The 1,153,433-nt window shown below is 38.5% G+C and overlaps 6 protein-coding genes and 4 long non-coding RNA genes across 17 annotated transcripts; 4 read left to right on the top strand and 6 right to left on the bottom strand.

Annotated features, from left to right (window-relative positions):
* Positions 1-115,120: 115,120 nt before the first annotated feature.
* On the bottom strand, positions 115,121-121,092 carry LOC141942684 (uncharacterized). Its single transcript, XR_012628707.1, has 3 exons — positions 120,880-121,092; positions 120,360-120,452; positions 115,121-115,260 (listed from the first exon to the last, which is right to left on the bottom strand). It is a non-coding gene; the product is annotated as an uncharacterized LOC141942684 (long non-coding RNA).
* Positions 121,093-121,874: 782 nt separating this feature from the next.
* On the top strand, positions 121,875-139,788 carry HAND2 (heart and neural crest derivatives expressed 2). Of its 3 annotated transcripts, none has more exons than XM_074866457.1 (5): positions 121,875-122,461; positions 123,517-124,707; positions 125,322-125,404; positions 138,993-139,234; positions 139,654-139,788. In XM_074866457.1, the coding sequence occupies exons 1-2, from the start codon at positions 121,907-121,909 to the stop codon at positions 123,613-123,615; spliced, it is 654 nt and encodes a 217-aa protein (XP_074722558.1). In that variant the 5' UTR covers positions 121,875-121,906; the 3' UTR covers positions 123,616-124,707; positions 125,322-125,404; positions 138,993-139,234; positions 139,654-139,788. The 3 variants fall into 3 exon arrangements, 2 of the variants coding, with proteins under 2 accessions (XP_074722558.1, XP_074722557.1); XM_074866456.1 differs by having other exon boundaries at positions 125,322-125,400; XR_012628706.1 differs by lacking the exons at positions 121,875-122,461; positions 123,517-124,707; positions 125,322-125,404 and adding an exon at positions 130,448-130,902.
* An 11,972-nt stretch (positions 139,789-151,760) lies between these two features.
* LOC141942685 (uncharacterized) lies at positions 151,761-169,939 on the bottom strand. The gene is made up of 4 exons (XR_012628708.1): positions 169,404-169,939; positions 168,747-168,951; positions 154,170-154,354; positions 151,761-153,579 (listed from the first exon to the last, which is right to left on the bottom strand). It is a non-coding gene; the product is annotated as an uncharacterized LOC141942685 (long non-coding RNA).
* LOC141942686 (uncharacterized) lies at positions 157,502-168,726 on the top strand. Of its 2 annotated transcripts, none has more exons than XR_012628709.1 (3): positions 157,502-157,666; positions 158,669-160,788; positions 168,021-168,726. It is a non-coding gene; the product is annotated as an uncharacterized LOC141942686 (long non-coding RNA). The 2 variants fall into 2 exon arrangements; XR_012628710.1 differs by lacking the exon at positions 168,021-168,726 and having other exon boundaries at positions 158,669-158,922; positions 159,383-162,878.
* A 37,485-nt stretch (positions 169,940-207,424) lies between the features above and the next one.
* Positions 207,425-214,573, top strand: SCRG1 (stimulator of chondrogenesis 1). Of its 2 annotated transcripts, none has more exons than XM_074866460.1 (3): positions 207,425-207,602; positions 212,198-212,460; positions 213,996-214,573. In XM_074866460.1, exons 2-3 carry the CDS (start codon positions 212,225-212,227, stop codon positions 214,048-214,050), a joined length of 291 nt encoding a protein of 96 aa, XP_074722561.1. In that variant the 5' UTR covers positions 207,425-207,602; positions 212,198-212,224; the 3' UTR covers positions 214,051-214,573. The 2 variants fall into 2 exon arrangements, with proteins under 2 accessions (XP_074722561.1, XP_074722562.1); XM_074866461.1 differs by lacking the exon at positions 207,425-207,602 and adding an exon at positions 211,688-211,940.
* A 2,915-nt stretch (positions 214,574-217,488) lies between these two features.
* On the bottom strand, positions 217,489-224,736 carry SAP30 (Sin3A associated protein 30). The gene is made up of 4 exons (XM_074866458.1): positions 224,085-224,736; positions 222,473-222,595; positions 219,750-219,848; positions 217,489-217,820 (listed from the first exon to the last, which is right to left on the bottom strand). Exons 1-4 carry the CDS (start codon positions 224,388-224,390, stop codon positions 217,698-217,700), a joined length of 651 nt encoding a protein of 216 aa, XP_074722559.1. The 5' UTR covers positions 224,391-224,736; the 3' UTR covers positions 217,489-217,697.
* Positions 224,737-239,139: 14,403 nt separating this feature from the next.
* On the top strand, positions 239,140-241,562 carry HMGB2 (high mobility group box 2). The gene is made up of 5 exons (XM_074865080.1): positions 239,140-239,284; positions 239,803-239,973; positions 240,146-240,291; positions 240,371-240,545; positions 241,028-241,562. Exons 2-5 carry the CDS (start codon positions 239,824-239,826, stop codon positions 241,178-241,180), a joined length of 624 nt encoding a protein of 207 aa, XP_074721181.1. The 5' UTR covers positions 239,140-239,284; positions 239,803-239,823; the 3' UTR covers positions 241,181-241,562.
* Positions 241,563-250,814: 9,252 nt separating this feature from the next.
* GALNT7 (polypeptide N-acetylgalactosaminyltransferase 7) lies at positions 250,815-325,924 on the bottom strand. Of its 2 annotated transcripts, none has more exons than XM_074866462.1 (12): positions 325,265-325,924; positions 292,042-292,499; positions 275,525-275,691; positions 269,736-269,866; positions 269,361-269,440; positions 266,979-267,161; positions 263,857-263,974; positions 261,835-261,957; positions 259,547-259,765; positions 257,290-257,388; positions 255,853-255,981; positions 250,815-253,163 (listed from the first exon to the last, which is right to left on the bottom strand). In XM_074866462.1, exons 1-12 carry the CDS (start codon positions 325,388-325,390, stop codon positions 253,026-253,028), a joined length of 1,971 nt encoding a protein of 656 aa, XP_074722563.1. In that variant the 5' UTR covers positions 325,391-325,924; the 3' UTR covers positions 250,815-253,025. The 2 variants fall into 2 exon arrangements, with proteins under 2 accessions (XP_074722563.1, XP_074722564.1); XM_074866463.1 differs by lacking the exon at positions 266,979-267,161 and adding an exon at positions 267,323-267,505.
* A 29,534-nt stretch (positions 325,925-355,458) lies between these two features.
* Positions 355,459-864,082, bottom strand: GALNTL6 (polypeptide N-acetylgalactosaminyltransferase like 6). Of its 3 annotated transcripts, none has more exons than XM_074866464.1 (12): positions 863,845-864,082; positions 681,981-682,089; positions 655,124-655,262; positions 632,915-633,081; positions 439,177-439,362; positions 433,397-433,580; positions 399,768-399,885; positions 388,767-388,874; positions 378,222-378,443; positions 369,869-369,985; positions 361,924-362,073; positions 355,459-355,945 (listed from the first exon to the last, which is right to left on the bottom strand). In XM_074866464.1, the coding sequence occupies exons 1-12, from the start codon at positions 863,980-863,982 to the stop codon at positions 355,778-355,780; spliced, it is 1,806 nt and encodes a 601-aa protein (XP_074722565.1). In that variant the 5' UTR covers positions 863,983-864,082; the 3' UTR covers positions 355,459-355,777. The 3 variants fall into 3 exon arrangements, with proteins under 3 accessions (XP_074722565.1, XP_074722567.1, XP_074722566.1); XM_074866465.1 differs by lacking the exon at positions 355,459-355,945 and adding an exon at positions 360,866-361,211; XM_074866466.1 differs by lacking the exon at positions 439,177-439,362.
* A 14,706-nt stretch (positions 864,083-878,788) lies between these two features.
* On the bottom strand, positions 878,789-883,444 carry LOC141942691 (uncharacterized). Its single transcript, XR_012628711.1, has 3 exons — positions 883,426-883,444; positions 880,668-880,728; positions 878,789-878,858 (listed from the first exon to the last, which is right to left on the bottom strand). It is a non-coding gene; the product is annotated as an uncharacterized LOC141942691 (long non-coding RNA).
* Positions 883,445-1,153,433: the final 269,989 nt, after the last annotated feature.

Raw genomic sequence — 1,153,433 nt, forward strand, 5'->3', positions numbered from 1 at the left:
TGTAACACAAGAAATTACAAGCTGGAGTTCAACTGTGAAGAGTTGTGTTTCATAAATTAATAAGCATGATGAAAAATATATCATATTTGGGTAATAATCATATTTCACTGGTGATAAATCCCATATTATATTTCTTAATAGACTGGTAACAGCTCCAAGTTAACCACATGTTTTTAAAGCCATTTCTTAAGAAAAAACAATTGTTGATCTGCCTCCTGCAGAGCTGCTCATGGATAAGATAATACATAACACCAAATATTTTTAGAAACATAGCTAATGGATAACCCAAATCCTTGCCCTCAAAACAGTGTGATAGTCTTGACAAAGTGTTGAGTACTTACATACTAGAAATCAGGTTTCACTGATAATTATGTTTTTCCCTTATAATTTCTTTTTTGAAATTTTAGAATGGTGGAGGTAAAATAAGTGTGGTATCTATGAGCTAAGACTACCAGTCTCCCCTTTAATTCAAGGGTTCAAATGTTGATATGCCAATAACAATCTACAGAAGCCAGAATCGCAAGCAATTATCTGATTTATTAAATACTTGCCTTACAGTTTATTATGTTACTGTGCACATCTGTATATTGACTGCTACAAGTACAGATTTTCCATAGTTCTCCTTGCAAGTAAAATTGGCAGATCTGCCAGAATTTCATGATATCCCTAGTAACACATTACTCTAGGATTTAGCTTGAAGTCACGTACAATATCTTCAATTTCTGCTATTGAGTGCAGGCATAAATGTTTAAGAGTCCCCAAGGATGGTGAAAGACACTGGAAGGAAACATAATCCCTATGAAGATGAAGAAAATATTGAAGATCAGCCAACATAGATAATAAATAACATAAAAGAAAGACCCTGTTCTCTAATGTTCCCTGAGAGCTATTCTAAGCACTACTTATGTCAGCCATTTGGCTGGATAGTGGAAAGGGGATTCACATCATCTGGATGAAGCAAGTAAATAAAGATTTTCATCCAAGATGACTATCACTTCATTGTAGTACTTGGTGGAGAAATTCTGTAACACTCTGATCTCCTCACATTTGTTTTCATTACATTCACAAGCGTAAATTTACCATCTTTTTCCCACTTTCCCTGAAAGCTGCTCTAGAGAATGGGGTACAGGTGGATCTAGCATCTTCAGCTTTAAGAGTTCTCTGGTTAGTCCACGGCAGGAGATTGGAAAGCCCTTAGACACAGGCTGTGGTCATGCCCGGTGACAGGCAGCTGAGGTTCCAGGCTCCTCTCACCATATTACACAGGCCAGGATTCAGGCAGAGGAGCAGGAAGGAAGTCAAGTAACTTTCAAAACTCGCTAGGGATTTATCAGAATTCTTTCAACTCAAGCAAACTGTAGCAAAATATTTCTCTTTCAATCAATTAACAAATTGTTACTGAAACAACACTTTAGCATCAGCTTTACTGATTTGCAACTTTCCTGACTTCTGTCTTTTTATTACAGTGTATGGAAAGACTTCCATTGTCAAAATGAAGGAGTATGGAAATAAAAAATAAAATTAAACAAAAATTTAAAAAACCACTACTTTTAAATAAGTCCACTACTTCTGGAAAGTGCTTTGGAAGTGTTCCAATGTTAATAAAATTAGGATATCCAAATTCAAGTTTTTGCTTACAAACTTAACTTCCTTACAGTGCAAAACTGTGAAAAAAATATATTTTGATAGTCTAAGTAACAGAATCATCCGACATTTATTTAACTGAATTTTTCACCAGGTCTCTTTAATGAACAAATTAAAACTTTACTTTCCTCAGTGAGCTTACTTTATTTCAGGTACCTTAAGGAGCTACACTTAGTTTCATATGATTAGATTTAAAGATAAAAGTCTTGTTTTTTTTCTTTGACTAGTTGACATGGTTCAGCCTGAAACAATCTTATCTCCAGTAGGACTTTAATGTGGGTTAATCAGCATAGGTTATCTTAGTCTGGGTTAAGACAATCTTTTCTTCCTCTTCGGAAGTTGCAGTTTATGGGTTTCTGACTGAGAAAGGAAGCTGAGAAATGCTCACACCAGGATGCTGCTTTGGAATAAGTCTGCCCATCAGCGAACAGAAGAACTTTAATCGTCTCTCAGCAGACAGGCAATAGATGATCATTAGCGTTTGATTAAATGGTATAATACAAATCAGAGGAGAAACTGAACCCTTGCTACTTTGAGAGGCTGTAGTACAAACTGGTGATGAACTGGAGTCCCCGATTTTGAGAGCAGAAACATACTGGATAGAAGCTATTTATCTCAAAATTCTTGCACTCTGAAAATCTCTTAATACTGACTTTTAGGTTGACTTGAATTCACAACTGCAAAACCTTCTTTTTGAAGGGACAGTTTTACTCTCTGAATCTCTGCATAAATGTATAGATGTGACCCTAAGAGATGGTTTATGGTATTGGGGTCTCAATGTCAGCTGTTGCTCAGTGTCATACAATAAATCACAAAAAGATAAAGTGCATACAGTCTCTACAGAGGTGGTAGGAGTCAGTGCTGCAGAGGCTGGAAGCCCTCTGATTTGAATTGGAAACAGAATCTGTTAGCTTCCTAAAAGGAAATAGTGTATGTAGACTCACCCATTGAATGACTTCACTAAAATACTAAGCTAATATAATCAGAAACATTTAGCTATAATTTTTGCAGAGCTCATTGATAGTACAGGCTTCCCAGCTCTAAATGTGTTTTGCATTTGTTTAAGGTTTGAAATAATTGGGCCTGGTCTTAATTGTGCCAGTGCAAGGACTCAGACTTGGTTTACTGCCTTAAAGAACTTTTAAAGAAATTTAATTGTCTGATTGAGTTACTGTATGTTCTTTAAACATAAAGAGGGAGACAAAATAATCAAATTATTTTCTTATAAATAATGGGAAAAACTTGTTCATGGCCATGGAGAGGCCTTACCCATAGAAACTTTGTGATTGTTCTGGAGGAGCTTTTGTGGAGGTGCTGAGGATTCACATTTGTTGTGCACCAACCTGCTCTCCTACTGCTGAACACCAGATGGGGAAAGAGCAGGTCTTCTGCATTTGCTGATACCTACAGCTCAAATCCGAACCTTTCAGAATTGAAGTCACCAAAAAGACACCCATTGGTGTCAGTTCTGTGTTTGTTTCTGATCTTCATAACTCAAGAAGGATGCATTATAATTAAAGATGTTAGAGAGAAGGGCAACAAAATGGCTAAGAAGATGGGATCCTTAAGAGGTAAGATTTTCAAAAGACTAGGAATCTCCACTGCAGAGGAAAAAAGCCTGAAGGCGAATATGATTTGGGTTCACAAAGTCATGAATTTCTTGTAAGTTAAGCAGAGAACTGTTATACAGCTGGTCTCTCTGGGTAAGAATAAGGGCACTCCATGAAACTAGTATAAGGCTGATTTAAAACAGGTATAAAGTACTTATTTTCTCAGCAGGTAGGGAAATTTTGGAACATATTGTCAAAGAAGCTTGTGGAGGCAGACAGTGGAAGGATGTTCAATAAATTCATTAGAGGAAAACAGGTCCATAAATGGATTCTAAAATGACTGGGAAGGATTTTCTCTCTAATATCCCAAATACATCCATCATGGATACTGGGAAAGCACAAGAGAAAAGGATTACATGAAGTGGCCAGCCTTGCATTCTCTTTGTAAATACCCCATATTGTCACTTTTTGAGACAGAATACAAGGCTTGGTGGACACTTAACCTAACACAGTATGGCACTTCTTACATTCAGTGGTCTTTGGACATGATTGAAAGGGGACAACTGGTGTGATGAGTATATTAAAATATAGCTGAAAGAAAAAATTAGTCCAGTTTTATAAATAACAGTAAGGTCATTACTCCCAGAAATGCCAATTGACCTGTTTTCTGGAACTGCTTGCCCCATAGTCACATCTCTAGCTAAGCTTGAGGTTCTTGGGGTGATCAGCTTGTCACTTACCTGTCAGTTGTGCCTCTTCTGGGAGACAGGTTCTTGTCTGAACACACTGTCATGATCTGTATTTAGAGAGATGAGCATGTAAATCCTACATAAGATGTCCAGAAACAGAGGAGGAAAATGTCACCAACTGCATAATAAATAGCCTGTTGGTTAGAGAGCTTATAGCTGCAAACCTGTAATCAAAGGTGTGTGCAACTGAACTTGCTCCTCTGTTGCAGGCAGATTGGATTTTCTCCTATTGAAACAGAGCCATAGTGGAACTGAGCATGAAGGAGATGTGTAAGGCCAGATGAAAAGCAGAAAAGCAGCAAAGAGACCTAAGGTTCTGGTCTCTGCTTCCAGCATGTGTTTGAATTTTGTCTACTTTGTATCAAATGGATGTTCCTTTCAAAAGTGTGGATGAGTGTCTTTCTCAGAATGGAGTGGCCATCATAGCCTATTGTCTCCAATGTACAGCTCTTTGCCCTCTCAATTTAGACAGTCATCTAAACTCATGTAAAACTCCAGGGAGAGGAAAATGATATAACAATGCTCCTACTCACCTTTTACACAGTATTAGTAGTGAGAAGGAGAGATGAAAATTTTTAGTCAGACTAGACTAGATCTCCGCTCATCTTCATAGCAAATGACATCTCTCTATGGGGAAATTTAGGTGAAATGGGTTGGGTTTTCTCCTGTCAATGGCCAGGCACATAAAATTCTTGTGAGGCAATGTTAAAAATAACTGTTTAAAATCTGGATCTTACCTGCTATTAAGAAATAATGAAAAAATCTGTGGTGTTGATAAGTATGTATTACATGATATTTCATTTTCATTCTTGAACATCAGCTAATTATAGTGCTTGGTTTTAAGTTTCAATAGAGATATTTTTAAATTTCACATGACAGGATTATTTTCCTCTTTTATTCTCTTTTTAAAAAAAATTTTAAAAGTTATTCAGGCATTTTTTTACCTCTTCTCCTGAAACATGATAATTTCACAGCATCAGCAAAATATCTGTTCTCATTGGACCTATACTAGGTATGTGGAAAAATCTTTTTCTAAGAGAGTTTCAGAAAAATCTAGTGCTTAAAAGAGAACATTCTCAAGTCTAAAAAGTACATATTTCTCTGTCTTGAAGTAGAATTGTTTTTAAAAGAGACTTGTGAGAAGAAGAGGCAAAATCTATTTGAAAATTAATAATTCTTCTTATGTCAATTACAAAAAAATGAAAGAGATAAAGACAATGGAATATGGGGGTATCAAAATTCCTGTATTCAGAGGAACAGTGACTGAAACCTGTGTTGATTATGTAGCACAGCTTGATCAGAGAACTCTTGTCTTTAGGTAGACATTCCTTCAAAAAAGTTGATATAGTTGATAGTTTCATTGATTATGCACTAAATCTGTTACTTGCCAAGTTTGGTATAATTTTTAGACATGCCCATCTTCAAAGAATGGATCAAACTTCCAAGAAAAATGTACTAATTCCTCTAAATAATGTTTTAGTAGTTTCAAAAGAAGAACTTCTTGATAGACAGAGGTAAGAGGCAGCAGTAAAGAAGCAAGGCTAGGCAATTTGACTTGTTACCTTCCAAATCTACTCCACCACCAGAAGTTATTCTCCTATGCCCATAGTTAGTGCTCTAGATGATAAATTAGCCTTTCTTTGAAGTGGTCAGTGGTACCTGATGTCTTGGAAGTGAGACCCATTTCTGAGACCTAAGTATGGGCTTTGCAGCCTGAGGATTTTTTTAAAAAAACCCACCTTGTGATCTGGTGATGGCATATTGTCAGTGGAGGAGGCTTAAGGTTGGTCAGATCTGCATTTTCAGCCCAGTTCTGGACCAATTTCAGCTTGCAACTTTAGTAATTCACAGAAAACTCCTTGAGACTGAATGATACATGGAAAAAAATATTTGTCCATTAAAGTAGTCTTTTCAAAGAGCTATCTAAGCATAAAATGATAAAGCTTGTCTTTAGGTAGGATTAGGCTGAAGGACTTTCTAGCTCCTGGACCCACATCCATTTCACAAATCTGTGTGTATGGTTTGATATAACAGAGAGCAAAAAGCAGTTTGCTCCTCCAGTGTACTCATGTGGTAAAAATAGTGGACAAACATTTCAACCCCTTTTAAGCTTTAAATATGTCTGTTTCCTAGATAAGCAACACAATGTTCTCAAGTTGCATAAGACTTTCCAGGCTGGGGACCTCATGGTTGGAGCAGACCTGGATCTTTCTGGGAAGCATGGTTGTGGTGGGCCTGGAGCTGCTCCGAGGCCAGGTGGACACTTTGCTCGCCCTAAGTATGAAACACAGAAACCAACTGTACCTCGGAAGTTCCGGCTGGACCTGGGCCTGGATGCCAGAACACACCTGCCACTCAGGTCTGTGATATGGTGGCAGAGACACCAGCAATAGAAATTGCGTATAGTGAATGGGCTTATGTCATGAGCATGGACAAATTTGCAGCACTTCTTAGTCCCTTTAATAATGCCACTCTTCCTGGAAATAGGGTCATATCCTGCCCAAATTCTATCACTCTAATTTCTCTGACTCTGAGCTTTTCCCACAAAACACTTATTGAAATGCTAATGGTTCCACAGGATTCCTTGTTTTTCTGTTTTACATCCATTGTAACATCAGTCAATTTAAGAAATGTAGATAATGGGTCCTTTATCACCAATTCAAAATTCCCTTTCCATTCTCTTCTGTGGAACCATTTAGCCTGTGTCTTTGGTATTGTTTCTCTCTGTTCAGCCAGCTTATCCAATCTTGGCCATTTCCTCTGCTATAATCTTCCATGTTTGTGACTCTTGGGGGACCCGCCTTTCATTTTTATTGCCCCACCTACTGGAAAATTCTTTGCTCGTTATTTTATTTTAAAGCTTTCCAATTTTCAATAGTCTGACTTATTTCCTCTCTGCCTATGAAGTGTTGTGAATGCAAAAAAAGAGAAATGTATGAAAGTAATGGTAGTGTATTTGTACTGATACTCATGAATTTAAGTCTGTGTGGCAAATGGATCTGAGCTCCAAAATGTAACAAATAAAGATGTATGGAAAAAATATTCCACTCCTCTCTCATCATGGAAATACCAAGTCACTGTACATTCACAGTGGGTTTTACTTCAAAGATGCATGTCGTGCAAATGAATGAGTTGTTAGCTATGACATTTAAGAAAAGGATTACTGTGAACTTATTTTAAAAGGTAATCTTATTTCTCTTACTCATGGTGACTCATTGGTTATGACATTTGAGTTAGAAACATACCATATAGAGATAACTGCTCAGAGTGTTATTCGTAATCAGTGTCTGACAAATACTGAGTAGCAGGAAACCAAGACAACAGACGTTGTCTGCTATGCTCAGTTTGAGGGCACAGAAGGAGGGTGCTCAGTTTTAATCTTTGACCTTTCAGTAGAGGATTTTGAAATAGGCAACCAGATAAATATTTTCCTGGAACAAACAAACTGAACAAAAAAATGAGGTTTGGTTTTCCATTAGTAAAGAAATATTTATATTTAAACCTATGTGTAAATTATAGGTTTGTGTAATTTCACAGCAGCAGAAATGAGACTTACAACTTCATGCAAGATTATCAGGGACATGGTATCTAGAAGTAGAAAGAAGACCTTTTTTATTAATATTGTCAACTTCTAAAATAAATATGGAGGAAGAAAGGAGTGGACAACAGATGAAGATGAATGTTGTAGGATAGCATTTGGGGGAAAAGATCAGTACATCACTACATAAAAATGCAATGGCTACTAAATGTAAAGTGTGGGCTTATGAGTTGTCTAGGGACATTGTCCTGGGAGCATAATGTGATGGATCCTGCATGCAGCTGCAGCAGTGGTGTGAAACAGCTAAGGAACACAGTCATAACAGTAATGGCCTGTCAATCTTTTTTTAATTAATGGGTGCATACTGTTGTACCATAAATATTTTAGCAAAATTTGTGAGGCTGATAAAATCTGGTCTGACTAGGTAGACCTTTCTGTGGCTTCTTATGAATTCAGTGAGAAGCACTGAGATAGGTTGGTTGATCGATCTATCTATGTTTTTAATGAAGAGGTGTATGTGTAGTTAGTATATCTCTGCATTAGGAGAACTTTTCCTGCAGTGTGACATATCAAGACTAAAAAAGACCTTCTCCATGAGAAAGTACTAGGTTCTGCTCAACTTTCCAGAGATACATGATATCATTTGCCACATTTGACTTTTTTTAGACAAAATTATTTTGACTCAGAATGATCCAGCAAAGAGGATATTGTGGATAATTAAGGGGAAAAAAAGAAAAGCTCCAGGCTCTATTAAAATAAAGTAAATTTCTGAGTAAAAAATTCAGACTCAAATTTATCAGGGCAGTAAGATGGCAACAGCCTTTCTCTTGGACATCAGCTGGTAGAACAAACGCTTCTGAAACCTGCGCCACAACTGCATGGCCAAGCAACCATTTCTTCTCTTCCTTTGTCAATGCAAATTGGATAAACACCTCTCCCAATAGCTTTCTAGCATCACTGAATTAGAATATATCTAAACCAAAACTATATATTTGTATATGTAAAGAAAAAAAGGCAGTCAATATCAAAATGCTCAACAACTTACTAAACAGAGTGTAGACTATTTTTACATACTACAGTTGTGGCTTCCAACTTTTTTCCCTTTTTGGTATCTCATGGACTTATTGGGCTTATAAAACCCTGGATGCATTATATGCTGTCAGAATTTGACAAGTCAGGCTAGTGAAATTTTAAAAGGCCTTGTTTATGTGTATTGTAGTTGGAACATACATTTCATTTTTGCTGTGGATTTTCCTCTTTAAATACTTTCCTACAAAGATTAGCTAAAGCATAGGGGAACAGTATGTTCCATCCATATGTGCCTGTAACATCCACTTGAAGTAAAGTATTATTTACTTTAAGATCCATTTGCCATTGAACTGTGGAGGGAATGTGGTGCACTTTTAGATTCAGTTGTAGACTGAGGACAGGTGATAATAAACTGTTTATCATCTTTCTTCAATGTTTCAGCAGTAGTAAAAATAGAATTTGAAGATTTCTTACATGAAATGTTTCTACTAGACAGCAGGTTAGATGCTATCTGTCCATTACGGTAATATTGCTTTCTGGAATCTTCTTTCAGACAGATAGCTGCACTACTTTGGTTAAATAATTAACAAAATATTTGACTAAAACTGTTGCCTTATTTGCCAGATATTTGTTATGTTATTTAACATAATAAAGGAGAGCCAATATTTACAGTTTGTTAAGGAAAATCCTTTTAAAAACATTTTTATCAAACATGCAGACTACAGAGGGCCTAGTGGTAGCTCATGGGTTTATCCACAAAGGAGGGTAACCCAATCCTTCGAGTACCCTGAAATAAGCTTACACAACACAAAGTTTACTAAGCAATTTGCTTGAACAAGAAGAGAGGAAGAAACAGGTTTGGGGTAGCCAAGAGGAAGGTGTCTTGGCTGACCACCTGGGCAGCCAGCAAGTGCTTCTTCCTCTTGACCTGATGGTTTCGGCTAGTAGGTTGTTTATAAGTATTCAGATAACATATGTGTAGGTACATATAGGCCTTATTAGCTTGTACAGAAGCCAGTCCTGAGCCAATCCATATCTGTCATCACATTCATACTCTGCTCCGTTCCAGATAATGAGCCCTTCTGGATTTGGAGAAATAGGGAACAAACCTCTCCAGGGAGAGCAGTGGTCCAGCAGTAATAGTGCTGAGCAGGACCTGATAACCCCAAAGGACCTGACTCCACATGGTCAGTTATAGCAGTCCCCATGATGTCAAATACTGCCTCTGTTACCTACTTTTTTGCCTATATTGGACTGGGCAATGAATTGATAGTTAATTATCCTCTCATATTAGGCCAATTACCAATAGATGGTTGGGACAAAAATGGCCTGATGATAACATCATTGCTAAGTACACAAAAAATAGGTGCAATAACTTAGCAAATTTTCAGTAGAGTGTAAAACTGTGTTAAAATATGATTAAAAGGCTTCATATTGTAGAAAATCTTAACAGGAACACCTAAGCTTGTGCCACAGGAGTATTAGACAACATGCTACATGACAACTGTATTGTGGATGCAAATAAAGCGGGAACTGTAAAAAAGACTTGCATTTGTAAGATCTATCATGCTATTGACAACATATTTTCTAATTGAAATCTTCAGATTCTATCTTCAGTCTGAAGAAAAGAATTTCAAAATATGATACAGTGTTTGGGTAAATATATACATCATATATTAATGAATTCACATGGTTTTTAGGGAATTGGAAGTCCTGAAATTATTTTAACTTTAAAGTATTTTACATAAAGTATTTATTATTTATTCTTTATGAATCAGTCTAAGATGCTTAGAGACAGATAACAAATTTTGCACTTAACTGCTTCCTGTATCTCCTACAAATATAATTCTGCAGAGATTATGAATTCTGGTTGACATGTGGAAAAGCCTTTTCAGTGGAATAAGTTTAAAGAATGAATCATGTCATTTACAGAAGACAAATCAAGCGGTGCTGGCCATATGGTGGAAAATATAGGCAATCTGGCTGCATGTATTGTGTCTATTTAAAGACACAACTGGAAAATAAATGGGAAGTTTGACACTTTCATGTGCCACAAGTGAAAAGGCATAATACTGCCCTTGTACATAGAAACTGGGAGCATGATACTTAGAATGGGAGCTATGGACAGTGTTCTTTTATTCCTTGTATACATTACAGGTATCAATGGAGTTGCATCACGTAATTCAACAGATTAGCTGTTCCCTCCCTTCTTTGTGTGCTTATGAAGTTGGCATCCAGTTCATTAACATCTCTTGCATCTAAACATAACATGAGGATTCAAGTAAAATGCTTTAATGATGTGGTTGTGTTTTTTACTTAAGTAACAAAATTATGAAAGAATGAAATATTTTGTTGTTCCAGTGCTTGCACTATTCTTCACTTTCTGCTAGCTGGAAAGTTTCAATATGCTACATGTGGTACCTTTCAAAACAAAATACCAATTAAAAATAACAAAGTGGAACATTGAGAAATTCATGTTCCATGGAACAACAAATTGTTTCAAATCAGTGGTACAGAACCAAATTGGTCACATTACAGTTATTAACATTGCTTTCTCAGTTAATCAGAAGAAAACTGTTTCTGGCATCAGTAATTTCTTAGCGCTCTCTGTGTATATTTTCACTGCTTGCTTATGATACATATATACAATACAGAATATTAAATGTGTTAACATGAATATGTAGCAAAGGCGTGAAAGCATGTATTTCTTATTAACCACAGCATGTATTTTCTAAATACTAAGATTCAATGTGGTCTACAATAATTCCTCTTTTTAATTTGTATTGTAATTTGTTCTTTTATTCTTGTACTTCTAGTGTCATGATGATGTTTTTCCCTTTCTGTAAGTGGTATAGTTATGCATTGAAAACCTGCATCAGTTTCTTTCATATAAAAACATATGTGGACATTCATATGCACAAACTTGGAACAGCTTTATTTTGCAATTTTTTGTATTATTCATAACTGTTCTGAACACATGTAGACTGAAGATGTAGTGGCAATGGATACATATACATGATGTCTGACTCTAGCATACAAAACTATACTATTCTGTTACATGACAACTTAATTTGTACTTTACATGTTTCCAACTCTAACTTACGAAGTCTGCTCTAGTGATTTTTGGAAAATCTGTTCGTGTTGTGGTTTACTCATTTTGGATATGATTCCAGCATGAAGCCTTCTCTCCAAGAAGTAAAACTTGTTCTAGCTGCTCATAAAATTTTCCCCAGAAGTGTTTATAAAAGCTAGTAAAAAAGAAAGTGCTCATTATTTTTGATAAGCAGTGAAGGATTGGAAATACATATTTCAATCACAGAGCTAAAGCTATTTGGAAGTAAAGAAGAAGGGTACATATGCATTTTTAAACTGATAAGTCTTTCTTAAAACATGAATTTTCATGAGTCACTTACCTCAGAGTTTAAAACTTCACCTTTCTTTTTGCTATGGTTAAATGGAGGGAAAATACACCAAGTCTCAGCAAATGTCAAATCCAGCTTTAAAATATTGGGATTTAAAGGAGGTATAATACCAATAAGTCTAAAACTATTAGGGCTTCCTAGTGAGAATATACAGGACTGTTTTATGTAGTTTTTGACAGAGAACTTAAATTAGCCCTGCAACATGGATGGTGTAACTTTTCCTGCTGCCTGGGAAAGAAATGCTGTCAAGCTCTAAGTTGTGGTGATGGCACTTAGTTTGTATGAGTCTAATAAAAGGGCAGAGTGTATGCATGTTTCTCCGATTTTAGATTTTTTTTCTCTTGGTCAGAACTTTGAAGTCTTTTTAAAGCTTTGTTCTCTTCCTCTTTTCCAGGCTAATAAAAAGAATTATTATTACTACCACATTTGTGTCTCTTGGATTTTATTTTGGCTAATGCAAGCATTTTTACAACAAGATCTTGGACAAAGGAGCAATTAGAATTAAGGAGCCTTATCCAACAATTACAGCACTTATTGCAATTATAATAGTAACTTAGTAAGTTGATGACTTACTGAGTTACCCAAATGATACATTTTTATTTTGCTTTTAAAGTTAGCAAAAGCTTAATGCTAGAGTTTTGTAATGAGCCTGTGGTAACCAGATTTGTAGTCTGAAGCCTTCGTCTGCCACACTGTTAGCCATCAAAGGAGCCCTGTCCTACCAAGCTTTCTATTTTCACAACAGGATATCTGGTTTCTTTTATGAGGATACAGCTATGTTAATTTGGTTTAGTGGTTTGTTGGAGGTAAGCATGCTCTTCACAGCACAAACACCAAAATCCCCTTAAAGCAGTTCCTTGTTAATAGCTGGGGTCTGATTGGCAGTTTTGCATTGTAAAGTGTGATTTGGTTGGATAAATATGTTTAGTCTAGTAAGCACTTTAGTGATTGAGTGTCTGTTAATGGATAAAGGTGGATTATGGCGAAACCTCTACAGGCTGTCATTGAGCACTTAGAGTTGTGAGATGTCATGGGGGGAATGGAAAACAAACCGGCACTGTGGAAAAACTCACCAACTGTAACATATTTTAAATATTTGGTGCTATTCAGTATTTAGGTTTAAAATCATATTTCACTCGAGGAAAACAAAGCAGAGCAGACTGTGCAGCTCATAGCCTTCTCATTTGGCCTTAAAGCAAGCATACTCCTTACACGCATCTGCATGGGCGTATTCAGAGAGAGATCTTTCTCAGCACATGATAGTCGAAAAGCCTGCAGGTACCTGGAGGGTAAGTGCAGAGTAGCTATAATGTTTCTTAGGAGTGTACTGTAAATCTTTTAACTCAGGATAATATTCAATGCAATTTTCTGCAGTTTTAGAAATCGGTATGTTTGCTTGATGTTGTGCAAAGCTACTTTTTTTATATAACACCTTCTCCAAAACCAAGATTTTTGCAAAACCGCCCTTACTCCTTCTCCTTTTTCTAAACACAGAGATGAAGATCTTTCTTTCTCTTAATTTTAAGAACGGTAATGTGATCCTCCGTATAAACCACCAACAAATGTCACTTTTTTCCCTCTACTCAGGTGTATGCCTTTTTTTATGAGGTGCTAAATATCAGCTTACTTGGGGACTTGAAATGGCCTTGAGGCCAAGTGGCAGATATTCAGGCACATACGTGGAAACTCTCCAGTTTTGGTGAGTTTTAAAACCTGTGTGTCCTTATTGATGGCCATGGTTCAATGATTTGCTAAGTTTGTTTATCATACTACAGAAGTACAGCAGGTGAAGTACACACCCAGTGTATTTTGATGTGCATCTGAAATGCTTTGACAAATAGAGCTTCCATATAAAAATTTTTAAGTTGTTAAGCTAAAACATCTTTGGGTTCTTATCTCTTTTTTTGGGGGGGTGGGTGAGGTTTGTTTTCAAAGAAAACCCTGGAACTCTTCCCTCTATTCCCTTTTATTCTTTCCTTATCAAAGACATATCAGACTGACCCATGCCTTACAGTTGATAGTTAACATATGTCAGTATAGGTTCAAGCCCACAAAACTTTAAAAACTCTAGTGAAATTTTTAGAGCGGAAAACTTCCTCCCGCTTAGTTTTGGGAAACTTTTTGCAGCTTCACTGTAAACTTACATGTTTTACACTTTTTTCATCTGGTTAAAACTACCTGCACAGGAGTGTTACCTTTTGGTGAAATCCAGATTAACTGGGGGGTTGTGTCTTCTCCATTAGTTCTGGTCTTTACAGTTAGGTGCTGTTCTAAAGGATATATTAAGTCTCAAATGTATTTAATGGGTTTGAAAGGAACCTAATGGTTGAGTAGGTTCTTTCCATTATGTTACCCTAAAGAACAGTCTAGATGGCCATAAAAGTTATTTCTGGCCAAATGGTATCTTGGAGATGAAATTCTCACTAGGATCCATGCAACTATTCCCATATTGCAGTAATGTAACTGAGAGAAAACAGATTTGTAGACTTAAGCTTTTTCTTAAGCTTATCACAACTCTTCTTGCTTGAATGAAAAAAAAAAAAAACAGCATCCTAATTATTAGTTTTATATATTTGTTTCAAATCACAGAAATCTTGCTCTTAGACGTCAATTGTTAGCAATAGCAAGATATAAAAAGGGAAGGAATTCATTATAAATATATAAAGATATTATGTATTAGATATACTGGTTTTGATTTAGATACTGCTTATAGCCTATTTACAAAGAATATGTACTACCTGGCATGCTGGACCACTGGCAAATAAGAAAGAAATACACCTGAGGAAATTAAGAGAGAAAAATTTATTTACCTTTCCAAGCCTTGAACATGTTGATGTGCCTTCATATAGAAGGTTGTCTTTACTCCAAAGACGAAAAAACAATGCAGGGTTTAGATAGATTTTATTATCTAAGCAGCACTGTGGAATACTGTTCCTTGTTCTAAAATGTGCTACCCTAACTAAAAACTCTACTTTTAGAGAATTCTTCACTGATTTTACAAGTCAATTAAAAGCTAAAATGAAATTATCTAAATTCTTTGGAGAAGGGTTGACATTTGAAAAAAGGTTGAGAAAACAGCTGATGGACTGCGGACAAAAATAGAATATTTGGGGGATATGGGAAAGAATGAGATAAAATAAGATAAACTAGACTACTGGTGCAAGATTTAAGATGGATGAGGAGAATTAAACCGGGTAAAGGACCAGCAGTGTGAAAGTCCTACTGACAGTAGGACAGGAACAATTATTAATGAAACAGAAAATTTTTGAGAGAGAATAAACAGCAGGCTGGCAGGACATCAGTGACTGGAAAGGAACAGAACAGAAAAAACATGGAGAAAGAAAGAGGTAAATAATGTAAACTTGAAATTATAAACAAACTTTTGGATGTGAAAACTGCAGACAGACAAGGCAAGAATGAGCTAGATGATAGCAGAGGACTTATTTAAAGGGGAAAAAAAAGATCCAAAAGGTAAAGAAAAAAGAAAACTGTCTGAAGGAAAAAAATATAAACAAAAGATGCAGTGAGACAGCAGGAAAAGAAGCTGAGTCAAGATGTCCTGTGAGAGAAAGCAAACATTAAGTATTGATACTAAAGACAATCAAATATTCTGCAGTAAATCTTTTAGGCTTTGTATAAAGATGCTTGGAAGTAGATAGCACATTTAACTTTGGGGAGTTTTAATTCTGTGCCATGAACAAGCAATTTGCTTTAGAATTATATTTAAAAAGACAAAGAACAGAAATATTGACCATATTATAAATGTTTTGTAATGTTATTATTCTAATGAGAAATATGGATGTGATCCATGAACGCAGGAATTTTGGGGTCAGTATCTTAAAATTATGCCAGTCACTTTAAGACTAACGCATGTCTTTTTCTAGGAATTAGACAGCTGCAGACACTCAAGCTATCTTGGACCTCTTTTGCTACTGTTTTCAGTTTTACCATTGCATCTTTAATTTCTTGTAAAAGTCATAATTTTGAAATTCAGAATTTCTTTTCTCTCCTAAGTTGCTGCATAGGGCTTTTATGTTAAAGACAGGATGAAAAAACGAACTGCCTAAACAGGGGAAACAGTAAAAATTGCACATAGGAAAGTGGTCTAGGTGCATGAACTAATCAAACAAGGGAAAACAGGCATTACAGAGGAGGTAAGGAAGTCATTTTAACTGCTGTAATTTGAAATAGTAACATACTAAATAGGAGGTAAAATTTTTGAGCATAAATGATCCTTTAATATTAAATAAACACATTCATACATACACACAATACATACATGAATACCAGGTAGGATTCTTATTTGGGGTAGTGGTTTTTTGGTTTTGCTCTACAACCTTGGCAATAGCTTTCACATCTTGCTCCAATGGCCTATAGTTTTTCTACTCTGGTTAGCCTTAACCACAACACTGTACTTCTGCTCCAGAACTGCAGATGAAATATGTGCAGCTTTTGCAGCCCTTTTTCACAAATACCCAGCAGGCATCCAAACACTTTCAAGCAATAAATAAGACCCCACAAACAAAAGCAAATTAAACCTTCCACTTCTATTCATAAAAATATATATGCAGCTTCATTTAACCAATCAGATGCCTGTTTGTGACACATGAAATAACTTGGTGGTCTTAGTCCAATTCCAACTGGACAGCTGTTTGGACCATAAAACTCCCCACCATAATTGGCTTTAACCAGCATCCTTGTCAGCAAAATAGCCAAGTTTTGTAGGGGCACAGAGACTGAACAGCCTTTCTCATAGCCTAGAGGTGGTTCTTCTAGATTAAGCATGTGGGTGGCCTGCTGATAGTGGTAGAATTAAATAAAAAAAAAACCAAAACAACAACTTTATATTGCTGGAATATTTTGTATTATATCTTTTTTGATCAGGACAGAATTATACTCCTGAGTTTCTCATAAATTTTAAATTTAAAAAGTGTAATGTATATTAATGTTGAAAGGTGTTTTGGAAACCATGAAATAAATTGTCCTTTGGAAGCTTATTGCAAAATATCTTAAAGAGACCAGCATTTCATTCAGTGTTTAAAGCAATTCTCTTTTTTTTCCTTTAAAAAGAATAAAATAAAATGGGAGATTTAGAACCAGACTGTTTTGTATATTAGTGGAAAGGGCATTGCCACACTTGCCACCTGGTTAAACCCAGATTCCCAAATTTGTCCTGTGCAATAAAACTCCTCCCAACCATTTGAATGAATGGTAAAGTAGCACGAAAATATTTTAGAAAATCTGATCTCAAAATGGAAACAAATGAAGAAAAGCATGCCTCACCCAGATTGAGAAATTACTCAGAAACATCATGCCTAATGCCAGCACTGAATAAAAGGCAGCACTCTGCCTTTGCCTTGTCTGATAGGACTATCATCCATAAGGTACCTTAGAAATATCAGTTGATATAAGCCCACACAGAAAATGCCTTACAAAGCATCTGAGGTAGTCCCAAGCACTGTGAAATGAGAAGCTTGAAATGTATAAATTGTTACAAAAATAGCACCAAATTCTCTAATTCCCTGTAGCATGTGCAATACCTTGGCACCAAATATAACATAAAACCTGTCCAAAATACTAAAGATTTACACTCGCTTTGCACTGATGTAAATGCCTGTGCAGGGTGCAGGGCAGTGATATCTTGGCCCATAATGTGGAATTGTTTAAGCGCAACAAGAGAAATGTTACTATAGTACTCATTCTTGAAAGTCTGCCTACTTTTTTCTTTCCCAGTGACTGCTTTTTAAAGAAAAACCTCTATTATTTGCCTTTTATATTCTGTCTTGTGTATCAGATCTTGACAAGCTGAGGGAAAAATGTAGGTTTCATAACATGCTGTAGAAAAAAAGAGATGTGGGTTGTGTTTTTAATATTAAAAAAACAACAAAAACACTGTTAAGTCAGATGGGCACATGCTTTGTACAGCTCCCAAGGCCTATCTGAAGAGTACCGTACAAAAACAAAGCTTGGTGAAGAGGAAGCAGCTGCAAGTGTGATATAGAGCCCTTTCTTATAAACAAAGAGTACCAACAAATCTGTTTGAGCATGAATATTAGATTTGCTGACTTTTGCTGACATCACTGTGGGAGATAAACATATTACAAGGAGTGGAACAGCTTGTTGCTTGAGAGGTTGCCAGATGAGATAAGTGAATGGCAAAGTGGCAAATGAAGACAGGGTGCCCATCCTGACAGTCTCAGCTGTAGCTGAGAGTTGTGACTTGGTGAAGTGTTGTAGTGAACATAACTAGGCTGGAACAAGTGGATAAAAATGAACTATGAACCTCTTTTTTTCTAATGGCGAAGAGCTAACAGCTGCTTCCATCTGGGAACTGTGCAAAAGTGCCTTACAGCTGTACAATAATAAACAGCTAAAAACTGCACAGCCTACTGCTCCATTTACATTCTTTCCCAATCTTTTGCCTCATTAAACTGTAATCTTCCTCCTAATTATATTTCATCAATCTATTGTTTATGGAACTTTAGATTAAATGGCAAACATATTGAAACAAAAATAAACTTATAATTAGTTGTCTTCTCTTCACCCCTCCTCTTTTTGTATTAGCAAGTGCATCAGTATCAGGCCCCAGGGGTTTGGTGAGGCAATCAGTTTACATGGTGCACTTTTGGCAGCAAAGAATAAAAAAACATTTGTAGCCACATAATATGATTTACCAGCTCTAGGGCTCCAGGGTCTACACTTCCATAAATATAAGTGACAAATTATCAATAAATCATTCCCCGGTCTACCATATTGCATAATGTTTATTGAAACCCAGTTCTAATAAATATAAAAGTCACCTTTTTTATCCAAAGCATGAGAAACAAAGATGACAGTGATTACAAACAGAAATGAAAAATGGGAAATAAGCCCCTTCACAAGCAATGAACATTTTATTCCCTAGCATCCTTAGTGCCTCAGTGTTGTTGGCCTCTAAAAACTGCCTTGAAACAGATACAGTATATAATTCTCACATCACATTCCCAATCTCTGAAGAAATCAGTCCAGTGCACTTTCAGGACATTGATCAGAAACTTCATTAGAACTGGTAAAGTTATTCCAAATGAGCCTTGTTGGAGATCAGCTCAGCACACTGAAACCTGTGCTCTGAAACTGTATTGGCTTTGTTCATTGCAAGAAGTTATTTGAAAAGTGAAATAAAGAGAAAACCAGAATATTTGCACATTAATTAAGGTTTTCATTCTTAGAGTAAATTGAAAATCACAGTTCTACAGAGTTACACTTGGGGAGTTTTTTCACTCTTCTTTGTGACCACAAAAACTGGACCAAATATTGCCCTAGGATGTAAAAACCCTTACTGAAGACTAACTCAATAAAATTACTCATGAAAACTTTAGACTTTATCACATTTGCCCTGCACGTCAAAAAAAAAAAAAATATTTGATACATTTACAATTCTTGAAAAAAATTTTGGAGATATCTCACCTGTTACAGGTGCTGATTAAAACATGGGATTATCCTAACCCACCTTTTTCATGCAGTTCAGCATCTGGAAGTAATTTACAGAGTAGTCATTAGACTTCCATAACACTTTAAAAACTCAACTTAAATCTTAATTGAAATTCCCTGTTCTTTTGTATTCTGTAAGTCAAATGTCAGATACCCAGGTTAAGCTTAACTAACATCTCCTCTTCACAAATATTACATTTTCCACTTTCTTCTGGTCTTTCTTTTTTTCACGAGAAGTCATAACTATCTTTATGTCATGGAAAAGATTTCTGCTAAAATACTTCATTCGTCTTACTTAAATTTCTTTTAGTATATCCTGCTCTGTAGGGCATGTAATCTGCATGCTCAGTGACTTATTTTTGCTGATGTAAATAAATTCTGTTTAATTCAGAGAAGCATGTCCATTTAGGACAGAGAATTTTTTCCCTTGTAACTTCAGTAGTTTTGTTTGCCTGAGAATTGTAGGACCGTACCCAGGAGTTTTCTTTCCAGATTAAACTGTATTTATTGTGCAGGCTTTCTCCCACTGCATGATTTTTATCATTGCCCTTCCATGTCATGTTTTGAAAACATCATAGGCTGGTGCGGTAGTGTGGCTGTGTTTGTGGGGTATGAGTGAATATCTCTTTCTCAGAAGTTCTTACAGAGTTTCGGAGGAAATGGTTCATTTCCTATAGGTTTAATGTCCTAACTCATTGACCCACTGGAATAATCCTACCAAATTCATTTGTGCTGTTCCTGCATAGAAGTATTTCCACATCAGAACCTAGAAAAAATTTGAAAGAAGGAATGCTCCTTGCACTTGTAGAACATTAAACAAAACTCCTTTGTTTTAGAAATGGTTCCTCCTCTGGCACTAAGTCAGTGATAAATACCGGCTGGCAGCATTCAGCAGGGTGTTTATAGCCAGTGTGGCTGCTTGTTGCCTGGGCAATTCATGGCTGCCAGGAGAGCAAAACCAACATAAAATCCTCATCACCAAACTACATGGAACCTAATGAGTTCAGCCACACTCTTCTTCCCACTTAATCCATCCCTCTCAGAGGCAACATGTCCTCAAGCTCTGTTGGGAGAAGGAGAAGGGATTCAGGCACTTGGCATACCAGAGCAGCTGCAGCCTGGATCCATGGGAAGGAAGCAGCTGCAGGCCAGTCATGAGTTAGAGACTTGATGCCAGCTCAGCATCTCACATTTGGTGATGAGTGAGGAAGTGGAAGAAACTGAGACCACTGAGCCGACAGACTATTTCCATTCACTGAAACAGGATGTAATGAGAGATCTTAGAAATATGGACTTTAAAATAAAGTCAAAATATAAACTGATGTGTATATCCTGACGTAAAGAATGACATCTGTGAGAGTCTGAGCAATCTGCAGGAGGATATCAGAAGACTAACAGATGATTTTCATAGATTTGAATGCCAGAGTTATTGCTCAACATTCAGATATTTCTGATTTCACATGATATACCCAAATGAGGTCATAGCCTGGAATTAGGGGTAAAAAAACCAATATAAAACTCCAGATTGATCGTAATTCCAAACAAACCTGGCCAAAAATTAGTGTTTCCACAGGGAAAGGCAGACTTGGCTCATCTGCTATAAGAATATTGCAATAGCTTGACATAGGTATTCAGCATCTGCCTGAAAACATTGTTAAAAAGCTAAAAGACAAAAACAAAAAGATAAATCTATCTATAGGATGGTCATTTTGCTGTAAGTGAATGAATCCATAAAATGGCTGGGTGTTGCAGAGTTCTGCAGGTGATTAAATGATTGCAATAAACAACACAGTTGTTTATTTTCTTTCATGTATACCTCAGTTACATTTTCCTGAAATTTTTCGCTTTTGTTATAAGCAAAACTGAGCCATCTGCATTTGTTTTTCATTGAAAAGGTACAATAAGACCTCATACAAAATTTCCAAAGTCTTTACATGCTTAATTATGAATTGAAGACAACTCATGTCTAGCAAAGATCTAAGCTGACCTCTGTATTATTTATTATCTGTCACTTGCAGCATTTCACTGGATCCTTTTCTCTTGACTTTTTTTTATTTTTTATTCCACTACATTTAGCCCAGAATGTTTCCAGTTTGTTGTAGCAGTGGCATTATCTGATGTCTTCCTTCAGTGACCTAGGAACTTTTATGGAAGTCACCCTATAAAAATCATCTAGTTATTTATAACATGGTGCTCTTTCTCAAAAGCTGTGTGTTAGTTTTAAGTAGATACATGTTGACACTAATAGTTGTTAACTTCAGAATCAAAAAAGCAAAAGTTATCAAAAAAGATACATGAAGACTACATAACAAAAAATTCATCCTCATCTTGCAGTCTAAAGCCACCTAGAACTTTTACAAGCATTTTCAGTCTTGCTACCTGATTGCTGGCTTATAGCCCATAAAAACATATGATTCTTGTTCTTGAAGTTCAGTAATTTATCAAGGAGCTATGTGCAATTATTACATTTCTAACTATTACTTTTCTTGATTGCGCACTAAAAATCTTTCTCCTGTCAGAGCTAACAGCAGGGTGTTGTTTATCATCTAGCTGATCATACTGATATGACACATCTATTTTAATACTGACTGTATGTGTATTGATATCAAGTGCTAGACAGCCAAGAAACAATTTGGGACCCTATAGTGTAAGCACCCTAGTCCTATTAACCTCAGTAGAAGACATTTGTGTCTGAACTGAAGGAAAGACTTTGGCCCTGAATTTATCAGACAGCTGGAGTGTATTTTTATCTTATTTCTATGGTGTCAGTAGACATAACATAGCAATCTGCATGGGTTCACATAAATCCAGCTAGAAATGACCATATTATTCTCTACAAATTAATTTTTCCCATTTTTCTGGCTTTGAAAGTGTTTTGCAAAGACAGTGTTAAACTGATATAAACCAAAAAAGGTTTAAAAGTTAGTAGTAGTATACCAGGCAGATCTGTAAGCACAGGTAGGCTCAGCTTGCACACCAGGTTGCCCAGACATGACACCCAGGACAGCAGGAAGCCATAGAACTGCATAAAGCTCGTGTGCTCATCCACCCTCATGGACACCACTAATAAACTTTGATGAGGGGCAGGACTATTTGCTAGTATAAGAAAGAAATTATACCCAGTTCAAACTGGTGTAGGGACAGTAAAATCAGTGAGACCTATCCCTGTGATAAGCCATGTGAAAGCCAGCAGTCGCAATATTGCATAATGAATATTTAATGCAACACAGTTCATCCTCAAATGTGGCGTATTATCTTGTGATTGAATGCAAAGTGTAAAAAAAGCTATGTGCCCAACTTCAGCTACCAACAGGAGATTGTCCTCTTTGCCATGTTTTGTAAAAGTCCTAAATATTAACATGCTGATGCTAAAAGTGAAAGCTTGTAGGAATAGCTGTCATGGTTTCCCCCTTCCACTGGTTGGATGGCACTCACTGAGAGGTTGTGAGAAAGGGACTGCAAACAGTGCTCTCAGGGTGGAGTGCCTATTGCCAGCCCTGACGGTGAGGTAGGCAATGGAAAAGCTTTGGCAGCTTGACAATTTTTGTTGGATTTTTCTTTTCAGATTAAATTATTTTCTTTATTTATGTGCAGAATTTTTATTGGCTTCGTGTCTCCAGGATAAGACCTAATATATCATTGTATGTATTTGGTCTCAGTAATTGTTAGCAAATATTTTCTTCTCTTAACATGTTCTTCATAAATTACCACAATTTTCCATTGTAATTATTTAGTTAACTGTCTCCTTAAGAACACTAGTTGTTAGCCCAACTTATATGCTTCTCTAAAGTAAATAGATGCATATAAAAAAATAACTCTTTTTTTAATGAGTGACAAGGCAGTTACATTTTTGTTAGAAAACATGTTTTTAATCAAATCTCCCTTGAAAATAGAGCTTTTATCCGTGAGGGAAATATTTCAGAAAACTCAAGCATTCCTTATTAATTCCCAAGATATTTAACTCAATTTTTCCTCTGTTCACATAACCCCATTTTCAAGAAAATAAGACGCCTTTCAGAACATTTTATTCCTTACTTCTTATTTTATGAAATTGTCTACTTAAACATTTTTGTTAGATTCATAATATATTTTTTCTTTTCCTTATCCCACTGTAGCCTCTGCATTGAATACAGCCTGTGACAGAATAAAACACTCATTCTTTTTTCAGAAAAACAAAAATATCCTGTAACTCCTGTTTAAACTGGTTTTATACTGTTGTATGCTAACATTTCAGGAGCACTACTGAAAAAATTATTATCCCTCTATAATTCTGTTGTCCCAGAGCTCTTGAAAATACAGTATTCAAACCTATGACCAAATTGTTGCATCTTAAAAGAACTGAATCATATCACAGAAATTACATGTGTATTACTTAAACTGTGGCAAATACAAGGTAATTCTATTCCTGCTAGTACAACTATGTCTACTGTTCTTCTGCAATCATTCCATATCACCTGCAAATTGTCACACCTGTACTTGGCCACCTTCCTGACCATTTTACTAGTACGGGGATCAGTACAGATCCCTGAGGGAGAATATGACTGACATTCCTCCCAGGAAAACCTGACCACTTATTTCTACCTTTTGTTTCTTATCATTTAAACAGTTGTCACTGAGTTGTCACTACATGACAAGCCCTGCCCTCTTACTTTGTAAGGGTACAGCTTCTGTAAGAACATCTGGCAAAGGAGACTGAAAGTTCAGCTACACCATACCAGCTGGATTCACCCTTATTCACACGGTAAATCATTCTTTCAAAGAACCTTATCAGCTTTGCAAGTCATGCCTACATCTGCAAACTTGCTGACTCTTCCCCAAAGCATCGTATCTATGTATCATATTCTAATATGTTCTCCATCGATTTATCTAAGCTTACATAAAGACAGTCTAGAAATAAAATTCTGAATTAGTAACTGATGGGATATCAAAGATTTGTGTCGTATTCTCTTAATATCAAAGCCAACTTGAGCAAAAGTTAACACACCCCAATTACCAGCACAGGATTTTCTTATCTGAGTACCTTTGGCACTCCTGGAAATACCAGTTAGGCCCTGAAAAATTTTTCCTCCTTAATTTATCACTGCAGAATAAATCTCTTCTAATCATGTTTCAGTTGGAAACAGTTCTTCAGACTCTTCTCCAGTGGAGCATGATTTGAGTGTATGGTCTCTTCTGTAATGAATACCAGTGCAAGGAGTTCACTTTGCTTTGTGCAGTGATCTGGATTTTCCTTGACAGGTCCTTTTATATCAAGATCATCCAATGTTCCCAACTTTTCTTTGAAAGGCTTTTTTGTTTTGATTCAGTGGAAGGAGCTTTTTATTATTAACATTTATTCTTTCAGGCAGTTGCTCAACAATTTTTGGCCTGTCTAAATGTGGTTTTACATTTAAGACTGTGGTTTTACTTTAAAGAGATTACAGGCCAATACTTGCACATGAAGATTTTGAAACTAAACATATTCTATATCAGAAAGAGGGATTTTTGTCTCATTTAAGTACGAATTAATCCAGTTTTATAAAAGGTGGTAGAAGGTGTTAAGGGAATAATTTTTGCTTCTATAGTACATCTCTCAGAAGTGTTGGAAATTATAGAAGCATTAGTGTTTTGTTGCCTTATTCAAAAAAGGCTAAAGACGCTTGAGCTGCAGTTCTCAGAACTGACTCGGCCTTAAGTTTTAGGCTTCTGGGTATGCAGCCATTTTTCTTCTTGAACGAAGCTGCTTGAGGACTTACATTGTATATCTGTCCTCAGCCTTCCTCTGCTTGCTGTGCTTTGAGAAGCTGCACATAAATTCAACCTGTACATTGATGTCCATTTTCTTTTACTTTCCCATGCAAGACTTCTAGATAGTTCAGAACCTCAAACAAGATTCTGGATTCTGCTTTAAAACTCTACAAAGCATGTATTTTTAGGTGCTTTTGTCTTTTACTAGGTCATTTTAAGCTGCCACATTTTCTTCAAAAGTAAAAAATGTGGTGAATAGACTTTTTCTACTACCATTCTATTAAAATCACTGTAAAATTTTTCCTAGATTATTTTCTATTCTTTATAAATAAAGATTAAGCTATAGAACAATTTATTTTTTATGGATTTGTTTAATTATATAAAGAATCAGAATATCACATGCAACACCAGCTCTATTAAGCTCAACATAACTTGAATTTAAGTTTAACCTTTGCCTCCATCCTTTGTGTATATTCATATCTTTTAAAGTTCATGTTGTTAAGTAGCAGGCAGAACAATCTGTATTTTAATCACCAACAAGTATGTCTAAATTTTTTATTTATTTTAATTTATACAAACTAACTTTATTACTAAATCTGTTTTGTTCTGGAATGTTTTTATTTACAAAAGTGTATTTTATGTGATGTCTTTTAACAGTTCTCCCTCATGTTGGAGCAAGAGACATTTTACTTCAAAAAAAAAGCATCTAATTTATTGTTTGTACAGAGACTTGCAAATACTTTAGAAGAGCTGGACAGACCCAACTACCTGCACAGATATCTTTAGCTTTGATTGGTAGCAGTGGTTGTTGAGGGAAGCAGAGATCAGAAATATAGGTTATTTGGAAACAAAGAGGAGGTGATCATTTGCATAAGTAGAGAGAGTGAGCTGTGGAAAAATAAGACAGAGTCCTAAATTTTCAACAGCACTGTGTCAAAACTCAGCCTTAATTAAAAAACAGCATTATCTTGGACATATTACTTCAGTGTTAGGTACATTTTGCATTCTAATCCCCTTACTACCACTCACGACATCAATATCAGTCCAACTCAGTTTTCCAATCAAATTAAGTGATTACAATAATATTTAATAACCTCCAGATACTAAGTGTATTCAACACATTTCCTGAGCTCTTCTCAGCTGCAGCATGCTGTGAAATGAAGAATGGTTTAGCAACTAGAGGTAGCATGGCAAAGAATTATAGTTTTTGCTCTTAGAGTCTGATACATAATTGTAACCACTTTCCCAATCCTCCAACCTTTATCAGTAGAGTTATAGATGATATTTTACAGAACATTAACCACAGATAATTTACAGGTGTAAATATAGGCACATTAAACATACTACAAAAAAAAAAGAGAAGTGTTACATGGTTACCTAATGTACAAATATGAAGTCTGCTCTAAGATTCAGCCACAAAGCTCAGCTTCTCTAGACTCTTGAACTAAGCAGCCAGGTGCAGAAGATGTTTCTGACCTCTGTCAGCATCTTCTATATCATTACACAACAGCTCAATAACAGCTACTTTACCAGGAGACCTTCAGAATAAGATTTCCTTTCATGTTAATTTAGTTGCTTTCTTGGAAATCTCATAGGTGATTCACTATCCTTCAGTCATAGTGTCTAAAAGTGAATGTTATGGCTGTGTACTGTTGCAAAATCTGATTATTTTGTCATGGATGTAATAGTACATATTGTTTGTTTCAAGGAACAGCTCCTGAGATTATATGGAAAAAGAAAATCTCAGCTTTTTCTTCAGTCTCTGGAAACAAAGGCAACAATAAAAAAGCCAGTGTAACTTTTTTCCCTAGCTCGCTCCCCAATTTTAAGATCGCTCCTCAAAATGCAATCCTTAAGGTTTTCAAAAGCAGAAGTAACACAGTACTTCTTACTTGTAAAATATATTGTTTTTAAATCTTGCAATAAGGAAGGTGAGGGGAAAGCTATATCACAAGTTTTCAACAATTGGGGTTAGCAGTATCATGTAGGATTTCATCTTCTAGTCATTGAAATTCATCACAAATATTCTACCAGTTATTAATGGTGTAAGACTATGTTCAGAGAGATTCCTTTCCACCTGCCATGCTAGACAGCCCAAGTAGAACAACTCCTTTGATGTCTGATCGTGCTAGAACCACAAATCTAACTTGATTTTGTCAACAGAGGAACTGTTCACTACCATTGCTTTCTCTTCCATGTATATTTTATCATGTTTACCAAATGTTTAGCTTGCATAGTTTTTCCAGGTTGAGAGTTTACTTTCATTGCCATATTTTTTTAACCTTTCTATTCCTTTGTATTTTTTAAGGTTTTAGTTTTGGCAAGATCTTTCAGTACAACATCATCAACAAATCTATTTAATATGATCTTTATTCCCTTTTCCAAACCACTAAGATGTTAATTAAAAACAGCTCTTACACTGAGTCTTCCATTGGCTTGAACAGTTAGATATTTTGCCATTTATCATTATCCTGTTTTCTAATCTCTGTGGCCCCATTTACATAAAAGGTTGAATTATGTTTTCAAATTATGGTTCATGAGACATTACTAAGTACTTGAGCTAAGACAGTGTATGTTAGGCTACTGTATCACATTTTTTCATTAATTTGAAATTTTTCTACTAAAGAGCATAAAAATGCTTTGACAACATTGATTTTTCTTCACTCAACATTACATATTCCACATACCTCTAGGAATAATTTCTTTTTTCTTTTTCTTTCTTTTTCCCATCATAACTTAAAACTAAAACAGTATTAACAATCTTCATATAACATTAGGATGAGTATTTTTCCTGTTTTATGGCTGAGGAAAGATTCAGTGAATTGCCTGAGGATATATGTCAAGACTGTGAAGCAAAGGATAGTAGGATTCAGAGGCCCTATACTGTGTTACAGTAGTAGTGTTAGGGCCAAATTCACTATTTGTGTTGTTGTTTTTTATCATGTTTTTCATCTTTAATTATTTAACTTGGATTTGAGATTAATTGCCAGGTTTTTTCTCCTTTGCCAATCAACCAATCTAGCTTTTGTTTATTTTTATATTGACGATATATACCCTCTCATATTATTCTCTTGCTTTACTCTGAGAAATATCTGTTTATCCACATTCTTTTTGCTGGGTATTTGAGAACATCCACAATTATTGTAAAATAGGATTTTAAAAGTTTTGGGTGAGATACAAACCTGGAATTGAAAACATCAACCAACCATTGATGGTTTAGGATAAAATTTTTGTCCTGAACAGACTGGTTTTCTATGGGATTGATTTTTTTTGTACATTAGTAAGTCTTTTTGCAGCTCAAATCAGTTATTTCGTCAAAGATACAATAATTTCAGTGAGAATGCATTACTACTGAAGTCAGGTAACATGTACCAAGACATGAGAGGTGAAGAAGGAAGGAATGACAGGTTTTCTACTCACCATTTTATTTCAAAGTTCTGAGTGTCCAATTATCAGGTCACAAATGGAAAAAAAATGTTTCTGAGATGCATATACCTATAAAACAAATGTTTTGTGCCTGTAACATCAAGTTCAGTCAATACTACAAGGAGTCAACAGGCTATAAGTATCATTCCATAGGAGTTCCTTTTCAAGAACAGTCCATAATGGATACTGTGGGATTGAAGTACCAGTGATTATACTGGATGCACTCTTCAGGTTGTGGAAAAATTTGAAAAAGGAAGAGGAAGAGCAAGTGGCTGTCTCACAGGGAGCATGGCCTAAGCACAGGGAGAAGAATGAGAGTTAAAGTTTAGGAAAACTATTTTGCAGAGAAGGCACAGCAGACGAAACACCGAAGTCTGCAGACACCTGCAGACATCTCCTTACCTTAGGACAGATTCCAACAAGGGATTGAAGAAAAAGAGGAATGGAGGAAGAATTCAAAGAGAATTGTTCAACACTGTCCTTACAGAATTTGCACAAAGTAGCTCTGCTTTTCACATGTTTGCTTTCATCTTCCTTTCCAATGGACTGTGATATGAATTGAGTATGTCCTTCTTGACAGTGCTTCCATTTGGGTTTGGTTTTTTTTTCCCTTATGCAGTTGTTCTCATGGCAGAAGCTGCGCAAAGAGGTTGATACCATGCAGTCATTAGAATCTTGTGTCTGCCGGGGACCTCTTTGTGCTAGCATTGCATCAGGTCTTTGCACTACTGGCAGCAGTGGTGGACAGGGAGTTGCTTTCATTACAATTTCCGATGTTAGCACCAGAGCTAGGATATTATAAGGCAAAACTGTGTGTCTTTCTTGTAAGAGAAAAGAGTGTTTTGCAAAAAGCAAGCTTCACTAACATTAGTAGGGATTTTGTCTACTTATTGTTCTAATGCACTTCATTGAATTATTTGGAATTTTTGTAATTTTCGAAGATGTGGAATGTATTTCTTTAAATCACTTTAAAACTCTCCAGTGGAGCACATTGCATTATATGCTTTAGAAGTTAGCCAGAGCAGAAACTTTTATGTGGCTAAGTTTGCCACAGTATGTACTCAACATACTTGGATACTGGGAAAAAAACAAGCAATGTGGTTTCTTAATAGTAATGAGATTATTTAAAGGGAAAAGAGCAAATAGGAAAAGATGACAAGTCTCTATCAGAAGTAGAAAGTGGACACAGTATCTCTACTCTAAGTTTCTTACCGCAGTGGTCTTAAATACATTTTTGTATTCCAGTACGATAGCGGACAAGCAGTACAGATGACCTCCCTGCTCACAGGGAAGAGGTGAGCAAGGAGCTCATCTTTCCAGTTCCCACCAGCACTGCCAGAGGTGGATCAGAGTCAAACCCAGTAAACAGAACTGACTTCAGAAGGCCACATACAGGTAGCTGTTAGTTAGAAATAAATTTAACAACAGGGACTATTCTGAACTGGTGCATGAAAGAAACATCTACCTCTCTTTGCTGTAGATTTAAAGGCATGGAATATTTTGTTCACAAGTAATTGGGATTCATCAAGCTTCGTGACATTAAATGGCCTGTGAATTATTAAGAAAAAAGTGCTCAAACTGTGTTAAAAATATATGAAAAGAACAAGCAAAATACATTTCAAAGTGACTGCTTGAATCCTTTATTCCTTCATATGTAATATATTTCTTTTGCTCATAACCTGGAAGGCATGTATTTGCCTTCTAAGAAAAAAGGCATCATGAACAAGACGCTTAGACTAGGAAAAAAATAAGATGTATTTTTCATATGAGGCCAAAAATCTGACTCTCAAACACTGTAGTCTGAATCAAAAAATTACATGTTAAATAAGTCAGAAATTAAAGTGGGCAAGTATTTGCACATGAACTTTAATTATTGTCCTTGACTATCTCCGGATATCCTTGCAGCATCTTCATTTCAGTCAAGAGGTTTGTCTATCAATAAGCCCTTCAAGAGCCAATTAGGAAAAATATCCTGACAGCAAGTACTTCAGAATATGCTGACAAGTAAAGAAAAAGCCTCTTGTTCACTTATGGTAAAACTGACAATAGTGTAGATAGCTCTCGCAGTACCCACTTTCAGCATTGACTTTCTGCCACGTGCCATTATTTTGCTATTTTTCAGTCACCACAGTGACTGAAACCAGAATGAGAGTCTCTGAGTAGAGAGCCTTGGACTTACACTGAGAATTCGTATCCCTCTCCCATATCTTTATTTTCTAATGTAACAATCCTTTGTTCTTTCTGATCCCACTTGCCAGTACGTGTATACCTGCCTATATCTCCATAGTATGGCAGTAAAATGGAACATTTCCAAATGTGCACTTTTTTACTAGTGTACCGCTGTAGAAGCTAATGGTCATTTAATTTTCAGTAAATTCAGTGTGGTATCTTGGTTTATTTCAAGTTTTGATGTACACCTGAATCTGGATTTAAATAAATTTACCATTTAAACTGCTCGTCAGTTCTTGTTTTCTGTATACGTGTGTGGGTTTACATAAAAGATGCTATATGGGAAAAAAGATCTTGCATAGTCATAGAAAGTGACTATCTCAAGATATAGGTCTCTTTAGGAAATCATTTTATGTGGAATAATTAGGATAGATTAGTAAGAAACGCTTTCATCTTAGTTTTTTGCCTATGTTGCATTTTAAAATCATTAAGAATCCAGATTGTTTCTGTTTTTCACCTTCGTTTACTGGCACCCAGCAAAGAGGCCTACACTTTGATTTTAATCATGGCCAGACAGTATAAGACCTTGGTCTTAAAGGCAAGTGGAGCAACAAGCAGAAACCCTGCTGTGTAATTTCAAAGCAATGTACTTCATGCTGCTAACCCTACAGTATGATTTCTGTTCTGCCAATGGCTCCAATAGCAGACAACTTCCAATTTGCACCTCTTGCATTAATCCACATTATGCCAATAGGTTTAGAAGAAAACCACAAGCTGCCCAGTTCAGCAGTCAGAGGTCTGTTAACAGATCTTTAACTATGATCTATTGTGCAGGAAAGTCTGAAATTATGGATGCAGAGTTTCACTTTATAGAGCTCTCACTTGTGCTATGCAGGTTTTCTTGAGATAATTATAAGTGTTTATTTTGGCTTTTAACAAGTTTAATCACATTATTTAGCATGTTCTGATTTTGTCACTGAGGCAACCATTACTCTTGCACACAAGTTTTGCTTAATTGGCTGCGGGAGAAGAAAATGGAGTTTAAAACAACTAATTGCACTAGACCTCACAGATGCCAAGATGTAACTCTTTTAATTAAAACTTTTTACAAGATAGTTTACAAACATAAAATCACTATCTCTTGTAAGTACTTAATACAGCATCCTGCTTTCAGTTTTGCTCCCATTTTAAGTGGCTAAATATTCTAGAAGTTCAACTAAAGGACGACTGCAAAAAGTATTTCAAAGCACGGAAGACAGAGATTGGGAATATAAAAGTACAGAGTTCAGTAAGACACTTCACTTACTTATCTGAATTCCAATTTATAAATAACCTTGGCTGCCTGTAGAGGGTAATTCAGTCTGTTAATTTCAGGCCACCATTTAAGTATCATGCTGTGCCAAATTGCATTTGATGGTTTTATAATGACATGAATGCAATACACTAAAATAAGATCTATAAAGGTATCCCCTAGTGGGAATGTCAACCCAGGTCTCCAGTGGCAAAAATGACATTCATATCTAGCAGTTCTTTCCACTGCATCTTGTTATACAAAAAATACATTTTGCATCACAATTTAAAGTGCTTACAATTCCTAATTTAAATGGTTTTGTGATTTCTAACTAAAGGTTGTAATATTTTTATTTCAAAAATCAGAGTATGCTTCTTGAAACGCTTCATCCCACTTTGAATCTCTGAAGCATGGTACTACAACTCTCTATCAAAAGTGATTGAACAAGTAGCACTTGATGGATGATAATAGTTTCACCACAGGGAGTGTTATTTCTTGATCTTTGCCATGAAATACCATAGGTATATTGCAGCTAGGTAAATGCTTGCATCAGGATATTGTCTCACAAAATATTTCTTTGGCCACAGTGGCATTTTCCAGTGTGCAAGACATCTTCACCCCTCCTCCAGTGACCCAACGAAGTTGAATGCCTTTTGGAAGGTTAAGCTCTGTACGCAGGGGTCATGGGACTGGGCTGAAGCTGAAGGGTCTGTTTATTTTCTACGTGTGTTGAACTATGTTGTTCTCTGGGTGTGAACATAACTTTCTAACCTTCACAAGCAATCCCAAGGAAAAGACCTTGCTGACCAAGACTGGGTTTGTCGCTGAGCCATTCAAAAAATTCACATCTTTCCAGATGACGCATAGCAGCCAAAGAGAATACTTATTTAAACACTGAATTGTATTTTAAACTTCAGTAACCAGAAGCAATGCCTTTACTGGAGTAATGGTGTAATTACTCAGACACTTTTTCAAACACATCTTGGGGAAAAAAACACTGTGGATGTATCCCTTTAGGATCCAGTGAGCACAGCAGTCCCATAAAGAACTTCTTCTCTTAGCCTGCTATAATGCCCTGAATTATACGATGCAAAATAAAACACTGGGAATGTTTTAATAAACTTCCTGGCTCATGTCATGACTCCTACATATTGAAACAGTCACACTATGCCAAAATGCTTGAAAGCAGAGAGATTCATGGAGCACTGCTTTTGTAAAAATTGTGGCTATACAAATTTAACTATTTCTGAGTCCATGTAGGTTAAAATTATCTGCAGGTGTTAAGTAGCAGATAATGTAATTTCATATCTTCACTTACAGGAGGCAAGGGATGAAGTATCCATATCACAAAGATATTCTTACTGAGTTTCTTCTTCAGACAGTTTTGAGGACCTTGATGGTATCCTATTTTTATCTCCTTACAACTCCAAGTCTCATCACTATATCCGGTGTATGGTTTTAAAGTCTTTTTTTAAAAGTCATCTTGAAATCTACTAAACCAGGTGGTTCTAGATAGATAATTAATATTTGCACTAGGTTAGTACACCAGGTTAGTGTGCAGCTAACTATTTTTGTTAAGTGGCTCAAAAATTATCCTATGTCATATTCATTAATTTCAGCAGTGATTTTGTTTGAGATTTCTTTACTTATTTCCCTAGGGAGAAATCTTCACTTACATGTGAAACCAGAATAAACATGCTATGACTGAGACTAGATTGAGTAACTTCAGGTTTCAGGTCAGAAAATGTCTTCAGGAAGAGCGTCCATCTATTCCCACAAGTCTGACTGTGCAATATGTCTATCCTTTCTAGTAGTCATAATATTTACAATGTATTATTAATAATGAATTTCATAATAATCCCATTGCTGACCAGACAGTGAACTTCAATAACTCATTGAATGCATATTTTGATAGTTGCTGGAAAATGAGATATTGTGACATAATGGCCAGCCACATAATATTTTGTCAGATTTTTTAATGTTAGACTTGGGATGGTACTGTATGTATTTCATCGTGGATCTTGTCAAGCTCTTGATTTGTTCATGGCAGTAGACAGTCTTAATTTTTGAGTACTAACTAAAATATGTCATTAAGAGTTAAATTTAATAAAGGAAAGACGTTCAGAACTAAATTCAAAGCTAATGATTAAGATAATCTTTCAGGGCAAGATTGCACAGGTATGAAACAATTTAATACATTTGTATTAAGTAGCCTCAAAAAAATCACACACTTTATTCTGATTTTCCTTTTCTTTTCTAAGATACACACTTAAAAAAAACATTTTGGTACAAATGAACGAGTTTCAATGTAAAACATCAAATCATTTTTGCACCTACATTTCACCCAAATTGCCTAGAATTTTTATGTGTCTCACAAAACAAATGGCAATATTAATCTCTTTTCTGGCAAGTGTCAATGTCAAGTCTAACAACTGATACAGTTCTTCTATTGGAAACTGCAAAAAGACACATAAATTATGTTGATATTTCAGGTGGTAGACTTTTTCCCAGAAGGACTTGAAAGACCATAGGCATTCTAATGATGATGCCAACTTTTAGATAAGATGTCAGACTGGGGTTCAGAGTTTGTTTCCAGTTATTTGGGACCTCCTGGACATTTGGCATTTTTGTAAGAGGAAAGGCATTCATTCTACCAACCCTGCTAAGTTCAGTTATCTGGAAATCTCATTTGAATATTTCAGTTGCTTGTTCTTTTTGTGAATTGTTGCCTTTAACAATAAATTGTTTCCAAGGGTGACTGGAGCAATTATTTTGTATAGCTCACATGTCATTGGAATTGGTTCATGTAATTCAGATAGTATCTTTTGGAACAAAACTGGAACCTAAAATAAATAAAAATATTTCATTTCATTTCTCTATTGGTATATTGGAATGTGCAAGTTTTCTCATTATATGTGGACTCCTCTGCATTCCCTAGTTTTGGTCCAAAGTAATAAATTTTAAAATTCTAGCATCATTAACCGATAGAAATAAATAAGATTCTATATATTTTGAAAAAGCATTCATAGATGCATGAGTCTTATAAGACATTCAGCAATGGAGTGCACATAGCCTGACACTAAAAAAAATGGTATTACATTCTAACAACCTCTTGCAACACCTGGAATCACTGAGTCGATGCCAGGATGTGAATCATGTGTGTTAAACATTGACAAAAAAGTGAGACATCTGTCATGCCAGAAGCAGGCCATGTGTCAGAATACTCACCAACTGTCTCTCTTTTTTAAAACTAACAACAGTCTGGGTTTTTTAAGAGCTATATAGGCAGGTTTGGAAGCATAAATATGCACTACCTGAATGAGGAGAAATATCATGGCTTACGAAGCCTTTGGGAAGACATTTGAATACCATGAGCATGAGAGTGTTTTTTCTAGTCTACCTATCTATTTCACAGAGAAGGAACAGAAAAACCTATGCTGCCATTTCTACAAGTCCTGTGAGGTACTATAGGCTTTGGGTAAGTGAAATTTAATGCAGAACTGACTTTAAAAAAGAAGTAGGGATTTTTTCCAGCAAACCAAACTATTTTACTTCAAATGAAATCTACCCAAAAAAAGGTATATTTAATTTTGATTTTGCAAGTAGGAATGTTTCTAATGACACTCTAGATTTCCTTTGGAAAAACATCCATTTTGCAGAAATCCTTTTTTCCATCCAATTATTCTGACAACAATCTCCCAAACAGCTTTAAACATAAAAGGGTATCATATATGTTACAGATATTTCTCAGTGACTTCTTAAAGCTATAGCTTCTTCAAACCTCAGTCTTTACTTTCTGTTTGTTTGTTTTATTATTTCTTACTTCTGGCTTTAGCAAATAACCATTCAATTAGTTACTATATACAGAAAAGTATTGATTTTGCATGTGGAAGGGAATAATTCTCAAAGAGCAAATCTGACCTTGAGCTACTGAACACTGATGGCAGAGAAAGAAGTGTTCAGCAGTGGCTGAATGGCAGTGGTGGGGACACTTAATGCTCTGAGCAACCAGAGGCAAAAGTGGCCACAGTGTAAGCTAACTGCAAAAACTCCCAGTAATTGCAAGACTAAGTCTTAGGCGAGGCAGCAGTAATGGAAGTTCAGAAAAATTGGAGATAACATGGTATCTTGAACTGTGTCAATCTAGAGCTTGTGGAATAATGAAAAGAAACAGTGTGAAAAAACAAAAATAAACCTGCAGAAACAGAAGAAGGTAAGAAAACAATATAGACAATAGTATGTTTTTCCATTGATTAAATTATTTAGACTAACTGCCCTTATTAGAATGCAGATATTTACCTTTTTGATTTTGTATTTACAACACATAGAAAAACAGTGTAAACATGAGGAAAAGCTTCACTTGACAATTTTTGACACATCGATTGTAAAAAGTCAGAAATGAGAAGATAATGTCATTCACTAAAAGTTATCAAAACCTCCTCCTTCTTGCCAACCTCTCATATTTCTGATTGCTCCATTTTATAAAAGCAATGTGCAAACTTAAAATTTTTAATTTAGAAAATGAAAAAATCCTGAATTTTGTATCTCAGATAAGTGTTGTAAGAACTGTGAAGTTTTGGTGCAGAAAAAAGAATAGTGTCTTCACATTGTATAAAACATAGCTTATCTCCACCATTATCACCAACTGGAAGTGAGTTAATGTTTGCTTAATTTAATTATTTAAAATGTTATTGACATTCAAAATGTTTTTGACATTCAAAAGCCTGTGGTTGGATGAGTTGCTTCTTTGGGAGAGTTGGGACCTGCATTATTTGGGAGAGTTCTGCACTGAAGTTGCATTTGCAGTATAAGTTTAATAACTTATTCAAAATTATGACTGAAAGCAATAACATTGCTATCAGTAGCAAAAAAGGACAGAAAAAAAAGAAGCAGGATTAAAGCAGGATTACAAGTAATCTCTAAACTACAGCTATAAACTGAACATGTCAAGCTTTGAGGTGGCTGTTTCATTATCATCCATGTATAATGTTTTTTAGTGATTTTGTTTTTCCACAAAAGCACAGGGTATGTGAAACATGCCAAAAGGGCACCCTGACCCTTTAAGTTCTGCTATTAACCTAATAAGGATCTTGTCCTGGACAGCTGGTGATTGCACAGTGTAATTATAGAAACAGGGATAATTGCAATATACATAGGCAGTAGGGAATTTGCTACTCAACAATAAGGGCCTGAGCATGACGATCCCACTGACTTCAGCTCTTAATTGACTTCAAAGAAGGTTAAAACTGAACAACAGGTTTTAGGATAAACCTTTCAACAAGCACAGATTTGGGCAGGTGAGATGATCCAATACACTTGGCAACCAAATAATTTTGCCCCCCAGTACCCCTTTCTGATCTGATTTTTCGACTCAGCCTCTAACTGAAGTAAGCGTTATGATTATGTTATGGTTTTAACAAGCACACAAAATACAATGATTGGAACTAAATGTTGTATGAACAAATATATATGACTACGTTAAATATCCATGATCTTGAAAGAGCTTTATCCACTCTTTTTGGGACTATGTATCAAGTAATTTAAACAGACATATCTGTTCTGTGTTGGAAAAACTGGGCCAGAACAGAAAGTACTAGTTTCTGCCCAAGGTTTCAAAATGGAAAAGTGGTTATACCTTGTGTTAGAACTTTATTTGATTATAATTACATCTAAGAGTGTACAAGTGTGTAAGACAGCAAAGCACACAACATGAGAGTCTGAGGCTATGTCTTCATTAGCAACTAGCATGTCCTGATAGGAGCTGATGTGGAGAGAGGCAAAGAGCTGGCACTGAGGATGCAACATGTACAGTACATGTCACTCTGACTCATGTTAGACTGATCTTGGGGCCAAATCCCTGCTAGCTGCTGAAGGTCAACCATGCACACTCCTAGGACATGTCTTCCAGTTTCCAGTTTCAGGATCTAGTTCTGTGCACTCCCAGATCACTCCATGGTGTGAAATGAAGCCCTGTTGAGTGGGGATAAATTTGCTTCAAAAGAGCACTCCTGATCCAAACTAGGTGACAGGCGCTTTTGTATAACATGCCAAGGTTTTTCAATCCTGTTACAAGTTAAGAAAAACATAACCATCCAAGTCTTTTGAGTGGTCTTGTAAATGTTAGTTTTGTCAATTGTATGGATTTACCGATAACTTCTCTGTATAAGAATAGTAAATGTGCCCCAATAGCACTTTAAATTATTTTTTACTAGGTGTGTTCAGTATTCAGTTTTCCATGCAGTTCTGTGTTTCTATAGAGATACACTGTGTTTGGAAGAAAAGCCTTTCAGAAGTTAATCTGATTAATAATATTAAAATGATTAAAACTGGGAAAAGCTTAAGTGTGTTTTGCTGGTAAAAGTGATAAAAACTCTTTATCTCACTTGAATGTGGAATAAATAAGAGACATTCTGGCATGTGTTCGGGGGAGTCTGAGTTACAAACCTGAAGGCAGCCAGCCCTGAGGAAAGTCTAAAGATTAATTCAGTTTGTCTTATCATGATCCTTGTCGGTAAAGCCAGGCCTCAAGAGCAGCAATGTAGTCTTGGACCTTCCTTCCTTAGGATTGGGAAGGTCACTGAGGAATGCTTAAGGAACCTAAGTCTAGAAGGGACCATCCCTCACTTCACCAGGTCCTGCTCCCACATAACACATAGCAAAACGTTGTTCAGCAGTAAGAAAGAAGAAAGCCAAAAAGGAGATGGAGCAGGGAGATTAAAAGTAATGAAGACCTTGTGCAAAGCAACTGACTGCTTCTTCAGGGTTTTGCTGTGGAGAGTGATGTTGAATGTGGGAGTGAGAGCAGAACATCTGAATGTGAATGAGAACATGAAAGAAGTAAATATACAGCAGATGAACAAAAAATTCAGGGAGATCAAGTGCTGGAAACTTCGAATTATTAATTTATCAGGAAGAGGAACACCAGAGAAAGAAAATTATTTTCATGAAGGAATAAGAATAATATTTTGTGATTATTAGTCATGAATAAGTTGTGGCTTTCTGCTAAGTGGTTTGTAGTAGAAAAGGATAACTATCCACTTGGAATTAGTAGGAGCAAAAACTAAATATTTTTAGATCAAGCCTGATGAATTCATGCAAAGAAATATACCATATGTTTACCTGTGACAGTAGAGGCTGATTTTACATCACAGAAAATTCAGGCCAGTATTCCCATATTCCTAAACGTAATGAACTACTAAAACTGTCTTAAATTCCTTTAGAAGGAGCAGATCAGAACTGGTCTAAACCAAAACCAAGTCTAAACAAGTGAATTTAGTTCTGTGGTTATGTTGTGTTTCTGTATAAAATTTTGTTACTTTTTCATTTTTAAATTCAAATTACCTAATTGACTTTTATGTATGGAGCATAAGTCTTTTTCACTTTCCAGTAACTCAGAAAACTGGAACTGTTTTCTTCTCCTTCTCCTTATGTATGTATGCTAATTCTCATTACATTTTAAATTGAAAAAAAATGGGCAGCAAAAGCACTGAATACAATACATAGATATTATTGACTTTGAATAATTTTGTTGTTTTGTATAAGCTATTTTTTCCTTGCTGGGAACAGAAAATATCCCACAGGAAAAAACAGTATTTAAAGATTATTTTCCTTCAGAAAAGGAACAAAAAGTTGAAATATCACAATTTTTTCTTGGAATGAAATGTTCCAAAGTAATTCAATTTGGAAATGTCTATGTTTAGTTTTGACTTACTAAATCAAAGTGTTTCATTTTCTTGAACTGAACCCAAACACTGTGTTTCAAGTCAGTTCAACATTAATCTGCTTTGGCCTATTGTGCCTCATAGGAATTTGAGTAGTGCCCCCTGGTTCCCTTTCATATGGGCTAGGCTTCTTGGCAAACTTTTTCCTATTGCACCCTCAGCATGTGACTCTAATGATGAGCCATATGGCTTGGTCAGAGGGGAGCTTGTGATGCATAATGAGACATAAACTTTTGCAAAGAGAAACTGCATTTTTTCCTTAAAAAGCATTTTACACAATTCCCAACCCACTTTCTTCAAAAGCAATATTGCTAGAAAGGCTAGAAAAGCAGAGATTGTTTTGCAGGTATACTGTTGAAAATCTTGTGTAGATGAAAAGCCATGGAATTCCAAGAGTTAAGAAACATGACTGCTTTCATGTCTGTCATAACTCCTTTTAGATGGGGAGGAAATTGGCCCCTACATATCTTGACAACATAGTAGAGAGGACTGCAATCTACAGAAGTCAAGGGGAAAAAATGTGATAATACAGCAGATGGGGAATGTGTTCCTATGGTGACTAGATACACTATATTTTCTATTAAGATATACAAATGAAAAGCAACACAGACTGCAGTAAGGGAAGACCAAACACTAATTCTTCCTAGGTTAACTATAGTCAGGCTGCTGCTAGTAGTGACAAGCAATACTGAAACTTATGCACCCATTGCTTGTTTAATAGGTAGCATATTATGCTTATCAGAAAATTTAAACTAGATAAAAGAAAAGAAAAAAAAATTAAAGCATTTTAATTTTTTCAGTATTTTGCTTTCAGCTCTTCCGCCCCAAAAAAATCAGCAGTAAAGTTCAGAACTGTAGTGCACTCAGTTACCTGTGCAAACAGATGGTAATAGCTGGATTTAGAGACCTAGAGGGAGAGAGGATGTGTTGCGAAGAGATTCCTCATTATATTACAGGAAGATACATTGTCAAATGGATGATGAGGTTGCAGAGGCGAGGTTGCAGAGGGAAGGTTTAAGAGGAAATGTCAGCATTAAGGTTGCCTGTGGCCTTATTTTTGTCCTTTGAGATATAACTGAATGATACCGTTTTTCTTCCCTTTATGCAAAAACATCTATGCATACAAAAGGTTACAGCTGTGTCAAAAGGTTTCTGCAGCATGGTTTTTAAATCTTGTCAAATGATATCCTCCACAGAAGCATCTATTCTGACATTAACAACATCTAAAAAGCATTTGGATGAGAGCATGCTGTTTTTTCAAAAGGTCTTCAGCTACAAGTTGATGTCTCTGCTTCTCAGCTTTTATTTCAGAAGAGAGAAGTTCCTTCTTTCCTGGACAGGATGTCTGTTTCTGGCTTTGGCAGCCACATACAACACTAGCTGCACAGAAACTGGTCAGCTAATGTTCAAGGCTCTCTGAAGAACTGAGCTGCTTTTTCATGCAGATCATGTGACTAGTCTTGGCATTGTCTTAATGGCATTAGTAATGTTTTGATATATGATATGTGGCAATATACTTCCTATATAGTAGAAATAATAACGATGATATAATAAAGTGGGGAAAGATCTGTTTGGCAAGTGAAGCTAACTAAAATAATCTTACAAGCACTAAGAAGCCTCTGCAGGGTTATAGTGGAAACATGAATAAAATTAAAAGACACACTCAGTGATATTTTCCTGGATGAGTCACTGAGAATTTGTGTGAATAGTAAGGGACTGGGATTATTGGGGGATATCCAGCTATTTATTTTGCCATGAGTCTGAGACAGCTCACTCAATGCAAATGAAAGGCATATTTGCCTCTGTGATGGTCTGTTACTGGCTTGATTTGCAAAAAGAGCTATAAATTATGTTGAAGAATGCCAAATGTAGAGTTTTGTGATGTTAATGGTACATGAGGGAAAGAAGGGAAATGCAAGTCATTTAATTGCAAAAAAACCCTTTTTGTCTGGTTTTCAGTTAGGCAAATATAGATGTAGTACACTCTTAAATTCTTCTGTTCGGAAATGCAAACGTTTTTATCTGGCTGCCAAAGAAGGTTCCAATTATCAAGTCAGATTGAAAAAAAATGTCACATTTCCTATTGCACAACCTGTTATGCTTGCATTTATCCAAACCTGCCTCAGCTGCACTTGCTGGGTAGTAGTAAAGGAGCTTGTCTGTAATTACAAAGGTGTTAATTTCAGCATTGCGTGTACTTTTTCTTTTTACTAGATTGGCATGAACATTTCACACTCTAGTGTGTGCTGTAATTGGAACAAACTGCAACACCTACTACTAAAAACTGAGCTCTTTGTAGCCATTGCTTGTCCCTTCCATTTAAAATTCCCTAGCCACACTTCTGCCTCCCAAGATGCCTTTGAAGGCAGATTTATGTGTTTTAAGTACAATTCAAACATATTGCAGGCACAGCAGGAGATTGTAAACAATCAGAAACTGAATTGGGGGAGTCCTCAGCATCCCAGTGTGGTAGAACCTGAAAAACACCTGCAGCCTAACTGTTTACGTAACTTACGGATTATTCAGCATTGCTAGTAAATGTTATTAAGGAACATCAGGTAAAAAACAGAGCAGTGTAACCAGCTTACATGGATGCTCTCTGTGTACATGAATCATCGTTGTGTTGAAGACAGAGCTTGACTGGCTTTTGGAAGATTCATCTACTGCTTTATCATCATCTCTATTTTACACAGGTGATTTCACAAAAGGATATCTCAAGGCAATATGGGAAAACAAACTCCACTTTGATCTAATATTGAGTGACTACATATTTATCTTGAAGGACTTCCACTTGGTAATTCTGTGTAAAACACCTGTTAGAAAAATACTGGAGAGATATATATATAATATTGGGCTCATTTGCCTTGGTCCATCAGGTACAAAGTCATGCAACCAGAGATGGGAAAAAAAATTTCTTTTTCTCTGCTCTTTCTGTTCAAAAAGGGGTTTTTCGTCCTTTTGCATATGTCTAGGACCATGCTCCTACTGCAAGAGGAATCAATGATGCAAATTCTGGATAGGTCCTCAGTGTTAGGTGTTGACTAGACTAAACACAGTGGTCTTTGAACAACAACAGCCACATCAGCAAGCAGAGGTATTTTCCCTTCCAAAAATTGTCTCAAGAAATAACACCGTCTAAAGACAAGGACCACTGTCTGCAAGTAGCTCCCATTTCAGTAATATGCCCTAGCAGGGATGTATTTGCTCTTGGTTTTCTTTCTAACCCAGTGGCTCTTTGGCAGAACTTCTGTACCAGGGCTATACAATTTTTTAACAGTTCAGGCACTCTTTGTCCTGAAAGAAGGAATTCTGGATGTCTTGGGCTGGGTAAGGGAGCTAAAATCAAGCCTCCCACTTCCTGAGAAAGTGCTTTAATCACTAACTAGCGGTCACTAATCATGCAAACAGTGAAGGGTTACTCTTTTTTAAAATTATTTTATTTAGTGAAAGTGGCTCTGGTGCTCTGCTTTGTGCTAAACTCATTGCTGCTGACAAAGTGTTTTGGGATTCCTCTGCCAATGTGCAAGTCACCAGGCCCCCTCAAGGGACTTCCAGATGTCCGAAACTGTTTTAGCGATAGGCTCAATTTGCCTAAGGTTATGATACATGTAGACAATAAATAATAGCAAAATGTAGGATGTGTAATGATTAAGATTGTTTGGTTTGGACATGGAAGCCTAATCTCTGCCTAAATTGCATGTTAGACCCAAAAGTTTTTCATGAATTGTAAAGTCAGTGTTTGGCAAATGACTATGACCACTATTTATAGGGAAACATTGTTAAAGAAGGGCTGCTTTTCACTGGAGTAGCAGAGGGTCCTTCATTCTGGACTTCAGGCAGCTGATAAAGTCAGGGGTAAAGTTTCTAATAAGAAACTTTCACCCAAGGCAATGTTTCTGTCTAAACTCTCTGGCTTTCTTCAGCTGTTCCTCAGTCTGATCGATAGGTCATTCAGACTTAACCTAGCCTCATTTCATAGAATGTGACCCTGATTTTGTCTTTACTCTTCCAAATATATGAGCAGCTGTAATCTTCCTATCTAAAACTCTGAGCTAAAGAAGGGAATCACTATAACATGAATGCTGTTACAGCTGGGTAAGTCTGAAGAAATGAGCTTTTAAATCTCATGCAGTTTGATGAAAGTGTTAAACTCACCCTGATTTTTTAATTGTTTTTTGCCTTAAGAATCATACCAGAAATGAGACAGGTAGGTGATACCTCTGTTGGAGTCTTCTAAAAGTCAAACTGTGAAACACAATCTTCAAGTTTTTAAACAGGATTTTCAGAACTGAGCTTGTTCTGGTTATCCTTCCAAATGCGTAGTTACATCCTCTGAAATCCTTCCAGAAAGACTGCAAAGATTAAGAAATACCTGAAACCCTATTAAAACATTGTACTGTTCCACAAAACAGGGCATGCTTATCTGAGGCTGTGAACCTCAGGAAGGATATTGTAAGTGGTTGAGAATTTATAGCTTCCACAGAAGAGGAAAAGCATAATTTTTCAGTCTATCTATATCTGAGAACTGAAACATGCAGAAGACATGTGGCAGCATGGTCATTAGTTTAAAAAAAGAAAGTAAACAAATTAAATTAAATTCAAAAATAAATTAAAAGAAAACAAAAACACCTAACAGGAAACAATTGTCTTGCCCTGCAAGTAAGGCTCAAAAATATTTTTGTATTTTAAGGATGTTAGCAAAAATTTGTGAATTTTCATCAAAAGCCTCCTACCCCATTTTAACACTCTGCTCCCCAGCAAAAATCATTTACAATGTTGACATTTTCTCTTTCATCAACTCTAATTATAAAAAGTTACTGCTGGCTTAACCGTTATTTTTCTTTAGAGGTTGAAGGCTTGTGTGTCTTAATGGCAGTAAGATTTCTCTCTCTCTCCCCAGTGGTGGTGTTTTAGAAGGAGCTTTGACACCAGTATTTACATACATCACTGAATGGCAAAGGCTGTGTGCCTTGCAAATGGAAGAAGTTGCTTTATGGCTATTCATAAATGACCTATATGACTGATTCACATGACAAATATGGTAATAAGCAATAATTGACAGCATTTTAGTGTTGATATATTGTTCCTGGTTTAACTTATTTTTAATTTTTCCTCATGATTAAAATTAGATTATGTCAAGTTCACATTCATATATAAGATAAAAAGAACCAACAAGAAAAGGGTTTTGTTTTTCCTCCTTAAACCCCCTTAAATCTCATAGGTTAAGTCATGGAAACCTATAAAGCTCCTTTAGTGAAAACACATATACATTGCATGTTGCTGGATTTGTTGAGGTCATTTGATATGATCTACGTTCTGCAATGTGTGACTAGATCTCATATGGAGCTTTGAAACAGTAGACTAAAATGAGCATTTTAAACATTTTAAATGAACACTTCAAAAACAAATTAAGCACCAGAAACTTATCTCTATAGCAATATTTACCCTTCCAGTTGATATAAAGAATGGATATTTGAGAAAAAGTTAATGTGAAATACTCTGTTCAGTAAGATGACCATATATTCCACCTTTATTTTTTACCATTGTGTGGAATTTTGTCATAAAAACACAGGCAAATTCTAGTTTGCAATATATGTGAGCTAATTAAACATAAATAATATACAAAATCAGGAGGAATATTTAGTTACATGGAACTGAAAAATAGGGTGAACATGAATGCTGTTTGGTATTAAATTACCCTCATCGTTTAAAAAACACCTGGATGGGTTCAAGAAGTAAAGTAAGGCTGAGCAAAATATGAATTAATGAATAACACATTTCCGTGATAGAATGTTTTTGACTACTATATAGACCTATAAATAAAACATGCTATGTGCATAGTTGGCACCCACCAATTGACTAATGTTAATGTAAGTAGACACAGATTTCTAGAGTCTTTTTATATAAAATGTGGCTAGTTTCTGCTTTCTATGCTATGTTAATGAATGCCAGGGAGACTATCGGCTGTATTTTAACTTTTTGTTTACTTCGTCAGACTCATGCTGAGAGAGCAGTAAGTGCCATTCCCATAGCATAGGGCTTACCACATGTACTTAAAAGGTCCATACTTACACAATTAATCACATTTTAAAAATTATTTGCTTTCCCACATTGAACACAATAGGCCTTTGTTATATTTAACAGCTTACGCACAAAAGAAATGCACTAGCTACTAAAATACTATAATCGCATAGCGTTGGCTACAATAAATCGCTAAGTTTTAATATGTCTGGACTGCAACAGGCTCTTGATTATCTAAGATGGTGGAGGATAATCTCCCACTAAAAGAAGAAAGTAGGGAATTTAGCAGCTATTTTTGTGGGGAAGTAAATATATTGGAAAGCTCAGCTGAGAGGTTACAGAGAGGAAAACTAGTCACTGGCAGTGGAGGAAGCAGAATTATCCCAAATGTCTCAGTACCATCAGCAAAGAAAAACTTCCTAAAAACCAATGGGAGAACAATGACAAAAAGCAAGAAGACTGAATTAAGATGTACAATAGGTCATGTATGACAATAATATATAAATGGTAAAGGTAACTGAGTTTCTTTTTATTTTGGGCAGCAGTTAATTCAGCAGCTGAGGAGTGGAACTGGAACAGAGAATCTGAAGGAATTTCTGGGCTTGTTAGTGTTTAATAGCAAAAGATGAGGACAAACATAGGCTGAATTCTTCCCATACTGGGAAGAAAAAGGATCAAAGGATTCTACCTCTCTCAAAGGATCTCTACCTTTTTCCTGAAAAGGTAAAGAAGCAGAAGAAGACCATAGGGCTGTTTCAAGTGTAATCGAAGTGGCATAGAGGAGACAACTAGTAGCATGGTGGAAGCAGTAGCTGGCAGTGCCATATTCTGCACCTGACTGCCTTTGCTTAGAATAGCAATAGGCACAAAGGATATTCTTAGCAAAGCAGCAGCTCCCTGCGTAGCCAAGCCTGGGGAAAGGTTGTATTGGAATAAGTTGGCTTAAAAGAGTGGTAGGCTTGTGAGAAACTCTAAGTAAAATGGTACCATTAATCATAGGAAAGAACTCCATGAACCCTCAGAGAAAAAGCCAAATAAACATGACAACATGGAAATAATTCCATTTGCATTTCAGACAAAAGATCTTTGTCTTTTCAATAGTGTCCTGGAGCTCATGTTTTAGAAGTGACACAGGAGGGAAGGCATAACTTTCTGCAGTAGCTGCAGTTCCAAGTGATGCTGGAACCTACTCTCACCTTGTCAGCGGGAGCTGATACGAGTACAGCATATGAAATTGTCGGTGCAGATAGTAAAAATATTCTTAGCCGAAGTGTTAAAGGTCTAAGATATTTTAATTAGATTAGATGTGTGCATGTTCAAATGAACTATTGAGCTGTCAGCTTTAGACTGGCTACATGATTGATTGCTCATATTTGGAAAAATGCAGGAGACTGTCATTGATTACTCAAGTATGTTCTTGTAACATCTTTTTTTTGTCATAACCTGTAACAACAATGCCTCATATAATGAATCCTAGATCTTCACATGAAAAGGAATAATATAACTCCCAGGCTAACACACAAACTCTATCCAAGAGTAAAATCTTAGACATGTTTTGCTGTTAATTAAGTGTATGAAAAGCCAGTCAGATGAAACTGAGACTAGCCAATTTACCATATTTGCATAATGTCCAGAAAAAATAAATGGCAGGAATCACAGATTGATAAGTAGGATTGACAGTACTTAGTTTCCCTTACAAATAAAAAATGCTGCAACCTCTCCTCAAAACCTCTACTAGCAACAATAGATGACCTTCCATACTAGATGAGAAGGAGGGAGAATTTGAGCTTAGCTTCTGAGGAAAGAAGAAACAGTAAGGTAGAAATCAGAGGAGACTAAATGGACTACACAGAAGTGCACATACATGAAATAATATTTTTAAAGATATTTGGGACCACATCCAAAAAAACCCCTGGGGTCCCTGGGCTCTAAAGTGGAATTCTGAACCCAGAGTGATACTCAAAATGTAGGGAGAAGAATAAATCTCTTCTAAGGACAGAGGTGAGTCCTACCTCTCATGTGACTGTATGTAAATGGTTACATCTATGTGGGACTTTCACTGTACAGAAAGCTTCCCTGCAAAGAAAGAGACACTTGACAAATAGAGCAGGTCCCAGTCTTCTCTTTTAAAGCTCTAAGATATTTTACCCAATCACTAGTTAATGTGAATTGTGAGAAAAGACATTGGAAGTGATCCTCTCCATTACAGGTAACAGATCCAGTGGACACTTCCTCATATCTGCACCATTAATTTGTCTCAGGACCTGGTCATTTTACATTATTTTCTCCACAATCATGTAACACATCATCAGTTCCAACAGTGAAGAATGGTCCTGCCCACCTTACCTTGAGTCTTATAGTGAGAAAACTCTCTCAGCATGTTGGAAAAAGTGTGTTTGGATCTTCTGAGCCTCGTAAACTTGGGTTTCCCTTATTCTGACAACCTACCTTTTATATTCAAGGTAGCTATCTACCTTATCATTCTTCTGCATTTGCAACCATCTTTTGTAAGGAGCTGTTTGGTCAGTTTGTGGTTGGCATGCATCCCAAGAGGTTTGCTCAACTGATCCCCTCAGCAGGTTTAAATCTGAGTGCTCCTTCACCTTGTCAGACTGCCACAACTTGAGGCATGCTGTACTCACTGCCCAAAGACTGGTTACAGCCAGACAGGGTGCCAGTGGGTGATCTGGCACTGAAAGGGTAAAGCAGCCCTTGTGCTGGATCTGCTGAGCATTGCGGGACACCAAGAGAGTGAGAATGCACCACTAAACCCAAGAAATACTGAAGCAGACTGAATACGAGCTTCTCAACCATCTTGACAGAAAAGTTGTTTTCTTCCATCTCAAAGTGGCAAGCTGTCTATTGCATGCATTTGAAATCCTGTATAAGCAAATGTGCTCAGAATTTGGTTTTGGCTGTTTTTTCCACTCTCTATAAATGAGAGGTAAGACTGAACTGCAAAGCAATATTCTTTGAAATGTTCCCGTGAATTTTCTACAAGAACATACTCCAAAGGGTTATGAGAACTTCGGGATCCATTGCAGTACTGTTCATGGTGACCCTTTCCATTATTTTATAGAACATATGGACCTGGCTGTCAATTTTAATAGGGAAGACAACTTTGTTTAACACAGAAATGTATCTTTAATGGCCAAACCTGTAACTGTGAGCATTCTGTAAAAGTCTCAGGCAGACAGGTTTGTGGAAATGCATTTGAATTTATTTAAAGTCCTGGAAAGGACTGAATGTCAAGCAAATTTTTAAATTTATAAACTATCCATGTGTTCATGGATTATAAGATTTCCTGATACCATGGGACGTTGGAATAATACCATAACACAAATGGATTTGGCCAGTACCTATAAAGAGAGGGGTTTTTTTACTTTGTTTTACTGATTGAAGAATGGGATTAGGAGGCAGGACTTAGAGAATTCTATTCTCAGCTCTGCTGCTTGTTTATTGTGTGACTGCACAAGCAACAACCTTGTTAGAAAGTCCCGGCTTTCTCTGAATGCGTGCAGTGTAGTCCCATAGTAGCACTCTGAAAAGCTTGTGCTGCAGCTACAGTCCAGCAATCAAATGAGCAGATTCAGGCTCTGCAGCTGAGCTGGTGGCTGTTCATTCTCCATCCAGTATTCTGTGGTCACCAGGGGAAATATTGCTCTTGGAGTCACAAGAAGCTTCTGTAGCTGCAGGTCCCAAGTGGCTCATGGAGTTTATTTTCTTTTTTAATTTAGTGTGGGCTGGCAGCCATGGAGGCTACTTTCACCTGGGTCAAGCCCTTAATGATGCAGGGAGCAGTACTGGACTGATTAGAAGCCATTGCCCAGAATTCACACCCAGTTTATTGGAGGTGGTGAAGCCCTCACAGAGTAGTAAACACAAAGTCTAGTCTGCTGTTTAGGTTCCCCGCCAGCTGCATCAAATAGGCCATCAAATTAGTTTGATTTTTTCCCCATCATTTTACGGTGATTACTTCCTGGAAGGCATTATCTTCAATAGGATCCACACCAACTATTTTAGATGAGTTTTCATATTTGTTACTTACTGCTCACAAATCTATTTGCATTTAACAGTGGGCTATCAGTATGATTTATTAACAGTCCAATAACGTAGGATCAGTATTTTAGTTTACTTTGTTTGTTGTATGTTTGGTTTCTTTATTACACTTTGGTAATGCTGCAATAAAGAAAGCATCCTGGTGCTTTTTCTATTTGTTTTATTAAACCTCTTTGCTGCAGGGTATTTGGCAGTTGTCATGTAGGTTCCCTTTTAATATACCAGCTGTACTTCATGCTTATTCATTTCCTTTATCCTTAAATGTTCCTCAATAAACTAAACAAACTACTTATTAGAAGTAACTTACAATGTAAAATTTGTATGCTCCCTTCAGTGCATCATAAGCTGCTACACCTTTGTTTTCTTTCTGATGACAAAATTACAAGTTTTATAAACACTGTAAATGTGTTTTTCAAAACACTGAGATGTACATTGTTATGTATGTAAATAGTGCAGCTACATTTGCTTGTTTGGAGCAGATAGACTAAATATTTTACAGCCCTTCATTGGACTGTTCTTTCCTTATTTTCAGCATTATTTACATGCAATAAGTATCAGATATAGCTGCTACATGGATAAATATGTATGAAATAATTTTGAATAGACATGGATAAAGTAATTTTCTTCTCAAATTTATTTTCTAGCTGGTGATAGCAACTGCTGTATGCAACAATTCAGAGTCCAAATATCATTTACAATAAAACTCCATTTGTTCTGAAAAGAAGTGCAAAATTCCTCTGATGCAAATTAGTCTGGCCCTTATATTCGTAGGGAGTGTATATGTATTTCATATGGTATTTTGCACAAATGCTATTATGACATGGATAAGATACTCATGAAATTAAGGGAATAATTGTCATTATAATATTATTTCCTTAACATTTGAGTCTCATTCTATGAAAAGCATGATAATGAACCAATAGCCTGTCCTCTGCAGAAGCTGAGCTTTAGGCCACATATACACTGCTAATGGTCACCTGAGCACGTGCCTCTCCTGCTGAAGTGCCCTCAGGCCTCACCTTACAGGCCTGTGTGGCACCTTTGACCTTCCCCAAAAATACCCACATGGGCACTATGTAAAGACTCTATTTATTCTATAAGTCCTTGAAACACAGTTAAAAACACACTGTTTGGCAGGGCCATCAACCACAACCCACAGATATTTACAAGGGGCATGGCTTGTCTCAAGTTATTTTTTGCCATTACCTTCTAGCAACAGGATGAGACTTTCCAAACTCTTTGCCTAGGTCAGTCTACAACCATCCTGAAGTCACACAAAGCACTGGACAAGGTAAACTTCAAAGCTGGTCCCTGGCTCTCAAGTCTATCCAGCAGACCTCTGCAGTGCTAAAGCTCTTCAAACAAACCAGGACTGGATCTCTTTTGAAGTCACCAGCTTTGTACATGATCTGGGTTGGGAAGGTCAGAAAAGATCTATTTCTCATACCTATGTCTATACTAAATACAGGTGAGTGAAGCGTGGTTGAACACATTTCTCTCCAATCATCTTTCTCTTCTTCAAGAATTACACTCTGCAGACAGAAATTGGTGACAACTTGGCCTAGATGGGTCTAACGAGCTTCTTTCTTTGCCCTTTCCTCAGGAAATTACATGTCTTACAATGTAGTTGGGGAAGTTAAGTATGGCAGGTAATTTAAGTTTGAAATGAGGAGTTCTGTTAGTCTCGTCTGCATTACTAGATGGCAGACTTAGTTATGCCAAAGAAGGAGTGCTATTGTCTTACTATATCAGTTCTTTTATATTGGAAAATAACACCCAATGTGTAAATTAATAGAAGCTATGTTGCCTGTTTTCTTCCACATCAATAATTCTTTTTAAAAAGACAGACTGGAAGGAGCCATGTCCCTGTCCCACAGCAATATCAAGCATGTCTTGACCACACCTAAAGTCTGTTGAAGGGGTTCTTTGGCAAATCTCTATTCCATATTGAGTCTATAACTTTAGCTTCTATTATTAGTGGAGAAGAATATTTTTTTCTTAATCTCTGCAAAACTTTTATATATTGGAGTACTTTTATTCTCTGTCTTCTTTTGCCTTCACTTCATGTTTTCTGGACCATTCTCTGACCATTCTCATCATTCCTGTTTGTCCTGCCAGTACCTTTCTGTTGCTCCAAATGTTTTTATGACCACCATACCCCAGTTCAAAGTGTTAAGCAACATGTACAGTCCTTCACATGATGATATGTCTTCACAATTCTTCTTTGTATATAACTCAGTTCGACAATAACTTTTCTGACATCTCTACACCTTTTTGTTCATGTTTATATTCACCATATGGCCCACTGATCCATGTGCAGAACTGTTTACTGTGTTTTTTCCCTTCCTGCAGTGGCATAATTGATTTATTCTAGCTCCAGTGTAGTACTTTATACTGTACTTTGTGAATTACATCCCAGTTACACCAGACAACCTATCCAGTTTGTTGAGATCACCTTGAATAATAATCTGGATTCTCCAAGTTATTTGATGGCCCATACTAAGACATGTTTTCTCACTCCAAAGACCCTCAGCAACTGTAGCCCTGGACCCCAGATAGATTCCTGCAGGTGCCTGGGTGATAGGCCCTTCCAGTCTGACAGTGACTTCAGTCTATGACTATTCCTACAGATTAGTTCACACACTGTTCAATGACCTGACAACAGTCTCAGTTCCTCCATGTTTCATTGCTTTACTTCTGAGAACACCACTTGAAACTATGTCAAAAACTTTCCTATAGTCAATCTGTATCACATCTACTGCTCCTTCCTATTCACAATGCCATTAGCAGAAGGAATCTGATTAATATTGCTTGACATTATTTATACTTGACAACTCCTTATGAGTTGTTTCTTATAATATTGTGCTTTTATTTCTGCTTACAGACATTATTTAATTTGGTATTTTCAGGAAACGGAAGTCAGGTTGATTGGTCTATAACTCCATAAAGCCTCATGCTTAAAAAATGGCTAGTATGTGCTGACTTAGGACCAGCCACTGTGGTGAGCTTCACTACCCATGAAGGGTTGAGGTGGACATACAGTCCTGGAACCATAACCCACTGGTGTGATCAAACCCCAGTCTTTCCTCCTCACACTGTACCAGTCAGATGTGCAGACACTCCCTGTGCATGCCTGCTCCTTCACTTTTTGCCTTCCTCAGCCCTACTCAGGAATTACCCAAAATCTGCTTTAGAGAACACTCATGTAAGATGGTTGAAGGTGTTATAAACTCTCCATCCTCCTTAGAGGAGTTATTTATGTTTCTGTTTTGTTTCCCTTGCTTTTTAAGCTCCACCTTTTCTTTTCTTTTCTTTTCTTTTCTTTTCTTTTCTTTTCTTTTCTTTTCTTTTCTTTTCTTTTCTTTTCTTTTCTTTTCTTTTCTTTTCTTTTCTTTTCTTTTCTTTTCTTTTCTTTTCTTTTCTTTTCTTTTCTTTTCTTTTCTTTTCTTTTCTTTTCTTTTCTTTTCTTTTCTTTTCTTTTCTTTTCTTCTCTTCTCTTTTCTTCTCTTCTCTTTTCTTCTCTTTTCTTTTCTTTTCTTTTCTTTTCTTTTCTTTTCTTTTCTTTTCTTTTCTTTTCTTTTCTTTTCTTTTCTTTTCTTTTCTTTTCTTTTCTTTTCTTTTCTTTTCTTTTCTTTTCTTTTCTTTTCTTTTCTTTTCTTTTCTTTTCTTTTCTTTTCTTTTCTTCTCTTCTCTTTTCTTCTCTTCTCTTTTCTTTTCTTCTCTTTTCTTCTCTTTTCTCTTTTCTTTTCTTTTCTTTTCTTTTCTTTTCTTTTCTTTTCTTTTCTTTTCTTTTCTTTTCTTTTCTTTTCTTTTCTTTTCTTTTCTTTTCTTTTCTTTTCTTTTCTTTTCTTTTCTTTTCTTTTCTTTTCTTTTCTTTTCTTTTCTTTTCTTTTCTTTTCTTTTCTTTTCTTTTCTTTTTTCTTTCCCTTCCCTTCCCTTCCCTTCCCTTCCCTTCCCTTCCCTTCCCTTCCCTTCCCTTCCCTTCCCTTCCCTTCCCTTCCCTTCCCTTCCCTTCCCTTCCCTTCCCTTCCCTTCCCTTCCCTTCCCTTCCCTTCCCTTCCCTCTTTTTTTTCCCAACTACTTTTGCTTTGTGGAAGGCAAAAATCAAAGTAAACAGTTTCTACATGTGACCTGAAAATAACAACTCCTTGAGTTGCTCTTCCTTCCTGGAAAAATGAATTTTATTGTCTCAGGCAGTCTGCCAGAAAAGACCAAGCTCCAGTCTATTGAAAACATTACCAAGGACAGAGAAAGCTCAATTGCTGAAAATTGAGATGGAGAGCATCTAGAGGGACGCTGCAGCTTTGAGAAGCAAGGTGGCCTCTTCAGCATCTTGGATCCATTTCCTCAAGAGTCTTAAACAGAATGAAGAAGACTTTAAATACTCAGTTGTGTGCCAATGAGGAAAACTGAAAATGAGAATGATGTGTACTGTGATCTGTTTTGGTGAGTGGGAAAGAGGGAGGCATGGCATGAGTCTGCCGTTGGGCCAGTGACTGTTCATTCTATAGCTTTGTTTGGGATTTTTTTTAGGGGAAACTGTAATGTATTTGTTATAAATATTTACGATAAAGAAGTTGCAGAACAACAGCGAATATCCCTGTGCACTCATATTATAACAATCTGGTATATTTTTTGTTTAAAATAATTGCTCTTCAGTTGCTTCTTGCCAGAAACATGGAATGATGATCAATGAGTTACTTTGCCAATCATTTAATAAACATTCTCAACCTAATCTTAAATGAATAAATGACTAGTGAAATGACTGGAGCAAATGTCATCAATCAATCTCATATACTCAATATGTAAGCTGTTTCAATGGAGTAAAACATATGGTTGTAGTTTAAAAAGAAAATCCTTTGGAAAATTTCATACAACGTTGCTTAAATCGAAGCTAATCTTTGACATAATCCAATATGACGAGTGTGAGAGAGATTTGTTTCCTTCCGATGTGATTATAGACCCTAGCTTTGAATGAGTCTTTTCCAAATATTTTATAAGTCACAGTAAAGTACCTTGGTGGGAAAAAATAAAGGGGAAAAAAAGAATTAAATAACATGTAACAGTTGCTAAAGTTAATAGAGTTAGTGTGATCAAACAATTATCACCTAGGAAGCAAGAGCCCATATTATCCTCTCTCTGCAGTGTTGGGAGCCTAAGGATATCAGTTATCACTAAAGATTTAGATCATCACTTAATGTAGGGAGCAACGTAAAATTCTCCAGAGACAGCTACCTGTAGCCTTGGCTGCAGCATCACCAGGAAGGCTGGTATCAACACTTTCCATGTCCTCGCTGCCAGGACAGAAGTAGGAATGGGTGGGACTGTGAAAGATACTTCGCCATCTCTCCAAAAGTGCTTGTCACCAGAGCAGGCTGAGTGAAGTATAGCTTACTGCCTGTGACACTTACAGGAGAAGGCAAGAAAACCAGGTAGAAGAGCACAATTACAAGACCCACATTGGCTTTTGAGACAAATCTATGATTGTCTTTTTCCAGGCAGATCATTTGCTGGTCTCATGCAAAATTTCTTCATGTTAAATAAAAGCATCAGTGTGAGCCTTTCCTCAGTTGTTGAGCAACAGAAAATATTTTTCATGAGCTTCTGAACTCAATTCTGCTCTCAAACTTCGTAGCTCAGTGGAATGAAATGTGGGAAATAGTTTTAAATGTAGGTATTTCTTTTGTCCCTGTTTAGAAGTGGAAGGAGACCAAAATTAGAACTGAAATATATAAAAATGGACATGAAAACTGCAGTTGTGTGATGTATGATGTGCTCTGAAAATGACCAATATTTATATGCACTCTACTGAGAGTCATGCATCAAAATTGATACAGAAGTTTCCTTTACTATCAAAGGGAATGCCTTTTAGGATGCAATCTCATAAACTGACCCATACTTTCTTTTTAGACTGCTATTCTTATTTTTTCATAACATTTCTTGGGTATTTTCCCATCTATATATATCCTATACTGATAATCTAAACAGCAGACCGATTTAAGTAGTTTAAATAAAAACCTCAGTTATAAGAACAGAATGTAATAATGAATATGTAATTTAAGCACTTTTCTGAAAAGATTAAAGCAAAGGTATTTTCACAAAAAATTCCTATGGGGTGCTCCTGCTCCAAGTTCTCATCTTGCTGTTAACGATGCATAGCGTATTAAACAGCAAATAGAAAGTTGTCACCAGTTTTAGTTCTGCAAGAGTTAGCACTGTAGTGAAACAAACAGCAAAGCTGATTTGACTAAGAGTAAAAATCGCTTCATCATACCAGATCAGTGAAATCCTAAACAACAAATAAGGTTCTTTTTAAACTTTAAACATTATTACAGGACAAAGTTAGTTAATTTCCTGCTAAAAGTGATTTAGTTCCTACATTACTTGAAAATAAGATAGGCGCATACCTAGATCTCTTGGGCTTCATCAAAATCAATCAACAACTTTTAAATAATACTTAATTAATTTTTAATGTGGCAGTAGCTGTCTGGAAAAGTATTCTGTTCTCTCTGCCCTCAAATAGTAAGAAAAAAGTAATAGTTTTATTTTAAACAAATCAAATGTTCATCATTAGACCAAACGGATAATAAATCCTCTTGAATATAGCTATTTTTAAATGTGTAAATTTGAGAGACACAAAAACAAAAAAAATGAAAGGGAAAATGTTCTTGCACTTCTAAGCTCATACAACTGTGAAAAACAATATAATTCATGTGTTAGTTTCCAGGTTTCATTCCTGTCTCACATTATGCCAGAGACTCAAATTCTCAGTCGCTTGGGATCTCAGATTCTATCTTTTCACACAGAAATAGAATATGTATCTTTTGTTACAAACATGAATAACATGCAAGTCAGATTGTTTTAGTGGAATACAAATACTTGTGAACGTCCCAAATGCTTGAACTTCTTTAGTGAACTTTGGAAAGCTCTGGAAATCATGATTAATGTCCAGTCAGAGTCATTGTAAAAGGAAAACTGAAACCCACAGGCTATATTCAGAACCTTCTGGCGTTCCCCAGGTTGGGAATGCCATCATAATTGTTGCTTGCCTAAGTGAAGAACCTTCTCAAGAGTGTTTGGGAACAGGGCTGTCTGTCACAGCTAATAACTCACTCAGTATCTACCCCTCCAGAATCATAATGCTCCGGCCCCAGCCGCGCGCCTGCTCTGTATGACAAAGCAGCTGATGAATGGTAAGAGAGAGCAGAAATGGTAATGAGTCTTGGGATTCAGGGGGACACTACCCACCTTATGTGTTGGAAGAATTTATGAAGATAACATGACATACTAATATATTTTTACAGCCCAAACAAGATATTTTATGCCAGCTGTGGGATCCACACGTAGTTTATCAATATAACTTACAAGACCTTTCCCCTTTTTTCTCTGTGCTTACACATAGTGTTATTATCAAAGTAGGTAAAAGCAAGTTGCTAACTAGAAAACTTGTGAACATGAAGAGAAACTCCTTTTGCTTCTTTTTTTGATCTTTTTAGATTCATTTTGAACAGTAATAAAGTACAATGCCTTTCATGCATAAAATCTCTCCCTTGCAATTATACACTTCTCTTTAACCCTGATTTCTCTCCTAGTGCATTGTTGAATGCAAAATATTTTGTACATTGATGTCATTCTAAGTTTCACAGACTCCAGCGAATTTTAAAATATAGTGATTAACATCATCAAACCTGATTTTTGCTATAAAACTGGTGCAGCTGACTGAGTTGGAAATGTTATTTGCAAAACTGTAACATTGACATGAAATTCTTGTCAGTCTTCTGTAACTGCAGCTGCTACAATATACCAGCCAACTATCTGAGGGCTATGTGAAATTTAACTTATCTGATTTACTTAATGATGATCAACGAGCTTATTTTCAAGTAGCCAAATTCCTGTTTTAATGGTTAAACAGAAGTAATAATTTTAAAGAAGTAATATTTTTAGAATTCAGAAAAACTATTTGACCACTAGGCAATGAAGTACATAATAAGTAGCCTGACATTGCTATAGACTATTCTGTCTAATTCACAAAATGTAGAAGCTATCACCGTGTGACAGCAAGGAATTGCAGATTTCAGAATAATCATCCAGACAACAGCGACATAAAAATACACATCATACTTAAAATATGGGTTTATTCCAAAACCACATGCATGCTAACTTTAAAGCCTTCCTAACTGCCTCTCCCCCAACCCCTGATCATACCACACCTCTAAAACAGGCCCAAGGAAGTGGGTTAGACTGTATGGGTTAGTATTTCTTTTTGGTGTGTTTTGCAGGCTTGAACTGTGGGGGGAAGTCTGCATGTATAACTATTACCCAATCAAATAAAAAGAAAGGTTCAAAGCATAAAAAATCCCTTTTGAATCAAATTAATATACAAAATTTATTAAAATATTTCTTTCCATTTTTCTTTTCTTTTTCTTCTACTGTCTTTTCTTTTTCTGTAGAGTAGGGGCAATAATGGAAAGAAAAAAACAAAAGAGATTGCTATGTTGCTTTTCAGGTGGATGATGGTAAGTAAACACACTGGCTAGCTTTGTTTGAGTTAGATAGAAAGGACCCAAGGTTTTAAACCAAGGAAATGAGTAATTCAACATGACCAGGAAAATGGATACTTTGATACATACCTAATTTTGTTTTATGGTGCTTTATAACGCATAATCAAATTCCACAACAGTAAATGTGGATTAAGTCAATGGTGAAAACAGATTGTTAATGAAAATATAATAGGTTTATGCTCATTTCCCAGGAGATTACCCCTTCACTGTACAACAGCTTATAAATTTATAGTGATCTAAAGTGAAATTACATTTCTTGGAATTTTCAAAGCCAACAATGGTATTCAGCCCCAGATTTAAAGGAAACCATTAGTCTTGGTCTGTCATGTGCATCAAGGTTTAGAAGGCAGTACACTGTTACATCACTGAACCTCTGCCAAATATCCCAACAGGAAAGCAGAAGAGCCATACATCTGGCCTGCAACTTTGTCAGCTACACTGTCATGTCTGCGGCCTGGGCAGATATGGTAAAAGGCACACGCTGAATACCTTTGCTCGCACTGCAGAGGTGAGAATGTGATGGCAGAATTATGCTGAGGCTCCTACAAATTTCTTCTGGGAAGAATTTCAATTGTAACTGACCACGACCATGACCCAAATCCCACATCAAGGCTTCACCGGTGCTCAGGAGTGCGACTACACATTTCTTAGTGTAGGATTGGAGTCCAAATACAAATTGAAATTTGCTCTGTCTTCCTATGTATCCCGTATGTTTGAACCATATTGTCAGCATCTGCTTAAATGAATCTAGTGAGTCAGGAATTTTCCAATGAAACTGTGTTTTACTAGAAAGACGGCAGTTTATCAAAACTGAAATTTTGTGGCACCATGCCAGATTTTGTCGCAAAAGCTTTCAGGAACTTGAGAGATTTCAGGAATAGAGAGAACCTGCAGCCCTGAATATCTAGTCCAATTCACCATCCCATCTAATATGTATTCATATGTAAAGACATATCTACTATAAACTGGGCTATCATACTTTTATTCTGTGGACAAGTCCTCCTTTTCAACCTGGAAAGTTTATTTAACTGAAGAAGAGTTTGGCTGTTTGTTTATGCTTTCTGGACATCTGGTACCATGAAAAAAAGAAAAAGCTCAACTAGGCTGTTGAACATCTGGAAATTGTGAGCAAATGACCGCTATATGTGAGCAGATCAACTGCATGGCACATGAACCCATGTTTCCACCAGGGCTTTCCCATAGAAATTTGTGATGTCCAGATCCCCAGGGCAATGTCTAGTAGCCATACTCAAATGAGCTGGCTTTGGTATGTCTATATGTCATCCTATTAAACTACGTAACTCTTCCCAGAGCAGAGCAATCCCAGTTGGATGGATTGGAAACCCTACCATGTGTGGTCCTGGATGTGGACTGCATATCTGAGACTAACTTACGTGTCCCCTACCTGTGTGAATGTTTCCAACCTGCAAGGTCTGAGATGCTCTCTCCATGCAGTCTTATGAGATTGTCTGCTGCGAACACTGCCACAAGGCACGTTTGTGTATTAGCCCAAGCATACCTACAGCTTTCCTGTATTCATACCTTATTAAACCCATTAAATTCATCTTGGTCTGCTTTCAGCAATAAATACCTCCAAAATTCATGAACTTCCCTGATGTGGCAAATGTTTCAAAGAAGAAAATGTTTTCAGCTCATTCTAGTTAATTCTTTGGAGCAAGAACTGTCTCTATCCATGTTGTTCAGCGCTGCCAACAACAGTACTCTATGAATTGATAATAATAACACACATAATAAGAAAAAGAATCAGTCTTCTTTCTATAATAAACCACTTAGTAATTTAATATGAATATCTGTAAAAGTTTCACATACCTCACAGATCTTGAAGTGGTTCCTACTGTAGGATGACTATTTGAGTGAATGAAGATCAATCATTACTGTTGATCTGTGTTTGGGATTTTAGTGGTGTAATCTTATTGGAAAAGAGTTTCTCAGAAATGTAGAACAGGCTCACAGATTTGGGGTAATTTCTATCTATCTACCACTCCCTTCTAAATCTTAGACACATCCAGTCAAGTCCATGCAGGTGTATTACAATAATATTTTATTGATGAATTTCCAAAGGGGTTGGAGCCTATGCTGCCATAAGGACATAAGCAGCTTTCCTGCATTTCCCTGTCCAAAAGACAAATTCCTTAGTGCATCATCAACTTCAGAGATGTAGATAGCATCTCTCCAGCAGCCAGGAAGGAAATTAGCTGTTTCTGCTGTGCAGTGATACCATATGCAGCCTCTATTTATTTGTTTCGAAATTTTCATATTTCTTCCTACACTCACCTCTGATAAATTTGTCATCTAGATAGTTTTTAACACTCTCATGATATGTGTTCTGCTGAGACTGTGAGCATTATTCATTTTTCTAAGTTTTAAAATAATTTATGCAGTTATTAAGGAAGGAAAATGTCATTATTTTGTACAGTTTATCCAGTGTTTATATGCAGGTCTTACTGTCAAAAGTAATATAGTTTTTGATTCCATGTATTAAAGGAGAAATAAAATAGAAATACACACCTGAGCTAACAGAAGAACCTTATACAGAACACTAATTACTACATCTGACTATAAGAAATCTACCAAATTTCTTACCAATTACTTGGAAGAATATTTTCTAGATGAATGGAAAGCTTTATTTAGTTTCTGGGGACTACACTTTTATAATTGAATGTTATTGGAAGGAAATGTACATTTTTATAGTTAGTATCAATGTCAGTTCTGGGCCCATAATAACAAGATCCAAAACAGAGGCAAGGACTGATAGATATGATAAGAAATAATTTCTATACTCACCCAGAAATGTATCTGAAGATGCTACTTTTCAATTACAGCCAGAGCAGTGTTTGTTTGTGTGTATGTGTGAGCCAAGGCACTTTAAGTCTTTGCTACACTGGATGTAGCAAAAAAAGAAAAAAAATTAAGAGGATGCTATAGGATGAAAAGGCTCAGTAGAAATCAGTTGATAATTATATGAGGAACCAGAAAATACCTTACGATGATAGACAAGGTTTAGCAGTAAGGATTTATATAGAGTACTGCCAAGAATGTCAAGGTTGATTGACGTTATTTATTAAATAACAGACAGCAATGAAAAACACTGTGCTCTAACAGACAATGCAGAAGAATGACAAGGTGTGGATGTGTGATACGGATTCACAGTCATGCTAAGTAGCAATGAAGTATGGTGGAGTGTTTCTGAGTATGTCTTAGAGACAACTCAGGAGAGAAACCCCCTAGAAACACCTAGATTACAACACAGAATATTTTCAAGAATTTCATAGTGGAAGGTGTGAGCTAGTCATGTGGTTATATTAAAAACAGCAGGACTTTGACTTGTGTCAAATCTAGTTGGGTTATGCCTTTAACCTTGAGGTGAAGGAGAGCTGTGGAAGTCTATTATCATTGTCAGAGAGCACCCCAGAAGCACTGATGATTTTGTCATGTTTCTTTCATGTTGAATTGTCAAAATAACTTTTTGAGCATTTGAGACATTTCTCTGTAAGAGTTAGATTGTGTGAAACTGTTTATCTCACTGGCACTTGGTTGTTGTAGTCTAATAACACATTTTTTTGTAGTGCTGTGGCTTATTGAAGGGCAGAGTCTTTGCAGGATAGTGTTGATGCCAGGACTTTTTCAAAGGAAATAGTTATGTACGTATTGTCAATTTTCCCCAAAATTAATAATTGTCCATTCAATGAACAAATAAAACTAGATTTTTAAGATTTCCAAAACTATTAAGGTATCCCATTTATACTTCTCGGCTTAGATTTTCAAAGGTCAAGATGATAAAAAATAATTACTATCAAAATTGCATAAAAATTCTATTTTTAAATTTGAGAGGAAGAAATACAAGAAGTTTTCTGCAAAGCAACAGTTGAGATAAATACATTTCAGTTGGTGTTTTTGAAAGAAGAATCACTGATTTGTCATTGTCATCTCCCTTACCTCCTAGGTTAACAGATTAATTTAGTTCCAATAGTTGTTCCTGACATTTCCTGAATTGTCTTCCTACTGTAAGATGAGAATGATCTTTTAGGTAATTATAGCTTTCTGTCCTATACTTCTAGTCAAATTTACAAAAGGCTACTGCAGCCACATGGATCTGGGGCTCCTTTCTATAGCTGTCAAAAATTCAGTTGCCATATCATTTATTGTGGTAATTGTGTACTAGTATAATATTAATATTATATCTTCTTATGACAATAAATGATAAATTTTACTTGTATATAGCCACAATAAAGTAAAATACAAAGCACATACACAGGAAACTTTAAAGGAACTCCAAGCACAATGACACACCAAAAGACGGAAATCACCGGAATTCAACTGTCTTGTACAAATCTTTATTCTGCCTTTTTTTTGGCTTGCACATTATTAAATAACCTTTAACTATATAGTAAAAAATAAAAAGGGCTTTCTTTACAGTATCAGCTCCCAGTCCTGGCTTCTCTACCTTTGCAGTCTATTATACCCAGACTGGTTCTCCTTTTCATTTGCAGTCTATTATAACCAGATTGGTTCTACTTTTCATTGCAGTGAATTTCTTCTTTTTTTTTTACACTGCCTTAGTATGAACGGAAGGAAAACTAGTGAGCTAGTCTCTGCTTCCAGTCCACACGCTCGGCATGACATTGTCCCACAGCAGCCAGAATTTGAAGTTCCAGGGGAACCTGTCAGCCTGACAGCTCTGGCTTGGAGGACACTCAGCCCCAATGAATTACTCAGCAAATTAACACAGGGTGAGGGGTAGGGGTGCAGGGCCTGTCCCAGCAGATAGTGTTTCTTTGATGCTGTTGCTGGGGTGGAAGGTGTTCGATGTCTTTAGCTTGGCCAAGTTTAGGTATATCACTAGAGATCCCGTAAAAGGCACTTTCTGAACAGCAGATGGAATATTTTTCCTTTCCAAATTTTAAGGCTGTATGGGCTGGGTACAGGAGAGATTCTCCATAACTTTTTTCTTTTTTTTTTTTCTGATAGAGCAAATTCTCAAAAGAGAAATATTCCACCAGAGGTAAAAAATCATCAACAAAGAAGAATTCTGTGCAGTTAGTTTGGCAAAATCATACTGAAAACAGAATATTCCATGGTTCTACATTGAAAGTGGCATGAAAATGGAGTTAGAGACAGCACAGCCTGTTCTGTTGACAATATCCACAGTTAGCTAAGTTTGCTACCTAGTGAATTATAACTTTTGGAGATTTTTTTGTTGTTTAGTCTATCATGAAGAAAGTTTTAAGTTCCCTTTGGGATGGTGTACATATATGATCCCAGATGATGTATTTTCAGTCTTGAGGAATGCATAGCCTTCTCTGGTAGCTAAAAATACCTTTACAAAACCAGTTGCTTAAGATGTGACAAGATCATAAAACCCCCCAAAGCAAATAAAATTTACCTTGAAACAGTAACACTTTCTAGTTAGATGAATGCAGCAGGGTCCCTCTGAATAAAAGAGCAATCTTTTGCATCAAAAATTCAAAAGTAAAGAAATGTTCCAGGTGCTGCATGCTAAGAGCTAACCTACCTGTTGTGGAAGTGCCTACACAGGATACAAGTGTGAAAACTGGGTAAAGGAACGTTGTTCAGCACAAGTGGAGAAGGCTGCAAATATGAGAATAAATCACCCTTTCAGAGTGATGAGTTCCAGTCCCCTAACAGGAATCCTTCCAGAAGGATTTGGACTTGGATGTCTACCACAGGCTCAAGGCATCTCAGGTCCCTTCTGGATTCCTCTTCAGGGCTCTTCGTGTTCACCTGTGCAGCTGCCCTTGCAGCCACCAAGCCGGCAGACCAGTGCTCCTCCTCATTTCTGTCTCACAGAGGGGTCGACACCTGCACCACCCTCAGGGTGAGGTACCTGCTCCCAGCTGCCACTCCCCATGAAGGGAAGTAGAAATCAACTGAACTGCCTCCAAATAGCTCCCATGAAGGTTAATCAGGTTCTCTGGCTCTTTTTAGTTCTTTCTTAACAAGTATGGCGTTCATACAGACCAACTAATTTCCCAAAGGTGGGGAAACACTTCAGGCTAAAAACACACACATTGTAGCTGACAATTTTATTTTCTCTTTTTGTATGAAGCCAATGTACATCTCCACCCATCATTTTTACTACTGGCATTGCAGTCAGACCCTGCTCCTGCACATCAAAGGAATATCGTTGTACCACCAGCAGTGCTACAAACTAGAGCAAGCAGGAGCAGGCAAAGGCTCTGCCTGCTGCTGCTTAGCCATCGCAGGAGGACACAAGCTGCAGATGTACAAAACAAGAAGATGATGCTGTTTGTGAGGGTTCAACCTGTTGGTATCTGGCAGCACATGACATCCTTGTCATGATGCTCACCAGAAGATGAATGTAGTTGAAAGGATTTACTGGAAACCCATGAGAGCTGATAAACCCTGATGAAAATCCTACATGCAGTCTGAGCCCATCTGCTCTGCAACCAGTCCACCTTGCTACATCTAACCAGACAAAGGTTCAGGCTGAGAACAAAAGCCTTCCAGTGGGCTTATGCAGCAACAGGAGCAGAAGAAAAAAAAATATTCTTGCACTTGTAACAAGTGCTGATCCCTTGTTCACAATCTATAAGAATGAATCCACACTGAGACATTCAAGTGGCTTGAACTCCATCAAGGTATTTCAGTGCTTAGGGGGATTTTGCCAATATTTATACCATCTCTTGGTGGTTTTCCCTAATTTCCACCTGTTAAAATCCAGAAAACAGGTAAAGATTTCCAAAAGATAAAAATAGACATCAATTCTTTAGCATGAAATACATGCATTAAAAGTGACAGGCTCCATTCAAATCCTCTGGGAATGAGGCATGCCAAGTTTCATCTGGCACTAAACCACACTCGTCTATTTAGAAAAGTGGTCTCAGGGATTCCTAACCATGGTCTCAGGCATGGGTTTTGACACAAATCCATTTGTACCACATAAATCATGAATTCATTCGTTCAAATACCAACATCAATTCTGAAATCTTATGTTTATAACGGATCATCAATATTCACCAGCACTATCACCTTAAAAAAAAAAAAAAAGAGAAACTTTTAACAATATTACAAGTGAGTGTAATGAGAACAGAACACAAGAGATATTTTTTTTTAAGCTACAAATCTGAAGTGGAAGCGAATGTTAAATGTATGCCTCGTACTAAAACTTTATGAAAAATGAAATGTACAAAAATCTGGATCCTTGCCATGACACCCATTATGGTGAAGTCTGAGACTCTGACCCTTCGTGTTATACTTATTGTGTTTTTGACACATTTAGTCAATTAAAATGGGTGAAGTGTAATTTGTTTTTCTTAAGTTTAATACAGCATGTCAATAGAAGCTAACCAAAATTTATAGTAGGAACACTAAAACTGCCACTTGCACTTAAACAAATGAACACAATTTATCATGGTTGAAATAAAAAGAACATCATGTGCATTTGACTTTATACTTCACATGAGCATGTTGCCAAATATAGGAAAGCATGTTACAGCTGACACTTCCAATGGAAAAGACATTTTACTTCACATTAAATATTGGTGTGAAAAATTTGGACCCTGTCCAATCCTAAGAAGTGTTAACGTTGGCACTTCCACTGTATACTTTTACTGTAAATTGTTGTAACATTTATTTGACATGGAATACCCAAAGGATTGATGAGTAAAGAAAGGAAGACTTTTTATTGTGCCATGTTCCCTTTTTCAGTCATACATACTAAGCCTTTACATCTTCAGAGTTTAAACAAGTCGCCACCTGTACTCAATCGGTGAAAGTTATTTTTCATCCAACTAGAGTTTGCCTTTTTTATAAACCTATAAAAGCACACATTTTCCATTTTATTGGTCAGCAAAGCAATGGCTGATTTAACCATAAAACTTACAAATGTTGTTTCTTTATGGCAATCTATGTTTTTTTAACCCTTTATAATTCCTTGGAATATAAGTCTCCATTTCAGTTGTTGTCAGAGACTGAAAACACAAAACAAACTGCAGTATTTTTTCTTTTCATTAAAAAGGTTTACCTAACACTACTACCACTTATATTATTACCCATGGACTACTAAAGATTTAGGAGGAACAAAGTACTGCTGCGTAAAAATTTATCCGCTTCAATTAAGTACCTGCACAAGAATTCTGGTTTCGTATTATGTGAACTATAACTACGTTTATCTGCAGTAATGAAGCACTGTAAAATGTCGGAAAAGTGCTGAGGGGCACTTCATATGATTTACTGACTGATCTCTAGGTTAAGAAAGCATGCCTAAGACAAGGGAATTTTCTTTTAATCCATATTTTTTAAATTAAGGAAATCCATAGCATTTTGAATTATAAAATTAAATTTTAGAGCCACAAACATGAAAATGATTGGGGTATTTTAACAATCTTTTTTAAATACATGATCCAAGACCTTGAACTGTAATCTATTTAAGTACAGCACTTTGAGCTTTCTGTATTTGATTATAATTAAAAGAATAATGTAGACACATAAATACTGGGAAAAGGGATTTTTTTTCAAAGTAGACAAGCAACACAGCTGTCTTATACCAGGTATAAAACCCAGCAACCACATGATGTAATGAACCAGGACAATGTAGCCAGCAGAGGACATGAGGTGGTGCTTAGAGTACATTTGCTGGCACCCAGAACATCATACAGTGACACCTTCAGAACATCTCTGGAGAGAGAGATAGGCTTATTATTTAAATTTTGAAGTATTGAAGGGAATATTGCTCCAGTAAATGGAAAAAAAAAAATTATTTTCTTTGTGTAGGCTTCTGGCTAAAAACTCACAGTGTGAAACTCAAATCTAAGTTTCTGAATCCCAGTCCTGAGAGGGATTTTGAATAAGAGATCCATGTATCACAAACCTCCAAGCACACCTCCCCCTTCTCTATCTCTAAATTGCAAGTCTGATCTTCAGAAAAGACAAAGGAGAAAAGAAACACAGGAGGGTAGAAGGGGTTGGAGTAGAGATAAATTAACATTTTTGGTAGATTTCATGGTGCTTGAATGAAGGTTAACAACAACATCAAGAAAGGAGTGTCAGCAAAAGCAAATTCACCTCAATCTTTTCTCAGTCATGTATGATCAAGCCATGATGCTTCAACAGCACGGGTACAGGCAGTGCTGTACATGGTTATTCTACATGTTCTGGAGATCTCGTCAACTGTTCTCATGGTTGATGCAAAGTAGGTTGAAAGTGACTAGAAACATAAAGTCCTAACACACAGATATAAAAAGAAATAAATATGGCCCCATACAAATACATGTCCAGATCCAAATGAAAATTACAAGTAACTGTACAGGCCTCTAAAAAATCATTGTCCTTAGTCTCATAGAACCATTCATTCATAACAACCTGATCACACTGCTTAATAATAGGGAAGGCAAAGAGATTATTCTTGTCTCCTAACTCATACTTAAAAAACACTCAAAGAAACTTACTGGCCATAAGTAGTCATGTGTTTTGGAACAGGTTTCCCAAAGAGCTTGTGCAGGTTCCATCCTTGAAGGTTTTCAAGACCTAACTGGCTAAACCCAGAGTAACCTGGTCTCATCTCATGGATGACCCTACTTTCAGCCCAACATTACACTAGATACCTCATGACGTACCCTCCAAAGACTTAACCTACCATCATATGCTTAATTTCCTTATTTCAGCTGATATGAGATGACTTCGAAAATATTTTTAAACCAAAACAAGAAAGCAAACAGACAGCCATTTAACTGTTAAAGATTAATAAAAACTTCTTGTCTGTGCTGCTCCCAGCACACTGGAACCGCAGTTCCTACTAGAAAGCAGGTAGAGATACGGGTAGATATTTGTATGAAAGTTTTCCTATTTGCAACTGGTGTTGGGGAAGGAGCAAGTATTACAGGGGCTGCCTGGCTTTTTTCAGGAAAAAAAGCTATCTTTTCCTTTTGTGAGGATGTAATCTGGACAAAGGAAGGTTGTGTTTGTGTTACTCCAGTTTCTAGCTGGAGTTAATAACAAGTGTGAGGGAGGAACACTCCATTTTAAAGAAGTAGCATTACCTTTCCTCCCATGTCGTGCTATCATCTTTAATGGCAACAATAATTCACTTAAGCCAGGAAGACATTTTTTCTGTTTTATTTATAGATCATTAGGAAGGTCTGTCTGCTGCATTAATGCCTGCTAAAATGGCATGCCGCTTCCCACTTTATGGCTCTATGTCAAAACTGTCTCTGATAGCTAGTTACTCACTCCACTTCGTGTGTTTTAAACAATTCATTCCTTATTGGATGAACCACACTATCACATGTCAGTTACTTGACTTCTACAATATCCTCTATAGGTGTCAGGTCCCTGGAGGACTGTATGTCCTCAACTCCCACTGAAAACAAAGGTAGGTAGCACCTTACACATCAGATGTTGTGACTTTCTGAAGAGCTGCTTAAGCTTTCCAGTTAAAATTCTGCAGCTGTTCAAAATGTGGGCATTATTTTTAGCCATACATTGCATCTCTCCATTTGTGATAATATACTACCATGCAAAATATGTTGCTATGATATGGCTCAAGAGATAATAGCAAGGGCAAATCAGTGCAAGTATGTAAAGAACTAGGGCCAAATGCTTACGGGATACAATCCAGCTTTACTATGTTGACTCAGACTTGAGAATTTGTTTTTTATATTCTTGGAGCCTTTCTTTCCCTGCAATATAAATGATATTACAAAAGTATGGCTTATGGCATTTAGTGAATCAATTTGGCTTAATCAAATTCAGATTTTTTTTTTAAGCTTTCTGTATATATTCTGGAGGTTCTCCACCCAGAACAGTTGCATTTCAGATAAATACAGAGAAAGGTAGAAAGAAAGCGAGGTAGAAGAAGAATATAAAAAAGTAATTACAAAATTAACTGAAAATTGTTATGTGTACCAAGTAAAATGAAGAAATCTGTTTGCACAAGTACATACAAATAGCACAGATAAGGTTGCTGTGTATATAGGGTTGGAAGATAAATCATTCCTTAGTCTGTTTGGAGACCATAATATTTTACTGATTTTAAGTAACTTAATGCACCTAAAGCTTTGCACAGAAATAGAGACTTTCTATAAATTAAATCTGACATACATGTATCTATCTCCTCTTATTGGTCATCTGTGATCTATGTGAGCTAGTTTGTGCAAAAATTTGCCTTCTCTGTAGAGTAAGACTGAAAAGTCCAGTCTGCCATAGACTTCCCTCAACATATCCTTTGACCACGGGTTTTTCAAAAAAAAAAATTTTAAACCAAAATTATAAATATTTATTATGCTTCTACTATTTAACTAAGAGGCTTAGCATATGCATGGTTTATGTAAGTAGCTGACCCTGTCACACGCTCCAGTTGTGAATGTGCTACACACTGTACAAAACATAAAACAAAACACCTGATTACTACCTTAATCACTTGTGTGCATCAAGATCAATGCTAACTACATTTAGAACAACATGACTCTGAGTAAGAGACTGTGTCACTTATTTGGTACTCGAGACAGTAACTCTGGATACCATCTATGAAAGATCCTGGGCCACTTTTCCAAAGGTGGAGAAATTTTGCCCCTTTGCAAACCAAAATTTTATTTTTGCTTCTCCTGCATCAGCATCATAAAGGGTAACATTTTGCAGATTACTTGCTGCAGCGTCCTCAGGCAACGACTAGTACGTTAGCAATGTGTGATATTTTATAGATCTTTGAAATTTTAGACCTGACACAAATGAAAAATGCTGAAAAGTGCTCCAAAGCCATTCTTCAGAATCCAAACACACAAAGACTCAGGGACCTTTCACGCTGTGCACTCTATGTTGCTAAATCTTCTTGTTGTTCTTACAGTTAGCTTATGGAGCACTTTAGTCCTTATTTTAAGAAGGCAAGATAAAGCTCTGATGAAAATGTGAAGTTTACATTGAATCAGACTAAGCAAGCTCTGCCTGTTAGGCTGGAAGCACTCTGAAAATGGTTTGAGGCTTCTCTTTTCAAGCTGGAGGATAGACCGTTACCTCCCACTTTGGACAGGAATGTCTTGGCTCCATTTTGATGTTATATCTATTAGGTGCAGACTGATGAGTCTATCTTACTGCTGATTCACACAGGCTGTTCCAGCAGCAACATGTGACTGTGATTCCTCTGTGGCCCAGAGGATATTTTCCATCAGTGGTAACAGATGTTACTGACTCAGAAGGCCAAAAGAAAGAATAAAATTATATGTACATAATACATATAAACACTTCGGTATATTCTTTTGACCATAGAAACAATAAATGCAAGGGTTCAAGCAATGAATGCTGTTGCTATTGATATTGTTGGAAGACATCAATGGTCAGGAAGGAGTCCTACTGACTGAGGACAGGCAGTAAGTTAAATTGATGATGGAAAATAGAAAATTAATTGGGTGTGATCCTGCTTTTCTGAAGGCCACAATAGAAATGGATGCAAATCATCTGAAAATGTGAGGGAATGTGTTATGGTGAGATGGTGATATATTAAATCATCTTAGTTCTCGATACACATGGCAGGGGGAAATGGAAGCTTGTTCCTGAAGGCTGTGTTCCTGAAGGCTGTGCTTTAGATGCAATTCTAATAATTTGAGACGACTCATTTAATTGCAGCTAATACCTAGCCAAGTTTAGGACCAAAATGAGGACAAGTTGGCTGATATTCAACCCAAGTAAAATGGTACATTGGAGAACTTATTTAACAGAAATGGCTGGTACAAATCTCATCCCATCTCAATCTTTCCCAGTAAATGTCATTTCATGACTCATCTTACCCCATCTAAATAACCTTTTTGGCTAGACATTTACTATTGAAAATTATCTTTCTACAGTAATCATTATAATTTTTATAATCTACTTGTCCACAAATGCTAAAAGAAAGAAATACCCGTTCCTTCAGCTCTGCTTCACACCTTTTCCATAATCGGTCACCACTATGCAACCTTCTACAGCTGAACTGTGTTGTCTTTGTCCTTGGTATAAATTATTTGCTAAAAAAAATCTAGCTTAGTGCCTTTTTTCTTTTTTTTGTTTGCTTCTTTTTGGTACAGCAATGAACTTCATATAAAAATAAACTTACATTTTTGTGGATTAATCAAAGCAAAATAGTGATCCATTTAGGCATAGGCAACCAATCACCTCCAGTTCATTACTATGAACAGGGCCTTTGTAAATTGTTCAGAACAAGGATCATGTCTTATTCACCGGATAAACTTTGTCAGTATATACACCTATGTTATTTCAACAAATATGGGTTAAATAAGAAAAAAAAAGGCCATTTGGAACTCGGCCTGAAACTCACTGAAGTCAGTGAAAATATTTCCATTAGCTCCAGTATGAGCTGGAAGAGATTCAAGAAGTCCTGTGAACAAAAACATCCATGATAATATAATAAAGACTGCATCATAATGTAATGACTCAAGGGGACCAAATTAAGATCACACAGGTGACCTAAACTGTGTATTTCCTCATGCTTTTGACCACTTGATTTTGCAACCTTAACATTTTTAACATAGCTGTTTTGTCTGTGGTACTGGCAGTGTCACATTACACTGCAATGCAAATCAGCAGATGTCTAGCTTTTAAATTTTATCTTTTTTTTTTTTAAACAGGCAACAGCCTTTCCTGCAAGTCACTCTATCTGCAGAGTTACTTTTAGAGCAATAAAAGCATTATAGACACATGAAGCAAAGCTCTTCAAAGTCAGATATAATTACACTTTCTATGAGGTATTTCATGGAATATTTATTTCCCTTAATATTGGAATCTAAGTGCATTGTTTATTGACAAAATGAAAGCAATGTCAAATATAGAACTGCACTGGGGAATACATTGGAATTCTGGAAATGTTCAATCTAATTCAACATTTTTGCCATACATGTATTAGGAACAATCCCAAGTGCAAAAACTAATGTCTCTGATGTAAAACTGTCTTCCAAAAGTTTGAAAGTCTGTCATCTTTCTCCATATACTCACTTCATTAAATAGTTTACAGCTTGCAAGGGGATCACAATGTTGGAGTAACAAAATGACTGTCCTGACAGATTCAGACAATAAAACAACCAGATTGTTATATGAATGTTTTCTCAGAGACTGTTGCTGCAACACATAATAAATACAAATATTGAAACACCTGCATGATAAACATAATACTTTTAACAGATGTTAATCCCCCCTGAATGTGACCAGTGGATTTAGATCACATAAATGCAACTTGCCCCCTTCAGGTCTCCCTGGAAAATTACCAATCACATGATTGCTTTCTGACCAACTGCTGCAATCTGCATGCATGGTTTTGCTTTTCAGCCCTCCTACTACAAGCATTTTAAAAACAATCCATAAATACAGCAATATGTATGTATGACACTGAAGCTCATCTACAAGTTAGGTTACCTGTCTGCTGTCAGCGTGAATTGGTTATATCATTTTCAGAAAAGACTGTTCCAAGTAAAAAAAGAAACACCTATTTTCTCAAAATCCTGGTATTCCTCAGCCATGGCAAGTAGAGCAGAACATTTCTCTCCACTTGGTGTGACTTAGTGGTTCTGTCTCAATACCCTCTGATCATATGCAGCTTCTGTTAACTTCAGTCAATTTAATGGAGGTTCAGCATCTTTGAAAATTGGCTCTTAACCCTACCAAAACACTACTGAGGTTTTGATACCCCTAAAGAAGCAGCACACACTTGAAACCCACTGGCTTAAATTTACGCACTTGCTTATGCACTCTGTTGGAAAACAGCCTGAATTTGCATCTGTCTTTTCATCTCAAGAATGTATTTGATGTCTTTTGGTGTAACTTAAATTATACAAATAGTTCTGCACCTGTATGTCCATATCAGTGATACCAAAGATGACAGTATACATTTCCACTGTAGTGAGCAGCATTACTCAGTGTTAAGCTATCCAGTCAGTAGGGTCCAACCTACTGACATATGTATAACTGAAAATAAGCAATATTCAAAACATAAAATAAATGACAATTATTCATATAAACAGGATAGCAAAGGAAAACCTGTAGACTTGATTTTATGCCTTCAGTCAATAGCTGCATTATTTCAGAGAACAGAGTCACACAGAGAAACAGGGGCAAAACAGAGATCAGCGCAGCAGAAAATTACCAATTCATCATGGAAAGGCAAAAACTTGCTTTCAAAATTGACAGGTAAACAAAGGAAATTTAATAACCCAATTGGTATAAAAATTAACAATAGTTTGTTCCATCTCCATGCACCACCTAGGGATGTCCCAGTCGACAAAAATGTGGGATAAGCATAGTATTTCAAAGCATAGAAAGGTTCAACTGTTGAAGAATTTCCCCAGAGTAATTTGTGGATGTAGATCAGGAGAAACAGATGCAGCTGACTAAGAAGTAATAAAAGTGTTTGACAAATGGTTCCAGTGAATCTCCAGAGATTCTCTTGGTGACAAAGGAAGAAATATTTATGTCTTAGATGCATGTTGGAGAAGAATAACCATCATTATCAAAAATCAAGACTCAATTTATTCAGCTTCAGTTGTACTCTTGATGAAATAATTACAGAAAAAATTGTGCTTGGTCATAATAATCAAGAAAAACCACCAAGAAGATGTATTGCATGGGATATGACCAGCTACAGGGAGATAGCTGTTGAGCACTCTAAGATGGGGATGGACCAAGGAAACTCTCCAGAATATTATTATTCAGATATGAATAAATGGATTCACTTGCTTGAAGGCAAAGAGGAGGATTTTCTCACTACATCTAGTTAATTCTGCATTAATTGCCAAATAGTGAGGACACAGCACATAGGAAAAACTTTTCTATTAACTATGAAGTGAAAAACTCAGCTGATTCTTCTACTTTTTAGGATTATTAGTTCATCATAATTAAAATGGGAAAGGGTGGTATTGCATAATTGTTCCAGCCAAGCCAATGTGGTCAAAAGACTAAACACACTGTTCGGATGGATACCTAATGGGTTAGAAGAGAACACAGACTTTTCTAAGGTAACAGTTATCGTTATGGTATTCAGCAACTGTAATAACCTGTGCAGCAGCATTCACCACATTTTTAAAGGCTATTGAAGAATTAGAATGAGTTCATTAACAATTCTAAGTACTGCTGTTTGCAGGAAAACTCTCATATGAAGAGGAACTGGCAAGATTCTTTATGTCATTAAAAGATCATAGAAAGATGCCAATAAAAACATCCAGATTAACTGAAAAGACCTTTCGGCCTTGTGTCATATGAAATAATAACAAGAGAAGGTTCAATGAAAATGAAAAGTAGCAAATTCAAAACAGGGGAAAGGATTACTTTTTTATTTACCCCATACTTAGACTGAGGAGTGATTCTAAACTATAGAAAGACTCAAAATAATTTGGTCTCTTCTACGGTTAATAAGACTTTCAAGAATTTCTATGTATAAAACCCACCATTTTTTCAAAGAAGTTTTGCATCTTTTCCTTTTTTTTAGTTTACTCTTAATTTTTAAAACTAAAGCACCAGGCTCACAGCAGGGAGAATAAACCTGCTTTAATGCAGCTTGTTCAAAGCACTTTGAAGAGTTGATCAGATGCAGCAATTATTTTCTCTGGTCTCAAAACTAATTTTTGGCCTGCTATAATGATAGCAGACATTTTCATGCTTCTTCTGTGTGCTGTCAAAAGACTGGTGTCTTGGTCCCTGACTGGCTTCACTGCTGTTATCAAAATACAGAGAATGGAGGAGAAGTCATCTGGTGTCTGGATGCAGATATGTCTTACTTTTGCCAGGACTATATCTTCTATTCATTACAATGCCACATATTTTAGCTTTGAAATTCTGAACACATTCCAATTTATAGCTACATGAAAAGTTTTCTATAAATTAACAGAAAAATTACTCATAGTGATAAAATATTTTCTCACAACACCGCCCCAACATAAGTATTTGCTCTCCTTTCTCCTCCTGTCAGATTCCCATTAGACATTGAGCCCATCTTTCAGTCTAATCTGAGCTTGTGTTTGAGGTGCACAATCCCTTGTGAGGTAACAAGGCTTTAGCATCAAAGTCAGGGGTGGTGGAGGAGTCTTGTCGGTGCCATGCAGCTGTTTGTCCTTGCAGGAAGAGACAGGGATGGTTGCAGCAGGGATGGAGGTAGCTTTGAGGGCTTTCAAAACCAGCTCCCACACATGGAATGTCCCCAGTCCCCACAGAGCTGATCAGAGGAAGCTGAATGCAGAGCACCTGAGTATTTCACAGCCCTAAAAAATGCTGCTGCAAAGGTGTCCTGGGTCTGTTTTGAAAATAATGTCACCTTGCTTTACACACAGACTTGCTGTAGCTTCTGTTGCTGCAAATGGTGCCGTCAGTGGGTTGGGGTCTCTGCTGAGGGCTGCACATATCCCTGTGGTGTCTGGGCACACATGGTCTCAGCTGAGCTCACCTGCTTACTCCTCTCCACCTTGTAATGGCTAAAATACTTACCTGAGGAGACTGCAAGTGACTAGCAAAGGCAAAACTAAAAAGGATCAAAATTCCCGTTGCCCTCAGTGGTGGACTATACACTGCTTCGGCCTTTTTTTACTAATTTGTGCAAGCTCATGCCTAACTGGCCCTTGTGGTTCCTATTTGCCCAAGCCACTGAAGTTACTCTGAGCTTCATTAACTACCTGCATTCTAAAACTAAAGCCTTGAAACCTTCCTTGTGCAGCTCCTCACACCTGGCACAAGTTCCCTGTAAGAGTCTCCAGCTACAACATATCAGTCTTCACAATGGCGATTGAAAACTCCTCACCTCTCTGAATACAGGTGCACTGATACCAGCATGGGTCATGCTAGCAAGCATTTATCTGTTTTCTCTCATCTCATGCAATAAGTGTCAAGGCTTTCAGATGATGGTTTTGTTCTGTGTTTGCAGAGAGGAAGTGCCAGGGGATACTGCTGCATAGTGATATTCCTAGACTATGGGAATGGGGTAAACCATGGTTAAGATTATGATTAACAATAAGTAAATAGCCTTAACATGTTAAAAACAATCTTAATGGTTTTCATTCTTAAGACCTGTTTTCACATTATACTTATGCGTTAAGGTTTCGGCTGAACTTATGTTATTTAGGCATTTCTGAAAAGTCTACACTTTAATGGGTTCAAATGACTAAGTTGAAAATGAAATTTCAGTAATTAAAGTGCATGTAAGGGGAGGTGTTTCATTTAGGTTTTTGTTTGTTTGCTTTCATCTAAAGGCCTCCAGTGTTTTCGTATCTATTCTATAAACAGGATAATATAAAATCATCTAGTTACAGAAGAAATGAAAAGTTGAATGATTTGTTATATTTATATGGCCCTAAAACATGTTGCAGAATTGTATTTATTACTCAGAAAAAAACCCAAAACAATAAAACATCTTATTGAGTAGACGATTATATGGTATTACAAAAATCTGCCTTCCAGTGGAATCTTTTGGCCTGCATATGTACAACACTATAAATCTTGCTAAATATTTGTTTCAGAAATTGTCCAGAAGGATGAACAGATTGATTTTCCAGACCTAAATCATTTCAACACCAAATAGTACTCTGGAGAAAACCATGTTTCTCTTCTTGTTGTTTGCAGACACATTAAGATCACACACTGAGCTGCAGCAGTTTGGCTTTCTGGTCCTTTTGCTGGTTTGATAGTGACAAGATGGAAAAGACACAGCTTTGAGACACTACCTAAATAAAAGTAGTTGACAAAGCAATAAAAACCCCATGGCAAAATTAAGGAACTAATTAATCCATTTCATTAATCCTGAACTTAGACTGAATTTCTAGCCTGTGGATTTGCATGACTTTGAAAACTTGAAGAAAGACTAAAACAAAGGGAATCCAGGAGTTTTTCATAAAATAGCTTGTAAAGGTTTTGGTTTTTTACAAAATAAAACATTTTCCTACACTTTTTGTAAAAGTCAGCAAAACCTATATTTTTCAATTAAACTTGTCAAACTGTCAAGTCAGCATTTTGCAAAGGAAAATTTTTCAGCTATAAAAATTTTAACTTCTAAGTTGTTTATAATTTAATACCTCTGTTTAATGGTGTTCTGATTAATTTCCCCAAAGCATTTGCTGCCCTGTTCTGAGCTCACTCTTTCAATTTATATTCTATAGCTGTGATTTTAAAAATGTTATAATATGTATTTCTTCAACTGAAAAGAGTATTTTTTCCAAATGCACTGAAAGGATATCCCATGTGATATACCTTCCTATTAAAGACAATACATACTTGCAATTTAGGCACTTAATAGTATGCCTTTAATTCGCTGGTGAAAGCCTGATGCCATACTTTTCCCGTTTGTTCTGCAAGCTCCCACCCAAAGTAGCATGCTTGCCAAAGACGATATTCACAGATCTTTAACAGCAGAAAGAAAAAATCCTACATTACATCAGAGCTCATTAAAAACTGAAAAGTAAGGAGTGGTTTTTCTCACTTCTGTCATTCATAACATGCATCAAATACAATTATGTGTGTGTGCACTCAGCAGTAACGCTTTACAACTTTTTTACCAGACTTCTAAGGCCCAGAAGTACTGATTCACTTCAGACCAGTTTTATGTATGTTGATCAATTCTAACAAATCGTATTTAAAATATGGGGGCCTGATTCTGCTCCATCTTTAGCAAAGATGAGGAGTTATCTCCAGTATCATCAAGTACAAACATGTTGTACAGCTGTTATGAGACCAGACTTAGACCCGTTATCATGTTTGCTGGATTAAATTCTCCTGAAAAGCTAAATGAAAAGTTAGGGCTCAATATACATTTTCTAGAGATTTACATCCCTTCAATGCAGGCATCCAGCTAGAGCGCTATGTAAAGGACACTAATGTCTGTTTATATATGTTAACATTTAGTACAAAGTTTAGTGTAAAACATCTTTTTCTTCATGGAGGAAAAAGAAACCTATCTCTTTAGCTGGCAAGTCACTTCTTTGACTTCAAAATGTTTTGGGGTTTGGGATTTTTTCTGACAGGTTCAGGTTAAGAGAATAACAGTAATGAATGCATCAAGAGAAGTCTTCATGCAAGTGCGGTATAGAAGGGTGAAATCTACAGGAAAGGGAAAAGAGAAATTTCCCAAACACAGCCACAATCTCTATCACTTACACTCTGAGACTCTTTGGATCACAAATAAACAAATAAACCTCTTGCATTTAGTCCCTACATCTGAAAAAGACCTGTATCATTTAGAAAGACCCTAAAAGCCATGTGGAAAGGTAGATTTTATGCATCTTTAAAAAAAAAAAAAAAAGTTCAACACCTATTTGTCAAAACTCTCATTTCCTATTAAGTAAATTAAATTGAATTGTGGTGTTACATTGGTTTAGTGGGTTTCTCCTCTTCTAAATGAACACAACCTGCTGGATCCAGCAAATTCATTAAAAATGTGATTTTACAGGGTAGAAGGCTTTAGGAGCTGCACAAACCCATCAGACTTTATGAGTTTTCAGACCAGTTTCATTCACAGGGTGCGAGTGAATATCTCCCAGTTCCCAGAGAGCCTCCCTTCGCAAATAAAAACAGAGATAAATTGAGAGACATGCAAGGTAAGCATAAAATATAATTAAAACATACTCGCACTCTCAGTCTATTGCAGCTGCTAATCTTACTGATTAGCAGTTCTTACATCCATGAGTCCTCTCAGAGATCTACTCACAGGGGGTCTGAGCCTAAAATCACTCTAGTTTTCAAGGATGCCAGTGAGTAAATATTCATCTGTAACTCCACGTAGGCTGAAGACCAGTAAACCTACAGTATGAAGTGACAAAACGTGTGTCTACTTTAAACCTATGAAGTTAATGGAATCATTTACATATATGTTAAGTACATACTATATACACTCACTGGATCAATACTAGCATTCTTTTTACATACAGGAGTTTCAAAACCCAAGACAAGAAAAGAAGGCTGTTAAGCACAGGTTTCTTCCACTGGATATCTACAAGATACACTTCATGGCCAGAAAGTGAAAATAAAAAACAGGTAAATTCTGTGTTACTGCACTAATATCAGACAGCTGACCATAATTTTCCACTTACATCCCAGTTCACATAAGTGTTAAATATCAGTTCTGCTGGTGTTTTATGAACTTTACTCATAACGATTACAGATGGTACTAAAACCAAGTCCATTGTTTGGCTATTCTTTACACTCCTTTTCTTGTACATGTGGGTTATACATCTGTAGGAAAAGCATGCCAAGGTAAAAAACTCTTGGCCAAAAAAATGTAGAAAACAGGTGTTTGAATATTCAAATAAACATGGACTGAACATGTAGTACAAGATGGTCCTGAATGCTCGTGTTCCCTGCCCCCCATTTCAGTCCAACATTTCTGTACTATACAAGTCCATTGTCATACATCAACTCTTTCTATGTGCAGCAGCTCTCCAGCCAGTGCCAGGAAAGCTATTGGTGATTCACTGCCCAAAATGCCCATAACACATGATGATGGTCTTAACTGTCAACTCCTTCCACACACTTCCCCCATCACCCCAAGCTGAAGTGTCCTAGGCTCTTTTGTCTCTCTTTATGGAAACCTGTGGAATGTTGTTCCCTTCACATCCTCAGCAGGAATGCATCTGATCTAGCAAAAGTGCCTCAGTTCCTTCTAAGCATTGTGAAGGGAGGGGACAACAAGAGAGTTTCCCCCTCCAGATACATAGTTGATATTTCAGATATTCCATTGCCAAACTCTAAAGTTATTTATACACTTCTTTATGTACCAGCCTTCAAGGGCAACCACCGAAAAATGCAGTTATGTGGGAAATCTCGTACATGGGAGTTTGACTTGTAGTTGGGATTACATCCTGTTTTGACATGTTCTGTTTAGGGGCAGCAGACTCACTCTGAAAGGTTTTATGCTGGTTTGGCACTCTGCATCCTCAGCTGTCATGTATCCACCACGTCCCACCACACTGCTATCTAAGGCTGTCACTTGCACTTTTCATGCAATAACCTTCTGCTCACATGGAGATTGTTTTCCCCTGGTCCATTCCCAGCCAGAAGACTAGGACACCTCTTCAATGGTTCTGCCATCCCTGCTTTCCTAGGATGGGAGCTGGTTGCAGCTCAGGCACGCACTGATGGATCTCTGTGTCGTTTCAAGAAATTTCATCGCAAGACTTTTTCACACTGTAAGTATGTTTAAGATTTCAGGAATACTTCAGTAACTATTAAAATCAAAACCTTACAGATAAGAGAATGCACATAGCCACTAGTCGTTAAATGCCAAATGCACAAAGAGGTCCACCCAGGCATTTCTGGGTACGTGGATTTATGCCTTCATACATACCTACCAAGGAATGTTTGGCATTCCCAGTTCTGAAAACCATGCCCAGCTATTTGTTTGCATGTATGTGGTCATGGATTTTCTCAACACATAAACATTTGTATTTGCAAAATGAGCCTTGGACAGTAAAAATTTTTACAGTTCATGTCTTCTCTGTCCTGTTATTTAAGTTTTAAAAGTTCATGACTTTAGTTTCTTAATTTTTAAATACTGTATGAATTTTTTTACCACTATAACAAATATTTTAAAATTTCCAATATTTTTTCAAACACAAAACCACTAAGAAATCTTTGTATTTACTGTGCTTTGCTTTAAGACATAAATCAAAAGACAATAACAAGCCTAATGTCAAAGAAAATTTTTGACACTTCATACATTAAATAAAAGCAGCCGATAAACAGTTTAGATGAAATTATGGCTTGAAATGTAGTTCCCAAGAGGACTGTGGTTCATAAATTGTTTTTATACTGCCTCTGTCATTGTTGATTTGAGATATGCACAAGACACCCACAGTCATTACCAGTGCTACCATTACTTAACCTACCTTTGCTCTGACTGATATTTAGGCACATGGAGACTACCCACCATCTATTTCTGTGAAAAATGCGTTGTTTGGTTGTCGTCACATGTGTAGCATGTTGCCTTCTATTTGAAATCTTGACACATAATAAAAAAATTGGAAGAAAATCAGCCTTTAAGTTTTGACCATGCCTGAATCGGTATTCAAGGAGAGGGCATTTTCCCATCTTACAAAGGACACTTAGTATTTGATTGTTAATTGACCTAATTGTGTTGACTCGCAAAGGTGAACGATTTCAAGCTCATCTGTTCTTTATTGCATCACAAATCTCTTTGAAAGACATACTTACTTTTACGTTTGTTTCTTTTTCTACAGTTAAATGTTACTACACAGATCACTGCTTCAAAGATTCTGGTCTGTTTATTACGAGAATATTTATATTTACTTGGAAATTAACATGCCAGTGTTCATCTTAAATATGGGAAATGGGGAATAGTTTGTCTGGAATTAACCATTATAATCTACAGCAAGGTTTAGAGCAAAAACTTCATTTCTTGTTCAGTTCTGGTGGAGGAAAAGTGTTTTTCAAAATACCTGAGATTATGTAATACTGCACCTTTCACATTAAGGTCTTGGTGCTTCAAAATTGCCCTCTCCATGCAAACACTTTCCTCTCATTGGAACAGAACGATTCATTGAGGTTTGTTCTCTGTTATTTCACCACTGAATACTTCAAAATAGAGTTAAGAGAGAGCTATGAGTTAACTCAAGCATTCACTGTAGAAATATTCTAATAACAATGAAATATAAATAAAACATCCACAGATGAATCAGGCAAAATGATAAATTTATTAAGTGTACCACTTGGATTTTCTATAGGTCAGGGTACCCTCTCTGTACAAGTAAAGGTGGTAAGCTTCTCAAAGTGCCCTTAATCATTATACTAACTATGTGACAGCACATTTGCTGAAAGCTATACAAATGGAGCATTGTACCTGAATGGCAACTATATGCTTTCAGCACAAACAAAACTAATAGATTTTAAGAGAGACTTTATGCCTTCATGAGCAACTAGTCTTTAAAGAGTATACATCCTTAGCACAAATCCTGATGATGAAGTATGTGCAAGCAGAGCTCTTAAAAAGAGCGTATATGAAAGAGAGTCTACATGACCCAACAGATTTCCTATTTGCTGTGCTTTCAGTTCACTCTTCTAACACCTCTATGCAGAGATTTCACAGCAATACACATTCATTTGAAGAAACAAGTGGGTCTATCCAAAACAAACCATAAATACATTCCCAATCCTCTATTCATGACACTTGTTGCTATTGTTTTGTAGGGAATTGTATAGCTAGCTGATAGCACCGGGTTTTTTCCTGAAGTCAATTTTTACTAGTAGGTGCCACTGACACTGCAGAAAAACTGTGCAAGCTGGCTGGCAGCTAGCAGGCTAGATTTGTGAAGTGAGCCTTGGGTAACTGTGTGCATACAGTGCTGTGGGGCCAAACTGAGAAGTACAAATACCTATTGCACTCATACAAGTCATGAATTTTTCAACGGGGAGATTCACACCAATAAATTGGGTGCATAAGCATAACACACGCAATTAGGTTAGGAAAAATTAACCAGAAGTGGAAAACACCTAACTTGTACTATTCATCAGGGAAGGCTGACATTGCCTTTTTTGTTTGTTTGTTTTATTTCTTTATTTATTTTAAGTATAATGGAAAGGTTGCTGCTTTACTTCCAATGCCATTAAAGTATATAATTCATTCCTCTGAAACCACAGGCTTTTCCTTATTTTCGTTCTTTTTACTTTCCTTTTTTATTTCTTTTGAGAGGGTGGGTGTAAAACTAATCATCCAGTGAAGGGTTTATCCTTTTATGGTATAAGGAGTTGAGCTCACCTTTGGGCTGTGTCCAAAGAAAAAATCTACAGAGAAGAAATGTATTCCAGGAGGGCCATTTAACTTGTACTAGGCATTAACACTGATAGTATGTTGATCTAGCTTCTGTCCTCTCTACTGCCCTCATTAAAGTGACTAACTAACAACTTTTCCTTAATCAGATCCCACTTCTTTTTAGAAATCCCTGCTACCTTCAACATGTGGGACCAAACTCTTCTTCTTAAACCTTTAAGCTTCTTAGAGCTTCCTTCACTCTTCTTCCTTGAAGCCAAGTAACTCTTCTCCTCACTTTCTCCTCTTTCCTTTCTTGTTGCAAAAAGAGAAATCCACAATGAGATTCAGAGTATATCCAGAACAAAGTTGTCTTTGGTGCTCAATACAAGAGTTAGGGGGATTTTAGCTGCCTCATATCTAAGCCAGAGATTCAGAAATCCTACTCTTGATCACAGCCTAACTCTGGAGGATTCTAAATTCAGCCAGCACTAACTCTACTGTGGACTACAGAGTTTCTCCCTCAGATGTGGGTTCCCCACTTGAATGCATCTTAACTTAAGCTAATAATGGCTGTTTGCCCTCTGCCTGGCCTTCTGGACAGAGCAATCAGTGAGGGCTACTCAAGAACTAGGCATCAACCTTTCCCCCCCTCAAGAAGACACCAGCATATGTACAGGAGGGGAAGAGACATCTGAGTGAGACCCATAGCTCTGAGAAACTCTGCTCCTTCCCTTTCCAATGTCCCTGCCCTACCCTGGACCTTCAGGCTTGGTAACACTGTGGGGACTGTGCCTTTCTCCCCTGAACCCCACACGCTCACAGTAGTGACAAGGTCAATCCCCAGTCTGGCAAAGACACAGAGATTTCCTGGAGGGAGCAGAGATGAGTTTTTGTGCACCCAAAAAGAATGAAGTTGGCCAAGTTGCTAGGTGGCTGTTGGAGAGGCAATAGAGGCTGATCATGGGCAGGACTGGTGCATGGGAACAGGATTAACATGGGTGCGAGGGGACACCCCTCTCCTGGAGATTAAATGTGCACAAAAACTAAACATGTTTCATCTTTACATTCTCCCCTCTGCTTTGTCATTTTTCTTGATTATTCCATTATGTTCCCAGTTATTTGTCACCCCTGTTGTTCTTTCTTCTACATGGCTTTCTCAGACAAATCCTAGTCCAAAACTCATGTCCAATCCCTCTAGTGAGTCCAGTGACTACCATAAGCTTTCTCCAAACCTCCTGACCTCATGTCCCTTCACTCTATACAGTCCCTCAAACTGAAAATTACCATGGTTACCCTAAGTTTTTCAGACAGGTTCATCTGTATGGCATTTTCCAGGTTAGGTTTCTAGCACCAGGCAAAATATGCAGGGCATAACCCTGAACTGGAGTGGGGCTGAACCCCTGAATTTGACAACACCCTGCCATGGCTTAGAGCAGTTTCTTGACAAGAGAAAAAAGGCCTGCTAACAGCCCACCTCAGCTCTTGACTTAAAAGGTTAAGATTCAGTGTTAAGATTTTTTTCTCTGCACACTTAAGGATTAATTATTGCCAATGGCCTAAAAAAAAATATTAGCCACAGAAGAGGTATTTGAAAATGTTTTCTTTTGATGTCAGTTAATGATTTAATTTTTTCAAGGGCTTATGAGAAATGGACTGCTTATTCTGGAACAGGTATATAAAGTGACTTCTCTATATGTGGAACACACAGAAAGAAAAGACTTTTCACATAGTCTAAGTACAAACATGCCTGACCTACATTTGGTGCCTCTCTTGCTTGTTCTTCCTATGTGAGACTTAGTGTGGCATTACCTACTTTTATTTTTAAGATTTTTAAGATTTTTTTTTTTAGAAAAGCAACTGAGGAATGTAGACACATTCACAACTAAAACAACCTCTTTTTATTCTTGACTGTTTTAACCCTCTCCTCTGAGAATAGTCCCTTGAGCCAAGGTTTATAGTCAATCACCAAAAAAAAAAGTGGGGGGTCCATTACCTTCCCCTTTTAATTGTAGGGCAGGGGCCTTTAACTTTCCATGAGGCTTTAGTAAGAATTTCTTCTGGGCAGAATTTCCTTGAACCTGGTAATCAAGACCACAGGATACGTGTTAATTGTCTTTGACATGCAGAATTATCTGCATTTACCCAAGCTAATAACATCACCCCAGACATACTGGTTTTTAAACACATGGTTTAAAATCATCTATAAATTTAATTACTATTCAAATAATGCAAAGATTGACAAACACTAGAAAAGCTGAAAGAAGTGGAGTGAAATATGCAACTTTGTCCTTAATTCACCCTGTTTGAATTCTATTCCCTGCAAGACTAACACAGCTTAAGAAATCATTTCTGTTTATAGTTTCTGTTCTAGTAAGGAACAGTTACATTGATTAAACATCAGGTTGCAGTCTTAATTTTGAATAAGCTTACGTCTCTGTGCTAAAGTCAATAATCTTAATGATATATACATCATTTTAATTTCTCTGAACACATTTTTTTCTCTGTTTCTAGCTGTATAAAATGTTAGAAAGAAAAAAAATAAAAGAAACACCTTGTGGAAAAGTAAGGATAGAAATGACCTGGTATAGTGGTTCTGAATCAAAGCATCTGTAAGCATTTTTAGAGCTTTAACAATTTTTTAAGTGTTTGTATAACTTTTACTTTGAAAGATATCATAGCTGGTAAATGTTAATTAGATATGAGTAAGTAGTAGGTAAAACAATTTGACACAGTTCCATTTAATCTTCTCTTTATAATTTAACCACAAAACAAGATGAGATTGATCTAAACAATATTCATTGCTCAAAATTACTTGATTAATATTTTCTTAAAATTCATAACTTGTTTTCATTACCCATTATTAGCAGGTTTTCCACAAATACCATTTAAAAGACGAAACTGGAAGCTAGTGTGGTTAGGCACCAATTGTGTTTTCATGACAAAGATATATATTTTGATAAGAATAACATCTTTTTGTTTTCTAATTTATTCTATTTGCTAAAGATACTTATTTGTCTTTGCTCTGTCTCCTCATTCCCACACAACTCTTAAGTCTTGTCTTACACTATTCTTGTGGTGTTCAGGCATGAACATTTCATCTTTTATAGTGCAATAATGCTTCACTTAGTAGCATTACTATGTTTTATTTGTTAAGTAGTAATAATGTGTCCTGATAAGGTGATTAAGATTTTCAGAATTAGTTTATCCTGACGTAATTTTGACATTCAGATCCAAAATGTTGTGAACATTTAATAATTCTCACTTAAAAAGCTGTGGACACGGTGTAATGGGGTCTGTGTTTCCCTATAGCCACAGCTTCCATCCAGAGTTAACTGAAGGAGAATTAACAGGCTCAATATTCATTCATGCAAACATCAAAACCAATAATCATGGAAAAAAACGTTGCAATAATAGTTAAACTTTGTTAATAAATATGGTGCTGCACTGCCCTACCCAGTGTCCTTTTCCTGGTTTAAATCAGCTGGATGAAGTACAGCACACATTATGGTATCTTCCTCCTGCAGTTACTCTGTGCCTACCACACTGAGTTGTATCATTTTACTGTGAATGGTGGCAGCTGAAAGTCTAATAAATGGATACCAAATGTGTATTGAAGATGACAATATGAATATGACAGAACAGTATGAAGCTGAAGATTACAGGACAGTGAATTCAAGGAAAAAGAAAGGTTTAGAAGTGAAGTAATATTTCTGAGACCTTTTTTTATCAGCAAGTGCTGTTTATTACCAAAAAGAAATTGATTGTAAGGTAAGAATGTGAGTGTTTTTAGGCACAAAATTGGAACACAATTAGGAAAGGATGTAAACGCCTCCTAAACTACAACAGGCTCTGCTTGAGTCCTGCCCTTGGGATAACCAGCCTCACCAGGAGCTGGCTTGGCTGGAGAGCCCGAAGCCCTGGTGGGGATGGGTGCCCTGTCCTGCCCTGTGAGCTTTCCAGCTGTAGCTGCACTCTGTGCTCTGACACTTCCTCATGTTTAATTCATATCAAAAGCTGACAGAGTGCCCTGACACACCTGCCAGGGTCATTGGTAGAGCTGGCTGGGAAAGGTTGTGGCAGCACCCACCTGAGAACGAGAGGGGTAAGGGGAACAGGAATGGGCTAACACACTTTGCCCTCGGTCTTCTTCTTCCCCCAATTTTTTTCTTCCTCTCTCATGATGGAGCTGCCTGACTTGACAGCTCCTTGCTTCACAGCCTTCAGATGTCTCTAAACTTTCCTTTGAAGCTGTGAAAATCATGCCATGAATCACAAGTGCAGACAGACAGAACAAGAAGTCAGGCTGCCAATCCTGTGCAAGAAAGGGTTCTCCCAGGTCAAAGAGGTGGGTATGCTTTTCAGCAAGCTAAAACTAATGGGTGAAACCTTCAACTAAAAGCAGAGATAGCCCCCTGGATCACAATGTTTAGGTAATCATCTCTCACAGTACTGGCTCCTATGCCTTCACAATTTTAAGCTCTGGTGCCTGAAGTGACCCCAGCAGAAAAGGACACAGTCTTCCCCCCTTGCTAGAAGCCCAGGCATTCTTGCTTTTCTTTGGCCAACTTCCCATTCAGCCATAATCCTGGGGTTTTATCCTTCCTTGAATTTGGTAGATGAAAATAAGAGGTTATTTTAAAAGTGGTCCCAGATCCATTTGCATCTTGCAGGATTTGTTGTTTCAGCACACAGCCTTGAAAGGTATGGGTAGGGGGGCTCTACTTCTTTGTTTTTATGTACAGTGGTGCACGACTTTGCACTGTGGTGACTGTAGTTATAAATCAATGACTGCATATCTTGAAGACAGTGGAAGCGTTTTAGAGGCACAGTGAGCGGCACCAGGGGAACAAGTATTTGCAGAAATGATTTCTGCATATAAAGTTGTGAGAACACACTTCAAACTGTAACTTCCATTATCAATTAATTCTCTTCATTTGTATCATCACAGTTCAAGGATAAAGCAACTGGAACAAAAACAAGCAATGTTTACATTTTACCAGTGTTTTATATTCAATTAAACATCTTTGCTGCTATTTACATAGTTGAATGACACTACATTTACACCATGCAATTTCATGTTATTTCTATGTAAATATTTCTTTAAAGCCAGATGTAAGTTCAAATTAGTTGTGAAAGAAACATTAAAATAAAATAAACTTCCATTTGGGGCTGATCACAAATTACTTTAAAACTGAAGAGTAAGCTTGTTAAAATATAAAGTGAAAAGCAAACAATATTAAACCAAGCTGAATAAACGAGGAAAAATAACACACAAGGATGCCTTTAAAAAGGTTTACCTTACTGCCATAGATTCTGAGGATTACAGGTAAATTAGAATTCAATGGGAGTTTTAATTTAAACATAATGAAGTGACACACTATATATAATAAAAGCTTGTTGCACATACATACAAGCTCTGAAATTTCTGTAACGCAACTGAAAGCAGGATTTACCCCTTCTTCAATTCTAGTTAAATCGTAAACGGTAATTTCATTCTTCCATCCTGTTTCCTCCTTGAAATCTGCTGCCAAAGCACACACTCCCTCAGAACTCTGCCAAATTCTACATCATTTAAAAGTAAACTTTAAGAGAAAGAATATAAAAGCACAATCTCAAAACAACTAGCTCATAACCTTCCTTCACTCTTGTTTGTCTGACATCATGCTTCTCTCTCAGATGCAATCTTGTACCTATTTAGACTGAAAAATCCTCAGTGGTAACCATGATTTTATTCCTTTTACATTTTTTCCATTCCACAGATGATGTTAGGTACAAATAATTAGCCAGATCTTTAAATCTGTACATTTACAAGTTCCACACAAGGGTTGGGAACTGCAGGTATCGAACAAAATCTGAGCATAAAAAGATCTTCAGTTTGAGCTTTTTAGGGAATATGTTTTCGAACCACTTTATCTGGAAGATTTCATTAATCACATGGTAGCTGGATGTTCATTTTCATGTGTTGCTGACTTTCAGATTGCCAGTGGTTGGATAACGGTATCCACAGAACAGTTATCAATGGTTTGTTTTGCAAACAGAAAGGTGGATCAAGGTGGAGTTCTGAAGAGATCCGTCCAGGGACTGATTCTTGTCAATGCCTTCATGAATGATCCAAATTATAAACTATAGAATATACATTAATTTCACACATAAATTTTATACATAGAAGATGACATCAAGCTAGCAAGAACTCCATGTAGGTGAAAGGGCAAGACTGGAATTCAAAATTATCTTGATAAAATGGACAAGTGGTTACAGGAAACATAGAAAGTTATTACACTTTCTGGAGTAATCAACTGCATAATAAGATGGAGAGATTGCAGCTTGAGGTAATTTTTTAGGGAATGATTTACTGGTTATTGTGGAACACAGGCTGAACATAAACTATCAGTGTTGAATTACCATTTTAAATAACCCAAACAGCTACTAGGAGATTTTAACAGACATACAGATAAGTGTGGTAAACCTTCAATTCTACTCAATGCAGAGGTCTAGTTGCCCTGCTGCATCCAGTCTTAGCTACACAATTTCAAGCTGGATTAAAAAGCCAGCGAAGCACATTAGAATGTGGAGAAAAGATTGCTAAAGAGGAACACGTTAATCAAATATGCAGAAGTCAGCTATAAAGAAGAAAAGAATAAACCACTCTCCATGTTGACGGTAACTAGAAGACGCAACAAGCTTCAGTAGCAGTGGCAGAAGACTCAGCAAAGATTCAGGAGCAACTTTTGTCAGTAAGAAAGAAATACTGAAGTAAATTACTTGGAGAAGAAAGGAATCTTTTCTGGAAATCTGTGAAAATACAAACCTCTGCCAGGTATGCTGTTCTTGACCGATGATCACACCTTGCAACAAAAGGTGAAATATATGCCCCTTCAGACACCATCCAGCCTTTTGCTTTCTCTGGCTTCTTTTGGTCTTTACAGTGTAAACTGAGATATTGCCAAATGAACTTTAATATTGACAACCTTGGAATCTAATCTTTCTTTCTGAAAACACTTTGACTTTGTTTATTGAAAATAGAGGAGAAGGGACATTTTGTCATATCAACAGCCTAGTCAGCATACGCATACTGAAGAAAAATAAGTTAGTGGTCATGTTCTGATTATGCCACCATCCATCCAACACACTTCTTCAGCTACCCTTCAGTCCCTTTGTTAGTATGAATTTTGACCAGGCCCTCTGCACAGGGTCAGCTCCTGTTCAGATGAATGTTCTCCAGCAAGGGAAGTCACTTGATTTCATTTTATTATTAAGATGCTCTCTCCCGAAGTTGAGGGGTTAATGACACGCACCAAATTATATAGAAATTTCTTTAAGGAAGAGATTCATCTTACACCTACAGCTACAGAAAAGAACAGCAATGATTGATCTTCTCATCACTCAGCAACATCAGCAAAGCTACAAACATATATTGGTTTTACTCCTCTGGGAGTTATTTATTGAGCAAAGGGAGGGTAGATAGCACTTCCTTTGAAGTCAAACATCTTGCTTGGATAAGGAGATATGTTGCATGAAACAAAAGTAATAAAAGGACAAAATGCTTTATTAAATCTTCTTTATCACAATATTGTGTTCCAATAGCATGATCTAATTAAAGACGTATATGAACCTCTTTTCATCTGAGGATTAGTTCGGAGGCCTTCATTTATTTTGAAACAAACACACTGCTGAAAAGTTTCCAAGATTTCCAGTGATGTATTCTTTCCATTTTCTCTAATAGGTGTTGATGCTTTAACTACCTCTTCAAGTTTTGCTGTGGAGAGGAAAAAAAAGACAGCACTTTTTGAAAGGAAGAGGCAAATTATTTCTTTATCAAAGCAGCAAGAAATTTACTAGTTAGTCATTTAATATAACAAAACTTCCTAAATGGTATAGACATAACAGTGGATAGCTCTTACAAGAATCACTTGAATCTTGTCATTGCTTACAAGTAGTTCACTTCAGCTCTTTCCTTCCTATGCGAGAGGTGTAATATCATATGTCTTAAAGATACCTTGCACCAAATGTCTTTAGGAAAATTGGGTCCCTATGCATTTCCCTTAGCATTGGCATGGCTCCCTAATAAGATGGGTGGAGGGTGTTACTAATTTTCCTTAGGATGGTGCTAGAGGAAAATATTTTCTCCTAAACCACTCCACTAATTTTCCCCCAACACTTGCAGTTGGCTTAGTCCTGCAATAATATTTGCATTGAAATGATCTTGTTTTACTTACAAAATCTATTTCAACAAAGTTTGTTTCCATTTCCTGGTAAATGTGGTTCTGCCATGTTTGGTATAAAACAAACAAATAAACCTGATATATCATATTCAGTAACAGTTAATTGTATAAACACTATACATAACACTAAACGCTATATATACAACTGTTTGGTTATGTGTACTATATTTCAAGCCTCTAATAGTAAGAATTGGATGACAAATAAATCCAGCCATTGTTACCTATACCACAGAATTTTCATGCAATGGAACTGTAGAGCTTTCATGAGAAGCCTGAGTATGTAATCTGTAGTGAGAGATTTGAAGCGTTTTTGTAAAATGTTTTGTATTGCTCTATTTCATTGAATTAGACCTAGAGGAGATTGCTCCTATCTGGAAACAAACATTTAATTGAAGGGATATTTCTCTTTTTACTGAATTTCTTTTGCTCCTAAATTATTCTCCCCCATGTTGCACATATAGTTCTTTCCTCTTAATCTGTAATTACTTTTGTTTTGGTTGCTTCATTCAACAGTCATCCTTGTTTATGTGTATGAAGATTCTTCACTGAGAGCATAACTTGAGTGTAGTTTTTGTTTACTTGAGCTCATAAGTATACTCCCAATTCCCCTTGTAGCCCTTACCAACTGGCATCAATCCTGCCTTATGTCCTTTATTCTTCCTTTGTAATCATGTATGAAGTGAATGTAGTTTAAAAATTTGCCATATACAAGTACTTTTGTTCTTATTGACATTAAATACCCAAGACCTGTGTTCCTCCTGCTAAGTCCTCTCAGTGGAATCCTTATGACTGTACATTGTAGTCCTTACAGTCAAACAGAGCTCAGATTTGACAAACTTAGGACCTCATCCAAGACCATCTGTTTTATCAGGCCTTTTATCGACCCTTATTAAGCCATTATTTTAAAATAGAAAATGGGGATGCATTATTAACTTCTGTAGTCTGGAGGAAGGCAAAACCATTTTCTGCTTGAAGTGGTATAATATACTCATGTGCTAAGGCAATTGGAGCTATTACAAACAGCTTTTAAATAATACAAATTAAAGTTTACCTACAGAATATGTAGAGCAAAATAACTTTGAAGAAAAACAGATGAAATGGACTGTTGAAGTCAAAGGAGGGGATACATTTTGGGGATGAGGAGTTGCGTACTTGTATTTCAAAGTGAGGTTTTGTACTTGTAATAAAAATTTAGGCTACGTATTAAACTTTTGGGGGAAATGAACTGCAAATAATATCTACATTAGACTAAGAAAGAAGGTCATTCTAAAAAAGAATAAAAGAAATATGAGCAGAATGGGACTTCTATTGTATCTAATTTTACATAGTTCTTCTGATAACTGCAAAAACATAAAGCCCAGCAATATTTAGATTAATACTGAAATGAACTGACAGATTCAATCAATTATAGAGCAGAAAGTTACAGCAGTAACAATTCCACAGCTAACTCCTAAGCAGGTGAAATTTCAGTCTGTCACAATAAGAACTGAGAGATTACTGCTGCAAAAAGCCATCTCTGACAAACAACTGGAAGATTCAGCATATTTCTTTTAGACACAGAATCATATCTTTTATCCACATTTAAGTTAAACATTTATTTTTGATTTTTTTTCCTGTGCCCATTACTCTATGTATGTTCTTGATTTAAACATATGCTCTTGTTCTTAATAAATCTCTCAGTGGATCCTGAAGCATATACCAGGGTTCCTTTCCAAACTTGAAGGCTCCTTCCAGGTATTGCATGTTTAAATTGATTCTTGGTCATCAAGATGGATCATGTGGTCAAACATTGAAGGACACTGTACTATGTACAGCAATTCTGTCTGTGTCACTTCCTACTGAGCTGCCATGCCTTCATCCAGCTGGCCTGATGAACAGTCTAGATTTCAACAGAACTGCCTATTTATTTCTGCAAACATTTTACTGTCTTCTAATATTAAAACACTGTAAGTCTCGGTCAGTGAAATGTTAAACAATTGCTGACACAGATAAAGATTTCCCAACTGGTACTGATATCCATCAGAATGGCAGGTTCAAAGACATCGAAGGACCTCAGTACTTTTGACCTGTAATATGAGAATAGCGGTTCCAGGAAAAATCATCCCATCTCTTGCCAGTAGAACTGTTCGTCGTACATTTATTACAGCCAGTACCAAATTTATATTGCATTTCACAGATATATGAAGAAATGCAATTAATGTCCCAAAATTGTTTCAACTGTAGAGAAGTGGAGAAATATCTTTTGTTGGGGAAGAAGAAAAGAAACTGACCCAGGCCTGATGACAGCACAGTGAAAGACAAAAATAGTGGCAACAGATTCAGCAACAGATTAGCAAATACTGAGCTAAGATTAATGCTGGAAAACAGACACAGAAGAGCTTCCAGAAGACATTAAGGACCTCAGCAGCATCTACAACAAACCAGGGTAATTCAGACAGTGATTAAAGCTCAGGAAAAGAAAATAACCAATGTTTCTTGTTGTTGGTATGCTGGCATTGGATCTTCATCACTGGGTGCACAAGAGGTGAAGGAGAGGAGAGCAGTTAAGCTCATAACTAGCCTAAAAGTAAACATATACATTCATGTATGTCTTTGTGTATTCAGCTCTCAACACATACCTGGAATATATATTTACCATATATGGCAAAAATGTGAAATCTGTATAGACACAAATTCATCACATTTCTAAAAGCTGAAGGAGAGGAGGCCACCTGAAAAAGGCAACGCAGGTTCTCCAAGATCTTAAAGTATTTTGAAGGGAAGACTTCCCCTCTACAGTCTAAGAAGTATTCATTTCCCTTTCAATGAAGGGGTGGTAGGTCAAATTGCCCAGGAATAGACTAATCACATAGTAATCCCATAGATCTGGATTCCTTTTCTTCCTCCCTGGATGGTATTGTTTTTCCAGCAGAAACAAGCTGATGATTCTGGCACTACCAAGCTTTCAGATTGCCCTCCATTTTGCTTGCATGCTCCCTTCCCAAGGAACCAGTAGCCAGAGCAGCAGAAAAGCAGGGCAGCTCCACAGCTTTTAGCAAAACAAAGGGAAACCAGCCTTGAATTTCCAGCAGACTCTATTCAAAAGGCTTGGTGCACATCACCTTCTGGTTATCAGTGGCTGTTGGAGCAGGTTTACAATGCCTAAGAAACTGAGGTGAAAAGCAATGATACTCTGTATTCTTTTGTTTTGGACAAACAGAATCTTACTTCTACACAAATACAAGTCTAATTCAGAACGTCCTTTACAGAAAAAAAAATAAAAATAAAAAAGTCCTAACATTACAAATGAGGCCTCTTCCCACCTTAAAACCAGCCTTTATATTAACAAATGGGTTTTTACTTCACAGAAATTTTCCTTTTTAAATTGTTGTTTCCTGCATCATTTATTGTGTTCTTTGATCTTGGACTGTAACTTTAAATCTATGTCATCTTCCTTGGGCTGTTTAGATAAACGCAGCCTAATAACTTCGCAGTTTTATCTTTAGTAACACAGATAACTATCTCACATTCAGTTTGCTGTTCAGTTGTGAACCACCACAAGATACTATTTTTAAAACTTCATAAAAGCACTGTAAATAGCTGAAAGCACTTAAAGGATAGTACTAGTGGCTATCAACATGATTATAAAAAAGGCCTATAAACTAATGTGAGACATATTTTATGTTTTATTATTTCAAAAACATATCAAAGAAAATATCATTACTTCATAAGGTCTCAGCTATTAAATAACTCTGCATCTCTTGTGCATTCAAATCTTAGATTTTATTAGTCAGACTTTTCGTGACAAATTAGGTTCCTCCAGTATTTATATGTGCTACTTCTAAAAACATTTTGACTTGTAAATCTCTTTACAGACAGTAACAAAGATCTGAGCAGAAGAACTAATATACAGCAAGGTAATTTTAAAATAATGAAGTATTAGTCAGACTTGAATGCTTTACTTTACAGAAACCAAGTTAGAGAGGTTATGAGTAAACTACTGAGTGAAGATGAAGCATCAGTAGACTTATTACTACAGACTTCTAAAGAGGCCGGATTTCACACAGAGGAGAAGTGTTGGTGGCTTTACTACCTAAGGTTTTCTGACATTAATATACTTCATGAATGCCTAAGATTTCAAAAAGAAAGACGAATTGAAGTTTAGGTGCTAAATTATAGGTTGGAAGATTTTGGTCAGTGTGGTTTCCACAGGTTCAATGTCTTACACTAAAAATTTATATTGAATAAGCTCTTCCATATATTTTAAAAACACTCCATGGCACACAAAAAAAGTTTATTGTTTTATCAACTAGAATCTTTTGTTCTGAGCTTTTTCAAAATAGCTTCTGTGAATGAACTGATTCAGTTAGTTCTAATTAAACATGATTAAGCTCATATTTTCCCTAACATCATTAGTCATTCTTCCTGTTGCAAGGGATCAAAACTAGTCAAAGATCATATCTTCCAGTAATTCTTTGTTTTAATAGGGTCAAATATACCAATTCAGATACAGAATGTCTCAGGCAACAGTTTAGTTTGGGGAATCTACTGTGTAAAATTAAGATATGTTTATAGATTGTGAGATATGCCTACACTAACTAGACCTAGGCATCCTCTCTGCTGACACTAGTGAAGATTCAGTGGTCTCTTCTATAATATCTAATCCTCCACAAAATAGCTACCAACAAGTTGAGCTGAGAATTATTCACTGCTTCCTTTCACAGTGAAGGAAATGTTCTGATGCAATAAATTGCCTTTCTACTAGCAGTAAGGCAGGATAAAATGTGAATATATACACAACACTCCCAACACTTTGTGAGTTACTCATTTTCTTATGTTGTAAGGATTGAATCACAGAATCACAGAATTGTCTAGGTTGGAAAGACCTTGAAGGTCATCCAGTCCAACCATCAACCCAACATTAACAGTTCCCGACTACACCATATCCCTCAGCGCTATGTCGACCCGACTCTTAAACACCTCCAGGGATGGGGACTCCACCACTGCCCTGGGAAGCCCATTCCAATGCCCAACAACCTGTTCTGTAAAGAAATACTTCCTAATATCCAGTCTAAACCTTCCCTGGCACAACTTGAGGCCATTACCTCTTGTTCTATCACTTACTACTTGGTTAAAGAGACTCATCCCCAGCTCTCTGCAACCTCCTTTCAGGTAGTTGTAGAGGGCGATGAGGTCTCCCCTCAGCCTCCTCTTCTCCAGACTAAACAACCCCAGTTCCCTCAGCCATTCCTCATAAGACCTGTGCTCCAGACCCTTCACCAGCTTCGTTGCCCTTCTCCGGACACGCTCGAGTAATTCAATGTCCTTTTTGTGGTGAGGGGCCCAAAACTGAACACAGGAATCAAGGTGCGGTCTCACCAGTGCCGAGTACAGGGGTAAGATCCCTTCCCTGTCCCTGCTGGCCACGCTGTTTCTGATGCAAGCCAGGATGCCATTGGCCTTCTTGGCCACCTGGGCACACTGCTGGCTCATGTTCAGCCGGCTGTCAACCAACACCCCCAGGTCCCTCTCTGATTGGCAGCTCTCCAGCCACTCCTCCCCAAGCCTGTAGTGCTGCTGGGGGTTGTTGTGTGCAGAACCTGGCATTTGGCCTTATTGAAACTCATACAGTTGGCCTTAGCCCATCGCTCCAGCCTGTCCAGATCTCTCTGCAGAGCCTCCCTACCCTCCAGCAGATCAACACTCCCACCCAACTTGATGTCATCTGCAAACTTACTGAGGGGGCACTTGATCCCCTCGTCTAGATCATCAATAAAGATGTTAAACAGGAGTGGCCCCAAAACCGAGCCCTGGGGAACAACACTCGTGACCGGCCGCCAACTGGATTTAACTCCATTCACCACAACTCTTTGGGCCCGGCCATCCAGTCAGTTTTTTACCCAGCAAAGCGTGTGCCCATCCAAGCCAGGAGCAGCCAGTTTCGCCAGGAGAATGCTGTGGGAAACCGTGTCAAAGGCCTTACTAAAGTGAAGGTAGACAACATCCACAGCCTTTCCCTCATCCAATAAGCGGGTCACCCTGTCTTAGAGGAGATCAGGTTTGTCAAGCAGGACCTGTCTTTCATAAACCCATGCTGACTGGGCCTGATCACCTGGTTGTCCTGCACGTGTTGTATGATGGTACTCAGGATGAGCTGCTCCATCAGCTTCCCAGGCACCAAAGTCAAGCTGACAGGCCTGTAATTTCCCAGATCATCCTTTTAACCCTTCTTATAGATGGGCATCACATTGGCCAATTTCCAATCTGTCGGGACCTCCCCGGTCAGCCAGGACTGCTGGTAAATGATGGAAAGCGGCTTGGCAAGCACCCCAGCCAGCTCCTTCAGCACCCTCGGGTGTATCCCATCCGGTCCCATAGACTTGTGTATGTCTATATGATGCAGTAGGTCACTGACTACCTCCTCCTGGATTGCAGGAGGGTCATTCTCCCAGTCTCTATCTTCTGGCTGAGGAGGCTGGATTCCCTCAGTACAACTGGTCTTGCTATTAAAGACTGAGGCAAAGAAGGCATTAAGCACCTCAGCCTTTTCCTCATCACTTGTTACCATGTTTCCTCCTGTGTCTAGCAGGGGTTGGAGGCTCTCCCTGGTCTTTCTTTTGCTGCTCACATACTTATAGAAACATTTCTTATTGTCCTTGATTGGTGAAGCCAGATTAATTTCTAGCTGGGCTTTAGACCTTCTGATTTCCGCCCTGCATAGCCTCACAGCATCTTTGTAATCACTGAGTGGCTAGCCCCTTATTCCAAAAGCTCTAAACTCTCCTTTTCTCCACGAGTTGCAACCACAGCTCCCTGTTTAGCCAGGGTGGTCTTCTTTGTCGCTGGCTTCTCTTACAGCACCTGGGGACTGCCTGCTCCTGAGTCATTAAGACTTCCTTCTTAAAGAGCGCCCAGCCTTCCTGGACCCCTATACCCTTCAGGATAGTCTCCCAAGGGATCCTGTCAAGCAGGTGCCCAAACAAGACAAAGTCAGCCCTTTGGAAGTCCAGGATGTCAGTTCTGCTTCCCCCTCTCCTGGCCTCTCTAAGAATAGAGAACTCTATTATTTCATGATCGCTGTGCCCCAGTCGTCCTCCAACCGCCACATCATCCACCAGTCCTGCTCTGTTCACAAAGAGGAGATCCAGCAGGGCACTTCTTCTGGTCGGTTCACTCACCAGCTGCATCACGAAGTTATCTGCCACACATTCCAGGATTCTCCAGGACTGGTCCCGCTCTGCTGTGTTGTATTTCCAGCAGATGTCTGTGAAGTTAAAGTCTCCCACAAGAACAAGCGCAACCGATCGTGAGATTTCACCTAAATGCCCATAGAATATTTCATCCACCTCTCTGTCCTGGTTGGGTGGCCTATAGTAGACTCCTACTACGACATCTGCCCTGTTGGCCTTCCCCCTGATTCTAACACAAAGATACTCCACCCTGTCTTCACTATACTTGTCCTCAAAGAAATCATAACAGTCCTTAACATACAGTGCCATCCCACCGCCTCTCCTTCCTTGTCTTTCCCTCCTAAAGAGCTTGTAGCCATTGATTGGCGCACTCCAGTCATGGGAGACATCCCACCATGTTTCGGTAATAGCCACTACATCATAATTTTCCTGTTTCATCACAGCTTCAAGCTCCTTCTGCTTGTTACCCATGCTGTGTGCATTGGTATACATGCACTTCAGATGGGCTGATGTTTTCCCCCCTTCCCCCTTCTAATCTAGTTTAAAGTTCTGTCAATGAGTCCAGCTAACTCCTGCCCCAAGATCCTCTTCCCCCTCTGGGACAGGTGCATCCCATCTAATGCTGAAAGGTCTGGCATCCTGTATACCAATCCATGACTGAAAAATCCAAAGCCCTGACAGTAACACCAGTCTTGGAACCACAAGTTCATCTGTTGAGTTCTCCGGTGTTCTTCTTCATCCATCCCCCCAACTGAAGGGATGGAGGAGAACACAATTTGTCCCCCTGACCCCTTAATCAGTTTCCCCAAGGACCTGAAATCTCTCTTCATTACTTTAGGACTTCTCCTGGTAATGTTGTCGCTACCTATCTGGAAAACCAAGAGAGGGTAGTAGTCCTTGGGTCTCACTAGAACAGGGAGTTTTGCAGTGAGGTCCTTTACCCAGGCCCCAGGGAGGCAGCAGACTTCCCTATGAAGCGGGTCTGGTCTGCATATTGGGCCTTCGACACCCCTCAGAATGGAGTCACCCACTACAATGACTTTTCTGGGGTTCTTTTTAGAACTGGTTTTAATAACTGGTCCAGAACGACCCGGCCTTGGTGGACCTGGTCTTCCTCCTTGTTTGTCTCATTTTCTTCCTCTTTCTCTTCTTCATTCGAAAGTTCCAGGGCCCCGAATCTATTTTGAAGGGACACCATGGAGGGTGAGAGAGGTCAGGAGAGGATTTTCCTGCCTCCGTGAGCAGGAACCTGTTTCCAGCCTCCCCCATCTCTTAAGTCCCCTCCTTCTGCCTGGTAGCAAGAGGATGAGGGATTGCCTGACCCTTTCGCACTCCCTAATACTTCTTAATCTTGTGACCTCTTCTTTGAGTTCTGCCACCAGGCTGAGCAGATCATCCAGCTGATCGCAGCGCACACAGTTGTTGGCACTGCTGTCCTCCAGCAGGACTGACAGGCTCAGGCACTCCCTGCAGCCTGGGACCCGGACCACTGCATGTTTGCGTGACGGCTCCATCTAGGTCACCACATTCTTTCTGGTGGTGGTTTTGACGCGAGTGGAGACCATGGTTCGTTCTACTCGTGGAGGACAATAAGATGAAACTAGCTCAGATAAGTTCTAGACCCCGGAGATGGACTGCGCCCTGTCCGCTCACCCTGTCCGTGCGAAATGCCATGCAAACTGACACGCCACACCCTGTTTGCTGCGCTCCTGGTCACTTGATTGAAGAGTTGGTATGATGGAAATTAACATCTTTCTTTGCCTCAGTCACAATCTTCATTTGACAAACTGAATGATAATGGTGTGCCCTGGTACCCTCTAAGTTGTTACACTACAGGTTCTCAGTGAGAGTAAACTGGTTAGACCAGCAGCTGGGTAACTGGCAGAAGCACAAGGCAGGTGAAAGATACAGGAAAAAAATCTCTCAGATTAGTTTAGCCTGATTAATGTACTCAAGTTCAACTAGTGTTTCAACTATGTATTCAACTATGCATTCAACTATGCAGTGTTTCAACAATGTATTCAAGTTCAACTAGTGGTTTAGGCCCCGAGAGCAACTGAACACCATGCAGCCATTCACTCACCCCCTCCCCCCCAGCGCTGGGAAGGAGAAAAATGAAACAAAAAGGCTCAGGAATTGAGATAAGGGCAGGGAGGAGTCCCTCACCCATTTAAACGCCACAGCCAAAAGACAGACTCCATAGGGGAAGAAAACCAAGAATTTGTTCACTTTAATTCAAACACTAACAAAACCAACACTTAACAGACAGAATGGGACAATGAGAAGTGCTACCATATCTTAAAACACCTCCCCCCACCCCTCCCTTCATCCCCAGCCCAGCTTTGGTTCCTGATATCTCTACCTCCTTGCTCAGCAGTACAAGGGCAGGGGATGGGGAGTGCAGTCTGCCACTTCTTCCTCCAAGGTGGGGGGGAAACAATCCTCTGCATTCTTCCTCCTGCTCCACATGTTTTGCCTCTCACGAGACATAGTCCTCCACAAACCTCTGCCATGAGTCCTCCCCACAGGATGCATGCTTCTCGAGATGCTCTGGCATGGGTCACCTCCACGTGTTGCAGTCCTCCCAGCACAGAACTACAACAGAAGGGGCTTCTTCTTCCCACAGAGTCCCAGCCTAGTGCAGTCATCTGCTTTAGCATGGAGTCGCCCACAGGCCACAGGCAGATCTCTGATCCTCCAGTGACATCCATGGGAGGCAGAGGGGTGGCCCTGCCATCTCACCATGGGATACAGGGGGGGTTCCTGCTCCGGCGCACCTCCCCCCCTTCCTCCTTTCCACTGACCTCAGTGTTCACACAGATGTCCTTCTCGTAACTCCCCCTCAAAGTCCCTCCTTCTGTCAGGTTCCCCTTCTTAAATACGTTATCTCAGACACGCAGCCACCATTGCTAATTGGCTCAGCCTTGGCCAGAGGCAGGTCCAACCTGGAGCCAGGGGAGCTTCAAGAAGCTTTTCACAGGGGCCACCGCTGTAGCCCCCTCTCCCACTACCAAAAACCCCACCACTCAAACCCAGCACAACTAGTAAAGCTTACTGGTGATCATTTAGAAATGAATGGGAGAAAGCAGCATACAGACAGAAAGCACAGCCAGTAAACATCAGAGAGTCCAGCAGAAGGCCACCAATACTATTTCTTAAACTGAAACATGGGATGTTCTGGATATTGTGGAAAAAAGATCATATGAAGACTGTTAAGCACTGGGACACATTGTGCAAAGAGGCTGTGCAGTCTCTGCTCTTGAGAGTTTTCAGGACCCAACTGGACAAAGCCCTGAGCATCCTGTTCTGGCTCCCTAGTTCACTCTGCTTTGAGAGAGTTTGCATTGGAGACCTCCAGAAGTTTCTTCAGCCTTGATTATTCAGTGATTGCAGATGACTGCAGATAGCAGCAATCAGTGGTATCTCAGATTTAGAGTGATTGTGAAGAAATTTCAAGTTGTTTCAGAAAATTTTGAAATTAAGACTGTGGACCATTCACTTACATGGAAAGCTGAGACAGATCAGCTGTCTCACAGATTTTCCATCTCATGCCAGCAGCTTACTTATATGTGTAGGAAGAGACTATAAAGCTCTGAAAAATATCTGTCTGTCTGTTGGCTTACTATGACACATCACTACACTTTGTTTACCTTTCACACTATGGCACGACAGTGAAGTTCCCATTTTTAAACTATAAAATATAGGCTGGCTTTGTAGGAGTGTTGTTTGATTTTGAAGTGAAGAATAAGCAAGGGATGAGAGAAGACCAGTTAGCAATTCATTTTTTATTGTTGTTAACAATAAATGTTTGCTGTAAAAGGAGGTACCACATGACAAAAGAATCTCAGAGGAGGTAAAATTATTTGGATCTGTCAGTCTGTAGTAAAGTGGTTATTTCTCAGTTCTTTTAACCTCAGCTTTATGGTTGACATTGTGTCATACTATTTCTGTGTGCAAGACTACATCAAAATTATTGGTATGTTTTTCATATCAATGAGGGAGAAGTGAGTAAATAGAAATATTTCTTTAGTTAATCAATGTGGATTTTAAATTTTGCCCAACCTCCACAGAGATTAAGGAATACTGCTTGACCACCTTTTGAGGAAGATCACTTTAAAAAAATATATACAGCAATGGAAATATACCATAAGAAACACATATATGGACTGATTATTGTCCACTTGCATGTATGCATACACACACACACTTTCCATCATTCTATCATCATCTTGATTATTTCCCTGTGTCTTACTTAAGCTATGTTTATTGTGATAAAAGGTGGTATCTTCGTATGAGATATAGATAAGGCCCTCAGTTACGGCTTGCATAACACACAAAAGTAGAGTTTTCAAGAAGCCCATAGTAAATCAGAAATTTAGTCTACCCTAAGAGTCAACAGGACTTGGGTGCCTGTCACACTTAGGATCTTCTGAGAACTTCACTCTATTCATGATTAGACATGCAGAAAGGCAACAAGACTACCAGCTAAAATTACCCTCTCCTTTTAATTTTTGTTTTGTGCCCAAATCTGTACCTAGGGATTTTTACACACACACACACACACACTCTTATATGTAGAAATAAATTAAAGTATATATTTAAATAGACTCATTTGCTTCACTCACATTGAAATACCACTGTGGTCATTTGACAGCTTTCAGGAAAGCCACATATATCTGGTATCCACGTACCAATTAATATATTTGCTTTTCCTCCCAGTGTTACTGATTGTTCCTTGGGCTTAACCTTAGACAGTGACTTAGTTAAACGCTATATTGAATTTCACCATTTCCATTTGAACTACCTTTCTGGTAGTTCACTGAAGGGTTTATAGTTATCATGAGTGACCAAAGTACTTGGATGTGTGTACTTAGGTCAGTGTATAGGCTTATACATGTGGGATGGGGGTGAAATCTTTTAAAATAAAACAGCTGCAGAAGAAATGGTCAAGTCATTGAAGGCAATATGATAGCTGCTATTAAATCCCACTTTGAGAAGCTTCCTTTAGCTTTGATGATTTTTTTTCATCTCAAAAGTTGCTATCAATTTTTCGCTGACCTCAGCTCAACCTCACAAAATCAACCTAACTTCTAGTCTGCTCACATTTTCCTTGTGTGGGGACAAAAAGAGTAAAATAAAAACAGTGACTTGCATTGAAACCAAAAGTGATCAAAATTCAGGATGGTTCGGGTTTAAAAAATTCCGTGAATTTCATTTTGCTTTTGCGAAGCCAATACCCTGAGGTGGCTCACATCAGGATCTCTTTTTGTCTGAAGTTCAGGGAGGTATAAGTAGTTTGAGACCTCATCTTTAATTGTAACCAAATGTCTTCTTACAAGGGATTGAGGATTACCATAAAGGTGTTTTCAGCTTTTCAGGAGTTGTTGCTGTTCTTGGAATAAAAACAATTTACATAGTACCTACTCAATATAAAGTCTAAATGACTCAGAATCTTCATTTATGTTAATAGCATCTTTATTAGGCATCCTTGTTATTGTGAATTCATAAACTCCTATTCAGATGGGAAATGAAGGCATAGATGGAGTAATGCCACAGAGCAACACAAGCTCTACATCGCCTAGAGTTGCAACGCCTGCCTGATAATGCAACCTGGCAGCATAAATCAGGCACTGAGCATCTTTTTCTCAGTACATATGAGGCACCTTGCAACGAGGTCAGCAGAATCACCATGCCAAGCAGCAAATTCTTTGTGGCCTTCATGTCGAACACATCTTAAAATATTGCTCCTCCTCAAGACTTAAGCATTTGGCCAGTATAAAGTTCCCATATTTCAGCCTGGGAAATCTGTGCAGCGTATGTGCACTCCACCCCACATTTCAGGAAGCAACACGTCCTGCTGCACATGCAGCATTTCATTGCTCTGCATATTCACAGTAAATCTGACTTACAGAGCCTTTACTGTGCATGTTCCCAGTGACTGGGCAGCACATGGGCGGTAGGTCCGTTAGACAATCCCCAGAAGCGTAAGCCTTACTGTGCAGGCATGCAGTGACTTTGTCACATGTGCACAATAAATATGATGCTCTCTAAAAGTGTTGGCCTGACTATGAGGGTTCATGCAGTCTTGTGGTTATCACCAGGCTGTATACAACCTGCTTGTAGAGCAGCCTGGGCAGAGCATCTGACCTGCCACAGCTCCCAAACAGCTTGAAATACTAGCAAATGTATAAGTTTCTCAACAGCTGCCCAAACAATGCTTCTGGTCTGAAAAAGAGAATGTGTTCAGGAAATCCAGCTGTTTGGTAGCCTTAAGTCTACGAAGCCTATATTTACAAAGGTGTCCCTGAAGCTCACAGTCTTCTCTTGAATGTTGGCACCTTCATCTCTTTCCTCACCCTGGGGTAAGTGACCCTCTGCCTCCATCTGAATTGTCCAAACCCCACCTCAGGTAGTGAATGAGCCTGTTTCTTTCCTAGCCTGGGTGATTTTTCTGAAATATATGTGATTTTATAAAGTCAGTGGAGGGAATGGGAATCATTACATTCAAAGCAATATCTATAGCACTTGTTCAGCGTTCTGAATAATTATAAACTAAGAATGATTTCCAGGCTGATAAATACTGGCTTGAAGATTTAGGCACCTGTATTTTGCCTTGCCCAAAATGACAGAGAACCTCTGGAGCAGAACTGGAATGTCCCAAGCTACTAATTCTGTTGTTCCATCCTGTATGCAACGTGACACATGTGAATGTGACATGAAGGCAAAACAAAATGCCTAAGAGCAAGCTTTCTGATTAGCCATATTAGTTTACGAGGAACTGGCAAGCTTCCAGTGAGTGTCATTCCAATTTTTATGACAAATTTTTCACTGAAGGTTTTCAGTAGGAAGACATCTTGTATGACCACTTTTTTTTAATGACTCTGAGACCCTCCCCTCTGAGACAGCAGCAGCCATGATGCTGATTGATCCAAGGACCAGGGACCTGCACCACTGGGATTGTAAAGTGGGATCACAGAAGGATTAGCAGTGGTGTCTTTGTGATTTCATCACTGATACCAGTTTCAGGGCATCATCAAAAACCAGAAGCCACACCTCGTGTGGTTCTCAAGTTGGGAATGGTCTCTGGTGTCCACAGAGAGCAGCTATGGGACTTATTTAGCTTACAGCAAGGGCCAGCCAGACTTTGAATGGGAAATGCTGCAAAGTATCTGCCACTTGTCTGGAACACAAGTAATCATGCAGAGTGCATAGAATAGGGTCTCAGTGCCCCATGGCATGCAGGCTTGCTCTGTACACTCATACTGGACACCTCCTGCAGCAGGAGCTGTTCAAGCCTTGCCTTTCAGCTCTTCAGTCACTTCCCCTGTTTCTTCCAGTTTTTACACTATGTCCTCCTCTCATGTTCCAGATCTTTTTTTTGTCACTTCCTACAGTACTTTTACCTCTACTTTCTTCAGTTTGCTCTTCTTTCTTTGCTCTTGTCTCTATTCTTATTTGCCATTTTTTTTCTTGACTCAGTTTCTTTTGCTGACTCTATCTTCAAAGTCTGCAATCACACTCCCACTCAGTAAATCTATTTTTTTCCACTCTTTTTAAGTAACTCTTTCATTATAAATTTGGTTTTCAGCAAAATCCTTAATTTCTCTCTTTGACATCTTCAGTTCACATTTTTTTAAATTCTAAATCACCACACTCCCCAATTCCAAATGTAACCTTCTTCTCTACTCCTGTGATATCTGTCCACCTGATGCTGTCTCACCCACAACCTGCTCTGCTTCTCCATCCCCTCAGTTCTTAAAGTAAAGGAAATGACATACTGTGATAAATCCCCATAGAAAACTCCAAAGTTGCTACCCCACCCTCTGCAGTTTTCTTCTTAACACACATCAGGAAAAATATAAGTGTTGCCTACATCTTCTCACCAGCTGGTGGACAACTCTTACTGCTCAAAGAAGGATAAGATGAAGGTAATTTTGATTCTTCGAAATTATCAGGAGTCCTATCCATTTTCTATCTACAATAGAAGGCTTCTGATTATCACAGGTATTCTCCATTAGAAATTTCTTCATTCTAGAATAATCATTCTGTTGCAGTATCCACTCTAGTTATGAACAGGGAAATATCAATATTGTTCTGACCAGATTACATACATTTGGGAAAACAAAATTTTGGAGAAAAAATCTGCTTGCAAGAAATTATCTATGAACATATTCCAAGTCTGCAGCTTTTCAACTGCGTATATTTCTGCTGAGGACAAGAAAAACACCTGTTCATCCACCTAGTGTTTTGGAGTCCATCCCTCGAAGAAGTCATGTAAACTGTTGGTTCTTATACTTCAGGCTACCTGCCAGTAACAATGTGGTATGAATCCATGGAAATGTTGCAAGAACTCAAATAGCTGACCCCATCCTGATAGATTCTTGATTGCAAACCTTTTTTTTAAAAAAACATTCAGTAGATCAAATGTATTTGACAGTCTCCCACAAAACCCTTTAAGAACATGTTTTAACATGTCTTGTAAGTGAAAATTTTTTATCTACCTATATCACTTTTAACCACAAACCCTTTCTCTTTCTATGCTGCTTCTCTTCCAATCAAATAATCACCTTGGACTGCCATACATCTCCTCTACAACTAGCAATAATAATACAAATTACTCATCTTTCCTATACTTCTTGCAATCTGACAAGAAATTCTTAGATGTGAAAGGAAGCCCTTGCTCCTTGCAGAACTATCCGTTGATCTCTTTCCTGTGAGAGATCACCCCAGCAGGGTGTGATCTCTGTACTACTCTCAAATCAAAGCTTGATCAAGAATTAAAATCCAAAGTCTTTTCACAAAGAATGATGGCAATTTTGTGCATTCAGACTGCTTGTTAGAAACACAGTGAGAATCTTTGCCCAGCTAGAAGATACACCTGCTTACAGAGGGATGGGAATCTTATGTTTATTTATGCTGCCTAAAAATGTGAAGATGAGCAATGTAGCATGCATGAATGATATTTTTTTTCCACTACTGTATAGAAGGTTAAAGTGTAATTGGATGATGATTTCATAGTGACCACAGGGACGATCTAAGACAGGTTTTGTATCTACAGATGCATGTCATGAATAACTGCAGAAGTTGCCTCCAGTATGAAGATTAAGTAAATGCTAGACTATCAAGAAGGTAGTTGCCTATTTGCAGACCAAAAATTGGTCTGGAGTTACAAACAACAGTTGTCCACTTTTAAATGTCTATTTTCTCTTTCTTTTTTATGGAATAGCAGACAGATTGCATATAGGGAATAACAAGACTGTGAAATTTGGGGAAGAATGGGTAAAGGCTAGTATTAGTTTGGGATTCATACCTGGGTCTCCCATTGTTTGCTGACCAGATTTCTCAGGGCAGGTCCTTCAGCAGAGAAGAAGACTGGACTCATTGGCACAGGCTTTGTTTCCTGCTGAAGAAGCATGTACACGTGCCGTTACAGTGAGTCCACCAAACAGACTTGAGATAAATTGGTAGGGACTTTGGACTGGTAACACAGAAATGAAAGGCTCTATTCTCTATTCATGGTCTCATAAACTATTAACTCCCACTTGAATTGCTCCATTAGATTCCCACTGTAAGGTCTTCAGCTTCCTTTTGGTCTTTTTTGTTCACTTTATCCTGTTGTTTGTGCAGGATACCATTTTAGACATGGAGTATTTTAAGCTGGAAGGTCTCTTTCACTGGAAATTTAAATAGATTTGACTGCATGAAAATATCTTACGGCATGCATGTGTTGCGTGCTATAAGGGAGTATAGTTTCTGTCTGTGTCCAAGCTATTAATAATGATTTGTATGGAGACTAAGTAACAGAAAAAATATTTAGAAAAAGATTTCTTAGTTCTTGTAAGATTGATTCTTTGGTAGGCAACTTTCTTAGTTTATGAAGTAATTTAGAAAGTGCTGTGTTGTAAATTACGAAGTACAGTACATAGCACTCAGGCTAAGGGCAGTTTTGTTATTATGACTGCCTGAGATCTGATAAACTATTATATCTGCCTTTATAAACACTTTATTAAATATCACACTATCACAAACCCAAGAATGTTGTATAAAAGCAACTTGAGCAATTCAACATCCACTTTTTGTCATAAAAAAAGAAATACTCTCTTGATTAGTTTCTATGAAGCATAATATCTGTAAAATAAACAAGATAATCCTTATGTAAACAGCACAGGGTACGTGGAACACAAAAATGGATAGAGGCAGAAAAAACATTCTTGGCTCTAAAACCTGAAAGCAAATTTCCGCTTCATTTAATCTAGCTTAATAATAGTTTTAATTGCAGTATTTTTAAGTCACTGAAAAAAAACTTTTCTAACTTTTTTTTTTTTATTGTATCTATCCTTCTAGGTAGCACCCCCTGGACCGCAATGAATCTTTATGTTCATGTGTCCCTTCAGACCTATCTCTAGATTTCAACAGTGGCCTGGCAACTGTCGTTCTGTTCTTCATATATAAAGGAAACAAAATGTGCTTTGCCTGTCCTCAGAGTAAGTGTCTAACCTACAGTCCTCTGGCAATGCTTCTTACTCCATACAAGAAAAGCAACCAATGTTTCATAGCCATGACTGTAAGAAATACAGGTTTGTCTCATAATCAGCTGTTTCCCTTCTATAAGCATTTCCTTCAAGTCAGATGTAATGAATGGATTTTATTTTCTTTTACTCATTATTTTAATCCCTGGTTTTGAAGGCACGCATAGTTTACATTTCTACAGTGACCAACATCTGAAGCACTCTGTGCGGATGTTACTTAGTGAAACTCCATGTGGCCAGCTGGAATGAAGACACCTGCCTCCACAAAGACCATGATCCATGAGAATCCCGAGGAAGCAGAATCAGACATTTTTTAAGAGCTGGATAGTTCTCAAATATTACTAATCCTGCCAGATCCCAATGTTTCTTTTGAACACTGGTTAACGTGGTTAAAATGTAAATACTGAAAGGAAATGACTAAATCCTGCTTTTTTCAAATTCATATGTATATGTATATGTGCATGTGTATGTGCATGTGCGTATGTGCATTTTGCAGCTAATATAGGATATAAACAATATTAGAATTGAAAGTCATGGTTTTGTCTTTTTTATAACTTCATAGCTTCCACCCTACAACTACCAGATTTCCTGTTGACAGCAACTGTGGGAAGATGTAGTGGCAATCAGTATTTAAAATGGCCAGACTGCTGCAAGAGAACCTGTTTTCAAACTCTTTTACCTACAGTCTGGAGTAAGGACCCATTCTTCCCAATACAGAAAAGTATTTGAACATATTATACTCTTTTCTAAAAGATAGATAGGCATCAAGGTATTTTTTTTACTTAGTTTATATTCCTGCCATGTTTCATCTAAGTTTCCATTTATACATCGTTTCTGAAACCCCCAAATTTATCCAGTGGCAGATTTAGAATGAGTCAGAGTAAGAAAAGGACTTTAACTTCCATTATTTACTTCTGGGTAGAACCGTACACACTCCTATGTCACGTAATGCTTTCTTAGTCATGCACCACATCCACGTAGTTTAGGGAAATGTCCTCCCATGGATTATCTTCCATTTTTCTTTATTCCAATGTCAGCAGGATCAATACTTCTCATTTGCAATATTTTTGACAGGCAAAAGCAACAAAATTTGCCATGGACATACCACAGTATTCAGTGCAACTCCGTTTTTGATATCGATTGCACTTATCATTAGCACAGCAATCAGTGTGTTATGTGGTAGTCAATACACATAATTACTCATTCTTAAACAGGCACAGATAGCTTAGCATCAGTATAAGAGAAGCTAGCACAAGTATTAAAGTTCTTCCCAATGATTTCTAAGGGGGGCACAAAAGGGAGGAGATTTCCCTCCCCTGACTTTGCGGAGGAGTTTCTAGCCCACGGTGCCTCTAATCGGGATTAGATGATAGCATTTGAAATGCAGGCAGCTGGGACTCCATTCACCACTCTCCCCAGTTGCAAAACTGTGTCGGTGAGCTGATAACAGATGAAGAGTTAAAAGCCTATCGCAGACACAAACTCATCTCTTTGGGAGCTGTCTCAGTGAGATGAGGGTGAACCCTTGCCCATTATGCAGGGCCTGATGGTCAGAGAGCAGCACACAACAGGAATCCCATTACCTACATAGGTATTAAAAAAGTGTTTCCAGCTGAAAGCCTTTATCCAATTCCAATTGTTCATTGAACAACAACATTAAAGGCAGCATTGTTCCATTTGCTACTGTGTCAGACAATGAGATGACTGTTTAGAATCACATTTTGTTTCCCAAGTAGCTGAATTTACTGTGGGAGTAGAGAAGCATTTACATCCAGAAAATCTGCATTCCTTAAAGCAGATGTTTTTAATTTTACTAACATCAGCCTATAGAAATGAATATCTGAAATATTCTGATTGCTGTGTGCATGTTGCTGTTTAGGAGTAACACTCCATCTTGGTGGGTTTGCAGAAAAATTCGGGGGCCACCAGGAGAAATAAGCTGCTACTAACTGTGCTTCCAAGAATAACGCTGCATTCTTTTTCCTTGAAAGCCACTTAAATATTCCCCCTTTGAAGAAGAATGTCATTTTCTGCACTGTAGATATGCTGCATTATAGACCCATAGACCCATACTCAGAAAATTGCACATGTAAGTTTGTTTGCAGTGTGTGCCTTTACTTTTCCACACATGCAGCCCAGATGTGTGCATGCACATATCATACGAAACGGGCATGTACTGTTTTTACAAGCTAGGACATATCTTTATGAATAGTACACGAATGGAGTCAGGGAAAGCCCATCATGGGTTCCAGGGTATGCAGGGCAGAGCCCCTGGCCTTCAGGTAAGCAAAGGTGTATATACGCAGTACTCGCTTTTCTCACTACTCTCTCTGTACTGCAGACTGCAGCCTAGTGTAGAGGTCCTGAGGTGGTTGTAAATCAGTGCTTGCAGTGCTGTAGTGCAATAGCATAGAGCTCAGTCCAGGCTACTTTGCTCAGTGAGAAACAGAGTAAAATTAGCCTACACTGTGCTCTGCCTTGCACTATGCAAGACTGGTAATGGCATATGAGCTAGCTTGAGTATGTACAGATTGTTTCCAGTAACAGTAGGCACAGGCAAAACTTGAATTCATACAAATAGGTGCCACTCTGATGAGCAGCTGGCTCAAGCAGCACAACTTATACTGATGAGGTCTGTGTCTGTGAGTTTTTGTGATCTTTCTTTTTTCCCATGGATATATCTTGTAGGTGTTGTTCCACACAGAGATTAGGCTCGACATATCTGAACTGATCCTTCTACAACCTTTCTTAACAAAACCAGGGCCCTGGGTTCACTTGCCTGTTCTGTTCAGAAAAAGCACAGGAAAAATGTAGTGTGACTTTCATTTAGCAATATATGAGAAAGCTTTTAACTGAAAGGACTTATTTTTGAAAGAATAATTTTAACTGCATATGCTACATCTGCTTTCTGCTTTCATAGCTGCTAGACTTCCCAGTGACCAGTCACTTAAAGAGCCATGCTGCGTGCATGTGTCTGTGCTGAGATAGGAAAAGCACTGCACTGTGAGATTATATGTGAAGCAATTGTTTCAAGCTCTGCACTTCCAAATCACTGCAGCCCAGCAGCAAACACCGGACCTACCAGCTATTCTCTGCTTCTGGGTGACCTGAACCCAGATTTGGGTGCTCTGGGTAAGCAATATCAGGACTTGATAATAAGAAAGAACCAAAACAAGGCATGGAGACAGATAACAAAACATGCTTAGTAACTTAGATGCAAACATGCTTGCAGTGAATAAAACAGTTTGAGGATGTATGAATGCTGTTTTACAGTGGAACATGACTCTAAAAAAATATATGTTCCATGAGGCAGATTTTTAAAGGTGCAGAGAGCTGTGTATTTTGGTTTCCAAAAGTATCAAGGATTTAAATCCTCAAAGGGATTTATATGCTGTATCTGTACTTATTTCAAGGAGTGTTAGACCCTCTGCGACTTTGAAATCCTCCCCCTGAAATACCTATCTTTACTTTAGCATGCGAATCTCTCTAAAAAACTGTCCCTGTGAAATTAAAGCTGTAATTTAGCTCCACGGGTGGATAAAAGATCTCAAACATTGATAGTTTTGGAGTAACTAGAAAGAAAGTAGCCTAATGTGCTCATTACGAGATGGATGGTGGAGCATTATTTCTGACAAAGTTTTGTGTATCAGTAAACTATGAAAGGGTAGTGCCAGTGGCACCATAAATAATTGAAGCATATCCCTGCAGCAGTCAGATGTGAACCCTCGTGCCAGAGCTGCTCCCATGGAAGTCACAAGGGATTTTGTCATTGAACTGAGGAGGACAGAGTTGGGTCTCCCCGATCCGAGGGGGCTGGGAGGGTGAATATGGAGTATTCTTTTCTATGTAGGTATCTTTAGATGTACCTGCAAAACAGTTGAGTTGTAAAACCGTTGAATCCTTGTGTTTTGCTGCTAGAGAGAATCCATAAAAAGAGATTTATTGTCATATTTCCCTTTTGTGCTGTACTGTTCCCCTTCATCATAAAATATTCTCGTCGGTTTATAGCAAAGCAAATATAGCAGCTTAGTTCATAAACGCCAAAGTTTCCCTCTGTTACGCCCCGGCTTTCAGACATAATTGAATTAGCCCATATTTTTGTTGATACTAGCGAGCAGATTGCTGCCCCGAGCCGCAGTAACGGGGCTTCTCTAGACCTGTTGTGTGCAGAGGGGTCGTTGTGCGGGGACTGAGATGGACCCGCACCAGCCCGCAAGTCTGTAGGAACCCGTCCAAGCGGTTTTAACTTTTATTCTTCCTGCCGAAGATTTAAAGCGGCTTTGTACAACAGTCAAACAAGAATAAGCAGCTGTGGAAAATTTAACAAATCATGAGAGGTTGGGTGTTGGGTTTGTTTTTTTTTTTGGGGGGGGGGGGGGGAAGTCCGCAAAGGCAAAGCAAACCCAACCGCTTCGAGAGCCCTGCGTGGGGACAGGCGGGACGCCTGCCTGAGCCCTCACCCCGGCTTAGGAAGCAAAAGCGGGGGGCTTGGGGGAAACTTCTTGTGCTGGAAAGCTGGTGGCTTCAGGGCAGCGTTGCAAAAACCTCAGGCGGGATTTGGAAGGGCCGATTTTGCTTTTGATTTTGCTGTTTTGATTTTTGCCTGAAGATGACTTGCTAAGTGGCTCCCGCGGGCGGTCCCGCTCCCCGCCCCCCCCCCCCACCCCACCCCCCCCGGCCCCGGAAAAGGTGTCCGCGGGGCTGTGCGGGGCTGTGCGGGGGGGGAACGGCAAGGGGAGCTCGCCGCAGCGGGCAGGTAGCCACCGGCCAGGCCGTAATTACAAAGCAAACAAGGGTGAAATATTGGATCGGCCTCGTCCGTGACAAGATCTGCGCTTTTTGCCGCCAATTTGTTTGTGGAGCTCTATTTAAAGGCGCTTGATTGAGGAAACGTTGAAAATAGCAGTTAGGGTTTCCCTAATGAGACCTCTAGAGGAAAGCAGTGGCATTCAGGGGGCTCCAGGGGGAGGAGGGGCAGCGCTTAACCCCTTCCAGCCGCCCCCAGCGCGGCGGGGCTCCTCCCGGGAGCGGCGCGGCACGGCCCGCGGGGAGCCGCCGGGACCCCCGGGGGGGCCGGGGCCGCTCGCCCCGGGAGGTGCGGAGGGCAGCGGGGGCCGGCCCGCCTCCTCCCCCTCGGCCTTTAGCATTCCGGCCCCCGGCCAGGGGGAGGCGTGCCGGCGGGCCCCGCCGAGGGCAGTGCCGGGGCAGGGCTGAGCATCCCCAGCCTCTCCCGGCGGGGGCGGCCGGTGCCCCCGGGCGTGCGTCCCGGCAGCACCGCGGCGTCGGGGCTCTGCCTCCCCGCCGCCCTCTGATTTACTGAGTCGGACCGTCGGGTGGCTACAGGCTAATGCTGCGACCCAGCAGCTCAACGGCGGGCGAGGAAAAACAAAACAAAACAACCCCCGCCCCCCCCCCCTAAAAAAAAAAAAAAAAAATAACCCGGCCCTTAGAAATGCTGAGAAGACCGGGAATGTAGTGAACAAGTAGCAAGATGTGTCACATCAATATGCCCTGCGCTGGGGCCTTATGTATTCCTTGCTCCGTTCTCTCTTGCTGTGCGAGGCTGCCACGGCACTCATTCTCACAACCTCACATGCGCTTAGGTGCTCAATTAGCGCCTGTCTGAATGCCGTATTAAATACAAATGAGATCTTTGGTAAAACGCATGTTGGTAATATTTTGAAAGGTGCTAATGCCCGCAAGGGAGTGTGGATTGCAGTCCTCTTTCAGGTTTCTTCCTCGAAGCGCTAACACTTGAAGGATATTGAAACGTCCCCGCTCTCGATTTTATAAATCAACTTTAGTTCCGAAAAACGGGGCTCGCTTTCGCAAAGAACTGCCTGCAGTCTGCCGGGCCCTCGGGTCTTACCTAGGGCATGTCTGCTCTCTCCTCTCCCCGGCCACCGCACCACCTTCTGCACGCACATCACTGCCAGCCCTTCTGTTGAACGTGCGTGTGTGTGTATGTGTGTATATATATATGCATATATACCTGGACGGAGATCAAAATAATGGTTTAGGGGATACCTAATAAAAGGAAGCATTGTCTCTTCCTAGAGGGAAGAAAAAATGAAAAGCAGGAAAATAAAGCTTTGACTTAGTAAAGAATGTTCTGCACAGTGATGTAAAATATTTATTTTTGTTGTCGCATTTACACCCAACGTTTTGGCCACGGCTCCGTTTCCCTGCAGGTTTGAGAAGGTGCATGACACTCAGTTCTCCATTTTCTGGCTTCTTCAGTTACTTTCCTGAAAAGAAGAGTAAAGACTTTTTTTTTTTTTTTTTTTTTTTTTTACCGGCTAAAGCGAAGCAAATAAACATTTTGCGTATTCACGGATCGGTTGTATCATCTGTAAGAACAAATTACAGTACGGCCGCGCATTTCTAGTAAAGCCTCCTGCCTTCTGTTTATGTTATGCCATTTCTGTTTGTAATTATTTTTATTTTAATTTTATGTCAGTTTTAACAGAAGCCAGACCGTTTTCCCCTCCGTGTTTTGTACACAGTGCTCTCTTTCTCGATAAGATGTTCTTTCCTATCTTTTCGTTTTTTCTTTAAAAAATGTTTATAGTTCCCCACGAGCAATTCTCCAATATTCCTCTCTTGCATTTTAAGGACTTGTCCCTGTCTTGCTTTATTTGTTTGTGTGAAATTTAGTTTGAAAGGAGATCAGAGGGAGCAGGAGGGGTTTGTAATAAGAGAATGACCAAGTGACCTAAAGGCTGATTATATGTCATTAACTGGAGACTTGGTGTATCCAAATTACCAAAAAGACCTCACTCAGCCAGATCAATTACACCGAGATACGCATATAGGAGTTGCGGTACGGGCTGATGCTTCTAACAAGTGTGCAGCCGATATTTGCAGGAGTCAGTTGCTGAGTTTTAAGACGAGCCCGTGTGCTTCAGCCGGTCCCGGGCAAGCTGGAGCGGGGTGCGGTGCAGCAGGTACACGGCGCGGGGGGCACCAGCAGGACGACACCGACATTTTGGGGCGTGCAGTCAGGGCGAAATTGCAGTTAATTGTCACTGCTCCAGAGGGATTTTTTTTTTTTTCCCAAGCCAAGCGAGGTTACCTTTGATCTACGAACGCTGCTTAAACCCCAGCCTTGTTAAATGGAGACTTTCCATGAAGAATGACAATAGAAATGTTGATTTTTGTTAGCCTAAACCCAAAACGATGCCAGCCTAACTCCTGCTTCCTCCAACGCCTGAACATCAAGACGCTGGGGGACAAAATACTTACTAATGAAGGCAATTACATTCGCGAGCTATTTCATCAGCGCCGAGCTCAAGAGCGGCACAAGATGCTCTTTCCCAGGAATGCAAACAATATTATGGGAAAAATACTCCTGCGTGTCTGTATACATACACGTGCGTGTTTATACATGTGTATGTATAGGATACATATATGACAAATCCAATAAATAGAGACACACTGTGCGTTCACTGCAGAATTTTATAAGGTCTTTATTATTGTTCTTCTGACAGAGAAGGGGTCTTGGTTGGAGTTCGTTGTGTTTTTCTTTTCTTTCTGGGATTCCTGTCTAGGGTCTAAATGAAACTCTGGACCCTCGGTCACAAATATAAGCAATCCTCGAATAATTGCTTACACATGCAGTGGTAAAACACGTAGGGTCCGCGCTTACCGCCAATCACTGCCATTTACAAAATGGTCAGTGTCTTGTTTTTTTCTCGTCCCTGCTCTTTTTTTTTTTTTTTTTTTTTTTTGTATAGACAACGGCTGCGAGATTATCATGCCTGAAATATGTGGGCGTTCATTACCGGTAATAGTAAGTAAACCAGGGTTCCTCCACCTCCAATGGCAGCAATTAATTCAGGCCTGCTGGGCCCGATTCTGCCCTCTGCCCTGGACGTTGCAATCCAGGTTGTGTGAGTGTAAGGGAGGGTGTAAGCAGGCCCATTAGGCACGAGTCCTTTTCATTAACCCGCACTGACAGGTTTGACCTTCAAATGATATTTCTCTGGTGCCTCTACAAAAAATCCTTGTTCTTGCGGGTCTGTGTTCTTCCGCGAAGTCCTGAGCGATGGCCCAGGGATAGGATGCGTCGCATCCCTGGGACACGGGCTGCTTCGGCGTCCCCAGATCCATCCGAGAACGATACCCCTTTCTGATACGTTTGGTCCCGGGTCAATGACATCATGCACTCTATAAATTCAAACGCGTCTCGACTTTTCAAGTCGTGCACCGGGCGGTTGAGCGATGTGGTAGGCAGCCGTGCAGGAGGGGAAAGGAGAGGCACCCTGCAGCCCCTCACCGCGGCCGCGCACCCCAGGGGGGTTAGGAGCAGCCGTCGAGGGAACTGCCCGGCCAGGGCTGAGCCTAGGATACAAGGGGTGCCCTTGGGGTGCTTTTGTGGTCGGTTGGTTTGTTTGCGTTAATGGAAATTATAAAATAGAAGGGAGGACGCGGGCGCTACTGCACGAAGCAGGGACGGCGTGGGGCTGGACTCGGCTCCCCCCGCTGCCCTGCCCCGGGCGGCTCCGTGACCCCCAAAATCTCCCCACCAGTGTCGGACGCTCCTCGAAACGAAGGTGCGGAAAAGGAGCAACCGACAGAGAGGCTCAGCGCTCGGGCACCGGTCAGGCGCTCTGGTGCCCCCGGCCTGCACGGAGCCGCCCGGTCCGGCGTGCCTGCAGCGCTCCCGGCCGGCCCGAGAGTCCCCGGCGGGGGCGGGTGTCCGACCACCCAGCCTCCGACCGATTCGGAGAAACTAGCTTAATTCGCAGTTTAGACTAATTCACACAAGCCCGGGCTGGGGAGTGGAGCGGGGGTGGGAGCCCGGCTCTATTGTTTTGTTATCCCCAATCCCACCCTACCCTTGGCCCGGAGGAGAGAAGTGACCTGGCGATAAGCGGCCCGGCGGCGGCGGAGCGCCGGGGCAAGGCGGCGGGTGGCCCCGGCGGCGCGGCCGGGGCTGACTCCGCTCAACGGGCGCCCTGCCCGCCGCACCCCGCCGCCGCCCCGCTCCTCGGGCTCCGGCCTCCCGCTCCCCCGGCGCCGCGGGGCACCCACTGGGGGCCAGGGCAGCCCCTTCCTCCCGCTCAGAGCCGCGGAGGGCTGTCGGACTGGAGAGGCAGCAACCGCGGGGCAAAAGCAACGGTGCAGCCCCACGCACACCCCTCCGACAAAATAAAAGAAAAAAAAAGAAAAAAAAAAGCGGGGATCGAGGGAGGAAAGGGAAAACCAGCCTCGGCACAGTCGCCACCAAAATTTCTTAATTACGGCGAGGTAGGAAAGTCCTGTCTGGCAGCAGAGCCCAGATAAATCTCGCCGCCTAACATGCAACCATTTTGGCAGGGAAATAAGTGACATAAGACGAGAGCTTTTTTTTTTTTTTTTTTAAGCAAATGATTTGTGCACGAAAAAAAATCTAATCGAATCAATAAATGGAAGGCTGACACAACGGTGGTGCTTTTTAGCGGAGTCTAAGGCTAGTCTTGGGAAAGGTACTTTGGGCTGCAGCGGTTTCCAACGCGTTGATCAAACAGAAAAGGCTATAACCCCTGATCAGGCAGCCTGAGTAGTTAAAAGCCGAGGGAGGACACAAGAGCTGCATTTGCTCTAAAACTCGCTTTATAAAACGCAGAAACAACCCGGCTGGGGGATAGGAGGAAAAAATATATATAAGATCCTGCTGGGTGTTTTATCTAGAGACCCTCTTTCTCCAAAGCTAATTAAGCAATAATGATGCTAGCTTTGGAGACTGGTGTTCTGATCGATATCTCCTGTATCTTTTATTACTTTTTCTCTGCCTCATGTTTTCCGTTTCCTTCATCATTGGAGATGTTATCAAAGTGACCGTAGTGACTTGCCACAGAGACTGCCACAGTTGCAGTCCAGCCAGCAGTATATTGAAAAGCTCCTACACAAACAAGGAGAGCGCAAAGAAACACAGCCCTGTTTGCAAGCCAATATACCTCTCCGGCCTTGACAACGCCCGCTTCTTCTTCGCATCAAGGAAAATGTCGCAGCAAAACAGAACCGGCAAGCCGCCGCAGAAGCTGGGTGATTTCCAGGCTGCGCCCCGCAGACGCTGTATCCCGAGCGGCGGGGACACGGGGCTCCGCCGGCACCCTGTGCCCACGGCCTTGCCTACATTGACATATCCCCACCGGAGAGACATTATTTCCTTAGGATAATACAATATATATACGTGTGTGCGTGTGCGAATATAGATACAGGCATCCATCAGTCATTTAAGTTACAAGCATGTGCGTGTACGCGTAAGATGTACGTGTATATACATCAGTTCTACATCTGGACTGGTTTTTCACTTTCGTACTCAGTTTACACCCAGACGCACACGCAGATGTGTATATACTTCTATCAACGCACGTCTGCGTTCCTGCTCTCCGCGCACGTCCCCTCGCCGGGTCCAGCTCCTCACTCCTCGGCCCGCCGACACGCGGGGCCGGCGCTCAGCTTCGCCTTCGGTGTTTCCCCGCCGAGGGCAGCTCCCCGGTACCGCAGAGGGCTACTCCTTGGCGGGCGGCCTCGGCGGCGGAGGTTGCCACCTCCCCGCGGAGCTTTGCCCGCCGAGAGCCCGCAGAGCCGCCCGTGAAGCCCCCGGGCCCCGGCGAGCCCCCGTGTCCCGGCGGCACCTCCGAGAGCGAGCAGGGCGGCAGCCCTCCTCCGCGCCGGCACCGCTCGGGCTCAGCTCGTCTCCTCTCCCCGGGCGTTGAGTTGGTTTCCCGCAGAGAAGCTTTTTCGCTCTCTTTCCCGCCCGGTGTTTCCCCCCAAGGCACCCCTAGCGCCTCTGCAGCGGGGCCGGAGAGCGCACTGAGCTGCTGCAGAAATTGGACTTGCGGTTCTTGCTGCCTCCTTTCGCAGGCTCCTCCATCTCTATCTTTCTCTTTCTTTAATTTATGACCTCTCAGCTCCTGTTGACACAGTTTTCCACACTGCCTATATTGTAGGATTGCATTGTAATATACGCCGAATCAGCCCAGCCGCCAGCCAGCACACATAAGCGTGGGTATTTGATATTTCGCAGCTATTTTGTAATGCTCGGCTCCATTTGAAGATGACAACAATTCGCCTGGTCTCCAAGTTAGCCATGAATTACAGCCTGAGACCCTTTTTCCTTTTGCAATGTCTTCAAGCTTACAAAAGCAAAACACCTAAATAGCTACGGGAGATTTCCTCCTGGCCTGGCCGTTAAACAAACATTTAACTATTCCCTTTCGATAACTAAACCCGCTTTCCGCAGATGCTGGTCTTTTTTTATTGCAGAAGCAGGAATGCGGCGAAATATTTATATATTTGTTAGTAAAAGCTAGAAAATAAGCTCTGAACATGCTGTAAAAAATATTCGGTTACTTACCGATCAGACCAGTTAAACAAGCATGAAACTGATTTCAGGAGCGTAAGTCATTCGGGTGAACACTGGTCGAGGTGCGTAGGCGCAGGCAGCAAGCTGGAAAAGAATCGGTGAGAGTCGGGTTTATTGTTAGTGGCTCAAAGCAGTTCTTTCTGAAGAAAATACCGTCCCTGGCCAAACCCTGAGCTCTCCGCCCGCTCGGTAAGGCAGCGGCCGCGAAGCCGGAGCCCGCCTTTGCTAGCTTGGATGGCCAGCCGGGTGACAGACAAGGCAGAGTAACTTCGTCTCCCTCCTCACGGGAACTAGCGATCTCTTTGTGTATATTAACCAGCAATAGAAGTATAAGCCGGCGCGTTGCAGGGACATGCCTACCACAACCGGGCGATCGATTAAGTGCCCTCCGAAGCTGCTTTTATTTGTTCGTCTACTGGACCGGCACAAAGCACTTCGTAAAAGCAACCTCGGAGCGTATCAAGCTCTCACACAGATTTTTGCCAAGAAATCCCTTGGATCCATACTGTACCTGGCTTGAGATTATCCGATATTTAAGTTTTAATGAGTTTGTTGGGTTTCTGTTGTTGTATTCTTGTTGTTTTGATTTGTTTTGGGTTTTTTTTAATGCAGATTTTACAGTAAGGCATCTGCTAAACACTTGCATTAACCTCTGCCTCCATGATAATTTTTCCCCCCTTGTTTTAATTACATTATGGATGCGGAGGGGCAGCCAATCCTAAAAGAGGAGCTGGGCAATTAGCAGAGCGAACATCAAAAAGTTTTATTGCGGAGGGAGGCGGGCCCCGCCCCCGCCGCCAGCCATTGGCGGCCGTCTCTTCTGACGACATATATTAACCCGAGCGGCCCTAAACATGTAGCTGTACATGGAGATCGTGCCGGGGAGCCCTGCCAGTGTCCCGCGCCGCGCCGAGCCCTGCCGCCGCCGCGCTCGGCCGAGCGGCGCGGATGCCCCAGAGGAGCGCCGGGGCGCTGACCCCCACGGCGCGGCGGGCAGGGATGCCTGAGCCCTCCCGGCACTGACGGCCCCGCCGCCGCCGCCGCGCAGGGCAGAGGGGAGCGCCGCCCGCCCGCCCGCCCCGAGCCGGGGGCGCATGGAGGGGGGCCGCGTGTAAGTACCACCCGGCCGGGCTGCGGCGGACTTGGCGAGAGCGGAGGGAAGCAAGAGGCGAGGAAGATCCCCGGGCTGGGAAGCCAAGCCATTTTGTTTTGGTCGACTTCTCTCCATAGCTTTTTTTTTTTTTTTTCCTGTGCGCGCTTCCTCGAAGACCCGGCCCCGGGCGAGGAGGAGGAGGAGGAGGTGGAGGCACAACGCATGAGCGGCGGCGGCGGCGCCTGGGGAGGGGGGATTGCTCGGGCACCCACGGGGACTCGGCAGCAGTGCCCTATGGAGAAGCAGCGGGAAGCGGGGCAGTGCTGAGGGGTGGGCGGCGGGGAGCATCTCCCGCCGGTGCGGCGGGGGGTGGGGGGCGGGCGGGGAGGGGAAGCCTTTGTTTTGGGGCCCGGGGGGGCGGGGTGGGGTGCGCTAGAGAGCGGGGATGAGTCTAGTGGGCGGCTTCCCCCACCACCCGGTGGTGCACCATGAGGGCTACCCTTTCGCCGCCGCCGCCGCTGCCGCCGCCGCCGCCGCCACCCGCTGCGGCCACGAGGAGAACCCCTACTTCCACGGCTGGCTCATCAGCAGCCACCCGGAGATGTCCCCCCCCGACTACAGCATGGCTCTGTCCTACAGCCCCGAGTACGCCAACGGGGCGCCGGGCATGGACCACTCCCATTACGCGGGGGTGCCGCCCGGGAACGGCCCGCCCGGGCTCGGGGGGCCCCGGCCGGTGAAGCGCAGGGGCACGGCGAACCGCAAGGAGCGGCGCAGGACTCAGAGCATCAACAGCGCCTTCGCGGAGCTGCGGGAGTGCATCCCCAACGTGCCCGCCGACACCAAGCTCTCCAAGATCAAAACCCTCCGCCTGGCCACCAGCTACATCGCCTACCTCATGGACCTGCTGGCGAAGGACGACCAGAACGGGGAGGCGGAGGCCTTCAAGGCAGAGATCAAGAAGACAGACGTGAAGGAGGAAAAGAGGAAGAAAGAGCTGGTCAGTGCTCCGGGACGGGGCGGGACGGGGAGGGGGGGCGGCGGAGACGAGGCTGCCCGGCCGCCCGCCGGCGCCCCATCCCCGCGCACCCGGCGCTCGGCTGGGCCGGGTTGCCGCCGGGCGATGTCCATGGGGGACACCTCGGTCCCGCCCGCCCCTGGCCATACCTGCGGGCCGAGAGCGGGGCCGGGCACGGCCCCGGTCCCGTGCGGCCCGCGGCCCTCGCAGAGCGCCCGGATCCGGCCCGGCGGCTGCGAACGGGCGGCGGGGGGAGGAAAGCCGCCACAGGAGGGTCCCCCGGGGGGCCCGTTCCCGGGCTGGGGCTTGTCCCAGATCCCACACCGTAAACCCTCCGGAGACAAGCCTCCGCTCTCTTAAATAAAAGATCGGAGGCGCGATTACCTGCTAAGCCCAGCCCGGCTTTAAACCCTCGGCAAGTAACAGGCTCGCAGCGCGGGGCTTTCCTGCCCCTGCGCTCGGCGCTTGAACTTTTTTTGGCTCTTAACGGGAAGAGTCCGGCTGTAACGAGGCAGCGCAAACCGAATTTCGTGTAGGCCCTACGGCACGCTCGGGCGACATTCTCGCAGATTTCGGTGGCCGCAGGCCCCATCTTTTGCCACGGCACGTGCCCGTGCCTAGCTCCCGCCCGGAGCCGGGGAGGGGACGGTCGAGCGCGGGCCCTGCCGCCGTCCCCGTCGCCCCGTGGACGGCTAGCGCCGCTCGGCCTCCAGCCCGCTCCCCGTGCCCCCGGCCCCGGGGTCCCGCCGCGGTGGCGGCGCGGAGCGGGGCTCGGCCTCCGCCGGAGACCGCAGGCGGCCGCGCACAGCGGGGGGCCGCTCCCATGGGCGGCGGGACCCCGCGGAGGCCACCCCGCGTCGTCCCCCACCTCGTCCCCCGCGGCCCGGTAGGCCTCGGCGGGACCCCATGTCTCCTTGTAGTCTTCCCTCTCGGGGCAGGGCAGAGGCGACCTAGAAAGGGGAGGAATATCTCTAACCTTTTTTTCTCCTCTCCCCCTTCTGTTTCTCTCTCTCCCCCCTCGCATCCTGTCTCCCCAGAACGAAATCTTGAAAAGCACAGTTAGCAGCAACGATAAGAAAACCAAAGGGAGGACTGGCTGGCCGCAGCATGTCTGGGCTTTGGAGCTCAAGCAGTGAGCACGGCAGGACTGGAGGAGCCGTCCTCTTAGTCTCGGTAGTGAGCTCTCCTCTGCGGACTCTTTGTATTCGGAATCGTCCAGTTTATTTATGTGCAATTTCTCCCCCAACCCCCCCAAAATGTGGATATTTGAAGGAGAGGGAAAAAGCATTCCATATATGAAGAGGAAACTCCAGCGTGGTAAGGGGTGATGTCTCTAATAGTTTCGTGAATGTTATTTGCTCTGTATAAAACACACGGGGAAAACAGAACCATAGAAAAGGAAAAAGAAAAAAAAAATCCCTCCCTGGCATTAGTGTGTATGTGAAGTGTATCTTTAATACTTGGCCTTTTGGATATAAATATTCATGGGATTATAAAGTTATATTTCAACAGAAGCAGTTGCACCAATATTTCGGTTGCCTCGGTATTTAGTGTTGTAATTTTGTTGTGGTCGTTCAGTATTTGAAGATGTTTTCAACAGTTATTGGTTATGTGCACTTCCGTCCGTAAGGGAAAAAGTGGAATCTAATTAATATTGAAGGTGTAAACGTTGTAAGTACTCAATAAACCACTGTGTGTGTTTTTTACAAAACCAAAAAAAAAAAAAAAAAGAAAAAGGAAAAAAAGAAAACCCAGATCTTTTTATGTTTTATACCTCAAAATGTTTTGAATAACAGCGTTGTTTATGGCTTTTTTTCATAATATTTAAAATATTCGGAAGTAAACTAAATTATAAAGATGGCTCCTAAGTTTATTTTTAAACAAGTGACTGAGTGAAAGGAGGGGTAGAGGGAGGGATCTCTCCAGCCCCGTGAGTGTTGAACAGAAACCGGCAGCTCAGCAGAATAGCAATTCCTTGTGGTGGTGTTCTCCATGCAGGAGACCTATTGCTAACGGGAAAAGGACAAGGCTGCAAACCCCGGGCGGAGCAGGGATCGCGGAGGTGCGCGGTTTTCTTGCCGCCGGAGCCCGGGCGGCGGCGGTGCCAGGCGCTGGCGGGAGCCGACCCCGGAGCGGGGCCGGGCGGCGGCGGCGGCGGCTTCCCCGGAGGAGTGCCGGGGGCAGGCGAGGGAGGCCGGAGGGCTTTGCTCGCAGTGATTATGTAGCAGGTAATTTTACGTCAAGGAAGAAATTGCGAACAAGGCAAGGGATTTGCCGGGGGGGGGGGGGGGGGGGGCGGGGGGGGGGCAGGGGGGAAATATGTAAGATTTACAATGAGCTACGGTGAACTTAATATTAACTTTGTGGTTCCCAAAACTCTCCAGGGTTGCACGTTTCCAGTCCGCCACAGCGAGCGTTAGGGTTTTTTTAACCTTTTTTTCTGACTGCAAACCGCAGCAGCCCGTGCTCTGGCTGTTTTTCGTACGTTCATCTGCTTCTCCAGTATGATCTCTCTTCCCTTACATCTGCGCAGTTACTTCTCGCCCCGTCCGCCAACGCCTTTACAAGGGTCCCGGTGCCAGGCCGGTGGCTTTTCTGCTCCCCGGTGCCCGGGCGAGCGACAGGCATCCAGCACTGGGAAACGCGTGGCATCCCTCTGTACCTTAGGCAGGCCAAGAAAAAAATTAAAGCTTTTAACGTACAGAAGCTGCTCTAGGTATTTTTGGCAATGCCTTTGGTTAAGTGCAAGGTTCTCCACCTTTTCCCGTAATGAAATTCGGGTTCGTATTTTGAACCCTTACTGAAATCATCTCGACTTAAACCAAGCTGGCTCTCTCTCCAGGTCCAGGGCTGCATACCTGTCTGCCTTTCCCTGTCGCCGCGCCTAAGGAAGTGGCTCCCGAGGAGACCCGACACTAAGCGTAGGTAGATGTGCAATTGCCCATAAAAAGATAAGGGAGCCCTTGCGCCGTTTCGCCGCCCCTGCTGACAGTGGGGAGGTTGCGGGGTTACAACAACCAGACAAAAGTGATGTGCCCTCCCTCCCGTCGGGTCAGGCAGCCCGGCTCGGCGCTCCGGCGTGGGTCTGTGTTTACAGACACTTGCCTTTGTTTATAACACTTGGAGAGAAGAATCCCCCCCCTTGTTTGTTTTTCCTTGCCTGTTAGTTGCCCAGCTGATAAACTGGAGCATCTCGCACTCCCTCCCTTGTCCAAGCCGCTTCTTCTTTTTTTTTTTTCTTTTGTGCAGAAAAAAAAAAAAAAAAGTGGGGTCGAGGGGTGGCTGCGAGGACTGCAGGGCGGCACGTCCCGGGCAATCTCCCTGCAGACGCTGTGCCTTCCCCTGACCGAGTCGCCGGGCTGCGCTCCCCCAGGGGATGCGCGGTGGGGCCGGGAGGCGGCGGACGGCTCCGCACCTCGGCCCCGCCGCCTGGAGAATCGCCTCTCCGATACTTCCCCATCAATAATTTTCCGGGTTTGAAACGTTAATTTCTCAGAATCGGGAGCTGCTCTGGATCCGCTAAGGAGGATCTCTTCTAATTGCTCGCTAATGAGGATGTTGTCATTTTCTCAGGAGCAGTCATTCCCGCAGCTAAATCGCAAGAGCCCTAGACAGGCCGGAGCCGACAAAAATGTAGGTTTTGACGTTAAAAGCTAAATGGGGAAGCAGAAGGTAAATTGATGGTAGATGGGGATGTCAGTGCCCTGGCCCCAGCTCTCCGCTAGCCGAGGCCTGATAACAGCGGAGCACCCTGCCCGCACCCTGCCCGCACCCGGGGGCATCGCCGCCCCGGCGACCTGTCCGGTAATTCCTCGGGGCCAAAGCGTTTTTGGGAGCTTTCTCAGCGGTGAAAGGCACGTAGGAGGAGGGATGGCCGCCTGTCCCCCTTTGCAACATTTCTCTTGGCTGTGGGGATGGGGGAGGAAGAAAGAGAGGAGGGCAGTAGGGCCGGTGGAATGAAGCCGGGTCCTTGAAGCCATGTCCCCAATTTACTCGTATTTTAGCCGGTCGCGTCGTTTCGCGGCTGGGGGAGTGAGACTCTCTGCTCTGACTCAAGAGAAAATAACATTTTAATTTTTTTTTCTTCCCCTTGAAGAAGAGAAACAGCAACAAAACTCCCCCGGGCGGCGTCCCGCCTCCCCTGCCCTCCCGGGAAGCGTCCCCTCGGCTCCCCGGGCTGGGGGCCCGACTGCACGCCCCAAAGACGGCGGCCGCTCCCCCGCAGGGAGGCAAGGACCTCCCCGGTAGCGGCGTGTCCCCCGGGAGCCCGGAGGGCGCCCGGCTGAGGCAGATAGCAGCGCGGATTCTAGGGGTCGTCGGGGTTTTGGGGGAGCGGGGTGACAGCGAGCGGCCAGCCCTGTGCCCTGCCGCCAGCAGCGAGCCCAGGCAGCCGCTGGCGGTACTGGGTTTGGGGGGGGGGCTCCCTGCAACGTGCGGGACCACCAGCCCTGTGCCTGGTTTCGGGGTTGTTTTACATGCCCTCGTTGCTATCGGACGTGCGTGGCATGCCTGCATTCCTACAGGCAAGGAAGATAAACTGTGGGGAGGCTTTTTTTCTTCGTTTGGATTTGTGTTGTGGGGTTTTTTTCACCTCCTTGTTCCCAGGAGCTCTCCTCTGCGTCAAAAGATTATTGCAATAATTAGTGCTAATTTGCTATCGTTGTCAAAGAGGTGCAATGGGGCCTCTCCGGCCAAGCCGCAGACACCCCTAGAACAAGCGCCGAGACATCCGTGGGCAACTGTAAGGATATAAACACGGCCAGGGGATGCCATGGAGACAACGTGAGCTTGAAAGGTGGGCGGGGAGGGGGGGAGAAAGTTAATAATAAAACCTCTAAGCAAAATACCCTCCTTTTGCTCTTGGAAACCTAACCTTAATCCTCCTTTTTCACACGTACTCGCCCAGCGACTCACAAATACACCCAGAAGAAACCTTCAAGTAGCGATGGGAAGGAAACGAATTCCGCACGCCTGCAGACATAATCCCCTCTGCTGTAACGAGGGGCTTATCAGTGTTTTATATATTTTTAATTTGGGATTTATTTTTTTTTGCGGGCCATGAAATATGCGCCTTTGCAAACGAGCTCCGATCTTTTCTATTTCTAATTGGCCAATTACTGTTCAGCTGTTTCAGCTCATCCCGTACAATGGAGATTAAAGCAGAGCTGTTATCTGAATTATATATTCACATAAATTCTAGCAAAGCCGGGCGATGCGCGGGGCCAGAGCCTCTCTGGGAATCCCTGTGCCCCCCTCTCCCCCTTTCAAATCAGCGTGGTGTGTGTCTCCCTCTTCCCCAGCTCCCCCCCCCCCCCCCCCCCCCATTTTCCTCTAGAAATGTCGTTGCTTTGATGATCCGATTGTAGAGCATTGATTACAAATTTATTCTCAGACACTATATAAGTCTTTATATCTGCTATTAGAGACATCTGGGAATGATTAGAGCCCTGCCTCCCCCGGCTCTGCTCCCTCTATCTTGCAGCGAGGAGCTAGAGACATGTTGACGTCAGATCAGACGGCTAGGAGCCATCCTGCTCTCCACTTGGGTGTAATCACGGCGGCGCTTTCCAAGCCCCAGCCCCGGCCGCGGCCGCCAGCTGGGATGTGGGTGCAGCGGGACCGGCGCTCCCGCCCCGGGGCTCCTCGGCACAGCTCGGTTTTGAGGCTCCGGCTCTTCTGGCGTTTGCCGCCGAGGTTGTTTGTTTATTTGTCTGTTCGGGACTTTGTGAAAGCAAGAGCGGTGCATTCCGCGGGCGGTGCTATCCTCCCCACCCCCCCCCCGCCCCTCTCCCGCCCAGCGCTTGCTTTATCTCAGCCCCATTTCTCCCGGCGCATTCGCTCACAGTACTGGCTTCCAAAATAAATATCGAGCCAGGCAGATTTCCACCTTATGTCTTGGCAGGGAGAAATTAGCCAAGCAAAGTGCAACGCTTACGTGCGGGCAATCGCAGACGCGCTGACACCCCGCTATCCAAAGTGGTAGTCAGGTTTACAACCAACCGGAGAGCTGGAGCCTGCTGTAAAACAAGGCGATTCCCTACCCAAACGGCAGTGCTGCTGCCGAGGAGATGGCTTTGCACCTGCTATTAAATCCTAATGAATCGCCTCTAATTGAGAGCTGGGGCTGGCTGACGGTAACGCTGTACAGCCAGCATGGTAGCCCTAACCCAGTGGGACCCGAGATCACGTTTGCCACGCTTATTTTCACAAGCTTTCTACTTTATGATTTCGTCCGTTTCGTACCACTCTTTTTTTTTTTTTTTTATCTCCCCAAGGGGTAAAAAATAATAATTGAATAAATACAACTTGAGCCTCCGCCGGCTGTTCGCAAAGTCTTGGACGTCTGACACTTGTCCAGCTGTACGTTATAATCAGTGCTACTGCCAGGAAGGGGGGGGGGGGGGGGGGGGGAGGATGAGAAAGCAGTTGGTCTTTTCTCCAGAGGAAAGAGATAATGTTAGATTATTTGTCTGAAGGATTAAATTCGCGGGGTAAAATACACTAGCCAAAAGGGAAAAAAAAAAAAAAAAAAAAAAAGGAAGCCCCCCGTGACCCTAAAAATAAATAAAAAAGATACGCTTCCATTTCTTTGTTCCAGCAGAATAAAATAAAATAAACCCCCTAAGATACCGCAATGCTCCGCTGTGTTTATCTGTAATCTCGAAAGGAAAAGGAAAGTTTCCTTTCTGAATCAGTGCAAACGGTCTGCTGTGAGCTCGGCTTCCCACCACAGCCACCAACCCCAGGGCTCGGGCACAGGGAGGAAAAAACCAAAAAAAAAAAACAAACAAAAAAACCCCAACCAAAAACAAACAAAAAAGTGAAGGAAAAAATAAAGGAAAAGTAAAGAAAAAAAAATACCCGTGAAACAAACCCGAACCGAAAATCCCCCAGCAAATCCCACCGCCTGGCTCTACGGGAGAGCTCTGACTGGCGACGGCTGTTCTGCAGGGCTGAGACTGCCGCCCCGGCACTTCTCTCCGGGAGCCCCCGGCCCCGCGGCTGCAGCCGCCTCCCCGCCGGAGGAGGCCGCCGGGCCCCGGGAGGAGCGGCCCGACCCCCGCGGCCCGCCTGGGGAAGGCGGCGGCAGCCCCGCAGCTCTGGGGGTACGGCCGCAGCCGGGAGCGAGGTTTGGGGAACGGCGTCAGTGTATCAGCGAAACAATGGAGATCGGCGCGCCCGCCCCTCGGAGCCGGTTGTTTGCTAACCGTGAAGGCTGCTCAAAGCAGGACCCTGCGTTGCCCAAAGTACTCGGGAGAAAAATGTAAAATTATATTTTAATGTATAGCATGTACGGTGTTTTTCCCGGCCACGTATAGTGAACAAACATGTGGGGATAATAGAGGACGAGTCTCCTATAGGGGTCCCTATTTGCATGCCATATGTGGCTATAGGCTGAAACAGCTGTGTATAATGAACTTTTAAAAAAGCTAAATACGCGTGCAAACCCGTAGCAGTTTTCTAAAACTGGCCTAAAAGACAATGAAATGTCCTGCCAGAAAATACAGGAGGGGGAAGAGATTAAAAATAATAATAATACTACTAATACTATTAGCTTCCTCCCCCCGCAAGCTTCAAGCCTCCGCAGGTCCGCTGGGCGCCTTGCCCGAAGGAGGACCCCGGCGGCTGGGGGGGTGCGGGGGGCCGGGCAGCGGCGCGGGGGGGGCCGGGGCGGGCGGCAGGGCCGAGCCCGGGCGCACAGCCCGTCCTTGACTGCCTCTCTCCCAAATCTGGTTTTCATAGAGCCGCGCAGTAATTACCTAAAGCCGTAACTGTCTCCGAAATTATTCATTAAAGTCATTCTCGGGAATCTCGCGGCGCTAGCGCTTACATTTATGGCCTTTGCGCCATCCGAGCATGACATCGCCTCTCGCCCCGCTTCCTCGGCGGCCGTGTGTTTAACATTGCGGAGGGGAGGGGGGGGGGGTGGTGGATTGCGCTCTCTTGCCTTCCCCTCGGTGTGTTTGTTTGCCGGGGATTCAGGTTGCTTTCCCCCTTTTGGCGAAGGAGCGCGATGCAATCCGGCAGACACCTTGGGAGCGAGGAGGGTATTTTGGGGAGTTGCAGTGTTGTGCGGAAGATCATGTCTGTGCCCTGTGGTGCTGTCAGCGGTGACAGATCCCAGATGCAGCCGCTACTGTATGGCAGATTGAGTTTCTCAGCAGAAAACTCTCTCCCTCCCTCCCAAACGTCTTCAAAAACCTTCTCCAGATACTGCGGGTCACTTCGGCTCAAACGGGGAGAGAAAGGGGGGGGGAAAAAAGGCTTTCCCTCTCCCCCTCCCTCTCTTTTCCTCCCGCCGGATCTCTCGGGGGTGCGGGGGGGGCCATGACGGGGCCCTTCCCCACCCGGGAGGGTCCAGGCCTCCCCTCTCGCCCCCGGCAGCTGCAAGCACGCCGCCGAGCACGGGGAGCCTCGTCCAGGTAAGCGGGGGGCTGCGGCGAGCGGGGCCGAGGCTGGGGTGGTCCCCGGAGCCCGTCCCCCCTCCCTCGGTCGGGTCTCGCTGCCCGCGGGGGGGGGCGGGGGGGTGACGGGACTGCCCGGAGTTGGGCGGCGAGGGGAGTCCCCTGCCCCACACCAGACGCGGGGGGGGCCCTGGGGCCGAGGTGGGACCTCCCCACCCTGCCCTGCCGGCGGGGCAGGGGGCAGCAGCCGAGAGCCAGGTCTGCCCAAAGTCCCCGGCCCGGCGGGGCTCGGGCTCCCGGGGGCAGGTAACGGAGCGGGAGTGAATTCGGGGCTTTGAAGGAAGATCGGGAACGGGAGGGAGAGCGGATGGAGGAGGGGAAGGGGCAGCCGGCCGGCGCTGGGCACAGACCCCGCCGGGAGCGGGGAGGGTGGGCCGGCTGCGGACCCGGGGACGCCGTTTCCCTCACCGGCACCGGCAGCCGCCGCCCCGGGAAGCGGCGGAGGTCGGGAACCCCCCCGCCTTCCGCCGCCCCCCCCCCGCCCGCCCCAGCCCGGCTTTTCCTCATCCGTGCAAGTAAACTGCAAGAAGCAGGGTGTTTAACGCAGCCCCTCTTTGAGACATACCACATGTATCAACCTTCCCGCCCTTCCCCCAGTACCCCTGGAAAATATTCGCGTCCCCCAACTGCCGAAATCAGAAGTGTCCCCCCTCCCCTTCTCCCCCCTCCGCGCAAGTGGGTGATGCTTAAGGGCTTGTTGCGTGTTGTGGTACCCTCTCCTCCCCTCCTCAGAGGACGAATGCACATGTAATGTGTCTGGCACCAGCGAGGTCTCCCGCCAGCGGCTAAGCCCCCCAACCCCCCCACGGCCGCGGGGGAGGCCTGCACTCCCGACGGGAGAGTTGGCGTGACAGCCCTGGGTCGGGGTGACCCCCGTGCGCAGCGTCCGGACCTCATCCCCTGTCACTTTCCTCTGGATGGAAACAACCTGATTTTGCTCATGCCTTTTGGAAAAGGTTCCTACTAACCCCGCTCACGGTCTTTCCTTCCCCAGATGAATTGAAAGGCTTTAATTCAACCGCTCGCCCAGCCCCCTCCCTCCCTCGCTCTCTTTTCCCCTCTCTCTCTTTTTTTTTTTTTTTAAAAAAAAAAGCTCTTGCCTTTAGCAGAAGTATAATTGTGACCCTGCCTGATCCACAGAGCCTCCTGTTGGGAGCAGTTAGCTGTGGTTGCATTAGGCCAAAGGACCTCCCAAGTGGCGGTGGCCTGGGTGTCATAGGAAGGGACTCTGCACATTGTCCATTCTTTCTCATCAAAGTCCCAGGCACCGTGGAGCCAACAGTTTGCTGGGGCAGGAAAATAGTAAACAAGCCTCCCCCCTCCCTTCCCAATCCAGCAGCCCCGCGATCTTCCTGGGACGCAGAAAAGGGAACAAAGTTTTTCATAACTTCAGCTCTACGGTGTGATTTACATTTCCGGCTGCTCTGTCAGAGGGGCAGTAATTTACAGCCTGATAAAAAACACTTTTACAACACCAGAACATGTTCAAGTGGTGTCTTACTATGCGAAAAGATTTTAAAAGAGGACACACGCAAGAAAAAAAAGTTTGGTTCTCTGCTTTTTTCCACCATGGCTTTCTGAAGAGACAAATGGATTGAAACTGCAGCGTAGACAAAAGGAAAAAAAAAAAAAAAAAAAAAAGTAGGCTCAGGCTGAAGAAAACGGGGATGAAATCAATACTGGGCTTTTGTTTATATGGTGTATATTATACGTCCACGTTTCTCCTATTTCTCTAGGGCTTTCGCTTAATGGATACTTCTATTTTCGTGCTCTCGGGCCAAATCCTGCCTGTCTTGCCCCAGGGAATGCTTTCATTTGGGCATGGATCTATTGTGTTTAAACAATTTCTTTTCTTCAATAACTCATTTCTTCTCCGGAGTCTAAAATCGAGTAGGTCTGGTAGCGTTTATGAAAGGGGAAGCATCTTTTATTCAGTTCTAATTTCTCTAATCTGATATGGAAAGCTTTTCCAAATACCGGGGTAATAGCGTTATCCCTTCTTGAGGAGCATCCAGTTTGTTCCAGCCAGGCTCCTCCACCGGGGTAGGGCAGGACGGCTGGCTCTGGAATCTAATGTACAACATCCCTATCTTGGTAGGGACGGTAAAGTTTAGTAAATTACAAATACGTGAATTTGGCAAACAGTTAAGGATTAAAATGATCAAACGATTTTTGGGTTTTTTTTAAAAAAGCAATGAATAAACCACATGTAGCAGTTGCCGCTTTCATGACTTTGGTAATTATTTACACCTGAATCATAGTTTACTCCAGTCACGGTTTCAAAAGTAAACCTTTAAAGAATTTAATTATTTCCAGTTTTCGGCAATAGAGATCAAGATCAAAAAAAAAAAAAAAAAAAAAAAAAGAAGTGTAGGTTAGTGAGCAAATGCTGTCTCCTGAGCCCTCATAAAAGACTTTACGTGCATTTCCATCGCGAAGATGCAAGCAGCCCCTCCGCGTCCCCCCACCCCGCCCCGACACACATGGGCGCGCACCGTCATCTGGGCGCGCATTTACGGCCTAATGAGAGGGTGCTGAGGGATCTCACATGGGACGGTCCGCTGCATATATATGTACATATATCTCTCTATATATATATATCTACATAGACGCCTGTGTGTGTGTTCAGTCGAGGCACAACATTGAAGCCTATGTGGATGGACTCCCTGGCTCCTTCCTTTGGCTCTGTAATAGCTCTGTTATTTTTACTAAACGATCAGGATGGCTCTACGTGACCCCTCGTCATTTAAAACCATTTTCTATCATTGCACGTGTGCCGGGGGGGACGGGGGGGGGACGGGAGGCGGGGAGGAATCGACAAGTCATTGAGAATAACCGGGAAAGCCTGTGATGTATATAGCACGTTTTATCTTTATTTAGGTAACACGTCGCTCGCAGGATGGCCTGGGTTTCCATGCTCGGTAGGGGCATGAAGCACATCCATCCTCCGGGAGGGGCAGGCAGACTCGGGGAGCTCCTGCGGCTGGAGGGAGGGAAGGCAGGACAGGGGCAAGGCAACCCCTCGTTCCTCTTTTGCCATTTTCTGCGTGTGAATTCGGCACTTTCTGTAGAGGTGAAGTTAAAAAAAAAAAAAAAAAAAAAAAGCAAAAGAGCGGTTGGCCGCTGCCGGAGCTCCGCGGCCGCGCTGGCCTGGGCGTGTGCGGAGGTCGCGGGGCAGCCCCGCGGAGGCTGGGACTCCCCCGTGCCCGCCGGAGCCCCCGTTGCCGCGGGCACTGCAGCGAGCCTCAGGCTGCGAGCACTTTCAGTATTTCATTGTTCCCTCTCCTTAAATCCACGCCCAGCCGCTCGTCGGGGCTACCTTGACATCCTTCCCGCAGCCGCGCAGCATCCTCGTGTGCGCTGTGTCCCGGGGCTGGGCTGGGATGTAAAGGGCTCTGAAACAGGCAGTTCGCCTTTAGGAAACTGGCTCGGGCTTGATTTCGGGGGTGAGGGGTGTCTCCGTGAAGGGGGGGGGGGGGCGGGAAGAGAGGAGAGACAAGCCATGGTTTGGTTTGGAGCGCAGCCTCCCGCAGGTGGGGGGCTGCCCCCTCCCTGAGCACCGCAGCCGGGCTGTGGGTGCCGGCCTGCGCCCTGGCGGGAGCTCCGCGGGCGCTCCGCGCATTCCCCGGCGGGGGGAGGCGGTGACCGGGGAGTCCGGATCCGCTCGCCCTGGAGCCCCTTCCCCCTGCCCAGGCGGTGCCTGGCGCAGCGGGCGTCTGCACCGGCCGGGCGGGGGGTGCCAAAGAAAAGGGAAAAATATCCTCAGACACATTTTTAAAACTTTCTGGAGCTTCCCTAAAACAGCAAATAACCTAAAATCACTAAATATGTGAGGGTTTTACATGCCCCCCCCCCTCCATGACCCAGAGTAACACGCCGCTGGTGCGTTAGGCGCTAGCTATAGGAATATTTGGACATATGCATGTATGTGGGGGGGGGCAATGGATAAAAGAGCTTTGCATCGCCTTGGGTTAAGGGCTCAGTCCTCAGGGTTTTTTGGTCGCTGGCTCCCAGTCTGTAAAACATCTGTTAGAAATGATGTTCGCTGCCGGACAGCGAGCTCGGAGGTTTTTTATTATTTTTTTTTTTTTACCCCTTGGCTGAGGGAAGGGAATGTCACGCTGTGTACAGGGAGGCGAGGAAGCACATAAACTAACTGTAACTCATTTTCTAGAGGTAAATCACCTCAAGCATGTGCTTAGTCATACTTTTTTATTTTTGATGGCCGATCTTGGTAATAGATGCCAATACTATTATATTTATTATGTCATTTGCAATGCCATTACTCGCGCGTCTTTTTTTTTTTTTTTTTTTTTTTTGAAAACAAAGGTATTTTTGACCCGTCCAGCCCTAAGAAGACATACACTAACCTAAGATTAAAAGAGTACAGCTTATTAAAGACGGGCAGCTATAGTTCCCACTGCAGCGTCTCATTAAAAGCGACAAGAAAACAGAGATTGAAACATGATAAGGTCATATAATACGTTCTGACTGAGTCTAAGCTGTATAAGCATAGAAGGTGTTTAAAACTTTAACATTTCTCTGTTATTTCTTTTGCACACATATGGTTTAAAATAGACAAAGCGGTCATTTTATTTAATTGTGCATATATAGAGATATATACCTATATAACTCCCCCCGAAGAGAGCTCTGACACCTGTTGTAAGCTCCAAAACAGGAGATCACACTGCAAATAATTTCTGCATTTAAAGAAAAAAAAATAATTATAAACACTCTTCTCAGACAAGATAGGTACAGGAAAACTTTACTAAGTAAACGTCCTAGGAAAATATCCTCGAGGCTGAATTAATGTTCGGTTGGGACGAAAACCGTGTCGGATTCGCCCCGTGTTTCCCAAGGCGGACACCTCCAAGGAGACCTCTGGCAAACTTTCCGCAATTTTATTTAATTCTGTTGAGACTAGTGTGCTGAATTTGCTCGGGCTTATTATTACTTGCCGAGTAGCGGGACGCAGAGCGTGCTAAAATTAAAAGGGCTTGCAGGGAGAGTCAGGAAAAAATATGATTTTCTCCTTCTCCGAAGCAAAGACTGAGGGCTCTTTCCCGGGGTTATCTGCATGCAGCCCGCGGAGTATCTGCCCGCACTCCGCGCCCGTGCAGCTGGTGCCCGGTGCCCGCGGAGCCTCCGCACATCTCCAGAGCGCAGGGAGGGCGCCCCCCCCCCCCCGCCACCGGCCGGCAGCGCATAATGGAGGGGGGCCGAAGTCGCCGTAATTGTTTTCCCTGCAGATGTTGAGATGTTGTCCTGGTACTTAAAGGACTAAATCCCAACTTCCAGCTGGGGTACGTTGTATCCTATCAATTCATAACAAGAAGGCATTCTGGAAAGACTCGTAAGGATATTTATTTTAAAATGTGTGCTGAAAAGATATATGCCGGGGGGAGGCGGGACAGGGTTGGGCGTCTCGAGTTCTGTTTCTACGCCAAAATGGCACAGTTTGAGTTGTGAACAAATGGTTTCCAGAGAATAGTTCTTTTCTCTTTCTTTTCCCTGCAAAAAGTTTGTTTGAAGTTCCCGGAGTTTTAAATGTTAAGTAATATTAATACCAAAAAGAATTCTGCGGGGCTTCTTGTTTTAATTTTGAAGGGCTGGCATGAGTGGTTCTTTTTTTCTCTCTCCCTCTTTTTCTTTCTTTCTCTCTTTCTCCCCTTCTCTATTCCCCCCTCTCTTCTTTCTTTCTTTCTTTCTTTCTTTCTTTCTTTCTTTCTTTCTTTCTTTCTTTCTTTCTTTCTTTCTTTCTTTCTTTCTTTCTTTCTTTCTTTCTTTCTTTCTTTCTTTCTTTCTTTCTTTCTTTCTTTCTTTCTTTCTTTCTTCCTTTCTTCCTTTCTTCCTTTCTTCCTTTCTTCCTTTCTTTCTTTCTTTCTTTCTTCCTTTCTTTCTTCCTTCCTTCCTTCCTTTCTTCCTTTCTTCCTTTCTTCCTTTCTTCCTTCCTTTTTCCCTTTCTCCCTTTCTCCCTTTCTCTCTCTTTCTTTCTCTCTTTCTGTCTCCCTCTCCCCCTCTTCCTCTCTTTCTCGCTACATTTCTATTTCTCTCTTTCTCTCGTTCTCTCTTCCACCCCCTCTTTTTCTCTTTCTCTCTGTCCCTTTCTTGTTTTTGGAATCTCTTTCTTTCAAATGGACTGTGTTCGGGGCATTGTTGCGCGTAATATAAATAAATAACCCAATAAATAAAGCAGGCTCCTGTTATGACAAGTTCCAAGGCAGAGCAACATTTTACGAGTTTAAAAAGCCTTTGAGGAAAAAGGAAAAAAAGAAGAAGAAAAAAAAGGTTTAATAACAGAAACGCTGTCAGTCGCGGAGGTGTGGGTCAGCGGCCGCGCAGGGCGCGCCTCTCCCCCAGCCCCACCACGGCGGAGCTGCCGGTGCCCCGGGCACCCCGGGGGACGGGGCGGGCGCGGCACCCGGGAAAGAGGGTTTGCGGGATCAGCCCGCAGGGTTTATCACCGGCAAACCCTCTGCAGAGCCGGCAGCACCGGGAACGGGCAGCTCGGCAGGACGCTGCGGTTCCCTTCCCGCCGCTTATTCTTTCTTTCATCGCTGCCAGCGTGTTAAAACTATTGCGAAAACAGCGAGGGATCGCGTCAGCTTTCTGTGAAGGCTGGACACTTCCTGGCCACCTTCAACCGGGAGTGATCCCGGCTCCGGGGGATGCGCCCGGGGCTCTTGCCCGCCTGCCCCGTCGCTGCTGCCAGGGCGGGCAGCGGCGGGGGCCTGGGGCCGGTGTTTCCCGGGAGCCCTCGATACCCGGCGCCAGCATCGTGTGGCCGGCGTGCAAACAACGCCATCCCGCTGTCTCCGGGCGGACTTTTCTCCAGAAATCGGTGGGGGGGGAGGGCGGGGGGGGGGAAGGTGTTGGTAGGGGAATTGTCGACAGTCAAAGTCTGCAGATCCTGGGAGGGATTTAACTCCGGCCGCGGAGGAGCGGGGCGGGGGGGGGGCGGGAGGCGATCCCTAGCCGGGAGCGGAGGGCGCTGCCCCCGTGGGGAGGGCCGTGGGGGGCCCCGCCGCCCCACCGGGGAGCCGCGCTGGCAGCGGTCCCCCACCCGGCCGGCGGGAGCCCCCCGCTCCCCTAATCGCTTGCATGTGCCTGCGCCCCGAGCAGCCCCGCTCCGAGCCGTGGCAAATACCGTAACAACTCGTGTGTCGTAAATTATGGAGACCCCACCCTGGCAGGGAGATGCCGGGGAGGCGTCCGGTTTGTCTGCAGCTCTGGAAGGCACGGGAGGAACCGGGCTTGCTGCTTTCCTGATTTCGCTTTCCCCTGTCTCCCCCTCAGCCGCCTCCTCCACTGACGGCGATATCGCAATGACTCACTGACACGTTTCGGTGGAAGGGAGACTTTTTTTCTTCCTCCCCCCCCCCCCCCCCCCGCCCACCGCTTTTTTTTCTTTTTGTTTTTAAGTTGTTAACTCCCGTTAATGATCGAAATGTTACTCTGTGCGTTTTGTTTCGTTCTGGCTGCCATTGGTTGGCCTGGGTTTAATCAGAGGGAAAAAATGCTCGCCACAAATGTAGCTATTGTTTCACTGGAGAGACGGGGACCGGAGGAGGAAAGCAGAGAGGACGGGAGTCCGTGGGTGACAGTGACGGTGGGACCAGCCATCCCTCTCCCGGAGCCCTGGTCCTCCGCTCAGCCCTTCCCAAAACAGAGCTCCCTCTTTCCCCAACCTGCGGGCAGCGGTATGCAGGGGAGCCGGGGGCATGTTATCTCAGGAACATAATGCTAATAAATGTGCTCATATGTTGGACATTCCACTTGCCTGTTTTATAGGGTTTCGCTGGTGGTGCTTAATGGGCTGGGTCACCGGGACTGATGCTAGAGAGGTTATTAGGATTAAGTAACCTAATGAATCGTATGGCCATTAGCGGGCTTTGAAAGAAGGTAGTTTTCCCTGTAACCTGGTCTTCTGCCTCTTAACACGGGCAATTATTTTTAACTGTCCCTCAATCACAGGTCGGAGGGGGGGCTTTTTTCGTCTTATTTGTTTAAAACCTCTCTCTGATGCTCAGAAATGGATTTATTCACAGGAGGAGCCCGTCTTTTTATCTCGGGGTTCCTCGGAACCGCTGAGCGAGCCAGACACCGTGGCCGGTCCCACCCTGCCCGGCTGTTGAGAGCGCAGCGGCCGGCGGAGGAGCCGCCGCCGGTCCCTTGTCCCGCCGCTGGCCACGGTCACCGCTCGGTGCACGCTCCAGGGGTACTCGAGAAGGATTTGTACTTATTTTTCCCGGAGGAGGGTTTTTCTCTTTGCGCCTTTTGCCCAAGCCAGGTAAGCGATGCGATGCTCGGTTCCCTTTCCAGGGGCTCGCCCCGCACCGCTCCCCCGCCCCCGGGAAGCCTTGGATCCTTCTTCCTGGCGGCGGCTCCACCGCCCTGTTCTCCGGTACCGCCACCGGGCCCGGGGGCGGCGCTGGGCGGGCGGGGAGCCCGGGCCGGGGCGGGCCGGCGGCACCGGAGCCTGTGGCTTTGCCCGCTCTCCCCGGGGCAGCCGGGCTCTTGGGGAGCGCAGGTTGACAGGAGAGAGCTCTTGCGCCATCCACCGTCTCCTCTGGTGGGGAGAAATCAAACCTAATCAAACCTATTTTTAATTTTTTTTTTTTTTTGGGGGGGGGGAGGCACTGGTGTTTAAGATTACGCCGCGGATGATTTTTTTTTTTTTTTCCGAAACCTCGTTGTTTGTCCCCCCAGGGGAAGGGAGAGTCTGAATGTAGCCACAAGTTACGGAGTCGTAATAGTCACTCGAGGAGGCCGAGCCAGCGGTGTGAATCTCTGTTAGAATTAGAACAAGTGTTAACGGCTGATTAAATTTGATCAGATCTGAAATATTTGTCCCGTCTCTATTTTCCGGGCCGTTTACACTTGAAGAAAATCCAACCCCCAAATTGATGTACTGGAGACTAAAAAAAAAAAAAAAAACAACCAACCGGCAAGAGGGGAGAAGAGGAGAAGAGACCGCAGGCTTTTTGGTCGGGCCCGTCTGGGAGGTCGGCTGCCGCGGCGAGGCCGGGAGGGGGGTCCCCGGGAAGGGCGCAGGGGTGTGGGGGCCGCGGCGGCTGGAGGCAGAGCAAGGCCCAGCCTCCGCTCCCGGAGCAAAAGAAGTCGGGAAGCCCCGTCCCGGCGATGCCGGGGCCCCTTCGGCAGAGCTGTCACCGAGCGGCATCTCCCGCGCCCGCGACATGGTGCTGGCGGGGTGACAAGGGGCAGGCGGGCTGGTGGCAAAATGCGACGCCGTGTTTTCCAGCTATAAAAAAAGCTCACGGTCAAACAACGAGAGGCACCGCACCTGCCGGGCTGCCTGACCCACGGCTGCCGGGAAGGGGCTGCTCCTTCGGGGGCCCGGCGGCGGGAGCAGCGCAAGGTGTCCGCCTGCAGAGAGGAGGAAAGCTCCAGCCCGCCTGACTTGGAAAGAATCCACTTTCCCACAGCTTTTTCAATCCCCAATACTTTTCACACCCTGTTAGGAGTTAATACCGCCGAAACCGCTAAACGCTTCCATGCCTCAAGGTACGCCCCGCCGCGGGCTGCGCCTGCCGGCCCCCAGCGCCCGGGGGGAGGCCGGGCCGCGGCGGCGGGGAGCGCCGCCAGCCCCGCGGAAAGGGCTCCTTTCCCGGCTGGAAATTCCTCGGATGCTTCGCGCTTAGGCTAGCACATCGGGCCTGCTTTCTTTGCGAGGGCTTCGGAGGGCAGGGGAGGGGAAGGATTCCCGGGATACCTTTTCGGGAAGAGCTGGGGGATACTGCCAGAGCCGCTCCAGCTCCCTGGGTAATGTTTCAGATGCCAGTTCCTCGGCGTGGAGAGCCGGCTCGGGGTCAGCTATGCGGTCCGGGCTCTGCAGCCAGCACCTCCGGAAGGGAGGCAGGAAAAGCTCCCGGGGAAGAGGGGGATCAAAAGCAGGCTAGATCTTGCCTGTAGCCGGCGGATATTTTTTTTTTTTTTTTTTCCCCCCCCGGGAGTGGGGGATGTTTTCCGCGTCCGTGATTGAGCATCGCACCTTTTGGTGGCCGCAGCCGGCACCGCTCCGCCCCAGCCGGGGTCCCCGCGGCGGGCCGGGGCGAGCAGCCGCTCCACGAGGCCGGGAGCTGACCTCGCCTTTGTTGTGTCCCCAGCCTTACCACTCACCCCGCAAGGCCAAGGGCAGGGAGAGGACCGCTCTTTCCCTCAGCTCGCTGGGACGGTGCGATAACCGAACCAACGCCGCAGGAAAGAGCCGATCGGTGGAGGGTCCTTTTTTTCCCACTGAAGTAATCGCTGGGAAACTCCGGGTCACATTTCTTGCCACTCCTTTCCAAACCTGCAAACACCATTCCACAGGAAAACCGACCGACTGGGGTGTCCCCACCTCGCAGCAAGAGCACTCGTCTCCTAGAAGCACAAAATTCATCTAGAAGGCTTGATCCTGCAATGTGTGACGGCCAGGCCAGCTGCGCCCAGACTTTGAGGCAGTGGGGCTTGTAGGCTGGCATTCAGAGCCTGAAGGGTTCGGCGTGTTTGGCCCCCAAAACCAAGGGACTTGTCCGCGGCGCAAAGCGAGTGCATCTCTGGAGCTCGGCTCTGCCGCGCTCCCTTCCAGACACAGGGGAGCGTTTCCTTTTGCACCCCTCAGCTCACCAGCAGCTCTTCTTTGCAGGAACTCCGGGGGAGGCCGAAACACCAGGTCGGTGGGCACTAAGTGTGGGGGACGTACTTTAGGTACGAGGCCACCAGCCCCTGCTGAGCGCTCTTAGCGTTGTCAGCGTTGCAGCATCTCTCAGCCCCGCGTTTAGCTCTCCGTTCAAAACCCTTTAAAACCTTGCGGCGGGAAAAGGAAATCCGTCAGTAATACGCACTTGGCCGGACACTCTCTTGCCCTGATTTGGCTTTTCCCATCGCCGTCAGGAAAGGCACCGAGGGCCGGCTGCGATCTGTGCCGCACGGGGAGAAACGGCGGGTGCGGTGCCACAGGGCTCCCGAGGAGTAGGCTGTGGAGAGAGGCTGGTTCCCAGGCGGGGCACGCAGAGATGTCCCCGACTGCCCCTGCCCGAGGCACACACCGCCGTCCCGGGCAGGCCCCGGTTGGCTGCACCGTCCCGCAGTCCGTGGGGCCGGCCCGGCCCGGCCTCACCCGGGTCACATCCCGCGGGCTGTGCTCGCAAAGCGACACGGGGATCGCCGTGTATGACCGGGCAGGCGGACACTGAGGCTTTGAGTAGCCTGGTCTAGTGGAAGGCGTCCCTGCCCATGGCAGGGGGTTGGAACTAGATGATCTTTAAGGTCCCTTCTAACTGAAACCGTTCTATGAGTCAATGATTCTATGACACTTCGGTTGTGTCTGGGCACGAACGAAGGGACTTACCGACATTTATAGCTTTCCATTGAATTTGCAAGCCTTCACGTTACTTTTCCCCAGCTGGAGCATCGACCAGATAGAAAAGAAGGTCCTCTCCCCTCTACACCCACCTTCCGGAAGAAACCACCGCAGCAGAGCCAACGACCTGGTTCAAACCCTTTCTGCAGCCCGAGGGCTCCCATCCCACAGCGGCTCAGCCCTCCTCGATTTCCCTGACGGGACCGGGCGGCGGGCACCCCCCCGGGGGCAGGAGCACCGCAGGGGCCCTCCCCACCGCCCGCCTTTCTCCGGCCCCCGGCTCCTTCCCGCGCCCACCCAGCCCCCTGCGGCCGGCAGGGATCCGGGTACCCCACGCTCGGGGCTCCCGCCCAGCCCGGAGGGCGGATTCCCTTGTGGAGAGGGCACCCGCCTCTTCCCCCACCCTGCCGAGGCCTCCGCAGGACCCTAAGCTCTGTCCAAAGTGAGGGACCTGCCGTGGGGGTGCTACACAAACCGGGCAGATGTCCTCACTGCTCAGGTGTAACTACGGAGGGTCTCCTCTCCCACCCACCCTCAGGCCGGAGCCCTGAGGGTAGGTGTACACCGTACCCTGACCGACACGGGGCTCGTTTCAACTTGATGGCACCATTTATTCAAATAGCATATAGACTCTCAAGTCGAGAGCTAGGAGGATCTTCAGGGCAAGGATGCTCTCAGCAAGTGCCAGACGAGGGTGAGGAGATTGGCACCCGCTCATCAGGAGGCACCGCAACAGTGGACACCGCAGCTAGGTGGCCAAGGCGGGCCCTGGCTAACAGCTGTGACCCGCGGGGAGCTGTCACCGCGTAACATCCGCAGGCGCAGGTCCTCCGCTTTCCGCAGGGCAGGTAGCGGGCGGTACCGGGGAGATGCAGGCGCTCGCATGCCCCTGTTCCCCGGTTCCCCTCCGCACCGTCGGGCCGCCGCCGCGCCGATCAGAGCATCCCTTCCCTTCCCTTCCCTTCCCTTCCCTTCCCTTCCCTTCCCTTCCCTTCCCTTCCCTTCCCTTCCCTTCCCTTCCCTTCCCTTCCCTTCCCTTCCCTTCCCTTCCCTTCCCTTCCCTTCCCTTCCCTTCCCTTCCCTTCCCTTCCCTTCCCTTCCCTTCCCTTCCCTTCCCTTCCCTTCCCTTCCCTTCCCTTCCCTTCCCTTCCCTTCCCTTCCCTTCCCTTCCCTTCCCTTCCCTTCCCTTTTCCCAAAACTAGCAGAGAGAGAAGAATTCCAAAACCGTGGCGTGCGCAAAGCTGTTTTTAGGTGGTCTGAGGTTTTTGTTGTTGTGAGGGTTTGTTTGGGGTGTTTTTGGGTGGGAGCCGGGGTTGTGGTGTTGCCGCCCGTGCCGCCGGCGCAGGCCGGGTGGGAACCGCGCTGCCCGAGGGGATGCTCGGGTTTAAAATGGAATATCGCGCCCTCCCACAGGTCTGCTAGCAGCAGCCGTGGGAGCACCCCCCGCCCCTCCGTCCCCTTCCCAAGCCCTGCCCCAGGTGCTTCCGTGGGCGGCGCAGCGGCGCGGCTGCTCCCGCGGGTGCGCGGCGGGTCCGCGCGGGCTCAGCGCGGCGGGAGGGAGCGCGGAGCCGGGCTGGACACGGCGAAGCGCAGAGGTGCGTGTGAGTGCGTCTGCCTAAATACCTGTACGTACGTGCGTATAGACACAGGCACATGTACAATTAATGTGTGTTGAATGAATACAATCGAGTATACATTACATTATTTTAGTTACCTTATTAAATAATAGTGCGTTAGTCCCACAGTTTCATTTCATTCTGCAGCTTCGTTTGTTTCACGCGCTTGGAGATCTGCAAAAAATATAAACTGGTGAATATTTAAATATATATTTTACACATTAAAATATACAAGCATATACAAATATACTATATATAAGTAAACACACATCAACATGTAAGCATAAATGCACATGTGGATTTTACTGAAATGCTCCGGTTTGATGGTAGGGTGGGTGGGACATGTGACACCACGCGTTGCAATGTGACACAGCGTCCCTTGGGATGCGAAGCTCGCGACGGGGTCTGCCAGGATCCCCCTCCCAGGGCTGGGAGCTCTGGCACCCCCCTCCGCGCCCACACCCCCCCCCCAGATCCCCGTGGGCCGCGGCCCGGTCCGGATGCGGCCCGTGGGAAAGGCGCGCGGGTTCCCGGCCGCTGCTGCCCGGCGCCGGGGCGGGGAGGGGCAGCGAGAGGCGGGGGGGCGGTTGAGAGCGCGGTGCCATCGCCGGCGCCCCACTCCGCCAGTCCCGCTTGATTATCGGGGAGGCAAGGGGCGCCCGGAGTTACTGGCAGGTCTCCCCCCCACCCCCCAGGAAAGAAAGCAAAAAAAAGCAAAGAAGGAGATAGAAGGAGAGAGATGACGGTTGACAGTAAGAAAACGGGATGAAGGCCCTTCTCGGCGCGCTGCGTGGAGGCGAGGCTGGTTTTCATTCGCGCTTCTTTTTGCAAAGCTTTCCCAAGTGCCTCAAGTCGTGCGATGTCAGCTCAAAACTGCCGTTTGCAAACAAAATCCGGGTGGCACAAAGCAGAGCTTTCAAACGCCGCCTTAGGAAAGAACGGGCATTTCCCCGACTTGTCTTTTTTTTTTTTTTTTTCTTTTTTTTTTTTTTCCTCCTATAACTGCAGGCTGGGGGGTACAAAAAAAATGGATAAATGCATCCCTCCATCTCTCCCTTAATAATCTCCTCTAAAGTCGCTGTGTAACATTTCAGAACAGTGATTTCAAACCTGAATCCGTCCCTTAGCTGAAAGAAAAAAAGGAAAGACACACACCCCACACCCCTCCAATAACAACGGAAAGGAAAGGAAGGGAAAGGAAAGGAAAGGAAAGGAAAGGAAAGGAAAGGAAAGGAAAGGAAAGGAAAGGAAAGGAAAGGAAAGGAAAGGAAAGGAAAGGAAAGGAAAGGAAAGGAAAGGAAAGAAAAGAAAAGAAAAGAAAAGAAAAGAAAAGAAAAGAAAAGAAAAGAAAAGAAAAGAAAAGAAAAGAAAAGAAAAGAAAAGAAAAGAAAAGAAAAGAAAATACATGCCCCCACCACCCCGTTTTGATTATTAATATTTTCCTATCGTTTTTTTGCACGAAGAGCCGAGAGCGGGCACAGAGCAAAGCAGGGGAGCTGCCGAGTCCCTGAAGCCAAGGAGCTGCAAGCTCCCAGCTATGTCGGGGGTGTTAAGCAGCTCTTCCTTCCCACCGGGGGTGGGGGTGGCGTTTCAGGGCAGGTACGCGGCCAGGCAGGCGGCCGGTCGGCTCCCCGCGAGGCACGGCGGCCGGGCCCCCGCCGGGACAGACCCTGGGCTGCGCCTACCGGTGCGGCAGGGATTTCAGACCGTGCTTCAGTCGGGGAGAAAACGACCGCGTTTGCAGAGAGGAACACAGAAGCTCTTCCTCGGTTACTAGCGGGGAAAAAAAAAAAAAAAGAATAAAGAGAAAAAGAAAAAAGAAAAAATATAAAAGAAACAAGAAAGTGAGTAAAAGCTTAAGAAAAAAAAGAAAAAGGAAAAATACAAAAAAGGGGTTAAAAAGAAAAAAAATGCCTTGTGCATTTGGGGCTGCAGGAGCAGGATTGGTGATGGGGCTGGATCCTCACCCCGGGACGGACGGTGTCAGCCATTGGCGTGGCTTGGTGTGTGGGGCTGGCACCGTCCGTCCTGGGGTGAGGATCCGGCCTCACGCCTTCCCACGAACCAAACCCGACATCAAAGGGCATGTGATAGGCAATGTGGAGCGCACATGGGAGGCTCACAAAGCCTTTTCTGTCAAAACGTGTTTCCTGGCATTTTTCTGCCCTACCAGACCTAGCCCACCGGCACCCTCGCAGGACTGTGGAGAAGCAACAGGGACCTATAGACTTGTAGCGGTGGGCTGTGCATACATGCAGAATACATACAGCTTCTCAAAGTGAGCCCTGGGAGCTGCTAGCTTGCTTTCTTCCTCCATGGGATGCAGTGACTTGAGGCAAGTTAATAGCCATTGTCATCTAGGGGTGTTTTTAATTATCTTTTTGGGCCTCTGCAGATTTAACTCGTCTTCTGCCATTTTGCTGTACAAACTGGGCATCAATCCAACGTTCACTTTCAAACTTCACAATCAGTATCTCACCTGCTTCACATCTACCCCACTGGCCAACTCCTATTTCAGCCAAACACGGCAAATGTCTCCACCTCAAGTCCAAGGACTTGATGGATATCCCTCTACCCCTGCTCAGCAATTGCGTGTGGCTCCTGCCGTGATCTGCCAGGATCTGGAGGCACAGTGGGATTTGAGATGGGTTGTAATGGGATATGGAGGAGGATTTTAAGGCTCTGGACTGGTGCAGAGTGGAGAGGAGATGGGAAATTAAATGAAGACCATTCAGCTCTGCATGAGTATTCAGGGAAACAGTGTTATAAACGTTTTAAGTAGTAGCTTAAATAAAGATCTGATTTAGGAGAGAACTGGGAATTTGTAGCACATTTTAATGATGATTTGTTTCTACAGCTTTTTAAAAATTTTTGTATTCATTCACTCTGTGTTATTTTGAGAGGTTATAAAAAAGAGCAATAGGTTTGTGTGTATCAATTAACATACTGCAGTATAGTACAATAAAGGCTACATATTTATATGTGAACTCATTTCTCATTTCTGTAACAAATCTAGAGAAAAATTTAATGTTTTTGCAGAGATTCCAAGACAAAACAGTTAGAAAGAGTCACTGCAATGCTTCACACCGTCTGCACCTAGGAAGCTCCTATTACTTAATGGGGACACAAGTCCAGCTCATAAACATACCAACACTGGGGATTAGGTGGAAATCTGGTGTTTAAACGCAGACTATCTTTTTCATATCGTCGCGCCTTTACCAAGTAATTCCCCCGGCACCAGGGAAGTCTCTGAGATGCCTGAAGTTCTGCTCTGCACATGCAGCGAAGCCTTTTGGTCTTGACAGGGCTAAGTGTGTATCTTGCACCTAATCCCATCCGGATTTGCAGACAAAGCATTCCTCCTCTCCCAGGGAGCCAGCTCTGGCAGTGCACATGTAAAGCATGCTCACACAAACGGGGTCTGCACAAAACACGGTGGCACTGGAGCATGGTGAGGAAATGTCTGCAGCGAGACAGTGCAGTCAGCCCCGTTTTGCAGAGTAAGGTTGTAGTCATGGAGGACTTTAGGGAGCTAGCGGCCTCCGTCTTCTTAATTTCTCTGCTTTAGGAAATTCACAACCACATCTCCCATCACTATGGTGTATAGCTTACATAATACCAAGTGTCTGAAGGACAGGGAGAAGAAGTAGTCTTCTTTCCTTTGAAGCTGCATTAATCTGCATGGCACAATTAACGATTATGTCCCTCTTCCCTTCTGCCTTCTCCTGTGCCACCACTAGAACAGCTTCTAACCAGACATCAGTATACTGTTACAGAGGGTGGGAAGTAGAAGTTTATCATCCCTAAGGAGTTGAATGAGGACCCCAGAGTCTCATTTCTATATAAAAGCACATAGTTTTCAGTTTCTGATTGAAAAGATTAATTTTCTACCACCACAATGGAGGAAAGGACTAGATGCCATTTTGCTGGGCAGCCAGGTCCCTGACAAACCTAGACCGCTGAGCTGCTTGCAGGGAAGTGACGGGAGATTTTGTTCCCCTGGGGAAAAGGGTGGGAGGGTTTTTAAGCCTCTGATATGTCAGTTTGTCCTGAAGCAGTCAGTGAAGAGGCTTGGAAAAGGTCCAAACTGGACTGCCCTGTTTGGATTGCGTGAAGTGGCAGTGGACTTTTAGAAACTGGGTAAGGACAGTGAATAGCTGTGCCCATGTGGCTGGAAGTCAGGAAACAGATGTCCTCAAAGGCATCAGCCCAGGATGCTGTTTATGTGGGGCATCGCTGGCATGAGCTAACTGCAGCTGGAGTCCCTGGGGAATGCATGCACACCAGACGCCTGTCTTTCTTGAGGACAAATCCTGCAGGCTGTGTGCATCCACCTCCTCCACTACCCACTGATGCTGTCACTTGCAGGGGCTCCTCACCCTCCCCTAGGTTCCTTGTCTGGAGCCCACTTTACCCATAACATCTGAAAAATTAAGTCCTTGAAGTTCAGCCTGACCTCACGTACAGCCTTTGTGGAGTCAAGACAAATTCGTTACAGGTGAGGGGGCCTTTGAATGTGCATCTCTGTTGCTTAATGTAAAAGAACTCATAGGCCCAAACCCATGCACGTATTAGTTGCTGAGGCTGCTTGAATAAGGAGTAGAGCATAGGGTCCAAAAAGCACAACTTTTGAGAGAGTCAAACCAGGTCTTCCTCCTGTGCATGTCAGTACAGCCTGTCAAAGAAATTTATTTCAATAAATATTTTAAGAGCCCAGGGACAGTGCTGAAATGGAAAACTTAACCCCTTACGCTGGCAGTCACGCCGGCGTTTCCTAGAATTCATGATCAATAGGGGAGGTTTTGGGGAGGTAAAATTTCTGGTAAAGAAAGGAAGTGTGGAAGTATGGTTCATGTGCCAAAGGCCTTAATCTCCCCCTACCCCACCCCCATAAAATTAACCACATAATTTGTAATCATTCATAACAGTTGGAATTGTCTTGACTTTTAAAAGACTTTTCTCATTAGACAACCCTTTATTCCTTGTAAAGCATATTATTGATCTTAATATGCAGAAAATGCCAAAGCTAGCAACTCAGAATGTCTGTGCCATTTTTGCTAAACAATGAGAATTGATGAGGTTTGGCAGGACATTAAAATATTTAACATTATAGCTTTGAGAAGGCTTTTATGTGCCTGCACTAATAGGAAAATCTTTTAACGGGAAAAATGTTTTTCTCTGCTCCACTAAAATCTCCAGTGAGGGCTGATTCTATTTGCATTAAACCCAATGGGAGGTTTGTTACTGACTTCAAAGTTAATTCCAAAAGGAATTCCAGTTCAGAAAACCATGACTTGAAAAAAAATCTCAGCATTTTAGTCACATGACTAGTGCCATTTAAATTAACATTACATTACATGTCCTGACACTTCAGAAATCATCTGGGGCTGCAATATTTGGCATAGCACAGAGAAGTTGTACATTACCAGTCTGAGAACAGTGGAGATGCCAACTCCTACATCGTCACATCATCTGAAACATGTAAGATAGACCAGGTGCCACTCCCAGGGGAGCCACAGGTCTGTATCACATCCCTCTAAAAGAGACTACTTTTGAGACACATTTTTTTTTTTTAATTTTAACTGCCTAGATCTCTGTTATTGCTATGCAAACCTGACTTGCAGGGCTGAGCTCTGGTACCTCAGCTGATTCTCTGTCTTTACAGTGTTATGTGTAGGGTGCAGAGCTTGGAGGAAGTAGTACAGGAGGCAGCAGGGTGTTCAAAAACCAGGCCATCTCTACATAGAGCATTACAAGACCTAAACAGGTAACTGTGACAGAGAAAACATATCTGGTTCAGTTCCTTGACTCAGTAAGGAGTATTTGCCAGCTGGCTAATTTGCCACATCCTGGTCCATTGTGAGCTGCTTAAGGGCTGTGGCAGAGTCCTGACAAAATGGGGCCATCATCACCTTAGGGCTGCAAGAGCATCTCCAGGCACTCCTCCATCCCATGAGCCTGAGCCCTGCCTCTGGCTGGTGCTCGCCAGAGTTCAGCCCTGCAACATGTGTGTCCTCTGACTATGCATCTTTGCATTTAAGATGAAGAAGGAAAATTATTTAGGCTAGTTAGGCAGCCTAAAAGAAGATTGTGATGAAAAGGAGATTGTAGAGTTCATGCCTATCTTTGTCTTTCAGTCTTGATCTCGTGTGAGGGTACTCTGATCTTCTGGGCACCTGGAGCACAAAGGTCCTTCTTGCCTGCATTTCTCTTAAAAGCTCTAAGGTCAGAGCTCAGGGGCCTATTGAGGCCTCTTGGACCTTTTGTAACATTAAACAAAGGCTGGTACACTTAATTTTAGTTATGGAGCTCATCCCCAAGTTTTCCCAAGGTGGGCAATTTAATTATAAGCATCACATTATTTATGAAGATCAGATTTGCTTTATTGTTTGCAATCTTCCCTTTACCCCCAGAAGGACAGCACCTCTTATAAATGCCAGCAGGAAACGAACAAAATGTAAAAATTGGTATCCTGTAATCATATTTATTCCTGTACACAACAAGCTCAAACGCTGAGATCTTTTAATAGCTTTTTCCATATTGGACTCTTTGTTTGGATGTGGTTTTCCTGATGTATCCTAGTAACATGTTTAGTTAATTTATATTGTGTGTATGTGTAGACAGATATACACACATCCATATGTATGCACACACATAGTCCTCATTAAGTAAGTGTTAAACCTCCCACAGCAGAGTTGGGTTTGGAGGGCAATAGGGCTGAAAACTGGAAGTCTGTTCCCTTTGCAGAGGAACCACAAAGGCTGCTCCAAGGAGGCACACACAGCCCTCGGCGGGGATCTGGAGCCCCTGCGTCTCTGGTGTGAAGGTTGCTCATCCCAGGCAGGATTAGAATCCTTATTTCTCTCTGGGAGCAAAGCGCCATGCTCACAAGCCCTCTGGAGGGGGTGGGTTAGTCACACCCCCCATCCCTCCCTTGCACGTGCAGAGTCTGGAGCGCTTGGCCAGCTCCTTGGTAGCAGAGGGGTTGCTTGCATGTACATTGGTGGTGTGGGGTCTTGATTCTTAAATTGTTAGAGTATCTTGGCTGTTGCAATACAAACTTCAAACCCAGAAACATTTGGCGGATGATGAAGAAAGGAGTGATTCCACATATTGCACAGTAAACACAAAAATAACCTACTTGTCTGGTGTTAGGAGAAGGCTCTCTTGAAGGACTCAATCCTGGCCATGTCTGTCTTTATTAAAACAAATGAGAAATGGCTCCAGGGCTACAATACATACTCTTGGAAAAGCCACACACTCCTTATCCTCTTTTTTTTCCAACTCCACAAGTTGATCAAATGAGTCCTGCACTGTTGTATCTACTCTACAGCAAAACTCTCTTCGAGGAGGATTCTGCAGACCCAAGGACTGAGGAGTCAGGAATGGGAGCTAAGGAAAGGACGTGGATAATTTACTTCATAGATGGTTTAGAAAAAGCCAGCTGCTTTCTACAGTTGTGCCAAAACTAAGAGGAGACAATCTGAGGTTAAGAAACATGCGAGATAATTTTCATACCAAATGTGAAAAATGAGAAACTGCTTTAACATATAGTAACTTGCCATAAAAATGTGATGTGTTCCCTTACAGCTTTAAAAGGAGACTTTACAAACTCTTTGATTTGTTAAGGCAACTTTATATTATTTTTTTATTTCATAAGTTTGTGAGAAAACATAATGAAACCCTTGATGTTTTTATGATCTTGATTAGCACTTCATTGTATAAGTATTTTGGTTATTGAAACATACACTAAATATTACACTATTATTTCACTGTTGTGACTTATTCATTATCTTTTAGAATGAATAGAAAAAAATGACAAAATTGCAAAAATAGGATTAATTTTTATTTTATTTCACTTAATAAACAACTCAGTTACACAGTTCTTTGCTTTATTTTCTCACTTATTGTGTATATATCTGAAGAAAAATATCTGTTGCATATCATCTATCTAACCTAAAAACTGATGCAGTTATTAATAAGTTACTGAGAAAAATAAACCAGTTTGCACTTTGATTTCTGTCACTCCTGGTGAGTGAATCTTCTGGAATAAACATAGCTCTAACACATGTAAACAATGCAGGAAATTAATAACAAAATTCTTCCGATTTATTTCAGATGCCGCATACTTTTTGTAAATATACATGGCTTGCAATTTCAGTGATTTTCCAGTAAGTAATAAACTTTGCTCATTAACCTCCTCTTAAACTAAACATTTATTACTTTATAAGTGTTATTTCAACTAAATCAGGTGGATGGTTTTGGTAAATTAATACAACAGATCTGTTCAACCAGAGAAGCAGGATGGCTCCTTCTGAGTTGGGAAAGTTCTGAGTTTCTATTTAAACTTCAAGGGAATGAGATATAGGATATGTTGATTTTTAATGTGAAAAATGTTGATAATATATTTTAAAAAATAATTTAGCTTTCCCTCATAGGCTCAGAGGTACAACAAAAATCCCATCGATTGGATGAAGTTACATGTATCTGCTCCATGAACCTTGGGTTAGTAGTTTTTTCATAGGGCTGGCTTGGCTTTTTTTTTCACTACCAGCTGTGAGTAGTCAATATTTTCCTAGAGCGATGAGTGAGGTATCTTTTCTGGAAACGGAGTTCTTCTAAGTGTTCAATTTTAAGAATGTAAAGACAAAAATATTTTGCATTTTCTGTACCAACAGGAACAAATACATTTTAAGAAACATTCTGCTCTCGTAATTGTCATGATATACGTTTGACTTCTAAAAAGTTGTCAACACTGTCCTCTGTGGAGACTTAGAAAACCCACTCCCGGGGGTAGGAGTGTGCAGCTCATGATGTGGAAAAAGCCCTGACATGACATAATGGTTTGGTGTGGGACACAACAGCACCTTCGTTGCCCTTCCTTACCTGAGAAACTAAGAGCAATCAAGGGGACAGTAGGAACCAGCCTCTTTTCAGACCAAACTTCTCATGTTGGGGTCGAATTCAGAGAAGCCCACTGTGCCACTGCTGTGCACCCTCGGCTCACATGGGTGTTTGGCTGATGTTGACTTTTTTTCCACACAAGACTCAGGAGGAGGCGGGCGGTGGCATTGTGTGGGCATCTCTGCCTTTTGGGTGTTGCTAGCACACAAGGGGGCTGCTGGCTCTGAGGCCTGTGGGAGAGATTTTGTTGCTCTGACCATGTCAGATATCAGCACATGGTTTAGTATTTAACATGAGTGCTAGGCTTCTGGATTTTATCTCTTAATGAGGCACAGGCTATCCTTGGGGGACAGTGAATCATCACATTTCCCAAGTGCAAACTCACAACCAGCAACGCTTATTTAGGGATTGTGTTGGCCAGGAGTCTGCATGAGGCGACATTAGCTCTGATTATAGGAGTCAAGCACTAAAATCTATTAGCTCAGATATAAGAGTTTTCAGTTTCTTTTGTTTTTATTTTGTTTGGTTCAATTGGATTTGCTTCAGACATGACTCATTGCCACTTCCTGCATCTCCATGATGGTTCCTGCACGACCCTCAGTCACGGAGTATGGCTTGCACCCACTTCAAACATAATGCAAATTCTCATGTATACTTTTCATACTGAGGCTTCATCTAAGTTAAACGTGGCAGGCCAGAGGGTATGCAGTACACATCCTTGGTTCCCATAGTAGACTGAAAAGAGGAAAACTGCAAAGGAAAAAAAAAAGAAAAAAAAAGAGACAGAAAAAACCTCTGGCTATATAAAAGAAGTCAAATTCCAAAAGCTCACAGGAAGCCAAATTCTCCAGTCACAAGAAAAGTGACATTATCCAAACCAAACCTTAACACAGCATGGAAATGTGATGGGCTGGTGTTTTCAGTGAGATTATAGACATATATGTAAATACAATCAAATTGGGAACACATTCTAGGGATTAGAGAGATCTGTGTACCACTAGAAGAAAGAAGCAGCAGATGTAACTGCTAACAACAAAAGAAGGGATTTCTGGCAAAGTTCAAGATTTTCTTCCACCCAAACCCATTGCTGCAAATGAATCTGGACACAGTAAATAATTTGTAGTGACTTGTAGATCCAACTTCTTTTTGTTGTTGTTCATGAACTAGCTACCATTTACCAACGTGCTGACTTTTATAAATTAGTTCCTTCAGAGCCATTCAACAAACACGTAATGCAGATATGTTTCCATATAGGCAGTGTCACTGCTTTATTAAACCAAGCCACTGCAGTGGCTGTGAGATGGGCAATGGCCAAAAAACCACTAGTGGCTGAAGCTTACCAAAAAGTTCTGAGCCCTCATCAGCAGATTTCCAGAAGCAGCGTGGCACATATTCCCATGAAGCTGATCTTCAAGCTTCAAAGAGGTCCCAGACATCATGCTTCATGTAAGCCTCTCTTGGTGAAGGAGGGGAGGTACCAGATGGGGAAGATGCCTTGTTGGAGCAATGGTCTGGGAAACAAGACCTGTCAGGATAGTCCAACACTGATTTTAATTTCTTGCAGTCAGAGCTCTCTGGCCATCAAGCCATTAAAATTGGGATGCATAATTAGAAAATTTTGTCAGGTCAAGACAGGCATTAAACCAATGATAAATAAGTCACCTCAACTTCCACACATAGTTGAGAGCATGTTGAACACACGAGAATAGTGCTCAGACAAAATTAAACTGGAAATAAGACCCACCTTGACACGTCTCTTACTTTTACTGGTGACCTGAGAAATACCAACAGTACTTTCAACATTATTAATTTAACATTCCTGTCTGCATATGGTGAAGACCAGAAGCCTGACGGGTTAAGGAAGAACACAGAAATGTTGTATTTTGTGTCTAGAGAGACTTAAAAGGTCTCCACAGCAAACGTTGCAGTTTGACAACTTAAAACTAGTTAAAACCAGGAACGTCAATGCAGATGGCAGTCCTCTGTCTTAATGCCTGCAACAAGGGGGTCTGTGTCTCATGTTATTCAGTGATCCTGAAAGACAGAAAGGGCTACCATATCGTCCCAGTGGGAGAGAGAGAAACAAGTATCCTCCGTCTATCATTATTGTTAAGGGACTGGCAGTGGCAGACCTTCTAGATCTGGGAGAAAAGGTCCTATCGAGTGGTGAGAAAGTGGATTTTTTCTGGTTCCCAAGATGCTTTTCCGTGCTGATGCCATACCCAAGCAAGGCCACACGCAGGGCATGCCCTGTGCCAGGCGGTCACTCTGGCAGCCTGGCCACATGGTATGGTCCCAGCCCTAAGAGAGCACCACTGCTGGGACCCAGGTCTGCAGACCTGTGGCCGCTCTGCCAGGACTCTATTAACTGATCTGCTCTCCCTTGCTTGCTGCAAGCCAGTGTCATCTCAGACTGAGCCCAAACCACAAGCCCAAGCTCTCATCTCCTTTACACTGGAGATGGCAGTAGATTAAACAATGAAAAAGTAAGGTTATTTGTTCTATTTATTACTCAGAATGAAAGTCCCACTTTGGCACACAATACTTTTATTTTTGTAAGATCCTGTTCTGTCAAACAAAAAAGAGGCAGATAAAGGAATCAATTTTATATATAGATTTGCACCGCCCTTTTAAAGTCTTAAAGTCTACATTCAAGCTTTCCTATTAATGATCCAGGATGATAAACAATTTTTAATATCTTATTACAAAAGCTTTTCAGCCAGCTTTTAACAAAAGGAAAGACTGTTTTAATATATGAAGCCTGAAAATTTGCCAGCTATAAAAGAACATCGGTCTTTCTTTTCTTTTTTTAATTATTTGAAATGCTTCTGAATTCCCAACATAGGGATCCAAGGTTATGATCTAAGAGAAAAGATATGTTCATTTAATTAAAGTAGCCTTTTACGTTTTTTACAAAAGTTACTTTTAAAATGTTCATATTGCCGTTTATGAGCTTTGGGAGAACAAGAGGCTCTGGGGATCGCTAATGACATACAGATAGCCATATGTTCCTCTCACCTCTGCCGTTTTCCCTGGGACTGGTTCTTCACTGCTTGTGCTACGTGCAAAGTAATAATAATCTATGTCTCTTTTATGGAGCTCTTCAATCTTTGATTGCAAAGCTCCTAATGTTTATGTTGCAGATGGGAAATGGAGACACAGATGAGTTGATTTGCCCCATGGGGTTACACTGCAGATTAGTGGTAAAGCTTGTCCCCGAGCAGTACCCTCCCAAGTGATTCGTGCTAGGTGTAAAATGCTACCATCCGTAACTGTTGACTCCTCTGCAGCCCACTGCTACTTCAGGTGGTAAAGAATGGAGAAACACATCCGCTGATTTCAGTGATTTATACCTCATTGAGAAGAAAGTCAGCCCCAGAGCATTGTCAGCATGATTTAAAAAGAGCAATAAGAGATCATGATCTAACTGGTGTTTAATAAGAAATCAGTTTGGCAGTTTCATCCCAGCTTCAAAAGACAAGTATCTTCAGACCAATGCTCTGGTCACTCTTTGGAAACTGTATATTGCAGTCACAGCATGCCAGCCAGCCACCAAGCCCCATCAACACTGAGTGCTCTTACGTGGAGATCATTTTTTAACTACATTGTCAAAGTAAATGGAAAACTGAATAAAAAAAGCCAAAGCTACAAAACAACAACATGAAAAAATTCATAAAAAGGGATCTCTGGCTCTCACCAGTCAAATGGTGAAACAGTTTGATTTTCTTCTCCTCCTCAAAAGTTAAACCATGCTGACCTCCCTCAGAGCCACAGATGTACTTACGAGGTCTAGCTCCGTGCCTAATTACCAGAACGCAGTCTATGATGGAGCCTATTTTTAAATAACTTCCCTTCCATCTTTGAAATCAAAGAGAGAGTATGTGATGTAAAGAACAGCCTAGGTCCAGATAAAGTTTTAAAACTATAAGAGAGGAAGTAAAGAACAAGTAAAGGAAGAGAAGGATGATCTAGCAGCCAAGATAAGGCTCATAAATTCCCCAGGTTTAAGGGCAGAGGAGTAGTCAGAGTGTCAACCCTGCGCATATCGTGGGCCACTAAATTTCACCAAGTCACACCTGGAATGAACTCAGACTGACTACAGCATAATTGGTATTTGCACCTTCTTTATTTTGTCATAGCCTCAGTGAAAGACTAACCAAATCCTTTCCGTAATGAAAGAAAACTTTCAGGAATGGGGGTGGAAATACAGTGAAAGTAAACAAAAAAAGCTTTCGTTGAAACTGTCTGGGATGAGAAGCATGTCAGGAGCTTCTGGAGGAGCAAAGATTGTGTCTATAGTGTCTTGTTCACTAGACGCTTGAGCCAGTCTTGCTGGTGACCCACATGGTGGTGTGACCACTGAAGCAAACATATTTTCCCTACCAACACAGGGAGACTGGCTGACCTTGCCCATGGAGGCAGCACAGATGCAACTAACGCAAACCTCCCATGCAGGGGGACCAAAGTGCAGGCTGTGGGCAGCACACGCACAATCACAGGTGCTGTGCTGCCTGTTGTCCTTGCACCTGAACTGCACTACCACCCCCAGGAAGTGTCACTCCTTTAAGAAGGATGGGTTTGTTGCAGAGTAATCCTTTTTTGTCTGTGGGGCACCCCAAATGTCACTTCAAATGGCAGGAGTTCCCTTTGTGTTTCCATGCTCTGGTAACATACAGTGCTGGGGAGAAAAAGCAAACCCAAGGCAGAAGCCTCCCTAAACCCATCATTCCTCTCCTCGACTGGTACCATTGCAACAGTTCGCATGAAAGAAACAAGGAACGTATCAGATGGAGACGAAACAGCAAGAAGAGACTGCAGAATAAGACACCTCTTGACCGTAAGCAGGTTTGCTTTCTCTTGAGTGGCTTTCCTTCTATTCTAAATACAGCACCTGGTGCAAGCCTGGCGTGCAGATGGCCCTGCCGTGGTGTGTACAGCGCACAGCCCTCCCAATCTGGCAGGCAGCTGTTTCGGTTTCTTTTTGCCAGGCTGCCAGCTCAGGATTGTTTTTACTTTTCTTTCCCCTTTTCTGCTCCCTCTGTACTCAGCCTTACCCTCCACGATGTAAATTGGAAGAGCAGATGTATAATCTGGGAAATTTTCCACATCCATCTTTTAAAGAGGAAGGTGGATAAGCTAACTCAGCTCTTTAAGGCCCCAGTTCGGAAAAAGCTCTTTAAGCACATGCTTAAGTCCTGTTGATTTAGGAAAGGCAAAAAAGGCTGGTGATTTCATAGGTCTTAAACACATGCTTATGTGTCCTTCCTGAAGAGCAATATGCACCTGAACAGTGGCCCAATTATGCCAGTGCAGAAGGCACAAAAACACGAGTGTTCACTGTAAAATACACAAGCAGAGTAATGCGCCAGTTTAGCTCTTTACAATGATCACAGTTTCATTGATTTTTAAAGTGCTGACTCTAGAGTCTTGTTAGTATTGGAGCACTCAAAATCAAAACCAAATATTTAAATCCTGGTTGTCCCCGAATCCTCCAGGCTCTTCCTCTGTGAATAGAGCCCTGCAGCCCTTATCCCTCAATAAAAACGTTGACAGCATTACCTGAGCAGTCATATTTGGATTTGAGAAAGGAGAAAATAAAAACAGCTAAGGATTCCTCACTAAGGATGCCTTCCACCAGATGTTGAAATTAAATATTGTCCTTGGCTGCTGTAATCTCTGTGGTACAGCATAGGCAGTTTTGCTGGTCAGTCAACTGTCCCTGGAAATGAGCAGCAAACCAGTATGAGCTGCTCCCTGGGAGGACCAAGAGAGCTACGTGCAATGCAATGGTTGTACCTCTTACACATGGGTTTTTGCACTTTTTTTCTCTCCCTCCTAGCACCTGCAGACAGCCTTGCCCTCAACCCCCAACAAACCCTATTGTCATTGGTCCTCTGTCGAGATGGAGAACATGGAAAAGGGCGGGACCCCTTTGGGCCCCACTTCTCCAGAGGGCAGCCCCAGGATCTAGGCTGGCCTTTCTGTCCCCTGCTGTCTGTGGTCACGGCTTCTTGTCTCATCATCAATGACTATAAGCACTTTGCAGGCGGTCCTGTCTGGAAACACTTTCCAGTGCCCCAGTGTGAATGAAAGGTGGGTAAACTGCCCCAACCCAAGGAGCTGTCATCGTTGTTTGCACAGCCCTGTCGCTGACTGTTCCCTTTGGTCCTCATATTTGTTGCCACCTGAGCTCCGAGGCCCAGGTTCCCCGTGGCACAGTGTGAACTTAACATCTGCACCAGCTGCTTTGAATGACACAGGCATAAGTCTCATCTGAGTATTGCTGACGTGGTGTCCCAAAATGCCTGACAAGCAAAGCAATCAAGTGAAGCAGAGCTAGCTAACGAGCAATCATCACTGCCATCTCCAGAGTCCTCCTTCCAGGGAAGAAGACTTCCAGCCTTTATGACTGCTGTGCCACAGGTCAAAAAGTGCAGAGGCACAAATAGAGAGATTTGGCCCTTGTCAGAAGCCTGTTGGATCATGATTTCTGCCAAGAGTTTGTTGTGAAGGTCTCCATCTGACTTTGGACTTGCTTTATATTGTCTTTCAGGAAGATCTGAGGAGAGCGGATAGCTGGAGGGTTGAGGCTCACCTCCGCACTCTTGGTGCACTGAAGTTAGGTATCAACAGGCACAAGTCAGACCAAGGAAGGAAGAAGAAACCAGGCTGGAGAAATTAATAAGACAGTTTTACCTTGTCTTTTCCCTTAATCATGGTTTGTGGCAAATTAGCAGAGATCAGCTTTCATTGCAGCTGCTTATACTGTACTTGACCTATGCAGAAAGAAAGAATTTGGTCCCCAAGCCTGGAAGTCAGGCACCCTTGCCTAGCTCTGATTTCTCTTAAATAATTTTAATTAAACAAGGAGAAAAAAAAGTGAACTGACAGTTATGAATAATGAAGTGAAAATGGGCTATGAATACAATAAGAACTAATTAAACAGTGAGGGTAAGACCATGTTGATTTATTTCCCCCCCTTTTTTTTTGTGTCAGACTTTTAAATGAAATACATGTGCATTAGGCCTAAGGAGGGATTTAAATCTGCTGCACACACTTTCCTTCAGAGCACAATGCATGACAGATGTTAGTCACATCACTTAATGCACTACTGCGCTAGGCTTCAGACACTAGTGAACAGTACAGAGTAGGAACCCGTATGGGAGGGCATAGGAAATGGTGCTGGAGAAGTATGTTTTACCTTCTGTTATGGATGTGTTTGCACAACTGTACACTGAACCTGTGGCACAGCAAGTACCATAAAGCCAAATCATTTCCAAATGCTAAGATGCTTCAGCCTGTTCTAATAAAAGTATCTGTATTTCCCTAGTATGTTACTACTGAAGATGTGCAAATAACAATAGCGATATATTGCACCACAGTGAAATGAAATCACCGGCAAGGGACCATCCCACAGACCACCTGCAGATTATATATCACTTCTTTACAGAAAAGCTGGAGCAGAGGGCAAAGGGGATTATTTTATTCCACAGAAACGGATGGCAGCAAGCTGTAAATGTTACAGGCAATATTCATTCCTCGGTCCCAAAGAGAGGAGCAAGGGCCAGCTACAGAAAATTAGAAGGCTTTCCTGAAGACTTTCCTGGATTAATTTCTCCACAGGCTCCTTACTGCTGGTTTCGAGGCAAAGGACAGCAGGAGCACTGAAAAAGGTGATCCATACAGTAGCTGACCAAGTAGCCTCTGTCTCCCCTTGCCAAGCACTGTGAATCCTGTCCTTTAATTAGCACTCATAGTCTCCCACCCACATGGAAACGGGTGGCTGAGGATCCCCAAAATATTATTGAGAACTGGCTACTTGCCTCCAAGCTTGAGACTGACTTCAGACTTCCCAGGTTCTGCAAAACATCCCTCCAGTTCCCTTGCTCCACGTTCACTTCTTGCCTGCACTGCCTTTGAGTTTATCATCTCCAGCAGAAAATGTCACTGAGCTGGAAGGTCTGTTAACACCCAAACAAACCATATTTTTCCAATTGTCTTACGGAGCGGATTGTGTGGTGTGGTTGCTGTGGAGACTGTCAGAGCTGCGGCAGTATAACTGAGAATGGATCACTTAATACATTCCTTGCTTCTTACACATTTCCCTAAACAAGTGCCAGGGAGAGAGGAGGCAGAGGTAGGTGGATCTTTGACCTGAGCCACCACGGCAAGAGCAGGGAGCTACACCTGATGTTTGGGAAGCTTCTTTGAGCTTGTGCCCCAGTCTCTTTCCTCTACCCTTTGCTTAGAGGTACTTATGTCCACGTACACACCTTTCAAGGCCCTTTGATAACCTGTGTTCAGAGAGCCACAAACCAGTTTGGCCCATCTACACAAAAAATGTGTTTTTCACAGAGCTCACTTGCTCACAGAAAGTCTCATTTATGAATCTACTACATGTAGTGAAAATGTGTCCTTTTTGTGAATAAAGCCCCAACTGTCTACTAACAGTGCTAACACACTGACATCATTCTGCAAACATTTTCACGTAATACAGTCTCTGACAAGCTTTGTTTCCACTCGGGTCAAATTACTTGGAAAAATCACACTTTTCCCATTAAAGAATCATTTTCTCTTTAAGCAGTTTCCAAGGTACTCCACCCCACCAATTCCAGTTGGAGTTGGCTCACTTTGCTTGGCCAGGTCCGATGGCCAGAACACAGGCGGTCCTCAGTGCTGGGGCAGGTGGGAGCCAGGCAGATGCGTTCAGCACAAATATTAACCGAGACTTCAACAGCTTAAGTACTTTCAGCTCTGACCAGAGTCTCCAGACAAAAAAGGTTAGAAAGCTCTGCACCTCAATGAACAAGTAATTTGTGGTGATTTACAAAGCAACACTTTTACTCTCTACATTTACTCAGAGATTTAAATTCACCCGAGCCTTGCACAGGAATCATCTGAATAAGTAAAAGCTTCCTAAACTACCTAGCAAGGTCCAGGTTTGCTGATACACTCTGGATGCTTTGTATTTTCTAACAGCACAAACCCAGTTCATAGAGGTCAGTTTGTAACACAAATAAACTGAGAGGAACAATTTTGCCTAGAGAAAAAGGTGTCACAAATCTAAATGGACTAGCAGAGGAGATTTGGTAAGTGCTTTGAAGACTTGATAAGTGTTTTGAAGAAGTGAAGTAATTGATAACTATTGTCATGTTAATTATCCTTGGGAATATTTTCAGAAAGGATGAAACCTCTCTTGTGGCTATGGACTGGACTGCAGATTAGGCTGCAAGATGGAGCTACAAGAACAAACCGATTTATTTCTATATACGTCTACTTGACAGTAGTTGGAAATTCATAGCTGGAAATTAAGGCTCAATTTTCATTTTCACCAAGTCTGTGCAAATTTTGGGAAGGAAGCTAAACAAAAAGCACACCCCCCAAAAAACCCCTATGACTAAGAAATTAGTTCTTGTACATTATCTTCTCCACAGGAAAAAAAACTTGTTTTCAAGAATTTTGACTTGATTATTTTCAGTATGGGTAATGACCTTAGTGTCACTTCCTCTATGAAATTTGTACTCTGACACCTTTGTACTTGATTCACTTCCTGAATTACTGAATGACGCTAAAGTGTTTTGTAAGTGAAAAGGCAAAGTTCAAGCACCATCCACATGCAAACTTGTGGCTTTCAAAAAAGCTATAAATGTTGACTCTTCAGTCTCACTTAGATGTATGTTGCTCCTAGAAATAATTTGCTTCTATTAGCTGTTATAATCTGAAAGGTTGCTATTTTTTTTTGAAATTCCAACCAATAATCCATAATATTTTCATAGCGGATTTTTGCCAGCTTTTAAAAATGTATTTATTTTTATGATTTTTATAGAAAGCAGGCAGTTTTGTTATCCCCATTCTACAGATGGGGAAACTACAGCACAGATAGTGGTTACGCACTGGACTGATGGCGAGGCAGGGAGAGCACCTACAGCTTCAGAGGCTCAGTACAGATCTTCAACATAAACTGAACAAAGCTGTTATGCCCAACATTTTTATAGGTTTGATGACAATGAGAAAGGAATTGAGATTCCTTATAGAGTAATTTCTTTAGTCCATGCATCTTATGAAATGTGGAAGAAATGTCAGATCAATATGGATTTCTTCAAACAAGAAAAATAGCACTACAGTAATACTGTATGCAATTCAATTAAACAATTCTGTTTTTTGCTTTGTCCCCATTCCGTTCTGCACATTATGTGTTTGCATCCCTACTAGTATATTGATCATCTAAATATCCTTCTGGGAACAGGTATGTACTTTCTCTTTTTCCTTTCATTTAAAAGTGAGAATATTCACATGCTGCTCTGCCTAAATTATTATTCTAAGGTAGTTTCATTAACTACTAAACTAAAACTTGTTTCATTTTACTAAAAATTGTCTATAAAGATGGTTTCAATGGTTGCTGCATAAACACATAACATAGACATTTTGTGTCCTGCTTGGCTTAAAGAAAATCAGAAGTCACACAGAATGGATAAACGACATAGATACTGCACAGAAGCACAGCGGAAAGAACCAGAACCATTCTTTCTTTATTTGTAATGAAAAATCAAGATATTGTTTTAAATAATTTGGGTTACATACAGGCAGGCAAGTGGGAAGAGGAGAAAGGGAGGTGGGAGAACAGAAGGGAGGAAGGCGGGACAGGAGGAAAGAGGGAAGGAGGAAGGAAGGAAAAGGGAGGAAAGAAGGGAAAGAGGGAATAGTTAAAGGGTAACCCCTAAGTCTGATCAAAGGACTGGCTTTCTAGGCACTGCAGCAGAGATCTAAAGAGGCCTGAGGAATGTGAATTTGGTGTGGTATTAAATGGCTTCCAGAACTGACCCTTGTCCAGCAGCTCCAAGCACAAGCAGAGCAGGTGTGCAACTCCCTGAACATGTCTATGGAAACAGGCCCTAAAAAGTCTATGTTTGAAATTAAAACACTAGTGAAAAGTACCTTTGGGGTATCTAAGGTCTTGTTACTGATGGGCATTCAGTCTTGCATTTTCTGTCTATATGAAGCCTTGCACTGAATAATCCCAATCATTTATAGACAATCACAGATATTCACATGGAGCTTTGTTAGCACACATTGGAAAAAGTCTTCAGCTAAGGCAGTGCTGTTCAGTCTGAGCAACCGCTTCAGGCTTAAATTCCCCCAGGACTCCACACCCCTTAGAGTTATATGCATTTATGTTCAGCGCAGCAAGCCAGGAAAAGAATCATATGCAGATATAAGTTAATAAATTAAGGGTCCTTCTAAACATCTTTGGGTGCAAATCTGTGTGATCCGTTTTGTATGGGATCACTCCTTAAAGTGCTTATTTCTTTCCAATTGCTCTAAAGGGACTCTAACAGGGTAAGTCAGATTTAGAAATTTATGTCATGGATGTCTATAGCTGAATCACAGTCTTAACATAGGTACCAAAGGTTGTGTTGATAATACTTTTTCTTGACTAAGATGTGGAGATGTTAGTGTCTGGAAGGTCCTGGCTCCCTAAGCTCCTGACATCCACTGACAGCGGTGAGTTCCACTCAGAAACTGCCAGGAGTGGTCGCAGTGGTTTGCTGTTTCCTTATGTCCCTGTCAGAGTACTTGGTGTGGAACTGGGCAATGCCGTGCCTGGTCCACCTGCAGCCTGAGACCCTCTTACAAGGATACCCAAACCTAATGGGACATTCCTACCCAACTCTCATCTGAAACTTGGTTGTTCTGCAGTTAGGGACACAAAACTCCTTCCCCAAATTGACAGGAGTGTGCTGGCATCAGCAGTCTGGTGGTAACCAAGGGGAAACAGAGGAGTCCCCCTTTCTCAGTCAGGTGCCTATATAATGTAAAATGAATCCATATACACTGTCACAGGGGGAAGGGATAATTTCCCAGTCTTCCTCAACCCACAGGTGGACTGCAAAATTAAGCTCAAATTTGCTCCCCCTCTTCTCCTGATGCATTTGACATGCCTGGCTGCCCCACCTTGCTCTGGCTTCAGCTCCTTGCCCACAGGCAGGATGGATGTTTGGGCACACATCAGCAGCACTGGCTGGGACGGCTCCTTCCTCCCTGCCCACCCAAGCCCCAGCCCCCAGCACAAGCTGAGCCCCATGGGAGGGTGAGCACCAGTGTCTAAAGCAGGAGTCCTAGCCTGGGCCGGTATCTAAGCAAAAAGCAAACAAACAGAAGTAATCCCTGTGGTGTGTATTTTCATGTACTGCTGAGGTGCCAGACACCCCTGCAGGCTTTAAACTCTGGAGAGGCAGCACAGCTCCAGCAGCCAGAACCTGCCCTTTGGCTGGCCTGGGTTGGCAGCAGCCCAAAAGGGCCACACTTGCCAGTCCTGGTGCAAGTGCCTCATCCATCCCCAAGGATGTTTGGTTGGCTTAGTACCCCGGTAACCTTTGCTTCCAGAGCCAGCACCATCTTCAAGCAGTGGCATGTACAGCACCTTTTCTGCTCTCACCTGACACACACATATGGGTGCTCTTGAGTATCACACCCTTTCTTATCTGATGACCTGTGTTGTATAGGTATCAAAAACCTGCTCTTGGTCCTGAGCAAAATCTTCTGGCAGTGCTTGTGGGCAGGCTGGTGCACTCATGCCATGTGCATTTTCTTGCCTACATCACTGCAGGGCATGCCAGAGGTCTCTTGGGGTGTGTCAGGCTCAGGTGGTCCACTTCCCGTGGTGATACACCCCAAATTCACTCAGTTCAGTCAGTTCCAGATTGTGCCGTGCTCAGGAATCTGAGCCTTGCCTGAGTTTGCCCTCAGTAGACACCAGATCTTCCTTGGCAGGTAAAGGCATCTCCTCACCTCTCTACTACAATCCTTTCACTGTTTTAAAAGGAAACAGAAAACTTTTCTCAGTAAAGAGGCCTAAAAAGGTGTGCAACATGTTGTGGTCCCATGTGAGCAGGATTTCCTGCCTGACATCTGAATATTGCTCAAGAATTATTTAGCCTAATTTTCTTTCTAGCATGTAATGTGAAGTTTTCCAGTTGTTATTACTTACAAATAAGTATCATGACTAATTTGACAAATAACTCCAGACTTGAATACCTCTGTTGGAATCTTTGTTTAAAGACTACATCATTCTGGACTAGTTGTTGTGCAAAGCAAAGGAGAAACAACCTCTTTGGCAAGAGATAGAAAAAGAACTCTTAGTTCGCATTAAGGAATGAAATAGATTTCTTCTATACCTGTGGTCTCAAATTTAGTTATATACATGGATGAAATTTTATCTCCACGGAGATCAGTGGGAATTCCAGTTGCCAAGGTCAAAGGACTGAGAATTAATCCAAGGTGAAAATTACACTTTCAGGGGGGAATTCTGCATTATTAGTGGTGTAAAGCAAGCCTGAGATTTCTCTTTGAACAGAGAATTTCCTGAAGAGAATACTCTTAATTTTCATTTAACTATGCATATCAACAATGAATATGAGACTAGGAGTCTGGTCCCATAATACTGAAAAAAAATACTACCCACTGGATCATAAATCAAGTCTTTGCATAATTTGGCTATTTACAAACCAAGTCTCAGTCCAGAAACTGCTTTTTCCCAATGCAGTCATTGTAGCTAAGCGAATACTTGGAAAACACACAAGATTTCATCTATTTATCAGTTTCTTTTAAAACAGCTGTTCATATCTGTAGTAAAAAGGAAGATGCAAAATGTTCTTGGAATGTATTCAAAATATGAAAATTATCATAGTAACAGTGGGAACAACATAAAACCTCACGGAGGGGATCCAACTTCCTTTTCATTGTCTCTCAGGACATGGATGCCAATGAAACAGAGTGTCCCAGGAGGACCTTTTGATAGCACAAGGCGGGAGAAGCTTTTCTTGCTGGAGCAGCCAGCATATCTGGTTGTTCGTGCCCAGCTCTGTCCCCACATCTGAACACAGTCCTGTGAATTGGTCTCCCTTTCTGGAAAGGACCAAGTAATGTGTGCTGGCTCCCTCAAATGCTGGTTTAATGAAAGGATTTGCTGCTAGAAAAAAGTCTGTGCTCAGAGACATACACTTCTACTATTCATATTCCTGAGGCAGGCTGGCCAGTGCTTAGTCCAAAGCCAGCACCGACCTCAGCTTACTCAAGCGTACCCATCAGGGGGCAGGGGATGACTCTGGAGAGCTTTCATCTTTCCTTATACACAGCACAGCAGTTTCACCCTGCTCAGATAAATGGCTAAGGGCCAGAGCCCTCCTGAAGTTATGGAAGGACAACCCCCTGTGCCATTCAGTAGGCAGCTTGTCCCTGTGTCATGGGGAAGTCTGGCTTGAAGGTCCGAGCTTGATGCTGCTTCAGCTGAACGCTGTGTGCTGGCTCCTCTACCTACTCCACTCCACTCAAACCTGAGGTGAGTGGGAGTGTAACCCTAGACAGAGTGTTGGAGTACACAGCATTTCCACCCGTGTAAATGTCAGTGGAAGGACCAAACCAAATACTCAGCTAGCTTGGAAGCCGTGCCTCTGACCTCATTCCAAACAGATATGTAGAACCATAATATTGTATTTAGAAATAGATTTGAGTTTCCGCAGTCATTTTTAGATGCAATAAAGTAATGAGAGGCATGAAAGCTGGAATCGGCCACCATTCACATTTCCAAGACAAACATCTTAAAATACATTGTGATCAAAATAAAGCAGACAAAGTTACTAGTAGGGCTTCCAAGAGTAGGTGGCCTGTTTTGAAGTTCCATTAATGTTTTTCATTTTGTTTTGGTGCCAGCCTGTGAAGCAAAAATATTCCAAGAGATAACATAAAGGTACATACTCAAAGGAAGAATAAACCCATTATTCATCTATTGCAAGGCATTTGGCCACAATGAAGTAAGAGGGATGGAGAATGGAAAGTTGTTGACGTGTCCGGAAGATGGAGATTATTTTGTGAAATGTAGCACAAAGTTTAGCTCTATCTATGAAAAAAAGAGAAAAGATTGCTGGGTTGTGGGAGAAGGTAACCAGCTACCCAGAAGACAGAGGAAGCCCCACAGTCGCAGCAACGTCATCCTGGGTTAACCCATCTGGGTTAACCAGTGTGCAACCATGCGCTTGGGCAGGAGACACAAGATATTTGTGCAATATCTCACACCTGCAAAGTTATTTCCTTCTCTGTAACAACTGTAACACCCACAGTAAAAAAAACACTTGCAATTGTAAGATACTAGAGGAAGAGAATATTCTTAATTTTTTTATTCTGTTCACCAACAGGTAATCATCACATACAGAGCAGCCTAGGAAGTGACCCAAACCTTGCACTAACATCAGAGTCCCTGCCAATCTAACTCAGGAGGAAAACTGCTGCAAATCTAAGGCTCAAAATGAAACACATGAGCAGGTTACAGGAGTCTTATTGAGAAGCATTCAGTATCACAAGGCTCTTGGGAAAAGAGTAACTGCCAATACTTGAATAATGCTGCTACTATTTGCAATTCTTAAATCTCAGATATTTTTTTAATTTTAAGAATAAAGAATTAATCTGCTTAAACAGGAATTTAAATCCAGGATTGCTGGATTATCGACCTCCATTTTTATAAGCTTTCACAGAAATAAAGGGATAGGAATGTCTGGGTTCTTGGAGACTAATGAGGGCAAAAACATAGAAAAGGGAAAGTTCAAATTTTGTTGAATGACTATATCTTGTTTATCTTAATTTTTTATATATATAAATTTACTAAATTATATATATGTATGATTTGTCTGTAGTTAAGTCAACATATTTTATAGCAACATTTAAGAAAGGAGTTGTGTTATATTCATTCTTTCTTATATACAATTTATTGATTGTTATTAAAGGCCATGTTCAATAATTATGTCAGTCCTGCATGAATGTCTCCCTGTGAAACACACTCTACTTTTCTGGCTCTCACCTATGGTACTTAAGATACAATAACAAATGAGCTAAAAAAAATTTGTCCAAATCTGATTTTACTGTACCTGTTTTAGATACTGCTAATGTCCAACAGCAGCTCTAGCAGAATGACTTTACAGCTGAAGATCTGTAAGCGAGCACGTACTCTCAGTCTTTGCTGGGGAAGTACATCTCCAGTCCCTGCAGAGGTGTTAGCTGGCTCATGCTGCCTGCTGGGAACAGCCAGCTTGCTGAAGGAATCCCTCCACCCACAGATCCTGCAGGGAGTACCTGGGGGAAGAAAAAAGGGGGGTTCAAGAAGGGATGGGAAGCTCTGACCTTTACACTGAATTGAGTACATGTAAACTTTTCTGATGATAACAAGTCTTAAGTTTTGGTCAGCTATGACAAAGTCCTCCCTGGTTGAAGGCTTGTGCTTTTGGGGAAACAGAGCGTTCCAGTGCAGATACATCACCTCCCATGGTATGTACTGCACCACTGATCCCAACAAAGAGGCTCTCCAAAGACTTTCCTTCCCCAAAATGTTGTTCAGGAAGACCATTTTCAGCTGTGCCCTGAGAGTGATCAAGCACATATGTCTAAAACCAATGAGCATCAGGAGTTAAAAAGTCTTAATTTTTAAAATAGTTATTGATTAACTTTAACACAGTGTTGCTAAACAAAATTATTATGCTAATGCAACATTTGACCGCTATCCAATTCATTAGTTCATAACTCATCACCTGTGTCTCAGGACCGTAGGGTGGCAGCTGTGTGATCAAGCTCCAATCCATCAAATTTTCTATGGCTTTGGGGCTGCAGTGCTGGAGCCCAGAGCTGGCATCATACATATCAGCTGATGTTTTCCTGCTGAAGCCATATCAGCTGATGTTTTCCTGCTGAAGCTGTACTGTGTGAGTCATCCTACCATTCTGGGAAGCAGGTCTAAAAGGATTGTTTTACAGGCACGGTGGAAAGGACTGCAGTTGGAGCAGGGACAGCGGGACTTTCAGAGGTTGCTCTTCAGGAGCTGGGAAAGTGCATGAAAGGGTCCAAACCTGGTACTTAAGAGTTAGAGTAACCCCTCTGCCCTCCAGTGCCCTGGATGGATCAGCATTTGTTTGTCCAGAGTGCTTACCAAATGGGCATCTGAATTAGTTAACAGAAGAATTATAATAGTAATACTGATGTTAAAATGATCAGTGAAAGTTCATTTCCAAGAGTGTTTTTTGAGGTGCATCAGTTTCTGACTTCCGATGCATTGTGATATAAATCCCAGTACCTAGCTGAGTTTTGCTGATTTACACCAGTGTAACAGAGCAGAATTTGGTCTGGATATAGGCTGACGAGCAGTAATCACAACCTTCTGCTCCCAAACCACAGGCCTCTTACCACTTGAGCTAAAGGAAAATTTTCATTCATCTTCATTAATATAGGGTTCTTGTTCAGGACTAATTTAGACCATGCAAAGCTGAGAAGCTTCTAACCTGACCTTTTGAACACACCTGGGGGAGGACTTCTGGAGGGGAGTCATTTAGTTTATCTCTAGTTACCATAATTCCATAGAAATTTTGTGTCCTCTCACACACAGTTGTACAGAAAATGAAGAATTGTGAAAATGAGGTTGTGGAGGTATTTGTCCCAGAAAAATAAATCCCATACCATTTCAAGTTTTCTGCTTGAATAGCAGTGGCAGTTGGGTTTTTTGTTTTTTTTTTTGTTTTTTTTTTTTTATGACACTTAGTTTATATCTGCCATGCATTTGAGTTTTGGCAAGCAGAGAATTATGTTTCAAACCTGAACCGCAAATTTCCCCCCAGTAATTGGCAATCTTCAGTAAATCTGAATCTGAATTTCAGGCTCATTAAAAAAGCTGAACCCAGGTGGGTTTTTTTCCTGGTTTTATGTTTCATCATAAAAACATTGCACACCTTTACTCAGAAGTACTTGGTGAACCGGCCATTAGAGGGTAAGGGTTTTTCTAGTGGTCAAGGAAGTAAGGTTCTGCTCAGCAGGGATTACAGCTGCACTGTTTTCTTTCCTTTATAAAAATATTTGATCTTAAAAAATTTAAGACTACTAGTATTTATTGTCAAAAATATAGCTTTTTTCTAGTCCTAACATCTGAGGATGTGGCCTTTACTAAGCTGATACTTGGCCTACAGGTTTTCTCCATCACTTTCTAGATCACACATGCAGCTGATAGGCAGGATTTGAGTGCCTGCCTCCACTGACCTGTGTCTGGCATCTCTGGGTGGGCATGGCAGTGTCTCTGCAGCAATAGCTGCATTTTCCAAATTCTCTCAAGGTCAGGATCTTGCTGTTTGCCTCTGGCGCCCTCAGATTCTTCCTAATGAAAATTGCCAGAAATCTGCTCTGGCATGAATTAGAACATTAACACCCTCCTGAACCATGAATATTTTATTTTTCTCACTTCTGCACAAGAATTAATGTTTTTATTGTGCTTGTTTGTATTAAAAAGATTTTTTTTTCTTTGAAAGGCCAAAGAGGGAGATTTTTCAAAATATTTTAGGATGTTAAGACATAAATTTCCCTTAATTAATCCAATTCATTCAGACCGGTGAAAAGCATTGAAATCAAAGCCAAGTATTTGATGAGCTTTGAAATTGCAGTCAAAAGTGTGTCACTCTTCAGTACCAACGAGACAGTCTTTCTCATTCACAGAAGCAAGTTAGAGCAGCAAAATCTGGCTTCACATTTCAAACACACCAAAAGATATTCAGACCATACCATTGAAGAAACAGAGCCATCTATGAAGAGTAAGGCTGCATCCTGTGCCTTATATATGCCTTTATAAGGTCCTCGATAAGGGAGATGAAAAAAAAGAAACATCTTAAGCCTTCTTATCCCTGCTAATGTGCATTAGCACTGCTACAAAAGTGAAATATATATTTGACAACTGGTATAACACTGACATTTGCCTTGTGAGAATGAAGGAGAGAGATCACTAGTTCTTCTCCGAATAATTTTCCTTAAGAATGGTTACCCAAGACCGAGTTCTCTTGCAGGATTGACTTTTGCAGCACTTTCTGGGCTGTGGTATAGCTATATCTTGTCCATAGCACAAGCCAGTCCATAGTGTGGCCTGTGCTATGGCTTCTGGGCCAGAGCAGGAGGCAAAGACACCAGGACACAGAGGTGGGGGAGCAGGACTGTACATGGTCCCCATTTTACTCCATGTACTAAGGTCCACGCCATGCTGCTCAGGTGTGCAATCAGGCCTCTTGCCCTTGCATGTTTACCCTTTGGTGTCTGAAACAGTCCTAAAGCATCCCAGTTAAGTGTTCCACCCTCAAACCAGATTCACTGGTTTAGGTTGCTCTCCTCATACTTATTTCTCTCCCAGTGGGGCCAAGTGGCTTCCAGACACGTGAAATTGTGACTTGGTGTTTGGGCACAAAACTGCTGTGACTGACCCTTGTCTATATGATGCAATTACACACAGTTTGCAATAGTGTCAGATAGATGTCTCCCGTGTTCTGTAGGACCTACCTAAAACACTTTTATTTCTTCTTCTTCTTCTTATCACAAATGTTATAAAATGCAGTTAAAAGACTGAAATAACAAATTCACTCTACTTGCTTTTTTATTGCTGGAACATAGAAAATTTAGTTCTAAATAAAGGCATTATTTGGTTAACGATTTATCTGTGTGTCATTATTGGCGATGCTGTTAACCTGGCATCCTAGAAACAGAAACCGTAGTCCTGTTCAGGTTTAAAGGTGATTTACCAAAAAAGTATTTAATAAAATGTCTTATACTATGATTGTCCAACTAAAAAGTACGAGATTTAAAAACAGAAGACCGATCTACCTAGGCAACTGTTATATCTTCTGTTACTTCTGTCAATATTAATTTTCCTTCCTATTGACTTGTATCACAGTAGTGGGAATGATGAATGGGATCAAGAAGTCCCATATAAAAATGGTGGTTAAATTAGATGGACCGAGTAATCGCTCCAGCATTCGCCCACCACCTCAAATATATGCAACCCAGTTGCCATAGTGCATGCAATGGGTATCCAATGTTAGTATCTAGGCCTGAGGTCTGGGGTTGTGTAAGACAAGAAGGTAACACTATCCAACAGGTTCTTCACTCAGATTGCTGATGATACTTCCTGCTTTAACTCTCTGACTGGTAGCATACTAGCCCAGTTTTTTTAAAGAAGAAGGCTCAAGGTGCTCCAGTTTTTGCACCTGGGTTTTCTGGGCTCCCTTACACTGCCAGCTTGGGTGAGGCAGCTGAATGGTTCCACAGCTACTTCACAGGTAGCACCAAGTTGCCACCTCAGAAGGCAAGGAGAAAAAAAGGGAAATCCCACTGATATTTCAATTTCATCAGCTATTGACAGCACTGATCCTGGATAAGAAGTAAATCCATGCTTCACAGCCCTTCATAACAAGGTAACAGAAATTTCATGACCTCCTGAAAGCAGCTCATTCTCTGTGTTGTGCCTGCCCAGAGCACATGGAAATTTTGTGACAATGATAGATGAAAGAACTGAATCATCATGCTACACCTCCTTCTAAAGTCCCTATGTCTCCTAAAGCTTCCAATGTGCTAAAGTTTCATCATCTTCTAGAGGATTAAGGCAAACTTACCCTCAATTTGATTTTTAATTTCTCTCTTTTATACCATTTACCAAAGAAAATTATTTGAAACTTATGAGTCTGATATTAGTCTTTAGCTCAGGTTTGTTTGGCCATTGTCCTTGATTTCAATGTCAGACTGCTGAAATCTGGTTTGAGGGGAAGGGAAGAAAAGAGGAGACATAGCACACCAGAAAGCCTGACAGACATAAATTTTGCTTTCCAGCATGTCTGTGCTTGCAATCAGCAGCCTAAAAAGTTCTGCTATGATCATCAAGAGATGATGTCTATCAATCAGTCTTTAAACACTGCCCGTTAGGTTCTCTTGTTGAGGATGTAACTGAATCTACAAGTCCCTGAAGGCTATTTTTATTCCATTTTGCAGCCAAAGGAGAAGTAAGGGAAGTTCTTTTGCTTTCCAATACATTAAGTGGTGTGGATCAAAGGGATTAGTATCAAGGCCTAAAAAGTTATTTTTTAGAGCTATAATAGAATCTATACTGCTTTTTTTTTTTTTTTTTTTCCCATAGAATTGTTTAAGACATAAATCAAGTCGGATAGTATTGATTGTAGAATATATTTGCAGATGTCAGCCCTCAGTATAAAGAGACTTGATTTCTAAGTGTTTTATTTTCTGGTGCTGTAGGATTTTATACATTCAATAGGGTGTATGCGAAATGCATTATATTATTCTCTGAGTTTAGATTTTTTCCAGACGACAGGCGTTACTTTTATGATGCCCCGAATGGAATGACAGAGTAAATTGCCCTGATTTATACTCCATTACAACCAGTGATACTGCTGTCACGACTGCTGCTCTTTCTCATTACACAACTTCATATACTCCCTTGCCTAGCAATGAAATAAGTTGCAGCGTTCCCAAATACCAGCAACACAGGTCGATTCCCATCATGTGTCTTGCATGCTCACCCTGGGAACTTTTCCATTTTAGACCTCAGTCTACAGCTCCTCTTACGGATGGTTTCCATTCCGTTGCCTTATCTGGGGTATACATGGTATCCCATTCTTCATTTTAGATGTGCTGTTTGGAGACAAGCACCAAAACAATAAATCATGGGGCTAGGTTATTTTTAGGCCACATTTCCGAATCAACATTAAGACTATTTCTGAAGAACCTGCACAAGGAACTTATTGTGTGCATACACAAATAAATGACACAATTCAATGGTTTAATACTATCTGCCAAGTTAAACTACTGCAGAGCAGCTGTGTACATTTAAAATGATCCCTGGCACTTCTGAAGAGTTCATAAATCAGCAGCAACATACTTTCTTCCAATTAAGAGAGTTAAAGGAAAAAAAATCAGAAATTAATGTGTCTAGGACATAAATGACATCTCTATACACTTGTGAATGTGAATCTGAAAAAAAAAGAAAGCAATGTTCTTTACATTATTAGGATTATAATAATTTTTAAATGCCCATTTTTGTGTTTCAGTTGTTGTCAAAAGTATTGTTATAAGGAGGCTTGCTTGAAGCCAGCTAGTGATGTTAACCCAAATCTACTGAAGAAATGAGTCATCAACCAAACCACAATAGTACCTCATCAATGCCTCAAACCATGGCTCCCTCCACTAAGAGTAACACAAGATGTACACCCAATATGGGCAGTCACAAACCATCTTTTAGAACTCACTCTGAAAGCACTCACTAAAATACTCATTGCTCTAAGGAATCACATTGCGTAGTTCCACTATCTAAACTTTCCTGCCAATTTGCTGGCATCAACAGCAACCACCACACTATTGCTCAATGTCTGTGTACCCTTGGCTCTTGTGCTCTGCTACAGCAAACGCTAGAAATACAAAGCCCATAACAGGCATCACTGAGTCTTTACCACCTATGGCATTCTCTTCTGTTTGCGCATCTTCTCCCTTGCAACTTCGTGCCTTCTCACCATGTTCCAGTCTCCTGGATCTTTTCACAGTAGAGTTAGTTACACTCTTGCTGTAGGTGGATCTTCATCCCAACCATATTTGACATAGTTTGTCTGTGTGACTACATGCATAAAAATATATATTTTCTTCTAGTTTAGCTCTTACTAAGGGAAGCAGAAAGAACAAGTGTATTAATAAAAATATTTTAAAAATTAAAAAGAAAAAATCTCAACAAAACAACAGTTTTGTGCAGGAACCAACACCCATCTGATAATTCATCTTTCTTGCCTCTCCAGTAGACTTCTCAAGTATACTACAGAAAGCTCCATCCAGTGCAACCTTGCTTCCTCCATTTCTTCACTGAATGGTGTCTGCATCCAGCTTTCCACTGTGCTAGCGCTGCAGAACACACAGTTCTTGCACAAAAGCAATGTGAGAAACATGTAGGTTGGAAGGGACCTCAGGCAATTACCTAGAGCATCCTCCTGCTCAACGAATGTTGTTAGAGCAGGTAACCAACAGCTTGCCCAGTCAAGTTTTCAATATCTCCAAAGATGAGGACTGCATCACTGATCTGGACAATCTGCTCCAGGATCTGATGACTTCTTATACCAAGCTGGCATTTCCTGTTTTCCAGGCTGTGTCTGTTGCCCCTTGTCCTTCTGCTGTACACACCTGAGAAGATGACTTCATCTATTCTACACCTTGCCATTAGGAAGCGATTCCCAGCAGTGGGCAGCACAGAAATGAATTTCATCATTATAATTTATTTACTCAAAACCTACTATTTCAATTTGGATATTGCCTAAGATCCATAACTGGTCCTCTCCACACTCCAGAGGAGGGTATCTCCTTTCACTCTGTGCTCTGGAAGAATGGAGGACTAATGTATGCCTAATTGCCAGCGTGTCTGGAGCATGCTTGAATCTGCTTCTTGTTAACTAGACCGTCATTGCACATTTGAAACACAGAAGCTATGTTAAAGCGTGTCCTCTTGTTTTAAGCTTAGAGTAATCCAGGCCATTTTTGTGGTAAACCAAGTGTGGAATGGATAAGATTTGGAGGACTAGGAGACATGTCTGGGTCAATGCTGCTGTATATTGACATAATGAGTTTATAACATCATTTAGCTGTAGCTCTTAAACTAGTGCATAAAAGTTTCAGTATGGTATGATGTTAATTTAATTAGAAATAAAAGGCTGTCTTTCATACAGATTTGTAAAATGTTTCACAAAAATGCCGTATCACTTGATTCTTCCACAGCGTTATTTCCTGTGCCAGCTGTCTCTGGTGACGATGATCTGTTTGACAATTCAAGTGAGGACACTTTAGTCCTGGAGAACTCCAGGAACTGAACAAGGAGACATTTCCAACTAATGGCGTAACCCTTCTGGAAAGCTGACAAGGATTCGGGAGTGCTATAATGTACTTTGCAGGTTCTTCACAGCTCACATTCATTTGACAACAAAGACGAGGAGTTCCTGTTCTTCAGGTGAAAGCTGATTTATATGTACAATGTGTGGGCAAACAGGAGTTATATGGTCACACTTGAGGGGACGAGTCAGGTGAATCACACCAGCCAGCTGGAAACAGGGCTAACACACCTAGGGGCTGAGATGTGTCCCGCAGGGCTTCTGTGTGGAGTATGCTACACATTTAATGGGAAATGGTTTCCCATGACTAAGGCTCTCCCCCATCGCTGTACTCTTTGTTAATCTCTGCAGGAGCAGCCAGAGGATCTACATCTATCGTGGCTATGGAGAAAGACCAGTCATTGCCTGACCTGATAACTGATATAAAAATGATTGCCATAAGCTTTTCTTGGTTTCCCCCCAAGCCTGGAGTTAGTCAACAGATGTGAGCTGTCTGGTGACCAACACACCAAACTGGATAGTGGTGAGAAATCTAAGGTGGTTTGTAAATTCCCAGTGACAAAAATGTAGGTAGACTGAGTGTATCACTAGTACACAAATGTTGGAGAGGGCTAGGCCAGGAAATGGTCTTAGACACCCAGTCCCCACTCTTAAATACCCTTCTCAGCTGCTGCTTGCCCAGAAAGCAGGTATAATAGATTAGTACCTCCACTTGCACCTCTACAACTTACTGGTTGGTCTGGACAGCACTGAACTGCTTTGCTTCACCATGATGAGCAGCTTTTTACAAAGCTGATTCCAACCCCTGCTGAGTTCTAGCCAGAATATCACTGAAAAAGGAGGCCAGGTCAGAAAACAGCAGGAAATACAGATTTCAGGTGACACATTGCTGCTTAAGACCACAACTGTGATTCTGCAACCATTACTCAGCTGAGCTCTGCAGCATCAAACTCAACCGACTTCTTGCTTTTTTTTATTTTAACAATTCCCTGGCAGCTCACCTCTTAACCAGACAGAGAAACTAGTGACTCTACCTTGAGTGCCCAGAGGAGAGTCTGCAGGAGGCCAGACACACCTCAGCCCATTGCCAGGCTCTGATTCCTCACAAGCAGCAGTGAAAAGTGCCACGACGGTGCTTTTCAGTGCTTTCACAGTTAGGCACCAAGAGAGTGGTCTTTGGTGTCTTGAGTGGAAAAAAGACTCTTTGCCCTTCTTGTTGGAGATGTCCCTCAAATCACCCATGGATGCCATGCAGAGAGGGGCCTCCTCTATAGCCCTGCTTAGGGGACCAGATTGGAGATACCTGGTGCCCTGTACTTGACACAGAGCAGGGTAGCTCTGTGTAATTTCAGGCGCAGGGCCTTCCCCCCTGGGGCAACCTGGCTTTCTCTATGCACAGCTTGGGAAGACGGAATGCCTGGTATCTGTTCCAGAGAGCAGGCACCTAAAAACCCACTAACTGGGTCTTCTTCTGGCCCTAATGCTTAGGAATCAAATTCCCCCTTGTGAACAAAGAAAACCCAGTTTAATGTGATGAGATGTTTTATACTTTCCAGTAACTAAATTAGTAGGAAATTGAAGATTTTCCACTCTGGAAAGTTAAGGATTTGTTATTAGTAAATGCAAATAATGTTGTAGAGTTTAAGTTTCTGAGGAAGTCTGTTTATTTTAGGGAAGATAGTAGAGCTGCTCTGTTTTCTAGATTTTCATGCCCCTGATGAAGTAATATTTTGCAAATGTTGTTTACAGTTTCTGTCTTACAAATCTGTATTATGTCTATATGTATGTGTACATTATATATGTATTCCTTAACTAGACATTCTATAAGGCATCCAAACCACATGTGAAAAGTTAAAAATGCCTTTTCAGAATATACATCTTACTTTGCCTGTAAATATCTGACAGAGATAAGATATTTATATGATTATTCTTATGATTATTCTGTACTGTCACATCCAGCAGGTTTAAAAGCCAAAGTTTCAGTTAAAGCACAAAATATGTAGACTACCACCTAAAGAGTAGTATGATAAATACAAAATACTTTCAAACAAACATAATTTGCCCATTTTAAAAAAAGACGCACTTCATAGTTGTAGAGTATGTGGCTAGATGGAAAGAAAATTCCACCAAGTATTTTATCAGCTGGCTGCCATTCTCTGTATGTGAGCCAATAAAAATGGAGAATTTTATTGAGAAGCAATAATTTCCTCTATATCAACTCTTGCAAGCACTATTACATCAAATCCCAAGTGTGCTCACAGAAACAAAACACCCTTTTAAATGTTTTCCCAAGATATAATGCAGCCATTCCATCTATCATTTGGACCCCACTATTTTAACCAAACATGCTCATATTGGAGTCGTCAGAAGTTTGAGCTTTAGATAGCATAGCCATGCAAAAGGACTACAGGCTTGGTAAGGGTTTATATAATTATGTTTTTGGTTTTTCATTTTGGGGGGGCAAAATAATGGGCTATCTTGGATGTGAGGTAACACAGATCTAAAAGGTAATGGCAGGAAGATCACAATTTTATTGAACAGCTCTGGTTACACAGGGAAGGGATGTGAAAAGCGTTTTCAACACAGGAAGTCATAGTCACTCCCTTTACCAGAGGCAACACTTTAAACCAAATTAAACAGAAGTCAGGTGACTAGAAGAGCACCTGCATATTCCCAAGACTGTTCAGCTATTAGTCTTTGGGACCTGACCATCTGAACCAAAATGTAAGTCAAATAATTCTTTATGACTTTAGAAAGCATTAGCACTGTCCCTCAACCCTTTATGCCTTTACTGCAAAGCTTTGCTGATATGCTGAATTTAAATAATCTCTGATTTTTTAGCTGGCTGAGATGAGGAACAGGCCATTTCTTCAACTTCAGTCTCAGCCTGGCTACAATAAATAAATACATGCTTTGTTTATATTTTTTCATTCATACAAAACTGCACTAACTGTGTAGTCACTCAAAGCCCTAAGGAACCTTTAACAATATTTATAAGCAATCATTCTTCTGCCATCAGCATCAGTCTATGTTACTACCTTTTGCTCAGCTAGTTAGTCAGAACTGAAGGTGAGCCAAGAGATAAAAATTAGGGATAACACCTTAACAATGCCCCAAAACATTTCAGCCTTAGATAAAACTTTGGGTAATCAGAGTACATGAAACAAACTCCTTCTCCTCCGGTGACTGGCAGTAAACCGGCTCCATTAGCTCTCAGGGGCCCTGAAATAAATGTATATCCTGATATGGAGGCAGCATTTGAACTTGAAAATGAAAAGGTGGTAGCCAGGTTGGAAGTGTCATGATTTCTGGATCTCCTGCTTCTAGCTCTGAAATCCTAGTTCAGGAGTTCAGTGGAGGACAAACCTATACTGATTGAAGCTGACCAAACCCATGGAAACCATGGAACCACCCAAGTCAGTGACACACAAATGCTGAATTATCTCACCTGAAAAGCTTCATTCAGCTCTTGTTATTGCTCTAACTACAGACCACCAAACTGCCTGTCAGAAAACAACCGCAAGCCCTGACCTGGTTACTGGACTACATGTCAGAGCTCAACAGTTGAGTTGGTGGAAAGGCACGTTACATCCCAATAGGAATGCAGTTAGAAAACACTGCTTCCAGACCCAAGCATTTGCACTTGCTTTGAGTGATTTTTCCTAACCTCCAGTCAGCATTCTTTCTTGAAAGCCCATAGAGGCAAGGACACAAATGTTTTATAATGTTTGTGGCCAAATATCCATCCTCATCAGAAAAAAAAAAATCCAAAACCCAGGAAAATATGCAGCAGGAAATCATGTCCTTCTTTACCTTTTGATCAAAAGCTTTTAATCCAGCTCAGTCAAGTGCCAATAAGTGAACACTGATCCTGTCAGGAGAAAGAAAACAGCTGTTGACACCAATAGTAACAGTCCTGCTGTATCATCTCATTTAATGATTCTCTATTTTTTCACTTGATATTTACCTCCTTGAAGCTAAGTCTCATCCACCAGGGGTACATCTTCCTTTCTTCCTCTTGCAGACTCAATATACATCATAACGCTCATTAGTCAAAGCAAAACTTTCTTCCGTTTTTCTGCAGCTGGCATTCTTGCATAACCCAAAATTAAATAAATCATACAGCAGTCCCAAAATTAAGATTCTGGCAGTGAAGACATAGTTTTCTCAAGGGTATCTAGTCTGACACTGGGGACAGGGGGATGGAGCCCTATCACTGAACCTCTGATCTGTCTTTACAACAAATGTCTCCTGTCCATCCCAAAGGTGATTTCAAGAATGGTGACTCTGGTTTAACTTGGTTGAGTCTGAGGCTCTATTTCATGGTGAAATAGGTCATCATGAGCACTGCGAGCCATAGCGTTGTCTCTGCACTGATCACTGTAGATAACTGCAGGGCCACTGGCGTGGTGGAACAAACAGCAGGAGCAAGGCAAGCTGCCAACACCTTCTGCCTGAGAAGAGATGGAGGAAGAGGAGGGGATGTTCCAAACACTGGGTTTGGGTGTTGTTTTCTCTTCCCTTCACTAAGCTGAGTGAGATTTAGAAACATGGTGTTCTGAAAAAAAAAAAATAAATGAAATGGGTTTCTGCAGAAAAATATTGAAAAGAAATATTCTGACTTTTCAGATTTTTCCTTCATGTTCTTGACTGAAAATATCTCTGGGAATTTAACCTAAAGTCCCAAAGAGTTTCAGTCAATCCAAACCTGCATTTCAGGCAAGTGAGATACCTAACATATGTCAGTACAAGACTGCTGACCATTTTTCCCACCAGAATACTGGGAGCTCTCATATGTCACTGAGAGCTTAGAGTATAACAAATTTCTTTTTGTTTTAAGCAATTTCCTTTAGTGCTTAGTGAATTACCTGTCACACATTCAGCAACTCTTTTTCATATTGCTACAAGCAATTCTGCTGGATGAAATTAATGTATTAAAGTGTATTCTCAGTTTTTATTAAGCTCTCTTGGCTGAAGAAATATCAACATTTAATATGAAGATGGGGGAGGGAATGCCAGCAGACAAGTTTCTCTTTTCTGTCTAGTATCTGAAAAAAAATTAAAATATCTAATTTCATGAATGACAGACAAATTCAGCTGGCTGGCCAGATTCTGCTAAGTACCAGTTTCAGTCACAAAAATCTCGGGCCTCTGATGCTTTGAAGTCAACAGAACTGTGCACAGGCAGTACCATAAAAAGAAGAAAACAATCAGAAAGCAATGTAAAGGCCACATTTACCATTTAATTGACATGACTTTGGAGATGCCTATGTGAGCAAAGTAATTAAAGCCCAGGCAGTAGGGAGAAGAGGAAGAGAACTGAGAAGCAGTAATTAAGTAAAAATATTATGATGTTTCTCTCTGAAAATTCTGTAATTTTCACAACCTAGAAGTAATGTATTACACCTTCAGGATGCTGATCTCTGTAGAATATAGACAACTAACCCAATACACTATGTATAATAGACGAATAAAAGGAACAATTGTTTCAGCTTCAGCACGATGGTGAACTTTGATGGCATCCTAGTAAAACATATAACATTTATTGCCATGATAAACTGCTCTTGAGGGAGTGATTTCCCTGCCCTCCCAGCTGGAGCTGTCGTGCTGCAATGACAGAGTGGGTAAGGAAGGGATGGAACAATAGCGAAGTCAAGGAGCTGGAGCCTGACCTTAACAGAGTGGGTGGTATTTGCTGCAGTCCAGAAAAGCAAATAACTCACTCAAAGGTGATAGATTTTACTGGGGAGTGGAAATAACAAAGCTGAGAAATTAAGTGGAGCAAACATGGTATGAAAGCATATTAAAGTAACTGAAGGGGGGGATTTCCTTGTCAATAGACTCAGCTATTAAGGAAAGAGAGAGAGACAGAAAGGAAAAAGGAAAAGAGATGACAGAATAGAGGAGCAAGGGATGGGAAAAGAAAAAAAGAAAAGAAAAGAAGAAAAAGAAGAAAAAGAAGAAACTGAAGAAAAAGAAGAAAGAAAAAAGAAAAAAGAAAAAGAAAAAGAAAAAGAAAAAGAAAAAGAAAAAGAAAAAGAAAAAGAAAAAGAAAAAGAAAAAGAAAAAGAAAAAGAAAAAGAAAAAGAAAAAGAAAAAGAAAAAAGGAAAAGAAGAAAAGAAAAAAGGAAAAGAAAAAAGAAAAAGGGAAAAGAAAAAGCAAGTTTCATGACTGCGAGGTGTTCTTGATTAAATGCATCACTCAGTAACATGTCCAGAACACACCAACCCACTTCATGGAACACCTCGCCTGATGGTGAGGGTGTAATTGAATAGTTAGTACTGGAAAATTTGTTTTTGTTTTCTCTTTTTTGAGACTGGATGCTACAGGGACCTACAGGCAGGAGAAATGCCCTTCTTGGTCACTATCTCAGCCAAGAACATGCAGGAGAAAATTTCAGCTCTCCAAAGAATAGGGAACTTTTTCTGTGTGTAGGGCAACTACCTATACCTTTTAACCATTCTTGCCTATGCCCTATTTTCCGTAAAGCCTGAGAATGAGAAAGTCCAGAGACCTACTCATTGATCTAAAAATTAGGAGTTGCTTTGGTACCAGTGACTTTAATCCAGTTGCATTTGCTGTGTGCAGACAAAACATGACACCAGTCACAACATGCACACTGGGAGCTTGAAAAGGGTCAGTTTTCCAAAGCTGAAATAAATCAGTGGAATGACTGACTAGAAAGCAGTATTGTTCAAGAATATTTTATTTGCTTATCAAAACACCACAGATCTATAAGAAAAAAGTATTCTGGCTGAAAGGAAACACAGAAGCTGCAATAAGCCATAAATATACATATAAAATGAAAGAAAAGGAAAAAGCAAGCATCAGTGAATTCAAGTTAAAAGTTTATATGTCTCATAGCTGATTTAAAAAGTAAAGAAACTGATGAAGCATCCATTGCCATTTCTGCAGGGGCTTTTTTCCAAAACGTGTAAAAAAAAGATTCCCTCTCACTCTGAGGTACTTTTATAGCTCCTGGTCATATTGCATTAAAGTGCTTCCAAACAGTAAGGTATTTAATTTTACAGTGTACTTTGGAGAAGCAGATGACTCTTTTGCCTCCATGTTACAGAGGGGAAACAGGTACATATTATTTAGAGATATCCCTAATGTCAGTTGGAATACATGCAGTGATAGAGCAAGATGAACTTAGATCTCTGAAAATTTCTGGACAAAAGCATGAGTTGTGGGTCACCCTTTCTCCAAGAATGATGGCCACTGCCCCTTTGAGTCCTTAGGATAAAAAGAACATTATTATTATTATTATTATTATTATTATTATTATTATTATCATTATCATTATCATTATCATCATCATCATCATCATCATTATCATTATCACAACTACTACTACTACTACTATATAAAGCTGTTGCTGGGGACTACAAACATCCCAAAGAATTTACAGACTAGCAGAGAGGAAAGAGCTGATATATAGAACATCGGTAAGACAAAGTAACTTGTATAACAAGATATATTGAATTCTAAGAGGATGAGGACAGGGAAGCCGTTGCTACTCCTTGCAGACACTGTGTAGGTTTCAGTTTCTGCATGCCTTGTGGCATGGGTCAAAACTGAACTGGGAGTTGACTGGTGAACATTAGAAGTAGTTCAACTGTCAAACTGGCAACATGGCATCATCTTCAGACTGTTTGATGGAAACTGTGAGCTGTGCTGATGGCCACTGGAGGGGTCATCAGATCAGACATTTCTAAGCAGGTAAAGAAGTTTTTACTTCTTTCTATTCTAGATGGAATAGTAGGACAGGAGCATTACTCTTAAAAAGACACTAGTAAATTATAAGTGAATGGCCAGCTCTAACGTATAACAATGCCATGATTATTATTTTTCTTTTCCTTAAAGGAGCGTCTCTCAAAAAGCTGAGTGGCAACCAGCAGCTCTCTCACCCCATGTCCTGCTCCATGGCCTTCTCCTCCCCACCCAGGCCCAAGGCATGGAGGGACTGCCAGGAGCACCCCACCACCAGATTCTGCCACTGTTTGCATTTCCAGAGCCCATCTCCCCTTCCCCTCCAGTACACCTGGCTCAAATGCCTTGTCTTCACAGGAAGAAGGGTTACTGCTGTCTGGGACTGGGAGAGGGACAGAGCATTTGGGGGAACCCAGTGGGGGCCAAGGCAAGTGCACCTGAAAGATGTTGCTCCCCAGGATGCCTGGAGGCTCACCTCAGAGCTGCTTCTCACACACCCACATCTCCACTTTCCTTTTCCCTTGCTTGCCAGCTGCAAGAATTGCAGAGTATCTTCCTTTCTTTTCGATGCAATTACCCTGCAGGTCAACAGCAGGCTCCTTGTCCACCACTTGAAAATACAGCATGGTATAAACAACCTCTTATGGAGAACGAAAAAGAGGAGAGACGATTACAGAAGCACAAAGATGTAGATGGTACATTCAGCTCTTCGCATGTCTAAGAGGAGCATGATTTCCAGATGCAGTGAGCCAACATCTTCTTTGCATCTCTAGGTTATGTTACTGCAATTCATGCTGCAGAGGCTGTGCTAGAAGGCATTTGTGCAAAATGTATACAACCACCAGGCACAGAGCTCCTGGAAGATCTCTTCCCCTTTGCTCCCAGCCCCAAACAGTATGCTGTACTGCATGGTACAGCTTTGTAAACCCTTTTACTCATATCAGCACTTATCCTGCCCAACTCACTAATTTTATTCTTTTTCCTATGTTATTTAAAAATAATATGCATTTACCAGAGTATTTTTCATTAATGAAACCTTTAAGTCTTGCAACTTCTACAAAGATGATAATTTGCAAGGAAAATACTCAACAGTCAAAGCATCCCATGGAATATTTTAAAACTGATCTGCAAATCTGTGAGCATGTTAATTGTTGAGACTGAGCTTTTCTAATCTTTTCATTTGTGGCAGAACCATATGCCCAGACTGAGCTATGCCGCGTAGCTGTGACTGCTTAGGTAAGTCATACAATACCATCTTCCCCAGCAAGAAAGCACTTCCCTTTGGAAGAGAGACATAAATCTCTCCTGAGAGTGAATTTCAAACCTCTGGGCTACTGGATCACCCAGATGCTTGCTGAAAGCAGACATTAAGTAAAGGGCCTGCATTTAGAAATGGCACAGCTGGCTGCGGCACTTCCTCCTCCCCTCCCCTCCTGCTTAGCTCGCTCCAGGTATCGCTCAGACATGGACACACCATCTTGGGGAGCTTGACCCCTCTGATCCAGGTGGGCAGAGATGGCCCGGGCTGCCAGTCCTGGTGCAAGAGACCCTGGAGCAGAGGATCCCAAAGACACAGCCCCTCTTCCCCATGCAGCGAACAACCTGTCTTGCAGGGGAAGGTTAGGTATGGTGGGGTAGTTTTCCTTTCCAGGTGAAGGTACCAGGGAGGGAGATGTGGGAGTTGTATGTGTTTTCCTGTCAGAACCTCTACATTGCAGCTGGTTAATACTATTTGCATGCACATGTTCAATATGTCACAGAAACACAGAATCATCTAGGTTGGAAAGGACCTTGTCCTTGCAAGTGCCACAGTGAGACTGTGATAGAAGGTATGTATAAACCAAAATACGTAAAAATAAGTAAATTTTCATAATTCAGTATGACATCCTTCCTTTAATTTAAACCTAATCAGGGAATAAGAAACTAAAAACAGCTGTAAGCATTCACATTACATCTCTCCAGGGATATGTACATAAAGTTAGGATTTGTTTTCACCCAATGGAAATTTTGCAATTTCACACAGACACTCTTTTCGTTTAAGCTGCTTCTTTATTACATTTTCCATAACAGAATTTACAATCTCCACAAAATAAAAAGCAATTCCACTGCATTTTCCTTGGGCGGCTTTCTTGCCCTACATTCTCCTGCTCGAAACATGAAAAGATTAAACACATAAGTGTTTCTAGTAATCTGGCTATCTTGGCCATAAATTCAACAGGCAGGAAGGATTTTTTTTTTATCGGTAAAATACGCCTGGAAACTGTGTACGGCCTAGCACGATGTGCACGTTTCATTTTTTTTACCATTCATACAGCAAACAAGCTTTTAACAAACCACATCCAAAGGCCTTTTAAAGCTCTCTTCTCCGCATATATCAATCCTGGCCAACAGCGCAGAACTAAAATGCACGGTGAGCTCAGAAGCGAACGCTTCCAATGATTAAAATGTTCCACCGAGCATTCCAGTAAGGAGACGCCGGCAGAGAGCGCGAGGGAATGCAAGCCCTCGCGGCACAAAAGGACACGGCCCCTGGACCGCGGCTGTTCAGCAATACCTCAGCTATTAAAGGCAGCAGGGAGGGACCCAGGGGCAGTGCGAGACAAGCAGAAGCCTGTATCCTCAGTATCCAGCGGAAGCAAATAATCCGATTACAGCCTTCACTGTCTCTGAAAGTTGGTGGCTAATGAAAGTTTTGGGAAAAATGCTCCACTGCTGAAGCTTGCTCAAATAGAATGCACAGTATTTGCGAACAGCAATGCCTTATCAGTCCAAAGTTAATGCGAGCAATGGCCTCTTAATCTTTACTTAATAATCTTCTGGCAGAGTGAAAGGCTGACCCAAGGCAAAGTTTAATGATCAAACGGGCAGTTAGAGCTATTGGTAAAAATTCGTTTTTCTGCAAATGTGCTTTCCACAGTGGGAAGTGCAACTATTAAATTTCCAGGTATTTTTCACTATATTTTAAAAAATGTGACATTATCAACCATAAATACTACACGAGAGCATATCTGATATTAAATCCAGGAACAGTGGCAAGATCTTGCAGAGAAAAGCAAGAGATGCAGTTGTGGTATTTGGCTACAGTCACAGCCATGAGCATTTTGTTCTTCTTGTACAGGAGAAATTTAAGGAAAAAGCACTGTAAATTTTCCCTCACAGCAAAAGACTTCAAATTTGCCCTTGTAGAGGAACAAAACCACAATGCTACAAACTAGCACCACCTCTTGAGAGCCCATAGCCTTCAATGGTACTGCCTGGGTTTATCAGAGGACACACACAAGCCTTGCCAGCCTAATCCCCCGAAGTATGTAAGTACCTGCTTAACTTGAAACAAGCAGTTTCAGTGGGACTATTCACAGCACATAAACTGGTCACGCATGCTGTTCTCCAGGCATGGAAACCCAGGAGCACCACTTCCAATGCCTTCAGCACTATCGAAATTGTTCTTCCCTGAGGCAGGGGGAATTTTGAAGCCACTGACTTTCAAGGGTGCATCAAACAAGACTGGATGCTCCTCTCCATGCCTCCAGAGGTGCTGACGATTCAGGGTTGCAGCCGGATTATACCAAACCTTTCCACTTTCAACACACGCAGGGGAGAGGGTGAGGGATGGAGGAGATGTCCATTGTGTTCGATGGGGTTCACAGCAGTGCCACAAGCACCCCCTGTCCCTCTGTGTGATCACCATGAAATCCTGTAGCTCACTGGAGCAGCATCATGTACCTCTTATTATACACCTGTAATGGTAATGTTGGAAGGGGAGTGCTGACGTACTTTTTATCAGGACAAAAATGTGCTTGTTGGTTGGAGTACGAGAGAGTTGTGGGAGGGAGCGGGAAAGAGGTGGTAGAAAGAAAGCGAGAGAAAGAAGCTAGCTAAGAAAGACCTGATTTTGCCATGTTTTTAACAATTTTCCCAGCCAGTATTGTAGGTTTTAAACATGTGCATCATAAAACTGGTGAACTTTTCTTCTGGATTTTTTAAACTTCCTTATTTTTTTTTTTTTTTTTTTTTTTCCCCCCCAGCAATTACAAGTTTAATTCCAAAGGAAAAGGGAGAAATATGAAAAGTAGGCACTCTAAAGCATATTTACTCAGGTATATAGAGGAAGCAAGAATTCATAGCCTACTAAAATGCAGACTGTCATGTCTTAAAGATATAATCTATAACAATTATACTTCCAGTCAACAAAGACAAAAGCATTTAGCAAATGCAGAGAGTACAAGTGCACTTCATATATGGTAGTGCATATGCTGAAAAATACTTCTGGCCTATATAATCAAATTAAATTAATTTGGAACGTATCTAGATGTCAGACTTGTTTTTAAGAAAAATACGCACACATGTACATCTATATATACATTTCCTAAAATAACCATAATCCTGTGTATGATACACTAACATTTCTAAGACTTTTTCGATCATTATTGATAAATTGAGATAGTTTTCCTTACAAATCCTAAAATTCATATACTCCATGTAGTTCATATCAGGACAAGACAAATCAAATATTGTTCAAGAACAAATACAGGTACATGCAATTCCTTAAACTAGTTTTATCTATTATCCTGACGTTCCTTCTTGTGTGGGCGATTGTTTTGTCTGTTTGTGTTTGTGTTTTCGCTTTTTGCCTTTTTTTTTTAAGCCTGGAAACTGCCACAGAAAAGTCTGGCAGCTATAACCTCCAGCTAACTACTAGCAAATGCTAACATGCTGTAAAGTGGAACATTTATACAAGATCCATCTGGCGCATACAAGTAGGAATCCAAGATTTAAAGCCATTACACTGTGCATGTGCATTTACACCTTCACCAAAGTTGGCAAAAAGAGTAGATTTTACCCCATGACTCCAGTAGTAAAAGAAGGGGTGTGAAACGTGTGCTGACCTATGCTCCTCTGTCCAATTGTAGTTATTATATACTGCACTTTGGCATGTTACATCCCAGGCTTCATGCCAGGAGTAAATTAGTCCAGTCCTGAACTTGCCTATCAGAAATTAAATAGTACAAGAGTGAAACATGCCTATAAAGTATTAGAGTAGCTGAGCATTTTCTTTTGATCAGTCTTACAGCTTTAAAAGGGCACTCCACTGGGTCTGGTAAAACAAGCAATACTCCCATCAAAAGGATGTCTCAGCTGACTCTTTTTGCCATAACTGAATGAGAAGGACGGAAAAACGGCTTTGAGCTATTTCATTATACTTCATAAAGCTCAGGCTTGCCCAACCATATGCCTAACATTTTAATATTTTTCTGCTCTGTACATTCCCATCACCTCAGGCAGAGTACACCTGGGTTTGTCAGCAATATCTGACTTTATATATAGGAGGTATATAGGAAAATATGCAGATATGAAATGCATATATTAATGACAAGAGTAGTCATCATCATGATTAAAAAAAATTCAAGGCAAAGGGTATAACAGTATAATTTCACACTACCAGTGAAATTCAACTTTTTGTTGGGAAGCAAACCCCGATGCTTAATGCATTCATTAATGCCCTCTGCTGTCTGTCTTGGCGAATTTCAGTGAACATTGACCACCTCCCCCTAAGAGAAGCACCAGCTCAGAAAGCCGTTTAGAATAACTGAGATTTATCGTTTTGTGATCATTTCCTCACCTGCAAGATGCAGCAAAGCTGTAGCTCCAGTTTACCGCATCACACGATGATTTCTGCTTGTAACCCAAAAATACGAGCCCGTTCCTCTGCAGGCACGATTCCTTCCTCAGGCTGGTCATTTAAACACCAGGTGGCACCAAATAACAAGTTTCAATAGAGTTGTGGCCCTTTTTTTTTTATTGGGAAAAAGTTGGTGGAAAGATCTCACAGGAATGTGTAATGAGAGTGTAAAAAACCCCCAAATCAACACCCAGGCAAAAAGCCTCATCATGAATATGGGGTGAGCTCACCCAGAGCAATGCCTCCATCTAGCCAGAGATGGGGAGAGATGGCGGGGCAGTCCGGCAGCCCAGGCCCCACCTGCCTGGTCAGATGATCATCCTGTTCCAGTAACTTCCAACAAAAGCCTAGCTGAGAGGACAAGCACTTTGGGTAACTGCAACAGATCAGTATTAGCCCTTCTAATTAACTGCTACCAAGTCACCAGGTTTGAGTGGGGCTTTCCTTGCTACCAACATTGGCTAATGCTGCTCGATCTGATAGTAACACACCAACAAGAGTGAGGGCAGTACTTTGGAAGGAGGGAAATCATGCTTTTAGAGTGTGTAAGCAGAGACAGGACATGCTGGACAACCAACAGACATGATTTCTAGGCTCGCACTTTGGTCAGCCTGACAGGTCGCCCTCTTTGCAATAGCCTAACCGCCAAATTTTGTACATTCAGTGAAAAACTGGGTCATGTGTTACTGTGCTGGGATGGGGTAGAAAGGGTGGTGATTTTTCCCCTGCCAAATATTGTGCAGAAGTCCGATAGCACAAGAGGATGAACCGACTGGTTTGTTTTTATCAACATTTCCATACTCAATTATAATTTTAGAAGCATTATAACTGTACCTGGTATGAAAACATTGCACCGTAGTGTTTCACAGAATCATATTATTGAAAGGGACTTTTGGAAGTCACAGACTTCAGTCCTCCTGCTCAAAGCGGAGCTAACTTAAATTAGATCAGGTAGTTCAGCGTGTTTTCCTATGAAGTTTTAGAAACCTCTTAGGTGGAAGTCCCAGAGTATCTCTGGCCAATGTGTTCCAGTTCTCAGCCACTCCTACATGCAGTCAGAGTTTCCCTTGTTGCAACTTGCTATGCATTTATTAATACACACTCCTGGGAAGAGCCTGGCTTGCCCCATCTCCTCAGTGCTCCTTGGTACCTCTGGGGGGGGTCCCCTCAAAGCCTTCTCCTGAGGCTGAGCAAAACCAGCCTCTCCTCACACATTGCCTGCTCTAGCCTCCACACCACCCAGGCTGCTCTCCACCAGCCAGTTTGCTGCCTCCCCCGTGGACTCTCTAGCCCCAATCCAGGTATAGTACCCCAGATACAGCCTCATAAACACTAGGAGGGGAATCATCTCTTGCTCCCGTAGCTCACGAGGCCTCAGGCCTTCACCAGCATAGTGCTGGCTCACACCCACTGTGAGGCTCTCAGCAAACATCTCTTGTTTAACAAAATCAGAAAAAATTGGATTAGGAAAAACATTAAACAACCAGAACAAATGCAGAACACCATTACCTATTAGACCACCATAAATCTCTATATTGATCACAGTGAAGTTCAAACTTTTATTGATCTAACCAGTAAAGTTATCCTGGTTGGACTTTTTGTGTATGTGTGTCTGTGCAAGAAAAGCACACCTGAAGACCACCATGTAAGTGGTTGAGAAGCTGCACTACTGCTGTAAGTGAATTTCCAAAGTGAGGGAAAGGGAATCCTGATTACACAAAATTAATACAGTTATTTGAATAACCGTCTTTTACATGCCACAGGTGTTCTATCTGATGCCAATTATTTAATTCCGTTTCCTTTGTGGGATGCAAAGGGGAGCAATCAGAATTTATATACCCACATCTTGCCAACAGACAGAGGTTGCTCTTAAACTCATAAGCAGAAACTTAACCCTGAAGCTTCCTCAGGTTTTGACCGTAATTGAGAGTGTCCACCAGATGGAGAGCGGATATCCCAGCCAGAGGGTCGCTCCCCCTTGGCGGGGTGGGGGGAGATGCCACCCGTGGGTACCAGCTCTTGAAAGCTGCGCATCCCCAGAGCCTCAAGGCACAGCAACAGGCAGGCACTGATGTTCTCTGCACAGCGGGAGACAGGATGAAATACGCCATATTATCTACACAGATATGTATGTTTGTACTATACAGATGTGCTGTATGACCATTATGCTAGCAAACTAACCCTATGGACAGGTTTGCAACTATCACAATGTAATTTCTCCAGGCAACAGCAGGTTTGGGGATGTAATTAGCACAGTCAGAACAAGCAAAAAAACAGTACGAAGTCACAGATATGTCCCACCTGTCTGATCAGCTAAAAAAGTTGTGTACAAGTCGGGCTTTAACTAACAAAAATAATTTTAAAGAAGAATTCATTTTGAAAAAAGTCAAACGGCCTGTTTAAGAAATGTCAATAGGGAAAGCCAGTTCTGCACTTTAATACTTACCACTGCATTTTGCAGCTGAAGTTGTCCAAAGTTAATTATATAAACCTCACTGCTTTCTGATACAGTAACAAGGTACATTTTCTATGCAATGTGTTTCCTGTGATGCCTTCTCTTTCCTTCTGGATTTACACTTCAAATCCGAGGTGAAGACTGTGCCTGTCAGATTCTCTGTAAGATAGACATCTTCAGACCTTTAACTAGGTCATGAACATTTTAAAATGTTTTCTATCGTAACGAGCGATCAGGCAGTAGTCTTAAATTTCATGTTCTTAAATGGCAGAATTGGAGCCCTTCCTAAATTCAATAGCATGCGGGGTGCTCTCTCTCTCTCCACTGCTGAAGAGATAAAGTGCATTGCTGAGAATTCCTTCCTCTAAGTAAAGGTTCAGGAAGGATGGAAGGAGTGATGCAATTTTGCAAACTTCAGACTTAATATCTGCATGTCAGGATTACTGTTTGGGTGATGATGATGATGGGTATAAGAAACTGAATATGAGCTTCAGTAAACAATAACGTTTACATTTTCTTCTGCGGCAGTTATGTTGTTCTCCACTGGCCATTAATATCTAAAGCAAGTAATGACTTAGGTTATATTTTTACTTTTGACAGGGCAAAAAAAGTTTAAAGGATCTATTTTTAAGAATTCCTTATTAGCAAAATCTCCCATTTATCTGCTCTGAAACTGTCTGTCTTACCAACAAAGAAATTCTGTTCTTCCTACATCTACACATAGTTCCATAAAGACAAATTAAAATAAGCAAATACTACTTACATGAGTAAAAGGTTGCAAGACTGTACATCAGTTGCACAGGACAGCAGACCCCTCTGATAAAAGATCAATGGCCTATTCCTCCAAAGCATTTCTCAGTCAAGCAAGTCATATAAATAAGCTTTTTCAAAGAGCTACTCACATGAACAACATGGCAAAACCAGGTTCTTGTGTATTATGTGAACTTACATACTTTCAGAACTGTAACTCCTATGACAATGATACAGTGTTTGCTAGAATTAAAAATGATATTTTAAAACACTACTTTACATTCTGCAGAATTTTGTTATAACTTCTCATTTTTTCCTTTTAACCAAACCCCTTATTTTTCAAAAGAGCTTAACAATGTATGCATTAAACTAGCAGACTGTACACCTAAAAAAAAAAAAAAATCAGTGCTTTTGCGCCACCATTATATCATTAGAATGTAAGCTGCAAATTTAAGCAGTAACGGGCCAGAGTTACAAAATTGCTTAATTACTTTAAACTGAAACTCTGATCCAAAACTCTCTTTATCTGAAGCCTAGCGCTCCTCCCAATGGTCACTCTCAGGGCTCAGTCCAGTTGGTGTCCTCCAAACCACCAAACAAAATGCAGGCAGTGGCAAGGGGAACACCACATTTCATGCAATAGCTCATCCACAGTGACCACAGAGATCAGCCTGGGTAGAATTAGTCCTGCTTCAGTTTGGCCATCTAGAACTGAGATGTCTGATCTGCAGTTGCCAGCTCGTCTTATCTGTAATGGAGATGAGTTATTCTCTCATCTTTCCCCTCCATAAACAGAAAAGTAATTACACAAAACACAACAGCTGCCAATTATCCTACACAAACTATAACCTACTGCTTAGAGCACTCTCTTAAGTTGCAGAGAAAGGAATTGCCTCTCTTATCTTTGTAAAGTTGGCTAACCACTGAACTACTGTATGGTTCCCTTCCTAGCTCAAGGAAGGAGAGGAGCAGACTCTTGTTTTCTTTTCAAGTGAGAGAGTTCAGTCTTTTGCCTCCAAGAAATACTGGGTTATGAGGGCTCTTAAAACCTCTGGTATATTTAATCCGTAAGATCTCATATGATGGATACAGCCACAGAGTTTAGATCTTCCTGAATGGTATGGTCTTTCTCTGCTCATCTTTCTCTACCTTTTAATCTTGTGCAGGAACAGCTTCTCCATCCATCTGGCAACAACATTACCCTTTATGGACTAATCTTTCTGCACAAAACCTTTTTTTGTTAAAAATCTCATTTCCTAGGGAAAGTCGTCAAGGAAGGAAGTTCCTTACAGTTCCTACCTCCCCCTCGCATACATGTCTTTCATACTTTAATGATGATAATAGACCAAGGGCAGATGTTCCAGGGAGCTGGTACGGGGAAATATCATCCCCCTCCTCTGTTAGCCACCCTGAGCACAACCAAGTCTTGGGGTTTAAATTGAAGACAAATCCCAGGCACTGCCAAAATAACCTATAAATGACATGTACCCTCTTCAAAGCATAAACTGGGAAAATAAAAGCCTAAAACAATGTGTGATGCCTACCAAAGTGACTTTTTTTAGAAAAATTGTAACTACCTAGTGATTAAGTGTGACCGGTCAGGGGTAAGTTGTGGTCACTGGAAGACTGATTTATTCCACTTCAGAATCCACCTTTGGTATGCTGCCATGGAGTGCTCTCAATACTTTTATATTTTTATACTTTTATAATACTCTTCATACTTTTATAGTTTAAATGCTTTGGGGGCGGGGGTGGTGTTGTCTGAGCTTTACATGAGATAGGACAGTGATAGAAATGGAATAGCAAAAAAAAAAAAAAAAGAAAAAGGAGCAAAACAGCTATGCTTGTTTAGGTTTATTTTTTACATTAAATTAGGCTCATGATCAAGTAATACGAGAGCAGAAATGAATCCTTATCCAAAAGGAAGAACTTACCGAGTCATTAATTACATAAGATGTACCATGGAGAAGGGAAGCAAAGAAAAGGGCATTACAGTAAACACTGCAGGAGTATTCAAACCACGAGAGTCTTCATGCTTTTCAGCAAATCCAGCTTTATAGTATACATTTAACAATGAATTACATTCCTATTGGATAACTAAAAGCCCTCAAGAACTGGCAGAATGAAGACTAGGATTTAAGTAAGCCTTTCTGTGTTTATTCAGTTGGTGAGAAAGCAAACCTAAGATATTTAATGCAAACAGCTTTCAAGCATGAACTCCTCATGATGAATTTATAAATGGTGAATATTCACCACCTAGAAGTGAATTTGCTTCTTTGCATGCCAGTTATTTTCAAGCATATATTTGTCAAACTGTACAAACTCTTTTAGTGAGCTTATGTTTCAGGGTATAAAAATGGTCCCTGAACTGTGTATGCTAACGTGCTGGTACTGACAAAAGCAATCTGGTAAAATTGACTCAGAATTAATGAAGTTCAACAGTGAGGAACAGCATCAGCAAGAGGGGTTAAATGTAATTACAACTCAAGTAATCACTATTACTTCAGTTGTGAAACTCAGGGAGACAGTCCCATTACAGGATAACAAACCAGACAAAAATATGTTGGAAACAGGGAACTGGTTAACCTTTTGAACTGGTAAACCAGCTCTCTCCTTAAAGAGCATGCCTCAAGACATTTGAATAATGCTCACACTCACTTGGGTTGTCACCCTACCAGACACAAAGGTTCGGCTGCAATTGTTTCTGAACTATTAAAAAAGAAACTATAAACCAAAAAACCCCACAAAATATTAATCATTTAGTGGGAACTCTGCTGTAAATGTATGTCATACAGGCAATTAAACTTTTATACTGTGATATATAAACAAAAGCCCAGCTGGAATGGTTTCTATAGTTTATTGCCATAGAGCTAGCTTGCAAATATGGTGATGAAATTTTTTAAGGAGAATGATATGTCCTGATTAATTTGGTGGTGACAGGCATAGGGCAATACATAAAAAAATATGAATTTTATATAAACATTTACATAAATATACACAGCATTCTCAGGTCAAAATACTTTTGTATTTTGCATGTGTTGGGTATATCTTAATGAGTGCCAAGGTTGCTGAAGACAGCAGTAAATTCCTCCATAGCTTTTGCTTTATGCAAAACTGTCATTTTTCTTGGGCTACTTACTGTCAAAACATGTTGAACTCTACTAGGTCCAAATTGAAGAGTTGCATAATGTTTACCTAACACTTGACTGTCAGCTCTTGCTAATACAATCAAAGGTCTGTGCAAAGATTATAAAGTAATAATTCAGTTCTAGGTACTCTGAACATGAAGCTTTTAAGTCTCCATTGAAGCAGGAACAGTCTGGAAAGTATTTTTGACTATTCTTTGGATTAAGTTCTCAATCATTCCAGTGACCCAAAAAAGCCAGCACAGGTAGTTGAGGACCTATATATACACATATATTAGATATCTCACAAAAGATACCTTGTAAAGATGTATATTCTTAGCAAACCTTGGAAATCAGACATTTACTGTAAGACTTGATCGTTCTGATTTTGGCTGGGAAAGAGATAACCTTTCTTCTTAGTAGCTAGCTTAGTGCTGTGCATTGGATTCAGTATGGGATTTGGTATGAGAAGAAAGGTGATAATACACTAAAGTTTTTAGTTGCTGCTAAGAAATCAAGGACTTTTCAACCTCCCATGTTCTGCCCATGTGCAGGTGTACAAGAAGCTGGGAGGGGGCACAGCCAGAGCAACAGACCCAAACTGGCCAATGAAATATTCCATATCATACAATGTCAAGCTCAGTATATAGATGAGGGTTGGCTGGGTAGCTGGTTCTCTCTCACTTCCAGGATTGTGGTTTTGGGATCTCCTCTTCCCTGGGATCACTAGCTGGGAACAGGCTGGGCATCAGTCAGTAGGTGGTGAGCAATCGCATTGTGCATTACACATTTGTGTTTTCTATTATTACTATATTTTTAAAAAAAATTATTTTATTTTAATTATTAAATTGGTTTTATCTCAACCTATGAATCTCCTTACCTTTACCTCTCCAATTCTCTTCCCCATCCCCCACGTGGGGGAGGCTGAGCAAACTGCTGGGTGGTGTTTGGCTGCCATCTGGGTTTAAACCAGTACATTGACATACTCAATTTAAACGCAAAGTTAAAAGCACTGGAAACTGTTTACAGTGATGACAATAAACATGCAACAATGAAGTAGTCACCTAAGTACCCTTGAAGGAGTTACTGAAACTGTTCTTCATGGAAACCGAAAGTACAAATATACTCTCTATTGACTTAAGGGTCACCAGAAAAGGTGTATGAAGACATCAGTACCTGACCTGTTTTTTCAATTTAATTAGGGTCTATGAATATTGAGAAAATAACATAGTATCAGAAAAGTAATGCTCTTGACCATAGTGACCTGGGTCACTATGCGAAAGGTATTCATTGCAAGTTGTGTACCTCAGCAAGAGAATAATCATCATCCCAGCTCAGCTTCTGTTCAACAATAAAGATTGATAAGCTGAATTTCACATTTCCACAAATAACATTCCTTTGTGGATTTTTCTGGGTTACAATGATAGTAAACTACAACAGTAAATGGTCTTCTTTTGTAGTTAAAGCTGATTAAAAATGAGTTGCACTGACATACATTACAAATAAGACCATATTATTTGTCTCTGGTGAGTGTCAAGTCTAATATCCTTCAAAAAAAGGTTTCAGCTGTGATTTGTAGTTTTGCTACCCAAAAGTCTAGGGAGCAGTCTTTCTCAATGTCAGTTATGACTGCAATCTGTAGCTTGTACACATAAGACACTGATGTTTTGACTTGTTGTTTTGAGTCCAGAATAAAAATCTGGATTTAAAAGTGATTTTAGTAAAATTCCTCTTTATTCATTATGGTAGAGAAGCCCAGACATTGTTTAGCCCACGGCCTCCAGCATACTTAAGACAGCCCTTCCAGCAGTAAAGCACACTGTCTCGCTTCACATGGACAAGTCCCCATATGGGACTGTGGAACTGTTCCTCTCTTCATCTGCATCCTCTAATAGAGCCATGTCTGCTAAGAGCCAAGAATTTATCTTTTTTAGATATATTTCAGAGGGCTGTAGAATGCTGTATCTGCCAACAGCAGTTATGTTTGGGTGAAACACCTAAACGCCTTGTGTGGGGGGCTTCATTTGGAGTACATGCATAGGTGTAGCTACCAAGTCTCCAAAGTCATCAGCTCACAAGATATGAAATAATCTAAGCACACAGCTATGAACACTGTTAGCTGCATTAACACTAGCGGATTTGCTAGTCATTCTGTATTATCCCTAAAGCTGGTAACATTTGTTACCAGCAACTGATAAAGACCTGGTATGGATAGAAGCAGTTCTGCTCAGGAGCTACAACCCTTTACAGTTACAAAACCTTTGTAAATTAATTTGAAGTTACCAAAGACTGTCTTAATAGATGTTGAAGGTAACAGTTTCTTTGACGAGAGAGTCTGGATGGACAACTTTGCAAAAATAGGATGAGTACTTAAGAACCATAACCATTACTCTATGTTAGTTATTAGAAAAACAAATCCTTTCCCTCTCAACAAGCATCTAAAATTACCTCATTATTATCTATCAACAAATGAAGAGGTTCTGGTGAGACTCAAAGGCAAAAGTCCTTTCAGCTTTTATATGCCCAAAACTATTTCTAGCAGGTGAAGCAGGAGGAAGAACAGGACTGTGAGATGAACTGTGACTAAATGGATAAGGGTAATTCAGCTTCTATCGCAGTACTTTAGTTTCCAGAAGGTTTTTAGCAAAAATCCCTCATCAGAGGCTCTTAAGGAAACTAAATCATCTATTCATACTTAAAGTTCAGAAACAAAAGGTAGCATACACAGTCACTTGCCATGATGCAGGGAGGTTGCTGTTCTTGCAGAGCATCTGGGCTGTGGCCTGACAAAGAATGATAGGGACCAATAAGGAGTCTGCAAAAAAAAGATTTGCTTGAGCTCATTCACGATGGTGCACTCAGTACAGATGATTACAGTTCTGGAGCCTATGCTGAACTCCTGACTTCGATTTGAGCATGGGGCTAAAATCACAGAGTAGCTGAGGTTGGAAGGCACCTCTGAAGACCATGTAGGCCAACTCTCCTGCTCAAGCTATAGCAGGTTACCCAGGACTGTATTCAGTTGGGTTTTTAATATCTCTAAGGATATCTCCACAGCCTCTGTGGGCACTGTGACCTTCCTCGCAGGTAAAAAAGTTCCTCAGATTCTGAAATGGAATCCCCTGTGTTCCACCTGGTGCCCGTTGCCTCTTGTCCTGTCACTGGGCACCACTGAGAAGAGTTTGGTTCCATCTTCTTTACCCAATCCCCACCAGGTATTTTTAGACAGAGAGAGAAAGATCCCCTCTGGGTCTTCTCTGCTCCAGGCTGAAGAGTCCCAGCTCTCTCAGGCTCTCTTCGTACAATAGATACTCCAGTCCCTTAATCACCTTTGTGGCCCTTCACTGGACCCACTCCAGTTTGTCCACATCTCTCTCATACTAGGTCACCCAGACTTGGATCCAGCACTCCAGGTGTATCTCACCAGTGAAGAGCAGAGGGGAAGGATCACCTCCCTCAACTTGCTGGCAACACTCCTCCTGATGCAGGCCAGCATACTGTTGGCCTTCTTTGCTGCAAGAGTCCATTGCTGGTTCATGTTCAAGTTGGTGCCCACCACAACCCTCAGGTCGTGCTCTCCAAAGCTGCATTATACTCAGTTGGTCCCCAGCCTATCCTAGTGCATGGGGGCATTCTTCCCCATGTGCAGGATTTTGTATTTGGTTTTAGTGAACATCATGGTGTTACTGACAGCCTATTTCTCCAGGCCCTTTGAGTGGCAGTCTAACAATTAGGTGCACAGTTCCTTGCTTAAAGCTCTCCTTACCAGGTTGTCCAGCCTGTTGGCAAAGATGCTTTTGCCCCACACAGTCACACTGGATACTTTCCAGGTCTCAGCTGCCTTTATTGTTGGTGACCACATGGATGAGCAGCAGAGGTAAATGTCTGAGGGCTAGACAAGCCTTTACAGTCTCTCTGCAACACCCCAGAGCTGAGCACCTAGCAAGCAGCCTTGTGTAGGGTCAGAGCTACCCTGTAACAGGCAAAAGGCAGTAGTGTAGTCAAGGACTTTAAAAGTCACAGCAATATCTGTAATTTTTTTAATGGTGATGATTAAGGAAAACTAAGTCAGACCTTATAATTAACATAACTTCATTTTTTTTGTTTTGCTTTTTCATTTTCAAGGATCAAGATATTCAAGGATCACCTCCTTCAAGCTCAGGAGTGATATATCCCAACAAAGAGGAAGTCTGGAAGGACCACCAGAAGGCCTGCATGGATGAACAAATTGCTCCTGGACAAACTCAAACACAAAAAGGAAGCCTGCAGAGGGTGGAAACAAGGACTGATAGCCTGGGAGGGATACAGAGAAACTGTCCGGGTAGCCAGGGAGCAGGTCAGGAAGGCCAAAGCCCTGATAGAATTAAATCTGGCCAGGGACATCAAGGGCAACAAAAAAAGCTTTTACAGGTACATCAGTGATAAAAATAAGACTAGGAAAAATGGTGTCCATCTCTGGAAGGAAAAGGGAGACTTGGTCACCTAGGATATGGAGAAGGCTGAGGTACGCAATGATTTTTTGCCTCAGCCTTCACCAACAAGGGCTCCAGCCACACTGCCCAAGATCCAGAAGCTAAAGGTGGGGACTGGAAGAATGAACCGCCCACTGTAGAAGATCAGTTTTGAGACCATCTCAGAAACCTGAAGGTGCACAACCCCATGGGACCTGATGAGATGCATCCACATGTCCTGAGGGAACTGGCGCATGAAGTGGCTAAGCCATCATCCACCATATTTGAGAAGTTGTGGCAGTCTGGCAAAGTTCCTGCTGACTGGAAAAGGGAAGAAATAACCCCCATTTTTAAAAAGGGAAATAAAAATGACCTGGGGAACTATAGGCCAGTAAGTCTCACTTCTGTGCCCAGTAAGATCATGGAGCAGATCCTCCCGGAAATTATGCTAGGACACGTGGGCAATAAGGAGGTAATTGGTGACAGCCAGCATGGCTTCACTAAGAGCAAATTGTGCCTGACAATTACAGCATTGATGGGTAAGTGAAGAGCAGCTGATGTCATCTACCTGGACTTGTGCAAAGCTTTTGACACTGTCCTGCACAACATCCTTGTCTCTAAATTGGAGAGACATGGATTTGATGGATGGACCACTTGGTGGATAAGGAATTGGTTGGATGGTCACACTCAGTTGCAGTCAACAGTTCGATGTCCAAGTGGAGAGCAGTGACGAGTGGCATTCCTCAGGGGTCAGTATTGATACCAGTGCTGCTTAACATCTTTGTTGACAACATGGACAGCAGCATTGAGTGTACCCTCAGCAAGTTTGCTGATGACACCAGGCTGTGTGGTACGGTCGACATGCTGGAGGGAAGGGATGTGCCATCCAGAGGTACCCGGACAGGCTTGAGAGGTGGGCCTGTGAGAACTTCATGAAGTTCAACAAGGCCAAGTCCAAGGTCCTGCACATGGGTCAGGGCAATCCCAAGCACAAATACAGGCTGGGCGAGGAGTGGATTGAGAGTAGCCCTGCAGAGAAGGACTTGGGAGTGGTAGTGGATGGAAAACTGACTATGAGCCAGCAATGTGCGCTCACAGCCCAGAAAGCCAACTGTACCCTGGGCTGCATCAAGAGAAGTGTGGCCAGCAGATCCGAGGGAGGTGATTCTCCCCTCTACTCCACTCTTGTGTGACCCTGCCTGGAGTACTTTGTCCAGCTCTGGGGCCCCCAAAATAAGAAGGTGTTATGGTTTAAACTTGGCCAACAGCCAAACACCACACAGCTGCTTGCTCACTCTCCCCTGTCTGAGGGATGGAGGAAAAAATTGGAGGGTAAAGGGACACTCATAGCTTGAGATAAAAACAGTTTAATAATTGAAACAAAATAAAACAATAATAGAAAGTACAAATAGATAATGCACAATGAGATTGCTCACCACCTGTCAACAGATACCCAGCCTGTTCCCAGCTAGCAATCCTGAAAAAAACCAAGATCCCAAAACAGTGATCCAGTAAGCGAGAAACTCTCCCTTCCTGGCTGACCCTCCTTTATATACTGAGCATGACATTACATGATATGGAATATTTCATTGGCCAGTTTGGGTCTGTTGCTTTGGCTCTGCTCCTTTCTAGCTTCTTGTACACCTGCACATGGGCGGGACATGGGAAGTTGGAAAATCCTTGATTTCTTAGCAGCAACTGAAAACATCAGTGTATTATCGACATTCTTCTCATACCAAATCCCATACTGAATCCAAAGCACAGCACTATTCTGGCTACTAAGAAGAAAAATTAACTCTATCCCAAGCAAAACCAGGACAGAAGGACATAGACCTGTTGGAGCAGGTCCAGAGGAGAGCCACAAAGATGATCAGGGAGTTGGAGCACCTTTCTTACAAGGACAGGCTGAGAGAGTTGGGGTTGTTGAGCCTGGAGAAGAGAAGGCTCCAGAGAGACCTTATAGCAGCTTTCTAGTACTTAAAGGGGGCCTACAGAAAAGATGGGGAGGGACTCTTTATCAGCAGTGTAGTGGTAGGACAAGGGGTAACAATTTTAAACTGAAAGAGGGTAAATTTAGATTAGATATAAGGAAGAAATTCTTTACAGTGAGGGTGGTGAGACACTGGAACAGGTTGCCCAGAGAAGCTGTGGCTGCCCCCTCTCTGGAAGTGTTCAAGGCCAGGTTGGACGGGGCTTTGAGCAACCTGATCTAGTGGAAGGTGTCCCTGCCCATGGCAGTGGGTCTGGAACTAGATGATCTTTAAGGTCCCTTCCAACCCAAACCATTCAATGATTCTGTGATTTTTTTTTTTTCTTTAACTACAGAGAAATTAGTTCAGGTGATAGAGGCAAGGGTATCTCAGTTTTCTTTCATACTCCTGGCACCAACCAACTTCAGCAGCTGTAGAATGCTCCACACCCTCAAGGCCAGGTGATTTAAGTATTAAAAGCCAATTCCTAGCAAAGCAATAAAAAACCCCCAAACAAAACCCCATAACATTCTGAATGCACAATCAGACCAGGCATGGATTCTAGGTATCAGATAAACAATGATGGCTGGTAACTGGGAAGTTTCTCAATTTAGAGTAATTTTTCCATAATATATTTAGATTCATTTGCCAGCCTGAGACACCAGACTTTATACATACACACTTACAACACCAACTCATTTGGCCTGTCTGGAATTGACAGTTCATAGGATCAGCAGGTTCTGAATATACTGCATCCTCTCTGCCTTCCTAATAAAGCATCAGCAGCCTGACTATGCCAACAGACCACTGATCTGAGGAAATACACTAAAAGATGCCTTTGATTAGCCCAGTGCTTTGCATTGCATATTTTAACCAAGCACAGATTGCAGCCTGCAGAAAAAGTTGAGTAAACTAACAGCAAAACTAGGAAGCCAAAAATCTGAGAGAGAGGAAACACAGGGGCTCTGGGACTCCACAGAGAACAGCTGCTGGAAGTAAAGCAGCACCCAACAATAAAGGCAAGAGATAGAAGAAATGTTGCACAAACAAGAACTACCATACCCCTGATTGCTTCAGAACAAACGACAAACAGTGTTCCAGAAAACCCAGATGAATTTCCCAAGCTAATGCAGGTACAAGGTATAAAGCAAATTATGAGATGCAGGAATTGCAAAGGCAATTGTAGAGCATTTAACAGCACAGACATTTTCTAAAAATAATCATCAACAGAACAAAGGACACAAAATTAAACTTATACAAAGCACAAAAAACTGTTCGCAAATGCTTTTTCTGACTGACATTATAGATGCTGAGTGATGGAAAGCATGATGTGAGGGATGCAATGTGAGCTACATTTGTTTTACACATGTGAATATTTGCAAAATGAGCATATAAGATTTTTCATCTTTGCTTCAAAATCCATTGCACTTAAGATTGACTCCAAGGCACCCTACCCACTGTGATCCCGTAACAAATGATGACAGCAGTAAATATCTTAGCTGTGCTGGCACTGTCATTATTGCTGGCATTAAGTCTGAGGTCTTTATGCATCCCTACAATACTTACATTTCTTTATGATCTTCAAGTACAGGTTTTAGACTTCATCTGCCAAAATCAGGTTCTGAGGTTCCTTATAGAGCTCCTCACATAAACTCTACATATTAATGAGCTGGCTGACTCATAGGTTAAGTGGTATTTTTTAAAAAGATTTCATGTGAGTGAAGAAGAATTGGTATTTCTCACTGTCAGCCTGCAAAGAGCTGTGTTGATATCAAGGATACAATAAGATGCAAAGTGATTTTTGTTTACAGAGAAAAGCTAAACCTGTGTGGCTCATGTTAAAAACGCAAAGCAGATTTAGAATGCTGAGAACTTAAAAAAAATAAAATGAAAAAGTAAGATTATTTTCCCAGGGCACATTACACAAATTTAGTCCAGAGTCAGAGGCAGCCATGCTTTTGCAGCTGAAGTTCAGTGCTGCCTTTTCTTTCTTCTTTCTCACTCTACCAAGGGCCATTCTCCTTTGAAAACTACTTCTCTCCTATGGATTGCTGCTGCTACCTTGTCACCATCCCCTTCTGCCTCCATCTGCCACTGCCTCCTTATAGGCCATCACTTCCTGCTGGCTCCAATAGCTCTAGCCTAGGGCGGAGAGAAAAAAAAAAAAAAAAAAAAAAAAGAAAGCAGCTCTACTTTGCATCTTACCTCTAATATTGCCATACCTCTTCAGGCAGGAACAGGGATACGTATACATCTAAAACAGTGTCTCTAAATATAAGTTGCTGAATGCGATTCTTGATTACCATCTCTACATAGATGAAGGAGAGTGAAAAAGCAAGAATTCTTAATGGTTCTCCTTCAGCTCCCAGATGCCATGGTGAGGAACAAAAAGCCTGTGTGATATTCAATACCCCTCTGCCACGGCTGGCACCCTGCCAGCCTGCGCTAGACACCGGCTGCCGAGGCCGCTGGGGACATGGTACTAGAGCAAAAAGGCAGAAAGAAACTGAAAATAAAGGCCCACCAGGGCTGGAGACCAAGTCAGTAAACAGATATTCAGGGCAATGGGTTAGGGGCAAAGTGGAAAAGGAGAGAGGAGGCAAGATCTGAAGTACTGCTTTGCACTTTGCTTTCTCCCATTGCAGGCTCCCCTGCCCTTCAATGCATTTTCCTATAAACCACCTTGTTTTTCACACCTCTAAGGGTTGCTCCTACATCAGCCTTCTCCTACCTCCTCTTGGGTTGCATTTCCCTGCCGAAATTCCTGAAAACTTTTGCTTCCTCCAAATCCCAATTTGCTTCACAGTCTCTACTCTGAAGCAGCATCATGAGGGAGAAAATATCCTTCTGTTCCCAAATGTTTTTTCAGTGACTAAAACATCATACATGGAGCTATGGAGGGAGAGGAAAAAAAATTACCAGCAAAACACCAGCTTTGTTAGAACTGTCTTTTCTCAAAATGCAGCAGGACGTTCCCTGAAGAAAACTATCTCTCACACACTTCACTTTATAAACAAAACTATCAATTCACTGGACTGCTGTCCAAACAGGACTCTCAAAATGTGGTCTGGAAACACAGCTACTCCCTGGAAAACACAAGAGAACTTAAATAGGCAGCAAGGGAATAATCCTAATACACTTCTATTACATCTTCTGATTAAAACTTCAAATTATTAATACCAACATGTACTTGCAATTAACTAAAAAGGCATCCAAATTCAGAGCATCAGCACAATACGCTCTCATTTCCTCCTCCAAGTTTTATCCCTGCTTATAGCCAGTCCCCTGCTGATGTCCATCCACAGCAGGTTCACAGCCTCCTCCCCCAGTAAAGCACTGCCCTGGAACACTGCATACTCCCAGAGGCATTAGGCAATCTCGTTTAAGGCATGGACCACTGCGGCCAGGATCTGCACCAGAAAAGAATTTCTGTAGAAAAGCAGAGGCAGCGCTAGGCATTTTGTCACCCTGAAAAGGCAAGGATGTCCTGTTCTGACAGCAGCTGCCCACAGCTACCTCCTCCCTCCCCTTTTCAGTTGCCATGTCCATAACAGTAGCGGCAAAAAACCATCCTGCCTGACATTTAATTAGAGGCAGAGGTACAACCATGTATCCTGCTCTCTGCTGTCCCAGCTGCTCATCTCCAGTAGACAGAGGGAACACTACGAGTAGGTAGGCTCAGTTTCAAGAAGTTTGCTTCTAAGCATCTATGCCCTTTGCCTACTCTCCCTGCTGAGGCAGCAAAAGTTGGGACATGCACTTCTTACAGAGGCCCTCGTTCACTTCTGGCACATGATAAATCAAATCAAATGAGCACCAAGACATCAAATTGTAAACTGAGTCAGCTGAGCAGACACACCTTTTTGTACTCCTAACAAACATCTGTACTAGAAGCAGCCCAACAGATAGAGAAAACCAAACGCCTACAAAGCAACACAAGAATCGAAACAACACAGACTAGTAAATGTAAGAATAACAGCTCAACAGCTAAGGTGCAATCATACTTCTCTGTTCACATCACAAAATAGATACAGGATGGCCATAATAGAATGAGGGCCAAACTGCAACAGAAATATGAGGGCAGACGCTTCACCCTCAAGACTATTTTCTCATTAATACATAATACTTCAGTTCCATGTAAGAATCTTGTTATGTGTTTTTTATGGTACCAGATCATTTGATTAGCTATTTTAGTCTAAAGTAACTTCCTCTGAAATACTGTTCAATGTAATGTTTTACTTTTTGATTAAATGTTTGGTCAGCAAGGAACTCAATGCATGGCATCATTGAATATGCTGTGCTAGCAGTCTGGTTAAAGTAATTCCAGGATTTTTGTATTATTTCAGTTTCAAAAAACTGAAAGAACTACAAAGTCAGGAATTAAAGTATTGCATGAGATTGTTGCCTAGGTCTGCTCCTCTTTGCCGAATGCAAAATGAGGTGTCTGCCCAGCAACCACGTTCTTCTGTCTGTGCGATCCTGGGTCCCGGCTCCTTCCCACTGCCCCCAGCCAGCTCATGTTCCACAGCAAGACACAGGTATCCCATCCCATTGGGTGTTTCCCCTTCCCCTGTTCTGGATGTTATGCTTTGCTGAGGAGAGGCTTTCTCATTGGATCCTAGATGAACTAATCGTTTCCTGCTGGAAAGGATAAATTCATTTCCCCCACCCCCACCCCCCCCAGTCTAGGTTGGCAGTGACTGAAAGAGGTAGTTCTTGAAGCCCATCCTCTTGCCCCTTGCTGGAGAGGAGAGCACATCAGTCACAGGCAGAAGTCAAGACAAACAAAGGACTGTTTGTACAGCAACTCCCGTCAGCCCTCCCTCTTCTCATCCCTGCTAGCTCTCGCTCTCTCTGGGTACATCTAAAAAGATACAGCTGCCAAGAAAGCAGAAGGGAGTGAAGCAGAAAAGAAAGGTATGTCTTACTCCTGAAATTATCCTTGTGCACTTGTTCTGCTAATGCTAGTTATGGAGTACAGAATTAGAAATATATATGGGAACATGCAGAAGAAGATTTGGGAGAAGCAGATATATTGTAGGTAAAGGATGCTATTCAAGACATATGCACGGATATGATCCAGCTAAAGATAATTCTTTTACTATCTTGTTCTTTTTCAAAGCTGGATGCTACACATTAACATCCAAAGTCATTAAACATACTGTATTGCCTTCCAGTGGTCAATACGATTGCAAAATTGGTGAATATGGAGAGAGGTGTGTTCACAATGAATTGCTGTCTTTAAGAAAAATAAATGGGTTTTAATGAGAACTCAATTTCTGGAAAGAATCATGGTATTGATGGTAATTACAAAGCAGTAATTCACTGAATTCATCCTCAGTGGAATAGCTGCTGTCCTTACAATGCACCAACTGTTCAAGCAAATAGGTTTGAAAGATTAATTTTTTTTAATGGAAAAAACTTCTTCATCATATTATCAGTTATGCAGTTCTTGTGTAATGGTTTTAGGAATGCACTAATAATCCTAAGTATTATGCACTAAATATTAAATGCTTAGCTCAGTATTTTACAGGTGTTTCTGAAATGAAAACTTGAAAAACAATAAAAGATATTTTATTTTAAATAGATATTTTTAGCTCTTGAACTCCATGCACATTAAGAAGCAAACATATATTAAATTTGTTTCACTTTAAGTGCAACTTGTTAACCTAGCACATGCCACTGGACAGATTGGAAAAGATCACACACCAAAAGTGACCTATTACTGTATTCCTTGTTTTCAACATTAGGCAACTGGAGATGCAGCCTGCTTAACTCTGAAAGGTATATTTAATGGTTGATAGACTAAACTGTAAATATTTATCATTTCCCAAACATGCAGGATCTCCAGAGGTGCTGAAATTTTGTGCCATTTCTCAGTTTTCCCTATTTCTATCACCTGTTTCTAACACCTGAGCTCCTACTAATACCATGTGAGCTTTAAAGGGCATCATTTCTCATGAAATGTTACCCTGTTGTTCTTGGGCAAGGAGGCTGAAAGTTTGTTTTTTCTCTTTGGTCTTTTCTGCCTACCTCCGCATCTAGCGGATCCAAAGGGTATGTGGTGCTGAATTGCCTGGCAGGGTAATTCAAACATTCTCAGCTGAACAAGCAGGGTTAGCACTGATTCCTGACTCACTGTCCATATTCCCAAACCAGCTGTTTTCCTTTACACAGAACTCCAAATTATTTCAAAGCACTTGTATTTCCAGCTGCACTTGGTCTCAAACTTTACTTATACCATGTCAAAGTAACCAAAGTAATCCATTGAAAAGAACTTATGCAAATGCTAGGAGCTTGTTTTAAATATTTTTAGATAGCTTTACTCATGCTAGAATTTGAAATTATATGATCTTGATATAACAACCTGGTCAGGCTTAGCATGATATGCATTGCTACCTTTTCAGAAGGTTTTATAAAATAAAGAAATGTAAGAGGGTGCTTGATAGCAATGAGTCTTTGAGTCACCTTAGTAATTGGATTTGTTCATCATATTTCCCTGATTTGTTTTATGAGAAGAGACAGTTTCTGTGGTATGCAAAAGCAGATGAGATCTCTGACATACATTTTGAAATAAATATGCACATACTAGCTCGGTTCTTTACCTAGGCAATCAGTGACATTCCATTATCTGTGCAACTGTAACCAGGAAAAGAAGTTATAGCAGTTTGTCAGAAAAAGATGCTGCATCTGAAAGGCCTGTCGAGTTTATCAGCATCAATCCCACACAGGGAGCTGATGAAACACTTCAGGTCCTTAGCAATCTTTCATCTGCAAATATGGACCTTTCTCTCACAGGAAAGAACCTTTTGAAGAAAGGTCTTTTGGCTAAAAGTTTCCTTTTGGTTATGATCTGAAAAAAAACATTGAAAATATGTAAGCTAAATAAAATAAATATTTTTCTTCTGAATAGTAACAATGCCAAGCATTGGTAAGATGCATAACTGACTGTTAGTGAAGCTGTCTATCCGTAGCTCACCAGCATATTGACTTCACTAATACCAATTTTGGCAGTCACCCATATAAACCCTCTCGATGATGCACTACAGCAATATCCTGCTATGTTCCAAAACAAGTAGCAAGTTACCTTAAATTGTAGGTCACGATTTTTGAACCCAGCAATTTGACAGTCTACAGAAAATCTGCCCATTTTCAGGACAGAATGAGTTCCTACAAATTTTGAGCAGACAGGCAGCTGGCAGCAGATTCAAATGAGCATTCCAGCTGAACTTCAGGTAAGGAAAAATCACCCAAATTATTAGGAATAAAAAAAACCCATACACAAGAGCAAGATATCATGAATGCCTCATCCTCAGGGGAAGAATTCACAGAATAATCCAATCACAGGAAAAACGGGCATAAACCCCTGCTTCCTAAATTTCTCTTTCATGGAAATTTTCTTCCATTAAATACTTAAATAATTAAGCTCAATTATTTGAACAGAAGAATGTTAAATTGTATTTCTTGACATCGGCATTTATCAAGGTATAGTATAAATAAACTTGTTCTCTTTAAGTATTAGACTTCTCTGAGCAGAAACCTCATAACTGCAGTGTTTATACTCCTACAAAATAAAACCATTATTATAATAATACAGAGTCTTTACTCAAGTCTAAAAAAACAACATCAGGCAAAGTTAGAACAATGTTTACTTTATTTGAGAAGTAGTTTTGAGGTCTAAAACTAATAAAGACAGTATGTTATTCAATACTGCACTCTAAGGTAATTAAAAAATAGATCCCCAAGGCTCCATTATTAGCAGTTTATAGGAGTCTCCTACTCAAAAGTTCACATACAAGTTCACGGAAATTAAAAAGAATCATTCAATGAATTTTGCTTCTACAACAAAAGTTAAAAAATACACAGGAGCTTATTTTCACTTCAGTCATGTTCTTTAATATATTGGCCACTTTTCAATATTTTATTTGGCTACTGGTGTTCAAAAACAAGTTTGCACAAAATCTTATGGAAAAATATAATCTAAGAGCATCGAGGTGTAGTATTTTATCCCTAATACAAATCCCAATTCCCCAATTTTCTTATAGTCTCTAGCATGTCATTCACTGGCTGAAGAAATGGAAGATCAGCAAGATAGCTATGGTGGTGATATACCTACCCAGGAAAAATTACTAGAAAATACAGTAAATTTATACATTTAATAGCTTATTATTTGTTTTTCAATGGTGATCTCAAGAGTTTTACAAAGTAACCCAAGTGGGACGCTATTAATTGACTTCTATAGCTAGCATGCCTTTTTTTTTTTCTTATCTAGCTAATAGCTCTTGCATCTTAATGTGGCCTTTGATAGTCTTTGATCAGACAGTGCCTTATGCCTAGTTATTTTTGGTTTATTCTAGAGCACTGTATTCTGCAGCCCCACAAAAAAGACTAGGGCTAGCCCGTAACATCATAATGTCTGGGATCGACTCTGAAGTGCCAACAGGATGAAGGGCAGCAAAGTCTTCCCTGAGGCTAACACAGGTACAGGGAGGAACACTCAGGGAGAGCTCACTGGGCAGAGCTGGCCATTGCTTTAGGTTCATTTTCAGAGGAGAAATCCTATTTAAATTCAGTAAGATATCAGACTCCTTTCATTCAAGCATGAGGAAAGGTAAAAAACCCACTCTCTCGCCTAATAAAGTCTAGGTTGAAGCATTGGTCAAAATGCTAATTTAAAAGTGAATGCAAGTTCAAGGGTCTTATCCAAAGCTTTGTGGCATGGTCAGTCTCTGTAAAAAGCAGCACAGAATAGCACAGCTAGTGTTAAACAAGCTCATGCAGACAACGGAAAGCCTAGTCACCAACAGGAGTTTTGCAAGGGATAGTTTATCCTGTTGTTTAAAAAGCCAATTAAACCATAATGATGTCCTGTAGCAAGACTCAACTAAGCAGTTTGCCGTACCAAAAAAAAGATTTTAAAAAAAGAGAAAATTCTCAGTAATGCTGTATCATACCAGAGCCTGCAGTCCAGGACAGTGGCACTTGGCAGCACTGCAGAGAGTTTCAGCCTCCTATGCTGTTTAACACTTCAGTTTCTCGAGGAGTCTATGACAGAGGATTCAATCAGCAGACAGTTTTTCCACAACTTTGAGGGGAAAGATACTATTAATTTTATGTGAGTGACTTGCTTTGACAGGCAAAATGGCCAGGAAGGTAAGGAAACACACCCGGACATTTTCCCCTGGTTTGGTAGCAATCGATACATTCACTTACACCACTGAGAGAATACAGCCAGCTCAAAGCAATTTTCTCAAGGTGAGAGGCCAAAGAAACAACAAAATTGCCAGCAACGGAAGCCTCAATTCCCAATGAAAGGATTCCCAAGGTTGTACACAAAGCAATGAATATCAGTTCTGCTGCAATATTATTTACCTCCTAGGAGAAAACACTCCAACTCTCAGGCTCAAACCTCCAAAAGTTCACAGGAAAGAAAAATGCAAGCCAGAAAGCAAATTGAGGAAAGACACCTGTTCAGCATCTATACTTGTGTCACATACCTCATTTCTCTTTAGCACTCTGCTGCAGGAAGCTTCGAAAGAATGAAGATGGTCTCGGCGCTGCTTCTGCTGAGCACCCTCCTGGGTACCCCTGCGGTGCCTTCCCGGCGTCCCTCTTGTTACAAGAGGGTCCTCAAAGACCACAACTGTCACAACATCCCCGAGGGCATGGCAAACCTTCGACAAATCGTGGATGGTCTGCAAGATCACTTTTGGGAAGGGAAGGGCTGCGAGGTGATCTGTTACTGCAACTTGAATGAATTGCTCTGCTGCCCAAAGTAAGACCATGCTCATTTCATACATGCTTGCACAGTTCTACGTGACCACCCATTATATTTCCATCATTTCACAGTTTCCACTGGAGGAATAACAGATGGCTTGAAATTATATCAAGATATAGCCAATTACATGATATGCTGCCAGTTTTCAGTTTTTGTTTTTCACAGACTCACCTAGGACATGCTTCGCATATTTTGTAAATCTGCATTGTCCTATTACAGGGGACTTTAGCATGTAAATCACTCAACTTTTGACTCTTCTTTGATCTAAACTAACTGTGAGAACTACATCAAATTCTTATTCACAGCACTTTGCAATGAAGATGTTTTCAGGACCATAAACAAAACCATTTGATTTCTGTTCCACGGTAAAGAACCATATTGCTATTCCAAGGTGAATGCAGATACGTCAGCTGATTAAATGATTCTGTAAATTCAGCTGTTTAAAGTAGGAAAGCAAACAGGAGAAACAGAGGTGCACAAATGCCTGCAAGGGAGAGAAAAGATTTAGCCCAAGAACGTCAACACTTCTCTGGCTCACTGGCACTGCTGACAAAGCTGAATGCCGAAGTTCTCACTGAACAAGGGGTTTTTTGTTGTTGTTTCACAGAAAGAATGTACATCCCAACAAAATAAATATTGAGTTAATAAACACCACCAGCCCATACTGATTTAGAGTAATGAAATGTATTAAGAGTTATTATTTCGTTCAGCTTTCTAGCAACATCTTTACTTTGGGAAATACAGATTAAAAATATCAACACTTCAAAACTTACTAATCCTTCAGGGACACTAAAATGTGATGGCATTACATAGACAAACAAAAATTACTTTTTATGTGTGTTCCTCTTACCACCCAAGTTTCTCAAGTCCCCTAAAATCCAATAAAAGGCAACTTTTCAGCACTCCCATAGAGGACTAGATTTGAGCTAAGTGAGAATGACTTCTAAAGCTAGAAACCTCACATTCAAACTGAGGGCAGGGTTTAAATGAGTTTTTTATATTTCACTCTCCCTGAAACCAGATATGGTGTCCTCACCCTGAAGCACACTTTGGGTTTCCAGCTTCAAACCCTGACCTTTGAGCAGCCAAATAAAGCCCCTTACTTTGATACAAATACATAAGCAGGTCTTCTTTCAACTGTTTTGAGGCACAGAAGAACTACTTTGCAGGTCTGCTCTCGGGACGAATTGCACTAAACAGTATGCATGCACATGCCAAAGGTCTTTATTTTTATATTATATATTTGGTAAGTTTACTTTCTCAAAAGATAAAATACCAGGGTGGAGTCCTGGCACTCTGGTCAGTCAACGAAAGTTTTACCATCACTTCCAAACCAGGCCAGCAGAGGTAGAAATGGAGTATTCTTCATCCAGACCTGCAGTTGTATTTGCATTGCTGGAAGGGCATCCCACACAGTAATCCACATATATCCCACCACAAACTAAAAAAATCCACAACTGGAAATGCATGTCAAGTTAAAGTTCTGATAAACTAATAAACTAATTATTTAAATATCTGATAATATCTTTCAGGGATATTTTCTTTGGACCAAAGATATCTTTTGTGATCCCCTGCAACAGTCAGTGATGGACATCGGGTCTGCTGGTGAAGACAAGAGACATCATTCTACAAGCACATAATAATGTTTTCAAGGGGAAAAACAAAACCACTACCGACAAAAAAACTTCTTTTCTAACCACAAGACAGTGCCTCTTTTTACACTGTAGAAAAATTTCCTTTCTATAGCTATTTGGAATTTCAAATATGTAAGAAGTTCTCCTTTCAAATTCGGTAGCTGCCTTAATTTCCATAACGGGGTAGACTGTAATACATCCTAATACGCATCCCCTAGCAAAAAGCGTAACTCATGTTACTCAGCATAACATTCTCAACTAGTTTTGATGGAACTCCAAGCTTAAGCCTTCACGTGGTTAAGAACGTGACTCTTGTAGCAACCTACTGCAAGGGCAGCTTTCTATTGCTTTATTGCTATCACAGAGTTAATCTTGTTCTAAGCTGAAGCTACTCAGTACCTGGCACTTCTGCAGACAGGCTCCCACATTCTATTTAGGCATCTTAAACAAAAAGCTATGCACATATAAAAGGTAAACTTTCACCTTTCATATCTGAAAATTCCACTGGAAAAAAAAAAGAAGTCAAAACTCACATTAATAGTACTAAAGCACATTTGGGTCTTAATTATATCTAAGTGGTCACCTGCATTAACTATGCAATCTGTAAAACCTTAAATGGGTTAATCTTAACATTGAACTTTCAAACTACTAGAACAGTTACAAGTGTATATATATCTTCAGAAAGACATCTAAAAAAGAATGGGACTGATGCAAGGTCTGTTAAGGCAAGATAAAAATCCACACTTAAGCAACTTTTTAAATCCTGTTTGAAATGCAGTACCTCAGAATTAAGTTAAAGTGCTGGGTTTTTAATTTTAGGGTAGCCCTGTAGGGAAATAGCTAGGGAAGTAAACACAAAATATCTCAAAATATTAGAAGTAATCATCTTAACGTTTAAGAGATATCATGATCTAGGCTGTAGATAGACAGTCACCTCTCAACACCTGCCAATACCCATTACAGTACAAGAGAAAAACAACCAAAAATGTATGTCCCTTTATAAGTTTAAGGAAAGCCACCTGAACAAGCTAAGCTTACATGCCTTACATATAAAAACTCTTTAGTCAATTACATGGAAGGTGAGTAGTACTGAAGCAACCATTTAGTCTTTTCCACTCAAAAAGTGTACTGTTCATCTAATAATCTTACACCATTACACCACAAAAACTGCTGCCACCAGTTTACCAGACTTACTTCACATGCAGTACAAAATATCACGATGACTGTTTTCCTTCCTCTGTTCGTAAACGAGGGTTGGATAGTGGGGGAGGGGGGTGATTATACATAGCTAATAATAAATGTTTCAAGTAAATCTGTGTGTACTATTTTTGCCAAGTAATTTTTAGGCTACCGACTGTTAAACAAACAGTTTGTGTCACCAGGCTTTTTAAGTCTGGTTTGTGTAATTATTCCTGAGTCATTTGGGCTTCCTACCAAATCATCAATTAAGGGTAAAAAAAAACCCAACATAAATCTGGCAACCCACAGTCAAAATATCCAAAGTCAGTGCTCTGCTAAGAAAACATATGGTATCTGCTCTTGTGCAAAAGTCCTCTATAAGCTTCTAGCAGTAATAAGGGCACGTAACTTCTGTTGGTTGTGCCATCTAGTTTCTACATGAATCATGTTGCATATGCCTGGCATTCACAGCTTTCCAAAGCAGCAGCAGCAAAAAATTTAAGGCAGATGCAAATCTGGCCAGTAAAGTTAGTAGGTGGTTTTCAGTTACTTTCCCTCTATCACCCCTGGCTAAGGAAAATCCATCATCTGCTGGAGAAAAATGTTGCCATTTTCTACATGCAGCGGGGTAATGTCACTTAGGCTACTACTTTAAGACTGACTTCCCATAAAAACTTGCTTTTGTTTCTCTCCTCACTCCCCTTCCCTCCCAAAGCTTCTTCTATAAGCCATGCCAGGCCTGGGTGAGAACATTCTTCACCCTCATCACACACCCAGAGAAAAAGCTTTTATCCTCTGAATGTCCTACCCACAGCCCTGGCTGTTTCTTCAACTAGAACTTTGAAGATGACAAGCTGAATTTGTGCAAAGAATATTTAGCAAACAACTTTACAGTCACTGCAGTGAAATGGGCACCAAAACATCTCTTCAAAGGAATACCAATTTTAGCTTCCACTAGCTAGGTATCACTAACCATCTTGAACTTAAGCCAACACTGCAGAACTTTATTGTGGAAACACGTAAGATACTGCAAGTGAAAGAAGTCAGGCCACTGAGAGCTACTGGGAAGAGAGCCAGTTTGAGGTTAGGGTTTATCATCATTCAGTTCTATGCAAGCATCATAGGTCAAAAAAAGCAAAGTGCAGCATCTTAGCTGCAGTGATACCAGCAAAGTAGTAGTTTTCAAAAAAACTCACAGGATTAACATGGAGCTGATTAGACCACAGAAAAACTGCTTTCCTGGTTTTCCCAAATTAAGAAAAAGCTTTTAAACATCTGATCTAAAAGTTGCAACAAGTGGTAACTGAACAAGCTGAACCTGTGTCCTCCTCCGCTTTAAGATGAAAACTCTTTTCCTTCTGCCTTTTCTTCAACCTATGTGCACAGCTTAAAGCAGAAAGAAATCCTATTCCATACACCACATATTTAGACTTGGTTAAACAACACTACAAGAAGTTATTCATAATATAGCCTTCAAAATCAGACTTTACTAAGATATTCAATTAAAAGCAAAAGTATTACTGGATATTTTTCTTACAAGTTAACGTAAGTTTTGGGTTGGTTTCGGTGTTTTGGTTTTTTTAACAGGCTAACGCACACCACGAAAAAGAAATAGTATGCCATTAGAACATACCATACTGACCCAGCATAGACTCCATCTTCCATTTTCCAAGTAAGTTCTTAGCAGCAGACTATGTCGATGAATGGAATAGTCAGCAGCTAAAGGATTTCTTAACAAGTGGAAGGATTTCTCGGCACAGTAAGCTGTACTAGTCTTTCATCTGTACTTATAGCTTTGAAATTCGAGAGCTGCATTTTTTTTTTTTTTTTTTACATTTGAATATAGGAGCAGGAAGGCCTCAGTGCTTAGAAGCACATATCCCAGCAATGACAAGATGGATAAACAAATCAGAAAAGCCCCCATCAATTCCTGTTTCCAAAGAGGAAAAAGAATGTTATTCAGCCATTTCTATCCAGCTAACAACTGGAACTGTCATTTAAAGTCTTTTACCTTAGCAAAAAGAATTTACTGTCAAGTCTGCTACAGCCTTTTTTTTTTTAAGGCATTGCATCATGAGAAGTTGAAGTACATTCATAAATATATCCTTGGCACACTTTAATTGAAAAATATTTTTAATACCATTACATAATTAGTCAAAGCTTAACTATTAGGTACAAGTAACTCACTAAAGTTAGACACACCCACTCGAGCAACAGTATCAGTGATATTTATTTAAAATACTTTTGCTGAGGAAATTTGTTTTGTAAGAGATGGTTTTCAAACAAATCAGCGAGGTTATGAAAAATAAAACAGAGACAAACTCTCTGGGGAAAAAAAGTTACAAAGAAAGCTTTTGCATATCAACAAAAACCCTCAGTCTTTTGATTTGCGGCCTGAGTCTCAGTCCCAACCTTGTCCACCTAGTGAACCCCACTATCCATCTTTAGATCTGGTTTGTTCTTGTCATTCTTCACCGAGTAGATGAAATATGTTAAGGTGTCCTTTTCATTCACTGGAATTGTCCTAAAATGGCAGCCAATTATCTATAAAGGAAGAACGCAAGGAAATTAAGTAACCACTCTTATATGCAGAAACTGAAGATTCAGATTTAATTGACTATGTTAAAGATTAAAAGATTGACCGAGAATCTTAAAAACAAAAGGAAGAGCTACTTCTCTACAAAATACTTTAATAGTCATAAAGGTAAACAGGAACCACTTTATTGAGAACTATGAACTAAATATAGCAGACCGTACCCTGATTTCCAAAGTAAAAAGCCCAGAAATTTTTCAGAAAAACCAAATGAGCTCTCAAAACAAGCATGGGATTATCTTTACATCTGTGTAGTTAAAGCTTGACTATAAAGCAAGTAATGACTACAGAATATCAACAGAGTGACAGCACAGAAATGAGAGGCTACTGCTCATCACTCAGGTTGAGGGTGGTCGTGGTGTGTGTTTGTATCAAGTCACATAGAAAGCCATCTAAGACAACACAAGAATTATAATTGAACATTCAGCTCTTCAAAACAGAGCTATCCATGAAAATTTATCATGCTGTAACCACTAAAATATGACAATCTCTAAACAGTTCTTGGATCACTTTTGTGATCCTAAAAGAAGGCAGGTATAATATTTTGCATGCTTAAATCTATTCTCTGGCTGTGGGAAACATGGGACTACTCATGTAACTACCACAGGATATAAGTACAAATGTTTAGCCTAATTAGCAAGTTAAGAAGCTTTCTAAACCCCACCCCAAAAAAATTCAGAGAAGTAGTGGACTTTAAGTAACAGGTAGAGGAGTGTCTATTGTACATTAGGACAGCTTACAAGAGTCACATGTACTGTAAACTAAGGAAGTTCTGTGGCTATGGCTAACAAATACCTGCAGGTCAGTCAAACCAAGCGTGTGACAGAAGTAGTTTTGCCCACGCACACCATGCACCACAAGAATAAGCTAGTGCAAATAACTTGTGAGATGTACCTAAACCAGACCCTTAGAAACACCAGTTTTGCAGAAGAAAAACTGCTTGTGCTTTCAAATCACAATCCTGCTAATTCAAGCTAGCTGTACCTCAACTCACTTATAAGAAGATTGATTTTACATTCTTACTCGTAGTAGCAGCAGCACTATTCTTTTACAGCTCAGCTTTGAGACCTCCCACACATCTAAGAACCTTGCCTTTAATCCACACAGATTAAGGGAGAGACCAACAAAATGTCTGCACTGAGTGTATCACCACACAAAAGTGAAGAAATGGTAGCTATACCTCCCTGTTAGAAGATCACCAGTTCTCCCACGTATTTACATCAGCATGCTGTAACCGCATCTTTGCGGTGCAGAAGAATTCCTTTAAAATTACACTCACATGCAGCAAAGATGCTTACATACAGCTGTACTCACACACAGCTTCAGCACTTTTAGAAACATTGGCAAGAAAAAACCTAATTTCATAAACTTCCTTTTTTCTAATGGCAGATCCCAGTGGTTTTAATTAACAGAATAGTTATCAATAGAAGTCTGTTTTTCAGGTTTCCATCCTTTACATATACAGAAACACACATTTGCAGTAACTAGCTTTTCAAAGCAAAGCCTGAACCTTCGCTGCCACCTCTCAGCTTCTAGTTCTTTTCAGTGGGACACATCGGGTAAAGGTGTGACTGATGCACAGACTATAAATCTGTGATTCTATGATATTCAGGGACACGCAGATCATCTTACTGTTCCAACTCAACACCTCATGTTTTTAAGCAGCACACATTCCTTTCAGCAGTTAAGAGTCCCTCCTCGGGAAAGAACTTTTACTTTTGATTTACTTGGCTCAGGAGAAGGAAGCTAGATAAGCAGTTCCCTTTTGTTCTCCTAAAATCCAGATTACATATGCTCTTTATGCAAGGATCATATTGTATTGAAAACCACATGCCATAGCAAGTTGCATTTTCTATTACGGAACAAACACTCATACGTACTTCAACAAGCTGTGCTTTGTTAAGTCCTGGTCTGGTCTGTAGCTTGAAGTGTCTTTTGTACCTTCGAAGTGTGTTTACTTGTAACTGATATAAATCAACCTAGAAGAAAAGGGGGGAAGGGGGAGGAAAACAGTCTAGTGTAACTGAAAAGGATTCAGTCATTAACAGCTTGCCTCTCAAAAACATTTTGGAATTTCAGATACATAAGTGTAAACAGTCAACTCAGCAGATCTCATTTTGACAAAAAACAAACTCCACCCTACACCTTCCAGCAGAAAGGAAAACAGCCCAGCTCAGTTTAAGAGCATTTTATTGTTACTGAGCACAGCTCTGCCTCCCTTCAGCTGTGGACAATATTTGGAACTCATTATTGTACTTTTTGGTTGTTCCCCAGTTCAAGCATGATAACACAAAGCCCAGTAACAACTTTCATAAAACATATATGAAGATGCTGATTCAAAGGAGGCCCCTATATCATGATTTCAGCTATCAAATTTTACACAAGTTATGTGCAAGATATAGCACATCCGCACCACAAGATAGCACGTATTAGAATCAGGAAAAAGTCTAGAGTGCAAAGTTTTCTTGGCTTGAGGCAAGAGAAGAAAACAGCTGCTCTTGCTCTTCAAACATATCCCTGCTACATAAGCACAATGCAGGAGTTGCATGCACAGGCATAGTTGTCCAAAACTATTTTTCAGCACGAGTTGACAGTTGAGAGAATTGCACAAGGTCCGCTTAGGGATACAAACACACAACCTTAACCCAGTACTCCGTCATTTTTGAATCCCATGAACTCTGATCAGCAGTCACTTCTCCCAGCAACAGCTTACCCTCCCAGCCTCCTTGACAATGTAAGAGAGCTTAATCAGATGACTGAGTGGGAAAGCAAGCTGAGAAAGCAGGCTGAATGAGAAATTCTGCTAGATCAGTTGCAATTACAGTAGTATTCTCCAAACTCACTGCATTAGAGATTGTTTAAGCATTCACTTTTGCTTTAAATTCATTTAGCAGCCTCACTACAGAATACTTAAACAGCAGTGCTACTGCATACTTGGTAACCTGGCCAGACTTGATGTGATGCCTCCTTGCATGATAGAGGATGGGTATCCTTTGGTATTCCAAAGTTTACACGGCACAAATTCCAATTCCTGAGTCATAGTGGGGAACCCGCACCCCAGAGCATCATGCTGAGGCATAGCAGCAGCTTTCCACCAAGTCCCAGAAGCTACCAGTACTGCAGAAGCCTCTTCTCTTGTAAGAATCACTTCTAACAGATAAGGATGGTCATCACTGAGATGGAAATGGGAGGGTCTTACAAGTCTTCAGAAGAATGATTCTTTCCCCCCCCCCCCCCCCCTTTAGTAAACTGGATAGCAATTGAAAATAAAAAAGGTCAAGGGCCAATGGGCATCTAAGGCATACAGTAATCACATGGGATGACCATACTGCTGTTGTCCAAACAGCCAGCTGAAACTCCTCAGAAATACTTCCCAGGCAGCTTTTTTTCCTGCAGTAGTACCACTAAAAACCAGAGCTTGCTTGCTTGTTCTAGAGAAATCCATCAGTTGTGACATGTTTTATAATTCTTGCAAGAGAAAACAAAACAGGCTTGCAGGATGTCTGCGACTACCACTGTGCCAGAGAGCTACCTGAAGTCACACAGAGCATTAGCTTTAGACAGAGCTTTCAGAGAAGCAATCCCAGATACTTAACAGACAAACAACACAGCCCAGCATCAAACCACTCCCAATCCCCTAAAATCCTCTTAGCCAGAGACTTCAGACTGAAGCCACGTGCCTTTAGGCATGGATTCTTGTACAAAGTTTCATCACTTTATGCTGCTGACATCTGCAGATGCTGACTACAAGGATGGCATTAAATTAACACTTATGGAGCAATTTCTGAAGATTGGTTTAAAAATCCCTCTTAGAAGGGACTAGGTAGGCATGACAGCCTCTGCTCCAAACTAACAGGCGGCAGAGTACCTGCTAAACCAGGCTGCAGCAGAAATAATCCAGAGCACATGCAGGAAAGAGAGCTGTAGGTTCTATACTATGAAAAAGGTTGAAAGCTGTAGTTCACTTTAATGGGTGAGGTTTCACTGGTCTGCAGTGGAGAAAACAGGTTGGAAAAACACCATCTTTCTCCACTCCTTTTAGCACAGCTCCCCAAATCTCTCTTGCCCCAACAATGGGGTAAAACCAAAGAGCTACCATCATTAAACTTTATGTGTTTAATGTGACTAAGGCAACAGAGTAACTGCAAGAGCCATCTGCAACACATTTAGCACAGAAGGAAAGGATCAGAGGGGCAGGGCAGAGAAGCATTTATATCCCAAGCCCTATGTGCAATTCCCTTCAGGTTGTCAACTCCTGCAGAAGACAGAGTTTGCTGGTATGTGGCAAAGCACCACTCTGGAGGGGAAGCCCTAAGAAGGAGAAAGCTGAAAACAGCAGTCTTCTGAGAGAACTAGAAGACACTTAAAAATAATCTAGACATTCTTGTTCATTCTACTCTGCACAATTAATACAGAAAATACACCATAAAATTCAGTTAGATTTTGTTATATTAAGAACTCAGTGAATCAAGAGTCTTCCCTTTCCCACACGCCTCAAAGTAAGAAGAGCTGTAGGAGTGGGAAAGCGGTACCCGTGCAGACTCAGTAGTCATTAAGAATAAGCTTAACACAACAATTAGAAAAAACCCAACTATTTAGCTACCTCTGGAGTGTCGATGTCTTGCACTGGTGAGTCACCATCATCATCGCTGCCCTTCCTCTTTCTTCTATTTCTCACACTCTGAATTAAGTTTTTGTGGAAGTCACAAATATACAGATGTCTTGCCTAGAAGAGTTAATATGGCATCTTTCAATGAAATCCATGTAAGTAGGTCCCAGACTTACGATATAAATGCATGTGCAGAGACAGCCCTTCAGCAACCACAGTCACATTAACTGAGTTGTGGAAGCTTTTCTACTGGATTCTTCTTAATAAATGGTGTGCTGTGCTACGGGTCACTGCCACCGGCTTGGCCCAGAGGACGCTGAAGTGCTGCAATCGACCGATTCAGCAGTAACAGGCTGCAGAGACACACGAGTAAAACCCTCCCTCCAGCCACTCATCGCGACTCGGGGATCGGGAAGCAAACAAACAAAAAAACAAGCTTTCAGTTGTTCTCTGGGGGGCAAAAAGCCGTCTCCCATTTCACACCGGCTCTCATTTCCCATCTATATTCTCCCCTCCTTGTTTTAATTCCACTACCTAGGCGAGGTCAAGCAACACAATTTTTTCTTTCTTTTTTAGAAGTTTCCCTTTGTACGGATCTGCACGCTTTGGGAGAACTCCTAGGCGCGTACCACCCCTGAATTTCGGAGTTGGGCGCTTTCATGGCGATGGGAGCAGGGAGCCGCGTCTAGGGACCACGCTTGCGGGGCGAGGGACCCCCGGGCTGGGGTTGGAGGGTGCGGGGGGGGGCCTCGGGGCGCACGAAGCTCTGGCCGAGGCGCGGAGCAGTCACGCCGGCTGCTGCGCATTCTAAGCTGCTTTACCCCGGCGCCGGGCAACCCTCCCGCAGCACCGGGCCAGGACAAGCACCCCCCTAAATGCCCGGGCGTTTCTTTCTGCGGAAAAACGCCCGAAGGCGGCCGCCCCCTCCGCCGAGGCGGGGTGTGGGGGTCCGCTCCCCCTGGCCGGCCGTGCCGAGCCGAGCCGCGGCTGATGGCTGCCGAGCGGAAGATACAGTGGCAAGGGGAGACGTGCAACATTGCAACACGAGGCGGAGCAGCCCAGCGCTGCCCTCGCCAGGAACAGACACAAACTAGCGCGCCGGGAGCCATGCAGGCTCCGCTCCGGGGAGGAGGAGGAGCAGCAGCTCTTCCCGGCCACGCTTTTTCCCGCTCCAGCTACACAGGGGGAACGCAGCCGATGCCCCCGGCTCTTGGGGGGGGGGGGGTGGGGTCTATGAGAGGGGACCCCAGAAGCAGGCGGGGGGGGGGGGGGGGGCGAGCGCTTCCCCCCACCCTCTCCCGCAGGGGGAAAGCACTTTCAGGCCGTGTTCCTGCAGCGCCAGCCAAACTCCACCGTGCTGCGCAAAAAGAGGAGGAAGGGGGAAGCAACACTTCCCCGCCGCAAAAAAAAACGCCCGCAAACTTTATCAAACGCCCCAAAACCAACTAAGCCACGGGAGCAACCAACTGCGCGGAGCGGGGCTGGGGCCGGACCCGCCGCCGCTGCCCGGGCACGCACCGCCGGGACCCGCCGGCCGCTTTTGTCTGCCTGCCCCGCCGGCAGCGGGGGGGGGCTGCAGTCCCGCGTGTCCCCTCCCCAGACTTACGCTCTTATCCAGCTCGATCTTCACCTTCTTCTGCGAGATGCTCTTCTGGATCCGCTTGCTGAAGCTGGCGTTGCCGGCGGCGCGGCCGCACCGCTCCCCCTCCTCCCGCAGGCAGCACAGCTGCCCGGCCCCGGGGCCGCCCGCACCCCCGGCGCCCGCCGAGCCCGCGGCGGCGGCCGGACCCAGCCCTGGCGGCGCTGGCGGCGGCGGCACCTCCACGGCGGAGCCCGCGTTGCCCACCACCGCGGCGGCGGCGGCGGGGTCCGCCCCGCGCTGGGTCACCTCCTCGGGGGCGAAGCCGTTCATGCCCGGCGCCACCTCCGCAGCCGGCGGGAAGCCCAGGGGAGGCCGGCGGGATCCCGCCCCGCACCAAACTTCCCCGGCGAGACGCCGCGGCCCGGCGGGGCGCTCCCCCCGCTCCCCGCTGCCTCCTCTCAGCGGCGGCACCGGGGCGCAAGCCCGCCCTCAAGGGCAGCTGGCCCGCACGCCGCGGGAAGGACTCTCCCCGCCGGTCGCCGCTGACCCGAGCCCCGCAGCTACCAGAGCAGCGGCAGCAGCGCCCCGCGGGTCGCCCCACTTCCTCCTTCCCCCTCTGTCATGTGGAGACTCTTCAGCTGTTTCCTATGTAACAACAGCAACCTGCCCGCCGCGCCGCCCCGCCCCGCCCGGCCCGGCCCGGCCCGGCCCGGCCGCGCATGCCGGCTCCCCCGCCGCGGGGCGCCACGGGAAATGCAGTTCTTCCCCCCGCCGCCCCCTTGGCGGCCGCCGCCGCAGGAGAACTACCGCTCCCGAGGTGCAGCGCGGCGGCGGCGGCGGGAGCGCGGGCGGGCGGGGGCCCCGTGGGCCGCCTTGCAGCGCTCAGGCCGGCGATGTCGTCCCGCGGTGACGGCGGGCGGGAGCCGATATTCTTTTCCGCCGTGGCGGCGGTGGGGTGGGGTGCGCTGTGCTGCGCTGCCCTCCCCCCGCCGCCAGCAGGCCGGCAGCGGCTCAGCCCACTTTTAAAAGGCCCCGTTCCCCCCCCACCCCATCCCCCGTCTCTGCTCCCCGGCGGTGCGGCCGCTGGGATGCGAAAGGCGGTCGGGCGTCGGCGGGAAGGCGAGAACGGCGCGGGGCCGAAGCGGGGGGCCGTCCCGTCCCGTCCCGTCCCGTCCCGGACAGCCGGCGCATAAACGTGCCCCCGCCGAAACAGGTTCAGGTGCCCGCGCTTCCTCTTCCCCGTTCCCCGGCCGCGCCTCTCGCTTCGACATTGACTTCCCCCTTTTTACTTATTCTAACTCTAATGTTCCAGTCTAAGCCGCACTCCTCGGGCTGCTTGTTTAGGATTTTCTACGAGTTTTTATGTTTTGTTCTTTTTTTTCTTTTTTTTCCCCTTCTGTCTTCCGCCTCACTTCTTTCCGTCTCGGTCTTGTCCCTCTCCGCCTCGCTACCCTCTTTCTTTTCTACTCTTCTTGCCGGCCATATCTGGAGAGCGGGTCCCGCCGGTCGCCGCTGCCCCGCGGCGGGAGGCAGCTCCCCGGGAGCCGGAGCGCGGCCCCCGGCTGCGTCTCTGCGCCGAGAACAACCGAAGCTCCGTCCTTTGTTAACGCTGCTTTTAAAACGCATGTGATCAGGGGTCCGGCTTGCATTCCTCTAGTGCAGATCTTTGAAGACAAAGACGACTTGCAGTGCGAGTTTCCAGTTTTGTCATTTAAAGGGGCTTTTTGTTAATAAAGGTGACCTGAACAACAAAAAAGACTGAGAATGCAGAATTATTTTTGCAAGTGGTGAACCAAGACCTTGCTGTGCACACGACTAGCTAAAATAGATATTGTGAAAATACTTGATAAAAGTGAGTTTTGAGACTTTACAAAACTACATAAGAGATGCATTGGCATTAAACCGTTTAACAATTCAGCTGTCGACAGCAGAGCGGCAGAAGCTGTTCTGACCTACTATTTTCCTTCAAGCTCATTCAAAGCGCACGCAATGAAGGGTGAGGTTTTGCTTTCCTTTTGAACTGCCGCAAATGCTCCTTTAAATCTCAGAAACGGCATCCAAGCTGACCGTACTCAGAGCGTAATGATTTAATCACTGAAATATTTGGCCGCATGACTTGTTGTGCATTTCCAGCATGCAGAAGGAGGAGAGGAGTAGCGGAGAGGCTGGTGAATGATTCGAGGAGACACAGATCCTGCGTAAGCCAAAGTTCTGCGTGAGCCGGGGACGCGATTATAGCGCAGTTTCGGTTCGCGCTGCAGATGGCTCCTTAATCTGGTTGCATAACCTGGTATTAGAGAATAAGGGTAGGTCCCACTTCATGCTCCCCACAGCCACAGCTGAATGAAAGATACAGTAACTGAAACTAAACTGAGCATAAAGTCACAGGCAGCAGTTACCTAGAAGGCACGTTTCACGGATTAGAGAGGGGAATTGGATAAGGGTTGGAAAAAATACCGAACCCTGTTTTGTTATCAGCCGAGCTGAAGACTGCGTGGAGTGCCTGGGTTCAATTCCACGCTCTGCTGCTGTGCTATCTCAGGCAACAGATGTTTAACTCACTGAGTTTCTTGTGATTTCACACTTTCAAAAAATGTAATAATGTTAAAAAAACCCCAACCAAACAGTAACAATGATAAGGGGCCTTAAAGAAGAACACAGGAAGCACAAGCTGGGAAAAGTGGGACAAGGGTGAGCTCCAGGAATTCTTCAGTGGAAATCTGGGTCGTGAACAGCAATTTCTATACTCTTAGGCTATGTCTTTTGAGGTCCCTTTTATTTCTTCAGATGGATTTGACCTTACTGTGAGCATAAGATATGTCAGCCTGGGTTTGGCTGCTGTGATTTGGTACAACGGAAAGATCACTTGTGCACTTTAAAAACGTTTCTGATCGTCTTTGTATAGTTTGTGAGCAGTTAAAAACCTGACTATGCTACTCAGCCATGCTTGCCAGTATCTTAATTTATAGGCAGAATTTCAAGCAAAGTAGTATCATAGTTCCATGATTAGATCACAATAAGACAGCAGTGGTGCTGAGAAAGATGGTTGTGCTTCTGCCGTAAGCTGCTCATTTTCACACCTGTGCCCTGTCCTTCTTTGTGCCTGTAAAAGCATTTCTATGACTTCACAGCAAACTGGATTGGGTTACAACTCGACTAGCAACAAGAAAATCAGTTAAGTTTAATCCTGATCTGCTTTACCACTCAGCTGTGTGATGTCCCTTCACACAAGAAGGCCCCATGGAAGGGCAGGACTGTGTGACTGGTGCAGGGGGATGACCACCTCGTTTGGTATGAATGCCTGCTTACAGTAACAAAAAAATCATGTCATTTTTAATCTTGCATCGTATGTGGGATCAAAAAATACAAAGAGCTGCAGCTAGATGGGCTTATCAGGCAGTATGAAGCTTAGTACAGGATGGATTTGCAAACTTTTACAAAGCTTGGGGCCTGTGAAATAAAAAAAAACAAACCGCTCATCATAGAGGGATTCTGCTAGATTGTACGTCGTCAAAAATGATTTTATAACATAAGATCTGGTAGTGGTTAGTAGAAGTATTCAGATATAACTGAAGCATATATAGGGAGAGATTTTAAGCAAACATCAAAACATGCAGTATTGCAACAATATAGTGATTATAGTAAAACTTCAAAAATGCAATCAGTTCAAAGGCAACAGCAGCTCCAAACCAGCAGAGACTTCACTAGCACTTACGGGCCATGCACACAAGCAGAGCTGAATTGTAGAGAAGGCAGCAGTAATCCACATCCTTCATGGGTGCCAAAAACACAGCATGAATGACTTGTGAGTGACATGCGGAAGGAGCAGGAGCTACAGCATCTCAAAAAGCGTGCCTGAATTCGCAGCTCCCAGGCTTCGCAGTCAGCGGGACTCGGTGGCCCCTCCTGGCACCGAGGCAGGCCAGGCGCAGGTGGGAGCCAAGCAGCTTGTGCCTCTCTGAGATGCCATATGTCCCAGCTCCCGTTAGCTTTTGACTGATGTGTTTTGTAATTCGGGAGAGAAGAATGATAATTGGACGCATCACCTTGGATATATTGCAAGCATGCTGCAAACGTATTATTTGTAATTAATCTTGGAAAGGAAATGTGGCTTGTAACTGTGCATACATCTTCACATGATAAAGTTCAACTGAGGATGACTATTCCCTCCCCGACAGGTAGCATTAATCTGAAGTCTAAGTGTACGTCAGTCCGCTTGTGTGCAGCACCTGAAATTATTCTGTTAGCAAATGGAATAATAAGGTAAATTATTGGTATACATTTTTTCACAGCAAATATACATTTTCTTTGTTTGGGATTGTAACTATTTCAATGCAAAATAGATTCCTTTAAAACACTTTAAAAATTCTGCAAATTCCACCACATGCCCTGGTGATTTTGATAAAAGAGCAACCTACTTGATAGGCATTTGTGGGCTGTGATAAAGAACACTGACCAAATCTCTCCCTCCTTATCACAAACAAGTCCTATTCTCTTTATTGTTTTCTCTTTTTTCTGATTTTTGAATCTCCAATTTTCCCTTCCCACTTCAGTACCAACTAACCATGCTTGTTGCTCTGCCTCCAATTTATTGTCCAAATCTGTTGAAGCATAGAGCTCAAAGCACAGGAATATTGGGATTTACCTACAGACTGTATTTTTTTTTACTTCTTTATATGTTTGACACTAGGATAGTTACAATGTAACTTTGGATGGTTAATTGTATAACAAAATCTATTAGCACACATAGAGATTATTGTATATGATACAAGTAATACAGTAAGAGAAAAAAATCATACCGTTAACCAAAATAGTGATATTGGTGCAAAACTGGTATTTCCAGGTCTTTGTGTAATCCAGCTGAAGCCAGTGGTTTTTTTTTATAAGCATTATGCCTTGTACAACGGAAACTAAGAGTTTATGTAACACAGGCTTTTATTAAAAGATTTAAAGCAGTAAACAGGGTCCAAAACTAAACAATGTATTTTAAGAATAATCTAGTTGTTATGGGATTAAAACTGATAAATCTGTGTACTGTAAAAGCTGTAAAGATTTGTAATACATGCCCCTTAATGGTTTGTGCCAATTCACTTCCGCAATAAGCCATTAGTTACAGGAGGCATCAAAGGACCTTCTGTTAGAAGGCTTCGTTCTTACCTGCAAAAATACGGAAACGTTGGTACAGAAACTTTAGATGTTCTTTGTTGAATGTACGTGACAAATTGTTTGTTTGGGTACTTAAACAATGAAGTATGAGATAAGGGAGATACCTCAAACACAACAACTGCACAGAAGCAGAGGAGACAACCTCCAGCTTTGCCCTGTGGTACCCCCTAGGCTTCAGCCCTTCTCCTCCTCACAAGCCCCCATGCAGTCAAGTTAAAGGTACACATCCATCTGCTTCTCCCAGAGTCACCGATCACTTGTCCATCCAGGTTGCTTTGATTAACATTGTGTTTCATGCTGTATGAGACCTCGCAATTAGAAAGAGACCCAGTGAAATCATCGTTAGTGCTTTTCTGAAATATAATGCAACTATCTGGAATGTATAGTGGAAAAGTATAGTGGAAAGTAAAGTGGTAAACCCCCAGAGGTTTTGTGTAATAATGCAATAAAGATTTAGCTATGAGTAATAGACCAATGTAGTATATTGCCTAAGAGGTTTTTTTTAATCCCCTGAAAAGAAATAAAACACTTGCTCAGCTTTTTTTTTTTTTTTTTCCCCCCTCACCTGTAAGAGAAACTGTCATATCTTTTCAGCAAATTTTGCTGGTCTCCAATGCACTCTTTACACCACAAAAAGCACTGTATACTCTTTGCTGCAGTCTTACATTTTGTGAGCCACTGGTTTCTGCTTATAGATTTCAGATTTCACACTCTCTTTAATCACTTGCATTTTGCTTTGAATAACACATATTACACGATCTTCACAGTTTTGTCAGGGGGTCCTAGAAACTACAGTGCTCCTTTACACCATCATGTCCTCCTCTGATATGGATTAGTTTTACAGAAAGGAAAATGGGAAACTTCTGTAGCCCTGAAACCTCTTCCAGTGCCCTTGTCTTTGCAGTACAGTTACAGGCATCTCCAGGTCTGACTTAGCTCTTGTAGAAGTTAACAGCAGGTTTTAAGTGTCCCTTGGGAGCAGGTGAACACTTCCTCCACCTGAGTCCAGAATGCATCATTTAGAAGGACTTTAGGAGATATCTGGTTTCTGTCAGTAAAAACAAAATAAGTCCGATACTAATACAGTTTGTTTGGGTACTTAAAATAAAATGAGTAAAATTACATATGGGTTTGGGGTTTAAATGTTTTCCTGACCTCCCACAGAGCTCATTCTGGGTAAAAGATACAGGCTTATACTCCAACAGACTCAAGTATAAAGATAGTTTGGAACTGCAGTTGTTTTTTGCTGACGTTACTTGACAATAAACCCTTAACTGAGAAATAGTAGGGGAAAAGGATCAGATAAAATGTTTTGCAAATTTTTTTCACAAAAAATGGCCACCAGACAATGTACCAGGTTTCCTATGTTTGGATAGTACCTACTGCGACGTTCATTCAATATACAGCAGCTGATCAAAAGCATTGCTTCTTCAATAGATATTGCCATTCATCTTTAATGCTCCTCAAACCTCAATTCCCTTACTTGAAACATAACATTAGAGTCCCAGCTTTCATACTGATAAAGCTTCTAGCTGTTACAGTCACAAAGGTAAGTTTGAAATCCGATCAAGGATATATCCTAAAGCATTGAACACAAAGACACCCCCACCCTCCAGTTTCAGCATTGTGGTTTTTAAACAGATACTGTTTTAGAAGGTGTTGTTTTATTTTTTTTTTAATCCAAGTGTTTGGTTGTTAATATTTATTAACATTATAAACACCACAGATGAGACCTGATTGTGTTATTGCAGCTACCCTAAAAGATCCTTACCGCTCTCCTAAAGTGACTGCTGGAGTAAGATTTTACATGATCTTGTAAATTATTTCAGAATTAGGAAAATAATAATAGAGATCTTTTACCTCTTAAACAACTTCAGCTTCTTTGATTATCTTTGTTTCTAGTTATATCGTGAAAGTCTGTTCCAGAATGAATTATATCTTTACAAAGTAAATTTTTAACTACTGGAAAAGGAGAATGAAGGTTTTATGCTTTTAATATTTTTACATATGACAATAATTTAACCATATATAAATGCTAATTATTAGTATAAAATGTAGTGACATAAAAATTGCACAACATGATCAAGCCTATGAACTGGAGTGTATTCATCAAGATAGTTTCTCTCTTAAAGGTTTATGTTGAAGTTGAGAGTTTACAGGTTTTAAGGATTCTTTTTTTTTCAATGTTTAAAAACTGGAAGAGACATGCTTTGGACCGCACTTTAGTTTCTCCATACCTTTGATAAGCTGGCCTTTCTTTAACATGGAACAACTTCACCTGAGATTTCCTTGTTTATTTCTTCAAATGCACGACTGTGCCGCTCCCTATTTCTTTTTCATTTGTAGTAGGCGTTTATCCCTGCCAGAGCTTAGGGAGAGCTTCTACTTAACTTCACACATGGTCACACTAAATGATGAGGATTAATCATGGACCCAAGGGTTTATTATTGAACTTCCTTAAGATTTTTTTTTTTTTTTTTTTTTTCCCACAACAGCTCGGGCTGTGGAGTAGAAGCATTAGCTTTTGACTGGTACTACAGACAGACACATTTTCTAGTAGCATAAGATCTCTGAAACAACCTTCCTTGTCACTGTAAACCACTTAACTGTACAGAGCAGGGTATACAATGGGATCCTCTAGAGAAACTATACTTTTTTATCATCAGTTGCTGGAAAATCACACAGGATCCATGACTAAAAGTGAGACTGATGATTGAATCAACAATTTCAAAATTTCCTGAGCATTTTCCTTCTAGTCTCAGCAGATTACCTGTGTATCGTATGATCATTTGTGACACATATGACAGCACTATTTGCCAGAAATAATAGGAGAAATCTTTATTCTACTATGACAACATCTACATTAGCAACAGCACAGGATGTTCTTCACGCAACCAAAAGTTAAGACCCATTTAAGTTTAATGAGACCCATTGAAATTAATTTGAGTTATTCCACTACCTGGACCCAAGGCCAATGTGTTGATGAGTATCGCAGTGCTTATAAGGAACCAGGCTATTACCAGCCAAACCTGCTTCTCTATCCTGGCTGTGGGAGACAGGAGAGCATGATTCCTCCTTCCTCTTGTGGACCATGGCACACAGCCTTGTCAACTCACCCTCTTCTTTTTCTTTCCTAAAAGATTTTAGAGCTGCAATTATGTAGGAAAGAGCTTCTACTGCCAGGTTCAGCTTGTTTTTAAATTTCTAGCCCTCACAACTGTCAAAGAAAACAGTTCCTCAGAACTGACATGGTACAAGCAAAATGCTCTGGTTTGTTCTGTAGAAGTTTCAACATTTGTAAGTCACCATGGGTTGATACGTACTTCATTCTGTTAGCAGTGAGCACTAGCGGCTAGCCTCACATGGGTGCATGGACTATTTTGGAGATGGACAATGATTACAGCCTCTTTGGATCTGGTTGCTGGATGTCACACCTCCAGGGCCAGACACAGTTCAACTCTTTGTCTTACTGCTTAGAAGAAGAAAAACAATTATCCTGGAACTACGTCCTCCAATTCCCAAATGACACAACATTTTTATTAGTAATTACATTTTACTTCTTAAGAGTAAGTCGTGTATACATTTCAAGTAAAGTACCAATGTTTACCAAGGCTGGAAGAGTTTTGGGGGATGGGGACAGAAGGATAGAAACTTTTTTTTACTCATTTAAACCGATTTCATAGTGTAAATTACAGCTATCCACATTTTAAAGCCCCTCTAAACTGTCTGTGAAGCTATCTAATGGATGAACAAAGGCAAATTACTGCTTTCTTCTCATACCTGTAAAAAGGGATTAACAACATAGCAAAATATAAAGGAGGTCTATTAAGATCTCCAGGGAAAAAGTGTTACATGAGTATTGCTTTGAATGTAAATAAGTAAGTAAATTAAAGTGAAGTCTAGGAATAGAAAAGAAAAAAAATAGGCATGTTAACCCAACACAAGTGGAAAAAAGTTCTTGTCAAATTAAGACTGAAAAAGTACAGTTAACAATTATTGTGACCAGGAACAGCTGGTGTTCCTAATATTATCTGCATTAGTACCATGAGAGATTTGTTGTATTTATTTCCTATCATATGACCACTGCAGTTCAGCCTCTGCTCTGCAGCTGTCCTGGGTAGTGTCTAATGTAGGCTGTCTTTGTTTTAGTCATTTGGTACACAGCACAAAGTCAAAACAAGTTCCTGAGCTTTCAGACTAAACCAGCTTGGTGTAACATGGCTGCTGTTTGCCTACGAGCTGCTTAACTGGTTATGCAGGCTTTACAATAGCACATATAATAAAACTGTAATATTTAAAGAGTAAATATATTTCATTTTTATAAATTACATATTATTTGCATGTTACAAAACAACAGAAAAAATGGGAAAAGTTCTAATATATTATCTTGAATACAATTCTTTAAGATACTGACAGAAATACCAGTTTTGCGAACTTTTGGGCAGCTGCAGTTATATAGGTTTTTATCAGAGTACAAAGAAAGTAACTGCTTATAACTGGAACACTACAGTAAAATAAGTTTTGTCATGAATTTAGGTAAGTTGTAGCCTAGGTAGTTCTGGTTTTTGCTTTTCATCCTAAAGCTCCTACCATATATCTAGTATGACACACTCACATGAAGTAGGCCAAAAACCACAGTTGCTGTCTGTAGACTTTGTAACTCACATTAAAAAGGGATTTTTAAAGCTGTGACCTATTTAAATGCTTTTTGTGTCTTGGATTTTAACCTTTTCTAGAACAAAAAATGGCTGATTAAAGCTAAATTTGCTTTTTCTTTCAACATCTTGCATTACTATTAGTGAAGTTAGGTGAAATTAAAATTGAAAGCAGCTGTAACTCGCTTTCATTATTCATCTGGTAAACACTGACTTCTCAGGTCCATAAGAGAGACCTTTTCAGCAGTAATCAGTCAAGAATGATCACTTTCCAAAGGAGAATTTTATTGCCATGAAGGCATATTCCATACAGGAATTTGGGTAATAGCAGAGTCTCCAGGGAGAGACAGTAGAGCCTCTTCATCCAACTGACTGAATTAAAACTGACAGTGTCACCATACAATACACTTACACCAGAATGAAAGTTTGGTCAGAGTTAAGGTCATGCAATTATAGCTTGCAATTTCCTCAGCTGAACAGTATCTGTTGCAATGGATCTGCTGATGGAAACGTTGCTACTTTCTTTCCTTGCTTTGTCCACACTGACAGCAGCATCCAGAAAAGCTGTAGAAGCTGCCCACAGCAGCCAGGAGATAAACATGATGTGAAGTATTATCACTCCAATCACACATTTTTGTTGTCAATGACACACTTTGCTTTAAATCCATTTCTCAGCTCTGTAACCTGGTCTCACCCACCTGGCCTTTTCTCTTCCTTCTATCCAGCATTCCTTCTATCCAGCACTACATTGCCTATCTCTCCTCGCATGCAGTTTACTGAAGATTAAGTGAAGTTAACAATAGCGCCCAAAATTGTGACTGTGGAGCAGATTAGCAACTCAAAAGGGCTTGGAGCCAGGGAGCTATAAAACTTAACAGTCATTTCATGAGCTGAATTATTCAAGCAGAAGTAAGCTTCAAGTCCTAGAGTTTATGCTTCTTCCCCACAACTGTCATCCACATGTGGTTAATAAATTAACCATGTGGACCGACTGAAGTCAATACTGCATAGATCACTGCTTTAGAAGAGTAACAGTGACTGAATCTCTTGAGACAGAATTTGTGGTTTTGTCTGAAAAGGAACAGTGTGGTGTAATGAAAAAACAGTGACAGTTTATTGTGGAACCAGGCGCACAGGGAAGCACTTTTCCAGGCGCAGGGGTGTTGGGAGGAAGGCACGGCTTTGGGACTGACAAGTTTGTAACATCAGCATTCTTGCGTGGCGCTTTCAGCAGTGGCGCTGCTGTGGAAAGCTTCCAGTATCATGTTCAAGCGTGGAAAATTTTCAATACTGCTTTCCTTGTTGGAGGACAGACAGATGTTAAAGAGTACAACTGTTTGGTTTCTTATGCTACCCTATGTTGCATGACATTACATGACATAACCCTCTATGTATATAATTTTACAAAATCTTCCTCTTTCAGAGAAGAGAATCTAGAAAAATAATATCTTTAAAAGAACAGAGAAAGTAATTTCTTTCTTAAAACATTTGATTAAATCATTTGAAAGGCAGATCTCACTTTTTCCCATAGCAGTAATTATACTTTCTCACCCTACCTGCTTTTCCACCACCATTTTCTTCATATTCTTAGAGCAGATATGAAAACAGATGCAACAGAGAAAGCCTCACTGCAATTATATCCCATAATTTCCAAAGACTGTTCCAAAGTAATTTTTTCCATGAACTTGCTATATTATATGTTAAAAGGAAGAGTAAAAATATGTTAATGAAAAACTTACATAAGACTTTTTTTTTGTTGTTGTTCAAGAACTGACAGAGAATGGATTTGGAAGGGTAAAATGAGAAAAATTATTCTCTCCTTTCAACTGTTAAAAATAATTTCTGGTGACCATAGCCATCCCAGAACTTTTCAATGACAAACCCCACAGGTCATGACTTGCTATTTTAGAAGCACTGACATTGAGAAAACTGTTTCCTCAAAATTAGTGGACCACTTAATTATTCTTTCAACTGCATCAGTGAGGATTCAGAGGTAAAACTGTTTTTGATGGAGTTAACCTACATTTTTATATAGCTGTAAACAACAGAGAAGGTTGGTTGAATGGTGTGATATGGCGACCTCTAAGTAGGTCTGGTGAACAAAGAATGATTTTACACTGGATTGTCCTGGTTTGAGTAAGTGGTGGGGGGTTTTTTGGTAGTGAGGAAGGGGGTTATGGTGGTGGTCCCCTGTGAGAAGCTTCTCAAAGCTCCCTTGGCTCCAAGTTTTACCTGCCTTTGCACCAAGGCCAGGTCAATTAGCTGCACCTCTGCGATAACATATTTAAGCAGGGGAACCTGGGAGGAGTTGTGGGAGTTGTGAGGAGAAGTTGCGAGGAGGACATCTGTGTGAACACCGAGGTCAGTGGAAGAAAGGAGGAGAAGGGGGGGAGGTGTGCTGGAGCAGACTCCCCTGTACCCCGTGGTGAGACAGCAGGGCCACCCCCCTGCCACCCATGGGGGGTCTATGGTGGAGCAGATGCCAATTTGCAGCTTGTGGGGGGCCCCACGCTGGGACAGGTGACTGCGCCCGAAGAAGGTCGGGACCCCATGGGAAGAAGCCCCCACTGTTGTAGTTCAGCACTGGGAGGAGTGCAACACGTGGGGGTGACCCACATACCCGTGGGAGTGACTGATGTCAGAGTTGGTCCGTGGAAGACTGTCTCCTGTGAGAGGGGGACAGCGCTGGAGCAGGGGAGGAATGCCAGGAGTTCCCCCCGCCCCGAGGTGGAAGAGGCAGCAAGAATGACTGCACCCCCCATTCCCTGTCCCCTGCGCTGCTGGGGGAGAGGAGGTAGAGATATTAGGAGCAAAGCTGAGCCTGGGAAGAAGGGAGGGGTGGGGGAAGGTGTTTTCAAGATGTGGTAATGCTTCTCACTGTCCTACTCTGTCTGTTACATGTTGTTATTAGTGTCTGTATTATGTTCTTTTTTTCCTCCCCTAACAAGTCTGTCTTTTGCCTGTGCCTTAATGGATGAGATCATCCCTCCTTGTCCTTATCTCAATTTCCTGGGCCTTTTGCTTTATTTCCTCCTTCCCAGCACTGGGGGGAACAGGGGAGTAAGCAGCACCTTTGCTTTATTTTCCGCTTCTCAGCACTAGGGAGGAAGGGGGAAGTGAGTGGCTGCGTGGTGCTCGGTTGCCCTCTGAGCGCAAACCACAAGGCAGATACCAATGGCTGTACTACAGTTCATTCATTACACACTAGTTTGTAAGATTGTACGATCTGGTACAAAACTACTTTATTAACTAGAAAACACTCTGCAAGAAACTGTCATATACAGGTGGTTTACCACAAAGTGAATGAGTAACCCATCTGTCAGCTTAATTTACCAAACAAAATAGTGCTTTCCAAGTAACATGTGAACCAAAAGGATTTTTAAATCTACCTAACAAATTAAAACAACTCCTTGCAAAGTGACTAGGCCTTCACAGAATTCAGTCCCACAGAACTGAGAACATTAATTTGCTACCGGGAAGCAGTGGAATGGTTTGCAATAATAAAGAGCCAAAAACAGAACATGGAATATCCCCTCTGTAAATGTTTATTTTAGGAGATAAGTGTAAGCTTTGTTTGTAGGTTAAACACTATCAAAAGGAATATCCACAGAAGTTAGCCGATATAAGAATTTGGATAACTGGCTTTGGACAGGCTTTGATGTCTGCAAAGGGAATACATATCCCCACATTGCTCTGTCAATTTACCTTCCAATTACCCTCTCTCCAAAGATTTTGTCTTTTTCCAGTTTACATTATGTCTTTTAGTGCTGCAGATTGAGCAAACACATAAAGGTTAATATGAAATAGGGATGAAGGAGGCATTTACTACCATATTAGTGAACTGTTCGGTGTGAACGCTTTGTTGGAAAGAAAAAGCCAAACAAGCTTGAAGGACTGGACCTGATAAGTGCTTCTTATTCAATGCTCCTTTCACTGAACAGATCTGGAATGGGAGAGACTGTGGAGACCAAGACGTTGACCCATCTCACACCTGCAACCAGCCAAACATCCTCAGATATAGCTTAGGGATTGATGCTGCTGTCTTTTAAAGGCTTTTTTTTTAACCATTGAGCTAGATTAACATGACTATAAAACTCTGCTGAAGGTATGGCATCTTCAACAAGCAAAGTTACAACCTGCTTTTCACCAGTGATCTAAACTACACCTGAAAAAGCAAGAGTGTTAGAAACCACTTAGATTAGTAAAGAGTATTTACCTAAACTGATGTTAACTAGAGAATTGGATGAAAATAACCAGACAGAAAAAAACGAACGTCAGCAAAACCCATACCGTGAGGACTAGGGTCCACTCACAATAAAAAAGATTAAATGACTGTACAGAAACTTAGGTTTTATCCCCAAACCGAAAGGGCCGGATTGACCGCTGGCGGGTCACTTGAAAGCGTTAACGCAGCCCGCGGGCGTTACATCTTCAGCGGAGTTTTGCTGCCAGACCTCCCACCGCCGCGGCGTTCACTTTACCGGGCGAACAAAACACGAAGAGCGGCGACGCTTCCCCTTCCCAACGGCGGCGCTTTCAGCCGGGCGCGAGGGGAAAGCCCACCGCCCGCACAGCCCCTCCTCGCAGCCCCAGTCACAGCCCAGTTTCACAGCTGGAGGCTGCTGCCCGCCGGGCTCAGGGAGCCGGAGCCGCCGCCCCCGCCCCGAGAGGGAGGGAAGGGAAGGAGGGACAGCGGCGCTCACCAACGCGGCCCGCCCCTGGCTGCCCACCCCCGGGCAGGAAGAAGGTAGCGCCGAGGGGGCCGCACACCCTCGGGCGACCAGGCCGCGACCGGGGCAGCTGCCCGCAGCTTGTCCCGCGCCCCGCCCGCCGCAGCAACAGCCGGCAGCCGCAGCCGCCGCCCGTCCCTTTCCAGCGCTCCCCCTGTTTTGCCCGCCCGCTGTCCTTCTCGCTCTCTTTGTATTTTTAAACCACGCTACAGCATTCCGCCCCGCCCAATCAAAACGCGCGCAGGTCCCGGCGGCCAATGGCGGGGGTCCCCGCGGTTTTTTAAACTTTCCCTTTCCCCCAATCGCCGCCCAACGCTTTTAGTTCCGCCCCCTCCACTATCCTCACTCCAACCGGTTCCAACGAGTATGAGTGCTAACGACCCCCTCGCGCTCGACCTAGCCGAGGAGCTGCTCGGCCACTGACGTCGCAACAGCAGCCAGCGAATCGCCGACGGCTCCGGCCCCAGGGGGCGTGGCCACAGGCAGTTTGAACCGGCGTGGCAGCCAATCCGCTGCGGCGGAGGGCGGGCCCCTAGGAGCCGCGGGTCAAGTTGCTGTGGCGGGTAGGGCTGTGGAAAACAAGAGGCTGTAAGTGCGCCGCCGGGAAACCATTTAGCAGCAGCAGCAGAGGGAGCAGAGCCCTGCGCCGCCGCCGCCCGCTCCACCCAGCCAGGCAAGGCCCCGCGCAGCCCCCGCCGGCGGAGCCCGCCGGGCAGCGGGAGGGCGCCGAGGGGGAGCGGGACGGAGGGGGCGCCGCCGCCGCCGGCCCTGGGCGCGGAGGGAGCGCGGGGTTCCCGGGGCGGACGGGCGGGTGGCGCGCCCAGGGCTGAGCAGGGGAATTCCCCTCGGGCGGGTAGGGCCGGCCGGGCGGGGAGGACCGCTGGCGGCCCGGGAGAAGGGGAGGGAGGGCGCGCTGGGCCGCGGGCTCCGGCGCCGTGCGGGCCGCCCGCCTCGGCTGCTGCGGGGGGTGGGTGGAGGCGCCTGGCGGCGGGCGGTGCTGCGGGGCGGGCGGGAGGGGGAGAGAGAGGAGAGGGGCCGGCGGCCGCGGAGGGCGTGTTCGGGCGGGAAGGCGGTGGCGGGCGAGGGGCGGGAGCGGCCTGAGGCGCGGCCCCGCCCGGCCCGTGGCCCCGCTCCACGGCCCCGCCCTCACGCCGCCCCTTCCCGCCCCCCTCCCTCCCCTCTCCCCCGCAGGGACCCGCCGCCGACCTCATCATGGGCAAAGGCGACCCCAACAAGCCGCGGGGCAAGATGTCCTCGTACGCGTACTTCGTGCAGACCTGCCGCGAGGAGCACAAGAAGAAGCACCCGGACTCGTCCGTCAACTTCGCCGAGTTCTCGCGGAAGTGCTCGGAGCGGTGGAAGGTGAGCGGGGCCGGGCCGGGCCGGGCCGTGCTGAGCCCTGCCGGGCCGGCCCCCGCCCCTGCGGCGGGCTGCTGGGAAAAGATCCCTGGCAGCAGCTGCTGCTGCTTAGACCTTAGTGGGTCAGCAGGCACTTTATCTGATCCAGACTCTTTTCCCCTCCGTGTGTCGGCAGACAATGTCTAGCAAGGAAAAAGGAAAGTTTGAAGAAATGGCTAAAGGAGACAAAGCTCGTTATGACAGGGAGATGAAAAACTATGTTCCTCCCAAGGGCGAGAAGAAGGGAAAGAAAAAGGACCCCAATGCTCCTAAAAGACCACCGTGAGTGTTTCTATGGCCAAAAAAAAGTATTATTTCTAGTAGTCTGTCATTTAACTTCAATCATTGTCTCTCATTTTAGATCTGCGTTCTTCCTTTTCTGTTCTGAACACCGTCCAAAAATCAAAAATGATCATCCTGGCTTGTCTATTGGAGACACAGCAAAGAAATTAGGTGAAATGTGGTCTGAACAGTCGGCCAAAGATAAACAGCCATATGAACAGAAGGCTGCAAAACTAAAGGAGAAATATGAAAAGGTACAGTGAAAGTGATAAAATTATGGTTAAAGTTGTAGAGGTCGCTGTAAACGTGTGACTTTTGGTTTGCACCTAAAGCATATATGGTTCATAATTCTAAATGTCTATGTCAACCTTTGTTAGGCTTCAGAATGCATGGAAAGGTGTGGCGTGGGAGGTAGCTGGAAGCTATCCAGTGAACCTGGATGGGGTTTTTACATGTCTAGAGATTTTACCAATAAGATGCTTCCAGAAAGCAGGTCATCTACTTGGTAAAATAACACAGTCATATTCCAAAGCACTGAGGTTGTAAAATTCTTAAAACTGTCTGGATCATGCATTCTCTTGCCAAAAGGTGTAAGCATGAATGTCCCAAGGTTCAAACCCTGCTTTTCTGTACACTGTATTTGATCTGCATAGTATAGTAGTAGTAAATTGTTGAAACGGTACAAATTCGTCTTCAGAGTTACATTATCAGCAACTAAACAGCATTTTTCTTGCAGGATATTGCAGCATATCGTGCCAAGAGCAAGAGTGATGCAGGAAAAAAGGGCCCGGGTAGGCCTGCAGGATCTAAGAAGAAAGCAGAACCAGAAGAGGAGGAGGAGGAGGAGGAAGATGATGAAGAGGAGGAAGAAGATGAGGATGAGGAATAAATGAATGTCCTGCTGTAAAGATTTATGCTCAAAATCCAATATTTTGCTAAGAATGTGAACTCAAGTGCAGCTCATTGTTAGCTTCAGTATAAAAATCTGTACAGAATTGTGTATAGGTAATGTGGTTCTTTGTAGGGAGACCTCTATTTTTAATGTAAGTAGTAGCCGAGGGCTGCTACAGTTCGGGTTAAAAAAAAGAAGAAAAAGTTGTGGAATGTTCCTGCATATTTAATGGTTTTGTTGAAATTCAGTGACTGATAGCCAGGTGTTTCTTTATAGCTAAGTAAAACAAAGGAGGTAGCCTAATAGCTGATCTTATATTTTGTAGTATATTGCATTGTATTACTTTTTTAACAATTTTGTAATAAAATGTTGTACATGATTATTGTTGTATTCTTGATGTTTCTGAGAGGCTGGGTACTCCCAGAATGCTGAAGCCCTGTGCAGGATAATGCTTTGCATTGTTCCTGGGCTACTGCTGTTACCACGAAACTAGCAAGTCTCTTCAAGTGTTGACTCCTGGAGTTTATACTTTTTTTAAGCACAGTTCATATACTACTACTACACAGCATATACTACCATTAGTTGCAATTGATGTTTTCCTTATGCTAGCATTTGCTTGTATCACGTTGCGAGTAGAAAAAAAGTCTCCAAGTACTGAGGTTGCTGATAATTATTCCTGGATTGTTCTCTTTCCCCAAACTACTGAAGCCGAGGTCTTAAAAGTTTTGTCTTGGTGTACTAGCTGATAATTAGCTAATCTTGGGAACTTTCTCTCCCAGAGCTCAGGGTCACTGGACTTTTCTGCTGTCCATATCAGGACAGGAAAGTTGGCTATAAGACAGATGTGGTTAGAGGTATGTCTTCCCAGATGTTCCCTACTCCTCCTCTCTCCTAGCCCCAGTATTACCGGCTTCTCATAAAATACAGAGCTTGCAGAACAGCATGAAAAACGTTGGAATGTTATCTCTGCACATGCCAGTAGATCCCTGCAGGAAAGAGAGGAGTCATTTGTAAAGAACATGTGCTCCTGATACGTTCTTGTTCATGGTGGTAACAGTTACACTGTTTCTTGGGTTTTTTTACTCAAGCTTTAGTATATTTAAAAGTCTAAATCTAGGTATCTTAACAATATTTGCAACTGGGAAATTGGAGATCCCACAGATAACTAATAGCTTAAGTTCAATTTGTTGTGATAAATACTAGGCAGTAGCTTTTACTAGCCTTTGAAAGCCTGGCACTGAAACTTAAAGTCTAACATACCAAGTACTATAAAAGGCAGGCTTCCTACTTTTCTTTGTTTGTTTTTAAACTGTCTCCTTATTGTTCATCAACTTATGAAATAAATTAGCATACAGTCTGTACATGCATAGGATGAAAAGTGATTTCAGCACTATAACCATGGTAAATGTCACTGTGGTAGGTTAACAATAATGTAGCACTTTCTGAAACAAGAGTCTTGACAAAAACACTTTGTGTGTTCCTAAAATTATGGAAATAAGGTAACTGTAAAGGCAATTCATACATTTTTATACTAAAGGAGGTACTCATCTTTGAAAGCCTTAGAAACCCAGAGTTGTTCTTCCCTCCCCACCCTGCCCCTGGAGATAAAAGTAGCATCAGAAGGATTACCTGCATGTTGGACCTGCCAGAGATACTCAGCACAGCCAGGATCAGTGGGTCCATTTTGCAAGCTCAGATTTTGGGAAGCTGCAGGCATAAACTGGAAGTGAGAGGCAGTTGTTCTGTGTGCAGTACATCCAGTGTTCAAGAACATTTTCTCCTGTAGAGTTTGCAATCCTGGAGCACTTTTATCCTTAACTCCACAACTCTTCCAGCTAGAGGTAATTCCCTGTCATAGCGTGTAGCCGAAACTGCTGGTCTCATTTTCAGCATGTTCTGTTCAGATTTCCTCGTAGAAATGCATCATCACCTCCCCTCAGTTCTCAGACTCCCTCCCTGAACAGAACAGTGATGTTTCAAGAAGTCTTTCTGATTAGATTTAAATAATCTTTTGCAGTGGAGCAGTAGCGTCAGAGTAAATTGACTAATTTGATTATTTGAAATGTTTTTTACTTCTGCTCAAGTGCTTTTAAATTGAAACAAAATATAACCCTTCAGGTGTCCTAGAAAGCTGCATGGGTTACAGAATTTTAAATATTGTTTCAGAATAAGAGCAGATCTTGAGGTAATTCAGAATAAAGGAGCTTTTCTAATATTTTCCTCAGTGAGGTAAAATGGCTTTTGGGTTCTATTTCATTTAGCATTAATTGGCTAATTTAGCTGCAGCACAACTTAGTGCAGAACTGCCTAATGTGTCACTCTGTTGTCCCATGTCCTAACAATGCTCTATGAAAAGCCAGCTGTGGGTTACTTTTGTTTATGATCTCATTTACAAATATATCCTGACCACTGGAGAGATCTTTCTTTATTGCAAAAATAGTCTATTGCACGGCTCTACTAGCCTGACCCACATCATTACACAGATCATTCTGTGTGCGTGCTGTGTCAGCATGAGCCGCAGCAAGCCAAAGCAAAGCTCTGCATCGGGCTGATCAACTGAGAATGATGTCACAACTAAAGATAAGTAGTAATTTTTTAAAATAATATTTTGTCTTTTCGATAAGAAGAATGTTGAATATAGTTTAAAAGGCAAATGGAAAAGAGCATGTGGAAATTACTACTTGCAAATTAAGCTTTAAAACGTATGGTATGTTAGGTTAGGGGGTTCAGATAATGCCCATCTGTGAGCACTGAAAGAACTAGCGCTGGAAAGGACTAGTAAGTGATCAAAGTGTAACAGGAATGTTCAGAAAAGATAAGGCCATAGAAGAAAAGCTAAATGAGTTTTTCACATCCATGTTCAATATGGACAATCTTATGAAATGACTCACTGGAAACTTTTCACTAGAGGTGAACTGGGAGGTCTGTCTCAAATTAAAACTAAAAGGGATGCCCAAAATGGTTGCAGGCATCAGGGAGGCTGCTCCCATTGTACTAGAGGTCCAGCATAAAGGCATACCACCCAGTAAAACAGACCAAAAGACCACCAAAAGTAAGACTGAGGTGGATAAACATCAGGTATGAGAGAATAACAAAGATAGGAAAGCAATCTAAAAAGTTGAAGTTATTGCTGAACCAGTAAACCAGAAGAAACCTGCACCCCAACAGGTCAGACACAGCAACGTGGCAGGCAAAAAGAGCATCACAGCAACTTGAGAAAACAGATGGATTAAATAACAGCTTTCAAACACATCAGAAAGAGCTCTGCCAAGCTGTCCTAGGGACAATAGACGCTCAGGATATAGTAGCAATGACTAGAGAAGATTTCCGGAAAACTTCGGGTTTTTTAACCTTGTAGAGGAGCTTCAGGAAGTTTTCATGACAGAACTTTTTAATGGGAGAGGCATGGTGGAGCATCTGTCTCAAATCCAAGTGTAAAAGGTTTTGAAACAAAATGACAGGACAGATGGTATTCATCCAAGAGTTCTAAGGAAACTCAAGGATGAAATGGCTGAACTATGAACTGTACTTTATATTTTTTCACTTAAAACTGCCTTAGTGCTAGAGGAATGGAAGGTCACAAATATGACAGTAATTTTTAGAAATCATTCTGTGGAGATACAGGGAACTTCAGAGCAGTAATGCCCGAATGGCAAGTTGGTAGGAGCCACAGTACAGCCGCGAGTTGCTGGACAAATGGCTAAATAGCACTTGTAATTTCACAAGGGGAAATCCTGTCCCACAGATTCTGTAAATATTCTTTGAAGAAATCAGTGAACACGAAGGTAAAGGAGATCAGGTAGTTCTGATCTACTTGAGTTTGGTCTGGTCTACTCATAAAAGAAGTAAGTTGTCATTAAAGGCCTTGCATGAATAAATAGCTGGTTAACAATACAGAAGCAAAATAGGAATTAGTAATCAGTTTCACCAGTGGAGGAGAACCACCTATGAAAACCCATAGGTTATTTTTGGAGGTGGGGTTAAGGACTAGTGATTGTTTAATATATACATGAGTGACTTGGAAAAAAGTGGTGAATGGTGCTGCAAGAAAGGTGAGAGCTAACAGCGAAGAACTGCAAAGCCAGCCTGCAGCCTGAAGTGAAAGGGTAATAAAACCAGCAGTTGAAATATGGCATTAATACAAAGTGTATTACATGTTAGTACGTGCTCCTCCAACACATGTGAAGGGGAAAAAGCAGGCCTAACGTTTATGCCATGGGTAATATGGGTGGACAATAAACTACTTTACATTCGTCTGGAAGAGATGCTGGAGCTTTAATAGATAATTCTGTGAAGATACAATAGGTATTTGCTAGAAAAGAAAATAGCATGTTAGGCATTATTAGGTAAAGAGTTAAGAACAAAACAAGTATTTAGTATTTCCTTACCATCTTTCTAAAGGAATATAAAGTTTCCTTTTCTTAGATCAACTTAGAACAAAGCCTATTTACAAAGTTGGTGTTCTTTTTTCACAAGCAAAACCTATGGTCTGAAGAACTGTAAATATGCCTCTCTTGGTTTTGGGGTTTTTTTGGGTGTGTTTTCAAAAGGAAAACCTTGATTAGAACAGCTACACACTTGGGAATTTACTGCAGTATATACAGGCTTTAGAACTCGAATACACAAAAGAAATTGTGAACAGGTGTGTAGGGAAAATCAGAAAAAATGGAATAGTTTTATCTCTGATTAACTAATAAGATCTATTAAACTGTTTTGTAATCACCAGCATCTTACATACAACACTGGTACATAATCTTGTATTGCTCAGTGATGCATTATTTGCTGTGGTGAACCTGCTTCACTTGCCTTATCATCCTTAGCATGTATTTATTTTTCTGTTTGTTTTCTCATTTTGGCTAGTATTTCTTTCCGCATCTTGAAATATATGTGTTTTGCTAGCAACCTCTGCATTTCCAAAATTGCTGGGCCTCTCATATGAGCTGCATCACAGCCCTGTCTGCTTTTCCATGATGCCATTTGAATCCAGTGTCACGAATCCTGTAACGGAGCCCAGATGTCAAGCTCGCTGCGCATTTTCCAATGCATACAGCCCTTGAGGGATGCATTAACTCTGCTAACTGTGTGATTCAGACCCACCTGGTAAGAAAGTTGACTCCCTATGAAAATTTCTGTTCATCAATGCAATTAAGTAATTGTAACAGGCCAGCACCAACTAGTGAGTGAACCCGTACGTTGTTCCGACTCTCCTGATATCTTGAGATCAACTATCCCCCCTAGACTCAGTGTTGGAGAGACTCTTGATGTTCCAGGACTGAATATGGAGTCCTCCACCAGAAAAATCTTTATAGCCAGCAAATCTGCTGCTCCACCTATACGTTGTATGGATAGTCTCAATGTTTCCTGGCCCAAACATCTAATGGTAAAGTTTGTACACATAAATCAGTTCTCCAGCAGAGCTGAAGGGATGATGTTTATGTAGACAAGACCACATCCTTCTAAAAGGCCCTTTGAAATATGTGCTGTGATGATGCTATCGTCAGTGCTGCCACCTTGAAGCCAGCTCCTGGCTGGCTGGACTTAGCACTAACTACTCCTTTGGGAATTAAGACCTTTAACAAGCCTTCACAGTTCTCCTCTATCTCACTGATTTGTCTCAGCAGAGGAGTGAACCACAGAGCCAGCGTGCCTTTTCAGAAAGCTTGAAACATTTTACATAATCAGATGTGATGGATGACCAAAGGCTGCCTAGATTCGAACAGTGGATGGACAAATGCTGGACTATTAAATAGAAAATACTATCTCTAGCTTAGAAAGTGCTTCAGTCGTATATTGCCTGAAGTAGGGACAGTGTTAGACAAGTATCCTTGCTCTGTCCTTTCACTCTGCCCTGCATTCCTTGACCACTCTGATCCTACTGACCACTGAGTGAGACAAGCTATTCAGCTAGCTGGATTCTTGGTCTGATCTTGCATGTACTTTTTAAGTTCTTATGTTAAGCTCAGTTCTTATCCTAAGTCAAAATATTCTTCAACTTTGTCCATCAGAGACAAAGGGTTCTGATATTTCTGGAGCATCATTATCACATGGAAGATAATGGGATACCGTAACAGACAAAAAAAAAAAAAAATAAAAGCAGGCACGGTTCCTATCTCCAACTGGGAATGGCCCAGTTCAACACTACTTTATCCCCAATACCTTTAATATCACTAGTAACCACACCCCACTCTGCTATAGGGTTACAGAATTGTTTTTGTCAGCAACACCCCACACCATCTTACCTTCACTCCCAGATGGCGGGACAGGCTCCCTTCCATTGCTAGGTTGAATAGCTCTGTCTTTAGAGGTTCCTTGGCATCTTCAGGACAGGTAGGATTTCAGGGCATTCCACAATGCAACTGAAAGAGCAGTATGACTACAAGCACTTCCACAGCTTGGTGTGCTTTTTCTCCCGGTCAGCTCTTCCCAAATCTCCCTTCTTATGAATCCACAAGAATCCTCCAGAAGGCTTCTACTTTCATCCAGTTCTACTTTCGTTCATTTCTCCTACTGCCTCAGGAATAAAAATATGAAAATTGCAATTGTAACTGCCTGTTGGGCAACCCTGATGGCCTTGAGGACTCTGGCAAGAGGGTGTAGCCATCCTGCAGGCTCAGGCTAGCAAGGCATCCATTGCCGGGTAGGGCTCGGGGTCTCCTGAGCATACCACAGAATGACATGGTGCTTCCCCCGCAGTGGGACGAGATCTCTGGCTGTGTGGAAGCACAGCTTGCAGAGGGCACATTTTCACCCAACTGCCCTCAGAAATGAACGTACCAGTCTCCATGGCTCTGGCCCAGCTGTTACCTGTAAGCGCTAATGCCGTCCCTTGTGACAGGCTTAAACCAGAGAGCATGCACCCACACACAGAAGATGCAGAGGACTTCATACTCAAAGATCCACCACTGTTTAATGCCAGGGCTTGTTCAAAGATACTGGCCTACACTATTTTCCCAGCGAAATCCTTCCACAAATTTCAAGGGAAAAGGCTGTATTTTGATTCCTTTTTCCACTCTAGACCCTTCAAGTGATTCAGAAAGCCTATTCCAGCAGGACTTCTTCATTTCCATTTGAAGACTGTGCTTTAACAACTGTCTGGGCATGCTGTCTTCTTGACTGACATGTACTGCCACCAGCAGCCCTTTCCAGGAAAGTAAAATATCATCTCTCCATTTATTTCATTTTCCATTCCCCTTTCAGGACTCCTGGGATACTCAGCCGTTGTCCTGCTGTTGCCATCATGCACATCTCAGGCATTAGAGTTTGTTTTGTTTTGAATACGAGTTAATGCTATGCTGCTTCTCCCACCTTTCTACTCCTTTCTTGTGCAGGAGGCATTACTCTTGCACAAGAAACATCGCTGAGTTGTCTGAACTGGCAGCCCACTGGAGACAGTTCTGCTTTCACATTGAATGATCGCATTCATGAGACCTGCGGGTCCCACCTAGCCCTCAGCCCTGCTTGAGTTGCACTCCACTTGGGATAGGGCACAGTTCTTGTCCCTAAAGCAATTGTGTTTCTTTTCAGTAAGTATATTGGTGAGAAAAAGAAGGGATCTAACATGCAAACATAGCTTTTCATGTCAGTGTTTGAACAGCTCTAACTCCTCCTTACAGGCTTTGATCCCCGTCACCTTCATTGACCTGTTAACTGAAGGAACATGCATTTTCCATCAGTCGGTTAAGATCCACTGACCATAAGCTATGCCACTCCTTTGCTGAAGAGTCTCTATCCACACTTGTTCAGAACAGCCACAGAGCAGTGCAACGTGGAAAAACCCCTAACAGTTGTGCAGACAGCTTATTTTTTGTTTTACCAGGACCCATGCTACATGGGAATGGAGAATACTTAATTTTTTTCTCAGTGTAAAGAACAGACTATGGTTTTAAGATTTAAAAAACAAAGGTTACTAACCATTAACTGTGTTAGCGAGACATATAACCCACACAAACACCTCTTCCCACTTTTCCTGTGCTCCGTACTAGTTAACGCAGCCAAGGGTGTAATGAGTGAAGCAGCTCTCTGAAGCAGAAGCAGTGTGTGAGGGAAGATGACCAGAGGCTTCCCACAGTGAAAGGAGGGCCAAAGTTGCTTCAGTCTTCAGGGGCCACTCACAGTGTATGTAGTTTTTTTTTTTTTAAAACCCAAAGGGAGGCAAACTCACCTATGTTTTTTGATAGCCTATCACTTTTTCTACCTAGACTCATTCTACGTAAGACAGTCCTCCTATACAGTGCCAGCCAAGCTACACAACTTACTATTCCAACACTACAGGAGCTCAGAGGAGGCTTGCAGGGAAAGTAAAGTCAACTAGAGGACTAAATACTGGCAACCACTTCTGCTGTTCCCAGAAAGTAACTACCCTGGAAGATAACCACTGACACTTCTCAAGGAATACTCTCATAAATGTAAGCAAGGTAAGATTTCAGAACACAGCAAGACCTAGTATTCCCAAGCCTTTCATAGCAAGTAGAACAACCAGAAACACTGCTAATTTGTTTTTCCCTGAGTTGTTTCTTTTCACCTACTACAATTGGTGGATCTAAGCTCACCAGCAGGGAACAAACAATACATGCTTTTACAAAAAAACAGCTTGTGTTCAATGGTGTAGATAATTTCTTCTGCATGTTCTGAAATTACCCTCCTTATTCCTATGACTCCATGGATCTTGCACAATTTGATCATTTTTAACCTAAATGGAAAATTGTGCTTGATATGCAGCAAAATCTACCAAACCATCTTTTATGTTTTTATAGGCAGCGACTATGTTTTTCCTTTTCTTGTGAATGGTCCCACAGATCAGAGATAAACATAACATTTTTAATCCCTGGCATAGTGTAATAGAATTCAGGCTTCTTGGTCTAGTTTCAGAGCACTAAGTTGTTAAATTCTGGCTTTATGGACTGCAACTTGGGAGGCAGGTGGTATGGAAGAAGCAGACAGTAGTAAAGGAGATTGACTGGCATTAGGGAAACAGAATTAATTGATTCTAGGATGCTATCAGTGGGGACAGTGTCTTTGGTACTGCCTAAAGGGTGCTGTTGGTTCTCCTAGTGCTAGGATACCCGGTAGTGAAGAAAGATGTCCCCTCCTTCCCATCAGTCCCTGTTTCTGTACATAAAAGGGTATTCCCTACATGAACTGGTCGCTGCTGTACCTCCAGGGTTTTGCCAAAGGAGCCTTTTGAAATCTGAATACACAGAAGGGCACAGACAGACGTGGCTGGGAAACAAGAATCCCATCTGTAAAAAAGTACTGTACATTTCAGCATTTAGGTTTGCTCTTAGGCCAGAACCTGTGTCTTCTGTGTCACGATTTAATTGCACACTCTTTTGCTAAGAAACCTTCTCAGGAAGATGTTTGACTGAAATATGTTTGTTGGTGGAAACATAAATAGACTAAGATAAAATACACAGTCAAAACACTACCAACTACTCCTGACCTTTGGTTTTACTTTAGAAATCATTCTCAAGATCATATTCTACGAGCATATTAGATCTACCTAATTAGATCAGGGCAGGTGATACAAAAATCCAAATGTATCCACGTGGCACCTCTCAGTGGGAATTTCATTTTTCATTTCACTGGAAAAAAACACGAGTCCCCAACAAATGTGACAAAAGGTACCTAGATAAAAAGTTAAAATAAAACACTTTTAATATTTGTACGTTTGTAACATTGAAGTGGTCTAGATTTTGAGATGTGGGGTTTCTATAAAGGTAATCATCCATTTTCACTCTGTAAAAGTATAGTAAACCCAAAAATTCAAATATTTTATTTACTTCACCTAAAAAACAAGCAACCCATAAGTAAGATAATACATAAGTTTCCCAGATTTATCCCTAATAAATTTTTTAAAGATTTATACAATTTCTACAGAAACATACAGTGTATCAAAATCTGCATAAATCAAATTTATAAAATATGTAGAAATGCATAGTGATATTATCATCAACTTACAAAGCAAGAATATGGGAATTATTTTTTTCCAAGCCAGCTATAGTAGGAAAAAGTCATTACAGCAACAGCTTCTTATGATCTCATGTTTTGTAAGGTTTCAGTCTCACATACAGATTCATATTCACACACAGCATCAGCTTTCAATGAATTGCACAAAATACCCATTTAAAATGCACACCCGCACAATTTATGTGCCACCATTCTTTCTCTTATGCATAGTCATATGATTAAATTAATCTACCCAACACACAAAAATGGAGTCAGTTTTCATACACACAACAAGTACCGGCACACACCCTTATTTTCCTTTTTTTTCCAGTTTCTCCCTCCTTTATTTTCTATTTTTCATAGCTCTGAAAGGATAGATGAGAAGTCTAAAGAAACTAGAAAAGATCCCAAACTAATAGATCAGTGCAGACAGCCCTATAAAGATCAAACTCTGTCACCAAATATGATACATAACCCTTGTTACCATCAATGGAAGGTGCATGCAATGCTATTCTAGATTTCAGGGAAGTATTTAGTCATATTTAATAGTGTGACATGTTATAGGCATAACTCTTACGAAATCAGTACACTGATGTCAGCATTTAACAGTCACAAAATCTGGAATAAGGAAGTGAGGATAAGTCATTTCTCTTCCACCTCTCTGTTCATTCAGAGTCAATATTTATACTCCTAAGGGAGTTTGCATCAACTTCTTTCCAGAACATTTTTAAAAACTACTTCTTCACATTCTATTCTGTACACTATAGCACCAAGTGGTTGTATTTTGTGTTTGTAATCCCTCAGGAAAAGTTTCCAATGACAAAAATAAGAAGGAAATTAGAACGAATAAACGCAGTTTCAGGATTTCCATTTCTCTTTTCAAATCTCGATCTGGCACCCAACTAGTTGAGAGATGTCCTTGTAAAGAATTACACAGATGTGTTAAGAAGCTGGATGTTTTTTTCTAATTAAAAGCCTTAATCCACTTCTAAGTGATTTCCATTTAAAAGAACAATATAAATGAAGCATTGGATTCTTATTAAGTTTTACATAATTGTGCAGCTTTATTTCTTTTGTTTTAAAAATTATTTTTATGTAAGGCATGGTTTAAGCAAGCAAGTTAGCGCTTATAAATTCTTAACTGGAATTGTGAGGGTGCTTACTTCCATCAAAATGTACCACATCAGCACTAAACTCAACACTAAGCTCTTCCTTGCACTGTACAAAGCGTCCACTCAAAGTAGAGCAGCCAAACTGGCAATAGCAATTTGTCTTCAGTAAGACAATAATTACACGGGGTGGTACGGTTGGTCCCTACCCCTGGTGACAGATCAGAAAAATCCATTGTATAATTTCCAACAAATGCTCTTCTTGTGAAAGAGAGAAATGAAAGAGGCACTAAATATGTTGAAATTCACCTTCCAAAAAAGCAGCATGACTGTGAGAGAAGGCCACCCTGGCTAATAACCTGTGGCAGTGCTTAGTAAGATGTAAAATTAAATAAAAATATACAACAGGTTGATAATCACCAAGTTCTGTGAAAATCTGGTTACTCCAACCTTTTCAAGTGTGTGTAAAAAAACTGCCTTCAGACCCCTGAGTGTAATCCCAAAGAAGACGACAATGCTTCTAGCTATGTTCCTATGAAACATAGCTAACAGCACATTAATTTACCAACATCTTAAAACAAAAAGATGTAAACATCTACAGAGTTTAAGGTAAAGCAGTTTTGTAAACATTAACTGCGGATGATAATGTTATTGTAATAATCACAGTTCCTCTATGTCCTTCATCCAAGCCAGGAGGCTCGCAGCTGTACAAAGTTAATAATTGCAGCAGTTTTCAGGCTATTTTCAGTCCTGTACAAATTAATGTGTCAGTAGGTAGGTTTTTCTGTCTACACACTAAGGATGTTGTTCATTTCCCATTTTTGCGTTGCTTTACTGGAGTCACACTCTGAAATGAAAACTTGATGGAGGACTTCCGAGCGATCCAAGCACTTCCCTGATGGAATGTGAGTAAATCGGTGCAGATTCTGGAAAACAAAACCATCAGGAACATGTATTGTGTGGGGTTTTTTTTGTTTTGCCTTTTTTTTTTTTTTTAAACATTTTCTTCACAACTGTGATATAGCTATCTACAAAACCAGGTTTCAGGATCCCAGAACAGATCTGTTTATACTGTTTTTACTCTTTGTTAAACACAGACTTTCACAGCCTTTGTATTGTGAAATGTTTGATATGTGTAGGTCCACTTGAGACCCCTCCCGTTTCCCTCAGGCAACAAACTGCTAAGAAAATGAGCAAAACTGTGTCTAAAATGCTTCCAGCCTTTTCATCCACCCTGTAACCAAAAGTTTAACTCTTGAGGACAGCTAACTCACTGGGCAGCCCAACACCAATGTTAACCACACTAGCAAAAAACCCAGCTTTGCTGCCTATTTGACTAGTAGAAGGAAAAGAAGAGGGTATGAGAGCAAGTGTGGCCTCTGGAGCAACAGGAGGCTGCCTAAGTAACTGCAGACCTATTGTGCTGAGCACATACAGGCTGAGACTTGCATGTTTGGCTGCTTCCACAGCCCCTGTGCTGCAATGCCCGAATCTCATGCATTTGTGAAATGGCCTCAGGCTTCTCTCCCACTTGCTGACCCCCTGAGCCAGATGCAGCCCTGACTCACTGACGGGTTGCATCTAGCATGGAGAGCAATGGAGCAGAAGCAAACCTGCAACACAGCGGCTGGGCTGGCGCTCTGCAGCCCTGCCCTGTGCGCCCAGATCCCCCTGGCGTGGGGACCCTTTCCATCACCCCATCACTCCCACATGCATGTGTGTGTCCAAACGTTGGTTCAACTTGACACCTGCTCCTGCCGTGTGGCCAGACATGGGGGTCCTCTACTTGGGGAGGTAAACAGATGTCTGAACAAAAGCAGTAGGCAGGACACGGCCAGCCCTGCTCTGGATGTTTGCTTATGGGCACCAAAGCCCTGCTACTGCTCAATGCTCAAGCAGCACAGATGTTATGCTCACCAAACTGGCACAAAAATGTTAATTCCAGAAACAACCAACCAACCAACCAGATAAAAATCTCCTGGCAGCTTTCATGTACATGAGGCCACAACATTTTTCAGCAGTTCATAAGCTTTTCATTCCTTACACCCTCCTCATTAGAAGAAACGGTCATACCCTCTGTAATGCACAGCAGTGCCAAATTTCTAGTATTTGTTTGGTTACACACCCTCGGTGGTCCTTTTGCTCTCACCGCTCCCCCCCTCCTTTTTTTTTTTTTTTTTCTGGAAACCAGTCAGTGTTTTGTTCTACAGCCCAGACCGTGCCTACTGGGCTTCCTTATAACTTGCGGTAATAAGCAAACAATTACACAACTTGGTACCACTGTGGAGGAAATGGATCTTCTTGCATAAAAGAAATGCTTAGAGAAGAGCCAAGTAACATGCTGGGACACACCAGAATGGCTGGAGAGTCAACAAGTGCTAGTTCCAGTATTAAAGCAAAAGTCATCGCACCAAAACACTGCTTATTGATTTTTAAATTTCAGATTTAAAGAATTTTGTCTATATGGCACAAGAAAGCTGGGTGGAAATGGCATTACGGTGCTTGGTATTTCCTAGCTCTGTGCAAGTATCAGAAAAAGTGGAGTGGCTTAAAGGATAACTAACAGATTTTGCTGCACTCAACAATGCCTACGTCTTTCAGACAACCACAATCCAGATAACCAGCTAATGAATTAATAAATATGCAATATGCTAGACAGACTGAAGAAAAATTGACACAGAATAGTTTCTTAGACACTGAACCAAGTTATGTGTGGCTATATCCAAGGATAAGGTCACCCTTAGACTATTCAGTCTCATTTTTTAGGAGACAAACAGAAACATAGTCTTAGACATTTTTTAAAGTAACACTTTCAAAACTAGTATTAATAGAGGACTTACAGATGTAGTGGCTAAAGAGACTGTAGCAGTCCTCGCATACATATCAGCCAACGTTCCAAGTCTTTATTAAAAATTCATAGATTTTGCAATAGCATTATGATGGCGCCACACCCAGAATTCACAACAGAGCATGTTATTAGAGAATGGCTAATGAACAGGAAAAAGAAATACAGAAGGCGGCAAAGACAACACAAAATGGCAAACGGTAACACTACGTTTATGTATTCCTACGTAGGCTTAAAAAGATCTTCTGTCTTTAAACAGAGCAACACTTCAATTTGGACCTCCCAAAATCAGATCTAATATTGACCCTAGCTGCTAAATGCAATCCAGCATTTAAGTAATTTTCTCACAGCATGCATTACATAAAGTAACTCTCTTGACAGAAAGCATACAAAGCAGAGAGGGTGATGGCACTTAAAGCTTTTAGAAACTCTGTCACTGGTAGTGGACAACCTCTTTGCTTCCTCCGAGCTAAGTCCTAACTCCTAACATACCTGTGGCAGCACATGTAGCCTCATGAGATTTTCCTTAAAGATTCTGCTACAGAAGACAGCAACTAGAACCGCTAGCAAAAGCATCTTCCCCTAGAGGAAGTTTTCCTGGCAAACGGATTTCCGAGAATGTGCAATTAACAATTTACTCTACTTGGTTCAGTTAACCTTGTCGTAGATCTTTATTTTCAGATATGCATAAAATCATAAAAAAAACAGGTGCAAAAAACCAGGATGCAAATTATAGTTTCTTTTCTGCTATATATATATATGTTGCATACCTTGAAGTATTGCCAATCCTTGTATTCATTCTGATTACAGTGCGTAATCATAATTTTGGATCCATCTGGTCCTTTAGTTAAGCACTGATCGTACTGCATGAGTTGATTAGCTTCATTGATTCGGAAAAGCTAACAGAAGAAAAAGCCACCTTTTTAACAGTTGACTCAAAATAATGAGTATTTTAGAAACACTGAAAATACCAATGAAATTGTATCATTCAAAACATTCTCTGGTGTTATTACACCTGTATTTCAGGAAGGTTCTTTATTTTACATGACGTAACACGTTTTACTATCACAACACTCAATTTCATGGATAACTTTCCTGTAGAATTTAAAAGGCTAAGAAACTTACCTAGCAAGACAAAAATGATTGGATTCCCATTTGGGAGACTTCTGAAAGTGTTTGATTAAAAGCCTTTGTATGATTTGATGGCCACACAATCCACTATCTTTCTAAAGGTCTGGTAGCAAGTCCTTGGTCCTGGACAGTAACTTCATGTGAAGACAGTAAAAACTTGGGCATTTTATCCACGGAGAAAATCAAATTAATACAAAAAGATTACCCTAGCTGCTACTTATGAAATATTGTTATAGGGGTTTTGGGGGTAACATATCCAGAAGTAATAAGGAACTTTTTCATCAAATATCAAAATAAAAGAGACATTTCCAGGGGCTACTAAGAGCTAACCCAACTATGTTTTTTTAAAAGCATCATTCTGCATGTGATTTCAAGACTGCCGTGACAAAACTTGCATATTTCAAGTCTATGTCAGCGTAAGTAAGGACTTTAAATTCTGAAATGTTTTCCAACTGAAAAAGGAGATGTAAAGACAGAACAGTGTGTTCGTGGGGTAGTGTGGGCAGGTTTGTGACGATACAGGTCAAACACAATAGCAGCTTGGATTGCAACTATTAGTAATTATGTTCTGCTAGTTAATTTGTAAATGAAGCAGAGACAAATTCGTATTCTATTTCTTGTCTCCTGTGGTGGAAAACAAGTTACTTCACAAGTGTTTTATACTTTCATTAGAGCAAACCTACTTTGTGACATAACTGAGCCAAAGTGAGTACCAGGTTTGTTTCCTGAAGCATTAATTATTAAGTGAAGATAGATGATCAATGAGCAGCAATGCCAAGAGCTGCAGCTATTCTAATGCAGTGATATGGTTGCTTTAAAACACAGTTCTTGCTTCCTCATGTACCTGCTTCACTAAAGAAGAGATTACAAATTTGCCTTCAATTTTGTACCATTTGTTTGAAATTATATTTTCAGATTCCCATACTTTAGTGATGTCAGTATGCTTATGGAAAATCCCTAACTCCCATCTTTGTAGCTGGCACCTAAGTGGCTTTACATACAGGCTTAACAGAAAACTGGCCTGTTATCATCCACAACAAGTGATTCTCCTTCAGACTTGCCTCCAAGCTCCTTACCTGATTTCCTCCCATTCTGTGGCACGGCCCAAGCTCAACGAAGCCACCGTTGGTGTGCCCCATGCTATCAATGCAGTAAGCGGTTTCAAAGCCTCTAATCTGGAAAAGAGGTTTTGCACTCTAAGTTAGTCTCAAGGTAAAAATGAGCGTGAAGGAGTTCAGAAAATACCCACTTATCTTTCAAACCAGAAACAGATATCCGACAGAGAGATAGGAGACAAACCTGTTTATGGAATTTAAATACTGACGTTAACTTTTCTGGGAGATGGAGTTTCAAGCTGTCCATGCTAATTTCTAGGCTCTTATGTGAGTTAGAGTACACTGATAAGGCTGGAGTTGCAAAGCTCACTTCCAAATTAATGACTCCGAAATGCAGGACTTCCAAGTATTTTAACTTACTCAACCTCCTATCAAAGTATGTGCAGTCTCTCAGGTCTTCATAAATAAAGCAGGAGCTCAGCTAAGTTGCTCTCATCTTGTGGATGAGAGAACGGGATGCAGAGAAGTAATGCATGGCAGTTATTAACTGCAGCCAGGCACAGCCCACTGACCTGGCTGCTCAGATCTACCTTCTACAGCAGCAATTACCCAGAAAAAAGGAGATAAAATTGATGAGGGGCAGGCACAGGTATAGGGATGTCAGAAAGCATGCCTCAACTGCAGGTTATCCCATTCCCTTCTCAGAAGGGCCAAAAAACAGCTTTACAAAGCCCTTACGACATTCTTTCCAGACCTATTTTCTTTGCCAGAGCCTCTTTCTTCTTCGTGATGGTAGAAGACAGTCTGAAGGACTAAGCTTAGACCTGACTTCCAGAGAGAGTGTTAGGGAAGATGAACCTCACACTTTCATTCCCGACAGTTTGTAAATGCAATTAGTGTGGTGTTACAAATGGGGGGACAGAAATTTCTCAGATGTGGGGTAACTAGCAGCCAGTGAAGAAGTGTTGAAGAAAACTTCAGAGAAGTCTCTGAACTGCCAACTTTCCTGTTGCTTCATCAGAGCCGCTTGCTTTTATCAGGGATGATTTCCCACAAGGTGGCCATTATTGTTTTATTCTCTTCAGATACTTTCACCTCAGTGAACAGTAATATATAACATGCCTTCCTAACACTTTACATGGATTGAAGAGAGGTCTAACGCTAATGTAAGTAACTGATACTTAGAGCTAACCTTCAGGTAAGAAGGTGGCATTGTTCACCTGGTCCCTCAGATACACAACTATTTGTACTCTCTTACTCTGTGCACATGTGCTATATCACTAATTCCTCAGAGAAACTACAGATGACATTTTCTTGGCCACAGGAAACACCACAGATCTGTACTTTCTAATGCACTTTTGAAGCTACAAAACCAGGTCCATCATACGTTGGAAAAGAAGGTTGTTAAATTTGCTGGGACACAAGAGTCCTCTGCTAGCGAGATGATCTTCTGATTTTACCTCCACAATCTGTGAAAGTAAAATTAATAGGAGAGACAGGGCAAGGTTGGAACGAACTGAAAAGGGCAGAAAACCCAAAAAACATGAAAGCAGGGAAGAGACTTGCAGTAAGAGCTCCTCAAGGTGTGGGCTAAATGCCAGAACAAAACGGGTAGGCTTCAGTGAGGTGTCCTGCACTCACCTGGCAACATGCTGTCTTTCTCTGTCAGCCATGTGAAAATGCCAAATTTGTAACCACATTCTTAATTTAGCAAAGTCATACTCATATATGCTAATGCTGGAAATGACTGTTAAGGAATCATATCAAATTATTACATGCAGATGAGGGATTTACTGAGTCTGTAACTGTATGAATACATCCCAGGCTAGCAAATGTAGGCAGAATGTATTCCACCTGGATTTGATCTATTTGACCTAATATGATCTATTCTCTAGGCCTTCACAGAAAAAGACTTTCACCTATTAATCTTTGCCAACACTCCTACACACACAGGATTCGCATTTTTTCTTTCAAAAAACCTTCAATTCCAATTATGGAAAAAAGAGCTTTAGACATAACTGAAGACAGGGCTAGAGATAAAATCATCCTTCAAGGACCTATGGAGCTAATTAAAAAAAATTGCACCTCTTACAATATATACTTTTTTTTTCCCCTAGGGTTATATGTCTATAGCTGTCTGGCTAGTATTACATACTTTCCTACAGCAGTAACCAAAGAGCCTGTTCTCAGACTGATGTCAAGTAACAACTGCTTCCTTTTGAATTCCCAATTGAAAAAAAGGCTCCTAAAATAAACACAGGTTATGCGCTGTACTTACCTCTCCCCAATCCACATTTTTAGGCGGTAAGGGATAATACGAAGTTATATCATATGCTATTTCTTCCATAAACCATTTAAAACTTTTGCAGTTGTGATCTTCACGGAATTTTTTCAGCTCAGATATATCTCCATAGGGTAGTGCTTTTGTCTCCGGCCGACTGGCATAAAAGTAATCTTTGTATTCATCCCACCACACTTCTACAACTCTGACATAGTTCTGTGAAGAACAACAACATTGCTGTGACCTCAAAGCACACACAACAGGTCATATGCAACTGCATGTTAATTCCAGAAATTTAAGGATTTCTCCTCTTAAAAAGTGACAGCATGAAATTATTATATATTATAAACTAATAGTTTGCCACCTTCAGCAGATTATACAAAACACGTGCATATTCTTTTCAAATGACAGTTCAGGACTGAAGCCAGCAAAATAAAATGGATTGCTTAACGAGAGTACAAACTCTTTTTCTGTTTAAAGAATGTTTATTTGAAAATAAAGACTCTTCAGTTACGGGTGCAATAAAATGTTGCAATTACTTGCTGTGTACCAGAACTGCAATTTAAGAGTTTCTATTCACCTTCTACAGTTTTAATACAGAGAATGATAGGCGTTAGTCCACTAAGGGTGAAAAAATTAAGTCTTCAACAGGTCAGCTATGACACACCAAGGGGATTTTATCTTCTTAAGTAAAGCAGTTTATTGCTGATTGGAGAAAAGGAAAAAATGGATAGCTTGCCTGGTGAACAAGCCTTTCCCTCACACCTTTCTTCTCAGTCTATTTGATGGCTCTTATCTCTGTATTACCTGTACATGTTCTAGAGATGCACACCTTGCTTTGTACAGTTCTTCTAGCAGTAATGACCTGGTGTTAAAACAGTCTTAATAGATCTGACTAAAGGCACAAATTGTTGTGAGTTTTACTTTAATCCACATCCAACATAAATTGAAAAAAGCTGTAAAAAAGCACATTTACTATGGGGATAAGGGGGTGCCTGAAGAAGGAGAAAGCTATTCCTGCATCCTGCCTTGTACAGAGAAGCAACGTAGTATTTAAGAACACTCAGCAGTGTTTTGTTGTGTTCAGTAAGCAGACAAGCAGACTCAGGTAAGGTGTTTAGATATGCAGTAAATATTTTTTTTATCAGCTTTTCAGAAGAGTGAAATGGTTTTTATAATTTCAGACAAGGCAAACAAACATCTTGCCTGCACTGAGCAATGGAGCTATCATTTGCTATCCTGTCTCCCATTGCTCTGTCTCTACTCCCAGCTATGCCCATTTCCCCCTACTCTCCCTTGTACTGGTCAGTCCTAGTGCTTGTTTGATCAAAATGTTAATCAATTCACATTACAAATAGAGGCTTTTTAGTTTTCTACTATTAAACTAGGCTTTCTAGTTCTTTTCAACAGAACCAACTACTAGCTTGGCTCAAGCCATACTCTGTAAACCTACCAATAGGCATTGTCAAAGGTAACATCTAGGAAGATGGCTCCGGGATTGGAATTTACAAAGAACTGGGTCTTTGGGAATGGGATTTACCAATGCCAAAACACTGCACAAGAGAAAGCTTAAACTAAGCAATAAGAAACCTTAACAGGAGGGTTGTCTCTCTTCTGGTAGGTGCAAACTTATATGAAACCATTTTTCTTGAATCAAATTCTCTCTTCAGATACAGACAGCTGGCTCACTCTTTTCTTGCAGTGATGTCTACTTCTAATACCATGGCTTGAGCAACACTTCTGAACCTGCAGGGTGCTTGAAGAGTTAGCAACCTTTACGATCAAGTGCAGAGTACACCATTTTCCCAGGTGTCATTCACTGCTTCTTGATTAACAAATGCAGCCACAAAGGTCTGAGAGATGCTAGATTACAGCATTCGCTAACTCAGCCTAGGATCACACCCTATCAAGCCAAAGAGTGATTTCAAACCCATGACCATCATTCTCCAGGAGTGTCCTGTAGTTACTAGAGTTGTTTGTACTTCAGCTGGGCACAGTGCAGCAAAGGCTTGGGGTGCTGAGAGTAAGCAATAGAAAATGTGATTTATAACTCAAAGACAGGAAAGGGTGGAGCAAGAAGATGGGTTCTAGGAATCTCTACTCTTAATAACAGTGGCATTGGCACAAAGATTTCCCTCCTGTGGGGATGACCATCTTAGCTCTAGACACTAAATAACTTTCGATGAAGTGCTCTCTAAATTGCTACTGATAATTTACATACATTTATCTAAAACAGTTGTTACCTAAAATCAAAAAACACCTTCAAGGTTGCAGCACAACAGTACCTTTAATGTGGGAGAAGACCCAACATACACAGGGGGTGGATTTCCTTGCCAACCCTGCAGACGATAGATGTGTCCAACACGAGAACAGGGAACAAACAACAGTTTTCCCCCACACTGCCAGATCTACAAGTTAAAGCAAAGTTATTATTAATATATATGCACAGGAATTTAAGACAGATAATAAATTATGGAAGAAGTGTCAACTACTTTTCTTACTATACCAACTGTGTGATATAATTAAATATTTTCGCTTCAGATGTACGCATGAACATAATAGGTCTCTGAAATGATAGGCTGTATTGAGTACATCTTCAACTCAGCCATGAAATTACTCAACTAAATTACTTTTTAGAAAAGCTTTTTAAAAAAGTTTGCCATCTATTTCATTGCTATTTTAAAACAACAGTCATGAATGAGTGCACAAAATCTGGAACTGGGTAATTTTTGTTATGACAGAATTAATAGTATTTTGATTTTATTAAAGCAATGCACGTACCATCGCTAAGATGGGTTTTGGTTAGACGCCCATCACATTTAATTTTTCCTTAATAAAGACTAGTAGGAGATAAGGATGTCTTTGGTAACCCATTGTTCCAAGTACAAACAGATTTTTATTTAATTATAGTAGCTGAAAACAAAAAATGGGTAAAAAAATATTACCATTCTGAAATTCCCTCCCTCCCACACATCCTTGGATAATCTGTTTATGGGGAAAAAAACTCCATACCTAAATCTGAATTTAGTTGCTATAGCTTTGACAAGTTTGAAATGCAGCATCAAATCCAAATTCCAGCTAACTTTGGGGATGTTCCAAATCAGTCCAAATTCCAGATTATGACTTCACAGTATTAGGAAAGATGGGCAGAACAGTTTACTTTCTTCATTGCATGATATTGATTTTCTTAAGTTTCATCAAAAAACCCCTCAGATATCCAAGGCCATTATATTTGCTATCTAGGAGTCAGCATGCAAGACTGAAAAATGTTATTTAGTTCTTCTGAAGATTGGTTGTGATCTACATGAAGCCAATTTGGAGGTCTCAACATAATCAGCACTTCAATTACAAAACTACTGTATGTAATTTCAATCATGATTTAGCTCTAAGCAAGATGGAGAATTAGAAAGATAAAGACCCGCTATGTGTAACATCCTCAGTAACTACCTTTTGCATATGGATTTACAGCTGAGCAAGTGCACTCAGAGCTTTCCTCAAAATCATGAAGAACAAGAGTAGCTACAGGAGTAAAATTCAGCTACGATTTTGCAGATCACTCCTGAGGATATTAGATATCTCCACTTTTGTTTGTTAATTGGGACAGATTCCTGCTGTCTGCCACTTGTGTCATTATGAATACTGAAGTTACAAGAAGCTAATGATTATCATCTTACGTTTCCTGCTAACTGAAGAGCATGCATATGCCTAAGAGTGAAAATAAAATCTTCTGCAGTGATTATGAATTATGCAGTTAGCTTTTCAATTATGAAGACTTCTCTTGTAAAGAAGTTCTTGAAATTTTGAAAAGTATATTGAGAACATTTTTCACCCATAAAAATAGTAGGAAGAAGGAAACCAGGGCAGATTACTTTGCATCGTTATATACTTTACAGACATCTATGCATAAACTGAGTGCTACTTGTTCTCCATAATCACTTCCATTAGAAACAACATTTTTTCATACTCACCATGACAGCACTCAGTTCCCCCCCATCAAATTTGCTACTCTAGTTTCAGGTTAGATATTCAGGGGAGGGTGCAATCCCAAACCATTAACAAAATCTAGATTACTCAGCATTTGGGTCTCAGCACTAGGCCACCACTCTCAACACTTCTGCCCCAAAGCCCACAAGGAAACCCTGAGGACACGCATCTCTGCCACAACATCTCCTCACAACAAAACCTTCTGGGCTTCATGAGGCAGAGGTGGTGCAAATTGGAGACAGGTCTGTCTGAACTCCAAACAAAAGTACTTATAGAAAAAAAAGATCTACTAAACTGAATTAGTTTTCAATTTTTGGTGTTACCTTGTAAGAAATTTCAAAATTTTCACCACCCCAGATCTGAAGCCCTGGATCGTAGAGACCAAGCTCAAAGAAGAAATCACGTTCAATGGCAAACAACCCACCAGCCATTGCAGGGGACCTGAAAGAGGAAGACAGTGTAACTCCTTCTGTCAAAAGGATATGATAACACTTGGAAGAAGCATTAATTAAAGAAGCATTTAAATCACTGTTAACATATAATAAAGATTAGATAAATGGCAATACACTGAAAAATCATGAAGCTTTGTCATCCTCTTCCAGCAATTTTCTGAAGTGACATCTGTATAATTTCTAGTGAAGTCACAGCTTCTATTATGTCGGGTTTTGTATTTTTTTGTTTTGGTTTTGAATTTAATTATACAAAATTTTGTACATAATTATCTGTTCAGCCAGTAAGAATCAGTTTTTGAGATAACAGATGAGACTGCATAGCAGACTTGTTTACATTCCGAGGAGCTGCCACATTGAAACTTGTTGTCTATTAAGAAACAGTTTTTCCAGCTAAATGACACCTTTCAATCTTCTCCCTCTGGCTCTTTTTCTACCACTGCCATATGAGACACTTTTCATTGTACTCAGTGAAATTTTTAAGAGGGCCTGGATCAAGTTGTATGAGGTTTCCATTTTGTCTTTTTTTTTTTTTTTTTTTTTTTAAATGGCTTTGTAAATCCCTTCATGTATGCCAAAGTTCAATTAGCAAGTTTTAATGTGTCAAAAAGACACTGTGGTTTGGATCAGAGCATTTTTGCAGAATGGCTCTAACCAAAATTGTATTTGGTAGCTTGCTCGCACTGAAATAGAAAGTAAGGTATGTTAAGCCATTTCCAGTGCACATACCAAGCATTTTTCACCTGCAGATCAATAAATATATAAAAACCCTAATGGATACAAGCTGAAGTCCCTACTAAGTTGGCAGTTTTTTAAAAAAAAAAAACTGGTAAGGAAAAAGTGAATTCTTTCTGACTTTGATGATCTGCAGCACTGAAAGGAGGAGGATCCAAGAGTCCAGGTAACTCTGGTGAGCCAAGTAAAAAACAAGTGAAATATTCCTTCATGACCAAATTATTGATGGGTCATTTCTAGCACTATTGTCTCTTCATTCCATTAGATTTTTAACTTAGCGGTGCTCCTTTCAACAGCAACGATTACGTATTTCCCTTCTGCACATAAACGTCTGGAAGGAAACTGCTTAAGAAAAAGTATCCTGTAGGGTTAACGTACCCCCTCTGCATAGCAGGGACAGGGCAACAACAAAAACAGAGCTGCTGGGTCTACCAGCTGAGTTAAGTATAATGGTTATCAGTTTAGTTGCTCTCCAAATCACCGGATCAGGTGCTTAGTTACTCCTAAACATCCCCTTCTACTTGTCTGCCTACTGTATTTTCCTCCAACACTGATTTTGCATCACCAGGGTCCAAAGGGTGGGAAGCCAGCGAGTACAGCAGGGAGAAGCACGTTGTGTAGCACAGCCCCATGGCTTTCCTGCATTTCTGGTCTTCCTCAGCACCATGAAGACTTGACAAGTGTAGAGGCCTCAGATGCTGAAGTTTCAGTCTTGGCCTCCAACATGCTGTCAAGTGTGTTAAAGAACACAGTAAAATCCGCATAAGCTCAGTAGTTTATTTTATAGGATATGAAGAGGTAAGCATAATATTACTGAAAGAAGGATTCAGTCCTGGGGCAATTCTCACATTACAAAAAGTTTGTTTCTGCGCTTTAAGCTGTTGAGGTTTTTTGTTTGTTTGTTTGTTTTCTTTTTAAACTAAGCAATCCTGGCTATGGTTTCAGCAAGACTTTTACTTGGTCTTACTTGCCTTGGTATTGCTGCAACAAAATGCATACAGCCTGGACAAAAACAGATGCAGGCAATGTCTCTCTTTAAAAGAAGCATCGTAACTCTGAAGGTATTATTAAAAATAAAGTCATCTTTAAAACCATTCTGAGAACATGTGTTCTGTGTTTCTGGTAACAGTTTAAAGACCTGTTTGGATGGTAAACGTAGAACACAACAGTGATGTTTGAAATAGTTTATCCCCCCTAAGCGAATATTAAAGTTCCAATGTGGACAGCCTTGTCAGAAAGTGGTATTATTTATACTATATACAAACCAGATCAAAGCTTTAAAACCTTGCATGTGTTGCCATTTTAGCAGAGAACAATCATGGGTGAGGATAGGGAATTACCAACATCAGTTCTTACAATGTTTAAATCATATATACAAGCAATAGAAGACATTAGATTCTGAAGATGTGAGGACTGCTTTCAAATGCAGTAACACGGTTAGTTAAGTGTGAAGGGGAAAGTAATAAAAAACAACAGAACCACAGTCTCCCAGTCTTGAAAATCCATCCAGAAACCGTAGTTTCTAAGCTAGGGTTTCTAGCCAGTTTCTGTGAAGAAAACATACCCCCTTACAAAGCATAAGAAAAAGGCGGGACTTCTGTGAAAGTTATTGGGAGTTTTCCCAGAAAATAAAGTGGTGTTTTTTTAATACTGCATTTAATAATGCATATTAAATTAAAATCCCCAAACATACTAAGACATTAGAAAATATCTAGCCAGGATTCTTAAACACTATGCTTCTTGGTCAGATGTGATCTGTTATGAAGCAAGTGGGAGAAATATGACAAAAGGGATTTTTTTTGATGCACATGCATAATACACGAGCTGTATGCATGCATCAAACTATGACAGCAGGCTACAGATTTTATGCATTACTGGCTATTATAAATACAGCATGCTTGTTATTTCAAATCAAATGGTTAGATAAGCACTGTGGTTTCCAACACTACTTTTAAAAAACTATCATAGCTAAATAAAGTTTTCCCTGGAAACAAAATCATACAGTATTTTATTTTGCCAAACAAAACCCTGTCATTCTAATGTGCACCCTATTAACCACAGAAGAGCAGGAATGGAGAGGCAACACAAGGTAGCAAAGGTATTTTGAACAAATAGTCAGTTGTAGCAAACAGGTCTGATTAAACAAAGCAGCTGGTGTGGTTAGAAATATGAAGATTTTCAGGCTAGAGGTACATGCAAGTTTTAGTGGATCAATACTGACTTCAGAAAAAAAAGAAACGGGTAAGTGATTTAGTGATTACCGATACGGTTCAGTTTTTGTCTTTCTGCTTTCCTTCTCTCGCTTGGTCAAGGGAACCCTCTTCCATAGCATACTCCAATCCCACGCTCCTCTAGCAAACCCATCTTCGTCACCACCCCCTTGCGGCACAATCTTATAAGTGTTGCCATCTATGACATCTATAAGCGGCACAGTGCATGTGGTTCTGCAGGGTGGCGGATGGTGGCAGGGAAGATGCAGTTATGTGCAAGGACCCGCATGGCACACGTGCACCAACCGTAGGTCATGGGAAAAGAGGGGGGGAGGGAAAAACGAAAGGGTTTAGACAATTATTCATTATGATTCACAGTAAACAGCTCTCTTTACCGATAAGGCTCAGTTTTATGTTTTCGTTTGGACTTTTCCTTGTGGCTTAACGGAATTCGTTTCCATAGCAAACTCCAGTCCCAGGCCCCTCTGGCAAAACCATCTTCATCCCCACCTTGTTGTGGCTCAATGGAATAATCATTCCCATCTATGTAATCTATTAGAGGTACAGTACATGTAGTTCTGAAACATTTATAGAAGGGAAAGAAAGAGCAAAATACAATTTCAGAAGAGTAATCTGTCTAATCTGAAATTTACACCATTAATTATTAAGCTTATAGAACAGTTTATACGAAGTCACTTGTCAACATATTATTAAAAAATGAAGCCTCATTAGAAGAAGAAAGAGTCCTTTATGTTTTAAGAGGTTCTGAAAGCAGAAACGTTAGGTGTGAAATGCTAATATATCAATTTGTTTACTGGTACTCTTTTCTTTATGTGTACTTCTTGACATTGGTCTTCCAATAAAGCACTGCTAGAGGCAACAGAAGAGCCTTTAGAGGGCTAGAGTTCTCACAGTATTATTTCCCGTGATTTCTATTCATATCAGATCTTAGCTGTCAACAAGTATGATAAGCTCTTAGCTTTTTCTAGTGTAAACATGGATTTTCACTATTCTGTCCTATTCAACTGCTCTGTAAATCCAACCTCTTAGGATAAAAAAAATGTTACTGGCACTCTCCTAGAAGCAGCCTTCAATAGAATTTTTCCTGCTTGATTTGCAATATGCTCCCCACTGTGCTCTATCACATACAATGTTCACCAAGGAAAAGACATTATGTTGTTATTCTCCCCAAATTTTCCAAATGAGTTTCCCGGTGACCAAACTTGGAGCATTTCCATCTTTTTAAGTCAAATCCTATGACAGAAAAATAAGGGGGGGGCAGGGAAGAAACACTAACGCTGTGCTCTTTTTGAGGCAGAAGTGGCAGCATGCTGCATCCAGGGCACCAGGGCTTGGAAGGAGGCAGCCGAGCGCTGCCCCTCCGGCACCGCGCACCTTGGCATTGTTGGTCCTCCTGCTTCTGCGGGCGGTGCTGGAGGATGCCTCTAAAGCTGCCTGTTCTCACCAGCCTTTCTTGTGTAAAAGAGTAACGCACACTCGATGGAAGCACGCAAGTGTTTCCATCTTCTCTTTAGTATCTTGGGCCAAATATAGTCTTGAAGCTGAGTTACAGCCTTTAAAACACACAAAAAACACCTCTTCAAGGAAGTTCTGGTAGTATGACAGGTTAACAAATACTTTTTAGGATTAAGCAGTTATTTTATGGGATTAAAGAGTTTAAACAAGCACACGGTTTTCTAAACACACATACCCCCTGACCATACAAGCGAAGAGTGTGGTAGCACATAGCAACAACAACATTTCAACAGCTAGAAGAAATGAAGCCACTGGGGATCTCCCTCCTCTGTCATCTCTTGCAGATCCCACGCACACAGGACAGGCGTTTCCACCACCAACTCCTGTCAAGCGCCTGGGCTTGCAGCAGAGACAGGCTCAAGCCCTGCCTCGGTTCGCTAGAGACAACACTCCGAAGTGCTTCAGAGGAAACAAGTAAGACCATATTGCAAGACCAAAGATGAGAAAGTTATAAAACTCTTCAGATCACAGGGGCTTTAAGTCCCCATTAAATCAAAGCATTTACTGCTACTTTTCCTCTACCAAAAATCAGGTTCTTATTTAGTTATTTTGTTTAATCAGGCTCCTTATTCAGCCTGAACACATTTTTGTAACAGTCCCTCAGTTGTAACAGTTGTTGCAGAAGACAAGAGTTGTCTTATATTTAATCTATACTAAGCAAAATATTCAGTATGCCTATTAAAATAAATTATCTGGAGATTTATTCATCTGACTATTTTCCTCCCTCCTTACATAGCTTTTATGCTGGGAGATAATAAAATCATCATACAGCAAATATTTACGTAGTTTGATATATACTGATATAACACATATTGACTATAGTTTGAAAAGTGAAGATTGTTACTGTGACTTTTCTTCTTAAGAGGCCAGACACTGGAAATAAGGGGAGAACATTACCTGTCCTTAGATATAGGAGCTATAAGTGGCGCATACCAATTAATTCCCACCTCACAATGGGCATCAAGGTAAACCAAAACCTTCAAAAAAAAAAAAAAAGGTAATTTATATTTCTGCATATGAGATCATGAAGATTTAATTAATCTTATTTACACTGAAATACTTTCATATTATAAACAAAAAAATGAAGCTTAAATGAGTGAAGTTAATCTCTCTTAAAAGCAGTATCAGTAATACTGATTTACGGTAATTTCTGATTTACAGTAATACTACGTTTCTATACATTTATTTGAACATAGAACCACCACCACCTCTGACCCCAAAAAAAGTAAAAGAAAAAAAAAAAAAAAGACTTGTGTGTGAACTGGCTCCTACCTGTCCGAGTTTAGCCTTCTGAGCACCAATGCTCCTAGCCTGGATTAAACCTTCTCTCCTCTCATTTCGGAATACCTTCACAAGGCCGTTCCACTGCTTAATATACTCATCCAGCCTCTCTTTTAAGTGTGCTATCGAATAACAAAGAAAAAAAAAATATTTTGGTGATGTTTAGCAATAAAAAATTTTATGCTCTTATTAATACAACCCAAATCCAACTCTACTTAAAAATATCTACAAACATTTCAGAGAATCTTAAATTCAACTGCCTGCACTACCACTCACAAACACTAAACCTGAAGAGATCAAGACTTGCAGCTCTCTGACTTCATGGCAAAGGTCTGTCTCTGGCACACCTGAAGAAAAAGCAGCTGAAGTGGTTGGCCACACCAGAAGGCTGGACAATTCCCAGGCACTTCCACGTATCACATAGTGGCTTTCAGGTTTTTGCCTGTATTCCAACCAGGCAGAGGAGCTTCTACACTTCAACACATGGTCTTTCCTCATCAGATAATGTCACATGTACAGTTGAAGGTACCACTTTTCAGTGAAACGTTTCTCTTCACTCACTTTCTGCCTCACAAGATTTTCTGTCAGTCTATTAAATCTGGAAACCTGAAAGAGAAACTCACCATACTCAAATTATTGCCCCCCTTCATCTAGGCCTGTTCCCCCTTGGGGCTGGGGTGGTCTTATGCTAATCTTCTAATGAAATTAATAATATTGGAGGGCCAGAATTGCAGCAAATAAGCAGTGGCTCATACTGATGAGACAGTAAACCTTTAGCCAAAGGGACTTTGTCAGTAAAGGGATGAGTAACCGCATAAGAATCACGGTGGGCTATGCTTAAATGGTTACAGATTTGTATTTGCACATTGGTCTTTGCCAAACTAATCTGGAAACCACATTCCTACCACACAATTTGAGAAAAGGATCCTAGTGTTGCATAATACTTTTACACAGATGATTCTGCTGAGTAAACTCACAAAGGCAGAAGGGCTGGCAGTCAGGCGTTTGCCCTTTGAGGGTATGCAGATTTAACTACTGGTGTTCATTTAAAATCTATTTTGGTACTGAAAGGTTCAAAAGAATTGCCTACAGCTTCAGCTTCTCTCAGTTGGGAACCAAAATAAGCCACCTAAGCTATAGCTGAGGCATCTATGCACTGGTTTGCACCAGCTCCAAAGGGCTGCTAGATGCCATGCCTGTGCTGATCTAACAGGAGAGGGGACATGCAGAGGTGAAGGACGTCCCTTTCGGGAGCAACAAGCCATCAGGTTGCTTCAGCAGGAACATCTTCCGCACCCTGAATGAAAAGGATTGAAGTCGGAGCTTGCTGCAACTTATGTTTCAGTATGTTTTATATTCTTGCCACCAGTATTAAAACCACTGTAGTTTAAACAAAAGCTACATATTAATAATTGAAATGGAAATGGTGGGTTTTGGAAGTGAAGTTTCCAAACTTGAAAATTCAGCAATTCTACCAAAGAAAATCTTCTGAAACTACTATATTTTAATACCCTTATTATTAATCCTCTTCACCTTTATAAAGGAGTAAGTTTTCTCAACTACAAGTTTTACGTATCCTCTTCTCCTTTCCCACACACATTTACAATTTCTTTTGTAAATCCTCGTGTGTTAGGAAAACGTCAAGGATACATAAATATCAAACTAGAGAAAGAACAATTTTATCACATATGCTGTACAGAATAACATGCCATGTAATCTATATAGAATATATGATATGATAACTGTGATATACATTTTTATAGGATAAAATCAACAGAGTTATGAGGTCATACTGAAGTGGTACTAAGAAAAATCTTTATACCACATCATTATTTATTCTTCAAATTCCAAGTACATGTTACAGAAGGATTGTCAGGATTGTTTCAAAGACTTAAAACCTGAAGTTATTTCCAGCTCTCCTGCCTATGAAGCCAAATGTTTTAGTTATGAAATGTTCAACTATGTAAGGCTCACAGGGAGCTGTAAAAACCTGTCATATTGATTGTGTAAAGCTTTTCTACAGTACAAGTCTCAGGACTTTGCAGTCCATTACCTCAAACCACGCCAGGGTTAGCAGCAAGTGCTATTTCCCACAGGAAAACTGAATTTTCCCTCCTTCCCATACTACAAAGCCTGCATGACAGTAGTGAATAAAATCCTGATACTTCTACAGTTAGAAATACTGTCTGACCAGTGTTAAATTTTGTTCACCTAGAATGTGTATTTATGATAAATATTAACAGCCTTACAGCATTCTGGTTTTGTTTAAAAATGTTTATTTTACTTTTCAAAATATTACAACTGCCAATCTGATCTTCCCTTGTTTGGGTTCTTCCCTCATGTCTCAGTGCATGATTAAAGCATGAATCAATGCTTTTTAAAAACACATTCTTCCTCCAAAAGATCTTAGGCATTGCAGATTACAAGGGGGGAAAGAGGAAAACAGGTTTTTTTCCCCTCAACTCATGAATGTCAGTTTGAGAACCAGAAAAATGGCATCAGAAGTCCTTCCTAAAGCAGCTGCCTCTGAGTCCCCTACACTGTAATCCTACTAAGGTTGAGCTCTCAGCTCTAACACAAGCACTGATTAATGCTTCAGTGTCCCCACTGCAAGCAACGTTAAACAAGTTAATATAAATACTGTTACCTGTCTACGCTTATTACTTTCCCTTTGGTTACCTTATGGGATGCTGCGTCAGTGGGAAATATAGATAACAATAAAGAAAAATTAAGTAAATGGAAAAGGTAGACAAATCCTTTAAACGCTACTAGGAACACTGGTATTTACTTCGCAGTCACTCTTTACAGGTGTATGGCTACAGAAGTGAGCTGCACCAGCTGAGATATTGACCTCTATGCTTCAGAACGAAATAAAGCTGATACCTAAATATGTAACAAGTAGACGTTGAAGACCTATGTACACAACTGTACTTGTAGGGAGCTTCAGAAAATCTGGTGTTATTAATTCTCACTGCCCTTCCAGAACAGCTGTATCTTCCACACAGCTAGCACTCACGGCAAAATAAACTTCTGTCGAGAAACGGAAGAAAAACTGGGGGGAAAAAGCCCCATGTACAGCAGCATGGCCACACTGACACTGTGGTAGAAGCTGCTGCAACACTTCTTGGACTCCAACATGCACTAATACAGAGGTCTCAGTTGAAAATATGAGAACTACTACCATTCAATTAGCTTGGTGTCATCTTCTTGTTACCGTTCCCTTTGTGCTTTGACAAAGGAAAAAATGCCTGAGCAGAATTCTGCACATCTCTCCGCACAGTTCTCCACAGTCAAACCCTGCTGCTTGCAGAAGAGATTAAGGAAGCAAGGGAGAGTGTCATTCAGCAGAAAGACTGTTCCCAACTGACTTTATACAAAGAATTAGAAAGAAAAGAACATCTTCCAAGCATTGCAACTGTTCTTCCCTGTAAGGCACAACATATATAATCTTCTATGCAGCTGTAACTCCCTCCTGATCAAAGAGGATTTCTCATAAAGAAGGACAGGCAGGGCTCTTTACGAGCCAGCCTTTAGAAGTGTTTGCAACCGCTATGCTCCATTTTAATTTTGTACCGCTGGAGAAGGCGGCAGCTAAGAAATAAGGACGCCACACCGAGTGTAAGCAAACATCTACCCAGTGCAGCATCTGTGTCCCTCAACACTGGTCTAATTGGTGGAAAGGCAGATGTGAAGTGTGCAGTCTGAAAGCAGGTGCGGAAGGAGAAAATCCTGTATCTGTGCTGTCAGCACTCTTTTCTTGTGGCTGAAAAAGCAAAAAGCCACCAACAGCTCTGCTGCGATTAAGACTGTTTGTGTTTTGCAGCTCTCCTAACAACTGGAGATCTCTTCAGGCAGCTTGGCATGCTTTGCAGCCCATACTAGTTCATGCTTCTCTCTGGGGAGAAAGAAGCGGAGCAAGATCCTACTCTTGGCCACTTTTCATCTAGAATGCAATTTGAATTATTGAAATTAAGTTAATTATGTTTACCAAGTGATAGCCTAAAGCGGTTAAGGAATTATTATAGTGAAACAGTACAGCTGCAGCAAGGTGTTCAGAGCTATTCCAGTCCGTGCTTGTTTTCCAGTCGCTCACACATGAGAAAATTGCATCTTGAGCTACAACTCACCTGAAACCCAAGTACTGAGTCCAATCATTAGTAAAAAATCTGGTAAATTTTTCTAGAGACTATCAGTGTCATAGTTATTTTATACATCTAACTCAGTCCTTGAATAGCTCTGAAGGAAAGCTGTGATCCCAGCTGAAAAGGAAAAACACGGCACATGTCTGCTGAGTGAATTATTAAAGTTATACCCCTTAGAAGAGAATATATTTTTGTTTTATAGCGTGTGTGTATATCTAAGCCAAATTCTCAAAAGATGTAAAAGGATACAGGAGACTACAATGTAGCATTCAGTATCTTTATTAGACTAAGCCAGATGTAGTCAAGTTTACAATACAGGTACCTTTTCCTCTCCTGTAAAAACAAACAGAAAATGATACCTACCTACTTACAGGTATCATGTAAGAATTAACATACAGTAACTATTTTTAATAGTGCTTTATACTCAAGAAAGGCATCCCCAACTATGTGATGAGTTCAGTTTTAAAATTTATAGTGGGTATACCCACAGAAAACAACTCCTCCTGTGAGGCTGGAAATGGGAGAAGCCCAGATCACTTGATAAACAGGGAGTTTCAGAACAGAGTCATCTGCCTTCCATGCCACTACCCAATTCAGCTAGTATAAAAACAAAGACGAGGGTAAAGGGAAGATATCCTATGCTGCTGTCCAGTTCAAACTTGCCTGTGCTCCTAAAAGCCATCATCATCACTGCGTAGAAGACACTGTCACCCTGCACACTCAAAGTTATGTTTTTATTTATGCCTCTACTCTTTTTTTTCCCGTCAACTTCTATTCAAGAACTATGCTGCAATAGAACCTTGCAGAATGTGCAGCTTTGGTGCATTACTTTGAAATTTGTTTAAAGTTTAAAACCAGACAGATTTCCTCTGTATCAATCATCTTCTATCTCTAGCATACCACTTTCAGTTCTTCTCTGTATTCAGCCTTGATTTGCTCTAACACTGAAGATACCACCATTAAAGGAAAAAAGTCAGTATATGTTTGTAAGTATCCTATCTAAGTACATACATCCTGACTATAAACCAAGACTAGAATCTATGTTACAAAGGATGAAGAAAATCTCTGGACTTCTGAAAATGCTGATATGCAGGACTCAAAGAAAGACAGAAATTAAAATACAAAAATTCTTAAAAGCCCCCCCCCCCCCAATAAGAAACAATAAATGCCTTAATGTGATGTTAAAAAAGGTTGTTAGAAATTAAAAAGACATTGAAAATGAATCATTCACTAGCCTTAGATATATTTTTATTACAGTGGGGAAAAAAAGAAAAAAAAAGAAAGGAATCTGGATTCCTATATGGAATAAAGAAAGAAATTATTCCTAACAGGCTTAATGCAATCTCCTTCAACACTCTTAAAATGACTTGTTTTCACAAGAGCTAAGAGAGGTACTAGCTATCCCAGCTGTATTTCAAACAGCTGAATACACATAAAGGATTGTCACCTTTATGAAAGCAGTTAATTGGAAAAGAGCTTTCCCTTCACTGAAAACTGAAAGGACTGGTGAAGAAGCAACTTACTTTTCTTGCAGAGTCAACTCAGTCCATGGCAGGTAATAAATCAAAAGATGACTATTTAAAGGGAAAAAAAAAAGTTTCCTTTTCTACAAGAAGAGTATTAATATTCCAAATATACCTTTGTTGCTAAAATCATCAATCAGCACAATTTCTGCCAAGTATTTCCTTGGTGTTCTCTTAATGACACTGTGGACTGTCCTCATGAGTGTGGACCATCCTTCATTATGGAAGACAATGACAACGCTGGAGGTGAGCAGGTTATCATCATAATGCCAGTATTTGCATCTGTGAAAAGATTTGATTTTATTAATTTTCACATTCTGATTTACTGAACTGCTTAACACCATTTTTGTGCATATAAAATCTTCAGATTAAAGAGAAACAGGATATAAAAGGTAATATAGCTTAAGTGCATCACAGAGGTACAAGGCCCAAAGAGCAGCTTGCTTCCAGCCAGCGAGCCTTTTTTCTTCCTGAAAGAAGTAGGATGCAGGTTGTGAATGATGACTCCTGCCTGAACAGCTACACGCTTCCTTCTGTGTAGATGGATGGCACTGCACGGACTGGGCTGAAAGACATCCCTACCACCACCACCACCACCTTGCTGCTTGTGAGCCCAGTAGAGAACAGTGGACGAAAAGCCCCAAATTGTGGCTACCAAGATGGCGATCCTCTTCAAAACATCAGATATCACAATTTAGGGTGGTCTGTGCATTTGGCTCACCTGCTGCATAACACACAATGAAACAGCACTGGTTTTTTTCTAAGCTTCTTTAAATCAGATTTACCCAGTAGAAGGACTGTCTATAAAGTGTTTCCGTTGGCTTTATACAGGCCACACGCAGAATCTGCACAATTAGCAAAGTTACACACATTGTTGTGGCAAGGCAAAGCTCATTAATTTCTGCCCTTTCACAATAAAATAAATTTAAACATAGTACGTAAACTTGCTAGAACTACAGCAGCAGCACATGAAATGCTTATGTCAGCTGCTCTGCATAAAACTATCTCTATTTGCAAAAACTGTCAGAAAAGCATAGTTGCTTGTGGGAAAAATGTAATCCCATGGCAGACAAAACGTGACCTTTACTATTTATTATTTACGGTTAAAATTTCAGGTATAACAAACGTAGCTAAAAAAACCCCAATCTTACCAAACCCATACAGTCCTCCATTCCCCTAGTCAAAATGCAGTCACATGTTTCATCAGATGTAAGAAGGTAACAGCTTTGGCCAAATTTGTGCAATTGTACAGATTTTTTTGAAAAAATACAAATAAAAATTTTAAAAAATAGACTGTCAAGGACAAGTTTCAAACCTGGCCCAATCTCAATAGGCTCCCTCCTTGAAAGATAGGAGAAGAGGGGGAAAAAAAAGCCAAAACAAAAGAGAGGTGAGAATCCAAACAAAAATAGTGCAGAAAACTCAAAGGAATAAAGGGAGAAATTGAACACTCAAGGGCTGACAAATTTTAGAAAAAGGCCAAGAATTTATAGATCATTTGAAAATGTAATGCCTATACAGAATTTGACAATAAATGCTATCACAGTAATGAAGAACACAAATTTTCATCAAAATAAACAGTTTCTAACTCTACAAATGCATTGAATGCACATTCAAGTAACAAGTTCAATCAAGAATGTATCTGGCTACAATATACATCTTCCTAGTAGCCAACACAACAGATCACAATTGCATCAACCAAATGTGCAAGACTAACCAGTGTCAGAAAGAGTGACACAGGAAATGTAACTATTGCCTATGTTCATTCCCACTGAATTTTTCAAGTTAAACATCTGTATCAGTGGGTTCCAGCTTGGTGTACCATGAAAAGCACTTCTGTATCCATTTAAAACATGTTGCATTTCAATTTCACTGTGGACCTGGACACAGGTTTTTTTTTCCTGAGGGATTACAGATGATTTAGAAACAAGCAATATGAGTAATTCAGTCAGCATTTTTCAATATTTATTAATCACATTTATCAACAATGATTTCATTTGAAATCAAATGATTTCATTTCGGGTTGACATAGCGCTGAGGGATATGGTGTAGTTGGGAACTGTCAGTGTTAGGTTAATGGTTGGACTAGATGATCTTCAAGGTCTTTTCCAACCTTGATGATTCTGTGAAATTGTAACGTGCATTTCCCCAACTGCGTCCCTAAATCAGACTGTTCACAGTCTCCCTAATTACAGCCAGTCCAGGTATTTCCTTACCTGAAAGTTTCCCTACCTGATCACTAGCCCCTTTTCCAACTATAATAATACAATTTGTATCACCAAACCCAGAGACATAGCACTTTTGATTTCAGTGGGCAAAAGACTTCCTTTCTTCATCTTTTAGCAAGTGAAGTCTCTACTAGAGAGAATCTGGGTTTTCAAAGACAACTATCATGTATTAAGAAATTATTCTTGACAAATAGAAACTTTTAAACTTATGGATGCACAAACTTCCACAGTTATCTTTAAATACAATAAAAAGCTTAAATGCACAGAAACATACCTGTGGTTGAAAATATCTTTTCATCAGAAATTACCAGAGTTTCTGAAACTAAATTTAACTTCACGTGCAAAGAACTCACATAACAGATCTATAGGTATTCAAAAAGCATTTGTTTGGTGAAGAAGGATGTATTTCACTTATTAGCAGGGAACAGTATCAATATTATATTTCTCCCCACCAGAAAAAAAAGAAATTGGTAGAAACATACTATTAATTTTGGTCCTATGGGAAAAGAAAATTACAGAATCAAAACAGTCTATCTATAACTAAGTCTGATCTAATAAGGCATTTCTTCTCTTAGTCAGGCATGCTGTAAGCAACCTCTGAAACAGCACGATCTCTGTAAGTGTGGTTTACTGACTAAAATCCTCCAGCTCAATTGTTTTCATGCCTGAAGTAGCCACAGCTAATCATATTTATAAGATACTAATACACAAGTTCTAGACTGACTTTAAGATAAAAATAGATATGCTACCTAGGTGCATTAAGTCGGCTGTGTAAAACAAAGATTTTTCCATTGTGTGTTTAGTAACAGATTAATAACAGAACTATGTTGCTTTACACGTATATTCATCACCTGGATTAATTTTGGTGATGCAGTTATGTTAAAATGGAGGAAAACAGGGTGTTTATACATTAAAAATCAGAATGCCAGTTGTATGCCATTCAAGAGCTCGATGTAAAAGGTAGTGTAAATTAATAGCACCTTTTGCCTCAAAGGAGAAGGCAGTATCTGACGCATGTTGCACTGTGCTGCTGACCTGCACCTTCAGCAGTTTAGCTACAAAAAACTTTTTTGCTTCCCAATTAAAGACAGCTATGACATTTCAGACTGCCTTCAACAACAGAAACAAAGCAAACTGCAAAAAAACCCAAGTCTTTTGGTTGCTTATTTATGCCACTTCCTGCAGTGTAAAGTCCTGTTTAGGAACAAAATGGTGAAGAGCATAAGAATGAAAGACAGCAAGTAACTTCACGTAATTTAAAAAAGCCAAACCTATTACATAAACTTGAATTGAACAACACATCTGTGAGCTATTTATAACCATTTTTTTGATCTGTATTTAATGCATTTTTAAAACATAAAACCAGAGGTCTAGACAGGCTTTTTGCTACATATGCAACTTAATCTTCTCCACTCTGTCAGCACATCTTACTTTTTAAACTTGAAAAATAACGTGTTGCTAAATGTGGCATTTGCAAGTCATAAAAGCACTACATTTATACCTCTAGTACGATCACACTTTTATTTTTTTCCAAAGGCTTTATTTCATTTATTGCACAGTCCACAGACTGACTCAAGCTCATAAGCTCCAACAGACTGAAGTAACTCTTATGCACAATCTTGTCTCTCATCTTGCACTGAGAATTAAGAGTTTGAAACACGGTAGTTGTTTTCAATACGTGTAATTACTAAATATTTTAATCTCTGTGGCAATTTTTTTCAAGAAATGCGAATGTTGCTCAAGTATTTGAGCAACAAAAATCAGAGCCCTTCCCTCTCGTTTCCTTCACATCCACAGGGAAGGAAGTGGGGAAGAGCTTTTCTTCAGTGGAGCAGCACTGACATCCAGTGGTTGGCAAACCGAATACCAAAAAAACGTAAACGTATTTTCCTTGTGTTTGAAGCTGAATTTTACAGTATTAATTCCCCTGTAAATTTCAGACACCAGAAAAGGAAAATAAAAAGCCTGAATTTCCAGACTCATGCTTCAGTTTTAAAAGATAGGGTCAAGTAGATACAGGCATCCAGGCAAAAGCTGCAAGCTATTGAAAACTGGCATGGGCAGATTCAAAGTCTGTGACAAAGAGGATTTAAATACATTTCAACTTCTAGCTTCATCCCCTGGATGCTGTCTTGCCCACATATGATAGCACAGTGACCTTTCAGGTGTAGCCTGCAGGCCAGCTGTGGTGATATGCTGTGAACAAAATTAGTAAACAAACTCACTTAAAATTTATTTTGAATTCTTATTGGTATAGCTGAGATGATGGCACATTGCAACAGATATGCAGAAATGAGAGTGTAGCATCCTTATGCTAGTCTTGCCTCTAGACACTTCACATCACTCTTCCTGAGCCCTGTAAACAGCTATTGTATGGGGCAAGAAGGAGCAGGCGTGCACAGATCTGTGAAGGGCTGGCAACACCTTCCATGGGCAGTGCTGCACGGAAGAGCAGCTCTGCTTGCTTCCTTTCCTCAGGGAACTCATGGGTCAAAGGAAGCAAACATCTTCAGATCAGTCCATGAATAAAAACTTCCCCAAATCAACACTGGTATTGTGGAGCAAAAACATGGACTGACTCATCACTGGAGCAAGAAAAAGCCTTTTGAAAGATAGAGTAGTGCTCTATTTTCTCTATGGAGAAACAGGGTGAGTAAGGTTTCTTCTGACTATTAGCCTGCATACTTAAGATGTGAATTAGTCCTACTCCCTCTCCGCCCCTGGGAGGGAACAGCACTGTTGGAAACCACGCCACACAAATGTCCCTGACCCTTGATCACAAAGTTGTGCACCAGCCACAGCAGGAGAGGAGCCCTTTTACAAGGGACCCCCTCCACACCTAGGTGGATGCTCCTTGGTTTGAGGACATTTCTGCTTTTGCAGCTTTGTACTCTATTCATTGGCTTGCTCTTACTGATGTCCCCTGGCCCCACAAACGTGATCATGGGTACACGCTCCAAGGACTGGATGACCCTACAGCCTCCCTGTTAGCAACCACCTCAGTTGCAGATGTAGGCTCAAATTTCCTCAGGCTAATAAAAGCCCAGGGTAGAGGCTGCTTCTCCTGGAACAGTAATCCAGCCATCAAGCAAAAATGCAAGAACTGAACAAGGAGAGCACCTCAACAGTAATTTAAGGGTGAGCTCCAATCAGATAGATACTCAGAGGGCAGTTTGAGATCTTGAGTCGACAGAAGTGCTTCTCCTGCCATCCTGAGTTCCTAACTTTCCTAGCACACCAGCACCTAAGCTTGAGAGAGAAGAAAGAGGTATCATGGCTGCCAGCTACTCTCTATGCTGATACTATCTTCCTCAGGTCAACTATCTAACTAGCACCTGCACTTACCAAAGGCACATCAGTCCTCTCTCTTGATTTTAAAGCACTGTACTTGTGTGCTCAGACCAAAATGTGGCAGCACAGATTTCTCTGAGATAGCAAGCAGCTGCCATCACATTCCTGTAACTGCTCCAGCAGCCAGCTCCCTGGAGTCAGCTGTTCCAAGTTGAGAGCCCTGAATCAGTACAAAGCTGAAGGTCTCAATTTAGCATTTATCCTGAAATTGTAATTGACATTAAAAAATGGAATCTCTCTTCTCCATTAATACAAAACTGTTCACAATTTTAAATTGTATTTTAAGTTTTATTTCGTTTAAAGTGGTATGAGATTCATAGTGATAATTGCTTTATAGTTCATGCATTTTTCTCACTCTTTGAGAGGGTCTAGCACCAGCAGAGCCCAAAAATAAGTTAGAAACTCTCTTTTCATTTGCAGCTTCCTCTTCTGGTAAGCCCTGTTGTGATCTTATAAGGAGACAGTCATTCAGCAGACAGCATGCTGTTTACATACTTTAATACTGAATTCAGGGCTGATTGTTATTTTAAGTCATCAATTTATTATGACTACTGCAGTAAACTGCATCTACCCCCTAGGAAGACAGGTGAGAGTTTCTTTCACAAAACACCTTCAACAGTTTGCTCAACTGTAGAGTTGTCACCACAAATGTTCTAGTTGAGACTGACTGCTTGATGTCTGCAAATCAGAGGGATCGTTGCCTAAGTCTAGAGTAGACAGAAACAGAGTACAGAACCAGGCACTTCTCTGTTAAGATACAACCAAGTAAATCTAATGTTAATACTGGGTTTGTTACCTATGAAGCCTTATAGGGTATTTTTATGTATCATCAACATCAGTATAAGTTGATAGTAGTCAACCGACAAAACAGTGGTTCTGGAAGAGAAGCAAACAGACAAGCCAAGACGGACAGTTTGATCAGCCGAGTCATTCCCCCCTCCCCCTTCAGCAGACAGCAGCAAAACCTCTACTACACACTACCTAACAGATTAAAGCTATGCTGAAACAGTATTTCCTATTTTTACATTAGCTTTGTCTATTTTCATTCCTGAAGCAGCCTGCAAGGCTATGTGACTAAGTTTTGTGATTAATGCCCCTGGAAGCACAAGCTACATCTCCTGTACCTCTGAAAGTGCCACCATCCAACTTCAGGGCAAGGTTGTACAGAGATCCAACATTAGGGCTAATAAGAAAATTAAAGGAATAACCTTTGCATTTTTTTTAATCACAAAATTCCTGCCCATAGTATCACTTGCCCAACACTGAAAAAGTTGAAACAATACGTGCCATAAAGCAGGAGAGCTGGGGCAGCTAAAAGGCTAAAATAAATTCTCTTCCATGGGGAAAGGGAAGTCACCTCACAGAAAGATGGAGCCAAAGCTCTCTTCTTCCCTGTTTTGGTTTAAAGTGATGCAGTATCTCCTCACATGTCTCCAACCCTTCTGCAGCACAGTGACACACTGTGCACCACTGTGGGGAGGAGATGGGGCAAGCAGATCACTTGGCCCCAGCTGCGGGTGACACTGCCGCAGGTCAGTTGCACGGGAGCAGCGTATTGCGATGCTCGCCCCTCTCCCCTTTGAAGCAGCTAGTGCTGTGTCCTCAGAAAACACTGGTAAGAAACTACAACTCACTGTATATGGCAATTCTCATGATTTCTCCACTGATGCGGGCACTACTTCAGGAAGTTACAGCTTGATGCATTTACTTATGTACCGCTCAAGAGCCCTGGCTGTACATAACTATGGATTGATCAAACACTGACAGGTTTTACCTAATTTAATAAACAAGGCTAGAAAGAAGCTTGGGGCAATGGTATCAGTCCCACAGAAACACTTTTATTTCCACCATGCCTGCTCATCACTCAACCTAGAAGTTCCTGCCTATGCTCAGCTGGACTGAATTATAACTTACAGAATCACAGAATGGTTTGGGTTGGAAGGGACCTTAACCATCATCTAGTTCCAACCCCCCTGCCATGGGCAGAGACACCCACTAGACCAGGTTGCTCAAAGCCCTGTCCAACCTGGCCTTGAACACTTCCAGGGACAGGGCATCCACAACTTCTCTGGGCAACCTGTTCCAGTGTCTCACCACCCTCACAGAAAAGGATTTCTTCCTTATGTCAAATCTGAACCCACCCTCTTTCAGTTTAAAACCGTTACCCCTTGTCCTATCACTACACTCCCTGATAAAAAGTCCCTTCCCATCTTTCCTATAGGCCCCTTTTAGGTATTGAAAGGCCACTATGAGGTTTCCCAGGAGCCTTCCCTTCTCCAGGCTGAAGCACCCCAACTCTCTCAGCCTGTCCTTCTAAAGAAGGTGCTCCAGCCCCCTGATCATCTTCATGGCCTCCTCTGGACCCACTCGAGCAGGTCCATGTCCTTCTTGGGCCCCAGAGCTGGACACAGTACTGCAGGTGGGGTCTTATGAGAGCGGAGTAGAGGGGGAGAATCACTTTTATCAACCTGCTGGCCACACTGCTCTCGATGCAGCCCAGGATGTGGTTGACTTTCTGGATTGCGAGCGCACATTGCTGGCTCATAGCCAGTTTTCCATCCACTAATACCTCCAAATCCTTCTCCGCAGGGCTGCTCTCAATCCACTCCTCACTCAGCCTGTATTTGTGCTTGGGATTGCCCTGACCCATGTGCAGGACCTTGTACTTGGCTTTGTTGAACTTCATGAGGTTCTCACAGGCCCACCTCTCAAGCCTGTCCAGGTCCCTCTGGATGGCATCCCTTCCTTCCAGTGTGTCAACCTCACCACACAGCTTAGTGTCATCAGCAAACTTGCTGAGGGTGCGGCCAATCCCACTTATATCATGCAAGTTTATTTGAATGCTCTACCACAGTAAGTTCTGGTTAACAGGAACAAGACAGAGCATAAGAATTTAAGTGTTTAGTTTCACATTCAGTTTACAACTCATTTGCCTGAATGCTTCCTCCATTTGCCCCAAAACTTCTATGATGTGAGATGGCACCTGGAGGGTTACACTATCAGCTGCAGGAAACCTCTCAGATTTCTCTGCCCCCTCCCCCAAAGCCAAGGTTTAAGGCAGAATTTAGATATACTCCAGGCACCGCACTACATATTTTTGTTGAGTAAGAGGTCCTGCTCAGGGCTTGGTCCTCTCATTTCAGATGCACACAGTCAGCTAAGGAAATCCAACTACAGATAACACACCCAGTGCCTCTGTCAGCTTCTCTGTACTCTTTGGATGAACTATTTCTCTGTTGAAACTTAAAATTTGAAATGCTAGCAGCCAACACTAAAAATACACAGGATCCATCTTCACTGTAGTTTTCACTACTGGCACCTGAAACATTAACAGAAAATGTTTGGTTTTGCTTTAAGGCCAATGCCTGGAATTCAAATCTTTCCTGATCACAAGGTGATGCTCTGACAATACATGGATAATTACATTTTAAACACATCTTTTCCTCCAGGAGTCTTGCCAGCAGTAAGGCAGCTGATAACTTGCAGTGGAAAGCCAGTACTCCTGATTTAGTGTGACCACTATAATTCACCTGATTCTCAACCCCAGCTCTCACTGAGGTGCACAAAGATTTATACACATACTATAAAATTAGTTTTCTTGGTTTCAGAACAGTTGCAGTGTACTATGTGGCACTTGAATAAAAGATTTTCCCAAGGTACCATGTCAAATGAAACCAAAGTCCCTAATGCTCCATTTCCAATGACACAAGATACCAACAATAATTACTAAAATCTTTTTTTGTGTAACAGTGTCAAATACGTAATTTGCACAGTGCTATAATTAAGGAACTAATCACATTCCTGAAGAAAGCAGGCTCCACTTCAGAGCTTTTCTATTCTATCTCCTTAGATATGACAAGATTGACTGGACAGCTTACTTACTGTAAGAGAACATATGAAATTCATGTTACTTGCCCAGAGTAAAAACACCATCCATTTCTAATGAGCAGCCAAGATTCATCTGCCTTATTTCATACCCAGAGTAATTGTTTACAACTAAAGATTCTGGTATTTTTTCAACTCAAGTCCAGCACCAAAAATTTTCTACACAGTTTGATATTTTTAATAGCACCTGTACGAACCAAAGGGTCCAAGCTGTCACCATCAAACTATGATAGGTAAAAATATCTTTATTAACAGCTCTGCACATGTGTATTCTTAAATAAAGTCAGAAGTCTTTATTTTTGGGAAGAATTCTCTCCTCTGATTGCACTAAAAATAATAAAAAAATAAACCAAACACCTTTCAAAAGTACATGTACAATTTTTAAAAACAAGCCAATTCTTATTCCCTTTTGATTTGTCTTATAAAATGTTGTGAGCTGCAAAAACAGTTGTTCAAAAATATATTTCTGTACACAAGGAGCATTGTACTCCAGTAAGGGTTACTTTTTCAGGTTTTTCAACAAAAGCTTATTGTCAATTGTGCTGTTTGAAGTAAAAAGGTGACCCATGGCAACAGATCCAATTATTCAAGTACAAATTTGTATGGCCTAGGGGGCATGCCCTGAAACAACAATAACATCATTAAAAAGGAAAAGTCAAACTGCATAATCCACGGAAGAAAAAAACACTTAAAAATATTATTTTTCCATGATCAGACTGACAGATGCATGTGGGTGATGCAGCTGAAATTCTGGCTCACACTGGTGAGCAGACAGCAGTTATCTATTGTCATATTGAAAAAAAAAATCCAGTAAGAGTAATTTGTCTCATGCCTTAAACATTCACAGTCATGAAGCTTCCTCTCCCAGTCACACTATTCAGGATAAAATTCTTGCAACATTTGTCAAAAGAAGCTGTCCAAAAAAATCTAGCTTAAATAGAGTCATAAGAATAAAACCCTCTGGGTCAGTAAGAATAATTTGTGAGCAAGTCTTCCATGAGTTGGATAACAGCAACATATCAAGCCTGAGCAAAGAATGTTGAGCACTGATCCTTTCTTACAGCCAACACAGTTAATTACCCTGTCATAAAATCTGATCAACGGTATGAACATCCCTAGCTTAAGGGCTCTACCATGATGTAAGTTGGTTAATAGGACAGATAGGGAGTTTCACAGAGCATCACTTAGCATACACTTTAAGAGAATGTTTCTTGACTTAAATTTCAAACCAAAGTGCAATAAGCATGACCCAAACACAGCAAAGTATGCGAATGGAAATGGCAGACATGGATTGGAGTGTTCTACTGTGAAAGTGAACTTCATAAGGGAAAACTTGCATTGCTGCTTAGTGTTTTTGAGATAAAAGAAACTACAAAGAAGAGACTACTGCAACTAATACATTGTAGATATGTATTTTTTAGAATCACTGAATACAGATTCTTTGGAACAACTCATACTGCTTTGGTCTTGTATAACCAGGTGCAGCTCTTGAAATGAGCCATACACCAGACAGCCTCTTCTCAGAGCTCCACACTCGTAGTCATCCATGGTGTTGTCCATCATGCAGTTTTCTCTCCCTTTTTGACTCTTTCATATAGAAACCATTATTTAAATGTTTTCTAACATCTGCCATGAGAAATTCATGATTTCAGGTGCTACAACTTTGCCAAGAAGTGCCCAGAAAGGCTTCTTTGAAGACAACCTCCCCAAAACACAGGAACAGCCCATTCCCACATGCAGTAAGTCAAACGGCATGGCAGAAAGCCCAGCTGGCTGCACCGGCTCCTGAGGGAGCTCCAATGCAAAAAGGAAGAGTAGGGAAAGTAGATACATGGACTGGCTACCTAGGAGTACAGAAAAATACTGCCTGAGCACATGCAGAGAGAACTAAAGGCAAAGTTCCAGTGGAGTTGAAATCCATGAGTTGGGAAGGGCAACAAGAAGGGCCTGTAGGCAAAAGAAAGACTAAAAAAAACCATGGGTTTCCTGCTGAATGAGATGCAACTTAGTGTCAGAGGACACAGAAAAGACTGAGACACTCAACACCTGATTTCCCTCAGTCTTTACGTGCCAGGTTTGCTCCCAAGTCCCTGCGTCTAGGGGCAAAATCTGCAGAAGTGAAGGAATATCCACCATAGAGGAAGGGTGGTGGGTCAGGAACCACAACACTGGACGTATCACAGCAAATGGGATAAACACAACACAAGTCCATGGGACTGGATGGGCTGCACCAGAGGGTGCTGAGGGAGCTTGTGATGTCATCATGAGGTCATGCTCCACCATTTTTACAAGGTCCTGGTTCTTGAGCACTGGCAAAGACAAATGCCCATCCTCAAGGAGGAGGATCCAGAAAACTACAGCCAGCCAGTCTAATCTCAGCCATTGGAAAGATGACAGAGCATATGCTGCCAGAAGCCATTTCCAAGTGCACAAGGAGAAGGTGATTGGGAATATGTGGTTTTACCAAGAGTACATCCATTATCCTGACAATGAAAAAGCTTCCAACTCCAAATTAATACCTTGTTCCCCAACAAACCAGCTACTAACAACAGCCACTGGGAATAAAATGCATAAGGCTATGTCCTGCAAGGATCCATTTAGCATAACAACCTAAAAAGCAAAATGCAGATTGTCTCTGCCTTGTCAGGAGGCAGCCAACACACAATGACAACATTTAACACTGGGATTTGTATTAATATTTTTTTTAAACATACTGAGATTATTATACAACACTTTCTGCTTAGATAGTCATGCAGCAGAACTAATGTCTTCCATGAGAACGTAAGAAAGAACATTTTTCACTGATTTGACATAACAATTAACCACAGAACATGCAATTGGACTTCTAAGAGTGATAATCACTTTACTTAGATCTCTATTTTAAACCTATTGAATTGGAGGACTGAACTTGCAGTAGGTCTCTTCAGTTAGCCTAGGTGTGTATACTCAGTGACAGACCCTAAACACACACACACAAAAAAAATGTTGGAGTCAAACATGGATAGCTCTTTGAGCATTTTATCTCAGAGTTAATGAAAGCGCAAACAGCATGGTAGGAATAATAAGGAAGGAACATGAAACATTTATATAGTAGCTTGATGTAGATATGCCTGATATTCCCATATCACAGGGCAGCAGAGTAACAGAGGTACAGGACAGTATCTGGGAGGAGAGGTTAAACAAACACCATGTTCTTCAGCCTGGAAAAAGTCACGGACTCAGGATGTCATTAATTCCAAGAGTATAAATGCATTTAAAAGACAAGTCTATGCACAGAAAAAGGTCTATGAAGCATGACAATCCTGTTGCAATTTTTGGCTCAAATGTCCCAGCTCACTGGTTGCCAGGAATGAAACTTAGTCCATTCTTAAATGTTTTTTCCCAAGCATATGTTATTGGCCAGAGCTAGACACAAGACTGTCAAGGAAAATCATCTCTGGTCAGATCCAGTACAGCTGTATTTTTAAAAATTAATTTTAAAATACTCGGGACAAGTGGCTCATTATTCTGGAAAAACAAATCAGTTCTTGTTCTCCCTAGCAGCAATGCTCTTTTTTTGAGAGAACACACCTTGTTACCTAGCAGCATTCATCTGCAAACCTGTGTCCATTTTTTATTTCCCCAGCATGGTGTGCTTATCTTGAATCAAAGATCATCCAGAAACTTTATCACTCTGTTTTTACTGCAGCTCTACCTCTGTGCAGACTCCTGATCACAAAAAAAACCCCAAAAATATCCAGGGAGCAATCAAATTAATATCCTTCTTCCCTAAACGTAACATTAGTTTTATTGCAGGTCTGCTAGGAGGTAGGGACAACATGTAAAATTCAGTATAAATGACTGCTCTTAAAAGTAAAAGGCCGCCTGCCAGCTATCAGAATAATTAAAAAAGATCCAAAAATGGTAAAACCACCAAGTTTTAAGAAAAAGTTTTCTTCCAGCAACTGTACAGAGGTTTTGGACAGGGCCTGATAAGCCTGCTCTACTTTTCTGCAACTAGAAATATGGTAGAAAATGGGTACTGCCCCACTTAAACCCAGTTTATGGCTCCCCTGGCCCTCCTGCAGAGTGCAAACCTATGACTTGCTGTATGCCAACAGAAGTGCTTGGCTTCAACCTTGAAATAGATTGGTTAAAATCTGTAAGGCAAGAGTAAGCAGTACTGGCAAAATGGAAATATTCTGTTGTACCCGACAAACAACTTCAACATGCCATCCAACCTTATTCCTCTCTACAGGGTGCAGCAAGAGTTAAGGCTTTTTACTGCAGCTGAGACTGCCTACAATCACCAGCAAAGTTTCGACTGAATCAATAAAGGCAGCTGGCAAATCATCTTGGCAACGTGTCCGACTCCAAAGTCAAATCTAAACATAGCGGGATTGAATCTCCCTTTGTTGGCATTTCTTCCCTCTTGCCCCTCCAGCACAGACAAACCCTAAGGCTATGTGGCTTTTAAACTGAGAGACAGTTCTTGCAGCACTATTTCACTCCAACTAGCACTGCCTGGGAAAGCATTTGGCATACTTCACTCACCAAACCTGACTGCTTAGGGTGATGCTGAAAAATTTTGATGTTTCAAAGAGAAGGTTGAGGTGAGATCTACCTGGATTTGAATGTATATGAACGAATAATCTGGTCTTTGCCTAAAAGGTCTTCCTCAATTATCAATGCCAAGATACCATTAACCAAAAAAAAGATGATTATACCACTCTTTGGTACGATTAAACAGAATGTTGACCAGCCCTATCAATCAAAATGGCTTCTGCACTTTTTGAACAGATCAGAGGAAGGAAAATAAATGATGCAACCAACAGACAATCTGCTACCTTTTGCTGCATTTCTCACCAATATTGGTGGATGAGCAGGAAAGTATGCTTAATACCTGAAAGCATGTAGCAGTATCAGCCAATCTTACATTGCTTCTGCTCTCTTCTGCCGTTTCCAGGAGAAACATGGAAGCTATAAACCTTTAACCTAGTTAGGGCAATTGCAAGCATTCGAAGTACTCAATACATAAAATATTTGATATAAAGGGGTCTGAAAGATGCCTTTTGTCCATGTTTTTCATGCTGTTTTGTTTGCTTGCTTAGAACATTAAACAATAAAACCTAACTTTGATTTGGAATACTTATCTGCAAGTGTGGTTGGAGGAAACTAAACTTGGAGGTTTTTAAAATTCATCTTTTCTGCTCTGATTGGTCACATGGCTGTCCCTCCTATTCCTCAAAGTACGTGAAGTACTTAATTCTTCTTTGGGAACTTCTATTTATTACTCCCCTTCAGAACAGAATTAAAGACAAACTCCGAGAATATGACAAAAATACTTCAGGAAGCTATAGATGTGGAACTATTTGGCAGATGCATATGCTCTGTGATGCCGTCCACTTTGGGGAAAAATGGAGGGGAGGAAATACTTGAGCTCTGCTACCAAAGATATGGCTGCTAGCCTGGGCAGAGGCAGCCCAGTCCCACCTGCACGTGACATGCTGCCATTTCTGCTCTGCTGTCCTTGCGGAGCAGAGAGCAAGGAAGGGGAGTGTGCTTCCACCTCCTTCCCCCTCTCTCTCAGGAAGGCAGGGCCAAAGCGAGCTCTGCTCACATGAACTCCTGGCATCAGCTCCCCTCTGCTCAGTTAATCACAACACCTGACGGGTAAATGGTTTTCCTCTGTGAGTTTCCTTACTACTGCCTCCTACAAAAGGGGCCCCAGTGGCTGCAAACGCCTCAACAGAAGCAGCAGTGATAGGGAATAACCTCCTAAAAGGAAACGCTGACCTACACAGGTCACCCAGATCATTTCTTCCCCTTCAGAAAAATCTCTTTAGCACAGAGGTCCAATTGCTCACTGCAGTGCAGAAAGAAAACTTAAGTGAACCCCAGGACAGCCAATGCTTCCTCACCACTGGCAGGATGGGCACGATCCTCTCCTCTGACTGCCAGCAAGTGGAAACCTTTAGTAAGTCACCTGAGAAACACAGCACAGCTGTATTCTGTGCACTTCAATCACTTTCAATGAGTACACACCAGATAGTAAATTCAAGCAGCCATACATGCACAGGCATGAGTCAGACTCACAGCTGGCCACTTCTACCTCACAAAATGGAAAAACACCCACTATAAAAGGCCACAGCAGAGCCTCAGTAACCAGTCAGTGACCAACCAAACAGAACATACAACCCAGAGGTTGGCACCCAATCCAGGGATCATCATAGCTCCACTGCTAGGGATGAGGGGGAAGTGAAAACAGCCAAGTACCTCATTTCATATCTAAACTCGTATACCCTCCCCTACAAATGCAAAAAAAAAAAAAAACCCAAAACTGAACCCCCCCCCAAACAAACAAAAAACCCCCTATCAATCAATCAGTTTGCTCAGAGACCTGTCCTTACTTGATATTTAACAAGGAAAATTATATCAAACACAGATTAGCTGGAGAGCAAATTTGACTCCAGTTTATACTAAAGATCAGAAGAGACTGTGTAAACCTGTTAGTAAACACTGAGCAAATGTTAATAACTTCCCAGAATTTCCCCACACCAAAGTGGACACCATCTCGGCAAGTAAAAAATGTTTTATCTAAGAGTGCTTCCTTCTTTATGACAAATGCAGTGAGAAACTGTTAGAAGAGCATTCCTCCTTCAGCTCCAAACCCCAATATGGCAGATCCATACTTCTGTTAATGCAGGTAATTAAGCAGAATTATTTAAAGGGAACAATATTTCTTTGCTTCTGTTCTCTCTATTTATTTATTTATCTAGTGTTAATTTTTAAAGCATCAGGGTGAAACCAAAACTGAATAAACTAACTAGTATAGGAATTTCTAGGAAATAATAAAGAAAATTATTCCTTCTTAAAAACAAATCTTAAGAAGTTATGGATTAAAAAAAGATATGACAATGAAGACTGTGGCTGGACTTGGAACATGCAAATAGACACTAAACCAGATGACTTCAGAGATAAATCAATATAGATTAATTATTCATGAAAGGAAACATTGCAACACCATTAAGAATAATATATGGAAACAGCACTCTTGACTGTCAGAACAAGAAGCCTGAATTATTTGGCCTAATTAATAATATTTTTTAAAGCATCAATTAAGATATATGGGAAGAACATACTTAAATCCCATAAAAACAGAACTAAAAGAAAACAAAAGTTTGCTTACTCTTCTTGACGCAAGTCATTAACGCTCCGATCTAGTGAGATCATATCACTTGCCACCATATTAAACCCAAACTCTTTAATGCTGGCTTGAATGGATTCTTTGTAATCTGGTCCTAAAACATATGGCTTCGCTTCCTCTCCAGGGCCACCAACAACTCCATGAGGCTCAGGCTCTTTGGGTTCAAAATTACCAAGGACTCCAGGTCGTAGAACAGGATCTCGGTACACAAATGTCTGAGGCTTAAATGTGAGATACTGCCTCTGGATGATGTTTTGCTGTTTGTTATCACCACCACCATGATGATTTAGTTCATTTTTGGCCTTATTTTTCCTTCGAATGGATTCCAAGTCCACTTCCACACCTTCAACATGAGGCCAAGGTACCACAGGTTTGAACTTCTCATTTCCTAGTCCATGGTCTCCTTTGTTTGGCATGGGTCTGTTGGCTTCTTTGTCATCCTATATATACACACACAGAGAAACAGCAGGAGATCATATAAATTGATGACCCTTTATTTAAATCCAGTACCTTAATGCATTGAGAGTCAGCACTAAATACATGTTATGCAAGAAAGGAGAAGTTTCTGTTAAGTGGCTCAGTGAACACTTTTTACTAAAGTAGCTGGCTGCTGGAGAACATCACCAGCCATTGTCCACACTTACCTAGGTGAGTGGATCCTGGAAACAGCCTAATGCCCAAAGCATTCCCAAAGACCAAATGCCCATACAGGACATGTTAACTTGAACATACTTCAGGCTGCACACCAAACCAATGGGCAGGGAGCTCCAACAGAGCACTTTATGAAGGAGAGGGTGGTATCGAAGCAGACAATGCTGCAATGCAGAACACAGGGTCCCTGGGGCCACTCTTGGACACAGGGTGTTTCTGAGGCCACATGTACCAGCTGCTGAGACCTCTACAGTGTCTCAGTGGTTGCTAGATACAGCCTCAATGTGCTTCAGTGCTGGGGAAGAGTGCCATGACTACGTGTAATCTGGCACACACATCTGCGGCAGCCTGGAGCCACATCTAATCTTTACCCTTCACTCTCCTGACTTGCTCCCACCAAGCATTACTCCCTCTGCTGCAACAGCAGCGCTCTTTTTAGAGCTGTGAGGTAAGCTGAAGGCACTGGGGACAGCAGGCAAAAATGAGATGCAGCCCTGATCTGATCTGCTGAATGGCCACACAGACAAACCTGCCTGGGGGAGCAGTGCTGGGGCAGAAGAGAGATGCCACAGGCACTGGCACTGATTATCTCCTGCATTCTTGCTGAAAACAACTTTACCATTTTACAGCCCTCCTCCCTGCCTTCCCACCAAGAGATTTGAAGTTCTCACTGAGAAGGATTTTGAAAACTGTTCAGGATTTTCAGTCATCAGCAAGGCTGGTGGGGTTCAAACAAGGGTGGGTGATTTTGGAAGAAACTGGACAGAAAGGCTCTAAAGTGTCTGAGTATGATGTCTCCAGAGTACAACAGCCCCACCTACGAACACTCCCCAAAACATACAGTCACTGCTTTTTCCAATACTACCATCCAAGAGGACAACAGGCAAACACTGCTGAAAGTTCAGATTTCCTGCTAGAAATATCTCTTTGTAAACAGGACAGATTTGTAAACATGACAGATGTTTGATCCCACTGAATCTGCAGAGAACAACACACACATTTTAGCAATGTCTCACTATCTATTCCCAAATATCAAATCAAAGAAAAAAATTGAGATCAGAAGGATGTCACCTATTCAGACCTGCTGGAAGCAGGGATAGCTTCACAGTTAGATCAGGCTTTTCAGAGGTTCATCCAGTCACACCCCAAAAGCCTCCAGTTTCTCTGGACAACCTGTTCCAGTTGCTTGACCAGTCTCACAGTGAAGGTATTTTTCCTCATACCTCAGCAGAAGTTTCTCATGTTGCATCTTGTCATGATTGTCTCTTGTCCTTTCAGAAGATTTTATTTCCATTTCCTCTGTAACCTCACTTTGGAGGGTGAAAAGATGCAATCAAGATTTCCCATTAGATTTTTCTCCAGCCAAAACAAGTCGAGCTCCTCTACCCTTTCTGTGACTGTGTCACATGCTGCAGCCCTCTAGCCTCCTTAGCAGGTCTTTCCTAGGTCCTCTCCATTTGTTAACATCTCTCCTGTGCTGGGTAGTGCAGAAGGAGAAACCAGACACAGTGCTCCAGATGCAGTCCTGTTAATGCTATGCGTTGGGAAGCAAACCACATCCCTCTGCTTGTTGGCTAACCTCTTCCTCGTGTAATATGTTATGCAGTTTGCCTTTATTGCGGCAAGGGCGCAATGCTGACTCATGCCCATGTTTAACTAAACCACACAATACTTACTACTACATTACAGTACTTTCCTCATATAGTATTCTGCATAACAGAACTTCAGAAATTAAGAAAAATCCAGTATAAAATATGCCTAGATTAACATGATACCAATAGGAGTCAGACTGGCTCTGATTCAAAATACTAAGAGTTTATTCAAGAAACTTTCTGACCTCTCCGCTTGTTCTACTTTAAACAGGAAAAACGTACAAAAAGCAGAAGTGTTACATTATTCTGTTCTTCCATCATCATTTTTTGAGGAACTCAAAAGCCAGCGTGGAAAAAGAGAAGGATAAGGTCATATGAAAAGGCACATTTTGCAAGGAGGTAGAAGGCTGGCACGTATCTAAATAAAGCCCTGAAAAGACTTTTGAAGAGAGCATCATCTCACACTTACCCTAGAAATCAAAAGGAAGGCTTTGCCACTCAACTGTCAGAACACTGCTGAGCACTCAGCTCTTACCTACTTGCATCTAATTCCTGCTCTGATTGAGGAGGCAGTTTCAAAAGCCAACAAAATTGTGGCATCATCAGGAAAGGATCCTTAGAGAGAGCATCATTTTGACTGCATAAAATTTTGAGGCATTCATGTCTTCAGTAATATTTAGTTCTGGTCTCCACATCTCAAAAGGACTTAAAGAAGGGACAGAGTAGGCAACCAGAAAGAAAGAGAAGGTAGATAGGTGCCTCGAGATGAAAGACCAGAAAGGCTGTCCTTTCATCTTAAAACTCTGCAGTCTGGAGATGTGATGCCTGAGGGGCATACAACTGAACTTTTGACAATCATGAAGGTGCTGAATAAATTGAATGGAAACCCACTGTTTACCCGAAATACAAGAAGTAGAGGCACTTAACAAAATTGATAGGAGATCAACCAAAAAATGTTCTTTGCACAGTGATCTGGAATATACTGCACAGGATGTTGTGGAGAGAGACGGTACAAACAGTCAAATAAGGGATGAGACAACATGATGGACGACAGGTCCATAGTGGACTATATAAAGGCTGGGCAGGGAGGTACCTCCTAAAAGTTCTAATTCAACAGCTGTGAATGCTGGAAGAGTTCAAACAGAAGAGAGCATAGAAAGCAGCCAGGTTTACATGCTGCCACTCTCAGACACCATCCTGGATCACTAGTCTCAATCAGGCAGAATTTCTTATGCTCCTGGTCTGTACGAAATTAAATATCCTTTCATTCCACTTCTATCTATAGAACAGTTACAAGCTTCCACTTAGCCAGTTCTCCAGCTGAAACATTACACTTCTCAAAGTAATTTGTATATTTTGCTGTTGTCAGAACTATGACTTGTATTACATTTAGCCTCGTTATAACTGTTATGCACAATTTGCATTGTAACGCATTTATTTGCTGTTCCCTTCTAGACATGAAATATATTTAAATTTTGCAGGCCTGGGAAAATATTGCATAAAACAAGAAAATTATACACAAACACACTCATTCACCTCTTTCCTTCAATTTTTATGTACCTAGGACAAATACAATGGAAGGTATTTGTTGTGGGTTAAGTCCTGTAGACAGCTTAGAACCACACAGCTGCTCACTCCTCCCTCCCCACCCCGGTCACAAATCTAAAACAGAACATCATATGGGATGCCATGAAGAAAATTAACTCTGTCTCAGCATTTTATGAGCATTTCTTCCAAAAAAAGGGAACTAGCGGTGTTTAAGTTGGTGGGGCAGACTACAGCTCCTGGAGGTTATTTGTTTCTCCAGAGATAATTGAGACAAAGGTTTTCCAAATACTGTCTGGAAAAAAAGCGAAGTCAAGCCACAATCAAAGAACTATTTTGGTCATCATATAAGCCTCAATGCCTTAGGAAATTCTAGATCTTCTTCTCTTTTATGAATTATGACCTCCTCCCCCCCCTTTTTTATACAAATGATTTAATGACATATCAAAAAAACTGAAATAATTTTTAATCAGTGTGACTCAGTGATTAAAAGTTTGGCTCAGCTAAAAATGTAGTATCAAACTTCTAAAAGATTCATACAGTGACAAGTAAAACTGGAAGGCATGCAAAAAAAAACCACCAACCCCAAACAAATCACAACAACCTTTCTAAAGTGGAAAAACAAGTGTCTTAAAATAATTTGAAAAACTTTGGAAGAGACAAATCAATGACAATGAAGTGAAGGGAGGGTTTGGAAGAAGTGAGCATGACATACATCTGAACCCTGCACTTCTAGGTTGTCCAAAAATGAGGGGACAGAAGCAAAAAATCTATGAATTCTCTCACATCTGAAGACAAACAACAACAAAATCTCATTATATCTTTATAAAGGTACAGAGTAAGCTGTTTACATACAGTAATATAGAAAAATGTTTTTTCCACAGATCATTTTTTTCTGTAGGGCTAGATCTAGGATTTCCTGACAGGTTTTCTAGTTCCAATTCAGAGCATGCTTCTTTATTTTTTAAATGTTCTTTTCACTCCTTAGGGGATTATAAATGAGTCACTGCAATGGGTGTTTCGGAAACGGTGAGATGATATAAATACAGTCAATCCCTGACTTGTATAAAAAAAGGAGGTATTTGGTGTAAGGTTTTTTTGCAAGTTAGGTTCTTCCTTTTTGCAAAAGAGAAGAATGCAATTAAAGGTATAGGGAACATAACTGTATCCCTTTGGAAACATGTTTCTAAATTATACAAAAAGGAAAAACTGAGAGAGGTCTCCACAGGGCCAGAAGATTGGTTAACTGGTAGGAGGGCTGGAGCTGTAGCTGGCAATAAAACTACAAATGTAAGAGTTGCATAACCTGCATTTCTTCCGTCAACCAGTTCAGGACTGGCAACTCCCTAAAACTCCCTATGAAATAATGTCTGAAGTACAAATTGCTGTTAAAAAAGTGGATTTGCTTCATTTCTAAAAACGGAAGATTATCATACTGAAAAAAGTTTGCTAATTCCAAGCAACACCTATAAAAGCTCATCTAGACAAAAATCAGCGATGGACAAAAATCAAAAGGGGAATAATTAAGTAGAATCCAGTAGTATTCTCATTAGCCAAGGACGCAAAAGGAAATTAAAATAACCCCTTACACTCTCAGAATATACACGTCCATACCAAGCTGATTAAAGCCAGATACCAAGCATTGCAATATTCTGGTGTTCCTCATGAAAAAACTATAAAAAGTGATACAGTTTAATATTTTAGTAACCTAGGAGGCCAATCCCTACGTAGTTCTATTTTCTGCAGTCCATCTTTTACCTTTCTTGAATCTTGGCTGCATCTCCACCACTGCACTTACCATGAAAGGCAAATACAATGTATGTTCTTCTACGATAAGGAAGGGTTCAAGGACTTTTAACTGAGTTCTCAGAGCTCCCCTGATGCAAGTTCCTCTTCTACACAAAAAAGCAGCATTTTGAATAGAGCCTCTGAAACAGATACTCTGACAGACACCATACAGCTATCAGTTTAGCAAGAATTTCAACATATTTAAAGATATTATTTCACTTTGCCTCAACTTAATACAGTCACACTTCTAAGTTTATCCCAGCAAAAAGGCCACTTGAGAAATGACATAGAGCCTAGCATTTTCAATTATTTGAATAAATAGGAGGGGGTTGTTTTAATTTATCCACTTACCTTGTTCAAAAAAAAAAAAATAAAAGGGAAAGGACTACAAGCTGGATTGATAGATTTCCTTATTGACTAGACTTATGCTGGCAAGATACTGAAATAATGCCTGTTCTCAGCCAAGCTTCTAGCATGATTCTGCTCTACTAGCTAATAAGGGAGAAAAAAACCCAACATGTAGCCTGTTTTGGTTTGCTTTGAATCATTGTGTGTGGGTCTTACTTACCATGTTACATAGATAGAAAAAATGAAGTGCAACACTAAATTACTTAGTCCTGCAACTATTTTTGTGCCACATGATGGAAAAAGACTCCACAACACTCATTACCAAAAAAACTGGAAGACTTTTCAGTATACAGGATCAAACATGGACAAAAGGGAAAATCAACACATCCAAAAACGTATGGCTGAATAGATTTACTCTAGGTACCTACCTACTAACTTTGGAATAAATAAAACAAGCAATGATTCCCTCAACACAGTTGGCTAACTGTCAAAGGGAGCCCGTCAGATTGAACACCTTCCATTTCTACCACCCGTGGTGACCTCCATATAAGCAATCAGAAGTTATAGCTGCTGCAGAGAGGAAAGCAAAACCAAAAGCACACACAAATGGAAAAACACAGCTTCTCAAACAAGGATAAAGATCTATGGCACAACTGCCATCACTTCAAAAAAAAGAAATAAATAATTAAAAAGCCCTTTGTAATCATTATCCTTTTTTTTCACAAAAAAGTCTGTTTTAAGCTCCACATGCATGTGGGCAGAAGTTGGACCAGGAGAATTCTTTTGTCGAATATGAGCATTTAAGACACCTGACTAGAAACGGGCATTTGCTGTCACAGTGCATGGGCAAAACTTTCTTGCTCTGGGTTCTTCTCAGTGTATTTCAGAGGCACTCAGTAGCTCCTACCATGACTTTAAAAACTTGTGTAAACTTAGAACAGAGCGTTTATGGGAACTGTAGTACACAGAAACACAATTTCACACTAAATTATAGAAAAATTCTGTTTAAGAATACATGTTTGTAAAAATAACAGATTGCTAAATCACTGTAATTGCATGCTTTATGCAACCCAAGTAAAAAACCGTACTGTTGATGGTATTTGTCACCAGCATTTCCAGGAAAATATAAGTCTGTAAGTTATAAGGTATGCAACCAATGCCATCTCCCCACAGTAGATTTTTGCCCCATTAAAATACTCTAGGAGAAACAAAACCTCCTTCTTTTATACAAGTCAGGGATTGACTGTATTTGTATCATCTCACTGTTTCTGAAACAACCATTGCAGTGATTCATGTACTTGAACAAGACCTAAATCTCACCTATTAGTGCTAAAGCTGTGTAAGTTGTGTTATACCAACCTGGAATAAGTTTTGATAGACAGAACTAACTTGACTACAGTTTTGTACGACAAACACATTACTGTGATGGCACCTCCAAAGAGCAAGTAATCTTATCAGACAACGACCACATCAGTCTACTTTCTGAAACGTTCACAAGACTTGGTCAGAAGCCACTTCGGAGCTACAACGAAAACTCCAAACAATTAAAAACAACTTTGATGATCTAAACAAGCAAGGATTACATTACATGCATAATTTTCTCATATATATATGTGTGTGTATACATATATGTGTGTGTTCTATTCATTAAAAAAGTATATAACTCTGAAGTGTAACTGAGATGCAAGGGCCACAAGCAGTTTTAGAGAAATGCATGTTCAGCAGTAGTTCTATACTGCTGTGTATTGTACTTGCACCTACATGTGAAGAATGAAAAATAAAATGTTGTGGGTTGGGGTTTTTTCGAATTTAAGAAAAGCAAGGCAACTTCCCCCTTTGACAGATGCTGTGAAATCTAGGAAGCAGGTAATCTGACTGATATGTGATGCACTACTCACTGCCCTGCACCATCCTTTATCCTTTTTCTTGCCCGCTTTCTCTCAGTTCCCAAGTAGCTCCTTGAGAGGGAACCGTTTTCCCAAGGATAGATACCTGTAATAAAACAGCTAGTCAACAGCAGTGACGAAAATGCCTTCCTCCACTCATTCCTTATGTCCTATCTCATAAGGCAGAACAAGACTATCACTACTATTTACACTTCTACAGTTACAGAAGTAACTTAGTTTTCAATAGATACCAGCAGACCACAGTCATTAATATTGACTCAGCCCACTGAAAAAAAATAATTAAGTAGCAGTATCACTGAGCCCCAAAATTACCTGAGGCAAAACAACTTAGGGGAGAAAGATCAACAATTTTCTTCTATCTTAGGGTTGACATTGCTGAGGTTTGAGAGCATTGCTTATGGAAAAGCAAGTGGCTTGTTCAAAAATAAAAAGGGCACATAATAAAGGACAGGAACTGTTTGTAAAAATGTGAATTTGGCAACAGCTTGATGTTCTGCTATTATGAAAGAGTTTGACAGAATTTAGCATTCAAGTTCCGAGTGACTTGCACTGATCTATGTGAGTCTCTGTATTGCTGATTCCAAAAAATGGTAAAAACAACTTCTTGTTACATAGTAATGAGTCTAAAAACTAACAATAGTCACTAACATCTAAAGTCATCTCTGCTGGTGTTTGAACCTGTGAGTGGAAGAAAGACACTGAGGAAAATAAGACTCAGCTTCTCAACTTCATTTTTTAAATGATTGCTGTAAGATTTCCCTGGGCAAAGAAAGACACCAACTAGCTCTTCCCATCATCTTAGATTTTTGTGAAGATACTGTGTACTTTGTCACAGCTGAAGCCTTCATCTAGGACAGTGACTTCAGGCTATTGCTGCATACTGCCATGGTCTGCAGTCAACATCTCACAAGGTCATTGCATGCAAAGTTATATTAAGCTATGAAAGCCCTCAGGTAACAAATCATATGGAGACCGCCTCCACCCCATGTCCTTCCCTTATTTTTGTGGCATATCTGTAAATATAACAACTTTGATATTCAAATTTCTAACAGTGCAAGAATACTTCAGTTGAAATAATGTGATTGCCCAGCTATTTGCCTAACAGAGGGGAACACCATAAATCCTGAGTTTTACCCATTTACCTGCAGAGTACCTAGTTTAAAGATATACATCCACATTTAGAAAAGTCAGTATGATACCCATCTAAGCATCCCATTCAAATGAAATGGTTCTGTTGTGATATTATCTTGCACTTGCAAGAAGAATTCATCTGAGCTAATAATGCTTCTGTCATCCTCTTTGGCTTTGCTGTGCACGTATCACTTCAACTCCTGCAGAGCAATGCAATTCTGCCACAAGTGCTGTTTCAGCTTGTACTGCTTTACCCCCGCTCTTGCTCCTACACTCCCTTCTCTGATGTCCCTAGTTCCCCACAACCTCCTGCAGTACATGTCCCTCCTCCTGGAGGAGTCTGGATTTTCTATAAATGTAAGGGCACACTCATATGCGTCTGGTTCAGACTGAGTGACTTCGTTTACTTAGCAAGGTTCAGTTACCATCATCAAAAGCAGAGACTACCTGGAGACCTGGCCAGTGCTTCGTGCCAGACCCAGTCTCTTACTGAGGATGCCACTGGCCACCCAAAACTTGCAAACTTCCCTCTCTCACCTTAGTGAGATTTAAGAGTACAAAAAGGACAGTGAGAACACGGCCTGTACCTGACCTACCTTACATGGTGCCTCATTAGAAGAGGTGCAGTACTTCTCAAATTCCTGTGCAACAGGCAGTTTCACAATTAGACTCTGCCTGACAGAAAGCAAGTAAAAATGAAAACACTGAGTGCTTCAGAACAAACTACTGTCAAATATAGCAGTCTTTTTTTGTCTTCATTTCTACTGGCAGTCAGCGTTTGGGGAATATTGAACCAGCTGTTAAATCTTCCGACTTGCCTTCATTGTCGCCTGAGATTCAACTCTTGGCTTCTACACATCCCATCCTTCCATTCCTGGTACTGTCATAGTTTATTGTCCCATACTGCCCCTGGTCTCACCTGTAGTTCAAAAGTCATGCTGCATTAAAGAAGTCTTGCCAGAGATTCACTTCACACAAAGTCTCCACTTAAGAGGTGACCGAGAACTTTGTGGAGGTAAGCACAAGCAACGCACTTCTTGCAACTCTGGAGAACACCATGTAATCTGGGATAGTAAATAAGGACATCTAAAATAGAAAGACTCAGATAAATACCTGAATAAACAGATATTAAAGAAATCTCTAACTTCGTAACTTAAAGCTAGTTTTAAAGTAGGCAAAATAGCCTCTTATTGTTAAGATGATAATAATTTTCAAGTAACACAGATATTCTTAAACTGAATCATAAATGAAGCTGCCGTATTACCTAAGGGAAGAGACTAAAATACAACATCACATGTTCTAGAAATGGGAAGATGTTGGCACTAGTAGCCTGGGCAATAAAAAAAAACCAAACACATTTGTACCTGCTTGCTGTGATGCCTGCTAGCTGATGCCTGCAAGCAGTTGGTGCTAATTGCTGTAAGGCGCCTCAGATAAGAATGCACCCAAGGACATAATTTTTGCAACTGATGGGTACATCCTGGGGAGGGCAGAGAAACCAGACATCTGTGGTAGTCAATAAAGCTGAGAAACTTTACAGACAGAGCAATGAGCCAAGACAAGCCCATATATGAAAAAAACCTCAGAGTTCATGGAAAGGACACAAAGACACCTCTTCAACAACCACTAGGGACCACCACAGACCACTGAGAACCCCCATGGAAGTTCCTCAGAGACCCTTCCCCAAATTTTAGTACACTTGAGCAATGTATTAACTTATTCATTAGATCCTCTGGAAATAGGTGTGTGCTTTTTGGGAATTACATGATTATTCATTTCTTTCATTGTATATAATAAGTGTGCTTTTGTCTTTTGACATGCACATTAGGTGGAATAATCCCCTGTGCATCCAGCGCTGCAATAAAGAATGCCTGCCTTCTAAAACTTCAAACTAAGTCTTAGGGGGTTCTTTTGAGACCGAATTTACAGTAACAGCTGCTGAACAGAAAAGTTCTTAGAGGACCCTGGATAAGGCAGAAGTATGATCCAGAGCCTCCCAGATCCTCTCCTTACAGGCAGCACACCAAAGAGGACAGAAAGGCTTTTAAACTCAGAACAGCAAGAATTGATTACAAGTTTATTACAACTAGAATAATGAACATTTTCAGTAGAAGAAAGCCAAAGTGATCAAGTGGGACAGAACATAAATAAAAGAGCATAAAAGCAAGTATCTCCCTACACACTGTATCTTTTCAGGTGTGTTATTGCTTTTTGTTAAGTAGCTTTCCTTGTTGCATCAAAGTGCAATTTCTTTGGTCCCCAAGAAATCAGAGACCCCAAGAGACCACACGTTTTCCTGGCCTGCACTGATCCTGGCCCACTCTTCTTAATGGAAGATGACACAAATGGAGAAAAGATGAATACTGACATCATATTAAGGTAAGTCAATTTAGGTTAAGTACTTAAGACTAGTCTAATCAGCCACCAGCTGAGCCAGAGACTATGCTTCAACTCTGTCTGCCACCCACTGCTTTTCAAATGCCAATAACCTTCCTTCTTTCTTTGCACAACAGACGATTTTCTAGGTACTGCAGCCTATACTGACAATAGCATGTATTTAGCATGGTACTTCAACTGCAAACTTCTGTAGAGCATCAGCAACAATAATTCAGTCTCAAACAGAGACTGCAATGACTCAGACCTCCAAGCCAACAAAGAAGCACCTGTTTGGTATGTTTATGCTTAAATTCACCATATGGGTTGCTATGCCATAGATGAGATGCCACACAAATTTATAAATAAATAAATAAAATTTGTATGCTGGTTGACTCATTTCATGCTGAATTCATCCATTTAAAATATTTTACTGGAGTTTAGTTGTTCAGAACGCTGTTACAATAACAGCCAAGCCCCACGAGGAGGCTAAAGAGCAAGGAGAGCACCAAGCCCTGGGGCATAGTTATCATTCTGCTGTGGCACCAGGGAGAAAAACTGTCCCAGGTAAGCAGAGCCCACCAGACAGTGACCCATCTCTTTCCAAAACAAAGTCTAGTTTCTTGTCTAGCCTTGAGAGCAGAGACTCTAAGGACCCAATCGCTTTCAGTTTTCCTTCTCTTCCTGAAGCAACTCTCCACCTGAAGTCTTAGGAGATGTCAAGTTACATCTACTCACAGGAAGGACACCACTTACTGCCTAGAAAGTTAAACCTTGTTTTCTCTTAAGAAACTTAATGAAAATAATTCTTTTTCAACTTCTCAACCTGGAGGCAATCCATGAGGTACCTTGCTGTGTGAGAGGTTCAGCAAAGTGACTTGTTCCTTAAGCAAATGTGCCAGCTGCTGTAGTTATCACAGGAGGAGAACAAAGCAGAAGATGAACTCACACATTTCTAAACAAAAAGTGCAACAAATTGGCTTCTAGGGATGCAGTCAACCCCAGAAAAATGTTTAAGCAGATGAAGGCTGTGGGAAGTTGCCAAATGCTCAGAATTCTGGCTGGCTCTAATCAATATTATCATCTCTCATTTCTGTAAACATTTGTTGTTATGTATTTTGTGCAAATGCAACCTTCTGTTCTCCTTTTAATTTCTCTCAAATTTTCAGTTTTGTTTATAGTGCTTTGATTAAGATGGTGCCATTGCTTACCCTATTTTAGAGGGGCAGAAGGTGGGGGCAAAAATTTTTTCCAACTCTTTCTTCTAGACAAAAGCTGAATACCAGGAAGTCTCTTTTGAAAAGTGGATTGCATAAATGGGTGGCAGAAAAAGCAAGCTTTTTTCCATCTCCCTCCTCCAAGTGATTAGGAATACCACATTTGCACACAGCTATGTGGTTTGGAGCAATGCTACATATTCGATCAGATTTTGAAAACAATACTGAATGGCTCATATAACACATTTAGAAAACAGTAAAATTATCAACAAAAAAGAAAACATAACTCTGCCCTTCAACTTGCATACAAGAGCTTCAGAGTCAAGTATTAGATGCTTTTCTTCATCTTCCCTAAGCTTTTCCCAAGAGCCATGCATTTGAACCATGTAGTACTGAACAACTCACAACCATAAGATAGTTTTCTAATGCAGCCTGATAAACCGAAATCCATTTTTTGTTAATAGAAAAATAGACTTTCAAGTCAAGACCAGCAAACCAGAGTGAAGATAAAGGCATTTATTATCACACACTTACAATAAAATTAATCAGAAGCATACTTGGGCTATAATAAATTGCTTCATAATAATTTGAATAACCAACACCTTTGCTGGCCAGTTTTTCCCCAGGATACAAGGAAAAAGGGGAGCATACCATAATAACTGTCCACAATTTTTCTCTCTAGAGGGATTTTATAAATGCTTGACTGGAAAAATTATGAATATTAAATGGACAATTGCTTAAGACATCATCTCCATCACAGCTGCCTGCAAGATGCAAAAGGGCCTCCAGATATCAGATCTTTATCTATGACTCTTGGACAACTGCTTCCCTTCTTCAGAAAAAAAAATGCATTGATTTTTCATCAGAGCTTTACCTTCTTTCTCTGTGTTGCCAATTACAGGCTAGCAAAGTAACAGACACTCTGCTAGTAAAGTAGAAACAAGAAAGCAGGTCCTGTTTCTTTAAGTTACCTCCTTCCCTTGTAGATGACTAAGACTATTCAACTTTAACAATTAATAAAAATTAAGAGCAAATGATCCTGAATACCTGAAAATATAGTGTTGTATTGATGTCTTATCAATTTAGTACATGCTGATCCATGTAGTTTAACTATTTCTACAGCAGTATTCTACTGTTGCCACTTGCACACCCTTCCAAGTGCTTAGCAAACAATTTGCAATCAAATGGAAGACAAAGAGAAAACAACCATGAGAATGAATTACTTCACTGCAATACTGTCATCATCCAGAACACTACCATTTCTATTGCTAAGACCTTCTCTCTCGTACCTTCTCATTTCACTCCCACACTCCATGTTCTTCAGCTTCATCGCCTTGTCTTTTGTGCCCAGCAGATGGGCTTGTCCAGTCCTACACCTATACTCAAGCCATTGCTACAGTTGCTAAGATCTTTCTTCTGCAGCCCTTAATAGTTCAGCAATAACAAGCCATCTCTTTCCCATCCCAAAAAACTGTTTCAGCTTTTTTCCCCCGGGAAGTTGTGCCCTCCAAGGTGAAAGGCTTAAAACACAGCACCACTGAAGAGGTTCAGTACAAGATTTGTTCTCGTCACTACATTTCAATGTTAAATGAAGCCTGTGACCTTTCTAGGTGAGTCATTGCTCCTTCCATCTTCTGTCTCACTCCAGGAATATGTGGCAGGTGCACCTGCCCAATGAAAATAGGGCTTCTTGGCTGCTGAGGTGTAGCAGCTCCTGATTGCCTTTGTTCTCAGGGCTTCATGGTAGTTGGGGCCTTTGGCCAATGGGAGCCGCTGTTGACTACAGGTCAGATTCGGCCTGGGTATAAATGGAGTCCCCTGGGGGAGACATTTTGAGCTCGTCCCCCCCGAGCGGCATGCTGGCTGTGGTTGAGGACTCTCCCCTTGGGTCAGGACGCTGCCCAAGGAAACTCGTTGAGGTGACTTGGATCAGGACACTGCCCTGAACAGGTCCTCGAGGTTGAGAGCCCTCACTTGTTAGGTGAGTGATAGAGTGTTTTGGGTTGCGTTAAACCGTAGGGAGTGGTGCTTTGTTCTGCATTTTGGGTTGTCATTAAACCCTAGGAAGTTGTTTTGTTTTCCTCTCACAGACATTCGAACCTGTAATTTATGGAGGGCTAGTTAATTGTGTTGACAATATATTTTTAATTTTTGATGGTTGCTTGTTTATATGAGAGCCTCCGTAACAGAATATCCTTCACTTTATGCATATGTTTGAATGAGATCTTTAAAAATACAGCTCATGTTTATTCATATGGACATTAGAGATTCTTAAGGACTTCTAAGATGTCCTCTGTCCAGCTTCATTTCCTTCCATTAAGGAAGGCTTATTCTCCTTTTCCTCTGTAGTAGTGTTACACAGTGGACTATGATGGGACAAGGCTTTTCATTTTTCTAAGACCAAGCCCCTTTTAGGAATGTTCTCTGTAGACTGAAGAAAGAAATAGATAAAGATGTTTCTTTTGGACTTAAACAATCAAAACTTAAGTAATCAAATTTTAAACCATAGAGATAAGCAGGTTAAAACAAGCATATGCTTTGAATTTAAACAGTAAGAGACCAAAAAGTTACAATTTATAATCCATAGCTTTGCTATTGAAAATATCCAACTTCTATCATTTTTCCCTCCAGAGGTAAAAAGCCTCAGAAAGAAACAAAAACTACCATCAATCTTCATGTTCTAAGCAGTTGAGGACAGATTTTCTGGCCCTCCAGACATCAGCTACAAACACTGCACTGGTTAAAGCCTGCAGAGGAACTTCATCTTTGTTTCTCAATCATCTGAGACAGATGGGTATTTAAAAATCATGCATTTGTTTTATATACCTCAGTGAGTAAATGACATTTACAATACAATAAATCCATCACTGATGGACATGCTTGATCAAGGGATGCAGGTTTCTGTGCTATATCTTGTCTGCCTCAATTTTTAAAGACACATACGTCAATCTCATTCCATATTTCTTGCTATGAAGAAGCAAACTGCATGATTAGATTTTAATTTATCTTGAAATATTGTTACCATTCTCAAGCTTTAAAACAGCATATTTCTGTCTTTTTTAAATTGAATTTCACAATTTGATCAACCCTATCATTTTGAAAGCTTTTTCAAAGAAACAGACAGCTGAAGCCAAAAGCTGCGTTGTATGAAAGTTACGCATACAGTCTAAAACCCATTTCTGAAAGTTTCATCTGAACTCCCAAAAGATTTCAGGAATTCAGAGTATTTACATAATTACCTTGTGTACTGCTTGACTAGATAAGTGAGGGGAAATCACTTGTTATGATCAATTGTATTCTCTGTATCATCCTTCCCTGACCCTTCATTCCTGTGTCTTTCCTACACAGATATTAAAGAGAACCTATGTGGTATTTATCAATAAATTAGTTATACTCTACAGAATTGTTGAGGTAAGGTAAGTTCTTATCTGTCCTAAATACTTAAAAAAAAAAACAAACAACCAAAAAACCCCCTCAACAGAACACGTGCATTTAAAACATAAGAAAGAAACAAGATCTGCAACAATACCGGACTGGTAAGAACCAATTTACTGAACAGTTAAATCAGTCTTGGTAAACTGACTACTCTTTCTGTGACAAATACAGCTAGTGACATTACTTGTTTCACTGTGAAGTAAACAGAATATCTAAACCTATTTCATAGCTTTGCTTTAGAAGCCACATCATGCATGAGCACAGTCAGGTTCTTTGCATCTTTTAGACAGCCAGCAAGAATACTAAAATATAACCCGCAAACTCCATCAAATGGACTCCACTGAACCTGTCTGCTCTCCACCATGCTTCCAGCCATGCACTTAGCTCTGCACTCTCCACACAGTATCTTTTATGTCAACTATGGAAGTCACCACACTCATGTTGAAACCGCAAGACCTAGTGGAGAGGCAGACACGCTGCCCCTGGACTTCAAGAAACGGACTGCCCTGGCATTTACTTTGTTAATGCAGATGATCCATGGTGGTGCCAGCAATCTAAACTTGAAGCTGCCCAAGACTAACACTCAAAACATTACTCTCAAAGCCGACTTTGGGAACCGACATCCTACTGCCTTCTCTTAACATAGCTCCAAAGATCAGCCTCTAGCCCTGAGCATTGTCCAAGTGACCCATCTACATCTGTCAGATCCTGAAGAGAGTTTTCACATGACCTTTGTGTTTCCAGCTCAGGTACGCTCTGGCTGGCATTTCTGACCATATGTCTGGAGAAGATGCAAATGAACATCATCCTCTCATATGCAGATTCCTTTGCAACTGGACTGCAGCATATATTATTTGGTGTACAGCAAACACAAAGAAGATGCATGAAGAACCTGGCTTGCAACAAATGGAAGTCGGTGCTCTCAGCACGGGGTTTACCCACAGGATAGCCCCACCATCCAAACAGAATAGCAAGAGGCATTTCTCTGAAGCACTGTAATCTTTTCAACAAATGTTCACTTCTTGTAAACATTTCTGTTATGAAATCAGAAGTCTTGGCAATTTAGACTCCCCATGTAAATAAGAAGAATGGAATTTTGGTTAAAAATTGTTCTCAAAATGATGGCGAGCCTTTCCTCAGGTTATACTCGCCCCAGCAATGTGGTTCAGAGCTGGAGCAATTTCCACAAGCCCTAAGCATGCATGCTCCTGGTAGGCTTCAAACAGAGCTGCTAATAACCGCATTTATGAAAACTGTGCCCTTCACTTACTACATCTAACACAGAAAAGATATTATCAAAGCATACTTATGATCTATCCAGTTCATTAAATGGGTGTTTAAATCGGAACGTGGTTCGCTGAATCAAGGCCTTTACGTGCTAGCATTGCACTTTAACTTCTAACAAAGACAATTTTGTTAAAGCCTCTCAGAAAACTCATTTCAAAAGCCCTCTGCGGTCCCCGAGAAAGAGTCTGTTGTCTCTAACGGGGCAAAATCTGGCCAACAGCTGGAGAAGGGAGAGTCAATAAGGCAGTTCATACTTATGTCTGGCTGGGGAGGGACAGTGCCTCCCTAGAGGAGGAACTGAAAAAGAAGAAAGATGTCAGTATTTCAATCTTCAGTATGAAAGAGAAGCTACATGCATAAGCCATCAAATATCAGAGAAGGATGTACTGACAGATGTACCAGGACAGTAAACAATACAGACTTGTTTACTGTACATCAAAACAGAATCAACAAAAGAAACCCAAAAATCCACAGGAAAGATACTGTAATCAAAATACAAGAGAAAAAAATCCACTGTGTTTTGCTACTTCTCAATAACCCACAGAACTTAATATATTGAAAGTGGTAAGGAAAAGCAATATAGAAGAGCCTCTTCTATAAGAGACAATACACTCACATTCACACCAAGACAATATTATTGCTGTCATTAATCAGTTGCCTTTTGGGATGAGATGCTTTCTTTTTAAAAGTTCTTGCACACAAGTGACAACTGCACAATACAGAATCATAGAATGGTCTGAGTTGGAAGGGACCTTAAAGATCATCTAGTTCCAACCCCCCTGCCAAGGGCAGGGACACCTTCCACTAGACCAGGCTGCTCAAAGCCCCGTCCAACCTGTCCTGGAAACTTCCAGGGAGGGGGTATCCACAGCTTCTCTGGGCAATCTGTTCCAGTGTCTCATCACCCTCACAGTAAAGAACTTCTTCCTTATGTCTAACCTAAATCTACCCTCTTTCAGTTTAAAACCGTTACCCCTCGTCCCATCACTAGAGTCCCTGATAAAGAGTCCCTCCCCATCTTTCCTGTAGGCCCCCTTTAAGTACATAAAAGGTATATGCTCTGTTTAAAGCTCTGTCTTATGTGAGTTAATCAAATCGACATCTTCTCAATACATTATCATACAATGTAGACTTGGACAAATCTTCTAAGTTAAGATAGAGAAAACCAGATTGAGTCACTATCCCACTAAACAGTTCCAGTAAACTAAAACAAAAAAGCAAAACAAACAAAAAAAACCACAATGCCAAAACCAATGAGAAAACCAACTATTTTTTCGTAAATTACAATTAAACAGTTCTACAGTTTTAAGTTTCATGGGAAACTAAAAATATCAGGGACAGCGATGAAGAGGTGTCAGTGTGTTCTTTGGTGAAATATCCAACTGGATATAAAAAGAACTTGCACCATGAGAATGGCCAAAGAGTGGGATAAGTAAGGCAGAGGGTTTGTGCCATCTCTCTCCTTGGAGGTTTTCAAGGCCCAACTGCATAAAGCCCCAAGCAGCCTGTCTGACCCACACAGTTGATCCTGCTTTGAGCAGGAGGTTGGACTAGGGACCTCCTCAGGTCCCTTCCAGTTTGAATAATGCTATAATCTTATGCAAGAAATTTTTGATATCATTAAAACTGGAATTTTTGACTTTTCAACTCACTTCAATTAAAAAATATAAAAGCTTAAAAATAAGCTGCTATTCAGCTGCCCATTTTTAATAATGTCAACAGAACATGAACAGCAGAAAATCTGTGCATCTCTTTAGCAGAGAGCAGCTGAAAGCCACAAGCAATAAAAGTCACCTCAGAGATATTTTACCTGGAAACAGCGTATTTTCCAGTTCTATAATTCTTGACAACTGTAGGTTTGTAAAGGAAGTCAGATTTATATAAGATGTAGCAAAAAATAATTATTTGCCTACTCTTCCTACTGAGTAAAGGGACTTAAGGCTGATGTCCCTGTTCTATTTAAAAAGCAAAGTTTGGAAGACTTCTGAATGTCAATACTATGATGCATTACATTGACGTTTATCTTCCCAAGACTGCAGATATACAGTAAAACCTGATGGTGATTATTTTTCATCTCTGCTGCAAGGTGAACTGTGGAATACCAGGAATACTAATTACAAGATGCACCTAGCTCTTACAGAAAATTAATGAAAACCATATTTTTTAGCTGCTGCAGACAAGCTGCCTTTACATTTTTGTTTTCGCTAATTTGTTGTGGATTTAAACCTCTGTCCAATAGGTGCTGCATTTTTCAAGCTGATGTTCCAGAGCAGGATGGATACATTTCCACAATCAGTTTACTTCTCCTCTACACATTTTTGTCCTGTCTGTGTGCCAACACAAGCACCTTTACACCCTCACACTGAGCTGGGTCAAGGATCCCTCGCAGCCAGCTGTGAGGGCAAGCCAAATGAATTTGGCCATAAGCAAGGTGAACACCAGTGCCTAGCTAGTTCAAAACAGGAGCATGGGGACAAGAAGAAAAAAAAAAAGCTGCTGGAAGCAAGGGATAGCTGTAACACACGGAAAGTGCCCTAGTAGCAAAACACACGGAACACAGCTGCCTCCCCAGGCTGTTTAAAACCATTACTTTTGCATAAGCATACAGCAGAGAGACAAGGGCCATGTAGCCCTCCTCCCGCCGAGTGATTTCTAGCCATCCTCAGAGTCGTCCTTGGGACACTCTGCAGGGCACGGGGGAGAAGAAGTGCCTGCAGGCTGGCAGGAGAGCAGCTGCCTGGCTCAAGAGAGGGTTTGCTTCTTTAATACCTTTGAAACAAAACAACATAACACAACAAAAAAAAAACTCCAAACAGAACAAAAACCCACCCCAGAGTGCCTCTCTAAACCCTTCTTCTCCCTTGGAAGAGACCCACTTGCTGTGCTGAGGAAGCAGAGGCACAAAGGCAGGACACTTATGTCCCTACTAAATTTAGGGCCAGGCACGCATGGTGCACCAAGAGCATCATAAAAAAAAAAAAAAGCAAGCTTGCCCAGTTGTGTGGTTTTCTGAGTCACCACACCCAGACCCCATCTCAGAAATAATCCAAGTGTTCCTATGCAGGGAAGGCCTGTAACAGTAAAACAGACTGTTTCAGGTGGTCGGGGCAACGGCTGCTGTTCCACTTCCCAAGGTGCCCAGAACTGTTCTTCCAGTGTTTCCTGTGGTTAATGGTAATGCAGGAACACTCTAAACAAAAGGACATTTCTGTTAAATATTCTTAGCAGTATGAATCTCCCTTTCTTCTTCTAAACCAAAGCTACAAAAAGAAGTATTTTCCATCTTACTACAGAATTAAGGAGACAGCTGCATGCTTGTCAGTTCTGGGAGGAGAGGGAAGATGTGCATAACCAATGTTTGCCCTGCACTGGTGAAGGCACCTCTCCCTTTTCAGGAAAGCTCCAAGCCTCAAGGGAGTTCTCATTAAAAATTCATAAAAATGGTGACTTTTCACAGCATGACGACTTGAACATGCATTTCTAGATCTCCAGTACTACCCTTTCCTTAGAAAATGCACCCAAACGTCAAGCAGAACTCCCTTCCACATAAGTATTGCCTCAGTTTTGTATCCAATCTTTTCTGCCACTACAGCTAAATAGAAAGGGTGTTAGGGAATGTGCCAGTCTAGTGCTGGCCACATTTCTTCAGTCTACAGACAAAATAAATAAAAATAAGTAAAGAACTGGAACTTTAAGAGTAAAAATGTGTGAAGGGAAAGGAACATTGCAGAGGTTAACATGCAAAACCAGCACTGGTTATAAAACATTAGAGGTGCCATAAATTGTCTTTTTCATACAGTTTAAAAGTTTCAAGTCCTGTTGCCGATACAGTATAAAAACAGTTAAGCAACATTAAGGTCTGACAAAATTAACAAATCCATGCAGGGAAGAAAATGGACTTCCTACAGGGAAGTTGTTGGGATTTGGTATTAGACTATGAATAGATCTCCTAAATATACACCACTGGAAAGTTTCCATTTTTAAAGTCAAAGTGACTTACAGGAATATTTAATAGGTTCAGCTGTAAGACACTGATTCTGTATCTGAAACCTTAACTTCCTCATCAGTAAAACTGGGCTTAAAAAGAAATGCCCATGCATTTTAGTATATATGTAAAAAGTATATTGCTCTGGACTTAGGAAATCTCAAGTTTGCGAATGAAAAAAGGATGATGATAAAATACAATTATTTCTGATATGTGAAAGCATTCTCACCAATGAACATTTTAAGGCATCAGAGTCAAGATTATTCAGTTAAACTATTAAAATACATTTTTAAAGCATTGACCTAAAAAGTATAATGAATTCTGCTTGCAACATTATACCTCTGGTAACATTAAGTAGTACATTATGGTTGCTAGATAAACCAAATCAAGAAGTTCTGCCTGCTTCTTAGAATTTAACACCTGTGAACCATTCCTGAAAATTAGGATTGCTGGGATTAGACTGCAAACTGTATTTTGACAAGTTATCAGCACAGACTAAATTCTTGCAAATATCATGCAAGATAAAACCTGTTCAAAAACCTGTTCAGGCTGCCTTTCCTTTGCAGCAGCGCTAACTGGCCAAGTCTACCAGTGAAAGCTTTGGTGCTTAGCATTTAAGGCTGTGAAGACTTCTTTAATCACAGACATGAATTGTAGAGTTTAAAATGAAACAGTTTTTTTCCCCATAAAAACCTTAGCATTCTATATCCTATGACAAACCTGTTAGAAGATAGATTGCCTAAGCAACGAAGTCAAGAGAAGTAGTCTGACCATTTATCTTTCTTCCTTACTTCCAGATAGCTGTATCACTTAATATGTTATTGCAATGCAAGAAAACTCTTAAGCTGTTGAACAGTAGGTCATTAGAATAAACCTAATTAACTCTCCAAACTCCCACAAAGAATGAACGAGGAAAAAAAATTGACCAGGAAAAAAATTAAATAAATTGAGGCATTCAACCTTCAGCTGAGGATGAGATTGGAATAAGAACCTGGAATAACAAAGATCAATGCACCTTATTACACTAACATGGACTTGTGCTGGCTGCAGTCAATCAGTGATCACCACCAAGCCTCCTTGTAAGGATCCAGTCATACCCTCGTCACCTGATGCAAACATACAGGACTGTTTAAAAAAGTTAATTAAAAAAAGGTATTTTACTGTTTCCAGTAAATATAAAAATTATGTTAGGATCTAAAAAACTAGCATCTCGCATGCCTTACTGTAATACCAGCAGCCTCTCTGTTCTCAGCTTAAGAGCAAAACCATAACTAGATACCTCTGATTACCTCCAGTCCCTGCACACCTTTCACCATACACATATATGCAAGTCAGCTTGGGTTTAGAAATTATGCACCCCTGGGAAATATCGCCAAAACAAACACCTCCTGAAGAGGCACGAGGCATCTCTCAACCACAAGATCTAGGCACATAGGAATCAGAGAAAGGGGACGTAGGACAGATGAAGTGTGTTCAAGGACAGCAGATTTCAAAGAATTCTAATTATTTTTAAAGTAGGCCAACCCCCAGGACATATCCATTTCATCCAGAAAAATTAATCGAGCCTGCTCCCTGCCATTTTCTTTTCCCAAGGCCCCTCAGGCATACACAAAGATTAAAGGCTACATGAACTATCCTGGCAGTCTGCTCCCTTTTATCACAACAGCTTGACAACTCCCCTGTCATCACAAGCCTTGGTAGAAGATAATAACGGAAGCAAAACTTGTTAACTCCCCGAGAGGTGACTGACGTGACTATTCATGGAAAAAGGTAAGCCTGCTCTAATACGGAGACTCTGTATTTTACAGAGATTCCCCCCTCTGTTTCTCTACCTGAAATAATGGTGATGGTATTGACACTTTGGACACCTACTCACTGCTCTGTATATGAGCACTCAAGGGTCTCACCATACATTGCCAAAGTTGGCCAGAGTAACCATCTGCCCCAGTTTTGACATCAGTGTTTTCTCCCAGTCTTGATTCCAGTGCCATGGATAGCTGCTCTCCTTGAGAATGTTTTTTCTGCTGGTGACTCTGAAGGAGGAGCTCACACCTTGATTTGCTCAAGGAGCTTCACAGCCTCACTGTCAAGACAATACTTCTTGGCCTTCCTTAGCCCAACCTTTCTTGTACTGTTTACATAACTAAAGAATAAGTGCTCAAGACAAGTATTTTAGATTGGTATTGAAAAATGCAGAGAGGGAGAGAAGACACAAAGAGTCTTCAACTCTTAAGACACCAAGACCACACAGATGCATCCCAGAAATTAATCTGCAGTCTTACTTGGGACACACAGGGCTGAAATACCTCTACAGAGAGTACTCAAGACCACTTTACACACTCAGTAAATCTCATGCCATAGGAGTATCTTACACTGAGTGAAATATCAGTGTTTGGTGCTGAGGATCTCCGAAAAGTGATACAAGAGGCAGCAGAAGATTCTTCTCCCTCACCAGCAGGAGCTGAGGCACTGGAAACCCACACACCATCCTTCTGGACTTGAGAGCTGCTGGCTCTGAACTCTCTGATTGAATCAGGTGATACAGTTCTAGACAACCACTAAAAGCTCACATTCCATCAAAAGAATCAAACGGCAAACACCTCTGTAGATTACTGAGATACTCTTTCTAAGCTAATCACTAGTGATGGTCTTGGTTCTGTGCAGGAAGAACATACTTCATAGAGGGGATGGAAATAAGGGTAGAAAACGTGGAAGAGGTGAGAAAAAACGAACATATTTCATAGCCGCTGTTTAAAGCTTCCCAGAGGCTTTGGCATGTTATAATAGCACTGTGGGAGATGGATTGGCAGAGCCAGAGCAGGTGAAGCAGTCTAATGTGCATGATAAATGCACCATTGACACATGCGCAGCTTATAAAAGACATATATTATGAGCTTTGAAGAGCTGACTTCAAGGCCTCATTTAAGTGAGAGCATAGCAAATCTTGTTTCAAGACTAAAGCATGCAGAGAACACTTTATTTTCTCTGAAGAACACGTTATCTCAATATTGCCTTTCTTGGTCTTCCTCAATAGGAAGAGTAGAAAACTCGTGACATTGTCATCCCAGATGCTTTTAAGAGATAGCTTGGTTAACTTTTTTTTGTTTTGCTTCAAAATGTTATTACAGATGAGGCATTTTCTACAGCCAACTTAAAATCATAAATACCTCTTTGACATATGTAGAATTCCTATTAACTAGCTCAAAACAAAGACATTGCTTAAATATCTCTAATCCATAAAGACAGGAATTGAGAAATAAAATGCAGTGCTGCTATGCTTCAGCCCTATTGAAATGCTATTGGTTTTTTTTACTCATCCTTAAAAAGGAAATCTTTTACTACAGGTTAAAAATCAAAGCAAATTTGAATCCCCAAGTTGTGACAAAAATGTTCAAATATGGAAAAAACTATGTTCAATTTAATGAAAAATCTTGTATTTTTTCTAAAGCACGCTATTTAACATAATACTTTCTGCCTTATTAAAAACATCAACCATATTCACTCAAGTCAGAACAGTTCTTGCGAGCCATTTTCATTGCCAATTTTTTAAAAGACAACAAAATAAGTAAGAAACTTTGTGGGCTGAGCACCATCTGTTTATGCTTTAATTTCATTAACAGTTATATTTTGAGACCTTCAACTGTAAAGAAAGTTTTCCAAATGTAAACAGCATGTAAATCAGTATACTGTTTTTACTGTGTACCTTCCTACTATTCTCTCCTGCTGCTCAGGGGTTTACCACACATCAGTGCTATTTGCAACTGAACGTTCCACAAGGAAATAAAAGGAAAGTTAAGTGTAGCTTCGGAAAGCCAGAGCAATACTAAAAAACATTACTGGAGTCAGTGATTAGAATGAATGATTCAAGAAGACATGGTAAGAAACTTAAATACAGACCACCATAGAGCAGCAATTAGTTTATTGTAACAGAAAGGAGGAAAAAAAAAAGGCAATTTGTTTTGCAAGTTGCAAGAAAGCATGCTTATGCATGGAGAAGCATGCTTAATTTCTGCTTAATACAATCCTTTTTTAAGCATTATCTCTTTATTACAAAAAGTAGCCATTTTTGTTTTAGTAGTAATGTAGGTATGTAGCAGAGTAAATATAATATTTTTATTCCCACATGGGAAGTAAATGGGTTTTCAGAAAATAGGAATTCTGTGCTATAAAATGCATCCCTAGGAAAGCACCAACTTATTTCAAAAACTGCTCGCACCAAGCAAAGAATTTGTTTTTCCAAATTTCAGACCTATCAATTCAAATGATATTCTAATGAGTAAGCAAACATCTCAAAACTGTTCGGTCCCAAGCAGGGGGAACACAATAAGGATGTTTATTTGAAAACCAAAGGTAGACTGCAAGTATTAGGCTTCTTCTCTGTATCTTTTTACAATTAACAACAACAAAATACACCCTCTCCCAGAAAGCTCCTTCAAGGAGGAGGCTACAATTAAACTGGTAAATCTCAATCTAGATATCTGCTATAAAGCACAACCTTAACCTTTAGTTTAAGTTTACAGAAATCTACTGAGTGTTGTGTCGTCGTCCCCGTCCCCCCCCCCAAACCTGTATTAGGTGAAAGGCCAGAATATCCCCAAATCCAAGCCAGTATCACAGGTTGCAAAGACATGCATGCTGCTGGCCTATTCTGGCAACATCTTCCTTACTGAACACATTACCTCAGCATCACTGTTAGTCATGGGGGGGAAACCTCACTCACCAAAATAGTGTCTAAATCTAGAGCACTGTGGGGTGGAGGTGGACTGCTAAAGGCAGATTCAAGCAAGATAAATTCCCTTTAATTCACAAGAAGATTAAAGAAAACTGATGGAGGAGGCAGCCTTTTAAGCAGCATGTTACTATTTTTAAATTAATCATTCACAGTAGACGTTTGCCTTCCATGCTTATGGAGGAAATCTAGTAATTAAATGTAACTGTTACCAGACTTGGAATCCTTCTCTCAGATTATATGGCCTAGTTTCTGTAAAAGGCATCCCTCCTGCCCCCCCAAGGTTGAAGTCAAACCTATTAATGTAACAGCTTATCCCGCCCTATTTCCACTTGGCAGTCTCCCATAATGCTGATTTAATATCTGACAAAAATAGGACAAAGATACTGTCATTTTTCATTAAGGAACGTCAGCTCAATACAAGCAATTTTAACTCTGCTGAGCTTGGGTTAGGGAAGTGCATGCTGCTTGGCCATGGGGCGAAAAACTCATGTATATACTTCTGGATATGACATGCCTTCTCTCAAGGTTGGCATCCTGATGACCCGTCAAGCCTTTTCCAACAACAAAATTTACTAACACCAGAATTTCTACTACTTCAGCTTAGCTACTATATCTTAATTCAACACCTTTAAAATAGAGTTAACTACTACCTAGATTTTTTTTGTTCAAAAAAGGACTTCATTACATGCTATTTTTAATGCCCCATTATTTGGCCACTAACCACAAATTACCACTTATTTTATTTTATTTTTTTTTAAAAACATACGACAACCTACTGAACTTGTCATGTTGATCCTTCCTGATTTCTGTGGTCTTACTCACAGTTTCTCCATTAGGTACTGCAAGAGTGAAATAGTTTTACCTGTGCAATCCCCAGAACAGACAAAATTACTGGGTTTTGTTGCATAATGTTACTTAAGCGTGCAAAGCCACCTTTCATCCTATGCTGAGGATTCTGCCAAAGGTTCCCTGGATGCTCTAGATCCACTTCTCCTGCAATGAGATTCTTGAAAAGCAAACGCCAACCTTAAGATCTTTGATTTTTCAGCTGTTCAGTTCTTTTACTTTACAGTAACACTTGGGGCTAGAATAGGACAAAAGGAATCTTGACACACACATATAAATGGTGCAAAACTGCTCACTCTTGAGGAGTAAACATTTACATAATTAATAGTCTTGAGATAATAATGAGTTATTTACCTAACTTATTACAAGCGATCTTAATGATAAAAGAGTTTAAGAAAGTTTTAATACAATCTATGTATGTATACATAAATTGTAGGAATTATGTAGGCGCTTTTTTTTTTTCCCCTTTCTTCACATTATTCGCTTTGTGGTCATTTATTCTGCAACATGCTGGAAGCATTTGTTAAAAGATTTCACTTATTTAATATGATAGGGATTGGGGTTTTTACACTCTCCCAAGGGTGACAGATTCTTACAGCGCTCTCAAAGCTAATTTAGATGAAAGCACATATTTTTTAAAAAAATTAGCATTTAATATCTCAAAACATTTTGCCTATTACTGTCACGAGCAACACTAAAGATTACTGTAATAAAAGATGGGGAAACAAAACCGATGCATACTTCCTACAACAGCAATACTTTGGCTATAGCAAGCTCACTGCCTCCCTGAGCAGAGATTTCAAATGAAACTTGCTGAACATGAAAAATTTGCCAAGGCGTTCATTTCTGCTGAGTGTCACACAAGAAGTAGTGACTTATTACAGCTTTGATTGAGGAAGGCGGCGTGCCTAAGTCCGGCCCTGCACCTGTAGGGAGCTTTTCACACCCAGATGATGAATGACTGCACTGAACTTTCAGATAATGCCAGAGTGGCAAAACTGATGTGGCACTCGTTGTGTTAGGTCTCACCCAATTATAGAAAGGCAAATCAGTAAAAAAAAGTGACTGATGCATAGATAACTATACAAAGCAATTGGGAGAGTGATTATTTTGCTCTTTGATCACCTGTGGACCACAATCACGTTTTTACCAAACTCAAAAAACTTGAATGCCTTCACTATTGAACACCACTCTCCCTGTTACTTCAGATTTATCATCTTATTCTGATTCCTGCCTTTCCCCCAGTAATGATATCAACTTCAAACTCCTGCAACTCGGTTTCTCTTCTAAGCACATTTGCTGTTACTCCTTAAAGGAAAGTAGAGAATTTCCGCTGGGACTTCCACCACAAAGAATCTAATTTAAACCACAATAACACTTCAAGTTCAGTCTGCAATTTGTCATTAAATTCTCAGTGACAACCCAGTCAAGGCATACAGGATATTAGCGGTCCTTAAGTGGTGGAGAAGGGGTGTCATCAGAAAGCTCTGAAAATGTCCACTCAGCTTTTGTTTCTTTTTTTTTCCAACTCCTCCACCTCCACATCATAAATTCTCCACCTTCTAGTGGCCATGCGGGAATTGTAATGTTTAAACTTGGCGGTTGGTGAGGGCCCTCAGCCCCAGCTGTAAGCCCATCATTCGGTTTCCTAATGTCCATGGAGGGACATGCCAGGACCACTGCCTGCACAAGGGCCCCCAGCAGAGCCTCCCTTCCTGATCCAAGGGCAAGCACTCTTCCCTTGCTATGGCACAGCTGCCTTGACATCTGGCAGTAAGGACAGCTAACTGTCCTGCTGGGGAGATGAGGGTATAAGTGTCTAAGGGTGGGAGACTGTTACCTCAAAAGCTCCTGTTAAGTTAGAGAGCCCTGAGAGCACACCTGGTGTAGGAGATGTGCACACCTTCAGGGGTGGTAAGAGGAAGGGGACAGTTGTCCAATTACTCAGGCACAGAAAAAAAAGCCCTGGGAACCCAATCCAGAAAGTCTGAGAACTGTTGATAAACAAACTCCCTAAACAAGAGCCCATTAAGAACACGTCAGTTGCAGACACAGAAAATTAAATGCCTTCAATACGTGGCAAGGCAAGTTAACAGCAGCCCTTCGGTGGCTGAGGTGCAGTGGCTATGGACTAGCTAAAGTCGGGAAACACTGCAAATATTGTAATGCTTCAAATCTGAAGCACCAGGTTCCCAGATATGAGGCCAGGCAGCCACGCTGAGATTTCAGGAAGTTCTCCTCACTGCACACGGGAAGAGGGCAGAACAGGGAATTTTGTGGGTTTTGCAATCTCACCATCACATTTCTGACTTGTGCAAGGTCAGCCACACACTTCCAGCAAATCTTTTACTACCTTCCTATGCTCCGGAAGGGGATTAGTAACACACTGGACACTCCTTCTTACTTACTGTCCTTCATATGGACAAATGAATAAGGTCATTTCTATCAGCTTCTTGGGAGTGCTCCAGTGAAGATTAGAAGTATGAGACCACTGATCATACTACTAACACATAAGACTATGAGTGTGCAAAGTTGTACTTTAAGCTTTACCCCAGGTAAACTGAACAGATCTTTCAAATAAAAAAAATGCTCAAGCCACCAACCTTGATTATACATAACTTTTAAAGCTTCCACATACTAATTTGGTCACTTGCAACACTTTGTAATTGGTCAGATTAGGAGAGTTAAAATTGACCTATTCTGCATTTGCTCCTCCAAATACACCGTTTTCAACTTTTTAGTAATGAATCTTTCTTTACTGTTTCAGTCCGTTGGTTCTGCTTGCTGTACTACCCATGCCTTGATGACAGCAGCTTTTAAGGCTGTACCTCTGAGGCTGCTCATTAGCGACACATATCGCTGGAGACCAACAAGTACTATAGCTGGGATCCCTACAGTTATCTTCTTACGATGAATAGCTTCAATCATTTCCTGATAGCTCCAAACCCATGCTCCCTTGATCCTGAAGAGCAGAAGGTATCAGAAAATGTACAAAAGACCCCACAACATGCACATAATAATCAAATTGATGATTCTACCTAATCGTTTCTCACAGCCATAAACAAGAGCATCCCTGCCTAAATCTTCAGTACCTTTGCAATCCTTACTATCAGATAGCAAGTGTCCTTACTTACACAAAAGCAGATATGTTTTCAAAGATTCTGAGGACAGACCTTAATATCTTTTCATTGTTTCTATTTGGTTTAGATGGGAAACTAAAAGCTTTTAGGATAAGGATTATTTTATTCTGTTTGGGTATTTCTGATAATGCAGACAAATACTTAACCTCTCCCTCCAAGTCCTACAAGCATTTTTTTCTCAAATGGTGTCTTGCAGAAACAAAGTTCCACAGTTGGGTTACCTGGAGAAGAGAGCTTTGTCCCACCAACTTCTGAATATACTTTCAGTGAACATACACATCTGTGGTAGTCTTCCATCAGAAAGAAAGGTCTTATCTCCCAACTGTCTGCACTGTTATTATCTCTGTGTTCTCTCATTTCCTCCCTAAACAGCCGCTCTCCACTTCCACTTTTTCTTTTAAAATTCTCTGTACATTAATCTTGCCTCTCCAAAAGATCTCTGAAATCTTTTAAAATCAGTAGAAAAAAAGATAACACGATATTTGAAGGGAGAATATACTTTTTTTTTTTTTCCAAAAAGGTACATGGTTATAACACCACTACAAGATGTTCCGTATTACCTATTTCTGTCTGCTGTTGTAACCAGGAAAAGATTCAAGGTTATAAACATAAAAAGAACAACACAGCAGAACTTTTCACCTTTGCTTCTTTAATGCCTCAGTGCAGAGAGGGAAAGGGTACTGCCTGAGGTTAGCTATAAAAAGTTAAATTCTATTTTAAGATGGTACTGTCTGAGGAGGAATTTTACATTTGTTGGCCAGAGATCTCAGTGCAAGCAAAGGGAGGAGGGTATTGTATGGGAAGAATTATTCTGTTATCTTTAGCTTAACAAACTTTCCGGTAACTACCAACAGAGCAAACACACATTTGTATGACTGAACAAAGTGCACAGCAGTGCATTTCAGAGAAGCAGTTATGATTAAACTCCTAGTTCCCCCATGCTGAAACCGCACCAATGCAGAGTCTGTTTCCAGGTGTTGCAGGAAGTGTACTCTGAGATACACACCAATGCACAGTCCATTTCCAGGTGTTGTAGGGAGCGTACCCCAAGATGCAAGCCCATCTCCTAGGGTCAGCGTTGCCTGGCCTAGCAGGATACGCAGGCCCTAACCTCTGGGCATATTGTTGGGCTCTGCCAGCTCCCCAGAAATATGCTGAAGTACCGCTAGTTGCGAGCCTGCTTACTACTGTGTAACTAGTATTCCTCACCTGAGCAGCTTCTGAGGAGCAAGGCTGTCCAAGCCAAAACACAAATTCAGTAACAATACTGTTTCCCAGAAAATGATGAAGCAGCATGTGTTACCCACTCTCATATATATCACAACGACAAGTAAACAGCTGATCTAGCTAACGAACCAGATACTCTGTTTAGATTTCATCTTTGACAGTGTTTACTTAATATAATCATATTTGTTCCCAACAAAGACTGAATTATTTCCTGAGGCGGCTGTCATGGATATTTCCTCCTCCAGTCAAGGCACGGGTAATCAAGACTGAGTGCTGCTTTATTGGGGGCTGGACTGTTAAAACTCTTTGACTCCTTTATTGCCAAACAGACCAGCTAGAAAAGATTTCTGAACTAGACCTCACGTGCAAATGGGGGTGGATACAAGGGTTCAGCTCAAAAGTCTCCAAGCGAAAGACTTCAAGCCCATGAGAAAGGACAGTGATTCTTTACAGTACCTCAATAAACTGATACAGCACACACACTGCAGGACTGCAGTATTTCAGCTGTCACCCCAGAAAAATCATCTAAAGATGGTCACTGCCCTACACAGCAATGCAACCATAACTATTATTTTTTTTTTTTTTCAGAGGATGTCACTTTACAGGTCTGTTACCCTTTCCTAAGCAGGAAAAGTAATCTGACTGGTTTTGATGCAAAATGTTTACAGCCTGACATTTTTTTGGGAGGTATGCAAACAAAATTCCTGAAGGTTTTTCTGTACACAGAAAAGCCCACGTTGTGTGTAGAAGAGAGATTACAGAAACTTCACCACTTAATAAACTGCGCATCTCTGAAAGAACCGCTATGGCCTATTATCTCAGCAGCGACTGCCAAGATACAGCAAACTGTAACAGCTTCAGAAGACAGAGCATCTGCTGAAGGAGTCCAAAGTCATTTCCAGTTTTCGAACGCAAGAATTCTGTCAGCTCGCTTGCCTTCCACAATTATTCAAAGCAGCCCACTAGAGAGGACCAAGATCGTTAGTGAACACATCACATTTAAGATAATAACTGTAAAATTTTATGACTTGACAAAGATTATTTTAATCTTGACTAATCTTACTTCAAGCAGATCTCCTTAAATCCAGTTATGCTCAACAGCTCTAAAACACCTGGTAAAAATGGAAGCAGTACTTTGACTCCTGAGACCCTGGCGTCGAAGGGCCAGATTATTCACACCTGACTGACTAATGCAAGCCCATGGCGAGGCTGGCTCTGCAGATTTGTTTGCCTGACCTCCTGACGCATTTCTAGAGCTCACCGTCCCTTTCAGCCAAGGCGCTGCCCACCCCACGCCTCACAGGTTGCCCCACCATTTCGGGGTGGGAGATCTGCATCGCCAGCACCATCAACTCAACACCTTGCCGCTTTCTGCGCCCTGTTCTTAAATTACCTGATTGCCGTGGCGTTTGTAAAACCTTAGGAGGCCGATCCGCGGCGGCGGGGTGAGTGTGAGAGGGGTACACCTGCACCCTTTGTTGAAGCTCTGGGGCAGACCTTTGCAGGACACTGGCACGCAGCTTACACCGGCGCCGTGATTTTAGGGATGGAAAAGCTCCCGAAGGAGACACGGACCCACGCCCAGGGGGGTGCCCAGGGCACCGCCGGCGGGGAGGTCCCGGGAAAGGGCCCCGTCGGGGCACTGTCCGCACCACCACGCCGGCGGCGGACACCGGCGGCGCGCTCCCGGCCCGGCCCTGGGCGGGCTGCGGCGGCCCCGCGCCGGGTGGGGCGGCGCGGACCGGACACCCGCCGGGGCCCACCGGAGCGCGGCGCGCCCCCGGCCCCGCCGCGGCCCGGCGCGGGCGGCGCCGCCCGAGCAGGGACGCCGGATCCGGGGGAGGCTGGGGCCGGCCCCGCCGCTCCGCGCTCCCCTCTCGGGCCTGCAGGCGCCGCAGGCCGCAGCCCGGGCAGCCGCCCCCCGCCCGCCGCCGCCGGTCACATCCCGGGCGGCGGCCTCACCACCCGCTCCGTCCCGCCCGCCCCGCACTGCACACTCACCCGCGTCCGTCCCGGGGGAGCCGGCTCCTCGGTGCGGGGCGACAGCGAGGACCAGAGCAGCAGCAGCCCCAAGAAGCTGCCCGCCAGCAGCACGGCGCGCAGCAGGAAGCCCAGCTTCAGCCGCATCCTCCCGCCGCCCGCCCTCTCCCTCCCGCCACCGCGCACGCAGCGCCCGGCCCCGCGCACCGGCGGGCTTCCGCCCCCCGCCCGGCGCGGCGCGCAACGGCACGGCCCCGCTGCCTCCTCTCTCTCTCCTCCTCCTCCTCCCCCGGCCGCCGCTGCTCTCCGGCAGCCACCCGCCTACGGAGGCTGTCCTCCCGCCGCCGCTGAACGTACAAACTTTTTTTTCTTTTTTTTCCTCTTTTTTCTTTTTTTTTCCGCCCCCCAGCTCCTCCTCCTTTCTTCCCCCCCGCTCCTCCCCGGTAGGCTTTCCCGGCGGGGGCTGCCGCGGATGCCTCCCCGCTGGGCGCAGCGGCTGGGGCGATGCGGAGCAGGAAGTGGCGGCGGGAGCCGCGGTTCCACGTGGCCGCCTGGCACCGGGGCGGGGGCGCCTAGCGGCGGGGTTCACCCCCCGCTCCCCGGGCGTGGGCTGCCGCCGCACCGGCACCGCCACCTGCGCCCGCCCGAGCCGCGCCTGGCGGGAACCCCGCCAGCACCCCACCTGGGAAGCGGGAAGGAGGGGAAGAGCTGGGGTTGGGGGGGGGATTAGCTTTTCTGAGCGGGGCGGGCAACTCCTCTCGGGGCACCGACTTGTAAAAGTCAAGGTGCAAACGCTTAACTTCAGTGATTGTCATAGGGGCAGGGTAACGGAGGCCCAGTAATTACCGTATGCAGCCTGGGCAGAGTAACACTGGAAAGTCAACACATTTTTCTTGAGGATAGCAGATTAAGTACGAGATTACAGAGATGTTATCAGACCTTAGCTTGCGTGTATCTTGTTACTAATTTTCTGCACTAAAAGTTAGGCATCCTATTTCCTCCTTTGAAGGAGTCTCCCGTGCACGTGCACACACACAAGCTCAATAACATGAACTCTCCACAAAGCAAAGTGATGCAAGAACAATATTTCCAATGCAGTACTTTTGCATTTTCTGTGCATTCAGTACTATCCACTTGTTTTGGTGTTTTTCAGTTCTATTTCTTGTGTGTGCTGGCAGGATATCAGATCCAAGGATCCTGAACGCTAACTTTCAATGATAAGCACTGTAGAAATAAAACAGGATATTACATCCTGAACGGGATCACTTTGGAGGAAAAAAAAAAAGCCACACCTAAGTGACCTTTGTAGCTGGACACACCTAGACACAGAAGTCTTTGTTTATTCATCTAACTTGTGCTATACTACTGGGTGATTCCCCCCCCCCCCATTCTGTAGGATCATGGTACAAGACAGACAAACGTGATGCTTAAAGGATGGGCAACAGCCCTAATCCATACCAGCATTTACACAGCCCTGCGACTTCCACGGGTCCCCAGAGATGTTTTCCCCAAAGCCCCCTCCCTGTTTGAGGTTGCAGTAACCACACAAACATCTCGATACAAAGGTTTACGTGACTGTTTTCAGGTAGGTAACAGCACCTGCGCAGGGCTGGGAGGGATTGTTTTTTTTGCTGGGAAGGGCATAGAGTTGAGGTGCCTGGCTCTGAACAGATCCCCTGGCTCACTGACCCCAGTAGGACAAGGCAGGTTGATGCTACAAACTGTGAAGCTCTTTAGGCTGTCAAAGAGGTATGGAATTGTTCCCCCCCAATTCCTCTTTCACTGCTTTTGGAAGACCTTACTGCAGCAAAAGGTGCTCTTCCCTCCCATTGTTTTATTCTCCATTTTTGGGATCCCTTTTTACTCTCCTGTGCTGGTGCTCTGAGCACAGTCAAGAAGAGCGAAAAGCCAAAATAAGTTAGTCTTAGCACTGCAGAGAGGGTACTGTAGAACTGGCTGCAGCCATGTGATGTGATACTGCTCTGCTACTGCTCGTCGAAGCTGAGAGTGACAGGAACAGAGCCTTCTGTGTGCAAGTTCATACTGCATGAATTCACATTTGTGAGGCTGCCTGCTGAAACTTTTTTTTTTTTTTTTTTTTAAACGGAGGCTTATGTTCTGCAGAAACCCATGGGTGAACCATGCATCTGTGATTATCACGGAGACCTGCACACTGGAAGGTGACCAAGAGTTCAGTTCTGTTTGGGTTTTAGATATCAAAAGTCTCACCGTCTGTGAATTCCCCCATTAGTTGTCTGAGGACAGTGGTTTCTGTCCCAGGCATTTTAAAAAACCCTGCCTTTTCCCCCCGAAAGAGAAGTAGTTGATGCCCACTGGGAGGCAGTACGGGCCAATGGACGGGGTGTTCATGCCAGCCCCTCTCTACGATGACAGGAGATTGGAGAAGGCATCATGTTTCTGTTTTACCATTACACCTGCCTGCCCTGGTTCCTCCACAACAGGGAGCATCACCCACCTTTTTTTCTCACTCACAGGGCACACAGTCTGACTCCAGAAGTATCAGGTTAATACTGACCTTGGAAGTAGGTTTTTTTGAGTTTTATCCTCATTAAGGATGTGCTGAAGTTTCAAATTCTGCACTTACAGTTTTTCCTATGTAGTAAAGTGCCTAAAAAGACCGGCAGAACATATTTTTGCTCTTGCTGAATTTGTACCAGCTAAGACAGAAAATTCAAATTAAAGTTGGCTTTGGATTGCCTCCAGTAACATCCAAAACCACTTTTAAAAGTATTTTTTGACCTGGAGAGGGAGAGAGGGAGAGTTAAACATGAATTTTTGCCTCCCTCAGTTGCAAAACACTGTATAAACCATGATGCTTTTGCTACCCAGCTAGCACTAAAACAAGACAAAGTCCTGACGGTTATTAGGGAGTTAATCAACCTCTGTTAAACTGATATTCTGTCATTCAAACGTTTCTAACAGACTGGCAACTGTCACAATGTTTGTATCTATATGTGGACGTGTCTACTGCTCGCTGCATGGAAATCATATGTTCACTTCTCCATATGCCTCCAAATAAATATCTGATGGTGTTTAAGTCATTACAAAGCCTTGCTGCTCTTGAATCAGAGACCTACAATGACCTGGAGGTGAAGTATCCGATTACCAATCCCCTAAGCCATGCAGTTACCTTATTGCTGGGGATTTGGGGGATGGTATCTGGAGCAGGGTTACTAGCAGTTGTCAAAATCTCATCCAGTTGCTCACATTGGAGAAGCGTCAGGACCTGGATATGCCTCTTAACTCTTGGCCTGAATATCTGGCCAGAATAAAGTACTCTGCTTGTTCATTAACACAATGTTTGAAAGGAAATTCCTATAAACTTTTGTACCTATCAAGATGAAAGTCATGTAGTACAAAGTTCCATAGTACAACAAGCTGCTGTAAAGGCTTTGCTGCACATAAACCCCCCCAGTTTGGTCATCTGCAGGTTGTTTTCCGACAACACGTGGGTCTCCTTTGTAAAATCTGCAAGTCAGAGACCAACTACTGGATTTCTACTGAGTGCAGTGAGCACAAAACACAAGTGTTTTTTTTCATGTAAATAGGTTCTTTGAAATTAGCAATGGATTGTAGACCTCAAGCAATTTCACTTTCCTTAGAAGTTTCCAGATTTAACTACCAACACTTCGTTTAGTGCAGTATTTCACTACATGATATACTCTAGGCTTCATGTAACGCCAAACTTGGTCATGCTTTGATTAAAGAAGAAAGTGCTGGGAAGTGCCAGCTGGCAGACAGCAACTTGCTTTCCTAAACTGAATACCCTCCACACAAGCAACACCTCTGCGCCAGTGAAAACTTCCAGCTCCATGCAATCCCTTTTCCCATCCCTTCTGACCTTCCCTATTCCACTGCCAGCACTTCTAAGGTCATTTGCATTGAAGCAGTCATCTCTGAACAAAGGTTATGCAGTTTTTCAAATTACTACTTTGGCTCTAAGGCAAGCTGGCCATTGACACTTATGGAAGACTCGTGTGGTGTATTAGCATGACAGCAGATCTATTAGTGCTGCATATTGAAGTCCTGGGGTGTCCAGGTGGAATCCAAGACACTCCTTCACTGGTTTGCACCTGAGAAGGTAGAAACTCAACGTGAGGTTGAAGGAGCCTGGCCAGATCTGTCTTAATTTATGTTAAACTGTCTCATACTCCCTTCTGACATTGTCCCCAGCGTCGAGGGATTTGCGGTGAGATTCTGGATTAATGAGGTAGCTGCTGCTTGAATAATCCAGAAGGGCAGAGTTTCGCATACACTGCAATGGAGATAAAGCTATGCCCTAAATATTTACAATGTGTGTATATGTAACCTCAGAGTTGATAAAAAGGAACTGAAGTACAGGGTTTTAAATTCTTCTTAATTTCTGTGATTGTTTTAAAAGTACTTTAATCAACTAAGTGGCTCTCAGTAATACTTAATACATGCTTTTGCAAATTAGACTGAGATGGGCTTCATCTTCACTGTTTTGTGTTCATGATCTCTAGTCTTTAGTACCATTCTTCCTGTAATTCTCATCTATCCTTCTTTTTTTAAGCCAGAGGTTTAGCAACACATGTCCTACCAAAAATTATCCTTCAGTGTTTCAGGATTTGAATGGATGCTTTCAGCAGAATGCAGTTTGCCTCCTTTGCTTTTCCTGTCACTTTTACGAAGAACATGTTATGAAGTTCCTGTCATTACATTTAGCCCCCATACTCCTGTCATGCCTACTTTAGTCAGTTTTCCTCCTGCAATATCACCTCTAGCTCCTCTTCCCTTTTCCTACACAACAGTAAGCAAGCTCGTTATTTTGTACTGATCTGGATTCTACCTATGTCCTGAAGACTGGAATGTAAAAAATCAATTTATTTTTTTCAGCTGCCCTTTCTGGTATTGAGTACCAATCAATGTTTATGAATGACGTTGCATTATTTATACTGCCTTTGTCTAAAGAAATTTAACTTCTTCCGGATTTGCAAGCCCTCAAAATATCCACACTGTGATGAGTGTTGACAATGCTTGACAGATTTAGATCTCATTAAAATAGTGGATGGGATGGTCTGTTACGTGGGTGTTTCATTTAAGTTTGAGGAGAATTGGAATAATTCTAAGTATGGTTTTGCCATTATAAAAGTAAAAAATACATTTTAAATGGGTATTTTTAGGAACTCTCACCTGTATTTTGAGCCAGATGTAGTCATATGTCTCAGGTCCGGAAAATATCCTTTTCCAAGGTGTCATATTTCTGAGCACTTCGAACAGAAATTAACTTGCATCATTTCCTGAATCTAGGGCAGAGAAAATTGAAATAGGTTGCTGCAATTTCTGTTCTGCTGAAAAAATGAATGGTGTAAACACCCACATTTCAGATGCTGATTTACTTTCCAAAAAATCTTTTAAAGTATAGTAAATTAGTGGAGTTAATTTGATGAAATTGTCAGTCTGAACAAGATCCACAGTGCATTTGAGGTACAAAATGGAACATTTTACAACTATAAATTAATTAGATTTTCATATTTCTGCGGACTTTTACTGTTTAGTGGTAAACTGTTGATAGTCTAACAAATAACTGGCAACTTGGGTATTATCGATTCAGTATCATGTCTGTTATATCGGCTATAAATCTTCAATAAGTTTGACAGCTTTTTCTTCAGGATATATTCTGTTGTGTTGTTCAAAATTAGGCAAAACCTAACTACTGGAGATAATAAACAATTGTAAAGCACTGGATATGTTCAATAAATCCAACGTGTCAAGTTTGAACAAGATAAAGCCCTATGAAGCTTCACAGACAAATAATAAAAGACACTCAAAAGTTGTCACATAGAAAAGTGTGGACATGCAACAGTTACTAGTCCCTGAAACAAGTATCTTTTGCTGTTCCTTAACTTAGTCACAGGGTAAGTGAGCAAAGTACTATTTCAGAAAGTGTTGTCTACCTCATTTTACATAAATATGTAAAAAGTCAATTAATAATTCCTGGAAAAGTCTAGTCCAGTAGATAGGTTTATACATTAACATTGAATTAATAGAAACTGAGTAACATCACGGAGATCAGCTGGACTCTGATTTTCAAACTGGGGTCCTTGAGTGCCTGGGGAATGGGGAAGGTGTCTGCAACAGAAAACAACAGCAAGATGATTGCCATTAGTCATTTAAAGTTCGTGGTACAGAGCCTGCATCACAAACTGATAACTGGAAGTCGAGAGTCTTAGTAGCAATGAATTGTAAAAGCATTGCTAGGCATCTCCGAGCTTTCTTACTACTTTGTAGATTTCTTAAGCTGTAAGTTTGATATTACCAGTGGTTGAGAAACAACGCCAGGGTGCTGAGCAGCCACTTTTCTTACCAAGCTCCTGTTTGGAGAGAAATTCTTAAACAGTAGATTATTTCTATTATGTATCATCTGACACAAAGTTGTATTGATTAGTAATTCAATGAAATGATTCTGTTATAAAAGGCATGTTTTCTGGGAATTGCTTATGGAATTGCAGGCAGTAGCAGCTGTTGGATCATAACACTGCATGCATTCAAGTATTTTACTAAATATAATCATAATGAAATAGATTTCATAAGGGCTTTAGTACAACATGCAGATGCATCATTTTGTGGAATTTTTTCCCTTTTCTCAGGTCCAGAGTTACATATAGATATCCTTACTTGATATGAATTAAATGATTTCCAACTTGTACAGTTTTAGATCAGGTACCAATATAGATACTTCCAATTTTATTTTAATTTTTTAGTATGTTTTCAATCCTTTTCCTACTAAACAAAAAAAAAAACCCAACCCAAAACCCAACCAACTTCAGAGAAAAAAAATCCTAGACCTGTCAAAAAGACTTTGAAATAAAGGTGAAGAACTGTAATAAAGTCATCATCTTAGCAAGCTGAATTCCACTGCTTTTTAGTCACCTGTGACAAGTAGTGACAATGGCAGGATCTCATCCATCTTAAAATACTGTGGGTTTCCAGATCTCTCAATTCACTGCCATTCAGCCCCCTTTTTCTAGTGTATAAGTGCAATGACTGTTGGCTAAGTATTCCAATTAAACAAAAAATCCTCTAAAATTTCCAGGTGCATGCAATTAGCAGGAAGCAAATCTCTAGATTGTACTTTTATTTTAATACTGGCTTAACTAAATCTTTGTTCTGAGTAACTTCATCAACTTGGGGACATCCTTTAGCTTTAGAAGTTGGTTGGAGTTTACAGAGTAAGTGGGAAAAGATTAATTTAATTTTGTCCTTAAAAAAATAGTAAATCAATTTATTTCATTGGTTGCAGCTTGAAGAGTATGCTTATAGAGCAGAAGACTATTCCAATTAACATTATCTCAAATTAAACTGAAGAATAACTGATTTATTCTTATTCCCATTCACTGACCCTTTGAGTAATGAAAGCTGCTCCTGTAAACCTTAGGCCAAAGTGAAGTTTATTCCATTCCTCATTTACTATCAACAACTTTGATGTATATGTCTAAAAAATGAACACAGCATCTGTGTAATTGATAGATTTTTTTTTTTTTTCCTGAAATGGTGCTTTAGGACAAAGTAGAAGCGAGAGGAAAGCTTCATATTCTGTTAAAGCATGGTGATCCACAGCAGAGCTTTTGTAGATTCTTGGCTAACTGCTTGAAAAACCTGGTTGACTTCTTACTAACCTACAAGACACAGGAGCTAAAACATGTCTTCAATACATTTTAGATTTAAATAAGCAGACTTACATTATGAACAGAAATTAATATAACAATTTGCCTCTCTGTCAGGCTTCTATCCAAACACTCTCTTCAAACTTGCCCTGCTAAGCCTTTGGTGTAAGGGTTGATTACCAGAAAGGAGGAGATAGAGGCACTGTTCCTTGCAACATTTATGTCAGTTCTGATACTCTCTGGCATGTATCTAGGCCACGTCTAATTAATCCCAGAATATTCCATCACTGCTGGATTACCTCTGTCAGCTTTGCCCACAGAAACCTGGCAGAAAAGATTTTTACCTTAGGTGAGGAATTTCTCTTTTCTAAAGGCAAATGGGAGTGGTTTTTTCAACTACGTAATATCTATGCAACAACTTACAAAGCCCTTAGGATATAAAGTATTTAGTAGGGGTGAATACCTTCACTTGAAATTAGTGGAATGTTGCCGCTGATTAAATAGAGCCAAGATTTAACCTCTGATTGTTTTTAGGATAAAAATTTACCAGCTGTGGCCTTCTCAATTCTAAATTTGATGCTCCTATTCAAAAGAATCATATCTTTTATCTTTCTAAGCTAAATGTGAATACCAGGTGTTTAATCAAAGATCAGAAAATATAGGAGACCTGCAAAATAAGATAAGAATTCCACCTAAAATCCTCTTGCAGATCAGGAGAAGTTAAGGGGTTAGACTGTATTTGTGCACTTTAAACTGCAGTCTATAGTCTTCCATGCTCATTGCTAGAATTACATAAACAGTTTGCAAAGACACTCGTCAGCTTGGGGAGGTGCTTCAATCAGGATGAGCTGCCATGGTGGAGCAGTGGATACACAACTGGTGACCACTGGAGAATAAGCCAGCACACTTATTAAACTAAGGGTAACGCTGCATCCATGTTCTGTGTATCACAGTAGTGATGCACAGAATCATGGTACTAAAAATAGAGCATTAATTAGCAATGCTAAATTGATATGTGATTATGCAAGGTGCTGGATGACTCAAGCAGTACCGCGTTTGCATCCTGAGGGCAAAGTATTGTGACTTTTTAAATTGTTGCTGTACAAATATGCATTCATCTATTCTGCACAAAACCAGATGATTTTTTTTACACCTGATGATAAAGTACTAGATGACAAGACAACTTGCTACTTGCAGAACAAGAAATACCTGCTATTGGAGATCTATTAATATGCACTTAAAACATGGGCCAAGAACAGCACAGACATTTTTGTAGCGGGTGAGGTATGTTTTTTAACCCCACCCTCAGCTTTTCAAATTATGTCCTTACAATCTCCTTTAATTAACAAACAAAAGGATTTTCACTGCATTTGGTAGAGCACTGTTGTCAAAACCCTCATTTAAATGCTTCTACTGATACCTTCAGAATTATGTAATATTACAAATGTAAATAAGATGCAGATTTTTCACATACTTGTTTTCCTTTCCTATGTGAGTGAGTTGATTACTAAAGCAGGAAATGCTATTCATAAATGCTTGGTACCAGCAGATTAAAAAATCCATACTGAAAAACTGCTTTTTAAAAAATTTCATCTGAGAAATAGTCAAATCAGTATCAACCGTGACTTTTGCCTGAGTTAAGACTTACCTGCCCTTCAAATGTGCAGTCGTGGCTCAGCTGATACCTGCATTAACATGCCTCACATCTACATACTGTGTTTGAGAAGTCGTCTTATGCTTTAGCTCACATTAGAAGCAGGAAAGCAGATTTTCTTAGATGTAGGATGAGTGCACCTGCAGCAAAAGTACATACAGACGTATTGCATTCCATAGCCAATGCTGTGAAAGTGCCCAATCCCACTGTCTTGGGCTTAATGTTTTAGGATGAACTCACAGATAGGTAATAAAATAATGTCATTTAGACAGGTAAAAAAATGCACACAGGCTGGTGATGATATTAATAATATTCCAAGTTAGCGTAAGCCATGACAATTCACATTGCTCTTCCACCAAGGTCCCCTACTATGATACTGGACTTCACCACAGGAGAGGGACTCTCATCTTTTTTATTGTGGTCCATGTTTCTGGCTGTATCTCAGAGTCTTATGAGCACATGTGGCAACAGTGTGTGCTAAGGTAGGTAGGCTGGATTTTGGTCATAATTCAGAGATTTGGTCAGCTTAATTCAGAGATGATGGATGAACTAGATTTGTACTAGTGTTTCTGACAGTGATGGGCTTCCTGATGCATTAAGTAAGATACCAAAATAAACTTGATGGTGTGGGAGAGAGTACAGTTACTGTGAGATTATAGAACATTTGTCCTTTTGCTTTAGGGATGTTACCCGTTCCTGTGCTTCATCACTCAGTTCAAACACTGTACAAACTGTGGTTTGGTGGTGGTAGCAATATGAAGACACCAAAATGCTCTCTAACTTCGTAATTCCCTGTCATGTACAATGCTCACTAGGCTACTGAATATTCACCACTTTTTTTGTGGCCAGCCTCTCAAATTCATCAGCCACAAGGAGCTGAGCAGCTTGTAGGCTATTAGTGAAAGTTACAGTTGTTGGAGTTATCTGTAGTCTTCATGATATCAGCTTGATGAGATGGAGATAGATGGGCACTGGAGAGGGGAGTTATTTGTGTGGATTATAGAGGTCCTAAACTTGGAGTGTCATTGCCCTGTAAACAGCAGAAAAATACAAAGTTGTTATCGAAAAAGTGTAATAGTCACATTAACTTAAAAATTTCCTACATTCAGGAATCTGGATTTCGGACTCCGTTAGGCATAATTTTCCTTGTAATACCTACAGAAGTTAATTAAACAAGTAGTTACTGCTTTGCAGTCCAGACAGAGACACACTATTAACTTAGGCAGGAGTGATCAATAACTTGCACTCTCTGAAAGAGGAAGCACATATCGTACATGTAAAATGCATGCTATTATCTTAAAAAGAGCTTTTAAGTTTTTATGAGTGGCTGCACAACTAGAATTGTTGTTTAAAAATTAAAATAGTTCATTGTACACCTCCCAGAAATTGCTTCATCAGGACTCTGTGATTACAGTTTTCACCAAATCCTTCCTTTCCTGCTACCGTTCTTTTGTTAGTCTGTCATTCTTTCCTCTCCCTCAAAAAAAAAAGAAAAAAAAAGATTGTTTTATGGAGTGTAAGTTCCTCATGAGGCTCCAACCCTGATACCAGGATTTCCAGTTTCCTGGTCAATTATCTGGGTACAGTTAAATGATTCTCTGTTCAATTATCCACAATAATTTCCATTATGAGGGCAAGTGTTTCACCTTGCCCCACAGTGCAGGGAGAGGACCAGTGATAGCATCAGCATCTACACTCACTACATACACTAAGAAAAAGCCAGATCTTTTTAAAGCTTCTGCTGTTGCAGCCTTCTCCCTGCTACTTGCAGGCGTGGGAGAGGCTTCTCACAATGATCAAACAAGCCTCCAGCACCTTACGGTAATACCAGTCTGTCGCTGATGAATCCTGAGACCTGGTATAAAAGGTAAAGAATAGGAAAATGCATTCAGTAAATGGCTGGCATGGTTCAAGAACTTCTGATGAGTAAAATCCTTAACAAATACCTTGATCCTGCCCAAGTTTATGACTTTGAGGTTCCTCACCTCCGCACAACAGCACATGCCTTCATTACAACAATCCTTGTATTAAATGTGCCGACACCTGTGCTCTAAAGAAGTGGCAGAAATCAATCTGACAAATTTTCACGTAGTTGTCTGAACACACCCAACTTTCTACTAAGAATAACCTAAGGGGTTCTGGGGATGATCATCCTGAGGAGTTTTGTACTGAGGTAAAAAAGATGGTGCTTTTTTTTGTTTATTTGGACATCATAAAGATCTGGTGTCCATTGCTGATTATCCAGCTCTGAAGCACTGTCCTGTCCGCCTTTTTAAAGTTGCATAGTTAAAGAACAACATTATGTAAATCAATCTGTCCAGAAATTCTTAGCAGATGCATCTGGTTTTCTTCATTCTCTTGTGATATCATGTTTCAAATTTAATACCTTATTTTATGTATCCTGCTGACAGTGTTTATTTTTGTGACCATGAAACTCTCAGTGCTTGTCTATTCTTCCTCAATGCTGACAGTACTCTGAACATGGCACTCGCTCACTGAAGCAACAAAAATGAAATAAGAGTAATCTTATAAATGAGTCTGCTTAACATCAGGACAGAGATTCCCTTGCCTTCTGGTTTTGAAATTTCAGTACGCAAAATGATAAAGGATCCTAGGAGATCTGCAGGCTTGGCAAGGGAGCACAAAGTTTGGGTACTGTTGTGCTGACCTGGTTTGGCTCTTTATTTATCTTCCTCTGCTGTCTTTTTGCTTTGTACACTGTCTGTTGTGTATCCTTGTCCCGTGTTTGCTCAGTGCCTGGCACAGACTAGTCCAGTCTGCTACTAGAGTGCCTACAGGATGGTGCACATACTTACAGTCTATTAATACTGGAAGAAGTTGAGACCTCAAGCACTCGCACGCACACACAACCTACTTACCCAGGAGTTGCAAAATGTTTTCTATAGACACAAAAAACCTGCGGGAATTTCAAAAGGTGTATCTGCACTAATTAGAGTCAGTATTGTTTACATGCCAGAGCTTTCCTCATCACCTCCAACTGCCCCTGTCTGTCGTGTGTGTGTCTCCCGAGTTTTAACATCCATATCATCCTGCGTCTTTGAGGACACATTTGAAAATGAGTTTCAAACTCACAGTCCACCTTTAAAGCAGTAATAAATCCTGTCACAATTTTTGTTTTCAATAAACTGGCTTGTGTAGCAAGTCACAGCTTCCATTACTATTAAGTTTCTTAATTCCCTAAGACCCCTGAGGCTGAAATACCTGCAGTTGTTTGGTACCATTGACTGGGTATTTAATCTTTGAAAATATAAGTATCTTTTGTGCATCAAATACTATATATTACTTTTTCTAGTTGTATTTTTATAAGCTTTCATAACTATTTTTACCCAATCGTTCTTAAGGTCCACAGGCCAGATGCTGAGTATCTGTAAATCATGCAGATTCAAATACATCAAAGACACTACATTCACGTGTCCCAGGATTTGGCTTCCTACTTCCAGTTTTACAGACTTTTCTTCAACTAATCTTGCAAATGCCTTAACCACATCCAGTTCCTACTGTACCCCTCTCAATCCCTTTCAATTACCTCCTTCTTAACATATAACCCCTCCGTAATTCTTTCCTTTTAGATCCTTTTAAATCCTGTTTTTTCCTTCTTTTTTTTTTTTTTTTTAAATTAGCTAATTGTTAGAAGCATTTCTAACTCTTTGAAATTGTACTTCTGAATGCATTGTGGTATGTTGACTCTAAGGGCTAAAGTTTCTAAGCAGCTTTCAGAATAATGAGATTTGTGTGCATGACTCCCTCGCACTGCTTTAAAGATTTACTCTTTAGAATTAAAAGATTTTCAAAAAATCAGTTTCTTTGTGCTGCTGGCTTGTAAACACTGTGCTCAGAGCATGCATCCTTTACAGCGCAGTTACTCTTTTCTTTTCTGAGTTACTTGCTGTGCTTGAATTGCTTGGGAACATCTACCCTTAACATGTAACTTTATAACCCCAAGGGCGTGTCATCCTTAGCAGCAGCTGATACCTCTGTAGTTTTTGTCCAATTTGCCTCCAGTATGCACTTAGCATTTGTATGCATAAAATATTTGCATTCCTTTAACAGGTGACTCATTCTCTTTCTTTGCCTGACCAACATTTCCACCCGTAAGTGGCAGCAGCTTGTAGATATCTTATGTAAAGTGTAAGTGGCAGTAACTTGAGATATCTTATGTAAAGTTTCAGTCCAATCCAAAATGGTAGACTCATGTGCTACATTTTTTACTTCAGCAATGCCTAAAATGTTAATCTAAAATGCCTGGGTTTTGCAGGCTGGCTTGGTTGCCACAATTGTTCCTGACATTTCACAGTCTGTTATACTTTGTATTATTATTTCACATCAAGTTTCATGACAAGCAAGCCTATCTAGCATCTAATTATTGCCTGCAGTATGCTTGACCTAGTGATTTGGGTTGGGTTTACTGAGCCTAAGCTTGGATGCCGTTATTCACTTTTGCACTGGTGCTGTAGCACAGGTACGCCAATGTGCCACATGGCTGGCTGGCTGTGCCAAACAAGGTGAGTTGGCTTTGTTGGTTGCACTGGTTGGTCCTGGAGTATTTGCACTGTCTGAGGTAAGCCTGGCACGACTCCGTCTGCGCCTGCTGCTGTGTGTGCTCTCCCTGGGTGCTGCGGGACAGCCATCAATCTGAAACCCAAGGTTAGCACTCCCTGATGTGAACCAGGGCACAGTCATGTATTGTTGGTTTTTTTTCCTCCTTCACCTGCCTCCCCTGGCATAACTACACCACCTCTCATCCTGCTCTTTTCTTCAGAGCTAATCACAGCATGTGCTGAAGCACTTTGCATCCCAAAAAAGCATATTATTCTAATGCTTCCTGCATATACCACATTTTGAGTTCCAAGTTTTTGCCTCATTGGCAGCTTTTTGGTTAATTAGCTGATTCTGTTAATAATGAGCTATGTGAAACATAATTACAAATAATTGGAGAATAAGAATGCTGTGCAAGTCTCCTGGAAGGGAGGGAGGGAAGGAAAATAAGTTATCTGGTACGTGTATAGGTTTTCACACATGGCTGCAGTTGCCCTGCCCTTTCCTCAGGGATTATGTGATAGTGACTTTACGATGACCCTGTTATCATGAAGTTACACATATGCCTAAGTCATCATTTGATAACCAAGGTACTAAGGCTTGTGCTGGGTCTGTTCTTCACTCTGCCTGAAGCTGTGTAAATGTATTGGCTTTTCCATAATCAAGACTGCAATACCCACTGACTGGATTTAACTGTTCCCTAAAGAAAAAAAAAAACCTGTTAGCTGCAGACTTCTTAAAGACCGTGGAAAATGTTAGGATCTTTATATACAAATAACACGCATTACAGATAGACAACAGGTAATTTGAAAAGCTAAACAACAGGTAGAAAGATAAAGCATAAAAAAATGTTAATACTTGAGTATTTCCATATGTTAAGGTGTTTAGAAGGCTTAATTCTTATCAATGCTCTATTTCTTCCTTGTAACAACTATGCTTTTATAATTATTTTTTAAATCCTTAACTTCTCAGTAATACAACTTTAACACCAAGCGTTTTCTGTAGGTATTTTAAAGTCTTTTTGTTTTGAAGAAAAAGTTTCCTGCATTCAGAATCACCTACTTAGCATGCACTGGGAGTAGAGGAGGCTGCAGTATCAAGGATGCAGCTGAATCCTCAATACACATTCCCATCCAGCACCTTTTAGTTTATCCTCTTTAAATACAGAGGGATGAGGGGGGTGTATGTCTTTTTTTGCTTCATTTTGCTACCCAGTGATATTACTTGGCATAGCTGCTTTAGGAGAGGCAAAGGAAAGGAGACCAGAGTCAGGCTTTTGTTCCTTGGCTAGTGCAGCGTTTCAGGTCAGTGAGCCAGGCTGCATTTGCTGCTTTTTCATTCAGCCTCTTCCCTGTATTAACCCCAGCAGCCTTAATATACCTTTGGGAGGGGGAAACGCTTTTCTTTTCAAAATAGTTATCTTCGGACATAGTTTATACAGGTTTAAGGAAGTGCCATACAAATGCTTTAAGCATATGCAAGAGTGAACTGCAATCATATATAGCCTTAAGCATGACAGGGTGCATAAAAAATTGTAATTTTTTAAAAAGCTTTTCAAACAGAGGACGATCCTCCCTGGATCTGATAAATGGACCAAACAGTTCCCACAAATGCAGCCTGTCATAAGTGGTAGGACTAAGCTGTCTCTGATGACCCCAGATCTGGTACTGTAACCAGCATCCCCAACAGCAGCATTCTGTGTTTGACATCTGCTCTGCCAAGCTCTGGAGCAGGGGAGTGCAGAAAAGAAGCCAAGGGAAAGATATTTTTCTCTTTTTTGATGTCAGCTCTTGCAGCTCTGGGGCTTTTTCCATAAGGCCTCAGTCCTTGCAGCTTTATGATGAATAACTTCTAGGCATGACAACTAAAGAAAAATGCAGTCTTCTCATCCTTGCTCCCCAAGCCCTATCACCCTCCACTCCCCTCAGAAACCTACTGAGAGCTCAAATAGCCCTGAAGTCAATACAAACACATTAAAAATATACTTTATGAGGTAAACTGGTGAATATTGGATGCTTGCCACTGGCAAATCATTTTGTCTTTCCAGCCTCAGGCTTGTGCCTCTTCCTCTTTCTTTGAGGATAAAGCTTCCTGGGGTTTCTAAAGGTCTCTGGTGACCTTTTCTGGACTTGGCTGGCTTTTTCAGCAGGGAGCACTTCTGTTGCTATGGCAGTGGGAGCCAGGGCCCCTGCTCCAGTCAAAAGGTTTGGGGACTTTCTTCTGAGGCATCACTGCTACAAGGAAGACAGCAATTAGGTGAAGCCTTCAGGTATGACAAAAACATATATATATGCACTGCCTGGGCTATCTGACATAGGTTATCCTTGCTGCAGATAGGTAGCTATGTGGTTTATGGAGTGAATTACTTTTCTGTGAATTTGGTAACTCAAAAGGTCCATTTTGGGAGCTCTTCTATACTTAATTAACTTCACCGTGGCCTGAAAGCATGTGCTTCAGCACGGAGGGTGGTGGTGCAGCCTGCAAGGGAAGTTACAGCAGCTCCACAAGCTCCATCCAGTTGGAGGTAAGTCAAGCACCAATAGGTATTCTCCTTGTAAACTCTATTTCATTAAGAACGAGCGGACTCCTTGTCCCCACCATGTGAGGGGCTGCGGTTCACAGTCAGATTCACAAACCGTCCAGCACTACGGAGCCCAAGCACCTTTGCTGGGGTTTGGCTTTGCTTATAGGAATATCTCCATGCAAGTAAGCTCATATTTGGTCCTTGCACACAGCTGTTGCTGTTACAATCAATAAAGCTTAAAGAGAGACCTGCAATACAGCTTTGGGACCAAATGCACAATAACAACGGCAATACAAAACTCCCTTCTGCTGGTTCACTCTTCTCACACAACACAGCCTGACCAAGAGACTGTGAGTCTGCCCGAGGGCTGTGCATTAACTGGGCTCTTCCTACCCTTTCTTGCTCTCTGCCGTTTCCTCCTCTAGCTTGTCATTATCTCTACATGATCTTTGGAAAAATAAATGCTGTGGGATGCTTTTTCCTCCAGATGATCAATGAGATAATGATTTTTAATTAAAAAAAAAAATTCTTTTTTCTTTCTTTTTTTGTTTTTTTTTAAGAGCCAGAGAGAAAGAGAAGGACTAAGATGTGTTCTCAGTGAAAATGTTCCTGTTTGGTGAATGGTCTAAGACTGCTAAACTAACAAAGGCAAAGAGGTTAGGTTTTCTACCTTGCTTAAAGCAGAACACTTACGATCTTGTGTTAATCCTCTCTAGAAAAGTGAATAAAGACTATGATCTATTAAAAGAAAACAAAAAAAAAATCTAAAAAACTCCACAAGAAGCTAAACATGCCTTACATGTCACATACTATAAAACCTCAGTTCTAAATCACTACTGCTTTTGGCAGAATATAAATTCAAAGATATCAGCTGGTCAAAATCTAATCCTTTTCCTTAAAAAAAATACTTAGCACACAAATGAAAACCTTAGTTAAAAACAAAGCTGTGAGCTTTGAATGTATACACATGCTGACAAAAAAAGTCTTAAACTGCTGTTAAATTGTCTGTAAATTGCTGCTCTTCTGGGTAAATATTTTCTGATATACTGTTGTCTCTTAATCTGAAATGCAAACTGTTTATTACTGATATAACATGCTTTTTTAAAAAAATGAGCTGCAATATTTGCATATGCCAACCACTGTGCTCAGACACCAAGTAAGGAATATTGTGGCAGGCAAACAGCAGAAAAAAGTTTAGTTCACCTTGCTTCAAACATGCACTTTAAAAGGGAAATATTTTGCTCTGGATTTACTTTGATGGAAGTAAATTTTCCTCTCAGGGGAACTGAAAATGTTATAGACCTTATTCATGACTAGACTTTCCTTAATTTCATCACATATGCATTGACAAGTCTGTCCTGAGAATCACCACAGCTTCAGCCTTTTAAGAGTAAGCTAGTTGAAGATTGTCAGTAATGGGTCAGATGAAAGATTGATGCAAGAGACGGATTTTTTTCATGGAACATCAGTTCAGCAACATCCCCTATGCCAAAAGTAGCTAGCACAAAGGACACAAAATTTCTGGGTCCATGCTCTTCTAGTACTTTGCATTTATTAATGCAAAAGCTATGTCAGAAAGAGGAAAGAGGCAGGATGTTGTACTCAAAGCTTTTAACAAAGTATTAAACTCTCTTCTAATTACACCAAAAAAAATATTATGAGATATGTTAGCTAGCCTGCCACACAGCATCACCTTTCACTAGATATTCTGCCAGGTAATACATGTAGAGCTACAGGATGGAAAAAAGGTAGCTTACCTAGGCCATGCTATTAGCCTAAGAGACTGCTGGTATTGCCTATACTACCAAAAAAGTGTCTTCTCCTTACCTTAGCAGAAATGGCAACAAGCATAGCAGTGACACTAATAGCTCTGGGCGTGCTGACAGCCAGGTGGGATAGGAAACAATGCCGTTTTGCCTTTGCTTCGTAAGGCGCACATTGCACCATCATCGTTGCCAACTGGCTAGCAAGCAGATATGGCAGGCTGTAGTTTCTTGAGCTAGAGCCTTGAAAAGCAGGTTAGAGCTCCTAAAAGGTCATGGGGACAAATGTTGTAGCATGCTGTTTAGAGGAAATAAACTGAAACCAGCAAATGCAGCTTGCCATGAATTTTTATAGTCCTAGGTCTGTGGTTATTCAAGACCTGTGTGCCAGTCAGTTAGCGTCCCTTGTTGGTACCCCATTCATAAGCTCTTAATAGTAAAAGCACCTGCATTCTCAGTGGACTACATTGCAATTTTGTCTCCCCACCTTTCCCTCCCAATCCCAGCTGCTATTTCAGAAACAGATAAATAGTTCTTGCTCTCAGGTCTAAGCAACAACTGCAAATGACTTTATAAGCTCCCCCTTATGATACTGACACTTAACTTGCAAACATCAAATAGTTTAGTCACTGACCTGATTTTGGGTTGCTGTGGTCTCCTTTCAGTTGTGTATCCCAGTGCTTGGAGAGTCAGGGTCATACCTTCTAAGAGGGTGCAAATGCAGGTTTCTTAGCATGAAAATGGTGGAGCCACAGCTGGTCATTAATCAGGAGGTACAAACAGGAGCCCCTGCAGGAAAACAGCTCAAAATAAACCCCTGAGAGTGAAGCTGTAAAGGCTTAATATAACCTTTGGTGTGGTCTGTTGCTGTGTGGGATTAGTGAGGAGCTGGGAAATATGAGGTGGCTCAGGTGGCAGCAGTTCCTCCTGACTGCAACCTCCTATGCTGGTGGTGCCGCTGGTGCCAACACGGATCCTCCTGGGTCACCTGGAGTGTGTGGGGCGAGTGACCCAAGAAGGCACTTCAGGCCCACTGATGACTGGGTTCCTGCTCTCAATTTGGGTTCTGGGAGGTTGCTGAGGATAACAAAGATACAGTCCTCATCTTCTTGTCTAGTTCAGGTGGTAGCTACTGAGCTGACCTCTTTGGCAAAGGGCTGAGAGTTATTAGCTTGTAGGTACTACTGCTGGGATTACTCCCCTGGCTGTGCTTTCTCAGCTCTTCGCACTTGTCTGTCTGCCTGCCTGCCTGTTGGGAGCTACTTTCCGTCTACTTGCCAGTTTTGCTTCCCCATGCCAGAATGAAAGTTTACCCTGGCATTTCTTTAAAATAGAAGCTTACTAGTTCTAAATCAGGATACACATTTGACTAAGAGAGTGGTGAATGTCACTTAATCACTTAGGCAGAGGAAAAAAAAATTTAAAAAAGTCCTGATTTTCTCCCCCATCTCAAAAGCTAAAAAAAAGAATCTAATTAGAGTAATGCAAACACATACACCCCACCAGACACTCTTCTCTTCTGCGTCTACTCCCCAAGGCCTCCAGTTGAAAAAGTCACTACAATACCCCTTCAAAACCAAGGAGGAGACCTTGCTGCTGACCAGGAGTGCACAGATGTGTCTCCTTCCCACCCATCTGGGGCAGTTTGTTGACCAGAGCTCATAACATTGCCGGTTGTGCAGACAGGCAACACATCTTTGGTGCAGGGAATTACCCAACAGAGAATCAGGGATGTAAGTGCCACCATTGAGCTAACAGGCAGCTAATGCACAGAGCTACTGCATGAGCTGGTGGTGTTACAGGCTTTTCATGATGGAAATTCAGGCTGTGGGCAGCTGTGCTCTGTAAGTGCTTCAAATGGCTGCTGCTATCATGGCACTGTATCTGAAGGCTGAGATATTGTAGCTGCTGCTGACCTCCTCTGTCAGAGCAGTCTCCCTCCAGTGCAAGGAGCTGCCCAGCCAGGAGTATCACAAACTGCCCTCACCCTTTCCCATCCACAGGCATTGCAGAGGAGTCAGGGAGGTGAGCAGTAGGAGCCAGGCTTAGACACCCCTCTGCTTCCAGACCACCAGGAATACATGTGGCAACATCTCAGCCTTGAACTAAGAGAAGAGTCAAAGCAGAAATCTGCCCAGCCTCCTTGTTCCTCTTCCCATGCTGAAATGCAGTGTTCTGAGTTGATAGATGTGCACCAGTAACTGCTGTGTAACTCCTGTCTATCAGTCTATCACTCATCCCTGCAACCAGGGACAAGCCACTCACTTCAGAACAAGATGCAGTCCACTCTGCTTTTTTTTTTTTTTTTCCTCTCTGCTCAAGCCTTATTACCCTCCTGACATATCCTTACCTGCAAAAGCTCTTTAAAGCTTTTTCCTTAAAGGTTTGCACCTGATGTTATCAAGGGTAATTAGATAATTGATATACAATTCACACAAGGTGCTCTGGTTTCTTTATACACAGTGCTTTCCCCAGGCTGCAAACTTCAAATGATACAAATGGGAGAATCCTCTGTTGTTTTACTGTGTTTAACTTTAGGCTATGTTAAAACTAATGCCTAATCATTTTTGATGTATCTAAAGCACTTTATTGTTCTTTCAATAGTAATTTTTCTTTGTTCCTAGCTGTTCCCTTGCCAAGGGTAGTGCTTTGTTAATGACTCCAGCCTTGTTATGGACTTGATAGGAGTTTTTGTTATTCATAAAACCACCTTTACTTGTATTTTGTTTTGTTGTTAAAATCACCATTTCAGTTTATCATAATTTTGGAAAGGTATTTACCAAGGTTTATTCAGTAGAACTGCCTAAGGAATTAGTCCCTAACAGTTTAGATGGAAAGTTTAGGTAGAAAATAACAGGTTTTCTATTTTTTTCTGCAGTTGGGAATGTCTTCAGCTTGCATTTGACTACAGAACCCTTTTAAGATCTCTAAGCAAGGAACAGTCATGTATTTTCAGTGCATGCTTATAATTTTCTTATTTTTGCTACTTTTGACATTCAGAGGCAATGTTCACTTTAACTGTTCATTCAGAAAGCTGCCTGAATAAATAAAAATTAGATTGTGTCCAGTTAAATACTACCACAACTCTGCCATATGCAGTGGATCTCAGGGATGAATTTAACCCATTAATTTAATTAGAAAGATTTAGGATAGAGGTGCAGCACTGAAGAACTGAAGTGTATGGGTATGCATAAAGTTAAGTTATAGGTCTTAAAGAGATGCAAATAAAAAAAGAAAAATATTTCCTTTAAAAATAAATAAAATAATAGGTAATAAGCAGCTCTTCCTTCCCTAGTCTTTGAAGATGGTTGATTGACTTTTGCTGTTCCTATATGTGACTCCTAAACTTTTGCAGTGTGGGTACCCACTTTCAACAGACTAATCCCACTTAGGAAGATGAAGTATTTTATATCTTATGAGTTGCAGATAGAAGAAGAACCAGTGGTGCTGGGAATTTCTAGGTTTTTGTGTGTGTGTGTGTGTGGAAGGGGGACAAATAAATCTCTACTTGCACGACTTTTTACTAGAATCAAGTCCTCACTGACTTTTTCAATGCTTCCGTACTTGAGGACTATTACGTCTGTATGACTGTTTTGTCCTCACTTCTGTATTTGCCTCTTATTTAAGTGGCCATTCAAGATATGAGTTATGGTATTGCTGGAGCTAACAATGCTCTTTGTTGGAGAAGATGACTTTGGTTTCTCTTTCTGTTGATAGCAGACAGCTGGTGTGGCTGGGGGCTGTGGGAATGGCGAGCAGCCATACAGCCCTGGGCCACCCTGCAGCTGGCTGGGCTTGTCTGGTCCTTCACCCACTTGACACAGCAGGTTATTTTAGCAGCAGTAGATGTACAACAAATTGAAACATTAATACTGTAACTTCTGAGAGGTATTTATTCATTCAGATCATGGTAATTTTTTTTTTTTAAACTGTACTTCATCAATCTTTTACTTTGTAGTCCATAATGTAATACATCCAAATATAAAATAGGACAGGTGTACAATTTTTATTCCATAGTTCAACTTCTTAATTACAGTCTAGTAATTTACAGGCATGTGCTCTCTGTAAATCCTTTAAGCATGTATTGAAAACATTACTTTAATGCATCAGTAAGTTGGTCAAAGCTTCTATAGCTGTTGTTTAATAACAACTAAGCCAACTATCTCAGACTAGTCAGCACAGAAGTGTATGTTTTTCTTTTACTTATTATAATGTATATATTACTAATTGTAGTCTATGGTATAATACTTCAAATTCACACACCTGAAAATATTTTCCCTATTTTTTTAGAGAGCTATATTTCCTAAATTACAATAACCAAGAATTTGACCTTGATTCCCAGAAAATTAGACAACTCCATCTTACTTGTTGATTGAGCTCTACCAGCCACTTATCAGCCCAGCTCATCACTGGCTGCCTTGCCTAGCAGCACATTGGATAGGGATTACACAAAGTTGTCTCCAGCTCTTCTTGGATCTTTAAAAATAGTTTATAATAGTTGAATTGCCAGGGAATGTTTTGTCCTGAATGTTGTTTAAGAGCGAGTGAAGGCTGTAATTCCGGACTCTCAGAAAAGTGAGAGAAGTGGATATTTTGCAGGATACCTGCAGGAAAGGGTGTTTATTCGCAGAGATGCCTGGAAAACACTCTGACCATTGGAAAGGCTAGTTGATAAACAGAAGCATCTCAGAGGCTCAGAAGGGACCACAAATTTCTATTTTGCCACCTAATGCTTGGTAAACTGTGTGTGTGTTTATGTGGGCTGGACTGCTGTGAAATGTTAAAAGAGATGTGCAATGGACCAGATTGTCTGAAGAGTTGGTAAATGCCAATCTACTTTGGCCAACAGAGTTTGAGGTGGAAAACTGCAGGTCAGACCAAAGTCAGAAGGAATATGCCCCTTTCAGGGACAGCAACTGTGGAGAAAGACTCCCAACCCCAAAGATCAGGTCTATATAGCCGCAGTGCAGACCTGTACGGAAAACTGGCAGCAGAGCCCTGATGAAGCATCATTATCCTTTCAGGTGTAGATTACCGTGATACATTTAGATGTAAAACAGTAGCTGCAATTTGGAGGCTGATATGACAAGAATAAAGGAAAATGAACTTTAGGGGGGCTTAGTTTTTGTCTATATGAAATCCCTCTTCCTTGGCTGGCAATCCTTTTAAAAGTGCATTTGTACAGCCTTCACGCTGGTACTCTGATTTCCTAGGAACTTGTTTAGTGAAGGGAGAGGATACAACTTCTATCCATGTGTTCTGCTTACAAATAAATGACTCTGAAGGTGTATAAAAACAATAGGAAACAAATGAAAGGGTTTTCTGCTAATAGGAAAGAAAAGGTGATGTTTTACTGCCATCTCTGCAAATGCAGCTTTGATAATGAGAATCATGGGGACATCTTTTTATAGATAGTAACTTTGCTGGCATATTGGAGAATAAACTGGAGCCCTGCACAGCTGAAAGCAAAATCTGCTGCACATTGGACAATCTCTCTCTTTTTTGGGTTTTGTAAAAAAAGCCCCTCTGACCCTCTGCAGCTTGACTAGCAATTTACCTGTATCATGCATTCATCAGAGATTACACATCCATTTCACATTTGAACCAATGTCTTCAGTTAAAGCTGTTATAACCCCTTGGTGGCTTATACAAACCACATTTTAATATAATTCTAACTCAGTTTCTTGTATCTACGTTAGCTCAATAAGGATAATCACAAATAAAACCTGCTTGCCAAGGTTAAGTTCAGCTACTTCTAAACATTCGTAAGAAGTACATCCACTGAATAAGATGCTTCTGTTCTTACATATTCCCCTCTCTGGGTAGCACTGAATTTTGAAGTCGGATGGGAAGGTAGATCACCAATGCAATTTTCTCCCTCAGAGATGTTTGTCTGTCTGTGCTATGAGCTGTAACTCTTCCATGGAAAAAATCTGTAGTGAGACTGGCCCCTAAGGACAGAACAACTTCCTCCTCCTCAGGTGCCTTTCTCTTTCCCTCCCCTCTGCTAGCACAAGCTGCAGCAAGTGAAGTACCTGAGGCAGAAAGGCTTGTGGCTCTGCCAAGCCAAGATCAAAGCAGCTTTAGTCATTCTTAGCTTGAGGAAGGGATCTGCAACAGCAAAAACGCCTTCGCACAAGCCAGAAAGGAGGGAAGAGAGAGGACCAGCATTCTGGCAGAATCCTGCAGGTGGGGAGCCAGCAGAAGGGAAGAAACACCAAATAGGAAAAAGAATAAAGAAAATAACTGAAATAGATAAAAAGAGGTGAACACTGCAAGGAGTCATGAAGGCAGAGCCACACTGTTCTTTTTTTAAGAGCTGTATGTGATTTCTGAAGAGAAACACATGTTGTCTTGATCCACAAAGGGAGTAGGCAGAGCTACTTTGTACTGATCTGGGTTGACATTTCCTGGAAAATTTAGCTAAACACTTTTCCTCTTTCAAAAAAGCCTGAGATGCAGAGAAATATTAATCTGAGGTAAAACAGTGACAATAATGTTTTGCTTCTACACACTATCCACAAAGCATCCTCAGGAACGCACATACATACCTTTGGTGGAAAACTCAGCACTGTCTTGGTGCCCAGCAAAGCTTTGCTCTAGTTGCGCTCATGTATTTCATGATCAATACATTTCAGATGATGCAGTTCTCTTTATTCTAAATGTAAGTCCTTTGCAGGAGTGGGTGGAACTGATTGCCTCTCAATTCCTGAATATTTACGATGGAAATAAACAGACAAGCCCTGGTATGAAGAGGTATCTAAAATTATCAGTGGCTGACCTTTGTAGGTCATACTTCCTTCATATCCAGAATTAAACCCTATTCCTGCTTCTTACCTTTTACCACCTATTTCCTACTTCCTTTCTCAATTAAACTGCCAACTCCTAATCTCACCATTTGGCCTTTCACCTCTGAGCAAGCTCATGACTCCTGATCTTCTTAATCTAGGATCATTACCATCAATCACTCCTTTAGGCAAATGAAACCTTTTTTACACAGAGGGATGCTAGGGGCCTGCAGATCTTTCAGGCTCATAATACCTTTTTAGTTCTGGTGCCGGTTGCATTTTTTGACTAAACGGTGCCTAGTGGTGTTTTGTGCCAATTAGACACTCCAAACTGATCAACAGAAATTTGCTTGGGCTGTGATTCCTTCCAGCTTGAGTCATTTACTGGGAGAGGTGAAGGATTAACCTAATTAAATCATCTAATACTTTGACAAAGCGTTAGGGATACTGCCAAGGTTAATGAGAGCTAAGGTTAATGAGGACCAAGTTTTCCTTTCCTATGTCTTAATGTCTTTTAGATAGTACCACTTACCAGACTTGCCTCATTGCAGCTTCCCTCACATCCCTTACACTGTCCGTGATATTCACCTCAACGCCCTATTCGTCTGCTTCTCTAAAATGGATCATTGTGACTTTTTCTACATCTTCTGTTGAGTATGAGCTTTCCTGCTGGCCCGCTTTGCAAGGCTCCTTCTCATTTATATATTCTGTGAAGCTGGGCATCTACCTCAGTGGCCACACAAAAAAACCAAACTTCTCTTTGTGTATCATTAAACTGCTTGACAGTGCTGTGGATATGAAGCCTTTTAGGTAACCACAAATTCTTATTGTTTTAACCCATATCCTCTTTGTTCCCCTGTTGTCTGCGTTGTTTTCATAAGGGCCATTGAAGCACCTACTGCACTAGGATATACAAAACAGATTTGGAAGGGGGTTAAACAAATGAATTAATGAACTTTATAATACTAATACCAACTATAAAAAGTTACTTCTGAGAAGGTTTTTTTGTTTTCAAGGGTTTTGAAATGGTTTTGCTAACAACCTTGATGGATTAAAAATAAATCCATTATCATATTCTTTTTTAATTGTACATCTTGTGTTCTCTTGAAAAATGCTGGGCTAACAGCATTAAAGATTGATGCTCTTTAAACAGAAAATGGATACACCCCTGGTGGCAGCCACATTGAAAGCCTCCCAATATTGTCTTCCTAAAATGCTCCATCCCCAATCTGTCTGGGTAGGTTAAAAGTGTCCCACTCAGTTCCTTGTAGAAGTTAACAGTAAAAATGAATCCTGATTATGATGACTTTTTTTTTTTTTACACAAAGGTGACATCCACTCTTACAGAGGTGCAACCCATCAAATCAATTTGGTTAAGCTATTTATATACTTTACTTCTATGATCTTCTGTGGCATCCGATTTCAGTGAGGTCATGGAAACATTGATGCCTGGTAAATTGCCAGTAATCAAAGGTTGTTAAGTGCTTGTCAGCTTCCTTTCAAGCTTAGTCTATGTTTATCATGAGGAAGACCTAGTTCAGCATCTACAGACCATTTATTTGTAAACTGATAGCACCCAGGAAGTATGTATTATATCATTAAAATATCCACACTGTTGCAGAAACATTTGTTCTAAAGCAACCTCATTTTTCTGAAATGAGACTGTGCCCAATGAAAAGTGAAGTCTTGTCATGCCTCTGCAACAAGGCTGCTCTCCAATACATGAAATGCTTTGTTTCCCAGCTCCTCTCTTCTCTAAGCCCTCTCCCCCAAGTCTTATGTTTAGTTTAGATTCTGGAATATATGCAGGGAAACACACATGATTTTAGAGTTTTAGTTGCACTTGGTGCTAATCCCAGTTTTTCCAGTTGCTCTCTCCTGTGGTAGTAGTTTGCTGTCCACAAAAAAAGTCAGATAAGCTTACACAGAAAAAGTTTAGGGTAGGTCCTGATGAACTCTTAAGATACAAAGATCTTCTTTTCAGGCATGTTGATTAAAGCCCTCTCTGCCATAATAAAATTAATTGAAAAAAATGAAGCAAGTCATCAGTTGGGGTAGTATAGCTCCACTGAAAGGATGAGCCAACATCAGTTAACGCTACCTGTGCACTAGATTCAAGACATGTTCAGAACTATCTGGCATTTAAAAAAAAAAAACCTGTGAAGAAACTTCATAGTCTTTTGAAGAAATGCATATTAAAGCTAAATACTATTGGTGAAATATGAGAGGAAGATATACCTGTCTATTCTATCAAGTTGTTCAGATGTTTGTTGGGTGGAAAATAAATGGTTGTAGGAAGACTTAAAGCAATTCTCAGTGTTAAATTAGTCATGAAATACTGTTATCAGTGGAAAGCTTGGAGAACACCCAAGACAGAACTGAATTGAGAGGTAGGCATGATCATTTATTATTAATAAAACTTTCTGTTGAAGGAGTCCTGTGCTTAGTAAGTCATAACCGTTTGGCAAATCCATCATCCCAGACATTACAGTAGCCCAGCTCTGAAGCACTCTGTCCCTAGGGCCACCTTCTACCCATAGTAGGATGATTGCAGTTGCCTGTGGTGAAGCTGCATGCTAGCTTTTTTGCCTCTGTTTTTAAAAAAGAGTAATTTGTTTAAGTTGAAAACAGTGAGATAACGGTCTTCACTATGACTCTAATGTGTCCTATCATTTTTTTCTGCGTCGTTCTGCACAGTTTGAAAGATCAGCCCATGAAGTGAAAACAAACCTCTATCCTCCATCTACCTCTTTTCACTGGTCACATATAAATATGTGTATATATATACACACACATAGATGTGTGTGCTTGCGCATGTTTCTATGCTGCACTGTGGCAAGCTCTTATTAAACTTTTCTCAGGATATGGACTTTTATTTAACCTTTATATTTCTAGACCAATCAACAGTTGCTCACTGTTGAACCACAACAAACTCTGATATATTTTTCTTTTATTTTGCCTATAAAACCTGAAAACATGTAGATCATATTTTTTTTTCCCCCAGAACACCTGAATATTAGTTATGTGGATTGTTTTCTGACAAGGACTGCTAGAGCTTACAATTAGTGTGCAGCTACAAGTAAGTGGAAGGTTTCCTTTGGCAGTGCAAGATGCTGTGCAATATTACTCAACAAGGGTTATAAAAGGCATAGAAGTTCTCTGCCCCAACAGGAGCCTAGTTCCCATTAGACACTTCAAAATCAGACCACTGAGATGCAGACACTGAATGATATAACCCTACCAATGTGTGCATAACATAAGCTGCTTAGCTGGTTTAGCAATTCTCCTTTGCCTCTCTATTTTGGGCATACAGTGTTGCTTCCAGGACTTTGACAGTTTGAGGCCAGTTACAATCAGCAGTTCGAGGGCTGCATTTACATTTTAGGCAGCCATTTTCTTCTTTTTCCAAATCCTCTTTTTTTCCTGTTCAGGCTGCAAATAAATGATGCTGCGAGACCTGCACCTGGGAAGGCTGACAGTCTGCAGTGGCTAGTCTGGTTCTGTGTACTGATAGCTAAACAAATCTGAAGTATCCTCATACAGTAGCCTTACTGCTTCTGTTCCTGAGTGCACCATATCTTCAAATTTAATCTAAACAATACCTAAACAAGCTCACTTATTTTAAAACCATAAAATGACAAGTCTAACTCTATAGACACATTTTATTCAGCTTATTTGAAAGATCTCTTCACTAACTAGCAGCAGTTGCTCAATGTATGGATGCATTTCACAATTTTCCAAGTGCATGCATCCTGAATGCTGTAAGATCTCATTCCCCTCCTAAAAAGTTCCTATGACCTGCAATTTTGTGTCTTACAACTACAAGGTGCTGCCATAAAATAGCACATAGTCATTGGTACTAGAACCATCCTCTGGATGCAATCAATGCTCTTTGTGCATAAACACAGCTTAAGGAGCAATAAACAAAACACAGTCATCCTACTCCCTCAAAACAGGGTAGATTGCACATCAGTATTTTGGTTAGTCAGCCACCTCTCCAGCAATCAGAATAAGCAACTTAATTACATTTGATATTTTTGGAACCTGAAAGCACTGTTACAGCCACCTCTTAGAGGATGTGATCTATCTGCATTTATGGTGCTTTCATCTGTAAATTCATCTTTTGAGTAAAAGCAGGCCACGTACTTACTTACGTATAAATTTATACTTGCTCTTATCTTGAAAAATCCTAAACCTATCAGTTATGTTCCACACAATCTGTATTAACTGATTTCTGTTGAGAAGAACCATAGGCCCCCCTCAACAAGTTTTAGAGACCTCTAATGCCAACAGCTTGATATGTCAGAGGGATACCACGGGCCATAATGATCATCAATGTGGCAGAAGTCTGTCTTACCCTGAATTGTGCCTGTGCCTAAAGTACCAAAATATTGTAACATTTAACTTGTTTGCACTTCTTGTTTCCTCCATCATGAGATCTACAATACCATTCACTTGCTAACTCTAGAAAGTTCATGCGATTTCCATCACAGATTTAAAAAAGTCTGAAACCATCCAACCAGTTTCATGTCAGTTTTTCACTCCACTCCTACCTGTCAAGAGCACTGCAAGATCTCTGCAAGATCTTTTAGGCTGCACTGCAGGGAGTCAACATGCTTTTAGGTGATGGCAGTGTACCCATGTTAATTTGACTAACCTAGTTCAGCATGCAGTATGCAATTATTTCCTACTCAGCTGATTTTTTTTCTTTTCCCCAGCCTATTTTCAATTTAATTTATATTTTGGTAAGGACTCTACCTTTCAAAACGACAGCTAGTCCACAAGCCTTCCATTATGCTGCAGCTGCTGCTGTTATATTTGCCACTAAAAAATTCTCACCTTTTGTGACAATGGGAATCACAATTGCTAAATATATTATGTATAGAAATTCGATTGCTTTTTTTCCTGAAGGGAGGAAATGTGAAGGCAAAACCTTACAGTTTATTTCATGCTTCACTACAGTGTAATTCTAGACCCTAAGATTTCTACCATTCCTATTTTGGTAATGAATGGAATGTAAAAGGGAGGTATTTAAAATTAATTGCAGCAGTTCTGAGGGTTAAACCTGCTTAACCCAACCTTTTATTAAGAGAATGTCAACAGAGCATATATCTTGTCTAGGGAGTGCTGAGACATCATTATTCTTCTACCAGCATGTTTAGTTCTAAAACCTGGGATTTCTTCAGGTTCCTGTAGCCGTCATGCACACCATATACCCATCCCAAATTACAGTGTCTGTTCTGAGCTACTCACTACAGCAGGATTTGACCTGAGAAACTCTAGAGTTTTGTTTTACTTTATTAACTTGGAGTACTTTTAAACAGTTTTTAAACAAAGTTTTTCCCTCGACCAGCAAGGGAATTTTCAGCCTGAAGTTCTCAGCAGCATCCGGTGAGGCTCTTGGCCAAGTTCTCCAGATACTGTACATCCACAAGGACAGCCTGCTGGCTCTTGCTGTGGCATTTTCTTAATCCTCAGAACAGATTTCCTGGATCTAGGAAATTTAATTCCTGACTCCTTCGACCCAGATGCTGGCAAAAGTGTAGTCTGCAGTCTGTACGTAATTAGGTGTGTCCATTTTTTCCTTTTTTTTTTGTTTCTAGGAACTGGCCTTGCTGTTAAATTTTTCTAAAACAGTCATATTAATATGTTCAAAAATCCACTGTTGAGTTTCAGATAAAGGATCACATCTGTTCATGAAAATCTTCTTCTCGGCTGGGTTGCAATCTATGCAGCTGCTGCTTACCGGATGGAACAAAGTTTTGTCCTACAGGAATGAAAGAAAAAATAGAATTAAGTAGCAAATGCTAAGTCATTGGAAGTGTTCTCATTTTACAGAACATGGATTAACACAGCCCTATCTGAAATGATTTTGTGGTCTCTGTGTGCTAACCTTGTGTAATAACCACAGCTATTATTAGGAAGCTGTAGAGAATGGAGCGATTTTTTCCCTTGGGTTATCATCCTTCATGAAATTGGGGATTCAGGAAAGAATGAGGAGACATCCTCTAGTCTTTAACTAACAAACACACAATACAATGAAAAACAGAATGTCTTTTAACAATCTTTGCATATCATGTGCTTGCCTGGAGCCCATTTAAATGTCTGAACCTGAAAAGTGGTTTTCTTTTGTTTGGATTTGTTTTTGACGGTTTCTATCATGCTTCTGGGCAGGAGGATCTGTAGAAAGCTGTCTGGAAAATGGATGCTCTTCAACTTGATGAAGATGTTAAAAATGAATTATTAACTGAAGTGGTGTGATGAACAGACACAGGACTGATGATTTCAGTTCTCACCCCATGAAATGCAGACTTTGCCTATGGCCTTGATAAGACCAGCCACTGAAATATGCTCTCCCTCCTAATAAGAAGGAAATCCAACACTCTTTTAGCTCCCTGTGGAGATTTTGGGAGGATAAGCATGGTTTAATTTGCTTTAAAAAGGATATTTATGATGATTAGTTTTATTAATTTTAATTCACAAAACTTGAGTGAATTGTAAGGAAACTGGCTGTGAATCTTTTGTAAAGCAGAAACTACCCAGATGCGCAACTGGTATATGTGGGTTGGGTACTTTTAACATACTTAGTTCATGTAGGTAAGTGTTTGAGAGAGACAGATGTGGGGGTGATTAGATGGTTTGAAAGTTTCTAGGGACTCTACATTTACTGTATCTGTTGAAACAAATTTCACATTACTCTTGGTAAACCACATCCAGGCTTTGTCCCTCCATGCCAAACATGCCCTGCCAGTGTTTTAACAGTAATCCAAGATGTGCTTGCTTGGCCAAGTTTGTGAGAGGGGAAAAAAAAAGGTACTTGTCAAATTGCAATTGATTAAAAGCTCACAAAACTGCTCTGGGTGCTGAGCAACAATCATACAGAAACTTCTCTTTACCTAAAAATACCCGACAATTCAAAAAGAAGTACGGAGACAAAAATAAATATCACACAATAAACCAGTAAGAAATAGTAGCTATTTAAAAACACTTTTGAAAAAGAAAGGTTTTTTGTCTTTTAAATTTAAGAAAGATGAAATTGATTGATTCTCTTTTGAAACACTATTAAAGTACAATGTCCTTTTTTTATACTAACATATGCAACAAAGAGCAAAATCGAAGCATCTTGTGCTCTGGCTGAGTGTGATGGTGTTACATCTGCCTTTCACAAGCATTGGTTTTCACCTCCAGGATCTGCCCTTCCCCCCAAACAGTGGGTAAACATACACACACAAAAGACTCAGAGGGATGCCGTTGAAGCTGACAGGATTAAATCAAATACTCCATTTTGCTCTACAAGGTGAGCAGGTAGGATGCTTCAGCTTGCAAGAAGGGGCTAACTGTACCATGTAGGCTGTAGTGTCCCTATTAAGAGGTGGGCCTGCAAGAACTCCCAAGCACCCTGTGGGGTGGTGCAGGCACCCATTTGCACCTTGCCAGCTCCTCCTGTCCTCTGTGAGAGACTGATGGAGTGGCACTGCCCAAAATCAGGACATAGTGACTGTGTCACAGCTACCCTGCCTGATGTGGGGCCTGGGAGGAAGGTGGCATCTGGTTTTCCTTGCATTATAGCTGGGCATAAGGGTCAGCCAAGCTATTAGGAAGCCAAAGTTGGAATACTAGAAGCTGTAATAGGATAGCTGGTACAAGAAGAAACCAAACAGCTTCAGTACAAAAAGCATGTTATGAAAAACACTCCAGCCTTTCCAAAGAGAGCTGGTGGTCGTTCTTCTCACAGAAATATCCAGGGGATGCAATTTTTGAGTGAAGCATTGTTGGTGCTTTCTTTCAGAAAGTCTCATTAGGAGGAGAGGAGAGCATCTTTTAAGAACAGGGACACAGTTATCACTCTGGAAAAACTTCTGGCTGACTTAGCTATATATAAAGACCTATTAATTTATCATTGCAAGCTTATGCTGACCTACAGTCAAAGCCTGCTGCTCTTATGGGTTTCAATGGAAACAGGCTCAGGACTTTAAGGGGTAACAGTTGTGTGCATTGTAGAGAAGAACTTTCCAAGAGAAAGATATGAATTCCTCTTTACACCAATATTACAAACCCACGAGAGCTCTTGTGGAGACACTTCTAACATCTGAAAACAGCAGAGTGATTTTTTTTTTTCTTCTGCATGAAGGCAAGTCTGAAGCTTATTTTCAGAAGGAGAAACTTCTCCATAAGATAATGGGCCTCGACAGTTCAGGGGGTTGGTAATGAGACACAGAGCCTTTCATTTCTTCTAGGTCACTGCTATAACTATGGTCAAGGTCAATAACAACTGGAAATCATTATCTGGCTGCAGTAGTTTATCTGAAATTAGTTGGTAGCCCCAGCGCAGTTTCAGCAGGACAGATGTCCGTACGATAAAAGCCACTATCACAATGACATGTCTTCAGTTGTCTGAGGAAATAATCTACGTACCTACTGTGTGAAGAGTGAACTTACTCTTACAGTTTGTCCCTGAAGCTGTCAGGACAGTATGAACAAACCACACTCTCTGGGCACAGTTTTTGACGTTGTCAGTCTAGAGTCTATCATAATCACTAAACTCAGGGTAGAATTATTGTATAATGAAATTGATTTTGCACAATTGTTTCTTTTTAAAGACCTACTAAATCAGCCCTCTCTTGGATACTTGTGCTCTACAAACAGCACTAATGGGATGAGGGCACACAAATTGAATCATATTTTATCAGAACCAATGTATTACCTGTCAACCCAGAATGATGCTACATTGAAAACCAGAGGTGTATTCCTTCACTGGGAGGAATGGAAATTTGTAGGCACTGTTGATCTTTGGCACTGGCATGCTTAGGAATCTCAAATAGAGTCAAGGAAATGACTTAAGCTTGGGAAGCCACTATTCTCCCAAATCGCTAGCAATTTCAGGTTATTTACATTTCTCTATTGAATTTCTCACATTGCTCCCATCATTGATGGGAGCCCCATTATGGTGTCAACATATTTTTTTTCCTGGTATTAAACTCACTTTCTTCTATTTCCAACCCATGGCAGTGTTTACGGTATTACTTGGATTCATTCTACTCCTCTGCTTCTTACAGGGTTTTGTTAAAGGTATGCTTGGCTGTAGGCCAATATTTTGGGTTGATCCTAAAAAATTGATTACTTAATATCACAGACTTACTAGACTTTCAAATAATTGTTCAGATGTAGCTTAAGCAGTATGGGAATAGGAATAGTTTTTTGACACATGCTTATTAGTGCTAGTTTTGGTTTCATTCATCTGAAAAGAATCTAGTTTGCACACTCTGAGACTGCACTGCAATAAGAAACAAAGTGTGGGTAGTGGGGATAAGCTGAATTTTTTTTCAGAAGAGCACTCCTTAGCCAAACTAAAATATTAATGTATTCTACTTGCCACTAAAATATTTAAGCTGGTTTTATTTGCCAGTATCCAAATACAGGTTGGTAGGGTGTCTATGCTATAAGCATATGGAATTTTAAAACAGTGTCTGGCTTCAAACTGTATTTGCAGCACTTTGTAGTCACATCACAGCCCTAACTTCTTCTTACCAGTGCTCGAGGATGCAAATGATCATGAGGAGACTCATCCTTAAAAGAGTAAAAACCTCTTATCTTCTAGTTTTATAGGAACAGTATGACAGCATGACAAGAAATGCTTCATATTAATTATATTATAAGATACTTAATAGCAAGGTAATTTTTCCTAAAGCATGGGAAGAATTATTGGCAGGATCAATACGTGACCATTAGGGAACCTTTGTGTCTGTAAATGGTGCAGAGAACAGAACAGAGTTACTGACTTGCTCTCTGTTTTTTTAAAGGAGGTACTTGCTTAACAGACTACTACTCTTATTTATTTAGGATGCAATTTTAGTAGCATACCATTCTCTAGGTAAAGGGCTCTAGTACAGATGCAGTTAAACCAAATAACATCCTTTCTCTGTACAGGTTGGGTTTTTTTTGTGTGTGTGGGGGGAAACACTATAAATGCTATTGTCAAGATGCTTTCAAAACTAGATAAGGATTACATCATGAGCATTTTGGAGGTATAGCTGTACCACCAAAAATCTCTAATGTAAATCTGCCCTGCATCTGAGGAAATAGACTATGTGAAACAATAAAAAACTGCTTACTGTGTAGCCAAACTAAAACTAAGCCTAAAGAAAACAATGTATACATAATTCTATTATTTCAATGCAGTTTCTTAATTTGAAGGTTTATGCAATTAATCAGCTTGCTGTCAGGTTGGTATTACAGTTAAGACTGTCACAGTACTTCCATCATAACAAAATTTTGCGGTGTTTCTTGCTGATATGGAAATGCCTGCCTTGCACTCAGAATTTTTATATGAGCCCTGTCAGCCTTCTGGAAGTTAAAAATGAAGCTGTGCAGAGAATTTCATAGAACTCAAATGGTGTATTTTTTTCAAATGTCATTTTTTTTAGTTATCTGCTGTATTCTGTCCTCATCAAAGGTGATGAGCCTTACAGAGGGCAGCTCCAGACCTGCATTTCATCTTATGAACTGGCTACATTAAGCACCAATGAAGTGCTAAAGGTATGAAAGTTTCTTTCTTGTAGCTTGGGTAGGCAAAAAGATAAATCATAAGGGTTTTGAAGCAAGAAGGTATTATTATGGCATTATAAAGCCAGATATGCAGCAATACAGCCATGACAATTTATATCCTCTAAATATCTGGCCCATGCATTCTAACTTTATTACAGGTAATACTTCAGTTTCAAAGGGAATGCACTTCTGGAAAATCTTGCGGTGGATCTCCGACTGCAACATAAATAGGGTAGAAAGCCACAGGCTAATAAGTAGTCACTCAGAAAAAGGGTCGGGGCAAACCTATTTTTATTGATTCTGAATTAGTTTTCTACTATATATCATTTCAAACTAGAAAGCAGTATTGAGGTTTATCTGGCAAAGACCAATTCCTGGCACTTTGGCCTCAGCTTAAGCAAGGTTGTGGACAAGGCACAGTGGACAAAGAAAAGTGAAGGATGTGTGAGAGGAATCCCCAGCGCTTCAGAGAAATGTATGTCCTTATCCTGCATGGAATACAGAGTTCATTAGTGAAATATTTAATCAAGGCAATTTTCTGATTAACCATTTAAAAAACCTAACAACAACAACTTGGTAGTATTACCAGGACTTTTTGCCCTCAATGAGGCTCTGACAGTTTCTAGTTTGACCTCCTGTTTCCAGTGATTTATAAAAATGGGCTGAAACTTAGCAGATCAAAGTAGTGTCTAAGCTGCTTATCTTTAATTTATAAACTCCAGCCTTCTTTGGGCTTACAGAACTGCTTTTAATGTTGGTTTTTGGTTTTGGTTTTTTTTTTTTTTTTGAGGGAGATTTTTCTGCCACTTATAATCTTTAAAATGTAGTAAAATAATAATGTTTAGCTCATGAGCAGCATTTCTTGCTGCTGTCACATTGGATGAAAATATTTCCAACAGAGCCTCTGTTAAAATGACACAAGCATCTTGAAGTGCCAGAATGGTAAAACACCTTTCAGGGAACAGATCCAACACAGACACCCTCTGAGCTGGATCAGATCCATTTTCATTTAAATTTGACCTAAATAGCTGAACGCTCAAAAGGAACATACTCTAGAGAGATTACCACAAAATTAAATTGGAATAAGATGGGGTGGATTTTAGAACAAAACTTCTCTGATGGGAAAACACAAGCCTGCACTAAACTGAATATAGGCTCAAGACAGTCTGAACCTCTGAGATGCCCCACAGTGACTCCAACCTTCCTATAGCTCCAGTGCTGGTTTCCCTTCATCCCGTGACAGTCATACAGTGTGACTGGGCTACTGTGCGAAATGGCGTCGAAGCAGAACTTCCTGGTGTGAAGTGGCTCCCCGGGGCGGATGTCTTCTCTCCAACCAAAGGTGAAGAGCTAGAAAAACGATATATTACCAGTGAAAAACATTGAAAATCACACACAAAGCTTGATACATGTTTCCCTACTCTGTCCATCCCAGCTGCCAGTTAAATGAGATCCTGCCTGCATACAATTCAGTGATGCCAACTGCCTTAATTAAAGTGTGTCAGCAGCGATGTGGAATATACCCCAGGAAGGCACAATCCCTACGGCAGGGAAGAAAAAATCTTTGGCGACACAGTACTGTGGCGAGGAGAGGGGATAAGCTGTATTAGTTACCTCAGTTAAAGCAGCATTCATATGCACTAGGACTACAGCTACCTAGGACTCAGAAAGCCTCTGCTAGTGCTGTTTCTCTAGCTCTCATTTGGATCTGAAGAAGCTACCTAGAGAGATCTTCCTATCACAGCGTCTTTCCCATGTTTAATGAACAGTTTCCTTCTGTTTATATGGGACAATGCTAGCATATCCTCTCTCAACTGTCTTTTTCCCCCAAACAACACATGATAAATAATCATCTTTCTACTGCAAAACCTGTGAGCTACAGGCAGCTTGTTAAAGCCCTTTTCCTCGCTGCCTGAGAGGAATTGTGGTGGCTCACAGTTAATAGAGGAATCCTTCTCAATTAGACACCAGCTGTCTGAAATGATGCTGTGACACTGCAGTCCTTCAATCATCAGATGAAGGTGATGGGTCTGACAGCACCAAATTTAAAGATGCGGAGTGCATTTTCCTTTCCCATGGACCAATCCTTGCAAAAAACAGGTTGCAGGTTGTAAATGACTACCTAAAAGCTCTGCTGAGAGCTGTGAGGGTTTTTTTGTTCCCTTTTGTTTTTGGTGTCAGTGCTATTCTTCGACTTCCTGCATGACTTTTGATTTTCTGTAGTATAAACTGAAACATAACATTGAGAAAGTGAAGCTCTCTTTAAATGAGCAAACCTTCCTAGTGGAAACTGTTTAGCTGTGATAGTTCATGAGGAACTGCATGCAGGCTCATTATGCAGGGAAGCAGTTCCCCATACTTGTGCCCAGCCTGGCTCCAGCACTGCAGCTACCTCATCTCAGGGTCCTTTCGTTCCATGTCATATAAGTCTGATCCTGAACACTTCTATTGTGGTTCCCAGGTTTTAACCCCTTCATTGTGATAGCTATCTTCTTTCCTTGGTCTTCCTAAAAGATACATCTCTTAAAAATGCTGCATCTTCCATGCTGTACCATCCTCCAAATGCCACATTTGAGAGGCGTTACTGTTTATATTGGCTTGCAGGCACAAAATACAAGCATATATCTGAATATTTGCCTTTTTTTGGTGTGTCTTATTGTAAGCCCTTGTTCTCTCTGTTAGCTGCTGTCACTCCCTATTTACTCCCATATTACAAGCTTCCTAGACAGCATTTTCCTAATCTGCTCCTGTGTCCTGCTTATTTCTTCTTTCTCCCAGAGTGCATTTTACATTTATCTGCAGTAAAATGCAGTGGACAGCTTTAACTTCATTTTCAAAGCAATTTCTGCTTTTCAAAAGGTTAAGTCTTTTTTCCATTTTTCTTCATGTTTCTTGGAAGCAGCATCATGGACTCCCCACAAAGATAACTTATCATTTCACAAGCAAAGACAGAAGTAAGATTTGGTACAGAAAAAAGCTACGCTGCTGTTTCTTTAGAAAAAGAGAAGCCTGAGATAATTTTCCTTTAAGGAAAAAACAAAAAAAGCCATTTTTTTTCTCTTACCCTTTACCTTTCTACAGTCAAGTAATAAAGCTAGAGTTCAAAGTGATGAATAAGAAATACCTAGAGGAATGGTGTGGAACAGTCGTTCTGTGATATTCTCACTCTCATCACTACTACAAGAGAGGAGACTTGTGCAGGACCTTCCTCACTTTTCCCAGTGGATGACTCTCCAAATTTCTCATTCTGTGCATGACTAGTGAGCTGAGGGGCCAATTCCTGCCGCTCTCTGGACCTTGTCCGGTGGACTACTACCCCACTGAATGCATCAGTACACCTGAAAGAGCTCAAGCTAACCTTTAAATCAGATCATACTGATCCAGGGTATCCCTTTGCCCTTTCCAGTCCTATGTGGTTTCTAAAGACTGCCAAGGCTGTCTTGTTTGAAAGTCAAGACATGGTAACAGATAGCGGTTTTTTTATTCCCTTCCACTGAAAGCCAGGATCTGTGTAATACTAGATCTCAGCATTTAGACTAGCACAGATTCTTCTTCCTCTTTCTTAGCCTCCTGTTTAGTAAAACCATGTCATTTTAAAATCAAGAAGTACATCTTGTCCCTAGTAATACTATTATAAAATCAACCTTGTTAGGGGCAGGAACTCAGTTTTAGGACTGAGAAAAAAAAAAAAAAGATCAGAAAAAAGGTTATACTTGTCTATACACCCAATGAATATTAAGATCTTGTAATTACAGACAAAATTTGAAGACCTACAGTCCTTCCAATCTCATCATTCTAAACTATCCTCTATTATTCAGCAAATTTTCTCTAGTGAACACTAAACCTGGCCAATATAAAAATTAACTCTCCAATGCATAATGTGCAACAATGCTATATGTTACTAGTTGAAGTCCTGAGTACATAATGCTCTGCTTTGCCACCATCTGTCACTTTGGATTTTGTTGTTCCTTTGACCTAAGCTGTGAGGAGCCACCTGTGTTGGATTTTATGAGAAATGGGTGAACCCTTTGGCACCCCTTCATTCATTCCTGTTTGCTTGTTGATTTGAAACAAGCCTGCACCTAAATTTCCACACACATTATTAAGAAACAGCAGGCTGGTTCTTCACCTGCAGCCTGCAGGGCTGCCGTTCATTGCTCCCTGCTGGACCCAAGAAACCCTCTGTCCTGGCTCAGTGGATGCTCATTCTGCTCCTCTGCCTTCTCTCATACCACAGAGCCTACAAAACACAGCTCCATCCTCCACATTTGCAACCAAGCAACCCTCAACCCTCATGCTTTAGCTTTTCATGCAGCCTAGCCCTGTCACGCAGTAATTGGGGAAAATACAGCTTTCCAGATTCATTTGTAATTGGCACAGGGCCTGAAGAATGATTGCCTGATACAGCCATTGGCTTGGGACCATCTATAGGACAAAGGCCCTTTTGATGCCATTGATGTTTTCCAGCCTGACAACATTGCTCAATTACTCTCTGCCTGGCTGGGGTCTGTCAGCTGGCGTGGTGCTTTGACTGTGGCCTTAGGCTTTAGCGAACATGTGCCCCGCACCAAAGATGAAACGCCACAGTTCAGAACTGCGCTGTGACTTGAACTATACCTTCAAGTAGAGAAGAAAGAGCTGGGCAGGCTGCATGGCTACTTGCTGGGCCACGTTAGAGGTGATTCCTGTTGACCTACTCCCTGGCCAGGCTAGGGGACTTGAGAAGAGAGTGTGATGCCTGTCGTTTTCCTTCACTGCTGGTTATTAGTTCAGCAGAGTTCCAGTTTCCCCTGAAGCCAGAAGTTAGCTCTGGGAAGACAGAGGTGGGAGAACGCCATGCAGTGCCATTCTCCTGTCCCTTTCCTTCGCCTCTGGTTTTTAATCTTGGGGAAGTTTCCAGAAACTGCAGCAACACTCATCCCCACTTCCTACCCTTCTCCTGTTCACCAGAAAGCCTGCAAGTGCCCCACAAACCTTTCGTCTGCTGTTTGCTCGCCAGGGCTTGTACAGCCCTGGGGTGGAATGTCTCCTTCTTCTCCTGGGGGCTGCTAAAGTGCTGTTCCCCTCACCACAGCAGCTGAGACTGTCAGCTTTTAATTCCTGCCCTGGTAATGTGACATGAATCAAGCGACACAAAGGATTATATCTCTAGAGGCGGCAGCAGCGCTGACACCTGCTGCACCAGTCGCATCAAGCTACTATAGTTTGCCACTGAACAATCCGTAAATTTATACCAGAAGTTACAAGACCAGATCAGTGCCAATCCATGCTATTTGAAATATGATAATAAAATGCTTGATATTTTCAGTAATAGTGCTGGTTTCTATTGGCATATGCAGAAATCACGTAGGCAACAAACTCAGGAAGATATAAGCAACAAAGAGGAGCTCTCTGAGGGTTGGTCAGGTGTTCTGCAGTTGTTCCCAAACACTCTTTAACAAAGTTAATCTTCCTGGCTTGCTGTGGTGCAAGTGGAAAATGACATCCCTTCTCCTTGGGTGATGTTTCATTAGACTGTGGTCTTACATGCACTGCATGTAAGGTAACCCTCCTGACTGGGCAGCCTTTGGGACTGAGTATGGAAAGCTAGTTAAGAAATTTCCATGAAAATATACCAATCTAAAACACACTTTTGTGGGAATCTTTTTACTTCTATCAACTGTCACCACATTTTGCTTGCCAAACTGGATAACGAGCCAGATTTTGTTGTCACAGATTTTGCTTGCCGAACTGGAACTTGATATTTTGCCTTGCAGGTTTCTGGGGGGCTACAGGACATGGAGATGTTGGCTATGGCTGGAGTAGTGGAAGCCCCGGTGCTAACACAGTGCTCATGGTCCCTCCACTGTGAGCTGAGGGAAAATTCAGGAAAAAGGGGGAAAAGGATGCTATCTTGTCTCTGAAAAAAATCTCCCAAGCCCCGCATCACCAAAATGTTTTGGCCTTCTAAAATTAAAAATTTTCAGAATTTCTTTTCTAGAGGAAAATTGAAAGTTCTCCTCTGCGAGAAATATTTTGCACATACTGTAATTTCCTATGGGATAGATATTCTGAGTTTCAGCCGAGTCTACTACCTCGTTCGCTTCATCTTTTAGTTTATCAGATTCTGTGATTCTTTCCTTTCTTTCTGAGCTGGTATCTTTAAAATCTGTACCTTGCACAAACTTACCCTTGAAATCTATCAGCCAGATGAACATGTCTGATACCAGGAGTCTGAATACTTGAATAAAATTAGTTTGTTTCTAAATGAATCCAGAAACTAATAGGATATTACCACTACTAAAATTATGCAAATAAAAAGTTGTCCAGCAATACAGTAATGGGTATTATACCAGGTCCCTATCTGGTAAGTTAAGGTAAGACACAAAATCACCTTTCTTCTAAAATTTCTATTTTGTACTTTTAGAAAATAAAGTTCCTTTCTAGGAGGAAGTGAAAGTACATGTATTTATTATAATAAATTCAATTATACTTATATTATTTACATATATGAATAAATTATAATTTTTTATTTATTACCTTAATTATCTTCTAAAGATTCCTGAACACTTCTTGCATGATTTCTAGGATTTTGACTGACAGGTGGATAAACTATTGGTAACTGTGTTCATATCAGTGGTGTCATGTTTTTGGCTGGAATAATTTTTTTTCCTAGTGGCTGGTACAGTGCTGTGTTTTGGATTTAGGATGAGAATAATGTTGATAACACACTGATGTTTTAATTGTTGCTAAGCAGTGTTACACTAAGCCAAGGACTTTTCAGCTTCTTGTGCTGCCCTGCCAGCAAGCAGGCTGCGGGGACACAAGAAGCTGGGAGGGGACACAGCTGGGACAGCTGACCCCAACTGGCCAAAGGGATATTCCATACCACAGGACATCATGCTCAGTATATAAACTAGGGGGAAAGCTGGCCGGGGGCCGCCACCTTGGAACTGGCTGGGTATCAGTTGGCGGGTGGTGAGCAGTTGCATTGTGCATCACTTGTTTTGTACATTATTCTAATGATTTTATTACTATTATTCTTTCCCCCCTCCCCCCCCCTTCCTTTTCTGTCCAATTAAAGCGCCTTTATCTCAACCCACGAATTTGACTTTGTTCCCCCAATTCTGTCCCCCATCCCACTGCGGGGTGGGGGCAGCGAGCGAGCAGCTGTCTGGTGTTTAACTTCTGCCGTGTTAAACCACGACAAGCGGGAAGAACACCCTCTGAAAGCAGTCCTCCCTCCTGGGAAAAAAAACCCACCCCACCCCCTCCCCTCCCCATCGAATCGAAACCGAAGCAAAGGGGTTGGTTGCGCCGTGGGTTAAAGCGCCCGGAGCCGGCGGCGGGCTCCCTGCGCACTGCGGCTTGTCCGGCGCTGCCCTCTGCCGCCCGGCCGCCGCCTTGCAGGCCGCCCACAGCCCTGGCCAGGCACCGGGCTGCCGGGCAAGCCGGGTGAGGAGGCTGGGCCTGGCTGTTGGCAGGCCTCTCCCAGCGCAACCGCACGGCGCGGGTGGGGGCGGCGTTGCCTCGCGGTGTTTTCCGCGCTCCCCTGCGGCGAGCGGCTGCGCGCAGCTCCGCGCCAGCCCGGCAGAGGGAATTCGTGCTGTCCCTGCAGCGCACGTCAAGCACGGACGTGCCTGAGGCTTCCGAGTTGTGGTTCTGCGATCTGAGGAGCTGGCTGGTTGAACTACTTCCGTGCTAGTTTAACGCTATTCATTTTAATGAAGTCGTTTTTCATCATTAGTGTAGCATGAGACCTTTACATCGAGTCTGATCCCAAACATCGCAATGCACGGGATTACACTGAAACACGCATTCCCCCCATCCTTCTCCCTTTGCGTCCCTTCCCTTTCCTCACAAGAACTTACGCCTTCAAAGGATATTTCAAGTCTCCCATTTTTCTGCTTTCCCTGCTTTTTTTTTTTTTTTTTTTTCTTTCTTCTCTCACCTTTTCATCCAGTTTTCTTCCCTTCTTTCTCTCATCTCTGGCAGTCTCAGGACTCCCTCCCCTCTTGAGGAGGGTTTGGAGCTCTTCAGGTTTGCAGGTTTTAAAGCCAGAGAGCACTGTGGTGATCTAGTCTGGACCATACAACTTCCTTCACTTAATTGCTTGAAATACTAGATGTCTTTCATAAACAAAAAAGGATTATATTTATCTAGTCACTGGGCTACATCTTTGGTAGCGATGTGAAGAAGCCTTCTTTCAGCAACTTTCTTTTTCCCATGTTGGCACTTACCTAATTTGTGATCATCCTTCAGCTTCTCCGTTTCATTCACTTGCACCTCTCCCCCTGCATTTCTCACTATCCTCGAAGAATGATTTCTTGACCTTAGCACTTCAAATACCCCTCAGAAGTTCTCTGTCCTGAGCTTCTAAGCTTTTATAAAGTGCTATGTGTGACTGTCAGGTCAATTTTTCTCCTCAGTATTGGGAATTTTTTCTAATCTGGGACCTGCCCCTGTGAAAGGCACATTCACTAAAATTGCTAATAAATGGTTAGGTTGTACTTTTCATCCAGATTCTCTTTGCATACATTGGCCAGATCCACAGCTTATGGGTCATGATCCCTTTCCTATGGCACTCACAGCAACAGTAAGTACAAATTAGAGCTCTTTTCCTCTGTACTCCTGAAAGCTAATGTTTTTCTGCCTAACCAACCTAGATAAATGCTTTTTTTTTTTTGATTCTTTATCATCCCTTGTCTTTGTGAAACCTTTTCTTTCTAGCTTTTACCCCTTTTTCTTGCTTATGCCTCATATTAATTTAGAATACGACCACTTGTTGAGATGAAAGCATAGAAGCAGAAAACCACTAGAGCTTTACAAGCCTGGCTACTATATTTAAAATATTTTCAGGTAACTGAACCGAAATCAACATGTTTTCATGACACAGTGAGGGAGAATGGGGCACCAAAAAGCTCTTTGGGCATTGCAATTCCTTTTGGAAATGAAGACGAATATACAGCCCTGCTGGTGGTTGGAATGTCCAAGGTTATGTTAAAGAGTACTTTGTAAAAAGCCATTAAGGTCAGCAATCATTCACAAATTATTTCTACACCCTGCTTTGCCTTAGGAAAATGAGGAGCCCTCAGAGAAATGTTTAGAAACTGGAAAAGAGAAGCAACAATTTCAACCTGCCTTTCTCTTTCCACCATTAAAATACCTGTTCGTGTGACCACGTTCGTTCCGAGCCATCCTTCACACAGATGTCTAGCCTCAGCTCAGTCCCCGTGGCTCCGTGTTTACTGTCCACACAGAGGTTGGCTGCCACGTTTCGAATCTGCAAAACCAAGCAGCAACATTTCACATTAAACCAGGCTATGGAATAGAGCTTCCAACATCTAGGGACTTAGGTGTTTAGCTCTGGAGGGCTTGAGACTAACCATTAGTTACATAAAACTGGTGGGAATTACTTTTTACAGAGTAGAGAGCCATGTCCTGGACGGAACTACTCTTTTAGGGAGCATCTTTAGAAGCAGCAAAGTTTGAAATATTCTGCTTAACAAATGAAAGGTAGGTCTGTATGAAATATTTTCATGCAAAGAAACTAAAAGAAAAAATGTCGGAGAAGTTCAAAGCTTGGTCTGACTGCTTCTTCCCTCTTACCAGAGCAAGACTGATCAACTGTATTAAGAGGGAATGATTTCTGTATGAGTCTCTCTCAGTGTTTGGAGAAATATTTCTTAAAAAGTCAGGCACGCCCTGTTCCAATCCTTGTTCTTACTTTGACACAATAACACCGTAGTAGATAAGGTCACACACTAGTGCCCAAGGTGCATAAAATTAAAAAGTACTTAACAAATCTGTACTGAAACTATGCCTACCCATGGAGGTTCCTTGTGCTGTCTGCATGCCCTCTGCAGACACTCTGCAATGTAACTTATTCTTAAAAGGAAAATCTAATTTTTTGAGACTGAAGCAACTATTAATCTGTGACTATCAGTCATACCAGTTATGTACCAGTGCTGCCATGTGTATCTTTTTGAAAGGCTGGGTTGAAAAGGAGTAGGTTGCCCATAGCCACCAGAAAAATACCAAAGTTATTTTGCAAATACATGCACATTTCTTCTTGAGTACCTTAGTTGGGCTATTTAAAAATCCTTTAGACACCTCCAGAATGAAGAGGATTTCTTAAAAAAATGCTGTCGATGAGATACACAGAAACTGAGTAATCAAAGTGCATGTACGTGCATGGAAACATGCACCAATTATATAGGTATGATATATAGAAAGCAGATGCATATTTTGACATTCTGGCTACTACTGGGATCCTTATTTAAAAAAAAGAAAAACTAGATACTGAATGGAGATACAGTTGAGTTGACATCTGTATTTTTCCATGGAAAATATTTTAGAAGTCACTGTTGTTGCCATATTATGTTAGACAAATGTAAACATCACCATTGCATATTTCATGCACATCCAAAGGATGGAAAACTTCTCACTATAGCACAAAACATTGCAAGGAGGGACAATCCTCATGCTTGCAAGACACATGGAAGAGTACTCTGCTATTTTTCTGATTCTGGAGGACTGGAATCTAGTCTATTCACCATGATCTAAGAAATATTTAGATAGATGGGAAAGTAACAGGAAGTGGAGAAAATGTAAAAAATGTCACCTTCAGGAAAGGTTTTAGGAGCTGCATTTATTTAGCCTAGGAAAGAGCAGATTGGGCAAATGATGGGGGAGCATCAGTTTGACTGACTGGCTCCAAGAACCTTTGAGCCTTCACCAGAGCTCAGAAAAGTATTCTTTTAAAACTTGGACATGCCCAATTCTAGGGTATTTTTTTCTTTTTTCAAGACAATAAAAATTGCTATAGATGAGGTAAAACACTAGCATTTCATACACATAACCAGATGCAGAAACTCAGCACTGAGCAGTCCCACAGTACAAAGAGTCACATTAACTGAAAAAAGAGGATGAAAGGTAATTAGTTCTCAACAACCCTGCCTTCATTTTCATATCACCCAGAAAAAGAGACAGGAAAGACTAATGAGGAGAATAGATTTTAATTTTATATTTTTAAAGCTTCATGTGAAATATCTACTTCAAGTATAATTTTTTTGAGAGTGTTCAATCATTTCTCAATGCACTTAAATTCACATTGTATAAATAAAGATTACTGGCCTTATACAAAATTAAAGGATACATCAGTTCTGTTCTTAGAGCATGCAAACTAATTAAAATGGAGCTGATAACAATTGCCATTAATAATTAAGGTATATTTATGTGAATCAGAATTGTGAAATGACATGTCCAATGAATGCTTATTGGATTAAAGGGCTTTCAGAATTTTGTCTCGATGGCATCGCTCCATCCCATTCTCAGCCGTTTGGACTATGCGGTAAATGTGTTCAATGCATTTCTGAATAACGTTTGAGCTGAAGCTACATTTAGTTCCTTCACTGTTGGAATCTGTCTCCCCTGTTCTTTATTTCCTCTCCTCTTCCCTCTACTCCTGAAAGGTTTCCTCGAGTTAGTTTTTCCTGTGGTTTGTTGCAGCTTACATGTTTGCGCATTCTTTTTTTGTTGTTTTATCCTTCCTTTCAACTGCAGAGGGGTCATGGTTTGTTTTTCATTTTCTTTGTGTAATACAGGCATTTCAGGCAAGTCTGTGCTTTTGTTCTCTGGCGTTTCTGTGTGGCCTTGGCAGTTACTAGAAATTGAACGGAGCCATCATGCTGCTGCCAGAGCCACGGGGAATGTTCTGCCAAGCACCAGCACCACATGGCCTGCAAATCCCCTAAGATGCCTTTCATGGACGAAGGAAGGAAAGCAGAAGCACAGCAAGGAGAGGCTTTCTTCTCATTTATACATCAATATGCATTTGAACTGCCTTGTCTCCAGTCACACAGCACAATGGATTTCAAATTTTTGAGGTTATGAGTTACAACTATCAAAGAAATAGCTAGTGATCCTAACACACTCACATTTCCAATGTTCGTATTTGTACAATTGTAGAGACTGGGCATGAACAGGAGAAAGATTTTATCACCCATGCAGGTAGGGCATTGAGTTGCTATGTGGAAAGCTTATTTCGTCAACCTTAACTGCTATTGTTTTATTCATGCAGATAAGCATATGGGAAAAGTATGCTTTCAAGGAGTCTGTATGGACTAACAAGGATGGTTAGTGGTGATCTTAAAGGCCGTTTCAGAACTAAACACACGCTGAAAAAAGCATAGGACACTATATGTAAGTCATTACGCATATTTAGTCCTTGAAATGCCATTGTAACACATGTTGGGACATAGATACTAAGGCTACGGGCCCTGTAGAGCTTATAGAGAGCAGATGAGGCATAAAAGTACAGAGAATACAAACTCTAAGGGGTCTATTTTCTCCCTCCTCTACACTGGAGGTGTCCGAGCCAGGATGTACAGGCTTCTCAGTGCTGCACTGATGCTCAGGAAACAAAGACATGTCACCTGAGTGGGATTTCTGCTGGTGTAGTGTTTGACTTCTGTGCTTTAAATGAGGTAGCAAGCCATAAGGGGAAATCATTGGGTAAGCCTAGATACAGTAATCCTTGGGTTTTACAAAAAGCAGTGAACTTATGTTAAAACTACATCTTGCTTTCTCTAAGTTAACCAGCCTGTGTTAAAAAGACTTCTCCGGAGCAGGCCAGGCCTTGAGAAAGAAATAGCTTATGTTGCTGGCACTGTGATGGGGAAAGAGGAACGTGATGTAAAATAGGAGCTGGAACACAGGAGGACAGAAGACCTGAAAGCCTAGACCTTAGGTTTGAAGAAGACACTGTTACCTCTTGCCATCTGATGCTTCTGATTTGATGGACAAGTATTCAAGGGAAAAAAAAAAAGAAAAAGAAAACATCTTTTTGGATACCTATCAAGAAAGGAAAGAAAAATAAAATAAAAAATAAAATCAGGGGTTGCCAAACAGAGTTTACATATTGCAGAATATATGGTCTCCCCGATAACTTGACCTCTGGTTAAATTAATGTTGGAGTTTTGCAGAAAGCCAGCAGTTATATGATTTAATAAGCTCCCCATGGGAGAAGCAGATTAAGACGGTCTAGCTCTACACTCTCAAAAACATAGTATTTGTCATTAGTGCGCAAGCATGGAATGGAAACTGGAAAGCAATGGATGTGTTGATTACCATGATAATCTTCTTGTCAGAAAAGCAACAGTCTTCTGAGGAAAAGGAAGGGTTTCAGGCCATTGATACAACCTGCTAGGATTAATTTTGAGATTTTTGAACATTTTGTCAGGAGCTGTGTAATGGACACACTTGCATGCTCCATGTTAAATTGAGAAAAAACCAAGACAACCTCCCTTCACCCCTTTTACTTTAAAACAAAGTGAATTTCCCCCTTCCTCTTAAGGGAATGTATTTTAGGCTGAAAAAGAAATTACTGGGGGAAATCAAAGCTTTCCAGGGTCCAGTGGTTATATTGACCAGTATTTGATAATTCTAAAACTCTACAACTTTGTTCACAGGCAAATGAGTTCCTGAGAAATTTGCTGTTGAGGTAGTGGGTGATGTCCTGGCTCCTGCAGACTTGCCCTGCCTGCACTGGAGCCAGGCTGTCAGCCAGGGACACTTCAGCCTTCCTGGTGGCAGAGAGCAGTGAGCCAGAGAGGGAGAGGCACTCTCAGGGGTCCTGGGAGCTACCCTGCATGCTCATCATGGCATGAAACCATCTGCACCAAAAGCAAAAAGGGGGAAAGTGTAGCAATCTAAAGACAACTTTGTGTTCAGTATGGTCATCTGTTAGAATGATGAATGTGGAGATGGTGCTGGGACTATCTTTAGGGTGTCCCAATACAGCAAGAGAGGCACGTTGGTGCTATCAGTTTGTATAATACTTTCCTTACATCTGATTTAATGCCTCAAATAAGAAAGTGGCTGTAGCTCTTAGAAGACATTAGCAATGTTCATTTATGTTGTTTTTTTCATTTGAGTAGCACTTACAGCGAGTTTTAGTGCACTGCTTACGTTCTCAGATAACCCCAGGGCCATTAATATCTACAGATCAGATATGAAAAAAATGAGTCACCTTTCCTGTCAACTGATACATAGTAATTTTAAAAGTATTTATCCTTTGTGTGAGCCATAAAAAGGAAAAGTTGAAGTTAAAAGAAGTCAAGCACTGCCAAAGACCTAACTGAAGAAACAGGGGACTCTGTTATTCAGTGTGACACTGATCCCGATGAAAGAATTTGAACAGCCCAGCTGTGCAGCACTCAGTCTGCGCAAGGTGGGGAATAGCTGGTTATATTGCTTTTGTACAACAGATGTGTGACACTTGGTGGGCTGAGATTGGCTCATTAAGGGTATGAGAATGACACTTTATTAAAAAAAGAAAGTAATCAAAAGAGAAGTTAGTGAGTTCTTAGGCTTTAATCCTTTTTCAAATGTGTCACTCAGCTTCATGGGCGACATTTTCATGTCAGTGCAGTAAAACAGTTCTGTAAAATCCAGAAATTTGGGACTGAGAAAGGAGTATTTTCAGGTCCTACAGCTTAGCACTGCTGCAGTGACTGAGAGACTTGCTGTGTATTAAATCATTGAATAACAAGTTCGTGTAACAGCAGATGAAACCAAGCTTAAATATTTACCTTTTGACTGAGGAAAACAATTTTTTTTTTTCATATCACCTTGACTATAGGAGTCATGAAGTCTAAAATAAATTACAATGGCTGACATTATATGACTGATTTACTCTAAAATGTGTTTTCAAAGGTATTGTGGAAGCTGTGATATCCACACAATATATTCATGCTGGATCACAGCTTGTAGATTCATGAGTACTTCCTAAGAAAACATTTGGTGTCCAAATCTTACCTAATGCAGCTATTGTTTTAATTTCCTTCCACAGGATTTCAAATACACATTAGAAATAAATTATTCTGTCTTAGAAAGAGAATGGGATGGGCATTACTGTTTTTCAACTGGTAGCATACTTTCCGGTATATTCAAAAGGATAAGAACAAAACCTAATTGAAAACTTTCCTTTTTTCCACAGCGGAGGAGGAAAGAGTACAATTATCTCACCCAGACACAGAACTGACAGTCTCACTAACCTTAATCTGTCTGTATTTGCTGTTACATTGCTTTACTGCACGTATTTCAGATGTTACAAGGCTGAACAGAGTATTAAGGGAACGTACATCCTGCCAGCTAAAAAGGACAAAAGGCACAAACACGCAGAAGAGATAAGGCCATGACAAGTGTAGCGAAGAAGATCGTTTTTTGTTTTTCAAATTTCCTTCTTCTCCATTGTGAACAGATTTTGTCAAGAAATGTAAGAGTCGGATTTTAAATAAATGTGTTTGCAAAAAAAGAGGAGTTGTGCAGAGGCTGTTTATGAGATGTCTGCTTTCACACCACATGCTTTTACTAGCTAGATATCAAAATACTGGAGCCAAAAATTGTCTGAGTACCTCATTGTTTATTCTTTCTCAGACTGTCATAGGCAAGCAGATGTAAAGTCTTTCCAAGTGGAAGCAGAGAGGGTACTAAATGACAGTCAGTCTTGGCACAGGCTTTTGGTGTGTATAATCAGCAAGGTTTCTAGAACTGCTTGATTCATACAAAGCAATAACACACAGTCTGTTTTCCTCTTTCAGCTTCTAATTATGACAGCCATTGACCTTCAAGTTTGTTCAAGTTCCTTGCAAGTGCTAACAAATTAATTAAAACTTCACAGGAATGTGACAGTCTCAGGAAAAAATAGAGTAGTAGGGCTGAAACTTCTCTTCTTGTTATTTTAGAGAAAGTACGTTTTAGAGGAAAAAGAAAGCCCTTGGTCTTTACTTCCTTCCTAAGAACTCAGTAAGTGCTTTTAAGGTACAGATTTGATACCACTGCTATGGTCTTTGATTCACTTTTAAAAAGTCTTGCTTTTATGCAAAGAGTATATTAACATTGCTGTGAAAAGAATGAATACCCGAATCACAATCTCTTCCACTTGGACCCTCTGTTTGAGTTAAGGATTGTTCAGCTGACCAGATAAATTACACATCTCATGATCACCATCCTCCAAGGATGCACATGTAGAAGATGGTGAAGGAAGATCATAGTAGCAGTCACAGCACCCAGATCCAGCCTGACTTCTACTGATAAACCCCTTACCTCTTGGTATACATTAATTCCATAAAGTGTGGGCAGTGGCATCAAAGATAGAAGAAACTTTAACAACAGAGGTATTAATTATTGCCAAGAAGTAGCGAACAGTAAGACACATATAAATTGAAGTTCCTTTCAACATCTGTAACTGGTAGGTTACAAAGAAGAATTAAGGACTTCTACTACTACAGAAAGTTAATTTTAAAATCTCACAATGAGGCAATTTGCTTTTTAAAAAAGAAATTCTAAGAATAGTAGAGACACCTGTGTTTAGAAATCCCCTGCATGGTCCAGCCTTGACGAGTGGGGATATGCAGAGGTATGACTAATCTTACCAAATGTTTTGGTCAAAGTTTCAACTTCATCCTTTGGTTTCATATATAAAAGGTAATTGCCTGAGAGCCCCAAGAACATCTCCAGCAAAATCAGAGAAGGCCATAACTCACAGTACAAATATTCCTATGGTTTTTAAAAAAGTAGCACAATACACTGAGAGAGCAAAGCCTTCTTTAGAAATCTTTGTGAATTGAGAGGAAAAAGCCCTCCGCATGCCACCTTTCCATGGAGTGAATCCGCTGTAGTTCCTAGGGGTAAAAGGCCTCTGTAATTTTTCAGTGCAGCTATGGAAGTAATTTCCTGTCCCTGCACTCTTTGTGTTTTCATTTCTTCTGCACAAAACAAACTGTCAAAGCAAGGTGTGCTAGGGCTCTGCTCTTCAGAGAGGTCTGAATGCAGAACATCTGTGATCACGGGTGGAGAGTTCCAGCAGGCTGTTTGCTCACCTCCTGCTCTGGAGTGATGCTTGGATATAGGCTTCTCTTTGGTGGTCTCTCCCTCCCCTCATTCCCCAAACAAGAAATTGCATTTGTCTGCTACCAGTACTTGGTCATGACAGCATCTACACAATGCAGACCACAAGCTGAGTAAAACCAGTCTTTTTAAAAGAAAAGGATCCAGGCTTTGCTTATCACACCTGCATGTGTGAGCAAAACAGAGCAAACCTAACTCCACCTACATACAATTGTCCTTGTAAAAACAGGAGGAGGTATATAAATGAATATGCAAAAAAAGAAGCGTTGACTTCAGATGTCCTTTTTACTAAAATGATTTTCAGCATCTAAAATCATCTTGTGACATGTAATAATGAGCGCTACATATTCTTTTCCACATTCTTGTCCTCACTGTGCATGCAGCTTATAGCCTATACACACAAAATTGTAATAAATTATAAAAGGGACAGCGATAGTTCTAAGACACTACAGTTTCTCATTTTAATGGCTAGTTCAGGGATTGTTCCAATCACTGTGAACTCCCTTAATAACACTACTTATCATAGGAGCTAAATCTAATTTTATAATTTTAATTTCCTGCAATGTAAAATGTTAGATTCATTTAAATTTGATCTAATTCCTCACCTCCCCCCAGGCAGCAGGTGGAGGCTCCACAGGAGGGTAATATTTGGGGACATCCCAAGCTACTGCAGCCATGAACCACTTGAAATCTTTACATTTAAGGTGCTTGCGAAGTTCCTTCTGGGCAGAGATATCACCAGTTGAAAGATGTCTGTACTCAGGCCGTCGCTGGTAAATGTACTCTGCAAACTCATCCATCCATGTTTCTGCCACGCGCTTCAGGTTCTGTGCAGCAGAAAAAAGCAATCATTAATTTCTTCATGCTTGGAGTGAATAGTATTTCTAATGGGAAGAATTAAACAAAAAAAATTCAGTAGTCCAAACAACTTTTAAGCTTAGCTGGTTGAATTTCTCAGTCTTAAAACATGGAAAAATACTGGTAAATGTATGCTATCTTCATTACAGTGTTAAGCAAACACTATGGAGTATTAAATACCTTGCTTTCCTGTTCACTCTGTAAGATACAATCTTCTGTCTGTTGGACATCTTATTTTCCCTCCTATTCTTTATGCATCCTCACATGCGTTTTTGATTAATGATGGATGTTGAACAGAAATTTTATTTCAGCTGCTCACATTGGCACCTACATTTTTTCCCTGTTAGTTCATAACCTACTAATGTGCATGAAGGGCTCAAATTATTCCTTCTGATGTATTTCACTTTGCATTTGAAAGGCATCTGAATTTTCAGCTGCCATCATACTGCTTAGTCACCCAGCAATTCCTACCTAAATTTTAGAGTCAGTTCTGCATGTATGAGGACAAATAGTCATGAGCTTGATCTGCCCTATTTCACAGCTGGTTTTGCACTGCCTTTGGACTGGAGGCTTTACAGTGTTGGTGTACTAGTAAATGTACTATGCAAAAGCATAGCACATAACCCTATAACCCTGAAGTGGAGCTGACCTGAAGCAAAGCATCTCATGGGATAGGTATGGCAACTTGTGGCTTTCTGCATTCAATCCCATAGACATATCTAACCTATTTCTGTTCCATGAAAACCAGTTCTGGCTTATGTCCCACAAAGTTTATTTTTGTTGGTGTTTTACAGGAAACAGAATTGCCTATTTTGTTGCATAAGAATTTATTCAAATTATAAAATGAAAAAAAAGACTTGTAAGGAAAAATCCTGAATAGATGAGACTGAAGAGATATATTTTATTGTTATTTAACGTCATGGAGTCTAAATAGGCTGCGGGCAAATTTTCCTGTGTTTTTGCTTGTTTTTAAAATTCCTTCTGAAACTCAATCCACACAAATTTATATGCAGATGTTGTAGTGGATTACAGGCTTAGCCTATTCTGCATTTCCACAGCTGCCCAATAACCTCTTATCCCACCAACAAAGCAACATCTCACTGGATGACACTGAGATACTAGGGTGTTCTTATTGCTTTGTTTGTAAAAACAAGATCATCAAGTTTTGTAATATTCTTTTTATAGAACACTAACTGCAAAATGCTGAGATTCGCTCCGTAATAAGCTGGAGGACAATATACATCTGATTATCATCAACATAAGGTAATGTTTCTTCTCAGAACATTCTCTGCATCTAAGTAAGCCTGATTCGTACTCTTGATTTGCTTTCAAGATTCATTTGAAAATTCCTGTCCTGAATTTTATTAACCCATGCAAACTAAATGTCTCTGAACTAATAAGGCTTATCTGAATACAAAGACAGAAAGACACAGAACAAATGAAGTACTTTTAGCTGACACTGCAAGATAAGTTTCTATGTGCTTTCTCTCTGTGAAGCAAATATGTTAAAACCTGCAGGGATAAAGCAAGTTAAATTAAAGCAGTATAAGAATCCACAACACTTATATTCCTACCCAAAAATGGCTTGTGCCCCACATAAGGGCACTTTTGTTATAATTTCATGAAAACCTAAATTCCAATAATTTAGGATTCAAGAATAAAGGAACTGGGTAGGACAAAGAAAACCAGAACAATTTCAAGAACAACATCTAAATGACAATCCCACCTGTCCCATAGAAACCCTGTAACACAGAAGTCTCCTAGTAAAAATACTATGTGATGAGACTTTGTAGATGGGGCCAAAATATGATTAAGTAAATTAAACTAAGAAGCCAAAATCATGAAAATAGGTGTGACCTTTCTAGCATATCTTTCACTGTAATGCTGTACACTTCATTTACTACAATGCAAGTGCAGTTTAAGACTGTTCTAGAAAATATCAAACTATTATTTGCAATCACTTTATCTGATAGTGCTATTTCCATATTTAAAAATCATACTGCAAAAAGAACCATACAATAAAAGTATAGTAAAAAAATTCTTAGGAAAGAAAAATTCAAAGTAACTCCAGCAGTGGCTTACCCCATCAGTATTAAGAGTAGGCTCTGCTGGAGTTTTCTCTTTAGGTATTTGGCTGCACTAAACGAACTGCATTCTGCTTTAGATTATTATAAATGAATAAAACGGGAGTCCAACAGAAATCTTGATATTATACCTGGTCACTAGCTCAAAATTCTCATTCAGCAGTCAAAAGCTCTTTGTTTTTCAATAAGTCCTTCATCACTGTTTGGGGGTGTGTGGGTGTGTGTGTTTGGGGGGTGTGTGTGTGTGTATCCACCAAAACGTTGCATTAAAAAAAAATTCATTCAGTTCTTCTCACCATTCCCCAAATACCAGGTAAGACTCTTTAGACAAATCTATTTAAAACTTTGTTCCCCAGTTCTTCCAAGACCATTCTCTCCACTGTATGCTAAAAAACTTTGCAAACATTGCCAGATCCTGTAATGAACCTATATATTATCCTTAGCATGTTTATACTGTCATAAGCTGAACCCTTATGCGGCAGCCCTTTGAATTTTAATAGTTCCCTTTAAAAATATAGACTCTTGCTAGCTCTAGATCTCCAGACTGTTTATAAACATGACTGCAAGGAACTCTCTGTCCTGGAGTAGTGGGAAGCTCTTTCTAAAGTTGCCAGTTACTAGGAAGCAAGCACTCAGCATCCAAACACTTTAGTTTTGAAGAGGTTTGTTGACTTCAGTTAGCATGGGTTTCTTCTCCTTATTACCACTATGCAAGTTCAGTAATCACCATACTTCCTTTTAACATAGACGTGTACAGACTAGTAGCAAAACTTCAAATTGCAGTTAATCCCCACACTTGAATTGAATGCAGTCAGAAAGAGCTGCTGTCCTGAAAGTCTGGTGCAACCTTGCACAATAAAACAATAAAGTCAAACAGCAATTACATTCCTATTTAGAACATGCTAACTTAGCATGTTTCTGGAGCAAAAATACAGGCTGTATGATGAGATGAGTGAGCTCTCATAAACTGAAGATCCTCATTCTGTGGCTGTCTAACAGCATGAAAAGTTGCCCTACACAACCAACCTCCCAGAAATGTAACTCTCCTCTGCAAATTATGTCAGTGAGCTGCTGGTTTTTTACTCACCTTATCACAGCACAAAGGTAGAGGAGCACAACCAAAATGAGAGCGCTCATCTCTGAACACTTTAAGGCCTACCGATCAAGTGACTGACTGTAAAGTAAGATTGTGATTTCATGTCCTTTACGAGTCTCCCAGAGTTGCCCTTCCTATACAATCTGGGTGAATATATGACATGGTGGAGAGAGGAGGATGGTTGCTTCCTCCTTGCCTGAGCCTTAGGCAAGTCTAGACGCAATCTGAGCATATCAATATATTAAGCCCCACAAGTGGGAATGCTTACAAATAGCTACCAAATCTTGACAGACACTAGCTGTAAAACAGGTGCTAAGCAGTTTGACTTTGTTAGGACCATGTGTGTGTTCATACTGCGGCAGAATTTACAGCTCAAAGGAGTTTAAGAGCCCACCAGATTAGGTAGCATTTTGTGAACATTTTACAGCATCATTTAAGCACTCCAGTCTCACAGTGAAGTAAATCTACAAAGAATTTAGAACAAACAAAAAGAGAGTTAGATTTGAATCTTCTTGATTTCTGTCTCTGTTACTCTTTGCGTAACCTTCTAAAGAAAGCTCCTTTAAATGCCAGTTTCTGAAATGGCATCAAATATCTTTATCAATAAGAAGAACCAGTTTTGGGATATCTTTGTGGTAGATCACACTTGCTTGGATTCAGTCTGAACACCTCATCCAGGTGCATACAGAAAGGAAAAATGAAGAATGTTTCTACATCTGAAAACTGCTGTAGTTTAGCTTGGCTGTCAAATTCATTGCAAGGTTACAGATGTCCAGACTGGTTACCCTGGTCTTTTAACAGAAAAGAAGGAAAAATAAAAATTAAATAGGAGCAATTAAATGAAGATCAATTCAATATTAATGAGTTCCATGAATTGACACACAATGTAAGGAAGTCACAGGGACTCTAGATGGACATCTGAGGAGTCTCTCAGGACCTATCCATGACAGACCAATGATAATTTGTTCTCTCATCATTTTCAGCAAAAAAATTCTGTACAAGAATAAATAAGGCCCAATGATATTTTAGTAGATGCATATTTCTATATATAAGGTTGTGACAGCTGTCACCAAGAAGCTGTGAGATGCATACAAAAGTGATGGCAACCACACTAAGACTGACTAATCAGCTGTCATCAGTTGCCCATGCACACGTTCTTGATATAATTAAGTTCTGTGCCACTATTACAATTTTACTCTCTGGTAAATCCTTTACCATCAGGCTTACATTTACAGAAATTTTCTTTAAGTTTGTGTGAACTCACTGTGACTTTGTATTTTCACTCAGCAATAGTCTACAAGACAGTAAGTCACAATGTCACTGACACCTGGACTCAATAAAAGAGTTTAAATCAACTCGACTGGAGAAAGAAAGAGACAAATGAGGACTTCTCTACTTGAAAAAAATAAATTTTTTGTGGACCATTTTGTCCCTTTCACTTTCTTTAGTGAGTAGGGAAGATACATCTCTCTGATCAAATAACTGTCCCTTCTTTTTAAGCATGTAAGGTCATCTGTCCTTTTCAAGAGATGTGATATTACTCAAATAAACGCAGTGAGAAGAAAGTAGATGCTGGCCATGAGAATGGAAAAGTGGAGTGAGGCAGGGACACGTCAAAGGACAGATTCATAAATATTCCCTCTAAGCAAGGTTTAACTAGATTGGTCCCTAATATGGGAGGGGTAGTTCCACATTTCCTAACTGTGGCTGGTGTGCTGGATTGCAATGACAGCACCGATAAGAGAGCTACCTAGCTGTACTCTGTTCCGCGCTGTGAGACTGTGCAACTCCATCCTCTAGTTGCATCTTTTCCAGCTGACATTCTAGATGAAGCATTTAAACATATAAAAATGTAATTCCTGTTTTCAGTTTCTCCAGATGTTGTAAAGTAGATTTTTGTTATCTGGTGGCACTAAAGCAGCACAATAATTTGATTATTTGTTTCATTTCACCTGCATAACCTGTTTTTTCCACTGCCTAACACTTAATTGTGTTTAAAACTTAACTGGGTTTCATTCCAGCAATGGTTTGCACTTGTGTAAAAAAACCCCAACCAAATAAAGAGATGTCTGCAGGCATAAAAGAAATGCATCTCTATGGAAGACGGTACGCTAACTAGGTGACAAAGCTGGTGGTGTACATAAATAACTCCTGTGAGAGTTAGCACAGCTGGCAGAGAAGCAAGAGACTATTTGTTCTCAGCCTGTAGTTTGCAAATACCTAGAACTGAAATTCTACAGATGTCATCTGAAAACAGTCAGGATTTCATTCTCTCTAAAAAGGTTTGCATCTCCACTGCAAAAAATTTTAAGATCTACACATCGGAAAAAAGTGAAAAAAAGGCAAAAAACCAGGGCATTGACTAAAGGCTACATCTCTGCTCACTGGCTCACTTGAGGCTGGCCTGCTGGGCTTGGAGGGAAGGGATGGGCACGGTCCCCATGAGGATGCTGCCTGCACCCAGCTCTGTGGCTGCAGGTCTCTGCAGGCTGGCTGTAGGGGAGCTGCGGAAAGCAGAGTGACAGTGTGGCAGCATCTCCACAGATTTGTTGGCTACTGCCATGCTCGCTTTACAGACCCATACAGTGTGGGCACATATAGACCATAGTCCACCTCTGCAGCTAAACCTGGAAGAGAGTTCAGGAGTTTGATTCCAAACAGATTTCTTTAGCCATGTAACTTCAGATCCAGTGCTAGCCTATTGAAGGAATCCTGGAAAGTAGCTACCACCACTTGATGTTGTTATTGTTTAGAAACATCCAGTTCTCCATCTTCTTTATATTCCTTTCAGATAGCTAAGCTGCCAGTCCTGTTGCATTTATTATCTTAAAAGCAAAACTTCTGTTCAGATTGGAGAAAGTATAAAAAAAACCAGCATTTAAAAAAATTACTTTGACTTTCTTGTATTCAAGGATTAGGAAATATTAATTTGAAGATTTTCTTTGGTAAGTGCTCTGTTTGAGATCTTGGTTTAATTAAATTTAATGATGAATTTATTAATCTGTTAAATGAAAACATAATGGAGACTTAAAAGCTGTATTGTATAATCATCATCATTATCATATATTATAGCTGTGCTCTTGCAAGAAGGTGATTCTTGCTTGATTCCTAAATAATCTGCTTATTCTAAGCTGATGTTTCAGCTGCTTACTGTGACTGCTGAATCATAACTGACTTTATGCTACAGTCTTTTGTGCTACAGAGGTGACTGCAAAAATCCCAGCAGTGCTCCCTTAACAGCATGTCACATCTACCAGTTTGCACTCCAGTCATGAGAAAACATAGCCGTTATCTAACCAATTCTTCTGGGTTCTTTAACTTGACTGGAAACTGAAAATAAAATGTTCATGGGCTGCTTTAAGAAAACCCCAAACATTATTTGCAGCTGGAAAAAAACCCAACAAAATGGTCATAATATTAAAGGAAGCTCTGTCAAAAATGCAAATGTGGTCATAACACCAGATGGTAGAGCTACAGTAATTTTCTTTGAAGATCCCTTTCGAAGCCACACGAAAAGGCTGAGAAAATGGTTCAGGTGGGAATCTGAACCCACCTTTATCAGCTGAATTCCTGAACCCAAACTCGTGCAAGTTCCAATTCAGCGACACTGTGTAATGAGGCAAATGTCATCGTGCTTGTGCCTGCTGGGTCAGAGGATCACTGTGCTCTGGGATCCCACGTTCTGGCGTGCAGGGAGGAATTCAGCTTAAGGTTAGGATTCACCACGCTGCTGGGTTAGCATCCAAACTTGAACTTCAGTGGAATGGCCCTTCCCTTCAGAAAGACCTAATGCTCTAATGCTCTGTAGTAAATGCTAAAATGCTGTGTAAAATACCTGCAAACGAAAAAAATTTCTGTAGATATAATTTGAAACTCTCTCCCTATATAGATATATATCTATATATAGATATATTTTGAACTCAGAGTTCATCTCTGCATATCCTATGGAACAGTGAGCTTTTATTGCTAAATTTCTTATGGCTTTTATAGAATCACAAATAGAAAAAAAATCCCCCCAAATAGGAAACTAAATAAAATAAATAATAAACTGAGGTACACCTACAAGAAAATTCTAATAATATTTTAAAGTCTAATTTCATAGGTAACTAGGTAAAAGAAAATGGCTTAGCTAGTATTGTTAAAAATGAAGCAACAATCAAGAATACCACAGAGCAACTAAAACAATCCTGTAAAACAATTCAGAAGTTTTTAATAGGGCAACATCTTGCACAGGACTTTAAGATCTGGGGGTTCAGTTTCTATATATGTCTTACCTAAAACAAACAGGCAAAATTAGTTACTAGGCACGGCAGTTTTGTGCAGAGGTTGACAGATTTGGAATGAACAAATAATTATGTGGTGCTTCCACCTTATAATGTGGAATTAGTGTTGACATCTGCATACCCATTAATTTTGCTTTATGTGCAATTACCTGTAAATTGGACACTGACTGCATTTGGCAAGAAGCAACATCTTAAAATGTCTTCAGATAAAAATATTCAGCTTTTTTATTTGCATTTGGTTGTCACAGTCTGTTTTATAAACCTACTGTGCATGTTTACAGTTTGCTTTACTTTTGCTCTGTACCACCAGTTTTACTGACAGTGTTTTATATGTGGATGCTTTTCAATTTATGGGATACGTGCCAGCAAAAAATATGTGTAGGCCTTGCAGATCTTGAGTGACAGATGAGAAAGTAAGAAATATGATAAGAAGGACATAGAAAATTGATGTCACAATACATACTTACTGTTTGTGGTACACTAATGGTTAGTTAGTGATGGGGAGGTGGAACAGAGTTTTTGACAAGTCTCTCATTTAATAAAGTGTATGTGATGCTCATGCCAGGTCACAGCTCTTTAAAAAAATATTTAGATTGGTCAGGTGTTACGTAGCTGGCTGAAACTCTGTGTTGAAACTTGCCACTAAAAGATACAGAGAGGTGAAATCCCAAGGGCAGGTAAAACGCTCACTTTAAGCATTATTTGTTAAGGGCAACCATAAGCTGAAACAGCTTGAAAGGAAACCCATGGCATGATTTGGGCTATGCCTGAATTTGTCTAGAAGCTCTGTCCTCTTCCTAACTCCAGTCTCCCTTGTGCTGCTGCTGTGGGATAGGATGGGAAAATCTGTCATTCTTTAATGCAGTATCTGCAAAAGGGGAAATTCTCCCTTGATTACTGAAGGGGCTCTTGCAGTCATTTATAGAATCACAGTTGGGCTGAAGATGAATATGTCCTTATTTTTCCTTTTCCAGCTTGGATGAGGGAGAGGTAATATTTTTAGGCTTAAAATTACACACAATTTGATGGGTCAGAGACCAAGCTCTCTTCCTTGGCCAGTTATTGAGATAGTCCCAAACACCAAAACATACAGAAGACCTTGTGCTCTTGGCAGCCTTGATGCAACATATCTTAACTTCAGTGTTTTGGTTTAGAATATTGTACTGGAAAGAAGCTGGGAACCCAAGAATTCAAATTTTCTTTCAGTAATAAATATATGCCAGAAATTTACCTAAGCATCATGTTTTAGACCACCACACACAGAAGAAACTATCCATTATTTGAATGGGAAGGATAAGACTCACCCTATCAGCACACTAGATCTTTTCCCACAAGATACAGGTCAGTCAGTCTGTGCACAGGCAGAGATTTCGTTTTCGTAACTGGGAATGTTTTTTGGTAATATTTCATGAGTGATTTATTGAAATCAAGCTAAAATAAATAGTACAGGGGGGCTGAAAGCTGTGGCTACCTGATGGCTTTAAGTACTCACAGTGCCTCTGTGAACGCTAGTTAAGTGTTGAACTGTATGAGAAGCTAGTATTCCAAATAGTAGTGATTTTATTTTGCTCCTACAGGTAATGCACAAGACAGCATATTCTGTAATGACATGCTTTGTGTTGTAATAGAGAAAAACAGAGCCCAAGGTTTGGATTTCTTATTTCAAGTTGTGTGTGATTTTTGCAGGGGATACCATAACAAAGCAGTTTATTTCAGCCAGTGTAAAAATCTGGATGGGGAAACTCTGATACTACACAGAACTATACTGGGGGAAGATTTTAATCTCACAATTTAGTCAATACAGTTTTTCTCACCACCACTAACACCACCACTAATCTCATTACTGTGTCATGTGTCACACTGTCTGCACTGATGCTTTTTTAAGGCAAATCCTTCTCTTTGTCTAGCCAGCTGTCGGACAGACAGCACAGGCAGACTCTTTCCTCTGCTGCAGTTACTACAGTAAGCCTTGTCCTGGGGTGCTGAAACCAAAAATATCTCCCCCTTAAAGCAAGAAATGTATTCTTTTATTCATACCACATTTTCATTATTAAGAAAAAATATGATTCATAAAATACTACCCTATGGCAATAAGCAGACTTTAATATTAATGCCATTTTATTAAAAAAAAAGTTCCTCTAAACCAGAAAAGATTAAAACTCAACCATGAATAAATACTACTGTGTGCCTGGGAGCTACATCTGTGCCCTTTGTCTCCCATCTTTTGACATCCCGTGAACACCTCCAGAAAGTTATAGAACATTTTCTCTTAAGCAAAAAGCCCCTCATGGATATGGATGTGTTCAGTAGTCTTTGAGAAATGTCTAGAGGTTTTGTAATTTCTCACTCACGCGGCTCCAACCTGACTGTATTCCAGAACCAGGTTTTACAAAATAATTAGACAGTCACTCAAATCATTATTATGCAGTCCTATTGCCTCAGAAAACATCCCTTCTGTGAGATTGTACTTGTTCTGCTGACTGATAAGAAAGTGTGCATTCAAATTTGTCCTGCTTGTGAAAACTATGACTGACAACACTCTGCAATTCGAGAACTGTAGGCCTTAGGTTATTCCTAGGTTCTTTTGAATCAGCATGAAACAAGCTTCTGTGCTGAGACATCCAACCCCATATTTTTAAGCTTCCATTTTATTCTTGGCAATCTTATCTCTGGAAGGCAGCATAACTGCAGCAATTGCACATCTCATTTCAGAAAAATAAAGAAACACTCCTTTTCCATTTTAATGGTTTACTGGAAACTAGTTCACAGGGAATGAAGAAACTGATGATGATGAGTGAAAGTGATAAACAGCAAGACCCAATTACTCACTCGTGCTAGGCTGGTTCCAGAAGGGACTTTATATGGGACGTACTTCCTGTAGATATGCCCAACTCGAGAGCACGGAACATCAAACATGCCACCTCCGCACATCCACACCTGGAAAGAAGACAGAAAGCAAGTGAAAGAATAATGCCTGGCAACAAATGAGGCAAGAAAGGCATTTTAAGTAATGGGTATGTGAAAATGACACATCGTTCCCTACTGACCCCTCCCACAGTCATAGTGGTGGCCTTCTCAGCATGCTGATAGCTGGGATTAGGTAACATGGCAGACTCTTCTACCTGGAATCTCACTGCTCAAAAGCAGAGTATGTTCAAAATAAAATCTTAAAACATATTTAGAATATCTAACAATGGTCCTCCCTCAACACAGCCAAGATATTATTGCATCTGTTGTTTAAAACATACAGGATCAAAATTTCAAAAGAAGCCTATGTGAGTAAAACAAGCCATCAATCGGAAGTAAATTTTTTTTGCAAAACACCTGACTTATGTTTTGAATAGTGAATACAGAGCTCAAAAATTAAGATGCTCTTCATTTTGTAAAGAAAAAGGAACAAAAATCGATTTCCTTCTGATCAAATTTATGTAGGCAGAGGAAGAAGAACATGCTGCTACGTTTCATCATTAATACTTTAATACTAAACAGATGGAACCATCTGGAGTACACAGGTTTGATGCCTCAGGTCTGAGCAATCAAAACACAGTCAACACTGGTGGGAGCTGCAAGTACTTCATGGCTCTAAGAATCAAGCTGTATCCTGATGGGCAGCGAGTAAGGAATTCTTCCCAATTCTTCACCTAGCATGACTATGTTTTACCAAGTGTACATGAGAACAAGGTTTTGTGCCATGTTAGAGGAAGTTTGGCAATCATGCCAACCTATGAGCATGATTTTCTATGCTCTTGCAATGCAGAGCCACCAAACTCCAACACGGCTATTAGGTGACTTAGGTAGCATACTGGCAACATTCATAACTCTGATTTCAAAAAAAATGACCTGACTTTGCAAATCAGGGAAGCAGAAAACAACAACAAAATCACTCCCCCAAAACCCCCAAGCAGAACTCTTCAAGTATCCTAAAACCAACCGTGCAGCAAGAGTTTAAAATTAGAGTGAAAACATTAGTATTATAAAATTATTTCCTAATCCTGGCTAAACAATTTTTTGTTCCTCACAAATTTAGAACAGAATGGCTCTTATTACATGTAAGGGACACTTGTGGTCTCAGCTTTCAGCCTTTAGACTGAAAACAATAAAAACCCATTCCCCTTCCACCCAATTTAAAAGAAAACCACACCAAAGCTGAGAAAGATAGAGGGCTTGTCCCTTCCATGTCTCTTTCTGTGGACATACATAAAGATGCTTCATGAAACATCTCCATAAATCTGGAGGAGAATTTGGGTCCATGTATTACATATATGAACAAATTTTAACTGTATCTGATGCACTCTGGAGTGAAATGGCATGAAATAAGTTTGTGACTGAGGCTAAAGCAGAACAGAACATGGACAACTGAAAGATTCACTGACAATTTCCATACAAAAAGGAATTAATCCAAAAGTTGATATGCTCTGAATTAAAACAACAGTTACCAGACCCTTAAAAAAAAGGTAGCAGAAAATGTGATGTGATCGCAAATACTTGACATTCTGCATGAAGCTTGCAGAGAACAATGTGCATCTCTACACTTTTTCATCATACATTTCTTATTTAGTCTCTTTTGTCTTGTCCACCAGCTGACTAGCTACTGGATTTTTGAAATCACAGGAAAACATAATGATTAATTCCATTCATTTAAAACAATATTGAAAATGGGCAAGAGTTTGGCCTCTTTCACTGTGCTTGCCTGTTCATGTTACAGTGGGTATATCTGCTTGGTCCTGGCAGTGTGGCTGTGAGCTTGGGACTAAATTTTAGCAATCTGAACGTGCAGGTGCTAAACATTACAATATGAGATAACTTAGTGCTTGAGTGTGACTTAAAGCACTTGCTGAAGCTAGCACGCTGGAATTCAGCCTCTGAGACAGACTGTGCTATTCACACTGTGAATGGAGAAAACGGGGGTTAGAGTGAAGGCTTGAGTTGTAAAGTGATTTAGGAAGCTGCCTCTTATGGGTCATTTGTGTATTAGTCCTTACAGTCCCTTAGCTGTTAGCCATGGCATCCAGCTAATTTTCATCTGGTGACAAAAAGTTTGAGGATCTACACCTCGTTGCAGGACAAACCTAAATACACTAGTGTAGATGTTTAAGGAAGGTTTGAAACCACTGAAAGTGGGGCAAGATCATGTGCTCGGCCTTGTCCTAAAATTCCACAGACACCCTTGTGCAGTCAGGTACTGCTGAGAGCTACTCATGAAGCTGCTACTTACCACCTCCCATCACAGAGTTAACTAAGGCATCTGAGGTATGGGTAGGTGCTTCTGGTGCATGTTAGCGTTTCAGAAGAGGAGACAAATTTTGTGGGTTAGTGGCACAAGGTGGCAAAGGCAGCTGTCCCAGGCAACACTCTGCCAAATGGAAGCACGTATGTTGATGGAATCAGGAGTATTTCAGTACCTATTTCTGCAGTGAGGATATCCCATCTGGTCTCCTAGTAATCACAGTCCTTCTCAGGGAGGAAATTTACTGGTGGGTTGGAAATGGAGACCCAAATGAATGCTCTGCCTCCATGCCAAAATAGCTCATCACAGTCCAGAGCAGTCTTGCAATGCCATGCAAACATGATCATTACTTTCTTTTCAAAAACATTTTGTAAAATTTGATTCTTAAAGAAGACTTTAAAATCCTCACCCATTTAATCCCATGTCACCTAGTTCACTGGAAAACATGTTCATAAACATATTAAAAAATAATAAAAATGATAGTGTTAAAATAAGTTGGGTAATGCCATTGTTAAAAAAAATGTTATCACCTTTCTACCAATACTTCGTTTGTACATTACATCATTTGTACCTTTTTTAGTGGGAATCTCCTCTCTGTGGCTGTCTTCACACAACCCAGTGCACCGATGAAAGTGCAGACCTATATTTACTATTTGTTCTTGTTTTCTAAATTAAGATGTTTCAAAGGCTAGACAAGATATTGCAGTGAGTAATCAAGTTTTCTTAGCGTTTGCAGAGTGGACAGCATAGCAGTTTGACACAAAGGTCATACACAGAACAAATTTAAAAGACAAGAAAGCAGAAATATATATATATATAGGCCAGTATTACTTTAACTTAGACAATGAGAGCTGAAGTAGACATATATTGCATTTCCTCTAAAGTAGTAGGATATCAGTAAAAAAAATAATAAAAGGAGAAAAGAATTAGAAAAAAACCCCTGTCACATATGCTGAGGCAATAATAAGTGGGAGAAAATAACACTTTGCGTTAGGCTTATATTTGATAGATAGAAAACTTGAAAATGCTGTGCTGCACCTGAGGTGCGCTGTGCAGGGTAATTGAAATGAATCTTGGGCTGCCTTGAAGGATGTTTAGCAGCTGTTCCTGTTTATCTTTCAGCTTCGGAATGATTTTAAAAGCATTTTTTATATTTCCTTGGAAGATCAATTCTGGCAAGTTCATCTTCAAAACGTTCATTTTTATGTCACGTGTGCTAAATGCAAAAAAATTGGAGGATGACTTCTGTGTTAAATATTACAGACGTCCAGTGTACCATGAAAGGAATTCAGGTGGTGTGGGACATTTGGCAAAATTATATCACAACACTGATGCCTCTCTGTTCATCTAAGAAGCAAGCAATGAAACTCTCAAAATTGTTAATATTTCCTTCTTACAAAAGCAATAAATCTGGTCTGCAGCTGAGGTATAAAAACCAAACAATGCAATTTCAGCTTGGAAAGATCAAAAGAGTAGTTTAGGTGTCAACTGTATACTATATCACAATTTATTTTTATATAGCTCCTTCCAACAGAATGTTGCAAAACACTTTATAGGGATGGTTGAAAGCAAAAGGCAGGCATTAGCGCAAGCTTTAAAAGAGATTAAGCTGTGGTTATGTGGCTTTGTTCCTGACTGGAGCTAGATGTCACAGATGCAGTTTCTGGCTCTTTTCTACAGCTTTTGTGGGATTTTGGGTGAATCACCCTGTTTTCACATCACTTCTTTGTCTTTAAAATTGAATTGTGCTTGCTCTTGTGTTTTCTTCCCCCCTGCCTTATCTCTCTAGTTTATGAGTGATCCAGCCTGAGGACTATCTGGAAAATGTAAATACTGTGCACACCAGAATGAGACTCCAATCCATATGCTACACTGTAATCATAATTACTGCAGTAAGAGACTCATGATTTTTGAGCAGTGGAGGATGTGTTGCTGTGGAACAGGAACATAAACATACAGCAAATTATGTAAAAGATTGAGGGGGGACTGAATGGATTTTGGATCAGGCTTCAAAACTAATTGAGAAATATACTGCTGCTGAGAGTCAGTAATGAGACAGACAACAGTGAGAGACATTGAAATGGATGGAAAAAACAAACAGTAAACTGTTTGTTTGGAATAGACTACAAATAGGAGAAATGTATTACCACAATGGGGCTGAAAAAGTTGTAGAAAATAAGAACATAAAAACTTTATGGAATTTTTCAGTCACTCTTCCTGAAATATAAGCCAAGAGAACAGATTTAGCAGTTGCAGAAAAGGAGAAAGAAGAATACTTTCCTGTGAACTTTTCCATGTAGTGAGAATGCAAGAAAAAATTGAAAAAGACGATCACTGACTGCAAATCTGCAGTCAATGGGTTTTACAAACAGCAAAACCATTTATTTGTGGTGCAGTGGGATTTTGTCAGGGATATTAAAACTGTACCATGTAAACTGGGAACTGATGACTGTGGGTATTTCAACAATACTCACTGGCACCTCTAAAATGCTGAGAAAAGTGGCAGTATTACATGTTTGTCAGTTCTTCATATAGATTACAACTGCATTGACAAGTGGTAATGCTCCCCCACTCCCTTTCTTCTGCAAAGATTGCCAGCAGTGGAGGGACTTAATAATGATGATGATAACGATGATAAAGAAAGGAATTAATGAAATTGGAGATGCGTGTTGGAAAACAGGAAGGAAGAGAATCTGGAAGATGTGTTGGCATGGATGAGGATAAAACAGCTCTAGTTATAGGTGACTAGTTTCAAGGAGACTAGGGTATCACCATTAATATTTTTGTTAAGGTATGATTTATGATGCCTAAGGAACGTCCAGTATAAAGGATTGCATTGGGTTTGCATGGCAAGGTTTTGGTAGCGGTGGGCTACAGGACTGGTTTCTGTGAGAAGTCGCTAGAAGCTTCCCCTATGTCCGACAGAGCCAATGCCAGCCAGCTCCAAGATGGACCCACCACTGGCCAAGGCCAAGCCCATCAGTGACGGTGGTAGTGCCTCTGTGATAACATATTTAAGGAGGGGGGAAAAAAACTGCACAACTGGGCAACTGCAGCTAGAGAGAGGAGTGAGAATATGTGAGAGCAACAAATCTGCAGAAACTGAGGCCAGTGAAGAAGGAGGGAAGGAGGTGCTCCAGGCACCAGAGCAGAGACTCCCCTGCAGCCCGTGGTGCAGCCGATGGTGAGGCAGGCTGTGCCCCTGCACCCATGGAGGTTAACGGTGGAGCAGATACCCAACTGCAGCCCAGGGAGGACCCCACGCCAGAGCAGGTGGATGCCTGAAGGAGGCTGTGACCCCATGGAGAGCCTCTGCTGGAGCAGGCTCCTGGCAGGACCTGTGACCCTGTGGAGAGAGGAGCCCACGCTGGAGCAGGTTTGCTGGCAGGACTTGTGATCCCATGGGGGACCCACGATAGAGCAGTCCAGTTCTGGAATGAAAGACTGTGCCCTGTGGAAGGGACCCACAATGGAGCAGTTTGCAAAGAACTGCAGCCTGTGGGAAGGACTCATGTCAGAGAAGTTTGTGGAGGACTGCCTCCTGTGAGAGGGACCCCATGCTGGAGCAGAGGAAGAGCGTGAGGAGTCCTTCCCCTGAGGAGGAAGGAGCGGCAGAGACAATGTGTGATGAACTGATGGCGACCCCCATTCCGCGTCCCCCTGCACCACTCGGAGGGAGGAGGTAGAGCAAATTAGGTGTGAAGTTGTGCCTGGAAAGAAGGGGAGGGTGCAGGGAAGGTGTTTTAAGATTTGGTTTAATTTCTCATTATCCTACTCTGCTTTGATTGATAATAAATTAAATTAATTTTTCCCCAAGTCAAGTCTGTTTTGCCTGTGATGGTAATTGGTGAATGATCTCTCCCTGTCCTTATCTCGACCCACAAGCCTTTTGTTGTATTTTCTCTCCCCTGTCCAGGTGAGGAAGGGGAGTGATAGAGCGGCTTTGGTGGGCACCTGGTGTCCAGCCAGGGTCAACCCACCACAAGGATATTCAGCAAACACAGGAAGTTAGTATCTTTCACTACTCTATATTTTGGAGATAACTACATAAACTGTGCCTTTCTAACATTTAAATTTAGGATTTCCTAAATAGTGGCTTCCCTGATTATTCAGAATCAGGTCAGTTCCAGTGCTTTGCCAGCTTTCACGAGTCTAACACATGCTGAACAGTATCACCAGCAAGATATCATACATCTTTTTTAATTAAAAAATGATCCCAAGATTATGCTGCCAAAAATTTAAAATGCTGCATATTATTTCTTATGTAAAAATTAATCTAAGAGACTATTTAATGAAGAGGTCATATTTTGAGACACAGGTTGTGGCTGCCTCACCATCCATTGAATGTGCATGCGTGTGCTCTGATTTGGAAACAGCAGTTAATCAGCATGGCACCCAGTGCTATATGCTTGCTGCTGTACTCTGCAGCAATGTTAGCAAGCATGAAAAGAACAAAAGAGAAATACATTGTTTTTTGTAGTCAAGGAAATAAAGGTCAAGCAAATTTTCAAGCAGCAGCTGTTTTTTTAACCTGTCTCTCTGTGTTCCTGACAGCTCAGCACCCGGGGTAGTCATGCCTGAAATTTGAGGAAGTTTCCTTTCCTGCTGTGGCACAATTCCAAATGTCACGGAAGCATTATAAAGCCTACTGTATTTTGGAGAAACTTACTGAATTACGCTGCAGTAAATTTAGACTCACTGTAGACTCAGTCTCTGTAGTATCTTTCTTTTTCCATCAAACACCCTTCCCCCCCAAACACACATTTATAGTTTTGCTCACACCACCCACCTTCTGTCCCTACACAATGAGATAATGCAACCACTCTTCCAGAAAAAGACTTTTGGTTAGGACTGTGCTCGGCACTGAAGCCCATTGTCTGTCATCCCAGGCCACATTTAGTGAAACAGGCAGAGAGAAACAACAAAATCAACACTTTTCCTCCAAGCTTCCCAGCCTGAGTACCTTTTCTAAATCTGGTTCAATCTCTACTTGTCAGGAACTGCTGCCTGACTCCCCAGGCAACCACTTGTCCTGCTAATCTAATTTTTAATCAGTCCTTGAACTCTGTCTTAGCATCTTGAACTCATAAAGCAATATGGCTTTGCTATTCTTAGTGATTCCTTTGAGCTTGCATGATGGCCCTTGATCCAGCACCAGACTTTAATTCATTGCATGTCTGGGGTTTGCAAAGTGCAGTAGAACTTTACAGTGAGCAGAACAGAGTAGTTGATATTAAGTTCATGATGAAGCAGCTAATAATTCCTTAAGTCAGAGGACTTTAGACAAACTATTTTACTGAGTCTTGACTAGCACAGATCTAGCCATCACTTTTCTGAAAGATACAATTTCTCTGACTCTCTAAGTCCACACTTTGCACTCATGGCTTCCCACTTGCTTTGTAGCAAACACTCCTGTAACTTGAGTTGTGGGGATGACTGGATGTCTCTGGTGCAGTAATGCAGAGGCTTTTGGTTGAGAAGATGCTTTTCCTTAAAAGGATCTTAATTGTTAAGTAATCTTTTCCCTGTATAATGTGTGAATGTTTCTGTGAAGTTTCATTCTAACATCTAGGAAATTCTTCTCCAAATAAAATTAGGCTAGAGAATATCAAACATATACTGTTTCTTAAACGTCATTCCACATTTTCCACCAGTGAATTTGTACATATAAACAAGATATTTGACACACACATTTGTGAAAATTCTTCCTGAACACACCTGTAAGCTTTTCTTTGCACTAAAACATTAGCAGTGCTAAGTAAAGACAAGTCCCAGCTTACCTGGATTCTATAGTACCCGGACCTACTGTTAAAATGTTAGCAGAAGGGTTACAGTAGTCCATTGATCCATAGAGTTTAAAATGCATCACTGAAGACCAAAAATGATCTCCAAACCGTCCTCAGTCCAGCTCACAGAGCAGGGCAACCAGTTCAAGATGAAACAGACACTACTTCATTTCAGGGAGCACATGACAGCTCTCACTCTGGCATGCATCCCGCCATAACTACATCATTGTATTTTAATTAACCACAAGAATCCCCAGTCTGACCCTAGGAAGGTCATGTCATCAGCATGGTCTCTGTTTATAGCAGACAGATTGTTTACTTATTTACCCTTACACTGCAGCTTTCATACAAATGAATCTCAAAAGTTAAAAACAAGATATATGAAGAACGTAAACAGAACACGTGTCTGTCTCTGAGGTTAAAGACCAGCCTGAAACTGTCCTCTAAATACAAGCTTCCCACAAGTATGAGACATTTCAAACTGGCTTCCTTTTACAACTTATTAATGAAAACCAATCATATTTTTACAAAATACTTAAGAATTAGTTGACTCAAAGAACTGTGTGAGAATAGCTAACTGACTAGTGGTCAGAGATGTTCTTGAGGCAGGATAATCCAAATAATTATTTGCCAAGCAAAATAACATTAATGTGAGACATGGGATCAACACAGGGCACCCATACTACACTTCCACAGGCCATAGATGTGGACAGTCTAAGCAAAGGAAGGATCTAGTTTCAGACCCACGGAAGCAGCTGAGGAAACTGGACCAGGGTGGTTGTCTGGCTTTTTCACTGTCTTTGTGAATGACAGAGATACGGCAAGTCCTCCATCTTCCTAAATTTTGAGAATAAAGCCAGTAAATTAAACTGTCTGTCTAACTTGTCCTCATTTAAGTAAGTTTTAAGATGACTGAATCTATAGCTACATAGAAACTGTTGAAGCAGAAACTTTTCCCAATCTGATATTGGTGATTCTCATATAATAAAACCCAGTCCTTTCTGTTTCTCCCTTCCACCTCCGTGGTTTTTTTTCCACTTTTTTTGTCATTCCAAACCAAACTGCAGTCTTCTTTTTAAAACTTACATCTGTTAAATTCTTCCAATAGAAAGTTGTTCCTATTTAGCAATCATTTCTAAAGAGTATTTTTTAATTCTTTTAACACTACTAAGAAAGGACAGGGACCCTAAGGTCAGTATACACTAATAAGATGAATCAGGATGTATGACTGAAATGAGACCCAGTGTGACACAGCTACCTCCAAAAAAATCTATCAGTTGAGCAAAACACACCGGGACAATCTAGTATCTCAATTTCCAGTGCTGTTACCATGGTTTCTGTACAAAGACTAGAGAGCATTACAAGTATATTCTTTTGTGATGATGAATAAAAGGAATATTTGAAATAGGATAATAAAATCAGGGGTGACGTGTCAGAGACCATTGTGGCAGCTAGTCACTACTTACATTTGCCTCTGAAACAACCTAAATGGACAGAAGCTAAATCAATATATTCTAAATACACTGTCTAGCTATTGGGTTTCCCTTGCCTTCCTTATTCTGCTGGAGTATAAAAATGATTTGAAGAAACATGAGAGTAGCACAGTTAATACAAACCATTTTGCTGTTCTTGATAACTCCTGTAAAGACAGCCTGTCAGTCCAGTGTCGGGTCACGCTGTATGTTTCATTCAACAGAATGGCCTCAGCTCTGTTGTTTTAATCACTGTTGAAACTCAGATTCAGCAAGATGTATGATATTAGTCATGGCTGACATACTATATTTATTTACTGAGCTTTACACTGTCAGAGTTTGGAAGTAGGTTGGAAAGATCCTGAAGCTAGATGTGAATTCTAATTTCAGTTCCAAGCTTTATCCAAATATGCTTGACTCAATTCATCTATGTCATGAAATTCTATCAAGTCATTGAAAATCTTTGCATGTAGAGGCCATGAGGTAAAGTTCTTATGTCTTTGGGTATACCAGAAGACAATAAACTCAGTTTTCAAAATTAGTCATACTAGTCCTCATCAAACTAATGCAAATACATATTTTACATGTGGACAGTAGCAAGACTTTCAACTCGACATGTAAAACCAAGTAACTGATTTGAATACACATGTCCACATAGAGGAGATGAGGATACGAGGATACACCATGACTGGTTGTACATAACTTGAGCACTTGAAAACTCCCCATGTATTTTGTCATTACAATAATTCAAATGCAATTAAAATATCTGATTTTGAAAAGCTGGCCTGTAGATAACAGCTCATAGCAGATGAGCTGATCTAATGATTCAATGCTACTGAAAGCGAGTCCTTCTTCCTATGACTTTCCATTTTCACCCATTTCCCTGAACTGACTCCAGGGGAGCTTACCCCCAGAGATGATTAAACATTGATCTGGGCAGAAAATTATGCAGTTTTCTTTTTTTCTGGATTAGTTCTCTGTTGGCTTATTGAGCTGAGCTCAACACTTGAGCATGAAGTAAATGCAGCACCTGAGAGAAGGTGAGACTTGATGAAAGGTAAGACTTGATGAAAGGAACAACGTAGGACTTCATTCTTTGATGGTGGTAAGCTACCACATTTTCAGAGGGAACTGCACTCAGTGTGATTTTTGTATGGCTTCTGGAGCATATGTTTATGGCATAATTCTCTGTGAAATTACTGGGAATTCCTAAAGAAGAAAAGTAGTATTGTGCTAAATTAATTTTTGTTAAAAGACAAAAGCCAGTATGAATGAAAGCATCATGATCGTAAGCCTTGCACTAAACAAGTAAGGAAGTATTGTATAAGGTGACTTGATGACTTACCTTAAAGGAGATTTCATATTGCTCTCCTCCCCATATTTCTAATCCTGGATCATAGCCACCCAGCTCCCAAAACCATTTCCGGTTAACGGCAAATAGACCTCCAGCCATTACAGGAGACCTGAAGGATAAATAAAAGAATAAAACAATAATGAAGGTGTTCGGACAATGTGTGTGTGTGTGTTTGTGCAAATGTAGTTGTCTGGCTTCCACAGTTGCAAAGTTATGGAAGGCATTGACAAACAGCACTGTAAGCAAACAACATTTATGTTTATTCACCCCAAAATGGACTCTAGATGAGAAACAGGCAATGTGATAGACATGTAGATAGATATAGAGCATGGTAGACAGTTATGCACAAACTCCATTTTTAAAAAACCCCACAATTTCTGTTCATTACTAAATAAACCCATATAACAGAAAAAGAAAGTGGCTCTGGAAACCTGCCAAGGTATTTAATGTAGTCTCAGTACTCCATGTGAAGTAACTCACATTTGAAAGTTAGAAAAACTCTTCAATTCATTTCAGTCTCATAGGTGCTGCCTAGAGAAAGGCAGAAAGGTGACAGTGGATGGCTACAGAGCAGCTGCTGGGAGTTAAACATCTGCTTTTCTACAGCAGCATTTAAAACTCCTAAACTTTGTCTTACAGTGGTAATTTAACTCATAGGCAAATCATTTGCTGTTTCCTGTGTTTCCATTTATTCCATGAATAAACATGTAGAATTTACTTGAATTAACAGCCTTTTCCACAGATAGTATAGAAAACAAATGCGATATTTAAAGTTAGTGTTAGAGAATATTAATGAAAAGTGCATTTTAGATTTATAAGCAGGAATTTTGACTGGAAACTAAAAATTTTTTTTTTTTTCACTACCAAGAAGACCATGTTTCTAATGCAGCAAATATGTTGCCACCATTAGGATGCCAGCAAATCCCCACATGCATGAATGTTAGAAAATGATCCTCTCATCTGCATTCATGGTAATGAAAAACATTATAGATATTTTACCTTTAACTTCTATAAGATAGTTTTTAAAAAACATTTATAGATTAGGTTATATCTTATATTAAACTACCCATTTTCATGACTAGGGAGCTCTGTTTTTAACAGGCTGATTCTATTTTTCTTTAGTGATTATATTTTTAAAAGGACATAGAAGCTTTGTGAAACAAAGCTGCAATATTCTAACTGGCAAGACCGTGCACTGTAACATACAGTGAATGCTAATACTTTTTTACTTTTATTGACATTTCGTACCTCAAATATTGACTGTTCTTTCCACATATGAATAAATTCAATGGAGATCTTATTAGAAACCTTCCCTTGGGAATGCTGACTACTACAATACATTTTCAATTCCTACCAAAGTAAATCTAATTGCAACATGCCCTTTGTGACTTCAGGTTCTAAATAATCAAAACACAATGCCCTTTTACAAAGATGGACTTGCATGGAGGATGCTTATAAGTAAATCACTACTGGCAGAAGAAAGGAAGTCCCAGAAATCACTGGGGAAATGCAGGATTTCTCTAATTCTCTTAGGTACATTATCTTTAATGAACATTTCTTTTGACACAGTGAATGGCCTATGAAAAAGGCAATCCCTGCACGTGAACCAGATGTAAGATGAAAAAATCAGAGACTTCAAATTGCAAAATAATTGGCCCATACTTACAAATGATACTTCATAACTAATCTGTAGATTTTACAATGATAACACTGAGTAAAGAAACTCTTTGTTATTTAGATGCGAAAGGTCAGAGCATTTATTACAATTAGCAAAACTACCAAACAACAACCGGAACAGCAGCAAACTCATAGCTCTTGCGCATAAAAAAAAAAGACGACAAAAATGAAATTGCATGGGATGTTGCTCCGTTCATTCTTATTCCACAACATGTTCTGACAGTTGTCTTACAGGAAGAGCGATGGAGAGGACAAACAGGATAGCTTTTTGGTTTTCATTGGAGTGGGATGAGCAATAAGCTGTGTGAACCTGACCACTTGGCACAGGATACATATTCCCCTCCATGCCACAAGCAGCTGCTGCTGAACAGGCTTTAAATTGTCTCCAAAATATGAAGACAAGAGTCTAGTCCTACAATCATGACTGATATAAAAAGTCCTTCTGTAGTCAATAAGATCACTCACACATATGAGAACTGTGCTGAGCCCAAAGGAGAAGATTTCTTCTCTTGTTTAATGGCTTCTGTATAGAAATGTCAAGTACAAAGTTATGATTGGAAAAGTAATTTTTCATGAAATGTCCTACTCAGGCACTTAAACAACCAGACTTGAGCTACTGTAGCATAATATTATGTGAGTAATTACAGTGGGAAGCTGTAAAATACTTATAGTCAAAAACTTAAAAGGCCAAAGACTCCCAAAACATCAGAAAAGCTGGAATGCTAAGGTTGCTAAACTTAAAAATAGTTATAAAAACCTTCCCACATGAGAAGTACTGCACAGTCACTGACTATACATAAAAGACAATATTGCAAGTAAAAGTCAGCTGATCCAAAAACGACCAAGAGGTCACAGATGTCCAGTGTATCTATTTTAGTGTCATGGCTATTTAGGGTCATATCTATTTAGTGTCATATAATGTCAGTAGGTGAATGTAGATTTGTGTCACCTATTATTCAACATAAAGAAAATATTACACTGCACATTGATCATTGTTGAATTGAAATCCTGCTGCATACTGGGGTGCTTTGGAAAGGACTGATAGGAATGACCTGCCTGAAACAGCTGAAATTTGGTCATTATAATTGTATCCAGTGAATGGCATATTTCATTATGCATCTCTTTGTATAATACAGACTGATTAAAGGCTCTGTACTGAACTGCTGAACAGAAATGGATGAATGCTGGAAAGAGGCGTCCATCTCATGCAGGATACATTAGACAAACTGACCGTCAGTGCCAAACCAACTGGCATGCAATACAAAAACTGGGGCAAATGTCAGCCCACATCAGGAGTCAGCGCTGGGTCCTGCTGACCTTGTGGAATCAGGGGTGTGATAGATGAGGAGGAGGAAGAGGGCCAGGTTGCTGCTGCCACAGTGACAGTCCCAGACATGACTGGTGACTACTGCGCACGGCTTTGAGCTGGGCTTGTGCACTTTTTATAGTGAATTCAATGTCTTGTTAATCAAGAAGAGTGCCCCTCCACCCTAGTGATACCACATGAAGGCACCTCAGAAGAGTGAATAAATTGAAATACCTTGTTTCTCTGGTTACTGCTCCTGATGCTCTCTGCAGTGATTCCTGATACTGAACCAAATCTTCTTAAAGCAAATACCAGAAGCTGACACTAGAAGGCTTTCCCTTCTCATAATTACCTCTCATAATCCAAGGGAAATTTATCTGAATTATTGGTAGAGAAGATCTACAGGACTCAGACTAAGGAGGTGAGTCAGCAGAAATGAACATTCTGAAGCAAAAGGAAAATGAAAGCTTCTGAAAATGTCCTACAGGTAAAGGTGTTCAGAAGGATAAAACTGAGGAGCAAAGGAATAGCTGGAATATCATGCTGCAAGTCATAGTAAAGAAACGAGTCCAATGCATAAGCAGTCTTACAAGATTGAGACCTGAGTGCTGTGAAGACAAGAAAGGGAAGCTGAGAGCAGCACTTCTGCTGAACCACATTCATGTCATGAGCAGACATGGGTCTTGGACATACAGAGCTCAATTGCAGCAAAAACCCCTTCAGCCTACTAGTAGGAAGTGGGTAAGAACTGTTGGGGAAAAAAACCTCTAAGCAAAATTTAATACAACACCGTCATTTGACAGTACCTTTTCATATTGATGGATGCAATATGTATTCAGGGTTGTCCTTTGAAAAGATAATGTTTAAAAATTAAAGGTTAAAATAAAGATCAATCTGAGGCAAAATATTACCAACTGTCCCTAAAATAGGAACTTACTTCATCCTTCCTGGATTTTAGTAAGCTTCACTTTGAAGCATATCTAAAACTAACCACAAAAAAGATATTTTTTTTTTTTAAGAATAAGGATATACTCTTTCTCAATTTGCCTACATTCTCAACTATACTAGCTTCTGCATTTAAAGCTAACCTAAGGTCAAAATTCAAACAGATAAGTAGTGTTTTGCACAGTTTAAGAATTTTGGAAGTGTAGAAAGTCACCCTGTTTCCGGTTGTTTTGAAAAATCCAATTATTTTGATTATGAAAGCACAATGGACCTCCTACTGTTATCTTTTACCTCTGTGTTATTATGAAACATGAGGCTGGAATTTTAAGGCAATGCCAATATTCTGACCTGAGTGTACATCTTACTTTTAAATAGGAAAAATCTGTTCAAGCTAACAAGGAAATCCACGTCTATGGAAAGTAACACTTAGGTAAACTGACATTTCATTTGAGATTAAACTTCCATTTTCAAATAAGGAACAAAGCCATATCTTTAGATTATCTATCCTGGTTGCGCAGTAACTCTATCACCACCTCCTGGTGGGATGGTGTTAATTAGGGAATAACAAATTCATTAAATCCCATGGCTACCATCCAGGATGTTCTCTCAGAATATACAGGGGCAGCAGCTGAACATAATTACTATCCAATTACAATGTTATCTTCCCCTCTTTAGATGTAGAGAACTATCTGAGAACCAGAGAACTACCTTCCTTTTCCAGTACTTACTTTTGCTTTATTGATGTACTTAAGACCCAGTATAGCATCATAAGCAAAGTTTCAACTCAAGGAGAAATTTTAAAGTTTCATTAAAGACGATAAATGATTAAAGGCACTACAGCCCAGTAAAATAGCTTTGTACATATTGTGTAAAGGTGACTTCACAACTGGGGATTATAAACTGCTCCAGAAGCAGCCTTTTTTGCACTGCCCACACCTTCCAGCACAACCTCACAGGCGGACCAAGCTGGCTGGACCACAGAGTGCTCCAGCAGCGTTGCTCACCATGGCGTCTGCTCTGCAGGCAGGACCAGCGGGGCTGTGTCCATCAGGCCTGCCTTGTTTCCTGTGCCATGTGTGCTTCCATGGGGACTGGTAAAACAGCTGCTTGGGTCTTTTTATGGATGCCAGGAGAGAAAAAGAGGTCATTCTGATAACTGTACTATGTGCTACTCTATAACACCATAAGAACATTTGCAATAGTTCGGAAATTTTGAAAAAAGACAAAAAAGGCAGCTGAATTACAATCACCACCATGAACTTCACACAAAAGAAGACTTTTTTTTTTTTTTTCTGTCTCTCCTGCAGTATTTCAGGCTGAAGCTTTATTTGTGCAACAGTGAATGATTTATGTGGGCAAATGTGAAGAGTTAGTATTAACGCACTGCAAGGAAATGGCAACAGGAGTTTCAGTGGGTTTTCTTTTTTGTTCACTCCACTGTTCACAAGCCAGATCGGACTGAATAGTTAGCAAAGGCCACTTCCAGAACACTTCTGAGTTGCAAAAATTTTAAATAAGTGGAAGTATAGTGACAATAACCTTCTCTCAATTTCTTACCAAAGTGTTTTAAAATACTGCTGCCTAGCGTGCTGATGGAATTGGCTTTTCTTCAGGGTCCCACAAATTACCCCTAGTGACTCTGATTCAAGCAGACAGAGCCCTCACACTAGGCTAAGTAGATGAGACACACAGTTAATGATATGGTTTGTGATCTGTCATGGAGCTGAGGATGTGAATGAATTTTATTCCTTTGATAAGTTCTTCAGTAGTACTGTCAGCAACTGCCCCACTCTACCCTTATGTACACATGCTGCTTTAAATGCAAGCAGGAAATGGGGACAAAAGGTAATTTTAATATTTCATTTATGTCTGTGTCTTTGGGGGCTAATGCAGAAGCCTGAAATGATTACATGCTGACAGGGAGGGAGACTGGAGCCTGTGTAGCCATGCCATTGTTACAAAAAGCAGGTCATCCACTTGCCAGTGGTCAGATTTTAATAAAATTATCATTAAGTTTTAAGGAGGCAAAAAAAAAGGTGCCTAAAGAGGCAAATATGCAGCCAAAGGTATTCTGGGATTCTGGAAATGTGCTCCTAGATGCATCATTGCTATTTATCGCTGTTACCCTATTATAGAAAGTGATGGGGAGGCAGGCACTTTATAATGGTTAGGGTTGGAAGGGACCTTAAAGATCATCTAGTTCCAGCTCCCCAGCCTTGAACACTTCCAGGGAGGAGGCATCCACAACCTCTCTGGACAACCTGTTCCAGTGTCTCACCACCCTCAACGTGAAGAATTTCTTCCTTACATCTAATCTAGATCTATCTTCTCTCAGTTTAAAACTGTTACCCCTTGTCCTATTGCTACAAGCCCTTGTAAAAAGTCCCTCCCCATCTTTACTGCAGGCGCCTGTTAGGTACTGGAAGGCCACTATAAGGTTTCCCCAGAGCCTTCTCTTCTCCAGGCTCAAAAACCACATCTCTCTCAGCCTCTCCTTGTAAAGAAGGTGGTCCAGCCCCCTGATAATCTTTGAGGCCTTCCTCTGGACCTACATGAGCAGGTCCATGTCCTTCTTATGTTGGGGGCCCCAGAGCTGAACACAGTACTCCAAGCAGAGTCTCACAAGACTGGAGTAGAGGGGGAGAATCACCTCCCTCAACTTGCTGGCCACACTTCTCTTGATGCAGCCCAGGATACGGTTGGCTTTCTGGGCTGCAAGAGCACATTGCTGGCTCATAGTTAGTTTTCCATCCACCAATACCCACAAGTCCTTCTCCGCAGGGCTGCTCTCAATCCAGTCATCACCCAGCCTGTATTTGTGCTTGGGATTGATCCATCCCATGTGGAGGACCTTGTACTTGGCCTTGTTGAACTTCATAAGGTTCTCACAGGCCCACCTCTCAAGCCTGTCCAGGTTCCTCTGGATGACATCCCTTCCCTCCAGCGTGTCGACCGCACCACACAGCTTGGTGTCATTGGCAAACTTGCTGAGGGTGCACTCAATCCCACTGTCCATGTCACTGACAAAGATGTTAAACAGCACCAGTCCCAATACCAACCCCTGAGGAATGCCACTCATCAATGCTCTCTACTTGGACATTGAGCTGTTCACCACAACTCTTTGAGTGTGAGCATTGAGCCAATTCCTTATCAACTGAGCAGTCCATTCATCAAAACTACGTCTCTTCAACTCAGAGACAAGGATGTTGTGTGGAACAGTGTCAAAAGCTTTGCACAAGTCGAGGTAGATGACGTCACTTGCTCTTCCCTTATCCATCAATGCTGTAACCCTGTAGTAGGCAGCCACCAAATTTGTCAGGCACCATTTGCCCATGCTGGCTGTCACCAATCACCTCCTTATTTTCCATGTGTCCTAGCATAGTTTCCAGGAGGATCCGCTCCATGATCTTGCTGGCCACAGAGATCAGACAGATTGGCCTGTAGTTCCCTGGGTCTTCCATTTTTCCCTTTTTAAAAGGGGGGGCTATGTTTCCCCTTTTCCAGTCAGTGGGAACTTCACTGGACTGCCATGACTTCTCAAATAGGATAGATAGTGGCTTAGACACTTCATCTGCCTGTTCCCTCGGGACCTGTGGATGCATCTCATCAGGTCCCATGGACTTGTGCACCTTCAGGTTCCTGAGATGGTCTTCCTGATCTTCTCCTACAGTGGGTGGTTCTTCATTCTCCCAGTCCCTGTCTTTGCTTTCTGCGACTTGGGTTGTGTGGCTGGAGCCCTTACCGGTGAAGACCGAGGCAAAAAAGTTGTTGAGTACCTCAGCCTTCCCCATGTCCTGGGTAACCAGGTCTCCTGTTGCCTTCCAGAGAGGGCCCACATTTCCCCTAGTCTTCCTTTTATCACCGATGTACCTATAGAAGCTTTTCTTGTTGCTCTTGACATCCCTGGCCAGATTTAATTCTATCAGGATTTTGGCCTTCCTAACCTGATCCCTGGCTGCTCAGACAATTTCTCTGTATTCCTCCCAGGCTATCTGTCCTTGCTTCCACCCTCTGTAGGCTTCCTTTTTGTTTTTGAGTTTGTCCAGGAGCATCTTGTTCATCCATGCAGGCCTCCTGGCAATTTTGCCTGACTTCCTCTTTATCGGGATGCATCGCTCATGAGCTTGAAGAAGGTGATCTTTGATTATTAACCAGCTTTCCTGGGCCCCTCTCTACTCCAGGGCTTTATCCCATGCTACTCTGCCAAGCAGATTCCTGAAGAGGCCAAAGTCTGCTCTCCTGAAGTCTAGGGTAGTGAGCTTGCTGTGCACCCTCCTCGCTGCCTTCAGGATCTTGAACTCCACCTTTTCATAGTCCCTGCAGTCAAGGCTGCCCTTGAGCTTCACACTCCTCACCAGCCCCTCCTTGCTGGTGAGAACAAGGTCCAGCATAGCACCTCTCCTCATTGGCTCTTCTATCACTTGGAGAAGGAATTTATCATCAACGCATTCCAGAAACCTCCTGGATTACTTATGCCCTGATGTGTTGTCCCTCCAACAGATATCAGGGTGGTTGAAGTTCTCCATGAGGACCAGGGCTTGTGAACATGAGACTGCTCCTATGTGACTATAGAGGGCCTCATCTGTTCGGTCTTCCTGGTCGGGTGGCCTGTAGCAGACCCCCGCTATAACATCCCCTGTCCCTGCCCTCCCTTTAATCCTGACCTATAAGCTCTCACTCAGCTTCTTATCCATCCTCAGGCAGAGCTCCATGCCTTCCAGCTGGCCAGTGACATAGAGGGCAACACTCCTTCCTCACCTCCCCTGCCTATCCTTCCTAAAGAGCCTGTATCCTTCCACTGCAATACTCCAGGAGCCATCCCACCACGTCCCTGTGATGACAATAAGATCATAGCCCTGCAGGCCTGCGCACATCTCTAACTCCTCTTGTTTGTTCCCCATGTTACTTGCATTTGCATAGAGGCATTTAATTTGGCCTCTGATGAAGCTGACTTACTGGCTGGAGTGGCTGCAGTTCCTTTGTGCTGCTCTTCAGGTGCTCTCCCGCTGAGCTGTGATCCCTCTCCAGGCTCTGGGCATCTATCGCTGGCAATAGCATCAAACTGGTAGGAGTGGGTCAGATTGAGGTTCCCGTCCCCCTGCAACTTTAGTTTAAAGCCCTCTTCACCAGCTTGGCAAGTCTATGACTGAAGATGCTCTTCCCCTTCTCTGACAGATGGGCCCCATCAGCCCCCACTAGACCAGGTTTCTCAAAGCGTGTCCTTAACTAGAACAAAATTAGATTTCTCCTTATCTGCACCAGAGCCACAACAATATTTTCTTGTAAAAACTGTGAAACAGTGAAAGCAGTTTTTCAAAAATGGAACCGACAGAAAAATACTGGAAAGCACTTCACAATGAAGGATGAAGGAGCTGAAACCTGATGAGGTTGAGCGCTTCATTGTCCCACTACAGCATCTGCTTTTAATTTGATGATGTTGTAAAGATGGGCAGGCAGGGCTGTGGAAACCCAGGGAAATGAACCTTCCTGTTTTATCATCATAGTAAATCACATTAAAAAAAAATATCTCCATTTGATAATAAAAATAAAATGAAAGTCTGGTCTAGGGATAGCTTTCTGCATTTGCATAAGCTCATTCACTCTGTACTAAAGTGCATGGAAATGTGCCTTAGCAATAATGAGCTAGAGAGAGAATATCTACATTGTGATCTATGGGAGATTAATATTTTTGAGGTTTTCAACAGCAAGGCTGTCAGAAATTGCAGAAGATACCCAATAGCTTATTTTATTTCTTCAAAAAAGTTGTATCTAGTGCTTTTCTTTCAGAATTTGGATGTGAGCTGGTTGTTTTCAAAAACAGAGTATAGACAGTTTTCATTAACTGTTAGTAAAATGTTCTGATGGCAAGGGTTGCTGACTGCTGTTATGAATGCTCACTTCTGTTAGAAAGTCTTTCAGCTATGTGAATATTTTGATATTCAGCTAAGAGGAAAATGGTCTATCCCAGTTGAAATAGCACATTTTTCTTTTATTCTAAATATAAGTGTATATTTACGTGTCACAAGTACACTTACTATGGTATTTAATGATAAATGGTCACATCTAGAGGTGAAGTACTAGAAATCTATATGCCTGAATACACGATTCTGCTTTCAACCAATGTGTCTTGCAAACCCTCAGCTGGGTCTTTAGATGGTTTAGAGTGTATGAAGAATACATTGCCAGTGAAATTATGCTGTTATATGTGAACTCTGGATTTGACCTTGAAGGCAAATAAGGATAATGAATTTGCCATAGAGTTCTGCTAATTTGTACAGGCCATAGAGGTAACTATTCTGAGGAAACCATACTGGTTTCAGAGCTGGAAACAAGAATCCCTACATAGTGTAACTGCTTGCACACAGAAGAGTACCTCCTTCCAGTGAGATGGCCAACTCCCTGACTGTAGGAGATGCACACTAAAATTTTCATATAGCTGGAAGGTACAAGATAAATTTCTGAGAACAGGAAGCAGAAAGGGACCTCTGGGAGTAATTCAGGAGCATGATATGGCAGTTCCCCAGAAGTAATCCTGCCTCATGTCCAGGTACACAGCTGGCTTTTGGTGACTCACTAATAGACACCACAGCTGCCTTGCAAGCTTTCTCCCTCCTGGATCCAGAGGCTCACACAGCCCAGCTACTCTTGTGCCAGCATCGTCCCACTGCCTGCCACGTGACAGTGCTAGGATCAGGAGGGGTCACCATAAGCTATAACTATCTATAATGAAAATACTGCAAGATAAAAATGAGAGCTGAAAACAATAACATATAAGCACTGCAACTGCATTAACTCAAATCCCAAGACTCCTGTCTATACTCATTTCCAGGAAACACTATTCTTTTGCATTTATCTAGACTAATAGTATACAGATAAAATAAATGATATGGCTATTTGAAGAAACGTCTGAAGAGCTGGAGAAATTTGGGGCAATCAGTCATCCCTGAATCATTTCAGAAAAATTGCTAGTGAATTTCCTATCACTTCAGAATTAAATTAGAAAGCACACAAAAGGTGTATCAAATCCTGAACTGGCAGGAAGGTAAGCTGGACAGTAACAAGAACTCTTGCAACTGGCCAGTAAAGGCTTTATTGTTAAGAATTTACAAAAAAAACCCCAAGCAAACCCACCAAAAACCAACACAAAAAAACCACAACAGAAAAAGCAAATCCTTAATAACAAATAATCAGAATAATCTGTCAGAAATAGCAGCTACCAGCCCCAATGAAACTGTTGTTTCATCTGATCTCCTTCATCACAGTCACATTCACCACCACGAACAAATGGGCTCTATATTGTCTAGACGATTACTGACAGATAGTTTTGCTAAGCAGATGATATTCATAGGATAGAATTGGTAATACTGTTATCATTTTACAGACTACACAAAGAGTGCTCAGTGCTTCTGATCCAACAGGTTTCTTAGCTCCTCATGGAAATACTTCAAATGCAGATTCAAAGAGGATTGTCAGTAGCTGCTTTAAGGCCCTGAGTCCACACTTTGAGGTGTTTCCACTTTTCCCCAGCTTCCCAGCCTCGAATGTGGAGGCTGTCCTTGAAGTGAACCAAATGTCTGTAAGAGATCAAGGTGCTGCTGTAACCCACACTCAGTGTCAGCATATAGATGGACTTCACACCTCAAATCATCTGTTTTTCCCAAGGAGCCAAACTGCTCCACCTGCCCAGAAACGTCTCATAATGGGACATCACTTTAGCCCTGCAGGTACTTACATCACCTGTTTGTATTGCTCAGTAATCTACCCTTAATTTTTGAGATTATCATCTGTTATTTAGTGGCAATGGCTAGGGTCAGCAGGGATAATGCTAACTGAATAAAAGCTGTACGATTCTGAAGGACAGAAGACCTCTGATGAGAGACTGCTTGTGTCTACACTGTCACTGTAACCTCCTTTCTTTTTGATCTCTTGACCCGAGTCCCCAGACTTCCTGATCTGACCCCATCCTAGCTTGTTCTCCAAATCCCCCCTGGGAAACTCTGCCAGCTCCCCTGAAAGCGGGGAGCTCTCAGGGGATGCTTCTCTCTGTGACTAGCGCAAGCCAGCAAGTATGGATCTCATCAGCAGGTTTCACTCCCTCCACTTAGGGCAGTCCTCCCTTTACTTTCATAAGTAAAAATATTTCCTGACTACCAGCTAAACAGAAATGGGAATTACAATGTCATAAACAGCAGGATAATAAATTTGAATACTTTGCTAACGAATACATTTTCAAATCACTCATCTCCAGCTAGCAGAAGAGAGCCCATAGAAACTGTAGAGAAAAACAGTAATTAGGTCAGCCTGACATTTGTTGTCCTACGTTTGTGAAAATATTTTCCTGAAAACTTCAGTTATACAACAACACATAACCAAACTTAATACACACAGTAAATCATTGACTGTCATTACCAGTAATAAGAGAGAAGAGTTATAGTTGTAAAGCAGCTGCTGTAGCATTCAGCCATATTCTGCTGGCAAGAAAATAAAACTAATGACAGATTTAAAGGAAGACTGTTATGCACGAGCCTTCTCAGACATGCAATTAAATACAAATTGCAAAACACAAATAAGTACATTATAAAACACAGAATTACAGGTCAAAGATTGAAATTATTAGCATTGACAGAATCACTTTCATAGTTTTCCTTCTGAAGCTATACACACAGGATGGTATTCTTCTAAATGCTATGCTTATAAATAAAGATAAAATAGAACAGAACCCTACAAATATTTTCCTCTCATAACTATAAAGCAGAACCATGCCTCCACTGTAATTACAGAAGATGCTATTCAATTAACAATTAATATTAGGTGTGAATGGGAAAGCAAACAAGCCAAAGGGGAAAAATCTGCTTCCAAGTATTGCTAAAAGAACCCCATTCATAACTGAGTTTGCTGTTTAGTGATGAGGCTTAATCTCTCAATGGAGGCACAAAAGCAATACAGTCACAAATAAGCTGTGTTTTGGGGTCAGGTGAAGTGGATTCCTGACAGCATCTTTCAATCACTTGCAGATGCAACTATTCCTGGAGGCTAAAACCTGCTCAAGCTAGAAGATACAATTTCTTGACAAAGAATAACAGTGAGAAAGAAGGACTGAGTACATTTTCTTAGAAGATGAATGAGCTTCAAAGGGATCAGCATTTTGTCTTTGTTGCTTCTTTTTCCAGAGTAGGGACATCACCTTCAAGCAAATCTGACACAGCATGCTCTGCACTAGCGGTTTTCTTACTCCATATATCACCCTGTCTGTACCAATACCCTTTAGATACTTTCCCATTAATCTGGGAGTGGTTCATAGATCTGCATTTCCCAAGGAGAAATTGCAAGCATACTCCAACTCCCTATGTAGAAGCAACATACAAAACAACCTTCCTCTCCCTGCATCACAGGGGAGGGATTCACCTTGAGACTTGATTTCACTTCCTGCAGCATTTATTAGATCAGAGAGCAATGAAGAAAGAGATGCACTGTCTGTTTGGGGTTCAGTTTTTTTAAAGATGACTGTTGTAGGACACAGACTCTCATTACCGACTGTACAGGTGCCATCTGAAGTAATGACTAAGAAGAAAATTAAGGAACAGTGAAAAAAGTCTTCCTATTTTTGCTTTGGTAACTTGAGGAACTCTGAAAGTATGCAGCAGATGTCAGTAAAAGATTCATGTATGCATTAGTGGTAGTTCTTCAAGATCAACACATTATGTGCTGTGTGCTAATAATAAAGATGGGTGCCAGGCAAAACTGCAAATGAATAATACTAGCATCCACAAACTCCTATTGCCATGAGCAATGGTGTCCACATGATGAACACTACGCAATGGAGTCAATATTCCTAAAATAGATCTTCACATATCTGTGGAATAATGAAGTTCACTCCACTGTCAAGATATGTTCAGAGCATGTGTGTATGTATTTCATTATCAAGACAAAAGCCAACAGCCAAGTATTCAGCAAGAAATATGTATCGTATTCTTGAAAAATAGTGTAAGAAATAAAAAGCTCCTGTTTCAGAGAAAGGAATAGAGTCAAGAACATTTTTCTTCTTGCATGAAAGATTTGGAGTTTAGTTTTCCAGCTACAGAGTTTTATCTATGAAGCACAGCTAATTTGTACTCTAGGTGGAGATTAATGTAAGATCTTTTAAATATTTTTTCTAATAAGAAGTCAGCATGCAATCTATTGCAGTAAATAGCAAAACATAAAAATCATCCATTTTCAGGAAGGCATGGCTTGTCTGCTGATGTAAATAATCCTTTGAAATATCAAGTCTTGCAAAAAGGTGTTTGTTTAGAAATTGATACATGAGGAGGGCTTTCCTCAGTCACTAAACTGCTCTAGCTGGGCCTGTCTCCTACAGAATCAGTGCAATTAGACATCCTGCGTTCATGCCAGCCTAGTTAGCTGCTGAAAACACCTCATTTTAAAGAAGTGTTATTTTTTGACCTATAATATCAAATAAAATGTTTTCAGGGCTACTATGCAGGAAGCCAGATTTAAAAAAATCCTTTGCAATATTATTTCACACATGCCCCTAATGTTAACTTCGAATATATAATTTGAGTTTTTGCTTGAATTACTTTTTCGTACTATAAATCTTAATCTTTATAATAAAACTTTTTAAAGTTAAATATTTCCTGTTATTGTAAGCCTTGAAAACTGACTTTATCAGAAAAGGTTTAATTACTATGTCCTATTTTCCTCTTAGGAAACAAACACATAAATGAAGTACTTCAGTGAATTAAGAATACTCCTCCCTATGTCTCAGTTACTAAATTAGGTCCCTTGATTGAGCTGAAGAGTTCAACAAATCACTAAACACTGTTCTTTGTCCGTGGAAATGCAGTTTTCATAGAAAAACATAGTTGTGCACAAGTAAACTACTGCCACTGAAGTTTTATATAGCACTCCTTAAAATATCAAGGGCTGATGAACCAGATTATCTTCTCCATGACCACTTCACACACTGCTTTTGCCTGATGCAAACTTCAGTAAATAAACAAAGGGGGGATAATGCTACAACTGTTTGAAAACCTGCCCTAGTCTCCATGGGAACAAGTCATCACTATCCCCTTTTTAATGACCTTCTTCACAGCAGAAAACAGATACAATGTCCTCCCTCTCAGTCTTCTCTGTTCTAGATGAAACAACGGAAGTTCAGCTGGAGTCTCCAAACGACTATTGCATGGTTCCCAGGTATGGTGATCAAATCTGGACACAGCAATGTACCCGCAACTTCACAAGTATGCAAACTGGAATAGTTATCTGTAGTTTCTTATGGATGTTAACACATTGCACAATGAAAATTGAATTCTGCTGTTTATTTAACAATATAACACTCATCCTTTCCTGCCACAGTGCTGACTAAATAGCTATTTGCATTTATGCTTTAAATTTCTCCTCATCTCTGGCACTCGATGCCTTTCAGTACTGAATCTGATGTTATTTTCTTCTAATTATTTCTTCAATTTGTCAGGACCAACTTGTATTTTGACCCTGTCTTCCCAATGACTTGCAAGTCCCTGCCAATGCCAGCTTCCTTGGTTTTTAAAAATTTACTACCTATTTATTGTTCAGATAATTAATGAAGACACTGAACAGAACTAGGATGTTGGATTCTGCAGAGACATTTGCCTCAGGGACCTGCTTCAGTATTTGAGACAATCTCACAGTTTAACATCAAACCATTCACAGCTACTCCTTGACAGCAATTTTTTCTCAACCTGTTGTGTAGTCATTTGATGAAAATTAAAGATGTATCTATACTCTAATAATTTCATGAGAAAGCAATACTGGCAACACCAAAAGCCTTGGAAGGAAGATTGCATTTACTGCCTCCCTATTCTTCTAAGTAGCTGAGTTCCTAATATTGCTTAACACATCTAATGTCTTCCTGCTACCAAAGGGAGACAACTCACTCCTCACTCTTCTAATCCTTCCCGCTGTAGCTTGCAGGTGTGTGGTCTCCTCCCCATGGAACACCTTTGTCCTCCTCAAACTGCTTAATTCACTCAAATGATAGAAAACTAGACATTTTTTCCTAAGTCTGGGGGTTCTTTTGCCATTTCAGTGAATTTACATGGCTCCTGGACGTGGGTACTGTAAAGCATAGGAGGCAACACTAAGTCAGCAGCATGACAAGACTGTCCCACAGCATGAGCATCCTCTCCCCAACCTGGTGGCAGGGAGCTGGTTGTGTTCTCCTTGTGCCTCATGGTACCACATCCTCTGTCAAAGAAGGAAATTAAAGTTCTATGACAGGGTCAGTTCCTGACAAGCCCGTATTAATAATTTTATTATCTTTTAGATAACTGCAAGTAGATTATTTGGTATTTTTTTCTAATTTTTGATCAATGCTCAGAGAGAGTCTTATTCACTTCTTTCTGATTAGGTAATTTATAATGGCCTCCAAACACAGATTAAATATTCTATAACATCTACCATCATCCAGAGTCATTCAATAAACCTGCCTCTTGCCTGTCCTAAGATTTCATAGCAAGTATACGTAATCTTGTATACCACACAAATCTTCCTCATTCTCACTCTCTAGATCAGATTTGCAAATCACAGGGGAAATCCCTCTGTCTGCTGTACGTGATAGAGCACTCCTGGGAACATTCTGAATTTTAGGCTGCTTCTGAGACCCAGAAGAGTATACCCACCCTTTCCAGTTACGCTGCACCCAGCACTATCATTTGTACCTGCAATGATGCCCCAAATCTGCAGGTTTCTTGGTGCTTGAAATCAGAATCCCAGAATCATTCCAGTTTTGGAAGAATGTGGGGAAGCCATAGCCAGCACAACCTCCATCTCAAACAACTTTTCCCTGGCTCACTTCTTCTGCTTCTTGTTGTTATTATCAGTGTGTTGACCCTACCTTCAGGGCAGGAAAGTGTGTCTGCAAGGTGCACTCAGACTGATGACAACCAGTGTTTTGCTTGGAGCACACCAGCTGGAGGGTCCCTGGAGCCAACTCTGACATCACTCCTGCAGGTAACTAATAAGGACAGATGGCTAATTTGGCTTTAAGCCTGTCCTCCAGGATGTTCTACTCAGTAATTGAGCTTACTTCTGATAATGATAAAACATAACAATTCTAACAAAACATTTGGTTTTATACCAGCATTTCTGATTCTTCTAATTTATTTTCCCTAACATTGACATCTGCATTCAGAAATCTCAAATTCAAAACATTTTCCTTGTTGAAATCAGCTTCTTTTCATGCTTATAAAACACTTGTGTGCACTTTTTTCTGAGTACCTTTGTGTATCAAAATTATTCCATTAATAATATTTTGAGATTTATCTTCATGGATTGAAAGTTCAATATTCTGAGCTGTATTTGTTGTGACCAGTCAATCGAATCACCTGGTACAATACCGCTGTCTCTCCTTGCTTCAGTCTAAATATACAGCTGTTCATTTGCTTTCCAATAAGGCCTGTACACAGAAAGCTGAAATATAATTTCCATGCATTTTTGAGATAATAAGATTGTATGCATCAACTGAAGACAAACTGAAAGGGGTTGTAGCTGACATTAAATATTGGTGGAATTTATTTTTGTGTTATCTCCTTAAATTTATACATGATGGCTAAATGTCCAAAAATATTTTAGAAAATGCTTGATTATTTTTTATTTCTGCCAAAGAGCTAATTAACTAGTTAAGTTATTTAAATTATAAAGAAAGTTAACAGCTGGAGAAAATGGGGGAAGAAGGCCTAAGATGTGGTAGCAAAATTTGGCCTCAACAGTCTTCTGTGGATGCTTCCATTTGACTTTAACACTTCAGCACCATAGTGTATTGAGTTTAGTATGAGATAGTTTATAGACATTTGGATGGTTCACAAATTCAAATGCAGATAGCTGCAAAAAATATATGCGCTACCAGTGACATCCAGTAATAAGGAGCATAGCCCTTTAAGTCCTGTATTCCAGTGGGAAAGTGCTATTTCTTTCCTCAAGACCCTAGGTGTAATAATGGTTCAAAATAGCAAAATGAGCCAAATCCAGAATGTCTAATTATTTTTGTCAAGACAGGGAGGAGATATTTGCAATAATTACACTGAATTTTGCTCCATTCCTAGCTTTGCCACGTGGCTCTCTGGTAATTCACTTGTTCTGTGCTTCATCTATTAAATTCAATATTAATATCTTTCTGCTTCAGTAGGATGCTTTGATAACATATCCACTAAAGCTTGTGATGCAAACCAAAGCTTTTAAGAAAGATCTTCTTTAAAAGCTCCTAGTGAATGGTCAGAGAAACAAAAAGTATTGTCATTAGGTGCCCATGGAATTAACAAAATAATTTTCTCATTTCCTTTCTTAAAACTTTGTTTCAGTCCCAAGAAAAAGTGTGTCCGCTGTCTTTCAGAGACTTTCAAGGGTTCATTTTAGCCAGTGGCCATGTGGCACAAATATCTGTCTTCCAAAGGAAAAAACAAAGTGGATTCACTTGGCACTGACCAAGGGACCAGCAGCAAAACCCACTTCTCCCATACACATCAGTCACAACAAAGACAGAGGTTATGTGTTCTGCATACCTGATAGTACATTTTGTCATAGATTTGAGATGCATGATGATTGCCAAGAAGAACAAGGTTTTTTAAGCTAAACCAGGCTATTCATATTGAAAGGAAACCAAGTGGGAATACTCTGACTTACCATGGGACAAACATTAAAGCACCTAGATGCCTAATCAAAAGCTTACCAAGTTCCCAAACCTGAAACATAATTCATTTTTTTACCAAGACATGGCTCCAGAAATAAAAGCAGTAGATCAAATGCAGGCTAAATATTCTCATAATTCTCTTGGTGAGAACTAAATTAATTTCAATTTCCAAAAAAGGCAAGGTATAGAAAAAGAATAACCAAAGCATTTAACACATAGAGAAAGGGACTGTCCTTCTGTTTCTCTTAACAGTGAGACAGATACAGGATAGATCATATTTCAGCATCAGCTTAGGTCTATCTGTTTTTACATATCTTGAGAGGTTTAACTTTTGCCCTATTTTATACAATAGTTTTGTTATTAACTTGACTGAGACCAGGATATCTTTTCCAGAGTTTTTCAGCCCTGCCTTGCAGGTTCCTATGAACTATAGTCAGTATTTTAAAGTGCTATTCAAGTACTCACAAAGCAATGAATATATAATTAGGACATTTCTTTTTTCCTGTTTTTAACTGTTGCTTAGCTAATTATGCTCCAGAGACACTATCTGACTTAGCAGCAGCAATGCTGAATAATTCAGAAATAAGGAATATCAAATGTACAGAAAGGAAAACTGTCATGAAAATCCCCAGGAGTCTGTTTTAGCTAACAAATCTGACAGCACATCAGTTACCAGCCCTGCCTCTGGCACTGTGATGAGCTATTACTCCAGCTATTGTTATAATCTACAGATTTTTTTGAGTCCCAATAAGAGAATCTCCAAAAGCAGTACATTCTTCAGTTTGAAATACCTAACTTTGAAAAATGGATTAAGGACACCGAAGTTTACTTTTTCCATTACTATCATATTTCTCGAAGGATGTGTATACTGTTAACATTACTCTTACAGGGACAGAAACCAGAGAGAGACAAAAAAGGCTCAGAAAGGCAGAATTCTCCAAAGTAAATATTAACAGACTATGACCGTATGGCTAACACAGAGTTTATTTAAACAGATAGCAAATATACACGACACCAGAACTCTCAAGGTGTATCTTGAATATCAAAATGCTAGTCATCCCTGTCACACTTGCAGCTGGTAAAATTTACTTACTAAAATCTTGCTCACCAGTAATATATGCTCATCTGTGGTTTTCAGAAATTTCAGAATAAGTAACTGCTATAATTCTTCCCTTAAAAATGTATTGTGCTTTCCATGCTATTATACATGCAAATCACAATAAGAAAATTAAATCACAAAAATAAAATTAATGTGTTTACTTAAGCTTTTTAACAAAACAGCATCTGTGTTAAGGTAAAGTGATGCTACAAAGGAGTTCAGATTCACATGGATTGTCTCTCCCCCAGACAAATAGTAGTTTAAATGTAGAGACGTTAAATAATAGTTATATCAGGAAAGATCAAATAATGCAGAACACTCCTTTTCCAAACATACAGGACCTATGCAAAATACTTTTCACTTCTGCCTCTATCTAGGAGAACTATTACCAGTGCTGAGCTATTACTATCAACAATGTTGTTGCAAATAAGAAAATAAACAAAAAAGCTATGTTAATTTCAGGCTTCATTAGAAACGGAAGTGAAAAAACATCAACGCATTTTGAATGAAAATGGACTCAAGTATTGGAAAAGCAACATCAAAGTTCTCAGAGAATCTTTCAAATACATCTCGTCTTGCTGCTTTCCCATACGTGTGCCCATGACCTCATCAGAACCAAGAGTGGATCATTTGAACTTTTGCAAGAATAGCTGTTCTAAGTATCTGAGATATGCAAGGTCAGATAGTTCAGGAATGGATGAAACAAGTATCAGATAAGTTTTGGAAAGGGCAAACGTAACTTTAAGACCTATTAGCAGAGATCTTTCCAGCAGATATAGATCAATAGCACTGCTGAGGATTGCATGCACCACGACGCCGCATACAAATATGGTCTGCTATTTTCAAAAAAAGAGAAATGAAACTAAACTTAGAGCTGTGCCAAACAATCAGAGGAATTACAGATCTGGTATTTTATGAGAAAAGGCTGAAGAAGGCCATTGAAATGAAGACTGAACCAGGATGTGATTTCTCTTTAGCAACAGACCAGGAGTTATCTGACAGATCAAATATTTTTAAACCACCTGACTGCTTAGGTGTGTTCAATTCATTTCCAGAAAGAACAGCATTTTCAGAGATCTGAGGCATCATCTCTGCTGCTGTCAAGCCGCAGAAAGCCCTCTAGTCCTGCTGATGGGTTGAACTCCACATCTTTCTGCTTCAATTCTGCTCTCGGGGTATTTTGGATTCTCTATTACATTCAAAATGTCACAATATGCAGAAATTTACATTTAATTCATTTAATAAAGTTTCATAATTAGCTTTATCTGAGTCAAATGAATCCATTCAATAATCAGCTATCTTGAGAACTACAGCTATCATCTCCCTAGGTAATTAATATTTCTGTTGGTGCTTACTGTTTATAGATACAGAGTAAAGTGCCTTTCAAGCGTCTTTCAGTTATCTTCCACATTTCTGGAAAATTTCTTTTCCAGCTGGGTAACAGCTGTTTTTCCAACAGAGCACGCTCCTATTTTGTGTTATTTCTGTAACTATTTGAAGAAATTGCTCAGAGCAAAAAAATATTTAGAAGAAATCTACTTCATTTAGCATCCGAATTCTAGCACTGTTTGACATGAACTTCTGTAGAAAAAGATACTTAAGTCTAAGTGGCTCTTACGACTTTTTTTTGTAGATGCACCTGATGGGGCATCTGATCTAAACTGACTCTTCCTAAAACTAACAGTGTGTGTATGGGAGAGTTACTGTTACTCAGCCCAAGCATCAGATTTCAAATTTCACCATGCACTGCACTGTATTTATTCTTTATATGACTACTAGGAAGATTGTGTACTTAAAATTCCTCACAATAGTTAAGATTTCACCAATGTATCTTTAGTAGGAAGCTTTCTGAAGCCAGAAACTTGCTAATTAAGCAGAAATTAAGTAGAAATGTCACTCAAAAGATTTTAAGGTGCAGGTAGAGAGAACATAACATCAGCTCTCACAGGTGAATGCCCCATCATAAAGAATGAGAAAGCAAAATCTTCAGAGAAAATTGAAGTGTAAAAAAACCCTGTATGCTGTAATTTTGTGTCTGCTTATTCTACGTTCTCCCCTTCTCCCTGGGGAAATGAAAAAGAGGTTGTAGTGTCTAAAAGACAACAGAAGCATGACAGATTCCATCTGAGGCTGAGAGGAGTTGATATCCTGATTTGTGAGGAAACAGAGTAGGGGGCAGCTGAGATTCTGAAATATTCTGTAATCATGAAGGGCCAAAGGCTACAGCAAAGTAAGCTCCAGGATTGTATTTGCCCTTTTTCCAGCTGTATCACACAGAATCATCTAGGTTGGAAACGACCTTGAAGAGCATCTAGTCCAACCGTTAACCTAGCACTGACAGATCCCAACTACACCATATCCCTAAGCGCTATGTCAACCCGCCTCTTGAACACCTCCAGGGATGGGGACTCCACCACCTCCCTGGGCAACCCATTTCAATGCCTAACAACCCGTTCTGTAAAGAAATACTTCCGAATATCCAGTCTAAACCTTCCCTGGTGCAACTTGTCCTATCACTTATTACTTGGTTAAAGACACTCATCCCCAGCTCTCTACAACCTCCTTTCAGGTAGTTGCAGAGGGCGATGAGGTCTCCCCTCAGCCTCCTCTTCTCCAGACTAAACAACCCCAGTTTCCTCAGCCGCTCCTCGTACGACACTGGAGAGTTGTCGCTGTCTATGATCATAAGCTTTTATAAACAGCATTTCTCTTCCTCTACTTCACCGATGGATTAAATCTATTCTGAAAGAAAGTATCATTATCAGTCCACTTTGACTTTGAACTTGTTGTTACTAAATTTCAGCCTCTTATCTTTGCTAACCTCTAAACTGTTATTGAGATTTTTTTTTTTTTTAATTTTTTTTTTTTTTTCTGCTGGATGCCAACACTGATAATCACCCTGTGGGTCAGCTGTCTGAATTCTTTGCTACAACAGATTTTTGTTTCTTTTAAAAAAAAATCTCTAGTGACGTCATTCATGTTATGCCATTAAGCTTTACAGAGTTACATGGGAATAATTTTCTACAGGTTTACTGTGTGCTTGGCTCCTGTACATCCTCGTGCATTTTCACTGCAAGGATCTGTAGGTGGGTTTAAATACATTTTTTTTTCTGATTTAAAAATATTATCTTATTTTCTTTATTAAGACCTAGGCTAATATGCATAGGTCCACGAGTTTTAAGTCAGTGGTTTCATTATATACGTGGCCAAACAACTTTGAACAACCTTCCCCTGAAAATTGTGGCCGTAAATGATTTTAATATCATAAGAAAAGCTTTTATAGACAAAACTACTTGGATTTAATTTAAACTATTTGAATGGGACTCTGCCCCATCAGCCAGTAGGTGGAGATGTAAGTCCAGTAATTACTGCAGAAAAAGCTATTTGGCAGTCCTTGATACAATTGAAGGTTTGTATAATACGATTTAACTGAGGTTAGATTTCTTAATAAGCATTAGATGAGACAGATGAAATCTGTCTGCCATTAAGGCCCATCTATCAGCTTTCCTTGCCACAGACATTCTTACAGCCTATGGTCAGCTGTGCCCACAAAGCTTAGGAAACTTTCATGTTCAAAAAGCTCTTAATGAAAGTAAAAAGGCAAAAAGTTAAATAGGTGATCAAATTCGTATTTTCTAATACCTGACCACATGTCATCAACTATTTTAAAAATGCTTGATTGGTATTCTGTTATACCACATTAAAAAAAAAGCAGTATAAAAAAAAATGTAGAGTCTCAGTCATCCCAATAACCACATTTTGACAAGTTTTGAGTCCTTTCCTGCCTACAGAAATTATGAGCATGTTATTACCTTCCAGTAGATAGATGAATGTTCTTAAAGTATTACAACTTCCATTGAGACAGTCACAATACTGTTAAGAGATTTATGAATCTCTTAAACTGTCATTATAGGAACTCATACTGGAAGTTGGTTGCAACAGCAATAAAATCTTGTAATTTACAAAAAATGCAATCAAGTCTCTTAACATCACTCTTCTATAGAATAATAATAATATCCCTATTCAGTAGAAATGGAAATGCAAACAATTACGATAATATAAAGTGTAAATATTAACACAATTTAGTTGGGTATTTATAATATTTTCCTTGTTTTGGTATGCTGCTTGATTTAAGGTCAAATGAGAACACCCCTGAAATAACAGGGTCCATATGATTTAGCTATATCAACTACTTATACATATTGCAACTACAACTAACAAAGGACTATTCTTCTTCCCTGAATGCCCTTTGAAGAAGTCAGGAACAAAGAAAGACTGTGCTTTGAACAGTTTTGCTGTTTAAACTGTCATTCTGTCAAAAAGAATCACTTACAAAATGGGCTAGGCATTAAAACCTACTGCAAAGCAGTGAGCTGGGGGCTTGAAACATTTCCTGTGGGCTGAGAAGTTTGCTCTCCCTCAGCACCTTCTGGGAGTCTCTTCGAAACCACTATCCCGAGGTCCCCAGACATTGGTCTGAAAATACTGCTCCAAACTACTTTCTTCCCCATTGTTTACCTTTTCCTCCGGTACTCTGAGAGGTCCTTTGCATGCTCACAATGCTTTGAAAGGGAAAAATGTTGTTACTGTTCTCCCACTGTGCTCCTGGCTTATCACCATCTCTTTCACTCCTAATTCACTACATGTCCACAGGTCATTTGTACTCATGTGAAAACAGAGTGGTTATTTGCCCTAGCACAAAAAAGCCAAGCAAGTTCTGCAGAATCAGCTAAACTTTCTGCTGGAGAACCAGGAGAGCAGAGGCAGTGTGGTCTCCTCTCTCCTTGCAGGCACCTCATTCTCTGTAGGGGTAAACAGACATGTGGTTTAATGCCTACAGCACCTTTCCAGCGCTTACACACCAACTTAACAACAGAAAACATCAGAGGTTGATTTGACAAATAATTCACTTGAAGAGAGAGTTATACGGTGTTTTCCCACAAAGAAAATAGGAGTTTTTAGAAATGAGCAAAGCTGATATATGAATCTTGTTTCCTAATAAAGGACACTGTCTTGGCAGTTTATGGGACAACAAATGTCATCTGTTTTGAGCCTCATTTGTTCCTGGTCTCTCAAAAGATATGCATAGCATTTTATAAATAAACTAACACAGCAAAATTTGGAGTGTTTATCATAATTTCAACCTCACAGGTTGCTGGAGGCATTTGCCTTTGCCTCTTGACAAAACTTGTCTTCCAGCTAGAATAACGATATTTTGGTTACTTACATGAAAAGAAAACAGATGCTAGTGTGTCTGGGGATAATTCAGAATGTGATCTTGCATGTCTTATTTCTAAGGTCCTCATCATGTCAATACCTATACTGAACTCTCCTAATATTTCAAACAAAATTTGTATTAATACTCTTTTTCTCACTCAAGTCTCAGATAAAAGATCTGATTCACAGATAACTGCCAGCGTTAACAAGTACAGAAATCTGGAAAAGACAATGACTAGCAGAGAGATGCAAAAACTACTGATAGCCATTATTAAAAAGCAATCACCTATAATCCAAAATCAAAATCGAAATTGTCTCAAGACAGTATCTGCACTGGCCTTCATCTGATTCAGTTCAGTGTTGCATTAAAAACCTGCATGGTGCAATTCAGCAACCCTACTCTGTGAAGCTTTAAACAGGGCTTTGTGCATAACTCTATCAGTTTGGAACACAGGCCTGTGACGTCCTAGATCTTGGTCTCAGGTCTGGAAAGGGACCTGAAGAGTCAGCTGCCATTGTGCTGTAAATCTGACGCCATCTAGAGTATGTGAAGGAAGTCTTGTGTACCATTTGATAAAGGTTTGCTCAGCAGGAAGCAAGGCTTCTGAATCTGACAAATTTTCCAGGGCCACAGAAGTGCTACATGCTGCATTTTTGGCTGAGAAAATGGAGGAACCACTGGATGTATTGTTGGAAAGCCAGAGACTTCGCAAATCTTGATTTCTGGCATGGACCAAACAGACATTCTTACAATCACAATTTAGAACAGAGTTTGTCATTTGCACGAACCTCAAACAGAGCTCAAATAACATTGCAATAGGCTGTAAAGACTAGAGGGTTAATCAGAATTTTAAAATCTTAGAAAACTGGAGAAGTGCAGTAAACAAAGGCAAAAAAGATAAAATTCAAAATGTTCAGCTACAAAGTATCAGACTGATCTAGGGATAATGAAGACAGATCACCTTTTTGGACATGGCACTTCAAATAGATATGAAGACAAATGCCTGGCCTTCAAACATGTAAAATCTGAATTACAAGAGGAGGATGATAAACACCTGGCTAGATACCAGTTCTGCAGAAAATGATGTTGAGGTGACACCACAGCAGAAGCCTGGCATGAATCAACAATGTCAAGGAAATATAAACAGGAACATAGCCTCTGAAACAGGCAGAGTCACCTGCCTATTCTACTAGGCAATGATAAGGCTTTGGCTGGTGCAGCATCTTCTCTCAGTGTAGAATAAGTTCAGAGGAGAGCAAAGATAATAATCAGAGATCTAAAAAACATGACTCATTAAGAAAAACTGAAAGAAAAAAAAGATAATTTACTTGAAAATTAACAATAAACTGATCTGACATGAGTCCTCAAGTACTTTAAAGGTCTTCTCCCAGTGTACACTGTACATAACAAAATATAAAGGGGTTAAAGCTGTAGCAACAAAGTTTTTCATTAGATATCATAAGAATAGTACTGAAACACTGACTATATGTAAATTTCTTCCCAGCCCCTTCTTTTCGTTCTTCCAGCCCACACTGCATTGGCAGCTTAATTTCTTCAGAGTGGAAACCAGAAAAATCTCTTCATCTCAGGGGTAATGGGGTCCTACACCAAGACAGCTGGACAATCAGAATTATTCTATGTAGACAAAAAATCAGAAGGTATACTGGCAGGTGTATTGGCAGGTGAAGATGCTTCTATGTCATGCTTGGTTGATGCTGCCTCTGAAAAAAGAACCATGGGCATTGGAGGGGAAAGGAAGAAAAGCACTGTGATACTGTGGAGTATCTGGCAGACCTTGTAGAGTAAGGGGGAAATGACACGCACACATACCCCCCAACCTCAACTGCTTGTACTGGACAAACGCTGAAGTGTATTAGTAAACTTGAGCCAATGAGCATATATGGAACTTGCATCTATGTACAGATTTGGAAACGGTTTGGCACAGAGGGGTCTGACAAAATTAGTCAGTTTAGTCTTTGTTCTCTCTTCTGTTGGAAGCAACTGTAGCACTAGATGGAGCCTTTAGATAGCAATAGGTCATGCTTTAAAAAAACCACCACAACAAACAAACAGAAATGGAAGTGGGTGCAGAGGTTGCTCCCGACTTTATGCTGGTAAACACAATAAAATATAATAGAAGGGTGTTGTTTTTCTGTTTCTTAGTACCAATAGGTGTCACCAAATTCTGCATGAAAGTTCTAGAGAAAATGGCTTGAAAATATACAATTAAAACCATAAAAAAATATTTTAAAAGGGTGATTTTTCTTCATGGAAAATTGTTCAGGCATGTTTTTATAATTTTGAAAGCCAAGTCATCTGTATTAACAGCATGCTGATAGCGTTAAGCAGCTCACCTGTATGCATTGAGCAACATATCTCTGTCTTCTTGGCCATCATCCCAGTCTTTTTTATGTAAAGAAATATTAAATTCATGTCCAGAAACTACTTAGTTTTCTAATTATTGGTAGTTTTGGTGACCCACTCTATGAATCTGCCCCAGCATATGGACACATAGACTATCAAGCTCTATAGTTAATACTTGTGTGAAGTAGCAGGTTAACAGCTCTAGAAACATTACATTCAAGATGTTTACATTTTTATGCTAACCATGAAACTCCAAGTGTGAAAGAAAATTGGAAATATGAGTTTCCACAGAAGCAAAAAACCACAGCTACTTTGGCACTGCAGCATCAAGGCATTATGAACAAAAGTAGTCCTCTTTTCTCTTGGGAGGCATGAGCCACTAGCAACTTGAGTGAAAAGTTGTGTATCAAACCTGAATCTACCCAATTCAACTAGCATGTAGAACTCAACTAATTCCTTGAGTGACTCTTGTGAGGTTATACAAATTATACCAGCAGAAGCTTTTTGTCCTTGATTTTTTTTCTTTTTTATTCTGACAGATTACACTTTCTGTGCAGTTACCTTCTGAACTACCCTTCAGAGAAAATGTACTGGTTGTATAGAACCTCTACACTCAAATTCCACTGAAGACAGGAGAAAATGATTGAATATGCATATCTTCAGTCATAAATGGTGTGTTAGGGGCAGCATTCACTGAAAAAAATTCTGAGATTTTCATGGGGCCATGGGTGGATGGCAGTTTGTAAAAGCTATTGTTATCTCCACTATTGTTATCTCCACTAACAGTCTTCTACAGACCATAGCTTGTCAAAACAATAAATCAAGAGCTTAAATTACACAAATTCACACTGGTTGGGTACTCCTTCTCTGTAGAATTATGCCTTTGCAGCAAACATTCCTGTAGCATAGTTCAAGACAGTAGATTATACTCAGGCTTTAAAAAAATAGACATTTGTTTCTGGTTGTGAGAGATTTTATGAATATGTTTATAGGCAGAAATCAGCCATAAAAGACACAGACTATAAAGCACTGGGAGCTATAGAACAGAAATCATTGTCCAAAGCACTTTCTAAACTTCAGAAAATGATCAAAAAATTGTAAAAGTACTTGTCAGATTTGAAATGCAGTCTTAGCAAAGACTTTCTTTGCACCGACATGTTGTAAAAAGTATATATAAATACTGAAAGTAAGAAGCTGCAGAAAAAGAGTATTTCTGAGAGTATGTCAAATTCAAATAAAAGAGCAGGCTGACAACAGCTTGCATAATAATAAAATGATTATAGATACACAATTCAACAGAAAGTCCCAAGTAATCTTCCAATTTAACACACAACTGGCTACATTAAGGTCATGCATTACATTCAAGGTTGAGAGTCTGTGATGCAAAGGAAGAGAAAAATGTACTGATCACCTAATTTCACCCCTTAAGCACGTTCAAAATTTTACCAAAAAGTACATCCATAAACCATAAGTGGCCCTTATTACTGGAAGACCTCAATTCTATAACCTTTGCCAGACTCATACCCAAAGTAGCTTTGCGATGGTGGAGTGATTCTATTCCTAATTTATAAATAGGAAACTGAGTGCAGGAATGCCGTGTCAGAGGTTATGAAGTTGCTTCTATTTCATTGGCTAGCCCAGTATTTGCTAAACCATTGTTCTGGTCCTTTGCTAGAATTACAAGATTCTTCAGCTTTGTCTCCCTTCAGGGAGGTCTGGAGATGACAGGTCTATATCAGAAGGCAAACAAGGAACTCTTGGAGAGTAAGGACTGGTCACATAACAAAAATTACTAACTTTCCTACATAGGTGCTAGAAGTCTTACAATCCAGTAAGTAGCACAACACTTCTCTCATTGGTTAGGATTTCCATCTTGAGTTGCAATTCAATAGCAATGTTGTTTGGTCTGACCTGTGCCTTTCCCTCTCTCCTATATCATAACATTATACCACCATAAAACTGCTCTGATGAGCTGTGCAGCCCTTTCCTACCTTAATTGATATGTGCTATATTAATTCTCTCAATTAGTTTGTGGTTCTCCAAAATAGTTTTTTGAGTTGAATTGTTGATGTTTTCTTATCTGGTTAAAAATATGTTGCTGCTGGCATGAACGGACACCGATGAGCATTTTCATGTCCGGCATGCGATAACATGAATTGATGTAATGTAAGTGCCAGGAAATAAAGAGCAGTCATCCCCAGCAGGCTTGAGCATATCAAACCTCTCCTTTAAACTTCCACGAAGCTTTTAGTCCAGACAGGCTATTAAATCATATAAACTGACACGCTGTATATCACAGTCCATTATAGTAACAAGGTTACCCTATTAGTTTAAGTGGCAATCGCTTGAGTTAGGCAAATTCCTCCAGAGACTAGAGTGCTTGCACCACAGAAAGAAATAGCCACACAAGAGCATGCTCTTATATCCCAAACCCATATGTCCCATAAGGGCATGCTACCAAACCTCTGCCATGACAGAGAAACAAACCAGTGAGAGATAATAAGCCAAGGTGATCCTTGCCACAAAGGAGGTAAGTATCTCTGGTCCTCCCTGCTTATAGACTAGAGAAAAATTTCCCAAGTCATCTCAAATTCTGCTGAATGATCACTGACCCTGGGATCAAGACAGTGAGCATCATCATGACATGATGATAATTTCACTATTGTCTGACAATTTCCCACAGTACATCAGAATGACAATTTGCTCTGTGTCATTTACACAACCCTGAATGCATCTGAGCAAAATGGCATGAAGCCCCCCTCAGAATATATTGGGGCAGTTGTACATGAATCTTAAGAGAAAAATCCCTACAACCAACTGTGATGAGCTGCAAGTGTGACGTATCAGTTGAATGCAATATAAAACTTCTGTTGTTTCCATGGCACATGAAAAAGGAAAATCAACAAGTTCACAGATTTAGTCTCTGGATGGGAAGGCAACATTATTAGGGGTGAGGTCCAATTTCCATGCCTCTAAGGAGTCAATGTACCCTGAAACACAGCAACACAGATCTTTCAGAAAAAGAGCTAATCTTAAAGGCTACATGAGATCCATTTGTGGAAGAGTCGTTAAACTTTCCTAAACACTGCAATGAGCATACAGCAATATTCAATAATTCACACACAAGCTTTAACTGAAAATACATTTTATATGACTATAGTTTGGTTCAGTGAAACCTATGGGAAACTTGGTGTGGCCAGTGACAAACTACATGTGAACCAAAATGTTAAATTTTGTAGATGAATGCAGCCTGATCCAAATGCAGTTATAAATTTGTCATGTGACTCCCAGGTTGGTGCTAGTATGTCATCTGTACCTGAATTTGACACTGGGCAGGCTGGAAGCTTCTGAGTATACTTCTTATACAGTCTTAAAGTCATCAAGTGAAATTTTGGTGTAAAGCTACTTGTCATGAACAACTGCAGAGGGCTTGAGAATGTGTGTGGGTGTACATCAGGAAAAGTTAACATCTGGAATGAAGCTTCAAGTTCTGTCAGAGCGAAGGGTGGAGATGCTGCCTGGGCAGCACTACAGGTGCATGAACAATAAACCATGCCCATGCTCACACCACAAATGGATGAGAATGTCTAGATTCTTCACAAGAGGAATTCTGAACTGAAAGACTGTGTCCAGATAGATAGTGTCCAACAGGAGAGTACCTGTCAAACACTGACCATAATGGGGTACAGTTAAAGAAGAAGTGGGGAAAAATTAATTCCAGAAACACTAGCTCAGCTGGCATTGGAGCTCAGTAAGCTCCATGCTACTGTCACACCAAAAGCCTACCTGACAACACTTCAGTTTGTTGAGTCAGACTGCTGATGTCTGCTGCAGCAGTATTTTGATCATCAGATGGAAAACAAACGTATCATTCAGATAGTACAATGACTGCTCTTCAGTCTTCTGTAGTTTGATCTGGTTTCATGTACATTATTTCTTAGGCTGATGCAACCTTTTCTGCTTAACATACATACTGAGCTGGCATTTTAAGTGAGGGAAAAAACCTCATCAGCGCAATTTTTGGATCATGTACCCGTTATTTGCTGGTGTTTTACTAAAAATGCTGGCAATTTTCCAGTTCATTAAGGATCAGCTCAGATCTGATGCTGCTGGCAAGAAATAAAGCTATTAAGATACCAATAGTAAAATATTTAACCTAAATAAAAAAAAAAAGTCCCTGCTGCTTACAAAATAGTAACATAATAATTATAGTGCTAGCTGAAACCATTTCTAGTTTTAGTGCGTATACACCTAAAGGAAAACTGTTCTGTCTCTTTAATTCTATAGAAGCTTCTTGGTCAATTAAATTGCCGATATCTAAAATGGTTTGTAACGTTTACCATACTTGTTGTAAGCAAGGTATTAAAAGCTCGAGGTATCAACAGAGAAGGCCCTAGGAGAAAAGCAGTACTGATTGAATTAGAAAATAATTCCTCCCCTAAGCAAAATTCATACTGATTATTTAAAACACCTCTTTACCCTCACCATTCTAGGCAGCGGGTACTTTTGAGCAAAGATATCATCCTAGCTCAGCCAGCCTTCAATCCTGTTGCCATGTGTGGGAATGGACATGGTGGTTTCCATGTGTAATGCTGCTTTTCCACCTGCACTGCTCTGATGTGGATCCTGTGATGGGGAAAACAAAAAAAGACTCTTGCTGATTTGTGCAAGAACTGGGAAGGCTCTCCACCTTTCTTGGGAGATGACTACTCAGATTACGAGAGATTTATAGGTTGCATTGTCCTATATGTTGTTCCTTGTGAAGTCATTTATCTGTGTGTCTTACAAATGCAGGCAGCGCAAGCTGGATATCAACTGCTGCCATGCTGATCGTAACAACAGTTCATGTAAAGCCACCACATCTGTTCTGTACTGCATAAAGCCTTGTCTGTTCTAGAAAGTTTCCTACAAGTACCTCCTTCAGGACTCTCTTGTCTTTGAGAGGTGCATACTACAAACTGCAAATGTGTGAAACAGCTGATAAGCAACCCCGTAGCTAAGCTGACAATATAGAAGTTTTACTTACATACAAACTTTGAATGCTGAACCAAATTATACAATGTGTTAGGTGACTTTCAGTAGGTGGCAAGAAATTATAACTGCTCAGAGGACCAGGAAGACTTGTGGAAGAGCAATGGAAGCTCTAGCAACTCTGGAGTACTATGTGATTGAACTAGCTGCATCTATGTTGTGGAGTGGTCAGATTGGCAGCCAATGGAAAATACTTCATCAGCACTTACACCAATGCAAGATGAAGACTGGTGGGCCTAGATGGAGATAAGTAAAAAGGAATAAGCAGAATAATGAAAATAAGCCCACCGAATGCTGCAATTACCTACTTGCCCCTATACAAAGGTGGTCATTCCCTGGATATAAGGGTCAATTTCTGCATGAATCAGATCCATTACTTCAAAATAGTGCAGAGTCTGGGCCAGAGACACAGGTTTTCTGTTGCTATTGTTTCCAGGTTTTGTTTTGGGGAGGAGAAAATGCTGAGTTTTTAAACTGCCAAAACCTGCAGTGTGGAGTTTCAGCCAGGGCTACTGACAGCATCAGAGCCAGCCCTGTTGCCAGCCCTGCTGGTTTGAGTGCTGTGTGAGAGATCTGGAGACTTGAAGCCACATTGAACCATGTCTGTCTGTCTGTCCTCTCTCTGCTGATGAGGATTAAACCTAGCTGATCCTTACATTAGAATAATTAAAAGAAAAGAAAAAAGGATCTACCTTTGTGAAAAGTAGAAGATCATTCCTGTGAATGAGCTGATCTATACGATACTGGGATTGGATGCTGGCTTATCAAAAATTATTTACAAATCAGTTTGACACTATTCAGGTTTGACAGCCCTGTGTTTAAGTTACAGCAATATACATAGAGTAGAAATATCATCAGTCATAAACAAAGCATCTGCTGGCAGAATGTGGACTCAGCTATTGATGCATGTATTACATCAATCTCCAGCAAAGAAAACATTAAACTAAAGTCTGTTCAGGAAGTGTTTTGTGGAATAAACAGAATAACTGTAGTTGCATTCACTCCTTGTCTAATGCTAATACCTTCTCTTAACTACAAGTATGTGCCTGTTTCTTTTATGTACAACCACTGGGCTAGAAAAGATGGGGAAGGTTTGTGTTTCCAGGCACAGCTTGTGAATTCTACAGCTTGTTGCCCTGATCTTTTTCCTAGTTTTGAGGTTTTATAAACCTGTATAGAAGCTGTTTGCTTCTACTACCTTTCATTAGTACAAAGTGGCCTACAAGGAAATTTCTGGGCTTGGATTCTTCTGCTATAGTTACCTTCTTTGCTTGTTCTGCTTCATGTTCCCACTCTCCCTTTTATCGCTACTTACTCAAAGGGGTCGCTGGGATCAGCTCTCTGGAGCTCTGGAGGAATCGGTATTCTTTTGTAGTACATTTCCCAGTCAAAAGCTCCTCGCATGGCATCCCCCGCCTGTGCCTCGTAGCCAAAGTGATTGTGGTCAATGACATCGATCATAGGACACACGATGGTTTTGTGGTTTAGTGCAATCTGGTCTGAAAAATGAAAGTAGAAAATAGGAAACGGCATGTCTAGTCAAGCCATCTATCATATTACTGCAAAGTGAATCCCACAGGTTTTCTGATGTTTGAAGATTGCTTGCTTTGTTCCCTATGGCCCCCAAATAATTTCATTTTTCAAATCTGTATCAAACCTTTATCTGAAGTGGACTTAATGCAGTTTGGGCAATGATTAGAAGCATTTACAGTTCTTTAAAGAGAAGCATATCCCTATGAGAGCCACAGGAGTCCAGTCATCTATATCTCTGTCACTTTACTACTCTGAGCTGTCCCCAATCTGTCAGCTATGGAACAAGCCAGCAAGCAAAATGTAAAAATACACCTTCAGCTGTGGGGAGTGTGTATGGCAAGCTCCTGTGAGAGAGATTTGTGTTCCTAAATGTGAATCTCAGCCCTTGCAACCATTCAGCTGCTGTTCCTGTGGCTCTAGTGTGCATCAGCTTTGAGATCAAGTGCTACAAATTAAAGGCAAACTCCAACATGATGAACAAAACAGGGCTTGTGTCCTTTTTTGTACCAATCTTTGAGATATAAAGAAGGCCCTGCAGTATTATTCTTACCCACCTGTTTTCTAAAGAAGGGAGTTTCTTTTTTTTTTTTTTTTTTTTTTTTTTTTTTTTAAATTAGAACTATGAGGTTAAATCAAATTCCCATCTTTAGTATAAGGGCAGGGTGAGCCTGAATCTCTTTTGGAGAATCCTATTGCTTAATCCCTTAGAGCTTCTCAGAAAAGAAAGAAAAGTAAAGAAGATATTCCAACTGCAAGAACTAGGCAGAAGAATAATGGTTTGAAATGAGGAAGTACAGGGAAAATTTGTAGCTTCACTAGCATGGAAGGACAGTAGAAAAACTCTCTGTGAATCCTTGAAAAAACAAAATCTCAGAATTGCAAGTGTAATAAAGCTTTTTCTCTGAATGGTAGCCTAGATTCTTTACAAAATACAATACATTGTAGGGCCTATGTGGAAAACTTGTTTTTTGTTTTTAAGGACCAGATTTCACTGGTGCTTGATAATACCCTAAAAAAAAAAAATAAAAAAATCAGAGGGCTGAGAGTGAAATGATCACTTAGATAGGCTTAGTCATTACTGGTGTAATGACTAATAATACAGATTCTGCTTCCTTGTTTCTGAAGGATTGAAATTAAGAAAAAAGATTTTTTTTCAGGAAAACATCTATATTTTTCATATTTATTGTCAGTTGTTGTTTAGAGACTGTCCAAATGGGGGAACAATGCTGACTCCTGGTGAGAAATTACTGTGCCTCGAAGTTCAGCAGGTTTTTACATCCTTATCCTTTAAAAGTGAAAAAGATTTAAAGCACAGGTTCTCACAAAATTCTAGGAAACTCATCTCAGACATAATAGCTGCATTAGTGTTGCTATGGCCAAAAATAATTACATTCACTGGTATACTGTGTAGTGTTATCTGTAATCATTATGTAAAGTCATTTTTAGATAATCTTTTTCCTGTGATGGTCCTGCTAATAGCTACAGGGCTAATAATAATCTGTCTCTCATCCTCTCCTTCTAAATTGATTGGAGGAGAGAAACCAAATGGGATTGATTTGGCTGGAGCAGGTCAAAGGTAGACTCATAATACATTAGCATCCTTCTCTTGATCTTTAAAAGCCACTGCCTTTAAATAGACTGAAGGATTGGAAATCTCCAAGTCACATGCAGAGAGTGCCAGGGAGAAAATTATTTGAGCAATGCCAAACAATCAATCCCAGTCTGCATTTCTACAATCTGCAAGAATTTTGCAAGTAAGATGATGCTTACCTGCTCGTTCTTGTGTACTTCTGCAGAACTTACTTCTCAGCCCCAAAAATGTTTTAGAGGTGATGAGGAATGACAGGAAAATCTTGACTTTTGAAGAAACCAGAGTGTTTGTAGTTGTGCACACCAAAAGGCAATCAAATATGCAGCCTCGATGTTTTTTTCATTATGCCTAAAATAATGAATTTTGTATACATACTTCTTAGGCTTAAATGTAGCCCCAATACAAGTTTAGGAAACAGAAAAAAGGACTGTAGGGCTAGCTTACATTTCACAAGAGTGCTAGTATCATAGCTTTACAGATGCAAACACGCAGCTGCCTTTGCCAGCTGCTGCTCTTTATGCCACCTGCTCCTAATGCAAGACACTGAAAGCCACAGCTGAAATGCTTTACAGTTTCTTTTTGGTTGTCTCTACTCATCATCCTCTCACAAATTCCTATTGGTCTGAAAATTTCCATGCATTAGTTCAATGCACATATGCTGCAGATAAAGGGAAGAACAGACAGATAAGCATCATTGTACATGCAAAAATCTTGCAGATATGAGGGAAATCCTGGGAACAAGAGGAAACATTGCTCAGAGCTTTCTCCCTAGCAATTTTAGGCAACATATACATATATATTTGAATTCAGCACTTTTAGTATCAAGAAGAGTGTGCATATATGGCAATAAACAGAAGTTTTCAATATTGGATAAGTCCCTATCTCAAAAATATAGGTTTTATCTTTGTGAGAAAGACACACCCCCTTAATTTTAAGTGCTTGTTTCAAATTGGCCTGGTTAAAGTAGCAATGCCACATTGCAAATACTCTTATTTTCCTGCTTAAATATATGATTACATATAGTGACAATATTTGAGTTGATCAGCAAATTATGTCTTGTTATCTGAGTTGTCATAAGTACGAGTACTTGTACTCTCAGTTTCCCCACTGGCAAGTAATGCATCATTTAAATGTTGCAGAGATGGACAGCTATAGCTAGCAGGTGTCTTGATAACTTGCTAAGCATGATCTAATCAAGATATAGTTTTAAGTCTTGGTCAGGAAAAAAATATGTTTTTACAAACCTAGTTCTGGTAGCCTATGGCACTACTGATTTATTGTTCATCTACCCTCTTACTGCTCCCGCAGCAACATCAGCAGAAGGAAAGATGTGCCTGTATCTTTCAGCTGGTTTGCTGCTCAGTTTCTTATCTGTGATAACTGTGACTTCACATTAGTCCCTCAACCACAGCAGCTGGAGCCCAAGTCACATCTTTCCTTCTGCTGACTTTATACTACTACTGCGGAGTGATAACAAATAGCTGTGTTTGCCAACATTTTTACATGACTACAGCTGCCTGCTTAGTGAACATCAGGCAAAACTCTCTGAGATCTCAGAGTGGCTTATCTTGGTTTAGAAACCCATTTAACTAAAAGAAATGGAATAAATAAAGCTTAAAGAAAAGAAAGAAAAGCCATTTTGCACCTGTTTTTAAGAAAACAAAACTAAGGACTGTCATTGAAAACAACTGTGGCTCAGCTCCACAAAGCTATTTAGATACCTAACAAGTACTGAAATAACTCAGTCTTCCTCTGGTCTGAAAAGTGATAGTCAATTCTGAAAATATAAGTTAGATACTAAATAACTTTGAGAATTATCTTTATGTGATTGCTCTTGGTTTCCTCACCACCTCCCCATCCTCTAACTTTCAAGGTCTCATTTTGAACAAAACCTTGTTTGGAACAGTGGAAACTGCTGCTCCTCTCAGCGAAGTCTACCAGTCTTCAGACCACGGCTGAATCGTACTCTTATTGAGGAATTTTCACTACACATGGTTGATGCAATCAAAGCTAAAATAGGGCAGCTTCAAAGCAGTAAATACCTAATATACCCTCTGTTGTGGTTTCCTTGAATGACATTCAGTCACATGCAGTGCTAAGTGAATCACAAGACAGATCTTTAGATAAACACTTGCAAAAATACGTTAACTTTACTCTTCTTAGTAGCCAGGTGTCATCTGATTTCAGTAAATATTTGCCACCTAATGGTTATGAGAAAGTTCTCTCATCCCCTTAGGAAAACAGGGCACAGGGCATCTGTAAATATACTAGTGTTCATTCTCTATTTGTCCTTCATGTAGTGCTCTACTTTTCCTTTCAAAATAAAATCTCTTGATTCTGGGCTCCAATATTCCTCAAGATTAATTTCTAGATCCTTTGCCTGGTTAGTTATGAGTCTTTCTGCTGTATGTGGAATGAGAAAGACCTCATTCCATTTGAGAACTAAGGAGAACTGTGACTTGGTCTCTGATGAAGCTTCTCTCATCTTTCCAGTTTTCTGTCTTGAGGCTGAGGGTTGCAATCATCAGTTCAATACCCAACTGCAAACTAACTACAATTATGAATCCTTTGTGACTATTTATTTTTGAGTTTTTATAGGGTGAAACCCAGTCAGATGTACCTTCATTTCAGACAAGAAAGCAAGAAAAGGAACTGTTTTTGCAATTTACAATTTTCCCATGTCCTAAGTTAGCAAAATAGAAGGGTTACATCTCATCTGCAGTAACCTAGCAAAAGATTTCAGAGGACAAGAGTGAATCTTCTTGAGATTTTTTTCATTAGTGGCAACGTATTATGTGCAGTGGGGCAAAATCAGAAAGCAGAGAAAAGGTGGCTGTATATGTAGAGTAGTTCAGAGTGTTTAATGGCTACTTGTCAGGGCTGCTTGTGGAAGGCTTGTTGAAACCCGTATTTCCCTCTGCTCCTTTATGCCATTTGGGTTTTGTATGAAGACATGGAGGTTATTTTTAAAAATGCTGATATTGTGGTTACAGACAAAGTGGTAATGAGGGGAAAGACTGTATGAGTAATTTGATATGGAACCTAGAAAGGATATAAATTTGGAATTTTGTGTATTATCTTGTTACTGGTCTGAAGAAAAAACAGTTACTAGTATTTTTTTTTATGGTCTCAAGTGATAGTTCATTAGCAGAATAGCATCTCTTCTTGTCTGCAAATGCTTTATCAGCATATTGTGTGGCCAAAGAGCCCCAGCAACAAAATTCAAGAAACAATAAACATTAATTGGTGAAACCCTATCCTGTCATGTACTTACGACATACTCTTTTAATTAATAAAAATTTATTTAATAGTAAACTCAGAAATGTTGGTTTTGCTAGCAAAAAACCACTTATTTGCAAAGCACATGCACTTTGCATGTAGTCAGGTGTGTAGAAAAGAGAACATTGTTTCCTGAAGTGAAATCCTAGACTACAATAATTGATTCTTTCCATTCGTTTGACTAATGGAGCTCTGCTGGCTGCAGCTGGAATCCAGCAAAGCATTCAATGGCAAATCATTCTTTCTGAGCTTCCTATTGTGAATGCAGTTGTTATTGGATTTAACTCTGAGGTCTTGGATATATTTACAGCAAAGGCTGTTTTAATGGAATGTGAAGGACTAAGAAGGAGTAAGAATACCTGCATAACAGAAGTTTTCAGGTGTATAGTAAGGGCACAGCATAATACTAAATTTAGTAGTGTATTTAGTAGTCGTAATAATAAAACAAATTGTAACTAATAGACCAAAGTGACACTTCAAAATTTTATCAGTTCTTTAGTCACAAGAACTATAAAATGGAGCTGCTTACATTTCTCTGAGTTCTCTCTCATGCTGACTCTTCAGACACTGCAGCAGAGCTCCAAACACTTCTACAGAGTGTATGTCCTGCTTATTGTGGGACATGGCTTCTGATTGCTTAAGCTATGCTCTATGCTCTAATTTTAATGGCTGTTAAACGCTCATACACTTACTAAGCAAGGGAGGCAGCCAATTCACGTTGACTTCACAATGGGAATCCAGAAATGTCAAGACTTCTCCTCTAGCCAGCGAGGCTCCTAGCAGTCTGGTCCGAATGAGCCCTTCTCGTTTCTTGGTACGTACAATCCTCACTTTGGCAAAACGGACCATGTATTCCTCCAGCTTCTCTTTTAAATGTTCTAGAAAGAAGGGCAAAAAAAGTGTCAGTGGTGTCAGGCCTGAAGGAGCCAACAGAAGGACAGGTTGGCATACAACCTGCAAGCAGCTTATCTACTTCCATCTCTCACCACTTCAAGTCCTCCAAAATCTGCCACAAATCCTCCCTGAAACAGTTCAGAAAGTGCAAATGTTCTCTGTTTTATCACACAGAGGAAGACACTGACACTCTGGACCTTTTACTGCAGTTGCTACTGGCAACCTGCCATCCACGATATAATCATGGCCAAAACAACTGCAGGATATTCATCCATCCTCTGATTCCTGCAGCCCAAGGCCAGATAAACATTCTGGCATGCTGTTTTTTAAACAGTGTCCTTTCCAAGTGGGTTTCCTATATCAACTAATTATGAAGAACTATGCATAGAAAGAAATTTTTAAAAAGTAAGACTTAAACTAGCATGATTAGATTGTTTTTGTAATGGGAAGGGAAACAGACATGAAGGAAGATCTTAATAGTTGGATACCTGTGTGAAGCAAATGGGCAGCTGACTTCCTAATAAAATTAAGCTGCAAATGTTGAGTAGTTGGTAGGGTCTCTTATTTGCAAAATCTGGCTCTGTTTGTATCACAAAACAGCATCTTTGGGAACATTTTTTCTTCTGACTAGAAACACACACTAAGAATCATAAAAAAAACCCTAACAACAAAAATCACCCTACAGTTTTGCCTCTTCCTAAGTACATCTAAAACAGAAATCCTGATCTTTTGTCATTGATATAACACCTCAGCTTATCAGACTCATTACTTTGGAAAAATCTGATAATTTCATTTGACAGGGAAAGAGGGAGAGAAAAGCTCAGTCTCCAATAATTAAAATTGGTGATAAGCCACATTTAGTTATGCTAGGGGTTGTACACCGAGTCTCACTAAAATGGGTTTGCCCAATTATGATTGCTTCTTATATCAGCTACTAATTCTTTGGACTTGTATGGTCAGTACAGGCCTTGATCCACACCGTACATCATTACAGACTGCAAGAAGTTTGTTACAGACTAGCTGAAAGGACTACTATTTAGCAGTAACCTGGAGTGTATAATGCTGACACATAGATTAAAGGCAACAAGCAAACAAGTCACAGTGCAGAGACTACAGGAAAATAAAATCAAGCTCCACTGAAATAGAGCTCCCTGCATATGCTCCTTCTTGTCTCTACTCCTTTCCTTCCTAGCTGACCAACACACAAGACTTTCTAAAACTACCTGTGGATTAGGAAGGAGTAGAAACACTGGTGTGTTAGTTATAGGTATTTAGTGGGAAAGTACTGCATGCGATGCTTCTCTGTCCTGAGAATCCTGATGTATGCTAACACAGAAGGGGGAGCAGCCTGAGACCTAGGAACACCAGCTTGCAAGGATTACGGAACAGGTTAGGGGTTTTGGGAGGAGAATCTCAACACTTTGGAGACCTGCTGAGTCAAGTGAGTGGAGATCAAGTGAGGAAGGACAAGCCTGAGACAAAAAAAAAAAAAAGAATGACATTCACATAAACATAAGATGTTTTTGTCTTCTACTCTGTGGTTGATTGTGGAATACATGTTTAAATTCTGAAATAAAGAGGAAAAGAGGTATCCCCTTTTTGTCCCATTTTGCTACTTACATACTCAATAAAAAACCCACACAATCCCCTAACAGTCACAATGACAAGAGATGTACTGTGTCTTTGAATGGTGGTCTTTGTATGACCAACCATATTAATGGGACAAGGGCTGGGTGCCACTCTGACTCATTTTAGGTACAGCTGTAATTCAGTATCATTACTAAACTGAAGTTACATCAAGTCTTAGATAATTTTGTGCCCATGTGCAAGACTGCCTAAAGCGTATATTTATCAAACTGCTTTCCTGTTTTTATGAGCTCCATTGAGGCTATTCCCATAGTGCAGGAATACAGAAGAAGGGAAATAGACCTGAAAAACAAAGATATAAAGACCTTGCAGGTAATATAAGAAAGTCTGTTAGGGCTGTCAATCTGGATTTTTTTCTGTGTTGTAAATTGTATCATCCTGTAGCCATGAAAAATGAAACAGTTTCAAAGTGACAGGATATTACACATTTCCAAAGTAAATCAAACCTAATCTCTTATGTACCATAGCTTCTGTTAGTCCACAGACACTGGAAATTTCCTGTAGTTCTCTAAGGTCATCTAGCCCTTCTCCTCTGACCTCTTCCACACACAGTTTGTTTGCACTCAATAGTTCATAGGAATCCTGCACCAAGAACCTGACCACATTGCTGCACACTGTCCAGACAACTAATAAAAAGATTCAGGTTACTCAGCATGAAGACAGCTCTCCCAACTATGGGAGCAAGCACTTATCACCTTGGCTATACTGCAAATCCTCCATCTTCACCTGCCTACCTTCAGAAATGGGTTTACTGATGGGACTCTGGCTGATCAGAGGATCCTACTACCTAGGTATGAATTTGGCTACGTATCAGATACAACTGCTTTACTATTCCCTGTGAGCTGGTTCTAGGCAGTTTCCCTCTTTGTACGTAAAGACAGCTACCAAAGAAGCACCTACATTCTCTGAAGGAGAGAAGCAGGAGCCTTACTTGGACAACCTAAGTTGTTTGTGGTGTTGGTAGGCTCTCTGTTGCCTGTATAGAAATTCAAGGCACACTTGAATTGGACCTTCACTAGTTAGGTGTCACAACGGCTAAGGTAAGGCCCTTGCAATAGACAGTTTGAATATGGCCACCACTGATGTTTAAATGAACTAATACAAATGCCCTCTTTTCATGCATTCTGATTGTTATCACTTCTCTTGGGACAAATAAATTCAGTGAAATTCAGTCTCATACAAAGGATTTAATTTCATTCCTTTCACATCTTGCAATGAGCAAAGTCTGAAAGCTGAGTGCCTATCTCTTCAGGAAAACACTTCAGGGAGAGATGATGTAAACTATCATATTACAGTACATTCTTTTCTGCTCTTATATCAATTGCTATATAACAAAAGAGTTGAATAATATAATTTGATTGTCATCAGTTGTATTGGAGCTTGAACTCCATGAAATCAGTGGTAGTTCATAATATTCTTTCATTGCTTTAGGTTCCTTGCAAACTCAGGAAAAGAGGTCTCTTTTTTTTTTTTTTTTTTTTTTTTTTTTTTTCCAGAATAATATCTGAAATTCTGTGAAACAAACAAGAGTTTTCTATACCACTTTCTTGCCTCTCTCTCAGATAGCTCTTCACACATTTCAGACAGCATGTCATCTGATTTGTGAAGAACTGCATTAAAACATCTAGCACAATTTTTGATGCCAGAATCACATAGCCCAAAATTGTTTTCATCTACTCAATTAGTCCCATGATTGAATAATTTTATTATTTTCTCCTTGTCACTCAAAGAATAACTTGCAAAAAAGCGTAAGCATACAACAAAATTTGCACATCTTGTTCACACAGAATTCTAAATGAAACGTCATTTAGACACACCTGGAAGTAATCAGGAAGAAAACAAAAGCAAGAAGTGTTAATTTTTATAGAGCTTAGTTAGACAAGTGACATGAAAATATCAGGTCAAAATCAAAGTATATGGATTACTAGAGATACATAAGGTATCTAGATTTGTTAAAACAGCTACATGTTAGTATCACCCTAACAGTAAGTCATGACATAGTCAACAGATGCTAGTAACAATACCTAACATATCTTTAGTTTTGAGGTTTGGCCAAGAAGACAGTTTGGGAATTTATTTGGGAAAAATTCTCAGTAACTACAAAACCGTCACGAAATACTTAAGTTTGACAACCAAATCCAATATGGTTGTGAAACTGAAAATATCTTAAAGTGGAGGGAAAAAAAAAAATCCCTTTTGGATCCATAAGTAATGATTTTTTAAACAACTCAATATGAAAGTGCTCTCATATTGTATTTTTCCCTGCAATGTCTTGTGGCACTATCTGTTTCAAATCTTACCAATCGCTAAAAGCATAAGCAAACACAGAGTAACAGCCAGAGACAGTAGAACAGTAGTAGTTTTAAAGAAAACTGTAGTATTTTCTACTACTTATATGAATAGTAAAAACATATACTTCATGTTGACCTACTCACTAAAGCCACTCCCGCATTACTCAATGTACTGGTATTATCATAGGTGAGACTTTAAAGCAAAATGGCAATTCTGCAGGACCTGCAGTCAGCAGCTGGCTTTAAAAGCTAGTTACTTAATAACAGAGCCATGTTTGAGCCATGGGTCGTGAAGATATAAATGCTCTAAAAAGGCAATACCTGGGAAATCCACAGCTCAAGTCTTGCTTAAAACAGACTAGACAAGGCTCTAGAATTCTCTGTATGGGAATAATTTTGATTAACGAATAATCTAGGTGTTTGTGATTACTATCAAATTGTGATTTTTTTTAACCTTGCCCTTTCCCAAGAATATCAAAATAAACTGCCCTTTTTCACAGAACTCCATAAATTTCCTTTACAGAATATTTTATTTGCTATAGTATAAATGCATTTTCTCACAGTTCCCAATTATTGTGTTGCTAATATTATCTCCAGAAGAAGCATCTCACACACAAAACCTATATACGACACACATACATATCAAAACAAGTAAACTCAAGTGCCCAAGCAAACATGCAAAACTGTAATTCTAAAGAAATTCTTTGAAAGAAATTATAATGTGGTGTGTAAAATAAAAAGCAACCTGTAATAAAAATGTCTTTAAATGTCCAGGGGACAACGCATTCTGCCCATTTATTACCAAAGAAAACAGTTCAAGCAAGCTTGCCATGACAATAAAACAGGGACATAGGATGGTTTCATTTATATGCTGTAATATTACATAAATTTCATTTTCAGAGTAAGGCATGAGAGACAAGCCAGTATTTAAATTCTACAGTGAGCTATAAATGGTGCACTTCGGATATAAAGAAGTCAAAGCCCCTGTCACTAGATATGGGGAGTAAATGTCTAATTTGTAATTTAAAAGAAAAATACATCATTCTTTTCTTCACAGAGTTGATCAAATGAACCCATGAATCATATGTTTGACACATGCCAGGCACCTGCCAGGGCAAGAGTTGGCACAGGCAGTGACAAATGAAGAATAATGCACGGGCAGGAGGTTTACAGACTGTCACTGCTATGACAAGTGATGATAAAGGGAAGCATTATGTCTCTTCTAGCGATAGCCTGTAAACAAATTCTCCATTGTAATTGTTTTGTGTGGGCCATCTCTGTCTTCATTTAAAGTCTGGAGAAGTTTTTCTAAAATAGCAGAGACAAAATTACCTGGTCATAGTAATTAAAGATCTACTCAGGCAGAGTACCCAGTTACTTAATTTGGTGCCCAGAAATAAATTGGAAATCAAGGTTCTGCCTTTGTCAGGGAAAAAAAAAATCATAGTAGTAAAAAGCAGCACTGCAATTCTTCTCTCCTGTTGGGATGCATACAGGGAATATTTCATTATCACACTGGTACCCCGTGGCAATATGTGCTATTTGACAAGAAATGTTCCTCCAAGGTTTTTCAGAAGGTGTTAAGACAGACTCAAAAGATGATGTGAAAGCTGGAGCTGGTCTTCAGTACTTGCTTGACTGCAGCAGGGACCATGAAAGAGGAAGGAAAATACAAAGAAAATAGAAACAAAATACAAAGAAGGGCTTTTGTTAAGCCCCTCTTCTGGACAGCCAGGCAGATCCAGCCCAAATCTGGGCCTGTAACACAGTTTACTCTCTGCACCCTTGTAGAACCTCCAATTTCTGCCCCAAAGTACCTACAACCTCTGTTATAGTATCATTGACCTGCAAATTATCAGATAATTAGGAACAGCAACAGAGCTTGCTAAATGCCCTGATAAGCAATCTGAACTAAATCTGTTTCTCTTTAACTTTAATTGTCTGAGAAGTATGTAATTTGAGCTGTTCTGACATTTGCAAAATGAGCCATATAAAAATAGTTCAAAAAAAGTTACAGTAGTAGAAAACATATGCTGGCCTCTCCTTTTGCCTCAGCACAGGCATAGGGGAGGAAGCAACATGGCCAAACCCACAGTAGTCTGTGATCTTAGGTCAGTAAAATAATCTGCAGGTAACCATTTCTGTTAGTGAAAATTAGTCAAATGGGTGCTTTGACATGCAACAATAAGGAGGCCAGCTCAAGAAGACTTTTCTCAGTTTTTTTCTCTCCAGCCAGTAGCAGAGCGTTTTGTGCCCAATATGCAGAAAAACCTGCAAGTACATTTATGCAACATCCATGGCTCTCATTGTGAAAAGGATCTCCATCACTTTATGCCCTTTTCTGCAGGACAGGATTATTTTACCAGGTAAAATTAGCAAGGATACCCTTCATTCCTTTCCTGAGGCCTTGAGCATACATTTTTCCTGGAACACCTCAGCTTAATCTTTTGATGACAGAAATGCTTCTGTCTAGTTTAAGTCTTAAACTTGACAGAAAATACATAAAGGAAACAGTGGTCTATGATTATTCAGTTATTATTTGTCTTCTGCTGCAATTGACAAAATAGCTCTCTTGTATTGGGTTTGTGTGTGGCCAGGTCTTGGTAGCAAGGGAGGGGCTACAGAGGTGGTTCCTGTGAAAAGCTTCTTGAAGCTTCCCTGGCTCCAAGTCAGACCTGACTCTGGCCAAGGCCAAGCCAATTAGCGATGGTGGCTGTGCCTCTGCGATATTGTACTTAAGAAGGGGAACCTGGGAGGAAGAGGGGGAGTGAGGGAAATATCTATGCAAACACCAAGGTTAGTTGAAGAAAGGAGGAAGAGGTGTGCCAGAGCAGAGCTTTCCCTGCAGCCTGTGGTGAGAGGGCAGGATGTGCCCTTGCATGGAGGGCAACAGTGGAGCAGTTGGACTCCTGCAGCCCATGGAGGACCCCATGTTGGAGCAGGTGGCTGCGTCTGAGGAAGGTCATGACTGAGGGAAGTCCACACTGGAGCAGTCTGTTGCTGGGAGGACTGCAACATATGGGAGGGACACACGCTGGAGCAGTTAATGAAGATCTGCAGCCCTGTGGGAAGGACTCATGTTAGATAAGTTTGTGGAGGACTGTCTCCCGTGGGAGGGACCCCACGCTGGAGATGGGGAAGAGTGTGAGGAGTCCTCCCCCTGAGGAGGAAGGAGTGGCAGAAACAATGGGTGACAGACTGACCGCAACTCCCATTCCCTGCCCCCCTGCACCTCTGGGGGAGAGGAGGTCAAGAAATTGGGAGCAAAGCTGAGCCCAGGAAGAAGGGAAGGGTGGGGGAAGCTGTTTCTGAGATGTAGCTATACTTCCCACTGTTCTACTCTGATTTGATTGGTAAATTAGTGGTGGTCGTGGTGGAGTTCAAACTGAATTGATGTTCTTTTTCTCCCCCAATAGAGTCTATCTTTTGCCAGTGACCATAATGGGTGAGTCATCCCTGTCCCTGTCTCTGTCTCGATCCATGAGCCTTTTGTTTTATTTTCTCTTCCCCATCCCACCGGCAGGGGGAGGAGTGAGTGAGTGGCTGCATGGTGCTCAGTTGCCCTCTGGGCTTAAATCATGACACCTCTCTAGTGCATTGCCATTATTTTTACTTCCACTGCCTATATATATGCTACCATAAAAGCAAATCAGTCTGAAGAGAGAATACAAGGTGAGCCCGTGAATTTGGGTACATCATCTTTCTTTCTTCCAGTCTCCCTTCAAGTTTCTTATTTTTAGAAGGTTGTTTGGAAATGCTGGTTGGCCACTGAAATGTTGCAAAGGCTGTACCAAGTCAGTTGCCACTTTTTCTAGACAAGTTGAAGACTCCGAGAAGGGCAATTCCCCTGGTTACACCTCTGGGTAAGCTACTTCACTGCCACACTATCCTTCCAGTGAATAACTTTTTCCTAAATTCCAAACTGAATCTTCCAAGCTGTGTCTTGGGGCTGTTGCCTCTTATTGTACCATCTGCCAGTACCAGGAGGAATTTGGTTCTGCCATCTGTGCAATTCCCACTCAAGTTGCTGTGAGCAGCCATTACATGACCACTTAGCTACTGCTTTGCCAGACTAAACAAGCCCAGATTCCTCAGCCTCTTCTCAAAGGTCACATATGTCTGGCCCACGACAATCTTGCCAGTCCTCTGCTAAACTGAGTCCAGCTTTCGTCATCCTTCTTGAACTGCAGAGCCCAAAACTGGATGAAGAGTTACAGGTGTATGTACCACCAATACAATAAAAAGCACTCACTTTCACTCTCATCCTAGCATATCCCAATTCAGTTTGCCTTCCTGGTGATTAAAGGCCACCACTTTCTCCTATTCACCTGGTATCCACTGTGGCCTCTGCAGGTCCTTCACAGTACACCAGCTGGCCAGTTTGCATTTTTACTGGTACACAGGGTTATTCACCTAGGTGCAGAATTTAGCACTCCTTGTTGAACTTCATGAGATTTATTTTGCCCAATCCTAGAGCTTCTCTGGACTATATTGTTTGATGTGTCAACTACTTTCTCTATTTTAGTATCATCCACAGATTTGCTGAGGGTATGCTATCTCATCATCCAGGTTATTGGTGAAGATACTGACTAACATTGGCCCCAGTACTTACCTAAGATATTCTGCCAAACAGACATCAAGCCATTGATTAACTACCCTTTGACTCCACCAACCCAACCCATCTAACAGTCTTGTACATGCTTCCTCTGTCTACCGGTGAGTGTTACAGGGACTAAAACTTCTTAAAGTCATGAGAAGTTACATCCATCACCCTTCCCTTGAACATCATCATCATCATAAAAGACAATCAGACTGTTCAAACATGCTTTGCAGTTGGTAAATATGTGATGACCATCCTATATTATTTTTTTGTCCTTCATGTATTTGCAGATGGATAGGCACCACCCAACACCATGTACTTTATGATCCTTTCAAGCAGTAAGTTGAGGCTTGTTGGTCTGCAGGATCCACTGGATCTACTTCTTTCTCTTTCTCAAACGTAAGTAGCACCTTTTTCTAGTTGGTCACCCAGTCTAGTTGGCTGTCACTTCCAATGGTTGCCCAGTCTTTTGGTTATCTTCCATCGTGCCTTTACTTTTCAACCAGTATTCTCTCTTCAGATACTCAGATCCAAAGTCTTTTACTCCTAATTAGTCCTGATTGAGTAATCCTGGAGGAAGGATGGGGAGGTGTTCTGCCAGACAGACTTTAGCATCTGATCCATAGCCATGCCAGACTAAAACAAGTTCCAGAAGCAGACAGGTACTGTGAAAAGTGTTGGATATATTAAGTCTGTCATAGACTGATAAATAAGAGCAAAATTTATAACTGCTTGGTATAATAGCAATTGGCTAACAGCAATACCATTTGAGCATTGATTACTCATACTTTCCAACCAGTTTTGCACGCATAAGAATAAGATCACTTGAGAAAAGCTATGTAGTTACCGGTGATCTGGAAGTAGCACTGTTTAGAGAGAAATTTGTGCCAATCACTTGGAAACTTCTTCTCCTAGCTGTGATGTTTGGGTTAGCTGGCTTGGGGCAAGCTAAAATGCAGTCTCTTTTTCTGATATTAATAATGAGCCAAAGTCCTTGGATGATTTATTACAAGGCTATGGAGAGTATCCTGAATGTGCAATAGTTCTGTTCATCACTTGCACATGAGTATAAATGAGTATAAACTTCCAGACAGCACCTTCATTTTGATGTTGAGTTTCAACTACAGCCTGTTAAAGTTGAAAGAACCTCCAAACTTGACAGTAAACGCACATTCCTTTGCCACAGCCTGAAAAGGTCAGCATTACTGAGAGCAGGAGGCTGAACAGAGCAGATGAATACATAGCTTAGTTTGATTTCATTCATGATAGACTTAAGATAAACTTTTCCGAACAAACCTGGTTTGTAGTGTATGGGCTTTCATATCTTGTCATGAAAGGAGTGACTGGGACTGCAGAATCTGTGAGGCTAGTTAGATTTGCTGAGACTTTCTCAGACTATAGCTCCAGTCAATAGAGACATGCAGAGATCCTGGTGTCTCTTTGTTCCACTTCCCTGGGCCCATGTAATTGTGACTGTTATCACAGTTGCTCTGTCACCAGCACAGAAGCACCTGGGACCTCTTTGTCAACAAGGCATGCATCCAGGTAATTGAATACACACAGGAGGTTACTCAGACACAAGGTATGGTGACTTATACAGATGCTATGGAAGCATCATTAAACCTTTGAGATACTTTTCCATTCCAGATTTTGCAAACAGGGAAAGGAGTGAAACACTTCCTTTTTAGGTTGCAGTAATTCAACATAGTTAGACTACCCCATGAGCAGCTAGGGCTGGCTTGCTAGTTTGTTGGTAGGGTTGACATGGCTATGAATTTTCCCTTTTCATAAGGAAAGAATGAAAGATGGTTATTTGTTTTTATGGATTTATTTCAACTGCCAGTTGTACGAGGTAGTTGTTGATACCCTCACTGGTGCTGTATTATGATAACTCATGTCTTTTCCACAGCAGAGAGCAGACTCCTTCGTTTGCTATGTTTGCATCAGTCTAACTCTGAGAAGGGGGTCTCCAGCTGGGAGAAAGGTGAGGCTACCTTTTTTACGCAAAGACTAAATGATCTATACATTATTTATAATCTGAAAGCCTCCAAAGCAACAAAATTACCAAAATTACATTTTACATCTAACAGTTAAACCCTTCCAGGAATTAATCAATGCTCAACGTATTTTATACCTTAAAATGGAGGCAAAAAGAACTTAAGCACTTACTCCTTATTAATTGATCTTATATACTTAATACACAAAATTAAACAAATTTAACCCCCCCCTTGTGCTTTTTGGCCTATCTTTTGCAGCCATGACAATTAAATATATCTCCCCAAAAGATCTTTTAAACTAAAATATTTTAAATACAGTTACTATTTCTTTGTATTTTCTTAGTATCTAATTTTAAAGCAATTATCTTTCATATATACAGGCTGTTCACATGCCTTTAATGTCCATGTTCAGAAAAGGGTTTTGGAACTGCCTGAAGAAAGCCTATGACCTGCTTCTTCATATATGTTTCCATACCTATTTCTGAATGCTTCCCAATAGTAGCTTTGAAAAAAAGAGTAAGGAAATATGTTATTTTTATAGCTCTGTTCCTCTGTTGTATCCAAATGGTTTGCCAGCTATAAAATGTGGAGGAATAAATTTGTTCACCAGAGGAATGACACATTATAAAATGCAAGCACCGTATGCTGGATGAGGAAGTTAGTTAAGAATATACAGCAAAGCAGTCTTAAATAGGAAGTAAAAATTAATTAGCAGGAAATTACTTTTGCTGCAAGGTAAATATAATAACCACCTGAATTGGAATGTGATCAAGAAACTGAACCCATTAATGACACAGCAGATTAAATGGGAGAGAGCTCTTAGCACACAAACAGAAAACAAAAGCTACATTCCTCTCTGCTTGTCCTCCTGCTAACTGTATGTGTTGAGAGCACTAAAAGTACAGTGCCTGACCTTAAAGGTGAAAGGAAACCATACAACTCATGTTGCATCCATTGCACTTTGCAGAACATTTTGCTCCCTGGCATAGCTTCACTGCTGCAGCAGCATGGCTAATGGAATAAAGTTCAACCAAACTGAGAAGAATTTGTCCCCAGTACCATCTTGGTAGTCCTGAACCCCATATAACCTGCACAATTGTGCTCAGGGACATGCTGCCCACTTGGGTGATAAGAAGGAAGGCAGAAGAGGTTGCAAAAGCACTTTTTATGGACAATTTTTTTACAAAGACTTTACCATGGATGGACGCACTCGCTTTGGCACTTTCTTACACCACTAATTCAATGAATGTAACTGTGGCTACAGCTCAGACAAGAATCTGGGCAACTGGATTAATTATCAGGGAAACTCTGATAAGTATACAGTAAGACAACAAAGAAATGTACAGCTTCCTTTATAGATCATTGTCTAGACACAATTACATAGTACAGACCTGTCAAAAGGGTGACCTTGCTGCATTAAACTTTGATTCTTTCTAACAGATCTGTTTATGACACAGGTATTTATACAGTAACTTGTCCCCAAGAGAAGCATGTTGTGAGGTTTCTTCCAGGTTGCAAGGCCAATTAGAAGAATGTTATTTTAAGGTGAATCCAGTGTAACTTGAGATCAATACATTACTCACAAATGCTATCCTCTTGTTTTCAGAGTCACTCTTTTGCATCCTGACAATATTAATTGTTAAAAATTGTAAACGATGATCTGTCAAGCAAGACTTTTTTTGGGAATATGTTTCTAACATTGCAAACAGTCTTGCAGATTTTGAGACCTGTCTTTACACTGACATTTTCTCTGTTTTGCCTGAAACTATCTTTGACGTATTTTTAGTTATTTCTCCAAAATATATCACTTTTACAGTAGGTGCTGTCTTCAGAGAATAGTTTTCTCTCATACTACTCTTTTTAACCTCTCAAATGCCAAGGACAGATTGTACCGAAGAACTGGTGAAACACTGCTGCGAGGATGGCACTGACCTTATATTTGCAGAGGACAACAACACTGATCCTTGGGAAGGGGAGAAATAGAAATCATACAACTCGTGTAATTACTTTTTAAGTAGCTTTGAATTCTAGTACAGCTCCCTACACTGAAAACTTTTATTTCCCATAGTAATTCTACTGACATTACAACTCATTGCAAACCTTAGGCTCTACTAACCTTAAAGATACTGGAATATGGTTACCTCCTCATAGAATATTTGAATAACTTTCTGTCTAACTGAAGATGCTGCACTTCTGTAGTTCTTTTCCATTCTATGTGTTAACCATCCTGGGTAAATGGTCAGGTCCTAAACAGAGCTTGCAATTAGTCCTTTTCCTCAAGAATTCAGTGGGTGTTTTTTCCTAGTCCATGGGTTTGTTCTCGTAAATAGGACAAGTCCTTGAACTATGCTTTGAAACTGAGATTTCAAAATACAAAAGAGAGTTGGGGCAATACTTTATTCTCCCTGAAGTTTGATATTATATCAAGAAGTTGCTCTTATCTTCCAACTTTTGTATCAACATTTGTCTTTTTAAAAACGCCCTATCTGACATAGGAGTTTGAGTTCTGAGGCACCAAGTCTTTACTATGGACTGATGAATTTACTGAAGCTCTGAATACTGTAGCAGGATAAAATACCAAGATACTCAATGAGGTTTCTCTAACCTACTGAAACAGGCCTTAAATCCCTAGCAGTGCAAATACTAGAACTAAGTATGCAGCCATAAGCTTTCAAATATGCTTTGTATCTCCTGAATTTTACTTCCTACAACACAGCACCTGGCATTACTAGACTTTTCAAAGCTGGAATGCAGGCCTTTATAAGCTTCAAGAACACTTATTGTTGAAGCAAGTATCCAATTCCTTCTCTTGATTGCTGCATTCCATCATCCAAACATTTTATTTTCTTAGTTGTTATTTCAAGAGTTTTCTCTATTTCAACTTGGTCTACAGTGGAAATACATCCCTTCTGAAACTTCAATACTAAAAAGCTGCCATCTTTACTAAGCTAGAACTGTAGTTCTCAAAATGGTTTCACTCATTTATTTGCAAAAGTTAGCCATGTTCTTGGTATAACCTTTGCAGTCATTGCTATGCCAAGGAGTGCAGTGAAAGAAGATGGGAGTTGATATTGCTGAAGAGGTTTCCAGAAAGCTGCAGTCCATGGGAATTTTCCGACAACCTACTGGCAAAGAAAAGCAATTTGAGTCATGTTTTTGAGATTAGGTCAGGCATCTTTTTTTTTTCTTTCACTATTTGCAAGAAACAGTTTGCTTCCAAAATTAGGTGTATAGAAATCTTACAGTGAAAGAACTAGACTGCTTTTTGTGTTACATACTTTGAAGCATGAGAATTAATTATCAAAAAGGAAACCATTCTCTGTTCATAGACTCATCTGCTATGATGATGTTCCTCTACATAATGAGGCAAACACTGATGCATAATTAGGCATCTCCTAACATCAGTATGAGCTATTAATCAAACAATAACACCATGGTTTTTTCATGGATAGATGATTGTCTTTTCACTTTTTATTTAAAACAAGAAAAAGAACAAATAAATGAGCTGCTGCATAACTCAAGCTTTGCAAGAGAAGACATCAAGTTCTTTCTTTTCTTTGTTATCTTTTTTCTCTCTTTGTTTTACACATTGAATCAACCTGTCTTTTCCTATCTCTCAGCTGTCATAACTGTTCTGCAGTATCACAGATGCTCTTCAAATCCTCTTTAGTCTGGCAGGTTCCCTCATTAAGGATGTGGATTTAAGAAGCAGAAAGACATACTGAATATTAAATGAACATCTAAGATCCAAAGTTTAAATAAATAAATAAATATTATATTGAATTTTAACTTGCAGATCCAAGCTCATAGCAGCTTTCATACAATGACAATGGCACTAGGCTCAGACTATGCCCATACATTTCTATACAGCTTATTTTGAACACTCCTCCCCAAACTGCTGTCTGTCTTGCAATGTCAAAAGACAGAAGATGTGACATATGACATAATCTAGTATTTTTCACTTTATTATGGTAAGAAAGTTTATGGTAACATGGTTATCTATGGATACAAGGAAACAGGATGGCATGGATTGTTCTAAATCCCTTTGGAAAGCTGAGCCTTAGGCTTGTTCCATCTCCATATGGACAACCACATGAGTCCGGATCCAACCACAAGAATTTGTTACATCTGGCCTTTACTTGTATAAACACAGTCTCCTCCTAGTGATCTTTCAAATCTTTATAAATAAAGGATTAATGGATTATCAAATATCAAGTGAAAAAATAAATCATTGCCATGAACATGTCTTATTGTTCTTGGAAAGTGTAAAGCTATTTCAAAACTGGTCATATCTGCTTTACAGCATTTCACTGATCCTTAAAGATGGACAAAATGTTGTACTTCTGAACACAATTTTCACATATTTATTACTGTTAAAACTACAGATTACAGATTCAATAGAGGAAATAACCTTTGTATTTCAGATTTCCTTAACATATAAAAAATAACTTTGTCCAAAACAGCATTTAAATCTATAATAGAAATGTCCGAAATTAAGAAATATATGACCAGAAAAACAAAAGATTGTCTCATTTTCATTTTAATGAAAATTTACTTTTACTAATTTAATTTACTTAAAGTATTCAGCAGACTGTTAATATCTTGGCTGATCCAAGAAGCCCCACTGGTCCTGACCGGAACTATATGCATCTTCCCCTCACTGTCTTTTTGCTGAACTGGAAGTGTTGTGGTTCACACATAGTGTGTCACATTTCTCCCCAATTTTGTGCTAGTGTAAGGTTTCCCACCTTTAGCAGAGAAAGTATTTTAAAAAAAAGATGTAACAAAAGGAGTGGGAAAGTTGTTGCCATTTGCTGCAAATATCTAATATTTTTAATCAATGTGTCCTCTGCACTCTAAGTGGAACATCAGCCATGTGAAGATCTACTGTGGTAAGCATGTAAGAGCAGTGCAAAAAAAAAACAAGGCAGAAAATATTCTCCCTGGGAAAACTCTTCACCGTGCGAGTCACATATCAAGAGCTGTTCTGTGTTACAGATAACCTCCTCCAACTACTCAGAATCACACAGGCAGCCATCCCTTTCCAACAGTCAACTCACTAATCTCTATGGCAACTCCAGCAATGGCTTGCCTGGGAAAAACACAGGCATTTTTGCATTTTACCTATAGTTTGACTTGTAGAGCTGTTAGTTTTTCTGTGGTAATGTTGCAATCAGTTCTCACCGTTTTTGTTGAGTTTTGTTTAATTTTTAATAACTTATTCCCTGAGGTTTGTTTTTTCCCTCTTCTTGTAAGGGCATTGCTTAGGCTCAAGTAAAATGGGTAGAACCCAAAGAGAATAGGTATAGGTAAAAGCAGGTACAAGCAAACAGAGAAACAGTGCCACCAATGACCCACATACCAGTTTTGTAAATGTTCTCACTTAATGGATTTACTTTTAGAAATTATAAAAAATTGCCAAAAAAAAAAATTGATGCAATTTTCTGATTAACTATGACATTACTAGATTCACTTATCAGCAGCTGGAGTGGCAGATGCTTGTCAGGCTCTGGAAAGTAAACTTTGTCAGCGCAGAAAATGTTTAGCTTAATTTCACAGCTACCTGAGAGAAAGAGCTCCAAATTCTTTTCTAGAGTTATGTTTCTGTGTTCATATTTTCTTGGAAGCAGCTGAAAGGAAATAAGAGCAACAGAAAAATAACATGGGAGTAAATAAAAGTTACAGTGGGCAAAGCTGAATACGAGAAAACTATAAAAAGCAAAACAGTAGAGAGTACATAAGTAAAAGGTAAAATACAAGTAACGACAATATTCTGAAATGAATATGACTTCTATTCATACCAGGCTATGATTCTGCTGAAGAAAATGTTGAGCTTTTAGTTCTGCTATAAAGGGCAGTCTGCATCTTAGCAATACGTCTTGTAATCTGGTTCACTTTGCAGCTTGGAGTGAAAGGGACAACACTTAAAACTCACGGACATATGAAATACAAATGAACCCGATCTCGAAATGAACAGCTGGAGATGTTCAGAAGAAGGAAATAACATGCTACCTGGTTCCTTTCACTGATACATGCTTAACTTTGCCCAGAGGAAATTCTCTCAAGGATAAGAGACTCCCTTAACAGGAAATTTCCCTCAGTACAAAGGTAATATGCCCCATTTATTAAGATTACCAGCCAGCTCTTTAAAGTAAGAGCTCTACACAAGTGTAAATTTCATTTTCAAGGGAATTAAGGATTGAAGAGCTCTGTGGACCACTCAATTTGGCATTGCCAAGTGGTAGCAATAGATCTCAGTCTTTATAAAAAAAAAATTAAACACATCAGGACATAGGACTTGTTATGCTGTGTCTTGAACTTAGTGTATCTTGATTTGCTGTATCTGTAAAAATTCAAAAGAAACACAGACCATACCTGCAACTTGCTTAAAGATCGAATTATGTTGTCTAGTTTGCCCTAGCTGTAACACCAAAATTATTGGTGGTAAATTGGCTGCTGCTTATCTTGTGTTTCTGAGCTCAATTACATTATTTGATTTTTATTGCATTGCATTTTGTTTAGCTTTGTGTAGTTGCATGGTTCTCCCCCTAAAAGGAAATCATAGCGTCTACAGAAAAGGACTAAAAAATCTAAGTAACTAACACTGGGAGGAAGAAACCCTCAACTTCATACTCCTGCTGACAAAGAACTCAACTCAATGAAGCAACATGTAGGGAGGGTGAGCATAACACCAGAGGAAAGGGTAGATAATAGGATGTTGGCTTACATTAATAAGAACAAGGAATAATTAGATAACTTGTATAAGTGTAAATACAATTTAAATCACACTAAATTAACTGATGGTGGTATTTTGATTAGGCAATAAAAACATTGGGTTAACAGTACATTCTAGTTCTTGGATACAAAGGTGTGCTCTTTTGTTTTCCATGACTAAATTGTATATGTTGTACACTTACATTGTGTTTTTCAAAGGATCTCACAGAATGTGAGAAAATAAAAAATACTTCTGTTTCCTTTGAACACGTCTTAGTGACTTTTCATAATCTCTTGTTTCAATAACCCTACTGTGTGTTTTTCTTTAGCAACTACTCTAGCAAAACTCTGCAGAATACTTTGAAAGCAACGAAGTCAGCAAGGCAGTATTTCATCTATTCATCAATGTCAATATTGTTTTTACTTTTAAGACCCTTTGCAGCCTCTGAACACCAAAGCTATCTGTTTCATGAGACAACGGTTTACCATGGGACTTAGGGCTTGTTAGTCTAATGATTCAGTATCTGCCATAAGACTGAGGCAGCTTTACACACACAAGCAATAGCTTTATACATCTAGCGAGCTTATGAAAATGCACTTTTTTTAAACCAAGATCTTCTTAAAAGGACTTTCATATAACACAGATAATTTGTGAACTATACAGGGAAAACTTCAGCATATACGGAAGAACAGGAGGTTGAATTTATAATGCCATCTCCGTATTTGATGGTTCAGACAGGCATGAGCTTCACTAAACCTCAGCAGGTACAATCTCTCAGAGAGCTGCTGTGGTACTGCAGGACACCAGTTCCATTCCTGTCTCATTTCATTTTTCCTGGGCATCATTTCTGGGGAGCATGAAGGGCTCAAGAGTCACTACCAAGATGAGCTTTAAGAACTGCTGGGGAGGCAGGGAAATTTCTGACTCCAATGAGCTGGTGTAGCCTAAGGACTGCAGAAGGTAGCATCAAGTCTTTAAGACCTTGCCCCAAAATAATAATACAAAAACTCTACCTGTGTGTGTGTACACACTTGTGTGTGCATACATGTGAGGATGGGAGGTGAGAGCAGATGGGAAATTCACTCCCTGTGAAGCTCCCGTCTCACTCTGGTGACTGGTTAGACAGCAAAAGTGAACGAATTACCATCTCAGGTGGCTAAAGCTGAGAACAAATAATTCTACTCAAACTTAGGGCTATTTCTTGTATGAAAAGTTTTCTGAACCAAAGTTACCTGTAGGAACTGATAATGGCAAACGTATGCATGAGAAGCTTTATTCTAAGTCACATCCCTGGAGTCCCCGAATGTAACTACACCTAGGGATTTATCTACTGAAGTGAACTAGGTAGCTTACCCAAAACTATTTGGCATGAATTTATCCACAGACATGGGGAAAAAAACCCACACATGCACCAAAATGACTTCACAAAAGTAACCTTGCAAAAAGAAACAGCTACATAAAACCAGTCAAATACTTCAGGGCACTAAACACTTTGAAAAATAAATTATGTTCACTGAGGAAGTAATTCACTATTAATTAATAAGTTGGATGTTAATACAAGTAAGATTTGGCGTCAATTTAATACCATGACTGTGCTTTTCTAAATACTTCTGCTACACATTGGTGTTTTCACCAAATTAATTGTCAGGCTAGAGAAACTTTTGATTTCTTTTTATTAGTGAAGCCCAGTTTGGTTTTTTGTCCAAAACTTCACCTATGTTTTAAACATATCTGTGTAGAATAACTGTAACTCTGAATCTATTGTATGTTTCTGATTAATTTATTTTTCCATAGGTTCTGCATTTCCTCACAATCTCTTCCTGGACAAAAATGTATGTATTGTAAGAAAATGGAGAGGGATTTTTAAAGTCAGTCAATTATGAGTTCATACATTTTCACACACTCTACATTATTTCCATTAGAGCTACAATTACATGAGACTAAGGAATAAAACTAGATTGTGGGCACTGTTTTAGGGAAAAAGACATCGCTTGTTATTTTTCATTACTGAAAGCTAAAGTTAATCCTCTTTTCATATTTCTGAGTGAAAAAGGTGATTACCTTAGTAAAAATGAAGAACGGTTATTATTGGTAGCTTTGTGAAACACTGCTACTTATTCTGCACTGGAATGACATCACGTATTTCATGTTGCGTAAGACTTGTAAAAATGCCTAAACTAAAAAGGCTCTGCAGAACCACTTTTTTTTTTTTTTTTTTTAATATTTTATAATACTCCCACATGCACTTTCAAACACCCAATAAGTTTTTATGAAAGTTCTGAATTTTTCTGAAAACGAACACAAGGTGAATATATGCATGTTTAAAAAATGGTTGCCTTGCACTAAATTTCTCCTGGAGAACTTCAGCTAATATAGCAAAGCAGAAATAGCTGTACATTAGTCATCTGATCCACAGCATCATTTCTCTCAGATTTTCTTGTCATCAGTCATGAAAACTGCATGTAAAAACCAACTTGTTTCATTGTTTACTTGCTGTTATACACCTCAGTTTCAAACAACGCAGCATTTGACCCATCAGAAATACATGGATCCAGGCTTTGCTGAATTTTATTTCTTTTCTAAATCACTGTGGTCTGTATTTCTTATTTTTTCATGTCATCTAAATGACTTGCTTTCTACCTGGTCACTGCATTTTCCCCTTTAATTGTCACGTTAACACCTGCTCTTGAAACCAAACTGTGTGCAGAACAATGTAGAGTTGGAAAACTCCGACTGCTGTTACCACAGATCAACGCTTATGGGAAGCACGGAATGATACATCCTGCAGTGGCAATTAAACTACTGTCTCTGGAACTGAAAATTTCTCCCCAAGTGTAATCTAGATCCTATAAATGTTCTTGCTGAAGCCAAACTGCAAAGATTGTTTTCAAAAATATCTCACTGCAAGATTCATGTTCTTTTTACTTTGCACAATTCATCCCTGCAAGGATAACTTACGAATATATGCTTTAGCAACAATTCCTCATGTTAACAACTTCAGACAGCTATGAATTGCACACACCAGGCAGGAAGATTTTGGTACATAATCTAAAATTTTCACAGTTCAGCCACATGTTGCAGAGCATTAGGAAAAGAGATGCCATTTATTTAATCTCTGAAGATCACTTTGCTTCTTTATCTGAAGTGAGAGGAATTAATTGTAGTCAGTCAAGTGTTTTTAGAGAAGTTTCCTTGCTTACATTTGTGAGTTCTCATTAAATGATATGGCTAAACTAAGTAGAGAAAAGTCTTTAACAAGCAATCACCGTGTCAGATAAGCTAATCAGTAAGTAATGGCCAGAATGCTAAAGGTCTTCAAGCATTGATCAGTCCTTGATAACACTGAGAGATAAGTATTTAAATACTTTTATAACTCCCATTAATAAGGAAAAAGTTCAATAGATAAAAATATTCTGACCTCACTTTCTGCTATTTTTCTTCAGCAAGTTCATTTGTAAAAGCTACCTGAAAAATGGAATTGGATATAATTAGTGAGCAATGTTTATCACTGTACAGTGACTTAAAAGCAGCACAAGTACTTAACTAATCCAAGCACCGTAACTCAGACAAGGAGGAAAGTTGTGAGTGAAACCAGAATTTTGAGTATTGCTATTAATTTAATTGACTGGATTATTACATTAAGAATTACCTATGATTTACAATTACCTTCCTTTGTGAACAAAACCTTTTGGTCATCGGTAGCTACTAAAAATCTCTTGTTTCTTCCACACGCCATCTGCTTTGCCATGGGTACTGGTGCTGAGAGTGAAGCAGAGCATTGTAGTGGGATGTAGAGACTGAAGTGCAAAGTACACACTGAAGAACAGCTGCACAAACATATGTGCTAGACCATATTTCACAATGTTGATGGGACTGGCAGACAGTAAGGCTTAGCTTATTTCAAATGGCCTAAACGTCAGAAAAAATGAAAAAAAACCCCAAAGCACCTTTACTAGTGCAGGTGACAACACCTGCACATGGACAAGGACATGGAGACCAGACAAATGCAGACTGACAGTATAGTAGATAACAAGTAGAAATAAAGCTTCCACACTAACGACTTCAGGCAGATGAAGACAGTGAGGAAGTATCATTGTTACACTCTCTAGGATGTTCAGAAAAGGTTTTGTAATTTTTCAAGTAGGTTTGCAAATGTTATCGGACAATGTAATCCAGTAAGACTAATAATATGGAAGCAGTCCATCACTGGCAAAAAAAAAATACAAAAAGAGACTTGATCCATGATCTTGACAAATTTCCACAAAAAGAAGAATGTTAATCTGTACATCCTAAACAAAGTCTTAGAAGATGCTCTTCATTAGAAGTGATAATTACCACTCCATGACTCACGACATTCCAAATTTATCATCAGCTTCCAAGCTAACTTCGTGTTATTGTGATTATTATCAGTTTGATTTATACTGTGAAAATGTTTCTCTGGAACTCTTTACAAATTGTTACGATACCAATCATTAAAACATATTTTGTTGGCATTTATTCAGTGGTAAAAACAGGGAGAAATAGAGGTGGAAGAGTAACAGAAATATTTCCCTTTTCTCTAACGTGACATAACCAAATTGTGGTGACCAAAAAACTATTCAGCATGTTTTGAGACAAACATGAACAAAATGGTACATAGCTACATTTCATATGCCACTGAAAGGATGTTTTAATAGTCTTTGATAATTACAATGCAGGACTATACATTTTACTTCTGCTTTAACACATCCTCCTGTTAAACTAAAATTAAATGTACACATTGAAGAAACTCTTTAGTCAAAAGTTAGTGTACTGTAAGCAAAGTTGTCTCAATATCTGCACAAATTAACAATTTGGTCTAACAGCTTTAACTCTGACAAAATTCCTACTGATGTACCTAATGTAGGTACAAGGCAATTTAAGTAACAAAACCACTTTTGTCATTAGACATTATCAGACTTGCAAAAAAAGTAAGCTCTTTTGGCCAATTTAGCCTTTGTTAAGTAATTGCCATGCTATATGAGCATTTGTGGCTCACTGATAGTCATGTTGTTGAAAGTCAGTTCTGGTCCATCCTACTCGCTTCCCCATTTTAAGCCAGCCTTCTGCAGCCCCTATCTAGGTAGGTTTCCCTTTCCAGTGGAAACCAGAGCCCAGGAAGTGGTAGGTACATGTCTAGATACTGAAATGGGGATGAAGCCAGTCATGCACTCGTATCTCTATGAGTCTACGGATGCCTGGGACTCTGAAGTCTGCTTGGAGGTGAACTGACCCTGGTTGTCTCTGAAGGCTGAACCTAAGATCATAGTGACTCCAGAAAATAAAACAGTTTTAACTAATAAAAATTCCAGTGGTTATTATCTCTGAACTTTTGCCCATGAAGGATTCTAAATATCAATATGCATTTGCATTTTGCATTCTACTGGGAAAAACAAGCAAACAAATAAAGCATCATTCCAGATCTGAACTGGTCTAAGCTTAATGAATTTAGAATCTGGACCCCTGTTCGGCAGTTTAGATTGGTTCCTGAAATTACTGATGTGCATTGAAGAAAAAATTTTGGCACTAATATAATGCATATAAAAAAGGGATTTCTAAATATCAGTAGAGGCATTACCCATTAAAAATTCAATCATGATGCAGTTCTTTAAGCACTCATATGGTAGGTACTTCTGTCCATGCTATAAGCTCAAAGATGGATGTATCTACAAATTTGATTGTGCAAAACTTTCTTTGCCATGTAAGGCTCTTCTTTTGGGATGTAATTGGATCTTATTCCAGCATAGTAGTGGAAAGCCTACAGAGACTCACTCTTTTTTTCCTTTTTTTTTTTTTTTTTTTCCCCCAAATACATTCAGTTCCATAGAGAAATATTTCCCTTTTCACATCTGCAAAATTAGACTAGTCTGTGCACTGAACAAGTGGAGTTGATAACTTCAGTCATGATATGGGTCTGGAAACAGAATATTTAGACCCTAGAGGATAGACATCTATGATGCTTGAACTGAATATTGGAAAAGAAAACGATAATAATGATCAACATACAGGATGATAATGATGATAATGGTAATGGCATTTATCATGAACATAAATCCTTATACACTCAATAATAATAGTAAAAGATATTAACCACTTCAGGGAATTTTACATTTATCCTAGCAGCAATCCCTTGCATTATGAGTCAAGATGCCAAAAACATATATCCTTCAAAGCTTGAAAAGTTTCTTTAGTATCTTGTATATATCAGATGTGGCATATACAAAATATGTGATGGTATGAACTAGAAGCTTTAGTAACACATTAGCCTGGGTTTCACAGAAAGTCTGGTGGTATCCTCTTGCTAATTTAAACCTTTACACCTAACTACATCACCATATTTGCAATCTGTACTGTAGATCTCCTCACATTAGCATGTACACGCTCATTTGCGTGCTAGAACATTACAAATTGTGTACAACTACACCTAACAATGACTTACCAGGGATGAATAAAAGGTTAATTTCTGAGAAAGATTATATTAAATATATTCTGTTAACCCAATATTTGGAAAATGTGGTCTGATCTTGCAGGAGACCACACTAGGCTCATCTATTTTGAGACAACTAAAAAAAGACTTAATGTTGCAGATATTTATGCTCAGTCTTTGCTTTAAGAATCTGGACAGTCTCATTCGGGTAAATAGGACTTTACTGTTTAAAGTTAAAATGCTTTTTATAAGCTTGCAGAGTCAGTGCCAAATAAGAAAACAGGCAAAATAAAACTTCCAATGTTAAGCTTTCAAAAATGTTCTTAAAATATTCTTACTTAAGTTAGCTGAAGAATTTTCATAGTCTACTGCTCAGGCGAGTGATTAGAGAACAGGCTGATAGGCACACGAGTCAGATATTGATTGAACATCATGAGAAATCAATTCTGAGAAGCTCTTTCAGTATGTCTATACAAGAATTAGTAATTTAAAATATGTAGCATACACACGATGTCAGGAACTATTAATGCTACTCCAAAAGAGCAGAGATCCGGTTTAATTTCTAATATATGAGGAGAGGACTCATGAGGAGCTGAGAGCAAGCTTCACCAAGTTCCTACTACCCATTATTTTATGCTAAGGCAGAAGTCTGAAGATACAAGACGCAAAAGACACAAGATAAAACCCAGAAGGGAGAAAGAGGAAAAAAATGGTTAAAGCTGTTGTTGATGGTACTCTCCTATCTTTTCATTCTCTTAATGTAAATTCTTTTAAACAGTACACAGATAATTTAGCTACCTAATGTCACTCATGGCAAGAGACTCCTTACGCTTTAGGAAAATTATGTCTGCATGAAAATTACTAATATTAGTGTTACGTAGCTGTGACAGCCTGAGTACAGGGGAAACAAAGGTTTGCAGTGCAGATCGAATCTTTCATTAAAGTAGGTGATATAATGAATACAGCTTCTTTTCAATTAGATCATCAGGTCTAACAGAAGATGTTACATAAATAAAATAAAAGTTAATAAAAAGTAATCTCACTTGAAGGGAGAGAGATGAATTGAGGTTAGCAGTCTGTAATTTGAAGTGATACATGTCCAGGCATTTAGCAACACATACTTGCAAAAAATATATAGAAGTTTCAAAGTGTTCAAAATATTATATTTTAAATTTCTCAGGTAACATAGTTCTGAAGGGACCTGTAGTAGATAATTAACTATTCTTGTATTAAACCAACGTAATACTTTTCCTACACTTTGAAAAAACAGAAAAATAATGAAGATAGATTCAATGCTTCCTGAATCACAGTAGCTCAAACATTTATAGACGTGAAAGACTTTGCATGAATATAGCTGTGAAATAATTTGAACGGTGCAGAAAAAAATCAAAGATTGAATATAGACGTATTAAATGAAATTATCTTTTGGTACCAATGTTAGCAATGAATGTTCTACCCTTGAGTAAGTTAAAGTAAATAGAAACATAAATATACAGTAAGAAGAAAAACAGTCTTTGAACAGATGGACTGGTGGTCCAGGTTTATGAATAATCTGATATAGATATGGGGGTAGTATTATTTTACAGACAAAATAAATACAATGCAAATTTGTTTCAAGGATGGTCAAGGAATTTTTCAGACATTTAAAGATTTCTATCAGGTTGAAAAGTATTTTTCCTGTATTGTTTGTGTCTGTGTCCTTTGATTAAGTAAGAAATAGATGAAAAGACTGACTGGCATATTCCTATCACCCTAAGATGAGGCTTACACTATTCCTTCATATGAGCATAAACAATACAATCACTGCTGGATGCTGCCAGCTCCCAAAAAGGAACTATCCTCTGGTACTTACACAAACATTGATGACTCTTCTTTACCTTTGGCACAGCACATCTTCACTTTCTCTGTACTTATAACAGCATTTTCCCTGTTACCTCACCTCCCAACTAAAGCATCTTGCGACAAAAACGATATCTGACATGAATGTTTACACTTGTTATAAGCTACTGAAATCACTACTTAAATCCAGTCCTCACAGCATATTTCAAAGTACAAGACAAAATAATAGGAAATAATATAATTATTAAAAAAAAGAGTGACAAGTTTGTCTCAATGCTTATAGTAATTGAATCTTATCAGATGTACTTGAAATGCAAATACATTTGAAAACCAAAATAAGAAGGTAGCTTTTCAGATTCACTTTGAATGCTTAAAATTTACCTGTCTGTGAAACTGTGAGTTTTAATCCTCCAGAAATGGACCCCTCAATGAAAACATGAAGTTTCAGCAATTTAGTCCAAGGATCATATTGTTTCACAATTAATGATTTTTCTATAAAACTGCAATATCATGAAAATTCAACCACAAATGAATTCTTGGGAAGGCAGGAAGCCCTGGAATAATGCTGGTAATGCCTTTTCTACAAAAATAAATGTTTTTCCTTTGATTCAGTGGCAATAGTTTCTCTATAATAATTATTCTGACTGACCTTTAGCAAAGAGTTCAAATCTTTTACTCCAGGCACTAACAATTTAGGCTCCCCAGAAATGCTGAAGGAACTCAGCAACTTTGTAAATGCTTTGCCTTTTCCTGAAAGACAGTTAAAATTCAAGATCAATACTACGTATACTTTGCTGTCATAATTAACGCAGGGTGTCTTGGAAGACAATAATCTAAAGTTTGTTTGGTTTCCTATTGAATTTTTGTACTATGAATAATTATTTAAAGATTATTAGAAATAACATGGAAAATAAATCATATTGTTTAAAATAATATCACAAATAATTACAATTCAAAAGTGAATTTTTTACCCCCCCTCCCCAACTTACATTCAGATTTCTAGTGTACTTCAAAACAAGCTTTATTAGTCAACAGCATTCAGAAAAAGTGAATGCCTCTCCAAAAATACTGTTCATGAAAAGAATATGTTATTAGAATACTTGTGGGTTAGATTATCATGTTTTCTGACGGTCATAATTCTGCTATTGAGAGTAGTAATTCCACTCTTTTTCAGCCACACTAATAAGTGGAACAAGTTATTATTACTGAGAATAAAACAACTTGAAAATATCTTACATTAAGCTACTTTGGGATGTGTAACAATAGGAAACGATTTATACATTTAGTAAACAAATTCAGAAGAACTACAAATACAGAAAATGACCTCCAGGCTGGTCATTTATAATGGTAAAACTCACAAATAGCACTTTTGAAATGATATTTCAAATAACACATTAATTCAACATTATTTTTTGTACACAATTCATAATAGTCACTTCAAGCCTTTCACAACACTATTTAAGTGTGGGAAATTGTCTGAAACTCTCAAGCGAAGTCATCTCACCGAAGTTAGCAGCAAATCTCCTACACATCAAGACAAAGATTTCTATCTCCTTATTTACAGTTCAGATGTCTCACATGAACACACCCTGCACTAATTCTTATGGATCAAGGGGGTATATGCCCATGGCCATCCCACTAGGTACAGAAGTCAGGATTACAGTTCAGAGATTGATTTTGCCTCTTAAGGCCAAGGCTGTAGAAAAATACACACATAAGGTCATATGCAAAATAGGATAGTAGTATTCCAATAAAGATTATGCTTATTATGTATGTAATTGTTTTTATTCTATGGAAATTAGTACTGGCATCTCTACTCTGTTACTGAAGCACTGAGCTGGGCTCTTCTCACTGAAGCTGCTGTGATGATCCAGTAGTACATTTCTGAGTTTCTCACTGGGCCCAGGTTAACAAACCTGCCCCATCATACAAAGAAATAGATGAATCCACTGGCCTAAAGCTACAAACTCATGTGCCTACTCTGTATGCAGCATGAGGGACCCAAGGACATATCAAGGTGCTCTCACTGTACATGAGATGTTCTCACTGGACAGAAAGCTAAGCATGTGCATATGCACTTGCTACATCATGCTCTGTACTCCTCTCTTGCCAGCACTCACACCAATTAGTCTCTTGCCTAGCCTAAAAAAACACCAGTAAAAGTTTTTAAAACCGTACTTAGGGTTCTCTACAGGGAAGAAAACCTCATTCCATATATATAAAATTTAAAATAATTTTGCCCTCAAACAAATTAATATTTGCCACTTACTTTGGGATCTTAATGAAGGAATATATAAATGCCATTTCAAGCCAAGTGGCTTTTCCATTTGCTGATTTACTGTAGATTCAAAACCTAAACAGTGTCTTGACAAAATTGAGCAGCAACATTAACCATGATCTATAAATATGCAGAATATGAATACCTGACTAAAAATTATCTTTTTTTCACACAACCTATTTGCAATATTTTTGTTAATAAACAAAAAAATTATCAAAATTCTTCTATTATCCAAAAATTGCCAGGGTCGCCTTAATACAACTTTATTATCTCAATTGCTTCACTTGCTGAGCATGTGGAGCAGCAGATTAGGGATAATTAGACAAGGAATGAATAAAACTCCAGTGCAGTCACATCCTGAGACACAAATGAAGTACTGATTTTGATGATTCTACTAACAGCCATTTAATATGCATAGCTACTAAACATTTGAATTGATATGACTTCACTCTCAATATGTTGTTAAATGTATTCCGGGTTCTGGCTGAGCAAACGATGTTCAGCCTTTATGACACTGCATACTATTCATATTATTAAACACAATTAAGCAATGCGGAAAAAGTGTGAAGGTTGAAGGAAAGCTCACCAGAGCAGCTTTAAATTTGTCCTGGTTTCTGAGGTAGGGTGGAAGAGAGAAAATGAGGTAAGGTGCCTTTCCAACATGTACACCCATCTGTGGGATGCAGCATTTCTCAAGACATTTTGTAGCATTAATCACGTATACATTACAATATTGGGAAAAAAACAGGGTGCAAGCTAGGGAAAATCTGAGACGTCCCTATCAGAGCATTGCATAACATGATTAATGATTTATGCACCAATAACTGTATATAAAATGGTGTTTTGAGAAAGGTTAAAATTGACTTTCAAAAATGTTTTTATATAAGATGAAATATTGCCTTTGGTTATATCATTACAAATACAGGCAACAGAAAGTAGTGGAGTTAACCTGGACTTACGTTCATGTAACTCAGTGCTGCATTTTGTTCTTAAACTGCAGAGGAATTGCTTCTCAGGATTCAAAACTGGTGCTCTCAAGCAGTTTAAGAAATGTTTCACAGTACATTACTCAATGGGGAGGTACAGAGGAGAAAGGGAAGACTACTATGCATGATTGAGAGTACAGACATTATTTTTACCAAAAAACCGCATGACCCCAAATATCCCCAAGATATTAAGGCTAATGCCCATAATTGTATGACTCTTAAATAAAACAGATCAGATTTTCATACACTGTACTCTAACATAAATCTAGATCAACCACACTGCCCACAAGTCCTGTGGTCAAATAACTTCTTTGGACTCAAGCCAGAAGATAGAGAAGTATAAATGAGATCATATCCCATTCTCTCAAGTAGTCAAGACCTCATTGTTCATCCAAAAGACTCAAGGGCAAAGACAAGAAAAATAATGTACTGAGAATCAATAGCAGTGCGCCTGGTGCATCCTCATTCTAGTGGATAGACTTCAAGACCTGCTACTGGAAGTTAACCTGAAAGCTTAAAGATACAATGGCTTTTTAAGCTGAGGATCACTCATAAGGTTTATGTGTCTACATGGGAGATTTGTGTGCATTTCTTCAGGCCACTCTGCAAACTGACCTGACACTATCCAGCTCCAAAACAGACACAATTTCTGCACAACTGAATCATGCTTGTTCGGACTTAACACTATGACTACAATTGCTATGCGGCTTTTGGTTCACACTGGATCGTATCTGGCCTGCCTGAAACGCAAGTGTCTTAAGCATACACCTCAGACCACTGCAGAGTTCAGGAATGTCAGAAATACTCAGTACTTTAAACATTTTGATGAGCTTATGCAATTCTATATGAGGATGGGCCTCAACTGCCTAACTGCTAAAAGAGGAGACATCAGCATACTGCATTACTGGCACACTGTAGTCTCTCATCAGGCACTATACGTTTCAACACAAGAAGTTGCTCAGTGCGTGTCACAAGAGGGATTTTGGCCCATGACATAGTAAACTCAAGGCAGCAGAGGCCCTAGGGGAAACTTTCTGATTTCCCATCACTATGAATATACTTCAGACTTACTATATGTTCTACAACAGATTTATCAATGATGTCAAGGAGATAATACGTGCTCCTTCTGTCACCAGCATCCTTAGAAGTAGCAAACTGAAAGCACCTCTAGGGTTTGGGAGCACAGGGGCTAGACATGGCTGGAGTGATCAACTGATTTTGATTCTGATAACAAAATCAGGAAAGTAAGTACAAAAAAGATGTGAAGCAAGGAATTGATAGGTTAGGAAATGAAGGACTTGAAGGGCAGAAAGCTGAGGACAAGATCATTTTATACAGTGATGGGATGTATGCCACAGATCAGTTGTCTGCATTTATTTGAAGAAGGTGCTTAAAATGGTGGGGTTCTTTGTATGTTAGTTTGGATTGGGCTTTTCAGAACTAGGGCAGTGCCAGGCAAGATTGAACTCAGTCACTAAAACACACCTTGTGCATGCGAGACCTGCAGTGGAGAGCCAGATCCAGCATTATCCTGGCTGATGTTCATTTCCAGTGATGAGTGGGCAGGCAAGACAAGTTGTGGCAGGCACTTCAGATACAGCAGTGTCATCTGCTGGAGGTTCCTCTGGTGACACTCTGATACCATCACTGCTGTGAGAATAAGGAGTTGGTGTAGTGGGAGGAGCACTCTGACAGCATATTATATCCTGTAATATTTTTGCTGGCTAGGGATATAACAAGCAGATTTTATTCATTTTTTGTAAAATTATTTGGTATTTTTTAATAACTTCACTGCAACAGCTCGTCATACTTTGGCCTGAAACCACCATCGAGAATTAAGACAGGCACCTTCTAAACTTTCCTGTGTTGACATAGCAAAAATACTAGCCAGGGACTGAACATAATTTTGAGTACCCAAACAACTGTTTGATCCTCGTCAGCACTAACTACAAGCTTCAGACTAACACCTTGCATAGCATGAAGTCTCCTTTCCATAAATAAAAATACAAATAAAAACTGTTGGAAACCATAGACAACAACAGTTTTGCTATAAACTAATGTAGTATCTAATGCTTTACTCCAATAAATTTAATTCAGTTAGTTTTCAAAGCTGTAAACCATGTGGGGATGTAAGTTATATTTATATAGTGATCAAGAACCTCACCAGACTTATGCCAAGAGGCCTTTCAAACGGATAAATATTGGCTTATATCCATTTTGATGCTGTGAGAGTAGTGTTTTTTAAAAAAATTGTGTTTTAATGCATTGCTTTTATGATAGTGAACTGAATTTTAGAATGATTTAACAGCATAGAAATCATTCTTAAAAAGCACCTATTGAAGAAAAATTGATTTTGATAGTATGGGCCAAAATATTGTTTGAAAATGATAGACTGGGCGGTAGGACTAGAAAGTTTTATCCATTGCTGTCAGATTAAAGAATACTGAATATATGGATGCTTCTCAAACATTCTTGTGAACAACATACACATAGCTAATCAAATGAACTACTATCACTTTTAGACAATTGACATATAGAAAATCTTCAGTCTAGACCTATAACAATAAATATTAAGAAGAGACCCACAAAACCCCCTCCGAAAAGTATGTGTCTCTGTCTAGGACCACAGTCCTTGGAATCCACCTAATCTTTGCAGCACTAAGTAGCCAGTAATACATTTTTCAAGGCCCCTAGCGTTGTGCATATGTGTGTGCACATGCATGAGCCTGTACATGCATATATCCAGCTATATAGAAATATCTACTTTGTTTTATATAGGGTAGCTATTTCACACCCTGCTGCTGATATTGCATAAAATATCCATTGGATAAAATATGTAAACAGTCTGTGGAATAAAAACTTCCACTTGCATAAGGAAACTATGCTACATAGTGATAATTCACTAACTTTCCTTTCCTCTGGCAAGTATATATGGCCTCATTTTCACTCTCACGTTTACCATACTTTAAAAAAATTATTTCAGCCTTTCCTATTATTTCAAAGAAAGTACATAAGTCTAGGAGACAGATGTAAGCAGTTCTTACCAAAGGCATGTAAACAGGCATTTGCAGCCTGCTCAAGATAATGAAGGGATGTTATGCAAGTGCCTCAAATCAAAGTTTCCTACCAGAAGCGAGCAGCAGTGTGCTGGTTCTTTTGAATGCCACTTAGGAGCAGCAATCCTTAACTGTGCAGACATGCATATGCATAAACATTACAGTCATTAAATGCCTCAGTCGGGACAGAGGAAGCACTGTCCAAGTGTCTAAAAGGAATGCTGACAGTCTTTGTGTCTCCATCTCTCTTCTAGGGCTTTACCTTAAGGAGGGATAATTCAGTGATATAGCACCTTTAAAAAGTATCACATTTGTCCCCAAAGAGGTTGTATCCTACAGTTAGGAGTACCTTACACTTTCATTTTTGTTTATATTCCCCAAACATAGTATCTATTAATGTATTCTGCAGATACGAGCCAAAGTATCTCTACTGACTTATTTATTGGGCTGGCTTTGTTTAGAGAAACAATTCTGCTGACTTGGAACACAATACTGTTCAATCATTCATAGCTGCCTTGGCTTTTCAAGACTAGCAAGAGTGAATGGATGAAATCATCAGCTATGTCACCACACACAAGAAGGCACCTTTACAGTTCTGTTTTAGATTACATTTTTTCTAAATTATCTTACATGGCACTGATTAGACTACATTGTCACAAGAAATAACAATGCAATACAGAAAACTCTCATTATTCTAGCAACCATTTGCTCTCATTGCTACATTAAGTCCATGTTCCACACCAGTAGTGAGAAGTTTGTCATCGTATTTCAACAGTTTGAGTTGTAAACAAATTAATAATTAGGCTGGACAATGTTTCTGGTAGCCTCCCCACCCCCCTCTCCCCCCATTTTACTGCTTGCTATTTAGCTAAAATCCTGATTTTTCTGTAACAATACACTGTGCTTTTATCAAAACTTTGCTATGCAAGAGGAACTCTATGGAGGCTACTGACCAACAGAAGCTCAGGATCTCAGCATAAAGACCCCAGCAAGTACTAAGTCAGCTTAGGGTTAACACATTTTATTTTTCTTGCCATTCACTTTGGTTCATCCTTTTCATCTGTAATAGACTGCCCTGCAAACAAGACCGACACCGTGACATGAACCCTATGAAGTATATGCAAATAAATAAATCTAGAAGAAAGTCACCTGCTTTGGCTTACAACTCTTATCTGGAATCTTCAAACAAATTTTACTGAAGTTCATTAATGGACTGATATGACTCATACAAAGATGATAAACACATGAAACCTGATAACTTTGAAGTCTAAGTTTTCAATTTTATACTCTCCCCATAAACTCAAAAACTCAGACCCTTAAAGTCTCAAAGACTACAATGAAAAAATAATCTATGATAAAGTTTCTCACTACACCAAGAAGAATAAATCCCTCTTTTCATACAAGACAGTGCTACTAAAACTGAGTAATAAGCAGATATTCAAGTTCAGCTAAAGAGATTTGAAGTCTCTAACTCAAAAGTCACTTTGATAGAATGTAAACATTTGCTTGTTCTGCCCATAATAACCTGAGAATTTTAGGGTAAAGGACACTGATGAATTAGGCGATGGCACAATACAATGCAGAAATGCTAATTATTTCAACTCAGAAGTGAGATAGCAACAGCAGTCAATGGCAAGGAACATCATAAATTACATCTTAACTGTTACCCATATCTCAAGGGTGAAACTGCTGCCCAGGTGTGAGAGTGCTTCTCCTCCACTGTGTCATCAAGGCAGACAGATTAATTCACACCGTGTGGGTGAAGACACCTACTGAATTCGCAGTCAAGAGGCATGAGAGAAGCACAAGTTACAGCTGGTTCACAGGTACGGGGGTACCTTAAAATGTTGTTCCTTACACACATGTTTGGCCAAGTTTACGCTGGTTTTACTCACATGTCCTAGTTTTGGCTGGGATAGTTAATTTTCTTCCTAGCACTGGTACAGTGCTGTGTTTTCTATTTAGTATGATAATAATGTTGATAGCACACTGATGTTTTAGATGTTGCTAAGTAGTGCTTATCCCAAGTCAAGGATTTTTCAGTTTCCCATGCTCTGCCAGTGAGCAGGTGCACAAGAAGCTGGGAGAGAGCCTGGCCAGGACAGCTGACATTCCATACCATAGGATGCTCAGTATATAAACTGGGGGAGTTGGCCTGGGGAATGGGGATCGCTGCCTGGGGACTTGCTGGGCGTTGGTCAGCAGGTGGTGAGCAATTGTACTGCACAACACTTGTCTTTCTTGGGTTTTATTTATCTCTCTTTTTGTTATCTTCCTTATCATTACAATTATTATTGTAATAATTTTTTAATGTCAATTATTAAATTGTTCTTATCTCAACCCACGAGTTCTGCTTTTTTTTTCCTGATTCTCCCCCCCATCCCACCGGGGGCAGGGAGAAGTGAGTGAGCGTCTGTGTGCTGCTTAGTTGCTGACTGGGGTTAAACCATGACACCACAGTTCATCCATATGGCAATCACAGGAGAGATCAAAGGTAGGAAAGTGTTTGAAACTGTCTGCTGTCCTCCAAAGAGTTTTGAGACCTATTCCCAAGGTCACCATTGTCTGGGACAGGGTCTTACCCACTGTGGACACCTGAGTGACTTAGGGGACATTACTACAGACTTAACTTTCCTCAAATTACTTTACATCCGTCTAAGGATTTTAATAACCTGAATACATATATAAGCTAGAAAAACTGATCATTTACTCTTAAACTTTCTTCCGATATATTAGTATACATCAGGCTCAGGTTGCAATACTTGATTGTCCAAGAAACAGAAAATACTTCAAATTCTACAGATTTCCACAGAAATTTCATATGCCGTGAATTGTACATTACAAAACCAATTTTCTTCCCTTTCAAAAAGTGATGATCCTTACCATAGTGTTGTTAACATGACCTACAAAAAGATATGCTGACATTAAGATTTAGACACAGAGGACCTTCCATGTGACACTGTTGAAGGTTGAACCTGACATGTTACGAGATATTTAGCTATATATAGCTGTATTAGAAATGTCACCCTGCAATAGGTGTACCACCTTTAGCTTCAGTGACAGTAGGCTATCTTTTAATTAAATATGCCCTATACATAATTATTTGGATATGAATGTTTTTATAAACTCAAGAATGACATATTGTTTCATATTTGCAGAGTACATTGCTGGCAGACTTATTTATGACAGATAAATCCATTGTGTAATAGGATATGCATTTTTAATTTTTATCTTTTTATGTCTGTTCAGGTTTCACTTTGTTTTCATTCTCTTTTTAGTCCTTGAATTTGCATTTATCCTTATATTTTTTATTTCAGCTTTTTTTACAGTATACATTTCATCTACAGCAAAACTGATACCCTTCTCCTTAAAATCATTCTGTTCATGTGTAAAAAGGCATCTCATGTTCCTGCTCCATGCAGTCTTGCCACTGAGTAAATGGACAGCTTTTAAGTTGGCCAATTTTTAATCTCATTTCAAAAGATATACTCTTCATAAACAAAAATCTGTTACTAAAGTCAAGACTAATAGAAACAATATCATAACTGAAGATAGAAAGCACCAAAAAGCTCCCAGAGCCACAATCAGTTGAAGCTAATTGTCATACTTATGTAAGTAATTCTTACAACAGAATCAAACCAAGAAAATTTAGTTAACTCACAAACTATCAGTGGGTGGTAGGTAGGACTGGGGACAAAAGTGGCATGCCAGGTGATTCATAGTGAGAATTTAGGTTTGCAGTGTTATTGAAAAATGTCAAAACTAGTAATGTAGCATACTACATCATATCAAAAAGTTCTGGAACACTGTTGGTTTTACTTCTGCTGTCACTATGTGTCTTTTTATAGGACTTGCTTCCAATAATTTTTTGTTTTCCAAGAAGACTTTGTTTCAAATGGTGGCACTGAAGTAGAAACTGTGTGCTAAAATTCAGTCCAAAATCGCAGTTTTTTCCCCCAAAAAAGCTTATAAAATGTTTAATATTAAGGTGAACCTGCAAACTGCTTTTCAAATGCCACCATCCCTTGAAAGTGCCACTGTCTTTGAAAGCATTTTTTCCCATATGTACCATGACTTTTAGGTAAATTAACTGCAGCAAACATTGACTGCCAGCATTTTGAATTGTGTTGGTAAAAATTACAAGTTTAACGTCAATTTTTAATACAGCTCACTTTAATGTATATTACAGCACAAGCATTTCTCCAATAAAAAAAAAAAAAATCAGTGCAAAGCAATCTTGTAAAGTTTACAGAAGTCCAAAAAAGCTCCCAAAGACTTGCTTGTTAAAGGAATGGGGAAAGAGAAGCATTTTGAGTGCATGCAGTGCTGTGCGATACAGAAGAATTTTTCAATCAGGTTTTTTTCTCTCTCCATGTCTCTTCTTTTTTTTTTTTTTTCCTTTTCTTTTTTTTTCTTTTCTTTTTTTTTTTCTTTTCTTTTTTTTTTTTCTTTTCTTTTTTTTTTTTTCTTTTCTTTTTTTTTTTTTTTTGGTATTATCTTTAGTTTGCAAGTTATGGTTGTGTGAGAATAAAATTGGAGGCTCACAGACTGCTGTCAGCTCTGTCCCAGCTAGTTCTATCAACTGTAAAGCTATTTCTGTACTTGCTTGAGCTTTTCATAACAATTCCTTGTTACTTAAAGAGTAAAGACTTTTCACTGTTGCAGTGAATTGAAGGTTTGTGCCTCTACTTTTGCAGCTTTGCAAAAATACACAGAGAATGCCTTAATGACGACAGTGCAATATTAAGGGTGAAACCATTTCTATTTTCACAGAATATAAAAGAAAGGATTATTTGTTCTGATTTGTGCTCAAATGAAATAAAGAAATTGCCATTACTTCTTTCTGCTCATTTAGGTCTTGAGGAGAGGTTGAAAATGCAGGCAAGGAACCTTCAGAGTAATTTAACACTGACTCCAATAAGCTGGATTTATCATTCAGAACTTCCACACCATTGGATGAAAATCAAGAGAGATCTTGTAAAACCTCATACATCAGAAAATAAATGAGCTATACTTCTGGCTGGGAAGAGATTATAGTGAAGTAGGAAATTTTTATTTGGCAATATTTTAAAATATTTTATTATCCTTAAAATTTAATGTTTTACACCCATATTTTCCCAAATGAATTCTGTCTAGAAAAGGGTTAATTCCACAGATACTAAAGTTGAACATCATCTTCCCAACAGATATTGGCCTGGGATAGAAGAATGTACTCACACCTAGAAAATATTGAGATTCAGCATCTAATATGTGCAAGTCCTTTTATAGTTCAATAGATCATAAAAGAAGTGATGCAAGGGCTATTCAGATGGAAGGATTTATCACTCATAGGTCCATCTTGGTAGTGTGAGGGGACAGTGAAGTACTGGGAAGAGCCGACACCAAACAGAAAAATGTGTCAGTCAGTATGTTTATTACTATACCACCCATTTGCCTCAAAACAACATGATAAGGAAGTATCAAAAAGCTCTGGAATATTCTACAGTTTATGATTGGTTTAAATATTGTACTAAGCCTACTGGTCCTCTCTTCTAGTGCACTACAGGCTGCGGAAAAACTCTCTCAAGTAATGTCATTTAGCTCGAAGAAAGTAATTCTGAAGCAGAACAGCATGCTTCAGAGGAACTGTCTGCTGGACTCCATTCCCGTAGACCAGACCAATACCCAAACACGGTCAGATATTAATTTCCATGCTCTCAAAACATACATTTCAACTCAGGATATAATCAGTATCTCAGTTTCAAATGTACAAGATAAGCCAGATCTTGGGTAAGGGAAGTTGCCATGAACCACTGCAAGTAAATGATGGGGGAACTGCAATTTCCAGGTATGGCTGAATAGCAGCGGACCTATGCCATCAGACACAGACGATTTTCAAACAGACTGCATGTCTGCTTCTGACAACTCTGAACGACGGGGGCTCAGCCAGCCAGGACACTGAACCTGGCTCATACGGTGTTATTCAGTTGACCCCTATATGTAGCAAATCTTAGTTCCAAACTTCAACATTCCTGTGCCATCATGTGCTTGTTCATACAGTCTGCACGGTTTGTGTCGGAATCTTAGCAAAACAAGAATATGATAAATACATATAAAACTGTTTGTGACAGCTTGAAAATTGATGTTGCATAGCTTACAAAGATAATAAATGATATCTGTTCAAGATCTGTATTCTTACTTGGTAGAACATTTTTTCAAATGACATTGATAAGGCAAAGCACTCCAAGCTTGATATATGGCACGTACATTAGCATACCCCAACTACTTTAATATTTGTAATAATTCATTTTATGGTGGGTATCTTTCTACAACAACACATACAGTATGCTTCCAATATAAAGATATTTATGAATTAGTTCTTAGAGCTCCTCATTGCAATCACTGAGAGAAAGCTTAGATTTTAAGTTTATATTACATTCAAAGCTACTAAAATGATGGTGAAATATTAATCTAAGTGGACCTAAAATACTTTGGTCACTAAAGATTTCTAAATAGCTAACTTGAGCATAGATATCCTCAACTCTAGGAATTCATTATGTTAGCATATCACTTACAAAGTAGTTTCCAATAACATCCTATATATCTACTGGCTACTTCACAGAGAACACACCCAAACTTTATGAAGTCACATTAATAAATAATGTATTTATTTTCTTTTACTTTTAAAGCATTGTCTGAAAGTCTGCATTTTGCAAGATTTAAACTAAGCTCTTTCATAAAAAAGAAAATTAAAAAAATCAAAACACCTCAGGTTGATGAATCAGCTGTTGTCATCCAGAGCAAATCCTCTATTAGCAGAATTTGTCTCTCAATACACAAAATAACTAAAGATGTTACATTCCAAAGAGCAAGCCATAGGCTGAGGTCCAAGGAGTTGTAACTTCATGTTAGAAAGCTTTCAGCAGAAACACAAGCTAGCCCCCTGCCTCCCCCGAACCCTACATAAACAATAAAAATGTGAAATACATACAGGGGAAGCTATAAAAGCAGCTTATTGAAAAGATCAGTCTTAGAAAGAACATAGAAAAGTTGCAAGTTTGAAGTCTAAAAAGACTTAGATACTGCTTTTGACTTCACCTTGTCCTTTGTACTTACACTTTAGGTGACTTTAAGAAGGTAATAGAGAAGGAGGGCACGTGGAATCAACAGATAATATTAAAAACTAAGTGATGATTGTATTATATCATGAAATGGCCTACCACATAAACTGTTAATTAATATTTATGATATCATTTATATACATTAGATAATTATAACTAGCATATGTATTACTTTTAACACATTCCTTTCTCAAGCTGATAAATACAGAAGTCCTGTTTGACAGATAAGGGGCTGTTGAACTATTAATATAAGGATTCAGTAATCTATGACTCAGTTGTCCCTGAACCCTCTTATATTTATTGGAAAAAAAAAAAACCCTTCCTTTTATCTCTATTACTTATTGTTTTTCCCTGTTTTTTAGTAATTCATTTCATTAGAACTAATTAGATTACTGTGTGTTAGAACAGACACTAGATTTAAAAACAAAATCCGAACAATTTATTTCCCCACCCCTGCAACTGGCTTGAAGCATGCTTACAGTGAAACTCTTCTAGATTCATACAAATACATGAGTGTGCTTTCTTATTTCCTTTCCACTCCCTCCTTCCCAAAGCAACAGAACCTGCTTCCTATTGCTATGCTTATGATGGTTGTGAAAAAAATCCATCTTTTTTTGTTTGTTTTTCCTTGAACCCATGATGGGTGGGATTCTGTCAACACTTACATGACAGCTCTTCCAGCATAAATCCAGATCTATTGTCTGGTCTAATCTGCTAATAGTCTGTATTCAGTTAATTCCTACTAGGGTATTTTTGTTCTTGTCGTGCCTTGAGCCCAGAGGGCAACTGAGCACCATGCAGCCACTCGCTCACCCTTTCCCCCTCAGAAGTAGGAAGGAGAAAATGAATCAAAAGGCTCAGGAATCAAGATAAGGACAGAAAGGGATGACTCACCCATTATGGTCATAAGCAAAAGACAGACTCTTTAGGGGAAGAAAAAGAGCATCAATTTAATTCAAATACTAACAACAACACCATTTAACAGACAGAGTAGGACCATGAGAAGCATTAACACATTCTAAAAACACCTTCCCCCCTCCCCCTTCTTCCAGGGCTCAGCTTTGCTCCTGATATCTCTACCTCCTTCTCCTCAGTGGCAGGGGGCAGGGAATGGGGGGTGCAGTCAGTCCCTCCGCTCCTTCCTCTTCAGGGGGAGCACTCCTCGCACTCTTTCCCTGCTCCAGTGTGTGGTCCCTCTCACAGGAGACAGTCCTCCACAAACTTTCTCTGACATGAGTCCTTCCCATGGGCTGCAGCTCTTCCCGAACTGCTCCAGCGTGTGTTCCTCCAGTGTGTTGTGATCCTTCCAGCACCAAACTACAACAGTGGGGGCTTCCCACAGAGTCCTGGCTTTCTCCAGGCGCAGCCACCTGCTCCGGTGTGGAGTCCTCCACAGGCTGCAGGTGGGCAACTGCTTCACCGGTGACTTCCATGGGCTGCAGGGGGACAGCCTGCCCTCTCACCATGGGCTGCAGGGGAGTCTCTGCTCTGGTGCATCCCCCCCCATCTTCCTCCTTTCTTCCACTGACCTCAGTTTTTGCATAAGTGTCCTCCTCGCAACTCCTCCTCACAACTCCCACTCCCCCTCCCAGATTCCCCTTCTTGAATATGTTATCACAGAGGTGCAGCCACCATCGCTAATTGGCTCAGCTTTGGTGCAGAGGTGGGTCTGACTTGGTGTTGGGGAACTTTGAGAAGCTTCTCACAGGAGCCACTGCTGTAGCCCCCTACCCTGCTACCAAAAACCCCTGCCACACACAAACCCAACACATTGCTGTTTTTAAAGAAGACTATCCAAACTTAATTTAAGTATTGCCAGGGAGGTGATTCCTGCAGAGTTCTTGTTATGTTCAGTTTCCAGCTGTTGGATTATATCTTTGTGTTTCTATTTTTGTGTGGACATCCACAGATAACTAAAATTTGCATTGTTAATTTACACAGACTATGCTCCTGTAAAATGCATGTTTTTATGGCTTTCCTCTAAACTCTTTCAATTTTTATCACTGTCTTTCCCGAATTACAAACTCCAGAACCAAAGACCCTATTTCAGCAGATGTGCACTAGGACTGAATATCTAAGTAAGGTACTTCTGCTTTCAAGATTACAAATCTCTCCCTACTCTCTGAGGTGAGATACCTATATGGACATAATTCGTGATGTACTTTTGTCTAATCTGGTTTTACGAATAAAGATGTCTTCACTTTCCCTAGCCATCTACTCCAATGCTTTATGCCTCCTATAGTGAGAAAGCTTTTACAACAGTCTAATGTTAATCTACCTTGTCGCAGGCAGTTAGGCCCATTTTGTCCTGTCCTGTTCACCATGAATTTGAGATGTCTTTTCCTCTACAAAGCAGTTTTTATGTACATAAAGACTTGTCACTTCCTTCAGTGCAGATGTCTAAGACATCTCACAACCTCTTCAAACAATCTCCACACAGTTCACCAGATTCTGGAAGGACTTTTAGCTCAACTCTCAGCTGCCTGTTATTGGTGACCAGTGGGCAGCTTCTCACATATTGGTGATTTGCTTTGTGCTTGGTCAGCCTAAAAAATTTGTAAAGATTTACAGATTTATGATTTAAAACTGCTTATCTTCCCAGAAAGCTGCACAAGAGATTTCACAATTGCTGTAATATGATCTGACTGAAAGCAAAAATCAAACCTTTCTAAGTCATGAGAGAAAAAACAGCTCTGGGTTCTTCCAGTTTACAATGGAAAAATACCATAGGCAGCAAGTTCTGATTCAGGAGCTTCTACATGCTCTTTTTATGAGCTCAGTGGGACAGAACAAACCCCTTGGTTTGTAATCTCCTGATTCTTCCCAGTTTTAGCAAGTTTCTGTGTTAGAAAACTCTGATTTGCAGACCAGAAGAGTGGTCTTCTGTATTCTACCTGCTATACACAAGCCCTCAGCAGCTGCTCTGCAGCTGGGCAAGCCATGCAGGCTTCCTTTGGCACGCCTGCTTTCACATCCTTCCACTGAATTTAAACGGGATTTCTCCACATCTGACTGACTGCGTGTGAAAATATCAGCAGCAAGATATCCTGTGCCTGAGTGTGCCATTTCATAATTCTCTCTACATGTAAATATCAAAAGGCATTTTAACTACTATCTTTTAACGCTGGATCTGTATGGCCTTTTCCCCCCCCCCCCCAGATATGTTCTAAAGACAGCAATCAGATAAAGCTCCTGGTGAGTGTACTCACAGCTCTATTTATGGGTATGAAAATACACAGTCACTGTCTTTACAGAGAAAATCAGGGATTTCAATATTTATGAGGTTGTGAATATGTGACAGAATTTGTTGTCCTCAGATGCTTCCACACAGCCTAAGGAAAGGAATGAAATTTGATATTCTGTGGTATCTGGCAGCTGCTAGCCAAAAAAAAAAAAAAAAAGCATTCTTTTCACATCCCCGCTCTCTCAAGCAATTTGCCCAGTCTGAAGGAGGAACCACAGAAATAGGACCTCAACAAGTCTATCAGAGGAATTACTGAACCACTCTGTGCCTATCTCAGATTGCAAAGGTAACACAGCACATAATCAGCCTTCAGTGTTAATGGAGTCTTGGACTAAAGGTATTGGACAAATACTTTAGGAGTTTATTTGCTTTTTGTCACCTGGGCTGCAGCAGGGCTATTTTTCTCTTGTTCTACCTGGTATCATTGCTTGTTTTTAATATGAGAAATTCACGAGGTGTTTCTTTGACCATAAATGATTCCAGGATAATACTGGAATATACTAAAAGTAATAGAAAAAATCTGATTAACAGAGGAGATGAGATTTTCAATTAGACTGATTAATAGAACTGTACCTTTATCCTATTCAAGCTCCTCTGTGTAGCTTTAAAGTTTTCAGATGACTTGATGGTCTGTACATGGTTCCTGATACCACAGATCAGAAAGATGTCACACTACCTTCCTGTTTTCCCCCAGTTTTCAATATAGTTTTTCTATAGCCTAAAATCAGGCCTCAGAAAGGAAATGGGATGAAAAGTTAAAAAATAAAATTGTGCTCCTATCAGGGAAATATGACAAACTTGAGCTATATATGAACATTTAACTAACAAAACTTGAATCTTAGAGCTAGATACTTGTCATTCATTCCCATCACACCTTTCAAATTCATACAGAACATTTTGTTTAAGTTAAAGGAGGTTAAATGAGTTGAACTTGAAACACATACCTTTTACTTTCAATAAATCATGTGATCTCTGCTGCTTAATTCTTGCCCTTGAAACCTGAATTGTTTATATTTAATTCTATTTGATTAAGAGGCTGTGTGAATGCATTGATTAATAACTGTCAGATGTTCCAACATCACAGCAAAGGGACTGCAGAAAAGCTCACATTCAGCTAAATAAAAGCAGTAGTTTTAGGACCCGAAGAGATGGTTATTACCATTCAACAAGACTCTTTCCATAACACAGATTACAGAATTTTACTCAGAATTTTCCTCTTTGACATCTAAAATGGTAGGGCTGTCCCACTTCCAGGGAAAACTGAACTTGGATATCAGGATGCCTCACATAAGCATTCTACTATTTTCTTTGGCTTTCATTATAAGCTGCTATGCATATGATCAGAATTGTGCTGTGATTCTTATGCTATTCAGTGGTGAATCTACATTTGAGTTCATGGCAATGGACTGACAGAGTTGACAAAACAACATGGAGCCAAGGAAGTTTATATGCATTCCTGCCACTAATGCACAGACTATGGTCAGCATAGCTCCTGTTAAGGTTTTTTCCTGATCTTCCCTGTCTGTTTTTTGGATACTACCAGAGCTGTTATGACTCTCATGCTGTAGAAATCTGGAATGGGAAGTTAGCCCCAGTGGACTGGGTGTGGCTGAAAGTCAAGACCAGATCCGTATCTGCCTTCGCTTCAACGTTGAAAGCAGGGCCTTAGATGGAGCTTCAGGCACATGAGGATGTCTCTTGGTTTAGTATGGTGCTGGCGTAGTGTACAGGAGCTTGGCCAGCAGGTAGGCATAAGCCTGTGAAATGAAGGTCAATGTGACACAGAGCTCACAGACTGAATCTATACTAATGAAATACTGCCAAATTTTGCCCTCAGGCCAGCTGAGGATTGTTGACAACCATGTTATTAACCTCTCTGAACCTCCAAAACAACCACACCAACCCCCAAACTGCGTAACAGGAATAGTCCTGGTCCCTGCTATCTCCCACACCATGCCTGGGAACTGTTTTGTATGGTGGGTTGTCTCAGGCTAAAGCTGTACCAGGAACTCTTCTATAAATTTAAACTGTGTAGCCATCTAGATCACTGAGTTTAAGTATTCATACATGTGCCTGGTACTGTTCAGCTTACAGCTACAGACCTTGCCACAAACACTTCAGGTATCACTTTCTAAGATAAATGAAAACAGCCATGTACACCAATAGATCTTTTGCCATTCTTCTCAATGATGTTGCGTTTTCTGCCCTGCTTACTACAAAATGGTGTCAATTCCACAATTTATAAGAGAAAAATCCATTTTTCCGACATGTAATCAAGCTCAGATTACATTTAATCACTTTTAGAATTAGTAAATGGAAAATACTGTTAGCTGCACACGTTCCTGTAAAATCTTTCTTGATCTGAATGTATCTCACATTCATAAAAGGAGCACAATCCATTATATTTATTCCCTTTCTCTTTCAAAATCCTAATATTTTAGGATGAGACCAGATACAGAATCTTCAGCTATGACATATGGGTACATAATATTTTTTCTATTAAGGGAGACCGTAATTATTTTTTCAATAGCTACCTACAAAAGTAGACACAATTTCCCCCTCCAAAATGGTAAGAAAAGCGAGACTAGTTTTCATGCTCCATAAAAAGACAGTACTGCACATATTCTGTACAAAATGGTACAGAAAAAGCAATGTATGTTAATACAGTATGAAAGCAAAGCGTACAGCTATTATGCATGTTTATAACTCACATTTTAGCCTACAGAAATACAGAACATTTAAGAGAGCTCTTGTAACCATGTCAGTGTGTAAATATTACAGTGCTAAGTACTAGTGCCTTGTCGGACCACATTCAGGTCCTCTACAGAATTTAGAGGGAGTTAATGTGTAATTGCCCAAGCTTATATCCAGCCTTCCTGTGCAGCTCTTAAGCTTGGTGAACTAGATTCCTGTCTGGCAGATTTTCTTAGCCCCTCTCAGTATAGCTGTTACTACAGCATGAATAACACATTGCAGCTGTCTTAATTGCAAAAAACTCTTCAGCACCTGGCTTGCCACATCTTAACACACTGGAGGGGGACAGTTAAAAGACAACTCTTCATATTGGCATACCTGTCAAAAAAGATTCAGAACCAGAGGGATTTCACTTGCAATATTTTAGAAGCAAAGACAGACCTCCATTCCATTTTGATTCAGTTGACAGAAACAGAAGAAAGGGCACATTAACAGAAGCAACTAAATGTGCAAAATTCAATGAATTGATGAAGAAACGTTAAATTAACTTTAAACTTCCATCTAATTAATGCCTTTTATGCTGTTTGTCTCTTCTAAATCCTGCATGTTTTACAACAAGAAATTTAGTGTAGTGTTCAGGTGTTTTTTTCTAGCAAATGGATCAGTATTACACTACTGTTTTTAAAGATATTGCAGGCTCTCAATTTAAGTGACACAGTTACAGAATTAACTGCATGAAACCAGCCCTAGCTTTCCTGCATGATAACTACTGAACATTGCTATATCCCCACAGGTGAAAACCTGCAGGCAAAGCCAGCAACCCTGGAAAAGGTGTTATTTTCAAACAAGGATGAGGAATGGGAACAAGTCTGTGTGCAAATGATCTGAAGCACTTTTCTTAAATCACTGATATGATAAACCAGGAAAGATTTATCAAGATACGTAAATCTTACGCTTGACCACAAGTGTTTCTGTCAAAGTAGTTTTTCATAGATCAAACGCTTGACCACACAGACTGCGGAATCTCCACCATTAGAAATATTCAAAACTGAACTGGACAAGGTCCTGAGCAACCTGCTTTACCTCTGAAGTTGGTTCCTTCCCTTCCAACCTCAATTACTTTTTGATTCTTAAAAAGAAAAAAAAAAAAAATGAAAAAGCTTCCAAATCTGTTAAATGATTAGTACTTGTACAGAGTTTTATACTATTAAGCATTTTTAAGCTTCAGTTATATAATTGTGATGGGGAACAGCTTAGGCAATTATATTCTTTCAGGTGAGTTAAAAACTTGCTTGTTTTGAAGTCATGGTGAGCTTTCCTTTTAACTTTAGCAAGAATAGGTCATGTATGATTAAAACAGGCTCTGACGCCCCTTTGTGTGTTCAGGGTCCCTAAGATCCATTAAAGGTGATTCATGAACATTTTAAGCTGGTAGTTCCAAAAGAAGCAATTTTCCTACACTTTCACCCCACCACTTGATCTTGTTCCTTTAATGCTGGCACAAGCATTTATGCAGGTGTGTTGTAAATCAGATTAGGGAAATCCAGGTCAAAACTATTTTGTTTATTTATTTATTTTTAGACCATTTTGCTTTTATATTACTCCTGACAACATGACTGGAGGTTACGAAAGCTGATGACTTTTTAGGTGAGGAAAGGGAATAATGTACAGACAACCAGAAATGTGCCAAAATTAGGCATGAAAGCTGTTAGAATCAAGAATTTAACTAAGATACCAGAAATGTGCCAAAATTAGGCATGAAAGCTGTTAGAATCAAGAATTTAACTGAGATGCCTGAACTTCCTCTCTTTTAGCAGTATTTTCTTCACAGGAATGTGTAATTAATTCAGTTATCCATTAATGCAATTATTTTATTGATAGAACTTAAAAGGTTTTCTTCTTAGGAATTACTATATTTTATTAATTAAATTGTGATGACCAATTCCCAGAAGGACATATTAATATAAAGTATTGCTTTACTCTGTCTTAATAATTAAAAATGAATGGCTTTTTTTTTCCTATGGACAGGTCAGATTTCCTCTTTACAAATATTTAGTTAAGCCTGAGGGATAATGCATAATTAGATTGATCTGGGTTGATATTTTAAACACAAAGCAGTAAGCCCACCTGACAGTGGTAAGAAACCGGCAAGATACAGTAAGCAGATATGTGATACATACTGTTAGTGAGTTCAGAAAATACTTGTACTTCATTCTGTTTCAGAAAAAAAATATTCTTATGGTTCTAAAGCAATTGAAGAAACTTTGTCAAAGTTCAAGTATTTTTGACTTCCATACAAAATCAATTAATTTCTTTGCAACCTGTAACTGAAGGTGTCCCAAGAATCACAGAATCATCTAGGTTGGAAAGGACCTTGAAGATCATCTAGTCCAACTGTTAACATAGCATTGGCAGTTCCCAACTACACCATATCCCTCAGCACCATGTCAACCCGACTCTTAAACACCTCCAGGGATGGGGACTCCACCACCTCCCTGGGCAGCCCATTCCAACACCTAACAACCCGTTCTGTAAAGAAATACTTCCTAATATCCAGTCTAAACCTTCCCTGGCGCAACTTGAGGCCATTACCTCTTGTTTTATCACTCATTACTTGGTTAAAGAGGCTCATCCCCAGCTCAAATAAGCATCTGTAACATGACAACTGAATCCCAGTATTTAATGGCTGGGATTGCATAATCTATGGAATTTTCCTCTGTCTAGTGCCCTCAGTGTAGTGGCTTTGTACCCAAATGTGTGACTATATGTGTGCACACAAAACATGTTTCTTTTCACAGAGGACAGCAGTCACAGATCTTTGCGCCACAGTTCTGAAGTCTTGAAAGCTTATTGTCAATGCCTTCCACAGACTCACTCAAGCCCAGTTTATTTAGTGAACTTCCCTCCAGCATGGTATGGTATCAAACTAAATGCTTCCCCAAGTAATCAAGTTTACTTTGAGTTAATGGAAAGCTCATGAAAAAAGCATTTGGAGTGCTGATTACAGACCCCTCTCTGGCATTTGTCTGTGCTCTCTGTGCACCCATCTCACTTAATAAATGTCCCTGGGAGTCTTCAATTAATTATTTGATTATAAAGCCATTTTTACGCACTTACTTTGTTTAATTTAAGTGTATTGGATCATGCCATAATTTTAGTTTTGAATGAACCTGCTTGACTAAGGCTAATTAAACTAACTTCTGGGTCACAACATACATATTGAAACTAAAAACGTTATTTAAAATGGCAAACAGTCTAACATGCTCTTTAAGGCTGCAGAAAAAATTATACGGACAGTACTACTGTTTATCAGAAGAGAGTCAAAGCATGCTGTGCTCTGGTTGCCCAAAGGACAACCGTTCATTGTAATTCATTCTGTGAACACCAAGTAAAAAGCTGTCATTTTACAAAAATCAGTATGCTTACGCTTCACATTGATTTTTCAAAGGTGTAAAGGATTAAACAAGGCCCAGGAACATATAGACTTCATCCTGTTGTCTTCATTTTTGCTGTTCTTTCACTGGGTTCAACAGGTCCATGTCAGAATGGAGAGCAACTGTCTCCTTGCACTTCCTCTACTTCCTTTCCAAACCCCAGACAAAGGTAAAACAGGGGACACAGTAGATGCTTCACAGAGCAACATCCAAAAATATGTCAAATTTCTGTAAAACTTTGGTAAGTCTGAAACAAATACGGCATAAACGTGAATATCACTGTCAGAAATGTCTTTAAGTTGGGATGTAGTGATGCAAGGTGTGGAAAACACCAGCAGTTCTTTCTCCCCTGAAGCACTTCATTTTTATCCTGGAAATACCATGCCCTTTCCAAGAGTGTTGCTAAAGTAGTTGTTGCCCAATCCTCCTTTATGAAAAACATGAGAACTAACATTCCCTCAATTTCTCTTGAGTTGGACTGTGCTACTTAAAAATCTTCAGAAATTATGTGTACTCTACTTGGAAGAAATACAGAAGGCAGGAAGCAGATCAATGGTCCTTTCTTAACTAAATTCTTAGGAATTGACTTAAAGATCAGAAGCTAGCTCTTAACCAACTCCCAGCCTGTGTCTCACACCAAGTTTCAGGCTCAAGTCCTTGAAACTCCCTAGGGGTAAGGAAAAGAAGCAGTAATGGGTTCAGTTTTCAAGTCTGTCTGTCTGCAGGCAGTCCCTGTCCACAAAAGTTATTCATCACCACGTTCTTCCTAGAACTAATATGTTGCCACTTTTCCTAACCCTAAACATGAAGAAAATTCCTATTTTTTCCTTCCTGCAATGCAGTTCCCAGAAGCACATGGTATTTCTAGCTTGCAATCCTGCAGTGGTCCCAGGAGCTGTTCTGTTCAAACCAGTTTTCTTTTGATCTGACACAAAAGTATTCTGTTTGCTCCCCTTTGGACCTGCCCACCAACTAAAACTGTTAGTGAAACTTGGAAAGCACCCTTAAAAGCCTATACATTGCAGGGACTTCACCTTGGAAACTAGATGTCAACACAACTGCCTCTCTTACTGGACACATGTAACTCAATTTCTTCATGTCTTATTGCTGCATCAGTTTGCTAGTCCCCTTCTGCCCCTCTGACAACCGTCTAGCTCCAAGGCCCTTCTCACTTATTACCTTATTCTTGTTTTGTACATCTATAAACACAGCATCATGTCTTTCAGCCACTAGAAAAAATATGGAAACAGCTCTTAATAAAAAACGAAGTGCAAACAGAATTGCCATAATTAAGTGGATCACAGGTAGGATAGCACTGATTTACAGCATATACAGGGGGACAAAACCCAACAGGTTTTGTACAGCATAGCTTTACAAACTGACACTATGTACATAATCAGTGAGAAATACTGAACAGGAGGATGCAATCATTATTAGAGCTTTCTGCTACACCCAAAACCAACTATTTTGCTGTGGCAAATGCTCTTATAAGAGCAGCTGACAGTTTTTTCTTATGCATTATTTTATGCTGATCTCTCATTTGTGCGTAACACATACTCTAGTACTTTCAGTGCAGTGGTAGGCAGCACTTCAGTGACTTAAGAGAAACACTAAAAAATTTTTGGGGTCATGTCTCAAATAGGATATATAATGGTAAAAAAATAAATATTTTGTCTGATATTGAGGCTTTACTAACCCAATGTGTGACTCTATGCTTAGTGCCACCATATGAATTTTTAACTCCTACAATACACAAGGCTACAGAATCTTGTCAGGTCTTCACAAATCTTATTCTAACAGTGCAGCCAAAACAGTTGTTTGGTAGTCTCAAAACATTTTGAGGCTGTTGCCTTTATTATAGTTTAATGATAACTGCTATGCAGACTCGTACATTTTTAACCTCAACACTTCATTAGCGCCACTCTGCCAGTTTACAGTATACCAACTTCAATTTACACAGGTCAGTCTGATGCATTTTAAATCCTGTTGTTACACTGCTGCCTGTGATAGAGTCACCTCTTGGATCTGCTAAAGTACAGAATTACATGACGGTAACTTTTCAGTGTGACCAGATGAAGGGTCAGGAAACAATCTTCACAGTGGCATTTCTACCCCTCAAACCACAGCAACTGTTTCAACATTTTTGTCTAACAAGCAAGGACATACAGTGATGAAGGGCAAGAAGGGCTTCCACGCTACAATGGTAGAAACTACAAGGTAGCTTCTATGGAGTATTAATTACAAACAGAAGAAAAACCTTACCCTTTACTAGTTGACAGCATTGCCTGTAGACTTACAGCATGTAAATGGCACACACAGAAATTCAAAAGCAGTTTTAGTAATCTGTAAAACTCTTGCTGATATAAACCAGACAACCTGACGCTTGTACTAAGTTGTTCTGCATCTAAATATATTTCCTGTACTTCATTTTGTGATATGTAGCCATCTTCTTGCTCACTTTTAAAACAGTAAGACAAATAGGATTTTTTTAAATATGTGAGTTACTATTATTATTTGTTTTACAGTGGTCCTAATGACCTAAATGAGGAAACATGCCAAGGTGGAGTAGAGACAAACAAAAAAGGAGAGAGGTCCTTTTTAGATAGCTGTAGGTTTATGGAAAGATACAATGGAGAGACTGGAGATGGAGGGATGCTACAGATAAAGGAAAGGAAAATGCAAAAGGAAGGAATAAACACAGAGTGTAGTAGTTGCAAGTCATATAAGATCTCAATGTTTTACACAATATTTTTACAGACTATTTCAGCTTTGCAGTCCCTCCTTTTTACAGATAGTTTTGCCCTAATTAAAATGCATCTTGCTCTTGCAACTTTTAAATCTGTCCTTAGAGCGTAACTGCTTTGTGATATCACTGAATGCTGTTCAGTGATCTTTTTACTTCTGCATTTTAATTTATAATATTTGATTTAATACTATTTTTTATGGTTTAAATAAAGATTAAAGTCAGTACATATGCAGTACTACTTTATTAATTATCTATCTCATTTTTATGTGTAGGGACAGGAAAATAATCTAAACATATTATCCAATTATCACTGAAGAGAACAGTAAAACAAGTAAGGTGTTCTCCCCGCCTATTTTTCCTCTCACTCTACTTTTTTGTTTTGTTTTTTAAAGGCTGTCACTAAGTGAATCCAGACCACTGGGCTAGCCTTGTTCGACATCACTTAAATGATGACTATTTTGACAATGTTTTAATAAGTATCAGGGCTTTTTTAATTGGAGGAGAAAACTGCAATGTTATGAAACCCAAATCTGAAAACCCTTCTGTTGTAAAATAAAAAAAAAATAATTTTAGGAGATGATCATACTTAAGATATGGGCAAATTATTAATTAATAGAAAAAAGGCCAAAAAATGTGGTAATTCCAAGATGAGCTGATCTTGTGCAGCAAGTTGTACTCTTACCCTAATTCAATACATTTAACATCATAATGCAATGGTGAAGGGAGGTAAGCAGACATGAAAGAGATTAGGCAGTAGTGGCTCTAAACAAACTATAAAAAAAGGTGGTTTGTTGAGAAGTTGTGAAGTGTAACTGAGAAGTTAAAGGAAGAACAAATTATTGGGAGAGAAGATGACTTATTTTCTTCATTGAATTCTTTCTGTGAAGTTCAGGACAGAGAAGAAAAAACAGCAGAGAACCTACCTCAGCTCGTATTACTGAAAACAACTATTTGTCCATGTACAGACTCTCAGGTACAATGAGAAAACTATGTGCATCACTTTATATTGAAAACTAAAAAGTTCAATTTTTACAATCAAGTCCAGATGCATCTCTCCTCATTGGAACAAACCCTGATTTCACTTTCCCCTGTTTGCTCCTGTATAATCTCACAGACAGAGCTTCCTGCTGACTGAGTAGTGCTTTTGATCTGATTAAGCTCTCGGGCTAAATCTTAGATCCTTACTTCTCTGGTAAAATAAAACAGGCATCCTTCTCTAATCTTTCATCCTCTTGATGACAGATCTTTATTTAAAGGTCTTTCCTATGCTAAATCATTTATATAGAAAAGGGGAAAGTTCTACCATTTTTGACTAGGATGCCTAAATAACAGCAAAATCAAGAACAGTTTTTATTTTTAGAATTGTCAAAGATGAGTATAATCTTGCCCCACTTTACAGACTGCAAAAAAACCACAGAGAGGAAAGGGACTTGCTCAATCAACATCAGGCAGCAGCTGTCCAAAAGTCAAGAAGAAAAATTTTATCTAGAGTCCTCTGGATTCTAGATTTTCATTACTTTTTCATCATTAGACAATAATATCTCTGAAAAGGCCCTAGTTCATGAAAATAATTATTATTTAATATAGAATAGGCCACTATTACAGAATTCTAGCAAATAAGCAACAAGGATTTCAAGTATCCAGAATCTGAGAAAAAAAACTTGAGAATGGCTGTAAAAGCAAGGTTACATCCCAGAAAGCAAATGAAGTTCTGGTGTAGCATGTTGAGGTTATGAAAGATTTAATGGGAACAGAAAAGACAGAGGATGAAAGAAAACTTCGGCAGAATTATACAGTTATCATCCAAAATAGAGACAGAAAGGTCCATACACATTGTATGAACTCTGACAACTAGAAGGGGGATTAAACAATAATGAAAAAATTAACTCAGTGCTTTGCATTCAGTGAACTACATGACACAAAATGTGTATGTTTAATAATCGTCTAAGAAGCATGTGAAGCAGCGTAGATGCTCCTTGTAAATGATATGGTGTCAATAAATAGCATAATATGCATATGTCAAATTTTGTCCAGAAGCACTGCTGAGAAGCTGTTATGTTTTTATGCAAAATATAGATCAAAATATAATAAAGAGAGCTGAAGGGATCCTTAAGAGGTAGGTAGTCCATCCCAGTTACAGAGGAACTGTAACTTCATTTTTATGGCAGATACTTATCTCCTGTATACTTAAAAGTACTCAATGGTGGAAATGTCACCAGTGACAGAACATTAGAAGTCCAGGTTGATATCAGTAGACAAAACAATCACCTCTCATTTTAGGAGGAAAGGATGGTGTAATTAAGTACCCATTGTATAGCCATACACAATGTAGTCAGAAGTCACTGTCTCAACCCACTGGGCTGGAAGGCAAGGCTTGTTTAGGATGATATATTTGGGGATTAGTTCAAGGTTCACTGGGTGTAATGGATGCACTACAACTTTGGGTCTAAAGAACATGAGTGGCCATGAAGTTTTCAAAGAACTGTGGATCATATTCTTATTGATAAGATAGCCATACTAAATCAGATCAAAGGTCCATCTCACTCAATATCCTATTGCTGTCAGACAGACACTGACTTTGAAAACACCACAAAAACAACACTCAGTTTAATGATTTTCTAAAGTGCTGCTTTTTATAGACTGTTTTTTTAATATTTTTCTTTAAAGAAAAATAAATCAAAGATTGATCTTTTGCACTGGCTTTCTGCCAGGCTAGCTTCAGCTGTAGTGTTCATCAGGAAGGAAAAAGGAGTGGAATTCTATCTCATCTGCCTTTTGTGATAAAACTCTTTCAGGTAGAAACAAGCATAGACTGCAATAGTGAAGTCATTGTTGCCTGTTCTTCTTTATTGGTTACTAGGACAAATTTCTTTTTGATGTGTTCACTAAATCAGCAATTGCTCTGCAGGTGCTTGCAGTGTCTGCAAGCTGTGCTATAACACTCAGATGCAGCAAGGCACTCATGTGGGATCCTGGACTAGATAGATAAAACTGAGTAGCTCTAAGACTGGCAGTTATATCTGAGTCATATCTTCTTGTAAAATTATCTTCAAACACCATGAGGAAGGGTACACACTGTCAGCTGACACCACTAACCAGTGCTGGGGGTGGGAGACAGTAAGGAATAATTATCAGCAAGGGTCAAGAAAACCTGCAAGGAAGATGAAACTTAGCAGTAAAACAAAAATCAACGAGAAGAAGCTGACAAAATTTTTAAAGAGAAGCTGTGAGATGCTATTGTCTAGTGACAAAAATGAATGCTGGCTTGCTCCCTTCTTTTTAATTCTGAATCTCCATAAACTTTTGTTACTGTGGCTAAGTACAATCTGTTCTCCCCAGCTACACCCAGTGTGGCTGAGGGATCCTATCATTACGGAGACATTGGACTACAACGTCTGTGGGAACAATGCTGCCTTAACCAGTACTAGGCAAGTTCAGGGAATAAGTCACAAAGAACTTCAATGCTTTCTAATGTTTTTCATTCAATAACCTACAGCCGAGATACTGAATCCTAAGAAGGAAGAACATTTTCAATGAATCTGAGTGGAGATGCCTTGACAGAACATCAGTCATATCTGGATATACTGCCAAAGCATGATAGCAAATATTCATGTTACTTTCAGGCATCTTCTATTGATCTAATGGGGATACTTTATGTCTGTCATGAGTATAGCAACAAGACCTTCCACCCTCGCACAGACTTCTCCCCCCTTACCTGCTGCCAAAACTAATACATTCAATTTCTAATTTATCAAGTATCTAACTCCTTTTACTATGTACTAGATGGAAACATAAAAAAAAATCCACCCAAGAGTATCAAAGTGAAATCTTCAAAAATGCATTTTTTTCCACTGAGCTACTATTATTATCGCTTCCATGGACGATTTCATCAAACCCTACAGAAGAGTTTAAACGGCAAAATAGGAAGATTGATTGGTAGACAAGAGCTACCAGCTATGGGCTCATTATTCTTTATGCTTCAACCCTGAACTTGCCGTTAGAAGACAAATTTCTGCTCTGCTGTGTAGTTTCTACACCATAGCCCCATGATTAATTATCAGCCGCCACATGCAAAATCCACCATGATGGATTGTCTGCCTGCATCAGCATAATTACTAACCACAGTCATTGACAGTCCTTGTTACTGGAGCAACCAACCAGTAGGATTGAGATGTGAATGAAAATACTTTGTAAGACAGGGCAAAGAAATGCAATTAGAAAAAGGAAGACCTATCAAAACAGTTAGCATAGTTCCCTTAGCTACAGGCACCAACAGATAGCTGACAGCACAGTGAATAATTCACAACAAATCATTTAGGAAATGCAGCATCTTTAGATTCTGAGTCTATAGACTCTATAGTATCCAACATTTAGAATTTGAGTGTGTTGCTTAATTGTTTCTAAAAATCACATCACTTTTTCTGATTCTTGATGGAATGAACCATGTTGTAATCATAAAAAGACTTGAAAACTTTGAAACTTTTACAGTGACTGTGGCCTTCTTAAGATGACAAGGAAAAATTGGATTTTCAATTACAGTCAAGTGTAAAACTTCTGAGCATTACTTTATATTTAGGCTGAAGTTTTATTCTTAGAGTTTAAAACTGAAGTCAGCAGGTCAACAGAAGGACACCTATTGAAGGGGCTAGACACTACCTACTATGTCACCCTTCAGTAGTCTACAGAAAATTCAGTCACACAAGGTGGGATTCTCATAAGTCTGACTTCTAAAGGCTGCTTTCAGACTTGTGTTTGCACTCTCTACTTGTCTACAGTAGCCTTCTTGAAGAATCTGAGAAGTCTGTTGCCTTCTGAGGCTACCTCTTTCCTTTACATTGCTTCCTGTGTCAAAGGAAAGTAGGCAGAGGCAACAGGCATCTCCAGAAGTAAATAACTTGGTTGTTCAGAGAATGTTACTGCTGTTCATGTCCCTTGCAGATTGAATTCTGTTAAAAACAGACACATATGCTGTATGGAAGAGGGAGGCATGGGCACTCACCTCTACTGGTCAGCTATCACCAGAAAACAAGGATAGGTATATTTTTTCCCATAATGAATTGGTCCTTCAAAGAACAATCTTTTATTCTCCTGTCCTCCTACCACGAATTTTTAAAACAGAAATATAACTATTGAGTGGAGAATTAAGAGCTCGTAATTAAGGTGAAATGAGAATGGTGAGGATAGAGAAGAAAAATCCTGCTGCAGGGAAAGCTGTGTATGCATGCCCTTTTGGGATATATGATGACAGGCCATGACAAGCATAGATTGACTGTATGCCATTAGGTCATACGTTGAAACTTAACTGCATGAGAGTGGCAGGCTAAAAAGAGACAGGTTTTAAGGAAAAAAAAAAAAGGGATGCCTTCAGGTAGTTTTCTTGTAGCATTAAGATCAACTTGCACTTGGTTACAAAGTGGACCTGCCATCCAACAACCCAACTGCTCTCACAACTGGGTCAATCAGGAATAACAACTGTTAAGTGCGCCCTACTTAGAACATCATAAGCAATATTATCAGTAGCTATAATATATTCTTGTACTTTTTCACTAATAACTTCAGATACAAAATTACATCATGCAAAATTACAATCAAGCATTCAGAAATTTGTACTATCTCGTCTAAGGAATTTAGCTGTAATCTAATTAACTGGGTAAAAAATAAACAAAAAGGGGTTTTCTATTAGTGTTGCTAATTTTAAAACTAAGGATTTTTTATTGAAGAGTTTTCCATTTTTATAAAATAAATGACAGCGCTGTCTGATATGGGTGGTGAATCAGCATGGTAAGGCACAAAACCAGTAGCAGCTTTCAATTGCTCAGAACTGTTCTGAATATTTCATTGCAAAAAGCATACATTTGATTAATTTCTAATAAGATTACACTGAAAAATTTTACTCAGAAACCTCACCATTTGTTTATTAATAGCTACTCAATAGGAAAGTCCTCAGCCAAAAAAAAAAAATGTAAATACTGTACTAACAGTAACGATGATGATATTAAATTGTGGAACTCATTATTATTAGGGATCAACAGCAAAGGATTAGGACTTATAAAAACGCTGTAACATGACAAGACAACAACCAGACCACAGAAAACATCCCAAACTGTAGAAAAATTTAATGCATAGATGCTTATCCTATACATGAAAATGATAAATATATCTGATTATCTCAAATATCACAGGTTTATTAAATATTAGACAGTATTAGGCAATAGATATTCCATTATGTAGGGACTACATTCCACCAGGTAAGGAAATACATACTCCCTTATTCCACTGCAGTGTTTCTATGGAACGTCTTTCTGACAGGAAGCATTGTGCCTTTCATATATGGCAATGCACATTTTAGAACAGTAACAGGTTGTGCAAGTTTTAAGCCAGATGGCTACACTCTGACAGAAACACACCAGTATTTCTGTGAAATAAGAAACCTGTGGAATGAGGTCTCTAAATATCAGTCGTGGTTCACCCCACAAGAAATGGTAAACTGCAATAATTAAATAAGCTTTTCTTTTCTTATTTGAAATTCCTTTGTTAAAATTTCTCTTGTGTAAGTAATTTGACATGTGTTTTACCATGGAGATCTTTGATTTGAGGAGGACTCAATCATATGTATCTTTTCTATTCCAAGACCATGAGTTGAAATTCAGTTTCACTGCCATCAGGCATTGGAGGACAAATTCCAGGGAAATAAAAAAGCACCTTAAAGAAGGGAGTGGGTTGTATGTATGCTTTAACACAGATTCAAGCAGTCCAGAAACCTGCTGATTAAGAGAGAGATCCTATAAACATGTTCTCATAAAGATATCCTACCCATAGTCTTCATTCATATCGGAAAATCCTTCATAAATGTGAGACAAGGAAATGTTACACCACTTATCACCATTTAATAAGTGAATACTATTCATCACTGATAATTTCTGCAGAAAGGTACATGGCTTCCAAAATTTATGAAACAGATTTGTGTGTGAACTGTAAGCAATGAAATACCTTCTAGAGTAATATACTGTATTCTGCTGCTAGTAATCAAGATATCCAAACCTGATATCATCATGGCCAAGACTGATTCTTTTATACACATTATGTTATTTATTGGTAATTTCTATTAAAAACCTCCTACCATCGGCTGTGGATAAAATCCTGGCAGTGTATGGCTTCATGTGTTTGGCATGCCATAGAATGAATGTCCAAGATATAACAGTATGAAAAATATGGCGTACTTTCTTATATATTAGTGCTAAAATTTTTCACACTACTCTGGTGTATTTGGGAAAGAAAGCAATTTAGGGTTCAAAATATATGGACCCAATATTCTTTTCATTATAAGCTTAGACACATGTCAAAGAGACAAATTCACTCGAAATTATTAAATTAATAATGTTAAAATTATTAATATTTCAATTATCATTACTTGAGTTACTGCTCTAATAACATTTATAACCTAATATGGCCAGATAATTTAGAAAACAACCATTACTATGAAGGGAGATTTGTCTGATTATGTCAAACTACAGAAGTTTTCACAGATTAAGAAGAGCTGTAATTCTCTGTGGTATGCTCTAGTACAAAACTGTGCTAACTACACAGAAAACCAGAAATACCTACAGTTTTTATGCCTACATTTAACAACAGCATACAGAGGAAGACTGTATATTTATGCTGATCATCTTTCACCTTCCATTTTTCCTTGTGTCTTCTTTCTTTTTATAAATGGATAAATGGATAAAATTATCTCTTTCCTGTGTCTGTAAGATTCTCTAAAACTCTTAAGATTTTCATATAATATATAAAATAAAGATTTTATGTATTTAATACTGTACACTAGCAGAGAGGAACCTCCTAATGATATTTCTAATATAAGTGAAAAGGCCAGAAACAACATTCAGTGTTAACTACTTTGCAAACTGCACCACCTTTCTCTTAAAGACTCTTAGAGTCTAGCACAAAGTCAATAAAATCTTCTTTAAGCAGAAGTGTCAAGTCAAATCTTTTTATCAATAGATGATCACATCACTGGACAGAGCAGAAATGTAAAATAATTTTATTTTAAAAATTATATTCTTATGAGTGTAATATTTATTTTTTGTATCAATTATTGCACGCATCCTAACTTACAGCACCTCAATTATCAGTTTTAAATTAAAAGTTGAGTGGCTATAATGCTCCACAGGCTTTACCTGAAGTACCATGACTTTCTACATAAAAAAGTACTTGCATCCATGTACATGCATAAAAAGTTTTAGAATAAATTTTTAAGGTAACAGCTTGGAAACCATTCCTTTATATTTAGGCTCATAAGAGAAATGTGCAACTCATTAGCTGAATTTCTATTATATGCTATTAAAGAAAGCACCTATCCCTGCAACCACCTGGAAACACTTTTCCGTGTAAATCTAGTCAAGACCCCATTTAGGAACAAAGTGCCTTATGATGGACAGCCAGACTAAACAAGAGGTTTTAAGGTAGCCAGCAGTTGACTTCAGGGAGGACAGCAGAGGAAACTTCAGGTTCCCAGAGTGGAAGAGCTGCCTGGCAGTTTTATAACTTCCAACTACATTTTTAGCTGTGAAAGCTATTTTAACAATGGTGATCAAATATCACATTTCAGCATGTAAAATGATTACCTAATGGTCAGAAATAATTCCTCTCTCAATCATACTAATCATAGTTGTGCACTGAAGGAAAGTGTTGTAGGGCTTATAGTATTTCTTCTCTACCATTTCAGAGAATCTACTTTCTACATAGTTAAATCCATTTTTTATTTATTTTTGTCATGGCAGAAAACATAGATTTACTCAGACCAATAAAGTGTATGATTCTCTACATTTTCAGCATACCTAAAAATGAAATCCCGTGGCTTCGTGTGCCCAAATTTTTGAACTTATATACAAGAGTCATACACTACAAAATTCCTCAGTTTAGTTCAACTAATTACTGGTGTGGTATTACAGAAAGTTGTTTGATTAATACCTTAAAACTCGAGGCACCAGATCTTTTTGAAGCGTACAGGAAATCAGTGTTGCCTTTTTTTTTCTTTCCTCTTTCTTCTTTCCTTTTTTCTCTCTCATTTGAGATTTTCTCCAAAGTCAATCCATGGTTAATGAAAAGTGAAATAAACGTGTCTGTGCAGAGACACTGGATTGTTATGAGAGGAAGAATGCATGGGGATGTTGCTTGATTTTAATATGAATACAGCTGTTTATATGCTATAATTTGAATCACATGAAGCAACACAACAAAGTCTATTTGGAAAATATATCTAAGAGGTTGTGTGAGAGACGAGAAACCAGGCCTGCGAGAAACTAAGAAAAACAGTCTGAGAAAGCAAAAGTTGAGGCTGATCGAAGAAATGCCTCAAACACTCGCAAGACAAAACTATGAGTCACAGGGTGCATTCTGTGGAGGTCTAAGCTGATAAGGCTGCCTGAATAACACAAGATGCAGCTGGAGGAGGGAGCCCTGTGGAGACAGGACGGCTCTGCTCTGCTGCACCTGGACAAATTTCAAGGGCCATCTGTCCGGTGAATGACCTTTGCTTCATTATCCACAAAATGCATATTAAAGTTAACACCCCTCAATATGCTAATGAGGGCTAACATGATCATGCTAATTACATCATCCCATGAAACACCTTACCCCTAGGTGTGGGTCGACCTAGGGGACGGACCCAAGGAAAGTGTGTATAAATCAAGGGGGGTGGAAGAAAGGGGGGGCGCTGGAGAGTGCAGTGAAGCGAAGAAGACGGATGCCTCCTGTGCCTCCTGGAACCCTCACAGATGGGATCAGTGCAGAAACCCAGACCGGTGATCTGTATTTCCCCATTCCCTCTATCTCTCTCTTTTCCCTTTCCCATTAAGAAATGCAAGGCATATTATATTGCTTGCCGCAACTTGCTATATACTTAGCCAACTATCATGTGTTCAATTAGTACATTGTGGGTAATTAATAAACGTTTGGACTTGGAGACTTGTTGTCTGCTCCATTGGGGATTTGCGAATCTGAGTCACTTGTCTCCCTCGTCTGAGCGGGACGTGACAGGTTGCAACTTCTCAGACATCCACCATGAACAGCTGGATGCTTCTCCTCTTTCCCATCAACTTGGCACTATAACCATTTTTTAATCTTTTTGCCAGTCATTATAAGCTCTAACGAGCTTCTTATCTCCCTGATTACAGACCCTTTTTCCTCTGTTTCATTAGTTAACATTAATTCATTAATTTTGCTTATTATCCTTTATTCACAGGAAAAAAAAACAGCAGATATCTGAAGGACAGTGGGTTTCAGATTCACTTGCTCTTGCTGGTAGTGGAGAAGCAGGTCAGCAAACACAAGGATAAAATAAATACTGATACATTAAAAAATCTGGAAAGAAGTCTGTATTTTCTGCTACAGATCATAAGATTATAATGCCAGCAAAATAATGATTTAAGACATTTGAAGCCTCCAGACAGCAGAGAAAACAGTAATCCAAGAAATAATTTCCTTCTAAAAAAAGCATATGGGAAAACACATAGACATGGAACTTAACAATGCTACGAATTTCTTACTGTTTCATTTCATACTGCTTCCCCAGAAAGGTTTGATGCAGAGAAGTCTGAAGCAAAAATTGTGAAATAGCTTATAGGGGCTTATTTCACTATGGGGGTAGGTGTGAAAGTGCACACAGCTAAATAGGTATGGATTCTTCACCACAAACTTCTTTGAATTTTGTGGTTCTCAATACGGATGTCAAATAAAATCAAATGAAAGGATGGCTGCCCAAGAAAGCTTCTAGGAATGTGAGTGAGATGAATGGTGGAAAGCAGCTTGCCAGCTAGCATTTCATCTGAAGCACCAAAATGAGGGAAGGCTAAGAAACAGCAAGAACAGGAAAAAGTATAGGCAAAAGTATATTGTGCTCTTCTGTGTGGTTTGCAGCAACTGATTTGCGCTGCCACTCTACCATAGATTTTTTTTTTTTTTACAATACAAAAGTAACAAAAATCTTCCATAAAGAGCAACTATCCATCCTTACAGGGATTAAAACTTCTACTTCAAATCTTGTGTATTGAAACCATATTAATATATTTGTCTTGTGTTTTTCCAGTGTCACCAAACAGTAAGAGATAATGTTGTCAATAAATGGAACAAACGACCACAGTGTGGACTTACAGATCTGAGTTTTCCACATCTTTTTTAAAACATTAACTTCAGAAACTTTCACAACGTGGAACCAAAACCTGAACAGTGTATGTCAATGGAGGCATTGCCATTTCTGTGAAATACACGATGTATGTATAAGGAATATAACCTGCAAGCATTTTAACCTTTGGCAACACAAAAAGACTATTAAGTCACACTTGCTTGTGAAACACCATAGACCCAAGTTCCTGTTCTAAATAATTGCTACTGACCAAGCTTCCCTATTCTCTACTTGCTAATTACTTCTATTTATCTTTATTTCTATTTCTCTTATATCTATTTATATGTGTATTAATATATTGTTTCACAGTGTAGAAACATTGCACTTGCACCTACTGAAGAGCATCTCCTTATTAGATTAGCTTGTCAAAGTAATTTTCAGTGTTAATCTTGTCCCTTCATGACTGTGCAAGCCCTCCAAACTTGCTGCTGTCTGCAAAAGCACAAGAAGCAGGTTTCCTGAATGTGAAGGCATGAAGTCCTTCTTTCTATGAACAAGGAGGAAAACATATTTTAAAGATATATCATGCATTAAAAAACTATAAAACCAACCCAAACTTCATAACAGTATGGACCAACAGAAATATCACTTCAAATATTTTATATGCACCATGCAGATGAAACTGTCTAGCACCTAATATCATACTGCAATTTCAGACAGGTATATATCAGTGCTTTCTGGGAAAGAGAGACAGTGTAGACAGAAATCTTCCCTATTTTTGAAAGATCTTAGTTCTTAAAAAAATGTAACTTGTCTGAAACAAGCTCTGTCACTCTAGTAACATAGAATATGCATTTTAATATTCAATAAACATAATTTACTAAGTGAAAGGTAAATTGTAAAAGAATCATTAGATAACAAGGGCAAATGAGTATGCTTCCAATTTATTTTTAAAGAGATCTTAATTCATATTTTATTCGTCTGACTTGGATGACACTCACAAAAGCAGTTACTTCATATTGTTTCCTTAAAAATACATAAATAAATAAATAATTGTGTTTTATAATTCATAAAAATCTTCCTGTAATTACAAGATAGGGATTCAGGAAAGCAAAATAGAAACCACACTTGTGTTTGAAGTTTGTTTAAAGACTTTAAAAGTAATATATATTATAGTCAGTTTCCTTCTTTTTACAACATTAGGTTAACATTATTATTATTACTTAGCAATCAAAAACGTGATAAAGAGGACTACTGCAGCTTGCATGGAGTAGATGATAAACATGTGGTTAACAGAAGCAGTGTGCTTCATAATTAGGTAAAACGAAGACGTATTATGGTAACACTCTATCTATGACTTGACCTTCACTTGGCAATAAAGTGATATGAAGATTTTAACATTCACAGGCAGCACATTCCATTTCAGCAGTAAGGGGAAAAGATGCGGTAGTAGAAACAGCACAAGCAAGATGCTAAAGAGAGTTTAGCATCTCTTAGCTCTCTCTGGTGTAGCAGATGTTTTTTCTGTCGTCCCTGATTTCCAGGCTCTTAAACACTCTCAGATTTAGGTTGTATACTTGCATGGGTCAGTGTTCCAGAACCCAGCATAATAAAAGATGGCCTTTTTTGTCTATGTATGAAAACACAGAAAGAAAAATCTTCCATGTTAAAACAACTTAGATGCAAGTTTAAATAAATATGCACATTCAAATGTAAATGCACAGCCACAGATATATCCTTTTATATAGGTATAGTTACGTATTATACAATATAATATACATTTATATTCCACATGTAATTATATTGCATATTCCACATGCAATATACATATATACATATATATATTTATGTATATATAATTACACATAGAATCTGCAGTAAAACTAATCAATGCTTATGCATATGTAACCATGAAAGGAGGGGTTCAAGGATTTATCCAGTTTTTTTCCTGAAAATACCCATTCTTTGCCCCATTCATGCCCTCAGAACAGCGCAGCTACAACACTATTAGCTCTGCTTGTAATAAAAGCTACGAAAGCTGCATAATTTTTATGTAAGTGGAACTGAAAGGCTTTTAAACTCTGCCCATCTTCAAACTCTCTTATCTAAGTACCAATCTTCAGAGAAGGTTTTAAAGACCACGTTGGGAACTACAGGGTTCAGTAACAAAATATGAGAAGGTATAACCAAAGGACACCTCACCTGGATAAATACAGAAAAAGTCAGCATGGCTTCTGCAAAATTTCAGACTTCTTTGCACAGAGGTAAGGGTGGTCTAGATGATATACTCCACTTGGATTTCCATGAGGTTTTTAAGTAATTTAATAAGCCATACCATAAGATGAAAAACCTGACCTGTATAAATATACAGTGACTGAAATACACAGTGCAGAGGGTAAAATTAAATGGTTAGCTCTTACAGGAGATTGCCAGTGAAGTTCTGACATAACGTGTACTAGGACCTATACCATTCAATATATTAAAAAAATTACCTGGAAAACAAGGGATAAACCACAGGGTAACGTTTGTTTGCTGATGATGGGTTTTTTTACACGATAAAGTCAACGATCAATTGTGAAGAATCACAGAACCACCTCTGAGAAGAACCTTGGCAATACTTGGTCCTGATGAACCAGCACCCGTCTGCTGTAGCGGAAGTCTGAAAACCATTGTTATGTTACATGTTTGAAAAAGATTGTTTTCTTCTTAAAAAGCTCATATGAGAAAGCTGTCATTTTTTTGTCCTGTAACATTATTTTCCCATAAGTAAATTTAAATACTCTTTTCACTGAGGTGGCAGTTGGAAAACAGCCCTTTTGGTAAATGAATGGGAGATTTTCCTTCATCAGAATTTTGTTCCGTGTGACTCTCCGTGTATAAAAACAAGAAAAAACCTAAAAGTGATGGTCACTTAAGTTTATAACAACTTAGATACTATGTAAAATGTAATCCAGTAATAGAAATCTGGGCTGAAACACAAAGATCTTCCCATATGCATTAGATTAAGACTTATGGCCACTTATTATTATATTTAGTGGTCTTCTTCCTTTGGTGGCACTCAGAATCTACATTCTGCTTTTGTAAATCTGACTGTACAGTGACCCAGTGTCTGAGGAGACCAGCATTTTAAAATATAACATATGACCATAATATCTGAACAACTCTGGGAAAACTGGTATCAACTGAATAAAAACCCTACACTAGGCTTTAAATAGTTTCTGGCACATCTTCCTTTACTGACGTGACTGTGTTTAAAAGAGTATGTTGTTGTTTTTGTGTCAGAAACAGCAGATGGAGTTGGAAATAGAAGATTTTTTGAAGTCTGTCAATAAAAGAAACAGTTGTGGTAAACTTATATAACTACACTGAATTTCATTTGTACCTAGTGAAAATTAAACTACTTTGGTTAGAAGGCAACCAAGACAGTTGCATAAATACGATGTCTCAGTATCAAGTTCCTATTAAAGAAACCAGTCCAGATCTTTAAGTTATGAGAAAGCACATGTTGACTGAGTAATACTGGCTCTGAAGAGATGAAAACTCAGTGAACTTTACTTGACTGGTAAACTGTTTGATGTAACTGTCCAAGTTTTGAAAATAAAAATTGCATAAAAAAGGCAAAACTACATATTCAAACAAGACGTCTGTGGAGTCCAATAAACAAAAAATGACTTGTTATTAATTAGGAGAATGATACCAGTGTTCCAGATTAAGATCCAGCCAGTGCAGGCCTGCTACCTGTGTTGGCAACATTTTTTAGGGCAGCAGTAATTTAGGAGCTGAAAAGGATGTTATAATAAGGAAATTAAGTCATATTGTACCTCAAGGGACTCACTGCCATCATCAGAGAAGTGAGAGTTATGGATTGGATTTACAAGACACAGAGATTCTTGATATAGATCATAAAACTAATTGTGAATAGCACAGAAATAAAGACAATTAAACTCATTGCTTTAATCTCATGGGGAACTAAGTAGACAGAAATAGCATCTTTAGGCTATAAAGCATGCTTAATCAACACAAACCAATGGATCTGAACTAAAAAATAGGAGCAAGAGAGAAAAAACCCAAAGCCACTGATAAGCAAACTATAGTGTTACTCAAATGTCTAAGTAATTTCTGCTTTTCATCATTGCTTGAAATAAATGATCTGCTTGATAAATTTTGAAACAGCAAGGACTGAGGAGGAAAGGGGAGTAGAAAAATATGGAGATTACTAATGGTTAAAATACATCTTCATTTTCACTCTTTCTACACGACCATAATATTATCATCTGTAACAACCAGCCAATAGCTCCATCTCTGGATGGATAGATATGTGCACATAGATAACAGAATGTGAATTGGCTACATTGTCTTCTATTTGAAATTCTGCAGATGCAAAATAAAGTCTACATCATCACCTTCAGAGGAAAAAAAGGACATCATAAAGATGTGCATTTCCCTGTCTTATTCTAAGTTAAAGAATCTGGATGTTTTTTTAAAATACATTAGTTCCTTAGAACTGTCTTTCATTATTCCTCAACATGCATACTAGTAGTACATACTTTAACATACTGCTTTTAAAAAGTGCAGTACAGCATAAAACTTTATTTATAGGGAAACAAAGCTCTTACAGGTTATCACTATGATAAAACACAGTTAAATTAATCAGAATCAAAAGAGAGAAGGTACTTTCCCTCATTTGTAATTTGGAAAGTGGAAATTCCCTTTGGAATACACATTTTTCATAATTTCAGATCACGCTTGACCTCACCTCTTTTGTTTAACCAAGCCTATTAATCAAATACATCCCAGAGGTGGCTAATGATCTTACAGAATTCTAACAGAAGCAGAAAGTCAAGGACAGCATGAATTGATCCACATCACCTACCTTATTAAGTTTACAATGCTGACAATGCTTCCCCAGTTTTACTCAGAATTGCAGCCCATCTGGTTATTTTAAGACTACTGCTTAAGAATTAAAACAATTTGACATACTAATTCCCAAAGGACCGGATGACAGATTTTTGTCTCGGTGCAATATATCCCTTAAAATCTACGTTGTAGGTTCTTTCCTTCAGACACAAAGTCAAGGGGCAGCTAAAGTTACTTTTATAAACAACCATGAAACATGTAAGCACCCTCCCATTGAATGACCATTGCTGACTGAATATTATCTGAACATGTTTTTTTAGAAGTGTGTGTCAACTTTTTTACATAGTTTTGTTCTCAGGTTTGCTTTCATTTATTAGATGACATCACATTTTCTTCAAATGTATAATCAGAATTTTGTGCTCATATCATCAACACATTGAAAAGACATGATAAAAAGTGCAGCTGAAAAAACCCACAAAACAGGAAACAGCAGCGAACAGCATTTCTGTCCTTCATGGGCCTCACAAAATAACACAGATAGATTTTTTTCCCAAAAGACAAAAATTGGAAATACTTCCCATGCTGTCTTCACACAGCAATGTTGGACATACACTGCTACAACTTTGTTAACAATATCGTAACAACATTGTAACTTCTATGGGAAGGACAGGGTTTACCCTATGTTTTGCATATCTCTGATTAAGAGGATTGGAACACCTTTTGTTGGCATAGATGGGCCAAACTGAACATACCAACACAAACTGTCATGGGAGATGGCAGTTCCAGCTTGGGGCATTGCTGCTTAAAGGACATACTGCTATCCCACAACAGAAACTCGAAGAAGTAAGAGGAAAAATTGCCTTTCTGTGTCAAGGGATGAAAGCCTATGATATCACAGAGAATAATTAATGAGAGATTAACTGTGTTGTTAGTCACCATGCATACTGCATTTTTCCCTAATAAAGTATATATTTGAGGAAAAGTTAAACAGTATTTGAGGCAGAGGTGATCTGCTATTAGAATATATACAGAGTATTTTTCTTTTTTTTTTTTTTTCTTTACTGAACAACATGTTGGTCATACATATAACACCATTTTCTGATTCAGGAATCTATGTGCATATCTGCTGTTAAAAACTGTGTTATGTCTGCTAGAAAGAGGATGCCATGAACACAGGAAAATGAAGGACTCAAATAGGTGCTGAAAACCCAAGGTAGTGAAAGATCCATAGTTATTAATTTTTTAGATATTAAACAGAAGAATGGAAAGGCAATAAAACAGTAACCCCTAAAATCCTGTCATTTTTCAGAAAAGGAAGAGAAACAGATGTCAGAACAATTAGAGATTTACTGTATGTTTTACTGGTTGTGTGGAAAGAAATGATTAACAAAGCACAGAAATGTACAAAAGGAGAACATAAAAAAGGAACAAAAAAAGAACATAAAAAAAATTATTATAATTAGTTTGAAATTATGTCTTTACTTAAACTGAAGACATGAAAAGTAATATGAATGAAATGAAAGAAAACCTCAAGAACACTATGACTGCACCAAAGCTTAAAGAAAAGTGAGAGGAACTTTGTTCAGAGCCCCATTAACCAAAAGTTTTTGATGACATGGTTGGAATCATCTTACCATTTCCCACTGTTCCATTAAAGGGACTTAATGACCTAACTATAGCATATACTCCCATATCTGAGTTGAAGATGACTGCTTTGCTAAACGCTTAACAGGATAGTTGCAGTTCTACTCACTGGCCTCCCTCTGCTTAACTCAGAACTTGAACAGGGGCATCAGAGAATGTTCTTACCCATCTCTCAAAAGGTACATGAAATGTATTAAACTGTTGTCTATGAAATAGTTTTATTCATGACCACCTCCTGGATGCATTTTTCAAATAGAAATGCTCACTTTAAAACCACTGGTTTGTTTTTTAAATCCAGAAGGACTACATGACAAGAAATTCTGAAAACTATCGATCAAGCACACAGAAGTCACCAGAATTCTGAGTAGTAAGAGGTGGTAGACCTGAATTACTCACGACTTTACTGGAAGAAAAAAAATAAAATGACAATTCCTCTAATTACATCAGTTCTATAAAGACATCTGAAAACCGTTATGACAGCAAAAAAATTTGTTAAAATAATACATAAAATTTTATCAAATAATCTGATATAAATGATTATGATTTGAAAGACTGTTGTGCTCATCTTGAAGATTATCAGTTTTATTCTCTCCTGTCTATATGATGGAAGAATGAATACCATTACAGGATTTTTGGAGGGGAAGATTTCTTTGTCACCTGCTCTCACACCTCCAAGAAACTACAGACTGTTTACTTTGACAATCAAAACACAGACCTGAAAGAACAGGTCAAGTCTGGTTTTCACATAAGGACTTTGAATTCCCTAGAAATCAAGTACTATTTAAAGACAACTTAAATTAAAAATTATATAACAAATGCTAATTACAAACAATAGGTGGAATTTCCACAGCACCCAACAGCAGTTCCCATATCATAAACTTACCCTTTTTATGGGAACACCATAATCTCCATGCTGCAGTGATATAATTTCACTTTTTTCCATGATCCTAGAGAACACATTTTCAGGATATATTTTTGTTTTATACATAGGATACTATTTTTGCCATAGAACTGGCTATTTATTGAAACTTTTTGCTTTATATATTTCTATTTTGTTGCCTTTTGTTCTTCAGTTTTTCACCACAATGATCACCTAATTGGAGTCACCATCCTTGGAGATACTCAGAAGCCACCTGACATAGTCTTGGGCAACTGACTGTAGTTGCCCCTGCTTGAGCTTGGACAAGATGACCTCCAGAGGTCCCTTCCAACCTCCACCCTTCTGTGAGTCTGTGATGGCTTTGCAGACCAACCAGGATGCAAAGGAAGGTAAGCTGATGCAGCCCAGGAACACTTCATGATGTGAGCCAAAGCACAGTCAAGTTGGATGACAGGGAGATTTTCTTTAAAAGACATGCCTGCTTCCAACAATACTGAAGTGGCACCTACTGTGCATAAGACATAGAAAGAGGGCTGAGATTTGGTGAGTCAAGATTCATACCTTTCTGGAGTGAATTCCTGATGGCATTACCCTGCGAACTGCCAAATTCTCCACCTGCATTGAAAAGAGAGCTTTGTAGCCTAAATATAGGAGAAAATTTAGAGAGCCAGGGCAGATTAAACACTGCGGTCTGAAAATCTAATACTGATTCAAAGCTGGAGTTCACTGCTTTTCGTAACTATGTTCACCATACTTATAACAGGGCTAGGGTGCTCACCTAGCTCAGGACACTGTGAAGAACACCACGAAGTGTGGTAATCAGCCAAACAAACATCTCAAAATAGACAGAAATATATTTTACCTTCTTAGGGAAAAGTACTTAGCTATCAAATTACATATAGGATAATCCACCTATAGAACCAATCACCATGCAAGCAATGTTAATCTGCCCTAAAATGTTCCAAGTGGACCTGTTTGAAAATCATTCTCTTCTCCCTCCACCTTTACAAAAGCAAGTTATTCCTGTTATGATGGGAAAGCTTTATCAAGAAAAGGCCCTGTAAAATACCCTCCACATGAACAGAATGTAGAAGACATACATCAGTCTCCATAAAAGGCTTTTTCTACAACCAATACTCCTCAGCCAAGATCACTTTATCTCTGTCTGTCACATGCATCATCCTTGGCCTGGTGAGCTGTATTTGTCTCACCTGAAATCAACTGGTTTGGATGGTCATAGGCAACACTGCAGTTACTGATGTCCTTGGGCACCTTAACTGCTGAACTGACAGAGAAATGGACTTTGCAAAAAGCAGTGGGAGCCCACTAAGTTGTCATTTGTTTGTGTTGTGTAATGGCACTGGGACATCTAAATCAGTAGTGTTGCTGAAGCAGTGAGTACTCTGGGCTGGTCTGTAAAGTCTGTGTTAGCATTTAAGTAACAGTCACTGAGTCTGAAGAAAAATCCTACCTACTAAAGGTTTTATTAGGTTTAAAGACCTTAAGAGATATTGAGCACTTTCACTAGAAAGTGCTATATGCATCTATCTTTGTTATCAGTAAAAAAAATAAAAATCAATCCTGCAGCAAACTCAGAGCTGATCAAATTAAGGTATACAAATAATAAAATCATTAAACATTACAATGATTATTCCTATCTCAGTGCCATGTAACCTGGTAAGTGGAAACTTGCAAACTAAATAAAATTATCCATTAAAAAATATTTTCCGTAATTTTAAGTATTGACATCCAGTTCCTCCAACATGATAACACAGTTCTCTCTGTATTATTCAAAGCACAAATAACTCATGTACTGTACCGGGCTATTGGTGATTCCTGAAACATTCCTCCAGGGAATACTAAAATACAGCATGATTAATGATTTAAATTAACCCAAGTATAGCAATAACAAGTATTTTAATTTGTGAGAAAAATCACATCAGAAGTTATGCTACGGTAATTTGATACAATGCAATTTTTAGAATTGAATGAAAAGTAATCAAGTTACAATAAAGACAATTGAATAGGAATGTGCATAGAACTAAAGTAGTGCCACCTCCAATTAATGTCCCCTGGTAGCAAATCTATTAGTTTTGCAACTGGGATCCAGGAAATGCAAATAAATGGGGCACTGGAGATATTTAGTACATGTGGCAATGTTTAAAGAACTAATGTTTTAATTTATATTACTGAACAACAAAGTTCCATTAGCAATTCAATTTGGAAATTTTACCAAAGCCTGTAACAAAAACCTTAAGCAAATTATGACACGTGTCATCAATAGAAGTTCTCAAAATAGCATGAAACTAACAGAAAGCGTTTACATGTCCTCAGCATCACAGGCTGTCTTCATAAAATATTCTAACCTACTGATAATGACGACTGCCAAGCAGCAAACCCAGCCCTCGCTGCATTGCCCGCACTAGCTATCAATTGCCATGATGTCCATGAAAGATAATTGAAGTTACCTGTGTGAATTTTCTCCTGACACTGTTTTTTAGCTTTCACATATTTGTATCTTCTGTATCTCCACTGATGAAAAAACCCTTTCTTCCTACATTGCTTTACTTGTGTATCCTTACATTGTGGGATTTCTTTTTGGAGGGGTTGGGGATGTAAAGAGTAAAATGTGTTTGACCTGAATACTCAGGGGGTCTATTCTGTAACCTTCATTCATACAGGTGGAGCAACTATTCACAACAATAACCCCACTCAAATCCACTGGAATCAGTTGCATAAGTTGTAATCAAGACTACTAAGAGTTTAATAACTCTATCTTTGAATTTCAACCAATCTTCACTTGGAAAGCTACCCACTGAAAAAATCTGCTGCTCCAATAATATAGATTTTTCTTCTCAATGGGCTAAATTATGTTTCCTATTGTAATAGGGTGACATTTTGGTGTTCCAAACACATAAAAGAATTCTGGACTCACAAATGCATTTCATCTTGTGAGATCAAATGATCCTTTATCCTCCATCACATTTACTCAGCAGTAGAATTTTATGTTGTTTCTATAGCTCCAAACAAAGGGTTTATAAAGCAAAAGAAGAACCAAATAGGAAGCTGATCTAAGGAACTACCATTATAAATGAAACAACTGTCAAACACGGATGGAAACTGTACAAGTTTCCTCTAAAAGTAGGGAGATGATTTTTTAAATTTTGTTCTTTAAATATAGAAAAAATTAAATGAACCTGTGACTGTATTTAATTCCTAAATGCAAATGCATTCTCATTCACTTTGTCCTCCAGCAAAAAACATTTTATGACACAACTGAAAAGGGTATTTTTACTTCAGTAGGAAAAATTTATGGGACAGTGTTTTCTCCTTCTTTCTCCAGCTTTGTTGTGTGCATAAATATGCTATTCCAAGCTCTAAGGAGAATCTCTTTTTAGTACTTGTGATTTTGAAAAGAGTATCATCATAGAGAAACACTAACAACTGTGCATGGCCAACACATTCAGAGTATTGAACACTGCCCTTCCGAAAATCAGCTATGCAGCTCACATGGAATAAGTATAAGTTGTGCAGCACTGGCCTTACTGCTTACCACCCAGATCTTGTGGGCAAACAGGTCACTGTGGGCACACCATTTCAGATGACAGAAGTTCACAATTTTCTGTTAACAATATGATGATGATGATGTCTGCCATGGAAATCTATTATGCAGTATCATTATGAGCAGTATGAGCAACAAACAGGGGGAGCTTGAACCCATGATGCAGCACGAGAACTATGACATAGTAGCTATAACAGAAACGTGGTGGGATGCCTCACACGACTGGAGTGCTGCAGTCGATGGCTACAAGCTCTTCAGGAGGGATAGACAGGGAAGGAGAGGCGGTGGAGTGGCCCTGTATGTTAGAGAATGCTATGAGAGCTCAGAAATCAAGTATAGCGATAATGGGGTTGAGAGTGTTTGGATTAGGTTAACGGCCAATAAAGCAGATCTTGCTGTGGGAGTCTCTTATAGACCTCCCAACCAAAGCAGTGAGGTGGATGAAGCTTTCTATAAACAGTTGGGAGAAATCTCGTGATCACTTGCAGTTATTCTGGTAGGGGACTTTAACGTCCTGCGTATCTGCTGGGATCACAGCACAGCAGAGAGGGAACAATCCAGGAGGTTCCTGGAATGTATGGAGGATAACTTCCTCACACAGCTGGTGAGTAAGCTGACCAGGGAAGGTGTCCTCCTGGACCTGCTTCTTGTGAACAGGGAAGAGCTTGTGGGGGAAGTAAAGGTTGGAGGCTGCCTAAGGTGCAGTGATCATGAGACGATTGAGTTTTCGATCCTTGGAGAAACAAAGTGAGGGGTTATTAAAACTGCCAACTTGGACTTCTGGAGGGCTAACTTTGACCTGTTCAAAAGACTGATTGACATAATCCCTTGGGAGGATGCCTTGAAGGATATGGGAGTCCAGGAAGGCTGGACGTACTTCAAGAGAGAAGTCTTAAAGGCACAGGAACAGGCTGTTCCTGTGTGCTGAAAAACAAGCAGGCAGGGAAGGAGACCGGCCTGGCTAAACAGGGACATTTGGCTGGATCTCAAGAACAAAAGGAGAATCTATTGCCTTTGGAAGAGGGGGTAGGTCTCTCATGAAGACTATAAAGATGTGTGGTGGTTTAGCCCCTGTCGAGGTCTGAGACCACGCGGCCGCTGCCCCTCCCCCACAAAGGGAGTGAAATACAAAGCCCCAAGACTGAAATAAGGAAAGGTTTAATACAACAGTGCAATAGCAACACAACAACCAATAACAATAACAGTAATAGTGATAGCAATGAACAGAGCAAAATAGCTACCAAATACAGCAGTTTGAAGCACGATGTACAAAACCACGAGTGCACCGCGCTCCGCGCCAGGAAAATGTGACCTGCCAGGATGTGATGTCCGCATGGTATCTGAATAACCTGGCTAGAGCCCCCCCCCCACTGCTGGGGAAACTTAACCCTATCCTGGTTAAACCAGGACAAGATGTAGTGAAGTTATGCAGGGAGAACATTAGGAGAGCCAAAGCGCAGCTAGAGCTCAACCTGGCTACAGCTGTTAAGGATAATAAAAAATGCTTCTATAAATTCATTAACAGCAAAAGGAGGATTAGGGAAAATCTCCCTCCTTTATTGGATGCAGAGGGAAACGTGGTAACTAAGGATGAGGAAAAGGCTGATAAGGACATAGAGTGCATTATCAGTAAGTTCGCAGATGACACCAAGTTAAGCGGGAGCGTCAATCTGCAGGAAGATAGGGAGGCACTACAGAGAGACTTGGATAGATTGGATCGGTGGGCCAACATTAATGGGATTAGCTTCAACAAGGCCAAGAGCCAGGTCCTGCACTTGGGCCACAACAACCCCATGCATCGCTACAGGCTTGAGCAGGTGTGGCTGGAGAGCTGTCTGGAAGAGAAGGATCTGGGCATTCTAACTGACAAGCAGCTGAACATGAGCCAGCAGTGTGCCCAGGTGGCCAAGAAAGCCAACGACATCCTGGCTTGTATTAGGAATAGTGTGACCAGCAGAAGTAGGGAGGTGATAGTCCCCCTGTACTCTGCACTGGTGAGACCACACCTTGAGTATTGCGTCCAGTTTTGGGCACCTCAATACGAGACAGATATCGAGGTGCTGGAGCGAGTGCAGAGGAGGGCAATGAAGCTGGTGAAGGGCCTGGAGAATGAATCCTATGAGGAGCGATTGAAGGGGCTGGGACTGTTTAGTTTGAGGAGGAGAAGGCTAAGGGGAGACCTCATCACTCTCTACAACTACCTGAAAGGACATTGTAGAGAGGTTGCTGCTGGTCTCTTCTCACAGGTGATTAGTGACAGAACAAGAGGGAATGGCTTTAAACTGCAACAGGGGAGGTTCAGACTGGACATTAGGAAAAAAATTTTCACAGAAAGAGTGGTCAGACAGTGGAATAGGCTGCCCAGGGAGGTGGTGGAGTCACCATCCCTGGATGTGTTTAAGGGTCGTTTGGATGAGATGTTGGGGGATATGGTGTAGGGGAGAACTTTGTAGAGTAGGGCTGATGGTTGGACTCGATGATCCAAAGGGTCTTTTCCAACCTGAATGATTCTATGATTCTATGATTACTGGAATGAGGCTAATACTTTTTAATGTTATTATTACCAGAAGGATCACACATCATATCTATATATAGCAACCTCAGATGTTTGTTCTTCTAATTGAAACATGCCTACACTTTATAAAAGTAACACAATATAAAATGATCTTTTAATGTAATAAACTGCTTTTGATGTCATGTTTTTCTTGCTTTAAATCATGAAGTTTAACAACAATTTTAAAAATCCAAATCCAACATTGTATGTAGTGGGCAGGTTTAGCGCCCAGTATGGAAGACCATTTAATTACATTCTGAATTTGGCTGCTGGCTGGAGTCTAAGCTCCTGACCATGAAATCTCTTAAATCACTGCTAGAGTATTGTTTTTTATTATTGAATTGCAAGAGGGCTTTGATCAAGGGAGTTCTGATGCTAGTGAAAAAACCCAGTAATAATAACAAAAAAATAAATAAATGTGAGCAGTCACTACCTGATAATCGAGAAAAGATAAAGATAAAGAGTGAGATCATTTTCATGCCCGTCATCGAGGAGCAAAGTTTTTTAAAAAATAAAGGAATATTTTGGAAAGGTGAAAGCACCATTCATTTTCTTATCAGTTCTGCCCTTAACAGCACCTATTTCTGACCTAGAGCTGTAAGCTCACTCTGGGAACTCAATAGCTGCTTAGTCACAAACTACCACGCTCATTCTAACCTCTAATCTCCCTGTACATTAATGAATTGCTTGGTGATAGTCTCAACAAGACTGATACCATCCTCTTTTTGCTATGTATATCACGCATCAACACATTAAACATTCTTTACGATTTTAGATTCCACAGAAGTTACTAATACATCTCATTGTGAGAACACAACTGAATTTTTCTGGGACAAAATGAGTCTTGTAACTCATCATTTGCCTTTCAGAGGACTCAATTTAGGTCATCTACTACACATAAATAAACATTCAGATTTTAAATATACGAGGTCCATTTAGTGTGGCTTAAAGATTAAATGTCTACATTTCCCCATTACAGAATTTTTGAGTGTGAAATTGAAAAGTAAATTTTAATATTCTTAGTCAGTGAAGTTCATCCAACAATTTGTTAGATTTCAAAGAATCTTTAGAAAAATATAGTCCTAAAGAATAAACAGAAAACTAAATTTCCATTGCCTAACCTTACTAAATGGTTGGTGCAGATTTAATAAATTAAAAAGAAATACAGGTGTTAAAGAAGAAAATAACAAGCACAAATATCTGCTGAAATGTTGTCAGATTGCTATACACCGAAGGATCCATCCTGAAGAACTGTGTCACATCTCCTATACGTAGGATTATTGTAAGGTTAAGAACCAGATTCAGTTCACAAATGAAAACACATGAAATTCAATCTGAACACAAAACCCCTATTTTTTTTCTGTGAATTTGGCCAAACACTGGAACAGATTGCCCAGAGGTTGTGGTGTCTCTGTCTGTGAAGATACTCAGAACTGGACTGGACATGGTCCTGGGCAACCTACTCTAGCTGAGCCTGATTGAGCAGAAGCATTGGATGAGATCATCTCAAGAGGTCCTTTCCAACCTTAAACATTTTGTGATTCTATAATCACAACTTGTCAGTAACAATAGAACATATGAATGAAGGATAAGATCAGTTTTGTGTTAAATGCTTGTTCAAACAAGTCATTCTGCAGGGATCAGGTCCATCAGTGTTGCAGATTTAGGCAAATATGTCCTCAAGTTGTTTCTGTACAGACATCTATGACATGTTACTGACCTTTTGCAATCTTTTTCTGGAGGGAAATGAGTCTTGATATCAAAGGCTCATGAAACAATAACAGTATGGCTGTTTTTTGGTTATTTCAATGGTATGCTGTCAACAGCAGGCTTTATGAGCCTGATAAATGTGCATTCATGCAGAATAGGGAAAAGGCCACATTTGCATTGAAATTTAATTTTTAATTGTCCTTATTCTTTATTGATGCTTGGTGAATTGGATCTATAAAGAACCATTTTTAAGCAGAATGAAATTTGACAAATAGTACAGCTGTGTAAACAATTTCAGTAATTATGGCAGCAATTATTCTCTGTTCTATCTCTTGGTAGCTTTAAAAAGGGGAAAAAGAAAGTGACAAGAGACCAGCTTTAGAAATCCTGTGGAGATCACAGCATCATGAAAATCAGAGAAGCCAGATATCAAAAATCTATGCAACGGAGGTTTAGCACAATAAGATAAACATTGTCCCTACCCTGAGTTTCAAAGAGGAAAACCTTTCTTACTCAGAGAAATCAATATACTTAAATTAAACAAACATGTAGGAAAAATGCCACCCACACAAAAACTTTAAACAAGACCATACTAAGTTGTGCAGTCACAAAATATTGTACACCATCCTATTATTTATACAACTACTAGAAATCATACTGGCATTATTCTCTTTTCAGGCTCTGTTAGAAAAATCAATCATTGCTTGGGATGATAATGAGGACACACCGTCAGCCAGAGATTAACTCTTCAGATAAGTTTTGCTGTCTTCTGTAGAGGCCTGGTTACACAGCAGGTCTTTTAATCTGAACTTATTGACATTTGCAGTTCAGGGGGAGAGGAAATACATTCTAGTTGCACTGATGCTGCTGAGAGTATGATCTCTAAAAACCAGGTATACTGCATACAAGTATACAAGAGAGATCAGATTATGATAATATTCCTTTCTAGACCTAAACCTCATTAATCACCCAGTATCCAAAGTGTAATCCATCCCAACAGAGCACTACTTGTCAGTTTCTCATTTTACACTAACTACAAGAAGGGCCACTGGGAGTATTGTCATACACTGACTATGGAAAGCATAGAGTCCCAAGCATGTCAGTGAATTCCTCCTCAGAAGAGAGAGCTTTGAAACCAGTTAGAAAGAAGACAAAACATCAACCATTTACTTTAGAAGCTTAAAATACAATGCAGAAGACCCACAGAGAAAAATGTAGACAATAAAACAATAAAATGAATCTAGCAAGGAGAAAAGAAGCCTATGAATTCGGAAACAAAAAAATAATAGCTTTAACAGATGAACAGCAACAGAAAAAAGTATCTTTATGACCACAAAAGAAAATCTGAATACCCTGGAGAATATGTTATTGATGAGAATCTTAATGTCAAGGCTGTGGGTTTGAGCCCCACATTGGGCACCAAAAAGGACAGTGGTGGTTTAACATGGCAGCAGCTAAACACCATGCAACCACTTGTTCACTCACTCTGCCCTCCATCCAGTGGGATGGGGGAGACAATTGGAAAAAGAAGAGTAAAAGTCATGGGTTGAGATAAAGACAGTTTAATAGGACATAAAAGGAAGGTAAAAGAATAATAACAACAACCACCATAATAATACTGATGATGATGCTAAAAGAATTAGAATATACAAAAGAAGTGATGCACAATGCAACTGCTCACCACCTGCTGACCGATGCCCAGCCAGTTCCAAGGTGGCGGCCCCCGGCCAGCTTTCCCCCTAGTTTATATACTGAGCATGATGTCCTGTGGTATGGAATATCCCTTTGGCCAGTTGGGGTCAGCTGTCCCAGCTGTGTCCCCTCCCAGCTTCTTGTGTCCCCGCAGCCTGCTTGCTGGCAGGGCAGCACAAGCAGCTGAAAAGTCCTTGGCTTAGTGTAACACTGCTTAGCAACAATTAAAACATCAGTGTATTATCAGCATTATTCTCATCCTAAGTCTGAAACACAGCACTGTACCAGCTACTAGGAAAGAAATTAACCCTATACCAGCTGAAACGAAGACACAAATTTACAAGTTTGTTGGTTCTCCAGATTTTTGTTTCTCTGAAACTCAGGAATGCAGTTTTGCTTACATATTTTTTCACTGCTCATAGTCTAGTACAAAATAAGGAAAGTTCCATGGTATTGCAAAGAAAGAATGTGTATCAAGGTATGTGGCCTCTGTCCCTTGGTAGATAAGAGCCAGACTGGAGGACTTTGTTTAAAAGCTGTACTAAGAGAAGCTGAGGTTACACTTACTTTTGGGAGTTTCAACCCTGTCACAGTTTTGCCCTTTGATGTATTCTCAAGGCACAGAAAGGAAGAAAATTGTATGCAAAAGAACATGGAATATACAGGCAGGGTTTGACTAAGACTCAGCTCTAGAAGTACGGCAAGCATCAGAGTCACAGCCACACAAATCACACCTAATACAAAGCTCTGCAGTTTATGGATAAGACAAAAAGGCAACAAGAGGATAATCAGGACAATAGTGCACCTAGTCTGACTAATCAAACAATCAGCATCAGCAGTAGAGGAAAGAAAGGTATTTTGCAGGCATCCCAGCGCAAGCTGGGATTTTAGAAGAGATTTACAGAATGACCAGCTAAAGAGTCAGAAGTGATCTGCCTGCACAGCAGATCCTCACAGAAACTAATTATTTAGCTCCTGGCAGGACACACCATCAAATATACTCCTTTGCAAACAGAACTGACTCACCAAGAACTAAAAGACTCCTAATATTTAGTGCCAGACAGACGACAACTCAGTTGCCTTTGTTTATGCTGGGGACTCATTTCTTTCATTTCTAAAATCCAGAGCTCGGCAGCCTTGCTCTCACTTTGTGGACCAAGAACTTTCTCTGAGAGGTATCCTGTACACCGCCCCAGTCAATCTGTCAGCAGGAGCTGCCTGTAAAACAGTTGCTACCTCTACCGTCAGCACTCAGCCACACCCCTTCTGCATATACAGCTCAGGGAACAGTTTACTTTTATATGTCAATATTATTATTAATTACCTGTCCGGATTAGCAGTGAAGATGTGTTTAATTAGGCCATACAAGTATGGACTACTGCATGACTAAAATATAATTAACCTCTTAAAACCTTGGAGAGCTGATGTATAGGGTAGTCTAATGGTAGAAAATAAAACTTAATGAAGCACACTTAAGCATATGAGAATGCTAATATTATCAGAGAATAACAAACAGATTGCAATGTTAAGAACATGAGTCTAATTACTATGATTTTGCATTTTTAATACTGATCAGAAATTTAATCCTAGGCCTCCCTTTGTAACCTAAATAACTGGGTTTAATTATGTAGCTTTTATTTTGAGGGATGAAGAACTATGCTCCTTATTCTTGCCTACATTTTACTTCTTATCATTTCATTACATTTGATCTGTTTACTAGGATGCCTTCTCCCTCCCCTCCAAATCCTACAACATACTGTGAATCAGTTCATTTAAAAACATGATGAACACAGAGGTGATTCTCCCCCTCTACTCTGCTCTCACAAGATCCCACCTTCAGTACTGTGTCCAGCTCTGGGGCCCCCAACAAAAGGACATGGACCTGCTTGATTGAGTCCAGAGGAGGACTATGAAGATGATCAGGGGGCTGGAGCACCTCCCTTATGAGGACAGGCTGAGAGAGTTGGGATTGTTCAGACAGGAGAAGAGAATGCTCTGGGAAGACCTTATAGTGGCCTTCCAGTACTTAAAGGGGGCCGACAGGAAAGTTGGGGAGGGACTCTTTATCAGGGAGTGTAGTGATAGGATGAGGGGTAATGGTTCCAAACTGAGAGAGGGTAGATTTAGATTAGATATAAGGAAGAAATTCTTTATTGTGAGGGAGGTGAGACACTGGAACAGGTTGTCCAGAGAAGCTGTGGATGGCCCCTCCCTGGAAGTGTTCAAGGCCAGGTTGGACGGGGCTTTTTAAACAACCTGGTCTAGTGGAGGTGTCCCTGCCCATGGCAGGGGGGTTGGAACTAGATGATCTCTAAGATCCTTTCCAACCCAAATCATTCTGTGATTCTATGATTCTAATACAATTGTCTTTGCCTCCAAATCTCTCTGGAACATGTTTTGTTTTACTGTTTGCTGGGGAATACCTTGTTGATGATACAACAGTTTTCAAATCAAGATAGTATTCCTGATATGTCATTTAAAAAATAGATTTCTTTCACAATTCCTCTGGTAATCAGATACCTTCGTTGTAAAGTGCTAATATGTTCGTTCTTAAACGTGAAAAATTTTAACACAAACCAAGCACTACAAACCCCAAAAGACAAACAGAAGCAAACTTCTGAGAGTACTTAAGAATTCCCTAGCCTTCTGAGGTATCTACACCTTGTTTATACCTAGAGAATCTCAGTAGCAAAGTACTGAGGTAACAATGCATCAAGTAATATTTTTAAAATTACAGAATCATCTAGGTTGGAAAAGACATTGAAGATCACCTAGTCCAAACATTAACCTAGCACTGACAGTTCTCAACTACACCATATCCCTCAGCGCTATGTCAACCCAACTCTTAAATACCTCCAGGGATGGGGACTCCACCACTGCCCTGGGCAGCCCATTCCAACGCCTAACAACCCGTTCTGTAAAGAAATGCTTCCTAATATCCAGTCTAAACCTTCCCTGACGTAACTTGAGGCCATTACCTCTTGTCTTATCGCTCATTACTTGGTTAAAGAGACTCATTCCCAGTTCACTGCAACCTCCTTTTGGGTAGTTGTAGAGGGTGATGAGGTCTCCCCTCAGCCTTCTCTTCTCCAGACTAAACAACCCCAGTTCCCTCAGCCGCTCCTTGTACGACATGTGCTCCAGACCCTTCACCAGCTTCGTTGCCCTTCTTTGGACACACTCGAGTAATTCAATGACATTTTGCAGTGAGGGGCCCAAAACTGAACACAGTAATCGAGGTGAAGCCTCACCAGTGCTGAGTGCAGGGGTAAGATCACTTCCCTGTCCCTGCTGGCCATGCTATTTCTGATACAAGTCAGGATACCATTGGCCTTCTTGGCCACCTGGGCACACTGCTGGCTCATGTTCAGCCGGCTGTCAATCCACACTCCCAGGTCCCTCTCTGACTGGCAGCTCTCCAGCCACTCCTCCCCAAGCCTGTAGCGCTGCTGGGGGTTGTTATGGCCCAAGTGCAGCACCCGGCATTTGGCCTTATTGAAACTCCTACAGTTGGCCTTAGCCCATCGCTCCAGCCTGTCCAGGTCTCTCTGCAGAGCCTCCCTACCCTCAAGGCAGTCAACACTCCCACCCAACTTGGTGTCATCTGCAAATTTACTGAGGGTGCACTCGATCCCCTCATCTAGATCATCAATAAAGATGTTAAATAAGAGTGGCACCAAAACCGAGCCCTGAAGGACACCACTTGTGACTGGTCGCCAACCAGATTTAACTCCATTCACCACAACTCTTTGGGCCCGACCTTCCAGCCAGTTTTTTACCCAGCAAAGCGTGTGCCCATCCAACCCATGAGCAGCCAGTTTTGCCAGGAGAATGCTGTGGGAAACAGTGTCAAAGGCCTTACTAAAGTCCAGGTAGACAACATCCACAGTCTTTCCCTCATCCAATAAGCAGGTGGCCCTGTCGTAGAAGGAGATCAGGTTTGTCAAGCAGGACCTGCCTTTCATAAACCCATGCTGACTGGGCCTGATCATCTGGTTGTCCCACATGTGTTGTATGATGGTACTCAGGATGAGTTGCTCCATCAGCTTCTCAGGCACCGATGTCAAGCTGACAGGCCTGTAATTTCCCGGATCATCCTTCCCACCCTTCTTATAGATGGGTGTCACACTGGCCAATTTCTAATCTGTCAGGATCTCCCTGGTCAGCCAGGACTGCTGGTAAATGCTGGAAAGCGGCTTGGCGAGCACCCCAGCCAGCTCCTTCAGCACCCTCGGGTGTATCCTATCTGGTCCCATAGACTTGTGTGAGTCTATGTGATGCAGTAGGTCACTGACTATCTCCTCCTGGATTGTGGGGGGGTTGTTCTCTCAGTCTCTGTCTTCTGGCTGGATTCCCACAGCAAAACTAGTCTTATTATTAAAGTCTGAGGCAAAGAAGGCATTAAGCACCTCAGCCTTTTCCTCATCAATCGTTGCCATGTTTCCTCCCGTGTCGAGCAGGGGATGGAGGCTTTCCCTGATCTTTCTTTTGCTGTTGACATACTTATAGAAATATTTCTTGTTATCCTTGATACGTGAAGCCAGATTAATTTCTAGCTGGGCTTTAGACCTCCTGATTTCCACCCTGCATAGCCTCGTAGCCTCTTTGTAATCACTGTGAGTGGCTAGCCCCTTCTTCCAAAGGCCGTGAAGTCTCCTTTTCTCCCTGAGTTGCAGATAAAGCTCCCTGTACAGCCAGGGTGATCTTCTCTGTCGCCGGCTTCTCTTACAACACCTGGGGACTGCCTGCTCCTGCGCCATTAAGACTTCCTTCCTAAAGAGCGCCCAGCCTTCCTGGACCCCTATACCCTTCAGGATCGTCTCCCAAGGGATTCTGTCAAGCAGGTGCCTAAACAAGACAAAGTCAGCCCTTTGGAAGTCCAGGATGTCAGTTCTGCTACCCTCTCTCCTGGCCTCTCTATGAATAGAGAACTTTATTATTTCATGATCTCTGTGCCCAAGTCATCCTCCAACCGCCACATCATCCACCAGTCCTTCTCTGTTCACAAAGAGGAGGTCCATCAGGGCACCTTCTCTGGTTGGTTCACTCACCAGCTGTGTCAGGAAGTTATCTCCCACACATTCCAGGAGTCTGCAGGACTGGTCCCGCTCTGCTGTGTTGTATTTCCAGCAGATGTCTGGGAAGTTAAAGTCTCCTATGAGAACAAAGGCAAGCGATTGTGAGATTTCTCCTAAGTGCTTACAGAATATTTCATTTACCTCTCTGTCCTGGTTGGGTGGCCTATAGTAGACTCCCCTACTACAACATCTGCCCTGTTGGCCTTCCCCCTGATTCTAACGCAAAGACACTCCACCCTGTCTTCACTATACTTGTGCTCAAAGCAATCATAACAGTCCCTAACATACAGCGCCACCCCACCGCCTCTCCCTCCTTGTCTGTCCCTCCTAAAGAGCTTGTAGCCATCAGCTGTCACACTCCAGTCATGGGAGACATCCCACAATGTTTCTGTAATAGCCACTACATCATGATCTTCCTGTTTCATCATGGCTTCAAGCTCCCCCTGTTTGTTACCCATGCTGTGTGCATTGGTATATGTGCACTTCAGATGGGCTGATGTCCCCAACACCTTTTTGCATTTAGACGTCCTAATTCCAGCCTGACCTTTCACAGGTGTTACCACGGTTACTGATCCATCAATATCCCTTGCATCTTTGTTGTGCTGCTTGTCTCTATTCCCTGCCTCTACTGAGATGGCAGTGAGGTTCGTCACTGGCACACCATCCCACAAACTCTGGCAATCTTCCCTGGGGCTTATGTCTGGGAGTTCCAGTTTTGTCCCCTTCCCCCTTCAAATCCAGTTCAAAGCTCTCTCAATGAGTCCAGCTAACTCCTGCCCCAAGACCCTTTTCCCCCTATGGGACAGGTGCATCCCATCTAATGCCAAAAGGTCTGGTGTCCTGTATACTAACCCATGATTGAAAAATCAAGAGCCCTGACAGTAACACCAGTCTTGGATCCACAAGTTCATCTGTTGAGTTCTCCTGTAATCTTCCTCTTCCATCTCTGCAACTGAAGGGATGGAGGAGAACACAATTTGTGCCCCCGACCCCTTAATCAGTTTCCCAAAGGACCTGAAATCTCTCTTCAATGATTTAGGACTTCTCCTGGTAATATTGTCGCTACCTACCTGAAAAACCAAGAGAGGGTAGTAGTCCTTGGGTCTCACTAGAACAGGGAGTTTTGCAGTGAGGTCCTTTACCCAAGTCCCAGGGAGGCAGCAGACTTTCCTATGAAGCAGGTCTGGTCTGCATATTGGGCCTTCGACACCCCTCAGAATGGAGTCACCCATTACAGTGACTCTTCTGGGGTTTTTTTTAGAACTGTTTTTAATACCTGGTCTAGAGCGACCTGGCCTTGGTGGACCTTGGTCTTCCTCCTTGTTTGACTAATTTTCTTCGTCTGTCTCTACTTCATTCAAAAGTTCCAGGGCCCCGTATCTATTGTGAAGGGACACCATGGAATGTGAGGGAGGTTGGGAGAGAATTTTCCTGCCTCCCTGAGCAGTAAAAACCAGTAAAGTAAACAAGTTAGCTAAACTAAGTAAAAAACTTAGCTAAAACTAGTAGAGATGTTTGGTGAGAACAATAATGTGATACGTATATGCTAGATGGCTGAGTTAAAGGATTACTTAATAACAATAAGAGTTGATTGCCTTTGTTTAAAGATTAAGGATGGAACGTTTTGTATTATCAACAAATATACGAGGAAAAATTGTAGGAAAGATGATGGATGCTAAATATTTGAGATATAAGCAAGATTTTGTCAGGCGCTATAACCAGGTCACAGCATTCACTTGTGTCCTTAAAAGCCATTTTTGCCATTTGGATGGTATTCTGTAGCTAAAGAACTTCACATAATCACTTTCAGTGTGCTATAAGGTATTCAGGAGATTATGATCTGTAGAAGGACATGACTACAGATATGAAATGATTCTAGAAAGTGTCAGAAATATCTGACTAATCCCAAACAGCGAAAAATTGCAGTGTCTCCCCTAAATATATGATTTCTGTTCAGGAGAATTTATTACATTAATGATGTCAGTAAGTATCAATAAAATTGATACAACACTGCCTGTGCTTCAAAATAACAAGATTAAGATTCCTTGAAGTTTGATAGAGAAATTTGTATCTTTTTTTTCCCATAGAAGCAACCTGAGAGCTCTCTAGAAAACTAAGGAAAGCTACAAAAAAAAAAAAAAAATTAAAGAATTAAGAATTAAGTCTCTGTGGCAGTGTCCACCAAAACTGAAGTTATCACAGAAATCTGGTAAAAGTCTTCTAAAATTGTACAGTAGAACCCAGGGGTTTTGCATCTCACAGAGTAATACACATTATATGATTATATACTTGTACCATATTGATTGTACTCATGTAGAATAGTTGGCTATGACAGTAGTCCATCAGCACAAAAAATGTCTTTTCACACGAAAACGTGCCTTATGCAGGAAAAGTCCACATTAAATAATATTGACTGCAAACTGGTAGTATAACAAAACAGGTCCTAATAAACATCCCCTAGAAAATACAATGTTTTCCTTTTCTTTTACAAATACAACTTCACAGTTAGATTCCTGAAGAAAAGATGCTTCTAAACAAGGTTCAGCTAGACTGCTTGTTCCAAAAGGAAAAAGCAAGAGGACCTAAGCAAATCTGTCTGATATCACATGAAGAGTAGAGACTGCTTAGACATATAATAATTTCTGTCATGAGCTGATCAATAGCAATCAAAGCTCAAGAGTTCCTACTGCTTCTTGAAACTCATAATGTCTGTAACTGGAAATTACACTCACTTTCTGACATGAAAGATAACCTTATATATCTACAAGGTTGTCCACACAAAGACATACTCCAGGGGGAGGAATATTTTATTTCAAAATTAAGAAGTGTGATCCATGCCACTAAATCGGTGTTTTGCCTGAGAAAGTTTCAGACAACATGCAAGTCCATCAGCCTGAGAAAGCTTCATCTTAGGAGACAGCAGTCAGATCTGAGGAATTTCTTGCCTCTTGAATACAGCATGCTTTCAAGACACTAAAGCAAGGCTCTTTGGGAGAGTCACTGGAAGTTAGTTCATATATCAGTTATAGGTATTTGAAATGTTCCACTGTATTAATGTTATGGATATTAGAATATGCTATTGATATGGAGAAGCCTCAGTATGAAAATTCTTTTGAAATCCTTCTGAAACTGTTACTTCATACATATTGTGCAAAGTCCATCAACTAGAACTAAGACCCTGAATTAAATTTGTCTGTCGCCCAATTCCTAGCTTCTGAATGGTACCTGAACAACTCAGGGGACACCCCTAGCTCTTCTTCAAGACACCGGACTAACCAGAGGCCATGTACAAGATGGATGCAGCTAGCATAAAGCCAACAGAATTAACATGGTCTGCTAAGGACAGACTGAGTACTGAGTTTGGCCCTTGGCACTATGCTATCACAAAATCTTGGACAGTGAGCAGTGAATCTATATGGTGAGTTACATTTGCCCCTCAGCGGTCATCTAGACCTACTCCAACTGGTAAGATGACTGTACAAGACTACAGCGGGTCTCCTATTATCCTCCTACATGATGACAGTTGAAGTAACTGAAAATTTTTCTCAGTGCATTTTCTGAAATTGCTTCTTTATTATGGCAATAAGAGGCAGAACATTTGGTGTTTTGCCAGATGCCAATATCCACACAGAAAAGCAGAAGCAATGAAAGTATTTTAATATGCTCCATCTGACCCAAATCTACACAGCGTTTTAGAGGACAATGGAACCTCTGAGTAGATTCTCGCTACTAAATATCAAAGGTTTACCATGAAGATTAGAAAGCTTTTGAAAGAAAAGGCAGAAAAGAGTTGTTGTAATGAGGGTCTTCTAAGCATTGGGATTAGCACAAACAGCAATCTTTTTCATAGCTTTGATTTCTATAGTCCACAAGAAACTTTGACTGATCAAGGCACATAATCTGAAATGACCTATCATAACAGTTATATTCTTTCAGTTTGAAAAAAAATTGCAATGTTTCAGGTAAATGAGTGTTTCCTCGCCCCTCCTCCAACCACAACACACTTTCCTTGCTTGCTTTTTTTCAAATGCATTTACTACTGAAACAACTGATCCACATTTTAAGACAAACTTTAAAAAGTACTATACTTGTGGGCCTCAAATATTTAAAAGAAAAAAATATGACACAGTGCTAGCCAATTTCTTGTTGAAGATGCTTTTCTCATGCTGGTTTTCAGTTTGAATGCCAGGAACTAATCTGAAAGCTGGATCCTTATACAAGTCTCACAGCAGCTGCCTGAATTACTTCAAGGCTCCTCAGTTCAATGTGCAAAAATGAATTTTCTGTCATGGGGATGAGTCCTAGGACATTTTTCACAAATAAAAAGGTTTCAGGAAACTAGAAGACGACTGGAGAGACAGCTTGGACACTCAGCCTCTGCTCAAACTTCCATAGCAGATACTCTTTATCCTTGAAACTACCCTGCTGGAGTCAGCCTGACATCAAGATATTTTCCCACCTCTTTTCCCATCAACTAGCATTTCTGACAGTCTGTTCTAAAGCCATTTTTTAACTTTTCCTCTACTTTGAGTAGGTTGTGACTGTAACACCACATTGTATCAAATTTTCTGAAGTAAATATAACTACTAGCAGGCTCTCTGAGAAATAATAATAATAATAAAATCTATAGATGCAGGACAGAATAAATCAAATAGGGATTTGAGTTGCAGAAATGGCTAGTGTTTTACTCAGACATAACACACAAAATGGCTGTTTATTAACTATGTATACTATCAACTCAATAAATGGACTCCCTACATCACCAAGATACCACAGGGAATAACACTGTATTTAAGGAGTGCAAAACCACTTACAGGAATCTCTTCACTGAATTTATCAGAGGGGTTACTTGTCCACATTCTTGAAGTAGCCTGTTTAGATCAATAGGATAAACTCAAAGACCATGGAGACCCCATATTACTGAAGCAAGTGGAAATACCTAGGATCAATGGTTTAGTATTACTAATGAACATATAATATTGAATTACTACAACAAAATACAACACTTTTGCTTATTTTACATAATAGACACCAAGTAATTTTACTAGCTATCTTAAAAGGTATCCTTAAAACCTAGTATTGTTAAATCACTTTTCACCTTCTAATCTCATCAAATATATTAACTACTTAATATGCAGTCTCCTTTTGTGTCGTCGTCCCCCCCGACCCCTCCAGGCTACTGATGGAACCTTGCAGAGCACTAGAGGCTCCTATAATAATTAGCTTGTCCAATAAGTATCTCTCTCTTTTTCCCTGTTCTCTACATTAACATCTTTATTCTGTCACATGAAAATTATGGTATCAAATGTATGATGATATGCTGTGAGTTTAGACATAAGCAAGTATGCCAAACTCCAGGTGATTTTTACAATATGAATTTCATAAGCATCCCTGCGTATACAATAATTACAAAGCAATGGCCTCTGAGCCACATGACCAAAATGTGCCTTTTTGATGCATCTCAGCTATTCAATTTTTAAATCTTTTAAAGATTCAACTTCTAATTTTAAATAATAGAAAAAAGACTTTCACAATACTTTTCAAACTTTGAAGTTTGTCAAATGTAAAACTTTTGCATAGGGAGAATTAGAAGAAATTTTTTTTTCTTTTGTATATTATTCTAATTCCATAAAAACATCTTCTTCTGCCCATTATGAAAAGAAACAGAGGACAACTTTTGAGCATGCATGATGTTTCAGAGGTTCTTGCACATCTAGACTTTAAAGAATCTTATGATCTGTGATTCTTGCTGCTTTTGTATAACTTAGAAACATCTGTTCCTGGGGACCTGTAATAAAGCACACTCATATAGGTCTGATGTGAAAAATTGAGAAAATAATTACTGTACTCTGGGACATTTGTTCCACTGAGAAATTCCTACTGTGTCACTTCTGGATTTATTACTTTTGAACGTTTTTTATCTTAATTTTTATGCATGTCATTAGATTTGCAATTCTGGCATTTATCTTGTAATCCAGTTTAGTGGTTATTGATGGCATCTTAAATACTGCATCTGCAGTGGTGTTGCATCATGATTATGTCTACATTATTAGCATTACAAAGCACATTTCCTCTACTCCCCTGAAACACTGAAATTTCAAATAAAAGTTCCTCGAAATATTCTGTTGTTCCTTCTAATTCAACATTTACACTGATTATTAGCAGTAACTGACCTTGAAGGAAGCATGTATCACACTCTGTTACATCACACAGATTAGACTGGGTCTGGCAAGTTACCTTCAGCATTTTTTCCCCCTTCAGCTAATTTCTAGCTACTTAAGTGTATCTAAAATTACAAACTCCAGCTTTGAATATGGTTTGAAGATTACTGGCAGCATAGAGAGTAATTTCTGGTATTAGATCCTTCCTATTAGCCAAGTTTCAGTAACAGCAATTCCCTTGATTAAGCAGTGTTGTCTTTGAAAGGTTTAGGTGGAAAAACAAACAAGGGCTATTTCACAGGAAATTCAGACTAAATAATCAGTCATGCAAATGCTTAAATGATTTTCCAGGTTCAGAACACTGAGGACCAACCTGATTTCCAGATGACTTTGGTTTATCAACATCTGCACTGTAAACACAGGAAGAGAGAGAGAGACAGAGAGAGAAAGGAACAGAGATTTTTGTTTTCTTCATTTCAGGAAAACACTGTGAGCATTTCTACTACATAATTCAGTTCCATGCATTCTTGCACAGAGAAGTATGCTACGCTATTCCCCATCATAGGAAAATTATTGGAAAAAAGAACACAATATATATGTAACAAAATAGAATTTATCAGTATTACCATCTTTGTCTGATTCCACTTAATTCTTAGCATTCTTAAGCCATGCAAATCAAAACTGGAAAAAAGTTTATTTGCCTGCCTTCCTGTACTTTAATACATCATTTTGGAAATCTTCATAACTAAATATAGTCCTGCAACATTTCTGTATTAAAAAATCCTGCAAGGTCTCTGCTTCTCCAGGTAAAAGAGTATGCCCATCTCAAAAACCTAACAGCTTGTATAATATGAATAAATGCTTGAATATTGAGAGAACATGTCAAATTAACATACATAATAATTAAAAGTACTTCATCTTACTTATTTTGCATCCCTTGAAAATCATCCATGCTGTAAAGGCCTGATCCACCATCTGGGAAGTACTTAGCATCCTCTTCATTGGAAGTTTTAATTTTAGAAGATTCAGTCTATGGCTCTGGGAAATTCAGATTCTGTATTTCATGAATATCAGGGTAAGATTTAAAAGACAGAACTATTAATTTCAAAACCAAGGCTAACTAATTAATAACATTAAGACTTGACATCAAGGCTACCATTAAACAATATCTGCCCAAATACAACTCTGACTACTGCAGCATTTTTGCTTACCTAGTGGCATTGAAAAAAATAAGAAAAATAACAGAAGACTGAAATACAAACCAGTGAAAAAAGCAGTTGCATACATCTGACTTCAATGCTAATTGTATATTGAGACTGTAATACTTCTTAATGAGTCAGACTAGTTTATGTGGTAAGTAGTCTTATAAACACTTCTAAAGCACCTGTGTAATGTATTTGAGTTATGTGAGCCAAAGAGTATTTCAGTGTTTTAAACAATAACTAATAATAATGTGTCAAACTCACAAAGCTCCTAGAAGATAAAAAGGGATAAGGTCAAAGATCTTATCCCTAATTAATTAGCATGGAATAGTCAGTAGAAGTGCACATGCACTTATATGTGCAGGACTTTAAGTTACACTAATGAATTGCTATGAACTGCAGGAGACTTTAAAGCCATCTCTGTAGCTTTATTTTCTTTCACCAATGAATTTACTAATATGTTAAAATACTCTATCAAGGGACTTTTTATATGAAACAGAGAGCAATATATCATGAGACATTCTGACTAATAAAACAAAGTAAAAATGAGTAGTAAAGAAAATAATTGAACTGAAACCAAAGAAAATCTAAATTAAATCTTTTGTAACTGTTAAAGTTTCATAGTATCAGGTATAGGAAAATCAGTTTTTAGAATCTGTCTTGCAATGCAACCACCACCTTGCCACTAAATATTAAAACTGGTCACTGAAAGGTCCTTTTGGATTATTTGCAAGAGTGGATACTGCATCTGATTCAGAATCACAGATTTACAGGTACGACTTTAAACAATCCTGGGATCTTCCCGGTATATCTACTAGTTAATAAACAGCAATTAAAATCCTGAAAACCCATGGTTCTTTGTTTCTTCCAATAATGAAGATGAAAAATGAAAAGAAAAAAATGAAAACATAGAAATAATTAGGGCAAAAAAAGTGCTTAATCTTATTTTTCTTGTATATGTGTTACAGAAGTCATCTAGTATTTATTTTAGAATAAGAAAAAAAAATTAGCTTCTTTCAAGTCTGCTTTCAAGTTTTGTTCATTAAAAAGATTTTTAATTTTTATATATGATATCCTCTCTTAATAACAATAGATGCCTCTGAAAAGATTAGTGCCATCTTTTCATTAGTGAGATGCATTTATAACCAAGATAGTAAATAATACTAGTCTGATTGCACTTCATGAGAGAAGGTCTGGGTATTAGCCTGTTTACAAAATCTTTTCACTTACAGTGCACAAATTACATTGTTTTCTTAGATTAAATACCAAACATCACGTTCCTAACCTTTAGAATTCTCAACTACATGCATTTTGGAGAATTTTGTAGTAATAACCAAAATCTATAGATGGTGAGTAACAGACATGGATGAAACATTCCCCATATATGGTGATAACTGAGTGACTGCAGACAAGAGAACTGAAATTCATCAAGAGGGAGCAAATACATCTGTAACAGCAGAAGCCTTCACAGACCCAACTTCCATTTAAAGTATCATGAGAGCCTTTGAAACATTTGTCAATTAGTGATTTCTAAAAGTATCTCCTGATGAAGAGGAGAAGCCAGAATAATTTTCAACTTGTGGATTTACAACCTTTGATTTAATTGGAGGTGCTAGACATCAGGAGCAGTGTGGAAGGGAGAGGAGATATTTGTCTTATCCTCACAGTATATAAGGAATTCAAGCAGGGCACACATTGCCAAGCGCAACCTAAGAGATGCAGGTAAAGGAAAGAGTGATGTAGGACTGCCTTTTCTTCACGTGACCATATATGTTCATCACAGTAAAAAAAACAGAGGGATACGAGAGAGAAAAATTGTAAGCAATGTTCTTCTGGTATGTTATTTCTTCTAACTCAACTAAATCAATTCTTGGGCGTAAAATGTTAACATGGAAAATTGGGAAATACAACTTAATTTGTCACTTAATTTTAGGGATTATTTTCACAAGGGGAGAGCGCTGAAGGATCAACACTGATTTTCAGGGGGAAAATTTGAATTTGAATATTCCTCAAAAAAATTAAAAGCTAACAGAATTGTACCAGGTAAGAATTCCTGATCACATTAATTGTCAGCTGCATGAAAGAAGGAGCATGGGGACAGAAGGTTTTTCCTTTTGGTTTAAGGATGAGTGAATTAACCATGTTTTTCTTTTCTGCACTAAATTGTGTATAGTTCATTTTGGATTTTGTACATTAATAGACATCTTTTATCTCAATTTTATTTGTATTAAGAAAGATTTTATGGATATTGAATAACATCAAGACATTCCATCACAGTGACAATTTATAAATCCTGGATAGTACAGTGCTTTGCATTAAGCAAAACAGTAGTACCTATTTTTGTGGAATGCACAGAAAATATCAAACTGTTAAATCTCTTTAATATGCTTCATCTGGCAATTACAGAGTCTGTGAAGACACATCTTTCAAGAGCCAGTGTTAGTCAGGTAAACTTACTACGTGGCAGATTAAAGTGGTACCAAAATAGCCGCTAAAAACTGCTTTAACTGAATTTAGAGAAATGAAAATTACTCTCCCTGATCAACTTTATCAAGTCTATCAAAGGGATCATTATTGGTGGGAAAGCAGCAAGGCACAAATAAAGTATCAGAATCATTGTATTTGGTGCTGTTAGCAATGGTCAGAATTCACTAATAATGATGTAGCTATTCTTCTGTCTCATATATTGAAGTTACAGAAAAGGTTTAATAACATCCTTCAGAGAACAGCTTTTCTTTTTCATCGCTTCAAGGAGTCTGGGCATCTGGAATAATACATAGCCACTGTATATATTACAATGGTGCAATCTTACGTGCTTGTAAGCTGAAGAGGAATTTACTGAAACAGAACCACAGCTAGAGCTAATCCATATGGCTATACTGAATTAAACAGAATGATACTAATTTATGTAAAGTGAGAATTTAATATATGGTTTAATGTAGGTTAGGATAGCGGTAATACTTGGTAATATTTCCTCATTGCACAGTTATCTAAATAAAGAGGTAATGTGACGTTTTGGTCTGAAGACAAGTAATGAAAGTCAGAATGGAACACAAGTTTAGAATTTCAAGTGGGTTTCAGGTTTTTTAAGACAGCCCATGGGGATTGCTTTAAACCTGGCACAACCATTTTTACAAAGTCCTGTAGCTCTTTGCTGGTATAAAGACTGCATTAGCCAAGGATGATCACAGTAAGTAGTTTTTAAATGAAAAATTTAGAACCCTGACTGAAATATGATAGACTTTCTAAAAACTTATCAAGATCCTGCAGCTCTTCAAATCTACACAGGATTGATAACTTTGAGCACCACTACTGACACATGAATACTGTCCAGTTTAGCTTGCACTACAAACTGGAAAAGGTGCTCTCATGCATAATCTTCAGGGCTAGCAATATACATTTTTGTTATACACTATCTTTCTTCTTATCAGAGCAAACACTCAGAGATTCATCTCCTTTTCCCTTCTAAAGGACTGCAGAAAGACACTTTAAAAAGCAAATAATTGGATCTATGAAAGCATCAGCTTTGCTGCTGTCCAGTCTTTCTACGACTGGTTTGCTTCTCTACATTAAAAAAGATAATATGCTCAACTCTACCATTTTATGTCTATTTGTATTATTTCATGGGGGCCATCCATGTGCAGTGCAGAGATGAAAGAATCCTTGACTTTATAGGGCCAGAGGATTTGGAAGACCTTGAAGTTCATTAATCTTGTTGATCCTGTTTGTCATATTTTCAGGACTAAGTCATACCCAGACTGCTGGAGATGCTATTTAAGTGGTTAGTCAAAAATACATACTTGGTTCATTCTGTACATTATTTATGATTACAATGTTCTTTTCTATTATCTCTTCTATTCAATAAGTAAATACTGGAAAACTATTATTAAAAGAAAAACTTTAATATGATGTGATTCACCACTATATAGTTGGAAGAGTTATTTTAGTATCTAAAACATATTCTAATTTTTAACTTCATAAAAATTTAACTTTGTAAGGTAAAGACCAAAGAAAAAGGCACTTCAAAACAGTATTTCACAAAATGATCAGAACATTACTAATTTCTACTCTTCTAATTTGCAAATTTATGAGATATATATCAATGCATTTCTTAGGAACCCATGAGAAAAGAGTCACCAGAGGAGAACTGTGGGTAATGGGAACAATAACCCTGCACTACAAATTAATTTGCCTTTCAAAAGGAAGATCAAAGGAAAACATTAATCAAAATGAAGTTTTTTTTCTGTTCTTTTATAAGTAGCATGATCCAGGGCTTCAGTTAGTTAGGTATTTTCATTTAAGGTTAAGGTACCTCATGAATCCAAGAATTCCATACAGATATTCTGAATTAATTTAATCCCCCGCCATGATATTAGAGAATGCATGCTGCTGACTACTAGCTTTCAAATTAGAATGAAAAATAGTAGGAATAAAAACTTGTCTTATTTTACATTTGTAAATGAATAAGTATATATGAACTGTCATGGAAAACTAATGTTCAAGAAACTTGATTCTTTGCTCAATGCGTCTTCATGACTGTACAGGTATGTCAAAGTACAAGGAATTGAAAAATTTTGACCCTTGTACTGGCAATTTTACAAAATTCCTCTGTTAGTAATTCACCAAATTCTGTATTTTACCGTTTAGAAGAAAATGTTATTGTACTAATCCATAGTGGGCTTAATACATTACTATTAAAAAGTGGTCAGTATGTAGCGAAGGTGCTTGCTAATTTTACACAGAGAAAAATGAACATTATTTACTAATAATGTTTCTCAACAATTCCTTTTTACAACACTGTTTTCAGTATGCCCACCTTAAAAAGATTTAATGATCAGTACTGAAATTTTCCATGTCATGGACTCAATGAAGATTTATTTTCATTTTCTTATCATCAGAATAACTTCAGAAAATTGTTCAACAGCTTATGAGTAACTAGAAAAAAATACATTATTTCTTTGAGAAAAACAATTCTCAGCATCTTTGCTTTGGAAAAAAAGAAAAAGGAAAAAAATCCTCTCAAGAACCTTTGATTCACACTGGAGAACTGAAATGTGGCAGATGTGGGTGAGGCTTGTGTCAGAGGCGTTTTTTTTTGTCAATTCAATGTAGTTTGCATATGTTCCTTAGAGATGGAGATTTTAGCAGCTAAATTCTTTGGAGCTTCCCTTCACACTTTTAACTTTATATTTCTTCTGATTGCAGCTTTAGTGAATATTGACAAAACTCCTTCTCAACACAAGTATTTTACCAATCCAGTCTGTAGTGTAGCTACATTGTGCCATTATATAAGTTAATAAAACAAAGAATAATATTTGGATTAACCTGAATAGAAGGTCACAATTAGGTTATTATAGTGTTAGTTGTGCTCATCCTTGAGAACTTCTAAATTGAAAATTCAAACTACTGGTGGGAATCAGCTAGATCAGTGAGTTTTCAGGGTGCCAGACAGGAGATGCTACAGTTGTCTGACACATATCTATGTGATCTCCATGCCTTTCATTCACAAGCCATCACTTCAAAAGGAAGTTTGTGACAGCTATGTACATATGCCTACAGATTTATTGCCCCACCACACATAAAAATGGTCTCTATACACACACACTTATTCAAGAAAGAAAACATGAAGAGGAGAAGAGAAAGGGGGAACAGACAAATAACCTTTCATAATTGTAAGCAGTTGAAAAATGGTCTTGATTAACGTAAGTGAACTTACAGTAAAGATAACACTTCTATTGAAAACCTGTATCTACTTTTACTTCAGATACCAGCAACACAAAAAACAATGTTATATTTAAAGTTTTTTCTTATTTTAAACATTCCTTTATAAAATAATATCACTTAAATTAAATTTAAAACTCTTTCTAAAGAGATACTTTCCTTTCTTTCTACTTTTGAGCATGCACATAACAGTGCAGGACTACATCTGAGCACTATCAACACAAATTCTTCATAATCATTGACACTTTTTCAGATACCAACATAACAGAGCATATTAGGCTCAGACAGAGGTAAGGGTGAAAACCTAGAAAAGATCAGTTACTGAGACTGTTCTGTCAAAGACTACTACAATTTCATGTAAATATTTGCAGTGCTATGATGTAAAAATTAAACAATACACCAGTCATCCTCTTATCAAATCCTTTGTTATCATCATCATGTCATTTTGTGGCAACACACAAGAACAGATGGGGAAACATATGAAATGCATTATCAGATCCCAATCCTGCTGGTAGCAGCCATCCATTTAAGCCATCATTGAAAAATCTTTTTATTTTGCAGTTATCCTTTATGAAGTCTGGGGTAGCATCATCAACTACCTTTTCTCTGGAAGAAAGAATATACAAATGGGAACTAAGTACACATCTGTATGAAACTAACTCTTTCGCACCAATTCCCAACTATTTGACTACAAACCACCAAAATGATGGTGGCTTCATGTATTCGTCTCATATATTTTTATTCTATGTATTCTGAACCCCTGGGGGTGCAGAAAATGCTACTTAAATTCCTAGGACCTTTATAATATGAGTAACACTTAAGCATTTCAAATTAATTCATATGTGTAGCAGATACTGAGTCATATTAGTGAAATTAATAAGCTTAAACTAGGACTTTTTCTATTACACTGAATGTGAATTTGCATAATTCATGTTCAGATACTCAGTTGCAATTTGCACTTTGAAAAAAAAAAAGTAAATGAATAATGTAATTTTAGAACCAACTGAAATGTAAAACTGCAATTTACAGAATAAAATTATTTTACCAGTACAAAAATTACATGAATTGGCAACTTCAATAAAATTAATTTTTTCTATAGTTAGAAAGACAACAAACTTTTATGAACTCAGTTGAGCTGTACATCAGTTACAAAAGCCCAGCAACACTGTACATTTGAAATTATTTAAACTCTTGGTGAAGCGTGATTTCTGCAAAGGATGTAGTATAGTTCAGAAGGTAATGAGTGACACATTATTTTTGAGGTTACATTAAAACCATCTATTTCAAAACTGTTCCTCATACTGACTTCGCAAGATACTAAATTCTCAAATTACAAGGAAGAGTTAAGCTAGCTGGCATGTATTTGGACCTGTATAATGAAATGCTTTCCTATTAGAACCCTTGTTTAGATCATGCCCACAAAAGGGCACTTGCAAGAGAAGATAAAAGAAACTTTCTTTTGAACACAGACACATCAGCGAACAGCTGAGACACTAGCAAAGTAAATCAGTTCAAAATGCCTCTCTTGCATCCCATTCTAAAACACACTATCTTTCTCAAAAGAAATAACAACATGGAAAAATTAACATTTTTTTGTAGAGTAAAAGGCTACAATGACAGTGTTGAGGACCTGCAGAAGTTATTCTGTTGAAAGAGATTTTAATGGCTAACCTCCCCATGGAACTCCAAGAAGCTGCTTTTCACAGGAATAAAGTCTAACTCATGTCTTTATCTTGGCATAAAACATGAGTTCATATTCACTAAAATGTAAGGTACTGTTCTGAGACAGACTTGCTTTGACACACTATTCCCCCACCCTAAACAGAGCAGAGGGCAATATCTAATTAACACTGTGGAAAAGAAAACCCAAGTCAAAAACCCACCCCATACTTTATGCTGAAATTGGCATACTTTTCATAGCAAAACATATAGAGAAACATTAATGAATTTTTATATTCAAGCCTTACATTCCTTAACATTTGATATGATGTGAAGGAAACAAAAAGTCTGTCTCAATATTAAGAGTCACCTTGCTGTACTATTAATCTACCTCAGACCACAAGTTCCTAAAACTGTCTTTTCAGCGAGCATTGAAGTACCATTAACCACAAGTACCCTAAGTGAATGGAAATCTAAATCTGATTTTCTAGCAGACTTCATTTATAGAGTAAAATTTACCATGTTACATTAGGTTACGTTATTGCTTTAAAAATGACACCACTCATAAAGAAAAGGTCTAGGGCTAATCCATTGCTAGGAGTCTCAGCTATTATGTATTTTCTAGATAGCATCTAACATTACCATATCACTTGGTGCCAAGGCTGTAAAATCAGAGGTAAAGAAAACATTTACAAAAATTATGTTTGCTGTGCCTTCCAGAAAGCATGTCAGAGTGCAGGCTAAAAGTGCATTGCTTTCTTTAACTCACACTCTGTGCATCCACATTACCACCAGCAAAATACCTTCTAATTCAGGATGAGCACACCTAGGTGGCCTGAGGATAAGCCTGCCATCACCAGTCTAGCCACCCTGCAAGCAGGGGAGACACAGGGTGAGGACACAGCATGCTCTTTCTCTTCCCTTAGTATGCTCACATCTAATTTGCGTGAGCTGTGGAGTTCGAGCCTGAGAAGGAACCCTACGCCCCTACTCAGAAAGTAACCCAATGAACACCACAATAAAGATTATTAGTTGAGCACCATTAACCACTATAGTTAAGTAACAGCTCAAAAAGACTGAATGTGAAATTTGAAAATGCAACAGAGGATGCATGCTGGTTTCAGGAAAAATATTTTCAGACATTATCTCTCCTTTCTAGCAGTTAACATGTCACCAACCATTATTTTTTGTCACTTTCCTTTAGTATAAGGACTGACACTTACAAAACCAGATTTAAAACCATGTGGAGACAATCACAGAATCACAAAATCCCAGTTTGTCATTATATTATCACGTATGTTAATGCAATAGGATTCAAACTACAGAAAATCTTAAAACAGTCAAAACTGTCTGACTTAGTTTAGTGAGGCTGGTTGTTTTAAGGAAAAATGGGTGGTTTGGGAAAGAAATTATTTTATTTGTTTTGAAATATTTTTAATCTATTGTTGGAATAAAAGGGGATTTAGATCCTCTTTTATTAAACACATATTCCTTTAAGAATCAGAACTGTACCTTCCAAGCACCTGGTGTTTATATGTGAAATTTGTAACTTCTCCTATAGTGGACACAAGCTCCTTTCTCTTTTATATTCACGTAATAGCAGCAATTAAGTACTGATTCTTGCCAGTACTTTCTGAATTAATGCAATTAAGTGAGAGACTAAAACTCTAGTCACACAGACACAATACAATTGCTTTCTCATGAAACTGTAATGAATAAAATCAAACAGCAGAAATTCCACTGGAAACAATGAATAGTAGCAATCTGCTTTATCTTATATTACACTGACTGCTTCATATAATTTCATTTCATTTCTACATAAAATAGAGAATTCTATTGTCTGCTCTGCTGCCATTTCTCTTGATATTTGAAATATATTTAATTATACAAGGTCACATCTGAAGAGATAAAGCTCTCTGGAGAGAAAGAAATTGAACTTTTTCATATCAGATCACTTCTCTCTCCAGAAATGAATTCTTTATTACCCCAAAATTACATGGTATTATCCTGAAATGACATGATATGTCTTATTTCTCATCTAGCACATTCCTGGAATTAGGCTGGAGTATAAAAGAAAACTAATGGTTCTGAGAATTGGCTGCTCCAAAGGCTTCAACTCTTTCATTATTCACTCTTGATAATTGGCAGTCCACAGCAGGAGAAGCAGGAAGAAATATGCCAGTTGCATTTAGAGATGGGAGTTATGGCCTTTTCTTTATGATGTTGCATAAAAAATTATGGCAAATTATAACAGCTGTTACGGACGTGTTAAACCTGCCAAAGGTCTGTTTGTGTTAAAAGATTTTTTTTTCCCCCAAATTCTAAATTTAGAGTTCTTCAGCCCTTCAAAGGCCTAAAAAGAGTGTTTGCAATGGGGGTGACACAAATGCAAAAAGAGTAATTAATGGGAAGACAAATGTCACTGAAGATAAAGAGAGGTTCAAAAATTTCTGAAACTTCCTTTTCAACTCCATATTTAGTACATTTGAAAAAATTTTACTCGTCAATGCATTTTGTTAAACGTTATACTTCTTGGATGGTACTTAATACCCACAAAATGTCTAAATATAATAAAACTCCTATTCCATTTTTTCTCTAGAATTTTTTTTGTATCTACTTACTATGGTTTTATAAGGTAATAATTATGTTACAAGGAATTTTATCCTTTTAAAAAAATTATATCGATTTGAACTATGGAAAAAACACCCCAATAAGAATAATAATCTATATATAGAATAGAATTGCTTATGATTGCTACAGTTTTCCACATTTATTTGGCCCATTTCTCAAAGACAGGAGACAAAAGGTTCCAGAACAGGAAATGCTCTGGAAGTACATAAAATATTATCTATACAGACATATACATACAAATCTTGTAAAGTGCATCCTGGAATTTAGTAACTACTTCTGCAAGGTTAACCCACAGTTATAAGAATGACCAACTTCTCAAAACTCTTCAAATATAACATTTCTATATTACAAAGGCTGTTCAAATCTTAGCAGGCAGTTTAAATTGAAAAAGACAAGTCAGTTTGTACCTGACTGCCTGAGGCACTTACAAACTCAATTTTCTGGATGAAATCCAGACTTCATTCTGTTTGTACAAGTGATGGGGAAGCTGCAAAATTTGCATTTTGGAAAGCAGGAAAAGAAAGAGACTCTAGTTTTCAGTGCCCTGGTCATGTATGTTCCATATACTTGTTATGCTGCCGTAGAGAGATTTGGTACCATGGGAGCTACAGAACTGTTGAGGTTTGATGCTATGTAGGCTAGCTTTAACTGAGCCCATACTTACCTTCTGCATCTTGATGCTTTTACAGCCTTTTAGGAGGTACTCTTAGGACGATCTACAGTATTAAGGAGTATTCATAAAGTATTGGGTTTGTTGGTGTTGTTAATTTTTTACATTTTTTACATCTGCTATAGGTTTAAAATTAACTATCAATAAGGAGTGACAGCTGCAGCAAAAAAGCAGTTGCAGACCCAATGTGCTACAAATATCATATTGAAAGTACAAAGGAAACAAGGAACTGCAACTAAAGGGAGAACAGTTTTTTCAGCCTGGGCACTACATTACAGTGCTCTCCTTTCAAATTGCTCATGCTTTCTAAAGATATGTAGAACTGGCAAAAATCAAAAGAAAGTTTTATGAAAGCTATATATGTGAAGTATAAAAGCCCATGTTCCACCAACTAATTCACAATAGTATGCACTGTCACAGCACACGTACACAGCACAACACTGTTACATTATTAAAATTTTCTACATTCATTAAACTTTAATTAGACCTTGTTTAAACTTCTATTAGACTTTAATAAATAGTTGGAAATCCTGTTTCCATTAATATATTGTTCAAAAACCAGATTTCTCAAGTCTTAAAATAGAACAATGAGGCTACTCTTTGATATGTCTTTGTTAAAAAGCTTTCAAGGCATTATGCTTTGTACAAGTTTGCGTTCAGATGCTTCATAATTTATTACTGTTTCTTACTGATATTTACCTGTTTTGCAAAGCTAAGCAAAACAACAACAACAACAAAAAAAGGAAGGAGATATAGGGATAATTACAGACTGACATCTTCAAACAGCTTCAAAACTGTTTAGCAAAGCTAGAAAGTTAAAATATATGCAATCCTAAAATCTGAGAATGGGTCAGAATTGTTTTCATTTCCAGGGGTAAAATATGATGCAAGGTAAAGTGAAAATAGTTTTGAAATCAATTCTCATCTTTTTTTTTAATTTATTTTATTTTCTATTATTACACTGTTGAAGTGTTTCAATGAAAGCAATAATTCTTCACAGAAGAAATGACTAACTTTCAAAAAACCCTTATTTTCCAAAGGGGAAACATTTCAATAAAAAATTATGAAGACTTCCTATATTATTTTCACAGCAGAAATTATTTTCCTTCCCTTGGCTAACAAATGTCAAAAGTAAATTAACAGCTTTGCTGTGGAATCTGTAAATGCCAGTCAAAAATATGACCTGAAAGACAAAGAGAAAACTCCTGAGGCGAGAACAGTCTTTCTGTTTTTATAATGATTAACATGTTCTGTATACAACTACAGTATGAACTAAAAAGTAGCAATAAATAAATGACAATTGGTCTCAACATTTAACCTTGTTATTGTGAAAATGATGTGGGTTTTTTTAATTTAAAGTTTCAAATTCTAGTTTCACAACTAGTATCAGATGTACACATTAAGATCATATATGGAGAATAAAACTAGAAAAAGTACTGATACAATGATTTATATTTCAATAATTAGAAAGTGATTATGAAGTTTTATCTATTTTTTTTCCCTATTTTTTCCACTACTCCTTTATGGGCTTTCAATACACCATGAGCTCAGCTTCCTTTATGTCCAGTCTAACTCCACTCCCTGGAAGATAATTTTGGTTTGTATTCTTTGAACGTATTGAGCCTACACCTCCAGCTGTATTGTTTTCCTGAAGTGTTATTCCTTTGCAGTAGATCCCAGACCAAAAGGAAAAATGACCAAGAAAAGCTAATACTTTTACTTCGCAGAAGTTAAATGTCCCACATTTCATGAAACTGGAAAGGGACCAGATTTTTGAAGACTACCTTGTCTACAATTACTGTTGTGACAAAGAGAGAAGGCGGCAATGAAAGACTAAGAAAACACACTACATATCAACTCCTTTTTAACTTTTAAAGAACAGGTTGGTTTTTGATTACTTGGATAGTCTAAAATTCTATTTTGGATTATTTAATTATTCCTCTTTTCCATGAAAAGGAGGTTCAAAAGTGGACCTTGATTAATTTAGAGTAAACCTGCAATAATTTTAGACAGGTCTCCAGATTTCTGTTTATGAGCAGCAGAATTCAGCCCTGAATCATTAAATTTAAGAGTTCTCAAAGGATTAATATGTTGGTCATTTAACAGTAAATCTTCATCATGATATCTCAATAACAATAGGGAAAACAAAAAACGGGTTTCCATTAAATTCAATACCTTTCACTTAAAACAGCAGCATCTCTTTTCTCATAAATATTCCTCTCCCATTAAATATTTTGAAATTATTTGAAATTGTTTGCCTTGGAAAAATAAAGAGTAGACTAACTCCGCAGTTGTAAACCAGGGAAAATTTCATTCACTTCAGAGAGGGTATATAAATGATATAAGGCAGGGTTACATGCCCAGCTTAACACACCTGTGTGAAAGTTGTTTCTAAACCTGGATTTTATTGTATATTATTCTAATTTTACTTTTTTTTTTTTTTTTTTTAAAATTGTAAAAGGAATTTTTAATGTATGTAATTTCTCAGCTTCACTTTTCTCTTGAATCAGTTTGGAGTAGAAGTCCTTTGTGGGTTCAGTTACTCCAGCATCTTCTGAGTGATCGATAGTAGGTAATTTTGAAAGCATATGAGAATGGATGAATTTACCATTATATCCTCCCACACCTCTCTCTGTTTCTACAAGAGTGAACCTCAGAGTGTCCTGAGGTGAAGGGCTTGCCTACGTATCAATGAATCCTCAATGAATTTCCCTTAGATTTTTCCAGTCTTGCAAATCGATATAATAATTTAACATCCATAACACTTGCAGCAAAGGAATTTCATATCTTAGAGCATTCATGATACTGTTCTACAAATCTATCCCCATTCTGCTGTGCCATTTTTGGGGTAAGAGCATTGCACACAGGATTCACCTTGTGGATGGATCAAGGGTACAGTAATGGCATAACGATGTTTCCGTTTTCTTTACCTAACTCCTTTCCTGCATTTACCCAACTCCTGCATTTTTGGCCATTATTTCAGAGTCAACCTTTCAGTCAACATTATCTGCCTTTAGCTATACCTCTAAGTTGGTATCAGCAAGTTAAACTACACTGAGAAGGAAAAAAATTAAAAATCTTAAAATCCCTAAACAATAATGTTTCCTCAAGGAATTGAGGAAACATGGTCTTTATGGTAAATGCTATGTGAGATGAAGGACTACATCAGAATTTTACACATGCCCTAAAACTTCAGGCACTGTGCACAGAATTAATTTTAGTCAGCACAGCTCCATCTTTTAGTCAGCAAAACATCAGAGGGCATTTTTAAATTGCTATCTATTTTCTGCAGCCGGTTCATTTTTAATAGCTAAGAAATAACCACACTGTCTCTCTTTGAAGAAGTCACCAACATCAGAGACGACAAAGAGGATTCATCAGATCTTTGACTATTGTACAATGCCAGTTTCTCAGATAACAATTCTCATTCTCTCCTTCTTCTCTCCCTCCCCTTTGAGAAAGAGTTATGAAACTTCAAAGCTTTGTAGAAATTTACTGAGATAATTTACCATTACTTTCTCTTTAAGAAACCTTGGATTTCTGGAATTGTCAGCAAATCTTATACAACCGATGTAGTTGAATTTATTTCCCTTGATCACTGCTGATACAGCTCGAGGTGTGACATCATTCAAACCACCCAGACATGAGCAATTTTTTCATCCTTTCATCCTCCAGTGGCTGAGCTTGAGAAAGTATCATAAACCTCCAGCTGATCTCCAGCTAGTTTCTCAGTTAATGAATATTGCACATCAACTTCTATGAACTCCCAGGATCCAGATGCTTAAGGCATTTTCTATAAAAAACTCTGCCTCCTCTTGATAAACTTTCCTCTCTTAACGAGTAATAGAGGCACATATTCATTCATCGGGCCCAGTGCATATACCAGCTCTCCAAATTAAAATCAAAACAAAACACAACACTTTTTCATCTTGCAGGTATCATGCTCCCTGACTATTCTGAAGACAAACCATTATTATTCTCATCCAAGGCTGATGTCTAGTTACTTCCATCAGCATGTTCTGCATTGCACCTAGTCACCAGAGCTGGAATCAAACCCCCATAATTTCAGCTTCCATATTTTAAGATCAGTGAACAACTCTACTTCAGATACTTTCACTTTCTATCAACAGACCAGGAATTTCCATAAGGATGACCTTGTAGATAGGCAAGATTGACACAGAAGTCTGAAATTTCACTCAAAAGGAAATACATTATTTTTGTTTAATGCTCAGACTTTGTTCTAAATATACAGTTCATAACACACTCTATTTATTTAGAAGTGTGTAACAGACTGGTTGGCCTTTCTCTGGTTGCTCTGAGTGTAAAAGAAAACTTCTATTAACACACATCAGAAGCATCTCTTGCATATGCTCCATGCAATAAAACCAGAGTGCGGTCACTCACGTTCAGGTACCTGCAGGAAGCAAAGCAGCAGGCAAAGCAGATTGACCTTTCTAAGAGAACACATTATCAGGTGCTATTGCCTCTCACATGCTTAGAGGGACCACACTTTTAAAAGTTTTATGAATGAGTACATTTCCACTGAATCAGGTTACTGAAAGGAAGATGGCACAACCTTCTTAATCATTCAGTGATTTAACCTATTGATTATAGTTGTAATCACAGTGCATATACACGCAGCTACCTTGTATACTTTCTTTCTAGTCTATAGACCTAGACCAAACTGTGATACTGAACTAAACAGAATTCAGTCACAAAGGCATCCCTCAACGCATCTAGAGTTCATACCCGTGTGAGGCTAGAATAACAAGGAAATAAAAAATGAAAGCTGCAAGTCTGTGATGCCCTTTTGAATCAACTGGTACAGTGATACAGCATGACCATTGCTACACCATCACTAAGAAAGATGAAACGGAAGAAACACCAAAGAGCCGTAAGGAAGATTATAGAGGGGAGCAGCTCAAAGCTGCAAGTAGTGACTTCCAGTAGAAATGGAGGGGCATGTGTCCCAGGAAAATCCTGCCAGAGATATCCCAGTCTTGATTACTCATTTAATAAAATAAGGAAATTTCACATTGAATATCCATGAGAAGGGGAAAGAGGAAAATACTCTGGATGCTAAAAGATCATACTATATCTCTACTTTACTGTAGTTAATGCTTCTGGAACCTGGCCACTATCAGTAGGACAAGAGCTGGAATTTGTTGAAAAGGATCAGATAGATGCCAAGTAGTAAAAGCCCAAGTTTTGCAACAGAAGCCAGGATCAGCTCATGGGAGTCAAAAAGAACTACTGCCACACTGTGGTAAACTGTGAAAAAGGCAATTTCTTTATCAAAGTAACCTGAAGGATATGTCTGGTCAAAGAGAAGTTTTTTTTCTTTGTGATCAGTCTGCTTTAACACAATGCCAGAAATATGGAGAGAACTATGCAATTGATTGGAACCCCACAATTCACCTCCTGGGAAATGGCTGGACAGTCACAATGCCATGTTCATGTAGCAAGGGATGAATCAGACAAAGGATCTAGTTTGCTGGAAAGATGACAGGTTTTGACTAAACATCTCTTGGCAGAACAATCAGCAGAAAAAAAAAATAGGAATGAGGTTATTTAATAGATATTTAAATAAAATACTACATTTTGTAAACACTGCAAGAGTATGGAGTACTATCATATATACACTACATATGGCAGCTGAAACACTTGTTTCTTCTTTAAGATGCTAAACCAGCTTTAAAAGGTTAAACAAACCTTAAAGAAGTAAAACTGTAGCATATTTTGGAATAGAATTAATTTTTCATTAACAAGTTGCTGAACATATTTTTCAAGCAACCCTTCATTTAAACTGCAGCAGATGATGTTATGAAAAGCAAAGAAGATGCTTAATTCCACCTTACAACCATTACAAAAAGATGGAAATATATTTATGTAACATTGTGATTTTTATATATACACATACATATAGATAAATACATGCAAAACTAATTATTTTTACTCAAAAATTCTTCCAGCATGCATGACAGAAAAAAGAAGTAACGTATGCAGTTCTTTTGGAAACAGGAAAAGAAGAAAGCCTTCTATTGTGATTAGTAGTTACAGATTCCTTTGGGTTTTAAACTTTAATCATTAGAGTTTGCTCAAAAGTACTCCTAAAAGACCCAACCCGTTTAGAGAGAGATTTTAAAAGTGATCTGTTTGAAATGTGTACAGATGTGTTGAATGAGATGAGAAATACCAGAGGAAACAAGTTTTTAATATTTCATGAAACTTTCAAAAGAAGTTTCCAGTGCTAAAGTTGTAAGGAGATGAAAATCAGTCTTGACAGCCCTGCTTATCACTACAGGCTACTGAGAAAGGAAGCTCTTAAGAGGCTGAGACACAGAACAAGAAGCAAGCATCTCTCAACTTACTGGAACACACTGAAGTGTGTTTTCCTCCAAAAAATAACTTGTAAAGATTAATTCTTCTGGTATTGATACCTACTTTCCCCAAACAGGTCCAAACAGAAGTTGTTCAATTTGCAAATCAAGAAGTAGTTTTTCTCATTTTCAATGCTATGAAGTCCAGAACTAAAATCAAATTACATTTGTTCTTTCTCTAACACTGCTAGAAAAGGTTTTGCTTTTATAAATTAATAGTTTTAATAGTTAAGTCAAACACAGCTTTATACAAAAGAAAGTTTATAAGCTACAATTTTCTGCAAAATGCATTTCAATTATGCAGAAACTGAGAGACAACAAAAGAATCATATTAGACAAATTAGGATAAGAATTATGTTGAATTGATAATTAGATTCTCATGTATATCTGATACTAAAAAGAGTGTGTGAAGTTGCTAGATGGATAAAAGCTGATTTAAAACTGGGCATAGGCAAAGCTTACACCTTTTATATTCAGCTGCTGTGTAAAGTTAGTGTAAGCTAGTTCTCACAGATGGGAGGGCATGGAGCAGAAATAGCTAAAATGATGTGCTAAACCAGGTATTATTTTGTCTCCCATCCCCAGGAATTGTAATGGCATAGCAAAAGTGCCATCATAAGTAAAACCAAAGGTATTAAAAATGAATGTGCTATATCTGTGTGAATGTGTTATATCTATGAATTCTGTAATTCTATGATCTTTTTTTCTGTGTACTTTTATTTTGGTGTGTGCATTTCCGTTCTGACATGGAGCTGAATACAGTCCAACAGTTCTGTTGCAAGAGATGTAACTATATCATACCAAAGAGTGGAAAGGATTCATTTCAGCAGCTTAGGAGAGCTGTGCCTCTGTGCTTGTAGGGATCAAGCATGCCTTATTACTATTTTTACAGACTTCTCATTTTATGGGCTTACTACGCTGAGCCCACAGAACTTTCATCTTGACATGAAGATGATCAGAAGAAAGGTGGCATATTTGGCTGCAACCTCTGAGGCTGACCAACAGATAAGGAAAGGAAACGTCTGAGGTACTATCCTCCCTGAGAGGGAACAGCAAGTCCTTGCATGCAGGTGGCAGAAATGAGCAGCTCCCCTCCTGGCCTGACTTAAGCCAGCACTCTGCACAGAAATTGATAGTAATTGACTTACAGAGGCCATTTGCATTGTTTCTATGTTCTTTTATAGCATCAGTAGAAGCAGAAATGCTTCTAAACTGCTTTATTGCTTTGTAGCAGCATCACTTGAGATTGCAGTCTCAAAAGTCATGTTAGGGAGACAGTGTATACCTGAACCACCTACTTCTGTACTCTCAGGGATTTAGATTCAGCTCACTTGTGTGTTCTGGGAGGGTATTAATAGTTACAAAGAGATTCTATTTCCACATAAATCAAGTTTTAATTGTTTGATTTTGAAGTCTTCCATTTTCTTAGTTAAAACAAAACAAACCACAACCCAACAACAACCCAACATGTACACACCCCAAATTCCCTATTCACAGTTTTCTCCTCATAGCGAGGACTATCATAGTTGACTTTGCAATGACTTTTAAGCTTCAAGGTCACTAACCTTCTTGATACTGTTTTCACAAAGAAGCAGTGGCACAATGCACCAACTATGACCAAATGAAGGATGATTAGGTACCACTAACTCACACTAGATACAACATTCAAGAATGAAAATGGAGGCTGGAAAGAAAAAAGAGGGAATGGAGGAGAGATGATGAATGACTTTTTCAAACATCATCAGAAATAGACTACCATCCTTGGACAGCAATGATGCACATGAACAACTCGAGACAATTCAGATAAGGATACAGGTTTTGGAACAGTCAAAGCAAAGGGCCTCTTTTAAACTGATAAAAGTGCAACTTGAGCTCTGCTATATTAGCCAGGTTCAATTTAGCCTGATACTTAGTCTGGGTAGCAAATTTCTTTCCCTTTATTGCATAACCAGTTTCTCATGCAAAAGAGAAGGATAATTTACATACTTTCAATATAGTTTGAAACGTAATCTGGCAGAACTACACCCTGATTTTTGTTGTGGCTCTAGCATTCCACTGCATGCCAATAATTATTTAGTTAATAATATAGCACATTCTATTCTCTTAGAGCGTAAGCTGCATTTGTTTTTCTGAAGCTCTGAATATCAAATCGATTGACGTTATTGCAACATACAGCTTCCACATACATTCTGCTTGTTTTCTCCCAGGAATGTCACTCTACTGCTACCTTTTTCCCTTCAATTTCAATTTCAATTTCATTTGGGAGATTTTGGTGTCATGATTAAACCTGCAAATGTTTCAGCTGCATATTCAGCTGAATGGTTATGCTGAAGTTGGTAGGAATACTTGCCTCATGAAGATTACTACCACAATTAAAAATTCAAGGGACTGAGCTTCCAGATTTACTCAAAATATCTGACAGGAAGTTGTAGACTAAAACAAGCATAGCACCAATGACAATGCTGGGTTTGTTTTTTTGTGTTATTATTAATTTTTTTTTAAATAGAAGCTACATTCTTGTTTGTTTCCTTCTGCACAGGTCTCTGTAATGTTCTCCAGCTAATGTATTCTTCAGCTCTAAAGTGCCCACTCAGTGAATTTCCACTTGTGTCTGTGTTGCAATGAACCAGTAGAGAAGGATTTCTGTTACAATTAATCAAAAGACAGAAATGTCTTCTCAGATCCACGTATCTCCATTCAGATATTTGTATGCCCTTTTCAAATGTGTTTTGAAGTAAACTGAAACAGAGGACAATGATTAGAAATTTGAAGGGGTATCATGAGTTGAAAAATGGTTTTGAATAGTACTGGATATGCCATTTTGCAATCTGTTTCTAGTTGTAAGAAGCGCAGTGAGTAAACCCAGAGCCAGACACAATGATAAAATCTGATTAAGGTTTGATTATTATAATGCTGAACCTGTGTTATAAAATGAATGATGCACATAATTTTCACCATTCCTTTAAAAGGAAATTTATCATGCTAGATCTTGGAGTAATTGAATAAGCCTTACAGCATTTTGCTAAGGCTTTCAAATAGATGTGTCCCAAAATTAGGAAAAGCAAGATTCTGAAATGATAAAGGCAAAATAAAAATAAGAATTCATGTAACTACTATACTACATTCAACTCTATATGTAAAAGCAAAACTACTTCATTTTAAAACCTGTGCTGTTACTTCATTTTCCGTTCAACTCCTAAAAGGCTTATTTCCTTCTGATACTGCTGCAGTTGCTCTCTGTGGGAAACTATAGAGTTTATATATTATTCATCCAACTAAAAACCCTGAGGCAGGACCCCTATGGAGCCTCTTCAGTAATTGGTCTCCAGATGCTGGTGATATGCAGTGCTCTAAAAGTCCTTAAACATCATGAGAACACAATTCCATCTGCTTTTCAAGCTGTGTATGTTTAAAGGAACAACACTGACTACTCACCCACATTTTCACCCAGCTCCTACAGTACCTAATTATTCAGGAAGTCATATGCATTGAACTACAATTTATGCAGGTAACACAATAGCATAAAAACTTGCAAATGAAATAGTCACTTTATTATTTAATAAATATGTGACTTAGCTGAGCAATCTATACACAAAAGCAGTGTACAGTGGCAGCAAAATTATTGATTGGATTAATGTTTTAAGAAACACATAAGCAGGTTGCTGAGAGTGAAAAGTTGAGCAGAAATCATTTCTGTATTAACACATCCCGACAAGATGCAGGTATGCACAGTGAAAGTTCATTTGGCATTTGCATTTATAGCCTGAAACAATAAAACAATAATGTTTAAATATTATTTTAGTGTGACTCCAACATGGGCATTTATGCTATTGACTGAAACAGGGCCTTGAAGCAGGACTAAAATTATTTTGTCTACACCTGACTGGTCAATCTCTGTATTTCCTTGAAAGGCCCCCCCCACCCCCCGCCCCAAACTGTGAATAATAAGCATTTTAACACTTCTTTTTCCAAGAACACCATAAACCCAAAATATATGAGTTTTCAGGACATCTCGCTTGCGAGCATTGTTTAAACGTTAATCATGGAAGTTATTAATGATAAATTAATTTAGATCTGCAAGGGATGCTGACAAATCAATCAGTCATTCATCTAACAGCACTTTCTCCTTTCTGTCTCATTTTGACCTATCTCCAGTGGTCCCTACTACAGCCTGTGCAGTATCACCGTTCTTTTTTCTAAGTCTCCCCCAGTACCTTCTGTTTCCCTCAGCTACTGTATTGTAGAGAGACTTGAAAGGCAGCAGTTCAAGGCTGACAAACCAATTAAGTTCGTTTAGCCTAGAGCTGCTGTTTGCCATCAAGGTCAGTGAGAAGCAACTGATGCAATTTGTACCCTAGTGCCATAAAGGAGGCACACTTCTAGGTGGTGAAAGAAGAACTACATGACATGAAGTCAGGTGCTACACACACTAGAAGCAGCAAGGACTAGTAATCATCACTGATAGAGACATGCCTCCTCAAGAAGGGTGAAAATAAAAGCTAAAGTTGGCATCTAATGCTACACATTAACAAGATGAGTATGCTAGGTAATAGAAAGGAGTAAGATAGATAAAACACAACCTGCTTGAGTTGAAACCAAATTTTGTCACAAAATGATGAAAGAGGTTCTGGCCAACATAACATCAAAAGTCAGGCACAGGCCTTCAAGATGAGACAGGAGGTTCTCCGCCCAGGGACAGACAAAAGGACCAACTGCTGCTTACTGATTGCAAGTGCCAACAGATTTCTCACCACTATCACTGAGCCAGTAAGAGGCAAAGAAATTTTGGATGTAAAGTTTTGGCCAGCTGTAAGAAAAGCTGTCAAGACAGTATCTCAGAGAACATGTATTATAATGTCACTGTCACCATCTACAGCAAAGCAATCTTGAAACAAACTCATGCGGCAATGGTCTTGTGGTGCTTATTTATGCAAATTCTTATACCTGTAATGAAGATGTTCTCTGAATCACAGTAGCCAAGGGAAATGTAGAGGAATAAATCAGTAGAGTGTTTTAGACTGGAGAACCAGCCTAACCTAATTTGGATATTAGGATGGTCTGCTCCAAAACAAAAATTCATTTACACAGCCTTTACCCTTGGTCATAGAGGTACTGCTACTCATTTTAGAATTATTACAGCATGTATCATTTACCTGGTAACTGTTAAATAATGCATGGGTAGTTGCAAAGCCCAGCAGAGCTCCACCCTTGTATAAGGCTTTTCCTCATCAATGGTATGTAGATGATAACAACTCAGCTGTTGTAAACTGGTACCAATTCAGTTAATTGAATGGAACTGTGCTGAAACAAAAAGCTGATATGCTTTTTCAAGTTATCACAGCAGGAAGTATTCTATGTAGAGATGGGACAATGGGAACACTAATAAATTCCTGCAGCGTTCAGAAGAGCATGAAAATGTGGTGCATCTATTGATGAAATATTCTCAAGAACTGTGCCACAGAAAAATTACAAATGATGGCAAATTTCTATGAAAATAGAAACATCATAGTGACCACTAATGGGAAAAGGTATTTATGACCCTTGTCAGTAGCATAACATCGCCTTAATTCACAATGATAATTTTTTATAACATCCTTTGGAAAGTGTAAGGTAAGGTTGGCTTCATAGATTATTGAATTCTATTTACCTTTATTGAATTTCACTTTTTAATGCAGTCTGGCTGTTTGATTTACTGCAGAACTAGCTACTAAGAAACACTTTCAATCAGACCCTCTCACTGCAGTCATCAGTCTGCTTTTCACTGGAGAGAACCTCGACCTCAAAGTGCTCACCAAAAAAGGCAGAGGTTTCTCTTAGAAGAGATGTTACATCTGACAGGCAACATATTCCAAAGCAATGTATTGTGTATCCATTTACACCTCCCCCCCTCCCAAATGTACATACGGAAATAATGTTGTGGTAATAGAGGAAAGCTAATATAAACAATTCTTGCAGTCATAAGCATGCGATATGAACTTTTAAAAGGCTTTCAAGTAATCCCACCGGAAGGTACTTGAAACGTCTGTATAAACCAAATAATTATAAATAATAATTGGGAAATAACTTTTTTTTGAGCATAAACCTACTTGTACACAGTTTTAAATACCATAGATACCTAACAAGAAACTGTAGAAATACAAGGCTTGCAGTCATTAGCACATGCCTGCCTATGACAGGGTTTATGACCAGCAGAGCCTTGAAAAATGCAAGATAATTAGAAATCAGGATAACAATTTGTTTCCTTATTTTTTCCTCAAATACCTAATATGAATCAGCTTTACAGCTATTACATTACACTAATTTCACTGACTTACAAAGCTCACAGTTTCTCCTAAAGGTATTTGCACTATAGAAAGGTGTACTTTCCATGAAATGCAAGTAAGAACATGGAACTGTCTTGCTTTTTCCTATTCCTCCCCCTAGCCTCCATGCCTGTCCTAGCAGAATAGCTTACATACTACAGAGAAACCCACCTTGAGAAGGTTTAAAAAACAGAATCCCCCTTCCTTGAGCACCAGAAAAATCTAATTTCTTTTCACAGGTTATGTCAGATCAACATAGAGGTATTCCACTTCTCATCCTTAACACCTCTGATCTGGAAGGAACCTTTTGAGTCACAGTCCTTGCTGTCACAGGCAGTCTTAATGTGATGTCTGGTAGCACAGCCTCTATACAGCAACTAAAATCTTCAATCATATGATAACTGATACTTGTTTTTACAAAGTAGAAGAAAAAAGGTAACGATTTTATCTTTTTAATTCCTCTTCCAAGAGAACATACACTCTTCTGAAACTCCTCTTGAGAAGTCTCCACTTCAGATCTGGAGAGAACAAATGCATTGCTTTTCTAGCTAAGTTACATATTTTTTTTGTCAGTTCACATTTGGAGGCAACATCAGCAAAATACAGTGCTATATAGATTTATTATCTTGACCATCTCCAAAATGCATATACTCACAAGACATGAGAACAAGGTGATGAGAATTCAGTGCCCTCTACCATAAACAGTATTTACCTTTTGACATCTTGGTTCTCACATCCACATACTAACTCTCTTTCCTTAGTAACAGAAATTAAATTCATTTAAAGATGCTTAAACTCCATCCAAGAAACATGAAAATTATACAGTTTTTCTGCATAGGTGTGCAGAAAGACATGTGGCCCTTATACACTCAAAGCGTGTATGTGTGTGTCTGTGGGTGTATTTACCATTTGTAAGAAGTGCCCTCCTTTATACAATTTTTATCACTCTGGAAATCATGATTCAAAGTTTCTACAGAGAGTTAGGTAAAGAATCCTCCCCACTAGTATGATGAAAAAACTGACTACGTATAAATTGTAAATACTGTAATCAAATAATTGAGACAAGCAACACAATGCTCAGAAACACAATATTTGAAACAATTACGAATTAATATTTGAAACACCTGCTATTTGAAGCATTTTAATGACATTCCATTAAGTATCTGATGAGGTATATAGAGCAAAAAAAGTATATATTTTTGACCTGCTAACTGATTGCCTTTTGTACTTAAAGGTATGCAACACAGCAGTACTATTCATTAAAATTTTAATATTCAGAGTATTCTTTGATGTATTGGATCTCTTATACATACTTTTCCTACATCTTCATAACTGGATTTTATGGTCTATCCACAAAGTTACTAAGTTTATATTCATGAGGTTATATCAGCAGGTTATATAGCTCTGAACCTGTTTGACACAATCCACCTCACACTCAGGATAGAATTTTAAGTTTAAAATACAAAGTTACTATTTGAATGTTTCACATAAATGGGGTGGCATTCTGTGATTGTTGTACTTGCAAGTCTGAAAAATATTTACTATTTGCACTTATTATTACTCTATGCCATCGGTCCACTGGGAAAGTGACACTACGATGAGATGACTTCCACATGGAGCAGCAGGGAAATGCATTTATAATGCTTGGAAAGTTAAACAGCAGTTCAGAGAGTTATGGCTCACAGCTGAGAGTTTTGAAGAGATTATATTAATTTTCTTAGAGTAAATCGCTGTAGTAGAATAATCAAATTTATGACTAAGAGAAATGCATAAGCAGAATAATCCTGGGAGGACTGGGAACGTGAAGCAATTACAGCAAAAGGCAACTTTATGGATTTCTGTTTTGCAGTAGTTGTGTCCCAAATCCTTGTGAATGAGGTCTATATCTGAACATATTTGCTGAGGGAAAGCTGAAACAAAACAAACATCATCAAAGTACATGGAATAAATACAGAGCATATTGCATTTGTATATGTAGCTGGTTAAATAACATCATAAACTGGGATAGATTTTCACATGGACTTAGCATGCATTTGGAAGGCAAGAACAGAGCATTTATTTCCAGAATTAAAAATATATCTGGAAATCAACACCCCGGTAAAATAACAACAATTGCATTAATCTGCTAAATAATATGTGTTAACATCTGTAAATCTTCACATCCTTCTCAAGTTACTTTTAAGGATAGAAATTAACCATCAGTTGTTACATTATTTTGAATTCAGAATCAGGAATGTATTCTATAGTTTATGGTTGATTTGCCTGATGTAAAAGACCCTGTATTAAATCACTGTAGTAGCATTATAGGTTATAGTAAATTTATATAGTCTAATGATATTATTGATTATGGAAGGTAACTATAGTTGTACAATATTGATGTCTTTCTTTCCATTGGGGAAAATATTTATGAAAGATGCCACTGGAATTACAATGCAAGTTAATGGTCTTCCTAAACAAAGAGTCAAAGAAAAATAGTAGCAAGACTGCACTGATGAAATGCCTTCTCTATCTTGTGTAGGAATTACTTTTAGAACTAAGGAGTTAATTCCTTCAATGTATTAAGATGATATTAATGTCTTGAAGGCAGCATGACTTTAGCATCAACATGCTGCTTTTGTCACTCTCTGAGGTGTTTGTGTTCCATTTAGATCAAAAGCAGACTATGTTTTTCTACCTACTGCACACACACAAGAGTCTTCTGCACTATAATATATGCTAGAACATATACAATTTCACCAGTAACAATTGTACATTACCTTAGTGCAGGGACAAAATAGCAGAAAAACATTCTGAAGACCTATTAAGACATATTTGGAGTTTGTAAGAGTATTTTATTTTTATTACTAGAGTTGAGAAAATAATCTATTTTGTGTCTATTATGTGTACAACACCATCTACATCAAAGTTGCCCTTGCAAAGATTCAGGGGAGATATAGACGGCGTGTAAACTAGGAAATTATTACCTTAATATCCATACCCTAGCACTTAGCAGTATAGAACCATTTAATGACAAAAAAAATGTATGCCTACATGCTCAGCCTTCCTAAACACCAAACGTATTAGTCAATAATGTGTTGCTAGAGTGTAATCCTTTTATCTCAACTCCTCTGAATTCAGAAGATTGCTGGTGCTATCCAAGCAGACAGATCACCTGTACCATAAAAATGGTTCCTGTTAAGGAAAAATGAGTTGCTTCTGTCCCATAGCAAACGCATGAATTTGGGTAGAAACGGGTATTATGAAACTGACTTTATAGTTGGGTGGTTCCAAGTCTTTCTGGCTGGAAGGCCCAAGAGGTGCCTGACTGTGGTGCTAAAAGGCCAGGCTTGATGCCTCAGATGGATGTGGCCATCTGCCAGGAACCAGATCCTTGCATGCATCCGTGTTTCCCTGAAGACAAAATTGCTTCAACCCAGGACCAGAGGAAAGCATAGTGGTGCACTGTCCCACTTCTTACATTGCTCAGTAGCAGAGAATCAGACGGAAACAGCTGGGTACAGAGCGATCCCTCCACAGTAATGCCCCCTAGCTAGTAATTTTGGGAAATACAGACTAAGAAGTTGCATCGGGAACATGTTTTCTCAGTAATCAATAAATCTGGTCTGTATGACTTCACCTGATGCAATTTTTGCACACCCAGTTACACATACAGCATCCACAGTATCTTGAAAGAATGAGTTCCATGTTGTAGTTTATACTTCATGGGATAAAGAGTAATTTCTTTTCCTTTTATGTTCTCAGCCTAATAATTTCTTAAATATCTTTCCATTGTTACATCAAGAAAATGAGAAATAACATCAGTATTTTCCTTACCATCTTCTTACCATCTGCACATACATTTCCTTACCATCTTCTTACCATCTGCACATACCTGTACAGGACTAGATCTTTCACTAAGATGCTCAGCACCCTAGAGATACTTAATCTATGCAACCATGCTTAGCATTTTCTGTAATTTTTCTTTACCATTTAGTCTAAGCTCATGCAAAATACTGAAATAGGAAACTACTTTCCCCATTTTCTTTTTGACAATAGAAAATTATCCTACCTAGAGCTTATTGTTTTACTTTAAATAATAGAAAAAGTATGCACGTGCTACAATGAAGGAAATTCATAGCTAAAAACATATAAGCTATCACTTCAACTTCTTAACTTGTGGTTAAAAAAACAAATCAGGATAATTTTATTTTACAAAGCAACAAACACAGACTGTTTCAAACATTGAAGATCACTTAAAATCATATTAAAAAAAATCAGAAAAGCATTCATCTTATTACCAATCTTTGCCTGTAAGATTTTTTTTGTTGTTGCCTTTAAGAAGAGGTGCAAATCATTTTTTTTCCCATCTTCTTGCCAAAGTTCAAAATGATGCCTCATAATCAAATGGAATTCAGCAGATCAGATTTCAGGGCAATGACAATGAATGACTTTTAGTTCAGAAATATTGGTCTTTTGGAGGTCAACAGTCAAGGAATGAAACAAAATATTTTGGTTGAGACTTGACATTTTTCCGTTTCTATCCCAAATAAAGTCTGCAATGTAAGAAAGGCTCTCTTTAAGCATACAAGGAGTGTAATGAAAAAGAAACACATTTTTTCAGAAATCAGCACTAGAATGAAACCCACTAGGAGTAGAACAAAGTCGTTCTTGCTCTCAACTCTGCCTTATTGCCACAGGGAATGGTGCAGCCTCAGGCAGGAAAGTAATGGCAGGGCACCGAATTTAGAATAACCCATGGTTTGATGGTTAGGAAACACTTCTAATTAAATAAAAGATGCAGATCGCATCACTGTCACACAGAGGAGGAAATATCTGAAACTTTGGGTGAACATTCAACTCCCCAAAATAACAAATTACAAAAACATCACTTGGAGGAGGACTGAAACAAAAGCACTGTCTGTTGTTCAGCTCGTTATCTGTATAAACTAATTACTTGGCAGGAGTCAAACTGCAAGACATTAACTAGAACTAAATGTAGAAGTAGACAAAATCAGAAATTACTTCTGAAATGACTCTCCCAATAGTCTCCACTTACTGTGCCTTGGTACTTTGTGGAACAGGCTCAGAGAAAGCAAACTGAATTGCTTTTGGACAATATTAAATAAGATGCTGCTCTCCAGAAGCACATCCAATATCCTTTTATTGCTAATGGATGTTCAAGCAATGGGATGAGAGTAAAAACTAGTCCAAAGTAACTTCCTCTAATACTAACTGCAGATTTTGGCTCCTCAGCACCTACTGTTTCCCTGTGCAAAGCATGTTCTGCTGCATTGCATTACTTGCTGTAGGCTCACTTCCCTCTGCTATGTGGGGATTCATTTGAATATCACCAGGTGTAAATGCACAGCACTAGAGACAGCATCAAGAGGAACATCATGGCACAGAGTTTTACAAAATAGAGTTGCTGAGAAAACCACAGACTTAAGAAAGGGAGAAAGTTGCTAGAAAGAAACATTAGATGCTTTCCTGAAAAACTAACCTGATGTTGTGGAAAGACACTGTGACAGAAGGGACATAATGTAACTGCTTTAAGGAGATCTTTGTGACTCGAGACTTGAATCTAAAAAGAATATTCATAACAACAATAAATTATGTATAGCTACTTAACAAGATTAATCTTAAGGACAGAAGGCCCAACCCACAGCACTTGATGGAACTCATTCTAGAGTAACTATGCAAGCATCTGGAACAATCTCTACACCATCATTGTGAGCTTATGGAGGATGAGCATCCCAGGGGACTGGAAAAGGGCAAACATGGTACCTAGTTTTATAAAATGGAAGAAAAATTGAGGACCTGAGAATTTATAGACTAGTCCAAATAGGTTCAATCCCCAGACCAATACTAGAGCAAAAGAAAAAAACAAAAGCCAAACCAAAAACAATAGAAGCAAACATGAGCACCTATAAAAGAACAAGATGAGAAACCACCATCACAAGTTTGCCAACAGAAAAGTATAACAAACAATTTAGTTTTCTTCTCAAACATCAAACTGCCAATTGGATAAGACACTGTAGAAATACGGTGCATCTTGGCTTTTAGTGATGTTATCTGACATGATGTCCTAGGACTTTCTTGTAATGAGCGTTGCCTAATATTCACAAACATTTCAACATTAAAGCCTTACAATATACAAGTAACTTCAGTTCTTGTTTTCCTTCTATATAAAGAAACACAGATATATTTTTTTGAAGTCAAAAGCAAGCACACAGATTTAGCAACACAAAATTAAGAATACAGGGATTGGGATTCATTCACAGTCAAGGAAGACATGGCACTTAGTCTACAGCTGCTTGTGGGAAAAAGCACCATAAGAGTCACAGTTATCAAAGAAAGATTTCAAGACAATCATGAAGCACACTGTGGGATATCCCAGATCAGACTGACAGATACTGAGATTCTGCAGCAAAGAATTGGCTAGGATAAAGTCTGAATATGAAAATTAAGAAAACAGCCATGAGCAAGACTTGTGTTGAGGGTGAAAAACAAGAAGAAACAAAAATACGAAATAAAGACATAACCACAAGAAAAACACATTTTGAAAAACTACTGCATTTCCTATGTTAATATTTTAAAAGGACTGTGCAGGCCCTTTTAAATAGATGTACACAATCTGGATAAGAGGCCATGTTTGTGAACTCAGTTTTGGTAAATACAACATGATACCTGGCACAAAGGGTAGTTACATGTTTGCTAGTACATGTAAGAAAACATCAAATAAGCAAACACATGCCTTAAAGCTGACTCACATTAATCCTTATGGATTTGATACTCTTATAGCAATCACTTTACTAACTTTTGTTTTCATAAATGTCAGGACTCACAAAAGCAGATGTAAATGCTTGCAAATTCTGCTAGGCAATGAAATACATTTAATCTCTCCTTCAGTTTCATAAGAGTATAGTTATGGTGAAGGCTGGGATACTAAAAATACAGGAAGGAAAAGGCTTGGATTACCACAGCAGAGAGATTAAGAACCCACAAAGATAAAAAATCCAAAAAAGCATACAACAGTTTAGAAGCAAGGAGGGGAGAAGAAAACTTGTAAAAGGAATCAGAACTTCCCCCCAAACACACACAAATACTACAGCAAATCTACTAGAACACATATGAAAGGGCTTTTATGAGGAAAATGGTGAAGATACTGCAATGAGGTATTAAAGCTTGGGGCTCTCCTTTGGTGATAAACCTTGAAAGATTTATACAGAGTATTAATGAAGAATAGTTTAGAGTTTGGTGGAAAAGAGAAACGGGCTAAAGCTGTTCCTCTTTCAGCCTTATGCACACATCAGAAGATAAATCAGTGACGAGCTGCAGGCACTTAAAAGTGAAAACCACAACCCATTAACTGAAATAGGGGAATGTCATCTTCTGGAGCATTATACTTGTAAAGATGGGAATCCCACGGGAAAGGTGCTGTTGAGAACAGAGCACCTGCTTTTGCAGTAGGCAGTTTATCTGAACAGAACATCATCAGAAACAGAGACAATATAGGGCAATATGGTAATAGACTCCCAGTGGGAGAGCCATGTGTTTGTTCTGCTTTAGGAGGACACACACGTTCACTCTGGAGAGGACAGGCTGTCAGCTCTGACTCTGGTGGATCACAGTAAGATCTTCTGCTCAAGAGAACGTATGGTGCTTTCACGTTTTTTGTAACAGAAACTGAAAACAGCCTACCCTTGATGGCCTATGGGAAAATGCAAACTATATGCAATCTGACGTGTATGTTTATTTGTGGTTTTCTACTTTTCCCTTCTCTATTGCTGAATTTTGACATACTCAAGGCTTGCTTTTAGGGAAAGAGAAATAGCAAAAAGTCCCTGGCCTGGGACAGTTCAACATAACAGCATGCATTAACAGCACCCAAATCAGTTAAGTGAAAGATTAGGAACAAATGAATATTCTGATTTTAGACAGAAGACAGTTCTTACTCTCATCTGTAAGTAGCTACTCGTGTTTTTCATTACTGTTTTATGATTTTGCGTAGTACAAGCACAGTAACGTGCAAATCAGAACTTCAGATTTTTTTTTGTTACTTCTTTCAATCACATATGTTCATTTGGAATACATTAAACAAGATTTGTTGCCTTATTTTTTAGCTACCAATTTATTTTAGTTTCTCAGAAAAGCCTCATTTCACAGCTGGCATGGGTTTCTAGATTGTTTCCAACCTCCTTATCTCAAGAAAAAGCAGGTGGTCTCCACTGTCATGGGATTCTCTTGCACAGAATAGGCATAGTACAGTTTTACTTATTTTTCTAGTCACTTATAGAGAGAAAGCACATGGATAAGAACATTAAAATATGTCACTAAGGATTTTTGTGCAATAAGTTGTACTATTAGCAGTGGTGACTTTCCAAACAGAGGTTTTCTGCTGCTGCTGCTGCTTTCTGTTTGGCTGTTTATGAAACTCCTGCCACTGGGAAGACCACTGAGGGAGGCAGCAAACAAACACCGCATAGCAACAAAACATGGCAGTCTCTCTCATTCACATACATTGAAAAACATGTTTTTCTCATGTGTTAACAGTTTGCCATTTCTGAGTATAACCTGATTTGCTTCCATCTACTCTCCCTGCAGGTGGCTTTCTTGGGACCCATCCCTACCATCTCCTTACAAGCACCAAGGCAAAGGTGATGAGGCAAACGCAATTAATAATACATCTTCCTAAGGTGGTTTACCTTTTAAATAATCAAAATAAATGTAATATTTATATTTAGGAGTCTTTTTCATTGACGTCCCTTTTATTTATTTTTGAAGACTTCTCTAATTGCACAACCATGCATTAGGTTGCTTTCTTAAAGCGTGTTAGAATTACTCCCCATAAAAGAGGGCAGAAGAGAAATTTTAAACCTTGATAGTAAAATATCTTGAAATATTGTATTTTTCTGTTGAATCTCAGCTGGTAAAAGTCAAGGTAGTTCACTCAGAGTTTACAGAGGATTGGCCCCAATAATTAAAAAAACATGAAAAAATGCAGTAACTTTTGCTTAGACACCCTTGATAACAAGGCTGAATTCTGCTCTCAGTTGTAATAAACTAAATCCAGATAAACACCACTGATGAAATAATACTAATAAAAAAAGGTCATGACACATCACAAGAGGCTTCACTTGGAATAGAGGAACGGAAAAATTCAAGGGAGGCTTGATCAGCAAATTATATTGAAATGGATCCTTATTCACAACTTTGCTTTAAAACTTCTGTAGACTTACTGGATATTCAGAAAGCAACAGCTAGAGCACCATTTACATAAAATTCTAAAAAAGAAAAAAATCATTAACAGCTGTAAACATTTTAAGACTGATTCTGTATTGGCTAGCCAGAAGAAAGATGCACGGAAAAATGGCACAAAAATTTCTCAGGAAAAGAAAAGCCATTTTATAGCTAATATATAAGTATTGCTGTACCTCCACTGACTCACTAGAATTAACAAGTATATCAGGTGAAAATCTGTTCCTAGATGTGTTGAGTATGTGGACATGTCAGGTCAAAGCTCACCCAGAAATGAAATGGTAAAACTCTATCCACTATCTTCCTAGGAAAGCAAAAGTAGCAGGATTCAGTGGTAAGAATTTAGTTCGTATTCAAAAAATACTTTAAATGAGTATGGACACACATATGCAAACACACACAAACACACAGACTTGTCAAAATAAAATGCTGACACTCCTCTCACAGGATGCGTTCATTGCGTGTTTCTTATTGCTTTGCATATGGAGATGCATACTGCCTTTGGCAACGTATCAGTTTATGCATTGTGTGTAAACATTATTTTCATATAGAGATGTGAATTTGCAGAGGAGTGCACTATCTACAGTTAGAAATAAATTCCACCTTCCACCATTCTGTTTTCCCTTATCTGAACTGCACATCAGCAGTAGTACCAACAGAGGAGGAGAAAGTAAGAAGTAGGGAAATTGCAGATATGTTGCTGTGCTCTTTTCCACTACTTTTCTCTCCTTTGTTCCTGTCTTAGACCGCACAGACATACAAGCATGCAGATTTCAATTCACAAGGACCTGGTCTTCTGCAACACAAGCAGACTGCAAAGCAGAAAAAATTTCCTCTGTATTATTTTTATATCTTCCCCTAGTCTTCCATGCAGCTTCTATATACTTCCAGAGTATCCGAGCTGTGTAATTGCACAAGTTAATGCATGAGAAGAAATTAGAGTCACAATTGCCTCTCACCTCTTAAGAATAATTTCTGTGTTCATCCCTTTCTCTGTATTGTCATGCTCACACTGCACTGACTACGCCTCACGTTTACTGCAAACATGCACAGAGAATGCTCAAATACCACAGTTTAAATTGAGTGAAATGACAGTACATTTGTGAAAGGAATTTCTTGTCTTCTCTCTCTTAATAGATAACAGATTAAATGAACAAAATAGCTGAAACTGTCAAAAGGCATTTAAAAACATCCCATTTCCATGTTGAACTGTCATCATTTTAGTCCTTTAGTCCACCAAGTCTAGTTCATTCAGCATAACCTCAGGGATCTACAGTGCACTGCAGCCTGGGCAAAGGAACTCACCTCCAGACTGTGAATGTGCTAAAGGACCTGATACAGAAGCAAAACTGTAGGCTTTGTCTAGTGTGACAGATGTGTCAGGTAACATCTGGCCAATTGGTCTGATCAGACAGAAGAACCACCATGACTCCTGAATCACAACTTTCCCTTTATAAGTGTACGCACCATGCAGAATTTAATTAGCACTTGTATAGGTGTTCACTAGGAACTAAGATAGTTCACTGAGGTTATCTTCTGCTTGACAATACTGTTAACACATGTAATTTGATAGATGATGCTGACCCAATGTTTTTCAGTGGCATCTAAATCAAGCTTAGCCGGTGTGAAGGAAATTAAAGCTGAGAAATCAAGAACCTGGTTGTGACCACACTGGAAAGTCCTCCCCATTCTTCTTGATCCATGTCCCAGACTTGTCACCCAGAAGTTTGATGATGCAAAGACGTACTGAACAGACTTGATCATGACAAAGGCATCTGAAAAAGTGGCTGAGCGTTGTCAAGCAACAACTGTACCCCTAGTGATTCAAATTGCTAGGCTGAAGCTAGGCCGAATCCTGCATGCGTCCCAATACCTACCATGGAGTGACAAACCTGAGAGGTAACTAACTCAAAGCATCAAGAAATAAGAGATTTAATGGAGACCATTCTTCACATAATCAAAAGTACTAGGATTATTATCACCTGATTGTTTAAGAGCTATGGAACTACACCAAAGAACTTGAATGATATTGATTAATTACATTACATGAACAGCATTAATTATTAATTATATTAGAAGCTAAAAGAGCATTTCTACTGTTCTGTTTTTCTGTGGCACACAGGCTGAATCATTACCCCCATAGAAACAAAAATGAAATGGATTACCAGATATTAACAAAAAAAGAACAGCAAACGATAGGAAACAAATTAATTTGGAAAGAGAAGTAGAAGAGAAAAAATAGAACAAGAAAATTTATTAAGAAGAGGAATTTACTACTTCAATTCATTCTTTGCTTCACATTTTTGTGTCAATTTGAATAGAAAATATTTACTGAGGTTTTTTTTCCACAGGGAACCACAAGCAGTAAAATTGACAAAATGCACAGTAATGTTCAGTACCCCAAATATCAACTCAACAGATAAAGGAAGAAGAACAGCCTACCTATTCAAACAGTTTCATTAGTCTAGAGATTCTGATAATGTCATTTCTTCTGGTTGCTTTTACAGAAATGATTACAGCACATCTTTCACAATTCTGCCCCCCTCCGCGGCCCCCCCCCCCCCCCCCCCCCCGCCAAGTCTAAGCCAAAAACATTTACCCGTGGTATCATCTGCTCTACTAACTGTTTTAAGAACTGCAAAGCAGTTTTTGCTCTGGACAGCCCATCAATTATTCTTTTAGCCATTTCTCACTGAACAGGAGTTTCAGTACTGAGCTGCCTCTCACCACCTCAGCATGCCAGGCAAGAGACTCTACTAAATGAAGTTTTTACAAGTCTTGGATATTAGTCCAATTACATAGTATTTCTAATGGCTTTGGAAGCATTGCCACAAACAGGAACAGTGTGGTCCTGTTTCTGTCAGAGTTGTTAAACTGCAAAGAACAGAATCTTTGCTTTGGTTACTGGGATGTTCACCTATAACACATGCGACTAACAACAGATTAATGTTCAGTGCAAAATTAGGATGCCTGTGCACTAGTCAGTGAACAATTTCCATCCTTACTATCAGGTGAGAATAGTTTCCTATTGTTTAAGACACAGAGAAGTTAAAATTTAGAACTTTTAAGAGGAAGAAAAATCTTTCAAATTCTAAATGCTCACTGCATGGTTTTCAGTATCTCATATTCCCCCGTGCAGCATGGTTTAATGATTTTAATGCTTTAAGGAAGAAAACATTCTTTCCAAGGAGAATAAAGAGGGCCTAGAGAGCTGAACTGAACTGGAAGGGTCTGTGGACATCTGCCAAATTTTCCTCAGTGACACTCACTGAATCTTGAAGAACTAAAAAAATTATAAAGAAATCTCTGTGAAGCTCCCCCAAACTAAATGCAACATACTGGTATTTAATATATAGAAATAAATTGGTAAAATGAAAAGCAAATTCAAAAGACAATGAAAATGGAAATGTCATTGCATTTTAAGTATGGTTTTTTTAAAAAAAATTAGTTTCCAAATTACTTCTACAAAACCATCACTGTTGTAATGGAAAGTGTGTCTTTATGAAAGCACATGAAGAAAAGAAACAGATTTGAAAAATTCTGCCATCTCTGAAGAGCAGCAATTCAGAGTCTGCAGGCTGGCCAGCTAATCATTTAGTCATTCTAGCCTATTGTTATAAATTACATTGTTCAGACTATTCAAACTGAGCAATGAAAAAAAGACATAAAATGCATATAAAAGTAATAAGTGAAAATTTCTCCTTACTTGAAACATCATTCTGCCTTACTAGTCTCTTACAGAGAAACCAAAGAAGATGATAAAAGTATTGATTATTATGGTGCATGGACCTACATCTGTATTTATAAAAAAAGATGGACTTTCTAAAAGAAAACTTTTTTCAGTATTACCTTAAGCTTCATTCTTTTCCATTACAGCCCTATGCCGTAAGAGAAGTGTTTATCTCCTACACATCAAAACATTAGAACATAGGCAAATACAAAAAAGAACCTGCTCCAAACACACACACATTTTTATGTGTAGCCTGGGATATTTACATAAATGTATAAAGCTGTTGACACTAGTTTTAAATAGCTTTTCACTCGCTATAGTCAAACAATGAATAAGTACATGCTCTACATACTGGGATGGGAGTCATGCTCGTATCGGAGACTGCTCATTCTAAAACCAGATCAGATTTCCATTCAGATGTGGTACTGTGACAAGTTTTTGTGACACTCTCTGCAGTCAGTCAGACACATGTATGTACCCCTTTGTCATCACAGTGAAAGAAACGAATAAAAGCACAATTATATCAATACACAATAATGCTCATGAGTGTATATGGCCTTACAGTAAAGCAATGATCCTCAGTAACAGATTATCTTTTCCAACATAACATAGGTAACAGAAGATCTCCTCTCCTACCTCCCTCAAAAAATATGTTTGTACAGTGCAACAACTTACAGAAATACTGGAATGATACCATAAATATTCAGGTCATCTGCATTTTAAACAATGTAATGTTCATATTTTAGAATTAGATGTGTAAGCTAGACTTTTTTTTTTTTTTTTTGCTAACTATTGTGCATTCAGTAGTCTGGTATTTTCAGAAATTAGGTTTTCAAAGTTGTTCATTTCTTTAGAAGCAGAACATGATGGACACAGAAAAGTATGTTTAGTTGCACTACAAGCTTCTCCTCAGAGCAGGAATACATAACTTTTTGTCATCTATAGCTCCATTATTAGTTTCAGTAAAATGATTTACACAAAGTTCTAGTGAACAGAGGGGGAAAAGGAGAAAATGAAATAACAATGAACGAATTGCTTACATCTTTGATCATTTCCTTGACACAGAAATCCTTTAAAACACAAGTGTAATTTCAGGCACATGAATAGTACTATGACTCCAATGGAAACTGCTCCTAGAATTGTAAGAGCTTTCTCTAGAAGTGTAAGGCTTTCTGTAGAATAAGGACTAAAAATTTCAAGCACTAAGCAGACAGAAAGGATTTCACACATTTTAAGTAAAAAGAAGTCTTCATTTTTTTCTCATATACTTTTTATACACTTTATAACTACTTTTTTTAGCTATTGCAAGTCTATGACAAGGATTCTGGACTTCTTAACTTTCATTTAAAAACACTGTATTAAGGATAGACTAAAATGCCTACTGCTACAGAGATTTATACCAAGTGGGGATCTAAGCATCCAAATGAGTGTAAGTAAACAAGACATTAATTTGTGTCTGCCCTAACATTAAATTCCCTTCAAGATTGGAAAAAACCCCAAAACGAAACTTCAAACCCTAAAACATTACTTCGGTTTGGAGGTGAACTCATGCTCACATTGGGTTGCTATAGTTAGTCTAAAAATGAAAAACCTGACAAATGGGCCTACCTCTTATTTATTCCCCTCTTCTGTCTATTGGGGTGGAGGTCAAATGAAGTTGCCACACTAACACCTTCATAATAATCTGAGGAATCAATAAAATAGCAAATACATGGTGGGCCAAGAATTTTTAATCTTCAGGACTTAATATGTTTTTTAAGTTTATAACAAAGTTTAAGATGGACAACTGCTTAGATCACAGAATCACAGAATCAAAGAATCATCAAGGTTGGAAAAGACCTTGAAGATCATCTAGTCCAACCATTAACCTAACATTAACAGTTTCAGACTACACCATATATCTCAGCGCTATGTCAATCCGACTCTTAAACACCTCCAGGGATGGGGACTCCACCACTGCCCTGGGCAGCCCATTCCAAGACCTAACAACCCGTTCTGTAAAGAAATACTTCCTAATATCCAGTCTAAACCTTCCCTGGTGCAACTTGAGGCCATTCCCTCTTGTCCTATCACTTACTACTTGGTTAAAGAGACTCATCACCACATCTCTGCAACCTCCCTTCAGGTAGTTGAAGAGGGCAACGAGGTCTCCCCTCAGCCTCCTCCAGACTAAACCACCCCAGTTCCCTCAGCCGCTCCTCATACGACATGTGCTCCAGACCCTTCACCAGCTTCGTTGCCCTTCTTTGGACACACTCGAGTAATTCAATGTCCTTTTTGTAGTGAGGGGCCCAAAACTGAACACAGTAATCGAGGTGCGGCCTCACCAGTGCCGAGTACAGGGGTAAGATCACTTCCCTGTCCCTGCTGGCCACGCTATTTCTGATACAAGCCAGGATGCCATTGGCCTTCTTGGCCACCTGGGCACACTGCTGGCTCATGTTCAGCCGGCTGTCAATCAACACCCCCAGGTCCCTCTCTGACTGGCAGCTCTCCAGCCACTCCTCCCCAAGCCTGTAGCGCTGCTGGGGGTTGTTGTGGCCCAAGTGCAGCACCCGGCATTTGGCCTTATCGAAACTCCTACAGTTGGCCTTAGCCCATCGCTCCAGCCTGTCCAGGTCTCTCTGCAGAGCCTCCCTACCCTCGAGCAGATCAACACTCCCACCCAGCTTGGTGTCATCTGCAAATTTACTGAGGGTGCACTCAATCCCCTCGTCTTGATCATCAGTAAAGATGTTAAACAGGAGTGGCCCCAAAAACGAGCTCTGGGGGACACCACTTGTGACCGGCCTCCAACTGGATTTAACTCCATTCACCACAACTCTTTGGGCCCAGCCTTCCAGCCAGTCTTTCACCCAGCAAAGTGTGTGCCCATCAAAGCCATGAGCATCCAGTTTCACCAGGAGAATGCTGTGGGAAACAGTGTCAAAGGCCTTACTAAAGTCCAGGTAGACAACATCCACAGCCTTTCCCTCATCCAATAAGCAGGTTGCCCTGTCGTAGGAGGAGATCAGGTTTGTCAAGCAGGACCTGCCTTTCATAAACCCATGCTGACTGGGCCAGATCATCTGGTTGTCCCGCATGTGTTGTATGATGAGTTGCTCCATCAGCTTCTCAGGCACGGACGTCAAGCTGACAGGCCTATAATTTCCCGCATCATCCCTCCCACCCTTCTTGTATATGGGTGTCACACTGGCCAATTTCTAATCTGTCGGGATCTCCCTGCTCAGCCAGGACTGCTGGTAAATGATGGAAAGCGGCTTGGTGAGCACCCCAGCCAGCTCCTTCAGCACCCTCGGGTGTATCCCATCTGGTCCCATAGACTTGTGTGTGTCTATGTGATGCAGTAGGTCACTGACTATCTCCTCCTGGATTGTTGGGGGGTTGTTCTCCCAGTCTCTGTCTTCTGGCTGGATTCCCACAGCAAAACTAGTCTTATTATTAAAGACTGAGACAAAGAAGGCATTAAGCACCTCAGCCTTTTCCTCATCAATTGTTGCCATGTTTCCTCCCGTGTCGAGCAGGGGATGGAGGCTTTCCCTGATCTTTCTTTTGCTATTGACATACTTATAGAAATATTTCTTGTTATCCTTGATTCGTGAAGCCAGATTTATTTCTAGCTGGGCTTTAGACCTCCTCATTTCTGCCCTGCATAGCCTCACAGCATCTTTGTAATCACTGTGAGTGGCTAGCCCCTTCTTCCAAAGCCTGTAAACTCTCCTTTTCTCCCTGAGTTGCAGACAAAGCTCCCTGTACAGCCAGGGTGATCTTCTCTGTCACCGGCTTCTCTTACAGCACCTGGGGACTGCCTGCTCCTGAGCCATTAAGACTTCCTTCTTAAAGAGCGCCCAGCCTTCCTGGACCCCTATACCCTTCAGGATCGTCTCCCAAGGGATTCTGTCATGCAGGTTCCTAAACAAGACAAAGTCAGCCCTTTGGAAGTCCAGGATGTCAGTTCTGCTACCCTCTCTCCTGGCCTCTCTATGAATAGAGAACTTTATTATTTCATGATCTCTGTGCCCAAGTCATCCTCCAACCGCCACATCATCCACCAGTCCTTCTCTGTTCACAAAGAGGAGGTCCAGCAGGGAACCTTCTCTGGTTGGTTCACTCACCAGATGTGTCAGGAAGTTATCTCCCACACATTCCAGGAGTCTGCAGGACTGGTCCCGCTCTGCTGTGTTGTATTTCCAGCAGATGTCTGGGAAGTTAAAGTCTCCCATGAGAACAAAGGCAAGCGATTGTGAGATTTCTCCTAAGTGCTTATAGAATATTTCATTCACCTCTCTGTCCTGGTTGGGTGGCCTATAGTAGACTCCCACTACAACATCTGCCCTGTTGGCCTTCCCCCTGATTCTAACGCAAAGACACTCCACCCTGTCTTCACTATACTTGTGCTCAAAGCAATCATAACAGTCCCTAACATACAGTGCCACCCCACCGCCTCTCCCTCCTTGTCTGTCCCTCCTAAAGAGCTTGTAGCCATCACCTGGTGCACTCCAGTCATGGGAGACATCCCACCATGTTTCTGTGATAGCCTGTTTCATCATGGCTTCAAGCTCCCCCTGTTTGTTACCCATGCTGTGTGCATTGGTATATGTGCACTTCAGATGGGCTGATGTCCCCAACACCTTTTTGCATTTAGACGTCCTAATTCCAGCCTGACCTTTCACAGGTGTTACCACGGTTACTGATCCATCAATATCCCTTGCATCTTTGTTGTGCTGCTTGTCTCTATTCCCTGCCTCTACTGAGATGGCAGTGAGGTTCGTCACTGGCACACCATCCCACAAACTCTGGCAATCTTCCCTGGGGCTTATGTCTGGGAGTTCCAGTTTTGTCCCCTTCCCCCTTCAAATCCAGTTCAAAGCTCTCTCAATGAGTCCAGCTAACTCCTGCCCCAAGACCCTTTTCCCCCTATGGGACAGGTGCATCCCATCTAATGCCAAAAGGTCTGGTGTCCTGTATACTAACCCATGATTGAAAAATCAAGAGCCCTGACAGTAACACCAGTCTTGGATCCACAAGTTCATCTGTTGAGTTCTCCTGTAATCTTCCTCTTCCATCTCTGCAACTGAAGGGATGGAGGAGAACACAATTTGTGCCCCCGACCCCTTAATCAGTTTCCCAAAGGACCTGAAATCTCTCTTCAATGATTTAGGACTTCTCCTGGTAATATCGTCGCTACCTACCTGAAAAACCAAGAGAGGGTAGTAGTCCTTGGGTCTCACTAGAACAGGGAGTTTTGCAGTGAGGTCCTTTACCCAAGTCCCAGGGAGGCAGCAGACTTTCCTATGAAGCAGGTCTGGTCTGCATATTGGGCCTTTGACACCCCTCAGAATGGATTCACCCAGTACAATGACTCTTCTGGGGTTCTTTTTAGAATTGGTTTTAATACCTGCTCTAGGGCGACCCAGCCTTGGTAGACCTTGGTCTTCCTCCTTGTTTGACTCATTTTCTTCATTCTTTTCTACTTCATTCAGAAGTTCCAGGGCTCCGTATCTATTGTGAAGGGACACCATGGAGGGTGAGGGAGGTCGGGTGGGGATTTTCCTACCTCCCTGAGCAGGGACCTGTTTCCAGTCTCCCCCATCTCTTATGTCCCCTCCTTCTGCCTGGTGGCAGGAGGGTGAGGGATCGCTTGCCTCTTTTGGAGCCTCCGTTTGCTCCTTTTGCTTCTGGGGTGCTAAGATGCTACTCCACCAATCAATTTCCCTTTCGCACTCCCTAAAGTGTTTATTCTTAGTCTTTCAACCTCTTCTTTGAGTTCTGCCACCAGGCTGAGCAGGTCATCCAGCTGATCACAGCACACACAGGTGTTGTCACTGCTGTTCTCTGACAGGACTGACAGGCTCCGGCACTCCCTGCAGCCTGGGACCTGGACTACTGCATGTTTGCGTGGCAGCTCCGTCTTGGTTGCCACATTCTTCCTGGTGGTGGATCTGACGCGAGTGGAGACCATAGTTCCGTCTACTCGGGGAGGACGATAAGATGACAACTAGTTTAGATGAGCTCTAGACCCAGGAGAGGGACTGTGCCGTGTCTGCTTGCCCTGCCTGCGATCAAATAAAATGAAACAAACATTTTTTCAAACTGAATAAAAATTAAATTGTATTCTCATCTTGAGAATTCATCTCAGCATTTTAGAATAAATTTCACTCTTCAAACTGGTCCTAAGAAAATGACAACAGGGTAGTGAATAAAAGCCTTCATTTGTTAGTGGACTGAGGTAATTCTTAGAATTCTGGACATTCAGTGATAATTGAAATACACTTCAAATGGTGAGCATGCACTGACCCACATCAAGTAATGTGTACTTTTTAAATCATTAAAAAGTTATACAGTTACAATATGACCTTCAAAGCTCAAGAAGTTGCCCTGCATGGAACCTTTATTCTTGAAATTTATTAATTAGTCTAAAAGGCATTTCATATACTACTACTGACTATAATTTACATTTATTAGCTTTAGTAGAACATATTATTTATAATTAATGGTATATCTTAATATATTTAAACTAGAACAATAGTTCAGACTTCATCCTTAGGCTCATTACATTGCTAATCTGAAAGACAAAGGATGACAGCAGTTAATTCTTAGGTTTTGATGCTCTGTTAATATTTTTCTCCTGAAAAAAACCCTTCCCCCCAAATTTAAGGTGTTTTAACAATTACTCATAGTCCCTTGTTTCTTCACACAGTTATTAAAACTTGTATCAAACTCTGTTTCTTTACTATTGAGACAATTCTGTAATTAGTGAATTCTTTGCATTTTGCAGAACTGTGCTACACAAAATACTTTTATCCCAAAACCGTGTACTATTACATTTTATTTATTTAATAAAACAATCAATTAGCCAGGGGCGCCTCCTGACTACAAGTTTTCAAAACCTCTCCTTTGACCTAACTGTATTTTGCTACTTAAGGTATTTGCATGAAAGATGTGAATTTATTTTTTTAATGACAGAAGTTTTAGATAAAGAGATGCTCCTTCAGCTATAAGCACTGTGTATTACTGCATAAGGTTGTAGCTTATATTTTCCTAAACCTTCTTAAACTATTATTTGAATGTAGAAAATCTGAGACAAATACAGTAGTCGTTGGCTTCACAGCAAACAACACCACATTTAAAAAGAAGGGCACAAAAGTCAATCTTCAAAAACATTAAAAGAAATGTTGGTAGGTACAATCAGAATTTTAAATAACCCACACAATATATTTAGTGACTATATTGTGTAAATTATACATGGGAGAAGAGGAATAATATTAACCTAAGTACAGAAGAAAATTATTTAACTTCCATTTCAGATATGCAGTAAGAGACAGATGGAAGGACAGAAAACAATCTCCTCTTAAACTATAAAAAGGAGGTAATTTATCAGGGGTAAAAACTAACCAAGGGACTGTTCATATAATAATGTTTAATTTTTTTTACATATATATCATAAAATACTGTATAAAACATCCTTCATTGTGTTTCCTTGCAGTGTAATTTTTTTGATCCTTGTTGTTGCAAGTTAAAATTTAGAATTGAAATGATGCATCTTAGCATAAAGCAATACCCCATATGGACTTGGTTTCTATGCCCTTCAACATTTACATCTGATAAGCTATCTACTGCAGGATGGCTTTTCTCTAACAGTGATATGGCAAAAGGAAAACTGTAACTTCCAGCTCAGTGTCACTCTTCCTAAAAACTGGGAAAATGTTCTTTGAGAACATAATGTTTGTGTTACTCTCATTAGGAAACATGATTTGCTACAGTCAGCTGCTTTATTTTAGTAAATATCGATAGATATTTTCAAAATACAAAAAATGGTAAAATATCTGGTAATCATCTTTTGAAAATACCGAGTTGTGAATATCCATATATATTTTTCATCCACTTTATTTGATGTGCTTCAAATATCCAGACAGGCACTGAAATAAATTTTTAATCTTATGGGCCTTGGTTCACAAGTGCAGAATTCATTTTGGAGAAGAAGCTGCTTTCAAAAGTATGCTGACAAAAAACAGTCAGAAATGTTGCTGTACAATTAATGCTTCACCGCTTGCATCAGATTCCTGGGCATTTTTAGGCAGAGCAAGATATATTAAATTTATCTATGAAGACTTGAAAGGTCATGAGATCTTTCATAATACCATTCTTGGATCATTGAGTACAGGCTTTGAGCTTGCTGGATTTTTTTTCTCACTCCAATTTAAAAATAGTTTGATTTTTTTTTTTTTAAAGACATTTAGATCATGCCCCACATTTAAGAAACTGGGAAAGGCAGGTGTAGTGGTTTTACTTATATCTGTATGTTTTGTGTTTGGTACTTGTGATAAGGTAGAAATTCAGTGTATGTAGGGGAAGCTTATTCTGCCAGCTTGCCATGCTACAAGACATGATTTTACTGTCTAGTTGCATGCCTTGCAAGTCTGGGGCAGTAAGGAACAAGATGGAGAGAGAACAGATCATTTTCACCTAAAAACAAAGTAGGTGTGTACAAAACTTTTTCAAATAGAACATCACGGTCTCTAAGTATCTATGAACATGTCAGTCCTCAGAAAATGAGGAAAAAATCGTTTAGCTGTACCAATGCTTTGAAAGAATTTCTTTGCTGTAGCACTATCAGAGCTAGGAAACAGTGTTTTCTTTTTGTGAGAAGTTAGCCTTCCCAGCTGTAGGCAGGTTTTTGATTTAAATCATCTATGAAAAGAAAACTGATTGGACCGAAAAGGGTTGGCAACTATCACCTAAAAATTTCACAGAAGGAACAGGCACACTGGAAAAATCTTTCATTCTTATACAATTTTGTTACTGTGAATAAATAAAATCTTTCTTGATTAACTAAATATATAATCCCAATATTAAGCTATCATACCTATTTATCTCTCACACTGATGCTAATAACACACTTGGTACAAGCCAGGTGTCCACACACAGGCTGTCAGCTGCAGCTATTGTTAACAACTGGAGAATTTTATGGTACTCACAAATAAATACACCAATTAGTTTTACTTTATTTCTTATTTTAAAATCTTTATCAAACAGTCATGTTTGAAAGTGCTCTGAGACCTCTGAATACAGAACTCTGATACAAATATTCATTACAATGGGAAAAGATCCACTGAATTGTATAGCACAGCTCGCTCTTTATTTAAATGCCAGCAGAACTGTGTAGAAATCTGCAATAGGCACATGCTGAGCTGCCTCTCTCATAGTCTCCTGACATTAACAGGCATGGGGAGGAATTATTTGTAGAAAGATACTCACAGCTCGAGCACTGTGGCCAAGTGCTCAGCTGTTGAGTTAAGGGCTGTGTTAAGCCAGCAGGGAACCTTCAATTTCACACGTGAAAGGATGAAAGGATAATTCTTGTGCCAAACCTAGACCTCAAATTAAGAGTGGTGCATCTCTAATTCTATTTGACATGAAATGCTCTCTCAGAAGTCTTAGGGTGAATAAGTGTATTTAACTGAGCTTTATTTACTAGAATTTTATTCATAAGAAATCGGAAAGACAGACCCAGCAGAAAATACATTTTCTTCTTTATTCCCCAAGGACTGGGAAAGAATTGCCAAAATTTAGCACTTGGGAAATTTGATTCAAATGGACCACTTAGCTGTTAACACGTAAGCACAGATCCAAAACCAAGGACACAGAGTTCAGCATGTTGAAACAAAGGTGCATCAAATTTTTAGTTCAGAATCTGGCCCCCTGCTACCAAAACGATTAAAGATCATTTAGTAAATACAGTACTTGGCTAGCACACAAAAGGAATGCTGTAAACCTCTACACTGTCTGACCAGTTGACTAACAAGCAGTGAAACAAGGCATAGCGTATCTGAGGAAGTTTTCATTGAATTGCTCTGGTAAAGAACCTCCCAGCATGGAAAAAATAAAGCAGCACAATACATACTATATTAAATACTGGCTACACAAATTTCTATTAAAAAATTAAAAAGAAGTCCCCATTGTTTGAGAAGACCACGACTATACTCTACTCAAGTAGTCTGGAAGTTCTGCTAGCTTTCAGACTTGTGTTTAGAAAAGTAAGTCAGCTAAAACTGAGTTTTCAAATAATACCTCCGAAATTTGCCTTTACATAATAGTTAATTGTCATGCACACCATGTACATGAGAATGTGTATTCTATATTTTCAGACATCCATAAAACCCTTACATCAAAAGGATTCATCTATATGGTAGAAAACCAGAGATTCTTGAGAGAAAATCTTAATATTTTAACTGCTGGGCTATTTGTCCAGCAGATACAAAGTCAGGGTGCCAAAGCAAGGCCTCCTGTAATCTCTCTCCATTTGCCCGTGGAGTGCAAAACTACCAGCATGTAGGATGATACCTAATAGTATCAATTCACATAAATAATAAATTAACCTAAGCAGACATATCTAAAGACCACTTGTTCACATTGCAAAGTTTGGCAAAGGAAAAAAATGAACAACACAAGATCAGTTTTTTTAAATTTTAACTTCAAACTTGCTTACTGTAGGAACTACTCCCTGCCAAACTTCTAAGTTATCCAAGGCTGGCAGCTTCCTTTGGATGAAGTGGCAAAAGACTGTCATGTAGATCTGCTTAAGGCATTTAGAGAGGCAACTTAGCAGCTGCTGGTAACAATTTGTTATTAACAGTGGAACAGCAGTAATAGCTGAAGCTTCCCAGCCACAAGACTTCTGAAAGCCACTATATGGTCGACTGCCATGGCAAAAGGGTCAGCAAATGCTCACCTTTACAGGTTTGCTACAAGCAATGAACTATTATACCCTTTTCTCTATGGAATGTTCTTTTGCCCTCTCTCCCCCCAACTTGTCACAACCCAGCAACTTCTGTCACTTTCTCTTCTGAGTCATGTGCCATCCACAAGACTTGAATTCAGAAGAAACCTGAGCTTTTAACTATATCTGTGCCCTGCTATTTGTACTATTCTCTAGCCCAGAGCTTGAGAGGGCAACACTAACAGAGGCAAAGCCTTTTCTTACCATAGCAGTAGGAGGCAACCAAACCCTACCCTGACACTGAGCAGCAGTAATTAGCAGACAGTTAGTAGACAGCCTTGAGTGCCTTACCACCCTGAGAAGAGGAATAACACCTTCCTCTGTTTTCTGGCCCTTCACTTGATGTGTGTGGACTCTCAAAGATGCTGCTGCAGCACAGTAGAAAGACAAGCGCCAGTGCCACAGCAAATGACAAAGAGGTGAAGCTATTGCCTCCTTCCTCCTAGGAAACATTCGGATGATGTGTAGTTATTATTTCTTTCTAAACCTTATTTCTATTTCTTTCTATACCTGTGACAGAAAAAGCTCCTCGAAGAATGACTCAAGCTCAGCAAAAGCACTACGGACATTACAAGCTACGACAGAAACATAAGCCACAAGCGACTTTTAAAGCAGGTTGTATTATAAAAGACTCACTACTCAAGGCTAATGATGAAATCACTTCTCAAAGTTAAAATAAGTAAAATTTTTTCCTGATATCATAAAGCCTAGATTGAGAAATAACCAGGCAGGTCTGATGTTAGCCTTCTAATGTGGACCTTCTATATTTGATTGTATACCCCAACACCTTTGAACACTCATGAAAATTAGTTATTCAAGCTCCTCCTACAGAACATCATCAAAGTCCATGGAGCTCTGCATGAATAGCATCTATTTTGTTATCTTAGAGTACCTTGGGGGATCTAGAGTACTGTCAGCTGCTGAAGTACAGCAACTATTTCACAATGTTGCATATAAACAGTTATGCACTACAAAGGAAAGAAGTGGTAACCACAAAAATAAAGTTGTTTCTATTTTCAGTGTCCATAAACATGAGGAATTTTTAAAAGATCATTTACAGATACAGCAAAACATTAAGAGACTGTTTTTCAAGGTCAATGAACAGCCTGCTGCTACTGCTTATTCTACAGCTGAAAAATCAGGATATATACATCAATAGAAGAATTTGCTAGACCAGAAATGTGCAGTAAAATTCCTTCTTAAACTAGAAGGGAGGCATATGAACTAGAATTCAGAACGAATACCATGCCGACAAACTGTTCCCTGGTAAAACTATCAGCTCTTGAAAACGAGCTCTTTTGTTTTATTTCAAAGCTTAATAAGAGACACCCTAGCATCATGACATGATACTTTCACTTTTCAGCATTGACTCTAAAGAAAACTGCTGGGGAAGATTGGTGGTGCCTGAAAAAAATAGTAAGTGTGGGCAGATATGGCTACTAAGGCAGGACATTAGGTGATTTCCTCCTCCTCCCCAAATCAGTGCTAAATACAGTGGTGTCACTCTGCTACTGCAGTTGTCAACTTTGTTTCTTTTTCCATTTGATGCTTCAGTTCCACCTTTTCTGCACAAACAGCAACTCTCTGAAAAGTCCCCAGAACATACTTTTCCCTAATGTGTTTTTACCCACTAGAAAATTATAACTGAAGGATTTACTAGCAACACTTGTGTAATATGTTTGGTCAAAGGTCAACAAAGCTACGAAATTTTGTGCTAACTGAAAGGTGGCTGATCAGTTATCGTTGGAAACAGTCTATTATAAACATAGATCAGAAGTTATTCTAAATCAAGGGGAGAGCATTTCTGTATGAAATTTAGTCACACAGTGTAATGAGGTAAAAAACCCAAATGAAATTCTTGCTCATTTGACCCTGCCATTTTCCCAGTATGATACATTCCTTATTTAACAGTAGGAAATAAGACAGTTATAATTAAATTAGATTTTTCCCTTCACCCAACTAGAGAAAAAACCCCACATTTTTATTTTCTTGTTCTATAAAAGCATGCTTACAATAGGCAAGTCAAGCTCTTGCAATTCATTGCTGACTCTAATATGCCAAATAGAATCATTAAATGGAATTGTTTATGAGAAGGCTGAATTTTAAGTAGTATATTATAGCTGTAAATATAAGCCAATGACTCCTGCTATGTAATCCATTGCAAATCTGCTAGGCAATCAAAATTCAATTAGATTTAATCCACTGATGTTCAATAAACATGTCAAAATAATGTTTATAATAAATAGTTAGAATTCACTATCCTTTGTCTACCAATGAAGATACTTATTCAAGGCAGAGTTATCAAACCCAAGAATCCATTGTTCAAATTAGACAATTACTCTGACTAATTCAAGTACTCTATTTGACTTCAATTTGAAAATCTGGAAACCGTTTCATTACTTTTCATTTAGCATCAGCAACATTTCTGATTAGGATGCTTTAAAAATGATGGCTGTTCATTAGTCACTGGTATAATTAGAACTCACATAATTGTTCAAGTGAGATTTGAACAGTGTTATTTTAAGAAAGCTTAAACCTGTGGTCTTAGTCCACAAGCATTCAATACAGCTGCAAAGAAAGACCTTATGTGGTATGATCTCTCTGTCTTCCATGTCATGTTTTCAATTCATGTTTAAAAGTGGAGAAAAAAATGTCTGTAAACTGTAGGTGAATTTGTTAGTATCAACCAAAAACACTGAAAAAATCTGAAACCCTTCAAAATAAGAATAGCTCACCATGTTTAACAAATAAAATTTTACAGAAATCATTAAAGTTGTAGGCAAACAAAAGAAAGAAAGAAAAAAACCCCAGTAAAATAGCTATAACATAACATAATAACTACTTTGAGCTTACATGAGGAAACATGATTAGCTTAGAAGTGGTAAAAAAGTAGGCACCCAGGTTTGGAGACAATCTTTTCATACCACTGCCAGTGAGAACAGATTCTGCACAGATCTTGTTTTGCTATATTGCACTGAAGTACTTTAAATAATAAACCTAGAAATCCTGGTTAGTTGTCCACACCAAAGTTCAGACTGGGTCAACAGAACACAGAGCATCTCTGACATTTACTGATGCTGTTGCTGAAAAATTATTAAATAGCCTACTAACACAAAAGTATGGGAATATATAATCTCTCCATATCCTGTCTTGCTCTGAAATGCATTTTGTATTAGAATTCACTCCATAAATATGAAATATTTTTTGATCTTTGGAATGTGATAAACATAGGCACTGATCTTGAAAGGGGTTTTCGTATGGCCTCAAATTTCAGTCCAGACTGTGCAACTTCCTTCCAGGGTTACTGTTGACTCCTTTCTTTTGCAGAGCCTTGTGGCCATGAGTTGGAGACGGCAAACAGCTAATTTGATGCCACTTATGTGCAAACAGAGAAACAAGCAAATTAGCAAAAGCTAGCAATGTCAGTGAAATCACTCATTACATCAGTGATGCAGTTTAATAGCAGGCCTGTGTCAAGCAGCCAGAAGACCAAAAGTCCAAATGTATTATATAAGATTATAAAATCTTAGATGTACAAGTCCAACGCACTGAATTAAGTATATACACAGTAAAATAGGACACTAAATCCCAAGCACATTAGTATCTGTCCATTGGATTTACGTTCTTTTGTTCTCAGTAGATCCATACACAACTCTGGTTCGAGAGCATTTGTAGGTCTGACAAAAGCAGACTCACACCTACTAAACACAGCAACTTGTCAGTCCCACAGCCTGCATATCTCTAAACATTAAAGGTTTTATCTATAGTTTTATTTCCAAGTGTAGTCCATAATTAAGTGTCATAACATTAATAACAACTCTTCATTCACATGGGAAAGAATATGTTTTAAAAGGTTTTAAACTTCAATTTCTAATTTTGCAGAGACAGTCTTGGTCCTTAAATTTATTTTCACTCACAACCAGTTGAATGCATAGATAACAGAATTTAAACAGAAGTAATTAGTTAAGCAGGTATATCCAAGAATTTGCTACTGTAATTACACACAAAATTAGAAACAACCTTTAAGAAGGAAATATTATTAATAGAGTAACTGGCATAGTCAGGAGACAGTAATGATTTACGGTATGTCAAACTTGGGATGTGAGAAATACGAACAATTTTTATACTTCTGATCTGTAACTTTATTTTTGGTAAAAACTTCATCTCACCAAACTGTGGAATAGATAAATAAATGCATAGCCTGTGATATGACAAGGGTACCTCATTAACTATTTCTGTTTTGTATTTCCCTTTTTTCATTTACATATAGCAGATGATAGCTGTTAACATGTCAGCACTCATAACTACATTGGATGCAATATCACATCTTGCCAAAATTTTAAAAATAATTTATTTGCTGAGCAATGCATTTTGGAGTTAAATGGTTGCACAAAAGTTCATGTTAAATTTAGTAAATTGTTCTGATTAAAAAATAAAAATTGAAGTCAGAATTTTAATTTAAAATTGTTTAAATGGTTTTTGTTATTTTAAGATTAAAAAGGAGTATTTTCCTTCCAGTGAAATTAAATGTTTTATGTAAAGAAGCAAGTTTTATGTAATGTTTTACTCATGTTTTCAAGAAAAAAAAGAGATATTTTCAAGCTTGTTTTTCCAGCTCCCTGATTTAGTAAAAAATGAGTTACAAAATAGAACTTTCCATTCAGTTTCACTCATCATAAGAACACTGTCAATAAAATTCAAGTTGTAAGATTTGAATAAAAGCAAATTAAATATAGAGAAAGTAACTGGCTACTAACAGTCACATCGAAACTGTTCTCCACTACAAATAGGTTTAGCTAAAAGTAAACCCTCTCTGACTTCATGCCTACATTAAAACAGACCACTGAATGCATACAGACATATATATATGCATACACATGAATGAAAAACAGTAACATCTGCTACAGAATTTTCTATTGCACCTCACTTATTTAGCAATCAAAAATAATTCCACATTCTCTTTAAATCCTTGCAATGTAAAATCAATTCTGATAATTTTTTTACCATAATGTGAAGAAATGAATGGTAGGAAAGACATTTGCCTTCTGTCTGTTGATAAATTGGCTACATTACTGACTCTAAATCCAGTGTTTCTCCAGTAACTGAGGCCATCAGATCCCAAATGATATATGTTTAGGTAATGCACCATGAAACATTTGCCTGAAGCAGTTCTCTTAAAATTTTTCATCAAGACCCTGATAAGTCTTGTTAGGGCACCAAGTGGGTGTTGCAAGATAAAAGCCTTCCTCACAGAAATCTAATACATTTGATTCTGATGTTGAATCTCTTAAAATGATCAAAACAGCACTTAAAATTATATATATTCCTTATCTGTTTTATACCCTAAGAAAATTTTACCATAACTTTTAAAAGGTATAAAGTGATCAAACACTTCCCTTCACCATAGCTTCTAGAAGAATGTTTCTAGAAGAAGAATCTTCTCCCAGAAGAATGTTTCATTCTCCCAGCATGTATCCGAAAAAAAATTAAAATTTTTCTTCAAATTAACTCAGATTTGTATTACTCAGAAGGGTACTTTGTTTTCCTAACAGCTACATCAGTTTTTCCATAAGGTTCATTGTACTGATGAAGTTTGAACACACTTTACAACTACAATCACAATGTAAATCACAGGAAATGTGAAGATGTAGGTTGCTGGAAACTCATGGACAAGGAAAAGCAAAACAGGTGCACAAACACATCATTTTACAATGACAACTTACAGCATTTCACATATTACTCTTGATGGGACATAAAGGAGTGTCTGCCATTCTCTGTCTGTCATACTATACCTAAACAAATTTAATTTTAATTACTTTTAATTGGTCTATTTACAGGTTTTAACTTTGTAATGACCTTTATGCTTTAGTAGGGAGTCAGGAGTAACCTTTTAGACTCCATTGAAAGTTTAGATAAATAAAATTCAGATATATACTACACACTAGGACTGCAGCATATTGTGTGTGGATATATGTGACAAATCTAGTTTTTAAATTTATTACTGTTTCTTCAACAGGTATAACAAAAACCTTGATTTTCTAATCAACTTCCTTTTAATATAACTTTTCCATTCAGATCAAAATAAAATACTGAACTTTTATAAGTGTTTTTGGTGTGCAGAGCCTTTTGTAAATACTTTAAGGCTATGAACAAATCTAGAGAGCAAGAAAGAAGGCAACAACAAAAGCAAACTCAGCTATGGCTCATGGCACATTGTAAGAACGCATGTACAGGAATAGACTAAGCAACCACTTGATTCAACTATCCTGTCTCCAAAAGCTATAAAGAGATGTCCAGGGAAAAGTAAAGAAAAAATAGGGCAAAAGTACACAATACTTTCTTCAGTGCTCTTTGAGACTCTAACCATTTTAATTAAAGGTAGTTTTGGAGTCACCTGGCTTCTATGTATTTCTGAATGAATTTTTCAGTCTTTCCTTGAACATGTCAACACTGTTAGCATACACAGAATTGCCTAAATTCTACACCTGTGTGTTTTATCATAAAAGATATCATTGTCTCATAAAAAATTGTCCTTCCTTTGGCTTACTTAGAAACCAGCTTCTTCGAGATTCAACTGATATTCTCTAGCTATTGTACAATATAAATAATGTTTATTAAATAATGAGTGCTAAATATATTCCCATCATCTTCATGTGAGGATGTGCAAAAGTATGCTTAATTACTAGCAGGCAAACCTGGATTTTGTGACATCTATTTAGCATCAAGATATGGTTGTAACAATATACTTGAAAAACAAAAATGCCAAATTATATTTCAGTACATTAAAAAAATAATGCATAAGAAATTAGAGGAAGTCAGTTAAAATAACGGATAGTATAGTAGTTGATCTAAAGGAGGATTCTATATAAACATGTCAGCTTTAAAAGCTAAAGTGATTTGAACAGCTAAAATAAATATTAAGACCAACTGATGTGATTATGAACATATTCTTAGCATAAAATTGAAAATTCTTGCTGCTGTTGAAAAATGCCTCATCATTTCCTTAAAGTAATGCTGGAGGAAGATAACCCTATGAGGCTGAAGTACAAGTTCATACCATAATCATAAATCTGTGATTACAGATTTACGACAACAGCTATATCCCTTGTACTGCTGTTGCATATCTTGCTTGTTTGGTCAATAAAATTGCAAATGAAGTGTAAAACTTTAAAGAATAAAGTAAAAAATAAAGGATAAATCTCAGTAACTCACTTTATACTAAAAAATCATGTATATGTTTATATACACATAATAAAAATACTTACACTATAAGTATTTGATTTTCCTTTTGCATTAATTTAACTTACATAGCTGTGACTTGATACCATTAAATTGTCTACCTCCAAAGTAAATAGTTACAATTTGACTACATTTTTAACACACCTGACTACTACATAATTATGAGGGATGTCCGGCCAGCTCCGTGAGAGCTGCTACTGAATTGCCAGGGAAACCTGTCATTGAAAGTGAGACAGAAATAAAGTACTTCAGAGCATTCAGTCAACATACTGGGAAAAAGCCCACAACATTCAGTTGCCTCTCTTCTGAAAAATTTAGAACAAATACATAACTGCTTAAATACACCTAATAAATTATATGCTATAGGTATTGGGCGGTTACAGCTTAAACAATGAAAGTCAATTAAAAAAAAACAAAGCTAAAGTTACATAATTTACAAGTTTCATTTATGCTAGAAAATCAGTGAGATAAAAGAATCCCCATGTGTTTTGCCCCTTGAAAAGAAAACAAACAAACACTAGTGCTGCAACACATAAGGATACCGAAAAGGTTTGGCAGATTTTCTAATTCTTTTGGCTGTGTGCAGAGGAATATGTTTTTACTGTATCTTGACTGTTACAAGTTAGAACTGACAGACTGGCGATGCCATCAACTTTAGGAAGACATGCTGTGTTTTGTTCTTTGGAAGAAATGGACTCCCCCTCCCCCGCCCCCCCCCCCCCCCCCCCCCCTTATTTTTTAAAACCAGAATGAAAATTCTTGTTACTGATGAGTTTTACCATCAAGTACATGATCTCTGAAGATCCATTCTGATGGAAAGCTCATAAAATGCTACTTCTTTGAATGAGAAAGATTTCTGTTATGAAAAATCTCTTTCAAACTGAAGTCAAAATTACACACTGTAGTTTAAGGAAAAAGAACATTATTTAAGCAATAACTCACAAAAACCATATCAGGACTCATTGTCACTAGTTACAAGGTTGCTAATCCTCCCTGGGAAAGCCTGAAAAACGTGGAAGCTATGCAGATTTGTCACATTTTGTCTATGTCTATTCTTTGACCTTTATTACTTTTAATACAGATGCTAGTATCTCCGTGAAGTTTTTCAAGTACTACTATAATATATTAAAAAAAAACTTATTTACTGGAGAAGCATAAAGCTTTTCTCATGAAAACAGTCTGTTTCTTCTGAACATATGAACTCTTATTTTGTTTTATTACAAATTTATTTCCACAGTGTTATTTAATAGCAACTGCACAGAAATAGAAGATTATGCTTTCAGGAAGCAAAAATAAATGGAGGGAAGTAAGCTTTGCATAGATGTGATATGCTTCAGCAGTCTTATTTTTAGTATTTGTGTTAAAATATTTCATATAAAAATTATAGAACAAGAGTTGGCACACTCTTAATGTTAACTTTAAAGTCCATACTAGGCAAAATGCAAACATACACTGTAGACATGTGGACATATCTTGTACTTGAAGACTACTATGGATGCTTTCAATCTTCCTTGTACTTTCATGGCAGAAGAAAGGGCAACCATTGTGAAATGGTGGCAGTTTACACGCAGCTGAGAGGGGAAAAAAAATCCCTTTAGCATAAAGCTAGGGAGAAATCTACAAGCTTCCTCTTTTTGTGAAGGTTTGTGAAGACTACAACTGAGTGGAAGAGAAAGTATTTTGCATCACCTTTTGTACTGTTGTTTATTCAGTCCACTACACCTTTTGCATTTTTTATACAACTGTGCTTTTCTTTTTTTTTTTTGACTCATTGGCTGCTTTAGTTTCACTATATCTCACATAAATATATGGAGATGATAGACTTCTACATACATTTTCCAAGCCTACTTATATCCAAGATTTCCTCATCCTATACTTAATAAGCTGAATATTTTTCTTAAAAGGAACAGCAACACATCTGTCCTTGTGAACTGCCTTGTTGCAAAAAATGAATTATTTTTTCCAGGTAGTTTCTCCAAATAGTCAAGATCTTTTACAACTGCGATTGTGCAACTGAACGTGATTAGGTTTTCTCCCAGCTTTTGACTGTCATTAGATTTAACAGGAACATGTTCTATTCCATCTTCCAACAGTAAAAATACACAACACTATCAGAACCAGAGCACAACCCCATGGATATCTACACGCACCTTGCTATTTTGATTAGGAGCTACTGAGCATCACTGCGAGCACGGTTGCACATGCAAGAGCAGTTTCACCTATGCTATGAGTTACTAGTTTACATGAATGTCATTCATGAGTTTTTAAACCAAAAATCATATCTTGACATTCTCAACCACAGTGGAAATGATCCATAACTAGAACTCTACAAAAGTGTAGCAACACAAATCATAAACAGATAGCAGCAGCAGTAGCTTCAGAAATATTTAGACCAGGAATAAGGGAGAAAAATAAAATGGCCTAATCTCATGCAAAGAAAAGTAGCACACAGAGAAAAGGGGTCAATATTCATATCCCTTACCGACAACATGCATGTTCATTCCATTCCTAAACCCATTTGTTAGGTCTAAATATTGTAACACTACTGCACTAATTGAGAGTAAGGAACAATAGCCCTGCCACTGGACATGCTATTGACTTATGCTATTTATGTAGTAGAACACATACAACGAGTGACATGTTTTTCCACACACAACCCTGAATTTCCTGAAAAATTGTTTGCCAAAAATAGCAATTTGGAACTTTAATGTATTTGTCACATGCAAATTTATGGTAACTTGTTTGCTTCCTGTTGTTTTATTTCCTTCAGATATTCTACTTGCAGTTAAGTTTTTCACTACTGGTTCAGACATTTACCTTCCTGTTGTTAGCAGCACATTTACACAGGCAAGCCTTAATTGCTCTTCCAAAATTATCCAGATGAAAACTACAACCATGACAGAGGAGTGACAGAGAAGAAAAAGAGAGATCAGCCAGCAGAAGAGCTCTGCAGGTTGGCACCAGTTCATTTCACTTTTCTTTTTTTTAAAAAACATGACCTTGTCACTTTTTTCTTTTTTTTTGAGCTCATCCCTGTCTGAGCATATTGTCTTGTCACAGTATGAAGTGCAGATGATCTGTATCCTAATGAAATTTGCATGTGATGAATACATGTTCAGAAATATTCCAGATCTGTAAGACTGATGTAATTTTTATGATTTTAATAATCATAACTCAATTTTATTGACTTGTACATTTGTGAGGAGACTAATTAACTTTAAAATGTAGCGTCTCCTTGGGGAAAAAAGTGTTAGAGATCGAAAAAATTATGATTCAGAGCTCCCAACCATGATGGAATGGTGGTAAAATTAATCAAAGCGAAGACAAACAGTAGCAGCATTAAGTGAAATTTGGCTTTAATTCTGATCATGTACTTAAGAGACTCTCAAAGTCTATACCTCGATCCTATGAATGACTAGTTCTTACAAGGAAGGACAAACTTGTTTTCTTAAAAGTCCTAGACTGAAAACTCCACTAAAGAGAATGTAGACAAAGCTGCAGGACAACATGCCATTAACACTCTAAAGAAAAAAAAAAAAGTTTAAATATCAGTTTCCATCATGTTTCGTTCATTGTATATCTAGCTCAAAAACGTATTATACTGACACTACATATGACTAAAAATTGAGTTATACATATAAAAATAAAAGGCTCTAACTTACACATTAAATCAGTATGAACAAAGAGAACAGAAATATTGTCCCACAAAAATGGATTCTCTGAATTTAAATCCTTGATTTAAATCAGACTTTTTTGTCTAACTTTTTTGGGGGGTGGGGGAATGAGGAGGGCCTATTATAGTAACATATAAGATAGAGCTAATCAAGTTTGAGAAGGTGTTATACCAGACACTGTACAGAATATCAGTTACTGCTCATTAATAAATTATTTAATCAGAGAAGGATAGCTATTGAAGATATAAAATATTGTTACTAAAATTCACACAGCAAGTCAGTGGCAAAGGCCACAAGAGCCCAAAGACGCCTGAATGCAAGCTCAGCACTGTTTGCAAGGACCACCCTTATCGCACATAGAATACTGCTGCAAGACAGTCCACAACAAATCTGCGTTTTAGGCTACTTTTGTGCTTCTGTGTTTCCTCAGCAACTACGACCTCTGTGCTGGTCACAGGCCTTCTCTGAAGCAAAGTTGCACCAATTCTACTTGCTCTACTTGAGTAACAGAAATCATTGCCATAAATGAGGGCAAATAAAACAATAATTTTGTATTCATTACTGAGCACAGTACTTTAACTCCAACAGCATACCAATACAGAGATACTCTGTTATAATTTGTAATATTCCACAGATGGTACAGATTATGCCCTTGCAGTTTATGACATTAGTAGTACTGATTATACTGCCCAATAATCATGTCCTTGGCTGAAGAATTAGGGCCTATCTTGCAGCACCTGTACAAACACCTTCCAGCTATGAAGAGACAACTTGGGATCACAGTTCATCAGCATAGTCACAACAGAAACATACATGTTTTTCTGTCCAAGATAAATTGATTTTTATCTTCACTTTCATTCAGATTTACGAGTAAGTTGCACAAGTTGGATATGAATTATCCTACCAGTTCAATCATTTTGTGAATCACAGAATCAAAGAACCATCTAGGTTGGAAAGGACCTCGAAGATCATCTAGTCCAACCATTAACCTAGCACTGACAGTTCCCAACTACACCATATCCCTAAGTGCTATGCCAACCCATCTCCTGAACACCTCCAGGGATGGGGAATCCACCACCTCCCTGGGCAGCCCATTCCAACACCTGACTACCCGTTCTGTAAAGAAATGCTTCCTAATATCCAGTCTAAACCTTCCCTGGTGCAACTTGAGGCCATTACCTCTTGTCCTATCACTTACTACTTGGTTAAAGAGACTCATCCCCAGCTCTCTGCAACCTCCTTTCAGGTAGTTGTAGAGGGCAATGAGGTCTCCCCTCAGCCTCCTCTTCTCCAGACTAAACAACCCCAGTTCCCTCAGCCGCTCCTCTTACGACATGTGCTCCAGACCCTTCACCAGCTTTGTTGCCCTTCTTTGGACACGCTCGAGTAATTCAATGTCCTTTTTGTAGTGAGGGGCCCAAAACTCAACACAGGAATCGAGGTGCGGCATCACCAGTGCCGAGTACAGGGGTAAGATCACTTCCCTGTCCCTGCTGGACACGCTATTTCTGACACAAGCCAGGATACCACTGGCCTTCTTGGCCACCTGGGCACACTGCTGGCTCATGTTCAGCCGGCTGTCAATCCACACCCCCAGGTCCCTCTCTGACTGGCAGTTCTCCAGCCACTCCTCCCCAAGCCTGTAGCGCTGCTGGGGGTTGTTGTGGCCCAAGTGCAGCACCCGGCATTTGGCCTTATTGAAACTCATACAGTTGGCCTTAGCCCATCGCTCCAGCCTGTCCAGGTCTCTCTGCAGAGCCTCCCTACCCTCGAGCAGATCAACACTCCCACCCAGCTTGCAAACTTACTGAGGGTGCATTCGATCCCCTCGTCTAGATCATCAATAAAGGTGTTAAACAGGAGTGGCCCCAAAACTGAGCCCTGGGGGACACCACTCGTGACCGGCTGCCAACCAGATTTAACTCCATTCACCACAACTCTTTGGGCCCAGCCTTCCAGCCAGTTTTTACCCAGCAAAGCATGTGCCCATCCAAGCCGCAAGCAGCCAGCTTCGCCAGGAGAATGCTGTGGGAAACGGTGTCAAAGGCCTTACTAAAGTCAAGGTAAACTACATCCACAGCCTTTCCCTCATGCAATAAGCAGGTCACTCTGTCGTAGAAGGAGATTCGGTTTGTCAAGGAGGACCTGCCTTTCATAAACCCATGCTGACTGGGCCTGATCATCTGGTTGTCCCGCATGTGTTGTTTGATGGTGCTCAGGATGAGCTGCTCCATCAGCTTCTCAGGCACCGATGTCAAGCTGACAGGCCTGTAATTTCCCGGATCATCCTTCCCACCCTTCTTATAGATGGGCGTCACATTGGCCAATTTCCAATCTGTTGGGACCTCACCGGTCAGCCAGGACTGCTGGTAAATGATGGAAAGCGGCTTGGTGAGCACCCCAGCCAGCTCCTTCAGCACCCTCGGGTGTATCCCGTCTGGTCCCATAGACTTGTGTGTGTCTATGTGATGCAGTAGGTCACTGACTATCTCCTCCTGGATTGTTGGGGGGTCGTTCTCCCAGTCTCTGTCCTCTGGCTGAGGAGGCTGGATTTCCTCAGTACAACTAGTCTTATTATTAAAGACTGAGGCAAAGAAGGCATTAAGGACCTCAGCCTTCTCCTCATTACTTGTTACCATGTTTCCTCCTGCGTCTAGCAGGGGATGGATACTCTCCCTGGTCTTTCTTTTGCTACTGACATTCTTATAGAATCATTTCTTGTTTTCCTTGATTGCTGATGCCAGAGTAATTTCCAGCTGGGCTTTGGACCTCCTGATTGCCACCCTGCATAACCTCATAGCCTCTTTGTAATCGCTGTGAGTGGCTAGCCCCTTCTTCCAAAGGCCGTGAAGTCTCCTTTTCTCCCTGAGTTGCAGACAAAGCTCCCTGTACAGCCAAGGTGGTCTTCTCTGTCACCGGCTTCTCTTACAGCACCTGGGGACTGCCTGCTCCTGAGCCATTAAGACTTCCTTCTTAAAGAGTGCCCAGCCTTCCTAGACCCCTATACCCTTCAGGATAGTCTCCCAAGGGATCCTGTCAAGCAGGTGCCCAAACAAGACAAAGTCAGCCCTTTGGAAGTCCAGGATGTCAGTTCTGCTACCCTCTCTCCTGGCCTCTCTATGAATAGAGAACTCTATTATTTCATGATCACTGTGCCCAAGTCGTCCTCCAACCACCACATCATCCACCAGTCCTTCTCTGTTCACAAAGAGGAGATCCAGCAGGGCACCTTCACTGGTCAGTCCACTCACCAGCTGCATCAGGAAGTTATCTGCCACACATTCCAGGAATCTCCGAGACTGGGCCCGTTCTGCTGTGTCGTATTTCCAGCAGATGTCTGGGAAGTTAAAGTCTCCCATGAGAACAAAGGCAAGCGATCGTGAGATTTCTCTTAAATGCCTATAGAATATTTCATCCACCTCTCCGTCCTGGGTGGGTGGCCTATAATAGACTCCTACTACAACATCTGCCCTGTTGGCCTTTCCCCCGATTCTAACGCAAAGACACTCCACCCTGTCTTCACTGACTTGTACTCAAAGCAATCATAACAGTCCCTAACATACAGTGCCACCCCACCACCTCTCCCTCCTTGTCTGTCCCTCCTAAAGAGCTTGTAGCCATCACCTGGCGCACTCCAGTCATGGGAGACATCCCACAATGTTTCTGTGATAGCCACTACATCATAATTTTCCTGTTTCATCATGGCTTCAAGCTCCTTCTGTTTGTTACCCATGCTGCGTGCATTGGTATACATGCACTTCAGATGGGCTGATGTTTTGCCCCCTTCCCCCTTCAAATCTAGTTTAAAGTTCTGTCAATGAGCCCAGCTAACTCCTGCCCCAAGATCCTCTTCCCCCTCTGGGACAGGTGCATTCCATCTAATGCCGAAAGGTCTGGTGCCTTGTATACCAATCCATGACTGATAAATCAAGAGCCCTGATGGTAACACCAGTCTTGGATCCACAAGTTCATCTGTTGAGTTCTCTGGTGTTCTTGTTCATCCATCCGCCCAACTGAAGGGATGGAGGAGAACACAATTTGTGCCTCTGACCCCTTAATCAGTTTCCCCAAGGACCTGAAATCTCTCTTCATTGCTTTAGGACTTCTCCTGGTAATGTCGTTGCTACCTATCTGAAAAAACAGGAGAGGGTAGTAGTCCTTGGGTCTCACTAGAACAGGGAGTTTTGCAGTGAGGTCCTTTACCCAAGTCCCAGGGAGGCAGCAGACTTTCCTATGAAGCAGGTCTGGTCTGCATATTGGGCCTTTGACACCCCTCAGAATGGATTCACCCAGTACAATGACTCTTCTGGGGTTCTTTTTAGAATTGGTTTTAATACCTGGTCTAGAATGACCCGGCCTTGGTGCACCTCGGTCTTCCTCCTTGTTTGTCTCATTTTCTTCATCCTTCTCTTCTTCACTCAAAAGTTCCAGGGCCTCGAATCTATTGTGAAGGGACACCATGGAGGGTGAGGGAGGTCAGGTGAGGATTTTTCTGCCTCCCTGAGCAGGGACCTGTTTCCAGCCTCCCCCATCTCTTAGGTCCCCTCCTTCTGCCTGGTAGCAAGAGGGTGAGGGATAACCTACTTCGTTTGGACCCCCCATTTGCTCCTGTTGCTTCAGGGGTGCTAGGGTGTCACTCCACCAATCAATTTCCCTTTCGCACTCCCTAATACTTCTTAATCTCTCGACCTCTTCTTTGAGTTCTGCCACCAGGCTGAGCAGGTCATCCAGCTGATCGCAGCGCACACAGTTGTTGTCACTGCTGTCCTCCGACAGGACTGACAGGCTCAGGCACTCCCTGCAGCCCGGGACCCAGACCACTGCATGTTTGCGTGGCAGCTCCTTCTGGGTCATCATGTTCTTTCTGGTGGTGGTTTTGACCCGAGTGGAGACCATGGTTCAGTCTACTCATGGAGGACAATAAGATGAAACTAGCTCACATAAGATCTAGACCCCGGAGATGGACTGTGCCCTGTCCGCTCGCCCTGCCTGCGTGAACTGCTGTGCAAACAGATGCGCCTCACCCTTCTGATGCACCACGCCCTGTTCGCCGCGCTCCTGGTTGCTTGCGCTCCCTGGGGGCTGCTCTTGTACATGAGGGGTGTGGGGTGTTGTCACTCCAGTCTCCACCCACTCTGACTCACTGCCGTCCTCGTTAGCAGCAGGTCACTCTTCCCGCTCAGGGGGGAGGCGACTTGAGGCTCTCCCTCTTCCCTGGGCTTCTGCCTTCACATCTTACGGTTTTGCCATGGGTTTTTGATGCTTTCAGGAGGGTCCCCCGCTGCTGTCCTCCTCTTCGGAATCCCTCTCCTCGGCAACCTAACTCAGTGAGTTAGGTTATTCTCTTCGGGATAATCAAGTTAGAGAAATTAATCCTTTCTTCTGGTAATTCAGCCACGTGAAAACTGTGCATTTGCAGTGGAGAGTAATATAGCCGTTAAGAGAATTATTTATGATTTGATTAACTTTGTGTTATGCCACCAATTCTTCTCACAAATCTTGTATTCTTGTACAATAGAGAAAAAAAAAGAAAAAAGAAAGTGGAGCTCAAACATAAGACTGATGATGTAGTACAGAGAAATAATTGGTTCAAATGGTATTCGTTAGAGTAACTCCACCTAAGATCATTTCTGGGAAAAACACACCGGAAGAGGGAATTAGTGTGAAATAATTTCTGATGAGTTCTGAAATGACAAAATATGGTTGAAATTATATGTAAGGCTGCTCAAACATACACTATTTCTTCATCTAAGCAAAATTTCTATATACTAACCATCCATAGTATGTTTTCTGGCTGATTTTTTTGAAAGTATATATGTATTTATAATACAAAATTTCTTAAGGGCTTTTATGTGATGACAAATCAACATTTTAAATACACCATTAGCAAGTTGTTGCTCTGAACCGTGATGAAGTAATTCCTTGAGAAATGCTAAAAGGCAGGCATACTTTTAAAGAAAAAGATAACAAAACACAAGTTTAACTTTATCAGTTAACTTTATCAATTAGATATTTTCCAAAGGTTGCAACTTTTCTGAGCTGAATTAAGAGTCTAATTAAGCTGGCTGTAATAAAGATGACTAAGCTTCATGACAAATAGTAAATTTGTAATATCCCTTTTCAACTAACCACAATGCCAAAACCCAGAGATGAAAATTTGTGGGAGGGAGCGCTTTCTGTTTTCATTACCAGTTACCAATTTCTTTGAAAAGTTTGAAATCTGTGCCCTGTTCTTTAATTTACTACTGTGCTCTGGAATTAGGTTAATAATAGAGAATTGCTCCAGGACTTTTGTTTGTTAGTTTTCTGACAAATTCCGTTATTCAAGGTCACTTCTACAATTATATTTTCCTTGTGGGCAGGCACAGGTGCCTACTTTCACTGTTAAGAAAAATCCTCTTTTTCTGTCATGTTAGTGTCAACAAGTATCATGAAGTGTAAAGAGATGCTTGGCAAAACTGTCACAATGCATGACCTTTCTGTAGCTGAGATTGCATTTGCAGTATTGCACAAGATTCCCATCTAAAAACATGTTTATTTGGCACCTATTAAAAATGGGCTACATGCCATCTTCACAGATGGCTGTAAGTGTTCACCACTAAACTATCATGTAGCTTAAGAAATGTGAGAGTCAAGGGCAGGGTTTTTTTATATGGGAACATTCACATGTTGTCACGTTTAAGTTATCTGCCACTGTAATTCTGCTGTGAGCTAAATTAACCTTCAAAGTGTGAAACTAAATTTTGCAGACAGGTAAAGGAATACTTAACTTGTTAGAGTGACCTACGAGGAAAGAACATGCATTCAAATGCCTTTGCATTTTTTGCATACTGCTCACTTGCCCTCCAAAGGTTTTAAAAGAAAATACTATTCTACTTTACATATGAGAAAAACGAGTTGAATGATATTTCCAAACAGGTAATGCAATCTACTGTGAATCTTGGAACCAGAAATCAGGTGATATTAACACTATCCTAAGTGTTTAGCTGCCATTCTAGAGGCAGAGATTTATCTTTCTCCAGCTGACTGGCATGCAAGTTGAATGCTACAAAGAATTGAGACTTTTCATGTTTCCAACAGCTGCTTGTCAAACCAAGTCTGCTTGCAGAAAACAGTCCACATTAATACTTCCTAAGACTTTTAAAGGTGATTTTCCTAGGCTTCCATGAACAGAGCTGCATGCTGATAGGCACTGAGTAGGATTGGCAACATGGGAAAACACCCTGCCTAGTTTAGTTATATTAAAATAATGTACCATTTGAGTTTACCTAGATACAAAGGTCAATTTAATGTCTAAGACTGAAAAAGTATTTTAAAAAATTACTTTCACTAGTGGTAAAACATGAAATGAGACTTTTTAAAGTTTATTTTACATAATACTGTAGTAGAAGAAAGAAAAGGGAGGTAGGAAGGTGTGCTGTTTGTAGAAAGAGTTTGCCTATACTGTAAAATCAGATAACAAGGTTTTTAAGCCAGTTATTTATCATTAGAAGATTCCAAACAACACCATTTCGTAAACAGGACTGATTTTTTTTTTTTTTTTTAAAGAACTGCTTTTTTTTTTTTTTTAATAAGAAAAAAAAAAAAGGAGAACCAGGCTTCTATTCATTTTCCAGTTACTGTTTAGTGATCTCAGAGAAACTGTGACTGTGTTTGTGCCTCCCTATCCCTACCTGCAGAATTCAGACAGTAATGCTGGCCTCTCCAGTAAAGTACTTCTCACTAGTGGTATGAAATGGACTGTGTTGGAGTCAGGTATTACAAGCATATAATGAAAAGTGTGTGTGCCCGTGTGAAACAGTACTGGGGATCTCTTTGACCAACACCACTGCCAAACAAGAACAGAAAACCAATTTCCATTTCAGCAGCTTGTACCATGACAGCTTTTTTAAAATAAACATTTAGATAGTGCTGCACTGACTTCCTGAAAAGAATTAATGTTTTGTCAATTTAGAATATGTCTGGCTTAGGAAAAAGAACTTTGCCCATGGTCTGATTCATACACTTGAAGTAATGATGGTTTATTGACGTTGATTCTGGTGATGCTTGATGAAGAAACAAATACTTCCTTAGGATGGTATGAAGTCAGACTTCAAGGCTACACTAAATGACTCGAAGATACTGGAGGATGGCCAATATATTCATAAATATTGCCCATTTGATTTTACAGCATTTGACAGCAGTTTTCCTATAATTAAGGAATGGGGCACTTTTGCACAGTTAGAGATATCATTTACCAATTTTACATATGCCACCAAACTTTCATCTTAAAGTCTTCTGAAAGGTTGTAACTGATCTTTTGTCATCTTCCCCAGTCTGTTCATGTAGTATTTGTGAACTTATCAAGATTCCCATGTATGAATTTGTAATAATAATGGGCCAATTAACTTACATAAGTAATTTCTGCTTGGCAACAGGTTCACTGAAATACTCCAAGTCAAAACTTGAGCAGAAATAACAAGCTTCAGATCTGTAATGGTGTGAGCACAACTTTTAGTTTCCCCAGAATTATAGTTCAAGATGCTTTTAGGAACCGAAATCAAGCAATATTTTTAAAGACACTCAATTTTTTATAATTATTTTCATCAGTAAACTAATTTACTAGAAAATTAATGAAAAGTATGCTCAAAATATATTTGATATAATTCAGATTCTTACTGAAGTTTAACTATGTTTTAATAATACTCTGGAGACAGCATTGAAAATACTGTAATAGCAAAAAGCACATCTGTGTTCAGTTACAATTCCATGTGCTTAAATAAGTATCATCTTTTTAACATTTGAAACCTATTGTACTGTTTGTCATATCATCTAGAAGTCCTCGATCCAAATCCTTTCATAAATTGCCATTCAATTTAGGAAAGCAAAACAGCAGCACTTTCTAGATGATACTTTCCTACAAGTATACCATAATTTATGTTGCAATTTATATATCCCAAGAGAAAATGATAGTCTGACAACAACTCTGTCTCTTCTTCTGCTCAGATATTAAGAGAAAAATCTGATATATATGAGAGATGTGGACATGACTACATAATTTTAGTAGTGTTTTAGAAAAGCAACATATTTGTCACTGCTCTAACTGGATTTTTTTTTAAAGCTTATCTGAAATTCATGCACAGAATGTCTCACTTGGTGAGTTCAAAATCTTTTGTATGCTTATCTGTTTCCTTTCGCTACTATGTGATTTTCAACGTTATTTCCTAAAGGATGAACTGACAGCTCACCCAAAACGTTCTGGGCCCTTTTCTTCCAAAGTCTATCGTCATGATATTGAAAACACAATACATTCCTGCTATCTGGGGAATACTATAAAAACTTGGGAGTGACACTACAGAAGAGTGGAAGGAGTTTCGATGCCCTACATGAATCCCACTTTCAGTTATCAGATTTTCTTGGAGAACTTTGTCTCATTGAAGCTGCAATGCAAACCGATACTGAACCTAATTTCCTCCTCTTGTCTCTCCTTTTTTCTCTTTGGCAAAATTTATTTATTTTGCCAATACTAGTTTTCACAATTTTAGTTTTCACAAAAACAATAGAGAAAAACTAATCCTAGGTTCCTAAACTGTGCAAATTAGACACTTTCAGATTGCTACTACTAATCTCAACTGCTTATTTCAGTGATGGTTTTCAGATGAGATATCTTGGTGTGAGCAATCCATTACCATTTATGGAATGGCAACAAAACTTTAATATAGCTAATGATATTTATTATTCAGAAAAAATAACTCCAAATGATTATCAGGATATCAAAGCTCATGCAACAGGCTTGTTCTCTGGAGTCTATATATGACCTTTATACTTCAAGTGGAAGTAATCTCAAAATCCCTTTTTTCCACCTGAGGAAGAAAACATTTCTTAGATTCAAGGCAGCAGAAAAGCCTTGACGATTGAAATTTCTACCATGCTCAACTAGAAATTGGCATGAATATAAATTAATTTTATTTTCCAAGAGGTTGTATGAACATATTTCCATTTAAAATTATTATTAATATTAATCTATAATTTGTTCTAGACAGAGGAAATACATGAGCACTCTTTTAAAGAAATGAAGATGAGAAACAGTCAGTTGTCAGGCTACTGCCAGTATTTGTGGAAAAAATGGGGGTGTGTGGAGCAAAGTCCAGTCAATGTTCCTTTTGAAGATGGCAACTTGAATTGAGTGACAAGCTATTAGTACATCAGTGGCGCTTTTAGTACTTTAGTAGCACCAAAATATGTGCTAATAGCATATTTGCAACATTGCAAAAAAAGCCTCAGAGCAACCTCTCGCATCAAATGAAATTTCCTCTCCTTTAAGGAAGACCAGTATAGAGTTTAGAGAATGGAACAGGAAAATGAGTGGGTCTTTTAATGACAAAGTCTTAGATTATTTATTCTAAGGGTTTTCAGGTAAGTTCTCAAACTTCATCACTGACTGAACTAAGTGTTAAAATAACATATGTTTGCCTTAACGTAACCATTTGAACTTTCTCCTCGTCATTAACCCGCACTATCTAAAAATCTCAGTTAACAGCTGCCCTCCACCACTTAGGGAGCTGTAGTCCAATGGGTCTACATACATGATTGTAAAATGCTTCACGAGAATTGCTGCGTAAGTGTAATACATTGTGACAAAGTACTTGGCTTAATTGGGATATGCTGAACTGGGACTGCCATTTTATTAATTTGTCCCAGGAAACTGATTCATCTGACAATACAGAATTAGCAGTAAGTGTTACTGAAACAGGACACTATTAGCATGAAATCAGTGTAATGGGGATGTTTTTGGCTAGCATTAAGTGGTGTTTAATGAAGTGATAAATAGAAATCAATTGTTAACCCTTATTATTTAATACACAAGTTGTCAAATGGACAATTAAAGAATACACATAGACTGAACACATGTAGGTAACACAAGTACAGCTGGCTTCGGGAGACCTCAAACCAAACAGTTCCACAAAAGAATCATGAATGCAAGATGCTTCCAGCCAGAATGATTAGCAATCTGTTAACCAAAATGAGACATGCTTCTACCAGTAAAAATTGCTGTCTAAATGAAAGCACTAAGCAAGAGACCTACTTAATACTTACAAAGACAGTTGTGATTTAATGGTACTGTACAATCTAGTATATGTGGAGTACAAATGCATGCATCATGTATGTTCACATGCAAACCTTATCCAAATGGCAAACTTCTACAGAAGTAGAAAGTCATGTATTTTCCATTTCTTATGGCTCACATACACTTCAAACACTAAAATTTTCTTATGTTACCAAAAAAAAATAAGCAAAAACATTCCCTGACAGTGATCATCAGATATAACTGAATTAGTGAAGTGCTACAACACAAAAACCAATATTAGCATTCCTAAAAGAAATGCCATATTTATCCATAATCTACTTTAATACCTTTTATAATCTACATTCATACTTTTTCATTGTTGCCACAGAAACATGCATGAATAATCCTACAGTTTACATCCGTTCATCATCTCCAGTCAACTGAGTCACTATGACTTTGGAATACATAGAGCCTACTCTATGGGCCAAATCATTAATCAATCTTGCCATGCCATTTCTTTTTTTCTTCAGTAGCAAAACAAATCCTAGATATCAGTTTTGTCAAGTACACCCAAGATGGCATCATAAGCATGAAAATTAGAAGACATCAAATATAAGCAATACAAAATAGCAAAATAAGATATGGTACAGCTACACCATATGGAAACCAGAGTACCACAATAAGCATTCTGACTTTCAACAGTATTTTCACGCTAACTCCTGCGAGATCAAGCTTCTGGGTTGGTTCATATGATGATTTCACAAAGAAAGCCTTTTATTTATTTTTTTTTTCCCTACGTAATGCCATCTCATCCCACCCCATGATTTTCAGATAGTTCTTAGGGCTACAGTCTCGTGTTTGAGTTTGTTTTACATTTGCTCTAACTAAAACCAGTTTTTACTAACTTTATAGGGCATCATAAACTCTCATATGTTAACTTTTTTTTAACTAAAAAAGGTGTGATAGAGAGACATATCTGTACATTTTTTTCCCCCAGAAACACAAAAACCCCAGGTCTTTTCCTCAGAGCAATCACAATCTAGATTTTATATAGGACAATAACAAAAAGTGATAAATGCAAATACCAAAGGGAACAAAGTATCGATGCTGGTGCTCACAAGAAACTAGACAAAACTTCATGCAGATACCTCAGGCATCAGCCCATTTTGAGGTGCTTTGCTCCTCTGATCCATTCTTCCACCCCACCCAAAGTTATAATTTGTTTTTAACTCAGCTTTAAAATTCAGATTAATGGAAAATCAAAGTAGGAGAATGATTTGTGAAAACCACAAATCTTGGTTAGGGAGATCAAGGGAAGAAGTAGATGAATGTGTGCTCTTTGAAAGTGTGGATAAGGAAACTAGCCTGCAAATCCAAGATCAAAAGAGAAAGTTGGGAGCCACCTCTAAGTTAGAGACCAGTTTTCAACCAAAGTGCAAACTTTTCTGAATATGCCAGAGTTCTGTTAAAATTATTTTGGTGTCAATTAAAATTACTGATTTCTGGTGTCAACTGAAATTACTGCAGATTAACAAGACGACCACCCATAAATGAGAAAGAAATACTTCAATACAGTACAATAACCATTTAGTACTCTACTGATAGTAGTTTTCTGTCAGGTAGAAAGGGAGAGGAGAAAGAAATATAGTTGTCTACAGATTTTCTTTAGAGTAGTATGGCTAACATGCATATGGGGTTAATACACAACCATAGTACTTTTCCCTTCTGTCTGATTTCTAGTCTGAAAACTGGGAGAATAACTTTGGGAAATAATTTCTCCTGTGCCTTTGCAACCTCCCCTTCGCACATTCTCCAGAGAACAAAGAAATAATTAAGGAAATATAAAAATAACTATGAAATTCTCTACTGCAATATTTTGGCTATGTCTCATGAAACATAAAAATACAGTTCCTCTAATAGACTTACCAGCAGTTATTAATATATGTTTTAGAGCAAAAGATTTGTTTAGTGGAACAGATTTTATGTTAGAATATGGTGTTAAAATCGAGAGCATCTATAATCTCTCATTGAGAATGTATACTTCACAAGATTGAGGCAAAACACTTGGTAAATAGTGATTTTTTTCAAAATGGTGTTCCCCATGCCTAACAAATGTATAATTAGATGAAATTTGCATGTATTCATTTCCTCTCTGGAATTTCAAAATAACACTGCATACACATGCCTTCTGTTGGAGGCTATATAAAATGACAGCCCAGATAGAGTCAATAACTACTAGTGACCACTATATTCTTCCTACTAACTTGTTTATATTCTTTCTGCAAGAATTCACTACTGACCACAAGGTGTTTATTGAGAAATCTGCCCTGAACTGTCTTCATGCTATATACAAGCTCCAAAACTAGTCAAAACTCAAAGGTATCAGAGAAACAACCACTTTGAAGCTTGTGGGAGAAAACCCCACAGAGTTAAATATCAAATATTTTTCAAAGTAGTCTGTTTCATATAAGTTCAAGTCCATTGCTGCTGATCTAATGAATATGTATTTCCATATTTGGAATGGTTGTCCAAATCAGACCATTCATCAAGGGTCACCTGTCACTAAACAGGATTAGAGAGGAAATAATAAGAGGTCGCAGCTTCATTATTCTGTGTTACAGGAGAAAGCAAGCAGGATGGAGATATACAGGAAGAAAATTATTCCATGCTATTGTGCCAAGAGAGAAAGTGTATCAGGCAATTTCATAGGAAATCAGTCCCAGTGCACCATTTAATAGATTAGGAGCCTTTGTGTAAAATAGCATTCAATCTACTGTGGGTGTCAGGCTTAAAATCGAACAGGCAATTACACACATCTATTCAGAAATAAATTATTCTGATTGCTTTAAAGTACCTATAGGAAAGTATGCTTCATGGAACTCAAAGAAATTAATAAAAACCAAAAGATTGATGGAAACTTCAGAAAAACTAGAGAACTTATCCTGTGCTGTGAATCTGTACAGTGATCAGTTCATTTTTCTGCTTGAGTTGGTTGATCTGACAGTAAATGTAATTTAGAATTAAATAACAGAAGCTGTAACAGGTCACCTCCAATTTCAACTTAAACAGAAAAAAATTTTAAAATGTAGAAATCTAAAAAAACCCACCAAACCTTTTAATCAGCACAGGGCTGACATAAACATAATTCTATCAGAAATTCTCTTTTAGCCTTATGACTGCCAAGACAATCCTTGACTCCATGAAATGAAAGTGCAATGGGAGAAAAGGAATTGTAAAAGGATATTCCAGACCTTCAGCTTTCACTAATGGCAAAGGCTCCTGGTCAAACAACACTCTCAAAGCCTACCTGCCTTAAAGGTTAGGAACAATGCTTTCCAGGTCATTCCATCTTATGGTGGGCTTTTCTAGTAGTGCTATTTAATTCCTTCCAGGGAGAAGTGACAAGTGTGGGGTTTTTTTTATTTTATTTAAGTAATAGAAATGAAAGGGAGAGAGGTAATCACTCCGGGCTCCCAAAATAGAGAACAGTTGCTGTGCTTTGGGCAGAGTTCCACTGTTGCTTTTGTAAATGTACTAATGAGCCATTGTCATACCAGTGCCAACCTGGCATTAGCAGTCACCATAAATTCACTGCAAGAACACTGCTGTTTGTAATTAGCTCTTCATTACACAATCAGGCTGATTTAGAGAAGCTCTCATATGATTTGCTCAGCAAATGAAGCAATATAATTACACCTCACTTGAAATCAACAAATTAGACTGCTGTTTGCAATTGGCTGTATTATGTGCTGTTAGCATTCCAGCAATTGCAGGCCTGTTGCGGCCTTTAGCACTTAAATAAAGTAAGCATAATTAAACTACTGAATATTTTTGAATTTGCAAGATCAGCTACATAATAGTCAACTCTCTGCAATAAAAAAAAGGAGCCAAGATTTATCCACCACAAACTCTCCATAGGCTTAAGTCACAATGTTGGTAACACCTAACCATACAGGCAGAAATCAGGTAAAAATTGCAGTGAGGAAATAGTCAAAGGGGCAAATGTTTTCTTCGTTGTGATTAATTTTGCAGTCAGCACTGAAGACTTAAGTCTATTCAGATCAGGAGGAGTAGGGAGCTATTAGCTATGTCTTTGGTTTTGCACGTCCTTAATAAAAGTAAATGTAACAATCTTTGCTTTTTACATTTTATAAAACATTCCCAAAATGTTTCTCTTTTCTAGGTACATGGTTTCATGTCAATCTCTCAGATGAGTAAGAGCAACAGAGGACTAATTCAACTGTTTGAATGTTGTGAAGAAGCTTAAATGGAAGTGGTTAACCAACGAGAGTTCTTCCCTTCATGATCAGTTGGTGCCAGGCTGTAACAGGACACAGGAAAACACAGTGCTGGGTGTACATTCAAACATTTATGATAAAGACATTAACATCAAAAAGTAAAACCATACAACATTAGAAAGATGAGACAGATGAGATTGAGCAAAAAAACCCGCTTGTACACAGTCTGATTAGGAGGAACACTCAGGTATAATTATGTTATGCTACTCTAACGGATCAGATAGAAATCCAAAAGTCTTGAAGATACTTTATTGGCTGACATTGAAGAGACAAGCACCGTAAAAAGTCCAGTATTTGCTATTATGAGCCAGCCTGATATATTAACAATAGCAATAAGGGATAATCAGCTCTTCCACTCTGTTTTGGTAAGACTTTACCAGTTATCTGCTTTACACAGCACTAAATTCTGTGAGTTTGGGATTCTATAGGCTTGCCAGATGAGATGTCAAGAGGCTAAATATTTAGTGACCATATGCATATAGATCCTACTTGAAAAAAATCCCCAAACAAATTATAAAGACTGACAGTCATTTGAGTTCTTGAGCAGCACTAAACTCTTCAGTTTTCATTGAGATTAAAGAAAAGACCATGGCATGTCACCTATCAGTATAACTGGACAGTTCCAATTCTCTCAGTGTTTGGCAATCTAGCATCCAACAGTGCAGTGATATTTCCTTTGTCATGCTTTTTTTTTTTGTTGGTTAACTTTTTTTCCCCCAGACAGGAAATAGGGACTGACATTTCAGGTCTTATAAGGGAAAAATAGAACCGTGCTACAAATTAAATGATGACCAGGATTGTATCAATGATTGTGATATGCTAATGGACATTACAAAGATTTATGGGTAGGAAACATTACAAAAATCAGCAATGACTTCATTACAAATGTAATATATCTAAAGTTCAGGTCAGGACACAATTTCAAAGACTTAATTTTTGATATAATGAATAAGTGCTATATGTTAGTACACAGTGAAGAAAACTACATGAAGAGAAACAACTTTTTACTTGATCCTGAGAAATACTCAAGACATAGTTTGAATAATTTATTGTAAATTTCACACAGATTTTTAAATTCCCTATATTCTACATTTTTGCAGAAGATTGAAATAAGATAGTCAAAGAAGAACTACATCAAAATAAGAAAGCTCAGTAAGAGAATGTTAAGAGGAGTATCTGAAAGGGTAAAAAGCACCCATGAAGCATTGAGGGATTTTTGGTTTTGGTAGTCTTTGTTCTGTTTGAAACAAACTACACTTCAGCCTCACAGCAATAAATGTATAACAAATTAAAAAAAGAGAGAGTGAGAGGAAGAAGTTCGCCTGGTCAAACAGCAGGGCATCAAAGCCTGTTTAAAATAAGGTTATACTCTAAGTCAAATCTAAATGATTAAAAAACCTCATGGCTAGAAAACTGAGTGTCCTACCTTAAGTAGGACAAAAATGTTGAGGAACAGCTTTGCAAAGGTATATGTGCCTATAAATATATTATTTTCTAAAGACAGAAGCTCACCAAAAAGTAAGACTACGGTATAAAAGCAATCAGATAGGACAATGGCAGATATCTATGCAAGTTATGTGGCATCTGCATCCACTGTAGAAGAGTTTGTCATGATTTTCACATTACAACTTCTACTTATCACAGATATGGTGGAAGATCTGTCTCAAAACTAATCATTAGTAGAAGCTGTCAAACAAGTTTATAATACGATCAGTTTAAGAATGCCAGAAGCAGAGGCTATTCCACTTGGAGTTTAAGGGAACCCTAGCATGAAATGGCTGAATTGCGACTGCAGCACATAACTATCACTTAGCATTTTGATGCTAGAGAAACAGTAGGTGTCAAATGCTGCCTCAATATTTAAGAAGTGCGTTTGCAGGATCTGGGAAACTGCAGCTCCTAAAGTCTGACAGCAGTATCAAGAAAACTGATAGAAAGTGCAAAACCTGACATAATTTATGCACATATGGATAATATATCATCCTACAGAATCTATGTTTTGTTTTTACCAAACATAAAAAGAGAAAGCAACTAAACTGCTAGGGAGGGAAAATTCCTGTCATAAAAGGATTAATGCCTAATCACATGATTAATGGTAGGCAAATTGCTAGTTTTCATATCAAAGGGAAGCCAATGCTGGAATTCCACAAAGACCTATTTAAGGACTGCTTTTCAACTTATTCATATATGATTCAGAAAAGAGTTACTAGTGAAATGACAATTTTTTGCTGACAAAAGGACTAGTAAAAAAGACTCTAAATTCTTTCATCAATAACTGGATGGCAGATGAATTTCAATGTAGATAAAATAACTCACATGGGAAAGAAAAGGCTAACTTCAAATATGTGATGAACTGAGCTGACAACTACTACTATGCAGAAAAAAATATTGATACTAGATATAAACTGACATCTCAGTGAAAATGACAGCTCAATGTTGACTAGTAATCAAAATAAGAAACAGATGCAAAGAAAATATAAAACCTCTTTATGCCACTCAAATCTGTTGTGTGCCTGGATCTTCAGTATTATCTACAGTGCTCTCTCTGCCATTACCCAAGATAAGACAGGCAGAAACTGCAAAAGAAAGAGCAAAAGAGATGGTAGAAAAAATATTTCCAAACAAGGAATGATAGGAATGGTAGACAGACGAAGAGGTGTACAAAAGAGGTGACTGAAGACAACCCCCATGTGTGAAATCATGAATGATGGACAAAAGGTAGAGAGATAACCCTTCTTTTGTTTACTGATTCTTCCAATATAGAACTGACAAGTATCAAAGGAAATGCAAGTGAACTAAACAGGTACTTGTTCTACACTACATGCATTTAAAAACAGAACTCAGTGCCACAAAGCATTGTTCGAAAGAATTACCCAAATTCCTGGAAGGAAAAGACACCAAGTTCTAAAAAGAAAAAAGTAAGTACTTCTGCCTCGAAGAGTAACTAAGCCACAGATTGCTGAAAAGGTATTTCATGTAAGCATCACTACTTTTTTGACCTGTTCTACTTTTTCCTAAGTGTATGTTATCAGCCTTGTGGGGATAGGATATGGAGCATTGCTCTGACTCTGTATGGTAACTCTCATATTGCACAGGAATTAAGAATTTACCCATGTCCCAGACATCCAGTACTGCTTTAATGATAGATAACTATAATTTTTGATCAATGGCATCCAGTCATCTCCACAGGTAAAACAGAACAAGGAGTTGTATGAAGATTGCCGACTTTCTGTGGATATTCAAAAGAGGAGAAAGTAGATTTTGTTGGTTTTCCACATACTTCAGAATAACTGAAAGATCATCTGCAAAAGTAATAATACTTTTTGCTACCTACAAATCTGGTTGGTACTCCTGTCTTTATAAATTTTAGATTAGATGATGACATTAAAACCAAATTGAACACTGCAGCTAGCACTGAAGAGAGCTTCATTTATAATAGTGTTTTACTGTAAAGGATACAAACAAATGGAAAAGTGAATTCACTGATTGTTTTAATGTGTGTATTTAAGGTCTGAGGTGTCCAACAATCTATTTTGCACAAAATTCAAGGTTTGCGTAAACTGTCCAGATTGGTACAAAACATATGGAACTGCTGACCTTGACAGTGTGATAAAGAGACCATTTTTTTTTAGAAAAAAACTTTACGAAAGTTGAGAAGAATACTATAACGATGATGATGACATAAGCTTACACTGTTACATTACACTGGTTGGTGATTATTACACAGTGGTTGTTGAGAAACTTGATTCTTTTAATCTCATTAGCATTTAGATATTTTATTCCAGATAGTTTTAAAACCACACATATTACTTTATTGGGTGATTTACACTATTTAAAAATCAGTATTTGTACTTGTTATTTTTGTATGATTATTTCAAATATAACAGCTCTTGATAAATTTACTTCACTGCAATGAAGTTGCTACTACATTCCCCAGACAAAGAGCAAACATTTTAGAACATCTTAAAATCCCAATATGAAAGAGAATCAACTTAATATCTCTGTAAGAGTATGCCTTCTTTAAAGCTCATCTGTAATAATACTGAGTTTCTGATGAAACTTGCCTTAAAAAGATCTTAAGCATTTCATATAAGCAATGGGCTACCAAAAGTGTTTCGTAGAAGTACAGTCTAGAGTCTTTTGCAAACAAACTTTAAGAAGTCATTTAGATTGGTAATACACCAGAAGAATATCTGCAGTGGAAAACATTCGGCTGTGACAAGGTAATCCAACCAGATCTGGTAGATCTTAAACCTGCATATTTGAGATTTACAAAAGATATAAAAAATTGCAATAGGGGAGGCAGAGCGGTTGTTTATTTTGCTTTCAACTAGAATTCAAAGCACGCAGATTAGTGGAGATGATAAAGTACTTTAAAATCAGCTAAGATGAGATAATAGCTTGTTTAACATATACATAGACATATATAAACAGCTACATAAATAAAATAATTATGAAGACCAATAAAGATATTACTATTTCCACAACCAAAAATACTTTTAAAAATAGTAAAAAGCATTTGTGGTGATGCAATCCAAACACCTATTTAAAGAGACCAGTTTGCTGCCCACAGATTTGCTTTATGCCTCAATAAATATGAGGGAAAGTAGAAACACAAATGCTGCAAAAGTGGACCTGGGAAACTGAAAAGAATAGAGGCAAATGTTACAGGCGTAAAAGCTATATATATATATATATATATATAAAATAATGTGTGTATATTGTGTATTTATCACAAAAATGCTATCTATGCAAGTATAAATGCAGAAATAGTAAGAAAAAATATAAACACACACAAAATCTTAAAACAAATTGTTTTTACTTTCTACTGTATTCTTTAGCAAACAACAGGGATACTAAGTTATAATTGAATTTCATAGTTGCATAAAAAAAGCTGCTATAGTTCCATTTTGAAGAAAGCTGCCTGCTTTTTTCCAATTTTTACTTTCTGGGTAGGTTCACCTAGAAGGTATAAGTTGGTATTGTTTTTCAAACATACAGAAGCTTCTCTGAATTCTTTTGCAAAATATCACCAATTTACTACTATGTTTCCATTACTTATCTCTCCCAATTTCATGTCAGAAATAAAGCAATTCTCTCCCAGTTTCTTATCATAAAGAAAGTAATTCACATTAACCCTTTTGGCTGTCACCTTCACAGTGCAAACAGAACCACTAACTAGGAAGGGAGGTGACAGGATGCTTTCATATACACTACTGGCTTTCACCTCCCCAAATTAAGTTTGACTCACATTTTGTAACTGAAATAAATTTGGTTGCCTGGGTTGTGACAATTAATCCTAGGAAATGACATGACAAAATGAGCAACATTAACTGATCTAAGCAGTCCATGAATTCAAGTCTGTACATAGCTAAATGGGGAATTAATTGAAATTAAATGAAGTTTTCAAACCATGATCCAATTCTAACAAAAATGCTTTAAAAAGTACTGAGACTAATGCTATACACAGCAACATTCACACTCTAGAAGGAAACTTTAAGAAGAGGTAGGAGCATGGGGTTAACTGCACATTAACATGGAACAGGAACAGTCAACAACTTTAAATGACCATTTACTACTTGCAGTACCATTGCTTTCAGAATAAATAGTGTTTCCACAGATTATACAGCTATTTCAATGGAAAACCATATGCATTTCCAAGAAGGTACTCCCTGTCACACAAAATGAGAAAGGAATTAAATAATTCATGAACAGAAAAACATAACTGCATCTCGTAATGGCAAGCTTCATTCAGACTAAGGCATTCTTTAATATTCAAGCCATCACTACTAGTTACCTTTAAAAGACACATTTAATATTAATTGTTTGTGAAGCAACCAATTTATTATTTTTTTTTATGTGCTTTGTAGTAATTCCTACATGCATCAGTTGAGGTCAGGACCATGCTAGACACACACACAACACACACACACCCCCCTCAAAACCACTACTTGCTTCAGAGTCTGCAGCTGACTGCAGGATCATTCAACAGGATAAAACTATAACAAGAAACTCAGCCCTAAAGGGGCCATTAGCATTTATTTCTTTTTTTATTTTACCTTACTGTTGCAGTACTTGCATCTGTTCACTTGAAAGACATTTGTGTGCATTTAAACACTTTTTGGAGAAATAATAAAAATGTAGTCTCAAGGATAGCTTAACAGTGTGTTTCTAAAAAAATGAAGTTTCCCTTGTGTCATAATTTCTGCCATTATTGAAAGAATTTTGCTGCTGTTATTAATGGGCAGTTAGGAACTACCTAGAGCATAAAATGTCTTCAAAAAATATAAAGTGAATACAGATGCTGTGTGTAAGTTTCAGTAGATAGTTTCTTAAGAAACATTAAAAGCCAGATTTGAGTTAACGCCTAGAATAACGACCACGTCTAAGAGATAAGAGCAATTAGGCTTAGCTAAGTCAGAAGGCAGCCAAGACAACTGCACCCATATACAATTCTGAATTCAGACTCCTGAGAAGATTATCTATTTTAATTTCTCCTACATTCCCTGCTTAGCTGTCACAACATCTATGCAAACACATACAAGTTGAAGACTGTCTCTTAAACTGTAGCATTATTGTAACAGTGGTAAGGAACAGATAGAAGTGGAAAAAAAGAAAACCTGTATTTTATTCAAAAGCCTGCTTCTTTCTCCTATGTAACTTCGTCAGGTCAAAAGCCCCTAGCATTTCATTTTCACATGTAACATTGTAACATCATTACAGAATTATTAAAAAAAAAAACCAAATGAGGAGATCCTTGGATAAAAGTACAAAGCTTTAGAAAATATACAGAGTACATAACCTATTTTCACTTCCTTTCTTGAAAGTTAATGGTAATACTCCAGTGTCTGAACAGCTAAAATCAACATTCATCTCACAAAGCAAATGGATTGTTCATGATCACCTGTCTAGCAGCATACTCCAGACGTGTGACCACATTTAATACAGAAATTATACTTGATCTGCAGACTACAAGTCTGATAGATGCTGGATGGATAAGAAATGCATGTATAGTTTCTTATTCAGTGTTTAAAATAGCAATACATTACAAATTACAGTATTCTTTCTACAACGCCATACAGTAAATATAATTAATTGCTATAAAAGTATGTGCTTTAAAAGATAAGAAGATGTTTTAAGTAGTCATAATGGTCTGAGAGGAAAGTTAAGCACTGATAATGTCAAGAATTTGTTATGCCTTTTTGTCCTTTAATTTTCAATGTCTTTTCTTGCTTCAGTCATGACCTACGGTCAACTTAAGTCACACCTGACAACGACACAGACGAGCTGTAAAAGCAGCAATTAGGATCACTGAAAACACCCAAATAATTTATTGTCACCCTGGGAGCAATCTGTGTCTGTTACTAAAAAAAAAGAGTCCATCACATCACTAGACAGTCCCAGATCAAGCCGTCTCTCAACACCAAGTAAGAAAATCAGGGAAAGTGCTGGCAAGGAGGGGGGAAGTGAGCTGAGCCTGTGGCAAAGCCCCCGTTGAGATATTAGGAAAAAGGAGTGTATTCAGAGTAATTGGTCCCCTTCTTCCTGTCACAGATAACCCCTTCTTGTCCATCTCTGCCATCCCCATTTTACATTCTGCCTGCAATGCACAACTTTTCATGAAAAAAAACAAGTGGAGTTAAATAGATTTTCATAATGAGTGAGGAAACGTTGAGACAATGATAACTGGTTTTAAAGATCAAGTGCACCAAGTGAAAGTCCTCTCATTTATTTACTTTATAACATAATTTATGCTATGCTGCTATATTGGTGTATTCACTAATATCCTGAAATGCCACTCTTTGTAGCATTTACTTTATGGAAAAAATGAACAGATAGCTGAATAATTTATTCTATGAAAACCAATTTCAGTGTTCAACTACATTTCTATGACCAAAATAACTTTACCATTTTAACCCTTTGGTCACAATCTACTATTTTAATGATTTATCAAATTATTTTCAAACCTGACTTTTATGCTGAGGCTAGACATAATCTGAAATTGCAAATCATTAATATAATGCCAATAAGGTCAGCTAAATTATGGAAGCAACTTTCTCTACATAGCTGCTGACATTCCACTTCAATGTAAGGTCAACAAGCCTAACATGATTCACCTCAGTGTTTATCCTGCATTAAACTATTAAGAAAACCACTTCAGTGTGGGCAGGTTTATTAGTATAAAAGCATTTATACTCTTAACTTTTTTCCAATTCATGATACTTACATAAATTGCTGTAACAGCAGTATAGCGACATTGAAGGTATTATAAACTGCAGGGAAAACAGCAACCTTAGATGTCTCATTCTGCTGAATGCAGGCTTAAGAAAAATGTATGCCCTGCCTTAATTCCTGTAGAGACCTACCTGAGGCATGCTCACTCACCCAAAACAATTTTCCTAAGTTTTACAACCTCTAAAGAACTGAGATTAAAACAGAAACTAAAACTGCAGTGTGTCCATTAAAACAAAAGGAACAGAGAAATACGTGGTCACTCAAATAACAGCCACATTCCCATGATGGTGGATATTTGACAGTAACAAAATATAGGCACAAGGGGAAGACACTAATCTTCTCCAATGAACTGTGCAAAACCAATTTAAACTTTCCTTATTATTCATTGTTTGTGTTGTGCCACTAGAGTACGCTGCACTTTACATACATCTTGTTTTCGTTGCATCCCACAGCCAACAAACATTTGTCTTACTGTTCAAATGTTGGAGTCATTAACATGTGCTTTGAGGCACCACAAACCAAATGTTTCCAATTGCTGTGCGATAAACTGCTGGCGAGGCAAGAGGTGCGATCAGAGCGCCAGGGAACCGTGTAGATGTTTAAAACACAAAACAAGCATAAATGTATGCAAATCTTGAGGCCCACCTGAGAACGTTTCCACAGCAAATCTTTTTTTTCCCTGTTCGTATTATGTTAACAATAAGATGTTAACATAAGACCTTCTGTGCCTGTGGAATATTGCTGGATACCAACAGCAGTGATACCCATTCAGCATGAAGCTTCTCAAATGCATAATCTTATCTGCTGGGTTAACATTCCAGCTGGCTAGAGGTACTTCTGGGTAAAGTAGTGAATGAGATGCTTTCCTTGGTATGAGACCATCATACAAAGCAACAAGGAATGCAAAGGAGGCTAAGTTCATTCTGCTCAATTAGATAAGATGATGTTGGTTTTACTGTTGAAAACTGATTGGAGAAAGACAAAAATAAAATTAGATCATGCCATTGGCAAAGCAAATTTACTGTACGATATCAAAATACCAGGCAGACAAGAATGACTTCAGAGTCATAAATATGGTCACAGATGCCAAATATCAAGAAAAGAAATTCAAGACAGATCTTAAAGACAATTTAAAAAGCTGAAAACAGGATTAAAGTAAAAAAATCTTCTCTTTAAGACACGCTCCAATTAAAAATAAGTTTCTTATACCAGATTGCTCAAAGGAAAAGGGATAACTTGAAGTGTCCAAGAGAAATGCTAAATATGTTTCCTAGAAATTATATTTAATTTTGTCTTGTACTTTAACCTTCCTTCAACTCTACCTTTCCTAAACCAGCAAAAGTCACAGTGCTTAGCTGTACTGCTCAGAGAGGAAATACAATTTATTAAAAGCACCCATCACTCACTAGCTTTCAGCATAAAATTAGACAGCTTTATATAACAGAAGTCCCACTGACATAAACAGGAAGAAATAATGTAATTAACATAAGAATCAAAAAGATGTATTATTCCCTAATTTTTTCTTTAAATACAAAGCAGGGTTTTTTGGGTTTTTGAAATTTATTTTCTTCTCCCAGATAAATCTTGGATTACAGCCACCTAGCACTACAAACTCAAAGACCACATAACAAAAATCATGATGCTACATTAGACAATTCTTGTGAATTATGAAGTCAGAATTAAAAAGGTAATTTTCATTAGAAAGATACCCAACATGAAAGCAACAATACCATCTTAATGCTTTTTCAAACTCTGCTCTCTAGATGCCATCATATCCAATAGCCTGTCCCAGAAGGGACAAGCATTAGGTAGATCTATGTGTAGTTGGAAACACACGTCCCTGTTGCAATGAATACAAAGACAGTTTATTTCTTCTTGTTTCCACCAATACATTTCTCACTTATGTTTCACCCTAAGGTTATTTGCTTTTCATTATCATCCCTGGCATAGATTTTTTCGGTTCAATTTTAAAAGGAAACTGTCTAGATTAATACTATACTCTCTCGGCTAATTCATCTAGCTTACTCTTCCTCATACATAATCAATCTACTCTAAGCCTTTCCTTGTAAAACAGGCGATATACCAAGGAACAACATGCCTTCTGGGATGAAGATTACATCACTGACTTTTTACCTTAACACATCAATCACTCTACTTGAATTCTCCTTGACAACTACTAGTCCCCTAAAGCCATGCAGAAAAACAGTGAAGAATGGCATTTTATATCATCCCAGAGCTGTCTCATCAGAGACCCAGAAATAAGCCATTTTTTATCTCTCTGATTTTTCATGGTTTAAACTAAGTATTTTAATTAACCCCTGCACTTTCTGAGTCTTATGCAAAGAAGGAAAATCAGATTTGCAGGTCATTATTATCAGTCACATGAATCCATTTCCCTCTCCATTCACTGTGTTTGGCCAGTTCTGGGTGCCAGCCAACCATCGCTATCATGAGACACAGCAAGGCATCTGTTAACTCTTGGTCAGAGACATTGACCTCAGTCCTGAAGCAACTTAGTTCTATTTAGATACGAAAGAAAACACAAAATTCACATTTCATCACTTTTCAGTTATATTTCTTAGGAAGCCAGGTAAAAGCAAGTGTGTTGCTCATAAAAACCTTAATGTGTTTCTTCACACAGTGCATTTCTGTAACTAATTTAAAGGAGAGAATTGGCATGCCACAGAAGAAGCATGTTCATTTTGGTAATTTTAGAGCAACTTATTCTTTCAAAAAACATACATACTAAACATCATCCTTATTTTATACATTGACAAACCAATACAAGAGTAATTGAATTCAAGAACAATTTCCATAAATCTAATCTAAGTTTTGCCTGTGTAATACTTCTAAAAGCAATAAAGTAATATATATATATTTGGCAGCAATCCACAAAGTTGTATTTGAACATTTATTAAGAATCTTTTTACAGAAAGATACTATTTGAATGATTTAGAAAGCATTATATAATACTTTTCACAACATGGCTTTGAATAAAACAGTCAATTAAATAAACGAGTGTGCTACTGTCAAACAACCAAAACTGCTCATCATTCTGGACTTGTTTTTTTGAAATATACCTCTGATGAGGAATACTAAGTTTACTGGATTGTTTATATTTACATCTAAGACTTAAATAGTCCTATTTACATTCACAAATATGTTAGAAAGACATTTTGTACCAGCATGATTTATATATCACATACTAATCAGAAACTTTATCATTCCAAAGGTCTGTCCAGCTATCTAAAGCAGACAGGGAGAACTGCAGTTATATATTGTACTTGTATATAAACATAATCAGAAAATCTGCTTTTACCTTTAAAGCAAATGGGAACTGGCTTTTAGATGTCTGATTGATATCCGATTAATACACTGAGAAATTAAGAGAAATACTGCTGATTCATCTTAAAATGCAACCTTATACAGAAAGAGAAGACTAAAAACGCAAATGCATCTCAAAGTTTAAAATAATCATATCAGGACCAGCTTTCTGACCTGACTTGAGTTTTTCTACCAGTCACCCCTTTTTGCTATGATTCCCTTCCGCATTTCCTGCAAGACAGATTGTCATTTATATCCCTCAGCTCCCTCCAGATTGTACTGATCAAGATCCCCTTTGACACACAGGTTTTCCAAGAATAACTGCACCACAAGCCCTATTCCTTCTCTGAAACTACTGAAACCTGAAATCATTCAGGTTCCCTGGGATTTTGTAGCCCATTCTATAGCTTTGAAGGAGTTTCAACTTCAGGGACACTCTTTTTGGACAAAAATCTGAAAGAATGAACAAATCTGTTTCCTGTGATACTAAAGAACACAGCCTGAAGGAGAAGAATGAAGATAGGAAACAGAGACACAAATTCTGTTTCTCCTCCACTACTTATCTCCTGCACGCATGCAGGAATGTAACTTTGTTTGCAGGGTTTTGCTACCTCATTCATTTTTACCTTTTTATGACAAGAAGGCATACACATTTAAGTAGCTTTACAGAAACCCTCTGTAGGCATGCATTACCAAAAAACCACGTAAGCCGCTGCAATACAACTTACAATAAAAAGAGAGGTTAGATTGGCAGCTCCGCATTAAAAATTATTTCATACAGACTAGTATGCAGTCAGATCACTGTGCCCCTGACTTGTCTCACAGCTCATGCTGCTGCTTGGGTAATGCAGGAGTGCCACACAAGTTACAATTTTCACATCACAGAGAGACTGAGGCAGCCAATACATTGGAATAGAAGGTGACTATCCTGAAATAAAGCATCATCTGCCTAAAGGAAAACTCATTGCAGACAGACTGAAACCAAAATGACTATGCTACATTTTTCCAAAGATTTTCATAATATAGCATATAGTTCTGGGGGTGATTTGGTTTTTTGGGGGTTTGGGTATTTTTTGTTGTTGCTTTGTTTGTTTGTTTCTTGGCAAGAGTCCTTGGGCATGATGGGGTTGATTTTTTTTTGATGTAAAGCAGGTAGCCGAAATTCAACCCAATATATGCCATCTTAATTAGATATCCTCCAAGAGATCCAAGCCATTTCATCACAGATCTTTTTTCAGTCAACATAATTGTTTTATACTAGGACAAGCACATCCCTTCTGCTGGGCTTTACATGAATTCTGAAAGTACCCAAACAGGACAAATAAAACCCACTACAGCACAGTGGAATACAAGTGATTGTCCATATCAAAGATGAAGATGACACTGTGACCAAGAAATGGGATACTATTTGATATTTGCATATCGTTTACAGAATTTCACACCTTTTTGAAGGGCTCCCAAACTCTATCCCACTGAAATAAGGGAAATGTGCTTTTAATTGTGTTTTTGTAACTACTGTTATTTTACTGTCATTTGTAATCAATTCATAGCATTTTAGAATATATAACATTTGTCAGGTACAGAATAAGTTGCCCACTCCAAGAAGGAAACAAAGTTGAAATAGATAACACTTCAAAAAACTAAAACAAAAAAAAAGGTGGGGACATGAGAAAGGCGAAGAAGAAATTAGGTCACAGTTCTTCCTGAAGCTCTAAATTCAGTTAAAATTACCTCAACTAGCAACACTTACAAGACTACAGAAACAATCTATTCTAAAGTAACAATCAATTACCTTCAAAATTTAATCACCTGTACCACAGGAGTACACATGAAAATAAAAAAAGGGCTTCAGCATAATTGGCACTGTCAATCTATTTTACATTTCATGCCCTCACGTTCACAGCTGGCATCCAGATTGTCACTTACTGGTTAAGAAAGTTTAACTTTCCTCCAAAGAAAAGAAAACAGGGAGTGTCAAAAGAGGATATTTATAGTCCTGTTAATAACACTCTGACTAGATGTACATATTTTAATTTGTCCTGTAGTACACTGCAATGCTGTGTTCATGTATTATTACAGTTTGTAGCACAAAATCTACTTCCTATAATTAATATCAAACTCCCAACAGAACAGGAGGTTTGCAGATAAGAAGCAAGCACTTCAGTTAGTATTTTCATATACATTCATGGGCAGCAATAGTTTTAAACTCAAACATAAGTTCACATTATTTTTTTTCCATTCAGTAGCACAATCTACCATTTCTTCAGTTAAAAATTGCAATAGGCAAACCACTCAAAGAATAACAGGACTAACATCTGTTCTCAATTATTTTGCAGTGCTAAAGGATACTGGCTTCAATATCATTAGTTGGTACATAGTATCTCTTTCTTTCTACACACCTCTGACTACTTTACAGAACAGACTGTGGGACTAAGATCCTCAAGTAATTTTTTTTTCAATTCTCATCTAAGTGAATCAGTTGTACTTAAAGCATGTTTTAACGCACCCTCACTTTCCATTAGAAATGCATAGCATTTTTAAAAAGAAATGTCATGAAGTTAGAATATTTACAAATTTGTCTTAAATGTGAGCAGCTTTCATTTTTGACTAAAAATACTGTACCACAAATACAGAACATGCTGCAAAAGGCAAAAGAAAGTTGCTCACAGATACTCCATGGAGCTGCAGCAAAAACAACTGCCACTCATACACGTCAGTGGAAGTTAGAGATCTTATGCCTTACTAATTCTCCTTTAACTTGCTTTCTCCATCAATACTGATTTTCAATCTGAAGGATGATGTATTATGTGGCTTTTAAAATGGAAGACATATAATTTCATTTTTGTCAGAAAGAAAACTTTAATGGGATTTTGGCCCTTAAGATTACTGGATACATATGATACACAGAAGGATTCCCCACTCTTATAAAACACCTGCTTCTCATCCAGACATTGGTCAAGTTCTCTACAGGCAATGATAATTATATAATTGATCAGAAAATTTAGAAATCCTTAAATAAAAAGCATCAGCAATCAAATCCTACACTTCTTACAATAAAACACTGGAGTGAACAGACAATCCCTTTACTCAGTATAGCTAGAGGACATCAGAAAAATCCATGAGGTATGGGAGGGCTCTCTTGAAAAGACTTCCACACTTGCAAACATCTAAAACCAATTAATTTGGGTCTCTTCTGCAATTAAATGAGACAGAAATGGAGTAAGACAGCACACTCATGTTTATCATGCTAAATCTAAAGCAACAAGCTTGCTTTTTGATAGCTATGCACAAACAGCATCTTTACAAAGAAGGTCAACTCTGTTTCCTAAATTAGGTGTGTTGCCCTTCAAATGAAGGGGAAAAAAAAGAAACCCTAGCCAGACATCCTCTTCCAGATTTGTTGAGAGATTTCTACCTATTAAAGATTATTAGGTCCCTAGTAAAGAATCAACATTTTGCCTGAAAATTAATATTATGCATTCCCTCTGATTATTTTTTTTCAGAGATAGAAAATACTAGAAAACAAACCCTCCAACCCACACACCTCTCTGACAATAGCAACACTCAAGTTACCAAAACCAGAAATCAGTGGACTGAAAATCTGCATCCCGGAATGCCATGCACATATTTGCAGTATGTTTTACAAGTGTAATTAGAAGTGTTCTCTCCATCACATAAAAGCAAAATCCCTAACAATTACTGCACTCTTGCTGAAACACTGCACAAGTCTGGTGCTTCTCAAGCTTGGGTGGTCTGGTTACCTCTCTAGGCAGTTGTACATTATGGAACAAAATAATACCAACAGACTGGAGATACTATCTTCAAAGTTTTCAAAGCCTTACATTATATATTAGCTTTTCATAAACATTTTTCATTTTTTTTTATTTCTTTATTTTTTTTAAGACAGATGCATGCATTTTCATTATTAGCTTCATTTCAGGTTTGAAGAATTTGTCCTAATGCTTATTTCTTGAATTTGTACATGGGAAGGGCAGAAATGGGGGTTCCTACAGCAGGTGAATAAAGGTTGCTAAGTCACTAACCATAAATGAAATCAACAGATTTGTTTTCCTCTGTACTGTCTGTGTCTCGGTGGAATTATGTAGCAGCCCTGCAAAGTTTAAAAACCTGAAACAAGTACTCTGACAATGTATAAGGATACAGTAGGATAAAAAGGAAAGAAAAAACAAAACCCAATCGCTATCCCAGGTAAAAGTATTTTATATCTGTAACCTGGGAAGGCAGAGGAGAATGCTCAAAAGCTGCATGTATCAAGTAATCTTGCTTCTGGCACTCTCTTCTTCACCAAAATCTTCCACTGTATGTGGAACTTATTCTAATTTAGAAAGCCCAATTTGACTCAGTCCTATTAAAATAAATCCTTTATAATTGCTAGATACAAGTTATTAATGTTTTATTCACAAATCAGTAACATTTAAAAAACAAACTGTGCATGACAGATTCATTAAAGCATTCAGACATTTATAAACTTCATAAAATTGCCCATCTGCCTCAAAGATGCATCAGTTCAATTTGGGAGAACAGCACAAAAAGAAAATCCTGCAAAATTGACTGAAATTTCTGGATAGTGATTTTTAAGAGCAACAAACTATTCCTTTTCAAGGTAATCAAAATTATAATTGTATTTTTGTACAAGAAGATCTGTAACTAGACAATTCCATACATCATTAATGCCTCCTGTGAGACATCCAAGATGCACAGAGCAATGAACAAACACGCATAAGTACACTTTTGATTTTTGACTGCACAGAATAAAAATCTGCATAAACACACACAACACTAAACAAAATAGATGCTTTTGGCAACAGGGCCTTCATTTATGCAAGATAAATAAATTAAATAAATACAGATGATGGTGGAACTGCTTGCCATCAGCTAGGAAAGAATCATCAGAAACAAATGCTGTCAAATTATGTATTGTGTTATCTCAACAGAAAAGCATCAAGATTAAATGAATACAGATGAATTGCAGATCTCTTAATAGTAATAGAAAATATTCTGTAGGCTTTTTTTATTTGTTTGCTTTGACAGAAGTAGAATATACCAGAGCTTTAATGGAAACTGAAATTATTTTCTCTTTCACTCTATGTCTGAAGCAAGGTCAGAATAGCTATTAGAGCTCTTTAAACATTTCTGATTTTGTCAGGGTTACCACATTAATAGGACAGGACAAACCTTTGTTCCTCACATATAAAGCTTTGAAGCAATTCATTTGCTGAACTCATTACAGGATTTTTCTTTCTCTAGGTCGTGTTAGGATTTGAAAATTAAACACTCACTAGGAATCCTACATATAAGCAGCAGTCTAGAAAAGACACCAGCATTTAGTTGGGAATAAAATGCATATAGTTAGCAACCAAATCAACGTTCTCCCAGCTATCTCCCAAAGAAATTATTAGAAGTTACTACCTACACCCAGTATCTGTAAGGGCTTTTACAGGTCAATACACAGTGGTTTTACTACCAGAACTCTGGGTTTAAAATTCTCTTAGAAGTGATGATCATAATTTCTTGCTTTGGTCATCTCACCGTCTTATACCACTCACCTTTATTTCTTATCTGTATGTCAAGTTTGGTACCAGTGAATGAACAGGAGAATAACTGCTTATTTATATTATTGGTAATATATTTGGAACAACGTTAGCAGATCTCAGGCTTGCCCATGATTTGCAAACAGGAGAGGAAAGAAAAAAAAAAGGACAAAACAAACCACTAAACATTTATGATGCGGTCAAATACTGTAGAAGGTTTTCTAAAGTTCTTTTCTTTAAGATGCGTAAAATGTAATTCATGGCATGCGCAATGCTATTGCCTGTTCTTTAAGGGCGTTACTGTTTTGCTTGGTGATTATAAGCCTACTTGTAAGTCTGCTTTAAGGAAAGGGGAGAGATATTTTTAAAGTCTACTTAGGTGAACTCAAATGTTGCAATTAAGACAACCCCGACTGTAACAAACTACTGTCTTTAGAAAGACTACTAGAATGTTAATTCAAAAGCTTGTCACAGAATCACAGAATCATCTAGGTTGGAAAGGACCTTGAAGATCATCCAGTCCAACCATTAACCTAGCACTGACAGTTCCCAACTACACCATATCCCTAAGTGCTATGTCGACTCTACTCTTAAACACCTCCAGGGATGGGGACTCCACCACCTCACTGGGTAGCCCATTCCAACACCTAACAACCCGTTCTGTAAAAAAATACTTCCTAATATCTAGTCTAAACCTTCCCTGGCGCAACTTGAGGCCATTACCTCTTGTCCTATCGCTTATTACTCGGTTAAAGAGGCTCATCCCCAGCTCTCTGCAACCTCCTTTCAGGTAGTTGTAGTTGTCACACCTTATTAAACTGTATTTAACTTTGAAACAGAGCTGTGAGCCCTTTCTGTGTACAATGAGAAGATTATGAGTTACTTAAAGTAAGGATAACATTGAAACAGTCAGGTATGAAAAAGACCATGAATAAATTTCAATTTTAAATTAAAAGTTTCTAAATAACAGACAACTAATGTTTAGCAAGAACTCTTCATGTTGATACTAGGGCAAAACCTAGTTGATTAGCTCATGAAAAATACTACTATATAAGATCTCAGGCCTGTATTCCTGACACCTAATAACAAAGAACCACCCAGAAACGAAAATTTGATTGGTTTAGATGGACTGTTTGCAAGAGGTCCAAAGCAATGAACTTCAACCTCTATCCCACACCATCTGACTACAGGTTTTCATGCTGAATTCTTTATTCAGGAGATATATCATCCAAAGATGTAAAAGTTAATTAACATCTCTCTTACACTACTCACTGAAGTTGTGGAAGTAATACATTTAGAGTACTATCTAAGAATTGCTAAATGCCAATGAGATTCCCGAGATCACTTAATTCATACCACCAACTTTGACATTTAAAATAAAATTAAAAGAAAAAGAATAGTATTCTTGACACATAACACTAAAAGAGAGGAAGGAATGTAGAAAAATTTGCAAGAACTTTATCTTTTCCAATTTTTCAGCTACTTGTGCATCTTCTCCTAGTTCTTTAATTATGATAGCTGAAGAAGGTAACTGTGAGCTAATTGCTCAAGTCTCTTGTCAAGTTGTTTAATGTATCATTGCAATATAATAATGGTTGTTCACATGGAAAGTAAACAGCTGATGTTTGAGAGAAAAGCCAATGTAGAAATCCACGTTTACTCAGGTTTGGAAGTATTCTTTCCTTTTTATGAGATCAAATGTGAGTATTCCATGTGAAGAATTTTAAAATAATTTAATTTCAGCTGTAATTCAATTTAAATCTAAAGAAACGTAAATCAAAGCTGAGATTCATAGTAGAAAATACAAAAAAAAAAGAACACAAGACTAAAATGCATTTAAATTACTACATGAATAAATATGCTTCTAGTATTTCAAGATTACTTAGAGTGGATATACTGATTTTTTTCCAAATCTACTTTGGGTAGCTCATGAACAACACTCCATACAAGTATGGCATAAACATTTTCAGAAGTTGACACACAGGGGACAAAATCTTGATAAGTACAGGCTGCCCATTGGTTCCTGTCTCAAAAATTCTTTGCACATTCACACAAGAAAGGGATGCAGCCTACAGCCATCAGCATGATGCACACCCAGCAAGCATTTCATAGAGTGGGCAAGCCAAGAAAGATTGACCAATACAGAGCTTGTGGAAACACAACCTTTGTATTCTGACTCCACAAGTACTCAAAAGTGAAATTGCTTATCTATTATTACCAATTCAAGGAACTATGTGAAAAGTAAAAATTTGTTTTCATATTAATATTGCATGACTGGAGTTTTCATTTTTACAGCTGAGTTGCATTTGAGTTGCCTGAGTGCAGGCAGCTTTGGGATGTGGGGGGTACTTTAACTGTCTCTCACAGCAGCCACATTCCCAATTAATGCCATCCATGTGAAGTGTACAATTTCAATTATCTGAAGTTCTTCCCACCTCTCCCTTTCTCACATCAGAATATTCTTTTGCTCCAGTAAATGAAAAGCATTTTGAGATGGACTGCAGATGCTTTCAATATGACCATTATTCTTCTGAGCTGAACTCTCCACAACCTCAGGGCAACTCTTTCTTTTCCCACTGGTAAAGCCATTCTGTAAAGTCAGAACACCTTCAGTAATGAAAATGCTATGCAAAGTACATCAAGGATCTGAAGGCAAAAGCCTGTACTCTGTAATTTCAGAATAAAACACCCATAACAGAAATGGTAATATTAAATAATCAAAATTGATATCGGAGAGTGAAGAACAGGAAACTTGGTATTACTGATTCAAATCAGTTTATTCCAACTCATACTCTGATATCTTTTAAATTGTGTTTGTTACACTGACATTACTTTATTCTGACCAGAAGCAAGTTTAATAAAACTCAAATAACATCTGTGAGTGCATTATAGAGGAAATGAAAGAGGCTTTTTATAGCTCAATATCCCAAGTATAAAACTATAAATCCTATGTTTAGTTAGATCTCTAGTCAATATAGACATCATGAAATTGAATGTTTCATTTTATATTTGGCCTTCTACTTTTTTTAAAAAAAATCTTTAAATATAGTGATATATTGTTTTATCAACTTTGGATAGAGAGACTTAACTTTTAACCCTACGTGAGGGTCAGTCTCATAATTCTTCTGATGTACTGCACGTGAAGCAGTAATATGCTAATGTTAAGGTCAACATTACTTCAAAATTCTGCTGCATTAAACCCTGCTTCTGTAAAGGTTTTCTTACCCTATCAGTGACATGAAGAGTGCAGGTGAAGTTGCTGGGATTACTCTGGGCTCCAGGATGTTACATTAAGCAGGGGTGAAGCCACTGCAAGTTCTTTAGGGAGTAAAAACCATCTATCTTCACCTTTGTATAATTACCTGACTGCAGCAATAGCTTTCCCAGCTCATAAGGCTATGGTGTTTCAGATATAACTATTCAGCTATAAACCTAATCGGTACGTGGATTCACACCTACTTTCTTACACATAACGTCTATGTGAGTTAGGTCTAGCGTTGCAAATACCTGCCAGCGCCGTGGTTGAGAGCACACCTGGCAAGATTTTTCAAGATAGCAATGTTAGCTCTCTCAAGTTGACAGCTTTCAAATACCTAGGATGTAAGCATCCACATTTGGGATGACTTTCAGATGACACAGATTCACTTGCAAGTCTTCTTTCTAGGTATTATGTCTACTGCAAGATCATGCTGTAATTGATAGGGTCACCGAGCAGCCTTATTACTAACAGTTCATTAATCCTTCCAGGTTAGGAAGCAAAAACTGGGCTGGTCTAACAGATACAGTATTGCCTCTTACTCTCAGCAGTCTCCCTTCTGTCCATGAAATACCACAAGGACAGATGCTTCAAGGAGACAAGAATAGTAAACACAGAGTGCTCGTCTGTGGCAAGACAAGTCTGTACACATAATCCTTTACAGAAGGCTCATTTTACATCACAGGCACAGACTGCTCCTCACCAGTCACTTCCAGGTTCCCCAGTCTCCAGTTACTTTAAGAGATGGCACGACCTGGCCTAGAACTTTCGGCTGATCGGAAACTTACTTCAGTGAGCCACGCCCCACCGATACAGCAATGCTTTTCAACACAGACTTCTCTGACAGAGCTGTATTTTGGGTAAACTTAGGAAGGAGGAGAGGGGGAGGAATAATAACATTCCATTTGCAAAAGTATATGCTTGTTTAATTGCTGTTTTCATTACAGTTCTACACAGTTTGTTCTTAGTAAAAAAAAGGTATGACCTTTTCAAATATTTCAGAACTAAATCAAGTACCAAGCCTTATCCAAGGACTTTTATTAGTATTTATTTTCTTATTACTCAATGTTTCTTTTTGTTATGAATACCCAGTTTGCTTCAGAAAATTATAACACCACACTCAGATTTTGGTGTTGGGATAGGAGTAACACTGGCCAACTCAGAGTTCTTGCCAATGTGATACACAAAATATAGTAATGAAAAAGATAATGAAACTCCCCATGCCTTATACTAGAGTCAGTGTGCTTCAAATTCAATGTTCACCACTTAGTTTTGTTTTCTTTCTCAGCTCTTCCAAAATGAAGCAGATCTCTCTAGTCTGTACCAAATGACTAGTGTTCTCCAGAGGACTGTTGTAAATTAAAGTCAGCTTGAGTTAAGTGCACTGATGTAAATATTGATGTACACATACTACAGTACTAACAAATTGTTTTCATCTGTAAAGCTAAAACAGAATTAGCCTTAATTTTTCAGATAAATTATTTCAGTTTAGTACTCAGCCAAGGCGACAGATTTCTGTGCACCTTTATCCCATTCCTTTTTAACTCTCAACACTTGTTACAGTCTATCTTACTGTATAGCAGGTAATTTCTGAAGCTTATCCTATCTTATAAACTTCCAACCATGGGACATCTTATGTAGGTAGAAGAAAGTAGCATCAGCACAGCTCTCCTATGATAGATATTTATGCAGTATAGCATAATGCCAGAGACACATTCAAGCTAGCATCAGTTCCAAAAGCAGTCTAGTCTCATAAGCACAGCATTTCTTCCCAGCTCATTAACCTCACTCAGCAACAGTTGGGTACCTGAAACTTCACTTGGAACCCCATTTTTAGTATAATAATACCTGTAGAAGCAGGGATGCTCCTGCTTCTGCTTTTCTCCTCCCACTGTTTTTTTTTTTTTCCCCCCTTTCTGCCACAGAATGGTATTCTAATCACATAAACAATGCTTAATATGCTCAATGTCCCATATCATCACAGCATGGAGAACAACAAAACAAAACAAAACTGTTCACCATCAAATACAACTCCAGTGATTTGTCACAAAATATTGCCATAAAATTACTTGCATAGAATTATTTTTCTATTTTTATAAAAGCTTGTTCCTCAGCTTTCTGAGAAGACATACAGAGTCAGGCAGCTGTTAACTTGCCATCAAGAGCAATCACTGTCCTCAGTCCATTCTTTTGCCACCACTGTTGCATCCACACATACCACTGATGGCAGCTAGGGCTTTTCAGACTTCCAGCATGTCTTGTCCAAGTTCTGACTTCTGTTCCTACCAAACACTTATTAGTTATACTCCTTCTATTCAAAGGAAAGGCATGTCATAAAACATTTTCCTGGCTGCAGCCACTTTGACCGTACACAGCAGCAGGAGGTAATCCCAGACACCTTCCCATTAACTTCCCATTCCTTGTCCTACTGTGTGTCTGGGAAGAGTGTTCATGAGCTGTGTCCATGTACTCCTTTGGATGCATTCAGCATGTACGTTGTTGGAAGTGTTCTGTTTGGTGCCCCAATCCCCACAGGCACATGCTGCCTTGAGGAGGAGGGTGGTTATTTTTCAGGGATGGGCAGACACCTTAGTTCAAAAGTATAGTCTCTGGTATATTGCCCTGGTTTCAGATGCTAGTATGCAGGTGCACAAAAAGCTGGAAGGGAGCTTAACCAGAGCAACAGACCCAAACTGGCCAATTAAATATTCCATACCATATAATGTCATGCTCAGCATGTCATGGCCGAGAAGCTGCGCACTTGTTCTCTTCCGGGATGGCGGTTTCAGGACTTTCCTTTTTCTGTGATCATTAACCAGGAATGGGCTGAGCATCAGTTGGCAGGTGGTAAGCGATCACATTATGTGTTACTTGTTTGTATTTTCTATTATTACTATTACTATAATTATTATTTTAATTCAATTATTAAATTGTTTTTATCTCAACCTATGAAACTCCTTACCTTTACCAATTCTCCCCCCTATCCCTCAGGGGTGGGGGAGGGTGAGTGAGCAGCTGCGTGGTGTTTGGCTGGTTTGACAGGTTTACACCACAGTATATATAAAGGTGAATTATTAATATTTAAGAAAAACAAATCACTTATGTAACTTTAAAGAAAAATCACTGAGCAATTATATACCATCTTGAAAAACAGTCTCCTAAACTTAAGGAAAGGGACAGACTTAAAAGCATTTCTTTTGGTAGGGTTTGACTTTCACAATATTACAACATCCTCTTCCAATTTTCTTTTTTAAATGTTGCATATTTTGACAACAATGGTAATTTCTGGAGAAGTGAGCTTTCACTGTATCAGAGAATTGCTGTCTATAGCAGAGGTTTTCTATGACAACTTAGTCATTCACACAATATAACTTTCACTTTCATTTCATCAGAAAAGTTATATCCAGCCACAATCTGAAGTCAAGCATCCATAAATTGGAATCGCAAGTGACATGTTACATAAACTAGCTGTCTGCAAGCAAAATACAGGGAATTTCATCTTCATGCAACAAATAGCACATATTTCTTGGGTGGGAAGTTGTACAATCTGATACTCTGATAGAACTTCTTTGCTTTTAGCACAAACTCCCTTACCCTACTGTTACTGTATAATATGACTAATATAATTTACAGAATTACAGTTTAAAAAAATTAAAATCAGACAACCTCTATAAGGCCAAAAAGGGTTTAGCAGGCCATTAGGGTAGTTAGGCAGAAACTAATTCTGTCCTGCAAGATGATGTTGGCTGCTAAGTTTTTCATTTTTTTTTTTTCCTTGGCAAATCTGATCGATTTTTTGCAAATTAAAAAACTGCCCAATAATTGTTACTGCAAATAAATTCATTGCTGGCTGTGACATTGTTTTTTTTTTTTTTTTTTATAATAGGTGCTGTACCAGTTAGAGAACTATGCGGTAAAGTAAAAATGATTGGTAAGTCAATTTTACATGCACTGGCACATTTAGCATTAGTAACAGTTCACAGGCCTGACTATGCTAATAAACTCCTTAAACCACAAAAGGAATAAAGGCTGATGTGCAAACCTATGATGTGCCGGCAACCTACATGAACTGTTTAACTAACTAATTAATTATGCAAATCTATGTTTCCCCAAAGTTAAAACATTAATTAGAATTTTTAGTATTCCTTTGTAAATGAAAGCTGTTCTATAACAGAACCAATGGAAACCTGCTTCCTTTTTCATTTTGCCCTTTCCTCTAAAACTGTTGCCCACATTCTGCTTCTTGCCACATTTTCAGAGATCTGTCTCTCAACAGACTGTAACTTCAGAGCAAACTACGCCAACAGTAAACATCCCATCCCCATATAAACCTGCAAACCACCGCCCCCACATTTCAAAATGCCTCCCAGAAAAAAAGCCACTTTCCACAAGGCTCATTTTCCCAGAAATCAGGCTTACAATACCAGAGCTGCACACAAAGCTACTGCAGAGATACCCGACACAGAGGTATGTTGGTACCTCCAATATAAAGCTGTTCATCTTCCATCGCAGGTGACACTTACTGAAACTGGTAGGTCTTTAACTTACAGTGACTTTGGAATATAGGGCTTGCATGAATCAGTTATTGAAACTGCAACCCAAAATCCATCACAATGTCAGAAATAGTCTTGCAAAGCTTAGTATGCAGAGCTATGTATATCACTAAACTTTTGTGAAAAAGCTATGGTACTTGGACCTAGAGCTAAGTTATTTAGTGGAAGTTTCTAGTGAATGCCTGAATCCTAAATCAGTTGGGAAGAGTAAAAACATTCTTAAATTTATGTGTCTGCCAGCACACAGCGCAGACCGTTCACTTATTAATAGCTTTCTTAGGCAAGCTAAGTAGAAGTCTAATACTTGACTCTCTTACATAGAGCTTGTTAAGAGACAATGTATTTCTTGTGTGTGTTAAAACTCCTATAAACTCTGGATTCAGTTTCCTTTCATCTCACCAGTGCACCACTATTTGGGCATTCGTGTTTACAATGTAAATCAAAAGTGTTCTGTTGAAATGAAGAGTTCCACTAATTTGATCAATTTCCTTCATCCCATTCCTTCATTATTATATGAATAAAGATATTTTGCAACTTTGGATACCTATGTTTAAATCTACATTTCCTTCTGTCACAGATGACTTTTATATTAATGTATTTTTTTTATATTAAATTTATCCATAACCAAATATCACACTTCCAAATTTCACAACATTTGCTTACCTCCCTCTTAGTACCAAGTCTCTAGTCTGCATTATATTGATATTTAAAAAGATGCAGCTGTCCTTTTTCTTTTATAACATCTAAATGTCATAATTTATGGTGAATATTATGCATGAACTATCTAAAGTTTTTGGTTTTGATTACAAAGGCCGAAGAAGTGAATATGAATAAAACAAAGGCACACAAGTAATTTTGCAGCCAAACCAGCAAACTGCTGGGTACCTGGCTGTGCACTAAAACATTTTCATCATCCGTTATCAAAAGTTTTTTATGTACATTTCAGTATTTATATTTGCATTAGTTAAGAAAACAAAAAAGCTCCATCATTTTTATCCATATTTTACACAGCTTTCAAGTTTCTACTTTTTCTCATGTACTCTATTTCTAACAGGGACTGGCTTTTCATAACAACTTCTTAGACTTTTGTAAAACTGAGAAGTTTGATTAGTAGAACATCCTAGAGAAAAACATTTGTCATTTAATCACTACATTTAAAATAACAGTGCTATTGAAATATCCCATTCTCACTTTCAACTGCCTACAAATGATGTTTAGGTGCCTAGCAGAAAACTCTCTCTTTACAATATGAAGTTGTGGAACTGGTATAGCATACACAATATCAACTTAAATAGTATATAACTGATTTCACAAAAGAACGTAATAGCCTTTTGTCAGCTATTTGACATATGAAGCTTCACGGAGAAATTATACAATGAGAAAAGGGGATACAGATGTATCACTAATCACTATACTTTAACACAGCAGTAAACTTTGCTTGCAATGATTCTATCAGTTTTGACAACAACTGAACACATATTTAATTTTTGACCTCATCTGTCTTCAGTGTCTCTCACACAGCTTTACTGCTCTCATCAGCCTAGGAAAAAGCAACTAAAGGATGAAGGACTAACAACAGTAAAGTAGGCATCTATTCAATCACTTGTAATAAAGATTACTTCATGAACTGTGAGGGGAGGAGGATTGATACCAGTCGGCATTTTTTCAACATAAAAAAACCCAACAGTATTACATGTGGACACTTCACAAAAAAGCAAAAAGGGCACAAGAAAACATGATATAGCCTCAGTTAAGTACAGTCTAGAGGATCACAAATACAAAAATTAAACCTGCTTCAGATGCACCAAAGTGATTCACCCGACTTGAAACTCAGTGCTACTGCAGTAGAGATGCCAGAAGATTTTTCTTATACATTTGCTCTTTTCAAAACATATAGTACCAAACATGCTCAAGTTCAAAACCAGCAACCATTTGAAAATACATTTCTAATCTTTAATTTGATAATACCAAACACCAGATAAGCAGATCTTCCTAGTAGTACAACAGTTCTAGGCCAAGCTCCATACAGGTCATCTTAATAGGTTTCTTTTAGATTTTTAAACCAGACACTTATGTTAAGTACTTCCACACTATGTGAACCATTTCTTCCATCTAAAACTACTTGTTCCACAGAAACATTAGATAAGTTTATATAACTAGAAATTAAGAAGATTCAGGAGATTTTTATAGTGTTATAGGAGTACATGTTACAGGTAATATTTACTCCCAAAATACTTTCAGTCAGCAGCAGAACCTAAGCTAGGGCAGGCAAGAAAGAGCAACAGAAGTGACAGTATTTCCTGTTTACTGGCATTAATTGTTTTTCTAATAACTGGGAAATAAATAAGCTTTCTAAAACATTAACACATTTAGAAGTATATCAACAACAGTGGGTATGATCTTCACAAAAAAATGCTACAGTATCACCATATTGAGCAAGCATAGCCTCAGTTGCTGCTCTCTCAGTATAAGAAGCATTTTTACTTGTCAGACACTTCATAAAACCAAGACTTCCATGTAAGTTGTTTTCTACTAGGAAATTGTTAGCCTGCAGAAAAATTGTTCTGCTACTTTACACTTGTTGTTTTGAAAACTTTCACCCGTGGTCTAGATTTTTTAAACATAGAATAGCCAGAACTGTGCTCACTTTACAATTTCATTTAAATTGCATTACAGATAGAGAGGCAGTTCATCAAAGGACATATTGCAACTAAACCAACAGATATGAGAGAATAAGATAGATGTGTGCAGCATTAATCTTTCTAACCCTTGAAATATCAAGTTAAAAATCTTACAAAAATGATTCCACTGCAGTGCTCTACTAATATTCTTCGCGTTCACCCAGGGGCTTCTCACAATAGTAGGTCAGAAATCTGCTCCTGTAAGTTCATAGCCGAGACAAAGGTTTTACCTAAAACATTAGCAAAGATCACAATCCTCTCTTTCACTGTCTATCAACCTACTCAGAACAAGGCTCACATACACACTAGCAACTGATGTTTCAACAACCAAAAAAAGCCCCAAACACCAAAGAAATATCAAAGCTCTTCATGCTTGAAGTACTAAAATATGTAGTGAAATTTGAAAAGAAAAACTATTTCCCAGTTCCATATCATTATTACAGATTAATTTTACTGAAGGAATTGTTAAAGTTCATCTAAAGAACTTAGAGCATTCATTTCTTGTGTTACATTCAAGAAGTAATGATGGCAGAAGACATTAAGTGATTGCAGCTTTCTTAATTTTGCTATATATAGATGATGTAAACTTTGATTAACTATTCTGAAGCAGTTTTTCACATTCTATTCAAGAGCCTAATTTCTCTGTATGGCTATTTTGTACTAGTATATGAAGCTGTCTAATGCAATAAAATTCCAGGATTAAAGTCTAATGAGTTGCATCCAAAATGGTCAAAGTTAATAGGTTTTCTGAGTAATACTGAAGCCTAAGCAAAAGATGTTGAAACACTAAAATTTGCAGTATTTCAGAAATAATATATTCAAAATGCTATATTAAGGGCCAATGAACTTCAGTATTCATGCAAAGTAAAACAAAAGCCACTTATATATGTTTATTCCAGCTAACAACCAAACGGTACTCCAATGCAAGCAGTCCAGCAGGTACAGTCTCCTCACATTTTGCCCCCCTTTATTTTTTATATGGGCCACACTCCATTATAAAGTTCAAGTTAAATCAAAACTGATCGGGACTTACCTCTGTCACTGAAGTCATCCACAAGAATAATTTCTGCTATCAGGCTGTCTGGAGTGCGGTTGATAATACTGTGTATTGTTCGCAAAAGTGAAGTCCAGCCTTCGTTATGAAATGGGATAATTATGCTTGTATTTGGTAGCTTTTCCAAGTACACCTTGTGCTTACAGCTGGAGAGACAAGAAAATAATTGTATAAGCATACTGAAAAGTCTGAGTTAGCGTATACTTCCACCCATTTGGGCCATTCAACCATCACGGGTTCTAGCATAAAATCCAACAGCATAATGAAGCAGTACTTTCATGTGACAATAACTAGTTATTTTAAAATATTTATATTGCTTACAACATACAATAAATCTGAACAATGACAAAATTTAACTATCTGGAATTAGATTATTTCCCTTCACTGGAAACTTTTTCCTGCAAAATGACAGAGGACATATCTTCTATGACATTATTTCCAGAAAACAAAACCTCTTATAAGAAAGAATTCTGAAACATAACATGAAGCAAAAGAAAATCTGAAATGATCCTTTTCTTCATCCATTAGCAGACAAAGTTTGTAAAACCAGTCTACTATACCAAGAGACAAACTCCAGAAAGCAACTCAGTATTATCCTGGGTGACACATGCTTACAATATGCAAAACATCAACATCCACAAATACAACTCCAACTTCATACCTATCTACACATCCAAAATGATTGCTGCTGTTAAATATAGAGATAAAACACCACATGATTCTGAAAATGCAGACTGATACAAGCAAGAAAATATAAACAACTTTCTGTTTTTGAAAGCACTGCACCTTCAGCATCCTAATTGAACAGCATGTAGTATCAGTGCTTAACCTTACCATTTTCAATATTGAGTTTTTACATATCTGAGAAAAAAACACTCTTTAAAAATAAATAATGGCCTTGCAATTCAGTTTCTCCTAATAGCTGAGAATATTTCATGAATAATGTTTAGGTTACTGAAAGTGGTAGGATCTCATCTTTCATGTTTTGTTGAAAAAGTGGGAAAAGGGACACATTCCTCTGTTGTTAACATGGCATGGCATTTTCAGCTCTGGGGACAAAGTAACTGAACGATTTCTCATTTCCCAAGAGAAAGTCACACCCTGAGAAAGGTATCCCTAGAAGCAGAAACATGTCAGCTTTGCAATAAACAAAAGCAACAAAAAAAAAAGGAAAAAAGTTTAGACCTGGAAATTCTAGGTTTAAAAAAGTACAGTTATCTTTGCTGCTTTTCAGAAAGGATCATTATGCATATCAAATATTGCTGTAGGTTATAATGTTGATTTACATATATTTGCGGTTTAGTTTGCATTTCCGCTTTATAAATGTCACTTAGAAATCAATATTTACCAATTTATTGTACAGCTACCACACTGAAGAAGTGTTCCAAAGAAACCATAAAAATTCATAGCTACTACAGTTCTATTTGCAAAATATTAACTGTTACATAGTTGTGAATAAACAATCAAGTTTTTGGATGCTCTCTTAAAAAATAAGATTTAAATTTGTAATTCAGACATTTCTTCCTAAAACATTGTGACAATGAATTTACTGAGAAGCCATTTGAAAAAGTAATACTTTTTGAAACTTTTTAATAAGCAGTTCGCTGGTAGAACATATATGCATACTGCAAAAAGGACAGTTGCTTCGCAAGAATGTTAAGGTTTGGAGAAAACAGTGCTCATTACCTAGTGACAGAAAAGCCTATATATATATTCTTACGTTTTGCGAGGAAAAAAAAAAATCCACTGCAGCAATAGAATTCAGGAAAATTCTGTTTCTTATCTATAGGAAGTAGTACAACAAAGGAAGCCCCTTGTTAATATGTAGCTGTTTCAGCTGGTAAATTAAGGAAACCACCTACCAAAATCACTACCTACTGTCACCAGCTGTTTGCTGACAGTGATGCTTCCTGGACTAGAACAAATGTGTAATTCTTATGCTATTCTTGAAAGCAAGATTTTTTCCTGTAGCATAACTCCCAGTAAGTATGATTTTAAAATTAGTAAATTTTCCATCTCCATAAAACCCCAAGCCAACAAACAAATACAAAACCACCACACAAAACTAAACAAAAGAATGCCAGATTATAACTTCTAAAGGGTAAGGGAAAAAAAATAATACCCAAACCACCCAAATACATCAGAATGTTGTTTCTTTTTAAAAATGTTGCTCCTTCTGTATAACAATATACCTTGTCAAAAAGGTTGTACTGAGATTTGTGTATTTGCATGGTCAATATTGTATAAGTGTATACAGATGGGGAAGGTCATTGGATTTGGATATTCTCATCGATAGTTTCAGAGTTATTGCATATTCTAAGTGATAAAAAGGAGAAGCAACACCGATGGACTTAGTTTAGAACCATTTAATTCTTCCTACAGAAGAGATGGCTCTATTAGAGAGAGCCATGCTTAGAAGACGGAAGAGGACAACATCTTACATTTTCTTAACATGTCTCTATCATTCCACTTGGACCTTTAATGCTCATTTATATTTCCTTTTACTTTGATAGTCATTGCAAAGGTACCTGGCTATATGTGAATTGATTTCTAGTAAGAGCCACAAACCACCAAAATGCCCTTTTTCCTACTTTTCTCAAAAAAGCTGTTTGGATTCTCAAATTCATAGAAATTAAACCGTAAATTTCATCATCTTCTATTAAGACAGTCTGTTAGGTTTCATAACGGTGGCCTTAACTCTTCAGCAAGTTAAATTCTGCTCATTTTTAGCCCACTTGCTCTCTGACATGAGACTGTAACAGAAGATCACTATGATTTAGAAGGCATAACACAAAAATCCATTTTATTTGAAGTTCTATTCAACATTAACTATAGCAGAGTATAGCTGGCTCTGTGCTGTGATGGACGGCAGGACAGATCTGAAGGATAGTTGTAATGCTCAGGAAAGGCCCATGAATTGTAATAAAGATGCAGTTAGACATCCACTGCTGAGATGTTGGATTTGCCAAGAGAATAATCATGTATATGTGCAGCATTTGTTCAAAGTTTATCAGTGTGGTTCTTTATATCCTGCATTTTAGAAGTAATGCCAAAATACCCTGGCTGTAAGAACACTACTTGAAAGCACAGATACTGCTTCTTGTAAGCTATTGCAGGTCCTTGTGCCTAGGACAAAGAACTAGTTATCATATCACTAGGTCAGAGTGAAGTCCACCATCACGAAGTACTATTATTTATATTTATTAATGGTGCCTGCAACATAGAATGAAGCAGTCTAGGTAGATGCATGATTCATGTATTAAGCAGAAAAGATAACAGTGTTTATATGCAACAGTAACTGGCAGGAATCCATAAATCTTGACATACACAGATTTATCTTAGCCAATATTTCAACTCATCTGTGTTTTACTGATGAGAATGATGTTTAAAACCAAAAAGCATCAGCAAGTTATCATATAAACACTAGAAAGATACTTTTACCATTAACTTCAACAATTACGTGTCAGCATCAAAGATTTTTAGAAGTGTTCTTTTCAACACTAGTTCATTATCAAAAATTCTGTAGAGTGCATTTGGAGAGGTGATGACATAAAGTTTGATCATAGCTTCAAACTAACCCTGTTTTATTATTTATGCTGTTTCCAAGGTTCTAACATACCCCATAAGTAACTATTTTATTTTTCAGCCACTATAAAGTCATATTTTCAAGACTACATGTTTTTTGCTCTCACCCAAATAATCCTAACATGATAACAGTGTTTTAAGGATTCCTAAGCAAAATACAGACCCTGATTTCAGTATGTCTGTTCTCTAAAATTAATTTGGTTATCAGCTTAACTACCCTGTGGAATGAATTTTTTAAAAGTGAGATTCTTGATTCTCCAAAGAAATAAGAAATTATAATTCAAGAGTCTTTCATATTTCCTGAAGAATGCAATTTAAACAAAATTTAATAAAAAATAAAGCAAGGTTTACTGTTGAAAGGAAAAATGCTATGTATAAAAGATTACTGTTACAATCCAATTTTAACAATGTTTAAATGAGAACTAATATTCATTAGTTAAAATTTTTTGAATTACAGTATATATGTTAAATGAAACTGAACTGACTTCCTATAGAAATATTTAAAATATTGCTGAGCAAAATAATTTTATTTGCCAAACCCTCACAATTTCAGTGGAAAATTTTGTCAAATTTATCAGATTAGAAAATGATAGTACTCCAGTTGTCAGCCTCTGCCTGAAGACCCTGCAACTTACTTGCATGCTTTAAATGACTGTAGGCATTATGTGGACAGTGTTATTCAGGTAGTTTGAATGGCAGAATTAAGCATCCAAAGAACACAATGACTTTCATTAAAGCTTGGAATACGGGAAAATCCACAAAGACCCGGAAATAAATCCTAAAATCAATATTCAAAAAAGGTCAGTAGTTTTAAGTATATTTAAGTTCAGCCAGTTTCAGTCAAGTAAGGGTTTGCTCCAAGATCTAATTCAGCATAGAAAAGATTGTAACATAGTTGATGTCAATCAACATTACTTTATGTTATCCTTTTCATTATCAAATCATAGTGCATCTGATAAAGGCAAATGTATTACTGTAGAGCTTTAGTATCACATCATATTCTGATTAAGGAATTAAAAAAACAAACAAAAAATCAGTGGGGAATTGAAGAATAAAAGTAAAACTACTAGGTCTTTGAAAATAATTTTTATTACTAAGGTATTAGTTGCTATTTTTAGTTTGTTTCCATCAGGACCAGTTTTTGCCCTCGTGGTATTTTCATCTGGATTAACTTTTAAAATAACTCATGAGGAAGTTTGCAGTAACAAGATTGATTTGAATGGTAAATTAAGACAGGTCATTTGACTCAGATAACTCTGTTCTGTGTATGTTGTAAAATGGCTCGTTTGAATGAAATGTATGTTAGCATAAACATATGCAAAGTCTCAGAAGGAAAACCTCCCATGAAATTTGATAATCTGGCCTATGGGAAAGGCAGAACACTAAATCAATCCACCTGAAATTAGTACACCAAACTGATTTTCCACTTCAGCTTTGATCACAATAATTTCCAGGAAAGCCTTCTCAGTAATTAGTCCTGGCTATGTATGTATAGTCAACATCATGCCCACACTGATAAGAGGGTAAATATTTAAGGATGCTAAGAGCACATTATTTGACTAGTCTTCCACTGTTTTCATTATATTTTTCCTCACTTTCATCCTTATCTCCATACTTTGTGTTTCCTCAGATAACCAGAGTAGAATTTTTAATGTTTAATGTTTGAGGTAGCATTCATTCACTTTGCTCAGCAACACATGAAGTTGTACTTGAGGTACAGCTCCCTATAAGTTAAATCGCTAGAGTTAAGAAACCTCACACTCAGCTCTTTCTCAGCTGCCCCTGATCAGTTACATGACTAACGCAGACTCCTCATCAATGTTTGGTAAGCGACCATTTACAGAACTGGAGGCTTAGTTGTTCAATGTTTGATGCCATCTTCCCAAAAGTATTCTGAGAGGTCCTGATCAGTCGTTTTAGCTCACATACATGCTTGTATCTCTAGGTAGATGCCATGATATATCATCAGCACCCAGGGCAGTGGAACAGCAGGCAACTGCACATTCTGGCCAAATAGATCCAGGGCTCCAATCTTCTCCAGCGGGAGGATCGGGATTATTCCTAGCTTTACAGACTGCCAGACCAGGGTATTGAAATCAAGCAGCTTGTCCATTTCACAGACAGGACTGGAATTCACCAATATATGGGAATGTTATCTCTCTTGTTCTTACACTATGCAGTCTCATCATATGTGTGTAATATAACTCTTCAGAGCTTTAAAAGACAGTGACCTTCAGTGATTAGGACTCTTCTGCCTATACTACTAACTATATAATACTACTACCACATTTGGTTCTTGGTTATGGTTTCTAGCTACTATGTAATTGTAGGAGTATTTGTATCAGACATACACACTGAACTGATATGCCTATACTCTTTCCTCCTAATAAGTCTGAAGATACGACTAATACACAAGTTACACCTAAGGCTCTCTCCTCCACCCTTAAACACACACACAGTAACTGCTTGCACTCAATCAGAAAATATCACACAGAACAGCGGAAAAGCCTAGCTTACCACTACTCCATATGGAAAGTCAGCTATTAAACCAAAATAATTTGCTTCTGCAGTGTAATACTACTGCATTCTGGTACTGTTATAAAGGCAAACTGGAAAGTGGAAGTCTGTTGTATTCTCTAGGTGGACTTCTTCTAAATATAAAGTATGTAGTTCAAATTTTTGTATTTTTAAACCATGAACCTGGCCTAGACACTTAAAAATGCAGAACTTCTCAGACAGAGTTCAATCAATAGCTAGTCTTTTGGTTGTACATTCCAAAATGAATAAATGGCTGCCATCAAGAGTATTTTAAGACCTTGGAAAGCAAGGTAATTTATTTCAAAAGTGTGGTATCCAAATGCCCAAATCAACAAGTTGGGATGGGATAAGGGGATAAAGAAACAACTATACGTATCTAGGACTCATGACAGGAATACTATTCAAGGGGGAGAACCACCCAATTGAAACTAGAAAAGCGCTCCTATACAGCATAAGCATTTTCTGCTTAAACTTAATAGAATACTACAGATTGACCTTAATAATGTACTACAGACACTTTTCCAAAGATGTGTCTTTACTTGCATTTAAATATCACCTATTTAAGCGCAGCACACCAGGACTTATTTATGGAACAACGCTGAATAATAGGTTCAGTAGCTAAGGTTATGAGAATGACAATTTCTTAGCATAAATGTTACTAGATTTCTGCAAATTTATTAAATAATAAACTCTTAAATCTCAGAATAAATTCTGTGTTAAGTCTGAAAATGATATACAAATGTCTTGGTAGAAATACCTAGGAAGAAAATAACCATGCTAAACAGCTGTCATCTTGCTTGGCAAGTAGCTCACACGTGTATTTTCTTACTGAAGTTATTACGTTGGCATTCAGAACAAAGGGAGTTTAGAAGAAGAGACCATGCAAGGGGCATTATACATTTCTCTCACACAAATCCTCAGAATTATGAAAAAACATTTGCAATTTGGACTTTGTGAGAAAAATATTTTATAGACAAAAACACTTGTGTATGTATGAAAAAATTGGCACCAAATAATGAATTTGCTTATGACTTAGACACGATGACGTTTTCAAGATTATTATTGTGAATCAGAAGTTATGAACCTTGAATTATGCTTTCAAATATTACTATCCTTGATCAATCTTGTCTTTCCATATTTCAGAACTTAATATCTGATATATATTATCAAAGAATAACTTTACATCATTAAATTTGTCCCCTAGAGACTTTCAGATGATACCCTTAAAAACAGAATCAAGGTTGGAAAAGACCTTGAAGACCATCTAGTCCAACCATTAACCTAACACTGACAGTTCTCAACTACACCGTATCCCTCAGCGCTATGTCAACCCAACTCTTGAACACCTCCAGGGATGGGGAATCCACCACCTCCCTGGGCAGCCCATTCCACCACCTAACAACCCGTTCTGTAAAGAAATACCTCCTAATATCCAGTCTAAACCTTCCCTGGTGCAGCTTGAGGCCATTCCCTCTTGTCTTATTGCTTATTACTTGGTTAAAGAGACTCATCCCCAGCTCTCTGCCCCAGCTCTCCTCCTTTCAGGTAGTTGTAGAGGAAGATGAGGTCTCCCTCAACCTCCTCTTCTTCAGACTAAACAACGCCAGTTCCCTCAGCTGCTCCTCGCACGATATGTGCTCCAGACCCTTCACCAGCTTTGTTGCCCTTCTTTGGACACGCTCGAGTAATTCAATGTCCTTTTTGTAGTGAGGGGCCCAAAACTGAACACAGTCATCGAGGTGCGGCATCACCAGGGCCGAGTACAGGGGTAAGATCACTTCCCTGTCCCTGCTGGCCACGCTATTTCTGACACAAGCCAGGATACCACTGGCCTTCTTGGCCACCTGGGCACACTGCTGGCTCATGTTCAGCCGGCTGTCAATCAACACCCCCAGGTCCCTCTCTGACTGGCAGCTCTCCAGCCACTCCTCCCCAAGCCTGTAGCGCTGCTGGGGGTTGTTGTGGCCAAAGTGCAGTACCCGGCATTTGGCCTTATTAAAGCTCATGCAGTTGGCCTTAGCCCATCGCTCCAGCCTGTCCAGATCCCTCTGCAGAGCCTCCCTACCCTCGAGCAGATCAACACTCCCACCCAACTTGGTGTCATCTGCAAACTTACTGAGGGTGCACTCAATCCCCTCGTCTTGATCATCAGTAAAGGTGTTAAACAGGAGTGGCCCCATGTGAGAGACTGAAACGTCATATGACTGTCTCAAATCTTGCTTGTGTCTGTGCAAACCTCCAGGACAAGCTGCTGTGGCCAGATGTGTACTGAGTTGGCCCCATCCTTTAGCCATTTGTGGCTCTATTGTGTAGGCCAGACACCATGCATGCATTGCTAATGAACTGATAAGAAGCAAACCTTTCTGCCCAGAAGCTGGATGCAACAAAACCTGTGGGACCACAGAAAAAAAAAAAAACTAAAGGTGGGCAGATATGCTAATCAGCAGATACGATGAACTTAAAAAGGCAGCTCGGTGTGCATCCACCACCAAAGAACTGAAGACTGAGGACCGACAGGACACTGCAGGATCCATGCTGGTGACTATTCCTGCAGCCCTATCCCGCATCCTTGCTTTATTTCTGTCTTTTCCTCCCATTCTGTCCTATCACTATCCCTCTTCACTTTTTTAATAATAAAAAAACTGTTTTGGGTATATGGCATTTGACCTTGATTGTGTCTTAATCTCGCTCTTGGGATCATATTGAAACCTCCCCTGACATTGGATGGGGACACCCCAAAACCGAGCCCTAGGGGACACCACTCATGACCAGCCACCAACCGGATTTAACTCCATTCACCACAACTCTTTGGGCCCAGCCATACAGCCAGTTTTGTACCCAGCAAAGCATGTTCCCATCCAAGTCACAAGCAGCCAGCTTCGCCAGGAGAATGCTGTGGGAAACAGTGCCAAAGGCCTTACTGAAGTCAAGGTAAACTACATCCACAGTCTTTCCCTCATACAATAAGAAGGTCGCCCTGTTGTAGAAGGAGATCGGGTTTGTCAAGCAGGACCTGCCTTTCATAAACCCATGCTGACTGGGCCTGATCACCTGGTTGTCCTGCACGTGTTGTGTGATGGTACTCAGGATGAGCTGCTCCTTCAGCTTCCCGGGCACCGAAGTCAAGCTGACAGGCCTGTAATTTCCCGCATCACCCTTCCGACCCTTCTTATAGATGGGCGTCACATTGGCCAATTTCCAATCTGTTGGGACCTCCCTGGTCAGCCAGGACTGCTGGTAAATGATGGAAAGCGGCTTGGTGAGCACCCCAGCCAGCTCCTTCAGCACCCTCAGCTGTATCCCATCCGGTCCCATAGACTTGTGTGTGTCTATGTGATGCAGTAGGTCACTGACTATCTCCTCCTGGATTGTTGGGGGGTCGTTCTCCCAGTCTCTGTCTTCTGGCTGAGGAGGCTGGATTCCCTCAGTACAATTAGTCTTGTTATTAAAGTCTGAGGCAAAGAAGGCATTAAGCACCTCAGCCTTTTCCTCGTTACTCATTGCCATGTTTCCTCCCGTGTCTAGCAGGGGATGGAGCTTCTCCCTGGTCTTTCTTTTGTTGTTGACATACTTATAGAAACATTTCTTATTATCCTTGATTGCTGTGCTTTAGACCTCCTGATTTCTGCCCTGCATAGCCTCACAGCCTCTTTGTAATCACTGTGAGGGGCTAGCCCCTTCTTCCAAAGGCTGTAAACTCTCCTTTTCTCCCTGAATTACAGCCAAAGCTCCCTGCTCAAGCAGGGTGGTCTTCTCTGGCACTGACTTCTCTTACAGCACCAGGGGATTCTGTCAAGCAGGTGCCTAAACAAGACAAAGTCAGCCCTTTGGAAGCCCAGGATGTCAGTTCTGCTGCCCCCTCTCCTGGCCTCTCCACATCATCCACCAGTCCTTCTCTGTTCACAAAGAGGAGGTCCAGCAGGGAACCTTCTCTGGTTGGTTCACTCACCAGATGTGTCAGGAAGTTATCTCCCACACATTCCAGGAGTCTGCAGGACTGGTCCTGCTCTGCTGTGTTGTATTTCCAGCAGATGTCTGGGAAGTTAAAGTCTCCCATGAGAACAAAGGCAAGTGATTGTGAGATTTCTCCTAAGTGCCTATAGAATATTTCATCCACCTCTCTGTCCTGGTTGGGTGGCCTATAGTAGACTCCCCTACTACAACATCTGCCCTGTTGGCCTTCCCCCTGATTCTAACGCAAAGACACTCCACCCTGTCTTCACTCACTTGTGCTCAAAGCAATCATAACAGTCCCTAACATACAGCGCCACCCCACTGCCTCTCCTTCCTTGTCTATCCCTTCTAAAGAGCTTGTAGCCATCGATTGGCGCACTCCAGTCATGGGAGACATCCCACCATGTTTCTGTGATAGCCACTACATTATGATTTTCCTGTTTCATCATGGCTTCAAGCTCCCCCTGTTTGTTACCCATGCTGTGTGCATTGGTATATGTGCACTTCAGATGGGCTGACGTCCCCAACACCTTTTTGCATTTAGACGTCCTAATTCCAGCCTGACCTTTCACAGGTGTTACCATGGTTACTGATCCATCAATATCCCTTGCATCTTTGTTGTGCTGCTTGTCTCTATTCCCTGCCTCTACTGAGATGGCAGTGAGGTTCGTCACTGGCACACCATCCCACAAACTCTGGCAATCTTCCCTGGGGCTTATGTCTGGGAGTTCCAGTTTTGTCCCCTTCCCCCTTCAAATCTAGTTCAAAGCTCTCTCAATGAGTCCAGCTAACTCCTGCCCCAAGATCCTCTTCCCCCTCTGGGACAGGTGCATCCCATCTGATGTCAAAAGGTCTGGTGTCCTGTATACTAACCCATGATTGAAAAATCCAAAGCCCTGATGGTAACACCAGTTTTGGAGCCCCAAGTTCATCTGTTGAGTTCTCCTGTATTCTTCTTCATCCATCCCCACAACTGAAGGGATGGAGGAGAACACAATTTGTGCCCCCGACCCCTTAATCAGTTTCCCCAAGGACCTGAAATCTCTCTTCATTGATTTTGGATTTCTCCTGTAAATATCATCACTACCGATCTGAAAAACCAAGAGAGGGCAGTAGTACTGCGTCTCACTACAGTGGGGAGTTTAGCCATGAGGTCCTTTACCCAGGCCCCAGGGAGGCAGCAGACTTTCCTACGAAGTGGGTCTGGTCTGCATATTGGGCCTTCGACACCCCTCACATGGAGTCACTCACTACAATGACTATTCTGGGGGTTCTTTTTAGAATTGGCTTTAATACCTGCTCTAGGGCAACCCAGCCTTGGTGGACCTTCATCTTCCTCCTTATTTGGCTCATTTTCTTCATCATTCTCTGCTTCATTCACAAGTTCCAGAGCCCCATATCTGTTGTGAAGGGACACCATGGAAGGTGAGGTAGGTTGGGAGGGGATTTTCCTGCTTCCCTGAGCAGGGACCTGTTTCCAATATCCCCCATCTCTTAGGTCCCCTCCTTCTGCCTGGTAGCAAGAGGGTGAGGGATCGCCTGCCTCTTTTGGAGCCTCCATTTGTTCCTTTTGCTTCAGGGGTGCTAAGGTGCTACTCCACTAATCAATTTCCCTTTCACACTCCCTAATAGTTCTTAGTCTTTCAACCTCTTCTTTGAGCTCAGCCACTGGGCTGAGCAGGTCATCCAAAACCTCTCTACCAGGGCATAAACTGTTTCTATATTAATTTTGAAAGCAGTAAGTACCTCTTCACTATCTCTGGTCAAAGAATCTCCCTGTCTCCCTTCCATGATTAGATACATTACTAAGCACTAATCATATCTATGATTGATATATGTCATTTATTACTGTTTTGAAAAAGTGAACTCCGAAAGCTCCACGATACTGTTTATTATACACACCTACCATAGAGCCACCAGAAAATGGCTGCTATAAAATCAAAGTAAATGCATATATACATGTATAAGTATAAATAACTAAGTGGAACTTTCTATCAGCTTTGTATTTGGCATGTTGTTCCTACTGTGTGTTTTCATAGCTGGGCATTTGGCTCTGGGAGTTCAAAGCTTATTCATAAAAATGACACACTGTCACACCCTTTAACTTGCTTTAAAATACTTAATACTGATTTAGTTATTCCTTTGAGATATAGAATTCTTCTGCTGGGTTGAAACAAGAATCAAAACCGAGTTTCTGAATAAAACAATTTTAGGGTCAGTTTCCAAGTTGCAGGGAAACTTCTAGAAGTTAAAAGAATAGTAAGAGGTTTGTCTATCCCTGAAATACTAACCTGCCTCAGGAAGAGAAAAAAAATTGTCACAGAAGCACCTGGAAGCTATTTGCAGCAGGCACTAATAAAATACAACTTGAAAAGGGGACCACTCATAAAAAGAGAGTTAGTGAAAAGGAGTTACAATTACACCTCTTTGTTATTCACTACCAAGAGTCTTAGGACTACTATGGTTTCATTTTGTAGTTTAACCTACTCTACCAGGCAGAAATAAAGAAACAGCATCCTTTTACTTCAAGGTATAGGGATAGTTCCGTTTAATTCCCAGATGAGTTTATAAGTAGGAAAAAGCCTCCTAAAACATCATACTAGCTTAAGAAAAGATGCAGAACTGCAAAATTCTCCATCTTTACAGCTTCTCTGTTAACAGAAACATGCAGAAATCTACTACCTCTGTAGAAGAGGAAATGAAAGAAAATAGGCTTCCAAAATGATGAGAAAGGAGAGCAGAGCTGGAACCATTTCAGCCACTTCACAGCAAAAGCTGATTCATAAAAGCAGCAATTTGTTTGACCCTGTGGATATAAAAGCAACAACAATATTTTATGCACATTAAGGGATGCCAATAGCAATGCCTTGGCCAGTTACCAGGCTCTGTGCCTTCTAGACACATCAACAACCTTGTGAACTGCCCTTTCTGATAGATAATAGCATAGGAGAAGTTAAATGTCTTGCAGACATCCCTTTGCTGCATTTAGGAAGAAACGTAGCAGACTACTACAGTAGTTGCTGGATCATAGAAGTAGCCTACCTTCAAATTTCTCCTCTTACCAGAAGTGCCAGAGAAAGAGCACAACAGAAAGATTTTCAACTTCCCCGCGCCCCCCCCCCCCCCCACTGGCTTTGTCAGCACACACTCTCTTAGCTGAGCTGCTTTTTCAGATCTGACCTTTTCTTTCCCTTTATTAAAGGAACTACAGCACCCACTGGGCTCCTAGCTACTGACAAGCCCTCTATAAGCTATCAGGACAAAACATTTCCCAGTGAAGATTTACATAGTAATTGTCTTAGCATGTCAAAGTATTCAATTTACAGCAACAAGCTTCAGTCACACCATGTTCTGTTCCAATCTAGCCTTGTCAACTGAGCCTGATAAAGTAGTGATAACCAGTAATTTCTGCTGCCATTTGACAAGGCTGTAAAATTAGCTTGGGTGTGAGCTGATGGAGGGGAAAGTAATCTTTATTTTCACAGTGGTTCACAGCTGGGAAGCAGCAGGTATTACTGGGTATGGGCCTCAATAAATGTCACAACACTTTTCCCTACTAGAACAAATAAACCTTCTCCAAATTATTATTGCTGTTTTCATGAGAAAAAAAAGAGATGAAATTGTACAGTAGAAACAGTTTGCATTATTGCTATTAAATGCTCTAACAAACAACATGTCCTGAAAACTAAATAGGCAAAGCCTGTGTTCTTTATGTAGGTTTCCCTCAGTACAGACTTCTCAGAGCTGACAGAGCTGAATTAGGTGCTTGTTACTTTATGGCAAATTGCATCATTTTGGTCTGTCATGGACAATTTCTCCAGCAGCACTGCATGTCTTCGAAGAAATAGAAGTCAGTGAGTTTGCCTCACTTCGTCCTTCAAACCAAAAGGTTTCTCTAACCATTGGAAGAACAAAAGAAGCAAAGCCTTATGACATAAAGCACGTTTATGTTTGCAAATCTTTGTTTTACAAGATAGTGAGGTACCACCACCGCTCATGGAAAGATCTTACAAAAAAAAATTTAAAAAGAAATCACTCTTTTACATTCTTTAAGAAACCTACCTACTCACCCATATGTATTTAATCTAGGCTTGGGAAAAATGAACACTTATAGTCATTTTATACCATCTCAAAATCCCTCACAAGCAAGCTTATATCGGCAGGCATCTTAGTACTATAATTATATTTCACCTTAAGCCTTGCACTTTATTACCTGAATTCCAAAATATCAGCAAGCAGCCCAATTTATTATATACACACCCCCAAACCACTTTTTTCTGAGAGAGATTACAGAAATATCAATGTACTCATAAGTCATTCATTCACACCAAGCACACTTACGTGATTGTCTTTCAGAAGTCAGACAGACCTTAGCATGATCAATAAAAAGCCTCTATTTTGAGTCTAGGTTCATTTTCCTGACTGAAGAAGAAACAGGATTAGTATCTCAGGTTTTTGTCATCTCAAAGTGCATTTTAAGCATGCTACTTCAGGAAGAAACCAACCCATGACATTCGGTTACCCTTTAACTTCTCTTTAAGAAATCCTAATTACCCTTTCACCACTTGCCCTTACATTCCAGAGCTATCCTGTAGGCTTCTAGAAACCCTCTGGCTTACCAGCCACTTCTCCCAGTTTTGTGCCAGTCCTCATGTACTTCCCCAATTGCCGTGATCATTAAAAGACAGTTGAGAGTGGCCTCAAAATGATATCAGTTCCTTCAGCATTCATGGGTACATTCTATCAGGGTCCATGGACTACTATGTCCAGTTTGCTTAAGTATTTTAAGACAGTATTTCTTGTGATCTGCCTACATCTCTTCTCCACTCCCTTTCACAGCAAGGTGACCAGGCTCACACATCTCTCAACATCATCTCCCATACACAATACAGGAGATAAAATAACGGGCGAGATATTACTAGGTCTGACCAGTGTCTATAACACCAAAATCACAGCTGGTAGACATGGAAGCAAATGCTATGAGAGTGCTGCCATCAGGCCTCACGGATCACATGTGCCAGCATGATCAGTAAGTTCTCATGTCTGCTACCACACCTTGTGGCCAACAGAACTTTTTGAAAATTAGAGCTTGATAAGGTTGTTCATAATCAAACCAGGCAAAACAGAAAGGAGTTGCTTTTTCATTCCAGCCTTGCTGCTGTCCTTATTACATGAAGTATAACAGCTAATTCTGTTGCCAGTGAGAATGTACTGCTGACACTTACTGCGTTTTGTTAACATTAGAGCTGAAGTTTCATTGCTTAAGAAGTATCCAGTCTTATGCAAATTCACATTAGATACATGCCTAATTGTATGAAAAAAGCACTTGGAAAGGAAGCAAGAATAGATGTATAAGAAAAAGGCAGGTATACTGAGGCTTTTCATAAAACTATTAAAGTAACAGCATATAACATCATCACTGTCATCTGCGAACCGCAAAGGAACAGATCCCCAGAACATTCCACATTTCTCCCAGATCTTAATAAAGTTACATGTACTTTCCAGTTTTAATATTGTATTATTAGAGAGTTAAAAGTCCTGGCTTTAACCATTGCCAAATGCTAATAGACTTGGCTATCCCAGATGTACAGAACTGGCTGAAGGGTAAATATCCTTCAGTATTCCTGTCCCTATTAACTTTATATTTCACAGTTACGTTTACTGCAGCTTGCTATTTTCTCAGCAGTATGGGAGGCTTTACTGGATTTTAAGTAAGAAGCATAGCATCTAAACACACAAGAACTATTTTCCTCCACTTGTATAAACAGCTTATTTCTTTTGTCAAATTCTTCTCACTAAACTGAAACAGACCCATCAGACTTGGACTCTCCTCACTGGCCCATTAAACACTGCAGCTTGTTTCTTACCAAAAAGATGGACAAGGGAATCATCAGTCTTCAGCCACATTTTAACTGTTGCCATAGACACACACACGATGCCCAGAAAGCACTTGGGAATTATTCCATGTTATTTGTTACTATCAGTACATATTATGCAGAGGAGTTGACAGCAGGCATGATAGACAGAGGGCCACAAGCTTTCTTGAGTATAAAATATTCCTGATCCTGTTTTGAGGAGCTGCACTTTGAATGGGATGTCCTGAAGCAATGGCAGAGAACAGCCTGGTGAGGCTTGGAAATGGGGACATTGCCTATAACGTTTGGACCGTGTGACTTTCCACCTTCACTACACTATTCATAACTACACAAAATGCTTTGAAAAGCGGTCATAGTAATAACCTCCAGCTTTCTCACTACCCCACTAAAGTTACAATTTGAGTTTAACCAGTTGCTCTGTGGCTAGATGAAGTTAAAGGTAATACTGGTAAACAGCAGTACGAAGCAATGCAGCATGTATGTGTGTATGAAGGCATTTCTGATTTCCTGAAGTGAACAAGAACTAGAAAGAAACCTTCTACTCTCTGAGCTTCTTCCAACATATAATCAAAAATTCAACAGAAGATTGATCCAAACAACTAATTACTTCCATAAGCCTTATTAAATATCATGAAGTTCAGCATGCTTAAATTAGATTAAATAATTTTTCTTTTAGTGTCTTTAAGCAGGACGACCTAAGCCTGTCTTTAAGATCATAGAACGATGAGGGAATTCATTGGAATCTATCTGGATTAAAGACGGATTTTATAATTTTATTTTTAAGGACAATATACATAGCTTAAACTGTGACAAATGCACTGTATGTACAAAAAGAAAGTAATTAAATACATTCAGTGCAATAATTGAAAACTTTCCAAGGATTCAGATATGAACTACTATATGACTGCATAACTATATTTAATGTATCCCTTTCCCACATAAGTCTAGTAATTCTAGTCTTTCGGCAAAGTTTACTAAAACATAATTGAGGATTAACAGTAATTCTGCAACTATTCCAAAGACAAAAATATACAGCAAAACCAAAACTAAACAACTTCCCCTAAGAAATCCCATCTCATTCATTTTAATCTCTTTTAAAAGTAAAAGGGACAGCAACCACACCGAATTCAAATATTTTGAGAGCCCATTCAGGCATTCTCGCAGCTTCTGCTACTGACAAGAAGGGAGAGCTGGAGAGTTTCAGTTATGGAGAACAGGTAGAGTAGAATTTGCTTTTTTTATTATTATAAAGAAAGAAAATCTCATTAGTGTTCAGGACACAGAAGATCTCACAGCCTTTAGCTAAACACCCATATTTCTTTGAATATGAAAATGCATTTCTTCTGAGGCCCATGAAAAATTTAACATGTAAGAAAAATGAGCATATCTCAGACTTCTGAAAAGGAACACTGCTAGGAATGACTATGAAGGGCCCCACATCACACCGCAACAGCAAGACCAGCAGTCAACCTTTGGAAACACTGACTCCAGTCCATACATGCTAAAAACCAGACATCACAAAGATCAGGTTGGGCATCCTCAATGTACACTATGAACATTAAGAATTTCAGTACAAAATGAATCTACCTATGCCCAGGGAAACCTAAAAAGGATGGGATTTCTTGTGATGGATTATTCAGGCAAGCCAACAAGGATTTGTGCATCTGATCTGTGACTACACAAGTTATCAACAATTAATCTACAAATTATAGATAAAAGGAGACCTGTTGTTGAAATCAAGCTACACAAACATACCAAACCCAAAGATTTTAAATTATAATGCTCATAAATCTATTGGTGTCAGGAATTTTGAATTCCTTGATTCAAGAATGAAAAGCTAAAAAATTGGATGCTCTAGTTTACAAGGATTTAGGAGCTTGAAACAGGATATACCACAAAATTTATATTCACTGTCCAGACTAGATGATTGCAATCCTTCCCCCAAGCCTTATTAAAATCATATTTTAGACACTATTCAAAATGTGAATCAGATTCAGTTTGTATGAACAAAATTGGTATGGATAGCAGAATATTCAATAATGTTGAGAAGATAAGAATTAATGGTAACTGCTATATTAAATAATTAGAGTAAGTAGCATTGGTGTCTCTACAATAGAAAACGATACCACCAGCATTTTTCCTAGTTTTAGCAGGTTTGTTGTATTCCAGACTACAGAAAGTGGCATGGGGCAGGTGAAAAGAAAAAATAGAACCACTATTATTGTGGATTTTGAAATATTTTTCACGTTGGTACAGAACTTCTAACTCTTAAATAGTAATCCCATTGCCAAATCTCAATACTACCCAAAACTCATGACATTGCCTTCCACTTTAGGTGACCATAACTCTTATTTCCACTAAAATCAGTCCTGAAACTCAATTAACTGAGATGGCAATCCTATTTCAGGTTTTTATTTGGAACTAAAGAAAAAAAGTTGTTTTGTTGGTGTGGTGGTGGGTTTTTGTGGGTTTTTTTCTTTTTTTTGTTAGTGTGTTTTTTAACTTAAAGTCAGGGGGTAATTGTGGGCAAAGAACAGAGAATTAGCTAATCTAACTTGGCGAGAACACCCACTGTGAGAAGACTTTTGTGTGAAAGTGGGACAGAAACAAGTCAAAGACCACTCAGAAATGGAAAAAAATATTCTTTAATGTAGCCACGAGAGACAGAAAAAATCATGGGAGATATTAAAGGGATGTAATAGAAACATATTAAGGATACAGGGAAGCCTGTTAAATCAACCTTAAAATAGAATTTAACTATTTCATTTCTTTAGGGATTTTTACAGCACATACATTGTAGTGTCTCAAAAAGGAAAGAAGCATCCATCTGAGTACATCTTGAAGTGCTTTAAATATACCAGACTTAAAAGGAAAAAAACTAAGATTATAAAAAAAAAATCAAAAACCTGAATTTCTCAGAGCTCAGTCATCTAAGCATTTGCTTAGTTCCACCCATCTCCCTCCCAGAAGATGCATTTTGCAAATCCTGAGTGCAATTTCCAGAGACCAAGAAGGAGAGAGTTTCATTTTGGTTATCTGTCATCTTTTCATACTTCCCAGAAAACCAAACACTTAGAATTGGGACTTGAAATTTCTTTGGTCTAAGACTTTGGAATAAAATATTTTCAGTGAAGTTATTTCAGAAAAATGTAGAAACTACTGTAGCTGCTCTTTCAATTTAAATAACTTTTGATCCAAATTATAGGATTCATCACTCCGTTTTTGTTGTATTTGAAGGTTTGTTTTGTGAATTTTCTTTACTGATGGTAATAAAACCACTTGTCCTGGTTTAGCCAGGATAGGGTTAAGTTTCCCCAGCAGTGGGGGGAAGCTCTAGCCGGGTTATTCATATACCATGCTGATGTCACATCCTGGCGCAAGCACGGGAAGAATCAGTGATCGCATGGGTTGGCGCAGCCGGTTCTCTCACTGCTGTATCGGTATATACTTTGCTCTGTTCATTGTTATCACTGTTATTCTTATTGTTATTGTTTGTTGTGTTGCTGTTGCTCTGTTGTATTAAACCTCTCCTTATTTCAGTCTCGGGGCTTTGTATTTCACTCCCTTTGAGGGGGAGGGGCAGCGGCCGCATGGTCTCAGACCCCAGCAGGGGCTAAACCATCACACCACTCTATGTGGTTCTTTAAAACAAATTCTAGACAATGTTTTCAGGAAATTAGTCTTCAGCCCAGACAATCCCCTGTGCAAATGGTATACACTAAATAGAGACAGAAGATCAAAACCTCAGTCTATAATAATAGTATCCCCCACAAACATCCAAAAGAAGATAGTTAAAAGATAAAGGGCAGTTAGAAGCTCCACAAGCAAAAGTCTTTTATAATACTCAGAAGCTGACCAAACTACATCTTCCCTGCTATACCTCACCCAAATTACCTACTCTAATTCTATTTCAATAAGAACATTCTTTTCTGGCACAGAAATTATAAAGTTTTCCAATGAGTTTCTCTGAAACAACCTTATGATGTATGAACTACTTCACATTTCACACATGCTTCTGAAGAGTGTACACATTTCCAGAAGTGAAGTGCAGCCTGAGACTGGCCTGCATCATATTTCTCACACAGCAGCCGAGAGATGGGTTTGTTTCTGACTAGGTCAGAAAGCATTGTCAGATTTCTATGTGTCTTGTAAGTTCACGACATAGCCTTGCTTCAGGGTGTAACCATCAGAAGTACAGAGCCCAGCTTTGTCACCCTTAATCAGTGTATTACTTGGTATGCAAATTTAGCACAAGAAAATTTTTTATCTTTACATTTAGATGATAAAAAAATACAGTCAATTAACTAATGGACTACTTACATTATGAGTGTTTAACATAAGGAAGGTCAGAAGGACATGACACAAGTCAGTTTACTCAGGACACTACCAAAACATCCACCATACAAGACTTGCCTGAATGCCATAGGAACCTAGCTGAACTTGAAGATAAGAATGATGCAGATACCTAAGGATTCAAGCTTCCCAAATAAGATGCTTAGGTGGAAGTCACTAGAGGATTTGTGCAGGGGGAAGAGGGGCAGAGAAAGGCTGGTGTAGCACTGACTTGTTCCCAATACGTCACTTCTGACAACACATCGCTCACATTGCTTCTGGGGACATACATGGAAATGTTGTTGACTCTGTGGACAGTAGCGGGTGAGAAAAGTTACCAGAAGACCAAATTACAAAAACACAAAGAGAGGATAAACACTTCAGCTTCCTTTTGCATTTAGTAATTGTCCTCTGCAGTTTTGCTAACAGAGAAGGATGCTTGATGAGCATATTTATTATGCCAACTATTAACACAGCTTTGATGCTGTACAGCTGTACATTAGAACCCAAACTTCTTGGAAGAACTATTTCTATGAATAATTTCAGGTGACTTGGCAAACAAAATATATAAAACATACAGCTTGTTATAAAAAGGTGGGGTTTTTTTACTCAACTCTATGCAAACAGTACTAATATATACAAGTTAACAGATAAACAGTGTTTTCTCAAAGCAATGCAACATGGCAATTAAATAAGGAACATCTCCAACAAAAGATTTAAAAAACAAATTTTTTTTTTGTTAATTCCTCCACTGTGAATTATTTTAAGTCTTACTGTGTAAACATTTATATACTGTTCTTTCAAAAGGACAGTTCCACATTTGATGGAACAAGAAGTGTTATTTGCCATGATATTTCTCCCCCCTGCCCCCAGGGAACTTCTGTCAGGCTCTCAAGTTCTGTTCAGTTCCCTGAAGAATTTCAAACTAATCCACACAGCAAAAAAGTATAGGTTAAGGAGCAGATATCTTAACCTGAAATGTATAATAAAAGGAATTGCATCCAAAGGAAAATACAAGCCTAGTCATGGAGACAATTAGTTTTGTCACACTCCTATACCCTGCCCCCATACACTAGTTGCATAACACCCAATTAAAAGAGGGAAAACCACCACATAAATAGACAAAGCAAATCATCCCTCTCTTCAGAGCTCAGAATGACTCTAAAGGACTAGGGTCTGAAGGCTAGAAAGGCATACATGCCCTTTCCCTGTTATAGAATGAAAACTTTACTCTTCATATAAGGGACTCAGAAACTACAGAACATGAAAAGAAAGTTACATTTGCCAAGAACTGCATGACCATTTTTAGCTCAGTTGTTATTTTCCAGAATAAATCCTACCTTATTTCTCTGTATGATATTACTGCTATTAGGGAACAATACCATCATCCACTTCCCCCAAATTCTGCATGTGCATTTCATCATTGCTTATGCTGTTTTTACATAATTCTATACTGTGTAAATTAGCTGTAGTACTAGCATCTGATAAGCTGTAGCTAATGGACTGCTTTCAATTCTTATCTAACAAAACAAAAAGAAACATTTTGAAAACACGGGTCCAAACGTTTAACCAAAAAGTTTATGCAACTTGTCACCCTCACCCCCAGCTATTACCAGATGAGAACCTGAAAAAAATACGTGAAATGTTATTTATCACTGCCTAACAAATCACTACTCAGAAATGTCATGAAAATCAGTATGTAACTAAGAGGCCTTCTATAGTCTTAATGTGTTATTAATAAGATGAGAGGTCAGTTTAAATGACTTAACAACAGTGATAAATTTTCCATTTCCTATTTAATGAAATGGTCACTTTTTGTTGACTGAGCCAATGTTTGACCTTCTGGGAAAATAGGTTATTTAAAGATAAAAACTTCAAATAGTCCAGGAAACAATTTACATACTTAGGATGTCGGATGTCTGGCAGGGATCGTTCCAGTGCTATATTGTTGCTAACAAATATGTTGAAGCCATTTTCCCTATAAGCAGAATCATCATGGTCTTCCTCTGTAAGAGGGTACGGCTTTCCATGTTCACCTTTCCCTGCAATGAAACAAATCCAATTATTCACCTCAAACCTGACAGCACAAAATGGACTACAAAGACAAAAATGTTAAGACTGAACTTCAATTAGTACACTGTGTCTGGAAGATCTCTAGGGAATTTCTCATAATGCCTTTAGCAACACTCCTCTTACTTCCAATATAAAAATACAAAGTAGGTGCAAATAAAGGAACTCAGAAGACCCTCTGAATTAATCCAATTCATCTAGGTTTCCTTCTTTCCAGAGACACAATCACCTTAAAGCCACTTTATATGTAAAAATTTGAATTGTAAATTAAGCCAAGACCTTTTTTTGCATCAAAATCAAGCCTTCATAGTAAAATTATGAACAAATGGATCAGTTCCAGGAATACTAATTTTGATTGAACCTGATTACTTATTTACTCTACATTTTAGTAGTCAGAGCACCCCTCCCCCCGACTCACCTTTTCCAAAAGCAACTTTAGCATTGAAGTTTAGGGTGCCCAACTTTCCAGAACAAATAGTAATGAAACCAAATGTTTTACTCTAGGCTCCTTTAAGGCTCCAAGGGACCAGCCAGATGCTTCTAATATCTCAGCACTGCTGATTTTGGTTTCAGAAACTGGTCACCTTGGTTCCCAAAATATGTCATCTGTTAGTTCCCTGGCAAAGCACAAACCTTCTATTCCAGCTTCTTATTCTCAAGTTAGTTCTCATCATCAGTCACTTGGCTTGTTCAGTATCTACCTCAGGCAACTATACCTCTATCTCTTCCAGTCAGAGAGCAGAGAACAAACAAAAACAGTTCAAAGAAAACCAGAACATAAAAGTCTTCACTTCTCAACTATTTTTATTCTTCTCATAGAATATGAACTCTTCAGAGTTTCTGAACCTTTCGTGCATACTCAGGTTCTCAATAAGATACATTTTCTTTCACACCTAATTGATCAGCTTATAACCTCTCTGTCCTTCTCCCTCTGGGCCTAATCATAAGAAAAGATCTCCTTTTACCTGAGCCCTTTTAGAGAAATTAATCAACTTCCCAGCTGGATTTGTTAAGTGACCAAGGCCACCTGATCCTCAGCTAATCATGAGCAGCTGCAGGAGCAAATGAAGAGGAAAGCAACTGCAAGCTGCAAGAAACATCCAGTGATATCCTGAAAGCCTATAAGCCTCTGTCAATGTTCTATTTCATAGCGCATGTGCACAAAACATTAAAAACATAGAATATGCAATTAAAGATGTTGTAGTTACTCAATTTTAGAATTTTTTTACAGATTTGGTTTTTATTCCCAAATTTGTGCATATAGTTGGAATTTCATTTAAAATCTTAATGAAAATAATTCATGTTACAAGGGAAAATGGTTGGTTTGCATTGCAAAACAGTCTTTGTTATGCTACTTCATTACTAACATGTATCTTGTCATTTTTATTTTCAAGCATCCCTAAATGCACATAACATACTAATAGAATACAAAAACTGAGACTAAGCTTCTATGTGAGTCTTTATGACTTCATACTAAATATGGGAAGGAATTATAATATTAAATAGGCAGCTCATGAGTCAGAGTACTACTCAAAATTCAGTAGTACAAGTATATCAAATCTGTTTCATAATACAGTAACAATAAGCTAATGTCATTCAACCCACAAGACATATAAATTTTAGCCCCTTTCTTTCAGCACATATTCTAAATAGACCCAAGATAACTATTTTAATTTGCTTTTAATAAGAGATTTACCCAAGTAGTTACTAATATAATGGAAATTTCAGAATAAATGACCTATCTGATAAGACATACTATTGCTAATTGATGTTTTGACAATATAATTTTCTGTATATTCCAGCTATTAACCCTTTACAAAGAAAGATGGATTCTTTGCTTTTCTTTTCTTAAAGGAGTCCATCTGGCTCTTCAGGACATTAATGTTTTTCATAGTACTACAGTTTCTTCATATTGTCCCCTGTTAGTGAAACTGAAGACAAGTACTTCTAAAGTAGCCTTCCATTCTTCCTGAATATGGAGCACTTATCACTATGCAGAAACCAAATGAATAGATATCATGGTTGTTATCTAGAGCAACTCAGGAATGGGCTGAACTTTCTCATACCATGCTGCAGAAGTATTTGACCAACTGCAGTCTATAAATTGCTTTTGCACTTATACAGTAAATTGGGCCATGAGGTGCACCAGAAGTTGTGAAGCATGACTCTTTCCTAACATTGTATTAAAATATACATGTATAGTATTAATTGAAGCTTGTGGGATTTTATGAATCCCGTGAATACTTCTCCCAGCTTGCTTGTTTGCTTGCTCTCTCACCCTGCAGCTCCTTCTGATTAGCTAGGGATCAGGTGGTCATCTACCAGATCCAGCTGAAAGCAGGTGGCTAATTTCTCTGAAAGACCTCAGGTAAAGAAAGATTATTTCTTATGAGTGACCTTGGGAGGAGAGAAATAGAGAGCTTAGAAGATAAGTATTGAAAAAAAATGAAATAAAACTTTTGGATAATCAGTAGGTCTGAAGGGTTCCCTTTGTACAGAAAATTGCCATGTATGAGTCTCCTCAGCATCACAAATATCATAAGCACATTAAAACTCTTTTCTGTCACTGATTTGCTTTCCTAGATGACTGGTGGAAATTGCCATCACTGGACACTGGTTTGGAGCTGGACTATACAAAAGTTCACCTAAAATGCCAGGGTGAGAAAGGGAAAATTCACAATGCAATGAGTAAAATTCTGGTGAAAAAGAACATGAAGGAGTTCAATGTCCCATTACTGGCTACAGAAGGCTACTTTAAACCCACTGATAGATAGATAGATATAAGCCCTCCTATACTGTTTGTTCTGCCTCAAGGCAAAATAGCAATTCAGAAGGTGCATCAGGGCTATAAAGTATTGTAGAGAACAGAGAGAGTAAAAAAGCCCAATGGTGAATTTCTGGCCTCTTAGGGTTTAAAAGGGGACTCACCCAAATGTCATGGATAAAACCAACCCTCCACTAAGACTTGAATGTAACCCTCTCTGAGGCTGGTTTACAATTACAGCATAAAGAAGCCCAGAAACTACAGAAAATCAGATGTTTTAGCTTATTTACTTGGATTTTGATTTTTCAAGGAGTGGGGAAAAGAGGGGAAGAACCCAAAAGCACGAGAATGACATCTTCAACCTGGGCCCAAAAATCCCATCAGAATACGCCATTGTGTGGGAACCCTTAAAAGCACTGTTTAATTCATACAGTGCTGTCTAACCTTTGCGATTAAAGAGTTATTACACTGATTTTTAACTCAGTACTCAATGTAAGCAACATTTTGAAAATATGCTAGATTTCTTTATTCTTAAAATACTATGACGGTTTTGGAGTTGACATCTCTACATTGCTTAGCATTATGTTACTGTAAGGGTTTTAATACACCGTCTCAACATGCTTCTCCATAGATATTCAGATTAAAAAATGGTAAAGTAAGATATTATAGCCATTCAGATAAAGTACTGGCTTGGCCAAATATCAGATGCTCTGTAAGGCTTTTTTAGCCCCACTCAAGGATGTTACTGTCTCCTAGGAAACAATACACTCTATAACTAGCCCTAAAGGTTTTAAGTTTTATGCTTGACAACTTGTGATAACTGACAGTTCAAAACCACCTCTGTTAAAGCATCTTATGCTTATGTTAAATACAGATACAGAAGAAGAAGAATAGACCCTCTTGTTCTGCCAACAGCACAAAAGGAAGAAGATTAGGTGAGACAAGAAAATAAAAAAAAACATTCTGTATACTCAGTACAAATGTGTAATAGCAGAATAATGGCTCTGGATCAGCCATATTGGTACAGTTGTCAGGTATGATAATTATAAAGAGAACAGAGGTCTTGTTGGCAAAACATATCAGCTGTAAATCAATTTGAACATGCAAAAGGAGTTCTGCACTACTTTCACATGCAATGGATAGGGGACCTTGCTTAAAATTATCAACAAGAAAACACATTGCAACAGGTTCTGGTTTTAGGGTCTTTTGGGTTTTGTTCTGGGTGTTTGTTTTTATAATTCAGATGAACACTATTTATAATTCAATAGGCATGGTAAAAAAGATTGGCTTTGTCATATAAGTTAAAGGAATTTAAGCAATTGCTTGACATCTTAACACAGGAAACTAAGTGGATAAAGAACATAAGCCACTCAGTGTCTGTGGGGAAGAACTGTGTACAAACCTGAATTATTTACTGTTTATACTCACTGCTATTAGTTTACTCAGGCAAGACTTCACAGGCACACCAACTCAAGACTAATTCGCAAAAATATTTATGCACACACTTTAATTCAAGCATTCAAGCATCCTTTAATCCAGTAACTTTTGTAATAGGAAATAAGAATTCTCCATGTGCTAAATGCTTTACTAAATAATTTTATTTTAATACATGAACCTACAAATAAGTATCTTATTATTTTGGATAATTCTGCCATTTTTTTAAAGTAGATTAGGAATTTTGTCTACTACCCATAAATACTCCATCCAGAATCTAGTACAACATTGTCTGTGCACATCACATGTAAACTCAGAGCCCATTCCCTCTCATGAAAGTTCTCATGGGGAGAACAGATACCTAATCTTACCCTAGAGCAATATTTCAATACAGAGTTGAAGTCCCACGGCAGGGAATGATTGTATTTCTTAGCAAGGATAGATAGAGGAATACAAATTCAAAATGAATGCAGTCACATATCAGCTTCAAAAAAAAAAAAAAAAAAGTGTAAGAAGGGGAAATAAAGATCATCAGCTCAATAAAAACATTGAGTCAGACATCTTCCACCTTCTTGCCACACAATCTTCTACACAATAACCTTTTATGCTTCCTGATATGGGAGTCAGAATGCAACTGCCCAAGACAGAGGGCAAAAAATCTGTCTGAAGCAATCTGTAGTCTCTTTCACATCATTTCTGATTTTCCCTAATGCACAGCTGTATACAGGTTTGCCATCTTGTGCTGCGGAGCTGGACTTCATATTATTTTGATTAATAAGTGTAACAGATTATCAGTTCAAACTGCCACCACATTCTGTTGTTTTGGGAGGTGAATTTCCATTTGAGTACAGACAAAATATTTTCTTCCTTATTTTTCCTTATTCTCACAGACAGGAATGCAAGGTGCAGCATGTCTGCTAAAATACTGGTTAAATGATCTTGAACACAGAGGTGATTTAATAAAATGCACAAAATAGGATTTCTTTTTTACTTTTGACAGTAAGCATCTCAGCTTCTCCTGGAGTATCTACGCTTGGTGGAGTTCTCATCCTGTTTGCAAATTTTGTATTTTGAAACCTTTAGAAGACATGTAGGAGAATATTTTTAAATCTAAAATTAGTTCAAGAGTCAAATCAGGGACTAGTACAGACTAGTCCTTGAGAAAAAAGCTGTTTTATCAAATCACTTTCTCCTTTCATACTAGGAAAGGAACTGCTTGCTTTCTACAAATGCTTTTTGTCATTTTGCATGTTTATATTAATTTCCAGTAAAAAGTATGAAAACTTTAATTCAATAAAAGCATGACTTAATTTTCTTTGCTGATTTGTTATGGAGGGAGAAAACGAAAACTGCACATGCCTCACATGAAAGTAATTGCCTTCATATCAAATAGGACTATCCAAGTAGTAAAAAATGTGTGCGAGTATATATATATGTTATGGCTTTTCAGATAGAAAATAAGAATATTTTTCTAACAGTATTAGTGAAACAATGGGATAGACAATCCAGGGAACTGTGGAATCCATAAACAGTCAAGAAAGAAATGATACCGTGCCTCAAAGAGATGATGAATACAACTTTGGTCATCTATTGAGGTTGATTCTTATCTTCAATTTCTATGAGCTCTATGAGAAATAGGAGGAGGTCTGAGGATAAGTTGCTGGAAATATATTTTTCCTCAAGAGTCAATAAAACTTGTATCAGAATCTGAAATGTATTTATCACAAGTCTGTTCTACTTTTCCCAAGCTTCTCAGAGTAGCCCACTAATTCTACAACTTCACAAGCCTAATTTATAGGAAAGCAATTTAATTGATTTTATATCAATGGAAATGGGATCAAAAATACCTACTGGTTTTATTTTTTTTGCTATTCTACCTAGCAACAGCTTGGAAAGCAGTAAGATTTACAGTACTTTTAATTATTTATTACATAACTGTCAAGGTCTGAGGGAGTATAAAAGGCTTTTCCTTAGCATTACAGACACAACTGTAATCAAATCTTACTTATGCAACTGGGAAAAATAAAAACCTTGTCAAGGAAATCCTGAACAATACATTTTCAAGCAATAATAAATAATTTCTTTATAAATATATAAATAAATTATTTATTATTGTTTCAGTATCAAACTACTACAGAAAAAAAACAATCCAAAATTCACTCCGGTTTTCTGGTGGAAAGCATTCAAATTCCTACTATTTTATTAACCTTCACATGCCAGTAGCATATACAGGTTTTCTTTTCAAGGACCGTGTAGTCCTCAGTAAGTGGTATGGAAATGTTATTTGGAGCGAATATGAGACCTTGTCCTTACCAGATTGCTGCTACAGCCACATGATGGTCTGCAGAAGAAATATGAACTAAATTGCTTCTCTCTTCAGGAATGGCTTTATACAAATAGCATTGGTTGGGAGAAAAAGAATTTTGTTATTTGACTGCCTGCTCACATCCAAACCAGAACAACAGAAAAACAGAGGAGAAGAATATGCTCCTTAAAAAATTTAAAAGGGTACATTCATATTGTACTGTAGTTGGATCTTTAGAGTATTGTTTGCTTATCATTCACATGAGATAAAAGTGAAAGGAACCTGTTGCTAACATAGAAATGAGTTCTATTCCTATAGCAGTGATGCATTCCCCCATACCTCAACAAAAAGAAATCCCATACTGGGTAGGAGGTAGACAAAGGAAGAGCATTTCCTGGAGAGAAGAGGAAATCAGAGGGACAGATGGGAACCTCTGAAATGTACTTATTTTACATATGTTTGAGAAGAATTTCTGTAAAAGGAATTGCATATCAAAGTAAAAAAACCCCAAAACTGTAAAATACAGCTTTTTAACTGCATTACACATAATTTCCAGATTTTCATAGACTAACTAGGCCTGGGCTGACTCTTCACATTAAGATCATGGCTTCTGTGTCAGACTGCAAGGAAAAAACTGGCACAAGATTTTTTTAAGTGCCCATGAAGTGGTAGAAGATGATTACCAGTATTCTGCATACATTAAGGGCATGGTAGTGCTCTTAAAAGCTGAAACAACAGAAATTGCTACCAAAATACACAGTGGTGAGGCAGGGCAGCTAAAAGATGAGAAGACCAGTAGTGGTGGTGAGCAGAAGAATGAAGCAGTATAGCAAGTGGACCAAGAAACAGCAATGTCTGGCAGAGTGGCAGAAACCCCACGTCACAGCACCAAAGCTCTGGCAACATGAATTGGGCCTTGTTGAATCGCAAGATTCCACAGTTCCCCAAAGTAAGGAAGGTTTTAGTTCAGGAGTGGGAAATAATCAGCAGGCCTAGCTGTTGCCTTGCCAAACAGGACTGCAAAATCATTATTGTTATACTTAAGGAATTAGCCCTTATGTTATTTGTTTATTGTTAATAAAATAATGTTTACTGAGTCAAATAATTTGCAAGAAGAAAAAATGCTCAGTGCTCTTCAGATTAACTCTTGCTGGTATCTAGGCATTTTACTAGATATCACTTTAAATTTCAACCTGGCCCTTGCTGTTGGCAGTTATATCCTAGCAGAAAAGGTTTATTATACAGCTAACAGTTAGAACAATCCACCTCTGCTTATGACAACTTTAATATCACTCATTTCTTTTTGGTTATTTGAAATCAAGATACTGTGCTTTATCTTAAATATGTGCATTTTCTCAATCAATAATTAATTCCTAAATCCTGTGCTTTATGGAACATTAGAGTAGTACATACCCCATCTTTTTCATCCATTTGAAATATTAAAAATGCAGCCTCTGAATTTCCAACATATGCATTGCGGAGTAAAAATATAGTGTGTGGGGAAAGAGATTGTTTTAAATTACATCATGAGGTTACCCAGTGGCATTGTTATTTCAGCAGAAGGATAACTGCATATGAACTCTGAAAAGTAAATTGTCTGAAGACTTGAACAAAAACTTCACAAAAATAAGTAAGAATATTTTATTTTTTTTAAATCTATAGCTTTTAACACTTGCTGCAAGGACTCCAGTGGCTTGGTGGGCAGAAAGACTCAGAGTATCCCCTTTCCCACTTTAATAAGTCCACAAAAAAAAAAAGGAAGAAAAGACCATACTATTTGGTATGTCCAGTGTATTTAGAATGCCACAGTGTACAATGCAAGATAAGCAGCAACACATGCTGTTTTGATATGTATTGCTCTACAACTACAGCAGAGCAGCAATACTCTCAGTAGCATTCCGCAGGCTGAGCTGAATCTAATCATAACTCTGTAGCCAAGGGATGCACAGTACATCTTCTATTTAGTCTAACTACTTATCACCAAATGCCACTGGTTCTAATGTTATTCATTTAACTGACCATTAATCAGAGCCAAACACTGAATGAGCAAGCATGTCAGAAACATAACTCAACCAGAAAAAAGGCTTCACAGTAACTGAACTATCTGCTGGTATAAAAAGGAACTGCTATGGAACAAGATTATCTGAAAAAATGTCTACTAACAGTGGTAAGGTGTTTGTTTCAGTGCTTAAATACATTAATTCACACAAACTTGTATCAAGAATGGCATTCCGATAGCCTCTAGTACCAGTGGGTCTTCTACAATTAATGCACGTGTCCAAGCTGATCTCTTGGAAAAGCTCAAACTAAAGTGTTACTGTAACAAGTGTTACTAACATGGTATATACAGGAACTAAACAGCTCCACGAAGTTAATGCAAAATTACAGTTGCATAGGTACAGTTTTAGAAAGCCCAGAAATACAAAATGATATGGTTCCAACAGCTGTAATTAACATAAGATTTTTCCCTCCCCCTCTTTTTTTCTTCATTCTAGGACATATTATAACCATGTGTCATTTATCACATACCATCACAATAAAACAAATACGATGTGCTATGGAACAAATCTATTAATAGCAGTTATTTAACTTTTTATTCTCTTTTCATGAACTCAACCTAACCTAGCTCTAGAAGCTGGCTTTGTGGCTATTGCACAAAGAAGACTGAATAACCTGTAAAAAGAAATTTAGCTATGTATGAATCAACAGTGTGCAATACCATAGTCACTCATACTAGAAGCACTATTCCATGATGCGTATCCTGCAGAGAAAGAATACATGAGCTGTCACAACTCCCAGCAAATTTAGATTTAGCCTGTAAGACCCCTACCAGAGATAAAAAAAGAAGATCAATTCTTGCATATGGAGATAGTAAATATTATCATGGAAACATAGAATGGTTTGGGTTGGAAGGGACCTTAAAGATCACCTAGTTCCAACCCCCCTGCCATGGGCAGGGACATCTTCCACTAGACCAGGTTCTCAAAGCCCCGTCCAACCTGGCCTTGAACCCTCCCAGGGAGGGGACAGCCACAGCTTCTCTGGGCAACCTGTTCCAGTGTCTCACCACCCTCACAGTAAAGAATTTCTTCCTCTTTCAGTTTAAAGCCGTTACCCCTCATCCTATCATTGCACTCCCTGATAGAGAGTCTCTCGCCATCTTTTCTGTAAGGCCCCCTTGAATTAGAAGCCTAGAAGGCTGCTATATTCACAGTTTGAGGCAGACCCAGGAACAAGAACTATGCCACCTGATTCAGTGACAAGGCTATATTCTTCCTTCTGTAAAGCTGAGAACTGTTCATAAGCAAGCAGAGTGTGCACACTAAGGGCCAAGAAAGTAACTTCCTCAGGTAGTATATATGCATTTTATTGCTTTTTTGGGCCCACCTGGATGTATACATTATAAAATACAGTGCCATATTTTCAGATGACAATTAGTTTAATATGAAACTGAAGATGAGTATGCAAATAATTACTGTTCAATAAAAAACCAGGCACCCCCACCCTCACCAATTTTGAGATACTAGAATTATCCTCAAGACAAGCAATATAAGCCCAGGGAACTGTACTAACATGTTAAGATATAGCAAGGTGAAGCTATGGCAGATATAACTGAAACTCAAGTTATGTCACGTTCTTGAGAATGGTCTACCTAAGTCCTTATGCTTTACTTAAAACATTTTCTACCACACCCAAAGTAACACTGAATCTCAATGATCCCCTTTTCATGTTTTGTTCTGGGAAATCAGACACCTTACTCTTCCGAAAACCGTTTCAATACTACATATACTGCGCTGCATATACTCACCGCTACCGCACTTCTCAGTGACTGCCTTTCCTTCTTCTTATAAGACACCACTAATGTTGCGGTAATGGGTTGACCTTGGCTGGATGCCAGGTGCCCACCAAAGCCGCTCTATCACTCTCTTCCTCAGCAGGATAGAGTGGGTAGAAAATAAGATGGAGAAAAACTCATGGGTCAAGATAAAGACAATTTAATAAAGCAAAAGCAAAGGCTGTGCATGGAAGTAAAGGAAAACAAAAGATTTATTCTCTACTCCCATCAGCAGGCAATGTCCAGTCACTTCCCAGGAAATAAGGCTTCAGTACACGTAGTGATTGCTCCAAACAACAAACGTCGTAATAATGAATGCCCCCCGCTCCTTTCTCTTATCTTTTATTGCTGAGCAGACATTATATGGTATGGAATATCCTTTTGGTCAGTTTGGGTCAACTGTCCTGGCTATGTCCCCTCCCAAGATCTTGCCCACCCCCAGCCTACAGGTGAGGGGGAAAGTCGGAGAGACAGCCTTGATGCTGTGCGAGCACCACTCAGCAGTAGCCAAAACACTGGTGTGTTATCAACACCTTCCTAGCTATCAATACAATGCACAGCACTATGGGGGCTGCTATGGGGAAAACTAATTCCATCTCAGCCAGACTCAATAAAGTCGCAATTATTAATAATGCCCTTTATCATTCATTTTGTGGTTTAAAACACATTCTTCATTTGAAAGAGCCTTATGACTGACTGACATTCTTGTGGTAAGGAGAACTAAACAATGCTTGACCTGCTATGAGTACAGCTTTACACAGGCCTTTTCCTTCCTTGCCATTGATTCACCTCTTTCTGAATATCAGGAGTCTAATTAATGCCAACTATTTTTCAAATCCCTGACACAAATTTAAGTAAATTTCCTGTATTAAAGCCGACTGAAATTTCCAGTCAATATATGCTGTGAAATCAAGCAGAGGCAGATGTAGAGATGCAAAAAAATCACCTTCAGCCATGAACTGAACAGATTTTCAACTAATTAGTTTAAAATCTTTTCTATTCAGGACAACTCATCACCTATAGATCACAACTAAATATTTATCCCAAGGTCCACACTTATGCATAATTCAGCAGGAACCCACATATACCCACTAGGAACTTTTTGAGAAAGTTCACTAGCTGAGAGCTGATGTTTGAATTCAGCCAAAAGTATTTGTTGAACTTCTTTCTTTTTGTTGATGCCTGGGTTAAAAGAAGCAAAATCAAAAATATATTTTGAAAACCAAACTTTTAAAATTACAGTAAATGACAAAACTTAACTAACATTATTAAAGAATAGACATCCAAGTTGAAAATCCTGTTTGTGAACCAAAACAATACTTTCTTTTTTTACCACAGACAGAAAAAAGTTAGGTATCACCCCAAAAGTCTTACATCCACACAGCTTTAACTGACAGATGTATGTGAAGCAACTTGCTAAAAATTTCTTTCTCAGTGAGAAAAATTAAAAAATGCTAAATTCCATTATGCAGATTCATGATGTATTTACACAGCACACAGTCATTCTCAATTCTATTTTTGTCTGTATGATCAAAAGCCCCTCAATAAATCCAGTCTTTGAGGAGAAAGGATGGGATCTTTAGCAGTCATGGTAAGAGAGCAAGCATACACAATTCCCTAGCCCTCCATTACCACAGGTAACAGAAGAACAGAACATGAAGCAGAGAGTAATTTAAATTGTATGTTTTGTTTTAGAAGAATTACCAGAAATTCCACCTTTTAATTTGTCAACTACATTTGAAACTAAAAAAGCAGAAATAAATCATTGTTCCTCATCTTTTCCAGAGGAAAAAACCCCACTAGACTTGTTTATTTTGTTGCCATTAATTCATCTCTGCATTCATTTGTTGTACTTTAACTTACAGAAAGTGTTTCTGCATGTTTAATTTAATTTTTTCTGTACTTTCTTAAATAGTAAACCTCACTGTATATTGTTACAATTGAGAGAAATTATGACAGAGGACTTGGACTGGATTAAGAATTGACTTTCCATATAGAGGAAGACTTTCTGTAAGGTTACCTTTGGCATTCCAAAATGTTTTCATTTTTTTGATATTTGTTCTAATTACTGAGTCTTGATTTTTTTGCTTTAGTTATATTTTCAGAATACATTTTCCAAAATCCATGATGCTTTTGCTAAAATCAGACTTGCTGCTTACAGAAATCACTAGTAATGAGCTCACTTCCTTTACAATGAAGTCATCATCCAGATGGTCTGTGAAAATGCATGAAATACACTTAAACTCATTGAAAGAATTTTCCTGCAATATACTTTTGAAAGTCTTTGCTAAAAATAAATAAATGAAAAAAAAAATCCCTACATGGTACATTGACGTTTTATAGTAAGCAATGAAAAACCTTCCTATCAATTCCTTTCCTCTTTTCTTTTCCCTTTTGTCTGTATCAATTGACCAAGAAATATTTGAAAACATAAACTGTTCTTCATCCGGGCATTCAGAGAGACAGCTGCCCTCAAGGATTTTCATTAAGGGACCTTCTCAAAATGGGGATTCAGATCCTGAACTTAGTTCTTACAAGTGTGATATTAAGCTTCCCTCAAATGATAGGTCTGACCTGAACTACACCAGCAGGCTAAAATTGTAGCTAAGAATCTATCCTTTTATTGATATCCTCATTAGCATTTCTGAGATGTGTAATTATTTCCACTAAATAAAATAGATGCAAAATGAAAAAATGTTACTTGAGTATATGATATTGCCAAGAAATGCTCAGGGTCTCATAACTTGCATGTAAAAATTCAGGTTCCTCAGGAAAAAACAGATGGAAACCTGGTCTGTATCACAGTTTATTACAATTTTTAAAAAAGGTTGATAGTTGTATAAACCTGGGGAAAAAGTCATTTAAATACCATACTGAAGTGCAGTATTGCTTAACTTACTGATTAATAGCATCTAATTAAAATGTCTGTCTTCTAGAACTTTAACAGCTCACAGCTTTCACTCTTCTTTCTGAAGCATGTGAAGTTTGGATTTCTTCCCAGTATAACTGCTTTAGTAAAAGCTGGGAACAAAATATACAAAAAAGTCAAATGAACTAACATGTTATTTATTTAGACGTTTCTTTTAATTTTTGTGTGACAATATTAAAATTAGATTAGTCTCACAACTAAAAAATCCTTGAAGAGTGACTCAAAGTATACAATAACCAGGATAGCCTTTCCTCAGAAGAGCAACTAGAAGCATCAGCAACCTCATAGACATTGACCAAAGTTTCCAAAATACATACAGGCTATCCAATTAGTCAGCATGTAACATAGAAGTAATAGTCAGGGTAACCCGCAATTACTTAGCTAGCATTTAAAAATACAAAAATATAAACCTGTTTTAAGAGTAAATTAACTGACAAATACCAAAAGCAACACTGTCTCCATGTTTTAAGACTACTGATAATGCAATTTAAAAATACATCTTGATTATTCTTTTTTTAATCTAAGCATTAGTTTGTTTTTCCATAGAATTTCCTGGCAAGTCTTACTATTCACATTTCAACATCACCTGCAGGCCTTTTAGTTAAGATTGCCTTAAAAAAGAGTTTGTTTCTAACTTGTAGACAGCAGAACTTTCATGCAGGTTGGCAGAACAAAATGTCACTCCTAGAAATGAGTTTTCTTTTTTTACTTTTCGTTAGAAGGAGGACAGATTCTCCCAGATACCACTCCACTGCAAGCATGGAAGGTGGACAACTTTGTGTCATATAACCACAGCCAAAAGGTAGCTGTGCTCCTGGAGAAGCAGCGATTACAGAGCATCACTTGATAAGCTAGTGTTTATAAGGCAAATTATAGCAAAACCATCATACATCTCTGCCTTTTCATATATATCGATTGGACGTCAGACAAATAATTTCAGACAAATAATTTTCCTGTCAGCTTGTTTAATGAAAAGAGGAAGGAAAAGAAAGTCACCTTAGACATATTTAAGTCATAAACTGCCCTGAGATAACTATACTAGACTTTTGTACTTGTGAACTTAATTCATACCCTCAAAAGAAAAAAGCTATGACAGGAAAGTAGGCACAATTTATTGGCTTTTTTCAGGAATGACTGTTCAATCCAAACATCTCATTGGCCTTTTGAAGGCCAAAAGGCTAAGAAATACTCCAAAATTTTGTTGGTGAATTTAACTATGTTCTCTGCTAAACTGTGTTTTCCATACATGAAAAAACTAAGATTACAATATCAAGTCAAATAGAAGCACATAGATAGTATCATATAGCAATACATTATATCATCTTTGAAAAACCTTAACAATTGCAATGTTAAGCAAAGCAACTGGTGAATTCTAGCGTAAAGAGCTTTCTACTTTCTTTGGAATGGTGTGCTTGTGATTATCATCATGGTTATTCTAGATGATGAAGTCTGTAAGACACAAGGTTACTGACTAGTGTTCAGGTAATATGTGGCATCAGCATATTACACTGATAGAAAATTCCCTCAAATATTATGTAGATCAGACAAAAAATGTCTTGGTTAATCAATTGGCAAACCTTTAAAACTGAAGTTCCTCTTATGGGTCTTTTGACCTGGATTCAGGTTAAAGCAATGTCTTCCTTAAATCTTTAAAAGAAATAGTCTTTAAAGATGGTTGACAGCAGCCTATTCCATGTTTTAAACTTAAAAGACAACTTAAAAGTAATAAGGAAAAGTTGTCTTTTGTCATTGCATATGAATTGAAAAGTATAGTCTTGATATGCTATAATTGCTGTCAAGTACTTCTTCCAGCTCTTTTGCCATGGTTTAGTCAGGATTAGTTTCCTCTTCTTCTTTGAACTGGGATTTTTATTGCAAAACAGGCAACAACTGGAAACTGAAATACAAAAGAAAACATTTCTTTCTGCAACTGAGTCAAGCAGTAATTGCCCTGAGCTGACAGACTTGATAATTTTTACACCTATCGCAAGAGACAAGCAACTCAGTTTAGATAAAGAGCTCTCCTCCTCCTTATGCACAAACACAGGTCTAGTCTGAAGGTTTCTCAGCTGTTTGTTCATTTCAAACTCTCCCTGCAAATGAGCCACATGTTTTAGAAGACTATCTAGGTAAAATTCCTTTTCCAGAATCCCTACAAAATATATTTATCTTAAAAAACCCCACAAACTAGTATCTACAGATGAACTCCTATTAAATTTCACTTAGTCCTGAAAGAGTTTAAGCAAAAGGAGAAAGACCACAGGGTGCTAACAGTGCCCCAAACCAAAACATCTTCCTAGACTGCAAGTGACAAATTAAAAGATAGATTTGAGCTCAGACCTCCCGGCCCGCCCCCCCCCCCCCCAATCCCCCAGACTTCTGAAGTAGTTTCCCTTCTTTTTCACTTTCAGGCAGTAACTCTAATAAATGCCCAAGTATTACACATTAAAAACATTCACCAAAATCAGCACTTCATCACTAATACTGATGCGAATCCACTGACAGATCTTCACCACCATATAGAAGGGGTAATAATATAATTAGGACTGTCACAAGTTCATTGGCAGATGGCATCTGCTTCTTGATGTTTTCCTTAAATTTTATTTTTGCTTTGGCTTGTTTATTTCTCTCTTTTTATAATTGTGTAAGCAGTGAGATAAACATTCAAATACAAGGGGAGAAGGGACTAGAGAGAGGAGAATTTGGTCTGTTAAAGATTTGACACCACGTTTACCCCCCATCCCTGATGAAAATATAGAGAAAGATGAAAGACTAACAACTTTAATAATTTTTGTAACATAGCACTTAAAATTTGAACATTAGTTTCAAGCTAGAATATGTATCATTGGTTTATGATTTAGTCACAGATATTTCTTGTCAAGTTACTAGAAATACAATTTTCTTTCTGCCTGTCATGGTTAAAATCAACATGCCAATGCCCAGTACAGAAGGGTACACTGAAGATCATTTTTGGTGCTCTAATTAATATGAGTCAAAGGGAAGTATTATGAACTCTGTTACCCCTTCCTTGGCCTCTCTGGTAGTCCTTAAATAGTATCACTGATGAGTTTTCAAAGGCAGGGGGTGGGCAGGGAAGAACGGGGGAAGAATCTAGCTAATTTCAACCACAAGTGCCTCAAATCTCTGCTGTGAGTACTGAGACCACAGTCATTTTGCTTTAAAAAGCAAGCTTGAGTCTGACTTACAGCCACACATAAACTCCTTTTCACATATAGATTTAAGTGGCAAGAGTTAGTTCTATCATGTGCACAGTTTTCCAACAGAGACAAATGCTGTACAGACACAGCCTTACTCCGCCTGGCTTCTGCAGCAGTATAATATTAGGTTGTAACTTAAGATCCAGTGGGGGTGTGTACTAACCCCAAATCACCACTTTAATAATACTGTGAGATGCCATTTCACAATCTGAGGAAGCAAGTTTGTAGTCAGCAGGGAAAAACTTAAGCACTTGTGAAAGAAAATAAAACCATATTTTATAGATATCAGGGTTTAAACTTCTGGAGAAGGCATTACTGAAAAATATCTCATTCTAAATCAATATTTGAGATTATAATACCCTTATTTGTGCCCAGCATCTGGCTCCAAACTGATCTCACTTTTTTCAATAGGACATCCAGACCAATAAGCTTGAGTAAGAGTGGCAGAATCATGGCAGAGTCTACAGCACTTTATATTTACAGAGCAAATGTGTTTTAATATGTGAAACACTTTATGTAACTGCAGTAATTATAACCATCTCTTTCATATTATATATCCTTTACATGCTATCTCCTTGACAAGCAATGATTAACATTATATTTTAGAATTTTTTAATCCCATCAGACTTGCATTAAGATAAGCTGATGAACATATTTCCTTTTTACAAAACAATAATTGTAGACTGTGTGAAGCACATTCATGATTAATGCTATGAACAATTAGGTTATGACTGTTTATTGAGGCTTTGGCTACCACTACAGTTCCAATTATATTGCAAGTTCTCAAATTATTTCTAAAGGAATTGCAAGTTCAGAGGCCTAAATTAAATTTAATAAATTTGTTTAATATATAATGCTGACAGAATTCCCAGTATATAATCCCATCTGAAATATGGGATGAGTAAATCAATATTTTAGTATATGCTTCTTTCCCTGCACAACTTTGGTTATATTTCATAGAATAGTTTGTGCTGGAAGGGACTTAAAGACCATCTAGTTCCAACCCCCTGCCATGGGCAGGGACACCTTCCACTAGACCAGGTTGCTCAAAGCCCCGTCCAACCTGGCCTTGAACACTTCCACGGAGGGGGCATCCACAGCTTCTCTGGGCCAGTGTCGCACTACCCTCACAGTAAAGAATTTCTTCCTTATGTCTAACCTAAATATACACTCCTTCATTTTAAAGCTGTTACCCCTTGTCCTATTACTATACTCCCTGATAGAGAGTCCCTCCCCTTCTTTACTGCAGGCCCCCTTTAAGTACTGGAAGGCCGTTTTGTACTTATCCATTTAAGTATCACAGAACGAATTTTTTCATAACCAATAGGGAATTACATTTAATGTTGCAATCTGTATGATGCTGTCTCATATCTTCTAGAGGTACTCTGTTACCAGACTTTGCTTTGACAAGTTCTTCTGAATGTAAGAACAGGAGCTATTCAAAATGAGAAGGATTGACCACAGAAGCTTTGGAGAATTATTCTACTGCACTTTATTCTCAAAAATTCTTGAATGGAAGTGATGGAAAAAAAAATCACCAGTGCATAGTTTCTTAAGGTCACACAGAAGTCAAATCTCAGGTGTTCACTACTTTTTATACCTATACAAATGCACTCTTGACTCTTTTGCCTCCTTTTAACATTCCACCCCAAGAACACAGTTGCATTCTGTTTCCACTTTCATCACAAACATATACAGTTCACTTCTTTTTCAATGTCTCTGTTTAGTTTGTTTATAGAACTAATCTGTATGAATGTTTGTTTGTAGAACTATAGAGCATACTGTCTGTTTGTTTATAGAACTAATCTTTATGAAATGCCTGCACTGAGGCATATAAAGGTCAAGATCTTTAAAATCCTCTTCTCCCTGTCAAGATAACATTTTGAAGAAGCAGAAAGTTATAGACTATACTGAATATAGGAAAGAACTAAAACCTTCATTCCTTCCCTCCACATAAGGCTTTCACATGCTATTTAAATATACAAATACGAGGAACAAAGACTGTGCAAATGGCTCGATAACTGCTGGGATAACCATTGGGTGATACAGTACATTCTAAAATTATAGTACATTCTCCTCTGAGATCTTATTAGCAGAGAGGAGCAAGATGGCTCAACAGTCAAATACAAAAGTATTGACAGCTGCATCTCAAAAGTCACTTTATCAATTCCTTAACCAATTACTTTGGAAGACAAAGGTTTTTATAAATTTATATTTAGTGCTATAAAAACAGCTCCTTACCTGTGAATTACACTGAATTTTTAATACCCCTCACCGAATATAATAATTTCAGCATACACATGCAAGCAAAAACATCTCCAAACCATTATAAAGAAAAAAAGGTTAGTATTTAAAGAACAGAAATTGAAAACAGAAAACCACTACAGAACTTGCAGTATGCAATCTTTCTACATCACTCTATAGGTTATTAATTTCAGTAATAGAATTGATAAAATTTTTTTAGAAATGAAACCTTATTTCTTGTTTTCCATCAGTTCTGCTCAGCTGAAAAGTTTCCATTTTTCTATTCCTTCAGTTCCTCTTTTGCAGTATTTTACAATAGGAAAGCTATCACCGGTAGTTAGAAATAGCTTTTCATGATCAGAAATTGCACCATATTTAAATATAAACATTCAATCTCTACCTCTTTAAAAGCCCAAGAATTACACATTCGAATCCTTCCTCTTATCTGAGAAGGGTTGTAATTCATCATTACTGCTATTACTCATAATTGATGAGCACATACAGCTGAGAATTTCTTGAGGGAAATAGATAAAATAACTTTCAGAAATGGAGTAACAATGACATTGATTGATTCTCTAGGACTCTTAGTCTCACTACCCAGGCCATAAAGATAGAGGTGGAAACAACATAATTTCTTCTCATGGATGCTTCTGAATTACTACCTTAGGCCTTCATGATGCTCTCCTGTGAATCTCATCCCTCAGGGATCTCAGACTCCTAGTTCTGCACAGAAAGCCTGGAAAATCAGTGGCCATTGGTGCCACAGCAGTTGCCATGCTCTGGAAGCCTCTGGTGAAACAAAGAAACCTGCCAAGTCAGTAGCTGATAAATGGCAATATAACAGGCTTCAGCGTCCAGGATCTCTACTCTACCCAGAGATGCAGGAAGATTTACACTGCCCTGATACAATCAATCAGTGTTGCTGTAGCTGAACTAATATGCATACTGGTAGCTACCTACAAGCTGCGTCTACATAGGGTGTGCTTGCAACTATGAACTGCAGTGTAAGAACACTCTTCTGATATACATAAGACATTGCTTACTACTTACCGAAACAAAAATTATGACAAATGTAAGATTTGCATTTGTTTATAGTTGTCATATTTTTTAATGCAAATTAGGCATATACTTCATCACGGCATGTCATCAGTGTATTCCCAGAGGAAAATAAATTAATAGAAACAGCTCTTATTTTAAATGTTTCTTTCAGCATTCTTCAGAGAGATGGCACATCAGATCCAATAAAGTCAGTTTCTCTGATTAGCTTATTCTGTTCCCTCCCCCTCCATTGTAATATCTGACTGACTTAATGGCTTACTGCAGAAAAGGTAAATAATTAAAGTCTATTTTTTTTTTCTGCCTAAAGTATCTATCAAAACTGTTTAGTCAGAAATTACTTTTTTCTTTTTTAAGGTAAGTTTTTGCATTCCTTTTCCTATATTTCAATCATTGGTTTTGGGGTAATGACAGAATAATATTCAGAGAAAAATCAAAGTGATTGGGTTGACTGAATGAAATAATTTTCATTTCACTATGTCTATTCTGTACTGATGAGCAGTATATTTAAAATAAGCCATTAAATGCTCCTTTCTGCCTTTGAGTAAATCAGGGCTTCAATATCTGGCAACTAATTGGCTGTCTTCCCTGTTCTATCAACAGTATAGCAATTAGTACTTCTGCAAACCAACAGCACATTCCCTCTATTGGCTTCTTGCATTCTTGTATCAAAATTAACCAACTAAAATTCTTAGAACTGTTTTCAAAGTCTTACTTACACTCAGATAGATTGAAAATATTGAAACTGCGTTAAAAACTTGGGAAAGAGAAATAAACTGCAAGCAAAACAGCAAATTAATTGGTATTAGAGAAGTAGTTTCAGTGCTTTTCCTAACTCATATTAAAAAAGCAAGAGTAAACATGATAGCATACAAAAAAGATACAAATAACCTGTCAAAATCATTCTATTATAGCAGTCAAAGAACTACCAAGATTCCAGAAATAATTAGAAATTTTGGAATGGAATACCTACAGTGACAATGGGTAGAGGATTTGGCTATATGAAAAGTTATTTATCAAATTGTCTGAAAAGAGCAAGAAATGTATTTCCTAAATGACGGGTGTAATCAGGTGCAGTCTCTCCTTCCAATAACACATGGAACAGACAATGGTTAGTCTGTTTATATGTACATTTAAAATAAGGGTGCTCTTTGGTTTGTCTGTTAAGGAAGATAAACCAAAGCATAATATCCAGCACAAACATCTTTTATACTGTGTCTCAGAATGATTGTTTTTGTTTGTTTTGGTTTTTGTTGGTTTTGTTTGGTTTTTATTTTTTAAAGAACAACCTTCAGAAATACAAATACATATGGGGAAAATTTCTCAAATATAACAGACTCATCTCTCAATCACCTGGATCAATATAATTCCTGTGTCTCATCTGGTTGCCCTGTGAGTTTCAAAAGTTCTATACAGGTAAGGCAAGCAACAGGAACACATGAATAACTGATTTCCTATTTCTAGACAAAGAAAAAAAATTAATCAATTTTGGGCATTTTAAACAAAACTCATTTAAAAAAAATCCATGCCATTTTGGGGATTTTAAAACCATCAAGTTCCAAGAAAAAGCATCATTTTGAAATAAAATTTGGAATGTCTTATTTGGAAAACATCAACACTAAAAATCATGATGCTTTCAACATAATGATCTTGTTTCAACAAAGAGCCATACATAATTTCTTTAAGAAAGGCTGAGCATTCCATCTACATTGACTACCTAAATAATACTCTTACCAGTATCACGTAAATTAATTTATTTTTATATCTGTCTAGGACCACTTCAGTCTTTTTATTCATGGCAGGAAATACTTCTCAAGTAGCCTGTGGATCCCCAAGTCATTTTTTCTTTGCAAGAAAATGACCTAACTGGAATGGCATGAATGATCTGTTTCACAGACCTTGTATTTGACTAGTAAGAAATAATTTATTAAATTGTAACCATTTGTGTCAGTATTGCATTATCATTTCTCGAGATGAAGGATTACTCACATAGCAATTATATCTGCAGATCTGTCAGTGGGCAATTTTTAACCCATCTGTGTGTCCAGTTAACTTCAGAAAATGTAAGTTGTTGATTCCAGAGTTGGGTTGTTTGGTTTAATTTTTTTGCTCTTCTAAATCAAAATGACATATGGTTTGAAGTCAGAGAGGAAAATCCAAGCAGAATGGATGATCATTTTCTTTCCGTGATAGCTGTACAATAGATACTTTGTTACATGAGCTACAGCTGGGCATAAGTGTAGGAGCTAATTGTTGTGTTGTGCATCTGAGCAACAGTATCAGTGAGATCATGAAAATATCTCTGAGAAACCTGTGAGTAGCCCACTGGATCTTGTTGTGACAAGCAAAACTGATAGCAGTGTAGTCCCACATCACATGCTAATTTACAGATTTTTACTAGGGTATAGAAAAAATATGGCTGTTGGACAAATCAGGTGTTAAGGAATTATGACTCCAAAGACTGCTTTGCATTTTCTCCACCAGTTAGAAACAATATCCTACAACATTCTTAACACAGCCAGAAAGTGTTATCTCTTTCCAAGAAATCCGAGTCACAGAGGAAATGAAATAGCTGTGAGAAAACTGGAAATTATACTTAGATTTATAGACTCTCAGACTGCTGCCTTAATTACAGGCCATACCACCTGTGATATCTTACATTGGTGTATCTCCTTGAGGAGTTTCTTTCTTTCTGTAACGTCATTAGCAGTGGAGTGGAATATATATATACACACACACACACATACATATATCCAGTAAAAGTACATCGCTTCTGCATTGAGAACAGAGTAATAATCCACAAGGGCACTAAAAAAAAAAAAATATCTGATGTCCAAGTCTAGAAGTAATCTATGCACTTTTGAAGAGGCTTGCCTGGACATTGACTATGTGAAACATATTCAGATGTGTTTCTCCTACTCTTAACACACAAGATATGCATTTTCCAAAAGTAAGCACCTCATCCCAGGAAATACCCACCATGAATACATATCACAGGTCTTTGGATTACATGTGTAGCTACTAGTTAATGTATATTCTGCTGTAAAACTGATATCCTACAGAGCAGGACTCTAAGCTATCAAAGAACACTAAATAAAAACTATGTGTGGCACAAATGGACACCAGACAGATTGAGACCCTCACTGATGGAACAGTGACACTAAGCAGCAGCTATGGTGTGATTGCATCTGTACTAACACCTTTGTTTTCTCGGTGGGAAGCCCACAGAGGTGTTCTCCACTTGAAAGGACTTCAGCAAATAATTTCATCTGAAGGAAACTGACCTTGGAAGGATCTATACCATGAGCAAATTCCATGTAAGTGAGAAGTTGAAAAATTAGTACCAATTATTGAAGCCTCTGTCTCTGCAAGAGTCTTTGAATATTAATTACATTTTGGCTACATGTAAAGACTTACCACTCCATTATTCACTTCAGTCCTTCTCAACAACCATCATCATGCTAACAGAATGTGAACTAATGGTAGAAACACCATAAACATGCATTTGAACATCAGGTGGCCCAACAAAGCCCCACAAAACCAAAAGTAATATGAGATCACTTCAGCATTTATATGAAAGATCATTTATAATTTTAGAGCCAAAAAAGATTAACTAGAACACTTGAAATAAATAGAAATAGTACCATTTTTCTGAATGTCTTGAAAATTGCTTTTTTCCTTAGCTTTAAAATAACTGAATGATTGCCACTGAGGAGAGACCACTCAAATTCAGGAACATTGGTTTTAATTTGGTGGAATAAAAGGAGATCAAAATATTGGGCCTTGAAACAGAACTAGCCATGGAGAAACTAGCACCTCTCCATAATTGGATTTATGAAATTCACACTGCCAGTGCCCAGGAAATTGTAAGCTTTACAGATAAACAGCTAAACTGAATTCAAAAGGACTTCACTCCTTTCTTCTCTTCTGTGTAATGAGCATTGTCTGTCTTTCCTGCAATGTCCTGAGAAGACCTTTCACTGGTGTTATTTCATGCCTTCAGATTGATTTTTAACTAGAAGTTGAGCTCAGCTATATTTTGTTTTGTTATTAGGGACAGAAATCATACAGTATGTCCCAAAAGAGTGCACTGAGATAGTCTAGTTTTCCCTTTGTATTACTATATTGTGATTTTCAAAGAAAAAAACAATTAAAAGTTAATGTAATCTAATGAATAATAATGACAGAAATCATTAATAAAGATTTCTTAAATGGTCAAACTCAGAAAACACTCAGAAAACACTATCACAAAGAAGCCAATAAAAATATAAATAAGTTGAAATATTTTAAGTATTATTATTACCAAGAATGGAAGTATACTGGAAAAAATATTCATATACTAGGATGTTCTACTACAGTTATAATGTTAGGAGTAGGACTGGAAATTACAAAGCTACATAACATGTTTCACTAATTTCTTAGTCGACTCCATGCAATGGTTTGCATTACATTGGCTATGCTTTAGCTATCAATCAGATAATCATAAATATTACTGTTTATTTTCCAAAACATATGGGGTCCTCATTACATATTTAGGAATCAAAAGTACATTGCCAAAGTGTCAGTGCACATCCCTCAAAAAGGTCCATATTATGGATAACATGGATTTGATGGAGAGACCACTTGGTTGATAAGGAATTGCCTGATCCCACTCAAAGAGTTGTGGTCAACGGCTCCATGTCCAGGTGGAGACCAGTGATAAGTGGTGTTCCTCAGGGGTCAGCATTGGGACCTGCACTGTTTAACATCTTTGTCGGCGACACGGACAGCGGCATTGAGGCACCCTCTGCAAGTTTGCCAATGACACCAAGCTGTGTGGTGCTTGGCGGTCGACATGCTGGAGGGAAGGGATGTGCCATCCAGAGGGACCTGGACAGGCTTGAGAGGTGGGACCCTGCAAAACTCATGAAGTTCAACAAAGCCAAGTGCAAGGTCCTGCACATGGGTTGGGGCAATCACAAGCAGAAATACAGGCTGGGCAATGAGTGGATTGAGAGCAGCCCTGCAGAGAAGGATTTGTGGGTATTGGTGGATGGAAAACTGACTATGAGCCAGCAATGTGCACTCACAGCCCAGAAAACCAACCATATCCTGGGCTGCATCAAGAGAGGTGTGGCCAGCAGGTCGAGGGAGGTGATTCTCCCCCACCATTCCGCTCTCATGAGACCCCACCTGGAGTGCTGTGTCCAGCTCTGGGGCCCCCAGCATAAGAAGGACATGGGACTGCTTGAGCGGATCCAGAGAAGGGCTACGAAGAAGGTCAGGGGACTGGAGCCCCTGATGAGGACAGGCTGAGAGAGTTGGGGTTGTTCAGCTTAAAGAAGAGAAGACTCCTGGGAGACCTTATAGTGGCCGTCCAGTACTTAAAGGGGGCCTACAGGAAAGATGGGGAGGGACTCTTTATCAGGGAGTCTAGCGATAGGATGAGGGGTAACAGTTTTAAACTGAAAGAGGGTGGATTTAGATTAGAAATGAGTAAGAAATTCTTTACTGTGAGGGTGGTGGAACATGTTGCCCAGAGAAGCTGTGGATGCCCCCTCCCTGGCAGTGTTCAAGGTCAGGTTGGACGGGGCTTTGAGCAACCTGGTCTAGTGGAAGGTGTCTCTGCCCATGGCAGGGGGGTTGGAACTAGATGATCATTAAGGTCCCTTCCAATGCAAACCATTCTACAATTGTATGATTCCATACATATGTGCCTGTTTCTACGTACATGCCACTTCTATCTTTTACATTCTCTCTTAGATATCTGTCATTTTACACTTTGCAATTTGGAACACAATTAACATTAATCTGACAACTCCTAAAATGCCTAGAATAACTTCATCCCCATCCCAACCTTTTTTTCCTCCTAAGCACATATATGGGAGGAAAGGATAATTTTTTCAGTTAGTGATCAAAAAGATTCAAAAGAGAAAGGGAAAAACAGTTTATAAAATTAACCTACACTTGAAACATTTTACTGGTTCAGGCCCCTGCAAAATTAAGTACTTATGAAGTCTTATGAATCTGTCAACTGGATTCAGTTATAAAGGTATTTTAGGGGAGGTGTTGGCTGTCTTCTGATAGTGGGATCAAGAAAGCATGATTTATTTTATAATAGAAGATATGCCTTTGTAAAGTAATGACTTCCAGACACTGATTAAGATGCAATTCAACTGCTGTTTCCCCTCCTTCCTTTTAATTTAATTAATCTTATGTTAAATAGTTGTAAATTGTAATGTAAAAGATTCAAATCAGAACATGCTCTGATGACAGAAAGAGGAACACAACCTTTCTTGCACATATGGCATACAGCATGTGAAAGTACATTAAAATTACATTACTCATTGTAACAAAGTGTCCTTCAGTCTATCTGCAAATACAATTTGCTTTCATTTTCAAATACTTTTAGACTGTCAGAATGAAGTGAAGTAGCTTTAGCCAAGACTAGAGGATTGGAGTTCAACAATGGTAGAAGGGTCATAGTTTGTTTCTAACATAAACTTGGATGTTCTTGGCAATTATAGGTACTGGACTCAGGTTTTATCCACCGTTTTAAGGACAATTCAGCTTCAGTTGTAATGTATGTCCCTTTGGAAATTAACACTTTTGCTTATATTTGGTCACAGTATAACAACTGACATCAATATGAAAAATATTTTGTTAATAATATTTTTGCCCATTCCTTGTACAATCATTACATAGCTAGTCATATGAAACGCATTATTTTTATTTTCACTTGGCTATTTTCAGAGATAAGGTATTTGTGCATGGTCTGACCCCTCAGTTCAGAACATTATGTCCTTGTGACATGCTGCAATCAAAAAAAAGGCTGTTAGTAATGTTTTTTAGCTGACTTAAAAGAAAAAAACCATATGGAGAAAGAATGAATAAACCTCTTAAATTTGCTCTGAACTTATGTATACCTGAACGCATAGCATCTTTTTGAATGCTTTCATAATCATGCCAGTCCTTCCTTTTCAAGCCATCAGTCCAGGTAAAAAGCTGTCCATCTCCCAGTCCCAATGGAAGTGTCTGTGAAAACAGTAAACAAACAAATAAATATATACATGGTTTGCATTATTACAGAAGAACATTTATAATATGGCACAAGCAAATAAAACAGTTTATCCAATGCAAATATTGAAACTTTATTATGGTAGATCAAACTATTTTTCTAAATAGTGTGAGAAAACCATAAATTTAGTTCTCGACACAAAATTAATTGCAGTACGCGAAACAACTTGTGCTTAACATTTCTCCTTCCAGCAGTGTCCTGTTATGACTGCTTGGCAAGAAGCTCATGGAAATTAAATGGATCACTAAAACTGAACAGGTTTCAAAAATGCCTCATCCTTCAACTCACGAAGTACCTTGATTTTTTCCCAAAACTATCACTTGTGCAAAATTGGAGTTGCAGTTATTCAGCACATTTCAATGTGTTCCCCTTTAATATTTTTTTGTTTTGGTTTATTTTTTAATAGCTAATGATGAGTTATTGCTATTCACATACAGCCAGGCTCACCGCATCAGAGGCACATATCAAAGAGACCCTCAAAGCACTTTCAAAACCTGTAGATCTTTCTTCATGGTAAGAGATAAGGGGAAAAAACCAACCAAACCAACCCACCCAAAAAATACCCATCAAAAAAACGCAGCTGGTAAGTTGACTTCCACTTTCCAGACTCCAAATTCTTGGGTAAAGCTAAGAACCACTTTTCACTTCTAAGCAAATTTATGCTTCTAGAGCTTTTATTTTTTCTCATTCTTTCTTTTTATAAAAAATAAAATACAAAAGTATCATTAGAAGTACATTAGAAATACACAAAATTTAAATCTATAGGAACTAGTACAAAGCTGCAGAAAGTTTCAACTAAAGTTAGCCTTTTTCTAAATGCTTAATATACAAAAAATGTGGTAAAATAAGTGGAGAAAATTTTGATAAGCAAATTAGACTACTGTATCTGTGCTGAAGAAAGTGAAGAAGTGATTAATTGCTGCTTAGGAGTAACATGAAAAATCTTGTTCCATTAATTCTAGGTTTGAACCGGTAAGTTCTCCAGAACAAGGAGTGTATGCATAACACATGTTACAAATGCTGTTATCAAAGGGTATGTGAAGACATGAAAAGCAGTTCCAGGGAAGCAACATTTGATCAGCCTTCTACTAGGAAATATTGAAAGCTCTCCAAAAATCTTATGCATATGTAAGAGTGATACTCTGAACTTCATGTATTAAGTATGTAAACCCAAAGAAGATTGGACTCATCCGTCTTCTCTTACTGATTTTACACTAATGGCAGCACAAAACTGGATGATACTCAGTGGCTCCCAGTGAAGTTGTCCCAGATTTTTCAGTTAGGGTTTCTCTTTTTAGAACAGACAAATCTTTGCCAAGCTACATGATGCGGTAGCTAAGCCATCCCTAAAACTGTGGTTTGAAGGCTTTCAGAGTTGTAAGCAAGAAGTGAGGAATGTCAGGCATGGCTGGTTACCTTTGAGCAAAGGATGCTAGAAATCCTGGCTGACAAAGATCCATGCAGAAAATCTCTGCTTTGGGTCAGCTGATATTTCTGAGAATGTTGGATATTCAGGGCAAAGTGTTGTGAGCTCAGTGCTCTCCAATAAATCCCTGAGTTACTGAGAAAAATCCATCACATTCTGATAGCATGACCTACTTTTTTTAGTTTTAATATTAAAGGTAACTTATGTTACATATCACCAAAATGCAATCGTGCCTGTGTTTATTCCTCAATTACAACTTTTGCAGACATATTGCAAGAAAACACTCGGTTATCATGTTTTAATATAAGTCAGAGGTTCACACCTGGAAGAACTCAAGAAGAACTGAAGATATCCTGATAAAACTATTTCATGTTATCAAAACATCTAACCTTTCACGTCCTTGAAATGAACTCATTAATTTCAATAATTCTTGAGTTCAGATAATGTTAATGTTCTAAAAGTAATATGAAATAGCTTGTTTCTTAATGTCAGAAGCATAAGGTAGAACACAGACTGCAACAGTGTTAACCATGATTCTTGAGCCAAAATTTCTAAAACCATCCCCTCTGAAGCACTGGTTCTTTAAAAGCCAGGCCCAGACAAATTGGCTTCAGTTAAACCTTTATCCCTTGTCAATATGGGTACAGCTGATGTGAACCACTTGGTCCCCAAAATTCAAGACTATCAAAACTATCAAAAGCATGATAAACTTTACTTTCGTAACCCTTTATTCCTGTGTTGCCATCTTTCCCTAAAAATAGTGATTTAAATGGCAAGTTTGCAGCACACTGAAAGAAAGCTTAGTAGAGTTTACAGCTGGTTTCCTGTTGCCTATTTGCATTTTGATGCCATTACTCTTAAAAACTATTAATTACTTGTAGTCACTTCACCTGATAACATTTACAAGTCTAATGTACCAGGGGGCCCTCTTGAAAGCATAATATAGTTAAATAAATACATTCACGAGCATTAATCTAGCAAAAGTATAAATATAAATCCAAATATCATGTGGTACACAAAAAGCTAACTGAAGTCTTGCTGTGGCTCATATTTTGGAAGTGTTACATTGCCCTAAGAGGAAACAGGAAACAAACAAATCCAAAACCTTAGTGATGGTGCCATCATAAGTCCCTGTTTAATGACTGAGGGGTTTGTTTGGATTGTTGGGCTTTTTTTAAAATAAATCCCTTAACTCTCTCCCATCAAAATACATACTGTTAAGAGAAATCAATACCATGGTGATTTTTCAGCTCTAACAACCCTTTCAGTGTAGGGGGGAATTAAATACAGTGCCCTCACAAGTGGCTTCCTTAGAGTGGTATGAAGACAGCATAATCTCAATGGGGAGGCTACATTGTGGCCCTTTGAGGGACTGGACTTCATGAAATTCGCCCTGTGTATATGCTAGTTTTACTTCTGCAGTGAGCATGAAACAGGGCTTAGGAAGGGATGTAGAGTTTCACAGCCAAACTCTCTGGAAAGAGCAAGAGTTTTGCAGTGAAAATTCTATAGCTCTGAAGAAATCAGAACTGCCTTCAATCCCTCAATTATGTATCTCTCTTGTCAGCAACTGAAGGAAATGTGGGTTTTTTTCTGTTGTTTCTACATTGCTTAACAAGATACAAAAGCACTTGAGAAAACTGGTTCTTCCATTCCACTTCTGATTAAGGGTAAACAAATTGCATTTTGAAAGACCTTAAAACACAGTTTCTGGAATGTTGTAAAACTGCTAAAAGGCTCCATTGTAAAACCGTCTAAGTATGCTCACATGCCTCCTTCATCCAGATGACAATGACTGGAAGAGCCTCGTTTCCAAAGCATTTCTAGCTGGCAAGTCAGCAAAGAAAGAAAAAGCTAAAAAAAGGAAAAATAATTTAATAGACTTATTCTAGCCTTGTCTTCTCCCTATATACTCTCTCCTTTTTTTTTCTCAGTTCTCGATCTTTTTTGATACATTGATAATTTACACTATTTTGCAATCAAACTAGAACAAACTCTGGTTTTATTTACACAGGCTATGACTATCTGGTGTAGTGGCTAGATAATAATAACAAAAATAGTGTTGCTACCGCTAAGTATGCATAAAGAAAGCCCAGAAACCACACCCCAACCTCCACTGTCAACCTCAGAAAGACAAGTTCTGAGTAGGTGAATATGAAATCACTTCACAACATGGAATGTCCTAACAGATCCTGAATTTTTGCTGAGCACATATTTAACCATAAGGTGATGGGCTAAACTGAAATAAAATTAATCACACCGCATAAGTAGAAATGCTAAAGAAGGCAACAAAAGGAATTCTGCATTTTAGGGGTAACGTATGAGCAGGCAGACCAAAAATGATTAAATTCATGCTACAAAATACCTTATGACTTCAGCACACAATTGGGTTTAGACGTTTAAACAAATAATCAAATAAACTTCAGTTCCAGCCCATAAAAGAAAAATTTATCAAGGATTATTAATCTGTGGCTAAGCAATCTACTGAGCCACAGATCATGGGAGACAAAGTATTCTGAAGAATACATGTCTGTTATTTGCACGTGCTGGGTTCTCATATATGTAAATAGCAGCAACACTGCAAGATTGGTGTGAAGTGTTAGTTCTACATGTGCCTGTAACTGCAAGGGCAACAATACTCTTGATATACTTGAGGTCCTAAGAAATCTGAGCATGACTGGAGAACATTATGGTTCCTTGCAAAATATACCGGATGGCTTCTTTCCAGTGGAAACCAAGGTATGAGAAAGGAGAAGGCCCAGGCACCCCCCAGTACCTCACCCTAACATAGAAGCAATGCTTATATGTATTCTTTATACTGATATATCAACATATAGGAATGAGAAACCAGCGCAATTGATTAAATATACTCAGGGTTTTCCCATCCAAAACATTTCTGTAAGTCACCCACAAATAGTGCAGTCTGCCTCTATAGCCCTTAGCCTCTTGAACTCAAGAACTATTTTTATCATTGCAGCACTGTTGTAATAGCAAATATCACTCTGCATACGAAGAACTGGATTTTGACTGGCTGTCAAAAAAATCCTGCAACGATTTATCATCCAACCATTTGTTACACGTAGTATGCAGCTGTGGGTTGCACATTTTGAAGTGTTTTAGTCCGAAAGGAATTACCCACCTACAGCAACATTACATACAGCATCTGCCTTACTATTTCATTTTCACATTAACCTCAAAGCTTTTGGGATGCAAGACTGATACAGTACTACACAGACTCAGAAGATCCTTCTCCTCTAGAGAAGACTCAACATCTGGTTCAATTACAGAGAATATGATAAGCCCAAAAAATAGCACAATTATCAAAAACTCACTCACAGACTATTAGATTCCTCAGAGGGGAAAAAAGCTTCTCTGCTGTGACATTTGAAAGCTCGAACTCAGAAACAAGTGCCTTCATTGAATAACTCATTTATTTTTAATTTCACTCTGCGGAGGCAGACAATTAGAGGGGACTCAGGCAAAGGAAGATGATATATCAATGGAAATGCACCTTTCTAAAAAAAAAGAAGAGATAATTACAGATTCACTTTGAGCCTGAGGATTTGCTCACTAGCTCTAGGGTTATTTTAAACACCAATATACAGTCAAATACTGCATTAACAAAACATCATATGCTAATAAGCATAACTATTTCCAATTGTTTAATGAATTTTAGGAAATAATCTTACTTTGAACATAATTACTTGTTCCTGCTCAGGAAAGGATGCACATGGGAAGGAAAGGCAGTAAAGAAGTACTAAGATTAGACACCTTCAGGGATGTTTTAAGAGAAACATAAAAACAACCACTGCTTGATTCCCCTTTGTTCTTGAAATAAAAGATTCTGTATAGTGTTTGTAAACAGTAGTGTATAAAACAGATAATTCACTATTTTTTTCCATCCCCCTAACACAGATAACACTCAGGACTCTAAACTCTGGCCACCTACTCTGATCAAACAAGGCAATAAGGAAAAAAAACCCTGAACCCACTGAGCAATTAAATTAATTCCTTTATCAGAATGAAGTTAAGGATCACTTTTTAAAGAGTGGTGTCACTGGATATACCACCAGATGTTTATTATAAATCAGCTGCAAAATCACAACGTGTCCATTTCCCAAATTTCTGTTCTGGTGTTATCATAAGCATAGGAAGACAGACATTCTCATGAAGCTTCTTCCCCAAGAGTTGGAATGGTCATGAAAACTATGCATTTTGAAATATTTCCCCTTTTTCTGTTTGTGCTACATTTTAGCACAAGACCACCAAAGTGAAATATTAGCACTACAGTACCCAAATCTGAAGCTAAGTGCTCTTCCACACACAAACAAAATCCATTCTGAGGCAGTGACTGACTAAGGATATTAGAGACGAAAACCAAAATATTATTTCCGCTAAGGATGTGTTTGATATAAGGCAGCCTGATCTACAGAAAAGGTATAAATGCAAACATCACACTATCTCATCTCTATACTTTTATGCTTAAGCTCTGAACATTGCCTGTGTAGATCTCCCTTCCTGTATCTCTTCAGTGTTATGGCTAAAAACCAAAAAAGGTCTTGCATCTGAACCGCCAAATAAAACCGAGATCTGCGTATAAGTATTATGCAGAGCAAATAGGTAAAATACAGTTCTTAAGCACCTGTGAAGTTTCCATCACCATAAAATGAAAGTATCACACCTAGTAATTTGGATCCACCATGATCTTTCCTAGGTACCAGGAGCAGGCATTGCACAGCCTTAAAATATCATCTGATAGTTTTGAACCCTCAGGCTACATGTTTCACAGGGTCCACCTCTGGGACACTGTCCCTCTAGGAGGGGAGCAGCAGCTGCAGAGGGTGCAGTGGCAGGTTGTGGGGGGTGGGCAGCAGCCACCCTGCCCACCAGGACACCCACTTCTCAATGCCATTCATGGACAGTTCCTGTCGGTCGTGCACCACTGCTGGCCAGCCACTGCCTGCCAAAACTTCTGCCCATCAGAGCAGCACTTCAGGGACAGACAAGAGAAGCCCCGGGAGAACTGAAGGGATGAGAGAGCTAGAGGACATTTGGGGGACCTCATCCTACAGCGCCACTCTCCCACATACTGCAGAGAAATGACTGCTGTAGATCTGGACATCCTCATTAGGGTGGAAGACGCTGAGGATGAATCAAAGCTGTTCAGTAAAATGTAGAGAACTACTATTTGCTATCAAGAGAAGATGGTAAAGGCTCTAGAGGAGCTCAGAATCTTTCAAAAAGAAGAAAAAAACAGAATACATATAATAGATATAACAGAATAACAGAATAGATATAATTACTGCCTTTTAATTTTATTTTTACTTTAAGTACTTTTAAAACATTTTTAAAAATATGAACCTGAAGTGTTTTCTAAACCCTTGGCTTTTAGCAATATAATAGAGAGTTGAGGACATGATGAATTTCTTCCTCTGCTCAGATTTTCTGTGCCATTTATTTGTTATGACACAGCAAATAAGTGTTCATTGCACTGACATTTACATTAGTAGAAATAATTAGCCCAGCACATCAAAAAAAGGGCAGCACTTGATTTAGTCTGTGACATCTGAATGACTCAAGGTTATTTCATTTTTGAAACACTTGTATCAGAATTTCTGTGCTTTTAGTTTCTAGAATATCATGGACAACCCAGTAGCATCATGTCATCAATTCCAAATTAAAACTGTTAATAATGTTATTTAGAAAATGCCAAGCTCCCCAAGCATTTCATTACCAAGATTTTTATAGACAGGTATAACAGATGTTATTGCTGCACTATGGTTATATTGTTAAAGTCACAAGACTGCAGAAAAAATAAGTTAAAACATGAGTTTTAAAAACATCACAATTTCCTATTCACCCAATGTACAAGTGCTTGAGCACTGGGTGAATGAGAACTTTGTAAGGATGCATTTGTATGCTGTAAGGTTGTGATTTATCATGTCAGCTTGTGGAATATTACAGATGTTTAATAGTATACATTGGTATGAGAAGACTAACATCTTCTTTAGCATAGATATTGTCTTGCATCCATCAAGGATTAAGAGTTGCAGTATGCATTGCCATAAAGGATGTAGAATTTTAAACACATGTATTTTACAAGTTATCAGCAAAAGGGTTCATGGACTCCTACTATGTCAGCTATATCAGGTGATACTCCAAGGAAAGTTCTGAGCTTCACAACTCTGATGTATGTTGAAACTATTCTCAAAAAATTACTTCTCATTTCTTTTAACATCTAACATTTCCAAAGCATCCATTACTACCTCAATGAAAGGACCAGGGCAATTTCAGTTAATTTTTTATATGAACAATGAGTTACATGCTGGCATCTCTTATTCCTATAAAGGGGAAACAACCAGAAAGTTGACATTTGTATTTCCTCACTGGTAAGAATGACTCAGGTAACAGGCAAAAGTATTCTAAATTCCCCAAAGAATACAGTAGAATGGGACAGCATAGCACCAAGTAGCTATCCTGAGTACATAACATCATGTCTAAACGGATTTTTCTGTATTTAAGTCAGTGCCCGTCACCTTTTGCCCTTTCCTTTGGCACCACTGAGAAAGGTCTGGCTCAGTCTTCCTTTGTTCCCCACAGCCAGGGATTTATACCCACTGGTATGACAGGTATAAATACCTTGTCTTGTTAAGTCTAAACAGATCCAGCTCCCTCAGCTTCTCCCTGTAAGACAGATGCTCCAGTCCTTTTGGAGGGGGACGAGGGTGTTACTAGTTCCACGGACAGGAGATAAAATGTGCTGAATTCCAGAGGAGTTTGGACTCCATATCTGTTGAACCTGAAACACCATGAATTGCCAAAGGTGACCTACAAAGTCTGGCAGTGAACCTTGGCTTCCTAAATGACAGAATTTCAACTGACTGTAGGACAGGAGGTAGGGTCTAGACTGAAGTGATAACAATAAAAGATTCCTCAGAGCAAGCAACTCCCACCTCTTTCTGCCTGCTGGTCTAAACTGCTGACAGACTTGCTCAATAACTAAAACACCTAAACCAATCTTTTCTTAATATATTTTCACTTGTCTCAATTCCAACTTGGCAAAAAGAAACCAGACTCAAGTAAGATAAGTGTCTACGATAGATCTAAATGAACTAAACCAGCTGCTGACAATGTGCTGCTTCTCCTTCAACTCAAGAGTGCTTTGCCAGCACAACACGGTAAGCTTGCAGAAGAGCCTGCATCCATACTTGACTATTCATTTTTATCTTCTTCTATCTCTTCTCCTTGAAATAAAAAAAAACCCTGAACACCCAAACCCAAACCCTATGTCCATTGTAAAGAATCAGATTGTTAGCAATTTTGCTAATTTTTAAGATTTAATTTAAAAAACAAAACAAAAAAACCCAAACCAAACCAAACCAAAACAAAAACCAGAGAGAAATCTATTTATGGTTTGGGGACTGATTAATTTTTTGATTAGCTGCAGTCTGCAATACTGCAAGGATAAATAATAAAGATACAATAGTGTTTACTGTTAATAGACTTTAGAAGAATGGCTTTAGATTTTCACTATGCTAAGAATCATGCTGTTTCGCATTGACCACTGCAACAACTCAAGAGAAAAAGTGCTTTTGTAGGATTCAAGCGTTAGGTGTTTTAAGCAGGAAATAATTTCTCAATTTGAGATATCTATTCAATGGTTAACAATCAAAATTTCTTATGCTAACTTACTTCTAAAGTAATTTGCCTTTGAATTTCTTTTAATAAAAGCACATCCTCTCTTAGGTAATATTCACAGAGTACTGAACACATTTTATAAACAGTACAGAATAATCACTACAGTTAGGTTATCACTAATGAGAAAATTTCAATGTATTTGTTGTTGCATGAAACAACAATTTCAGAAGCATTTTCTAATTTTTTTTCTCCTTTAGTGCACCTCTTATAAAACTTTTTTTCTTCCTGAGTGTAGCATTCTTCAAATCTCTGTGGTACAACTGATAACAGCTTTGCAGCAAATCTGATACCACTGAACCAGCAGACCCAGCAATATTAGAAAAAAATAGCTACCATTTATTACTGTTTTTTTTTAAAAATAACCCAATCTGACCAATATTTTCAATAGAAATAGATTTTTTTCCGTATATTCTATTGTAATAGAAACATTGTAAGAGAAAGGTCAGATGCAGAAATTAACTTTAGTGAAACTTGGTACCTGGCATGTTTTAGCGCTAAATAAAAAGTTTGCTACAAAAAAATCAGTTTCTGCAGCCATGAGATAGCATATTCCATATTTTTGACTGCAGTATAATGTAAAAGTTAATTTGGCCTCTCAGAGTATTTGCAAAAGCTAATAGCCTTCTATGAGTACATTTTTAAATTGTTACAACAGAAAAGTAATAGATTTTTTAATGACGGTTTTAATGAGCATTAAATTCTAAACCCTATAGATAAATTATCATACTACGAAACAGCTTCTGTGTGCAGGTGAAATGCAATAACTTTTTATTTTATGCAATTGTCAGAACATTTTTACAAACAGCAGAAGGAAAATAATTATTTGTTTAAATAGTATTTTTGAAGCTGTTTCCTGATCCATGCCACAACAGAATTCATGTTCCAAGGGCACTGATTTGCAGTATACTCAATCTTTTGGCAATGCCCATATGGAGGAGGAAAACACTTTACTGTCTTGCTGTCACACAGTGCTAATACGTTTATGAATACTCCAGACTATCTGTATTAAAAAGTAAACTTCTATGGAAAAAAAACCCACAGAAATTAATGTTGTTCCTACCAGAAGTCTCTTTCTTCCTGAAAAACATCCATCAGTCCAAGAACCAGTATTAAAACATACCAATTAAATGTGTCATTAATACCCCATTTTGGAATTTGCAGTTTAAGTAACACTGGATTAAAGAAAACAAAACATTGTTTAATTAACTAAAGTTATGAACCCACGTTGGAAAATAATTATTATCTTGCACTTTAAAAAAGACCTTGAATCAAACTAATCTGCCCAAATGCAAGTGCCAACTTTTATCAACAGGCTTCTGATGCTGCAGCGTATGTATCATTACTTGATCTCTCAAAGAATTCTTTCCTCATTTGGGCATTGGATTGTAATTTCCATTGTCTAAGAGATTTTCAAACAAACTCCACAGACTGCTGCAGAAAGAAAGCCAATTAAACATAATTGACAGGTTTACATTCTTGTTCAGCCTTCATAAGACAATATGAAGCTGATAAGGAGACCTCTTCCAAGGTCTTTGGAAGCATGACAATTTCTGTGCTTTGTGTGAACTCAATGTGTGTTTACCGAGGCTAACAGCAGTCTTGTTAGTGATTCCAGCATGATGAAGTCTGGAAATAAAGTTTTTGGTGGTTGTACATGTTCACACAAGATCATGAGAGAAGACTAGAGTCAGCTACCTTTTAAAAAAACAGTTCCTAAACTACAGACTCTGTTTCACTTCCCTAAGTAAAGTTAAAATACATTTAGATTGCCTTTTCTTCCAGTCTGCACTATAACCCTGCTTCCTGCTATTATTAAATTGGCATTAGGTTTTTTTTGTTTGATTTCTGTGTTTTGTTTTGGGTTTTTTTCTGTGTTTTGGTTTGGGCTTTTTTTGTCTCATGATGCTTTCTGAATCTGATTTAACTCCATGCTCATGCCCTTCTCAATCTCATACTCATTCCCACAATCATTTCTTTTTCTTTCTTCTAAGTGCTTTTCAGTCAAGCTATTCCCACACAAATAGCTTTTTATGTGTAACTCTAAAAATAAAGTAAATTGTGGGAGATTCGACAAAACAACGTTGTTTAGTATACTCCTTTCATGTGAGAAAAAGGTTTTTCACTCTTACTTTCTACCAAATGAACAATACCACAAGAATATAATGCATACCTTAACATACTTAACATACAATGAATACCTTAACATACACAGAGCTCCCAAACAAGCTCAAACACAAAAAGGAAGCCTACAGACGGTGGAAGCAAGGACAGGTAACCTGGGAGGAACACAGAGAAATTGTCCAAGCAGCCAAGGATCAGGTTAGGAAGGCCAAAGCCCTGTTAGAGTTAAATCTGGCCAGGGATGTCAAGGGCAACAAGAAAAACTTCTATATCAGTGGTAAAAAGGAAGAATTGGAAAAATGTGGGCCCTCTCTGGAAGGAAATGGGAGACCTGGTTACCCAGGACATGGAGAAGGCTGAGGTACTCAACAACTTCTTTGCCTCAGTCTTCACTGGTAAGGGTTCCAGCCATACCACCCAAATCGCAGAAGGCAAAGGCAGGGACTGGGAGAATGAAGAACCACCCACTGTAGGAGAAGGTCAGGTTTGAGACCATCTAAGGAACCTGAAGATGCACAAGTCCATGGGACCTGATGAGATGCATCCACGGGTCCTGAGGGAATGGGCAGATGAAGTGTCTAAGCCACTATGCATCCTGTCTGAGAAATCGTGGCAGTTCAGTGACGTTCCCACTGACTGGAAAAGGGGAAACATAGCCCTCCTTTTTAAAAAGAGAAAAAAAAAGAAGACCTGGAGAACTACAGGCCAGTCATTCCCACGTCTGTGCCCAGCAAGATCATGGAGCAGATCCTCCTGGAAACTATGCTAGGGCACATAGAAAATAAGAAAGTGACTGGTGACAGCCAACATGGCTTCACTAAGGGCAAATGGTGCCTGACAAATTTAGTGGCCTTCTACAACGGGGCTACAGTGTGGATGGATAAGGGAAGAGCAACTGACGTATTCTACCTCAAACTGTGCAAACCTTTTGACACTGCCCCGCATGACATCATTGTCTCTAAATTGGACAGACATGGATTTGACGACTGGACCACTCAGAGGATAAGGAATTGGCTGGATGATCTCACTCAAAGAGTTGCAGTCAATGGCTCCACATCCAAGCAGAGAGCAGTGATGAGTGGCATTCCTCAGGGGTCGGCTTTGGGACCAGCGCTGTTTAACATCTTTATTGGCAACATGGACAGTGAGATTGAATGCACCCTCTGCAAGTTTTCCAACACCGCCAAGCTGTGTGGTGCAGTCAACACACTGGAGGGAAGGGATGTCATCCAGAGGGACCTAGAGAGGCTTGAGAGGTGGGACCCTGCAAACCTCATGAATTTCAACAAAGCCAAGTGCAAGGTCCTGCACACAGGTTGGGGCAATTCCAAGCACAAATACAGGCTGGGTGATGAGTGGATTGAGAGCAGGCATGTGGAGAAGGACTTGGGAGTAGTAGTCGATCAGGGGGCTGGAGCACCTCCCCTATGAGGACAGGCTGAGAGAGTTGGGGTTGTTCAGCTTAAAGAAGAGAAGACTCCTGGGAGACCTTATAGCGGCCGTCCAGTACTTAAAGGGGGCCTACAGGAAAGATGGGGAGGGACTCTTTATCAGGGAGTCTAGCGATAGGATGAGGGGTAACAGTTTTAAACTGAAAGAGGGTGGATTTAGATTGGATATAAAGAAGAAATTCTTTAATGTGAGGGTGGTGGAAGAGGTTGCCGAGAGAAGCTGTGGATGCTGCCTCCCTGGCAGTGTTCAAGGCCAGGTTGGACGGGGCTTTGAGCAACCTGGTCTAGTGGAAGGTGTCCCTGCGCATGGCAGAGGGGTTGGAAATAGATGATCTTTAAGGTCCTTTCCAACCCAAACCATTCTATGATACTAAAAGAGAATAGATTTTGCTCTCCTTTAAGTGAATCCAGTTAATGCCAAGAACAGGTTAATTAATATTGAAGAAGTTCTGAAGAATCTTAATACTAAGATATTATGGCAGCTACTGTTGCTGCCCTGTCATGCCCATTTTTGTTGGAATACCAAAAATAAATTCACTACTACAAAAAGTTTTAAGCCATGTTTAATTGTGTGAAATTCAATGACCAGTCACAGAATCATAAACATGTATCTGGAAGGTCCTTTGAGACATAATCTTGCCCCACCTCAAATCAGGACTGGGTTTGCCAAATCACTTCCTTGAAATATCTAATCTGTCCTTGCAGACCTCCAATAGCAGAGATTGCACAATCTCTCAAGGCAATCTACTTCAATACTTCATTATTGCAATTAGAAAACTTCCCCTTTCATCTAACCTGCATTACTTGCCATAATTTAAGCCTTTTATTTCTTTGTTCTTTTCACCAGGGACAGGAATAACATATTTCCTTTCTAGCAGCTACATTTCATGGACATGAAAATTATTCTCTCCTCTAGACTAAATGCTCTTATTTTTTCAACTTCTCCTCAGCTCTTGTTGCTGACCCTGGAACTATATGAAACTTTGAAGAGAAAATCATTACTTTGTTAGTAATTGGGTAAGACTAAGAATAGCGAGTATCAACTGCTTGTTAAAAAACCCGAACAAACTAACAAGAAACATTAATACTAACTGGATGAAGAACTAAGACAAGTACCTGGAGGTGACCCTTTCCTGAAAATAAGAAAGATTAAATTATTTATTATAACATGCTTTTGCCCTCTCTGGCTGACAATTAAATAGCCTAACATACCCATGCTGTGCATTCATATAGTTCATACTTCCAACCCAACCTCACACTATTCTAAGAAGCAGCAGTGAATCCTCTTAAATGAAGTGGTCAAATGACCAAAATGTTTATCCATAATTAAGGGTGTCAAGTTTAAATTATGTCACAGACTTGAAGAGATACTAAAATTCAATGGGATTCATATACTCAAAATTACCGAACTACTAGGAATGATGAACTAACAGGTCTTGTACTTCTGCTTGTGTCTGAATGAATGCTGATTTTTCCCCTGGCAGTGCGAGCTTATTTAAAGAATTCAGATATGCACAAAAACTCTTCCCCAGGTGGGAAAATAGGAACAGGAGTGGAAAGAGGGAAGACTTATTAGAGGTTTTAATGAACTATTTCAAATTCAAACAATGACCTCATTTTTTTCCTCTGTACCAAAAACTTTGAAATTGGACAAACAGATGATCTTCTCTGTCTAATGCCATTTAAGCTGACCTTTCCATTTTATGCCAATAGTTTTCAATTACAAAAGCAATCACAGTATATTTCACTAAACGGAGTACTGTGATTAATTAAATCTAATTTTATCAACAACCAGAATGTGAATAGCATATTAAAGTAAGGTGAACAGCTTTGACTGATATACTGAGTTTTAATTTCTAATTCCTTGTCTCCCACTCTTTTGACAGGAATTGAAGGTTACACATCATTGAACAGGGTAAGCTACTGTACTCAAACGTAGCTTCAAAGATTTGACCTTCATTTTTTCTTGGACTTTTTTTCCCCTGTAGTATATAGACACCAAATTGATAGGTCTGGAGCTATGTGCTATGTGGAAAGTTTTTAAACATAAAAGCCTTATTTTAAAAAAACACAAGACTGACATTAAAATTAATTACCATAGTTCTTTTGGCAGAAGAAACTATATTGACCTTTGCTACACACTACTTTTACAGATTTTTGAAAAAGTCATCTTTAAAATGCAAGATAATAATTCTTTTCCAATGTGGGTTCATTACTTAAGTTAAACACAACCTTTAATTTTCTAAGAACTAGAACCCACCCCATGTCCAAAGCTAGGTATTTAAATTTGTGTTTACTTACATTGATATAAGCAGTCTAATTTTCATAGGCACCCACAGCTCCAGCTAATGCAGCACTTGTTTGAAAATGTGTTAGTTACTATATCTAAGTACCTTGTACTTGAGACCCTCCTGTGGCATTGTACTGAGGACTTCATGAAAAGACTGTGCTCAAGAGATGTGTTAAGTTCTGCAAAAACCATGGCAGACAGAGAAATGGTTCTGCGCTTTCCACAGACATCAACCCTGAGAAAAGGTGCAGCAGCATGGTCCTACAGACAATTTCCGTAACCCCCTCCTCTGAGGGCAGGTTCTCCAGCAAACTCAAGCCAACAGACCTTCCTGCCAGCCTCCTGCTGGGTCACAGCTGCAGTGCCGGTTAACCCTGGCCCTTACAGATGCTTTCATCCCAGCAGGCTCACGTCTTCCTGCTGGCTGGCTCTCACCAGGCCTTCTGGCTGAGAGCTTAGGAGAGTCTCTGTTCTGACTTTGCTAAGTCTATGCATAAACATAAAACACTCTTATTCCCTCCACGCTACCTTGGCTGAACTCAGTATCCTTATGTTTCCCAGCAGATCTGATATTCAGCAACGCTTCAGTGGCTCTAAGGCAAATTCCAGGGCTCCCTTAAAGGCCAATTCTCTCTACACCCAGGACCATTACTACCATGTAGACACAGAGAAAAAAATGATATTATCTCAGCTAGCACCATGAAGTAGCTGTTCTTTAAAAACTGACTTTTTACTGATGACAGTTACAATTACAGGGATTAATATTATTAGTCCCCTTTTTCTCTTAGCTGGATATTTCAATACTCAAAAATCCTGAACTTTAAAATGTCTCGGGTCTGGGGAGGAGTCAAAAAGGAAACACATTAAATTGTCAGTTTAATATATGTTAGAATCCATGGAGACATTAAATTTCACTTTTCATCTATGAATATTAAACATTAATGAGATCTCAGGTACAAAGACATTAAAGTGAAACATCAGAGAGCTATGATTTAGCTCGTATACAGAGAACGAAAGTTCACAAGGGAAGCTAATAAAGGTCAAAACCACAGAAGTACCATAAAACCAGAACATACAATAGATGAAAGAGGGAGATTCAAGTAAATCTGATTTTAAAAGGGCTATTAAGAAATGTATACACATTTCCACAAGCAGAATTTTCATGTAAAACACAAAGAAATTGAATGCAATTAAATACAGTTGTATTCACCTATGTATTCCTAACAAAGTAATGTTCAGACTGAGAGCCCACAAACATCTCTTTAATGACTTTAGAACAACTTGTAGAGGAAGCGGACAAACCTTAAAACGGAGGTTTAAACACAAACAAAATCATAGTAATAGCTGCATCCTGATGTCCCTTGTTCCTCCCATGTCTCCAGTTCTGGAGACTCCAATGCCTGCACTATAAACATAATAATTCAAGAAACCCAAACACACAGTGATTACACAAAAAGATAGTACAATAAAATACACTGTCTGCACGTCAGCATACCCAAAACACGAAGAAAGAAATATCTGAGGATAAATAGGAAAGCCAAAGATCATAGGCCACCAAGTGGCAGCTTATTTTTTGTACATTTGTAATTTACTTTTCTTCCTCTACCATTTTATTCATACACACAACCCCTCCCTATGGGCATAAAAGCAGATATTCCTTTCCTCCACCCCTGAAGATCAAAATTTCTAGTTACAAAATGAAAACCAACCTGGGAGATACTCAGTATTTGGAAGCACACTCTAGCACATGTGACAGAAACATATTGAGGCAAAACTCAATACTAGATGTGTTCCATAGATAAAAACCAAAGCTGGAAGTCACAGATCTCCCTAACTTTATATAGAAATTACAACTGTGTATGCAGGCTGTATTTAAAGATGTAATTCTGTAAAATCAGAGTTACTAGCATATGATGGCTAGCACAGCATATTCTGAATGTATAGTATCCATTTAACTTGAAAATTTTCACTTCTAAATGTTATGTTATCACTCATATGCAATGGCTTGGCACATATACCATACAATGAAATATTAACAGCTTAATAGTAATTTGTAAAATATCTCAGAAATACATTTAAAGATAGATATACAGTAAAGTCTTTTTATTATATTACAGCATCTATCACTACATTAATATTAAGTCACCAATCATGTGACTTCAGAAGAGAGAGACATCAAAATTCTTCACTGCGAGGGTGGTGAGACACTGGAACACGTTGCCCAGAGAGGTTGTGACTGCCCCCTCCCTAGAAGTGTTCCAGGCCAGGTTGGATGAGACTTTGAGCAACCTGATCTAGTGGAAGGTCTCCCTGCCCATGACAGGGGCGTGGGAACTAGATGATCTTTAAGGTCTTTTCCAACCCAAACCATTCTATGATTCTATGAATGTATGTACCCTTAGATCTTGGATAAAGCCATCTGAAGAAGTGCGTCACTTATGTAAAGCTGATCAGGTCACCATAAAGCCTAAATGAAGCTAACCTCTCATAGTCTTTTACTCCAAGCCATCTTCTGAGCAGCAAAAGTCAAGCCCCCAGAAACACCTGTGCATATCTATGTGCACCCTTGAGCTTACACAGGTGAAGCCTGTTAATCCTCTAATAGCAAGTGAATTATCAAATCCAATCAGGGTGAAGGAGAAAGTATGCTCTTAGCTGTGATCAGCATGAACAATGTTAACAGAAGTAAAACAAAAGGATATGGTTTAGTTACTAAATTGAACATCCACAGCTCTGCATTCATGCTAACTGAAAATCTACTGAGTAGAGGATTTCTTTTTTTTAAATGGAATTTTAGAGTGCAAGCAAATCTTATTAAGCTTTTCCCATGGACACATTTTCAGCAACGGTATCAAGAACAGTTGTAATTGAAGTTTTATTATAGATCCTTTGCTATGACAGTGTCTAACATCCCTAGTTAAGAATTATAAGCCTACTGTGCTCAGTAGCAAAACCTAGTTTTGCTAAATGAGCAGAGAAATATAAGCAAAGAGATAGTATCATTCAGCATGGAAAATTGTATTTTCAGTGCACTATGAACCTAACTATTACTAAATTCAAGATACAGTCATCATAACAAAGGATTTTTCTTTTTAATTAAGGAATGGTTACATTATTTCATAGACGTTTACCTTGTGCTCCTCCCAGGCACCTACACAAAAGGGAGATCAGGGTTTAGGCTAAGTTCCATTGGCTGATGAGAGTCGATATTTCAAGAACTAATGAAAGAGCTGGGCTAATCTCCAAACCACTTGGGGATTAAAATCAAGCAGAGAATGCTTCATGTTTTATATTAGGGACAACAGCGTGACACAATCAAGGCAGCAGCCTTCTCCTTGTTCTTTGTCAAGTCCAGGGAGAAAGATACAACAGTAATTGAGATGCTGATGCCTGAACAAATATTCAGCTCTATGGATGAACGGGAAAGGTTGCATCTCCCTGAAGATATGGAGAAAAAACCTTAAGTTTTCAATTTGTCTTCAAACAAGGTATCACACACTATCCTTAAATCAGAATTAACTCTTTAGCTCCCTGATTTTTCTTATAATTGGTCTGGAAAATTTGTAAGATACAATTGTCTTCAAAAATTAATAAACTCTTGTATATTAAGCTTGCCTGTTCAGTTTTACAGTCAATTAGACCCACTGGCTCTGCCCAGGACCTCTTTATCGCACACACACAGGCATGGCACTGATGACACAGGTAGCGATGCCAAATTGCACTATCAGTAAGGGCCTCATGTCACTCTGCTCTTCCTGGAGAATATGTGCATGATACAGTCCTTTGTCAGGTCTCTATTTCACTGATTACCTGTACCAAGCCCATACAAACCTTACAGAAAGTGTGGGGTATTGCAATACTTGCAACATCTCCCCCATGATATGTCCTGATTTGGAGAAGTCCTCCATCACACCTCCTGGCAGGCAAACATGCACCAGTCATGTGCCCACAGTTTCATTTTCATCAGCTGCTCTGTATTCACTACCATTCAGTACTGATTCAAGTACCAGTGTAAGTCAGTACTTGTGATTCATCTATGTTCAGGTATTCAGCTAGGTCAGATTGTCTGTATTTAGCACCATACATAAATTGTTTTAGGACTGTTTCTTTTAATGTTTTTGCCACCCATGAGTGAGAATAGTTCTCCTTAAGCTGACCTGAAGAGGAAACAAGAGCTTCAACAGAAGTTATAACCTAGTCCTTCTCATACCAGAGGGGGAAAAAAACCCATTCAGTTATTGTTAACAGTCTCTTCTGAGATTAAAAATACCATCATTTCAGCTCTAATCTATATCTAATATCAATATCTGCAGCAAGTGAAAGTTAAGCAATTCATTCAATAAGCAATTCAACTGAAGCTATTCATTCAACTCAAGACTCATTCAATTTCTGCAGCAACTGGCTATAACTTCTTTTTCATCCATTAATGTTTTCTACATCTCTTTAAAGGATGGGATTGTCGTTTGAATCAGTGCTTGATTAATCACCAGGTGCCTGTAGTTAATGCACATGTGGAAAGGGAAAACTCACTGCAGAAAAATCTTTTGGAAGAGTTTTACCTGAGTTTGTATTTATATATAGCTTTTTTCTTTCCGTCAATGAATTAATATTATCTGAAAAAAATTGATTCTCAAAACAGAGTTTAGATAACCATAATGTAACCATTATGAATGGTATATTAAAATATTTTTCACAAACACTGCATCTTAATTACTGAAGTGTAACTTGATGTCAAATAATCACATTACAGTCATTCTTTTAATGCTTCACAGTTTTTAGAACAAATTTACTTATTAAGAAACTGTATTATGTAAGGTACTTTTAATACTGAATAATCTTGTCAGGGCCCTGAGTGCTGTGCCTTCCCCTGGGGTCTGGCTGGAGGGGCCCAGGCCTTACCTGAGCAACAGCTGCTGCCAAACTGGGCCTGTCCATGGGCCTGGGAGCTGGGCCCTGACCCACAGGCTGCCTCCTGGTCCCCATGGCCCTGCCTTGCCATCCCAGGCTGTGTCTCACCCTGGTTCTCCTCACCAGGAGACTCACCAGAAAGCTGGAGATAATAATTTATATTTCTGTGGATAATGTAAGTGGGTCGTTATATAATGCAAATTAATATTTAGCACAATACTGATTGTATTAATTAATTGTTACATAATGTGAAGTAAGAACAGCATAAAGTCAGCTAAAAAGTCAACAACTGTGGCCGCACAACCACTGCTACAGGATCACCTTTGTGAACTGGAAACTAAGAAAAGGTCACAACTTAGAGTTTTCTCCAGAAAGTTGTTCTTGAGGCCTGAGAGCCATCCATCCACATGGTGATCTGCAATACAAAAAACCCAAAACCCAGCATCATCCATAGAAGCCCATCTGCTCAAGTTGCTTATTAAATGTTACCTAAGAAATACGCTAAGCCTGGGGTAAACTAAATCTGGGGAACAACAGATGGAGGTCAGTTTTCTGTGGCTGGTGATGAACCTGAGTTTACGATGGCCTAGAGCCTTCCTCAAAGCACCTCTGATGAAACAACACAGCCAGCTGACTTCTGGACCTGACACAAATCATTTAGAAGAAAACCACCATACTGCTAAGGCCATAATGAACTCAATTAACACACCTGAAAACAAATGCCATAAAGAGCAGCCTCTCTTTGTAGAAAATATAAGGCTACAGCCACACAGTACTATCTACTAAAAAGAAAAATGTACTTGCCATAAGACATTTTAGTCATAAAAAGGGGAACATAAAGTAAAATAAAACCAACAAGGGAAGGGAGAATCATGAAGAAAAATTGTTTGCACTTCATGTAAGTCAAATCAGTATTGAAAAAACTTGTCATCTATCAAAAAGGTCTAGATAATGGAGATATTACTAAATAAGGCACTACATGAAAGCACTGACAACTGATGTAATTTGTTGCTTTAAAAATGGTAATAGTCTAATAGGGCAGATTGAAGCCTATTAAAGGCGACAGACTATATCTGCACAAATACATTTAAAAGTACTCGGGAGTAATTCTGGGCAAGGCAACGTGGCTCTTCATAACTGAGAACTGTTAGAACGATCTCTGTCATGCTTTTGTCCCTTGCCAACTAGCCCACATACATTTCTGCAGTGATCATACTCTGAGCACCAATTCCCATCAGGTGTTTTTCACTTAGACATCCTGTTTTGGAGACCAAGAGCTGCAGAGTGTGGATGCTGGCCACCCTGTGATAGCTGGCCACCATACACAGCAGAGTTAAAAATTTGGAGTATTACATACAAGAAAAGCACTGCTTGGACAGAGCGTTAATACAACACCGTCAAATACCAGCTGTCACATTGCGTCATCCAATTTCTCTGTTCTAACATTTACATTTAACAAACATAAAAAAATATTAGCAAACTCTTTCATACCTGCAAAATACAGTTAACTGACTTCATGAAAAAAATTTATAAATTTGTTAGCTGTAACACTCCTAAGTTTCATTTTTAATCTCAGTAATGTCAAATCCTCAAAATGCCTGCTGAAAAGACTACAGGCATTACTTGTAGTTTGTAGTAGACCACTGAGCAGCACACAAACAAATTTTCATTACTGCAGTTAATTCACCAGGTTTGAATCATCAGCTGGTACATTTCAATTCAGGTACAGTAAATACACATAAGAGACACAGCAATATTATCTAAGATTGAAAAAAAAATCAATCTATAAAACAGACTTTGCAGACATAGCAATAAAACCTGTAGTTACATTGTTCGTCATGTATTCATATCTACTATAGCTTGGATGCTTATTAATTGGAAGTAGAGAGAATTATTAAAGTGCCAAAGGTGTTTCCCATATCTTCCTGTTACTTACCATATCATACAACCAACAATATTTATTTTGTATGGCAATAATTTAATCACAAACACCAAAGTATTACAGCTACTATACAGTCAAAAAATGTATGCAGACAGAAGAAAATCTTCATGGTCTCTTAAATTATTCTAAATACCACCTCATTGTTTTCTGCTTAATCCTCACGGTTTATAATAGACACATGCGTGTACACATCTGTATCAAAACTGTGACCTTCATTTGACATTACAGCTGCCTTTGGAGAAGTGTGACCTATATTTCAATAACATATTTCAATCATGAATAGCTGTCACAGGTAAGATGCTGACAGGTTATTGGAATACCTGTCACCTTCTTGGATGGCTTACACATGTGTCACTGGCAGTGACTGTCATCTCAACATAAGGACTTCACTCTTAAAAGAAGGTTTTGCTAAAGAGCATGGCTGAAGTGATGCTGAGTTGTGGGTGACATAACAATGGAAAGAAACTTTATTTAATGAAGTCTTTCTCTTGGTTAACCACCATTACCGAAGAGGATCTGTAAATGCAAGACAGGACCTGCCTAAAAGAACAGCTGGTCTAAGGAGTGAGGAAAGACACAGACGGGAGACCTTGCTCTGTTTTGTCACTTTTCCTGAAGACCTAAAACTTTCATATGCCCTGGTCCCCTGGCCTTTTGCATGTTGTGCAAAGCCCATGTTCCTTATTTTACTTCATATGTTGTCCTCAGGGGATTATACTACATAATAATTGCTTATGGGCATGGTGTTCTTTTTTGGAGCATATAGAACTGACAGTGGGGACAAAAGTTTTAGATCGTGTGCAGTCCAACATCCTAAAATATTGTGCCAGGAGGAAATATATTAGCCCATGTGAATTAAATAATTCCAGTATGGTGCAGTACCTCTGTATTAAGAAGACCTAGGAGATGCCCATATCAGCATAACACCCTTTCCTACAGGGTGAAAATGTAGGAAAATGCAACTATAGTCTAGACTACAGTCTCAGAGTACACCATGCTTAAATATGGTTTTCAGAAAAAAATATGGAGGGTGCACTGGGGATTAATTCAAGCACTGTTGAAGAAGAGTTTTTATATAACATTGTAAAGCACCTTAGAAAGTATTTTAATTGGGTGGCATGAAAGCAGTGTTATCTTTAAAATTATTCTTGTCTTTGCGTCTGTCTGCTTTCCTGCAAAGCTGCCGCCTAGAATTTTCATCAGCTTTTAAAATGTTTCACATAGATACAGTTCTTGGGTAACCACAATATTTTAAAAAATGCTGTCATGCTGCAGAAATCTGTTTGTGTGTCCAGCCACGATTATTACTGAAGATAAGCACCATCAAGGAACCTCAACATTCTCCAAGCGTCAAAAGACGGCAATTCCAGAGAATAATGAGTATTTACTTTTAAAAGAGAAGGGGATAAAAGGTCATAATTATGCAAAAATATGCCTCATCCACAAACTTCTAGCATTTCAGCAATCTGGATGACCTAAGCAATGAGACATCAGTTCGCAAAGGCTTTGTCAGTTTACAGTGGTCCCCAAGTCTCCCTTTCCTGAGGATAACATAATGTCCTATTTTCTAGCAAACAGGTGGATGTAAAGGCATATAATTTCCACACAAGGTTATCCTATGTGTTTATTACAGCAAAGCATAAACTACATCAATGTTCTGCCCATTTATTTTGTCCATTAATTAGCCCATTCCCACCACAGAAAAATTAAATGGGTTATACTTTGACATAGGAATTCAATGCCTATTGTATTTATATTATTTTTACATATTCTGAGTTTACTTTTGAAAATTTGCTATTTGCAAACTCATTAACACAGATTTCAATCTCAATATATGCAATACATTATTTTCACCATTCTTGGTAGAAAAATAAACCCATTTGTACTAAAAAAAGTGGAAGTTTTATTAAACTGATAAAATAAATGCATTTTTTCTACAAAAGAAAAAAGAAGATATTTTTGTTAGTGCTTTAAATTTAATATAATATTTAACCTAAACTCAGGAGATGTAGAAGTTTATCTTAAAATAACTTCATAGTTGTAATAAGAAAGCCTAAGTCTTCTCTAGACTGCTGTAGTATTGGAACATATGTACTGATGATTCACATACTCTTGAAAGGTTTTTTTTTTTTCACATTTCCTTTGTGGCTGCTCTAAATAGCAAATTGCAATCAAGTCTCATAGGAAGCTCACAGAAACTCCAACTTCACCCAAGGGATGAACGTTATATCTGTGATACCATCCATACACTATCCTTATGCATTTGTTTCTACAACTTTTTAACTCTATCCTTGTTTAACAAGCTGAAAAGGATTCTTTTGATCATAAACTTCTCTTGAAACTGATTTCTGCATGATGAATACTGTGCTTTCTGGGACTGCAAACATTTTTAGAGTCAAATTACAAGGGGTGGATTTTTTATTTTTAGAACAGTGTGTTGCCTTTTTATTCCATACTAGATATATAATTAAAAAGCAAAACTAAAGAAAATTATGAGCACATACGTAGGTATATATAGCATTTAGGTAAATATTATTAAAATGCAAATCTATCCAGAAACAGAAATTCTGGTGGGCCAGAATGAAGCCTAGTTGAATAGTACTCTGAACTCCATTTCTTGTTACTTGCTGAGTATTTAGTAAACTCACATAATAGTGCTTGCTATATTATACTGCAGAAAAGTTCCCTACTCAGGGAACGTGACTAATCCAGAAAGGGGAGCCCACAGCACAATAAAGTACAGTCACTGACTCCATCTGTTCTCTGGAGCAATACATTTTCTTTGCACAGATGGGCTGAGTGGGACTAAGGAAACAGCGCTGAATTTCCCAGCTGAACTTGTGGACATAAAGAGATTCCCTTTAAAGGAAGAAGATGTTTTTACTGACACAGTATGTCATGTATTGATGTCATATATTGGAGAATAAAGGGCAAGGTGCCCTCTCTGTACAATCCAAACACTCAGCTTGAACTATAAGGGTATTTTAAAAATATCTTTCACCAAGTGCTTTTAAAATTGGCTACTGCTATAAAGTTCCTCTGCTGTGCCTACACTGTTTGCTATCTAGTGTATCCACAAATGGGTTAAACTTGATGCTCGAGTATCATGAGATGCTGAGGGAATGTATGCATGAGTGAGCATGGGGTATACATGTGGGAGACCTAAGACACTGATTTCAGAGTTGAAATGCTGCAGACAGCTTGTTTAAAGGAGGGATGTTGGACCAGAGCCCCAAGACTACAGGAGTGGCCAGAAACCCAGAACAGAAACAACCAATGCCTCTCTCCTTAGGCTGAGGATTTCAGAACACTTCAGACTCACAGCCCTGGGACCACATGGTTGTAGCCCAGGCAGTAACATGTATGGACATGTTTTGAATGATGAATTTCAAATTGCCAGATATTATTGCTGCTTCCCTCACATAGCCTCTGGTGCTCTGGTCAAAGGTTGATTTTTATCACTTTTGTCCCTCCTCAAGTCAGGTTAAATTTCAGCTATGAGAGTAAATTTCTTTTAGTTAGAATTGTGCAACACTGCCTCAAATCATATTGTTAAATCCACTCTTTTTGTTTGAATTAGAGTCAGAAGAGTTAACTTACATTAACTTTTTAGATGTGCCAAGCAAGTGAATAAGGAATATGGAGAGTGGGTTTGGAGCCTTTAAACGGGAGCCGTGTAAATAGCTTAGCTGCTAAAATACCACTTTGGGCTGTGAAAACCCTAATTAGCAGATCTCATCCTCTCCACCTGCTCTTCCTCCAAATTGTCTTGAACACCTCTGAGTGCCTAAAACTTACAGCAGCACAAGTTCACTGTGTAGCTATCAGGACAACTAAATTTGTGCTCTCACTTGCACAGGATTTGGTAGTCTGTAAAGACAAAGAACAGATTTCAGAGGATGATCACTGAAGCATGATGGTTATGGTCAAAGGCTGTATTTGACATGAACACTATTTTTTTCTTAAAACACCTAGTATTTTTAAAAATTGTATTAATTATGTAACAGACCTACATTACCCTAATGTAACAAATTATTTCAGATTGTTGTGTATATATATTAAATATATAATATGTATATGTAATATATATAGTGTATAATAAATATTTTCAAGTTATGTCTGAACTTTATGATAAAGTTACATGTTATAGAGTAACGCATTGAATCTTGGTAGATTTTGTTACAGGGGTGCATATTAAATTGTAAACTAACAAAAACATACATATGATCAATATTTATGCAACTACAAAATACACATTGTAGTTCTGCTACAATAGATGACGCACCATTGCATTTTTAAACCGAAGCAAAAGAGCTTTCCTGTGTTATTAAAAATTTTATACATTGTGACAAGTACATGACCTTTTTAAGATAATAAATTATGAATATTGATGATTAAAAGAATGTGTATTTCTGTGATAGCAAACAATCATAAATATACTCATTTGACTATAATCCATATTAATTGCACTACCAGTTTGCATTACATGTCTGTATTTAATTTCTGTGTATGTGCCTTTGCTTAAACATACAGGCTAAATAACATATTCCTTCATCATGTCATAGACTTTTAAGTTTGATATGGTGTAAGCAGGGCACAATGAATGTTTATTACAAGTACAGTAAAATTAAGAATACCTCCTGTATGTTGCAGAAAAGACAAAAGAAAATCATGCAGTAAATGCAATTCATTGAACATGCTCAGGGCTCAGAACTGATGGTCTGTCTACCTCTCAGCCACACCGGGATTTGTGGGACAGAAAGTGAGGGGACAACTTCAGCAAATCCCTACCTGCTCACAAGCACTCTTCACACCTGTAATGCAGTGACATGAGTAGTGAGCAGATCAGGTTCCAGAGCGGAGTCCAAGTGCTGTGGATGCCCCAGAAAGCAAAGGGGAAAAAAAGAAGAGAAAAGAATACACCCTACACATGCTGACAGTACAGAAGAAGAGAGAACATACGGAAATGTTATTTCCAATCGAGATTTTTCTGTTATTGACCTAGAAGCTGTTATCCCTACTCCTGCCATCATTGCTAGGAATACTCCAAGTCATATGGTGTGAAAATTACGCATGCAGACATGGTGAATATTTATCTTTTTTCCCCCTGTTCATTGCCTGAAACAACACAGAAGAAATTCCAGAGTGCTTGAAACCGGGAAAAAAAAAGTTAGAAAACAAAAACATTTGAGGTCAGAGGTGTCAAGATGAACCATTTTAATGTTTCAAAACCAATTTTGTTCAGCCCTGTTCTGATGTTGTGCAACCATATTACTTATGTTGGAATCTGAAAAATAAAACTAAAGTATATTTAGTCAAGGAAATCCTTGAGTTGAAACAGTCATTCAAAATTTCTTAACTTAATTCATATGATCCCCAGATAAGACTTGGATGTCATGATCCTATCTGAGGTTGACTAAATTTCCATGGGCTTATTCCTAACAATATAAGTAAATAACAATAGAAGATAATCGTGTCTGACTGATAGGATTTGACCTTACTGAAACAACCTCTAGTATATTTTAAACCAAAAACTTAGGAGCTTCATACAAAATAATATTTGTATTATTATTTGCACTTACATTAGTATTAATAACATGCAGTTGTAGTAAGAACTGCAGATAGAGGAAATACAAATAGTGAGTCATTAGTGTCAGGGCAGTATTTTTTTTTTTTAAATGTCATTAACAGATAACTGCAGAATTTCACAGGAGGAGATAAATTGCACTTAAGTTTTTTTGGTTTAGGTCTTTCAGTCATAATCACTGTACCAAAAACTCAGTGATGTTGAGACTGAAGCATATGATATGGAGTACATCCATAATCCTTTTAAAACGATTCCTGAAAGATATGGAACTGAATAGGCTGTACAGCAGATAGGTCAAACTTTCAATAATGAGTTCAGCTGCTTTAGTGATTGTTGAGATACATTAGACAAGCTTTTTCCACAGGCTTAAAATCATCAAGATACACCATTTTCTTTATCAGAATTCTGCAGATGCCTTATTTCCTTCTCTGATAGCATCACTATACTCTCATGAGAAAATACTTCTACTCTCAGTCATCACATTCCTGAATGATCCCCAGCTTTCTATCTAATGCAGATTTTATGTAATGAAAATAAATTATGCCTTTCTCAAAGTATTGTGGAACCTCTACATTTTGAATCTCAGAGCCTTTTGATTTAAAAATTTCAGTTGTTTAGTCTCAAGGTGGTTTTTATGATAACTGGGATGTTTTTCACATTTCTATCTGAAAACTTTATATTAAAAATTCAGGCTAGTCTCAAAAGTTACATTTGCTGGAATGAAAACAATAAGAACTGTCAACTCCAATGGTTCAAAAACTCTGTATCAAGAAAGAATTGCTTTGTATTAGTAGTAGAAGTTCATTATAGACTCTTTCATTAGGTATCTTCCCTGGTCTTTCCAGCCCTGATCAAGATAGTGGATAAAACACTGGTTTAAACTCTTATACTTAATTCCTATTAACATTAGCATGTAAGAAGCTTCAGTATATCAAACTGAGAAAAAAAAAAAAAAAAAAAGACTGAATAATTTTAAGGTATTATCTACCAAACAAAATTTAAGACAGGTGATACCATAAACCTACTGAAAATGGATACTGAACTGGGTTTTCTGTGGGGCACAGGTTTCAACCATTTCCTTAGTTGTAAACCTGTCATAGGGACTACTGGTGCAATTATTTAATCTTTCAAAGTAAGGCACAACTCTAAAAAAATTCTGTGTTACAATGTCAGCTTTTTACAACAAATTATAGCTTTTGGATTATAATTAGAGCCCTGCTTGCTTACTTCAATAGTGATAATTATAATTACCAAGTTTTATTAAGATTACTACTTGCAGGGTCTTATGAGCAATAAAGTATGTTACATTATATGACTTTTTCTGCAGCAATAACAAAATGACTTAAAATCAGTTATTAATGCCTTGATCAACAACTGAGAATTCATATAAACATTTCACCATGGTAGACAACATGAAGAAAACAGGATAACATCAATGTTACAAAGGCTTTAGTATTCTTAGTGAAGATGATACAACAGGGAGGAAGGGCTGCCCTAGGAGCCTTATTCTACCTATGATGGAGAAATATGCTTCAAGACTGGGACTGCTGGGAACTATGGCGATCCTAAAATAAGAAATTAAAAGTACAAAATATGAGTGGAATTACTTTGCCAATGGCAATAATTTAAATGAGTTCCAGAATCTTAATTTCCTGCATTCAAATAAAGAAGCATTATTTTCATGGGAGTTTCCAAGATACCTTGTCTCAGGTTATGAATTTGATTTTGATACATGAAGGCTATTTATGATCAAAGCCCTCGTTGAAAATTACAGTACCCATCTCGTATCACAACCTTGACAGGTAGCAGACATTCTCCGTCTGGAAAACTGCAGAAGAAGAATCAAGAGCTTTCAGCACTCAACAGCTCTCTGTACTGGAATAATATGTTTCCTACCAGCATGGCCATTAACTCTGAATGTACATTTACTCAGAAGCTGATGATAGGGAACTGGATACATTTCAGCAGCAGAGCAACAGGGACACATCCCATTTTGTTTTTTAAATAGTGTGTTTCTTTGCAGAATGGAGTCCGAATGGACCACCAGAAGCAAAACAAGACCAAGAAGGCCAGAAGACCCCTCAACAAATAACTAAGTGCAAACAAAGACTGAGGTGTAGAGAGACAAGCCTACTATAACGATAAAGTCTGACATTCAAAAGCTGGATTTCAAGGCGTTTGAAAGACAACATCTGTAGACAATGACAGTCCCAAGCACCTCTAAGAAGCAGAGCTACAGCTTCTGTTCAGCATTCCTATTTCAATTAAAAAAAAATACAGTTCCCAACACCACAAAGTGCTTCTTAGTAGAATCTATGTGCTCTATTTTGCTTTATTAACATGGAGACTTTCAACAATGCAAGTAGTTCAGAGCCATGAAGATACAAGATAAAAATACAGATATTAGGAGAACAGTAGCACTGATTCCAGTGACAAAGTAATTCACTTGCGAAATGTCACTGCCTACGCTGTCTGTCAAACATGTGACTCCACAAAGGGGTCTGCTTGAAAGGCAGATCAGAAATAGTTATGATGAAAGCACAAAAAAGACATAAGGCACTTAGTAGGTGAACTGTTCACATCAGCTCTGGTAACTGTTAAGAGAAGAAGTGGTCCTCATAATTTTGATACGCATTTTACTGTTTTATTCTAGTGTTCATTTTAAATTAGATAATTACATTATCACATCAATGAAAAGCTCTATAGTGCTAGACAAAAGCTTACTCTAAAGGTGATTTTATCCTGCAGATTTACTTTTCACTTTACACTATTTTCATATTTACGGCTTGGAGGTTATACATAAAAAAATCTGTGATGCAGCTGCACTGTGGTTGTATATACGTAAAAGTAATATAAAGAATTTATCTCAGAGCTGCTTCTTTGCCTCCCACACTGTGATCCCCCATAGCCTAACCTGCATCTCTCAATAGTAATCTTGCTATTATTCATCCTCACCCTATTTCCACTGTCTTGCTTTTCATTCCCCCCTGCTTTTGACATTGATTAGGAGAGGACTGTCTGAATGTGTGGGCTTACTTAAGCGTGGGTTTGATGTCTAAAAGTATGGTAAATACTTTATCTTAATTATGTACTCTTAGTTATCACTGATACAGAGAATTTGTTTAAAATTATATAAGAAAGAATAAAGAAATACCACCAAAATTACTTTCACAGGTTTTTCCTTTTTTTTACTTAGAAAACTGTGAGTAGGCATACATCCAGAATTACTTGAAGGTGGATGAAGTATTACTCTACACTGCAGTTAGCCTTTTCTTCAAATTCAACATTAGAGCAATAATAAAATAATTAAAATTATCTGGAATGGATTTAGCTTCAATGTCCCTTTTATAAGCATTTTTTGCACTGTACTGCAACGTTAAGGAAGCTTACCTGGGGAAGATACTTGCAACTAGCACATTCCAGAGATTCCTGTATCCTAGTTAGCCAAAGAAGCCACATTGCAACAGTTTTTCTCAAGGACCTTTTAGCTCTTCATTCTGCATGGTGCTGACTTTCAATCTCTTTCCAAAGCTCAACAGTTGCAAGACTGTCACACATTGAGGACTTGAAAGAAAAGCCTTATCTTTCAAAAAAAATGAACAATCTCTTGAAGAATCTGAAGAGCTCTGTACCTGTTTTCAGATCCATGACTGAATCACAAATATCATAAAATATGATCTGCAACTTAACTCATAAAAAAAAAAAATAATCTTTCTGGGTAGTTTGTCTTGATGGTTTAAATAATCCTTATTTCACTCCTACACACTATATTGAAAATCTGGATAACCATGTAAGTGGATAATAGTAGTCAGGAGACAGACTACCACACGGAGAATTTCCATATTTCTTGCTATGTTGTTATAGACAGATTAATGTTTCTTGCTATGTTGTTATAGACTTGGACTGCAATAATTTATTTGAGCTCTGTGAATAAAGGCTTATATATTTTGGCAGTATGTATGATTTCCTCCTTCTATCCCAAAAATGTTGTACGCATCATAGTTAGTATATTTATTATAGGTATGAGGGCAAGTTTCTAGTGGCACGAAATGGAATGGCATGGACGTTTGTAAAAATCAAATCACTGTCCTGGATGTGATGGGACTTTGGGACACACATTGGACGCACACAGTTTAAAGACAATTTTATTTTAAAAGAAAGTAGCTGAAGCAATATTTTTTTACCTGCTTCTACACAGGCCTGAATCAACTTGAGAGAGAAGCTTTATTAGCTGACACATGCCAGCACGTCAGTTCACAGCAGAAGGTGAGTACAGAACAGGATAGAAGTGAAGAAGTACAACCAATGAGTACAAGACTATGTATATATCACACAGGCAGGAAAAGTATAGGGAGCTTAACCTTCAACTTCATGTTTACATTACAAAAATCTCCGCAGAAAACTTGTAAAATCTCTATTATTTGCTCTTTCTCTTTGAGCACACGTAAATGATGGAAATACAGCAATCTTCACCTCCTGTATATCTTTTGGATACAAAGCAAAATAACAAGTAACACTGAAGGTACTCTCTTTAATATGGTTATCAAGCATTTTATTGTGATCATTTTAGAACTTTTCAGTGGGAATAATTAAGGTCTGTCTAAGATCTTTGAGGATCAAGAATGGAAAAAAGAGAGGGAACAGACCAGGGAATGAGGCATGAATGTTTACACAGGATGAGGAGAAAGACTTAATGGAGGAGCTTTCACTGACCCTTGAAATTCTCTTCCTGCACAGTCCAAAACAATGCAAACAGTTATCTTGTTTGGACAGTACATGTTTGTGGAATCAGCAGCACAGACTTTAAAAATATATCATACTTTTCAAACACAGGAGGAGAATGACCTTGGTTGTATTTCTGTTACTCAACTATATTCTGAAAAGTCTCAGGATAAGTTGTAGTTACCAATTAATTTGATGGATAATATATTGTAATGAAGTCCCCTCCATCAAATCAAGTATTTGTTATGTCTGCATGGGAAAAGTTTTTGACTCCTAATGATGTCTTTGTATAACTGTTTCTTAAGATATGAAGGTGAGTACTGCAACGAACACAGCAGTTGCTCAAACTAGAATGAAAGTATTAGCTGAAGAACAAAACAAAGATCTTAATGGCTCCATCACCTGCTAAGGAATGAAGTGACAGGCGATAGTGAGGATGTCTGGTTACGGAAGGAGAAGGTTATACATACTATGTGGGGAGCAGAAGAAATTATCCAGTATTTAATGAGCTTTTAAACCTTGTTTTTCAAACTCACAAACCCCAAGGTTTTTAATCTCTTACCTGGAATGAATGAACTGAATGCAAAATGAGTTTAATTTTTTCACAAGCATTTAGTTTAAAAACCCCTTTCTTCATATGCTTATGTTCCTATTCAAAATAACCATTACCTATGCACAGTTTGTCAATTGTATTCTTTCATTGCTGTAAGTGTTTAAAAAAATGTCACAGTTTTATTGTCTAGAAAGGTTGGCAGCAGGAAAGCAGTACAAGCTGGTACTTCAGACCCTGGCAAGCAAAAACTAACTTTGTAGCTTCTCTGTTGAAGAATCAATAGATGGGGTGGGAGAAGTCAGAGAGGTTTGATACAGCAAGTTGCTACAGTTATGCCTTGGATCAGCCTTCATAGCATATATTACTTCATCAGTCTCATAGTACATATGGAAGAGGATTTTTTTCTTAACAAATCTCCAAGCAAAATTCACAGGAAAATCATGCATATTCACACCCTGTACTTAAGCTATTTTGCCATTCATAGTCTTGATTTTTGCTAATTCAAGAGTTTAGTAACTCAAGATTTTTTACAGATCTAATTATTAAAAATAAATTAAAAAATCTGTAAAAGTCTTTAAAAAAGCAGAAGAAAAAGCAGAGAAGCTTAGAATCCAACTCAGTTTTGTGTGTGTAATTAAACATTGTTATCAACGAAGTTTTAACTAAATTGTTTCAAAGTGAATTGATTTGTTATAATAGAAAAGAATTAATATAAGGCATCATTAAAAACTATAGATCTTTGCTTAAAATTAGTAACATACTTATTTCTAGAAACAAACAGAGACATTATCTAACCTGATGACCTTGAAACAATCTACTTTATACAGATATAGCATCAGGCAGCATCAAAATATACCTAAATACATTACAGCTGCAGCTCCTCTCAAACAGATTGACCACAAAAGTTCTTGATCTGTCTGTGGAAACTGTCAGCAAAAGTTGATGTTTCCTGAGATAATAAAAAACCCACTGAAAGTCTGTGAACTGGACTGAGACCAATCTCATTTCACAGAGGTATTGAATGACCCATTAGAATGCCAAAAAAGCTCAGATTACTAATCATGGTGACCTTATTTACACTGATTATTTCAAGGTGTTAGGTATATATGTCCCATTACTATTCTCTTGAGCTATACAATTTCCCCAAATAAATAAATTATAAAGTAAACTAAATCTTCTTCCAAATTATGCCAAGAGCTGGTTTCAGTTGTATTTGCTTCACTTTCAAGCCACTGAGAAAACCAAGACTGATCAGAGTAGAGAGATTAATTCCTTACATTGAATTAGATTCACCTGTGCTCTGAACTCTTGCAAAAGAAAATAAAACCCATGAATACTGGTTAAGCTGGATCATTAAAAATAAATTGAAATCTGTTTTTGGGGTGGATTTTTTTGTGTTTTTTTTTTTTAAATATATGTTTTTGCACCTATCTTTTTGACTTCCAGGGATCTTACCAAGTCCAAAATCTAGCCTCTAAGCAATTCAGACTTAACACCTGGTTATCACAAATTCACAGAATGGCTGAAGTTGGAAGAGACCTCTGGAGGTTATCTGATCCAATCCCTCACCTCAAGCAGGGCAACCTAGAACACTCAGGACCATGTCCACATGGCTTTCCAGTACCTCCAAGGCTGGAGATTTCTTGTGCCAGTGCTCAGCGCTTCGGAACAGCGGTGCAGTTTTCTTTTAAAGACTCAATTTTTTTCATCCTTAGTGCAATTTTTCCTTAAATTGTCTTCCAGGACATGAGTTAATGCCCACCGATATACTGTCCCATCTTTATTGATTGTGAATGCACAAATTCCTTTCATTTTATCTTTTTAAAAAGACCTGTAACTTGTTAACAAATTAATTGCATTAATTATGTCAAATATTAAATGCTTCCTTCACATTTTTTAAAAAATATTCCAGCTCATTTTCAAAAGCTCATTTCTAAAAAGTTTCTAGTTTTCAGGGCTCAAAAATAATGCAGAAAAAGAGTATCTGTCTAAAACTGTCAACTGCAAACTAAAACAATGTAATTACATTGCCTAATGATTGACGAAATAATTGAAAATTAGCAGTTTAGCATAATTTATGTTTACAATACACCTTACATTAAATTAAACAATGCAAAAGGCACCAATTTTGGCCTAATTTTCACCCTGTGCAAAATTAACATCTTCCAAAGACTTATAGTGAACTGACAGAAACAATGAAAAGATGCAATTCCTACCACTTCTATGGAAAATGCAACATTCTCAACATTTCTCAACTAAGAAACAAGACCATACACTGAACATTTGAAAAAGGTAACCTAAGTGATTGTGATGTCTAGACAAGAAACACATTATTTAGGGTATTGAAGCAAGTCAATAATGCAAATTATCAATCATGGTTAGAGTCTCCTCATTAGCAACTAGACTTTTATGAAAATATATTAAGTATCTTTCTTTTTATAAAATAAATTTCTATGAGTTCAGAAAATGTAACTTCTGAAATGTACAAACCTTATCAAGTATGGTCAGATACACAACAAATAAAAACTAACGACTTCATCACTTAAGCTTGGGGGGAGGGGTAAGGAGAGAGGAAGTACCCCAACTCCCACACATATCTTCACAGCAAGAAAAATGTGCAGTTTTGCTTCCAGGTGATGGCAGCATGGATTTATGAAGGCATTGCTTACATTCTACCAGGTAAAACTGACGGGAATGAGCATTCCCAAATGAAGAAGAAAGATGAAATCACCCACCCTCTGGACCCTATATTTCAAGGAAATCTGAAGGAACCACATTTGTTAAGTTTGAAATCTGTAGATTAGATGTATCATTGTCAAAGCCCTCAGTACATTTAAAGATAATGAATAATTATTATTGATGGACACTGAATTGTGCTAGAACTTACACTGAAACTAGGCAAGGAATAGAGACAGTTGCCTCCTCTGGGAAATCATAAATACAGGCAGATGTTATTTCCCATTTTAAACTATTCTGAAATTCCCACAGCATTAGCATTCCAAATAATCAATTTCAAGTGTGTATCTCTACTCCTAAATCAAATGAAAAAATATCTCTTCTAAATTAAAATTCATGGTGAAAGAGCTACACCATGTAGCCGTATCTCTGTCATACAAATTTACAGCCTCATCTGCAATCAAATAAGCCATCAGCCAATAAGGTACCATGCACACATTTGAATATATACCTAATATTAATGGTTCCTAACCATTCCAGAGACAAGGGCAGGACCAGTGGGACTGAAGATAAATTTCATGAGGTGAAAGTAATTTCTCTCCTATCTTTTACCTTCCATGTCTACTATGGTCCTGCTCAGCAGGCAACTTTATTCTCGAACTTAAAACACGTTCTTTGGTACTGTCCGGAATGCAAATCATCTTCAGCTCTTAATGACTATTTTTGAATCAGATCTTGTAGAATGGAGAAAAGGGTCTTAATTCAAAATACCTCCCAAATCTAATCTCCAGCAAAGTAGGTGAAATCAAGACTCCACAAAGTCATCTGCTTCTTTTCTTACCTGTACGTCACCCTGCTTTCACTGCCCTGTTTCCAAAATACCTCCCCTATCCCAGTGCTACCACCATCAGATCAAATTGTACAGATTCTCTTCCCACTCCTAACTTCTCTTTGTTCTGGTGCCTTTCCTTTGTAAATCCAGTCCTAGCTTCTTTCCCTGATACCCATCTCGTAACCTTATCAGATTCTATGCCCAATTTCTTCCTTCCTTTTCCCATGTCACTTATGACACAGACCTCATGTGCCACATTTTCAGTTCTAAGCTTCCCTCAGCAGACACCATGACATCTTTCTCTCCATCTTTCCCATCCAATAGTCCATACAATTCTGCTCTAATGCTCTATGCAATGGTCAAAGTTAATGATGGTAGGTGACAAAAAGATCTTTGAAAATCTAGGTACCTAGGAAAAAGTGAAACGTTTTCATTGGGAATGCAAAAAAAGGTATTAGTAAAAGCCTTAAAACTTGTGGAAATTTGGGCCTATGGAGCAGACAATAAGCATGGATTTAATAAAATCCCTTTCATGTAATTTCACCTCGCTTCAAAGTAGGAAGACAGTAAGACTATTTAAAGTAAAATAGTAAGTATAAATAACCAAAACACTACTTGAGGTTTCTGAAATACACATTTTGCCTGAAAATCTCCCTCCAGATATTCAACCTGTTGCAGATATCCCACATTAGGAATTCCAACCATTATGCCTTATGCTCAGTAGTGTCATAAACCACGTAAAATTGAAAATTTTATTGAGAAATATTGAACGAACTTAATAGACATTTCATTAGTTCTACTTACAGTAACTGAGTGCAAAATTCTACAATGTATATTAAACTGTTTGAGCTAAATCATGGAAGTCCCTAGATTGCTCTATTACAATATTAATTGTTAACGCTCACAAAAGAAAACTCCTGTCAAAAATATTAAAAATCAATTAGAGATTTAAAAGTATTTGGCACAAGAACTGCAATTATTTTTACAAAGCAGCACACACTTATGCCATACAAATCACTTGCAATTATCATTTCTTCACTTAACTAATTTGCTGGTTTCAATGATAGGGAAGATTATATAGAGTTCTTTTTTTATGTAGTATTTCAAAACTCAACGTTTATATAAAATAATATATAGCTTTTTTAAAATCAAACCTAATCTGCTCTCATGAGACCCCACCTGCAGTGCTGTGTCCCGCTCTGGGGCCCCCAACATAAGGACATGGACCTGCTCAAGTGGATCCAGAGGAGGACCATGAAGATGATCAGGGGCTGGAGCACCTCCCTTATGAGGACAGGCTGAGAGAGTTGGGGTTGTTCAGCCTGGAGAAGAGAAGGCTCTGGGGAGACCTTATAGTGGCCTTCCAGTACTTAAAGGGGGCCTACAGGAAAGATGGGGGAGGGACTCTTTATCAGGGAGTGTAGTGGTAGGATGAGGGGTAATGGCTCCAAACTGAGAGAGGGTAGATTTAGATTAGATATAAGGAAGAAATTCTTTACTGTGAGGGTCGTGAGACACTGGAACAGGTTGCCCATAGAAGCTGTGGATGCTGCCTCCCTGGAAGTGTTCAGGCCAGGCTGGACGGGGCTTTGAGCAACCTGGTCTAGTGGAAGGTGTCCCTGCATCTGAATACTTGCTTTCCACTTTCAGAAGAGTGCCACAGCCAGCTCATGATAACAGACTCTGCATTCATCCTTGTACTCTCATAGCATGCCTCCCTGACACCATAAGGAATCCTGAGATACTCCCTGGATCACAGTGAACACGTAGGAATTGCCACAGCTCCACGATGAGGGTATTCACTTAGGAGAAGGGAGGACCAAGTTCAAGTCCCTGCTCTAATGAATGCTGAATTTAGAATACTGGAATGTTCATTGTCATGGAATCTGAAATCCTGATTCCCCATCCCAAAGGGCCGCCCTAATCACTAGGTTACAGAGTTCTTCCCTCTGGCTTAAAAGATATTTAAGTACTTAATTCTAAATAGAACAGCTCCATCACAAAAGTCTCCGAAAGAACTAACCAACTTGTTAGCATGAAAACCTAAATGTAAATCCCTTAGAAAAGGGAGGAGGTGTGACTCTGGTCTTTCCAATATTTCAGCAAAATATTTAATTAAAACCATTTTACACCATCTTTTTTGGCAGCTCTTTTCTCATGAGCTCATTTAAGGACATCCTCTGCATATCACCACAGAATAGGGGACATGAGCATCCATGCTGCATATATATTGTTTTCACAAATAAAGCCAATGATTCAAACAGGTTCCTTGCAGCTCAGCTCACTGGTCACATTTTGTAAGATATGCAAATGCTGAGAAGTAGCAAATTATCAGCTTATACAGCTATGGGATTCGAATCTAAAAATCCAAAGGAGTTTTCTTCTCAGTACTTGACAGGTAAGGTATGAATACATTGACATTTAAATGCTTGATTTAGATGCCTGTAGGGACATTTAGGCACCAGCATCCCTCTTGTAAAGTTGTCTTTTTAACACTTTGAGATTTACAGAAAAACAATACTTGTAATAATGAATTTGGAGAGTTTAATAATAATGTCATCAACTAATCTGTGTAAATTATCTGAGTTCCTTCAGCTAACCTGAATTAAAATGTTGCTATTAACTTTCAAATAAGCAGGATAAGGCCTATTTTCCATTGCTAAAACAAAATGAACACTTAACTTAAAAATCTGGTAAAGATTGCTAAGAGCCATATATGTTCCTGATACATCATTCAGAAAATCACAGTACTTGAAAGAAAGGAAGGAAATAATTAGCTAAGTCTATCATGTCTTATGCTGCTTGTGTACAATAAACAACAACAAAAAAACCAACCCCAACACAAGAAACTTCAAAAAAGAGAAAGAACACACCAAAAGTTACCACCCAAGATGTTCTGACAAGAGTTCAGAACAATTTCTGCAAAGGTACTGATCCAGCAGCTTCTAATGCTTACTGCTAATGCTCTGCATGCAGAGTTGTAATAGAATTGCTTTACTAATGGCCTCTATTATATTCTTCATAGATTTTTAGGAACAAATAGGCTCCCACTGCATTGAAGTGAAATAATCTACTTTTCAATCTGATATGGGTGGGTTGGTTTTAAGAGTAATAATGTAACTAAAAACTTCTTCCCACAAGAGCACCTGGCATCCACAAGCTGGGATTCAGAATGATTTTTATCTACAGCTTCCCTAATACGAGACAACACATAGCACTCATCTATTTTTGGAAGGTTAAACTTTTGACCATGTTAATGACTGTGCTTTTCAAAGGCTTATTCTCTTTTCCTTTGTGAGTGGAGTGCTATATGCACTTTCTCATGCATCCAGGCCCTGATAAAAATCCCTTTGCTTCAAATAGGGATCTTTGTTCTGTTGTCAAATTGCTTTAAAGCAGACTTTATATTATAAAGAAACATAGGCAAACATTCCCAATTACTATGTGCATCTTAGCTTTTAAAAATAATTAAGAGACTCTCTTGTTCAGCACACTCCAAATCACAAAGGCTGCTGTTCTCCATGATTTCACCCTACCGTTAATAGATTAATTGTCCTGGAATGAAAGGTAGAGAGTAAAAAAAATTTGTTTCTGAGCAAGCAAATTGTATAGTAAACATAGAAAACCTTTCCTAGTTTAAGAACATCTTAAGAGGCTGATGAGGAATTAAAAGAAAGTGTGTTTTATTGTGTAAATTATTTTACTATTACTCATATTACAAGTAAAGCCCAACTTCATGAAATCTTCAGTTTGGATGCCATGTTTGGAACTCCAAATTCTTACAAAAAAATAATCAAACAATTCTGCTGATGGGGAAGTTCTTTATAAATTTGTGAGATAGTCGACTGATGAAAGCATTAAGAATAAAGCTCTCTTTTGATGTCCTTCACTATTTAAATTCTGTGATATTTCATTTAATTAAATAACCACCTATTTAAGATTGCATTTCTTCATTATGAGAACATATATAAGATTTTCTATGCTATAAGCATTTTCACAGACGTACGTGGCAATAAACAGCTTAACTGTTCTATTCATGCTTGCGATTATTGCAATTTTTGAAGAACACACATCGCTAAAAGGTTTGAAAATTCCTATACATCCTTCTCACTGTGGATTTTATATGAATCTTTGATTTGCATTATATGGTACGTATGACTTAATCATGCAGGTTAGAAGTTATAAACATAAAAACAAATCACAAGGTATAGGGATTTCATTATAAGAACCTTACTCCCAACACTGTCTCTCATCGTCTCTCACAGGCACTCACTGACATCAAGTCACTGAACAGGCATCAGTATCTTTGGAGATAGCACACTGAGTTAGACAAGTTAGGCAATTAGGATTGCTATGTGAGGCAACTATTAATAAATATTATAACAAAAAAATCCTGTAAGCATGAGTTGAGATTTCCTGGAAGGGAAAATATAAGAAACTACGTGTGAAGTGTGTGGGGTGGAAATCAACCTTTACCTGATATATCTAGATATCCTATATAATTACTTTTCTTATATACTTGTTTATCACTTATTCATTATTCGTATTTTTAAATTAAATAACTATAAATGGAAAATAATCACATATGGAGCAGAAGATAAATATTTTATATAAATTCAAGCACAATTATCTTAAGGAAAGCAGAGAACTTGTATGAAATTATTATAAGAAATAATAAAAAGGATGACACAACTTTAAGAAATTGGACAGGACATTGAAAGGCATTTCATAACAGTGAGGTTACTTAAATCGTAATACAGTTTTCTAAAGGAAGTGATTATATTTCATTAAAATACCAAGGGAGGAAAGGAAGGAAAATGCGGTATATGTATATACCTACATAGTAGTCTTCCTCTGCTCAGGCTTCTAGGCTACAACTATACAGGCTTTTGTGGAGATGCAGGAAACTAACTGCCAGGCTCACAGACCTGAGTGATCACAGAACTGAGCAATCACAGAACTGAGCTTTTCCAGATCTACTAGCTAACAGCTAGTGAGCACTCAGTCCACGGGACCAGTCTCAAGCTAGTCCAGGGTGAACCCCTCTGGAGTGCACATAAACTAGACCTTGGGTCTTCAGCAGCAGCTACTGTGCTACCACCACTCTCTGTTGATGTAAACTCAGCCACTGATGGACACCCATCAAAGCCAAAACTAAAAAATGGCATACATCAGCTTGCATTCTGTGCTGTGCAAACACAACCATATAGTTTCCAGTTATTCTCAGGAGCAAACTCATTTGCATCAGTCTAAACTATTGTCAGAGTCAGCTCACATCAATCTGCAAAAGGTTACGTGGATTTTATCTTAGCAGAGTGTGAGCTATCAGCTTTAAAGGCTGCTTGAGCTGCAGAAGCCAGCCAGCTGCAGTGGTCTTTCCCAGTTATGTTGCCTCAGCCCCAGACAGACTTCCCTGGCTGTGATGCTGTGGCACGACATGGTACTTCAAAGAGGCAGCGAACCTGAAGCAGACACAGCCCCAAAGTGGTTCGGTCACCCTGGTGTAGTGCTCAGGACTGACTGGTAAGCTCAGCTAGCCTCCACATTTCTATGTTATGCAATCTACGGAAACCTTCAGTGATGGCTGTGAACACGTTCACACTGCAAAGCAGTATTACAGCACTTGAAATAAGAAGCTTACTTAAGTTTTATTTTAAACTCAGCATTCATAACACCAAACTTTACCAGAATATAAAGAACAGAATACCCTGAAAAACAAGAATTTCTCATTGTTCTAATACTCTTACCAGCTGCCTATCCTCCACACTACTTTACTATGTTCACATCTATTTCAAAGCAGTTTGGAGGGAATCCAAAGAGCTACCAGATGCTGTTTGCTGTTCCCCAAAGAGAACCACAGATTATATCATAATAACAGACTGCAAATCAGAATTAAAAGTGATACATCATAAATCCCTTTTTAGGGTTCCATTCTGTGCTTTGAGATTTCTAAATATGATTTTGTATTTTTTAATATCTGCTTATATTTTCTTTTGTTTTCCACAGCTGGTTTCTTTGGCTACTATTCGTGCTGCCCAAATTGCAGACAGAATATTCTTCCTCATATTGACCTTTGCAGCGCTGCTTGCTGAGAGTATATTTTAATTTAGATTTCCAATACTGGCATGGAGAAGTGTGCAAGGCTGCTTACATTCACATTAGTGGAAGGTGCCAACACACAGGAGATGTGACATTAGACAAATCCAGGCTTAGCAGAAGTCAAAATGAAGACAATTAATCTCAGTCCTGCCCCAAAAGAGACACTTTTTATAGAGAGTAATGAATATTTCCATCTCATCTGTAGGCAGTAGCATTTTGAGTAGGACAAATCTCTGTATACTGACCATAACAGTCGAAAATCCTAAGCAGTGAGAGATCCATCCACAGATCTACTAACACCACAAAGTAATACTTGGTAATATTTTACCAGAAATATTTTTTCCATTTATTATCTATTTCCTCATCAATGGAGAATTAAAACAGAAATATACTAAAAACGTTTCAAATTCCTGTCTACTTGGAGTTTTTTCCCAAGTGACACAGAAGACCAGACTCCTTGAGTGCTGAGACGATCCTCTTTATAGTATTCACATGACCCAAACCGGTCTTTTCTCTCAATATGTACTTCTCCTCAATATGTTTCCTAGGTTAAGTATACAGAAACACTGAAATCATATTGAATACCACCCTATCACAGAGCACTTTTGAAGCAGACATATCTGAAACACATCCAGAACAACCTAGGAAGTTACTGGGTCATTTTGGCCCTCCTCTAAATTTAACAGAAATAATGTTCCTCATCCAAAAGGATAATTTCTTATTTAAAAATTTCAAGAATAGATCTCTTCTGCTGTTTGAATTCTGACACTGCTCTCCTGAAATTATGACACAGGTAGTCAACGCCACTTTATCATTTCTGGTCTCGTTCAGTATCTCTGTTCACAGAAGAAAAGGAACATAATTATCAAATAGCACAACTTCTGCACCTTGCACATCAGGAGGGCCATGATGTTATGCTTCTGCCACCATTTTGCATACCAGCTTCTGTGAGGTTGATGAGATAATAATACACTTTCAGTTCATGAACAGTAATAGGAGTACTGAATTCTTTGTACAGTAAAATCACAAATGAAACAAAGGAAAACTGTGACTGTATTAAGATTAGTGAAGCCTCACTTTTAACTTAAATGTCACGTAATTTAAAAAAAAAAAAAAAAAAGTTAATAGTGGAAGACAATACTTCACAATAGCTGTTCTGTCACCCACAGACTAAATGCAGATAAATCGGACAAGTACTGAACTTTTTATAAACCAACCCATTAAGTACTCAAAGAACTCTTTATGTTATGTCTTGCTTTCTTCTTCCTTTGCATCAAAGAACACATGGAAGACTTACATTTTTATTTACCTGCTAAATGCAAAGCTGACACAAAAATAAAAATGAAAATTAAAGCACAAAAATTCTTTAAAATCACTCGTTCCATAATCCATTCATTTTCCTTCAACTGCTACAGCTGTAAACCACGTCTCTTCTTGCTTTATCTCCTCCTCCCCGGCCTTTCTAAATAAATTTATAATTTTGAATCAATTCAAGATGACAATTCTAAAGTTGCTTTCCTTTATTATTCTATGTCATTACTAATTTACTGCTATTTTCTACTGCATCATACGCTATCCCCTACATTATGTGTCCATCACCTTCTGTATAAAAACTTTTTGGCCTTCATATTCCAAGTTTTCCATGACATCAAATCTGGCTTCATCAAAGTCTCCAATTAACTTTTGCTGTGAAATCTCCCTGAAAGCTTACTTCTAGTGCTAGTGTTTCACTATACCATTATATCTTGTTTTGGGGAAACAGGATTATGGGGTCTGGGGTTTTTCTGGGGAGGGGGTGGTGTGGCTCTTCCATGCTATTATTGCTATTTTACATTTCACCATCGTACAGTGTTAAAGCAAATATGCCCCTTCCCCACAAATATTTCCAGCATGCTCATTAACAAAAAAAACCCCAACAAACCAAAAACCTTACTATTAAGAGATTTGAAAGTTATTTAATTTGCCAATTCAAGTGAAACATACAGATTTCTCTCAAATCCATTAACCTATCTGTCATTTCCAAACTACTAGGATATGTCTCTTCCAAAATGTTATGTTTTATGATTTGAACTAATGATTCATAAATAGTTAAATGTGCCTTTTGCATATGTGCATCATACATTTTTGAAAAACAATTAATCAGATCGGGGGTTAAGACAGAGGAGTAATACTAATTTAATACTAATATATAAAGGGATTAGTGATAGGGTGACATACTTGCTCTTTATAAAAATGTAAGCTGATCTTTGCTATCTGAAATTTCTATAGCATGCTAGAAAAATCACAACACAAATCCTTTTGCTTTATCACAAATGCAATAATGTTGTGACAGGAAAAGTCTATGGCAGTTCTCTAGCAAAAATAGACCATTAGCTCCTTCTGGTTGGTTACTTTTTTCATCATTATCCTTCAGATATGTTACTATGGCTGCTAGTTGTCATGACATATTATTTATGAGGCATATGTCTTTTGTTAAGCACTGTTCTTTTTATCGATTTTTCTGACAGGTTTTATTTACTGCCAGATAATACACTAGAACATTTTACTGGCATCGGTCATGTTAGGACTGTAAATTAAAGCATCTTGATAGGGAACTGGAGCTTACTAACTCAAATGATAACTGTTACAGAATAGGAAAGTTGTGATATTTGATTAATTAGGAAAATAAAACTTTCTGTATTACAAAAATTAGGTATTTGTGACAAGACATGCAAAATAATCATGTCAAAATGATCCATCTGCATCAAGAAGAGCATCTCCTCAGAAAACAATGAAGGATAGCACTGAATACATCATTATTAGACAAGTTTTTGTTTCATTGCCCCCAATACCTCAACTTTAAGCTCATTTACTTAACAGGACATTAAGAACATATATTAGCCTGTAGATATAAAAGGGGAAAATCTTATTTAATCTTTTCTGCTTTGTTTAATTACCTACACTGAGAAGCAGAGTAATATAAACCCAGGTGGAGTACTGTGTTAGCTGCTAACATGCAGCTGTATGCAATTATCTTGTGTCATCTGAAAATACTGCTCTACCAGGCTAAGCTAGCTTGAGTATCTCTGCTCTGCCGTGTTACACAAACCTAAACAAACATTATTCAACAAGCTTCTCATTTTTCAGAGAATGAACAGGACATGCTATTAACACATTAAACATCTGTTAGAAATCTCTACATCAAATCAACATACCAGTAATTCATCAGTGGAGGTTTTATCCAATTACTTACTGACACATGACTGTGATATCATATGAATATGAACAGCAATATCAGGGAACACACACAAATATGCAAGTTGTAGTAAAGACAGTACAGTCTCTGTAAAAATCTGTGCAACCATGACATCACTGATGATTCAAGCCAGCTCAGTTAAAGGTAAATCAGGTATGCCTAACTAATCTGCTCATCATACATTCTGACTGCAGTACAGACTTACCCACAGCAGTCAGGAAAACCTAGGCAATATTTTAAATGTTTTCATAAAACTACCCACCTTCCTCCCCCACTCAAAAAACCCCCAAACAAACCCAACCTCAAAAATTAGGTAGACTTTTCTAGTGTAGTATTATTATTCCATTTATTTTTTCCTTTTTTTTTTTTAATTATTTTTGAGTTCAGTGGATACAATTAAGCCAGAATAAATTAGATGGAATAACTGAAGGGATAATAAATCTCTTCACAGTTCTAATGCAATTACTCCCATTTAGGAAACAGTCTAAGCAGAAAGTTGAGCTATCTCAAATTCAATCTATTTTAGGAGCTCCTACAAGGCCATAAACCGGCTCAATCTCAAGACACTTATTCTGGCTTTTGAAAGCTCAGTACTGCTCAGCAGCTTTTCCTAGCCTGGAAACTGAACTCACTTCAGAGCTTTGTTTGATGAGCTCATGCACTTGTGTATATATATGTGTTCAGCAAGCAAACACCTACTAAGCACAAAATGACCTATAATTATGACATCAATGTAAAGACTTTCCAAAAATATTTAATGCAATCATGCAATTTTAAAGCAAATCAACAAAATTCCCACACCAACACTACAGTTTCTGCTAGTTACAAGGCAATAGCTGTGAAACTCCCCGGTCAAGTTCTTCGGCTGTAACTCAGTAGTTGCTACTTATGGGGTCTCAAGAAAGACACCTTCAGGAAGGTAATATTTACGACTGTGTTGTTACCTCTGCATCTCTTCTAGTGACTGTCTTTGAAAGACAATTCAGGGGGGATGGAATACCTATCAGGCTTTGCAAGATGCTGCATCTTAGTAACACCCAGGAATTTGTAGGTTGATGAGTTCTTTTAAACAGCCTCTTTCAATCTACTTCTGGTCTTCTGCCATGTGTTTAGCCTAACACCTGTGTGAAGCTCTCTTGTGATTTCTTGATGTGAGGTCTGGTTTAATATATTATGGTAAATGTCATTTTAATCCTTTTTTTGCTGCTCCTCAACAGGAAGTCTGGAACTATAGAAATAAGAGACCAAAGTGTGCCATTTCGCTTAAAATTATAGAATCTCCCAAATTGCCTTAACTAGGTCAATATTTAATACACATTCTGCTTTTCTTTTTGGATACCTACCTTAGCATGCTGATAAATAACTAGTAATTATTAACCAAGCTCCCGGCTTATTCAAAGGAGAGCAATAAACTTCTCCAGAGGACAATTCAGAGCCTTAAATTAGGCTTCTACACAAGAATTACTCTCTGGAGAAGCCATGTTCTCTCATATACTTTGAAGAGATCCTAGGGAGATTAGTCAGGTAATTTAGCCTGCTAAATTAGATAGTAACAGTCATGCTGTATTGATATCTTCTCCTAAGTTTGAATATAGTGCAACTCATGTATTTCAAATGTGAGTTTGTTGTGTTGTTCATCTGCATTTAAACTGTTCTCCAAGGCAAATAAAGTTGTACACTCATTACCTTTACATGGACATCTTGCTAAACATAATCATTATCATTAATATCTCTTACAGTACTGGTACTTTTAAAATGGTTCATAGATCCATAATAATCTCATAGATCATGTTTGCTGACATGCTCAATAATTTAAGTTTTCTTAGAACTGAGAAGTGATTTGCGGAAACAGACTCTACAACTCAGAGAGAGTTATAAAGCAGGTACGTTTACTCCGGTGCCGGGGTGCAAGGGGATTTCTCCACAAAGCTTGCACACCAACAGCACATTTTACCAGAAACTTATAGAGTGTGGATATACATATTCATTGGATTACATAACACAAACATACACATGCATAAGTGAGGCTGTGTTAGTTCAAAAGGCTGATGTCAGCAGTTTATGTTCTCTTTGCACCTGCGCATTGTCTCCTGGTGGTCATCTTCAGGGGTCTTTTGGAGGAAGGCTTGCAGCCTCTCACCTTGTACTTTTCCTCAAAGCATGTGCAGATTCTCTTAGCCAATTACTTGAACATCAAGAGTGGTTTCAGACGGTTTACCCATTCTATCTTATCTAAAAGCACCAGTATATTAGTTTCCACCGTCCATGTATGGCTACCTATCCACTACAAAGACTAAAATTGTTAAAACACATCTGCTTTCCAAGGACGTTTCTTATTTTTCCTGAACATTGTAGTTCTTGGTAAGTTTCCACAGAACAGTCAGGGCAAGCAGGATTATTAAGCAATATTCAGAAATAATTATAAGTTGCTATAAGTTTCTATAAGTAAATAAGTTGCAAAGCAGGTGATCATTTCCTTGTATCAGAAGACAAAGAACTGAATAAATGTTCTTATTTACTACTCATTCAACCGATTCACAGCTAGTGAGCTTACCTACAGATTTAAAGACAGGTAAGGCTATTCTCCAAAAAGAAAACATACAAGTTTCTTAAAGCAAAAACTTTGGTAGCTCTTGATCAAAATATCAGAATCTACAGATGAACTGTAATGTCATGTAACAAACCGAACCTCATTTACCTAACCTCAAAGGAGTTAAAGAGAGTGAATTATTGAGCAAGAAAGAAACCCCTTGAATAGTCAAAAGCACAAAAACAATTAGCAAAAAAGAGATGTATAAATTAGACCCAAAATATTACTTATCTACTGCCCACAGCTTCCTGGGCAACTACAAATCCATAATTGATTTTTTTTTTTTTTTTAAATCATAAAACGTACTTCATAAGAGATGTGATCCCAGGGTTACACTTTCCCTGTCCTAGACAAGAACAGAACCACTGGTAATAAACTGAAGTCACTTTCTGAGGCCTCACTTCTGCAATGTCAAAAATCATGAAAGGAACACAGGTGCAATTACCTCAGAAAATGAGGCTGCCTCTTTATCCTTGGCCATCTCTATCCCTGCTGCAGCTGTATCATTATTTCTAAAATGGTATGTCAGTTTTTCAATTTACATCCTGATCTTGGCCATAAAAATGTTTCAAAGCCAATCTAAGGATGCATATGATTTATTGCCCTACTGTAATGTAAGTCACATTAAGTAGTAATATAATTCATTACGTTCTCAAGACTAAATACTCCTTCATATATTATTCTATTGGAAACAACAGGAATAATTGAATCCTTGACATAAACTCCATGAGAAACACGAATATGGGGATTCTGCATTTATATTCCTTACACTGAAGAGATCTACTTTTATGATATTTACTTTCTGTGTTGTATAGTGTGTGAGACATGATATAACCATCAAAGGAGAGCTGTTCCCTTCTCAAATTCTAAAAGAGAAAAAAAATCAATAAAACGGTCAGTTAGAAACCAATTACGCATTGATAATACAATATAATAACATGCTTTATTTTTATTCAGAAAATAAATGGAACATTCTTAAGTTTTACAGTAGCCTACCATTTCTTCTCCAAGTTCATACTTCATGTTGCAATATCATAACCGTCAATTAATGGTCCAAGAAAAAAAAAATCTAATACAACAAAAACACAGCAATTGGATCCTCTGCATACTGCCTCATGGTGTTACACAACACAATGGATCTGTTATTGGAGTGGTCCTATGACATATTCAGTTTTCTGTGCCTCAAGTACTAGCTTGCTATCTAGCTGACTTCAACTGGGAGTTACTGCATTCTTCCCAGTTGCTTAAACAACTGCTGTAGAAACTCTACATTAGTCTTGGTAAGGCTGAGAAAAGATCAAGAATTGAATGTGTGTACTTGTATAGCACTTCCTCCCACGATTCACACCTAGTGAGGATACTATAGTGGCAGAAGTTAAATAGCCTTATGATTACATTAATAGACTTCCATTTCCTCCATGAGAAGTTAAACAACACTATCTGTTTCTACTGTATTTACAATTGAAATATGTCACTGATTACTAGCAAGAGAGCCCAAATGATACTCTTGAACAGACTCAAGAGCTCTCTAACGCTGAACTGAAGAGCTGCTGAAGAACAAACTGAGTAACATGAAAGAGGTAGCAACACTGCCATGCATCTTATCCAGCTCAAATTTACAGGGCAGCTGAAGAGAAGAGTGCACAGAAGGTAACACTGATTCAATGTCAAGTGTCAAAGGAGAGTGGAAGCAGGAGCTCTTATTTAAACATTCAGCCCACAAAATTACTGCTGCTTGGAACATCTCTGTATGTGTTGTGCTGCTGACACCCTCACCCTAGTTAGACTGGCTACTTCATGATGTCAACATCTGCATGGCTTCATCTCCCCTCTACATAAGCCCTTCTATTAATAAGAAGGTTTTGAAAGGCATTATAAGAGATAAAAACTTTTGCAAATCCATACTCTGTACCCTATGTCTTACTAAGACCCTAAGAACTGCTTGCATAACCAAAAACATAGCCACAGAAATTAACAACTATTGCTACATTTACGGTAATATACGATAGCCCTGAACACAAGTGTCACACGGCCATAGAAAGTGGTAATCCCCGAATTTCAGTGGCAAACCCTGAATTTCAAAAATATTACAAAAGAACGTCTGAAAAATGCACAGCATTATACAAAGATGATGAAAAGCAAGATTATGTCTTAACCAGTGCTCTGTTAAATAAGAAGGAGGTGGGGTAAGCAAGGATAAGGTGAAATCACAATTTTTTCAAGAATTAGGAGGAGAAAACATACTCCAAATTTCATTTATAGTCAAAGATACAAAATGGTTAACATGTTGACTAAAGATATAATATTACTGGATAAATATGACAATCATTTGACTGAGACTTTATCAAGATACACTTGCATAGGAAAAGCTTTAAGGGACAAATATAAGCCACAGAAAATGCTGACTAGGGAACAGCACTGCATGAAAAGATATGAGGAATAAAATATACTGAACATGAACAGAATTACAAAATTAGCACTATATGCTAGAGATTGTACATAGAGAGGCTGTACAGACAGCTCTAGTGGGGCAATTATTTCTCCTTCTGATGTATTGATACAGCTAAACACAGAATACTGTAAATATACTGCTAATCTGTATAGTCAGAATAGTGGTAGCAAAGAATGCAGAACACTAAAAAGATATTCTGTAATGCAAAAGCAGTAAGTGTGATAAAAATTAGAAGGTGTACTGCATACAGAAACAGGTAGGAGAAGTGAGTTAATATACACTAGAGGAAAAAAATAGTATTGGAAGAGTATAGTAACTTTATAAATACATAAGGAGAGCTAATGAAAACAACAAAAAGGTGTATATAGTTACTGTCAGAACATGACGAAATGGCTCTCAAGGTATGAAAAGAAAAATAAGCCTAAACAAATGCAAGCATATTTAGTGAGGCTAACTGGGTTGTTCTGTTGAATGAAAGGCAACAGGGTCACCATCTTGGAAAGTGTTCACAAAAGAACTGGAGAGAGGCAGAGGGGAAGTCTGACGAGTATTGTGTAGAAAGTCATAAATAACTTTGAAGCTGTTGGAACAGAATCATTGAACCAGGCTCTCCTTCCAACTCCATCATCCACAAATGCAAGTACTGAATTATGAAGGATGCAACTATTAAGGAAAAAAGGGCTCTCCAAAGATACGTGAAGTTGTCAGAAATTTAGGGGAAAACAATAGCTGGAACAAAAGACAGTGTATTATGTAGGGTCAGTCCTGGCTCTACTGAGTACAGTAGTATGACAATATGACAGGTTGTATATGAAGGAAAGAGCAGTGTAACATTAATCACGAAACTGTTCTCATTAACAAGAAATAAAGTTACAAGCTCTATCTAGAAATAAATGTAAATACTCATGTCAATTCTTTTAACTGAATTATAGTCATATTCACAGCCAAACGTCTGTGCCTATTTAAAGCAAATGAGGCATTGGTTAGCAGGTTAGGCAGACTCTGGATCTTGCCTTAATTAATTTTCTGACACTGGTCATCTTTTGACTAGGAATTTCAGAGTCAAAGTTCAATCCAGGAGGCAGGTGACTAAAAAGGAAAACAGGTTTCTAAAATCTTTGAGGATCTAGTCCCTCCTCTATCTCTTTTTGCTTCAATTTAAAATTTAAGAATGAGTAAAATGGTGTCATGGAGCCATAGTCACTTCATGCTGAGTGTATACACGTTCTTGGTGAAACAACAATTTCATATTCATAGATCTTGGCTTATAATTTGTTAAACAATACAGAGATCAAACATCATATGGGATGTTCAATGCATCCTGTGACATAATGCTTGATTTCACAGAAAAAAGAAGTTGAAGAACTCTAAACTGATGAAACAAGAAATCATGAACCTTACCATGAACTTTAAGCTGTGTAAGAATGATAAAAATCAATTTAAAGTCCACCCATAAAATGAAAAAAAAAAACAACCACATTTTCTTGTAGTGGCCAATACAGACATCAAAACATCAACAACAAAAACTAACATTCCCCATAGTTTAAATAACTTAAAAACAACTAATGAAAAAAAACCTCTAAAAACTACTGTGGCATTCAAAGGAATGTTCTAGCTAAACAATATTTAGCATTTTTCTTAGTGGTACATTTACCAACAGTCACAAACTTAACTTACATCTTAAATTCATTATAACAAGACAGTTCGCCAATCAGGACAAGTGTTTTTGGAGTGAACTTTTAAGGGAGAAGTGCATGAAATGACTATATTGACAGAGCAGGAATCTCAAAGAAACTGCATCTCTCATTCTTAGGAATGTTATTACATAATATTCTCTCATTGTTATTTGAGTGTAACTTAGCAAACTGACAGTATACTAACTATTTCACCAGTGGAAATAATATAACCTGTTTTTTTTTAAAAAAAATTACTTTCACAATCCATGCACTGCAAACGTTTTCTGTAATACTAAGTCAGATCACAGAAAGATAACTTTATAGTTAACTATGGATAAGTTTCAATCTCATCCAGCCTCTAGAACTTCAGCCTATTTCCATAATAGACAGTATTGCTCACAATACAAGAGAGTCTGTAATTACTCCTCAAAATATCCTAGAAGCACAGCTAGAAATTTAAATAATTAATTGCACTGGTAATAGATTCAGTACTGTCTTTTATTTCTCAAGTATTGATCTAAATTTTCAACAGAGAGCTATTCAAGCTAGAATTTAAACTTCTTCGGGAAAGTCGATTTGACATATGGGAAAGAGCACTACAGAATTATCTGGGAAAAATCATGTATACTAAAAATAAGTATTTTTATGGTCCTTATGGTAACTTTAGAATCTGTTTTTTAAAAAGTCCCATTTATATAGTTTTACCAATCTCATCATAAGCTTTGCTACCACTCCTATTCCTCTCCCAGAGCTCCTCTGCTAGTCACAAAATAGTAGAAACTCCTTAATATTCTGAAAATCCTACTTGGTGAAATTCAATGCAAAACAACAGCAAACAATTAAAAAAACTAACCCTAACAGTGATAATCATACTTCCATGACTGACTGTTGTGGTTTGAGCCCAGAGGGGAACTGAGCACCACACAGCCACTCACTCACCCCTTCCCCCTCAGGAATGCAAAGGAGAAAATAAAGTAAAAGGCTATGAATTGAGATAAGGACAGAGAGGGGTGATACACCCACTACAGTTATGGGTAAAAGACAGACTCCTTAGGGAAGAAAAAGAACATCATTTTAATTCAAAAACTAGTAACAACAACACTTTATAGACAGAGTGGGACAGTGAGAAGCATTACCACATCTTAAAAACACCCTCCCCCCACCCCTCCATTCTTCCTGGGCTCAGTTTTGTTTCCTATCTCTCTACCTCCTACCCCCAGCGGCACAGGGGGAAGGGAATAGGGTTTATGGTCACTCCACTGCTCCTTCCTCCTCAGGGGGAGGACTCCTTGCATTCTCCCCTTCTCTGGCATGGTGTCCCTCTCACAGGAGACAGTCCTCCATGACCTTTCTCCAACATGAGCCCTTCCTATGGGATACAACCATTCCTGTGCTGCTCCGGAATGGGTCACCCCCACGTGTTGCAGTCCTCCCAGTGCTGAACTACAACAGTGGGGGCTTCTTCCCACGGGGTCCCGGCCTTCTTTGGGCACAGCCACCTGCTCTGGTGTGGGGTCCTCCACGGGCTGCAGGTGGGCATCTGCTCCACTGTGGACCTCCATGGTGGCAGAGGGGTGGCCTGCTGTCTCACCACAGGATACAGAGGGGCCCTCTGATTCGGTGCACCTCCCCCCCTCTCCTCCTCCTTTCTTCCACTGACCTCAGTGTTCACATAGGTGTCCTCCTCACAACTCCTCCTCCCAACAACTCGTTCTCTCAGGTTTCCCTTCTTAAATACATCATGGGGAGGAGTGGCTGGAGAGCTGCCAGTCAGAGAGGGACCTGGGGGTGTTGATTGACAGCCGGATGAACATGAGCCAGCAGTGTGCCCAGGTGGCCAAGGTGGCCAATGGCATCCTGGCTTGTATCAGAAATAGCATGGCCAGCAGGGACAGGGAAGTGATCTTACCCCTGTACTCGGCACTGATGATGCCGCACTTCGATTACTGTGTTGAGTTTTGGGCCCCTCACTACAAAAAGGACATTGAATTACTCGAGCGTGTCCAAAGAAGGGCAACGAAGCTGGTGAAGGGTCTGGAGCACATATCGTACGAGGAGCGGCTGAGGGAACTGGGGTTGTTTAGTCTGGAGAAGAGGAGGCTGAGGGGAGACCTCATCGCCCTCTACAACTACCTGAAAGGAGGTTGCAGAGAGCTGGGGATGAGTCTCTTTAACCAAGTAATAAGCGATAGAACAAGAGGTAATGGCCTCAAGTTGCACCAGGGAAGGTTTAGACTAGATATTAGGAAGCATTTCATTACAGAACGGGTTGTTAGGCGTTGGAATGGGCTGCCCAGGGATGTGGTGGATTCCCCATCCCTGGAGGTGTTTGAGAGTCGGGTTGACATAGCACTTAGGGATATGGTGTAGTTGGGAACTGTCAGTGTTAGGTTAACGGTTGGATTAGATGATATTTAAGGTCCTTTCCAACCTAGATGATTCTGTGATTACTGCAGAGGTGTGGCCACCATTGCTAACTGGCTCAGCCTTGGCCAGAGGTGGATCTGACTTGGAGCCGGGGGAGCTTTGAGAAGCTTCTCACAGGGGCCACTGCTGTAGCCCCCTCCCTGGCTATCAAAAAACCCCGCCACACAAAACCAGCACATTGATTTAATAATAAAACAAGAACAAGAAAAAAGAATATCTGGTATGGAAAAAAAATTATGGTGAAAGTACAAAAATTATGTTCCAGATGAAAACAGTATTGTTTCCTTGTGCATTTGGAATAAAGTCCTAGAGAATACATGGGGACAAAACAGATGCTCTTGGTTCTCACAAATACATTTCTAGATTTCTATGCTTTCATTAAGATTCTATTGAAAAAAATGGGAATTTATTACTTTTTAAAAAAAATTATTTGTGGCAGAACAGCCATGCCTCTTGTACTTTACTGAGTATCATTCATTTTGATATTTATTTATCCTTATTGATATTTATTTTTCACCCTACTGAGTAATTAGTTAATGTTTATCTTAGTTTTCTAGCAAAACCAGACTCTTCTATCATGTAAGGATTAATGTTCACATATTTATCTGGAAGAAGTTTTATATTTAGTTATCCAGATTTCAATCGACTGTAAATATTCTCTCAGTTTTCAGAATTATAATCAATTACTTGTACAGTTTTGTTTTGTTATTTTATTAGTCTAACTTGATGCCAACAACACTAAATTTTGTACCAGTTTTCAAGAAATCTTCAAAGTAAGGGTACCAAGGAATTTATCATATTGACAAGCTCAGCATCTTTGAGATCTGAACAAACCAAATAAAAATTAATGTCTCCTTAAATTTGCTGGTAGTCAGTTATGTGTGTAACTGGAAAATATACTTTTCCAAACTAACTGAATTTATCTTCCTGTTTCCCTTTTATAACTATTTAAATGCTTATACTATAACAAAGAATGATATCTTATAATCTGTGCTTAAAAATTAAAAAATTTGATAAAACAACTGACTGAGCAGTGACTGAGTTGAAGAAGTACATGAGAAATACTCAATACAGCCAAATTCATGCTTTTCTTTGGTGTATCTAAGTCATTCGCATATCATTAATTAGGAAACCTGACATTTGCACAAACCCAACAGATAACTGAATTCACAAACTAGAAATGAAAAAAATATCAATTTTATGAAAAGCAATATTGCTGACCCTACAAATCAAAAGGTAATTATCTGCCTCTCTTTTCCATCACAGATATGGCAAAGAAATATAACTTTCTGAAACAAAAAACAGAGAATCCAGTGTATTTTCTTTATATTTGAAATACTATTTCAAATGAATGCTTTTGTCTTTGTGGATCACAGACTTTGTCTGTTGCTCTCATTAAGCTAAAAACACACATTCTCAAGTGAGGACAGACAAATATCTTTCTCTCTCTTGCACTTCACTCCAGCTCCTTCCTACAAGCATACAAAGTAGTAAAGCTTTTCAATAGTAGTACAAGAGCTGCCAGATCCAGAAGTACTATCACTTTGGAGAAATATTCACAACAGATTTATACTGGAGCAGTGTGACAGTAGTTAGCAGAAATTATAGCTCTAGTGCAGTTTGTACTGTATGTTGACTTGCTTGCCTCAATGCTGGTTCAAGAGTAAAGAAAGATACAGAACAAATGCTGTCACTTTATTTTCAAAGTTAAACTAAATAATGCACAGAAATATGAAAACGAATAGAATAGAATAGAATAGAATAGAATAGAATAGAATAGAATAGAATAGAATAGAATAGAATAGAATTGAATAGAATAGAATGAGTAACTTTTCCTGTGTGCAAGAGATAATTTTTGAAAGAAGTTAGGCCTTCTTCAGATTGATAAAATTCCTCTGTATACGACTTGTTAGTGGATATGCCAATGACATGCTGAATGACTTCATTTAATCATTAACAGAGTGTGAGATTTTAAATTATTTAGAGAGATTTTAAAGAGAGCTAATAGCTTCTGATTTGCTGAAGCACAGAAAGTAAGAGAAAAGCAATTGTAATAATACAATAAAGAATACAAACTTGATTTTGCATTCCTTTTCTTTCTCCCTCTTTTAAAAGATTATTTTTTTGAAGAGGATTGTACAAAGGACAAATACTCGAGATTTTCTGCTTTCTTTTTCTAACATGATCAGCATTCAAAACAATGAAAGATGAAATCTTGCTCAAAAGCTGCATGTCTTATTTTGGTTCTGGGCAAGTGAATGAAGATACAGAGGGGGATACCAAAGACATGATTAATATATTGGCCTTAACACCTATCAATAAATGTGGGTAGAGAGCACTATTTCTTACATTCTGTATTTATAATATGCATGAATATTTTAGTCTTTGTAGTGTCAGATGTCAGTGCCTCCACTCGACACTCACTTAGTGAGGTGTGAAGTATTACATCAAAATGTCAGAAAGACTTTAATTTGGGGTTGAGAGATTAATTGCCCTCTTTCTTCCTCAGACTTCTAAATCTTATGGTCAAGCAAATAGCTCCTCTGTCAGACATGCCCAGGAAATAGTAATAGAGCAGAGCATAAATTCCAGATCTGCTCTAATTTAAAGTAAAAATTAATAAAAAAGTAAAAAAAAAAAAAACAACAAAGGCCATCAATGGGAACTATTTACAATAGTACTGACAAATGTTATATATACATAATTTTCTAAACTATCATGCAATGTAGTAAGCAAATAAAGCATATTAGTTTCTGAATTCAAAAGATATTCTTCTAATATGTGTGTTAGTTCTGATCAGCAACAAGCACACATCTTTCTTCCTCTTGATGCCTTAACCAGTCTGCCTACCTTTTTTCTTCTATTAAGAGACATCACCTTTACTAACTCCTTTGTACTAATTACACTATATTAATACAATACAATTTAATTTGAAGTAATACATTAACTAATGTGACTGTGCAATTTAAAGTATTTCTAAACTGGTTTAGATCTTCTAGTATTTAAAATATTTAATGTAATAACATCCAGTCTGGAACATTTGCAAAAGGAGTTGCCGTTGATGTCATTAGACATGAAGCATCTAGCACTCTAGGGGATCTGGGTCTAAATTTTCTAAGTCTGATTATAAATCTTCAGAAGAAAACTAAGTTATGATTCATAATTTTCTCTTTTAGAATTGGCCAACAAGGGCAAGTGTTCCCATTCAGACAAAGGACAGAACACAAGGAGAATTCGGTTTTGAAGTTCAATCAAGAATGAACTTTGAATGACCTTTTCTCCTGCTGACAACAGAGACGGTACCTTATAGGTACATTTGCTGGGTGAGCAGGACTCAACAGGGAACCTGGCTGCATTTCATAGCTTCGACAATTCCTTACCTTGGAGCTACTTCAGAACCATACATACAGACCCCTCAAAAAAGGCAATGCTCAAGAGAAAACACATAACGTAAGCCTACTTGGGGCTTTAAGAGAGGAAGAGAGTCCTTCCTTGTTTTCAGTTAATGAAAAACACTTCGAGGTCAGAATATGAAGGATTACATGTTTATAAATGTAGTACTTCCCAGAGTGTAATGACTTGGGAATGTTGTAAAAAGCATGTAGTAAGAAATGAATACAAGGGAATGCTCCTTAGCACTAATCATCCTCTAATTTTTAGAATATAATTTTAGCAAAAAAAGATTACAGTACATATAATTACATATTTTGTACCCAGAACAAATCTAAATCCAACGCTGCTCCAAAACTTTTCCATTATTTTCATTAATCTTTTCATATTCATTTCACACTTACACTTATCACACTGAATTGCTTTCTAGCTGTGAGCGGTGTATACTTCAGACATTAGAAAACTCAGGGTTTTTTTCTCTGTTGAACTAATAATGTAAAAATGTCCAGCCAATTTTTAAATATTTTTACATGTTGTGCAGGCCAGCACGGCTCCAATCAAAAATTCAGTAGATAATGAAGAATCTTATGAATGTTTAACCTGAACATTTAATCTCTAGAGGATTTGCTTAAAAATCACCCTGCACAAAAGAAGCAACTTCGTGCATTACTATTCACAGAATAAAACTTCAGAAATGAAAATCTGAAGTCCAAGCTTCCTGCTTTTACTGTCCGCAGTGTTCACAGATGTAGCTTATTGCTGCTCTGCATTAATTGTTTTCCAAGACATTGCTTGAAAAACAGGAGCTTGTAATCCTGGCAGGGAAACAAGAGGCTCAAGAGAGTCTTAGCAACAGTCCAAGAGTTGACTGTTACATATAGGATGTTAATACTTAAAATATAGATCATATCTGTTTCCAGCTGACAGCAGTGGGTTATGCAGCAGCTGGAGGGCAGGATCAGAGCTCTCCCTTCCAGCAGCAAAGAGGATGAAAGAAGATTACTTTCTGTCATCCTAATTCTTTTGAATTTTGTCTTTTACCTTCAACATATTCAGAAATATACTCTTGAGAAAAACAGATGGGGCTGAAATTCATTGATACGGAACTCCATGACAGTATTTATTGTACCATCATTATTCTAGGCCATGGCTAGCTCACCTGTGTGCCACTGAGGGTAAGATTTCTTTACCATACAGCCCAGGGAGCAGTGAGGGTGTCAAAGAGCAAAGAGCGAAACCATCATGGGTATGCTGGGGGAGATTGAACTGGGAAGTACTCCCGGGCATGGAACGCAGACCAGGCAGGGAGTCTGAAACCCCAAATTTCAGTCTGCCAGTGAGCTAGTATTTAATTCTACTGAATAACCCATGGTGCCTGCACACACAAAGGGTCTAAACACATAATAACATAATATATTGGTTTGGATAACAAGCCTTGAAAACCTCAAGAGAGAACTTTTTCACAGAGCCAACTGCGCCTCAGAGGAGGCTGGTACAGCACTGCGTGCTATGAGCCTTAAAACCGTCTGTACCCTTTGTGCATTTTGATACTGATACGTTATAACATATGTTATATGTATAACAATGTTATAATTATTCTCCATATTGTAGGATAAGTTAATGCTAGTGCTAATTCTCCATAATGTAGGATAAGTTAATGATAATGTAACTCAACCTTTAAAAAACACAATGAAGATAAAAGATATGGAAACCTTTTTAAAATATCACAATCTCTAGCAAGGGTTATCATAGAATCATTTGGTTTGGAAGGGACTTTAAAGATCATCTAGTTCCAACCCCCCTGCCATGGGCAGGGACACCTTCCACTAGACCAGGTTGCTCAAAGCCCCGTCCAACCTGGCCTTGAACACTTCCAGGGAGGGGGCAGCCACAACCTCTCTGGGAAACCTGTTCCAGTGTCTCACCACCCTCACAGTAAAGAATTTCTTCCTTATATCTAATCTAAATCTACCCTCTTTTAGTTTAAAACCATTACCCCTCGTCCTACCAATACACTCCCTGATCAAGAGTCCCTCCCCACCTTTAAGTACTGAAAGGTCGCTATGTCTCCCCAGAGCCCTCTCTTCTCCAGGCTGAACAACCCCAACTCTCTCAGCCTGCCCTCATAGGGGAGGTGCTCCAGCCCCTGATCATCTTTGTGGCCTCCTCTGGACCCACTCAAGCAGGTCCATGTCCTTCTTATGTTGGGGACCCCAGAGCTGGACACAGTACTGCAGGTGGGGTCTCACAAGAGTGGAATAGAGGGGGAGAATCACCTTTCTCGACCTGCTGGCCACAATTCTCTTGATGCAGCCCAGGATACGGTTGACTTTCTGGGCTGCAAGCACACATTGCTGGCTCATAATCAGTTTTCCATTCACAAATACCCCAAGTCCTTCTCCGCAGGGCTGCTCTCAATCCACAATGCCATTTGCAAGACCTCGTGCAACTTTAGTCATTCAACAGGTAAGGAAGCAGAAGCTTTTAAATTCAACTTGAAATGTGTAGTTTAGATGCCACAGTTTATAATATTCACACAAAATACAGACATCCACTAGTTAAAATTATCTGGACAGGCCACAGGTGGTGTGAATGAGAACAAATAATTGTGTATTATGATAGTTTCATTTTAAAGTACTAAGGATACTTCAAAAGCCTTCTGAAACTCCTGAAGAGATTTACTTCATTCTCATTTTAGGGTAGTGAGTAAAGTTTCACATAAAGGAACAGAATTATCTGTGACCTCAGCACGTCTTCTAAACCAATCCAAGATATACCATTCAATTAAAAAAAAAAAAAAAAAAAAGGAGAATCATTATGTTAGTATTCTATTTCTCTCTCTCCTTCAAATCTATACATCTTAAATTAGTATGACATGACTTTTTTTAATCAAATAAGAATTCATAGCAGACAGTGCACAATTGTAAATGGATATGAGGGGCCAGGAATTCTTCTGGCTAGAATCATTCTCTCACTGGCAATGGGACAATTTTGTCATATGCTCTCATACAAAGAAAAAACTCCTGGCTAGATTCCCTCCATCCCTCTATTCAAACAGACAAACACTTAAATTGCTGTGTTCTGTTCTGTTCATTTATTTTAAAATATTATATGCGGCACGTAGTTTTAGTTTCAGATAAAGTAACTCTATTATATTCTTCAGGGCTTTATGCGTGAGAAAGGCACACTTGTTTGACAGGCTTCATAAACTTGTGGTTTTGAAATATCCAAGTGTTTTACAGCTACGGTACTAATGCTAGATTACTGTTTGTTTTTATATGCAATTATACTACTACTGCATCCCATATACACACCAAAAACTCAGCCCAGGTGTCAATAAATAATATTTCTGTAGGTAGATCTAAAAGACTCATGGTGCACACCAGCTGTCAGCAGTAATGAGATGCTGTCACAATTCTCATGCTCTTTTTCACGCTGTGCTCCCTCCTAATGTCTCTGCTAAACCTAACTGAATGTGTCCTGATTTAATTTAATCTGGGTTGCCCTCTATCAGTAACTTTACTGCCCCGCTCAGACTCTGTATTGATCTAAAGGCCTAGATACATAACTGATTTTATACCAGGAGATAAGTTGTAATACTGGTTTGAGAGATCACGTATTCCAGTCCTGACTAGAATAAATTGTTCATGAGATGGCAGAGGAAAGTTTTCTACAGCCCCATAAAGAGTTGGATTTGGAGTTTTCTAAATTCTTAGCAGTTTGAAAAAACTGGACATGTGGATTGATAAGGACCAAAGTCTTTCAAATGTGCAAACTGGATGCGTCTAATCCTGAATGCCTTCTTGATTTAGATGATCATAGGTGCTAGGCATGTGCAAATAGAGATAATTTCAGAGCAGAAGTTAGACACACACTTTTTCATTCCATGTACAGCTGAAGGAAGGTGAATCACTTCACTAATAAAACGAATATCTAACTGCTTTTATTTTCTGAAAATATTCCTTTTAACAAAAAGAAGGGCAATACTGTATAGAACTTTCATTACCAAGGTATTTACAAACTAATGAAAAATATCATTTCCTTTTTGGTTATAAAGCCATCAGGCTAAAATCTAAACAGACAAGTTTAAACTGATCGAAAGCAAAGTCCAACAACAAAAAAACGCCCTAGATTCAAGTGCAGATGTCTCAGTGAACTTTTTTACCAGAAAATCGATAGAGAGCTGCAGGGGACACAGCAATTGAAGAACAGCAGTTGATGGGTCAGTCAATTAAATAGTGACTGTGAGTAGAAGAGGAAGGAAGGTACCCTTTCCATGCTTAAGCTCAGTGTAACAATGTTGAGAAACACCATCCTTGGTAAGATTTTTACAATCATACAAAAACTGTGACTCATCTCCCCTTCCAGAATTCCCAGAGCACACTTACTATTGGAAACCTTAAAATGATATCCTGTTTTCCGCCACTTTGGAAAAACAGCAGGCACAAAGACAGACACCAAAATATTGGAGACGAATTTAGTATGCACATTACTAAAGTCCTGACATTTAATAGCATATCTGATGAGCCAAAGAGAATATTAAAGTATTGACCTTTCCATTTAAATCTTCAGCATAAAGAGAAGATCTGGCCTTTATAATAAATTTCTAAATTACACTTCTACTCCTGATTTCTTCCTTGCTTACCTCTTTGTTTATTACTTAATTGTTTAACTTTTGCCCTGCTAACAAGTACAGCCACTTAATAATCATGAATAGTTTAGCTGAATTAACTGGAAATACAGAGATTTAAACAGTTAAGTAGGTAGACAGCAGAATTGCTTTTGAGGATTTACTAGTATCCTTATTATTAAACTCATTTAAAACATTAGGATACAACTTGAAAGAAAGAAATGAAGTCAGAATATACTAGAAACGTTTTCATACTGAAGGAATTAAAAAAATAGTCACGCAAGTCTGGCAAGAAAGAAGAGATGCTGCAAGATAACGGCTTATTGGATTTTTTTTTTTCCCCTATTTTCTACTTGCTGATTGCTATGAATTTAATTTGGTCACAGACACATCAAAACTTTTCTGCATATATGTGACAGGGAGTGTCCTTGCCACAGGGATGGTATATCTTCTGTGATAATGGGGGTATCTCAACAGTTTCAGGAAGATCTGAAATATCTGGGAAAGACCAATGCAAGTTTTTGGGAACTCAGGTTAGAAAGGAGAGAAAAATTGGCAGACTGTTTTGGATGACTCTGTCAGAGATCCACAGCAATCAGTGGACATTGAAAAGCAATGAATAATAAAGGGTGAACAGGGCCTGAGGAGGCTCTGAACAGAGGGAAGACAGGGGAGGGTGGTGCAGTGGGGACCAGAGATGGCTGAGGTGTAGAAAGGACTGCAGAGCAGGTGAAATAAGTGCCAAGAGATGTGGCTTTGAGGAGCCCATCAAGACTGAGGACCTCAATAAATGATTGAAATGGTATAGTATTTTACTAAGTCACAGCACACATTAACCTGTATAATATCTTTCTAAAAAAGGATAGGTATATATTTCAGATGTGGGGAAATTACCACATAAATTAAGTATATTGTATACAGGATTACCATTATTATTATTTAAACTCCAAATTTAGAATTCAGTGTTCTCTGTTGAGTGTTCAGCACAACCTTCTCAAACATCATAAACTGAAAACTCTATTTTCATGCTATTCTGCTGAGTTTGTCAACGTTATATTTAGCAGATTGCAGGCCAAAAGAGTTGGCTTGGATTTACATCTTCACCCCATTTCCCAAAGTCCATCTTTTCATCTTCACTGACTTCTGAGATACTAACATTTTAGATACTTTCTGAGAACCCTTCCTGATGCTGCCAAGGAATATAGAGAGAAAACATGCAAACTGCAATGGTTTCTTCTGAATTTGCATTCTCAAGTCCATCCAGTTTTAACAATGTCATCATTATACATAAGGTCAAAAACTGCCACTGGCGAAGACTGTACCTGATGACTTGTCTCTCTGTAATGTTAGTGCTCCATTTATTAGCATGACTAAGTGTCAATCATTGCTTGCTAATATTCAAATTAATAGATTTTAAAAAAAAGTCTTTTTCTTAATAATATGGAAAATTAAAAGGACCTGCCTATGGTGTATATTACTATTTTTTCATGTTATCTGCATGTTTTATTGTAGTATTGCTTTAGCACCGTAACATATTCTTTCTTCTATAAAACAACATGACAATGACCCAAGAATATCTACACATGAATTTAACTGCCTGACATTGAAAAAATTTAATCCCCTCCTCTTAGGAGTTGTACTTCACTGGAAAATAAACTAAAATTTAGGATCTGATAAAAAAACCTATAATATCAAAATTGAGCATGTCTATAATGCAGTAATATGAAGACAGAAACTTGACAGAAAATAACAGAGTCATGTGGGAAACACATTACTGAAAATGTTACTGTTCTGAGCAACTTCTCTGAAAGTACAGCTTTTTTATATTTTTGTTTTACAGCTAATTGGTGCAGCATTGTTTCCCCTCAATTTATGATTATTGTAATTGATTCTAGATACACTGAAATTGGTTTATAGCTAATTGAAAATGAGGAAACGTCCAGTGTATTTCACACTACTTTCATGTCTTTTTAGTGTATAAAAGTTTTGCTAAACTGTATTCACAAGAGAAGATGAGTTATATCAAGGGCAACATGTGTGAACAGTATGCAAATTTTTTCATCGTATGTTATCCATAACTTAAATTTAACATCCTTCTCTGAGGAGGAAACAAATTCCTTCTGTTCTTTTATGAGAAACTGAATGCCAGAGGTGAAATAATCTGTGACTTAATCAATAAATACAATAAAGGATTTACGGACTGACACCTGGGAAAAGGTATCTTTACCGATGCAACTGACAGGTTGATGGCAGATTTACTAGCTGTGCAGAATTACAATAAATTTGACTTCAGCTCTGGGCAAATCATGTTAAGAAATATTGCCATGTCAAAGAATTTCTCAGAGATGTCCCTGTTGTATAATGGCATGTCACCCAAGAATGTTATATTCTCTAGTGACCTATTCCTCATCCAGATGATGAAAGTCTGATTAGTATTCTTTATTTAAAAGTGCCATAGCACTGAAAAATGTGAATCATGTCACATCAGACAACAGTAACTACAGAATTGCATTTTTTTTTGAACTTTAATATATTACTCTGAAATATAATACATTACTTACGTAACACAACGCTGTTATGCGAAAAAGGCAGGGAAATACTTGCATACTTGGGAGCCCAAGATTAATACAGTTATCTCAGTATCTTTACAATCTCCTTGACTTCCCACCTCTGTGTGGCAAAGCTGATCTTGAATATTGCTAATATGGACTGACTAAATGCAAATTTTGTTAATCATCAAACCTAAAAACATTTTTACAAAATCAGCTGATATAAATCACTTCCATTTCAGTGAAAGCTATGGTTTTATTTCAGTTAATGCCAGGTGGAAGTTAATTCTCTGGTTTCTGTCTAGAATATTAATAATCTGAAATGCCACTTCTGCAAAGCTTATGCATATATAATTTTATGAGAACTCTCCTTGAAGTTAATGGAAGTTCATTTGAATTTATATACACATGCACAAAAATGTTTAGAGGATCAGTACTTAAGTCCAGAAATAACAATAATTATTGATGAATGGAAACAGTAAGCCAGTATAGTAACATTTATAGTAACATTTATAGTAACATAGTAACATCATCATTATTTATGAATCTTCATATTCACCTCTTAATAAAAACAATTAATTCCCTGCTGTACCTCTCTCTCAAGGTTTAATTATCTGTGGCACTGACCACAATGAATACATTTAGGTAAAGGTTCTCTTGTGGTAAAATATATGTCTGCAACAAGCCACATGCCTTTCTTCAAGAAGTTATTTTTCAAAGGAATAAGTATAATTTAAAAACCAAAACATTTCTAGAAGCTATAAAAACATGTATTAGAATCCTAGAGTAACTAAAATCCAAATAAATTAGTGTAAGGGCAGATGAATGACTACTGCCACAGATTTCACAGCTGATATAATAAAAAGATCAGATGCTTTTGCAGATTTTTCAGTTGAAGACAAATTTCAGGATTGATTCTCTGTCATATCAAGACTAAACCCTGTGTTCAGAATTCATGACAATTCAGATGCCATACCTTTCATTAAATACTAAGGAAGTTAGGTGTGTATTTCAAACAAGTGTTTAAGTGCTTCCCTGACTACAGATGGATTGAAGAAAATGTTTATTCATTTTTCTGAAATGGGTCCTGCATGAAGTTAGCTCTACAGAGCTACTCTCTCAGTTATGTGACTACTCAGTGCAGCAAAGCATTTACTCATCAACAAGAATATCTCCACTGCTCAGGATCTACCATCACATAGCAATATTTACACAGCAGAAAAGGACAAGAAATGATGAAGAACTCTCTATATAATTAATTTACCTTCAGATTACCTTCAGATCTACTACTGCTACTACTACTGAACCATTAGGATGGTATAACAACTGATTTCTGACTACAGAAATTTCATTGTGAATTTAGTGGCAAAAATATTTTTGGTCAAGAACTGGTAAGAATGTCCCATACTGCAATAAGCCTGCAGCGTACAGCATCTACAGTTTACACACAACATGATTTCACAGAACTCCTTAAGAACTCTACCACAAGTGGTATGAGGACCAAACCAAGCACAAATGCAGAGAAAAAAACCCCTCTGCACAGCCACAGTACATTGTCAGAGCTACTGGCGAAATGGAATCATAACCTGGGTTGAAAATAACTTCAAAATTTATATATTTAATTATTTTAAATTCAATTTGGGTCACAAAATTTGCACTTGGTCTTGAGACTTTATTTCTTTTTGATACCTAAAACTGAAAAAATCCCACTAATTTGTGATTCAGATTCAGAGAAGAAATTCCATTAATTGCAAGTTTGAAGTAGCTAGCTATTGCTCTGACTTGGAAGCACAATGGAACTCATGAAATTCTAGTGATAAAGATCAAAATCCTGTTTATATTTGAATTTAACATGTTAATTAAAATTAAAGTAAAATCTAATTGTAAAAGAAGAAATGCCTTTTCAGTTTGCTTTAAGTTTTGATAGAAGCAGAGCTCCAATTGCAACAAAATCCATATAGAATTCAAATATGGATTTAGTTAAGTTAAACTAATGGGAGACTGTACTCTTTTCTCTGTATTGCTTTTAAGTAAAGCTGTATGAGAGACCCTAATCTTGTCATTCTACCTATACACCCATGAAACTCAGGATCCTTATTAAAATACTGTGTGCCAGAACTATAGAGGAAACTTCCTGCTTGTTTTTTATACCATCATTTACAAAATACGTTATATCTGACTTAAAAGCATGTGATAATTTAATGTTTACCTTAAAGATTCTCAGCTTCCTACATTTTCATATCTAATTTATAACAAGGATCATTGGTATGGTCCAAACAATGCACTTTCTTTAAAACACATGCTCACATTCTGATCATTACCTCATCTTTAATGAGTACTGGATGAACTGGAAGGAACTGATATTATACATGCTTTTTGAGTTTTTATACTGACAGTCTTTTTCTTACTCTTTAAAGTGTAAGAGAAGTTATAAAACCCCCAAATTGCACAGGGCTTCATCCACTAGGATAATCCTTACATTTCACTCTGTTTCCTCCTCTGAGAACAACACGTTCCACCACCACCTTTGATTTTCCTTATAGACTAGTCCAATTACGTTCTGAAGCTTTTGTTAGCTTATCCCTGCCTGCTGTTAATAATTCAGTATGAACATGATCCCCACCTGAACCTTTGCCGTTTCAAAACTGATTGACTTCCTCCTCAATCTCTTCAAAAATCCGTTTCTTACACAAATAGCTCAGCTGTCTGGAAAACGATTGCCTGTAGTTTAGTTTTATATTTGGTTCTTTGATAACACAGATTAATATTAATGCTATTTTAATCATATTTACAATTTTAAGTAATTAGTTTCAGTACCGCTCAGGATTCATTTTTTCCCCTGGATTTTAGTAGATTTTCCATTAAGGTACTTTTCTAGTAATTTTAATAAATGAAAATGTGTTTTAAATCAACCCAGTCTAGTGTAATGGGAAAAGAATACTCTCACTCATGAATTATATTTTCTGATGAAGAGAAATGTGGAGATATATGTTGTATGTTTGTGCATGTGACTGAGTATGAAGAAGAAATCACAAGTCAGATTCCTTCTAATTAAGCCATTTTTCTAGCTGACAACTGTCAAAGACATCCTAGAAACCCATGAATATTAAAGTGCTGTTCGCTGGCATATCTGGCATTTTGAAGCTGGACAAATAGAAGTCATGAAATATGAAAGGAGTGCCCCATGTCATTTTGTAGAAAATGTTGCCATTAAGATGATGTATGGGGAAATTCACACCTTCATCTTCTGGGAGTACTATACAATATTTTCTGTATTACTTTGCTTCAAAAGCATTACTACTGGCTGACATTCTTCCTTCTTTGGCTGAAAGAATTTATGAAACGTCTTACAGTCAAGATTTTAAATGCCTGTTGGTACTGATACATATACTTACCTAAAACAAGTTCATATCTTCATTTATAACAAAATTCTCTACTGAGAGAGCATTCTAATGCAGCTTATTTTCATATCTACAAACAGTGACACAAAGTCATTAGATTCGTCCAAAAAAAATTCTACAATTTGTTACAATTAAAATCCACCACAGAATACAACAATAGGAGGGGACTTTTTTAAAGTTCACACTCAACTTTATCTGTGTTTTGGTTCTCCCATTTGTGATGAGCAAAATTCTCAGAAAATGTAAATTCTCATCACACAACATAATTGCTGTCCTCCAACTGAAAAGTGTTTCAGAAATAAAAGACTATTCCTCAAATTTTAAGGATATTAAAATCGTAAGAATCAAGCCTACCTAGGTTATGTACGTAAACCTGTCACCCAATTTATAACATTTAATACAGTTATCTGATCTATATACTAGCAAGCAATTCACTAACAACCTGGATGTCTGCTTTATCACTCATGCATTTAATATGCTTTAAAATTCACTATCAAATTCACATTTAAATGCACGAAACACATTTAACACATGTCCCTGGCCCAGAAAGCGAGAGTGCCCCACTTGGTGAGGCCCAGCTGACCATGCCCAGGCTGGCCCAGCAGCTTTCGTATCTAAATTTACCTGCTTAAACCCAAAATATTAACAAATACTGACATTATTCTCCAGACGTCACACACACCTGGAAGAAGCACTCTGGAAAACATAGATCCTTTCAAGACATGTCAAACCTTGCCACTGAGGGCCTGAGAGGAGGCTTCAAAATACCATCTCTAATCATTGTCAATGCCTTGTGCTACTGTTCATTATCCCAGATAACATCATCATTAATTTATTCTCACCTCCAAACTAATGCTTTCATATACAAGTAAGAGCTGAGCTGCGACTCGACAGCAATTTTAAAATACATAAAGCAGATACATACCTTTGTTGAACAGGTCAAAAAGAAATGGCCTTAAAGTGCTGCAAGATGCATGGTTAGATAGTGAGAAGAATATTCTAATGAAGCTCTGGAATAGACTACACACTGTTGCAAGCTTGGTAATTAAGCAATGAACTTCAGTATACTTAGACTCCTAAGGAAGACGGGCTCCTAAGTTAATACAGTTCTCATATAGAGAAACTAAGGTTCATTAATGTTCCTTTGTTTTCTACCTCAGAAAAACAGCGTTCTCATTTTTCATCCAGCTCTGTGTACTGTCCTCATTAAATAACAGGATTCACAGGTGGCCTGTAACAACTGTAAAAGCTAAAATATTGAACAATTGCTAAAATCCAGCTCTAAAATACTGTAGATGTATAAAAGCATTATTATCTCCTTTCAATGTCTGTATTACAATGTCTCATTTTAGTCCTCTTTCTAGGACCAAATAAATTTATTTTCCTGATTTTTCTTCTCAGAGGAAGGTATGGAATAATTTAAATCATGTTTATCCATAAAAGGGTTTAGCAGCTTATCTGGCCAATGTTTAATTGGGTTTTCAGTTAAAAAAAAATCTACATGTTATTATATCCAATGGAAGTATCTGTTTACAGAACCCCATGTATAAATTATCACCTTGAAAACACAGAAAAATAAGATTTCCACTTGTTCCAGGGGAAAAAAAAAAATTGCTTTCCTTGAAATACCTTAGTAGCAGTATCCCAGAGAAATGAGCTTCAATTTCACACTGACAAAGTGAAAACAAACTTCCTAAGATAGCCAGATACTGAGAGTGAAGATACTTTCAAAAAGGGAACTGAACTTGTGTGAATCACTGCACACAACAAAGTTTTTGAACTCAAGTTCTACTCTGACACCAGACGCTGTACTGCTAAGTACTATTAATACTGTGGTACTCTTTTTTTCAAATTTAGTTCCAAAGATGAGACACACATTCTCACTTGCAATCCATGTATAGACCTGAACAGTGAATTTCAGATTGCTGAATAAGGTTAGTAAATGTGGCATACAAATTCTCTAAACTTCATTTATCATGTTATAAGAGCAGACCTTGGTCATAGCTTTCTCTGCAAGGTCATATTGTTGGTGCATACTTGTATGCACATCACCTGTGAGTAGTTATGCAATTAATTGTTTACCACAAATCGTAAGTTTAAAACTGTTCTGATTTGACACTTATAAAAAGTGCATTATAAATATGCTTTGGGGAACATTTGCATCTATAACATGATAACAAGCAATGACAAACATAAATACCATTTAGTCATGGAACTGATGGCATCCAACCAACCAAGATAAAGATTAGATAGCAATAATATAAAATATAAATACATACATATTAATATATTTTTATATACATAGAAATATAAAAGTGTCAGCCATAAGCCATCTGAGTGTATTCAATGGCTGCAGAAAGGAATGATGTAGTTAGCACTTGCATTCATTTACCTTTTGACTCTCCAAACTCAAAGAAACAGAAACACAGTATCATCAGTGGTGATGGCTTTTGCCAGTTCTGTAGACTTATCTGTAGGAATCAACTCATCTCTGTGGTACCACCCCATTCTGGAGCTTTCTGAAGGAACCTGCCTTCCCTTTGCCACACAATGTATTGTACTGAGCCTAACTCTGAAGTACCTGAGACTGAATAAGCAAATATGCATCTTCAGACAAACATAAAACAAGCTATCACATAGCAATGCTCCATCCCAAATGGCCATGGCCTTTGGATGCATCAATTAGGAATTTCCAGTAAATGGAATTCTGGGAGTTTACTGGAAATTCCTAACTGGTGCATCCTAGTACAGCATCTGACATTCTCATGCATACCTTCCCCAGGAAAATCCTATCCACCTGCTCAGTAACTTGGGCATGCATCATTAAGTGGCCACACTTGACCTGTCTCAGAAGTTCTTCACTATCTAAATTTATCTGTCACTTAAATTATGTATTTCTTACGACTGCTGATTAGACTTTTTTTCTTCTGGCCTTGGTTTAACTAATTTAACCCAACAGAAAGAGAATGATGAGCTTTTTGGGAAAGTAACACTACTATTCAATTTTCATTTTGTTTTAAAAAGTATTTTTAGTATTGTCATTTGAGCCTAAAACACCAAGTTCCTGGCATGTCTGTGAGATATAAATCAATACATCATTTCATCAATGAGGATTTAACTAAGATAAAAAGGCAGTCAAGTATTTGTTTCTTTATCTAACAGATATCCCCTAGGAGTTTGTGATGACATTCTGTATGCTTCCAAAACCAGACAGAAATAGAAGAGAGAGCTGCTTAAATATGCAGGGAGATTCCAGATGACATAGCTTGCCTTCACTGGAATAAAGGACCCTGAAGATACCTTTGTGAATAAAGACTAATATTTAGCATTTGGTTTATTCAATCCTTATTCCTTAAATAGTACATTGATTTTAAGCTGACATGTTCTAAAAGCATGAAGTTACAGGCCTACTGTAAATGCAGACAGGAAAAACATCCCTTTTTCCGTAGTCCGTACAAAATGAATCCTGCCCTTTTGGCTTGATAAAATGATCTGCAATAAATACTTCTCATGTTCCTATATCTTTAATAATTCACTTTGAAAAGCCAACAATAGCTATAGGCACAGTCCATTATGATTAATGGTAGAAGCAGTGGCCTTTGTGTAAAAAAACTCTATTGGTTCTAGAAGTTTTCAAGGTCACAGTTTCATCCAGAAAAGTTCTACTTATGTTAAATATTCTTTAAATATGACCAAATTTTCATGCAAAGTAAAATGTGTGTTATCTTACAGGAAGGATGATACAAAAAGCATATCATGAAGCTTCAGACTCATAAAATGCACACGCACTTCAAGGAAAACTGCAGTAGCAATGTAAAGTTTTTGTCACCCCTCTCATATATCACAGAATCACAGAATCACAGAATCGTCTAGGTTGGAAAAGACCTTGAAGATCACCTAGTCCAACCATTAACCTAACACTGACAGTTTCCAACTACACCATATCCCTCAGCGTTATGTTGACGCTACTCTTAAACACCTCCAGGGATGGGGAATCCACCACCTCCCTGGACAGTCCATTCCAACGCCTAACAACCCGTTCTGTAAAGAAATGCTTCCTAATATCCAGTCTAAACCTTCCCTGGCACAACTTGAGGCCATTCCCTCTTGTCCTATCGTTTATCACTTGGTTAAAGAGACTCATGCCCAGCTCTCTGAAACCTCCTTTCAGGTAGTTGTAGAGGGCGATGAGGTCTCCCCTCAGCCTCCTCTTCTCCAGACTAAACAACCCCAGTTCCCTCAGCCGCTCCTCGCACAACATGTGCTCCAGACCCTTCACCAGCTTCGTTGCCCTTCTCTGGACACGCTCGAGTAATTCAATGTCCTTTTTGTAGTGAGGGGCCCAAAACTCAACACAGTCATCGAGGTGCGGCCTCACCAGGGCCGAGTACAGGGGTAAGATCACTTCCCTGTCCCTGCTGGCCACGCTATTTCTGATGCAAGCCAGGATACCATTGGCCTTCTTGGCCACCTGGGCACACTGCTGGCTCATGTTCAGCCAGCTGTCAATCAACACCCCCAGGTCCCTCTCTGACTGGCAGCTCTCCAGCCACTCCTCCCCAAGCCTGTAGCACTGCTGGGGGTTGTTGTGGCCAAAGTGCAGCACCCGGCATTTGGCCTTCTTGAAACTCCTACAGTTGGCCTTAGCCCATCGCTCCAGCCTGTCCAGGTCTCTCTGCAGAGCCTCCCTACCCTCGAGCAGATCAACACTCCCACCCAACTTGGTGTCATCTGCAAACTTACTGAGGGTGCACTCGATCCCCTTGTCTAGATCATCAATAAAGATGTTAAATAAGAGTGGCCCCAAAACTGAGCCCTTGAGGACACCACTCGTGACCGGCTGCCAACTGGATTTAACTCCGTTCACCACAACTCTTTGGGCCCGGCCATCCAGCCAGTTTTTTACCTAGCAAAGCGTGTGCCCATCCAAGCTTTGAGCAGGCAGTCTCACCAGGAGAATGCTGTGGGAAACCGTGTCAAAGGCCTTACTAAAGTCAAGGTAAACAACATCCACAGCCTTTCCCTCATCCAATAAGCAGGTTGCCCTGTCGTAGAAGGAGATCAGGTTTGCCAAGCAGGACCTGCCTTTCATATACCCATGCTGACTGGGCCTGATCACCTGGTTGTCCTGCACGTGTTGTGTGATGGTACTCAGGATGAGCTGCTCCTTCAGCTTCCCAGGCACCAAAGTCAAGCTGACAGGCCTGTAATTTCCCGCATCATCCTTCCGACCCTTCTTATAGATGGGCGTCACATTGGCCAATTTCCAATCTGTCGAGACCTCCCTGGTCAGCCAGGACTGCTGGTAAATGATGGAAAGCGGCTTGGCGAGCACCCCAGCCAGCTCCTTCAGCACCCTTGGGTGTATCCCATCCGGTCCCATAGACTTGTGTGTGTCTATGTGATGCAGTAGGTCACTGACTATCTCCTCCTGGAATGCAGGGGGCTTGTTCTCCCAGTCTCTATCTTCTGGCTGAGGAAGCTGGATTCCCTCAATACAACTAGTCTTGTTATTAAAGACTGAGGCAAAGAAGGCATTAAGCACCTCAGCCTTTTCCTCGTCACTTGTTACCATGTTTCCTCCTGTGTCTAGCAGGGGATGAAGGCTCTCTCTGGTCTTTCTTTTGCTGCTCACATACTTATAGAAACATTTCTTGTTATCCTTGACTGCTGAAGCCAGATTAATTTCTAGCTGGGCTTTAGACCTCCTGATTTCCGCCCTGCATAGTCTCACAGCGTCTTTGTAATCACTGTGAGTGGCTAGCCTCTTCTTCCAAGAGCGGTAAACTCTCCTTTTCTCCCTGAGTTGCAGCCAAAGCTCCCTGTTTAGCCAGGGTGGTCCTCTCTGTCGCCGTGGAAGTACAAACCACAACTCATAATTTTGCCATGTTTGTTTCACTACACTAATGATCTCCACATGAGGCTGAAGCTAGATAAACTACCTTTAGCATGGTCTGTTAAGAAAATGAAATACTGATAAAAAAATCATGCTGTGAAACTTCAGATGTCATTATAAAGAAAGCCTTATTTTCCAGGCTGCCTTTACAAATAGCTGTACCAGAAGAGAATGACAGCTTTTGATGCGAAAGTTTTGCTCTTAGCCTTTATAATACCTGAGAGATTTATCACTGTGGAATTGCCACCACTTACATACTGAAACATTCATCACGCAGCATGAAAGATAATTATCACCAAACTTTCCACTATAAATATATGTTCCTAGTGCTTTATGTTCCTATATTATTCTTAATAGTCATTGCCATACATTAAAACAATTTACCACACTTAACAGGATGCCTTCACAATCTTAAAGAAGACAATAAAATTTCATATAATATTATATCTTTCACAGAGAGCATATGCTAAATTACTTCACAAAATCAAAGTTTATAGCAGTGGTAAAAGGAATATAAAGTAAAGTAGATCACATACCAAATAAAACCCCTTCTTTTATACTGCAAGATGATGAAGAAAAATATGAATACACATAAATAGCTAAGTGTAAGCTTAAAACAGAACAAAAACTGTTCAAAAGAAGCTTAATGCAGACTCCATTAGAAGTGATAGAAAATGTTAATGAGTAAGGAAATGGCATAGAAAATTACTAAAATTTTAATGATTCTTATTTCCAAAGAAGATATTAAAAGTTCTGTTAATCTCTGGCTCACAGAATCACCTGATTTTATGAGAACCGTACCTTTCACTTAGCTAAATATATCTATAGTTTCTTGAAGAAAAAGAAAAAAAAGCAACAAAATTGTGACCCATGGAAACCTAAAATATTTAAAATCAACTGTGTGTTTGGACATGGTTTAAAAGAGAACACATTACTTTCACAACCTGAAGAAACTGAGAAAAGGATGCTTAGTCACATAGAACAAAGTCACAAACAGCAAAAAATAACGGAAATTTAAGTTGCAGACAAAAGAGGATTTACAGCTGCATTTGGGATGTTTGGGAAAAAAAAAATCATGACATTTTGAGCAGTACAATACACAAAATACCTCAGAATAGGAGAGGGTGAAGCAGGAAATGAGGCACAGGCAGGACTGCATGTCCCAGTAGTGCAAATACAACACTGGCTCGTCCTTATGGAGGGACAGCTTTACGCTAGTTTGCCCAAAAATCTTTGTGTATTTAATTTAGGGTAACTAAAGAAACTTACATAAAGCTCTGCTTGGAAAAAGTAAATCAGCAATATTTTTGTCAATAGATGTATGACATATATCAACATGAAATTTGTTTTCTTCCAATGACAAAAAATTATTGCTAAATTTTGCGTGCAGTACTGTTACGGGTCTAGATGACAGGGAAACTAGTCAAGATCATTCATTGTCAGCAGAACCAATAAGTTGCAGTCTTCAGTGCTGTTGATGGCCCTGCCAGGAAAACCTACCCCAGTTTCCAATGTTTGTGGGAATTCAGTGTGCAAGACCATCATGGCTTAAGCTCAGCTGGCAACAAAGCACCACACAGCTGCTCACTCACTCCCCCCACCCTGGTGGGACGGTGAGGAGAATCAGAAGAAAAAGGTAAAACAACGTCAGTTAAGGACAGTTTAATAGGACAACACAAGGAGAGAAGAAACAATAACAACAATAGTACTAATAAAAGAATATATAAAGCAAGCGATGCACAATTCAATTGCTCATCACCCAGAACTCAATGCTCAGCCTGTTCCCGAGACACAATTCCCCCACGCCCAGCCAGCACCCCAGTTATATACTGAGCATGATGTCACATGGTATCAAATATTCCCTTGGTTAGTTTGTGTCAGTTGTTCTGGCTATGCCCCCTACCAGCTTCTTATGAAAACTAATCCTATCCCAGCTAAACCCAGGACATTATCCACCTCTTATTCTATACCATCTACGTCATGCCCAAATACTACACTTTCCAATTTTTTACCACCACTTTTCCTGTCTTTGATCTATATATATACATGTACTTTTACAACCAGGTTCTCTACCTGAGCAGCAATATCTTGCCACAATGCAGCAGCCCAGATAGGTTTGCCTCTGCGCTGCCAGTTGCTCTGCTTCCATTGCTGTAACCACCCCCACAGGGCATCTTCCACCATCAAGAGACAGTACAGAGATAGAGCACTGGACACTTTTCTCAGTCAGCAATGTCTAAAGCCAGCTGGATGGCTTTCACTTCCACAAACTGGCTCTCTTCATCTTCTCCTTCATCAGTTTCTGCAACTTGTCATACAGGACTCCATACAGCAGCCTTTCACATCTGATGCTTTCCCAGAATGTGAGAGGACCCAGCGAACAGGGCATATGGATTCTCATTTTCTGGTAGTTTATTATATGGTGGGTCTCTTCAGCACGTCACCTCCTCCTCTGGCAGTAGTCTGAAATTTTTGCCTTCTGGGCAGTCCATGATCACTTCCAATATTCCTGGGTGACTGGGGTTTCCTATTCAAGCCTGTTGTGTGATCAGTGTGATCCACTTACTCCATGTAGCATCAGTTGAATGATTTGTAGAGGAGATACTCCCTTTGAACATCCAGCCCAGCACCAGCAGTTGGGGTGCCAAGAGGAGTTGTGTTTTAGTACCAACCCCTTCTGAAGCAGCTCGAACTCTTTCATAGGCTGCCAAAATCTTTTTCAGTTGGAGTATAGTGGGCCTCAGATCAGTATCCTCGACTCCAAAACCCTTGGGGTCAATTTTGAGTCTCCCCTGGTACTCTCTGCCAGAGACTCCAGGTAGGGTTATTCTCCCCAGCTGCAGTGTAGAGCACATTTCTAGCATCTTGTCCTGCTCAGAGTGGCCCGAAGGCTATTGCATGAACTAATTTGTCTAATTTGTTCAAAGGCTTGTCATTGCTCAGGGCCCCATTTGAACTAATTCTTCTTCTGGGCCACTCAACAGAGAGAGCTTACAATCAGATTGTAATTTGGAATATGCATTCTCCAAAAACCCGCAACACCTAGGAAAGCTTGTGTTTGCTTTTTGCTAGTCAGTGGAGACATAGCTGCTATTTTGTTGATCACATCCCTTGGTATATGATGACACCCACCTTGCCATTTTATTCCTAAAAACTAAATCTCCTGTGCAAGTCCCTTGACTTTACTTGGTTATGTGGCAAAACTGGCATTCAGAAGGATTTGAACTATTTTCTTCCCTTTCTCAAAAACTTCTTCTGCTGTATTACCCCATACGATGATGTTATCAATGTACTGCAGGTGTTCCAGAGATTCACCCTGATCCAGTGCAGTCTGGATCAGTCCATGGCAAATGATGGGACTTCATTTCCACCCCTGGGGTAGATGATTCCAGGTGTACTGGACAGCCCTCCAAGTGAAAGCAAACTGTGCCTGCACCCTGCTGACAAAGGGATTGAGAAAAATGCATTAGCGATATCAATTGTGGCACACAACTTGGCTGCCTCTGACTCCAGGTTGAAGCTCTACAATGTCTGGCACAGTAGCAGTCATCAGCAGTGTGAGGTCATTCGGGACACGACAGTCTTCAGTCAGTCTCCACTCTATATTAGACTTTCGCACTGGCCAAATGGGACAGTTAAAGGGTGAGCAAGTTTTGCTGATCACTCCTTGGCTCTCCAGTTGACGGATCAGTTTATGGATGGGAATCAGAGAGACTCAGTTGGTGCGATACTGCTGCTGGTGCACCACTGTGGTAGTGATCAGCACCCACTATTCTTCAACCCTCAGCAGCCCCACGAGGGTCCTCTGAGACACGGGGCAAGATTGACAGCTGTTCAATTTCCTCAGTCTCCAAGACAGCTAAACCAAAAGCTTACTGGTACCCTTTTGGGTCCTTGAAACCCCCTCTCCCAAGGTAGTCTCTGCCAATGATGCACAGGGCCTCTGGGCCAGTCACAATGGGGTGTTTATGCCACTCATTCCCAGTTAGTCACTTCAGCTTCCAATACAGTTTAGCTGTTGGGATCCCTCTATCACTCCAGAAATGCATATGGCTTGATGCCATTAGGGTGCACTATGCACCTGTGTCCACCAGAGCCTTACACTCCTGTGGATCTGATGTGCCAGGTCATTGAATCCATTAAGTCCAATAAACCCGGTTGTCTTGGCTGTGCCCCTTCCCAGCTTCTTGTGAAAATTAACCCTATCCCAGCTGAACCCAGGACAAAGAATTAACATAAAACAGAAACAAAAAGTAAGACTCATAACAAATAGTGCCTGTAAAAAGATATTTACAACCAAACAAAAAGAAAGAAAAACCCAGCAAACCACCATTATAAAAATCACATACAACACTGTAAAAAGATATTTTCAGTCAAGCTTCACAAGGTCAGATGCTTGTTTAAGCAACTTAGAGACACACAGTCTAGAGAGAAAAGGAAAAATAAAAATAAATCACATTTCAAGCATTCAAGACTTGGAGAGGATTAAAGTTAAAAAATCATAAAAGAAAACCTGCTTTTGTACTCTTACAGTAAGATTACCTTTAAACTTAGAATTTCAGTCAAGATGAAAATGTGGAATCACAAAATCATCACATTTAGAGACAGAAAAAAATGAAGAGGATAAATGCACATTTTAAAGCAGTATAAATAAACTTCCAACTATCAGAACCAAGCCTGGCTCATGACCTGGTCTATTAAATCATGTAGTACATCATTTTGGATTAGTGCAGAAAACTTCAAGATACAGTCCTTGTCTCATATTTGAGTGTTATAAAATAAATTGTGAAGCAGCACATAACGACAGGGTTCAATATAAAGGTCTACAAGTGAAATAAAAATGGACATGTAACAGCTGACTATGATTGCTTAAGAGAAACAAGATGTTTAAAGGTGTTCAAGGGTGAGCATATCCAGAAGACATATTGATAGACATGAGGACGTAATGTGTTCCAGAGCACATGACAACCAATTTAATCACATTTCAGGTATATTTTAGTACATTACAACTACATATACTATGGGCAAGATTTAGTTAGGACAGCAAATTATAATAGCACCTGACTTGAAGTACCAAATCTACCATGGCATAGATGTCTTATACACTCTGTAGTACAACTACTGAGTGCACTGTGTATATACATACAGTGACTGTTTCTAATTCAGCTCTTCACATAAATTTTACACTCCTATTGATTTTGTTTAAAAAAAAAATAATCACTAGCTCTCTGGCTGTATATTCTGGTATCTGTTGTATTTCATATACAAATGCCACATAAGAAAGGAGAGCTCTGAATGTTAAGCTTGCTTTCATGGATTGAAGGATGGAGGCCCCTAGTCCCCAAAGACTCATTCAGTAATATTTCAATTTGTTCACAGTAAATATTTCATGTGACCTTCAGTACATCAGTGACTAAGATACCACATTATGCATCTTCCCCATTTTTAACAGTCTAAACTAAAAAGTCAGTTTAATCAATAGCTTTCATATAAAAAAAACCCCTAACACTGCTCAGATTATCCATTTTCTAGTGTAAGTCCTCACAGATACCAGTTGGTGCTTTTAGAGTTTTGTAAAAATAGTTCAAGCTTGTTCTGCAATATAAATCTGAACAAAACCCAGTGCTTCCTTTAGTCAGCAAAGGGAGTTGTAAAACTGACACTGTGTAAACTGCCTTCTTTCTACTTAATAAAACACTCTACATGTGGAGTGATGGGGAGGGACAGAGTTCCTCTGTGTACAAGAGCTGTGCAGAAAGACTGCATACTTCTGTCAACTTCAAGAGATACAGTGGAAGACGGTGCACTGAACTTGACAGTCTATTTGTATTACTGATTCACTGATTTTTTCCAAGTAATTTAGTAACTGTCACACTGGGTCTATGTATCCCAATATCCTACTGGTGACCACTGTCAAAAGTAGAATCTTCATACTGGTTTCACTGGCATAAAAGGTCACTTAAAGTTGATCCTGAGCCTAAGTTTGCCAAACGTTCTTTTTTCCCCCCTGCATGAACATTGATTAGTGGAAGCTATTAGAAATATCTTAACATATGCATACAATGGAAGATCTCCTGAAATGTACTCAAGGGAAATGCATAAAGATTGCTCAGAGTTTTATAATACCTTTCATAGTGGCGATACCCACATTCAGTAGCTGCTATTAGCTTGGATGCCCCATTTCTGCTTGGTATGTTTATGCTTGTCCTAGTGCCAAGTGACACCTAGGAAAATATTAAGATCAAGTTACTCTCTTCCCATCCATGACAACTGGTGATAATGCTCATAATCTTCTGTTATCAGAAACTTGTACTTCAGCAATGGGGAAATACATGTTCATAGTCACAGATGCTTGTGTGCACCAGGGCAGAATGCAGAGGTAAGAAGGGTGGTAATTAAGTCTTTTACATTAGGTCCTCCTCTACCTTAATGATGTCAGCAGCAAGACAGGACTACCAATATACTGTCTTATTTTATATTCCGTATTTTTTTCCTCTACTTTCTTTGTTCAAGACATGATAGTATTCAAGGAATATTAAGTTTCAATATTCCTTTTTACATTCAATATTTTTTTTTAACCTTTACTAGCAGAAATATGGGGAGATGGAAGAACAAGAGAAAGATTTACAACTCTGCAGAAGTTTTTTAAAAAGTATTTCATTTTAAATTAAAGACCAATCAAACAAAACCACAGTAGTTGACTAATATATATTGCTTAAACAGTACAATCTTCTATTTAAAATTAATCTAATTGCACTAAAAAAAAAATCTAGATGCTGAACTGAGTTTTAACAGCATCTTGCAGCACCAAAATCTTAATCTGGGAAACAGAAGTTTCCATAGACAAGTGACTGAACTCAGTCAAGGACTGAGATGCCTCTTGTATATACGGAAAGGACAAACCACAGCAGCAAAGACATTTGGAAAAAAATTAACAATAACTAGGAATTCATTCCCAGTGTGCTTTCCCATCAGAGGAAAGTGAAAGGAAATGGACAAGGACTGTAGTGAGTAAAAGTAAAATAGCCCTCAGATAACAGCTAAAAATCTGAGGAGCAGATAAAAATAGCCTGAGTACCCTTCTGCCAGAAAACACCTCTATATTAGAGCATAAGGATAATACCAGCAGTAAAAATCTTTAATAAAATAAAAGGAACACCATTGTTCTTATCTCATGGGATACGTAGTTGTTAAGATAATTTGATAATCTGTATTTAAAACACCTAGAATAAAGGTTTCAGTAGGTCAATATTTCATTGGCATTTTAATTAAATAATTGCACTAAATTCTAAACTGGGAAGTGAAATGATGATCTTATTTAAACAGAATAACTGAGGTCATCAAATGACTTTTAATTAAATTGTTAATTGATTTTTCTTTAATTCTTTAGGATGATTGATGGCCACACACTTAGTTGCTGAGTTTGTTAATTACCATGAGTCAATTCCATGTAGTGCACTTTGGTATGGCTGCTCTAGTTATCTCCCCATTAAGAAAAGAAAAAAATTCATAGTTTCACTACACCATTTAGCATTATTCATGCATGCTTCCTGATGCAGTTCACTTTTAAATAATTGTTAAGGTAGATCAATCTTTTCCATTGGATTTAGTTTACAAAATTAATCTGCTAGTGAATTAGTAGCCCAGTCATGCTTTTCAGCAAATCTTGCTCCAATCTGCTTCATAACCTTTCTTATGATTGTCAGAAAGAATGTTCATTTCACTTTTTTGAAAATTATGCAAGATAAGCTACTTTAAACTTCCTTTAACAGTTGGCGTAGAGATGGCAATTTTTTTGGCATGTTCTCTAGCTTCATTTACAGAATTCTGTAATCTCCTGACAACAGACCTTCTGTGATTATGCACTGAATAAAGACCTGGAGAAATGACAGCTTGGTTTCACACCTAAGTACTGCTATCTGTCCTTCGTTTGTTGACAGCATAATTCCTATTACCACCAGCAGGGCAAAAGCAGTGTTAACTATTCCACCTTCTCTGAATGTAAGGTCTGGATTTAAACTTTTTAATTTGGGCTGAGATAAGCAATTATTGCAGCTCATAACACTTAAACAAAATAAAAAATAAAGAACTCATCTCTGCTTTTTTTCATAAACAAATTCTACATTCATGAGAATAGCGCTAGCAAGACCTGAGCTTCCATGAAGCATTTCTAAATGTGTATCTAAACAATTTACCAGCAGTAGTCTTTCTCATATTTATAAAGTAAATTTAAAAAAATCAAACAAATTACTAGCTTAAGGTTTACTGACACAGCCATCTCCACATATCTCAGCATCTCAGTTAAAAAGAACATCGTTTCACCATCTCATCACTGTCAGGGATGGTAGAGAATCACAATTCATATTTTTGAAAAATATTAATAGAAAATTTGCAAAGGTTGCATGGACAACAGCACATCTAGACTACCAACTTACTGGTAATGTTTTACCACTGTATACTCAAGAGCCTAATAAAAATTACAGGATCCCTTTTATTATTTTACTTGTGATTAATATACCAGGAATAAATCTTTGTGCCTTATCATCATGCAGGATGATGAGGAGGAAGGAGCAGCAGACTAACCATAACCCATTCCCTGCCCACCCTGCACCGCTGTGGGGAAGAAGGTAGAGAAATCAGGAGCAAAGATGAGCCCGGGAAGAAGGGAGGGGTGGGGGGAAGATGTTTCTAAGATATGGTTATACTTCTCACTGTCCTACTCTCTTTGTTAAGTGTTGTTGGTGTTCTTGTTTGAATTAAATTGATCTTTTTCTTCCCCAATTGAGTATGTCTTTTGCCTGTGACCATAACAGGCATCCCTCCCTGCCCTTATCTTGATTCCTGAGCCTTCTACTTTATTTTCTCCTTCACATTTCTGAGGCAGAAGGAGTGAGCGAGCAGCTGCGTGGTGCTCAGTTGCCCTCTAGGGTCAAACTACGACACCAACCAAAACCACAGATAAAGGTGTAGGAAGCTTATTTTATACAGAGTTCATTTTGACCACAATTACTTTCTTATTGATTTCTTTGATGTTTTTTTCTGAAATGTAGAAAGTTTCAATTCTCTTATCAAGTGATTATTAACACCCTGATGAAGTCCAGTGTTTCACTTGAGTCCCCATTTGTTCAGAACTGGAAGGAAGAGTTAGGAATACGTCAAATGATTTTTTTTCACCTTTTCTTCTATGTTTGAGTAGATGAATGGTTAGTTAGCACCTGTCTCTACTTTGGACTTAATTTGTGTATTAAGGTTTACTAAACCAAATTGCTTGAATGAGGTGGAGTTTTAAATCAGGCATTCCATCTGTAGCACATGTAATTCTAGGTTTTGTTTAATAAATAGAAATGTTTTGTTTTTCCAGCATATCCAGGCTATTTTGAAATCAGGAATAAGCTGATAAAAAAGAACAGTTCTGGAAAGGAAGAAAAATGAGAAGGTTCATGACAGTAAGTGATGCAAGCAAAAGGTTGTGTTCCTTTTGAACTTTGACCTGGTTATCTGCACAGCTTTATTGCTTCAAGCGGACAGAAAAGGGGAAGAACTGGAAACCTTGGAATTAGTTGCTGGGTGCAAACAAGCCTTCAGGAGCCAGCAGAGAGAGCACAGAGACCAATCGAAATTTTATCTGAGAAGAAAAACATAACTTATTATAGGTCAAAGGAATGTGAGAAAAAGTTGAATAACGGAAGGAGATTTAGTTTACTGGATTTAAAATTGTGACTTTATGGAATTTTTTTGCTTCCAGTTTAAAACATATTTCATCAGCCTCCAAATGTGTCTGCTTATGAAGAGGATGGCCATTTTTCCCCCAGGTAGCACTTTTTAAGAACTGAAAAAAGCCAGTCTTTATCAAGATGTCTTAAGACATAAGTTTCACTCTTGTATTAGTGAATTAGATCCTCTTCCATGATTTTCTGCATTAGTACTCCACTAATAGAGGAACTAATTGAAAACACCCAGTTTGTCTTCCCTTAATGATTTTCAGCTTTACTTTACAATGCACTCACTTATCCTCATTTAGCAAAATGTTGTAAGTTCTTACAGGAGATAGCAAAGACAGACTCCCCTGGGGTTTTTTAGCTCTGTTGGGACAGCTAAGCTTGGAGGTAAGCATGGACAGAATGGCACCCATGGTCCTAGCATTTATACAGCATAGAAGTAAAATTTTTTACTTGCTTTCATTGTTTTGCTTTCCTAGTTAAACTTACAAAAAGGACAAGGCAATGGAAGCAGTATCACAGGTTACAGGCAGAAGTTAGGAAATCACATAAGGCACCTAGAAACAAGGCAAATACCACAGAGGGTATGGCACAGAAATTCCACAATTCTTCATGTGGCTGTGGTTTTGTTGAGGTTTTTTCCTTCCCAATTCTTTCTTTTTTCTCTACCTGTCTTTGTGTTGCCAAAACACACAAAACCTGACATCTACCACCCGAGGAGACTTTTAACTATAAACTGTGAATACTAGGGTTTTTTCTCAGTTTGCATTACTGCTAAGCCAGAGGCAGCAATTAACCCTTACAAGCTGTTTTAAAACATGGGCCCTGTCTTCCTGTTTTATATCGTGTTGCCAGAACTCAACAAATTATCCTAATAGCCATGTATATTATCACTGCAGTGTGCAATTCAGACACACACCAAGTTTTGACCCTTCAAGTGCAAAATATGACTCCAGATATTTTCACTGCTATTTATAAATTTGTATTTTATTTCAACAGGATAAAATTGGATAGATGGAATCATGAGATGAAAATCCTTAAACCTTCATAACAACCAAGAAGAAATAGAAAACGATGAAGATCACTGCAGGTGAAAGTTGAAGGAAGTAATGCCGGGGAAGGATGCAAATGAATTAGTCTACTTTGCCTACAGGATTAAATTTAAAAGACAGTATCACACTCCAGGATCTGATCCCTATGCTCTGTAGTTTCTCTTTCCTATTTTAATTCAATAAGCAATTTATTTGTGGTATACTGTGGGATGATCATTATACAACATATGAGTAAAGACATTCTACATGAAAAATTCCTATTTCTAGATTTTAGTGTCAAGATTATTTAGGGTTTTCTGTTAGTGAAACACTGTCCTTGACAAAAGTATTCTTGGCTCGAAGTAACTGCAAAATCAAATGTCAACTATTTCTGTCAAAAGAAGGAAAAGGAAAAATACTAAGAAACTCCTCCTGCTAAATACCCCTTGCACACCATCTATGGCTATGCTAATGGACCCTGTACTCAGGTCATCTGTTCAAATTAAAGAAACTGCCTTCACAGTAAGAAATCTGCATAGAATGTCAATTGTTCTAGTTCATTACCTGTTAGCAAATGTGAAGAGCCAAAGCCAATTCTGACATCTACATATAATGAATTCATTACAATGTCTGGCACATTTAGCTTTGGGAGGAAAAGCAAAGGACAATAAAAAGGAACAATGCAGGTTAGGCTTTTATTAAGAACATTTCTTGAAAGGATAATAGCTGGAAGAAATTCTCAAAAGCATATATCAGTCTTTTCTGAAGTCTCATTTTTTTAGTAGTTTATTACAGAATTTGTTGTTGCAGTTTTAAGATATACATATATAATATTTTTAGAAAAGTGGATCAGTTGAAATATGGGCTCATCATCAAAACAACAGTCATACAGCTTTCCATTTAACAGATTATACTAATATCGGACTTGTGATTTGCCTGGATTTCAAGAAATAACTGTGTTACTTGAGCATCCCTACTACAATACAAAGATACATTTTTCATATGAAGTATTACAAGGAAATAAAAGAGTGTTCAAGTTAAATAAAAGCTTTATTTGGGAATAACTTATAGTGTAAGACTGAAATTTTGTGAACTGTTTTCTGTATTTACTCTCTAGATGGAACAGTGGCCAGCAGGTTGAGGGAGGTGATTTTCCACCTCTACTCCATTCTTGTGAGATCCCACCTGCAGTACTGTGTCCAGCTCTGGGACGCCCAATGTAAAGACATGGACCTGCTTGAGCAGGTCCAGAGGAGGACCATGAAAATGATCAGGGGGCTGGAGCACCTCCCCTATGAGGACAGACTGAGAGTGTTGGGGTTGTTCAGCCTGGAGAAGAGAAGACTCCGGGGAGACCTTACAGCGGCCTTCCAGTACTTCAAAGGGGCCTACAGGAAAGATGGGGTGGGACTCTTTATCAGGCAGCATAGTGATAGGATGAGGGGTAACAGCTTTAAACTGAAAGAGGGTAGATTTAGATTAGATATAAGGAAGAAATTCTTTACTGTGAGGGTGGTGGAACACCCACCAGAGAAGCTGTGGCTGCCCCCTCCCTGGCAGTGTTCAAGGCCAGGTTGGACGGGGCTTTGAGCAACCTGGTCTAGTGGAAGGTGTCCCTGCCCATGGCAGGGGGTTTGTAACTAGATGATCTTTAAGGCCCCTTCCAACCCAAACCATTTTATGATCCCATGATTGTATTTTTTAAATATTCAGAATTTTAATTACTATATTTTCAACAAGCTAGCATTGTTTTTAAAAAAACATAGTCTCCAAAGACTGTATCAATTTGAAGTGGCAACAATCAGAAAAATAAGCTTTGCCTGTCCTACAGATATGCTACATATACATTCTCTCTATCAAAGCTATTTAGCTGACCATATATAAGTACATACGTACAATTAATAATAAAGTTCTATTACAGGTCATCAAAAAAGGTAGTATGGGTGAGATTTTCTTTTGAAATGATTAAACAATAGCAACTAAAATCCCAGACTTAACGTGAATGTGAATCTTCAGTTACCCAGGTATGTGTTTGATAATGGACACAGCTGAAAACAGTGGCCCAACAAGTTCTTGGGATGTGTTGGGTACCATCTTTAAAAAAATGAGGTGGGCAATTAATTAACAAACGCTTTCATGTGGGAAACATACCTGAAATCTCATTGCAAATTGCTCCTTATCAAATAAGTTATTTAGTGCTTTCATTTATGACTCATTAAATTTGCTGGCAACGTCAAACTTTAGGGCATTAATCGTTTTGTGATCCAACAGAAGAATACAAACTATTTTTAAACCAAGAAAATTAATTAGATGGCATATTAGATCAGTAAGGACAAGTGAAAGATTTTGGGAGCATCCACTCTGCAAAAAACAAGATGGGAGAATGACTACCTTAAGAGTAGTGGATAACCTATGCTACTGTGTATACAGCATGGACCTTCTTCTTAAGAGCTAAGGGTTCCTGAACCAATATGCCATATAAGATATAATATGAAGTATTAAAAGCAACTGAGCCTTGCTGCTTCCTGCAAGTGCCAGCGTGCAGCGTATCTTTGCCTGGAGCATCCCAAATTTCTTGGCGCTTGCGCCAGGCTGACGTGCAGCACACACCACTTCAAACCCCCTAGCACAGGCAACTTTTTTTATTTTCTAGCATGGCCATCTCTATGCCGTGGTATCAGAGTGCCTGTCCCCAAGGGGGTTGCTTGCCTCTCTGACACAGGAACCTCACACCCACCCACCCTCCCTCCCTCCCTATGCTCCCAATGAGCACCATGGACAGCCAGTCAAACCCTAACCAAAACCTCTCATGGTCACTGGAGCGCTACTTGTGTGCATCAGCATGACAACCACACCTACCCTAATTAAAACTTATAGGCAATGGGGTTAATGATGCAGCTTTTCAAGAAGGTGAAGCCATTACTTGACTTTTGATTACTCAGTCTTTCAGTCCTCCCAATAACAACACTAAAAAGGGGAGGTGCTAAGATTTATGACTGCATATAATTCCTTAATGAGATTATTTCACTGTAATTATTCTTTTTATTACATATCAAAGTGTCTCTCAGCTTGAAGAATACACAACAGATTTTTAATCATTTTAGCTCAATTCCTGACACCATAATTAAAGTCAAATATGGCCTAACTTAACAAACCAGCATTATTGTCCTGTACACAATCTATATCTCTTCACAGAAAGGAGGAAAGGCAGGCCTCTGTACACATGCAGAGCCTACAGAAGCAAGAAAACATCAAATTTCACAGGTCTAAGATTCAAAAAGCACCCTGAGAGCTTTCTCCTTTTTTGTCATTTTGCTTCTACCCTGAGGTAGATTTTAAAACTCCTGACTAAACTTGCAGTCTAGGTCATTGAGCTTCAATGTGTGTTTATTGCACTGAGATGACTGCAAATGTTCTCTACTTTAGGAATGAAACTGACAGCCTGTTAATGAAATAAACTAAAAAGTTAATGCTAAAAGAAAATAGCATCTGTTTCAGTCAAGCCAAACAAACAAACAAAAAAAGAGTGCATATTTTTCTACAGCTGTATGAAACAGGTTAACAAAATTCCCTACAGAAAAACTACAGTCACTGACTAATTGATTTTCACTATTGTTTAACTATATCATTTTGATAGGCTCTTATCCCATGGTAAAACCAAAATGATGCTGCTGTTCTTGTCATTACAGTTGATTAATCTTCCCTGTTTCTGAGAGGGAATCCTGTAAGCCTTCTCCTTTTGGCACATTCATCAGGCAGACAAAACAAAGGTAAACCTGGCAAACACTGTTTACTCAAGGTAAGCATTAATCTCAATAGCTGGCTATAATTAGGAACAAGATGTATGAACAGACAAAAAAGCAATAAATAACCTTAAACCAGAAATGTGCTAAGATTTAAACTCAAAACTGCACTTGGGTTTAATCTAGCTCAGTCACTTTGCTAGTAGTCCTCTCTGTAGCATCAGGTAAGTCGAAATAATGGTAGAATGATTAAAATAGAGAGCTTTAATATTTTGGATTATCAGCTACTGAAAAATCAGCTCAAAATTTCATAGGCTCCAGTGCATCTTGATCCTGCTCATTCACTAAGCCATCTCTGCACCTTCAAGGTCCATCCACCACCTACTAACACCCAGACTAACATCTGAAATTCCTGTTTGTGAATCCTGCTAACCATTCCAGGTTCCTCTCTTACCCCTTCTTCCCACACCCATGTTTACAGTGAGGACTTCCACTACATTTAAACTAGTTCCCGGGCATAAAGTATCTTATTTGCTACCACTTCCCAAACCAAGTGGACCATTGTCTAAACACCCTGAAAACTTACCTTAGTATACAAAGCAGCTTATGAAGAACTGCACACAGGAAAAAAGCAAAACCAATCAGTATATTTACTCACACCCCGTAAGTAGAGACATTTGTTAAAAGGTGACTCCATCACAGAAACCAACAAGCCTAAGACATCATGAAATTCACTAAAAACCAAACTAGATACAACTTTTTAGGAACAATAAAATACCAGTAGAAGAAAGTTTCTTCCTAATAACAAAACAAAACAAAACAATCCCCCAGAAACTGATGAAAGCCTGAAGCCTGACAGGGTGGTTAGCAAATGCAGTTGACAATTGGGGGCGGGGGGCGGGAAAGTAATGACAACAAAAATGTATGACATGCAGAAAATCAAGTCTAACTAGACACTCTGTGAAGAGTTTTGAGTTAAGCAAGTTTTAATCCAAAAGCAAAGACAAACAATCCCATACCTCTATATTTTTTGGTTTTTTTGGTTTTTTTTCAAGTTAAACAACTGAAATAGTGGTTATCTGAAGTACTTCTGTTTCCTATTCATGAGCAACTATTATCAGAAATGTTTCAAACCAGAATATTTCAACTCCTTTCTTGGTAGTTGAAGATGTGACCATATAACATGATGTTGAATTCTCCAGCTGACTCAAATGAAATACTTTATCTTCTTTCTAATCTTAATTAATTGTCGTAATATAACTGGTATAATAAACAGAATAAATTGAGCTCAAAAAATCCCAGTTCCAATACGATATGGAACACTGGCAGTTGTTGAGAGAAGGGCTAGGTAGGTATTCATACCCCATGCAGAGATAAAGACACAGAACTTCTGTCAAAACTAACAATAATGTTCTGTGCTGTTTCCTAAATATAATGGAAAGGCAGGCTAATGCTCTTTTAGTCCATTCCTACAGATCAAGAAGAAAGATGGAGAAAGCCACTTTCATCTGGCATTTCCCAGTAATCACAGATTCATAGAATGGTTTGAGTTGGAAGGAACCTTAAAGATCATCTAGTTCCAACCCCCCTGCCATGGGCAGGGACACCTTCCACTAGATCAGGTTGCTCAAAGCCCCATCCAACCTGGCCTTGAACACTTCCAGGGAGGGGGCAGCCACAACCTCTCTGAGCATCCAGTGCCTCAACACCCTCACTGTGAAGAACTTCTTCCTTACATCTAATCTAAATCTACCCTCTTTCAGTTTAAAACTGTTACTCCTCGTCCTATCACTACATCTCCTTGTAAAAAGTCCCTCCCCAGCGTTCCTATAGGCTCCTTTTAAGTACTAAAAGGCTGCTATAAGGTCTCCCTGGAGTCTTCTTTTCTTGAGGCTGAACCACCCCAACTCTCTCAGTCCTCACAGGGGGGGTGCTCCAGTCCTCTGATCATCTTCATAGCCCTCCTCCGGACCCGCTTGAGCAGGTCCATGTCCTTCTTATATTGGGGGCCCCAGAGCTGGACACAGCACTCCAGGTGGGGTGTCATGAGAGTGGAGCAGAGGTGGAAAATCACCTCCCTCGAACTGTCTGCCACACTTCTCTTGATGCAGCCCAGGATACGGTTGACTTTCTGGGTTGCACATTGCTGGATCATAGTCAGTTTTCCATCCACTACAACTCCCAAGTCATTCTCCACAGGGCTGCTCTCAATCTACTCATCACCCAGCCTGTATTTGTGCATGGGATTACCTTGATCCATGTGCAGGACCTTGTACTTGGCCTTGTTGAACTTCATGAGGTTCTCACAGGCCCACCTCTTGAGCCTGTCAGGGATCCTCTAGATGGCATCCCTTCCCTCCAGCGTGTCAACTGCACCACACAGCTTGGTGTCATTGGCAAACTTGCTGAGGGTGTGCTCAATCCCACTGTCTGTGTCACCAACAAAGATGTTAGAGTGCTGGTCCCAGGGACCACCCCTGAGGAACATTACTCAACACTGCTTTCCACTTGGACATAGAGCCGTTGACCACAACTCTTTAAGTGTGACCATTGAGCCAATTCCTTACCCACTGAGTGGTCCTGTCATCACATCCATGTCTCTCCAATCTAGAGACAAAGATGTCGTGTGGGACAGTGTCAAATGCTTTGCACAAGTCTAGGCAGTTGCTGTTCCCTTATTCACCAGCACCGTAACACTGTAGTAGAAGGCCACCAAATTTGTCAGGCACCATTTGCCCTTAGTGGAACCATGCTGGCTGTCACCAATCATCTCCTTATTTTCCATGTGTCCTAGCATAGTTTCCAGGAGGATCTGCTCCATCATCTTGCCAGGGACAGAGGTCAGACTGACAGCCCTGTAGTTCCCCAGGTCTTTCTTTTTTACCTTTTTAAAAAGGAGGGTTATGTTTCTCCTTTCCAGTCAATGGGAACTTTACCAGACTGCCATGACTTCTCAAATACGACAGATAGTGGCTTAGACACTTCATCTGCCTGTTCCCTCAGGACCCGTGGATGTATCTCATCAGGTCCTATGGACTTGTGCACCTTCAGGTTCCTTAGATGGTCTCAAACCTGATATTCTCCTACAGTGGGTGGTTCTTCATTCTCCCAGTCCCTGACTTTCCCTTCTGCAATTTGGGCAGTGTGGCTGGAGCCCTTACTGGTGAAGACCGAGGCAAAGAAGTTGTTGAGTACCTCAGCCTTCTTCATGTCCTGGGTAACCAGGTCTCCTGTTGCCTTCCAGAGAGGGCCCACATTTCCCCTAGTCTTCCTTTTATCACTGATAGACCTATAGAAGCTTTTCTTGTTGGCCCTGATGTCCCTGGACAGATTTAATTCTATCAGGATTTTGGCCTTCCTAACCTGATCCCTGGCCGCTCGGACAATTTCTCTGTATTCCTCTCAGGCTATCTGTCCTTGCTTCCACCCTCTGTAGGCTTCCTTTTTGTTTTTGAGTTTGTCCAGGAGCATCTTGTTCATCCATGCAGGCCTCCTGGCAATTTTGCCTGACTTCCTCTTTATCGGGATGCATCGCTCTTGAGCTTGAAGAAGGTGATCCTTGAATATCAACCAGCTTTCTTGGGCCCCTCTCCCCTCCAGGGCTTTATCCCATGCTACTCTGCCAAGCAGATTCCTGAAGAGGCCAAAGTCTGCTCTCCTGAAGTCTAGGGTAGTGAGCCTCCTGTGCACCCTCCTCACTGCCCTAGGGATCCTGAACTCCACCATTTCATGGTCACTGCAGTCAAGGCTGCCCTTGAGCTTCACATTCCCCACCAGCCCCTCCTTGTTGGTGAGAACAAGGTCCAGCATAGCACCTCTCCTCATTGGCTCCTCCATCACTTGGAGAGGAAGTTATTGTCAGTGCATTCCAGGAACCTCCTGGATTACTTATGCCCTGATGTGTTGTCCCTCCAACAGATATCAGGGTGGTTGAAGTTCCCCATGAGGACCAGGGCTTGTGAACATGAGACTGCTCCTATGTGACTATAGAGGACCTCATCCGTTAGGTCTTCCTGGTCGGGTGGCCTGTAGCAGACCCCCGCTATAACATCCCCTGTCCCTGCCCTCCCTTTAATCCTGACCTATAAGCTCTCACTCAGCTTCTCATCCATCCTCAGGCAGAGCTCCATGCCCTCCAGCTGGTCAGTGACATAGAGGGCAACACTCCTTCCTCACCTCCCCTGCCTATCCTTCCTAAAGAGCCTGTATCCTTCCACTGCAATACTCCAGCCACAGGAGCCATCCCACCACGTTTCTGTGATGACAATAAGATCATAGCCCTGCAGGCCTGCGCACATCTCTAACTCCTCTTGTTTGTTCCCCATGTTACTTGCATTTGCATAGAGGCATTTAATTTGGCCTCTGATGAAGCTGACTTACTGGCTGGAGTGGCTGCAGTTCCTTTGTGCTGCTCTTCAGGTGCTCTCCCGCTGAGCTGTGATCCCTCTCCAGGCTCTGGGCATCTATCGCTGGCAATGGCATCAAACTGGTAGGAGTGGGTCAGATTGAGGTTCCCCTCCCCCTGCAACTTTAGTTTAAAGCCCTCTTCACCAGCTTGGCAAGTCTATGACTGAAGATGCTCTTCCCCTTCTCTGACAGATGGGCCCCATCAGCCCCCACTAGACTGGGTTTCTCAAAGTGAGTCCCATAGTCTAAGTATCCAAACCCCTGGTTGTGGCACCAGTCCTGTAACCATTTGTTGATTCACGAGATTCTACTGGCCCTTTCAAACTCCTTCCCTTTACCCTGGAGGACTAGTGAAAAAACTACCTGTGCTCCAGAGTCCTTTGCTGCCACTCCCAGGGCTCTGTAATGCTTCTTGATACTCCTCAGACTCCTCCTAGCTGTATCGCTGGTGCCCACATGAAACAACAGCAGCGGGTAATAGTCAGAGGACTGTACAAGGCTTGGTAGTCTCTTGGTGACATCACTGATTCGAGCCCCCAGTAAGCAGCACGCCTCTCCGGAGAGTGCAGCAGGTCGGCAGATGGGTGCCTCTGTACCTCTTAGAAGGGAGTCACCTACCACTTTCACCCACTGCCTTTTCTTAGTTGTGCTGGTTGTTATATGGGGAGCAGACCAGGCTGCCTTACTCAGCTCCAGCATCTCTCCTGATGTGATGGGTCTTTTCTCTTCAGTTTGCAGAGCAGTGAAGCAGTTCTGCAAGGGCACCTCAGGCTTCAGGGGAAGTCTCTTCCTCCAGCAGGTCTTTGCTGTTGCAAGCTTCCATTCTTCTGCATTATTGTCCCCTCCCTTCCATGTGTACCAGTGGAGGAGGTTTTGGTTGTTTGGCTGTGGGTCCACTGCAGACTGCACTTGGAACCAGCTATCATTTCTTCTCAGGCTCTCAGATGCTACGCAGCCTTCTCACTGCCTCTTGCAGCTCAGCCGCCTACAGCAGGAGGTCCTCCACCTGAGCACACCTTTTGCAGGTAGGTCTGCTGCCTGTCCCTGCCCCAGAAGAAAGGTCTAGGCACTTCCTGCAGTCTGAAGGCTGCACTGCAGCCTGTCCCTCCAGCAGCTCCATGATATACCAGCATAAGCACTAGTTTGAAAGATTTACCCCAGTGTGACTACTACGATGCTTTCAAATCACCATGTCCAAGTTTTCTTCAATCAGGAAGCAAAGGATGACTTCATTCCAAAACATGGAAGTCCATTCCCTATCTGACAGATAATAAATAGCTTTAGTAGCATGTAGAGGCTTCCCAGATTTACCATGTCCAGTGTTTAACTCAAAAATCAATTTCCTGAAAGCACATTGCCCTAAGACAAAGTATTTAATTGTGATATATGTGTTTGAAACACCAGTGACCACATTCTGCTGCCAGCTAATGGAATCAAAGTGGTATAACTGAAAACAGAATTTATCATTACATTTTAATGCTATTCTATACAAGAAAATTAACTGCAGAAAAAGCTTAAATAAAACATACATTATAAGGTCACTGTTAAGAGAAAAAACCCTTCTTTTGACAGTATACTGTGGGATAGCTACAAAGATTGATCAGGTTTTAGAGTTTAAAAACAAGTCTCTCTCATACATTCCCAATATAGTTCCAGACAGTTATTACCAAACAGTTGTGAGCACAGCTTACGTAAAAGTTCAGAAAGTTTTGACAACTCACAAGGCTTCAGACTTAACTGATTTCTATTGTATAAGCAGTTCTATAACCTGCATGAAAGCCTTCTAAAATTAATGAATAAACTCCTTAACCAACATTACTGCAAAGTAACAAGGGACATACAGCGTTTTTGTTGCTGCTTGTTTGTTTTCCTAGGAAAAATGTCACCATAGACAGAATTATGGAAAAAACAAAGCACACAGTTTAAAAAATGTATTTATTTAATATAGCTTCTTTATTGATTTTTAAATAACTGTAATATAAAGAGAACTTCAACAAAATAATTCAGCTACTGCTTACGCTATGAAAAAACAGAAGAGCAGAATTAAATGCGGCACACTCCAACAAAAGAACCACAATTTACATTTATACTTTAAAATAACTCAAGTAATGAAAGCAAAGCATAACAGAGATGGTTCTTTGTCTTTGGGCAGTGCAGTAATAATGTCAAATGCAATGGCTGTCATAAAAAGGTAAGTATACTAAAGCATACATCCTCTTTTATATATATTTTTTTAAAGTACAGGCAAAGATTTTCAGTTTCACAATCATCTTCCATGCTTGTCATAGATGTAAATCCATTTATGTCTATTAAGATTGACAATCTAACATGACCAATATTGGGACAGATAACTTTGTTAATGCTGAAATCTGGCCCTAATCAACAACTCCAGATTTAAAACCTGCCAGAATCTCAGATCAGCTTCAATACCTTTTAGCAATTCAGACTTATTTGATCCTTGCTTACCTAAACAAAGCTCCCACTTTCTGGTCTCACGATTGTTAAAGATTTTACAGGAAAGCTGTAAGCTTTGAAACCCAAACTCCATGCTAATCCAGCATCTTAAATACATATTTAAGAAATACAAAGTAATGACACATCAGTATATAACTTCTTAAATACAAACATCTCTCTAAGGAAATACTGAGTTAGAGCAGATTCACACACTTAAAACAAATAGCCCAATTCTACAGGAAACAGGGTTCTCAGGATCTCAGAGTTGAATGGACACTTGCAGGACTGGAGCTTGCTTGGGTCTGAATATACTACAGATTTCTTGGGGTAACTCAGTCTCAGAAAAGAGCTGACAAATAATGGCATGGTAAAACTATTGTATCAAAATAAGGAGAAATAATCAGCAGTTTTCTTCAGCAAGGTATCAGCTTACCTAAAACTGAGACTTAATAGAATTATTATAAGATAGAACTTATAAACAAAAAAACTCATACCATTAATTGGAAGCCAACTCATGGCCTTCTACTGGATAGCTATCTGAAAAATTAATTGCAGTGAAAATTTGCTTTCAGATTAGGGATTCTTATGTAAAGAGCTAAAAGACAAAAACTTACACAAAAAATGTTGCCTTTAAGAAGAGGAACATACTTTGTCATAACTCTTAGACATGATTTTCAGTTACTTGATACACTTATACTCAAACATGATAATGGATTTTTTAATTGACTTTTTTTCCTTTCAACACCAATAAAGTTGTTATCTTTCAAAGAAAGAAAGGAACCCTAGTTTTTCTTCCTTCTGCCATCTCCTCCTGTATACACTTACAGCACAACTGCTGTGTCTGTCCATTCATAAATCTCATGGAATCAAAAAGAAAACCCCCAAACCAGCTGCCAAAACCCTTTATAGGAAAGAAAACTAGGCATTTTGTTTAGGAACTAATTTAATTGGCAGGTAATCAGACTCTCTGAGAGCTCAAAAACATAGTGTTCCTCCATGAAGGAGAATGCACTTTTAGAGACTAAAAATTCTTGACAAGATACCTTTCATTTAAGGCTCTAAGAAAAAAGAAATAAAAATAATAAAAAGCAATAAAACCCCGCAACACCTTAAGGCTGCTGAACACACAAAGAACTGATTATTTAGTGTTATCATAGCTTTTCTTGTACAAGCCTTGAGAGACTATTTTTGTGAAATGCACTGGTTAACTGGGTAAGATGTGGTTAAGAATACAGCCTCAACACTCCAAAAGCAGCATCTACTACATTTAAATACTATAAAATAAGTTTTACTTTTTTAAGATAAGTACAATGAAAACCAAAGCAGGTAAATACAAATAAGTGAATTTGCCTGAAAGATACTAGAATACTGCAATTCTTTCCTCCTTAAGGAAATTAATATCAAGGATTGTTTCAGCTCTTGTAACTATAAAATGATGTAGTCTACCTGAATTAAATGTGCTTACTGTAAAGAACAGATGGAAATCTAAATGTGAAGCTGTGTACCCACACAGCCATGGCTACCATGTGCTGTGCCATGGGCACTCTATTTGTCTGTGTCATGGACAAGTGAATTTTCCATAAAGTCCAAAAGAAGTCAAGAGTTGCTATTTCCTGAACTCATAAACATAAGTTTACATCCAGAATTAAGTACTTCTTCCCATGAAGGATAACCTAGTGCAAACAACAACACTCTAAGCAGCAGAAAAACAGATTAGTGGAAGTTACAGATCAGAAGGAAAGGTTCCTAAGAATCGCTTGGGATTTACTGCATTTATGCTCAGTGGAGTACACTTAGCAAAGTCACTCTCAGCAGAAGAAAAATGCTTGCTATGATGGACCAATACAGTTTTTCAAGTGAAGTGGAGCTAAGAATGACCATGTGCTTAGGGACACAGACAAGCATCACAATTATCTTGACAAGAGTGTATATTACCTTCAGGCTGGAAAAAAACCCTCTCTTCATCCATTCTAAACCGTTGAAAATTATTTTATAACTTCCCATGAGACAGAACACCTTGGACACAGGAGGAGAAAGATACACTATTTGAATTTGTTTATGCAATACTGGAGACTACAGAAATTTTCTTGCCACTTTCAGTACACAGACTGTCAGGCATCGCAGATCAATATAGTCAGTAAAGAGTAGTACAAGGAGTAGTTTTTAGCACACAGACAACAGCAGCTGTATAGGATGCAAAAGTGCTTAATCATGGCCAAACTTAACAGAGAAACATAGCAAAAGCTCCATCACTTGGATCTTTATACCAAAAAAAAAAAAAAAATCTCTAAAATAAAACAGAATTCATAAAAGATTTCTTATCATTCAGAAAGGCATGACAACAAAAAATGTTTTCATATAATTATGTTTATTCTTCCTATATAGTGATGCTGTTCTAGCAAACTATTTACATTTTAACATAAATAATGTTTCCTCATTTTACTAATGAAGTGAAAAGAACATTAGTTGGATGGTGCTGTTTGCACATTGAAAGCTACAGAAATATAAACAGTAATCACAATGAGCTAACTGCAACAAATGCTTCCATTACCAGTAATTCTATTATATGCTACATGGAATAAAATATACATACTGTAGTAATCAACATTTGTATCTATATTTTATAGGTGGGAGAAAAATACTGAATGTAAAAATGCTTTGGTGTACCTATTTTTACCTAAGTAAAAGTTCTTTTACCTAAGCTACTTCTCCCACATTTTTTAAAAATGTTTTTACACTTACTTAAGAATAGTAATACTTAAACATTTAGTGATTAGTGTTAATGACTTAAAACTGGTGTTGTACATATGAAAAGAGCATACAGAGCTAATTTGTTTTGGTTATGTAATGCAGGATTTTTTTCTCAGAGGTGAAAACAACCAAAGCTGCATTTAATCTAAACTGAAAACCAAGGCATTCCCAGCTCCAAGAGACACTGAAAATTGATTCTTTTACCAAAGCTGGTCAAATAACTATGCCACTACTGCATTACTAAGAATATTCTAAAAAACCATAATCTTGTCTTTTGTTACAAGAAATACACTTATATGTACAACTGCAAGGAAGACCAGCACTTTACTTCGTCTTTGATAACCAGCAAAAAGGAATCTGATGCCTATCAGAGTGGAAAATTTCTTCTTGGGATATGAATCTCATGCTGGTTTCCAACCCAAGGTTATTTGTTTACTGTAATGTCAAAGATGCACATCTTTCAGAGACACAATAAAAGGCAGTCCTGCTTCTAAGGAAAGACAAAAAAATCAGGAACAGTAACAATAAACAGATGCTCCATTAGATAAATACAACCTGAATTCATGGAAGATCTCTATCCCTATCTATGCCTGGGCAACCAGGAAGCTGTTTACAGGCTAGAAAGAAGTGCCAAGGGTGACAAGATCAGAGATAGTCAAAGAAAACACAGTGGCAGAACAAAGATGAAATTCATAGGACACGGTTTTGCGCTGGAAAAAACCACACGTGTAGATATTTATTTATATACACCTATAAATTACAATTATGCATGTGCCCAAGTAGGTAGGTGCTCAGAAAATGTCAAGCACAGCAGATGGGGTCCAAAGAACATATTCAAGCAAAAAATATGATCCCATCAGTGAACAAGAACTTCAAATGCAATTCTCTGTGTTCAAAGGAAAGCAAAATGATACCAGGGTGTTGAGTAGTTTCTGGTTTTGCTTATTTCATTACATCTAGTGATTAATTTTATTTTATTGTCTGTTTATTCTAGCCAAAGAGGACTGTGCTTCTGTGATGAATGAATAGACATTCCCCTTCAGCAAAGAATGAGAATTAGAAAAGAATGAAGAGACTGAATATCTGAGTTCACCAGTGCTGGGTAAGCAGTGAATTGGAAAGAAAGGTGAGGAATATGTCTAGAAAAGAAGCCCAACATGAAGTGATGATAAATACGTGCAGGTGGTATCAAATCAAGGTAACAGTCAAATAACAAAGAATAATTAGTCTGAATTATTCTTATCTTTGCAGTATGCAGTGTTGAGTGAGCAGCCATTTCAGAAATGTAATTGCAGTAACACAAGCTCCATTGTTGAAGACCAAGACGTGAATGCATGTGCTGTTACGTTACCTGAGATATCAGTGTGGAACATAAATTTATAGCAAACAGATTGTTGCCAGGACTAAAATCAGACAAGTCTTTTCAGTATGGTACATAGAAGTGAACATCATCAGCAAAGGGGGAGCAAGATATATTTGACACCTCTGTACAGATACTGTCTCAGAAATCAATAAACTGAGTCACATAAGCACTTCTATCAACTGAGGACACCCCTACAGGACAGTCACAACCAAGGAGATGCATCATACTTGCAAATGTAGTAAAATTTATCTCCCTATAGTGCATGCAGACCATACAACTACTGTGCTATTTCGTCAGTGGAATAGCAAACTTTACTATTTACCACCCAGGCATTCTAATTTTTAAGACCTATGGGAAAATGTGATAGATCCAAGACAAGCTCCTGAGAAAGTGCTTGAAAGCAGAGTCTCTACAACCTGTTCATATTCAAGGGACTGCAATGATCAGCTCTGCCCATTTAAGTAAACATTTGGATAGCCAATACTGAAAAACAGATAGACCCAGTACTTGACTTTATACATTTTCAATTTTGGCAATTGGATCATTGCAGATGAAAAGATAATTAACCAATTAGTTACCGAGACATATAGACTATTTCACAATGTAATGATATGACACTTTATACGGTATTTGTAAAAGTGAGTAAATGAGACCAGGAGACTAAAATATTTCACTGCTGGGGAAGAAAAACTAAAGCTCCATTTTCCATTTCAGAACTTTACCTCCTTTTTAATGCATCAAAAGTCACTGCATGTCATATACGCAGGTACTGAATCCCACTTTGTTTTTCAAGCCCCTTCAACCTTCTGAGAGACTGACACATGAAAAGATGGAAAAGGAAGCACACATTTAAAGCAACCCACCCAACAGGCATAACAATCTGCAACAACATACTACAATTACAGCAACAGACTTGCTGCTGGTTTCAAGTGTGTAAGCCTTCAGCAAGGTCCTTAGTGCTGCAGGCTTATATTACCATTTCTAAAACAGAAGTGCTGATGACACACTAAGTTTTAAGCATAAAATGCACTGATCTCCTCTGGAGGTAGAGTACATGGTATTGATCTTAGCACTCCTGATATAGACAGCAAGCTGTGACTGCTAAAAAGCGTTGTTCTTAAATGCTCTTGAAGGGACTAAGAAAGCAGATGCAAGGTGACAGAAATTAGAAGGGATTGAGAGCTGCGGGTGTATTTTGAGGTAGTTGGCTCAATAATTAGAAAACAATTTTGAACAGCATTCCCTGATTCTTGCCTCATTCACTTGCTTCTAATAGGCAAAAGCATGCAATTACCTAGGTACCCATTAGAAAATCTGAACTCTTAACCTATGCATCACCAAACACTGTTTTCATTGGCTACCAAAAATCTGTTGTGTTTAAATGTGAAAACAGATAATTTCCCCTCAGCAGCCAGCTGTGGGCTAGAGAGGTCAGTGGACATTTTGCCATGATGCGATTATACATAATAAAGGTTTGGTAATCCAAAATGGACTCTAAGCATCAGCTGCTTTTGTTAGAACCTCACAGATGTAACTCATTAGTTGTGGGTAAGCCATTCTGCAATAGAAGATAATTCAGCTAACTCAGCCAATGATGTATTACAGTGTTCGACTGTGCTAGAATAAACAAACAATAAGATAAAATTAATCACTAGATATAATGAAATAAGCAAAACCAGAAAGTACTCAACACCCTGGTATCATTTTTATACATCTAGTCTAGAGCATAGTAACGTTGAGCCAAAGAACATAGTATTTAATTGAGCATGGATCAGGGTACCCAAGGGTAAGGATGTGTCTCCTGCATGCCCCACCCTTCCATCCTTTTGTTTGGTGGGTAGAGAGAGGGAAGATTTGTGTTGTTTTTGGAGGAAGGAACCTAGCATGCACTGGATCATAGACATAAATTAATTTCTGTACAACAAAAAGACATGAAAAAAAAAGAGCAAATACTTTTTTTGCTGTTCTCTTAGCATTACAAAAAAGCAATTTGAGACACATCACCTTATATCCAGCAGATTCCTGCTCCTTAAGCTCTTAAAAAATTATTGATACCCAATACAATCAAGAATCTGGGAAAATTAACAGAAAATGTTCTTTTATTACTGATAGTATAGAGATGAGAAAATAGCAAATTCAGCTGCCTGCTTTAGTCATAATTTCATATTCCTATTACTTCAAGAGAACATAATTTTTAGGAGGAAGGCATTATTTTTCAGCTCATTGATTTGTCTTACTCAAAACTTCCAAAGGTTCTTACAAGTTTTTGTTCACAAAGGGCATTACCAAAAAAATCTCAGTGTTCCTGATGTATGACAAGCCAGCAGATAAACTCATTCTCAATACACAATAGATTATCCAAATACCAACATTCATCAGACCTCTTGAAAGACATGATCCCAGTTTTAAAAACCTTCAAAGAAAACATCATCATCTGAGTCTTCTAACAGTCAGGTGGTAGATGAAGTTAAAACATATTGTAGAGAATTGAAAATGTAAGACCTAAGTTTAGATTTTCCTTTTCTTTACAAGCTTACCTGAAGATATTTTTCACTTAAATCTTTATAGGAATATAGGAGTATTCTCAGCTTGCAAACTAAACGCAAGTGTATGCATAAACATGGAAGGCAACATAACTCTATTTGTGCTTTACATTTAAATTAAAGCACAACAATTAAAACTTGAGCTTTGCGGGAATAAATCAGAGGGCGCACTCTTTAATGTTGGCAACGTTGTGTGTTTAGAACTGCCCGAGATGTTTAGAACTCCCCCAAGATAAGTTTATCATGTAAGTATGTATTTAGAAGCCTATCCAATGGCAAGATACAGAGATTGAGTGTATTTATGAAGAAAGATTAAATAATCAGAAAAGTCAGTAAGAGTGCTTATGTGCTTAAAATCAAACAAGTTTACACTGTGTAGAGGCCTGAGGTCTTAAGGCACAGACACTAAGTGAACAATTCTCATAGATTATGTCACTAACATTGATTTACAACATTGTCCTCTTGACTATCACAATCATATAATTCACCAAAACCAGCAGAAGTATCTAAATGGTAATTACTTTTTTCAGATTGAAAGCCACTCAAAGAACAGAGATGAAATCCCCTATCTTGCAAACATCTAGATCCCCACATTAGAAATGCTCTGAACCTCATTTAGATCACCACAGAAATCTGCTGTCTAGATGAGACAGGTGAGTTTTAACTGGAGAAACACAAAATGACGTGATGCATAGAAGTAACAAAACTGCTGGTTTTATAGATGACCATCGGTTTTCTGTATTACAGAGATCTTTCAGACAGAGAAGGAGCAAATACTTTACATCTTCCTTCCTCTATACCTGGAGGTTTATGAACCACAAATCAGCTTCTGCGCTGGGTAAGACAATTTTTGGCCTGTTTCAACACATGCCTCTTACAAAGTACTCCCTCAGCCCACTGGCTGGAAGTGCTTGCTGATACAGCTTCTCAGGCTTAATCTCCTGTGTTCCTTCAACACCCCAGAACACCCCTTCAAGAAACAACCAACCAACTTCATGGCCTGCCTACTCTGAAGCAAATTCATTCAACTTGATACAAGAATGACTGACATTTTATGAAGTTGTAGTCTACCACGTGATTTTTTTGTATTCTTAGGTTTGACAGAACTATTAATAAAGTCCCTCTACATAGATGGGCTATACCAAAGGAAAACCCAAAGGATTATCAATGTCTCAAATCCAATCTGGTAGATTTTGCCTCAAAACCTTTCCCAAAAGCAATGACCCATGTAGTAAGGGAAATTTGTAAGTTTCAGATATAGCTCTTATTTTGCCATTAGCTGGGGTGACACTTAATCACATTTTGGATACTAGCCTTGGTAATCAAGCTCTAAATGCCCAGGCAGGAAGGTCCAGATATAGATACTCATATATATTTTTCCCCTGTCAATTTCACATTTTTTTGCTTTTGTTTAGATACAAGTAGATGAGCGGTATACCAGAAGGAACCCTTTATTCTTAGCCTTTATTCTTAGCATCACCTTTGAGATTCTTTACATCTCTTTTACAGCTGATTGGGGGTTACATGCACTTGAAAGCCCTACAATCCATCTATATAAACATAAGGGAAAATTTTTGATTTTTACTCTGATTTCAACCATCAAGATTTTGCCACTTCACCTGATGGTTAAAGGCCATGAGATTGTACAAAGGCTTGAACAATATCATTAAGAAAGTTAAACAGTGTGATAAGGTTTGGCAGGCACATCTGGAGCTGCATACACCTGGTAATGACCTTTAAAGGTCTTTCAATGCTTCTGAAAACATGTGCATCAAGGAAGAAAGGCTACAATTTATTCTAACTTTGTTGGATGACAGGAAATATCCTACCATTCTGGTTCTGCTGCTCAAATACTCATTTTGAACGCTTGATAATGTGCTCAATATTTAGGTATCAAAACCGGCACAAAACTACTTCAGTCTTGGTGGTTTAACTTTTTTTTTTCTTTTTTAATAATAATGTTTGCAGTTGTGCTGTAAAAGGTATCACCTAGGGACACATAACTAGGAAATGACTGTATATCATACAAAAAATATTTCTCTAGGAAGATTTTGGCTCATCCTTCCAAGCATAATGCATTTGATTCAGTATTCATATATACAAAAGTTATTAACAAGATAGCTTTTCATGACAAAAATCTCCAAAAACTGAATAAAAAGCTTTGCAATCTTGATGCTTTTAATATTATGCAAATTATTTATCCATTTACTTATTAATAAAACATCATTGTATTACATAGAGACACATTTTGCACTTCTGTTTTTGAGCTATTTTTAAATTAGGTTAGATTTGACAAGGGACTATTTGTGGTAATGTGGTAATTAAGATTTGAACAGATGTCAGCATTAATAAGGGACTCAAATGAGGTGTAGGGAGATAAAGTACTCTTTTAGCTGCGCTGGCACACCAGGCATCATTGAGAGAAGACAGCATGGCTTCAGCAGTTTTTTTTTCAGGTGAGCTTCTGGAAATTGTCCAGTACACTCAAATTTTCTGATATCATTCAGTCATTTAGCATGATCTTCCAGACTGTCTTATTCTTAAAATAAATTACTGTTCTATCAATATTTATGATAATATAGAATTTGATCAATATCTTATAATTGCATAACTTTTATAACAAAAATTATATCTTTTGTGCTATTGATCATCACTTTAAAAAATGTCCTATACCTAGATTTTCTTATTCTCTCTGTTACTATAGGTTGCATAAGTACTTAACGCTCTGAGCAACAAACTTCAGAAATTATGAGCTAAATTCACAGATGGGTCCGAGTCCTGGCCAAGAGTTTTAAGTTCAGCTCAAAAAACCCAGTACTTACATTTTATGTAGTAAACTGGAATAAGCAGTACATAAATTCACCATTAGATAACAAAGATGAACAAAAATGAGTCGATTACTTCATTTGCAGTCACTCATTTAACCTGTATCCACACTGGCCAGACACCATTCTCTACCCCCAAAACTAACTGATACACCATGTGCCAAACTCTCCAAGACTTCAAAACAGGTGCAGCTACTTCCAAGCAAATTTGAGAGTGGTGACCAGCCATCCCAACCCCTGAATTCTGTTGATGAATTTTGTTTAAGAGTGGTAGCTGGCATAAGCAACACCATGTTCTTTACACTGCTCACTGTATAGCGGTGTGGTGAACTGGATGATAGCACTCCGAGCCACGCCTTGGCCCTGTTTCGTTACTTATAAATCAGCAAATCCTTTTGTCTATTGATTGAAACAATGTACATGTCTTCCCCATCTCACATTACAGAATCGTCTAGGTTGGAAAAGACCTTGAAGATCACCTAGTCCAACCATTAACCTAACACTGACAGTTTCCAACTACACCATATCCCTCAGCGCTATTCAACCCAACTCTTAAACACTTCCAGGGATGGGGACACCACCACATCCCTGAGCAGCCCATTCCAACACCTAACAACCCTTTCTGTAAAGAAATGCTTCCTAATATCTAGTCTAAACCTCCCCTGGTGCAACTTGAGGCCATTCCCTCTTGTCCTATCGCTTATTACTTGGTTAAAGAGACTCATCCCCAGCTCTCTGCAACCTCCCTTCAGGTAGTTGAAGAGGGCAACGAGGTCTCCCCTCAGCCTCCTCTTCTCCAGACTAAACAACCCCAGTTCCCTCAGCCGCTCCTCATACGACATGTGCTCCAGACCCTTCACCAGCTTCGTTGCCCTTCTCTGGACACGCTCGAGTAATTCAATGTCCTTTTTGTAGTGAGGGGCCCAAAACTGAACACAGTAATCGAGGTGCAGCCTCACCAGTGCTGAGTGCAGGGGTAAGATCACTTCCCTGTCCCTGCTGGCCATGCTATTTCTGATACAGGTCAGGATACCATTGGCCTTCTTGGCCACCTGGGCACACTGCTGGCTCATGTTCAGCCGGCTGTCAATCCACACTCCCAGGTTCCTCTCTGACTGGCAGCTCTCCAGCCACTCCTCCCCAAGCCTGTAGCGCTGCTGGGGGTTGTTGTGGCCCAAGTGCAGCACCCGGCATTTGGCCTTATTGAAACTCCTACAGTTGGCCTTAGCCCATCGCTCCAGCCTGTCCAGATCTCTCTGCAGAGCCTCCCTACCCTCGAGCAGATCAACACTCCCAAATGAAGAAATGAATCATAATATCATCATAAATGGATAAAATTTTTACTAAATTCTTAATTGGCTTCTCCATTGCTGATCTTTTTCCCAAGGTCACTTCAATGGAGTTTGGATTGAGTCAGAGAAGAAACAGTGGAAGAAGCTCTCCTGATAAGGAAGGCTGGTTGGTTGTTTTTTAAAAATCTCTTTCACAGAAAACACTATCTTGTTCTCATTTTGTTCCATTTCTCATGATACATTTCACAGTCACATTCCTCTAGTACCATATTAAGAAACTCTTTCAATTAGAGTATTTTCATGTCTCATTACAAACTCAGAAAGAAGATCCATGAATTTGACCCATAAGAGTTTATGCAAATATATTTCAACCTATCAAGCACTCATTATACTTTTAAAATAGAAAAATAACAGATTAACATACAATAACAAATTGCCTCATTACCATGCAAAAACTGGCATGTGTCTAAGCAACAACTTCTCTGCAAACTAAAACAATTTATACTTTTGACCCCATGGTTATTTATACTCAGAATATATGTCAAGAAGTGTACTATTAAAAGGCTTGGGTCATTTAAACTAGTTGTTGGAACTTCTTCCCGTTTTACGCAGAAATTATGGTATACAGATTAGATTATAGCCACTATTAAATAGAGTTTAATGACTCTATGCAATTTCTGGAAATAGAAAGAAATATGAAATAATATTCACTAAGAATACTAAAAAAGAATCTTCAAAAGAACAGAAATTTGTAGGAAAAAAAAGGAATTTCACACAGCACCTCAATTATTGAGCACTAGTTAAAAAATACTGCTTCTTCTGAATGAAGATGAGAACTTGTTCCTATGTGCTTTTTTTTCCTTTTTTTTTTTTTTTTTTTTTAAATGGGCAATAAGGTATCAGTTAACTTAAAGTAAGCATGTTGAGAATGTGACAAATTTCAGAAACACTGCAATCTGCCTAAAAATCTTCCAGACTACTGAGTACCTAAATCAAAACACTCAGAAAGATACATCCTGGCATTATGCCTCAAAATAACTCTTGCAAAAACTATCAGAAGGTGCCAGCTGAGCGTGCTAACATTTTCTAATCTTATAAGCAACCTAAGACCCTATGAGAACAGAGGAGACTATGGGCAAAAACTTCATGAAAGAGTTGAAAAAACACTGTTCTGGAGTAATAGTATACAAAATAGGCAAAGTCTAAAACTGTGTCTGGAAAATGACATAAAAATACAATCCACACTACATTCCTTTGCAACAGTTTACAACCACTACTTCTTGCATTATGCGTATGAAGATGTCAACAGAAACCCCGCTGCACTGTGTGCAATGCTATGGACATATAATGCAAAGTACTATGAGAAATATTCCTGAGAAAGAAAAGCAAATAGGACTTAAAAATCTAACTCCACCAAAAAAACAAAATAAAGACCCAAAAACCAGCTCATGTATTGCAAGCCACACAAAGTGCAGCAAGTGACACATGTCTAGGAAGTGCCTAAACTTAGAAGTTGTTGAAAAAAACAGCAATGTGTTATCCACTTTCCAAGTTTTTGCCAGGGTCAAAAACTGAATATGAAAACACAGCAAAGCAAGTGCAGCATTGCCAAAAAGGGCATGAAAAGTAACATTAGTTCAATGAAGTTCTTCATAGGAGGACTGGACAAATATTGCAACAGAAAATTATCAGCTTATCAGCGTGAATGGATATGAGTTTGTTTGTTTCAGGATTGACAGTGGCACAGTGTCCCATGTGTGCCAGAAGGAGCAATATTTGGAAGTGAGTGAATTGCCATGGGCAAGTTAAAGTGTTAAGAATGGGTAACAGTGACTTTAATCTTACTAATGTAGCATTCACTTAAAACAAAAGATACAATTAAAAAATGGAAAAAGGCAAGATTTGTAAGAGAAAGGAAAAGTCATTACTGGGCTCAAGCTTTCATCATCATAATTTCTGTCATCAAGGTGCTGAACCCAACACAGGCAGAATGAGAAGCTTTTTTTCTATTTTCCATATATATATATATAAACTAAGGCGACAGTAATTGCTGCCACATGTTAAAAATATAGCACTGTCACAATCCAGTACCATGACTGTAAATGGCAGAGGTTCTCACTCCCATGGACATGTACCATGAAGAAGTAGGAAACAATTCTCTAGTTCCTTAAAGAGGCAGAGAAAGAAATCTGTTTTTCAACTCATCTATCTCCTTCAGATTTGCAACAGGTATAAGTCATCAAGGAAAACTACTAGACTAACTGGCAGTCGTCAACAGGAACTAACGTTTAGGGGAGTCCTGAAAGTTTATCCAGTGTTGTAGGCACCTGTGTTTCAAACTAAGTGTTTGAAAAGTCTTTGATATACAAACATTGGTCATTATTATGAATCTATTTAACTGGGAAAAGAAGACACAGAGGACTGTTTCTGCCAAAAACGTGGAAGCTTATTGCACGTAAGACAAATTGGTTCATCTGCTTCAGATACTGGACTTCTGCTTTTGGCTTCAAGTAATTAATGAGCATGGTAAAAAGCTAAGCAACAGATCAGAATTAACCAAGCAATAATTATTTTGGATTATTCTGTCACATCAAGAAGAAAAAATATTCTTTTAAGTTATTATTACTGCTCAACAGTAGTTCGGCTAAAATAGATGAAAATCCAGTATCACTGCACCTATGAGTTCAGTTTTAGGGTCTGCAAGCCAAGGTCTCTAGTGCTGATAGAACAATTAAATAATTTCAAAGCAAAATTTAGAACAATTAAATAATTTCAAAGCAAAATTTTAAGTTGTTCTAAAAAATTTCAAAAAATTAAGTTAGTTGTTCTAGTTACAGAGGACCAAAAGCTCAAATAGTCAACAGGAAAAAGACCCCTGAAAACTTCAAGATAAAAATACCCTCTCACACACAGTCTGTATGTTGGTTTTTTTTCCTTACTTACAGCTGTGATCTAGAGTATCACACATTGCTATGTCAAACCATGAAACTAGTTCACCTGTTGACACTCAGCACAGCATTCTCTATTGGGGTCATTTAGATAAACTAGCAGCTCATTATCAAATTGAAATACACTTTGTACAAAAGATACTGTACTGCTAAATTTTGACAACACTTGAGAGAGTAACTGGGAAATCTGTATGTAGTTCTGTAGTGAGCGCTGTATTATATTTACAGGTTTTTTTCTCAACCATTTCCAATGGATTATTGCTCAGACTTTTAAGAGTTTCTGGACTCCCAACAGATTATTGCTATGACATGTGTTTGCTCAGCATTCATTTCACTGTCCTTTTGCTATGTTGTTATTCTACCAATCACTCCATTTTCAGCAAGGTAAAGAACTGTTTTAAATAATTCCTGTTTCTCTGGCCTTCATTATATACAGAGAACCTATCTCATGTGGCAAAGGTGATATTTAAATGCACTTATATCTTTTCATTCTCTTTCACTCCCACAGTTCAATTCAGGCAGCAGGATTTCCATCTTGCACCATGTGGGCTGGCAAAAACTGCAAGCACACCGTAGCCCATGCTAATCCTCTTGCCTTGCTTCCTCCATGTGTTTTACTCTGTCACATTATTTTATTTACCGTTAATTATTAGTAGCAAGAGTACTGATCTCCCTTCTGCTCTCCTTCCAAGCCTCCTCAAGTATCAATTATGAATAGTATTGTAGCTTCTTCTGAAGAGGGAAAAAAAAACCCTGAAGCAAAAGCCCTACTACTTCTGCATCAGCATTTAAAGCACATGTATTAAAATGTTGAGACACCCTGTAATGTCAAGTTATCCCTAGTGCAGAACTTCATTTCTCATATGGTAATACATTAGCCAGATACACAAACCTACTTTCTGGGTTATCCAAGATATGCACCAAAAAACCCCCACCCAAACAAACCAAAAAAACCCTCACCATAATCATCGGAATTACTACCCCCTCCAGATTTGAAACATGAATAGAATAATTTAAAAATAAAAAAACCTTCTAAATATACTTTAAAAATAAAAGTGAAAAAAGAGAATTATTCTTGCTTTGTTTTCCCTCTTGCCACAGGTTTAGTGTAACACTTTGGAAAATTCACTCAGTCCTGCGTTTTTGAGGAATGCTGCTAACCTCAGCGAATTAGTCACACATAAAATGTTACTATTGTTACATCTCTCAGAAATATAAAGAAACTTTCCTTGACTCCCCCAAATTATCTTGGATCTTCTCACCATTCCCAAATACACTGTGATCCTCCATGACCTCAAGATTTCTGTTGCAGTGCCTGAATTTCTGTACACATCAGTGATGTGAACCTGGAGATTTCCAGGATTACCATAAATGGGATTTTCTGATTTATCAGGTAGTACCTAGGATCCCAAAGCAACATCCCTACAGTGTGGGCTGAAAAGAGCTCCTTTCCAGGTTACAGCATTACTGTATCCCTCTGTACATCCCCTGGTAGCATTTGACCCAATATATCCTATCTGATACAATGAACAACAGAAAGTGGAAAGCTCTGTATGAAGATCTGCGTACACCGCACAGAAGTTAATTAAGTTAAAGGATTTCCAACTGGTAATGATTTATACATTTGATAGAGCTTGCTGAGACTTATATAATATTTGTTGAAGTAAGCCAAAAAGTGAAAGTTATGAAGACAGCAAATACTCTTAGCAGTGAAGAATGATGAACTAGAACAACAGCACTAAAAAGAGTTTGCAATTTTAATTATGTGACATGACTTCGTTTATAAAAAAAATATCAGAAACTCAGTGTCTATGTGACATTTCCATGGACTGCTTTAACAACTCTGTATACGATGGCTCTAGATATTCCAGAATGAGCAATATTGTTATTAATTAAAACATTAAAGATTATTCTCTCAAATTCTGGCAACAGAGAATTTCTCTACTTTGCTCTTTTGCATGTAAGGCGCAGTACTTCACCCTCTCTCTTGCTATAGCCACCTGAATGAGTTAGGAAGCCTGCCTTAATCTGCTATCCAGCTTATGGCACAGAGTCTGTCTGTATTTTTGGCTGTATGCGGCCCTAAGAGATTAACATCAGTTCATCTGTAAGTAAAACAATCTCTCACAAACACATAGGAAAATTATTTTTTCTGATTTACATACTCATGGTGTTCAGATTAATAATTTAAAAGTTACATTTCCAAATACATCCACTGAATGGTCTTTTCTATGAAGTTGTCCTTAGCAGTGGAACACCAGATAAAGCAGAGATGAAGTGAAACAGGAAATATACCTGCTCTACATTATATGCATGCTTGCTGCTAAAGAATAGGAATGAGCTACAGAAATTGTAAGCTTGGAGTTATGGCCTTAGTCACACCAGTTTACAGCTTCTATTTACCCATCAAAGCAAAAATACAGCACAGAGACAGGAGAGAACTAGGCTGAGCAGCTCGGATGAAGAGAGATGGAAAGATTTTAGAAAAATTATCGTATCGCTATTTACTAACAAAGAAGATACACAGAAAACATTTTCTTGTTACAGGATGATGACAATCTACAGTTTTCAATTATTCACAGCATTACTTTAATGTCAATGAGAAGGAGATATTAAAGTTTGATTAGGTTAAAGGAGTTTATTCCTCCTGACAAATCTAACTACAAGCCTGACAATTCCTTATTTATAGTCTGTTAAAGTGTTTGCATTTTTTAAAGAGCATTTCTTTACTATTCACACTCTTTTACCTCCTGTGTTGTGGCTGTAGGGTCTTGTTGTAATGACTGGCTACAATCACTGGCTTTTTACACACAACCATATAGCCCCAACTGAGTTCACATATTATTTTAACAACATGCCATCAGGACCATGGAAGACACTTGAATAGTCACACAGAGAATGTACATGACATACATTTTTGCAGATTAGCTCTGAGAGCTTATTTGTCCTCATTAAACTATTGCAGATCGGAATGATTATATTGGTATTGGTGTGATTCATGGGAGACACCAATGGAATAAGAGACCTCACCACAGCATTTATCTAGAATTGTCAAGTCATAATGTTGGTTCTTGGCCTTGTTAGGCAAACAGATGGCCAGCAGACAGAAACCTCTATAAAGAGGACCTTTATTAACCATTATTCCATGTATATTTTATGTAGCACCATACAAACCAATTGATTATATACTTTCTAAACAAAATCACTAACTTAAAGGACTCATAAGGGTAAATTTCATCCATCAGAAGAGCACTTCAGGTGGCATTCCATGCAATGGTGTATAGTATCGGCTTGAAGAAAGTTGTATTTCACAAATATATATGGATTCTTAAAAGTCAGTTAGTATAGAAAGAATAGGCTGGTCTTATTGCCTACCTGAATTCCCAAAATGCATTCACTGTTTTTCAAAATTTCTTAAAGAAACTAACTTGTCATGGAATAAAATCAAAAGCATTCTTGTGAAAGATTACTTATTAAAGATGGGAAACCAAAAAAAAAGAACCTATGGTCATTTCCACAATAAGCAGTACTTACAAGTTTTACAACATCTGAGCTGTGTATTTTTTGGTGTGTTCAACAGATGATACATAAGAGGGAATGAATAATGTTATACCAAAGTTTAATGATGATTTGAAATTATTCAGAATAAGGAAAAGTAAAGCTAAATTCAAAAGATGTGGAGGTTGAGAGAAAGAGAATCTAAATTGAGTGTTGATAATGAAGTCAGTTATTGTGATAATTTTTATGACAAGTTGTAAATTTGTAATATCGCTTAGGAAAAATCAGAAATTGGAATCTCTTTTCAGTAGAAGCCAAAAGGATAATAAAACTTCTGGAATTATTATAAAGGAATAGAGAACAAATTATATTGAGTGGCCACTCAATATATATCTATGGTGGTTGACCACCTTAAGTATTGCACAATGTTCACCTTATCTCAAAAACATATGACTGAACTAAAAGAAAACTAAAAACCTTGTACAAAGGCAGGCAACAAAGGTGATCAAAGGCATAAAAAGCTTCCAAGAACAGCTCCAAGACTCTTCAGCTTAGTGGGCTATAAAAATAATGAATGGTATAAAGAAGTTGAATAAAAAACCATTAATTATTGTTTCTCATAACGCAAACTGTAAGGGAACACCCTTAAAAGTAATAGAAAAAACAAAAAAATCACAAAATACTTTCTCAGACATCACATGAACTGTGAAATCCATTACAATTTGTAGACTCAAAGTGTTTCTGAAAATCTCAGCAGAAGGACCACTGAACAGACATCAATGAGCACGGCAGTTAAACAACTTCTCAGTAAAGAAGGTAAATATTATTTCCTTCTTGCCCCTGAGCTAAAGACAAGGATGGTGCCTGTTCTTAAAAAGTTTATTTTGGAGGAATAATTCTTAGGAAGGTCCTCTTCCAAGAGGTGCCATACATCAAATGCAATTTATATTCCAACCAGCCAATATCAGATGCTGTGGAAGCCAGATATATTAAAGGGTTATTAAAGATTGGATAGTGGTAAAAATTCAGCAGAAGGCAGAAATCTTATGTTTTGTAGAAACTTCTATTTTTTCAGATATTCTAAAGAGAAGAAAAAAACTTTCAGGTTACAGAAGGTAACTCTAGGGCTAAAAATTCCCTCCAAGATGCAACGTTCCCACACAAGAAATTTGACTATACCTTCTACTTTCAATTGTTTCTACCAGTTTTGGGTTTTTTTAATGAAAAATGAACAATTTATCATAAAGATTTCTCCTGCTTTTAATATGGGCATGTAATGTTTAGAGGATAAAAGATGATCCACATAAAGCAGTGAAGTGAGTAGAAGTGAATGCAGATAAACCTCAACATTAAATGGGAAAGAGAAAAGTTAATTCTTTACAAAAAAAAGAAATATTTTAAAAAATCCCATAAATTAAGTGAATTTATCCCTTCATGTTAGTAATTCTTCACTTTTAGGGGGAAAAAAACCCCACCACATTTATCACTAAATTTTGTAAAGAAGAAGTCAACTGCAAATCATCAATGTCATCTTGAATGGCACATTTTAGTTAGGATCAAAACTGAGTAACTGCTGCTTTGCTGCCATTCAGAGTTTGCTAAAACCGGAAAAAAAAAAAAAAATCCCAACTTGGGCTATGATAAAGAAATTATGAAACCCCTGAAAATTTCTGTCTTCAAACAGAACATTGTTTTGACAAGGGATTAATTCAAGCTACCAAGTAACCAGTACTGTTTGACAATATTTTGAAATAGTGGTAGATTTTAGCCATAAGAATGATGGCGTTAAATAAGCTGACTCTGAAGAAGAAAATTTTGACCTCAAGCCTTGCGTGCTTCCTTTAGTCAAAGAAATCTGCAAACTGCAGACTCTACAGCAGGACTTCACACTGATGTGGAGACATCTGCTCCACTGCACCTCTGCCAACAAACCACAATAGCAACAAAGCATTTAGTTTTGTTATTTGTAAAAGAAAAAGGAAAATTACTAGTTTTCTGCAAAGGCTTTCAAATACGTCCAGGAAAACAGTATATTCTTAATTATATATATTCTGACAGCTAAAAAATAGAATGAAAATATCCTTAGAATTAGCAGAGTATTCCTCATTTTGCAATACTAGCACACAGGTATACAGTAGCTAAACAATTTAGGATATATGACATACAGTTATAGGATTTACAATAGTCTGTAACAAAGAACATACTACAAGATAGCATGAACAAACCTTGAAATCTTGATTCAGAGATCACAATCTAATTTATTTTTGAAAGGACAGTGATAACAATTTGCTTTATCTGTGTTCTCTTCATTATATATTTTTAAGACATTATGACACTTCAGATCTCAAAAAGCTTTCCTTATAATATGAATGGTAATATAAAATACATATATATGACTACTGTCTATGACATGCGAATGATACAAAATCAGAGCATGCTTATCTTTGAAGAAATCACATTTCTGTAAGAAACAGATACGACTTTCAAATATCCAAGTCCACAGAAGTAAAAAATCATTTACAAAATAAAGCTTCTGAGCAAATCTTAACTTCATGAAACTCTCTGCCCTCTCACAGCTAGAATGAACAGAGAACTCCAAGGATCCATCATGCCTATAACCCAAAGACTTGCAGGGGCTCTGAGCACCCCCAACTCCTAAGATTTAAGGACTAACCTTACTTTACAGGCCTGGGTTCCTATCTCCTTTTATCACCTGGTACAGAGACCAATTTAGCAAAGGGTGTAAGCAAACCCTCAATTTTATTTAAGCAAAAAAATTATTACTGAAACTGCATTTGAAAATAAGGACATGCTTGAATAGCCCACTGAACCTGGGATAGTATCAAGTGCCATCAAAGTGGCAGACATCACCTGAAAAGCAAGCATTCACACCGACTCAGGCACTTAGGGAAAGATCACCTCTTTGCACAGCAGTTCTGACACTAGCAGCAACTCACAAAAAAACAAGCAAAGCCTTTAAAGTGAAAAGCAGTTTACAGAGAAGTCAAAGCTGTTTCTTCTGTAAGTGTGGAAGAGAATATTGCTGCTCCAGAGACACACTTTGAAATTAGTTATGCTCACAAATTGGATGACTGCTCCCTAGATGCAAAGGAATGTGCACACACACACGCACATGCATGCTTCAGATTACTGACATTACTACATCTAGATAAATACACATTCAGAAATTGAGCGTGTTTTAGAAAACGTGCATTCTGAAATGAATATTCTCATGCATTCTTTCATGCAAATTAAGAACTTGTGCATTCTGAATTAATATTCTCAGCAAATTTAAATAATTGATAATTTTTCAAAACTATTTTCTTCAAAGAAAAAAACCTGTGTATGTTTCTAAACTTATTAAAGAGTCTAACCATTGCTAAATATACCATATATTTTCTGACCTCAGTTATAATTTTTCAATACTGAAGCCACTGGCATATACAAATTACTATATATGCTACTTATTTCAAATTGAAGAATTCTGTAATGTCATAAAAATTAAAAAGACTTTATGCAAAATTTTTATTTCATAAGACAAGTACCATAGGGTGACTCAAAGCAACATTTACTTTCTTGTTTATGTCTCCTACTGGTTCAAAAGAAATAAACAAAATATCTTTCCCATTCACTGTCACTTTCACAGGAAATTATATTTTATTTTTAACCCTATTTTCCTTGTAATTCTTTCACAAACAAGATGAGAAAAAGGAAATACTCTTTTATTACTTCTTCCCCATGGAGAAACTTCTCTCTCCAGCTTCACAAAAAACCCCACCAAATAAACACAAAACTAAACAAAGAAAACCCAACAACTGCCCCCCCCAACGACACACACACAAAAAGATAAAACAGTGGCACTTAAAAATGGATACAAATGACAAGGCTCATGTTTTCACAGAGATTTCAGAGATGCTCGTTTTCAATTGTTCACTAGGTTTCTACATTTTTACTGGCCATGTCTAGATCAAAACCTCTACAAACACCAAGAATGGTTGGAGCACTGGTTTTGATTTAGTGTAAAAGGAACTGTACTATAATCCTGTTGAGCTGTGTTGTAGGAACTGCCACCACCAATAAAAATAAATCGTAAGTTTCACCTGGACCTTTCTCTGGCATACAAAAGAACTGAGTTTTATTCTGACATTGAAATACAAACCTTCTGGGAAATAGCAGGAAGCTGGGTGGTGAAAGCTTTACCTCCTCCAGTAGCACCAGTGTGGGTGGTACTCTGCTATCAATTGGGAGAGACTGGTACCCACAAAAAGAGGGGAGAAAGGAAAACAGGAACAGTATTTTTGTCATTTCTGGAGACACTTCCATGGCCTAAGTGGTAAGAAAGCTGCTACAACCCAAATGACACCACTTTTTTTTTTTAAAAGAGATAAGCCTTCATCACGAAAAGAGGGATGTACCTTATGGCATTTGGTTCATCAGAAAGAACCAGAGCTTAGATACCCAACCGGCAGCCACAGAAGCAAACAAAGGTCAAGAATGAAAATCAACAGGAATCAGATGAGGAAACCCAGTTTGCAGCCACAAATTGATGCTAACAATGAAAAACAGCCTTATTTGTCATTTGGAAACCACACACCACAGGATCCTGGGGGGTGGATATGCAGGGTAAGGGAAACTGATTTCATTTGTTCTCATAAACAATACTGAAATATTTTAAAAAAGCATTTTCAGTTATTCAGTAGCTAGGTACACAAGCTCCTCTGCAGTTTTAGGCACTTGGAGATGCTATTTTTCTCAGTTATGGGTAAGAATATGACTGCAATGTAGCCTTTGTTCTGTTAATGATAACTGAATTTCTAGACACGTCACATGAAAAAGGCAGCACTCTTGAGACGATTTACTAACGTGAGAATAAAACTGTCAGATTGAAGTCAATAAAATTTTTAAAGAGTATTCACACTTCATATTCAGTGATTTCATGAGACATGGTGTGTAGCAGTCACTAATGCTTAAGTAATCAATACAGAATTATGAGACTGGTATTTCTCTTTTATGGATACCTTTGCAATCACTTCCCTGGCATTCTACCCAGTGCTCTGCACAATGCTTTAGCAGAAAGACTCTTTACAGAGTGATTAAAGGAAAATACACCTACCTGCTCATATTTATGCAACTCTGGAAAATTGTTCTTGTCGAGAATTGCCAGGCTGCATGGCAGAAAAATATTTAAAAAAAAATGTTGCGTCTTTAGTGTTCACAATAGGGAACAGAGGGATTAGCAACCAACTCACTAGTTTTTCAAAAGTTGTGCAAGATTTTTCTTTGAATTTGGGAAATTTATGCCAAAAAATTGGCATAGCTTAAATACAGGTTTGAAATCTGCATGTATTGTGCTTTATACAATGTTTATAAGATTCTTCACCTTAATGTTTGTAGACTGTGCAGATGGCACTGTATTTTGGAGGTTACTTGCTCCTAAATCACTTTCTAAAGTATACATAAGACATTTATGAACACACACACTTACACTTTTTTTAACTCCAAGCTGGGATTTGTTAACACACCTCAGCATCACATAGGAGTCTTGTTCCTTTCTCTATCTTGTCTGCCAGATGAGATCATACCCAAGGTGAAAGTAGATTTTGTTACTATGTGGGGACTTACAGTTGCTATAATGACTCTGCTTCACTGTGTGCAACCTGTTTTGCAATAAAGAACTAATGCTGGTGATAAAAAGACACTGTCATTTGTGATTTGGAAACCAGAATACTACAAGGTCTTAGGGAAAAGAAAAAAGAATAATAATTCGGATCTTCAAAGATTATGGTCTTTGTCAAATGCACAGCATTTCACCAGGAATAACAATAAATTTGAGGCTTGATTTTCTTTTTCCAATAAACTAGTTCCACAATAATAATTCAAGGAATCTCCTGAGTAGAGAAAGACATGTTATAGCCTAGGAGGTATATGTGTGGAACAACATAGTTTTTACATATAAGGATTAAAAAAAATTATAGAGGAAATTAAGTAATTTTTACATATTTCCACATCAGATACTACTTCTCTTATAACCACTTTCTATTAATGAACTGTACATTAAAATATTCCAGCATCCCACATTAAAATACTGACAGTCACAGACAATCAACAAAACTAAACCAATATGTAAACCTGATGCTTAAAGTCAGACTAGTGCTAAGAGAACCACAATCCAGTGTCACATAGCTGGCTGGTAAGTAATCCCATAAGCATTTCTATAGCATTCTTGGAAGCAGTCTGGGAAGGTATAAAGTACAATAGTCAAGCAATACATTTAGGATAGCAATCTAGACAACTTTTTTCACCAGAGAAAAAGTGGAAGCCATCCACAGAATCAGGTGCACTCCTGCACTGGTGCGTGTGCGCACAAAACCTGCCCAGGACAGGGGCTGCTTCTGCCACTTGTGACTACTGGGAAGTCAGACGGATCAATCACAACTAATCAGTAACAGGGAGCTTCTTAATTCATAGAGCATTTAGAGAGAGCTGCTTTGGTTTTGATACACTGAAACTTTTAATTTTGCATTCTTAGACATTTTTCACGTGTGGGGGTGTGGTTCTCAATTACAACAGCTCTTGATATTGGTTTCCTTCTTTAAATTAATTATAGTTCACTATGCTTTATATTTGATTTGTAATCATAGATTAACAGCATAGAGACACACGGGGGTGGGGGGAAGAAAAGAGTGAGCACTAACCATTCATAAAACACAAAGTACAGCTTCATGTTTTAAAGAATACAACTTACACATGCAAAAAACCACAGTCAACGTTATAAAAAACAAAATTGCTTCCAAAAAATTTATACAATTATAAATGCCATCTCAATCATTTACAGACATTCCATGGAAAAAATAATACATTTCAAAATTAAAATTATTACATTATTAAATTAAATCCCACCTCAGTGTCAAGAATATTTTTAGTAACTATAGTGAACACCTCTGATTACATTAAGAAATTTTTGTCTAAGACGCTCAAGGTATGTTACATTTTCAGAACATAATGGTTTTTAATACCTATGAGATTTTTTTCTGTTTGGGCAGAAACTTCTACATCTATTCCTAGATGTAACACATTTATTGATTTATTACTGTAAGTAAATAAATTGCTTAAAAGCCATTCCTTCAAAAATACAAAGAAAATTTCCTGCAGTGAATATACATAAATCATGTCAGTATACATGTTTATAATATAGTATTTTTTCCACATAAGACTTTCTTCTTAGGATTTTGACATTTGCTTGGTTAATGATTTGTAGATAAAGGAAAAAAAGCCAGCTGCAGGAAGAGAAACATATTGAAAGGATATCTATTTGCATATGCAGTTACAAAAGAACAAAAAGGTACTTAAGCCTAAGGTGTTCTACACAAATTCTACTCCTATACAGTCCATTTTGATAACAGTTCTGCATCCATCTGTTTTATTACTACTAAACATGGCACGTTCATTTATATTAAACAGACTGGTAGAGCTGCCTGAGACCAAAAAAACCCAACAAAACCTTTAAATCACTGTGAGCCACATACTCAGCTATTTTGCTTCCATGATGCAAAATCTTTCTACAGAGAGAAGTTGATCTTACTGCTGTTCTTTGTTCAAATTTTCACCAGCCACAAAGAAAGTTTACTGCATGGAGAAATCACAGTGAAAATTATGAAAATTTCTGACCAGTTAGGTACAAGTTTTGAGATATGCCAAAAGAACAGACAGAGGAAGAGAGCATAATTTATTTCAGCTTGTCAAAATGATTTAATTACATTTTTGGTTATTCAAAGTAATAAAAAAAAGTTTGGGAGCATTAAGGTGAAAGGAGATACCTAATTCTTCTCTGCTCTTCTCAGAATAACGTTTGCAATTACTATACCAATATTATTGTACTTTTTACAGTATATACATTGCATTTATTTGTATCACATTTGCCATTATATACACACAAAAACACACAAAGTATCGTATTCAAAAGAAGATACAAGCTGCAGGGTATATATCATCTACTGTATATTGTAGGGTTTTGTTTGGTTTTTTTTTTCTTTTACTTCACTCCTTTTGTGGAAAAAAATTTGCAAAAAAAACTTATTTGAGCTTGGGAACAACAGGACAGTGAAATGTTGACATACCCAAATGTCACTGAAAGTTGGAGCAGTACAAAAAAAAAAAAAAAAAGTTAATTCTTATTTTCTTAGGAAAGTTAAACAAATTTCAAGCAACTATTAACTCAAGCTTTGATTCTACAAGTAATAGAGACTGAAGTGGTATGGAAATGGAAAAGGGAAAAGAAGGAAAAAAGCAAGCAAGAAAGACAATAAATCTAGAGCTCTATTTCTTATTTTTTTGAAGTGCTTCTAAATTTGGGAGGACAAAACCAAGAGTAACAAAAACAATCAACAACAAAATACTAAACCTTACATTATAACATTAGCATTTACCAGAATTACAGGCTTGGCTCTGCAAAGATGTCAGTGAAATGAACAGACAAAGCACTGCAGTTAGAAGTGCAAGAACTAAGGGAGAATTAATGTGTACACGTACACACAAAATATATAATGTGCATATGTTCTGTAAAATAACTTACATTCTCAGTGAACAAGCTATGAAAATGTAGCAGTTAAAATTCTGCAGAGAGCAAATTACAGAAAAGTCTCATGATTCCTTCCTGAACCATTTGTGAATACAGAAGTTCTTTCAAGGAGCAGAAATAATATCATGACTTAACCAACTAACAAGGGACAAGCTAAAATTGAGGCTAATATTGAAAATATAAAATAATTTTATTCAAAATACAATCACTGAATATATTCAGTTGTGGCATATTTTATTTAGCGTTCTATTTTCCCTTTGAAATGACATAGTAATCACCCATATTGTTGACATCTGTCATGGAAGTACTTTGAAGATAAATGGAGAAATATTTTGCTCCCTTATCACCAGTATGGATCATAGCCACTTATCTTAAAAATCTCTGTGTGACATTTTATAATGAGCTTTTCTGCTCTCCTTGGGGAGCCAACAGTCCTCAAATGTGCAATAATCACACTATTGGACATTATATAGCCTATACCCCTCATCTTTCTCTGTACATACTATTGTGTTTACAGTTATGGTGGGATGGGGACTATAGAGCTATGGAACCATACCTCACTGATACTTAAGTATTACTGTAATAAACATATGAATTTAATTATTTTGAGATATCTATGTTTTGTTACACATTAGACTTAAGACACATTAAATCATATTTCACATACTGCCTTTATCTATCTCATATTATGAAAAATATTCCTTAAATCCTATTTCTTTTTAATAGCAATGTCATTTTCCCCAGCCTTTCATTAGTATTAACTCATAAACAGTGCCAAAATATTCTCCACAATCATTCTGCCTCCAAAGCATTTCTCTTTCTCTGAAGAGCTGTACAACAGGAGACCTTCACACAAACAAGACATCCCATCTACCAGCTGTTTTCCATCTTTCATGCTTTGAAAGGTTTTAGCAGCCTACTGGCTTTGGGCTGCCTTGTTCAGCTGCTCTCCATTGATCATGAACCTTCCCAGGGTTCTCTCTACCTGCTACTAGTTATTGCGGGGTTGCCACACCGAGAGAAATGCAAATGCTCTTGTAAAAGCTCCAATTATGAGAGTCTTAGCTAGAGCTTCTTTATGAATGCTGTCACCAGCTGTGAACACAGAGCATGCATCTTTTTGTGAAATACACTCACTAAAATAACAACGAAAGACATGAATTTCAAATTCTGTATTTGTTTCTGGTTTTTTTTTAACTCTAAGCTTAGCCAGTGACTTTAATGAGAGAGATCAGATCTCACACGCAAACTGCTGAAGAAAAAGACTTGTTCTTATTTGATTACTTGTATGGATTTAATCTGCATTATGATAGTTCTAGTAGGAGAGAAAGTGACTGGAAGATCCAAACGAAAACACCAAATGTCTAGATAATAACTGCTCATTCTGTTCAGAAAAACACTTATGTAAATATTACAAAGACTAGAAAAATTCCATCTTCAGAATAACCAACAGTCTCTATTTAGTGATAATAGCAGCTACTGATTCATAGCAATTGTCTTTCTACAGCAGATTGGTTTGGAAATAAGTATTCAATAGTGAAATAAAAGCATATGACTGATTTTTCAACTCTATTCCATGAGGATGTATTAATACTCCTTTATTCCTAGGCACACTACGAGGCAAAGACAATGCACTGTAATAGTAGAAAAGATAACTGAAGATTAATAAAGTACACTTATCATAATTCACTTCCCATTTATAATTAATCATCCAACCGTATTAACAAAGCTTAAATTTTACACCTTGCTGTATCATTAGTATTGAAATATAAGAAAAACAAGATTTAAGTTTGAAAAAGTTCAGTCCAAAGAGACATTAAGCAACTTCTAAGTAATACAGCATTTTAGGCCTCTGTTTTAAAACAATTCAAATGTATTCATATTATCCATCTTTGCTTCCTCAATGTCATTAGGTTTCTCTTTGGTTAATAACCATGCTATTATATCTGTACTCTGATCATTCTCTGATTTTATAGCAAAGATTGCACAGATACTGGGCATGAAAGTCCCCTTTATTTCTATTTGAGGAAGAAAGATCTTTACTGTGGATTTAAAGGAAAAAGCCCTCATGCACCTTTGGAAGGTAAGGAATGTTTCCCTGCTAGTCCTCTATGAACCTACAGGTAATCTCCTCGGAGTATCCACTACACATAATACCTAGAATTACACGTTATTGCTTGTACAAAATACAGTAACTCATTTTTATAAGCACTTTATTTTCTCACTTTAGCAGAGAAACATTCTGTAAGATGTAGTGGGAAATAAAATGGTTTTCTAATTTTATTACCACTCTTTTTAGAGCTCTATATTCTTAAAAATAACTGGGTATGAAAGCCTTTTGTTCATGGGAATCTCTGGGACAGATTCTGGCATATTTTGTCACAGTTGATACATGATAGCAATAGACATTAATTTAAGCAGTCTGAATGCAGATTAAGGCAGTATTTACTGCAAGCATATATATAAAAAAAAAAGTATATTTTCCTTCTACCTGTATTCAGTCAAGAAACATCTGTTGCTATCCACTACAACATAAACAGAAATGAAATACTATCACAGGACTGATTTCTGTTTGGCTCTTCTGTAAGGATGCAAGAGGAGAAGCAGGGGACTATTCTATTTTTTCATTGTTCCTTTTTCATCTGTCAGGTGATGTACGACATCACCATCATTTCTCTTTCAAAGGTTATTCAATATTCTCATTTCCACTGATTGAGCCTGTGGAAAAGGATTCAGATAAACTACTGGAAAGAAGGGATAGACACAGAGACTCTACAGGGAAAAAAAAATGCTACTGCTTGGAGCTTTGTTCTACAAGAGTATGCAGAGGGAAAAAACCTCTCTGGCTTTTCCAGAGCATCCTGTGAAATGTAACAAAACCAGCAACTAGTGTAGTATCTCCAGGGAGACAGAAAAAAAGTAGTTATGCGAGCCATCTAGACCGAAGTTAAATACTACACCATTTTCATGGTAAGTAACACAGTAAAAGAAGTTCGCAAAAACTGTTACCAATTTCAATTAAATTGAATTTTAATTTACAATTAGGTGAGATGCAGAAAAGTGTCTGTTCTGTGCTTTATCATAAAATTTATCATAGGTAAAATAATAAAGGATCCTACTGCAATTAAACATTGAATTTTAAAAGAGTTTGCAACTAGTATGGTGTTCTTTTATTCTACACTGCTTTATTCTACATTACTTTATCCATCAAGGCTGAAAAGTCTTTTTTTCATTTGTCCAGTGAGAGATGACAGAACTCTATTCAACAAAACATCTTTGAAAGTGTGGGCTTTTTCCTCCAAATAGTTTTGTGCTGGCACAAAAGTGAAAGACTGTAAACTCCTTTCAAAAGATAACGAGAAGTTAAACTATAAGCAGAGTAACTCCTCTCCTCTGTTATTTTCAAACGGGAATTCACAGGCATGACAACTCAAAATTAATACACTTCTTAAGCAGGTTATCACAAACTTCTCCACAAATAAAAAAACATAAAGGAATTAAGAAAGTGATGTGTAGATAGACTAGATAGCCCAAGTTTCCCTATTAATGTGCTCCATCTATTTTGGGCATGGCTTCTGTATTCGCTGAGTTTTGTCTATTTATTTATAAAAAAAGTGTCACATGAGACTGGATGAAAGCAGAACTTGCCCTACTTACTAGAAGTTTAGCATTGAGCTACTTGAAGAAAACCCAGAACTTCAGGATGAAAACCTCTCTTTTAAGAACTACAGACACTAATACATTTTTAAAAGATGATATTCACTTGTATATGGAACACCAGTCAAAGGACACAAACACCAATTTGTACATGCCATGAATCTCATTTTATCTTGAGGACAAAAGCTCAGGTCCAGATAGTCTGAATTCTATTTATGTTCCTGAGGCCTTCAGTTCTGGAGGCTTACAGGTAATCAATACAGAAACAAAGATGAAGTGGGGACCTGGGTGGAATTTAGGTCATCTGGGTTTACACATAAAATCCCGGTTTTGCAAACTGCTGTGAGCCACCTTGATGACTTTGAGAGCTCTGACTGAATGGAACAAGCCCAAGGACAAGGCTGTTTCAGCAACGTGTAGACAAGTGATCCAGCACAGAAATTAATTTTTCCCTAAACAAATATTTTGCATTAATCTATGGAGAGGAACACTTGACTATGTGGTAAAGCTACTTTCAACACACTTCACCATCAATACCTCTTCACCACCAATACCTCTTAAAGATTACTCAATGACACAGCCATACAATATCTAAAAAAATGCCCAACATCCGCACACAATTTGCATAGTTTTGAAGGGAATTATATTAATTTTTGTAAGTCTCAGATTTTAATATAATTTATATAACATGCTTTTAAGGTCAAGGATTATACTACAATGTTTCACAGAACTTGGGTTTTTTTAATTGTACAACTGCAGTTATTTCAAACTGTTAAAAAATGATAAATTAAAACAACTAAGATTTACACCATAGTATTTTTTCTATGGTAAAATACACTTAAAACAAAAGGATTCATTCTCAGAATTTTTCATAGCTAGGAAATTATATGAACCTAACTCATTCCATTCAAATGACTCATGAAAAAACACAAATCTGTGGAAGTATGTCCAGCTCCTTTTCCCCACTGAATTTGGTATGCCTCTTACATCAGTGGCAGAGCTCTCACTGTCAGTCTACTGCCTAAAGCAATTACTAACCTAGGAACAAAGACTTCTAACACGGAAGAAAAATTTAATTTTAGGGAAATAAATTTCATATTTAAGAAAGGAAACACTCTTGATAGATTTATTTCTACATTTATGTTTAAGCAGGGTTACTGTCCAGCACGACTTGATCAGTCAGGACACGAGCATGGTCTTGATGGAAATAATTCTCCAAATACTGGGGCAAGAAGGAGACCAAAGGAAAACAACCAAATTTATTGCATGACAGTGTAATATATTAACACACATTTAATCAACAAACACAGACACTACACAAAGTCAACTCACAGATGCCTATTCACATAGATGGGCAAGAGCGCTCAGTAGTGGTCAGAAAAGTCTGCATCAGGCAGACAGGAGCTTGGGTTCTTCTTGGTAACTGTGGGGCTTCAAAAGAGAGTTGACCTCAGCTCAGCTGTGCTTCAAAAGGTAGAGCAATCACAGACATCTCCTTTGAAGCTACAAACCACCTTAACAGAACTGGGTCAGCATGATGTTCCTCTGAATCCCCCCAAGCACTTGGAAAGCTAGAAAGAAGGTCTTTAATTCCTCTTTAGCCCCTTCCAACCAGATGAAAGAAACCACCTGAAGTAATCCTGAAATATCTAACATTCTAATTTTTTTGTGACATTCTTTTAGAGATATAACAGTGTAACTTCATCAGGCTCAGGAGTTCTGTTCAGCAAGTCATTATCCAAGTCAGGAAGAGATCCTGACATTTTAATCTTATGTTCCCTTATCTTTTCCATTTGTGAATTAAAGTCATGTTTTAAAATGAAGAGAAAGAACAACTCCTGACGTCAGAAATGGCCACAATTTCTACCCTTTTCAGAAACAGAGTGATATAGTTCAACTCCAGGGAATACCATCTGAGGGGACACAGCACAATCACAGATACACTAAGTCAAGCACAAGCTATTCCTCTGCTCAATACCCCTCAGAGATTACATGTAAATTTAAAAGACTGCATAATCCAAAAAACCTTCCAGTGACTGTCAACTCTGACGAGAAACTCTTTTTTTTTTTAAGGATACACGTTTTTTGTGTAGTACAGTGATGCTGATTAGAGTTATCAGATGACTAATAGAATCATGTCAGATGCACAATTTAAGTAAAATTAACTAGAGAGTCTGACTTTATAAAAAGATTAACTATTTATGAATGAATATCAGAAATTCCTATCCAGATTTATCAGTTCCACAATCAGTGCCCACTGAATTTACTAATGGGGCAGGGGAGGGGAGGAAAAAAAAAAAAAAAAAAAAATCAATCTATTGCCCAACTGTTTCTTCTCTCTGACATCTGAATAGGCCCAAAGAACAAGAGTATGTCTCCCCTCCGGCTTTTTTTACATACCACACCACAGGCAAATTATGGTTTATTACATTCTCCTCTTTCACTGTTATGGCGATGACACTAAGTTGTATCACTTTCATGGTCACTTCCTTTCAAATATATCCCCAGTTCTAGAAAATTCAAATATCTGTACGCATTAACTCTTTATGTATTAACGCTTGGCATACATTAAAAAAAAAAACCCTGTGCATAAACCTTTCAAAAGACTGTTTTGTTATGCTTTTTTTTATATGCAATCTACCTGGCAATAAAGTTATGCATAAATTTAGAGACAGCGTGAGAAACATTTTCCTCTTATGGGAAGTCTTTACTTATCAGAAGTATTCAGTGTCCCGGATTGCCAATTAATCGTTGGAGTCATAAAGCAACCCATTCAATCATATTTTGACATGAGCGAAGGCTGAAAAAGTTCAGAATTTTGTTTTGAAAGGAAAAGTTCACAATAAGCCACCTCAACTTTCCTTTGATATTCTACAAATACCAGCTTATTTTTGCAACAATGGAGCATTTTGCTCACAATACAAAAAGCATATGCAACTACTCAAAGCGTCTGAAGTCAGAACCACCATATGCAGTCCTCTATTTTCCCCTCAGAAATTTGTTCAAACCAAAGAAGATAAAAACCACAACTTATAGAAGCATAAGCACAGGGCTAGCTGTGTGATAACAGTGAGTCCAACATATCCACGATGACTTTACTGTGAAGTAAAATTGAGACCTGAATATTGAATCCCAGCACCATCACAACTTGTCAGACTTGCCAGGCTCAACCTGCAAACTCAGACCACACCGAATTAGCAACTATATGCCAACACACTCGCAGTAAGCCAAAAGCATCAGGCTCACTGTACAAATGATGCAATGATTGGAAATGTGAGAATCCTATGCCATATTAATAAAGATGTGAAAGCCAATGGGCACAGCTGGGATTAAAGCAGGCTCACACTTCACCAGAGCAAATTTCCACCCTGTTTGTTGAATAGTTCAAGAAGTAGAAGCTCCATCCTGGCTTGCTCCTCAGTTTTCATCTCACATTATTTCATCTAAATTTAACGTTCTTGAACAGTCTTGCATCAAGTACCAAGTAAGTACTTGTTGGATTCACTGGCAATACTCCTATGGAAGTCAGTGATATAAAGTGAAGACTGTTTATCAGGACTCCCCAAATTTAAATATATTCTTAAAAATACAAACTCATCCTCATAGAAGAGAGAAGTTATCAGAGGGCATTAAGCAGATAGCATATGACTAGAAACACTCCACTGAAAACAAAAAGCTATACAAACATACTTCAAAACAGTAGAAAACATTAATACTTCACTCAGAAATTCTGAGCTTATCCCCTCGCTTACAAATGCCTCTAATGGCATCCTTTCTCAAAAACTGACAGTATATAATAACCCATCCTTCTGTTAATAGAAAACACTCATCATACATAGGTGTACTCAAACCAAATAATGAACCACACTTTCTCCTATATTGACACTCAACTTCATCAGTCATAGACAGCTTTAAAGCAATAGGTTTGTGACCATTTGCTATGCTACATACTAGATAATCTGGCACTTCAGATCTTTGGATTTCTTTGTTTCAGGGGTCTCCACTAAACTATATCCATGTTGCTATTATGCAGCGAGACAACAATGTTATTCTCTTTAACTTCACTAGAACTGCAATCTAAACATGCAAAACTTAGTCTGAGAATCTTTTGTTTCCATTGATTTTTATTTATTCTTTTTCCACCAGGCAATTGAACAGGTAACAACTCTAGCTGTATCTGCTAAAAGTAAGGAGCAATTTAGTACCAGTATCAAATCAACAATTTAAACAACATTAAATTATTTCAGGAGCTAAAATCTTTGTAATAATCATAAAATGTATATTATAATAAAAGGTAAAATATCAAGTGTATCATAATAAATTGTGTAGTTACCGTAATTCATAAACTCTGTAATTTTGATTACCGTATCTTCTTATGCTGGGTATTTGTTATAGTGGATTACCTTTTACTGAAAATATTATACTATCAACCATACTCTGTGTGTGTGGGTAGTACAGAGATGTGAAAGATCAATAAGGAAAGAATTTGCATCTATGTATATGAAAGTATGTGAGCATTATACATTATACCGACACTATACAGTGTGATACATACATATGTCTCATACACAAAATTATTTACACATATCCACAATGTAAATAACTAAAATGGTCCCTGTTTCTCACCACTGAAAATTAAGAGAACTGCATATGAGAAACAAGCATCCAAACACAAAACAGAATACCCTTCTCTACTTGATTTCTGTCTAGTGAAGATTTTGCCACTTAAGCAACTAAATCTCAGTTTTAACTTAAAGTACTGTTAGTTAAGATTGAACGCAACATCCTATAACTGAAAATGAACAACAAAATTGGTGATGCCTTCATTATATCTTAGCCCTCATTTGGCAATGATGCTTCTAAATACCAAATCTTGTACACCTGCATATAAGATATCAACCACACTAATCTCGTCCTAGTGAAAAAAGTTGGCAGCAGTATGAAAACTTTATCACAGTTATTTATCTACTTATCCAATATAAACACAATTAGAGATATTATAATTTCATTTTTCCATTATTTTCTCAAAAAGAGGCACATTTGGAAACTCTCCAATTTTATAGTTGTCCTGTTTGCAACATTCCTTTAAAATAATGGGACTGGACCACACACAAGTTTAAGCAGAGGCTAAAATAAAATAAACTTACAAGGAGTGTCAGTACTCTGGAAGAACAGCTGTTCCAAGTGGCATTTAAGGCTCCTATAAAATTTGTTGCAAGAACCCAGTGATTTTAGAAAATTAGAAATGTAAGAAATAAATGGCTATAAATCATTTTAGCAGTAATTGGGAATCAACTGATGGAATTCACAATTTAAATTTTCATGCTGCAAACTGCATGGCAGGTAGTAGAGAACAATGAGATCTTTTAACATACTTTATTAACCACTTATTAACACGATCTGCAAAAAAAATTACTTCAGATTTAATGAGTTATTAACATGATTTCAGATTTGCAAAGCTTTCATTACTTATAAGCTATCAAACCAACTCAATCTTCCAGTAAATTTTAACATAAATATAAATTTATATTATTTACATAAAATATAGAAAATTTATATTTATTTATAAATAAACAAAAAGAAGCACTTAAAATGGTAAGTCCTACTGATATTGTTTTCCATTGTTCAGATCCTTATAGGGGTTTGGCTCCCAAATTGAATTTAAAAATCAATATTTAGTTCTCTAAGGATGTGGATCTTAAGTGTTTAAATCAACTGTGAATAAGGGAAATACGTTACTTCCATTCAAGCACAGGTAGCCTTTTTAAAATGTAACTTTCTTGTGCACAAAAGCAATGGCTTAGTGCAACACCTACTCTTAATTCCAGTTCCAGAAGAGGTCAGAAAACATCAAATATTTTTACCGCTGAAGGTACATACAGAATTATGTGAGTATATAGAATACATGATTCATGAAAACTTTTACAGAACTTTCCCCAAGTTGTGCTTTTCCACTCAATAGTTTACAATATAAAACAATCATTATGAATAATTTTAAAGCCTACATTAGAAAGGACTGCAAAGATTCATACTTTATACATTAATCTGTCCCTGGTATTTCAAGACTGATGTTCTTGATGCTTCAGACATTTTAGGAAGATGGCTGACATACATATGTATCAGTTTACAACAAAAATGTTGAATTCCATTAAAGTTACCTAGTTATAAAAATGACAGATCTAAGAAATAACAAGAACAACTCTATCCTATGTCAGGAGGGGTGGTAATTTCCTTGAGATTAAAACTTGTATTAAGACATACTGTGTATTCTACTCGGAGAATTTTAACTGCAGTACTAGGCATTCACTAATAATTAGTTATGCTTTTTCCACACCATATTTTTTCCACTAAATTGAATTAAAGAAATTTATTAAGAAATTAATTCAATAGAATTTCAATTAACTGAATTAATGAAATAATTAAACAATGGTTTAAAATGGTGGAGCCATGACTTCCAAAGTTTACTCTTGAACTCTATAAGGTTGTGATGGTACTTTCTTCTTAGAGATCTGCCTTTTGCACTTTATATTTACACAGCGTGGTCATGAAACAAGCATCTTTGAGGACCTGAAATACGTCTCTGCTGAAGGTTGCTACCTACAGAGAGAACAGCTGCGCGCATCCATCTGGGTAGCCACTGGCTGTTTGGCATGCAGGCACATTATAACATCAGAGAAACTGGACTGATACTTAAAACTTTTATGAGAAGTTGGCTTTATAGTTCTAAAATTTTTACTAGGTAACTGTGGTGTGTATGGGGTTTCTTTTTAAATTACACTTAAGCTAGTAACACCTCTGGAGTCATTTGCTTTTGCCTAAACAAAATGCTTATGTCACCAATTACTGTGACTAGGTCAGATTTTTACTATGGTACTTTAGTACCAAAAAACCTTCACCAGACTTTGCATAATCACTTTTTCCTTTCTTTTAAAGTACACCTATGCCAGGGAAATTTTGCTATTCATCTATATTTTGATATAGTTAGAATCTGAGTGTGGACAGTGCTTCACTATGAAAAATATGTTTACATTATGCTTTCCTCTCTCTCCTGAAAACATGTCAACGATTATTTCTTATCTTTGTGGCTCATTCTTTGTCAGACTTCAGAAACCTTCTTCAGTAGATGTCAAGTTTGGATAACAACCCTTCTGTTAAATATTTGATATGCAAACCCTTCCATACATGAGTAACTTTATTCTTTTCTGTATCTCCACTGACTTGAACGAACAAGGCATATTAATGGTCACTTAAGAGCAGTTGGGTACATATTTCAGTGTTGGCAGGGTAACTTCATTAAGATGCAGAGACATGAACTCCATTCATGGAAAATATCCACCATCCTCAGCAGCACCCAGGAAGCATTTCCACTATCACAGATTTCGTGCAACTTCTTCAACTAGCTTGGAAAACATACATAGTATATGCATCCTGCTACAAAATGACAGGTTATAGTCGTGATGCCTCCTGCAGTTATTCAGTGCTGTGCCTGAAACAGTGCTTTCTTTTCTTAAGGTCAGATGATGATGGTCATGTGTCTGGGGAAGACTTTTGTCTTTGCTCTTCCTGCTCAGGTGAAGTTTACACAGTATGGTCCTGAAATACCAGAGTTAGAGCTAAATAACCTGATGACTCCAAATGACACCATAAAGAAGCAGGGTAGATGCAGTTTCAAACCCAGAAGCAGGAAGCAGTTGCTCTTAAACATCATTACTAATCTCTAATCATCATTACCGATGTCAGTTACGTTTAGTTACCTGGGCAGTATCAACTCAAGTATCTCTGACATTTTAGGTGGGTTGCTGAAGTAAATAATTCTTATCTTAATCAAGTAGGACATTGCCTTGAACTTGCTCAAGTTGTAATACTCCTGTGCTACAGATTTGCCCTTATCAGCAGACTAAAATGAAAATGTTGGAGAAGGGTTGTGGCATTTTACAAACAACATGCAAAGGTTTTTGTTTTCATTGTAATGCAGAGCAAATACAATTTTGGATCCTCTTCAGCTGCAGCAAGGGCACAGTGCTCATCTCTGGACCAATGCTCTGAAAGGAGCCGCTTTCAGAATCTTACTAGTAGATAAATTTTTTTTTTCTTTTTTTTTAACTTAAAATTTCTCCGCCCTCATTTTATCATTAGTGATGCATTGTTTCACTTTTAAATCAACTGGTTCAAATCCTGCACTTAGAGGCAACTAGGTTTCGACATGCTTCACCAGACATGAATCTCTAACAGCTCCTGCTTCCAAATGGCACACACAGGGACCGGTTGTGTACTACTGGATGTCACTGGGATTCTGTTCAAGTGGAAGAAGTATGCCCATCTATAGAAGCTAATTATGAAAGAAAAATGTACTGTTACTAGCCCAAGTCTCTGCAGCTATTAAGAAAAGTTAAAGATCTAGCATTCATAATTATGATGACAAATACGAACTACTTTAAAATGCTACATTTAACAAAATTTCTTCAGGTGTTCCTCACTACTTTTAACAATTGCTTTAGCTACAGATTCTATTTTTAAAGTCCCCTTTCAAAGAATTAAGGAAAGAGCAGAGGCTTCCATTACAATTTGGTTGAAGACAAATTGCTGATGAATAGAAGATAAGCAGTGTGTCACACCTGTTAGCCCTTAACACACAGAAAACATACTTTTTCAAATATAAAATGCAGTATTTAATTAACAAGTTTAGATAAGCCCAAAATGTGGGATGTACTTCAATACTGCTGGAGATCACTGTACTGATAGTGTTGCATTAGCATACATACTTAATATATTCACAGCATGCAAAACTCTTACACTCCTCTGGGATACATATTTCAGTTTGCAGAAATTTTATTTTTCTCCCTCTCTCCAAACAAAAAGGTTATATCTTTATTTTTTTTATTGAAAGGACTGTGGAATTGTCTCTCTGCTGGTTTTCTCTAAAAACCTATAAAATGTCAGCCACTAGAAATAAGGAAAGCAATTCTTACTGGGATTCCCATCCAGATCTCTCACTGACCCTCAAGTCAACTTAGAAGTTTCAAGACATTTTTGACAATGAGCAGATCAAATTTATGGATTACAGTTTCAGAACTCTATTCCTTTACTATAAACATGTAGACTATTGTCAGGCTTGGGTTTTTTATTTGTTTGGTTTTGAAATCTGTGCAATAAAAAAGCAGCATTACAGGTATCTCTAATTCAAGCAATGCAGAGTTCATATTCTCACAGAACTACTACAGTACCTGTATGCAGAAAAAAGCACATGCTTGTGTGCCTGCCTATGAATGAGCCTTCTAAAAGAGGTACAGAAAGCACAGCCCATTTCAAAATGAAAAATATATTTTCACTTAAAAAAAAAATAAATTAAGTAACCTTTACTTACTGAATAGATTTCAGTTAAGTATTTCCACTTGGAGGGGGGTGTGTGTGTGTGTGTGTGTGTGTGTGTGTGTGGAGAAGAAAGAAATCACATGGCAAAAGTACCTAAATATTATGTGTTAGCTTATATCCTTTCAATGTTTATATCTTTGTTAATGATAGTTTCATTACACCAGGTGCCTGCCTGCTTCAGTTGTCCTATTCTCTGAAAGAAGTGACATTAACTTGAAAAGATCAAGAGAGAAAAGACAGAATGCTATGAATTGCACAAAACTGCAGGGATGATATTCAAAATAAAACTGTTGAGGCATCCCATCTGATGTCTTCATAAAACCCAGAACTAAACCTTTACTCATTGTCCTTAAGAGCAGTGAATGCAGTTCCAATTAAAAGTCCTACATCTGTGGCAATTGTAAGTTAACACATCTTTTTGCCATTCTCTCCCTTTCAGAACTCATTACTGCACTGCCGTTACTCATCTCCTGCAGATCATCTTTTACTATCACAGCATCCAAAATAACTGCCTTATCTGCAAAGTCCTTTTTTTTTTTTTTCTTCTTCTTCTTCTGACAATTTTTTTATATATTTCTACAGTTTACAAGAATTTACTATGAGTACAATAGAATCATTTCCAAGTGTCTTTAAGAACATACTTATTTCCTCACTGGAGTTTCTACATAATCCAGATTACAAATTACAAATGCATTAATCTGCTTGCTTCTTTCTTTCCTATGTTGACGGTGAGACCTAATCCTTCCTAGTATAAATCAAATCGCTCTAAAGGCTCCAGGGACTATATTGTTTGGCCACTGACTATAAAAATGACTAAACTGCATGAAGAGCTCTTCATATGGAGATATAAAATCTTGTGTTTATGACAGACCTTCTAATTTCAGTGTTTTCACCTGTAACTTTTTTTTTTTCTATGGAAGCAAAAATCTTTATTCTTAATGATGTAATCCTCTTTCCAGTCTGAAAGTTCAGCATATTTCACTGACCTTTTTGTGTCCCTGCTTTGTTTACTGAGTCTTCTACACGTAGCATCTTCTACCACACAGCATCGCTGGTTAATGTGAGAAAACTCCTTCTCATCGACCCTGCCTTCAGTGTAGAAGGATTCACACAAAAGATTCCAACGCTACAAATACACGTGCTCTAAGTCCAATAACTCTCCAGCATTTATGTCTTTGGAAGGTAGTAATCAGCATCACATGTGTCACTTATTTGAATCTGAGGGAACAGAAAGCAAAGTTTTAGAATGGTGTTCATGCCAATTATTTGCTTCAGTGATAGGATTTAGAACCATAACTTTTTCAATAAGGTGTATCAGAAATTACACTGCAACAGCAGATAAATCACTAAAGAAACTGCTACTGAAAGACCAAACATCAAAGAATTTCTTCTCCTAAAAAGATTCACCATAAACTGTTCAGTCTCCTTAAAAAGTTTCTGAAGTCCTTCTGAGTTTTAAAATAAAATGTTTTTTCCATTATATAAACTGCACCAATAAGCATTTTTTACTCATGAACAGTATGTCAAACATCAATTATTGTAAACATTCAATTCCCCCCCCACCCCCCTACAGTTTTTGCATTTTCTTTCAGGTTTGTGGAACCTAACAGCAATTTTCCCTGCTATCTGTGATAAATTATTGAAGATTCAAAGTGAAGAGACACATTAGAATTAATTCTGAAGTCAGTAAAATTACAGCACTTTATACCACTTAAAATCGGGTACAGGTGTTTTAAGTGTTTACCTGCAATTTTCTATGTCTTTGGAATATTTTTTTTTTTCAAATTGGAAGTGAACAGTGTAAAATTGTTAAGGCTGTCATAATTTCTTAAATGGCTGAAACTTGCAACTCTGCAACCAAACTACAGCTAGTAGATTATTGGAATAAATTAAAAAACTAAGAATACAAGATCAGACAGTTTTATGACATGCTTCCTATTACCACTTATCTCTCTCTCTCAGCTAACTTAAAGTGCATTTATAAACAAAATTACCAGACTTAGAAATACCAAATATTAATATCTATTACAGACATCCTATACATTAAATGTTTCTATCTTTTGGGTTTCAGTGTCACAACAGCTAGAACCATCCCTGACTCATTCCTCTTCTCTGGCATTAAATACTATGGACTCTTGTGGCTGGGATGTTATGTTCAATGCTGAACAATACTTAGTACATAAATACAAAAATCTACCATGGTTTTCCCCAGAAAGATAAATGGAGAAAAATGAAATTGAGAAAGGGGGATGAAAAACAGAATGAAAGACTGAAGTTACTTATCTTAATATAAACTGGCAAATGCTCAAAGTACCACTTTGAGCTTTCAGATACACTATTAGAATCTAACAAAACAGTAGATTTTCTACAATTAGAAAGAATGCCAGTAAAAAAGCATGATTTTGATTGCATAACAAATGTAATTGTAAGCTTCAGTCTTGAAAATACACAATGCTGCTCCTTCATACACACAAACATTTTCCTGTATGTTATTTACTTGTAGTTAGTTTCTCGGTAGGATGTCTCCCTGAATGCACATTTGCATACTTTTGTATTTTGCTACAAAAAGTGACTCTTATTCTTCCCTACATCAGCCTGGGAGTTACCTTCTTGTGGTAAAATATCAAAGGCAGAGGTTGCATATTCAATCGTGATTTAGGCCCGCAGTCATACAAAGCCTGATCCCTCCCTTCATGGGCAAGCTTCCTCTGACACTTCAGATGGAGCTAGTCACGTTCTGCAAGAAGCAGGGACATAAGCCTCATAGAACCACTGGTGACAAACAGCTGAGGTGAGCAGCTCCCTCAGCATGTGGCCTAGAGACCAGTGTCTGCCCATCTCAGTTCTCATCTGCTCTAGAAAATATCAAATTGTTTTAACTTATGCTATCTGCAGCACTTTTCTGAGCTGGATGGAAGCAGATGAAAAAAAGCTCTGGCAGACAGGCACTGCTATGAGCTGAGAGACAGCAGACATTTCACTCAGGCTCTGCTGTGCTATGTTGGTAGTTTCCAACCGTGTGCTGAATACCAGCTGTTGGCTTTGAAAACAACTCTTTGCTCTGCTTCAGTATAAAATCAAATAGCTTACACCACAGATTTTTCTGAGGTGTATCTACCTTGTCGCATGCTTTCACACTCAGCAATGATCTCTGTTGCTAGAACTAAGGAGCTTCTGAGGCCAGAGTGGCTCACGTACATGCTGCTCGCAGAAGGACCTTCACAGCATGGTATCTGTCCCCAGCTGGGAGCCTTCTATGGCCCAAGCCATAATTTTGTGTTTTTCAAATCAGTATACTTGAAGCACTGTGAAGGCTGTGGTGCAACTTGTCAGTACATTTATAACACAGTGCTGAGGACTTCTATTGCATGCCATTAGAGTATGCAGAGAAATTTTAGGACAAAATATTCTTACTTGGATAAGATTGAAAGATCAGGATGGAGAAACTAACTGGCAAATTTGAGAGTAAAAAGAAAAAAAAAATGTCTGTTTCCTCTATCACCTTCCCAAATTGCTGATGTGGAAGAAACATATCACAGAAACTTGCCTTTTGATTTTTGTTGTTTATAACAAAACTCATAACAGTGCAATTAGTGTATTTAGTGTGTATTTTAAGACACTAAATAGAACCAAGCCAAGCAATCCTGACAGAAAATTGCTTCACCTTCCTTTTGCTTCCTTCTTCTTTGTCCATGTCCTGTGATGAAGGTACTGTAACCTCCTTTGTAGCAGAAAATTCAAAGGCACTGTGATTTTCTTTCTGTTACATTCTTTATCAGCCCCAGGCACCTTTGACTTTCCATTGGTAATAAACAGGTTTTCTTTTTTAAGGAAGGATTTGTTCCTGCTATTGCCACATCACCTTTCTCCTGAAGTCTCCTGCCTCACCACTTTTTCTTTTTTACCTTCCCACTGCCTCTTTCCTGTTTCTAATCAACCCTAACTACACCAGAAAATGAGCTTAAACTCAAAATAAATCACAGTAGATAACCAAGTTATTTAGTATACAGACATGTAAACCACACACAGTCTTATGGAAAGTATGAAGCCCAGCTCCAAGCAGCTAATTCTTACCAAATGCCACACAGTTCTCAGATCTTTGGAGAAATGCAGGAATAAAGGGATGGAGACACCAGTTTGTGCCTCCAGGTAGTTAGCTTAAACTAGATTCTCCTTTAATATTTCATATATCTTGTCTTTCTAAGTACAGTATTAAATGCAAGTCCACCAATATCTGTCATACACAAAAAAGATAAATAAATTAGTCCCTCCCCTCAGTATCGTTTGCCAGCAGCTCTTCACAGAATCATTCAGGTTGGAAAAGACCCTTTGGATCATCGAGTCCAACCATCAGCCCTACTCTACAAAGTTCTCCCCTACACCATATCCCCCAACATCTCATCCAAACGACCCTTAAACACATCCAGGGAAGGTGACTCCACCACCTCCCTGGGCAGCCTATTCCACTGTTTGATCACTCTTTCTGTGAAAAATTTTTTCCTAATGTTCAGTCTGAATCTCCCCTGTTGCAGTTTAAAGCATTTCCTCTTGTTCTATCACCAATTACCTGTGAGAAGAGACCAGCAGCAACCTCTCTACAATGTCCTTTCAGGTAGTTGTAGAGAGTAATGAGGTCTCCCCTTAGCCTTCTCCTCCTCAAACTAAACAGTCCCAGCTCCTTCAATCGCTCCTCACAGGATTTATTCTCCAGGTCCTTCACCAGCTTCGTTGCCCTCCTCTGCACTCGCTCCAGCACCTCTCTTGTACTGAGGTGCCCAAAACTGGACACAATACTCAAGGTGTGGCCTCACCAGTGCAGAGTACAGGGGGACTATCACCTCCCCACTTCTGCTGGTCACACTATTTCTAATACAAGCCAGGATGTCGTTGGCTTTCTTGGCCACCTGGGCACACTGCTGGCTCATGTTCAGCTGCTTGTCAGTTAGAATCCCCAGATCCTTCTCCTCCACACAGCTCTCCAGCCACACCTGCTCAAGCCTGTAGCGATGCATGGGGTTGTTGTGGCCCCAGTGCTAGACCTGGTACTTGGCCTTGTTGAAGCTCATCCCGTTGACGTTGGCCCACCGATCCAATCTATCCAAGTCTCTCTGTAGTGCCTCCCTATCTTCCTGCAGATCAACACTCCCGCTAAACTTGGTGTCATCTGCGAACTTACTATGTCCTGGTTTAACCAGGATAGGGTTAAGTTTCCCCAGCAGTGGCGGGGGAAGCTCTAGCCGGGTTATTCAGATACCATGCGGACGTCACATCCTGGCAGGTCACATTTTCCTGGCACGGAGCGCGGTGCACTCGTGGTTTTGTACATCGTGCTTCAAACTGCTGTATTTGGTAGCTATTTTGCTCTGTTCATTGCTATCACTATTACTGTTATTGTTATTGTTGTTGTTGGTTGTGTTGCTATTGCATTGTTGTATTAAACCTTTCCTTATTTCAGTCTTGGGGCTTTGTATTTCACTCCCTTTGTGGGGGAGGGGCAGCGGCCGCGTGGTCTCAGACCCCGGCAGGGGCTAAACCATTACACTTACTGATGATACACTCTATGTCCTTATCAAGATCATCAATAAAGATGTTAAACAGAAATGGCCCCAACACCGAGCCCTGAGGAACACCACTTGTGACCGGCCACCAGCTGGATTTAGTTCCATTGACCAACACTCTCTGGGACCATCCAGCCAGCCAGTGCTTGACCCAGCAGACCGTACGCTCATCCAGGCCATGGGCAGCCAGTTTTTCTACAAGAATTCTATGGGGAACTGTGTCAAATGCTTTTTGAAAATCCAGGTAGACAATATCCACAGCTTTTCCCTCGTCCAACAGTCGGGTCATCTTGTAATAGAAGGAGATCAGGTTTGTCGGGCAGGACCTGCCTTTCATAAACCCATGCTGACTAGGCCTGATCCCCTGGTTGCCCATTATATGACTTTTAATGGCACCCGAGATGACCTGCTCCATGACCTTCCCTGGCACCGAGGTCAGACTGACAGGTCTATAGTTTCCTTTCTGCCTCTCTTGTAGATGGGTGTTACATTTGCCACCCTCCAGTCCAATGGGACCTCCCCAGTTAGCCATGACTTCAGGTAAATCGTGGAAAGCGGCTTGGCGAGCACATCTGCCAACTCTTTCAGCACCCTTGGGTGTAACCCATCCGCTCCCACAGACTCGTGTGCATCCAAGAGGTGTAGCAGGTCTCTGACCACTTCCTCTTTAATTGTGATGACCTCATTCTGCTTCCCCTCCCCGTCTCCTAGCTCATGAGGCTGGGTGTCCAGGGAACAGCCAGTTCCACTGCTAAAGACTGAGGCAAAGTAGGCGTTGAGCACCTCAGCCTTTTTCTCATCCTTTGTTACTGTGTTTCCCTCTGCATCCAATAAAGGATCCTTTTGTTGTTAATGAATTTATGGAAACATTTTTTATTATCTTTAACAGCTGTAGCCAGGTTGAGCTCTAGCTGCGCTTTAGCTCTCCTAATGTTCTCCCTGCATAGCTTCACTACATCTTTATAGTCTTCATGAGAGACCTGCCCCCTCTTCCAAAGGTCATAGATTCTCCTTTTGTTCTTGAGATCCAGCCAAAGGTCTCTGTTTAGCCAGGCCAGTCTCCTTTCCCGCCTGCTTGTTTTTCTTCTTCCAATACTTAGGACACACTATAAGATTTTCTTTTTCTCTCTATTTATTGCTACCCATACTCTGCTTTTTCACACGTTCTGGTATTAGCACTGTAAAGATACCATCAGGTACCTTAAGAAAACAATATACATTCAGGTGATGTCCCTTACATAATCATCTTACACTGGACAATGACAGACATATTTCATGCATAAATCAATAGCACAATACAATGGCTTTAGACAGACATAAGAGAGGTTTCCTGTAATGCTGACCTGTGCCACGGAGAGAAATAAAGGAGGGCACAAGTCAAGATGAGTGCAAGTTACCAAGGAGAACACAGTACAAATAACCCTATCTCATTAATTTAAGCCTAGAAAATCCAAAAGTCTGGATACCTTTGAAGTCACATCTATAAAAATCAGCAATATCAAACTTGGCTCCTGTGCTCTCAACAGTATTTCACAGCTTTTGAAAGGAGGACTTATCTACTTTTTTCTTAATACAAAATATATTTTTCCAAATCCAAAACTGGGAAAGAATAGGCATTGCTTCACCCAGACTTTCAGCATGAAGCGCTCTCTTTACAAAGCTCATCACATACCTAGAATTTTACCTCTATTACTTTAATTGGATCACCCAGAAAAAAAGGTACTGAAGGGGCACCATTTCATTTATGTTAAGTATCTTTTCAATGTATTAGATAGTCAACACACAAAGGCGTGTCCTATGAGAATTCAAAGGAGGGGGGAAAACAAACAAAGAAACAAAACCAAAAACTTTTTGAAAATTAGTAACTTCCAAGAGATTAATGTTCTTCTTGTTGGACAGGTCACAGAAGTGTTTTCTTTCTTCATTGTGACTGAGTGCATAGCTCTCCTAATAAAGACATATCAGTAACACTTCTTGCTCCAGTCTTACCACTCTTCTGCTCTCTGACTTTTGCACAGGAAAGACCAAAGATGACTGAACTTCCTGCTCTGAAGTCAGTCTTGTTATTGAGTTCACTGACAGCAGGAGCAGGAACAGAAGGAAATTTCCTTAAGAAGGAAAGTTCACATTACGATGGTTTCATTTCTGGCTTACAGTGTTCTGGAGCAGATGACACCAAGGCACACCTCTCCTTATGTGTGTGAAGTACTCAAGCCATCAGCCTGAGAAACCTGGAAACCAGCTGCTACACCTGAGCTTTACCAAAAGATAATCTTGCTTTCTTGCTTCTGTACTTTTTCTGGCATGCAAGATGGTTGCCTAACAAGATCTTGTATAAGGAGTCCCAGCTAAGAATTCATATTTAGGGCTGAATTAATATTCCCTGTGGAAGAAAAGCCATGTTAATTTGTTCCAAATTTAGTCAGTTTGTTTCAGGATCTTTGAGGACACTTTATTAAGGTACCAAGGCTACAGCAGATTAATGATAACAATATGAGTAATCCCTCATGAAGAAAAAGTTCTTGGAAATACCACTGGGCACTAGACCTGTCTTTTTATTATCTATATTTTGTATAACAATAGCTGGCACTTGAGCCCAAGTCATAGCCAAAGTCAAACCACTTTGTGATATAAAGGATTACACTTTTTGCCAAAACTGACATAATTTGTCAGATTCCAATTTGAAAAATGGAGGGGAAACTAGCTTTTGTAAACTGTGAAAAACACTTACTTCCTTGCAGGCTCTTGAGAGTTTGTGACCTTAGAGTAAGCAGGTCACAACATGCCCTGCAGAGCTCATACTTACTGGTTTATAGCTGATGTTGTGTATGAATATCCACCGCGATAATTTACTGTGAAAGGCAGTTAATGTGCTTAGAATGTGGAATTAGTGTCACCTTTTTTAACTTGTCTGCAACCATTTGGATGAGATTGATTCGTTGTCAGTTTTTCATCATCTTTATTGAAGAGGATCTAAAGGGAGTGGGGAGAAAAATCCCTGTACCCCAGGGTATTTTCCCATCCTTCATGAAGTGAAACCATGATTACCTGCAGAAAAACAAGGAACCAAAGTACATACCTGTCTTGTCTTCAGGAAACTCACCTGAATATGGCAGAATCTAATTCACATAGCAGACATAAGCCAAGATGATACAAAGGCACAAATTTCATTTTATCCCATCTTAAAAGAGTTTCTACCAGCAGGCTTTTCAGTACCTCCTCCAGTAATGCCAACCTGGACACGCCTTTCCAAATTTTGTTATGCAACATTTTGGTTACACAGAAAAGTACATCACCAATTCACTGACAATATATACACTTCATAAGGTCTGTATTTTTTCTGTTATCTGGCAAACCATTAAAATATGCCAGAGTCATATCATCTTACCTGAGAACTGTTTATATATAATCATCAGTGCTAGTATTTTCTACAGCAAGACATACTCCCTTGTATAAAAGACTACTGCTAAATCCACTCCAAGGCCCCCACAAATGCTTAACATGCTACCAACAGACAAACACAACTCTTCCTCCCTACAGTATCAGCTCTTTCCATACAATAATTTTCCTGCAGCGCAAAATAAATAAAGACCCAGTTAAATCATATTTTTCTTCTACTTTTCCAACAAGAAGTATTTGTAAAACAAAATGTTTTGCTCATTTTAAGGGGTGTGAAAACTTGTGTTTGAACAAAACAGTCATGGTGGGACTCTTACCCTTTTATGGTATTTTTCCTCCTTGCTTTGTCCTTTAGCTACAGGCAACTAAACAGCAATGAAGAACTGAGCCATTAGTCAGTGAACTACCAAATGCCATCCACTTGCACAGATGCTTTCATGAATATCTTGCACCTCCAGCAACTATTTGACTGATGAACAACATGTCCATAAAACGCACATAATTAATCAACAATTGAATTTGCCTCCTCACTTGTTTTTTTAAACGTGAAGAGAGGGAAGAACTTAAAGGATTTAATGTTACAAGTATCTCACAACATTGAAAGTTCCTTCCCACTGCAACAATTGGTCTTTAACCAACTCTAGTGACTGCAACTACCAAGTCATCTCAAAGACTGGAAAAACACTTCTCACATTGCCAGGACACTGAGAAGTTCATTCAGCTACTTCCAGTTACCAGAGCAGAACAAGTACAGATGGAACAATTTGGTTAAACTCACTCCATCGCTGTTGGTATAGTTTCCCTAGAAACAGCTAACTATAGCTAATGAGGAGAATGAATGACTCATTTTGCTCATTGTATGAGAATTTTTTCCTCATTTTCCCCTCAACAAAAATCTCACCAGCATTATAGTTTCACACTTATTTTCTACAATGTTATAGTACTCCTTGGAAAGAAGACAAGAAAAAATGAAAGCATCCAAAACCAACAGTGAATGATATCCCGAAATACTAATGCAGTGAATATTTGATATTACTGATGATATTTACGGGACTGCATTTTTTCTAACTCCAATGGTAATAGTGTTTCACCTAACCTACCTTTGGTGAGTCTCATTTAGTAGCATCTAACCAGCAGCATTAAGTAGCATTTAACTTCTTCACGGTTTTAATTTTCTGACATTCCAAAGCTCCCAATTTTAGACAATGACTAAGGAAAACATAAAATAACCAGGTTCATCTTACTTTCTTACTACAAGAAAAAAAGCCTTAAGGTATTAAACTAAGTTTTACTTTATAAAAACACCAAGTTATCAATCACTGTGTCTGACCTGAGTATTCTGTCTAGCAAGTTTTGCTGTCATATTGCTTAACATTTTAGAACACAAACAAAAAATATGAATCATTGTTTCAGTACCAGGCAGCAACTATCTTTCAATCCTTGCTAACACATGGGAAATGAATTCATTCTTTACTGAAAGCGCTGTCTTACTCCACTGGGGCTGTTTGTCAGTTCCTCCAGAGTGACACTAAATCAAGTTGCAAAGCACTGTAATGTAAATCACAGCCTAATTTACTTGTCACTGTGTTGTGACACTTGGTTAAAAATGCTTTTTAATTGCAAGGATAAATTATACATTAACAATTCTTAGTGGCAGTTTCAATACTACATCAGATTATTTCACTCTAGAGAAAGGAGCTGAACAACTATGCAACCACAAGCTATGACAGAATATTTTTAAATTGTTGGGTTGTTCAGATTGATGGTGTTGGTAGTGTTGCAATGATGAGTTCTGTCCCCCACAAAAACAAAAGACATAATCAGCCTTTTATATTCAATAACTCATAAAGAAAAAGTACTCTCTTTTCTTGAGCCTTTCAAATCTCTCCAGCTTCTCACTTGCAAATTATTAGTCAGACTCCCTAAAGTAATATGAACTGGTTCTCAGTCATGCTGAAAAATAAGCCTATCTCTCTTCTATAATCTAGGACAGGGAAATGATTGAAGATAGAACAAACTAGGTTTAAAAAAAAAAAAAAAAGAAAGAAAAAAGGAAGTTGTTGAATAATTTTTAGTGATTTTGAGCATCTCCACCCCTAGGACTGCGATTCTCTCTACACAAACAAGGTTTTGTCTGTTGGAAGCTGGACTGGTTCCGGCACCTCCTACAGCTAGTAGCCAGCAAGCAACGAGCAATATTCAATTTCAGCTCATGTCCTACAGGTAGAAGGCTCCACATTGCAATTACTAGTATTAGACCAGAACAAAGCACTTTGCAGAATTTAAAAGTCAATCCTATGGCTCACCTGTATATTGCATTTTGTATATGCTATTCCTCAGTTACACATTTCTCATAGTTCACCATACTAGTGTAGTATACTAGTATACCTACTACAGTCTACTATAGTGTAGGTTGCTCTAATAGATGGAGCTCTGACCCCCACAACCTGCTACTCTGCAATCCATGGCCTGATGTAAACAGAAATCTGTCAACGGCAACTCACAACATAAGAGCTAAGGATACTCTGTCAGGAAGGTGCCACACACACGTATTGCAGAGATTATGCAAACGTGACACTATCAATGGTGAGATATGAAATCGCACATTCATTTTAACATCACAGAAGAAATTTTTGGGGGTGGGGGTTTTTTTTGGTTCAGATCTTCCAATCCCATTGAGCTGATGGTCACCTCAACTTTGATGGTCTCAACCCTCAAGAGCAAAGCAAACAGACTCAAGAGAGCTCATCCAGGCAGGGAGCCAGAATCAAAGGGGGGATCTGGCCCCTCCTGTATTTGAGATCTTGTCCTATTCTCAGACATTTGATTTTGCAGACAACTGCCACCCCTTGGACTGTACCACCTTCTGCAAGGTGCTTGCCGGGTGTTTCTTCCCCAGGCCACAGCAGCTGCCTCACCCTATTGCTTGGCTAATTTTCTTAAAACAAAACCAGTCTTTTCCCAGATCTCCAGGCTGCCTTTTTCACTGTTCATCAGCAGGGCACAGTGGCTGTTGGGCCTCTGCTTGCACCCTGTGCCCATGCTTTCAAGGTCTTTACTGTTACCCTTAAGATGTACAACTTCATCACAGCACCCAGTACCAAGAAAGCAAGACTTCATCATTAGTTGATAATGAGCCTAATAAAAGGCCAGGACTAGGCCCCACACTGTTAGCACAATGCCTGTTCATGAGGCACAGTGAGCTTAAGGTTATTAGCAATGACAATATTGTTTTTCTGGGTACAAAAATGCTTCAACTGTTATAGTATTTAAGTATATGTTTGTTTAGGATCAAGTAAGCCTCTGTTTGAGTTGCAAGATGACAGGCAGCCCTCACTGAACTACCAGAGGTGGAGCAGTGCCTGCTGTTATTGCAGGAAGTACCCTGGCAGTTCCTTATGGCTCCTCAGGAGCTCAATCCTCACCTGCAGAGCAATGCCCACACCTTAACGAAACAACAATGAACAACTTAGACTATTTCTTATAAATTAATTTCTCTGATTTGTACTGCTAGCAAGCTGCCCTCCTCTTTTCTGACTTCTTTTCATGATACTGAACAGATTTAAAAATCAGGGGGCAGATTTCCTATAATAATTAGGTATCTAAATAGCATGTAGGAGCTTAGAAGACTTCTTAAAAAGTACATAACCATCACTGAAATATGTATGTGCTGACACCTAATTCACTAATTGTGTCCTGAAACACAGTTGGTTGATATTAGGTTGCAAATTATTGTTCCTGGTATGCATAGTAAATCTGCTTATTAAAATTCCCTGAGTATTTATGCAAAGTCTGCTAACCCCCCTGCATAAAAGACCTGTATTATCACACAGAGTAACTTGGCAGTTTCAAAGAAATCTAACATAATTAAACCAAACCAAACCAGAAATGAAAGAAAGAACAACTGCATGAGGGGCTGACACCCTGAACTTTCACAAAACTGTGGCATTAGAAGCATCCAGCACATTACAATACCAAGCTGCAAAATACTGATTTAGAAAGTATTTAAAAACACAACTCTTGTTTGCATTTTTAATTATGTCATTCGGCTAAAATCTTTCATATTAAACAGATTAGCCCTTGAGCATTTCTGTGATATCTCTACTTTTTGGAATACATTTTAAGTGTGCCTTCAATACAATTTAGTATTTTGTAGGGTAGAAACAGCAAGGGAACCCCCAAGATGCTGACTCCAGCTGCCTACTACGTCAAAAACTGCTTAATCTACTTCATAATCTAGTCAAACATAAATCTTCAAGGATTCTTTGCCCCTTTATTACTGCTCTGACAGGCTATTTCTGCATCATTTTTACATTTAAGGACCTCCTCCACATTTCCAACTTGATGTGTTCCTGACATATTTGTAATTTTTTGGGCTCTTTTCTGCAGTTGTGCTGGATATTTGAAAGTGGGTTGGTTTTGGTTTTTTCTCTGACTGGCAAAACACAAGAGGATCTGTTAATCTCCTCCTGCGTCCTCCATCTCCCCTGCTCTGGTTACCCAAGAGGTGTCTCTGCACATGTTTACATTCATCATTCAGGAAGAGGGGGAACAGGGCACAGTACTGCCAGCGATGTATAGGGTTGTGCTAGCACTTCCCTTCCTCCTTCCTCATAAAATTAGTCACACGTCTCCTTCTTGCTGAATCACATCACTAGATTGCAATTATTTAATGATCTGATGAGACTAGGTATTTTTTCTCAGCTGTCACTTCCAGGTGATGAGCTCCCTTTTTATAGAAGAGATTCTTAAGCTCTAGGTAAAATGCCTTATGCATTTTTGTATAATATGATTTAATTTTAACTTCTAGCCCCTTACCTCAAGAAAATTCAGTTCTTTGTAGTGATGAACCATCCCAACTTTGCAATGAAATTATTAGTATGATATAGTTCTAGTGGCTTATCAATATCATGAGTAGAAAATTTGTGCATGTAATTTTCAGATGTACTTCCACATTATCAATTTTGTAAACATTTGTGATTGCAATGTACAGATGCTATGGAGCTTGTGTTGTGTGATTAAAAGAAAAAAAGTATTTGTAGAAATCAGGTAACTCTCCCGCCCCACAACAATTCTGAGGCCAACAATAAAATTAGTTCTATATACAAGTCAAATCTCTCAATACCAGTTTGACAGTATTAAAGGAGTTTCTAAAAGGCTGTGTATCCATATCGATAATGGCTTCATAATCCTTTATATTGAAACAAGATAGAAAAAAATTAAATTAAAAAGTATAATAATTTAATCTCATTGGGAATTTTCAAAATGCTTTCCAAGAAGTTGATTTTTTTTTTTTCCCCTTCAGGGAAAATTTCAGGTTGATGTTGTAGAAAGTAGAAAATTTAAAATATTTTTCTCTTGAGTTGTTTTGAACTAAACTCAAGTATTTTAGATCACCAAACGACCTGAAACATTTGGTTTGAAGTCACAGCAACTTTAGTCTCTTTCTTGTGAGTCTGGCAGTATTGCCAGATGCCATATTCCATTAGCTGATGCTTTAAACTCACTTATTTGAATTCTCTTTATTTTGAGTACAAAAAAGTATCATTTTTCCCAAGATAAGATTCATGAACATTTTGTTAAGTACTTTGTTAAGTATTGTTGACAGGCTGCTGCCACTTTCTTTTTGCTCCCCTCTTCATTTATTTTTTTTTTTAACTTTGAAAGCTTCATTTCTCAAGGGCATATGTAAAATTCTGTACACAGTAATTCCGATGTTCTGTTAAGAATTTAGTAAGAATTTATAACACAGCTTTCCATCTTTACTTGAAAACATCTATTTCTGCATATATCTGGATATATTATTTACAAATATATTCTGACAGTTTTAAGTTTGAAAAAGGCAAACCGTGTAGTTTGGGTAAAATACTGCAGTGTTAAACCACAACACGCAGTTAGACTGATGCAACTGAATTTAATGAGAGACACAGAGAAATATATATCCTTAACGTACAAATATATATGTGTGTGTGCGTGTTTATGTTAAGAAACACAGCCTAAGTATTTGAATTTGATGTCTAAAGTGCCTAAATACAGTTTTCAACCTAAAATGCTCATCAAATCCAGAATTCCCACCGAAAATGTTTCACTTGTTTAGTATAGAGAATCAACTTACACTGTGTTCTTATTTCTGGCTGCTGAAATGCCATATTTACAGACCTAATTGTGTTAATGTACTTTTAAAAATTAAGGCGTTTCTCAGCCATTGTAAACTTTTATAGCTCCATTAGCCTGAAATTACAAACTACAACAAGTTACAGTATCTGAAGATCAGTCACAGCATGTGTTCTTTACCTTTTAGTCCTTAACCTCAACCAAAATTCTTCTGACGTTAGAGATGTACCAGTAGTTCAATGGTAGTTTTTTTAATGTTGTTAAATCTCAGAAATTTGAAATTTTATAAAAATTTCCTTTTCCAGAGTTGACAGCTATTATTGCAGAGAAAGTTAATACTGGCCTCCTTGAACTGTACAGCCAGTGCCTGCTGGCCTTGAATGAGTGTTGTCCAAGTTGAGATTTGCAGTTCCTGACACGGACATCTCTCTGTGGTTTTGGGTGCACTGATTCATACGATCTACCATTAAAACAGCAGAGGTCTGTAAGGACCCACCTGACACTGAAGCAAGGGGGAATCTTTCTACCCATGCTGCCAAGAGTAGGGTCGGGTCACAAGGATCCAAAGATCAGGTATATATGAACTCCTGAACACTCTTCTGAGCCATCCAGCTCCTCCCAGAATTTTTCTCTGACAAGCACTATGATTCAGAGTGAGAAAAGAAAAATTCCTCCAGACCTGCTGTTAAAAATCAGAGTAGAATGGGAAGGTGGAAAACCTCAAGTTGTCTTGGCTTATGGTAACAGTTTGTGTTACCAGCATGTGCCATCTCCTCCTGCACTAGCTCTGTGGTACTGTGTATTCACAACTTAGAACACAAGTTTTAAGGACCGACTGCTTTGAATACACAGTGGCAAAGATTAATAATGTACAAAAAAACCTATTAGCAGGAGGTGTGGTGTTAGTGAATGCCTAGGTTAATAAGGTTTAAAGTTTAGAACTGGCCTGATACATCAGACTTCTAAACACTCCCATCACAGCAATCTCAATTCCTTAGCTGATACACATACTTCAACTCAGTTACACCAGTCTATTAATTGCCCTATTTTACCCAAATTCCATCATTTGTATATTTGTCTACCTGAAATTGTCAGTGCTCTGACACGTTCTTTTCAGTTACTGGCCAGAATTACAAATCACGTGTGCTAGGGAGAAGTAAAGTATATACTAGAGACAGTGCCCAGCAGATGCGCAGGAACATAGAATGCCAAGAATTATTAGAAAGGTAATAAAAGAACATTACTGTGCTGCTGTGTAAGTCAAGGTGTATCTACATTTTGAAGGATGCATGAAATTTTGGACTTTCCTAATTTCCTAAGCTTTAGTAGCACTGGGAATGGATGATCACAAGCACACAACCTGCCTTCTTACGAGGAAAGATTAAATAGACTGGGATTCTCCAGGTTGGGAATATGATGACTGAGGAGAAAACAGAATGGATGTCTCAGAATCTCTAAAAATCATTAAAGATACAGAGAACAAGGGTAACTTATTATTCGCTATATATTTTAAAACTCATTTCAATTCCTACTTTTTCAGTTAGTAGCAAACTGAAAAAATCCATTCTCTACAAAGCCCTCCATACAGCCAATTTCAGTAAAATAAGATCAATCTCACCAACTGAGAGAAATAAAGAGAACAGAAAAGTCATCCCACTGTTGCATGGCAAACAAAGATCCAGAGCAAAAGTGGCTCTAAAAAGCAGAAATTAATATCAGTTTTATATAACAGAAAGGCAGGCACAAGAAATAATGACAGTAGAGGCCAGACACAGCATAATGATCAGCTTGTAAAGGAACAGTATCATCAAGATTTGCTCATGTGCCTAATTTGTGCTGCCCTAAATATCCCTCCCAGTAGTTCCAGAGCATCCCGGAGAGAAGAGGATGAACAGCAGGAAGAAAAGTAGCTGTAACAAGGTCAGAGTGCACAAGGGAACCCAAAGCAAAGAAATGACCCAAGAACAACCGGGAGTGAAACAGAGACGGCATTTGCAATGTCACTTCAGCTCACAGAGATGATGATGATGGTTTCGGGGGCAGCGAGAGAAGAGAGACAGCAGTAGTTCAGATTGAGTTGAACAGAAAACAAAATTGCCCTAGGGGAGGAATAAGAGAATTTCTCCATGATTCAGAGAAATGCCATGGAAGCACTGAAACTGGTAAAACACGTAACAAGGACCTGGAAGCAAGTGGTATGTTCAGTAAAGGAGACAAAGGGGGCCCTGAGCTGTGAGGCACAGGGGACTGGGGAGAACAGGGAAGGAAAACAAAGGGTGGAGGGGAAGGGGGGGGAGGAGGGGAAATCACAATTTTATTGTAAATACTTTATTTAAGCTGGAGGTGGAGGTGGAATAAATCAGAGCTCTCTTGAAAGAAATAACCTTAAACCCAGCCTTCCCACAGCTTCAGTTCTCACAGGGAGAACCAGGAGAAAGAAGGAAATTGAATGAGAAGCAAATCTGAAAGAGAAGTAAAACACCAGGTGTGCAAACCCTCACACAGGACCACTGCAAAATACATGAACTAAAAGCATAGTCTCTTTTTTTGTTATCTTGGAGTAATGATCAGCAATGTTTATGTTTCCTTCCTGGCCAAGTTCCTTGCTATTAAGTGTTCAGATGGCTTTCTTTTTCTTTCCAAATCTCCTCTTCCAATTCAAACAATACATATTTCAAATGGGCACACAGCCTTAAGTTTAGTTCTTAATTAGAAAACACAGTGATTCTGCCTCATCCCTAAATGAACAGGAATATCTATTAGTCAGATGATCAAATTTAGACAGGTTAATTAAATCTTTTTAAATACACCTCACCCTTTACAGTAAGAAAAAAAAAAAGTCATATTTCTGAGTCACAGGAGTTAAATGAGTTCATTAGGCTTTGAGTCAAATTCTCACTTGATGTATAACAGCACAGGTCTGTTGAAGTCAATGGTGTTGCTACCATCTACATGACTGAGGAACTGACTCATTATTCTACTCTAACTGCATTTTCATCTTCAAATTAAAGCATGTTATTCTATTGTCAGTGATCAAATTACCACTCTCCAGCAGGTGAGGGCCACACCAGTGATGAGCTCTTAAACAGTGATGTAGAATCGCAGCAAAGAAAATCCCAATGGTCCAGTTAAGACAATTTAAAAATTACTTTGTAGAGCCAGCAATAGAGCTGAGTTAAAGATTCAGTCCACAATGTTGAGTAATTTCAGGGAAAAAGGTTCTATTTAAAAAGTAAACATGTAGTGACAGCACCTTGATAGCTATGCAAAATGCATTGATGTCATACTTAAAATAGGAGAAACCTGTAAAAGTGTCAAGAACCACTGCACATTTAACCCACCCAATACACTGTTCATTTAATGAAATACTTTGATACAAATAATTATTGCTTTTCAAAAGAGCACTTACGGACTAACTCAAGCTCTTGCATTTTAGAAAAAGAGTTTATCTGAAATAGGTCACCATTTCAGTGTATCACCAATTGCCTGCAGAAAGGCAATCCACAACCTGCTGATTATTCAAGTTGGTTTTGATATTTCATACCTGCTTTAAATGACCTTGGCTGGTCTGTGTGAGCATAACTTCAGATGTTTTCCTTGCCTGGCACACCATCACACATGAGTGTGTGAGGAACAACAGCTCCATAGACAGCATCAGGCATAGATCCTCTTTCTACCAGTTTGCATGGTTGGTGGCACACTGCAGATTAATACCCCTTAACACCTATCTCCCCTTCAAATCACCCCTACCAGCCAGCACGGTGTGACGGGGGAGGGCACAAGACACACACTCCCTCTGTGTTTCCTCAGAAGCTGGCCAATGGCCATTCTTAAGTTACTCAGTCAGCACTTTCTCACCAAAGTCATGTTCCTGACAGCTAACTTCCTACTTGTAAAACACACTTTCTATCTTCAGTACAGCCCATAGCTATAGGATTGACTTAGGCTTGCACTGAAACACTGTCAGTAAAACTATTTTCACTAGGACAGTATAGAAAATTATCTACAGAAATATACCATCCTCCCTCCTTTCCCACAGCCTCAAAACTCTCATCACAGTGCTGTCAAACTCTTTGGTATAGACTGACAAAACAGTGCTTCAGTTGATTTGGCTCCTGTTATTCAAAAGGCGAACTTGAATCTGCCAAACAAGAATTTCTCTCAGCACGCCACCAGACACCACCCAGCCAGCTACCTTAGTAACAGCTCTGTCCTGCACACAACTCTTCCTCTCCCACAGTTTGCAAACATCACTGTTTTCACTCCTAAACTAAGCCAAAATTATGTCAGTGTTCTGTTAACCATGTAATACCTCGAATTGTTTCTCTTTCAGTGTACAAAATTGAAACACAGAAGAAAAAAAAAAAAAGACTAATACTTAAAAAATCTCAGTGATGATACAAGTTGTCAGACACCGACCAGATTAATTCATTCCCATCTAAACACTAGATGCCCAGACTATTAAAATCTAGGATTCAACGCTGATGAGTCATTTTGTCAAAACACTGATAGATACATAAAGAACAGGAGGGATTGTTGAAATGGTGCAGGGATCCATCTGTGCAGATCCTGTGAAACCCATTTCTTTTCTCACAAACTCAGCAGAATATCACCACTGAAAATTAATCTAAAGTGTTTCAGATTTTTTTCTAGAGACAACTGTGAAGTACTCTGAACAATTTTTTTTAAATGCCTTTTTTACCCTCTTCCAATATGTATGCGACAGGAAACAATTTTTTGTTTTAAGGCAGGCAGAACATATTAAAACACAGGCAAGAGAGGCAAAATTAAACATTCAACACTAAAGCAAAGAAAAAATTATATAAATTATATAAATTGATAATTGATTTTAATCAGTTAATCATTATATATCAGCATTATTTTAACTCCAGTTATTTTCCAAAGTATATGTTAACTCAGGACTATAAATGTAACGAGTCTGCAACCTCACAATCAGTAATCCAAAAATCTATAATATAGGATAAACAAACTGTAGTTTGTCTGTGTTAATTTTGAATTGCCCTACTGAGACCTTTCCCAAATGCTTTTCATGTTTCATGGAGCTTTAATGACCAGTGAGCCAAGTTGAGCAAACAGACCTCGAGTTCAGAAATCTGGGCTAGACTGAAGGGGAGACAGACCTCTTAATTGCTTTTTTATTGTTATTATTATTTTAAACTCTGAGGAAATGTGAAACAAAATGACTCTGAACAGTTGTGTTGGAACTGAATTTCAGCAAGGTTTATGGGTCTTTATAATCCTTTTGACCAATCTTTCATTCAATTCACAGACTCAGCGTAAGTCCTTTACACTCATCATAAGGAAACCCATGCAAATGATTAAGTGTTTGTACAGAGCCACTGAATTCCCATTTTCAATAGGAATTGATGCATATATTTCGGAGAACAAAGTCAAAAGAGTAGAACACTAGTAGTGTGATGCTGACCACTCCTTCTCCCACTGTAGTACACCACTGCATTAAAAATAAAAGTTTATTTTTGAAATAGTACTATAATTAAATATTCCATGAGAGAAGGACATGGACTACACTGAAATATTCTCACAAATAAGTTAATGTTTTAAATCAACAGAAGATCTGCAAGACAAAATACTTTTTGTCTTAATTAATCTAGAGTTGCTAAGATAAAGGACACTAAATTATTCAAGTACTACACAGTAATAATATCACTAATAATATAAAAACGGAGGTTAGAGGGACTTTATTTAAAAGACACAAAATGCATTTGAATCTTGTGTGCTAAATAAAGGTGTACCTTTCTTTAAAGGTGCCAAGTTCATTACAAAAACAGAAGACAAATTTTACAAAAAGTACAGAAAATCACCAAGGAAATGCAAAACTTTAGTTACTAACTCCAGTTGCATAAATTCTGACTTTATATTCAAACATGAAGTTATAAAATAAGTGAAACTAATGTGTGGGGTGTTTTATTTAATACCATATCCAGCTCAACAAGCATCAACTTATTAATATAACAACATTAATAATAAGCTGCTTTGGAAATGCAGAATTATATGAGAAAATACATTCCAAAAATGCAAATGTAGGTCTCGGACTTTCCTCAGGATTATTTTGACTAATTCATTGTCTTGTATTGCATGGTGATACAAAAAGACTAAAATAATGAGGTTTCTGTATCCACGCTATTTCTAGTCAACCAGCAACAGCAACAGAATGAATTCACTTAGGTTTCCTGAGATATGTGAATTTTGTTCAAAAATTGGACTTGCCTACTGCTCAGAAGCTGCCCTCCAAAGCAGAAATGGATTTTTATATTTTGTTCTAGCTCTATGTGAAGGAGGTCTGTGTGATATTTTTTTTTTTTTTTAAATAAGGGGTATATTTAGCCGTAGACACAGAGATGACATTCCTCCTCCCCAATCCCACCCCCCCTTTTTTTTTTTTTTGCAAACTATCATCATAATAGGGACAAAAATTAAAATCTAACCAAAGGCTCATCTACCTATGTCTGCTCTTAGCAGTCACCTCCCCTCCCCTTCTGTGCTCTTTCAACAACTTCATTTCTCTCCTGCTCTTCTCCACCAGAGAGGTTTCTCTATCAGGTAGGTTTTTTTCATTTAACATTCATTTGTGAATTCCACTTAATTCAATTTGCTGTTTGTTTCCTTTCCACTTCAATACCTGAATAACCTCTTACTGCTGCACAGATGGGTGTAGACGGATTACTGCCATAAAAAAGGTGACAGACACCAGAGCTGAAAACTCATGAACTAGCCAAATCTGCCTGAAAGCAAGAGGCACAATACCCCTATATGGCAAAGAGACTGTCATAACCTGCAGGAGAGAAGAAAATACCAGCTGCTGTCTTCCAAAAGGTAACACTGTGAGTAGCATTTCAGGGTTAGTGTATCTAGATAGTCAGATGCTAAAAGAAGAAAGTATGATTAAAATCCTCCCATATTATCTTTACAAGAGGATTAAAAAAAAAAAAAGTAACACTACCGAAATCTAAAACTATTTGGGTTCAGATAGGAATTTGATAAATTCAGATATTGCTCAAATTTTGTAAAATCCCTGTGTGTTCAGTCTATACATTAATTATGATCGATACGAAAGAAACCTTTAATAGCTCTGGTTTTGCTAACACACAATGCAACCAGAAATCTGTCCATATATCAGATCATGGCATAGAGATGAAACATCAGTTAAGATTGTGTGTACTTCCATATCATATTTATTTAATTACAAAAAAACCCCATGAGAAACTATACTTAGATCAGATTGGATTTTATTTATTTTAAAAGTATATGAGCTTTCATGTGAGCAAAAGCAAAGGCCTGTCTTAAAAAGGTCTGCCACTATAGCTATAAACAAAGATTTATCTGGCAACTCCCTAGAGCAATAAACAAACAAAAATATTTTAAATTGCTTTATTTTCCATTAAAAAAAATATATTCTGGTCAAGAATGAAGAATAAGAGCATGATATGTACTGTGTGTTAAGATTTATTCCTTCTGAACCAGGTACAAAGCAGATGCAAAACACTGACATTCTGGTTTGATACCATTTTATTCCCACTTTAAAAGCACACAGGTGACAACAAAAGGTTTAAAAACCAAACTAAAACAAAACCCAAACAACACAGAGGAAAAGCTGGTCCCTTATGTTTAAATTGTGGATTAAAACAAAAATGAAACACAACAAAAAAATCTCAAAAACCCCACAGCACAACAATATTGAGTCTTTTAGTCCTTGAAAAATAGGTAGAGAACTTTCAATAATGTAAAATCACCTTGAAAACAGAACTTGGAAGCAGTAAAAAAAAAAACCCAACCAACAAATCAATCACCTTCTCTGCAATACATTTAGCTCCATTTGCTGAATGAATCTCATATTTCATTGTTTTACATTATTTTCCAAACAACGGCATTGCTTTATTGCATGTTACTCCAATGCTGAACAGAAAATAGTAAACTTAAACAGTAACCTTGATGAGACACTAGCTTTCTGTGCTAGGTCTGAAACTTTATTACATTTCATCATATATATTTGTAGAAATTATGACACTTTAAGGTTATTCCTTCAAGTACTACCAAAACAGTTATGTAAAAGATACAAGTCATGCTATTCCATTCCCCAAAATGTTCACCTTGTAGGTTAATGATTTAAGCATAGCAACTGAAGCACAGGGTGCTGCCCAGTGATTAATGTGCCTCTGAGGGGAGCAGGCAGCCTCAGCTGCAGTCAAGAGCCTTGAAACTCTGCAGGTGGTCACCATCCCCAAACAGCCTCTCCCACTCTTCATCTAAAAATGAACAAGAAACATGAAATTTTGATGGCAAGTTATGGGTTTTTTTCCAGACACTGTGCTTCCAAGCTTCTTAGGAAGGAAAGGACCCCGTGTTTTAGAACCAGTTGAACTTCTTGAATCATACTGCACATTGTAAATTAATCACAAATTTAGTTTGCTTTTCTGTTGTCACAAAAAAAAAAAATTAAATCTTTGAAAGGCAGCAGAACAAATAGAAGCCTTTAAAATATTTTGGACAGATATTTCAAGGCCTGTGACTATATCTGAGTCAGATTTTTGACTCTACTGTGAAAATCTGATCACCCAGATACATTTTTTCAATTGTCTTCTTCACAAAATTTTAATCATACAGGCAAATAGTGCTGGCTATCTGCTATTAATTCAAGATTTTATCCTCCCTCTCATTTCTTATTGCTTGCAGGAAATCATGGTAAATTTTTATATCTATTCTCAGTGGAAAATTCATCATCCAAGACCAATCCTATGCATGTGAAGAAGAACTGGCGATCCAGTATGTTTTAGGGAGTAGAGGAAAGCAAGTGAGGAATGAGTAAAGAGAATTTAATTGTTCTTGGTTGCTTGATGAATCACGGGAATAACCCTGACAGATGACCAGGCTGATGGAAAGTCTAGAGAATTCACGCATTTGCAGTACCACACAAAAGTGGAATGGGAGACAGCCCAGAGAATTCTGACGAGAGCAATGGTATTGAAGTCCACAGCCATGACTCTTCATGTAGATATGTCTACTTCAAAGTAGACACTTTCCAGCTTCTGTGGAATTAGTCAGAAAACCCTGACATTGTACCTGTGTAGCCAGAAGAAACATGAGAAGCAACTTTGCAAAGTGCAGCCCACCACAGAAGGCTAGAACTGCTTTCTACAGCCTTGACACCTGAGGAGATCTCACCAGTGCCCTTCCAATTTTCTCCCTGCATAACCTCACCATGATCTCCATGGGGTCCAAGTTACCCAGGCCTTAGGGGTCATCAAGGTCCAATGACAGGACCTTGCACCAGCTCCAAGGGAAGCAAACTCACAGAAACAAGAGGCAGTAAATTCTACATAGTTCAGATACCTCATCTTGGAGAAGCAGTGGTATTTCCTGGTAGCACTGAGAAGAGCTGAGTTACAGCACTCTTAAGTGCCCTACACCATCATGCTCTTTCACTTTTTAAGGGGTTTTACATATATAAAACACAGACCTCCAAGGTTTAAAGATTTCTTCTAGTCCTTAAAACATCAGCTTTCGTTTTCATAAAACAACTCTGGACCTACAAATAGTTCAACTTGTCTTCCTTTAACATGGGTGACTATTGACTTTAGGGAATAATTTTTCTTTGTACCTTTAAAATGTCTGTCTACAAAAAAATAGAAGTACTATACTGATACAAATTTGTCTAATAACTTGACATCAGAACCCAGGTCTTCCCCATCCCTTGTAAACATTTCAGATATTTCTAACCTAATAAACCACATTTTCCCAGTTTCCAAGCTTCAATGATAGTGGCAGATGTATACACTAAAAAAAGCCCCAAACCCCAAGTTAATTATCCCTGATAAGTCTTATCAGAGCACCACGAGTACTGCCAGTTGTCATGTCACCAGAAAAAAAATGCACAGCACTGCAAATTTTCCATCTCAACTGCTGCATCCTTAAATCAACTGAAAACCCCACAACTGTTTAAAATTTACGTACTCTTTAATGATAAAAAAAGCACTGCCATTAGAGTTTTCTGCATATGACTTCCGTTTTACATATTCTCCCTCAAGTTATTCTTCCTAGCTAGAGCTGTGTGCCTCTGTTAGCACCAGTGAGGGTTGCATGGATGAAACAAACACCCTAAATTTGGCTAATGATGCTACTCTGCTGGCAGAACATAGCAGACTACCACAGAGGCTGACTAATCTTCAAATAATTTAACAATTACCAAATTGATACTTTTTTTAAACCATGATGAGGAGATTTGACAAGCCCATTTTGTTAATGGATTAGTCTAAAACAACCTGACAAAATACACTGCAGAAAGAGAACAAATCAGGAACTCTGACACAACGAGATGTCTCAGTAGAATGCAGTTAGTGTTTTAAGACAGGCTTTGTTGATACCTCTCTTCACAAAACCCTGTAAGGAAGCTATTTTTTTTTTTGTTGCCAAACCAAGCTAAGAGATTTGATAATGTATTTCCAGAACTCATGCTAGGCTGACCACATCTGCAAGGCTTCCTTATTTCAGAAATCCATCTACTTCTCAACTACTCAGCAGCTAACGCAGTTGGCATTACACCTCTTACTCCAAGCACAGCATGGAAGTTGCCCAGTATCCCCTATTTCTTCAACCAGTTAGGCCCTGTGGATACTAAGCATACCTGAAAGTTAAGCCACCTGAGAGACAGACCCCAAAATAACATCATTTCCCTAGACAATAACCACCAAGTGCTGAATTCTCTTCCAGTGCATCTTCAGCAGGAAGCAAGGAGAGCATTCTTATCTTAAAATTCCCTGAAAACAGGTGGTTTCTTTCTCCAGAGAGATGAGAACTGACCTTTAGCTCCCTTTAGGCAAAGGGAATTGAACCTGAGCCTACACATGCTCTCATCACTATGGTAATGTCAGAAAGAAAAATGCCGAGGAAAAAACCACCATTGTATTTCCTTTACAGAAAGGATGTTAAAATATGGTTCCAGGGTCACTATCAATGGAAGTGGTCTACACCTCCTCTCAGCTTGGATTCTTGACAAGGATTCAGTGCAGGAATCAGATTTCGGGCAGCATTTTTTTCCAGCTACTTCCATGCAGGCCCATTCCCCCTGTCCTTAAGTTAAGCAAGTAAGCATATGCTCAAGACACTGAATCCTCAGGGAAAAACAGGTTTCTGGAACACTTTGTAGTTGTCCTAAGTGTTAAGCGTTGAAAAGCTCAGCACTCTAACGTCCCAGCCTCTTTCCAGACCCAACTTTAAGTCGATCAAGTCAAGCACAAACTCACAAATTCCAAAGGTGGATTTCTATAACTTTACCACAGTCAAGACACTACCCTTGGGCTCCAAGCTGGTTAAAACCCATAAACAGGTTTCTAAGCTGACTTTTGTACCATGAAGTCCCAAGACAAGTCCTAGACTGGAAATTCAACATGAACAATAATTAGAATAGTCTATTCGGTGTCCCTACTTACATGCTGAGATTTTGAGGCATTAAAAAAAAAAAGAGCAGAAGCAAAATGACATTTTCTTGACAGGCTTCTTCTAGAAACTTCTACAAAGAAGCCCATGTGTTCTCTACATTATTCCAGGGGATTAGCAAGGGTGGTATTACAGTAATTAGTGTATTACTCTATCACAGGTTACTACAGCAAGTTTTACAGAGCTTGGATGCAGAATAAAGTAAGGAAAAAGAGAGAGAAAAATATCTATACAGACAATCCCAAGGAAATTAGAGACCTGACACACCTAAAAAAAATTATGGTTTAATATAGTCAGAAGAGGGAGGGGAAGAGCCATGAGGACAGACCTTTTCCATTAAAACATAATTTTGCAACACATTTCCTTTTCTTAGCAGTTATGAACACAGTTTTTCAAGGCGTGTTTTTAAACCGTTAGCAAATTTCCACCAACAATCTAAAATTACTATGTCCAAAGTCAGGAAACTTCACAGACAGTAATTCTTGCGGAATACTGCACTGAATCACTTTTTCATTGACAAATTCCATGTTGTTAATAAGTGTTAATCACAACTTCATCAGTATGCAGAGTGCCTTCTATTGTGTGGATGCTGATTACAGGTAATTTGGCAGCTGTTATAATGTGTTAGCTGCTTCAGCAATGTAGAATATATAATGACAGCTTTACTTTCTGAATTTTTATTTAGTCACGAATCTCTTTCTCCCCACAAACATTCAGTTCAGGTGAAAGCAAGTCATGATGCTCTGGTATTAATGGGAAAGAGGAGAAGCATAGCATGTTTTACAAGTAAATAGGATGATGTAGTCTGGGTCACCTGATCAAAAGTCAGTCTTGAGGGCTGAAAACTAGGGGTTTGCAAAGGTGGTTTGAAGTCACAGCCCCTCGAAACCACGATCCTGTAGTCTGTTTGATGTTAACTGTACGAGATAGACCCACAAGGTACCTAGAAGGAGAAAGAAGGCCCCTGCAATAACTAATATTTTATGCCTGCAAAGTAACTAGGAAATTGAAACATAGAGGAGGACAATGAAAACAAGGCAAACAAAAAACCATATGGCTTTCCCTGAATCTGCTTACTAATTTGCAAAATAGAGGAAATTTGTTGGTTTACAATTTGTCTGGTTATACCACATACTTCTCCTGTGTACTTAAGTATGTTTTAACTGAAACTAGTTGTATTTTAGCTTTGGTCTATGCTAAAACCAAAATAATTTGTCATTTTCTTATTGGTTTATATTACATTCATTAAAAAAGGAACTGAAACATACTCCAATTCATTTACTCTAACCACTTAGCTCGGAAAGGATATTTTGCCTTTCCAATCGTATAATTATAGAACACGTTAGTTTTTTATGAGCTCTGTACACAAGCAGGACACTGAGTAGCAAAGTAGGTCAGTCTTGGGGGAAAAAGTAAACTAAACTAGTTTGCTTTTTCAGCACTTCAAAAGAAATTATTAAAATAAGCATGAGGTGCTGAAGGTCGAACTTATGTCATTACATTCTTGATAAAAGGTGCACAGGTTTTCAATCTATGTGCCCTAAAGCAGTCTGTGGTTCTCCTCTTGGGTTTCTTTTTCCTTCCCTGACAAAGTCAAACTTATTTTTAAGAGATTTTTCATGAGATAGCCCCTTACTATAACAGAAACATGAATGTCTCGCTTCTGTAAATTTAAGTTCTGTTTGAAAGCATTATTGCTTTCTGCAAGTTGCAGAAGCAGGTTTAAAGAGAACAATAGTCTCTAAAAATAAACATAATATATAACAGTCTCTCAGGCAATGTCAAATGCAATGGAAAAAGAGTGATGAGAGTTCTCCAACATGAGTTTTAATGAACCTTTTTTCTCTCTTGTGTCAGTGCAAGTATCATTTATTTTTAAAGCAATCGGTCACAGCTTTCTGTTAGAATGATGGCCTCTTGACTGATTATGTCGAAATGCAGAACAATAAGAAATAATAATATTCCCAAGCTGGAAGTCAGTAATGAACAAAATTTGAAGTCAGCTAAAATGAAGTACTGTATGAACTTAGTTGTAAAGTATATGGGATATAAGTCTTCAGACTACAGGACATAAGCCAACCACTAAGTGACAAGGCTTAGGAAGAAATAATTTTCCCTGTGGGCATGTTATTCCATAATCATCCATCACAGGAACTACAAAAAAAAAAAAAAAAATCCTCTATAACACCTCTTACTAGCCAGGGCTGGAAAGGGGCTGATGAAACTGATGTAATAACAGATTTATCCAACACAGAAGTTCATATTTTGTAAATATACTGTGATTATTCATCACAAATAAAGTGAAAAAGGCAAATACAAACAAAAGCTAACCAATGTTTATTTTAAAAAAGTTTACGTAGTAAAATTAAGTAGTATTAATTTTTACCTAGTTCCTAATTAGGCTCAGATTCTTAAAGTGACTCTTTATTAGAAGTAGGGAACTTTTGTTGGGAAACCATTGCTCCAGAGGAATTCTAAGACACAGGCACATTGCTAAGCTACCTGAAGAAGCTCAGTCAGATCAGGTACCATCAGAGGACTCAAGTAAGAAACAGAAGCACACCACACCCACTAGAACATCTTTCCTAATTGCAAAATTCTTTTTCTCTAGATATGATCCCCGACTATCAAACGCCTTGTCTTTTTACAAATCCCTGATGACTGCACGTATAATTGATATCATAGAAGATGTTTGAAATTAGCTGCTTTTGCTGGAACAAGCTGATTCACAGCTTATAACAGTTCAGGGCCTGGTCTAAAAAGAAGTGATAAAATGGTGGAATTGTGCCCATGAATAGGTAAAGTGAAAGCCACCATACTGACAAAATACACTTGAAGAGATCACTCAAGGCAAAGGCATCCAACAAAGTCTGTAGCAACAATAAGTTCTTCTGGTGCATATGAAAGACTCCCATGCATTTTGCTCTATTACAGTTTCAAGCAGCATCTTAACTGTACGCAATTCACTGCCTGGAAAGAAAACCTAATCATATATGTGATCTTTCTATATAGGTTATGACATCAGAAGCTCACTGGCCCCTAGGAGTGAGGGTTGGCACCATCCTACAGAATTTGACTGGGAGAGGGAAGCCGTTAGGTGACAACAGAACAGTGGTTGTTCCTCAGACTTTAAATCCCGCCCCCCCCCCGTTTCAGTTAAAAGTGCTTGAACTGAATCAGAAAAATTCCAAGATGGAAAGAAAAGCCAAATTAGGAGCTACCAAAGCTTTGCCTTGAAAATTATGATGCTGGTAAACTATCAGAGGTGCAGATTCCTCATCGCTGCTCCCACCTATTATTACTTCACAGAAAGACACCACAAGTAAATCTGGTGGCAAAGTTCAAATGATACTATTTAGCTGCTGAGAAGGAAGAGGGAACTGAGGGAAATGGACAGTTTTCCATAACAAAAATAGTTCAGATTCATCACTTGGGGAACCTTGAAGATTTAATGTAAGCCTGAAAAACACTTGTGTCAATAACCTGGGTGAAAAGCCTCTCTAACTTTTCTGTCAGACAATTTTTTTCATTTTCCTCTCAAGGAGGAATAGTACAAGAATGACACCATGCAGTTGGAGGTGTAAAGATAATCACAGCTATCTTATCCTAGGAAAAAAAACCATGGAAGTAGCCTGCAGCACCTACCAGAGAGCAAAGAGCCTTCAATAAACCATTGTAAGGTAAAGCTGAGCAGTAACATCAGTCACACAATAATTAGTCATTTGGTTCTTATGTATGACTCTCTTCATATGCAATTGACAACTGCTTTCCAGAGGAAGTTCTCCTAGCTGCATCTTAAAAATAAGGGAAGCTAATCACAGATAGACAAAGTGATAAACTAGGCATCACAGAGGAACTGAAGAGTCATGAACAGAGCCTTAGTCACCTAGGGACAAGCCACTAGTTGGTCATTCACACCACTTTCCAGCAAGAAATGGATTTGATATTTGGAAAAAGACACATCTATGCTAACATAGCTTCTCAGGAAGAATATTGCTGATTCTCATTTCAATACATTTAATCAAATGACATTATCTATAGATACTGCATGTCAGCTTTTAATGATTCTGCAGTGTAGTTATACTTTTCCTACAGTCTTCTACTATTAATTTTCATGGAAAATGACCATGAGCAAATATAGTATGGTAAGGTAGTGGCAAGCCTTAATACTGTAAAATCTCTGTTTCAATATTCTGTTACACAATTGTCTGTTGCCACATTTTCTAACCTTTGAAATAAGCAGGGCTTCTCATACTAGATAATATTTTCCTTTGAGAATGAATACAATATGAACACAGTAACTGGTCTGTTTCTACCTGTAGGCTATCTAGTCACAAGGTGAGAGAGTTCGGTGGGGTGGTTTTTTTTAATATATACACTAAAAAAAGCCTACTGCTATAAAAATTACTCTTTCTATCTTTCTATTCTATCTCTTTCAAAGTCTAAATCATCCTTGTTTATAGTTCAATCAAATTCATAAACCAACAAGAGTTCACTCAAATTTTGATTGGAAAAAAATCACATCCCTGAAACCACTTGAAAAAAAGGCTGCTGTTCAGATACATACAAATCTCCTCCATGCATGAGTCACAGTGGATATCATGTCTGAATAATATTTAAAATTAAATCATTAATTAAACCACATGCTAACTACTGATCTTTATTTCATTAAGATGCATGCCTTTTTAAGCTTATCTTGGATTTACTAAAAAAAAAATTGTTCTCCAAAGTTATGTATTTATTATTTCTAATACATTCTTATGTTTTGTTTTTTTTTCTTTCAAACTGGAAGGTTTTGGGTTCACACTTTTCATTCTATTTGCTTATAAAGTGACAGATAAACTGTTGGCATTTAACAGTAACTATGTCAGGGTGAAAACACTGTATGCAGGACTGTCAGCAACCACCAGCTCAAAGCTACAGGTTTTTTAAGTCTTCAGAAATACAGCTTTACTGAGTAAAAGCCTTTCAAAAACAGTTACACTCTTAGATTAATGCTACTTGATCTTATTTTTAAACCTATAAGAGCTGATACTTTTGTAAGCTGTTATTAGGTTAACTGCCACGCTAACTGATTTATCCACAGAAAAGACTCAAAGTCATCAGTGGTTCAAACTTCTTCCTCAGCCACTGCTTTGAAATATCACTTGTAGGGATGAGAAAAGGGTTTGGGGTCAATGCCTTCCAAGCCTTGGCCTCCTGACAGATCTTCTTCAGATGACTCTGATGTTGCCTAGAGTTTGGTAATAGCTATTATTGCTAGGGTACTCCATTGTATATACCAGTTTTCAAAATGTATTTTGAAAACAGTGGGGGGAATGAAGATTTGAGAGGTTACTTGGAGCACAAAAGACGACATGAAAGAAGGTACAAAGGTTGATGCTGGAAACAAGTCAAAAGAAACTGCCTGACAGATGGCATCCCAGAAAGGAAGGACTCTATGGTAAGATTCAGATATAAAAGAGAAAGTCAGTCCAGATGGTGACTGACAGCACTGATTACAAAACTCAGTTCCCACTGAAGGCAATGGGAGCTTTACCGTGGTAATGAGGATGATGGCAATGAAGGCTATTTTTTTAAAAAAAAAAAAAAAATCCTGTTGTTTTGCTATGAAATACTCTGGAAGCACTTGTGTAATTCTAAAATTCAGTCCGTGACACCTGGTCAACAGTATAGTTGATAGTATCACACTGCAACATACAAGCTAGGACTATATAGCAGGCATGCATTTAGGAAAGAGAGAAATAAAACAAATTTCTACATCATACTTGGAAGCGCAGTGCAGGAGCAGGTTTCAGCAAATAAGCATGCCTTGCTCTGATGAAACCTTACTGCAGCCTTTCAATATATAAAGGGGGCTTATGGAGAGAGACTTTTTACCAAGGCCTACAGTGTCAGGACAAGAGGCAACAGTTTTAAACTGAAAGAGGGTAGATTTAGATAGGACATAAGGAAGAAAATTTTTTATGATGAGGGTATTGAGACACTGGAACAAGTTGCCCAGAAAAGTTGTGGGTGCCCCATCATTGGAAGTGTTCAAGGTCAGGCTGGATGGGGCATTGAGCAATCTAACCTAGTGGAAGGTGTCCCTGCCCATGGCAAGGGGGTTGGACTAGATGATCTTTAAGGTCCCTTCCAACCCAAACCATTCTATGTTTCTAAAACTAAATTCTGGGAGAGTTCTTTAGAAACACCTTTTCCATCTTAGATATACTTCTTTGTATTAGCAACTTTACATTATGCTATTCACTTAAAAAAAAAAAAAAAAAAGGTGGGGGGGGGTGGGGAAGAGAGATGAGCTTTCATCTTTACCAGTTACTGCCAGCAAACTCTTAAGTGGTATTCTGGTAAGCACTTGGCAAATCCCTGACCAGCTCAGCCTATAGAAACCTAATGAATAAGGTTTCCTGTAAGTAACCTCTACCAAGGCAGAGGGAAAAGACTTTTTTCTTAGCTGGTTAAGATACACATTCCTGTGGTATATTCTATTCATATTGAAATCAAAATATAGCCTTGATATCAAACAAAGTTCAATACCAGGAAAATGGGAACCATTTGGAAATAGCAAAACATCACATTCATATCTATATATAGTCGAGTCCAATTTACAGAGGAATGAATGTACAGCTCTGCAGATATTCCACAGGGTAATTTAAATATTTTAAATAAATAAACCTCCATAATCTCCTCTCAATGTAGGCAAGTATTTCCCTTCAGTATTAAAAAAAAAGAAACAAACACTACACCCGCCCACCCACCCCCCCCCCAAGTTGTTCCACATAGTGTGCCACACCTCAAATTCATTGTGGAACTGCAACACTGAACCTGTCTGGCATTTATTATTCTTTCTGACTTACCAGAACACTCTCTATCATCCAGTAACTCATTTAAAATCTCCTCCTGTTCCACAACTTGATTCCCTGTCAGCAGCTACTATGGACAACTTTAACCTACACATTATTAGTTTAAGAATGACTTTTTAAAAGAAGTCATACAAAAAAGTCCATCTAGCCAACTATCTGTTTCTGACAACGATCAACAGCAAATCCTAAAGAAAGATATAAACACACGGCAAACAAACAACTTTCCTACAACACGCTTTCAGCCTCCAGCAACAACTGGTGGTTCAAGGACTTTGCAAGCCAGAGGTGCTGTCTTTAGCTCTAATAGATTTTTCTTCCATGAACGTATTCAATTGAAGCCATGTCAGCTTTTAATATCCACAATGCCTGGTTCAGAAAGCTCCACAGCTTAATAACCTATTGTATGAAGACCTGTACTTGTCATTTGTTTTGAGCCTGGTACATTTAATTTGATGCTATTATTTCTATTGAAAGAGAAAGTGAATAAAGGGATCCCTGCATATCTTTTCCATGTTACTCTCTTCTCAGATACCTCTATCAGTCCTCTCATCAGTCACTCAACAATGAAGCCTTTACTTAATTCAGTCACCCTTGATGGGTATCTTTTCCACCTCATCTGTGATGATTACGATTGCACAAGAATAGCATACGGTATTTGAGAGTACACAATGAATTCACACAGTAGTCATAACAATGTTATCCTCTTTGAAATGAAAGCTAACATTTTCATAAAACTAATACAAGCATCAAGAGCTCCTTCCTGAGTAGCAATTACTATGTCAAAAGTTATTGCTGTATATGTAAAACTAAGATTATTTACTTCCCCATATATGTTATTTTATATTTATCTACATTTTACTTCAGAGGGCTAGACAAAGAAAGACGGATTATGTGGAGAGATCTTTAGCTATAACAGTAAAATTCTGGCTGTATGCTACCCCAAATTTCCCATTTTTTATTTTCTCTCTCTTCAATTATGTAAACTCTGCCCGTTATAATGAATCTTCCAAACACTGGCTATTGATCCCACAGATCATTTTTTATGCGTCTGTTTCGTAGGCATGGATCGTCTTAGTTTACAAGCACCTTGGAAGTACCTCAGACTAACAACCCCAAAACATAAAACGATTTTTATTTCCCTTCCCATGATTCTTCTGAAGCAATCGGAATGAATCTTTCTGGTCTTGTTTTACATTTTGTTTTCCCTCTTAAGTGACTTGATGTTCAAGATTTCTGCTGATCTCCTGAGCATCTCAGTCACTGCCAAATTACTGTTCTCCTACACAAGGTAGGAGTCAATTTTAAACACTGGTTTTATCCCTCTTAGATACTTAATAGACCTCTAAATCAGTTGAAAACATTGTTCTGGGGACGTGCATATTCTGTTTATTTCCAGCAAATTTCTACAAGTTCTGTGTATGTGCACTTTCGGGCCATGACTGAAGTGAGTTTTCAGCTCCTTTTCCAGAAGATTAATTTAAAAAAAACAAAAACAAAAACCCACAACCAAACCCCCCCCCCCCCCCCCCCCAAAAAAAAAAACCAACCAACCAACCGAAACCAACTACAGCCTAAAGTTACTGGTGAAGAAAGCAAGATTATAAAGTCTCCTCTCAAGAAGGAGCCTCAGTTTGCTACACAAAAATATGAAGCATGCTTTATTCTCACATTTTCAATTCACTGCAACATTAAAAGCCCACAGATCATGTTTGTACGATGCGGTTAACATAAAACTAAGAGCTTACTGCAATCAAAATAAAATATTCCTCACTGGCACTACTTCAATAATTGACCTAGCCCTGGGTCATTTTAAACCAGTTTAAATGCATCATTAATCCAGGGTATTCCAAAGCAGCTTTACTAATAAGCTATAATAAATTAGAGAAGCAAGGTTGCAGTTAGCATGCATTTAAAAAAATAATAATATGATAACAATATATGCCAGAGATGCAGATTAAAGCAACATGAAAGGCATAGAAAACATGATAGCAACATGACTTAGAAGTTCCAGAAATATAATTGATGAGATATATTTTCCTTATTATTTTCCTGGCTGTACATTTTCCTTTCTTTCATGTTTCCTTCCTGTCACTTCCATCCTAAAACTCTGGCAGCTTCTCACTCTCTGTTATCATTAAAAGAGAGTAGCTGGTGTCTCTAACAACCCGATCAGTAAATTGGAGATTAATCTGTAATATGAAGAAGGTTACTAAATGTAAGAGGTCAGTCGTTTGATTATTTAGATCACACATATCAGGAGAAAAGCAGGTTAGCAAAGTATATTGTAAAGACAGCAGCCTTGGGCCAGTATTTTTTGAACAAAATTGTGTATGATCTCCTAAAGAAATCTATATGGGAGTCCATTGTCTAAAGAGTCGAAATGACTAACAGGAAAGATTGGAAAGAATCAAGAGCATAAATGAAATAAGCCAACATCTTTATTTCCTACATATTTCAAGACTTAGAAGTGGAGAAGGAAAAAAAGTTCAGTAGATCGTCTAAAGTTACCACTGTTCAAAAACCAAACATAAAGCCAGCCCACATACAATCTGTGCATAAAGGAGGAGAGACAAAAACAAACCAAAAATCCTCATTTATTAAAAAAACCCCAAACCTTGAAAATGCCAAAGATACTGTAGATTGCACTGAATTTATACTCATAAACATACGCTTTCCCATGTATTTGCATGGTGTCCTTCTCAAAATCGTTCCATTCCTCGTAAGATTGTTGGGGCATGTTACATAAAGAAAAATAAACTCCCTCTCCCTGTAGGAAGCAAAGATGGTCTCCTCACCTCCTCCTGCCCATTAACAAACATACACATCTGTGTTGATATGGGGGTGTGTGTGTGTATATATATATATAAAGGAAAAACTCAAAGCACACACTAATAACCCATTTCTGAAGAATCTATTCTACTAACAATTTCTTCAAAATGCTTTGAAGAGTCTCAATTCACTCAATTTTAATTTTAAACTTAATTCAGTAAGATTTTACTCTCATAAGTCACAGAACAAACGTTACTACAACACAAGAAAAAGGCAAGTTTTTTCAAGATCTCTGTCTGAAGGGGTCACAAGGTGCACAGGCAGTAAATACACATCCTGGGCTTGATCTTCTGTGCTCATTCGTCATGCGCATCCATTCCAGATGCAGAAGCAGGTTGCTGCTTAGCATGATGCCATCTCCATTTCCCTTCTCCCAATATAAAATACAATTTTTCTTCATTGCTTCTGAAGGAGACATCTGTTGTGTGTCTTGAGCATTTGAAGCAAAATTTCTCTCTTACATGTTCATATTGAAGTCGCTTCAATGAAAACACCTTTATCTTCAGTGACTGCACTATTACTCTGTGTGGGGTCAGCACATGAACTGCAGCATTCAGAATTTCTGAGTAGTAATTTGCACAGACACCACCTCAGTTTTATGAAAAGTAAATCTCCTGTTAATAACACCTCTTTGTCAAGCAGTTTTTCTCTATGCTTTGTGTATGGATGAGTTGAACAACAACCCAGCATCTTTACTGCTCTCCTCATGAAGCAAGGAGACAGGGAAGATGGGGAAAGATCACATAACGTAGTGGACTGTGTTTGCAATCAGATTTATTTCCCACCCCTCTGCAGCTTTGCCGCTTTCCCTGAAGGAGCTCCAGAAGTTCCCTGCCCTCCTCTGCAGCCCTTCGTGCACACACGGCATGTCTGTTTGCAGTGCTCAAGATGCCAGCTTTCAATTTTGTTTTTAAATTCTATTAGTATATATAGGCAGTTAGCAGAGGTGAACGCAATTTCACTTTCATATTAGCAAAGCATAGCCTAATATACATGTTCTGGCTGCGCTTTCATTGGGCTTGTATCTCTTAAATGGATTACTTTAGGAAAAATGGAGAGATAAAACCACTCTTCTCTCAGACTGCTACATAGATCAAGAAGTAATATAGAGCGAAATAAAATCTGTCTATCATTAGGAGAAACGTCACCATATACTTGGAGAAATTCCCACCGCTTCACCATCATTGGGAATTATGTCAAGGATGCCCTTATGCTGAAAAAGATTTAATATGATGTGAAACACAGGTTAAATACACTGCAGGAAAATTTTGCTGTGAGGCTTTTGCATGTCATTTTTTAGTTTTCTGCTAATTTTTGCAGCCATCCCAGGTACTTTTTATGTCCATGTATGCTGTGTCTCTATTTTGTAACTTTAGTGGAGAATTCGTTACTTAATGTCATAAAAGTTCTGGATTTACATTTTTATACTGGTGTTATAATTGCAAAATTTGATCAGCAGTTTGACTGTCATTTTAGTTTATGTTGAGCAATTCTGGAAAAACAACATCCATTCAAGCCTGTCATTCATTTTTGTATCCATATCAAATGCAACTTAAAATGTAGTCATTTATCAGAGCCTGAAAATAGCAATACATTTCTGGTAGGATGGCATTAATTTGTATTTTTCATGCATTCCCCATGCTAATGTGAAACTACCACTCTGTAGAAAAAACAATCTGAAATTTTCCAAGATTCAAGCAATTCAATACAATAATTTACCCAGCAATCAAATGAGATAATCAAAAACATTAAAGAAACTGAAACATGCTTTTCCAAAAAAAAAACCAAACCAAAAACAACCAAAGACAGAAAGAGGCAAGAGACGGAGGTGTATTGCTATGTTGAAAATAAGAGAGCTTTCCCATTGAAGGGTCACAGTAGGTATTTTGCCTCCCATACAAAAAAAAAAAAAAAGTGAACTACTGCATTAAACCATGTATTACATTCTGTGCAAGACAGATGATTCAGAGCTGGTGAACTACTGAAGGATACTGGTTCAGCACAAGATTTGGTACAATTTACAGTCTCTTCTCAAGTTATTTAGCTTTGGCTAACTACTGTTGTATCTGCTCAGGCTTTGCCAGGGACTGGCAAAATTTTGCCAAGGATACAGTTAATCTGTGCAGAAGAGAGATTTCAGTTGCCAGTATCTGTTGGAGCTAACTCTTGTGAGTGGGAATATCTCAAACCTCCCAAGTACACGTGCACTTCTTTGACCTTGCCTTCTCTGATACAACCACGGAAAGCTTCAGAGCATTAACCAAATGTTACATTACAAGCACAACTTTTAGCCCAGGGGTTGGATGACAAAACAGAAAGACAAACTGCCCGTGATAGACAACTATGTTATCTAATGCAAAACTGGGAGATTTTAATCACAGAGGCAAAAACATATGGGATAAAACACTTATTGCATGCTACAGAAGCTGTTAACATTGCGGGAATACATGTGCAAGAACTGTATTTCCCAGACATTGGCTCTGAACTGAGACACAGGGAGCCCTTGCTCTTCTCCATCTTCAGCTATAAACAGAACTTGTCATAGTCTGGCTAGAAAACATTCTTGCTTGTCCTAAACACTTGTTTGCATTCTCCTAGTACTTAATTTATAGAATACTATTTTCAGAGTGCAGTAACAAGTAAGCAGGCTAAAATCTTCTAAATAAACTCATCTGTTAATCTATTTTAAGTACAAGTATGAAAAATTTTGCTTCTTTAAGCAAATGAGCACCTTAAGTTAGTGTGATAAATGTACACTTACACACTTCAGTGAGCAATCCAATTTCTGAAGCACCCTGTATTAACACTAGTGTCCTGACCAAACTCTAGTTCAGGTAATTGCCTAGCTAAATCTCTTAGCAGTATCACATCCTCTCATAAACCACTGTAAACTCACCATTGCATCTTAAGCACAGAATCAATGGTTTATCGCCGATCAATGAAACATTTAAGTTGTATGGGCCAGACTTTCTAGTCTACTATGTCCAATTTGCACGGTAAATTTGGCATTTAAAAAAACCCAAAACAAACAATTGGCAAAGTGTAGGAAACTGAACTGGGCATGGTAACTCTTAGATGGCACAAACCTGACACAAGTTTCAGGGCACTGAATGTTCACAGCACTGCCAGATGTCACCAATCTCCAACCTCCTTGTTGCTGCAGCTCTTACAAGCGTTACTGCTCACATGGCTCTGAAGACGACATGCAAATGTTCTTCAACTACTTCAGGGAAAAGTCTGGCAGATTGGCTTAAACTGTTGTGGAGGTGGTTTCAGATGATCCAATGAAGCATCTGTCAAATGCCGTTATGTCCTGTCACCAGAGATTTAGCTGAAAAATTCAAGCATTGGATGGTAACCAATAGCTGGAGGTGACAGGGAGAAAGGGATGCTGCAGTTATCTGTTAAATCCACATGTGGCTAGAAGAAAGCCTCACGTTTCAGCTAGTGACTGCTTCCGAAAGTGAGGCCAGAGGTCTTCAATAAACAGGATCTGACCAGGAGAAAGAGAGGATAGGAAATTCCTTCAGTAAGATCTGCCAAGAGATCGTAAAATGGCAGCATAAGATAGCATTGTCCCCATGAAATACCACCTTGAACAGGAAAATGGCAGCTCTGACCCTGTACAGGGTACAAACATCCAGAAAAGAATGGGATATTTTAGCTCATATATTTCCTGCATTAGCTGCACATATACCTCATCATCTGTATTCCTACAATTCTCTGAATATATTGCTATTAGTTTGGTGATTAAATAGCTGACTTGAATCACCAGGTGTTTGCATAGACTTGGAGTCATGTCATCTTCTCTATGAAGAATGATGTGTGGAAATTATGAAAATGAAGGTGAAGAATTTGAAAGAGAAGCATGAAATCCTGTTAAATTCCTGCAATAGATTTTCTTCCTCTCCTTTACCTCTGGAGCAAACCTCCTCAAGTCGGTCTCTTCTACAGCATTTTTTTCATAAAGAAGAGGGAAAGGATTTCTCTGTCAAACACACATTTTGAGAAAGATTACCCAGCCAAGCCTATCACCCAATGAAATTCCTCCAAATGTGACAGTTGTCAAAACCAGCTTGAAACCAATGCATCACAATAGAGCTTGACCTTAAAAACCAGTTTACGCTGGAATCTCAGAAATGAATTAGTACAGCAGGTTGACATCCCCTAATAAAGCCTTTTCACATTTTTAAAGAAACATGAAAAAACTGGGACTGCTGTTTCTTTCAGTCAGCATAGTTTGGTCTCTTGACAGTGAGGAACACTTAAGACAAACGTAGGATTTTTAGCCTAGGATTCCTGAGCTGCACTGTACTTAACTTGTCAACCTCTGAGTTAATTTTTTTTTCAGCCTTATTTAAAGTAACCCAGCACGTCTGCTCCTGGCCCCGATCCATCAAAATAGTTAGCATACACTCAATTTTGCTGAAGTCAATTGCTATAAATGTGCGCATCAGCGTGTTGCTAGACAAAGACCACAAGTTACCTGCCTGAGCATTCAAAAAAAAAAAAAAATAGAAAAGAAAAGCTGAATTGTTCTTTCTTCTGTATGTGAACAGACACCTGCCTACACACACAGTTGCGTCTCCACTGAACGGCAGGCACAGTGGCACAGTGCAGCCTGGCTCCCACCCGGGATGCACTTACAGTACTGCTGCAGGTCCCCAGACCCAAACACAAGAGCTACATTCCCTGCACAGGGAGATAAGGAAGTTTAAGAAAAGAAGTAGGCATCATGTCGCAGTGAGGGGACAAAATACAGGTTGGGTATGCCCCCCTAGTCAGTGAGGAATCCTGCATCCCATTGCTTCGACAAGGCCACCAAGTCTCCCTTATCACAGTGCTCTTTCTACAAGTCCAAGTGTTGGCATGCATGGAGGTTTCTGGACCTTATGTTCAGATTTGGATAAAATTGAAATGACTATGCTTAAAAAAAAGGTGACTACATATGGTAATACTAGCCAAAATGCATTACAGACTGAGTTATATGAAAACTAAATATAGAAAACAGTCCATTTTATTCTGTAAGATATACCCTGTTTAGTAACATTCCTGAAAATTGATAGGTATTAAGTTAACCACAGGAGGGCTCCCTCTGGTATACTGAATACAACAGAAACATACTGTTAATTGCCAAAAATAATATTGTATCTTAAAAGTAACAAAGGTTTTAGTCCTCAAATGATATTTTCCTCAGTAGGCTCCAATATATACAGGGGAATAAAATTATACAGGAACAATTCATATAAAGAAGTGAATTACAGAAGTGTTAACTGTACGACTGTTAAATACTTAAATGGCAAACTCAGATTGCCAGTGCACTGCATTTTAATACACTAAACTCTGTTTTGCCATGCCATGTATAGCTCTTGGAGCTGACATACCAGCACAGCAGTGGACAAGGCTGTAGAATAAAAGAGGATTGAACACACCAGGTCCCAGCTGCTGCTCTGGGGAGAGGAATGACGACTTGCTCGGAACAGCACACACGCATAGAAACTGAGCATAGAAAGTGAGGCTTCATTTCATCAGCATTCTTTATGGTCAGCCATGCACTCTCCCAAAATAGTACAAATTTATGTCAGCAATAGTCAAGCAGCTACTTTTGTAGACTTGGGTCTGTCTGTCACTCTATTTACTCCTCTGTTAAAGGGAAACAAAACTCTCTTGCCTCACAAGTTTGTGCTGAAAGCAAAGGTAACTGAGACAGTGGAACTAAATCTGTAAGCAACTGACAGCGTCCTGACAGTGCAACATGGGAAACAGGCATCTATTTGTGTCCTACTAAACCATAATTAGTGTAAGATTTTGTAGCTGTTGAATGAACTGGAAAAGCAAGGGAAATACAGCCTGGGGGGGGGGGGGGGGGGGGGGGGGGGCGTTTCACTTTCAAGATGCAGCTTTTATGCAGCTCCAGAAACAGAATTCTCCAACGCAAGCTTTGTACTTCACTGGCATCAATAGTGAGTAAACAGAGTCACCTGTCCTGGAACAATTATAATTATCAGAACCTGTGTACTAAGCAGTAGGAAACATTGCACTTTGGGGTAAATTTAAATTTTCACCTCTTTCACAGACTTCAGAAACTAATGACTGTTTGCAAGACAGATTTCAGGATGAAACAGCTTCCTGGATTCAGGAGTCAAAGTTAGTACTTTCACAGTCAGCAGGCTTAGAAAGTGGATTTTGTGCCTGTTTGCCAACTACAGTACAGGCCCAGGGTTTGTAAGAACTAAATTCTCCTTATCCTGAGGAGTTCATTTAAATGCATACCTCACATATCCCAAGAGAAAGACCTAATCATGGGGCTAACCAGACAGAAATACAGAATTCACAGGACAAGAGAAAGAGAGTGTGACTATGACATGGAACAACACTTTCCCCTTACAGCATAGCTGTATTTTGGTCTTTGCTCTGGGCACCATGCACGCACCAAAATAAAAAGGGACAACACCATTGAGAGCTCCTCCTGCAGAAGTGCCTAAATCAGAAGGTCAAAGAAGCATGCCCCACCAAAGCATAAGTGAAATTAAACCAGAAATCTACCTTCTTTCCTTACTTTACACATGATAAAGCATTTCAGTAACACATGTGTGAATAAGTATTACAGAGCATCTGTGACTAAGAGATGCTGCTGTTCAATCCAATTTTAAGTGAGGAGATTTGACACTGGGAAGCAGGAAGATGACAACCAAATGAGAAAAGTACAAAGCGAAGTTGAAATGCAATAGGAGTTATCTCACTAGACTGCCATCCTTTCAGCCAACCACACTGGCATCCCATAAAAACAGAAAGAAACATATCTCACATTACTTTTCACCAAAAACTTGCATTACTGACACTGGAAAGCTGCTGCAAGAAATTTGGTTCTTTTACATGAAGTTATTTTGCATATATCGAAAGTATAAAAACAGACAAGGATAAAGCCTTACTGTAGCCAAATAAAGTAGCACAAACTTTACGTAGCATCAGATAACGAGGTCTGGACTGGGATTACATCCTAGTGGTTGTACTGCACTGTTGCTTTTCCTCCACTAAAAACAACACTGAAATCAAAAGTTTTATGAGCATAATTTAGTACCCAAACACCCTGGCCTTGGGATTTTATCAAAAGAAGAGATCAGACAGGATATTTGTATCACATACATAATATTTCTGTGACCAAAAAAAAAAAAGTTTAACTGCAAAAACCGTATTCAAAACTCAAAGATACCATAATGTGTTATGGAATTTATCAGACTTTTTTTAAAAGGCAATAAAAATACCCTGTTCAATTTCCTGTATTCCCATAGTACAGCAAGGAGGACTGACTTAGAAAGAATTAAACCAGAAATTTATTCTATTTTTTTCCCCCCTCACATGTACTGCTTTATTGTCAAAACTATATTTTACGGAGAGCTTGTTGCTCCATGTAACTCAGAACCTTAACAGAGTGTACCATTACCCTTGGAGCTCCACTTTAAATACTCTGATAAACCAAAAGTAAGTAACAATTATAAAAATAAAAAGATCCAAGCCTATCAAGTTCACAAGTGAAAACTTTAGGAAAACATGATAGTTCTTTTTTTAAAAAAAAGTAAGTTTGTATGAAACACAGGTTAATAATGCTTATAGAATTAGTGTACAGTGATCAAAACCATTCATACTGTCTGGAATAAGTGTTTTCAATACCATTTTCTCATCTTTTAATCTTTCCTAAAGAAGAGCTTCTCTGCTCAGAATCAGAATTTGCACAATGATAAAAAAAATACTCTTTTGTAATTTATTGCAGCACTATTTTAAAGAATAAAAAAGTCAACTTATTTTGTCATATTAGAATTTGTAGATAGCACTAAAGAGCACAAGTGCCCTCTTCCAGGCACTGAGAATGGCACAGTCCCCAGGGGACACTGTTCTACCATTGATAGAATGAGACTATTTTTGCATTGTGGACTGCTTTTGAACAGCTTCTCTGCTTACTGCTGTCAGGATATCAATGCCTCCTCCATCAGCCTGCTATCCCTCCTTCGCTCTAGTGCTGTGGCAAGCAGCTGAGGTGGTGGGAGAGGCTGACAGAGTCCTCATTCACAGGGAAGTTTGGGGATGTCTGCTTTAGCAATGAATTGGAAAGTTTCATTTATAACTAGTCAGAAAATCAGAATTTCACCATGCCATCTCCTCAAAAACAACTGATGATCAGTAACACGTTTATAACTATTACTGCCAACATCAGAATACCACTGGACAGACATTTTACCCATGAGGGCAAAACCAGTTCAGCCTATGACTAACTTATTGAAGTCACTGACAGCTCTGCCCCTCTTCCATGGTCAGGATGTATCACAGCAGTCTGACTGTATATCACTGTCACGTGCTGACCCTACATACATACTTATGTAACCTAACACAACTTCAGAATACTTAAGAAAAGTCTGCTGCGGTTTCAGTAGGACTGACCTTTAAACTTTAGTTAAGTCACACTAAGTATCGAGTAATTGAACATTTCAAGGTCAAAGAATGACTGCGTTGAACATTGAAATTCTTGCATTTCCTACAAACTTAATAGGGGAAGAAGGTTATATTTCTACTATGATACTATTTCACTACTTCTAATGCAGTCTTTCCTAGTATGACCTCATTTCTAGTGTAGTCTCAAAGAAATACATTGACCACCTTCTTACAATTTCCTTTATATTTAAAAGAGCTGAACTCAAAACTTGAATTTCAATCCTTGATCCTTGTATGCATTTTGGGTTATAACATGCATGTCAAAAGACACATGTACTGTAATTGCATTACTCACCTCTACTTCAACCCGCTATCCTCACTGGGTAATGACATTGCCAACATGACTTCAATTCAGATAGTGATAACAGAATTACATTAGTGTCAGCTGTAAGGTTCAAAGTTTCATTGTTCATTTTTATTGTTTCCCCATTAAACAGTCCCATTACTGCACAAGAAGTATTCAGGTGGGGAGAAAAGGGGGGGAAAGAAAAAAAAAAAAAAAGAGAAAAAAGAAGCTGGTAAAAAGCCTGTTTCAGAAAACTTAGGAATTAAAATTTTCTGGGGTCTCATGAGCAAGTCTCACTAGCCCTTCATGTATGCTCAGCTGCCAGCCTCCGAGGATTTCTTCCACCCTTTTATCCAGAACCTCTTTTTTTAAAAAAAAAAAAAAAAAAAAAAAAAGTAGTTATTTCCCTTTGAGTGCTATCCAGTCATGCTCTACTTAGAATGCAGCCTTGAACATTAGAAATTTCATCTTATGCCAAGGCATGTGTCTTGTAAAGAGCCATGCAACAAACATGGAAGTCATTATTTGCATTGAATACCTTAGCTTTCTGAAAGCACAAAGTAAATTAGGAACCACGAAGACTACAGTATACCTTGTAAACTAATGACAGACATGATTGAGTATCATTTTCTTTCTTTCAGCAGAAATTACTTCCAACTAAAATCTAACACCTGACACCCACTGCACCTCAAAACCCTTGGAACAATAAAGTATGCTTCAAATTAAGAAGCTATCCCTAACCTCCTCCTGTAGTAATAAAGTATCTTTCATTCAGCCTATTTCATTAACGAAAGTTACGACACTTTGGAGGACTAACTTCTGTAATGCATAGCTGTATTAACAAAGAATCAAGTATGTTATTGCTCAGTTGAAGCCGTTGACTTAAATATGTTTAGTATGTGGAAAGTGCATTATATACATGGCTGATGACCCTTGAAATTAAGACTACTAATACACTAAAATGATACATGATGCCATCCAATATACTCTAACATGAAGGCTATGCAAGTGGTAAACAAGCTAAAAGATCAAACAATCCCACAATTTCTTACTAATGATCTCTGAAATATTTATGTTATATTTAAATTACACTGACAATTACAGTGTAGGAGCATAGCACTGTTGAACAGAACAAATATAAGCTTTGGTAAATTACAGGCAGGGTTTTAAAGCACTGCATTACAACAACCCCCCAAAACTAAATTTCATTTAACGCAGGTCATACTGTGATTTATAAGCCATACATAAACCCAGCGAGTTGAAGAATAACTTGAGAAAAAAACAGCTTATGTCAAACGCTGTTATTAATAACGGTGATTGAGGAGATTGTAAACTGGAAATATTTGAAAGTTCGTTGTGACATCAGTCAGACAAGCAGTTACACACCGCGTAGTTGTATCGGGTCACATTAGTAACGTTCAGAAGAGAAAAAGGCTGTGGATCACTTCTGCCGGGTTTTCAACAGAAAGCAAGAGGAAACAAAAAACCTAGGCGGTTAGTTACCTAGATGGATCCCGAACAATTTTAGCGAACGTACAACCACATATCAGTTTAAGAAGTACTGCAGACAGGCGGACAAATAAAAGTTGCGGTGAAAACTCCACTTCTCGTCATGAAAACCGGCACCCAGCGTCACCTTGGCTAACCCACGAAGCATGCAGCACCCCCGTCTCCCCGCGTTCACAGCCAGCCCCTGGGACTGCTCACCCCTGCCCTTCCCGGGAGAGCCCAACCCGGCCGGCTCCTTTGTCCGCCCACAACTTTCCTCCCCCAGCGCGGCGCCCGGACGAGCACATGTGCTGCCGCTCCCCGCCCCGCACCCCGCCGCCGCCGCCGGGCCCCGCTCAGTCCCGGGGCGGGGGCGAGGGCCGGGACCGCGCCCCGGCAGGCGGCAGCCCGCCCGGCGCAGCGGGGCACCGCGGAGCGGCGCGGAGCACCGCGGGGCAGCGCTCCCGGGCGGCTTCGCACCTACCTGCGGCTCGGCGGGCTCGGCGGGCTTCACCAGGTGCTTCTCCTTGTAGAGAGACCAGAGGCCGATGTCAGGCAGGAAAATCAGAGCCGCGGTGAAGAGCAGCGTCATTTGCAGAAACCTCTTCTGTTTCCTCTTCATGGCCAAAGCCGGGCTGCTCTGGTGACGGCAGCAGCGGCAGCAGCAGCTACCCCAGCACCACGCGGCCCGGTCCTTCCCTCCCCACTGTCCCTCGGAGGGGCCCGGCGCCGCGGAGAAACTTCGCCCGCCCGCCTCACGGCCGCCCGCCCCGTGCCCGGGCGGGGCCCCCCCCCGCGACGGCGGCGGCGGCGGCGGCGGCGGGGCTGAAGCTGGCGGCCGCTCCCCCCGCCCCGGCACGGCGCTGCGCGGCGGCGGGGCCGCTCCCGGGGGAGCGCATGGATCCACCTGCGCACGGAGCGGCAAACAGCTCGACACACAGCGGGAGGGGGAAGGAGGGGGGGGGGGAATTAAAAGGCGGTAAAAAAATCCCACAACCCCAGTCCAGTAAGCAGCGTTGGCCCAAGAAAGCGCCCCCTCCTCCCGGCACCGCGGGAGCGCTACCGCTGCGCGGAGCCTCCGCGGCTCGCCGCGCCCGCCCGCCTCACGTCCCCCTGCCTGCCCGGGCCCGGGGCGGGGGGGCGCGGCATCGTGAGCTCATCACGCGCAATTTGCTAAGCAAGAGTTTAAATTAAAAAAATACGAGAGGAGCGCAGAGGCCGGCGCCACGGCGCAGCGCGCCCCTCCGCGCTCAGGGAGGAGGGAGCGGTCCGCGCGCCCCACATGCGGGGGCAGGCAGCGCCGGGGCCCCTCATCCCGGTCGCCCCACGTGTGCCATCTGCCGGCTCCGCGCCCTTCCGCGCCGGCGGGCGCGGCGGTGAGCGGAGCCCCGCGGGGGCGGCCCCCGGCGCGGGGACCGCGGGCCGGAGCCGGGCGGCGCCGCCGCCGCCGCCGCTGCCGCCGCGCACCGGGGACGGGGTTCGCAATTCCCGTTCCGGTCCGCCCTCCACGGCGCGACACGGAACGCGGGGGGAACCGCGCTGAGAGCCCGCGGGCGAGTCCCTGCCCCGCGGCCCGGCCCGCTGCACCAGGCGGTGCCGGGGCGCTCAGCTGCCGGGGGCTCCCCGGCCCGCCCCCCCCCGCCCCGCTTGCCCCAGGCCGGCCGGCCGGCAGCCCCGGCCTTCCCCGCACCGCGGGTCATGGGATCGCCCCCCGCCGAGGGAAGGAGATGTTCAAAGCGGCGTCGCTCCGGTTGTTGGCTCTACCCTGCTTGTTGCATCTGGCCCCTTTGGGCTTCTGGTCTGAGTTCGGCTGCTCGTTCTGACTAGGTAGTGCAATTACCCTTTCTTCTCAAACTAACTCCTCTCGGCAAAACAGGAGGACACTTAGGTTAATAGGACCTACTGCCCTTTCAGCTTTGTCACATCAAACAGTGGGAAAATGGGTACAGACTTGTAACATTAATGTGTCTAGAATGAATATTGAAAAATAAAGGTATTTCTAACTTCCCTTTTTTCTGCCCTGCATATAAAAAGCTGTCACTTCAACTATAGTCCATATTTCCATCAGTGGCTAAAATATTTCTGAATGTCTAGGTCTAAATCCTGCAGTGAGAATCCTCTTTCTGTAACCAAAGTGCATCTCTACAAATGGTGAAGAGTAGTCCTGTCCTTTTTCATAGGTGAGATGGATCTTGTTCATCCACAGAACTGTCTTATGCAGAAAGCATTTCCTACACATGCATAAAACAGTAAAAGAGGCAGTTAAAGGTTATTTTTAGGAGAGTAGCTGGAGATAAAGGAAAGCTTGTGGGAGGAACAGAAGAACTCTGAACACTGAAGGTGGGGTGGGAGGAAGCAGCATAATGCTCTTCACATGAAAGCAGGACTGGAAGGGACCCTGCGAGGTCAGCTCCTCCGTGGTTCTGCCCCAAGGCACGATCACCTACATCTATGTCATTCTTGACAAGCGTTTGTCTACCCCATTCCGAAGTCCTCCAGCGATAGCACCACTACAGCCTCCTCAGGCAATCTGTTCTGACTTGCAGTTACAAACTTTTCCTTAATGCTTAACTTGAATCTTCCTTGCTGTGATTTCAGAGTATTACATTAGCCACCGAAGAGCAAGCAGAGTATTCCCCTCAGTTTTTATGTGGTTGAAGCCCACTTCCAGATGCTGTTAACTAATGACCATTTTGTGATACAATTTAAGCTCTGGTTGGTTTTGTTTCCCTCAAAGTAACCACCAGCTAATTTATTGTTCCTGTTTCTATCTCTGGGGCCGAATACTTCTCCCTTTTGTACTGTCTCTATTGAACATCATCATTTTTTCCCCGGATATTTATCCAGTTTGTCAAAATCACTTTGAATTTAAGCCTGTCTTCCACTGTCATATACAAATTTAATAAACAATTTCTATTCTGTAATCCAGACTGTTAGCAAGAACTTCAGCATGCTCAAACGCAGGACAGACCCTTGCAGAGCTCTGCCAAAATGTATCCTCCCACACTTGAGAGTGAGCCGTTGATACTTTACTCTGTAGTTTCCAGACAATTTTGCACTCATCCTGATAGTTGCAAGACCTATGTAAACTAATCTTGCTTAGAAGTGTCATGAGCAAGGCTTTGCTTTGTCTTAGTGACAAAGGATATACTTCATAGTTTTCTTTTCAACCCTGCTAGGCTATAAGGATGTCATGGAAGATCACCAAAATGGCTATACAAGCAGCTACACTTTTTGATTGTTGCATCTAACCAAGAAGGTATTCTGTTCAACCAAATCTTAAAAATTTGGGGTTTTATTCAAGAGCTGAATCCACCAAAGGATTAGAAGCATTCACAAAACCAAAGGGCATTGCTCTTCTTGTCAGAACTTCCACTTACTTTTTTAGCTCATCATCCAAAGTTAGGAAACTTACCCAGCACGCAGAAGATTTTGATTCAGCTGCCTTTTTGTCTGAAGGGATTCAGCCCTGATGTTGTTCCACTCAGTGCAAGAAGTACAATAGGTAGAACCATCCTAAGTATAGAAATGATTGCTATGAGATCATGTAATAATTGTATAGAAAAAAGTGGGACTACTGGCAGGAAAGATTTAGGAGATGTTGCATTCTGGAATTCCACAGCATGCTGATTAAACCCCTCTCTGGAGGTTGAAGTGAATGCAGACAGTCACTCTCAGGAGATGAAATTCAGTTTAATTTCCTGAATCCTGAGAATGATTCTGTACTAAGGGTCATAGTCCACAACTGGCAAATTCAGAATAAAGAATAAAGAATAAAGGCACATTTTTCAGCAAATATTTTTTTCACACAATCATCAGCCACCTAGCCCTAATAAGAATTGCTGAATATTAAAGGAAGGAAAAAGAAAAAAAAAAAAAAAAAAGCATCACTGTTCTCTGAGTTAAAAGCTGGAAACACACATCAAGGCATGTGGCAATAACGTACGCTTGCCCTAGAAGAACTTGTAGCAGAGCTGCAGAACATACAGTTTCTTCACTGGGAATACATTCAAACCTTCAAGTATTTGCTGTTTGACATCTCAAGCCATATATGAAAAAGAATGAGAGAGGTGCATTCTGAAACTGTGCACACCTTGGCACTGCAATTTAGTTTATTTGGGACACATTTTCATTTCTGGTCCTACATGACCTCCTAAGCTGAAAGTTCCACCAAGACTTCTGATACGACCTAGGATGTAAAATCAGAGAAGAGTGTGAAACACCCTAGCAGGGATGAGAGCTGCCAAGTGAGATGACTATGAGAAGCTGTTCAGCCATGCATTTCAAACCTAGAAGCTGAACTCAGACAGCCTGCGAGGTAAATTTTTTGAGATCACAGCTTTACATATAGAATTACTCAAAAGAGACTCCAGCTCATGGCTAATCACTACTCTTCATGCAGGAAAGCCACTATTCAGTGCATATATTTCAGGAGCTAAACTCTGCACTCATATGAAAAATAAAGTACCCACATTCATGTTCACTCTTACAAACAGCAGAGGTTGATGTGCTCGAAACAAAGAATGAATCTAGTAAAATTATGATTAACTATCTGTAATATTGCCATATAAAAAAATGAATAAAGCTAATGGAACAGGAGTTTGCTTTGATTACAGTATTTACCTCCAGGTAACTTGGGATGTAAAATGACCAGGTCTGTTCCCATGTTTTGTTTCAGTCAGCTTAGCTAGAGACAACATGTAGTGTTGCCAACCACTCCCAAAGGCAGGAAGAAGGGCCAAGGGGTCTGTTCTTCTACTAGTATAACCCAGATGTGAAATGGAGTTGCAAACAATTGGCAGTTCTGGTATTTAGGGGACTGACATGCTTTTACCATGGCTGGTTTTCATCCTCAGATCTCCAAGAGTCCCTCACAGCACCTCACACCCTCTCTCTGTATCACTTGTCTTAAGATCAAAATCTCAAGGGAAAGGCATGATGCTCGTAGCATACTAGAAATAGAAATGGAAATTCAATGTGATAAGAAAGTACTCTTTTACAAAAGTTCAAAATCCAAGATCTTCCAAACTCCCACAGAGAACATATATTTTCAATATATTCTGCAGAGAAAAGTTTCAACATATTCACCTCAAAAACTGAAATGCTCATTTATATATAGACTCTGGCTATAAATAACAATACATGTAACAGTTTCTTATTGACCTTCCTTTTCTAAGTCATTTTGGCCTTCTCTGTCTTCAGTTTTGTCATCAAGTTTCAAAATCATCATCACATATTTGTACTGCTGCTTACTGTTGAAATATTTTTTGTAAATCTAATTTGTTGGGTTTTTCTTAGAATCAAACTCTTGTTCTCAAAGTTAACTGAGAATTTCATCTGAAAGGGAAAGATAGGAGCCCTCCTACTCATATAGGAAATACAGAAATTCAGTCCCCAGAGAGAAACTCAAGAGAAGTTCCTTTTATTGAGATTTTTGGATCCTGACTTTTTTAAGTTATTAGGTTTGGCAATATTGCATAGAGCCAGAAATTTACTTGAAAAGTATACTACAAACATTTATTGAAATTGAAGTAGTTCTAAAACTGAAGACCTCTTCTTTTTAGCCAGTGGAGATTTTCCAGTCTTAGTACACTTAAAGGTCCATTACCTTAAATGAAAAGTTTAATAAGCAATGAAAAGAACTAAACGATATGAAAAGCTTTTTGGGGGAGTCCCCCCCCCCCCCCCCCCCAGATTTCGGGCATTTAGAAAACAATGTCATTTCTATTACAGAATTACAAAGTTTGGTTTAAATTCCAAGGAAAAATTATTGCTCCAGTAAAAGTCACGTAGAACTTAAATGAGTAAAGCTAACGCCATGCATTATTTCCACTTTCAAATCTTTATTCTGTTTGACTAGCTGGATGATGGATGATTGCTTCTTCATTGTTGCTGTGCCACTACAAACTCAAGAAAGCAAACAAAAATGCTGATGGATCAGACTTTTTGCCAGTTACCTCACAAGCTGCAGATTCACTACTGCACAAAAGAAATCACTGAAATGTAAGGCTAATCAGAAAAGTTTATTTTGAGAGAGAAAATCAGTACAATGTCAAATATTTCTAAATAGCTCAGTAATCATAAAACACTGATGTCAGGAAAAATAGTTGCTCATTCTTCCTTTCACAAAAATCCACAGTAATTTGGACCTAAATATGGTGCAAGAACGTGGCATTTGCAGGAAGTTGGATGAAAAAAGTTATCTTCTTTTAGAACATCTTTTTCAACAAACAGAAGCAATATATTAGCTTTACAAGAACAGAGCAAACTCAAGTCTGCATTAGCTAGGAAAATCATTCAGCTTTTTTGAAGATCAACTCTCCTTTTAGGTCTTCTCTAGCCCATTTCAGAAAGCTCACTATACATTTTCCAAGTATCTAGTAAGGCCTCACATCAGCATTACTCTTTTCACATCCAAGAGTTTCCTTTGTCTGATAGTACATAGGGCCTTCAACTCTCGTTACACAACCTGATCCAGGTTGGATCTAAAATAACATAATATTACTGGAAATAAAGCAGTACATTCTGCAAAGCTTCCTTAATAAGATTGAAAGTCTCATCTCACCAAATTTGTAAAATGTGCAGAATATATCAAAAGGTAGCAGATGTCACCTTCAGTTCTGATTTCTCACTAGAAGCATCGCCAACAAACTTCAGAGATGTCTACACTGATAAATAGGAGAGGAGAATGGGCTAGAGAGAGCTCCACATTACTTAGTTGCTCATTTGCCTCCAGTTTTGTTTTGTGCTGCTCCAGTTCTTTCCAAGACTAAGTCCAGGTCCAGCACTAGGAATCATTTATTTCAGTTAATCATATTAAAAGGATGAATGGATGAGATGACACCAAGTTGCATCTCTGTCATCCTCCATGCACTCTCCCCCATCTGACCACCACATGCCCCAAACCCTCACTGTGCCTTCCTGCCATTCCCTAGAGCACATTATGCATCCTTGCGGTTTGAAGAAGCCACTCTAGTGGCTTGCACAGAGACCTCATGTCACTTCAAACACTGTAATGGCCAGTACCTTTTTCTCTTCTTGTTGTGTCAGAGATCAAGATATCAGCCTGAAAAGTGAGCAAACTAAAATGTTGGCTTGCTACTAACAGTTCAATGCTAATAACATGTAGTATTTCCCTACCTCACCAACAGCTGACTATTAATTTCTGTGAAGTATACCTAGTATACAAGTGCTATATAAATACTTTCTTCAAATTTGAAGATGAAGAAAATGTCAAGGAGGATTTAAATGAAGATCATAATGCTGACAGCTCCAGTTCCATCAGTGCAAATTTCTAGTATAAATATATATAAAAACATGAAGCAAATAAAAAGCAGCACCCTTTATACTACATTACTACACTGAATTCCACTGTGTACTGTAGAAGAGCATCATAGATGCCACACAAGGCAAGATGATGGTTTTATATATTCTGGGGTGCAACCCAGCAATTACATAACCTGGATTCTAATGACTACATATTGCTCCATCATTAAGGAGAAAATGTCATTTTATTTAAAATTATAATCACCAAACCCAGTGATTTCTGATGAGCTGTATGAATGTGATTTGCAATATTGATTCCACCATATTCAAGTAAGAAAATAAATGCTGAAAGAAACAAGGCTCAAGATAAATATATTAGAAAGTGGTTTTTCTAAGGGGTATTAGTAAGAGTTTTTTCTGCTTTTTAATGACTAATATATTTGACATTTTACATGAAAACGTTGAACACTAGAGATAAGCCAACCAAAGCTAAAACATAAAGGACTAGAATGACCAGAAAAAATGCTTATTAAATAACCCGTAGTTACCGTCAGGTTGATCTACAGTCTTACTAACCAGGTATTTAGTATTTTTCATGGAAGTTGTTATCCACATTTCAAAATAGCCATCATGAGAACTGGAAGATTTTTTCAGCTATTAAAATTCCGACATCACAAGTTGTCTTTTCAAGTCTCAGACTTCGTTCAGGCTCATAGGATATTCAACAGTAGTAGGACTCAGAATACATTATAGGATCAAACATAAGAAATGCAGACATCACCGAATATTATGAAGGAAATAAAGATAAAACTAACCCAAGAGTTTCATCAAAAGCATATTGAAAATTTTGAGCTAAAACCTATAATTTCAATGATTTTGATATTAGCACAAAGGTGAGAAACCTGTAAAAAAATGTTACATCAATCTAAGTGACCCCAAATGTAAAGAAGCTGATGGTTTTTTTCATTTGGTTTATTTTGGGATTATTGTTTTTCTCCTCACACCCTGTATAAAAGAGAAGATAATAGCTTTCAGGAAACTGAGAGAAGGGATAATTTTACCAAATATGTGGATGTCTCCATGAGCATTTGTTTATCCCTTTTATGAATATTCGTCACAGCTGGCAATTTCTGGTGTTAAAATATCCATGAATCCATTGTTTCAAAATACCCAGCTTACTGTGTATTTCTAAATCTTGTTTTGCCTCCAAATAGTCAGAAGCAACACTAGGTGCTAGAATTGCAGTAACTTAACTTGAGAGCTGATAGTCCTTAGACAACACTGAAATGTACATGGGGAAAGCCAATAACATCCTCCGCTGTTGTAATGTGAATCAATAAGCGTTCTGTGCTGTCCTTTCATTTCAGAGTTAGAGCTCTTGAACACATGTATCTGGCTTGAGGTTTTTCTTAAAGTGAGAACAAGAACAGCTTCATTTTAGCTACAGCAATGCAGAGTAAATGGGAGGTGAATCAGGCTACAGGAAATAAAACAGTACTCATTCGTGTGGCTTGACAAACTTATTTTTTAAAAAAAGCTAACATTCAGAAACAGAAATATTGTTCCAGAGTAACGCCCAATCTTAGTAAATGTATCTTAGGGTTTTTTCCCTCTTATTATTTAGAGGAAACATTTTTTATAACTAGGATATAGAGGGACATCCACACCTTGAGGAGCTAATTTTAGTCACCTAATATCAAGAGGATCATTCCATGTTCAAGGATAAAAAATAGCTAAGAATAGAGCCAAATGGATGTTCAGAAAACTTTCATCCTGAAGTTAATGATAAATTTAAGAATAGTTAATGTTAAGAGCTCTTTACGAAGTGATTAATGAAGTCTGTCAAGTAGTAAATCCCGAATTCTCTAGAACTTTTTCCAGGTACATGCATCTGCAATTTTATATATATTAGAGGAGAGAGAGAAAAAATCAGGAAGAAACTTTCTGCTGTAATTATAGATTGTACTCAATGAAAAAAATCAGAATTTTAATTGATGTTGGAAGCAAATGGATTGGTTAAAAACTAAACAACAACAACAACAACAAAACCCAGAAAAAGTAAAGCATGAACACTATAAGGAAACTTTTAAAATTTGAAATTGAAAAACCCGTAAGACCTTTTTAAACAAAGTTCAAAGAGAGTGCTCCATTTCAATGTATGTGAGGGTTTTTGTTTAGCCCAAAATGAGTTTTCTTTTTCAGTTTGTCCTTTCAGTCATCAGGAAGTCCATCAGCCTCCTTCTCCTGCCCACCTGTGTTCCTACACACACATGCTCAGTTGAGCAGTGCTTTCACTTATGTCCTCCCCATGCTTTAAATGACCTTGCATTGAGGACATTGGCACATCATGAATGTAGATATATAATATTGGAGTTAATTACACTGAAAACATGTTCCTGACCTGAAGAGCATATAACAGGCTTGTGAAAACATATCATACAAAGGACTTCTCAAGATAAAGTATCACTACAGTTTGAACACCTCAGCAATAGGTGAGGATTTTGAAGTTACTTATAAAATCTTCAAGTACATGCTCTCAAGGTATCACACCTGACTTAAATGCTTTCCAGCCTTTGGGAAGCCACCAGAGCAGTTTGCATTAGTAATATTAAGCCTAATTTATATGTTTCAAGCTTTTCAAGACCATTTGGCATCTAAGGCTAAGACTGAAGACAGTATCAGCCTATATACGTAGGAGTTAATATCATGACATCTCAGGCTACTTTACAATGAAACACCACTTTTCAGATGACGTTTATGTATAAGAACAAGTTAAATTGTCATCTCTTCTTTCTTTCAGGTCTTATACCATGGCATTCTGCTAGCAGAGAACTTCCTTGCCAAGATAGCGGTCCCCATCTGTCATTCACTCTTCATGTTTCTCGGCGGAGTTAAAAAGCCTGACAGTTTCCATGAATAACAATGACACATACTCTTATATCTTGTGAAGAGGCACAAGTTTTATTGATGAAAAAGGGCAAAAAAAACCCCCAATGTTTAAAGAGTTTTCCAAGCACTGCTTATGCTTGGTTTTGAGTGAAGATGGAACTGCCATTTTGCATAAATCAAACACCCTGCTTATATCTGTTATCATGTAATTGCTGACTTAGGTCGCTGCAGCTAAGGACCTTTCTTCACTGTGAACACAAATTTGTTTTGCAACCAACACCCCATGATTTTACAAGAAAGATTCTTCTGTATTTTGCAGTAGCTCTTGCTTAGCTGGGGTTCCAACAGCTTTTAATGCACAACTGGTGACTGTGTTTATGCATCTGCACTTAAAAAAGCTGCTTAAGCACACTTGTTTGAACACCGTCTTGAAAAGTATCCTAAAATCATAGCAGGGAAGCATATTTTGGAGGAGATGCTCACAGGCTGCACGTAGAAAACATACTTTTACTGCTAAGAGTGGTCTTCATGGTAGGTTTAGCAAACATAATGGCATAAATATAGTCATAGAGGTACATCTATGCTACCTAATTTTCAGAAAGACTGCACCTATCTATTTGATAATAGGTTTCTTTTGTCAGTGCAGAAGACAGTGAGGAAATATTCTCAAGAAGGGAAAGGGTCTCAGCCAAACTTACCTAGTTTTTGTGATTAATAGTGCAGCACTACGTCAATCTTTGGTCAGCCTCGTGTCAGTCAAAGCATTATTGCTAGCAAAAGCTAATTGAAATCTCAGTCTGAAAAATTTTCTCTGGTCTCCTGAGGTTCTGTAGAGAGAAAAAAGTTAAGCCATATTCCATATCAAAGAGTATTATGAAAGAAAAGGGATGCCATCTGCATATAGACCTGTATTTAGAAGCACTTTTCATTACTGGCATGAGTTATTTGGTATTTTGTTTCTCCTTCAGCTCCATTCTTGAACTTCTGACTGTGCTTAATCAAGTTGACTGAGAAATATACTTATGTCTTTAGGAAGTATGCATTATTTCAGATTATAATTAAATATACGTTTCTTTTTTTAAAAAAAAATTAATCTGTCTTCACTGTGTAAAATACAGCTCTTTTAGAGGCTGGTCAAGCATCAGTCTTGGGGAAAAATGCTATTGAATATTATGTTGGTGATCTTAGCACAAAACTATGTACATGTTAATGATGTTTAAGAGTCATCAGCAATAAAGGAGAAGATCAGAATGTTATATAGGAAGAGCTAGATGACCTTGAGGGATAGAATAATAAAAGTGAAACTGAGCTTAGTATAGTTTGGGGTAAGATCACATACAAAATGTCCAGGGGAAAAAAAAAAAAAAAAGATAGTGGAAATTGGGAATGACATTTTAACTAGTAAACTAAAATTCCATCAAGTATTAGGAGAAAGCAACTTAATTTCTTTTAAGAGTATCTCATTAACTTTATGATTAGGAAAATGCATTGTGGCTACATATAGTAGCAGATACCTTGCTTGGCAGATTCAGGTGTCCTTCAAGTCTGAGGGGCTCAACAGACTTGTTTAATCCATTTGACTAATGCTACTCCTCCCTTCTTTCTTAATGAATGTTATGAAGAAGTCTGAAACTCTCAAATTTGTGTATTCCTCTCATATTCAAGGGCCAGGAGCATTATCTTACCTAGTTTTCCAATTGTGTACTTCTTTCAGGAATTAGTATTTCAAAACCAGATCCTTTTGAAAAGGCTTACAATTCAAACTGCTGATGGCTTAGTCTCTTTGACAAGTCAACTTCTGAAGGAAAAGAACAAAAGATGAAGCTGGCAAAGTACAGGAAGAGAAATATTGTTTCTGCCCGACTGAAACCTTATTGAAACCAGGCTGGAATTGGGTCAGAGTGTCTTTTGAAGGAAGTAATAAAGCTGCTTCTATGTATTGGGTCACCCACTATGTACTGAGTCACATTACTATTTCTTCTCCAGCTGATTCAGAGCAAAGGTCCAAAAGTGGAAGACAAAATAGACCTTAAGTTTTCTGAGGGTTTTTTTGTTTGCTTATTTTTGAAGGGAGCAAGTTGTGTACACAGCCTGAGTAGTGTGGTCAGTGTGACTGTATAGGGACATTGGCGATGAGTTGAAAAGTTGTCAAAGTTCCTCAGTATACATCATGATAAGCTCAAACATATGAAAATTCTACTTTTGGAAGGAATCCACCCCATAAAGTTCTTGGCTTATCAGGGTCTGAGATGCTGTCTTTTCCTGGCTGGAATGCCAGGTATTTTGCCTGGCCAAAGTTCCACAGAAGTTCAGCAGAATTTTGCATGCCAGTAGGTCTCAGAAACTTGTGCATCAGAGCGCCTACTTTATAAAGAGGGTGCCTGAAGTAAGGCAAAATTAGGCTTTGCACTCATTTATTTTATTTATTTATATGGCACAGTCACAAAATGTTTAAAGATCTTAAAAATGAAAATTCATAACCTGACTCATTAATAAGTTGCCAATATTTTGGAACAGAAAAATCTATTTCAAAATATGGTGACCCTGGGCAGGTTAGGTCAGTCATCCTCCTTAACCAATCCAGACACAGCAATCTGTATCAGACAGAAGGATTGCCCTAAAACTAATAACTGCCATTTCAACTACCTGTGTCTAAAACACAGTGAATCTAACAATGTGAACTATGAATGTCCTTATTTGATGGAATATTAGGAGATGAGTATTATGTGACATGTCAGTATGTGTGATCATTTTGTTATATTTGAAAGTGCATCGAGCTTATTTTTTAAAGATTTTTTTCTTACAGGAGTGTGAGGAAGGAGTTATCCCCTTTGTGGAAGACAGCAATAGAATTTAAAAGCTGAGGCTAACGTGGAAATTACACAGTATGAAACATGAAATAAATGCTGTATAACAGTTGTCAAGATTGAAACAACATTGAAAATCTTCGTCAAAGCAGACCAAAATTCTGCAGTTTTGAGATATGTACTGAGATGGTTCAGTAAGAAGGCACAATTTTATGACTACCAAAAGTTCATAAGCACAGGAAAATGATGATGAAGTTAAAGAACTTCAGAAAGTTAGAGTTGTTTGATGAATAGAAATGTACTAAAACAGCTTCCTCACTGAGGATTTAAAATATTTTTTTCATCATGTTTGTATTCTAAATAAAGTCTGGAAAACATATTAACTTGCAAACTATAATTATTTCTTTTGATAGCTTAGCAATCTTTCTACTCTTAACTATTTCTCGACAAAACATCATGTGCTTTTAAAATGTCTTATGACTGAAGTTATACTACAAATAGCTAGGCTAGAGATAGTAATATAAAGACATTTCAGATTCAAGTCGTGTGATGAGTGTCAACACTGCAGTTGCAGTTACAATTGGTAGCTCCATGGTGGAGCCAAAAGCATGAGCTTTGCACTTACTGCTGCGAGAATCAGAAACCTGGTGTTAGTTTGAGAGCACTCAGATTCCTACAGGAATGCTTTGTTCCGTCATAACAGTACATAACAGTGATTTCTTAGACCTAGCTGCAATTGAAGAAGTGTTTCAAGAAGTCTATTTCATTAACTGAAATAGCTAGTTGTTTATGTAGCGTGCCAGTCATTAAGTTTCATTGCTGCTGAATGTATATCATAGGTATACTGCAGCAAGGGGGAAATTCCCATTTCAGAAAGACAATCATACATACAAAGCATTCCACAAATATTTCAAACTATAATCAAGTGTCCTGGGGACAGTCAGCATCTTTGATTTTAGATAAATACTTTTATATGCCAATGAAAGTATCATTCAGTATAAAGCATCTTAACTGAAATGAAGTGCATAAATCACTCCTTTGTTAAAGTATTGCTCAAAAATTAGATTCATAAAGCAAAGACTATTCTTCCCTGTTCACAAACATATTTTAAAAGCACCGTATACATCAGTTTTTAGTGAAGCCTTAATCTCAATTCCAAAACTGAAAGCTGTTCTGCTCTTTTAAATTTTTATTTTTTAAGCATTATAAATGTTAATGCTCAACTACACATTAAAATAATGAGTAAAAAATAATGATGTAAAATAAGAGCAATTCTAGGATATTTTGTACTAGCTGTGTACTGCTCTTTCATAAAAAAATAAAAAAAGAATCACCAAAACTGAAGTTGTGAGTGAAGCTCGGTGCTGCTTCCCATCTTCTGTCAGGCTAGATTACTCTTAGAAGGAGAGAAAACGAATGCTTCCTAATACATCTCTTCTTGTCACTCTGGGGACACTCAATAGAAAAAACCCTCCCAGTTTACTACTTTGCTTGTGGAAACAGAGTTCAAATGCCAGATTACTACTCTGGATGAACTACTGAGTGCCACAGAGAGTCCAGTCTATTTGATGCAGTCTCCTAAACTGATTAAGAGCTATATGACTGAGAGAGAGATTCTTCTTGTTGCATGTGGCAGTAAAATTTTATGGGTTTGTGAACCTTCACTTTGAGACCTTCTAAAAATCATGTTATCAGAAAAACTCCCTTATGTCTGATTACAGTGGGTTGTTCATTGTCCTAAAGCTAACAAAGAGCTCTCTTTGAGATGAGGAGCTCAGGTTTCAGTTCCTAGTTATGGCTGGAGAAGATTCCTTGGACGTCAACTGAGTTTTGCCTGGCTGATGTAAGGAATTAACAGCATCCTCCCAGGTTCCCACAGTGTCTTCACTGGTAACTAACACACTAGGAATTAAATTTCCTCCTCATTTAAGAGCAGTGACAGGATGTCACTTCTGCAAATTTCTGGAGACATAATTTTCAGGGCTGTGCTCTTTAAAAATACTTATAAAGGCTAATGAGCTACAAAAATGTGTTAAGTGTTCATTTGTATGTATGAGAGTCATTCAGTATATTAGTAATTAGGGGGATTATCAAATTTTAGGTTGTGTGTGCAACTGGCATGCACATCCTGTACTCATTCTGGAAGGGGTACTTCCTATGCAGAGATAGATACAAATGCTAACAGAATACATTTTCATACATAGCTGTTGGCCTATCATATTCAATCCACCTCCATTCATTTAAACCATTCATTTAAACATGAGGGAAAACCAGCTATTGAAATATACATTGCGAGTTAGTAGTGAATTTCCATTTGTGTTAGTGTTAGAGGTTAAGTAAGCTCTGAAGTAAGAATCAATCCCGAGAAGTACTGTTTGAACTAAAATATACCTTCCTAATTTGTAAGCTCTTCAGTTAGAGATGTATCTACTTACACAGTATTTCAGAGACGGGAGAAAAAGAGCTGGAAGCATTACTACAGCTGAGGTGAGAGTGAAGGCCTTCAGTACTAGGTACAAGACAATGAGCCAATTGCCTGGCAAAAGTAAAAATGCAACTGTAAATTGCATGAAATCATAAAATTTTATGCTACCTCTAATGCCTCTTTGCCATCAGAGACCTACTTCAATAGCAGAAGATATCAGGATATTACCAAAGTTCTAGAGCTATTTTTACAGCACAATTTGTTATTGCGAGTGCTGCAGACATACTACTATTTGCATAGCTAGTGCAAAGTGGAAGATTTGTTTTTGCAAAATAGCATACAACATCCCCATAAGGGAGGAGGCTGGACAATGAGAACAGCCTGAATCTCCACTGATGATGATAATGAGCTAATGATCTCAGAGACTAGCTGGACATCAAGGAAGCTGTTGCATTAGCAACAGGGAGAAAAGGGTGCTGAGATGACAACTGTCATGCAAACTCCTACTCAGCGTATTGCAAACAAGTTCAGCTGAGCTGACAAGGGATATAAAACTGCTTATATAACCAATGCCAGTTGTTTTGCTAAGGAAAAGAATTGTTATGACTCATGAGAAGAGCAAAGGAATTGCCTGAAAACTGGCGGAACGAGTCAGATTACTGCAATGTTAAAAAGTCACCAATAAACTGCTTGTCAATATAAAGATCAAAACAAACAAACAAACAAAAAGATAGAGGGAGTCACTCTATACTAGAAAAATCTGTAACTAAATCAAGTATTGATAATGCATAACCTTAATGGATGTGAATCACTGTAATAAATAAATTTAAAAAAACATATCTAGGAAACTGGTAATTAAGAAAGACCATAAAAATATTTTAAAACTGTTATTTAAAAAAATATCACCAGGACAACATCATTCTTAAGTATTTTTCTAACATGCATTAAGAAAACCTGAATTTCAGGCAATGCAGTTTGATTAAAGTGTATAAGATACCAAACAGTAGAATAACAGCAATGCTAAATGAAGAAGATAACTTCCAGGCTCAAAAGACACTGCTTTTAATTGCAATTCTATTTCAATTTGGATATCATTATGTTGAATAAAGATTAATCAGTAACAGAACTGGACATTGTTTCAGAACCTAGAGATCAATAACAATAATGCAGCTGCCCACTGGTTTCTCCATAAGGAAAAAGAACATTGTCCCAGCCGCTAAGAACTGCGTTAGTACATACATTTCCAGAGGAGTGATTTTCCCCAAAATGAAGGCCATCATAAGCAAAACAGGTTAGAAAACAATGTTTGAAGAGAAAGATGTCAAAACAAATTTGGAAATTCTTTAAAAATAAGATGGCTGCTAGAGAGCAAGAATCATGCAGTAATAATTCTGTTATCAAGATGAGAATTAGATCCAAAAATGCATCCTGGTTTAGGGCAATGTGGGGACTTAATAGTATAAGAAAACAGCAAGAACGAAATGGAAAATAATATAAACTTAAAACTTCCAGGATGTAAAAATCTGATAAAGGAAGTTAAAGGCATTGTGGAAAACACAGGGCAGAATGGGTCTACAGAAACTTAGAAGATTTAAGCATTACCAGATCAAAGGTGTTGGTGGGTAATTAGATGAATCTTCTGATGGACATCACAAAGTAACTCTTTAGGGTGAGACAGCTTGTAAACCACTTTTTTTTTCCTCCTCCCCCTTCCCCCTCCCACCCAGTAGTGGTAATTCAAGTAGTACCCAAGCACCTTCACAGGGCGAAAACACTGCATGACATTTAAAAAAGACAAGATGAAGAAACAGGCACTGTAAGTCTAATATCACACAAACTCATATGAGAAAATGCATTCCATTTCAACAATGAGTGGGATTAACTATTGCAATGCCTTATTAATAGGTTAGGTGGACTCACCTGCTGCTTTTCTGGAAGATATGCTTTATCCAGGAATATTTTTGGATTCAGTACAGGGTATCTTGGCAAAAGATAAGGACTAGTTACTATAGAGGTCAGGCTAAATGCTCCAGTAATACTTGCATTCAATAAAACTTTGAATAATACCATTGCAATAGCCTCTTCTCATGTCTTGCTTACTAGAGGAGATAAATCCCTGGCTGTATGCCCTGGGTCTGCTTCATGTTGTGAATCACTTTGTAATTTCCCTTAGAGAATATATTGACTAAATAGCCTCAGTCTCAGAATATTCTTTTTTGCCTTTATATCTCTATGAAGCATCTACAGCTTTTTTCTGTGCTGGGAAAAGAAAATAACTTCTTTTAATATTTCAGTGTTTCCAGTGTCTCTCAGTTTTCTCAAATCTCAAGTAGCAGACAGATCCTTTGGAGAGAAACTTCCAATTTGTAGAAGGCTTTTAAAATCCTTCCTCCATAGTGACTGTTTTCCAGAAATTTTTAGTTACTTGCAATTTTTTTTCTTTCTTCAACTCTAATCACATTTCAGAAAAAATTATCCCTATGAAAAATAAATTAATGGAAAAATTAAGTTTCCTTTTCCTTACGTATCTTTGCACTAAGTGCATCAGCAGCCCTTCTAGTTTGAATGGAATGAAAAAAAAATGTTTGTTTTCATGCAGTTTTGTCTAGGCTGTTGAATATAGAAAAAGGCATGAAACTAAATAATATTAAAAAAATCACAGTTTGTGTCTAAAACATGACATTTCTGTCTGGAAAAATACCATGTCATGAGCTGATAGTGCTCATTAAATTAAAGGCTGATTGTTGGTAATAAAGCCTAAGATGGTGATGAAATAATTTGCTGATAATCTGGTGTGAAGCTGGGACAAACAGTCCCAATTTAAGAAAGTCATGATGATGGGGGATCTAATGACTCACCAGCATTAATATATTCTGAACTTCAAAACACATGCTTTGATGCTCCTTCCCAATGTGGAAACTGTACCAAGAATTTACACACAATGAATCAAAGCACCAAAAGAAAGGTGGAAATTACAACAATAATACCAGTAATAATAACTCTTCCTTACTATAAATTTCGTATTATAAATTTATGTGTTAAAACCAGTATCCAGACCTGATTGGGACTCTTAGGAACTGTGACCACTAAGGCTACTCACAGGAAAGATCACGTCACATCACAGTGTATCCAAAGTGCCTCTTTCTACTGCCAGAACAGTAATAAAAACTTCAGTGTCAGGCTTACTGGCATTCCCTTGGTCAGTTAAATGAAAGACTAGCCTATAAAATTAGGCAAAGCATATAAAAATCTATGTTAGTTACTACTTTATGCAACATATAAAATTTCTTTCTATCTAGTGCTCCAAGGCACAAAACATTTGTTTGATTTTTCTTTGGACTTTGCTCAAATTTAAACTCTCCTTCAGGGCTATCAGATGAGCTGCCCAGAAGAAGCTCAATGGAGCTTGAAATACAGCAGGTGCTGAATGGATGCTCTCCCTTGCCAGTAGCTGTAGCATGTAGCAAACTTGCCTTTATTGGCTTCTAAGGCAGTGAATCTGCCCTAGTTTTTCACCACAGCCTCAGGCATGCTGCTGATCATTTAGATTTAAGTTTATTGGAAGTTGTAAATGCATCTCACTGCAGCTACCTGTAGCTTTTCAAAAAGATGCAACTGGCAAGTCAACTCAGAAATCTGCCTCAAACTTAATCTCAGTAAATTGCATTTAATATGTCTACCGTTTGATACAAAAGATCTTCTTTGTTAAAAACACATCCACAGACTTTGGAGCAGAATATGAATGAATGATTGATCAGACTCAGCAGCTGCTTGCAAAAAATATTGATTTTCTGTAGATAACAAAGCATCTAAACATTTAGGGTATATTACCATTTTATATAACCTTGGAAAATAAGGTACTACAGCTTCAGCATTCCAGCAAAGAAATGTAGTCCCTGGCTGTTATTTCTCTCAGAGTATTTTGGGTTTTGTCCTTTCTCAGAGAGCTCTAGAGATATGTAATATTTCTTTGTGAGGGAGACAGATAAACTAGATACTGTAAAATGCATCCAGTTACTCTCTTTTTGTTTTACATACATGAAAATTTAAAAATTATATAGAGAGTAATATTTTCTAAGGGCCATTCCTGTTTGCTCTGTACGTGGTCCACTACAAGTATGAAGTAAGAGTTTCTCTTAAACTACCTTAGACACGGTTGTATTTGCTCTCATTGGAAAAACAAGCAAAACCAAACACTCCCAGAAACTAATTCTTAAGACCACCTATTCATTTACACATATTTGGAAAAATAATCCAAAGGATGAACAAGATAAATAGTTGGAATTTAAAAATTGCAGATTTGACCTAAATTGCTATGTAATTTGCTGTTAAAAATGTTGATTTGGGAAATATTTAGTGTAGATGTGAACAGCTTAATGTATGATGATACATGTATCTAATTTTCAGGGTTGACAGGATTATTCCTATGAGTAAGCTTGAATTGTAACTAGGTATAATTAAATTTATCCATAACCTGGATGGATTCTTTGAGAGCACTGGGAAACAAAGAAGAGCAAAAGGAAGATGTCACACCAGTAAAAAAAGCAATCAAATTAGTCCATCACTAAAAGATTCAACCACTTTTATATAGTCCAATCTAGCATTTAGAAAAGAAAATTAGTATTCAGAAGTCACCAGCTCAGCAAATTTTGAACAAGTTTGAACTTTTTTTACTTACTTTGCTTATAGGAATACTTTCAGTGGTGGAATTTACATTCCTTTAATTCCATAACTTAATGTGGCAGTGCAGTGATGTGCTGAAGGGAGCATCTGAAATATAAAACTGGTAACAGGCTTCAGAAGCAAGCTTAGCCCATCTTACTGACAGAGGTCATTTCTGTCAATATCATATCTTAATAACTATGCCCTCTGACTGGCACAGATCCTTGCGCATTAACTTTTCTCATGAACCCTAGGATTGAAAGTTGTTTATAAAAAGGATAAAAGCATGACACATGGTTATAAAAAGGCATACTGCGTATATTAAGATTGAGCTTTTACCTCAGTACACATACTTCTAAAGCATCCCTATTCCTTTAGGCTGAAGGTGAGGAAGAATTATACCTCGAAGCCAAAAGTTACAACAAAAACTATTTTTTTAATACTTCTAGAGCAGCTCCCTCTGGTGGATAATGATTATCAAGAAGAGTATATGAAAGATTACAGATCGTCAACTCTTACTGTTCTGCTCTTGTAATGACCATAGTAAATAAGATTATGCATGTGTGAAAAAATCCTGCTGATTCACAGCTATTCGGCCCTAGAGCAATACTTACCATCTTATAGGTACTGGGACTCAGTCAAAGGCATTAGCTGGTCCACGGCCATGACCATCTCCCACATCTACAAAGTACACCATCCTTTATGATTAACTAATGCATTTTTGCATGCAAATAAAAATGTAGTTTCCCCATCAGATTCAGCCTAACAGAGGAAATTATCAGAATGCAGATTTTTAAACACTAAAGCATGCTATATTAAACCAGTGCATTTCACAACTGAAGGAGGTAAAGGGAGCCTCCACTGTCAATTCTTAAGTGATACCTCGCTAGGCCTTAGTAATTTAGTTCCTTTGCTTATCTACTCTTACCGTAAGGATCCTTACTGTGGTTTTTACTGCTATAGGAGTCGATATTGCATAAAGCTTCTAAATGGTGAGAACTACCTTCTATCCCTCTTTCTTGAATAGGAAAATCACAAATGGCTGGGAACAGGAAACGCATTTCTCCTTTGTCCCTTACCTAGCTCCTTCCCACAGGCAGGTTCTTTACAGACTAAGGATTTTCCTGTTGTGAATTTCCAAGCTTCATAATTATTTTTTTTGGCCAATTAATCTGTAAAAATAGTACAGACCATAACCTGTTTGACCTTTCCAGGCCTCAAAATTATTTCTACATCAAGAATGAAACATTATTCTGCTTAACTATGTGACTACACGTTTCAGAAGAAAGAAGAAAAGAGCACTCCAATTTACATGAAAAATATGTTACTGCAACTACATACAAGCAGTGTTATAAAAGCTTTTTTTGTCTGTTGTTAGCTGCTGCTGAGCAAGTGTCAGACTAGTCCCACTGTCATCTAGGGCAGCACTTAAAAGAACAGAAAATCTAACTGGGAAAAGATGGCTGAGAGGTTGAGATGTATCACTGACTAAGCAGTGTGATACCTATATCATTCATAATGAGTGTTTTCCATTATCAAATTGTGATCGTCTGTTGTAGGAATGGAAAAAAATCATCACCAACAAGCTGAATGAAACTTGAAGAAATGGAGGAGCACCGAGACAGAAAATAACAAATCAGTACTAGGACGCCCAGTCATGCTGATTGTCTGACACCAGTCCCACAGGGGTGTTCTGCCTTACACGGGGGCTTCTCCATCCCCCACAGATCTGCAAGTGGACTGGACATTTTGGCCAGATGGAGTATCCTCTCCCCCAGGCATTCACCTTGTTGACAGAGGTTTACTAATCTGTGAAAGAAGCTACAATGTGCAAGACCAAATGCCCAATCAAGCCTTAAATCCTGTTGTATCCTTGTCACACCTTGCCATGCATGTCCACTTTATCGCTTTTGAGAAGACGAATCAGAGCACTGTGCACAGTTTTCAAAAGAAGCAGATGCCATAGTTTTAGAGAGTGGCAGATTTACTTTTTCTGTTTGCTCCTCTTCTTGACATTGCTTTTTTTGGAACACTGTACATTGAAATGCAGCTTTCTTAGAAAACATTTATTTTAATGGGGATAGCATTATTTGCTGCAGTCCCATAATCTCATCCCTGAATAATAAGTCAGCTCAGAACTCAACACTGCATACATAAAGTTCAAATATTTTCCTCTGTTACTTTACATTACACACTATTATTTTCACCAGCCGTTTTATCACCCAGTCACTCAGTGGTTATTTTGTCCCTTTATAATTACTCACAGTTGGTCCTTTTCTTTACTACACTCCCACAATTTTGGTTTGACAGAAAACCATTTACTCTCACTTATTCAAGTCCCTTTCCAGGGTATTTAAGAACACAGTAATCAACATGGGTTCAAAACAGAGATTCTGGTGGGACTCCAGTGTTGACCTCCTTCCACAGAAAACCCACTATTTCATTCTAGCTAGTAAATAGATATTTTAATAATTAAGAACATAGAAATAACACTAGGGTTTATAGCAGTTAAGCACCCTCAGTGGCAAGAGAATATCACCATATTTCTCAAGATTTTTACAAAAGTATCAGGTTTATAGCAGTTAAGCACCCTCAATGGCAAGAGAATATCACCATATTTCTCAAGATTTTCAGACAAGTATCAGCAAGTTATACTTTTAAATGTTACTCGTAGCATGCATCTCTGTAGGCTATACCTACTCTGTAGTTTGTATCTGTTATATTTCAGAATAAAAACCAGTCCTAAACAGCCTCCAAGGAGGCAACTTGTGTTTCACTTCCATGATTGTTAGAAAATATATAATAATCACAATTCACTTTAGTTATCTCTACTGACTGTGAGGAACACTTAAGTACAATTCACTATTAGTCCAGATAATGCTTACATGTTTAACTTGCGTTAATAATCCCAATGACTTCATCTGGTTCCTGCTACGGTACTGAATGCCAAATGGGCTCATCAGGCATGTGATTAAAGATGCATATTTGGCTTTCCCTGTCCACAACAGGAACCAAATGAAGTCACTGTATTATTAATGTAAATTAAGCATTACACTATAGTGGTACTGCTGAGGTGAATAAAGATTAATACACAAAATGTTTGTAAAATCAGGGGAGGGATAGTTTCTACAATTTAAGCTTTAGCTTAGCTTTAACAGTTTTTTAAAATAAAGGGAAATAAAACAGTGAATGATGCTGACCACCAAAAGCAGAGGTTTCTATGTGAAAACTGACACATCTGTTTTATTTTGCTTATGGAAGAGTGACAGAAATCATGGTGAAAAAAAGTAAGATGGTAGAGAATGAATGTGTGGAGAATGAATAAGAGCACAACATGCCATTGCTAAGGGAAATGTTTAATTCTATCTAGCATTATAATCTGAAGTCCTTATTTCTTCTATATTTTTCTTCTATATTTTTTTATATTTTTATATTTGTAGAGATTGTTGCTATTTCTATCTTTGCCTTAGCTCTGATCCTGCAAAATAGGTCAAGACATTTTGGATTCTCAAATTCTTCTGTATGTCAAAACTGGAATAGACCCATCTGTTCCAGTTTTCACCTGTTTAATTTCTTCTGCTGGAGTTAACTCTTGTTACAATGTCTTGTAAAACCTGTAATGGGAAAACAATGGCAAAATATACTTTGAGTATGTCCAGCTTGTTTGACCTTGAATCTAGGTGTCTGAGCACTAGACTATGAGACATACATGTGAGAAATATTTCTCATTCCTTGTAATTGTGTGGTAATGATTTTAAGCATGAAAATCTTCCTGCTGTTTTCCAAATACATTTCTCTCGTGAACTATGAAGCAATTTTTGAGAATACTGTTTAAATGGCAACCTTTGAATCAAGGATTGACATAACCAAGTCTTGTCTATAAGCCATCTTTACCATCAACAACTTCCAATAATGGATATTTTCAAACAAGACAACTTCACTCATAAACTAGGAAAAAAATCCTACTTTTGCTGATATGTGAAACTAATGGAATATGATTCATTTAAAGCAGTTACTTATTCTGCTTTGCAGCAAATCACTTGGGAGTGTTTTCTGCTTTTAATTTGCCAGGGTCTTCCTCTTCTACAAATCAAATTAGTAACCAAGTCTCTTGTTAGGCAGAATTCTAACAAAACTGGAGTTCATGGGCAGTTAGGCAGAGATGCCCTAAGCTTTTGTTTCTGCTGGGGTCTGCTGCTTGCTAACAAGATGCCATCATAGGACAAGAGTGCCTAAGGCTTCTGTTGTGACACAAGTGAGAATTATTGGGGCTACAAAGCTCAGTGAGCAACCAAACACTGTGCTTTATGAGCATATTTGAATCTCAGCCATGTAGTTTTATACTTTTGACTGCTTCTTTTTATGCAGCTGTACTAAAATATCAGCAACACCAAAATCTTTGTTTGATATGGATCATAAAGCAGTCATACTGGTCTTTCAATATTGAAAGATTGTCAGCATTTCTGAAGACAGATCTTGTTTTTCTTTCACAATGATCCTGTAAATTCTTTGTAATTCACTGTAAACACTTGAGTAGTCCTCAATGACTAAGGCTAACTAGTATATACAGGAGCTGTCAGATCTGACACCACGTTTACAAGAGACCACTTCTCTAAGTGGACCCAGCCTGGTTATGTTCTTTGAAAGGATAGGATTATGGTATGCATATGTTATATAGTAACATTACCTGTAGTGTGGCATCAAGATTTCTGAGGTAGAAGTACATCAATGTGAAAGAAAATCCTCAAAGTAAGGACTCCTTTTCAGAACAGTTCTCACAGGGAGGTCATTATTTTTTTCATATAAAACATGCATTTATGTTGTGTAGTAAATCAGAATGATGTGATACAATTTCCATTTCTTCCCTGTTCAATTATGACATGCTATTCCCCAGACTTCAACTATTCATTCTATGATTGTGTGCCAGAGAGGGAGACTATAGTATCTGAACACCTACAGGAACATATTTTTCTTGCAGTCTTGAAGATCTGAGCTACAAGGATTAGATGCTGAAGACCTTTCTCCACCTGAAGCATTAGGAGATATTCCCAGAGTGGATGAATGCAACTTTAGAGCTCAAGTGTCTTCTGCAGAGCTACGCTCATTGAGATACAGCAAAAACCTTTAACATGACAGAGTCTGTTTCCTTTTATGTATTATTAAAAGTAATTTTCAGACTACGTGGATAGGCAATCCATAGTTAGTACTTCAGTTTAGCATTTAATTTACAATGACATTTATACACAGTGCCATGGATAAGTTTGCTGTTTCAGAGAAGGAATACTAGTACAAATCTAGTGCGTAATGAGTGCACAAACGCAGCACAACAGGGACATTCTTTAGTAATTTAGAAAAATACCTATTTCTTCCATTTATCTTGAAACCTTGTCACTTCAAATTAAAAAATCCACCTGAGCCAAGCAATGAAAGTCTAAATTAAAGCACAATTTCTAGCTCTTATTTCTCCATATGAAGAAATTTGCTATCCTGCAGTTTTGGGGGAAAGGGAAGCTTTTGAGAGTTATTGTTTGGGTCTTGTGTAACCTAGTAATCATTAAGTTTTACAGTATTCTCTGTTATTCTCCTTAAGCAACTTTACTGCACTCTTCTAGAACTCCACAGTTCCTTCATGCGCTATGTCTATATTTGGTCTTTGAGAAATTTGCTTTGATACCAGCTTCTTCAGCTTATGGAAGACCTCTCTTTCTTCCCTGTTTAAAAACTACTTTCTTTCCATTCTTTATCTATGGACTAGATTTCCCATGGCCCTTTTGGAATTAAGGTTCCCAAAGTAATTCTGGGATCCATTTTAATAATAATATTACTAATTACACTGCATATGAATAAATAAGATTGGAAGTTAGATTAATCTATTTTTAGGTCAGAAGCAAAGTTCAGTTAGACTGACCAATGGATATCTTGTTCCAAGAGTGGTCAATAAAACCATAAATGGGAACACAGTCCACAGTGGATAAATGTCAGATGGTATATAATGCAAAGTACAGGTTTTTGATATCATATAAGACTGCTACTCAAAGCAACTCATTGCAGAACTCACAAAAAGAGAAAAAAATTACTGATTCAGTTCTGAACACGGGCAGGATTTGGTTCAAAATACCTCAGTCAAATAGTGACTTTGTAACAGTGACCTATATCCTTATAGAAGAAAAGAGATACAGTATTAACTATTCATAATACTATTGCTTACCTTCAATTAGCAGCATATAAAAATGTGAAGCTTGAAAAAAAAAAGGAAATGAAAAAGAGCAGCTGAAAGCATAAAATACAGCATGGAAAATAGCTAAAGACACCACACTAGCCAATCAGAATAAAAATAACATCACACTGAAAGCACATCTAAAAGGCCCCCTCTCTGAAAAAAGGACCATCTTATTTATAGGATGTACCACAATTAAATGAAATAGGAGGATCTTACAGAAAAAATACATCAAAGACAGGGAAGTTAGGAGTAAGTCAGACCAGGAGAAGCATTACTGTTCATAACATAAATATGAAACCATTAACAATGCAAGACAAAGAAAAGATTTGAGGAATGTTTTAGTAAATATGTCAAAGCTATGAGTAATTTTACAGACTTGTCATAAGCATGGAATCTGCCAAATAGCTGTATGGCCTTGCAATCCTGTGCCAAAGCTCTGCGATTTCAAGGTTAATAGAACCTGTAGGTACAAAAAGGATGCTATGGGAAGAAAAAAAATCACAGAAAATTTGAGCATCCCAATGCCTTGATGTTCATAGCAGAGAAGCCTAAGGAAAGCTGAGACCACATCCTTTCTTTGAAGGACATTAGTCTGAGGAATCGTTTCAGTCAGATGTGATAATAGATAATTTTCAGAAACAGATCAATAAATTGAATGTTAATAAATCACACAGATCGTGTGATATTTGCTTGATATTTCAATGTCAAATTGCCAGTATTTTAAGTATATTAGTTATCCTTTAAATCAGCTTTACTGCCAGAACTAAGGAAGATCGCTGGTGGAATTTCAGCTTCCTAGAGGAATCTAGGTTATTCTGCGAAGATGCATGAAGAAAATTGAGAAATTCTGTAATACAGACTTGAAATAGTACTTTCAAAAATAACTAGAGATAGAAAAAAAGGGTGATGAGGCTAACCATTGAGAGGTTTCTATATGAGAACTTCTAGGTAGTTATATATTATCCACCTTCAAGAAGGGATGGCTTGGAGAGAATCTGATAGAGAGCTGTAGGCTTATGAAGGCTAAAAATTCTATTCACTTTTTCCTACCAAAACACCTGATCTAGGTGACATGTGCTTAAACTATCAAGCAACAGATTTAAAACAAGCAAAAGAAAATAATTGTAAGTTACATAACTTTGCCATCCCACTTAGCAGTAGCCAAAATGGTTATGAAATAATTAAAGAAGTGATAAAAAGCATCAAAAGCTTGTATATATGATGTGGGGAAAAATAATATAATAAGATATATATTAATGATTTTTTTAAAAATTTGGAGGAAATATTAAAGGATCATACATCTAACTTTACCTTTATTTTCAATATGTTTTCCCTATGCACCTGTGACTGGCCACCAACAGAGATGAGAGAGAGCAGTGATGGATTGTTCCTCTGATCAGTAGGATCATCCTAATGCAACTGCTATTGCTACACTTCTAATGCTATAGCACTTTGGCAGAAGAGGATGCTAAGGCAATTAAATCATGTTCAGATAAACCAGGATATTTAAATGGTCATATCATATACTTGTAGCTAAATTTTGAAGCTGTAAAGTGTTTGTCAATAACTGCAATAATTCAGTTAGCATTTTTAATATATCCAGTAATGGCTATGATTTTTAACAGGTAGCAGGTGGGGTTTTTTGGGAGGAAGGGTGTTTGTTTTTTTTTTTAAAGAAAACAACTACTATGCACATCATTTAAATTTAGATGCTTGCATTTATTACATATTAAAACCTAGAGTAATGCAAACAAATTGGGCAAAATCTGAGGGAGAGATTATATAACATTCAGACAAGGTACAAGGTTCATGGCACAGTTACTCTATAATATCATTCAGTGCTATGCCTGACTGACTTACTTGGCTAGTTTTATGTAATTTTTATTCTCATAATGTATTTCTTCTGACATTCCTTTGCCTTCAGACAGTCTTGATATTATATATTTGAGTATTATAATCACAGAGCATTCAAACACACTGCAGTAATATATGACTGTGTATATATAATTATCAAAATTTACTTTTAAAGAAAATTTTATGAGTTCTTTAATATTAATGGCATTATCTACCTTTTAAAATCTATTATAAATTTGGGTTCATTTATATGTGTATACATGTGCATATGTGTATAAACATTTGTGTGTGTACATGCATATATGAGAGATCTGTATGTAGCCTTACCAAAAAAGAAGTAATACAAAAGATAATGCTATGCTTCCTCAAGTTTTCTGAACATTTAACAGAGATGAATCTAACATAGAACTATATAAGATATGTGGGAAAATAACAGAAGATTGGCAAGGAGGATTGTAAACATGCTCAAGTCACTTGCAGCTGGGGTGTCAAAAAACACATATATCATACTAACTGTTGTTTGGCCTTGTGTATTGGACAAGTAGATAATCTGTGTTTAGATAACATAGGCCTGTGATAGACTTAGAGTCACCCTATTGAACAAGCTTGAGATTCCTGCCCTGCTGTGGGAAAGATCAAAGCACAGTGGTAACTTACACCTGCACAAATCCCTGAAGTACAGGTGAAAACAGCAGGTTCGGTGACCCTCTAGCATGGCCCGAGCTCTGCAGTGCCTGCATCTTTGCTTGTATGCCTCTGCCTAGTTGCTGGGATCCCCCAGTTGGTGAGGTAGTGAAAATAAATGTACTCTTTGTAGTTCATCCGTGGTTTTGTGGTTATTCCTTCATCTTCCCTGTGCCAACTCACATGGGGTAATTAACAATAGGGAAAAGAAACATCTTGCCTTCCCTTCAGTGAGTGGACTTTTAGAATTGGCAGCTGGTGTAACACTGTTGCATAAACATCTAATTGAATAGGTACAATCATCCTTCCTAGCAACTAGTGTCCTAGAGACATGGGCCTGAAGAGGACCTCGCACCAGTGCAGAGACAGCGGAACCCTGGCTGGTCACCAACCATATGATGGAGGGTTACGCTGCTCCCCTCAGCTTCACTCTCCTCTGTCAGGCATGCCTTCGTTCAAAATTTCAATTTTTATCTGAAGTACCTGCTGAAATGTTAAAGCAGAAGAGTTTGAAGGAGTATGGGGAAACTCCAGGTATTTCAAATTCTGTGTAATTGCATTAAAAAACACAAAGGAAGACAAACAAATACTAGATGTTGTGAGATATATTCTTTAACTGCTATACACCTGCTCAAGCAGGACTTGAGGAGCATAGTGAGGTCGGATGAAACTTATCAAAGGCCTTACTATGCTACCATAAATCACAAAGTTATACAGAAAAGTATTGGTCTTGTATCTTTCTTTAAAAATATTGCTCCCGATCTTTGCACATAAGAGTCTAAATTCTCCCTTCAGAAATACATTCTGAATTAAAAAAAAGAGACTGGAAAGAAATATTTTCTGTAGTGTGCTATTACCACATCTGCTCTATAAGACGTCTGTGGTTAAAGTTGCAACCAATACTTACAATACTTATCTTCCTTTAAACACCTTCCTTTAAAGGGAAAAGAAAGATTTTTTGTTTAGGTGAGGAAGTTGCAGAACGCTTTCTCTTTAAACTGCTTAAGTTCTTCATAGCAGCAGACACACATACAGGCAGTTTTAAAAACTATACAATAGACCATAAAATCTCTTTTTGTGTGTGGCATTGTGTCTGAATGTCATGACACCCCACTGAAAATCACATACCTTCTCAAAGTGTCGCAATGCAAATGTATTACCTCTGCAATGGAGACTGTTGCCCTTTAAGAAAACAGTGTTCTTCCTTTGATAATATTTTGAGCCATGTCCTGCTGCTCTTCCCTTCAGAGTGCTGCTTTATCTTACTTTCTTGATGACCTCCTGTAGAGGCAGGCTTCCCTCCCATTGAATCATGTAGCATGGAGCACGTCAGGCTCTGCAAAGTTTCTTAAATACTTGGTTGAAGGTCAGTCCTGCCATCCAGGAGAGAACAAACACATAGCTTTATGTTGTGCCACGCTTGCAGCTTTATGCTGTGCATACTTGGAATGAAAAAAAAGAAACAAACCAACCACTTTCCCAGTATGACGGTGTTAATTTGTAACCTGGGACACTATAACCTGTGCTGCTGGAGGCTTGCCAACAGCAGCAGCGGGATGCTCAGGCATGCATATTTCACTTATTTTACAAACCAGTAGAAAGTAAAGATGCAGGCAAGTCATACGTGAAAAAAAGGCTGTTTTTTTTTTCTGCTGCTGACACCGTGTAATTGAATTACAGGCAGTGGTTTGGTGTGAAGCCTTGATCCCACTGAACAACGGCAAAACTCCTGTTGTTATCACTTCATCTGGGGAAATTCATGTGGAGCTTCTTGGAATAAATCATTGAGACCTAGAGTCCCAGAGAAGGAAAGGCTTTCCTGCCCTTCGGTTCTCTTTATGCCAAAAGTCTGCACATGGGTGAAAACCACTACTTTAGGCAGATTATTTGGAAATCCAGAAATAAACGTGGCAGGACTTCAGTGCCACATAGAACAAACATTCATGCATATGCACACAACAGGTTCATTATTTGCTTAGAAACATACTTTAGAAAGTTTTCTAAGAAAACTTTAAAAATTTGACAAAGCTATGGTATAACCTCTGAATAGCTTCAAACAACTACAGTGTTTAAAAGAAAACAAGGTGGTTTGCTTTTGCACATGGAATTTTCATTCCAAGATTCCGTCCTAAACTAGCAACATTTAATTTTGCATTAGAGAAATATTTGGCACATGATGCTTCACTCAGCCTCCAATAACAGGAATCCAAGAAGTCTAACTTCCAAAAAGCACAAGAAGCCTCTATTTTATAATAAAGAGGTAGTGACACTTTAGATTATGACAGTAAGACTGGAGCTTTTTTAGATAATTTCATAGATTTCTAAAATTTTCTCATTATATATTTTGCTCCACATACTGAATACTCAGTCTTTATGCACAAGAATTGGTGTTAATATTCACAGAAAGTGGTAGCAAAAATAAATAAGAAGAAAATATTTTTCTAAACATTTTTTTTTCTGTAAAACATGTAACAACCACAGAACATGCATTGCCAAAGTATGGCATATGGTTTCTTGACCACAGTTGGAAGGCTTTCAATAATTCCTGTTTTTAAGGTGATTCTGAAAGCCGCTCTTGTCTGACCTATGAAAATCTTTATTGCACATCACCACAGCACTGCTTTACCTGCATGTTGTACTTGTGTTCTTTGTTTTATGCAAATCATTCTCCCAGGCTTTTCTACCTTCTTTTGACTTTCTTAGGCTCTACAAGCAAATACATTTTTCATTTTACTCAAATGATAAAGTGTTTTTAGTGATTCCTCAGGCTCGTAAGCCACTGTTACCATAATATGAGACCTTTCTTTATGATCTTACAACAGATGAAGATCAACATACCAATAAGGTAGGGAAAAGTTCTTATTCTTGTTTTCTACATGGAAAATAGAGAAACCACACCACTTCAGCATGTAAGAAAGAAGCACTGGACTGGCTTTTCTGTTTTCAAAGCTTCCTTTCTGTGACGAGTTTTCTGCTGGTATGTTTCCACTTCTGCATCAAGGTGCATAGCTTGAGCTTGTGGTTGTCTGTCTAAGCAAGCAGGCATATTATTAGAAGCATGTTATGTGTAAAAATACATTTTGATTCTCAGTTTAGATTAGTTTCTACCTTAATCTCAATTATATACACAACAAATACAATTATTAACCCAAGTATTCTTTGGCTGTAATTTCAATGTTAACAAAAGACAGCTTAATTGCTTTAAGAAATTTACTATTACTGTATCTTCTGTGACTTATCAAGCAAATATTATGTATATCAATCACTGGTTTAGTGTTGAAAAACATTGCAATTACAAGGATAACTCCCATTTTAATAATGCTAAATGCTGTTTCACTATGTAAGAGTCCATTGTCAAGACACATAATATTCAGATTTCCTTTCATTTAGTAGAGCCAATGAAGAGAAAAAAAAAAGAGATATAACTTTAGTACCATCATATTTTAATTTCTGTTAAATATCACGCTGAGTATGGTTCACATTTATCAATTTGAGTATGCAGCAGTTATGGGCTATGCTTTTGTGTATGTAATTTCTTTTATTAATTTTCCCACAAATCAAATTATATGAGAAGAAAAAGGGGAAATAAAGATAATAGTTTCATAAATATCTTAAGGGCAAATCATAAATTGTATCACGAATCACTGCTATATTATACATTTTCTGTCTTTCAGCTGGAGAAAGAGGAATCAGAAATTCTCATATAACTTTATTTTTCCTCTCGTAATAAAGCATACAATGATTTAAATGGCTTCCAGCTTCTTTCCATATGCTTCCTTGTGCATTACATAGGTACTAAAGATTAAGATGTTTGGGGGTTTTTGTGAAAGCAGGTGCATGTATTTCAAAAGCACATCCAATCACAAAAGCATTCAAAAAAACAAACTCCTGTCTTTAAGAAGCAGTCAGTCTTCCTTCAAAAATTAAAATATTCATTTGGATTTGCAAATGCTTCTTTTTTTTTTTTTTTTTTTTTTCCCCATTTCTCAGGTTGCCTGTGACCTGATTCCCTTTTCCTTTCAAAATACCATGAACAAGTCTTTTTACTGATGCAAGTCAGAGAATCTTACAAAATAACATAGGCTGTGTCCCCTGAGTAAGAAGGGGCTGTTCTGGCAGGTAGGTGTGACAGGGATTGGGAAGGGAGTAAAGGGGAAAATCTGTGCCATGTAATGGTGGTATATGACACTGAAGCTCAGTGAGGGTGACATGTGGTCAGGAACAGTAACAATTTTAGTCCCAGAAGCTGCATACCCAAGTTTTAATCTATAACACATCCCTTGTAGAGCCTAAGAGAAGCAGTTGTGTGAATCTCCCAGGGAAGAGGCAGGCATAACCACAGGGGTTTCCTCAGGAAGTACCCACTCCCTTCACCGGTCAGTGAAGTCAGCCTAAACAGTTCCTCCTGATTTACTTACTTCTGTATTTGGGGGTCTGGATTAGCTTTGCACAAGCCAGCCCCACCTGGCAGTGGTGACCTAACCCCAACGAGACCCATACTGTGAATTGTTCAAGTGCTGAATGTCACCATTTTCTTCAGCTGTGTGTTTATGTTCCATCTATGTATGTTAAGATCTAAAGACTGTATCAGCAGCTATGTTTTATACACCTTCAGCAAGGGAGTATCCCTGAGATCTTAAGCCTGGTTATAAAAAGAGGTTGAGAAGAATGAGCTTTCCAGATGTCATGTTTCATAGCTTTTCAAATGTAGGTAGCTGAAGTCTAGTTTCAGAAAGGAGGGTTGTTGTACACTTCTGTGCAGCATTACCCAATGTCTTTTCACTTCAGACTGTGCTGGGAAACTATTGGTACAAGAGAAATTATTTTCATCTTGACTGCTTCGTCAATCAGTGCAAGAAGATATTAAATCACAATAGAAAAGACATTATAATACAGTGATTATTCTCCTGGGATATCCGAAAGCATGAAGAGCAGCCAAGAGTTTCATATAGTACAGGACAGTAATTATCTCATGACAAGTATGCTCCCTGGAGATCACTTCAGCACTATTTAAAAGATATTGTGGAGAAAAGCATATATATATGTTGTACTAGAAGAAGACAAAGATGGCACTTTACAGTCACAAAAATGAGTTTTAGTTGACTGTGAGGTACGCACTGATTAATTTAAAGTGTTAACAGCCAATTGAACACCTCTTCAGTTGAAGTATATTTATAACAGAATGTATCAACCAGTTAATCACACTTTGAAGGTGTAGCATAAAAAGAAGTTGGAAAACAACACTCTTCTATTTTCAGTTATTTACCTTGATATAAAGCACTTCCTTTATGGTTTTGCCTCTTAAAAGTACTTTAAACATTCAAGACCATTATTCCATTTAAAAAAAAAAAAACAAAACAAAAAACAACAAACAAACCACCACATTTGACACAAATGCAGAATATTGCTAAAGAAGGATTGTTGAAGCTATGGTTTGAGTTCTGGGGAATGTCAGTGACTGACCTAAATTGAAATCAGTTTACAACTCTTGCAATAAGATATTCAACAACTTTGCCATATGCTTCATTCCCGTCTTGCAGTACACATTTGTTTAAACAGTTCTAACACTTGACTATTTTAATACCCCTGGAAAACTGCGTATGGTTACTCTTTCTCCTCTTCACACAAGGGTAACAACTGAAGTAGTTTTTCTTTAGCCTAAAAATTTCCTTTACACCCAACATACTTGATTTCTGTTTCTATCATAACAAACTATGCCATAAAGATAGCATGTGTGCTGAAGTGTGTGTGCTTGTGTATGTATAGGGTTTTTTTCTCTGAACTGTCTATGCTTTCCTTGAAAATGTGACCTTCACAAAGTATGCAGAAAAGTGAATTGTTGTATGCATAAATGTTTGCTTACAAACTTTGTGTGTAAAAATATTCTTTAAAAATTACCATGATAGTTGAAAAAACAGCAAATTAATTAAATTATAAAACACAAGTATTGATAGGTCAGTGCTAAACAGGTTTTTAAAGTAAATTCTATAACTTGATGTTTAGAAATATATTACTGCAGAATACATCCACAACTGTAGATTTAAGGCAGGATATTTTCCTTATTTTTATCAAGGATCATATGAAGACAAGGTTAGTAGCAAATACCTGTGGATGCAGTACACATTCCTCATGCGTAATAAAGTCAGGGGGATCAAAACCTACAGTTCTGCAATATTGATTATTCTTTTGCATAGCATAGCATGGAAATGAAAAAATGGTAATAACATATTTACAATTTTTTGTAATGTCACCCTAGGGCATATGCTGATATTGAAACAGGACAGAAAAAAAAAAAAAAAGGGAACATGATTTTGAGGATATTATTTACAAATAGGTATTATGAAGTGCCAGTCTATTTGTATTTCCTTCTTTTTCTTTTTCCCTTACCAACCTCACTAAGGTATAAGAATGGAAAGACATTACGTCGTTGTCAGTATTCTTGTCACATTCTTTAATAAAGGACTAAAATACATATTAATTTCTAAATTGTTCAAGGTCTCCTTAAACAGAAATAGAAGACCTCTCACAAAGGAAGAAGAAGAGTCAGAAATTCATGCCAAAAAAGGTGAAATTCATCATTGGAAAAGGGCCAGCACATAGTCCATTTCCCATTTAGGTTTTAATTTGACAACTTCATTGACTCTCGTGTAATCCTGTGCCCAATGTCTGCTCCCAGGATGAATTTCACACAGGATAATGGAATACAGAACAAAGGCCAAAGGAAGCATTAAGAACTGTAGTGTTTACAGGACATACATAAAGTATATTCTGCCTAGACATAAGCAAATTTTGAAGCAGCATCAGTAGTTGCAGCTATGGATTAAGGATCCAAATGAACCACCAGTGTTTTTTTAATTTTCTAAACTTAACTGAAGAGGAGGGACTTGCTGTGCCCTGTGCTATTCTCTTAACCCTTATTATTCCCTCTTTAGTATTCTCTTCTTCATCTCTCCAGTACAATACATCAGGCATTATACCCTGTCTCCCCTACAACATGTCCCCTGTGTCTTTGCAAAATAAAGCTCTGCTTACAAAAGGCTAAAGATCACCTCCAACAGATGACTCGGGATCACCAGAGTTTCAACTGCTATGCAGTTTAACCTTTCATTAAAGACCAATCTGTTAGAAGAAGAATTACATTTTTTTTTTCAAGTCCCCAGGGTAGTTTCTGAAGACAAATTCTACTGTTCATGTGTAAGTAGTAAGCAAGAACCAGGAAATATAGAAAATATTCTAACAGAATTAAAGATATTTAGCAAGCAGCACAAAGAAAAGGGGGTTTGTGTTAGTAAAACTGGAATGTTCACAATCTATGTATTTTAATTTTTTTTTTTTTAACTGGGTGGGATAAAGCTTTTAAAAGCCTATTAGCTTTACCAGTGGTGGTGTTTCATTTTACCACTGTCTGTAACTACCTGTTTACACTAACATAACAAATGTAGTGCCTCCAGCAGAAAGCTAAAGGTTGGTGAGAAACAGAATGAAAAAGCACCTAAATGTTAGACTAGTCAGCAAGATTTTCAAGTTTGTTAAAATTAATACAAGCTATCATTAGAGTACTCTACAGTTCAGTGCTCCATAAATAGGAAAACCAAAGCAGCAATGCTTTTTGTACCTTTCAGCTTGATTTTTATGTTGTTTTATCTTCCTTTAACAAATCGGGATACAGAACGGCTCATAAAGCTTCCAGTATAGACCAGCAGTATAATAATTCACTACATGCAGCCTGAGCCACTTACAACTTGAATGCATCCAGCATGATTGAAAAATATATTCTAATTACAGAAAACACAACAATGAAGAACAAAGAATTATCTCTCTTCATGCTCTAGGATGAAGACGGGTACCTCTTCAATTCTTTGGCTGCTTCATTCACTGACCCAGTTTTCTTGGCAGAGGAAAATTAAAAAGTTTCTTCTGCTTCTGTCTGCTGAATCCCACAAGTCCTGAAGAGCAGTAGGCTTCCTTCCCATTGGTGGTCATGGTTTTCTAAAATGAAATAAAATATCAAAGTACATCTTTATAATTTATATGCCAAAAAACATGGAAAAGTGCTTCAGACTCAGTACTGATGCTGCTTCAGAAAATGACATGGTGGGAAAATCCATGCCAATTAATTCCAAGTTTTGCAATGTTCATTCAAAATGAATGAGTGCATTACTCACCACATAATTTTATCAGAATAGAAGATGTTAATTCCCACAATGCTTTAAGTCTCTCACAACCTCGACAACTTGCAGTGAAGTTTTCCAGGTGTGTTAAACAATTAAAAGCCTTGGGAATACAAAAGTGGGTGAAAGAGTTCTTTGGTAGAACATGGAGTTATACAAACGTTATACAGAAAACATTTAAAATTCTGAATGATAAATTTATTCAGAGAATCATGGAGCCTTTCTTAATAAAAGTTCTATGCAGGAAGGCATACATCTCTTACTTAGATACCTATAGTACAATCACACATGTTATTGCACTAATAAATATTTGACTCACTCAACTGACAAAAATAGGTAAAAATAACATGGAAAATTAAGTGAAATTAAACATCTGGCTGCAATCTCAGCGGCAGTTGTAAACTGTGTCTTCTTATATAACCAATTGTCAAGAGCTATCAAAAGCCCCTAACAGCTAACAACTGTTAAACAGAGAAAGAAAAGATTTGACCCACATAGATCTGAAGGTGTTATTTTAGGCTCTTTAGTGATACAAGGGTTTAACAGACAATGAAATATATATAAAAAATTGAAAGCATATAGTTGTAAAAATGGCCATAATATTTTAATTTTCACATAATGTTTATAATATTTAGAGTCCAGGTGTTAGGCCTTTTTTTTTTTTTTTTAATGAAAAGTTCACATTCTAGAACAAAGCAAGGAAGATGCTTTGTGGGTTTTTTTCAGAAGTGCTGGAAGTAACTAGAAGAATTAATATCATCACCTTTTTCGTACATAAAATGAAATATTTCCAAGAAGAAAATGCATCAGGATCAATCCAAAATGAAATTTTTCAGCTGCAATCTGACAACTCCCATGAAAGTCAACAGGATTTCTCTGGTTAGGAGCTGCAACACTAGGCCATTAATTTTACTGTGTTAACGGCTGATTTCAAAGCCACTGTTTCCGAAAAGTGTAATTAAAATAAATATTCTTTCTTTTTCCTGAGGTATGAAAGGAACATTAGAGGAACTTCATGAATTGAGAAGTCAGCTTATCTCTATCTGAATTTTACAAGGTTGCAATAGATAAAATACTATCCAATATTTCTCTTTTTGTGGAGAAACATCAATAGGTATCATTGTCCAGAGCTTTTCTGAGTTGGATCTTTCCCTTCCATTTCTATAAGAGGCATTTTTCCACATATTTCATGCATATATTTTCATCACTGCAAGTATTCAGAGGCCATCTGGAAACAGACTTAATCTCAGAAAAACAGAGGTGTCAAATGGAATAACCAAAGTCCAGAGAAGTGTTCCCTGTCAGGAGGTGATTCATCCTGAAGTGGTTAGTGACTCAAAATTTGTACCACCTTTTGCTCAGCAGTGTGGTAAAAGATGTTGTGTTGTTATGATGTAAGCATTCATCAAGGAGGGAATCTACAAATTCATGAAATATCCACAAAATGGAATCTAAATTCAATAAGAGATTATAAGAACTGTGAGAAATTCAGCAATTCTGCTAGCATATTCCTATAAAGATTTATACTTCTAAGATTTCTTCTGCTAGAATATTCTTATAAAGATTTATACTTCTGAGACTCGGGTACAACCTGCAAGAAAAAGTCCTGCCTCCATGGTTGAAGATCAGGGTAGGGCCAGTGAGTTTATCTCGTTACTCAATTTGGGCTTATTAGTATGGAATTCTTTCTTCAACCTGTAGAACAAAGATAAGTAGCAGATGGAAACCTATGAGATACAAAGGTTAACAGTGAAACAAAAAAATAATGAAGAATAAAGTATGCTATTTTCACTATAATGAAGTCCATTTGGTTTCAGCTGTAGAAGAAAGTTATTTTAGGCTCTCCAGTGATGCAAGAATTTAACAGGCAATGAAATATAGATAAAAAACTGAAAGCAAATAGGTGGAAAAATGGCCATAAAATTCCTCTCTCAATATGCTTTAATCCTGGCCAGGATTCTGAAAAGGATTAATGATTTAAATTTAATATCACATTGGCTTAAAAAAAAACCCCGAATTTTCCTATGGTAGAGGTAATTCTAAAAATCCCAGTCACTCCCAAGTTTTCTGATTTTGTATCAAAATGGAACTGGAAGCCTCCATTTGACCTCAAACTGTCTCATCAGTGGTTTCTTGTAGTTTGCTCTCTGCACCACTGCTGCCTGCTGCTCCCTGACACCCGGTATAGGGTAATGGCCTCCTGCCACCCAGATCCCACCCCAAACTGGGAGGGCCCATCTCCTGTGCAAGCCAAACAAGAGGAAAACCTCAGCTTGACACCAGTCCCGAGCTTGTCCCTCTGGCTGCTGTTTGGCCACAGTCCTTGAAAAACTCTACTTCTGTCTGACAGGTGCCAAAGCTGGTACGCAAAAGTGTCCTGGTTATAGTTGGAAGGTTAAAGAGATTGGAGCATTTCTTCCAGCACAGAAATACCAATGGAGGTGAATGCAATAGCTGACAGGAGTGCCATCACATCCAACTGTCAGGCACTGGCTTTATTTGCAAATCTGGTGAATCTGTAAGAATGCTACAGGCAAAAATCCTTCCCCTGTGATGCATCTCCAACATCTTCTTCTCAGGGGCTTTAAAACCTAGGCTTTACTGTCTTTTCTCATTAATTTTTGAATAGGAGAGCAGGCATGGAGAATTCTGTTTGTCTACTTTGTCACTGCCCAGTAAATGAAATTCACAGATAAAATGTCACAGAGCCCAAACCTCTCAAACAATAAAGTGTTGCAATCTGACTTTTTTTTTTCATTTGGGAAGATGAGGTTATCTGTGAATAAAGACCTCACATCCCCAGCAGTGATCAGTTCCACAAAATTTTTGTTTCAGTGTTTTGATGAATTTGAGTGTGCTGTAAACTTAAGACAAAATGCTGCCTCAACTTCATCTGACATCAATACAGCTTTAATGAATCTGACCCTCTAATTCTCAACTCTCAAAACCACCAGCACTGGTGTAATGAACTGACACATTGTTTAGCATTCATTTTTTAAATCTCATTTAATTTTATAGTAGATTTTTTGTCTTAAAACCTTACACTTTTATTGAGCAATTAAACTGTGTTCTCAGTCAGGGGGAAGAAATGCTCATAAAATTGCAATAAGCTAAGCAGTAATTTCTAGACAGAAGTTGCATTTTTATTTCCTCCATCATAATAGTAACAAGTATTTGTTTTGTAAAATAAGATGCAGAGTCTTCTAAAAAGCTGAAAATGACAATTGATTTTTTTTTCTCTCTTTTTTTTTTTTTTTTTTTCTTAAGTGAGATTAAGTTTAGAGTGCTCGGAATAACAAACTGCTTGTGCTGTACTGGCCTTATCAGATCAATCAGTCAAATGACATAAAGAATAGTTGGTAGAATCTTTTTCTACAACCATTTTGCTGACTGATGGCTGCTTTCAAGCATCACATATTGAATTTGTTTCCAGAAAGTACCTCTGCTTTAATGTGAACATTTTAAAGGTAACCTTGTTGCTGCCAACAAACTAGTGAAATCCTGTATCAGTTGTAACCAGTTCTGATTTTAAAGAAAGATGACTGGAGACCTCTTTGTGATGGTGGAATGACTACAAGTGAATATTAAAGATGATGTTTAAAAGTGTAAAACACTATGAACAGGACCTAAATATGTTTTCAAAATTGGGTTTTAACAAATGGGAATTTGAAAGACATTGATATTTGTAAGACAATATCAATATTTTTTATCTCACTTATCACCTCCGTTATTAAACTCTCTGGTAGATTCTAGAGTATGTTTCTATCCACCATGAGTAAGGCAGGAAAAATGTACGCTTAAAATAATTACACAAAACTGCCTAAAATATTTAAAATACCCACCAATATGTATTTAGTTTGAAGGAAATTAAACCACAAAACTATACACTGCTAATCTATGAGAAATTCTGCTTTTTCCACTACTAATTAAACATCATTGGAAGAATAAAGGAATTAAAAAATGTGTCTTCTAGAAAATATCTCGTTAAAATATCTCTATATTATGGATACCTACCTACTTAGTCACTTTCACTTTCTGTCAACATGAATACCTTAAAAATAATTTGGATAGAGACAACATAGCTTAATCTGTGTATGTCCTGGTTTGAGCCCAGAGGGCAGCTGAGCACCACACAGCCTTTCACTCATCCCTTTCCCCTCAGTGCTGGGAGTGAAAAACACGAATCAAAAGGCTCAGGAATTGAGATAAGGACAGGGAGGGGTCTCTCACCCATTAAACAGTCATGAACAAAAGACAGGCTCATTTGGGGAAGAAAAAAGGATGTCACTTTAATTCAAAACACTAACGATAACAACACTTAATGGCCAGAATGGGACAGTGAGAAGTATTACCATATTTTAAAAATACTTCCCCCAACCCCTCCCTTCTTCATGGGCTCAGTTTGGTTTCAACTATTTCTACCTCCTCCCCCAGTGGCACAGGGGCAGGGGATGGGGGGGTGCAGTCAGTCCATCACTTCTTCCTCCAAGGTGGGGGGGAAGCACACTTCTGCATTCTTCCCCCTGCTCCACATGGTGTCCCTCTCACGGGAGACAGTCCTCCACAAACTCTCTTTGCTGTGAGTTCTCCCCATGGGCTACAGCTCTTCTCGAGATGCTCTGGCGTGGGTCACCTCCACGTCTCGCAGTCCTCCCAGTGCTGAACTACAACAGTGGGGGATGCTTCTTCCCATAGAGTCCCAGGGGTCCTCCACAGGCCACAGGCAAATCTCTGCTCCTCTGGTGACCTCCATGGGTGGCAGGGAGAGTGGCCCTACTGTTTTACCATGGGATACAGGGGGGCTCTCTGCTCTGGCACACCTTCCTCCCTGTCCTTCTCCTACCTTCCACTGACCTCTGTGTTTGCATAGGTGTCCTTCTCGTAACTCGTACTCAGAGTCCCCCCAATCCCCTCTCAGGTTCCCCTTCTTAAATATGTTATCGCAGAGGCACAACCACCATCACTAATTGGCTCAGCCTTGGCCAGAGGCAGGTCCAACTTGGAGCCAGGGGAGCTTTTGAGAAGCTTCTCACAGAAGGCCACCACTGTAGCTCCATCCCCTGCTACCAAAAACCCCCCACACAACCAGCACAGCATATTAAATATTAAAACATTAAATTATAAAAGTTACAGAGCCTCATAAAAATGAAAAATAAGTTGTTCTGCTCTTCATTCATATAGTAGCACAGTAGACAGAAGCATGTGACAAGTTGTTTTAAGACTCAATAACAGCTAACAAGTTTATCAACATGCTTCAAAATTGACTAAGGCCTGAATGCTAGCCGACATGCTTCAGTATTCAGAAGAACCCTGACACCAATAGCATCATAATAATAGCAGGCCAAACTCTTTAATATTTATGTAAATGTTAAGTAAATGAATTATTATTTTAATAATGCAAGTTTCTATAGGATTATGATTTTAGTCTTTTCTAAAGTAATAATCCTACTGACTTCAGTCTCTATCTGAAAAGCAAACGCACATGAAGTTGCTGCACCACTTGAAAGACATTCTTACACAGAAATACAATAATTCTTCTGAAGTGTGATGAGCAGAAGTGACAAGGAGGTGCTTTTATTCATTATTATCCTCTAGTGTACAGCAGATTGAAAACTTTCTGACTACCTAAACAGTTTCTATCAGCAAATACTGATTTCATTAAATGAAAACATATCAGCAAAATCTATCAACATCACTGACATTTAGGGAAAATGTTCTCAAGAAGTTTCTTTGTGGTAAAATGATGTCCTTCATTTTGAATTTTACATTCAATTATGAAATAAAAATATTTTACTATATTTTGCAACTGTAGTTGCAACAATGTAGTTGTTTGAAGTGTTCCAGTAACATCAAAATCAAGCACTTAAATCTCAAAACCAGTTTGTTTCCAAAATATACTAAAAATGCTATGCAATAATACTTTTGGAAGGATCTTTTTAAAGATCTTTCCTGAGAGATTTTGGCTGCATGTTCCAACTTAGGAAAAAGAATAATTTCAAAATAATTATACTTATTTCTGATGAAACAGACATTCCAAATTTTGACCAGTCTTGACTGGAGTCACGCTCCAGTCCATGCTTCATCTCTTTTACAATGCACTGTACTGCACTGTGTGGAAAACTAAAGAGTTATAACACTGAACTCTAATGGCTCTTAGATCAATAAAGCACTGTGACATGCTGTACTCCCAGGTGAAAGGAAAATTGAGCTGGCAATTGACATCTCGGATCCGCCAGTTCCTTACATTCACAGAGACATTATTATTTAGTCTGGTTGAAAGCAATATTCTAATATAACCAAAGGTCAGGGTTGAGTAATAAATCTGAAGCTAGAGTCAGTTTATCATAATAGTGCCATGTAAAAGTCACAATATGTAAGTAAAGGTCAATTTTAGCAATTCATATTCAAGTGTTTTTCCCTTGGGCTATTGTAAAAAAAACCCATTTTGTGTTATGTGATAAGTAAATACTGAAAGGTATAGCAATCAGTAAATATCATATTACAAATTATTTTATCTAATTTTAATGCTGCTGTGTATTAGATTCTTAGAGACTGCAGCACTATTCCAGTCTGGTCTTTCAGTTTCTGAGCACATCACCAGATTAACCTTACAACACATTCTCCTCAACTAATAAATGGAAAGATAGATCATTGTACAGGTATTTCTGTGGACTTCCAGAGTTTCATTACATTTAATGTTTCATTGAAGGCATTGAGGGATTATCATACCTTTCAGAAATATCTTCACTTAGTAAGCAAACTGAAGAAACACTATGTGAATCAGCCTGTCTTGCCACAATTCTTTCTTGTAGACTTTTAAACTGATGTAAACTGTACCTTTCTGTCAGCAAAGGGTAATGATCTGAAAGTGCTACACTAGTCAAATAGCTGGAAATACAAAAGCATTCATATGCCATTCCTCCTTAGGAAGACTTATTTCAGCTGAAAACCTGTTCCATGAATCAGGAATTGCTATTCAAACCTACAGTCTCAAGAAAACAACATAAATGTAGGAGCTGTTTTATGCTGAAAAATAGTGTATGTTTTACTATTTGAATATTGCATCTTGCTGAGAACTCAAAATAATGTCCTATAACAAGCAGTAGTACAATATAGCTTCATGCTGTGTAATATGGTCCAATTGAATCATTGTAGTTGCTGGGTCAAGAAGCTACATTATGAATTCAGGAAGCATGCAACATCTGTGAGTAATTAGTGTGTAAACTACTAATGTAAACATGGCATTTTTTTAAAAAAAAAGAAAGAACGAAAGAAAGAAAACCCTTGTAAGACACAGATGATAGTCAATGTCCATTAAACTGGTCTTAAAGTTCCACACTGAAACCATAATCTAGCAGTGAATCACAGAGAGAATATACCTTCCCTAGAGAGTAGCAACCATACAGTGCAATTTTCTGGACTTCTTACTATTTATGGTTATTATCAGAGGTCCACAGAGATTTTCAGCTTCTGTAGACATTTATATCACAATTATAATTATAAAAGCCTTTATGAAGATTTCCTAAATATTATTACTATTTATCAGCTTTCCTCCTTTCCTCTTCCTATGCCTTACCAAAGTGTTTACTACGGAGATGCTAGACACCAACAAGAATTCAATTCATGAAGACTACATCTATTCTAATCTGTCCTTTCAGGAGTAGAAGAAACCATGCAAAATTTATTCCTTTATTGTGGCACATTTCTTTACAGAGAACAAATCTCCAGAACTCTGCCTTTTCATTTTCGTTCACTTAACCATAGCAGTATTTTCTCTTATTCATAGTCTAATCAGATATGATAACCTTTATGCTATTTGTAATTATATAACTGGAGCTGCTTACAGCTACCAAGATCCCTAATGTTTTCATGTGACATCCATTAGGGGCACTCATAAAAACCAGCAATAGTAAATACCATCTGCTGTCTTTACTTCTCTCCCCTCCCAGCCATCAGGTATTTGTACACACGGACAAGCCTTCTTTTTTTCAGGCTGAACAGTCCCAGCTCCCTCAGCCTTTCCTCATATGAAAGGTGCTCTAAACCCTTAATCACCTTTGTGGACCTTTGCTGTACTGGCTTCAGTATGTCCATGTCTCCCTTGTAGTGAGGAGCCCAGACCTAGACACAGCACTCCAGATGTGTCTTACCAGTGCTGAGGGGAGAAGAATTCTCTGTTTTCAAGATTATCATTTTACCCATAATAAGTGAGAAAACCTCTTTTAAAAGGAAGATTTCTTTTTATATCTTTCCAATATCTTTATATTAGTGCATAACATATTATCTTGTCATTCTTAGCAGTTTACTCAAGATACGTTATTAAAGAACTATTAATTAGAAAGATGCTAGTTTCCCTTGGAATTTCTGGAACTAGCTAAAAACTCTCTCTGCATGTTTATCAACCCCAAATTTCTACTCACTACAATTTGCATAGGGTACTTTATCTCCCATGACATCTGTGTGTTTTACTTGCTGCCTCCTGGTTTTGCACATGACACTTCCCCCCCTTCTGTTTCCCCACATACATGTGCTACTCTGAAATCTATGGCACAAATTAAATATTTTTCACATTGTTAGAATTAATTACTTTTTAATCACTAAAATAGTCCCAGAGATTGATAACTACTAAAAGAAAAAAATGAATACAAGTTTTATAACAAGATGTAATAACCAACATTTCAACATCTTGTCGATGGAAAATGCTAAACTTAAACATACCATAACACATTATATTTGTATTCCTTTACAATTCATGGTTTCAGACATAATCAGAGCCAATTTAGATATATTCATAGTGGGGAAAAATAAAGCATTAATGGGGAAATAAAACCCATCTCCCACACTAATCAAAAAAATACGAAGATAAAGAAAAGTTATGGTTGCCCTCGCTGCTCTCTGGTGCATTTGTGTTGTGTATTGGTTATGGTTAAACAAGAAACAGCTATTCAGACAGCTCTGAATATCCTGTTCAGTAATAGAATTTATGGATACCTGCTGGTTACAGGTACGTACTATTTTGAATATAATGGCTTAGCTTTAGCTTATTGCCATACTAACTGCTGCAGGCTCCATTACCTTGCAAGTACCCATTGTAAATGCTACCATTAGCCATAGCCTTTCTTTTGTGATACTGTTCCTAATTCTAGATCCAACAAGTATATCACTGTTCTCCATAATTTGACCTCTGTTTTACCTGATGAAAAGATGCTTTTGATTCTAACTAGATCAAGCTAATTTCGGTCTTGCTCTCATTCTACTTTGTTGTAGGCACTATAACTAAATTGGTTTTGGTTCATATTGTGACAGAGCTCACTGGAATGCCAAATTTACATTTCTTTTAAATGTAGAGCACTGAATCAGGTTAAATGTAGGAAGATAGGCTTCTTAATTATATATGTTACTGCTCTGCAGAACCATTAATCTTTTAAAAATAACGCACTTGGGCTTCTGAAGGCATTGAATGGGTTGTTGGCTCTGCTGTTATCTAAACAGAAAACATGAGCAGCAATGCAAATGCACAATCACTGTTGTGGGGGAACTTTGGAACAATTTGGTCTTCAAGCTTTCTCATTTGTGAGCAAGACTCAACTACTACTGCTGAAGAACATGAAATTGAGCTGTCGTTACTTACACGTTATACTTTATTGTGCTAGGAATCATTAGTAATCAAGGATGTGAGAGTCATGAGAAAAGGGGAGTTTATCTGTAACAAATTTTACTGTTATGCTTCTCTTTCCAATTTAGTATTATTCAAATGTCTTCAAAATTGTTCAAGAATATTTTATTATTATGAATTCTTTCTCTTGTGTCAACACTACAAATGTAACTCTCATGCTATTTCCTTCTTACAATGACCCCACCTTTAAGGCATCCCCTAAAAACTACAAACTAATTTATCTCTGATTCTTAACAAGCATTTTAAGACTTTTCACCTTTTCCAGATATCCTGTGCCTTCAGAAATCAATGGCAAACTCATGTTTGAGATTAACCCCTTAAAGGGTTGTTTTGAATGACTGAAGGTCTTCTATATAACCATTAAGAATTTAGCAGTTCTCCATCATTTTAGCTTCAGGTAATCTTTAGCTCCCTACAGGCACTGTTACATGGGAAACAGAGTTCCTTAAATTCAGTGAGGTGATTCTTGAAGTATTTATTTTGAGTTTTAAGGTGCCTAAGCCTGAATAGACATCTTTTATGATAGTAATTATTTTAGTAAGTTAATAAACTATTACATAATGTGGACTTGTAGATACACTACTTCATTGTCAAAAAGAATAAATTTGACCATATTGTGCACTAATTAATATTGGCGTAAGAAAGAGTAACTTAAGTTATTTGGATCTATTGGGAAATATACAAAAGTAGAATTAGAGTTTAATTTCATCTAGAATTCAAGGATGATATTTTTAAGAACAGAAGAAAAGACCAATCTCACAGTATCTTGGCTAATTAATTATATAGCATCATCAATGTCATTTGAATTCAACAAGATAAAAATAAATGGAGGTATATGGTCTAAAGAGACATGTAACTTTTAGGTTGTTTTCATGGTTTTTAGAGATTAACTATTCTCCAAAACTTTTACAAGTAGTTTGAATTTTTTACAAGCCATTTGAACAATAATACTTCTATTTGTCCTTCAAAATCTTTGTTGAAGGGGGCATGAAATGACTCCAAGTTGGATCTATGCTTCAGAAGGACCCTTCTGGCTTGGCTTATTTGTTTTCATATTATCAAAACAAGTGTGACAGTAACAGGAACAACTGTTCCAGTTAGACTGCCATAAAACTCAGAGAACTGATGGATGATGCATTTTATTATTTACTACAGTCCTATGTTTTTATTTCTAAAATATCATTAATGTTAACTATGAGCTACCTACTACCCCTAATTTGTCCTTGGTGATGAGAATGTTATAATGTGCAAGTGCTCAAACTATTAGTTTAATATTACAAACAGGTTTTGCAGAACTGAAGCAGAATATGTGCAGACTTATGTAAATATGTCATTTCAGACCATGTGAAAAAGAAATCTATCGTAGCTAAATTCATAAAAATAGATAGTTTATGAAGTTGCATGAAGCTTCTCTTACTAGGGAAGGTATTGGTAGATATTTTACCTCCTGATCTCCTGGGTGACAAAAGCTGTATGCTGTTGTTATAGCTCCATATGGATTATTGCTAATAAGTGAAAAAAAAAAAAACAAAGGGGCTGTAAAACTATGGTTCTGTCTCATGGCAGCAAAGAATCTGCAGGGAAAGAATGTATATGATGTTCTGAATTTCCAGTCAGCCTTACCTGTGCTAACATTAAAGAAAAGGACGGTCCTAGAGACTGCTAAAATTTGAATGAAAAGTGGCATATACTCAGTTTAGCTAGGTTTCATATTAATAGAATTGCACTCTTACAGTTTAGTACACAAAACTATTTCCATGCTGCTAAAACCTAAGACTTCAATACCCTCCAGAGAAGGAGGAGGACAAATCAATGTTCATTTGACTTAATCATATTGTTGTGGTTTAACCCCAGCCAGCAACCTTATAAGCACCACACAGCCATTCACTCACTCCCCTTCCAGCGGGATGGGGGAGGCAATCAGAAGGGTAAAAATAAGAAAACGTGTGGGTTGTGATAAGAACAGTTTAATAATAGAAATGAAATAATAATAAATAATAATATAATAGTAATGATGTAATGAAAACCCCTGGCTAAACAGGGAGCTTTGGCTTCAACTCGGGGAGAAAAGGAGAGTTTACAGCTTTTGGAAGAAGGGGCTAGCCACTCACAATGATTACAAAGATGCTGTGAGGCTATGGAGGGCAGAAATCAGGAGGTCTAAAGCCCAGCTGGAAATTACTCTGGCTTCACCAATCAAGTACAACAAGAAATGTTTCTATAAGTATGTGAGCAGCAAAAGAAAGACCAGAGAGAGCCTCCATCCCCTGCTAGATGCAGGAGGAAACATGGTAACAAGTGACGAGGAAAAAGCTGAGGTGTTTAATGCCTTCTTTGCCTCAGTCTTTAATAACAGGACTAGTTGTACTGAGGAAATCCAGCCAGAAGACAGAGACTGGGAGAACGACCCCCCCACAATCCAGGAGGAGATAGTGACCTACTGCATCACATAGACATACACAAGTCTATGGGACCAGACGGGATACACCCGAGGGTGCTGAAGGAGCTGGCTGGGGTGCTCGCCAAGCTGCTTTCCATCATTTACCAGCAGTCCTGGCTGACCAGGGAGGTCTCGACAGATTGGAAATTGGCCAATGTGATGCCCATATATAAGAAGGGTCGGAAGGATGATGCGGGAAATTACAGGCCTGTCAGCTTGACTTCGGTGCCCGGGAAGCTGATGGAGCAGCTCATCCTGAGTACCATCATACAACACATGCGGGACAACCAGATGATCAGGCCCAGTCAGCATGGGTTTATGAAAGGCAGGTCCTCCTTGACAAACCGAATCTCCTTCTACGACAGGGCCACCTGCTTATTGGATGAGGGAAAGGCTGTGGATGTTGTTTACCTTGACTTCAGTAAGGCCTTTGACACCATTTCCCACAGCATTCTCCTGGCGAAGCTGGCTGTTTGTGGCTTGGATGGGCACACGCTTTGCTGGGTAAAAAACCAGCTGGATGGCCGGGCCCAAAGAGTTGTGGTGAATGGAGTTAAATCCAGTTGGCAGATGGTCATGAGTGTTGTTCCCCAGGGCTCAGTTTTGGGGCCACTCCTGTTTAACATCTTTATTGATGATCTAGACGAGGGGATCGAGTGCACCCTCAGTAGGTTTGCAGATGACACCAAGTTGGGTGGGAGTGTTGATCTGCTGGAGGGTAGGGAGGCTCTGCAGAGAGATCTGGACAGGCTGGAGCGATGGGCTAAGGCCAACTGTAGGAGTTTCAAGAAGGCCAAATGCCGGGTGCTGCACACAACAACCCCCAGCAGCGCTACAGGCTTGGGGAGGAGTGGCTGGAGAGCTGCTAGTCAGAGAGGGACCTGGGGGTATTGATTGACAGCTGGCTGAACATGAGCCAGCAGTGTGCCCAGGTGGCCAAGAAGGCCAATGGTATCCTGGCTTGCATCAGAAATAGCGTGGCCAGCAGGGACAGGGAAGTGATCTTACCCCTGTACTCGGCACTGGTGAGGCCGCACCTCGATTCCTGTGTTCAGTTTTGGGCCCCTCACTACAAAAAGGACATTGAATTACTCGAGCGTGTCCAGAGAAGGGCAACGAAGCTGGTGAAGGGTCTGGAGCACATGTCGTACGAGGAGCGGCTGAGGGAACTGGGGTTGTTTAGTCTGGAGAAGAGGAGGCTGAGGGGAGACCTCATCGCCCTCTACAACTACCTGAAAGGAGGTTTCAGAGAGCTGGGGATGAGTCTCTTTAACCAAGTAATAAGCGATAGGACAAGAGGTAATGGCCTCAAGTTGCACCAGGGAAGGTTTAGAATAGATATTAGGAAGTATTTCTTTACAGAATGGGTTGTTAGGTGTTGGAATGGGCTGCCCAGGGCAGTGGTGGAGTCCCCATCCCTGGAGGTGTTTAAGAGTAGAGTCGACTTAACGCTTAGGGATGTGGTGTAGCTGGGAACTGTCAGTGTTAGGTTAATGGTTGGACTAGATGATCTTGAAGGTCTTTTCCAACCCAGACAATTCTGTGATTCTGTGAAAAGGAAAATAACAAAAAGAGATAAATAAAACCCAAGAAAAACAAGTGACGCAAATGAAAAACAATTGCTCACTACCAACTGACTGACGCCCAGCCTGTTCCCGAGCAACAGCCCCCCATGCAGCTTTACCCACAGATTATATGCTGATCATGATGTTATACGGTATGGAATATCCCTTTGGCCAGTTGGAGTCAGCTGTCCTAGCTGTCTCCTCCCAAATGCTTTTCCTCCCCTGCCTTCTTGCTGGCTGGGCAGCATGAGAAACTGAAAAGTCCTTGACTTAGTGTAAGCACTGCTCAGCAATAACTAAAACATCAGTGTGTTATCAACATTATTCTCAACCTAAATCCAAAACACAGCACTATATCAGCTACTAGGAAGAAAATTAACTCTATCTAGCTGAAACCAGGACACACATATAGTTTTGTCACCAGAGCCACAAGACCCTCACAAATGTAACATTTTCTAGTGTGATGGGACATTTTCTTCTCTTCCACAGGCCACCTGGTTGAACGGTAGGTCTTTGCAGGGAGTTCAGAATCAGCTATTGCCTTCACACTACTGATCCTGATACCAAAATTCAAACAGTAATGGACCATATTTTTAAATTCAGAATTCTAAGTGGAACTTTATGGGACTAAATTTAGTGCTCTACGTCTCTACTTCCAACACCACTGAAAGGTAAAACATCATTTGTGTAACTTGATAATTTAGAATTCATTTTAGGTGTAACCACTTGGCTGTATTTGTAGAAAAATTCTATAATTAACTATAAAGCTCAACATGGTTGCATATCTTTCCCTTCACACTTAAAAGAACATAGTGAAGGGCTAATCGTACAGCCTCACTGATAAGTAGGTTTTTCATTTAAGCCTGTGAATGGGCATGATAAGAGAGCAAAACAAGACCCAAAAAATTCCTTGATAGTATTTAGAAAGTGCATAACATAAAGCAGAAAAAAAAAAAGTTCTCCAAACTGACCCTGAAAATACAAGCTAATTCTTAATGTTCCTATTTGATAAGTACTTCATGACAGTTCCATCAGGCTTACAGAATGCTTACAAATGAAGAGGGGGGTGGGGGCTGAAAAGAAAGCTGGGTAATTAACATTTTTAGTATCTCAGATGTAAAGGACAGTATGAACTTGCAAACAGCATTACTATGGTATCTCTAGTGCAAAATGAGATGTGGGATGAGAAAAGGGGAATGAATGTAGAAGAGTCCTTCTGTAAAAAACATTGTTAAGGAAATAAATAGATGACAGTACCTGAAAATCAAGTCAATCTACTTTCTCTCATGCATGTCCACTTCACCTATTAAACCTTCAGTCCCCATGTTCCCCAGGCCTTGCTAACATTACAATTTAAGAGTTATGTATGCTAAGTAGGATGTTGCAGTACAGCATTTTCTCTAACCCCTGCTCCAGGCACCTATATTAGTAGCTGAATGACGGCTAGTTTTCTACAGTGCAGACATATTGTTCTAACCTGAGCACAGGCTGACTTACAGATCTTACTGGCCTTTACAAATACAGTACTGGAACCCTTCCAGGGTCCCAGATCTTCTGCATGACATTGATCATTTAATGTTGCTGCAGGGACAGAAGAAATATACAGTGGCAAACTTGGGCTGGGTATACCTCTGCTTGGTTTCTGCAAGTAGGAGTGGTTTTTGGCTCCTGCACTCAGATTTTCCCCTACAGCATCATACGTACAATCTTGTATTCCAACAGCTAGTGTGCAAGACATAATTTGGAGTAAAACACCGTTCTGTGCAGACCTACTGTTGGTATCAGATTTTGATCTCATAGAGGTGATCTTTTTCCCATAACTTATTATGTACTAGGATAAAGGGAAACTAGAGTTAAATCAAAATTATTTTTTGCTGTTGTAAGAACTCCCTCATTGTTTCTAATAACAAAAATGAAATATTTCCAGAGATGAGTAACTGTCACTGAATATGATCCTGGCCCTTTCAAGGCGTAATAATATTTCACTGATATACACTTGAAGGGAAGTGGCTGCAAGTATACTTGAAATTACAAGACCTCCTGACTTTGTTAGTGTATAGAAACCACTAAAGTAGGATGTTTAGTTTTAACGTTAACCATCACTTGTGTTTTACTAGCTTGTATTTTTCCTGTATTTTACTGTAATGTATATAATTTCCTTTATGTTCTTTTCCTCACTACCCTCTGTAGTCTTACCCTCTTGTAAAATGTTTTGAAACCTGTAACTCTTTGCCTAGTGGCGATAAAACAGGCCTTGGACAGTCTGGTAAACTCCCCAAATACATCCCTGATAACAGGGACCTAAAAATGCAAGACAAGCGGCTGAGAAGACTCCAGCGTCAAGATAAGCGACTGGAAGCCAGGTTAAACTAACCCCCTTGAAACGAACAGGAGCCGAAGGATGGATGAGCTAACTCCATGACAATATATGGACATGGGAAACCTAAAGTTCAACTAATGGACAGTGTGAGGAAGACTGTGGACCACCAAGGGGGGGAGAAGACCCTCACTCTATTTTTACTATGCATGCTCAGACTATGTAAATGAATTCTGAGAACTCATTAGCATAAGACTGCCTTTTCCAGGAAATCCGATATGTATGCTTTTTGTGTATATTAGTCAGAACGTTTTGTTAGTAGGTGCGGCACTTGTGGTGGAGCGATCCCCAGTGCTGCCCAGCGCTGCTAATAAAGAATACCTGCTTAACAGTTATATTGGATTCTGACTGTTGAGTGAACCTCTTTGTTTCACACTATTTAAACCTTTGTTGAATGCAGTATACCCTCTAAAGCAAACATTAAACCAAAGACTTATTACCTTTCTTATAGAATAACAACTTATCAGAAAGGTTGTTAGAATAACTACTGTTGAACTTTTGCTCTCAACATGTAGAAGATAAATTTTCATGTTGTTAAAACAAAGACCTATCAGTGGGTCTGCTTCAGAGACTCCATGTTGCAACCATAAATTTGCAACTGCTGTACTGTTCCAGCAGTTTATCTATGGTATTATATAGAAATAAAACATTGTATAGACACTGATAGTGTATGTGCACTATGAATTGCTATATATCTATATATAACAAATGTGTTACACATACTATGAGTGTCTATACAGTAGATACACTCTTATAGAAATAAATATTAGGAATAAAAATGGTCTCATACCTACTTGAAAGCTAACACTCTTTTTCCTAAAGACCTGTTATATAGTGTCCGACTAGACAGTAATGAGAAATGAAATAATGATGGTAAGACAAAAATGAAAAATAGTGAAAGACAGTACTAAAAGTAATTTTGGTGTTTTATTGGTGCAATTGCTGAAAGTGTGAGTATTTTTTAAAGGCTGTACAACATGAAAAAAAATCCACAAAAATGCCAAATGTCTGAACAGAAAATAACTGAATATAATTTGGAAATTCTTCATAACAGATATGCCTTGTAGGCCTTCTTTCTAGAAAATGAACACTCCTGTAGATTTTGCAATTATGGCATTAAAATGCATTCAAAGATGACCTCCAACATTCTTAGCATTGATACACATGCATAGGTCAATACATTCATAATTAGAGAAGTGTAAAATTGCTCAGATGAAGAATGATTAGTGATTGTAGTCTTCTACACAAAATTCAACATAAAAAGTTGTGTATGAACAGGAGATAAGTGAACTAGCTTAGGGGCTTCATTATGGAGGATATAGCTTTGACTATGCTGTAGCAGAAAGTGTCATCTAAAAAGATGCTCAGTACCAGAAGACTTCAATATTGAGATATTGCGCTTGTTAAACAGTTTTTACATCAGGACAAAGATATTCTACAGTCTTTATATGATGTCCCAGAGAAAATTTACTGATGTTTATTACAACTGCAGAAAGGGTATCACTAACGCTAGGAAGGAAGATATCCGAATCAGGACTTGGCTGGAGTTTTACTCCAGTCCATGTCCAAAATTGCAAGCATTAAAATCTACTCAAGTTCTATGTTATAATGTAGTTTAATTACACTGTCTTCTAAAGAAGTTTTTGATCTTAAAGTTTCTTATTTATGTCCTAGTTCTGAAAAAAATAATATTTCACTGCTCGGTACTTATGTTCAGTCTGTTTAAGACCTTGTCTCAAAGACCTCTGTTTGATGGCCTTAAATTTTGCCTTCTATGTTTTAAAAGATGGGACTTGCAACAAAAAGAATTAGTAGCAATCACTTGGTTTTTGTAACAGTCATGATGCCATTGCTAAACCCTCTTGCATAGAGCCTACGTGCTAAAGTCTCAGGCAGGACACACCAGTATGGAAAAGATTATTCTAATAATAGATACCAGAAATAGAATCAGACCTGATGACATTAAAATACCTAACTTACATTATCAACCTCCTAATCTAATTTTCTTTTTAACAGACATTAGAGACCAATGTTTATGTGTAAGTTTTTTAAAATACCTTTCTTAAGAATAGTATATCTCTGAAAACTTCAGTGCTATTTTTCAGGTGGCTGGTTTGTTTTGAAAGAAAGAGCTTGCTCTAGAAAACCTAACTTTTAACTGCTTTGCTTCCTTTACTAAGTCTCTCTTCAGAATACAATACTGGGGCTTGACTGTCTTCTATCCTTGGAGGCCCAGAGTAGGAGCCATGAAGCAGCTTCTCATTATACAAAAGAAGTAAGAGGAAATTTCACGAAGGGAAAAAAATAGGAAACTGCAAAGGGAGAAATATACAGAAGCTGGTAGAAAAATATAATATCCTTACAATACATTGTTTAGGTCTAGAAAAAAAAATTATTTTACAGAAAGTTTGGATGTTTCTCTCATAACCTATATTAGTCTGCCTAAGAAAAGGCAAACATTATTTTTTAAATGATATATTATATGCAATAATATACATTCTATTATTTACATATTATGTACTATTATTTTATTAATATTTTTTATATTATTACTATACTTATTATGGGAGGTTTTTTGTTTGAAATGAAAGGCATTTCCTAAAATCCTGCATTAACTGGTTTTTTATGAGCCTCAGGTTCTTACATATATAAATTGAAATGACCAGCTTTCAAGCAACTAACGTCCTTGTAAATGTGAGAAGAGAAACATATGAAAATAAAAAAAAAAGCTTTTAAAAAAATCTTTATCTTTTCTACCTTTCATAAACCGAAGAATAAAGGAATTTAAAAAAAATAAATTTGTAGGGGAATAGTAAAGAGCATTACGATATAAGTATGTAAGATTTCAGTTACTTCTGAGGAAAAGCTTTTTAATTTTTTCTAAATAAAAACCAAACCCCACTTTTAAAAAAATTATCCCTTGCATATATTGTCCTATGAAACTATGAAATACTTTCCAGAAAATATTTTTAAATAACTTTAATTTTGAAGGTCAAGATGCTTATGAAAATATCTTGTGCACAAAAAAACCCCTGTGTTTCATAATAAAAAAATATTACTATAGCAACAATTCAAGTTGTTATGGTAACTGGGTCTGTAAAAAGGGTAAAAGAGCTTAGAAAATGTTTAGGTATTTTTCTCTGCAGAATTTTTATATAAAGTTTTTATATTAAAATTCTTTAGAAATAATTCAGATAATAAAGTGTGGAACAAAAGAACTACTAAGAATTAGAAAGAGTCATTATTGTTCTGAAACATAAACATATTATGTTTACACTCTTTACACGTTAATGGATATGTAACATTTGTTTACTCTGAAAGAAAAGGGAGAACAAGCTCAGTGAGACAGCCTATTAGGCAGTTTCCTATTTCATTCAAATTTTTAAATTTGGAAAAAAAAAAAAAAAAGGAAAGAAAAAGATCAGTCACATTCAAGCAACTGGAATAGTGATTTGATTAACAGTGTTATTTAGGACTCAGAATTAGCAACTCAGTTGAATCATACTGTTCTGCAGGCTAAATGTAACTGTTGTGTACACACATGAGACAAGTGTAAATGTCCAGGACAAAGGGAGTTAACATCTGCCTGACTCAGTCACCATTTCACAGACTGGCTGCCTATGTTTGTCTGTGCAGTGTCCAGCAGTGGAACCGTACCTGTGGGAGCCACCAGTAAAGGGTGGAAATGTGCACTAGCAGTCTCTAGCAGGATGAGAAAGGGAAATTATGAGCTTCTTGACCATACAGGCAGGAGGCTCAGAGCCATAATACTCTTCCCAAGAAGTCTTGTCCTTTGTCATTGTCTCAACAAAGAGAGCTTGGTTGGAAGACAACACATTGATGCTTTTGGGTCACTGACCGCTTCCTGGTCCTAGTCAGATCTCTTATGTTGCTGACCAATGTGAAACAGCCCTTATTAATGCTGGATATGTAATGTTCTGCCGAAAAAAACAACTCTAATCCTTACTCCGTTGTTTCCGGCAATGGTTTGATTGAGTTTTCAAGCTTCCCAGGAAATAATTTCCATGCTGAGAGACAATCAGCCAAATACCGGGTGAAAATAAAACATACTTATGAAACTTCAGCAATAAAACCTCCTGTAAGTATCCAAAAACACATGAGAAAAGAAAAGAGAAATAGAAATACCTAGAATAGTATACCTCTGTTTTACATACTGGCAATATTCAACTGATGGTCACCGATTTTGACCTAAGATCGTATCTGATTCTGACTAATATTATGATGAAACCAATCCAGAGAACTTTCAGCATGGGGAATTTAATCAAAGGATGGAAGAGTAATAGAATATTTTGCTAAAGATATATGTTGTGTTTTCCATCTGTTATTTTTGTTCTATGGAGATTTAAAAAAAAATAGTTTTCTAATTTATTTTCTAATTCAATTACTAATTCAGACATCCTAGAGAAACAAGGAATCAGTTTTAATTGTTGGGCTATGGGTTTAAATCCAGGATATTTTTATATAGGTAAATTATACTGGGAAAAAGAACTACTTCTGAAAACAGAGTTTTTGATCATTAAGTGTCCAAAAACCAGGTCTGAGCTATATGTGCAAATCTGGAAAAAGCTATAAACATGTATTCTGGCACCTCATCCAAAGTTAAACAATTATGGATTGAATGCACTCCTTAAGAAAACCCAGGACCTTAACTCAATGAAGAAGCATCTCCATTTGGAACTAGAGAATACCGTGAGATGACAGAGTTTATTAAATACTTCTCTGTAATCAGTACAGTATTCTAGGTATTACCTAGTAAAGTTTCAAACTACATTAAACACCTCCACTGGCAGGTCATGAGTAAACAAGAAGCTCTTTTAATTTTGTGAAAATATCAGAATAACAAACACCAAACATAATTTCTGGACACACAAAGAGGGGTTTGGGTAGACACGCAGAGATTCCAGTGTTGATGCATCTACAATGGGTGCTGCCAGTGTGAAATAACCTGAATCCCATCACTTGAAATGCTGGAGTCATTTAGAATTAAAAAATTAGAATAGATAGTGTACCAAAAATTTTTTACAAAACAAGTAACAAGTTTTGTATGAACAGAGGATAACAAAAAAACCTACCACGGTATGTCTTTTCCATCTCTACTATTCATGATTTTATGCAGCTGCTATGTGAAGTGTTTAAACAGTAAACTTTATTTAAACATTAAAAAGTAAAATAATTATTCTGTGTGTAAAACTCATTTTAGAGAGCAGAGAAAAGTGTCTCATCTACTGTGGGTTTCACAGTACATGGCAAGAAATACTGCTATTTATAAAACCTGGAGAAATACTTCATAATTAATACTATAACTAATTAATTTTACTTTTATACTTGTGAAGCTTTTGCAGGTAGGAATGTCTGCAGATACAGAAACTTATCACTCTATTTATAGCGTTTGGTAAATTAGAATAGTCCCAGAAAACAAGTATCTGTTATTACTGAACTAATTTTTGAAAAATTGGGTGGAATATTTGGAGAGCAATAGGAAGATTACTAGTGCATAGAAATATAAGTGCATTTCACATTTATTGATCTAAATTTTCTCTGTTTTAATTCCAGAACATTCCTTCAGATAAACTTACTGTATATGCAGAATTTACTGGAAGAGTTTTAGAGATGAAACAATTCTCAGCTGGCCCAGAATGGCATGGTTAATGCCCTTAAACCATCATTCTCTTTTTCAAGATGGCCATGTCAATTATTCCTTTACTGGGGTGAAGCTACCCCAGTGCAGATTACGCTTTTGAGACCATTTGTCATAATACAAGACTCATTCACCTCTGTGGAAAACATTGGGGTACCTGGTAAAGAGACTTAAAATAAAAAAGGTAAGTTATGAGAGTACGATGCTGTGGAATATATGTGAGCATATATTCTTTTGTATGATACAGAAACTGCAAGTATTTTGTTTAGGAAGAATCGTGGCAATAATAATTTACAGTACTGTTTCCAGAATAAACAGAAACATGAAATTAAATGCAGGGGTTTTCTTGGACACATATTCATTTTTTTTTCTTTTTTGTTATATATTGACCAAATTCAATAAAAATTCTACAAGAAAAGACATATGGAATGAGATCCTAAAGTAGCAATTCAAGTATTAACATTATTTTTCTATTAGCAAAAATGATAAATTATACTTCTGTAAATTTGTATTCATTACTTTCTGAAAATGTTCTTCACATTGTATATTTTAATCTCCCATCCACTAGGCAATTGTAATCTGTTCTGTAAATTGCATATTCTACTGATTAAAATTCACTATATTTGAACCAAGTCACAGCTATGATGTAGGTCTCCTGATACAATTATATTTATTTGTGAATAAGGCAAAGTCCCTGTCTATGTGTGTATCAAAAGCTTCCTATTTAAAGAAAAAAAGAAGTTGGATCTAAATGAGATTATACTTAAATTTCTTCAGTCAATTAAATAATCTATGAACTAGTCCACTATGTGTTGCAGCTAAATATTCAGATTATTTAGAATTTTTATTATTCCCTTCCTGATCTATTTTTATGTATACACAGAGTACTTCAGCTCAAAAATGCAAATATATGCAGTGCTATTTTACTGTTCTGAAACCTCTGTTTATATATTCCAAGTTAACTGGAACTTTTTCAAGAACCTTCATTATCTTAGACATTTTGAGAATATTTTGAAAGCTTGAATAAATTGCCTAACCACCAAATGCCTGGGGCAGCTAGGCAGTGTCTGAAGACTTAGTGAATTGAGTGACTCTTAAATTAGACATTTGCATGGTTATTTTTAATTAATCACCATATAAAATGTAATTAGCATGCACCACTTATCATTTGAATAGCAGTTTGCAATTTTTTTATTTTGTAAATTCTTCTTACAGCACACAGTTCAGGAGGAAAGAGGGAATCCCAGAGGCTGATGTCAGGAATAATCAGGGGTGATTTAGTTGGCTGTTGCTCGGGATATAATGTGTAGTTTATTTCACTCTTTATTGGTCAGGATTTTTTAACTTAGATAGATACGACCATCCATGCTCGTCATCTCTCCCATCATTTTGGCGCAGTAATGTGCTCAATAAAGAAATAACTGTGAGACTTGCACAGAACCTCATTCTCAAGTGCTGTGCAGTTACTTTGTGATGCTGACTTTCAAAGGCAGCGGGACGTAGCACAGGTGCAGGGCCCCTACTGTCTTCAATGTACATTTGTTTGTGCCAGTATGAATGAAAATTCCTAATACTGCTTTAAAGTGGATTGAAGGACACACAAGAAGAGCTGTAAGGCAGGTAGCATCCCTAGAGGAACACCAGGAAACCAATTTCTTCCTGTCTGGAGGCAGACAACCCTTAGCTAGGATTCAAAGGTACAGATTCTTCCTAACAAACAAAGGAGTCAATATCAAAAGCTGCTGCACACCCCTAGCATCTCCAAAGACAGCAGTTCTCACTGCCACGGTTCCCAGAGCTGGTAAGGACATTCAGAGTCATACAGATACATACACTTCCAGAAAACACACAGAGAATGGTATCTGTGCTTGCTTGGACAAGTCCATTCCCTGCAGTTGCACGAGATGGTAGGCAGGTCATGCAGCATACTGTCTGGACTCATTAATGTTAGTTCCTGATAACATGTCTCAAAAAGGCACTTTGTTCTGGAACTAGTAAAGTGTGGAATAACGCAAACTAATTTCTGACAGACTGTGTTCCCATCCTATCTCTGCAGACATACAGGTAAGGCAACACTTTACACCTGCAGGCCCAGTCTTAAACTATGGCCAAGAGAAATGACTGCAACAGAGCAAAGTGAAAAATGTCATAGGTTTTTAGCTTGCTTTTAGCCAAGTACCCAAATCTATTAATGGTGTCTTGGGCACTAAGTTTTTAAGTTGATCATGTTTCCATCAGAACAACTACAGCAAATGAACTCAAATTTAAAAAGCAGGATAAGCTTACAGCATCCCCTTGCACTGAGGACATTCTCCCCTGTGAGTCACACAGCAGCATATGGACTGCATCCTTCATGCCATGCATCACCAAACAGCATCCACTGCACTCAAGAGGATGCTCCTGAAATTTCAGTTGCAATGAAAAGAATTTTATCTTTGGAAAGATTTGAAAAATCACCTAATTTGAGGATGAGTTAATTGCTACATTGTACTTGAACACTGGCCAAATTCTAGAAATCAACTGAAAAGGCTTTCTGGAAGACTGTTTAAGTTGATCTGTTTAAGATCAACTCTCACTTTTCTTTAAGAAAGAGGCTGTGAGACTGTGTGCGGGGTGGGGGGGGCGGGGGGAGAGAAAAGAAAAAGAGTCAGGTTTCACTGTTCTTCACTGTACCTGAGGAATATAGAACAATAAGTCTTTTGGATTTATACCACTCCTACCTAGGCTTTAGTAGTCTGATTTAAAGTAAGATTTCGACATCTGAAGCATGACTTAGAAGATAGCCACCTAAGTCAGAATTTATAGTTCTGGAAATCCCTACTCATCTACCTCAGCACATTTAAAACTCTTCAAATTGTCATTGTTGCCTCCCCTTCTTTATTCTGATAGTTTTGCAAGTGCTGAAAGTTTTTTTTCACTATATTTCCACAAACACCTCAGTACTGACAGAGCTCAGCAGACAGACCATAGAATCTCCCACCTGAACGTAATATCATATAAGAAAATAGAATTTTTTTTTTTATTTTTTCTGTGATTCTTGCTGCTTGAAAATGCCTTCAGAGTAAAGCCATGCATAAAGTCATACTAGTGACCTTTAAACATTGCATGGGAAAATATTATCAACTTCTTTTATGTAGTAACTCAGTTGTTAGAAAGACCATGTAAAAAGAGAACATATACAACTATGAAAGAAAAAAGAAAAAAAAAACAAAAAACAACTTACCTACAAAGGGAAGCACCAGCTGCCAAGGCTATTTATGTATTTTCATGAAACATTAACTGGGTAAGATAAGTAAAATACTACTGACTATACCTCTCATGGTAATCAGCTACCATTGACATCACAGAAATGCAACTGCTGGGTTGTTTGGTTCCCCCCCCCCCTTTTCCCTTTCTTTAATGTTTCCTTTTAAAGGAGAACTCAAAAGGTGTCTCCACACCTGAGTTCCAAAGTAAGCAAAATTAAAACTTTGAGCCTCTGGTAGGTAGGTCACCTGTGCTCTGGAGAAGGAATGGATTTAAAATATATCTCTACACTGAACAGTTCCTATGAGGTTTTGGATTCCTTTCAAGAGCTCAATCACTTGAAAACAAGGCACTAGCAGTATTTTGTAGCAATATGTAACTCTCTTTTTTGAATATCCTTAGCTGTTTTAAAATTTTTTGTTACGCTCACAACCACACAAATTAAAAATTAAACCCCTCCATAAACAATATCCACCTAAATCAAATAGACTAAAACAGTAGTCTATCCCTGAAAAACCTCTTGCTACTAATCACCCTTTAGCAGGATTTTCCCCAGGAGACCCACCTACACAAAGTAACACACTCCAAGGAAGAGAGAATGACTAATGCCTCACCCAAAGGTTGCTGTCAGGAAACATTTTCTCTGATCCTGCATCCTTCCAGCAGGTGATTGTTTCAGACTAATCTTTTCCTCTTCCCTTTTTCTGCCCAGTGAGGCATGTTTTCCAATTTTTTTGTAGCAAACACTCCTCAGCTTCTCCCAAGCTGGGCATTAGAGAGTACAGCATAGATATTATTCTAATGAAAATGTCATTTTTTTACTACTCAGTAGCTGGTAAAAAACTTGTTTCCCTATTGAGACCTTTTTAACATACTATTTGTTTTAAACTGCCTATATGCTTGTAAACAGCTTAAATTGCTGTAAATTGATCCACCTGACATCCTTCTTTCTGGTGTGGATAGTCAGGATAAAGAGAAGGCCAGGTTAATTACAAAGAAGATGTTAGGTAATTAACACATCACACTTCTCTGTAGCAGGTAGAAAGGAGGAATTGAGTGAAGGTATAGTAGAGATTGGTTTATACAGCACAGAGCAGGGACTAGCTTTGATGAGACACCACATCTGTGTATAACGCACTCTGTCAAAACCTAAATCTCTAGTAAACTGCATGAATTGGCTCAGACATTCATTTTCTTCTTGTGAACGCAAGGAGTACAAACCATAACAACTTAGGAGTTTGCCTCTGTTTCTACAAACCTGGTTGAGTCTGGTCCCTTCCTGAACTGTATAGCAGAAGAGCTCACTGGGGTCTACACAGAAAAAAATTCTGCTCTAAATCCTCACTGTCTACCTCTTACAACAGGCAGGAATGTAGGAAAGATATTACCTTTACAGAAATTCAGTTAATCACACCCAGAGAGATGGATGCTATTACTGGTATCAAAGAATTCTAGCTTATGGGTTTTTTGCTTTTATTATGGTTTAGTAAGGACATGTATCTCATATATCATGAGTTTTGTCTTTGAGTACAAAATCACTTTGGACCCAACGTACTTATAAGAAATGCACCTTTTACTCGACCATCAGTTTGACCCATACCTACCAAACAATCCATGAACTTCTGCAGTTTCAAGCTCACACTCCTTAAACCAACCAAGATACCAGGACAGATCTAACCAGCATAAAATATGAGGTTTACATGGAATTAAGGCTTTTAGGGTGCTTGTTGAAACTGGCACTTAAGTTTTAATTTCACGTCTGTCTTTTCCAGGCAAAGAAGACAAGACCAATTTACAGAACTTTGATGTGTAATTCCAAATATTTGTAATCTATCCACTGACTGAATTTATTAATGCCATTTCACCTCTGAAATTCATAGTGCTGTCTGTCAGTCATACTTACGGCTGTCAAGAGATGCACAATCACTTTCAGACAGTGTTATGAGGGTCTCAGCTATCTTAACAAGGCATGTTATTCTTCTGTTCAGAAACACTGACCTTTTCTGAAATAGGGAGGGGAAACAAAAGCTGCATATTAAAATCCCCTCTCTAAAATGATACTGTGTACCTTTTTGGTAATTTATCCACCCTTTTCTTGCCAGTCTTTTATGTAAGCGACTTGAGATTCAACATGCTGGTTTTTCCCTATTTTAGAAGTGACCTGAATAATCAATTTCAAAATTTTGTGTCATACCCCTACAAAAAAAATTTCCATCATAGATAGGCATTGTGTCATTTTGATAAAGCAGTAGTGATTTCAGGATTTTTTTTCCTTCTTCAGTCTTACTCTGAGTCTTTATATGTCTGTAATTTCTCAGTTCCTCTAACATCAGCTTCTATTAGAGGCATTGAAATTCCCAGTTTCCCATAAATATTTCTGCAAACATTGAAACATGTTTTGCTGCTGTTACCCTATAAATTAGCAATGTCAAATTCAACTCAGACCAATTCTACAACTTTGTCTAATCATTGCTTTGTTACCTTCAACCTTTTTTTCACCATTAGATTGTGATGGTAGAACTAAATGATTAAGATCACACTTACTACAAACCATGTAATCTCACACCCACTAAACTACATTCTCAGTTTAGTGCTCCATTCTGAGCTTTACTTATGAAACCAGTATCAGGACAGAATTTGGGAGGTCTCAGCACAAGCTTGACCCTGTCAGAATGATGTCTTACCTGTAAAATAAATTTCTGAAATCTGAAAAATGTTTCATTTATATGTACAGTGCCATATTTCTCAAACTTTTGTAGCATATGTTTATACTTGGTCTCTTTTCTGTGACTTAAGTAAAAATGTTAAGTCCATCTAGTGTATCAAAAACCACTGTTGGTTTCTTTGAGTTAAGTAGCATACTCTTCACCTGGGCACATTTTTGGAAGATGTGCTGGAGTTTATGTCTTTTCTTCCCTATTTTTTCAGTTTGAGCTCTAAGAAAGGTCATTGTTCTAGGCCTACAGACAACTAAAAGAAAGTTATTTCTGTACTAGATTGATGGAATGTATATTTGTGGTCATGATTTTAAAAAAGTATATGTATTTGCATCCTAACTTCCCTATACAAACATATTAAATGGTAAACTCAGCAACAGGATTAATTACCTTTCCATATTGGCCATGATGAATATTACTTTCATTCAGCTACTTAAAATTTTCATTTATGTTTCTAGTTTTAATGATTATACTTTTTTCCAGGATAAAAACTATGGCTCATCTTCAAGACTGGTTAGCGGCTCCAGCAAAAATTAAATCCACAGATTATTCACAACCCCATTACCATCTGAACACCTACTTAGTGCAAAGAAAGAGAAAGCTACTACCTACTGTTTTGCTTTACAGCTTTTAGATTTGACTATCTACTATATTATATTATTTGTTAGTTTAATTTTAAGTTTTCAGTGTCTTCATTATTGATGATACAGGTAAAGCCTCCAAGATCTATCAATTGAGTAATGCTCAGTTAATTACACTAGATAAAGAACAATTGCTTTATGTAAATTATGCCAAAAAAAAGATCCCAACATTGTGATTGTATCATTATCCATTAATATTGCAAATACTAATTAAGATACATGCATGGTAAGTATTTATACAGCAAGAGACAGTGTATCAGTAGTTAATCCAAATGATTATGAACACCAAGTATTTCAATAGAAATCCAGCACAAGGCAACAGAAGAAAGCTGAAAGGAGGTGAGAAACAGCAGCAGAAAAGAAAGACTGAGAAGGACAGAAAAGAGGTCATATGAGAGCAGAAATAAGTGGAAGCAATCAAGGAATGGCATTTTGTAAAAGATCCCAGGTGAAATAAAATTGGTCCAAGTTGTCATATCCAGCTCATACTCTTTTCTCTGTAATAAGTACTGTACCTTTTTTTTTTTTTTGCTACATTTACTGATTAGTAGAGGCTCAACATTCTTCCAAAGAATAGATGAGTTTTAAAAATGAGATACAGCCTTAATTGTAGGCTTTATGAAGTAGATGGGAATAGCTGAATCCACATCCAACCTCAGGAGACACATATTAACTACAGAAAATATGAGAAATAATATCTGAAATGCAGAACAGTTTGCAAGAACATAAAGCAGGTGAAAGAAGCTAGGGAAAGCTGGTATCAGTGCTGTTCAGTGCTTTTAAGAATTGGCTTTCAAATCGGATTTTCAGTTTCTTTTAGAATAGTCTTTAAAATTTTGTTTATAACTGGTAGACAGACTACATTTAAAATAGTGTTGAACCACTTTCTTACTCACTTTTTACTAAAGCAGTATTGACATCATGAGATCCGACATGAATAAATTCTAAACTTCACTATGGTTAGCTGATATTTTCTATATTCACAAAGACTCAGATTCTTTTGGAAGATTTTTTTTGTGCCATTTTTTGCAACATTTTCTGCAGACACTGATTCACCTCTGAAAACAAAGTATTTCACATGTCTTAAAATAGGGTCATATTTGTGACTAAATTCCAATATAGATGTTCAAGCACAAAAGTTTGAACCATATAATCTCACTGTAAATGTATATATGTTTTTATTTGTATTTTTACATAAGGTAAACAAAGAATAGAAGAAAGAAAATAATACTATTCTCATTTTGCAGGGAAAAACACTGAAGCACAATCTAGGTTCAAGCCCTCCAAATATTTATCCTTTATTAGTCAAAGATTTTCCCAATAAATGAACACCAATGTATGTTCATCTTAAGTGAGAGAGTTCTGGCACCTTGCTATGGGAACAGTCCCCGTGCATTAATTAAAAATGACCTTGCTCTTCACACTTTCTTTTTGTGTTTTGATTTGTTTTTATAAGTAAGTAGGGACCTAGCATTGTGAAGTATATAGCATAGACTGACCAAAAAAAATGGGCAACGATAAAGGAATTGTTCAAACTCTGTTGTGCTTCAGCTGCACAGCCATTTCAAAATTTCTTTTTAAAGTGAATTGGCCACCTCACTCCTTTCATATGCTATTAGCTTCACAGACAGCAATCAGAAGCCCAAGGAGAAGACCTTGCGGTGCAGATATGCAACGACTGGTCATTGAAACTTTGGTGGCACCATGTATTTATTGCTGCAGGATCTTTTAAAACCTAGAATTATAAATTGTAGTTTCTGTTATTGCCTGTAGTTAAAAGAAATACTTTTTGAAGTGATGCGATGGGCACAATTCTGTTTTCACTGAATTCAGAGGTGGTTCCTCTCCTGTACCATCTCTCCACTGTGATAAAAACCTAGAAAAAGCTGAGTCATTAATGTGCTGTGAAATACGTCCTTTAAACTCTGATGCCTGAGACTTTTGGCCCACATCTCAGGCATGTCTCCATCAGGCAAAGCTGGTGATTCTGTGTAGAACGTTCCCTTCTGTACTTCAAGCTTAACACTTGCAAATAGGTCTGCTTTTTAACAGTTCAGTGATGCTAATGTTTCTGCTTTCTCTAGCCTCATTGAACAGAGATGACATAATGGATTTCGTTCAGGCTTGTACAAATGATCTGCACAGACTGCACTGATGCCATGTCCTAGATTTTGAAAGGTTTGTTTAGCTCGTCTCAGCTTGTTTGTGATGTACATTTTCTGCAATAAACTGACATTGGTTGGATCACCGTAAAATGCTGAAAAATAAGCTGTTGATGCTTCTGCAGAAAAGCATACTGTTTGATAGGTATTTGAAATTTGTCTTAATAAAAGTCTTTAATGTGACATGAATTTGCCAACCTAAGAATACCAAAGCCCCAAGTTAACTGCTGGTGTAATATGTATTGACTTCTTAACAGGTAGATTTATAAACACTTTCCATTACCATCCAGTGAAAAGGTGTAACAGTGCACTAATCATCAACTGACATTTCAGTTCTATGGAAGGATATAATTTTGCCATGATAAAACTGCAGGGGAATTAGAGAAATGGTCATAAATCCATGTCTAATATCTCATATATTAGGAAAGTAGTACATAAACTCAGATTAAACACAAATATTCTAACATAAAAGCACTGACTTTTCATTCAAATATGTATGTTCTTCTGAGATAGTTTTCATAGTTTTTCCCATTGTATTACTTATTTGTAACTAAAAAAAAAAAAAAATAAAAGGAATATTCAATAAGTATGTTTGAAGGATGATAAAGATATCTCAAACAAAACTTTCAAAGACACCAGGGAGATGGTAGCTCAAACTCATCATTCACAACAGCATGAATTATGTATATAAATCACATAAAAACATCTTGAAAAAAATTATAAATCAATGTATAAATAATTCTCTTGAAGAGATACTGTTTGGTATAAAATATTATCCTAATCTCATTTTATCTAATACAAAAGCAATTATATGTGATGAACTCTGGGGTTTAGGATAATAAATGTCTGGTTTTGATCTGGATACTTAAAGCCTTTCAGGACCTCTGTCAGTGATATCATTGGCTATCAGACAGATACCCAGTTTAGTTTGGGATGGTAGTAATTTAGGAACTCTGATTTTTAGATTTCCCATTTTTGTTTTGACTGCTCAAAGAATTCCAAGTCTGGGATTTCAAAAAACAAATATAAATAAATCAAACATTCCTTTTTCCCTTTAGAAAGTGTATAAAATATGTTTATCATCACTTGGGAAGAGTATGAAAGGATATACGAAGCTAGAAAAAAACCTCAGTGATTAGTTATTTCCCACAGGTTTCCAACAGTGTTTTGCAAAACTGGGAAGAACCATTCCCACAGGACTCTTTGCTATCCTAGTCAGTCATGTTTAATTCTCTAAAATTTTTCTAATTTTAACTCCTTCAGTGAATACTAAAGCATACATTTTCAGAGAATGAGAAAAACTATTTGGAAGTATTAATGGCTAAGCAGTGAGTTAAGAAAAAGAAATTAAAATATTCAACTTTTCAATGTTAACAGAGATGGATGTTTTAAAAATTTGTGCAAAATAGTTGTGATAATATAAATATATTTGTATGTGTTATTATTATGCTAATAAATCAGAAGTAATTTTCACTCTATTAACAGAAATCATAATAACAGTGAATGTCTTTTAGCCTTGCCTCTGTACTGGAATTATCTTCTTTCTAAAAGTAAACTAAATGACTGCATTAGAGAACTAACCTAGCTGAATTTAGAGTTTATAACAGATTTTAGTGCTTTGTGATTGTTAAGTTCTTCTCAGGGTATGCATTGCATCTGTGTGCTATTGAGCACAACACTAATCACTGGATTAACACATGAGGTTTTTCAAAGACATTTCTAAACTTTACCTTCCAAAATGAAGTTTTCCTAACAGGATTTCTGATCCTAACGTAAATGACCAGCCTGCCCAAGAAGACACATGAAGAATTTCAACCTTAGTGATACAATACCTGAAGGACGTGGGAGTGAAATGTAGAAGAAAAGATTGAGTTTGGGCACCATCAAGACGCTTGGCGCTGGGTAGGTGGTATGTCTGGGGGCTTATCTCGGGCTCCTGGTCCCCTGCATGCCCCCACTGACAGTGGGGTCACACTTCGAGACTGCTTTCTCACAGCAAGCAGAATCACGTAAAGCAAAGTTGTGAACTCCTGCATAAGGCATAGAGACTGACTGACAATGAGCTGACTTGTCTAAATTAGTTTTCCTAACATCCTTAGAAGGAATTTAAAGATGGTAGTTTGAACATCACTACGTAGGACATTTCCCATAATTTGATTCAATAAATAGAGTAGAATGCCGTGTTAAAAAGGACAAGTGATAGAGACAAAGACAAGATTTGAAGCTCTTCCATTATTTTCAAATCTGCTAGAAGAGTGGTGAAAATTAGTTTTCTGTAATAATTCAAGCATAACATAAAAACAAGAGACTTCACATTTTGATACAAAGACACAAGTAACCACTATGAACACCATTTTATATATAAACGCTTTACTCTATTTCTTGCAGTGTTGCACTAAAATAACCTGGACGTGAACACTATTTGTTACGTACTGGACACATGGACTGGCAATACAGTTATTGTAGGATGTGCCTCTTGATTGTTTTTTATCTCATTATTTGATATATGAAAACAAAGAATTGCTTGGCAAGATATCCCTATTATCTCTGAAAATCACACAAAAATGAATGAAGAATACAAAAGAAGTCTGATTTTTATTTCATGAGGTTAATTATGTGCTTAGCTTACTCTGTTAATGAGGGAGGATTTGTGAAAAATGCAACAAACAAAAACCCACCATCATTTAAGAGCAAAATGCAATTATTTGAGAAAAAATGCTCTCAATTCTAGAGAGAACTAGTTGTCTGATTTTTTCAACCTATGTAATATAAGCAGAGATGCTTCCCTCCCTTAAAAAGCTTTCATCAAATATATTATGTAACAGAACTAGAGATGTACATGTTTCTGAATAAAATTCCAAAATAGAGACAATAATTAACAGAAGTCCCATTTTCAATAGTTATCAGAGTAAAATGAGCAATTTCAGCATTTTGCTTTCATGACACAGTAAATGATTACCTAAATTTAGTTTTCAGCTATGAAAATCAAAGAATGTTAACTGCACAGATGTAATTTTATACAAATACCTCATCTACTTTTTTTGAAAAATCTTTCATTATCTTTTAAAAATTATATTTGTTTAAAATTAATCTTAAAATATAGACAGAGAACTCATTTTCAAAGTAAAATTAATGACTTCAAAGTGTTGTTAACCTGTAACACTCATAACAAGGGCCATAATTGGAAAGACTGCAAAAAAGACCGACAATAATCATGTAATCACCAGAATCAATTTAGTGAGAAATCACAGATAATGTGTTCACTATTTCTCAGGTTTTTGAAATCTTTCATGAATGATGTGCAAAGACCCTCACTTTATACATGTTTATTATTTTAATTACTCATAAGAGTTTTGGAATGATCCAAGCCTGCTGAAGATCATTGGAGGTTTTTTATTGATATAACTTAACTATGAATATGTTTATGTAACTCAGCTTATACCTGAATATTAAGTTTATAGTTTACCTGAGCTATTATTCCAGAAAAGCAGAACTTGATTTTGGCACTGGTGCTAATTACTTTCAGTAGTTCTTCCTCAGTATATTGTCTTATGGTTGAGGTTACTGACACTACACAAGAGGCAGAAGGATAAATTTGAGAGATGAGGGTGACCATGAGTTATTTACATTTTCTCTCCTAGAAATAATGTCTTCCAACATCTGAAATTATATACATGCTGTATGTATGTATGTATGAATCTTACATTCATATCCTGTGCTCTTTAATTCTGAATATTTTAGTGGACAGTGAATTTCTAATTTTTGAGCTGACAAGTGGAAGAAGACAGATGACTACAGATACAGGTAAGGAATTTTGGCTTCTTAAAGGTTAAAAGCATGTAAAATTTTTACAACAGTGGAAAAATAAAGAAAGGAAAAGAGAAACCATTTGCATTTTCAAGATTAGGACGGTAGAAAGTTGGGAAGAAATTAACAATAAGAAAAAATCTAATATATTGCCACTGCTGTGCTGTGATAGTTTATGCATCTTAGAGACAACATTCAACTCAGCCAGGCACTATCAGAAAGGTATCAAGCTCAAACATCTTAAAACTAAGACACTGTTTGTATTTTTTTTTAATTGTGCTAGATTGCTTACATTTGATTCTTTACATTTTGTGCTTTTCTCTTAGCAGTTATCTGAAAACAAAGGAAAATGTCAGTTTTCCATGCAGTCTGCCTCCAAGACTTTAAATGTATTTCAGAATTAGAATTTCTTTTTTTTTTTTTTTTTTCTTTTTTTCTTTTTTTTTTTTTTTTGGTTTAGGAAAGTCAGTGAGGAATTATTCCAAGTTTTGGTTATAAAGAAATAACGGAAATATCTGCTAAAATGTTTATGAGTTTCTAAACTGAAGGTCCACCCTGAAACATGACTGTAGAAAAGCACTGGCACTATAAGAATTCCTGGGTAGTGTCACATCACTACATTTTAAGGAGGAACTACTATTAATTCTAACTGTATTTTAAACATGGTAGACACTGTAAGTATGTTGTAAATTGCAGATAGCTGCTGATGGTTCTTATTTAGAAAACACCGAAAACCACAGAAATTAAGTTATCGCTTTGTTTTTCAAAAAGACAGCATCTATCTAGTGTAGAATTTGCAAGGGTAATAAAAGTGAACAAATTTCACTGATAGAGTGTGTGGTTTTCAAGTTACATTTTCCATCAAGTAATTTTTAGCCTTCTGAATGTATTTATGAGATTACACTTTTAAACCAGATCACATGGAAGAAGATTCTAGTCTTCTTCATGTAGCACAGTATCATACACCACCAGGTTTTTTGCAGTAATACAAGATGAATAGCAGAGTAAATTGCTAGGTATGGTATTAGAATTTGACCCTTTATCTACTGCTCAGTAGATTTAATGTAGAATTACTGAAAATCGATAAGCATGGAGAACCTTTTTTTTTGTTTTTTTTTACAACCACTGTGAGTGACAATGAACAGGTTTTTATGAGCAAAATAAGCGATACTCTACAGAGAACTTGTTCTCTCCTGACTAACTCACAGTGCTTGCCGTCAAGTGTTGGCTTTTTAATCTTAGTAAATGACAGTTTTTAGAAGATTCTTTGCCTTAGCATAATATTACCCAACCGACAAAAAGCATGAGGTAATAAAAGGCAATGCTCAGAATAAATTTTCATACATATCCAAAACATCCCACGTACTTACCACATCCTGATTATAATAAATTCACCTGTATTTTTCATGACCTGCATAATGTCAATAAATACAACATGTTTATTTTAGTATCACACTGAAAAATGGACTTTGAAATTATGTAAGTAGATATATATTATTAAGATGAATTCTAAAGAAATTAAGGATTGTGGTGTGATCTATGGAGAGTTGCAGACTCAATATTTTATTCCAGAATTCCTCCTCTATCTTAAAATGATCACAAATAACTGTGAAGGAGCTGATGATAAAACGTATTTGTGGTAACACTGCTTCTCACATGATGGATTACTGAGGCTTAGAAATTGACAGAGACTCATGAGTTTGTGGTGTAAAAAGGAACAGCCATATATTTTTACACACTGGAACTGGAGTTTTAAACCTAAACTACAAGATACTCTTAACTAAGTCATCAGCCCACGTTCCATGAATCCTCTGTGAGAAAAGGAGAGTAACTAACACCTCTTCACAAAGACCTCAGCTAAGCATACCACATGCAACCTTTCCCTGGGGAGAAAACATTTGGGCAAGTGATTCCAGTGCTTTTCTAAGCTCTGCAAAAAATGTACTAGAAATTCAGTTTTCGGTCCCCAAATATTTGGCTGCATGTGCTAAACTTTTAACACTGCAGTATAACAAAACCTATTTGAATTAATCTTAGATTGTTATTACAGCAAATGACCCCGTGCCAGGTCATTGCAAATAAGAAGAAGCTTGGCTGGCCTTAACCTAGAAAACTATAAAATATGTCAAATGCATGTCTCTCAAGTGTGTGATAAAAATGCATCTTCACTGCCTCCAGCAGTATTGTATCTGACCTCAGAGCATTAGAGAAGAGAGACCATATTGAATGCTTTCATTTCTACATAAAATGCTGATCATGATAGTTCAGACATGCCAGATGGAAGTACTAGTGATAAATGATGTTGATGCCTCAGGAGAAATGAGCCAGTAAAGTTATATTATGTTCAGTTGGGATTTTAAACATGTAATATAGTTAAAACTGTTATTCTCCTGCAAATCATACACCTTGTATTTCAGTGCCATGTCATATACAGAGAAAAAAATTCCTGCCATCATGTGCTACTATGAAAAGCAGATTTTTCATGTCACAACAAAGCATCCCTATACACAGTGTACATAGTATTTTTAATGTATGTGTGTATATATATATGAAATGATGAACCACCTGTATAGGAAAATCCACAACATCATTTCTCCATTATTACTTATGTGGGTATAACAGTATATATCTGGAAACAGGGAAATAATAACACAGGGCTAGATTAGATATGACTTACCTCATATTTGTAACAGGTCCTTTTTTTCTTTCTAAAATTAATTAGGAATTCTGAGCTAAAGGCCATCAGGTGTAATAGGAGGCACAAGGCTGTCTTTAACAGTGAGTTTGATCTGGCTAACAGTTTAACTGCAACTAAAAGATGTCTTAAGAAATTTTACTGATCTAGACATAATTTGTATCTTCTCCAAAGAGGCAACTCTATGGGATTTTTCCTTTCAGTGTCTGAGGATTTTAGAGGGAGAAGATGGATTCTCTGTAGCCTGTAAGCAGAAGTCAGTCTGTTCCACAAAACCTAAGTACTCACAAGGCTGGAGGTAAGTTGCAAAAACATCCTGTCCTCTAGTTGTATTCCTAGGATTTATATTACTAGTGATAGGTCTACGTTAATTCCTTTTTACTAGATTATCTTCGACCAGCAGCATTCTCCTGAGCTTCCACCATACAAGGAAGCACCAGAGAAAAGAAAGGAAGTTAAAAACTGAGAGATGTTAGAAGAGTTATTTTTCAGTTGTTCATGTTAAAGCAATGGTTGGAAAACCCCTTTTCCTGAAAATCACCTTTTCTTTTTGTTCACATCTGGAGCTACCCTTTCTTTTTTTGTGTCTGGGTCAGAAGCATATGACAAATTTGTTCTTGGAGAGGAGGCAGAGTGCTTATAAGGGAGACTTTTATATCCAAGTCAGTGAGGACAAACAGCACCTTACTAGAAATTAGAGTGTTGTTGATGGAAAGGAGAAACTACACCCAGCAAATATACAGTGTTAATAATATCATACATACTTGCTATGCATACTAAAAAAAAAGAAAATAAGGGGTGTTACAACCTGTATTGTCTGTAAATCCTTGAAGAACAGAGGTGTAACAGGAACCCTGATTTGTGATACTTTTTGTGTATATTACTCAAACTCTTTGTCCTTTGGCAACTTGGAATCTAATTTCCTTTGTCTAACTTTTCTTATTTAATTTTATTAATTAGAAGGCAGCCAAATTTAGAAGAAGAAATATTACAGAGGTATAGAAGAAATAAGACAGTGGAAAAGTCTATCATGCGAAGATTAATTTGTCCAATTTTAAAATGTATATTGCAATATTTTATAGCTGACAGGTGATCATGGGCAGATAGTCATTACAATTTATCACAGCAGGAAGCTGTTAAAATGACAATATGGGCAGGTATAAAATTATATCGAGGAGAAGTTATAGAAGATAATTTTGAAACTCTAGCAACTTGTCCTTTTAAAGTTTCAATCACCAAAAGAACATAATCCAAAACCTAATTATAATTTTAAAAGACAGAGTTGGAAAAAAATAGCCTGTTGAGCAGGAAAAAAAATTATGCAAGTAAATTTCTGTCATTACTTCCTCCTATTCATCAAAATTTATGCTTTGCTTCACAGGAATTGTGTAAAAGGGTTTTTTTTGCCTCACCTTTTTTGTTTTGAATTTATTGACTGATATTCTAATAAACAGAGAATGGGTGTCCAATCCCAATTTATGCCTTAGAAAATCTCTCTCTCTCTCTCCACTTTTGCAACCCTATCATTTATAAACAGCAGCCACATGTTATTTTTAAGTGGAAAAGGAACATTCTTTGGCACTGATCAGCCTTGAGTGAAGTTTTATAGCAGTCTTATAAATTTCTCAATAGCAGGGTTTATAATGAAATTGCTTAAAGTACTCTGACTCTAGTCTTCTAGCTGGCACACTAGACACTGCTGAATGGAACCTTGTTATAAACTAACAAAAGGAGCTTGAAATTTTTCTTCCCTGTTGCTGCTAGCACTGCTTGTGCCTTTTACAATTCCACAATCAAAGGGCCATAAGTCTGGATATTATGGGCTTTAAGCTTTTCTGTGCTCCATTTGGTCACTGAGATCCATTATAAGACTAGGACCTTAAGATGGTAAGCTCTTGGAGGTTGGATTGTATTGTACTATAGGGTGCAGTGTTTATCACAGAGGAACCATTGATCAAATGTACTCTGTAGATGCTGTTGTAATAGAAATACTAACAGATGGTTAAAGTGAAGTATCCATTTTACACTTTATGATATGCAGAGTGAGCAGGGGTATTAAAATCTGTCTGAGATCTTCTAGGTTTTTCCTTCTTCCTCACTTTTCAAAAAGATCTGTCCTAAAGGGAAAGTATTCACATAAGCCTAGTGGAAAAGCTGCTTCTGGCAGGAGCAGTTGAATAGTGAAATGCTGAAAGGGAAAATGTAGAACAAATATTCTAATCTTTCCTTTCGTTTATTGGCAGAATTTTAAAATTATCTTCGTGATCTGCAACTCTGAAGCTAACACAACTATTTAGGCAGGTGATACTGGGTACCAGTAATAAGCAAATACTCCTTTTAATAATCTAATTATATTTTATCATTCCCACAAAAATCTATATGATCAGTAGAGTCCCTTTCAATCCTCACTGAAATTGAAGTGAGATAAACTGAGCCATGACTACTGGCCACATTACAAAGCATTTCCATAAGTTCAAGAATGTCTTAGTCTCTATCTCTGGCTAGGAAAAGGACTAGTCTCACAGCAAAGTACAGTTCACTATTAAGAAAGCTACAGTCTAATTATATTTAATCTGAGCTTTCAAATTAGCCTGCTAGAGGAGACCACTATATGCTTTGTATGCAGAAATATAAAACATAACCTTTTCAACTTTAAAACAACTTGCCTCAAGATCATATGGTTTTCAGTTTAAAAGTATTACTAATTTCCATGCACCTTAAATCAAACCATTTTTTACACATACATTGATATTTCTTTGCATTTCTACTCAGGTACCAGCCAGTGAGTAATGCTGAGATTCATACTAACCAGCACCTCTGACATAAAAACCACATGAGAGACAAGACAGGGATTCATGGGGATCCCTGTGGAAATATCCAGCCAGGTGGGAACACTTAGCCAGGTAAGGGAAGTTGGTCTGAAGTTGAAAAGAGAAGTGAGTCCATCTGTGTTTGAAAAGGATTCCAAAACCCAGTCACAGCATTTTTCCATTCCTGTTAGTTGAATATTTTCACTGAATCCTTCTAAAAGCAGAATTTAGTTCTTGGAACCCAGAATGTCATCATGATGCTTAATACTGACTGGATTAAATTTATTTGAGTACAGGTCTGGAGAAACTTCTCTAATACCTTATAATAAGCACCCTATTGAGAAAATAAATGAAATCTCTACATTACTCTGCACTTCACAGGGAAAAATTCTGGTTTCTGCTGAAGCCAGTGGCAAACCTTTTTTCTTTCAATGAAGCAAGTACCTCACCATCGAGATAAAAAGAAGAGTGACTTTGCAAACCCTTAAGCAAGGATTAAGTAAATTTAGAGTCCTTTATCATCTTTGCACAATGAATGGATTTAGTCTTTTTTGCCTCAGTTTTCTGAAAACCCCATGTTTCATGCACTAATAATGATGCATAGTAGGAATATAAATATTTTTAAAATTTTTAATTTCTGAGCAAGGTTGAAATGCATCTTTTCTCTCATTTCTTTTTTGTTTTGTATTGTACAGGGAAAGAAGGCTTTTAAAAGTCTTTTAAACTCTGTTGTTAAACATTACTATAATAAAAATACATTTTTGAAAAGTGAACATTTTGTCACTCATTGTATCATTTACATACTCACAAAGTCTAATTATAAATATACAGTGAAACATAAAATGCCATGTGAAATAAGCAAGAGAAATTGATTTCATGTATTTTTAATATCTGTCACCCACTACTGTTCTGGTTCTACAGAATATAAAAAGGAAAACATTTTCAACTCTATTCTTCCAATTATAATCTATTGCAAAAGCATAATTACTGTTCAGAAACATCCAATTTTGTCTACATGAAATTGAAAGTTACTTATAGCAATATATAGACTTGTAGCCATTCAGGAGGTCTTTCTTGGCTTATTTGTATGTTGTTATGAATAGTAAGTTTTTAGTTGAGTGCCCAGGACTGTGGTGATGCTGTGCAGGCATTGAAAATCATGGATATCTAGTCCAGAGGTAGAAGATACCTGGATGCGTATTCATGAACTTAAATAAAATTCCTGTTAAAATTCAATCCTATTGCTTTATTAATACTATCTGCTTATATCTAAAGTACTTCTGAGAACAACATCAAACAGTGTTATCTGAGAAAGATGATTAAGTAGCTTTTTATGTCCAGAATGTTCATGCATGACTGTCACATCCATATGCATAAATTTAATACATTTCCTCCTGTCATTTTCATACATTATTGAACTGAACAAAATTCAATAAAACACAGACTCTATAGTTCACTTGTCAACATGAACTATAGCACAGGCTTTTTCAGCTAATCCATCTGAATGAAGTCCTTCTTTGCATTTCTTCAGTCAACTTATTGCATATCAGTTTACCTGAATAGGTCAAAAAGTTGAAACATGAAAAATATGAAATTAACAGGTGTTGTAAATTTAGTGTCTATTGCTCATAAGACCTAATGGCCTGAATTAAATCCTGCTGCATCTGTACATTCCCGTCTGCTCAGTGCAGTACTGTCTTTCCTTTCTACCTCCCCAAGCCCCATGAGAAAACATTTTCTGGTCGTACTGTCCTAAATAAGGAAGGAAAACAAGGGATCATGGAGTGCAGAACTAAGTAGGTTAATGAGTAAACTGAACAGCAAAGAATCCCCCCCAAAGTCTCACGTCTGTTCTCTTAGAAGGCATATGGTGGCCCCAAGCTGAATCATCTTTCATAGTGCAGTACTACTATCGGAAAGCCTGTGCAAATCTCAAAAGCAGAGTCAGGCTACCAGGACTGAAACATGGAAAGCACATCAAGGACTTCAGCTGCTTAAACATTTATTTCCAAAAATCTGGTTCTGTGTCACTGAATATCTTTGCTGTTTGATTAAAGATGGCATCAATAAACAAATGACAAGAAGCAAATTCTGAGTACCAAAAGGAGTATTTCCATGTAGTCACGCTAGAAAATGACAATATTTACATATGATCATTTTTAGAGTTCAGAGAAGGCTGAAAACAAACCAGCTGTGTGGTTCCACATCGCATTGTACACTGATCAGCCTCTCCTTTGAAGGTACAGTATATCTTGCAAAATTACATGGAGATGGAGAGAAAAAAGTAGGAAAATGCCTATTTACCCTTATATCCTATGCTTTTATACCTTTTGAAAAAAATCCAACAGAAACCATAAGCTACTATGAGCAACTGATAACTGTGGGGGTTTTTTAATGGTATGGTGTAAAAATATAATAACAACATACATTTTAATATGAAATGTAAAAAATCCACAATCTGTAGGGCTGGGCTTTCTTTTCTTTTTTTTTTTTTTTTTTTTCCTATAGCTTTACTAGTTAGCCTGTTTTCTCCCACTGCCTTTTGTATAGCACAGATATGTTCGCCCTGATTTCTTGGGGGTTTAATATTTCTAGCTTAGCAAGGAGAAATGTGATTGTGAGCCCCACTGCAGGTATTTAAATGCCTGATCGAAACATTCAACAATAGATGTAATTAAGCAGGCTCTAATTTTACTTATGTGATTCAACATAAAGAGAGGAGCTCCATTACTTCAGTGTTTACGTCATTCCTTGGAGAAATGACCTTAATTTATTGTAATTTCCAGTTGGAAGGTTACCAAATTGGTTTTGAACTTAAGTAGCCCTGTGGGTGCACAGTAATTTATTGCCAGATTACATGAGGTACACTGATTACTTCTAATTATAAAAGACTTATTTTTCTTAATAAATAAGTTTACCTTTATTACTAAATAGTTGCTACAGTTAAACTTTTGTTAGAATCATCTTGCATTTGGGCAGCTAGCTTTCACCAAATAGTTAATCAAAGTATCTTTACAAATGGAAATACAAGTTACATAGTGTATATACAAAGGCATCATTTTGTGTATCACATGAACTTAGCCAAAAGTTTAATAGAGGTTTGGGTGACTGAGCTGAATTTTGCACAGGACAACTAGGTTTATGCAACTATTCTTAAAAGAAATTTTGCAAAATGTTTAATGGCAATTTGTGAACAAAAATTAGGTTTTATAATTCATGTGACCATAATGAACACAGTCCAACTGACACTCCAAATCATCAGCCACTGTTTCCCAGGTCAAATTTTCATTAAAATTTTCCAACTTTAGTAGAAGCTCCTGGTTAAAGACAGCTATTGTATGAGGACAAGATACTACACACAAGGTAAAAGGCACAAAGAGTTTAAAATTACAGTGAACAAGCAACGGTGGTTCAAAATAAGAGCTCTACTTCAGACTGAAGCCAGTGGATAGTTTCACAAAATACAAAAATGAAAACAAGAAAAACGCTTATGAAGAATCTCAGCAACATAGGTATGCATACTAAAAAAAATAGCAAGTGTGCTCAGATCAAGGATATTTTAAAGCCACAATCAGTAATCATAAGTCTTAAGAATGTCTTATGATGCCAAATTTGAGAGCTTTAACAATTCAGTTAATGTCACATATAACACCTCACAAATAAACTATCAAAGTGCAAAATGTATTTCTACTCTCTTTATGTTACATCCTCTTCTCATTTCTCTGGAAAGTTTTATGAGTGATCACCATTCTTTTGCTGGAGGAAGACTGGGCTACATACACTTGAGACCTGATGAAAAACTTTTAATTTTTCACCAGTATTTCCCTGTGAAAGAACTTTTGCTGTCAGCAAATATCTTCACTTTTCACTTTGTTACACTGGACTCACAGTTTTCAGTTTTCAGACTACACCTGCTTGATCCATCCTACAGAGATTGCACAGTAAACACTTTTTAGGTGATAGAACACAATACTGGTCAGGTCCCCCATGAAAAGTTTGTAGTGGAGAAAACCCCAAAACAATTGAAAATTCTGTAATGGAGAAAGGGGGATGTGGGTGAATGTGTGCATACGTCTGTGTGTTTATAGGGAAGAAGGCTTTCTCCCAGGGAATTTTAATTGGATGCATTTCCTTCTTTACCTTCTTTCCTTTTCTTTATTAAAATATGGACTTGCTGATGTCTCATATATTTTTCATAATGAGTGGGGTTAGGAAATTAGAAATCCAGAAGCAGTGCCTGTAAAGGGATCTTTAACATTCAGATAGGATTCCTGCTCAAATTGGAGCATTTGTCACGCTTATTGTGGTGATATCATAATCTGTGCACAAAATAACTAAATCTCATTCAGGGATGAGTGCAGGACACTCCTACTGAACTAAATGTGCTTCAAAGCCAGATTAAACTTCCCCTGTGGCCTGAATGCTGATTAGGTTTCTTGTCACCTCTCCGTGTTTTTATATAAAATACCTACAAGAAATTCTTATTTGTCACAAATAATCACATCCTTATCCATCACTGGAGCAAGCTGAAACCAATAAAACCCCAGATTAAAGCAGTATGGGTTCTTTCCTTGTGTATACAAAAGGAAAGATTAAATATTCTTTTAGGATTGTTTTCTTCCACTGATAATGTGATTTATTTATTTTTTACTGTGTTACCAGAAGTGTCTTCGCTGAAAGAGTTCTTTTCCTTTATGAAAAAATCTGATGTCTGAATAACATTCTTCACTTGTTTAACGTTTTAGAAATATTACACTATTTAATACCTTTTACTAAAACTGAATACCGTGAAATAACTTGATTATCAGCTATTAATTTGGGATCTAAAATGTGCCAAATACTTGTATGAAAACTCTGGGATTTCCAGTGCTGCCTCCCCATCTGTAAACTTTATCCTCCTTCCTCAGTACTGAAACCATAGCTTTTTTCACCATTTTCAGAATATCAAATATATATGAGGCATTATCAATAATGGAGCTCAAAGTAAAATTCTGAGTGAGGTGGAGTTGTGCCTGCCAAGCTGCCATCAATTTGAATACCTTAAAAACACTCTGATAAGGTATATGACCCTAAAGTCTGGAACAAACGGGGACACAGGTTAGGAAGAATCACAGAAGGAAACTTAAACTCTGCACTACTCATTATGAGTTCAGGGAGCACAGACCCAGGTCATCTAGGACTAAAAGCTTACATAAAGGACTGAAAACATCTTTCATGTCCCCAGGCAGCTTGAACTGGTCAAGCTCTGGAGTTCCTTTTTCCCAAGAGCTGCATGATCTTGGATTCTCCTCCTGGTGCTTCCATGACAACACACATGTCATTCATTGTATTTTCTGGGCAAAACAGTTGTCTGCCAGAAGCATTTCCGAGACTGTGTGTTACAGTCATTGCTTTCCTGATCCAAAGTAACAGAAGAAAAGCAGAAGCTCTAGTTCATCAAAACTGACTCCTCTGACTTCCCGTGGATGAATATACCTCACTTTAACCTTTGGCAGCTGATAACCAACTGTTGTTTGGTTTTCAAGCAACTGTAGTTAAATCTGTCTGACTGCCTAGATGCCAGTCTGCTAAATAGCATCCTCTAAGAAAGTAAAATGACTAATAATGACTAATTTAACTTTATGGTACAAATTGCCTTTCACAAAACCACAGACCATTTTTAGGCGTACTCATCTGCCAAAATCCTCTCTCCTGAGGAAGGTAATATGAGATAACTATCTGTGTCTGTGTTGATTCTCATTGGTGATATTTTGAAGAAGAGTTTATGTACACAGCAGTCAGCATAGAAGTGTTATTGTGACATTGATAGTGCATCTTTTTCGTAAAACTATAAGCATAATAGTGAACCATTTGCATTTCAGTAGTTGGCAGTTCAAACACTCCTGTTTTCATTCCACAGCCTAAACTGCCTTGTATAATTCTTTTCTGTGTTATTTTCTGGATTCAGATCAGCAATTAAAAGATCACTTTTACACATACAGGACCCACAGCCTGATCACAATTCTGTGGCATTTCTGATGTTCATACTACATGCAGTTTCCTAGGATCCTGTCTGAACTGAGTACTGAAGAGGGTATGTGACATGTGCAAGAGGATCTCAGAAGGGTTTGTACATCAGGCACATCATATCCTCAGGCATTTTAGCACACAGGACTCAGTATCTAGACAGCATCATCCTTTATAGCTCAAGTTTTAATGCAAGGCATCATGAGATAATCCAGTCTTAGCTGAAAGCAAATAAAAAAATAAATACATTTCACTCAGCACTACCTGAATACTTCAAATAAAAGAAGCACTACCTGAATACTTCAAATAAATAGCGTTTGAGACAACTAGATAGCAAGCAAAGGGAAAGGCAGTCTTTCTGAAGCTTTTCTTTCCACAGAGGGGAAAAAAAATTGAGAGAGAAACTTTTGTGTGTGTTGTGTACAGAGCTGAAAAAGAAGAGTAAGAAGCCAGTTGTTGTTTGGAAGATTTTTCTCAGACACTCTGGGGAAAACTTAAAAAAATTCTGCAGATAAAAAGGCTTATGTTTTTACTGAAAAAAACCCACCCCAAAAACACAAACCAAAAAGTAAAATACAACCTCCCCAGCACCTGAAGTTTAACAGGTCAGTAGAAACACTGCAGGATTCCTGAAATATTGAAGGAAGTTTTACTTAGAGGACAAGTGAAATAGGAGGCTTACTGAAAACTTGTGAGGAAAAAGATATTCTAGGACTGAGCCCAGAGAAAAAATAAATTCTCCAAAAAAAATGAACCCAAGAAAGAAATGCATAAGAGTGCAGATCTGAGCTGTGGTATATCAATTAGGAAATTATATCAGCCAAACTTACAAATTTAACCATTGCCATAACAAATATCATACCCAGAAGCAGCCTGTGACTTCCTCATTCTTCATGTTCTTTTCAAGCCAGCTGTGGGTGCAAAGACACAGTGTTAGTATTGATTCTAAGGCATCCTGTAACCTGTTACTCTTAGCCATCTAGGAAAAGGCCGGTTATATTCATAACTTCAATTCTGCCAGAAAGGATAGTGAAAATCTAGCCTAAAATATTCCTTGCCCATACTGAAAGGATTTGATAAATGTTTACAAATGCTTCAAGCACTGTTTTATTGTAAGATTAAATACCTCTTATTTGGATGCTTACTCTTTTTGGGAGTTATATCTGCTCACACTTAACAAAATTATTCCTGTCAAGTCCAAGAACTCCATTTTCTGCTGGACTTGTTTGATCTCATCATCACCTCCTAAGCAAGCTACATTTGTTTGTGTTTTCATGCACTCCAAAAACTCATTTTCAAAATTACTTTTGTATACATTTTCATTATTCATTAGGATTTCTGAATCACTTACAGTAATCAACATTTTAGTAATAAAAGTATTTGCTTATTAGAGAGGCATTTATTAGCACACTATGCAGTAGTAAACAATTATAAAATTCACCATAATGTAACATCATAAAAGGTCCAGAACACTCTCTGTAAGTGGGACTGTCTCAGGGATTTAAAAAATCTGGTGTCTCTGAAACCCACAAAAACACTCCTTCTAATGAGTGGGGCTTGGCTTTGGCCTGAAGTTAAATGCAAATGGAAATACCTCTTAACAAGAAAGAAAAGCATAACAAGAAAAAAGAAAAAAGCTCTTATGGATAAAACATAGCAAGGAAGAAAAAGCAAATATTATTTCATTTCACAAGGTTCTCATCTGTTCCTGAAACATATATATGTATACAGAGTACACAGGTGATTGAAAAGAAAATAATAAAATAATCCCTCCTTGTTTGAAATAAAAAAAGCTCAGGAACAACTGTGGTTGCTGTGCTTAGAGACCATTTCTCATTTCTTGTCTCTCAGCTATAGAGACAAATGGCTCCATGTACTTATTGGAACAGCCTTTACCTCACTCCTGGTCAAACAAGAGCTCAGAGGTAAGGCCATGACCCTCGGACCCTTGTCCATGCCCTGTTTAATGCTTTGAAATCCCTTAGAGATCCAGCTTAGAGCAGTGCCTACCTGTCACGAACTACTCTGTCCTTTTTTTGTGAGTGTTGGGCTGGAGTTAGATCAGTGCTTTGGAAACTTTGCAAAGAAGTCTCTGGAGTGGAAATTTTGACTAATAAAGAAGTTTTATTGTTCTCGAACCACTATTTTCATCAAAATTCATTTCACCATGACAGACAGCACATCTTTACTATTGAGGAGACTTCAGGGTTGAATCGTACTTAGAAGTTTGGGATTAGCAGAAATTTTTAACTAGATCAACTTTTTCTAGTTAACTTTTAAGTAGAATTTCATGAAAAGCACAAGATTTTAATCTGTACTTTACACATTTAAAAAGTTTCAGAATATTTGAAATCAACATTTCAGTTCAGGGCCATTTCTGTTTTAGACATCAATTTGTGTAAATATATATAATAAAGATGAATACAGCTGTAATTGTAATTAGATAAAAAACTCTGTGTTGTTCTGATAATTCTAATGGCCAAGCTGTATGGATGTTATTGAAAATTGAAAATATGAACAATAACAGAAAAAGTGGCCCTGTAGTAGTCTGGGAACCTTTCTAAAAGTTGGCAGACATGCACAAAATGATTGATCTTTTCTCAAAGGTGTCCTTGATTACTGAATGTAACAAACCGGAAAAGTGGATACGTTATGCCATCTGAATGCGTTGCACACAGTACTGAAGTGATAAGAGCATCCTTGGATTGAGGCAAATTACAATATTGTGGTAGAGCAAACCAGAGTCTGACAAGAAAGGCTACAGCTACATGCCTTTTAAGAACTTCTAAACATTTCATTGACCTTACTGTATTTTCCCCTTTAACCTGGCAACAAGCTCTCTTACTGGATGTGTACTACTTGACACACAACCTTTGGTGTAACTCTAACTTTCTTCTTCTTCAGAGTTAGTACTTCCCATAAACTACACATCAAAACTGTCCAAGGATCGACATTTAGAGGTGAATATTTGTCATAGTAATTTGCTGTCCTGATGAATTTTGATCATGTAATAAGTTAATTTCCGTTTGGTGCAAGAGGCGTAAATACTCCAAATAACCTGGAAGGGTTTCAATACCAAATCCAATCTGTTACAGAAGAACTAGAGTAGAGCAGAAATATTGCAAGGCCAGCGCCATCCAGAAGATATAGCTTTCTAGAAGGCAGCGTATCTAAAAACTGCTGAAGCACATGGTACTAAAAGGAATGAAAAGTGTGTGCCGTTTCCTGTATTTCAAATCCTATCATTTGATGAAATATTGTATAGGAATTTTTAGTGTCCTGTAGTACTATTAGCAGGATTTTCTAATTATCAATAGACCTTAAATCTATCTCTGGACAGGGTAAACATTCATTTTGTATGAACAAGTTCAATTTAATTAGTTCATTGCATATGTTCACTTTATTTTTCCATATAATTAATCCTGAACTTTTTTTTTTTTCATATCAGCACATTTCAGTGTTAAGTTGCTATTTATAATGAGTCTGAATTATGTCTTGATTTGGTTTCTTCCATTTATATATGCACTCCATATTAAAAAATAATATTATGGTCATTTCAATTTTTGTTCTAATTTCTGGCACAACTCCAAAATAACAATTTATAAAACACTAAATGAATTACACATTTTGAACTTAGGTAAATGATACTGAGGAAATACAATTATGTACACTAAGTGTCCATTTGCTCACATAAAAAATCCATTATATCATTCATCACTACTGGAAATATCTCTTCCAGGGAAAAATCCTGACATTACTTGAAGCCAGTGGTAGATTTCAGTGTGTGCAGAATTAGCAATTTTGGGGAGGCAGTTCTCTGCCTCCTACAAAAAAGTGATGCTGAAAGTCATGTTTGAAATTTCTTAGCACAGTTGTGTACGCACTTGAATTCAGTAGGTAAATCGTCTACAGTCCTAACAGAACAAGACTTAGCATTTTGCACTGGCAAATTCAGAATTCAGTGTGAGTTTTTCCAATTCACCTTCCATGAAATACTTCCACCCTAATTCAGAAGTTGGTCTGATAGTATGTTACCAAAGTTTCTGTTTTTTGGTTTGTTTTGTTTTTTTTTTTTTCAAGACAGTGTGGCAAGCACATTAAAAGGGATGAACAAGAATTCTGTGGCGTGGTTAGGTAGAAAAGAGACACAAGAGGCTCAAATATACTGAGCCACATCTCAGAATTTGTAGTTTCTACATTTTGCACGGTATTTACAACATGCAAAAATACTTACTCAGTGTTCTCCTGGCTCAACTGAAGTCAATGAAAGATTTGCCCTCAAATATGCTGGAATCAGAATCCTTACTCATCATGCTATTATTCCAGATCTCATGCTCAGCACAAAACAGGCATTTAAAATAACATCACTAAACTTCATACCAGAATCTGATGACTTCATGAACACTAGACACTTGTGATCTGTGTTTCTGCTCTGACTTCTGCAGCTTCAGTTTCAACCACACTTCCAGTGTGTGAAGATCCTTCAGTTGCCTTTGTTTACTCTGTACGTGACAAACCTCAAGGCTTTTAAAGCTTCTAAAATCTGAATTCAAAAGCCTGTACAGTTCCTTAATTTTCTCAGAAGTATAATTATTACTATTAGACAAATTTATAGGGAGCTGCCGTCTAAGAACTATCATTTATATTTACTTGAATTTATTTTCTTGCTCACAGCAAATACAAGATAACCACCAGTTATTCTTAATGCCACATTTACAAAACCTCTCTTGCACACCACCAGTGAAGCCTGTGGTTAAGTCAGTCTGTTGTACACCAGTGAACAGTTTCTTTTGTCATTCTGAAACACTATTTCAAAGCTGAAAGCAGATAATTTGAATTTATAAAAGGTAAAATCTCTGAGGTTTCAATAGGCTTAGATCTGCTCTTCCCAGATGTCTTCTTTACTGGCTTAGAAAGAGAGTTTTTGTGATTCTGAATCATAAATCACAGTCTTGTTTAAAGTAGACCTACTATTTTGGGGGAGTACAATAACACTCTGACTGACATGCTAATAGATGGTTTTACATGTTGGCTCCATTGTCCATTATTTAAGATAAGGCAACTCACACTGAGATTTTTTTTTTGTTCTCGGCAGATTATAAATAAACCCAGAATGAATGTGAATGCTAAAAGGAAACTGCTTGTACCATTTAGGTTTGAAATGCAGAAGTAAACACATGGAATTTACATTTTAGCAAACTTTTGCTAGAATTATTTTTATCAGCATTGAAGGTATTCTGAAAAGCAAGAAGTCTGATAGTGAACGCCTGACATTAATATAATCAAACCTTATTTAATTAAGTCATTCTGTAATACATTTAAAAAAAACCCACAAAACCAACCAAAAACCAGAAAGCTGTATGCTTAATCTTATTGTAATTTAGAGCTTGAATTCCTGTCCTGATATGATTTAAAACTTGAACAGAGGAGTGGGCAGATACATTCAAAAGCACAGGTCAAAGGAATTTTCTTTGACTTGCCTGAGTAATCCATGGTGGCTGCTATAATCCAATGGACAGGCAATCATCCAATTCTTGTCATGAGCAGAGAGGAGGAAGACCTTTGAAACTTATTAAGATGGTTCATTCCTTTGCACGCTGATGCACCAAGATGACAACATGTTAGGTGAAGATTTACTATGGAAAATGAAGGCAAAGACAGCAGCAGCCTCATGTTGAGTTCCACCTTGTATGGAGCATCCCTTCACTTGTGTGATGTGATTTCAATGCCTCAGCCCTCCTGCTCCTGACTTCCCCTGCTTCCAATTCTCACCTTTCATACTTGGTACATAAACTCTGAATTGGCCACAATCTCCCCAGCTGCAACAAAGACAAACAGTGTTTTCCTCTACTTAGACCAAACTCTGCTTTGATATCTAAAGAAAATAAGGATAGATAATATCTCCTATCTAATATCTAATAAACATGGAAGAAAACTGTGCCTTTGTATTGCGTGGCTGTCAAGCCACTTGCAGACAATAGGAAAGATGTATTGGTCAAAGATATGTATGTCTAAGGTTTATCTGAAAATGATAACTGACCAACTTTCAGAAGAGATATCAATATTTCTGTAACTAATTAATTAGAAAAATTTATTTTGGATTAGATGGGTGCTTTAATCTTACCTTATATGAGAGTCCTCAGGTTTATACATTACCAGGACAAGGAGGGTGAGATACATATATTATTTCTTTATTAGTTTTTAAATTCCCTGTTAAATTTGCCAAAGGGTTTCACTGTCACTAACACTGACACTAATTTCACTAAATATTCTTCCAGTGCAAAGCTACATGATAAGCAATTTATTTGCAATAACTCACTGTTCTCTATTACATCTGTCAGGTGCTGCTGAAATTATAGCAACACTAGACAAAGATGTTGCCAGAAGTATCCGAACTTGATATTTTAAGTCCTAATATATAAGATGTATCTCCAACACTTTGAGCCTACCATGGCATAAATTTTTGATCACTTAAAAAGAATTTTGACTATTAGTCTTATTCCACTACAGATGATGGAGTGAGCAATTCAAATTCTCTGCTGAATTGTTCCAAGTTGTTTGGCCTTCAGCCAGAAATGACAGCAGCCCTTTGATTTGCACATCCCTTTACCTGTCTGTTGTAAAAGACACAGCTTTAGAAACCTTCAAAGTCAACTTTCTTCTCAGCATCCAAGCAGCCATAATAGGACAGAGAATATCATCACTACACCAGTGAGCGTCTGAAGCTAATATGCAGTGCCCTGTGTTTTCCTGTTGAAATATAGCGTAATTAATGTGACATAACTTTTTGTAACACAAATATGTTATACATCAGTTGGCGTTTGAGTCAGCTGAGAAACATGGAAAATGGGTACCTTGGGGCTCAGATTTAGGGAGAATAAATTTCATCACATTTTCTTAACACTTCTGATAGTCTAGGTATCCTAGAAGAACAACATGTATTAATAAACAAACTAGACACTTGGATGGAATATCATATGATTCAAGACAAGAATATTTACTATTCTAACCGATTCCCATTCCCTTTCTACATCTATTCTTTTTCCCTCAAAAAACCCCAACCAACCAACCAACAAAACCCCAAACAAAACAAAAACCCCCAACTCTAAAGCTCAAAATCACAGGAAATTAGGAAAGAAGAGACAGGAATGTTTGGCTGGATAAGATCAAATTTAAGTCTCCAAGATTCCCAGTTGCAGGTGCCAGACAATTCCTGTCATTAAGAATCATGACAGAGGGTGAGGAATAACTGGATCAGCTATAAGCAAGAAAGGGGAAAATATCAAATATTTACAGAAGTATGGTGGCTGAGAATTGGATGCTTATATGTTACTGAGGTTAATCTGCAACCCTTGTCAATCAGCAATCACACTGCATTAAAGTGGTCAGGTGGCCAAGAAGGCCAATGGCATCCTGGCTTGTATCAGAAATAGCATGGCCAGCAGGGACAGGGAAGTGATCTTACCCCTGTACTCGGCACTGGTGAGGCCGCACCTCGATGACTGTGTTGAGTTTTGGGCCCCTCACTACAAAATGACATTGAATTACTCGAGCGTGTCCAGAGAAGGGCAACGAAGCTGGTGAAGGGTCTGGAGCACAGGTCGTACGAGGAGCGGCTGAGGGAACTGGGGTTGTTTAGTCTGGAGAAGAGGAGGCTGAGGGGAGACCTCATCGCCCTCTACAATTACCTGAAAGGAGGTTTCAGAGAGCTGGGGATGAGTCTCTTTAACCAAATAACAAGCGATAGAACAAGAGGTAATGGCCTCAAGTTGCACCAGGGAAGGTTTAGATTGGATATTAAGAAGTATTTCTTTACAGAATGGGTTGTTAGGTGTTGGAATGGGCTGCCCAGGGCAGTGGTGGAGTCCCCATACCTGTAGGTGTTTAAGAGTCGGATTGACATAGCGCTTAGGGATATGGTGTAGTTGGGAACTGTCAGTGTTAGGTTAATGGTTGGACTAGATGATCTTGAAGGTCTTTTCCAACCTCGATGATTCTGTGATTCTGTGATTCTATGAAAGTGCAACTTGGGTCTAATTTATTCACTGTTTGAGCTCTGACTGATCTTTGTGTTGCATAAAATTAACCTTTGCAAAACCCCCAAAACTTCTTACAGTGAGCTTTTGCAAGAGTTACTTCAATGCTCTCAAAAGAGAATTTTTCTATAATTGAAATATTTACTATATGTTCTGAGAGTTTGTATCATAATAATGAAGGTTGAGACATGCTCACATAAACCTTATTGCATGTATAACATTAGACAAAATAATAAGAGTAAAAAAGCTTGCAAAATACCAGTAAGATTAACCAACACAGGCAAACATTATTCTTGCATTTTTCTCTGCTATGCTGAACTTCAATTTTTGACATTACAAAATGACATTAATTCATTTGGATATGAATGAATCATCTGTAACTGAATTATTGGTATTTCTCTTAGGCTATATAACAAAAATAGCTGGAGTTTTTATTGACAGACTCTTTAAAGAATGTGGTAATGTCAAAAAACCAACTGCATATGGAAAATCTGTGCTCCATACTGACCATACCCAGCAAAAGTACTCACAGACTGGTTGCTAAAAGTGATGAGGTTGTTCTGGGAAACATTGCAGTGATGAAACATGTTTGGTATTGTTCTGTAAATATACTACTAAACCATAGACTGTATAGTAATATGAAAAGATTGCTACACTGAAGATTCTTTTTTGGCTTTAACATTGTATTAATGTACTGCTGAATAATAGTAAAAAAATCCCTGTATGTGTTCCATTCCCTTTTAAATCCTGACTCAAAGGGTAAAGGTAAACATATTTTAACTCCTAGTCTGAATATTTTATTACATTTTTTAATTCAAACCACAAGATTTCTGTCAAAAATAACCATTTCTAATTAAGCTCTGGATGTGATTTCTGCAGAAGCTAAGTTTATCTGCTGTAATGTTATGCATATTTATTTTATGGTTCTTGGGTTCCTCTGGGCTATCAATTTACATAAACGAGTTGCATTTTTTTTCCAAGTGATCATTGCTAACTGTTGTTCCTGTCTGATATAATGTTTTTGCAATGATGTAATTTCAAAATTTAATGTTTTTTTTTTAAATAGCTATTTGAAAATATGCAATTGAATGCAAAATAAAAAAGCAAAGTATAATCTATTTTCTCATCTTCATTTTTATTCATTTTGTTTGTTAAACACCCCCCCCCCCCCAAAACAAACCAAAATAAGGTAGCTATAATATAATCTTGAACACTATTTTTTTTTTTCTTTCAAATACAAGATTTCTTACAAAAGCAAAAAGCAGAAAGATAGTCACTTACTGGACTTGTTCCTAGATCCTGAAAGACCTTTCCAATCCCGTCTTAATAAACTTGAAGCTTCTTTCCTCGTAGCCAATAACTGAAAAGAAACAGAGCTGCTTATCTTTGTTATTTATTATACTAGTATAATCAAAGTGAGTTATTTGCTATTTAAGGTTTGTCATTGTTAAACTTGAATAACAGCATAAACTGTATGGAATTTTTTTATAAGAAGTGAAAGTTGGGCAAAATTCTGAAGCTTCCCATTCCCAAAGAATTCTGAATAGATACATTTTGGCATGATTTAATGACTTCAAAATTATTTTTAAGAAGCAGAGCTAAAAATGTTTGAATCAATAGTTCCATTTGGTGATTGAGTTCATTTTAGTATACAAAAATGACAATGAAAAATTATGACATCTAAGGTAACATTTTCACTAAGAATTAGAAAAATGTATAGACATGACGATTCTCTTAAAACCAGAAAAATCTAAATACTTATTGTTTTAATTAAAATCCCCGTATTTTGAAAAATAACATTTTTAATTGGAAAAAAAAAATCCTGTGTAAATTTTTGATTGACTATAGTCACTTTTTAAAATAGAATCCTTCAAAATGCTCTATTTTGTCAGTGGAAAAAACAGAAAAAACACTTCTATATGTCAGAAAGCTTAAATTTAATATATATCAAAAGTAAACACAGGTAATTATTTTTGCTCCTTCTAAACTCAGGGGTTTTTTTAAGAATCTTCATGGTATTTAGAGGGTTCTTACAGATACCTAGTACTGGACAAGTAGCTTTACTAATCTGCCAGTTAGAAAAAAATAATCATCTCTGTCATAAAATGAGAAGACTAGATAGGCCTATTCTAACACTTGCAAAATTCAGCGTGTGTGGTGTCAGCATATATTAACAGGAGGATTCTGTCTTGGCTATGTATACATTTGGATCCAGATATGATCAAATAACATGGTTGCTCTTTTGCCTCATCCACGGACCCAGGAAGATGAACATTTGTGAACCAAAGGGCTGCCAGGAACATTGAACACCAAAGTCAGCAGACCCTGTACCTGATGTGCACAAATGCTGCATACCATTCCCACGTGCTCTTGCCCACTCACCTCTGCTGACACTTGCACACTACTACTATGAACTTCCAATGGACAGCAATATTTTATGCTTGATTGCTTAAGCCAATTAAGATAATTGGTTATGTGCTGATCTCTAAGTGTTTGGTTATTACAAAATCCAGAAACCCACTCCCTTTTCACTTATGGAATAGATAGCATTCATACCTCACCTATTAGAAGCTGTATGTTATGATGTCAGCTTGTTTAGAGTCTATACATACACTATTACTTCCAGGATATGCAACAGTTGGTGGAGTTTTTATTCTTCTTTCATCTTTTTAGGAGCCTGCCAGCAGCATCAGACAGAAAATACAGACAAATCGGGCTTGTTGCCCAGCATGAAACTTCCTAACAGTCATTGTGAGAAGTCCAAAGACCATGTATTGAGTTACTGACGATGCTTTTGTAGCACTTTCTTTACATGAGAAGGTTTCTGATTCCAAGAACAGGCTCATTCCAAGTGTTTACCAGAACATCATGGCAGAAATGCTCTGCACCCTTTTTTCTCTACGTCATGCTCCAGATGAGCTAATGCTACAATCATATTTAGAGATCCTACCTGTTTGCTGGTGAGATTGGCTCTTTTAAACAGTGAGAAAGATGGTCATTTTTTTCTATAACTCCAAGAAAAATCAAGGCGAGGTGATGGTTAAGACTTTAAAATAAATATGACAAACATACATATACAGTGATGACTGCTTTCCTGAAATGAGCCTATATTTTTTAGAAATATGACAAACTAAAATTCTATTTGACACATATGATAATAACATAAGATATAAAGATAAACTATCTTTCCTGCAGTATGCAATATATCTCAAAGGGCGGTAAATTTCAATAAATTGCCACATATCTGTACACATTCTTTTTTTTCCAGTATGTGATGAAAGGCTTTATTTTTTCAACTTGGTTCAATTTTCTCTAGGTTGCTACCAATAAATTGATTAAATAAACATCTATGCTGTAAATAAAATAGTGTTACTGTATTCACTGGTGTTTTGTGATAGAAAACAATTTGTTTTACTCCCATTTCCCCACCCCCAGATCAGTATGCAATACAATATTTAGCCTGTCAGTACAAAATCAGTGAACTAGGTTTTAGACAGTTTTCAGTGTAATGTCAGATCTAAGATATAGTTTTTGTGAGTCTTTACACAGGTTTTGTGTGACTGAATTAATTGTATTAGTTAAATATGAACAACATTATTTAAACATGACCTCTCTTCCTGAAATTGTAAACAAAACTCAGCTTGTTTCAACATTAAACTAAACAATAACAGCATGTTGTATTTACCATATAAGTCCATCTTTAATGTTTATACAGCATCTATTAAAATGAGGCTCTAATCCTGACTGAAGCCTCTAAATGCTACTCAGTAGAAAAAAAAAAAAAAAAAGGAATAATAACTATAGTAGAAAAAAAAAGGAATAATAACTATATTAATTTTCTTTTTAGTAATCCATGGATGCAGTAATTCAACCAGAACAGCTGGCTTCTTACTTCACTTATCAGCAAAAACTGAATAAGCAGACTGTTATAATGAGATCTCATGATATTAAAACATCATTAAAGTTATGGCAGTTACTGTTATGGGTATGCTGTAGAATAAAACATTTCAAAAACAAATTATGAACTAAACAATGCTTCATAAGATTGCAGAATAAAGTACTTTCTGTGATACATTGATCAAGTAATACTTATTTTACTCTGAGGCTAGAAATCATTCTGCCATAAAGGGTAACTTAGCAACTTTGAAGACTCCACAGCTTTTGTCATCTCTTTTTCCTTTACCACACACTAAGGTTATGGACGACTTGCCTCCACAAGACCAAGGCAAGTTTTCCTCACTTTTACTGCTGGGATATGAATAGCCTGTATGACTTTACCACACTGCTGCAGTAACTAGGAACATTGTGGCCTCAGTATATCATCATACAGTTTTTAGCATGATTAAAAGGGCTCTCCAGTTGTTTGCTATTTCATCCTAGAATACAAACATTATTTTGTGCAGATAAAATTGTAAAGATAATTTTTCCCAGTAATTTCTATATTTTATGCTCCTGCTGTTCCTTCTCTTCTATAATATATAAAATATAAGTGCTACTTTTCCTGAGTTGCTAAACATACTGATCAAATCACAGGGAGTTTTAATATCAGACATACTTCTCTGTATATTTTTATCTGATTTCCTATTGGTGTTTTTTTTCAGAAACCCCTTTGTAGGTCTGTTACTCCTCACATTTTTTAGTGAGAATGTTTTTGAATCTAGTATTCTTTCCTCTCTGTGTTAAAAAACTGTGGAGGTAGTTGCCTTCAGACAGCAAACACATGGTTTCATGTCAGCCAGCATTTTTTACCTCCTCTTCCTAATTGATCATCAGAGGCCAAGCCAATGCCCAAATGGAGCATTGTTGTTAATGCACCCTAAATATTTCAAATGGAGTAAACAAGAAAAAGTTGGATACCAAATCAATACTATTTCGCTTATAGTCAAACTTCTCCACTGTTCCCCAAAGAGACTATATGACTCACATGACTGCCTCTTCAGTTTTGCCCAGAAATACTTGTAAGGTCCAAAATTATGACATTTACATATAAACACAGAGAAACAGAAAATTAAAGGTATTATAAGAGGAAAAAGAAGTATCTTGATGAACAATACTTTCTTCCAATGACCTCAACAACACTTAAGAGTATAATGCCCTCAGCATCCACATTAAAACATCTGCCTCATCCTTCATCTAATCACAAATTAAACTGAAGGTCATGGTTTAACCATGTGCCAGGGTAACTGGGAGGCAGGAAATTTTAGGGGGGGGGGGGGGGGGGGAAGGGAAGAACAAATAGGCAGGCTGCTATTTTCTAGAATTGTATAATTTCCAGAAATCTCTCAAGCATAGAGGAAAAATTTATAACTAAGTTTAGGGCTGAGATTACTTTTTCCATCTTTAATCGCTCTCCCTTTGAGTTAATCCAGCATTTCAGTAGGTTGCTGGATATACAACTACTTCCTGATGATAGCAGAATAAAGACGGTATATAACAAGAATGATGGCTGAGTACATAAGATTAAAGATCCATCTACCAGAAAAGAAAGTTAGCATCTTACTAAATCTTATACAGGATAAACTATGAACATTTTTTTCTCTTTAGAACCCCAAATCCTCCTTCCTATAGAAATTTTCTCTCTGTAACAATGGAAATATTTGAGTTTCTACAGGTCTGGCTACTCCATTATATTTCATTTTACGTTCACGCTACAAAACTATATTATATTTACAAACAATACATTTCTGAGTATGGGGAATCAAATGGGGATTTTCTTTACCTTAAGCCATAGAATCTGTAGTAACCACTAAGCACCAACTTTCTCAAAAGAAACTTGGATCCACAGGAGTCATGAAAGATCCAGATCACTTGATGCCTCTTTTTAAGCATAACCTGTACTTTTGAATGTAATCCCAGGTTCTATCTTTCGTTCATGCCCAACAGCACAGGTAGATATCTGGTCTGGGTAGAACTGCTGCAGTGCATATCCTGCGACAAAACATTACACCAAAGAAAATATGGAACAACAATACTTACTGCCACTAGACACATGTAATCATTCAGCAACTAGAAAGGATTCTGGAGGTTCTGACTATACCCACTTTCCTGGTAGGAAAGAATGTTGGCAAATACAACAATTCTGCAATTTTGGGTTGATTAATTAAGAGCATGTCATTAGCTTTACAATCCAGAGCTGGTCAAGGTATTAAAGTCTTATTTTATTATTTTGTCAAAAATGAATAGGGTACCACTTCTTATTAAAAACATTGGGAGCAAAACAGCTGTTAGAAAATCTCCTTCCTCCTTTCAACTTGGCTGGAAGCTCTCTTCTTTTAATATTTTAAGTATGCATCAAAATATCTTTTTATTCTTCAGTGCCAAGCTTTCTGTAAACCTTTAGAAGATTTAGAGCTTATTACTGCTTATTACACTGACCAGCACTGTCTCCCGACCTTCCATTTCCTCTGTGCATATGCCTCTACATTGTCTGTCCTACAGAGCATGTTTCTGTTCTGTGATTATACCTGTCCTGCATGTCCCAATGTCCTATGCCAGAACAAATAAACAACAATATGGAAACTGTGTTGGGGCCCACTACTTCCTCACAAGCACTGGGAATTAAAACCTAGATGAGCTGGCATTAGTAAAATGTTTGTCACTTGTTGATGCCAGAATAGAACCTAATTACTTTGTTATTTTAACTCCAGAGGATGGATAAATAACAGATAAAATGTATATAAGAAAATCTGAACACCAGTAAGAGCACCATTATGAACTAAAAGTGTTGATATAGAAATACTTTCTATGTTGTGAAGTTTAACTCATACACAAAAACCTAAATTATGCTAAATTCTCCTAAATTATGCAGCTAGTCTCACTAAACAAAGTCAGGCTATATATAAAAATGAAAAGATAATACATATAAGAAAAGCTTTTCAGAATTAGAACTACTAATTTGTATAGCCCTTTAATCTGCAGCACAAACAGATTAATGATGATTTTTAGTTGGCTTCTCTGGCCCTTATCTGAAATCCAGTATGTCTTTTCCATGGCCAGAATAGAATCAACCAATGGAGAATTCACAGGAAAGTCCTGTTAAGTTCTGTTTTTTTGAAGGACAGATTTTATCATAGAAATTCTGTTCAGATGGCTGAGTAGCATCTATTCCCTGGTCTCACCCAAGGCAGAAGCTGACTACTAATGTTCTTTGAGCCTTGCTTCATGATCATTAATTTGACACAGCACTCCTCTGAGTTCTATTCCAATTCAAAACTTTTACCAGGGAAGTTTGTGCTCAGTGAAATGAGGATCATAGTTAATTTTAGATTAATTATATTATATCCAGTGAGAAACACATTAATAGCATTAGTTTGGTTCAGTCATGATTTCTTTTTTTCCGGAAGCAAATTCTTTTCATTTTGAAGAGGTTTAATAAAAATTAGACTGACATATTTATACAAGCAGCATTGAATGTCACAACATCCGTGATTAAACATTGAGGGTGGCATGTCAAATTCTTGGCAAAGTCTAGAATTGCTCCAATTTTCCAGAAGGGATTGGCATATACATAATGTCACCATTTATTACAAAGCTGCTGAGCTGCATTTTTAATGAAAAAGAAATCTTTTACTGTGGTCATTCTACACTGTGTATATTTACATAGTATTTAAATAAAGACTAAATTTTAAGGTGAACCATAAATTGTTCGATTGACAAAAGTGTAGGTCCTAGATTCCTACTTAACATTAAATGTAATGTGTTAATCCTATAAAATCAAGATATCAGAAACTTGAAGACAGTTTACCATTTATAGATTAATGAACTAATGATCAAATATCTTCCATACATTTTTCTTTACAACTATATCAGGCAAAATAGTGACAACCAGAGTAGAGGTAGCGTAATTTCTTCCATTCAACCCTTGACGTCACCTTCCAAATAACCTTCCAAAATCTTTCTCTCATAGATTTATGAATTTACAAGAAAAAAATCAGAAATCAGTTTCTGAAAAAATAGACAAGCAAAAGTAAAAACATATTATTTTAAAGAAAGATCTTCATAATTTTGAATCGTTCAATCAGTGAAGTGATTTGACTATAAAAATAAGTAGTTGGCAGAGAAATATTTGTCAGTGAATCAAATTCTTCAATTGTTAGACAGGTTTCTGGTTCAAACAAATATTCAGGAAATTTAGGTAGCTAAGGTGTAACTTTTTCACTCTTGGCATTATTAATTGTCTTTAGCAACAGAATTGACTCTTTTTATATATGCCAAAGATTTGGTAAACTTTTTTCACTTTTCCATTTAGATACATGGCCAAGTGCCAAAAATGATCAAACTCCCTTCGAGGCAGAGAGAATAAGAGTATCTACAGACACTGAGAGCTGTAAAAATGTATGCTTGAAAACACAGTGGAGAGTGAAACTATGCTAGCAACTTTCAATAATATAAGGCCAGGTTTTCTCACTAATGGCACAAATTCCTTATTACCACTTCTCTGAATAATATTTAAATTTCACTATTATACATGAATAACATGCAGCATAACCCTTCACAGCATTAAAGTGGTTGGTTTTCTTATTTGGACCTGCAGGTGGTATTTCTCTTTTGGGCACAGTCAATTAAGAAAACAGACACTTGAATAAATTTGTTGAGCTCAAAGTTACATTCAAATCTTATTCTGCATGTATACTACTGTTCATACTGGTCATACTTTGACTTCAGAACACAGTGACTGCTTTACTCAGGGTTATACCATTATTAAAATTCCTTAATTTATGGAATTTATAAAATCAGTGCTTTGGAAGACAGTAGTAGAGCATACAAGCATATCCTGTTGTATGCATCTTGATGGTTCTGGCACACTCTGTCTTCAAAATTGTGTATCTTCTAACTATCTGTTGACCGTTCAATTGCATATAAATATAAGGGTGATAAAAGGAACAACAAAACACATCTATCTTTTTACACTGAATGAAGCATCATAAATGCACTTCAGGTTATCATAAGTTCAGTGGAAGATATCTAAATGGCAGAGTGCATCCATTGCACAGACTAACTGATCTATAGGAAGAAAGCCTACCGTAACACTTCAGGATCTAAGTTTCCAGCTGATTCCTGTAAATTCCCAGAGAAGATAACATCTCTTCATCTGCTTCAATATTTTACTAGTAGAATGTAGATATTTCTGCCAATGTAGAATAGTCTTAGGTATATTTATCATAAATAAACATCATGGATGAGTTTTGAACATCTCATATTTTGTTTTAGTTTTGGGAATACACTTATGTGAACTAATAAGAGGAGACTGGTATAAACCCAAAGAAGAAATAATATTTGCAATTCACTTAAAATAATTATATCTGTCCTGTGGACTTTATTGGGTTCCAGAGCTGATGCTTCAGCTCTTAATGCAGGAATTGATCTCAGAAAAGCCTCTCATTCATTTTCCTCATACTCCCTTTTATTTGTCACATTTGTTCCTTTTCTCCTATAGTGGATGCTGTTTGTATCACCTCTAGATATGCAGTGCCAAGCCAAGACTCCAGTAAGATTCATTTGTTCCACTGCTAACCATCTCAAAGGAGGGACTATTTATTATCGTGAAAGACTCAAAGTAATAATAATAAAAATCTCCCACTTAGTTCAAAAGGCCTGTTCTACTTTAAATACTTGGGAGGCTGTGGGAATGTCTGTATACACTTTGGACACACAGCTTAGACATGTAGTCTCCATGGAGAGAAAATTTCCTTCTAAAGGAGTTTCTAGTGTTTGCTGAAGTAATTTTTTAATGGAGCTTGAAATCTGACTGTTTTGTGGAATACTGACAGGGATGTGGCAGCAGAATTTATCCTATACAGAAGAGAAAAAGTCAAATTTTCCTTCATGTAGAGTCACATTGATGCCAGACTTCATAGAACTCACTTGTCCTTGTGGCTGATATTTCTGTATCTGGAAAGCCATAGATTTCAGGACAGGACTCAGACAGACTTATGTTTAGTTTACCATCCAAGAAGAGAAGGAAAATAAGGACAAACAACAATGAAAAAGAACACACACAATTTTTGGTAAATTAAATAGTCAAACAGCTGAAGTGGTGTGGTGGTTTAGTCCCTGCCGGGGTCTGAGACCACGCGGCTGCTGTCCCTCTCCCACAAAGGGAGTGAAATACAAAGCCCCGGGGCTGAGATAAGGAGAGGTTTAATACAACAGTGCAACGGCAACACAACAAACAACAATAATAACAATAACAGTAACAGTAATAACAATGAACAGGGCAAAATATCTACCAATATAGCAGTGAGAGAAAATCCGGCGGCGCGAACCCCACGCGATCACCGATTCTTCCCGCGCTCTGGCGTCCGGACGTGATGTCAGCATGGCATATGAATAACCCGGCTAGAGCTTCCCCCCGCTGCTGGGGAAATTTAACCCTATCCTGGTTAAACCAGGACAAGTGGCAATACTAGTCATCTATAGAGTTGGAAGATAAATCCTTTCCTCACTCAGGTACCATAAGCTATTGCAAATATACTTCAGATCACCCCTTTCTAAGATACTGTTACTGCAGTTGAGTTTCCTTTTGAAAGCAAATATTAAATCCCTAATCGATCCATTCTGTGTTAATTGCATAATGCCACAGGGTCTCTAGGTTTGATCTGCAGCACACTAAAGCAGTTATAACGACCAGTAGCTATATGCTGTAATACAGAAGTAGGAATTATCCACAGCTGTGCACTGTACAAATTGCAGTGTTACCTGATAACTCTGATGGTGCAGTGCTAACAGTGTAGCTGTCTTCTCTTCCTTCTTACCAGTCTTCCAGAGGTATTCCTAATGGAAAGTGAGCAGGGTAACACTACTTGCTTTGCTTCTCTCGGAACGGCAATTTAACATCTAAGGGGGGAAAAGGGTGTAAACAAAAATATACAAAACTACCCCAGTGTAAATCCACCAAGTTCATAGGCTATGGATCACAGAATATTAATATGTGCATTCTTTTAAGCTGTTGGGGTGTCTCTTAGAAAATACATACCAGATATTTCACATTCCCTGTTCGTCTCTAAGGTTTAAGTTGGTAAAATGTCTGACCCGGTTGCAGAGTCTCCCCTCTTACTGAACTATTGCTGTGCTTCCTGTATGTCAGATCTTCATGGAACATGAAAGAAGATACAGACTAGCTGGGACTGAGTGATCCCATTGAGAGGGGTGGAGTAAAATTCTTAAGAATACAGATTAAATGTGAAGCAAACCCACACAAATGTTTTAATTGGAAATTTTGGTGTTTGTTCAACAATAGATTTATATAATTGAATTTTCAAGGTTAAAAGTAACAGCAATATTTACAATTCCCCAAGAAAGGAAAAAACTCAAATTTTGACGTACTCTAAAATCACATTTGCAAATTTGATGTTTAATGGATTAACTTCCTTTCAAGTAAACTGAAAACAGACCTTTTACTTCCTAAACAATGTTTTACCACCACTCCCCAAGAAACCTCCATTGTCAAAACTAAAAAGCCTCCTATCAGCTATTTCATCCTGATTGCAATTTCCCTCCCCACAAATTTATGTTATAGTATGTATAGAGTAATGAGGCTCTCTAGTGCAATATACCAGGCAAAGAAATGATGGCTAATGCAGTTGTTCCACTGTATAAATGTTTCCAGTAATTTATCCATCAGAAGTAGGAAAGATGTTTAATTATATTGTACAGCAGGAATATTTTGTCCATCAGAAATGACATGTGCAATGATGGCCTAGTGAAGTTAAATACTAGAAAAAATAAAATAATTCATAGCAGAAAGTTCATGAATTTTCATTTTTTCTTTTAAAAAGACTGCAGTAGAAAAAAAACCACTATGAAATAATTAATTTTTCAGTGCTATAAATACAGTTTACTCTGACCTGAATACTGATGTTTTGCAGAGCACACCATATCTAAAACTAGTCTTTTCAAGGGTGAAAATGGGAGCAATTTCATTCACTAAATATCTCCTGTTTCTTTTTTTGGTAGGAAGGATCATTTAGACTTTGTTTCAGATCAGGGCTTTTTACTCTTAATCTTCATTACTGATGAAAATCTAGAGACCAACATCATATTCATTTAATATACTATAGAATAATTCATGCCTGAAAGAGGAAAGAAAAAGCAAGCCTCCCTACTAGAAAGGGACATTAGTCATTTCTCTCTGTCATTTTTTTGGCAGCTGATGTTCTATGTTTTGTAAATCATTACATCTAAAAGAGCTGAAGCTGTAAAACTAACGTAGCAGGTCAGGGAAAACAACCAAAACAGGGTCAGAGAATCTGAACCCATGTTACCAGTTCAGTCAGTCTTTCGTCACATCACTTACTCTTCATTTTAGCATGCTAACTTATCAATATCACTGCTAATAAGAAATATTACTCTCTACGTGCTTTCAGAGACCTTTGCTGCAAAAATGTAAATGGAATTTTTGGAAACAAAAGGACTAAGGTGTTTTCTCAAAGCATGTATTTATAGAAAGATTTTGTAATAAGAGGATATAATAGAATGACTATTCACATCACAGGGAGCAAGAAGGGTAGCAATGAAAAACAAACCAACAATGTAAAGCAAGAGAAGATAAAGGACAAGAGATAGTTATTAGTTTAGACATGTGAGGCAAGACCCTTTATTAAAAAAATGTGTCAAAGGGCTTGAATTTGATCCTGCAAGAGATAAAAAAAAAAGAGTTGAACAGAAAGAGATAAAATGTGGGAGAAGACAACATATCAAGCATTCAAATTTTAGATCCAAAGGAAGAAGGGACAAATTTTCCACAAGGATGTGAACAGAAAGGAGGAAAGGATGGATTTTGATGGTAAAATGGAAAGAAGGTTTACTGAGCTGCAAAAGAGAATAGAAAATAGTCAAGAATGACATTGAGTGGATGAGCCAGAGCAAAGAAAAGAATGAAGCTTATGAAGAAAAAATACTAGTCATTGATCTAGTCTTACTGTACACCTTTTGTCATCTTTCAACCACAATATCAGAACTGCAGTTGTGTTACTTTCAAATGCAAAAATGTTACCATTGATTTCTTAAATTTGCACCAGCATGTATTGAAAAATGTGCTGGTCACACTGCCTTTAAAGAAGTTTGGAGAATAGAAACTTAACATTTTCTATAATAGCAGCTAAGGACTGATGTATGCAATAAAATTTTTATGGAGTGATCTCCATCTTACTGGCACAAAAGTAGTAATTAATAAAGATATATTCATTTCTCCAAATTTACAGAATATTTATCTACAAACCTCAGAACCAAATACAAATATTTCTTGAGCAGTCTTATCATGTATCTCTTTCTGTGACTCATTGATTTTGTTTGGAATGCATTGCCTGGTCTTAAACCTAATACAGAATGAAAGGAAAATGCCATCCTAAAGGTCAAATATCCAAACTGAAAAGAAGATTTTTAGAGATAGGAATTAAAACCAGACATATTTATAAAAAACATTATTTGTTTTTAGCTGACAACTACAAAGAAAACTCAGACAAATTTAGTAAGCTTCAGCAGATATTAAAAAGGAATTGATTAAAATTACCAGAAAAAGAACAAACTTTTGTACATGAAACTGTAAACCCATTTACTTGTAAAACCATTAACATATTTTGGAGGTTTAGGAGTGTTTCTCACTAAATGATTGGTTTTTCAGGGTACTTTTCACTGTATGCTTTTCCAAATTTTTTAAAATATAAAATTTACATACTCCTTTTTGTTACTAACCATTAAGATATGAAAATAGAGAGCTCCTAACATCCAACTAGTGGCATTCAATTGGATAGATATGTCAGAAAAATGTTTTTCCTTTAAACAAAATGAAAAAATTAACACTGCATTTTCTAAATAGCTTCCATTTGTATTTCTGTTGAAGCATCCAATTCTCTCATGAAATGCATGGCTACTCATGGTGACATTAAATTCAGTACTAGATTCAACAATAAGCTGCTCCTGAACCTGGACATTCAAATAAGACTGAAGTGGTATATATACATCTAGAGTAAATCTATACAGTAAACTATTTCAATGCAAGTTTACCCTTTTGAAGTAATATGTTAAGACTACTTCATGAGGTGTCTAAAATAAGATTCTCTCATTTAAAGGTGTGGAAGTTGAACCTGAACCCCTGGAAAACACGATCTATATAAAGCAAGGAATGGGGAATGACCAAAGCCCAGCTAGCCCAATTTACTTTTTTTACCATTTACTCACATTCTGTCAGACATTCAAACATGCAAACAGAAAAAGAGAAAGAGTATGCTTGCTCAAGAGACTGGAATCTTTTGTGCATTGATATAATACAGGGCATTTATGGTTTCATCACTTTTAAAAGATGAGGAGATAATTATGTCTCATTTTAAATGAACATAAAGTAGTAAAAATGAAGCTCTACAGATGTTCATTTTTCTTTCTGTACCCACATTTCAGCTCCTTGATGTTCAATTTAATTTCATATTTTCTAGTTTTTGGCTGTCTAGGTAAAGCCCTGAGGACCCTCAATTGTACTTTCTAGCTTTACTTTAAATAAGCATAGCAAGGTATTTCTAGAAAGGTCCAAGTTTCTGAGTTTTCAAAAAAGTCTATTCTCATACACAGAAAATGAGTTATCTTGTAAATTCCTACTATTTAATTTTAGGCAAGTAGGAAAGGACAGCTCTGGGTTTGGGGAAACACCTTGGAATTTTCCTACAAATATTAAAATAAGAAGCATTATGAGTAATGCAGAGACTTAAAGCTTCAGGATTCTTACTAGTCTCCATGGTAATTTGTTGTGCAAAAGAAAAGCAGTATTAAGTAGATAATGATACATGGTAGAATTTAATAATGAATAATAAACTTTTCTTGGAGTTTTTTGACCATTTAATAAAAGATATAAATCCTTGTTAAATTTTAAATCATGATTAAAAAAGGAAAAATAAGGAAGCTTTACACTTCTCTGGAAAGTTCTAAGGAATTTATTTATCAAGATATGAAAAAATAACATTGTATTAAGAAAGAGTCTTCCAAAACCATAACAACATCAGAATATGATTTCTTAAAAGCTGGACTAATATAATCATCAAAGTACTACATTCCTAACTGCATCTTCTTCCTGGAAGCTAAATCTATAAGCATACGTGATAGACATTTCCTTAAACAGTTTGTTTCCTATCAGTCTATCATATAACTGACATACTTGTTCGCCTTTAAATTAAACCAGCTTTATTCAGTGATGTAAAAGCCTCCCAGCTTTCTGTCGATAAATCTCTGCACAGAATAATAAAGTTAATTTTCCTATGTGGTTAGCTATGAGCAACTACTACATAGTGACAGCTCTTTTATTGAACACAGAAAGCAAAACCAGAAATATTTTGGTTGATTTTGGTGTATATCTGTATATGTGTGTGTGTGCCATATACATATATAGGTGTGTGTGTATACACCAAAACACATATTCATATATATATGTGCACATATACATATTTTCACTCAGAGGAACAATGGAGAACTTAATCGAATGGTCAAAGTTTAAAAGATTAGTGTTTGTGAGATAAGGCTGCCAACAACCCATCTGCTGAGACAGGTATAAAGAAACTTGACTGGTCAATTGCCTTAACAATAGTATAAAAACTACATTAAAGAACTTAATTGATGGACAAGGTGCTTTGGAATAAAAAGAAACAATTACAAATGTAATTTCAGCAAAGCTTTTTCTAACTGTATCCTATAGAGAATGAAAAATGTCTGTTCTGATGAGAAATTTTATAAAAGTTATTTTGTGGCTTCACTATGGGCTTTGTTTAAAGCCCATTTACAACCAGTGATGGGTTTTCAGCTCACTTCAGGGGTTTCAGAGTACAGCGCATTTTGCTGCAAAAAGAGATACAAAACACTCCTCTTTTAATTTCTGTCATTAAATATTAGAACTGTGGAACTGTATCACCTTTGGTGTTTCCGAGGGGTTTTTTTTAAGGCAATGGTTTTAATTATCTATAATTTTGACAAAATAGAATCATTAAGTTGAAATTTTCCATGCAAGATTAATTTGTTTTGTCTTAATTTTATCAAAAATAGTTTAGAAAAGTGTGTGGTTCCCTAATATTAAAATAAATTCTTATTGATGATTGATTCTCATCAACTATTAACTGGAAAGCTATAGAAATTCTGTGTTTTCAAAGCAGGCAGCTAAAATATAGCAGGGAATGTTTTTATAGGAAACATGAGCTAGCCATGCCTGTGGAAGTCTGCCCATATAATCTGCTTTTAAAAATACAGCCTTCATATGCTTACAAAAGACAGCTTTACTGTGATAAATTTCATTTGTACTAAGAATGCTTCAGACTGAGGTCACCAGGTATTTTCCTGGCATCATCTGAGGACCATGTAAGATTCGTCTGCTTATTAACACTGATAATAGGAGCTTCACTCCTCCATCACAGTTCTTCTTTCTTCCTTCCTTCCCCAACCTCAGCTTCCCTAGAATAAACCTGGGATTATAGCAACAACAGAAAAACTATCTCAAAATTAAAGCAGATGAATGAAAACCCATAGAACTAAATCATATTCTTTCCTTAGCTACTGAATTTCTATGTGCTACTGAACAAGCCATTTAAAATAGACTTTTCATGGATGGCCATTAAACATGGACACATAATTAGTGATCACCTGGTTTCTGACCTATGATCCTGATATGCAGACATACTGAATAGTAACATCTGCAATAGAAGTCTGCAGAAGCTTTGCTTTAAACTACTGTGCCACTAAGTTATTTGTAATGCTAAATATTCTGGAGAGCAGGTCATGGGTAGCTCAGTTTGCCAACCAAACTGAATGGCATTTTGACCTTAATCTCCATGTATGACAGTACATGACAGTACGTCACCTTCTCAGTTTGCAATGTGATCTGAAAATAAATATTTTTGAAACAAATAAAGCTAGGACATTTGCCATAGAAAAACAAGGAAAGACATTGTTGGACATCTTGGAGTTGGAATAGTTTGATAGAAATGGAAGTAGCGAAAAGCAAAAAGAAATTCACAACTTCATCTGTTGAATCCAATCCCATTTTAAGCCTTTGAATCTCTTCAGGAAAAGCAAATTTTTTTAAAAAAGGCAAAACAAAACAAAAATATTCTGGACATTTTTGTAATGTGAAGGTGGATTGAATGATTAACAATCTAGATGTTATTTCTTTCCTGAAGTTCACAATGTATGACACATCAATGAAGAAATGCAAAGACAGAAAAAAATATCCCAATCCAACTCTCTTTTCTAGGATGGGATTTTCTAGTATATAGAAAGAGACTTTCATTCTTCTACCTGCTCTCCAGAGCATAATAGCTGGAAGGTCTTTGATCTCTATTTAACTGTTGTTTATTCACACATATTTTAGCATAGTATAAATGACTGATGTAAATATAGGGATTTTGTTAACTTTCTTACTTTGTTAACTAATATTGCTTATATTTATGGTTGTTAGAAATTAAATACGCAGCAGATTCAGCACGTCACTTACAATGATGTTTTCATTCCTGCACTAGTGAAAGTGAATTAAACATATTTTTTCCTCTGTAGTAATTCTGCTCATCTTTTAAAGCTAGGTTCAGAGAAAGTTTTGTGCATATCTGCCACTATAAACAGCTTTTCTTCCCTTCAAAAGAAAGATAGGTTCTCTTAATTTTGTTTCTCCTGTTGCTTTTACCTTCTTTTGCTGCTATGCTCATAATTGCCATCATGATACTTAAGAACCTTTTCTTCAGGGAACTGGGAAACACAGGCTGCCATTAAGTGTTATCTTATGGCTCAATTTACTGTGTTAACTGTAAAGCTACTTGCTACTCTTCAGCTGGCAGCTTTTGGAACTGCAAGAATGTGAGCAGGACCATTCTTGCGCACTGCTTTGAACTTCATAGCTTCAAAAATCTTCAGACTCATCATGAAGTTTCATTAAAATCAACAATTGTTGCCCATTCTTGTCAACAAATCTAAGTTATTAATTGTTTTCCAAGGCTTTTGACAGAGCAGATTAATCTACATTTAAATCAGCAAGGAAATCTCAGTTTACTTGAAGTAGATACAATATTGCATTTCACAAGAATGATTAAGAAACACTCCAGTCAAGGCAGATGATAGCGTTTCTGTGATGTGTGCAAACCACTACTCTGGGCTCATACTGTGAATTTGCTTCAAAAACAGACATATAAAAGAAAAATACATAATTGACAAAGCTGCAAGTAAAAATTAATCAGGTCATTAGTTCAGAAACCCAAAGGAGAGCTTAATTAGATATGAATTATCTAATAATTCTGAGCATCTTTGATGTACATTTGTTTGGACACCTATTAATAAGGGTCCTTATCACTGTTCTAACCTTACAGCTAAATTCAGGAATAAATCCTTTGAGTCTTATGTTGGCTTCCAGCTATCTAAATATTGTATTCAGATTCTTAGCTGTTAACGTGAATGTCAACAGAGCTGAGTTCTTTATAAAAAAATTCTGGCAAATTTTTAGTGGTTGTATTTCTTGTTTTCAAGTATGTTTAGTTTGAACACGTTTGACCCTACATCTTTAGACGTCTTGCAATCTCTGGTACTTACTCCTGTCTGTGATGATTTTGGCTGATATCAACACCTTTTAATTCTGACACCAGACAAAAAGCTTGACTCTTTCTGTCTATGCTAAATATTCCCAGGCATAGCAAAGTTTCACCTTCCTTTTAGCTTTTCACCAATACTTCTCTGACAAAATCTAACTTTAAAGCTGGAATATTGTCAAATTTCAACACAGTAGGTATGAATATAAAAATACAAAATATGCACAATAGCTTTTGTATAGTCAGCTAATACATTTCTACCTGTTAGACTTTGAATTTATCTTATCCAGGATCCAAATATAATAGGTCCAGTAGAAGGAAGAACTCACAAGTTTTCATAGTTTTCCTATAGGAAGAGTAAGCAATACATGCGAGATATGCATTTAGATTAAAAAATTACTTGGATAACTAAACGTAGAAATGTACCCCTGTATTTATGATACATATCTAAATAAATGCCCTATTTTCAGTACTCAAAATTGCTATGTGGGGAAAATACACTTGTGTTACTTACTGTCAAATACAGATTTGTGAACTAAACTAAAAGTTTTGAAACATTAATTGCAGTATCTTTTTCCTACAGGTACCAAGAAACATCATTCATTTTTTCTCAAAAGACATATTTATGAATAGATTAGACAAGTACTTGTCACTATAGCAGGTAGGCGTAACAGACCTTTCAGGGTCTCCAACAACAATTTATCTGTTTCTGATTTTGCATATATGACATTTTAGACTCTTTTTTATCTTCAGGATAGTTTCTGTATTGTAATGAAGTAATCACCTCAAAGACAGTGTTTGAACAGAAAGTTTCTTATGGTATGTGTAGCACTGTGGACAGGAATATCAAATGCTTGTGTTAGTCCAGTGATTTATATTCTACTGCACTGAAAATAAAAAAGAGAAAAAGTGAGGCTGAAAAGAAAAAAAATAGGATTGTTTCCCTTAAACTCAGATGAGATGTTATGAAGAAATAATCAATCTGGAACTTATTTGAACTTCTCTGTCTAAATCAATACAGGAGTAGTCTGGCTTTGCAGTGATAAGACAGGAAGATTCAGGCTTTCTATTGGGCTCAAGGCAGAAGTCACAGGTTAAAGTGTAATCCAAAATTATCTCCTAGCTCTTTTTTTTTTTTTCCTCCTAGGGATGAAACTTCAATCGATGGTCTCAGAGCTTCAGATTATCTGTCAGACAGAGAAAAGCTGTCTCAAGCAGTGAGGACCTCTAATCAAATATTGACAGAGGAGATGTTCTGGGTGATAAAAATAGATTTAAAATCCAAAGTGACATTTTTTGATTAGAATCATAGCCTAACTGTTAAAGTCATGATGTAAGATAAATGATACAGTCTAAGCTTTCCAATCAATTTATTACCTTTCCTAAATATAATGAATATGAGTTTCCTACTTAAGCCAAGGTCAAACCCCTACAAATTAACCTAAATAGCTTCATATTTTCTCTAGACTGATAAAAAGACATCTCTTTATGATATAAACAACTTCTAGTTGATTTGAAAAGGTTACAAGTTTGAAAGATATATAGAGAGAATAGAAAGCACTGGTACAAACGGTGATACTCTAAAACATTTAACTAATTAAACCCATGGTAACAGTGTAGTATTTAACAACTCATCTGAAGATATTCCTATAACTAGAAAATATCAATTAGCTTCAAAACTCAGTTAAAACTTCACTTATTGCAGGAAATTACACATTTCACAGAAGTACGTTAGGTAGCAGAGAAGAAATCACAACTAAACCAGAAAAAACCTGTCACTAACTAACCACCAAAAAATTAAATAAAAATGAAAGTAATTCTATCCACTGAGAATTAGATAGCTTTAATATAAATCTAGCTTGAATTGATGGGCACAGAATTCATGGGTCATAACATATGTCTACTAACAGATGCTATCAGTGGAGGAAAACAGGGAGAAGCATGTCCTCAGACAGATCCTCCAGTATAACTTCAGTATTAAATCAAAGTGATTTAAATTAATATAAAAATGTTCCTCTTAACATGACAATGATGACCTTGATGTTGCTTTGTTGTAAGAGCGTGTAAGCCTGTGCATTAATTGTTTTTCCAAAAGCACATGACACTTTAAAAGGAGGAAAAAAAATATATGTAATATTTGGCTTTGGGTTGCTGAAGACCACAACCACTGTCAAAGGGGAGTTAATAAAATCTGCTGCAGTGTAGGAATCAAGGAGAGATGGAGAAGGAAGATGCCAGGCTATCTTTTTGTACAGGTACATCACATATCTGCACACAGTGTTTCAGCCCAGGAAACATCCTTCCCAGTAGGATGACAACAAGCAACTGTCATCTGAATGATGAAACATCAGCCAAGGTTAACTTAAGGCAGCATATCAGAGAAAGAGTGAGTGTTGAAGAAAGGAAGTAGCTGGAAATGAAGACATGGTCAACTGTGTGGTGCAGAAAGCACAAACAGTATAATAAGTGGAGGATTTATGGTAGACATGCAGTAACGACAACCAATTAGGAGGTGTATGACACAACACACATCCCACAATACCTTGCTTGCTATTTGATGTACATCTCAAATACTGGTACACTGGGGAACTGAAAAATGCGTAGACTTTTGTGACTGAGTTTATAAGTATTGCTAGAAGAAAGGAGAGTAACAAAAAAGAATTTCAGGGTAAGACAAATGGACGAGGAAGCTGTGCTCTGGAGTCATGGGACAAAAGTCAGTGTAGATCAGTATCTTGAGGCCATACTTATCTGGTCAATACTAAGACTAAAATCCAACTAAGATTCAGTACAGCTATTATAAACCACTTTGGTTTTATAGGCTGAGTGTATTACAGAACACATGGAAACTTAAAGTGGGATGTTATTTTGGATTGATGAAACATTTTCAAAACACTGCAGTCATGTAATCTAATTCATATGAGAAAATTCAATAATAGACTAAATTTTCTTAAAACTGTTAAACTAGTGTGCAAAATAGACATCTACATTTTCATGCAATGATGTGTTAATTCAAACTCAGTATCTGTTAACCTAGGATGTGATAGAATAAATTTGACCTTTTCAATTTCATGACAAAAAATGTTTTGGTATAAACATTGTGAAAGCAAGCAACAAACTTAACATTGCAAGCAATTATTAGATAGTTTAAATTGAATTTATATACCCATTGGCATGTGTATAAAAATATGTAAAAATTGGGGTCACAGCTATATAAGCAATAACTTAAATGAAAGATTCTTTCATTTATTAAAGCACAATCAAAAGGGTATAATGAAAATAATCAGAGCTAAACCAATAATAACAACAATAATCATCCTATTATGGGACACTTGGACAGTACTAGCATTTAACAATTCTCAGGAGAAATATATTCTCATCTCCAGCCTTCTTACAACATCCAAATAAAACCTTATCAAGGTAAAGAAAGATTTCTAACACCAACACAGAAGAGAATTGCCTATATTTTCACTATCATCCTTCAAGAAGAAATTTTTTTAAGAGTACCAAAATAATTCTGGCATGGCATGACTTGCAATTTTATGCATATCCAAAATTTAACTAAATAATTTGCCCTGTGATTTCTCCCTTGCAGTACTCAGAAAGATTTAATCTGCTCTGGCTGTTTATAGACTTTGTTGTTACAAGAACCTCATGTTTCTTATATGCAAGAAATACCAATTAATTAAGTCTCACAGCATCCATTTTAAACAGAAAAATGACATCCACTTTACAGATAGGGAATTTTATGAGTTCACGAAAGTCAAATAGAGGTCATATGTAGCCAGATGCAGAACTGCCACTGAATTCAAGATCAATCTTGACCTACAATAAACCTCACACTAAAATGAGAGGAGACAAATTTTACTTGTCTCCAGATTCACAGTGTTGGGCACTATCTTCTAGTTATAATGTTTTTGAATTAACATTGGCTTGGTCTTTTTTTTTCTCCTTGGACTGTTGGTTGCCAACAGTGCTCAGTTTGAGAAATAAACCAGTGACTGTAAAGGAATTAGGAGAAAAAATTAGTAACCCAGGGGTTGAACTAAACTACTCTGATTCTCATCAGAGCAATTCCACAGTGTGGTTGCTCTGACAACTGCATCCATTGCACAGAGATTTATTTCACTACATTTTATCCACATCACACCCAGACTTATTCTGTGATTTTTCCACAGTGTAAACTAGTTTAGATTAAGAGCAAGTGAGGCAGAAATGTGTGACTTGGATGATCTTTTTCTATCCAGGGATCAAAGGACTAGTGTTACAGAAACAAATGTTTTAAGCATGAAGAAACACACTAATTTTCACACTTCTATTATGCACGCATTACAGCATGTGGGTGTGAAAAGGTATTTCTGCAAATCTCTCCTTTGCTCTTTTACTAGTTAGTTTACAGCCAATAAAGAAATAAAGATCAAGTTATGGTGGAAATAAGGGCGTTGTTTGTTTTTTTTAAAAACTGTACTTAAAACATGCACTGTAAACATGCACTTGCTTTTCCCTGCATGAACATTTAGACAGTCGTACAGTGAAAATTTTCTTTCTAATTTATGTCTTCTGATAAATATTCTTGCTAAGCATCCATAGGTTATCTCCCCCACAACATTTTTTCTGGAAGTTTAGCACCATGAATATACTTAATGGAAGTGGTGCAGATAAATTCCAAGTTCTTTCAAGCTTTCTTTCTTTTTCGGACCAATTATCCCCAAAGCATTTGGTTAATTAGTAGACACCTGTCCTGGATCTCTCTACAAAATAATGAACTGTGAAATAAACTTCATAATTACTGCTTCCTGATCTTAGTATTATTACTCTATAGTTCCAATTTTGATAGTTTTCCTTTAACACATTACATTTACAGCTTAAGGTGCACCATTCATAAAATAAGATGTCACGTAAGCAGGAATGTGCTTTATCTTCACCTGAAAGCATATAAATTTTTTTCACATACATTCAAATTCCAAAGGCATTGCTATCATGGACTTCAATTCACTCAATGGTTTTGATATTTTACTCAAAATTTGTTTTTGTTAAGAGATACTAGCAATCACATTTCTTCAGCATTATTTTGCATTGCTTACCAAACCACATATGTTATCTGTTTATTGAGCAGGGCACATTTACTAAGGCTTGTATCTTCAGGTAAATGCAAACAATGCGAATTCCTCTAATGTGTAGAAATTGTCCATGAGCAAAACTCAGAATTACATATATGTATGGAAAGTTTTCTAAGGTTTTATAATATAAACACAGTTGGAAATGCTCTTTAGTAATAACCCCACACAAACAGGTTTATTTAGTCATAAACTGCCTCTGAACCTCACTTTGTCACTGGACTGTGCAGACCAGTAAGCTCCAACGTTTCATTACACTGACTTGCAGAATACACTTTGACTTCTCACCACACCGTGTATACAAGTGATTAACAGCCAAGTTTGACACCTGTCCTAACACTGGATGACTATCCTCTGCATTCTGAATCCTCACCAGTGAGTTTCAGCCAGAAGACAGTGCTCAAACACATGCTTGTATTCCCATTTAAATAGGTGAACAAACTAAAACCTAGCTCCTTTGTGTGGATGATGAGGTTGAGGCGAGTTCTAACTCAAATAAAGTCCCTAGTTAATTGTGCAGTGAAAACATGTTACCCAGTATCAACTTGAAAGCCATTTGCAAACACTAGCTGAATTTTTCTCGCTGCAGCTAAAGGAACAGAAGTTGTTTTAACTTAGATCCTGACAGATAGCAGACTGGAGCAAGGTAAACGAACAGAAGTAGGTTTTTAGATTTCTTTTAAAAACAAATTAAACAAAGAAACTTTTTCATATCTTCATGTCTTCCAATCAAAAAATTAATTTGTGTGTTATTTAAATTGACATAGATAAATAGTGAAAAAGAGTGCAAGCACATTTACTTAATTAAAAATGAGGTTTATTTTATAAACCAGGCTTCAGTTCAGATTAAGTGAATCCAAATCAATTAGAATTGGTATATTTTCTTTATTTATATAAGTTCCTGGATGCAGCTGAAAAACTCTTTACTTATGATCTCTGAGTATGACATATTATCTCATATAGCTATTGGCCATATTGTTTCAAGAAATTTTAAGCAGGACACTCCATTAGCCATTGCAAAATGATCTGTTAAGGAAAAAAAGTGATGCCATATGGCTGATGACTCTACCTTTCAAGAAGACTTGGATATATTTATTTATTTAATCTCATTGGGCAACAGAAATACACAGTGTTATTTTTTATTTCATAGAGAACTCATTTGCAGGCAACAACAAACATCTGAATGGTGACAGGCATGGTTTAAACTTTCACAGGATAATACAGCTCTTGGGTTACATTTTTTCTCATATAAGCAAAGCTATACAATGATATTATGCTTCTATGAACAACTTAAATTATTTTTCTTTACATTAGCAACGAAATTGTTTCTTCTTTCTTTTTCTTCTTTTAAGAATAATGTTAAGATAACAGAAGTGAAAAGTAAATTCTTTAAAGACAATAGCAAAATTAAGTTGTCCCATAATTTTTTAACATTAGGAAATACCATTCTCTCAAATACAGCATGTGTCAAAACACCAGGGTATCCAGAGCTCCGATTGGCTTACAATGATTTATTATAAGCAATAATTCTGCATTCCTAGCAGTTGCTGGGGCAAGGCTGTGCTTGAGGCCTGTGCACATACACTTTGGAATTAATGGAGCAGCAGCTCATGCTGCTGCAAACAGCTGGGGATGCTTAACATGTTTTTCTCCACAGAATTTTGGATTTTATTTGTTTCTGGCAATTATGGAATGCAATAAAAGGGAAAATGGTGAATGAAGAGGAATGGAGCCATGCAAAGCAGGAAAATCTGGAGCTAGGTCAACCAAATACAGTCCTCTGATAATGTAAATAATTTTATTTTTATATTTTACACTATTTTATCTGGTCTTGCCTTTCCCCAAAATGCTTTATTTGATGTCAGTAAGATTGAAGATAGCTGTGGACACATCTGCAAAATACACCAGGCAGCATGATACAGACCTTCAACCTCTTGCTGATCAAGTCTTCCTCAAAACCAGAAGGAAAATAGAAATGGGCTTTTAGATGGGACAGTGTGTTGCTAATATGGTCCTATTGTTTCTAGACCTGTGCTATTATTATCTCCAGGGCTCTTAAAAAAAAAAAAAAATGGCACTGCACTAGGCTGTGAGGATATGTCACCTCTGGTTTGCACCTCTTCTGGAATCTCTTTCCTCCTGAAAACACTGTTGTACTTAAATTGTACTCACAACAGCAATTTATTTGTGATAGTTACTGTGCACAGTTCTACAGCTCCAGTATATTCTTAGGGCTACCGGTATGCTCTCACTTTTTAAGTTCTTAACAAAATAAAATTAAAAAAGGAAAAAAAGGAGCATTAAATGTAAAATGATGCACTTGAGAATGGATTTTATTAGCACTGCAGCCGATTGCTGCAGAACATGCAAACAGCCCTGAGCTGCTGCTGTGGAGCATTCATTAGGACCAGAAAGAGGGAGGCAAAGATGGGTGTTTCAGCATCTGAAGAGAGGCTGAAGGGCAGCTGCAAAAACTGGAACGTATGCGATGCTTCATGCAGAGACTGAGGGTTCTGCAGCTGCTTAATTCCCTATGGAACATCCTTTTTTTCATGAATATTCCTTTATTCACTGTATCTCCTCCAAAGGGGTTGGCAACACCACATCACAGGATCCTGTCTAGTACTCTTCAGGGTCTAACTTGCTATCGCTTTTTAAGTCAGCTTAAGCTCTGAGATGATTGCTTGTTGCTGGGGCATGTTTTGATTGCTCTCCTGTCTTCCTTAGGCTATTCAAATGAAGGCAGCAGCTGCGTTTTGCCACTCACAGTCATTTATGCCTAAAGGCTCATGTTTCCTGTCAAAAGCTGGAACCAGTGATTGTATATAATTTTTGTTCTCTAGTTTAATCGTACATCACCAATATGTTTTCATAGCATTTCCATCTAGTAATGACTTTATTGATCCATTCTTCAGTCTTTCATCTTTCCATGCATCTAAACACATTGTAACAAACTTCAACTGATCATTTTGTACCTTAAATTGCACATAAATATATATTGTAGAGCTATTCAATAATCACTCAGTATCAACAGGCTTACTATATAAGGGCCCAAGACAGAGCCAGGCATCCTTAACTGTCACTGGAAATAATTACATCTAAAAAGGAACAGAACAAGTTTGCTACCATCTGCTTGGTCTGTTTCCCATTGCAGAAATCAAAACAAAAAGAAATGAAGAAATTAAGAAAATATGAAAGAAAAAGAAGCCTGTGACCACAACAGCAAACAGTAAAAAAATCTTTCTTCCCTTTTTTATAAGAATATTAATTGATGTGCAGTGATTTTAACCTTTAAATTTATTTTTCAAAACATATTTTTTGACAATTAAGACCTTTATGCTCTTACATTCTAGATATCCTCAAGATAAACTGTAATATATAAATATACTTACTTTCCTCTGATATACTGTCCTCTTTTTTTCCGACGGTATTCCAAAGAATCAAAGATATTTGTGTCGTAATAAAAGCTTCTTCTACCACATCCACACTTTCTGTTTCTATCACATTCTACTGCTACACAGCCCACACTGCTGGTTTTCTAATATTGCTAATATCACTTCCATAGCAACACACTAAGATATCATAAACTTGGCATTATGGCTTTATTCCTAGATTAGGTCTAAGGAGGAGCTGATTTCAAAAGGCAGCTCTTATTAAAGCATACATATACATAATAATCAAAAGTAATTGCCAGTGGGATACTGATAATGGCTTTCAGAGTACTGTAAATCAGTCTCACGAAAAAGCTGTCCCTCTTCAAATCTGACCAAGAACAAAGAACTTGTTTTGTTAGTGATGTTTAGAATATATTTCCCCATTCATCCTTAAAGAATATAGCATATAAGCACAGGTTTTCAATTTTTAAGAAAGGGAACATTATTTGTGTTTTTCACATGCTGGACTCGGTCCATTACACATTGGATTCAATGCAGTGTAAAATGAAGGCGAAATTTAGGTCCATCTTTGAGTTGCAAATATTAAGAATGCACAAAGAACAGAATGAATGAATGAATGAGAAGGAATTCAACTTCACACTGGCAAAATAATTTTGTCAATAAATCTTTTTACTTTTGAGCACAAAATGTAATGCATTAAGTAGAACACATATCATTTTGGTCAGCATTTTGGCATATCTTATGATATATAATGACTAAGAGCAAATGGGCTCCACTTGTTACTTCCTGGCTGGAATCCTGAGTAAAATTGTAAAAGAAAGATAATGCAAGCAACCATATACAGGTTGTACTGCCACATGCTTTGCAAATGGCTGAATATCTCAGAAATAAAAGATGTTATTTCAGGAGTAACTAAATCTACATTAGTTTTAATCTGCATGCTTTTCATTGGCAGCAGTCATGATTATAGAGAAAAACACTTCTCCTCTATTGGTCTAAACACAGGCTTTCTTTGGGGTTCATTGGTGAAACAGAACATCCAGGTGTCTTGATTATGAAGCAGTGTGTGGAAAAGGAAGGCCAAATTGTCTGCTAAGGTTCCTCTTCCAGCTCTACATTAAAAGAGAAAGCTCTGCAAAGATGAATTCAAAAAAACTGAAGAAAGAATGAGCAGCCTTCGGCAGAAAATACTTCAGGATCTGTAATAGTACCTGCTTTGTTCAATATATTCACAACCTGTCTGGGAAGGTGAAGAACGAAGTTGTGCAATATAAGTTTATTAAGGATAGTGAGGATAAGAGCCAACTGTGAACAATTTCAGGGGAGAAAAAAAAAAAAGACTGAGCAGTTGTACCATGAAATGGCAGATAAAATTAGATGTATAAAGATAGATATACAGTGATGCACATGGAAAAAAAAAATCTCAATTTTTCATATAAAACAGTGGACTCTGTGCTTTCTCAGGAGTAGTGTCTTGGGGTTTTCACTACATCAGCTCAAAGCTCAACAGTAAAAAAAATGAATCAAATGCAAGAAACAATAGGGAAAAGAGCAAAACAGAAGACATTGTCATGCTGTCATGGAAATGTATGATGCACCGGTGTCTTGAATACTGTTTACAGTTGGTTTACAACTCAGTAAGTTCATGGAAGAACTGGGAAAAGTCCAGAGAAAAGCAACTAGTATGGCTTAAGATGGGGATTCTTCGGTCTGGAAAAGAGACAGTTGATAGGACAAAGGATAAGCATCTATATATTATAGAAAAGGTAAGGGAGGTAAGAGGAAAACAGTAATTAACAATCTTTTCCAAGAAGTATAGAAGACCAAATTAAACAAGAATTCAAATAGAAAACAAATGTGGTTTAGAGGTGTTTTTTTTGTAACTGCATGGTCACATGTTTAATTAATCTGTGGAACTTCATGCTGTAAGATGTTGCAGATACTAAAATATTACGTGGGTTAAAAAAACCCTCAGCCGAACAATGTAAGGACTTTTAAAAAGCTGAGAAAATAGCATGGCCTAATGACTACCTGAGGCACAAATTTTTGTGGGTTGGAAGAAGTAGGCTTGGGAGTTCAGGATGACCTCCTGCCTTTGCCAGGGCATCCTCTTCTCATCTCTCTGGCAGGGGTGGAATGTTTGGCTAGAAAGTGTCTCCTGGGCTGACCTCATGCAGCCATTTTTTGGTTGTTACAATCTGTCTTTTCCCTTCAGCAAGCATTACTCCTTTTCTGCCACAGTGGAAGGACTGGAAATGTTTTCTGTATTTCCGAGAGAACAGAAAGCCCCTGACCTGGTCATAAAACATTACCTGCATGCACAGGGTAGGTTATCCTCTTGCCTTAGCACATTGTGAACTAGATCATCATCTGCTACTCATAATTTATTTACTCACTTAGGTTTTTTTTCGATTCAGTATTGTTGCTCCTGGGATTTAAATAATCATACCATTGTTGAACCAGCTACACTGAGCAATTCAGATGAAAGAGGGAAAGGAGCAGAGAGCACTCTGCAAGAGGACTGGATGCGTAGTTTCACAGACTGCAAGACTCAATGGTCAAACCCACAGTTAAATCTCATATAATGAGTCAGGGCTTTTATAACACACCCGGGTCAGTGTGGCTGGCATTGCCAAAGGGATCTAATATATATTCCCATATGTCACTGGATGTCTCTATAGATTTCTATGAAACTTTTAAACACAGTTGCTTCATGTATGTCCTGAACACATTTGGGGGGGGGGGGGGCAGAAATCTGCCCCTCTACAGTGTTAGAGCTACTTGTGCCAAGCTCATGTATTCAGGAAGTATACAGGCCAGTGGCCAACAGTCTGCAGTATCACCTAAGGTACAGTGCCAAGCAAATACAAAACTGCAGAAATACTACAGTTCGTGCTTCCTGTACTGCAGTGGCAGAGGAATTACCTTTAGGCAACATGCTGACTGGAAGGTGAAGTCTTGTGTGCAAAATCTAAATTTCAAGTTTTGCCTTAGAAATTGGAGCCAGGGGAATAATTCAGTAGGCAAGACAGAACCAAGTCCCAAGTTCACATTTATCTAGTCTGTAACTTGTCCTTCTTCCATCAGGGATGAAGGGAACAGAAAACACTCTCCTCCTTTCAGGAAAAAGAATCAGTGATTGCTCATTGTCAGAGACAACATACTGGTTAAACATTAATTAAAATGTGACAAACAAGTTTTTTAAACAGTTAGAAACCTTTGCTTTAATATCTGAAGTGTATTGGACGGACTTCTCATTTGAAACTCACTGAAATAAAGAATAACCTAGAAAACATCCTGGAAAAGGGAATTTCCACTTATACATGGTATTAACCTTAATTGCTTTGGATTGCGTTTAGAAATTTGTGTGAGGAGAAAAAAAAAGTGGGGTTTTTTTGGCCAGTGTTCCTTCAAAATAAATATTTTTGTATGACAAAGTGAGAACATGAATTAATGGGCAGGATAAAAAATTTCTTTTTCCCAGTCCCTTATTTATGTATCTTTGTGATATTTGGTTTTTTGCTTTTATGTGTTTCTAATTTAATATGCCTGTTATAATTTAAACATGCCTTTACATACATGTAAATCTTGGAGTAGCATGGGAGAAATTATCTTTCTTTGAATTTCCAATGCTATATAAGAAACACCTTATAGTTATATTTTGTACATTTAGAAGTACTGTAAATGTGACAGACCAGTTTGAAATATCATTTCTTGCTGAGCAGTATTGTTTCTTGGGAAAAGTACAAGTGCATATTCATGTTCTTTTTTCTTTTCTTTTAAAAATGAAGTTTTAAAGATTTTTTTCTACCTACACATTCACAAACACATGGACTAACCTTTTTTCTCCAACTAAAAGTATGGAAATATTCTAACTAGATGACAAAATAACACCTCTGGGTCTGAACTTCATTCCTCACTGAGACACTAAGCCTGATCATGGATGATGAAGTTCCAAAGAAGTTCTCCTTTTATTTGCTTGGGATCAGATCAAGATCTAAACCTGATCTATGCTGAGTATGCTGATTTCCCCAACTCCTCTAGAATCATATCACTCCAATTTAAAAACAAGATTATGTGCCTAAATATGGCAAAACTTCAGAATTAGGTAGAAAATGAATCTGCAGACACTCAGCAAGGTGCTGAGCATCCAAAACTAACACTGAATGCTCAAAGGCTTGCCATCAGTTACTGGTTCCAACAGGCACTCAGTAAAATTACACTCCTTGGCATTTATTCTGCAGAAGCAAAAAATACCAATTATATAACTTTGGTTTTGTGGTTCATTCACCAGAATGAATGGCCTGTAATGGACTGTAGTAATTTTGAGATAATACTGTGATTGTACTTATGTTATCTTGTTCATTTACCATGAGGTAAATGTTATTCTAAAATATGTGGTTTTTTCTTAAAAACAAGAAAAAAAGGAGGAAAATCACTGCATGTAATTCTTGAGTTCTTCTATTTCACACTCAGTACAGCTCTTTTCCTGCCTAAGATGTCAAATGCTGGCTCTAGTTTGGCACTACTCCGTAAGCATATTTTTAGTAGTTTTCTGGACAAGCGTGTTTTACTTTTGCAAATAAAAACGTGGTTTTGCTATGTTGCTGAAAGAAGTTTTGAAATACAGATACATATTTTGCATGGCTCTCATATATGTACTTTCAAATGCACAAAAATAGGTCTCTTTCTCCTGAATTTCACACAATTCTATTAGCTGTTGTGTCTTGCCCACCACTAGAAGTTAGTACTACAGGATAGTAACAGGCTCAATGCCACACAAATTAACATTTCATATTACCATTAAAAATATTGTTTTCTCACCAAGAATAGTGTAACATAATGCAGAAAGTAAGTTACTGATACCAAGACACTGTTGTAAAAACTAATGCATTTGCAGCTTTCCTTCTTTTTCCTGGAGAGGTGATTTCCCCCCCTCAAATAGCTCAATACTTACTTCCCCATAGTAACAAAATGAATGACAAGACAGGTAAGTAGCTGAAATAAAACATTCTGCAGATGAAGAATACCCTGAGAGAACAGCTTATTTAAAAACCACAAACATATTTCAAAACATTAGCTTTAAAAATAGACTCAAACAGGATGAATGAGCTAAATATTTCGACCACTGTTATTTATATTTGCTTTAAATATTTTGACATAGTTTTCAGTTCAGAATTATTTTTCTCTATTTCTATGATAATGGAAATTGTAATGAAATACTTTATCTACCTTAGTGAGAGATCATCTTGTTTGACTGGTTTTTGACAAACAGCAGGAGAAGAGACTAGAAAAAACTGAAATAACTAATAGATAAACTTACTTATAGCTGGGACCTTGTATGAATCTTGAAATTAGAAACTCTTATTGATATAGTTTGTCAAAAGACCAGATCATAGAAAAAGTTTCTCCAGTTTTCTTTTGCTCAGAACAGTCATTTTTCAATATCTCATAGGAATTTTTTGGTATGTTAACACAGTCATCCTATACATCCAAATTCCAAACCCAATTTTCAATGATATTTTCTAAGTCAGGTACAGAGTCAATAGCTGAAGAGAAACTGCTCATCTAGATAGATCTAAACTTAAAAGTAATTTTCTTCCTAATACTGGGCTATAAAAGACACCTCTTGTCATGTAGGATAAAAGTCTCTTTCAGATACAGCTATTGCAGTCAATAAAGTACTTTTGTGTATTGCTGACATAGTAATCCTTAGTAAGATAATAATACGTTTTAGAGGTAACATATCTCACATTCATATGTGTGATACGTATGCCTTAAAATGCCTGTGGTTTAGCTGTTTTCACTAGTTTGCATGTTTATAATTAATACATTATTCTTACTAAGCATATTTTATGGGCTGTTTAACTATTATGAAAACTACAACAAAAAGACTAAGACCTTTTGGTGGTAAAAAATATATCTATTGATGAATGTAAGGAAGCATGGAATAAAGATAAAAAAGGAAATATCCAGCAGGCTTCATGACTGCTCACTTTCTTCTTTTTTAACTGAGGTCCACTTTCCAATATCAAGGTACACTCTGTACTGGATCTGCATGTGGAGACAGCTGATAGTGTGCTAAAATGACAGAGGACAGCAATGGGGATGCTTATTGCAGACAAAAGTGGTGCACTCATGCTGCCATTCTACAAGCCTGACTGGCCTATCCCCAAACTAGCTGGAAACATGGAGGGCTCATTTTCCAAACATATATGACTAAGCAAGTAAAAGTCAAATTATTTGCTTTATTTTCTAAGATGTTTGATATTAACACCTGTACACCTTATCAGAAATAGAATGTTAAGTACAGTAATTTGGGTTTTTTTTAATTAGAGTAAGTCATAAGTACAAACTCCTCTGTCTACAGTACTATGTAGTATGTTAACATCTTATAATCTGAATGTGGTTCTGGTGGGGTTTTCAAAATAATTTTGCACCGGTCTGTGCTACCTCTACCTTCATTACTGATCCACATGAAACAGATGTGGGCCCAGAGCAGAATAATTCTAGAAATTCTATGATTAGTCTGAAAAAATAATAGAGAATTCTTTGTAATGAAGGCCTTTTCCTAAACACAGGGATGCATACATAGCAAACTTTAGTTTTGATACATGTTTTATTTTTAGTTGTAAAAATACACAGATTGTTCAATTTTCATTATATAGGGAAACTGCTGTAAATAAACTTTCACCACACCTTTTGGAAGAACAACTGAAAAAAACCACTAACAGGATTGTAGGAGCCTGGGCTGCGCTGGGGGAAAGTGCAGGCAGAAGAATGCAAGGACGAAGACAAGGCCAGCAAAATAAGGCTGGCAAAAACACACAAGACAGCAGATAAGTGAGAAACACCTGTGGTCAGCAAAAGCACACAAGTCTGAGCAAAACAGGGTATGAGACAAGGGAGTTTTTGGCAAGTTTTGGGCTTTACGTGCTAATTGCAATTAACCAATGCAAATGCTTGTCGAGGCGCATGAACAGCGCGTGTAGATAACCTGTAGCCTATTAGAAGATAGATGAGCGCGTGTACGGAATTAGTAGAATATAAATGTAACCAGGATTGGAAAAATAAAGGGGGACGATCTGATCATCACATTGGTGTTGTGTCGTTCCTGTTCCCGCACGGAGAAATAAGGACCCCGGCCAATGGTGACCCCGACACAGGATAAAAATAAAAGTAGCTAAATTGAATTGATGACATTATATTAATAAATAACAAGCACTGAAGACATAGTAAAAATGGCTTCAATACAAAAATTATATCCACTGCTCTTCTCAAGTAATTTTATAAGTTTTTAATATAGCTACGTAAATGAAAGAAAGAAACTTAAAATTCAGTGCTATATATAATATATCGCACATGACTGGATATATATCTTTGACATGATACTATTAATACCTTTGTTTTCAGCTTCATTCATTCATCTCCCTGATGAAAAATTCTGGATGCTGTAATTCACAATCTGTCAAGAGATTCGTGGATTAAACTAGATTTGTGGAAGTTGCCTGTCTCTTGCCTGTTTAACATAAAAAGTTTGCTCTCATGAAAAAAACCTTATGGCTACTTTGCAGTTAGTCATAGCTGGTCATCTTCTACACAGGAAAGACACTATATGTACTTTGTACTACATTCAGAATTTTATTAAATGTCACTAGTTGGAATAGCGAAGACATACTTAGCTCTGAAATATTTACTAGGGGTTTTTTTTGGTTTGGGGTTTTGTTTTGTTGGGTTTTTTTTTTGTTTTGGTTTGGTTTTTTTAATAGCTGGAATGTACTTACTTCTTTAAATCTTAAAAGTCCATGACCTATTGGGACATTCCGGAATTTATAGGAAGAAGAGAGTTACCTATTGCCTACATGATACAGTCACCTTTGTGGAACAAGTCATCATTTGGGCTTCATCAGTTGTGAGTATTTCTATGCATTAAGAACAGTAATGCCCATGAGAAAAGCGGAAAGAATAAGAAAAGGTGGATTCTCTAGCACCAACACACAAAAACATTGATTAACTCCCATATACATTTTCATCTGTCATTTAATTTCTTCACTTAGAAAATTAAAGTAATAAAAAGGCTATACTCACCCTACTTTTCATTTGGGCAGAAAAAATTTGGAATGATTACTCGCCAGAACACACATTCTTTTAAAACTTCTTTACTAGTTTGGCAAGGTAAATAGGTTCACAATGTTAATATCAGAGAACCACCAGGGTGTTGGTAGCTTTACATAAAACAAAATGTAAAAAGGAGGAAATTTGGACACTGCAAAGCACAAGTTACACATCTGCATGGCTATGATTCAGTTCAGTAAATACCATACAGTACTATGTTTAGAAATGGGAATATTTACCAGAAGATTTCCCTAAGTGAAGCTAAAGGCTATATAACCAATGTTTCCTACTGAGAGTTTCAGTAATATGTGCATGACTGTGCAGTTACTGCCTAATAAAAACAGAAATATTTTGGCTGTGAAACAGAGAATACATTTTTCTACCAGAAGAATATGCCCCACCACAGAAAAAAAAAAAAAAAAAAAAAAGAACTAGTGAAATAAACCCATAAATTAACTGTAAAATTTCCAATATAAAGCCATTGAGCTTGGTATAATACAAAAAAAATTGTCAACAAAATTATTTGTATTTCTATTGAGTCTAACCAAAATGTCTTTGTTATACAAGTTCTTAAACAAATAAAGAAGTTGAAGTGTTCTCTTCTGACCCAAAATTTTAGTCAAGAATACCATGTGTTCTAGAAAACATAAAGGCATGAATATCAATGTACTCATTTTTTGAAAATTACTTCACGTTTTTCAGGGAGTGATTATGAAGAATAAAGTACAAAGCTCAGAGATGTAGCAACATGATGGCTTTCTCCATGATGAACTGATTATTGACAATCTTGAAATCTTACTGATGAATTATATGGAATCCCAATTTAAATTTGATCTCTCTGAACTACAGTGGATATTGACATTTTTTTGGTTATTAGATCTGGTTCCAACATAAACAAGGCTTTAAAAAATTTTGTATTAAAATAGGATTTGATTCAACTTAATGATCATGGGAATTCTCAGGCACTGATGACAACATAGTGATAACAACACAGTGATAACACCTCAATACAATGTATGCTCACGTATCCATATAGAAAATATAGCTTCTATAAAGTACATTAATACGGAATTTTTAAATCTATAACAAACCCTGTATATCTGCTTGTTCATTGAGGTTTAATATCAGGACAACTAAAGGTCTTTTAGGTTACTGTAGCATGAGTCAAGCCCTATTTTATCACCCATGAACAACTGCAGAAGTTTTGTGAGATACCTGATTAAATGCCTGTATATTTCTTTCTTTCCCTTTTCAAGTATCTTCTTGATATAGATCATAATACCTATTTCCCTACCCATTTCTTGAACAAATATGTCCTTCCTCTAGAACTAGAAAAGACTTGAATTCTTGAATGACAAGTCATCAATGTTACTTGCATGGCCCCAATTTAATAACTGGGGTCACATCAAGTACATTACATCCCCCAAGCAGCAAAAATTTAACAGCTCCATAAATGTGTCAAGATGACAAAAAACTCATAAAGTTGATATAAATTTAATATGAATGACCACTGTGCTAGATTTTCCCGCAGGTATCAGTAAAATTACTTTTTTTTTTTTTTTTTATTAACAGCTTCCTGAGTAACCACACAGAAGCACACTTAAATTATAGTACAGTGCATTCCAACTTATTTTAGAAAGCATTTTTAATATATTGATATCCATAACCTGTAAAACATGGTGTTGGCAGGCTTCTTTGTTTTGTTCAGTAACTGAGGTATAAACTTAAATAATCAGAGTAATTTTTGCACAGGATATGGATAAAAAAAGTAAGACTTTAGTTATTGAAAACAAACAATAAAAAATGTCATATCTTTCATAGCTTCAATATTGCCTACTCAACCTCCCCCAAAACAAAAACAAACTTAAACCAGTAAACGAAAGGAGTATTACAAAACACTCAAAATTAAAAGTTCGAATTGAATTTCAAAGTCCTTGGTGTTCACTGAAAATGCTTAAGTGACAAAGACACAAAGTGGGTTACTTTCTACATTTCTGTTGAAAGTTCCTGTCATGAATTTTATGGATTACTGCTAAAAGGGAAATTGGATAGCCTGAAAACACTATAGAAAATGAGGTGTACGAACAGTCCAAGATGATCCTTATTAAAAGCAAGAAATAGTATTGTATGCAGCACTTTCTTCAGTTCCACATCAGCTCATAGAATAAATAACATGATAAAAAAAGTACTTACATTTACTTTTTGTCTGCATCTTCTTTTTTTTTTTTTTTTTTAATTATTCCCTATGTTGTGAAGAACTGGGACAGTAGTAAAGAATTTTACTATTTTTGTTCTCTCAGCATTTTACTTAATAGAAATCAAGACAATCAGATAACATTATCATGCCCAGCATAAACTGTGTTTCTTCATGAAACTTTAACCTAATGAAGTTATATAAATTATGTCATGACTAATCAGTCTTAGGTGACTGACTGCTCATATTTCATATCTGAAAATACGTAACTGTACAATGGTGAAATTCTTACCCGAAATTTCTGAGCATGTTAAATTTCCATCCTCTTCAAAACAGGACTCTATACACTTGAAGAAACCCTGACTGTATGAATCAAGGACCTAGATTCCCTTAGATGTCAGCAGAACCAGGATTTTTATCTGACTTCTTTTTTAGTCCAATTATGATTTTTCTTTTGATGTATTTAATTAGTATTTAAACTTTTTTTGAGCTTATTTTGCTTCTCTGATCAACAGGATTGTCACAATCCACAGAAACTCTGATGCTGCCAGTTTGATGGATCAATGAAAAGAATCTTGTTACATGAGTTAGCTATATACAAACACTTGTTTCATACCAAAATGTTTAAAATAAAGGGTTTTTTTAATTGCCTAAGATGGCAGATCTTATTGAATTCTATTAATAAACCTATTAACACAATTTGCTAAATGTTACTGTTGTTACATTAACCATTTTTTGCTGTCAGACAAAACTAAAAAAAGTTTCAATTTATACAACAAAACATATTTGCCGTTCATAGTAAGAACACTATCAAGTTTCTTACAGAATAATGGATACTTCCCAGAGGATTATCTGAGCCTTGACAAAACCATTAACAGGAAAGGAATTCAAGTATAGCATATTTCTTTGAATTAATAGCACCCATCTGAACAGTAAAAGAAGGAGGTGGTAAGTTTCTGCTGTGTCTGCTTCACACTAGCTCCTGAAACATCATTCACATTTCTGAGAGCTGTCTGTCTTTCCCAGACCAGTGTCTTCTACTGTAGGTGAGGTCTTCAGCTGTCAGCTGCTCATTAGCTAGGTTTTATTGTATAGGTCGCAGAAGCTAATCTACGTTTATTTGTTATTGCAATGAGTTACAATTAGAGAGTGACTGTATACTTCCTGAATGACAGTAAATACTTTAGATTTTTGTAGACAATATGACTGCTCGCAATCCTGCAAATACACCTTTAGGCATAAACAAAATGTTATGGGTATGTTATCTAAATTAGTCTCACTAACTAAAGTGATTGAAGTTATTAACTTCAATTAATATGTGGAATTAACTAAACGTGGACTATGTTAGCCTAATTACAGTAATATTTTGCTAAGGTTCATAATTAGAGTAAAATTGCACAAAGCCCTGGTTTGCCCTCTACAAAACTCAATCTAGACTCCAACAAAATCATTAAGGTCCTCCATTAGCTCCAAAAGACATTCAACTTAGGAGGAAATAATATCATCACATAACTCAGTAGTGGCATGGGTCCTGACATGGGAGATCAGCCTGAATAGGTACTAAATCATGTACCTAGTCATTAACAACATCTTATTTAAATCATTGGAGAAAAATGCCTAATACTAAACTAAATACCAAATAATTATTTCATGTTAATCATCTAAATAAAAATGGTAGGAATAAATATTCAGCAGAAAGTAGCATTTGAATTTTTTTAATAAGATTCTGAATTCTACCCATCCCAGAAAGCAGGTAATCTAAACTCATCTTTAATGACATTTAAACTAATTTTTAATACTGTTTCTTTGCTGTCTTTGTCATTTGTCTACTTGTTTTTAAACCTTCAGCCTCTTAATTTCTTTCCAGAGTGTGCTCTTATTAACAAATGTGTAAGAAATGCCTCTTCAATTACAGTAATACCTTTAAAGGAATAGGTGAAATAAAATGCTCCCAGTTTTAGTATCTAAAGAGGTAACAGAAGATAGCGGCGTTACAACATGAGTGACAATTTCAAGAAATGCTTCCAAGGGAGTAGAAGCATAGCATTAAACTGAATATTTGAATCTTTTAAGCCAACCACTTAGATGGCATATAAACTCAATATTTGAATGCTAAATTACCCTGCTGCAACAATAAAATACCAAGCATTGCACAAGCAATAGTAATGGGCACAATCCAAAAGTTTAAATGTAAGATTCCATTTTAAAGGATGGGAAACATTTTCAAGTATGTGGCTAGAATATTCAGAATCTACTAATATTAATTTCTTGTTAAATATATACTGCAGGTTGTTAATCAGCCTCTCAACCAACCTGTAGCCCTGTGCCTTTAAGTTGGCAAAACATAAATATAAATGACTTAAAAAACTGCTGAGATAATCACTCAGGTTCACTGTGATGGGTTGACCCTGGCTGAACACCAGCTGCCCACCAAAGCTGCTCTATCATTCCCCTCCACAGCTGGACAGCAGAGAGAAAATATACCAAAAAGCTCATGGGTTGAGATAAGGGCAGGGAGAGATCATTCACCATTTACCATCATGGACAAAATGGACTCAACTTGGGGAAATTAGTTTAATTTATTACCAATCAAAATTAGAGTAGGATAATAAGAAATAAAACCAAATCTTGAAACAGCTTCCCCCCACCTCTCCCTTCTTCCTGGGATTAACTTTACTCATGATTTTCTCTACCCACTCCCACCCAGCAGCGCAGGGGGATAGGGAATGGGGGTTGTGGTCAGTTCATCACACACTGTCTCTGCCGCTCCTTCCTCCTCAGGAGGAGGACTCCTCACAGTCTTCCCCTGCTCCAGCATGGGGTCCCCCCCACGGGAGACAGTCCTCCATACACTTCTCCTATGGGGGTCCTTCCCACAAGTTACAGTTCTTCACAAACTGCTCCAGCGTGGGTCCCCCACGGGGTCACAAGTCCTGCCAGAAAACCTGCTCCAGTGTGGGCTTCACAACCTCCTCTGAGCATCCACCTACTTTGGTGTGGGGTCCTCCCTGGGCTGCAGGTGGGTATCTGCTCCACCGTTAACCTCCATGGGTGCAGGGGCACAGCCTGCCTCACCATGGGCTGCACCACCAGCCGCAGGGGAATCTCTGCTCTGGTGCCTGGAGCACCTCCTTCCCTCCTTCTTCACTGACCTCAGTGTCTGCAGATTTGTTGCTCTCACATATTCTCACTCCTCTCTCTAGCTGCAGTTGTCCAGTTGTGCAGTTTTTTCCCTCTCCTTAAATACATTATCACAGAGGCACTACCACTGTCACTGATGGGCTCAGCCTTGGCCAGTGGTGGGTCCATCTTGGAGCTGGCTGGCATTGGCTCTGTCGGACATAGGGGAAGCTTCTAACAGCTTCTCACAGAAACCACCCCTGTAGCCCCCCACTACAAAAACCTTGCCACGTAAACCCAATACATTCAGTCAGCTACTGTAAGCACCTCCTACCCCAAAACCGTGGAATTCAGTTGTCCTCTGGCTCCTCATTGATTGAAAGTACCTACCAAGGTTTTTATTAAAAGTGTTAGCAGGACTGTAACATATGCATGTTTTCTTCATTTCCCTAAACAACACACCATCAAAGGACAACACAAGGAATACTACAAAAAGGACAAAGTCAAGCTTGCATACAAAAACCCATGCTGATATGAGTGTTCATCTGATAAGTAAACCCGTTTACATTAAGCATGTGTTCTTATCAGCTCTTCAGAGTAATGGCCTACTTCAGTCTAAAGAAACCTATTCCAGTCTGGTCCCACCGACCTACTGCAAAGACCGTGAAGATCAATATAAAAATGCAGTCCTACCAGCCAAGCTTTCCTAAGATATATAATAGTTATTCTCAGAAGACAACTTAAAGATAATGAAGTGAGACTATAAGAGGTACTTTCAGTAGAGTTTTGTTACTCCCAACTCTAAACTTAAAAGCTAGAATTTACGTTATTTGGCCCATATGGCTAGTGCTCTTATTGCCATATTATTATCAGAAGTGCATGAATGAAAATGAGTAACTTATTTCTATGTTTTCCTAAATAATTGTTAGTACACTGATGTGAATATTTAATCACTATATCACAATAAATGAAATGAAAAAAGGCAAACAACTTTAAATAATAACAAGGAGAAAGCAATGCAAGATACAAACTGGGAGTCAATGACTAGAGAAGTATGTGAAAGACAATTGAACTACTTTTAATATTTGATTTGTAATTCTCCATAGTAGTTTATTGAGTTATTTCATCAGGAAATTTTAATTCATTCATGAAAAGACTTGTCAAAACTAAAGGGCACCTGTTTTGCAAGTAAAAAAATACATACAAGAACATTAAAACAAGTCTGGTTGGATTGTCATGTTCTGTAACAGGTTAAAAGAAGGAGAATGGCAGCTGAAGAGCTTTATGTGTTTTTCATGAGCTGAGAATATGAAAACTGAAAAAACAATTACTTGCATACATTGATTGACTAACAAGGATAAAAGAGTGGTGCAATATTGCTGAGATTTAAATACTAACTACAGTAACCACATATGCAGTTTCTAACTAATGAATTCATGGAATATGTTAACTTAGTTTGTAGAACCAAACTCCTCAAGCTGGATGACTCCCAACTTCATTCACATATCTAAACTTATTTTTCAAGGTCTGAATCCAAAATTGCATTTCTGAGCTGGACATCTCTATATCTTGTAACAAACTCAAAATTTTTAATCAGGTTCTCTTTTTCCAAAGCATTGTTTGAGTTTTGCAAGTTAATTTCTTTTAGTGAATTAAATTCCAATCACATTCGATTAAAGAGTTCAAGACTTACCTTCTCTGTTAAGCCTACCAGATGGCCCTCAGCACTTGGCTTGGAATGAGTTACAGCCCATGCTGCTTGAAGACCATCAGGAGCTAGGAGAAATAGAAGAAAGAGAATGATACTGTGCAGGGTGTGGGGGACCTAGAGGTATTGCAGCAGTGATGGAAAGAGAAAGGACACAGAAGTGCAGGAAACCAGAACTCATTAACTTTTGTGTTCAGGGAGGGGTTTTTCAGCCATTGAAGTTCCTAAAATTGGTATTCTGATCTTGTCAATAAACTAGGCAGGAGGAGGATTTTCTAAAAAAGAAAAGCAAAATAAAGCCAGACACTATGCAAATGTATAGAGAAGTAAAGTATCTATTTCATTTAAAAGGTATTCACCAGTAATGTTAAATCCTAAAACAATTCCCTTTGCTTGCATTCATGATGCATAAATTCAGTTTGCCTAAGCCTTGAAAAAAGAGTAGGTAGAAGGCAAAACCCACTAATTCTAGACATATTCCTTGCCATGATTAAAAAAATCCTAGCTCTCACTATGCCAGAGAAAATTTATTTACAAACATGAATGCAGAAGTTTCATATTCAATAAAAATTGGGCAAGTTTTCGCAAGCTGAACTTCTTGTCCCATAGCATTCAAAGTGACTATACTCTCTGGAGCTTGGTTAACCCTGGTTTCTGTTAACAGAAGAGAGATGAGGATCAGTATTTGCAAAAAGTACTGTGCATCTAGTTTACTTTTTTAATAAAAAACCCCCATAGTAGCAGTAATAATAATAATTATAGAAGAACACAATGATAGTGGATAATAATGCTAACATCTTTCAAACACAGACATACAGTAAAAAGGAAAACAAACAAACAAAAAGGAGGTCAGATAGTGGGTTTCCACTACAATTAGCAGAGTTGGGGCAATGTAAGAACTACCAAAGATTCCATTAATATTTTAAGTCGTAAAATCATTGTTTCCCAGTACGAAGTATAATAAAGAGCTTTTTGTCTCTCTTTAGTCTATATTCCTCTTTCCTTGAATATACCACAACAGAGTAAGGTCTGCACCTTTTTTTATTGAGACTGTCTCAGCTATACCTCCTTTCATCTACAAACACATCAGTTAATCCACTGTAATCAATAAAATTGATTACACCAATGTTAGACTGATGTGAACTGAGTAAAATGAACGCCATGTCTTGTACTAAGGGAAAAGTGCAGACACAGTAAGTTTCAAAAGTACTTTAGACTGTATTTGCAAAAATAAAACCTATGCAGTATTAACAATTATATTTATAAAAACCCAAACAACCTAGAGACATTTCAACATTAAGAAAATTGCATATGTCTCCATTATTATTACAGTACTTGAACGAGTGGGACACGTGCTATGCTATAAAGCTGTTGGAAAGCTTTCTCTTTTATTAGTGATCATTTTTCCCCTTTTGGTAGGTAACTAAATAATTACGCAACTCAAAGAGACTAACTCATGTTTGCTCTGTAGTTTTGACTTTCTGCACAGTCAACTCTCCCAACTGTAGAGGCCCAAAATACCATGAGACTCCAAATAGGAACTATTTTAGGCCAGTATTTAATTGACTGGAACTCAGAAACTAATTACAGAGTTGCATGAAACTTCACAGAAAAATCAAGCTTTAATGAAAGACCGTTTACTGGAAAAACAGGGGAAGGTATTTTTTCACATGAAAAAAGGAAATTGAGTTGCTACTTAGAGTGTAAGAGAAAATGGAAACTTCTACATCTCTATAAAGGTCAGTTCTGCTCAACAATAATAATGAAGGTAATTGAGCCAATATACAGGCTAATATACATTCAATAATCACAATTATTTATAAATAATTTATGGAACAAGATATGCGGCATTCTGTGTGCACAAACTCTGTGATTCACAGGACTGCTCTGTTTTCCATCTTAGTTTCCAGGAGTTTCCAAGCCAAGTGTTAACTTCAGTGTAATTACTTCAGTCTAAAACACGACTGACTTTGAATTCTATTACACTTGAAGTCTATCTTGGAATTCATACACAGGTATGTATGCTGTGTATGTATGTACGTATGAAATGTATGATACGTATGTATGAAATCAGCAAGGACAATTTTCATGGTAAGAGCTAGATCTTTACTCAATATATAGAAAGGTAGATTGTTTCTTGGAATTTGTTTCCTCTTTGATCTGACAGAATCTCAATTTTCTGTGACACATCTGTCTGTCAGCAGTTCTCACGTGCAAGTGCTCTACAAAGCATGAATGCTATGGAGAGTACAAAGACTGTTCACAACTCACTCGACCACCATTTGTAAATGTTCACTTCAGCTACTTTTGAATTGGTAGCATGCCTAGAAATAATTGATGGGTGCATATGTTAGATGTGGGGAGTGTAAAAATTATGAGTTCCATGTCTGGGTTATTTTAAATGCTTACCAAGGAAGTAGTAATTTACTAAAGAAATGGAGAACCTCTTTTAAGCACTAAGAAAAAAGTTGCAAAGAACTTTAGACAAAGAGGAATTTAAAGCAAAGGAGCAAGGAAATAATTTACAGAGAAGGAAAGAAGCCTTTGGAAATGAATGTTTTTTGTACTGCTGAATTAATGATAAAACAGAAGCACCCACATGTATAGATATTCTTCACTGGAAGAAAAAGATATAAGATCAAGATGGAAATTAAATGTGTGGCTCATGATAACTGTTGACAACTCATTCAAAGCCTTAATAAAACAGTTTTTTTAATTTGTCGGTGACCCATGTTTACATGTTTTTATTTTTAAGTATGATTATGATGATGGCAATCCTGTAAGAAGAAAAGAGCAAGCAGCAAAACTTTTAATGCAATTAAAACATTACTAGTATTAAATTTAATTTGAAAATCTATAGCTAGGGAAATGAATGTAAATGATAGTACAGTTAGGACTTTCAGATGTAATAAACTCAAATACTCTTTCAACTCACCTTCCAAATGAAAGTGCTGTCACTTGGTATTTGAAATGAAATAATAGAGAACATTTTACTGCTGAAAAATATTTCTGGCTTTTCATTATAATTTTTTTACCATTTCCATTTTATTTCAGTATATTATTACATATACATTACACTGCTATTACATGGAAATATAAGGAAAAATATAGCAAGGAAGGAAGATGAAATGCTATTATAAAGCACTGATTCTGTTCAAAACCAAGAAAGGATGCTTTTTTTTTTTTCCTTAGTTTTATTACAAATAAAACCACTACAGAACAGATCAGATATAAACTCTGAGTGAATTCTTCAGCCTTTCTTTTAAGAAATGGATTTGTTTCAGCAGTGTTATCTGGAAACTATATATGCATAAATGCTATGCAATAACATAAAAATAATCAAATTAATGTTTTCAAGAAATTTAAATTATGTTCTAAAAATGTCTTTCAATATTGTCGTAACAGATGTGCATTGAGAACCATCACAGGTGACTTTATGAATGCACTGCATTTATGAAGAGTCATTACCTCCTTAATCGAGTTTTATGTCTGCAATGTTTAGTATTTAAGTGACCACCAGAATTTGGCAGGCAGTGTTATTGTTTGAATATTCCTAGATATATTCAGTGACTCTCATTCACATTTTCACTGAAATGCCTTGACAGTTCTACAAGTGGTTTACACAAGAACCCATTTCAAGCACCTATGTAATTCTACCAGCTCATGTCACAAGGCATCAAAGAAGGTCAAGAGACTCTTGTCCAGAATGTACAGTAATGTTTGCAATAAACACAAAGCTATAATCCCCAGCAGCAACTTGAATTACAGGAACCGCATACATTTTCCATTTGGGAGCAAAAATTTAAGACCAGAGTGTGATTGGCACCTGTGCCAGAAAATGGTATATGGAAAAACATTTAAGGCGTCAGTCTCCTCTTCCTCTTCCCTGATTAGAAAACAGCTGCAATGTCTGCAAAGGAAATTCCATATGAAAGTACTCTTTTTGAGTTAGAGTACTTAAGGAAAACGGGGTCTCCTTTTCCACTGTAATTGATGGTCAGTTTCCCATGTTATAATTTGTTCAGATTCTTTGAACCAACCCATGATTTAAAGCCATAAATAGACTTCTACAGTATGAAAATAATCCAGTCTCTCATTAAAATTTCCACAGTGTGCATGTTTTGTTGTACAGTTAACAGCTTTGTTTCAAGAAAAGAAAAAGGAATAATAATTCTTAAAACTTCCATCCTTTCAGAAAAAAAGTGCAAGGTTCAACCATCCATCTCAAAGATTAACCAAAACTTTAGCAGTTCTTCTAACTACATTAGCTGTCTAGTATGTGGTGTTTCTTCTTACCATTCATCACAGGTCTCCTCTTCGTCAAAATTACAAATCTCCTTCTAACATTTTTGCAACACTAAATTCTGAAAGTGCTTTTATGAATTTTAATTAATCTTCATCATAAATAATCCAAGGCAGGCAGGTGTTATTCTTAATTTACAAATGAGAGAGATGGCATGCAGAGAAGTGACCTTGTACAAGTTTGTACAGAAAAAAATCTGAACAGAAGCCAGGTTTACATCTCTGGGGTTTCTTTCAATATCTACCAGCCATACTTCAACTTTTGATTTCTTGCTTATGTTCTCCAAACTCAGTAGCTGCTCATGCTAACCTATTTGCAAAACTCCTATCAATTTATGGGTGAGCAGACACAGACCTTACTACTCCATACTCAGTAAAAGTTGGTCAGCCTGTATTTCCACCTCATCCTTCCAAAGAGTTAAATATTTTTTTTTTCTAATCATTTCTACAGGTCCTCTGAGCATGTGCATTAAGGAAAATAGCAGATTGTACTTTCTGCTAACTGCTAAGGCCATTTTGCTGTGCTGAGGCTTGCCCATATGTTCCTTTCTGAACAATTGAGTTCAGGAATTGTTCCAATATGCCTAATGTGTTATCTTGCTGACACAAGATCAGTTTTGATTTTTTAATTCTGCAGTGAGAGCTTCATAGGCACGTCAGTAGCTTTTAAGCTAATTTTGAGACAAGAATACATTTCCCCTTCTAATGTAATGGTCTGTCAGGCACTTGCTGTTTCATTAGTCAGTACACTCTTCAAAATTACATTGTGTGTAGTGACACTCACCCACCTTGCCTTCTGTCTCCTTCATGTTTTCACATATACCCCTGTTTCTGAAAAACTGAGATTTAAAAATGCACTAATAGCACAAGTAGGGAAAATACTATTCCTACACAAATTCTATCAATTTCTGAGATATATTTCAGTTACACTAGTCCTAAGGTTGGATTCGTGACCATTCTGTTACCCAATTTGTGAAACTCCCTTCTTATATGAGTACTAGAGACAAGTGATCTTTTTGAGAAACTTATGACTAACCCACATTTTTCAGGTAGCATCAGGAAAATAATAATTAAAAAGACATCAGGACCATCCTCAAATCCACAAGAAGACTGCTTGGTGAAGCAAGGTGAAGAGAAGAAACACATTATAAAAAAAAAAAAAAGTAAATTATACTTGTTGCTCTTTCTGAGCAACAGGACTTTCCTCTCCTCCTTTCTTGCATGCAGAATCATTCCCCTATTTCTCCTACCACCTTCTCACTGCAGATAAACTGGGAATGAATCTGAAAGAGAGCACCTGTGCTGCCAGAGCCAGTGCTCCAGAACTGAACCAATGTTATAGTTCTAAAAACGTCAAGATCTACCTCAGAGGCTATAAAATACATTCCAACACATTGGAACAACCCTCTTATACAAAAGACAAAAAAGAACCCCAAAAATACCCCAACAACAAACCACCCTAAATTATAATGTGGCAATCCCACTGCTGTTACTATAAGGAGGAGTAATTCACATATTTCCAATATTCAACAAAATCTTCATGCATTCATGCTGTAAGTGTGGACATTATTATATTCTCTGCTCTAACAACATGCTGTTTATGAACAATTGTCCCTTCAGCCATTTAGGATGCATCACAGAATCATCTGGGTTGGAAAAGACCTTGAAGATCACCTAGTCCAACCGTTAACCTAACACTGACACTTCTCAACTACACCATATCCCTCAGCGCTATGTCAATCCGACTCTTAAACACCTCCAGGGATGGGGACTCCACCACTGCCCTGGGCAGCCCACTCCAACACCTAACAACCCGTTCTGTAAAGAAATACTTCCTAATATCTATTCTAAACCTTCCCTGGTGCAACTTGAGGCCATTACCTCTTGTCCTATCGCTTATTACTTGGTTAAAGAGACTCATGCCCAGCTCTCTGCAACCTCCTTTCAGGTAGTTGTAGAGGGCGATGAGGTCTCCCCTCAGCCTCCTCTTCTCCAAACTAAACAACCCCAGTTCCCTCAGCCGCTCCTCGTACGACATGTGCTCCAGACCCTTCACCAGCTTCGTTGCCCTTCTCTGGACACACTCGAGTAATTCAATGTCCTTTTTGTAGTGAGGGCCCCAAAACAGAACAGAGTAATTGAGGTGCGGCCTCACCAGTGCTGAGCACAGGGGTAAGATCACTTCCCTGTCCCTGCTGGCCACGCTATTTCTGAGTTATCACACTGGACCATCTTCTGCAGGCTCTGCAACTCATGTGTGGAAACACATACATGTACATAGGCAATGCTTTTTTCTTGCCTTTGTAAAAGTCAAGTAGTGCCAATTTTGGTTTTGTGTTTTAGTAGAAAACATTAAAATAATTCTTCTTTAAAGAAGAAGGCAACTCCTTGTGAACAGGGAAGCTTATGCAATAACAATGTTGCTTAGCTAACCCAGGATGAAATGGTAATAAGGTGTGTAAAGAGAGAATAATATTTAGCTAATTTGTTGGCAAGGGAATCACTCTTATGGTCATCTATGAGATCAAGGCAAACTTCTGTTTAGATTAAAATAAGCCATGCTTTGTTAATGGAAGCAGTGTCAGGCAGATAAACTAAACGTACTTACTTTAGGCCCCTTGATCTAAAAGTTTGTCAAGCACCTTCCAAAATGGGAAGCACATACAGCTCATCAAAACTTTTAAGATGACTCAAAATTGCAAACTCATTTTGTTAAATCAGTCCATAACAAAACAAAACAAAAAAAAAAATCAATAAAATATTTTTCTTACCTGTGTCGAGTATCTGTTTTCAGCAGGTATTGTATTTTAAAAACTACAGCAGCTGATCATGTTCAGCTCAATGATCTATTTTTTTTTTCCTCAAGGATCCTCATAAAATTAATTCTCGGTATAATAGTTTACTAATATTAGTCTGTAACCAAATTCTAATTTTAACATGCCATCAACAACACAGGGAAATTGAAAGTGAACTGCTGAAGGCCTTAAGTTGTCTTTGGGCCTATCTGCACATGTATTTTGTCATTCTACCCAGACCAGAGAAGTGTGTGACATGTATCTGTTGTAACTCAAGGTGACCTCCATCATTGTAATATGTTATTTTCCACTGGTGTAAAAATTAGATGCTCTGGTGCCATCGTCATGTCATAACTATTGCCTATGAATATTATACCTATCTGAAAAATTTCATTGATTCCCAGGGGAAAAGTATGGACATTAACATTCTTGTCAACGAGATTATTGGATTTTCAATCTACTAAATACTGAAAGAAATATCAAGCAGATTGGTTTTGCCTCAGGTATATATTCTGGTCATGGAGGTCAATGGTTTTTTTTATGCCTCACATTTGATTACTGCAATACATCTTAGAATATACAGAAAAAAAAAAGTTATAAGTTTCTTAGACATTCAGTAACACATCACATACATCTAAATATCACCTCTGACTGTTCAAGATTTACTTCATATTTTAAGACGAAGTGAACCTATATTATGTTTTTCCTATAGGCAATAGAGTAACTAGAATCTTTGTAGACATACTCAAGCTAGTCTAAAATTATCTAACTCCTGTACTGCTACCATTGTTGCCATAGCAACCTAGAGCTCAGTATTTATTATCAATGTCCTGACACAGTTTTGCAGCCACAGGGAGCCTCATGCATGTAAACTGTATGTAAGCCAAGTATTTTGAAGCTAGGGTTGGCTGTGCCACACGTTTAAATGCAAAGTTATCATTCCTAAATAGTTTAAGATCATTCCTAACTGAATTCCTGTCTGGATTCAGTTCTTCTCACAGTGACATGGCATACTGAATAATTTTATAAAGTATTCTGAATACCAGAAGATCATTATTTTACCCCGAGTTTTCATACAAAATTCTTTTAATCCCCACTCTGCCATTTTTATTCTCTTCTAGGCTGATTGTTACTATAAAAGAAGACTTAGGCATAGTTTGTAGTCTAGATGTACTCCTCCAGACACAAAAAAGCTTTATTGATTTAAGCACAAGTAAAAGTAGTAGAACTGAGCTACATTAATTCTAATTAAAGATAAATAGCTGAGTCTAGCAGTAGTAGACCAAGGGAGCAGAACTATTTAATTTTTATTAGTTATTTATTTTTGTTTTCAAGAGACAATACTCTTGGGATAACCTGGTTTGCTTTGCCTAGAAACTCTAAGAACCTTATCAGTAACCAATACTGCATTACAAGAAGTCTCCAATCATATGCCTTTGGTAGAAACATGATATGTTTGGTTTCATTCCACTTGAGAAAAGTCCAATTCAACCTTGTTGAATAAAGAGAGATATTTTATTGAAATGTAATATGTAAAACCACTTTCTTTTAAAAAATATTCTTAGTAATATAAAATCAGAAATACATAAGTAAGCTTTAAAATATTAGCTGACAATAGGAAAACCTAATGCTGCCATTTGAACTTAAAAACGCCAGTTTGGGAGAAAACACTGCAGCTGATTTTCAGTAAGCAGAGAGAGTAAAATGAATTTCTGATATAGCAATTAAGGGGTGTTGCCCTGAAGTAATAACTGTTATCTCTTCTCCCCTTAACCCTGAAATTACTGTTATTGCATAGTCAACTTGGTAGCAATAAAGCTTTATAAACTTTTGAAGCATACGGCAGGAATAATAAATACTAAGGAGCAAGAAAACTACATCTAACACATCTCAGAATGCATCTGAGTCTTGAACAGGTCTAATAAGACATTTTGAAACCTGAAATTATTTGAAAGACTCAGATTCTTGAAGAATAATTTTGCACATTTTAGGACTCCCCAAGGAAGCTTAAAACTTGCTCCCACATTTTTCTTTGGAGATCTATTTCCTCTGAATTTTAATCTGAAATACAGTCATCTCCACCTGAAAAGAAACAGTACCTTGATTTCCCATCTAGCAGTAGAGCTCTTCACACAAAGGCACCACCCTTCACATGGCAAGTGGAAAACCTACTAGAATTGCAGAGACAAAAATTGATGTGGAGAAGGAAAAAAAAAAGAAAGAAAGAAAGAATTGTCCTTGTATTTCAAGAGTTTCCTCGTCTATTACAGACAAAAGAATGAAGTATGACAAAATCCAAGATGCCCTACAAGGCAAAAGCTTTTCCATATGCCCTCTGGTGTCTAACTCTGCTAGAGGTTAAAGAAGTGATGCAAACACATTACAAACACAAAGAAGCAATAGAGATGGAGAACCTGAAGAAGTTTGGCACTTCGAAAGTATGAAAACTTGTTTGATATACTTATTGACTCAAAAATAAATTGTGGTTTCTTTTTCCTTTTATAAAATTAATTTTTAAAGTTTTAAGTTACATTAAATGAGTTTCATTTATATGATATGAAATACTTTACTTGCTTTATCACTCTCATTTCCTGTTTTCCTGAGGGTAGGGTATCTTCTCTCATATGTAGCAACAATCATTTCTATCAGATATTCTATCAGATATATTTATTCATTCCTATGACTTTATCATGGTATTAATCATCTGGTTTCCTTTGCTTTGGATTAAAAGAGTTCCCTGGCTAGTTTTCATTGTGTGTTTGTTAACATGTCTTTTGATTAAATGAAGATTTATTTTAATAAATTCCAATTTGAATAATGTAACAACATTTTACCTCATGATTTTTATGTCTATTATTAATAATATAACAATAATTAATATGATAACAGTAACAATTAATGTCAATAACCATGAACTAGGCAAAAAAATCTAATGCAAAATACAACTGATATTAAGTGTGTGGGTCGATATCTCCTTTAGATTCTCTACTGAACAACTGACTTCTATTTCTTAAAGAAAGCTTTTATACAATGAATACCTTACACAAATCAAGAATATTGAACCAATAAGAAACAGGAATGGAAGATGAGCACAATCATTTTTGCCAGATTAGGTTTTGGTTTGAGGTTTTTTAGTTTTACCTCCGTGTTCCTCCCTTCCCATGAAAAGGAAATTTCAGGCTTTTAAGCAGCAGGAAATGCATTCCTTTCACTGTATATATTGCACAATCCTTTTTCTTTCTGTCAAACCGCAGCACCAAATCTCCCTCACTTGACAAATGTTTTCCTTTAGGGGGAAAGGAAGGGCTAGAACATATATATGGATTTCTTTTCTATATGGCATCAACCTTTTCTTGTGGATACTTTGTTATGATTTATTTTGAATACAGGTAAGACGTGAGATTCAGAGATTTTTCTGGAATACAACAGAGAAGCCAGTAAGATTCACTACAACATATATAGTGGTTGTGGTACCACAATATACTCCAGCAATCTATAGCAGTAATAGTCTGGGGTGGTTTGTTGTTTATATCAGTGTCATTTTGTTTTGGTGAGGATGAAATGAAAGAGACAGAAAGGCTGAACAAAGATGCTCAGCTTCCCAACAGCTTTCTAAGGATTCTGACATTCTCCATCTCTTGCTTTAAATCATGCTTACTATTTACAGGATGACTGTATACTTTATACATACTCTGAGAACCAATAAAATGCAGTTTATTATTTCACATTATATATTTTTTAAGCAGAAACATCAGTAGAGCTGGAAAGGAGACAGAGTTGTAATACATTCACTAGCATAAGATACCTGGCCTGTCTGACAAGTATCATCAACTTCTGGGTAATTACAGGGATAGTGTTTAGTACCCTTCATGACCTTATCATGTTCCATCTTCCAAATATCCACCTGTGCCTCAATATGCAGCAACACCTGGACTGTTGATATTCTGAGCTGTGCATCAAGGAGCGGCAAGAGTGTGGCTACTCCAAGAGTGAGGTCAAAGAGTCTTAATTTGTGTTTGCATACCTTAATTTGTATGATAGCAGTAACTCTGAAATGGAATTTAAGGTGAGAAAAAGTGTCTTTATTCCAAGTCTGAGTAGTAGCTGCCATCAATATAAGGTATTCTGTCAACTGATCATGTGGCCTTGGACTCAGAAGGGAACCAGCTCTTAAAAGCTTTCTGTGAAGAGGGTGGTTTACTGAAAAAGATTAGTGACAATTTTTGTGTAGGTGAAACTACCATATCAAACAATATTTGCAATGATGACTAAGGCTAAGGTCTCAACAGCAGACATTTTGTAGCCCTCTTTACCCTCCCTCACACATATTAAGGATGCAGGCAAGGACACAAGGTAGTGAATTTGAAGACTGCCTTCAAATGATTTCAGATGTTGTTGAGTAATATTCATCCAAGTGAAAGATTCTGCTCAGCTCCCTTTCAATTAAAAACACACACAGTGTTCTGCTCTTCTAGTTCCCAGGTTCCAGCTACTTGCTTTTCTGGCTTAACACTGGAAACACCTCTGGCTGATTAAGGAAACAGATGTTCATATTAAACATTTGGGACAAACATTAGGATCCCCTGAGAGTTGTATTGAAGGCCAAATGGAAGGTAGAACATTCTGTTTCAAGTAAGAACATGTACTTATTTTTCTTCTGCCTCACAAACTCCAGCCTAATTATACTCAGTCATAAATGCAGTAAAAGCAAAAGGTGAAGTTCCTTGCTTCATGTGAACTTTTTAGTAGGCAATCTTCTCTAAGAAAAGATACCTCAAACAAAACATATAAAGGCTTATTTTTTACTAAGGTCAGACTGGAGAGAGAAGAAAACAACACAATAAGAGATTTTGCTGCTTGACAAAATGGACTTGTACCTGCAGAATAAAAATAGGCTGACTACTATACAGACAGCTCAGACATGCCAGTTTGGTCAGCATGATCCACCCTAAGCCACTCAGGCAAACAGCAGGGGACTTCTGAATTTTCACTTCCTTCCTAAAGTTCCCATCTTGGCTGGACTATTAGGTATATTTGAATCGTAATCTCACTGTTAACTATCCACCCACTCACTACCGCCTACAGGTTTACATGCAAGATGCACGTGAACTAAATGTAACATTACACTTTGCAAGCAGAACTGATTCTGTCAGCTTACATTTCCAACACAGGACATTTCCCAGTGTTGTTCTACATAGGCTTAATTCTAAATGTGCTAGCAGAAAATGAGTGTACAGTGAGAGAATAAGGCTCTAAATATTCAATAACAGTTTAAGTCATATAGCAACACAAGGCTCTAACTTATTCTATTATAGTACCATATTATTATTTAAACACTTCAGAAGTGGTCACCTCAGTGTAAATGTCTAAATTTTTGCATTCTCAAAGTATTGTTTATGCTTTTTGGATTTAAATGTTGATCTCATGCGAGCATGTCTTAGGAGCAATTTCTTACTAAGCTCCTGGAATTAATACATTACAGTGTCAGTGAGATCTTATGCAAGTTTTATTAAGTTCTTAGAGAAGCAAAATCTAATTCTGGCAAAACCCCCAATCTCAGATCCACCTATATACCCATCTGGCTGTCTGGGAGAGACCAGAACACTGAAAAATTACATCCCTACGTGTACAAGCTTGCATTAAAGATGTTAAACAGAGCATCCAATTCACAAATGAAGATTACCTCTCATTCCATCAAACTCACTAGTTTCCACTCCTCCGTTTTCCCATTCTCCATTACTTTTTTCCTCCTCCAACTTTTATCCCCTTCTGAACCAGCTTTTGTCTCCTGGGGCTTCTGAAGCCACAGCCTACCCCTTTCTCTCTAACTGAAAGTCATTCAAGGTGTATGATTTTCTGCTACCTCAGTTATTAGCAGAGGAGAAACAGAATTCTGTCCTCCTTCCAGCTGCACTCCTGCCTGGCTTCTCTGTAGTAACAGAGCATGGTCTTGTCTGCAGTGGGAGCTGCAAGAGAACTAAGAACAGTCACTCCCTGCCAATAATAGAGTACCTCAAAGCTTTTAGCTTCTAGGCAAAGCACATAGGATTCAAATCAAAAGTTTTTGGCTTGGACACATTTGAGTAAATTCCACACAATTCAAAAGGCACTTTCTCACAGAAACCACGTCCCTCTCAAGTTTGAAAGTCTCATTACAAAACCACAGATGCTAGTATTATACTGCATATAAGAACAGGAAATAATGTAGTAATAATAAAATATATATTGCATATAAAATATGAAATGATAAGCAGAGCTTCAGAATTTTTTTCCTAACTATTACAACACAAGATATTTGAAACCTTTCCTTGCTTTCATACCTAGATAAACCATGTGGGTTTAAATGTTTATAAAATAGTTAAACTTTAGGGCAGGTACATGACATTGAAGACATTAACCCAAATATTTAGTATTTGGCAAAGTTACAAGAGACAAAAACTCCATAGTATTATTACAGGAAATTAATGTTAATGGTGAATTGCAGAGCCCACCCTTCCAGTAATACTGAGGTGGCTTTTATTCCTTGTAATCATCCTTAATTTACTTTAAAGGTTTGGGAAATATTTATGCGTGAATTTCTATCATGTTGGCTGCTACTCATCAGTAAGTGTCAAAAGATCACACAGAGGTTATATTTGTAACTATGATTTCACCTGTCATAATGTGAAGTTACTAGCCATATGAGGGCCCTCATTCTCAGGAGCTGTATATACAAAACTATCCTTAAACTAATTATGATAATTAATGAATAAATTACTGTCCTGGTTTGAGTGATTGGCAGGGGTTTTTTGGTAGCAGGGAAGGGGGCTACAGCAGTGGCCCCCTGTGAGAAGCTTCTCAAAGCTCCCCTGGTTCCAAGTTGAACCTGCCTTTACACCAAGGCCAGGCCAAATAACGATGGTGGCTGTGCCTCTGTGAAAACATATTTAAGAAGGGGAACCTGGGAGGAGTTGTGGGAGTTGTGAGAGAAGTTGCGAGGAGGACATCTGTGTGAACACCGAGGTCAGTGGAAGAAAGGAGGAGAAGGGGGGGAGGTGTGCTGGAGCAGAGTGTACCCTGTGGTGAGACAGCAGGGCCACCCCCCTGCCACCCATGGGAGCCTATGGTGGACCAGAGACAGATTTGCAGCCTGTAGGGGGGCCCCACGCCAGGACAGGTGACTGTGCCCAAAGAAAGCCGGAACCCCATGGGAAGAAGCCCCCACTGTTGTAGTTCAACACTGGGAGGAGTGCAACATGTGGGGGTGACCCACACACCCGTGGGAGTGACTGATGTCAGAGCTGATCCATGGAGGACTGTCTCCTGTGAGAGGGGGACAGTCATGGAGCAGGGGAGGAATGCCAGAAGGTTCCTCCTCCCCATGAGGTAGAAGCAGCAGCAGTACTGACTGGACCCTGCCATTTGCTGCCTCCTGTGCCACTGTGGGGAGGCTGTAGAGATATTGGGAGCAAAATTGAGCCTGGGAAGAAGGGAGGGATGGGGAAGGTGTTTTCAGGATGTGGTAATGCTTTTCACTGTCTTACTCTGCCTGTTAAGTGTTCTTGTTCTTAATGTCTGTATTAAATTTATGTTCTTTTTTTTTCTTCCCTTAACAAGTCTGTCTTGCTTGTGCCTTAAAGGATGAGATTCTTCCTTGTCCTTAACTCAAGTTCCTGGGCCTTTTGCTTCCCTTCTTCTCAGCACTGGGGGGGAAGGGGGGAGTGAGTGACTGCGTGGTGCTCAGTTGCCCTCTGAGCTCAAGCCATGACAATTACTATGAAATTATTGTTTTATAATTGTATTAAATTATATTATCTGACTGATAATATTTGAAACATAAGATGGCAAGCAGTGTACTGAATAATGAGGAATTAGACACAATAAAAATACAGTCTGCCCACAAAATGTTATCATAACTTGATAGTAAATTGATTTCATATATGACATGAACAAAAACATCTTAAAAGCGTTAATTTTATCTATAAGTAGAAGTAATTTTCTGACATATCAGATATGTTATGTGACTATGTCACTAATTATTTTTAACCATCATACAAGAAGTCTTAAGATGTGATTTAACAAAGGGGAAAGATCATTTCAAGAATGCAGTCCCTTCCCCTTCCCCACCTCCTACCATATCCCTGTGGACATGGAGAAAGGTGAAGAGATGATGAAGGAACAACAAGAAAACAGTTGTAAAACAAAGAGATTGGAAGTATAAATGAACACAATGAGGAACAGGAGATGGAAAGTCAAAGAAATTATATATTAGGAGATTAATAAATTAATTACTTTGAAGTTGAGAGTTAATGTTACAAAGCTGGTACGATAGAGAAAGTGAAATGGCAAGGGGACTGAAAGGGGTGATGAAAGAAAATTCCCATAAGCAGTACATACTCTGAAGAACTGCTGAGTGATGGTGAGGCACAGAGGCCTGAAACAGATATCAAAAAGAAAACACATAATCCCCCTTGCACTGTATGGTCATAACTAAATGGAAATTGTATTTCAAAACATGCTGGAAATTACCTTGAAAATGTATGTGTAATATATGCTCAGAACATTTTTGTATGTTCCTATAAATGTAGTGGATTAATACCTGTACTGTAAATACAGGGTTGTAAATTATCTCAATAGATAATTAAGACAGTAATCCTCCCTGCACATATCTGAAACATCAAACTACTCTTATTCTTAGCATTCTCATTAACTGAACATAAACATAGCCAGTAAGAAGTGAGGGCATTTCACAGAAATGACTTGTCCATACTATGTTTTATACTGTACATAAACTAGTGACCTGAATTCTGAGGAGTAAGAAGATTATCTTTATGAAGGCTAAATAGATCGGAATTTTCCTTTAACATCCATCACAGGAGAAATACCTAGAATAAACCAAGAAGCAGAAGAAATACAAAGGTTCTAAAAATTAGAAAGGGTCATTAACCTACTCCAAGTCTCCTTTTTGTGACAGATATTTCAAATTGAAAACTGTTATGTTGCATGTCACTGCACTCTTTGCAAAAGTACTGATACAAAACAAGGTCTGTGGTGACACGTGGCCCAGAAAACCAAAACACACTACCTTTGGTGAGACCTACAAACTTTGCAGTATAATAATGACCACTTTAAGCAAAGTAGTATAATGATACACTAAAGGGCATAATTTAAATTTCCACAGTCAAGGGGACATATCCTTGTTTCTGGCTGAAAAAGATCTTATTTAAACACTTTTAAAAGAACAGTTAAAACCTTGATCACTCTCTTGTTTCCATCAGTTAATTCCACACAGAATTACATAAATAGATTACAGTATATTGACTTGCATGGATTAACACTACTTCACAAGAAGTTGGGTTATTTTGAATCATAAAGGTTCACAAAGCAATTATTTGTTTCCTGCAATTACAGATTTTCTAAGTAATTGATTTTGCCTGTTAATATTTATGTCTCATTTTTCTTTTCTGTAATGTCTGGCATACCAACACTATTTTCGCTTACTGTCAGGGCCTGAAGCGTACATTCCCTGCCTCCCAGGAGTTCAGCTGCATGTGCTCAAGGACAGCTCTCTGATGTGGCACCATCTTAATTCACACCATTCTGAAGGAAAAGCTGTTCAAATAGAGCATTAAAAGACTTGTGGGGGGAGACCTGCCTCTGCTTCATTCGGAAGCTGTTTCAAGCTGCCCCCTTGGTCTTTGCTTCCGTGCCTTGCCTGTGTCTGGCCACATACCTTCCTGATCCAGAGCTTGACGCTGAATCTGCCCTGGCACTACAGCCTTGATGAGCTATCACTGACCCTGCAATGCAGATGCACCCAAGAAGTTAGCCACAACACTTAAACTCCATACAGATCAAGTAAACAGTTATTGCACATTTCTGAGTGCTATCTCTAGCACCTTATGTGTAAACTAAGTGTAAGCTTCTCTGCATCCTTTTTTATCTGATGCCCTCTTCCTCGCACCATCTTTGCCTGCCTGCTCACTTCAAACAGAAGGTACTACAAGGAATTGCCAGTGACTGATTCCCCCTTGCTACTTTCCTGACAAATAGGCAGTGATACTCTTCCATCACGGCACCAGAGAACACATCTGGGATGTCCTTCTAGACCACTGGAGGGAATACCTCCTGGTGAGGAGAGACAGAGGGAGACACTGAGAGACCATGAAAGTGAGTGAGAGAGAGACAGAGTCTGTGTAATTATCTCAGTGACTAATCAAAACAAATTCCTCTGCAAAGGAGACTACAGAATAAGAGGGAAAACTGAAGTGTTCTGTGAAACTGGGATGTTTACCAGAGCTGGAAATAACTACTGACGAAAGGCTTAAAGGATGTGCTTTACCATTCCTGTTTGTTCTGACACTAGAGTCATAGGAACACCACGCTTGACATATTAGTCTTACATCGTGTGTTGGACCAAACACACACACACACACACACACACAGAATAAACATGAGATTTTAAAGGTGGTATTAGAGCCACATTTTTACACTTGTAAAAACAGTGTATATTCCCTTTCCTTCTGTATCAGGTGATTATCAGTGATATGAAAGACAATGTTTATTCAGGCAACTGGAGCTCTGTAATGTTGGAGTAGCAACAGGTTAGAACATGACAGGAAAAGTGGTGATAAAATTCTGATGAAGAAACAAGCTCCACTCCTCAATTTGTAATATGGATTTGAAGTGAATTTTTAAAAAATGTTACATATGTAGAAATTATGCACAATATTAAATAAAATAGCAAAGGATAATCTGAGAATAGTAACATTATAAAATAAAGTAAAATCTTAAGGGTGAGAACTCATTAAATCAAAATGTATGGAGTTAATGCTGTTAAATTGATATCTGCTCCAAAACATCTATTTTTTCCCGAACGTTCCCAGTCCAGTTGTTAACAATCTGCTGTACAAACAGTAATCTCAGCACACTGAGGAAGAAACAAAAAGCTACATCTAAACTTTAAAGAATATAATTCAATACCCGTTTAACTCCAAATATGCTTGCCTAACCTAAAATTGCCCCTTTATTTTTAGTTTTTATTTTTTAAAATCTACCCGTGCTGAACTGAAAATACTGGGTGGGAATAAAAGGTCCATCTGTGATGGGATCAAGACTAATGTATTACCTCCCTCAAGCAGTGTAGGCAAGAGACACATTTTTATAACACCTTTCAAAAAAGCATCCTGTCAAGTTTTAAACAAGTAAACTTATACTGAACTTACAGTGCCTTTTGCTGGCAAACCTCTATTTAATTCAGCACCACTCCATCTCTTTTGCCTTGATATGGAAGCCAAACAGAGCTTCCTAGCTCTGTGACCATCCTGATGCACTGCATCTGCCAGGAAGCAGCAGAGACACTATAATGTTGCTCTGCAACGGGAAGAGTATCAGCTGGGGCTCTGGGCTCCAGTCTCACAGGTATGGTAGATTGCACTAATGATCCCTCCAGGCCAAGATCATATTTTCAGCAATGACCATAAGCACCCATGATAGAAGTGGGAAGAACAGGTCATGTGTATCTGGTACTTCTTAATTACCTCCCAGGCTCCAACCAGTTCAGGGACTTCCTGAGCCAGATGCATCTTTTAAAGTATGTAACTTGTCCAGTCATCCCTTGAGACTATGTGAGCTTTTAGCACCTCAGCAAACTCAGCCAAGGATCTCTACAGGCCACTGTATGAAGAACCACCTCATTTGGGGCAGCCGTATGATAATACATGCTTCCCAGATCCATATCCCTTCCCCAAGAAAAAGGGTGTTAAGACAAGAAAACTGAACTTGGTTAACTAAAGAGACTGATGCTCAGGAAAGAGAATGAAGAGTATATTTTGACTTATGATTTTTTTTTTTTTTTTTTTTTTAAGGAAGATACAAGCATTCCTTAAATATTTTGTTGTCAAAGTGTTGCACCCACCAGGAAAAAAAAAAAAAAAGTGCTAATACTGTTATTATTGGTATTGCTTAACAAGTCTTAGCTTCTTAGTCACAGATATGCAATTTACCTAATGCTGTAAACAATTTAAAGATAAAAGTTTCTGTTTTCTCTCTGTAGAAGTTAAAAAAAAAATAGTCACTCTCTGAAACCATAATATTTTTCAGTACAACTTGTATAAGGCTAGTGGAATTGCTTTCTCTGAGGAGTGAAATGGAAAAACTACATACAAGTTCTTGTAAGTTTAACATAATGGAAGCTAATTTAAGTAGATAGATATAATGGAAATAACTACAAAGTGTGGCTGTAGGGGATCTTGGAAGATGATTTACACCGTTTCCCTTCCCCATCAAGATCAGTGATACCTAAAACATTCCTTGCAGATGTACAGCTTATAAACTTCCAACTGTCCTACACAATTTATTCCAGTGTGTCATTGTTCACAGCATCGAAATTTTTTTTTGTATTCCTAGAAATAACAGTTCAAGATTCTGAGGTTACCTGAGGCAGTCCTTTAAGAGCCAAAGTCTAATTTTAATGAAGTAGTCATCACAAAAGCTTTTAAATGAACTGCAGCTGTTATTTTTTCAATAGGTTTTCCTTCCTATTGATTGGTAAATCTACTCTTTCCTTACTCCTTCTCTTAGTACTAAGTGGAGGAATTTCAATTATGCAATATTTCCTTTTTTCATTTCATAACCTTTTGCCAAAAATATCTCACTTTCTACCTTTGCAGTTCTAAGTTTGTGCCTAGGTCTTTATGTTATTTTTAATGTCCTTAATAGTTTGCTATATTTTCCACATTCTGTACATGCCCTTTTGTTTGAGATCATTGAAGATTTCGTTACATTATCTAAGTCATCCCTGCTTATATTTTCTAGTCTTTCTCTATCCCAGGATAGAGAATACATGCATGTCTTTAACTTAGTCTAAGGAAATGGAACTCTCTGAACTCCCTTTCTACTTTGACTTGCTTCCTATCACATTTTCCTGCCAGTTCTCTGAATAAGAGAGGTGGGAACAGAAGTAGGCTCTATTTAAGCCTACTTCCATAATATTTCTTTCTTTGGTTTTTAGGTTATTTCTTTTCTAAGGACTGTAAACTTTCTTTTTGCACAGTCATTCTCACCCAGGCTTTTTGTTACTTTCATATTTTCTGCCATTCCTCCACAATGTTTAGAATTACATATCTAATGTCTAAATATCTAATATTCTTTTAAGTTCCCCCCCCCCCCTCTTTTTTTTTTTTTTCTGTTTTCTGTATAAAACTATGCTGGAAATTCTGTGCCTTGTTGTATTTATTTTCTAAAAAAAATTTTACTACCATTGTCTGTACAACAGAAAATTTTGATATTTCATTTCTTCCAGAAAAATTCTTTCCCCACTCCCCCTTCCCAGAATCAAATCTTATCTGGTGGTTCACAGCTGATTTGACCATTCTGTCCTTTTCCAGAAAATGTGTATCATCTCTTTATGGATCTACTTGCCATGCAAAGCAATGCATTCTCTCATTTTCCCACCTTGCAGATGCTTCTGGAGAAATTATACCTGCTAATATTCTAATCATGTGAATTATCCCACTGAGTGTCTCATATGCCAATTGAGACACTGTTGTGATCATTAATTAAGATTTCAACTCTTCCTGTTTATTTCCCTTACTTCTTAAATTAGTGCAGAAACAATTAAAATAGTTGGTGGATTGACATACTACTATTCTACTTGTCCTTCTTATGACCTTCTTAAGATCATCCCTAAACTAAATAATTTTTAGATCCTTTTCCTAGTCATTATTTTTACCTATAGATGAATATTTGCAATCTCTTTTGATCCTAGTTTAAAGATTTTGTCATTACTGAGCAACCAAGACTGTGTCTCAAAATGTTCACAACAACAATACCATATTTTAAGGATCAATGTTTATAAAGACAGTATGTCACAGAGCTATTTCACTGCTCAAAATAAACAAAAGAAATCAAGTTACTGTAGTTTCCTCCTCCCTTCTACCCATGCACGTGCAAGTACAGAAGCAGAATGTCCAGTCCAAAATAGAAAAAATATTTTCTTTCAAACTTCCTCTCATATTTCATCCATTAAGAGTTCAATACAAAACTATAAGTAAACTATTGATTCTGGAAGCTTTCCTGTATAAACATTACTTAGTTCTTAGGAATTAGGAATTAAGTTTTAGGAAATTCCTCCACTTACAATTCCATGAGCAGTTATCCTGAACATGTCTGCTTGGACTGAATTCAACTTAGCTATGTTACTGTGCATGTTATTTGTTCTTAAGTATGCACCTGACAACTTTTTAAAGTAGCAGGCTGCTGCTACTAGTGAAGATAAGAACTTGTAAACACATTCCACCATGAGGAAAGTGAGAAAATCAACAGTAAAAGCAGACTGAAAAGACCCAGGGGTGAGAATATTTAAATAAGACAAGTTGGAGCTGTCCCAGTTCAACACTGCATACAGGCCCACTGAACTAGGCCTCGCTTTGTGCAGTGGTACTGGCACAGTTCCTGCCTCAACACATGGCAGATTACATCATGGTGAAAAAGGCAGATAAAGATTTAAACCTAAGGTTATGATTAGAGCTTAAATTGCTACATGAGCACGCCCAGAGAGGCTGAGAAAAATGCAGAGTACTCTTTGAGGTGACCAATAGCAATAAGTGATGCTGAAAGAAATACCATACATCAAGACCTACTATTAGATTAACACAGTTCCATAACCACTTTCACAACAATCTTAATAACAGACTAATTTCAGATATACTTTCAGTATTTCTTAGCAAAAAGCTCTGCCTTGTATTTCTTCATGCATGCCTTCAAACATCAAACGTTAGATGGCAGTTAGCCATTTAACTCAATTTGTTCCAAAAAGCAAAGCTTTCAATGAATGTCTCCACCTAACATTATGTACATCAATTACTCATTTACAATCTTTAGTGATACCTCTGTAATTCTAAGGATTTTTAACCAGAATAACGAGAAGCAACAATATGAAAATTTGTACTTTAGGTTACAAGTACTATCACCTCAGTCATCTCTGAATTGAACTGAGTTGACTCTAATTGAAACAATTGTTCATAAATTTTGTCCTCTCTCTCATGTATGTGTTACAGTGTTCCCTCCACATACTTCTGAAATTCATGACAAGCTATTGCAGTTTGCAGGTTTATTATTAAAAATGAAATAGAATCAAAATATTCCTCTCTTGAGCAAATTCCAGGGCCACCTGATGACTCCACTGTCTTCAGTGCTCTCTATCTGCATTCAGTATGAAGGAAAGTATCTATAAGAATGAATCTATACATTTGCTGTTAATGCTATAACTGCCTACCACAGAAAAAGTGATCTTCTAAAGCAAGAAGAAAATATTCTAAATGGCATCCATCTCCTATCTTATAGCAAATTATACAGTAAAGCAATATGCTGCGTTTAGCACCAGTAATTAGAATTGCGAGAATTAAAGCAAAATTACTTAGTTTTCCATTATCATAGTTTTTAAAAATTGAGTATTGACTTAAGAAGAGAAAACGTTATCTGACACATTAATCAGCACTGAAAGCAAATCAATGTTGGCACTTCAGTAATTTCACTAGTACCTATGTATTGAAGACTAGGCAGAGGGTGGGATAGGGGTTGGAAGTTATTCTGCATAGAATATTCTGGTACAAAATATGCTGTTTAAATCTATCTAATGTTTATTATTAGATGTTTACTATAATTAAATTATTAAAATAAATATTAAGTATACTTAAATATAAAGCAAATAATATATAAATTAAATAATTAAATTATTCATAATAATTTAATACTTTTTATAATTTATTTTTAACCCTCAGCTCCTAAAGCAAGATTAACATACAAGAATTTCCAGATTTACTCGTTGTCTTTTTTTTTTTAAACAGATGCCACAGCCTCTTTTTTAATTGCACTGTTTGGGGTAGACTAATTCTGCAAGGTGTTGAATTCCTTACAAAAAATGTTGAGTGTCCTCAGATCTTACTAGTGAAACTGAGAGTCTTTAATGCTCTGAAGAATTAGGCCCAAATTCAAACCTCATTTCATTATCAACATTACAGCTTCTGAGCCTGTTTACATAGGCTATAATGGCTACTGTACTAGTCAAGTCTGATTTTCCCAGAGCATTTTTGAGAATTGGAGCTGGAAGATGGGAAACAACAGTCTTTTAGAGGGAGTGAACAACTTGCTGCAAAGCTGCCCTTTACCCTCCAGTAATAAACACACATACTTTTCTTACTGAGCTTGTGCCTGGTGTCATCAATCCAGAGACTGTGTCTGTGCTAATCCACACGGAAGATGCCTGGAAGGTCACACAAAACAGCATTTCCTTCTGTGGAGAGCTGCCATCATTCTCAATGTTCTCAGCACTGCCAAGTGTTTGATCTATAAACCTATATTTATGGCAACAGTTCACACTCATACTGAAAATCTGCAAACCATTTTACCCAGCAGTCTTCAGTACATTAATTTGCAACACAGTTGGCAGAGCATATAGTAAACAGAATGGTCATCCAGTTTCCTCCAAAGTTTACTTCACAGAGGATGAGCATGCTGTTTGCTTTATCTCTGAAAGCTTATATAAATCTGTACTTTATAAGATGATGACATTTTACTCCATTCACAGAATGAAAAGCAAAAATACAAAAAGAATCAATGGTGATTGCTTTATGTCACTATCTGCAGAATTTTCCAACAAAAGACCAGAGGGTTTTTTTGTCCCTTAATATTAGCCATTTTCCAATTTCTAAACCAAGCTTATTACTTGATCACAGCACTGACACCCCTGAATACCACATACCTCTTTCAAGAATTCTGAAAAAAATTCTGCAAAACCAGTACAAATGGTTTAAAATAAATGTTTTGAGGAGTATTTTTCAAGGAGTATTTTCAGAAGAATATACAAATTCACAATAATAATACAAAATTTAGCATAAGATATGGAATGGGTAAAAATTTCTTGCAACATTCCATCTGGATTCTCCATCTTCCACTGCTTCCATCTTTCTCTGAATATGTGGTGGTTCTAACAAGGTCTTTAATTGAGCAAGTATTTGATCTTCTGACAGTTTTAACTAAGAGGATAGCAAGCCTAAGGTTTATGTAGAAAGTCTTTGAAATAGTCAGCCCAAAACTAGTGAACAAGCCTGAAAGGACTCCAGGAAATTTAAAGCATTTGGGCAGCAGAGCAAGGAGATGAGGAATGTAGAAAAATGTTCTCAGCTATGAAACAAAAGCCTCCCAAGTAGAATTGAAAATGAAGGCATAAACTGAGATGACTGATGCCGGGTCTAGGTTACTGAGGACTACAAGTAGGGTGAAACAAAACCTGGAAAGCACTGGAGGACCACTGAGTTTAGAGTTAAGGAACTGAAAACTGTAAACTATTACTTCTGCTGGGACTGCTACAGTACAGAGCTTCCAGAGAAAAGAATGGGAGAAAGATGGATCTCTGTAAGGCAGAAGGATGATGGCATGCAGAGGTCCCCAGCTTAGGAAGCCCTATTAATAACATGTTGCCATTATACAAGTGAATGGATTGACAGTTCTTCTACAGGACTTAAAATGGAATCAGCTTCAAACATAGTGGGTTTAATGCTGTCTTTCTCATAATTACAGACAGGGGAAACCACATCAAACCACATTCAGGTTTATTTCTGGGAATATCAAGACCTTGTAGTGCCCTTCAATCTTCTGAATAATAAACAATTTTACTGATTTGTATGGAGGTGCTCATCATAACCTTGTTTTTTTTGTCCTCAGTAAGGTGTAGCTTAGTAAGTTCAGAGAAAGGAGGCAGGAAAGGAATAACATTTAAATAATTTGAAAAATACTGCAGTCAATAAATTACACTATTGTTCTTCCCTAGTGAATTTCTCACACCTTGGCATGCTTGACAAATATGCATTAGTTTAAAATTCAAATCTGCAAAACTGGCAGGCTGAAAAAATTCTAAAACATGCTTGTTTACATGGGTTGAAAGCTTAAACTGGATGTCCCACATTCTCAGCAGAAGTCACTTTTGGATGAAGGCTGAACTCTGACTTTGTCATATAATCTCTGCTGAAATTAGTGAAACGGGCATTTACTACTAAGAAAAGAAATCAGTTCAGACATAGCATTCTTATCTGATATTGAAATTAAAATAGCTGCATCAGATCTTAAATATCCACTCTATTTTTATCTGTTTTGTGTAGTCCTTGGTACTTCTGAAGCTCATTCCAGCTGCGACCACCAGATCTAAATATGCATTTTTCTTCAAAATATGTGTGTCCTTTTACAGATCCTCTTTGAGTCATATGAGGTAAAGAAGATACATTCCCACTGTTGCTGAAGAAGTAGAAAATACAATAGAAGGATGAACAGAGACTATATCCAATTTAGCAAGTAGCGTGGCACAACGGAAGTGAAATTTATAGAGTGAATCATTCACTGCAGAGGACCAGTAATCCATGTTATAATATATTTGAAAAGGTTATAGATGACTAGCTCCGGTTTGATCCTGTGAGTTAATGCCCATTTGGGCTTAGAGCTCATTGGTTGTGCTCTTACAGGATACCACCTCTTATCAGTTCAGAGTCATCAGGAAAGAATTGAGTTACAGCGCTCTAAAAACACTTGGAGGTGAACCAAAGCACGATTGTAAAGAGACTCATTATCTAATATAGAGCACTAAAGTGGACACACTTATAGTTGCCCTAGACATTGGGCACAATATCACAATATCACAATTCACAAAGCATCACATGACAGCAGGAGGACCTTAGGGCAGCTGGGCAACCAAAAAACCCAAAATAGTGGGATAATCCACTGATGGGACAGTCTCATCCTTGAAAAAAACCCCTGTGAGATCCCACTGTTTGTGGTTGCACAGAGAACTTCCTGGAATACAAATTTAAAATCTCTAGAAGCTGAAACCTTTCAAAACAACTGCAATACTTATAGGCAACTTTCTTCAGAGTTATAGAGCTACAATTAGCTTTTCCCCTTCATTTCTGCATAAAAGTAAATACAGTGTAATTTGTTCTTTGAATGTATTTATTATCTCATGTATTTGAATGGCATGTGGCAGATGGAAGCCTTATTCTGAGTCAAGTTTAGTATACAGCATTCTGCCTATTTTGCTTCAAAATCTTTTTGTCTTTTTTCATTCCAGTGAGCTTTTAAGTATTGTAACTCTAATTTGAGGGTGCTTTTGCTTTTTTTTGTTAGTTTGTTTGTTTTGGTCTGTTCATTTTCTTTTGTTTCTTTCCCTGTTTGCAAAATTTGAGGTTTCACTATATGCTGTACAGCCAGTTCATTTAGGAAAAAGTTGTTTGACCTTCTACTATGTTACATATATGTATAAAAAACTTACAGGATTTATGACTATTAAAAGAACTCAGTTATTACTGAAATGCTGGAAACCTTGACTGGAAAAACTATTGACAAAAACTGAGCTATAAAAGCCATGTTAATCCCACTTGGTAAAATCGCAGCTGATTATTCATACTAGCTTAATTTGAAGCATCTAACTTCCCTTCTCACAGACATAAAAACAAGATCCTTTGAAAAATGAATGATCTAAACAAATAAATCAATATATATCTTCATGTGTGAAGACACCTTGGAAAAAAACAGAAACATTGGATAATTTATTATTAGTACCTGCCCTACTCCCACCCCACAACGCACTTGACTTAAGCTGTTTCTGAGAGGCTGATTATTGTAAAAGGAACAAGTTTTAGAAAAATCTTTTCTCTTAGGATATTATTAATAGCAGGAATAATTAATAAATAGATATTGTTTTATAGAGCACAGGTGCTCTAGGAACAATACTAACAGTTCAATGCAGTATGCACAGGTGCTCTAGGAATACTACTGAAGATAAGTAACCATGATGACCAAAGACTGCATCAGTGAACAGTGGTGTTCGAAGAGGAATTAGAATGGAACGAGAAGAACTAGCTGAAACTGTGGAATATAATGGACTTTTGAAATGGATGATGAATTAAGAGTTGAAAGTTCCTGGAAAATCACCAAAGACTCTTTGTATTGTATCTTATATCGTATATATAGAGGGCGCTTTTTGTTAGCTGTTGCCACTCACTGAGGTGATGGCCCAACTTCGAGTTGTTAATAAAGCAAGCCTAGAGATACCTGCAGTCTGGTAAAATCCTTTAACAATTATACCCCAGCTTATTTCTAGCAAGGATGGTAAACAAGTTCGGGGTAAAACATCAGGTGAAAAACGAAAGGAAAAAAAAAAAAGAAAAAAAATGCTTCGTGGCTCAAATTGTAACAATAAAATCATTAGCAAAAATAAATTTGAAAAAGAAAGCTCAATAATAATGACTAATAACACTTTAATAAAAGAGTAGATGGACTTAACATATTGTTGGTATTTACCTCTTTGCTAACTGTGAAGTACAGGAAAATGTTATTTTGATGTCACTGAGATTTCTAGAAGATTTCTGCAGCATCAATAGGCAAATGTTACTTCCATATAAGTCAACCTATGAGCAAACAGGCTGTGCACGACTACATTAGGAGATAGGGTGGTGGCAAGAAGGTAGTACGGACATTAGAAGGCAACATGGAATGGATCCGGAGGAAAAACACCTCAGGCCAAGGACCTGACATCTACGTTATAAATATTTCAGCACGTTTTATTGTGGCATAGCTCTAGTCTGATCTCAACAGGCTGAATAACCATTAGCATTTAGATCATTTCATGCATACTCCTACAGCATGTTTTCTCTTTTACTTTCATGTAAAGAAAATCCACCTTGTGCACTGTAGGATCACTATGCAATATACCAGGCTGACAATTCAGGGTGATCAGAGTATTTGCTTCAAAAGTGCATTTCTGATCTGAGGTAAAATGTTAACACAGATGAACCCATAGACTCAAGAAAGTGGTTTAAGTTGATTTATACACATACCGCTGACTGGCAGGCCACTGGGTCTCATTCGGGTATATCATACATCGACTCATCCAGGTCAGACCAATCTGCAGTTTCAGATGTCCTTACTGTGGTTTAAAAGCATCTGCACTGGATGCTAGGAGCTAACTTGCCAATTTATGCAGCAGTTACCTCCCACTGAGTCTCGGGATTCCCTGGTCATTTCTGAAGGTGAAGTAGAGAAAAAGTGGGGCAATAGGAAACTCCAGTTTCAAAACTCTGCCATGAAGCAGGTAAAGTAGGCACCTTCATAGTCCTGAACAGAAATGCAACATGGGGTATCGAATGGTCACCTCAAAGCTCAGGTTTGAATCTAATGGAAACACTGAAGGATTATCTTTATTTCCCCCTGATGAAATGACCATGAGTCTGAGTCTTAAGAAATTCACGGCATTATCATACTCCAGGTCAAACCAAATCCAGAATGTTTGAATTACATGAAAAAGTGAAAGGCATCAGAGTGGCAGAGACATGCTTTTTAAACAATATTGAATAATCTTTCAGCACCCTCTCTTAGGAGACTTCTGATGTAGTGCTGCAGACTATGTTTAGATATAGATAAGAATCCAGGTTTCTGGATCTATTCTGAGTTAAACGCATTCAGATGGATTACACTATGAAAAAACAAATTTACCTAAAAGTATATTCATTAAAAGAACTCAGTATCACAAGCTGTTGTAAGATATGTTGCATTTTTGTTATGTGTTTTAGAGATATATCCTTCACATTAAATATACAAATCTGAAAAAGAAACAAAAAGACAATATCTGGAAGAACCAAATATTTTACAAATTTACCATTTAATAAATATGTGTTATTTTTGGAGTGATATAACATTCTTTCTGACTAAGCAAATAAAGTAACAAGAAAATACTTTATAAAAAGCAAATTTTTTCATTCTATGTGGCTATAAACATGATATTAGCCTCTCTCCCTTCACAAGAAGTCCATTCTCTTCTCTCTGTCTCTTCCTCCTCATCCTTACCCATTCATTCAATACTGAAGAAGTTATAAAAGCTGGGATACTCTTCATATAGAAAGAGAAATTTCCACTAAGCAGAGTGAACTCAGCCAGCCCATATGGTAATGTCCACTGGACAAGATAAGCAGCTAGCAGAGCTCTGTACAGCCCTGAAGCTGCTGTGATTTGTATTTTAGGCAGGAAAGATCCCTGCCAGGCACAGCATCTGTTTGGTATTAAAGCTGTACAGAGAAACATCCTTTGGGCTGAATGAAGTTCATTCAGACCTTCAAGTTCATAGCTGTTCCTCACAAAAGAGCTGAACATGTTAAGCTATTCTTCTTTGATAGAAATCAACATGATCTACCAGAAATCCCACTTTTTTTCTCCCAGTTGAAACTTACTGTTCCAGCAGCTTTTGCTATACTTACCCACATCCCAGCAGGGAGAGAGGCCCGCTAATGTCACAGTTTTGTGGCAAGAAGGGCTAATCTGTGTACATCAGCAGCTTTTTGATAGAGGAGGTATCTTGCAGGCAGTGAACATTAAGAGGAGACAGATACCCGTGTGGAACTGGTAAACTGTTGCTTAGAGAAGAAAGATAAACATCTACATTTTGGACAAAAGATGTTTGCTTGGGGAGAAGTAGGTTGTTGCTGCTGGGGGCAGGGGATGTTTAGAGAAGAGAAAATGCAAATGGCCTACAGGACCCAAAACCTAGAATCACTTCCCATGGTTGCTGAGGTTAAACCATCCTGAAAAATGTAGCTCTTTTTCCTGAGTAATTATACTAACATTTCTGTTAAAATGTTCAGCCACCTTCCAGATAAAGACTTCTGTTATTCGCTGTCTCTGTGAGAATGGTACTTTGCCACATAAATTTGTAGTAGAATTCTCTGAAGTATGGCTGTACCATGATTAATAACAAAAGCACTGATTATTTTAGATGATTCAGGGTGACATCCCCAAGGAAAAGAGCTGTGTCAAAGAAGGAGAATCCCATAGACAGCATGCTGTTGCTAAATGCAGCAAATTTAGTAGAGAGGGTGCTCCTTGTCCTTCTCCAGTGATTCACACTGCTGTCTTCTGAGAGCAATTAGAAGCAAGACTTTTTCCCCAGGAAAGAACTACAAGTTGCTGAGGATTAAGAAAGGACTGGAGCCAATATCTTCAGCACTTTAACAGTAGGGCTGAAAATAACAAAGAATCCTAACAAAATGCTCAGGACCCGCTAGATCACACATAGAATAATGCATACAGTTTTGGGACCCCCAATACCAGAAAAAACATGTATCAGTGGGCGTAAGTTGAAACAAGGGAGGTATGGACTGGTTTTTACCATAAGAAGAGCCAAGCAGTGGAACAGGTTGATCACAGAAGTTATGCAGTGTCCATCCTTTGGGGTTTCGAGATCCACATGGATAAAGCTCTGAGCAACCACATCTAACTTGTCAGTTAGATGTGCCAGTCAGAGAGGGACCTGGGGGTGTTGATTGACAGCCGGCTGAACATGAGCCAGCAGTGTGCCCAGGTGGCCAAGAAGGCCAATGGCATCCTGGCTTGTATCAGAAATAGCGTGGCCAGCAGGGACAGGGAAGTGATCTTACCCCTGTACTCGGCACTGGTGAGGCTGCACCTCGATTCCTGTGTTGAGTTTTGGGCCCCTCACTACAAAAAGGACATTGAATTACTCGAGCATGTCCAGAGAAGGGCAACGAAGCTGGTGAAGGGTCTGGAGCACATGTCGTACGAGGAGCGGCTGAGGGAACTGGGGTTGTTTAGTCTGGAGAAGAGGAGGCTGAGGGGAGACCTCATCGCCCTCTACAACTACCTGAAAGGAGGTTGCAGAGAGCTGGGCATGAGCCTCTTTAACCAACCAATAAGTCATAGGACAAGAGGTAATGGCCTCAAGTTGCACCAGGGAAGGTTTAGAATAGATATTAGGAAGTATTTCTTTACAGAACGGATAGTTAGGTGTTGGAATGGGCTGCCCAGGGCAGCGGTGGAGTCCCCATCCCTGGAGGTGTTCAAGAGGCGGGTTGACATAGCACTTAGGGATATGGTGTAGTTGGGAATTGTCAGTGTTAGGTTAACGGTTGGACTAGATGATCTTCAAGGTCTTTTCCAACCTAGATGATTCTGTGATTCTGTGAGCTTTGCAGACCTTGCTTTCAGTAGAAGGCTGGACTAAAGAACTTCAGAGATCCCTTCCAAAGGGAATTGTCCTATGATTTTACAAGACAATTTAATAACTAAAGGTTCAAGATGGACAGTATCTGACGCTCACATTTCTTGAAAGACCTTGTAAAATAGTTCTATAATATAGTAAGTGATATTAAGAAAAAACATTTCTTGGGTTAATGTTAACTACTCTTTGTTTCTTTTTTTGGTTGTTTCTTTTCTAAAACAAAGTTACTGTGGAACTTGGGCAGATTCAAACTGGAACTTTATAACTCTTTTCTACTGACAGTTTTTCAGGAGTGAAACTATAATTACTGATTTATCTGCTATAAAATCCAGGTAAACCTTCTACAGATAAAAATTCAGAACAAGAAAACTGAGAGAAAAATACATGCAGATATACTGATGTTCCTATGAGTTTCCAAAGCAAAACTGAGATAGCCAAGGTTTTTTTAATGTTGATTCCCACAATAAAATCTGTCAAAATTTCCCAGATTTATTGCAATCTTACAGTATAAATTTCAGTTGTAGCCAAATTTTCTATTGATTACTTGCATAAGTACTAATAAAATTCATAGGTGATATTAGCAGGTCAGAATACAGAAATCTACAAAGGGGACATCAGATGCATTAGAAATACAGGTGAAGCAAACTAATATTAAGCTAAAAATACATCAAAATTAATAAAGATATGGGAGAATCCTGGACACATTTTTTACAGAAGAGCAAAAAGTAGGACGGCAGTCTTCATATGTTGGAAATGAAGAGAAAATGAGATGAGAACTGGTAGGTATGGAAACAAAGACTGACTATTAAAGCAGATCTACCATGTCATCAAACAAGCCTGGATCACATAACACTGATGAAACTGCACTAAGAACATGCTTTTCTTTTTCAGGTCATTCTTACCAGAAAATAAATGGGAGCACATAGAAAACAACTGTTGTAAGAGAACCAGAAGGGGTTTTTATAAAAACAAATACCAAACTGTATGAAACATAGGAGCAAACTTAGCTCTGCTGTATAACTTGGAGAGATGTCACCCAGAATGAAATGAAAAGGATGACCTGTAGTACCTCAAAAGCTTTCAGCTAGTAAAACTTGTTAGACTGAAAAACTATTCTACAGTTTTTGAATTACTTGGGGGAGACGAAAAGAACATAGACACAAAAATAAAATATACATCAGGGATAAGTTCTGCATCAATAAAAAGAGAGACTAGAAAGAAGATTTTGTTCCTGTGAGTGAAAACTGAATATGACCCAACTGTTTTGACTGATTCACTTACTAAAGCATACATTTATCTATAGAGTACCTGGGAAAATAACTTTCAGTCATATATACAGATTTTAGGTCCATATACCCAAAATCCAACTGGAGTGGTTAACAGTGTGAAGTGGTTAACAGTGTTGGCATTTAAGCAACCTAAATAGGAATTCAAATCAAATTCAATAGCTCAGAAAAACAAGTGTGGGAGGATCACCCTTGTGTCAGCTTGTCTGGCAGCTCATTCATTACTAGGTCATACTCTATGCGGTATACCCAGTTTCTGCAAAGAGAGAAGCCTCCAATTATATGACAATACAAATGGTGGAAAATCTTTGCAAGGCTGTTAAGAAACTCAGTTTTACTGTGCTTGTAATGCTTCGCTGTCCTTGCTGGTAACTGAGCAGACTTCCAAGCAAATACCACGTAATACATATCTCTAATTGCCATTTTCTCTGATAATATGTTTAGCTTGTCTTATCTGCCAGATACATCTCATTATTATTTGAGAGAAATGCTGACTTTTGCAAAAAACCCAAACCTGACAAGATTTCAGAGGATGGCATTTAGTCATTGAACATCATTCCACAGCATGTCATATCTCAGCATGCTTTTTTTTTATTTTAAGACATTTTTCATTTTGCACTCATACGTAAATGAAGATTTCTTTCCCCCATATACACAGGGGAGTGTTTCTAATCAGAATATTTTCTTTTTATTTGGACAAGAAAGGTACATGCTGTCATTAATAATTTGATTTTATTTTTCTTTGGCAGGTACAATTCTGAGATGCCTAAAAAGTTGTCATGTCTGAAAAAATAATCACCGAAAGATCCTTATTCTTCATCATTTGGAAAGCTTACTGAAGTGTCCCATAAATCATCTATTTTAAGAGTTCAAACTTTATTTATTGTAGTGTGTCATTTTACATTTGTGTTTTATTACTTCCTGTATAGTATACAGCATGAGTCTGATCTTTGAAAGATTTTATGACTCTGTATTACTGTAGGCATGATTTTAAAAGAATTTATTAAATTGTATTGTTCAGATTATGTCCTCAGATATCTATTGTATATTGATAGAAAAATGGATTTGTTTTTACATGATCACAAATTTCACTTTATTAAAATTCAATAGTAGCAATTACATTTAAAAAAAAATGTCTTATTTTACCACAGTGATTTCAGAGTCAAACACCAAAAACTAGGAGAAGGTAGAATTCAGGTAGCCCTCTGTATGCATACAATCTGTAGTAGAAACCTTAGTGATGTTATATGATACCATTTTCTCCACAGGATCCTGAAGGGTAAATGAACTACAGTTCATCAGATCCTAAGATGACATCTTAACCCCTTCAAACTCCTTTACCTGTCTTTGCCATTCCTATGATTTCCCATCACAAACAGAAGTCTCCACATGTGTCCGCCAATGGCAGTTTCCAGTCTTTAGATTGTGTTTAAACATCAAGATAGCTACATCATTTCTCTTCCTTTTGTTACACTCCTTTTTGGTTGTGCTCGACACAGTAAAAAGCAGAAAGATGCTCAGATGGCTAAAGAACGAACCATTATCTGCATTCTGCTGCTGTACACAAATCAGTTCAAGCCTCGTATTTCAGGTTTGTTGCTCATCTTTCAGCAGCATTCAAGTGTAAGCAAACCTCTTTTTAAAGTTATTGACACATAATGTATATACGTTCTTCTTCAGCTACTATCCCTGGAGAACATCTGTTCATTTCTTCTCTCTGGAAAAGCTGCCTTTTACCTTCCTGTACCTTGGAAAGCATATGCAGCTCTGAAAGGTGCATGGAAAATGTGTGCATCTCTGATCTCCACCTTCTTGATGGCAAGTCTCTGGAATGATGATGTGTTCTGTTACTAAGCACATTAAATTAACTCCTTCTACTTTGATCATCTGCAAAAATTTGGCAGGATGAGAGCCAGACCCAATGGTTAAAGCAGGAGATTAAAAAAATCCAAAAGTGTATGCCGTAATTCTCTTAAATTGCTACAGTTCATCCCGATGCCCCTAGTATAGTAGTATAAAAAACTTGGAAACATTAATTCCATTGAAATGCACTTCTGAGTGGATTTCAGACAATTCTCCAGCATACTGATTTAAGTATAAATAAAATCTAATTTAAGCACCATTAAAGATTGGAAATATTTTCATGCAAGAAACACCACTTGAGGATTTTTGGGAAAAAACTTCCATCAAGAAAAATATTCAGTCTGGCTGTTCCAAACCCAGCTGAACCTATAATTCAGCTCACTATACTCAAATTGTGCTACATAAGTAATTTAATTACTTTTTCATTAGTAATTCTGGAAATCATGGTAAACTCTCCTATGGTTTCCACCATACTGTGTATACTGAATATATATTCTTTACCTGAGCCTATTTATAGAGCACTAAGCAACATTCAGCACTATGAATAAACCTTACATCCCCAAGATTCGTTTTTTGGGTTTGTATTTAGTTACTTTATGTGGGAGAAGGACAAAGATGTTTGATGGGAATACATAAGTCATCCCTCTACCCTCTTTCCTGACAGGTCATTGAGAGGTGATTTATGCATCTCCTTATAGTAATATTTGTATGTAGTAATGTATAGTATGTAAGCCCAGTTCTGAACACAGCAAAAAGATTGCTCAAGCTGTCTTTCCCTCAGTCTACCCAGTTTTCTTCTTCAGTAGTGACTCTGTTCCCTACTCTATCCTTCTTTAAGCTGTCCCGCTCTTTCTGACTTGGTTTAGCTTTTGCTATTTTGGAGCCAGATAGTATTCTAACCATCTTAATGCAGATCACAATGAATTGCTTTTCATTGGTTTTGAGTGACGTTTTACTTATTCATTTACTGCAGAGAAAGAATGCTAGCACAGTGAATTCAGCCTTACACCTGACATGACCCTAAAATGTCTCACCAAATTACTTTCAGATGTCTAAATACAGGTATATTTCTTTCCTCTGCAAAACTGCAAATAGAGAGCAGTAGTAGAAAAGCCAGTGAGAGAGAGGACACAATCACTGGAGATGACACAATACAACCAGGTAGGAAGGCTAACACAGCAACCTTTACAACTATGCTAATCATAAATCTACACCTTGACATTGGAAGGTCCACAAAGCCAATAAAGAGAGAAAATGAGAAAAGAAAATTTAAATATAGCTCAAGATCCAACAGAAGTAAACATTTCCCACAAAATCATGCTTGAAGGTGGAATAAAGAAAAATTATCTCCAATTATTGTAGGAGTAGAACTGCTCAGAACTAAGATTTTTACCTCATAGTTTTTACATCTCAGCAGCTCCCTTTATTTATAGGAATCGCACATTAGTATCTAATTTAGAGTGGAACTTTATTTAGAACCATAGAATCTCTGAGAGACAAGAAACCAGGCCTGCAAGAAACTAAGAAAAACATCCTGAGAAAGCAAAAGTTGAAGCTGATCGAAGAAATGCCTCAAACACTCGCAAGACAAAACTATGAGTCACAGGGTGCATTCTGTGGAGGTCAAAGCTGATAAGTCTGCCTGAATAACACAAGATGCAGCTGGAGGAGGGAGCCCTGTGGAGACAGGACGGCTCTGCTATGGTGCACTTGGACAAATTTCAAGGGCCATCTGTCCGGTGAATGACCTTTGCTTCATTATCCACAAAATGCATATTAAAGTTAACACCCCTCAATATGCTAATGAGGGCTAACATGATCATGTTAATTACATCATCCCATGAAACACTTTACCCCTCCCCGTACATGGGATACGTAGATACGTGGGTCAACCTAGAGGACGGACCCAAGGAAAGTGTGTATAAATCAAGGGGGGTGGAAGAAAGGGGGGGCGCTGGAGAGTGCAGTGAAGCGAAGAAGACGGATGCCAGCGAAAAAGACGGATGCCTCCTGTGCCTCCTGGAACCCTCACAGGTGGGATCAGTGCAGAAACCCAGACCCGTGATCTGTATTTCCCCATTCTCTCTATCTCTCTCTTTTCCCTTTCCCATTAAGAAATGCAAGGCATATTATATTGCTTGCCGCAACTTGCTATATACTTAGCCAACTATCATGTGTTCAATTAGTACATTGTGGGTAATTAATAAACGTTTGGACTTGGAGACTTGTTGTCTGCTCCATTGGGGATTTGCGAATCTGAGTCACTTGTCTCCCTCGTCTGAGCAGGACGTGACACAATCATCTAGGTTGGAAAAGACGTTGAAGATCACCTAGTCCAACCATTAACCTAACACTGACACTTCTCAACTACACCACATCTCTAAGTGCTATGTCGACCCAACTCTTAAACACCTCCAGGGATGGGGACTCCACCACTGCCCTGGGCAGCCCATTCCAACACCTAACTACCCGTTCTGTAAAGAAATACTTCCTAATATCTATTCTAAACCTTCCCTGGTGCAACTTGAGGCCATTACCTCTTGTCCTATGACTTATTGGTTGGTTAAAGAGGCTCATGCCCAGCTCTCTGCAATCTCCTTTCAGGTAGTTGTAGAGGGCGATGAGGTCTCCCCTCAGCCTCCTCTTCTCCAGACTAAACAACCCCAGTTCCCTCAGCCGCTCCTCGCACAACATGTGCTCCAGACCCTTCACCAGCTTCATTGCCCTTCTCTGGACACACCCGAGTAATTCAATGTCCTTTTTGTAGTGAGGGGCCCAAAACTGAACACAGGAATCGAGGTGCGGCCTCACCAGTGCCGAGTACAGGGGTAAGATCACTTCCCTGTCCCTGCTGGCCACGCTATTTCTGATGCAAGCCGGATGCCATTGGCCTTCTTGGCCACCTGGGCACACTGCTGGCTCATGTTCAGCCGGCTGTCAATCAACACCCCCAGGTCCCTCTCTGACTGGCAGCTCTCTAGCCACTCCTCCCCAAGCCTGTAGCGCTGCTGGGGGTTGTTGTGGCCAAAGGGCCGAACCTGGCATTTGGCCTTATTGAAACTCATACAGTTGGCCTTAGCCCATCGCTCCAGCCTGTCCAGATCTCTCTGCAGAGCCTCCCTACCCTCCAGCAGATCAACACTCCCACCCAACTTGGTGTCATCTGCAAACTTACTGAGGGTGCACTCAATCCCCTCGTCTAGATCATCAATAAAGATGTTAATTAGGAGTGGCCCCAAAACTGAGCCCTGGAGGACACCACTCATGACCGGCCGCCAACTGGATTTAACTCCATTCACTACAACTCTTTGGGCCCGGCTATCCAGCCAGTTTTTTACCCAGCAAAGCGTGTGCCCATCCAAGCCACAAGCAGCCAGTTTCACCAGGAGAATGCTGTGGGAAACGGTGTCAAAGGCCTTACTGAAGTCAAGGTAGACAACATCCACAGCCTTTCCCTCATCCAATAAGCAGGTGGCCCTGTCGTAGAAGGAGATCAGGTTTGTCAAGCAGGACCTGCCTTTCATAAACCCCTGCTGACTGGGCCTGATCACCTGGTTGTCCCGCATGTGTTGTATGATGGTACTCAGGATGAGCTGCTCCATCAGCTTCCTGGGCACCGAAGTCAAGCTGACAGGCCTGTAATTTCCTGCATCATCCTTCCGACCCTTCTTATATATGGGCGTCACACTGGCCAATTTCCAATCTGTCAAGACCTCCCCGGTCAGCCAGGACTGCTGGTAAATGATGGAAAGTGGCTTGGTGAGCACCCCAGCCAGCTCCTTCCGCACCCTTGGGTGTATCCCATACGGTCCCATAGACTTGTGCATGTCTAGTGATGCAGGAGGTCACTGACTATCTCCTCCTGGATTGTGGGGGGGTTGTTTTCCCAGTCTCTGTCTTCTGGCTGAGGAGGCTGGATTTCCTCAGTACAACTAGTCCTGTTATTAAAGACTGAGGCAAAGAAGGCATTAAGCACCTCAGCCTTTTCCTCATCACTCATTGCCATGTTTCCTCCTGCGTCTAGCAGGGGATGGAGACTCTCCCTGGTCTTTCTTTTGCTGTTGACATACTTATAGAAACATTTCTTCTTATCCTTGATTGCTGAAGCCAGATTAATTTCTAGCTGGGCTTTAGACCTCCTGATTTCTGCCCTCCATAGCCTCACAGCACCTTTGTAATCACTGTGAGTGGCTAGCCCCTTCTTCCAAAGGCCGTAAACTCTCCTTTTCTCCCTGAGTTCCAACCAAAGCTCCCTGTTTAGCCAGGGTGGTCTTTTCTCATGCCAGCTTCTCTTACAGCACCTGGGGACCGCCTGCTCCTGAGCCTTTAAGACTTCCTTCTTAAAGAGTGTCCATCCTTCCTGGACCCTATACCCTTCAGGACCATCTCCCAAGGGATTCTGTCAAGCAGGGGCCTAAACAAGACAAAGTCAGCCCTTTGGAAGTCCAGGATGACAGTTCTGCTGCCTCCTCTCCTGGCCTCTCTAAGAATAGAGAACTCTATTATTTCATGATCACTGTGCCCTAGTCAGCCTCCAACTGCCACATCATCCACCAGTCCTCCTCTGTTCACAAAGAGGAGGTCCAGCAGGGCACCTTCTCTGGTTGGTCCACCCACCACATTGTCAGAAACTTATCTTCCACACATTACAGGAATATTTAGTCTACCCCACACACTAAGTAAATTCATATTATACTATTGTTAGCTACTCAGCTGCCCAATACCTTCAGGTAGTTATGACCAAGAGCCCTCTACTTCTTTCCTTTTGATTTAAAGAGACAGGAGCCCCACCACTTCTGTAAGTACAGACAAAACAACCATATCTTTGTCTTTTGACAGCAGCTATAGTGCATGCTAACCAAAGCTATCCATTGAAGCCACTTCAAAGTGGAAGCTGAGAAAAAACCCATAGCTTTATACACAGACCACAGTTTCTATAAAATATGTCAATCTTAGAACTAATCCTGCTCCTTACAACCTGAGTAACATCATATCGAACATAAGTAGAAGCTAGTCCAGTCTGGGACTATTGTAACTATGACTGCTGTGTGTATGAGAAAAAGAATTACAAAGCTCAGGTGTAGAAACATATTTAAATTTAGTGATTGTACTTTGATTCTTCATATCTTTTTTAAGTATACTCAACTGATTTTTTGACACATATGTTTGGAAAAGAAAACATTAAATTACTTTTAAAACAGTCAGATAAAGACTTTATGCAGATTTTCCAGACCAATATCTAGTTCTCTCAGTTTTGTTTCTTTGAATGCAGAGGAAACAGAGCAGGAAGGTCTTCAAATGTGTGTTAAAAATGGCCAACCACAGTACATAAAATATTCTATCATATAGTACTTAAAACTTTTCTTTCCTCTCATTTACTGTAACAGAAAAGACTATATATACTCTCAGTTATTTACACACGTCTAGCTTCTGTTAGAGTCAAAAGAGAATCACAAAGGCAAAAATAGATTTATCAGAATAAAAATAATCCTTCATATAGAAAACAATCAATAGATACTTTTTAGAGTTCTACACAGACCAGTATAGGGTTTTGTTGTTGTTGTGGGTTTTTTTAATAAATAAATTTCAGCAGAAATTAGAATTCTTGTAAGACAGTTTTTCTGCATCATGGGACAGTGTTCATTTAACATAGTGCATAAGTAATATTTTACTTGTTCCATTTGGAAAAAGCTTTGTGAAAAAATTAAGAACTAAAATACTTCTCAAAACACTTCTCTGAGAAGTCATGACAACCAGAATTTCCATTTCCTGACTAAGAACCTTTCTTTTAATCCTAAGCATTAATACAAATAAAAACAACCTGTACGTAAGTTGGCATGACACAGCTAATATCCACTTCTTTTTCATGGTTATAACAGATGAAAAAGAAGCCGTTAAGAAGGTAGAAATTCTTCTTGGGCCAGGTAACATCCTTAAGTACAGTATACTGTAACTCTTATTTGAAATAACCTGTCAATTACTTAGGAAAGACAATTTAAAAATAATGAAACACACACGAAAAGCTGAAGGAATGACTCTCCTAGTAGCTAAAGCATTCAGGTCTATTTCTCTTCTAAATGATCACTGGCTTTCCTATTTTCTGAGCAAATAGTCTACACAACAGTTTGTTTCACAAAACATGTCATCACAGACCTTCCCCTGAAACAGAACAGCCACAGTTGTATTTCCTGAGGAGCAAGACCTTGTTTGTGTTCAAGAGGTATAATAATTGGGCTTGCAGAAAACTTAAGATGGCTTTCATCCGGTTACTGGATTTTCCTAGGGCTTAAGCAATGTTGGAACTCCTTTCTGTACAGCCAAAGAGAGATATTTAAACTAATCAAGAAGGCATCTAAATACTTTGAAATTGGCTTGAGCCATGGTATAAATAAATTTAGGATTTTTGAATAATAATTTTGGACTTAAACACCTAAAACAGATTTTAAAGCACCTAAATCCTTTACTAGCTCTAACTTTCAGTCTCACCCATTGCCAGTGAAATTTAGATTAAGTCAGTCAAACTCTGAAGAGCTGAATAAATACCTTTAAGAATAATGGCCTATGTAACTTCTTAATAAGCAATATATATGCAGTAGAGTACATATACGGTGCTCCTTTTCTAATATTAAATATATTGCTATCCTCTTCACCATTTCACTGACTTCACTGGTCTGGTTGAGTCTGGCCATTTTTAAGTGGAAAGCTTTATTTCATTCATTCGGGCTTTTATCAACACAGGTTTGATTTTAAAATAATCAACAGCAGAAAAATAGTGCATGTGGATGGGTAGTTTGCATACAACAAATGGTGTTTCTATTAATTTCTTTACAATGCTGCAAACTAACTTATTTGAGCTCATTATTACACATACTTAATTCAGTCCATGAACCATTTAGAGAGTATCTTCCCTTTGCATGATCACAAATGGGAAAGTATTTATTTGCACAGCAAATATATGGGCATACCCAGTCCAAAACACCATGGCCAGGCCCTTCACATGATGCACTGAGCTAGAAATGTACTAGAAACTTCCCCAAAAAGGAAATTTCACTGTTTGGAAGGGATACCTGTCAGAGTTAATGTGTGTCATCATTATCTGTCCTTAGTCTCTGCAGATTTAGTAAGGACAATGATGTGTATCCTCTGTCATTGTTCCTTCCCCATTTACAAAGCATTTTTGACAGATTTTACAAGAAAGGTCAAATTATGTCCCCAAATGGAGTCCAAGGAGTTTTCATTATCTCTGTTCTTACATAGAGTGGAGAAAATTTAGGACTCAATAATTTATTTCCTTGATGACAGTATAAGTAGCAAGAGCAATGGAAAAGATATGAGCAGCAGTACTTGAGGAAAGATAATTATTCCAGGATCTGTCTCAGACTCACAGGCTGGATAATTTGCATTTTGATTCTTATAAGATTTTATTTCATTGTTTTGTTCCTGATGAGTTTAGCAGCAGATTTAAAAAATCCAGCTCAACAAATTGACACACTAAGTCTGATCCCTTAAAATTCAAAGGTGTTACTGGGAGGAGTTAATGATCAATCTCAGAAAAAGTACTCACATGTCTGATGTTCATCTGCTGAGGCTCTCATTTATGTTTTTATAGTTCAGTTTCAAAACCACACCAAAAATACTTACTCCTGATTTATTCATTTTGTAGAATAGTGCTGTTGAAGAAGAAAAACTGAATTTAAATTAATTAAAAGCTGAAGTTACTTCAATTCACTATCAAAATAAATGGGATGAAAAGAAAGGCTACAAATCAAACTCCCAAACTCTACAGATCAAATTTACCAGAGGAGCAACAGTCCTTGGAATGATATGATATTGATTGCTAAAAAAAACCTGGAAAAATTGTTAAATAAATTATATTCATATTGTTTTATCACCCACAGCAAAAAGGAGGGGATTCCACTGTGTTCCCTAAAATTTATAACCCAAACTCCAATGCTTCAACTGAGTAACCAGATCCTAAAAAACATCTTGTAGATTGCAAAATAACAGATTGGTAAAATATGAGGTCACAATTTTCCTGACTAGTAAGGACCATCTAATGGTCCTTGGCAAAGAAACACTCTGCTATTAATAAATTGCTTTCAGAATAAGATATCCTGAAATTTTACCTGTACCTCTTGAAGTTTATTTTCTAAGAATGTACAAACTATGCCCAAAGAAGAAAATGTAGGATGATTGTGAGAAGGAAAATGTTCTCCTGATCAGGTCTAGTCTAGGCTTCCAAGGAAACTCACAGAAACTCTGTCCTTTTTGCTATTTAAAACTAGCCTAACAAAGCAATAGTAAATGTCCTCTAGGAAACAAGCCCATAGCTGCACATGTGACCTGATGCAACTTTCTCATCAATAAAAAAAGTGAGTTTTTTGTACTTGCAAATCCTGTCTGTACTAACAATTGCTACACTTCCTTGCGTAGCCCAACAGACAGACAAAAACATCAAAAAATGATTAAACAAGACATTGTCATCAATCATTATGCCAAGTAATTGAGAGCAATTTACTTATCTTTCATAAAAGGAATAGAAAAAATGCACTGAAAATGAAGGCAGACAACAAGGCTAGTAAACATTATGATAGAACTAAATAAAGAAGGAAGTTCATTAAAATAAGGCACTACAACAAACTGAGACCTGAGTTTCACAGTGATGCTTAACTTTATTTTAGTATTTTCAAGAGATTATCTGAGGAAAAAATACCTTTCCAAAAATTTTAACCTTTCCAATCTATGTACTGTTTCAACTTCCAGTCCCCTGTTCTTTTTACTGTGGCTATTCTTCCTGTTTGAGTTCTGTTCTTGTATATTTCACCTCAAGTTAGTCCAGTTATAATCTGTGGATTGACTGAGACTGCAGTTTAGATCACAGAACAGTTTCAAGCAACCGAAAACCATAGTCAAAGGGATACAGGTTGGGAAGAAAAGGCCAAGGTATTTTCTACTGCTTCCTCTCCACCCCTACCATTCACAGGCTGCCATGTATGAGACACAGGTTCAACAGAAGATCTTATTCAGTAATTTTACCATAAAATATGTTCTTCAGCAGAAACAACCCAAAGATGTGTTGTCCCAAATGAAAATAACAAAAGACACCAAAGCAATCACCAATTTGCTACTAATGCAGAAGCTAGGAATTTGTTCAGTGCTTGGCGATCACAGGAAAGTGTTTGAGCCCAAATCATGGAAACGGACACACTCAGATGTTGTTCTGACTTCTGGAGATGAATATTTTAGTCCCTCTTAATACAGACTATTCATGTTTTTCTTATTGTATTAACAAGTGAGATTTCTTTTTCTTCCTTTTTCATAATTCTGTCAAAACCCCCCACCTGTTCTCTCCTGTCTTTCATATGTTCAGATATCCTGCATGGTGGTATAGTAGCTGTCAGACTTGAGGAGTTAGGATGAAAGATGCCAAAGAAATGGCATTACCAGGAGACCCACCTCCTTGTGAAAAGGACATCATGCTTCACAGTGGCTCCTGCAGGATGCCATATGCCTTGGATTCCCATCAGCTCCCAAAGGGTATAGCACTTCACAAGTCTGGGCCTTAAATGATTTTAACCCTGACTTAGCATGCCCTCCTTTAACAGCCCTTTTATTATTCATACAAGAAGTAAAATATCAGATTTACAAGAGAGAAATGTTACATACAGTCCCATTTTATGAAATGATATCTTTTTAATCAAAGTACAGTTCATGACTGAGATCTTTAAAAATTTTAGCATGTTTCATTTTTACAGTTTTTATGAAAGAGACATTTATGTTAATAACCAAACCTTTCAGTTACATTCATATGCTGCATTAGGTAACATAAATTCGTATTAGTCTCATTGACAGTTCTTTCATGGCTCTCTCTAGAAACTACAAAACTCCCTGTGCAGAAAGAATAGTCTTGGTTCCTGGAAAGTTTTATTCCTCTTTACTTTAGCAGGATGGCTCTAGTAAGGAAAACACTTTGCACTCATGTTGTCATCTTAATTAAGATTATATTTTCATTTGTTCGTATTTTATTTCAGCAACTATTCAGTGCTAAAAATCTTTATAAATATTTTAAGCACATACACTCTCTTTCTTCTTGAAACTTATACTGTCAGTAAAGATGAATGTTAGCAGTCAATGTTTCAAGTCCTGACCAACAGATGAAGTAGATTTCAATGCTTACTTATTCTTCATACAATAAAAAACAATAAATGTAATTTATGAAGCATCACCTGCAGTGTAGTCAAATATTTATGTCCAATGTTTTGCTTACCTGAGTTTTACAGAAGGATATTATATGACTGATGTAATGGTTTAAATAACCTTTGGTTTTTCAATTCCATAAAAACTCATTCTGTCTCTACATATATAAATTACACAAATTTATGATGAATCCATGGGACAACAAGCTTTTCAGGTCACTCCACTCATAATTACAACTAATTAAAATGTGCCAAAGAAAGGATAGAAATTTATCACTGCTCATTAAACCTGTAAAGACTGTGTTAATTAGATGTCAGACTCAGTAATTCACATAAATGTTTGCTGCCAGTATAAATTTAGTGAAAAAATAAATGCATTTATAGCCACTGCTGCAAGGAGATAGGTACGGTTGAATTAAAAGGGTTAAAAGCTTTCTATACTACAAATCTCATTCTTTATCTATATGCTTTTTGTCTTGAAAACAGTGTGCATGAACTGTCTGTTGTTATTTTTTCCCCAGCTTAGATATTCCTTTGATGAAAGGGAAAGGTAATGTCACACCATAATTTTCATAGTGTCAGGTTTTCAAATATTGCTTACATACACTACCATACATTAATTTGTAAGAGTTAATTAAAAATCAATATTTACTAGCAGTTATCACACTATTGCATCATCTATGTTCTTACTGAAGAACATTATATTTATATTGTTTTTCACCCACAGCAACCAGGAAAGGATTCCACTGTGTTCCCCAAAATTTATAACCAGATCCTTCAATGCTTCAACTGAGTCGTTTCACAGGACATCTCATAAAGGTCAAATAATTTCAGTATGAAGCATTGTATATATTGATTAATTTGAAAGCAAGTCATCAATTCAAGACATAATTAATAAATCAGAATGTAATAGCATAAATTGTGTTCTTTACAGATTAGCTGCCTGTACAGTTTAGAATTCCAACTTCAGTAGACTCTTCCTAGGGCCTTTCATCGCTGAGAAGAGGAAGGTATGGTGATACCAACTGAGAATTTTCACTTATGGAAGGGGAAAAAAAAAAGTGCTGAGGTGCCTGGAATACCAATATCATAAAGCTATATATTTCAAAGGTAGAGTAATATATCAGTTGTTGTACATTCTAATCATTGAAGTTCCAAATTGTGCTGACGTTTTCTGCAATCTATTCACTAAAATCCCTGCAAATAGATGTTATTAAAAAACAAGGGGCTTATTGTTGAAGAAGTCAGGAATTTTTTCACCCTTGTTTACTACTTTGAAACCTGCCTCAGTGCTGTCACATAACTCTGACTGCTGCTGCTGTTTTAGGCTCTAGGATAGCTTTTATGCCTGGACTGCGCAATACCTCTGAGTTAGCCCTACATTTTCCATAATGCCTTCCATCTACTTAACTTCAATTTAAGCATTTGTCTTAAAGGTAACTCATCTCTGTGTATGTTTTTTCCCCTACTGTGTGGAATTTCAAGTTAGGCACATAATACAGAAGAAACAAGACCTCTTCATTCAGTCCTTTCTCATCTGAATAGTTCAACTGCCTCAACAGGGCTGTTTAGATGAGCACAATTTCCCCGATCAGGACTTAGTTATCTTGGTTAACCCCAAACCTTCACAAAGCAAGGGAGCCATGAGAAAAATCTTTGTCACTGGAGGAAGTAGATGGGTGGGCAAAATGTTCCTTGGCAATATTCTATTAATTAACAACACTTCAGCTGAAGGATTTTTTTTAAGGTCTGTGTTTGGATGCACAGGAAAGTGTCAGGACCGGGCTTGTTTCCACAAAAATGATAAGGAAACAAACCCCCACGTGGTCCATGTCTCCTACAGATCTTTCAGAAGACATTCTAAATATGTTGCTAAATACTTTTCCAGGAGAAGTTACTACCCAAATGACAATGTTCCAACCAAGTGCCAAAGAAAAAAAAAAAAAAAGGTTCTTTTTATCTGCTGAAATAAATTTTTATTGGAAGAGAGGAGACCATGTTAATGGAAAACTTGCTCTACCAGAAGCACTATATTGAAATTGACTTGAAATTTTGTCTGAAGGCTAATTTTTCATTAAACTGCCTAAGATTTTGCTTTTGAGTCAAACAGTCAGTATGTAACACAGTCAAACTTAAGAGAATAACTATATGATCAACAAGAATAAGGAATAGGTTATTTACTAATCACTTAGTCATCACTTAAAAGATCAGAGAAAAATAACAGAATAAAGAAAAAGAAGGAAGTGTATCAGTCAGAAAAGGGGTATTTTCAGGAGTTTTTGCTAGTACAGAATGTGTTTCTTCTAAATTTACAACATCTGATGATTTAGCTTACTGTGTCCTCACTGGTGTAATTGGATTTGCATGGGCAGTCATCTCTATCTGTGAGTCTGAAAAGGCTCCTGGGGCAAGTGCCTATGGAACAGAGTTAATAGCGGTCCCACCCAAAAGCTAGTAGGTTCAACTTCTAAAATTTTACTGTTTTCAAATAACAGTTGCATTTCTGTCTTGCTTCTATCATACAAGTCTATATAAAGACAATAAGGACTAATAATGTGGTTGTAGAAATAACATTCCCCTAAAATAACCCCACATTAGGCAGTTCCCTACTGTCCCACCTCTCATAACTGAAATCCTCACTAAATTTTGTTAGGATATGCAAGAAAAGCAAAACCTTATTTGCTGGAAAAGTCAACACCTTTCCCCAAGACAAAAAATGATAATGTAGCCAGCAGTTACCAAAATAAATAAATACCCCTGTTGTCTTCTGTGAAGTTTTACAAAAAATGACTTGAAGAATGAGAATTTGACTTCTAACAATAAGAAGATATATTGTTTGCTCTTTACACGGATCTAGCCTACACTTGCTCCAAATTCCACATACTGGGTATTTACAAAGGAGATACCAGCTACCTTCTTATCCAGTGCAAAGGCCGTGACTGTCACAATTCAGTATACTACTGGAGAAGAGCTTAAAGGACTGCTATAATGCCCTAATTTTATTTAAAACTGTATGAAAACTTTATGTAAAATCCAAAGAGACAGACAAACCCCAAGGCACACATAATGGAGTCACTGTCATCTTGATAATTTAATAAAATAGGCACTGAGTTCTCTCACTTACAGATATGTTTCTTTATTTACCATCTTCAGTTCTTTTGACTTGAGCCAGAACTACCTAGCAGAAAAGTGACTATTCAAGATCAAAACTGTAAATGTCACTGATTGATAGATTTAGAAAGCAACATCCTACTTGGTAAACATTCAGCAGAAATGCCTTATTTATGTGCTAGTGTTGTAAAAGGATAAAAGAGCAAAAATTTACCAAATGACAAAAAACATAATGTTTCTCATATGATCTGCAGCTCAGAATCTGTTTTCTTCTGTAACCAGGATCACGCTATGTAACCATATGATTAGGTGTTAGAACAATGGTTGAAACAGATGATTAACCTTGAAACAATCCGTTATTATGTATACCTGACAAAAGTAGAAGCCTAGATAGGATTAATGGAAAGCAGAGACAGCAAACAGCAATGAACTACCTATGTTTGCAACTTATAAGGAAACTAGGTAGAAGGTAATTCCTTCAGGGGAGATGTCATGACTACTGACCCATGGACCACCAACTCTAATTACATGCCAAACCCAGATGATGTACGCAGAGAGGGAAAACTAGGCATAAGTACTAATTTACATGTTAAGCATAGAGATTATAACCAATCACTTACTAGATACGTATCAGTGTATTGAATATGCATAAATGGTGTGTATAAATTGTAGGTTTTGGGACCATGGTGTGCTATCTTGGGACAGGCACCCGTGCATGCGCATCCACATAATAAATACAAATATCTCAACTCTGTGTGCTAATTGGCTCTTTGCACACGAGGTAAAGAACCCCAGTTTTTGGGACAACAGGAGGAGAGACAACTAACACCAATATGGCCTCCCCTATCGTAGGTCCTGCCATGGTCTGTTTTGTTGTGCTTTGTTTGGGGGGGAGATAGGTTTTTTTGCTGTTGTTTGTTAAGTGAATTCATTTGCATTCCCTTCGTATTTTCTTCTGGCTAAAGGTCCAGTTAATACCCCAAAAACGTTGTTCCTATCCTAAAAGTAGATGATTTAGTCACCTCCTTCTCCCCTGAGCTTCCCACCCAAGCAAAATATCCAAAATATTGTGGGTTACTTGGAACAACAAACAATTGCCATTTTTAAACAAAAAATTACACATAAAACTGTGAAGTAATGGTGTTATCAGGTTTAAATAACACATCTATTCTGCCACCCTGCCAAAACCTAGTATTCTTCCTTTATTTATTTCTTCACGTCTTTTCCTCACTCACTTAAACAAATCTGTGACCCACAACTCCTCTACTAAATCTGTGCTGTGACAGTGACAGATGCTTTTTTTGAGTTGATTTTAGCTGATTGGTTGTGAGAGGCAACACACCCACAGATGTCAGCTGCTGTTCTATCAGACTTATTGAGACAATCAGATAAATTTGGAAGAGACAGTGAAAATGACTCCAAGAATACATTTGGAACAAGGCTAGAAATAGTACAAAATTATTATTTTCGATGTGAACACATGAAGTTCCATCACAACAGCAACGAAATCACATCACCAGTCAGACAGACAGACAGCTCTCATTTCATCTGTCATGGTCCCAGCATTTGTAAATTGAATGACTGTTTATACCAATAACTGAACCTCATTAACATTGCTACACTGTGAAAGTCAATGAAAGTAGCCCTTGGTTTAACGATCACCACTTAGAGCTCATGAGAGCTGACAGAAGTATTAGCCAGATATACCTTCCAGCACTTGATTGTGCAGAGACTCTGACAAGGTTACAAGTGATTTCTCATGGAATTTGCTCTCAAATTCCATTTGCATTACAAAAGTGAAAAACAACAGCAATAAGATTCTTTCCTCTACACCTTATCTGAAGGGAAGCTGCTACAAGTATACTTGAAATTGCTAATGTACAGGGACCTGTAAAATAAGACATTTAGTTTTAATGTTAGACATCACTTGTATTTTACTAGCTTTTATTTTTCCTGTATTTTTCATGTATTTTACTGTAACGTATATAATTTCATTTATACTTTTTCCTAACTACCCTCTGTAGTCATTATCCACTTATAAGATGTTTTGAAACCTTTAACTCCTTGCCTAGTAAAGATAAGACAGACCTTGGACAGTCTGAAAAACTCCCTGAGTACATCCCTAATAGCAGGAACCTAAAGAAAACAAGTGCCTAAGAAGACGCCAGTGTCAAGATAAGTGACTGAAAGCTGGTCTAAACTAACCTCCTTGGAACAAACAGGAGCTGAAGGACAGATGAAGTAACTCTATGACCATATATGGACACAAGAAACCTAAAGTTCACTAACAGACAGTGTGAGGAAAGGCTGTGTGGACCCCTAAGGAGGGGAGAAGACCCTCACTCTATTTTTACTATGCATGCTCAGACTATGTAAATGAATTCTAAGAACCCATTAGCATAAGACTGCCTTTTCTAAGAAATCTGATGCATATGTATAGTTTTTGTGTATATTAGTCAGAGTGTTTTGTTAGTAAGTGTGACACTTGTGGTGGAGTGATCCCCAGTGCTGCCCAGCATTGCGAATAAAGAATACCTGCTGAACAGTTATACTCAATGCTGACTGTTGAGTGAAGCTCTTTGTTTCATAACCACAAAGAATTTTAAAGTCCATATCAATTTGTTATATAATGTAAAGGTATAGCTTTTTTTAATTACCATTTTTTAATTGTGTAACTAATCCTCTACCAACTGATGCTACAGTATTGCAAGTATCATAACCACATAAAGTATGTAGACCTTGTAAAAATTTATCACAGTAGCATTAATAGTACATGCTACTCTGGCCACCATGAACACTGGAAAACAAACAAACAAAAAGATGTGCTGTAAGAGCAGAATAAAATGCCAGTGTTCACACATGCACTTTACTGAGAAAAGAGAGATTAAAAAAATTATAAATAATAAATAAGATATACGAACTGTATGATGACTAAATTGTTCTAAAATCTGTGAGATATTCTGATATCCTAAAGTATTTTATAAAATTGTAAACTAAATACAGGATCATGTGGTCCCGCACATGTATCAACCACTTTGGAATCAAAGGTAAATACTGTAAATCCTTATCTGCTCTAGCCTGATACAGGCAGGATAAAAGGAGTGGCCCAAACAAACAAAGATAATTTTATACAGGAGGTGAAAAGAGGAGGGCAGGGGCAATCCGACATAAAAGGAAAAGTGGACAATCCAAACATACACGGGAGAGATTAAAATGCCAAGGGCACAGAATACTGGAGATTTTTTCTTGACTGTGAACCAGAAAAGGCTGCAAGGAACTGGCTGCTAGTGAGCTCCCCTTTTCAGAGGGGAAATAGGAGGAGACATTCCTGGCAAAAGACTTCAACCTTGAAAAGCAATTGATCCAAATACCAAAGACGGCTTCCTGGGGGCATGGCTCTGTCTAGACCTCTGTACTTGTGTTACCCAAATGCAGGGTACTTGTTTTTAGATCTGCAGCAAACTCCGAGTGTTATATAGTTCAGATACCGTGTGTCACTGAATTGATGATCTGTAAACTGGTATACCCTGGAGATGTGGGAAAAAGCTTATGCTCAAGCAGCTTGGAAATACCTGGGTGAACAGATGCATTAAGAAATCATCACTTAGAGCTCAGAATAACTGGATTGCTAAACATAATGAAACAGTCATAGATTGGAAAATCAAATGTATGCCAGAGGAGTAAAGGATAAAAAGAAGTTGACAATTATAAAAACCCTACGATGCCTAAAAGTATTGGAAATTTTTCTTCAAATACTTTGCTTTTGATGACATTTTTCATTTTTTTTGCCAGTCTCCCTTCCTTTCCTTTCAAAAGCCTTCAAATCCACTGAATTAGTGAAATATGAGAAAAAAACTTGATTTTCAGTTTTTTGTCTTAATCAACAGTTGCAAAGTAGTGAAAAATATTTTTAAAACCTTACCCTTTTATCAAAAGTACTTTTTTTCAGGAGAATCCTCCTGGTACTTCTTGCTTGTATCTGTGGTCTCTTGGCTTTTTAACCTAGTACATTACTACACAGGCAAGCAAGGAGAACTAGAATCACCTTGCTAAGCCTTCTTGTAAAAGAATGTCATGATCTTTAATATGACAGTTTTTGTAACAGTGCTTCTATATGCAAAAACATGCCTTGTACCTTGTGAAGAATTTTTTTTTCTAACTGAAGTAAGATGTTACAACCAACACTCTGCACAGCATGTACTCCCACTACCAAGAATGGGAGGGAAGCACTAATAAAATGTGAAATCATTAAACAAATAAATATAACTAAAACCAACATCTGGTCCTGGGAAACAAGAATTGTGTACATGTTGCTTCAAACATTAAAACTTTTCATAACATTACATTATATTTCTTTTGGTTTTGTAAAACTGAGCCAATAAATCAGTTTGTTTTTTCAGTACTACGCACATAATCCTTTGTTCTGTTTAGTAAGAACAATACATTTTCATTATCTCATGAGATTACTTGCAGTTTATAAAGTGATTTTTCATTATTATGTTTTCAAGTTGAAAGATTTAAGTACAAAACCATTTTCAGTTAATATTTTCTTCTATTCGTACGCTTCAAGTAATGTAAGATAGTAGACTATATAAAAAAAACAAACCCACAACACACCCTACAGGAAATCAGTGTGACTGTATGTAAAAAATATATATTACATATCTAGATACAGATATGATGTTCTGTATACTCTTCTATGACTAACACATGCGAAGTTCTAGCGGAATTTCTGGATTCACCCTGGGCCTGGTGCCCTGCTCAGTTCAGATGTCCATACATGAACCTAGTCTCAACTGAAGTGTTAAAAGGTATCCTGCCCGCTTTCTCACTATATTTTCCATAAAGTCATGAGTCATCCATAACTGAAACATCATATATTCCAGCCTCATGGAGATGTTTCTGCAGCTATGAAGACTAGTTCCCACCAAGTTTTGTCTAGAAATTATAGCCACATGGTCTGTGGGCAGTATGCAGTACTTCAAGGAGACACAGTCTGCTTTGCATGTGCTGAGTGGTTGCTTTGCATATGCAGTGTACCTAGCACTACTGGGATATAGCAGATTCAATAGGTTGAAGCTTTGCCTACGTAATCAAACTACCTGCACAGGTAGTTCACCTGATGCTTTTTAAAATAATCTTATTTTAAAATATCTTATTAAACATGGCTTTGCTAGACATGGCCATAATATACAGTGTTTCCAGATATGCCATATCCTGGCTGGTGCTACAAAGTCTATTAAGGCTACAAATATACTGAAATGCCAGATAAATGTAAGTCTTTTGAGTACATCAGGACAACATTTCTAGTTAGAAAAAAGATAGAATGTCCACAAAAATTGTATAACACAGTCCAGATACCAGGGGGGGGGAGAAATGGGGTGGGAAGCCATTTTATTTCGGTGTGGTTTCCTGAGTCCATGACAGAACTAGAAAATGTAGTTGTTTTGAACCTTCTTCCTCTTCTAGAAATAGATGATTTAAGATGAAGAGATTAAGCTTTACCTCACTGAAATAGCAACTCTTGTGCTTAAGGCTACAATCAAATACCAAATGCTACTCTGCACTGAAGATTAAAAAGTCCCTGCAAGAAAGATGAAGGCTGCAGATATTTACTAGAGGTCAAGAAGCAGAAAAAGGTTTTCATATATTGTTTTTAAAGTACAGGATATCTTGCCTCTGAGATCTGTTGATTCTGTCTGACACAGCCCTACACCTTCACAAAATGTTCTGTCTTTATTACATTGTATTGCTTATGAAGTTGATATAAACAGGAAGCCTAGTAATCATATAAAAATTAATTGGACACTACTATTACACATACCTGTCGTACACTGCATAAAACTGTAGCTAGTGTTCCTGTCTTTCACTTGAAAGAGAAAAATATGCCAAGATCTACAAAACTGTAAAGCTATGCTCTTTGTCATTTACCATAAAGTAAGGCCAATAAATATTTATACAGACTTGAAAACTATTTGTTTTTCTGAGCCTCCTGCAGTACAATCTCATTTTGCAACTGAATCATGGAGTGTAAATATTTAACAAATATTCCAAATGAATAAAACAGTCTGGGAAAACATGGCTTGTATTTCCTAAGAAAAAGAGGTCAAATTTAAATGGTTGGATTTTTTTCTTATTTTATGTACAACTTCCAGAAATGGTTTCTACTTCTCTACTAATCCTTCAAAATAACAGTGCTTCTTATTTTTCAAGTTATATGGTTTCTTTCCCTTATCACTGTCTTCGAATACAAAAATTGCTTTTAGCAGTAATGAGTAGTAAATGGTATATAGTTAAAAGCAATTCATAAAATACAGTTGTAGAATTTGATAAAATATGCATTTTCATAAAATTCTGTCCTCTGTTCAGCTTTCTGCTTAAACCATAAATGTATATAACACGCTTTCACAGTCAAGTGGATTGAAAATATTTCATTATTATATAACAAAATACTGGTTTACTAGTTTTTCTCTAAACCACTTCAAAAACTATATTGAGAGTATTTTACAAGAGTTAGGTATCATCACTGACAATTCTTCAATTACTTCAAGCCTATGGTACAAAGAAATCTTTTGAAAAATCCTACCTGGCCAAGATTATATATACAATAAAATGTTGTCCTTTCAATACACATTAACAGAAGAAGAGAGAAATATGCTATTTCTAAATCAAATCTCAAGCCCGAATTACAACTATATTGTTTGTTTACTCCTAATAACATGTTTGTATGACTACTTATATCAAGAAAACATTAACATTAAAATTTTATACTATGACTATAGCAACAAGCCTTTAGATTTGCAAAAACCACATGTGTGTTTCCTTGAATGATTCAACTTATGCTAGCACTGAAAAAGGCAATGGGATACTCAATAGTAATAGCAAATATGCCTTTCTAAAGTAGGGCTTTATTTTCCACATTTGGTAGTCTCCTTTGGTTTTCTGACTAAGGAAGCATATTTACACAAGTTAAGAGATGTCATAATCTACTTTTGAACAAAGATGTTATACTAAATTAGGCCCAAGATTAGGTTGATCTGTGTATTACAGGTTTCTTATCACTTTCACTGATTTATTAAAAATTAACCTCGAAGAGTGTGAGATCCTGAAGAGCCTGTATACAATTTTTATTACACACATTAAGTGTTTAATCTAGTCATATATTTGAAATGTAATATAATTGCCCACAGGAGGAGAAATGCACCTCCTTTGTAAGGATGTTATTGTAAGTCAGTAGTAGGAGAAAAGGTATTCATTGATCAGGCTGTATTCCAATATAGATTCTCATACCTATATGGATAAGACCAGATCTATGGCATCAGTCAAAATACACAGGTAACCCAAACACCATTCCCGTAAAAGTGTAAAGAAGTTAGGTAACTGGCATCTTCATATTATTTTGGCTACATGCGACTTGCACTTTATTTTCCATTACTCATTTGGAGTCAAATCTTTCATGTACAAATCCCTGAAAAAGTCTGAGGCATTGAGCAGGTGGAAAGATGGAACCAGGTGAATAACCCAGAGACCAGAGAAAGGACAGGACTTTCTCCTGTGAGCCCAGAAGCTCAAAGAACTCACATTTTGGATAAAAATTTAATGCATGCATAACTCTGCTATGGCATATTTGGGTCATATAGATTATCTTTTTTCTTTATTTCTTTAAGTGGAACCTTGAGAATGCTTTATTTTAAAAACCAGTAACACCATGCTATTTTAAATTACTCCCAGAAGGATAACAGACTATTCAGTTTAAACCTGACACTAAGGAACTGGCTATTTTCCCAATGTTTCTCATTGCACAAGATCCAAACCTACCTATGGATGTACAGACAAAACGGTATCTTTATGGATTGTTACTAAAATTGATGTGCTCAATACTGCTAACAAAGATGAAATGTCAAACCTAAATAATGTATACATTCTGAGGTTTTCTCCACTGAAGAAATTATCTTGATTTCTGAATGGATCATCTTCGCAAAGAAATCAAAAAACACTGCCCCGCAACTGTTCTATGAATTAAGAAATGAAGACTATTTGCATCAGCAGCCATTAGGCCTAACCCTGATTAAATAATATTATTCCCGGAACAGATACTGCTGATGTGCATCCTTATAAAATAACTGGGAAGATAATACAACTTCATTATAGAGAAAAATCTGTATAATGAAATTGCTTACTATTGCTTTCTAACAGGTGTACACTTATCAGCACAGGTGGGCAACAATCCTGCAAAAATCTAATTTGTGCTTTCACTAAGGAAATGAAAAATTTTCATTACTTCTAGCATTAGTCTGAAGATACAAGTCTCACTATGCCAAACAGATGACTAAGCAGCCACCATTTATCTTAATTAAAGTTCATCTTAATCAAGGTACTGTCTGTGAGATATAATGCTACTTAAAGCTAAGATTCTTAGCGTAGCTGCAAGGTTTCCAGAAGGAACATCTATCAAGAATGAATGTATAAGTACAACTTAGCCCTGCTAAAAAGGTAAAGAGAGAAACAAAGCAAAGCAACAATTAATGAAAGCAAACATAGCCAGCTTCTTATCTGTTGCTTAAATTATTCAAAGACCAACCACAATACATTGCAAAGTCAGTTTTGTCCTGAGTTACATACGTACTCCATATTTTCTTCAAAAGGAAGTGCCTTTCCCAAATATGTATTACTAATTTAAATGGAATGATTTCTGAATTCTTCAAAACAAAGATCAGTATTTGATCCATCCTAAAGATTTTGGTAAAATTGGAATTATTAAATTATTTTTTAAAAATACTTCTATATTCATGTAAAGAAAAAAATCTGCCCTACATTCAAATAAGTAGGAAGAAAGGTCATACAGAAAGAGACCACATTTCCCTTTTTAGAAAGCTCTCTATCTGCTCCATTTTGAATTTATAAATGACATGTCTCTAACTTTAGGACTTATGAATCCTGTACTGAGAAAAATGTTTTTAGATGATCAGTTGATCCTTTTTCAGAAGGTTAAAACCCAGCTTTATTTATTCAATAAAAGTTTCAGAACATCAGATGCATATTAAGGAAGTAACAGGCAAGGGAAAATTATTATTTTCTATTCTAACTTTTAAATTACATTTTTGCCTTCATTCCAGAAACTAATTTAAACTGTGGTACAGCTCTAAATACACTCTTTTCAATGAACGGTGTAACAGACCATAGAGAAGTGACCTTTTTGGCTGCATGAGTAATCATTAAAGGGGTGCAATGACTACAGCATATATATAATGCACATTCTTGCACACTGTTCCTTTAAGTAGCTTATCTTTCCAAACTCAGGAAAAATGAAGAAGGGATGTCAGAGAAGCATTTTTCCTAGGGACAACAGTTTTTTGGTAATTTGCCAAAGAAGAGCTCACCAAAGAGCCAGACTGATTCCCAGACTTAAAAGTAAAATAAGCTGAGGAAGAGACTAGAGCAAGTAAACTTCCACAAAGATTAAAACTCCAAAGAAATAGAAAATAAGATAATCAGTTCAACACTGTGTATCTGTAAGCACTGGATGTCAACAGAAAGATTACAATCAAAAAGTACCTGCAACTGCAACAGAAGATTTGGGTGCTCTCAGTGGGTTTTAAATTTTCTGTTAATTATGAATTGGAAATCAATCATAAAACTATTACAAAAATATAAGCAGCATCACACACTCTGTACAGGTGAAGGTGCAGAAATGAAAGAAAATTGGTAAAAAGATTAGACATTGCTTTTCATAAATAAATAAAAGGAAAGCAACAGTCTTGCATTTGGGGAAGACTAACATGAAAGGCTAATAGGAGCTCATATTGTGGTTACAGTCTAAAATTTTTTAAAAAAAGGAAACAAACAAAAAAAAAGAAAGCAGACAGACAGATTACTGGTGTGTGCACAACTATCCTGGACAAGGCAATTTAACTTGAAAAGGAACTTTCTTCCAGAGAGGAAGCTCTGGGCCTAAGTAAAGCTTATAAAAACAGTGCTCTGGTACCACAAACATTACTGAAAATGCAAAATGCCAAAACAAAAGGAAACCTAAAGCTGAAAGAAATACAAAGGCAGATTAAAATTTACCTGTGAAGCTACACCTGTTGAAATAAGAAGTGCAAGCTTGTTCTGAACATTGGCCCATGGCCTTCTGTCAATACTAGAGTGTAGGGCTCTCCATTTTCTCTCAGATTTGTAGTATATTCCTGGCCTGAGGCTACAATAGCAAGCAAAGAATAATCATGTAAATCAGCCCTAAGTTTTCTTTACAAAGCTGTCTCACTTTGAATGATGCACATGTTTGGATTTACAGTTCTTAGCATTTATTCAGGCTTGGTCCTTGATTTCCAGAAAGCAACTAGCAGAGACACAGTAATGATCACTTCAGCAATTACAAGAATTCATGGTCATTATTATTTCCAACTACTTCCAGCACAAACACACCGCTGCAAATATAAAACCAGCTCAGTATTAATTTGAGAGCAGTTAAGGATTATGTCTAAACCAGTCACATTCCTGTACTAGTACTTTTTTTTTTCTTTCATTTAGACTTCACAGACATAGTATTGAAACTAGTGCCTCCCATAGAATCGGCTGCTGTTTTAAAGCTTTCGGAAAAAAAAGAAAGAAAAGAGAGCAGCCACCACCAATTAAGGACCAGAAGGGAGATATCAATGCTCATTTTATAACACTAGAAAAATAATACAGGGATTACTATTTCCTGTGCTTTTATTTCAAGAAAAGAGAAAGACTCAGAGGACTGCATGTATCAGGATAAATGTCTATGTTGTACTGACCTGTGACCATAGCTTTTTCCTATGGGTCTGCATAATAATAGAGAGGTATTTTTTAATATATACAAGAATCCTCAAAACTGACAGAAATTACATTGCTGCTAATTACAACAAATTCAGTCAAATGGAAGGGGTGAAGAGAGGTCGTATTTTATTACTGATATATGAAACAAACCCCAAATTCACAGAATTATGAATTGCAACATGAAAGTCATGTCAGCAAATTAATAATATTATATTGGGGGAAAATTCTCAGCAAGCCTTCTGAATTAGCTGTGCCAAGGATGAGACTAAATAGATACTTTTCTGCCCTTCATAATATATTTAAATACATCACTTTTTTTTTGGCATGTTTAGTTGATTCACATATTGAAAGACACATAACCAGTTTTCCCTCATGAACTCTTAAAGGTTGTTGTGTCCAATGAAAATATTCATTCAGAATTTAACTAAATGTAGTAGTAGTAGTTATTTAAAATTTACTATCTTCTTTAAACTTAAAAAAAAAAAAAATACTTGAAACTAGCCAAGTTAAATTTATCTCTTCACACTAGAGTGAGGAAGTGAGCCTGTGGATGTAACTCAATAATTGTGAGGCTCCAGGAAGTTGGCAGAACCTGGATTTGTCATGGGAAAGACACACTTGTTGTTCAGCTCTGTGATGTGAGTTTAATTTTTACAGCAGGTAAGTGCATTGCTGCTAGGGGGAAATATAAACAAAGGATTTTACAAGTTATGTGACTTGTAATTCTTCTGAGGTCCCCATAAATATGGAAATGGAGCCAGATTTCAGCTTTTTTAGTGTTGGAGATGTTACAGACTAATGAGCACTACAATAACTTCAGCAACTTTCCCCAGAGGAGATCATCCTCTCTATTATTCAATCTGACTCTTACTATTTCATCAGTATCACTGACCTTTTATATATAGTCTGTTGCCTGGGCAGGGGCTCATGAAGAATTTAAAGAGCTACAAGCTAAGCATTTTGTTCTGTGTTTAACAAAGGGATCACTGTGCAGTAACAGCCAATAGCAATACAAATTATTATGTCTAAAATAAGAGTTTATCAGGCATATTCAGCCAGTCCTTTAGATTAAATTTACCCAGGGGTGAAATTTGCACCCATTGAACTATTGGCTGGTCCTTCATCCTTAGTAGCCTAGATGAGAGGTGATAATCTGGACTAGTGAATAGGATTTCTATCCTGCGTACCCTGTGGTGTTCTGCAAATGTAAAGCAGCTCTAAGGGCAATGGCACCTAAGCTTCACTTTGCAAGGCAGAGCCTGGTGAGTGGCAAAATATCACCCTATCAGTCTCATTGGCTGGAAGTAAAACTGATTTGCTGGATCTCGTGGTTTGAACCCAGAGCAAAACTGAGCACCACGCAGCTGCTCACTCACCCTTTCTCCCTCAGGACTGGGAAGGAGAAAAATGCAACAAAAGGCTCAGGAATCAAGATAAGAACAGTGAGGGATGATTCACCCATTAAGGTCACAGGGAAAAGACAGACTCAGGGAAGAAAAAGAACATCAATGTAATTCAAACACCAACAACACTTAACAAACAGAGTAGGACAGTGAGAAGTATTGCTGCATCTTAAAAACACCTTCCCCACCCCCCTCCCTTCTTGCTGGGCTCAGCTCTGTTCCTGATTTCTCTAATTCCTCCTCTCCAGCGGCCCAGGATGAGCAGGGAATGGGGGTTGCTGTCAGTTCATCACATGTTGTCTCTGTTGCTCCTTCCTCCTCAGGGGGAGGTCTTCTCGCACTCTTCCCCTACTCCAGTGCAGGGTCCCTCTCACTGGAAACAGACCTCCACGAACTTTCTCCAAGGTGATTTCTTTCCATGGGGCTGCAACTCTTCATGAACTTCTCCAGCATAGATCCCTCTCATGCACTGCAGTCCTCCCAGTGCTGAACTACAGCAGGGGCTTCTTCCCATAGAGTCCCAGCCTTCTTTGGGCTCAGCTGCCTGCTCCAGTGTGGGAACCTCCACGGGCTGCAAGTGGGCAACTGCTCTACTGTGGACCTCCATGGGAGGCAGGGGGGCAGCCTGCTGTCTCACCATGGGCTGCAGGGGGGTCTCTGCACCAGTGCACCTCCCCACCTCACCTTCCTCCTCTTTTCTTCCACTAACATTGGTGTTCATGTAGGAGTCTCCCTCAAAACTCCTCTCAGGTTCCCCTTCTTAAATACATTTTCACAGAGGCACAACCACTATCACTAACTGGTTCGGCCTTGGCCAGAGGCAGGTCCAATTGGAGCCGGGGGAGCTTTGAGAAGCTTCTCACAGGGAGCCACCATTGTATTCCCCTTCCCCTGCTACCAAAAACCTCCACCACATACACACAAACCCAACACAGTAGTGGAAGGATGTTGGAGTAAGCAATTCCTAGTAACTGGTTTTTGCAATCAATCTCTTTGGTGACTGGAGAACAAAAGTGGCCTGATATCTTTAACGGACTTCTATACATGTACATTTTTGTTTATGCACTTATGCATAGGCAAATACACAAACACACAAGCATACAAAAATCCCAAAGTGCTCAGAAATCAGGAGAGAAAATCCAGTTTTCTTAAAACTAGATCTCTTAAGTTTCTTAAAATTTAAATTTCATCAACAAAATACGTGATGCCTACTAACTTTATTATCTCTTGTTAAAACAGAGAGCAATCAGGCCTGCATGGCAGTTCTTTTCTGAATAAAACTGTGGTTTATGCTTCCATTTTCTTTTCAAATGTCTTTTAATGGATAAAGTGTCTCTGACTCCATCTCAGTATTTTTTCTCAATTTTTCCAGCTGCAGAAATGAACCATACAGAGCAGTAAATTCTAACCTTGTCTCTAAGCTCTGCCTTTCATTCACCAGCCTTCAACAAATCCATTAATCCTTGCCCCCACTTTCCTTGTATCAAAAGCAGTATTGGAATTGCTCACAATGGTTACCACAGAAAGGCTTTAATTAGACATCCTCTCTAAGTGCTGGAATCAATTTTTTATTGTCTAGAAAAGATAACATACCAACCAGTGATCAAAATTTGAAATAACTGTTCTCAGGCCTTTGCCCAAGCTTCAGTTCAAACAGTATACAAGTGATGTAGAGAGGCACTGCTTGTGCTTCACAGGTACTTTTCTGTAAAAAGATGAAATACTTGGTGGTGTGCAGCTGGCCTGAAACTGTCAGTCCCAAGGACTAAAAATCACGACTCTGTCTCTACAAAATCAAACAAGTACACAGAAAAAAGCAAATTAAAACTCAGATCGTCTCCCTTCTGGTTTTTGAAAGCTTTATTTGGGTTTACAGCTTAGCCTGTTTGTGAACTCCAAAAAATGTCCTCACTGTCTTTAGTCCAGTGTTACTTCCTATTTTTAAATTTTAACATGTAACATGTTAAGGCTTAGCTTTCTTTTAATATATAATTGAATACCACGGCTTTTTGTACAGCATCATTTCAGCACCTGAAACACAACAATTTTTAACACAAATATTGCTGAAATTCACGCTACCTAGCCAAAGTGGATCTATGCCGCTTTGCAAAACTTTATGTGGGAAGCATTTTAAAACACATTGGAGTCATGACTGCAGTATCACAATGCCCTGGGGGTAACATGGCAATTGCAGACTTGGGCAGTTACAGGTTATAGATCTAGACTCAAATTTATCAACAAACATAAAATAGCATCCAGGCAGCGGTAACTGAACTCTCTAAATACACTGTGGCAAAATTTTACCAGACATCTGGGCACCATGGTAGAGTTTCTCAGTGCCTTCCACTTGCATGACTGTTTTCCATAATTTATATTAATGTTTGAGATAGAGAAAGGCAGCAATGACTCCAATTGAAGAAAACTGGGAGCTTAGGTGGATCAAAACCAAAGAGAACACATCTGGAAACAGATCTGATGTACAGCTGTGCAAAACCTGAAATCACGTTTCAAAATTCTATATGAAAATGCTCTACCTTGAAAATACAGCAGAAAATGAGCATGACTATTACTATAATAGACCTTGGAAATATTTAATTGAAGTGATAGATAGACATTATTGTGAATCATGATGCATTAAAAAAAAAAAGGAATAAAACATAAACAGATGATTAAAATGCAATTACAGCCAAAGTTTTTGAGAAAGATTATTCAATGTTATGAAAGGGCGTGACAATACTTTTAAGCTTTTTTTTAATTCATTTCAGGAATCTTTAATGTCTTTTCTTCCAACATGCACAGTGAACTATTTAATCTTAGTTATTAAAATGTATCTAAAATAACTTCCACATTGAAAGTTTCCTATTTTTGTGTACATACTAGACAGCATACCTAAGAATTAAAAAAAAAAAAAAAAAAAAAAAATTATAATGTGTTAGATCAGACAAATTTGGAAAGTCTATGTTTTGTGCATGGAGTAACAAACCTTTGATCACTGAAAATTAACACTTCCTGAATTACTATATTCTGTGTTTCTGTCTATTAGTTTCACTGAATGCTGTGAAGAACGTGAGGATGGGCTTGGTTTGTTTTCCCCCTGTTACTTGGATCAGGCTTTTCCAGGCAACAGTAGGTACATACCACTGAAAGAGCCAAGAGGAGATGCAGGGCTAAAAGTCTGACTGCCAAAATTCACAGTTTAAAGAAAGACAGTGGATTAGGTTTACAGTTTCTTCCATTTCAATTGTGGTGAAACTTGTTCAAAACCTGAATCACTATTTAGAATATTATCTTTAGGAAGTAGAGAGCAGGGAAAGCTGCCTGTTTTAAAATAGTTTGAAAAGGTTAAAATATGAAATCTTAATTTCAAGCATGTGACCATTTTTAAAAATTAAGAAAATTAAAAAAGTTTTATTTAATTCAGTCTGATTATTGTTTACTAATATCTGCAGATGTTTTCTTGCATGACTTAGATTCGTAAGTATGCCTTTAAAAATGTTTGGAGCATCGTTTTTTTACAACATGAATACAATAGGAGTCTTTCTAAGTCATTTAGTGTAAATGGCTTATTGAGTAATGCCATGGTTTGAGCTGAGGGCAACTGAGCACCATGCAGCCACTCAACTCCCCCCTTCCCCTCCAGCACTGAGAAGGCAAAAATAAGCAAAGATGCCACTCACTCCCCACTTCTCCCCCAGTGCTGAGAAGAAGGGAAGCAAAAAGCCCAGGAACTTGAGTTAAGGACAAGGAGGGGTGATCTCATCCTTTAAGGCACAGACAAAAGACAGACTTATTAGGGGAAGAAAAAAAAAAAGAACATAAATTTAATACAGACACTGGCAACAACAACACTTAACAGATGGAGTAGGACCATGAGAAGCATTACCACATCTTGAAAACACCTTCCCCCATCCCTCCATTCTTCCCAGGCTCAGCTTTGCTCCTGATATCTCTAGAGGCACAGGGGTCAGGGAATGGAGGGGTGCGGTCAGTCCTACCACTGACCAGGGTGGGGGGAATTCCTGGCATTCCTCCCCTACTCCAGCACTGTCCCCCTCTCACAGGAGACAGGCCTCCACAGACCAACTCTGACATGAGTCACTGTCACAGGTGTGTGGGTCACCCCCACGTGTTGCAGTCCTCCCAGTGCTGAACTACAACAGTGAGGCTTCTTCCTGTGGGGGTCCCAGCCTTCTTCAGGCACAGTCACCTGTCCCAGCATGGAGCCCCCCACAGGCCAAAAATGCTCCACCATAGACCTCCATGGGTAGTGGGGGCGGGTGGCCCTGCTGTCTCACCACAGGGTACAGGGGATTCTCTGCTCCAACACACCTCCTTTCTTACACTGACCTCAGTGTTCACACAGATGTCCTCCTCGCAACTTCTCACAACTCCCACAACTCCTCCCAGGTTCCCCTTCTTAAATATGTTATTGCAGAGGCACAGCCACCATTGCTAGCTGGCCTGGCCTTGGTGCAATGCAGGTCAGAGTTGGAGCCAGGGGAGCTTCAAGAAACTTCTCACAGGGGGCCACCACTGTATCCCCCTCCCCTGCCACCAAAAAACTCCTGCCACTCACTCAAACCAGTATATCAAAGCATAGAACAGTATGTCTAATTCTTTCAAGATAAAATTGTGCAGACCAGAAAGAAATTCTGTCATAATCAAAGGTATCACTAGACTATTTAATCAAAGAGCCAACAGGTAGGTAGTAAAAAACTCTATTTGTTGTAGATATTGATCCATTCTACACACATCAGCTCTACTCTAATGTTACCGCTTTGCCAATAGAAGGCTCAGACTGGCAGAAGATGGACCTGCTGTAACCTTTCCACTTTTGGAAGTGGAAAAAGAGCAAAAGTGCCATGTCAATCCAGATCACATGTAACAGATACAGCCAAGTGAACAAATATGGTTTAAAATAGGCCTACAGGCAGGGGAAACCAGAGACTCAGAGAACCCTAATCACTCTCTTATCAAACCCATGTTCCTGCTGAGTCTATCATAAACTGGTTGAACAATAAAATACAGCCCATCATGCTCTATTCACAATTTTGAAATCTTACTGAAAGCTTGTTTTGTTTTATTCTGTTTTTAGAAAAGTATATATTTTAGATTAAGATGTAGATAGCTGTTGCAAATTTGATAAGCTAACCCACCTGAAAGTTAAAGTTGATTTTAAAAAGAGAAAAAAGGAGAGGAGAAAGAAGAGAAGAGAAGAAAGGACTCATAAGTTTAAAAAACGTTCATAACTCCAGGCCAGTAAAAAGAGCCACTTCAGCGATATTGACTCTACTCAGTGTACTGTGCTGGGAAGATAAAAATGACAACTGGGTATTTACAGATTTATTCCATACTGAAAACAAGCACGATCTTTAGCTTTCAGACTCAGTCTACCTCAGTCTGTTGATGGGACTATTTCTGTCTGCCCATCCGCTCCCTACGACCCCGTCCCATAAATTTTGATATTTGGTTCATTTCAATCAATTTTGAAAGGAGGCAGCAGAGGTCACAAGATGCTTGCAATGTATTTCATAATGGAGTAGAGGAGGCTTAATTTTGTGTTGCCCAGAAGGAGTGTGATCTAAATTCAACATTTTCTATTCTTCTGACCTTTTAATTAGCCAGTCATAAAATGCATAGCTAATTAGGCTATGTGTATTTTGAAACCAGCCACAGCACTCACTGCCACTTACCATAACAGTACTTAAGGAACAAGAGAAGGAAGTGAGGGTAAGGTAACAGCATTTAAAGAAGCTTAAAGGAGCCAGACAAGTAATGCTATGAAACAAGGAGAGGTTTGTGAGAGATGGAGTTGTTTGCTGCAGCAGGTGCAACATAGAGACAAACGACAAAGTATCAAAAACCTGGTTTAAACAGAATACTGTACAGGCTGATGGCAACAATATAGTATCTACACAACCTTCCCTTTGGAATTTTTCCAGCTCACCTTAATGTAGAAGGATTTATATCTTCAAGAGAAAATAGAAGAAATAGTAGTTTCCTCTAAAATCTACCGTAAATACTGCTGATCCTGAAAGTCATACCCTATAAAATGGTCATTCTTCAACTCTCATTATCTTTAGGCTTGATATTCTTCATCCACATCCAGTCACACAGAATTAGGAGTAAGTTTTTAGTAGGTTTATCAAAAGAGGGAGTTTGCTGTGAATCTTCTGTCTACCCCTAAAGTGGCACATCTGCCATTTTATGATATTATTTCCCCCCATTTGTGCCACAATGGAATCAAGTTGTAATCCAGAACAAAATGCAGCAATTAAGACTTGCCCTTAAAGAATGGATGTTCAATAGATATGATTTTCAGCAGCCAAGATGGACAGAAAGTAATTTGCTGATAAAAATGAAATTAATCTGAGGGCATCCAGCAATAACTATCACTCATCTAATATGATATAAATTAAAGCAAATTCCCTGCAACATACTCTGTGAAAACAAGAAGCTTTATATACATTACTTTCCCTTCTTTTCCCTTGTACACATGCCACAGATTGTAAAGCTACTTTTACAGTAATATATTTAATGTGCTCAGGAGCTTCCTCAGGCACTGAAGCTATATTGTAATTAAATGGCTTTTTCTGTAAACTCTCTTATGCTCTAAGAGGAGGTGACTATGTCCAAACTGCTTTTTGGAAGCGACCTCTGACCATGCATACCCCCAAATGACACCTGAGAAACATCTGCAAGCCTGTGGGTCAAAACCAAGGCAAAACTGTTCCAACGATTTATCAACATGACAGTCAAGATCCAGTGCCTGGAACATTTCAGTGTTTAATTTCCTCTTGTTTATGTAGTCTAAATTTTAAACAGCCTGGCTCAGGTCCACATTTCCCTACAAAGACATGTTTAATTCCCAAGATGTTATGTTCAACAGTTAAACAAATACCTTGAGAAATACCTTAAATAAACTTGATGATGGCAGAAATATCACAAATCCATTTTAAGTAAAAATCAATATACAAAGAAGAAATCTTTCATGTTGTCTTTTCATTTCCTTGGGTTGCCTTAGACTAATGTTCTATAATTTAATGAGAGTGAATTTCTTTAACTGGGGCCCTCCACTGTAGGCCTCATCCCACTGATGGTATTATGCCATTTAATGCTCTTCACACAGCATCACAGGACAAATAGCTGTCATGATATGGGTGGCAAGAGCAGTCTTTCATGCTTCACTGCACTGTTTCACAATGGAAAACTACTGTGTAGTACATTTACACTGCCGGTGGCAAAGGTGGAAAATACATAAGTATTTTACACAATAATAATATGCAAGGACAACGAGCTTTTAATATGTAGGAAAATATACAGCAGCATTCATAGCAGAAGTAGCGGTCTTTGCAAATATGAATTTTTAAAACAGTTGAACATAAAAGAGTCTATAAGACATTACCTTCATTATAGAAGCTTATTGATAAATAGCCACTCTTCAATACAGTGTTGTACTGAAGTGGCAAGATAGTTTCAAGACCAGATACTGTACTCACAAGTGCCAATTTAACATTTATAATTCAGTAGAGAAAGTTTAGGAAATTAATAGTATCTTTATAAATCTAATTCTACTATACCTGGTTAGGTTACTAGCTTTAGAAAGATGGACTATCAAAGAGGTAGCAAAGGTTAAAAATTGTGCAGGACTTCAAGTAGACCTTTTGATAATTAAGAAACCAATTTCCTATTCAATAGAAAAAATGGAAGGCTGATAGTTTAGGTGTTTTCGCCACTATGATTAGAAAAATAAAACAAACTAAAAATACTAATGTATCACTACTCCTTATAAAAATGTTTTCAGAGTTTTGGAAAGTTTAAATTTCAAATAATTTCAATATACAATAAACACAAAGACATCCTGAAAAAAAAAAAAAAAGGTTCATTTTCAAAGAGGTCTTAGAGAAAAATTCATTTCAGTAATTTAATATTTTTCAGTAAAAAGCCCTAATAGATCAAAAATTGTCAGAATGTAGCTTCTAAGTTATTAATATTGTTAGCATATCAGATGCTATGTATCAATAGACCAGTAAAATATGTATTTTATGGATACATAAATCTTTGGAAAAAATATTTTATCTTTTTACATAATCTAATAATTAGTACAAAAAGACAAAATATCTTATTGCACCCATGAGTGCTAAACTGCATGAGAACAAATATGCAGTAAAAGCGCGCAGTGTTTACAAATATACAATTTATATCTCCCATAAAAACTAACACTCTAATGATGAAGTGATATCATACACACAATACCACTCAAATTTTCTAGATAATGATGTAGGAAATTATGCTAATTAGGAAACTGTATATTCCACCAGAAGCTTCTAACAGTAGTTAGTCTCATCACACTACCTAAATGCGACAGTGGTATCAGTTTACCTCTATACAAATTCATTGTACAAACCCTTTTTTCCCTAGGAAATCGATATTTACTTCATTAAGCACAAATTCTATTCATTCTTACTCAAGGTGTGGAACAATTCTTAACTGAAATCAAATTCAATCAGTATGCAAAGTGTTTTTCTCATGATTTTGGCAAAGTCTAAATCAATATTTTTGGCTCAACCAATCTTGTCACTAATTTAAGATAAGATTTTCCACCGTGATCTTAAATCTATATTTTCTTATGTTTCCTAAACTTTAGAAATAATAATGTAGATTTTCCTTTCTGTTATGTACAGTGCAAGACATACACCAGATCAGAGGTTTGCTTGGTTTCTACAAACTATTTATATGTTTAAATTGATATTTGTGAATTTATTTTCCCAGAACACAAATCTCAACCACACAACATTCGATTCTTTTTAGAGCAAGCCACATAATGTCATACAGTTCTTTGATATATATCATATTAACCACCAGGCTATGCATAAAGAATACTTACTAGATATGAGTGCTTCCACTTTCTTTAGAAAAATACACCACATAAGGATAAAATATGTAACAATTTACATTACAAAAAAACCTCCACAAAACCAACCACAAAATCAAAGTTAGGTTTAAAAATCTGCAGATGATCCTATGCCTTCAAATCTGCAAATGCAGTGCCTTGGGTGATAAAGTCATGATCATAGCTTAACATAAACATATAATAAATTCCTACTTGTTGACCTTTTCTCACATTGCATCTAGGGTCTACTTTATGTTATCTAATAAAGGGAAAAATAAAAAAAGAAAAAAAATCAGACCTGAAGGCAAGAGAAGTATTAAAAAATTTCATTTGCATAGATATAAAAGCAAGAGAAACTAAATTATTTTAAAATGCATTCAAATCTGTTGAAACATCATTTTAACAAAACTGTGAAGAATACATTACAGAACCAGTCTTCCAGCCTTAAAAAAAACAAACAAACAAAAAAAAAACCAACAAAAAAAACCCACCCCACAATTGGGATCATCAAATTTTGAGCTTTTAAAGTAAATATTTTGCATGCAGGCAGTTTTTGTACTCTGCTTTCATTTGACTCCAAGATGAAAAACTAAATTCTAATCCTGTTTTGAAAAAGGGAACTGTGTCAAAGCATACAGTCTATATCAAAAAATTTGGATTCGTGCTTGCCATACTCTATTTTGTTTCTTTCAATTGATGTGACCAGGGACTCCACAAGGGATTTCAGAAACATTCCTGTGGAATACTGTTGAAATTCTATGCCCGCAGTACGTTTCCCCTTTATCAAAAATTACACCTTTATGTTTAAACATTTAATCAAATACGTTTTAAATGGTTTCTAGTAATTTTCAAATAAGATGCCATTCTAAGAACATTTTATATGCAATACCTGTATTCCATGAGATTTGGAGATGTATCTGCTTTCCTTACTGACAATAAACTATCTATAACTACAGCTAGCAATGCAGAAACTCTATTCATCATATCATAAACAGAATCATCAACCAGGTTCTGCCTGCAGAATCTTTTACCACCAGCAATGATGATAGATACAACTGTGAGGCAGCATTAGTCTCAGATCCTTGCTGAATTTGTTAAGTGTGAAAAAGACCCTGAAGATCTGAAATGTGAGAAAAAAAAATGTGACATTATTCACTTTTCCCCACATACTACTGAAACAGAAACTCTTCACATACAGAATTCATAAAGTGATTCTACTGCAAGTCAGTACAGAACTAAAGACAATTCCAAAACTGACAGGAAAAAAACGAATAGAATTAATTTAGAACTCCTATTTACTAAGTTAGACATTGTATGTGTGATTTCTGCTACAAATTCAGTCTGCAGTTTTTACATACTAACAAAATAGAATAGGGTTTATAGAACTCTAAGTTAATGCAGATTCTCCAGGAATTATTATTGTTTCAGCAGTCTTTCTTGCTGTGAAGCCTCTTCTACACCAGCTCAGATCTCCTTCTCACATCAAGAAGTATAAATACTGGAACCCTGAGTATACTGTATCTACTAAACACAATCTGATACATTGCCACTGATTTTGAAGTGGTCGTATCAACGTTACCTTCTCTAGTTTAACATGAGATTTACAGAAACCAGAGTTCTGCAGCAAGAGTATGCCATTAAAGTAATTGAAAGATAGTTAGACAGTCCATACCGAGAGGTTTTTATCATCTGGGAATGTCTTAAATGCCTTAACAAGAATTTGAGGCCAATGATTACAGTTATATCAACTGAAGTCATGAACATACACATGCTCCCAAAACAGCATGGTCAGGAGAATCCCAAATTACTGTTATATGACTGTGTCCTTGAAATGCATTATAAACTTAAGTTTAAAAATGTACTAGTATGACTGTATTACTTTCAGAGCCCAAACTGATATTTACCTGTTGCTTTGTGTGGAAAAACATGCTAGACCTAGGTCTCTACCCGATGCCCAAAGTGGAATAGTACTAATTCTGTAAGGACTAGGAGTACTTTCAATCAGGCTTATGTTCCCAAATGCTTATGTTGCTATGCAAAGTGAAACATGGGTACTTCTGAATTTCTTCCTCCACCCTCCACCCTTTTGAACCATGATTTCAAGAATGCCTCAGAATCAGATATAACACAAGGAAATAATACTTTCTCTACTTGTTCTAGTTTACTAGCTATCCAGTATAAAAATATTAAGCACTTTCAAAAACATTCCAGAAGCTTATCTTTAATGTTTGTTTATGTCTTTTGGGGATCAGCATGTAGACTCCCTGACTCATAAGTTTAGCTTCTTGTTGGCATTGTGAATCAAAACATCATTTGTTGTGGTTTTTTGGCTGTTCCTAATAAAAATATGGTCTTTCTCTGCAGTAATAAATTGATCATAATCACTCTATCTACCCAATATAGCCTGAAATTGACCTTTTCCCCCAGCTTTCAGGGCCTGATTAATCTTTGCTTCCCTTTTATGGTTCAGCAATCCTATTTCTCAAAGACAAGAACTGTTTCCTTATTATTGGATGTCTCCTTTCCCACAGATAGGAACACTCAGAGAAAAGATTCCTCTGACCCCATAAATATATCTTTACTGAAAGAATCCCAGAACACACTGAGAAACCTCTAAGATATATAAAACAGTATATATCAGGAAAATCAGTAGTGTGTATGAGGTGTATTTTAACCAAAAGAGTAAGAAAATTCTTCATGTACTGTAAGTCTTTCACTCTTATTAGTATCATCATCAAAAGGTAAGACTAAAGAATCGTGTAAGGTCTTTCTTATCTGTACTTGTTCTGCAAAGCACAGAAAGGAGCATGACTGACAATAAAATAACCATTTCAAAATAAGTCTTGTTAGAAGTATTTAGTGAAGGACACATAACCACTGTGGTTAAATAAAAACAATCAGTCCTGCAGCAGCTATGAGATATTCAGAATTTGCTTTTCTTTCACAGAAGAATGGGACTCTATTGATTTGTCCAGCTTTAAATAAAAATAATTTTTAAAAAATTTCCTAACCTGTTTTCTGGTAAGCACCACCCCCCACCCCCGCTTCTTTCTCTCTTCAGAGTTCGCTGAGGGCCTCAGAAGCCTGCTTGATGAAAACCTGTGTCAAAGCCAATATGCTAATACATCATCTCAGATAAAATACTTTTTTTCCACCTCTAAATGGTGTTACCAAAAATGTGTGTGTAGTTGTGCTCAAAAATGTTAGAGCCAGTTAAGCATGAAAGACCTAAGATATTAACCCAAGAAAGAGTATAATCGTTATGTACATTTACAGTAAATCAGAAAAAACATGTGTATAACTGATGAGTTTCACTGACAGATGGGTATACTACCATGCAAGAAGGCTGGAGTTTCAAGAAATTTACAGTTTGTCATATGATTCCACATACTCTTGAGCCTAAGCTTAGACTAACCTAACACTCACTGTTTATATTTGCAGCCTCAACCAAAGGATATTATTGATGCTGGAAGCCTACAGTGGTTAAAAAAACAACTGGACAGACAGATGAAGCACAGTCACTTAAACAGAAAGAAACTACCTTTAGTTCAATAATAGTTGAGCTAAAAGTCACTGGATGTTTGGAGAGTAATGCAGGGCAGTATTATTATGTACTTGTTCTGATCTTGCACATTTCCCTAGGCATCTGCTATTAGCCAAAGGATACAGACTAGATAATGATTTGTCTGGCTTGGAACTGTTGATCTTACGTTCTTACTTTCTGAGGTTTGCTTCCTGAAAACTCAGCCATAAGCAAAGTCCTTAAAGACTTTGTATGATATTCTTTGAATAGAAACTCTTCCAGAAAGTATAGACTGAAAGCCAGAAAATCCATATAACTTTCCTTGTTTTCAGAATTTAAAGCATTCACAGCACATGTTCACTGTTCAACTCTTCTTTTGATTCCATAGCTATTAATATCAAACCTTAGAGAGTGTTTTATGTTAAAATTGGAAATCCTATATAAAGTCCAGGCCATAGACATGGCTATGTTAGGAACATGGGAAATTTTTTACAGAATCACAGAATCATCTAGGTTGGAAAAGACGTTGAAGATCACCTAGTCTAACCATTAACCTAACACTGACCATTCTCAGCTACACCAAATCCCTAAGCGCTATGTCATCCTGACTCTTTAAACCACCTCCAGGGATGGGGACTCCACCACATCCCTGGGCAGCCCATTCCAACGCCTAACTACCTGTTCTGTAAAGAAATAGTTCCTAATATCCAGTCTAAACCTTCCCTGGCACAAATTGAGGCCATTACCTCTTGTCCTATCATTTCTTACTTGGTTAAAGAGACTCATCCCCAGCTCTCTGCAACCTCCTTTTAGGTAGTTGTAGAGGGCAATGAGGTCTCCCCTCAGCCTCCTCCAGTCTAAACAACCCCAGTTCTCTCAGCTGTTCCTCGTACGACATGTGCTCCAGACACTTCACCAGCTTCGTTGCCCTTCTCTGGACACACTCGAGTAATTCAATGTCCTTTTTGTAGTGAGGGGCCCAAAACTGAACACAGGAATCGAGGTGCTGCCTCACCAGTGCCGAGTACAGGGGTAAGATCACTTCCCTGTCTCTGCTGGCCACGCTATTTCTGATACAAGCCAGGATGCCATTGGCCTTCTTGGCCACCTGGGCACACCGCTGGCTCATGTTCAGCCGGCTGTCAATCAACACCCCCAGGTCCCTCTCTGACTGGCAGCTCTCCAGCCACTCCTCCCCAAGCCTGTAGCGCTGCTGGGGGTTGTTGTGGCCAAAGGGCCAAACCTGGCATTTGGCCTTATTGAAGCTCATACAGTTGGCCTTAGCCCATCGCTCCAGCCTGTCCAGATCTCTCTGCAGAGCCTCCCTACCCTCCAGCAGATCAACACTCCCAACCAACTTGGTGTCATCTGCAAACTTACTGAGGGTGCACTCAATCCCCTCGTCTTGATCATCAATAAAGATGTTAATTAGGAGTGGCCCCAAAACTGAGCCCTGGGAGACACCACTCATGACCGGCCGCCAACTGGATTTAACTCCATTCACTACAACTCTTTGGGCCTGGCTATCCAGCCAGTTTTTTACCCAGCAAAGCGTGTGCCCATCCAAGCCACAAGCAGCCAGTTTCACCAGGAGAATGCTGTGGGGAACAGTGTCAAAGGCCTTACTGAAGTCAAGGTAAACAACATCCACAGCCTTTCCCTCATCCAATGAGCAGGTGGCCCTGTCGTAGAAGGAGATCAGGTTTGTCAAGCAGGACCTGCCTTTCATAAACCCCTGCTGACTGGGCCTGATCACCTGGTTGTCCCGCATGTGTTGTATGATGGTACTCAGGATGAGCTGCTCCATCAGCTTCCTGGACACCGAAGTCAAGCTGACAGGCCTGAAATTTCCTGCATCATCCTTCCGACCCTTCTTATATATGGGCGTCACATTGACTGATTTCCCATCTATCGAGACCTCCCCGGTCAGCCAGGACTGCTGGTAAATGATGGAAAGTGGCTTGGCGAGCACCCCAGCCAGCTCCTTCAGCACCCTTGGGTGTATCCTGTACGGTCCCATAGACTTGTGCATGTCTAGTGATGCAGGAGGTCACTGACTATCTCCTCCTGGATTGTGGGGGGGTTGTTTTCCCAGTCTCTGTCTTCTGGCTGAGGAGGCTGGATTTCCTCAGTACAACTAGTCCTGTTATTAAAGACTGAGGCAAAGAAGGCATTAAGCACCTCAGCCTTTTCCTCATCACTCATTGCCATGTTTCCTCCTGCGTCTAGCAGGGGATGGAGACTCTCCCTGGTCTTTCTTTTGCTGTTGACATACTTATAGAAACATTTCTTGTTATCCTTGTTTGCTGAAGCCAGATTAATTTCTAGCTGGGCTTTAGACCTCCTGATTTCTGCCCTCCATAGCCTCACAGCACCTTTGTAATCACTGTGAGTGGCTAGCCCCTTCTTCCAAAGGCCGTAAACTCTCCTTTTCTCCCTGAGTTCCAACCAAAGCTCCCTGTTTAGCCAGGGTGGTCTTTTCTCATGCCAGCTTCTCTTACAGCACCTGGGGACCGCCTGCTCCTGAGCCTTTAAGACTTCCTTCTTAAAGAGTGTCCATCCTTCCTGGACCCCTATACCCTTCAGGACCATCTCCCAAGGGATTCTGTCAAGCAGGGGCCTAAACAAGACAAAGTCAGCCCTTTGGAAGTCCAGGATGACAGTTCTGCTGCCTCCTCTCCTGGCCTCTCTAAGAATAGAGAACTCTATTATTTCATGATCACTGTGCCCTAGTCAGCCTCCAACTGCCACATCATCCACCAGTCCTTCTCTGTTCAAAGAAGTGTGTGTGAGTTGCTTTTTTATGTTGCTCTAGCTTTTGCCTAGATAACCTGACACTATTACTATAGGAAAGGAAGGCATTCCTTATTCTTTTCTACATAAATGATCTAGAGAGGAGGAACCTAAGAATTCAAATGACAGTACCTTAGGACAGAAAAGCTGCATATTTGACACCCTCTAGTTAGATGCTTGAAGCTACAGAGAATGATATAATCTACTTGTAGGAGCAACAAGAGGACTATACTGAAGAAATCACTGGGGTTTCTTCAGACATGGCAGAAAACCATTGTCAAAGGTGTGTTTTATATGCTGGAATCAGAGATATGGGGGGGGGGGGAAGACCAAACACCAAACCAAATATAAAAGGCTACACATTTGACAGCAGAAACACATAATAAAATTCTGTAGTAAGTATTCTACAGTCAATGAAGACAAACTCCTAGAAATTATGAAATATTAGTACTGTAGCAAAGGCTGTCAGGAAAACTATTGGACTCAGTATTCAAGGTTTTTTCCAACCTAAATGACTCTATGATTCTATGAAGAAATATGAAACAACAAATAGGGAAAAAGAACCATTTTACCACATACACAGAAGTCATCCGTGGTATTTGACAGAACCAAGAACTTAACTCTAGAAGGCTCAAGAAAAACAAAAAAACCCCAAATGTGTTCACTTCTTGTTCCAATACTGAAATTGTATTTCACAATTTTCCATTACATTCTTTTGGTACATATTTTTTGAGGACAGAAATCTTTTTTCCTTCTTTTGTCCCCATGCAAAGCTACTTAAGCATATTTCACTGAAATTGACAAAAATCCTGTGGGGAAGAAAATTACATTTTCTGTCAGTTCCTGAACACTGCAAAAGGTAAATATCATTAGTGAGACTGTGGAGGGAAATGCTGCACACAGTAGAAGTATATTTCAGAAAAATAAAACTGAATGTCATATTTATTGACAAAATGATGCCTCTTAAAGGAGACAAGAAATGCAGTGAGTTTTCAATAAAGTTTTCAAGAAGTGTTTACTTATGCCCTGATTTTCTAAAGCTTTAAAACAAAAACCCCACAAGCTCAGTTATTTCTCAGACTTGCTGACACATAAAATAGTCTCCATGTTCCCTGAACTAATGCCTCAATCACAGGTCTTTGATTGTTTCAGCTGATATTTTGAATAAACTTTATTCTAAAGTGCTTATTTATAAAAAGGAGAAAAGACAAACTTGTTGATGTGATGTGAAATGACAGAGATCTATAAAAACTGTCTCTCTATGGTTGCTCTTAACCTGTAGTGGAGGCACTACAGGATTGCACATAAATCTGCTTGGTGGCATGACAGCCAGCTGCAACATTGCACTGTTTAGACAAACACAAATGTATTTGAGTATGGATGATCAAAAGGAAGCAGCAATTTGAAGCTAAGCATTTATACAAAATCCATACTATAACATCATGCTACAGAAGCGGTATGCATTGAAACTTGTGACAGAAACACAACAGGAACAAGTTTAAAGCAGAACACAACAGGAGTGAACTTGGAGGAAAGAGACACAGCCAACAGTGTGCCATATTCTGTTCCCAGCTAAAACAAGTTAAATACAGAATAACAGCTGCTTTGACCAATTTTCTCTAGATTCCCACAAAATTATCATGTCGGAGTTGCTCTGCATTGATTCTTGTGTCATGCTCATGTATAGTCCAACATGTATGAAGCCTCTTTCTGCTTCATAATCCTATATATTCAAGGCATACAGCCTGTTCTGTTCTCAAGAGCAGTTGTTTCTGAGATGTAGGATTTTCATAGGAATAAGGAGGATAAATACTATTTAAAAAAAAATATCCTGAAGAGGCATAATACAGCCCTGCGTACTTAAAATATTCCTATATCAATAACAATAGCAATTTATGAAAATTTTTAATGGAATCAGAGAAACAATCTCCAGATTTCACATAGCATATTCTCTCTAATTTATTTGCTCTTTACATTCACTTGCTATGAGGTTAACATAGAGGTATATCCTTGGTTTTGGACACAATGCTTTCGTACTACTTATTTAGACTCTCTCCTTGACTTTTCTGCTCATTATTCCCTGGTGATTTTTTAGAAAACACAAAGAAACAAAGAGTTTGATCAGACAATTCCTTAACCCCTCTTTCCTTTGCTATAACAGTCACTAGGAAATTGTTTTACATATGACATAGCTCTTGTTCATCTCTGCATGTTGGGGAGAAGGCATTAGTTAATTAATTAACAGTTTGATCTGTTAAAGGTAAGAGCATTCAACACTAGCATAAAAGAGAAGATACGCTGCTCACTTGTTTCAGTAAATTTAGCATTCAGCTATAACAATAATGTCTCTAAGACATTAGAATGGAATAGAGATGGGGGAGCAGGGCATTTACACTGGATAAAATTATCCAAACATGTAGCCCACAATTGCTATTACTCCTCTTTCAAAAAATGGTATGGACTATTCAGTATCTAAATTATCAGGGTCTAAGCACATCAGTTCATTTCTTGCTCACAATGAAACATAATATATGGAAATAATAGTACTACCACTTCAGACATCAATTTTCCTTGGATGTTTCTCATCCAAGAGCCAACTGAGGCCAGAGTGAATGGATGGCAACATTCAGTGAAATGCTATAGCTGAAGGCACTTAGCAACTTTCTCTTTTTATCTATGTTTTATTTTGATACAGGAAGCAAAAACAAAGGGATTATACATTTAAAGAAATAGAAAGACAACCTTCAGACATACTGAGTCAGAAGGTCTCTAACAAAACCTAGTGGAATTCATTTGTGCTTTCAATTTCACCAGAATGCAATGTAAACAACCATAGAAACCACACAGCCAACTTTTAAATTAAATCCTACAATGAATAATTTATATTTTCAAACAAGGATTAGAAGTCCCATTCAACTGCAGAGTTTCAGGGGTGGCTTTAATAATTTACATGCTTTCCAAAGGTGAATAAAATGCCCTCCTGAACAAATATCAAAACAATGCAAATATTTTCTTTGTTAAAACCACACTGTGATTGACAAAGGAAAGGGCCACTGTTGTAAAGCTGAATGTACATGTTGTGGGAGATTGGGCAGGGGAACTCAATAATTTTCAAAATAGAAGTTTCTGTGTGCCATTTCTACTACGTACCAAAGGGAATAAGGAAAAATAAAACACGTTATCAACAGCAAAATCTGCATATAATATAATTTTTGCCCTTTACTGAAAGTCTCAGAATTCTACTGTATTTTTTTCTGTGTACGGGCGACAACATTATTCCCTCCCAGCAACTGGAAAAGAAGTTGTCAGGTCAAATGTTCTCAGTATTACCAGGGCTATCTCTGACCTTGCAGGAGGAATTCAAATATACAAGATAAACACTCTGTGAAGCATTATCACGTGTCTACAAGGAACACACACTGGCTTTAAATGACCTATTTAAACTACATCTTCCTTACTGGAGTTTTAGTGAGTAAATCGGCTTCCTTTACTGTAATTCACAGCCTCTGTTCTTTGCAGTCCTAACAAATATTCTTCCATTATCTTTATCCAAAACACGTGTATCCTCCAAAAAAAGGGCAAGGAACATTGTGCCTGATGAAATAGAGTCCACCACTCTGGAAAACTCAGTGTAATCACAGCACAAGTGATCTATATCTTAAATGCTCAGGCAGTATTAAGGTAAAATTTAATGTAAGACAAACGCCCTGTGCAGTGGACAGTTCATAAATTAATTACACATTCTACATTGATTTTCACTTCCTTATGAAGAAATAGTACAGAAGATGGCTGCTTCCTTCAAACAGAATAACGCAGTCATTAGACCATTTGCAAAGAAGTATTCTGGAGCAGATAATCGTTTGCAATTTTGGTAACCAGCATGACAGGTTTAAGAAGAGTCAACATTCTTAACCAGACTCTGCTCATTGCAGTACTGATACTAGCTGGCTCTCATGTATGTCATCTGAAGCAATATATGAAAGAAAAGTATTTTTCAGCCAGACAACATAGTTTATCATATACCCATTGTAACAGGAAAAAGTAATCACAGGGGGAAAAACTAATGAAAAAGTCAGGTGATGGTACAGACCAAAAAGACCACAAGCCCAAATTCTGGTCACAGAAAGATGATAGTAAAAATTTTGAGGCCAAACAATAGTCGTCTCCAACTTGACACTAAACAGACAAGAAGGATGTAGTATAATTTTACAAATGTGGAAATGAAAGGTGGAAAAATTAAGTTACCCAGGACAGCACCAGTAAATGAACACAAATCTATTGAGTCTTAGACTGGTTCTTCATAAACAAGCCCATCCACCCTCACCTAAGTGACTCTGCTATGAATCAGGAATGATTCTATTTGCCTATGTGGAATAATCAGGCTTAAAGACACTGCCTTCCAGAGAAGTAACTGGCATAAAGCTGTCTGCTGGATTTTCACTACCAGGGGGAAATGATCTTCAAATTCTGAATGCAATGCTCAGGTGAAAAGTCAGTCATTGGGGTTTCAGTTCAATAGTGTGACAGACCAGCAAGTCCAGCAGAAAAGATACCTGTATGTCTTTTAAAGACTATGCTTGATCTTTCTAGAGTTCAAATCCACCAGTACACCTACTGATAACTAACTTAGGAAAGTTTGCCCTTTTAGGCTGGGATGGGGAGGGGAAAGACAGAGGAAGATTTTGAAACACATTTTATTGCTTGTGGATAGAAATACAACACTAGTTTCACAAAAAAAAAATAAGGCCATCATATTCCTATTATTTCACTGTCTTTCAATTTTGCCTGACTTTTTCAAATGAGACTTCAGGAGAGTCCTTGTTAAATTAGCTGCCAAATTCCTACTGAACTGATTGATTCCAAAACACTGAAGGCACCTGCAATTTTGCTTAGGCATCTAGTCTTACAACTCAGTACTGCTGTGTACTGAGGCTCTTTACTTCCACTCACCTTTATCAAGGTCTAACAAACCTTACAATAAACAAAGAGGCAAAACTCAGTTCACATGTCCCCACGCATAGCTCTGCCTCAACCCTAAAATGATGAATCAGCATTATGAGCACTGATGAAGATGTTTGAGTGCAAAGACCAGGAAAACAAAAATTCTGCAAAGCATATACACACTGAGTGACACAGATGAAAAAGGAAACCCCAAACATTTCCACATTAAGAAGGTGTTTAATAATGATTGATCAGTAGAATAAGTTTTACCACTTTATAATGGCCATGCCTGCTTCCTTGATTTCACTTTATCCAGTCTCACTGATGTGTCCATTAAAACTTCCTCCTGAAGAGCAACCATTTTTTAGATAAAAATGTGTCTGCACCAATGCCAAGAAACTAAAGTACAACAGGATCAAAAATTTCAGTTATAGACAGGAATGAAGACAAAAATCCTACACAGAAGAACTATTAGACATTCTATTTTGTATGAGTGTGTGACTTACAGTCTTCCTCAAACGAGAATGTATCCTTACTCATTGTCCTTTTCACAAAGTGGTCTTGTTTTATCCAATATTGTATGGATCTGCCTTGCTGCTCTGCCCATTACATTAGTATCCTATCTTCTGATGGGGATTTAGCAGACAGCTGCTTTATTTTGTATGCTATCCATTTCCATCTCATTTCAAGTCCCTGGTGTATTAATTACTGTAAGTTTTTATGAAGAGACCTTAAATAACATTTTATCATTTTTATTCAGAGCAACATATTTATTGCGTTTATTAATTACATGAGTTGTAACAGGTCACAATCAACTGCAATTTCTAAGATGCAATGGATATCCTCTACTATTCCTGATATCTTGAAGAAGCTTCCCAGCTGTTGTGAATTAGTAGAACACAATCCAAGTCAGTGAAACAGTAGTAATTTACATCTACTGGGATAGTAAGTATTAATTATGGGGAAAAAACCAACCACCAAACCCCTTTGTTTTTATTTCAATTTGGGTAACAGAGCTTATTGTATCTTAAACATATCAAGAAATCTGAGTGTTCCATGGTCTCACTATGATATACTTATGGCTGACAAGAATTCTTAAGCCATAACAATATTCCGTGAGAACAGTGATATTACAGTGGTTTTCAAGTGAATGAGAAGGATCAAGCTGTTTTCAGAGTAATATACTCATTGGTGTAAAAATGATAGATGAGGGTGGTCAGATTGAGGGCAGACAGATTGCTTAATATGCTTTCAGGATCCTCTGCTATGTGGGCAGGGCATAGCACCAGCACAAAGTCTTCCAACTATAGTAATTTCATCATGGAAAAATCTGACTTTTGTCTTGAAAATGGCAAAACAGGAGGGAGATAAAGCTCAAATGTCTCCACCCAGCCTAAAATTTTGTTGAAAAACTTAATTAATCATATCCTAGTGGACTACAATTATTTTGAGCAGTCAATCTCCTGTCTGGATTGTTTCCAACTCAATATGTATGGCATCTGTTTAAGCAAAACCCTTTCATTTGTCAAAGGAAAGTATTCCTATTTCAAGTTATAAGACTTTTTATTATTATTTTAAATAGAATATCATTGTCAGGTTTTTCAAAAGCTGTATTAATACATTAAAAGCTGTATTAATACATAAGCTGTTAAAAGAAAATGGAGGAGAAAACCTATTCCTGCAAAGATTATTCACCCCAGGGAAAGCTACAGAAAATTGTAGAAAATAAAATATCCTTCCAAGAATATTCTCACCAGGGGTTTCTCCAACTTTTCCCTCAGCTTTGAGCAGTGGCCAAGCACATGCAAGGCTCTAGTAGGACAAGCCATATATTCTCTCAGGTTAAAAGACTGGCTAAGCTCTAGCAGAAACTCTGCAAAGCAAATTCACCATCTTTATCAAATAGTGATATTAAAAAGAGAATTTCAAATTTATGTTTGTGTATGTAATGCCATTTTGGTTTCTAAAATATTCTAATCCAAGCAGAAAAAAAGATACACAATAGGATCCATTTGTCAGATTTTACCTAATGGATACACATGAAAAAATGCTCACAAATTACAACCAATAAATCAAACAAAACTGTAAATTAAACATTTTGAGTTACAAGCAACTGCTACATCATTCAAGATGATGAAGGTTATCAATATAAATCCTTATGCCAACAAGGACAGAGAAGACATTTATTCTAGGACTGGGCAAGTACCAAGCATGCACCCCTGAGAATTTGCAACAGAGAGGAAATAGCAGCCCTGAACATTTCTCCATTTGTGAAGAACTGTCAACAAAGAAGGAAAGGGAGATGTGCTTGTTAGTCTCAAATTTACCAAGGAAGTGGAGACCTTAGTGACTTACCATTGCTGAAACCATGTACTTCCTTTCTTCTTGAATTCTTTTGTCTTAATTTTTTTTCAGGAGATTAATGAACATTAGGCTGAATAATGCCATAAGATGCATGGATGTACAAGGAAAGAATACAACACACAAAGTCACAGAAGAGGATACAAACGAAGGTACTTTGAGTAGATACTGCTTCATAATACCAGAGCACATTGGCAGCTATAACTAAGTTCTGTAACATACTACTGCAGGCATACTCTAGCACAATTAGTTGTCCTTACCACACAGTAAAGCCATAACACTGCTAGCCGTTGAAGAACAAGCAAAGCGTCAACCTAAAGCTGGATATCTGATATAATCATCATTTACTTACCATAGCCAGCACAGTCAGAAGAGGGGCAAGGTCCTGGCTTGTATCAGAAACAGTGTGGCCAGCTGGACTAAGGAAGTGATCATAGAATCATAGAATCGTTTATGTTGGAAAAGACCTTTAAGATCATTAAGTCTAAACATTAACATAACACTGCCCAGTACATCACTAAACCATGTCCCTAAGTGCCGCATCTACAGGTCTTTTAAATACCTCCAGGGATGGTGACACAACCACTTCCCTGGGCAGCCTGTTCCAATGCTTGACAACACTTTGGGTGAAGAAATTGTACCTAATATCCCATCTAAACCTCCCCTGGCACAACCTGAGACCATTTCCTCTTGTCTTCTCACTTGTTACTTGGGAGAAGAGACTGACACGACCTCACTACAACCTCCTTTCAGCCTTCTTTTCTCCAGACTAAACCACCCCAGTTCCCTCAGACACTCCCCACAGGACTTGTTCTCTAGACCCTTCACCAGCTTTGTTGCCCTTCTTTGGACACACTCCAGCACCTCAATGTCTTTCTTGTAGTGAGGGGCCCAAAACTGAACACAGGATTTGAGGTGTGGCCTCACCAGTGCTCAGTACAAAGGAAGCAATGGCAGCCAAGACCCACCACCATATACAAAAGAAACCCTTGGCATGGAGTGTTAGGGAGGGCATGGCTTAGCAGTTTACACAGAAGGGCACACAGGAAGGGTGCTGAAGCTCTGCTAGCTCAACCAGGGAGCAGTGGTATCCACCGAGCAGAAAGCCATAACCTCTAAGCTCTGCACCCACCATGACTGATACAGCTTCCCAGATGGAGCTCTCCAGTGGGAACATGCTGCCACCCCGATGTCAGGCTGCAGGGTGGGCCCTGCTCTTATGCCAGTACCAGAGGCCAGGAGCGAGCACACCTGTGGGAGGTGCACCCAGGTAGAGGAACTCTGCTTAGTGACAGACATCCAAGAGGAGGTGAGCAGGTTGAGGAGTATCAGGGAGTATGAGAGAGAGAGACTACTGGAATAGCACCCTTGCCTTCCCTGAGACAGGCCCAAGAGGCAGACAGGATACATGACATGGAGGATTCTGTGATTCCCTATCCTCTCTCTGTCTGTCTGAACACAGTGACTTAAGGGATAGGAGGCAATGCTGACAAGCTCATGTCCAGTGCAGCAGCCACATCTCCTCTGTCACTAGCCCACCATCCCAGGTGCCCTTGCATAATAGGTATGAGGCTCTGCAAGTGGAACTGAACAATAGATGGTGGTTCATCTAGCTTGGATATGTCACCAAGGCTAAGTCAGCTTACGCCCCATGTCAAAACTGCTTCCATAAACAAGACAGGTCACTGTCAAAGGAGACTCCCTGCTGACAGGAACAGAAGGCCCAATATGCAGACCGGACCCACTTTTTAGGGAAGTCTCCCTGGTTTCTACCAAAGCCATATGAAAGAAGAACTGGAATAAGAATGAAACTCAAGCATGTCAAGCACTCTAAGAGGAATTTTAGTCTACCTTGCTTGTAACAAACGTTAAAATCAACTTGAAGAGCCAGAGCAATCAACATACTTGCTTATACCAGAGTTTGTTTCACCTTCATTTACCATCAGTTTTCAGATGCAAATGCTTATGGTAAAGCACCTAAACACTGGAAGGCAACATTTGGAAATATAAAGCAATTTCATACACCTCAATGGAGCTGAGAACTTCCAAATTCAATTGCACTTTACAATTTCATGTGAAAAATATAGAAGACAATTTGAAAAGCAGAAAATGTATAAAAGAGATATCTGAATTACAGATTATCTTTTTTCCCTAGGTGTTATTTTGAGGACCATGATGGCATTCAGGTTTTTCCATAAAATATTTATGAAACCCATTTGTTTCCAGACTTTGTTAAAGACCAAATTCCCCAAAGCCTGTACTGCTCCTGATCTCAATTATTCATCATTATAATAACTATGCGAGATGATTTAGTAAAAATGATAGAATCTGGCCCTTGTGGTTTAGTGATAAGTGCAAGTTTTATCTCAAGCTAATTTACATGAGAACAATTTGCAAACAAATATATTACACATATCATCAAGTATTCAACAGTCAAATGCATGTGATGATCCCACTTAAGGGCTACCATCATTATAAGCTGGGGCTGCTCCACTGTAAATATTGTTTGCCGGAGTCCTATAAACATAGCAAATACCTGGTTGCTTATCTTCCCTGTTATCATGAGAATACTTAATGGAGACATTCCAGGCTCTCATAAACAGAAAAAAAAAAAAAGCAGGATTCTCCTTTGAGATACACATTAGAAGACAGAAACAGGAAAAAAGAACAAATAACATTTGTTTCACATTAACAGATGTGACCAACAGAAACACAGTTACTTTTAACTACACTGACAGGAGCCACCAGATCCTGGTGTTCCACAGTTAATTCACAAATGCTGGAGATATGGTCATCATTTTAGTTATTTATATGCCTTATAAATGAAATTCAATAATGTAAATGGAAAAGGACTTTTAAAGTGGTTGTCAAGCAGTACATTTTAAAGGGTATTGTGTGTAAGCATGGGCTGCTCATGTAGAAGCTCATAAGGAAAAATTCCTTTGGAGCATTGCTTCACTCTTAGAGCTTCACTAGGTGAAATGAAAGAGAAATCTTCTCTGTAAAATTTATCACAAGTTGTCTGAAATCTTTAATCTTGTTGATCTCTCCTAGGCCCTCATCTTACATTAACCTCATCAGCCTTTATCAGTGTTTCAAATATCTTAACTTTCAGAAACCCTGAGATAAGATTTTGGATACGAATCTTCCAATAAAGTGTTTCAACTCTCAGAAAATGTGTTATCAAGTGTCCCTGCTAAGGAACAAATGTAAAGACCACTATGCCCACTTACATCATTGCCCCAAGACCCCAAAAGTTCCAGCATCACTTGAGGCAAAAAAGCACTCTATATTTCCCACTCACTAAATCTTATGATCCCTTTTGATTTCCCAGGGAGGGCAAGTCACCAGTTTCAGGCCATTCATATGAAAATAAAAATTATATGTTTCTGACTTGCTTATTATCTGTACATTTTCTCCCCCAAGTCAATCTCTCGAAAGTATTTATATCTCTTGACAGTCACTTTTGAAAAGGTGTTTGACATCAACACACATCAGAAATCCTCTAGGCAAAGGCTAATGTAATAAGTAAAATTCATTTCTCACACTGAAGGTTACTACTAACTGACAGTTGGCTAGAACTGGTGTTTCTGATTGTGGACTGATTCTTTACTACTATGCAAAATTCTATGATCCAAAGCCTGTACTATTTAGACAATACAAATTCACTTTTTTATCTGATGTTTTGAAACTCACTTGAGTTTACCTGAATAAAGCTTAGGAACAGACTTCAGGATTGTACTACCTGAATACGTTCTACATGTTTTTTTAAAAAAAAGCATAGCAAAATTTCAATGCAAATATGGCGATAAAAAATGTTGTCCAGAAACACCTTTTCAAAAATTCTTTTCCAGCCCTACGAGTTTACATTTTTAAAAAACAAATCTAAGTTAAGGAGGCAATCACAATGACAGACTCAAGGCAAATAGTAGATTTAATATAGCTTTATTTGTACAATTACTTATGACTTCTATACATATGCCGCATTGTTAGTCTTTATTATGTCCCATAATTGCCAAAATCTGTCTCTTTTCCATAATATTGTAGCACTGATATTTAATCCCTGGATATAACAGTTGTAATGAGAGCAGACGAATAAGAGCACCAAACTCTCCTGGGCAGAGAGTTAAGCCCTGGCATGCTAAACACTGATGAACAAACCACATATGTCTGCACTGCTTAAAACTTTTGCTTGCCCTGGAGACAAAAGTGCTGCCAGGCTCCTAACAGCATGTTCTCAAGCAACATACTGAATTTGTTTCAAATTGTTCCAGTTAATCGCTGTACAAATCAAATCAGATTTTTTGAAACTGACAGCTGTATGACATCAATAAACTAAAAGAAACAGTAGAAAGTAGAACAAATAAGTGAACTCCTCAGATGGCCTGTCAAGGTGAATCCCACACATACGCTATTCCTTTAGTCCTGCCATAAGATGCGTTTATATACTTACAGTAAAAAAGATCACAGTGGTAGGTGTGGCTCATCTAGCTTGGAGGTGTCACTGAAGTTAAGTCAGCCTACATCCTGCATCAAAACTGCTTCCATAAAGTAAAAAAGACAGATCTTTGTCATAGGAGACTCCCTTCTGAAGCGAACAGAAGGCCCAACATGCAGACCAGGCCCCCTTCTTAGGGAAGCCTCCTTCCCTGGGTCACAGTTAAAGATGTGAATAGAAAGCTTCCTGCCCTGGTACAACCCTCAGATTATTAGCCAATATTGATTTTTCAGAGAGGCAATGAAGTTGCACCAAGAAGTCCGAGAGCAATCATGAGAGACTTCAGAGCTTTGGGATGACTGGTTGAGGAATCAGGAGCACAAGTAGTGTTCTCTATCCTTCCAGCTGCAGGGAATGATGAGGGAAGAAACAGGAAGAGCCAACAGATCAATACCTGGCTCCAAGCCTGATGTCAGCAGCAGAATTTTGGGGTTTTTGATCATGGGTTGGTTTAAATGATGCCAGGCCTGCTGGCAACAGATGGGGTACATCTGTCTCAAAGCAGGAAAAGGATCTTTGCACAGAAGTTAGCAGGGCTCATTGAAAGAGCTTTAAACTAGATTTAAAGGGGGAAAGGGATAAAATCAGGCTCACTAGAGATAAGCCTGAGGGCGGCATGCTAATGTTTGAGGGATGTGTGCTAGCGAGGTCCTTCAGTCTGCTGTCCCAGTGGAGGTAGGGGATGGAGATCCATGCAGCAGCAAAGACACAAGGGTAACAAGGGCAACTTCAACTTACCAGATGTCTGCTGAAAATACAACACAGCAGAGGACAAATAGTTTAGGAGTTCTGGAGTGTGTGGAAGATAACTTCCTGACACAGATGGTGAGTGAGCCAACTAGGGAAGGCACCCTGCTGTTTTTTGCAAACAAAAAAGCACTTGTGGGTGATGTGATGGTTGGAGGCCATCCTGGGTACAGGGATCACAAAATTATAGTGTTTTCAATTCTTGGAGAAGTAAGGAGTGGGATCAGTAGGACTGCTACCTTGGAATTCCAGAGGACTGACTTTGGCCTGTTTAGGAGGCTGGTTGACAGAGTCCCTTGGGAGGCAGTCCTGAAGGGCAAAGGAGTCCAGGAAAGCTGGACCTTCTTCAAGAAGAAAATTTTAAAGATGCAGAAGCAAGCTGTCCCCATATGCTGAAAGACCAGTTGACAGGGAAGAAAGCCAGCCTGGATCAACAGAGAGCTTTGGTTGGAACTCAGGGGAAAAAAAAAGAGTTTATGACCTTCGGAAGAAGGGGCAGGTAACTCAGGAGGACTACATGGATGTCTTGAGGTTATGCAGGGAGAAAATTAAAAGGGCCAAAGCCCAATTTAAACTTAATCTGGCTACTGCCATAAAAGGCAATAAAAATGTTTCTATAAATATATTAGCAACAAAGGAGGGCTAAGGGGAATATCCATATTTTATTGGATGTAGGGGGAAACACAATGACAAAGGATGAGGAAAAGGCTGAGGTACTTCATGCTTTTTTTGCCTCAGTCTTTAATAAGAAGACTAGTTGTTCTCTGGGTACCCAGCCCCCTGAGCTGGAAGACAGGGATGGGGAGCAGAATGAAGCCTCCATAATCCAAAGGAAAATGGTTAGTGACCTGTTACAACACTTAGACAAACACAAGTCTATAGGAACGGATGGGATCCACCCAAGGGTGCTGAGGAAGCTGGTGGAAATTCTAACCAAGCCACTTTCCATTATTTATCAGCAGTCCTGGCTAACCAGGGAGGTCCCAGTTGATTGGAAGTTAGCAAATGTGGTGCCCATTACAAGAAGGACTGGGAGGAGGATCTGGGCAACATACAACACCGAGTTGGGTGGCAGTGTTGATCTGTTTGAGGGTAGGAAGGCTCTAGAGAGGGATCTGGACAGGCTGAATTAATGGACCGAGGCCAATTGTATGAGGTTCAACAAGGCCAAGTGCCAGGTCCTGCACTTGGGTTACAACAGCTCGATGCAACACTATAGACTTGGGGAAGAGTGGCTGGAAAGTTGCTCGGCAGAAAAGGACCTGGGGATATTGGTCAATGGCCAGCTGAATATGAGCCAGCAGTGTGCTCAGGTGGTCAAGAAGGCAAATAGAATTATGGCTTGTATCAGAAACAGTGTGGCCAGCGGGACTAGTGAAGTGATTGTCCCCCTGTACTCAGCACTGGTGCGGTCACACTTCAAATCTTATGTTCAGTTTTGGGCCCCTCACTACAAGAAAGACATTGATGTGCTGGAGTGTGTCCAAGGAATGGCAACAAAGCTGGTGAAGGGTCTAGAGAGCAAGTCCTGGGAGGAATGTCTTGAGGGAACTGGGTTGTTTAGCCTGGAAAAAAGGAGGCTGAGGGAAGACCTTATTGATCCCTACAACTACCTGAAAGGAGGTTGTAGTGAGGTGGGTGTTGGACTCTTCTCCCAAGTAACAAGCAACAAGACAAGAGAAAATGGCCTCAAGTTGTGCCGGGGAAGGTTTAGATGGGATACTAGGTAAAATTTCTTCACCCAAAGTGTTGTCAAGCATTGCAACGGGCTGCCCAGGGAAGCAGTTGAGTCACCATCCCTAGAAGTATTTAAAAGACCTGTAGATGTAGCACTTAGGGACATGGTTTAGTGGTGGACTGGACAGCATTAAGTTAATGTTTGGACTCAGGGATCTTAAAGGTCTTTTCCAGACTAAATAATTCTATGATTTTATCTGGCTTCCAGAAATACCATCTTGGGCAGCCTGGCCCTAGCTCAACTTGTAATAGGATGTCCTCAGATCTGATAATGTAATATTATTGCTAGCTGGGAATAGTTTCAATGTTATTGTATGGGAACAAGATATGGAACCTGTGAAATGCATTGTTTTCCTGTAAATTACCTACAAAGACTTCAAAGTTATTTTTCTAAGCAACGGTGAATGCTAAAGACCCAGTTTTAGCAGTACCTCTATAGCAACATGCTTGCAGTCAGGTGCAATATGCAAAAACTATTCTGTGACATAACGTATTTGCCTCTCAAATTTCCAAACTCTTATTGTAAGGGTTGACATGAGACAGGTGTTATCCACAGTTCGGTAGTGAATAGCTGATTATGTTTTTGTTAATGTTCTTTTAAGAAAAGCTAACCATTTTCAGAGTACGTAGTCAAATTTACCTGAGCTGTCCATTCAAGTTTTGAAAAATAAATGTTTCTCAAAAAGCATACTCTGCAAAAGACAACAGAGTAGCAATACACAGTGGAATTTTTTATAACCAAACTACTGTCATATTATACTTAAAGAATTTATTTTAATCTCAAGGCTGGTATACATTTGTTTAGCTGATACACCATTAACTCTATTGTGAAATATTATGTTCTAGAATTTAAAAGCTACAAGCCTAGGGAGATGGAGGTTTCTTATCATAGATGGACTGCACAGATGGATTTTAACAGAAATGGAGACTGTAAATATTTTAACAGTTTGGTTTTAGTGTTGCGTCTCTTTCCATTCCTAAGAGTTCAGTGGGAAATGGAGGCTACAGCAGCTCAGGAGTGGTATCTCCAGACTATACATTACCTTAAAGCACATCCAAATGGAAGGGCAGAAGGCACTGTGTTGATAGCTTCTATCTAGCCTTCAGCACACTGTCATAACTATGTCATCTGTTGCAAACTGAGGTTCTCGAGAATAAAATAATTTGATGCACAGAAAGGATAACATATACAGGGATGAAAATGCTAAACATGAAGTTCACAAAGGAATTGCAATTTGCTTCTAAATTCTGCCTAGAGAAATAAAATCTCACACTTTTTTTTCAGAACAAAGCATTAATGGAGCACCATTAGGAGAGGGTTCAACCAATACAGCAATCTAGGACAATGTCTAACTGGTGAGCTGGAGTATGGATATGATATTGTAGATGTCTGCTGTAGATGAATACTAGCAGACAATACAAAACTGCAGCCAACATTTAAGAGGAGATGAAAAAAGTTATCTATGCAAAAGATAGCTAAAAACCTGTTTTGTGTAGTAATTGAAATAAGTTTGCTTTACCTCTCAAAGAATACTGAGAGATTACTTTAGTTATAGTATTTATACAGCTTCACAGGGTAAAAAAAATCAGCTGAGAAACAAAAGCTCTTTAAAAAAAGTGTAGGAAACAGGAACCAATGGCTGGATGTTAAAATCAGAAAAAATTAAATGGAGATGGTATGAAGTTGTGTCAGGGGAAGTTCAGATTGGACGTTAGGAAAATTGTTGGGCAGTTGGTCACTTGAAGAGGCTCCCCAGGGAAGCGGTCATGGCACCAAGCCCATCTGAGTTCAAAGAGTGACTGAACGATGCTCTTAGTCATATGATTTTTTAGGTAGTCCTGCGAGGAGCAGAGAGTTGGACTCCATGATCCTTATGAGCGCTCTCCAACTCGAGATATTCATGATTCTATGACATTGGGCAGGTATTTTTTATAAGGATGATTAGATTCTGGAATTAAATGTTGTTGGCAGCGGTATAATCAGTCCTCTCTGTGTCCTCTGATTTAGATCAGACACATCTATAGAGAAGTTCTGAATCACGTACAATTAGTGAACAAAAAAAATGTCAGCATGAAGACAGAGTTATGCAGTGATTCTGCCAGCTTTAAAAGGTCTGTATTTTTAAAAAATGCTTGACTCACAGTAATGTAATTTTTATATACTCATGGCTCACATATTGAACAATTTTTAAGATTTCTCAGGTTTATAGATGACATGACTCTTCTCTGGTTTTATTACTTTCTATATCTCAGCACAATCAGCAGAAAATTCATCACTTGTGTTCTGAAATGTCTTAGGTTTGAAATGGTTCAAAATAGCAAGAAAGGTAGAGGTATTTATGATACTGTTTTAAAGGAAATTAATTCTTTCAACCCACATTCTCAGTTACAAAGTTAGTGTGTATCAATTTTATATGATTGCTATCAGTTGAAATCAAGTAACTTAACAGAAATTCGTGTTACTAATTACGTAAGATCAACAGCATGTTCAATTTTCCAGCAGCTCTGAGCATATACAAGAAGAGTAACCATTCAGGCCTTCAAGGGAACAGTTTGTGTCTAAAATCACTGAAACCAGAGATTGACCTATCTTATTTAAGTTAATCCATTTCTGAAAAATATTCATTTCTTTCAAAATGTGGGGGAGAATCTGCCAATCCTTCTCATTCTTGCTCTGTAGCTCAGAGCTTAGAATACATAAAAGAGTGATTTAATTCCCTCTTCCTCCTTACTGAATGCCACAGCTTCCCCCTCCTGGAAAATTCCTTGACTACATTACCCATTAATCTGCCGTGACACATTCAGTTCTTTCCATTGAAATTAATCAAGTCTCTGTGGAAGACCTGAGAATTATCTGAATCAGAGCAAGTACAGAAGACTACAAAAGTCTGACCATCTCCTCTGCTGGTTCATCAGACAGACATGGTGGATGGGAGGTCTGAGGTGTCTGTGTAAGAGACAATTTACTTATTAAGCCTTGTTGAGAAATTGATTCCTGAAGAGTGCTCTTCTCCAAAACAGTGTGCTAACTGCCATGAAGTTTACTCTTATCTTTCGAGACAGACAACTGTTCTCAAATTTTTCTCAAAAGTTATTCACATATTCCAGCTAAGGTGTACAATGCTACTGTTGATAATGGTTCTGTATGTAAGGAGATAGCCTACCTCACTGACTCAGTAGAAATCCAGCATTATCTCAAAATGCAATTGTTTTACACTGTTGGGCTCATCAAGGCTAACAGAGAGAACTAAATGTTGAATTGGGATCCCTAAGCTAAAAAATAGATCCCTAGCACAGTACCAGAACTCACGTAAGCGAATACAAACACTAGGTGAAAACTATGCAGTATGTCTGAGAATGCTATTCTACTTCAATGATGCAATTCTTCAATATGATATGAGACTCTAAGACAGCTCCCATCTGGGGGAAGAGGAAAGGCCTAAAAGAGGAATACTGTCTGTTAAGGGATATAGAAGGATATCAATTCCTCTTTTGTATATGTTCTCCCCACTCTTTTCTGCCCTAATTATAATGGCAAGTAAAGGAACAATTTGCTAGAAGGTTTTCAATTTGGCATCAATACAGTACTTACAGTCTATTCCCCTGGGTAGACTCACCTTCCTTTACCCACAACACTAGTACGCATAAGACTGTAATAAAAAGACTAATGTACACTATTATTGTTCTTAAATTAATTATTCTAGAAAGATTAGATCAAATTTTGACTTTTTACAGTTATCAGTATTTGGTCTTGTATATAATACAACCAGAATTTTGCCTGGTGTTCAACATGTGACATTGTTTTCAAATTGAAAGACCTATTTTTCTCTCATTAAAAAAATGAGAGTTCTAAAAATAAGCTTCTGAAGGTATAAATTATTTTTTTTCTTTTCTTCCCCTCCCTCCCCGCCTTCAAATAGCAATCTATACTGATTAGAATTTATGTTGTGGTGGAATCTTTAGAGTGTCAGGTCCCTATTATTTTGTCACATTATACTTTTCAGCACTACTGTTCTTATAAAGCTTTTTATTTTTTCTACTAATTTTCTTAATAAAATATCAATCCTTTTCTCAGAATTCCTGTTTCTTAGAATACCAATGAAGAGTATTAAAACTTTGGATAAAACAGAATATATATTTTAAAAAATGGCTGCCTTGGTGCTGATGTTCTTGTACCATTTCTAACTTAGACTAGTTAAATTTCATACTGCACTCCCCATTGAAGGTTTTGAGTTTTTGTTTTTAAACTTAAGTACTGTAAAAGTATTATGCCAAATCTGGAAATCACCTTGAAGATGATAGAGAAAATGGTTGCAAATAAGTTGCCATTCTTTAATAGGCTATAGGGAGAGCACCTGCAGGAGAAGAACTATAATAGAGAGATTATATAATAGTACATATTTTTCATATAGTCACAATACACGTGGGTTTTTTCCCCCCCAATATTAAACGCCTATGTCAGTTTGTGTTTTATGAAGTATGTGTGCCTATACACCAATACATACACTCTACACCAGACCAACCTTACTTCCACTTGTACAGTGAGCAAAGAAAGTACTTCAAGTCAGCAAAATTATATCAGAGATTTTAACCTGACTGTTGAGAGAGAAGAAGATACAGTTGCTGATCTGGAAATAAATTGAAAACTAAGGAAGGCAGAAGTCACTCAAAAATGGTTTTAATGGCTGTTCAATTTTCACATAGTTGAAAAGAGACTTCAGTGAAATGTAGCCAAAATGTAAGACATTGTGCATTTCCCTTTCACAAGTGTAACTTTTACCCTAACCTCCTTTGTTTGAAATCTAACACAGTATTTCAAACAACTGGCCACGTGGGGTGATTTGCGGCTGGCTGAGTTCAAACCACAACAGCTTTTGGCGCCCAAAGTGGAGCACAAGGTTTGAGATAATGGCAGAATGGGTAATAATGTTGACTGCTTGGCTCCTTAAGATTTTATCACCTTATTTGCAACATGTATTTCCCATGCTGTTGCTCACAGTCCGTGAGAGGTGGGTTAAGATTTTGCTTTTGCTGTACTATGTGATGCTCATCTATGACAGGGTGCTGTCATCAGCCCTGGTGCTATTTACAATTGTGTTTGAGGAATTCAGGAATTTCAGATATCTTTGGAATGTTGATATTAACATGGTCGTCTTACTGCTAGAAACTAGAGTGTGCCTGAATGTGGTTCTGGTTTTGTTCAGGGTTAAGCAACTATTTAAGAGTACCGCCTGGAAACCTACCCTAAGATTGGAGAATTATGAGTGGCTGGGGGTGTGGAGTAGCATGGGCAAGTACCTAGAGCAGTGGGCACCTCTGGTGTATTGGAACTTCACTCCTGCACAGGTGCAGAATCCTGAAGAACTAGGGAAATATTTGGAAAAAGTATGTTGTCACCTGGGTAATTCCAGAGAGGCACAGCTCACTGCAACATGCTGGGGCATAGCCCACGCTTACCGAGTGCTATTAAACACTGTTCAGCACCCTCAAGAGGAAAAGAAGGGCTCTGGATCTGTTAACAAAGTAACAGAAACTGCAGCCACTACAAAGTCCACAACAAAAATGATGCTCAATTCACCATAATGCTGTCAAATTTCAAAGGAGCAGAACCCATTTGTATTTCAGGAGTGACAGGGGGGTCTCAACAGTTGGCTGTGTTGGAGGCCAAGGTGAGCCTAAGTGGAAAAGAGTGGGAAAAACACCCCATTGTGACTGGCCCAGAAGCTCTATGTATTCTTGGCATAGATTATCTCAGGAGAGGTTATTTCAAGGACGCAAAAGGGTATCAGTGGGCTTTTGGTATAGCTGCCTTGGAAACAGAAGAAATTAATCAGCTGACTGTGTTACCTGGTCTCTCAGAGGATACTTCTGTTGTGGGATTGCTGAAGGTCAAAGAACAACGGGTGCCAATTGCCACTACAACAGCAATATGGCACCAGTCGAGACTCTGTAATCCCTATCCATAAACTGATTTGTCAGCTAGAGAACCAAGGAGTCATCAGCAAGACGTGTTCCCCCTTTAACAGCCCTATATGGCCAGTGCGAAAGTCTGATGGAGAGTGGAAATTAACAGTAGACTATGGTGGCCTAAATGAAGTCACACCACCGCTGAGTGCTGCTGTGCCAGACATGCTAGAACTTCAGTATGAACTAGAGTCGAAGGCAGCCAAGTGGTACGCCACGATTGATATTGCTAGCGCATTTTTTCTTCATCCCTCTGGAAGCAGAATGCAGGCCACAGTTTGCTTTTACCTGGAGAGGTATCCTATAGACCTGGAATCGACTGCCCCAGGGGTGGAAACACAGCCCCACCATTTGCCATGGACTGATCCAGACTGCACTGAAACAGGGTGAAGCCCCGGAACATTTACAGTACATTGATGACATCATTATATGGGGTAATACAGCAGAAGAAATTTTTGAGAAAGGGGAGAAAATAATCCAAATCCTTCTGAGAGCCAGTTTTGTCATAAAGCGTGGTAAAGTCAAGGGACCTGCACAAGAGATTCAGCTTTTAGGAGTAAAATGGCAAAATGGACGTCATCAGATTCCATTGGAGGTGATTAATAAAATAACAGCTATGTCCCCACCAACTAACAGAAAGGAGACGCAAGCTTTCTTAGATGTTGTGGTTTTCTGGAGACTGAACATTCCAAATTACAGTCAGATTGTCAGCCCTCTCTATCAAGTGACCCAGAAAAAGAATGATAATACATGGGGCCCAGAGCAACAACAAGCTTTTGAACAAATTAAACAGGAAATGGTCCCTGCAGTAACTCTTGGGCAGGTTTGTACATGACAAGATGTTAAAAATGTGTTCTACACTGCAGCCAGGAAGAATGACCCTACCTGGAGTCTCTGGCAGAGAGCACCAGAGGAGACTCAGGGTCGACCCCTGGGGTTTTGGAGTCAGGGAATCAGAGGATCAGAAGACTGATATACTCCGACCAAAAAGTTGATACTGGCAGCATACGAAGGGGTCCAAGCTGCTTCAGAGGTGATTGGGACTGAAGCACAGCTCCTCCTGGCTCCCTGACTACCAGTGCTGGGCTGGATGTTCAAAGGGAGTGTCATCTCCACACACCATGCAGCCAATGCCACACAGAGTAAATAGATCACATTAATCACACAACGGGCTTGAATAGGGAGTCCCAGCTGTCTAGGAGTACTGGAAGTGATTACGAATTGGCCAGAAGGCAAAAATTTTGGAATGGCACCAGAGATAGGTAAAGAGGTAACGCCTGCTCAGGAGGCCCCACCATATAATAAACCACTGGATAATGAGAAGCGACATGCCCTGTCTACTGACGGGTCCTGTCGCATTGTGGGGAAACATCAAAGGTGGAAGGCAGCTGTGTGGAGCCCCACATGACGGGTCACTGAAGCTGCTGAAGAAGGTGAATCAAGTCAGTTCGCAGAGGTAAAAGCCACCCAGCTGGCCTTAGATATCGCTGAGTGAGAAAGGTGGCCAGTGCTCTACCTCTATACTGACTCATGGATGGTGGCAAATGCGCTGTGGGGGTGGTTACAGCAGTGGAAATGGAGCAACTGGCAGTGCAGAGGCAAACCCGTCTGGGCTGCTGAATTACACAAGATATTGCTGCTCAGGTAGAGAATCAGGTTGTGAAAGTACGCCGTGTAGACACTCATGTACCCAAGAGCTGGGCCACTGAAGAACATCAGAACAACCAACAGGCAGATCAGGCTGCTAAGATTAAGGTGGCTCAAGTAGATCTGGACTGGCAACATAAGGGTGAACAATTTCAGGCTCACTGGGCCCATGACTCCTCAGGCCATCAGGGAAGAGATGCAACATATAGATGGGCTCATGACCGAGGGGTGGACTGAAGTATGGCTGCTATTGCACAGGTAATCCATGAATGTGAGACATGTGCTACAATCAAGAAAGCCAAACGGTTAAAGCCCATTTGGTATGGAGGACAATGGTCAAAATATAAATATGGGGAGGCCTGGCAGATTGATTATATCACGCTCCCATGAACTCAGCATGGCAAACACTATGTGCTTACAATGGTGGAAGGAGCCACCGGTTCGCTGGAAACTTATGCTGCGCCCCATGCCACTGCCCGGAACATCGTTTTAGGCCTTGAGAAGAAAGTCTTGTGGCAGCATGGCACGCCAGAAGGGATTGAGTCAGATAATGGGACACATTTCCGAAACAACCTCATAGACACTTGGGCCAAAGAACATGGCATTGAGTGGATATATCACATCCTCTACCATGCACCAGCCTCTGGGAAAATTGAGCGATCCAATGGGTTGCTAAAAACTACACTGACAGCAATGGGTGGTGGAACTTTCAAATACTGGGACGTGCATTTAGCAAAAGCCACCTGGTTAGTCAATACCAGAGGATCTGCCAACAAGCTGGCCCTGCTCAATCAAACCTCCAACACACTGTGGATGGAGATAAAGCCCCTGTAGTGCGCATTAGGAATATGCTGGGGAAGACCATCTGGGTTACTCCTGCATTGAGTAAAGGTAAACCCATGCGTGGGATCACAAGGACCTGGGTGCACTTTGTGCGTAATGCAGGAGGACAGAGAAGTCCGATGCGTGCCTCAAGGAGATTTGATTTGGGGTGAAAATAGCCAATGAATCAAACTGTCAGATAACCCTGTTATTGCAATTCGTGTCTCACAACATCCTCCTGCCACATCCAAAGCCTTCTGCTCCACCGACTGAGCCAACTCCACCTCATTCCTCCAGCCTTAAAGACTGCCATGACAGATTGAACCCAAAGTTACAGACTAAATGAACTCAGTAGACATTTTGGAAAGATGGCCCATAGACTGAGGGAATGATATCTGTGAGACCTGGGAAAAAAGGGGTGGTAATTTCTTAGAATGTATTTGGAACCTGAGCATGATGTCAATGGTATGGAATTAAGGGGTGGAAATTGTCCTGGTTTCAGCCAGGATAGAGTTAAGTTTCCCTGGGCTGAGAGGGAGCACAGCTGAAGAGCTGGGTCCTGATCGATCATTGGAGCATTCCATGTCATGTGATGTCAAAACTCAGCATATATTTCCGTTTCTGGATCAGCGGGGCGGAGTTCTTTTGTCCCTCCCCTATTTCACGGGGGGGGGGGGGGGGCAGGAAGTAAACAACTGGCCACATGACGATTTGCTATCAGCTGAGTTCAAACCACAACATCATATTTAGGAATGGCTGAAGCTAATAATTTTGAAATACCAGAAACCTAACTCAGCATGATACCTGCTGAACACACTGGTATCATGCACATAGGTTTGATCAGCAAGTCAGTCAAGTGATTAAGATGACTCTTTTCATTCTACAGCACAATTGTTGAAGTCAGTGTCACCTAGGAAAGATTTTAAGAAACAGCAGATTTGTGGGTATTCACAGCTTTCAGTGAGCTGAAACAACATAGATGTAAGTGTAACTGTGGATAGCCCATGAAAACATCAATTCAGTGCACAACAGTCAGAAAGCAAAGAAGGTGTCAGGTTGTGTAAGAGATGAGAATACTACTAAACACATTAAAATGCCATTATATAAATTGATGAAATTGAAATTCTGAAAATTCTGTTCAGCTTCATTACCTGGTCTCTAAATGATAAAAGCAGAAATAGAGTAGTTCCAAAGAAGTTCAGTGATTCTGATTAGAGCATGGACAAAGTGTGGGCAATGCTGCCAGTGTATGCTGAAGCCCATCTGTGCACTGGTGCCCATCCTGGGGTAGTGTAGGGGCTGTTGGCACAGGGCAGGCTGGAAGCTCCTGGATTCTGGCAGCAGGGGAAAAGCTCCTGCTCCACCTGCAGAGCTGCAGCTCCAAGTATATTTAGTGCCCTGGGCAGTGGTGAGAACAAGATGTGTTAGGACAGGACCAGCTTAGCCCAAACCTTATATCTGTGCAACAGGGAAAAGGGTGAGTGATGCAGGTGATTGATAAACAGACTAAAAGAGCTATTCTGTTTGATCTACTACTCACAAACAAGAACTGTTGGATGATGTAAAGATCAAGGGTAGCCTTGGCTTCAGTGACTGCAAGACCGTGAAGTTTAAGACCCTAAGAGCAATGAGCAAGATTAACAACAGAATTACAAACCTGGACTTGAAAAGAGCAGATTTAGATTTGCAGAAAGCTGAGCGAGCACTGAAGACGACTAGCCTTGATGAACATGGAGCTCCTGACTTGACCTTAAACACAAAAAGGAAGTATACAGAAGGTGAAAGCAGGGACAGGCTACTTGGGAGGAATAAGATTACATCGTCCACATGTAGGAAAAAGTCAAATCTTGGATGGATTTGAAACCACTAACAGAGGTAAAGGGTAACAAGAACTGTTTCTCTAAGTTCCTCAGTAGCAAAAGGAAGGCTAAAATGAATGTAGGGCCATTGTTCAGTGAGGCAGGAAGTCTAATGACAAGTGATAAGGCTGAGATATTCACTGTCTTCTTTGCCTAAGTTTTCACTGGTAAAGCTTGTTCTCAGGCATACTGGGTCCTCCAAGCAGAGTCTGTATGAGTGAAATAGTACCCACAGTAGAGGGAGAAAGAGTTATGGATCACTCCACCATTTTGGACATATACAAGTCTATGGGATTGATGTTTATGGAGCTGGTTGCATCACTGTGAGATTGCTGTCTATTGTCATGATAATCACTGGAGGATCCTGATGGCTAGTAAAAGGCAGATATCCTATCCATCTTCAAAAAAGAGCAAGAAGGGGGATTCAGAGACCTACACATTGGTCAGTCTCACCTTATTTCCTGGGAAGGTTATGAAGTAAATCCTCTTAGAAGCTATTTCTTAAAACATGAGACAAGAAGGCAATTTGGAGCAGTGATAATAGTTTACTAAGGGCAAATCATGTCTGCCTAACTTCCTTGCTTTCTAAGATGAGGTGAATGGCACTGTGACCAAGAAGAGGGCAGTGGATACCATGTACCCTGATTTTTATCAGGGCCTTTCGTACAGCCTCCCATAGTCCCTTTATCACTAAATCTGTGAGATATGGGCTGGATAAATTGATAAGGCGGGTGGAAAATTGGCTGGACTGCCAGGCTCAAAACAGTTATCAGTGTTTCAAAGCTCAGATTGCATCCAATAATTAGTGGGGTTTCTCAGGGATCAGTATTGGGACCAGTGCTGTTTACTATCTTCATCAACCAGGACAGTGAGATGACAGGTTTACAGACAACACCAAATCAGGAGAGCAATCAGTATGTTGAAGGGTAGGGTTGCTGTTCAGAGGGACCTATGAAAGGCAGAGAAATGACCTGACCAGAAGCTCGTGAAATTCGGCATGGGCAATTGTGAAGTTCTTCATCTGGGTAGGAATAACCCAATATAAGGCATGCAGGGACTGACTGTGTTGGAAGCAGCTCTTCCGGGAGAAAAGGAGATGGGGGGGTAGGGGTGGTGGTATTTCTGGTGGACAACAAGTTGAATGTTGGGCTGTATCAGTAAGAGTTAGCTAGCAGAGACCAGGGAATTGATCCTTCCCCTCTGTCACTTAGACAACTTCTGGAGTGACGTGTCCAGTTTGGTGCTTCCCAGTACAAAAAGGGTATTGACATACTGGAGTGAGTCCAGCAGAGGACCTCAGTCACGGGAAAATGACATGCAAGGAGAGACAGAGAACTGGGTCTGTTCAGCTTGGAAAAGAGAAGGCTCAGAGGGAACCTCGTTTCTGTCTATAACTACCTGACAGGAAAATACAGAGAAGATGTTAGAAGTTAGGTTCTTCTCAGAGGCACATAGTGGTAAGAGGAGAGACAGCAGATGCAAGCTGAAACATTTTACCTTGAGAATTAGTCACTTACTGGAACAGGTGCCAAGAGACACTGTGGAATCTCTGTCCTTGGAGGTGTTCCAGACTTGACTCAACATGCCCTTGAGCAAATTCATCTAATTAGACTTGTTTTGAGCAGGTGGTTGGACTAATGATCTCTGGAGGTTTCTTCTGACCTAAATTATGATTCTATACCTTCCAGAAAGGATTGCAATCACCGACTTACTACTAATGAGACCAAATCGCAACGAGTAATGAGCTCTACCTTCCCTTTCTCATTCTTTAAATATAATAGATGGTAGATATGCAAAAGAAAACTGGCAAATTGCCAAATTATATTATACAGACACAATAGTTTCCAGTTTGCCCAGCTCATGGGTCTTGATAAAAGAGGGGAGCCAGAAGTAAATTATGGTCTAGAGACTGAAACAGAATTTTAGTTTCAGTTTGTCTTCCAGCTTTGGTTCTCTGATTACATCTCACTGGCTGACTAAGATTATGAACATAATATCTTTAAATACTCCTACGTAAGTTTTGTAGGTTATGTGTTTCTTACACTTTGAGCTGTATAATTTTTTATTTCCTGCCTTCGCCTGACAATGAAGTAAATACACTATGAAGTTTCAATTTTTTTTCTTTGCTGTTTTAACCCCATCAACTCTCCACATACATATGGATTATTTACATGTCACAAAGCACACAGCAAGCTGACAGCTGCCAGAATCACTAAGTAGAGCTTTCATTTTCATTACTGGTAAGTGAACTATTCCATGCATCTGTTTTTAAGGTCAGTCTGATCTAGTAACCTACAACTTCCTTGGAGAGAATAACTTCTCTATTGCTTTTCTTTTAACTGGATATGTACCAAAAAAACCAAGGTGACTGCACATGGTTACAGATTAGGAACAAAACAACCAACAGCAGATACATTATGTATGTCTTTGTTAAACTGATATTAAGATTTTTGTTCCTTGTTATTCTCACAAGCATTTTTTAACTTGAATTAGTGTTCACCTCCATTCATGCAATCCACCTAGAAGATTAGAAGCTGTCTGTCTTTTAAAACCTTTAAAAACCTTGTGATTTTGTAAAACTGAATACTAATATTAAAAGCTCTCCCTTCCTTTCCTAGCCCTAGATGTGCATGTAAGCACTCAGATCCCACTGGAAAAAAAATCTTCATTAAGAAAAAGTCAGTCACCATAAGAGTTTTTCCTCTAATTTGCCAGCACTGAAATTGAAAACTGAAAAGACTCTGAACAGAAAAAAAAAGAAGGGAGTGACGGTCATAGCTTTTCAATATCAAAACTGTTTTCCTTCAGTGTTTCCTATTGTGAATGCAGTGCTATCTAAAACATTTATAAACTAAACTAATTTTAGGTATCTTCATTTACAATAGTTATTAAAAACTACGTAACAGCCATTGCTGCATAAAGTCCTGTGGATTTTCTATACCTTTCTACAGAGCTGGGAGCCATTCCACTCAACATGCTCAACTCCAATTCTGACAGAAATCACATGGAAATTATTTATTCATTTGACCCTCGTTTTCAAAACTCATTCATTTAGAGCTAAATTAGGTAGCAGTATATATGATGACTGAAAATTTTTGAGGAAACCACTGTATTAATTGAACACAGCACAATGAACACAGTTTAGACCACCACCACATGGAGACAGATTTTAAACACACCCATTTAGTTGCAGCACAATTCTTATCCCATTACAGTTTACCAGAACCAGGTAAGAGCTAAGGGAGCTGTTTTATGCTCAGGCAATTCTGCACTGGCCATGTGGAAGGATTCTGATCTTTCTTTTTCCCCAGCCAACATGATAACTACTTACTGCATCCCCTTCCCTAAAGAAGAAATTCTATTCTCACTCCTCTTCCTTCCAATGCATTCCCCTCCCCTCAGATTTTAATGCTGATATCTACAGTCCATTGCTGCTTGAACTCCATAAGAAATTACTAACATCAGACACATTTTTATATGCCACTCCAGGAACATCACATACTGGAAAGCATAATTGTGGTAGAAATACTTCAGTAAAATAACTTTTAAAAGTAGCTCCAGTAATCTCTGATGCATCTGCTGCTATCTCCTTCTCTATACAGCCTAATGACAGTTAGAGACCTGCCTTTCCCCATTCCATCATCTGCTGAGGCTCTGACCAGGCAGACGGCCAGCTCCTTGCACGAGAGGCAAAAACTTCCCTTAGCCTCTGTCTCCTGTACTCCTGGTCTGCACCTTCGAATCTACCAATATTTGGCTGGAAGCTTGTCTGCTTTAGAGGGTTAAGTTTCACAGGGAAGTCGAACACAAAACAGCACAGTGCTTCCTAGTGACTCCCAAATTCTCTTTCATCCCTGCAGAAGCAACTTTTAGTGCATACCTGTGCATTGCCTGCACTCCAAGCCAGCACCGTTTCCCATCGCGGCAGGCAGGGTGTGTGTCTCAGAGTAGTTTGCCATCTTCAAAACACAGAACCTTTAGATTAGCAATGGCTTGCACCTCCCTGCTTTGGGGGGTGTATGAGAAAAGAAGGGAGTTTAGAAAGAATATTCTTGCAGACCGTACAAATCAGATCAGTGGGACACATCTTTCAATCAGAGGGGGAAGTTCAATCTTTGAAGTTATGAGATAAACTAAATAAATCAGACTGGATTTTCTACTGTAAACTGGGCCAATCTGTATTAAAAATGGGTCACAGGCATTTCATGTGTTATTACCTGTACTGGTCTACATGTAACCATTCTCTAAACGGAATTTATCATTTGATTTTCTGGTCTGATGTTTTTGATCTCCTAATATTTTATGGTGCTAATACATGAAAATATACCTGAAAACAGGGACAACCATGGGATAAATGGTGACTTTGTATAATTAAGTTATATATCACTTACAGCTATACAAAATTAATTAGAGCCATTTATACTGTTCTTTAGGTAGTATTTGGTACACAGAACAATACCTTAATTACTGAGCTTTTCAGTTGTCATATCTTTACACATCTGCTGTTAGGTCAGCTTGTGTCAAATGGCAAAGAGTAAAAGCCCCTTTCTATATGTCAGATGGTAATCCAAAAAGTTCAATGCAATGTCAGTGTAAAAAAAAAAAAGGAATGGTACAGACTCAAAGATGGAGAAGCTTAGAAATATGCAGTAATAGTATGAGCACAAAAAGAAATCGAATAATTATTTGTAGCAAATATAGCCATAAGTAAAAAAAATAAAATCAAGGGAATACTAAATTAGTTTGTGCTTTATTGCTGATGACCATTAATATTTTCTCTACTAAGAAAGTCCCTTAGTCCCTTTTTAAATTAAGTTTGTACATGTATGAAAATATAATCTGATATAATTTTTTTATAGTACTAAGTATGGCAAATCCACCATGGAATTAAGTATTATTATTGTTTTAAAATCATATTTCAAATACTTTTGCTTTCTTTACTGACTAGCAAGTTTACAGAAATTTTCTAACTGAAGAAATTGTAGAAGAAATTAAAAAAATGCCCATTTCACAGTTTTTTCTTGGTAATTTTATATTACCAAGAGTTTGACAGAAAGAATGATCCATGAATAATTAGTAAGTTCTTTTAGAGTATCTACATTTCTGTAATGTTATTCATTTAAGAACATTTTGATTCCTGAAAGGAGGGGTTAGAAAAATAAGAATGAGTCAATATTATGGTTTCGTTTGATATATGAGCGTACTACTCTGGTTCAATCCCTCATTTTAACAGCATACCAATTCCATTTCTATGCTTCTATTTCTTTACTTTCCTGGTATTAATTTCATGCCTAAGTTGCCAAATGTCCTTAAATTCATCAGTCTTTTAAAATCAGTAGCTGGAAAAATACATTCAGCAGAAGGAGTAAAAAAGTAAGATTCATGGAACCGAATACATTTTTGAAAATTAGATATTTCTTCAGATGGTTGTGTCTGACAGTTAAGAGTAGGTCTAAATATTGATCTGTGTTAGGCTGCTTTTAGAGAGGTCACAATTCCAAAGTTATTTTTCTACATTTCCTGTGATGGTCCCATTGCAGCTGAACAAAATCCATTTTCATTAGGGACACTGCACTTGATTTGGTGCTTTTAAATTCATTATAATTTGTCACCAACATTTCCTTCCAGTTTAAATGGACTTTCTCAGCAGGACATCCTAGCCAAATCATAGCGTGCTAGAGTACTGTGTCTGTGCAATCACTGTGTCTCCTAAATCACTCAATAAAATTAAACTAGGAATAATCTAACCTATTCCATATATTTAGAGGAAAGAGCACCACAGTGCTAAAAGTCCCCAAAGTAACTAAAACCACGGTCTATCTTGTTCTTGCCTCAATTATTGTCTAAGGTAGACATATCTGAGTGCTAAAAAAAACCCCAGATAATATTTTTTGTTTTGGGAATGAAGTCCTTTCTAGTCCTCCTTGTTGTTTTCCTTCAAGATGATCCCTATCCACTCCTCTCTAAACATAATCTGTATCACACCAAAAATTGACCTAATATAGTAAAAGACAACTCCCATTTCTGAGGTTCTTCTAGTTTTGCAGGCACTTTGGTGAAAGGTTATTTTCTGCAGGAAAACAATTTGAAAAAGGACTTAGAATGAGAATTCCTATCTTGCCAAGATAAGAATATATAAAATTAATGTCCCTGCAAATGCTGGTTGTGAAGATGATAACGAAAACACCCCTGCTGTTTCTAAAACCTGATTCCCCACCAAGTCCAGCTGGAGATGTGGAGAGTACAAGGTACTTAGTCTAAGCTATATACTTTTCCGATTCCAGACTTCTCAAATTCCTCTAAGAACAGATAGGAATAGTGTACAGACAGTTAAGACTTTTATTGAAGTCTTTAATCGTATGGAATACAAATCTTTTTATACAGAATAGTGTTAATTGTCTCTCTTGCATAACTTCAAATTTTCTATTTTGTTACTGAAAAACCAACAAAAAAATGATACTGCTTTGTTTGGGAAGATGCTTGAAGCCACTCAACAGGAAAATTCTTGCAGAATGAACTTAAAGTCTAATTGTTCAAGGAAATTGTTTCTATATAAATCAAAATGTAGCTGCATGTTATAGTAAAAGTTGGTAATGTGGTAAATAAGGAAGGTAGGCTTACTTTTTTAATGTATAGGAAAAGTGGGTAAGTACAGTTTTCCTTTTTCAAACCTTGATATAGCCATCAATTTTCTATAAACCTATTTAATATTCCCTCCCAGGCATAAACAGAGTGGGTTATAGCCATGGAGGGACTAGAAGCCAAGATTTCAAGTAAAATATATTGGGAGATTCCTAAGAAAAAAATCAAACAATATCAGAGCAGGAATTCCACCACTCCTCAGAAAGTTACAAGAGAATAAAAAACTTGCTCATGCTTGCATCACTAGTTCTCAAAAAAGCTGAGGGTCATCCATTGAAAAAGCAAGTCAGCACATTTCTTAATGTAGTATGAAGAGTTTAAAGTATATTAGAGACATCTAATATAACATCTAATTGAGGTTTGCTTAGAAAGAATCTTTAAATGAAAGAAAAAGTAGGAATCAAAGTTGCAAGGTGAAAGCTGTAAAGAATACACAGAATTACATCCATGAGAATTTCAATATGAAGTGATATTCTAAACAGAATCAAAATCAAGTTAGTACATTTGCAAAGCAGTAACATTTTTATTGTTATTAATTTCTTGTGCTAGTAAAGAATCAGAATCATAGAATACTCAAGCCAATTAAAATAAATTGTAATTCCTTTCATAATTTTTCTGATGTTTGAAGAAAATAGCAGTGATTTCTTCCTCTGAAAATTCTGATGATCCCAAATGCTCCATTTCTATTGAGTTTGGTGATGGTCCAACTCTACAGTAACAAATCTTAGTTTTGCTCTAGTCAAAGAATGTTTTTTCAGAAAATAAGAAAAACGCATGCAAGGACACAGCACAGCTGATATAAATGTAATTAGCAATAACTGAGTGTTAAAACAAACAAACGTTATTACATAAAGTCCATTCTAAAGTGCAGATTATACAAAAGAGCAATGGTCCATAACAGTATGTCACACCTGACTAATATCATGTGTATGTGGCATACGAAGAAGCTAACTTCTGCACCTCTGACTATTGCATAGAAGAAAAATTTCATTTCAATTTCAAATACCTTTAACTGTTCCCTGGAAACTTAAATTCCCTTTTGTCGATGTCAGTCAGATAATTCTATAAGACATGACAATTGGGGTGATGAGGGAGAAGGAAGCAGCTAGTGATACTGACAGTGAGCAAGGCCAACTGACATTTTTCTTTTCTTATTGTAATCATTCAGCCCCAGCTGGCTTATTTCTCTGTTCTTGTTTACCTGTTTAATATCATTTATCTGTGTTATGTTTGGTATCTTTTGTGTTATTTTTACATCACTACCCTCATCTTGTGTTTTATTTTCCAGTCTCTTGAACATACTTTTAGGCTGTTCCACATTCTTAACTTACCCTCCTTTACTTCTAGATCTGTTTGAATGATTAATGTATTTGTCATATAGTCATTTTTTGTGGTTTTGTTTTTTGTGTTTTTCTTACTGTACTGAATTATTTTAGTTCTGGACAGTACTTAAGATAAAGTTTAGAGAACAAGTAAAGTAACCAAATCTGCTTTGCACTGTAATTTTAATCTAGTTAAGTGTAAAATTACATCTACAGTAAAGCCAAAGGGGGGAAATGAAGATACTGGATTTCAGAATAACAGAGTTTAGGGGGAAAAAATTCAGCAGGTTGAGTGCAATTGAGTGTAATAAAATAGCAGAGAGAAACTGAAACGTGTATAATGAGATTAAAGTGTGCCCAAAGGATATGGAATGCATAACATACAGCAATGAAACGAGGAGTTTAAAAAGCCAATATGGCCAAAGGAGGGAAGATGGGAGGAAAAAAAACCCCCACACAGTAAGAAAAAGCACTCAGGTGGAGCCTCATTGAAACTAGATATGAAAAGATTTGTGTGGTCATCTTGATCCACAGGTTTTGATAATATTTAAAACACCAGATACAGAGAAAGATTTGAAGGAATAAAATGAGAAGCTATGAATATTAAAACTAAGTAAAAAACAATCCTGCAGTGTAAGACAGCTGTACAGAAAATAGAATAAGCAAAGCTATTTCAAGGGACTGATGCAAGAAACTGGGAGGACCTTTATTTTTCCTGCCTATGCATATTCCTATTGCTCTTTAAACAACAGGAGCTGAGAAATTACAGAGACATTCAGGCCAAAGGCATACAATGCAGAAGGCCTTGTTTTTTAAATTAGAATTGAAAAAAGAAAGTTTCTATGAACAATGGCAATTTCTGACACTTAAAAACACACCTTTTTTTTAAAAATTCTAATGTGGAGTGGGGTAGGTAAGCACAAATTTTGAGTGTGTTTTTACAAGAGGGAAAATTCCAGGATATTTCATTTTAATTTTGTAAATTTAAAGTGACAGTATTCAAATATTTCATTCATTCTTTGAACAGTTAGGAAATGTTTTTTTAATTTACTGTATATCAAATGTTACTTTCTCCATAATAACCCACTGTATTGTGGAGAAAGTTACATGTTTCATCTGCATCACCCCATGGACCAGTCCTTTTGTAGGTATTATATGGATGAGAAAAGTTGCTGAGGAAAGCAATTTTCTTCTTTTAAGGGAGCTACAGCACTCAAGAAGAGCAGCAAATATCGTAGCAAATCTTAACTCTCCACCAACTCTTACAGAGACTGACAGTTCAAATAACTTTTGAAACCACATTTTCCAAGACCCTACAAATATGTCTTTTTAATGAACTATTTTTATTCGAGCAAAAACCAGTAGAAATCAGCACAATTTATTTTTATTTCACTTATGGTAAGTCAAATAATTTTTTTGGGGAAAAAAGAAAGAATTTTAATTTTATTGAAGTTCATTTTCTATTATTAAATCAATTCTGAAACATTAACTTCACAAATACTACCATAATTTTTTTTTTTTAAATTGTGTTTTCTATCTGAAAGCTACAGAGAATGACCTGTCTATTACACTATCATTGCTTTCCTCTCCATTACTTTCTCTACAGCCCCCCACATCGACATTTAAGTCCAAGTTCTTCTACTACATGAGTGACTCAGATATTCTCACCACACAAATTAAAGGCCTATTTTTGTTATCACTTAAGCCAGTAGCCTTTATAAGTAAGGGATGTGGGTTCCTGCAAAAGGTAGTTCTGAAAATGTACAATGTGATCCTTCTGTGAATCATCCTCTGAGAACCTTACTGTTCATGAATCTAAAGGGAGTCTGAGGAAACTAGCTGAATAAGTCAGATTCATGAAGTTGAGCAGGTTAACAATGTTTCATTTTCTTTATGCAGCGACCCCTCAGAATAGCAGCTTTCCAGTAAACTTCCAGGGACAAATATTTTATGCCAGAAGAGATGCACTGAGTCACTAATTTGGCTGTAAATTTTGTATAAAAACAGGTTTAGACATGGTTTAGTAATTTGTTTCAAAAAATAAACCAGGAACTTTTCAGACAGAGTAATAACAAATCAAGAACTGAATCAAGCAATTGGTGTTAAAAAAACCTTGCTTTTAGCAGGATCCCGATTCATACGTGTTCTCCCAACTGACTACTGACAGAATGAGACTACTCGGCTAACTGACCTAATAGGGAAGCTAAGAAGGAAAATCTCACAGCAAAAATCACAGCACGAGAAACAAATCACTAAATAGAATGAGCAAGTTATAGTTCATGTGTCATTTAGATGTACCATCTGTTTCTGGGGAAAATTTATCACTGTTGTAACTAGCAAGAAGCTTTACAAGTAGATCTATACCTCTCCAACATCATAAACCAATACTTTTGAGGTTCTTGTACAGTAAACCAATGCAGAGAATTGCATAGCTCCTGCCACTGTTTTTTTGATACAGTAGCTAGAACAACAACGGGCCCTTAGCTACCTAGTACTATTATCCAGAATACTTCAGAAGTTCAACAAAATGAATCATTAAAATTTCCTCACAAGAAAAAAAATAGGGATTTCTTGCAATTTAAAAATCAAAAATTAGAAATACAATTTTAGCAATACAGATCTGAGAAGGGAGGGGGCAGTTGTCAAAGAGAAAACAAGCTAAACTAAATTTTTAAACCTTAGATTCAAACGAATTTTATTTCGGGCATACTAGTAATTCTCAAGTTCATGCATGTTACTTATCATTACTCAAATGAAACTACTTTCAAAGTGAGCCTGATTGAAGACTGGATTTCAAAGTCAACTTACCATTTAAGGTATTCATCTTGGAATTTCACAGTGAAGAAATATTTGCTTCAAGTCAAAAGAAAAGACAGTTGAAAAGCATGAAGGATGTTGCTTTGTGATTTGTCATTTTACACCCCCCTATTAACAAGATGATGAAATATAAAAATAGATTAAATACAGCAGAATGATGATTTAAAATCATAAGAACAGATGAACATTCATATCAACAACTGTTCTTTTCCAGGTAACTGTCTATCTATGCTAAATTAAATTTTTTGATTAATTCTTAGACTTCTCCTTGCATGTAGGAAGTTCACCACTTTCAAAGACATGGAAGAGCAAACAATTCCCCATGACTTCTGTTTTGGTTATTTTTTTCTCTTGGCATAAGTATCTTGTGTTGCATCCTGTTGCACTTGTTTAAAGATTAACATTTCTTTATCCAAGTGTTTGATATTGAGAGAATAACTCAGTCAACTAAACACCGTTTTAAAGAAAGGCCTTTTACTGGGCAAATTGCCTAACACTGAAGATCCTCAGCATGAACACAAGACAAGTATGGCATAGCTGTCTTACTTTTCCTATCAACTCATGGCATTTTAAAAGTTGTTTTTTATTTTCAGTACCTGACACACATATACTCCCTTCATATACATATGAATCTTAGAATGTTTGCATTATGACTGGTACATCCCTTGCTGTCATGATCTCTTAGAAAAGTCTAGCCTAAAGGCTTTCTATACTTTTCCTTCTGGATGTTCTAAGAATACTTTTCATACTTTATAGTTTGCATACAGTAAAAATAGTCCATACTGGACAGATACACACCACCTTTCATTGCAAAAACCCAGTCCTTTAAACTCACATTTTCATTCCAGTTCTGACTTAAATATCCATCCTTATACACTTCTCAGAATTATTCCCTAAGGAACATATTTTCTGCTGGAGTATTTAAATAATTCTTTTTAGCATTAAACGCTAAGTATGTATTGTCCTCTGAAAAAGTTGTACACCAAACACTTTCCCAAAATATGTTTTGTTTTTACAGCAGAATGAGTTTCCACTATAAATGTAAAACTTTGCCTATTGACAAATATCCACGAGCATGCTGGAAAAATTAGCAATAGAGAAATATGGATGTGTATAGCACACACAGTTGTTATTTTTATGTTGAAAGAAGAGATACACCTTTTTTACTTAGTTTAAGAAGTAAAATCCATTTTTTTTCTCAGTATACAAATATAAAGTTATATGCAATTCCACACCAAAGTGAGTAGCTGTAGATCAGGACTGTTTAATCCTTAACTAGTTAATCTATGAGAACTTAATACCTTATTATGTTTAAATATTCTCAGCTCTCTTTTTACAGTGTTTTCAGAGTGGTTGTTTAATATCCTTATTCAGGTTAATAATGAGGCAAATCAATTATTTTTTTCCATGCTTACATATATTGAACTGAAAATATCCCATATATTCACATTTCAGTCCCCACTATTTGCCTTACTCAGTAAAATTCATTCATTGAACAGACTTCTGTTGTCTTTTATCTTCTGACAATAAAGCGGGTTATGTTTTTATGTAGGGTCTATAATGTACACTACAGAAAAAACATTTTATAAAGAGTTTTAGAGAGTAAGGGGGGAGGGGAAATCTTTCATAAGGCATATTTGGCATTACAGTCTTGAAGATACTACACATAGCCTCTCAAGGTTTGTATGCCATTAAAGTCAATGAGCTGAAATCAGAAGTGTTAGCTATTGGTATGACTTCAGCTGATAGACTGTATGTATTCTTTTTGAAGATATTTGTATCTGTAGGTTTGGTGCATATATATTTTTATGGTTTTATGTATATATAAATAAAATAAGAGCAAAATACAATTTTTATATGAAAAATTTGTATCTGTATAAAAGTAATTGTCACTGACAAGCATCTTATTGGTGAGAACTGTGTTTTTATATCACCACTATTCCACATAATGACAAGTATAAATGGTTATAATACAGTATGTTGCATATAGTAAGAGTAGGTTTTGACCACTATCTAAGGACTAAAGTTCCTGCTCAATGTTAAACCAAGAAGCACATGAAATCCATTTGTAGTATTTTACTAGGTAGCTAGTGCAGTACCTATATTTTCTAACAGCATAATTCTCCCTTCATTTTAACGTCTGTGTTCTTAACAATCTCGCACACTCTTATCGTCAGTTTTTGAGCAGATATAAAATTCTAACTTGCACATCCTTGCAAACTTTAATCTCTTATGAATACATGCGAGCTCTTTCATTTGAAAATAACAGACAGGGTTGGATTTCAAAAACTTCAGAAGAGCTTTGATTGTTAGACAACAAATAAATGTCCAAATTCCTTTTGTCCAGACATTAACAAAAAACACTGAAAGATGAGTGTCCTTACATAGGGAGTATCCATCACATAGAAAGTTCACATCACAAGGGTTGGACTCCATTTGAATATGCAATGCACTCTGGAATAATCTTTGGCTGACTGAAATCCATTTCACTCTTTGTGGTGCAGAAAAGCTGTCAAGCATTGTTAATTAAATTGCTTATATTTAGGGACCCATATTTAGGGACAAGACCCCAAGTTGGCCAGATGTTTGAGATGGATCGAACAACACATTTTCATTTAGTGAGCACCCCAAAAAGACAAGGTTCTTCAATAAGGAAAAACTCAACTTCTATCACACTATAAAACTCCTTGCATCTTTAAAAAAAAAAGTTTGAAGAGTAACTAGGAAGGACAGAACAGAAAAAACAGGTCTTTAAAAATATCTCTCCCCCTCTCTTCTTCCCCCTTTCTATCACTAATGTCCTGAAAAATCCCAGAAGAGCCTATTACTTCATTAACCTTAGACCTGAACTGGGCTGAAGTTCTAGCTTTTCATTCTGTTGGGTAAAATAAGCTATTTGCTGAGTCCAATGAAGAGCACAAGGATGACTTTTTAACTATGATTAGGACAGATTTATCCACTATATGTTTTCCATATAGTTCAGTACTCAAAAAACTATAAGTGCCTTTTTCCTCATAAATTGATTTGAGAAGACAGTTTTCTTCATAGTGGTTTTTCACTTGCTTCAAGGAGAAGAATTCCTACAAAGCAAATTTTGTTACATCACTTATGGCTGTTACCCAAGTTCCTCTCCAAACTCCGTATTTCTCCACTAACCCTCCATTTAGACATTTGGGCATAGATTTCTATGAAGCCGAATAACTGAAAGTGAGTTTTAAGGAAATGACCACAAGCTTTGTTTTCCTCCTTTTATGCCGCCAAATAGGTCATCAGACCAGCAAGCCAATCAGTATTGGTTTTATTACCTCCCAGACTCCAATGTTATTTTCTGTATTTAGTTCTTCAACTATTTGATCACCTGGGATTTTCTATCATAAAGGAGCATAGAGAGACAGTCTGAGCTGAGAATTGTCGATTTTGGAATGAGATGCCAGGTAGCTAAATGATAAATGAATTGCTGATACATTGCACACTGGCAGATAGTATTCAGAGTGCAATTTACCATAGCAAAAGTCAGGAATAAACAAAGAAAAAATTCAGAGGTCAGCCTCTTACATAAGATGTCCATACTAACCCAACTATTTAAAACTAACCTAATATAAAACATGTTATTGTAGTGAACAAAACAAAGCATTGTAAATCAAATACATGAGTAATAAGTATCAGTATAACCATAAGCATTGCCTCTTCTACATAACATCAACAGTTAGATTATCTTTCAGTCCTTATCCTTGTACTATCATTAATGGGAGTACAGACACTTTTTAACACTGAGGATCCAACTTTTGATCTGACTCAGTGGCTGCCCTTTCATTTATAGCATCAAGATACAGCGGCAATCTTCCACTCTCCTGGAAGCAGTTATAATCTGTGAGTGGTTTTGCCTTTAAAGCCCACAGACTATTTTCATACATCCAGAAATTTTTCCATTAAACACACTGAGGCATTTCTAATAGTATTAATTCTGTGGAACTTCACCTTCCTGCAAGTTTCCGGCTGCATTCAGAATTGGAAGAAAACCGTGTCACCAGGAGTGCTGACTAAAAACATTCATCAGTTTGTGTCCTAAGGTGACACCAGATGGCTATTTGAATATTCTGAAACTATGCTAATTATACATATTTTCCATGAGTATTTGGGATTAACTTTACTAACTTCTCCTTCACATAAATCTTTAGACACACAGTGCTTACTACACAGAACACATCATGAAAGTAAGAGAAGTGATAGCAGATTTATAAACAAAGTCAATACTATAATTTCTAATTTTTGTTTTGACAGTCCTCAGAAAAGGCACTTGTATGAAAACATAAGCATCTAACCATTAAAAACTGTAAATCTGAACTAAACTTTGGCAAATCTTAAAGCCATTTTGGCTCAAACTACATACCAAAGGGAACGGGTCATCTGAAGTGCCTGTATGCAAAGACATGTAGATAGGGAAATAAATGAGAGGGACTGGAAGTCTGTGAGCAGTCGCAGAGTTGTGGTGTCTTTGGGATTACAGAGATGCAATACCATAGTATGTACAACAGGAGTGCTGTGTTAGATGAACATTTCACAGGAATTATGAAATTCACAAACAATTCAGGAAAAACAAGCAGGGAAGACAAGGCAACATAGAGTGGTATTAGCAATCCAGGAAATTTTGAGTTGCGTTAGACACTACTTTTGATACATGCCAGCTAGATGGGCCAATACAAGAGGTGGTCTTCTGCATCTGCTATTTGTAAAAAAGGAGAAACTGGCTGAGGACAGGTAGTGGAAGGCAGTCTTATGTTAGAGTTTAAGAGACTGTGAAAGCGAGGAAGGCAAGCAGCAAGAGTATGACTCTGGGTTTCAGAAGAAAACACAGGTTTGTTTAGGGAACTAATAGGATCGCTGAAGATCAAAGACGTGAAGGAGAGATAATTGATCTCCAAGGTCAACCACATGGCTAGACTTTTTTTGTTGTTTTGTTCTTTCCTTGTGTTTTGTCAAGGCACAATGAGACTTGGGCACATGCTACTATTTACCATGGATCTTAACATGCAGCTGTCTGTGCAAGTGAGCATCAAAGAAAATTCAGCAATGCTTTAACTCCTTTTAACCCTTAAAGTAGGGGCCTAAACCTAAGTCTTAACTACAAAGAGCTGTAATCCAGAGTCTGGAATGCTCTGTGATAAAACTAAGTACAGAAAGATAAATTGGTCTTGTTTAAGTAAATATTCCCCTCTGCCTACCTAGGGACCAACATGATTGTGTAGAATAAGAGACAAAGTTAAAGCAGACATCTGTTGCTTTCTGTCAAGGGACACTTTGGAGTTAGAAGACTCCTACAGCTTTTGCATCCAGAAGTGATGTTGTAGGTGGGCTCGCTTCAGGAACATTGACTGCATCCATCCCTGAAGGCAAGAGTAAGCAGAATTACAGCTTGTCTGTGGACCCCGAAAACACGGAGGAATAGAATTAGTTACTCTCCATAAAGAAGTCTGAAATCACTCCTATTCACATTCTTCACACTCAGGAACATTAGCAGGCAATTTAGCTAATATAGAGACTTCAGGTAACAAAGTCCAGAATATAGTTCTTGTTTAGTTGCACCTCAGTCTGAAGGACTCTAAGTGACTGCTGGAGACTTAAGCCTTCTCCTGTGCCAAATATTTCTGTGAAAGTCAGTAAGCACATATGAAAATAACAGTAGGTTTTGAAGGTTTCTTTTGGAAGTTCTTTGCAAAGATGAATAAAACAAACAAACAAAAAATCCCTGGAGAAATTTTCTGTGAATGTTTGAATTTTATTCTGTTATTAGCACGGGATGAGATTATTCAAAGTCAAACATATCTCTACTCTGTGACTCGCTCAGGATCTGTCAGAGCTGCCCAGGTGTTTACTTTCATGGAGATCCTAGACATACTGAAGGCAATGGGAGAAACATGCTCAAAGCACGGGCTTTGTTGGTTAGTCATGTTATTCCCTTATTACTCAGTTTTTCATTAGTTCAGTGATACTCTGGTATAGAATGAAATATACTCAGAAGTCGCTCTCACTATTATTTTGTAAGTTTAAAAGTTGTGACTGTTACTGTGACACTTCCCCAGAAAAAGGGCTATGGTGTTCTGCTCTCACAATCTAAAACTTTTTGGAAACAAGATTAAAAAAACCCCAAACAAACAAAAATTTCTTAACAAAGAAAATAATGATGAAAACATAAAACAAGAGTTGATGCCATCATGACCAAGTAACATTTAAGATGTTTAGTACTGCCAAGTCACATACGTTCTTTTCCATTTCATTCAGTTCTGCTTCTACCTGAGTTGACAGATTCACTTCCACATCTGCCAGAGGTATTGCTATTGCAAGCTTATCTAGAACGTACTATGCTGTATTCTAGTTGCCTGTTTTACACATTCAATTCATGTTGCCTTAAGCAGAATATAAAGCTGATAACTGAATGTCAAAAAATAAAATAAAAAAAGCAACCCTTTTACTTTGATCCTTGGTTACTAGTATTGCAACCTCAACTTTTGGTTCTGTGTTACCCAACTCAGAGACAAAACTACACTGACATCCATATGTTTGTATAAGCCCCACACAAGAATCTGGAAGTACTGAGAAACAGAAGAGAAAGACTCTGAGATGGAAGCAATGTAATTTCCCATTATATCCACAAGAGATTCATTGCCCAAGATTTATGCTGCTTGACTAAGGTCTGATAGCAGGTGTGAGACAAGTGTGAAAATAGGCACCAGAAGTCCAAAATTATTCTTTTCCAATAATTATTTTGTTGCAGCTTAATTTACTGTCTGAAAACATTCATGTTAGAAAGGAACATGAACCCAAACCTAAGCTCAAACCCTCTTACAGAACTCATTGAAGGACTCATGACTTTGTCCTCATTACCTAATTAATTATCCTCAACAAAGTGGCAAGTCATATCCTAGTTTAGATTCAGTTTATGTCATTTTATAACTAACTTTTTTTCAGGAAAGACATCAGACTGCAGGGAGCAGCATGTATTTGATTATTAGTTCCTCTCACTAATGCACAACACTGTCAATTCTTTGTTCAAGTCCCTCCTCCCCTTTCCTTCTGACTCCACAGATAACTTTCTCCATTTGGTTTTGATGATGGCATGTGACTTGTTTTCCAACATGTACACTGGGACATTGAAAGGAAAGCAATGTTTGATGGCAATACATCAACCAGAGTACATTTCTGCTGTCTGTTAAGCAAATGACAAGGGAATAAAACTTTCAAGTCTTTCACAAAAAACTAAAATAATTATTTCTTAATTACAAAGGAAAAAGAAGCTGGAACAAAGGACTACTGTGGCTGAAAGGGCTTTTCTCTTTATTCCATAATTACGAAATTAATGAAACGTAGATGAATTAGTGTGTATGAAGGAGCAGGAAGGAGAAATTCTGGAAAATATAAGAAATGAAAGGAGAAGATAGAGGGTGTTTCACACAACATCTAGCTGGCATCAAGAAGAATATTCATCAAATACTAAAGCTGTCTAGTTTAATTCATATACATACCTTAGAATTATGTCACCCTTTCAAAGAATCTAGTCATTTGACAGTTAATCGCAAAAATCTCTTCTACTTTCAAAGTTTTCTTTTATGTATCTGACATGAAAGTGGGTCTGGAAAGAATTATTTTTTCTAAACTCTTAGATTTCTAACTAACTCCCTGAAAAGAAAACATCATATTTCCTTAAGAGTCATCCCATTTGATTTACATACATTTTTAAAAATAAGTTTCCCATTTATTCATAAACAAATTTAAGTCTAGGAAAACATAATGATTTTGAATAGCAGAACGATCTTGTTTTGTTCATGACAAAGAGATGTGAAAATGACTCTGAAACACAACAAACAACTCAGTAACAGAAAGATTTGAAGATGTGAAAAGGTGAAATCCTGTTGAAGCATCAGAAAAGTATTGGGAAGAAGCATGGAGTGTGTTAAATTAGTACAGATATACTTTCTTGTTTCCAAGAAAAAAGGAGGTGTGGTGTTCTTAAGACTAGTTATTCAGAAGTCCATAAGAGGTTAGTGTTTTATAATTTGCCAGAAGAGTGAGAGGTGAAGCATTTACTTTATACATATACAAGGGAATATACTATATACTTTGGAATTAGCAATTTAACCTACATGTACACAGATATGTTGATAACTAATGCAGAGCTTTTTCCACAGGAGAGATTCAAATATCCATGTGGACGTTATGAAATGGCTGCTTAACCTCAATAGACTGAAAAAAGTCTTGAGAACAACACAGAAGGTTATTAACAACATCCAAAATAGGCATCCCAACAGAAGCCAGGCTACGAATTCACTGTTTTGTTACCCAAGTAAGTCCGTGCTAGTTCGCATCGCGAAAAAAAAAACCTACTCCCAGACTCAGTGTGGAAATTGCACAGTCCTCTATCTGTATATTGGAGAACAGTTTTTGCTATTGCATATGCAACTTGTTTTCTGTCCATCTGACAGGAAGGAAGGGATTAAGTCTACCTAAATCATAATTCAGTCTCTATTGACTATCTTTGTTTTCTTCTCACTTTTTTTTTCTTTTTGTGTGTGTGAAAGCATAGTACCAAAGTAGACAACATTAATGTACATTGGAGTTTATGGCAATGTGATTTTTCTATTGGACAGTGTGAGTAACTCTGTCCAGAAACAAGGTTTTGAAAGAACCAGTGGAATGATTTCTCCTTTTTGTTTTATGATTTATGGGGAAAGATAAATTGTCTTGTTACTAGGAACTAAACAACTGTGAATTTTCTAGGCACACAGCAGTTTCGTTCACATAATTTTGTTTAGCTTAAAATGGCTATCTTGTGCTAAACCAGGGTTGGGTTTACCATTCCATCAGGTTTACCATGGAATACAAAGATGATTTCTGTACTGAAAGACAAGGGGGAAGGAGAGGTGTGATATTTTCACTTGCCTGGAACCATCCAATCATGTTAAGTTATAAATCTGTTGTCAGTTCCACTGATCAATAATTATTAGCAATAAGCACCACTAGTCACCATCTTGATGTTGATGAATGGTATAACCTAGAATGGGAGAAATCTCCTTATAAAAGCATCTAGACTCAAAGTCATCCATACTGTTCTTTCTTTCTTTTGTTCTTTATGCCAAGGAGTCACTGCTCTAAATGAGTGCAGCACTCCCTCTTTCCCTGTCTCAAGTTACATTTTGTACCAACTTTGCTTTAGTTCTGTCTTGCACACATGCATTTTCCTATGAAACTCACGGATTAATCCATTGTTCCACAGCAATTTCTAAAATGTAAGTAAGAGCATTAAGAATGTAAGTACTTCTGTTTTGCTACAAAGAAGTTCAGAAGCTAGAAACAAGAGAAACCTTCATCATGCAGCAAAGTGTGCTTTCCATGGATAAACAGCCAAGCAATCTTCAAGGCTAGCTGTTGAACAATTTTTTTTATTATGGGAGAAGACTCTTTGATTTCTACACATATATATGTTTTCCTGTACATTTATTTTATCTATTTAAGTTCTAGTATCTTTGATGTTAGATTCCAAAGTCCACATGAACAACATTGTTCACTGCTGGTAGCAATAACTTATGCCAGTATGACTAAGACAGCAGAGTTAGGCTTGCATATTTATGCAATAATGATGGTATCTATTTATCTACCACATTGTAAAATAAAGTCTTCTTCACAGAAAGAATTGAGGTACCCTGACAGTGGAAAACATCTTGTACAATTTCACCTAGAACAAAACTTAAATTCTTCTTTCATTTATTCAGATGGTTGTAAGCTACAAATTAAATACAGTATTTTCATGGGATTTGCAAAATTTGATAATTATCTCTGGTTTTGTTTGAATGCAAGCATATTTTTCTATAAAAATGTAATTTTGTGCAAACAAATGCCTTCTGTAGCTTAAAGACTCAGGTCAGGTATCTACAAACCCAAAGGCCCTATACCTATCTGAAAAAAATTTAATGTGGAACACACTATTTTGCTCTCATTATGGTTTGGGGTTTTTTTTCTTCTTATTTGATCTCAATAGCATTCTTTTTAAAAAGCATAGAATTAGCATAACTTTTAGATTATTTTATGAAGTTAGTTAAAAAAATTGACAGAAGACATTCATGTACAAAGAGAATTTTCTTCAGCTCCAATGGATTGGGAAATACTGTTCTCCAGATCATGCCTTACAAGGAAAGCAAAACACAAACAGGTTGCATTACATAGGGACAAGGTAATATTACAGGTGTTTTAAGGGAATAGTAGCTGTATTCTTTCATTGTTCACTTCCTAAGACTTTAAGTCAAGTAGGCACAGATCTATTTCATGCCAACTCATCTGACTTTGCAATGCTACCCTTCAATTTATCTTCCATTTGGTGGATGCACAGGAAACCTTCTCAACAACAGCCTCTGAGATTTCCTTTGATTACTGTAGTGCTCAAGTGTTCCTCTAAAGAACTTTGCAGTCCCTAAGAGGCCTTATATAAAAGGGTTAAATGCATTATATAGGACAAGTCATGTCACAATATCCTATTATGGCTAGCACCTGCATAAAATGTGCTTAGAGAAAGGGCACAATCTATTAAAGCATCCCATCAGATTTAAAATGCACAGTCATGCCCTAGATAAGCTTGCCTAACTTAAGAGAACACTACATATCTTAGTGTCCCTTAAGAAATATACCAAGCAACCCTTAAAGTCTTCAACGTATACCATACATACACAGAGTATTTCATGGCCAATCTGCGTTTTATATTATATTCCTTGGCTTTAAATTCCAGTGCCCTTACCACTTTGGTCTGTGCCTCATCTTCACCACACCCTGGGTGGACACATACTCTCTCTACAGAATGCCAACTGAGATAAAGTACTGACTGTCCAATTAGAATCTGCACTGTGGATTACCAAAAAAACTTGTAAATTTGTGTTGTACATCTGCAGCTGTACTTGTTCCTTTCTTCTGTTATTTGCTGCCTGGAGGACAACAGTAGCTTTACTGGCAGCTTGCAGCACGGTCAAGAAGCAAGAAAGAATCACAGTAGTAAAGATCATCAGTTAAAAACACAACAAACCCCCCCCCCCCCCAAATAGAAAGGCGCATTTTCTAAGTTTTTACGCTAATTACAAATAAAAACACAACACTTGTACTATCTGGTAACAATATAATTTAGTCACTTTCATATAGCATTTTGTCACATGGTAAATATCTTTGCCAGTCAAACGACAAGGTCAGATTTACTCTTTTGTCAGCAGTATATGGTACAGTCTTGCAGCAGAAACCAAACTGAATTCCATTTTTATTGTTTATTTCTCGTTCTGGAAAGAACAGCAATTAAATAATCAATAGGCATGATTCATTTTTTTACTGTATAAACATAGAATTATTGCAGAACTTAGCATAAATTACTTCCTGTATTGCTTTCACAAGAATGAGATGTTTTCTTTGCATAATATTGTCACTCAGAATGCCATTTTTAATCACTTTTCAAACATCTGCTCTTTTTATTTACCTAGGCTGGAACAGAATTGTTTGAGAACATTGTCTATTTACTAGGAACTTTTTTTTTTTGAGTGACAGCAAAAGCCAACAAAAAATTGCAGACTTTATTTTTATGGCCATTTATCAGGAGCAAGTTCTCGCCCTCATCTCAAGCATGTCTTATCTCAATCTGCTTGCATTACTGCTTTCTCTAAACTTATATATTCAATCTAAGGATAGTTTACAACAAGCATTCAAATGACTAGCTAATGGCACACTTTTTAGTGACTTCTGTCATGCATGTTCAATTTAATATTCTTTTATGAATCAGTCAGCTGCAGAACATGTACAAACTGCAGATCTAATGTTGTTGAGGCAATAAACTAGATTAACTAATAAGTAATTCCTTTGGAGAAGGAACAAGTTTAATATTTCTACAGTGTGACAGAAATTCAAAATCAGAAGTATTTTAAAGTGGTTACCATCTGAAAGTCTATGTGAAACAAGAAAAACCTCTGCCAGGTTACCCACGTGCTGCTGTTCTCACTTCTTCCACTGCACAGAACAGCTTCACATCATCTAACAGAAAGCAAGATACTTAATGGTGTCTTTAATCAGAGACCAAAATAGAAAAAACTAGGGGTTGGGGTTTTTTTTAGTATCTTAAAACAGTTCCTTCCTGGGAGTGATCAACCAGGTGTTTGCACTTCATGTTGCATTAAACCATATCGCATCAACATCAATCGATTCAGTTCAGTGAGCAACAAGAGTTACCTCTTTACAACCATCCTCCTTCCGTCCTGCTCCAATTTATGCCAAGAAGTTTTAGTTCAGGTCAACAGCAAAGAACTACTATGCAATGCTACCAGTAGGCAAGTCGTATGACTAGCTTTTATTTCCAAGGATTTAGTTTTCACCTTTGTGAAGAATCTAAAAGGACCCCAAGTTCTACCATTGACTTGTTCTTATTTCTTTATTTTTCTCTTCTAACTACATTTTCATTTATCTTAATTGTTTATAGTTCAGACTCTACCTATCATTTCACTTCTTTAACATTCAAGATCAAGTGGAAAAAAAAAATCATGCATACTGTCTCATAAGTCTTTATATTTCACAAAAATTAGACCCCTCAGGGCAACAACCCATATATTCACTTCAAGAAATACAAGTGGAAATTGTCCAATTCTTTTTGAGTACAGCATATTTATGTACCAGATATTTAGGAAAAAAAGACAACCGATTCAAGAGCATAGCAGTATAAAGTGCTTTTTTTGGTAGAAATCTATATACTTTACAATAAAATACTAGTAGCATTTTAAGAAACCATAGGTAGAGTCCTCAGATATTTCACTGTCAGTGTTTGTTCTAAACTTTAAGAGAGAAAAAGAATACAGTATGAATAAAACAAGAAAATAGTTGAGATGAATAAGATAAATATTATCTTGAACCTGAACTGTAACAGTGTACATTTCCTTTTTTTTTTTTTCTTACATCATCTTAGTGTCTTCCTTCCTCATCTGTTTTCAGCCAAGATTGAAATCAGAAGTCCCAGAACACTAGAAGACAAGACTATCATGCTCAGAAAGGGAATGCCTGCTCCAGTATTTAAGTTCCATGGATCATGTCAAGTTTGGTTTAGCAGTTTTACTGTCATGGGTAGATTTAGGAATGTCCCCTTTTTCATTTGAGTGATATTGGTATTGATTAAGCTCTCTTTCATCCTCCATTCAAAGTCTGAAATGCAATTTTACTGAACCTTCATTTCTTTCCATTCAGAGAGAAATTGTAAAAGGAATCACAGTCACACTAAAACACATAAATAGATGCCATCTTGCTACAGCAAGCTAAATGTAGTTGTAAAAAGATGTTTTAGGTACACACACTTTATCTGAAGTGAAAGAAAACTAGTAATACAGACTAACAACTTATTTATAAAGAGAAAAATTCTGTCCAAATCAGTGTTCCCCTTTCCCTGGGGGTTCCCAGGGGAACCTCCCTCAGGAGTTTTGAAACGACCACCTTATTAAGGGAGAAAAAAATAATAATAATTAAAGTAGCATACACTGCAAGTATTTCCCAAACAGGTACAATAGTGCTAATAAGAGTAATAAAATTACCACAGAGCTAAGTTTTTCCACTGATCTTTCAGCCATCATTTCAACATTAGTTCTCAGGAGAATAAAAGGGATGAGCCAAATAGAAAGACTTTCAATTTTACTTTTCCTTTTGAGGAAGAAAAGCCATCGACCAGAAGCTCTACCATTAGACTAATAATTAAAAACAATTTAGAAAGCAACACACAAATCAGGTCCAGATGTCTTTTACAGACTTGATTAGTAGAGAGGAAATCACACAAAAGTCAGTCTTAAAGTGATGTTGTGAAAGTCACATATTTCTATATCTGGCACAAGTGAAGATCTGTATTGCTATGCTTTCCTACATCAATACCTCTAAAAGCTCTCTTTTGTCTTTCTAGACTCATTTGGAATTTCCTTCATATTTCATAAGCCATAGGAACACATAAACAAGGATCTTTGAAAAGTGAACACCTATTCTGTCACTTGTTCACAAGCAGACAGATATCTTAAACATGGAGCCAAAACCCACAGTTAGTCCACCATTCCTTTCAAATAGCCTAGCAATAAAGACTTCTAGCTTGACTGACAGCTTTAATCAGGCTACCCAATATTAACAGTATCTGCTGGTTTCAGAATTTTTTTAAATATTAGAAGCAACTAATTTGGTTTTATTAATTCTAAATCATCATGTAGATTTATGATAATGGATTTACAGTATACTGAAACAGAAAAATATTAAGCTATGCATTAAAAATAAAAATTCACAAGAAAAAATACATATTAAAGTAATTTCTGTAATATTCTTTCTCCTGGTTTAAGGATTCCTCTGAATAGGGGAATCTTATGCTTGACAGTTTACATATATTAAAAGTGCATTCAAATTAAATCAGTCAGAAAATCAGTTGGTTTACAGTGTAAATAAAAAAAGAATAAAATTCATGTTTACCATTTGTAAAGTAAATTAAATGCATAGCACACATTAAGTTCATGACACTAACTGCCTTGGGTCTTCGGAAACTTTCACTACAATGAAACTGCGGAGCTATTTTAAAATGCTCTCCTGGACATAGGCTGACAAGAATAAATTTTTAATGGATGAAAAAGCCAAAATCTTTAAAAAGACAGGGGAAAAAAAAGACAGAAGGTAAGCCAAATAATGTCACAGGAGAAGATTCATTAATAGAGATTTTACCTTCTTCCCTTGCAAGTCAAATCAACATCTGGTTCAATGTTGCAAGATCAATCCTTAGCTAGATAATGATAACAGTAGAAGAAAAAGGTGCTCTTCAGGACTTTGGCTGATACAGCAGTATGTGTTAGCTCCCCACATCTCTCAACTGATTAATTCTGTAGATAGCAGAACCTGTAGCCTCATACCAAAAAGTCCATATTCTTCTGTTTCATTTACATTGCCTTATTCCTTCAGCAAGCATTCTAGAAAAAATTTTAAGGGCTGCCTCTTCCTGCACTCATTTTTCTTAAAGAAGAGTTTATTAATTTCTCTTAGGTTTATATATATGTCAGAGCATACAAATCCCATTATAACATAGACATTTCCTCAGAGGGAGGAATAATACTGACAGAAATCAGGTCTATGATATTTCTAGTTCTAGGAAAACAGAAGACAATTTAATGTCATGGTATTCAACTAGTTCACCCCACCTCAAACCTGGTGATCAAGATATGGAATAACATGGAATAGACAACTAAATAAGTTAGGTCTCCTTAGACTAGAAACAGCTGAGGAGAAATTTGTTAGATTCTTATTCCTTAAAGATTCCTCAGACAGGAATCACTTGTTCGCATGTTGTGGGTTTTTTTTTCCAATACAAGAATTAAAGGCCACCAAGTTAAAGGAGATAACAAGTGTCAAACAAGCAAAAGCCAGTTGCTCTTCACACAACAGGTAGTAAACTTGTAGGACTTGCTGTCAGAGGATATTGTGACTAATAGATGTCTATGTAGGTTCAAGGAGACACTCAACAAATATTTTTGACAAATGCACTAAGGGTTATCAAATGCATGAATATGTATATTTCTTGGGAAGGCCCTCAAAGCTGAAATATATGGATGCTGGGAAATTATTGGGTTTTTTCTCACTCTTTTATAGATATTTCCTTACACCTGCTGACCAAGCCAACATACAGCACTAGTTTGGACCTTTGTTGTGACATGGAGAGCCATCCTCAAATGCTTTTGGGGGCACTGACAGATGTTTACAAGATATATCCATCCCTAGCCCTAGGGTTTCCAGGAGCGCATTATGGTTCTGAGAACCATCAGACTGAAACAGATCCAGACTGCTTAGAAGGCCCCAGCACACCTCCTGGACAAGACCTTTAGTAGTCTAAACCCACCATAAACAAACAGGCAGATACAAGAGAGCTTGGGTTTTTTTTCAAATTAATCTCCTTTTGTTCTCCCCTCTTTGCTCACTCAATTTTAATCATATCTCCACTTTATTCAATTTCTCTCTTCTTCCCATAAGTTATCCTCTTTTCTTCTATCTTTTCATCTTTGCTGTATTGAAGTTATATCTAAGTTCCTCAGCTCTTCTTCTGTCTGCAGGGACCAGGAAAGGTTTCCATTAAAACAACCAGAAGAAGGACACGGGTCCTGAGCAGATTTTACTCTTCAGGGTGTTTAACACTTCATTATATCTACAGGGAATGATTTGGACAGAAAAGCTGAAAAACTACTGTAACACCACTGCAATCGTAAATAAATTGCATTAAGGAACACATACACTTACCCAGTGTTACTTAATTTTTAAAAAATTAAATCAAATACAGCTATTCTTCAGAGGAAAAACCTTGAGACAACTATATCAGCCTCACTGCCTCTTATTATTTAATGAATTTGATACTGCATACTGGATTTAGAGTGGAAACAGCAGACTAAGAATCACCTAAATTTACATTCTATTCTGCTTTACTGTATTCACTAAAGTAAACTGTAAAGCGAAAAGGAGAACAAAAATTGCTCTTTAGACCGTAGAATAATGCTGCATCTTTTACAACTAAGCATCTTTGAACGTGAAAAAGTGTGGAGTTTTCAGTTTACAAACAGTGAATCTGTAAATACAATATCGCAACTGAGTAATCTTTAAGTAATTTATTCCAAGCTTGTGGTCCCATCATTTTTATATTTTTTAATTGAAATTCATAGGTTTTTGTAGCTAGGCACTCCCACATTGGTCAAATAAAAGTCTGAAATAACATCATTGTAAAGAGTTTAAGAATTAACAGAAACAAAGATGAGCTTCAAGGTCTTTTCCAACCTTGGTGTTTCTGTGATTCTGTGAAAGTACTTCAGGTTGAATTTAAGGTACCCATAGCATGGTACACTGTGAATGTAGGTAAGTTTTTCAAAACTGTTAGAGCATTTAGAAGTTTCAGGCCTGTTAATGTAACCCCTCTGCCAGGACTTGATTGGCAGCCAAGTATAAAACAAGTAGCAGGCTAAGTTCATTTTTAAAGATCACTAATCAACAGTTCAAGCTTTTGAGTGAAACCTGATTTCTAGGCTTTCCTCAGATATCTGAAAAATTTAAATCAAAGCCTTTTGTTGTTCCATGTCACAGCTCTACAGCTAAGTGCAGACAGGAGAACCACCAGCTCCTCTACTGGTAATCTCTCAGCACCTCAAAGTCAGACCAGAACCACCATAGACATTGGAGTTCAAGGTTGAATGCTTTTCCTCTTTCTCCTGGAATTAGGGGATGATTCTTCAGAGCAGCTAATACCTAAACTCTAGTGAGAGGTCACACTGCCACTAATTCAGCTTTTATCTACTTAACCACAATTTTTGAAGACAATAATTCTCTTGTGATTGTTTATTATAATAGGATTAAAGCTATATTTAGTCTGTACATGCACATACAGGTTTTGGTACCTAGCACAGAAATTATTTTGACAAAGTAAGAAATAATATCTACTGCTAGCCAAATACAACCAAGAAGCCATTTTATGATACCAGTTAGAAGTTTGTCTATTATTAAGCAAACAAGCCATGCTGTGACCTCAAAATCAACCTTTCCTCAGCCACTTCTAAGTTCCTAGAAGCACAGAAGCTAGGCATCCATCATCTAATTATGTATGCAAGCAACTAAACACCGTTGTGGTCCATAACATCAATCAATTTCAGAGTAGACTGGATACATAACTGGAGAGAACCAAAATAAAAATAAGATGATTGGGACAAAGGGTATAGCTGTGATCCCTGGTCTTGTACAAAATATAATGATAGGAAAAATTCCGTATTTCAGAACTGGGGCTGTTAAACGTTCAGATAAATCTTGCTGCCAATAGTCATGATGGCAATGAAAAGAAGTGCAAAGATGACAGCAAATATGAATGTTACCTTTTTGTTGTATTTTTGGCCTCTTCCCTACCTTATCTTTTTATATGAGAATTTCAAAGTACTAAATATCAAATCTATAACCCTCCTTCAATCCAGCCCGGAAAAGTGAATTAATTTGTTAGCAGAAAACTTCTAAGTAATCATGGTGTTGGCATGAAATCATGCTTTCTAAATCCATTTTTAAAATCATGTCACACTTTCCCACCTTCCTCTAGTCTTTTATGCAGTGTTCTGCTGCATTAGCATTTATTTCTCTAGCTCTCTCGTCTATATTCTCAATGTCTTAGGAGGGCAATGTGCATTTTCCCTGGACAGTCAGAGAGGGAATAACACCGGAAAAAGCAACATTTCTGTGTGCATTTTTCTTACTGTAACACTCAAATGATATAAGCACCTTGACATAGGGTCAGGTGTACTCACAGTTTAATATGTGTTAGAAGTCAGATTATTAGTAACATGAGAAAGAAGGCCTATTATTTATTATGCAAATGGATACATCAGTAATATCTCAATTACTATTAAAGATGAGGAAAAATGCTGTGACACTAATGTCACTTAATACTCTTTTTTCCATATTCTTTGTAATTACAACATTGTATTCATCAGTAGTTTGTCAAGTCAATTTGCAGACCATATTTAAAAGGTTAATTTTTAGAGATTTCATTGAAACATACACAAATTTTCTTGGTAACTAACCCCCGCCACACACACAAGCGCAACACACTAAGTACATCTACAGTCTGAATATTTTATCTTTTCCACCTTTCAGATGCAATTCTACTAAATTGTGTTCAGATATAAGAAGGTTTGAACATCCTTGTCATATTTTATAAAATGTACTGATTATGAACTAGTATATCCACCAGTATTAGAACCCTGTGAAGTCAGGGTGAATGGTGACAGCTCACTACTGGCAGTAAGGAGGAGTCATAACTAGGCAATCTGGCTTTCCATTATTAGATCAGAATACCAATCTACACTTTAAATTATTCTTAAATAAAACTTGACCTTAGCACTATGGCACTTATAGCCTTTGGAGGTTAAAATACATTTTTAAGTAGCTCCTTAGTTAAAGCAGGTATATAAATGGAGAAAGTCCAAACTCAGCATTCACAGGTAGGTCAAGCTACTTCATGTAGCAAATGTAAATATTAATTCCAAATCTAAGCATAGTCTCTCTCTTACTGAGGCATCCACATACTAGATTCCACAACTTGCTTCCTTGAACATCTCACTTTTCTATAGATAAAAATTAAAAAATTTTCAAGATTTCAGTAATACACTTGAAAAACAAATATATATAAAAACACAGGGTTTCTAAAAATAATATTAAAGTTTAAGATCTTATTAACTTGAATCATTTCATGCCTATGGCCAAATATAACTTTCTAAAAATACCAAGCCACAGCACACCACCCCCCACCCAGAAGAAAAAAAAAAAAAAAACACAAAAACAAACAAAAAACCAACAAAACACAAAAACATAACATTTGTCTACGCAGAACTGCTTGCAACAGCATTTATGTATTTGGCTGAAATTTAAACAGAAATTTCTAAAAGCTTAGTTCATTACTCTTCTCTTGGTTCTACTTTGCTCCCCTTGTGCGATTGTGTTTCTGAAACTGTATATTTTCGTATACATACTAGTTTTTCTGAACCTCTTTTTCTAGTCTCATATCAAATACTGTGCATATACTGTGCACATATCAAATACACTATGAGTGTATTCCATCTTCTCTTTCTCCTTTACTTTACTGTAATCTAACATCTGTTGAGCCCAATGTTTGTTTAATGTCTTCAAAATCATGCTATTCTTTTCCCTTAATCTCTCATTTCTTCTTTGATTTTTCATGAAATGTTAAGGAAGCATTTTAATGGAGTTCAAGAGCTCAGGCTAATGCAGACAAACCATAAAAGAAGGTTTTCATCAGATTTGCAGTTTTGCAAGTGCCTGAGGATAGCAAAGGACAGTGAAGACAACTATAAAGGGAATTAAATGCATTCACTAGTGTTTTAATATTTCTGTCTGCTAATTCATTTCATCCAAGGGGTAAAGGTGTTCCATGCAGTATGTAAGCAAGATGCACCAGGGAAGCACAAATTCCTTTCTATGTGTCCTAACACACCCTTGTACATGTCCTTTCTATAGCCTTTACTGTCTCTTTGGAAAACATCTAGTCTTGAGCTGATAACATCCTTTAGAAAAAAAACACAGCAAGAATTTAGAGTCCAGCTTCTTATACAGCCCACTTACAATACAAAGCAGTGATTTGCTGAAGTTTCTTACACAGGACAGAGTTGGCTCCTACACTAAGTTCACTTTTTAAAGTAAAAACATTTTTTAAAAAAAACCCAAATTTTAAAAAGCTCCCATTTTATTTTCTCTGGATTGTTTTACTTCTTATGTATTCAAGATTTCTGACAACTTTTAAAACATAATAGTTTCATCTATATTAAAAAGTTGATATAGCTAGTTTTCTCAGCATACCATGTCAGGTGAGTAACAGAGCACAGAATGCAACAGGAGTAAGGTATTAATAAGAAAAAAGAAAATTCATTAAAATGCTAAAGTAGAAGTTGTCTGTTAAATATTGTGTACCAGTTTAGCTGTGTCAGCTTATGATCCAAGTAGGTGCAATTCCTGCCTTCTGCTGCTAGAAGAATAAATTGACGAGTCTTGGATCTTAGATTAATACAGGTAACTCTCATCAGGAAGAATTCCTGCTAACTGAGTAGAATTTGGCCTTGAATAAAAAGGTCATACTGTCTTCTTAATTAGCCATTTCTTGAGACCAGCAACTATAGATAACATTCAATAAGCCTGATGTCTCCAAAAAATGATTAAAACTGCAATTATGCCATAGAACAAAAGCATTTTATTAAATACAAATCAGTATAATTTTATCAATAATGAGGCTTCCACCTTCATTAAGCTCTTAATACTATCACAAACACAGGTGTAAGTACTTTCCCATTCATTTTGCCCTTCATTAACAATATTACATTTTTCATTATATGAAACAGCAAGAGAGAGGGGGGTCAAAAAGTCAATCACCAACTTTTCATTCAACTGAAATGATGAGGAAGGACAGATAATTTATCTTAATTAATGTTCATCTGAACCAAATTCCTGGTCCTGAAAGTAATACCGAGGTTTTCCAACTTGAAAAAAATAATTATTTGTTTTGTTAAATGATGCAGGCAAGTAATAGAAGACAATTATATATTTGATTAGCCATATGATCCTTAACATACAGTTCTTAGACTCAGCTAAGACTGAGAGAAAAAAAATGCCAGAGAAAACCCAAGCAAACCATCAAATGACATGAAAATGGCATGTTGATATTGCAAAAGTTTTGGAACTAACCCCAAAGTGAGAGATTAAGGCAGATGGATGTAGTAAAGCAGACATACCAGCATTCTAAAACCAAGTGAAGTATCTGCGTTTAGCAATGAATACAAAGGATCTTGACTCAGGGGAGACCTTGAAAGGTATCTAGCCCAAAGCAATCCTTACTTCGCAGTGTAGGAACTTTCACAGAGATAGACACATGTATGTATAGGAACTGGGGAGGGGAGAAAGGGACTGGGGCCTCAGGCTTGACCAGTCCTGCAGCCACCTCCTGGCTGATGACCAAGCTGAAGCTGAAGAGCAACCATCTCTGAGAACTCTCCAGAGAACAAAGACTCTTTCTTTGGAATGCTAAGTTTTCTGAAACTAAAAATGCTGCAGGGATCATGATTTCCCTGTCTTCTTAAGATCCAAGTAATTTCCAGTGATGAGTTGATAATCAAAAAATTGGAGGTTTTCTTCAAGTTCTTGCTGCCTTCTGGCTCTTTCTGATAGAGGGTTGTGCAGAGAGAACCTCAGCTTGCCTTACTGGAGTGTGATGATTTTAGCACTAGCCTAGGATAGAAGGTAGTATCTTCAGATATCTTTATAGGTGCCTTTTGGGACAAGCTGGAGCCTGGCCTTTGTATTTTACCACATTATCAAATACCGTTGTGATCTTCAGTCTAGCCACAGAGCATTCAACTTGTGAATTAGTCTAACCCCTCACCTGCCTTTTTGTCACTTTAAAACAGTAGGCTTAAGAACCTCAACATTAAATTGTATCATTAACTGTTAATCCTTACTGAAAAAGAACAAGGAAGCAAGTTCTTCAGCACTGCATTCTTTTCTGTAATAGTGTAGGAAATGAGTAGAAACAGGCTCAGGGTATTACATACAACCTATAGGACTTGTTTGTGCTCATCTTGGCTTAAGCTCAAGTGGATGCTCTTACTGCTGCCTCAGTTGCATGTCTTCATCACATTCATTCAAGTTGGTCTGGTACCAATACCTCTGTAGCTTTTTAATAGCTAAGAGAATTCATATTCTCTTGTACCCTTTCAGCTATGGAAGATGGCTATTTTATTCATGCTCATGTTTTCAGTGTAGTAGTTTAGAGTCAGACCCCAGAAACAACATTTTGGAATGCCATTATACCTTTATCATTGTGATTTTTGGTTTTCTGTTACAATGGCAACCATACAGAGATCAAAATGAAGTTACGTATTCAAGCCAATGTGTGAAATGATTTCCAGAAATCCCAGGTATGGCCAAAATAGCCCCTTTGCCATTTGCTGTCGTCTTGTTCCTTTACCACCAGTTGATGACAATAAGACTGATACTAAAATTAATATTGTACATTAAATATTTATGATACTTTGTTAATCTTAAGAAATTCTGAAGTAATTTGATAACTACTGTAAAACAGCAGCTGAGCTTGCTGACAACCCCTGAAAAGGCAAAGTACCATATTTTATGAATCATAATATGCACTATACTAAATCAGATCAGTTTCTTTATGCATAGTCTGAAAATCAAGGAACAAGAGGTTCAAATCCACTCTGCTGCTGGGCTATCTAAATACAGTCTTTAAGTATGATCTCTTAAAACAACAAAAATTTTCCATTAATTTGTCTGTGAGATTCCATTTTTCTCTCCAGGTTCCAAAAAAGAAAAAATAAATCAATATGAAGACTAACAAGCCAAGAAAGAATGCAAAAGGATCCAAAGAAAATAGGAGAGAAAGAGTCAATGTCTCCTCTGAAATTATTTCTGAGTGAGAGGACACATTGGAATCAGAGTTCCAAGGAATTCAGACATTTCACAAAAAGGAAATGGATGTTTTTCATTACAAAATTTCTGATGTACCGCATATCACAGTGGTTAAAATTCAAAGCAGATCAGACTATATTCCATCCAATGTACTTGTCAGTTGTATTTCTTGGGTATGTAATTTACTTGACAGGCACAGTTTAAATGCTTTAAAATAAACCATTGTACCAAGAGCAGATGCAGCCTAGTAGCACAGCTTTAAGTTTTATTAGGCTTTTAAATGCAACCAATTTGTTAGGGTGAAATCTTTAGAAATGACCCCTAAAACCTGTCAGTGGAAGAATCCATTTGGATTGCCTTTTTTCCCCTCATTGAACCACTCAAACCTTCTGCATTATTCATATGCAGAGCCTCCTGTAATATATCTTCTGTATTGTAGAAGAGTTGTTCTGCTACTGTAACTGTGTGCCTTTAGCTAGTGTAACTCATGGATGAGCACTGATGAAAACCAGAGTCAGAGAAAGATTCTGCTAAATACTTCCAAAGTCAAAAGGGATTAAAACATTACACTGTCTTTCCATACCTGCCTGTTCCAGCCTCTATTTCTTCTTGCACATTAGGTAACCATAATGTTTTGGGGTTTGGTTTTCTTTTAGGTGAAATAGTGTGGGGTTTGTTTTTTTTTTTAGCAAGCTACTTTAGCTCTAACACTGTATCTTTCAAACATTGATGAAGGTTGCCTGGCTTAGACACAAGTTGTATAAATACACTAAAAAAAACCTGGCACTAGTCAAACATGAGATTGATTCCTCTAGACACTAATTCAGCTACATATCCTTACATTTTGTTCCAAATGCATTATCAATCTACTATCTCATGTTGCAAATGGCAAATCCCATTACACAATTAAAATATTCCAATAGGATGAGTTATGCGAAACAGTTTATGATTGAAATAAATGTATTATAGTATGTTCATGATGAAACTGCAAGTGCCAAATAAAATACAGTCAATGTGCTGAAATGAAAATTTTCTGTAACGATTTCGTTATCTCAGAGATACACAAGCAATGAGGTTAAACTTCATCTTAATTAAACTTCATAGGTTTGGATACCAACTGGACAAAAAGATTGCAGTATTGATTAAGTCTTAGATTTCTCTACTATATACTCCATACTCCAAAACGTAGGCCTGTTTTTTTCTCTTTCTTGACTTGAGAATGGTTCTGTAATTCCTTTCTGTTTGTATTTTAGTTGAGTTGACTTAGAGAATTGTCAAGGTTACCAATTCCTCTTCTATTGATTAAGGGCTTCTGTTGATTAACCACTCAATTTTATTGATAGATGAAGTTCTGGGGTTTTGGTGGGGTGTTTTTGTTGGGTTTTTTTTTTTAAACATTAGAACCTTGATACTTACAGACAACCTTTCTTGAAAGCCTATGTAAGGCCTAAAAACCTAAACTAAATAGAACGTTAAACAGATCAACATTATCAAGTACCAAGGAATAAATTATGAGGGAAAATCAGCTATTAATTTGCAACACAAAACACATGTAAGCAATGCAGAAGTGAACAAAACTGAATATATGCAAAGGTTTCTGGTTTCTTGTGGGCCAGTCTCTGGACTAGAGTAGAAGACCTCAGAGCTAGACCTTAAGTGGAGAAGGTGAACTTGTTGGCCAGTTCTCAGCTGTCATTCAACTGAGACTTGGGTGTTCTGCATAACCTTCTTGTATTGTATGGAAACACTAGTGTAGGACCAACCTTAACATTTAACTTCAGGAGTCATAGGGTAAGAAGCACACAGTTTCATGGATGGCTAAAAACATTGAGAAGGAAGAAATCATTACACAGGGAGATGATGGTATTGTAACTTAATTAAGGTTTAACGCAAAGACATGATCTTCATATAGAAGCATTTCATTGTAAATGTACTTTCTTATGGTAAAAGTTACCAAATCCATTATGAACTCTAGTTTCTTTGCCAAATCAGTCAACCCACAAGTTGTAGAAATCATCTGGAAATGAGTAAGAAAGGGCACTGGTGTCTGGCAGACATCTACAGCTTAAGCACAGACACAAAAAACTGTACTCTGGTCTCTCTGTCCTTGCCTCCAGAGTTGGACAAAACAACACAGAACTGGCAAAACCCCATAGCTCACTGCTTAGATCTAAGAATGGCAACTTGAATACAAATACGTGATAGGTATGCAAGGCAAAAAAAAAAAACCACAAAGATGAAGCGGGCTTCTGCTAGCAAGCAAAGCTGTGTGCATGTGATAGGGGAGTCATAGTACCTAAAACTAAAATTTACATTGTCCAAATAAGACAGAGCATACATGTCCAAGGACAGCAGTCAGCAAAAACTGAGCATAAGTCATCCCTCACGGACATCAAGGAGTGAACAATGTTGAACAAAAAAGTAAATACACTGAATTTAAAGAAACTGTTTCCATTGGCTTCCACAGACTTTAGATCCACAGATGAAGGGAAATGAAGGCCACCTTTTAGGAGAGGAAGTAACAACTGCAGTTATTTTAATGGAGCTATCTGTGCAATGTACGTCTGGATTAATTACTCCCAATAGCACTTTTGACAATTTTTTTTTGTTAAAAAATTATTTTCAAACAAACTTCTCATTATTCAGCAAGTTCTGAAACGTTAATCTGTAGAATTTAAAACAGGAGTTGACCTCTTATCTAAGAAAATAAAATCAAGGAGATCAAAATAGTGCATTATTCCACAAAATGGATGCAGAAGTTTACTAAAAACATCCTGTGAAATTCAGAATTCCTTATCCCAGTGGAACAGATTTCTGGTGTCCCCTCTGAATTTATTAAACACACCAGCATACTGGAATGAACTCCTTATTTCCAGTTAAGTGTACAAAAATCTGTGTGAAATTTAAGCCTCTGAACTCATGATCATACAGAGCCAATGATAAAATGAACGTTAATACTGGCCCTAATGCCTAACATGTGCAGTACTAGGAGGTCATACTTCTTTTGCTGATCCAGTCTATCAAGTTTTTCTAGTATTAAGAAAGTACCAGGGTACAAACATGTGTTACACATTGTACCTTACACTTTCTTGCCTTACCTCACCTCATGTATTCCTATGTGAAGAACACTGTAGTTTCTCAGTTAATCTCGAGACATCATCACCCATATTTTTGTCTCTCATATTAAGTTCCATCAGCTGCTTTTTAATAACAGACATGTTCAAATCCAAATATTTAAAACTAGTAATGGATATAGGAAAAACTGCGGGGTTTTTTGGGCACACACTTGAAAAGGATGCTTTAGTAAAGCCAATAGTGCTTTATAGGAGGCATAATAAACCTGTAAACAATCACATCACAGTCTCAAAACAGAAACAGATGAAACAGCTGATACTTGGCACCTTCTTTTTTTGGGGGAGGTAATGATGGTGTACAAGAGCTAAACTATGTATTAGATATTTCCATTCACTTAATGGAAAAGGAAGCCACGTTTGTGTCTTGGGCAGGTACAGAAGTTTTCAAATTAACATGATGATACACAGTTTTTTCAATATCTCACCATTATATTCTACTCATTCATTCCTCTTCCTTAAGAGTATGCAGTACCAAGCAGGTCTCTAAATAAGAAATGATCAGATCTCTAAAAAAGATACATGAAGGAACCACAGAAAGAGTCAATAAATATTTTATTTGAGGGAATTACAGTTTTATTACCAGAGTTCAAATTTCAACAGAACTGACATCTCAAAAACATTTGTTAAAATGTGCTAACAAGATATGCCTGTGCATTCACTCTTTGCAGCAGCACTACTCTGCCTTATCAGGGTATGTTGCAATGAAGCAAAATGCAGGGATCCCACAAGATACTACCAGGCATAGGAAGACTTGACTTTCATCCAGTAGTAGTCTCAAGTACTAATGCATACTTTCAAAACTATTTGGAGGTTTTTAACTTATGATATACATTTAGATCTATGTATCTATATTAGACGCCTGTATATGGTCTATCTGCACAGATATCTATCACTTTCCATCAGAGGACTTGAAGGCAACCAAACTGACAATTGACTGTCAAAGTCAAAGAAGGTTAGTGAGAAAAACATTGGTAGATTCTGAATTCACTGACGTGCATCTAGTTAGCTTCGCAAACTACAGAATTTTCTATCCTGAGAGCACACATCTAGTCCACTCCTTCAGTGTTCAGCAAGTTTCAAAACCAGTATCTGTAATCTTAAGGAAATGAGACATTTAAGACATTGAGACCAATTTCAGACCTAATAAAGCTTAAACTTGATCTTTTTATAACATAACACAATCTAAGGGGGTACCAGTTTGTGTGTTTTGAGTTTCACCTCCTTCCTCCAACCCCCCCCCCACCCGCCCCCCTTCCAACAGAGAAAGATGCTGGTTTATGCCACATCAGCTGGAGAGGAACACAGTAGTCTTTTTACAGTGTTCTATCCATCTTCAAATAAACTTAGAAATCCTGTAATGTTTTTGTTTCCATCTCATCTCTTCCTCTCAAGGATCACGTTCAGTCCAAAAAACCCCAAAACACTTCAAAATATGGATTAGAGGGGTTTCTGTCTCACAGTTCATCAAACTAATCAAGTACTGAAAATCATGTACCTATGATTGATAATAAGATTTTAACAGGCAGGGAGATGAATAATTTATTTTTGATGTAATCTCTGGACTGGCATCCCTTGGTTCTCAAATTCACTACTTCAGAAGAATTATTCTGAAGAGATTTCACATGACAAAGATTTCTTTATACTTGTCAGAGAGTCAAGGTGGCCTCCCATCAACAATATGGCTTCAGGTTGATTTTCTTTCTCCTTTTCAGAGTCCATTTCCCTCCTCTGAATACTGATTAGTACCGATATCTGCTGTGTTCCTTTCTATGACTTTCAGTCTTTCTATTTTAACTCAGTCACAAAAATTCAACTTTGCGAAGACAGTGACTGGAAACTGTTTGAGGCAGGAGTATGTGAGATCTCCAAGATTAAAGGGACTGCCTATTCTCCCCACGTATTTTTAATGTACTGTCCCTCAAACTTGGTGTGGATAAAAGTAATTTCGTTCCTTCTCTAGATTTTGTATACACTGTATCAGTTGACAAAAACAACGTGATACTTTATTATAAATTTCTTTTGTTATCATTGTAATAGAAGTGGAAAACATGGTCATGGAGGCTAAATTATAGACATGAAATTAGATACTCTAAGAAGTGAAACTCTTGGACATCAAGACATACTGACATCTCAAAATGTGTACTTGACATGTTTCTATACCGTTCTTGTGTGATCACCAATCGTTTTTCTCTGCAAGAAATCTGTTTTGGCTAGTATTTATTTTGCTCATTTTTTAATAAAAGTTATCTGATATTGACCTCATACTTTATTTTCAGAACACTAACAATGTCTTCTAAGAATCAAAAATTATTTGTTTTCTTATTAACTGTGCAGTGTTTAGTACTTATCGCTATCAGTATGACAATATTTAGAATAGAGGCTCTATTACCTGTATTTTCTATGAGACAAGAAACAGTGAGATTGGAGATCAGAAAATCAGGAGGAAAAGCAGGCATGTTTTTAGCACACCATTATGTGCCAAAGCTTTCCAATATCCCCATCATATGACTCAACACAATGAGGGAAGGAACACAGACATTTTTTTGCCTTGCACACTGATTTAAGGTATTTGCCTAGCATATCAAAGGAAATCCATGTCAAAAAAGATTTAACCAAGTGCCCATCTCTCCTGGAATAAGCCTTTATTTTTCTTTACAAGACTTATTAACTGGGAATGCTCTTAGATTTTGGGAAAAGTCAGCTTACAGAAACTAAATGGGAGATGCCTTATGTTTAGTAGGCATTAGCATGTCTGACTGGAGAAAAGAGTCAGGAATCTGCACAACAGGCAGCTTCCTTCCTTAACTCATGTTAGTATCAGGGAAACCCTGCCCTAAAAATCTAGCTACTAAAGGTGAACAAAACTATTAACACTTAATAGATAAAGCTTCATTGATATTCTTATATATTAAGCAGGATTTCAAGATCAGTTTTGTTTATTAAACAGGTACAAGCCCACACTAAAGCAACAGAACCCACATTAATCAAATCTTTTAAGAACAGTTTGGAGTAAACAGCAGTATAAACAAAAATACCTTTCCTCCCACACACTTCATATAAGACCTTGGGATGAAAATAGTTAAGAGACCTTAAAAGCAAGTATTCCTTATGCTGTAAATCACTCTATATAAATTGATAGCACATCTTAATAGAAAGCTGAATGTTTCCAGAAGTGAAGGAAGATCAGATTCACTCTACAAAATTAAGCATAAATATTTTCAGATATTTTCAATTCTCAAAAGAAGAGAATCTTCAGTTCTGATATAGTCAAATTATTGCAAGTTATCTGACTAAAGAGTAATTCATACAGGTAATCACTCCTATCTCAAACCCTAATAGTATTCAGGATTAGCAATGCAATACTGATTTTAAAGTATTCTTTGCTGATAATTCCCATCCATTTCTAGATTTATATAGACAAGAGGAGAGAGGAAAATAAACAGGGAGGACACAGAAAAAGTGGAGGACTAATTCTTTCAAACATAATGAGACAACATACAGAAGCGTTTGACTGAATGTGTGGGGATAAATATCAGGTACACAGAACTCACCTCTTAAGAGTTACATACTGTCACAGAAAAGCGTGACTATTTTGGTAAGCCAAGGACAAAGACTAACAGAAAGTGTAATTCTGCTACTCCTTGTTCTTTTCTGCACAAAATGAACAGTCCCCTCTACCACCAACAGACAGTTCTGTAGTGGTGGCAGTGAAGTGAGAAGCAAGACCTCTAAGTTCTCCTTCAGTCAGTCTGTGCATGTGTTCTTTACCACATGCTAGATTTTCCTTTTTTTTTTTTTTTTAAATCTTACTAAGTCGCATAAGAATTAAAAGTCCACAAAGCTTTCAAAATAGCATATATAAATTATATACATAGAGTAGCAACTTGAACTTATGGGCATTTGTTTCTCCCATAGCAATTTTTGGAAAGGTAATCAAAATAAATTGATTCAGATTTGTAATTTTCTCAGAAGTCTTCTGTGTAACAGCACAAAGTAAACTATCCAGCATCTTCTACACATCTTATAGCTAAGCACATCTCTTATCTGAGTGGGAACACATATCAACCTCTGAAATGAAATTGGTTAGACAGTATACGTTCCTCTAGTCTCTGCAGGGCTACAGACCTATTTCCACATCAGTAAATTCAGTGGAAGCTTTCTTACTGGCACAAAACACTCACATCAGGACACTAGCAGGCACACTGTAGGCTACAGTATGACTCTAGGCACAGTTGAGAGATACAAATACTATGTCAGTTACTTCTATTACTACTCAAGAGATATTAATACCAGGAGTCACTATAGCCTAGAAAGACATGTCAATGGCAGTTGTTCTCTCCTGTTTTCTTTTTCTGAGTGTACTTGTTTGATTTAGAAAGGACCCTTGGTAATTTACCATTTAGTCTATCCAACCTCAAGCCAATCTGGCTGGGAAGCAGGACTAGAGGCAGAGCTAAGATTTCATTCATTCTTGATTAGTTTCCATCTGTGAGAAAAGGGTGTTTTGACAGGCTTGGACACAAGATCTACATGGCTTATCTGGAAGAGCAAGATAGGAAACCAGGGCACTTGGTCTTCCCTTCTTCCCACAGACCTATTCACAGATTAGTTGAGGTAGGAAGGGATCTCTGGAGAGCATCTAGTTCAACCCCTGCTCAAAGCAATGTCACCTATAGTAGGTTACACTGTGCATCCCCTTTCTAATTGAACATGTTCCAGCATGAACATGCTCTAGCAGAGTACCACGTGGCTAATAAAACACTTAAACACTGTTATCTGCACTGTACTAATGTGAAGTGGATACGATCTAATGTGACACGCACTACACAAGCATAAGACCATTAAGTCCTACTGAGGTATAAGAAAGTCATTAAGTTTATAAGAACTACTTTTTCTTTCTGTGGTAAAATGTCTCCTATACGATTTACAGTTTCCAAACTTGAAGTAGTAATTTTAGCCAATGAAGATTAAATACTATAATTCTTTTTCCTAATACTTTAGAAAGCTAACAAAATATAACTTGAGTGGGGAGAAAGGTGACAGAAGGAGATATGTGTATATATATGGAAATATCAAGAATGATTAGTAAAAACTATATAGAGAAAGCCTTGTTGATATTTCAGATAAAGTTTGAAGTGGACTGAAAAAAAACAAGCAAGAGAACAAAGCCTTCAGAAACAAAAGGTGGTTTTTTGTTCTCTATGCCCTGACCAGGCAAGAATATTGAGCAGAATTAATGGAATCCATGAGATTCCCCTCCATATACTTTCAAAATAAGGAACAGATCTGATCTACATCCAGGTAAATGGAGGGGGAAGTTAGAGGAGAGTTTCCTTCCAAGTACAATGTGAGAAACGCATCCATGCAACAGGTGTCATGATGGGCAGAACACTCTTCCAGAAGAAAAGGAAACAGTCACAGGGGAATGGAGTCACTGAAGCAAAAACTGCTGGAAGATAAAATTGAGGTGATGGCACACCAACATTTTCTTTCCCTAATTCTTATTGAGCCTGATTTTTTTTTGGCAATTCACAGAACATTAATGGCAGAAGAGAAATCACTTCATAACAAAGTAATAACTATCTCTTAAAATATAATATTCAGAAAAACAAAACCAAAGAGTTCACCATTTTGCATTAGGGAAACATGAAGAGGGACCCATGGAGAAAATAGAGACAGCTTTAACAAAACAACCACAGCCGAGATCAGTTCTCCACTGACTTGCATCTTTTATTTTCACTAAAATAGAGGCTTTCTCCTCTTCTCCCTTCTGAACAGACATAGATTAATAAAGCAGGCAAAGAACACTGGTAAATCAAGTTCAGCAGAAATCCAGAAATATTTGCATCTGAATGGAACTATTACAGTTTCTCTTTGAAATCATTTTCAAAAAGAATATCACTGCTGAAGAAAAAACACTCCATCATTGAGGTATATCAGAACTCTGCTACTTTCTCAGTATCGGTGGGTTGGCATGAATTTCGAAGTTACTTTGAGAAGTCGGTGAAGCTTCTGCTTGAATATGGCCTTTGAAATTTAATCTGAGACTCACTTTTCAGCACTCAGTTTTTGCACCTAACAAATAGTGTAAGTACGTAGTATAGTACATATTAGTAAGTATGAAAATAGTAACTGTGCTGCTCTGAACATGTACTTTTTCTTCATAGTACCTTAAAAAACACAACTCTCTGCATAATGGTTTTTACTGTGTTTATCCCGAGTCACATTTTAGTCCTTTCAAGGTAACTGGGGCTGTTTTATGACCTTTTCTCAGTGTTCTTTCCATCTTTGTTGAGAGTAGATAGGTAGTCAGTAAGTAGTCAAAGCTTTGAGAAGAATGAGTGTTAACAGCATGGGTTAGGGAAGAACCTCCATCAGAATTCTCTAACATTTGTTTTCTGACAAATAGAATATACATATACAACTGCGTGCAGTTATACCATGATAAATCAAAAAGAACTCCACTACAAACCACAGGGCAACTTTGAACTCATATAGATAATAGTAGATTTTCACCAAATAAAATTAATTCATGATTGTATTTTTCATAAGATTGGAAATATCTTCTAGTAGCAAAAGTAAGCAAAATACAAACAATGTCTGTGTTCAAGAATTATTCTTAAATACACCTTTTTTAATTCCTCCCACATAATTTTCATTGTACATTAATAAACTGTAATTATACTCCAGGGGAAGTATAGAGTTGCTGTCTGATCACGCAAGGATAAGGTTGGGAAAGCAAGGCTGACATGGAGTTAAATCTGGCAAGGGATGCAAAGGGCAACAAGAAAGGATTCTGCAAATACATAAACAGCAAAAGAAGGGAAAAGGCTGGAAAATGGAAAAGGCTGAGGTCATCAATGCCTTATTTGCCTCAGTCTCTACTTGCAAAACCAGCCTTCAGGAATCCCAGGCCCAGGAGACTAAAGGGAAAGTCTGGAACAAGGAAGACTTGCCAACAGTGGAGGACCAGGTCAGAGAGCACTAAAACAAACAGTATGTAAGTGTGTGCACAGGACCTGATGGATTGCACCCACAAGGGCTGAGAGAGCTGGTTCATGTCTTTGGGAGGCCACTCTCAATTGTCTTTGAACAGTCATAGTGATTGTGAGAGGTTCCTGAAGACAGGAAGAGAGCAAATACCACTCCTATCTTCAAGGGTAGGAAGGAAGATCTGAGGAACCAGAGACCAATCAACTTCACCTTGATCCCTGGGAAGGTGATGGAGAAAATCCTCCTGGAAAGCATTTCCAAATATATAAAAGACACAAAGGTGATTAGAAGTAGTCAGCATAGATTTACAAAAGGGAAATGATGCTTGACCAACCTGATAGCCTTCTACAATGAGGTATCTAGCTCAATGAATGAGGGGAAAGCAGCAGATATTGTTTACCTTCAGTAAAGACTTTGACACTGTGTCCTGTAACATAATCATAGACAAGCTAACAAAGTACAGGTTGGACAAATGAACAGTGAAGTAGATTGAAAATTAGCACAACCACCAGACCTAGGGGATTGTAATCAGCGGCATAGAGGCCATTTGGAGGCAAGTCACTAGAGGCATACCCAAGGGGTCAATAGTAGGGTCAATTCTGTTTAATGCCTTCATTAGTGACCTGGACAATGGGACAGAGTGCACCCTCCACAAGTTCGTTGATGACACAGAACTGGGAGGAGTAACTGATACACCAGGTGGTTGCGCTGCTAGAGAAGTCTGCCTCAACGGAATGGAGAACTGGAGAGAGAGTAACCTTATACAGTTCAGCAAGGGGAAATGCAAAGTCCTGCACTTGGAGAGTAATAACTCCATGTACTAGTGCATGCTGGGGGCTGACCAGCTGAAGAGTAGCTTTTCATAGGACCTTGTTGTCCTGGTGGAGCCAGGAATGCATCCTCATGGCAAGGAAGGGCAACAGTATCCTGGGATGCATTAAGATGATCTTTGCCAACAAGGTGAGTGAGGTGAATCTTCCTCTTTGTTCATCACCGCTGAGGCCATATCTGGAATCCTGGGTCCAGTCTGGGGCTCCCCAGTACAAGACAGACATGGATTTACTGGAGTGGGTCCAGCACAGGGCCACAAAGCTGATTAAAGAATTGAATTATCTTTCACATGAGGAGAGGCTAAGAGAGCTGGGACTGTTTAACCTCAAGAAAAGAAGGCTCAGGAGGATCTGAACCATGCATAGAAATACCTGGCGTGAGAGAACAGAGAGAATGGTCCCAGACTCTTCCCAGCAGTGCCCACTGATAGGACAAGAGGCATTAGGCACAAACTGAAACACATGAAATACAATCTGAACATGAGAAAACATGTTTTACTGTGCAGGTCGTCAAACACAGGAACAGGTTGCCCAAAGAAGTTGTGTAGTCTTCATGTGTGGAGATATTCAAAACCTGACTGGACATGGTCCTAGGCAACCTGCTATAGCTGACCCTGTTTGAGCATGGTAGGGTTGGACTAGATGGCCCCAGAGGCCCCTTCCCACCTCAACCATTCTGTAATTCTGGACAAAGATCTTATTAAAAATATTATACTGTATCATCCTTTGTGTTACAGGAATATTTATTGACTAAAAGGATTAGTTTCTGTGAATGTATTTTCTTTCCTTAGCAGAGAAAAATATCCTAAAGCATTGTGTGTGAAGTCACTTGAAAAAGTTAGCACTGATTTCTTTTCATTCTAGGTATTTTGAAAAAGTGACATTTAAGGCCTCTCTTATACCTTTTGTTTAATCACTTAATTTAAGCATTAAAAGTTTTGTATTTTTTACATTAATATTTACTAGTCAGTAACAGAATCGTTTTTGTCCGTAGAAAAGAATATCCAAGGCCCTTAAGGTGTAAAGTAGAGGTCAAAAAAAAAAGGAATACAAAGATGAAGGATTCTAATAAAATGCATCTTCAACTTAAGTAAACTGGAACCTGCAAGAACAGAAACCTGAATGATTCCGAGGTAGCTACTGGACATAACGCTCACTCAATGCCACCAAGAAGTGGATACAAAATGCTCAAAGAACTTCTGTGCAGACCTCAGTTAACCTGTAAGACACTACTACAGGATACATACTGAGATAAGTTCCCAAAAAGCAGTAACACTCAAAAACGATTAGAGATTTGTATGTATAGTAAAAACATCTATAGCTGTGAGTTAAGATATAAGCACTAATCATAATAGAAACCTTCTTGAAAGGGAACATTACTTGTAGGGGACAAAGTATACCCTTGAGAAGGTAATCATGTAACTTCCATTATCAAGTGGATTCATTTTCTCTGAAACATTGTTACCAGTTATTGAGCAAAGATGGATAGTCCTACATTCACGGTGGTTTATTCTCCGAACTGATCGGATTCATCTGGATTTACAGCTACAAGAGGGAAACAGGTTGTCTACTGCAGAGAACAGAACTATACCTATGACATTAGTAATTTAAGTAACTGAAAAGGCTTAAAAGTATCACTATAACAGTTTTAGCAGCAGCAGCTTCCCTACCAATATCGATCCTCTAGATTATCATGCAGACATATCATAAATTAGCAGGAAACAAAGCCTGTCAGGTCTTTGTCAACAGTAGCATGCTTACATTTGCACTTAAAGATGTCTGATCTGAAATATTAAACAAAGATCCAAAAGTTAGAAGCTTATATATAATGATTTCTCTCAAGTCTTCCAATATAGATAATGTTGAAAACAGAGTGTAGGTAAGTGCATATTAACAATTTATTTTTTAGTTTTCCCTTTATTTCTTTAGATAGAATAAGCCACAATAGTTGGAGCCTACTTGAACACATTTTACTGAAGGGAATACAGCAAGCTACACTTGCTATCAACAATATCAAAACACTTCATGGAAGGTAATTAGCCTGAAGTTATTGCAGGGCACTGGCTAGGAGAAGCTAGACTTGCTGGTGGCTTCTGAAGAATCCATATAAAAATTCTAAGGTTTTCAGCTGAGCAGTATTTGGGCAATTTTGATTCACAGAAATTTTCAAAAGCTTTATTTTCATTCTACAGTGAAATGAAAACAAATGCCAAGACTCTGAACATTAACATAGACATACTTCCTCTCCTCAGCCAAGCACACAAAAAGTAAAGCCTGAGCAAATTTGAACTCTTGCCTCCCACATCCTTCTCAATCTCTGGTTCTGAAAGGGGAATGGGTGGATACCTCACAGGAAAACACTGATAATACTAACTCAGTTGATCAGTGTTTTTTGGTGTTGTGTTTTGTTTTTTTTTTTTTTTTTAAATCCCTGAAAATTTGTTGAATTCATAAATGAGGAACAAAGTAACTATAAACATAGAAAATTAAAGATGATTACATCACAGTAAATGGATTTTAGTAGCTACTATAGGAATGTATGAGCAGCTTTATTTAATAGCAGAGAACTCTTAATAAAATGAGATTTTTTTTTTCCTTGAAGTGTGCTGTAAATAAGCAGCAGCATTCCCACAGCTGAGAGAGAAGAATTGAGCATGAATTATTTATACTGTCTGGAATAGATTTAGATTCTTTCAGACATTCAGTAAGTTTTGCAGTCAAGATGCAATCTTTCAATAATTCAGATGTCATCAGGAAAGAATAAGAAGTCTTGTTTGGAAACATCATAGTAAACAAATTTAAAGTGTTGAAAATATACAATGCAAGGACGAAACAAAGTTATTGTTTAGTTGGCATTTGAATTAAATTGTTTCTATTAATAGGCTGACTGAGGTACAAAAATAAAGCGGTTGAAAACTATGTCATCATATGGAGAAGTAAGATGAACTAGATTTATGTTTATAAGTGACAGATATAGGAGAAGTGCTAATATTGAAAGAGAGACAGAGCACAAAACCAAGGAACATCACTGAATTTATGCAGATCACAATTTAGATTTTAACTCTGACCAGTCCAACAGGCTTTTCTTTGAAATTTGATTATTTTTTTAAAGCTAAGGAAGGTTAAGTATTAAGTGGTAACAGTAAGCCTGGATATATAAAATTCTTTACAGATTTTATCTAATAAATAGTAATAGCCTTTGTCAATTTCATAATTCCTGATCATACTTTCCTATTTCCAGTAGTTCTTCATCTTCCCTTGGTCAGTGCTGTTACAGACAGATATTTGAGGTAGAATTGTACCATGTTTGCCTTAAGATGAGTTTATTAAGCTCGTTTAGGTTGCTCAGTCTCTAAAGACTCATATTATGCCACAGAAATAGTGATCTGGAACGAGATCTCTCTAAACAAAGAATGTGAGAACTCATCAATGAAACAGATCAAGATGTCATAGCTATCCAGTATTGCATAGGACCCTTTCATTCAGTTTTATTTTCTAGTGTGCAAACTTATACTGACTTTGTTGGTTGAATTTGGAGTCCTCTTGATTCCTTATGAAAGTTTCATTCTTTCTGCCCTGTGGCAGCTTAGCTTTAGGTCTGACCAGAAGCCTGTTCCTCTGCCTGCCCTGCTCCTGCAGCTCCCTGCTTGCTCCCTCTCTGCTCAAATCTACTCTTGGCGAATTTCTCCCACCTGCACACTCTCAGCCAAAGGCCTTCCTCTAAGAAACCCAGAGTGAGACTACAAAAAAACCAAAAACAAAACAAAAAACCCAACACAAAACAAAACACAAAAGCAGCGGCATTCCTTCCAAAGATACAGTTACTACTTTTAAATAATAATAATAAAAACATAGTACATACACAGTCGCCTGTTGAAGAAGCAAACTGGTCATCCATTTGCCAGACGTCTGCTTTTATAATCACATTTAATGACAATTGACCTCTAAGTATTTTTTTAACCTTTATTATTTTAAAGTCAGCATATGTATACATCCCTACATATAGCGATGGGAACTTTGGCAAGAACCAAGCTGCACTGCTCCACAGGAAGAGCAATAGTCCAACCAGGTATTTCTATCCATCCTCCCTTCCAGTTAGCAGGATTGGAGCATTTGTGATGGACCCAGCATACAAAAAGATCATTACTGAAATGATGGCCAGGATGATATTTTTCCCTCACAAATGCACAGAACAGAAGAGTAAAGTTTGCCCTATGTTTTTGCTCCATTTATACCTAACCTATATGAGATCCATGTCTCCCCCACTCCTATAATTCATTTAGGTGGTTGATGCTGTAAAAAGTCTCCAGTCTCAGTGGTAATGCAGCACTTCCAGGAGCGAACATGCACAGTAGGCACATGACAGTGGCTGTTTTCACCTGTGCCTCAGGCAGCATTAACAGGAGTGGACATCTGCTGGCTTCCAGAAATAACCTCTCTCAAAAGTCCCTGCCTCTCCTAAGGCTGCAGAATATCTAAGGAGTTTCTAGAGAGTTTCACCTGACAGCACCAGTCACAGCAGAGTGTTTTATCTGATCAGAGACCCTCAGTTTCAGTTCTGTGGCACTGGCAAGAGGTGGAAGAAGAATCTGATTCAAAACTAGGCTGCAAACAGAGCTGGTAAAACTTAGCCTCCAAGCAATGAGTTCCACACACACATTCATAAATAAAAGATAGAAAGTATGATCAATTTATCACTAAAATGGCAGTCATGTCCATTTTCCTCAGCTGAGAATATGTTTCAGTAAGTCCTGAGCTAAAGGACTCCAAGTGCAACGCAGAGCTGAATACACGGACAAGTGGATTAAAATGCAGCACTGAAAAGCAGCCACCCCTGATGTTAGATGGGTTTGCTTCGTGTTATCTTTCTGTCCCTGCACACCAGGGTCCTTTTAGTTTCACATGTGTTAACACATGGATTTAAATCTACTTTTTCTCCTAGAATAAACTGACTTCCACTCATGTAACTAGGATAAGAGCAAAATCTATACAGCATGTAGCAATTCCACCCAATAGTTGAGGTTTTTTCCATTTACTGAAAAAAAGTGAATTGAATTATGGTAAAATAAATTATCACACAGTCCTCAGGTATATGGAGTGTTAAATGGGAACATTAACTGAATACTGACAGCTTGAGCAAATATTCATTATATGGTGTCACAACAGTTTCTGTAGCACAGTAGCGGAGAGATACATGCTAATAATATCTGAAGACACTTGTAACCTCCTGCTGATGTGGCAGATTTGAAGACCAGTTATTAGGAGCCTATGCCTTAAGGTGGAAATCAGAGCAAAGGACCTCTGCTTTTCTTCAGGAAAAACTGGGGTTAGAAATCTAGAGAAAATTAATTTTAAAAAGGGCACATATATAACTACTTCAAGAGATGGCAGTTTCTTTCAAACCAAAAGTTTCTTGAGAAAAAACAATGCAATCTGAGCAACACATGCAGTGTTGCTGTGCCTCATTGCTCTTATGTTCATATATCCCACTCCTCTAAATGTATATACTTCAATGTAGTCACATACCTGCATCAGGAAGCCATCTGAATTTTGTTTAAAATACAGGGCCCAAAAGAGTGCACCGCAAGACATTTTTTTAAGACAGTCTTGCAATTGCAAAAATCTGAAGTGTTTAAGCCTTATCACCTTTTCTGGCTGAAAATAATTCTAGGTTGTTTCTGATGTTATGAGGGACATGTTTGTTTTGCCAAAATCTTCACATTTTATTGCTTTAAAGTAATTTTTCCCCTAAGCAGACAGATTTAGAAAAAAAAATAAAACCCCAGAAGTGATCTGGAACTATTTTCTGGATTAGACACCCCTGCTCAAATACAAAATTTAAAGATGAAGTATTCAGTGTTTGACATCCATGCTTCCTAAAAAAATGGTGTTGGACATTGTATTTTTCTTTGCTGCTGTTATTTGTAACTTTGTTTTCATTATTTCTGTGTGCACAAGTTGTTTACAGAAAAGATAAAACCATGCTGATCACCCAAAAAATAATTTGTATAATTGATAAGTGGGTAAAAGGCTTCCAGAAGCATATTTGCTTTAGCATTAGAAATGCTTCTATCCCCTGCAATAAATTAATGCTGGTTATTTCCAGGTCCAATTTCATAAAAGGATAGGCACCATTTCATCTATTTTTATTTCCCCTAAAGGATGAAAGTAGGAAGGAAGTGGGGGAAAGAGAAAAACATGTAACAGAAGGTAATAATGAAGAGCAAGACTGAGCACTTGGGCTGTGTCAGTAATTCACTGGCTAATTAAAATACTCTAATTAAACAGAACAAGTTTTCAGGTCTTGGTATCAATAAAAATGACACGCTTGTGTATAAACACTGAACTTTAAGACAAGGCCTATTAGATTTTTGGAAGCATAGTGTTTGAAGGATTCTTCAAAATGTTAAAATGCACAGTAAATAACTGAGTGTTACAAGTGCAAACATAAGCATTTCTGTAGCACTTGCTGTAAATACATGCCTATGTGTTGATCAAGAATATGAATCCTTTTGTCAAAGGCCTTACTGAGGCTTTCTATGCAGATATTTTGTTTTCAACAAAATTTTGCTATGAGAAGCATTTTTGTAGGTCTCATTGTTCTTATGTTGGATATTTGTATGGAAACAAGTTATTTTCTTTAGAAGCTTATTCTTTACCTAGAGCCATAATATTTCCACTGAAAAATTACAGTGATGTCACAGAGGCAAATCAAAAGAAGATATTCTGTTTAAAAACCCAATGCTTGCAGGGTTGTTCTAATAATGAGGGGCAGCATGTGTCCTAATTATCTCAGAATGGAGCTTCTCATGTACTAAGAGCCTTTAAAATAAGAAACAGCTTGGAAAGAGGTCCAAATCCTCCCCTTCCAATTTAAACATATTTTCCTTCTCTTCACATTTACTGGACAAATCCCACTTTCCATTTATACAGTTGACAAAAAAAACCACCTTCAGTTTCACTCTATCTTAACAACCATCTAGGAAACAATATTAATCACAACCACCTAGGAGGTAACATTAATCACAAGGAAAGATACTACTTCACTGGACATTGTTCTGGTTGCATTTAAGGACTCTATCCCATCTCCTCCTTTTAAAACACGTTGTGTTCTCCCTGAAACATTAGAAGTCTTTCCTTTGCTATGCATATACAACTTACCTAGTGTTACCCACTGTATAGCTCCTGTAATTCCTACCCATTTACCAGGCAGTGAAGCATATCAGCTCCCTTTTAACCATGTTGCTGCAAGTACCCTTCCCGTATATGACTTCAACACCTTTTTGTAAAGGGACCACAGACTGCAACAGCTATTGACCGTTTCTTCAAGGTTAATCAAGAGAATTGCCAACTGAGCAGTGAGCAAAGAGCAACATACCCATCACTGCCATGTAAATTAGGCCAAAGACTGAGACTAAACAGTAATAGACATGAAAAATAGCAAAAAGAAAATCATAGAGGGACAAGGAAAACAAAATAAAATTTCTGGACTTTTGAAATCCCATTGCTTTAAAACTATTTCTTTTTCATAAGCCCATGCTTATGAAAGGATCATTAAAATCAGGAGGAATTTGCTTAAAGTCAGATGGTTTCATGATTTTTTTAAATTTTTTTTAGACTCTCCAAAGCAGCAGAGAACAGTTGCAGTAGCTATGTTTAAGAGGGCTAGGATAAGAACTAGTGGATAAAGGAGAGAGAAACTGGTGAAAACTGTTACATCAATAAGATTGCAGTGATATATTTTTAGAACAAAGAAGGCTGAAAGAACCATGCCTTACAAACCTCCATAATGTAAGAGTTTTTGTCCAGGTCAGCAGAAGAAAGAAAACTTCAGGATTTAAGTAGGCATTGTAGAATCACTGAGGTTTGAATTATAATCTGTACTTTTGTTACGGAAAAATAGCATTGTGAGGTTCTAAAGAGTTCCATTTATGAACTAAACCCAAAGGATGTCATGTTCTTTTAAACTTAGTAAACCACAATACCAGGCTAACAGGCATCGTGAAGGTAGTAAACAGAACAATTTGGTAAGTATGGCAAAAATTTTGAACTAAGCTTATTTCAGAGTCTACCGATTTGTTTAAATCAAAGATGTGTCTTGTCATGGTAATAACTCCAGAACAAAATCATATCCATAGCACACTGGAATATTCAAATAAGGTTATTCCTACAGTCACTTGGAAATACGCAGAGTAAACAGAATCTTAGCAGGATAACCTTATGGAAAAATACATACGTTCTTCTGGAAAAAAAAAGCATTAGTCCTTTTGGAGTGTTTCAAGATTGTGCTTCCCCCCTGCCCCCCCCCCCCCTTTTTTTTTTTCTCTCCACATTCTTACAAGTCAGTAGGCAACTTAAGAAAAAAAAATATCAGTCAAGATTTGAAAGCGAACCTCTTCTGGCATATTTAAAATATAAGAGTTTGCTTTTGTAGTGAATTGATCTTAATACACAAAATGACAATCAAACCAAAAATTTAAAGCATCAGGTACCTCTGAGCCCCTCCTCCAATATAGCAAAGCTATATTCAGCCTTCTTTCATGAATGATAACAGTCCCGGTATCATCTAGATGCGTTTCTTTCATCTTCCTTCTACAAGAATGCTGAAGAAAACTGTATCCTTGTTTTATGGAGGACTATGTCCATATACTGGAGGAAAACATACTAAGCAGCTTTATAAGAAAGGGTGGTGAAAACATCACCTTAGTGTTTCTCACTTTACTGCAAGTTGTGAGGAGTGGGCAAGCAAGAGCTAAACGGGATTCGAGTCCCATTTGCTACACTGCAGGGAAGTTTGCAGGCAGCATAAGATAAATTGCTCTAGTCATAGGTCATCTTTAATGTTTATAGAGCACTTTCCTTGTGAATGATCCCAGAGTGAGTCATGAATGTTATAAACAAATTATGCTAACATTACATAGTGGCTTGCACTTGCCAGAAATACCAATAAAAGGAATTCAGTATGCAAATGATACCTACTGCAGTTTCTTGGCTAAATAAGAACTTTGCTTTCATAGACTGAAAAATTACTTTGCAAAAATATAACTGGCATAAAATTAATTTCCTACCATCTCAAATAAGAGTTAGTATTAGTTCAAAGAAGTCCCTCGCTCCCGTCCAAGAGTCACTGTTTCTTTCCTTCCTACCCTTCAGTAGAAGATTGTCATGTAGTTTAATCACTAGTTACAAACTTTGAACTACTGGAGTTCTTTCAACATCCTGGTTATTCATATTGGAATTGTTGGCCAGTTACTACAAGCAAGTTGGTTTTTGTGTTTTGGTTGTTCATTTGGGTTTGCTTATCCCTCCACCCTGAGAGTTCTTATTCCACTGTTTCATTACTCAGACTTCATTACGTAACCTGAAGAACTGACCATGTAAGTTGCATGAACTTCTAGTATAGGATTGTCAGATGGATACCCCAGAAAAATATTAACTTGGGGCAGTGGGATGGGATAGGGTGTAAGGCACACTTCATCAATGAAAGGAGTTTTCTTTCTATCCACACTCTTCTGCAAAAAAAAAAATCTACAGTCTTAGAATCATACTACTGGATTCTGAGCATAAGTAAAGAAGCAGCTGTAGTCCAGGTTCAGTGTACACTTATGTAAATTCCCACTATCTTCTTTCATGCATGCCTAGAAACCCAACCATGAAAATTGAAGCCATGTTCTGACTCACTCAATTTCCTGATGGGTAGGTGGTTCAGTGAGTCAGTCTATTTTTCAAGCACAGACCAACAAACCTGGCAAGTGATGATTCAAGCCAATGGGTTTTATATTTTTATAGCCATCATACATTCAGTGCCTTTATGTCTAGCTACATCTGTTATCCTTTTCATATCCCTAGTAAAGCTCTGATCCAAGAGCCTTTGCAGATCACTTGATCATTTAAAGGCATGTGTCCACATTCATTAATGAAGTTCTACATTTCCTAAAATAAAAGCAGCTCCATCAATTTCAGGTCGCAACTCAGATATCATGCTCTCACTAAAAGAGATCTGTGTTATTGAAAGAGAGATTGGTGTCACAAGAAAAGTCATTGTTAGGAGAACTACTGTCAGAGAATAAGGGTTTGAATTGAAATCATGTAGTGTCCAGCACACCTCCATAATTTAGTGTGCAATCATACAACAGAAGGGAAAACCTGAGTTTCAAATGTCCTCCTGTGATACCATTCCTGTCAGACGTATAGAGGAAATTCCCTTTCTCAGCAAGCTTTACATTATACAAAGATAGCATTAAATGCTTTTTGCTATAAAATTACAGAATGTGCATTTCAAGTTGTGGACAATTTAACACTACTAAGTTGTGGAGTAATTTTACCTCTTCTCATGTAAGTTTTAGATACTCATATACTATTACAAAAGCATCTTGCATAGCATTTCCACATTCCTGGCCAGAGTTCAGTCGTATTCTGGAAACAAGATTCAGTGGTTTTATTTACTTTCCCAGCATTTCTCTTTCACAACAGATCTCTACTGGTTCCCTTAAAATCATTAACTCTAAATGAGCAATAAGGAATATCAGAGATAAGGGAAGGAACTTGATACAAAACTATCAATGTTTTTAATTCCTCTACCTGCAGTGCACTCACCAATAAGTTTTCATCTGTACGAGTACAGGATTGAAACCAGTTTTTAGTCATGTTTAAAAAAATAGAAAGCAAAAACAGTCAGTGAACATGAAATATTTTGAATTATTACTTCCCTATAGAAATCCTGTCCCCTCATTAGCACAAAAAAACCCCAAGCAAACAAAAAAAAAGTCTCTGTACTCTTAATATTAGGTAATACTCAAAGCCCAAGCAAAAGAAACTGTTTCTTAAAGTTTCCATTGCAAATAAATTTATTCGACATCTGCTATTATATTTTCATCATAGTTCCTGGATTTCACTGAAATATCACCTGCTATGAGGCAGACGACTTCTTGTACAGCAGTGTTTCTGTCATCTTAGAATTAGAGGATATACACATATTTAAAAAAATCTAATACAAATGTCAAAGAAATTAAAACATGCATTGTCCAAAACAACTCACGTTATAGGTATCTGGCTTTCCGATTTCTCAGAATAAAACAGAAAATGGTTTTCCTCTTTTTCAAATGAAGCACAAATACGTCTGGGTTCGTTTTGCTAGTTAGCATCACTCACAAAAAGGAAACCTCTCCTAATCAATACCATGAATGTATCTGGAGACTATACTTCTCCAAAATACCTATTAGTTGCACAATGTAACAGTGTCAACAGAAACATTTTCTGATTTTAAAATATTTTAATTCTAACAACATGCTTATCCTATGCAATTGCATATTACTTCCCTCCACAGATTCAGATGCAGAAAAGATACAGAAATTCATTTAAAAATCAACAACTGAACAAAATATTTCTAAATCCAATCTGAAATTAATCACTTGAATTTATCGTGAGAGCCTCATCTGATAGCGTGGCCACTAAGAAAACTATCTGAAGAACATTACCTAAAGTTACACCTCTGATGAGAGAGTGAAGTGATCCAAGGTCAACATACAGATGGCAGATCAACAGGGAACAAAATCTATTTCTGAAGAACAATTTATTGGCATCCAAAGTAAAAGAGATAGATTCAAAATGGTAGCTAAATTCTGCAGTTCACAGGAGCACTCTTAAAAGCTTCAATTATTACTTAACCAAATTTCACCAGAAGCTTCCCCACTAAAATATATTCCTATCCTTGGGGAGAAAGGCTAAATTCAAAATTTGTGATTATTTTATGCAGACTACAAGAGTAATCCCTAAAACCAATTCTAACTCAAGTACATACTTTCTCTACTTCTTTAGATGTCTATGGCAACAAAAGCAACCAGCTGGCAGGCCCTATAAAAGCATTCCAAAAAAAATCAGGTTTTATGTAATTAATATAAAAATAAATATGCAAGCATTCACTAAGTCAACATAAGATTATGTAAAAGCAGAGTTAAAAAAGAAAAAGCAGTCTTTGTACAAGGCAACAAGTACACAGACATACACTAAACAAACCAGTAGATGCCTCATTTCTGTTTCCTACCTTTCTTAAGCATTTTGCAGGTGTAGTCCAAAGTTCTTCTGAGCATTTTTCTGCTGTTTCTTCTCCAAACCACAAAGGCACTCCCACTAGTTTTAAACCACTCTCTAGTTCCTAATTTACTTTTTTTCCTTCCCTTAAAGTAAAAAAAAAAAAAATAATAATCTTATTGCTACGTGTTTTAAGTGATTCATAAGTGATTCAAAACACCCTTTAAGTTATCACAACTTTGAACTTCAAACATTAAAAAAAGACACAAAAAAATGCCCAAACACCCCCTCCAGCACTTCATGTTTAATGTTGGATACACAAGATAGTTCCTTAGACAGGACACAAAAAGTTTAAGTCATCTGTTAGTATCCTAGCAGATACAACAAATCTGTCCTTTCACCTCCCTAGGTCCTACCCCAATAAAGAGACAAAAGGAAACAGGAAGTCCTCCTTATTTACATAGGTACATGAATCTAATCACTTTAAATACACTTTAAAAAGTGCAAAACATTTTCAGTAAGAAAAAATACACTTTAAGCAGTGGGCAGAAAAACCCTGTGTAAATTCTCAAATTCTTTATGGTTGCTGTAACATTGCTAAAAATTACCTGACCACTGACAGCTGACCTCCATGTGAGTCTATCAGAAGTTATCAGGACAGCTGGTCAGCAAGGAGGATACTAGGCTGATGTTAATAATCCAGAGATCAATGGA

The sequence above is a fragment of the Strix uralensis genome, chromosome 4 (genome assembly GCF_047716275.1).
Source record: "Strix uralensis isolate ZFMK-TIS-50842 chromosome 4, bStrUra1, whole genome shotgun sequence".
Lineage (NCBI taxonomy): Eukaryota > Metazoa > Chordata > Aves > Strigiformes > Strigidae > Strix > Strix uralensis.

Coding starts and splice junctions, on each gene's coding strand:
- SCRG1 (XM_074866461.1), top strand. CDS start 211,827: ATGGCCAGGAAGGTAAGGAAACACACCCGGACATTTTCCCCTGGTTTG. Junction 211,941..212,197: donor CTCAAAGCAATTTTCTCAAG/GTGAGAGGCCAA, acceptor ATTTCTCTTTAG/CACTCTGCTGCAGGAAGCTT. Junction 212,461..213,995: donor GAATTGCTCTGCTGCCCAAA/GTAAGACCATGC, acceptor AATATCTTTCAG/GGATATTTTCTTTGGACCAA.
- GALNTL6 (XM_074866464.1), bottom strand. CDS start 863,982: ATGAAGAGGAAACAGAAGAGGTTTCTGCAAATGACGCTGCTCTTCACC. Junction 633,082..655,123: donor CCAGACATCCGACATCCTAA/GTATGTAAATTG, acceptor TTGTCTCTCCAG/CTGTAAGCACAAGGTGTACT. Junction 369,986..378,221: donor CACCTGCTGCCTGGGGGGAG/GTGAGGAATTAG, acceptor TTGGTTTTGCAG/ATTCGAAACGTGGCAGCCAA.
- HAND2 (XM_074866457.1), top strand. CDS start 121,907: ATGAGTCTAGTGGGCGGCTTCCCCCACCACCCGGTGGTGCACCATGAG. Junction 122,462..123,516: donor AAAAGAGGAAGAAAGAGCTG/GTCAGTGCTCCG, acceptor CTGTCTCCCCAG/AACGAAATCTTGAAAAGCAC.
- GALNT7 (XM_074866462.1), bottom strand. CDS start 325,390: ATGCGGCTGAAGCTGGGCTTCCTGCTGCGCGCCGTGCTGCTGGCGGGC. Junction 267,162..269,360: donor GCTCCTATATCTAAGGACAG/GTAATGTTCTCC, acceptor GCCACCCTGCAG/AACCACATGCACTGTGCCGC. Junction 263,975..266,978: donor ACAAAAACTGAACCGTATCG/GTAATCACTAAA, acceptor TTCCTCTTTCAG/GTCCCCTGCAATGGCTGGTG.
- HMGB2 (XM_074865080.1), top strand. CDS start 239,824: ATGGGCAAAGGCGACCCCAACAAGCCGCGGGGCAAGATGTCCTCGTAC. Junction 239,974..240,145: donor AGTGCTCGGAGCGGTGGAAG/GTGAGCGGGGCC, acceptor GTGTGTCGGCAG/ACAATGTCTAGCAAGGAAAA. Junction 240,546..241,027: donor TAAAGGAGAAATATGAAAAG/GTACAGTGAAAG, acceptor TTTTTCTTGCAG/GATATTGCAGCATATCGTGC.
- SAP30 (XM_074866458.1), bottom strand. CDS start 224,390: ATGAACGGCTTCGCCCCCGAGGAGGTGACCCAGCGCGGGGCGGACCCC. Junction 222,596..224,084: donor AGATCGAGCTGGATAAGAGC/GTAAGTCTGGGG, acceptor TAACTCTTCTAG/GCAAGACATCTGTATATTTG. Junction 219,849..222,472: donor AAGACATCGACACTCCAGAG/GTAGCTAAATAG, acceptor CTTTTCTTCTAG/GTTGATTTATATCAGTTACA.